Genomic DNA, 1,153,433 nt, shown 5'->3' with positions numbered 1-1,153,433 from the left:
ACATATAACAGAGGCCTCTGGGGTATGGGTTACTGGGAGACCAATAAAGAGGACATTGATAATGGAGATGGGTACTGGCAATGGCTCCCTGAGGTCTTCATGATATAACAGGCCAAGAGGAGGTGGGTGACAGGGAGACCAATAAACAGGATGTTGATAATGGTGATGGGTACTGGCAATGGCTTCCTAAGGTCTTCAACATATAACAGAGGCGTAGGGGAGATGGGTGACAGGGAGACCAATAAAGAGGATGTTGATAATGGTGATGGGTACTGGCAATGGCTCCCTAAGGTTTCAACATATAACAGAGCCCTAGGGGAGATGGGTGACAGGGAGACCAATAAAGAGAATGTTGATAATGGTGATGGGTACTCGCAATGGCTCTCTAAGGTCTTCAAAATATAACAGAGGCCTAGGGGAGATGGGTGACAGGGAGACCAATAAACAGGATGTTGATAATGGTGATGGGTACTGGCAATGGCTCCCTAAGGTCTTCAACATATAACAGAGGCCTAGGGGAGATGGGTGACAGGGAGACCAATACAGAGGATGTTGATAATGGTGATGGGTACTGACAATGGCTTCCTAAGGTCTTCAACATATAACAGAGGCCTAGGGCAGATGGGTGACAGGGAGACCAATAAACAGGATGTTGATAATGGTGATGGGTACTGGCAATGGCTCCCTAAGGTTTCAACATATAACAGAGGCCATGGGGAGATGGGTGACAGGGAGACCAATAAAGAGGATGTTGATAATGGTGATGGGTACTGGCAATATCTCCCTAAGGTCTTCAACATATAACAGAGGCCTCTGGGGTATGGGTTACTGGGAGACCAATAAAGAGGACATTGATAATGGAGATGGGTACTGGCAATGGCTCCCTGAGGTCTTCAACATATAACAGGCCAAGGGGAGGTGGGTGACAGGGAGACCAATAAAGAGGATGTTGATAATGGTGATGGGTACTGGCAATGGCTCCCTGAGGTCTTCAAGAAATAACAGAGGCCTAGGGGAGGTGGGTGACAGGGTGCCCAATAAAGAGGATGTTGATAATTGTGATGTGTACTCGCAATGGCTCCCTAAAGTCTTCAAAAAATAACAGAGGCCTAGGCGAGATGGGTGACAGGGAGACCAATACAGAGGATGTTGATAATGGTGATGGGTATTGACAATGGCTCCCTAAGGTCTTCAAGATATAAATGCGGCCTAGGGGAGATGGGTGACAGGGAGACCAATAAAGAGGATGTTGATAATGGTGATGGGTACTGGCAATATCTCCCTAAGGTCTTCAACATATAACAGAGGCCTCTGGAGTATGGGTTACTGGGAGACCAATAAAGAGGACATTGATAATGGAGATGGGTACTTGCAATGGCTCCCTAAGGTCTTCATGATATAACAGGCCAAGGGGAGGTGGGTGACAGGGAGACCAATAAAGAGGATGTTGATAATGGTGATGGGTACTGGCAATGGCTTCCTAAGGTCTTCAACATATAACAGAGGCCTAGGGGAGATGGGTGACAGGGAGACCAATACAGAGGATGTTGATAATGGTGATGGGTACTGACAATGGCTTCCTAAGGTCTTTAACATATAACAGAGGCCTAGGGGAGATGGGTGACAGGGAGAACAATAAAGAGGATGTTGATAATGGTGATGGGTACTGGCAATATCTCCCTAAGATCTTCAACATATAACAGAGGCCTCTGGGGTATGGGTTACTGGGAGACCAATAAAGAGGACATTGATAATGGAGATTGGTACTGGCAATGGCTCCCTGAGGTCTTCATGATATAACAGGCCAAGGGGAGGTGGGTAACAGGGAGACCAATAAAGAGGATGTTGATAATGGTGATGGGTACTGGCAATGGCTCCCTGAGGTCTTCAAGAAATAACAGAGGCCTAGGGGGGGATGGGTGACAGGGTGACCAATAAAGAGGATGTTGATAATTGTGATGTGTACTCGCAATGGCTCCCTAAGGTCTTCAAAATATAACAGAGGCCTAGGGGAGATGGGTGACAGGGAGACCAATACACAGGATGTTGATAATGGTGATGGGTACTGGCAATGGCTTCCTAAGGTCTTCAACATATTACAGAGGCCTAGGGGAGATGGGTGACAGGGAGACCAATAAAGAGGATGTTGATAATGGTGATGGGTACTGACAATGGCTCCCTAAGGTCTTCAAGATATAAAAGCGGCCTAGGGGAGATGGGTGACAGGGAGACCAATAAAGAGGATGTTGATAATGGTGATGGGTACTGGCAATATCTCCCTAAGGTCTTCAACCTATAACAGAGGCCTCTGGGGTATGGGTTACTGGGAGACCAATAAAGAGGACATTGATAGTGGAGATGGGTACTGGCAATGGCTCCCTGAGGTCTTCATGATATAACAGGCCAAGGGGAGGTGGGTGACAGGGAGACCAATAAAGAGGATGTTGATAATGGTGATGGGTACTGGCAATGGCTTCCTAAGGTCTTCAACATATAACAGAGGCCTAGGGGAGATGGGTGACAGGGAGACCAATACAGAGGATGTTGATAATTGTGATGTGTACTCACAATTGCTCCTTAAGGTCTTCAAAATATAACAGAGGCCTAGGGGAGATGGGTGACAGGGAGACCAATAAACAGGATGTTGATAATGGTGCTGGGTACTGGCAATGGCTCCCTGAGGTCTTCAAGAAATAACAGAGGCCTAGGGGAGATGGGTGACAGGGAGACCAATAAAGAGGATGTTGATAATGGTGATGGGTACTGGCAATGGCTCCCTAAGGTCTTCAACATATAACAGAGGCCTAGGGGAGATGGGTGACAGGGAGACCAATACAGAGGATGTTGATAATGGTGATGGGTACTGACAATGGCTTCCTAAGGTCTTCAACATATAACAGAGGCCTAGGGCAGATGGGTGACAGGGAGACCAATAAACAGGATGTTGATAATGGTGATGGGTACTGGCAATGGCTCCCTGAGGTCTTCAAGAAATAACAGAGGCCTAGGGGAGATGGGTGACAGGGTGACCAATAAAGAGGATGTTGATAATTGTGATGTGTACTTGCAATGGCTCCCTAAGGTCTTCAAAATATAACAGAGGCCTAGGGGAGATGGGTGACAGGGAGACCAATAAACAGGATGGTGATAATGGTGATGGGTACTGGCAATGGCTTCCTAAGGTCTTCAACATATAACAGAGGCCTAGGGGAGATGGGTGACAGGGAGACCAATACAGAGGATGTTGATCATGGTGATGGGTACTGACAATGGCTTCCTAAGGTCTTCAACATATAACAGAGGCCTAGGGGAGATGGGTGACAGGGAGACCAATAAACAGGATGTTGATAATGGTGATGGGTACTGGCAATTGCTCCCTAAGGTCTTCATGATATAACAGAGGCCTAGGGGAGATGGGTGACAGGGAGACCAATAAAGAGGATGTTGATAATTGTGATGGGATCTGGAAATAGCTCCGTAAGGTCTCAAAATATAACAGAGACCTAGGGGAGATGGGTGACAGGGAGACCAATAAAGAGAATGTTGATAATGGTGATGGGTACTGGCAATAGCTCCCTAAGGTCTTCATGATATAACAGAGGCCTAGGGGAGATGGGTGACAGGGAGACCAATAAAGAGGATGTTGATAATGGTGATGGATACTGGCATTGGCTCCCTAAGGTCGTCATGATATAACAGAGGCCTAGGGGCGATGGGTGACAGGGAGACCAATAAAGAGGATGTTGATAATGTTGATGGTACTGGCAATGGCTTCCTAAGGTCTTCCACATATGACAGAGGCCTAGGGGCGATGGGTAACAGGGTGACCAATATAGAGGATGTTGATAATTGTGATGGGATCTGGAAATAGCTCCCTAAGGTCTCAACATATAACAGAGACCTAGGGGAGATGGGTGACAGAGAGACCAATAAAGAGGATGTTGATAATGGTGATGGGTACTAGCAATGGCTCCCTAAGGTCTTCAACAAATAACAGAGGCCTAGGGGAGATGGGTGACAGGGAGTCCAATAAAGGGGATGCTGATAATGGTGATGGGTACTGGCAATGGCTCCCTAAGGTCTTCAACATATAACAGAGGCCTAGGGGAGATGGACGGCAGGGAGACCAATAAAGAGGATGTTGGCAATGGTGATGAGTAAAGGCAATAGCTCCCTAAGGTCTTCAACATATAACAGAGGCCTAGGGGAGATGGGTGACAGGGAGACCAATAAAGAGGATGTTGATAATGGTGATGGGTGCTGGCAATATCTCCCTAAGGTCTTCAACTTATAACAGAGGCCTCTGGGGTATGGGTTACTGGGAGACCAATAAAGAGGACATTGATAATGGAGATGGGTACTGGCAATGGCTCCCTGAGGTCTTCAACATATAACAGGCCAAGGGGAGGTGGGTGACAGGGAGACCAATAAAGAGGATGTTGATAATGGTGATGGGTACTGACAATGGCTCCCTGAGGTCTTCAAGAAATAACAGAGGCCTAGGGGAGATGGGTGACAGGGTGACCAATAAAGAGGATGTTTATAATTGTGATGTGTACTCGCAATGGCTCCCTAAGGTCTTCAAAATATAACAGAGGCCTAGGGGAGATGGGTGACAGGGAGACCAATAAACAGGATGGTGATAATGGTGATGGGTACTGGCAATGGCTTCCTAAGGTCTTCAACATATAACAGAGGCCTAGGGGAGATGGGTGACAGGGAGACCAATACAGAGGATGTTGATCATGGTGATGGGTACTGACAATGGCTTCCTAAGGTCTTCAACATATAACAGAGGCCTAGGGGAGATGGTTGACAGGGAGACCAATAAACAGGATGTTGATAATGGTGATGGGTACTGGCAATTGCTCCCTAAGGTCTTCATGATATAACAGAGGCCTAGGGGAGATGGGTGACAGGGAGACCAATAAAGAGGATGTTGATAATTGTGATGGGATCTGGAAATAGCTCCGTAAGGTCTCAAAATATAACAGAGACCTAGGGGAGATGGGTGACAGGGAGACCAATAAAGAGAATGTTGATAATGGTGATGGGTACTGGCAATAGCTCCCTAAGGTCTTCATGATATAACAGAGGCCTAGGGGAGATGGGTGACAGGGAGACCAATAAAGAGGATGTTGATAATGGTGATGGATACTGGCATTGGCTCCCTAAGGTCGTCATGATATAACAGAGGCCTAGGGGCGATGGGTGACAGGGAGACCAATAAAGAGGATGTTGATAATGTTGATGGTACTGGCAATGGCTTCCTAAGGTCTTCCACATATGACAGAGGCCTAGGGGCGATGGGTAACAGGGTGACCAATATAGAGGATGTTGATAATTGTGATGGGATCTGGAAATAGCTCCCTAAGGTCTCAACATATAACAGAGACCTAGGGGAGATGGGTGACAGAGAGACCAATAAAGAGGATGTTGATAATGGTGATGGGTACTAGCAATGGCTCCCTAAGGTCTTCAACAAATAACAGAGGCCTAGGGGAGATGGGTGACAGGGAGTCCAATAAAGGGGATGCTGATAATGGTGATGGGTACTGGCAATGGCTCCCTAAGGTCTTCAACATATAACAGAGGCCTAGGGGAGATGGGTGACAGGGAGACCAATAAACAGGATGGTGATAATGGTGATGGGTACTGGCAATGGCTCCCTAAGGTCTTCAACATATAACAGAGGCCTAGGGGAGATGGGTGACAGGGAGACCAATACAGAGGATGTTGATCATGGTGATGGGTACTGACAATGGCTTCCTAAGGTCTTCAACATATAACAGAGGCCTAGGGGAGATGGGTGACAGGGAGACCAATACAGAGGATGTTGATCATGGTGATGGGTACTGACAATGGCTTCCTAAGGTCTTCAACATATAACAGAGGCCTAGGGGAGATGGGTGACAGGGAGACCAATAAACAGGATGTTGATAATGGTGATGGGTACTGGCAATTGCTCCCTAAGGTATTCATGATATAACAGAGGCCTAGGGGAGATGGGTGACAGGGAGACCAATAAAGAGGATGTTGATAATTGTGATGGGATCTGGAAATAGCTCCGTAAGGTCTCAAAATATAACAGAGACCTAGGGGAGATGGGTGACAGGGAGACCAATAAAGAGAATGTTGATAATGGTGATGGGTACTGGCAATAGCTCCCTAAGGTCTTCATGATATAACAGAGGCCTAGGGGAGATGGGTGACAGGGAGACCAATAAAGAGGATGTTGATAATGGTGATGGATACTGGCATTGGCTCCCTAAGGTCGTCATGATATAACAGAGGCCTAGGGGCGATGGGTGACAGGGAGACCAATAAAGAGGATGTTGATAATGTTGATGGTACTGGCAATGGCTTCCTAAGGTCTTCCACATATGACAGAGGCCTAGGGGCGATGGGTAACAGGGTGACCAATATAGAGGATGTTGATAATTGTGATGGGATCTGGAAATAGCTCCCTAAGGTCTCAACATATAACAGAGACCTAGGGGAGATGGGTGACAGAGAGACCAATAAAGAGGATGTTGATAATGGTGATGGGTACTAGCAATGGCTCCCTAAGGTCTTCAACAAATAACAGAGGCCTAGGGGAGATGGGTGACAGGGAGTCCAATAAAGGGGATGCTGATAATGGTGATGGGTACTGGCAATGGCTCCCTAAGGTCTTCAACATATAACAGAGGCCTAGGGGAGATGGACGGCAGGGAGACCAATAAAGAGGATGTTGGCAATGGTGATGAGTAAAGGCAATAGCTCCCTAAGGTCTTCAACATATAACAGAGGCCTAGGGGAGATGGGTGACAGGGAGACCAATAAAGAGGATGTTGATAATGGTGATGGGTGCTGGCAATATCTCCCTAAGGTCTTCAACTTATAACAGAGGCCTCTGGGGTATGGGTTACTGGGAGACCAATAAAGAGGACATTGATAATGGAGATGGGTACTGGCAATGGCTCCCTGAGGTCTTCAACATATAACAGGCCAAGGGGAGGTGGGTGACAGGGAGACCAATAAAGAGGATGTTGATAATGGTGATGGGTACTGGCAATGGCTCCCTGAGGTCTTCAAGAAATAACAGAGGCCTAGGGGAGATGGGTGACAGGGTGACCAATAAAGAGGATGTTTATAATTGTGATGTGTACTCGCAATGGCTCCCTAAGGTCTTCAAAATATAACAGAGGCCTAGGGGAGATGGGTGACAGGGAGACCAATAAACAGGATGTTGATAATGGTGATGGGTATTGGCAATGGCTTCCTAAGGTCTTCAACATATAACAGAGGCCTAGGGGAGATGGGTGATAGGGAGACCAATACAGAGGATGTTGATAATGGTGATGGGTATTGACAATGGCTCCCTAAGGTCTTCAAGATATAAAAGCGGCCTAGGGGAGATGGGTGACAGGGAGACCAATAAAGAGGATGTTGATAATGGTGATGGGTACTGGCAATATCTCCCTAAGGTCTTCAACACATAACAGAGGCCTCTGGAGTATGGGTTACTGGGAGACCAATAAAGAGGACATTGATAATGGAGATGGTTACTTGCAATGGCTCCCTGAGGTCTTCATGATATAACAGGCCAAGGGGAGGTGGGTGACAGGGAGACCAATAAAGAGGATGTTGATAATGGTGATGGGTACTGGCAATGGCTTCCTAAGGTCTTCAACATATAACAGAGGCCTAGGGGAGATGGGTGACAGGGAGACCAATACAGAGGATGTTGATAATGGTGATGGGTACTGACAATGGCTTCCTAAGGTCTTCAACATATAACAGAGGCCTAGGGGAGATGGACGGCAGGGAGACCAATAAAGAGGATGTTGACAATGGTGATGGGTACTCGCAATGGCTCCCTAAGGTCTTCAAAATATAACAGAGGCCTAGGGGAGATGGGTGACAGGGAGACCAATACAGAGGATGTTGATAATGGTGATGGGTACTGGCAATGGCTCCCTAAGGTTTCAACATATAACAGAGCCCTAGGGGAGATGGGTGACAGGGAGACCAATAAAGAGGATGTTGATAATGGTGATGGGTACTCGCAATGGCTCCCTAAGGTGTTCAAAATATAACAGAGGCCTAGGGGAGATGGGTGACAGGGAGACCAATAAACAGGATGTTGATAATGGTGATGGGTACTGGCAATGGCTCCCTAAGGTCTTCAACATATAACAGAGGCCTAGGGGAGATGGGTGACAGGGAGACCAATACAGAGGATGTTGATAATGGTGATGGGTACTGACAATGGCTTCCTAAGGTCTTCAACATATAACAGAGGCCTAGGGCAGATCGGTGACAGGGAGACCAATAAACAGGATGTTGATAATGGTGATGGGTACTGGCAATGGCTCCCTAAGGTTTCAACATATAACAGAGGCCTAGGGGAGATGGGTGACAGGGAGACCAATAAAGATGATGTTGATAATGGTGATGGATACTGGCAATGGCTTCCAAGGTCTTCAACATATAACAGAGACCTAGGGGAGATGGGTGACAGGGAGACCAATAAAGAGGATGTTGATAATGGTGATGGGTACTGGCAATGGCTCCCTAAGGTTTCAACATATAACAGAGGCCTAGGGGAGATGGGTGACAGGGAGACCAATAAAGAGGATGTTGATAATGGTGATGGGCTCTGGCAATGGCTCCCTAAGGTCTTCAACATATAACAGAGGCCTAGGGGAGATGGGTGACAGGGAGACCAATATAGAGGATGTTGATAATGGTGATGGGTACTGACAATGGTCCTCTAACGTCTTCAACATATAACAGAGGCCCAGGGGAGATGGGTGACAGGGAGACCAATAAAGAAGATGTTGATAATGGTGATGGATACTGGCAATGGCTCCCTAAGGTCTTCATGATATAACAGAGGCCTAGGGGAGATGGGTGACAGGGAGACCAATAAAGAGGATTTTGATAATGGTGATGGGTACAGGCAATGGCTCCCTAAGGTCTTCAACATATAACAGAGGCCTAGGGGAGATGGGTGACAGGGAGACCAATAAAGAGGATTTTGATAATGGTGATGGGTACAGGCAATGGCTCCCTAAGGTCTTCGAGGGCTACTTCTCTGCAATGTCGCAGTGACCATAGAATTATATGTTCATGGAACACTACGGGATTTGGCCATCTGTCTGCTGATGAAGGTATGTTAGCCAATATCCATATATTCAGTATAGTTGCTCTCCTGGAACATGGATGCCATAGGCATGCGAAATAGATGTAGATGCACTGCACAGATATTGGCTGTAAAGGGACCTATTGGTCGACCTAAAGGAGGACTATTGGTCTTTGTCCAGCATCCATGGAGTCTTGGAGAAATAAATGATTTGACCGCTATGGTCCAAGTGGTTACAATCAGTTGTGAACTTGTGAAGCAAAGAGAAATGGTCCGGATAAATGTCTATTACTCTCCTAAAGCAGTGCAAACAAACACAACATAAAGACAGTAATAAAGTTCCTTGATGACACTGATCCCTGCATCCCAATTTGAGTTGTAGATGACTTTAACACAAAGATAGGAACACCATTTGAAGGTTTTCCTGTCATGGGTGAGTCTGTCCCAAATGATGTGTTTGCAGTTAATTGGCATGGAAAGGCTTGGGCTGAGTTACTCTACTCATACCACCTCACTATGTTAAATGGATGTTGTGTGGTGATGCCCAGACATCCTGTACACGGGTGAGTGGGAAGGGTGCCTCTACCACGGACTATTATGTGTTTGTGAATAACGTAGCACTGGATTTAGTGGAGGACATGGTCATACTCACACATGAGGAGAGTGATCATATGCCACTGTGTGTTCAATTAAAATCCCAAGAAAACTGCTGATTGTTGATCTAAATTATGACGGTTTTGTTAACAGTGGTGCCAATCGATTAGAGTTGAACACAATAAATTTAGACAAGGCAAATCTAGTGGCTGAAAGGGAAATTCCCTTATACATTGAGGAATCTTTGATTTGTCGTGGAAGTATTGGGCCTTCATGGATCACTGACATTTTGATTTTGACTTCCTATATTAAGGAAGCAATTCACAAAAAAAGAAATCATAAAAGTACTAAGGAACATTGGGACCGTTTGTGTGGACCGGGGCAATGCCACAATTGTACAATACATGCTGCAAAAAAGCAACAGTGAAATGATATTGCTGCGGCACTGCATGCTGCTATAGGGAAATTCATAGCATTAGCTCTCCAAAAATATCAAAACATTGAAATCAAGATATCGTGAGTGGTTGAGGGACCATTACAAAAAGTGTGAGATTGTGGTTCAGAAACACCCAGCCAATCATGCTCGGACTGCTAACAATACAGGCGTATGGATGGTCGTTAGAGGAGCTGCATAGACATCCTTGCCACTCCACAGACCCAAGCTACTCCTCACTGATGACGCCCAACAAGGCTGAAACATGTCTGGGGATGCTTGTGGTCTCGTGCAGAAGGGATGTGACCTAGCAGTTCGGGCTGGACTGCCCCTTTTGGGGTCGGACCAATCGTGATTTGCATATGGTTTTTCCCCTTCTGTAATGGCTTGGCAGGCTTAAAAACGATGGTCTGGAGGGTTGCCCAGAGCTTTGCCCATGGTTATGATTAATTCAAAATCTTCCAGCCATCACCTTTCTGTTTTGCTAAAGTCACCCCGAGTGGGACGGGCATGCCCAGACGTGGGTCCCGAGTCTGCCGGGCCTAGAGACCCAAGCTACTCCTCACTGATGACGCCCAACAAGGCTGAAACATGTCTGGGGATGCTTGTGGTCTCATGCAGAAGGGATGTGACCTTGCAGTTCGGGCTGGACTGCCCCTTTTGGGGTCGGACCAATCCTGATTTGCATATGGTTTTTCCCCTTCTGTAATGGCTTGGCAGGCTGAAAAACGATGGTCTGGAGGGTTGCCCAGAGCTTTGCCTGTGGTTATGATTAATTCAAAACCTTCCAGCCATCACCTTTCTGTTTTGCTAGAAATCCTTGCCTATCAATAGTGTGGCTGAGGAGGCATGGCGCACCTGCGTTAGATGACATTGGGGGCTGTTGCACCAGTGAATGTAGCGGGAACTACTGCCTTTGAAACCTGGACATGTCAATCATCAGTATTTGACATAACCAACATAATTGAGAGATTGAAACATGCTGATTATTAGGCAGTCTTTGAAAATCTGGGCCCAGGCATTGCACATCCTTTTTGTGAATATTGGGAATTATGGTCCATCTTCCTGGAGAGAGAGAAACATCCTCCCTGTACATAAAAACAGATGTTTGAAAAATCTGTCCAATTAACACATTTTAATAATGTTGGATATTCTGGCCACAATATTTGCCAGAGTCTTACTAGATGACTTGAACACATGGATAGTGGATTATATTTTACCACCAAATCAGAATGGGTTTAGGAAAAACTCTAGTACTACACACAATCTACTCATACTAGCATCTGCTATTGAACATGCATGGACGAGACGCCCACTACCAATTTATGTATTATACATTGATTTCAGTGCAGCATTTTACACGGACATGAGGAATCGGCAATGGAATACATTATTACATGAAATGTTCTTCATGGCCTGTTGAATATGATTATGCTGCTGCACCAAAACACAAGTGTAAGAGTGTGTTTGGATGGACAGGGTAGTTTGTCTGATTTGTTCCCACTCTGTAGCAGTCCCGAAGCATATGTTCAAGAGAGCCTCATGAAAGACCACAAACCCAGCATGCATCTGTTGAACTCAAACCTTGCTTGTGCATAAACTCCAGTGTCCAAAATATTATGTTCAGTAGTTTCACTTTTCATGCTCTTTCACCAACATTGAAGGACATTCTTGGAATGTTTTTACACAGTGCCTCCCATTGATGCTCCGTCATTTTGTCTTGTAGGCAATGCGACCAGAAGGTCAAGAGCTTGTCATTCCCTCCTGATTTTCTACTCTGGTGATTACACATTTTCGATGCCATATGGTCCTGGCCTCCTATGATCTTAATAGTAACCATTAAATCTGACCACTCAAGTGCTGACAAGTTCACTGCACCTCCTAGCTTCCGATATTCCCTATAAGTGCATTCATCTAGACCAGATACTCCTCTCAGCTCCCCAGCCAGAAACCAATCAGACCAAAACATTATTTTATTCTCAATTCTGACTCAGGGATTTAACCAAATTGAGGAAGAACCCATTAGGCCCAGAACCACATCTAGGGTCGTGGCCATGTCCCTCAAGGTTGATCTCAGAAACTCAGTCAATCAGACATCTCACCCCAACCTTTTTTAGTGCTTTATAGGACAGATGAAGGATTTAACAGGCCTGCCATGGTTGCTTCAGCAACAACCCAATCATCCAAATACTCAGATATGATTTGTAGGAAGTGTCTTGCCATGAAGGCCTGCTGATATCTTTCAAAATTCAGGATTTTCAATCTCTCTTTTTCTTTTCCGAGTTGACATTTCCACAACTTTAATCTAGGTTTTTTCTTTTCCCAAAGAAAAGACAGGATCATACTGTCCAGTTGTTTCAGTAGAGATTTCTTGGCAGGAAGTGGAATAATGTTCATGACATAAGATATTTTTGGAGCTGTTGTCATCTTGATCTGAAGGCCATGCACCCAAAACCAAAGTTATAAGTACTGAAGTTATAAGCCACTATGGATGTGATATGCTATAAGGAGTAAAACTATAATCCACCACGGGTTTTATATACTGCGGTGTTTGTGGTCAGGACGTAGAGTTTTGGATGCATGGCTGAAGGCCGTAGGCTATACACCCAAGACTCTAGGCCCTGGCTACAACCACTGCACCATATTGCAGCCATATATCACATGCATAGATTTGAATATGTGTGAAATGTTTGAAAATATACTTACTGTTTCATTTGTTGAGATTCGATATCTTTTTTTTTACATGACTTTAGTACTTGGAGGAAATATTCTTTTTCAATTTCTGTGATAAAAGAAAAGAGCATGTTAGTGTATGTATTTTATAAAGACTTATTACATTGCATAATAGACATTTTAGCTTTTTTTTGGACCCTCATATTTAGTTTACAAACCAGTGTACTGTGCATTTTGCTCAGTTTCTGTGTTTGTTTTTCAAACCATTGGGTGTGGGGGAAAAAAATCCTTGTCGGATAAAAAAAAAACTTTTTTTGTTATGCTACACACTATTTGTTTGTTTCCTGTGAGTGTTCACTTCAGTTTCTGTTTAATGTTCTATCTGTTGGCTTGTTGCACATTTTTGAAGCAGTTAGATACCTGTTAGCATATTCTAACTGTCTATTTATTGTTACAATTCAGTGCTATTCATTTTTCTGTGTGGTTGTTATACAATCTTGGGCCAGTTAGATACCTGTTGGCGTATTCTAACTGTTTATATTCTTTTAATTGCATTTTTGTTAATGTTGAAGTACAGATTAGTTATTAAATGTTGGCTTTAAGAAGATTAAATAAGTGTTTGTAAGATTTGCTGGTAATCTCTGCTTTAGAGTAATGCTACTATCATTACATTCAAACCATCCACATTTCTTTTTAATATATGCAGTGTAGTGACCTGCATTGGTTGTGGCTCCTGCGTGGTAAATTATACCTATTGTTGTGAAGGTTTTCTTACCACGTGACAATTGACTGTGTGTAAATCCAGTCAGCTTGCAGTTCTTTTTGGTACCATCTGCATTGTAAAGTAGAAGCATTAGTATTACGGAGTTACTGTGTGTTTGTATCAGTAAGGTGGTGCGATTATCTGAATTGCTGAAATGGAATGGATTCACAATGAGGTATGGATACATACACAAATCGCTCATTAGGGATAAGTTCCTGTGTCACATTGTTGCAGAGAGTGCATGCATGTTTCCACATGTATGAAATCTGGAAGATTTCATTTATAGGTATGTTTTTGTTTTCCAGTACTTGTAGTAAGTACATTAGAAATTATTGTGGATCTTCTTGTGAGTTTATAATGAACCTCACCATTCCAGCACAGTAGTCCAATTCTTGTCTTATTCCGTGAACACTATACATGTTGTCAGGATTGTTTGTTGCGTTTCTATGAAGGACTAACATTTGCAAACACAATTGGTCTGTACTGTGTAAGTAAATGTTGTTAACAATTGGTGGCAATTGAAATAGAATATCAATATACATTGGAGGGAATCATTGCCCTGTACAAACAAAGTTTTAGCCCAACAATACTCTATGGATTGGAAGCCCTGGCCATGGCTGATTTATCATGGTTAGACATCCTAGAAGGCAGTTTCTGGAAGCAAATGTTGAGACTCAGGCCATCTGCAACAATTCAGTATATAAAACTTGAATTTGGTTTGACTTCTTTTAAAGGAGAATTGTTGAGAAGACGTGGGCTGTTAAACATCAAAACCCATACAAATCCTCGATGTCTGCTCAGTCTCCTGGCTGCCCCGGTACATGGTAGAGAGTTTTGGTCTGGTGGTCCATGAACTGTTCGAAGACATAGGATGGCTCCCTGATTTTACCAGCAGCACACTCTATGCTACTCTGAAGCGGGTTTTTTCAAAAAAGTTAAGACAGTGTGATTGGGTGGCACATTACATGCATGTAGAGTCTCTTCAGAGTTACGCATGTATGTCAAATATTGTGCATAGTTATCTGCAGCCTAAAGCCTACCTTAGACAATGCCCAAATAGGGGTATGCGGACATTTAGGCTAGGGATAAATCAGCTACAGATACCAACAGTAATGGGTCCACAGATGGGCCTTCTTAAAAAAGACAGATACTGTTGTTTGTTTCAAAATGCACTAAGCCCAGAGACTGCCAAACATATTTTCACTGAATGTAGGACATTGGGCCCAGAATATATGAAGTGGCTGGGACCATTTGTTCACAATTTGGAATACATAAAGGGTGATCATTTCTGGACTTATTGTCTCAACACGGACAGCCAAAAAGTCCATATCGCTATTTATTATTTGTGGTTAACTATTAAAAAAGTTTAGATAGTGTAAAGTGCACTAATGTGTTGTCTGAATGAAATGGTTGGTAATTGCTGGTAAAGTGCTGGTAAATGCTCGGTTTTATTATTGTATGATAGATCGTACTTGTTTTAGTGTTTTACTGTTTTACTGTCATAATGGATTTTATCTGACTTGATTTGACTTGGATTTGATTTACAGTGTTTGTTATACTGCATTTTGATATACTGTGTTTTATATTGCATTGTGATTTTAGTGTAATTTTGTAAAGTTTCTTGCAAAAAGCAGGCGTTAAGTACCAACCCACAAAGGGAACTCGGAATAGGGTGGTAAGGGTTTAACGGCACCGGTCTCATTACCGGTGACCGTTAACCCTTACTGCCCTACTCGGAATGACCCCCATAGTGTTTTGTCTGATGATAGGTCATTCCAGAGGTCTTGAAGATCTGTTTTTTTCTGCTTTTGTTAAGGAGGCTGTAACATATCGTGCAACTGCAGTGGAATTGTCTGCAATGTACTGCACATCTATGTTTGCATTCCATAAGAGGGCAATGATTGCATTGTAATCATTGATATATTTTGATTCTTCTGTTCTTTTTATGTAATACGTGATCTTAGGTGATTTACCTTTAACACTATGTCTAACTGAAGACATGAAGTTGTTCACTTCACCTGTTTCTGTAACTGGTCTAGGGAAACCAAAGCGGCATTTGGTGTAGTATTTACCTTTGTTTTTGTATTTGCGATGACAATATTTGCCACATTTGTGTCTTTGAAATTGTACAATTTGTCCATGAAGGTCACTATGTGTCATTTGTGAAGGGATTTCACAAGTGACATATTTCTGGATGAACTGCAAAACAGTGACATCACTGTCCTGACCAAATTTAGGAGCACCTTTAAACCATAAAACCATGTGGATATGTGGTGCTCCTCTAGCTTGGTATTCTTTTCTCCAAAAAAAGTGTTGCACTTCTCCGAGGGGAGGAACAGTTTTATTGCAGATAAAGTGTAGCATAGCAATGAAACAATGGTTTAAGGGGCCGATTCATGGAACAAACGTGCGCCGAAAATCTACGCGCAAGCAGGCGCAAGCGGAAAAAAAGAGGCGCACGCGTGCGATACATGGAAGTCCCTGCGCGTGTCTTCCTCGGGATGTGCGCCAAACCCGTGCATGGCGCACACGTCACTGCAACATCCCGAAAGACGTGCGCGACGCGCACAGTGAAAGCGCACAACCTCTGCGCATACACTAGAAAGTGGGCGGAACACGGGGCGTAACGCGCGGAATGGGGAACAACTTGCGAAAACAAGGGCGTAACTGGGGATGTACTGCAGGGAAGCAGAGGGAACGCCCACACGCACCCGAACCACACGTATTCATGGAACTGAATAGGGCAAAGCCACGCACAGCGAAAGACACGCACAAGCCGATACACGTCCGCCACACGAAGGCAGGCGGTAGCGTCCCTGCGCATTACAAAAGTGGCAACATACAGCAATTGTGCGAGCGGGGCACGTGTATTTCGGGGTTGCGCGGGAAGTTACACACGCGATTGAGCGGGATACGTGTATTTCAGGGGTTCGCGTGAACTTTCTCACGCGATCGGGCCTGGGGGAGCGGGCTACGTGTATTTCAGGGGTTCGCGTGAACTTTCTCACGCGATCGGGCCTGGGGGAGCGGGCTACGTGTATTTCAGGGGTTCGCGTGAACTTTCTCACGCGATCGGGCCTGGGGGAGCGGGCTACGTGTATTTCAGGGGTTCGCGTGAACTTTCTCACGCGATCGGGCCTGGGGGAGCGGGCTACGTGTATTTCAGGGGTTTGCGTGAACTTCTTCACGCGATCGGGCCTGGGGGAGCGGGCTACGTGTATTTCAGGGGTTCGCGTGAACTTTCTCACGCGATCGGGCCTGGGGGAGCGGGCTACGTGTATTTCAGGGGTTCGCGTGAACTTTCTCACGCGATCGGGCCTGGGGAGCGGGCTACGTGTATTTCAGGGGTTCGTGTGAAGTCTCTCACGCGATCGGGCCTGGGGGAGCGGGCTACGTGTATTTCAGGGGTTCGTGTGAAGTCTCTCACGCGATCGGGCCTGGGGGAGCGGGCTACGTGTATTTCAGGGGTTCGTGTGAAGTCTCTCACGCGATCGGGCCTGGGGGAGCGGGCTACGTGTATTTCATGGGTTCCCGTGAACTTTCCCACGCGATCGGGCCTGGGGGAGCGGGCTACGTGTATTTCAGGGGTTCGCGTGAACTTACCCACGCGATCGGGCCTGGGGGAGCGGGCTACGTGTATTTCAGGGGTGCGCGTGAAGTTTCTCACGCGATCGGGCCTGGGGGAGCGGGCTACGCTTATTTCTGGGGAGCGCGGGAAGTGACACACGCGATTGAGCGGGGTACGTGTATTTCGGGGGTGCGCGGGAAGTTACACATGCAATTCCATCAGGGTACGTGTATTACAGGTGTGCGCATATCAACAGGGTACGTGTATTACAGGGGTGCGCGGGGAGCAGCACACTTGAATTGCACGTGTGGGTCCTCCCAGGTGTACCCTCTACACCCTCCACGGCCCCTGCAGGTGGCTCACACCACAGGGGCCTACCCAGCACATGCCATGCCGGCACCCCACCCACCATGCCCATGCCCACCAGCCAACCCACATGCCAGCCATCAGGGGCAGCCTCCACCAGGTCCTCACAATCCCCAACACACATGCACGTCAGCGTGTAATACGAGGAAAGGGCCATGCGTGTAAGCGCGCATACGAGGAAAGCCCATGCGCGTAAGCGCGCATGGAAACTGCACGTCCCCGTGTAATACGAGGAAAGAGCCTATGCGCGTAAGTGACGTGACGCGCGCGTGCGTTTCCCTCAGCACGGGTTAAAGGTGAGCGGGCCCAGCAGTTCGCTGTACGTGCCTTTCGTGGAGACCGACGTGTGTTGCTGCTTCCTGTTGTTTCGCGCTCCATCACAACTTCACAGCTCTCAAGGACGTATCTCTTCTTTTGGCGGGGGTATTGGCTACGCGTGTTTTTCTGCATCGCGCTAGTCAGACGGTGAGTCACACACGCTCTTTTTCCCACTGCGGGTGCCCCTGTGTATCGCACCCATTTTTGATGTCATAGTAGCCTGCGTGTCCCACGCGTACGCGTTATTCGTGTTACTGGGTGCCACCGCGTACTGCGGGAGGTCCAATCCACGCACGTAGGCTGCAGGGTTGCGTGCACGGTTTTACTGCAGTTTTGGGGTGCCTGAGCGTTGCGTGACCCGTCACCACATCACCGGGGTCACATACAGCCTTGCAGGTGCAGGGGGGCTGTTAACATCTTGCTTCCCACCCCCTTCACCCCAATTGCCCAGGTCAATTGTGGTGTACACCTCCCATTGGCACCACTCCATCTGTGCCAGCACTACTACATCTGTGCCATGGTTGGGAGGCCACCAAAGGTGAGGGGCGCCTCAGCTGGGCGTACTCCTCGTGGCGGGCGTGGTCGGGGACGTGGCCGTGGTGACCAGGGAGTAGGGGGACTCCAGGGTGTCCAGGGCAGCCACAGAGGAGGAAGAGGCAGGGGTGCGCCACTTGAGCACAATGTTGTGCCATGTGTCGGTGCAGCCATGCCACCACCTCCTGTGGTTCCGGGGGATGCAGCTCCTGCATCTGGCACTGGCACCCATATGACCCGGCAGTCCGTTCCATCGACTGCCACGGGCCCAAGGGTGGTGGTAGCTGCAAGTGCAGCTGTGGACACCGCCACCCAGGCTCAGGGTCTGCCAGCGCAGGCTGCGTTGGCACTTGAAGAGCCCTTGGTAGATCTCCAACAGGCCAGGGGGGAAACCATAGGGGCACGCTGGGCTGCTCAGACCAAGACACGTGTCCCTGGGGCAGTCATGTCATCTGCTGCCCCGAACAGCCGGGTGTTGGCAAGTGCAGGGGCAGATGCACCCAACAGCACCCCGGTTGTGAGCCTGCCAACCAGGACCGTTGCGGCCAAGCACCCTGCCACAGCTGATGTTGCTGCGCAGGGTCCATTAGTGGGCACCCAGCTGCCACTGACACAAGTCAGGCCTCTGGTCATCCCTCCATCTGCCACTCCCTTGGCTCAATCCACCGAACCCACTGGCCATGCTGGTCAGGGCGGCATTAGCCAGCCAGGGTCTGCGCCACAGTCCAAGAGGAGGAAGGTTGCACCTGCAGCACAGGCTGCGACCCCACACACAGCCACGACCTCCTGCACGTCCAGGAAGAAGCCTTTCTGTAAGCAGGAACTGGACTTCCTCGTGGACTACGTGCGGGGCCACAGCCGTGACATGCTAGTGGGTGCCAATAGTCAGACCACGGCTGCCCAACGTGACACCCACTGGAAGCATGTTGCGGAACATGTCAGTTCATTCGGCCATGAGGTGCGCACGGCGCAGGAGTGCAAAAAGCGTTGGAATGACATCAAGCGCAGCACTAAGGCCAAGCGTGCCTCAAATTACAACTTGACTCTGGTGACTGGCGGTGGGCCTGCACCAGAGGAGGAAGAACTCACTCCGCATGAGGCTCTCGTTGCGGAGTTCATACCACCTGAATTGGTCGAAGGAGTGGGAGAGAAGCTGGACTTCGATGCCCAGTCCAGTGAGTGTTGATGGGTGTTTGTTGAGGACGTGTGTGGTTCACTTGTGGGATGTGTTGTGTATGATTGCTGCTACATGTGACGTGTACATGGTTCTGATGTGTAAGTAATGCAATGCTAACGTCATGCATGTCTCCTCTGCCTGCATGCGGGACTCCATGTAGGCATGCTCCCTTGCCCCTCCTCCGCCACTCTGCACCCCAGTTCCACCTTTGCACTGGTCTGATCCAATCTTGCCAATGTGTAGTTTCTTGTCCATGTGTCCTGTGTAGATGCTAACTTCCAGCGTAGAATCTGCCAGACATATGCCATGTCGTACAGCCTTAGTACTCGATGCAGGGTATCTCACTTGTACTGTGCATGGGTCAGATGTCCCGCAGGGACATGAGTGCCCATTCATGCTCCATGTGCATTGCACGCATGCCCCTATGTGTCCTTGACTGGATGATCACTGTAATATCAGTCCTTGGTTACATACATTGCCTGCCATCTCATCAGCCTTCCCATGTCAACTGTGCCTCAGTCCTGCGTTGCACACATGTTTAGGCTCTGACAATCTGTGTGGCTCACAGGCCTCAGCCTGTTCAATGGCCAATGACTCTGTCCAACTCTTGTTGTGTCTTCTTCACACGTGGGCGGCCTCCGGAGTTTCCATCATGTGTCCTGCCCACTGTCCCAGCATCATTTGCAGTGTTGTCATTTGAATCACATGAAGCTGTTGATGCCAGTCAACACTGCCTGTCAATACACAGGTGTATGGTCAGCCTTTTGATACCATGATAGGCATCCCTGCTTTGGTACTGGGGTGGAGGGGTGCTTGGCTTCTGGACATGGTACACATTGAATGCACAATGCACGTGATGTCTGATTTTGACATTGCACTGCCTTCACATTTCCTGGCACACACCATGTAGTGCTTGTACATGTAGGTAGTGAGTGGCGTACACATTTTCTGCACTGCATAGACCCACTTCCATGGAAACTGCCACCTTTCAACAGGTCTGATCACAGAAGCTATTCAAAGTAGACCCAGCATGCATGCCAGGTCATATGTTGTGTGTCACATGTCTGCCTGATGCCTTTGCTGTCCGTGTGTGTGTGTGTCGTGTGCTTCTGACATGTGTATTGACCTTTTCCCCTCTATTTTTCAGGTGATGACGCAATGGAGGCAGAGGATGGTGTTGTCATGCCAGACACAGGGTTGGTAACGCCACATCAACCCGGCACTAGTGTGGGTCGTGGGGTGGTAGGCCACGAAAACCCCCAAGTGCTGCAGTCCATCTTGTCTCTGGCTGTCTATGAGTCCAGCCTTGATGACGACTCTGACGTCCATGTTGAGTTGGATGACCATCAAGTCCATGTGTCAGGGGTGAGTGATTCTGATGTGGACACTCCTCTGTCTGCGACACCTGCACTGAGGGATCAGACAGTCTTGGTTCCTCCGCCCGTGGTGGATCGGGATGCAGGGTCACCCTCCACACCAGTCACTGATGTGCCTGGGACATCACGTCGACGGGGGCATGTAGTCGTGCAGCCGCAGGCGGTGCCAACAAAGCGAGGACCCGCGGTCCTTGGGTCCCGCAGGGGTCAAGCCCGGCAACGCGGTCGCCGCGCGCAACCGCTGTATACTGAGTGGGAGCAAGACATGACTGCCAATTCCGAACGGCAGGGGGGCATCAATGGAGAACATCGCTGAGAGCATGGAGCGTGTGGCCCGATCTGTGCTCCCCCCTGCTAGGCAGGTGCTTCTCCAGCAGCAGGCGGCACGGTCCACGGCCCGCTCGCTCAGGCTGGGCATGGCGGCCTCAGACAGGGCACGCCAGGCTGAAATGTCGTCTCTGCGTCAAGCAATTGCTGCTCACGCAGAGGCGCACATGGATGCCTTGAGGGAGGAGTATGCTTCCCTCAGATCCACTCTGGGTGTCCTTATGATGTCCCAGAGGCAGCGGGCAGAGGAGCGGTTTGCACAGCTTGAGTGTACCATCTCGGCTGAGCTACAGGCTTGCCGGGAGGTGCAGCGGTTGTCAAGCCAGGCCTTGCAGGAGGAACTCCGTGTTACACGTGCTACCTTGCAAGAGGAAGCACGTGTATCACGGGAGGTTCTGCATGCAGACCTACGTCACATCTCCACACAGAACCAGGCTCACCCGTCCGGCAGACTTGCTGCCGACGAGGGGCAAGCTGCGGCTAGGCGTGGCCAGGCTACTGTGCCACGTCCTCCTTTCCAGGATGAGCCAGACTCGGACGACCATCTATCTCCCACATAGGTCGTGCTGTGCAGGCGTTGAGCCCATGGAGGTATTTTTTTTGGCTCAGCATCATCGCATGTGGATGTTGAGCAGCACCCTGTACCTCCCCCCTCCTGGGTGCCTCCCCTCCCCCCCGGGTCGTATGTGGCCATTTTTGATTTTTCTTCTAGTTTAGTTAGTTAAGTTTCTGTTTGATAGTTAGTTTAAATAGGTAATGTAGGTTTTCCATAGTTAGTGTAATTAGTTAATAGTTGAGTTAGTTTAAAATTGCTAGTCTATTGTGCTTTCATGTGACGGTGCAGTGCTTTGTGGCTTTTGAAGGCATCCACTGTCTGTTCCAGCTGGGCCCTTCATGGTTGTCTTGTGTATGTGTTTGCTGCTTGGGTTCCTTGACTCACATATGCCAATCCTGCCTCCCTTATCCATGGGCTCGCAAGGATGGTTCGGTGTTACAGCATTTTACACAAGGGCATTGGACTGTCATATCTGTGGCATGTCTGGTGCTGTGTGACTTGTGTTGACACCCCTAGTGGGGATGATTTAGGTGTCATTGTCCACTGTTCAGCTTTTGCTAGATGGGGTGTATCATGATTAATGTGGACATTGATTGCTATGCATTGTGTAGTATGTTTAATTTCTTTCCTGTACATGTGCGTGTTGCTATTCATGCTGTAGATAGTGTTCCACACTTTGTAGGTGAAAGACGGACTGATGGTGTGATTTGTGATGTGACTCTCTGACATGGTCAAGTAATGAGATGCCTGATGAGACACACACAGATTACTTTGAAGCATTAATCATGTGTTACATGCCCTTTCTGCAGGGGGATGAGCCTCCAGAGCACCTTTGCCAGCAGACATGTCCCATTGGACGACGGAATTCTGGACCCGTTTGTTGGTGCCCACATGCACATGTGTGCAGGAGCAGAGGCACAGTGATTGCAGACCCACATCCTAGTACTGCTGACATGTTCCAAGGAACTCCAGGCAAGGTGAGCATCACAGGGGGGCCACGACACAGCAAAGCTTGCACGAGGCGAGTTGCACATGCAGGCTTAGTCACAGCACTGAGGGTGAGCTTAGACGAATATTGGTGTTGAAGCACACAATGCAGCTCAGATGTGTTTGTGGACTGATGGCTGCTGATAGTAGGGTTGTCTGGGACACATGCAGGGGCAGTGGCACATACCCTCCGGTACACCAAGGTCCATTGAGCCACTTGTATCAACCATGTAGCCTTCCGAGACATGGAAAGGGGCAGCTCACAGGGACATGCAGCAAGGGACATACTCGGGTGCAGTGCATGTCTTTTCCACGTACTTCATGATAAATGCACTGCCAACTTTGTTTCGGTCATGGTGGTACGCAACTTGCTCTGTAGTCATGGCTTGCTATATGGGTCTGTCTGCTTACCCAGGGAACATTGCATGTTGTGTGAATTGTGACACATTGGTGTTCCATTTTCCACGCACCCAGCAGCGGCTGCCTTACTGCATTGACTGTGTATGACCCGTCACAGGGGTGATGTTATATATGGGTACGAAGCATCAACCACAGATTGTCTGTTTGTAGAGTAGTCTGTTGCTATGGGGCATGTTTGGTGTTGTGTTTTTGTGCAATTGGCACGTACAGGTTGTTGACTGTGTCTCTCTTTGCAGCATTGCAGTGCTCCTGTAACCGGACCTGAGAGTGCGCAGGCAGGAGGCCAGCACTCAAAACCAGAGCTAAGTGTCTTGTTGTTTTTCTTACAAACTGCTCTGCATAGGCTTGCTGGGGAGTGTACTGATGCATGGATGTATGTGTGGTTCTATTTGGTATGTTATTTTCTCCCTAATCACCCGTGATCCTATGCAATTTTGAAACCTGTACCCTCTACCCGGTGTTCCTGCTTCCCGTGCCTATCCAAGCAACGTTCCCTGACCCTCTTTCCCCACTGGGGTTGCGGATGCCTGTGTAAGCCCCGAACTTGCAGGCGCCAATACCCTAGAGGGGGTGGTGGGTTCGTACCACTCCTGAGCCTGGACTACAGAAGGCCATGACAATGATGTCCAAGTCTGTTTGGATTGTGTATGTGTTCATGCAGGTTGTACATTTTCGTGCATTCCCTAGTTTCATGTGTCATTCCACCTCCCCTCTCCTGCCGCTCATTCCAGTCATCCAGTGTGTCAACACCTGTCCCGACTGCATATCCCTGAACCTCCTTCCCCACCAGGGTCTCAGGGGCCTGTGTGAGTTTGACCTTGCAGGCACCCGGGACATGGTGGGGTGGTTGTTACGTGGCACTCCCGCGCCTGTGCAGGGGACCTGTGACAGTACACATCCATTCATGGTGCATCATCCGATGTCATGTACCACACATGTCTCACATCCTGTCGTGACATTGTTTTGCTGTGCTACCTTGGTTGTTGCATCATTGTGGTAGTACTTGGCCTTTGTGAGGTACTGCTACGTCAAGTCATCTACTGGAGGGTGTTTGGGTTCGTTTTTATGCCTTGGATTTTGTGTTTCGGAAATGAGTGTGTATTCAGGGGGTTCAGGCATCTTTTTACACACAAGGTGGGAGATGATGACGAAGGGTAAAGGTGATCCTGTGGCCAGGTGGAATTGAGGTTTGGGGGCTCCATGACCCAGGTGCAGTTGTTCAGTGGGTCATGGTCATTTGTGAGGGAGGGGGGGGCTGTTGTTGATTGTTGCCTTGCCCTGCAGTGTGATGGGAACTCTGACATAGTAATGGTGGTATCCCATGTACATGTTGTGTTCTGCTGATCAATGCCTGTTCATGTGTTGTGTTTTCCTTTCAGGTGCGAGGGGATAGTTGAGGTTTGACATGCTGGGGTGTACACATGGTGGATGTTCACATGTGATGTGTAGGGAACACTGATGGTCACTTGAGTGCACATGCATATGTGGAGTGCATGTCCTTGCAGAACCACACACTTGCACTCTGATGCACTACATGTACTCCCACCCTTGCATATACACATGTACACTGTTTGCCTTCTAGTGCCCACTGTGTCCCGGCAATACATGTTCTGTGACCGATCATGGATCCAGTACATGCCTGATTTGATGTTTGACGTGGTCTGTCACTTAGATTTGATGCTCAGGGTGTGCATCACACACAATGGCTGTTCACTGTGCTGTGCGCTGAGCAGTGTGATGCAGGAGTAGGACACTGCACACATGAGCTGCAGTGTTGATTTTGCAATGCATGATGTGCATGTAGACAGGCATTCATTGTGATATTACGTCTACGACTGTTGTAATGCATTTTGAAATGACTTATTTTGGGTGGGAGGTTGTTGGTCTGTCATTTCATCTGATTCCGGGTCAGCCAGCAGTGTCCGATGCCACTGTGCATTTAGGACATGGCAATGTGTACCTTATCGTTACTGCATTGGTGTATGGGTATTGCGTGCCATGACATGTTGATGTTTGGGAGGGTTTGTGTGACATGACAGTGATGGCCATGGCCTGGTTTGCAGGTGTGTGTGATGCACACCTTGCATGTCCGTGTCATCCGCTTCTCAGAGCAACTAGCTGGGGGTAGATTTCTCTCCGCAGCAGGGCCCTCCCCCTGGAACAGACTTCCGGCCTGACTTGAACTTGAGGGGAATCATCTCCAGTTCTTGAAGCACCTCATGTCCTTCCTCTTTGCTTTTGCTTACTCTCTGCCTCTCCCTTGCAGAATTCTCCACTGGAACTGCACAGGAGCTGCAACTGGGCCACTCTCACCGACCTTGGTCCCTGGCCCAGCCACTCTCCACTTGCACTGCCTCCCTGGCAACCCCTGCACTGCAGTACTGTCTCTCTATCCCTACAGCCCTCCCTTCCCAGCACTTGACTGCACTCACCTTTGTAGTTGCCACCAGGTGACCTATGTATTATTTTTTCGGCCTACTTCCCCTGTACTGGACTCCCCCCCACCCTTCCCCTTGCACTTTTCCCATTCCCCCTACCCCTGCACTTGCACGATCCCAATGACACCTGGCCTAGTAGTACCGTTCTCTGTGTTCCCTTGTTCCCCCCTCCCTGCCTCATTGCGCCTTGGAATACTTGTGTATGGCCCATATCATGTCATATGTCATATGTGTGCCTTTTGGTCACGCAGGATAGCTTGTGTTTAAGTAGCTAGGGATGCAGACGATGTGGCACTTCCATGGCAACTATCTCAGGGTGGTAAGGTTGTGACAGTTGACTGTCTCTTTGTCATCATCGATTGTCACCTGGTATGTGCCAGGCCTGTGTGCACTCCGCAGGGGTGGGAGTTTAGGTGAAAAATGTGGCCACAAGCTGGGTCCGGGCTTCCTCGCCACGTGCCCTGTCCCCTCCCATGGGCAGCGCCTGTGGTTGGGGATGTGGGGGCACCACCATGTCCACCGGGACGCCCTGCCGTGTTGCAACATTGTGCAGGACACATGCTGCCACAATGATCCTGCACACTACTGGTGGTGCATAGAGTAGTTGCCCGCCAGAGCGGTCAAGGGAGCGGAAACGTGACTTGAGCACTCCGAATGTGCGCTCCACTATGCCCCTGGTTGCAATATGGGCGGCGTTGTATCTTACCTGGGGTTGTGTGGTGGGGTTCCGGATTGGCGTCATCATGTGGTTGCTCAGAGGGTAGGCACTGTCCCCTGGGGAGATGATAATAGTTGAGATAATTAGGGTTTGGATATTTGTCTGTGTGTGACTTGCATGCATGTGCAAGGGCATTTGTACTGACCTAGGAGCCATGTGTCGCCATGCTGCCCAGCTTCCAGGGCCCGGCTCAGGGCGGACATTCTGTATATGAAACTGTCATGGGTGGAGCCAGGGTAGTTTGCATAGACAGAGGTGATGATTCCCTTTGCATCACATACCACCTGTACATTGATGGAATGCCAGTGCTTGCGGTTTCGGTAGATGTGCTCAATGGCCCTAGGTGGACGTAGGGCCACATGGGTGCAATCTATGGCACCGAGCACTTTGGGGAAGTGTGCCACCCTGAAAAAATCCAGGACAACGGCCTGCCTTTCTGCGGGTGTTCTGGGCATGTATATGTGCCTGCGGACTGAGGGGCGCGCTGTCATGATTGCCAGTACCTGGTGTAGGCAGCGTGACTGCGTGGCCTGTGAGACCCCCCCCACTATGGCAGTGGTCCGCTGAAATGACCCAGTGGCCAGAAAATGCAGGACATTGAGCACCTTCTCCAAGGGGCTCAATGCTTGGGAGCAAAGGGTGGGGGATGTGAGGTCATCTTCCCACTCCCTGACCAGGTCTAGGATGATATGGGGTGGAAACCTATACCTGCCATAGACCTGGTCGTCAGGCATCCCAAAAAGGCTTGTCCGTGTTGCGAAAATGCGTGCCCTGGCTATTCTCCTCCTCCTGCGGTGTCCCACGATCAGTGCAGCGACAAATGGGGCATTCATCGTAGCTGTATATACGCGTTTGTTGTTTGCGTGCACTTTTATGCTGTGCGCGGGGACGCTTCCGCCTGCCTTCGTGTGGCAGACGCGTTGACGCCTGTGCACGTCTTTTGCCGTGCGCGTGTTTCCCGTGTTCGGATACGGTCCGAGTGTCATCGCGTGTGATTGGAGGGGAGTGTGCGTACACGCAAGTGGCCTGGGTACGTGTGTTCCGGGGTGCCGGGAACTTTCACACGCGATTGGTGGAAATCCACGTGTGTTCTGTCATCACGTGCAATGAGGGTAACACCTGCGTGCGTCACGTCACTTACGCGCATACGCCCTTTCCTCGTATTACACGCGGACCTGCAGTTTCCACTACGCGCATGGCCCTTTCCTCGTATTACACGCTGACGTGCATGTGTGTTGGGGATTGTGAGGACCTGGTGGAGGCTGGCCATGGTGACTGGGGGGTGGGGGTGGTGGGAGACATGGGTGGGGGCCTGGTGGTGGGTGCCCCTGCACTGCTGGGGGGTGGGGGTGGTGGGGGACATGAGTTGGACATGGGTGGGGGCCTGGTGGCAGGTGCCCCACAGTGCTGGGGGGTGGGGGTGGTGGGGGACATGAGTTGGACATGGGTGGGGGCCTGCTGGCAGGTGCCCCACAGTGCTGGGGGGTGGGGGTGGTGGGGGACATGAGTTGGACATGGGTGGGGGCCTGCTGGTAGGTGCCCCACAGTGCTGGGGGGTGGGGGTGGTGGGGGACATGAGTTGGACATGGGTGGGGGCCTGCTGGCAGGTGCCCCACAGTGCTGGGGGGTGGGGGTTGTGGGGGACATGAGTTGGACATGGGTGGGGGCCTGCTGGCAGGTGCCCCACAGTGCTGGGGGGTGGGGGTGGTGGGGGACATGAGTTGGTGTTCATTAGTTCAAGGAGACATGTGCCTTTGCTGGGGGGCATGCCCATGTTGGGTGGGCTGCCTGCGGGACATGACCAGGGATGCAGGGTAGTCCCCTGTGGTGTGGGCTGCCTGCAGGGGCCGTGGAGGGTGTACAGGGAACACCTGGGAGGACCCACACTGTCAAATCACATGTAGGACTCCCCGGCACCCCTGAAATACACGTACCCTGCTGAAATCGCGTGTAAAACTTCCCGCGCACCCCTGAAATACACGCGCCCAGGCTATTCGCGTGTGGAACTTAACGCGCACCCCTGAAATACACGCGCCCAGGCTATTCGCGTGTGGAACTTCCCGCGCACCCCTGAAATACACGCGCCCAGGCTATTCGCGTGTGGAACTTCCCGCGCACCCCTGAAATACACGCGCCCAGGCTATTCGCGTGTGGAACTTCCCGCGCACCCCTGAAATACACGCGCCCAGGCTATTCGCGTGTGGAACTTCCCGCGCACCCCTGAAATACACGCGCCCAGGCTATTCGCGTGTGGAAATTCCCGCGCACCCCTGAAATACACGCGCCCAGGCTATTCGCGTGTGGAACTTCCCGCGCACCCCTGAAATACACGCGCCCAGGCTATTCGCGTGTGGAACTTCCCGCGCACCCCTGAAATACACGTACCCTGCTGAAATCGCGTGTGAAACTTCCCGCGAACCCCTGAAATACACGCGCCCAGGCTATTCGCGTGTGGAACTTCCCGCGCACCCCTGAAATACACGTACCCTGCTGAAATCGCGTGTGAAACTTCCCACGAACCCCTGAAATACACGCGCCCAGGCTATTCGCGTGTGGAACTTCCCGCGCACCCCTGAAATACACGCGCCCAGGCTATTCGCGTGTGGAACTTCCCGCGCACCCCTGAAATACACACGCCCAGGCTATTCGCGTGTGGAACTTCCCGCGCACCCCTGAAATACACGCGCCCAGGCTATTCGCGTGTGGAACTTCCCGCGCACCCCTGAAATACACGCGCCCAGGCTATTCGCGTGTGGAACTTCCCGCGCACCCCTGAAATACACGCGCCCAGGCTATTCGCGTGTGGAAATTCCCGCGCACCCCTGAAATACACGCGCCCAGGCTATTCGCGTGTGGAACTTCCCGCGCACCCCTGAAATACACGCGCCCAGGCTATTCGCGTGTGAAACTTCCAGCGCACCCCTGAAATACACGTACCCTGCTGAAATCGCGTGTGAAACTTCCCGCGAACCCCTGAAATACACGCGCCCAGGCTATTCGCGTGTGGAACTTCCCGCGCACCCCTGAAATACACGTACCCTGCTGAAATCACGTGTGAAACTTCCCGCGAACCCCTGAAATACACGCGCCCAGGCTATTCGCGTGTGGAACATCCCGCGCACCCCTGAAATACACGCGCCCAGGCTATTCGCGTGTGGAACTTCCCGCGCACCCCTGAAATACACGCGCCCAGGCTATTCGCGTGTGGAACTTCCCGCGCACCTCTGAAATACACGTACCCTGCTGAAATCACGTGTGAAACTTCCCGCGAACCCCTGAAATACACGCGCCCAGGCTATTCGCGTGTGGAACATCCCGCGCACCCCTGAAATACACGCGCCCAGGCTATTCGCGTGTGGAACTTCCCGCGCACCCCTGAAATACACGCGCCCAGGCTATTCGCGTGTGGAACTTCCCGCGCACCCCTGAAATACACGTACCCTGCTGAAATCGCGTGTGAAACTTCCCGCGAACCCCTGAAATACACGCGCCCAGGCTATTCGCGTGTGGAACTTCCCGCGCAACCCTGAAATACACGCACCCAGGCTATTCGCGTGTGGAACTTCTCACGCACCCCTGGAATACACGTAGCCCGCTCCCCAGGCCCGATCGCGTGTGAAACTTCACGTGAATCCCTGTAATACACGTAGCCCGCTTGCCGTGCTGGTACAGGGTTAGCGCAGCCCTTTGCGCTGGATTGGGGATTTTGATGGCTTTTCCCTGCGCGGAAGGCGTTCTTGGGGGCGTAACTGGCGTTGCTGCAAGGTCGCTGCGCCACTGTGCGCCACGGCTGGTTTTGGTGGCTGGAATCCATGAATACGCTGTGCGCGGAAATGTGTTTCGGCGCACGCGGCTGGCGCAGACTACCGCACGCGCACACTGTGCGCCAGCCGCGTGCGCCACTTGTGCGCCGAATTCTATGAATCGGCCCCTTAATATCTTGCAAAATTTACAGGGTCTAGAGAGCAAAGTTCGCCAGGTGTTAGTATATCTGTTGGTTTTGTTGTTGTTTGATATGCGTAGGAAATCATGTATATCTTCCCATGCATATTCTGCACAACTTAATGTAACAAACCAAGTCGGTCGTCCAAGGTTTGAGATCATACAAAGTGCATCATTGTGATATCGGAACCAGTACTCTTTCGTACCACGCATGTTTGCAAACAGATTAGTTATGCTTGATTGTAAAACATCATCTTTTTTTTTTTTAACTGTTTGTATTAATTGCGTAGCTGATATATTTTGAAAGTCGGTTCCAGATTTCAATATGTGTGCAACTCCGTAACATAGGGTTGCTAGTTCACTTTCTAAGAGTAGGTGGAATATGTATTCCACATTTTGTCTAAATCTGGGATCTTCAGAATACATTCGTAATGAGCGGTATTCTGATGCTGTTATCTGAGTGGGTCTAATATTGTATCTTCCTCCTTTGCCAGTAGGAAATAGTAGTGGAACAGCACATGCTCCTATACTTTTTTCCCATATGCTCATTGATGACCCTTTGGTTTGTCGCATTTCGTAAGTTTCTAGTGCATCATCTATGCTTTCATTGGAATGCAATGGATGAATTGTGTAATGGTCCAAAAGAGTGGATACTACAGCTGGATCCAGAAGTTCAAATTGACCAGTTTCTGAGGACTCTTGAATAATTTGAGTTGTTTCCCTTAAGCTTTCTTCAATATTTATTTCTTTGTAGTATTCATTATTGTCTTTCAGATATTGCAAGGCTTGTCTAACTTTGCGTAAGTCCATGAGCTGTTGTCAAATTCTTTTGTCTTTTGTTGGTACACCATTTACTAAGACAATTAAAAAATGCTATATTGGATGTTGCACTCCTAGAGTGTGCACATTTCCTGTCAGATCTAATGGAAAATAAACTACTTTGCCACGAATGCCTTTCACAAATTCTGTGGGAGGTAATTTTGCTTGAAGGCAAATTATTGCTTGAAATGGGTGTTCTGTTTGAATTATGATGCTCTCATACTCATACATTGAGTTGTTGCAGGGGTTTTGGTAGTGGGAATAATTCCAAGTTATTTGTGATAGCACGTGAAGGAGTTTGGTTGTTGTCAAGTTTTGTAGTGCAGTAAGTGCAACATATTAAGGGTTCACTTATTTCGTATTTTTTCTGCTAAAAGGTAAAGAGTGAATTCAAACCATTTGGAATATTCATTGTCTTCTATTTTGTATGTTACGTCTATAGTTTTTGTGTTACTTTTGTAAAAATTTCTGCGGCAACACAGGCACACATGGTTTGGTACTTCAGTGGATGTACTTTTAAATGTTCATATTTTTTTTTGCATGTGTGTAATAGAAGGTTGCCATATGCACAATTGTTGCTAGTCTGTTCTAAAGCTAGTTCATTTTGTAAGTGGCTTTCACTTCCAAAATATTTTCTCTGGATACGGTTGATTTCTTCTTGTAAGTATTTGGGTGTACCATGTAGAAGAGTGTTATTTAAATTGGCTAGTTCCAAAGCAGGACTTTTAGCATATACAGTTTATAGAATAGATTTCTTACATTTGAATGATGTGTTGATATCATTTTGATATCATGGAAGGTGCTTTTGCATACAGGTCCTGAAATGCAGGCTAATGAATGTCCTTGTAGTTGTAGTCCTGTGTGTTTGCGCACTGGACAGCTATCCATGTTTTGCAGCACTTTCATTTTTATTTTGTCTTTACCTTTCACATACTGATTGAGGAACTGGTGCAAACATTTGAAAGATTTGTTGGGAATGTTACACATTGACGTGCACAGCAATTTGTATACTGGACGTTCAGGTTCAGTCAAATGTAGAGGTAATTCTGAGTTTTCTGGGGATACTTTTGTAAGCAGTGTTTCTTGTTCGATGATGGTATTATTGATTTTTTCATAGCCTCGTCCACTGCTATGGATGGCAATTGTGTTTGTTTGGTTTTGTTTGTATGCTTCTTCATTATAATATGGTTCTGTGGTCGTGTTGTGACTACATTATCCTCCACAGATATTTAAGAAGTTATTTTTGTTGACATTCCATTTATTGAGAAGTTTCTTTTGTAGGTTAGTACTTACTTTTGCTAGTGTTTTCATCCTGTTTAAAACTAAAATAAATAACTTCCTTTTGAGAAGGATTGCACTGTCTACAAGAGCTTCTATGGTTAATTTTCTACAGTAGGTTTTAAGGGTTGTGGATGATTTCGCTCCTGTTCTTATTAGATTCTTAAGGACTCTGTGGCGGAACATTTTTGCTAAAATACTTTTTTAGTATGGTTTCTTGCTACTATATGAGGATTTATAGGAGCAGTGTTGGCAGTAGTGGTAGCCAAATTCTTGTTAATCATTTTCTGTTTCATTTCACATTTTGATCGAGGAGGCAAAGTTTCTGTAGTTGAAGCTTCTTTTGTTTCACTAAATGACTGAATTAGCTGTTTTCTTTGAACATTTTGTACAAACCCTGGTAGAGATGGATGCTTCTTTTGGACACTTTTAGTTTCATTTACCCTATATCTGTGTTACTTTCTACGGACTTGCTTTTTGGTAGGCATTCTTTGAGGTCTGTTAAAAAAAAAAGGAGGTATGGGTTCGTCTGTTTTACAATGTGTGTTTGCTGTGTGCATGCATGTATGAGTTTGATGGGTAAGTTGTTTGTGGTGGTGTGTGAATGTGCATTGGTCAGCTACAATGATTTGGGAAGGCTATTTTTCTGTTTGTATGTTTCTACACTCTGGTTCAGATGAGAGTAGAAAGTGTGCTAGTGGTGAGTAGAAGCATTAATAGTAAACGTAATGGTATGAAATGAAAACAGTTCTTTGTTTTGTAGTACTACCATTCTAAGGCTGGAATATGTTATTTGAGTTCCAAAAAAATGGGGATTTGTGTGCCATTCTGCCTGTTAATCTCTGTTTAGTAAATGGGATTTGTGGGCAGAATGTTTCAGAAATCAATGTTTTCTTTTGGTTCGCAAATTACATGAATGAACCATACAGTTTCTTTGAGGAACAGTAAGAATGTGAAGGTAGTATTCTGCTTACTATTTTTGTGGAATGAGCCGCTTTTTCAGGAGAGTGGTCCTCCCTGCAATTGTAAAAGGAAGAAGTTAGTAATTTTGTGTGTTTATAGCACTGATGTTAATGCACACGTTAACTTTTATGTTTTCGTGGTAGTATTCTCGTTTGATATCTGAACATAGTGTATGCAAATATTTTATTTGACTATGTGCAGCATTTATATGTTATTTGCAGTATGTTAGTTCAACGTGCTTCGCAAATGAGTACAATTTTAAGTTCATGAAATTCACTAGTTGTTTTGCAGCTGTGTTGTAGATAGCAGAGAGGTTTGGAAGTGTAGTTCATTGTAGTAGATGGGAAAAATGTGAATCATTTAATATTATAACTAGACATGAGAACGATTGGGAGCACCTGAGAGGGAGATTTCACCATAGCAATTGGGAACGTTTATGTTTCTCATACGATCGCATTGGGATTAGTATTAATTTAGGCGTGAGACACTAAAAATTGAGACTTTTTTTTAAGAAAAATCATGTTTTGCGTGTAAATCGGGAGGGTTGGTATCTATGTATAGGTTATGGGGGAGATAGTAAAAAGTAGTGCTGTTTTTTCAATGAAAAATCCGAAGTCTCGCGCTTAAAGCAGGAGCGTTGGTATGTATGCATTGGCTATGCATATTTAGTGGCATTACTTTGCTTATATGGATTTATAACTGTTGTGCATGTACCCTGAATAAAATATGCATACCTGCACTTTGTAATTATGCATGGAGCTGTAAGTAGAAATCTTGGAGACTTGCTCAGTTGTTTTTGTAGTAGGTGCTTTCCAATGATATGAGACTTGTATTCAGAGTGATCAACAGTATATTTGAAGTGCGGAACTCTGATGATGGAGTTAGAGGTAGAGGTCTTGGATGTGATTGGTGGATGGTTGTGCGACTGCTTAGCTGTGTCCAATGAGGGAATGGATTTGTGAGTGATGTGGAAAGGGTAGAATGGCTGGCTAAGAGTTAGGTGCAGCGGGGAAACCACACCTGTCTGCGGGTAGGGCGTGCCACATACAGGGTTTTACAGCAAATCCAGCATGAAAGGGGACTGTAGGGATCAGCCAATCAGATGTTGATGTTGTTGATTTGTGTAGAAAGAGAGTGTGTGTAGTGAAGATGGCAGAGGAGGAGACAGTCAGGGTGTTGGTGCTCGAAGATATGGTTGTCCATGGTTTACAGCACTATTCTCAATGCAGGCAAGTGGCAAACAAGTTCAATGTCAGAGGAGTGGAGGTGGTGTGGAGCGCTGCGACTGACTGCAATGTAGAGGCAATTTGTGGAGTTTGCATAGATATGCGTAGGATGAACAGTCCCTATGTGGTAGTTTTGCACTATGGTGCTTTCCATTTGGGCTGCGTGAGTTTCCCTACTCCCTACTCTGTTGGGAGATTTGGAACACTTGGTTCAAGCAGTAATCAACATCTTTCCATCTGCAAAAGTATTTTTTTCTGGATTACTTCCTAGAGCAAAATGGGAGAACAGTTCCGTTTTATGTCCTGATCAAAGCACTGCTAGGTGTCAAATTAATCGAGGCATTAATTTGACACCTTTCATGCTAACAGCTGGTATGTTTTTCTGTAGCCACGAGAACATTGTTTCGAGTAATGAGGAACATTTCAAGGCAGATGGTGTTTCTTTATCTTTTTTAGGAAATGCCATGTTTTTAGGAATGTAAGGATTACTTTGGAACAGGTTATGTGAAGATTTTAGAAGTAAACTAAAAAGAATTAACATCAAGTGTCTGTCAGGCATCTGCAAAACAACCCAAAAAACAGCTCTTTCAGAGCCCACCTTTTAAGGGGAAATGGGGAATACTATTTAAATGTACATTCGCCACGCTCAGATCTTCTATATGTCCGTGGATATGGCAGTAGTCTGCGGACAGCGTGTATTACATACAGGGATTCTGGGGTGGAGAGGCATGCAAATGAGAATGAGCGGAGCTAGAAATTGGTCAGTAAAGTTTAGTGGGTTTGTTGTGTGCGGAGAGATTTGGGGGCCGATTCATGGAACAAACGTGCGCCGAAAAATCTTTGCGCAAGCAGGCGCAAGCAGGCGCAAGCGGAAAAAAACAGGCGCACGCGCACACATGCGATTCATGGAAGGCCCTGCGCGTGTTTACCTCGGGATGTGCGCCAAGCCCGTGCATGGCGCACACGTCACTGCAACATCCCGAAAGACATGCGCGACGCGCACTGTGAAAGCGCACAACCTCGGCGCATACACTAGAAAGTGGGCGGAACACGGGGCGTAACGCGCGGAATGGGGAACAACTTGCGAAAACAAGGGCGTAACTGGGGATGTACTGCAGGGAAGCAGACGGAACGCCCACACGCACCCGAACCACACGTATTCATGGAATCAAATAGGGCAAAGCCACGCACAGCGAAAGACACGCACAAGCCGAAACACGTCCGCCACACAAAGGCAGGCGGTAGTGTCCCTGCGCATTACAAAAGTAGCAACATACAGCAATTGGGCCTGTGCAAGCGGGGCACGTGTATATCGGGGGTTCGCGTGAAATACATGTACCCTGATGGAATCGCGTGAGGTACTTCCCGCGCACCCCAGTGATACACGTAGCCCGCTTGCTGTGCTGGTAAAGGGTTAGCGCAGCCCTTTGCGCTGGATTGGGTATATTGATGGCTTTTCCCTGCGCGAGATGCGTTCTTGGGGGCGTAACTGGCGCTGCTGCAGGGTCGCTGCGCCACTGTGCGCCACGGCTGGTTTTGGTGGCTGGAATCCATGAATACGCTGTGCGCGGAAATGGATTTTAGCGCACGCGGCTGGCGCAGGGATTCGCACGCGCACACTGTGCGCCAGCCGCATGCGCCAGTTGTGCGCTGAATTCTATGAATTACCCCCCAAATGAGGACGTATTTTCCTGAGAGGAGAACAGGCAGCTATGGCTGTCTGTGCTCGAAAACAGATTATCTGCATTTTGGGAGACTCATGGATACATTGGTTGGATGTGCATGCAGAAAGTTGTGGTATATTTGCAGATCTTGGATTCCCTCATGTGGAAGTGCACTGGCATGGAGTGCGTGGAATGAAGTGGCTGGACTTGGTGCCACTCTGTTGTACTTTACAGACAGAGCGTCATCCTGACATAATTATAATTCATTGTGGAGGGAACAGTTTAGGACATGTGTCTGGAATTTCTTTGCAATTTGCAATGAAGGAAGGACTTGAGAAGGTCATGGACATGTTTCCAAATTGCCAAGTAATTTTTTTCACTTATTGCACAAAGACAAATGTGGCTGCATTCTTCTTCATTTGGTCCACAAATGGAGAAAGTGAGGCGCAATATTTTCTAAGAGATGTTGGCATGTCTTCTTTCCACAATAAAATATGTTTCGTAGCACATTCATTTTTCGCAGAGATGGTGTCCATTTTTACATATACTGACAATCAGATTTTTATTTAAAATGTTCAAAATGCATTGCAACCTTTTATGGAAGTGAAGTCTTCTTTTTTGCATTACATATTGACTAATCCAAGTTTTTGAAACACACAAAACACCACCAAAAGGCTCTTTTCAGAGCCACCACTTACTCCCAGAGAAAAGTGTATTGGTTTTGCTAGGGTTGCACCCCAAAATGTTATCTGTCCTAGGACTGTCCACGGATTTTTAAAAAAATGCATGGGGGCCTGCACCGTTTACTTGATAGTTCTATTTTTAAACTGAGAAAGGCGGCTCTGTAAAGAGGCTTTTTTTTAAACCTTTTTGTTTTTTTATATATTTTTTGTGGCTTTTTCCTCACCTGGCACACTAGGAATGGAGGGGAAAGGAGGGTAAGGAAGGGACAGCAACCACGGGGATAAGAAAGGGCAGATGGAGAGGGGTAGATGTAAGTTGGGCCTTATTTAGGTAGGTAGCAGCTCTTCTGGTGCTCCTTGACCTTAGTCTCGAAAGCACTTCGAAGACTTGCCCCCCTGCAGAGTACTGTGTCGCAGTACATACACAATATTGTGACTCTCAAAAGATAAGGGTCAACAGCATTGTGAATGGCCTGTGAAGCAGCTGGAGGGATGCCCTCTCCCACAGGAGTGTCTCTTATGGTGAGAGAATCAGAAACGGAAGATGCTGCGGAGGAATTCAACCTACTAAGTCCTTGTGTATATCGGGGGTTCGCGTGAAGTTTTTCACATGATCGGGCCTGGGGGAGCGGGCTACGTGTATTTCAGGGGTTCATGTGAAGTTTTTCACGCGATCGGGCCTGGGGGAGCGGGCTACGTGTATTTCAGGGGTTCGCGTGAAGTTTCTCACGCGATCGGGCCTGGGGGAGCGGGCTACGTGTATTTCAGGGGTTCGCGTGAAGTTTCTCACACGATTGGGCCTGGGGGAGCGGGCTACGTGTATTTCAGGGGTTCGCGTGAAGTTTCTCACGCGATCGGGCCTGGGGGAGCGGGGCACGTGTATATCGGGGGTTCGCGTGAAGTTTTTCACGCGATCGGGCCTGGGGGAGTGGGCTACGTGTATTTCAGGGGTTCGCGTGAAGGTTTTCACGCGATCGGGCCTGGGGGAGCGGGCTACGTGTATTTCAGTGGTTCGCGTCAAGTTTCTCACGCGATCGGGCCTGGGGGAGCGGGCTACGTGTATTTCAGGGGTTCGCGTGAAGTTTTTCACGCGATCGGGCCTGGGGGAGCGCGCTACGTGTATATCAGGGGTTAGCGTGAAGTTTTTCACGCGATCGGGCCTGGGGGAGCGGGCTACGTGTATTTCAGGGGTTCGCGTGTAGTTTTTCACGCGATCAGGCCTGGGGGAGCGGGCTACCTGTATATCAGGGGTTCGCGTAAACTTTTTCAGGCGATCGGGCCTGGGGGGTACCACTCACCGTCTGCCTTGCGTGTAGAAGAACGCGTAGCCAACACCCGCTGTGAAGTAATAGTGTGTGAACCCCAACGGATGGAAAACACATGCACCGCACAAAAAGCACGTACAGAACGTAAAGGCATGCAGGATCTCCAAGCCCTGCCAGGGCAACGCCCGTGCGCAAAACGTCACAGACGCGCTTACGCTGTAAGGGCCTTTGGTCCAATGAAATCGCGTACGCGTGCTGACGCGCTTACGCGCTTAGGGCCTTTCCTCGATTTTCACGCTGACGTGCAGGATTTTCACATGCCAAATCACTCCATATCAAGCTGGCCACGCGAAAACACACGGAAGACCACGCTCCTGCCCAGAAGGCCGAATTACTGCCCCCCAGTGCCCTGAGCAGCCTCCCACGTGCCATCTGCTGCTGCCTGCCGCCTGCCTGCTGCCACCGTGCCCTGCCATTTGGTGCCTGCACATCAGCCATCTGCAGGGGTCCAGTTGCTGTGTCCACCCCTGCTGGAACAGAAGACTCCCGACTCGGATAACATTGCTCCACAGCCCAGCCCCAGGACCCAGTTGCCCACCCACTCCTGCCCCTGGGGTTGCCATGTCGGGCACATCCACATCTGGCACCAGTGGCAACCCCCGGCCAGAGGGGCAGAGGGGCACCAGCTTCACTGCCACCGAAGTTGGTGTCCTGGTGGAGCAAGTCCTGGGGCAGTATGATGCCCTCTTCGGATCGTCCCGCGCCAACAAGGAAGGACGGGAGAGGTTGCCATCAACGCGGAGGGGGTGGCAACCCACACCATCCAGAAGGTCAAGAAGCGCTGGGAAGACTTGAGGTCCAGGACCCTCATACAGGCCCGGCGCCTCGTGGAGGGGGGCCGGGGCCGCATGAGTTCCATCCAGATGAGGGTCCTGGAACGCATACACCCAGCGCTCTACGCCCAGGTCCTTGAGAGGGAGACCCGTCTGGAGTTGAGCGGTAAGTGGCCAAGCATTGCTGTGTGAGACAGGGCATGTTGCAGTGTGCTGGTTGTCTGATACCTGCCTGTATGTGTGACATAGGCCATGTACGCATGTATGTGTGCAGGGATATCATGGTAATGCATGTGCGATCAATGTGTCGTATCATCTCATTACTTTCATGCATGTCATGTTGGGTGTTTTAACATTCACTTGCAGCCATAGTGTGTGACAGACATGTGTTCATTTGCATTATTTACATTGGGTGTGTAACATGTAATTGCCTTTGATATGTGGGTGGATGTGATAGTTGGTTGGGCCTTTTGGGAGGGGAGGATGGCCATTACGGACATGATTGGGGATTGTTGGGACCCAGGTGCAGGGGGGCATGGATGGGACATGGGCGAGGGCCTGGTGCAGGGTGCCCCGCAATGCTGGGGGTGGGGGTTCAAGGGGACATGAGTTGGACATGGTTGGGGGCCTGCTGGCAGGTGCCCCACAGTGCTGGGGGGTGGGGGTGGTGGGGGACATGAGTTGGACATGGGTGGGGGCCTGCTGGCATGTGCCCCACAGTGCTGGGGGTGGGGGTGCAAGGGGACATGAGTTGGACATGGGTGGGGGCCTGCTGGCAGGTGACCCACAGTGCTGGGGGGTGGGGGTGGTGGGGGACATGAGTTGGACATGGGTGGGGGCCTGCTGGCAGGTGCCCCACAGTGCTGGGGGGTGGGGGTGGTGGGGGACATGAGTTGGACATGGGTGGGGGCCTGCTGGCAGGTGCCCCACAGTGCTGGGGGGTGGGGGTGCAGGGGGACATGAGTTGGACATGGGTGGGGGCCTGCTGGCAGGTGCCCCACAGTGCTGGGGGGTGGGGGTGGTGGGGGGCATGAGTTGGACATGGGTGGGGGCCTGCTGGCAGGTGCCCCACAGTGCTGGGGGATGGGGGTGGTGGGGGACATGAGTTGGACATGGGTGGGGGCCTGCTGGCAGGTGCCCCACAGTGCTGGGGGGTGCAAGGGGACATGAGTTGGACATGGGTGGGGGCCTGCTGGCAGGTGCCCCACAGTGCTGGGGGGTGGGGGTGCAAGGGGACATGAGTTGGACATGGGTGGGGGCCTGCTGGCAGGTGCCCCACAGTGCTGGGGGGTGGGGGTGCAAGGGGACATGAGTTGGTGTTCATTAGTTCAAGGAGACATGTGCCTTTGCTGGGGGGCATGCCCATGTTGGGTGGGCTGCCTGCGGGACATGACCAGGGATGCAGGGTAGTCCCCTGTGGTGTGGGGTGCCTGCAGGGGCCGTGGAGGGTGTACAGGGAACACCTGGGAGGACCCACACTGTCAAATCACATGTAGGACTCCCCGGCACCCCTGAAATACACGTACCCTGCTGAAATTGCGTGTAAAACTTTCCGCGCCCCCCTGGTATACACGCACACGCTGCCCCAGGCCATTCGCTTGTGGAACTTCCCGCGCACCCCTGAAATACACGCGCCCAGGCCAATCGCGTGTAGAACTTCCTGCGCACCCCTGAAATACACGCGCCTAGGCCATTCGCGTGTGGAACTTCCCGTGCACCCCTGAAATACACGCGCCCAGGGCAATCGCGTGTGGAACTTCCCGCGCACCCCTGAAATACACGCGCCCGGCCAATCGCGTGTGGAACTTCCCGCGCACCCCTGAAATACACGCGCCCAGCCCATTCGCGTGTGGAACTTCCAGCGCACCCCTGAAATACACGCGCCCAGGCCAATCGCGTGTGGAACTTCCCGCGCACCCCAGAAATACACGCGCCCAGGCCATTCACGTGTGGAACTTCCCGCGCACCCCTGAAATACACGCGCCCAGGCCAATCGCGTGTGGAACTTCCCGCGCACCCCTGAAATACACGCGCCCAGGCCATTCGCGTGTGGAACTTCCCGCGCACCCCTGAAATACACGTACCCTGCTGATAGCACCCCGAAATACACGTACCCTGATGGAATCGCGTGAGGTACTTCCCGCGCACCCCAGTGATACACGTAGCCCGCTTGCTGTGCTGGTACAGGGTTAGCGCAGCCCTTTGCGCTGGATTGGGTATATTGATGGCTTTTCCCTGCGCGAGAGGCGTTCTTGGGGGCGTAACTGGCGCTGCTGCAGGGTCGCTGCGCCACTGTGCGCCACGGCTGGTTTTGGTGGCTGGAATCCATGAATACGCTGTGCGCAGAAATGGATTTTAGCGCACGCGGCTGGCGCAGGGATTCGCACGCGCACACTGTGCGCCAGCCGCATGCGCCAATTGTGTGCTGAATTCTATGAATTACCCCCCAAATGAGGACGTCTTTTTCCTGAGAGGAGAACAGGCAGCTATGGCTGTCTGTGCTCGAAAACAGATTATCTGCATTTTGGGAGACTCATGGATACATTGGTTGGATGTGCATGCAGAAAGTTGTGGTATATCTGCAGATCTTGGATTCCCTCATGTGGAAGTGCACTGGCATGGAGTGCGTGGAATGAAGTGGCTGGACTTGGTGCCACTCTGTTGTACTTTACAGACAGAGCGTCATCCTGACATAATTATAATTCATTGTGGAGGGAACAGTTTAGGACATGTGTCTGGAATTTCTTTGCAATTTGCAATGAAGGAAGGACTTGAGAAGGTCATGGACATGTTTCCAAATTGCCAAGTAATTTTTTTCACGTATTGCACAAAGACAAATGTGGCTGCATTCTTCTTCATTTGGTCCACAAATGGAGAAAGCGAGGCGCAATATGAATAAGGCTGTTTGTTCCTTTCTAAGAGATGTTGGCATGTCTTCTTTCCACAATAAAATATGTTTCGTAGCACATTCATTTTTCGCAGAGATGGTGTCCATTTTTACATATACTGACAATCAGATTTTTATTTAAAATGTTCAAAATGCATTGCAACCTTTTTTGGAAGTGAAGTCTTCTTTTTTGCATTACATATTGACTAATCCAAGTTTTTGAAACACACAAAACACCACCAAAAGGCTCTTTTCAGAGCCACCACTTACTCCCAGAGAAAAGTGTATTGGTTTTGCTAGGGTTGCACCCCAAAATGTTATCTGTCCTAGGACCTTCCACGGATTTTTTAAAAAATGCATGGGGGCCTGCACCGTTTACTTGATAGTTCTATTTTTAAACTGAGAAAGGCGGCTCTGTAAAGAGGCTTTTTTTTTAAACCTTTTTGTTTTTTTATATATTTTTTGTGGCTTTTTCCTCACCTGGCACACTAGGAATGGAGGGGAAAGGAGGGTAAGGAAGGGACAGCAACCACGGGGATAAGAAAGGGCAGATGGAGAGAGGTAGATGTAAGTTGGGCCTTATTTAGGTAGGTAGCAGCTCTTCTGGTGCTCCTTGACCGTAGTCTCGAAAGCACTTCGAAGACTTGCCCCCCTGCAGAGTACTGTGTCGCAGTACATACACAATATTGTGACTCTCAAAAGATAAGGGTAAACAGCATTGTGAATGGCCTGTGAAGCAGCTGGAGGGATGCGCTCTCCCACAGGAGTGTCTCTTATGGTGAGAGAATCAGAAACGGAAGATGCTGCGGAGGAATTCAACCTACTAAGTCCTTTACATGGTACAACTTTGCAAATGTCTGCACCGTGGAACAAAGTTAGGTGTCGCTTCATGGATGTCATACCGAAGGTGTACAAACCATTTCTCCCATGACTCAGCACCACATTTCACTTGTTACAGGTGACCTTGTTTGCACATGCTTTCGGTATGTTACCATGTATGGTAAACATCAACCACTACCACGACTCCCGCCGAGTGCTGGTAGTAGGGAGTTCCTCAACCTCATTCTCTTCATCCTCTTCATCCTCGTTCTTTACATCCTCACGTCTTTTCCCCTCTGCAGGCCCTTGGGGAGGGGGTGGTGGTGGAGGGTTTGGGGGTGGTGCTGAGTCTGATGTCGGAATAGCAGTCATGGATACCATTAGTGTTGCGGAGGTAATCTCCGCTAGAGCACTAAAGGCAGCAAAAGTACATCTCCAATAGCCAGAAGTGTAATGAAGATGAGCTCTGGGGTGTGGCCTTTTGTAGGGGTGGAGGGGTGTGCCTCGTGACCATATCGATCACTGAAAAGTGATCAAAAATGTACAAAAAACATGTGGAAAGCTAGGGCCATTGTCTGGGACATGTGAAAGGGTGACTTTTTACTGTAAAATACTTTGGATTCTCTGCATAAGTTCTTTTTAAAATGTTGGGGAAGCAGACAAAGTGCGCAAATTAGGACACACGCTCAGTGTGGGTGCGGTCACATGATGATGTTGTGAACACACCCGCGAAGGGAATGGGTGTCCACAGGACACCAAATGCACAGGAACGGTCGTGAAACCAATTAAAAGTGCAACACAAGTGAGATGGAGAGTCACGGACAGGCGTATGGATTTACGGGTATGGTACGCATGTGCGTAGATGTTCTGCAGACTGTACGGACAGGTATAGTGTCCTTAGGACACTTCAATTTTGTTTGACTACGGACATCGCGGCCACCACGTCTGTTCTACGGACATTTCTAACTTGGTTGCGAATGGTACGGACAGGTATAGTGTCCTTAGGACACCCCCATTTTGTTATTTTACGGATATCCCGGACACCTAGTGTGTTCTAAGAGCAGTTTCATCTTGGTTGTGACCACTACCGAGATGTATAGTGTCCTTAGGACACACCCATTTTGTTATTTTACGGATATCCCGGACACCTGGTGTGTTCTAAGAGCAGTTTCATCTTGGTTGCAAATGATACGGATAGGTATAGTGTCTTTAAGACATCCATACTTTGTTAATTACGGACAGTATGGACAGGCGCGATGTCTGTGGCCATTTTAACTGTTTTAAAAAAAATGGACACAAACAATTTCATTACAACTAACATAACATTTATTTTATTATATACATATATCGCATTTAAGAGAGAGAGGGGGAAGCAGAAATGAAACAAATAAAGGGGAATTAGGGTTTTCCAGAGGATGGTTGTGAGGGTGTTAAGGGATGGAAATTCCATCAAAACGTTTATGTTGTTCGTGAGGGTTTGGGGATAGTTCACTGGGATATGGAGAGGCGGGACAGGTACCGGTATTACAGTGGTATCTAATATTTCCTTTGACGTGCTCCTCCACAAATTGCCTTAAACCATTGAAATGATCTTTCAACATGTCCACTTTCTGTTCTATGTGTTGCAAGGTGTCTTGCATTGTGTCTTTTGATGGAATTTCTTCAATCTTTGAATGGTCTGTGAAAAATAAATATATATATGTTAAGTACACATAACGTCTTGACTATTAATTTGCTTATGCAGAGTCTACAATTATTATCGCTATCTTCCGACATTTCGTCATGCAGAAAATTCTCCTTGAGCCAATCCAAAGTACTGCACATTTCTGTGTGAAAAACACAAATACATTAATTGTTCGGTACCCCATACAAAAAGTATACAACTATATAAGAAAAATTAAATGTACTTACTATTTTCTGGTAATTTGTATTCGTTGTGTTGTGATTGTGTAGTGTCACTCCTAGCTCTGCAGTTTCTGTGAGGAAATTATGTTGGAGGCATATCTTTTTAGTTATGGTATAATCAATTTCATTACATATGGGGCCTCATTATGACCTTGGCGGTAGCCATGCCGCTATTGGCTGTATGACTGCCACCGAAATCGCGTCCGTGTCCGGGTCATCAGAATGAGGAATTACCGGGCCATTCCAAGTTCGGAAGGTCCGGTAATTCCTCCCTCCAAGGACCCGGACCCGCTCCTTCCCCATTCCCATTTCAGGCCCCATAGGGATGAATGGGAATGGGAGAGGGAGCAAACAACAGGCCATTACGAGTTGGCCCGTTGTTTGCTCCCTCTTCCCCTCGCGGGACCCGGTAAGCATGCCTGGTTTGACCAGGCATTGCTTCCTGGGTCCCGCGAGAGTACTTCATAATGAGGCGGAACGGGCTAAACGGCACCGGCACCTTTTACGGCGCCATTTACCCCGTACCACCAGGGTCGTAATGAGGCCCATGCTATTTAAATGGATGGTTGATGTGTTAGACGTGTAGATTGCACAGCTTATTTATTATTACTTACAATGGGCCTCATTACGAGGTTGGAGGCAACCATGGAGCTATTAGCTCCATGGCTGCCTCCAAAACCTTTCCGACTCCGCCCTGGTGAATGGAGCAATTACCGGTCCATTCCAAGGTCGTAGGGACGGTAATTCCCCATTCAACAGGGCCATTCTCCATTCCCATTTCAGCCCCCCCCATAGGGCTCAATGGGAATGAGGAAGGCAAATTGCGGTAGCGTTATTAGATCTCAAGTCCATTTGCGGGTCCCGTCCTTAAATCCTGCAAAAACCAGGTGTTAAGGAAGGACCCGCAAATTGAACTAGTAGATCTATGACTAACAGCCAGGACATTAAAGAAGACATCACAATGTCATTGATGACATCACATGTCTGGCTCCCTCTTTTTTCCTTTACTGATATATCTAGACCGGTAATAGAAACTAAAAAATCATGAACTCATTATTTCTATTCAAGACTTATACTTCAAATATGTTCTTACAGTAATTCACTTGGGTTTCGCTCACAGCATATGAAACATATACATATGGGAAAACACAGATTTGAACAACAGTTTTGTTAAAAATAACCTTTTTAACCTATCTGCCTAACTGACGGGAAATGCACATGCTCTTATTTGCAGGCTCCTCAAAGTAACCATACTTACTTAAAATGTGTATGGGTTCTGTGCTGAAGGACTCCCTCTCTGGACCGTCCCATCTGCTGGCAGAATGTTGCTATTTCAGCTTTTGGCAGCCCGGCGAAAGTCAGCGACCTCACTTCAGCCCTTCAGATATCTGCATGGAGAGAATCTGGAACTTTCTTTCTCTCAGTGCACCTTAGCTGTGCCTTCCATGCACAACACAGCTGTCAGATGCACTTCACCCCCTCTCTCTGCAAAATGAAGAACTGACCCCACCTTCTCTCTCCCTCACATTTATATATAAGCCCTGTCATTCAAAAACTAAACCTGCCTCTTTCTGATGTTTTCAGCAACTTCTAGAGTTGTGACCTCTCCGTCCAGTCACCTAACGAGAGCTTATATGTATGTTTTTGCTTCCTGCACGAACAATGCCCTCTCTGAATGGAAAAAACAGACCATTCATTTCTGCAACAAATGTATTTCCTCAGAACTAAAAAACAGAATTTTCCATCTGTGCTCACTTGCATTGCATTGCAATGTTAACAGCAGGACTAATTAGTTAATTCGGTATCATTTAATCAGGATGGTTAAAGCCTAGTTCACTGCCCCTCATGGACTCAATGTGTTATTTTAATTTTTCTGCCTTCACCTGCAGTGTATAATTAGTGATCCAAATGTATCTTTATCTCTGCTGACCCCACTGCAAGTAATTTCATGCCTACATAATGTGCTGCTCACATCTGCGCCCATTTTACTGGCTGCTTCCATTGAAATCACTGCCACAGCCTCTTACATACTCTGACACATAAATTAAGCTAACTGCCTAAAATCTTTCAGTCTTATTTCCGTGAGCCCTGTAATTGTTAATCCATCTTTTTGCCTCCTCTTGATCTTCTGCGGTCTTAACCCCATTATGCAAACAAAGCTATAAAATTGCTGGTTTAACTAGTGTTGTTTTCAAGTCTTTTTCCTTTGCAAGCTTCTTTGCCTCTGTCAATAGCTTTCTTTTTTCTACTAGCTCTTTTGGGAAACCTGGAAATATTTCAATTCGTGCATTATTATAAAAAGCACAACCCTTCCCCTATGCAGCCTTCAATACTTTTTCCTTTGTACTTGTCTTTGTGAAAACCACAGTGTAGTCCAAATCTCCTGGGCCCAGAACATCCTGACCATAAACCCCAGACTTGTTGTAAAATATCTTCCAGGTGACCTTCACAAGCTGCCTTTTCACGTAGACCCTGAGTCTGAGATTCTGCCTCCTTGATTTCAAATCCAGAACCAATTTCTTAGCTTTCGTATCTGCCTATTAATTTCCTAAATCATTATAAGCTCTATAGCTACCGGTAATCTATGTTGAAAGACTAGCTTATTCTACCTGGCTAACTCTTCCCTCCAGGTTAGATACTTTAACATTCAAGTCAGCCAAAGAGAACTTCATCTCACATCCATCGTGGGCCACCTTCAGAAGCAGAGAATAAATATCTTGGGCGCTGGGTGCTTCTTCCAAGTCAGCTTTGGTTTTTTGGGAGCAGGATTCTCCTGGACATCTATCTTTTTGTCGGTATTCATTGTATCTTTTCAATATCAGAGATCAGGGAGACAGGAGCTCCAAGTTCAAGCTGCAATCTGCTCATCCAGCATTCTGGATCTCCTTTTGAAGATCTTTCAGAAAACCTGCGATCCATTTTGGGCATTGCCTTGAATGCGCATGTTTTGTTGTAAAAGGCCTATAGATGTGGCGTGGTCAAATTTCAGATGATGGCACTGTGGCTTCACAAGCATTGAGGATTTCTTCTATGGTATCCATTAAGATGGACTCACAGCGCCTCCTGGGTCTTAAACTGAGCTTTTGTGGAAGTAGTGGTGGAGTTTGCTGGAATCAAAAGTGGTTTGGACCGCAGATATTTGATGATTTTTGATCTGAACATTAAGCTTACTAGTACCGTTTTGATAGAATTTCCATTTTTTGTAGAGGGGTAATGATTGCAGCTTTGAGGGCAGTGGGAAGAGTACCAGGTGTGAGGGATTTTGCAGTACGTAGGTTAGACTGGATGCCAGAATGCACATTATGTCCTTAGAGAGGTGTGTTGAACCCGGTGCAACTTTCTGCGGTTTCCATTTGTGTTCCAAGACAGGGTTTGAGATTGAGTTGCTTGCTATTTAACTCCTGCTTGTAGCTTGGAAATTAGTGGAAAGAGTAACAGTGAAATGATGTTGGAGGAGAATTGACTTCAACGGGTGGATGTAGAGTTACGAGGATTTAAACACCAAAGGGGCAGAGTAATGGAGGGGTGAATAAGAGGAGGAGAAAGTAGAAGGAGTAGGAGGGAAGTGGTAAGTGTTGCATGGCACATATATTGTCAGTCCAATAGGAGAGCGAGTAGAGCGCTCTCTTTGTCATCTTTGCAAAGCCTACTGACACAGTTTTGAATCCCGGCCGGGACAAACTAGCCTTTCATCCTTCCGAGGTCGATAAATGAGCACCACCAACACCGTGGGTAATAATAAGCAGCGCTCAGATAACTGAGGGTTCGTAGCACTATTAAAAATTCTAAATTATGCGACTCCCACAGAGTAAGTGCAAAAACACTCTCTCTATATCTCATAGAACACTAATCCTTGGCTAGAGTAGCAAGAGTTACGAAGTCCCTGAAGGAGTCTAGAAAGCCGGCCTCCTAGAGAACTATAGTTAGCAGAAGACAAAGCAATACACATTAAGGGTCAACATTCGATAGATCTAACCAAGGATTACAGACACCTGAGTTAGGGATGAGGGCCATCAGGCCATGAGCTGTCTCAGGACATTGGGTGTTTCTGTACCATCTGTGACAGGGTGATGATCCATTTGTGCATATTTAGCTACTGTGGTATGTCATTGGTTACTGGGCATCAAGGGTAAAACAAACATTATAAGTCTTATTACGTGGCAGACTGCTCTTCACTGGTGAAGCCAGTCTGGTTATATTTTTTACTTTACTTTGACATGGTGTATATTTTACAGACATGATAAGTCTGATTATGTGGCTAGACTGCCCTTCACTGGTGAAGCTAGTCTGGTTATCTTACTTTAACATGGTATATTTATTACTGGAGAGCTAGATAAAACAGAAATGGCAAGTGTTATTATGTAGCTGGACTGGCCGACATTGGCATAGTGAACTTGAACATGTTTCCCTGATGTTGAAAGGACATTATTTTATTGGACATCGAGGTTAGGGTATCCATGGTATTTTATTAGGTGGCTTAACTGCCCTACCTTGGTACAGCCTGGTCCTATATGCTTTCTTTCTGTGGCATTGCATGTTTTCCTGTCATCAAGGGCATCACAGATATAATGGTTATTAAGAAACTAGACTGGCTGGCATTGATGCCAGAAATATTGAAATATTTTCTTAGTCTGGCATGCTATTCTTTTTCTGTCATCAAGGATAAACACAACATGAGGAGTATCCTTACTTGGCCATTCTGGCCTATGTTAATTAAGCCAGTCTGGACATGTTTTCTTACTGTGGCATGCCATTTGTTTCTGGCAAAGCCAACAGGTGTATGTTTTGAAGTGGTGATACTGGCATACATTGGCTGATCCAGAATTTACATTGTGAACACTTTAAAAAAAATACATCTGTCCCCTGTCTGTGACTTGCACCTACTGGGTGTTTCATTTGTGACTCATATTCACAGAAATTGTTCTCTAAAATACATCATTTTGACCCATTGTTTTTAGGTTTTCTTGGGGGATAACCTTTAAAGTTGGCTTACGTTCCCTTACGACACCTGTTCACTCCCACACATTTGTGAGAAACATTTACACCCTTCATTTAAAAATGTCAACTTTATGCGACCTGTGTTTAGTTTTCGCTGCCTTATCTAAACTCTGCAAAAGTGGATATAAAACATTCAAAGATACATGTATTATACATTTAGAATTTCCTGGTAGCAGTGACATTTTCCGCCCTAAGTATAATGTGATGTTCTTTTAGTTTGAAATGTTGGTTAATATGGGCATGAAATTAAATGCTCTACTGTGACATATACAACGTTTGCTTTTTGTGTGAGGTTGTAGTATATTTCTGCCAGTGCCTGTGATTTCTTTAAGAATCTAGTAACAATTGAGGTGTATCATATAATCCTGACCTCCTGTGTTTAAGCCTGGAGGATACTCACCCAAAGGACTGTTACACAGTGTGTGTCAGTTCTTACACGATTGCACCATCATGATAACATGTAAAATGTCCTGCAAAGGTTCCAATTTCTTTGGATTCTTCTCTTGTAACCAGCCAAGTCCTCCAAGAGACGGGCTAAGGGGTGCTCCACTAACCTCCCTCTCCTTCTCTCCCCAGAGTCTCTCACCTTCAATCCCAACACAGCTCAAGCTTCACTCAACATCTCCACTGACGGGAAGACGATCACCTACCTTCAGAAGCCAAAACGTGTTCCCAACAATCCGGAGAGATTTACAAAGTACAAATGTGTCCTGGGATCAGAGGGCTTCACATCGGGAAAGCACTACTGGGAGTTCACATTGTCAATGAAAGTCAAAAGTAGCTCACTGTTTGGGATAGTTCTTTATTCTGCGGGTATAGTAAAAGAGTCTGCTATAAAGGTACCACACATTGAGTACTACGGTCCCGGCAGTGGTTGGTGGATTCTCACATTTCACAAATTCATTAAAATAAACACTTCTCCTTACCTACATAAGGGTGTCACAGGGATAATTACAAAACTTGGAGTTTTCCTTGACTATGAAGGCCAAGTATTATCATTTTATGATGTCAAACATCAGAAGCACCTGTGCACGTACAGTGACACATTCACAGAGAAAGTCTTTCCTTATGTCTGTCTTTACTTTCCCGCCACTATGAGTCTGAATTAAACCTTTGGGTGATACACAGTCAGTATAACTCAGTAGGGTGTCCAGTTAAAGTACCGAATTGAAAAGGTCAATTTGACCTAAAACAAAAGGGTCCGTTTTTTTATTGTTTTATATTTTTGGTTTTGGGTTTTCATTTTACCACAAAAAAGGTGGTTTGGGGGGGACCCCCCCAAAAAATAAATAAAAACAAATAAAAAAAAAATAAAAAAAATTCGACCCTTTGATTTCAGTCCTTTTGATTCAACCCTTTGGTCATTCGATCCTTTACATTCAAAACTTTGACCTAGAACCATTTAGTAGAATTAATACGAAGTCAAAATACATCATCTCAATGGGATCTGTAGGCGTTATAACCAGTCTGCAAAAGTGAATACGCTCCCCCAGATACTGTTACAAAGGAATCCCCCAAACATGATTGGTTGCCCTGTAGAGAGACATCTAAAACTCAGACTGTACATTGGACACAGACATTATAACACAATCCCCTAAAAACTTACAATTACAAGGTTTACATATCCAACACACCCCTTCCCAAAATCCTTTCCATATTTGGTGGCCGCCTTGCCTCTTAGTTATACAACAACAGAATTCCTATTAATGACACAAATGCACCTGCCCCAAAAATACCTAGGCACATGGAGATGAGAGAAAGACACGTAGATTCCCTTTTGACCTAGTCGTTTTTGCTAATCGCATTGCGTAAATGTGTCCGGAGTCCGATTCTTATAACTTCTGCGTTACTGACCTTTCCTATTCACATGAGTTCCACCCACTCTCTGACAATGCAATTGCTCTCCTGAAATCTGTTACTACTGATCTATGCAAGTGCCCTGGGAGAGGCCACCTGTTCCAAACAACTCTGCGAGTTTCACAAATGCCTATCCCTTACAGCTATGAGCTCTCCTGTTTCCCTTCACCCTCCAGCACGGGAGGATAGCACAGCGGCAGCATGCGCGTCTTGGAAGCAAGACGACACAAAGCAACAACAGGTTCGATCCCCGGGTCCGCGCTTAGAAACCTCCGAGTGTTTAAGCGCGTTATAAATACGTAACTAAGACAAAGAAAAAAAAAAAAAAATCTAATCTTAATCTGTGTTTCCTCTGTAACAGCGCCTCGATGCCTCATGGGCTGCAAGTGCGCTTAACAAATGCAAATAAATAAATAAACCATCTGGAAACAGACTGCAGCCACCCCATTGACCAACTTACAAACTGTTCCCTGACTACTGACGGGGCCTTTGCCACGATTGCGAAAAACCCCTTCCAATTAATCCACAATACGAAGACCCATGATACACAGAGCAACCACACCTCATGTATTCCATATCTTTTATTAAATTTGAAAAATTCTTCCCATACAATTATATCATTATGTGTGCATTTTATACATATTATGATCTCCTCTGACCGCCATTCACACAGCTAAAGTCCACACGCACATATTGATCGCCAGCTGCACCTGAGTGGGGTGGGCCCTCTGTGTGAAAATGTTTCATCATTTTGTTTCTGTGTGCATGCTAATCTACAATTGCATGGCCTCTACACAAAATAACACAAAGTAACCTAAATGTGACACTTACCACATATCCCATAAATATTGTAATATTTGTAGCAATTTGCAAAAGTGACAGCAATTATGATAATGACGTGTCCACCCCCCAGACAGGTGTATGGGGCGCAAAGTTCAAACTTTGCCAATTTACCAACAGATCGTTCACTTTAATGTGATTTCAAGATAGAAATTGATATGATGAGTAGCAATGAGATGAAGACTACAGAAGGGACCTATGCTGCACAGACATCAACTGGACGAAAGAAAGATAAGCCGCAGAAGATCACAGAATGGCCACATTTATTGAACATTAGAAGTTGCTCATGCTCTTGAGATTAACAGTTTATTACATTTGCAAACTCTGAAATGTCTCTTCTACCCACCGGCCTAAACTTATAGGCCCTACTTTAGGTATCACACTGACCACCACAGTGTGTACCATTCAAACTCACCACCTCAGCGTGCACCATTCCATCTGAATTTACCTGACTTTAGGTATCACACTCACCAGCATACCATGCACCATTGCATCTGAATTTACCCTACTTTAGGTATCACACTCACCACCACAGCATGTACCATTTCCTCTGAATATACCCTACTTTAGATATCGCACTCACCAGCACAGCGTGTACCATTCCATCTGAATGTACCCTACTTTAGTTATCACACTCACCAGCACAGAGTGTACCATTCCATCTGAATGTACCCTACTTTAGTTATCACACTCACCAGCACAGCGTGTACCATTCCATCTGAATTTACCCTACTTTAGGTCTCACACTCACCAGCACAGCGTGCACCATTGCATCTGAATTTACCCTACTTTAGGTATCACAATCACCAGCACAGCGTGCACCATTCCATCTGAATTTACCCTACTTTAGGTATCACACTCACCAGCACAGCATGAACCATTGCATCTGAATTTACCCTACTTTAGGTATCACACTCACCACCACAGCATGTACCATTGCCTCTGAATGTACCCTACTTTAGATATCACACTCACCAGCACAGCGTGTACCATTTAATCTGAATGTACCGTACTTTAGATATAACACTCACCAGCACAGCGTGTACCATTTAATCTGAATGTACCCTACTTTAGGTATCACACTCACCAGCACAGCGTGTACCATTCCATCTGAATTTACCCTACTTTAGGTATCACACTCACCAGCATAGCGTGTACCATTGCATCTGAATGTGCCCTACTTTAGGTATCACACTCATCAGCACAGCATGTACCACTGCATCTGAATTAGCCCTGCTTTAGGTATCACACTCACTATGACAGTGTGTACCATTGCCTCTGAATTCACCCTACTTTAGGTATCAAACTCACCAGCACAGCGTGCACCATTGCATCTGAATTTACCCTACTTTAGGTAACACACCCACCAGCACAGACTGTACCATTGCCTCTGAATTTACCCTACTTTAGGTATCACACTCACCAGCACAGAGTGCACCATTGCATCTTAATATGTCCTACTTTAGGTATCACACTCACCAGCACAGAGTGCACCATTGCATCTTAATATGTCCTACTTTAGGTATCACACTCACCAGCAAAATGTGTACCATTGCATCTGAATTTACCCTAATTTAGGTATCACGCTCACCAGCACCGTGTGTACTATTGCATCTGAATTTACCCTACTTTAGGAATCACACTCACCAGCACAGCGTGTACCATTGAATCTGAATTTACCCTACTTTAGGTATCACACTTACCAGCACAGCGTGTACCATTGCATCTGAATTTACCCTACTTTAGGTATCACACTCACCAGCACCGCGTGTACCATTGCCTCTGAATTAACCCTACTTTAGGTATCACACTCACCACCACAGCGTGCACCATCGCCTTTGAATTTACTTGTCTGGAACCTTCTTCTAAATAGATCATAACAAGGCTTTAGAAAGACAACCAATGTCAGGGAGCTTTTGAGATAGGTGTAGAAGCCCTTGGAGAGGGAACATTGTGGTAATAAGTAGTTACCCTGCTGATTTCATGCTTGCAACTTGTAATGTAACAGCGCTTTGATGCCCCCGAGCTTAGTACACTTTATCAATGTAAACCTAAATAAATAAATAAATGAATACCCCCACTGGTCGATTTTTGTTTTCAGAAGGAAATGAACAGCTTGAACATGCAATAGATTGAAAAGCGAAAAATGTAATCATCTGTCAAGAGAAGAATTACAAGCACCTTAAGCTTATAACAACATGGTCAAATAGGAAAAGGGCTCTTGAAAGGTGTATATTTTAAAGAATAACTCATTTTCAGATCTGAGGGTGACGTTTGCTTGGGTTTTGTGTGTTTTGTGGCTTGTAACTGGCAAGGATGAAGGTTAGAGCAGTCTGCCTTGAAGCCAATAGGGCTCAGGTGCGGGATTGTTTCTTGATGTAGTGAGGCCTGGAAGGGTCTGCAGAGCTTGACCCATTCTTTGCTGGTTTATGGGTGAAGGAGAAGGGAGGCTAATGGGGAGAAGTGCTGGTGGGTTGTCTGTGGATACAGGGGCTTTCGTTTATTTCACATTTAAAGCAACTTTCATTTTACGCAAGGAACGTGAGGTCTTAGTTTCGGAGGCGAATATGCCCCCTTCAGATTTCAGACCAGGCGCTGACTCCCAGATCTTTTTTTATAAAATTGGTAACAGGAACTTGTGGATGTTGAAAGAACTAATGAAATATCCTATTGCCAGAAGGAATCATTTTAAATGATGGATGTCTTCCCTACACTTTACCCCCGACCCCCACCTCACCTTCACAGTAAAGAACTGTGACATTAGCACATTTACTATCTTCAGAGAAAAGAAGAATCTGAAAACTGGCAGAACAATACAGACTGCTGGCAGAACAGCACACACTGGTGGCAGAAAAACATGCTGGCAGAACAGCACACAGACTGCTGGCAGAAAAACACAGACTGCTGGCAGAACAGCACACACTGCTGGCAGAACAGCACAGACTGCTGGCAGCACAGCACACACTGCTGGCAGAACAACATGCTGGCAGAACAGCACAGACTGCTGGCAGAACAACACACAACAGCACACGCTGCTGGCAGAACAACACACAGACTGCTGGCAGAACAACACACACTGCTGGCAGAACAGCACACGCTGCTGGCAGAACAGCACAGACTGCTGACAGAAAAACACACAACAGCACAGACTGCTGGCAGAACAGCCCACTGCTGGCAGAACAGCACAGACTGCTGGCAGAACAACACACAACAGCACATGCTGCTGGCAGAACAACACACAGACTGCCGGCAGAACAGCACACACTGCTGGACCAACAGCACACACCGCTGGCAGAACAGCACAGACTGCTGGCAGAACAACACACACTGCTGGCAGAACAACACACACTGCTGGACCAACAGCCAGGGGTGTTGCTAGGGGAGGGCTAAGGGGGCTATAGCCCCTGATCTTTTGGTTGTAGCCCGGGATAGAATCTCAGGAGCTACAGCCAAAAGACTAGCTAGCCCCCAGTCCCGACAGTTCCGACATCAGATTAGCCCCGGGTCTTTTCCAGACCTAGCAACTCCCCTGCCAACAGCACACACTGCTGGCAGAACAGCACAGACTGCTGGCAGAACAACACACACTGCTGACAGAACAGCACATGCTGCTGGCAGAACAACGCACATACTGCTGACAGAGCAGCACACACTGCTGGCACAACAGCACAGACTTCTGGCAGAACACCACACAACATCACACGCTGCTGGCAGAACAGCACACAGACTGCTGGCAGAACAGCACACACTGCTGGCAGAATAGCACAGACTCCTGGCAGACAGCCCACTGCTGGCAGAACAGCACACACTGCTGGCAGAACAACACACACTGCTGGACCAACAGCACACACTGCTGGCTAAACAGCACACACTTCTGGCAGAACAGTACACACTGCTGGCAGAACAACACACCAACACAAACTACGACACACACTGCTGGCAGAACAAAAAACACTGCTGGCAGAACGGCACCCACTGCTGCCAGAACAGCACACACTGCTGGCAGAACAGCACATACTGCTGGCAGAACAGCACACACTGCTGGCAGAACATCACACACTACAACACACACTGCTGGCAGAACAACACACACTGCATGAATTAAAAGGAAGACAGCCACGAATACAATACAGAAATGCTCCCATTGGTTGGAGCACTATGGATGGTGGCCTATGGGGGCTACTATAACCTACATTAAAAACAGAAACCTAAAGGCAAACAAAGGAGACAGATGATTGGCCTGGAGGGTTAGGGGCAGGAAGGCTGACCAATCGAAATAAAGGAATGAGGGGTCCCTGAAGCACCACCGACACTAAGGAGCTGAGCAATATCTGCAGGAAATCTGAAATTCCAATCATGTTTGTTTTTTTGTTTATTATTTATAATGCGCATCATACGCGGGGCAACAGGGCGCAGCAATTACAAGTATATGAGAAGCTTTGTTACACAAAAGGTATAGAATGTACATACAAGTCATTAATTACAGCAGGGTAAATACAGCTGGTACTTATTTACAAGCTTAAGATGCAAGAGGGTGTATACAAGTGATACAGGCAATTTGCAAAGGCAAAATATACAGATTATAACCAGACAGGTGGAGATAAATACAAGCGTATGAACAGAGAGTGGGGAAGCAATGTTTACCATAAAGGTAAGGTAGAAGGTCGAGAGAAGCAGGGCAGGATACACTTCAAGAAGGGATAAGGTACCGAGGCAGTGAGTCCTCTTGTTTACTGAGCAGGTTATCCTTTACTGGTCATTAGATTTCAGCCACATAATGATATTGGATCTGAAGTTTTGGTATGATTGGTCTGTTCTCAGAGTGGGAGGCAGGGAGTTCCATAATTTGGCAGCTTTCACAGGGAAGCTGTTTCTCCCGATTGTGGATCGTTTGAAACTTGGTATGGAGAGGCGATCTCTGTTAGCTGATCTCAGTGGTCTCAGGGGGGTCTGTTTATGGAATCTCTCAGCCAAGTGAATAGGGGCAGCTTTGTTAAGAGATTTGTGGGTGAGCGGCAACATTTTTAGAAGGATTTTTTCATTGGTTGGGAGCCAATTGTTCTGTTGGCAGCTCTCGGAGATTGGATTCTTTTTATAGTTGCTTTAGTCAATCCTAAATTAAGGGCATTGCAATAGTCCAGGCACGACAGGATGAGGGCTCTGGCCAGGGTGATGCAGCTGCTATCAGAGAGAAATGGCTTGCTGGTGCGAATAGGTTTGCACGTGTAAGCCGTAGAGGACGCTAAAGAGTTGACCTGTTTGGTAAATGAGAGGTTTGAGTCGAGGTAAAAGCCTAATGTTTTTACCACATGTTCTACTTTAATGCTATTGCCATCAATTATAAATGAGGACTAGTTAGATCCTAGTTTGTTTAGGTTGGATGGGGTGCCCAGGATGATGAGTTCAGTTTTATCATAATCCAGGCATATACCGTGTGTGGCCATCCACACCTGAATGATGATTTATACTCTATTCACCAAGGCCAAATCCTTTTGATAATCCGCTTAAAGCGGGAGGAGGATCTGGGTATCATCTGCATAGTTACTGTAGGTGATACGGAGATGATCCAGATCATCGAAAAGGGGATTAGTCAAAATGTTGTAGAGTGTAGGCGAGACGCACAACCCCTGAGGCACACCACAGGTGATGCGTATGGGGTCTACAGCTGCTGTCGCTGAGAAGACCCTTGTTGTTCAACCATTTAAGAAGGATCTAATCCACGTAACAGCGTTGTCAGAGAAGTGTGCTGCTGTGTCTAGGTCGTTGCAGAGAATAGTGTGGTCGACCAGGTCAAACGCACCCAAGAGATGTAGGAGGAGGAGTAATGCTGATTTGCCATTATCTCTGAGCTCATCAACTTGGGTCTTAAGGTCAATAAGGGCTGTTTCTGTCCCATGTTGGGGGCGGAAGCCTGATTTTCTGGCTCCTAGTAAGTGGTGTAATTCCAGGTGCTTTTGGATTTGTGTATAAGCTACCTTATCCAGAATTTTTAGAAGGAAGGGTACTTTGTTGATTGGCCTATAGTTAGTAGGTGTAGATGGATCAAGTGTAGTTTTTTTTAGGAGTGGGAGTACCCAGGATTATTTAAGGTTGGAGGGGATGATACCAGTAGAGAAGCACGCATTAATGAGTTTGGTTATGAAAGGTGATAGGTCTCGGGCTGCATCCTTGATGAGCTGAGCAGGGCAGAGATCACCCTGACAGTTGGAGGGTTTAAGGGACAGAATAATTCTTTCCACTTCAAGGGTAGAAACTTTGGTGAAGTTAAATCCAGTGGATTCATCAGCATTGGCAATTCCAATTGTTTTAGATGGCGGAAGGTCATTTAAGGAGGCTCTTTTGCAGGAAATATTGTTTTGTAAGGTGGCTATTTTATTAGCTAAGGTGTGTTGGATTTCTGAGCACCATTTTTTATCTTAAGTGCATGTGTCCGGTAGTGCTATAGGGGTCTCTATTTCTTTAAAAATGGTGAACAGTTCCTTTACATTGGACGTGGCTTGGGATATGCGCGTGTCCAAGGATATTCATTTAGCTAGGCATATTTCTTTTTTATAGAGGGAGGACAGTTTAGTGAATTTAAGTTTGTTGGCTTCTGATGGGAGTTTTTTTCCAGGCAGCCTCACCATTGTTTTTTGTTGCCTTAGATTTTTTAGGAGAGGTGTACACCATTTGTTAAGGTGTGTTTTCTGCTTACTTGGTCTAGGTTTGAGAGGGGTGATCTGGTCCAAAGAAGTGGTCATAATTTTGTTTTATTCCTCGACCAGGATCTCAGGATCAATATTGTCTGGGAGCAGGTTGAGGGTGGGAAGTAATGCCGGGATAAGCCTATCCACAGTAATACTCTTTTGTTTCTGGTTTGTGTGGGTGGAGCCCTAAGGTCAGGTGGAGGTGGGGGTCTATTGGTGGGAGCATAAATGACACAAGGTGGTGGTCAGTCCAAGCTAGTAGTGAGATAGAAAGGATGTTGGCCCGGCAGTTATGGTCTGCCACCCAGTCAAGTGTTCTACCTTTGTTGTGGGTGGGGGTTTTGCTTCTTGGATGAATCCAAATTCTGAGAGGATGTTAGCTGTAGTTAGAGCAAGCTGGTCTGATGGGTCATTAAAACTCACATCCAAGTCTCCAAGTAAAAGTACTAGCGTTGAGCTTTTCAGATTGCTAGTCAGAATAGTATTAATATCATCCTCAAAGGACCTGGTGGAGGTCTGGGGGGCAATATATCAGGTGGATGTTAAGGGTTTGGACATTCATAAGTGGGACTTTGATTGATAAAAGTTCACCTGAGTGAACATCGATTGGGGTGGCTAATCTCATGGAAGGCAGCATTTGTAATTAATAGCGATGCCTCCTCGTCTAGATTTTATGCTATCATGTCTCAAAATAGAATAGCTGACGGGAACTGCTAGCATGAGCATAGGGCCTGCAGCAGAGTATAGCCATGTCTCTGTAATGGTGAGGAAGTCTAGGTCATCTCTCAGGATAAGGTCGGCAATTTCCATGGCATGTGCTACTAGGGATCTGGAGTTTATCAGGGCTCCTTTGATCTGAGGGCTCATGGCGATAAATGTTGTCAATTGGGGGGCTAGTGAGGGTTTGTGTTTACTATACTTGGCTGTGCTGTTTATGGGACTAGGGCCGCGCTTGTGAGTTAGAATCATATTTGAGGTCGCTTGGCTAGTTCGTGTTCCTGTGGTGGTTGGGAGAGAGCTGACAGGAGGCTCGTATATTTTGGCTAATCTCGCTCTGAGGCCTAAGTGCCTGTCCGTGGTTGGGCAAGGCTTGCATGGTATGAGGTTTTTGGAATCTTTCATATCTATAAATAAAGAAGTAGTGTTGTTAATCGGGATAGTAGAAGGCGTCAATGTGGGTGACATCCCAAGGGTTGGTGTGTGGAATAACATGATGTAATTTGAGATGCTTGTATAAGGACTGTGATGTAGACGTTCTGGTTGGTCACTGTAGTGAGCATGCTAGTGCATGGAGGAGATAGGCTTGCTATGTGATATGTAGCTACCGTAGGTGGCGAGCTAATAAGGTATTAGTATTAGAGGCAGTGGCTCACTCTTAAAGGTGAGGTCAGTACTTAGGCCTCATGCCAAACTTTAGTATGGTGATGACAGTCAGATGGGGAGGCTCCTAATGCTAAATGCAACAATTAAGTGACTAGCCACCTAGGGCTGAATACAGCAATAGAATAGTAAACAGCATAAAGGCTAGATGCAACAGTCAAGTAGGGAGCCACCTAGCGCTAGATACAGCAAGCAATGGTAAGCAGCATAAGGGCTAGATACAAGAAAGAGCCATATTGGGGAATTCACTTCTGCTCAGTCTCAGTTTCTGTCTGAAGTGAATTCAAATGCTGTTCAGGAGTCAATGCAAACTTTACAGGCTTTCCATGAGTGGATATTCAAAGTGCATTCCGGCAAGCAGAAACAGCTTGCAATTATTCCATACATAAACAAAAGCGATCATCCAGGTGCGCGAATGATGGAGTGGAACATTAAGTCATCTGGTGCATTGTGTCAGACAGAACCAAAGTCAATGTTTATTTATTTTTGCATTTATAAAGCACCTCAGCCCTCAGGCATCAGGTTTTTAAAATGTTCTTAACTATCTCATCAGAGGGTTTGTCTCTGATGCTGAGAGGCAGGGTATTCCATAATTTCGGTGCTAAAATCATGAAGCTATTTCCCCCTGCCCTGGATATTTGGTAGCAGTGGACACAGAGGAGTGGGTTATTCTGGATCGGAGGGCTCTGATGCTTTTTTGTGGGCAATGGCATTGTTCAGATTTGTGGGAGCTGTATTGTTAAGACACCTGTCTGTGATACAGAGAGTTTTAAAGGGGATTCTGGCATTGCTGGTAAGCCAGTGAGCCTCTCTTCTAATCTTAGAGGTATGGTCGGATTATTTTATTCCTAGTGCTGCTCGCAGTGCTTTATTTTGATAGAGTTGGAGTTTGGCAATGTTGGCTTTGGAGGCACCAAGCATTAATATGTGCAGTAGTCTAACTTGGGCATTATACGTGCCCTGGCTAGAGTAATGCAGTTTTGAGGTGTCAGAAATGTGTGACTCAGTGCAATGTACAGGGAGGTGTAGGAGTTGGCTGAGGAGAGGACATTGACATGTTTGGTCAGAGTAAGATTGGTGTCAAGGTGAACCCATAGAGTTTTAGCTTGGTGGAGAATAGGGATCGGTGTGCCATCGATAGTTAGAGAGTTATAAGCTTTGAGGAGGGCTTTGATTTTTGCTGGAGTCCCCACAATGATGATCTCTGTTTTTTCATCGTTAAGACAAAGACTGTTATTGGCCATCCGAAATTTGAATGATGGCATAGATTTTATTATCAGTGATGGTATCTTGCTCATGGTTACCTGTAATTGGGATACGAATCTGCGTGTCATCAGCGAAATTTGTAAAAATCACGGCCATTGCATCTAGTGCTGCGATAAGTAACTTGGTGTAAGCATTGTAAAGGGTTGGTGATAGGCAGGAGCCTTGTGGTACTCCTATCGGGACGGGGATGGGGTTGGCTGCTTCCTTGACAATGCTGACTCTAGATGTGCGGTCAGATTGAAATGATTTGACCCAGCGAGTGGCTTCTTGGAAGAAATTGAAATCTGCATGTAGGGTGTTACAAAGTTTGTTGTGGTCCACCAGATCGAATGCGGCAGACATGTCTTATAGTAGTAGAATGCAGAGGTTTTGAGTGTCTCTTATAATATCCATTTGTATTTTTAGGTCTAGACGTGCCATTTCGGTGCTGTGGTTAGGCCGAAATTTTGATTGTCTGGCACCTAGGAGGTAGATGTCCTCTAGGTAGCTTTGGATTTGGGAGTAGGCTATTTTGTCACTTATTTTAAGCAGAAAGAGGACAGTCATTATTGGGTGATAATTAGTAGGTATCGTCGAGTCAAGGGATGTTTTTTTAAGCAGAGGGGTGACCCAGGCTTCTTTGATGCTGGCAGGGACTTCCATGGTAGCAAAGTAGGTGTTGACAAATTTTGTGATGATGGGTGCTAGGGTGGGAGCACATAATTTAACGAGTTCAGCTGGGAAGCAGTCTCCTTTGCAGGTAGAGGCTTTGAGTTTGGAGATGGTATCAATGATTTGTTTTTGGCTGACCTGGGAGAATTTTAATACTGGGGAGGGGTTTTCTGATTCTGGGTTCAGCGATAAGACGAGGGGTTGTTTGCTGCCTAGTAGTGTTTTTTTAACGGTGATTTTATTTTGGAGCGTATCATTTTTAGATGTGAGAGCATTTTGTATGGTGTTGCACCAGGCTTTGCTGGTATTTGTGGGTCAAGTGGTGGGTAGAAAGTTATCCAGTTCTTTCAATATGGCAAATAGCTCTTAGGTGTTAGATGCTGCATCATTTATGCGTGCATTGAGGGCATTGGCGTTTTGTGTTATTAAGGAGCGTTTATATGTTTGATTGGCTGTGGTGTAGGCTTTTGCCAGCTCTATAGTTCTGGTTTTTGTGTGGATGTGTTCAAGTGCTCTTTTGTTGCACCTTAGAACTACTAGCTTTTTGTCAAACCAGGGGTTGGAGCATTTGGCAGACCATGGCACTTTGTTTTAATTGGAGATAGTGTGTTGATGGTGGTCATGAGGCAGGTATGGTATAAGTATGCAAGGCTGTCAGGGTCGGTATCTGTGCAGGTTTGTGTAGGGAGTGTATCTGACAGGGCCAGAGAAATGGTTTCAACTGAAACATTTTTTATATTTCTTATTTCAATTGGGTTAAATGGTGTTGTGCCCCTGGAAATGATTCCTTGTGTGAGAATCTGGAAGCTGTTGAGGTGGTGATCAGACCAGTTGACAGCTGAAATGGAGTCGATAGACAGACTTGCATTCAGGGTAATTATCCAGTCTGGTGATCTGCTTTTAACAAGAGTGGGTGCATTCACGAGCTGTGTGAAATTCATGTCAGAGAGAGAGGAGTGGAAGGCATTTGCTTTGTGGTCTGATGCATCATTGAATCCTAGATTCAAGTCCCCAAGCAGTATGAATTTGGTATTTGGTTTGATGTAGGGTATGATGAGAAGTGACATATTGGATTCAGGGTGGTTGAGGTGGTTAGTAGCTCTGTAAGTGATGAGGTACTTGATGGTGGTGTTGGGATTAGTACTAAGTTTGATGAGTAGTAGTTTGTTGCCTTGCAAGTTATCACAGGCACAGGATCTGAATTGAAGGTGATTTTTGGTTATGAGGGTGACCCCTACTCCTACTGAGATGGTGCGGTCTGATCTAAATATGCTGAAGTCCGGTGGGGTGGCTGGACCAGACACTGGGTGCATCCAAGATTCAGTGATGACTAAGAAATCAAGATTGTGATCTAGGATTAGATCATGTATTTCGATGGCGTGGGCGTCTAGGGTGCGCATGTTGAGGAGTGCTCCATTGATCGGGGAAGAAGGTGCTGGAATGGGGGCGGGGTGAAGCGTGTGAGTCTGGCTGGTATTGGTCTTTCTCTTGTTTCTGGCTATGCGGCTGTGGGAGTGGTGGGGGATTGATGTGCTTTGGTTTCCAATTTGGTAAGCTGTGTATAGGTAGTGTGTGGTGGGTTGTGGCAAGAGCGTGCTGATAGTCTGGCGCATCTAGTGAATCGCTTGTATGGGTAGGTGGTTACTGGCAGTGTCGTTGGCAGTCTGTGGGGATCTGATGTAGGGGAGAGTGTCTGTGTTACTGGTGTGCTGGCATATACAATAGGGTGAGGAACATGCTGTAGGGTGTAAATGTAGACATAAGGATGCAGCAATATTTGTAATTTGCATCCGCGGTAGTCTCACTGAATATGGGATGTTGTTGTAGTGGACAAGGTTGACTTTCCGCTAGGCTGGGTGGAGATTATATCTCTTGTGTTAAGTACGGTGCAGTTGAGAGATGACTACTCTTATATGTCGCCGGCAGCGTGCATGGCGCCAGTTGGTCAGTGGGGAAGTGGTGATGATGGGCTATGAGTATACCTTGGCGAGTGGTAGTATAGCTCATGGGATGGAGGGTAAAGCGATCAGAGGGCAGTTACCTTGAATAGAAAGTCGTACCTGCTTCCCGTCTCTCCCAACTCCCACAGGCTAGGGACAGGAGAGAGCCTTAGTTAGTGAGCTTTCATGCAGTGGGCCGGCTTAACACCCGCCTGCCTAGGATTGGCTTACAAAAGGCAATGAGAAGGCAATCCGAGATCGGAATGCAGGTCCAGGATGTGGCTAGGCTAGAGGTGCAGATTCGGTGAGCAGGATGGCCATCTTGGCCTATGTTGCTCCTTGTGGTGCGGAATGGTGGCTTGTTGCTGCACTCCAGTACTGAATAGCATGATTTCTGAGTTGCAGAAGGTTACGGTCATTCAGGTCAATTATATTTATTTGAATGCAGTGGCATCACGTCTCCCTGCTGAGGAAGGTAACAGCTGATGGCAACTGTGTATGCAATACAGCCCTTGGGCTTACCTGGCAGCCGCATGTTTCTCTAGGTTCTCTGTCAGGTCGAGGACACCGCTCTGGCAGAGTTTGTGGAGCTCCACTCCTCATTAAAGGATGCACACTGATGCTCAGGCTCGGGATAGGAAAGAGCCTTAGTTAGTGAGCCTTCTTAACGCCTGCCTGCCTACGATTGGCTTCCAAAAGGCAATAAGCCACCAATCTGAGGTCGGAATGAAGGTCCAGGATGTGGTTATTCTCGAGGTGCTGATTCAGTGAACAGGATGGCCATCTTGGTCTGTGTTGCTCCTCGTATTGTGGAATGGGTGCTTGCTGCACTCCGGTGCTGAATAGCGTGTATTTCGTTATAGAAGGTTACGGGCAATCAGTTCAATTATATTTATTTGAATGCAGTGGCATCACGTCTTGCTGCACTGCTGAAGAAGGTAACAGCTGATGGCAACTGTGTAATCAATACAGCCCTCAGGCTTACCTGGCAGCCGCATGTTTCTCTAGGTTCTCCGTCAGGTCGGGACCTGTAAGCAAGAGTACCCCAATGAGGTCTTGAAGGGACCAGTGAGCAAGAGTACCCAATGAGTATGTTGTAGAGAGGGAGTTAGAAGTATTTTGAACTGAGTCATTACTCAGAGTTTTGCCTTCTTCTTCCACACTCCCAGTCTCTTCTTTTAATAACATCAGTCAATGGGGTTTCTTCTTCCATTTACTGCAATGCATATTATTATAAATTCTTAGAAATGTAAGCCAGTGGGTTAACACTCCTCTGCTAGTGTACTTATTAAGAAAAGAAGACCCAGTACCTTGATTAGCAGAAGGCATGGCACGAAGGGAGGAAGATCATGCAGGCGAGTCTGGGGCCTTTACCCATAAGGAGAAAGAGCAGAAGCACTCTTCATGTGCACAGCACTCAGACCGACTGCAACTAGTAAAGCAGTAATAATGGCTCATGAAGAAGCAGAGAACTGGGAGAAAGCAGAACACCAGGCAGGAGAGTGTACCAGGGAGGGGGTAACCTGCAAAGCAGTAGTAGTTGATCACAAAGAAGCATAGAATTAGGAGAAAGGAGAACACCTGGCAGGAGAGTGTACCATGCTAGCGGTAACCTGTAAAGTAGTAATAGTTGATCATAAAGAAGCAGAGAAGTGGGAAAAAGCATAACACCTGGCAGGAAAGTATACCAGGGTGGCAGTAACACACAAAGCAGTAGTAGCGGATCATGAAGAAGAAGAGAAATGGGAGAAAAGCAGAACTACTGGCAGGAGAGTGCACAGTATAATGGGGACATGCAAAGCAGCAGTAGTGGATCACAAAGTAGCCTAGAAATTAAAGAAAGCAGAACTTCTGGCAGGAGAGTGTACCAGGGTTAGCAGTAACCTGGAAAACAGTAGTAGTGGATCATGGAGTAGCAGAGAAGTGGGAGAAAGAAGAACACCTGGAAGGAGAGGGTACCAGGATGGCAGTAACCTGCAAAGCAGTAGTAGTGGATCATGAAGAAGATGAGAAGTGGGAGAAGCTTTGAAGGAAGATACATAGCCTGAACTGAGGGACACTGACAATAGCATCGAAGAAACTGTGCTGCCTATGATGATCTATGGTAGTGCTTTGCTTGAAAGTAAACCAAGCCTACCTAGAAGGAAAAGTGCCAAAGCCAAGCAAATCTGGGACTCGAACATATTTATACCCTGAGAATAGCATTGAAGAAACTGTTCTACCAATGATGCGATATGGTAGTGCATGGCATGAAAGTAAACCAAGCCCATCTACAAGGCAAAGCACCCATGCCGTGTCAGTCTGGTACTTACACCCATATATAAGAAGGAATAATTACTCCTCTTCATAGTCACAGTACCATGGAGGAACAGGGAACCCGGTTGGCTGTGTAACGAAAGAGAAACCTGGGGAAGGGAGACAGCGACCCTGGGATTTATGAAAATTGTGGCAAGCCAAGAGAAGGGACACATTTTCTCTGCACTTCAAGGGAACTGACGAGTACACCAGGGGAAGAGATTCATTCCCCTGTGACTTATGTACATTGTGAGAAGCTAAGAGAAGAGAGACATTCTATTGGCCCCTGTGGAACTTTGTTTGTTTTTACATCATTTTGGAGCTTTGCATTGTCAAATTGGAAAAGACCTATGAATAGCCTGTGGAGAACATACATCCGTACCACTTTAGAGTCGGTAGTTAGTGTGAGGGTTAGAGTTAGTTTGGACACAACCGTGGACATACTATATTTTGATATCCTGACAGACCCCTTTGAATATTAGTTGAGGCAGGGAATCCCCCTTTAGTGTTAGGGCTAGTGAGGGTTTTCCCCAGCCCTATTTTCATTTAATAAAAGTCTGTAGCCATAACAATGCCACCTCTGTGTCGGTCTCTCGCTGCCACACCCCACATGTTTTTGTGCATTTCATTCCATGGGTTGGGAAGTCATTGTATTTATTAGATTTGCTCTCTGTTTAGTTTGATTGAAGTCTTGTATTTTTGGGAGAACCTTGATTGGACATTGCCATTATTTTTATTAACACTGCATTATTGTTATTTTGGATGTGTCTGTGCTGGCTCACATCTCTCTTGAGGAATGCAGCCTGCTAAAATTCTGAAATAGGTCTACCATTCCTGTTTCATCTTCATGATTAAGATCACTGATACTTTTGTAGTATTGTTTGTAAAACTCTCAACTCACATGCATTTTGCGGCGGTCACACGCCCTATAAGCAGCTCTCTCACGCTCCAAATTCAACTATCGCACATATAAGTCAATGGGTTTTCACCCACCAAAAACAAAATTGGGTGTTTTAACCCACCCTCGGGCCACAAAACATTGAGAGCTATGGGCCTGTTCCATAGGGGATGCCATGCTGCGATTGGTTCCAATCTCGTCCGTCTGTCTTCCATCACGTGGGGTCAGCTGGCTCATCTCTCCAGGGACTGAAGGTCATGTTCCTCGTAAATTGCTATTACAGAATTACTATTGCAAGATAATGCTACTCATTCATTAGGGCATGCACCTGAGAAGGGAGGAACATGATCATGCTGACTTAACTATTCTTTGCTCAGTTCATATCACACTCTCCACACCCAAGGCTTCCACCCTCCCTTTGGACCCTAATTTATTCCGCCCTGTACCTTGTATTACAAAGTGTGTCACTATGCGATAATGTGAAAGGGTTGTCCAATCATATCTTTTATCACCGGTCATTTTGGCCGAAATCGATAGGACTACCAAAACTGAAAAGGCCTTTTCTTCCTTAAAAAATAAGTTTATCTCTGCACCCATTCTCTGCCAACCTGATGTTTCACAACCCTTCATCACAGAAAGCGATGTCTTTGAATGGGCTTTGGGAACCGTGCTCAAACAAATACAGCACGATGGACACGAACATCCACTTGTGTACCTATCATCTACCTTGTCTGAAAGTGAACACCATTACACTGTGTTAGAAAAAGAACTCCTCACAATTAAAATGTGCTTAAAGGATTGGCAGCATTTGCTCTTAGGAGCCAGACATACAGTAGAAATCTGCATGGATAGTAAAAACGTCTGAGTAATGCAACAGGTGGAATGCTGCAATAGCTGTCAAGGCCGATGGGCATATTGTTTTTCTCAATATGATTAGAACCTTTTTTTGTTATTTTGTGGAGCCTGGAAACACTTGTGTATAGGCACCATGAAATAAAAAATAAAAAAACATCAGTTACATTCCTGAAAGTACCAACATGGTGGCTGATGCATTGTCCCGTCATGTGTTTTACCCTTCCCGACCACAAGTATTTTATGAACCTTTCTTGAAAACAGAATCATTCATATTTCATATAAACTAATGTCTGCAACTTGTTCAAGAAGAAACTCAGTTGAATATTTCCAAGAGCAACCATCTATTATTCAGTCTCATGACTATAACTTCAAGGAAGAGCTCCTCTTTAAAGGTTCCAAACTGTTCATACATAGCCCGTCTCTTCAACAAGAGATACTTTTTTCATTTCATGACTGTGAAGTTGCTGGTTACAGAGGTATGAAGAAAACCACAGAACGTATTCAACAGTCTTTTTGGTGGCCTCCCCTACGACTGGATGTTGAAAAATACATTGCATCATGCTCAATCTGCTCTCAGATTAAACATAGGACTACACGAGCCATTGGTAAACTATAACACACCCAGATACCCAGTAAACCTTTGCAGTTCATAGTCACGGTTTCTGGGGGATTTTTCTCCTTCACAATGATGTACAACTATTATAGTTGTAATTGATGATTTTTCTAAAATGGCTCATGGTTTTTCATTACAGAAATTACCTTGTGCTATGGAAATGGTAAGTATTTTTCTAAAAGAGATATTTTGTTTGCATGATTTTCCTTCCACAATCATTCTGGACCAAGGAACACAATACATGTCCACATTTTGGAGCATTGTATGTTAGACAATCAGAATCCAAAGTGCTCTTTCTTCAGGTTATCATCCCTTGACTAGTGGGCTTACAGAAAGAGTAAACCAGACAGTAGAACAGTATCTTCAATGTTATGTCACCTCTCATCAATATGACTGGGTGTCTGTGTTACCCACAGCAGAATGTGCCTATAACACTGCAGAACACACCTCTATTCATATGATCCCTTTTTTGTGTACCTATGGTTTCCATCCTAGATGTCTGCCCATGAGACTAGAATATCCACAATGGATCAACAATTACATGTTCAAGAAGGACACACCAAATCCTTAGAACTACTTCTTCAAAACCTATGCCAATAAACACCATCTTGAGTCTCCTGAATATTCACTACCAGATTTATTGGTCTCTAACAAGAGGGTTGTTGTTTTAGAAATTGACAGGGACGGTGTGAGTGCCAAACAGTGCTCTGTATAGATCCAACAGTACCGCTAAAGGAAGTGATGGATGACAAATTGTTTGAGCATAATGACAAAGATGGGGAGATAATATTAGAGATATGTGTCCCCTGTGACATAATGATACAGTAACAAAGGGTGCAGTGCCCCCTGAAGATTGAAAAATGTGAAAAACACTGCCTTAGGGTTTCTATTGCACTCTTTCAATTTCCGGCCTATAAGGGTACAAGCTTGACAAGGCTAAGTTGCAATACTGCCAACAGGAGGTTCTCTATCTGGGACCGTTCATATCAGCAAATGGTAAAAGGATACTACGTGGTAGGGCACCGTTGGTACTTGCCACTTCAAGATCTACATCAGTTAAAGAAATGCAGAAGTTTGTGGGCCTGTGCAACTACTGTAGGGCATGCATTTTATATTACACAGCATACACAAGGCCACCTTTGCAGGCACTTAGGAAAGCACAAAAAACAAAGGACAGTGGACGGCAGACATTATTAAACAGTTTGAAGGTTTGAAAGAAGTCATTAGTTCGGAACCTCTACTGGCCACCCCAGACTACACACAGGAATTTTACTTATTCTCACATTCAGATGGCAAGTTTATGACAGTGGTTCTGACACAGATGCGCACAATAGGCCATAAGCCATTGGCCTTTTATAGTGGCACTCTGGATGCAATGATGCAAGGGCAGTTTGTGGGTTAACAAGCTTTAGCAGCTGCTGATTTTGCAATAGAGAAAAATTCTACAATTGTAATGGGGTGCTCAGTTACGCTGTATGTGAAAACACTCTGTTTGCCATTTGAGAAAGGTCAAAATTTTCTCTGACTACACAAAGATCTTTGGCGTATGAGATTTTCATTTCTAAACTCAATATTTATGTGGTTAGATGCAAAATGGTGAACCCTGCCACCTTTCTAACATACATGCCTGCTAAAGTGAACGTAACAGTGCATGACTGTGTCACATACGATGGCAAGGAGGACGACATCCCGAAAGCGAGGGACTGCACATTGTCAGAGGCTGAGATACTTTCATTGACAAGCCTTCCAGAATTGACCAGGTGGGTGGGCAAAGACATACAGGAGCAGCAGTGGTACGACTTGACGAAGGGTAGTACAAGACAGTGGTCATGAAAAGTTTGCCCATGCATTATTCCGCCCAGGCAGAGGAACTCATAGTGTTTATTAAAGCTTTGAGAGCGTCTCAAGTGTGCAATGTCACAATATATTGAGACTCAGTGTACATCACAACAACTGTGCATGGGAGTGTATTGCATTGAACACAGGGGTTCAGAGGGCAGATGGATCCCCAGTACAGCATGCAGCACTGCTAGAAATATTGATAGAAGCATTATCCTAGTCACCAGTTGTGGCAGATGTCAAGTGCACCACCCACACCAACATGACAGATGAAATATCAATGGCAAACGCAGCCACTGACACACAGCCAAAATACCTGTTCAATACTATGTGACTGCCCTACCAGCAAGCGAATATCCAGCACACTACATAGCATTGCCCATCTCCCAGATTATCGAGTTACCGCGGAGGGCACCTGATAGGGAGAAAGAGTTGTGATAACAGAGAGGTTGCAAGCAATCCCTGACAGATCTGTAATGGAGGCAACAGATCTCTAGAAAATCAGTAATACCTTAGGAACTCCTCACAGTAGCTTTCAAACAGTGACATTACCCATCCCACAGTTTGATGCGGCACATAGCAGCAGATATACAGGAAGTTTGGTTTATATCAAATATTCAGGAGAGTATTACAGAAATGGTTGTACATTGCACCACCTGTCAGAGTTTCAGTACAGTGATGACACTATGGACATTACGGGGCAAATTGCCCCACCCTACTGGGCTGTTCCATGAACTACACAAAGTTAACGCTGACATGGGTGAGTCTTGTAATAGCTCCAAGTACCCCGTAGTAGTGGTTTGTTCATTCTCAAGGTGGGTGGAGGCGGGGCTGGGCACACATCTGGATGCCAAATGTGCTGCTAGATTTTTAGTGGGTGTGAGGTTTAAAAGTCAGAGAACGGCACCCATTTTTTCAGTGCGTTGTTCCAGCATGTCACAGCACTACTTGGCAGATGTGTTCAATTTTCCACCCACTGGTCAACGGCACTGTGGAGAGTATCAATGGCATCCTCAAAAGTAAATTGCCCAAACTGTGTAACTGTGCACCACATTGAAGAAGATCTGGGTGCACTGTTTGCCACATGGCCCTCTTCAATTTACATACCCATTGCAGCAAATACCACCATTTGCCAAAGCACAAAGTGGTCTCTGGTCAGCAAATGTACACCCCCATATGAAGAACTTCAGATGCACATAGGGCAGCACGTGTGCTAGGTGATGAGTTCAAAGATTATTTGACTACACTAACAAGGGCAACTAAATGTGTCTCATGACAGATTGCACCTCCCAGGATTGAGAAGACAGAGACACTGGATGCAACAACCACAATGGTGACAGATCCCGAACTTCTGACCACGTAACCACTGCTACCTGGTGATTCCATATATGTTTGTGATTTCATGCACAGATGAAACAACCCTTGGTTTCACGGGCCCTACGAGGTGGTATTTTGCACCCCCCTCGCTTTTACCATTGGGTTCATCTATCCAACATCCAGATAGTACTTTGGCATACCAATTATCTTAAAAAAGAGGGGTAGCAATACCTGTACTTCACCGGCCTGTCCCAGTGTGATACGTGTGTCATGGCACACTCCATTGGTGGGCTGAAGCTCAGCTGCTAGCTACATAGCTTTCTTTCTTTCTTTCTTTCTTTCTTTCTTTCTTTCTTTCTTTCTTTCTTTCTTTCTTTCTTTCTTTCTTTCTTTCTTTCTCTCTTTCTTTGTGTCTTTCTCTGTGTAAAAATACATCATATACGTCTCATCCTTTCGTTGTCTTGTGTATCTGTTATCTGTGTTTTCATTCCTGGAGAGAAGAAGATGGACTAATGTACATAATTTGTTAAGAGGGGACCTGAGGTGTAGATTCATGAATGAGAAAGTTTGAACCTATGTTTATTATTGTGGGTTGACAATTATTACAGGTCTCTGTGTGACATTGATGATACTATTGGGACAGTATTGGGGTGGAAGTTATAGGGAAGGTCCTATGAAGGGGAATGGGATTGTTTATTGTCCAAATGGGACATTCCATATAAATGTTATTAATATCAGCGGAGCACCATATATTAGTAATAGTGTGAACACTAATAATAATGGAAATTAATATAGGAGTAGCAATAGTGCTGATACAAGTGTTAGTGATGATTATAACAGGTATAACACGACAGTGGGGGAAACAGTGAAAAGGTTGTTCTCAGTAGGAGATTGTCTACCAATTCAAAACAATATAATGTTATTTTTGATAGCACTGTTAAAGCTGCCATCTCTGAGAGCATGTATAGAATAATGAAAAGAGAAGTACGAAGAAAGTGATTGAGGATATCTGTCATCCTGAATTTACTAACTCATGGTATTCCGACACAAGTGGTGTGGGAAGAAATACTGTGAATGGGAGCAGTTATGTGTGTTCTCTCATTTCGCATGTGACAGGGGCTCCCCAGGTGTTAGTACCACAAGCAGTCCCAATTATAGAGGCACAATGCCTAGCTCATCTTGCGCAATGCAGAATAATTGGAATGTTCCAGGCACATAGTGTGCAACAGCAAATGGTGGGTCCTGACCTTGTACAGTGCAGCATCAATTCAAAGAAGATCAAGTGTGTGGAGCTACCCTATTTGATGGTGAAAGGGCGTAAATATGTCAATAACAACTCATAGGACAGCACACTACCTTGCTTGGCAAAACGATTGTTAGCATACAACAAGGAAAGGATAGCAACATTCTGGGCACAAATCCGGACAGAGTATATCACAAAACTGATGTGTATTACAACAATGGAAAAGCTGGTGTGAGTGCACAAGAAGGAGGAAGAAGACTGTATTTCCTCAGCAAAGGTACAGACTCTCCTGATCATTAAGAAGGCAACAGCGGCGATGATGGATTACTACTGCGTCTGTGGCCAACAAGCTTACTTGCACCTCCCACCATCATGGAGGGGCTGTTGTTTGATGGCCACATTGCACTCATTGCTATTAGTAATCCCAGAAGGACACCTGCAGGGGGAGCACTGCCGGATGAAGGGCCAACTAGTCTCCCCACATTCAAAAATGAAGATAAGGGCATGTTGCCCACACAAGAGTTCCACATCCTGCGAGGAAAAGGACAGTTCCAACAATTAAAGAGGACAAAAAGATTGAATTACATATCCAAAGACTCTTCTGCATTGCTTGCTGAAATTCCAGAAGAGCACAGGCTCTTCAGCTCAGCAGATTCCTTTTTTGCATATTTACTTTTGCCGGGAATGTGCAGCAAATGGCAATTATTTGCAGATCACAATACCGAGAACGGGCTAAATGAGATCAGGTTGAGTTGCATGCTAAGACTTATGATGATGCAAAACCGATATGTGTTGGATATGTTAACAGCAATGGAAGGAGGGGTTTGGAAAAATGTGGTTATTCCTGCTGTACATTTGTGCCTCTAGAGGATGAGGGAAATGCATCGTTATCCCACATCATCAAACCTTTCTATGGCCTGAGTGTTCACATGACTAAGGAGGGAAGAGTACAGGACCGTGATTGGTTTACTTTGGCATTCAGTTGGGGCTCTTCGCGGCTCAGAGTGATCATGAAGATGTTCATGCCCATCATTGTGTTCATCTTTGTTATTTTCTGCACTTGTCAACTGGGCCTTAGATGTTGTGCCAATATGGCACCTAATAGCGTACAAATGATGGTATCAATTGGGGTTTCAAAAGCACCTCACAAGACAGAAGATATTGATGTACAGACTGATATCCCACAAAGTGGCCCTAAGAATGAAATGGCCCCCATCCCATATGGAGATGAAGTTGTCCATCTATACCACACTTTCATTTCCCCACCCCGATCTAGAAAATTTCACAGAGGTTTGAGTGGACCTGGAGGGGGAGGGATGATGCATCTATATGACTTGCTCACCTGAAGAGTACGCGCATAGGAGGTAGAGTCTGTGGTCAGTGTGTAGGGCCTGGGTACAATAAAGGGAGCTCAGCCATATGAGGAAACAGAGAGGGGGAAGCAGAGGTGCAGAGGTATCCCAGAGTGTGTTACTGTAGAAGTAATGAAAGTGGGGAATGTTGGGAAGGCGGTAGACCTGTCCCATCCCACCTAAGTGCTTTAGAGTGAGGCTAGATGGATTCAGGGCACTATGAAGGGCCAGGGGAGGGGGATGGTGAAAGGGCCACCTCCAAATACAAAAGACCCTACATCAATATAATCAAGTATAATTAACCCACACAGTGTAGCTCAGTGCGCGAGAAGCATTGCTATTTTACGTAGTTATTAGCAATCATAGGTAGAAGGAAAGGCCTGTGTGGCGAATGTCACATTGCATGCACTAGGCCCAAATTACGAGACAAGGGTGATCTCCAGCCATGCCTGAGCTCCGATGGGGACAGCCCACACCCCTAACCACCACAATGCCTGTTCATTGTTCTAACAGTATTGCAAAGATGTGTTTTTACTCAAGAGGAATGTGACCTACAATGCCATGAACACAGACCAGCACCTGGTGGGCATGTTATCTCACACTGGCCTAAGCATGGCCCAGCTCATACACAGGAGACCACAAGTTATTGCCCATATAACTGAGTAAATCTTAAGATCCCTGAATTCCATGGCACCAGGTGCCCTTTGACCACCAACCGCAGAGTAACAAGTCCTGAAATGTTCAAAGAGGATGGCAGTGCAAATCGTTCAGCGACAATCGTGTGATTGTATTGCGAGGTGCTGGGAGGGATAAATGATTGTTCAAAACGAGGATAGAGCACTTGGAGCTGGATGGCGTGGAATTAATTGAGTGAAATGTGTGTGTGAAGGTTTAAGTGTCCCAGAACCTTCTTTGGGCCTGTCTTAAGGCATACCAGGTGCACAATATAGTGATAAAATAGTATTATGTCAGGAGTGCAGTTAATGTGTTCTTTGACCTTCGACATGAGAAGAAGATGATCGCCGCAGCACCCACGTGATGGAATACGGATCAACTGGGCTGGAAAAAATGACATGGCATCTCTCTTGGAACAGGTGGATTATGTATAGGCACACACCACAAGCTGCACAGGTTTCTGCTGAATATGTTGCGTCATCTATGACAATGTTTTCCTTTATAAGATTGTGCATGTACAACATTTCGCAGAACGTTCTTAGCAGCAGAGTTCTTTGCTGTTGCTCTCATCTGCATGTGAGATTAAACTTGTTATCCTGACAAGATCGACTTGGGGCTTACTTCCCCAGTTGTATTTATTCTCTCTGATGTGAGCATTTAGGGGTGTGCCTTCAAAGTATAAAGCCTAAACCGCAGGACAGATTTGGATCAGGACCGAATCAACTTGGGAATGAACCGGGAGGTTTTAGAAATGAAACTACCACCATCTTGTTTTTCCCACATTGCAAGAGATATCCATGTCTATATCCAAGGATGTAGACACAACACAGAAAAGAAAACTATTTTCAGGTCATAAACCATGCAAATGCCATCAGGCCAGAGGTGGGGGGTAGCAAGAGGGCACCAAGTAACATTTGGGAGTTGAAGGGAGTCTAGGGACTGAGTTTGCATCACAGAACATTCTGTAGCCTTGGATATAGCCTTGAATAACCAACATCTCGAAACAAACTGCCTCAAAGAAACATCATGTTCTGTGGGAGAAAGGGACAGAGCAGGGGAGGTGAGGAGGCCATCTGGTGCGTGGGGGCAGCTGGCATAGATGAGGGGGGGGCACTTGGTGAGGGCCTGGGGGTCAGAAAAGCATTTGTTCCAGCATTTTGCCGATATTTGTGGCTATAAAGGACTACGGATAGCTAAGGGTATGTGTAGTTCAATGGTTACAGTTTTTTTTTAAGATATGTTTACAGCTATAGAGACATCAGGGGTTAATACAAAACTGGCAATGGCCTTTTTACATGATAGCCATCGAGGTCTCCCATTCATGCAGTAACCAGGAGAGCCCCTGCGTAGTTTCAAAGCGAGGTAGGAGCCAGCCTCCTCAGGCCATGCTGTCTGATAAATGCACCTAATTTCCAAGACCATGTAGAGAAACAGGCCAGTCCTTTCCTTCTTTTGAAGATAAGCAGAGCCAGTCCCGCTTTGAAGCTAAGCAGGGACAGTCCCGGTTACTGCATAGATGGGCGACTGAATGGGCATCCAAATGTTTTTTTTTTTTTAAAACCATGCTCTTGTCAGTCCTTGAAAGTTTTGCACTCAGAGACCCTTTTTTGCCTTTTGCTGAATTACATTCTGGTATTTTCTAGTATCCCAGTGAATAATACAAAAAATAAATTGATATATTTGCAGCAACAGTGGGTTTCCCATCCCGGCAGTAACTGAGATGAACCCTTCTTGGCTTCAAAGCAAGGAAAGGATCAGACCCCTAAGGGCATGTTGCATAATTTATGAGCCCAAATAACAAGCCCACTTAGAGAAACATGGCCTAGGGAGGCTGCATGTTTCTTCACTTTGAAACTAAACAGAGTTAATTCCGGTTACTGCATGGATGGGAGGCAGTCCACAATCCTGAATACCATGTGTTTTCTTATTTTTAAACATCTCATATCGCAGAGCATCCACATTATAATTTTCTAAACCGTGCTACTGTCATACCTCAAAGGTTTTGCACCCAGAGACTATTGTTTTGCCTTTTGCTGAATTGCATTCTGATAGTTGTGGTATCACAGTAAAGATGGGGGAATAATGCCACAATTGTACACTTTTTGCCTAACATAGTTCTATAAGGATTTTTATATTTGAGTGACACTATGGTATAGGTATGTTTCAAGTTAGCTTTATAAAGCAAATTATTGTTGAAAACTATACATTGCGGTGAGGGGGGGCCTGATGAGTGGGCAAGAAAGTCATGAGTATTTGGCCACAATGTGGCAAGAGAGTTTACAATCCTGCACACTGGTGCAGTTATTTTCCCCTGAGTGTGTCTGCTGTTCAGGGCACAGGTAAAGGACACATGTGGGTGGACAGTCTAACTTTTTTTTCAGCGGGTAGATGCAAACCCTTGAGGTTGGTGAGCTTGCTCAAGTATTTGGCTACCAGTATTTTACTCAGGTTGTCATGTTCCCAGTGTAGACGCTTGCTCACAAGACCACAAGCACTTGTTTCGTATTGGGATTTGTTTTCCAGGGAATATTTCACAACACTTTGCTGGGTTTAAAAGGTGAGCACCTTTTATACTTTGCCAGCATAGTTTTTGGAACATTTCCTCTGTCAGGTTATTTTTCTGGTGTTCATTACTTTGTTCAAATGTCCAATGCTATTTTGTATTGCACACTTTTGTCTAAGGAATAGGTCTATTGAACTACATTTGTATATTTCACTTTAAGAAATATATTTGCTTACTTTTATTCATCGATGCCAGATTTTGATTTTTGCTATGGGGGCAAAAGTACCTATGCCTATGTTATTTTTGCAGCTGGTCATTTTATGTGCTGTTTAAATGCGGTTAGTCAGGGTTGTGCAATGTATGACAGCAGTCACCAAGAGACCGACCATAAAACAAGGGGCTTGTAGCACTTAAGCAAAGTGTGTGATCCTCAGCACATAATGTAATCACACAGGGCATTAACTAAAACATCAGTTCTCAAAGCCTGCAATTGTTTACACATATTAAAAAAATTGATATTTTTACAGCTACAGTGACATTGAGGTTGACACATCAGTGGTGACCCGGGTCTCCCATCCATGCAGTAACCATGACTGAGTCTGTTTAGCTACAAAGTGAAGAAAGGGGTAGCGCTCTCAGGCCAATGAGACAAGGTTACAAGACCAATTAGAGCAACATGGCCTGAAGGGGCCGGCCCTTTACTCACCTAGAAACTAGGCAGTACTGTGTGTATATTCATGGGTGCCAGCTTTTGATTTTCGCTATGGGTGCAGAAAGTACCTGGGCATATGTTATTCTTGCAAACAATAAAAATAAAATTAAAAAAGATTGCATGCATTCATTTTTTCCTCTTTCCGTGCTGCATAAATGTAGTTGGTTGGGGCCGTGCAATGTATCACAATAGTCACCAATAAACTGACCATAAAACAAGACTGGGACAGGAAATGATCTGTCCAGCCAGTTAGTTTCATGCTCTTATGGCGGCCGTTTCACTGCAGGTCCCATTTGGAAGCACCCAGTTAGACACAACCATTTGGGCACAGGGACCTCTCGGCGAAAGTATGTTTTGGCGCAAGAAGCACTTTGCATTTTGTAATATGGATTAAATGTGAAAAACATTTATTTACTGCAACATTATAATACAGGATGGGACATGTATAGCACAATTGTGGCAGAATTGAACACATATTAAACATGAAACACATTTATTTACTGCAACATTATAAAACAGAATCTAGCATGTATTGCACCATCTCTGGGCAACATAAAACTGAAAAAACGAAAAATAAAACAAATTTGTGCTGAACACGGCCTCCAAGAACCCTGTGTTGTTAGAGTTGAAGACACAGCACTGAAGCATTATGCTAAAACGATATCATTGTTTGGATTTTCACAAGTTGCATGTTTATTCTTTTACAATTGTACATATCAGATTGTAGGCTAAGTATGAAATGAATGCAGCTTGAAGCACTGCACCATTGTGGCATGGTGGTTGACTACTGGTCCTTGATCTCTAACAGACAAGGGTTCAAGACTTTTATTTAAAAGAGTATGTTTTGAAATATACACTCTTAACACGCATGCATTTGATCCATGAGGCCTCCTTCATGGAAACGTTCCCCCAATCACTGCATGATTTTGTGAAGGTTTTTAGAGCTGTACTACCAACGGGTTAATAATAGTTGCACATCTTCCATTGCACATGAGCCAGCACAGACAAGACTTTATTTGCAGCTCAAGGGAGGGGTTTGCCACACAGTCCAATTATTTCCATAATATATTGCGCTACTTTTAGACTTTGAACCTGGCAGGGGCAAGTAGACACCACTCCTCTCCAGCCCCTTATTCTTACTTTCCCCAGCAGAAAAAAACATATTTTATTTTTTTCTCCTTCCATGATTCTACATTGCTTACCTGCTCCTTCAACAACTTGCAGATATCCTACTTCCATTCAACCCAAACAAATAGAGGTGCAGGAGAAATCATGAATATAGCCATGTTATATGTCTTTTGTATATATTGTTATATGCTACAGGTCCCTTGTAATTTGTAAAATGATCATTCCAATTTCCTTTTTACTTGCATTTTGGGACTTGTAGTACAGGACACTTGATGGACAAAACAAAACTACAAGTCACAAAATGCAACAAAGAAACAGAACTGGATGGGCATCTTCTGAATAACACAAAGACATGCACACACACACAAACAGACTTACACTGACACTGAAACTCACACTTGATGTGTCGCAATGCTCACATACACTAGCCTTCACGGGGCAAATGCACACTTCACGCACAATCCGTCACACACACCTTCACACCTTGTACACACACACGCTCACATCAAACACACACACATTGCATGCACACACTTTCAGAGGACATGCACAAGCTCACACCACACATTCCCCCTTACACTGCAAAAATATACAAAAAGAGGACTACACCATTCCTGTGCAACATTATAAAACAAAAAAAAAACAAAATTACAAGAAATCACATTCATGCTGAACAATTGCACTGGAGAACCATGGGCTGCCGGAGTTCGAGATGCAGTGCCACAATTATGTTATTGTTTGGATTCTCACAAGTTTCATACCTAGCCTTTTATCATTGAACATATTAAATTATAGGCTAAGTATGAAATGTATGGGCCATGCAGCACCAAGCCGCTGTGGACCAGTAGATAAATGCTGGGCCTTGAATTCCAGCAGACCAAGGTTTAATATTGCGGTGTGTTTTTTGAATTTTGTATTTAATTAATTTAATTTAATTAAAAGAAAAGCAACGCAACTGGAAGGTGGCAAGGTTAGTTGCAGTGCAGTCATGTGTTCTTATTTGGCATGGGGGCATTTACAGGCTGATTCATGTAATTTATGTGCGCTGAAAAAATCGGCGCACGCGTGCGAAAATGTGCGATTCACAGTGTCACTTGAAAAATCGCAGTGCAAATGCGATTATCGCAGGGAAACCAGCGCACATCTATTCATGGAAGTGCGTGCGCGAGTAAAATGTGGGATGTGCGCTGAAAAAGTGCACGGCGCACGCAGGCACACAGGTCATATACCAGCGTGCACTAAGGCCACAGCGAAATCGCACATAGCGCGGCGCACATAACAAAAGTAGGCAGAACATGGGGCGTTACACGCAGAATGGGGAACAACTCGTGAAAATGCGGGCGTCACGGGGGAAGTACAGGAGGCAAGTGCGCGGAATGCCCACATGCTCGCATACAACACGTATTCATGGAATCGAATAGGGCAAACAAGCGCACGGGCAAAGACGCGCACAGGGCCATACATGTCCGCCACACGAAAGCAGGCGGTAGCGTCCCTGCGCAGGAAAAAAATGTGCGCCAAAATGTGCGCTAACAAAAAGCACGTATAAACAGCCGTGATGAATGTCCCATACTGTGGCCCTCTAGGACAAATGACGTGCAAAGGGGTACGCGACAAACACAGACAGCCGCTGTGTCAAAAATAGCATGTGCATGTATTCCTGGCGTGCGCGGGAAGTATTACACGCGATCGGGCCTGGGGGAGCGGGTACGTGTATTTCAGGGGTGCGCGAGAAGTTTTAGTTTTACACGCAATTGGCCTGGGTACGTGTGTTTCAGGGGTGCGTGGGTGTTTTCACACGCGATCGGGCCTGGGGGAGCAGGTACATGTATTTCAGGGGTGCGCGAGAAGTTTTACACGCGATTGGCCTGGGTATGTGTATTTCAGGGGTGCGCCGGTGTTTTCACACGCGATCGGGCCTGGGGGAGCGGGTACGTGTATTTCAGGGGTGCCCGAGAAGTTTTACACGCGAGTGGGTACGTGTATTTCAGGGGTGCACGGGTGTTTTCACACGCGATCGGGCCTGGGGAGCGGGTACGTGTATTTCAGGGGTGTGCGAAAAGTTTTACACGCGATTGGCCTGGGTACATGTATTTCAGGGGTGCGCGGGTGTTTTCACACGCGATCGGGCCTGGGGAGCGGGTACGTGTATTTCAGGGGTGCGCAAGAAGTTTTACACGCTATTGGCCTGGGTACGTGTATTTCAGGGGTGCGCAAGAGGTTTGACACGCGATTGGCCTGGGGGTGTGGGTATGTGTATTTCAGGGGCTCGCGGGTGGTTTTACACGCAATCGGGCCTGGTGGAGCGGGGGACGTGTATTTCAGGAGTGCGCAGGTGTTTTCACACGCGATCAGGCCTGGGGGAGCGGGGTACGTGTATTTCAGGGGCTCGCAGGTGGTTTTACACGCGTTCGGGCCTGGGGGAGCAGGGTACCACTCACCATCTGCCTTGCGTGTAGAAGAACGCGAAGCCAACACCCACCCGCTGTGAAGTAATAGCGTGTGAACCCCAACGCCTGCAAAACACATGCACCACACCCCACGAAAAGCACGTACAGAGCAATGGAAATCCACGTGGGATCTTCAAGCCCTGCCAGGGCAACGCCCGTGCGGGATACGTCACAGACGCACATACGCGCTAAGGACCTTTGGTCCAATGGAATCACGTATGCGTGCTGACGCGCTTACGCGCTAAGGGCCTTTCCTCGAATTACACACTGACGTGCAGAATTTCACATGCCAAATCACTCTGTATCAAGCTGGCCACGCGTAAGCACACGGAAGACCACGCTCCTGCCCAAAAGGCTGAATTACTGCCCCCCAGAGCCCCGAGCAGCCTCCCACGAGCCATCTGCTGCTGCCTGCCTGCCTGCCTGCTGCCACCGTGCCCTGCCATTTGGTGCCTGCACATCAGCCATCTGCAGGGGTCCAGTTGCTGTGTCCACCCCTGCTGGAACAGAAGACTCCCGACTGGGATACCATCGCTCCACAGCCCAGCCTCAGGACCCAGTTGCCCACCCACGCCTGCCTCGGGTGTCGCCATGTCAGGGCAAACACCATCCGAGACCACTGGTGACCCCCAGCCAGAGGGGCAGAGGGCCACCAGCTTCAGTCAGAAGGAAGTTGGTGCCCTGGTGGAGCTTTTCCTGGGGCATTATGATGCCCTCTTCGGATCATCATGCGCCGACAAGGAAGGACGGGACAGGATCTGGGATGACTTTGTGGTTGCCATCAACGCAGAGGGGTCGGCATCCCGCAACATCAAGCAAGTCAAGAAGTGCTGGGAGGACTTGAGGTCCAGGACCCTCATAAAGGCCCGGCGCCTCGTGGAGGGGGGCCGGGATAGCATGAGTACCATCCAGCTGAGGGTCCTGGAACGCGTACGCCCAGCGCTCCATGCCCAGATCCTTGAGAGGCAGGCCCGTCTGGAGTTGAGCAGTAAGTGGCCAAGCATTGCTGTGTGAGACAGGGCATGTTGCAGTGTGCTGGTTGTTTGATACTTGCCTGTATGTGTGACATAGGCCATGTACACGTGTGTGTGTGCAGGGACATCATGGTCATGCATGTGAGACCAGTAATGTGTGAAGCACACGGTTGGTGTATGTGTTTAAATGCTACATGGGGAGCCCTATGCGGAATGGACACATGAGAGCATGCCAGTCTATGTTCCTGGACATGGGTGGGGGTGAGGGATGGGTGCTGATGCCATGTACATGTATGGTATCCATGTCTGTGTGTCTGACCTGCGTGTCTGTGACTTGTGAATGCCATGGATGCATGACACATGTCTGTGACAATGTTCAGAATCACTGATGCAGCCTAGTTATCCTTGCATCCACTGTGTCTGGGGTGTACGAGTCCAGATGGATGAAAGTACATTGAAGTGTGTGCATGTCATAGGCATGACCCATGATGCATGTGAGTCCAAAAACAACATTGTATGCTTCAAGAGTCCCTTGGACATGTTTGCTTATGTCCATAGCATGCGCCATGCCTGTTACTGCATGTGTTTTGCCTGCACTGACCCATGTGTTGTGGAGGGACATGATAGAAGTGATCTTTGACAGTGCCACTCATCTGCTATTGCTTCCTGTCTAGGGGACAACTGTACAGTACCCTGATGCTTGTGTTCTATGTCTCCCTCTACACAGCGCAAAGTTTAGAAGAGGGCGGAGATGGCGCTGTGGAGCTAAGCGGCGGGGAAGCCCCAACGGCTGCAGCGGAAGGGGTGGGTGAGCCTCCACAGGGGCTTGCTACGGCAGAAGACGGTTTGGAGCCATCCAGGTTGGTGGTTTCCACAGAGGAGGAGGAGGAGGCTGCTATTGAGCCGCACATGGGGCCTGGTGGGGGCATCCCTGCTGGTGCAAGTGGTGCAGTCCAGGGGCAGGGGCAGGAGGCAGCACAGGTCGCCGTGGAGGTGCTTGTGCATGTCACTGTCCCTGACACTGTGACTGCACCACCATGCACCAGCAGGGATGCCCCACCCCAGGCCCGTCCGCAAGTAGGGGGGATGTCCATGTCATCTGACTCCCCTCCACCTGCGGACTAGGGGACCCCTGGCCGTATGGAGAAGGTCCTGATTGGTGTTGCGTTGCGCACGGATGTCATTTGTAATGAGGTGCGTGCTTCCCGGGGGGAGGACGCACGTCATCATGAAGAGCACCGTGCCAACGTGGCCCAGTTGGGAGCGGTCATGGTCGGGGGTCTCGTACATATGTCGGGCACTTTGGCGACCCTCTCCTCCTCTGTGGAGGCTATGCGCCAGTCGTACTCCATGCCGTCTTACGGCCCAGATGCCACCAGGGCCCCCTGTGGACCTGCCCCGACCAATGCAGCCACCTCGGTGGGGATCCCATCCCTGCCACAGTCGGAAGTCGGAGGCTCAGCAGGGGTGGACACACCAGCAACTGGACCCCAGCAGATGGAGGATGTGACGGCATCATCGGGCAGGGCACATGCACGACGGCGTCGGTGGATTCCATCAGCCTGGATGCCGTTGTGCTGGCACAGGCTGTTGCGTCGGAGGCAGCGGCAGGCTCGACGTGGGAGGCATCATGGCTCGGGGCCATCAACATCAGGGGTGCAGGCATCGGCCGGAGGGCAGGAGAACCCTGGAATGGGAGTGGCTTCCGTGTGGGAGCGGTTGGGCCAGCAGATAGGTGCGGAGCAGCAGTGGGCAGAGGAGGAACGGCTCACAATGGTCAGGGCGGAGAACTCCATGCGGAGGACGCTGAGGCGGGCTGAGTGACTCGAGGGTCTTCGCAGGGAGTTGGAGCTGGACACTGCATTATCCCTGCGAGACCTCGGGGCCAGGGAACATGCCCTCCTCCAAGCCATTGAACAGGAGTTCGATGATGCCCTGGCCCATGACAACAACCAGTGAGCCGTCGGACTAGCCCGCTGCCCTTGTAAATAGTTATGTAGTTAGTGTTAGGTGTCCTTTGCTTTTTTATTTATTTTGGACCTTTTGGACAATGGACCACATTTTTGTATATCTTTTTTTATTAGGTAGTATTTTTATATAGGTTTCATTTCTTCAGTTGGGATCATGGACCCTGGATTGTTTATCTGTATATAGTTGACTGTTGGATTTTAGTTTTTTTTTTTGGATTTACCCATAGAGAAATGGTTTTCGGTTTTGTTTTTACCTTGGATTTACTTTCTTGAACTGTGACTTTGGACACCTTTCCTTTGGATTGTGATTTGTGGTATTTCATTATTTTACGGACATGCTGCTTTTGGTTTTTGATTCCCATTGTCATTTGTTTATTTTTAATTCCATTTATGCTGCTTTTAATACATTTTTTTCATCAAACTTCAATGTGTAGTATCATCTCATTGGTTTCATGCATGTCATGATATGGGTTTTGACATTCACTTACACAGATTGTGTGTATGTGAGGGACATGTGTTCATTTACATACTTGCCATTGGGGTTGTATCATGTAATTGGCATTTCTAAGTGGGTGGATGCAATACTTGGATGGGTGTTTGGCATGTGGAGGCTGCCTATAAGGGCCAGGGATCTAGATTGTGATGACGTGTTGGCTGGGGGACATGTGTCAGGGCCTGCTGGCAGGTGCCCCGCAATGCTGGGGGGTGGGGGTGCAGGGGGACATGAGTGGGACATGAGTGGGGGCCTGCTGGCAGGTGCCCCGCAATGCTGGGGGCTGGGGGTACAGGGCGACATGAGTGGGACATGAGTGGGGGCCTACTGGCAGGTGCCCCACAATGCTGGGGGGTGGGGGTGCAGGGGGACAAGCTGTGTAGCTCCCCACTGTCTTGCTTCCAAAGAAGAGCATGTTGCCCCTGAGCTATCCTTCGAAAACAAAATGGGCACCTACATTCCTACTAATGTGCACTAGTAAGAAAAGGGGTAGGGGTCACTAAATATTCATAGAAATTTTGTTTCACTTGTGGTTTCAATTAAGCTTGCAAATTTATGTTACTTCAGGTGCAGAAGGGGAAAAAAAGAAGCCTCAAGGCTACCTGAGACTAAGAAAAAAAGAAATAACCATAACTGGCGCCCCATTTAGTGCACTCCTGGGGGGGTAAAGACCCCAAGTGATCCAGTAAATATTACTGTGGTACAAAAAGTGGTCCAATAGAATAAGGTAAAATATGTTATTGGTAGAAAACCGTTAGTGCCTCCAGCTAGGTAACACTATATTTCACAGTTCTATGCATGTGTGTATGTGTGTTATAACAAAAAAGCAAAACAACACCGAAAGATCTGTTTTTCATAAGAAAAGTATAATAAAGGGTAGTTCTGGAGGCATAAGACAATACAGAAGGCAAAATACGAAAAGTATAACACCTTCCTTCACAAATGGTAATTTAAACAAAGCAAGTAATTATGTTACACATCCATGTACAATTCTGTGTTTCCAAAACACAGATACATGAATAACTCAATCACATATGTCTGTTTCTCCTAATACACTCCAATGATGGTAATACAAATTAGCCAACACGTTTCGATATCAGCTAAATCCTTCTTCAGGGCTTGGGGATGCTTAGCTTCCTAGCCCTAATACAAAATATTTCGGCAATGCATCTACAAGATAATGCAAAACAATACATGTCAGTGTAGGGGTCACTAGGGTAATATTGACTTAAAAGAGAAGAGCAGACTTGAATCAAAACTGACCTCATTGCCATCTCCTAGTGACTCTCCAGATCGTGCTCTGGACTTAGGGGTACAGGAAATTACATAATAAACTAAGTGAAAAATTACTCGAGTTGTGTGTCATATTATCATAATGAAATTTGGGAGAGAAAGTGAAACGGGATAACACTTATCCGACTTGAGGTCGGAAGTGAGGGAAAAAGTCTTCCCTGATGGTTGAATAGAAACCACCGGGGGGTGACCTATATAAGGGAAGGTCTGAGTCGCTTCTGGCGCTCTCAAGTATGTTTGACAATACCATATGTCAAAATGTGGAAGGACCCGCACAGTATTAAAGTTAATGCCAGTGGGGTAGGCGACATAATGGGCGCCGCCATTGCCAAGCGGGTGCTTGCTCACCTGGTACGTATGCCCAATGCAGTGATGTAGACAGGGTCCCAATGGCTGCTCGATCAGACCTCTTCCTGTTTATGGCATCGCCTAGGGACGCCTGCACATGTGCAATGCATCGCTAGGCTGACGGCCGCCATCTTGGTGTGGGCAGCCTGGCAGTGTGTCGCTGAGGCAACATACTGCCCTGAGGTTCATTGCAAATTGAATAAACAGGTTGTGCCCTGCTTAGTGCTGAACCTTGCAGGGTCGGTGGAAAAATGCACAAGATAGTGCAATAAAGTATAATGTACATAAGGATGTGTAGAAGTAGAACGGTGGAAGGAATCCATATGAACCTGAGATATCCTTAAAATTTGCAGGGAGGGTGAGGAGCAGTGTGCCTTGCACAGTGTCCGGACAGGTGCCCTGAGAGCCCCTAGCTAACATGTTATTACTGTGATGGATCCAGGGGAACCTCCTATATTGTCAGATTTAATAGGGACGGGGAGGAGCTGCATCTGGAACAACGTCCGGTTGGGTGCCCCGAGAACCCCTAGCTATAGCATTATTGTAAGGATGGATTAACTCTAGCCAGTCCCTAGGAGGATGGCAAAGGGGACAGCAACACAATACATCATGACAGGAAAGCTGCCTTATGAACAATTATGTATGATAACAGTGAATACCAAGGATTCAATATTAACAATGACATTGGGGTCAAGCATTCAAAAGTTCACCGGTTGCCAGTACAGTTCTGTTGGTAACATTAATCCTAGGTTTAATCACTGAAACATCATATATGGAATTGATGAGAGGGTATGTACCACTGCATTTGCACGGAGAAGACCTTACAACAATCTATTACACAAAGCACATTAAGTCCATCTCTGTTTTCATACCCCTCGGGTGAATTGAATCTACTAAGTCTATCCATAGTACCGCTCTCTGTAACAGTGTTCTGTGAAGACCACCCCCTCTAGGGCCTAATTTGACCTGTTCCAGGATGACACACTTAAGCTGGGCTACCGTGTGCCTGGCTTTGATAAAATGCATTGCCACTGCAGATTTCAGATTGCATGTCTGAATGTTGACCTTATGTTCGGTCCATATAAATCACATTCTCCTACATGGCACAGCCACAGAACTCCTGGAAGAAATAGACCACATTGAAAGCAAATAGTTTGGAAGTGAAGAGGGCACACAAAATCCAGCACCTTCAGAAGAGAGTAGTGACACCCTTGCAGATGCCAACCTTCTATTACACACGTACAAAAAGAAATAGCAAAGTTCAAAAGCACATCTGCTGAAGTACCAAACCAAGTATCTGTGTGTTGTTGCAGGACTTTTTATACAAAAAAAACCAAAACTGTAAATATAGCATACAAAATAGAAAACAATGAGGAATCCCAACAGTTCCAGTTTGCTCTGTACCTTATATCAGAAAACAAATATCAAATTACTAACCCCTCAATAGTTTGCACATACTGCACTGGAAAACTTGAATATTACCAAATGCCTTCACGGGATATCACTTATTCCCACTTCCAAAACCACTTCAACCGCCTAATTTGTGTGAGAGCATTATAATCTAAACAGTGCACCCATTTCAAGTGATAATATGCCTTCAATCGAAAAACAGCCAAGTTGCCTCCTTCTGAATTACTGAAAGGCATTTGTGGCAAAGTAGTTCATTTGCCATTAGATCGTGAAGAAAATGGAGACACTCTGGGAGCACAATAGCCACAAGCTCAATCTTTGGTTATCCTAGTGAATGGTGTACCTACAAAAGACAAAAAGAATTGGCAGCAACTAGTAGACTGAAACCAAGTTAGAGAAGCCCTGCAATATATTAAAGAGAACAATGAATACAGCAAAGAAATAAACATTGGAGAAAACCTGAGAGAAACCACCAAAATAATTCAGGTTCCTCGTCAACTGGCCAATTTGAACTTCTAAATCCAACGGCAGCCTCCAATATTTTATATCAGTTTACAATTCACCCACTGCACTCCAAAGACACCATAGACGATGCACTAGAAACATATCAAATGCGGCAAGCCAAAGGATTTCCAATCAGCATACGGGAAATAAAGTGTAGAAGCACAAGCCTTGCTGCTACTCTTTCCTACTCGAAAAGGGGGAAGATATGATGAAAGGTGCACACAAATAACAGCATCAGAATGCTGCTCTTTACGAATGTATTCTGAAGAACCCAGATTCAGACAAAACATGGAATACATATTCCACCTCCTTTTTGAAAGTGAACCAACAACTCTTTTAAACATGTCTGGTACGCAGCTACTTGAAAAGGTAGAATAGAAAGATTACGTTTTACAGTCAAGTATTACAAATGTCTTTGCAAACATGTGTGGTACGAAAGAATAATGGTTCCAACAATACACAAAGGTAAGGTGTATGCTACGCAACTTTGGCCCACACAAATGGTTTGTCACTTTAAGTTGTGCAGAGTATTATGGGATGACGTGCACGATTTCCTATGCATAGCAAATGAAAACAAAGCAGGGATAGACATGAAAACACCAGGAGAACTCTGCTCTCTTGACTCTGTAAATGTGTCAAGGTACTTCCACCACCACTTTATTGCCATGTTGGACTTCATCTCTAATAAAAACAATTCTTCCCTTTGGAGACGTGCAACACTTCTTTTGGAGAAAATAATATCAATCCAGGGGAGCACCACACATCCACATGCTTTTGCAAATTAAAGTTGCTGTTAAATTTGGTCAGGACAGTGATGCCACTGTTTTGCAGTTCATTCACATATATGTCACTTGCGAAATCCCTTCAGAAAGTGCACATAGTGACCTACAAGCACAAATTCTGCGGTTTCAACGACACAAATGTAGCAAGTATAGTTTCATGTGTTAAAATCGCAGCAAAAATGGCCGTGAACACAAAATATTGCGGCAAAAAGTCAGTGATTTTGCCACCGTAATCCATGTAAAGGATGCTGGGGACACCCCCGCAACCCCTGGACTCATCATACCATTTAAGGGGAGCGGGGAACATCCCCGCAACCCCTGCTCCCCTTAAATCGTGTAATGGGGTACACCGCTAATGCAGCAAACCACAGCATATTTGCCGCAATTTCATCACTGCAAACTGCAAGTATTGTTGGCGCTGATATAAAAACAAAGGCAAATACTACAGAAAATGCTGCTTTGGTTTCCCTAGACCAGTTTCAGCAAAAGGACAAGTAAACAGATTAATGTCTTCTGTTAAACACAGTGTGAAAGGAAAATAACATAAGAAAACATACTGCATTAAAAGAACCGAAGCATCAAAGTCCATTAATGATTACAATGCAATCATTGCCGTACTATGGAATGCAAAGTACATTGCAGACAATTCCACTGCAGTTGCACGATATATCACAGCCTGCTTAACCAAAGCTGAAAAAACGTAGATGAAAGACCTCTGGCATGCCATGTCATCTGACAAAACACTGTCACAAAAATTATACAGATTTGGAATAAAAATGCTCTCCCATAGAGAATGTGGTTGCTATGAAACAGCACACCATTTAACCAGCAACGCCTTGTATGGGAGATCTGAAAAAATAATCTGGCTAAGCCTTGGTCCTGCTGCATCCAGAAAAATCGTACCAAGACATAGAAACAATAGCCAAAAATAATCACAACAGATAAAACATTTTCAAAAACTATGTATTGGAGACATACTACCCAAACAGATAAGCCTGGTTAAACACAGCCTGATTAATCATATGAAGCTATCAATAAAAACTCTTTAACATAGACTGCATTACCACATGCCCTTACTCCAACTTTTTAAACCATGTAGAAAAGAAGAGTCATTATTGGACACCCATGACTCCTATGAAGATGCTTTCAATGCGAGGGAAACCGCTATAACAGATATAAACTTCAAACAGTTCAAAAACATGTTGGCCAATGAACGCCAACAAGAAGAAGAACTTCTAGCACAACTAAGTAGACACTCCTGAGAGCAGTAAACCTTCTCTTACAGAAAGCCAAGAACGACTTGGACAGCCACTCATAGCAAATAAGGCAGAATTAGCCATTTCTAAAGTAGAAAACAGCATCTGCCCGTTTCATGGAATTCATTGAGCCTAAAAAGGGGGACTTGCACGCGTAAATGCAAACAAATGCCCGTTTGTCGATTCATGGAACATAATGCGCGTGGCTTACCGGAGACTTGCAATGAATCCTCACGGTTCCGACACTTCACTACGACACTACGAACCCCTTGTGTGAGACTCCCAGCTAAGGGGCACACACCGTCTTGCGCAGTCACCTAAAAAGAGGGCGGAACACGTGGAATAACAAGTGTAAATGTGGGCATTACATGGGAAGTACCACAGTAAAATACTTGCAACGCCCACACACGCGCTTAGAACACATATTAACTAGTTGGGGGTCACTGCCACATGTGAAAAGACATGCTAATCTGGAAACACGTCCTCCAAGTGAAAGCTAGCGTAAGCATCACCACGCACAAATACAATGCATAAATAGACACGCAAAACACAAACGCGCATATACAGCTAAGATGAAAATGCCATTTTGCGCAGCAGTGATCGTGGGACACCACAGGAAGAGGAGGATAGCAAGGGCCCACATTTCTTTGCCCAGTACCAACCTTTTTGGGATGCCTGATGACCAGGTCTATGACAGTATAGGTTCCCACCTCATATTATCCTTAACCTGGTCAGGGAGTGGGAAGTTGACAACACATCACCCACCATGTGCTCCCAAGCACTCAGCCCCTTGGAAAAGGTGCTAAATGTACTGTATTGTTTGGCCACTGTGTCATTTCAGAGGACAGCTGCCATTGTCGGGGCATTTCACAGGCCACGCAGTGCCGCTACCTACACCAGGTGTACATGCCCAGAACACCCGCAAAAAGGCATGCCATGGTCCAGGACTTTTACGGGGTTGTGCACTTCCTAAATCCAACCCCTGCAGAGTGCACACATGCCTGGCACATTCCAGGTGACAATCGATGATGACAAAGGGACAATCATCTGTCACAACTTCACCACCCGGAGAATCTGTCCTAGGAAGTGCTACATTGTGTGGATCCCTTACAACTAAAACAAAACCAAACTTGTGTGCACAAAAGGCACACATGGAAGATGCAGTATGCCACCAACCCCATGCAAAAATACACATCCAAATGACGGTATGTCACTTAAAGCCTCCCAAAACTACATGTGACCTGTTTGGCACGCCATGCCATGCCAAGCAACATCAACAGTGACACATAAATGCCCAACGCTTAATGGTACTGTCACAAAGCACCCAACAATAAACTGAACAATTACAGAAATACCTCACTCTCACACATTAAAACTATCATGCGCACAGGAACATCAATTGGCAAGTATGACATACCCGAAACACAGGACACACCAGTGAATATGTCTGACAGTCACCAATCAGAACACCACAAGTGTCTCAATGTGCCCTTAATACCACATGGCACCTTTCCATTAGTAGTGTTGGCCTGCCAACTAAAGGTGGCATGGAAACGCATACAAAAGGAAGTCCAACATCAATGGAGATGGGCAAGCAAATATATGAAGATGGAACATGAGCAAAGGATGTATCTCAATATCAAAACAAAAAGGGATGGCAACCATACACTGGACAAACAATCATGAATCCCACTAGGTGTGTATACAGTATTCATACTTAAGACTGCCCACAGTTGAAATAGAATCTCAATGCCTCTGTGTAAGTTACTGTCACACGCTGCACTCCTTGCAAGCCCATGGAAAGGGTAAGCACGATTCGCCTATGTGTCTGGACCCTAAGGCACAAATAAGAAGTGTACCAAAATGAGACAAGCCTGCATGGGCCCAGCTGGAACCTACAGTGGATGCCCTTGGATGTCACACAAAGCAACACACTGACACATAAATGCACAATAGACATAAAAAATAAAAATAAATCAAAAATGCCCATGGTGGACTGGGGGTGAGGTGGGACCACCCAGGAGGGTAGAGAGGCAGGGTGTACATGAACAACCAAATGTGTTGATGCAGAGGAAAAATAAAAACCCTCCATGGGTTTGTGGTCTGCACAGCGATCATGAATTGGGAGAGCTGTCGCTGCTTTTGCCACCCTGTGGTGTAACAATAGGTGTTAGTGGTAAGGGAGGCTCACCACGTATAGCCCTGGCCTGGTCCTCCATGGCAGCAGCAATGTGGGACTGAGATGTGTGCATCTGCAACATGATGGCACGGATTTCTGCATGCAACACATCATGGGATGCACCTAGTTCTGCTTGCAACACCTCACGGGTTGCTCGCAGTTCCTCAGAGATGGTGTACATCAACTGTTGCATGTGCTCTTCTGACTGTCTACTGCATGCTGACTCAAGTGCAGTCAGTGTAACTCGCAGTGACCTAGCCTCTTCCCTCAGTGCAGCCCTGTGGGCCCGACCCTATGCAGCCATGGCTGCACGCAGAGACCACATTTCTGCCCGTTGGCACCTGTTGCTGGCCTGCATTTGGAGCACGTGTGAGTGGCATGTGGACCGCAATGCATGCTGCCAGAGCTCCATCTGTCTTTCTGGGGGGAGCATGGAATTGGCCACCCTATCCATGCCCTGATTCAACATCTCATATGCAGCCCCCTGCTGTTGTGCAACAGAATACATGGACTGCTCCCACACATTATCGCCTGTTGGCGCACGGCCACCACATTGGCGTACCCCACGCCAGCCTTTGATGTGCCTGCGCTGCCTGTTGCTGAGGGAGTTCATCCCTCCCTGGTACAGCTGCCCCAGGAACAGGAGCCAATACTGTGGAGAGTCGGCACAGAGTCTTGTCTGTCTTGGAAGGAGACACTGTGCTTTTCGTTTCTGGTTCCAGAGTCCTACCTCTAGCTTGCTGGCAGGAGGCAGAGCTACAACATTTTAAAAACTCAGTGCACCTGCGGAGCGGCGCGGAGTCGGCACAGAGTCTTGTGTGTCTTGGAAGGAGACACTGTGCTTTTCGTTTCTGGTTCTGGAGTCCTACCTCTAGCTTGCTGCCAGGAGGCAGAGCTACAATGTTTTAAAAACTCAGGGCACCCGCGGAGCGGCGCGGAGTCGGCACAGAGTCTTGTGTGTCTTTGGTGCCTTTGGTGTCCGGGCCCTTCGCTGTGTGAATTCTGAAGGCGCGCCATCACTTTTTGCTTTCGCTTTGCTTTTCCATCTCTCTGCCTGCATACTAAGCAAGCGTGGACCTTCCACTTAGCTGGATGGGAGTGAGTAATGCCGCCTGCGACGTGGGGTAGGCACTTTCATCAAACCTGTGGTAAGGAGGAAAACCTCTACACTTTTAATCGCCTCCACTGTCTCCACTGTCTCAACGGATAGAACTATTGGCGACACACAAATTGCCTCAAAAACATATTTGTTATTTAGCAGTAATTCCGTGAGTTGCAAACAGGATTGCTTGCAGGAGTGCAGTAAAAATGATGGGCCTTGTGAGATCATTGAGCGTGATGAATGCAGCAAGCATGGTGAGCATGATGAGCATGAGCGTGACCAAAATGAGTTCGGCAAGGATGTGCCTAACAGGATAACCAATGAAAGTGACAAAGATTGCTTCATTGCTGAAACCCATTTTGAAATTAACACAACTGAAAAAAACGCATTGCTGAATATTAATAGTACTGCATCTGAAACAGGTGCCATTATTACTGACCGAAAGCAAAATTGCTTGATTCGAAGAATGCAAAAATACAAATACTACTCATGCTCAGAGTTTCCAATTGACGGTCACATAGGTGCTGACCAGCTAGTACCGCCTACCACCCTGCCAAAATTACGCGACCTTGCAGCAAAAATTGTGCAACTGATAAATGGAGAATAATTGCTTACCTTAATGCATCTTGGCGAGTTGACATGTGCGAATCAAATTGAAGCAGATCCTAGAGTAGATTACACAGTTGGGAAACCTTTGATGGAAATGAGTGACAAAAAACAGCCCCAATTTGATGGCTCTAATATAACGGATCTGCAATTACCTACACATGACAAAGGTCAACCTAACATTGAAAGAAGAGACTCAATTAGTGTAGCAGATAAACTGCTAAAAGATCTACTAAAAATGTATTTTGACTTCAATAAACGGAATGATAGTAAATCAAGGAACCCCTCTATTTTGAATAAAGGGAGCTCCTGGATACGACTGTTATCTCATGATAATGCATAGACAAAAAACTTTGAACATGGGATAGATGTCTGAGCAGATATTAGCTCTGACAAACAACAAACAAATAACATAATAAACAGCCGTGCACGTAAAAGGAAAAGAAGTGAATCCAGTATTTCTGGCAAAATCGCCTGCTCACAGATAAGAAATTCTAAGCAACAATATATACTGCATTAACCAATAAGATTCACTGCGCGCAAAAGCAAAAATCAACTGCACAGTCAAAACGCAAATGAAATTTCCACATCTACTAAGGATGAAAAAAATACTTTACTTTCAACATCGTCCTCCTCCACCTCTGACAGTGATGACTCATCTTTAATGGAAATAGAGTTTCCAAAAATAAGACGTGCGCACTGGAATAAAAAGAGATCCTATCTACAAAAAAAAGCTAAAATATCAAAACTAGACATTCCGGATTTACAAACAATACTCATGTCCACCTTGAACATAGCTCTCTCTCCCTACCTCAAATTATATGAACAAATGGATAGCAATATCAAAGATCTAACAACGCTAATAGCATTACCCAACACAATAAATTCTCAAATATGGAACTGGAGCAGCAAAGGAATCATGGTAATTTGAGACAGGAAAAAGCTCAAAATGCTAACTATTTGAAACTAATATTAGACTCCAATCAACACTCACGTGAGGATAAAAAACTAATAGTTGAAGTTGCTCGTGAAGCTCTAAAACTATTTAACAAACTTCCTTCACCTGCTACAAAAGATGTTGCCAAGATCAGCGACAACTTAGATTGTTGTCGTAGTACTTGTACTTTGAGGAAAAACATTTTGCCGATTATTGATCAAAATATTGGACATGGAACTATTGGAAAAGAACGGATTATGATAGATATTTGCCCTTGAGTAAAACCAATGAGACCTCAACTGCACTTATACAGAAAGACAAGAATACAACTTGGCAAAGATGTCTGCCACTTTCAGAGGAATCTTTCTCTGCACCTAAGGCTGAGCGCGAGATACTATTAGATGGCTTACAAAAGAAAGGTTTGAACATAACTGAAAATGATAAGATAGACTTATCTGATGAGGGTATCTGTTCTGCAAAACCGAAAACTACTGAAAACAGAGTTCCTGAAAGTGCGGAGAAGCTCCATGTTGAGGAAGTAATTGAAATAATTGAATTAAAAGATACTCAAAAAGACTGTGAAGATCAGATCAAAAATAGTGCACATGAAAATCCAAATCAAACCCCCAGTACAAAAAAAAAGTCAAATGAAGGAGCAAACAAAATGGCAAAAGACATTACAATTGAGATTATGGATATGCAGAAAAAACCTGTTGACGCACAGAAAGGTCTGTTTGATATATTCGCAAAAAATAGCTCAAAACCTGCGTCTAAAGGTGTAATAGTTCTGTTCAGTTTCTTTCGTTTCCAGTTATAATTATGTTTCCCTATAAACATGCACCCACTGACCTGATCCTGTAGCCTGGATGGGTGGAATATGAGAAGCCCCCCCGGGGGAATCCCCTCCTATCCCGTGATAGTTTACACCAGGAAGGAGTGAACTCCCCAGGGAAACCCTCTGGGGAAGAAAACCCTGTCCGCCTCGGTTGTTGGAAGTCTTCTCTGTGAGCAGGTAAGGGCAAGTCTTTAACACATTTCCAGGTGACTGGATGCAGGTTCCATAAAGAAAAATAAGAAAGGCACAGATTAGAGAAAGGTAAGTATGTGCTTAACACAGAGTAGGAGCGGATGTCAGTAGCCTAATAGTTACCAGTATAAAGAGGATAGAGATCTATATTGCCTCAAGATTGCATCCGTTCGGATTTCATCGGTGGAACGTTGAGAGTGATGACTCGTGGATAACGCGATGTAACTTCGGGAGCCTAATATATATAAAAGGAAACGTGAGGAGACTAGAAGGGAGGAAGGGCGGGCAGGTAGTTCTAAATAACGAGATGAGAAGGAGAGAAGGGTACCTGGCAGCAGATTTGAATCGAAGCAAAAGTCTTATGAACAATGCGGCTGGGAGATGAGTGAAATAGCTGACTCGAATCAAAGTGTGTACACGGTCCAACCTGGTGTGAATGGAAGCGGTTGTCGAAGAAAGGAGAGGGATCTGTTTTGATCAGCACTGGAACTCGTAAATAGAGTTTAGGAAGCGGAATCGCTGTCTTTGGAGTGCAACAAGAAGGCTTCTATACAAACAGAGACAGAAGAAGGTTTAGTAAGAAGTAAATGAGAATACAAATAGTAGTAAGCCTAGGGACGAACTTACGAAGCGCTGACTGGGAAGAGTAGCAACGCACTCGAGCGTTGTGCCTGCCGTAAGATATCCGGATCTCTGCTGAGGAGGAGGAGCCTCCACAGCCCGCAACTCTTGCAAGACTGGAACACCTCCCTCGGACGGCGCCGCCATCTTGGGAGAAAAAATGGCCGCCACCCGTGATCGGGACCAACGGCGCCACAATGACCATCTCCTTCTATGGAATATGACAGTATGCCCCCTCCAAAGGGCTGACGTACCCGGTTTGCCTGGATGAGAACGATGAAAGCGGCGAACCAGTTGTGGAGCATGAACGGCAGAAGCCGGTTCCCAGGACCGTTCAGCCGGCGAATACCCCCGCCAATCCACCAAGTACTGAAGACGGCCCCGGTGGTAACGGGAATCGCAAATGCCGGCAACTTCAAACTCCGGCCCCGAAGGAGTCGAAACAGGAGGAGGATGAGCCAACCGATGACGGGAAAAGCGATCCGCCACGTCCTGTTTAAGCTGAGAAACATGAAATACCGGGTGAATCCTGGACCAAGAAGGAGGAAGACGTAGACGATAGGCTGCCTCCCCCAGACGTTGAAGCACAGGAAACGGACCAAAATACTTAGGAGAAAGTTTAGAAGGCATCAGGTGTCGAGGAAGAAAACGAGAGGCCAACCACACCCTGTCCCCGGGTGCAAAAACCGGAGCTGGAGAGCGTCTGCGATCAGCAAAACGTTTGATTCGTTCCTGAGCGTTCTGAAGAGAAGACAGAGCCTTCTGATGACCCCGCTGGATATCCTGCAGCAGACAGACTACATCCGGGAAAGAAGACGCAGACGACACCTCCACAGGGAAGCAGGTAGGATGGAATCCATAGGAACAGTGAAAAGGACTGGATCCCAAGGATGTGTGATGCGCATTATTATAAGCAAATTCGGCCAACGACAACAACTCCGTCCAATTGTCTTGAGATGCTGAAACATAGCATCTAAGATAGCCCTCAAGGGTCTGATTCAATCGTTCCGTTTGTCCATTGGTTTGCGGATTGAAACCCGAGCTCAAGGAGCGGGTAACACCAAGCATTTTGCACAGTTGCTGCCAATATCTAGACGTGTACTGGGGACCTCTGTCCGAAACGATAGTATCCGGCAAGCCGTGAACAGAAAAGATATGTGTAATAAAGATCCTTGCCATCTGTGCTGAGGTAGGTACTCGAGGCAAGGCCACGAAGTGGGCCATTTTAGTGAAATAGTCAATAGTGACCATAATGGTCGTACATCCCGCTGAATTAGGAAGGTCCACTACAAAGTCCGTAGAAATGATCTGCCATGGACGAATCGGCACGGGCATTCTCGTGAGTAGACCTAAGGGGGAACCTCGAGGTGCCTTTGATTGTAAACAGACGGTACAGGCAGCCACATATTGTTTAACATCTTCCACAAGACTAGGCCACCAAAAGTTGCGACGGACCAGTTCCACAGTATTGTTGACTCCTCGATGACCAGCTATGAGTGCGTCATGACACATTGTAAGAACAGATTTTTGGAGTTCAGCTGAGGGTAAAAACAGTTTCTGATGTCGGTAAGCACAGTCTTGAAATACCGTGAGTCCCAGGGCCCGAAACAGGTCAGGGTTAGCCTGTTGGAAAACGGATGTAGCTCTTGCTACGGACTGAAGAAAACTGGATATCACATGCACAAAACGAGCATTGGGAAATAAAGGTTCGGGCCGGAAATGAGCCCACTCAGTAGATTCCTTCCTAGATAAGGCATCAGCCTTTAGATTACTTTTGCCAAGAATGAAAGTAAACACGATCTCATATGGAGAGAAAAAATGAGCCCAACGGGCTTGTCTGCTATTGCGAGTTTGTGCATTCTGAAGGGCTCGAAGATTGTGGTGGTCAGTCCGAACCTCAACCGGAAATTGGGCTCCTAGCAGTAAATGTCGCCATTCCTCAAAAGCCCGTTTGATGGCAAGTAACTCCTTCTCAAGGACCGTATAGTTCAGTTCTGAAGGAGAAAGGGTCTTGGACATATACGCCACGGGACACTCCACCCCCTGATCATCTTCTTGAAGAAGGATAGCTCCAAGGGCAAAGTGGGAGGCATCCGATTCTACAATAAATCGTTTTCCCTGATCCGGAGAGAGTAGAATAGGCCCGGTCATGAAACAGTCTTTCAGGGAGGTGAAAGCTTCTTCTGCTTGTTTGGACCAATGGAATGGAACCCCTTTCTTGAGGAGAGCCGTTAACGGTAAGATGATCTCAGAGAATCTGGGAATAAATCGCCGATAGAAGTTGGCAAACCCCAGGAAACGTTGGATATCCTTCACGCAATTTGGAGAAGCCCAGTCTCGGATAGCAGAAACTTTCCGGGGATCCATAGAAACCCCCTGAGCGGATAGAATGAAGCCCAAATATGCCACACTGTCTTGATGAAACTCACACTTGTCCAGCTTACAGAACAAATGATTGTCTAGAAGGCGCTGTAGAACATCCGTAACATGACTAATGTGTTCAGTGGGAGTATTAGAAAAAACCAAAATATCATCGAGATATACAATAACTGAATGCAGGAGAATGTCAGAGAATAAATGGTCCATAAAGCGCTGAAAAACTGCCGGAGCATTGGATAATCCAAAAGGCATCACGCGATACTCATAATGACCAAATGGCGTCCGAAAAGCCGTCTTCCATTCATCACCTGATTTGATGCGGATGAGATGGTAGGCTCCTCGCAGATCTAGCTTGGTAAAAATCCTGGCTCCTTTTATGGCTTCAAGGATGTCAGCTATTAGGGGCATCGGATAACGATCAGGAACCGTAATCCTGTTCAATCCGCGAAAGTCTATGCAAGGTCGGAGTTCAGCAGAGTCTTTTTTGGGAATAAAAAACAAGGAAGACCCCGCAGGGGAGGTGGATTCGGCAATGAGACCATTGTGCATGTTCTTGCGAAGATACTCTTTAAGAACCTCCTTTTCTCTTGCGGATAGCACGTACAAGCGACCAAATGGGATAGGGAGGTCCGGAAGTAGATCAATGGCACAATCATCCCTGCGATGAGGTGGCAGTTCAGCATATTCAGTATTAGAAAATACTTTATGGAAAGATTGATAAGGTTCAGGAATCCCCTGAATCTGATTTAGCACAGTGGTTCTTAATCCTTCCCCTTCGCGTGACGAGGCAGAAAGTAGTTCACCAGCACCACGAATAAAACAATGAGCTTGACAGTGAACAGAACCCAGAAAAAATGTTCCCGCTGACCAATTGATGTAGGGGTTGTGCACTCTAAGCCAAGGTAAACCCAATATCACCGGATAATGGGCAGTCCGGATAATGTCTAACGTGATGGTTTCCCTATGATTACCTATAGACATCTGTAAAGGAACTGTCTGCTCCTTAATGGGACCTGAGACCAACGGACTCCCATCAACTGATTCAACGGGAATAGCCATAGATTTGGAAGAACGGGGAATTCTAAATTGAGTCGCCCAAACGTCATCAATAAAGTTGCCTGCTGCCCCGCAGTCCACCAATGCGGGAACCTCAACCAAACCCAAAGAATCACAAGAAAAAGTAACCTTAAGAACCAACATAGAGGTGTCAGGGACGTCAGTACCATTGGATGAAATGGAGGAAGAAGGGGAACCGCTCACTGATTCCCTAACCGCGGTTCCCCTGACGGTTGGGTTCGAGCGTTTCCCTGCTTCCGGGAGAGAATTATCGGACAATTTTGTAAAGAATGCTCCTTGGAACCACAGTACATACATAGCCCTAAGGTGCGACGTCGAAGCCGCTCCTCAGTGGACAAAGGACCCCGAGCAGCTCCTATTTGCATTGGTTCATCAGATAAGTGTCCCTGAGGGGAGTTCACTGACCTTTCAGGTTGAGACCTAAAATTCTTTTGCCGTCTTTTTTCCTGACGTCTTTCCAAAATTCTATAGTCCATCTGCATAACCATGGATATTAATTCGCCCAAATTAGGGGGGCGAGGAACTCTAGAGACCTCATCCTTTAGTTCCTCATTCAAGCCCCGTCTAAAAAGCGTAATCAAGGCATCATCTGCCCAAGCTGTGCCTGCCGCTAATTGTTTGAAACGGGTAATATACACCAAGAGATCCAAAGAACCCTGACGGAAGTCCAATAGTTGTTCTTGAGCTGATACTGTGACCTCCTGCCTCCCGAACATGGTCTTAAGACTATTCACAAAGGCGGGATATGAATCTAATATTGGATTATTTGAAGTGACTAAAGGGGTAGCCCAGGCCAGAGCGGGACCGGTAAGGTGAGCAATCATGTGTCCCACCTTATCCCTATCAGTGTGAAAGAATGCCGTCTTAAACGTAAACTGCACTGTGCAAGATTCTAAAAACTCTCTCAGCTTATGCGGGTCTCCATCAAAGCGTCCCCCTGGTAAAGGTCCAGGAGGTAGCTCGGAAAAACTAGGGGACCTCCCCATGTGTTGCCGTAACACCGCATTCTCTTGTTTAAGTGCCTGGACTTCGGCCGTTAGTGACTGGACCGCCGCCAAAAATTGCTGTTGTTGAGCCGGATCCATCTCAGTGTGAGCGTAAGGGGAAGAACAATTATGCCTGGAAACCGAATGGAAGTAAAAATGAAAAAAAGAGACTAAGATAATCTCTATATATATATTTCTTAGGCGTTGGCAACTGTAATAGTTCTGTTCAGTTTCTTTCGTTTCCAGTTATAATTATGTTTCCCTATAAACATGCACCCACTGACCTGATCCTGTAGCCTGGACGGGTGGAATATGAGAAGCCCCCCCGGGGGAATCCCCTCCTATCCCGTGATAGTTTACACCAGGAAGGAGTGAACTCCCCAGGGAAACCCTCTGGGGAAGAAAACCCTGTCCGCCTCGGTTGTTGGAAGTCTTCTCTGTGAGCAGGTAAGCGCAAGTCTTTAACACATTTCCAGGTGACTGGATGCAGGTTCCATAAAGAAAAATAAGAAAGGCACAGATTAGAGAAAGGTAAGTATGTGCTTAACACAGAGTAGGAGCGGATGTCAGTAGCCTAATAGTTACCAGTATAAAGAGGATAGAGATCTATATTGCCTCAAGATTGCATCCGTTCGGATTTCATCGGTGGAACGTTGAGAGTGATGACTCGTGGATAACGCGATGTAACTTTGGGAGCCTAATATATATAAAAGGAAACGTGAGGAGACTAGAAGGGAGGAAGGGCGGGCAGGTAGTTCTAAATAACGAGATGAGAAGGAGAGAAGGGTACCTGGCAGCAGATTTGAATCGAAGCAAAAGCCTTATGAACAATGCGGCTGGGAGATGAGTGAAACAGCTGACTCGAATCAAAGTGTGTACACGGTCCAACCTGGTGTGAATGGAAGCGGTTGTCGAAGAAAGGAGAGGGATCTGTTTTGATCAGCACTGGAACTCGTAAATAGAGTTTAGGAAGCGGAATCGCTGTCTTTGGAGTGCAACAAGAAGGCTTCTATACAAACAGAGACAGAAGAAGGTTTAGTAAGAAGTAAATGAGAATACAAATAGTAGTAAGCTTAGGGACGAACTTACGAAGCGCTGACTGGGAAGAGTAGCAACGCACTCGAGCGTTGTGCCTGCCGTAAGATATCCGGATCTCTGCTGAGGAGGAGGAGCCTCCACAGCCCGCAACTCTTGCAAGACTGGAACACCTCCCTCGGACGGCGCCGCCATCTTGGGAGAAAAAATGGCCGCCACCCGTGATCGGGACCAACGGCGCCACAATTACCATCTCCTTCTATGGAATATGACAAAAGGAGTGCAGCAAAAAAAGAAACCAAAAAACCAACGGAATGGAAAAATAACAAATGGCGCACAAGCATTTCTGAGAAATCTGAAATCAGTTACTGTGAATGTATCAGCAAACAATTGCGGCACATTGCAAAATAATTCCAACGGATGTTCAAATAAAGAAAAACAAACAAAAACTCCACCAAAGGTTTCCGAAAATCAAGACAAGTCCTACTGATCAAGACTCGGTAACAGAGCCCGATGCTAGTGATATTGAGACATTAATGAACTTCTCTACTTATGAAGATCCTCAAGAACTCCACCAAACAGCAGGTGATACGAGAAAGGTGGAATCTAATTTGGCAGAGAGTAAGAATATAATCGGGCCCATTGACCTTAAAAAGAAAGACGATAAACATTCAACTCAGCGTCTTTGTGAATGGGTGACCGAACCAAATACTTCCATCTCTGCCTCACATGATTCAATGGAGAGTCCTTTCAAAAAGCAAGATGAAAAAAGGAAAAAATTAATATTAATGACACAAAACCAAGCCGAACCAAATACAATAGGGAATATGGCTTCTAATTGTACACCTGCTGATGTTGTAAATAAAACATTAGAAGATGCTAAACTGCAAGTACAAAAAAATCCACGACCAATAACATGCCTTCTGACCATAACTTCCATAAAGAGAAAAAAGAGCTCTCTAAAAAGAGAGTAACAACACAAATGGTGAGAAAAGTAATGCCAATAAAATAAAGGGAAAATATTGCCTAAGTCTTGAAAGAATTCTAGATATCCATAATGGACTCATAATGAACAGGAAGAATGTGCTAAGTTTGTTTCATCATGTTCCTGTGTTACGTACCATTGAGTCCAGTGATATTCAAGCTGTTGAATTCAAGGATGATACTGCATTAGATAGAGTGTTCCTATATGTAAATTCCAGATTAGTGTGCAAAACCTTATTACAAGGTGCCGTAGCTTTACTACCTTGTGGTTTTGACATTGTTGAAGTCGACACCGCTATTACGACCAAAAAGACAAACAATATGGCTTCTTCGATTGTCTGCCAATTAACAGAGCGTATGAACGAAACTCAATCAAACTCACAAATGATGGCTAATGAGGCCTGGAAATCAGACTATAAACAACTCAATATACTTCGACAAGAACAATCTGGCTATCAAAAAACAAAACAATCTGATCAAATTAGAATTACTGTAAAGAACACTCGCCAAATTTCACAAACAAATGGAAAAGAAGAAAGGTAGGCTCCTAATAGTGAATGGAATTAGCTGCCAGCAACCTTAGCAAATAATAACCGAAGCTAATGCCTAACTAACCTAAAAAATGACCGCTTAACTATTGGATCGTGGAATACAAGAGGTTTTTCTCATCTCTTTAATCTAAAAGAAAAATGGATTCGTGAGATAGACCTGATATGTCTGCAAGAAACTTGCCTTGACATCTGCCCGATTGCAGAGAACTATGAAATAGCGTTTAATCCTGCTATTAAAGGGATTAAAGGTCGACCAAATGCAGGTCTTCTCACCCTTGTAAAAAAAAAATCTGGTTGTAGAATAAAGGAGTTTCATAATATTTCCTCATACATTCAACTTGTTACCATTACAAGAAATTACACTGAGGATAACAATCCTTTTGCATTTTTTATCATAAACTTGTGTTGGCACCATAGTAAGGCGGGTACTCTGTCTTTTGTTGACCAAATAATGGACATCATCAATGATCTGCTGATTGAAGATAGTAGTGCCCACCTGTTTTTAAGCGGAGATTTGAACCTAGATCTTATAGAGGAAAGTAAGAACGAACCTATAATGAAACAAAATTTGAAGCAAAAATGGTCTGAAGAACTAACGTTAAGAAGAATTTTCAGGCTGAATGGAAATATCAAAGGTGATATACCTGCCAAATCGACCTGGCAAAGGAACAAACAAAAATCCATATTGGACTACATCTTTGTTTCTGAAAATTTAGCATTGCGGATTGTAAAAATGGAAGTTCAAATAGCACAAGTTAGCGACCATAATATGGTAATAGCACATTTTGAATTACCGAAGCGCTTGAATACAACAACATGGAAGTGGAATATAATACCTATTGTTAGTGGTAATAGAGTAAAACTTAACTCTCAACAAGTTAATATTCTGAAAAATGAATATGAGCAATACATCGACTTGTTGGGTGTAGATTACACCCCTTTATTAGAACAATATAAGATTACGAAAAATCAAAATGACATTATGGCGTACAAGCATGCTTATATCTATAATCCGGAAAATGCAACAAGAAAAAGAGAAATGCGTAGGGCCCTGCGCTTATTAAAATCTGATAATAAAGTGGATCACATTAAGATAAAAAAAAGTTGCTTGAAGGAAAAAAAATCTTCAGATTTTTGGTCAATCATAAACAATGAATCCGGCACACGGATGGCTTCTAACAAAAATATGGTCACTGAAAAGAAATGGATTGAACATTTTTCGACCCTGTATTCTAAAAAGGGCAACATCTCTGATCCATCGTTGCCGGCCCTTTTACAATGGGATATACAGTTCGATCAGGATGATATTTTGGCAAACATAAAGAAACTCTCGAACTCTCGCGCCCCTGGTCCAGACGGCTTAACTAATGCAATGTTAAAATCTGATCCTGAAACATGGGCTGAGTTTTGTAAAGTCGTGTTTGACAAAATTGCCACCGAAGGTGCAACTCCGCCGTTGTGGAAAAAAGCCATTGTTGTTCCTATCTTTAAAAAGGGTAATCGATCTAATCCGATGGACTATAGGCCTATTGCCCTTTTGGATGTAATAGGTAAGATTTATGCTACACAAGTACAACACAAACTGATGGAATGGTTAATTCTAACCAAACATATTGATGTTAGGCAAAGTGGGTTCGTAAAGCGTGTTGGCTGCTGTCAAAATCTCATAATACTTAATTTAATGAAAATGGATACGCTCATGAAAAAATCTAAAGTGTACCTAGCATTTCTCGACCTGTCTCATGCTTTTGATAGCATAGACGGACATTTTCTGGACAAAACTAAAGACCTGGAATTGTCCAGATAGCCTTCTACATGCTATCAAGGAGCTGCACACTGATACGACAATCTGCATTCGTTTAGATGCCAGTGGTACTTTGTCTGAACCCATCTACACTCACTGCGGGGTCAAACAAGGGTGTCCTCTTGCAGCAATAATTTTCAACGCCTTCATCTCCGACATCGGTGAGACAGTTGGGAAAGCAAGAGGCTTCGATCCTAAAATAATAGACTCTGCATTAAATGGGATTCTATATGCAGCTTATCTAGTATTAATGGATCTTACACCCGTTGGATTACAAGGAAAACTTCACATGTTGGAGCAATACGTTCAAACCTTCTGACTATATATAAATGCCAGTAAGTCTGTTGTCTTAACATTACAGAATCTCACCAAAAGTTCATCCAAGAAATTTAATTGGTATCTCGATGGTAAACCACTGCAACAAGTGAAACAGATTAAATATCTGGGTATGTGGCTGAATTCCAACAAAAATGATCATGTCTGGATGGAGAAAACGAAAACGAAATGTCGTCAACTAAGCGCTCAAGCTGCAGCGTTAGACAAAAAATATGGCAAATTTTCATTGGTTCCGACTTAAAAATTCTATAAACAAAAAGCGGTCCCGGCTTTAATTTATGGCGCAGAAACTGCCTTCGGCTGCACCGCTAGCCTGTGGGATAGCCTAGAAAACATCTTTTGGGGCAGAATTTTGAAAGTTGCGAGAGGTATACCAGCAGTAGCAATAAGGTACGAATTAGGGTTAATCTCTATAAATGCAAAGGTTACATGGAACACTCTATCAATCTTTCGCAAGATAATTCTGCCAAATGGTGCACCACAGCTGAAAATTCTCCATGATCTGACTGACAAACAAACAAACTCAGTCTTTTCAGATTGGATAGACCAATGTCACCAAATCTTAATAGATTTAAATAGTGATGTAATCACTCTTAAGGAAAACCCTGATGCTGTAAAGAAAAAGCTGTGGGAAACTGACTGGATCAGTACTTGCTCAAACAGAAGGAAATACTCGCTCTTAAAGAATGTTCCATTTGAGGGAAAAGCCTATATAATTCAACCTACAAGTATCTTGAAAAATGTCCGGACAAACATAAAAGAATCTTGCTAATGAAATTTAGGCTAAATCAATTCAAGACCAAAGAAGTCATAATGAGAAGGACCACTTTGAAGAAAACATCAAACATCTGATCCTCAATTGTAAAGCCTTCTCCACGATAAGAATGACATTGTTTGAGTCAATCGTGGTAAACACATCTCATCATACCATGGAGGAATGGTGGGAAGAATGCTTTGTAGATGCAATCAATAAACTAACATATGCTCTCACATTTCTCCTTAAGAACATCGAGGAAGAGCTAACTAAATCGCAAGATTTATGGATCTAAAATATGGACTCGCAATTAGTGACTGTCGTGCTGAATTCAATGTTTATCTGAACTTTCCTCTGATCCTCTTGAAATGTATAAACTGTTTTTAACTTGTTTGATGTTTTCTACATTGCTAAATGCGACACATTTCTCTTTTTTTCTTTTCTTCTTTCTTTTAATAATGTGGAGAGTGGCCTTGCACCCGTAACCACCACAGACCAATTTTAACACTGATGGGCCTTGTGAGGTGTCTTCCCCCACTACAGATGTTTGGGATAGGCCAGCACCCACAGTTGATTCACTCACCTGCGACAGTACCGAGGAATCCATGTCCGATTCACCACCAGAGCCATAGGCTTCCTCAGATGGAGAGTCAGAGTGAATAAAGCCCAGGATGGCCTGTACCACACCTGTACCACACCACGTCCTCCACTGGTGCCTGGTTGCGGCCCACTCTCCTATACCTCCTCTACTTCCTCCTCCACTTTTAAATAGCATAGCCCACACACATAGGTATCACCATGTAGTCATGTTATACATCAACCTGCCATGTCAGTGAGGTCACAAACTCTGGAATGTATGCAGTGTCATTGGAAGGCAAGGGTATCATGAAAGTAGACATGGATGTGTGTCAAAGGGCAGAACACCACATGTAGTGCATGGTGCATAGCACCTGCTTCACACACAAGCACCACACTGGCATAGTTGAGTCACCAGCATCACTGATGCACAAACACAGATGTCACTAGCATGGCCATGCCTGAACCGTCAAACAGCATGACATGGAAGTTGATGCCTACTGTCCCTGATCCATGAACAATGCTTGTGGAATGTTGTGACATGGAAAAACCAATTACCAAAAACACAAGTGTCACACGGTGCTACAATGCTAGGGTGGTGGACCAGAGCGAAGGCAGGCACACTGATTCCATGAGTCCAGGTCCCATTAACAGAACACAAGGGGATAGGCACGTAGAAGGTAAGACCTGGGTTTGGAACTGTCAGGGGCCATTGCAGCACATGGGAACATGCTCAACGTACAATAAAACGGCATAATTCGGAAATGCAAAGTTACGGGCTAATGGCAGTGTAAGTGCATGTATCAGGTGTCAGCGGGTTGTAGGGATCTAGCAAAGACCCCCCCAAGTGCGGGTGGTGCCTGGGAGTCAGTGCCATCATCACAGTCCTAGGGTGATGCCTTGCCCAAAAGCAAAGGACCAATAACACAGTCAGTCCTGGATTATTTGCAGAGGGAAGAGAGTAAAATCACTGACACATATGTATAGTCTGTCGCAGTAGACCAGCATATGAATGACCAGTCCCCTGGAGACAGTGAGCTGCTGGGGGAAGGAGCGGAAAGGTAGGATACCTCTGGGGAGGTATAGCTGTCAGGGTGAGCTCTCACAGGAGAGGATGCGAGTGTGCATAGGAAGATCATCACAGGCAATATGACATAACAGGTTGCAGCTGGAAGTGTGCCACGAGAGGCTGGAGAGAGAGTGACCTGCAATGAGTGAGCAGGAGTGGTGATGAGGATTGACCCAGTCTGCAGCACATTGTCCGTAACGAGTCTGTATGTTAACAAGCACATACCAGTCCACCATGACATGGTCAATCCATGTCAGTCATGAAATTGTGAAAATCAATGCAAAACAATCTTTACACTTCATACAAGCAACATACACATGTCCCAGACACACATGCATCACCACTCACCGTCTCCCATGTCTTGGATCTGCTCCAAATCAATGAGATCACTGACAATCTCCTCACGAAGAGTGGGTTCCTCATCCTCTGGTTGTGTCCGGCCTCCAGTCACCAGAGTAGAGGCGTAGGCGGCACCCAGCTTATCCTTGGCTCTGTATCGGAGGTCATTCCAATGCTTGACCACCTCCTGAGCTGTGCACCTCTCCTGGCTCATGGCGTTAATATGATCTGTGATGGCCTGCCAGTGGGCCATACGCTGAGCAAGCGTATGTGTGCTCCGTGCCCGCACAAGCATGTCACGTTTGTGCTCCAACTCGTAGTCCACGAGAATGTCGAGTTACTCATTACAGAAGCTCTACTTTCTCGACATGTGGTGCTCCTGTGCCGTGCCTTGGATTGGAGCCTGTCCTGCTACTGCACGCTTTTGCTTCTTGCAAGATCATGCAGACCCGGTGTGGCTTGGACCATGTGGGTCAGTAGGGGCTGGAGAACTGGTCGGCTGTCCCATGGCATCAGCCACTGATGGAATGACAGTAGGCTGGCTTGCAGGTATCTGTACCTGGGTGCTGGGGACAGTAGCTCGCACTGCATGTCTCTTACACTTACATACAAGGACATCTGCCCCAGAGTCACTGTGGTCCTGGCCCGGGACCACTACAGTCTGGGCTGGTTGACCCTGAGCCTGGGTGGTGGTAGCCACAGCTGCCGCTGCAGCTTGCACACGCTGGCAGCTCTGGACAGCAGATGACACTGCTGGTCTGTGACCCTGGGTGCTATTGCCAATAACAAGGACATCTGCCCCTGAGTCACTGTCGGCCTGGGTGGTGGTAGTGACATCTGCCCCTGCAGCTTCCACATCCTGTCTGCTGCGGACGGCAGATGGTACTGCTGATCCAGGACCCGGGTGTTGGGGACGTCAGCATCAGCTGCATTGCCCTGACCCTGTTGGGACCCTGTTGGGTTGGGGGCATAGCTCTCCCTGCACGGGCCTGGACACCTGTGATGCCTCAACCACCTCACTCACCTTCGCCACCTCGGCCACCTTTGCCTCCCTTCCCACTTGTTGCCCTCCCAGACATAGCACTGAGGAGCAGCTATCAATTGTCCTGGGCAATTGGAATGAGGGCACAGGGTACGTGATGTAAAATGTACCACTGTACTCCAGCTAGGCTCAATTTAACCCATGGGGAAAAAATAAGGGGTCGCATAATGCACAGGCACCCCAAAAAGAAAAATTAATTTGTATAAACCCCTTGGTAGCCCACGTGTGAAGTAAAAATGTTACGCAGTAGGCTGTGGCATCCAGCAACACAGAAAATGCGTACACGAGGAACACGTAGGGTACTATGACCTCGAAGATGACCTACGCAACACGCAGGGGCAGCCACAGTATGGAAAATAGCGTATGTGACTCATCGTCTCCCTCTTGGAACAAAAAAATGACACACGTGTGTGCGCAGAGGCAGCACCCCATCCAAAATACACCATTCAAGGTAATGCTCGCACCTCCAGTTAGAATCCCTAAACTTGATGCGCAACACCTAAACCGTATCAAGTCTCACTATACCTCACCTTCTATACCACGTGTTTGTATGCCTCACAATACTAGAAATGTACTAGTCTCTGCCACTAGACGGTTCCCAATATATTCTGCGGTGCCAAAACTTAACTTCTCCCACTTACTTCTAACCCCACTGTTAAACAAACAGGATTTATCTGTATATGTTGCCCTCTCACGAGTAATTGAACTCAACTCAAATGATGTTGCATATCTGAACTATTTTTGTCCTACTGCCAGCAAGTAGCCCATTCTACAGAGAATGTATCTAAGTCTATTGTTAGAAACTGAACCAGCCTAGCCTACTACGGTGTATGTTTGCCCTACTGCCAGCAGGTAGCCCACTCTACAGAGTGCATCTATTGACTATCCAGAATGTAGTCCTACTGCAAGAAAATAGCCTATTCTATAGAGTATCTGTACCTAAGTCTACTGTTAGCATGCTGAACTAGCCTACCGTACTAAAGTGTATTAGCCTAACTGTTAACAAACTGACCCAGCCTAGCCGACTACTGTGTATGTTTGCTCTACTGCCAGCAAGGAGCCCACTCTACAGAGAGTGCGTCTAAGTCTATTGTTCGATATCTTCCAGAATGTAGTCCTACTGCCAGAAAATAGCCTATTCTACAGAGTATATGTATCTAAGTCTACTGTTAGCATGCTGAACTAGCCTACCCTACTAAAGTGTATTAGCCTAACTGTTAACAAACTGAACTAGCATATCTTACTAGCCTGCCTTGCCTCATTGCTAGCAAGCTAGCACAGTCTGTGCACTCTGACTCATTGCTGGCTAATTGCCCCAGCAGCTCTTGTCAGACAGTATACTAATGTACTAGCATGATTAACTGAAATAGCATACTTTATCAGACTGAGCGCTCTAGGCACTCATACTAATCACATTATCCCTTTTTCAGGTGCTACACTGAGTCCCTTGTTTATGAAAGATCACACACTAACTAGCCGTAAATGCATTATGGATGCTATTGACCTACAGACAGTCTTACTGTGGGCCATACTGGCACTAGGTTTAGTGGCCAGTATTATAGGCACCCCCACTAGACCCTCGCCAGACTCTACCATTACAATTAACATAGCAGCTGCAATGGGTACTACACCTACCTTACTGCTACCCAATAATCTAGGACAATGACAACTGCCACTTCACATTCATCTTACCCTGGGACTACCCATAACTAATAGGCCTTGCCACACCTCTTCCAGAAACATCAGACTCTAGACTAACCAAACTATGTGAAGCATCTGCCAGCTCAATGACCAATATAGGCCCTAATAGAAGCTGCCCTTCCTCTTACAAACTTACCCTTATAACAAAAAAACATCCCACTACTACTATCCTTGCCTAAGACTTACCTACAAAAAACACCAGCAGAACAAACCCCACATCACGATACCAACTGATGAAGCAAATAACTGTTCCTCGCCTAATCCATTTACAGGCAACCTTGTTCCAGACCTCAAGGTGGCCTTTATAAATTCCAGGTCATTAGTAGCGCACACGACAGAGGTAGCTGATTTACTTCAGGCAGAAAACTATGATTTTCTAGCCATTATGGAGTCATGGCTACAGGCAGCAGCAGGCCCTGCCCTGATGCTCGGAGTACCTGACAACTATACAGTTCTCACGGCAGACAGAACTGGGGCTCATGGAGGAGGTTTAGGTCTTATAGTCAAATCCAATCTGGCCATGAGATTAGTCTCCTCTCCTGATGCTAAATCCTGCGAATCCCTCACTGCCAAAATACCCACCTCTGACTCCCAAACGCTCACTATTTACCTAATATACTGACCTCCAGGTCCCAACGGCTCCTTTGAGGAGGACATCTCTACCATTATTTCCAACAACTTTAAAAGACGTTGCAAATACTCCTGCTTGGGGATTTCCATTTGGGATTCAAGGACCCCAAGAAAAGCAAGCAGCAGTAATCACCAATGTTCTCTCCGAACTCGGCCTTACCCAAAGAGTGACACTTCCAACTCATTACAAAGGCAGAACACTTGATTGGGTGGCCGAATACAATTGTAAGGCCTCCATCACGGCCATAACTCCACAGTTATGGACAGACCACCATCTGGTAGCATTCACATTAGCAGCTTAAATTCTCCCTTCCAAAAATAGCCCTCTTGCTCCCCCCACCCTAACAGGGAATAAAAAGGACATCACTGCAGATAAACTCCAACCCCTAATATTCAGTGGGAGGCAATTTTGCAGTTTCTAGTTGTAGTCGTATTATTGCTTGAAATGGGTGTATTGTTTGGATTATAATGGTCTCATACAAATTAAGCTGTTGGAGTGGTTTTGGCAGTGGGAATATTTGCAAATTATTACTGATAGCCTGTGAAGTCATTTGGTTATTGTCAAGTTTTGCAGTGCAGTATGTGCACAGTATTGAGGGGTTAGTAATTTTGTATTTGCTTTCTGCTATATGGTAGAAAGCTAATTGGAACCATTGCGATCTTCATTGTCTTCTATTTTGTACATTATATCTACAGTTTTCGTGCTCTTTGTACACAAACGTTTGAGACAACACACAAATACTTGGTTTGGTAATTCAGCAGATGTGCTTTTAAACTTGACTATTTCTTTTTTGTATGTGTGTAATAGAAAGTTGACATCTGCAAGGTTGTTGCTACTGTTTTCTGAAGTTACTGGATTTCCAAAATATTTGCTTTAGATGTGGTCTATTTGTTTGAGCAGTTGTTTTGCTGCACCGTGTAGGTGTTTTGCTGTAGAAAGTCATTTAAATGCTCCAGTGCTAAAGCAGGACCTTTTGCATAGTACAGTTTGTGAACAAAGTTTCTTACAGTAAAATGGCGTGTTGCTAACATTTTGATATGGTGGAAGGTCCAGAAAAGCAGGCTAGTGAATGTCCTCGTAGTCCTGTGTATTTGTGCAATGGACTGGAGTCAATAGTTTGTAGTATTTTCATATTTCCTTGGTTATTGGTTTTCACATAGTGATTCAGAAACTGCTGCACACACTTGATAGAGTTTTGGCGTATGTTACACATTGATGTACATGGCCATATGTAAATGGGGTGTATTGGTTCGGTGGAATGGAATGGAGAGTTTGATAGGGGTATTTGTGAAAGCAGTGTTTCTTCTTCCATTATAGTATTGTCTACATGTTCATACCCTCACCCACTGCTATGAATAGCAATTTGTTTGTTTTGCTGTTGTTTGTGTATAATTCTTCATTGAAATATGGTATCTGTGGTGGTGGTGTGACTCCACCCAGCTGACCAGATGTTCCTAAAGGTATCTATGCTGATGTTGCATTGGTTGCGAAGTACTAGTGGTAGTTTACTAATTCATTTTGGTATCATTCTGTTTAAAATGAATATAAATAATTTCCTTTTGAGGGCCAGTGCACTGTCTACAAGAGCTTCCAGGATCCGATTTTTTGTGGTAAGTTTTAAGCGCTGAGCGTGATTTTTTCCCCTGGTTCTGACTCTGTGGTGGAACATTTTTTGTAAAATACATTTTTTGGAATGCTTACTTGTGGCTGTGTTTCCATGTGTATGTGCTCTGTTAGCAGTAGTGGTAGTTGCAATCTTTTTAGTACATCTTGTTTTATTTTTACATTTTGAAAGAGAAGTTAAAGCATATTTCTTATTAGGTGCTTCTGTTTTTGTTAGTGAGTTTATTAGCTGCTTTGTTTGAACTTTTTGTGCACATTCTGCTAGATGCGGATGTCTATTTTGTATGCTTTTAGGGTGAACTGCTCTATTTCTGCGTTGTTTTCTACAGAGTTCCTTTTTGGTAGGGATTTTGTAGTATCTGTTGGAGAAAAAAGGATAGTGTTGGTGTGCAGGTTGTGCAATGTATATGTGTGCACTATGCATGAGTGTTTGAATATGAGGGTAGACATACACATAGAGGTGCGTGATTGTGTAATGGGTTATTACTTCAGGCTGGGAAGGCTCTATTGGTCTCCGTGTGTTACCATAATGGCGGTCAGATGACAATAGGAAGTGGGCACCTGTTGAGGTGAAATGAGTAAGAATGAAGCACATACTGTTGGGTTGATGGAATTGTGTATCCTACAATACAATAACACTGCACTGTCTGAGTACGAGGCAGAACACTACGATAGTATTGCACATTTGTGATGTCATCTTTGATGTCATGGGTGGTTGTCTTAGCAGTGCATGGTGGTGGATTTTCTTTGGTTTTACTTGTAACCATAATATTGATAGATTGTCATGAACTGAATTTGATAGGTTTTTAGCAGCGCAACTTAAGCATAACTTCCCTTTAACAAAGTTTTTTCACTGAATATATAGATAAACACCTGCGACAGAAAGTCAAATGACTCGGCTCGACTGTAAATATGGGTGATTTAAAGTCGTGCCAATAATACGCTATTACAAATCAAAGGTGATGTCAACCCTGATTCATGGTGCAGAATTTCTTCCACTTAAATCTTTACTTTAGGACCACCTAGAGCGGGTGCTGCGATATAATGTAACAATTCTGTATTGTAAATGTATTATGCAATCTTCTTTCTTATGATATGTGTAAAAAGTTTATGTTTAAACTATAAAACCACTTAATAAATAATATATGCATAGCACCAGTAAATTGGGTCTTGCAGCTGACAATTACAGAGATTGCTAGGAAATGTTCTCTTTTTTGAATTCATGGAAATCTCAAGGAGGAGTAAAATCATTTGTCTTTGCAGGTGAAGGGGGGACTCATGGTGGATTTGTGACCTCTCTGTTCCATGCCCGCGCTCCCCCTCCTGTGGGTGCAAGTAGCTGTTCCGAGGCACACTGCCGAGCGCCTGTATATGTTACAGAAAAAATGATTTGTCTATGTGCGAAAGTGCTTCTCCAAGGTATCGTGTTCATAGGATATCAATACTCTAGTCACAAATAATGATTATACAATTACTTGGTCATATTAGATATGCAAACATGACATCATCATATGATGCAGTATTATCAATCAGATGTATTCATTCTGTACATATTAAGCATTACTATTTTAGTATCATGGGTAAAATATCATTTATCAGGTAACCTATAACATTTGGTATGCACCAAAGAATTTTTATGTTTTAGAATCAATTGTCCTTATGCCAAAACGTGTTTCAACCTAAGGCCTTTGTCAAGGCAAATACAGTAAAATACACATTTAATTTGTGCATTTTATGTTATTTATAATGATGTAAACAGATGGGTCACTGTCCCGATCAGTTGTCCAGAGTAGATAAACTAAAACAAAGGGAACATAATTGGCTCTATAAGTTCTGTTTTTGCTTCATGTAGTTCCACTTCTTGTCCCAACCCTTGTCCCTTCCTAAATCAGTGATGGAAGATTACAGGAAGGGTAATGAGTAGACATAGTCTCTGCAAATAGTCTCTGATTGTGATGGAAACCACCTGAATGTCAGGAGTAATGTGTTCTGCCACGCAAACCCACTTTTATAAATCAATCCATGCCAGTCTGTGCCGCTGCCAGCGTAAGATGAATATCACTTGGTCACAGTTTTGTACTATATAGCAACATACAAGCAGCGGTTAGTCCACATGGCCATCAGTCGTTAAGAGTTAACAAGAGAACATGTGTACATGCTGTCTGAATTGGGGTTTCCAGGTACTTTCCTTTAAATGCATCTGGTACGTTGGAAGTTGAACTTTCTCCATACGTTTATCTACTGAGAGCCAGAGCCCAGCTATTAGTTAGAGGAAGCATAATATGAATTCACATGATTGCTAGGCCCACATCTCTGACCACTCAGAATGGAGATTATTGGCTTGGGTGACCCCATTGTTTTTGTTATGTCATATCTGGTGTCATTGTCCTAGCAGCCTCAGGGGTTGGCTCCTGGGCAGATGTAAATACACAGCAGCTCATGTACACAATAGTTTGCTACCATATGCACAGAACTAATGTACATCCTCAAGCTTGCCTTCCAGTGCCTGGAGCTGAGCTAGTGTGAATATTAGTCATGCTGCCTCTGCTTCTTACAGACTTTACCCAGGATACCTTGCGTTCTCCTAGGAAGTCATTTGCACAATGTATCCATATGTGAAGTGGAGACTCATAGGGCCAGCGCTGGACGAATCGGCATGTGCGACCCACAGACCACCTGTGGGTGATTATGTAAGATTTTGCCATTGGAACCAGGGGAGCTCATTTTCCATTGAGCTGTACAATGAACACAGATTATGTATCCGCCGCTCCCTCCCTCTCGTGCATATAAATCCTCCAGCCTCTGTGCAGACATGGATTGTAATGTCTCTGCAAGTGGTACCGATCCCTATGGGGTCTGCCTGCTTTATGCTGGTATTGTTCATGCTGCCTACCATGCGAGCATGGCAGGGAGCAAGTACAATTACAATTAAACCCTGCCCGACATGCGTGCATGCTTAACACTGCTTAACATGCGCGCATGGTCAGCAGTGTTAAGTCCTGTCCAATGTGTGAGCAACTCAGGAGGGTTATTTCTTTTTGTTAGCGCTGCAAGCCAACACGAACATGTCAAGCAGTGCTCACAATGAAAAGTAGATGCTGCCTGGCGTGCCAGTATGCCAGGCAGTGTTAACTCACTTTGCACTGTGGAATGCAAATGTGAAGGGCAAAAAGCTGCTTACTTGCTTGTACGCTGACTTTTGCCCTTTACATGTGTACACCCCAAAGCAAACAATGAAAGTTTGCCAGCAGGTGCTTGCTTATGTTGCAGGGTAAATATAGCGGGTCCCTTCTGCCCAATTGCACTTTTAAGGAACATGAGCTCCAGAATGTTTTTTTTTAGGAACAGGTTATGCTTGGATATAAGACCGTGTGGTTGCTCCTGGACAATCCTTTCACAATTTGGGAAACTCCCAGCATGCTTTTCGTATGCTCTGCTCTGGTTTCTCTAGGAAAAAGGTACTCTGAATTTCTGCAAAAGGTGGTGATTCGAGAAAATAATTCGAAGACTTTTTCCACATTCGGTCCAGCCATAAGAAGATGATACACTCAAATGCAGACACCTGGAAGTCTGTATGCTAAATGCCAACTTATTAGGGAATTCATTTGATGCTATAGATATGATGTTACAAGAGGCATATATCCAGGTTATCTTTATGCCAACAGTACAGCCCCTGTAACCTCTTAGGGAGTAGTCAGAAGGGCAGGTCCATACATACCAAGAGTGATGCCAGGATATGCCAGCAACAGCAAAATGGGGTTTACGATGTACATAACTACTGCATAGTTTATTGCAGTTTGATGTACATTTCCAGGAGTTCTTTCATGTGGATCTTTAGCTCATGTGTGCATGCACGCAACCTTATAGTAGAATTAACCATTCAGCGCCAAACACTACACACATGCATTATAATGGACCTTGGCACACTGCCACTTGTCTCTGAAGGAGGAGTTTTGAATAGGAATGGAGACACATGGTTGGTAATTTGCAATCTCTGCCGATTTCCCTTGACCTTAATCGCATGACTGTAAATGGGTGGCCATGTAGACCGTAATCATTGACATGTGTCGCGGCATTTCACATGATTTCATTGCAGTGCCTTCAAAAGCATAATTATGGGAGTGTCTTGTTTGCTTAGAGCTCATGTCTTGAATTTTATTTTGTTACAAATACCTCTTGTATATAGCACCCTTACAGATTTCTTTATATCATGAGGAAAGGGTTATTGGAGATGAGATTTCTCTCTTACCTTTGCAGGTCACTCCCGCGAGCCTCCCTGTAGGGCAGATGTTGCGTTTCAGGCCTCCTTGTGCACAGTTCCAGAGATCAGCCTCATCTCCCATGCAATGTACATTATTCATCAGGACTGGTAAAGAACTATTGCCAAGTGTTGAATTATGAGTGTATCTTGCCTTTGCTGTACAAGTACCTACGGATATACTTATTCACTGGGTGGTGGGGACTGCAGCTACCCCTTGCAGCTTCCTGACCCTGTTTGGTGGGGACTGCAGCTGCCCCTGCAGCTCCCTGACCCTGGCTTGTGGTGACAGCATCTGCCCCTGCAGCTCCCTGATGCTATTGGGTTGGGGCCATAGCTGTCCCTGCATGTCACCGACCCTGGACACCTCTGCCACCTCGGCCACCTCAGGCACCTTGGACACCCTTCCCTCTTGTGGCCTTCCCACCAGGGCTGGACTGGGAACTAAAAGAGGCCCTGGAAATAATTACTGGGGACCAAAAGAGGCCCTGGAAATAAAGTTAAAAGTGACCCCATATGACACATTTTCAGCAAGCCCAATGCTTTTCCTATGAGAACATTTGAAAATACCACAGAAATGAGGCCCAGGGTGCAGAGGTCCACCGGGAAATCTCCAGAGTTCCCTATAGGCCAGTCCACCCCTGCTTCCCACTGATGGTAGAGATGTATTTGAACAATAGGAGGCGAAGCAAGCAAATGTCCTGGGAAATTTGAGTGAGGGACAGGGTACATGATGTAAAATGTGCTCGTATGGTCCAGCAAGGCTCAATTTCCCCCCGGGTAAAAACAAAACAGGACGCGTAATGCACAGGCACCCAAAATATCAAAAAGGCGTGTGTGCAACACCTCGGTAGCTCACGTAAAAAAAAAACATGAAACAGTACACTGTGGCACCCAGCAACACGAAAAATCTGTGGCCGAGGCCCAGGTAAGCTACTCTGATGTTGAGAATGGGGGTAAGCAATGCACAGTGGCATCAGACAATAGATATTGCATACGCAACTCACTGTTAGCCTCTGAAAATAGGGAAAGTACACGCGCATGTGAGCGGAGGCAGATCCGCCACCAAAATAAGAAGTTTGCACTTGAACAGTAGTGAACAAAATGCGTGGTGTCTCAAAAATCTCTGAAGTCCACACGTCCGCTACTAAAACTCGCACAAGCGGTGTGATGTTCTCTTACACACCCCTTTATCCCATAATCTGAACATCAACCCCTAATGGCCAGCGCGTGTCATGTAATTTAGGCATTTAGGCCCTTTCCTCTGATTTCACATGTACTCGCTAATTGTGCACGCACAAAGTAACCGTCACTCTGTTTAAGGCTGCCTTTGCGAGTAACATGGAAGACCCCCGTGCTCCTGCCTATGAGCCATTTTACCTGCCTCCTACGAGCCAACTGCTGTTGCTTGCTCACTGTGTGGGCCTGCTGCCCACCTGCACTGCAATTTTAGTGCCTGCTGTACAGCCATTGCCAGTGCTCCTGCCCGCGGCCCTGTGACCAACTCAGCTGATTGAGAAGCCTCCCAATGTGCCAAAGCATCACCACCACTCCACAGCCCAGCCCCAGGACCACCTTGCCCACGCACACCTGCCTTGGGGATTGCCATGTCTGAGCAAACATCTCCGGAGGCAAGTGGCAACCCCATGGCAGTGAGGCAGAGGGCTGTCAACTTCTCAGCCAGGGAAGTTGACATCGTGGTGGAGCATGTCCTGGGGCCTTATGATGCCCTCTTCAACACTGCAACGCCAGGACGGAAGCTGATCTGGGACCAGATAGTGGGTGCCATCAACACGGAGGGGGTGGCACCCTGTGACCACCACCATGTGCACAAGCACTGTGAGGACATGGAATCCAGGACCCAAAACATGACATGGCACTTCCTCCAGGCTGGTGCCAACCAAGGGGGGAACCGGGGCCAGATATATACTGCCAACATGCGGGTTCTGGAGAGGTTTTACCCGGCGCTGCACACCCAGGTCAGCAATTTGCAGCAACGTCTGGAGTTGTCAGTTGAGTGTTCATGTGTTGCTGGCCTCCACTGTGCATGTGTGTTGTGAATGTTAATGTATGGTGGGAGTGTGTACCTTGGCCTTACAGTAAGTGTGGCTCTTGTATGGATGTATGTGTGCATGTCCCAGACAGTGCTCCACATGTGTTCTATGAACCATGTGTAATTTCAACAGTCTCACTTCTGCAATGTGGGTTGTATTGGAGCATAACACAACATGCACATGGTTTCTTATAAGTGTCTGAGAGGTGCCTGTGGGAGAGGTGTGACACATGGGTGGTGCCATCAAAATCATGAACAGGCATGGTGTACATTTGTATGTGTCTGAGATGTGACTGTGTAACTGGCCATCACTCCTGGATGGATGTTACTGGTGCATTTCAATGTGTGCCCTAGTCTTGTTGCCTGATTGACGTTAAGGGGAATCTGATGTGATAGCTCACTGCACTGCTTCAGGACTGTCAGATGAAGTGTGAGCATGACATTTGTATGTCGCCATGATGCGTGTGTGTGTAGCATGGACAATTTGTAGGTGGTGATAGTGCCATGTCCAAGGATGTGATTGTCTGTTTTGAAGGACAGACATGTATGTGCACGTATGTACATTGCATGTACCTGTGTGTTGTGGAGGGTGATGATGGTTGTGACCTTTGGCAATGTACTTCATGTGCATATGTTTTGTGCCAAACACACATAGGTACACAACCCTTATGTTTGTGTTCTATGTCTCCTTATCCACAGCTGCGTTGGAAGAAGAGGGCAGAGAAAGTTCTGTGGAGCAAGGCAGCAGGGATGCCTCCACTGGGCAGAGACACAAGGCCCAGTCATGCCCCCTGGAAACAACATCATCAAGGAGCGAGGAGACTGGTGCTCGCAGGACCGCTAGCAAAAATTATGGATTTGGCCAAACAAATCAAAGTCACAGGAGTGCACATTGCTCTGCAGGCTGGACCAATCCTTCGGTGTCGGATGTTTCCACCCAAACTGACACCCCAATGCCCGTGGATCTGGCCATTCGAGACAGAGTGGAACCCCTGCTAGCTGGTATTGCGAAGCGTACAGCCGTCATTTGTGATGATGTGCAGGCTTACACTTGTGGGCTTGCACATCATCACAATGAGGTCTGGCGTCTCCCGAACTAGCTAGCAGCATTCCTGGTCTCAAATTGGTTGTGTGGGCTGGCCTCCTATGCAATCCCCTCCACGTTTTTCTGCTCTGAGCGCCAGTCGTCCTCCTGGGCGCCTTCTGACCCAGTTACCACCAGGGTCCCCTGTGTACCTGTCCCACCCATGTCTACCCATCTGGTGGAGATAACATCCCTGCCTGAGTTGGGGGTCAACATTGCATCAGCTGACGAGGTCACCACGCCGATATAGGCTCCAACAGGAGCTATGATCACTGAGGGAGAGCAGGAACCCAGGAGCAGGGCACGTGCCAGACACCCCCTGGTAATTTCATCAGCCCGGATGGTGTACATTTGAGGCAGGCACCAGGCAATATGGCAGCAGCAGGCTATGAGTAGAGGCTTCATAACTCAAGTCAACCTAACCAAATGGGGCAGGTATCCTGTTTCAGGCAGGATGCAAATTTGGACCTCCGATCGAGGATGTCTTCCTTGTTGGAGCAATATGGGCAGTGAATCGGGGCAGAGAGACAGCAGGTTCTGGAGGCAAGACTTACCATGGCCAGGGCGGAGATTGCACTGTGTCGCGCAAGGCAGCGTCGCCTCATCCTCGAGGAGGCTTCCAGGGAATGGCAGGCAAAGGAGAGGGCCATGCTGGTGGACCTAAAAGCCCTCGAGGAGGGAACAGAGGCACGCATTGTGGAAGTGGATGCAGTGCTCGATCATGCCCTGGTCTGGACATTGAGCGACATTGGTGAGGAGGAGCACTAGCCCGCTGCCTTTGTACATAGTTTTTTAGATACAAGTTTCTGTTGATTTTATTTATTATTTGGAGCTTTTGGACATTACTCAGTTTTTTTGTACATAGTTCTTCATGTGTGGTTTTCCTTTTATATATTTTATTATTTGGAGTGGACTTTGGACATTACTCCATGTTTATTTTGTACATAGTTGTATTAGTGTGTGTTTTAGTGTTCACCATGCGGTAATGGATTTTTATTTTTATTTTTGGTGGTATTGTAAATAATTTTAATGGACATGGACATTTTTACATTCTTTTGTTTTTTCATGGACAGATTTTGAACTTTTATTTACCGTCTGTATGAACACAATACAACTGTTTAATATAATGTATTTTCTTATCTCACACTCATTGTTCCTCGCAATTATGTTTGCAGTGTGCTGGTATGGTAGTCCGTTTAGTGGCCCTTGTTCTGACCATCGTTGGTCATGTGTGTGGTTACTTGCAAGCATGTGTTATGTTTGGGGTCCATTTGTGGGGTGAGTATACACATGTGGCTTACCTGTGGTGGAGTGTGAAGTGGGTGTTTGGGTGTGCACAGTTAAATGGCATTTGCTTTCACATGTGTAGCATCATTGTGTATTAGCCCTCACTGTGTTTGTGAGGGAGGTGAGTGGGGTAACTGCGGGAGTGTTACATGTTCAGGATATTGGCACATGATTTGCTTGATGCTGTGTAACACACATGTAGGGCCTGCCCCTGCTCCAGCAAGTGTTTGTAAGTTTGTAAGTGTTATCTCTGGTATTGGTCAACCTCTTGCACTGGCATACAATATTGGCACTTCTTTGTATTTATACATCTGCTGACCAGTGCAGCTGTCTGTGTGTGGCGCACTGTCTGATTGCCTTGTACTCAGACCACTCAACACTCAACATTCCTCTTCGCTTGTGCTTTCTCTCCTCTACCCTGCTGAACTCCTGCCTGAATCTGCACTGGTCACATGGCTACCCTCTGAGCTTGGTGCTAGGTCCCCTCGGCCGCCACTTGCACCCCTGCACTGCCTGCTTGGCATCCCCACACTTGGACTGATTTCTGCATTCCTACAGCCCCCTACCAATTAACCCCTGATGTCTGCATTTATCCTTGCACTTGCCACCAGCAATGTATTAATTTTATGTCCTTCCCATGTACTGCGCTGCCCCATCCCACTTCCCCCACACTTTTCCCCTCCCCACTGCCCATACACTTGCCCCATTGCAATGTCACCTGGCCTAGTAAGATTGCTGTCTCTGTGTTCCCTCTGTTCCCGCTCCCTTGCCTTATTGCACCTTGGAACACATTTGCATAGACGCGTTATAAATGCCATATAATTTCATATGATTTAATATCATATCTTTCAGAAATGGTAGGAACAGTGATGTGTTTATGAGGAAATCTGTTTTAGAAATAGCTGCTCATTGAGGCTCAGGCTGTGAGACGCCTGGCCAGTGTATGTTCATGTGGCACACATTGACGTTGATTTTTTTTCTGTCATCGTAGGACTATTTGTCCCTGGGGATTTGTGACATGACATTGTCACATGCCCAGCAGGGCCTCTCTTTAACATTAACTTGTTAGATTGGTATTTTGGGAGATGGTTGCGGACAGCAATTGTGTTTGAGCAACTGTCACGCTCATGGATGTGGGCCAGGTGTATGCATTTATTTTGTTTTGCAGGATACATTTTCAGCTGGATATTTGGGTTGGAGTTACCACACGGCAGTCAAAGTGCATGACACACCATCGATTGAGTGATGATGTCTCACTATGTCAGCATCCAGCATGCAGGTCCTGTCTAGAGGGGGCTGCCTGCAGGGTGGGGTCATGGGTGTGGGGGTCTCTCATGTGGAGGGGGATGCCTACAGGGTGGCATCACAGGCGATGGGGGTTGAGGGTGTCCCATGTGGAGGGGGCTGCTTGCAGGGTGGCATCACAGGTGATGGTGGTTGGGGGTGTCCCATGTGGAGGGGGCTGCCTGCAGTATGGCATCATGAGTGATGGGGGCTTGGTTGGGGGTGTCCTATGTGGCGGGAGCTGCCTACAGGGTGGAGTGATGGGTGATAGGGGCTGGCGGAGTCCCATGTGGAGGGGGCTGCCTGCTGGGTAGGGTGACAGGTGATGGGGCGGGGGTATCCCATGTGGTGGGGGCCACCTGTAAGGTGGCCTAGCAGGTGATGGGGCTGAGGGTGTCCCATGTGGAGGGGGCTGCCTGCAGGGTGGGGTGAGGGGTGATGTGGGTTGGGGTTTCCCATGTGGAGGGGCTGCCTGCAGAGTGGCATCACGGGTGATGGGACTGGGGTGTGGGTGTCCCATCAGGAGGGGTCTGCTTGCCACGGATTGCGAGGTGCAGAGGAACAATTTGGCTGGGGTGTGGCCAGGGACCGCCAGTTGTTTTTGTGCGATTAGGCTGGGGTGCGGCCAGGGATCGCACAGTATTTTGACACGAATTGGCTGGGTGCAGCTGGGGATCATGCCGAGTTTTCACATGATTTGGCTGGGGTGCGTCCAGGGATCACAAATTGTTTTTGCGTAATTTGGCTGGGGTGCGGCCGGGGATCAAGCTGAGTTTTCACACGATTTGGCTGGAGTGCGACTGGGGATCAGGCAGTGTTTTCATGTGATTTGGCTGGGGTTCGGCTGGGGATCAGGCAGTGTTTTCATGTGATTTGGCTGGGGTGCGGCTGGGGTTTGCACCGTGTTTTCCCGCAATTTGGCTGGGATGCGGCTGGGTATCGTGCTGAGTTTTCACGTGATTTGGCAGGGGTATGGCCAGAGAACCCACAGTGTTTTCACGTGATTTCGCTAGGGGGGCTGTATGCTGGCCCAGGGATGGCACGGAGGCTTGCACCGTGTTGGGAATGTCACTTGCTTTTTGATGCATTGGGGCGTGTTGGGGGCGTTACTGGAGCAGCTTACTGTTCCTTGCACCATGGCAACTGATGCCTCTGGAAATCCATGAATACGTGTGCAGTGCAATAATTTCTCTGTGCTCCTTCTTGTCGTGCAGCGCTTGTGCCTTTTCTACGCCAAATTATATGAATCAGGCCCCAGGTCTTGTCCAATGAAGCCAGGACATCTCCCTGGTAGCTGTGCACTCCCATGTGATCCTCCCTCTGGCAACCACCCCCATGATCAGGATTAGGTAACGGCTGCGGTCCCCTGGCCACATGGGTGGAGGTCACCACTGGTGAATCTGTGATGACTCTATTGGATTCATCACACTACGCACACACCCAACCTAGGATATAGATTCTGTCCTCTAATCACATACAGGTAAAATTACTTATAATATCATCATGCTCATCGTGCTCATCGTTCACCAAAAATCTATAATGCAACACACAAGGGTGGCTAATGATACAATTTACCACTGTGAACCAAGCACATATGCTAAACTGTCCGTTGGGAAACCTCTCCCTTGGGACCGTGTAGTGCAGGATAGCCAGAGGTATTTTCCCTCCACTCACTTCAGTCTAATGTGAGTCAATGTAGCACAGATATTGCCCTAATCTATGGTTTCACATCTACTCCAGTTTAGCCCAAAGAACACTTCCCAACATGTTCTATTCCGTCTAATAACAGTTTTCAATTGTGGGATCATCTTCAGGGGATCGACTCCACCACAAGGACGTTTGCAACTTAAAATCAACAAAACTGTATAAACTGGATGAACTCAGGGTGAAATCCAGTAGTATTCCCATTCAATCTTTGAAACCGACATCAACATTTTTGCCACAGTTACCGGCAGATAAGTTAATTGATACCTTCTACAAAGCAGTGTCTCAGGACCTGTATGAGATGGATGCACGGAGAAACAAACATCGTAATTTTATCAAGGATAAATCTGTCAATCTAATCCAAGGGGAATTAACACCACTCAAAGACCTAAAGGCCGATGGACAGATTGTAATTAAGGAAGCTGACAAAGAGGGGAACATTGTTGTCATGGACAGGGTGGATTATCTCAAGATGGCTAATAATCATTTGTCAACCCCCGACTGTTATCGAATAAGAACTGACAATGTAAAGAAAAAGGCTGTTGAACTACTCGGAGAAAACATTCTGATCTGGCACAGGAAAGGCCTCATCACTGATGAGTAGAGATCCTTCCTAACAGTGAATGAACCAGTATTTCCCGCAATGTATTTCCTACCTAAAATACATAAAGAATTCAACTCAACATACCGGAAGGCCGCCCGATTATGAGTGGGATAGGGTGGATAACTGAAAGGGTTTCGGAGTACCTGGATACCATCCTCAGACCTAGAGCAGCAGTACTGAAGTCTTATCTTCAAGATTCTACTAGTCTCATACGTAAACTGCACGACTTTGAATGGCATAGCACCTACTATCTTGCCACTTTAGATGGGCAACTGCCTCCATCGATTATACCTATAGGAATGACTCAGCATCATACTATAATCAGATTCAAATGCTCAAGGAAATGCTGCAATTGACTTTTGATTTAAACTTTTTCATGTTTAACAATGATGTATACCAACAAACGAAAGGGGTGGCTATGGGCACCAAATATGCTCCAGCACTTGCCAACCTTGTTATGGGCATGCTAGAAGATAAAATTGTGTATACAGCCCCATTCTTTATGGATAAGGTTAAAATGTGGACTCGATACATTGACCATGTATTTTGCATAATTGATGGAAGTACTGATGAGTTTCAAGATTTTGTGAATTATTTGAACCACAATTGCTTTGACATCCAGTTTGTGGGAGAATGTAATGAATGGAGCATAGACTTTCTTGATCTAACAATACTAATAGAAGAAAATCAGCTATTTACTAGAACTTTTAGAAAAAAGACGGAGGTCAATTCCACGCTTCATGCAAGTAGTTGTCATTATCACTCTACAATTCGAAACATACCGTTAGGCGAGTACATCCGCGCCAGACGGAATTGTCAACGGAACATGGATTTTGAAAAAGAATGCTTACTCTTACGACATTGTTTCAAGAATAGAGGTTACTCTGACAAATGTATTAAATTGGCTTATAAGAGAACAAAGGACATGCACCAACAAGATACTCTTCAACCTAAAATGGGTAAGGTTACCAATGAAAAATGTGGACCTAGTTTTATTACACAGTACTGTAAAGACCACCGGCAGATTCAGCGAATACTAGGGAAACACTGGTATCTGCTGAAAATAGATGACCACATTAGCAAATTGATAGATGAGAAACCACGAATGATCTTCAAGAGAGCAGGAACTCTCAAAACAATGCTCAGTCCATCTTTGTTGCCGGAGATCGAACAAATAACTCGCACAACCTGGCTGTCTAACAATTCAATTGGTTTCAGGAAATGTGGTGGGTGCACCCAATGCAAATATGCGCACAACTCCACGAACAATTTCATTGACTCTAATGGCAAGCAATGGCTCATACAACAAGGGATAAATTGTAAAACTAAATTTGTGGTGTACTGTATTATTTGTATATGTAAGAAGATTTATGTTGGTAGCACCAAAAGAGAGTTACGAGTCCGTATTTGTGAGCACCTGGCAAAGATTGGCAGCCAAGACACTTTGTTGCCACTATCGGATCACTGGCAGAACTGTCATCAGTTGCATAATAAATCTGATATTAGATTCATTGGTTTAAAACAAGTTACCTTGAGCAAACGAGGAGGAGATAGATTGAAGGCATTGCGGCAGTCGGAAGCACGCATCATTTGTTTTTTAATTCTACCAAAACAGGTTTGAACAATGACAATGAGATGGCTTCATTCCTATAGAATTCTGGTCACTCTGTGTTTTAGTGTTTTTTTGTTGCTGAATCGTTTTTACTGTTTGGAATCATGTCCAGCATTTTTGGCTATGTATTTTGTGATATGGAAGGCCAAGGGGTTTTTTGTTACATGTATTTACAAATAATGTGTCTTCAATTATCCCAGTGTTTTTTAGGGATGTTTTTTTGTCTTATACATGCTTTCCGTTCTTTAGGTATAATGTAAATAAAACTTTTTCTCTCTACATTGATATCTTAGGATGTCATTCAAACAATATATGTACTTAATAAAAGTAGTAATGCATTTCCCCAATTTTTCAAGCTGAAAGACATTGAATGAATTTGTATAAAGGCATTTCTTCGTTGTCCAAGCGCTTTAGGGTAACTTCTCCTTTAATTTGGGTCATTGCAAGGCACTGAGCCAGGTTGCCGCAGCAACGGGTGCTAACGTTGCAGTGACAACGATGATAATATTTAGATTTTTCAAAATGGCGCCGGCTGCATCTAACATGCATCTAACAGCAACTGACGCGAGAGAATACAGAGCAGAACAGTGAGTTTCTTTTACCTTAAATCAATTGCGCATGCGAGGAGTGTTTTATAATGAGCATGGTTTCTTTGTGAGGATGCAGTGTGACTAAACGGCATGCGTTCGTATTGCAATTAAATACTCGCGAAGGCGAGATTCATCTTCAATATATGTTTGTGAATTAATTAGATATAACGGCATAGTCTGATTTTACATTTTTAACTCCTGTGAAGGTGAGGTCTATTTTTTGGTAAAGGATACGAGTATACCATTGAATGTAACTTTATAATTTGGTAGTCATACACTCGCGAGGGCGAGGTCGGTTTCTGTTGTGATAGAAAGGCGCAATGCAGGTTGGAAAATTTGTGAAAGCGCAACTAGATGTTGCTATGTAAGACCTATAATGGCCTTCTCACAATCCCACTAATACAGGTCATGTTTAATTTTTTTGTGTTTACAGAATATCTACCTTGGGATTTGTCCCTATAACTGTTTCAGACAATGTTCGTACAGACTTTTCTGCTACTGGGTAAGCCCCAGGCATGTACTTTATTTGAAATACAGCATTATACTCAGTGATTCATCTTTGTAGTAACTGGAACTAATGGGCTTTTCTTTTTGTTTTTTCCATTTCCCCTTTTTCTCATATTTTGAAACAATTTCATTTTGTTTTTCTTATGATTATTAATTGAACAAGATATGATTATGGTTGATATGATGACGTTGTTTTTGAATATTCTCAACCCACTCAATCCTCCCTTTCACCAACCCCTATTTCTCTGTCGAATGACAATGTGCTATATGTTTTGCAACAAATTAATGTATATACAATGTGTGCAATTGAATCATACGTTTGCCTATTATATTATGTGTTTTATGAACAAAAAAATGTTGGTTTGAATAATGAATGTAGCCCTGATTTGACAAAGGCTTGTCGGAGCCGAAACGCGTAATCGAGTAGAGGGCTTGCACATAAGATTGTGCAAACAGATTGTGCCATTAAACAATCCAACTCTACACTGGCGCTGAGTCCTGGAGTTTTTTCATGTTTCCTGTATTCACAATACCTTCAAATTATTCACGTCTTATTAAATCATCTCTTCTAAATTATTGTAGACACAATATATTTTTATTCATTTATTTATTTACTATTTTAGTTCAAAATTGAACTTTAGACATCTTACATATCCATATTTTAAAAACCAAACAATAATTCATTAATTCATTAATATTTCATGCAATATTTCATCTAATTACAAACCAAACAATAATTCATTAATTCATTAATATTTCATGCAATATTTCATACTTCTTACAAGGAGTACAAGCCCTACGTCAGCTAAAACACGCAATTACAAAAGCAACAATGCCTCAACATATAACATACCTAACCAAACCCTGTGGCCATAAAACTTCTAAAAGTAGTATTTCTGCGCGTGTACCCATATCCAATAAAGTGCAGTGTGCGCCAATGTCGAATTCGCATTGAGACAGTAGTTCCAAAATTCTTGGGGTTTCATGGAGTCATAATTGTGTACCAAATGGCCTGACTTCATCGTATGATTAGAGGACAGCACAGGGGCAATGGGCTGGCCTTGCAGCAAGACCACAGAGAGCAACAGAGGTTTGAATCCTGGATCTGCGCTACAAAGGCTCCTGTTATTATGTCAAAGCTCTTAGCCAAAATCAGAGAACCAATGTAAGCACTTAAAGAGATCATTACTGAGCTTTATAACGTATGCGTCCCTTACGGATAACTCGTTTTTATATATTATGTCCAACAGAGCCAACACCAAGCATTTAGGAGCAAGTCTTGTTATTCCCCCGCCTTTTTAATGCCATGGCTTTTAAGGAAATCAGCCCTAATTCTAATCGTGAATATTCAATTAAAGACCTTGTTTCTGTCCATTGGGCCTGATCACGAGTTGGGCGGTATCCCGACTTGGATACCAACCAACTATATAAGCGTTAGCGCCCACCCGTCTTGCGGTATTAACGTAGGATCATGGGTTGAGTGCTAACTGTGCTGTTAGTCCCCATTCTCCATTGGGCATTTTTCCGGCGTGTTAACCCCAGTAATCACTATCATGTGAGCTGGGTGTAAACATGCCAACACGCTGGGGGTAAACATGCCAGGCCCGAGATTGGGCAGACCCTTCAATGTGGCAGTAACACTGTTACAGCCACATTTAAAGGCTTCCACCCAACTCGTAATCAGGCCCATTGTCTCATGAATCGATTTAATAGAGAATGAGATTGAATGCAGGAAAATCCAAAAAGGACTCTAATCAAGTGGGAGATCAAATAATTTGTGGGGTGATGTCACCAAGGAATATGGTAGGAGCAACCACTAAGTGAGGGGTTACCTCCATCCAGCACAGATCCAGAGGGGTGCTCGCATTATGGGAGAAAACCACCCCCGCCCAGTTATTGAGAATATAAATCGTTACATTGCCAATAACCCTCCACCACGTAGAATGACAGCGAGGAATGGTGTTAGGGTGCAAGAAAGGCAAGGGTTTGGATTAAGGTAATTTAGGCACAGATCAAACGGTGACGCCCCCATAATCACCATGTATAATGTGGTAAGACTGCGCGGTCGCACTTTTGAAAGCCAGGCCTCTCTAATCAATAAATGCATTCACTGGATTAGAGCTGTCCAGGGATGTACCTCTGTAATTAGAGGTGATAGAGTGAGACACAGGCGGGTGACAGTGCTAGGTGGCATTCACAATAGTATTCAGAAAACCTTCACAAATAAGTCCTTTGTAGATGGCGCACCAGGGAACACAGGCCATGCCATTCACTCCTAATTGCACAAGCATTGACATAGGTCCTATGGGTCCTTTGGCCGCCATTGGGACTGCTCCTGGGGTGCGGAAGGGACAGCTTGTACCAATGGTCCTCCTCCCAGTAATCACACTGACTTTGGCCATGCTGTAGCCAGAGAGGGAAAGCTTGATGAGGTGGAATGACTTGTGGAGCACACCAAGTCGCGGCTCACAATCCCTGCATGTGGAATAATCTCATGGAACACAGCAGGCTTAGCCAGACATGCGTTAGACCCTGACCAAGTCGCGGCTCACAATCCCTGCATGTGGAATAATCTCATGGAACACAGCAGGTTTAGCCATACATGTGTTAGAACCTGACTAAGGCGCGGCTCACAATCCCTGAATGTGGAATAATCTCATGGAACACAGCAGGTTTAGCCAGACATGTGTTAGACCCTGACCAAGTCGCGGCTCACAATCCCTGCATGTGGAATAATCTCATGGAACACAGCAGGCTTAGCCAGACATGTGTTAGACCCTGACCAAGTCACAGCTCACAATCCCTGCATGTGGAATAATCTCATGGAACACAGCAGGTTTAGCCAGACATGTGTTAGACCCTGACCAAGTCGCGGCTCACAATCCCTGCATGTGGAATAATCTCATGGAACACAGCAGGTTTAGCCAGACATGTGTTAGAACCTGACTAAGGCGCGGCTCACAATCCCTGAATGTGGAATAATCTCATGGAACACAGAAGGCTTAGCCAGACATGTGTTAGACCCTGACCAAGTCACGGCTCACAATCCATGAATGTGGAATAATCTCATGGAACACAGCAGGTTTAGCCAGACATGTATTAGACCCTGACCAAGTCGCGGCTCACAATCCCTGCATGTGGAATAATCTCACGGAACACAGCAGGTTTAGGCAGACATGTGTTAGACCCTGACCAAGTAGCGGCTCACAATCCCTGCATGTGGAATAATCTCATGGAACACAGCAGATTTAGCCAGACATGTGTTAGACCCTGACCAAGTCGCGGCTCACAATCCCTGCATGTGGAATAATCTCATGGAACACAGCAGGCTTAGCCAGACATGTGTTAGACCCTGACCAAGTCACGGCTCACAATCCCTGCATGTGGAATAATCTCATGGACCACAGCAGGTTTAGCCAGACATGTGTTAGACCCTGACCAAGTCGCGGCTCACAATCCCTGCATGTGGAATAATCTCATGGAACACAGCAGATTTAGCCAGACATGTGTTAGACCCTGACCAAGTCGCGGCTCACAATCCCTGCATGTGGAATAATCTCATGGAACACAGCAGGCTTAGCCAGACATGTGTTAGACCCTGACCAAGTCACGGCTCACAATCCCTGCATGTGGAATAATCTCATGGAACACAGCAGGTTTAGCCAGACATGTGTTAGACCCTGACCAAGTCACGGCTCACAATCCATGAATGTGGAATAATCTCATGGAACACAGCAGGTTTAGCCAGACATGTGTTAGACCCTGACCAAGTCGCGGCTCACAATCCCTGCATGTGGAATAATCTCATGGAACACAGCAGGCTTAGCCAGACATGTGTTAGACCCTGACCAAGTCACCGCTCACAATCCATGAATGTGGAATAATCTCATGGAACACAGCAGGTTTAGCCAGACATGTGTTAGACCCTGACCAAGCGCGGTTCACAATCCCTGCATGTGGATAATCTCATGGAACACAGCAGGTTTAGCCAGACATGTGTTAGACCCTGACCAAGTAGCGGCTCACAATCCCTGCATGTGGAATAATCTCATGGAACACAGCAGGTTTAGCCAGACATGTGTTAGACCCTGACCAAGTCACGGCTCACAATCCATGAATGTGGAATAATCTCATGGAACACAGCAGGTTTAGCCAGACATGTGTTAGACCCTGACCAAGTCACGGCTCACAATCCATGAATGTGGAATAATCTCATGGAACACAGCAGGTTTAGCCAGACATGTGTTAGACCCTGACCAAGTCGCGGCTCACAATCCCTGCATGTGGAATAATCTCATGGAACACAGCAGGGTTAGCCAGACATGTGTTAGACCCTGACCAAGCGCGGTTCACAATCCCTGCATGTGGATAATCTCATGGAACACAGCAGGTTTAGCCAGACATGTGTTAGACCCTGACCAAATCGCGGGTCACAATCCCTGCATGTGGAATAATCTCATGGAACACAGCAGGTTTAGCCAGACATGTGTTAGACCCTGACCAAGTCACGGCTCACAATCCCTGCATTTGGAATAATCTCATGGAACACAGCAGGTTTAGCCAGACATGTGTTAGACCCTGACCAAGTCACGGCTCACAATCCCTGCATGTGGAATAATCTCATGGAACACAGCAGGTTTAGCCAGACATGTGTTAGACCCTGACCAAGTCACAGCTCACAATCCCTGCATGTGGAATAATCTCATGGAACACAGCAGGTTTAGCCAGACATGTGTTAGACCCTGACCAAGTCACAGCTCACAATCCCTGCAGGTGGAATAATCTCATGGAACACAGCAGGCTTAGCCATACATGTGTTAGACCCTGACCAAGTCGCGGTTCACAATCACTGCATGTGGAATAATCTCATGGAACACAGCAGGTTTAGCCAGACATGTGTTAGACCCTGGCCAAGTCACGGCTCACAATCCCTGCATGTGGAATAATCTCATGGAACACAGCAGGTTTAGCCAGACATGTGTTAGACCCTGGCCAAGTCACGGCTCACAATCCCTGCATGTGGAATAATCTCATGGAACACAGCAGGTTTAGCCAGACATGTGTTAGACCCTGACCAAGTCACCGCTCACAATCCATGAATGTGGAATAATCTCACGGAACACAGCAGGCTTAGCCAGACATGTGTTAGACCCTGACCAAGTCACCGCTCACAATCCATGAATGTGGAATAATCTCATGGAACACAGCAGGTTTAGCCAGACATGTGTTAGACCCTGACCAAGTCGCGGCTCACAATCCCTGCATGTGGAATAATCTCATGGAACACAGCAGGCTTAGCCAGACATGTGTTAGACCCTGACCAAGTTGCGGCTCACAATCCCTGCATGTGGAATAATCTCATGGAACACAGCAGGCTTAGCCATACATGTGTTAGACCCTGACCAAGTCGCGGTTCACAATCACTGCATGTGGAATAATCTCATGGAACACAGCAGGGTTAGCCAGACATGTGTTAGACCCTGGCTAAGGGAATACCAACTCATCCTCCTTCAGGAAACATGGGCCACTAGCAGGGTAGAATCCCAGGGCTAGCGGGCATTTCAGACCCTGGCACAGAAGGCCCAAATGGCAAGGCCCAGTGGAGGCGTGTTTGCTTCTATAGATTCACATCTGAACTGGCCGGTGAAGCTCAGAGCCACACGCAAGGTTGGCTTGCAGTGCTTGGAAGTAAGTGCCCCTGATTACCAGCAGATGGTATTATTCAATATGTATAACAGGGCAACGACAATGACATCATAGATATCTCAATATGCAAATCCAGCCTATAATAGACCTGATGGCTTCTGGGAAGACCAGGACATAGCCTGGAACATACCTTCCTTAATTGCCCAGATAGTAACAAAGCCTCATAAGCTGGCCATAGAGGTAGCTCGCTCGCTTTGCACAATAGAGCTAAGAGCATGTAAAGGACAGTTTCCCAAAGATTAACCTGCGAGGAAACCCTCCTTCTGCACACCTATTGACTACATCCTGGTCCTGGCTCGAGACTGCAAGTGGGTCATAGATTTTCCAATCTTTGGAAGGTATGGCAGTGATTACAAGCCTTTGGTCATCACAGTGGCTTTTGTAGAGGGGTGGGGGGACCCCAGCCTACTGACTCAGTATCAATTCATAATCAAATTGTATCGGTAGTGGGGCATGTAGGCAGAACAGTACTTAATTTCCAAGCACGTCATGTGGGCGCACATCTTGCGGTGTCAACAAATCACGCCACAGACATAAAAGAAGCACGTCAGTGTGAGTGCTGTTATTTCCTTGCTTCTTGTGCTCTGTTGAACATCATATCATTAACATTTGGGAAAAGGAGGATTTAACATTGTTCATTGTGTAAAAGCATTTTACATTGAAGTGTTAGATCTATTTTAGAAACTCGATAAAGGCAGGTTGATTTTTTATAAAATTGCTCAGGGAACTTTCTATAATTACCGTTCAGTGGCATTTGTAATTCATTTGTCTATTGTAATGCTTTCTGACACAGCCTGGGACTTCATTTCCCAGCTGGTCGGGCGGGACACAGCTTGCAGCGTCAACAAATGGTGCCGCAGGCATATCAGGGCAGTGTTGGGAAGGATATGGTCCGACCCTGCCCCCTCACCTTTCCACAGTAAATATATTATGTGTAGGCAAAGGGGGGAGGCACACCCAACCCTTCATAAACAATACATACAACATAACATATAGAAGTGTGCAACTAACATAGTACTTGCCTCTGCAACGAGACACCATTTTGTGTTCGAATTGACGCCAACATTTTACTAGGCCCTGGAAATCATCCCTGTGCAGCTCGCAGCCCTCCCCTCCCCAGTGCATCTCACAGAAAGCCCAAGTCACCGCTGTCCCAGGCCTGCTCCCCTCAAGCCTTGTTCTCACGGAAGTCCCGCCATTCATTGTTGCAATTGCTTGGTATCACTTTCACAGAATGTGCCCCCTGCAGAGCGTGAGACCAAAGCAGGCCCCAGCACCACCATTCATCCATCGCCACAAAACTGCCTGTTCCTTCTTGACCCCTCACCCTACCAGGCCCAGTGTACACCAGCCCTGACCTCTCAGACCCTTTCATGTCGATACACATCAGAGCCCCTTGCCTTGACCATTCCAGGACAGCCACCACAACTCTAATCCTGTGCAGCAATATCTTCTCCCAAAGCACTACACATCTGCTTGTATCATGAGGCACCAGGGAAATGAAATAGTAGATCAACCCCCCAGAGTAAGACACCTGGGGGAGCGGGACTCCCGGTACCAATGAAGCCTTGAATGTAGAGGTTGGAATGCCAATATATCAATCCATTATCTCTGAGTACCCCTGTTCATGTAAGGCTCTGACGTGTGCCATTATTCTCTTATTATCAGTTCCTGTTGTTTAGTTTAGCCAGTCAGCAATGTATCATTCATTTCGCCCTGACCTTCACCGCAGAGATTAGCCCAGGTGACCCACGTGCCACAAGATCGACTGGGAATCAGCGGCCACTCACAGCATGGCTTCCCCTGTAGGGCAGGCTGTACCATATGGCCCACCCACTCTGCACTGGGATTGTTGACTATATATGATGATGCAATAGATGACAAAAGTGCTGCCATGTCATGTTTAGCAGAGCACTCTTAGGCAGCAGAGTTCTTTGTTGACAATTTTTATTATATAAACTTTGTCATACTTGCAACTCATCTCTTGGTCGTATTCCCTGATGGGGTATGTTATTTTATTATTTTCATTGCATGAGGATACGTGTAAATAAGGGTGCCCACCTTCAACCGCGTCAGCGCCAAGCCTGCTTTGGCCTGTTTGCGGCCTGTATCGTCCGTCGCCAGATACCTGCCGGTTTGGGTTTAGGTCTTTCTCCTGACTGTGTTTAGGTATTTAGTGATGGCGTCTGTTTAACTGTGTTATGCTTACTATGTCTTATCAATATAAGAGCCTAGCTCTACGAGCCATGAATAATGACAAAGGTTTTCTTTTCACTCTGTGCGCTCAACAAATCGTGCAACCTGGGAATTTTGAGTCCAGATGAAGGTGTGCCCTTGCCACCTGCTGCGAGTAGAGCTATCAAGGCTGCCCTGATCGATGCTATGTCGGCTGTTGCTCATGGCACAGAGCTCCATGAGCTTATTGGGAGCCCATTTTAGAGATTTCATTAATAACAGAAACATGGTTTACAAACAGCTCCCACGCTTAATTTTATTCAATGATTCCTGGTGCCTTTTTAATACAGATTATATGGTGAGAGTCCTGGGGGGGGTGTAGCAGTGATCTATAGGTCCCCACTGCAGATCTCTCTCTAGGATCTACTGGAGTGGTTGACCAGAGGCTCATATGGACTACCCCCTCCTCCTCCCTGAAAATCCTCTTTGGTTTTAGACCCCCTGATCCAGCCAAAGCTTTTTTAGAACAGCTGGACTTATTTCTATCCCTGCCTGGAAGCAAGCATAAAGACATACTCATCCCCTCCACCCACTTTATGAACAATCTTAACAGGGCGTGATTGCTACATTATTTTGGTATCACGTAGAGATCATAAACACGTTCCAATGGTCCATTATTCCTGCACATATAGTTTGGAAGCCTGGTAATTTTGACCAGGATATCATTTCATGTCTGAGTGTTTAGGGCTAAGACCTCCCACTCTTGTAGGAAGTTCAGCCACAGACAGCCTCTAGAATCGCTTTCTTTCAGAGTCAAGATACTTTTAGACTGTACGTCTTGGGAGGATAGCTCAGGGGAACCGTGCTTGCCTTGGAAGCAAGATGACACCCGCGTCCGCGATTAGAAACCTCTGGGTATTAAACGCTTATAAATAACCAATCATGTGATGGTATATCACTGGCAATATTGATTTGCCACATCTTGCATTAAAGTCGCCCCCTAGGATAATGTCATTTCCAGAGGAACCAAGAGCTGATGGGTTCTGTTCTTAAGGTTGTGGGTAGAGAGTTCTACATCTTGGATGCTAAAACAGGAAAGCTACTACTTCCTGCCTTCTGTAGTTTGAAGATCTTAAGGCAGTATGTATGTGCGGATCTAGTGGGGCGATCTGAGATGTTGCATGAGAACTGGTTGGTCAGATATCTGGGCGCTAGGTTTGCAAGGCACTTGTGTGTCAAAGATAAGGTTTTGAAGGCAATCCTTTTGTTGACATGTAGCCAATTAATTCTTTAGTACTGGAGTGGCATGTATGATACGGTCAATATAGGTATCTTTTTTTGTCTGGAGGATAGCCTCTTTATAGTTAAGGGATGCTATTACAAATTTGTCTTTGTTAGAATCTGAGGGAAGGCTCTTCCAGGGAGCTTCTGCATTTCTTTTAATTTTTCATAGAGATCTGAGGTGTGGAGTAAACCATGAGTTTATGTGCAAGCAGGGTTTCACTTTACTCAGTTTTAAAGGTGATATTATGTTGATAGCTTTAAGTACGGTCTGATTGCTTAGGTCAACTAGAACTGTGGGGTCCATCTGAGAAGTAGAGGCATTGATAATCAGCTGTAACAGGGGAAGTAGTTTCTCAAATGTTATGTTACGATTACTCCTACTGTGGTGCGTGATTCTAGAGGTTAGGCTGATTGTTTTCCTTCATAGTGAAGTTGATAAGATGATGCTCTGACCAGGCACAAGGTGTGTTGGAGAGAATATTTGTGTCACAGAGAATATTTGTGTCACAGTTGAGATTGGCCAACCAATCTAGTGTCCTTCTTTTGTTGTGTGTGGGTTCAGTGATGCAATGTTTAAAATCTAATTCTGAGAACAAATTGGCAATGGCTAGTGCATTACAGTCTTTTGGGTCCTGGAAGCCCAGGTTCAGATCACCCATTAGGATCATTTGAGAACCTGGCTTCGTATCAGCAGTGAGGAGGAGAGTAATGTCCTCTTTGAAGGTACATAGGGGCCTAGGAGGTCTGTAAATGAGGTGTATCGTAATCATGCAGGATGCTGAGATGGATAATTTGATGGACAGTAGTTCTGCTGAAGGGATAGAAGGACTTAGTATGTGCCTAAGGACTAGTGTGATTTTTGAGATGAAGGCGATGCCTCCCCCTTTGGCTTGACTGGATTCTCCATCGAGGCGGATGATGGAATACCCATTTGGAATAGCGAGAGAGAGAGTGGCCCTGCTGCAGCGTGAAGCCAGGTCTCTGTAATTGCTAGAAATTCTGGGTCCTGAGAAGTTATGACTTTGACAGTATCTAAGATGTGGGCAGGCGGTTTGCTGTGACAAAAGAAAACTGCTGTTTGTATGTTGAGTACACATGTGCTTGGTCCAGGCAAGATGGTATATAAATAAGAGTGAACTGCATATCATCACTATTGCAAAGAAAATGTGTCAGGCAACAGTTGATTGAGGCCTGTGTCTCACTTTGATATAGATGTTCTGGCAATCAACAATTATTGATTGCAATGGATAAGCGTTGATCTCGGCACCACTGTTGTGCATGGTTCCACTTACTACATACATAGTGTTGGAGTGGACCACTGACTTGAATTCCAAAGTAGGTCCCCCTCTAAAGAAGTGAGGTCACATTGGTCTGTAATGTACATTGTATTGTAGATACGGCCATAAGGGGTTAGATGACACGATCGAGCCAAACTAATCAGAGTCTCTCCGAACCACACAAAGAGCTCACATTATACACATTTTGCCACAATGAACACACTCCCATAGTTTTCGTTACACAGTCAACCCCCTCACACAATATTAGCCAAACCCATGCAATGTAATCATATCCTCTCCAGTTCCCACACTGCCCATTGGATACTTTAAGCACTATCCCCTTCAAACGTATAATTGCAACTTTTCACATTTGCAATACACCAGTCTCTGCATCCTTCCATATTTGGTCATGACATCATCTCTTGCTTACAAGGTGACTCAACTTCAAACAAATCTAATTAGTACAGGTTTCCTCTGGTTGGAGACCTTTACCACTTATTGTGCCACTTATTGTAATGCACATGGCCGTTCAAGGTAATTCCATTAATATGTGCACGGAGAGAAACAAAAACGCTTTCTTTGATCTAGCACATATGTTGGTGTTCACATTTCATTCTAAACTACACAACTGCCGTTCCAGCATGCATGTCCTGAAGCCATATCCTGTCGATCTGACCAAGAGCCTGTAAACCATTTGTTCTCCTTCCCCACACGCATCAGGTTTTTTGTCCGGCCTTAAACTATTGGCCTACCGTATGTTTGGAATCCCATAGTTATTGAATAACAGACTCTCCTCTACTTAGAAGATGATATCTCCTTCTCACAAAGCACCAGGCCATAAAGGTCTGGCCTGCCCATAATTCACAGTTTGATGTCATCGCAGCTGCTTTGATAAATTCAGCTGCCTTCCCCCAGATGTCAATCATAGTCCATACCATCCTCCAGGTCACACTGAGATTACAGGATATCTTCATGGCTAAACAGGAAACATATAACAACAGGATTACACAAGCCACCTCTAGCATGAAGGAGCTCTTCACTATTCTAAAAGAACTGGAAACCCCAATTGCAGTAAAGGATGACTCTATTAAAGATGAGGCTTGGTGTACTGACATCCAGTTAGCGCTAACTAACAAAGTAGCCAATCTCCAAAACAAAATAGCTCTAAAGAAAGCTTTACTCTCAGCTCAAACTCAAACTCCCCCGAACAAAACACTGAAGTTTAAACCCAAAGAACATACTCAATTTAACTTCTCTAAGGTCTCAGTTATTGAAGTAGAGAAAAAGATTCTTGCACTTAAACCATCCAATTGCAAAGGTGATAAGGTAGCATACACCCAAATTCAAAACTTCCTTGAGGTGAACCTACTCTTGGGCGCTCGCCAATCTGGTTTCCGGCTACAACATGGCACAGGGACAGCCCTTATAGATTTAAAGCCACAAATAGATGCACTAAGAGATGAGGGGAAATTAGCACTTCTCTTCCTACTAGACCTATCAGCTGCCTTTGACTTGGTGAACCATAAAGTCCTGTGTAGTCACCTGGACTCAGCAGCCCACTTCTCAAATAGGCTATGGTCTGGATACAGTCTTTCCTTAGTGACAGGACTATGAGCGTCTTCTCCCTAACGGCCGCAGCAGACCCGATACCTATTACTTGTGGAGTACCCCAGGGATCATGCGTTTCGCCAACACTCTACAATATCTTCACCAAGCCACTCTTTGATGATCTTGACAATCTGGGTATCACCTACACCAACTACACAGACGATACCCAGATTTTCCTACCACTTACTGGGAATTATGGGGAAGATCTGGCTATGGAGAACAGAGTCTATAACATCGTTCAGGCATGGATGGCCAACCATGGCCTGTGTCTGAACAATGACAAAACAGAGCTCATCATCCTGGGCACCGCAGCTTGTATCTCAAAACTCAACCTTAATTACTCGGCATTCATTATTGATGGGAATACTATCAAGGTCGCCAGAGAAGTAAAAACCTTAGGTTTTTACCTCAACTCAACATTATCCATTACCAAGCAGGTACATTCACTGGCTTCCTCTACGGCCTACACATGTAAATTAATACCAGCCGGAAAACAATTCCTGTCAGTTGACAGCTGCTTAATCCTATCTAGAGCCCTCATCCTATCAAAACTTGATTATTGTAATGCTCTCTACATAAGGGCAAACAAACAAACCATCAACAGAATTCAAGTGCTCCAAAATAATGCTATCAGGGCTGCCTTAAGCATCCCTAGAAGAGTACACATCTCTGAAATAAGTCGGAAACACAAATGGCTCTCCACCCAAGAAATAATTAATCGCAAATCGGCTTCCCTCATCCACAAATGCCTAAATAACAAAGCCCCTCGCTACCTAACAGAACGATTTATCAGAAAAAACTCCATCGGACCACCAAGAATAGCCAACCCAAACTGTCTTCAAGTGCCAAGATTTAAACTGTCCACCATTGGAGGGTCCAGTTTCCCAGTCAGGGCAGCACAATTGCGGAACTCCTTACCACACACACTCAGAGCCGAACAAACATATATCAAATTCAGAACATGTAAATATCTGCTAATTATGACATGTCGTCTACACTTTAACGCTGAGGAAATTTGTTTTTACCTTTGCTCTGTAACATCTGTAACTAAGCTGTAACTTCTCTTTTCACCTGCTCCCTGATACCTCTGGGTCCGGCGCGCACAATAAATAAATAAATAAACAAACAAACAAACAAATGTGGAAAACCCAGCCTTCAGTGATCTACACTAGGGATGTACGGAAATTCAGCTTCAATTAAGTATTGGGCCAAATTCCAGCTGAAAATCAGCTATTAGGCATTCGGCCGAATACTTACTTGGATGGTACTGGAAGCTGAAGATACACCCCTACTGTGCATGCCACCTGCCAACCCTGTCCATACAGAGTTAATGCAGGAGTGGGCACTGCATAACATGCACGAGTAGCAGCTAGAACTGGCATATTGGAGGCCAGTGAGCTTTCAAGGTTGGCTGGTGCCACTGCAAGGCTGGTGAGTGAGGGGCAGTCTCATTCCCCTGTCACTGTGACCTGAAGGTGTGCTGACTCTGCTCTAGCCCCCACACTTTCCATGAAGCCTGACATAGCACAAGAGCTTGCAGGTGTGGTTCTAAGCTGCCCCCTCCGCCAACTCCGGCACAACTTTAATGGAAAGAAGGCACTGGCAGGGATTCTGCTGTCCCTACAAGGCTCTAGATCTGTCGGCCACCCACGCAAAAGCAGTGGGGTAACATATGTTCTGTGTACTGGCTTATTTGATATTGACCAGTCACTAGATCGATGCACCTTGCCCCTATTTTCACCATATACATTTGTAGTGAAAATCATACTTTTGAGTTTTTAGGGTGATGTGGACTAAAGGTAACTTGGAATGCACAGAATGTTCAGCTTCCTAATTGCACAAAGTATGTGCACGCCTGAACCCCAAAAGACATTCCACCCGAAGCAGTGAAATGGAATGGCAGGCGAGCACAGTGGAACAAGCACCCAGAGAAAAACACAAAGGAGAGGAGAACTGAAACAGAGGCATTAGCAGTTAATGGTTTAATATGCGTGACTGCCCACACTAGGCCCTGGGACCCTGTTTGGATACCTGTTCATCTTCTCCACCTTCCGTTTCCCATTTTGGCTACCTGTACAATGGCCCCATGCACCCCCAACAATTTTACAGAGGCACAGATTGTGGGTGGGTAGGCCACAGCTGCTTTATTAGGCAGAAGGTAATTTACAGGTGTTCCGCTTTGGCAGTGCAGCTTCAGGGTTCTGCTCTGAGCTGGTGCCCTTACACTTTCTGACTTGGCAGTGCAGCCTGTGGGTTCCGTTCCGAGCTGGTGCCCTTATACTTTCTGACTTGGCGGGTGCAACATCCGGGTTTTGTTCTGAGCTGGTGCACTTACACTTTCTGACTTGGCAGTGCAGCCTCTGGGTTCTGTTCCTAGCTGGTGCCCTTATAATTTTCCGAACTGGAAGTGCAGCCTCTGGGTTCTGTTCTGTTCTGAGCTGAATGCCTTACACTTTCTGACTTGGCAGTGCAGCATTCGGGTAGTGTTCCGAGCTGGTGCCCTTACACTTTCTGACTTGGCAGTGCAGCTTCCGGGTACTGTTTGTCAAGCTGATTGGCCCGAGAGGACCGCGTACCTGTAGTCTTGGTGGTTGGTCTCGCAGAGGTCGCCAGTCTGGAGTCCAGGAACTGATGAGATAGCGGCACGAGGAATCAGCCTCTCCACCACCCAAATGAGGAACTGGGTGAAGGATGGACCAACCCCCAATGTCACAAAGGCACTCTCCCAGGTAAGCGTGACAAGAGGATGTAGGCTCAGATGGAGGGAACCATAGTCCAGGTAGAGCTTGTTGTCCAGACCATGAATCTTCCAAGAACCTCAGTGCAGCGACAGTTGATAGATAGACCAGTGTAGCAGAAAGGTATTCGTAGTAGGCAAAGGAGCTTGGCTGGTGCAGATAGTTCCAATGGTACACAGGATGAGATTCGGAGTCAGGCAAGACAGGAAAGAGTGAGGACAGTTGGAACTAGTTGTCTGGCCAATTAGAGAACTGTAGGAACGTGCCCAAGATGGAACAGGGGGAATGCAGGCTAGTGTGGGATAAGTCCCCTCTACACAATGATGACTCAGGACAGAACTCCGGAATGGGCTGAGGGAAGACTGACCCAGGGCAAAACCTAGGTAGTAGCTGGAGGCTGGCTGGCCCAGGGCCGAACCCAGGTGAGGATTGAAGGCAGGCAGGCCCAGGACAGGACCCGGATAAGAACTGGAGTCAGGCTGGCCCAGGGCAGGCCACAGGTAAGGACTGGAGGCAGGCAGGCCCAGGACAGGCCACAGGTAAGGCCGGAGGCAGGCAGGCCCAGGACAGGCCACAGGTAAGGCTGGAGGCAGGCAGGCCCAGGACAGGCCACAGGTAAGGCTGGAGGCAGGTAGGCCCAGGACAGGCCACAGGTAAGGCTGGAGGCAGGTAGGCCCAGGACAGGCCACAGGTAAGGCTGGAGGCAGGTAGGCCCAGGACAGGCCACAGGTAAGGCTGGAGGCAGGTAGGCCCAGGACAGGCCACAGGTAAGGCTGGAGGCAGGTAGGCCCAGGACAGGCCACAGGTAAGGCTGGAGGCAGGTAGGCCCAGGACAGGCCACAGGTAAGGCTGGAGGCAGGTAGGCCCAGGACAGGCCACAGGTAAGGCTGGGCAGGAACAACGAGGAAAGCGAAGCAAACCGCGTTGAGACGCGGGCAGCTTTGACTAGCGGCCTCTTTTATGGGCCGCCGGCGCCCGAGAGGCCTGGAACGCAAACCGTTCCGTTTCCGGGCGCCGGCGAACCCAGAACGAGGCTTGGAAGGCAAGCCCCCACGGCGCATGCGCGGAACCGAGAGAGAGGACCTCCGCGCATGCGCCGAAGGCCGCCGGCCCTGTAATCCGTTGCTCCCCTCCCGGCGAGTCCCCAGACGCGAACGCGCGGGTAGACTCGCCAGGAGGAAATGGGAGCGGCAGACCCCAGTCTCCCGCGTGACATGACACTGTTCCAAGCTAATGCCCTTAAACTTTTCCGACTTGGAAGTGTAGCCTCTGGGTTCTGAGCTGGCGCTCTTACACATTCTTACTTACTTACTTACTTGCTCAGTGGTTTTCCAGGTAACCCCAATTTATATTTCCACATGCTTCTAACCTGGTACCACAACCTCTTACTCATCTCCCCGATCATGGCCCCTTACCAGATTCCTAGCTGTCCAGGAAGTCATGCACTCTCAGACTTCCTACTCCGATCCTTGGGGCATTATCCTCTGGCTCTTTCCCTGGTTCCTTGACCTCCTACCCCATTCCCCATTCCCTGTTGCTTTGGTTCCTCACCCCTTTTCCCCATGCACAATCCCCGGTTTCCAAACCTCTTTCCCCTGTGGCTCCTTCCCGAGGTTCCCAGTGTGTCCTGGCCATACACCTTTCCTGTCTCCCCGTCGACTTGTCCTCTGCCCCTTGATTTGCTGCCTCCCGCTGTGGTGTTGCCTCCTACTCTAAAGAGGGGTTTGGAATAAAGCAAATATCCACACAGCTATTCTCAATCAGGTAAGTACTGTCAATAACCCGAATGCAAAGATAGGCAACCCTTTCCTGGGAGGAAGGCAGAAAACACTTGAACAGAGGAGAGAAGAGTATTTCAGGGAGCCAGGCCTGACAATCTTAATTTAGTAAAAGTCAGGTGAACTGAAGCACTTCTTGCAGGCAAGTAGAAAGTCTTGCACAATGTTTAAAAGTCTTGTAGGATAGAAGAAAATCAAAGTAGGGTCACAAGCTGATTAGACAAGCGATTACACGACAAGAGGTAAGTTCTCTTAGACTGTACAGAAAAAGTGCAGCAGATGACTTATGTTCCTGTGCAGCTCTGTAGATCTCGCTGTTCCTGTGCCTCAGTCGTGGGGACAAGAAGAAGGACATCTGGGGACTCCTGCACTGCAATCGGACAGTCACCGCTCGCAACCAGAAATCTTCAAAACAAGTTGCTGTCCGGTTTTTAAGATCGTCTCGTCTACCGCAAATAGCACCACTGCAGTTCCTGGCTTTTGAGATGTGCTTCCCTTGCTACTGGGGTCCTGCACTCTGTTGAGGGGGCTCATGCTCGGTCAATTATGCTTCCTGGGAGTCAGGGGATCTTCCTGGAGTTCTTGACCAACTTAAAAGCACAGCACACAAACTGGTGTTCCTCTCCCTGGCTATCCAGTTCCACTAGCGACTGCAGTGGATACTCGACCAGCGTTGAGAGGATGTTCAGGTGGCTTACTTTGGACTTGATTGGTCCCACCAACTCTAAGGGAGAAGTCGTCCTTGCAGGAGCTTCTCTGTCGATGTGAAATTGGAGTTTCAGCACAGCAGCAGGGCTTCACCGGGCAAATCAACAGTACAGAAGTAGCAGCAGGCATCTTCTTCAAGTTATTCTTCAGATTCCTTTGTCCAGAGGTCGATCATGCCTTCCAAGCCAATAAGCCTTGCCTTTTATGCAGCTTCCTCCCATTCATTCCGGCTTAGCGGCCAGTCCCCCAGCAGCGTGGCTGTCCTTGCCGGACAGCCATTAAGCCAATCAACTAAGAGTGCATTTATGTCTCAGAGGAACGTAAGCACAGGGAGTTCCGGGTACCTCCCTCGCTTCCTGCCCCCACCAGACACCCTGGAGCCAGAGGCGGGCTTCACTCATGAATCCCGCCAAAGGCAAAATGAACAAAGGGCCCAAACCTGCTTTGACATGCAGAGTAAATCTCAAGACGGACCTTTCCACAAAAGAATGGCAAAAATAGAAGACCAAGTCCATTTTCACAAAAATGGCACCCATTAAAATCCCATACTGGTAGTAAAGGTAAACCACTGCCACCAACCATTCAGTGAGCAAAGGGTAACATAAACTTGTTACATGAGAAGCTAGACAAATGGTATAATAAGTAACCCCTCCAGAACCCTATGGTAAGATAGTGTGAGCCGTGTCTAGAAAGTTGCAAAGGTAACTAAAGTCAGTTTCACTTTACTGCTCTGAGAAACAGTACTTTATCCCAGAGAAGGGATTAAACCTTGGGGACATCTGGAAGACTTCCCTGTAGTACTGCACTGAAGGTGCTGTGTGACACAATATAAAAGATGATGCCTATGGAGTTTGCCAGACTCCACAACCAAAAGAAACACAGAGTTAAAAATCACAGTAAATACATGAGAGAGAGGGAAAAAGGGTCTCACTCTCTCCAGGTTAAAAAAAAAAAATCAAGTCCTCAAAATCCAGAAAAGTTGCTGGGGGTCTCTAAGGTAGAGGGAATTGGCACATTTCTGAGAATTTTTCCTAACAGGTGCACCATATAGTCTTATCTTTTCCATAACTTTCATTTCTAATTCCCCCCAAAACACTTCCCGAATTAGTGCAAATCAGTAACAACAAGCCCCAGGTTGCGCCTACAAACTCCTTTTCATGTTCCTCGAGCTGCTCTTGTGATAAAAGAGTGGCCCATCCCCCACGACACTAACGCCCCTGAGTAAAAATAAAAGAGCCACATTTAGTCCCTTCTCTTGTCTACCTCCCACCCCCGCTCCCTCCCTTGACCTCTGCCTGGCAGCTACACGCAACCCGTTTGTCCCTTGGCTGCGCATCTCACTGTATTTCATATTTATTTCTTGACATGTTTATCTTTTTTTTATGGTCTGCCACACCCCTGTATTCCCTGACTCATGCTCCTTCCCCTATTTGTGCACCATGCCTTGTCTGATGAGCAACCTGAACCTGTCCGATTTCCACCTCCCGATTTTCCTTATCTCCTCCTCCCTCAGCCCTTCGTCATGTGCCATTGTTGCCACACCAATTCTGAAAGAGTGAGTGGTTTTTTCCCACTTGGCAGTTCTGTCTGTGACACTCTCCTAAACTAGTATTGGATCAAGGATTACTCATCCTTGTGTACCAGGAAGTAACCCTCCACCTTTGATCTGACTTTGATCTGACTTCTCCATAGGCCCTGGAAAGTACTTACTCGCCCCCTAATCTGTTTAACATCTACTCATTCCCTTCTCCTGCCTTGGTTTGTCTTGGATTTCCTTACCCTTAACCTAACTCACCATTCTTCGATCTGGGTACCACCTCACTGAGTTTTCATGCCGCAAAATATGCTAGAGTGAAACAGGCCTGAAATAAAATTACCCTGCATGCTGAGCTGCACACTTTCTCTACTCTGTCCCCACTGTGATGGGTAGTCTGTCGTCCTTTGCCTTTTGGGCTTCCTTCGTCCCAACCTCTCACTGCTGTTCTAACCAGAAAGCTCTTTGTAGGATTTTACAACCCCCTGTCACGATATATTATGCAGCACAAGCAAGACAGGGACAATTTTCCCTTTCAATGGGTGAGGCACAATCAAACCGCTTTTTATTTTTACAATTCCTAAATGTTTTTTTAAGGAGGCCTTCAACCTGTCTGACACCCAACCTCCACCAGTGCCCTTTGTCCTAATAGACCAAGACCCAGGATGGTGTGTTGTCAATTGAAACTTTATTAATTTACTATTTTAATCGTCAATCAGAACAAAATATAACAGCAGCTACTTTTGAGGTGGCAACACAATGTACAGGTTTCTAGAACATCGCCAGATTAAGATAGACATTAATGCCACACCAAATGTGTGTGGTGAAAAGCAATGGCAACTCATTTCTCTCAACTGATGGCAGGAAGGTTAAGCGTGCCCCCGTTATAATGGAAATCTGGGTTTTTCAATAATTCAATACTACTACCAGGGGACAGCGCACAAGGGTGTTTCGGGCTGCCTACACTAGAGAACAAATAGGGCTTCAAAACAGGCTAACTAGCACACATAGGACATTCTATTTGTACACACAACACATGAAAAATAAATTTAAAAATAAAAGGGAATACAATTTGAATCCGAGACCAAGGTATGATAGAGAAAGAAGGATTGAGTAGGCAAAATGATTTTTGAAAGGTGAAAAGAAAGATTTAGAAAAACGAAAATGCATATCACGCTAAGTTTTACTGAGGCTGGAAGTAAGAGGAAAGCTCAAAACCATAAAATAAAGGAAAAGCAATTAGGAAAATCACTGTTTAAAGGATGAAAAGAAATATTTGGAAAAACAAAAGGGTAAATTGCAGTGAAAATGACAAGCAAGATCAAAACGATAAAAATGAAGGAAACAGCAATGCTAAATCTGAGCTCAGAACATTATAGAGGAAGAAGGATTGAGTAGGAAGATCACTTTTTAAAGGAGGAAGAGAAGGTTTTGGAAAAGCGAAATTATAAATCCCATTAATTGTAGCTGGAGTTGAAAATGACATACAAGCTCAACACCATAAAAATGAAGGAAGCTGCAATGCTAAATCCAAGCCCAGATCATTATAGATGATAAGGATTGAGTAGGAAAATCAATTTTTAAAGGAGGAAGAAAATGTTTTGGAAAAAAACTAAATTGTAAATCACATTGAATTTGGCTGGGACTAAAAATGACACACACGCTTTCAACAATGAGAAAGGCACATATCAAACATGGTTTTAGTGAAAATGACAGGGGCAACTCACAGGGATGTTTTGGGCAAAGACATTCTCACAGTGGGAACAACAGTTAGGTTCTATTATGACAGATGCAAATGTGGATTTGTTTTTAGACAAATATTTTAACCATGGAAAACATTGGTTTTAGCTCAAAATAGGAATAGTTCTTCTGGGGCAACACTTTTATGACTATAACAATTAAATAACATCACTATCCTCAAATTGTTTCTTGTTTTTGGATAACTGAGCATCAAAGTCTCTGCATTTTAATTGCATGTCTTTTTGGCATACATCCAATTCTGCTCTTAACATTTCCTGATTTTTTCTTGCCCCATCTAATTCAGCCTTTAACCTGTTAATTAGCTGGGTATCATTTTCCTGCATTCGCAGGGACTTATTCAAAATAAACCATATTTTGCCGCATAGCCGTATTAAACAGTCTTTCTCTGCACTTTTATCGGCTGCATTCAATAATCTTGTAAGGCAGACCTGAACTATGCTGCCTTCTGCAAAAATATTGTCTAGTTTTTCTTTCTGCACCTCACCCTGAATGTGGTCACGCCATTCTAAGGTGCTTTTTGACGACCACGTCCCATGTGCAAACAACTTTGCCTCTAAATATCGCACTAGGTCTGAAAATGTGGTTTCCCTTTGTGACATTCTGAAATTTGTTTTTAGTGGCACACTGCTATTATAAAATGGTTTCCCTTTAATGTGCAAATGGCAGTGTGAGACACGCTTGCCATGCCCAGTAGGTACTCTATGATCACTTTCCCGGCCTGCAACGCACCATAAATATGTTGGGTATTTTGTGGATATTTGGGGCTTTGCGGTGGTTGGTTTATTTGTGGCCACAATATCCAACATCCCTTGTTTTTTATCTGGATTGTTCTTGATCACTAGAGAGACCTCAGGCCTACATTTTAGGGATACCACATTTTCAGTGTTAGTGTTGTGTGCCACCATGGGCTATTGTGGTATTTTTGTGGTAATTTCCACTACCTTATGTACGGTATGGAACTATGTCCAGAGAGTCTCTCTTCCCGTTGGCTCATGTACCTCCAACAGGCTATGCTACAAACAGTCACTCACAAATGTCCATACTGAATAGAATCATGCACACATCTGCTGTAAAATGACAATTGCACTGTTTAAAATCTACCCACGTTTAAACCTTTCCCCATGCAAAATGAAAGACAAAAATAATACACACTAGCTGTTTTCAAATATTTTTGTATTATAGAGATTTCATTTAAACACAGTTTAACTTTTTTTTACAGAAATAAATAAAATGATACAACATTATTTGTGATAAAATGAACAGAGAACTGCGAGAATATATTCAATTGGTAACATTAAATATGCTGATAAGAGACTGAGACTCCCTCTAATACACTGACTGAACAGCTTTGCACACTTTCGCACAGCTCCCATTCGCTTCTGTAATTACCTTATCTGTTCAGCATGAGTTTTCTCCGGCTATTCTCTTTCTGAATTTGGCTCCCTTGAAGATCAACCCCAGTGAGAACAAGCGTCTGCCGTTCTCAAACCGGGGTTATTTCCTTGTGCTCTCAGCTTTTGCAGCAGGAATGCAGCAGGAATGCCCCAGCCAGGAAAGAGATCCTTCTCCCAGCTCTGCAAGATGTCGGCTGTCTTCCCCCTCTTCTCAAGCTTCTCCAGCAAAGCTAATCACAGCCTCTAGCATGATACTTGCTATGACGCTGCTCCAATCAGAATCAATCATGTCATCTCCTCCCTCACTACACAATGGCTCACTTCTACAGTGGCAATTGTAACAAACTGATTTCCTGCTCCTTTGAACTCTTTGCTTACTGTAACAAACTGATTTCCTGCTCCTTTGAGCTCTTTGCTTCCTGTAGTTATGTGGACAGAGCAGCAGAGAAAAAAAATGAATGTGCATTTAAAAGTTCACTTTCAGAGTAGGCCTAATTCTGCAGTGGAGACACATTTTTAATAGTGGGTTATGGTAAATGAAGTTTTATTAGTCAGGTTAGTTGTTAATAAGGTTAGTTATTAATTTTCAAATGTGTCTCTTGCAACATAGGCATTTCAGGTGAAAAATAGTGTGCATTTTGAATGTGCAGATGTGTGCTTTTAACTGTAAAAATGGATTTGCATCTTATATGTAAAAATCGTTTTTGACTGAATAGCCTGTCTTTACTTATATGTCCATGTTACTCTGGCAACACATATAGCAATGCACCACTACCCATGCAGTGGTGCTGCATAAGAAAATGCTACCTGTGCAGTAGTGCTGTACTCTGTGCTGTAACACGCCAAATATCCTTACATACCCTCCTTTTGTTTTTAGAACTTGGCTATGATCCAAGCCAATTCCTAAAAACAACTTGTTCTTTTTCTTCTTTTCACAATGTAGCAATCCAACAAAATTAATATTCATGTGCATCAATGAAAAAGTTGAAGGTATCAACACAGTATTCATCTGAGTTCATTAGTTTACAAAATGTTCTACATTTGCCTTCCCAATGGAAGTGGCATTAGTTCAAAGTTTCGATTTTATAAGTCAATTAAAAACAATGAGATAAAACAACTAACTAAAGCAAATAATTAACATAACAGATTAAAATAAATAATTAAAATAATAAATACGTGGAACTCCATATGTCAGGACTCTTGTCTGCCTCTGATATGTCCCGACCAGCGATGTCACATCATTTGGTTCATTCGAGTACTCTTTCATCTTGGCAATCTTGGATCCATAGGAGTCATCTTTTTTGGCATTCTGGTTATCTTGTCTTCACCTCCACCTGGAGGCAGGCATCTTTTGGTCTTCATCCAGGGGACTCCAGGACTCCAGTGTCTCCCGTGACCTCCGGTATAAATAGTTAATGTTCTAAACCAAAATAGAAAAGAAACAGATTAAGTATATTGCACAATACTAACTTCACCCTTTTTCCAAAAATAAAACATGCTTGGTAAAAACATTTCGTTTTTTTTTTCCTTCTGAAATTAAACACAAGTTAAAAAGAAAACAAGCATATATAAAACAACATTCAATATTTAATACATTTTCTCTCTGCACACCAACCATGAGCTTCCATTATATATATTTTTATTTATTTATGTATTTACTTATTTTATATTATATATATTTACATATATTACAGTGTTTATGTGCCATTATAATAATCAACTTTTTAACTTCTCTGTCACTGCCTCCTGACTGTACCCAATTATTTTATATTTTTGTGTTCAATGGACTTTCTGTTGTATTGTGTGCACCAGTGGGTAGTAGCCCCAGGGCTTTCTGTTTCTACATGCTCAAGCCGTCTGATCTCGTGTCTGGGATGGCATGGCTTGATCTGATTTACATGGACAAACTGCTCTATCGCCGTTTCACCTTAATTTTTCAAAATTTTATAAACCACAGGAGAGACCTTATCTATAATTCGAAATGGACCCTGCCATGCTGCTAGAAATTTAGGGGCTAATTCATAGAATTCAGCGCACAAGTGGCGCATGCGGCTGGCGCACAGTGTGCGCGTGCGCCAAAACCCATTTCCGCGCACAGCGTATTCATGGATTCCAGCCACCAAAACCAGCTGTGGCGCACAGTGGCGCAGCGACCTTGCAGCAGCACCAGTTACGCCCCCAAGAATGCCTTCCGCGCAGGGAAAAGCCATCAAAATCCCCAATCCAGCGCAAAGGGCTGCGCTAACCCTGTACCAGCACGGCAAGCGGGCTACGTGTATTTCAGGGGTTCGCGTGAACTTTCTCACGCGATCGGGCCTGGGGGAGCGGGCTACGTGTATTTCAGGGCTTCGCGTGAACTTTCTCACGCGATCGGGCTTGGGGGAGCGGGCTACGTGTATTTCAGGGGTTCGCGTGAACTTTCTCACGCGATCGGGCCTGGGGGAGCAGGCTACGTGTATTTCAGGGGTGCGCGGGAAGTTCCACACGCGATTGGCCTGGGTGCGTGTATTTCAGGGGTGCGTGGGAAGTTCCACACGCGATTGGCCTGGGCGTGTGTATTTCAGGGGTGCGCGGGAAGTTCCACACGCGATTGGGCTGCGTGTGGGTATTAGGGGTGCGCGCAAAGTTTCACACGCGATTGGGCTGCGTGCGGGTATTACAGGGGTGCGCACAAAGTTTTACACGCAATTTCAGCAGGGTATGTGTATTTCAGGGGTGCCGGGGAGTCCTACATGTGATTTGTCAGTGTGGGTCCTCCCAGGTGTCCCCTGTACACCCTCCACGGCTCCTGCAGGCAGCCCACAACACAGGGGACTACCCTGCATCCCTGGTCATGTCCCGCAGGCAGCCCACCCAACATGGGCATGCCCCCCAGCAAAGGCACATGTCTCCTTGCACCAATGATCACCAACTCATGTCCCCTTGCACCCCCACCCCCAGCATTGCGGGGCACCTGCCAGCAGGCCCCCACCCATGTCTCCCAGCAATCCCTCCCCCTCCGGTCACAAGGGGCAGCCTCCACCAGGCCCCCACCCATGTCCCCTATCACCCCCACCCCCCAGCCACCATGGGCATCCTCCACCAGGTCCTCACAATCCCCAACACACATGCACGTCAGCGTGTAATACGAGGAAAGGGCCATGCGCGTAAGCGCGCGTGGAAACTGCACGTCCGCATGTAATACGAGGAAAGGGCCTATGCGCGTAAGTGACGTGACGCGCGCAGGTGTTTCCCTCATTGCACGTGATGACAGAACACACGTGGATTTCCACCAATCGCGTGTGAAAGTTCCCGGCACCCCGGAACACACGTACCCAGGCTAATCGCGTGTGGAACTTCCCGGGCACCCCCGAAATACACGTACCCCGCTCAATCGCGTGTGTCACTTCCCGCGCGCCCCTGAAATACACGTAGCCCGCTCCCCCAGGCCCGATCGCGTGAAAAAGTTCACGCGAACCCCTGAAATACACGTAGCCCGCTCCCCCAGGCCCGATCGCGTGAGAAAGTTCACGCGAACCCCCGAAATACACATGCCCCGCTCGCACAATTGCTGTATGTTGCCACTTTTGTAATTCGCAGGGACGCTACCGCCTGCCTTCGTGTGGCGGACGTGTATCGGCTTGTGCGTGTCTTTCGCTGTGCGTGGCTTTGCCCTATTCGGTTCCATGAATACGTGTGGTTCGGGTGCGTGTTGGCGTTCCCTCTGCTTCCCTGCAGTACATCCCCAGTTACGCCCTTGTTTTTCGCAAGTAGTTCCCCATTCCGCGCGTTACGCCCCGTGTTCCGCCCACTTTCTAGTGTATGCGCAGAGGTTGTGCGCTTTCACTGTGCGCGTCGCGCACGTCTTTCGGGATGTTGCAGTGACGTGTGCGCCATGCACGGGTTTGGCGCACATCCCGAGGAAGACACGCGCAGGGACTTCCATGAATCGCACGCTTGCGCCTGCTTGCGCCTGCTTGCGCGTAGATTTTCAGCGCACGTTTGTTCCATGAATCGGCCCCTTAGAATTTTTCTGTTTACTTTTTCCAAAATGAAATTTATACACCTGATCCCCTAAACTGTATTCCTTTACTGATGTATTTTTATCATAGTAAGACTTTGCACTGTCAGCAGCTCTTTCCAGATTTCTCTGCACAAAAGCAAATGCATGTTGCAAATGCCTCCTCAGTTCATCAATATATTCATGAACTGTGGATGCACTCACAAGTGTTTGCTCATGTGTTCTGTATAGCAGGTGTTGTGGTAACACCATTTTCCTACCTGTCAAGACCTCATGGGGGCTAATACCTGTTGCTTTGGCAGGAGTTGATCTGATTGCCATTAAAACCAGCGGTAATCGTAAATCCCAGCTGGAACCTGCTTCTGCCACAAATTTCTTTAAAATGTCCACAACAGACCTATTGCACCGTTGAACTCCACCTGAAGAAGCCGCCCGATGTGCAATATGTAGTTTTCTTTTCACACCCAGTATTTGCCATACCTTACTCATTAGAGTACTTGTGAAATGACTTCCTCTGTCTGACTCAATTCTTTGTGGCAACCCAAACCTTGAGAACACATGGTTCACCAGCAATGTGGCTGCTGTTTGCGCACTACAATCTGGTGCAGGAATGCATTCAATCCACTTTGACATCAAACATACCACACTTAAAATATAACGGTTTCCTCTTCTCGACCTTTTTAAAGGCCCTACATAGTCTATTTGCAAATCTGACCATGGAAGAGTTAAGCCTCTTTTCATTAATGGGTCTCTATGCATTGGTGAAGCAGGTTTAAATTGGGCGCATACTAGACATCCTCTAGTATATAATTCCACATCTTGGGACATATGTGGCCAGTAAGCATAATCTTTTAGTATTTCCAATGTTTTTTTTTAACCTCTATGGCCTGCAGTTATGGCATCATGTGCATGGTGTAGCATTAGCCCTCTGAATGAAAGGGGTACCACCCACTGTATTTGTCCTGTTATGGACTCTCTAATAATGAGTCCATCCTGTAATCTAATTTGTGTTTTGTTCTTTAATAGCACCCTCAGCTTTTGTGCCTCAATCAAATCTTGGTCTGGCGTGTCATGACTCCACTGTACCACTGGTTGATCTACCTCCTTTGGTGCTTTAGAACGTGTTACTGCATCAATTTGTATTTCACTCATTAAATAATCAATAGGTAGCAATTCTCCCATCACAGCCCCAATCTTAGCCAGGTGGTCTGCCTTATCATTTCCCTCCTTATCCTCTCCTGGTGTTTTTAAATGCCCACAAATTTTTCTCCAGTATATTGTTAAATCATTCTCTGACACCAATTTGTCTATGGCTTGTATCATTTTTCCATGTTTAAGTGGCTTTTTGTTGTATGTAACCATGCCTCTTGCTTTCCAACCAGGCAAATACTCCACAAAGCTATTCCGTGCATAGTCAGAATCAGTCACCAGGACAATTTCACTGAACTTTTTATCAACTGCAGCAGCAATTGCTCAATAAATGGCTGCCAATTCCGCCACCTGACTGCTCCTAGCTCCAATTCTCATCCCTATACTGGGGACACCTTCACATTTCAACCAGACATTTCCTATTCCTGCCACTAATTGTTTATTACTGTCATTTTCAATGTGAAAAGCACAACCATCCACATATACAGTTGGCAAATCCTTGCATGTTTTTTCATCAAAAGCTTTGTGTGGTGATTGTTCAAATTCCTGCAAACTAGTTTCCAATTCCATTTCATTTGGTATTTGTTCATCTGCGCAGTCATGTAAGTCAGCTAACCCTTGAGCAATTGGGTTCTTTTTATTTTGTCCATATCTCACTTCTACAGGAAAACCTTGTAATGTCAGCGTCCATGAAGTGATTCTGGACTGCGCTAGATTACCTGATTTAATTCTTTTACTCTCTAAAAATTGCAAAGGTTGATGATTTGTTTCAATAATCAACTTTTCTCCCTGAACAATGAGGCGGAAATGTTGTAGCACCCACACAGTGGTTAATAGGGCCTTTTCATATTCATTAAATTTCATTTCAACTTGGGAAAAATGCCTTACTTGCATAGGCAATGGTTTTGTGATTCAAATCGTGTTTTTGTGATAACACTGCTGACATACAATGTTCAGAAAAACCTATTTCTATAAAGAAATCCCTGTCCTTTATGGGATATGCTAAACATGGTGCCTTTACAAGACATTCCTTCAATTTAGCCACTGCATCAGACTGCTCTTTTTCCCATTTCCAGGGAGTATTCAGTTTAAGCAGTTTAGCCAATGGTTGAGTGATTTCTGCATAACTTTCAATGAACTTTCTGTTATAGCCTGTCATCCCTAATAAACTTTTTACTCCCTTCACATTCTTAGGATCCTTTAATCTTTGTATGGCCTCTATCTTCTTCTTTTGTGGATTTAGCCCATGTTCAGTCACTTCATGGCCTAGAAAGTTCACTTTTTTCTTGCACCATTGTGCTTTTTGCAAAGATACTTTGGCGCCTGCTTTCTGCAATTGGCCAAGCACATGTCTTATTTCATCAAAATGGCTTTTAAGGCTTTCATTTTTTATCAGGACATCATCCACATAAACTATGGTTCCTCTTTCCGCTGCATCTGGCATGGCCTTTTTCAAAAATATGTCAAATTCACTCCCACTAATGATGTACCCGAACGGCGTTCTAAGCCAGGCGTATTGAGTCCTGTCAAATGTAAAGGAAAATAAATTCTGTATCTCCTCTGCCAATGGCACGCACCAATATCCAGAGGTGAGATCTAATGTGGTAAATACTTTTGAACCATGTACCTGAGCTAGGCCCTGATCAATGAATGGCAGTGGCCATCTGGACACTGGTACTCTTTTATTTAACTCCCTCAAGTCTGCACATAGCCGCCATTGACCATTTGGCTTTAACACACCTAAAATAGGTGTATTGGATGTGCCACGAATGGGCCTGATGATTCCCCGCGATTCCAAATTTTTAATAATCTCTGCCAATGATTCTAAACATGCCAGCGGTAGTCTATACTGGCGTACAAACACTGGACTTCTGCTACACCCTTCTGGTAGTGTGGCCACATGTAAATCAGTTAAACCGCAATCATAAGCATCTTTTGCAAATACATAATTAAATTCTATAAATATCTTTCTCATTTCGTTCCTATCCTCATTGTTGTCACACGCATCCGCTAAGGAGATCTGCTCTTCTACCATTTTGGAAAATTCTGGAAAGTCTTCTGGTAAGGAAATCTCGGCGCTTTCCTCTAACTGTGTGGCTGTGTCTTTTTGTAAAGCTGCCACTTTTAAATATTTTGGCATATCAGCTTCCACTTCAATGGGCTGATTTTCTGTTTCATTTTCATTTAAATCAAATGTTATACAACTCTCTTGATAACAGCACACTGTCTCATTTGAATCATAAGGATACACAGAATGAATTTTAAATATTCCTTTGGGCTGAGAGTCCAGGTGTTCTGGCAACTCACCCTTGGCATCTACATACTTTTCAGCGATATTTCCAATCACCATGCTATTTAAATCTGCCGTATAATGTGATTTTTGTATGGCCATTCCTAATGGGGAGTTTTCCTCTAAATTAATATCCTGACAACCTTTATTATTTACCATAATTTTTACAGATCCTTCACCAATATCTACCAATGGAATGTATTCATAATCCAGGCCTTGCTGTTTTATGGATTCATTCAGGCATACAAATGCATCAGAGTCTTTCATCTGCTGTCCATTTTTGCATTTCAATGTTATTGCAAACTGTTTTGTAAATGCAGGAATAATAGTATCTTTCCTCATTTGTAATTCGATTGCATAAGGAACCAGTTGTGCACAATGATAAGCCCTTCTTTTGTCTTCAAATTCAGGTGCCGGGCCACCTAGGCGTGACCATATTTTTTGATTAAGTAAATCTAACACATATACATTCTGTGCATGATGTCATTGCCCATGTAAAAGTCATTTTGTGCTCCACTCACTATCCATACATTATGGTAAATTGTTTTCTGCCCAATGCTAATTTTAAGCATGCATCGGCCTGCAATTCGGTTTTCAAAGTCTGGACTGTCCAACCCAGAAACATATTGGTTTTTAATCCTAAATTTCGGGATTTCCTCCCTCTCCATTATTTTTTGCAACAATTTCTCATTAATGAAGCTCCTCTCCTGTTCAAGCGCTAAAGTGGCTTTTATTATTTTAAAACAGTCATTTATACCAACATGAACCCATGGTTGCTCATCTTCCATGTGTATTTCAGCAAGAGTGGTAATGTGTTTTTCTGAATCTGTTTTAGGAGCAATATTCTGTTTGATTGTTTTCTCTTTTAAATAAAAAACGTAATGTGTGTTCATCTATGGCAGTCTGCCAATTTTTCCTTGGGTCCAAGTAGATTTGTACAGGTAGTCCTTCATTGTCGCTCTGCATTGTGTCTTGACACATTAATATAACAGTGACACTAGGTATGCAACTATTCTGGAGATATACCTCCACAGCATCATTTGTTTTGGCAACGGTGTGACATTCATTTATGTTGCTGTTTTGTGATTTTAGTTTCTTAGGCCTCAATGGTTTTTTGGTTAAGGACCACAGCACTCCATTCACCCCATCTATGAGAGGAGACAATCTTTTCAGGCAATCTTGCCCCATCAGAAATGGAATTTCGCAACTAGATGTGATCAATACCTCTTGTTTCATTCTGTGTTTTCCTATTGTTATGTCAACCTCAGTTACACCTATGATGGGCACCTCCTCCCCATTAAAGTTATGCACTGGACCTTGATTTTCCTTCACTGTGATCTGACTCTGTGGGGGTCTCCCTTCATTGATACTCTTTACCAGCTCTTTGGACATAATTGTGGCCTGTGCACCAGTGTCAATCATAGCAAAGGTGTGGCATTTTTCTTCTACAGTGATGGGTGCATAATATCTATCCTCAACTTCCTCTAATACACATAAGAAGTGGGAATTCTTACTGATTTCAGGGCTCACCTTTCTCAGGCCTTTTTCACTTTTGGCTAAGCACATTGGTAAATGGAAAGACATGTTTCCCACCTTTTTACCCATTTCTGCGCAAGAGACTTTATTCATTTCTCCATGATCAGAGGTTTTTTGGAGTGTGGCCACTGTTCCCCCATCCATCTGGGTAACATCAGAGACCACATTACAACCTTCCAACTGAACATGTGTAACAACATCATTCAGCAATTTGTCATTTTTTAGTGTGATACCAGCCCTGTCAGCCTCTTCAAAAATATGTGGCTCAAAGAATTCTCCAGGTGATTGACTTGTACCCTCCTTTTGAGTATTTCCTTTTTCTGCCTGTGTTTGGTCATTGTTCTGCTTGCCCAGGGAAGGAGCTATAGCATCCCCACTTACTCCCTGTTCACTGGTATTCCCCATGCATGAGTCATTTTTCTTAAATCTGTCCCTTTGTTCTTTTGAAATGCCTTATGTTTCTTTTTCATTTGTGCAAATCTTTACTGTTTTATTTAGCTCTAGGTTAAACCGTACCTCTTTTTCAGAAGTATTTGCACTTTCTGTCACATGTTCATTTACTGGCACTTTCATTTTTAATTCATTAGGCATCTCAGAGTCATTATGCAAAATTATATCAGAGCAATCTGTCATTTTGGCACTGCAGTTGTCATGAGTACTTAGTCACTTTTCGGAAGCCCCCGGTCATTGCTATGGCCATTAGCCCCCTCTTTGGAAGGTTGTTTTTGCGCTGCATAGAGCTTTCCTATTTGCTCAGCTAACATTTTCACTTGGGCCTCAAGGCACTGGAACCTTTCCATCTCTCTAGAATCCTCTTTCTGTGGCCTAGGTCGATATTGGTTGTTTTCCCCCTGATTGGATCTATTCTGATACCTCTCAGGTGATTGATGTCGGTTGGGATGGTTTCTGAACTCTTGATTCATTTGTGGAGGGGAGCGGGGTGCACCCATCCTTTGATTATAGTCCCCTGGTGGGGAATCATTGTACTGACGTGGATTGTAGTTCATGTTTTGCCTCATGTCCTGTCTCTCAGATTGTGGGTACTGGCCCCTATGTTGATTTCCATTATCAGTAAATCGATCCACATATCGGGGTCTATCCTGATTACCATATATCATGGTGTTGGGATCAAATCTGCTCTGTGTCCCCAATGACTGGTAGGGACCATCATTTCATTGATCTTGATTTCGTCTCTGGTTATTGTTCATACCTGCCATAGGCCGATATCCTACCCGGGGTCTGTCCCCTAAATACCTAGGGCTGATGTAGCTCTCCCTATTACTAGGATCATGTGATTGGAACATTGGTACAGGAAATGGCGATCTTTGTTGATTACCCCTTTGTTCAGGAGTCACATTATTTTTACCTTGGCTTTGAGCAGACTCAAGGGACATTTTGGCTGACCTGATTTCCATTACTGTGGCTGAGGCTTTAGATTTAGGTCTATTATCTTTCATTTTATCACTTTCTCTACCCTGACAATAGAGTACCTCATATAGTTTTGTGCTTTGATGTACAATCCATTCACGGACCAATTGGGATATGATGTCTTTCTGTAGCTCATAGAAGTATGCAGTTTTAAACTCATTGGAATTTGGGTCAAAAGATACATCAAAGCGAGAAAATGCTCTTTTTAAGTCTTGTAAAAATTGGCGAGGGGATGTATTAGGTCCAGCAGTGATTGTGTAAGCAACTTCCTTTGCCTCCTGCAATGACTGAAAAGGAGAAAAATGACGCCTAATTTCTTTTTCAAACTCCACCCAGGTCATATTCTGCTGTTCATTTAATCCCCTTATGATGCTGGCCATCGGGGCATCTAAAGTTAAATGAAAATATTGTCTGTACTGTTCCTTAGGTTTCTGGAGTGCTTTAAAAATGTAATGCACCGCTTCTAAGTGATCCTCAATGCAGCATTCACCTCCCTTTTTAAATGGTTTGATCAGGGCTTTAATGGATTTCATTATTTTTATGGGGCTACTTGTTGCAATGCATGGAATTGCACTACTTTGTGATTCAATCCTGTTTTCAGGTGTATGAGATTGGTGGCTGCCCCCAATGGGAGTATCAAATCCCCCAAGGGCGCTGCAACCAAGTTCAGTCACCGGCCCAGTCACTGGAGCATTAGCTCTTTGGGCAGAACTAGAATTCACCTCCACTCCATTGAATGTGGTACCCTGCCGCCTCTCCTGGGACCTGGGAATGCACATTTGCTGTTCTAAGTCCTTACACTTTTTAAGGAATCTGTTTGCTTCATTTTGCAAATAGTTGTTTTCATCACTCATCTTATTAATCACCTCATGCATGTCGCACATTTGCATTTGGCATTCATTGAATTCTTTATTTCTCTTGTCTCTTTCTTGAATCATTTTACTCATTTCTTGTTCTGCCCTCTGGAGGTCACTTTCTTTTTCAAAATGTTCTTTTGTAAAATCTGCATTTCAGAAATAACTTCATCTTTATCTTGCCTAATGTGGTCCACTAAGGCTTTTAAGTGTACCAATTATTGCTCACTATCCTCAAATTGTTTCTTGTTTTTGGATAACTGAGCATCAAAGTCTCTGCATTTTAATTGCATGTCTTTTTGGCATACATCCAATTCTGCTCTTAACATTTCCTGATTTTTTCTTGCCCCATCTAATTCAGCCTTTAACCTGTTAATTAGCTGGGTATCATTTTCCTGCATTCGCAGGGACTTATTCAAAATAAACCATATTTTGCCGCATAGCCGTATTAAACAGTCTTTCTCTGCACTTTTATCGGCTGCATTCAATAATCTTGTAAGGCAGACCTGAACTATGCTGCCTTCTGCAAAAAATTTGTCTAGTTTTTCTTTCTGCACCTCACCCTGAATGTGGTCACGCCATTCTAAGGTGCTGTTCGACGACCACGTCCCATGTGCAAACAACTTTGCCTCTAAATATCGCACTAGGTCTGAAAATGTGGTTTCCCTTTGTGACATTCTGAAATTTGTTTTTAGTGGCACACTGCTATTATAAAATGGTTTCCCTTTAATGTGCAAATGGCAGTGTGAGACACGCTTGCCATGCCCAGTAGGTACTCTATGATCACTTTCCCGGCCTGCAACGCACCATAAATATGTTGGGTATTTTGTGGATATTTGGGGCTTTGCGGTGGTTGGTTTATTTGTGGCCACAATATCCAACATCCCTTGTTTTTTATCTGGATTGTTCTTGATCACTAGAGAGACCTCAGGCCTACATTTTAGGGATACCACATTTTCAGTGTTAGTGTTGTGTGCCACCATGGGCTATTGTGGTATTTTTGTGGTAATTTCCACTACCTTATGTACGGTATGGAACTATGTCCAGAGAGTCTCTCTTCCCGTTGGCTCATGTACCTCCAACAGGCTATGCTACAAACAGTCACTCACAAATGTCCATACTGAATAGAATCATGCACACATCTGCTGTAAAATGACAATTGCACTGTTTAAAATCTACCCACATTTAAACCTTTCCCCATGCAAAATGAAAGACAAAAATAATACACACTAGCTGTTTTCAAATATTTTTGTATTATAGAGATTTCATTTAAACACAGTTTAACTTTTTTTTACAGAAATAAATAAAATGATACAACATTATTTGTGATAAAATGAACAGAGAACTGCGAGAATATATTCAATTGGTAACATTAAATATGCTGATAAGAGACTGAGACTCCCTCTAATACACTGACTGAACAGCTTTGCACACTTTCGCACAGCTCCCACTCGCTTCTGTAATTACCTTATCTGTTCAGCATGAGTTTTCTCCGGCTATTCTCTTTCTGAATTTGGCTCCCTTGAAGATCAACCCCAGTGAGAACAAGCGTCTGCCGTTCTCAAACCGGGGTTATTTCCTTGTGCTCTCAGCTTTTGCAGCAGGAATGCCCCAGCCAGGAAAGAGATCCTTCTCCCAGCTCTGCAAGATGTCGGCTGTCTTCCCCCTCTTCTCAAGCTTCTCCAGCAAAACTAATCACAGCCTCTAGCATGATACTTGCTATGACGCTGCTCCAATCAGAATCAATCATGTCATCTCCTCCCTCACTACACAATGGCTCACTTCTACAGTGGCAATTGTAACAAACTGATTTCCTGCTCCTTTGAGCTCTTTGCTTCCTGTAACAAACTGATTTCCTGCTCCTTCGAGCTCTTTGCTTCCTGTAGTTATGTGGACAGAGCAGCAGAGAAAAAAAATGAATGTGCATTTAAAAGTTCACTTTCAGAGTAGGCCTAATTCTGCAGTGGAGACACATTTTTATTAGTGGGTTATGGTAAATGAAGTTTTATTAGTCAGGTTAGTTGTTAATAAGGTTAGTTATTAATTTTCAAATGTGTCTCTTGCAACATAGGCATTTCCGGTGAAAAATAGTGTGCATTTTGAATGTGCAGATGTGTGCTTTTAACTGTAAAAATGGATTTGCATCTTATATGTAAAAATCGTTTTTGACTGAATAGCCTGTCTTCACTTATATGTCCATGTTACTCTGGCAACACATATAGCAATGCACCACACCCATGTAGTGGTGCTGCATAAAAAATGCTACCTGTGCAGTAGTGCTGTACTCTGTGCTGTAACACGGCAAATATCCTTACAGTGCCTTCTCGCAATTGTTGAATTTTTCCTCCACAGAGGCTTACTCGCATAGGAGATTACCTTATTGACCTTGTCATGCTCCTGGTATAATACTACTGTTAAGCAAGCATTTGAGAACCCTGTCTCCAAGAAGATCTCCTTGTTTTTGACAGGGTAAGCTAGGCAAGGCGCTTGTGAAAGGCTTTTCTTCAGTTGTTTCACTGCCTCGGCTTGTTCTGGACCACACTCCCACTTGATCCCGCCCTTTGGTAAATGGACCAACGGTCTCGTGACCTCTGCGTAGCCTTCTGTGAACTTTCAACTGTAATTAGTCAGTCCAAGAAGGCTTCTCAGTTCACAGAGAGTCGTGGGGTCTTTCAGCTTTAATAATGCTTCCACCATTTTTGCCTGGGGACAGAGACCCTCAGGGGTGATTTCATGCCCTAGGAAGTTCACACGGGTCTTACACCACTGTGTCTTCTGGAAGGACAGTTTCACTCTGGCTTCCTTCAACTGTGTCAGAACATTGCAGATCTCTGCTGTGTGTGACTCCACGGTGGAGCTTTTAATTAGAACCTCATCCACATAGGCCAGGTTTTCCCTTTCACCCACGTCAGGCATGGTGTTATGCAGAAAAATGTTAATTGCCGGAGTTTATATATTCAAAGGGAGTTTGGATTCACGTGTACTGCTGCCCCTGAAGGTAACGGGTCAGCTTGTACTGGTCTTCCCTACTCATGGATACTGTCCAGTATACATTGGTCAGGTCAATGGTGGTATACACCTAATTTATAGCTACTGCTGACTCATTGGCTCCCATTAGGATATACAAACAGAGAAATCCACTGGTGTACGGAGGAACTTGAAGCAGGTAAACTGTGGTGCAAACAGGCTGATACAAAGTGGCGTTTTACGTATTACTCTAAAGCTAAAATAGTTTTTCGCTGCTCTCTCACTGCATATCATAAAGCAGTCATTAATGCTAACAAAGTTAATTTTATCCACACGGTAGAGTGGCCCCTTAACAAACAAAAGGCCCTATTCAACCTTGTTCAATCGTTATCTGCACCTGAGAAAAGGCATGCCCAGGTGTCGCCTTCACATGGCATGTGCGATTCCCTCTCAGCTTTCTTTTTGACTAAAATATCTGCCATTTGGGATAATTTACAGGATGGGGTGCCTCTGCCAACTGCTGATATGCATTCTGTTGAGCTCACTCCTGCAAATGGGTGGTGGTCTACGTTTCCCCTTTTCTGTACCTCTGATGTATTGTTAGCTATTCTGTGTCTGAAATCAGCATCTCCTACAGATGCCATTCCTCTGGCTCTTCTAAAGGAAGCGTCTGGGGATCTCATTGCTCATATCACTACTGCAGATAATACTTCATTCGCAAGTGGAGGGATCCCGTCATCTCTTAAGCAGGCCCTGGTGATCCATCTGCTAAAGAAGCCCTCCTTAGACCCTGAAATGTTGGCTAATTAACATCCCATTTCACTCCTACCTTTCTTGATTAAGGGTCTGGAGGCACTTATCTCCCCTCTTTTATCTATTTTTCTGGCATCCTCCTGATACTTTGACTCGTTTCAGTCTGGGGTTCAGCCTGGGAGAGGCACTGACTCTGTTTTGAACTTGCTACTGGACGACCTGGTGCGCCTGGTGGATTAGGGTGGTGTCGGAGCAGTCTTGTTGTTAGTTCTTTCAGCTGCTTTCGACGCAGTTGATCATCCCACCCTGATCTCCCGCCTTTCAGCTGCTGGCCTGTCTGGCCAAGTCCCTGACTGGTTCACAGCAGTTCTGGCCAATTGTTCCCAGTCAGTCTCTCTTCTTCCTTTTCATTCAAGCCCTGTCTCACTTTTTTGTGGTGTCCCGCAGGGATCAGAGCTGTCCGATATTCTATTTAATGTTTCTATTAGGCCTCTTTTGCTCCTCATTCAGTCTCATGGGTTCTGCTATTACTAATATGCGGACAATACCCAAATTCTGGCCCGCTTGGACCTTACTAATCCGACACAGCAGTCCGGCTTAGTATGTGTCTTGAGGATCTGGGGGCATTGATGATGACAAATCGGTTAAAGCTCAATGGCAGTAATACAGATGTTCAGGTGGTGGGTACCACATCTCCTCATTTGTTCTGGACTGCAGACTTCTAGCCTACATTTGTTAGCCCTCTCCCCACACCTGTCCTGTTGCTCAGGAATTTGGGGGTTACAATCTCCGTCTCACTTGCTATGGATGAGCAGGTTGCAGCGGTCTGTAATACCGGCCATTTTAAGCTCTCTTTTTCGTAAGGTCCTCCCTTTCATTCCCACAGAAGGTCAGGCCATGGTGGTTGCAGTGTTGGTTTTGAGTGTACTGGATTACTGCAACTCACTCTATCTGGCACAGCCCAGCTATTTGATTAATCGGCTCCAACTACTCCAGAACGTGGCTGCCAGATCTATTTTTCACCTCCCTTTTGGAGCCCATATGTCTCAGTTCTGAAGGCAACATTGACCCCTGTTACAAATCAGATTTATTTTAAGTCCATGTGCATTGTACACTGTGCCTTTTACAGCCTGGGGGCTGAGTATATGCAGACTAAATTCTCTCACTATTTATTTTATTTTTTTATTGAAAAAGTACAGTTTAAAACATAGGATTTAAACTTTTGTTTCAAACGTTCTTCCAGGTAATGAATAAGTCATTTATATCCCAACTACCGAGCAAATTAAGATTTCAATTTTCAATCTCAACAGAAATTGGTTGAAGACACTTTTCAACATGTTCATATTAAACTAATTAAATTCAAGTCATCAGCTGTGTTGTACGATTTCATCAAACTTCAGTTTTCAGTAGTATATCCATATAGTCTACTACTTCACAAGATAGTTCAGTATTGTTCCCTTATATGATCTCCGACCACCAGGCTTCCATATCTTCGTCAAGGGGTGCACATTTCCCAAGATGTAAAGTACGTTGGTTGTGAATGCCTTCACAGCCAATTATTAAATGTTTGGATGGTTCAATGGTGAACTGACAAAAATGTCAAAAACTGTCTTTTACGGCTTTGTCACGTCTTTGCCAGAGAATTTCTTTTGTTCTCGATATGTTCATTTGAAGTCTTAGAAATTGATCTTGGTGATGACGTGAAGGGTAGTGGAGCAAATATCGAGGTTGCACATTTAATTTATTTCGAACAATGCCTAAAGAAATTGCAGAGTGCACATTTGCAAGCTTTTCTTGATTAATTATCCCAGACCAGGACTCAAACATCTTCTTTGCACATTGCAGACGGTTAAGCAGATTAAGATTGTTGATATCTGCAGCAGACAGAATTGCAAGTAGCTGATGAACCCATGATTTTAATAGACTGGATTGAGCGCTGTTGATTTCACTTGCAAAAATCTGATAGGCAGGGTTCTCTCACTATCTGCCTACTCGCTCTCTGCATTCCCAGTCTGCTCTTCTTTTAGTGTTCCCTCAGATTAGACTGTCACGGTCAAGTGGGAAAGCTTTCTCAGTGACTGCCGCTAAAGCCTGGAATTACCTTCCTTTTACCCTACGAGGGACTGCTGACCATTTTACCTTCCACCACCAATTGAAAACCACATTATCTTAGAGTCAGAAATATCATTAAAATCTTGTATCTATGCAATCTGCAACATGATGCAGCGGGTCATACTTGTGCTTAATAAATTCATTTATCATGAAATAACATAACATACCCCTTGGATCTGGCCCAGTCCCTTATCAATGTAGGGAAGAGGCCATCGGGACATCTGGACCCATTTTTACAACTCCCTAAGGTCTGCGCATAGTCTCCATTGGCCTTTGGGTTTTAGTATCCCCAGAACCAGATTTTTAAAGGTACTGTGGACTGGACAAATTATCCTGCGGGACTCTAGGTTCATTATGATTTCTGTGAGTGACTCCATAGATGAAAGAGGCAACTGATATTGCTTCACAAATACAGGAGTCATCCCCGGATCCATGGGTATGGATGTAGAATGTATTTAGGTGCGACCACAGTCGTACGAGTCCACGTCAAAGATTTCTTGAAAATCCAGAAAAACCTGCTTCAGCTGCTGCTTTTGCTCCTCGGTCTCACAGACATCAGCAAGGTTGATCCTCAACCATCTGCCTGGAAAGACCTTGGGTGTAGCAATCTCTGTGGTATCCTCCAGCTGTGTGGAGAGATCTCTGGTTTTGGTGTTGGCCTGGAAAGGAGTTTTCAGGTAGGAGGGGCAGTCACTGTTGACCTGGAATACCACCTCATCCTTCCTGATGTCGCAGGTCACCTCTTTCCCCCCATCAGGGCAGGAAGAGTACACCAAGAAATTCCCCCCTTGCCAGGTGAACATCTTTGCTGGAGGTATGTCATCATCACAGTCATAGCAGTCATTGGGGATCTATCCCATGATTTTATTCCCTAATTAAATGGAGAAATGCTGGGCATCAACCGCCATTCCAAAAAAGGTGTCTGTGCCCAGAGTGATACTCTTAGGGTTGCTGTTATCTAATGGTGTTGTGTTCTAAGGCAACAAATGGGGTCGGGTTCAAATACAACCACTGCTGTTGGAGATGATGATTAAAATGTATGTAGGCATCCAGGTTTTGGAGTTTCTGTCCTTTATACATTTTTAGGGGAATAATGAACTGTCGGGACCATGTTTTGTAATTAATGAGGTCAAAATTAAGTATGAATTGATTGGGAATGTAACTGCCTAGATAGAAGGCAGAGGGGACATCTCGTACAACCAGACAATTATGCTCTATGCTTTTATCACCAATGGACATTTTGAGAATGCACCTGCTAGGCAGGAGATGTTTGGAACTGGGAGTTTCCAGGCACATTTCCCACTTATCAATCAATTTAAATGTGGGAATGGTCTGCTCTTTTGCAAGTTTCCTGAAAAATGCTTAGCTGATTAAGATGTTTTCATTATTCAGGCATACTCTGGGGAGAAAAGCCCCCACACTCATTTACCTGAATGGGGAGAACAACTGTTCACCCTTTTTCTCAATCTCAGCCAAGCTTTCAGCTGGTTTTTTATCACTTTTTATCATGGGATTTGGGTTTTCATCAACTTTTGGATCCTTATATAATTTCAGGGTATTTCCTTCCAGTATGGAATGCCACTTAATACTGGGAGGAAGGATGATTTTTCAGGAATGGAGAGGGTTCCCATCACCAGTTTGTTCTCCTATGGCAATTACAGTTATGTCAGGGACTTGATTGTTCCTAAAGTGGAACTCAATTTTATCAGACTGCTGTACGCATAGTTTATTAGGGGCAACAACCTCCACAGGAGGTCATTCCATAAGAGACAGGGTGTTCCCTCTGGAGTAACAACTATAACCGGATGTGTCACCTTGTGTCACCCAATTTTGATCTCCAGATTCAAAGCCCCCTCAACGTGAATGAAATTCCAGTCAAAGTTCTGGAGTTGTCCAGGAAGAGGTGTGTGGGGAATTTGGTGACTCTCCCCCTTCCTGAATTTAGTTGCTCAAATGCCCTTTTGGACAGAAGAGTGGCTTGGGATCCGGTGTTCACCAACGTTGACATTGCACACTGCCCATGCACCCAGATGGGAGGATAAAACCTACCTTCTTTCTCCTTCAGGGGGCAAAGGAAATGGGAATTTTGGGCCGGATGGGCTGTTACTTTCTTTATTTTGGGCTCTGACATTGTGGGATGTTGAGCAGTTTTCTGTGTCGGAGTTCAGGAATTGTAAATAAAATTTGGCATCCTGAGATTGGTGGGATTTTGGAATCCCATTTTTCCCTTGATTCTGTGCTGTCCTCCTTTTCCCGGAGATAGTCACTTGAATCGGTTTGTGGGGAGGATCCCTCATTCAATTCTGATCTCTCAGGGAGACCTTAATGTGGTTCAGGGATGGGCAGTTCTAGGTCAATGCCCTTACCGACCCAGTTTGAGTTATGGTCTTTTGGGACAAATTTTTCTTTGGGAGGAATTCCCCACCCCTGAAAGAGAAGACTTTCTTCCCAGAATCCTCCAGGTATTCTCCCCCTTTGAAATGGAGGACATTGACTTCATCCACAAAATGGGTCTTCTTGTTTACTGGGTTTCTCCTACTTACCCTCTGTTCCCTAGGTTGCAGTTTTTCAGGGGTAGGAGATTTGGGTTCAGGTTTAGAGGTTTGTAGGGGCTTTTCCCAGGTGAGGAAGGAAGCTTCCTCTAGGGCTTTGCATCCCCCTTCCTCCCGAGCCTCCTCCTCTTGAACTTGTTGGTTGTCAGGGTTTTCTCCTCATTATTGCTCCGGGGCGCCAGACCCTGGGTTTGAGCTGCTCTAAGCAGCCATGTTCATCTGAGGGTTCTGCTGAGCCCTCAACTTGCAACTCGGGTCTTGGGTCAAGCTCTGGACTTGGCGCTCTAGTTGTGAAATCCTCTCTGGCTGATACTGGGGTCTTGGGTCAAATCTTTGCTGCTCTCAGGAAGGGTAACTGTCCCTTCTCCCAGAGAAGCCTTGATATGGAATGTTCCCTGGTAGCCCTCCATTCTTGACCTTCCTTCTCCCTGATTCGGTTGCCTAGGATACTGAAAGCGGGGAGAGAAAGGAGGGTTGTTCTGAACCTTGGGGTTTTGAGGCTATCTGGGGAAGAAACTTAAACTAGAGGATGGAAGATTACTGCCCTCCTGAGGGAAGCTTGGAGCGATGTTTCCTGGGACCGTACTCATCTGATTGGAAGCCCCCCTGCACCGGGGGAGTCCATACATACCCCAAGTTGGGTCTATACCCTTTGTACCTGGGGCTGATGTAGGTGGCAGTATCAGGTGACAAATTTGTGGGATACCCTGTCTGGCTATCACCTGTTTGGGACCGGTCAGATGGTCTTCTCTGCCTCTGGTTTGATTGGTTAATGGGAGGTGTATTTTTAGCCCCCCCATTTCTAGGTCGAAAATGGGGGTAACCTTCACCTCCGCCACCTTGGCAGCAGCAAGAGTGTTGTTTTTTTTTTTTGGGGGAGTTCTTATTTTCTATTGGCTTTGGACCTCATAGATCTGGGTGGCTTGCTCTATTACCTAGTCCAGGGTTCTTTCATCATGGAAATCCCTAACTAACTGCATCATAATGTACTTAGGGAGTGCATGGAAATAGGTAGTGATGAACTCCCTCTTATGTATGTGCACCCGCCTAGTGGTTTGTGCAAATGCCCGCTTCAATTCCTGGACAAATTCTATAGGGGCCTGATCCTCTCTGCACTGCAGGTTGTAGGCCGCTTTGCGAGCATCTTGCGGATTCCCGTGTGTGGAGAAGTGCTTCAAGATGACCACCTTTTGTTTGGCAGCCTTCTTTTTCAGCTGCACCTGGGTCCTTTCACCCTCAGACTCGGAGCTGCTGCTATTTGAGGTCCCATCCCTATCCTCTAGGCACTCCATTATTCTTTGAGCCTGGGAGCCTCCCAGAATGATGGGGCCTGGTCTCTTCTCCCCTGTTGTATTGTGGGCTCTCTGGGTCCCTTCCCTTGGACTCCCTCTTTCGCACAGGGGAGTAGTTATCTGACACCTTCCTTCTTCCGGGGTTGGTGGAGAACACCCCCCACCTCCTTGATTGGGTGGAGGTTTTCAGAATACACTTTGGGGCTTAAACTCTTTTTATCTGCAAAGTGGACCAGGTTGTTCCTTTGTAGCTGATGTTTCTGCCATTCTAATTCCCTGATTTTCTCTCCATAGGAGTCTTCCTGGTCAGATACATTGGCCACAATATTTTTGAACCTGAACAGGGATGCACGTCCATCAATCTCTGATTGATGCTGGCCTGCCAGCTCAATCATCATGCTGGGCCTAGTTGAGTCTGGCTGCCTCATGGTTTCTGGTTCTTGTGAACCTGAGGACATGGATTTAGCAGTGCCTTGCACATACAGAGTGGTAAATTGGCTTGAGGCCCTTTGTACAGAGGGCATCACACTGTGATCAGGGGTTGCCCCGCCACTCTCTAAATGTTCAGGTTTGCTGTAGTCCTTATTTAACCTAGCACACTCTTTTTCTAACCTCTCAAATCTCTCGTTCTAAAAACCCTATTTCTTGATAGTATGCAAAGTCCTATGCTTTGTGCTCTGCTATCAGGGCTTGACTATAAGAAATGTAAGATATTTATAACTGTAAAATATGCCTATAACTGTAACATAAACATGTTGAAGATACTTATGCAATTGTTCTCCTTGTAACTGTGACATAAGAAATGTAAGATAATCATGTAATTGCAACACAAAAAGTTCTGAAGCGCCCAGTTGCCCAATGGCCCGGTTGTGCTCTATAAATAAATAAACAAAACCATACAATGCTATCCTCTATGACCTTCCCTTGTGCTACTACTTGGCTCTCGAGTCCCCTCTTCTCATCACCAAGGGCCTCATTTTCTTTTTGTGCTTCTTTTATTGTCTGGTAGTACATAGAACATTTTTGTTGCAGGAGATTAATCTCCTTGCTATGTGCAGTTTTGGTCTGTGTTGCCTGCTGTAGATCAAATTCTGTTTGCCTCATATGTCCCACCCATTTGTGAAGTGCATTTGCTAAGTGTGTTTGCTGTCTCGCTGGGTCCTGGTCCTGCTGACTTGCTGCTGCTCGAAGATAGCGAGTCTTTGGATCTGAAATCCTGCATCTTCTGTGATGTTCGTCACATGACTTGGAGCAGACTGTACCTGCCCCGCCTCCCTTCCCAGAATCCAACAAAGGCAAAGTGTTTTTGCTAAGTGCGTTTGCTGTCCCACTGGGTCCCGGTCCTGCTGACTTGCTGCTGTTCGAAGGTAGCGAGTCTTTGGATCTGATATCCTGCATCTTCTGTGATGTTCGTCACATGACTTTGGAAAGGACTGATACGACCAGGCTCATTCTATCCATTATTGTGAGACGAGCGTTCGACTGCTACCACAATGTTCGCTGCTAATCTCCTCCTCCTGTTTTCCCCCTCTACCACAGTGCCTGCCCCGCCTCCCTTCGCGGAATCCAACAAAGACATTGTGCACGTGCTTTTGCGAATTGCCTTTGCGAAGTGCCTTTGCTAAGTGTGTTTGCTGTCTCGCTGTCTAGCGGATGAGCGAAGGAGTCGAGGGCGGCAGATAAACTCAAGTGGTAAGAGGGTTTTGTTTTAAAAAATGTAGTGGTCATTGTAATTCTGTGTAAACTTACTTATTTAGCATGTCTGCCAAACGATTTTCTCTGAAATCAGGCATGCCCATATCCCTTGTGGACAATGCCAAAATAACAGACTTGCAGGTAAAAAAATCGTGCCTACCACCAGCATGCAATGAACGACGTAAACAAAATAATCAGCATTCGATCTCTTTGTCAACAGATTTTCATGATTTTTAAATCACTGAATTATAGCGAGTTACAGATGTTCACTTGTTACCTAAATCCCAGATGTTGAAGGATAAGTGCTGTAATGATGAATTCAATCGAGCCATTGTAGGCAAACTCGTAGAGGCGGCCGTTTTAAATCCCAAACAGACCGCAAAAGTGTTACAGGATGTTGATATCGCTACTGATCCATTGCACTGTGTCTTACTTGAGAAAGATATAGAAGTGAGTACAATAGATATCCACCAGGGTAAACAGAATGTCCATCCTGCCTATGAGGTTACAGACACTACACTTGATTCTGCCTTTAATACAGGCAAATTGTGTCTCTCTTAAATCAGTGTGGTTGCCCCCCTTGGCCACCCCGGAACAAGTAGCTCCTCACCAACGCCTCCAGCGCCTTGTACAGTGCAGGCGCATCATAAATTGCGTGAAGCATATGAAAAACTGACAATCGTGGGAGAAGTGGATGAGGAAGCTCTTGATTCATTGAATTCAAGTTATAATTCAAAAAGTGAATCCCAAGAAATTATGTATATTTGTTCCAACACAGGCAATCTAATTCAACTCCATGATGAGAGGGATGTGCGAATACAGTAATACAAAGAGATACAGTCATAACAAATGAGATTGGAACACATTCGGTGAAAACATTTGATTTATCCAAATCTCCTATAATGTTTGATAAATCACTCTCGTTCCAGTAGTAAATCATTGTTCTTCATGGCCCCTACACCACAGAGGTCCAAGTTTAATGAAATGGTTGAAGAGGGACAATACTTCATTCGTGATCAACTGCACAACCAACAGCAACAGCGCTTTTCGTTCCCTGAGGCGCCGGCTTTGAATAACACATTATCAGCAATGAACACTGCCCTTCTCACGGTAGCTAGACTATATGAATCATTAGATGAGAAGATGAATAATCAGACAGCTTTGTTGATGCAAGTGCTCACTGAGATAAAACAGCCAGTTAAACTGCACGAGTCGCTACCGGAGAATTTACATCAGCAAACATCTACAATTATGCAGGCAATGAACAAGTAAACAAATTCTTGCAACTACGCGAAATCATGAAGAAAGTCTGCCAGATTTAGGTGCAATTTTATTGATAACGCAACAAGGCCATCTCCAAGATAATACTGGCCAAACAGTGATGTTATCAAGGAGTGAATCTGGAGCTTTAGACTCCCAGATAATCCAAAACCCAATAGTGTTAGAAAAAACCATTGATGAAAAATTGAGCAAGCCTATTGTGGGAGTTTCGGCAAATATAGCAACACAAGTTCTGCCTTCCAGCAACAATTTGTTGGTGCCAGTCACCTTAACAACGAGACCTGGTGTTTCCTTCAACTTGTTTTCAAACAGTACAAACAAGTTGGGGCTCAATGATTCCAGGCCAACAACACAATTAAAAAAAATCAGTTACACAATTGAAAAAGTTGAAAAATTCTTCCAAGACAAGGACGTTTGTGAAAATAGTCTCTGCAGCAATGAAGAAAGATGTCAACAAAAAAAAAAATCATAATCCATTGTACTATCAAAGTCCAAACCCTCTGATTATAAACCTTTGTATGATTTGGCAGCGTTAGTAACGAAAGCTCCTTTGCAACTACCCTCTGCCAATAATGTGCCAAAGCCAACTGAGTAGCCCCAAATAAAAGAAAGCATCCAGTGTGGAAAATCACCCACATTGAATACTACAATAAAGGAATTAAGTGAGGAAATAAGATCATGCATAGCATTCTACATGAACCAAAATCAGGAGTTATCACAAAACTTGTTAACTGAAATGGGTGATCAGCTTCCGCTTCTAAGTCTTAATCATTGGCTACAAGGTCCTAATGCCCTGTTGCGAGGTTCAGATGGAGCTTCCAACAAGTTGAGTGACACCAAAAATCCTAACGGATTGCCAGGAAATGTACAATCAACATCTACAGAAAATCTATATAAAATTCCATCGCGTTATAGAGAAAGAAAATGGGATCAATATAAAAATCACTATTGACTTACCCTAAAATGCAGAAACCATCCTTATCCTAAATATGATTTAAATCGATCTAGCATTTTAAATTTATGCTCAGAAATCCCATCTTTAGATGACTTGACTTCTGCCGACATTGACTTGATCGAATTTACAGATCGTGAGGAACTAGGAGAGGTCAGATTATACCTAAAATCAAGAGTGGTTTTAAATACTCTCTGGCAAGCTAAGACAGCCTTTGGTAATTTAGGTTTTTATTTGGATCAAGATATACTCCCAAACAAAGAATCTGAAACCAAAATAGGTCGAGAACCTATGGATAGCCTTCAAATTCACAGTCAAAACTAGGCCAGAGATATGAGACGCAGCAACAGTGCCTCGACCAAGATCATGTACAAAAATCATAACAAACCTTGCAAGATAATTAAATTACATTACATTCCTGGAACATGCAAGGTCATACACACTTCTTAAATATAAGATCAAATTATCTGCACAGTTATGATATTATTGTGTACCAGAAAACGTGGCTGCTTGCAATTCCTGTATGGGATCTATACAATATAATAACCAAGGCTCAAGGGAGAACAATGGCTAGTATATTAATGGCCTTCAAGAAAGACAAACATTTTGAAATTCAATCCCACAAGTCTAACTCATCATATATACAAGTAGTTAAAATACAAAGGAGTTGCTTAACTCTTGCAATAGTAAACATTTATTGGGGAAAGAAGCATCTATCCTCTGATATGTTTTTTGATCAAATAAATGCAATTATGGACACACTGTTACTAGATTTTCGAGTATTTCGAGAAGTGTTCTGTATGGTGGAAGCATCGGAAGTGGCCTCTGTGCGTAGTACGGCAGTCACGTGAGGTGTGGCTTGATGCAAGGTTCTTACCTTTGATCGCTGGATCTGGACGTGGAAGCGAACGCGGACGCGAACTGCGCAGCGCTCCAGCGCGCTCGGTTACGGGCTACGGGCTGCGGGCTTTGCAGTGATCGCGGGGGGCAGTGGGGGCTGAGGGAGCGCGGTAGCGCGCTAGTTAAGCCACCATCCACCTGCGCCGGTCAGTGCCTGCAGAGAAGCTGCCAGCTGCTCCCGCCCCGACACGGATTGATTGTAAACTGGGATCCGTGTGTTGTGTGGCGTGCCCTAGAGCAGAGAGTAGCTGAGAACAGCGGCTGACATATCAGGTAAATTGGTTGCCCGGCCGACTCTCTCTGCCTAGGGCTATACGGGCTATTTTGTGGCCCGACTTGTAGAAGGGGGGGCTTGGAGTGGCCAGGAGGAGCAACGGCTGATAAAGTGCTTATAGTGGCTACCCTGCCTGCTCCAGATGTATGAGTCAGGGTAGCTGTGGCTAAGCTGTGTGAGGCAGCTTTATTGCTTCTGTGGGTGTACTGGAGTGTTGGAGGCGATACCTATGCCCTCTTGTTATGTGTACAGGGGGCGGCACTGTGGTATCTGAAGAGGACGCCAGCTTCCCTGTAAAACATTAAAACATAGTTTGACGCTGAATCCGGATGATTGGGGACAATATCTGCTCTTGAAATAAAACATCGCCTCTTTTCTTCTGAAACTTGTCTCAACTATATCTATTGACCCTACACAGCGTCTATACCCCTGAATGGTTGACACCCTCTAAAAAACCCTCCATTTCCAAATACAATCTAAGGGAAAAGAGACAAGAGGCAGCCCTGGGACATATAACGGAAGAAACTAAAAGTAAGAGGAATAAAGCTAAGAAGGGAATCCCTGTTAATCAGGGAAAGATCACGAGTTTTTTCCCTTTAAATGTGCCAGTGGACATTCATTCCACAGCCCTGGAGATAGCTATGGAACCAGTGATCAACATCTCTAATTTGGGCAGCTCGCTCAACTTTGAAGACATCGACAATAACTCTCTTCTGTATTTGTGTCTGAATATCCAGAGAGGTATGACTCCCCAGACAGTAGCCCCTCTGGAAAATGGGAACCTCTCAATGCTTGAGAGTCAAGCTAAAGAAGATGGCAAACTGCCTCCCCAAGATGGGTCATCGGTGAGATTATCAGCCTCACCTAATCTAGTTATGGACACATCATTGGCAACTGACACAGAGAAAACCAACAGTAATTTCCTGATAGTGCCAGAAATTGCAGAATTATAGGCATCTGTGGCATCTTTACAATTTGCATTAGAAATATTGCTGCAGATGTCTGGGCGAATATTGGCAAACACAGATGCATTGGTCAGTGACCAAGTGCATAGACAGAACCTGGCTGAGGAGGTGGAAAATAACTTAACTGAAGCCATCTCAATAGCAAATGGGCTGCATGAGCAACAAACGTTAGTTCCAATCATACATCCGAACATCCAAAGATATTGCCAGAGATATTACCTTCACGCAAGCAGCGTAAACAACGCAAGATGGATAAGCAAGCATCCTGCGGGGCCAGAGCCAGTAGCCATGGGGCTTCACCTTCGGTGATGGGGAAGCCCATTCATCGTTCTAAAAAAGCAAAAAAAAGAGCTGCTTGGGCAAAGAAACGGAAAGATCTAGGCAATGGCCGATTAACGAGCTGGTTGATCACTGGGGATACAGATGCACCCGATGGGGTAGACGAAATTGAAAATTCAACGAATGAGTCTTTATTTGAGGATGACATCATTCCAGTGAATATCTCGAAAACATCGAGCAAACATGGTAGTCCACATAGCTCTGTATTTTCAATATTAGATACTATAAAAGAAAATGATGCCGTCTGGGGCAACCGTACCTGTATTATAAATAATCTGTATCAATCTGATAAATGTGAATTTTTGAAGAGATTGTTTTCTGTCTCTCAATTAAGAGTTTTGCAATCTGAGGACTTTCAATTTTTAGAGCCTCTGACAGGTACATATCCCAAGGTATCAGCTTTACACTGTAAATTTATATCCACTGCTCAATTATTAAGGACTTTTAAAAAAGAACTGACAATGGTGGATATTGAGATTGACGCTGAACTGATGTATAATGAGCCAGGTGGTCCTGAAGCTGCGATAGATAGCTCGGCCGTCGCTTGTCTCAATTTGCCAATTGGAAAGAAGGTGGACATGACAGAGGTACAGTCTGTTTTGAGATGGCTGACAGAGGCTCTGCCCAAGGTCTCAGCCGGCCATTGAAAATTATTGCTGGCTTCATGGAACTGCAGGGGCTTTGCCCATCTCCTAAATGAAGATGGGCCGATTGCGCAATTATCTCATTACAATTGTATTTGCCTTCAAGAGACTTTGGCAATGAATCCTCTATACCTGGATGGTTATAATGGTCATCAGGTATCAGCTAAAAGAGGAGAAAGAGGATGGCCCTATGGAGGGCTATGGATTGGGGTAGCTCGTTGGCTTTGGTCTAGGAAGCTGGACGTGAATCGAGATGAACAAATGCTAGCAGTTGAAATTGTATATAAAGAAAAGGAGATTTCTGATAAACTGCTAGTTGTCTGTCTGTACAATCCTCCGGGGGCAGTGTTTAGAGAGTCCTTACAGGAAGCATTACATGAGCTATTGGCCAGTTGGCTAACCATTGAAGGGAATGTGGATGTCTGTGTAGTAGGAGATTTTAATACCCATATGTTAGGAGGTGAACAGAGAACGGCCAACCTAAAGATATATCGTAAATGTGTTATGGAACATCAGAAAGTAGAGAGCAAAGGATTAGATTGGGTATATTTTTTTCGCAAATGGGATCTTGAGATGTTAAATGGTCGTACTAAAAGTGATCATCCGGGCAGACATACTTGGAGGAATGGAGTAGTGGTTAGTACTTTGGATTATATTTTCGTCTCTCCAAGCATGCTACTCTTGGTCGACGATATGATATTAATTTCTAATAATTGGAGCGATCATGCAATTTTGGCATGTTCATTTGACAATATTGAAGCTCGTACCCAAGTTTGTATGGTAGTGGATTTAAAAGTTAATCCCGCAGGGACCTGTATCCGTTGGTCGGACAGGAACGTAGGTGAATCACTCAATAAAAACTGTAACCCCAACATAGAAGAATTTACAAAGATGTCAATTGATGATAAACATGCTACAACTTCTGCCAGAGGTATTATCAGCAACCAAACAAAATATCCCATTTATGACAGATATATCCGAGATGCTAAAAGAATATTGAGGGCTAATTTTAACTTTGTTTATTTTAAATCAAGGCAGAATGATAACTACAGACATTATATGCACAGATTATCTCAGCAAGTTGACCCCCAGTCTTTAGACCCCCCCTGTGTCCTCTTTCTCTATCCTCCTCCCTGGGTTATCAGTCCCACAGTCTTTGCCAGCGGGCTCCTCCCGCCTGTGCGGTCCGGCTGGAGCCTCAGCGGTCATGAGTCTTCCTCCGGGCTCTCCTGGTTCGCCACTATCCAGAGGGCTCTGGCGGGCTTATAGGTCAGGGCGGGGAAGTGCTGGTCGAGTTCCAGGACTGGGGCCCAGATGTTCCGAAAGCGATGTAGCATCCCCGCTCGTGCTGCCGTTACCTTCTCCGCTATCAGAATGTCCCATACTTTGGTCCACCATTGGGCAATGTGGGGGCCTTCCGGAGCTTTCCAGGTTCGGGCCACCACCGTTTTTCCTGCCAGTAGGCACTGAGTCAATAATTTCGCTCTGGGTCCGGAGCGCGGGTAGATCCCGGGAATTGGAGCTCCTAACAGGATCGGTTCTGGTTTCAAGGGAATCATTGTTCCGGTAATCAGCGAAATCGACTCTAGACAAGCTTTCCAGAATGGTCGAATCTTCGGGCAGTCCCACCACATATGGAAAAAAGAGCCAGGGAGGCCGCATCCTCTCCAGCAAGCGTGGTCTATCTGGGGGTTCATATGGTGGAGTCTGAGGGGCGAATAGTACCACCGCAGCATGATTTTGTATGCGCATTCCCTGTTGGTGATGCAGGTGGATGCGGTATGTGTCCGGGTCCATATGTCCACCCAGGTTTGATCCTCTATCGGGTGTCCCAGGTCCGCTTCCCATTGGGCCATACATCGGGTTCTTGTGGTTAAGAAGTCACTTAAGAAGCGTCTGTAGAGGGTGGATACGCTGCCGCGAGTCGGAAGGTCTCCTAGGGTAAGTTCTAGAGCAGTGGGAGGACGGGTCGCTGCTTGCAAGGTTTGGGGGTGTGAGCACCAGTGGCGTAGTTGGATGTAAGTAAATCTGTCACCTTCCCGAAGTTGGAACTTCTCCTTACATTGGGCGAAAGTGAGAGGTTTCTCCCCTGCATACAGCTGGTCTATAGTTTCTAGCCCGCCTTTGGTCCAATTTTGGAAATTGCGGGGATGCATGCCCGGTGCGAACATTGGGTTGAGAAAGACCGGGGAGTGTGGGCTCAGTCCTCTTGGCACTCCCTTTCGTTTCAGCGCCCAGTCCCAAGTGCTAAGGGTGTGTTTGGTCGAAAGCAGGAGCTCTCCCCCATGGGACCTGAGGGGGGGCGGGATGTGTGGCAGAAATCGCAGAGGCAGGGGGGTCCGCGACTGTTCCAGCTCCACCCATCTCGGGCGGTCTGTCGTATTTTGCCAGGCCTGGACCCGGGCCAGTTGGGCTGCCGCTCTGTAGGCCTGAAGGTCTGGAACCCCTAGACCCCCCAGTTTGGGACTCCCCAACATAGTTCTGAGAGGGATTCTCGCTTTCTTACCTCTCCAGATAAAGTTCAGCATTTTCCTCTGGATCCCTCAGAGAATCGGCGTGGGGATTGCCACTGGCAGTGAGGCGCATATGTATAAAAATCTCGGGAGAAGGTTCATCTTGCATGCCGTGATGCGTCCAAGCAGCGAAATCTCCTGGGTCCCCCATCGCTTCAAGTCGCCCTCCAGTTCCTTGAAAAGTCGGGGAAAATTGGACTTATACGTCTCTTTTGGATCCGCCGGAATGTACACCCCCAAATAGGGGATGGCATTTCTTTCCCATACTATCGGGCACATCCTAGTCAGCGGTTCTCGCTCTGCTGGGGTGAGGCCAATGCCCAAGGCGGAAGATTTATCAAAGTTTATGGTGAAGCCCGAGACTTCGCCATAGCTGGTGATTTCGCGAATCGCATGTTCAAGCGATGAAGGGGCCTCCGAGATTGTAAGTAAGATGTCATCCGCATATAGGGCAAGTTTATGATGTGAAGGGCCGCTTGTTATGCCCTTGATTTGGTCATTCCGCCTAATTTTTTGTGCGAAGGGCTCCATGGTGAGTGCAAAAAGTAAGGGTGACAACGGGCAACCCTGCCGGGTCCCGCGTGACAAGGGGATTGGGGCCGAGAAGTGGCCATTGATCCTCAGGCTTGTTGTGGGTCGATCATAGTTGGCCAGCACCATCGTCCGGAACGCCGGTCCGAAGCCGAAGGCCCCTAAAGTGTGTTCCATAAACGTCCAATCCACCCTATCAAACGCCTTAGCTGCATCGAGGGCCACCAGGATTAGTTTTTGGGCATTCCGGGAAGCGAGGTCCACCAGATTCAGGGTTCTCCGGATATTATCGCCTGCGGTCCGATGCCGGATAAACCCAGCCTGGTCTGGATGAATGATGTTCGGCAGGATGCGATTCAAGCGGGTCGCCAAAATTTTCGAGTAAATGTTCGCATCTATGTTCAAGAGTGCGATGGGTCTATACGAGGTTATGCTTCTTGGATCCTTTCCAGGTTTGGGCAAAAGGATGGTGGTCGATTCCTGCATCGATGGGGTCACCACCCCCGTTTCCCTGAAGGAGTTGAATAGGGTGGTGAGATGGGGGGTCAGTTGCGACCTGAATAGCTTGTAGAACCTGGTTGAGAAGCCATCCGGGCCAGGGGCCCGTGTTTTGAGAGATTTGATGGCATCCTCAATTTCCTCCCCCGTGATGGGCTCCTCCAATTCATCTCTCATTGCGTCGGAGAGCTGGGGCACCTCTGCCTGCCGAAGGTATTCCTTCTGTTGTGCTGGGTCTCGTGGGGTTGCCTTCATGATTTGGGCCAAGTGCTCAATCGCGAGGCGTTGCTTCTCGGGTTCTGAGAATAGTATGGCCCCGTTGGTATCTCGCAGGCCCATGATCGTGCTGCTGCGTCTCTGCCTGGCTAGCTTGGCCACCAGGAACCTATTTGCTTTGTTGCCCTTCGCATAATACGACTGTTTGACCTTTGCCATTAGTTGGGCGGTTTGTTCCGCGTAGTGGGCTTCCAGTCTTTTCCGTGCCGTGCGAATGGCCCGTTGTGTTCTGGGGGACCAGCCTTTCTCCTTGTGGAGTGCCTCGGCCTCTCTCAATTCAAGCTCCAGGGCCGTCCGGGTTCGTCGTCTATCTCGATGGTAGGCCGCACCCTGGGATATCAGGAAGCCCCTGATTACTGCCTTCATGGCGTCCCAGTTGTTTGCTAATGAGGTGTCTGAGGCCGGGTTTTCCACAAAGAAGTTCTTTATTTCCATTGCGATCTTGTCTCTGGTGGCCATGTTGTTGAGGATTGGGTCGTATAGCATCCATTTGCGCGGGGTGGTGGGGTCAGGGTTCTGAACCCGAAGTTCCAGGAGCACTGGGGCGTGGTCGGAGATCGCTCTTGTGCCGATAGCGACCTTCTTAACTGAGGGGAACGTGTGAGGTGAAATCAGGAATAGGTCAATCCTTGAGAAGGTGCGGTGGACGTACGAGTAAAAGGAGAAGTCCTTTTCATCAGGGTGAAACACCCGCCATGAGTCTATTATCTCCAGGGTCCTAAAGAGACGAAGGAGGCTAAGTGCTTGGGCGAAGTCGCCTGGGGTCGGGGGGTGTGATCGGTCTTTAGTGGGGTCAGGAACACCGTTGAAGTCCCCACCGATGATCGTTTGGCCCTCCACGAAGTTGGCGAGCGATGTGCCCAAGGCGTCATAAAAATGTGATTGTCCAGAGTTGGGGGCGTATACTGAAACGAGAGTGTACAAGTCTCCCATCAGGAGACATTTGATCGCTATAAATCGGCCTTCTGGGCATGTCTTTGTTTCCAGAATCTGTGGGTTCAAGTCTTTCCTGAAGAGAATCGCCGTGCCTCCTTTTTTGCTTGTGCCGGAGGCAAAGAATTGAAGCGGAAATAGCCGAGACCGAAGGCGGGATACATCAGCGGGCAACAGATGGGTCTCTTGAAGCATAGCGATCGCAGCTTCCTCGTCGCGGAGTTTTAGCAGAATTGCCTTTCGCTTGTTGGGAGAGTTCAAGCCATTAACATTCAGGGAGAGGATCCGAAGCGACTGAAGGTCCTCTGAAGGCTCTCTCTCCGTTCCCTGCGTTAGGGGGGGGAGGTCCTGGGGTGGAGGTTCAACTGCCATGACTGATGGAAGCACTCACAAAATCATTCTGCACTTGAGGTTTTAACGCGAAATCCCAACGGGGGATCGCAACTTTAACAGGGAGGTCGACCGACTTTGTCAGTACGGTCATACTTAAGGCCAACAGGGCCAATTGTCCCATACTGTGGGTTCCCAAGGAACAGAAGATGGAAAGTATCCTTGGGGTGGGTATGAGCCATGGGAATGCCCCGCCGCCGTCGTGTACTTAAAAGAGGTTGGCAAATAGATAGCGGGTTCTAATTCAAACGAGCATATCTGTGTCCCGGCTAGCTCGATGACGGAGCCTGGGACCTTGGAGGCATCAATTCTTATTATTTCGTCGTGTCGACGACCAAGGCGTGCGTTTAGCTTTTGGGGAGGGAGGAGGACCAGGGTTCTCAGTCCCCTCCAAGAGTGGCGTGGAAGGGTCCCGGGGAGCGGTCGGATGCAAGATTTTCTCCGCATCTTCCAGGTGGCTGATTCGGCGTAGGGTGCCCTTATATGTGAATTGAAGAGCTGTCGGGAACAGCCATCTGTACCGGATCTGTTGCTCCTGGAGGAATAATGTTAGAGGCCGAAGTGCTCTTCTTTTCTGGAGCGTAAGTGGCGAAAGGTCCTGGTAAATTTGAAGAGGGGTGCCCTGGAAAGTGATCTCTTCATCTTGGCGGCTGATCGCTGATATCGCTTCTTTCGCTGTAAAGAAGTGGACCCTGGTGATCACGTCTGGAATGGGGTCCGAATCTGTCCCGCGGCGCTGGCGAAGCCTGTGGGTGCGGTCCAATATGAGCTGAGATTTGTCCAGATCTGGAAGTAGAGCCTCAAAGAAATTTGCCACGTAGTCCGCTAGCTTGTTATCGGGGACGGAGGATGGAATGCCCCGGATGCGGAGATTATTGCGCCGGGACCTATTTTCGAGATCTTCCTGTTTGAATTCCATAATCTCGCATTTGTGCTGTAGGGAATCGATCGATTTTTGCATTTCCCCCATAGCGGTGGTTTGCTCCTGGGCATGATCTTCGATCTCTCCAAACCTCTGCTCGAGTTCCGCGACTCTCTGATCTGTTTGGTCAACTTTGGTGGCGAGTTCCGAGAGGCAAGCGCGGAACTCGGACTTGATGTCCGCCATGAAGGCTATCAGGTCTCCTTTAGTGGCAAGCTCGCCCCTGTCCTCTTGCTGCTTCTGTGGGGTCAGTTTGGGAGGTTCCTGTTTCTTGGGTTTCTCTGTAGCCGTGAACATGGCGGAGATATCCGTGCCTTTGCTCACCTTCGTTTGTCTCGACATGTTGCTCACAACTGGAGAACTCCGTCACCCTGGCCTCCGCTGCCGCTCAGGTATAGGTGGGTGGGCAGGGGCGCCCCAGGAAGGGTGAAACGGGGAGAAGGACTTCGGCAGGACTTCGGCCGAGCTGATCCAAGATGGCCGCAGTGGTCCAGTCGTTCTGCAACGAGGGGGGAGGAGTGGAGGCCTGCTCTCGGTAGCAACCCAGGAGGAATCCAGGCCGCCCAATTGAGATCAGGGGTTTCTATATTTGGTATCGCTCCCCCTCTCCGGTTCTTCTGCCTCCCAAAGTGCCGCTATCGGAGCGTGTTGCTGAGCCCCGGAATGGCGGCCATCTTAGTTTCGTCCGTCGGGTATGGGAGAGGAGTTCAGCTTCAAATTTCTAGTAGAACGCCGCCACGGTCAAAGACGATCTTTAGCCAGGTTATGCCATGTCGGTTCCGGTCGCTGGAGATGGCATTAGCGACTCGAAACCCCGCCTAGAACCACCAGATTTCGACGGCGGCGGCGGACATCCCACGGGCGGCCTCAGAGGAGCGACCACATCGATGGCGCTCCAAGCCACGCCCCCCTGAGGGCTAATTTAAGACGGGCTAAGAAAACCAGTTTAACTTGGGAGATATATACTTCAATCTCTAAGAAATTAAAGAATAAATATAGGGCAGACATTAAGGCAAAGAGAAGCCTTGATAGAAATAGGTGCTGGCAAAGGCTGGTGCAGACTATTTGCTCTCGGAAATCCAGTAGCATATGGTCACTCCTTAATGAAGCTAGGGGGAACAAGTCTCTGCAGTTGGCTAACCCCATATCTAGTGCAGAGTGGACCAGGTTTCTGGAGAAGCGTAATGTAGAATTTAAATATGATGAGATGACTGAGATGGGTAAAACTCCATCTGACCCCTCCATAGACATCTCCTATGAATCCATCTTGACTACGATAAAATCATTGAAATCCTCCAGAGCACCTGGTCCAAATGGACTGGCCAATATTGTAATAAAGAGAAATCCGGAATTTTGGTCTGTATTAATGAACATTTTGTTCACGAAAATATTGAGCACAGGAAAAATTCCAAGCTCTTGGCAATCAGCCATTTTAATTCCTATATTTAAAAAAGGAAACAGATTGGACCCCAACAACTATAGATTACTTTCTATGTTAGATATCACAAGTAAAATATTTGCCTCACTTTTATTGGGAAAACTCCAGCAATGGGTTGATCAGGCTAATATACTGTGTAAGTTCCAATGCGGCTTTAGAAAAGGGGATTCCACTACCCACAACCTTTTGGTTGTGGATTGTATGCACACAACCTTTTGGTTGTGGATTATATGCGCAGTAGGGCCCTACAAGGTGGGCAACCCCCCCTCTACGCTCTTTTGTAGATTTTAAAGCCGCATTCGATTCTATCCCACGAGAAAAACTCTGGACGAAGTTACAAAAATTAGGATGCCCAGTAGATCTTTTGTATTACCTTACCTGTTACATCAGAACACTAAGGTGAAATTAAAATTAGATCAGGACGGCCACATGTCGGAGGAAGTACCACAGAATAGAGGGGTTAAACAGGGATGCGTGACTGCTCCACTTGTATTTAATTTATATGTTCATGACATCCCTTTGAAAATAGCTACTGCAAAAAATTGCCCTCCCAGTATAGGTAAAACCCCTTGTTTGGTTCTCGCATATGCGGATGATATAGTTATATTCGATCATACTATTAGTGGATTACGACATTCGGCATTAGCCCTCTGGGAATATTCTGCACATAACGGGCTCACTATTAATGTGGAGAAGACACAAGCGATGAGATTCACAAGTAAAAGATCTTCACGTGTACTACTTCACATTGATAGTGTTGTAATCTCATATGCCCCGGTATACAAATATCTTGGGATAGAGCTAGAACCCAAAGGTGATTATTCTACATGCAAATGCCACCGAAAAACAAGAGCAGCACAAATTACTGCCCTTTTTAAAAGCTTTACAACTAAACAGGGAGGCTTTACTCCCCCATGATGGTTTATGGCCTTGAATCCTTGATTAAAATGGATTTGGATTGGCTACAACTTGTGGAGGGAAAATTTTGGAGAAGGATTTTGGGACTTCCGGCTTGTATCCCTATGTCCCTATTAAGGCTGGAGCTGGGGCTTACATCATTAAAAGCGCAGGTATTGAAAAAGAGGATGGGATTTTATCTAAAAATGGTGAACGGCATGGGTAATGCCCTATTAATGTCATTTTCTCTGAAAAGTAACAATGAGGGTCCCATTAGTAAATTTAAAAATCAAATGGAACAGTTACTCAAAGACATCTGTTGGAGACATCGTGAAGGGCTCTATACTGAAGCCATGCAATCTCTTATGGGGAGACGGTTAGAGTTGTGGGACTGGCTTCAAAATTTTGACCATCTACGCAACCTAAAAAGATATAGTTTTGTGCAAAATAGACTATACTCATTTAAGAAGCCGCAGACATATCTGTTGCTATGTCCATCCCTTAGGCTCAGGAGATTTATACTCCTACTAAGAATTGAATATTTTCCCATAAAGATGACTACGGGGGTGATAGATAAGTTACCCAAAGATCAACGCTATTGCCGTCTCTGTAAGAATCAGGAATACCTTGAGACAGCTAAGCATGTGCTTACGGAATGTTTGGCAATGATAGATGATATAACTACTCTTCTGGGAAAGCATGTACATAATAGGGAAACCATAGGGGACATGCTTTTCTGGAATCATTGTATTGACACCAATAGCATGAGCTTGTTAAATGCACTCTATACTATCTGGTTAAGGGTAGAAGTTAAGTTGGGTATATCTATACAATGATTGCTGGGAGTTGGCCAGGTTGTGCCCCTATATGGAAATTGTGATATTGCTAAGTGAATCATAATGTAGGTGATTATGTCCATGTCTATGAGGCAAGAATGATTAGTATCTTTGACTTATATTGTCGATGATGAATTATAGAGACAGTGAATGACTCATAACTTTGTATTGTTTGAATTTGGATTTTTAATGTGTATATATTGCATTGTATTGGAATTTTATTTATTGTATGGTTTTATTGTCTAGATTAACATGTGTAAAGTTTATTATTTAAACTATGTCACATTAAAGTTATTATGTTACTAGATTCTCTAATAAATCACACTCTTATAATGAGTGATTTAAATCTTCATCTGCTATCTCAAGGTAGTCAAAAGCTCACCACAGATGAACATAGATGGAATTTTCTGATGAGCGAAAAATCTTATGTAATGCTAAATAGTCATTTTCCAGGTGACATTACATCCAGCATGACATGGCAAAGAGAGACCCAACAAGCAATACTTGATTATATTTTCGTAGATTCATGTTTTCTCAATAGAACATTAACTTTTAACATAAATAGTACCATATTGAGTGACTATAATCAGCTGTGCTTATCCTGGGAATGGCCCGCCAATAGTCCCACTAACATCGCCATTCCTCATATGGCTAATCTAGTAGTTATTAATGCAGGTAATCGCATTAGGTGGACTAAAACAAAGTTAGCTCAATATGAACAAATAATAAAAGAAGTACACCTTGGTAGTGGTGAGGAGGAAGGCGATTCCTATATACAAGCCATGCAAATATTTAAGCAAGGAAGGTCAAATTATCAGCGTAACGGTGGTGGGCATCTACATGCATTTGATTATGATGTAAAGATTAAAAAGACCCAACTACGACAAGAAATTCAGAATCTAAAATTTGTCATGCCCCATCTGAGACAATCCCTGATAAAAATATTGAAAACAACTTATAAGAACTGGCTGAAGGGTCGAAGGGATCTTCGTTATCAAAACAATGGTGAATCCATGATGCAACAAATTGTTATAAAATCTTCAGATAGAATATGGAATCTACTGAATGGGGTGCTGCAGAAAAAAACTATTTGCAGCTCAAATTAATCCCATCACAGAATCTGCATGGAGAGCCCACTACCTTAGAGCTTCTATGACTCCCTTCCCAGATATGGAAATTGACTCTAGTGTCATGACATCTGACCACAGACTGCTGTTTGATGTGGATGATATAAAGTATTGTATAGCTAAATTATGCCATTCGCGTGTGGCTGGCCCTGATGGCCTTCATAACTGCATGTTAAAATGCTATGTGAATGAATGGTCTCAAATACTATATTACATATTCTTGAACATAATGAAAACAGGGAAAATACCACTGACATTGAAACAGTCAATAATTCTACCAAGCTTTAAAAAGGGCACTCATATAGATCCGGCCTCATATTGCCCCATTGCACTCCTTGATTGTCAAGGCAAGATTGTTGCCCGCTTGGTATTGGATAAATTCAACAATTTGTTAGATCTGAGCACCCTAAGGGATCAATTTCAAACAGCATTTGTACAACGTTTGGGCACAGCAATTAACGTCAGACTCTAAATGCCATTGTGAACCATGAACAAGAACATAAACAACCCATCTATGTTGCTTATATTGATTTCAGCTTTTGACCTAGTGCCTGGAGAATTTCTGTTTAAAAAACTGATGCACCAAGGTTGTCCATGGTACATTTTAAAGTGGATAACAGAATTTCATACAGCCACGTCCATTCAGATACGGTTAAGGAATGATGGCCTGGTCTCAAAGTCCATTACAGCACAACGTAGGTTAAAGCAAGGTTGTTTATTAGCCTTGGCCTTGTTTAATCATTTCATAGCAGATATAAAGGCTAGTTTTGAAGGTTTGATAACCGAAGCACCCAAATTCCAAGGTATACCCATAAGGTGGTTACTTTATGCTGATGATACGATACTCATCTCCAAGACCCCAATGGGTTTGAAAATCATGCTTAGTATACTAGACAAATATGCCAAAAAGAATTGCATCAGTATTAATACACTAAAACCCAAGTGATGCAATTTGGAAATGTAAAACAAAGAAAGATCCAACATTTATGGCAATTACAGGATTCAATTTTACAAACAGTAACATCGTATACATATCTAGGAGTCTGTATCAATGATCATCCATTGGACACCCCTTACATTGAGAGCATTAAAACTAAACAATATACAGTTCTCTCTCAAAGCTCAATAATAAGAGCAAAGTACTGTACGTTTTCTATACAACCATTGATTGTGTACTATAAACAGAAATTAGTTCTGGTAATACTCTATGGCACTGAATCTAAAAAATGGCAACCATATTTGTATTGGTCAAAGATTGAAAGTAGGTATTGGAAAAAAGCATTAAATCTACCAATGTCGGAACCATTCTCGATTATAAGACTTGAATTGGGCCTTATCTTGTTATATGTCATGTACAAATGGAAGTTATGTTCCATGTATAGAAAATGTGTCAACAATGAAGTAGATAACGGATTGTTAAAATTAATATCAGCTCACCTACTCACATCAAACGATGAGTTTGTCAAAACCTGGCGAAACAAGGCACAAAAAGTGCTGCACGGAGCTGGAATATCGGAAAAGCTACTGATATAAAATCCAAATAAAGCTAAACAGAATCTATGGGAACAAGATTGGATCAAAACCAGAACATCTTGTATGCTCTATGAAAAATGTACCGAGAATCCATTTGTGCTAAAGAAATAGGGTCTCCCAGAGACCTATTTAATACAACTCCAAATGCCGGCCATCATGCTTTTTGCGCTTTCGGTTAAAAATGTGGCCGACTAAGGTCATACTTTCTAAATGGAAAATAATTTCGCAGGATGATTTGAGATGTTGCTTTTGTAATGAAAAGGTTGAAACGTTACAACATTTTTTAGTAGATTGTGTACCACTAGCTGCAGCAAGGTATAAAGAATTCTAATGTCACTTTGTAGATCACATAAACTTAACCGCAGATCGATTATGGTTAGGACAATATCATACCAATAAGAAATCCATAACCTATGCTATTGTAAGATATTTTCACTACATTGGAATTAAGGAAAAGAAGTGCAAGTACAAGCAAGTACTGTTTGCTGGTCGGCAACTTTCTTCAGCTTCCTTCGACTTGCATGGAATCTAGAGGCTCGTCTGATATACGGCCTGAGGACGTGTTTAAAGGCAACATCACCCTGCCTGGCTTTGGAAAAAAGGAAAAAGGACAAACTGCTCCAACTCCTCCCACGTGTTGGTTACGCCCCCAGCCTGCCCCTTCATCTTCCTGCAAGCCTGCGCACCCGCGCTGCGCACCTGTGCAAGTACAAGCAAGTAGTGTTTGATGGTCGCGGTGCGCAGTGCGGGATGCAGAGGCTATTAATTTGTTCTAACGTCGTAGCGTGGTCACACAGGGTGATCATTGTTGGTAAAAGGGTTCTGGGTTACAGACTTAGCTTTTGCTAGTTCAATATGGTGTAAAACGTTGGTTAAAGCGCTGTTTCTTTGCTTCCTCGTGGTATTACAGCTCAGAGCATGACCTTGTTGGAACATGTTATAGCATAAATTCTGCTTTAATTGTCAAACCACACTGTGAATAATTTGCAAAGACTGGATCAAATTTAGTGCTACTACTTGCGCAGGTTGTTTAAAATGTACACTCTGAAAACGGATATGCCGCAGTCTATTAATACACGAAGTGAAGCCCCACATGTTGTTCAAAAACAGCCGATCTGCACAACCCAGGCTGCACCCATGCTTACCCCTCAGAATACCTAGAGAACAGGCATCATCCTAAATATTTCCTTTTTTTTAATGTTTCCCCTTTCGCAATATGGAAATAAACAAGGAGTCTTCTGCGCTACCTCCTCTTTGTGTTGAAGAGCAGAGATCCCCAGGTGCCCATGCAATCATACATAACCATATATCGGACCAAACCATTTTGAATTCTGTTAAAGCTGTCCGAGCTGTGCCTACTAATCAAACGCAAATAGCATCAACTCCTATTCCCTTTTGTCTAGGCTCATGTGATTACTCTGCTATATCAATATATGCTTCACAATGTGAATCACCAATTTCCATTATGAACGAAATAGAAGCATGTAAAAGCATGATTGAATCTGGGTCCTCCTCAATATCTCTCTCACGGTCTGTGTCTTGCTCCTTTGTTCATTCCACACCAAGAGCTTCCCATACATTTTCTTCTGCCAAAACACAACTGGCGCCATCAGCAAGCAATACTGCCATGTTAGAATTAGCGTTTGCAGCAATAAATTCGTCAGTACAGAGTCTATTTAGACTCTTTGAAACACTAGACCATAAATTTCATAGTCAAACTGCAATCTTGGAGGATCTTGCTAATGGTCTGGCTGCCAATCGCAAGCTTCTTGAAGCACTAAGTACAAAGTGCTCTCAATTGGCGATCGGTAATCGTTGCCTAACCAACCTGTCACATGATAATGGTATGGCTATTGAGGACTCAGAGAGTGATTGTGTTATTCAAAATGAAATCCTTGTGACCTCCTTACTGTTTATCAAATACATCATTTCCCGGCTCAAAGCACTGCCGCAGGGGTTACACCTCACATTACTGAAGATCTATCATATATTGATCTCTCATCAGATTTAGCTGACCCAGTGATAGATGAATCCAATTCTCAGGCTAGACCCCAAATGGGAACTAACCAGCAATCTAAAAAAACCTTCTCGTATGAAGCCTAATACCAGACAGCCCAAAACTAAAGGCTTGAGAATTTTGACAAAAAAAACAAAAAATATGCCCAACATTAGAGGGCCTAAAAAAACGTTGAATGTTTTTTTTCAGGCTATCGGAGGCACCATTCCACCGCCTCTGCCCACGGTGCCTGCTATAAATATCAACTCACTGAATAAGGATTCATGGCCGGTTTCTAAGCCAGTAGGTCTGGCTACTAACATTAAAACAGCGATTTCTGAAAGAAGCAAATCCACGGTGACAGTGCATCTTTTACACTCCCTTTGAACCAATTGGAAGACGCCTTGACATCAGGAAAAACATCTCCATTGCCATCCCTAAGTGTTCCACTATTGAATACCACCCTGTTGGCTCCTGTTAATCCTAATATAATTCCAGCCAAAGGGGAACACTCACAAAATATGGCTGAATCTATTAAACAGATGGTAGACACATATCTGTTTGAACATGGGGTTGTATCTAATGAGGCTGGCATTCATGTAGAGCATCTATATCATGAAAGAATGGGAAAGGGGGAACACTGCATGCATCCACCCGCACGAGGAAATGAGTGTGACATAATTGCTGAAAACCCTTTCAATACATGTTTATCCCCTGTGCAGTTACCACACACACACAAAACCCCATGTACTGGGGGTGAAGAGCGCCCTCCGCAATCGGACATCCAACAGAAACACTTAGGGCACTCTTTTATCTTGAAGTGTAGAGATGGTAATTTTCCTTCGTATGTCCTCAATCGCAGAAGTGTGCTGAACATCTTTAGTGATATTAGAAATCTGCGCAATGTCTCTTCTAAAGACATTGCACAAGTTGAATTCATCTCAGAATTTAACTCCACCATCAGATTAAGGTTGCACTCAGGAGTAGTTGCCAATGTAATTTGGAGATAGAAAATGTCCCTTTTCAACATGGACTTCCTATTGGCTTTGGAACCTGAACAAGCGCCTCGAAAAAGCGCCTCGATATTCACTAAAATAATGCTTCGGGAATTCAACAGTTGGACTACGGCAAACCATCTACGAGACCCATGTTAATCGGGTTTTGTTGCAGGAATGGGGACCAATATTAATTTGGTCTGCCTAAACGCAATTAAAGCCAAATGTCAAGCCATGAAACAACAGGTATTTTTTGCTTTCGTAGATTTGCATTCAGCCTTTGATTTGATTTCCAGGGTTTTATTGTTTAGAAAGCTAATCAGAGATCACTGTCCCAAGGTGCTTTATGATTTGATATATGCACTACACTCAGACACGTCTATTTGAGTCAGACTCTCGCTTGATGGAGTATTATCCCCAGCAATAAAAACAGCAAGAGGTCTCAAACAGAGATGTCTGTTAGCATCATCCATCTTCAACTCCTTCATACATGATCTTCAAGATGCATTTAGTGATATTCTCTCTGATTCCCCAAAACTAGTTATACATACTATCAAGGCATTCATGTATGCGGACGATTTGGTTTTAATTGCTAAAACACAGATTGGCCTACAAAATCTTCTAACAACTTTCAAACATTACATTCATTTGAGAGTTAACACCAAAAAAACACAAATTGTTATCTATTGCCCCAAAAAATCAGGGTGAAGGCGTTTTATATGGTCAATTGATCAAGTAGTATTACAAACAGTCCCTCACTACATCTATTTGGGTATGTGTTTTGAGGGTACTGTGAATGTTAATTCCCAGTTGGAGTGGCTTGAGAGAAAGCTTGACACAGCAATAGCACAAGCTAGTTTAATCATGGCAAAATTTGGCAAATTTTCTATCAAGTCAGCCTGGATGTATTGGATCCAGAAGGCAATCCCGGCCATATTATATGGGCTAGAATCATTACCAAGTACCACAGCCCTTGAATTTGATAAATGGGAAGCCAAATTTTGGAAACGAATCCTGCATCTACCAGGGTGTGTCTCCAATGCATGGATTAGCTATGAGATGGGCCTGGTTTCCCTTCAAGCCATCTATAACTGGAGATTATGTGCTTTATTTAGGAAATGCCTGCTTTCGACCTCAGCAGAATCCACTTTGCAATCTCTCACTTCTTATATGTTTTCAACCAGGGATAAATTTGTCACAGACTGGATGAGTAAAATCAACTATATCACATACAAGGCTGATTTTACTCTTGGATTTTTGGTTACCTTTCCGACTAAAGCTAAAACAAAACTATACCAGACAGACTAGATAGATACACATGACAAATGCTTACAATACAAGGGAGGGGACCATGATAGATTTCCACCCAAAAAATTAAAAATCTAGTCCCCATATCTTTTAAGATCGCCAACTCCGACTTATAGACATGCAATCATGCGTCTACGCTTTAATCTCTGGAAGACACAAGAGGTTTTAATGAAACGGCGTCTAATCCCTGTAGGCGATAATATTTGTCACTTTTGTGCCACAAAAGGCGTCCCTGAGACTCTACAGCATCTTATAACTCAGTGTCCTTGTCTGATGTTTCAAAGACAGACACATTATGGAAACATTGTCTATATTTTGCAAACTTAAGTGAAGATATATGTTGGACTATTATTCTTAGCTGTAATAAGTCAATAATTCAATATGCTACAGTACATTTTTTAGTGAGTCTCAGTCTAACACCAGAGCCCATTGTATAGTCGTTCTCAGGACAGTTATACATTAGGTCTTCTCGGACCTATTACAAATAAGTGTATCAATGTAGTCTATAACTGCATGCACAGAAATACTCACCAACTAGCCATGAACTATGAATGTGCAACAGGAATGAGTTATGAATTGTGTGTATACATATGTAAGGATCATGAATTGTAAATAAGTGTTTATGAAGGTCATAAATGCACGCTCAGAAACAATTAGCAACAAGTCATGAATCATGAATGTGTAACAGGAATGAATTATGAGCATATATATGTAAGGTTCTTGATTTGGACATTTTTTTATATTATTTTAATTTTCCCTTTTCTAATTGAAATTTTATTGTGAAATTGTTTATGATGTACTAATTTTTACTATTGTAAGGTTAATTTAATTCAACTAATTCAATAAAAAATAAAATAAAAAAAATATATTTTTACTACATTGGAATTAAGGAAAAGAAAGGAAATGAAAACAGGTAAAGAAAAGGTTGTTGTTGTATTATATTGTGTGTGTAATTTTATGATGAAAAGTTGAAATTTGTAATGTCTAAATTATTACCTTTTGTATTACATTGTGAAAAATGTATGTTGAAAGGTTGAAATTTATTTTTTTGACCAAAACAACTTAAATAACAAATAAATAAAAAAAGAAATGTCCCACCAATTTTTCATACTCTGCTTTTAGGTCAGTCAGTTCCTGAAAACATGACTCACTTGTCTCCAGGTCGGTTTTGAATTTGCACACTTCCTGGCATAGGGCATCCTTTTCCTGAAACAGTGTGCAATTCTGTTCACTGAAGTTATCTCTGTGTTGTTTTAAAGCGCCTAACTTCTGGTGCTCCTGGTCAAATTCTGTTTTTGAATGGACTTCTTTAATGATTCATTTATTATTCTCCTCTTCCAGTTGCTTAATCTGCTTTTGAAGAGTGCCTATGCCCAGTCAGCAAATTGTATTGTATGTTACTTGTTGGTTCAATTTTAGTTGACTCTCTTTCAGGGAATCAAATCTTTCTTGGCCCTCTTCTTTTAGTGCCGACAATTGGGACTCCTGCTCTGAATTATTTTGTTGTTGTATCCTGCTTGATGAGGTTTCCTAATTCTAACTCAGCATTTTGTCTCTCTCGCATTTTCTCCTCTACCTGTCTTAACTAACTTTCTGTTTGATTTAAAAGCTCAGACTGACTTTGCACATAGGTTACACTTCCTTGGTACTTTTCTTCCATGACTATGATGTTGAAGTACATGCACACAGTGAGTTGGACCATCTTAATCTGCTCATCTTTGATATTCTGAGTCATATTGAATTCAGTCACGGTTTGATGTAACAGGCCACTGTGCTGCCACACACCCATACTTAAACAGGTCACCTGTTGCATCATACTAGATAGCCAGGTTTTATGTTTTTGTTCTGCCCATACCCCTTTAATAATTAATTTAGACAGAAGGTGCTGCCTAGCCATGTTAATTTCCACAGTGCTCATTATGAAGAGTGTTCTTCTTTTGGTTATGCCAGGATGAAATTGCTACCCCCTGCTCTTGCCTAGTTTAGGGTTAAAATATTATGTTTTGAGACGCAGGCCTGATACCTAGGGTTCATGTTTTTGGATGGTGCCTTTACAGTGTAACACAGGTTTCTAGCCACTAAAAGTAACACCACATTCAATGAGTTAGTCTGGTGTGTTGGACTGTCATGGGTGAAAAATCTAACCTCAACCCTGGATGAGCCCCCACTTTGTCAAGGTTTTATAACATGGCACACTTCAGCGAGGGACTGCTTCCCCTGATAATGAATGTGGCACACAATAAAAACACTTTTTATGTTTAATAAACCACTGGTTCTTTTATTTGAGTAGGCCCCCAACCCATCTCACACTCAACCATCACAAACACCCCATGTCACAATGGACTAGGAACCAGGCCGGTGTGTATCAATAATGTATTTATTAATTAATGAAAAAGAAAAATCAAACAATTTTACAACAGCTACTAACATGCGGCAGCACAAATGCAATGATTTCTACAGAACAACTGGTTCAGAAACCCTAACACAGTTCACACAGATCTTTAATGATATCACAGGAAAAATGTTTTAAAGCAAGTGATAGCCCCAAGGTTAAGCACTCCCCCTGCAACACTCACCCACACACATCAGCTAACGTAATTCCTTTAGAATGGAAGGCAGTAGCAAGGAGTAAGGATAGAGGAAGGAAAGTCATATTTGGAATCAAGCCCCCCACCCCAAGATGGGAAGTCAGAAAAGAAAATGAAAACCATTTTTTGGAGCAAAACAGCAGAATCCGATTTTGCTTATTACTTGCACGACTGCACACAACTGCTAGGGGACAGCTAGAAGGACATTTGTGTTGCTACACTTGAGGAGATAGGGTAACTTAGAGACTACTAATCAGTACACAGAACAACGTGGACATGAGGTAAGGAAATCAAATGCAAAAGAAAATACAAACAGCAATACGAAATTCGTTTCACACAGGATTTACAATGACAGGTAACAAAGGAAAAAGCTTAGCTCTCAAAATTGGAAATTGGTTTTCAAGGACAAGGACAGAGGCACATAACAGTTAAGATTCTAGCAAAAGGGATTTCTCTCATTGGAACTACGGTTTGGGGTTTTCTATAGGACAGATGCAATTTAGGAGTTTGTAAGGTAAAGCACTCAATACATAGGTACATTTGATGTTGAGTCACAAACAAACATATCTGCTGTGGCAATACTTTAATGTCTGAAATTATTGAAACATTCAACAGGATTGTTGCTTTCGAATGGCAACAATTTTGAATGTGAATTTCAATGGGAAATTAATTGATTTTACTTAAAAAAAAGAATTTATAAAGACAACTGAGAGATGTATCAAAAGACTATGCTAACATACACAGGCTAATACAAATTCTTCTATGGAAAGTGAATGACTTATACTGACAATTTGGTACTTTCAATGGGATTTCAAATGGCATTTTTAATGGGGTTTGTGTTACAAAAAGGGAAAGATTTATGCAATTTAGAGTGGCATGGTTTGCGGCTTACAAAGTAAGCCTTGTATTGGGATTCTGGAAAGCCAGCTGGATCTCAGGACACTCTGGACAGTTAGGCAAGGGATCTGGTCACTGCACTCTCCTGGATGGGATTCTGCACAGCCAGCTGGATCTCAGGTAACTAATAACATCTGCGACAAGGGATCTGGTCAATGCACTCTGCCTTGGTATGATCTAGCTTTCCCTCTGCCATCTTTCTCCAGTCCCCCCAGATTATTGTGTGTGTGTGTCTGTGTGTGTGTCTTTTTGTCTGTGTGTGTACAGTCCCCCTTATATAACCCAAATGACATCATTAATTTTACAATCTTAGGTAGTACTCTAGAATTAATCCTACCCTGGATAGGACAGCCTACCATTCGTCTCTCTTCCCCCTGTCATGATTGGTTCCAGGGGAGGGAGCACAATCTGTCTATTTGGTATTTTTGACAGTTATGATATGACATGATATGGCATTTATAATGCGCCTATACACAAGTGTTTCAAGGAGTGGCGAGGCGAGGGAGGGGAAGACAGTGGGAGACAGACAACGATCCTACTAGGCCAGGTGTCATTCAGATCGCACAAGCTCGAGGGTAGGGAGAAAGGGAAGAAGTGCAAGGGGAAGCAAAAGGGGAAAGTGCAGTACATGGGAAAGAATAATAAATACGATAAATAACGGCCTGAAGGTGGCAAGTGCAAGGTAAGAGCAGACATAAGTGCTGGTAAGGGACTGGTGGGATACAGAATCAGTCCCCAAGGGCAGGGGGTTGACAGGGAGGCAGGGCAGGAGAGCAAACGGCAGGACCTGGCCCCAAGGTCAGAAAGGGTAGCCAGGTAACCAGTGCCGAATCAGCAGTGAATATCAGCACGGGAGAGAGGCAGAGAAAGCAGAAGCAAAGAGAAACGTTTTGAGGTTCTTCCGGAACCAGAGATGGTTCTTCTCAAGTTTCAGGGAGGCAGGAAGGCTGTTCGAGGGGGAGGTCCCAGCCGAGGAGAGAGATCGACCACCAACTCGTTGCTTGGAGAAGCGGCTGACCCTGAGGGAGTTGGAGGCAGATGAGCGAAGAGCCCGAGAAGGAAGGTATTTAGGAAGAGAGAGTTGAAGGTAATGCGGTACCAGGCCCCAGAAGGCCTTGCGGATAATGCAGAGGGTTTTGAACTTAATCCTTGCAGCCACTTGGAGCCAGTGCAGAGATTTCAGTCCTGGAGAGATACGATCCCTGGGCTTGAGGCCAAGGACAAGTCTCGCAGTCCTGTTTTGGATAAGTTGCAGAAGGCGGAGAGTAGAGGCAGGCAGATTAAGATAGAGGCTATTGCAATAGTCCAGCTTAGAGAGAACCAGAGCTCTGGAGACAATGAGCTTCTGGGGGAAGGAGAGGAGAGGAAGAATACCTCTCAGGAGGTGCAGCTGGTAGTGTGACTTCTTAGAGACGTCAGAGATGTGAGGAGAGATGGAGAGTGTTGAGTCGAAGATGACCCTGAGGTTTTTAGCCTTGCAGGTGGGAACAGGAAGAAGGCCAAGTGAGGCTGTCAAGAGAGCTGAAGGGAAGGAGGGAGAGGGGTGCCGATGAGTAGAATCTCAGTCTTACTGGCATTAAGGCAGAGGTCGTTGGCAGCACACCACTCCTGGATAGCAGACAGACAGTCAGAGATGAGGGAAGGAGAGGAGGAGGCCGAGGGTAGCCTGAAGATGAGCTGGTATCATCCGCATAGCACTGAAAATTGGTGCAGAGAGCGGCGATGTGGTGGGCAAGGAGTGCCAGGTATTGGTTGAACAGCCAAGGAGAGAGGTTTGAACCCTACGGGACGCCACAGGAAGAGAAAAAGAAATCAGAGAGGAAGGACTCAAGTTGGACCTGGGAGGGTCGGTCAGAGAGGAAAGAAGTCAGCCACGTCAGAGCCTGTCCAGTGATACCCAGGTTATCATGGAGACGGTTGAGCAGGATGGCGTGGTTGACAGTGTCAAAGGCAGAAGAGAGATCAAGCAAGATAAGGACACATGGGGTGTTGGAGTCAAGGTTGGAGAGACGGTGTTCACGGATGTTCAGGAGAGCAGTTTCCATGCTTCTGGCAGCCCTGAAGCCAGACTGATGAAGACAACCAACAGATTTGGTGTGGAGATTGAGATGGGAGATGGCCAGTTTCTCCAGGAGCTTGCCCAGGAAGGGAGTGATGGAGATTGGGCGATAGTTAGCCAGGCAGGAGGGGTCAACAGAGGGTTTCTTACAAAGAGGGTGCACACGGGAGTGCTTCAGAGGGGATGGGAAGACTCCAGTGGTGAAAGAGTGATTACAGAAATCAGCCAGGGCAAGAGCCAGGGAGTCGATGTGGTCCTTGATAGTTTTGAGGAACAGGGGTGAACCTGTTTTGACAAGACTTTCATAGATCGTACTTGTCAAGCCACCTCGTCTGCAGAAAAAAGGGGAAAGGAAGAGAGGGAGGGAGGGGGGTGGCGGCAGAGGGGTCAGAGGAAGAGCAGGGGATAGAGGGAGGGAGTTGACAGGAGGAGAGTGAGTTCTTTGTTTCTTAGTTCCCTTTTTGACAAAACCCAGTTATGTTCCATAACTTCATATTTCTACTATACACCTTCATAAGATATATATATTTCTGTATTTTCAGGGGGTCATAGGGAATTAGGCAAGCTAAATTCAAAATTGAATTGAAAAAATTCAAGAGAAGAGGAAGGAAACCTCTTAATTTCTACTCCCAATAGTTCACAAATAGAGAGAGATTGGAACATTTGCAATACTGTGTTTAACTCGCTCTTTCTATTCCAATTAATTTATCCAAATAGTCAATGGCAGGGCAGATTAACATAACATTTCTGCCAGCAATTAAAGAATTCCACCACTCCTCGCTGTCAGTATAATATGACACAAAAGACCCCAATGCAGTGGTTTGTTCCGTAATTAGTTGTGGACATTTGATAACTAAATGTCCAAGTGATTGTACACTTTTATCGCAAAACCGACAGATGTTATCAGCGGTATAGTGTCATGTCTGAGGAAGAGCATTTCTTTAGTCGGTAATACATTAAGTCTCATTCGCAGAAACATATCGCGGTGGTATCTAGAAGGAAAGGAAAAAATTGAAGAAATTTTGGGACCTGATTTGCTCCACGCATATTATATATTTGGGATAAACTTGATTTCAGCATCTGGCATTTGTCTACGGTATTGCTCCAATCACAATTGTTCACTCTTTTTTTATCTGCACAAGGATTTTGGCAGAAAAGATCTATTGATGTGCCAACATACTCAAGATTTGCAAGTGCAGCTTTCGACCAGATTTGCAGCAAACTATGGTCGGGATTTAATGATGACTCTTTAAGAATGTTATAAGGCGCAATAGATCCCGGTAGTATCAATTTCCTATAAAAGGAAAGGGATTTCCATAATATTGCTGCACTTCAGGATTGAAATCCAAGTTCGAATCTAATAGCAGCTATTGCAACAAAGTTGGGTGATCTTAAGACTTTGTGCCAAAATGTAGCCTCTAGTTTGTCCTACGTTTTAGGATCAACGTTAAAGCCAGCCTCACCTCCAAAAGGGATTGCAGCCATCACTTTTTGACAATAGAACAAGATGACTGGCATCATCGTAAATTTACCAAATTCTCAATGTCATTTTTCAGCTTGTAGAGCAAAGGTATTCATTCGTACCTTTAAGTGTTCAATCCAGTTCCATTCTCTGATGGATTTGTTGAACAATATTCCCAGATACCTGGTGCTGTCTGCGCCTGCTACCAATTTCTGATCAACATACCAATTAAAGGACTTAATCTTGTAGCCGGATTGAGGTCCTCATGCAATGATTTTTGACTTATATGTATTTATTTCCATGCCGATTGAAATTAGACGAGTGCTTAAGTTTGTTAAGAGTCTTTGAAGACGAATAGGGTTGAAATCCATCAGCACAATGTCATCGGCATTGGTTGTCGGTCAAATGGTCGAATCTAAATGGTCGACAGGACAAATGGTTGACTAGACAACTAGCCCAACTAATTGGATGTCCATTTATTCTCAGTGGAACAGATTTGGCTGTCTTCAGGGCAGCTGGCATATCTGCTAAATACAATTTGAATATCAAGGCTGCCAATGGGCAGCCTTGCTTGACTCCTCTTTCTGTTTTGATGTTGTCAGAGAGTTCCCCATTTGTATTTAACCGAACAGTTGGATTAACATCTGTAGCAAGTCGGGTGGATATTGAGCCTTTACCAATTTGTCCCACATGAGATCACAATCCACTTTATCGAAGGCTTGCCGTAGGTCAATAAATGAGAAATAGATTGGTTTATGGCTTCTCAATGATTCTAACTTAAGGAGATTTATTTGCAAAAAAGATGAAAACATTTTTCCAATTAGGTCTAACAGGGCAACCGGACGGTAGTTGGCTGGATTAGAACGGTCGCTTTTCTTAAAGATTGGCACAACTACCGCTGATTGCCATGAAGACAGGATCCTTTGTGAACATTAGCCCGCGTCGCATAGAGATAGGATTGTGCATGTTAGCAAGTGTGAATTGTGAATTCTAGCTTGCTACGCATCTTGACAGGATTTTGAAGGTGGGCCAGTGCCACATTTGGATATAATTGTGAATACTGGCTTGCGTCATATATAGACAGGATTGTGAATAACCCTAACATTAACATTACATCCCAGTCATTTAACTACACTATGTTCATGCTGAGTTGCAACATTGTGTCAACATTGCCATCAGGCCAGTCGCCACTATGGCGCACACAAATCAAATCTCTCTTTACCGATGGGACCTTCATCAATTCCCCCGACCATAGTTACCAGTTGTGGGCACAATGGTGAGGTAGGGCGGTGTGCTTGAGAATAGAAGGTTGAGTATTCAGGAAGTTAATCTGTAACTTAGAATTAAAAGGTTTCCCATTACCCTGTTTTGTCTCAAATTATATAGAAATTTTACGGGATGACAATCCCCAGTTTTCCTTTTAACACAGCTACGTGCCATATACAGCAGTTTTAAGGGGTGAATTATAAATGTTTAATTATAGTGGTGAATTAAATATGTTGAATAGTGGAGAGACATACAGCAGTCACTGGAATAAAGATGCTTGTCTTGTTTTTCTCCTTAGAAATTGTTAATTTGATTGGTGCGTAACACACCAGTACCACACCAGTACTGCATTAATACAGGAATGCTGGTAAGCAGTCTTCTTGTATTTACCTTCTAGAAAAGTGCAAAAATGATAATGTGGACAACAATAGTTTAGGCTCTATTTATATTGTGTTGCGGGTTATCATAAAGGCCAATTGAGCATGTTTAGAAAGGTTTGAAAGTGCTGAATTAATAAGGCGTGAATATTGTGAAGATATTGTGAATGCAGTATTTTTTGCTTTTAAGATGCTAACATCGTTGTAATGGAGAATGTCCCCTGAAGAAGTTCCTACAATGTTATTAGAGGGAATGAAACATGCTGGCAAGTGTTTTTTGGACTACGCTTCAGTAAATGTGCTACATTAAGTAGTGATCAGAACAAAATATTTCTTTTATCTTTGAATTTTTTTTAGCATTTAGTTTACTTCAAACTTTTACTATTCCATTACAAAACTTAAACGAAAGCCTTAAAAGGAAAGAGACCTTAAAACCTTAAAAAAGAGAACACCGGGTAAGGTGGAGTAGAGGTCAAAGGAACAAATACATGGAAAAAGCCAGAAGACAATTCACCGGACAGTTCTTATTTGGTTTCTGTTTCCTTAAATTTCTTCATAAAGTTCAATTCAAGAACATTTCCGAATAAGGCCCACATTGGCCCCCCATAAAGCCCCTCCCACCAAGCATATGCATGTGCCCAAAGCTCCTCCTTATCTTTTTGTAGGGGGTAACCCAGTTCTTGTACCATTGTTTTCTCTTTTTCGTTGCTAAACTCCTAGTGACCACTGGGAGAGATTTCAAAGTCCTGAGGTCACTATGTAGCAAACACTTCTGGGTTACGATTGTTTTGTCATAGGAGTGTTTTGGCTTGAAACTGGGTTTACATCCGATTCTTTCTCCTCTTGAAAGATGCCCAGAATAGGCTTGTATTCCACCCCCCCTACCTCTGACTGTTGCTGAGCTATCAGGTTTTCAGTCATTTGGGGCACCATGGCTACAATAATACACAACCTGTTTCTTCCTAGTTTATTGCTTCCTATCTGTTACTTTCTATTACACGAGAGCACCAGGGGATCATGGTCGCTCTGTTTAGACAGATAAACTGTCAAGGATATAATGCATGGGAGCACATTCTCGGCAACAATAAACGAAATAGTCCAGAGTTGCCCTTTCTGACCCCGAGTTTCAGGTCGGGGCTCCCATCAGGTCTCCTTTTACTTGACCATTCACCATATGTATATCTCTCACAGCCGTTTCTCCCATCCAATCCAGGTATCTTGCATTCTTTTAAAGGGACACCAGCTCCACTCCCCCTTCTCTGACTGTGGCAGAATAAAGACTCTCTAAGTTTAGATCGCCAAAGATAATAACCCAAGGGTCTTCTAATTGGGAATACAGAGGATCTATCCATTCCATTACTAAACCTACAAACATGTTAGAGTCTTCAGAATTTGGGTTCTAGTAAAGGTTGATGAGTGCCAGACAACCCTGTCTGTCTAAGGGATCGTCCATTAACTTTATTATTAATATCTGAATAAGGGTGTTAGGATGTATGACTGAATAACCTTCTCTATATAGCGATTTTTATCACAGTTAGAAGACCAGAGCTGTGCCTTTCCAATTCCCCCTTTGTTGCTTTATTCAGATATCCTGTGTAGCCATCCAATAAATGAATTTCCCTAAGCCTTGTTTCCTGCAAACATATAATGTCCAGTTTGTCCATTCTTATGGCAAACCTCTTAATCAGGTGGGTAAAGACTCTGGTGTTCCAGGTTCCCCAAAATCCAGCCTCCCAGTTCCTCTCCAGGTCAAACACTATCTCTAGAGGTCGGGGCAACGGCTCTGGCCAGCCAATCCCAGGACTGCCCTTTAGTGATGCTCTGCTTCAAAGGCTCGGCACTCCTTTCCCTGCCCTCTGGAACTTTTCTGTGCTGTTTATGGTGATCGTTAAAGAGTCAGAACACGTAAAACAGGCTTATCTCGCTGCAAGTTTTTTGGAGCCTCTTCTTACCCCTCAGGTATCTTCCTTTCGATTATGAGTATATAAAGGAGGTCTCGACTCGTGGGTTGTTTTTATTGGAGGCTTGCAGACTTTTAAATCAAAACCCAGAGCTCACAATTCATCGATCGCTTTACCATAAGCGCTGTCAAGGAGGCAGAGGTCATATGTAGGCACAAACGTTTTCATTTTCATTTGCAAAATCCACAGCCCTAATATCTTTAGATTCAATCAGACGTAATCGAGGGATGTGATGGAGGAGGCTCATTATATTGGGCCTCATTACGACCCAGGCGGTAAGTTACCGCCTGGGCCGTGACTTTACCACCATGGCGTAAACTACGTTTACGCCATGGTGGTTGGCGGACTTACCGCCCTATTCCGACCTTGGCGGGGCGGTAAGTCCCCAATCCCCATTTACCCTTCCCCATTCCCATTTTTGCCCCATAGGGTATAATGGGAGTGGGGAAGGCGTTAATTACGCCACCGTAAATTAAGGTGGCGTAATTAACTCCATGGTCCCTTAGCGCCATGGATTTTAACACCTGCTAAAAGCAGGTGTTAAAAGTGCCATGGCGCTAAGGGACCTCGTACTCAGGCGGTAAGGGTCGGCGCTGTTAACGCTGCCGTTAACCCCTTACCGCCTGGGTCGTAATGAGGCCCATTGTGTTGATTCAATATTAAACCATCGTTAGCCTCCAGTGCCCTTTCCAGTATAACCTTGCGGGTGGTCGTGGTTCTAGTCCTGTATATTAGACATTCTGTCGTGAGAGTTATTATATGAACGGGAGGTCCCTGCCAAATTATTAATATCCTGCTCACCCACCGCCTCACATATCTGTCTATCATTCCAGGAGTGCTCGATCATTCAAGCCAGCAAAGAGTGCAGCTTCTCTGAGATGACAGGCCTGTTTGTTGTTCTTGCCCATTTTTCTTCCAAAGTCAAAAATGAGAGATCGCGTTGGGTCGGCCTCTTGGATTGGAGTTCTGGCCCATCTTCTGCAGGGTCTGAGTAGGTCAAGTTATTTTCTGTCCGATTTTTATCCACAGAGTATTCAGATTCAAGATCTTTGAGTGTTGAAAACTGCATCAGAGGATCTGCAGAGATTTCTACGTCAATGATCTCCTCCTGTGTATAACAGGTCCTTAAAACCTTTTCATTTGTACCCTGGGTCAGATGACTTTCCTCACTACAGCCCAACCTATGACTTTCTGTTGTGGTTATGACGTTTGTGTATTCCACTGATACAGTTCTTACATTTCTAATAACGTTCTGTGCACCAACCCCCATTGAAGATTTTGTTAGGGGCACATTTTTGTCATTTTTTCAAAGGATCCAGCTTCTTACCTTATGCCGGGGCAATGTCCTGTTTTTGGGACTTTTGGTTAAAGATCGGGAAGTGATCTGCACTCTTAACGACTCTCCCTACTTGGTCCTCTGGCACAGTCACCATTGTTAATTCTGAGCTGCACCCGCTCGTACCTGAGCAGAAACTGCAGAGTTTTGGGAGAGAGGCATCTTGGGTTCAGCAGGGGGGCCCGGGGTGAGGGCTGCTCCCAAGGACGGGGAGCTCGTGAATCATCAGCAAGCTCTCAGCACATAGGTACTTGGGCAATGTTCACTGATTCTCTTGCAACTAGGATGGTTTCAGATTGTGGTAAACTCCCTGCAGTCGCTACTGGGACTTGTTTAGCATTGTGTTCCCTCACTGTAGTGCCATCATCATGCTTCAAGGGTGTAATTGTTTCCCGGTTCCCTCCCAGGAACATCCTTGTTTCATCCCTTGCTTCTTGAATTAAATTAATAAGAGTTTTGATGATCACCCCCTCTCTCTCCCTTTCCCTTGATCTCTTTTCTCTAGTAGCCTCGATAAATGATTCAATAAAGACCAACTTGGTCAGCATTAAGGCAAGTAGCGTTGCCTGGTCTTTAAGACTGTCATTTAGGTTTTCATATATTTTCAAAAAGGGTGACAGTGTAATGGGGACAATTGAACCAATGGCAGCCTGTAGATGGGCTGTCTGGCATCTGTACGGCCCACTTTTAGGGAGGCTTCCTTCTGGCCTCACAAATGTGCACTAGAGGTTGTCATGCATGTTTTTCCTAGCTCCGGAGGATCTTGGGGTGTTCCAGATGTCCTGCTGATCGGAGTCCTCACTAGAGTCTTTACTTGAACTTCTGTTATTGGGCACTTTGCCCCCCTAGGATTACAATCCATACTTAATTGCAGCATCAAGCTTGCAATATCCATTATGAATCTTGCCACCAAAGCATTTTCCTCTGTTAAGGCCTACGAGCCCATGTCCAGGTCCGACCCTGACTCTAGGGTTGAAGAATGTGTAGCTGACAGTAGGACCTTCAAGGCCTCTCAAGGCTTTTTACTGAAGTCGTGTGTGGGGGTGCAAACTTCTATTTGACTGGCACCATTCTCCAAAGCAGAGCTCTGTGCTCCCACACTGCTCGCCAGTGCCTCCTCATCCAACCCCAAAGGCTGCATCTCACATTCCCTCACATTCCCTCGCATTCCCTCACTCGGATAGGGGACTGCAGCAGGGCGATTGGATGCGGGAATACAGCGGGAATGCAACTCTGCATGGGATAGTTCGCGCCACTCCTCCCAAGCGCTACAGGTGGGGGCATCACTGACCTCTGCAAGTACTGTAGGCACTGCTGGTTGTTGCACATCGCTTTTTTTATAGCGCCATTTTATTTTTCCATATTCTGACAATGATTTACTCTGTGATTTGGATGGGGGAAACGTTCCCTTTTTTCTGCCAGGGATTGAAAAGATCATAGAACCTGGGGTTGAGTCTGGGGCTGCTTCATCCCCATTCACCACCTCCTGGGGTTTAGGTGGTTAATAGGGAGGCTCCCCTTTCCCTCCCCCTCTTCCCATGGTCTACACTTGGGTGAGTGGTAATTCCTGTTGAGTATTTGGTGCCTAGATCTTGGCCTGTAGTTTAGGCCGGTGGGTAGACGAGACATTTCAGAGTTTGCAAATGTAATAAACTGTTAATCTCAAGAGCATGATCAACTTCTAATGTTCAATAAATGTGGCCTTTCTGTGTCCTTCTGTGGCTTATATTTCTTTCATCCAGTTGATGGCTGTTCATCATAGGTCTCTGTGCCTTCTGTAGTCGTCATATCATTGCAGCTCATCATATCATTTTATATCTTATAATCACATTAAAGAGAAGGATCACATTGAAATCATGTACTTTTACTTTATATTAATTCTCCTTATATTGACAGGTTATAAAGTTACATTTTCCAAATAAACATTTGTTACACACTTGTCCTTCTAAGGCAAAGATTGTTAACGTGAGGTTAACACCCAAATGTTCAATTCAGCCTCACGGTGGCAGGAAAGTAGAGACAGGCATAAGGAAAGACTTTCTCTGTGAATGTGTCACTGTATGTGTACAGGTGCTTCTGATTTTCGGCATCGTAAAATGACAATAATTGGCCTTCATAGTCAAGGAATACTCCAAGTGTTCTTGCTAACATTTTGTCACCATTATATAGGGGAGGAGCAGTCTGCATCTTATATAATACGTAAAATGTGAGACCCCACCACCCACTACCAGCATAGAAGAAATGGATGAGTCCCCCTTTTAGAGCAGCCTGTGTTCCTACACCCAGAGAATAAAGAAGAGGTACTGTCACTTGATTAACTTGGACTTTCGGTGTCAATGTTAACTCCCAGTAATGCTTTCCCGATGTGACGCCCTCTGACCCCAGGACACACTTGAGCTTTGTAAATCTCTCCGGATTGTTGGGAACACTTTTTGGCTCCTTAAGGTAGGTGATCGTCTTCCCATCAGTGGAGATGTTGAGTGAAGCGTGAGCAGTGTCAGGATTCAGGGTGAGAGACTCTGGGGAGGGAAGGAAGGAGAGGGAGGTTAATGTAGTCCCAGATCTTTCAGTAAATGCTGTGTGTTTAGTACTTGTAAATGTATCCTTGACATGTTTTTAATTTGCTGTTTTGTACTGAAAGCAATGTATTCACTCATGACACACTCCTATTGCACTCCGACCTTTACTTTCTATTGTCACATACATGACCAGTTAAGTGCAGACAGAGCTTGCATAAACTTACTCCAGAGTCTGGAAACCACTCCCATGACCACCAGCACAATTAAAGAATGTCCTTTCAGACATCATTTGTTGAACAGTTTCATTCTGTGCCACTCATTGTCTTTCCACCGGTGCCAGATTCTAGAGACTTTGCACCGGTGCAAGTGCAATGTTCTCAGTATCATCCCCAGGGCAGAGAGTGCCCAAGTGCAAATAGTATTGCAGCCGATGTGTACATCCTTTCCACCATGACAAGTGCAATATGGTGTGGTATAGGCACTATGGCAAGCATCGATAGTGCTCTAGTGCTAATACCCTGCATTACTGCACGTGCACCACGGCACAGATTCTGTAATCAGGCCCCAGATTGCATGTTGCCACTTGTTCCCCAATGGGATCTTGATTGCTAGAGCAATTAACTGCCTCCGGATCACCTTGGTGGCTGGTGACACTTTTGAATGGAGCAGTGTAAATCTTTGCCACAAATCTGCAGGAGCAAATGAGTGAAGTGAGGGAACTTGAACCAACCTAGTGTGGTCTCCTCCAATAAAAAAATTAAAAATCATGAGTTAAAATGGTGCATTTTACAGAACGCTTTCTGTGAAAATATTTAGTAAAAAGACTGTTTGCAATTAGTTTTTCTAGAGTCACATGTGAACACATCCAGTAGATGCAAGTCACAAGCAGTGCACAGGAGCATTTTCCCGATGGAGTCACATGTGTACACATCCAGTAGATGAAAGTCACAAGCAGTGCACAGGAGCATTTCCCGATGGAGTCACATGTGAACACATCCAGTAGATGCAAGTCACAAGCAGTGCACAGGAGCATTTTCCCGATGGAGTCACATGTGAGCACATCCAGTAGATGCAAGTCACAAGCAGTGCACAGGAGCATTTTCCCGATGGAGTCACATGTGTGCACATCCAGTAGATGCAAGTCACAAGCAGTGCACAGGAGCATTTTCCCGATGGAGTCACATGTGTGCACATCCAGTAGATGCAAGTCACAAGCAGTGCACAGGAGCATTTTCCCGATGGAGTCACATGTGTGCACATCCAGTAGATGCAAGTCACAAGCAGTGCACTTGAGCATTTTCCCGATGGAGTCACATGTGAACACATCCAGTAGATGCAAGTCACAAGCAGTGCACAGGAGCATTTTCCCGATGGAGTCACATGTGAGCACATCCAGTAGATGCAAGTCACAAGCAGTGCACAGGAGCATTTTCCCGATGGAGTCACATGTGAGCACATCCAGTAGATGCAAGTCACAAGCAGTGCACAGGAGCATTTTCCCGATGGAGTCACATGTGTACACATCCAGTAGATGCAAGTCACAAGCAGTGCACAGGAGCATTTTCCTGATGGAGTCACATGTGTACACATCCAGTAGATGCAAGTCACAAGCAGTGCACAGGAGCATTTTCCTGATGGAGTCACATGTGTACACATCCAGTAGATGCAAGTCACAAGCAGTGCACAGGAGCATTTTCCTGATGGAGTCACATGTGAACACATCCAGTAGATGCAAGTCACAAGCAGTGCACAGGAGCATTTTCCTGATGGAGTCACATGTGTACACATCCAGTAGATGCAAGTCACAAGCAGTGCTCAGGAGCATTTTCCTGATGGAGTCACATGTGTGCACATCCAGTAGATGCAAGTCACAAGCAGTGCACAGGAGCATTTTCCTGATGGAGTCACATGTGTGCACATCCAGTAGATGCAAGTCACAAGCAGTGCACAGGGGCATTTTCCTGATGGAGTCACATGTGTGCACATCCAGTAGATGCAAGTCACAAACAGTGCACAGGAGCATTTTCCTGATGAAGTCACATGTGAGCACATCCAGTAGATAAAAGTCACAAACAGTGCACAGGAGCATTTTCCTGATGGAGTCACATGTGAGCACATCCAGTAGATAAAAGTCACAAGCAGTGCACAGGGGCATTTTCCTGATGAAGTCACATGTGGACAAATCCAGTAGATGCAAGTCACAAACAATGCACAGGAGCATTTTCCTGATGAAGTCACATGTGAACACATCCAGTAGATAAAAGTCACAAACAGTTCACAGGAGCATTTTCCTGATGGAGTCACATGTGAGCACATCCAGTAGATAAAAGTCACAAACAGTGCACAGGAGCATTTTCCTGATGAAGTCACATGTGAACACATCCAGTAGATAAAAGTCACAAACAGTTCACAGGAGCATTTTCCTGATGGAGTCACATGTGAGCACATCCAGTAGATAAAAGTCACAAACAGTGCACAGGAGCATTTTCCTGATGAAGTCACATGTGAACACATCCAGTAGATAAAAGTCACAAACAGTTCACAGGAGCATTTTCCACAGTAAAAAAACAAACATGTCCAGACTGGCTTCACTAGCATGGGCCAATATGGCCACATAAGACACTGATCAGGTTAGCTTTACCCTTAATGCCAGTAAACAATATCATGCCAGAGTATAAAAAATATATATCCAGACTTGCTGCACCAATGTAGGGCAGTCCAGACAACTAATACTTATCATGTTCTCTTGGTGACCAGTTAAACATGCCTGAATACAGTAAAAAAAAACATGTTCTGACCCGTAAAAAAACGTACAAATTCTGTTTTACCCTTGAGGCCTAGTTAAAAATGTCACGCAAAATACAGGCAGCACCAATGTCTAGCCACGGTCAAAAATATGCCCCATCTTGCTGCCAAACACAAATGGGTCCTTCTGGTCTCACAGACAGCACTGGCACACCTCGATTCTTGAGACAGTTCAAGGGGGTTTATTTTCCTCCGAGGGTTCTAGGTCATCTCACCCTGACATCTGCCCAGGATCCTCCTCCCTAACCAGGGTGTCTGTAGCCTCTGGTTAGTTCTACCAAATGTTGACCTCTACTCTACTCTAATTCTCTGTCTTCTGCTAATGGTGGTTTCCTAGGATGCTGACTATGTAGACCCCCTCAGGGACTTTCTAACTGTCCCTACTCTAGCCAAGGATTAGTATTATATGGGATATAGGGAGAGTGTCTTGCACTTAATCTGTGGATCCAGCTAATGTCTTCAATGATGACACCAAGGTTCGTAGCCTCACAGGAGGGTGCAGGAAGAGGGCCCAGAAAGGGCAGCCAGAGAGTGAAAGAAGAAAGGAGGGAGCAGGTGTACCAATAAGGAGGATTTCAGTCTTGCTGGCATTAAGGCAGAGATCATTGGTGGCATCATTCCTGAATTGCAGCCAGAGTGTCTGGTATGAGAGAAGGAGCAGAGGTTGCTGAGGGGAGCCTGAAAGAGAGCTGGGTGTCATTCTCTAAACACTGAAAATTGGAGCAGAAATTAGCAATGCAGTGGGCAAGAGGTGCCAGGTAGTGGTTGAAAAGCCAGGGAGAAAGGTTAGACCCCTTGGGGGATACCACAAGTAGAGAGAGAGATATAAGAGTGTAAAGACCCCAGTTAGACCTGAGAGGGTGCGTTGGTGAGAACGGAGGTCAACCAAACCAGAGCCTGATCAGTGAAACAGAGGTTATCATGAGGCAATTTAGCAGAATTGTATGGTTGATCGTATCAAAAACAGAGGATAGATCGAGGAGAATGAGGACTGAATGAGGATTGGAGTCAAGATTAGAGAGCAGGTCTTTGAGGGTGTTCTGGCGAGCGGTTTCCATGCTCTGGCAGCTCTGAAGCCAGACTGGTTGCCCTGGAAACAACCAACAGATTCAGATGCAGATTAAGCTGGGAGATGGCCTGATTTTCCAGGAGTTTGCCCAGAAAAGGAGTTATGGAGCTTGGGCGATAGCTGCCCGGAGAAGAAGGATCAGCAGAGGGCTTCTTAAGAAGGGGGTGCACACGGGGGTGCTTGAGGGTGGAGGGGAAGTTCCAGTGGCAAAGGAGTGATTGCAGAAATCGGCCAAGTCTGGAGCAAGGGTGTTGATGAGGTCCTTGATGGTTCTGGGTGAGCAGGGGAGAACCTGCTTTGATGAAACATTCATAGATCAGACTTGTCTAGAAACATTGTTAGGGGCGAACAGGGGAAAGGAGGAGAAAGGAGGAGGAGAGAAGGCCCCAGATGGGCCAGGAGTGGTATAGAAGGTGGAGGAAGAGAGCATGGACAAGATATCCTGAGTTTTAGTGGTAAATGAGAAGCCGAGCCCATGAAGAGGTCCTGGGAGGGATCAGGAGAGGTACTGAGTGCAGCAGGATTGCCCAGTTCCTTGCAGATTTTAAACTGTTCGACTGAGTTGTTAGATTCCTCAGAGATGCAGGCTTGGATGTAGGCTCTCTTCTTAAAGAGGAGAAAGAGTCTGTACTGCCTTTGGAGCAGGCAGCAGACCTGTTTGTCAGGGGGTGCTCCAAAGCCCTTTACTTCCTCTCTGCCCCGTACACTTGCATTTAAAGTCAGCAAGGTCAGAGTCGTACCAAGAGTTGCACTTGGAATTGGGCTTCAAGCGGATCCTCATGACAGAGGCAAGGACATGCAGAGTGTCAGAGAACGAGAGATGAAAGTAAGAGAGGACTGTCCTGAGGGGTAGAGAGAGAATGGTGGGAGCAAATAAGAAAGTTATCACTAAAAGAGAGAGGAGTGGTCAGAGGGTTAGGGGTTAGGGATGAGGAGGTCTGAGGAGATCAGAGTATCCAGATTGTGTCCTGCAGACTGAGTCAGGCCAGAGAAAAGAATAAAGAGAGAAGGAGAGACACAGAGGCTGTGAAAGAGTTTTGAAGAAGGGATGGTAGCATCCAGGTGGATGTTCAGGTCTCCAAGGAGGAAAAGTTGAGAGGAAGAGGAGATGTCAGCCCACTAAGAGAGGAAAAGGGCCTCCTGATCAGGCTGCCTGTAGATAGGGGCCACTGTGAGAGAGAGGTTAGGAGAGATAGAGAGCCTGCAGACCGGGCATTCAAAGAAGGAATAGTCCTGCATTGGAATTATAGAAGCAGGGATCAAGGCTACACCCCCACCGGGATGGTTGGTTATAGGTTCAGAGAGGATCTGGTATCCATCAGGAAGGAGAGTGTCAAAACTCGTGACAAAGCTGGCCATGAACCAAGTGTGGGTGAGACCGAGTATGTGCAAATCAAGCTCTTCCAGGAGACGGCAGATGTCAGAGGAATGTTTGACAGCTGAGTGAGAGTTCAGAGTAACGATGTGGAGCAGGTTGCCAATTATGAAGGATTCCAGGGAGGGATACAGGCCAGAGGTACGCCCTGCAGAAGTGTTGGAGAATGGGCAAAGGGGGAAGGAAGAGAATGCAGGGTAGTCAGAGAGGAAGAAGAAATTGCCAGAGGTGTGGCAGAGGAGGGGGGCAACAGGGTGGCCAAAGAGGCAGCAGGAGGTGCTGGTGAGGTGGCTGAGGAAGGTGGTGGCAGAGGAGCCTGAGAGTGGTAAGACGGGATAGCCAGAGAGGAATGGAAGTTGATAAGGTGCACGTGAAGTGTCTATCAAAAAGGAGGAGATCGGCCTGAGGACCCTGGACCAAGAGTGTGCTGTTAGGCAGAATCCTGTGCAGTTCCCTTGGGGAACACTGCAAAAAGATTAAGACTACAGGAGTAAGCAGTAAACTCAATTGGTAGCAGTCTGCACCAGCCAGATTTACCTGGTAGCTGTGGCTGAGCAGTCAGACTTCTCTCAAGAAGAGTTAGGCAGTATACAGTGGATACACAATAGGGCTAAAAACACAGTAGAGCAAGCAAACACTAACCAGAGCTTGTTATCAAAAGTATATAATTATTTATTTAAACACACTTTCGAAAATACACTAGCACTATAAATCAAAAGCAAGTTCCAACACAATCAGAAAAGTATTCACACCTCCCTTAGTAATTACTAGACAAGTCTAAGTCAAAACACCACTTTTCGTTAAAACAGAGGTGAGCACATAACTTAGATGGCACTCCAATGATTAGGTTAAAGGGAGAGAAAAAGGCAGGTCTAACACAATCAGAAAAGTATTCACACCTCCCTTAGTAATTACTAGACAAGTCTAAGTCAAAACACCACTTTTCGTTAAAACAGAGGTGAGCGCATAACTTAGATGGCACTCCAATGATTAGGTTAAAGGGAGAGAAAAAGGCAGGTCATAAAAATAAAACAGTTCCCAACACTTTTAAGAGACAAAAACAAGATACTGACAGCAGAGTATACTGTAGCGCCAAAATTCATAGGCCAGTCCCACTTTGAATGGAGCAAGGCGAAATGTGCCCAAGATCACATGGTTTAGAAATACATTCAAGTCTTTGTGAAATGTTCAAAAGAGGTTGGGGTGATTCCAAAGGTAAAGCTAGAAGGTCTGGGGGCCAACCCAGTTGGAAAGCCAAGGATTTAAGGGACACCTTTAGCAATCTGACGAAAGGGAGGCTAGGTGGAACACAGTACCTTTAAGAGAGAGGAAGCTCCAGTGGTGGCAGTTGTTCCTGGCTGCGGGTGCACTTCATTGTTTCGACCAGGGGAAGAGAGGACCTCGTCGATGAGGAAAACCTCAGAGTCGTTGCACTGCCCAGGGAAGAAACCAGCCGCGAAGTTCGTCGGTGAAAAGGTGCCTTCCTGGTATTCGCAGTCACAGTGGTGCAGCTTGGTTATCCATCCGCTGGGGTGCTTGGCACGGGCGATTCGACCACGGGACGTCCTGGAAGGCAAAATGGCGAACTGGCTGATCCCACCAGCTCAGAGGGAGAAGACTCTTCCAGCAGAAGATCTCCTCTTGTCGTCGGGAAAATGGTGAGGTCGTTACAGCAGGGCTCCACTGGTGGTATCGTTGTTGCAGATGGCTCAGCTTCTCCCCTCTTCAGATTTCTTAGGTCCTGTGGCGACTTCTGAAGTTCCAGTCCCAAAAGCCCTGCTTTTATGCAGAAAAAACCCCATTCAACAGCCTAGCTGTCACTCAAACATGCTAAGTGGTGAGCCGGGCGGCTCACCACTGGGCCAATCAGAACAGAGTGTGACTTGGGTTGCTAAGGCAACCCAGTCCAGGGTGCCAATTCCCCCACCCACACATCCTGTGGAACCCAGACAGAGTGGCACCAGTTGGAGGGCTTCTGTGGAGAAGCCTGACAAAAAGTGGAACAAAGGGCCTAACCTTGGTTGGAGTTACAGAGACAGACACGAATAAACATTTTAGAAAAGAGTTCTGGCGAAAAGACCCAACTGATATGATTTAATATTAAATAAATGAATCGGCGGTATCTTTAACATTACATCAAAAAGTGGTGTGTTTAAAATCAATGGGAAAATCCCATAGGAAATATTCTGGTGGAATATTTGCCGTGGTAACCTCTGCCACCAGCCAGAAACTTGACAAGGGGGGACTGGACAGTGCCCCCTTGGAAACAGACCCAGGGGCAATCGAATTAAGCCCTTCCAGTACTTCCACAATATGATGGTTTGTACTGGTACTGTTCACAATTTTGGACTAGTAAAGCCAATGGTGACTTTACATGCCCTGGGAGACAGTAGTCAGACCCAGGGTATGGAGTCTATGTTTGGGGGTCACTATGCCACCCCTGTTACTGCACTGAGGGTGCTGTGTAACACATACACAACAAACAGATGATACCCTATGGAGTAAAGGACCCCATAGCCCATAAGCACACAAATAGTCAGAGACATATCTCAAATCATGTCTAAGAGTGGGAGAGTTTCACTCTTAGCAGGAGAAAAAAAAAACAAACCCCTAAAATCCAGCAAAGCTGCTGGGGGACTCAATAGGTTTGGGAAATTAGCCTTATAAGAGAATTCTCCCTAACAGGTGCCATTTCAATAGACATTAATTATGGGCTTAGAGTTGGAAGGGGGCCAGGAGCACCTCCCACTATGGTGCCACCATTGATGGGAGAAGAGGAAAAAGGAAAGAGAACAGAAACCATGTGGGGGTCCATAGGCCTGGAGAGGGAACAACAAAGTGTATGTCGGTAATGGTCTGTCTGGAGGAAGCACTGGTTTAGGCATCAGCAATAGGGAGGCCGGGGTTGGAGACCAGGTTGTCCGTTTTGATCTTCCTCCTGCCAGAGTTAGTGAGTGGGATAGGATAGTCGATAGAAAAGCAGTTGGAGAAGCTAGGTGAGACAGAGAGCACCATAGAGTGTGCAGGGAGGAAAGAGATGGGGTGAATAGGGGAGCCCAAGCAGGAAGAAGCGAGGGGTGGTGCAGTTGTGCAGGGGGTGTAGACAGGAGGTACGCACAAGGGAGAACATGAGAGGGAGGGGAACACAGAAAAGAGCAAGACAATGGACCTACAAATCAGATGAAATACAGAACCAACAACATAGCACAGAAAGCAGCAGGGAACCTACAACTAGAGAATACAAATGCATATGGAACCAGAAACAAAGCAAAGAGCACAACATGGAATCTAGACGGAAGAAACCAAATGTAATACAGAACCTATAAAAAAGCACAGCACACAAAAGGGAACCTATAAGTAAGAAAGCTGATGCAATACAGAACCAAAAGCAGTCCAATCGTACAACCATCTGCACACCTTAACTCAGGTTTCACTTTCAACCAGGTATCCATACCTGAGTTACAAAGAATCATAGCATCACTGATACCATCTAACTAACTTTGCCCTGCTCAAATCATAAAAGACGCTGCCAGTGATTTATCTCCTTTTATCACCAAACTTATAAGCTCTTCATTCACCAGCCACTCAGTCCCAAGTAATCTGAAACAATCCTGGGTTTTCCCACTACTCAAAAAGCAAACACTAGGGCCCTCATTACAAGTCAGGCGGTGGACCAATGTGCTATTAGCACCATGGTCCATGCCGGATTCCACCATGGTGGATGGCGGAATTACCGCCCCATTCCAAGGTGAGTGGGGCGGTAATTCCCCATTCACCATTTGCCCTTCCCCATTCCCATTTTTGCCCCATAGGGCATAATGGGGATGGGGAAGGCGCTAATTACGGCACCGTAAATTACGGTGCCGTAATTAGCACCAAGGTCGCTTAGCGCCTGAGACGTTAACGCCTGCAAAAAGCAGGTGTTAAAGTGTGAATCAGGCATTAAGGGTTAACGGCACCGACGGCGCCGTTAAAACCTTAACGCATGACTTGTAATTAGGGCCAAGATCTGTCTATACCCACAAATTATAGACCAATCACTACAGTCCCCTTCTTATTGAAAATCTTAGATAGAGTTGCATACTTGCAAATTCCAGACTATCTAGAGACAAACCAACTATTAGGAATCTGTCAGTCCGGCTTTGGACCCCAACATGGAACGGAAATGGCCCTGTTGACTTTAAGCAAATCGACGACCTAAAAGACAAAGGTAAAGTTGCTATCCTACTTCTTTTAGAATTATCAGCAGCCTTTGATCTGTTGGACCATAAAATCCTTTGTGACACGCTCCATCGGCAGCTCACTTTTCCAACTGTGCTGTCATGTGGATTGAATCCCTCCTCACAAATAGAACCATGCATGTTTTCTCACCTACAGCTGCGGCCGACCCAATCCCCATCACATGCAGAGTCCCTCAAGGCTCCTGTGTCTCGCCTACTTTGTACAATATTTTTACAAAGCCCCTTTTCTACAAACTGGTGACTGCGTGTCACCTACTCCAACTATGCAGATGATACCCAGATACTCTTAACACTATCAGGCATCTACGACTCTGATGTTTTCCGGATTAACAAAGTCTGCTTCATCATTCATGCATGGATGGCCACACTTGCTCAAACTTAGTCCCAACTACAACAGCATCCTCATTGATGGCAACAACATCCCAATTGCCAATAACGTAAAAACCCTTGGCTTCTACCTCGATGCCACCATTAATCTCACCAAGCAAGTAAACATGACTGCAGACCCCTACTGTCATCTAACAGCTGTCTTATACTGGCCAGAGCACTTATACAGTCCAAACTGGACTATTGCAATGACCTCTACTTAGGTGCCAACAAATCTATAATCAATAAACTGCAGCTTCTTCAAAATAATGCACTTAGAGCGGCATTAAGGAACCTGGAAGATAAGAATGAAGGCAATGATATGATATGATATGATAGGTTATTTATAACGCGCTAAATACCCAGAGGTTTTGAAGCGCAGACCCAGGTATCGAACCTGTGTTGTTCCGTATTGTCTTGCTTCCAAGGTGAGCACGTTGCCCCTGAGCTATCCCCCCAAGACGATGTATTGCCACAAACCGTGGAGAACAACACAATATCAAAACCGTAGAGAACAACACAAGTCAATACCATCAAGAAGGCAGAGAGCACAACAGGAGCCTAGAAAAAGGAATGCAGTGAGAACAACACAATGTCCAAAACAGTACACAATAGATACAAGGGAGTGCATGTGGCTAGAGGAGCAAGGGAGTGCACGCGTACAAGTTGCGTTGGAGTGCACACACGCAGGCACAAAGCGAGGGAACCAAGGATGCTCACACGGCCAGTTGAGAGGGATTACACACACATGAGCAGGATGCAGGAATCTACGATGCGAGGGAGCGCACATGGCTAGAGAAGCAAGGGAGCGCACGCGGCCTCATATTGCGAGGGAGCGGACAGAGCCTAAGTTGCAAGGCAGCAAACGTGAGAAGGGTAGGCATGAGCATGATGGGGGTGCAAAGGTTGGTTGCAGGGGAGAACGCATATGTAAGAGTGCAAAGAGGCACAAGGTCAGGGGGTCACATGGAGTTTAGCGAAGCTATCTCTCCCTGTACCTTCTGAACTTGAGGCCGCAGACAGGAGGGTGAGGCTGTCCATGCTCATAGTCTGTGCCGCTACACCATCACTGCCAAACACCTGTGTTGCTCAAAAACACAGCCTTTTACTGAGAGGGCTTTGCCGCACAGGGTCCAAAACTCAAGTTTTTGTAGGCACTCAAGCATGGACGTAGAAAAGCATGCTATATATAGTTGGGCAGCCTCTCATGTGCACCTGCATCACGCAACACTGCAAACTTATCCTGCTAGGACTTTGCCACTGAGGGTTCGGACCTCGGTTCTCATAGGCATGGAATCATGGACGTAGCGAAGTGTGCTATGTATAATCGGGCAGCGTCTCCTGCGTACCTGCATCTCTCATCACTGCTGCCTTGTCCTGCAAGGGCTTCACTGCAGAGGGTCCAAACCTCAATTCTTATAGGCTCAGTAGTGTGTACATAGCGATGGGTGCTACGTACAGTTGGATAGAGTCTCCTGCGCACCTGTGTCGGCAACATCGCTGCCATGTCCTCCAAGGGCTTTGACAAAGAGGGTCCGATCCTTGGTTCTTTTAGGCACGGAAGTGTGGATGTAGTGAATCATGCTACGTATAGTCAGGCAGCCTCTCTTGTGTAACTGCATTGCTCAACACCTTGGCAGTGTCTTGTGAGAGTTTAGCCACAGAGGGTCTGAATCTCAGTTCTTATAGGCATGGAAGCATGGACGTAGCGAAGTGTGCTATGTATAGTCAGGCAGCGTCTCCTGCACACTTGCATCACTTAACATCGCAGCCTTGTCCTGCGAGGGCTTTGCCACAGAGGGTTCAAACCTCAGTTATTATATTAACATGGAAGGGTAGACATAGTTGGGCAGTGTCTCCTGCGCTGATGCGTCGCTCAACACTGCAGCCTTTTCCTGGCAGGTCTTTGCCACGGAGGGTCCGAACTTCGGTTCTTATAGGCACAGAAGCATGGACATAGTGAGGCGTGCTACGCATAGTCAGAGTCTCCTATGTCGCTCAAGACTGCAACCTTGTCCTCTGAGGGCTTTGCTGCAGAGGGTTCAAACCTCGGTTCTTAAAGGCACGGAAGCCCGGACATACCGAGGCAGGCTACTCATAGTAAGACAGAGTCTCCTGTGTCGCTCAACACTGCAACCTTGTCCTTTGAGGGCTTTGCCGCAGAGGGTTCGAACCTCGATTCTTATAGGCACAGAAGCGTGGACGTAGCTAAACGTGCTATGTATAGTCGGGCAACGATTGCTGCGTACCTGCCTCACTGAACACAGTATTGTCCTGCAAGGACTTTTCAATATCAATGATAATGTTAAGCCACACTATATTTTTTGGTTTTGGCGCATTTTCAATCAATCACGTGGCATGCAACAACAGAAGTGAATTTATAGTCCCTTCAAAGCGATTATCTGCATGGGTGAAATAGGGTGGTACACGGGCTTGGCATACGTGTCTGGCACTTCAAACGGGGAACAGGGTTGGTGGTTATTCACAGCATGTGTCATAAATGTGGGGTCTGCGAAGGGACATGACAAGTTTTATGGTGATAGCTTGTTTTTCTCAAACCCCAGCTTTGGCCCGGTCATCCGCAGGTCAATAATGGACTGCGGAAGGTGAAAGATACAGGGCCTCATTACGAGGTTGGTGGTAACCATGGAGCTATTAGCGCCATGGCTGCCGCCAAACCGGGCACCTTTACTGGGTTCCCAGAATGAGGAATTACCGGGCCACTCCAAGTATGGAGGGCCCAGTAATTCCTCCCTCTGGGAACCTGGGCCCAGACCTTCCCCATCTGAGCCCCCATAGGGCTCAATGGGAATGGGGGAGGGAGCAAACAATGGGCCGAGTACGAGCGGCCCATTGTTTGCTCCCTGTTCCCCTTGCGGGACCCTGTAAGGACACCTGGTTTGACCAGGTGTTGCTTACTGGGACCAGCGAGGGGAGCTTGTAATCGTGCGGAATGGTGTTAAAGGGTACGCTCCCTTTAATGGGACCCGTTAACCCCTTCCGCACAGGCTGTAATGAGGCCCACAGTGTTTGTCATGTAACCTCTTTGCGCCTAGTCTCCCATGAGAACAGGCCTGCAGCAGGGCCGCCGAGGGTAGGAGGGCAAGGGAAGTGCCTTTCTCGCTGTGCATGATCAGGAGGGAAAAGCTGCAGCCCTGCAGACCGCTTGTATTGGTGAGGCCTAAATTGTTATGTTCAAAATAGACTCTGAGCATGCCACAAAATGGAGTCTAGTACCATGCAGCCGGCTGAACCACATGTGTTGACCTGCAGCCATCCCGCATCCCTGGCCATAGGTGCATGGGTGGCTGCTGGACGAGTCATAGTCTGCACGTTGGAGAGAATGAAGGGGAGGAGGGTCTTGGAGACCCTTCCTTCTATACAACATTCACACTGCAATTCTAGTTTATAAAATAAGTGCACAATCGAAAACTGAATAGCTGTGTCTTGCAGATGCAGGATTTAGAGCATGACGAGGCAGCAGAGCGTGCTTTGGAAAAACACTTTCATTGTTCAGGCTGTAGAAAGGAAAAGAGGTGTGTTTCACATTCATCTGGGCTTGGGTGGTGTGTTGGACAAAATTGCTGTGCCGGGGTCATTGGAGAAAAAGACTAGAAAATATTGGAAAGTTACTGGGGGTGGTGACTGGCAGGTGGGTGTTGATGGGCTAGTGAGATCACAAGTAAACCAGGCCGTAGGAGGGAAAACAATAAGGAATCCATACAGAGGTATAGGTAAGAGGCAGGTGAGTGGAAGAGGCTTTAAAAGATGAGGGGAGGAGAATAAAGGGAAGTAAACAAAAACATAGAGAAGTGAGAGAGAGAAAAGGGAAAAATTACAAGGTTGGAGGTCGGATAGCTGCTGGCTGTGGATTTACAGTGCATGATCATGTGAGCCACCTTAGACGGGAGCCAGACGCTGGGCTGAGTGCTGGGCCGCTGAGACACTGGAGTTGTAGCCATTGCATGAGAGTGAGAGACAGCATTTGTGAAGGGAGGGTGATTGCAAGTACAAAGCAATCTGAGCTTCAAAAACTATGATCTTGGTGAGTATAGGTAAAAAGAATAATTAAGTATGGCACCTCCCATAGTCTCATTAATGAAGTGTCAAACTGGACACAAAAGGGCGAGAGCTCATTTGTCCTTGAGGTACCAAAGATCAACTGAGTTAGCCTGTGTGTAAATGTTGCATCGTTGTGAAACGGGGGTTTTACTTTGTTACACAGAAATGCTAAAATGTGCCAGATATATTTCCTAGTGGGAAAGAGGAACTGCGAAAGTTGTGTGAAGAGAACACAATATTCCACATGTGCTTGGCAAGGTTGTTTGATGCCACTGAGCATAAACCCAACAAGATTGTCTTGGTAGGTTGTTGGCCAAACGTTGGTTCTTCCTGCACAGATGTTACAAACCAGTGTAAGAGGATTCAATTCAACACTACAGCTAAGTCAACGTCTAGTCTATAATACTGAATGAAAACCCTTATTGATATATCTTTATGTCCAGTTCATGCGTTCTGGATGACTACCCCTATATAACACCCCTCTCTTGGAATCCTCCTGACCCCACTGAGCCAAGAAGTAGTTCTGTTTTGCAAGTGAAAAGGTTTATTTGATAATTTAAACAATAGATATATATATCAGACTTTATAATAAATTAATAATTGAATATCACACTTAATCTGATATGATAAAGATTAACAACAGAGAATCTGGCACTAGCACACTTCTTTATAATCACTAAGGAGTTGACATGAAATGGATAAGATAGCAACAATACTTTTATGGTTTCCAATGGATGCAATATGGAATGAAATGCAGTACAGAAAATAACTTGATAGGATTTCAGCAAAAGACAATGTAATCACTTTCTTGGACAATTCACCCCCCCTTTTATGCAATGCAGGGAAATGGAAGGAAGGCACACAATTCTCAGAAATGCAATTCAAATGTAATTCAGTTCACCCAGCAACTTAGACTACAGAAGTTGAAAACACAGGCCCAAATGCTTTTAAATGTGCTGGCAATGAAGAAAAAAATATGCTAAAATGCTTTTAATTCCCTCTAGAGGTTTAGGGTGAGTGGTATCTAGTTAATATTAGCTCAGGCTCACTCTAGCAGTGATGCAGGGATAGTTTTTATGAGGCAAACGATTTTTTTCAGAGGAAAGCAAAAGCAGCTATCTTTTTGCAAGTGGAGAAATTTTCAAATCGCGGCAAAATTCGCGAATGCGTCTGGTGCGATTACAGAGGAACTACAAGGGCTAGGCAATATCGTTTTGGGGTCATAGGAAAGCCTAGGATCTCAGCTTCCAGATGAAAGTTACTGCAAGTCTCTAGCACAAACGGTCACGGAGATATGAGCAATTAAATAAAGGTCATTTTTCAGATTTGAAATTTTAAAGTTCAAAAAGACAAGTGCAGCTTGCAACTAGAAAATGACAGGTGACAGCTTTGCAAATGACAGGTGACAGTTAGGAGACAGTTCTACTTAGATTAAACTAGATTGAATTATATTATTTTAACTAGGAGATTGGTTCTGCACAGTTTTCTAGGTACTCACACTATATTCTTGAGTGAAATGGGCCTCGCCATGGATCTGGTCAGGTTTTAGACGGGACTCTGGTCTCTGCACTTCACAGTGATCTGGGTCTGCTCTCTCTCTGGATTCTGAAGATTGAGGGATTTAAAGTCTGGATCTTTCTGCACAGCTTTCTCTGGAGATTGACGGAGGTAAAGTATGGATTTTCCCGGCAGAGCTTCCAGCTGCAAATGGATTTGAAAAATCCCTATCTGTCCTGTCTCTCTGCTTTTATGTGTTTTTAAAATGGGTGTGTGTGAGCAGCATCACTAGCCAGCCCCTCTCCACTTATCATTGGCCAAGCTTTCATTTCTCCCCTGATTGGGGAAGGAACTGTGAGTCAGAGCGATGTCATTTTATGGCTTGCAGAGAGGACACTCCCCTGTCAAATTGCACATAATCTATATTTGATCAAAAAAACATATTTTCAGAGGTACATATTGTTTTAAAATCATATGCACCCATCATGCATTACAGGAGGTATACCCTGTCCAAATCTGCTCTTCCTGAGGGCTTGCATTCAGAAATGGCACATATTTCACTTTTTAACTGATTTTGCAATTCCGGACATTGACCCAAATTTACACACATGTGCGCAAGGAGTATGGACATTAGTTGATGAAGTGTCAGATTTTTCACATGCACACATTTTGAGTAATATCCTCTTTTCCGCTAAAACCCCCCTGAACATGCCACCGGTTCTAAAAACCTCTTAAAATGTGGGCAGAAAAATCACAAGAATTATGGTGTCATTTATACAATTTTCACATGTCCGCTCTATGAGTTATTCATCTTTTTAGAGTTATGTTCTGGCCCCAAAGGGGTGTGGTTTTCCTCCAGCACAAGGTTGAATTTCTGGTTTTTCCAGTTCTGCCAAGCCAGCTTGCTCTCACAGGCAGTGCCCCTCCCCTGTGCTTCCAGGAGAAATCTCCATTTATGACTCCCGCCATAAAACATTTGCCTGAGTCAAGACAGGGCTTTGTTCAATTTCCTGCAGAGTGTCAACCATGTTTCCTGCAGAGCCCAGGTAATTCAATCAGGGAAGTGTCATATCCCTTTTGGTGTGAGCAGCAAAAGGGCAGCTAGGCCTGGGAACACAGCTGTGACTCAAGTTTCACTCCTGATGGGGGTAGTTGCCAGGCAAATTGGAATCTCTTTAAGCCAGTTTTTAGCTACATGTCATTTCTGTTCCCCAGTTTCTGCATTCAAATAAAACTAAACATTTTCACATATGCAGCTAGAAGGCTGATTCTAAGTTTAAAACTATGACATTTAAACAATTGCAACCTATGTGACACTGAAAAGTAGGTCACTCAGTCAATTTAAACATTTAGATTTTTTTAGTGTCTTTCAGTCCAAATTTACTTAAACTGCTGAAATCCACAGCTCAGCCAGTCTTGTTATAAACCTTCAAGTCACTTCAGAATATAACTTTACATTGTATCCCCCTCTCAGTAAGTCTTTCTTTGGCCTGTTTTGGGTTCATTTATTCAGTTTTCTACAAAAAAGTAAAATCTGGTGGTTTTAAAACGCCGGCTTTCTGATAGTGGTGAGTACTGGTACTGCACCCCTTTTCGGGATTTAAGAAAATGAATTCCCAACAGTTATGGGTTTGCTTTTGGCAATCAGCATTGCCACTCCCAATGGTTTCAGACTACTGTGTGGGTAGTCCCATGGTGGTTTTAGGCAGTTTCCTTCTGTGCCCATAACATCGGCAAAAATGAGTGGCAGCCTATTCTTCATGCATTTCTCTGTGCATTTTCTGGGAAGCTCTGGCCATCATGATGTTTTCATGTCAGTACTGCACAGTTTTGAGGTAGGGCTCAGATGCATGGGTAAATACATCCCACAAGCCCCCCTTCTTGCGGTGGCCATCTGATCCTTCACTGGTGGGACCCGCAAGATCTGGGATGTAGTTCTCATCTTCTTCCGGTAGATGGCACAGTTCAGCATCTTTTCCTCCATCCGGTACTGATCGATCGGTTCTCCTCGCCGGTCCTGATGGGAATATTGGGCGGTACCCCGGCCCATTGCGTCTCTGCTCCCGGTCTCCGGATCGTCCTCCTTGGCCCGTCTCCAGGTTTTCTTTCTCCTAGGATGACAAAGGAAGAGCGGCAATACCTATCCATAGACATTTTTCCCCCACCATTGATATAGTGGGGCAGCATATGCATTTCATCATAACGAAACATTACATTCTTATTTTGAAAAAAAAACAGTATAACTAAGAGACAGTTTCATGCAAATCACAATATTTTAGAGACTAGATGTGGTATGTTTTATGGTTGGAACTGAATTAGTCTGAGACAGTACCCGCTAGGATTCCAGAGGATTTCTCCAGTTGTTGCAGAGCGTGCCTGGGATGGCAACATTTCAACTGGTTTATGTGGACCCACTTGTCTTCCCCCGCTGCCAAAGGACCTTTGGGGATGTGTATTTTGTAGGCCAGAGGGGAGATCTTGTCGATGATCTCAAAGGGTCCCTTCCACGTAGGCAAAAATTTCCGCTGTTTTGCCTGGTTTCTTTGGAAGTTGTATAGATAGACCCGGTCCCCCACCTGATATTCCTTCCTGGAAGTTTTCAGGTCATAATGGGTCTTCATGCTATCAGCCGATCTTTCTAGATTCCGCTGAGCATAAGCAAAAGCATGTTGAAGGTGTTTCCTTAAATTCTCCACATACTCATGAGTAGTGGAGGCATTTATCAGTGTCTGCTCTTGGGTCCTGTAGAGCAAATGCTGAGGAAGCACCATCTTGCGCCCAGTCATCAACTCAAATGGTGACATTTTGGTTGCAGATGAAGGGGTAGATCTGATGGCCATTAGGACCAGAGGTAATCGGATATCCCAACTTGGCCCAGAATCTGCCACAAATTTTTTTAATATGCTCACAATGGTTCGGTTATATCTCTCTACTGCTCCAGAAGAAGCTGGCCGGTAAGCAATATGCAACTTCCTTTTGACACCCAGTATCTCCCACATCTTTGTCATTACTTCACTAGTGAAGTGGCTACCCCTGTCTGACTCAATCCTTTGAGGTAGACCAAAACGGGAAAAGATGTGGTTAATCATCAGGGCAGCTGCGGTTTCTGCCTTGCAATTTGGGGCTGGGAGACATTCCACCCACTTGGTAAACAAGCATGTCACAGTCAACATGTACTTATTCCCCCTAGCAGAGCAAATCACGGGGCCTACAAAGTCGATTTGTAAATCTGACCATGGCAGTGTCATCCCCCTCTTTTGGAGAGGCGCACGGTGCGTGAGGGATGATGGCTGAAATTGTGCACACACAAGACACCCCTTCAAGTATTGGTCGAGGTCCTGCCCCATGTGTGGCCAGTATGCAACCTCTCTTAAGATTTCCAATGTTGTGTGAAACCCCCTATGACCGGCGGTGGCCGCATCATGGGCGTGACTTAACATCAGGCTTCGGAATGAGGTAGGAACCACCCACTGATCGTGGCCAGCTTTGGATTTCCTTACCAGCAAACCGTCTTGGATTCGGAACATTTTTGGACATTTCATCAACACTCTTAGGTCCTCTTTCCCAATGTAATCGGTATCCGTCAGGGGAAAGTTCTCAGGGTCCTCAAGGTGCTGGTAAAATTTACCAATTACTGGATCCCCCTTCTGAGCTGTAATCAAATCAGCATCAGGGGTCTCCTTACTCCATTGTGCAATTGAAAGGTCGTTGTGAGCATTTGTCTGGGACCTAGTGATAGCAGTGACCTGGATTTCCCCCAACAGGGACTCAATCTCAATTAGATCCCCTTGGATGGCCCCGGTTTTGGCCAGCTGATCAGCTAAGTCATTTCCAGTTTTGTCTGGTCCCTCTACTTTGGAATGACCCTTGATCTTTTTCCAATAGATGGTCATTCCCTTCGAGGTGACCAGATCATCAATGTTTTGGATCAACTTCCCATGTTTCAAGGGTTTGTTGTTAGCACATAACATGCCTCTGGTTTTCCAATTAACCAGGTGCTCCACGAACCCTTTCCGTACATAATCCGAATCTGTGATTATGACCAGTTCGTGGAGTTGATGCTGGACAGCAGTGAGGATGGCCTGATGCACAGCCATCAATTCTGCCACCTGACTACTTCGGGGACCAATTTTGTATCCAGCGGAGGGTTCTGGGGACTCATTCACCCATGCATTCCCTACGCCGGCCACCAGTTCTTTCTCCCCGTTGTTGTCAACATGGTACGAGCATCCATCCACATAGACAGTGGGCATTCCCTCACACTTGTCCTCTTCAAAGACTTTGTGGGGGGAATTAAGGTATGCCCCCGTGTTGTCCTTTATTTTTAGACTTTCGTCCTCGAGACAGTTTTCTCTGGCACAATCATGCAAGTCAGCCAGACCTTGCGCGAGGGGACTCTTCTTGTTTTGGCCATATCTGACCTCCACAGGAAAGCCTTGCATTGACAGAATCCAAGAAGTAATTCGGGAATTACTCACATTTCCGGCCCGGATTCTGTCACTTTGGAGATATTGCAGAGGCTGGTGTGGAGTCTCCACTATGATGTGTTCCCCCTGGATAAACAGGCGGTAATTCTTCAATGCCCACACCGTTGCCAGGAGTGCCTTCTCACAATCGTTGAATTTTTCCTCCACAGAGGATAAAGTTTTGCTCGCATAGGAGATTACTTTATTGACCCTGTCATGCTTTTGGTATAATACTGCTGTCAAGCACGTATTAGAGAACCCCGTCTCCAGGAAGAACTCCTTGTTTCTGACAGGGTAAGCTAGGCAGGGCGCTTGTGAGAGGCTTCTTTTGAGTTGTCTTACTGCCTCGGCTTGTTCTGGACCCCATTCCCACTTGACCCCCCCTTCAGGAGATGAATCAGGGGTCTGGTGATCTCTGCGTAGCCCTCAATGAACTTTCTGCTGTTATTAGTCAGTCCAAGGAGGCTCCTTAGTTCCCGCAGAGTTGTGGGGTCTTTCAGTTTCTGAAGTGCTTCCACTTTCTTTTCCTGGGGACAGAGACCCTGAGGAGTAATCTCATGCCCCAAGAAATTAACACGGGTTCTACACCACTGTGCTTTCTGAAAGGAAAGTTTTGCTCCGGCGGCCCTCAACTGTGTCAGAACATAACGGATCTCCGCTATGTGTTCCTCAACAGTTGAGCTTTTGATGAGGACATCATCTACATAAGCCAGGTTACCCCTCACACCCTAGTCGGGCATGGCCTTGTGTAGAAAAATGTTGAATTCATTGCCGGAGTTGAGGTATCCGAAGGGAGTCCGGGTCCATGTATACTGCTGGCCACCAAAGGTAAAAGCCAGCTTGTATTGGTCCTCCCTACTGACCGGCACAGTCCAGTATCCATTGGTCAGGTCTATTGCAGTGAATACCTGTGACCCCTGGATCTGGGCCAGCCCTTGGTCAATGTAGGGCAGAGGCCATCGGGAAGTATGGATCCGTTTGTTGAGTTCCCTAAGGTCGGCGCAGAGTCTCCACTGGCCGTTTGGCTTCAATATTCCCAGCATCGGATTATTGAAGGTGCTGTGGACTGGACGGATTATTCCCCGGGACTCAAGGTTCTTAATTATTTCAGTAAGGGACTCCATTGATGCGAGAGGCAAGCGATATTGCTTCACAAACACAGGAGTCATGCCAGGGTCCGTGGGGATTGTTGTTGTGTGGATGTCGGTGCGACCACAGTCATATGAGTCTACCGCAAAGAGATCTTGGAAATCCAAGAAAACTTGTTTCAACTTTTGCTTTTGTTCCAGAGTCACACAGGCATCAGCTAGGTGGACTCTCTCTTCCACCATCTGCCTGAAGCCTGGAAAGACTTCTGGTTTGGCTATCTCCGCGGCCTCCTCCAGCTGGGTGGAGAAGTCCCTGGTCAGAGTGCTGATTTGGACTGGAGGCTTCAGGTGGAAAAGGCAGCCCTCATGGACTTGGAAAATCACCTCATCCCTTCTGAAGTCACAAGTCACATCTTCCTTACCATAGGGGCAGGAAGTGTACACCAGGAAGTTCCCCCCATGCCGGGTAAAAATCCTGTCTGGTGTTGTATTGTCCTCACTGTCACTGTCAACACAGTCCTTGGGGATTGGCCCTAACAGTTCCTTTACTAAGTCGATGGAAAAATGTCGGTCATCAACCGCCATTCCAATAATGGTGCCTTCGGCCAGAGTAATACTCTTTAAGTCGCTGTTATCCACCTCTATTAGAATGGTGTCATGTTCTATGTTGACTAATGGTGTTGGGTTTACCCCCAACCCTTGCTGTTGGAGAGAAGCATTTAGATGTATTTAAGCATCAGGGTTTTGCAAATATTGTCCTCTTAACTTTCACTTCCAGGGAGAATTGTCGGGTCCTTTCTGGGATGGTGACTTCTTCTTTGATCTGAATTTCAACTGCATAAGGTAGCAATTGAGCTGACCTAAATGCTTTTTCTGGATCATCAAAGCCCATGGGATTATCCGCTAATCGGGACCAAGCTTTGAAGTTTATTAGGTCCAAACTAATGGCAAAGCGATTGAGAATGTCACTGCCTAAGTAAAAGGCGGCAGTGACGTCTCGCACGACCCAACAATTATGGACTATGCTCTTGTTGCCAATGGAGATTTTGAGCATACACCTGCTTGGCAGGAGATGTTTGGAATTAGGTGCTTCCAGGTCCATTTCCCATTTGTCTATCAGTTTGAATGTGGGAATGGCTGGATCTTTTGGGAGTTGGCGGAACATGGCTTCGCTGATGAAGCTCTTACCGTTGTTCACACACACTCGAGCGAGAACAGAGTCCTTCCCATCATTTAACTGAATAGGGATGAACAACTGCTCTCCAATTTGCTGAATCTCAGCCAGGCTCTGAGCTGATTTCACATCTTTCTGGACTATAGGAGTGGGAGTTTCAGATTGTGGATTAGTAAACAATCTCAGAGTGTTTCCTTCCAGTGTGGAATACCACCTTAAACTGGAAGGAAGGTTGATTTTCAGAAATAGAGAGGACCCTCCATCACCAGTCTGTTGTCCTACTGCTATTACTGTCACGTCTGGAATTTGGCTATTCTGGAAGTGAAATTCTACTTGGTCAGGTTTTTGTTCAACCATGTGGCAGGTGCCGTTTAAACTAACATGGTTGACACTCTGTTTTAATTTTATTGGTCGGCTAGTCTGGGTCCAGAGGACCTTGTTTACGCAATCTATTAGGGGTGACAACCTCCTCAGGAGGTCATTCCCTAGTAAACAATGGGTGCCCTCTGGGGTCACTACTATGACCGGGTGTTTCAACTTGTGTCGCCCAATTTTAATGTCCAAGTCTGCCGTCCCCTCGACAGGAATTTCCTTCCCGTCAAAGTTCTGGAGTTGTCCAGGAAGAGAGGTGAGAGGAATTTGGTAATTCCCTCCCCTTCCTGCATTCAGTTCATCAAAGGCCCTTCTGAACAGAAGGGTAGCTTGAGATCCCGTGTCCACCAGCGCTGAAATCGTACCCTGTCCCTGTACTTGTACCGGGGCATAATATCTTCCCTCCTTCTCCTCAAGGGGGCACAGATAATGCACATTTTTGGACAACTGGTGGGCTAACTTTCTGGTTTTGGACATCGCTAGCGAAGAGATTTGGGCAGAATTCTGTGGAGAGCCTTGGGAATCTGAAAGAAAAATTTGGCAACTGGAGATCAGAGCCATTGTGGGTTCCCCTGGCTCCGGTTCTGGGCCGCCCCCCCTTTTTGGAGGCAGTTACCAGGATGGGTTTGAACCAGGGGATTTTCTTGCTGTTGGTTCTGGGATGAGATGGTGGGCGGCGGTAGCTCAGTCTCCACATCTCCCCAGTCTGGATTTGCATCCCTAGGGACCCATTTTTCCTTGGGAGGGGTTCCCCCCTCTCTGAAGGAGAAGATCCTTTTCCCAGGATCCTCTGAGGATCCCTCTCCCTCAAATTGGAAGATCTGTACCTCCTCCTCAAACTGAGTCTGTTTGGGTCTTTTGTTTCTCCTACCACCCCTCTGCTCCTTAGGAGGCAGACTTTCAGGGGCAAGAGATTTTGTTTCCGGTTCCTGGGTTTCCAGGGGCTGTTTACAAGTGAGGAAGGAAGCTTCCTGCAAGGCTTTACACCCCCCTTCCCCTTGTGCCTCCTCCCTGGGAACAGGTGAGTTATCGGGGTGCTGCCCCCGTCATTGTTCTGGAGCACCAGGTCCAGAGTTGGGTGCGTTCTGCGCCGGCATGCCGATCTGAGGGTTCTGCTGAGCCCTCAGTATGTGACCCAGATCCCGCGCCATGTTTTGAACCTGGCGCTCTAACTGGGAAACCCGCTCAGGCTGATACGGGGCCCTGTTTTCTCCCCTGGGCTGATCCCGGGAAGGGTAGCTATCCCTTCTTTGGTAGTACCCCGGGTTGGGAAGATTTGGGTACCCCTCCACCCTTGGCCTCCCCTCTCCCGGATTAGGTTGTCTGGGCTCAGGGAATTGGGGAAAGAAGGATGGATGATTTTGGGGTTGGAAATTGGGTGGATACCTGGGCAAAAAGTTCTGCCCAGGATTTGGAGAATTTCTGCCCTCCTGTGGGAAGTTGGGAGGGAAGTTCCCTGGGTTAGGTGCTTGGCTGGATCCCCCCCTTGGGCTGGAGGAGTCCACACATAACCCAGGATGGGTCGATTTCCCTTGTAACGGGGACTTACATAATCAGGAGAGCGAGGGTCTCCTGTTTCCTGTGGTGCTCAGAGGAGTCCTCAGATCCCTCCTTGCTGCCAGGATTTGCTGGGTACCCCCCCACTGACCTAACTGGGCAGAGGTTTTCAGGATGCCCTTAAGGGGCCTACTCTCCTGGGGTTCCCCATTAAATTGCACTGTGCTGGGGTGCCCATACCCGGATGCCCACCCCTCCATACCTGGGTGGTACTGGCCTATGAGCCCCATACTTTTGTCTGGATAGTAGTCTGCCATCCCTGTGGCCCGGTGCTCATGTGCGCCAGGGAATATGGGGGTGGCAGAGTCCAGTGACTGAGAGGTATGAGGGCCTCTGGTACTAGGGCTCCTGAGGTTATGCTCCGGAGCTTCCCTTTCCCAGCGAACCTCATCTCTATCCGCCCCTGCTCCCTGTTGCAATGCAAGAGCCTGCATTTGTGCCTTCAGTTCCTCAGTTAAGGCCTTACTAGACTCTATCAGTCTCTCCTGCATCGCTACCTGTTGCTGGAGCCTATCATTGTGCTGGCAGAGAGCCTCATTCTCTCTCTGTGTTTCCTGATTGGTCCTGGAGCACTGGGCCAGTCTTTGCTGCAGGAGGGTTACCTCCTGAGCTGTGTCCCTATTGGCCTGCTCCTTTCTTGCTAGAGCATCCTCCACCCTCCTGGTGTGCTCTAACAAGTTCTGGTGTTCTTTTTGGTGGTCACCCAGTCCCTGGTGGGCCAGGTGATTTTCTTCCATTTTTCTTTTTAAATGGCAGACTTCCTGGCCTAAGGCGTCTCTTTCTGACTTAGAGCCTGCATTTGTGCCACCAGGTCATCCCTCTGCCTTTGAAAGGCACCAGCTTTCTGGCGTTCTTCATCAAACTCTGCCTGGGTATCCAGGTCTTTCGAAATCAGCTTGTTGCTCTCTACCTTCACTCTATCTAGATGACTTTGCAGGGTGGATACCTGCTCCGTGCATGCCCTGTTAAAGTCTAATTGTTGCTCCAGCTTTTTCTGGCTCTGCAGTAAGGAGTCCAAACTGTCTTGGTGCTCCTTCTGCAGGGCCAGAAATCTAGTATCCTGGTCAGCCTTTTCCTGTTGCAGTATATCCATGTCCTCTTTTATTTTAATGATATACTGCCTACTGTCATTTTCTGACTCCTGGCTCCTGAGCAGCCTCTGCTCAGAAGAGTCCAGATCAGATTGGGCCTTCTGTAATGCCAGCAGTTGCCTACTCGCCAGATCTTGGCCTTCAGCACATTTGTCCTGCATGGCTCCCATATGTAAATATAAATATGCCGCTACCCTGGCAATCTTGTTGTGCTCATCCTTGGCCTTAGAGGACATATATAGTTCACTCAGGGCCACATGTAAGGGACCCTGGTCTCTCCATATATCTGACCCTGTTTCCGTGATCTGTTGTGTGATTGCCTGCAACCACGCCTCCTGGCCCTGTTCGGTCCATTCACCTCTCACAAATAGCTTATGTAAGAGGTGCTCTCTGGCTATTTTCATGTCTACTAAGGTCGTCATTCTAGAGATTGGTCTCTGTCCTGACTTACAGAAATTAGTATTTTATTTTTGCAAAACAGACCTTTTTCTTAGAGCGTTCCTATGAGGAGTGCTTTACAGCGTAACACAGCGTGGTGATCCGACCGGATATGTGTATCTGGTCAGCTGGCACGCTGTATTAATCTGCACAAATGGTAGATCTAACCCAAACGTCCGGCACGAGCCCCCAATTTGTAAGAGGATTCAATTCAACACTACAGCTAAGTCAACGCCTAGTCTATAATACTGAATGAAAACCCTTATTGATATATCTTTATGTCCAGTTCATGTGTTCTGGATGACTACCCCTATATAACACCCCTCTCTTGGAATCCTCCTGACCCCACTGAGCCAAGAAGTAGTTCTGTTTTGCAAGTTAAAAGGTTTATTTGATAATTTAAACAATAGATATATATATCAGACGTTATAATAAATTAATAATTGAATATCACACTTAATCTGATATGATAAAGATTAACAACGGAGAATCTGGCACTAGCACACTTCTTTATAATCACTAAGGAGTTGACATGAAATGGATAAGATAGCAACAATACTTTTATGGTTTCCAATGGATGCAATGTGGAATGAAATGCAGTACAGAAAATAACTTGATAGGATTTCAGCAAAAGACAATGTAATCACTTTCTTGGACAATTCACCCCCCCTTTTATGCAATGCAGGGAAATGGAAGGAAGGCACACAATTCTCAGAAATGCAATTCAAATGTAATTCAGTTCACCCAGCAACTTAGACTACAGAAGTTGAAAACACAGGCCCAAATGCTTTTAAATGTGCTGGCAATGAAGAAAAAAATATGCTAAAATGCTTTTAATTCCCTCTAGAGGTTTAGGGTGAGTGGTATCTAGTTAATATTAGCTCAGGCTCACTCTAGCAGTGATGCAGGGATAGTTTTTATGAGGCAAACGATTTTTTTCAGAGGAAAGCAAAAGCAGCTATCTTTTTGCAAGTGGAGAAATTTTCAAATCGCGGCAAAATTCGCGAATGCGTCTGGTGCGATTACAGAGGAACTACAAGGAGGTAAAGTATGGATTTTCCCGGCAGAGCTTCCAGCTGCAAATGGATTTGAAAAATCCCTATCTGTCCTGTCTCTCTGCTTTAATGTGTTTTTAAAATGGGTGTGTGTGAGCAGCATCACTAGCCAGCCCCTCTCCACTTATCATTGGCCAAGCTTTCATTTCTCCCCTGATTGGGGAAGGAACTGTGAGTCAGAGCGATGTCATTTTATGGCTTGCAGAGAGGACACTCCCCTGTCAAATTGCACATAATCTATATTTGATCAAAAAAAACATATTTGCAGAGGTACATATTGTTTTAAAATCATATGCACCCATCATGCATTACAGGAGGTATACCCTGTCCAAATCTGCTCTTCCTGAGGGCTTGCATTCAGAAATGGCACATATTTCACTTTTTAACTGATTTTGCAATTCCGGACATTGACCCAAATTTACACACATGTGCGCAAGGAGTATGGACATTAGTTGATGAAGTGTCAGATTTTTCACATGCACACATTTTGAGTAATATCCTCTTTTCCGCTAAAACCCCCCTGAACATGCCACCGGTTCTAAAAACCTCTTAAAATGTGGGCAGAAAAATCACAAGAATTATGGTGTCATTTATACAATTTTCACATGTCCGCTCTATGAGTTATTCATCTTTTTAGAGTTATGTTCTGGCCCCAAAGGGGTGTGGTTTTCCTCCAGCACAAGGTTGAATTTCTGGTTTTTCCAGTTCTGCCAAGCCAGCTTGCTCTCACAGGCAGTGCCCCTCCCCTGTGCTTCCAGGAGAAATCTCCATTTACGACTCCCGCCATAAAACATTTGCCTGAGTCAAGACAGGGCTTTGTTCAATTTCCTGCAGAGCCCAGGTAATTCAATCAGGGAAGTGTCATATCCCTTTTGGTGTGAGCAGCAAAAGGGCAGCTAGGCCTGGGAACACAGCTGTGACTCAAGTTTCACTCCTGATGGGGGTAGTTGCCAGGCAAATTGGAATCTCTTTAAGCCAGTTTTTAGCTACATGTCATTTCTGTTCCCCAGTTTCTGCATTCAAATAAAACTAAACATTTTCACATATGCAGCTAGAAGGCTGATTCTAAGTTTAAAACTATGACATTTAAACAATTGCAACCTATGTGACACTCAAAAGTAGGTCACTCAGTCAATTTAAACATTTAGATTTTTTTAGTGTCTTTCAGTCCAAATTTACTTAAACTGCTGAAATCCACAGCTCAGCCAGTCTTGTTATAAACCTTCAAGTCACTTCAGAATATAACTTTACATTGTATCCACCTCTCAGTAAGTCTTTCTTTGGCCTGTTTTGGGTTCATTTATTCAGTTTTCTACAAAAAAGTAAAATCTGGTGGTTTTAAAACGCCGGCTTTCTGATGGTGGTGAGTACTGGTACTGCACCCCTTTTTGGGATTTAAGAAAATGAATTCCCAACAGTTATGGGTTTGCTTTTGGCAATCAGCATTGCCACTCCCAATGGTTTCAGACTACTGTGTGGGTAGTCCCATGGTGGTTTTAGGCAGTTTCCTTCTGTGCCCATAACATCGGCAAAAATGAGTGGCAGCCTATTCTTCATGCATTTCCCTGTGCATTTTCTGGGAAGCTCTGGCCATCATGATGTTTTCATGTCAGTACTGCACAGTTTTGAGGTAGGGCTCGGATGCATGGGTAAATACATCCCACACCAGACAAAATAATGAGTAGGATATGTTGAAATTTGGAGCAGAGTTGGCTGCCATGCATAAAAAGGTACTTCACTGAGAAGAGAACCAATAGAGGGGAAATTCTTTAAAAATGGAGATTGTGCAGAAAGATGAGCATTTGGGTAAAGTGTGGGGGAGCCTGATCACCTAAAACAGTTTTAGAAGGTGTCTAAACAGATGGAGATCTTGCTTTGTCAGAGATACAGTCACTATGCAAACATAACCAATCTATTAGGTTTATACAATGCTTAGAAAGTGAGGTGTTTCAGTTAACCTTTTAAGTGCTAAATTCATATCCTCAGGAGTGCGTTTTCTGTGCTGAAGGCAAGATAGCTCATCCTTTTAAGCCCTTCAGTTTGTCTGGTCGCTGCAGTGCAGCAATCGCACAAAATGTAAATCCAAACCCTGGGCTATGTGAGTAGGAGGTTCCTCCTCATGGCCCGGGGGTTGGATTTCATTCTGTTTCACTTCAGAATGGGTAATGCGCACTGACGTGAGAGTGAATTAAATTATACACGCTGCAACCATTTTCGGCTGCGGCATGCAAGAGAAGGTTAGTTTCTCTCCCTTCGATCTCCAGCATTATTATGAGGATTTGATCGAGGGAGGTGTCCATGGAAAGGGGAGACACTCCCGTTTCCAACAACACTTCCCTTGTAGCATTGCTGAGGGAGGATCGCTCAATCCATGCCCAGGAACACCACTAGAGCACCATGGAAGATGTATTAGTATATTAGTAGCCCTCTAACTCCCCACAACCCCAAAGGGATGGGGCAAGGTATGTTGCCCTGCCTGGGGACAGATGATGGGCAGCATAACCTGTCCATCGGCCCAAAGGAAGAGGCCTCTTTTTTATTTTCCCATGTAATCATAGATTTTACCGGAGACAGCTAGAGAACCAGGGATGTGCTTTCACTGCTCCTGTGATTTCCCTGCCTTTGAGAAGCTGTGCTGTATTGTGCTCTTAAGGAATTCACAAGTCCTATGACTGGGAGGTCCAGGCACTAAGTGCCTGCACAGAGTCCTGAGGAGAGTTTGGTCACTCTTGTACAAGACTTGGACTTGGGAAGAACTCCAGTGATTTCCCCACCTCTGCAAAGCTGTGCTGGGCTGTGCCTTTAAGGAATTCACAAGTCCTATAACTGGTCAGTCCAGGCGCAGAGCACCTGCGCCAAGTCCCGATCAGAGTCCAGTCACTCGCCAGTCAGCCAACAGTAGTGACCATGGAGGAAGAAAAGGACTCCCTGAAAAAGAAAGGCACTAAGAAGCCGGGTCACCGGGACGGAAGAGAAGCCGAGAAAATGCTGGAAAGGACAAAATCCCTCAGAAGCACCATGCCGGGGGCAGCCGGTTCCTCACCTATGAGTCGGTACCTGATAAAGACACCGCCCCGGTCCATACTACAGGAACTGCATCCCATACCGAGTCAGACTGTGACACCCCAGAAGGATGTCAGTAAGTCCAAACTTGCATTACGCAGTCCCCGTCTCAATTGCCCCCAACATTGTTTATATTTCCAGAGTCCCTGCAGTTTCTGAGACTATCCCTGAAGCTATCCCTGCAGGGACGGACTGCCCACTTTGATCCAAAATGGAGTGAGTCTCCAGGACTGAAGGGGAGACAAACACCATCCCTCTACCTGACAAAAGCAGTCCTGGAGTGTCTGGGGAGAAGCAGCCCTGGAGTGTCTCCCAGTAGAGCATTGACCAAGGCCTCTAATGACCAACCTGACCTCCTACATGTAGTCACTGACAGATCTACATACACAGGCCCTGTAGGGACTGGCGCAGCAAGGAGGCGTAGGAAGAATCTGTCAGGGTCCCGCCGGATGAGCTGGCTCCCGAATCGTACTGTACAGGTCCTGTGTCTCCGTAGGCAGGCTCGGCTGGAAAGAAACCTTCCTGTCGTATTTTTCCTTTTCGAACTGCCTAACCATGGAAACCTGGGGAGTGGTGGTAGCACGGACAGTCACTGAGTCCCTCCACTGTGCAACATCCTCCTACATGATGGCCAACATGCAAACAAAACCAAGGAGCCCGGATCTTGGGGGCCTTGGCTAAGAGGTTCGAGAGGTGTTGACAACCGATGGAGGTTGCTTTTTTCTCCATGAACGCCAAGAAAACAACAGACCGGTCCAGTGGGAGAAAGTGCCCCTTTAAGTCTTCACCCTGAAGCCAGAAATTGGCACGAAGAGTTGATATAAAAGGCACCTACCTACAACAGTCTAACCCCTTAAATCCCTTTTAAATCTCTCTGGGATACATGAAGCAAAGGAGAAAAGGCGATAGAGCCAACGGATGGCAACATCCTAGAGGGGTTGGTGGAGTTTGAAGACTGGCGGCCTCCATTGAGTGACACTGGGTTATTATCCCTGGGGAAACAGTGAGAGCTTGTGCCCAGAAGAGACCGAGGATTTCCTCTTCAAAGCCACCTCTGAAAAGGCCCTACTTAGAGACCAATGAATCTGGGTGGTTTCCCTGTACCAAACACCTGCTACCTCCAACGGAGGGCCTGCCCCATATCGACCTAACAGTCCTGCCTAGACCTGCAGAAGTACTCCAGGTGCAGGAACCTCTTGCATCTCCTTCATGGGTTGATCAGCCACAAGGAGAGGAAGCTTACAAATTCCGTTTATATGCCCCAGGCTCAGTTGCAAGGCCCACTATTGAAGGGGGCCAACGGAAACCCACGAGGAATCACAGAGTGATCCTTGAGGATGTGCAGGAGAGCCTGGCCTCTGATCTTCTGCATAGCACCCCCTATTTACAGTCAACTGCCATGGGGAGTGCAATGAGCAACCGGCTGTCCACACAGTTGATCGGATTTGAACAAAACAATGAGGACAACAGACAAAGACAACAGTTATCTTCTGGCGCAGATGTCAGTGATAACCATAGCTATCTCACCATTTACAGAACTTTATTAAGCACCAAATGCGACTTTTGAAAGACCATACAGCATTGCTGGCAATGCTCCACTCCAAGTTGGTGTTCATAGATAGCTTTGTGGTAGCGGGCTCTAAACAAGGTGGTGTGTTGACCCAATACATAACCTCAGATAGTAACACGAGTGTCTGCTCAAGATCCACATCAACTTCAGATGGGGATCATAATGGAACAAATATCAGTCAGCAGAATGAGTGCGAAGCAGCGGGGGGGAGGCAGGAAATGCAGGCCCCAGCCTTTTGTCATAAGTCCCCTTGCTGCATGTGATATGCCATTTTTTGAGAAGAGATCCCACTCTCGGAGTGAAGAGGAGGTACTGCAAAATTCACAGCAGGAGCTTCTCGGTACCAAAAGCAGTCCAGCCCCCCTAAATCAGACGATTTACTGTTTCCTGGTCCAGGAGAAGACACAGATAAACAACTTCTCACTGTTTGTTAATCCGAACAATGGCCTGCCTGAACAAAGCCGGTGAAAAAAAACAAAAAACAGCTGCTCCTCACCTGGAAAGCAAAGGTAACCTGAACAAAAAGGTACCCTTATCAGATCGGCAAAGCAAAAGAATAGCAACAAAAAAGCCCTGCTGAAATAACCTGAACTAGCTCGGCAAGATATAGATGTTATACACATAGAAGATATGGCTATTGAGAGATCCCTAGAGAGGCTTGACCCTGACTCAGATGGCCAGAATACAGCACCCCAGGTCTGGGGGAGGAAGGGCATCTCTACTTAACTTACATATCCTCATTCTTCACTGATGAAAGATCTGATTGAAGCCCAAATGGCACTCCACCATAATAGTGAGGTGAGGCCCGAAGACACCATATAGGCAGACCAGCCTGCCACAACGAGGAACAGCCCTTTCCGCACTCTTGCCGAAAGAAGGGAGTGAGCAACAATGAATAATGCCTCTGATTAAAGCACAAAGCCTCTATTGGAAATCTTTAAAGACCTGCTAGGGTGGCTTTCAATACAACTTCTCGGCTTGCACTGGTGCATCAGAGACCACTATGCACCAAAGGTGCGGTTTTGCGGATGACAGAAAGCCCCTGATTAATGCCGGCAAGCTTTTTTAAATCACAATTTGCAAACCGAAAGGATAAGAGACGAGACCATAAGGCTGAAGACTTGCGCATACTTGGGTCCCAGCATCGGGAACTCCTGAGGGACTGTGCTTGCTGTATAAGTCTAGAAAGAATCCTGGACAAAGGCCAGAAGTGTACCTTTAATAGACTCAATTTTATTAAACTATGACATTGCACCCTTTACCTTTGACAAATTTTCCCGAACGATGTTCGTTTTGTGGAGTTCTCTAATGAAAAACATATGGATGAGGTATTTCTACACCTTCGCTCCTCATAAATCAAAATAGACATGTCGCTGGAAACATCGGCCTCCTTTCTATCACTTGGATTTAATGTAACTAGTCTGAGTGGGCGGGCCTCCTAAGAAAAGGCGTCCATAATAGAGTGACTCAATACAGATTAGCAAAGAGTCAGCAGAGGAAAGCCTCGGAAACCTCACAGCAAAGGTCCGAGCTAAGAAGCCCCTCTCCTACTTTGCTGACAGAAAGACCCCTAAAAGGTCTAGGTCTAGGATCACTTACATCAAGAAGGAAGAGAGAAAATCTGGTCCTGAGGATTGGAAAGACAGGGGAGAACTATGACTGCAGACGGGAGACACTTGATGCCCGCTGTTCAGTAAATCTGGTCTGAAAACCCATGGAAAATAAAATCTAGCAACGAGCCGAAGGAACGGATGGGTGTCCTACTTTATCATTCATGTCCTGGAACAAGAGAGGCTTCTCCCAACTGACATAAAAGTGACATTGAATGGAACAATGTAAAATATATATGCCACCAGGAAACGTGACTCTCAAGAAGAAGAGAACTGGGCCTACTATCATCAGGGGCAGCCGTGGACTGGAAATCTCTATGTCTATACAGGAAATATATATCACTGAGCCCGGCTACCTGCTTCCAAATGATACAAGTCAAATTAGCAAAACGAGATAACGTACTAGGCTGAATGTGGGAAAGATCTTGCAGAAAGCTCCTAAACACAACTGAGGCCTCTCCAGAAGAGTTATTGTCCAATCCAGACAAAATTAAAAAAACCTTTGGGACCACGACTGGATAACGACTGAGGAGGAAGGTAAAGGATACAAACTATTCAAACAGTTGGGGCTTGAGGAGAAACCACCTGGCCAGCCCCAGAGCTGTATAAAGAAATACCCGGATCTGGTATACAGATCCCAGCTGATGAGGACAGATTTAATCTTATACCAATGATGGAGATTATGGCAGATTGGTCAAAAGGCCACACAATATCAACGATGTGTAGATTCTGCAGATTGGAAAAATCCCGGGAAATCTGCAACATTGTGAGACTCTTTGTGAGGCCTTAATAGAACTCAGATCAAAGCACCTCGCTAAACTCATCAAAAACTCAGAATCCTTATCTGCTGCTGAATGGTGGTCATTGGCTCTAAGCGGGGAGCTTGTAGGCCCTACTGTCGCCATGAGCGACTTCTTTAGAGAATGTCTGGTCCTAACTTGGCCAGACCCACCATCTCCCTCCGATTAACTGAGGAGGTATGTGTTTGATTACAGAGCCACTTTTTGAGTGAAGAAGGAAACAAGTTAAAGAAAGGAAATCTATGAACTAGCTCTTCCCTCTCCCAGGAGTGCCCGTTCGAATGTGGGGATTATAGAATTTTAGAATGATAGGATTTAGAGGGATTTTTCTTCTGTTGTAAAAAGTTTAGTAAAAAACTAATAATCAAAGATAAAAATAAAATAACAAAATATGTATTATCTGCCAATCTGCCCCTACAAATGTGCATTTTGGGTGTGTGTGTGCGTGCGTGCGTGCGTGCGTGAGTGTGTGTGTGTGTGCGCGTGCGTGCATGTGTGTGTGTATGTGTCTGTGTGTGTGGGGGGGTTCAGCTCTTGAACTTAGCAGCATGATAATTTGGATTTGTTTTTGCTGAGCTGTCCACAGATGATCATTTTAGTTTTATTTCATTTACAGTTGGGACACCCTGATTGCATCTGAAGCTTTCACTGTGGTATGTAAGTATGTAAGGGGTGGAGTGTCAGTGGTGTGGGCAGCAGTTGTGGCTCTTGCCTACATGGAATGGAGTTCCGGCAAGACACTGTTTGCCAGAGTGCAGCTCCATCTTGTTCTGGCCCAATTCCTTCTCTGTGCATGTGGGGGTATTTCAGTGGGCCGGGCCACAATAGCACGGTTAGCCCACTAAATGCCCCCATGCTGGCAGAACATTTCTGTACCCCTGGGAGGGCAACTTAGAGGTTTGGGACACAAATTTGCTAAGCCTGGGAGGCAGCAATGGCCACTAGGCCATCTGTAAAACTATGTTCTGGGTGGTGGGGGTTTCCATATGGCTATTGCCCTCATCAGCATTTCCCATCATGCATGCAGTAATTACAGTTTGCAGCCAAGCCTTCCATGGTGACAGATAAAAGGTATGTTCCATTTATCTGGCCCAAGGAAGTCAGAGGTTTGCAGATAGCAGTATGAACGTTGGATGAGTTTTTGCTGGGCTGACCACAGATGATCAAGTTTTGTTTTTGGTTGAAGCTGAAGCTTTTGCTGTCTTATGTAAGTACTGCATATTTCCTTATTATACATTATAAAGGGGCGGATTATTAGTGGGGTGGGCAGGACTGGGGTTGGAGTGTTAGTGGTGTATCAGTGCCAGTTTAAACTCTGTGGAGGCCCATAGGCAGTGAAAGTATGGAGCCCCCCTCACCCAGTTGAGTCCCCTAGCCAATCAAAATTGTGTGGCCCATCCCTCCCCAAAGGGAAAAGCTTTAATGCGGGATGATCAGAGCTCAAGGACAGCTGGCGGTGCTGTCCCAAGCCTTGGGCAACTGTTTTCCATTTGGGTTGACTGTCCCCAAACTCAGTGGCTGTCCCCGGCATCCATGATGGGGGTTCCCATTACTCCCCTTAGGGAAACGCTGTTAGGTGGCCTGGTCAGAGGTCCAGGACAGTCAGGGTTGATCTCCCCTGCCTTGGGCACCTGACTCCCATTTGGATATACCATCCCCTAGCTCAGTGGTGGTCCCGGTGAGGCCCAGCGGGGTCGCCGTCCCTCCCCGGAGGGAAAAGCTGTAACGTGCCAGCTGTTTTACAGCTTCTCCCTCTGGGGAGAGACGGGGACCCTTCGGCGCTCCTTGGAACCGTGCCGGAGTCTGGGCAATGTTGAGCAAAATGGAAAACAGGTGCCATGGACTGGAGCAGCACCCCAGTGTCCTGGAGCTCTGGGTAGGTGCTTTACAACCTTTCCCTTTGTGTATGGACTTGGATACCACAGGGCCTCCTCGGGCTAGCCTCTCAGCTTGGTGACGGACAACCCAACTCTGTAGGAGAGAGCACATATCTAAAAGATGCATGGGTTTTTTCATTGAGGACATAATGAAGTTTGCCCACACCTTATGTTGGGGGCAATTACCAATAATTGATGAACTACATGGGTCCTTTGGCCTGATAATAAAATGGTGACAGTGAGACTCTGATGTGTTAGGGACTGGATTGTACTTTATTTGGTTGAAATCTCAATGTTTACAATACATCAGAGCCGCCTATTCATTTCTAAATGGCCACCACTTTGTGTACCCTATTTTCTCTTGTTGGCCCTTGTAGCCGTTTGGTGCTCGTTTCCTTCACCTCCAGCCTGACCCTATCTAAAGGAGCGGGGGGGGGGGGAGGGTTGTGGAAAGGGTGCCAGCAATTTTCTTTAAGGGTCCTGTCATGTACTTTCCTCATCTTCACTAAGTCCATTGCCTCCCTGTCTTTTCACCTCACACAACTTGAAATATATTGCAATGCTGTTTCTCAACTGCATTTGCCACCCACCTGCACCCATCAGGAAGTGGAAGGTTTATCTCACGGTGGGTCTCTTTGGATTGTCAGTGTGGGTTCCATCCTCTTCCCCACACTTGTATTTGTGTAATGTATAGGTAAAGATGACATCCTGCTAGATTTTCTGTTTGCTTTGTTCCAGGTGCAGGTGTGTTGTTGCAGTCTAACAACTTGTAAGTAAGCAGTGAGCTTTACTTTTGTATTTCACTTGCGTACCATCAAATTATTTCTCCTTTTTATTTGGCGTGTGGAGAGTAGCTTACATTTAAGAGGGCTGCTACATTCTGTAAGCAATTTGGGACATTTTAGTGCAAGTGTGTGCTCTTGGTCTGTGAACTTACTGATGCAGTCTGAGTCGGAGCAAGGCACAGAACAAGAAGCAGAATCTGGAACAGAATCTGCTTCTGAGGGGGAGCATGTAGTATATTCGGTAAGTGAGTTTTCGGTTGAGGCTTTTACACCTCCTCATCTGACGAGGAAGGGAACGAAGGGGTACATGCACCTTGTGTGGCACTTCAGTAATGTTGAGGGAACGTTCAGGAAGTGTGAGGAACGTGCCAGTTCATGACATGGCTGATGAGTCGGACTGGGTGCCTCCAGCAATGGCTCAGCTTGTTGTGCACCTTTCACTGGAGTATCGAGTGCACAGAAAATACAGATGGTTTTGAGCCTATTGGCCTTTTCAACCATTTTCTGGAGGATGGGTTCATTTCAGATATGGTTAAGCAAACCAATCTGAACAACCATTCCAGAGCACACCACTGGGTTGCAACAATGGGTACTGAGATGAGAGCATTTTGGGGTCTCACTTTGCTCATGGAAATGATATGATATGATATGACATTTATAACGCGTCTGTACACAAGTGTTTCTAGCGCAACAATTTAAGGAGGGGGGAAACAGGGAGGACAAAATAATGATCTTACCCTAACTCTCTGCTTGAAGAAGCATCTGACTGTCAGAGAGTTATTTACTTTATTTATTTATTTATTTTATTTATTGTTTGCTTGTTAGGTGCTTAAACAATAAGAATAAACAGTTTCAAAGCGCCCAAAGGGCAGGGAGGGAGGGTGTGAAATACAAGTTACAACACAATATTAAGAGCAGAGGGGGAGGGGGGAACATACTATGCCTTGTTAGTACTCAGAATGTGCAAGTGCAGAAAGGAAGAAGGAGGAGGGATAAGTGCTGGGGAGTTCGAGGTGGATGAGCGGAGTGCTCGAGAAGGAAGATGTTTTGGGCGAGAAAGTTGAAGGTAGAGTGGTTCCAGGCCCCAGAATGCCTTGTGGACGATGCAGAGGGTCTTGAACTTGATCCTTGCAGCCACGAGGAGCCAGTGAATAGATTTCAGAGCTGGAGAGATATGATCCCTGTGCTTGAGGCCCAGGACAAGTGGTGCAGACTTGTTCTGGAATGGTGCAGAAGCCGTCTACCTCACTACACTGGTCTACTGAAGTTGCAATGACAAGCTCTTTTTTTCCATGAATAATGAGTAGAGATTGTTTCCTAGCACTGCAACACACAAACTGACCCAAATTGTGATAGGCTATTCAAAATTCATCCACCACTGAAGCACTTTGCACAGCGATTTTCTGAGGTTTATATTCATATCCATTGATGAATCTTGGGTATTGCTCAAAGGCTGGCTACTGTTCAAGCAGTATATTCCAAGCAAGCGAGCACGATATGGAATCACGATGTACATGTTGTGTGAAAGTACCTGTTAGGCAGAATCCTGAGCAGTGCCCTTAGGGACCACCACACACAATTAAGACTACAAGTGGCAATACAAGTTCACCTTTGGTACAAGCCTGTACTACACTGTTAAAGTGGTAGCAGTAGCGGAGCAGCCAGGCTTATCTTAAGAGCAAATGAGGAATAGTAGAGATTACACAAAGGACCACAATTACTGTGACTCAAGCAAACACTGACTCAAGGTTTTTGGTTAAAAAGTAAAAGTACATTTATTTTTAACCATCTGTTCACAAAACACTTCACTTCTATTAAATAAAAGCATACTTCAAACACACTACACATAACAAATTCTCCTTGTGCAGAACAACTCAAGGTAAGTACATTAGGATTTGACAGACTGGTGTTATGAAACATAAGGCATTACCGTGAATACATATGCAATCACTTTTGACAGTGATGACAGTTCCATCTTAATAAAGATATGCATACCCGCGGGAAGAAATGTTACCGGAGTTAAAACACACTTACGACAAGAGAGTTGGGGCCAAAAATCATAGGCAATACTTTTGTTAAGGCAGACAGAATCAGATAACACATTCTGACAAGAAGATACAAGTCAATAGGCCTGCGCCAGTGTCAAGTGGAACTGGGTTCCTGTTGTTGAGGATCACACAGTCAGACAGTTCACGATTCAAGGTTGCCAGGAGCAAAAGTTATAAGAGGGAAGGAAGACAAGGGAAAGCCATGGATGAGGAGAAAAGGGTTCACCCTAGTTCCTCAAAGCTGGACACAGTACCTTTTTCTTTGAAGAAGCTGGTGCCACAGCAGTTGTTCCTGGTAGTTTCTGGCAGTCTCACGGTTCCTGGAGCTTCAGTCGTGGGGACAAGAAGAAGGACATGTGGAGTGATCTGCACTACCCAAGGATGAGGCCAGCAGCAGCGAGGGTGAATAAAAGGTGTGCTCCTTTAAAACAGGAGAGGCTCTACAGATGGCCATCCGGACCACTACAGCAATGTGCAGCGGTTGTGACCACGAAGAGGATCCTCTGGCTGTGGAAGGTGAGCTGGTTGATCCCACCAGGCTCAAGGGAAGAAGACTCCGGACTGGATCTTCTCTTGTAGTTGAAGGGTAGATAGCTCAGGACTGCAGCAGGGCTCCATCGGGACTTGGTAGTTGAAGCAGCCGTCTTCTTCTCCGCTTCCCTTCAGTCCCTTGCAGTTCCAGAGGCAACTCTGACTTCCAGCTCAAGAGTTCTGCCTTTTATGCGAAAATCTCCCCTTCACACAGCCTGGCTGTCAATCACACAGCAGAAGGGTTGTCCGGCCCGGACAACCACCCCAGCCAATCACAACAAAGTGCGACTTGGGTTTCCAAGGATACCCTGTGCAGGGGCTGACTACACCCCTCCCTCACGTACAGCCCACGTAGACAACCAGGTGCCAAGAGAAGGGCTTCTTGGAAGAAGCCCGCCAAAAGACGGTGAACAAAGAAGGCAAACCTGCTTTGCCGCGCAAAGTAAAACACAAAAAGGACTTTAACAAAATAAATGGTGAATAAACCTGACCGGAGCCAATAGAAAGAGTTTTTGGTCAAGCGGGTTTATGTTTGAGGCTAATATGCTAGCCTGGAACAGTACCACGTTTATATAGTATAATCGCGGTAGAATGGTTAGGATAGATACCACTGCCACCAGCCAAGTCTAAATGTTAAAAGAGCAAAACAAAGCTCAGAGAGGCACAGAAAAAAAGGGATAGGAATTAACCCTTTCCAGTACTCCATGTAAGATGTAGTTTTAAATGACGACATAAAGTAAATGGCACATTTACATGTTTCTGGGGACAGTAGTCAGCCCCAGAAAAATGGAGTCAGTGGGAAGTCTAAAAGACAACCCTGCGTCACTGCACTGAAGGTGCTGTGTAACAGACGCCAAAAAGTGGGGCTCATGGAGTGGTGTGCTCCAGAGCCCAAGATCACACAACCAGTATAAATACACATGGCAAAACACATGTAAGAGTGGGAAAAAGGCTCACACTCTCACCAAGTGGAAAAAATAAACTCCAGAAATCCAGCAAAGCTGCTGGGGGACTCACTAGGTGAGGGAAATTAGCCATAGAATGAGAATTCTCCCTAACAGTACCACTGGGTATGCGTACAGCGTGAGAGACTGTGCTGGAAACGACTCGAGCATAAACCCTGCGGGCTGCCCAGCCCACTGAGAGATAAGGGTACCTGTTCAATCCGTCGAATGCTATTGCATCTAACACCAATCCATCGAATTACAAGCATCGGAATGCTATTCAATCGAATTACCATTTTGTTGTCTATAATTCGATGGATCCATCGAAATGTGTTATATTGGATTAGGGTTAGGGGTTACTGTTACATTAAGGGTTAGATTTAGGGTTAGGGTTAGGGGTTAGGGTTGGTGCAAGGGTTAGATTCCCTGTTTTCCATGTTGGCTGACACCTCAGACCCAAATCTGTGCATTGCCCAGGAGGCCAAATCTCAGGGTGTTTTGTGTACCAGCAGTGTAGCCTCTTCCCTTTGTGCACAGGTCAGGGCACCCACACATGTGAGGTACCATTTTTGTAGGGACACCTCTGGTAATGTGGCTAGGTAGGGCATGTGTTGTTCGCCGTGTGTTTCCCTGGTGTCCAGGTTGCAAATGTCTAAAAAATCTGTTTTTCCCTACATTTTGGAATTTGCGGGGCATTCTGGGTAATAAATTGAACTTATTCACGGAAACAACGCCTCTTTAGATTCCCACAAGTGTCTTCCCTTCAGAAATGTATGGGGTTCACTATTTTCCTTGGTGGCTGTGATACCTCTGGGCCAAATCTGTGGACAATGGCAAATCAACATTATGGGCATCATTATAACTCAGGCGGTCCGGAAATAACGGTGGCGGTAAACCCGCCGCCACCGTTGTTTCTGGACCGCCTGATCCCGAATCCTGCAGGTGGGAGGTGATGTTCCTGCCAGGTCTGACCTGGCGGGTTTAACACCGCCCGCCTGCAGGCGGACGAGGAAACACCGGCAGCATTACGAGATGCTGCCGGTGTTTCCATGATCCCCATTCCCATCGAGTCCCATAGGACTCAATGGGAATGGGGATTAACACCATTCCGCCTCCGTGATTCCCGGAAAACCGGGGTTGTAATGCCCCGGTAATTCTGGGAATCACAGAGGCGGAATGGTAATACGAGTCCAGGGGTAACCAGACAGTTTTACCGCCACGGTTACCGCCGGACTTGTAATGAGGCCCAATGTCTTGCCAGGGCATTTGGTGTAGCAGTGGTTTAGCCTTTTCCCTTTGTGCCCAGGACAGTGCACCCACACATGTGAGGTACCGTTTTCATTGTGACACCTGTGGGAACGTGAAAAGGTAGGATGTGTGTTATTGACCACGTGTTTCGGTCATTTCCTGGTCGCAAATATATCAAAATTGTGTTTTTTATCCTTACATTTTGGAATTTGTTGGTCATTTTGGGTATTAAATTGTATTGTGATTAGCACAAGTAAGACCTCTTTGGATTGTCACATGTGTCTTTTTTCAGAAATGCATGGGTTTCCCTGTTTTTCTTGGCGGCTGTGACACCCCAAGCCCAAATCTGTGGGTTGTTCAGAATTCCCAATCCAGTCTTCTCAGGGCATTTCGTGTACCAGTGGTGCGCCCAGGTCGGTGCACCCACACATGTGAGGTACCATTTTCATTGGACACCTGTGGGATTGTGGGAAGATAGAACCTGTGTTGTTGCCTGATAGGGAAGAGTTTCATTGGAATGGCAAATCTCTCTCACTTGTGAGACCCCCAGAACTTGTTGCTGGGCTTGTGGATTATTTTTCATTGTTGATCAGTGATCAGGAACCTTATTCCCCACTCACCATTTATTTTACTCTATTTTCTAGACTCACAATAGTTTATACTTTGTAACACATTTTCAATTTTTTATATTTTTTTTTATTTTCTCTGGCTTATCTCTTGTGAACAACTGTTCCAAAGGGTAGAACAGATATTTCTATCCTCTCTACATTTCATTTTGTGAGACCGGCACACCACCTTATGTGGAGTGCTGGGGAGATGCATTGTATCCCCTTTCTCGCTGCTCCCGTAACATTTAGGAACAGTGAAAAGCTTAACCTAAATGGCTGCTGGCAGTGGATCTTTTTCTACCATTTAGGTGCAGCCTACTTACAAGTTGTTTTCACAGCTACAGAAAGGCACCCTTGTGTGACCATTTTCCCATAATGGCCCCTGTCTTCGTATTTTGCCATTTTTTATTTGCTTGCCCGATTTGGGTCCTTCCCCTATCCTTCAGGGTGAGAAAGTCCTTTGTGTAAGTTTTGTCTTTGGCGGAAGACCTTGGGCAAGCTGGCCCAGGTTTAAAAATGCGTTGGAAGACAGGAAATGGGGGAGGAATCTGAAACTCCACAACTCTGTCTTCTAGCCTGCCTGCCTAGAACCAGTTCCAACAGGAAGGATGGCTTTCCTGGAAGGACTGTCAAACCCTCAGGTTTGAATGTTGCGCACCTGTTGATTGGCTGGGTTTCTGTATAAAGCTCTGAGCATGGGAGCTGAAGAGGTATTCGACCACTGGACTGAAATCCAAAAAGGAAGATGAAGAAAGGCCGGCTGAGATGATTTCCAGCAACCAGAGAACCTACCATGTAACCAGCGCGTGCAGTTACCGTTACTTCCAAGCGATCGGTGTGTGCCAAAAATAATGAACATGTCCCAGAGTCTAGTAGGAGCCAGTAAACTCAAGGAGCCCTGCTAAACAAGCCAGCCCTCGACATGCTGTGACATTGCTGGGCTACAAAACGTGAATACAAGAGGACCTACAGCCATTGTGCAGTGCATGGGGTCCCAAATTCTGAACATTGCGGAAACTTTGGTGGAATCCAACTGGACCTCCAGAGACTTGATTCAAATCCTTGACGACCACTCACCAGAGTACAGGACCATATTAGTGATGAGAATTCAACTGGCGATATTCGTTCTTTGGTTGGCTGCTGAAAAAGGGTGGTAAATTCACAGAGCCGTAAGAAGCACCAAGGAAACCTTTGTCTGGAGTATTTCCCATTGTTCCCTGCTTCAGGTTCCCATCCAGAGTCGTGTCTTCAGTCACCACAATCAATCATCCAAGGACCGGGTCCTGTGCTGCACATCCTGAAGACATCCAGCTGCAAACTCCTCTTTGCTGCTGAGTTACTGCGTTGGTTTAGGTATTGTTTACCTTAAGACTTGTTCGATTCTTGTGAAGCGTTGGGGATGATTTGTGTGATTGGGAGTCCGTTCAACCAGTTTGCCCAGGCCTACAGCTGGAATCCCTCTAGGGTGTTGCTGGGAAAGGAAAACGATTGTCCCACAATCCAACCGCTTACAGACAGTTACAAGATTATGTTATTATACATTTTGTAAGTGTAGTATACACATGGGAATAGCAGCCATCTTATATACAAGCAGCAATATGATGGCACACACCTTAAAATTGGCACGACACTCATCACCCCTGGCCTAGGCTGCAAACATTAGCAAAATAATAGGTTGTGTCCCACCCCCTGTTGAGAAAGGTCACAGCTGCACAGTTCCATAAAACCCTTCATTGTCCTAAAATGCTGCCAGCCTTCCCACTTTGGGAAGAATGTGCCCTTCAAGGCCATGGATGGAGGACTGACTGTCTGTGTACAGCACAATCCCATGAGAAGGAGGGCCCAGGCCTCCAACATCCACCAAATCCTAAATTATAGCACCCACATGCTTTGGCCTTAAGACCCTCAAATTTGAGTGTACTAGATAACCCCAGACCACTGACCATGAACCTGCCGGATCTCTGATCGATCAGAAGATCAGAATCCAGGGTTTTCTGCCTTTATTCCTAGGTCAGGTGATTTGTGCTGCGAGGTGCAGGGAGGGATGAAATTGTAGCCAGAACGACGGTGCGAGACTTTGGAAGAATGCCGGCCTGTTGGGGGGTGAGCGAAGTGTTTGTGAGTTAGTATGGCCTCTGTCAAACCCCCACCTCCCAGCAGGCCCATGTCTGCTTTGTACCTGGTGCCCTGTTACATAGAGATAGATGTGTCTTTTGTACTTAGTAATGTAATTGTTACTTGATCATCGGCTGACGAATGATGACTGCAGAATTGCCGACTTGGAAGAAGATGGGCGGACGAGGCTGAGACCATTGGCCTGGCATCCCTTATGGAGCAGGTGACCTATGTGTACAGTTTTACCAACCAGCAGCGTGGTTTTCTACTGTATGCAATGACGTCATTCATGATGCTGTGTATGGTTATAATATACTGCACATGTTGTTGTTCTTCGTTTCTGCTTTTTTCCTTTTGTATGGAAATAAAACTTGTTATCCTTGCAAGTGGTGTATTGGGTCTTTTTCCCTGGTGGTTTGTACTTTTTCTGGTGTGAGAGTCTAGGGAGCTTTCCTACGGTGTCTTGTGCGAAGTCACTGGACCCTTTCTGGCCCCTTTCTGCAACTCTAAAGTAGTTACTTGTCTGAAGAGTTTCCCTCAGGAACTGTGCCCATCATGACCTATATGTTGGCCACTGGGGATTAAAGGCTCAGGGACGGCCTCATTCTAATATTTTATAAGGAGCTGCCTGGTGGTAGCTCAGTACTGAGCAGGTTGAATTAGCAGCTAAGACACAGCCTCACTCTAGTATTTGATAAGGAGCTGCCTGGTGGTGGCTCAGCATTTAGCAGGTGGAATTAGCAGCTTAGACACAGCCTCATTCTAGTTTTTGATAAGGAGCTGCCTGGTGGTGGCTCAGTACTGAGCAGGTTGAATTAGCAGCTAAGACACAGCCTCACTCTAGTATTTGATAAGGAGCTGCCTGGTGGTGGCTCAGGACTCAGCAGGTGGAATTAGCAACTAAGACACAGCCTCACTCTAGAAATTTGATAAGGAGCTGCCTGGTGGTAGCTCAGGACTGAGCAGATGGAATTAGCAGCTATTTGTGCTTAGGGAAGTGCTGTCAGATGTGGAGGCTACTCATTGCTCAGCTGGACTTAAAGCAAAGGACTTTCTTATTTACTATTTTGAGCACTAAGCTCTGCCCCTTTTCCCCATAACACCATAAAACTGTTGGCCGCGTGCATTTGGCACGCGCGCATTTGGTGGAAGTGCTTGGTGAAGTGCTGTTGGCTGTCAGCTGGCAGCGGGCGTTGGGTGAAGGATGTGAATATATTTTATTTATAAACTAAAGTTGTGGTGGACTGTGGTGTTCAACTCTGGAATTGGTCAGGTGCCTGCCATTAACATTGTGATTTGCAAGTACCCTGCTTAGATTACGTGGCCATGGTAGGGTGTCTGTGAGAGATCCACAAAACAATAGAGGCAACTTCGTTGCTACATCTAGAAATTATTGGATCCTTGAAGATGGGCATGTCGTTGTTAGGGAGAATTCTCATTTATGGCTAATTCCCCTCACCAGTGATTCCCCCAGCAACTTTGCTGGACTTCTGGAGTTTCTTTTTTTTCTACTTGGTAAGAGTGTGAGCTTTTCCCCCACTCTTACCTGTGTTTGCCATGTGTATTTCTATGTTTTTGTGATTGTGGACTCTGAAGTACACCACTTCAGTAGCCCCCTTCTTTGTGTGTGTCACAGAACACCTTCAGTACCGTGGCACAGGGATGTCTTTGAGGCTTCCCCCGACTCCATTACTGAGGCTGACTACAGTCCCCCAGAAAAGGGTAAGGTTACCATTAACTTCACTTAGTCAATCTACCACATATCCAGTACACCCCATCTTCCATGGAATACTGGAAAGGGTTAATTTGTATCCCTTTTTATCTGTACCTCCTAGAGCATTGTTTGGCTCTTTTAACATTTCGACTTGGCTGTTGGCAGTGGTATCTACCCTAACTTTTATACCGCGATTATATTAGATGAACATGGCATTGTTCTTGGCCATTATATTAGCCTCAAACAGAAACCTGCTTGACCAAATTGTCTTTCTTTTGGCTCTGGTTGGGTTTATTCGCCATTCTTTTTGTTAAAGTCCTTCTTGTGTTTTACTTTGCGCAACAAACTAGGTTTGCCTCCTTTGTTCACCGTCTTTTGGCAGGCTTTTGCTCAGAAGCCCTCCACCAGGCGCCTGGGCAACCCCCCTGCTGGGTGATTGACAGCCAGGCTGTGTGAATGGGGGTTTAGCACATAAAAGGCAGGTCTCTTGGGCTAGAAGTCAGAGAGTGACCACTGGAACTACAAGGAACCGAAGAGAAGCGGAGAGAACAACGGCTGCTGCAACTACCCCGTCCCGGTGAAGACCTGCTGCAGTCCTGAGCTATCTACCCTTCAACGGCTAATAGAAGATCCAGTCCTGAGCCTTCTTCCCTTGAGCCTAGTGGGGATATCCAGCTTATCTTCAGCCAGAGGTCACCTTCGTGGTCGAAATTGCTGCATGCTGCTGTAGTAGTCCGGATAGCCACCTGAAGATCCTCTCCTGTTTTTAAGCAGAGCACCTTTTATTCTTTGTCGCTGCTGCCGGCCTCATCCCTGGGTGGTGCAGACCCCCTTCAGACGTCTTCCTTCACAACGAAGCTCCAGGAATCATGGGTCTGCGGGAAACCATCAGAAACAACTGCCAGGGGACCAGCTGCACCATTGGAAGAAGGTACTGTGTTCTGCTTGAGGAAACTGGGTGAACCCCCTTTTCTTCATCTTCAAGCCTTGTCCTTGTCTTCCCTCCTTCTTATAACTTTTGCTTCTGAACATTGACAATATCGAAGTACTTTTGGCTATGTTGAATTGTGAACTGTTTAACTGGGTAATCTTTAGCACAGGTCTCCGGTGTCACTTAACCCTGGCTCCGACCCTTTGACTTTTGAACTCCTTTCTCTGAGTGTTTCTTGATTCTGCCTGCCTAACCAAAATATTGCCTGTGATTTTTGCCTCCAACTCCCTCTGGGTATCTCAGGTGCTCAGTGTGTTTTTGCCCTGGTAGCATTTCATGTCACGGATACATGTTTATTTAGTAGACCAAACTGTCAAAAAGTGATCGCATTCGTGTTTGCGGTAACATGTTTTGTTCATAACACTGATTCATTCAAAGACAGGGTACTTGCCATGAGACATACTGTACAAAGTGAATTGGTTAGTTGTAGTATATTTGACGTGTGTTTTTTGTTTAAGTTTAATAGAAGTGTTGTGTTGATAACATATGGTTTAAAAATAAATGTACTTATATTTTTCTACCTGAAACCTTGAGTCAGTGTTTGCTTGAGTCACAGTAATGGTGGTCCCTTTGTGTAATCTCTGCTACTGCTCATATACTCTTGAGATAAGCCTGGCTGCTGCGCCACTGCTTCCACTCTGACATAGTAGTACAGGCTTGTACCAAAGGTAACACTTGTATTGCCACCTGTAGTCTTAATTGTGTGTAGTGGTCCCTAAGGGCCCTGCACAGGATTCTGCCTAACAGTCGTCCCAATGTAAAATCTCCGCCCGTATGGCACAAGCAGTAAATCGGCAACAAACGCACGTGTTTGTTCCCTATTGGCTGACATCCTATTGTGCACCTGGATTCAAACCGTGGACTGACTCACATGGTCACCTGTTGCCCCGCTTAACATCTAATGTGGCAAAACAGGTAAACATTGTGTCATTGATTAGTGGGGAAATAGTAAACATATCCCTGAGAATATTTAATTATTGTCAGAAACAAAGGGAGAGGCCCTAAGACACGATGACATTGTTGTTAATATCCATGAAGCAAAGGAGAACTGAGCTGCGCACACGTTAGAAGCGGATGATCATGAACAAGCTCTAATAATCAAAACCTATCAGAATCACCAATAATGTTTTCTCCAACTGCCCATAACTCATCAGTCCTATCATGCTCATTTTCCCACCCAACCTCAAGAAGAAAACCTGTTACTCCAATGGAGATACCGCAAGGTGTCCCAGGGAACATCAAAAAAATCCAAGAATGTAAAAATTACAGCTAATTCTAAACCAACTGACGACTCCAAAATCTGCAGCGGCAGTGGCAAGAAGCGCTATAGTCAATAAATATCGAAAGGCAGTCACACAAAGAGCTGAGGTGGTTAAACAAAAGTTAGACTTATGCCCACCTTATCAACCCCTGGAGGACCTGGTCATGCTATCTAACCAACAAAATATGAGTATGTCGGGGGCAGTAAAGGTTGCTGAGACCAAGAAATCTGCAATGAATGAAGCTGTCAGGTTGCCGCCCAAACAAATTGAGAACCGGAAAGAGAGAATGAATAGAGAAATAATGTCAAATGACTCTACTTAGTCAAATAAAGAAAGGGGAATGACAATGGATGAATGGAGAGGTGAAATAGATGAATCACTTATATGTTTCTTCTCCCAAGCGAAAAAGGAAGAGCTAATAAACCAGCGAGAGATCACAGTGACTCCGCAAACCTCATCTCGGAATAGTGGGGAGCAACTGAGAGATACTCCTCAGTGCAGTGCACCATTTGTGCAGTTTAAAGAACCATTTACACCGAGACAAATGTCTGGCAATTCAAAGAGAAATCAGGAGCTAAAATGCTTAACACTGCAATGTTTTTCACATCCCTATCAACCCTTTGTTCTAAATAGACAATCTGTGTTAAACATTTTTGCGGATGTGCCAGCTTTGGGAGGTCTGTGCTCCGCAGATATAGACCAAATAACGTTTGTTCATCAACATGACCTAGCAGTAGCGGAATTATGGATCAGATCGGGTTTGGTAAAAAATACACTCTGGCAAGCAAGATTAGAATTATATGAATTGTGCTTTTTATTGCTAGACCTATCTGGTCAAGATCCTCACCCCACCACAACAGTGACAAACTAATATCTTTCTAAAACCTACACTGGTCAAAACGTTCAAATGGGCAATCAACAGCAGAATATGACAACTGTAAATACCCAAATGAACACTACACGGGACACAAGAATAAATCAATGTTAACTAGATTGCATAAAGTGTACCTTAGCCTCGTGGAATACACAAGGTTTTAAACATCTAACCAGTACAACACACAATTTGCTACAGACTTATGACATTTTAGCATTTCAAGAGATATGGCTTGCAGTTCCACTGGTATGGGACAATCACAACGTGTCTCTTGTACCTGCCATTATGCCAGTTAAGGGTAGGCCAATGGTAGGCCTTATGGTAGCAGTGAAAACTTCATCTAACCTGGAAATTGAACCATGGGCATCCCCAAATAGCTTTCTACAAATGGTTAAGATCATTACTAACTCTGACACAATTGGTCTCATTAATATATATTAGAACCATGTCGCCATAAGAGATGAATTTTCTTTTTTATGCACTGGAGAACTTGTTGGATCTGACAGTTTTGGAAACAAATTGTAATGATGTAGTTATAACAGGTGATTTGAACATAAATTGCATGAGGAAATTTGGAGTGGATCCATTGAATACTGTAAAACGGTGGAATAGATTGATGACAGAAAGAATGTTATGCATGCTTAATAGAACCAAAAAGGGGGATATACCTCATCGACCAACTTGGCATAGAGGAAACCAAGAGGCCTTGATTGATTACATCTATGTGGATGCTGAATTGTTTAACAAAGTGCTTAGTTTTGAGATCATATCACAGGTTGTGAGTGATCATGACATATTGACAACGCAATTGGAGTGGAATAAGGGTGGCATTAAACCTCAAATATTAGCAGCTTGCGGTATGACTCTGAACACAGCCTGCAATAGATTTAGATGGTCTCCTAAAGTGTTGGAAAGTTTACTTGATAGACTGACAAGAGTCTATGACAGCTCAAATGATCGGAACACTGAGCAATCAATATCATTTGTTGATGTTATGCAGATCTTCAAGGTAAAGAAAAATATAGGAAAGAAACATTCTAATAACAATCTCCACACGTATGATCATGATCTTGCAATGCGGAAAGCCCCATTTAGAGCTGATAAAAGAAAAACTAAGTATTTGAGCAATTCAGAAAGAACCCAATGTTTGACAACTATAAAGTGTAACTATAAAAATTGGATTCGGGCAAGATAAGCCCGACTTTATAAGCAAGATGCTGATATGATTCACAAAATTTTGAAATCCAAAAATTCTGTAAAAATGTGGTCTTTGTTGAAAAACACTCAAAATAAAACATTAATGATATCTCAAAATAATCCCATTCCATAAAAAGTGTGGGCAACGTATTACAAGTCATTATATGCTAATGTGAACACCAACCATCCAGTTGTAATGGATAGACAGACACAAGATGTGAACATCCAATTTGAAATAGATGACATCTTGTACTACATTTCAAAATTGTCAGCATCTCAAGCACCGGTTCCTGACGGACTTCCACATTTTGTAATTAAACAACATCCCTTAGCCGGGGGCAAATCTTTAAGGATAGTATGGACACAATGTCTGCCGCCATCGTGGAAGAAGGCTGTAACAATTCCAATATGCAAAAAGGGCTCTAACACTGATCCATCAAACTATAGACCTATTTCGCTTCTCGATATCCCAAGCACATTGTTTGCGAGACTTCTATTGAGAGATTTAAATGAATGGCTAGACAAGAGGGGATTGAGAGATCCAAATCAAACAGGCTTTATGCCAGTGATGGGCACAGCTATAAACCTGCATGTCCTGCAAGCTATTAAGAAGCAAGAACAAGCAAAGAACCAACAGGTATATCTTGACTTTATAGACATCCAGGCAGTCTTCGATTCTGTCTGTAGGAAACTTCTGATTGAAAAACTAATAAGAGCCAATTGCCCTTACCACCTAGTGTTTTGGATAAATCAACTTCATCTAAATACTACTTTACAAATTAGACTCTCAAAGGATGGTACCCTATTGGAGCCAATTGAGACACTGAGAAAATTGAAGCAGGGTTGTGTACTGGCTAGTACACTATTTAACTTCTTCATCTTTGAAATATGTCACGATCTTAAAGAAATGGTATCAGATGCTCCCCAATTAGGAGGTCAGGTGATCCCCTGGTTTTTCTATGCCGATGACCTTGTGTTTTTGGCTAGAACTCCCAGGGTTTTGCGTGCCCTTCTGTCATGTTTATGCAGGTTCGCTGATTCGAACTTACTAAAAATAAATCAAACGAAATGCAAAATCTTGATTCAAGGTATGAAAAATAAAGTAGATAAGAAAGCAAGATCATGGGTCCTTCAGGATGTAATCCTTGAAGTGGTATCTGAATTTAAATACCTCGGTCTCACTGTTAGTAACAGTCTGAGTGACAAACCATACCATCGAGACTTAGATGAAAAAATGAAAACAGGGATTTCTCATTACTGCCGGCAACCACATTCTACTTACAAAAGGTCATACCCATTGTGCTATATGGTGCAGAGACGAGAGACTACAACCCGGAGGAAGTGTGGCAAAAAAAGGAGGAGAAGTTTTGGAAAGCAATCACTGGTATACCACAAACTGTGCCGTCTTCGACATGAATGGGGCATTTTGTCTCTCTACGCCAACTATATGTGGAAATTAATGTCACTATACCTTAAATACCTGATGGTGATGTTAAAAAATTCCATAATGTCAACAGTAGGACAGTACATCTTAGAGGCAGCATGTCCGAATATAACGACCTGGCGGTCGTAAATAAAAAAGGCTATGGAAGAGGCAAATATTGATGCTATTCTCCCAGTGTCTAATCCAGAAAAAGCTGAAAAAAATAAAAAAACTGTAGTGGCACGATTGGATAAAAACAGGAGAATCATGCATGAAATTAAAATCGCTGAGGAACTCTCCACACAGAGTTAAGAAACTTCATTGGGTAGAAGACTACTTAACAAAATGTCCAGACCCAAAAAGTAGGGTGAGCTCCATGCAAATAAGGTTGAATTTATGTCACACAAATTAGATACTTTTTCAGAGGAAAGAAAGTCTAAATGAAGAATGTAGATTTTGCATCAGTCCGAAATAGACAGAGAGCCTAAAACACCTGGTAGCTGAATGTCAGGCCTTACTAGACGTACGCGTGCGGGTCTTAAAACATATGTTTGCAGAAAATCACTTATTAGACTCTGATGATCTAGAGGTTGCTAGAAATGTAAAGTATCAGAAATTAATTCTTTTTGCCAGAAATTAATTTGTGATTCTGTTGAATGTTATGTTGTAAAGCATTTTATATGAACGAATCATGTTCTATTGTTAAATATTTGAAAGGTTGTGTTTTCACAGCCATGACAAATAAAAACATTTTAAAAAAATTAGCAGCTAACACACAGCCTCATTCTAGTATTTGATAAGGATCTGCCCAGTGGTAGCTCAGGAATGAGCAGATGGAATTAGCAGCTAAAACACGGCGGGAGGAAATACAAAATTATGCATGTTTGAGGTTTGCTTTCTAGGGCAATGCAAGAATAACTATCTCTTTAGCGACAGACAGATTGCCATGGTCTGGCTATCACTTAGCACCCCATGCACGCTCTGTGGCTAAGGGACGCGAAAGGCTGAGCTGACTTGCGTGTCTGGTTCAGGATATATGAAAGAAGAGCATGAAGGGTCATCTCTGAGTGGGGTGCTGTGAACTCCCTGCTTTGCCTACCTCCTGGGTTAACAATTATATGTCCATTGCATTAATTGCTTGTTTGTTCCTAGTAGATGCAGTGAGCATCAGTGGATGGCAACCCAGCTCCTCTCTCCAGGACATGTGTACACAGATGTTGACTTAAATTCACAATTGTGCACTTTCTAGAGGAGTCTTTGCCATAATAAGTTGATTATTGAAGCTTATTTCCTGTTCTGTGTGTATGGACGCAATGGCATGCAAGCATTGGACAGTGAGCACCACACACCGTGTGTAATAATAAGCAGTGCTCAGCTACCCTAGGGCTCGTGCGCTATATAAATGCATATTATTATTATTATTATTATTATTATTATTATTACTATTATTAATAAAGATATCCTGTGTTAGGCAGAAACCTGTGCAGTTCCCTTAGGGACCACTGCAAAAAGTTTAAGACCACAGGAGTAAGCAGTAAACCCAATTGGTAGCAGTCTGTACCACCCAGATTTACCTGGTAGCTGTGGCTGAGCAGTCAGACTTCTCTCAAGAAGAGTTAGGCAGCATATAGAGTATACACAATAGGGCTAAAAATACAGTAGAACAAGCAAACACTGACGAGAGCTTTGGTATTAAAAGTATATAATTATTAATTTAAAAACACACTGATGAACATACACTGGCACTAATATCAAGCAAGTTCAAACACAGTCACTATTAGTATATACACCTCCCAAGTTAATTATTCGACAAGTCTAGGTTAAGACACCACTTTTTAGCAAAACAGAGGTGAGCGTGTAACCTTAGATGGCACTCCAATAATTCGTTGAAAAAGGGAGAGGAAAGGCACAGTACATAAATAACACAGTACCAACACTTTTAAAAAACCACCGCAAGTCAAGAAAGGCAGGGCCTACTGTAGAGCCAAAGTTCATAGGCCACACCCACTCTTGGAGAGAGCAAGGTGGAATGTGCCCAAGATCACACAGTGGAAATGCACTCAAAGTCTTTTCGGAAAATGTCAAAAAGAGGTTGGATTCGTTCAGAAAGGCAAAGTTAGCAGGTCTGAAGTCAACCGAGTTGGAAAGTCAAGGATTTACGGGACACCTTGGACAATCCGTTGCAAGGGAGACCAGGCGGGACACAGTACCTGAAATGGTTAGGAAGCTCCAGCGGTGGCAGTTGTTCCTGGCAGTGGGTGCAAGTCGTGGCTTCGACCCCAGGAAGAGATGATCTCGACGAGCAAGAAAGCTGGAGGTCGTTGCACTGCCAGGGAAGAAACCAGCCGTGGAGTTCCTGATTAAAAGGTACGACCCTTTTTTTTGCGGTCAGTAGTGAAGCGTGGCTATCTGGCCGCCGGGGTGCTTGGCACAGGTGATTCGACCACGAAAGGTCCAGGAAGATGAAAAAGGCAAACTGGTTGGTCCCACCAGCTCAAAGGGAAGAAGACTCTCCTGGAAGAAGATCTCTGTTGTCGGGGAAGTGGTGAGTTCGTACAGCAGGGCTCCACCGGTGGTGTCATCGTTGTAGATGGTTCAGCTACTCCCCTCTTCAGATTCTTTAGGTCATGTGGTTACTTCTGAAGTTCCAGTCCCCAAAGCCCTGCTTTTATGCAGAAAAACCCCCATTCAACAGCCTAGCTGTCACTCAAACATGCTAAGTGGTGAGCCGGGTGGCTCACCACTGGGCCAATCACACAAGAGTGTGACTTGAGTTGCCAAGGCAACTCAGTCCAGGGTGCCTAATCCCCCTCCCACACCCCCTGTGGTACCCAGACAGAGTGGCTCCACTTTGGAGGGCTCCTGTGCAGAAGCCTGCCAAAAAGTGAAACAAAGGGCTCGATTTGGGTTAGAGTTTCAGAGACGAACACAAACGCCATTTAAAAACCGAGTCCTGGCAAAAAAGACCCAACTGGGGAATACATATTAAACAAATAACCCAGCGGTATCTTAAACATTGCACCAAAAAGTGGTGTGTTTAAAATCAATGGGAAAATCCCATAACAAATATTCCGGAGGAATATTTCGTGTGATATCCACTGCCACCAGCCAGAAACTCAACAAGGGGGGACTGGACAGTGCCCCTTGGGAAACAGACCCAGAGGCAATCGAATTACCCCCACCAGTACTTCCACAATATGACGGTTTGTACTGGTTCTGTTCACAATTTGAGACTAGTAAAGCCAATGGTGACTTTACATGCCCTGGGAGACAGTAGTCAGTCCCAGGGTATGGAGTCTATGTTTGGGGGTCACTATGACACCCCTTTGTTACTGCACTGAGGGTGCTGTGTACCACACATACAGAAAAACAGATGATACCCTACGGAGTAAAAAGGAACCCCATAGCTCATAAGCACATAAAAAGTCAAAGACGTACCTCAAATCATGCCTAAGAGTGGGAGAAAAAGAGTCTCACTCTTAGCAGGAGAAAAAAAAATAAACCCCAAAAATCCAGCAAAGCTTCTGGGGGACTCACTAGGTTTGGAAAATTAGCCTTAACAGATAATTCTCCCTAACATCCCACAATATACAAAGAACATAAACACAGGACGATGGAGGTCTTATAAAAGATACCTGTAGCATATCATTCGCAATCTCATCAGCATGGCAGGTGCACATCTACAAATCAATAGTTATTGGAAGCACAATTTATGTTTGCATAAGTACATGAAATTCCCTCTTTTGATAAAAGAAATGTAACTTACCTTTGTAGATACGTGGATTGAATATCCGTTTTTCTGCAGAGACAAAAGAGGTCAAAGGTCAAATATGTGCAGCCAATGTTATCATGAACACGATGGCCATTACATATCTCTGAACCAAGAGATGCTTCACATCATATTCAAGTAAAGGCTTTGTGCAGGTAACACCTTAGTTGTATAAAGCCGATCATGGAAGAAATGTAAACAGTATTTGCCATGGACTGCTAAAATAACATGACTTGCACAGCTACAGTGTGAGAACCAAAAATGTGGCACAGTGAGCAGAGTGGTGGTGCTAAGGGACATAGTGACGAACATCTGGGTGGCAGCTCAGTCGGGTGGTGTTTAGGGAAGGAAGAAGGAACATATCTTGGTGAACATCTGGGGTGGCAGTTCAGAGAGGGCAACAGCTTGTCCATGGTAGTCTGGTGCTACTCAGGGAAGGAGTTACATTGCTGGGTGGACATCTGGGGTGGCAGCTCAGTCGGGTGGTATTTAGGGAAGGAAGTAGGAACATAGCTTGGTGAACATCTGAGGTGGCAGTTCAGAGAGGTCAACAGCCTGCTTATGGCAGTCTGGTGGTACTAAGGGAAGGAGTAACATTGCTGGGTGGGCATCTTGGGAGGCAGCGAAGGTGAGTAGTGTTTGGGGAAGGAAGAAGGAACAATGCTTGGTGAACACCTCGGGTGATGTCCCAGTGGTGTTAGTCTAGAAAATACCCTACCATAGAATAGACGATATATTATGTTGGCTGAAAACCAACCGCATCGTATGACCAGCATCGTCAGTAAAGAATTGTCAGCATAACAATAGAGCGTCCATTTTGTAAAAATAGAATTCACCATTTTGTAATTTTGCTTTTTCTTTGCTTCTGTTCAAATGCTTTGCTAAAAGTGAATTCTATTTCGTACTGCTCATGCACAGAGCAAGGCCACAAGTTACATGTTGAGAGACAGCCCAGACACCCCAGGCAGCGATGCACTGTTTCCCTCCCTCCCTCACAAGTCCTTGGAAGTAAGCAGAAAGGCCTTTAATCACTAAACAGATGCCAGGTAGTCTTGCTGGAGCGGCAGAAACTGTCGGCCCCTTTAGATCGAGCTGACCTCTAGCTCACAAATAGAAACCAATAGATAGTAAGGCTTTGAACGTGTCCCTGCTACGAACACAGCTTGCTTTCAGAATAAGAGCACTATGTTCTTGGTAACAAAGAATAGTGTCTGCACCTTCGCAGATCGCAACTGTTGCTGAATAAATGTCTTTAAGGGTGTTATATTTGTCATATTTGTCATAATTGTCAATCATCGAACACTTGCTAAAGAAGATACATTATGGGCGGTTTCAGATGTGTCACTACTGATAATATGATGGTCTTTTTGTATATATGGAACTGATGTAGAATGTTTGCTCTCTTGCGTCCCACGAGGTCTAGGTGACACACATTGCGGGATGTGAGACCCAGTCAGCCGACTGACACTATTTGCTTTGCAATAAACCCTAGATTTTGGGAATTGAACCTCGTGTCTGGTGTATCAGTCCGTTTGTGGTGATTGTGCCTTGTTTCCCTGCACGAGGGTCCCCTAGGGGCCACGTCAAAATGGCGCCGGAATAGGGACCCTCCCCCACTTGCTCCATCGTGTACGATGTAATTTGAAGAAGGCTGAAAAAAACAAATTGAGGACAAGACCGTCAAACCGCGATCGAGAGGTGTTCGGGGCACCCCTGTGGAAGTGATGAGAGACTCCTTTGCAGATCTGTACTCAACCGGTCCCTGATCGACGTGTCCGGCCAGAGAGCAAGAAGGCGACGGTCCCGAAGCGAGGCAGAGTGAGCCAGATACGCAGACACAGCGATCCTTGGTTGTGTCAGTATACGGACGAATTGTGTCTTGGTTGATCAGCTGAGTCGTGCCCCAATTCTAATAGCCCTGATTTTGGTTGAGTGTTGCTCTTGCAAGATCAAATGCCCAGGGTAAGGTATGAAAAAGATTAAAACATGCCTGTGAAATTGCCTTTCTGTTTAGTGGGATTTTTCCACTGCGGTAGACAATCTTTGGAAACTGGCCACGCTGTGCCACCCATAGGGTCGCCAGCAAATGAGATGTATGTGAAGTATGGAATGGGGCAATAATGTTTTGTGAAATTTGGCATAAGCAAACCAGACACGAAGAAGCTTTGCAATGGCCTAAAAATGGAAGTTATGAGATGGCGCATAAAGATTATTTGAAATCAGCATTGCTGCACAAGAAAGCTCGCCCTGGAACATTTGACGTCATTAGAGACTGGAGGAAGGAAGCTATGCTCCGTTTGAGGAGCAGAGAGAAACATGCACGTAGGCACAAATCTAGAGAAGATAAAGCACTAGATCAGGAAGAAAAAGAATGGGATGAGCAAATTAGAAAGGCGGATAGAAGTCTCCAAATGGGCATAGATAAAATATATCCCCAACAAGAATTACATGCATCGGACAAATTAATCAATAAGATTTTAAATGAAAAGAGACAAGAACCTCCCAAACGTAAGACTGACATAATTGCACTAGTGCCCATTGCTCAGCTTTTGCCCCAGCCCACCCCCGTTGTTCAGCCTCCATTACAGCCGCAGCTACCACTCCCCCTTCCAGTTGTACCATCTGCACCAGCCCCTCCTCTCCACACAATCCCACTCCCCCCTCCGCCTACCGAGCTTGAATCAACAGTGAATAGAGAAGACAGGGTGGGGGGAGCAGGGCATGCACAAAACGCGTATGCTAGAATAACCCGTAGTGCGGTCAGCAAAGAGAGGAAGAAGGAGCTGAAAGAACAGGCAGAAATATATATTGACGGAATGATGAGGCCTCATCGCTGGGATCGATGTACGATTATAGGAAGCTCAGTGAAAAACAGGTATTGTTGGAATGCATGGGGGAATATCTGATGGAGAGATGGAAGCAATCAATTGGAATGGTGCCGCCGCAGAAGTTGCAGGACTTGAATGCCTTTGCGCGTATAAGAGAAAGTGATTTAGAGTTTAACATTAAATTGATGAACTGTATTCTGAAATGTTCTCTATGTCTGGGTTTCGAAACAAAGACATAAGAAGAGGTAGGCAAGAGGCGGTACCATATGTACAACAGCAATTGTTTCTGCCGTCAAAACATGTTAGTGAAGAAACAAAAATATGCACACGGGAGGCACTTAGATGGATTACAGATGCCAGCATTCCTACAATGGAGGTGCATGAGAAATTTGATCAGTATACGTTAGGGATGCAGAGGAAGGCATCGCAAGTAATGGTTGAATATCTACAGGATAAGTATGTAGATAAAAAGCAAAGTTGTCCACCTGACTTAACGCCAGTTTATAAGAGAGGATTTACACGAGATACAGGAGTAACTGCCGCATCCCTTGATTTGGCAACAGCGCTGCATATGAGAGAGGGAGAAGGAAATGCAAGTGCAATATTTCCCATGAGGGAGGTTCCACCCACTTTTGTGCCGAAAGTAGAAATTCCTGCCGCAGGTGGACATCCAGCGCAGGTGACAGAAGCACATTATACAGCACAGTATGTACATGTCCCTTTCTCCAGACAAGAGGTGACTAATATAAAACAAACGATCCCTGATTTGAGAAAAATTCTGGTGGGATTCTATAAAGAAATCGAGTCCTATTTGAAATCGTCCATTTTTACTATGAACGATATTGACCTGATATTCCCAGTAATTTTACGAAACAAATAAGAAAAGTAGATGATCAGGAGAGTTTCGGTGATACGTGGGAGAATTTCGCAAAAGAGGATGCGGACAGGAAAGCAGGCGAAAAACCATCGTCAAATATGGCAGCATTACCAGCACTGATAATACAGAGATTGAAGATTATAGTTCCAGAGATGAGAATTGTATGGGACAAACTAACTGCATGTGTGCAGGACAAAGATGAGTTGGCTACAGACTAGTTCAACAAATTTGAGGAAGTGTTTACAGATTTTAGCAGGCAAGATTTAAGTACTGAGGCGGGAAAAAGACTATGGGCCTCATTAGGACCCAGGCGGTAAGGGGTTTACGGCGGCGTAAACAGCGCCGACCCTTACCACCTGATTCCGAGGTCCCTTAGCGCCATGGAGGATTTAACACCTGCTTTTAGCAGGTGTTAAAATCCATGGCGCTAAGGGACCTTGTTGTTAATTACGCCACCGTAATTTACGGTGGAGTAATTAACGCCTTCCCCACTCCCATTATGCCCTATGGGGCAAAAATGGGAATGGGGAAGGGTAAATGGGGATTGGGGACTTACCGCCCCACCAACCTCGGAATGGGGCGGTAAGTCCGCCAACCACCATGGCGTAAACATAGTTTACGCCATGGTGGTAAAGGTACGACCCAGGCGGTAACTTACCGCCTGGGTCGTAATGAGGCCCAATTTGTTGACAAATATGTGAGAGGATTGTTACCTCTGATGCAAACCTTGATAATGACATCAGAAAGTGCATGGCAAGCAAAATTACTGAGTGAGGTATTACACATGGCCCAGTATTATAAAAACATAGTGAATACGGAGAATGAAAAAGAAGTAAAAGACAGAGTGAATCTAAAAACAAGGGTGTTACTACAGCAGGTAGCAGGTCATAATAGAGGAAGAGGAAATGCACAAGGGAGAGGAAGTAATTTGAACATGCATGGAGGTGTGCATATTGTAGTGGAGAGGGTCGTTGGCGAGCATAATGTCCACACTTGCAAAAATAAGAATGGGTATGGCCAGAGAAGACAGAACAGAGGTCGCCTGGGAGCACAGGGGCAGGATAGAAATAATAGTATGCAGCAAAACCCGAATAAACAAGGAAATGGCAACCAGAATCAGAACCAAAATCAGAATCAGCACAATGGAGGTGGGGACGGGAATATTTTTGATACTCAACCAAATACATACTATTCTGATGACTAGACATCAGATGATGTATTGTTCCCTCGCTAGGATAGCCCAAGACAGGGGTCGGAACCAGTGTCTATTCCCGTTGATCAGAAAGGACCCTACGTAGAAATGAAAGTTGGGAATAAGGAGCATAATTTTTTTGTGGACACAGGTGCACAGAAGTGCTCAATAGACCACCACTTGGTTCCAGGAATACCACTGTCAGGGCAAAATAATGTTTCAGGAGGGTTTGCAGGCATCCCAGTAATTAATCCTGTGTCCCAATCGGTACAGATAACGCTAGGACCATTCACTGAATATTGCCCGTTCTTGTTCACAGAAAATTGTGGCGAGAACTGGTTTGAACTTATTAAAGAAATTAAGTGTGCTTATCCATTGTACTCCTGATGGAGTGTTTTTGACAATAGCACCACAAAATGTACCAGTGTCCGAGTTCCTGTCTAAACCACTGCCAACAGAGTTAAGACATGTACCAACTTGTGTATGGGCAATGAATGATAATGATGTTGAATGTCTGAAAATTGAGTCAGTGAAGATCATTTTGAAAGAGGGAGTAACATTGCCACAGATTCCCCAGTATAAAATTTCAGTTCAGGGTGAAAAAGCATTGAAATGTATTGTCTCAGATTTAATTAAAAGGAACGTTATTGAAGAGATTACTGGTAGCACTTGTAACAGCCCTATTCTTCCAGTTTATAAGAAAGGAGGTAATGAAATACCGTTCCATTTTATAATTGATCTACACACATTGAATAAAGTAGTTGATCCCCAGTTCCTGTTGGTCCCAGATGTCACTACCATTTTGACTATGATTCCTGCTTCGGCTTCATATTTTAGTGTAGTCGATCTGAAGAATGCATTTTTTAGCATTCCAGTACATAAGGATAGCAGATACCTATTTGCTTTCACCCTAGGGGGACGTTCATTCACATTTACACAAAGTCCACAAGGTTATACTGAGAGTCCAAGTATTTATAGCAGGGCATTGAAAGAACAACTAGACATGTTAGAACTACCAGCAGGGTGTGTACTATTGCAGTATATAGATGATGTGTTAATTGCTGCTGAAACAGAGGAAATTTGTAAAAAAGGAACTTATTTGTTTTTGTCGCATTTAGCAAAGCATGGGAATAAAGCATCTTTGAAAAAATTCCCGTATTGTCGAAAGAAGGTGGCCTATTTGGGCTAACTAATTTCGAAAGAGGGGAGAAGACTGACACCAGAAAGGATAGAAAGTATCTCTGGTATGCCCATTCCAAAAAACACAGAAGGGAGTCAGAGCCGTAATAGGCATGGCTTCCTATTGCCGCTAATGGATAGCACATTTTGCAATGATTGTGAAGCCAATGGTGACATTGACAAAGAAGGATGTGTTGCCTTTGCATTGGAGTGAGGAATGTCAGAAAGCATTTGATCTGCTCAAATTGGCGTTGTGCTCCGCCCCAGTTTTGGGCACACCAAATTATGAACACGTTTTTAAATTACTTGATGAAAATGAAGGCTGCACGCTAGCTGTTTTGACACAGGAACAAGGTGAAAAAATAGACCATGCAGTTATTTTTCTTCCGCGCTGGACCTTGTAGCATGCCCTTTGCCGCGTTGTTTGCGAGCTGTCACTGCAGCTGCGGCGTCAGTGAAACGAACCGAAGGAATGGTGTTGGGGCACACTCTAATTTTGATGGTGCCACACACCATAGACGTTCTCTTAAACAGAACGCAGACTCAACATCTTACATCAGCTAGTTTGACTAGATATGAAATTGTCCTATTCGCCCCATATATTCAGATTCAGAGTTGTTGCGCTTTGAACCCTGCAGAATTGATGCCCCTGCCCAGTGAAGAAATAGGTGAAAATGAATCATCTCCCCATGAGTGTTTAATGGTTACTGAAGAAGAAACAAAGGGAAGAATTGACCTAACAGACACCCCACAGAAAGAGCAAGATGGAGATCTGTTTTGTGACGGCTCCTGTTTCAAATTACCTGATGGCAAGTCAACTGCTGCCTATGATATCACGATGCTAAAAACTATTGTAGAGAGCAAAAGGATCCCACACAATTCAGCGCAGGCAGGAGAGATAATAGAATTGATGAGTGCATGTGAAATATGTGAAAAATTAAATGGAAACATATCTAATGACAGTCAGTATGCCTTTGGGGTGGTGCACAATTGTGGCCGACTTTGGGCTGAGAGGGGTTTCCTAACATCACACGGATCTAGAATCCAACATGGCCCTTTGATAGCGTGATTGCTGTCTGCACTTATGTGTCCAAAGCGACTGGCGATAATAAAATGCCAAGCACATAAAAAAGTAACATGTAAGGTGGGAGAAGGAAACACATTTGCAGACAAGATTGCAAAACCAACTGCCACTGACTTGAGAACAACAATGTTGATAGTACAGTCGGACGAAGTGCCCGTCATGATAGAGAATGGGATTGCTACAGTCAAAGAAATGCAGGCGGATTCAACTGCCAAGGAGATGGACGGGTGGGCTAAGGGCTCTGCAGAATTAGACATGGAAGGATGTTGGGTGGACAAAGAGAATAGAAAATGGATGCTGCCCAACTCCCACATAACTGCAATGGTCACCATGGCCCACAGTCCCACACACATCTGTGCGAAGAAAATGGTTCAGCATTTAACTACGGTATGGCAGGAAATGCACATAAGAAAGAATGCAGAAAGTCTAGTTCAGAACTGTATAACATGCCTGCAACACAATGTTGGAAAAGGAACAGCTACTCCAACAGGGAGTTCTGGCCCCCTCTATGTCTTTTCAGGTGATCCATTTTGATGTTAAAAGAGTATTTTTCCCGGTTCGGCCTGCCACGAGTCATATGGTCGGATAACAGCCCGCATTGTGTTGCTGCCGTGATACTACAGATTTCTGCAGGCCTTCAGATCGATAAAAGATTCCACTGCGCCAGGCATCCAATGAGTGCTGGGCTTGTTGAGCGCCAGAACAACATATTGAAGAGTAAAATAAGCAAAATATGCGCAGGGAGCAAGCTGAGATGGACAGATGCGTTACCCCTAGCTTTGGTGTGCATGCGCACATCTGTGAAATAAGGACTGGGCTCTCCCCGTATGAAATTGTGATGGGGAGACCTGCTAATGTTTGGTGCAGCCGCGGCGGTTGAGTGAAATAGAATATCCTGGCTTAGTACATATTGTAACCTTTTAATACAGAAGCTTTGTTTGATTCATCAGCAAGTGTAGGAGGATCTTCCTGTCAGATATACTGGTCCAGGGCATTGCCTGCAAAAGGGAGACTGGATCCTCATCAAAAAACTTTGAGCGGATATCATCGCTTGCACCAATATGGCGAGGGCCCTATCAGGTTCTCCTGCCAACACAAACAGCAGTCTGTGTGGATGGTCGAAAGGCATGGATACATGCCACGCATGCTTAGAAAGTTCCATTGCCAATGAAAGAACTGCCTGATCCAGACGACAAGAAAGTGCAGCTGCCTCTGACTCGAAGAACATAATTGCCAGTTCTTTGCCGCAAAATCTGACAGAGCCTGAGAGAAAGCCTGAGAGAATTGCTAAAGAGGAGAAAGAGCTGGGTGCGCCTCAACTTTGCCCAGTTGAATCTGCAGCACAACAGGTTGACACGAAGCCTGCATCAACGCTTTGGCGCCCACCATCACTTGCTGCGCCGCAGTCTAACATTGAACCTGAATCTGGAAGTACACCTGCACTATTCATCGATCACACAGTACCCAGAGCAATGCGGTACAACCTATGTTCTCAAAATCGAGAGTGATCTGACCTTCGTGTTTGATTTTGTTGCCTCTATTTCCCATCACAGATGAAGTGGGAATCGCAGGCCTAGGGGAGTGGAGCGTGGGGGTTGTACAAATTCGACAGCTCTGGAACGCGGCTTCCCGGTGCTATCTCTGTGTGAAAAATAAAAAAATAAAAAATCCATGTGTTGATCACCCCGTACAAACGAGCGGGGCTCATACGGTATGAAGGCAATTGATGTTTGCTCTGGTGTCTTATGAGCAAAGTGCAGGAGCACGATAAATCTTGCCTCATGTTTAGCAACCCAGGCTCTCGAGAACTGGCCTAAACACTTTGTTTATATTTTGCTGATGATGTAGTAGATATAGAGATTATAAATTTGCCGAGAAAGAATTGTCTGAAAAAATGTATGCTATTCACTATGATATTCATGTGTATTATGAGTGTACTAGCACCCATATCAGTAGTTCTGGTATTATGGTATTTAGAGGAAATACATCCAATAGGGGTGTTTCTACATATTTGAAATGATCCTGTCACCGAGAGCCTAGTCCATGTAAACTCTTATACCTTGTCCCCAATGGAAGAAAGACATAGCGAAGAATATGGGAATAATATGTTACTTCTGATAATGAACATGACATACTCAATCTTGGGAAAGAACAATTGTTGGGTGAGTACCTATATACCACAACATGGTGGAAAGTGAATAGGTTGGTATGTGCAGCCATTGCCCTTAAGTTCAGCATGTCATGCATCATTAAGTGCATTATATTATGGAAATGGAATAAGAGTGAAACGGGTCGATTAGATAAGACAAATATGAACGAATTTGAAGAAATGGTAATGAAACCTGTAGGTTGCTCCATATTTAAAAGAGAAAGAATGATAACACCAGTAGTAACACCACAAGATAGACTGTATGTGCCCTATAAATCATCAGTGATTGCGTTTCACATGAACCCACTAGATAATAAAGATGCAGTGCCCCCCTCACATACAATAAATTACAGTCCTCGCACTGTTCCATTTTGCTTGCAAAAGAAAGGCTCCTATTCAATAGGGGCATACAATAGGTGCATGAATATTGCAAATTTTGAGAGAGAGGAAGAACCTGTATATGTAGGTGACCCTGTCTACTTCATATGTGGGGAAAAAGCGTATCCATGGTTGCCTAGAAATTGGGGAGGTACCTTTTACTTAGGGATCCTTTTCCCCAGGGTATTTCTTGCAAAAACGTCAGACATAGCAAGATTATCTAGGTCAAGGCCACGACGAGAGGAGGAAGGAGGATTAATTGGAGAAGATATAGCAAAATCATTTATACCATTTTGGAGTCAGGCAATTAATTAGTATAATATAAGACAACTGTCCAGAATTTTAGAGAGAACAATAAATGGAACAACGGACATATTGTATACTATGGCTCTGGAGGAAAAAGCAGTTAGATTAATGACACTTCAAAATAGAATGGCTCTTGACATAATTTTGGATGACCGTGGAGGAGTTTGCAAATTCGTAGGGTCATTGTGTTGTGTATTTGTGAGTGACTCCTCCCATATGATTTTGAGGCAATAAAAAAGTTACACGTCCTGAGCTCTAACCTCCACCCCCAGCAGGTAGTTGGGAGCTGAACATAAGCTCCTGGTTTTGGGAATTATTACGCTCATGGGGATGGAAATTAGCTGCAACTTTAGCAGCAGTCCTCAGAATCTTCCTAACATGTTGTTGTTGCATACATTGTCTACCAATAATTTGCACTGACATAAGTGATGAATGCATACACATGGTGACACAAAAAAGAACTCCCAAAGTCATGACAATCACGAACCATGAAAAGCAGACTGTGAAAAAATGCATGTCAATTAATATTGATGATGATGATGATGATGACGATTATATGAGTATGCCGAGTTAAGAATCAGATACATGGTCAGAGAAAGACGCGATGTATGGTTGATGCGTTTGTCTTATGGCCAAAAGGAAGGTTTGTTAGTCTAGAAAATACCTTACCATAGCATAGACGATATATTATGTCGGCCGAAAACCAACAGCATCGTATGACTAGCATCGTCAGTACAGAATTGTCAGCATAACCATAGAGTGTCCATTTTGTAACAAGAGAATTTGCCATTTTGCAATTTTGCTTTTTCTTTGCTTGTGTACAGATGCTTTGCTAAAAGTGAATTCTATTTCATACTGCTCATGCACACAGCAAGGCCACAAGTTACATGTTGAGAGACAGCCCCGACAGCCCAGACAGTGATTTACTGTTTCCCTCCCTCCCTTGACGTGTCCCCTAGGGGACCCTTGTGTATTGAAACAAGGCACAATCACTACACATGAACTGACACGCCAGACACAAGGTTCAATTCCCAAAATCTAGGGTTTATTGCAAAGCAAATAGCCTCAGTCGGCCGACTGGGACTCACGTCCCGCAACATGTGTCACCCAGACCTCGTGGGACGCAAGAGAGCGAACATTCTACATCAGTTCCATATATACAAAATGACAATCATATAATCAGTAATGTCACATCCGAAACCGCCCATAATATATCTTCTTTAGCAAGGGTTTTGGTGATTGCCAATTATGACGAATATGACACACTCAAAGACATTTATTCAGCATCAGTTGCAATCTGTGAAGGTGCAGACACTATTCTTTGTTAGCAAGAACATAGTGCTCTTGTTCTGCAAGCAAGCTGTGTTCGTAGTAGGGGCGGCAGCAAAAGTGAGTAGTGTTTGCTGAAGGAAGAAGGAACGTAGCTTGGTGAACATCTGGGGTGGCAGTTCAGAGAGATAAACAGCTTGTCCATGGCAGTCTGGTGATACTCAGGGAAGGAGTAACATTGCTGGGTGGACATCTGGGGTGGCAGCGCAGTCGGGTGGTGTTAGGGGAAGGAAGAAGGAACAAAGCTTGGTAAACATCTGGGGTGGTGTCTCAGTGGGGTGCTGTTTAGGGAAGGAAGAAGGAACATAGCTGGGTCAACATATGGGGTTACATGTAAATTGTAATGTGTTGGCTAGATGTGTGTTTAAGTATTTTGTCTTTTTTTGTTTTTTTTGTTTATGGTCGTACGAAAACCTTTTGCAAAATAGTCTCATTAAGAATTAATAAAGTGCTTTTAATTAGTGTTCAGTTATTAATACAATCTTCACTATATTCGGGGACAATGATTGATAGTTATATATTCATTTTTATCTATCCTTTTCTGTGAAAAGCTTATTTCTTATGTATGAACCAAAATACTATACAAGAAATACACATATATTATGCTTTTCTGCAATGTATCATTATGTAGAGACCTGGAAATACAGCCCTTGTCATTAATATAAGCCTAAAGGGTTTCAATATAGTAAATGAGAGATATATGTAATATCTGAGAGCATTTAATAATCAACATGTAGATTGTTCTAATGGACTCTGGCTACGCAAATATCAAATTCACTGACTTTGTGGATGCTATTTTTTTCTCAAAGAATACTCATATCATTATCACACAAACAGACTACCGAGAGGATGCTCAAGTACCAGTCCCCCTCATTATTAATACATTGTGACATATTCTCATTATGTTTCTGCAGTGTTTGTGTTTGTACTTCCCTTACCTGAACAAATCACTCCAGCTTCTCTTCTCAGCGTTACACAGGCATTGTACCCCCAGCCTCCATGTGGACATTGGTGGAGAGAAGTCTCGTTTCCTCTGCAGTCGACATCACTCAGCCAAACCCGCCGGGTGCCTTCACCAAAGGCACCACGATGTGCTATTATTACTCGTTCAGGTGATCCGCATCCAAGCTCTCTGCAGACCACCTGTGCATCCTCGTAATCCCAGCCAATGCTACACACCGCTCCCCATTGGTTCTCGTGTTTAATCTCCACCCGTCCGCTGCAGGCATCACCGGCATTCACCAGACGGAGCTCATCAGCACCACCTGTGAACCGAGGGGAAGAAGGGAGAAGAGTTTTAATGAAGTAACGGAGTGACTATGAATGAGTGTGAGGTGGGCATTGACCCCAGGTGTACACCCAGCCTGGTTCCCATTGTTTGCATAGAAATGCTTGCTTGAAGCAAGACGGAATTAGATTCCATTATAACTCAGTGTATCATATTTCTGAGACCAGATCACATGTTTACTGCTTGCAAATTTGCAAATAAAAAGTTTTAGAATTATTTTTTAAATAATATCATCAAATTCATCAAATATCATCAAATTCTTCTTTTGTTGGAAGTAGGGCTGTACCGAATAGCATATTTAGTATTCGGCCGAATACCAAATAGTTTGTCAACTATTCTGCCAAAGCCGAATAGTTGCTTTATTTAATAAATCATGTTCCAAACTTCAAAAAGCACACTTATAAAAAAAACAAATAAAGCACAATTTTAAGTGCATTCTATACTTTTATTTGTCTTCATTGTAATTAATGTAGCATCTTTATTTAAAGTATAAAAGCCAGAAATAAAGCAGATTTAACCATAATGAAGGGACCAAATGTACAGAAGATTGTTGCATATTCGGTGGCAGTTAAAGTAGGAACCTTCACAAATACAGAAGGACTGCCTTTGGGAATCAGGTGCATTGCATTCGCTATCCAGTTGCAAAGTCGATGCGGTCGAGTTTTGAAACTTCTTTGCAGCTTACATAGAAATGTATAAAATTGTCCATGTTGGATCTGAAATGCGTGAACTCCATCTCACAACTATTTACCCAACCCAAACAAATGCTGCTCACTTTTCACTTATCTTAGCCACTCTTTCTCGCCAATACACAAACATATGCAACTTATAATTCCTGATAAAATATCAGATAATGTTAAACTCAGGACTCAAGTCCTTAAAAAAAGAAAAGGGGGGACTTAGACGTACGCAATGGGAAGTGACATGACAGGAACTGAAAGTATCTATGCACATTTCTTTCAGTTTGTATATTCCAACTGAAAAAAGTACACGTTGCATATACACATTCACCAAAAGAAAATATGTTCCTGTATTGTTGCAGACTAAGTATAAAAGATGAGCACCTTTTATGTCTAAGAATCTGTAACAAAACATGCCCTAAAGAGCAGATTACAATATAAGATATTTTTCGGCTGCGTGATAGCAATTTGTCTGCTCTAATTCTATTCAGTTTTGCAAATTGAAATCTATATTTGCCTTTTTGAGTACAATGTTGCATTGTATTCAAATGAGAATGTCAAAGTATTCGGCAAGAGCCGAATAGCAATAAAACTATTCGGCCGGGGCCGAATAGCTTTGTTTCAGCCGGAATTCGGCCGAATACTTACTCGAAGCCGAAGTTCGGTACACTCCTAGTTGGAAGTAACTGGTACATTGTCTCAGATAGTTTGGTATATTTGAAGGCCAGGTTTTACTTTTAGTGCTGCCACTCAGTTTGCCTCATATGCCTGGAACCACAAACATAATACCTCCAATGTTCTAAATTATATTAAATTTTGCAAATACAACATTTTTTAGTGAATCGAAAGCAATAGATTGTTTTTCAGGCACTGCTGTGCCTTCCATGTGTGGGTCTTGTTTGCATAGAAACATTTTAGAATTCTCTGGAGGCAGGAGGGGAACATATTTGGTGGCTGTAACACATTGCACCTTCTTTCCCTTCTTTTTTTGGCTAGACCAAATACTTGTTTGTTTCAAAGTTGCCAATGAAAAGTCTTAAAACCCCTTTAGAAAAGTGAGTGCACTCAGTGTTTGCAAGAGTAGGTGTAGTAGTTTTGCAGTAGGTCCACCTACATGCTACTTAAATGGAAAACCTTTAGTATAATTTGGAGGTAGGAAGTGAATACATTGATTCAATAGCTAAACCACATTCTGCCATTATTTGTGCCTAATAGGTGAAATTATTTGTAAATTAAAGGTTTTGGAAATGTTTTTAGCTAAAATGGTCTATGCATCTATAAAGGATTGTCCCCTCTTTTTGTGGCCATTCTCCATATGTGCTTCTTGTGCCATGAATATTAGAATGTGTTGGTGGAAGGAAGAGATTATATTCAGTGGTTGTAGCTCATTGCACCATATTTTTGGGGAAACACCAAACACATGTTGCTTTTGCTGTTAAAATAAAAATCTATTTGCAAATGAAACATCTTAGAATTATATCAGTAAATGAGCAAACTCAGAAATCAATTTAGGTAAGGCTATGCCAACAGTGTCTGCAACTTAGGGTGTTGTCTTTTTCAATTATGTCAACATACTTGTTTGTAAAGTAATATCTTACATTCTGTAAAGGTATCCATATATTACATTCAGTGGCTGTAAAACAGTGCATCAAGTTCCTGTGGTCATACGAAACATGTTGCCAGCAATCTTGAAAATACATTTTATACATCTGTTTGGAAATAAAATGTTTAGAATTCTTTCAGCAAATAACATCTTTAGAAATATTTCGAGTTAAGTCTATGCATTCAGTGTCTTCAGCCATGTGTGCATTCCCTGTTTAAGTCTGCAATCTAAAGACTGAGGGTCCAAGTCATGGAATAAATAGGGTACTTGCTTGCCAAACAGCACGCAAATCTGCGTTTGTCAATTCATGGAAACAAATGCACGTTACTTTTCCAGGACTTGCATGGGGTTTGTGCAGGATTGGCACTTCTCTGCGAGCGGTCAAGCGCCTTGTGCGAGACACCACTTAGAGCGTGGGCGAGGTTGTTGTATAGGGCGGAGTAGGGGGCGTAAAATGGAAAATGAGAAGAACATGAAAAAAGTGGGAGTTCCGAGGGCCGGCCTGCAGGCAGTTCTTCGCACGCCCACAATTGTGTGGCACAAGACATATTCATGGATTGTAACGCGCAGCCTCTCAGAATAGAAATGGCCGTGCAAATCCCTCAATCTCTGCACCACCCGAAGGCAGGCGTAAGTACAACTGCACAAAGCAATTGCATCGCAGAGGTGGGTTTGAAGGTCGGATTTTGGTGCGTGTATGAAACTGGGGTTCCAATCTAATTTAGGGGTGAGCATACGCAGTGCAACGGGTTGTCGGTATGTTTTGAGGGGGTTTGCACACAGATTTTCGGAGTATACACTGAGTTACAAATTTTCATACGCATGTTTTTGGGGTGTCGGCAACAGTTATGGGGGACTGTGTGCAGGGTCCCAAGATGCAGGCTCACTTGCGGGGGAGCCCACGTACTGTTTGAAGGGAGCATGTAATCACGCTCTCTTAATACTTATAGTGTATGAACTGAGAAGTAAACACCTTTCGACCTCTACCATACCACCGCTCTTGACCTGACCACCTCTAGCAGCATATAATATGCTGCAGATCTTAACTGCACTACCTCCTCGTCCTCGCCAGTTACGCTTGCCGCTGCCCCAGTCTTGTCCCAAGCACAGTGTTCCATCTGCTCCTACTTCCAAGACTATGACAATGATTACATACTTCTTTGACCCCAAAATACTGAAGCCCTGTTGGAGAGAATTCTCATACAATGGCTAATTTCCCTTACCTAGTGAGTCCCCCAGCAGCTTTGCTGGAGTTTATTTTTTTCACTTGGGAAGAGTGTGAGCTTTTCCCCCACTCTTACCCATGTTTTGCCATTTGTTTTTCATCTATTTTTTGTGATTGTGGACTCTGGAGTACACCACTTCAGTAGCCCCCTCCTTTTGTGTGTTACACAGCAACTTCAGTGCAGTGACACAGGGTTGTCTTTTAGACTTCCCACCGACACCATTTCTGGGGATGACTACTGTCCCCCAGTAAAGGGTAAAGTTGCCATTAACTTTTCATAGTCATTTAACCACAGATCAAGTACAACCCATCTTACATGGAGTATTGGAAAGGGTTACTTCTTAGCCCTTTTTATCTTTACCTCCTAGAGCTTTGTTTTGCTCTTTTATCAATTAGACTTGGCTGGTGGCAGTGGTATCTACCCTAACTTTTCTACCGAGTTTATACTATCTAAACGTGGTACTGTTTTAGGCTATTATATTAGCCTCGAACATAAACCCGCTTGACCAAATACTCTTTCTTTTGGCTCCGGTTGGGTTTATTCGCCATTTCTTTTTGTTAAAGTCCTTGTGTTTTACTTTACGTGGCAAACCAGGTTTGTCTTCTTTGTTCACTGTCTTTTGGCGGGCTTCTGCCAAGAAGCCATCCTCTAGGTGCCTGGTTGTCTAGGTGGGCTGAATGTGAGGTGAGGGTGTAATCACCCCCTGCACAGGGTATCCTAGGAAACCCAAGTCACACTTTGTCATGAATGGCTGAGGTGGTTGTCCGGGCTGGACAAACCCCCTGCTGCGTGATTGACAGCCATGCTGTGTGAATGGGGGATTTTCGCATAAAAAGCAGGACTCTGGAAGTCAGAGTCGCCACTGGAATTACAAGGAACTGAAGAGAAGCGGATAAGAACACGGCTGCTGCAACTACCCCGTCCCGGTGAAGCACTGCTGCAGTCCGGAGCTATCTACCCTTCAACGACCAGAGAATATCCAGTCCGGAGTCTTCTTCCCTTGAGCCCGGTGGGGTCAACCAGCTCATCTTCCACAGCCAGAGGATCCTCTTCGTGGTCAAAATTGCTGTACACTGCTGTAGTGGTCCAGATAGCCATCTGAAGAGCCTCTCCTGTTTTAAAGGAGTGCACCTTTTATTCACCGTCACTGCTGCTGGCTTCGTCCCTGCATAGTACAGACCCCTCCAGACGTCCTCCTTCTCATCACCACGACTGAAGCACCAGGAACCGTGGGACTGCAGGAAGCTACCAGGAACAACTGCCGTGGCACCAGCTTCTTCCTTGAATAAGGTACTGTGTTCTGCTTCGAGGAGCTAGGGTGAATCCCTTTTCTCCTCCTCCAAGGATTGCCCTTACCTTGCCTCCTTCTTATAACTTTTGCTTCCTCTGTTGACAATATATAAGTACTCCTGGCAAAATTGAAACTTGAACTGTCCGACTGTGTGATCCTTGACAACAGGAAACCGGTTCCACTTGACACTGGCTCCGGCCTATTGACTCTTGTATTTCTGTCAACGAGTGTTCTCTGATTCTGTCTGCCCTGACAAAAGTATTGCCTATGATTATTGCCTCTTACTCTCTCTTGCTAACTCAGGTGCTAAGTGTGTTTTTGCCCCGGTAACGTTTCTTGCCGTGGATATGCGTATCTTTAGTAAGACCGAACTCTCATTACTGTCAAAAAGTGAATGCATATGTATTCCCGGTAACGTCTTTTGTTTCACAACACCGGTCCGTTAAAACATAGGCTACTTACCTTGATTTATACTGTACCTAGTGAATTGGTTGTGTGTAGTGTATTTTACATGTGGTTTTGAATTTAGTGTTGTGTTTTCTAACAGATGGTTTAATAATAAATGTACTTATATTTTTTTACCTGAAACCTTGAGTCAGTGCTTGCTTGAGTCACAGTAATTGTGGTCCCTTTGTGTAATCTCTGCTTTTGCTCATATACTCTTCAGATAAGCTTGGCTGCTCCACCACTGCTATCACTCTGACATAGTAGTACAGGCTTGTACCAAAGGCGAACTTATATTAAGCTAAATGAGTAGTTTAAAGAGATGAACTTTGTACATTTTAGTCTATACATTAGGTCATCACAGATGTGATTTGGTTTGCTGACCTTTGTTAAAATGTTTCCTCATGTGACTGTCAAATGCAACAGCTAAGCATAATACATAAATAAAACACCTGACACAAACTTACCTTTTCGCAAAGAAAGCTTGCTCGTGGTTTAGAAGCTGCACTTTCACACAGAAGCACACAGAAGCACATGCTATTTTGATCCAGCTGCTCTAAAGAATGAATCATAAACGTGTGTACATATGTACATTCTTGACACGTAGAATATTAGTGCAGAGTTAGCATGATGAAGTGACCTGCTATCCACGTAACATCTGGAATTTAGGTACATATATGTCACCATTTTTTGTTGTCATAGAGAGAGACTGTGATGGCTTTGCTATCGTGTTCCTTCCCACTTAAGTGTAAATAAATGTGGTTTTGCTAAAATGCAAACTTTAAAATCACAGTGTTGGATTCTCAAATCTGTTTTGTTTTATTATTTCCAAACGGGGTGAACCCAAACTACATTTGTAATTGTTTACAAATTACCTACGAGACTCCTCCTTACCTGCCTTTATCATTGGCAGAGGGTCTGTAATCACACTAACATTCATTCAAAATTCTCTTGTCAGGGTTTTTTTGTACAGCTTCAAGGATGAAATGAAGTTACAAAAACTACCTTGAACGAAATTAATCTGAAACTTGTTTCCATTTGAGGGTACTCTGAAAAGCGGGTTTAACATGAAAGACAAATTTATGGTGTCCTTGCAAACTCCAGATCACATTTTGCTTAGATGTTCAATAATGGACTGGGTTACTGTCTGCCACTAAGTGAAACGTCCATGTGTTCTCACTCTTTAAAAGCCAATTTACCAGTGAAGAAAATAATTTCCCTCATGCCGAAATGAGTAACGATAGTAACCCCAGTGAAGAAAGTGTCAGAAAGTTAAATATAAAATCTAAAAACAAGAACCTCAAGCCCACAAATAATAGTCCAATCTGTGACCCAGATAGAAGTGAACAAACCCGATCATGAAAACACTGAGAAAAACGAATTAACTAATGAACACAGAACCAGCCTCAACTCAACTAACCACCTATGCCTGGAAGCAGTTATCCTTGATCACATCTGAGCTATCCTCCTCCTGCCCTAGTTGCTACTAACTGGAGTCCAGAGGGTTGTTCCCACCACACCCATGCACCCCTTAGAAGAGGGATATCATTTGGCACCCTGACGATGTCTATCATGTGTCCCAGTCTCTGCTGCAAACCTCAAATAATTCCCCAAATGCACATAAACTCTGCCTCTCTTTCCTCCATCCTATATATTAACCTTTCATACCCTGCTGACTTTAACATCGCCACCTCCCAGGTGAGCTCATATACCGAGAGTCCTTTAAGACGTGGTAGCAATACTTAGAGGCGCGGGGGGATGCAGATGTTACTCAAACATCAATAATCAAAACGACTCAGGAAGTTGGCAAAACTGCCTTCTGTTTTATTATTATTATTTTGTTTTGATGTGATATAGTTTTATAGACAAAATTTTACACATTAAGCAAAATACAATCGACTAAAATGTGTGGAATTTAGCTTTCCATATATGATATATAAACATAAAACAATAATTAAAACGAGATGATAAAGCAATAAAGTAATAAAGCAACGAAGCAATAAAGCAATAAGCGAAAGAAGGAAATAAATTAAATCAAAATAAAATAAGAGAAGAATAAATACTCACTAATCATATTTACATTTAATTTCTAATCCCTTTCACATTAACATTTCGTTGTAGTTATTCAAACTTATTATTTTGTTCATAATCCTTCACTTATTTACTTTGTTTACAGTCCTTACATCAGTTCGGCCAAGCGATCATTCCAAATTCATAGTTTTATCTGCATCATTCCACACTGTAAAAAGAGCCATTTCTAATCTAGTGTTAAGAGTGTGAATTCCATATCCAGAATAAGATCCATACTATGCACATAATCACCATAGTTTATTATATAGCTGGTAGTCATAGTAGCACAGCCCGTAAGTATGTGTCTCGCTGTTTCAGGGTCAGCATGGTTTTTACACAGCCTGCAATATCTGTCTACCTTGGGTACTAACCTCTCCGGCCCCATGGCCTCTAGGGTAGGTAGATGGTTAATGCGTAGTAGTATGAATCGCCTGAGGTACTCTGATGGACATAGGTTCAGGTATTTTTGTGCTTTTGTTAAAGTAAAAAGGACATTTGACACAAACCCATAGCTTTTTAGGCTTTCTGAATGTAAGAAATTGTTCTGGCAGTCCCACAGTTTTAATTGTTTGTGCATGTGGTATTTCATGTACTCATAATCATTTCCCCCAAAGGCGGTGACCAACTCATTACCTCAAACAACCTATGCATTTCTGCTGCCAACTTAGATTGTGTTCTATCGCCCATGTCCTCCTTAAGGGATTTTAATAATGCATTTGTAGGGCTATTCCGAATTTTGATGTATAATTCTGCCCTTTTCCCCAATACAATCGCTTTTAGCGAGGAGATTCCCAGTCCCAACCTAAGGATAGCCATGGATATATATTGTGGGAGACCCAATAGCCTCCCCCAAAATTTCCCTTCAATGATCTGTAGCCACTCAAGATTCATAGTAATCAGGGACTCCAGGCCATAAGTTATCATGGGCACTGTACACATAGGTGACGTGTTCCACCACTCTGATTTTGTGTGAACTTGTAAATCATAAATGTTAATTGTGCAGCTTTAACTTTGCGATGTTGAATACATATCTCATAGTTACCCTTGCTCTCAAATTCCACTCCCAGGTATTTATAAGAGTGTGTATACCTGAGTTCTACTTTTCTCAAGAGCTTATGTGGGCAAGCAACCTTACCAAAGGAAAATAGGATGAGTTCCATTTTACTGTGATTTATTGCTAATTCATTGGCTTCGGCATACTGCCAGAGTTGAGTAGCAGATCTAAGTAACCGGCTCAATGTGTGATCGCAAATCACAATATCATCCTCATAGGCCATGATTACACACTTAGAAGTACCAATTCTAGGTGGACTATTGTGGGTTCCCAATATATATTCAGGGACGTCTGAGACAAAGGTTGCAGAGCAGGGGAGCTGTTGTGCAGCCCTGCTTTACACCTCTATTTTGTTTAATCAATCTAGTCATTGTCCTTTTGTTGTCCAGTTTAAGTTGGATGCAGGTGTTAGTTTGGAGGGAGCTTCAGATGGTATATCAATGCATCCAGACAGTTCATTAGTCTCAGTTTATGCCATAGCTTTTCCATGTTCACTAGGGCAAAAGCTGACCTAGAATCAACAAATAATGCATACAGTGGTCGGCTGTTATGCTTCAAAGCTTTACTCCTTAGGAGGTCATTATCATTAGATGGTGGGATGTAGAGCACCCAGTCCTGAAACCACTCTGGAATCGATCTAAGACCCCTGCATTATCTACCCATGTGTCAAGTTCTTTCTGTAGTAGAGAAGCAAACATTTTGCCAGTACAGTCAAGCATGGATAGTAAGCGATAACTTCCAGGGTCTATTTTATTCCCTTTTTTATAGACTGCTACTAATATGGCAGATTGCCATGTCACCGGGATTCTACCATCTCTTAACACTTTTTCAATTAAAATCTCCATAAGGCTTGCCCAGAATTGAGGATTGCCTTTCATGACAATATTTGATAACCCATTAGGTCCCGGCGCCTGGGAAGATTTGAATTTACTGATTTTGATTAAGAGTTAATCACTGGTAACTGCAAATGGTAACTGCAACTGCTCTATCACCATCTACCTTTGGGATGGTTTCCAAACCATTCCAACCATCCAGAAACTTAGTCCACTCTTGGGCCCCTATGGGGTTAGACATGGGGGTCTTTCGACTTCCCCTGGCTTCCCACGGGAGTGCCCATATTTTACAAGTGTTTTTAGTACAAAGTTTCTGGACCGTATTTTGACATTGTTTCAATTTTTAGCTCTTTTCCATGTTTTGATCCATTGTCTATATTTATTTTTGAGAGCCCTGACGTTACTGTGGATTGAGATCAGGGATTGAGACACTGCTCTTAGTTTGCGGATTTCCCTTCTCAATCTACGCTTGGCTTCTCTAATTTCCCTACGGTACTCACCATCATTAACCTGGTTCCTTACAACTAAGGGCCCACTGTAGGTAGGATGGTTGTCCGCAAATGTGGAAATCCACACTTCGATTTCTTCCAGTGTCATAGATTTAAACATGTTTGCATTACTCTCATCCTAATTCCCTATTGCATTCATAGCCTTAGAAATATTCTTGTCAAACCATGTTACGTGATTGGCGGCATGGATTACAAGTAGGACGCCTGTATTTATGACCATAGGGGAATGATTGATTACACCTAAGCTCAAGGTCACTGTAAGGAGTATTAGATATGCTCACATCCCTAACCCTTGAAGTGACTTCACTACTAGTAAATATATAGTCAGGTGTACTGCAGGTGATTCCACAAGTCCAGGTACTCTTACCAGGCCTATTACTAAGGGTCCGGCCATTGATAATTTCAAGCTCCAGCAATTAAAGAAACTCTGCCAACAGTCTCCCTCAATGTCATCGATATTATGCCCCATGATACAGTGTGGGTAAAGTGAAGGGTTATTTTCCGTACCTCCTTCCCCTTTAATTTGACAATTAAAATCAGCCGCCAAGACAACAGAGTGGTTGTTTATGTCCTGCAGCCATTCTCCTAGGAGCTTCTTTAGTGCTTCCTGGATCAGTTCTGTATGCTTTGCCCCAGACGGGCTATAAACATTTACCAGTAACATTTTATCCCAGACGTGGTTCACCAGCGTTTTAACCTCCACAACACTTACAAAATCTTCAAGGGTGGTGATAAGCTTCCTACTGGCCAATGAGCTAACCACCCCAATTATTAACCCTCCAAATGGGCGGCCGTGTGGTCCCGTTTTTGCAGGCGAGTGGTATAAGGTATACCCATCTATTGCAATGGGTGATGTTAGCAAGTCTCCTGTAGTTGGAAGAAGGTATGTTCAACAATCAAAGGCAACAACCCTTTTGCTGGTTAGTAGGCGCTTGAAGCCCCGAGTATTCCATGTCACTAATGAACAATCTAAGGGTTTCTGTGGCACCAACGGTAAAGAGTCTGCTAACCATTCAGAGTGCCTTGAATGTCGCTCATTTGAACCTTCTTCCCTCCAGGCAATGCTGGTTTGCTCCTTTTATTAGTTTGATTTTGAGTAATGGCTTTCTTTGGCAATGAGGGGTCTTCTTCTTCTGGGTCTGCATCAACTTCTAGCTCTACTTGCATCCGGCTGCTTTTGTAGTTCCATATCAATTGTGCCGAGGCCAGAACTCTGCAATGCAATGCTGTAACATTAGGGATGCGAGATCTGAGCGGCTCTACAAATGTAAAATCTTCAGACAGTATAACTCGCAAATGTGGTATAAAATGTAGCTTTGCTAATACCTCTGATCTTGGTAACCATTTGTCCCTTTTCTTTTCAATCATATTTTTTATGATACATATTGCATTCTCCTGTGCCTTAGAATTCCTCAATGCTTCAACCCTATCTTCCTCCAAAGATGAGGCCTCTTGTGCCCGAGGTATGGATCTCCTACGGGGGGTGGAATATGTATCTCTGTCATTGCCTTCTTTAGAGGTATTGAGTGTTGAATCAGTGTTGTTACTACTCAATACTTACATTTCATTAGGCTTTTCTGATAAGATCCAACTGGTCAGAGTCCTGGGGCCATTTGTCTGATGTTTCTTGGTTTTACAAGCTCTTTTCGTTGATTTTTTGACTTAGTGTTGGGGGGGTTGAGCTGTAGCCAGCAAGGGAGGAATTGTTTCTGCTTTCCCTGTGTTACCTTCGGCTCTTTTTGCTTTGCGCCTCTGCTTTTTGGAGAAGAATATTACTGAATTTTCTACAGGATCAAGGTTAATCTCTTCCGGCACAGTATTTCCCTCTTGCTCCTTTGCAGGCAATGTTTTTGCATGGACTTCGGGTATATATGTAGTCCTTGGGTCCAGGAGTCCTAACTGAAGAACTGTATTCACATGAATTCTTCCGCATAGTTTCAGTCATATTTTCAGGGCGAACTGGAGGACTGTAGTTCAGCAATTGCTGCTATGTTGGAGCATGGCGACTCATTAGGTCTGAATTCATTCATTCAGGCATCCTGAGTCTTCAATGTCAATTAAAAGATTAGCTGATTCTGATAGGTTCCCAATTGTTGGTAATTTACGGTGGCGTAATTAACGCCTTCCCCACTCCCATTATGCCCTATGGGGCAAAAATGGGAATGAGGAAGGGTAAATGGGTTAATGGGGACTTACCGCCCCACTCACCTCGGAATGGGGCGGTAAGTCCGCCAACCACCATGGCGTAAACGTAGTTTACGCCATGGTGGTAAAGGTACGACCCAGGCGGTAACTTACCGCCTGGGTCGTAATGAGGCCCCTTGTCTCAAAGGTTCTTTGTGGCATAGGCATTCTCACTGGAACTGCACGTGTCATCATTTGCGGTTCTCAAAATATAGGCAACTTGGGGATGTAGGTTTTGATGGGGGTACTTGACTCCATCCCTACCCCCCGCCCCTTCTGGGCGATTCATTGACCACTCTGTCATCAACCTTCAAATCCAGACATCCTTGTCTGAAGAAATGCTTCTTTGGGAGCCATATCTTCACTACTCCTTTCAGACACCCAGCTGATTTTACATGCTCATCAACACTCCAGGTCATAAGCATGCATCGTCCATTTGGGCTGCAATAGATCCATCTTCCAACATACTTCTTGTGGTGTCTTGGATACAGGAATTTCATTACTTCAGATCTGTGAATGCTGGCCTTCATGTAGTTTCTGATTATTTAATTTGTCAGCTCGTTATGTTCGGATCCTGGTTCGACATCAATCACAATCTTCATTCATATTGCTTTCTTTGCAGTTTTCTTGCATTGTGTGATTATTATTCTGATGAAACATAATCCAATGATCATCATAACTATCAGGGCTCCACAGAACTTGAACATGTCTGCCATCCATTGGGGAACCCATGAAAATATCGATCCAAACAAACTGTCATCAGCAATGTCTTCCATTTTGTCTATCATCTGGACTTGGAGGTTCATTAGCATCAATATGGCCTCTGTCATGGAGCCATTCTCGTCATCATGAGAAGTTATGAATGTGCAACATGATTCTCCAATTTTGGCACACACAACTCTGTCTATCGCTGTGATCATGTCAAGGGCATATCCATTCTGGAGAGTCATTAGTTGTATGGCTCTCATCTCTTCCTTGGTAGCATTGAATACCTTTATGGTAGTGTTGTTGTCTGCAACAGTTCCCATCTGGTGATTTGTAACCATTTAGTGTTTGCATCCATCTGGATCCTGGGCATAAAGATGATCGTGAAGATTGATAAATTCTTACTAAAGAATCTGTGTTCATTTGGGATGCAATCAAAAGCTTCTATTGAGTTTTCTGAGAAATAGTTCTCCCTCTTCAATGAATTCACAAGCTCAGCAGATCTTTTCTTTCTCAGGTGAGCATCTGCTTTTGGGAATTCACCAATGTTCAGGTCACTCTTTGGAATCACCAATGCTGTAACATGGACAATCACTATAAAACATAGTCCTCCCCAATCTCTGCGTAGCTTCATGTAAGCTCTGGATCCACAAGCAAAGTATTTTTCCATTATCACTGCTGTTCCAATGTTAATTCCTGGCACATCAAAGATTTAACCAAACTGATTCTCTCCAACTTTTCTTGTACCATTGTTCATAAAACACAGCTTTGCATCATCCAGAAGCACACTCTGCAAAGGACCTCCTTTGTCTTCGACACATGTCAGCAGTTTTGCAAGTCTTGGCCATAAAGGTTGGCATCCATTTTCCACAATGTCAATAGTTGGCTTGTGGTAACCAATCACTACCCAAGCTCTGAAGATAACCTCACCTTCCTACCACCCATCTGGAGAGAGTACTGATCCCCAGATCAGCATCTGGCCTCTTTTCTCATATCTTCAAATTTCTTCTGTGGTCTTCCTGGGCTCTCAAGTCTTCTGTTCACTTCCCATCTGATTCCTCCTCCCTTCTTACCAGGCTGTTTGTATCTTATCACATGATTTCTGGTGTGTGCTCTCTCTCTTGTCTTCACATCTTGAACTTAGTCACCTTCATCTTCGGATGACCATTCTGTTGTGCATACTAAAGATGCTGTTTGACCCATGAACTGGCCTCTTGCCCGGCAGAGTGCTATGTGAGATAGGCAATGTGCTGTTTGGACATCTATTCCAATAGCTATGAAAACCTAAGGCTTCCCCATACTATAAGGCAGGAGTGCACATACATAGCATTCCTCCTCAGAAGTTTGTTTGCCTACCTCATTCATATGCTGATACCACACATTATTTCCCAAATGTGCTCTACTGTCTACATAAATATTAAATTCATAATCATCCTCCATTGTGTGTCTCTTGGGTCTCTTTCTTGCATAATAATTAGGCAACCAAAGATCATGAAAACCCTTTAAAGCAGATCTTCCTACAAATGACTAGGTGCTTTCTCGTGTACCACTGGTGTGGGGATAATCACATAGAGCCTAGGCATTCTTGCAATGCCTAGCTCACCATTAGTTACTGGAGTGGGAAGAATGAAAGGAACTCTTCCCTTATTTGGACCCATAACATATACAGCATGAATTATCAAGATCAGAAAAACAACGCTAAACATTGAGCAAGCATATGTTCACCAGTGCATTATGCTCCACCAACGTGATGGCTCTATTCGTCGTCATCTTATATCACTTTCTGGAATAGCTAAGTGGTTTATGGAGCACATGGTTTGCTTGTAATTACTTTTTAAGGAAAGAAAAACCTTTTTTTATTCAGGTAATCTCATAAAATACTCTGGCAGCTGTTGAATCTGCTCCACCAGCTCCACAAGTAACTTGCTGATTGCAGGGTGATTGATAGGATTTCAAATGAACACAAACATATTATCCTTATGCCAAACAAGTTGAGGATGTGCTTCAAGCAAATAGTGAAAGGTCAAATCCAGTAAATTGTGAATGTCATCACTCGACAGGACCATTTGTGCGCTCAAGAGATGTTCAGGTAATTGTCTGATCTGGTCTAGCATTGGTGCCAGAATATGTCTAATCACTGGGCCATTCTTAGGATCTTGGACGAAAGTACGCACATCAACATGACAGCCAACAAGACCAAGGTAAGCTTAGAGTATAAAGATGAAATCAGTAAGAAGTAGTCTGTGTACGTCGACATCAGTGAGCAACATATGGCCATCCAAAGATAGCTCAGTTTGGAAAGAGTCAGTCCAAATCTGGCAATCTTTGCATTTCTTTCGAAACTCCAAAGTCAAATGTCAATACAATTCTGTGGCATAATAACAGTAACTTTCTCACTCCTTGCTGCAGCAGATACAAAGAGTGTTTTCCAGGGAAGCCACAGTCCAACGTCACCAAATTACTGTGGTTCAAGAACAATTGCTGATTTGCCCTCCTACCAAGTTTCTATAAGAGTGCCTGCAAAGGAGCCACAGTCCAAAGTACTCTTTGTCTATATATTGGATAGTCTCTGCGTCCTTCTTCCTCGTTATTGATCTAGTCTGCACATGCTGAACTGCTTCTTCTTAACTTTCTTTCAAATGGGTTGTGAGTGCGGGGGTCTCTACAGCATAGGCTTTCACATCACCTTGATGAATCCAAGCTCATCTTCCGTGGACCTTGACTGCTGACAGTGTAACGTTCTCCACAATAAAAGGGCCGTCAAATCTAGGCTTGTGCCACTTCCTTGTGAAATTACAGATCAGTATTTGATCTCCTGTAAAAATCTAAAGTTTAGATAGTACTTTAACTCCAGCTGCTGTGTGGTCTTTATCTGTTTTCTGAGACCGACACCCTGTTTGCTATGCTTGATCTGAAATGAGATACTAGCCATCATACATGTTAAGTAATCAAGCAACTCAGTTCCTAACAATTCTGCAGTTTTCTGGGCATCACTCCTAGCCCTTGATGGAGGAGTTAGAGGCATTCCCATTCGCCTCCCTGTGGATAGTTTGTGGGGTTTGAGGTGGTGGTCTGAGCCAGGCTGAATTCTCAATGCATATAATGCAAGGGGCAGTCAGTACAGCCACTCCTTCTTCAGTGTTAACTTTGATTTGGCTATCCTTTCCTTGAGCAGACCATTGAGTTTCTCACATAGTCTATTTGCTTGCAGGTGATAAGCCGAAGAAACCTTGTGTTTTATGCTGAGCAACACACTAATTTGCTCAAACACTTCATTCACAAAGTGGGGGCCATTATCTGATCTCAGCACCTCACATGCTCCCCATCTAGGAAATACTTTCCGAACTAAAAACTTCATAGCGCAAGTGGTGTCAGGGTGTGCGCGTGTACCTGCCTTAATCCACCTAGAGAAGGGGCACACCAGCACTATCATATACCTAAAACCATTACAGACCTGTAGCGTATCAACATAGTCAATATGTAAATGCTGAAATGGACCATTTGGTCAAGGGATAACTCCTCTGACTGTTCACAGCATGTGCCCAGCAGTAAACATTTAACATACGTTGCAATTTACTACATAATATGCCACATGTTCTAACAGGTTCAGTATGAACCAGTCCTCTGCAATGGTTGCTGCAAGGCTTTCCCTAGTGACATGCACAGAGTAGTGTAGCGGTTCTAACAAGTCCTTCAGTGGGGGATAAAGACCACCCCATTCATGGCCACATATCGTTCTCTTCCTGTGGAGCTCCTTCTTGAATTTCCATCAACTGAGTCTTTGGCAAATGACTGAAACCTTCTTTCATTATCACAGCCATAACCTCTCCCTTGCTTACATAAGGCGTATCAAAACTCGAAATATCTGAAGAAGTTGCAACTCTTTTGGCTTCTTCGTCCACTTCATGGTTTCGGCATGAAAAAAGTCAATTCTCTTAGTGTGTGCTGCGCATTTAACTAATGCTATAGCTGCTGGGAGCTCTAGTACTTTTATAAGTTTATCCAGTAGTGCGGCGTGTTGCACTGGAATGCCGTCTGGTCGGAGGTAGCCCCTCCTTTTCCAACATGCCAATCCTGCATGCACGGTTAGCGCACATAGGCGGAGTGCCTGTACACCGTCACTTCCTCTCCTTCGTATTTCTTGAGCACGATAATAAGCGCTACCAATTCTGTAGCTTGTGCTGAAAAATGAGATGGCAGCCTTATGCTTGCCACTATTTAAAATTCACCTGTACCTCACTACAACTGATATTTCAACAAAAGGAAGGAATGTACAACAAACTATATAAAACAGTGAACTTATCCCCTCAGAAAGCAGAAATACATAACAGCCGCTAAATCAATATGGGCTGCATTATGTATTCTCAATACACATAGAACAGTGTTGTTTAGAAAATATAGTTTTTAATATATTAATCTCTAATTCAGCACAGATAATACAAAAATAGTTACAACAACATATACACTTAACATAGTCATATACATGTTAAAAACATTCCACCTCGCAGTATAGAAACATTTACGCCGACAATTAGATCAGCATAACACCAAGAAGGCAACTTAATTGATTTCATTTCCCATTGTGTGTTACAGTGGGGCTTGAGAATACATAATGCAGCCCATATTGATTTAGCGGCTGTTATGTATTTCTGCTTTCTGAGGGGATAAGTTCACTGTTTTATATAGTTTGTTGTACATTCCTTCCTTTTGTTGAAATATATGTTATATATCCTCACTTAGTAGGAGGGATCATCACCAGAGTGTGGGGTTACCCTTGTAGATGAGTATCTCCCCTCACTACAACTGAACCAGCCCGTTTCTCCCCATTACTTTGATCAATTTTTGAAGACCCATCAATAAAAAGTCTCTCCTCCAGATAAAGCATTTTCTTTCACACACATTACGTCTTAATATGACTTCTTAACTAGTGCAATCATGCACCTGCTCACCCTCTACCAAAGGTTTGGCTACAAATGTGGCAGGGTTCACTATTCTGCACCTGACTATTTTAATGGCAGGATTCAATATTACCACCTCATAAGCAGAGTCTCTTTCAGATGTCAGCGTACCCTTAGGGTTCTCCAGAACAGCAAATAAAGCATGCTCAACAAACATTACCATAGAACACCCATTACTATGCTTACAGATTTCTCAATAGCAAACGCAGCTGCAGCCAACAATTGTTCACAAAGGAAGTGACCCCTCATTAATGGGTCTAAAAACCCACTGTGATATTTATTTATTTATTTATTGGATTTATAGAGTGCACTACAACCCATAGGCATTGAGGCACTATGAAGGAGATGTAAGAATGTTTGATTCAGGGTGACAGGAATGCGGCCCAACAGAGAATACGTAGTACAATTTGCTTAGTTGTATTTACATAGAAAACATTCAGGGTTCAACAAAAATGCCACCAACAGGTAATATGCTAAGTGCTTGTACTCCAATGTGGTTCTCTTTGTGAGCACTGCTGTCATGACTTTTCCATTTGTGTACAAAAATAAAAAGTACTGCTCAGAATAATTGGGAATTCCTAAAACTGGAGCTGTGCAAATTGCTTTTTAAACTCATCAAACCCCTCCTCCATCTCCTCAGTTCATACAATCTTTTCCCAATTCCCCTGTTCCTTTTTCAGTGCGTGCAACAAAGGCCTTGTGTATGAACTATAATAAAATACCCATGTTCTTACATTGTACATAGTCCCAAAAACGGTTGTATTTGTTTTATTGTGCACGGTTTTCATGTTTTCATAATCGCCTCAGCTCATTCAGCTGTAACGTTCTTTCCTTCATGCGAGATTAACTGCCCTATTTACAACAACTCTTCCTGGCAATACTGTAATTTCAATTTGTCCACCTTACATCCTTTCTCCGGTAGGATAACCATTAATTGAACTGAGTCTCATCTGCACTCAGCCTCTGTTGTGCTGCAAAGTAAAATGTCATCTACGTACTGCAACACAACACTCAGCAAATCAGTATTGCTTAGGTCCATTTGCAGGACTCTATTCAAAAACGATGGTGACTCACAATGCCCCTGAGGTAATCTTGTGCTTTTCAACTTAGTCTGACAGAACGTGAATGTCGTCCGATCTTTATAAAACAGGGTTGAGAAAAACGCATTTTTCAAGTCAATCACCATGACAAATTGCACTTCTGTCGCAATACTGCACAGAATTGTCGACGGATTAGGAACTAGAAGGAACTCTGTCACTACAATCTGGTTATTTGGCCTCATGTCTTGAATTAAATGCCACAACCCCCTTTTCATTTCTTGATAGGGTACACTGCAGTATTGCACAGTGACACTGACGTCACTAAGATGCCTTGATCCATCATAGCTGATATAGTCTTAAAAATCCCCTCATCTGCCCATTGAGACATGGGATACTGCCTTGCTTGAGGTAAAATTGGTCCAGGCATCAGCTTAATCTTGACTTCTGCCACCCCCTTCAACAGACTTTCATCATAAGAGTCTGTAGTCCATAAGGAGATATGTATTTACTCCATGTCCTCATCAATATATGTGGGGCATGGCTGCACGATAACCATTTACTGGGGGACTTCAAGTCTCTCTGTCTTAATCCAGTAAGCGATGCTCATTTCAAACACTACTTTGTCATCTGATGGGTCATCTCTAAACATATCCTTGTTAGTGACATCAGCCAATCTATATCCTTCCCCAATAGCAATCACTATTCTCCATGGCCTGCCCTCATCATCGAATCCTTCTAGCATGGCCAACTCCCCTCGTACTATGGCTGCCTGTAATTCAAGGGGAAATATCTGTCCCCCCTCTTCGTCCGTGGGTATCTGTGGTCTAAACAAAAAATCATCAGGCGTTCTCATAATCTTGGCCACTAAGCCAGATAGGGATCACTTAACGCACGCATGCCGATCAGCTTAAGTGTCCAAAGCACAAAAACGGTGTCACTTCATCTTTGTGAATCACTTGCACACAGTTTGAATTCACAAAGAGTTCTACTGTGCATGCGCCACTCTTTGGCACTCACTCTGCCCCTTGATTCATCTGAGGTTTCAGGAGTCCTTTTGCGCATGCACCAAACTCCAACACTCTTTGTACCCCTTGGTCCTTGTTTTATTTACAAAATTCATCTGAGGTTTTCACACCCTTTAACCCGGTGCGTGATCTGATCTACGAGGAAGATTCAGGATTCAGATCAGAAGCGTGCCGTGTTCTTGGGAGTTTTATGCGACACCGCTCCTTCACGCATGCACGCCCAGGTGAACAGCATTGTAAGGCAACAACACTGTTCACTAATCCGTTATGATTGCGCAGCAGTGATATCTGAAGAGAGACACTGTTTCCCCTGACTAACGGGATTAGAGCGACTCATCAGTTGCACTCAAATCTGATTTACAGAGATACGCCAAACAACAAGAACGTACAATTTCAAAGAGGCAATTATGTCTTGAGTGACAGACCTCTAAGTGACGTTAATCACAGAGTCATTTAAATTGCAGCTTCTTAAAAAGTCAGTAACTTCGTAACAAACTTGAAAACTGAGCGTTCTTGCCAAAGTCTCTCATGGAGATTTCCCTAATTGCCTATCAAACTAAATACCTAAGTTAAACAGACTTGCAATTTGATTAAACTCTTTCCTTTAAATTCAAACGATGTGCTCCCACCAAACAACCATCTGAGCTTGTCCCACGTAGATCAGGACTGCTGAAACATGACAGATCACAGTTTTCGCCACCCGACTTCCTCACAGAAGGCCTTGAAATAGGAACTTAACTTGTACAGGAGCTTCCTCCTTGAAGGTGAACAATGAAAGGCAGTTTAGAACGCTGGCAGAGGTCTGAATTTCCTGAACCCTCCAATCAAAGACCAGCACCACCTCCACCATGTTGGCTTGGGGAGCCCTCACTCCAAAGAATGGTTGTTAAAATCAATAAATTAAAATGTATTTAAACACCACCTCACACAAATCTTATAATTATCTATCCATCCTTATGAACAGACTCCCCCATCCATACCTAATCCCCCATTACCCAGACCCATCAGATCTGACAGTACCTATTACTCAGACCCACCAGACCTGACAGTTTCAGCTTTTTGCAAATAGCACCACTGCGGTTCTCGGATACCTTATGTGTTTCCTCGCTTCTGGGGTCCATTACTCTGTTGAAGTGGCTCAGGCTTGGTCAGTCCTGCTTCGAGGAAGTCCGGAGGATCTTCCTGGAGCTCAGATCTGACTTAAAAACAATGCTCTCACATCTGGTGTTCCTCTGCCTTGCAATAAGTTCTTGCAGCAGCAGTGAAAGTACAGCCAGCTCCGAGAGGATATCCAGGTGGGTCTGTCTTGAGGTCGATTGGTCCCACCAACCCAATGGAAGAAATTGTCCTTTGCAGGGCTTCTCTAGTTCAGGCGAATTTGGAGATTTAGCAATGTAGAAGGGCTTCACCGGGCAAACCAACGATCCAGGAGTTCCGGCAAGCGTCTCTTCCAAGTTCTTCTTTGGATTCCTTCGTTGAGTGGTCGACTCTGCCTTCTGTCCAAATGAACTTGCCTTTTATGCATGTTTTCTCCAATTTATTCACCACATTGCTGTCAATCCTACATCTGGGTGGCTGTGGCTGTCCTCCAAGGACAGCCAGCTGGCCAATCACCTTTGGGGGCATTCCTGTAACCAAGGAGATTAAGCACACAGTGTTTCGGGCACCTCCCTGGCTTCCTGCTTTCTAGACACGCTGGAGCCAGAGGCGGGTTTCAGCACTGAAGCTCGTCAAAACAAAATGAACAAAGTACCAAACCTGGTTTGGTGCACAGAGTAAATCTCAAGAAGGACCTTTACAGCAAGAAATGGCAAAAAAAGAAGACTGTGCCATTTTGACAAAATAGGCACCCATGGGTGCTACACTGCAGCTACGAATGCAGAACTACTCGATGGTAGAAAAAAGCAAACCACTGCCACCAGCCATTAATTGTAGAATGGGTAACAAAAAATGTTACATGATATGTTCTTTATAACACACTTAGAGGGTAATTCATAGAATTTCGCAGAAAAGTGTCGCAAGCAGCTGGCGCAGAGTGTCCGCGTGCGATTGTCTGCGCCAGGCACGTGCGCTAAAACCGATTTCCGCGCACAGCGTATTCATGGATTTTAGGATCCCAAACCAGCCGTGGCGCAGAGAATCGCAGCGACCCTGCAGCAGCGCCAGTAACGCCCCCAAGAACGCCCTCGCGCAAGGAAAAGCCATCAAAATCGCTAAATCATCGCAAAGGGCTGCGCTAACCCTGGACCAGTTCACCGGGCTGGCAAACAGCAAACGCCAAGCGGGGAACGTGTATTTCAGGGGTGCGCGGGAAGTTCCACACGCGATTGGCCCCGTGCAAGCAGGGTACGTGTATTCCATGGGTGCGCGGGAAGTTCCACATGCGATTTCAGCAGGGTACGTGTATTCCAGGGGTGCGCGGGAAGTTCCACACGCAATTTCAGCAGGGTACGTGTACTCCAGGGGTGCGCGGGAAGTTCCACACGCGATTCCAGCAGGGTCTGTGTATTTCAGGGGTGCGCGGGAAGTTCCACACGCGATTTCAGCAGGGTACGTGTATTTCAGGGGTGCGCGGGAAGTTCCACACGCGATTGGCCCAGTGCGAGCAGGGTACGTGTATTCCATGGGTGCACGGGAAGTTCCACATGCGATTGGCCCCGTGCAAGCAGGGTACGTGTATTTCAGGGGTGCGCGGGAAGTTCCACACGTGATTGGCCCAGTGCGAGCAGGGTACGTGTATTCCATGGGTGCGCGGGAAGTTCCACACGCGATTTCAGCAGGGTACGTGTATTCCAGGGGTGCGCGGGAAGTTCCACACGCGATTTCAGCAGGGTACGTGTATTTCAGGGGTGCGCGGGAAGTTCCACACGCGATTTCAGCATGGTATGTGTATTTCAGGGGTTCTGGGGAGTACTACACGTGAATTGGCTGTGTGGGTCCTCCCAGGTGTACGCTCCACAACCTCCACGGCCCCTGCAGGCAGCCCACACCACGGGGGACTACCCTGCACACCTGCTCATGTCCCGCAGGCAGCCCATCCACCATGGGCATGCCCCCCAGCCAACCCACATGTCACCTTGCACTACTGATCAACAATGCATGTCTCCCACCACCCCCACCCCCCAGCAGTGCAGGGGCAGCCTCCACCAGGCCCCCACTCATGTCTCCCACCACCCCCACCCCCCAGCCACCAGGGGCACCCGCCACCAGGCCCCCACTCATGTCTCCCACCACCCCCACCCCCCAGCCACCAGGGCACCCTCCACCAGGCCACCACTCATGTCTCCCACCACCCCCACCCCCCAGCAGTGCAGGGGCAGCCTCCACCAGGCCCCCACTCATGTCCCCTATCACCCCCACCCCCCAGCAGTGCAGGGGCAGCCTCCACCAGGCCCCCACTCATGTCTCCCACCACCCCCACCCCCCAGCCACCAGGGGCACCCTCCACCAGACCCCCACTCATGTCTCCCACCACCCCCACCCCCCAGCCAACAGGGGCACCCTCCACCAGGCCACCACTAATGTCTCCCACCACCGCCACCCCCCAGCAGTGCAGGGGCAGCCTCCACCAGGCCCCCACTCATGTCCCCTATCACCCCCACCCCCAGCAGTGCAGGGGCACCCTCCACCAGGCCCCCACTCACGTCTCCCACCACCCCCACCCCCCAGCCACCAGGGACACCCTCCACCAGGCCCCCACTCATGTCTCCCACCACCCCCACCCCCCAGCCAACAGGGGCACCCTCCACCAGGCCACCACTCATGTCTCCCACCACCCCCACCCCCCAGCAGTGCAGGGGCAGCCTCCACCAGGCCCCCACTCATGTCTCCCACCACCCCCACCCCCCAGCAGTGCAGGGGCACCCTCCACCAGGCCCCCACTCATGTCTTCCACCACCCCCACCCCCCAGCCATCAGGGGCACCCTCCACCAGGCCCCCACTCATGTCTCCCACCACCCCCACCCCCCAACCACCATGGGCAGCCTCCACCAGGCCCTCACTCATGTCTACCACCACCCCCACCCCCCAGCCACCAGGGGCAGCCCCCACCAGGCCCCCACTCATGTCCCCTATCACCCCATTCCCCAGCCACCAGGGGCACCCTCCACCAGGCCCCCACTCATGTCTCCCACCACCCCCACCCCCCTGCCACCAGGGGCACCCTCCACCAGGCCCCCACTCATGTCCCCTATCACCCCCATCCCCCAGCCACCAGGGGCACCCTCCACTAGGCCCCCACTCATGTCTCCCACCACCCCCACCCCCCAGCAGTGCAGGGGCAGCCTCCACCAGGCCCCCACTCATGTCTCCCACCACCCCCACCCCCCACCAGTGCAGGGGCACCCTCCACCAGGCCCCCACTCATGTCTCCCACCACCCCCACCCCCCAGCCATCAGAGGCACCCTCCACCAGGCCCCCACTCATGTCTCCCACCACCACCACCCCCCAGCCACCAGGGACACCCTCCACCAGGCCCCCACTCATGTGTCCCACCACCCCCACCACCCAGCCACCATGGGCAGCCTCCACCAGGCCCCCACTCATGTCTACCACCACCCCCACCCCCCAGCCACCAGAGGCAGCCCCCACCAGGCCCCCACTCATGTCCCCTATCACCCCCATCTCCCAGCCACCAGGGGCACCCTCCACCAGGCCCCCACTCATTTCTCCCACCACCCCCACCCCCAGCCACCAGGGGCACCCTCCACCAGGCCACCACTCATGTCTCCCACCACCCCCACCCCCCAGCAGTGCAGGTGCAGCCTCCACCAGGCCCCCACTCATGTCTCCCACCACCCCCAGCCCCCAGCAGTGCAGGGGCACCCTCCACCAGGCCCCCACTCATGTCTTCCACCACCCCCACCCCCCAGCCACCAGGGGCACCCTCCACCAGGCCCCCACTCATGTCTTCCACCACCCCCACCCCCCCGCCACCATGGGCAGCCTCCACCAGGCCCCCACTCATGTCTACCACCACCCGCACCCCCCAGCCACCAGGGGCAGCCCCCACCAGGCCCCCACTCATGTCCCCTATCACCCGCACCCCCCAACCACCAGGGGCACCCTCCACCAGGCCTCCACTCATGTCTCCCACCACCCCCACCCCCAGCCACCAGGGGCACCCTCCACCAGGCCACCACTCATGTCTCCCACCACCCCCACCCCCCAGCAGTGCAGGGGCAGCCTCCACCAGGCCCCATTCATGTCCCCTATCACCCCCACCCCCCAGCAGTGCAGGGGCACCCTCCACCAGGCCCCCACTCATGTCTCCCACCACCCCCACCCCCCAGCAGTGCAGGGGCACCCTCCACCAGGCCCCCACTCATGTCTCCCACCACCCCCACCCCCACCCCCCAGCAGTGCAGGGGCAGCCTCCACCAGGCCCCCACTCATGTCTCCCACCCACCCCCACCCCCCAGCCACCATGGGCAGCCTCCACCAGGCCCCCACTCATGTCCCCTATCACCCCCACCCCCCAGCAGTGCAGGGGCACCCTCCACCAGGCCCCCACTCATGTCTCCCACCACCCCCACCCTCCACCCCCCATGGGCAGCCCCCACCAGGCCCCCACTCATGTCCCCTATCACCCCCACCCCCCAGCCACCAGGGGCAGCCTCCACCAGGCACCCACTCATGTCTACCACCACCCCCACCCCCCGGCCACCAGGGGCAGCCCCCACCAGGCCCCCACTCATGTCTCCCACCCACCCCCACCCCCCAGCCACCATGGGCAGCCCCCACCAGGCCCCCACTCATGTCTCCCACCCACCCCCACCCCCCAGTCACCATGGGCAGCCTCCACCATGCCCCCACTCATGTCTCCCACCACCCCCACCCCCCAGCAGTGCAGGGGCAGCCTCCACCAGGCCCCCACTCATGTCTCCCACCACCCCCACCCTCCAGCCACCAGGGGCACCCTCCACCAGGCCCCCACTCATGTCCCCTATCACCCCCACCCCCCAGCAGTGCAGGGGCAGCCTCCACCAGGCCACCACTCATGTCTCCCACCACCCCCACCCCCCAGCAGTGCAGGGGCAGCCTCCACCAGGCCCCCACTCATGTCCCCTATCACCCCCACCCCCCAGCAGTGCAGGGGCAGCCTCCACCAGGCCCCCACTCATGTCTCCCACCACCCCCACCCCCCAGCCACCAGGGGCACCCTCCACCAGACCCCCACTCATGTCTCCCACCACCCCCACCCCCCAGCCAACAGGGGCACCCTCCACCAGGCCACCACTAATGTCTCCCACCACCGCCACCCCCCAGCAGTGCAGGGGCAGCCTCCACCAGGCCCCCACTCATGTCCCCTATCACCCCCACCCCCAGCAGTGCAGGGGCACCCTCCACCAGGCCCCCACTCACGTCTCCCACCACCCCCACCCCCCAGCCACCAGGGACACCCTCCACCAGGCCCCCACTCATGTCTCCCACCACCCCCACCCCCCAGCCAACAGGGGCACCCTCCACCAGGCCACCACTCATGTCTCCCACCACCCCCACCCCCCAGCAGTGCAGGGGCAGCCTCCACCAGGCCCCCACTCATGTCTCCCACCACCCCCACCCCCCAGCAGTGCAGGGGCACCCTCCACCAGGCCCCCACTCATGTCTTCCACCACCCCCACCCCCCAGCCATCAGGGGCACCCTCCACCAGGCCCCCACTCATGTCTCCCACCACCCCCACCCCCCAACCACCATGGGCAGCCTCCACCAGGCCCTCACTCATGTCTACCACCACCCCCACCCCCCAGCCACCAGGGGCAGCCCCCACCAGGCCCCCACTCATGTCCCCTATCACCCCATTCCCCAGCCACCAGGGGCACCCTCCACCAGGCCCCCACTCATGTCTCCCACCACCCCCACCCCCCTGCCACCAGGGGCACCCTCCACCAGGCCCCCACTCATGTCCCCTATCACCCCCATCCCCCAGCCACCAGGGGCACCCTCCACTAGGCCCCCACTCATGTCTCCCACCACCCCCACCCCCCAGCAGTGCAGGGGCAGCCTCCACCAGGCCCCCACTCATGTCTCCCACCACCCCCACCCCCCACCAGTGCAGGGGCACCCTCCACCAGGCCCCCACTCATGTCTCCCACCACCCCCACCCCCCAGCCATCAGAGGCACCCTCCACCAGGCCCCCACTCATGTCTCCCACCACCACCACCCCCCAGCCACCAGGGACACCCTCCACCAGGCCCCCACTCATGTGTCCCACCACCCCCACCACCCAGCCACCATGGGCAGCCTCCACCAGGCCCCCACTCATGTCTACCACCACCCCCACCCCCCAGCCACCAGAGGCAGCCCCCACCAGGCCCCCACTCATGTCCCCTATCACCCCCATCTCCCAGCCACCAGGGGCACCCTCCACCAGGCCCCCACTCATTTCTCCCACCACCCCCACCCCCAGCCACCAGGGGCACCCTCCACCAGGCCACCACTCATGTCTCCCACCACCCCCACCCCCCAGCAGTGCAGGTGCAGCCTCCACCAGGCCCCCACTCATGTCTCCCACCACCCCCAGCCCCCAGCAGTGCAGGGGCACCCTCCACCAGGCCCCCACTCATGTCTTCCACCACCCCCACCCCCCAGCCACCAGGGGCACCCTCCACCAGGCCCCCACTCATGTCTTCCACCACCCCCACCCCCCCGCCACCATGGGCAGCCTCCACCAGGCCCCCACTCATGTCTACCACCACCCGCACCCCCCAGCCACCAGGGGCAGCCCCCACCAGGCCCCCACTCATGTCCCCTATCACCCGCACCCCCCAACCACCAGGGGCACCCTCCACCAGGCCTCCACTCATGTCTCCCACCACCCCCACCCCCAGCCACCAGGGGCACCCTCCACCAGGCCACCACTCATGTCTCCCACCACCCCCACCCCCCAGCAGTGCAGGGGCAGCCTCCACCAGGCCCCATTCATGTCCCCTATCACCCCCACCCCCCAGCAGTGCAGGGGCACCCTCCACCAGGCCCCCACTCATGTCTCCCACCACCCACACCCCCCAGCAGTGCAGGGGCACCCTCCACCAGGCCCCCACTCATGTCTCCCACCACCCCCACCCCCACCCCCCAGCAGTGCAGGGGCAGCCTCCACCAGGCCCCCACTCATGTCTCCCACCCACCCCCACCCCCCAGCCACCATGGGCAGCCTCCACCAGGCCCCCACTCATGTCCCCTATCACCCCCACCCCCCAGCAGTGCAGGGGCACCCTCCACCAGGCCCCCACTCATGTCTCCCACCACCCCCACCCTCCACCCCCCATGGGCAGCCCCCACCAGGCCCCCACTCATGTCCCCTATCACCCCCACCCCCCAGCCACCAGGGGCAGCCTCCACCAGGCACCCACTCATGTCTACCACCACCCCCACCCCCCGGCCACCAGGGGCAGCCCCCACCAGGCCCCCACTCATGTCTCCCACCCACCCCCACCCCCCAGCCACCATGGGCAGCCCCCACCAGGCCCCCACTCATGTCTCCCACCCACCCCCACCCCCCAGTCACCATGGGCAGCCTCCACCATGCCCCCACTCATGTCTCCCACCACCCCCACCCCCCAGCAGTGCAGGGGCAGCCTCCACCAGGCCCCCACTCATGTCTCCCACCACCCCCACCCTCCAGCCACCAGGGGCACCCTCCACCAGGCCCCCACTCATGTCCCCTATCACCCCCACCCCCCAGCAGTGCAGGGGCAGCCTCCACCAGGCCCCCACTCATGTCACCCACCACCCCCACCCCCCAGCAGTGCAGGGGCACCCTCCACCAGGCCCCCACTCATGTCTCCCACCACCCCCACCCCCCAGCCACCAGGGGCACCCTCCACCAGGCCCCCACTCATGTCTCCCACCACCCCCACCCCCCAGCCACCAGGGGCAGCCCCCACCAGGTCCCCACTCATATCTCCCACCCACCCCCATCCCCCAGCCACCATGGGCAGCCTCCACCAGGTCCTCACAATCCCCAGTCATGTGCGTTATGGTCTGGCTCCACAGCCAAAAAGCCCTACCAAGTAACCCATTCACCCACATGGAAATGGAAATTACATGTTACACCCCCAATGTTCATAAAGCTAATGAACCCATGTCCGTCACACACAATGGTTGCAATTGAATGGGAAAACACCCAACATGACATGCATGAAACCAATGAGATGATATCACACAGTGAAGTATGAAAACAAAATTGTATTAAAAAAAATAAGAATGCAAAAGAAATGAAACAAACTACAATGGCAATGAAAAAAAGATAAGCTGCATGTCCGTTTAAAAAAATAAAAACACCAAATCCTAATCCAAAAAAATGTTGTCCAAAGTCAAATGAAAAATAAAATCAATCCAATGAAGAACTATGTACAAAATTTCCAAGGGTCCATGAGCCCAACTGAACAAAGGAAACCTACAAAAAACCCTAACTAAAATGCAACTATATACAAAAAGTGGAGCAGTGTCCGTCGACTCCAAATCATAAGAACAAACAAAGGAAACCTAAAACTAAAGAACTATATACAAAGGCGGCGGGCAAGTCCAGCAGCTCACTCCGTGGTGTTCCGGGCCAGGGCATCATCGAACTCCTGTTCGATGTCCCGGAGGCGGTCCTGTTCCATGGCCCCGAGGGTCCGCAGGGACGACGCCGCGTCCTCCTCCAACCCCCTGCTGATTGCCTCGAGGCACTCGGCCCGCCTCAGGGCCCTCCGCATGGAGTTCTCCGCCCTGACCATTGTGAGCCGCGCCTCTTCCACCCGCCTCCGCTCTGCATCTATGGTGTGGCCCAACCGCTGCCACACGGAAGACACTCTCTGTCCTGGGTCCTCCTGCCCTCCGGCCGATGCCTGCCCCTCCGATGTAGAAGGCCCCGAGCCTTCATGGCTCCCACCATGTTGCTGCTGCGGCTCTGCCTCTGCCCGTGCACTGCCTCCTGCTGCCTGCACATCCTCCGCCGGCTGGGGTGCAGTTGTAGATGTGGCCACCCCTGCTGGACGTCTGACTCCCGACTGTGGCAGGGATGCCTCCTCCACCAGCCTGGCCGCACCGTCAGAGGCAGCTCCACAGGGCACCCAGGTGACTGATGGGTGGGAAGATGGCACAGAGGACGACTGGCGCGTAGGGGGTCCAGTTGAGGAGGGGGTCGGAGCAAGCCCCATCAGACAGAGGAATCCGGCCTGGGTGACCTGTCCCAGCAGGCTGACGTGTTCAACGAGCCATTCGAGATGACGTGCAGTCTCTCCATGAAAAGACTGCAGGTCACCTCGCATGGCCCGTTGACGCAACGCCACACCAGCCAGGACAGGTTCAACCAGGACCTGGATGGCTACGTCCGCAGGCAGAGGAAGGCCAGTTGACGTCAGCTCATCCCCTGCCTGAAAACGGGTCTGGACATAGGCATCCCTGCTGGTGCAAGATGATGCAGGGACAGGATCGGGGACAGGATTGCACACAGGCACCTCCGCGGCGGCCTGTGCTGCCTCGTGTCCCTGGTCCTGCACTGCACCACTAGCACCAGTGGGATCCCCACCTCCAGACCCCGTCTCTGGTGCTTGCACGGCCTCCTCCTCCACCAAACCCCCCACCAACCTGGATGACTCCTTGCCATCTTCCCCTGTTGGGCCCTGTGGGGTCCCAGCTGCCCCTTCTGCTGCCGAGGAGTCCAACTCCAACCTCCGCCTCTTGGACCTCCCCCCGGCAGCTGCAGCCTGGGACACGGCACCAGACTCCTCACTCCCCGACGAGATGACAACACGGGAGGGGAGCCGGGCCTTGCGTCTCCGGCTGGCGGTGGGATCCCCGCCACTGTGCTCCACAGCACCTTCTCCGCCCTCTTCATCAGTTGACGCTGCAGACAGGGAGAAACAAAACACAGGCATCAGGGCACTGTACAATGGACACATACACACATGACAGTTGCACATGAGTGGCATTGGCAAACCTCAGACATGTCATCACAATCCCCAACACACATGTCATTACAACTTGCACACATGAGCCATACCACATCCATATCGCAACTGCCACCACCATCCCTACACATACAACAACATGAGCAGCCAAAGGTGAGCCCGACATCACATGCAACACAGGAAGTGCACCACACATGTACACACACCACCACACTTGCATGCATGTGTACACCTCTGCCAAGTGTCGCAGTGTTCAGACGGGCATCCATGTCACATCTGCCAATCAAGCTTCCACATACCGCTGTCACATGCATCCATGTTGCATCACTGTTGCACCCTTGTCAAATACACACACATGCACATGTACACAGTGCTGATACATGCAGCCGAAAACAACATACATGCGTGACATCACGGACATGTCTACTTACATACACATTCATCCAAACATGTGTGCCCACACAACTGCATTTGGCATGCAAGCCTACACACACAAGCACCATCCATGTCTCACACATTACAGCCCTCGCATGTGTCAGCCCCGCGGCCCTGTACACCCCCACCCATACTCGACCCCATACAAACAGATGTGCAACCTGCACACTACCGAATAATCACCACACGCACTGCTCACAATCAGGATGCATGTACACTCACCGCTCGACTCCAGACGGGTCTGCTTCTCTAGGACCTGGACGTGGAGCGCTGGGGATATGCGTTCCAGGACCCTCATCTGTTCTTCCGACAAGTGGCCCCGGTGCCCCTTGGCATCCGCTGCCTTCAAGAGTCCCCGGGCCTTGTTCAGGGTCCTGGACCTGAAGTCCTCCCAGCGCTTCCTGACATGTTGTAAGTCGCGGACTGCCACCCCCTCCGCGTTGATGGCAGTCACGATGTCAGTCCAGATCCGAGTCCGTCCTTCCTTGTCGGCGCGGGAACTTCCGAAGAGGGCATCATACTGCCCCAGGACTTGCTCCACCAGGACACCAACTTCGGTGGCACTGAAGCTGGTGCCCCTCTGCCTCTCTGGCCGGAGGTTGTCAGTGGTCACAGATGGTGTTTGCCCCGACATGACAACCCCAGAGGCAGGAGTGGGTGGGCAACTGGGTCCTGGGGCTGGGCTGTGGAGCGATGGAATCCCATTCGGGAGTCTTCGGTTCCAGCAGGGGTGGTCACAGCAACAGCACCCCTGGCTGATGTGCAGGCAGCAAATGGCAGTGCACGTGGGCAGCAGGGAGTCAGGCAGCAGCAGATGGCAGGTGGGAGCATGCTCGGGGCTCTAGGGGGCAGTAGTTCGGCCTTCTGGGCAGGAGCGTGGTGTTCCGTGTGCATACGCGTGGCCAGCTTGATTTGGAGTGATTTGGCACGTGAAAAATCTGCACGTCAGCGTGTAATTCGAGGAAAGGCCCTTAGCACGTCAGCGCGTCTGCACGCATACGCATTTTCATTTGACAGAAGGCCCCTCAAGCACAAGTGCCCCTGTGACGTGACGCGTACAGACGTGCATGAGCATTTCAGCGCGCGTGAAAAACTTCACGTCCGCGTGTAATACAAGGAAAGGGCCATGCGCGTATGCACGGCAGCACGCATATGCGATGTCATTGGACCAAAGGCCCTTAGCGCGTAAACGTGTCGCCAGCGTATGCGCGTCTATGAAGTCACATGCACGTTGAATTGGGCACACGTTTGAAAATGTTGCGTGTTAAAAAAATGAAAGACACGTCCGAGTGTCAAAGCGTGTAATTGGTGGGAATGGGCCTAGCGCGTACACGCGGCAGTGACAAAGCGTGTAATTGGTGGAAATGGCCCTACACGCAGAAGTGACAAAGCGTGTAATTGGTGGAAATGGCCCTAGCGCGTACACGCCGTGTAAGTGACGCTGGACGTGTGGGCCTGTATAAAAGGTACGTGTAGAACACCATTTCCTTATACGTGCTTTTCGTGGAGATCGAGTGGGTGAATTCTGTACTTCTTGTCCATTCACACGCGATTTACTTCACAGCGTTTCAAGTTCCTATTCCCTGTTACCTCTGACAGCTTTTTCTCTTTGTTCTCTTTTACTGGTTTACCTGGGCCTGTTCCCTCAAACAGTGTTCCCTTCTACTGTTGTCCTGTCTCCTCAGACAGCGTACAAATCTTCTTTTGGCGGGGGTGTTGCCAACCAAACGCGCTCCTTTTTCACGCTCTTTTACCTGGCAGACGGTGAGTCACGCACGTATCTAACATCTGTGCTTGCCCCGTGTGTAGCCTACCCCTTCAGAGGTCATTCTAGGCTGCGTGTGACACGCATACGTTCATTCTTGTGTTACTGGGTGCCACAGCGTAGTGCAGGTTTTTCTTTCTGCGCATGTGGTCTAGGAGGGGTTGCGTGCACGTCATCTCCCTTTTTTGGGGCTCCTGTGCGTAGCGTGACCCGTCATCTTTCCCCAGGGGTTACATTCAGCCTTGCTAGAGCACTAGGGTACAATTACCATCTGGTACCCAACCCCTTTGACCCCCAATTGCCCAGGACAATAGTGTACAGCCACTCCCATACGCACATTAACATCAGTGCCATGGCTGGGAGGCGAGGATTCCGTAAGGGTGACAAAGGTGGAAGAGCCACAAGTGGTGGCCGTGGTGGATCCGATAGGGGACGTGGTTGTTACTTGCAGGGTGGGCCTGTCCCCCCATGTGTGGAGGACCAGTCAAGGGCACCCATAATTCCCCCCTCCCGTTGAGGCTGATGTGGCTGACACCATCCATGCTCAGCCCTTGTTGGACCAGCCCATTGTGGCACAAGACCTGGCTGACTCCATGGCTGACTTCCAGGTCAGCAGGCCTATGACACGTGCGCTGGTGCACGTTGATGTCATCATGCCACGTGCATCTGGGGCAGCAAGGTCATCTGCTGCCCCAAGTAGGCAGGGCGGAGAGGCTGCAGGGGCAGCTGTGGCTCCATCCACCCCAGCTCTCACACACCCAGCCAGGAAAGTGTCGGTTTCAGTCCATCCTGCTGACATTCCCCCTGACACCTTTACACTTGAGCCAATGCCTGCACCAACTCGCATGCTGAGTGTGCAATCCCACACTCCTGATACAGAGTCCACCAGGGCTCCTGCCCCTAGTGTCCAGAGCGGAGCAGGACACTCAGGATCACCACCACCTTCCAAGCGGAAGAGGAAGAGTGCTCGTCCGGCACAGGCTGATGCCCCAGACACGGCTACACAGTCCGGCCCATCGAGGAAGCCCAGCTTCACGGATGACGAACTGAATGCACTTGTCGAGTATGTGTCCGCACATGATAACGAGATGGTCATTGTTGCAGGATCCAAGACCACACCTGCACAACGCCAGGCACACTGGCAGACCGTTGCGGACATCGTAAGTGCCCTTGGAATCATGAGGCGCACAGCCAATGATTGCTATAAGCGCTGGAATGACCTAAAGCTCAGGGCAAAGAGTAAGCTGGCCTCAAGTCATGCCGCAACTCTAGTGACTGGAGGTGGGTCTCCAGTAGTAGACATGGAACTCACTCCACATGAGTCAGTCGCTGGGACCTACGTCACGGAGGAACAGATCCAAGGCATGGGAGATCTGCCTGATTACGAGGCATTGCCGGTGAGTACACATGCATGTGTGTGTCATCCATGTGCATGGTGTGTGTGTGAGGGCTTCTGTTTGTGTGCCAGGTGAGAGTGTGTGCGCCTGAGTCGTATGGGTCAGCCATGTGCTTCATGCAATACATCCTGCGCAGCTGCATTTGGCCATAGCAGTATCCCTTCTGCCAACAGTAGACATCTAGCCCAACTGCACGCCAGCTGCCCTTTGCCACAACATTGTTGCTTATTTTTCACTGTTCATTCAGTCAGATTGTTTGCATTCCACCACTTTTACTAGGCATTTCTCAGTCCTCTAGTCACATGTCTGACATGGCTATGGTAAAGTGGAGTGACTTTGTTACCTGGATATCATTTGTTCACACATGTCCCTGTGCAATTGGACCATTTAGGACTGGCAGCTCCAGGTGAAAAATCTGACCTGTTTGAATTAGAAAAGCTATTACATGCGGGAACTGGACTGAATGAATAGGTGCTGCCCTCCTCTCCATCTTCACTCAATAGCAATGGTACATGCCATCTGTGTGATGGCATGTGTGTTTCACCTGGCAATCACAGGCCAATGTGTGATGCCACTTCCAGGCAGCATGCAGAAAATGTGTTCATCTTCCATCTTGGTGTCATCAATGTGTGCCATTTGCCTCCCCTTCATACGCAGTGAGGGTGCATGCATGGGAGGGTTTTAGTCATGTGGGACATGTGTCAATCAAGTACTGGTTCTCTTGCTTCTCAGCCCTCATTGTGTGCCATGGTGCTAATGCCTGTTTCCATTTCTTTGTTTTTATGTCTTTGCAGGGGAAGACGCACCTGATTCTGCTGGGGTTGTGGAGATGGTGCAGACCCAGGAGGGGTCCGAGGGCCGACCAACCACCAGTGAGGAATGTGGTGTGGTGGTGGGTGAGAACCCACAAGTGCTGCAGGTCGTGCTCTCAAGGGGTGTCTCTGGCTGCACCTCCCCCGAGCTGTACTCAGGTGTTGATTCGGATGATGAGACCTACGTGCCGTCGCAGGTGAATGTTCCAGGGAGGGATTCTGTTCTGTCCCACCCACCTGCTCCAGGGTCAGAACCCTCAATGGGGATGTCAGTGTTGGCAGCTACGCCTTTGGTGGTTACGGATGCAGGGTCACACTCCGCGACATCTGATCCTGTTCCTGGGCCAGCAGATCAGAGGGGGAATGCAGTCCTGCAGCCTCAGGCAATGCCGGCACAGCAAGGCGCAGTTCGCCTTGCCCCAGACAGGTGTGGTGCCCGCCGACGTAGTGGCTGTACGCCACCTGGCAATACCGCATGGGAGCAATCCATTTACGGTATGGCAACACAACAGGCAGCATCATCCGAGATGATGGCTCAGGCCATGGATAGGGTGGCCACTTCCATTGTCCCCCCTGAAAGGCTGATGGAGCGAATACAGCAGGCAACCGACTCCATCTGCCAGTCACACAGGGAGGACATGTTGGCGTCCAATAGGGACAGGCGGGCGGCACTGGCGACTCTGCAGGAGGCCATCTCCATAGAGTCCCAGGGCCACAGAGAAGCCCTGAGGCAGGAGCTCCTTCACCTCAGGACGACTCTTGTTGAGCTTGAGGCTTCAACACACCAAAGGACAGAACAGCAGCTGGAGCGTCTCACCCGTACGCTCTCAGCTGAGATGCAGGCATTGAGGGCGGAGGTCCGGGCGTCCCGTGAGTTGTTGCATGGGGACCTCTGCACACTCATCCTCCAGAACGAGACCTACCACACCCGCATGCTTGCAGCCATGGAGGAGCAGACTAGGGCCTTGCGTGGGCTGCCTCCCATAGTGCAACCACCTCCGGATGCAGCTGCATAGGGTGATAATAGCGACAGCAGTGATACTCCCACAATACGGTAGCCGTGTGGGCCATGAGCCCATGGAGGTGTTTTTTTTTCCCAGGATCCACACAGGTGGGTTTTGGTGTGCACCCTGTCCTCGGACCTCCTGGGTGGCCTCCCCAACCCCCCCCCCGGGCCCATTAATGGCCATTTTTGATTTTTGTTTATTTTTAATTTTATTTTCTATTTTTATTTTTATTTTTATTTTTAATTATTTTTTTCCCAATTTTTTTGCGACAATTTGTTGCCGTCTGTGGTTCCTGTGGGCATACGCTGCATTGTGGCTGGGCACATGCAGGCTTCTCATGTATTTGGTTCAGATGCTTGGGTTTGAGTCACACACACCCCTCCTGCTTCCCGTTTCCATGGGCTTGCAAAGGGTGTGCCCAAGTGACATTGACGTACATGGTGACATTGGACTCCCACTACATGTATGGGTAGTCTAGTCAATACTGTGTATACATTCCTAGTGCATATTGCTGTTGTGTTGTACACTGCATGTTGCATTGATGTGTAACTCATCATCTGTGTCTACCTCCCAATTTGCAGGTCCCTTCCTCATGTCTACACAAGACCCTCTAGTTTGGAGATGGGGTCCATGTTGGCAGCAGTGCACCTACAACTCTACATGGCGCCAACACTGCAGAGTTGGTAGTGGTGGGAGTGCAGGCATTTCCAGGTGGTGAGACTACTAATTTATTACATTTGTGATGTCATGTTAATGGTAGTACCTGCTCAAGTTTGTTGTTGGTCCTGCATTACTGTGAGCATTTCAGGTGTTGCAAGTTTCAATTAGGGACACTGTACATTGTGACACTAGTGTCATGTTGTGGGGATTACTTTGTTTACCTGCAAATAGCATGACATGGCACGGTGTGTCGTGTGGCGGTGCTGGGGATGGGTTGGCTGACATGGCACTGTCCTCTTGTTGCATTTTGCAAGTGGGTATTCATTTTAGCTGCTTGAATGTTTTTCTTCACAAAACTGCATTGGTGGTGTCTGTGTGGGTAGGGATGCACACATTGTAGCACTTCCAGGTGAACAATCTCAGGCTGATATGGTTTTCTCGGTTGATTCTCCAGACATTCAGGATCAGTGTCAGGTTGAGTCATCATTGATTGTCAGATGGAATGTGCCAGGGCAGTGTGCACTCCACAGGGGTGTGATTTCTATGTGAAGTAATTAGCCACTAGCTGTGTATGCGCTGCCTCCTCCCGTGCGCAGCGGCTGTGCATGTGGTTGGGGATGTGGGGCCACCACCATGTCCACGGCCAGGCCCCGGCGTGTTGCAACGTTGTGCAGGACACATGCTGCCACTATGATCCTGCACACTACTGTGGGAGCGTACAACAGCTGCCCGCCAGAACGGTCAAGGGAGCGAAAGCGTGACTTTAGCACTCCGAATGTGCGCTCCACTATGCCCCGGGTTGTAATGTGGGCTGTGTTATATCTTACCTGGGGTGGCGTGGTGGGGTTCCGAATTGGCGTCATCATGTGGGGGCTGAGAGGGTAGGCACTGTCCCCTGTGGAGGTGGTGATTGGTATCATTGGTGGGGTTGTGACCTTGCTCAGTATCTGACATGCATGCATGTGCAGTGGCATTCATACTCACCAAGCAGCCATGTATCGCCATGCCGACCAACTTCTAGGTCCCGGCTTAGGGTGGACATTCGGTAAATGAAGCTGTCGTGGGTGGACCCGGGATAGTTGGCATATACTGAGGTGATGATTCCCTTGGCATTACATACTACCTGCACGTTGATGGAATGCCAGTGCTTGCGGTTCCTATAGATGTGCTCTGATGCCCTGGGGGGACGTAGAGCCACATGGGTGCAGTCGATGGCACCCAGCACTTTGGGGAATCGTGCCACACCGTAAAAATCCAGGGCGGCAGCATGCATTTCTGCAGGTGTTCTGGGCAGGTATATGTGCCTGCGGACTGATGGGCGTGCAGTGATGATGTTCAAGACCTGGTGTAGGCAGCGTGACTGGGTGGCCTGTGATACCCCACCCACTATGGCACTTGTCCGCTGAAATGATCCAGTGGCTAAGAAGTGCAGTACATTGAGGACCTTCTCCAGGGGGCTGAGTGCTTGGGAGCACAGGGTGGGTGATGTGAGGTCATCCTCCCACTCACTCACCAGGTCCAGTATTATGTGTGGTGGAAACCTGTACCTCCCATACACCTGGTCATCAGGCATCCCGAAAAGGCTGGTTCTGGGTGTGAATATTCTGGCCCTGACTATCCTCCTCCTCCTCCTTTGGTAGCCCACGCCCACTGCTGCTAGGAACGGTATGTTCATCCTGGGTCTGAGCTTGTTATTTTGTTAGCGCGCAAATTTATGCGTTGCGTGTGTTGTAGGCGAGCGTGTGACCCGCGCACCCCTGTAATCCAGTACCCAGTCCAATAGCGTGTGGAAATTCCCGCGCACCCCGGGATAAAGGATAGCTGGCGTATTTGCGTGTGTAAGTGCCCGCGCACCCCTGATATACACGTACATAGGCCAATCGCGTGTACGCGCACTTTTGTACAATTACACGCGATGACACTCTAACGTGCTGTCCAATTACACGCGATGACACTCTGACGTGCAGTCACAGCACGTGTGCTCTGTCATCACGTGCTGTGTGGGATACACCCGTGTGGGTCACGTCACAGACGCACTGACGCGCTGAGGGCCTTTGGTCCAATAGAATCGCGTATGCGTGCTGACCCGCTTACGCGCTAAGGGCCTTTCCTCGAATTTCACGCTGACGTGCAGGATTTTCACGTGCCAAATCACTCTGTATCAAGCTGGCCACGCGAAAACACACGGAAGACCACGCTCCTGCCCAGAAGGCCGAATTACTGCCCCCCCAGTGCCCCGAGCAGCCTCCCACGTGCCATCTGCTGCTGCCTGCCTGCCTGCCTGCCTGCCTGCCTGCCATTTGGTGCCTGCACATCAGCCATCTGCAGGGGTCCAGTTGCTGTGTCCACCCCTGCTGGAACTGAAGACTCCCGACTGGGATTACATCGCTCCACAGCCCAGCCCCAGGACCCAGTTGCCCACCCACACCTGCATCTGGGGTTGCCATGTCGGGCACTTCCACATCTGGCACCAGTGGCAACCCCAGGCCAGAGGGGCAGAGGGGCACCAGCTTCACTGCCACCGAAGTTGGTGTCCTGGTGGAGCATGTCCTGGGGCAGTATGATGCCCTCTTTGGATCGTCCCGCGCCAGCAAGGAAGGACGGGAGAGGATCTGGGCCGACTGTGTGGTTGCCATCATCGCGGAGGGGGTGGCAACCCGCGACGTCCAGAAGATCAAGAAGCGCTGGGAGGACTTGATGTCCAGGACCCTCGTGAAGGCCCGGCGCCTCGTGGAGGGGGGCCGGGGCCGCATGAGTTCCATCCAGATGAGGGTCCTGGAACGCGTAAGCCCAGCGCTCCACGCCCAGATCCTTGAGAGGGAGACCCGTCTGGAGTTGAGCGGTAAGTGTCCAAGCATTGCTGTGTGAGACAGGGCATGTTGCAGTGTGCTGGTTCTCTGATACTTGCCTGTATGTGTGACATAGGCCATGTATGCATGTATGTGTGCAGGGACATCATGGTAATGCATGTGCGACCAGTGATGTGTGAACCACATGGTTGTTGCATGTGTCTAAATGCCACATGGGGAGCCCTATGCAGATTTTAGACATGAGAGCATGCCAGTCTCTGTTCCTGGACATGGGTGGGGGTGTCTGTGACTTGTGCATGCCATGGATGCATGACACATGTGTGTGACAATGCACAGATTCACTGATGCAGCCTAGTTACCCTTGCATCCGCTGTGTTTGGGGTGTATGGGGCCAGATGGATGTGACTGAGGTGAAGTGTGTGCATGTGATAGGCATGACCCATGATGCATGTGAGTTCCATATCATTGTATGTTTCAAGAGTCCATTGGACATGTATGGAAATGTCCATGGCATGCACCATGCCTGTTACTGTGTGTGTTTTGCCTGGACTGACCCATGTGTTGTGGATGGACATGATGGAAGTGTACTTTGACAGTGGTACTCATCTGCTATTGCTTCCTGTCTAGGGGACCATTGTACAGTACCCTGATGCTTGTGTTCTTTGTCTCCCTCTACGCAGCGGCTAGTGAAAAAGAGGGCAGAGACGGCGCTGTGGAGCAAGGCGGCGGGGATGCCCCCACGGCTGCAGCGGAAGGGGTGGGTGAGCCCCAACTGGGGCCTGCTACGGTGGAAGACGGTGAGGAGCCATCCAGGTTGGTGGTTTCCACAGAGGAGGAGGCCGCCACAGGGGCACACATGGGGCCTGGTGGGGGCATCCCTGCTGGTGCAAGTGGTGCAGTCCAGGGTTAGGGGCAGGAGGCAGCACAGGTCACCGTGGAGGGGCCTGTGCATGTCGCTGTCCCTGACACTGTGAGTGCACCACCATGCACCAGCAGGGTTGCCCCGTCCCAGGCCCGTCCGCAGGTAGATGGATGTCCATGTCACCTGACTCCCCTCCACCTGCGGACGAGGGGACCCGTGTCCGTATGGAGAAGGTCCTGATTGGGGTTGCGATGCGCGCTGGTGCAATTCGTGATGACGTGCGTGCTTCCTGGGAGGAGCACGCACATCATCACGAAGAGCACCGTGCCGACGTGGCCCAATTGGGATCTTCCATGTTCGGGGGTTTCCTGCATGTGTCAGCCAATCTGGCGGCCCTCTCCTCCTCTGTGGAGGCTATACGCCAGTCGTTCTCCTTGCCGTCTTCCGGCCCAGATGCCACCAGGGCCCCCTGTGGACCTGCCCTGACCTATGCAGCCAGCTCGGTGGGGATCCCATCCCTGCCACAGTCGGGAGTCGGAGGTCAAGCAGGGGTGGACACCACAGAAACTGTACCCCAGCAGATGGAGGATGTGCCGGCATCATCAGGCAGGGCACGTGCACAACGGCGTTGGTGGATTCCATCAGCCTGGATGCCGTCGTGCTGGCAGAGGCAGTTGCGTCGGAGGCAGCAGCAGAGTCAACGTGGGAGGCATCATGGCTCGGGGCCATCAACATCGGAGGGGCAGGCATCGGCCGGAGGGCAGGAGGACCCAGGACAGGAAGTGTCTTCCGTGTGGCTGCGGTTGGCCCAGCAGATTGGTGCAGAGTGGCGGCGGGCGGAAGAGGAGCGGCTCACGATGGTCAGGGTGGAGAACTCCATGCGGAGGGCCCTGAGGCGGGCCGAGTGCCTCGAGGCAATCCGCAGGGGGTTGGAGGAGCAGATGGCGTCGTCCCTGCGGACACTCGGGGCCATGGAACAGGACCGCCTCCGGGACATAGACGAGGAGTTTGATTATTGCCCTGGCCCGGAACACTACGGAGTGAGCCGCTGGACTTGCCCGCCGCCTTTGTATATAGTTCTTTAGTTTTAGGTTTCATTTGTTTATTCTTATGATTTGGAGTCGACGGACACAGCTCCACTTTTTGTATATAGTTGCATTTTTGTTAGGGTTTTTTTTAGGTTTCCTTTGTTCAGTTGGGCTCATGGATCCTTGGATATTTTGTACATAGTTCTTCATTGGATTCTTTTATTTTTTAATTTTATTTTTTCTTCTCCATGGAGCAATGGTGTTTGGATTTTATTTTTTTTCTGTCGGATTGATTTCATTCTTAATGTGACTTTGAAGTACTTTTTTTTGGATTTGGTGTTTTTCATTTTTTGGGACGGACATGCACCTTTTCTTTTTTTCATTGGCATTGTAGTTTGTTTAATTTCATTTGCATTCATATTTTTTTAATACATTTTTGTTTTCATACTTCACTGTGTGGTATCATCTCATTGGTTTCATGCATGTCATGTTGGGTGTTTTCAAATTCATTTGCAACCATTGTGTGTGACAGACATGGGTTCATTTGCTTTATGTACGTTGGGGGTGTAACATGTAATTTTCATTTCCATGTGGGTGAATGGGTTACTTGGTAGGGCCTTTTGGCTGTGGAGGCTGACCATTACGCACATGGTTGGTGATTGTGAGGACCTGGGTGCAGGGGTACATGAGTGGGGGCCTGGTGGAGGCTGCCCATGGTGGCTGGAGGGTGGGGGTGGGTGGGAGACATGAGCGGGGGCCTGGTGGGGGCTGCCCATGGTGGCTGGGAGGTGGGGGTGGGTGGGAGACATGAGTGGGGGCCTGGTGGGGGCAGCCCCTGGGGGGTGGGGGGTGGGGGTGGTGGTAGACATGAGTGGGGGCCTGGTGGAGGCTGCCCCTGCACTGCTGGGGGTGGGGGTGGTGGGAGACATGAGTGGGGGACTGGTGGAGGGTGCCCCTGGTGGCTGGGGGGTGGGGGTGGTGGTAGACATGAGTGGGGGACTGGTGGAGGCTGCCCCTGCACTGCTGGGGGGTGGGGGTGGTGGGAGACATGAGTGGGGGCCTGGTGGAGGGTGCCCCTGCACTGCTGGGGGGTGGGGGTGGTGGGAGACATGATTGGGGGCCTGGTGGGGGCTGGCCATGGTGGCTGGGGGGTGGGGGTGGGTGGGAGACATGAGTAGGGGCCTGGTGGGGGCTGCCCCTGGTGGCTGGGGGGCGGGGGTGGTGGTAGACATGAGTGGGGGCCTGGTGGAGGGTGCCCCTGGTGGCCGGGGGGTGGGGGTGTTAGGGGACATGAGTGGGGGCCTGGTGGGGTCTGCCCATGGTGGCTGGGGGGTGGGGGTGGGTGGGAGACATGAGTGGGGGCCTGGTGGGGGCTGCCCCTGGTGGCTGGGGGGTGGGGGTGGTGGTAGACATGAGTGGGGGCCTGGTGGAGGGTGCCCCTGCACTGCTAGGGGGTGGGGGTGGTGGGAGACATGAGTGGGGGCCTGGTGGAGGGTGCCCCTGCACTGCTGGGGGGTGGGGGTGGTGGGAGACATGAGTGGGGGCCTGGTGGAGGGTGCCCCTGCACTGCTGGGGGCTGGGGGTGATAGGGGACATGAGTGGGGGCCTGGTGGAGGGTGCCCCTAGTGACTGGGGGGTGGGGGTGATGGGAGACATGAGTGGGGGCCTGGTGTAGGCTGCCCCTGCACTGCTGGGGGGTGGGGGTGGTGGGAGATATGAGTGGGGCCTGGTGGAGGGTGCCCATGGTGGCTGCGGGGTGTGGGTGGGTGGTAGACATGAGTGGGGGCCTGATGGGGGCTGCCCCTGGTGGCTGGGGGTGGGGGTGGTGGTAGACATGAGTGGGTGCCTGGTGGGGGCTGCCCCTGGTGGCTGGGGGGTGGGGGTGATAGGGGACATGAGTGGGGGCCTGGTGGGGGCTGCCCATGGTTGCTGGGGGATGGGGGTGGTGGGAGACATGGGTGGGGGCCTGGTGGAGGCAGCCCCTAGTGGCGGGGGGGTGGGGGTAATAGGGGCCATGAGTGGGGGCCTGGTGGAGGGTGCCCCTGCACTGCTGGGGGGTGGGGGTGACAGGGGACATGAGTGGGGGCCTGTTGGAGGCTGCCCCTGCACTGCTGGGGGGTGGGGGTGGTGGGAGACATGAGTGGGGGCCTGGTGGAGGCTGCCCATGGTGGCTGGGGGGTGGGGGTGGGTGGGAGACATGAGTGGGGGCCTGGTGGAGGGTGCCCCTGCACTGCTGGGGGGTGGGGGTGGTGGGAGACATGAGTGGGGGCCTGGTGGAGGGTGCCCCTGCACTGCTGGGGGGTGAGGGTGGTGGGAGACATGAGTGGGGGCCTGGTGGAGGGTGCCCCTGCACTGCTGGGGGTGGGGGTGATAGGGGACATGAGTGGGGGCCTGGTGGAGGCTGCCCCTGCACTGCTGGGGGGTGGGGGTGGTGGGAGACATGAGTCGTGGCCTGGTGGAGGGTGCCCCTGGTGGCTGGGGGGTGGGGGTGCTGGGTGACATGAGCAGGTGTGCAGGGTAGTCCCCTGTGGTGTGTGCTGCCTTCAGGGGCTGTGGAGGGTGTACAGGGAATACCTGGGAGCACACAGCCAAATCGCGTGTAGAATTTCCCGCGCACAACTGAAATCCACGTACCCTGACAAATCGCGTGTGGAACTTCCCACGCACCCCTGAAATCCACGTACCCGGCCAAATCGCGTGTGGGACTTCCCGCGCACCCCTGAAATCCACGTACACGGCCAAATCGCGTGTGGAACTTCCCGCGCACCCCTGAAATCCACGTACCCTGACAAATCGCGTGTGGAACTTCCCGCGCACCCCTGAAATCCACGTACCCGGCCTAATCGCGTGAGGTACTTCCCGCGCACCCCTGAAATCCACGTACACGGCCAAATCACGTGTGGAACTTCCCGCGCACCCCTGAAATCCACGTACCGGGCCAAATTGCGTGTGGGACTTCCCGCGCACCCCTGAAATCCACGTACACGGCCAAATCGCGTGTGGAACTTCTCGCGCACCCCTGAAATCCACGTACCCTGACAAATCGCGTGTGGAACTTCCCGCGCACCCCTGAAATCCACGTACCCGGCCAAATCGCGTGTGGTACTTCCCGCGCACCCCTGAAATCCACGTACATGGCCAAATCGCGTGTGGAACTTCCCGCGCACCACTGAAATCCACGTACCCTGACAAATCACGTGTGGAACTTTCCGCGCACCCCTGTAATCCACGTACCCGGCCAAATCGCGTGTGGAACTTCCCGCGCACCCCTGGAATCCACGTACACGGCCAAATCGCGTGTGGAACTTCCCGCGCACCCCTGTAATCCACGTACCCTGACAAATCGCGTGTGGAACTTCCCGCAAACCCCTGGAATTCACATGCCCTGCCAATTCGCGTGTGAGACTTCCCGCGCACCCCGGTATACACGCACACGTATTTTTTGTCAGCGGGTGTCCGGGTTTGTGGGTACCCCTTTGCACGTCATTTGTCCTGGAGGGCCACAGTATGGGACATTCATCATGGCAGTATATAGGTGCTATTTTTGCCCGCACCTTTTGGCGCACATTTCTTACAGGCGCAGAGACGCTACCGCCTGCTTTCTTGTGGCGGTCGTGTTTGTGCCTGTGTGCTGGTTTGAGCGTGCGCTTTTTTGCCCTATTCTATTCCATGAATACGTGTTGTAGGCGAGCATGTGGGCGTTCCGCGCAGTTGTACCCTGTACTTCCCCCGTGACGCCCACATTTTGGCAAGTTGTTCCCCATTCCGAGTGTTACACCCCGTGTTCCGCCTACTTTTGTTGCGTGCGCCCCGCTATGGGCGATTTTCGCTGTGGCCTGTGCGATTTTCGCTGTGACCTGGCGCACGCAGTTAGATGGCCTGTGCGCTAACGTGCGCCGCGCACTTTATTATCGCACATCCGATGGTTTTCTCGCGCACGGCCTTCCATGAATCGATGTGCACTGCTTTTCGTGCGATTTTCGCACTTGCACTGTGATTTTCGCTATTCCACTGCGATTCGCACGTTTTTCCATGAATCGGCCTGTTAATACCCAGAGGTTTCTAAGCACAGACCCGGGTATCGAACCAGTATTGCTCCATGTCGTCTTGCTTCCAAGGTGAGCACATTGACCCTGAGCTATCCTCCTGAGACCAGAGAAACTAGACAAAGGGGATACTAAGTAACTATTCCAGAACCTTATTTCAAGATAGTTAGTGCTGGGTCTAGAAAGTTACAATTTGTAATAAAGTCAATTTTACTTCACTACTCTTGAAACAGTAGTTTAACCAAGCGAAGGTGTTTAAACGTTTGGGAAATCCAAGAGATGTCACTGTTCCACTAATTCCACTAGAATTCACAGTCAGCATTTTGGCTCGCTATATTGTGGGCTTTATCCCGCTGTGCTAGACTGTGCTCTTTTCTTGTCATGTGTATGGAGGTTTCAGGCAGCATTCCCTCATTAAGATCCAGGCTTCTGATGGGGCCATCTTGCACTGTTTTCTTTTATTTTGGGTGTGGGTCGGGCTTGATGATGTATACACCAGTGTCCGATGCTCGCCATGACCACTGGCTTCCGCCAGCTCTTTCAACCTTCCATCTAGGTATCAAGGTATTGCCCTGGTTTTGCATGCCCTCAATAATTACACCACATAACTTCAGTAATAGTTTTATAGCAAAGTGCACAACATGTTTTATTTGTACATGTTTGACAAAGATCATTGCAGCCAACATTAATGGTAGCATTTTTTTCTTCTTTCTTCAATGCTTGATATAGATCAGGCAATATGGACAGACACTGGCTCTCCTCTTGCAGGGGTCGGGTGCTTGGGCGAGGGGGAAAATACTCTGAGATCGGGGTCAGTCATCAATGATAATTTCCTCCCCCTATCAGAAATATTGGGCATATCTTCCAAACGCATATAACCCCTGTTGCAACCTGCAGTGAATAACAGATGGCAAGTAGGGAATTATTGTCAATGTTACAAAGGTTTGCAATTTTAGCCATTGAATGTGACACCAGTCACTTCATTTGTGGGGGGGGAGGGGCATATCATGCATCATTCCCCTTTCACCTGGTTGACAATAGTGGTTTTATTTGCATTGACCACAGGTACATGATTTCCATTTGCACTCCCTACCCTCACCTCGGTGGGCTCACTTCGTTATCAGAGGCATTTCTCAATTTGCGAGACCACATTATCCCTTCTTCTTCCTCCCTTCATAATGGGTATTGTTTCACTCAGGGTAGTACTGCTCCATGTTTTAGTGTGATCTGCACTGGGGTCACTCCTTTAGTAGCCCTACATTGTGTGGGTTATTTGTCCATAATTGTGTTGGTACATGCTTTAAATTGGCCTGGTTGAAGGAAGGTGGTTCGACAAGGCCATGAGGGGGCACTGCACTCTCCTGTACTGGACCATGATGTTGCAGATCTCAAGCATTATCTCTGCGTCATCATCATTGTCTTCAAAATGTTCTGCATCTGTCATTTCATTGAGGGGTACAGTGGGATCAATGCACAATACAGTGCACCACTGGCATCCCTGGCTGTCTGTGCTGAGGATGACAATTCCTTTTGTTGGCAGCAACAACACTTGCAGATATAGGGAAAGTATGGTGCCTGCCACTAACTCTGGGGACAATACAGGGCAGAAAATGAAATCTGTTGGCACTCTTCAGCAGGCTTTGGTCATTTGCGGCACTGCACAGACAATGCCATTGTCATGGATGAGATCATCATGTTCAACTTGCTAAGCAGATACCTGCTGAGCAAGTTGGTAGGAGAGCTCTCAGAATACAGTAGGGGAGCATGTACAACCCTTCCTCCCACCATTAGGTCGAAATGTTTTGTATATGGTACCATTAAAATAGCCCCAGAGAATCCCAGCCTGTCGATGGTTAGCAGGAAGTCCCCTTCACTGATGCAGATATTCTGGTCTCGTGAATCTACCATAAAGATGAATTGTTTGTTCTCTGCCCCCACCAAGGTTTCCTCTTCTGGGTTTAGGATCATCAACAGGACTGGACACACAGGTGCTCTCTGTGGGCTGTCCTAGTCAGGTTAGGTGTCTGTTCCTAGGAATGAGAAAGGCTTTCCCCAGACCACTGTAGCGCCTTGAAACAGGGCCACTGTACCATTGGGCATGCCACCGAAGTTGTTCAGGTTGCCCGCCTGTGCATGTTGGTGTGAGGCTGGTAATGTTGTATTGCCTGTTGTGGGGGTCGTGGCGGTCCTGGGATCTGTGGGGTAACTGAATATAAGCTTGGTGTATCTGATATGGTATTGAGGTCCTTTTAGGGGTAATTCCTTGAGGTGCCTCTTGGGGTGGTGGGCCATAGTTCTGCTGGCTATAGCTATATTCCATACCTTGTCTACTGCTGCACTGACTTGAAAAGTGCCCCCAATTTGCCACAGTTCCAACAATGCCCCATTCCTCCCCTTCTGGGTCCCATTCCCCTGAACTTGCATCCCCTTGATCCTCTGAACCCACCTCATTCTCACTGCTGTCCTTCTTGACTTTGTGGCCCAGAGAATTTTGGGTTTCCCCCCTACTGTCCTTGTCCTCCTTCGGCCGACACCCCAGCTATTCTGGCATTCGTAAAGCTAGGGGTATATCCTCCCTCCTCTATCTGTGTTGGTGTCAGCCTCACTTTGGCTAATTCTTTCTGTACCAGTTTTGCTTCCTCTGCCTGCCACCTCTGAAGCATTTCTTTCTCATGCACATTTATTCTCCTACAATGATGCACTATAATGCATTGAATTTCAGGCCACCCATTCGCCTTGACCCCCACAATTTTGTTGAACGCCTTTTGCACTTGTTTGAGGGGGCCCTTTTTTACTATAATATCGATAAAGGGTATTGACTAGTCCCAGGCATTACCTGTTACCTGTTTCTGCCCTCCACATCTCTTGGACATTGAGAATGAATTGTGCAGTGTCCTCCTCGCCCATTGTGCATTGCATGATGGACTGCAAATCTGACATGTCTGGGAATGCTTGCTGCAGCACATCCTATACTTTTGCCCTGATATTTTTAAACAATGCTCCTTCATGAGCGTCATTACTCAGGGTTACTCCTGAGTACCCCGCCTTCACCCACACATTGGCAGCCTGATCCCCAATCTCAGCCACTAATATAATTGTCATGTCTCCTATTGCTAGGGGTACTCCCGCTGTGTGCTTTTCAAAAGTGTATATCCATTTCCCTGTGCCTGCCATAAGGGCCGGAAGTGCCTTTATTAGGTTATTCTTGTGCATCTGTGCCCATGGTGCATAGTGCGGCCTTGTGTATTAGGGGCATTTGCAGTTTCAGTTTGTTCTTTCTGACCTTTGTTGCACTTTTTCCTTGCTGCTGCCATCCGGCCAAACCTCTCCCTCAAACTGCCATCCCATAATTCCTACCTCAGGGTGTGTTGAGGTGCTTGCTCTGCCTCTCCATCCTCACTGTCCTCAACCTCATGAACAATGGTTGTGTAGCCCTCTTCCCCCCTCACTTGGGGAGGCACCCTACCTTCCCGTTTAGTTTCCCTTATTATTCTCTCTAAAACATTAATAAAAATAAGGTATGCCACACTCTGAATTTCAATCTCTGCATGTTCACAATGTTCACACTTCCCCTCACAACTGTCCCTTACTTGTTATCCCTTGCAAGGCTATACTCACGTGTGTGTGTTCACCTGATCTCCTCAGTTCAGGGGTTTCCAACACCAGCTTGTGCCTCTCCTTGGGGCCGCAACCCGCTCCAAAGAGCAGCATGGATTCTGCAAAGATGGCTCCTGCACTGCCACAGGGAAGTACGCATTTTTGGGGCTGGCTGCTGTAGGTGGGCGTGGCCCTTCCGGAGAGGTTGCCTAGGGGGCACTGGGATCACATCGGGGTCACCAAATGAAGGCACGTCCCTGTATGCTCACGTCAGAAAAAATACAAACTACTAGAGACAAAAGGCCAAGATATTTCTTGCAAGGATAACAAATTTTAATCATACAAAAAGTAAGGGTGCAGGCAAAGTACTCTGCTGCTCGAGAACATTCTGGGCTCAAGTGATACAAACATAAGCTTATAAGGCATCACTGCATCATCACCATACAGTAGAAATCCATGTGGCTGTTTGGTGAGACCCTACACAAGGGCCTTGCCCATAGGGGATGCCAGGCTGTGATTGGTTCCAGTCTCGCTCATCTGTCTTCTCTCACATGGGGCCGATGGGGCTCATCTGTCCAGGGACTGAAGGTCAGGTTCTTCATACGTGGCTATTGCAGAGTTATTATTGCAAGATAACGCTACTACATCATCATGGCAGCACCTGGGAAACTTGGGAACTGGTACATGGGGAGGAACACGATCATGCTGACCCACACATTCTATTCTCGGTTCATATCGCACTCTCCACACCCAAGGCTTCTACCATTGTTTTGAACTATAATTTATTCCACCCTGTACCTCATATTACAAAGGGTGTATTTATGGAATAAGGTGAAATGGTCATGTTCGTTTAGATCTTTAATGGCCATTGGTTTAATGGGTGGTGGTCTGAGGTCACCCACTATCGCGGAATGCAGGGGTTCTTGGACTGGGTCAGTGGTGGGTGACATTACTCCTGGTGGACTGGGTGGGGTTTGGAGGTCTGCTGATGGCCTGGCTGTGATGAATGTGCACCGCAAGGAGCCTGTTGCTGCCTCATGGCCTTGCACGGCACATTCCTCTCTGGGATAACAAGTCATTGCAACAGTTAAGGAACAAAGGGACCTTTCAATGGGAATTAGCAGTGCAGGTTCATCTGCCCTCAGCATTTTGGTCATGTTTAGGTTTCTCTGCCAAACCTATGTTTACAGTGCAGCCATGTAAGACTTAATAGGCCCGATTCATGGAATATGGCGCAGAAATTGTGCAAGGGTTGCGTGCCGAGAAAGATTCTGCGCGAGCCGGGGCACAGAAGAAATATTGTGCGGCATGTGTAATCATGTATTTCAAGACATATTACCATCCGTCACGCAAGTTACAACAAGCTGCGCATGGACGACTACAACACAACCCCACGCACACCAAAAAGCAAGCCAAAGGACTAACACAGAGCAAGGTTCAGCGCAACTCCTGGCCCAGCATCCAGCATCCCAGCGAAATTGCGTGCCTCATCTCGCAATCCCAGGTCACACCCAATATAAAACATGTGGCCTCCCTGAGCCGCACCACTCCCTAGGCCGCACCACAGCAAAATCACACACCTCATCTGGCAAACCCAGGCCGCACCCCAGGGAAAACACGTGCCCACGCTGGCAAGACCTGGCTACACCCCAGCAAAATCAGGTGCCTCACCTCACAATTCCAGGCTGCAAGACCTGGCTGCACCCCTGCAAAATCAGGTGCCTCACCCCACAATCCCAGACCGCACCCCATAGAAAACAAGTGCCCTCCCTCACAAGCCCAGGCTGCACCTCAGAGAAAACGCATGCCCTCCCTCGCAAGCCCAGGCTGCACTGCCCTCTCTCGCAAGCCCACAGCTGCACCCCAGAAAAATGGTGTACCTCACCTTGCAATCCCAGGTTGCACCCCAGAGAAAGTGCGTGCCCTGCTTTGCAAGCCCAGCCTGTACTGGAACTCGGGCCTTCAAGGAGTTGATCACTGCCACCACTTCTTCCTGCTTGATTGGTGCTTCCAGAGCCTTCATGTCCTCTCGGGCCAAATGGGGCAAGTCCTCTTCTACAATATATTATCGCTGAGCTTCCACTGATCTATCCATACTGGCCATGGTCTCAAGTAGGTGCACCTGCGCCAGCCACAGCTTGTCCTGTTGCTCATAATGTGAGATAAAGTTACGTTTCCTGGTTTTTGCCAATTTCTGTGCTCGAAGACGGTTGGCCTTGTTACTTTTGGCGTAGTATCCTTGCTTGACTGAGCGCAGGGTTTGCGCTGCTCCTTCATATATAGGGCTTCTAACTTGTTGCGGGCCACACCGATGGCTGTCTGGACCTTTGTAGACCAACCCTTCTTTTTGTAATTGCATTCTATTTCTAAGATTTCTTGTTCCAGGAGGGATCTGGACTGCTTCTACCATTTGTGATATGCTTCTGTGTGCGCAATCAGAATCCTGATTGCAATTGCCACATCGTCTCTTAAAGCCATATTGTTTAAGATTAGGTGAAATAGACGCCACTGTGGTGTGGGCCTAAGGCATGGGTTCCAAGATCTGATTTGGAGCAGCACCGGAGCATGGTCTGTGTGAACCTTCAGGACGATACATACTTTGTTTGTGAAGGACAAAAGCTGTGGCAAGGCCAAGATCATGCCTACACAAGAAAGGGAACGATGGACCTGTGAGAAGAAGCTGAAATATTTCTTGTGGGTGAAGCTCTCTCCAGGTATCCACAACTCCCAGTGATCTGAACAGATGAAGAATGCCCAGTGCTATTTTGTAATCCCTGGGGGACGGAGGGTGTGTCTTGTCCTTGTCTGGGTCAGAGACCCCATTGAAGTCACCCTCAAGGATCACCTGGCCCTCCAAGAAAGGGAGAAGGGTTGCTTCCAGATCCACCAGGAAACTTTCTTGGCCCTTGTTTGGGGCATAGACAGAGATCAGCGAGTGCAGTTCAGGACAGAGCATCCCCTTCACTCCCCCAAAACGACTGGCTGGGTCTGTGAGTGTGTCCAACTCCTCAAAGTGAATATCCCTTGCCATCAAGATCGCTGTTCCCCCTTTTTTGGTGCCTCCGGAGGCCATGAACTGCCTTGGGAAATCTATATTCCGGAAACAAGTATAGTCTACTGGGAGAAGGTGAGTTTCCTGGAGAAAGAGCACGGCCCCAGCCAGGTCTTTTAACCGCTTCAAGACGGATTTCCGTTTCACCAGAGAATTAAGTCCTTTCACATTCAGGGAGATAAAATTCGCCTTACAGTGAGGTGTCTCCAGGCTTTCCTCTGCTGTTGGTGTGGGGGATGAAGGGGGGTTTCAGGCGAGTAAAAGCTGCCATTCGAGACCTGATAATTCTTGTCCATGTGCTCCAACCAAACTTTTAATCAAAGAAAATCTGCACAACTCTGAACTGAGCCCGAACCATGGGCTCCAAACTTTCAGGCTGCCCAAAACCATTGGCGGCATACTCCAAGGATGTTCTGATGTCATCCGCCCTAGAGTAAGGCTCTGTTGGGATTATCCTGCCTCACTCTGGTTTCACCTCCTGAATGCTGTATGTATGTGGTGATGTCATATGTGGAATGTGTGAGGTAGCTTGGAGTGTTTGTGTATGAATGGGTTCTAATCCAGGCAGTTGAGCTATGATAGTCTGGGTGGTGGGAGCCAGTGGGTTTCCCTCATGATTTCCCCCTATCTCCTGATGGACTTGATGAGACCTGATTTGTACCTGTAACTGAAGAGCTGAAGAAAAGCATCTATGAAATGTACCTGCCACAGTATCCTTTTTATAGCTTGATAACTAACAAGCAGTCATAGCAATTGGCGACGAGGTCTGATCTTGGAGAGGACCAGTTGGATGGACCTTGGAGGCAACAGGTACCTCTGTGTGTGTGTGTGTGTGTGGTCCTGATAAAGGAGAATGGAGATACTGCTGCGGGGGTGCAGAACAGGAGGAAGTTAAAGTGAGAGATTGCTACAAAGGAGAGGGAACACACTGCCCCCATGGTCCAGGAAGCGTCCCACCACCCAGGGCTTGAGAAAATGTGGTACCCAGGGATCAGCAAGGAGAAGCACCCAGGGCGGAGTAAAGCAGCCTCTCCGTGTAGATTCTGAGGAGAGGTGTCCTGCCAGTGCCCAGGCAGGCCTAGAAGTGGCTGCCCGGGAGTCGCTGTGCTTGCACACCAAAAGGGAGCCATAGTGACTGGTTGGCAACTACGCAGGGGGAAGTAAAAGAGACTGCCCTGGGAATCACCCACGGAGAGGAGAGCCATGTCAGCACAGAACAGAAGGCGCTATCTAGTATGCACCAAGGGATTTGAAGCACCGCCTCTATGAGGTGACAGGCACCGATGACTTTTAAAGGATGCCAGAGACTGTTCAAGGTTAACCCAGCATCCCCAGTACGCTCTGAGAAGGAGCAGGCTTTACAGGAAGCCCCAGGTGCGAGCGTTTAGTGACCATTGGTACTTTATTTGTGTGCAGAGTACAGTGGATTTGAACCAAATGCTGAGTGGTTGATATCAAGACGTGTTTAAGTATGGCGGCAAAGAAAAAAAAATTGACATGCTGTGCAGTCTGTGAGATCCCCGATTAGTCTATGCAGTGAGCAACTCGGCCAGAAGGGTCACTTTGCCAAGCACTTATGGGCAGCTGCCATGATGGTTGGCAGTGCAGGGCTCCAAGCAGTTATGTTCCGTCTTTGGAAATGGTGACATCAGTGCGGCTACCTGTGGTGATGGTGACTGTTTGTGTGTGAGCAGGTCTTGATTGGAGTTGGAACCCGGAAGGAGGAAGAGAGACATCCGGTCCGTCAATTGATGGCTGACGTGTGAATAGTGAACATTGGAGCTCACAGAAGCTGCACACAGGTACTGTGTTGTAGTTGGTCAGAGTAGCGCATGTTTGGTGCAGAGACATTCATTTATTGTGGACAATTATTTGAACTATCTGCTGGCTCGTCCATCGGGATATTCAAGATGTACGAGAGTCATACCTTTGTAAGGTTTACTTTAAAAAAAAGTAAACCTTACAAAGGTATGAAAACAGTTTGATGATGATGATGTTTGCAAGGTTCTCCGAGCATTTTTGTTTTCAATTGCATGTTATCCTTTTTAGAGGGTACCGGGAGCGCTTTGACTGGCAAGCAGCGTTTGTTCTGATGAGAATGTCTAATGACATGTGCTGATGCTTGACGCTGTACATAGGTGTATGCAGGGATGATGTTTAATACTGCACTGAGGCCCCATTGTAGGAAAACTGGACGGCCATAGGGAACAGCCAGCAATATTTAATCTTCTGATCTCGCAGGAACAAGACAGGTAGGTCCAACCACACCATTCATTCCAGCCCTGGCCCCCCATGAAAGCATTATTTATCACTATTAGCATTGGGAGCTGGCATCTATTAGAATGTGAAGGAGTATGGGATCAGCGCATGGGTTGAGCATCAGTTGCACAGATGAATGAAACCAGCAGCTCACAGAACACACTTTTATCAATACACACAATACAGGGTGGTCTAGCCTGTTGATGTATTCAGTAGGCTGAGAGTATCAGAGAGTACCAGGCTAAGAGAATGAATGATGTAGGTTATATGTGGTATAGTATGGGTCATAGTTGGTTGCGATATGATATGATAGTTTATTTATATAGCGCCTATACACAATGTGTTTGAAAGCGCTTCAAGGCAAGGAAAGGAACACGGGAAAATACAATGAAATTCATACATGCCATGAACAGTAAGGATGTTAAATTACCTATCGTACTCAGCCTGACAACATTTCAGTTAGTGCTGGAAGGAGGAGGGGGTCACTAATAGGATGGGGGAGAAGACAGACGAGGTTACTATCATACAAGCCAGGGACAATTCTGAAGGAGTAAGTGTGTAGAAGAAAGTAAGGGGAGGAGGGGAAGAGATGGGAAAAGGGAGAGGGGAGGAGAGAATATAGTGTAAGCAGTCAAAAAGAGTGGAGAAGCAAGAGGGGCGAGGGAATACAACTGTGGAAGTCAGTAGCAACACATAATGCTGCAAGCCAGGATACACGATGAAGATGGGAACAGCATGATTCAGGGCCACCATGAGTACAAGATGCAAAGGAAGTCCAGCATGAGAGATAAGAAAGGGTGACGCACCGTGAATCAATGATGTCCATAAAAGTCAAATCCAGCATTGGCCACAAGAATGTGATGGTGAAACCAGAATGTAGCAGGACAGACTCCTGTGTGGGGAAGGGGTGGGGGTCACAGTGGAACAACACAGAGGGACCAGAGGGGATGACCTGTGAGGACAGAGGGCGTGTTGCTGCTCAAAAATGTAATCAACTGTTAGTAGAGATTGAGTTCATGTACTTTTTTTAACGAATGAAAGTAACTTTTTATACACCCTGTTTTCATTGATTGTCTATGTATGATATAAAATAAAGAATATTTTGTCATAACAAAACCATTTGGGGTTTCTATGTAAGGAGATTGCTACTATAAGAATAATTACGTAATGCTATAAGAGTTGGAATATACCCGCGGGTCTACACATATTGTACAGCACAGAACTAAGTTTGCCATCAAAAGCATTTGGCTGTGTGATCGTGGGCATTTTGAAAAGTGTTCAATCGTCAAAATGATGCACCTTCCCCCCAAAAATATAGAAGACACCATGAGATTTAGAAGCACTAACCTGCACTTCACTGAAACACATGGAGACATGGTTTACAGTAGCAACACTCTAATTATACATTATGGAACAACTTAAAAAGAAAGAACTTTTCTTGCTTAGCACTCCCTCGCAAACCTTTGGCACATTTAAGAGAGGATGAGATGATTACTGCTGCACTCTCTATTCGCCATTTACTTGCAGCGCATACAGAAAAGAGAGTGAAGGGAGCACTGAGGGCAAAAGTGGAATGCAGGATGAGCTGTGCTTTCATTGAAAAGGGGAATTTAAATAGATAGCTGTGCTCACACATTTCAATGTTATTAGCAAACATACACAATTGCATAGCAAATTACTGTGCAGCACTGTTTATTGTATGCGATTCCCCTGCACCCTAATCACATGACTGTAAATGGGTGGCCATGAAGACCATAACCATTGTCATGTGTCGCAGCATTGCACATGTTTTCTTGCAGTGCCTTAAAGCAGAATTTTTGGAGTTGCTTGTTTGTCTTGAAGTTTATTTTGTTATAAATACTCCTGATATATAGCACCCTTACAGATTTCTTTATATCATGAGGGAAGGATTATTGGAGATGGGATGTCTCTCTTACCTGTGCAGGTCACTCCAGCGAGCCTCCCTGTAGGGCAGATGGTGTGTTCCAGGCCTCCTTGTGCACAGTTCCATAGAACAGCCTCATCTCCCATGCAATGTAGATTATTCATCAGGACTGGTAAAGAACTGGTGCTGAATGTTGAATTGTAAGAGTATTTTTCCACAAATCCACAGCTGAGATATCTGCAGACAACTGAGGCGTCCTTCCGATCCCAGGAATCATCGCACACTGTCCCCCACACTCCGTTGATTCTGACCTCCACTCTCCCAGAGCAAAGCGAAGGTCCATTCACTAATCTGATGTCATTAGGATCTGTCAAGAGAGAAGCAATAAGGAGTAACAGTGAACCTTGCCACAAATACAACTCATTCATTGCAATATCACCTTTAGTTAGAATTCTGCAGCTGCGTCAAATTGCCCTGGAACATTTCACTAATATCCTTTTGTTTTTAAATCAGTTTCAATCTATAGCCGTCAGTTCCAGACCATAGGGCATGTTCTGCGACTCTGGCGCCTCCACCTCCAAATGGTTGACGATTACGCTGAATACAGGTCACTCAGAATGTTCTCAATTTGATTAGCAAATAGATAAATCAAAGCAATGATACATCAGGAATACATATGAATGTATTAGTTGGACAATTATTTAATTCAACAACATTATTATGATTCCAGGGGATTCAGAACATTCCAAGAGCAGTTAGTAGCCACCGCTGAACCCTGACATTGCCAGCGGTGCATTCACTGGCCCTTAGGATATGGTCTTTTATTCATCATACACAATGCAATGGGAACATTGATAGCATGTATCTGTACACGTTATGGTTACATGTAAAATCTAAAAACACCAGAAATGTACAAGTTATGATAAGGTACGCAACCATAACTCATGCTACCACTGTGCACTGCAAGGACTAATACCCTTGACATCAAAGATGACATCACAGGTTTTTCTAGTGGTGCAACTTAACCATAACGTCCCTTTAACAACATGTATTGTCAGTGAATTTTATAGGTTTTTAATAGGGCACTTTAACCATTAAGTTGCTTTAGGCTAGGTTTTTCAATAAAGGGGAAATGTTTTTGGTAGTGCAACTTAACCATAACATCCCTTTAACAATGTTTTTTGTTAGTGAATTTCATAGGTTTTTAGTAGGGCACTTTAACGATAACGGTTGTATATTATATTTATTTTGAAGAAAGGGGATATGGTTTGAGTTGTACAAGATAACCATGGTGTCCCTATAATAATGTGTCTTTGACTGAATTGCATTACAATTTTACAGGATACCCTTAGTTTGTAAAGAAGAACTGTGCAAAATAGTGAAATTGCTGGCACCACGTTAATGCGGACAGCAGTTGCAGACTGTTCGTCTGTTTGCAAAGATTGCCTGGCATTCAACCCGCTGGGGAAGGCAGGTGCTCTTTCAGATAGTGATACCAATCACCAAACGTAAATAACATATACAAACCTCACCATGTGCAAGAATTGCAAGACAAAACAGTGCAGGTATGCACATTCTGTACTTAGGAAGCAAACAGGACAAAGCCAGAGGGAGTACACCATAACGGAATGCATGAACAACAGAAGTGGCGTCTACCTCCAACAATCTTACCCCAGTGCTACTGTAAATGGGAACAAAGAACGAACGGCCAGAGTAATGACTAGAAAGTGCTAAGACCTGAACGTCTCGACAATGTAATATGGACATTAAACTGTATTCTATAATTGTACATGTGCTGCAGTATACAATAGTACATAAGCATAATGTGTCTTTGTGTAACACAGCAATGGCAAGCACCTTAAAGTGGCAGGAGGAAAATGTCCCTCACATTGGTATGCACAGTAAAGTGACCCGTAAATGATGTAATATATATTGCTGCGTGTACACCAAACACATTCTTTTTTCGGTAAGAGAACATATTGCAAAGGAAAGTTAGGCCATACAAGCGGCAACCCTTGCACAACAGAATACGGGCATAGGAAAGGAAAGAAACTCTGTGCATAGGGACATGGAGAGCGTGGAAGTGAAAGTGGAAAAAGTGGTGAACAATTGTGCCGCCGTAAAGGTTGCGTACAAGGACATATTTTGAACAAAATGAAACAGCAGTGCCACACCTGCACGTGTATTCCTTCCCAATGCGATAGCCCGCCATGCCCTCAAAAACCGTGTCATGGGAGACGTTACGGTAATACATCAAGCTCTTCCTCCCCTCACAACCAAGTTCTGAAAATCCCCATTTCCCCACAATAAGTATCCACTTGTGCTACCCCTTCCCTTTCCTAATAAGGCATATGAATGTGTACAAGTAAATGTTAATAATGAGAAAGTTGCTGAGGGTTTGTGTGATATTTCTTTTGTTCCTGAAACGGGGTTGTGACTCAGCGGCGCACAGTCCTTAACTTTAATTAAAAATAAGGTAGGTTTCCGCAACTGTCTGGCCTATACACAGTGACAATGGAGGCATCCGTACGCCACCAGCAAGCTCTGCATGTCTCTGTGTCGCCCACCACCTATCAATGCGTGTGGGAGAAGATGTTTGTTCGTAGTGCAAGTACAAGCACGTGTATGTGTTCCTGTGTGTCCTAGTAACAGTGCCACTCTGCTGCATATGCGAATGAACATTAATGTGCTAGAGGTTCCCACGCACTTCCTACAAGCAGCTATACACATGAACATTCCAGCTGCTGTATGCTATAAACATCCAACGTCACCCAAAATGGTTGGCACACGTGTGTTGCCCTATTATTCAGTAGACAAGTGGCAACAGTGTGCATAAGACACTTCTCCTCATGCGCACAACATATTCCGGCCAAAACATGTCCTGCGGACAGCCATCCCAAAGGAGAACAGTTACAACCGCACCAACGCTGCGCGTGGGCCCTTATTTCGGGAACACAATCTGGACCCTTGGACAGTGGAAAAGTGCAGTATTTTGCAATGTTAGGAGTGTTTTGATGACACCAGATGTGAAGGTTGCCTTCCTGTGCTTTAATTAACCCTTCACACATACCACAGCCTTCAGATTTTAGTGACCTTGCATCATACATTTCAGCATCTACTTATACGAATGTTATTGTCCGGCTGATGGTCCCTGTATTTAGGTAAGTCACAGTCTGTGGCGGAAGGTAGTAGGGGAGACCGTATGGCAGGCTACTGCTGCCTGGCTTGCCAGGCTGACAATGTGCTGAGCGCGAGCTGCCATGCATGATCTCACGAGCACTCTCACGTGACTTAAGCTGGTACCTGCCTAATGTCCTTCACTGTGCAACCCCACTCTCACATTCCCATAGGGAGCATGCTGCAAACGGTTGTATGTGGCACGTGCGCTTCCGCAAGTATGACAAAAGCCATACCCCAATAAAGCACAAACATTCCTTCCTCCCTTTCCTCTTCCTTCTTTGTAGCACCCCAGCAGCGGTTGCTGTTAGAAATTTCCAGACCAATCTACCAATCACTTTGAAGAGGTCTACATTTAACTGTATGAGTTCTATACACCAGTCCTCTGCTTACACACCAAACTCAGGAATGGTATTGGGCAATTCCTCAGCCTGCACAGTCCCATTTCCATGGCCATCCTCACAATCCCTGAACGGGGATTTCGTGCTGTGTGCGGCCATGAGTGAATACAGTGTAACCAAGGTGGGGGAGTTTGTTTGTGCGGACAGCTCTGAAAATAGCAATTTCTTTTTTTAAGTTGTATTGTAGATGCTTCTACTAAACACCCTTTCTTTCAGGTTTAAATTGCTTTTGTGTTTGATTGTGCTCACATTATTACAGTAAAGTCCTCAACGCCTCCCGTAGACGGGCAAACAAAACAGCATTACCAATGGTGGACAACAAAATACCTTGTGTTTGGAAAGACTGCGCATTTCCACAACTAATGGGTTCATTATTGCTGAGAAACATCCCATCAGCAGACCAAAAAATATATCTACTTCTGTTCAAGAGATACCTTCCAAGCTCTGGCTCGGAACAACGTACATAACCATTGGGCCATAATTTTGTTACTGTTATGCATGAGAAAAGCACCTTGGCAGTGCGACAAAGCATCTTCACGACATTTAGCAACATACCCAACGAAGGATACGTAAACAAGCCAGATAACCCATATTCATATCGCCATACTGCATGACGATAAGATTGCCAGTATGAAAAGTGGCCAGGTCTCTCCAAAGGACATGCATATCAGCAAAACAGCCGTCCTACACAGTGCACTACAATGTGTGCACTCCTTCCAAATCTCAATGGCAATCAAAGTGTCCTTCGAGGACATACTTGTGCATGTGTACCACAAAGGCATCACACAAAGGCAATTGAAGGCATTTCGCCATGTCAGACAGCCTCACTATGCAGAGTAATATATAACAGTATGACCAGGCCTTTGTGTGATCCACACCCACAGTACCTGATTTCATAATCCCCACAGTTCATTTTCTATTGGGCCACATGGTTAGATGCGCAGGTTGTAGCACAACGCACAGTGCACATCCGAAAGTACAGCACGGGCCACGCCCCAGTGAAGCAGGAGGAGTCCTTCTGCCTATGGCCGCCCTTTCCTGTGACTCACACCCTGAGCACCTGATTGAACAATGCCCACAGTCCCATTTCCATTGGACAGTATTGTACGAACGGACTGAAATAAAAAGGTCCAACCGTACAATACGACCGAAAAATGCTACCATCAAAGGTTCGAACACCAATTGTTTGCATGGTATAGTGAGTTAGGGTGTAGCGGGGGACAACCCTGCAGCACCCCTGTGAAAAAAAAATGGGGCTACAGGGGTGTCCCCACAACACCCCACTCACTATACTTTGCAATATAGTGAGCGGGGGTTGCGGGGAAACCCCTGCAGCCCCCGTAGTATGTAAGTGTGTTTGAATTAGAGAAATGTGCAAACGTTTCGTAGTTTGCACCTTTCTCATGAAAATGTTCCAGCTGAGGCAGAATCAGCTGCAGTTGGATCACTTATAACCCCATTGGACACCATGGTGAGAGGCGCTGAATATGGCACGCGCACTTCCCCAAGTACTGCTACTGGTGCAGCCCACTGAAGCATCAACCAATCTTCCCTTGCCACTTCTTTCCTTTCTGCATGCTGTCGTTATGTTCTCTTACAATGTTCCACACGCATCCACCAATTACATTGAAGAGCTCTTCATGTAGCAGAATAAGTTTTCAACACCAGTCCCCTGCGTACACACCACACCCAAAAACGGCATTGCACAATACCTCAGACTGCACAGTCCCATTTCCATGGCCATCCTGAAAATCCTCAGATGAGGTTTTCGTGCTGTGTGCTGTCGTGGACGGATACATTTCCAGTTAGTTTTTAAGGGAGGCTGTCCAAACACACCTTTTTTCTGTTTTTCATTGATTTGTTCTTGCAGTCACAATATTACACTATACTCTTCACTGCGTACTGTAGATTGGAAAACAAAACCACATTGCCAATGGGCCACAAGGAAAGGCCATTTACATCAACAACCCCTGCATTTCCACAACTAATGAGGTCATTGTTGCAGAAGAACATCCCACGCAAGTGCACACAATCTGACAGTCTTCCGTTGATGAGACACTTTCCAGCGTCTGGCTCGGAATTACATTGATCACCAGTCACCCATACTCTTCTTGGTAGTATAGATGAAACAAGCACCTGGGCAGTTGGAAAAAGGCGCTGCACTGCATTGAGCAACTTTCTGAGTCAATGGAACAAACCTAAACCAGCCTTGTAACCCATCTGCGTACCACCGTAGTGAAGGACGACGACATCCACAGTCCCAAACGTGGCCAAGTCGCTGCAAAGTGCATCCATATCGGTGAAACTGCACTCAAACACCGCCCCACAGGGCAGACACTCCTTCCAAACCAAAATTGCCATCAAAGTGTCTTTCCAAAGCATACTTGTATAAATCAAGCACAAACGTATCACACAAAATCAACACGATGCGTTCAGCCATCTCAACCACCTTCACTATGCACAGTGATGCAACACTGTATGACCACCCCTTTCAGTGAACTACACCCTCAGTACCTGATTGGATAATCCCCACAGTCCCATTTCTATTGGGCCACATGGTGAGAAGCACATGTGGCATGTGCGATTCCCAAATTGAGGGCAGGGTCATGCCCCAGTAAAGTAGCAGTCTTTCCACCCGTTCCACTATTTCTTTCTCCACCAGTGTTGGGCAGAATCATATGCAGTACCCTTTGGGAACACCACACACAATTAAGACTACAAGTGACAGTACCAATTAATCTTTGGTACAAGCCTGCACTACACATTAAAGTGGTAGCGATGGCTGAGCAGACAGACTTATCTCAAGAGCAAGTGAGCAGTAACAAATAGTAACACAAAGAACAGCAATTACTATGATTCAAACACTGACTCAAGGTTTATGACACACCACTCCCAATAGTTTCCAGACAAGTTAAGCTCACAAATGAAGTGGGAGCAAAATGGCACTCCAGAAATTTAAAAAGGTAGGGAAAGATAAAGTTAGGCAGAAATTGAGCAGCACCAACAGGTAGGTAAGCAGGGCAATCTAGAAAGAGGAAGATCAAATCAAATAGGCATAGGGCCAAAGTCAATAGGACAACAATCTTCTGCTCAAGATCACACAGTTGAGTGGAGTTCGCAGTTAAGTCTTTGCCAAGAGTTCCGGACGAAGTTGGTCAGCAAAAAAGTTAGGTCAAACAGTAGAGAAGGACAAGCCCTCGGATTGGAGAAAGATTTCACACACTTTCACTGCGGATGAACAAAACGAACAACTGGATTTGCACAGTACCTTTAAATGGAGAAGAAGTTGTAGCTGAGGCGGACGTTCCTGGTAGTTCCTGCAGGCTCACGGTTCCTGAAGTGACTGTCGGACTGACAAGTAGGAAGACTGGTGATTTTCTAATTACCAGAGGACATTTGAAATACAGGCTCATGCCAAGGTGGGATTAGAGAGGAAGAACAGAAGAGAGTAGACTGGAGGGAGGGTTCTTCCATCCAGGTTTCTGTGAGCGTAGCTTTCCCTCCTGACTCCTACACTACTTGCATATAAGAGCACGTTGGGTATGTTGCTAGAAAACTGAGCCCAGCAGGAGCTCCCTGGGGAAACGAGCTTCCAAAGGGCACCCCTAAACACAAGGGCCAGCCTCACACCAGAGTGGTGCTTTGCTAATTACCAGAGGAACATTGAAATACAGGCTCATGACAAGGTGGGATTAGAGAGGAAGGACAGAAGAGAGTAGACTGGGGGAAGGGCTCTTCCATCCAGGTTTCTGTGAGCGTAGATTTCTCTCCTGTCTCCTACACTACTTGCATATAAGAGCACGTTGGATATGTTGCTAGAAAACTGAACCCAGCAGGAGCTCCCTGGGGAAACAAGCTTCAAAAGGGCAAGCCCTAAACACAAGGGCCGGACTCACACAAGAGTGCTGCTTTGTTAATTACCAGAGAACCTTTGAAATACAGGCTCATGACAAGGCGGGATTAGAGAGGAAGGACAGAAGAGAGTAGACTGGAGGAAGGGCTCTTACATCCAGGTTTCTGTGAGTGTATCTTTCCCTCCTGTCTCCTATACTACTTGCATATAAAAGCATGTTGGGTATGTTGCTAGAAAACTAAAGCCAGCAGGAGCTCCCTGGGGAAACAAGCTTCAAAAGGGCACCCCCTAAACACAAGGGCCAGCCTCACAAAAGAGTGGTTCTTTGCTAATTACTAGAGGACCTTTGAAATATAGGCTCATGACAAGATGGGATTAGAGAGGAAGGACAGAAGAGAGAAGACTGGAGGGAGGGCTCTTCCATCCAGGTTTCTGTGCGCGTAGCTTTCCCTCAAACCCAGCAGGAGCTCCCTGGGGAAACATGCTTCAAAAGGGCAAGCCCTAAACACAAGGGCCAGCCTCAGACAAGAGTGCTGCTTTGTTAATTACCAGAGGACCTTTGAAATACAGGCTCATGACAAGGTGGGATTAGAGAGGAAGGACAGAAGAGAGAAGACTGGAGGGAGGGCTCTTCCATCCAGGTTTCTGTGTGCGTAGCTTTCCCTCATCTCGCCTACACTACTTGCATATAAGAGCATGTTGGGTATGTTGCTAGAAAACTAAACCCACTAGGAGTTCCCTGGGGAAACAAGCTTCAAAAGGGCACCCCCTAAACACAAGGGGCAGTCTCAAACCAGAGTGGTGCTTTGCTAATTACCAGAGGACCTTTGAAATACAGGCTCATGACAAGGTGGCATTAGAGAGGACGGACAGAAGAGAGTAGACTGGAGGGCGGGCTCTTCCATCCAGGTTTCTGTGAGCCTTTCTTTCCTTCCTGTCTCCTACACTACTTGCATATAAGAGCACGTTGGGTATGTTGCTAGAAAACTAAAGCCAGCAGGAGCTCCCTGGGGAAACAATCTTCAAAAGGGCACCCCCTAAACACAAGGGCCAGCCTCACAAAAGAGTGGTGCTTTGCTAATTACCAGAGGACCTTTGAAATACACGCTCATGACAAGGTGGGATTAGAGAGCAAGGACAGAAGAGAGTAGCCTGGGGGAAGGGCTCTTCCATCGAGGTTTCTCTGAGCGTAGCTTTCCCTGCTGTCTCCTAAACTACTTGCATATAAAAGCACGTTGTGTATGTTGCTAGAAAACTAAACCCAGCAGGAGCTCCCTGGGGAAACAAGCTTCAAAAGGGCAGCCCCTAAACACAAGGGCCAACCTCACACCAGAGTGGTGCTTTGCTAATTACCAGAGGAACTTTGAAATACAGGCTCATGACAAGGTGGGATTAGAGAGAAAGGACAGTAGAGAGAAGACTTGAGGGAGGGCTCTTCCATCCAGGTTTCTGTGAGCGTAGCTTTCCCTCCTGTCTCCTACAATACCTGCATATAAGAGCACGTTGGGTATGTTGCTAGAAAACTAAACCCAGCAGGAGCTCCCTGGGGAAACAAGCTTCAAAAGAGCACCCCCTAAACACAAGAGATAGCCAAACACCTGAGTGGTGCTTTGCTAATTACCAGAAGACCTTTGAAATACAGGCTCATGACAAGGTGGCATTAAAGAGGAAGGACAGAAGAGAGTAGACTGGATGAAGGGCTCTTCCATCCAGGTTTCTGTGAGAGTATCTTTCCTTCCTGTCTCCTACACTACTTCATATAAGAGCACGTTGGGTATGTTGCGAGAAAACTAAACCCCGCAGGAGCTCCCGGGGAAACAAGCTTCTAAAGGGCACCCGCTAAACACAAGGGCCAGCCTCACACCAGAGTGGTGCTTTGCTAATTACCAGCGGATCTTTGAAATACAGGCTCATGACAAGGTGGAATCAGAGAGGAAGGACAGAAGAGAGTAGAGTGGAGGAAGGGCTCTTCCATCCAGGTTTCTGTGAGCGTATCTTTCCTTCCTGTCTCCTACACTACTTGCATATAAGAGCACATTGGGTATGTTGCTAGAAAACTAAACCCAGCAGGAGCTCCCTGGGGAAACAAGCTTAAAAAGGGCAACCCCTAAACAAAAGGGCCAGCCTCACACCAGAGTGGTGCTTTGCTAATTACCAGAGGACCTTTGAAATACAGGCTCATGACACGGTGGGATTAGAGAGCAAGGACAGAAGAGAGTAGACTGGATGAAGGGCTCTTCCATCCAGGTTTCTGTGAGAGTATCTTTCCTTCCTGTCTCCTACACTACTTGCATATAAGAGCACGTTGGGTATGTTGCTAGAAAACTAAACCCAGAAGGAGCTCCCTGGGGAAACAAGCTTCAAAAGGGCATGCCCTAAACAAATGGGCCAGCCTCACACCAGAGTGGTGCTTTGCTAATTACCAGAGGACCTTTGAAATACAGACTCATGACAAGGTGGGATTAGAGAGGATGGACAGAAGAGAGTAGACTGGAGGGAGGGCTCTTCCATCCAGGTTTCTGTGAGCGTATCTTTCCTTCCTGTCTCCTACACTACTTGCATATAAGAGCACATTGGGTATGTTGCTAGAAAACTAAACCCAGCAGGAGCTCCCTGGGGAAACAAGCTTAAAAAGGGCAACCCCTAAACAAAAGGGCCAGCCTCACACCAGAGTGGTGCTTTGCTAATTACCAGAGGACCTTTGAAATACAGACTCATGGCAAGGTGGGATTAGAGAGTAAGGACAGAAGAGAGTAGACTGGAGAGAGGGCTCTTCCATCCAGGTTTCTGTGAGCGTAGCTTTCCCTCCTGTCTCCTACACTACTTGCATATAAGAGCACTTTGGGTATGTTGCTAGAAAACTAAACCCAGCAAGAACTCCCTGGGGAAACAAGCTTCAAAATGGCACCCCCTAAACACAAAGGCCAGCCTCACACCAGAGCGGTGCTTTGCTAATTACCAGAGGAACTTTGAAATACAGGCTCATGACAAGGTGGGATTAGAGAGGAAGGAGAGAAGAGAGTAGACTGGAGGGAGGGTTCTTCCATCCAGGTTTCTGTGAGTGTATCTTTCCCTCCTGTCTCTTACACTACTTGCCTATAACAGCACGTTGGGTATGTTGCGAGAAAACTAAACCCAGCAGGAGCTCCCTGGGGAAACAAGCTTCAAAAGGGCAACCCCTAAACACAAGGGCCAGCCTCACACCAGAGTGGTGCTTTGCTAATTACCAGAGGACCTTTGAAATACAGTCTCATGACAAGGTGGGATTAGAGAGGAAGGACAGAAGAGAGTAGACTGGAGGAAGGGCTCTTCCATCCAGGTTTCTGTGAGTGTGTCTTTCCCTCCTGTCTCCTACACTACTTGCATATAAGAGCACGTTGGTTATGTAGCTAGAAAACTAAACCCAGCATGAGCTCCCTGGGGAAACAAGCTTCAAAAGGGCACCCCTAAACACAAGTGCTAGCATCACACCAGAGTGGTGCTTTGCTAATTACCAGAGGACCTTTGAAATACAGGCTCATGGCAAGGTGGGATTAGAGAGGAAGGACAGAAGAGAGTAGACTGGGGGAAGGGCTCTTCCATCCAGGTTTCTGTGAGGGTGTCTTTCCCTCCTGTCTCCTACACAACTTGCATATAAGAGCATGTTGGGTATGTTGCTAGAAAACTAAACCCAGCAGGAGTGCCCTGGGGAAACAAGCTTCAAAAGGGCACCCCCTAAACACAAGGGCCAGCCTCACACCAGAGTGGTGCTTTGCTAATTACCAGAGGACCTTTGAAATACAGGCTCATGACAAGGTGGGATTAGAGAGCAAGGACAGAAGAGAGTAGACTGGGGGAAGGGCTCTTCCATCGAGGTTTCTCTGAGCGTAGCTTTCCCTCCTGTCTCCTACACTACTTGCATATAAGATCAAGTTGGGTATGTTGCTAGAAAACTAAACCCAGCAGGAGCTCCCTGGGGAAACAAGCTTCAAAAGGGCACCCCATAAACACAAGGGCCAGCCTCACACCAGAGCGGTGCTTTGCTAATTACCAGCGGACCTTTCAAATACAGGCTCATGACAAGGTGGGATTAGAGAGGAAGGAGAGAAGAGAGTAGACTGGAGGGAGGGTTCTTCCATCCAGGTTTCTGTGAGCGTATCTTTCCTTCCTGTCTCCTACACTACTTGCATATAAGAGCACGTTGGGTATGTTGCTAGAAAACTAAACCCAGCAGGAGCTCCCTGGGGAAACAAGCTTTAAAAGGGCACCCCCTAAACACAAGGGCCAGCCTCACACCAGAGTGGTGCTTTGCTAATTACCAGAGGACCTTTGAAATACAGGCTCATGACAAGGTGGGATTAGAGAGGAAGGACAGAAGAGAGTAGACTGGGGAAAGGGCTCTTCCATCCAGGTTTCTGTGAGCTTAGCTTTCCCTCCTGTCTCCTACACTACTTGCATATAAGAGCACGTTGGGTATGTTGCTAGAAAACTAAACCCAGCAGGAGCTCCCTGGGGAAACAAGCTTTAAAAGGGCACCCCCTAAACACAAGGGCCAGCCTCACACCAGAGTGGTGCTTTGCTAATTACCAGAGGACCTTTGAAATACAGGCTCATGACAAGGTGGGATTAGAGAGGAAGGACAAAAGAGAGTCGACTGGGGGAAGGGCTCTTCCATCCAGGTTTCTGTGAGCGTAGCTTTCCCTCCTGTCTCCTACACTACTTGCATATAAGAGCATGTTGGGTATGTTGCTAGAAAACTAAACCAAGCAGAAGCTCCCTGGGGAAAAAAGCTTCAAAAGGGCACCCCCGAAACACAAGGGCCAGCCTCACACCAGAGTGGTGCTTTGCTAATTACCAGAGGACCTTTGAAATACAGGCTCATGGCAAGGTGGGATTAGAGCGGAAGGACAGAAGAGAGTCGACGGGGGGAAGGGCTCTTCCATCCAGGTTTCTGTGAGCATGTCTTTCCCTCCTGTCCCATACCCAACTTGCATATAAGAGCATGTTGGGTATGTTGCTAGAAAACTAAACCCAGCAGGAGTGCCCTGGGGAAACAAGCTTCAAAAGGGCACCCCCTAAACACAAGGGCCAGCCTCACACCAGAGTGGTGCTTTGCTAATTACCAGAGGACCTTTGAAATACAGGCTCATGACAAGGTGGGATTAGATGCAAGGACAGAAGAGAGTAGACTGGGGGAAGGGCTCTTCCATCGAGGTTTCTCTGAGCATAGCTTTCCCTCCTGTCTCCTACACTTCTTGCATATAAAAGCACGTTATGTATGTTTCTAGAAAACTAAACACAGCAGGAGCTCCCTGGGGAAACAAGCTTCAAAAGGGCAGCCCCGAAACACAAGGGCCAACCTCACACCAGAGTGATGCTTTGCTAATTACCAGAGGAACTTTGAAATACAGGCTCATGACAAGGTGGGATTAGAGAGAAAGGACAGAAGAGAGAAGACTGGAGGGAGGGCTCTTCCATCCAGGTTTCTGTGAGCGTAGCTTTCCCTCCTGTCTCCTACAATACCTGCATATAAGAGCACGTTGGGTATGTTGCTAGAAAACTAAACCCAGCAGGAGTTCCCTGGGGAAACAAGCTTAAAAAGGGCACCCCCTAAATAGAAGGGCCAGCCTAACACCAGAGTGGTGCTTTGCTAATTACCAGAGGACCTTTGAAATACAGGCTCATGACAAGGTGGGATTAGAGAGGATGGACAGAAGAGAGTAGACTGGAGGGAAGGCTCTTCCATCCAGGTTTCTTTGAGCGTATATTTCCCTCCTGTCTCCTACACTACTTGCATATAAGAGCAGGTTGGGTATGTTGCTAGAAAACTAAACCCAGCAGGAGCTCCCTGGGGAAACAAGCTTCAAAAGGGCAGCCCCGAAACACAAGGGCCACCTTCACACCAGAGTGGTGCATTGCTAATTACCGGAGGACCTTCGAAATACAGGCTCATGACAAGGCAGGATTAGAAAGAAAGGACAGAAGAGAGTAGACTGGATGAAGGGCTCTTCCATCCAGGTTTCTGTGAGCGTATCTTTCCTTCCTGTCTCCTACACTACTTGCATATAAGAGCACGTTGGGTATGGTGCTAGAAAACTAAACCCAGCAGGAGCTCCCTGGGGAAACAAGCTTCAAAAGGGCACCCCCTAAATACAAGGGCCAGCCTAACACCAGAGTGGTGCTTTGCTAATTACCAGAGGACCTTTGAAATACAGGCTCATGACAAGGGGGGATTAGAGAGGAAGGACAGAAGAGAGTAGACTGGAGGAAGGGCTCTTCCATCCAGGTTTCTGTGGGCGTAGCTTTCCCTACTGTCTCCTACAGTACTTGCATATAACAGCACGTTGGGTATGTTGCTAGAAAACTAAACCCAGCAGGAGCTCCCTGGGGGAACAAGCTTCAAAAGGGCACCCCCTAAACACAAGGGCCAGCCTCACACCAGAGTGGTGCTTTGCTAATTACCGGAGGACCTTTGAAATACAGGCTCATGACAAGGTGGGATTAGAGAGGAAGGACAGAAGAGAGTAGACTGGAGGGAGGGCTCTTCCATCCAGGTTTCTGTGAGTGTATCTTTCCTTCCTGTCTCCTACACTACTTGCATATTAGTGCACGTTGGGTATGTTGCTAGCAAACTAAACCCAGCAGGAGCTCCCTGGGGAAACAAGCTTCAAAAGGGCACCCCCTAAACACAAGGGCCAGCCTCACACCTGAGTGGTGCTTTGCTAATTACCAGAAGACCTTCGAAATACAGGTTCATGACAAGGTGGGATTAGAGAAAAGTACAGTGGAGAGTAGACTGGAGGAAGGGCTCTTCCATCCAGGTTTCTGTGACCGTAGCTTTCCCTACTGTCTCCTACAGTACTTGCATATAAGAGCACGTTGGGTATGTTGATAGAAAACTAAACCCAGCAGGAGCTCCCTGGGGAAACAAGCTTCAAAAGGGCACCCCCTAAACACAAGGGCCAGCCTCACACCAGCGTGGTGTTTGCTAATTACCGGAGGACCTTTGAAATACAGGCTCATGACAAGGTGGGATTAAAGAGGAAGGACAGAAGAGAGTAGACTGGAGGAAGGGCTCTTCCATCCATGTTTCTGTGGGCGTAGCTTTCCCTACTGTCTCCTACACTACTTGCATATAAGAGCAAGTTGGGTATGTTGCTAGAAAACTAAACCCAGCAGGAGCTCCCTGGGGAAACAAGCTTCAAGAGGGCACCCCCTAAATACAAGGGCCAGCCTCACACCAGAGTGGTGCTTTGCTAATTACCAGAGACCTTCGAAATACAGGCTCATGACAAGGTGGCATTAAAGAGGAAGGACAGAAGAGAGTAGACTGGATGAAGGGCTCTTCCATCCAGGTTTCTGTGAGTGTATCTTTCCTTCCTGTCTCCTACACTACTTGCATATAAGAGCACGTTGGGTATGTTGCTAGAAAACTAAACCCAGCAGAAGCGCCCTGGGGAAACAAGCTTCAAAAGGGCAGCCCCTAAACACAAGGGCCAGCCTAACACCGGAGTGGTGCTTTGCTAATTACCAGAGACCTTCGAAATACAGGCTCATGACAAGGTGGCATTAAAGAGGAAGGACAGAACTGAGTAGACTGGATGAAGGGCTCTTCCTTCCAGGTTTCTGTGAGTGTATCTTTCCTTCCTGTCTCCTACACTACTTGCATATAAGAGCACGTTGGGTATGTTGCTAGAAAACTAAACCCAGCAGGATCTCCCTTGGGAAACAAGCTTCAAAAGGGCAACCCCTAAACACAAGGGCCAGCCTCACACCAGAGTGGGGCTTTGCTAATTAACAGAGGACATTTGAAATAAAGGCTCATGACAAGGTGGGATTAGAGAAAAGTACAGTGGAGAGTAGACTGGAGGGAGGGCTCTTCCATCCAGGTTTCTGTGAGTGTAGCTTTCCCTCCTGTCTCCTACACTTCTTGCATATAGGAGCATGTTGGGTATGTTGCTAGAAAACTAAACCCAGCAGGAGCTCCCTGGGGAAACAAGTTTCAAAAGGGCACCCCCTAAATACAAGGACCAGCCTAACACCAGAGTGGTGCTTTGCTAATTACCGGAGGACCTTTGAAATACAGACTCATGACAAGGCGGGATTAGAGAGGAAGGACAGAAGAGAGTAGACTGGAGGGAGGGCTCTTCCATCCAGGTTTCTGTGAGTGTAGCTTTCCCTCCTGTCTCCTACACTACTTGCATATAAGAGCATGTTGGGTATGTTGCTAGAAAACTAAACCCAGCAGGAGCTCCCTGGGGAAACAAGCTTCAAAAGGGCACCCCCTAAACACAAGGGCCAGCCTCACACCAGCGTGGTGTTTGCTAATTACCGGAGGACCTTTGAAATACAGGCTCATGACAAGGTGGGATTAAAGAGGAAGGACAGAAGAGAGTAGACTGGAGGAAGGGCTCTTCCATCCATGTTTCTGTGGGCGTAGCTTTCCCTACTGTCTCCTACACTACTTGCATATAAGAGCAAGTTGGGTATGTTGCTAGAAAACTAAACCCAGCAGGAGCTCCCTGGGGAAACAAGCTTCAAGAGGGCACCCCCTAAATACAAGGGCCAGCCTCACACCAGAGTGGTGCTTTGCTAATTACCAGAGACCTTCGAAATACAGGCTCATGACAAGGTGGCATTAAAGAGGAAGGACAGAACTGAGTAGACTGGATGAAGGGCTCTTCCTTCCAGGTTTCTGTGAGTGTATCTTTCCTTCCTGTCTCCTACACTACTTGCATATAAGAGCATGTTGGGTATGTTGCTAGAAAACTAAACCCAGCAGGATCTCCCTTGGGAAACAAGCTTCAAAAGGGCAACCCCTAAACACAAGGGCCAGCCTCACACCAGAGTGGGGCTTTGCTAATTAACAGAGGACATTTGAAATACAGGCTCATGACAAGGTGGGATTAGAGAAAAGTACAGTGGAGAGTAGACTGGAGGAAGGGCTCTTCCATCCAGGTTTCTGTGACCGTAGCTTTCCCTCCTGTCTCCTACACTACTTGCATATAAGAGCAAGTTGGGTATGTTGCTAGAAAACTAAACCCCGCAGGAGCTCCCTCGGAAACAAGCTTCAAAAGGGCACCCGCTAAACACAAGGGCCAGCCTCACACCAGAGTGGTGCTTTGCTAATTACCAACGGACCTTTGAAATACAGGCTCATGACAAGGCGGGATTAGAGAGGAAGGACAGAAGAGAGTAGACTGGAGGGAGGGCTCTTCCATCCAGGTTTCTGTGAGTGTAGCTTTCCCTCCTGTCTCCTACACTTCTTGCATATAAGAGCATGTTGGGTATGTTGCTAGAAAACTAAACCCAGCAGGAGCTCCCTGGGGAAACAAGCTTCAAAAGGGCACCCCCTAAATACAAGGACCAGCCTAACACCAGAGTGGTGCTTTGCTAATTACCGGAGGACCTTTGAAATACAGACTCATGACAAGGCGGGATTAGAGAGGAAGGACAGAAGAGAGTAGACTGGAGGGAGGGCTCTTCCATCCAGGTTTCTGTGAGTGTAGCTTTCCCTCCTGTCTCCTACACTACTTGCATATAAGAGCATGTTGGGTATGTTGCTAGAAAACTAAACCCAGCAGGAGCTCCCTGGGGAAACAAGCTTCAAAAGGGCACCCCCTAAACACAAGGGCCAGCCTCACACCAGAGTGGTGCTTTGCTAATTACCAACGGACCTTTGAAATACAGGCTCATGACAAGGCGGGATTAGAGACGAAGGACAGAAGAGAGTAGACTGGAGGGAGGGCTCTTCCATCCAGGTTTCTGTGAGTGTAGCTTTCCCTCCTGTCTCCTACACCTCTTGCATATAAGAGCATGTTGGGTATGTTGCTAGAAAACTAAACCCAGCAGGAGCTCCCTGGGGAAACAAGCTTCAAAAGGGCACCCCCTAAATACAAGGACCAGCCTAACACCAGAGTGGTGCTTTGCTAATTACCGGAGGACCTTTGAAATACAGACTCATGACAAGCCGGGATTAGAGAGGAAGGACAGAAGAGAGTAGACTGGAGGGAGGGCTCTTCCATCCAGGTTTCTGTGAGTGTAGCTTTCCCTCCTGTCTCCTACACTACTTGCATATAAGAGCATGTTGGGTATGTTGCTAGAAAACTAAACCCAGCAGGAGCTCCCTGGGGAAACAAGCTTCAAAAGGGCACCCCCTAAACACAAGGGCCAGCCTCACACCAGAGTGGTGCTTTGCTAATTACCGGAGGACCTTTGAAATAGAGGCTCATGAAAAGGTGGGATTAGAGAGGAAGGACAGAAGAGAGTAGACTGGAGGAAGGGCTCTTCCATCCATGTTTCTGTGGGCGTAGCTTTCCCTCCTGTCTCCTACAGAACTTGCATATAAGAGCACGCTGGGTATGTTGCTAGAAAACTAAACCCAGCAGGAGCTCCCTGGGGAAACAAGCTTCAAAAGGGCACCCCCTAAACACAAGAGACAGCCTCACACCTGAGTGGTGCTTTGCTAATTACCAGAAGACCTTTGAAATACAGGCTCATGACAAGGTGGGATTAGAGAGGAAGGACAGAAGAGAGTAGACTGGAGGGAGGGCTCTTCCATCCAGGTTTCTGTGAGCGTAGCTTTCCCTCCTGTCTCCTACACTACTTGCATATAACAGCACGTTGGGTATGTTGCTAGAAAACTAATGCCAGCAGGAGCTCCCTGGGGAAACAAGCTTCAAAAGGGCACCCCCTAAACACAAGGGCCAGCCTCACACCAGAGTGGTGCTTTGCTAATTACCGGAGGACCTTTGAAATAGAGGCTCATGACAAGGTGGGATTAGAGAGGAAGGACAGAAGAGAGTAGACTGGAGGAAGGGCTCTTCCATCCAGGTTTCTGTGAGTGTATCTTTCCTTCCTGTCTCCTACACTACTTGCATATAAGAGCACGTTGGGTATGTTGCTAGAAAACTAAACCCAGCAGAAGCTCCCTGGGCAAACAAGCTTCAAAAGGGCACCCCCTAAACACAAGGGCCAGCCTCAAACCAGAGTGGTGCTTCGCTAATTACCAGAGGACCTTTGAAATACAGGCACATGACAATGTGGGATTAGAGAGGAAGGACAGAAGAGAGTAGACTGGGGGAAGGGCTCTTCCATGGGGTTTCTGTGAGCGTAGCTTTCCCTCCTCTCTCCTACACTACTTTCATATAAGAGCACGTTGTGTATGTTGCTAGAAAACTAAACCCAGCAGGAGCTCCCTGGGAAACAAGCTTCAAAAGGGCACCCCCTAAACATAAGAGCCAGCCTCACACCAGAGTGGTGCTTTGCTAATTACCTGAGGACCTTTGAAATACAGGCTCATGACAAGGTGGGATTAGAGAGGAAGGACAGAAGAGAGTAGACTGGAGGGAGGGCTCTTCCATCCAGGTTTCTGTGAGCGTAGCTTTCCCTCCTGTCTCCTACACTACTTGCATATAACAGCACGTTGGGTATGTTGCTAGAAAACTAAACCGAGTAGGAGCTCCCTGGGGAAACAAGCTTCAAAAGGGCAACCCCTAAACACAAGGGCCAGCCTCACACCAGAGTGGTGCTTTGCTAATTATCAGAGGACCTTTGAAATACAGGCTCATGACAAGGTGGGATTAGAGAGGAAGGACAGAAGAGAGTAGACTGGAAGGAGGGCTCTTCCATCCAGGTTTCTGTGAGCATAGCTTTCCCTCCTGTCTCCTACACTACTTGCATATAACAGCACGTTGGGTATGTTGCGAGAAAACTAAACCCAGCAGGAGCTCCCTGGGGAAACAAGCTTCAAAAGGGCACCCCCTAAACACAAGAGACAGCCTCACACCTGAGTGGTGCTTTGCTAATTACCAGAAGACCTTAGAAATACAGGCTCATGACAAGGTGGGATTAGAGAAAAGTACAGTGGTGAGTAGACTGGAGGAAGGGCTCTTCCATCCAGGTTTCTGTGACCGTAGCTTTCCCTCCTGTCTCCTACACTACTTGCATATAAGAGCACGTTGGGTATGTTGCGAGAAAACTAAACCCCGCAGGAGCTCCCTGGGAAACAAGCTTCAAAAGGGCACCCGCTAAACACAAGGGCCAGCCTCACACCAGAGTGGTGCTTTGCTAATTACCAGCGGACCTTTGAAATACAGGCTCATGACAAGGTGGGATCAGAGAGGAAGGACAGAAGAGAGTATACTGGAGGAAGGGCGCTTCCATCCAGTTTTCTGTGAGCGTATCTTTCCTTCCTGTCTCCTACACTACTTGCATATAAGAGCACGTTCGGTATGTTGCTAGAAAACTAAACCCAGCAGAAGCTCCCTGGGGAAACAAGCTTCAAAAGGGCAGCCCCTAAACACAAGGGCCAACCTCACACCAGAGTGGTGCTTTGCTAATTACCAGAGGAACTTTGAAATACAGGCTCATGACAAGGTGGTATTAGAGAGAAAGGACAGAAGAGAGAAGACTGGAAGGAGGGCTCTTCCATCCAGGTTTCTGTGAGCATAGCTTTCCCTCCTGTCTCCTACACTACTTACATATAAGAGCACGTTGGGTATGTTGCTAGAAAACTAAACCCAGCAGGAGCTCCCTGGGGAAACAAGCTTCAAAAGGGCCCCCCCAAACACAAGGGCCAGCCTCACACCAGAGTGGTGCTTTGCTAATTACCCGAGGACCTTTGAAATACAGGCTCATGACAAGGTGGGATTAGAGAGGAAGGACAGAAGAGGGTTGACTGGATGAAGGGCTCTTCCATCCAGGTTTCTGTGAGTGTATCTTTCCTTCCTGTCTCCTACACTACTTGCATATAAGAGCACGTTGGGTATGTTGCTAGAAAACTAAACCCAGCAGGATCTCCCTGGGGAAACAAGCTTCAAAAGGGTAACCCCTAAACACAAGGGCCAGCCTCACACCAGAGTGGTGCTTTGCTAATTACCAGAGGACATTTGAAATACAGGCTCATGACAAGGTGGGATTAGAGAAAAGTACAGTGGAGAGTAGACTGGAGGAAGGGCTCTTCCATCCAGGTTTCTGTGACGGTAGCTTTCCCTCCTGTCTCCTACACTACTTGCATATAAGAGCACGTTGGGTATGTTGCGAGAAAACTAAACCCCGCAGGAGCTCCCTGGGAAACAAGCTTCAAAAGGGCACCCGCTAAACACAAGGGCCAGCCTCACACCAGAGTGGTGCTTTGCTAATTACCAGCGGACCTTTGAAATACAGGCTCATGACAAGGTGGGATCAGAGAGGAAGGACAGAAGAGAGTATACTGGAGGAAGGGCGCTTCCATCCAGTTTTCGGTGAGCGTATCTTTCCTTCCTGTCTCCTACACTACTTGCATATAAGAGCACGTTCGGTATGTTGCTAGAAAACTAAACCCAGCAGGAGCTCCCTGGGGAAACAAGCTTCAAAAGGGCAGCCCCTAAACACAAGGGCCAACCTCACACCAGAGTGGTGCTTTGCTAATTACCAGAGGAACTTTGAAATACAGGCTCATGACAAGGTGGGATTAGAGAGAAAGGACAGAAGAGAGTAGACTGGAGGGAGGGCTCTTCCATCCAGGTTTCTGTGAGCGTAGCTTTCCCTCCTGTCTCCTACACTACTTGCATATAACAGCACGTTGGGTGTGTTGCGAGAAAACTAAACCCAGCAGGAGCTCCCCGGGGAAACAAGCTTCAAAAGGGCACCCCCTAAACACAAGAGACAGCCTCACACCTGAGTGGTGCTTTGCTAATTACCAGAAGACCTTCGAAATACAGGCTCATGACAAGGTGGGATTAGAGAAAAGTACAGTGGAGAGTAGACTGGAGGAAGGGCTCTTCCATCCAGGTTTCTGTGACCGTAGCTTTCCCTCCTGTCTCCTACACTACTTGCATATAAAAGCACGTTGGGTATGTTGCGAGAAAACTAAACCCAGCAGGAGCTCCCTGGGGAAACAAGCTTCAAAAGGGCAACCCCTAAACACAAGGGCCAGCCTCACACCAGAGTGGTGCTTTGCTAATTACCAGAGGACCATTGAAATACAGGCTCATGACAAGGTGGGATTAGAGAGAAAGGACAGAAGAGAGAAGACTGGAGGGAGGGCTCTTCCATCCAGGTTTCTGTGAGCTTAGCTTTCCCTCCTGTCTCCTACAATACCTGCATATAAGAGCACGTTGGGTATGTTGCTAGAAAACTAAAGCCAGCAGGAGCTCCCTGGGGAAACAAGCTTCAAAAGGGCACCCCCTAAATACAAGGGCTAGCCTAACACCAGAGTGGTGCTTTGCTAATTACCGTAGGACCTTTGAAATACAGGCACATCACAAGGCGGGATTAGAGAGGAAGGACCGAAGAGAGTAGACTGGAGGGAGGGCTCTTCCATCCAGGTTTCTGTGAGCGTAGCTTTCCCTCCTGTCTCCTACACTACTTGCATATAACAGCACGTTGGGTATGTTGCGAGAAAACTAAACCCAGCAGGAGCTCCCTGGGGAAACAAGCTTCAAAAGGGCACCCCCTAAACACAAGAGACAGCCTCACACCTGAGTGGTGCTTTGCTAATTACCAGAAGACCTTCGAAATACAGGCTCATGACAAGGTGGGATTAGAGAAAAGTACAGTGGAGAGTAGACTGGAGGAAGGGCTCTTCCATCCAGGTTTCTGTGACCGTAGCTTTCCCTCCTGTCTCCTACACTACTTGCATATAAGAGCACGTTGGGTATGTTGCGAGAAAACTAAACCCCGCAGGAGCTCCCTGGGAAACAAGCTTCAAAAGGGCACCCGCTAAACACAAGTGCCAGCCTCACACCAGAGTGGTGCTTTGCTAATTACCAGCGGACCTTTGAAATACAGGCTCATGACAAGGTGGGATCAGAGAGGAAGGAAAGAAGAGAGTATACTGGAGGAAGGGCGCTTCCATCCAGTTTTCTGTGAGCGTATCTTTCCTTCCTGTCTCCAAGGCTACTTGCATATAAGAGCACGTTCGGTATGTTGCTAGAAAACTAAACCCAGCAGGAGCTCCCTGGGGAAACAAGCTTCAAAAGGGCAGCCCCTAAACACAAGGGCCAACCTCACACCAGAGTGGTGCTTTGCTAATTACCAGAGGAACTTTGAAATACAGGCTCATGACAAGGTGGGATTAGAGAGAAAGGACAGAAGAGAGAAGACTGGAAGGAGGGCTCTTCCATCCAGGTTTCTGTGAGCGTAGATTTCCCTCCTGTCTCCTACACTACTTGCATATAAGAGCACGTTGGGTATGTTGCTAGAAAACTAAACCCAGCAGGAGCTCCCTGGGGAAACAAGCTTCAAAAGGGCACCCCCTAAACACAAGGGCCAGCCTCACACCAGAGTGGTGCTTTGCTAATTACCCGAGGACCTTTGAAATACAGGCTCATGACAAGGTGGGATTAGAGAGGAAGGACAGAAGAGGGTTGACTGGATGAAGGGCTCTTCCATCCAGGTTTCTGTGAGTGTATCTTTCCTTCCGGTCTCCTACACTACTTGCATATAAGAGCACGTTGGGTATGTTGCTAGAAAACTAAACCCAGCAGGATCTCCCTGGGGAAAAAAGCTTCAAAAGGGTAACCCCTAAACACAAGGGCCAGCCTCACACCAGAGTGGTGCTTTGCTAATTACCAGAGGACATTTGAAATACAGGCTCATGACAAGGTGGGATTAGAGAAAAGTACAGTGGAGAGTAGACTGGAGGAAGGGCTCTTCCATCCAGGTTTCTGTGACCGTAGCTTTCCCTCCTGTCTCCTACACTACTTGCATATAAGAGCACGTTGGGTATGTTGCGAGAAAACTAAACCCAGCAGGAGCTCCCTGGGGAAACAAGCTTCAAAAGGGCAACCCCTAAACACAAGGGCCAGCCTCACACCAGAGTGGTGCTTTGCTAATTACCAGAGGACCATTGAAATACAGGCTCATGACAAAGTGGGATTAGAGAGAAAGGACAGAAGAGAGAAGACTGGAGGGAGGGCTCTTCCATCCAGGTTTCTGTGAGCTTAGCTTTCCCTCCTGTCTCCTACAATACCTGCATATAAGAGCACGTTGGGTATGTTGCTAGAAAACTAAACACAGCAGGAGCTCCCTGGGGAAACAAGCTTCAAAAGGGCACCCCCTAAATACAAGGGCCAGCCTAACACCAGAGTGGTACTTTGCTAATTACCGGAGGACCTTTGAAATACACGCTCATCACAAGGCGGGATTAGAGAGGAAGGACAGAAGAGAGTAGACTGGAGGAAGGGCTCTTCCATCCAGGTTTCTGTGGGCGTAGCTTTCCCTACTGTCTCCTACAGTACTTGCATATAAGAGCACGTTGGGTATGTTGCTAGAAAACTAAACCCAGCAGGAGCTCCCTGGGGAAACAAGCTTCAAAAGGGCACCCCCTAAACACAAGGGCCAGCCTCACATCAGAGTGGTGCTTTGCTAAATCCCAGAGGACCTTTGAAATACAGGCTCATGAAAGGTGGGATTAGAGAGGAAGAACAGAAGAGAGTAGACTGGAGGGAGGGTTCTTCCATCCAGGTTTCTGTGCGCGTAGCTTTCCCTCATCTCTCCTACACTACTTGCATATAAGAGCATGTTGGGTATGTTGCTAGAAAACTAAACTCAGCAAGATCTCCCTGGGGAAACAAGCTTCAAAAGGGCACCCCCTAAACAAAAGGGCCAGCCTCAAACCAGAGTGGTGCTTTGCTAATTACCAGAGGACCTTTGAAATACAGGCTCATGACAAGGTGGGATTAGAGAGGAAGGACAGAAGAGAGTAGACTGGAGGGAGCGCTCTTCCATCCAGGTTTCTGTGAGTGTATCTTTCCCTCCTGTCTCCTACACTACTTGCATATAAGAGCATGTTGGATATGTTGCTAGAAAATTAAACCCAGCAGGAGTTCCCTGGGGAAACAAGCTTCAAAAGGGCACCTCCTAAACACAAGGGCCAGCCTCACACCAGGGTGGTGCTTTGCTAATTACCAGAGGACCTTTGAAATACAGGCTCATGACACGGTGGGATTAGAGAGCAAGGACAGAAGAGAGTAGACTGGGGGAAGGGCTCTTCCATCGAGGTTTCTCTGAGCGTAGCTTTCCCTCCTGTCTCCTACACTACTTGCATATAAAAGCACGTTGTGTATGTTGCTAGAAAACTAAACCCAGCAGGAGCACCCTGGTGAAACAAGATTCAAAAGGGCACCCCCTGAACACAAGGGCCAGCCTCACACCAGAGTGGTGCTTTATAATTACCAGAGGACCTTTGAAATACAGGCTCATGACAAGGTGGGATTACAGAGGAAGGACAGAAGAGAGAAGACTGGGAGAAGGGCTCTTCCATTGAGTTTTCTCTGAGCGTAGCTTTCCCTCCTGTCTCCTACACTACTTGCATATAAGAGCATGTTGGGTGTGTTGCTAGAAAACTAAACCCAGCAGGAGCTCCCTGGGGAAACAAGCTTCAAAAGGGCACCCCCTAAACACAAGGGCCATCCTCACACCAGAGTGGTGCTTTGCTAATTACCAGAAGACCTTTGAAATACAGGCTCATGACAAGATGGGATTAGAGAGAAAGGACAGAAGAGAGAAGACTGGAGGGAGGGCTCTTCCATCCATGTTTCTTTGAGCTTAGCTTTCCCTCCTGTCTCCTACAATACCTGCATATAAGAGCACATTGGGTATGTTGCTAGAAAACTAAACCCAGCAGGAGCTCCCTGGGGAAACAAGCTTCAAAAGGGAACCCCCTAAACACAAGGGCCAGCCTCAAACCAGAGTGGTGCTTTGCTAATTACCAGAGGACCTTTGAAATACAGGCTCATGACAAGGTGGGATTAGAGAGGAAGGACAGAAGAGAGTAGACTGGAGGGAGCGCTCTTCCATCCAGGTGTCTGTGAGTGTATCTTTCCCTCCTGTCTCCTACACTACTTGCATATAAGAGCATGTTGGGTATGTTGCTAGAAAATTAAACCCAGCAGGAGCTCCCTGGGGAAACAAGCTTCAAAAGGGCACCCCCTAAATACAAGGGCCAGCCTAACACCAGAGTTGTGCTTTGCTAATTACCTGAGGACCTTTGAAATACAGGCTCATGACAAGGCGGGATTAGAGAAGAAGGACAGAAGAGAGTAGACTGGAGGAAGGGCTCTTCCATCCAGGTTTCTGTGGGCGTAGCTTTCCCTACTGTCTCCTACAGTACTTGCATATAAGAGCACGTTGGGTATGTTGCTAGAAAACTAAACCAAGCAGGAGCTCCCTGGGGAAACAAGCTTCAAAAGGGCAACCCCTAAACACAAGGGCCAGCCTCACACCAGAGTGGTGCTTTGCTAATTACCAGAGGACCATTGAAATACAGGCTCATGACAAAGTGGGATTAGAGAGAAAGGACAGAAGAGAGAAGACTGGAGGGAGGGCTCTTCCATCCAGGTTTCTGTGAGCTTAGCTTTCCCTCCTGTCTCCTACAATACCTGCATATAAGAGCACGTTGGGTATGTTGCTAGAAAACTAAACCCAGCAGGAGCTCCCTGGGGAAACAAGCTTCAAAAGGGCACCCCCTAAATACAAGGGCCAGCCTAACACCAGAGTGGTACTTTGCTAATTACCGGAGGACCTTTGAAATACAGGCTCATCACAAGGCGGGATTAGAGAGGAAGGACAGAAGAGAGTAGACTGGAGGAAGGGCTCTTCCATCCAGGTTTCTGTGGGCGTAGCTTTCCCTACTGTCTCCTACAGTACTTGCATATAAGAGCACGTTGGGTATGTTGCTAGAAAACTAAACCCAGCAGGAGCTCCCTGGGGAAACAAGCTTCAAAAGGGCACCCCCTAAACACAAGGGCCAGCCTCACATCAGAGTGGTGCTTTGCTAAATCCCAGAGGACCTTTGAAATACAGGCTCATGAAAGGTGGGATTAGAGAGGAAGAACAGAAGAGAGTAGACTGGAGGGAGGGTTCTTCCATCCAGGTTTCTGTGCGCGTAGCTTTCCCTCATCTCTCCTACACTACTTGCATATAAGAGCATGTTGGGTATGTTGCTAGAAAACTAAACTCAGCAAGATCTCCCTGGGGAAACAAGCTTCAAAAGGGCACCCCCTAAACAAAAGGGCCAGCCTCAAACCAGAGTGGTGCTTTGCTAATTACCAGAGGACCTTTGAAATACAGGCTCATGACAAGGTGGGATTAGAGAGGAAGGACAGAAGAGAGTAGACTGGAGGGAGCGCTCTTCCATCCAGGTTTCTGTGAGTGTATCTTTCCCTCCTGTCTCCTACACTACTTGCATATAAGAGCATGTTGGATATGTTGCTAGAAAATTAAACCCAGCAGGAGTTCCCTGGGGAAACAAGCTTCAAAAGGGCACCTCCTAAACACAAGGGCCAGCCTCACACCAGAGTGGTGCTTTGCTAATTACCAGAGGACCTTTGAAATACAGGCTCATGACACGGTGGGATTAGAGAGCAAGGACAGAAGAGAGTAGACTGGGGGAAGGGCTCTTCCATCGAGGTTTCTCTGAGCGTAGCTTTCCCTCCTGTCTCCTACACTACTTGCATATAAAAGCACGTTGTGTATGTTGCTAGAAAACTAAACCCAGCAGGAGCACCCTGGTGAAACAAGATTCAAAAGGGCACCCCCTGAACACAAGGGCCAGCCTCACACCAGAGTGGTGCTTTATAATTACCAGAGGACCTTTGAAATACAGGCTCATGACAAGGTGGGATTACAGAGGAAGGACAGAAGAGAGTAGACTGGGAGAAGGGCTCTTCCATTGAGTTTTCTCTGAGCGTAGCTTTCCCTCCTGTCTCCTACACTACTTGCATATAAGAGCATGTTGGGTGTGTTGCTAGAAAACTAAACCCAGCAGGAGCTCCCTGGGGAAACAAGCTTCAAAAGGGCACCCCCTAAACACAAGGGCCATCCTCACACCAGAGTGGTGCTTTGCTAATTACCAGAAGACCTTTGAAATACAGGCTCATGGCAAGATGGGATTAGAGAGAAAGGACAGAAGAGAGAAGACTGGAGGGAGGGCTCTTCCATCCATGTTTCTGTGAGCTTAGCTTTCCCTCCTGTCTCCTACAATACCTGCATATAAGAGCACATTGGGTATGTTGCTAGAAAACTAAACCCAGCAGGAGCTCCCTGGGGAAACAAGCTTCAAAAGGGAACCCCCTAAACACAAGGGCCAGCCTCAAACCAGAGTGGTGCTTTGCTAATTACCAGAGGACCTTTGAAATACAGGCTCATGACAAGGTGGGATTAGAGAGGAAGGACAGAAGAGAGTAGACTGGAGGGAGCGCTCTTCCATCCAGGTGTCTGTGAGTGTATCTTTCCCTCCTGTCTCCTACACTACTTGCATATAAGAGCATGTTGGGTATGTTGCTAGAAAATTAAACCCAGCAGGAGCTCCCTGGGGAAACAAGCTTCAAAAGGGCACCCCCTAAACACAAGGGCCAGCCTCACACCAGAGTGGTGCTTTGCTAATTACCGGAGGACCTTTGAAATACAGGCTCATGACAAGGTGGGATTAGAGAGGAAGGACAGAAGAGAGTAGACTGGAGGAAGGGCTCTTCCATCCATGTTTCTGTGGACGTAGCTTTCCCTACTGTCTCCTACACTACTTGCATATAAGAGCAAGTTGGGTATGTTGCTAGAAAACTAAACCCAGCAGGAGCTCCCTGGGGAAACAAGCTTCACGTGGGCACCCCTAAATACAAGGGCCAGCCTCACACCAGAGTGGTGCTTTGCTAATTACCAGAGACCTTCGAAATACAGGCTCATGACAAGGTGGCATTAAAGAGGAAGGACAGAAGAGAGTAGACTGGATGAAGGGCTCTTCCATCCAGATTTCTGTGAGTGTATCTTTCCTTCCTGTCTCCTACACTACCTGCATATAAGAGCACTTTGGGTATGTTGCTAGAAAACTAAACCCAGCACGATCTCCCTGGGGAAACAAGCTTCAAAATGGCAACCCCTAAACACAAGGGCCAGCCTCACACCAGAGTGGTGCTTTGCTAATTAACAGAGGACATTTGAAATACAGGCTCATGACAAGGTGGGATTAGATAAAAGTACAGTGGAGAGTAGACTGGAGGAAGGGCTCTTCCATCCAGGTTTCTGTGACGGTAGCTTTCCCTCCTGTCTCCTACACTACTTGCATATAAGAGCACGTTGGGTATGTTGCGAGAAAACTAAACCCCGCAGGAGCTCCCTCGGAAACAAGCTTCAAAAGGGCACCCGCTAAACACAAGGGCCAGCCTCACACCATAGTGGTGCTTTGCTAATTACCAGCGGACCTTTGAAATACAGGCTCATGACAAGGTGGGATCAGAGAGGAAGGACAGAAGAGAGTAGACTGGAGGAAGGGCTCTTCCATCCAGATTTCTGTGAGTGTATCTTTCCTTCCTGTCTCCTACACTACCTGCATATAAGAGCACTTTGGGTATGTTGCTAGAAAACTAAACCCAGCACGATCTCCCTGGGGAAACAAGCTTCAAAATGGCAACCCCTAAACACAAGGGCCAGCCTCACACCAGAGTGGTGCTTTGCTAATTAACAGAGGACATTTGAAATACAGGCTCATGACAAGGTGGGATTAGATAAAAGTACAGTGGAGAGTAGACTGGAGGAAGGGCTCTTCCATCCAGGTTTCTGTGACGGTAGCTTTCCCTCCTGTCTCCTACACTACTTGCATATAAGAGCACGTTGGGTATGTTGCGAGAAAACTAAACCCCGCAGGAGCTCCCTCGGAAACAAGCTTCAAAAGGGCACCCGCTAAACACAAGGGCCAGCCTCACACCATAGTGGTGCTTTGCTAATTACCAGCGGACCTTTGAAATACAGGCTCATGACAAGGTGGGATCAGAGAGGAAGGACAGAAGAGAGTAGACTGGAGGAAGGGCTCTTCCATCCAGTTTTCTGTGAGCGTATCTTATCTTCCTGTCTCCTACACTACTTGCATATAAGAGCACGTTGTGTATGTTGCTAGAAAACTAAACCCAGCAGGAGCTCCCTGGGGAAACAAGCTTCAAAAGGGCAGCCCCTAAACACAAGGGCCAACCTCACACCAGAGTGGTGCTTTGCTAATTACCAGAGGAACTTTGAAATACAGGCTCATGACAAGGTGGGATTAGAGAGAAAGGACAGAAGAGAGAAGACTGGATGGAGGGCTCTTCCATCCAGGTTTCTGTGAGTTTAGCTTTGCCTCCTGTCTCCTACAATACCTGCATATAAGAGCACGTTGGGTATGTTGCTAGAAAACTAAACCCAGCAGGAGCTCCCTGGGGAAACAAGCTTCAAAAGGGCACCCCCTAAATACAAGGGCCAGCCTAACACCAGAGTGGTGCTTTGCTAATTACCGGAGGACCTTTGAAATACAGGCTCATGACAAGGCGGGATTAGAGAGGAAGGACAGAAGAGAGTAGACTGGAGGAAGCGCTCTTCCATCCAGGTTTCTGTGGGCGTAGCTTTCCCTACTGTCTCCTACACTACTTGCATATAAGAGCACGTTGGGTATGTTGCTAGAAAACTAAACACAGCAGGAGCTCCCTGGGGAAACAAGCTTCAAAAGGGCACCCCCTAAACACAAGAGACAGCCTCACACCTGAGTGGTGCTTTGCTAATTACCAGAAGACCTTCGAAATACAGGCTCATGACAAGGTGGCATTAAAGAGGAAGGACAGAAGAGAGTAGACTGGATGAAGGTCTCTTCCATCCAGGTTTCTGTGAGTGTATCTTTCCTTCCTGTCTCCTACACTACTTGCATATAAGAGCATGTTGGGTATGTTGCTAGAAAACTAAACCCAGCAGGAGCTCCCTGGGGAAACAAGCTTAAAAAGGGCACCCCCTAAACACAAGGGCCAGCCTCACACCAGAGTGGTGCTTTGCTAATTACCAGAGGACCTTTGAAATACAGACTCATGACAAGGTGGGATTAGAGAGGATGGACAGAAGAGAGTAGACTGGAGGGAGGGCTCTTCCATCCAGGTTTCTGTGAGCGTATCTTTCCTTCCTGTCTCCTACACTACTTACATATAAGAGCACATTGGGTATGTTGCTAGAAAACTAAACCCAGCAGAAGCTCCTTGGGCAAACAAGCTTTAAGAGGGCACCCCCTAAACACAAGGGCCAGACTCACACCAGAGTGGTGCTTTGCTAATTACCAGAGGACCTTTGAAATACAGGCTCATGACAATGTGGGATTAGAGAGGAAGGACAGAAGAGAGCAGACTGGAGGGAGGGCTTTTCCATCCAGGTTTCTGTGAACATAGCTTTCCCTCCTGTCTCCTACAATTCTTGCATATAAGAGCATGTTTGGAATGTTGCTAGAAAACTAAACCCAGCAGGAGCGCCCTGGGGAAACAAGCTTCAAAAGGGCACCCCATAAACACAAGGGCCAGCCTCACACCAGAGTGGTTCTTTGCTAATTACCAGAGGACCTTTGAAATACAGGCTCATGACAAGGTCGGATTAGAGAGGAAGGACAGAAGAGAGTAGACTGGGGGAAGGGCTCTTCCATGGGGTTTCTGTGAGCGTAGCTTTCCCTCCTGTCTCCTACACTACTTGCATATAAGAACACGTTGTGTATGTTGCTACAAAACTAAACCCAGCAGGAGCTCCCTGTGAAATCAGCTTCAAAAGGGCACCCGCTAAACACAAGGGCCAGCCTCACACCAGAGTGGTGCTTTGCTAATTACCAGCAGACCTTTGAAATACAGGCTCATGACAAGGTGGGATCAGAGAGGAAGGACAGAAGAGAGTAGACTGGAGGAAGGGCTCTTCGATCCAGTTTTCTGTGAGCGTATCTTTCCTTCCTGTCTCCTACACTACTTGCATATAAGAGCACGTTGAGTATGTTGCTAGAAAACTAAACCCAGCAGGAGCTCCCTGGGGAAACAAGCTTCAAAAGGGCAGCCCCTAAACACAAGGGCCAACCTCACACCAGAGTGGTGCTTTGCTAATTACCAGAGGAACTTTGAAATACAGGCTCATGACAAGGTGGGATTAGAGAGAAAGGACAGAAGAGAGAAGACTGGAGGGAGGGCTCTTCCATCCAGGTTTCTGTGAGCTTAGCTTTCCCTCCTGTCTCCTACAATACCTGCATATAAGAGCACGTTGGGTATGTTGCTAGAAAACTAAACCCAGCAGGAGCTCCCTGGGGAAACAAGCTTCAAAAGGGCACCCCCTAAATACAAGGGCCAGCCTAACACCAGAGTGGTGCTTTGCTAATTACCGGAGGACCTTTGAAATACAGGCTCATGACAAGGCGGGATTAGAGAGGAAGGACAGAAGAGAGTAGACTGGAGGAAGGGCTCTTCCATTCAGGTTTCTGTGGGCATAGCTTTCCCTACTGTCTCCTACACTACTTGCATATAAGAGCACGTTGGGTATGTTGCTAGAAAACTAAACCCAGCAGGAGCTCCCTGGGGAAACAAGCTTCAAAAGGGCACCCCCTAAACACAAGAGACAGCCTCACACCTGAGTGGTGCTTTGCTCATTACCAGAAGACCTTCGAAATACAGGCTCATGACAAGGTGGCATTAAAGAGGAAGGACAGAAGAGAGTAGACTGGATGAAGTGCTCTTCCATCCAGGTTTCTGTGAGTGTATCTTTCCTTCCTGTCTCCTACACTACTTGCATATAAGAGCATGCTGGGTATGTTGCGAGAAAACTAAACCCAGCAGGAGCTCCCTGGGGAAACAAGCTTAAAAAGGGCACCCCCTAAACACAAGGGCCAGCCTCACACCAGAGTGGTGCTTTGCTAATTACCAGAGGACCTTTGAAATACAGACTCATGACAAGGTGGGATTAGAGAGGATGGACAGAAGAGAGTAGACTGGAGGGAGGGTTCTTCCATCCAGGTTTCTGTGAGCGTATCTTTCCTTCCTGTCTCCTACACTACTTGCATATAAGAGCACATTGGGTATGTTGCTAGAAAACTAAACCCAGCAGTAGCTCCCTGGGCAAACAAGCTTCAAAAGGGCACCCCCTAAACACAAGGGCCAGCCTCATACCAGAGTGGTGCTTTGCTAATTACCAGAGGACCTTTGAAATACAGGCTCATGACAATGTGGGATTAGAGAGGAAGGACAGAAGAGAGCAGACTGGGGGAAGGGCTCTTCCATGGGGTTTCTGTGAGCGTAGCTTTCCCTCCTGTCTCCTACACTACTTACATATAAGAACACGTTGTGTATGTTGCTACAAAACTAAACCCAGCAGGAGCTCCCTGGGAAACAAGCTTCAAAAGGGCACCCCCTAAACATAAGAGTCAGCCTCACACCAGAGTGGTGCTTTGCTAATTACCAGAGGACCTTTGAAATATAGGCTCATGACAAGGTGGGATTAGAGAGGAAGGACAGAAGAGAGTAGACTGGAGGGAGGGCTCTTCCATCCAGGTTTCTGTGAGCGTAGCTTTCCCTCCTGTCTCCTACACTACTTGCATATAACAGCACGTTGGGTATGTTGCAAGAAAACTAAACCCAGCAGGAGCCCCCTGGGGAAACAAGCTTCAAAAGGGCACCCCCTAAACACAAGGGCCAGCCTCACACCAGAGTGGTGCTTTGCTAATTACCAGAGGACCTTTGAAATACAGGCTCATGACAAGGTGGGATTAGAGAGGAAGGACAGAAGAGAGTAGACTGGAGGGAGCGCTCTTCCATCCAGGTTTCTGTGAGTGTATCTTTCCCTCCTGTCTCCTACACTACTTGCATATAAGAGCATGTTGGGTATGTTGCTAGAAAACTAAACCCAGCAGGAGTTCTCTGGGGAAACAAGCTTCAAAAGGGCACCCCCTAAACACAAGGGCCAGCCTCACACCAGAGTGGTGCTTTGCTAATTACCAGAGGACCTTTGAAATACAGGCTCATGACACGGTGGGATTAGAGAGCAAGGACAGAAGAGAGTAGACTGGGGGAAGGGCTCTTCCATCGATGTTTCTCTGAGCGTAGCTTTCCCTCCTGTCTCCTACACTACTTGCATATAAAAGCACGTTGTGTATGTTGCTAGAAAACTAAACCCAGCATGAGCTCCCTGGGGAAACAAGCTTCAAAAGGGCAGCCTCTAAACACAAGGGCCAACCTCACACCAGAGTGGTGCTTTGCTAATTACCTGAGGAACTTTGAAATACAGGCTCATGACAAGGTGGGATTAGAGAGAAAGGACAGAAGAGAGAAGACTGGAGGGAGGGCTCTTCCATCCAGGTTTCTGTGAGCTTAGCTTTCCCTCGTGTCTCCTGCAATACCTGCATATAAGAGCACGTTGGGTATGTTGCTAGAAAACTAAACCCAGCTGGAGCTCCCTGGGGAAACAAGCTTCAAAAGGGCACCCCCTAAACACAAGGGCCAGTCTCACACCAGAGTGGTGCTTTGCTAATTACCGGAGGACCTTTGAAATACAGGCTCATGACAAGGTGGGATTAGAGAGGAAGGACAGAAGAGAGTAGACTGGAGGAAGGGCTCTTCCATCCAGGTTTCTGTGAGCGTAGCTTTCCCTCCTGTCTCCTACACTACTTGCATATAAGAGCACGTTGGGTATGTTGCGAGAAAACTAAACCCCGCAGGAGCTCCCTGTGAAACAAGCTTCAAAAGGGCACCCGCTAAACACAAGGGCCAACCTCACACCAGAGTGGTGCTTTGCTAATTACCAGCGGACCTTTGAAATACAGGCTCATGACAAGGTGGGATCAGAGAGGAAGGACAGAAGAGAGTAGACTGGAGGAAGGGCTCTTCCATCCAGTTTTCTGTGAGCGTATCTTTCCTTGATGTCTCCTACACTACTTGCATATAAGAGCACATTGGGTATGTTGCTAGAAAACTAAACCCAGCAGGAGCTCCCTGGGGAAACAAGCTTCAAAAGGGCAGCCCCTAAACACAAGGGCCAACCTCACACCAGAGTGGTGCTTTGCTAATTACCAGAGGAACTTTGAAATACAGGCTCATGACAAGGTGGGATTAGAGAGGAAGGACAGTAGAGAATAGACTGGAGGAAGGGCTCTTCCATCCAGGTTTCTGTGAGCTTAGCTTTCCCTCCTGTCTCCTACAATACCTGCATATAAGAGCACGTTGGATATGTTGCTAGAAAACTAAACCCAGCAGGAGCTCCCTGGGGAAACAAGCTTCAAAAGGGCACCCCCTAAACACAAGGGCCAGCCTCACACCAGAGTGGTGCTTTGCTAATTACCGGAGGACCTTTGAAATACAGGCTCATGACAAGGTGGGATTAGAGAGGAAGGACAGAAGAGAGTAGACGGGAGGGCTCTTCCATCCAGGTTTCTGTGAGCGTAGCTTTCCCTCCTGTCTCCTACAATACTTGCATATAAGAGCACGTTGGGTATGTTGCTAGAAAACTAAACCCAGCAGGAGCTCCCTGGGGAAACAAGCTTCAAAAGGGCACCCCCTAACCACAAGAGACAGCCTCACACCTGAGTGGTGCTTTGCTAATTACCAGAAGACCTTCGAAATACAGACTCATGACAAGGTGGCATTAAAGAGGAAGGACAGAAGAGAGTAGACTGGATGAAGGTCTCTTCCATCCAGGTTTCTGTGAGTGTATCTTTCCTTCCTGCCTCCTACACTACTTGCATATAAGAGCATGTTGGGTATGTTGCTAGAAAACTAAACCCAGCAGAAGCTCCCTGGGCAAACAAGCTTCAAAATGGCACCCCCTAAACACAAGGGCCAGCCTCACACCAGAGTGGTGCTTCGCTAATTACCAGAGGACCTTTGAAATACAGGCACATGACAATGTGGGATTAGAGAGGAAGGACAGAAGAGAGCAGACTGGAGGGAGGGCTCTTCCATCCAGGTTTCTGTGAGCATAGCTTTCCCTCCTGTCTCCTACAATTCTTGCATATAAGAGCATGTTAGGTATGTTGCTAGAAAACTAAACCCAGCAGGAGCTCCCTGGGGAAACAAGCTTTAAAAGGGCACCCCTAAACACAAGGGCCAGCCTCACACCAGAGTGGTTCTTTGCTAATTACCAGAGGACCTTTGAAATACAGGCTCATGACAAGGTCGGATTAGAGAGGAAGGACAGAAGAGAGTAGACTGGGGGAAGGGCTCTTCCATGGGGTTTCTGTGAGCGTAGCTTTCCCTCCTGTCTCCTACACTACTTGCATATAAGAACACGTTGTGTATGTTGCTACAAAACTAAACCCAGCAGGAGCTCCCTGTGAAATCAGCTTCAAAAGGGCACCCGCTAAACACAAGGGCCAGCCTCACACCAGAGTGGTGCTTTGCTAATTACCAGCAGACCTTTGAAATACAGGCTCATGACAAGGTGGGATCAGAGAGGAAGGACAGAAGAGAGTAGACTGGAGGAAGGGCTCTTCGATCCAGTTTTCTGTGAGCGTATCTTTCCTTCCTGTCTCCTACACTACTTGCATATAAGAGCACGTTGAGTATGTTGCTAGAAAACTAAACCCAGCAGGAGCTCCCTGGGGAAACAAGCTTCAAAAGGGCAGCCCCTAAACACAAGGGCCAACCTCACACCAGAGTGGTGCTTTGCTAATTACCAGAGGAACTTTGAAATACAGGCTCATGACAAGGTGGGATTAGAGAGAAAGGACAGAAGAGAGAAGACTGGAGGGAGGGCTCTTCCATCCAGGTTTCTGTGAGCTTAGCTTTCCCTCCTGTCTCCTACAATACCTGCATATAAGAGCACGTTGGGTATGTTGCTAGAAAACTAAACCCAGCAGGAGCTCCCTGGGGAAACAAGCTTCAAAAGGGCACCCCCTAAATACAAGGGCCAGCCTAACACCAGAGTGGTGCTTTGCTAATTACCGGAGGACCTTTGAAATACAGGCTCATGACAAGGCGGGATTAGAGAGGAAGGACAGAAGAGAGTAGACTGGAGGAAGGGCTCTTCCATTCAGGTTTCTGTGGGCATAGCTTTCCCTACTGTCTCCTACACTACTTGCATATAAGAGCACGTTGGGTATGTTGCTAGAAAACTAAACCCAGCAGGAGCTCCCTGGGGAAACAAGCTTCAAAAGGGCACCCCCTAAACACAAGAGACAGCCTCACACCTGAGTGGTGCTTTGCTCATTACCAGAAGACCTTCGAAATACAGGCTCATGACAAGGTGGCATTAAAGAGGAAGGACAGAAGAGAGTAGACTGGATGAAGTGCTCTTCCATCCAGGTTTCTGTGAGTGTATCTTTCCTTCCTGTCTCCTACACTACTTGCATATAAGAGCATGCTGGGTATGTTGCGAGAAAACTAAACCCAGCAGGAGCTCCCTGGGGAAACAAGCTTAAAAAGGGCACCCCCTAAACACAAGGGCCAGCCTCACACCAGAGTGGTGCTTTGCTAATTACCAGAGGACCTTTGAAATACAGACTCATGACAAGGTGGGATTAGAGAGGATGGACAGAAGAGAGTAGACTGGAGGGAGGGTTCTTCCATCCAGGTTTCTGTGAGCGTATCTTTCCTTCCTGTCTCCTACACTACTTGCATATAAGAGCACATTGGGTATGTTGCTAGAAAACTAAACCCAGCAGTAGCTCCCTGGGCAAACAAGCTTCAAAAGGGCACCCCCTAAACACAAGGGCCAGCCTCACACCAGAGTGGTGCTTTGCTAATTACCAGAGGACCTTTGAAATACAGGCTCATGACAATGTGGGATTAGAGAGGAAGGACAGAAGAGAGCAGACTGGGGGAAGGGCTCTTCCATGGGGTTTCTGTGAGCGTAGCTTTCCCTCCTGTCTCCTACACTACTTACATATAAGAACACGTTGTGTATGTTGCTACAAAACTAAACCCAGCAGGAGCTCCCTGGGAAACAAGCTTCAAAAGGGCACCCCCTAAACATAAGAGTCAGCCTCACACCAGAGTGGTGCTTTGCTAATTACCAGAGGACCTTTGAAATATAGGCTCATGACAAGGTGGGATTAGAGAGGAAGGACAGAAGAGAGTAGACTGGAGGGAGGGCTCTTCCATCCAGGTTTCTGTGAGCGTAGCTTTCCCTCCTGTCTCCTACACTACTTGCATATAACAGCACGTTGGGTATGTTGCAAGAAAACTAAACCCAGCAGGAGCCCCCTGGGGAAACAAGCTTCAAAAGGGCACCCCCTAAACACAAGGGCCAGCCTCACACCAGAGTGGTGCTTTGCTAATTACCAGAGGACCTTTGAAATACAGGCTTATGACAAGGTGGGATTAGAGAGGAAGGACAGAAGAGAGTAGACTGGAGGGAGCGCTCTTCCATCCAGGTTTCTGTGAGTGTATCTTTCCCTCCTGTCTCCTACACTACTTGCATATAAGAGCATGTTGGGTATGTTGCTAGAAAACTAAACCCAGCAGGAGTTCTCTGGGGAAACAAGCTTCAAAAGGGCACCCCCTAAACACAAGGGCCAGCCTCACACCAGAGTGGTGCTTTGCTAATTACCAGAGGACCTTTGAAATACAGGCTCATGACACGGTGGGATTAGAGAGCAAGGACAGAAGAGAGTAGACTGGGGGAAGGGCTCTTCCATCGATGTTTCTCTGAGCGTAGCTTTCCCTCCTGTCTCCTACACTACTTGCATATAAAAGCACGTTGTGTATGTTGCTAGAAAACTAAACCCAGCATGAGCTCCCTGGGGAAACAAGCTTCAAAAGGGCAGCCTCTAAACACAAGGGCCAACCTCACACCAGAGTGGTGCTTTGCTAATTACCTGAGGAACTTTGAAATACAGGCTCATGACAAGGTGGGATTAGAGAGAAAGGACAGAAGAGAGAAGACTGGAGGGAGGGCTCTTCCATCCAGGTTTCTGTGAGCTTAGCTTTCCCTCGTGTCTCCTGCAATACCTGCATATAAGAGCACGTTGGGTATGTTGCTAGAAAACTAAACCCAGCTGGAGCTCCCTGGGGAAACAAGCTTCAAAAGGGCACCCCCTAAACACAAGGGCCAGTCTCACACCAGAGTGGTGCTTTGCTAATTACCGGAGGACCTTTGAAATACAGGCTCATGACAAGGTGGGATTAGAGAGGAAGGACAGAAGAGAGTAGACTGGAGGAAGGGCTCTTCCATCCAGGTTTCTGTGAGCGTAGCTTTCCCTCCTGTCTCCTACACTACTTGCATATAAGAGCACGTTGGGTATGTTGCGAGAAAACTAAACCCCGCAGGAGCTCCCTGGGAAACAAGCTTCAAAAGGGCACCCGCTAAACACAAGGGCCAACCTCACACCAGAGTGGTGCTTTGCTAATTACCAGCGGACCTTTGAAATACAGGCTCATGACAAGGTGGGATCAGAGAGGAAGGACAGAAGAGAGTAGACTGGAGGAAGGGCTCTTCCATCCAGTTTTCTGTGAGCGTATCTTTCCTTGATGTCTCCTACACTACTTGCATATAAGAGCACATTGGGTATGTTGCTAGAAAACTAAACCCAGCAGGAGCTCCCTGGGGAAACAAGCTTCAAAAGGGCAGCCCCTAAACACAAGGGCCAACCTCACACCAGAGTGGTGCTTTGCTAATTACCAGAGGAACTTTGAAATACAGGCTCATGACAAGGTGGGATTAGAGAGGAAGGACAGTAGAGAATAGACTGGAGGAAGGGCTCTTCCATCCAGGTTTCTGTGAGCTTAGCTTTCCCTCCTGTCTCCTACAATACCTGCATATAAGAGCACGTTGGATATGTTGCTAGAAAACTAAACCCAGCAGGAGCTCCCTGGGGAAACAAGCTTCAAAAGGGCACCCCTAAAACACAAGGGCCAGCCTCACACCAGAGTGGTGCTTTGCTAATTACCGGAGGACCTTTGAAATACAGGCTCATGACAAGGTGGGATTAGAGAGGAAGGACAGAAGAGAGTAGACGGGAGGGCTCTTCCATCCAGGTTTCTGTGAGCGTAGCTTTCCCTCCTGTCTCCTACAATACTTGCATATAAGAGCACGTTGGGTATGTTGCTAGAAAACTAAACCCAGCAGGAGCTCCCTGGGGAAACAAGCTTCAAAAGGGCACCCCCTAACCACAAGAGACAGCCTCACACCTGAGTGGTGCTTTGCTAATTACCAGAAGACCTTCGAAATACAGACTCATGACAAGGTGGCATTAAAGAGGAAGGACAGAAGAGAGTAGACTGGATGAAGGTCTCTTCCATCCAGGTTTCTGTGAGTGTATCTTTCCTTCCTGTCTCCTACACTACTTGCATATAAGAGCATGTTGGGTATGTTGCTAGAAAACTAAACCCAGCAGAAGCTCCCTGGGCAAACAAGCTTCAAAATGGCACCCCCTAAACACAAGGGCCAGCCTCACACCAGAGTGGTGCTTCGCTAATTACCAGAGGACCTTTGAAATACAGGCACATGACAATGTGGGATTAGAGAGGAAGGACAGAAGAGAGCAGACTGGAGGGAGGGCTCTTCCATCCAGGTTTCTGTGAGCATAGCTTTCCCTCCTGTCTCCTACAATTCTTGCATATAAGAGCATGTTAGGTATGTTGCTAGAAAACTAAACCCAGCAGGAGCTCCCTGGGGAAACAAGCTTTAAAAGGGCACCCCTAAACACAAGGGCCAGCCTCACACCAGAGTAGTTATTTGCTAATTACCAGAGGACCTTTGAAATACAGGCTCATGACAAGGTGGGATTAGAGAGGAAGGACAGAAGAGAGTAGACTGGGGGAAGGGCTCTTCCATGGGGTTTCTGTGAGCGTAGCTTTCCCTCCTGTCTCCTACACTACTTGCATATAACAGCACGTTGTGTATGTTGCTAGAAAACTAAACCCAGCAGGAGCTCCCTGGGAAACAAGCTTCAAAAGGGCACCCCCTAAACATAAGAGCCAGCCTCACACCAGAGTGGTGCTTTGCTAATTACCAGAGGACCTTTGAAATACAGGCTCATGACAAGGTGGGATTAGAGAGGAAGGACAGAAGAGAGTAGACTGGAGGGAGGGCTCTTCCATCCAGGTTTCTGTGAGCGTAGCTTTCCCTCCTGTCTCCTACACTACTTGCATATAACAGCACGTTGGGTATGTTGCGAGAAAACTAAACCCAGCAGGAGCTCCCTGGGGAAACAAGCTTCAAAAGGGCAACCCCTAAACACAAGGGCCAGCCTCACACCAGAGTGGTGCTTTGCTAATTACCAGAGGACCTTTGAAATACAGGCTCATGACAAGGTGGGATTAGAGAGGAAGGACAGAAGAGAGTAGACTGGAGGGAGGGCTCTTCCATCCAGGTTTCTGTGAGCGTAGCTTTCCCTCCTGTCTCCTACACTACTTGCATATAACAGCACGTTGGGTATGTTGCGAGAAAACTAAACCCAGCAGGAGCTCCCTGGGGAAACAAGCTTCAAAAGGGCACCCCCTAAACACAAGAGACAGCCTCACACCTGAGTGGTGCTTTGCTAATTACCAGAAGACCTTCGAAGTACAGGCTCATGACAAGGTGGGATTAGAGAAAAGTACAGTGGTGAGTAGACTGGAGGAAGGGCTCTTCCATCCAGTTTTCTGTGAGCGTATCTTTCCTTCCTGTCTCCTACACTACTTGCATATAAGAGCACGTTGGGTATGTTGCTAGAAAACTAAACCCAGCAGGAGCTCCCTGGGGAAACAAGCTTCAAAAGGGCAGCCCCTAAACACAAGGGCCAACCTCACAACAGAGTGGTGCTTTGCTAATTACCAGAGGAACTTTGAAATACAGGCTCATGACAAGGTGGGATTAGAGAGAAAGGACAGAAGAGAGAAGACTGGAAGGAGGGCTCTTCCATCCAGGTTTCTGTGAGCTTAGCTTTCCCTCCTGTCTCCTACAATACCTGCATATAAGAGCACGTTGGGTATGTTGCTAGAAAACTAAACCCAGCAGGAGCTCCCTGGGGATACAAGCTTCAAAAGGGCACCCCCTAAACCCAAAGGCCAGCCTCACACCAGAGTGGTGCTTTGCTAATTACCAGAGGACCTTTGAAATACAGGCTCATGACAAGGTGGGATTAGAGAGGAAGGACAGAAGAGGGGAGACTGGAGGAAGGGCTCTTCCATCCATGTTTCTGTGGGAGTCGCTTTCCCTACTGTCTCCTACAGTACTTGCATATAAGAGCACGTTGGGTATGTTGCTAGAAAACTAAACCCAGCAGGAGCTCCCTGGGAAAACAAGCTTCAAAAGGGCACCCCTAAACACAAGAGACAGCCTCACACCTGAGTGGTGCTTTGCTAATTACCAGAAGACCTTTGAAATACAGGCTCATGACAAGGTGGCATTAAAGAGGAAGGACAGAAGAGAGTAGACTGGATGAAGGGCTCTTCCATCCAGGTTTCTGTGAGTGTATCTTTCCTTCCTGTCTCCTACACTACTTGCATATAAGAGCACGTTGGGTATGTTGCTAGAAAACTAAACCCAGCTGGATCTCCCTGGGGAAACAAGCTTCAAAAGGGTAACCCCTAAACACAAGGGCCAGCCTCACACCAGAGTGGTGCTTTGCTAATTACCAGAGGACATTTGAAATACAGGCTCATGCCAAGGTGGGATTAGAGAAAAGTACAGTGGAGAGTAGACTGGAGGAAGGGCTCTTCCATCCAGGTTTCTGTGACCGTAGCTTTCCCTCCTGTCTCCTACACTACTTGCATATAAGAGCACGTTGGGTATGTTGCGAGAAAACTAAACCCCGCAGGAGCTCCCTGGGAAACAAGCTTCAAAAGGGCACCCGCTAAACACAAGGGCCAGCCTCACACCAGAGTGGTGCTTTGCTAATTACCAGCGGACCTTTGAAATACAGGCTCATGACAAGGTGGGATTAGAGAGGAAGGACAGAAGAGAGTAGACTGGAGGGAGGGCTCCTCCATCCAGGTTTCTGTGAGCGTATCTTTCCTTCCTGTCTCCTACACTACTTGCATATAAGACCAAATTGGGTATGTTGCTAGAAAACTAAACCCAGCAGAAGCTCCGTGGGCAAACAAGCTTCAAAAGGGCACACTCTAAAAACAAGGGCCAGCCTCACACCAGAGTGGTGCTTTGCTAATTACCAGAGGACCTTTGAAATACAGACTCATGACAAGGTGGGATTAGAGAGGATGGACAGAAGAGAGTAGACTGGAGGGAGGGCTCTTCCATCCAGGTTTCTGTGAGCGTATCTTTCCTTCCTGTCTCCTACACTACTTGCATATAAGAGCAAATTGGGTATGTTGCTAGAAAACTAAACCCAGCAGAAGCTCCGTGGGCAAACAAGCTTCAAAAGGGCACCCCCTAAAAACAAGGGCCAGCCTCACACCAGAGTGGTGCTTTGCTAAGTACCAGAGGACCTTTGAAATACAGGCTCATGACAATGTGGGATTAGAGAGGAAGGACAGAAGAGAGCAGACTTGAGGGAGGGCTCTTCCATCCAGGTTTCTGTGAACATAGCTTTCCCTCCTGTCTCCTACAATTCTTGCATATAAGAGCACGTTAGGTATGTTGCTAGAAAGCTAAACCCAGCAGGAGCTCCCTGGGGAAACAAGCTTCAAAAGGGCACCCCATAAACACATGGGCCAGCCTCACACCAGAGTGGTTCTTTGCTAATTACCAGAGGACCTTTGAAATACAGGCTCATGACAAGGTGGGATTAGAGAGGAAGGACAGAAGAGAGTAGACTGGGGAAAGGGCTCTTCCATGGGGTTTCTGTGAGCGTAACTTTCCCTCATGTCTCCTACACTACTTGCATATAAGAACACGTTGTGTATGTTGCTAGAAAACTAAACCCAGCAGGAGCTCCCTGGGAAACAAGCTTCAAAAGGGCACCCCCCTAAACATAAGAGCCAGCCTCACACCAGAGTGGTGCTTTGCTAATTACCAGAGGACCTTTGAAATACAGGCTCATGACAAGGTGGGATTAGAGAGGAAGGACAGAAGAGAGTAGACTGGAGGGAGGGCTCTTCCATCCAGGTTTCTGTGAGTGTAGCTGTCCCTCCTGTCTCCTACACTACTTGCATATAACAGCATGTTGGGTATATTGCGAGAAAACTAAACCCAGCATGAGCTCCCTGGGGAAACAAGCTTCAAAAGGGCACCCCTAAACACAAGTGCCAGCCTCACACCAAAGTAGTGCTTTGCTAATTACCAGAGGACCTTTGAAATACAGGCTCATGGCAAGGTGGGATTAGAGAGGAAGGACAGAAGAGAGTAGACTGGAGGGAGGGCTCTTCCATCAAGGTTTCTGTGAGCGTAGCTTTCCCTCCTGTCTCCTACACTACTTGCATATAAGAGCAAGTTGGGTATGTTGCTAGAAAACTAAACCCAGCAGGAGCTCCCTGGGGACACAAGCTTCAAAAGGGCACCCCTAAACACAAGGGCCAGCCTCACACCAGAGTGGTGCTTTGCTAATTACCAGAGGACCTTTGAAATACAGGCTCATGACAAGGTGGGATTAGAGAGGAAGGACAGAAGAGAGTAGACTGGAGGGAGCGCTCTTCCATCCAGGTTTCTGTGAGTGTATCTTTCCCTCCTGTCTCCTACACTACTTGCATATAACAGCATGTTGTGTATGTTGCTAGAAAACTAAACCCAGCAGGAGTTCCCTGGGGAAACATGCTTCAAAAGGGCACCCCCTAAACACAAGGGCCAGCCTCACACCAGAGTGGTGCTTTGCTAATTACCAGAGGACCTTTGAAATACAGGCTCATGACACGATGGGATTAGAGAGCAATGAAAGAAGAGAGTAGACTGGGGGAAGGGCTCTTCCATCGATGTTTCTCTGAGCGTAGCTTTCCCTCCTGTCTCCTACACTACTTGCAAATAAAAGCACGTTGTGTATGTTGCTAGAAACTAAACCCAGCATGAGCTCCCTGGGGAAACAAGCTTCAAAAGGGCAGCCTCTAAACACAAGGGCCAACCTCACACCAGAGTGGTGCTTTGCTAATTACCAAAAGACCTTCGAAATACAGGCTCATGACAAGGTGGCATTAAAGAGGAAGGACAGAACAGAGTAGACTGGATGAAGGGCTCTTCCATCCAGGTTTCTGTAAGTGTATCTTTCCTTCCTGTCTCCTACACTACTTGCATATAAGAGCGCGTTGGGTATGTTGCGAGAAAACTAAACCCAGCAGGAACTCCCTGGGGAAACAAGCTTCAAAAGGGCAGCCTCTAAACACAAGGGCCAACCTAACACCAGAGTGGTGCTTTGCTAATTACCAGAGGATCTTTGAAATACAGGCTCATGACAAGGTGGGATTAGAGAGAAAGGACAGAAGAGAGAAGACTGGAGGGAGGGCTCTTCCATCCAGGTTTCTGTGAGCTTAGCTTTCCCTCCTGTCTCCTACAATACCTGCATATAAGAGCACGGTGGGTATGTTGCTAGAAAACTAAACCCAGCAGGAACTCCCTGGGGAAACAAGCTTCAAAAGGGCACCCCCTAAACACAAGGGCCAGTCTCACACCAGAGTGGTGCTTTGCTAATTACCGGAGGACCTTTGAAATACAGGCTCATGACAAGGTGGGATTAGAGAGGAAGGACAGAAGAGAGTAGACTGGAGGAAGGGCTCTTCCATCCAGGTTTCTGTGAGCGTAGCTTTCCCTCCTGTCAGCTACACTACTTGCATATAAGAGCACGTTGGGTATGTTGCGAGAAAACTAAACCCCGCAGGAGCTACCTGGGAAACAAGCTTCAAAAGGGCACCCGCTAAACACAAGGGCCAACCTCACACCAGAGTGGTGCTTTGCTAATTACCAGCGGACCTTTGAAATACAGGCTCATGACAAGGTGGGATTAGAGAGGAAGGACAGAAGAGAGTAGACTGGAGGAAGGGCTCTTCCATCCATGTTTCTGTGGGCGTAGCTTTCCCTACTGTCTCCTACAGTACTTGCATATAAGAGCACGTTGGGTATGTTGCTAGAAAACTAAACCCAGCAGGAGCTCCCTGGGGAAACAAGCTTCAAAAGGGCACCCCCTAACCACAAGGGCCAGCCTCACACCAGAGTGGTGCTTTGCTAATTACCAGAGGACCTTTGAAATACAGGCTCATGACACGGTGGGATTAGAGAGCAAGGACAGAAGTGAGTAGACTGAGGGAAGGGCTCTTCCATCGATGTTTCTCTGAGCGTAGCTTTCCCTCCTGTCTCCTACACTACTTGCATATAAAAGCACGTTGTGTATGTTGCTAGAAAACTAAACCCAGCATGAGCTCCCTGGGGAAACAAGCTTCAAAAGGGCAGCCTCTAAACACAAGGACCAACCTCACACCAGAGTGGTGCTTTGCTAATTACCAGAGGATCTTTGAAATACAGGCTCATGACAAGGTGGGATTAGAGAGAAAGGACAGAAGAGAGAAGACTGGAGGGAGGGCTCTTCCATCCAGGTTTCTGTGAGCTTAGCTTTCCCTCCTGTCTCCTACAATACCTGCATATAAGAGCACGTTGGGTATGTTGCTAGAAAACTAAACCCAGCAGGAGCTCCCTGGGGAAACAAGCTTCAAAAGGGCACCCCCTAAACACAAGGGCCAGTCTCACACCAGAGTGGTGCTTTGCTAATTACCGGAGGACCTTTGAAATACAGGCTCATGACAAGGTGGGATTAGAGAGGAAGGACAGAAGAGAGTAGACTGGAGGAAGGGCTCTTCCATCCAGGTTTCTGTGAGCGTAGCTTTCCCTCCTGTCTCCTACACTACTTGCATATAAGAGCACGTTGGGTATGTTGCGAGAAAACTAAACCCCGCAGGAGCTCCCTGGGAAACAAGCTTCAAAAGGGCACCCGCTAAACACAAGGGCCAACCTCACACCAGAGTGGTGCTTTGCTAATTACCAGCGGACCTTTGAAATACAGGCTCATGACAAGGTGGAGAGGAAGGACAGAAGAGAGTAGACTGGAGGAAGGGCTCTTCCATCCAGTTTTCTGTGAGCGTATCTTTCCTTCCTGTCTCCTACACTACTTGCATATAAGAGCACGTTGGGTATGTTGCTAGAAAACTAAACCCAGCAGGAGCTCCCTGGGGAAACAAGCTTCAAAAGAGCAGCCCCTAAACACAAAGGCCAACCTCACACCAGAGTGGTGCTTTGCTAATTACCAGAGGAACTTTGAAATACAGGCTCATGACAAGGTGGGATTAGAGAGAAAGGACAGAAGAGAGAAGACTGGAAGGAGGGCTCTTCCATCCAGGTTTCTGTGGGCGTAGCTTTCCCTACTGTCTCCTACAGTACTTGCATATAAGAGCACGTTGGGTATGTTGCTAGAAAACTAAACCCAGCAGGATCTCCCTGGGGAAACAAGCTTCAAAAGGGTAACCCCTAAACACAAGGGCCAGCCTCACACCAGAGTGGTGCTTTGCTAATTACCAGAGGACATTTGAAATACAGGCTCATGACAAGGTGGGATTAGAGAAAAGTACAGTGGAGAGTAGACTGGAGGAAGGGCTCTTCCATCCAGGTTTCTGTGACCGTAGCTTTCCCTCCTGTCTCCTACACTACTTGCATATAAGAGCATGTTGGGTATGTTGCGAGAAAACTAATCCCCGCAGGAGCTCCCTGAGAAACAAGCTTCAAAAGGGCACCCGCTAAACACAAGGGCCAGCCTCACACCAGAGTGGTGCTTTGCTAATTACCAGCGGACCTTTGAAATACAGGCTCATTACAAGGTGGGATCAGAGAGGAAGGACAGAAGAGAGCAGACTGGAGGGAGGGCTCTTCCATCCAGGTTTCTGTGAGCATAGCTTTCCCTCCTGTCTCCTACAATTCTTGCATATAAGAGCATGTTAGGTATTTTGCTAGAAAACTAAACCCAGCAGGAGCTCCCCGGGGAAACAAGCTTCAAAAGGGCACCCCCTAAACACAAGGGCCAGCCTCACACCAGAGTGGTGCTTTGCTAATTACCAGAGGACCTTTGAAATACAGGCTCATGACAAGGTGGGATTAGAGAGGAAGGACAGAAGAGAGTAGACTGGGGGAAGGGCTCTTCCATGGGGTTTCTGTGAGCGTAGCTTTCCCTCCTGTCTCCTACACTACTTGCATATAAGAGCACGTTGTGTATGTTGCTAGAACACTAAACCCAGCAGGAGCTCCCTGGGAAACAAGCTTCAAAAGGGCACCCCCTAAACATAAGAGCCAGCCTCACACCAGAGTGGTGCTTTGCTAATTACCAGAGGACCTTTGAAATACAGGCTCATGACAAGGTGGGATTAGAGGGAAGGACAGAAAAGAGTAGACTGGACGGAGGGCTCTTCCATCCAGGTTTCTGTGAGCGTAGCTTTCCCTCCTGTCTCCTACACTACTTGCATATAACAGCACGTTGGGTATGTTGCTAGAAAACTAAACCCAGCAGGAGCTCCCTGGGGAAACAAGCTTCAAAAGGGCACCACCTAAACACAAGGGCCCGCCTCACACCAGAGTGGTGCTTTGCTAATTACAAGAGGACGTTTGAAATACAGGTTCATGAAAAGGTGGGATTAGAGAGGAAGGACAGAAGAGAGCAGACTGGAGGGAGGGCTCTTCCATCCAGGTTTCTGTGAGCGTAGCTTTCCCTCCTGTCTCCTACACTACTTGCATATAAGAGCACGTTGGGTATGTTGCTAGAAAACTAAACCCAGCAGGAGCTCCCTGGGGAAACAAGCTTCAAAAGGGCACCCCCTAAACACAAGGGCCAGCCTCACACCAGAGTGGTGCTTTGCTAATTAGCAGAGGACCTTTGAAATACAGGCTCATGCCAAGGTGGGATTAGTGAGGAAGGACAGAAGAGAGTAGACTGGGGGAAAGGCTCTTCCATGGGGTTTCTGTGAGCGTAGCTTTCCCTCCTGTCTCCTACACTACTTGCATATAAGAGCACGTTGTGTATGTTGCTAGAAAACTAAACCCAGCAGGAGCTCCCTGGGAAACAAGCTTCAAAAGGGCACCCCCTAAACATACGAGCCAGCCTCACACCAGAGTGGTGCTTTGCTAATTACCAGAGGACCTTTGAAATACAGGCTCATGACAAGGTGGGATTAGAGAGGAAGGACAGAAGAGAGTAGACTGGACGGAGGGCTCTTCCATCCAGGTTTCTGTGAGCGTAGCTTTCCCTCCTGTCTCCTACACTACTTGCATATAACAGCACGTTGGGTATGTTGCTAGAAAACTAAACCCAGCAGGAGCTCCCTGGTTAAACAAGCTTCAAAAGGGCACCCACTAAACACAAGGGCCCGCCTCACACCAGAGTGGTGCTTTGCTAATTACCAGAGGACCTTTGAAATACAGGCTCATGACAAGGTGGGATTAGAGAGGAAGGACAGAAGAGAGTAGACTGGACGGAGGGCTCTTCCATCCAGGTTTCTGTGAGCGTAGCTTTCCCTCCTGTCTCCTACACTACTTGCATATAACAGCACGTTGGGTATGTTGCTAGAAAACTAAACCCAGCAGGAGCTCCCTGGTTAAACAAGCTTCAAAAGGGCACCCCCTAAACACAAGGGCCCGCCTCACACCAGAGTGGTGCTTTGCTAATTACCAGAGGACCTTTGAAATACAGTCTCATGACAACGTGGGATTAGAGAGTAAGGACAGAAGAGAGTAGACTGGAGGGAGGTCTCTTCCATCCAGGTTTCTGTGAGCGTATCTTTCCCTCCTGTCTCCTACACTACTTGCATATAAGATCACGTTGGGTATGTTGCTAGAAAACTAAACCCAGCAGGAGCTCCCTGGGGAAACAAGCTTCAAAAGGGCACCCCATAAACACAAGGGCCAGCCTCACACCAGAGTGGTGCTTTGCTAATTACCAGAGGACCTTTGAAATACAGGCTCATGACAAGGTGGGATTAGAGAGGAAGGACAGAAGAGAGTCGACTGGAGGGAGGGCTCTTCCATCCAGGTTTCTGTGAGCGTAGCTTTCCCTCCTGTCTCCTACACTACTTGCATATCACAGCACGTTGGGTATGTTGCTAGAAAACTAAACCCAGCAGGACCTCCCTGGGGAAACAAGCTTCAAAAGGGCACCCCCTAAACACAAGGGCCAGCCTCACACCAGAGCGGTGCTTTGCTAATTACCAGAGGACCTTTCAAATACAGGCTCATGACAAGGTGGGATTAGAGAGGAAGGAGAGAAGAGAGTAGACTGGAGGGAGGGTTCTTCCATCCAGGTTTCTGTGAGCGTATCTTTCCCTCCTGTCTCCTACACTACTTGCATATAAGAGCATGTTGGGTATGTTGCGAGAAAACTAAACCCAGCAGGAGCTCCCTGGGGAAACAAGCTTTAAAAGGGCACCCCCTAAACACAAGGACCAGCCTCACACCAGAGTGGTGCTTTGCTAATTACCAGAGGACCCTTGAAATACAGGCTCATGACAAGGTGGGATTAGAGAGGAAGGACAGAAGAGAGTAGACTGGTGGAAGGGCTCTTCCATCCATGTTTCTGTGAGCGTAGCTTTCCCTCCTGTCTCCTACACTACTTGCATATAAGAGCATGTTGGGTATGTTGCTAGAAAACTAAACCCAGCAGAAGCTCCCTGGGGAAAAAAGCTTCAAAAAGGCACCCCCGAAACACAAGGGCCAGCCTCACACCAGAGTGGTGCTTTGCTAATTACCAGAGGACCTTTGAAATACAGGCTCATGACAAGGTGGGATTAGAGAGGAAGGACAGAAGAGAGTACACTAGAGGGAGGGCTCTTCCATCCAGGTTTCTGTGAGTGTGTCTTTCCCTCCTGTCTCCTACACTACTTGCATATAAGAGCACGTTGTGTATGTTGCTAGAAAACTAAACCCAGCAGGAGCTCCCTGGGAAACAAGCTTCAAAAGGGCACCCCCTAAACATACAAGCCAGCCTCACACCAGAGTGGTGCTTTGCTAATTACCAGAGGACCTTTGAAATACAGGCTCATGACAAGGTGGGATTAGCGAGGAAGGACAGAAGAGAGTAGACTGAAGGGAGGACTCTTCCATCCAGGTTTCTGTGAGCGTAGCTTTCGCTCCTGTCTCCTACACTACTTGCATATAACAGCACGTTGGGTATGTTGCGAGAAAACTAAACCCAGCAGGAGCTCCCTGGGAAACAAGCTTCAAAAGGGCACCCGCTAAACACAAGGGCCAACCTCACACCAGAGTGGTGCTTTGCTAATTACCAGCGGACCTTTGAAATACAGGCTCATGACAAGGTGGAGAGGAAGGACAGAAGAGAGTAGACTGGAGGAAGGGCTCTTCCATCCAGTTTTCTGTGAGCGTATCTTTCCTTCCTGTCTCCTACACTACTTGCATATAAGAGCACGTTGGGTATGTTGCTAGAAAACTAAACCCAGCAGGAGCTCCCTGGGGAAACAAGCTTCAAAAGAGCAGCCCCTAAACACAAGGGCCAACCTCACACCAGAGTGGTGCTTTGCTAATTACCAGAGGAACTTTGAAATACAGGCTCATGACAAGGTGGGATTAGAGAGAAAGGACAGAAGAGAGAAGACTGGAAGGAGGGCTCTTCCATCCAGGTTTCTGTGGGCGTAGCTTCCCCTACTGTCTCCTACAGTACTTGCATATAAGAGCACGTTGGGTATGTTGCTAGAAAACTAAACCCAGCAGGATCTCCCTGGGGAAACAAGCTTCAAAAGGGTAACCCCTAAACACAAGGGCCAGCCTCACACCAGAGTGGTGCTTTGCTAATTACCAGAGGACATTTGAAATACAGGCTCATGACAAGGTGGGATTAGAGAAAAGTACAGTGGAGAGTAGACTGGAGGAAGGGCTCTTCCATCCAGGTTTCTGTGACCGTAGCTTTCCCTCCTGTCTCCTACACTACTTGCATATAAGAGCATGTTGGGTATGTTGCGAGAAAACTAATCCCCGCAGGAGCTCCCTGAGAAAAAAGCTTCAAAAGGGCACCCGCTAAACACAAGGGCCAGCCTCACACCAGAGTGGTGCTTTGCTAATTACCAGCGGACCTTTGAAATACAGGCTCATTACAAGGTGGGATCAGAGAGGAAGGACAGAAGAGAGCAGACTGGAGGGAGGGCTCTTCCATCCAGGTTTCTGTGAGCATAGCTTTCCCTCCTGTCTCCTACAATTCTTGCATATAAGAGCATGTTAGGTATTTTGCTAGAAAACTAAACCCAGCAGGAGCTCCCTGGGGAAACAAGCTTCAAAAGGGCACCCCCTTAACACAAGGGCCAGCCTCACACCAGAGTGGTGCTTTGCTAATTACCAGAGTACCATTGAAATACAGGCTCATGACAAGGTGGGATTAGAGAGGAAGGACAGAAGAGAGTAGACTGGGGGAAGGGCTCTTCCATGGGGTTTCTGTGAGCGTAGCTTTCCCTCCTGTCTCCTACACTACTTGCATATAAGAGCACGTTGTGTATGTTGCTAGAACACTAAACCCAGCAGGAGCTCCCTGGGAAACAAGCTTCAAAAGGGCACCCCCTAAACATAAGAGCCAGCCTCACACCAGAGTGGTGCTTTGCTAATTACCAGAGGACCTTTGAAATACAGGCTCATGACAAGGTGGGATTAGAGGGAAGGACAGAAAAGAGTAGACTGGACGGAGGGCTCTTCCATCCAGGTTTCTGTGAGCGTAGCTTTCCCTCCTGTCTCCTACACTACTTGCATATAACAGCACGTTGGGTATGTTGCTAGAAAACTAAACCCAGCAGGAGCTCCCTGGGGAAACAAGCTTCAAAAGGGCACCACCTAAACACAAGGGCCCGCCTCACACCAGAGTGGTGCTTTGCTAATTACAAGAGGACGTTTGAAATACAGGCTCATGAAAAGGTGGGATTAGAGAGGAAGGACAGAAGAGAGCAGACTGGAGGGAGGGCTCTTCCATCCAGGTTTCTGTGAGCGTAGCTTTCCCTCCTGTCTCCTACACTACTTGCATATAAGAGCACGTTGGGTATGTTGCTAGAAAACTAAACCCAGCAGGAGCTCCCTGGGGAAACAAGCTTCAAAAGGGCACCCCCTAAACACAAGGGCCAGCCTCACACCAGAGTGGTGCTTTGCTAATTAGCAGAGGAGCTTTGAAATACAGGCTCATGACAAGGTGGGATTAGTGAGGAAGGACAGAAGAGAGTAGACTGGGGGAAAGGCTCTTCCATGGGGTTTCTGTGAGCGTAGCTTTCCCTCCTGTCTCCTACACTACTTGCATATAAGAGCACGTTGTGTATGTTGCTAGAAAACTAAACCCAGCAGGAGCTCCCTGGGAAATAAGCTTCAAAAGGGCACCCCCTAAACATACGAGCCAGCCTCACACCAGAGTGGTGCTTTGCTAATTACCAGAGGACCTTTGAAATACAGGCTCATGACAAGGTGGGATTAGAGAGGAAGGACAGAAGAGAGTAGACTGGACGGAGGGCTCTTCCATCCAGGTTTCTGTGAGCGTAGCTTTCCCTCCTGTCTCCTACACTACTTGCATATAACAGCACGTTGGGTATGTTGCTAGAAAACTAAACCCAGCAGGAGCTCCCTGGTTAAACAAGCTTCAAAAGGGCACCCACTAAACACAAGGGCCCGCCTCACACCAGAGTGGTGCTTTGCTAATTACCAGAGGACCTTTGAAATACAGGCTCATGACAAGGTGGGATTAGAGAGGAAGGACAGAAGAGAGTAGACTGGACGGAGGGCTCTTCCATCCAGGTTTCTGTGAGCGTAGCTTTCCCTCCTGTCTCCTACACTACTTGCATATAACAGCACGTTGGGTATGTTGCTAGAAAACTAAACCCAGCAGGAGCTCCCTGGTTAAACAAGCTTCAAAAGGGCACCCCCTAAACATAAGGGCCCGCCTCACACCAGAGTGGTGCTTTGCTAATTACCAGAGGACCTTTGAAATACAGTCTCATGACAACGTGGGATTAGAGAGTAAGGACAGAAGAGAGTAGACTGGAGGGAGGTCTCTTCCATCCAGGTTTCTGTGAGCGTATCTTTCCCTCCTGTCTCCTACACTACTTGCATATAAGATCACGTTGGGTATGTTGCTAGAAAACTAAACCCAGCAGGAGCTCCCTGGGGAAACAAGCTTCAAAAGGGCACCCCATAAACACAAGGGCCAGCCTCACACCAGAGTGGTGCTTTGCTAATTACCAGAGGACCTTTGAAATACAGGCTCATGACAAGGTGGGATTAGAGAGGAAGGACAGAAGAGAGTCAACTGGAGGGAGGGCTCTTCCATCCAGGTTTCTGTGAGCGTAGCTTTCCCTCCTGTCTCCTACACTACTTGCATATCACAGCACGTTGGGTATGTTGCTAGAAAACTAAACCCAGCAGGACCTCCCTGGGGAAACAAGCTTCAAAAGGGCACCCCCTAAACACAAGGGCCAGCCTCACACCAGAGCGGTGCTTTGCTAATTACCAGAGGACCTTTCAAATACAGGCTCATGACAAGGTGGGATTAGAGAGGAAGGAGAGAAGAGAGTAGACTGGAGGGAGGGTTCTTCCATCCAGGTTTCTGTGAGCGTATCTTTCCCTCCTGTCTCCTACACTACTTGCATATAAGAGCATGTTGGGTATGTTGCGAGAAAACTAAACCCAGCAGGAGCTCCCTGGGGAAACAAGCTTTAAAAGGGCACCCCCTAAACACAAGGACCAGCCTCACACCAGAGTGGTGCTTTGCTAATTACCAGAGGACCCTTGAAATACAGGCTCATGACAAGGTGGGATTAGAGAGGAAGGACAGAAGAGAGTAGACTGGTGGAAGGGCTCTTCCATCCATGTTTCTGTGAGCGTAGCTTTCCCTCCTGTCTCCTACACTACTTGCATATAAGAGCATGTTGGGTATGTTGCTAGAATACTAAACCCAGCAGAAGCTCCCTGGGGAAAAAAGCTTCAAAAAGGCACCCCCGAAACACAAGGGCCAGCCTCACACCAGAGTGGTGCTTTGCTAATTACCAGAGGACCTTTGAAATACAGGCTCATGACAAGGTGGGATTAGAGAGGAAGGACAGAAGAGAGTACACTGGAGGGAGGGCTCTTCCATCCAGGTTTCTGTGAGTGTGTCTTTCCCTCCTGTCTCCTACACTACTTGCATATAAGAGCACGTTGGGTATGTTGCTAGAAAACTAAACCCAGCAGGAACTCCCTGGGGAAACAAGCTTCAAAAGGGCACCCCGTAAACACAAGGGCCAGCCTCACACCAGAGTGATGCTTTGCTAATTACCAGAGGACCTTTGAAATACAGGCTCATGACAAGGTGGGATTAGCGAGGAAGGACAGAAGAGAGTAGACTGGGGGAAGGGCTCTTCCATGGGGTTTCTGTGAGCGTAGCTTTCCCTCCTGTCTCCTACACTACTTGCATATAAGAGCACGTTGTGTATGTTGCTAGAAAACTAAACCCAGCAGGAGCTCCCTGGGAAACAAGCTTCAAAAGGGCACCCCCTAAACATACAAGCCAGCCTCACACCAGAGTGGTGCTTTGCTAATTACCAGAGGACCTTTGAAATACAGGCTCATGACAAGGTGGGATTAGCGAGGAAGGACAGAAGAGAGTAGACTGAAGGGAGGACTCTTCCATCCAGGTTTCTGTGAGCGTAGCTTTCGCTCCTGTCTCCTACACTACTTGCATATAACAGCACGTTGGGTATGTTGCGAGAAAACTAAACCCAGCAGGAGCTCCCTGAGGAAACAAGCTTCAAAAGGGCACCCCCTAAACACAAGAGACAGCCTCACACCTGAGTGGTGCTTTGCTAATTACCAGAAGACCTTCGAAATACAGGCTCATGACAAGGTGGGATTAGAGAAAAGTACAGTGGAGAGTAGACTGGAGGAAGGGCTCTTCCATCCAAGTTTCTGTGACCGTAGCTTTCCCTCCTGTCTCCTACACTACTTGCATATAAGAGCACGTTGGGTATGTTGCGAGAAAACTAAACCCCGGAGGAGTTCCCTGGGAAACAAGCTTCAAAAGGGCACCCGCTAAACACAAGGGCCAGCCTCACACCAGAGTGGTGCTTTGCTAATTACCAGCGGACCTTTGAAATACAGGCTCATGACAAGGTGGTATCAGACAGGAAGGACCGAAGAGAGTAGACTGGAGGAAGGGCTCTTCCATCCAGTTTTCTGTGAGCGTATATTTCCTTCCTGTCTCCTACACTACTTGCATATAAGAGCACGTTGGGTATGTTGCTAGAAAACTAAACCCAGCAGGAGCTCCCTGGGGAAACAAGCTTCAAAAGGGCAGCCCCTAAACACAAGGGCCAACCTCACACCAGAGTGGTGCTTTGCTAATTACCAGAGGAACTTTGAAATACAGGCTCATGACAAGGTGGGATTAGAGAGGAAGGACAGAAGAGAGTAGACTGGGGGAAGGGCTCTTCCATGGGGTTTATGTGAGCGTAGCTTTCCCTCCTGTCTCCTACACTACTTGCATATAACAGCACGTTGTGTATGTTGCTAGAAAACTAAACCCAGCAGGAGCTTCCTGGGGAAACAAGCTTCAAAAGGGCACCCCCTAAACATAAGAGCCAGCCTCACACCAGAGTGGTGCTTTGCTAATTACCAGAAGACCTTTGAAATACAGGCTCATGACAAGGTGGGATTAGAGAGGAAGGACAGAAGAGAGTAGACTGGAGGGAGGGCTCTTCCATCCAGGTTTCTGTGAGCGTAGCTTTCCCTCCTGTCTCCTACACTATTTGCATATAACAGCACGTTGGGTATGTTGCGAGAAAACTAAACCCAGCAGGAGCTCCCTGGGGAAACAAGCTTCAAAAGGGCACCCCCTAAACACAAGAGACAGCCTCACACCTGAGTGGTGCTTTGCTAATTACCAGAAGACCTTCGAAATACAGGCTCATGACAAGGTGGGATTAGAGAAAAGTACAGTGGAGAGTAGACTGGAGGAAGGGCTCTTCCATCCAGGTTTCTGTGACCGTAGCTTTCCCTCCTGTCTCTTACACTACTTGCATATAAGAGCACGTTGGGTATGTTGCGAGAAAACTAAACCCCGCAGGAGCTCCCTGGGAAACAAGCTTCAAAAGGGCACCCGCTAAACACAAGGGCCAGCCTCACACCAGAGTGGTGCTTTGCTAATTACCAGCGGACCTTTGAAATACAGGCTCATGACAAGGTGGGATCAGACAGGAAGGACAGAAGAGAGTAGACTGGAGGAAGGGCTCTTCCATCCAGTTTTCTGTGAGCGTATCTTTCCTTCCTGTCTCCTACACTACTTGCATATAAGAGCACGTTGGGTATGTTGCTAGAAAACTAAACCCAGCAGGAGCTCCCTGGGGAAACAAGCTTCAAAAGAGCAGCCCCTAAACACAAGGGCCAACCTCACACCAGAGTGGTGCTTTGCTAATTAATAGAGGAACTTTGAAATACAGGCTCATGACAAGGTGGGATTAGAGAGAAAGGACAGAAGAGAGAAGACTGGAAGGAGGGCTCTTCCATCCAGGTTTCTGTGGGCGTAGCTTTCCCTACTGTCTCCTACAGTACTTGTATATAAGAGCACGTTGGGTATGTTGCTAGAAAACTAAACCCAGCAGGATCTCCCTGGGGAAACAAGCTTCAAAAGGGTAACCCCTAAACACAAGGGCCAGCCTCACACCAGAGTGGTGCTTTGCTAATTACCAGAGGACATTTGAAATACAGGCTCATGACAAGGTGGGATTAGAGAAAAGTACAGTGGAGAGTAGACTGGAGGAAGGGCTCTTCCATCCAGGTTTCTGTGACCGTAGCTTTCCCTCCTGTCTCCTACACTACTTGCATATAAGAGCACGTTGGGTATGTTGCGAGAAAACTAATCCCCGCAGGAGCTCCCTGAGAAACAAGCTTCAAAAGGGCACCCGCTAAACACAAGGGCCAGCCTCACACCAGAGTGGTGCTTTGCTAATTACCAGCGGACCTTTGAAATACAGGCTCATTACAAGGAGGGATCAGAGAGGAAGGACAGAAGAGAGCAGACTGGAGGGAGGGCTCTTCCATCCAGGTTTCTGTGAGCATAGCTTTCCCTCCTGTCTCCTACAATTCTTGCATATAAGAGCATGTTAGGTATTTTGCTAGAAAACTAAACCCAGCAGGAGCTCCCTGGGGAAACAAGCTTCAAAAGGGCACCCCCTAAACACAAGGGACAGCCTCACACCAGAGTGGTGCTTTGCTAATTACCAGAGGACCTTTGAAATACAGGCTCATGACAAGGTGGGATTAGAGAGGAAGGACAGAAGAGAGTATACTGGGGGAAGGGCTCTTCCATGGGGTTTCTGTGAGCGTAGCTTTCCCTCCTGTCTCCTACACTACTTGCATATAAGAGCACGTTGTGTATGTTGCTAGAACACTAAACCCAGCAGGAGCTCCCTGGGAAACAAGCTTCAAAAGGGCACCCCCTAAACATAAGAGCCAGCCTCACACCAGAGTGGTGCTTTGCTAATTACCAGAGGACCTTTGAAATACAGGCTCATGACAAGGTGGGATTAGAGAGGAAGGACAGAAGAGAGTAGACTGGACGGAGGGCTCTTCCATCCAGGTTTCTGTGAGCGTAGCTTTCCCTCCTGTCTCCTACACTACTTGCATATAACAGCACGTTGGGTATGTTGCGGGAAAACTAAACCCAGCAGGAGCTACCTGGGGAAACAAGCTTCAAAAGGGCACCCCCTAAACACAAGGGCTAGCCTCACACCAGAGTGGTGCTTTGCTAATTACCAGAGTACCATTGAAATACAGGCTCATGACAAGGTGGGATTAGAGAGGAAGGACAGAAGAGAGTAGCCTGGAGGAAGGGCTCTTCCATCCAGGTTTCTGTGAGTGTGTCTTTTCCTCCTGTCTCCTACACTACTTGCATATAAGAGCACGTTGGGTATGTTGCTAGAAAACTAAACCCAGCAGGAGCTCCCTGGGGAAACAAGCTTCAAAAGGGCACCCCCTAAACACAAGGGCCCGCCTCATACCAGAGTGGTGCTTTGCTAATTACCAGAGGACGTTTGAAATACAGGCTCATGAAAAGGTGGGATTAGAGAGGAAGGACAGAAGAGAGCAGACTGGAGGGAGGGCTCTTCCATCCAGGTTTCTGTGAGCGTAGCCTTCCCTCCTGTCTCCTACACTACTTGCATATAAGAGCACGTTGGGTATGTTGCTAGAAAACTAAACCCAGCAGGAGCTCCCTGCGGAAACAAGCTTCAAAAGGGCACCCCCTAAACACAAGGGCCAGCCTCACACCAGAGTGGTGCTTTGCTAATTACCAGAGGACCTTTGAAATACAGGCTCATGACAAGGTGGGATTAGCGAGTAAGGACAGAAGAGAGTAGACTAGGGGAAGGGCTCTTCCATGGGGTTTCTGTGAGCGTAGCTTTCCCTCCTGTCTCCTACACTACTTACATATAAGAGCACGTTGTGTATGTTGCTAGAAAACTAAACCCAGCAGGAGCTCCCTGGGAAACAAGCTTCAAAAGGGCACCCCCTAAACATACGAGCCAGCCTCACACCAGAGTGGTGCTTTGCTAATTACCAGAGGACCTTTGAAATACAGGCTCATGACAAGGTGGGATTAGAGAGGAAGGACAGAAGAGAGTAGACTGGACGGAGGGCTCTTCCATCCAGGTTTCTGTGAGCGTAGCTTTCCCTCCTGTCTCCTACACTACTTGCATATAACAGCACGTTGGGTATGTTGCGAGAAAACTAAACCCAGCAGGAGCTCCCTGGGGAAACAAGCTTCAAAAAGGCAACCCCTAAACACAAGGGCCAGCCTCACACCAGAGTTGTGCTTTGCTAATTACCAGAGGACCATTGAAATACAGGCTCATGACAAGGTGGGATTAGAGAGGAAGGACAGAAGAGAGTAGACTGGAGGAAGGGCTCTTCCATCCAGGTTTCTGTGAGTGTGTCTTTCCCTCCTGTCTCCTACACTACTTGCATATAAGAGCACGTTGGGTATGTTGCTAGAAAACTAAACCCAGCAGGAGCTCCCTGGTTAAACAAGCTTCAAAAGGGCACCCCCTAAACACAAGGGCCCGCCTCACACCAGAGTGGTGCTTTGCTAATTACCAGAGGACCTTTGAAATACAGGCTCATGACAACGTGGGATTAGAGAATAAGGACAGAAGAGAGTAGACTGGAGGGAGGTCTCTTCCATCCAGGTTTCTGTGAGCGTATCTTTCCCTCCTGTCTCCTACACTACTTGCATATAAGATCACGTTGGGTATGTTGCTAGAAAACTAAACCCAGCAGGAGCTCCCTGGGGAAACAAGCTTCAAAAGGGCACCCCATAAACACAAGGGCCAGCCTCACACCAGAGTGGTGCTTTGCTAATTACCGGAGGACCTTTGAAATACAGGCTCATGACAAGGTGGGATTAGAGAGGAAGGACAGAAGAGAGTCGACTGGAGGGAGGGCTCTTCCATCCAGGTTTCTGTGAGCGTAGCTTTCCCTCCTGTCTCCTACACTACTTGCATATAACAGCACGTTGGGTATGTTGCTAGAAAACTAAACCCAGCAGGAACTCCCTGGGGAAACAAGCTTCAAAAGGACACCCCCTAAACACAAGGGCCAGCCTCACACCAGAGCGGTGCTTTGCTAATAACCAGAGGACCTTTCAAATACAGGCTCATGACATGGTGGGATTAGAGAGGAAGGAGAGAAGAGAGTAGACTGGAGGGAGGGTTCTTCCATCCAGGTTTCTGTGAGCGTATCTTTCCCTCCTGTCTCCTACACTACTTGCATATAAGAGCATGTTGGGTATGTTGCGAGAAAACTAAACCCAGCAGGAGCTCCCTGGGGAAACAAGCTTTAAAAGGGCACCCCCTAAACACAAGGGCCAGCCTCACACCAGAGTGGTGCTTTGCTAATTACCAGAGGACCCTTGAAATACAGGCTCATGACAAGGTGGGATTAGAGAGGAAGGACAGAAGAGAGTAGACTGGTGGAAGGGCTCTTCCATCCAGGTTTCTGTGAGCGTAGCTTTCCCTCCTGTCTCCTACACTACTTGCATATAAGAGCATGTTGGGTATGTTGCTAGAAAACTAAACCCAGCAGAAGCTCCCTGGGGAAAAAAGCTTCAAAAGGGCACCCCCGAAACACAAGGGCCAGCCTCACACCAGAGTGGTGCTTTGCTAATTACCAGAGGACCTTTGAAATACAGACTCATGACAAGGTGGGATTAGAGAGGAAGGACAGAAGAGGGTACACTGGGGGAAGGGCTCTTCCATCCAGGTTTCTGTGAGCGTATCTTTCCTTCCTGTCTCCTACACTACTTGCATATAAGAGCACGTTGGGTATGTTGCTAGAAAACTAAACCAAGCAGGAGCTCCGTGGGGAAACAAGCTTTAAAAGGGCAACCCCTAAACACAAGGGCCAGCCTCAACCCAGACTGGTGCTTTGCTAATTACCAGAGGACCTTTGAAATATAGGATCATGACAAGGTGGGATTAGCGAGGAAGGACAGAAGAGAGTAGACTGGGGGAAGGGCTCTTCCATCCAGGTTTCTGTGAGCGTAGCTTTCCCTCCTGTCTCCTACACTACTTGCATATAAGAGCACGTTGGGTATGTTGCTGGAAAACTAAACCCAGCAGAAGCTCCCTGGGGAAAAAAGCTTCAAAAGGGCACCCCGAAACACAAGGGCCAGCCTCACACCAGAGCGGTGCTTTGCTAATTACCAGAGGACCTTTGAAATACAGCCTCATGGCAAGGTGGGATTAGAGAGGGAGGACAGAAGAGAGTAGACTGGGGGAAGGGCTCTTCCATCCAGGTTTCTGTGAGCGTATCTTTCCCTCCTGTCTCCTACACTACTTGCATATAACAGCACGTTGGGTATGTTGCGAGAAAACTAAACCCAGCAGGAGCTCCCTGGGGAAACAAGCTTCAAAAGGGCAACCCCTAAACACAAGGGCCAGCCTCACACCAGAGTGGTGGTTTGCTAATTACTGGATGACCTTTGAAATACAGGCTCATGACAAGGAGGGATTAGAGAGGAAGGACAGAAGAGAGTAGACTGGAGGAAGGGCTCTTCCATCCAGGTTTCTGTGGGCGTAGCTTTCCCTACTGTCTCCTACAGTACTTGCATATAAGAGCACGTTGGGTATGTTGCTAGAAAACTAAACCCAACAGGAGCTCCCTGGGGAAACAAGCTTCAAAAGGGCACCCCTAAACACAAGCGACAGCCTCACACCTGAGTGGTGCTTTGCTAATTACCAGAAGACCTTCGAAATACAGGCTCATGGCAAGGTGGGATTAGAGAGGAAGGACAGAAGAGAGTAGACTGGGGGAAGGGCTCTTCCATCCAGGTTTCTGTGAGCGTATCTTTCCTTCCTGTCTCCTACACTACTTGCATATAAGAGCACATTGGGTATGTTGCTAGAAAACTAAACCCAGCAGGATCTCCCTGGGGAAACAAGCTTCAAAAGGGCAACCCCTAAACACAAGGGCCAGCCTCACACCAGAGTGGTGCTTTGCTAATTACCAGAGGACATTTGAAATACAGGCTCATGACAAGGTGGGATTAGAGAAAAGTACAGTGGAGAGTAGACTGGAGGAAGGGGTCTTCCATCCAGGTTTCTGTGACCGTAGCTTTCCCTCCTGTCTCCTACACTACTTGCATATAAGAGTACGTTGGGTATGTTGCGAGAAAACTAAACCCTGCAGGAGCTCCCTGGGAAACAAGCTTCAAAAGGGCACCCGCTAAACGCAAGGGCCAGCCTCACACCAGAGTGGTGCTTTGCTAATTACCAGCAGACCTTTGAAATACAGGCTCATGACAAGGTGGGATTAGAGAGGAAGGATAGAAGAGAGTAGACTGGGGGAAGGGCTCTTCCATGGGGTTTCTGTGAGCGTAGCTTTCCCTCCTGTCTCCTACACTACTTGCATATAAGAGCACGTTGTGTATGTTGCTAGAACACTAAACCCAGCAGGAGCTCCCTGGGAAACAAGCTTCAAAAGGGCACCCCCTAAACATAAGAGCCAGCCTCACACCAGAGTCGTGCTTTGCTAATTACCAGAGGACCTTTGAAATACAGGCTCATGACAAGGTGGGATTAGAGAGGAAGGACAGAAGAGAGTAGACTGGACGGAGGGCTCTTCCATCCAGGTTTCTGTGAGCGTAGCTTTCCCTCCTGTCTCCTACACTACTTGCATATAACAGCACATTGGGTATGTTGCGGGAAAACTAAACCCAGCAGGAGCTCCCTGGGGAAACAAGCTTCAAAAGGGCACCCCCTAAACACAAGGGCCAGCCTCACACCAGAGTGGTGCTTTGCTAATTACCAGAGTACCATTGAAATACAGGCTCATGACAAGGTGGGATTAGAGAGGAAGGACAGAAGAGAGTAGCCTGGAGGAAGGGCTCTTCCATCCAGGTTTCTGTGAGTGTGTCTTTCCCTCCTGTCTCCTACACTACTTGCATATAAGAGCACGTTGGGTATGTTGCTAGAAAACTAAAACCAGCAGGAGCTCCCTGGGGAAACAAGCTTCAAAAGGGCACCCCCTAAACACAAGTGCCCGCCTCACACCAGAGTGGTGCTTTGCTAATTACCAGAGGATGTTTGAAATACAGGCTCATGAAAAGGTGGGATTAGAGAGGAAGGACAGAAGAGAGCAGACTGGAGGGAGGGCTCTTCCATCCAGGTTTCTGTGAGCGTAGCTTTCCCTCCTGTCTCCTACACTACTTGCATATAAGAGCACGTTGGGTATGTTGCTAGAAAACTAAACCCAGCAGGAGCTCCCTGGGGAAACAAGCTTCAAAAGGGCACCCCCTAAACACAAGGGCCAGCCTCACACCAGAGTGGTGCTTTGCTAATTACCAGAGGACCTTTGAAATACAGGCTCATGACAAGGTGGGATTAGCGAGGAAGGACAGAAGAGAGTAGACTGGGGGAAGGGCTCTTCCATGGGGTTTCTGCGAGCGTAGCTTTCCCTCCTGTCTCCTACACTACTTGCATATAAGAGCACGTTGTGTATGTTGCTAGAAAACTAAACCCAGCAGAAGCTCCCTGGGAAACAAGCTTCAAAAGGGCACCCCCTAAACATACGAGCCAGCCTCACACCAGAGTGGTGCTTTGCTAATTACCAGAGGACCTTTGAAATACAGGCTCATGACAAGGTGGGATTAGAGAGAAGGGACAGAAGAGAGTAGACTGGACGGAGGGCTCTTCCATCCAGGTTTCTGTGAGCGTAGCTTTCCCTCCTGTCTCCTACACTACTTGCATATAACAGCACGTTGGGTATGTTGCGAGAAAACTAAACCCAGCAGGAGCTCCCTGGGGAAACAAGCTTCAAAAAGGCAACCCTTAAACACAAGGGCCAGCCGCACACCAGAGTTGTGCTTTGCTAATTACCAGAGGACCATTGAAATGCAGGCTCATGACAAGGTGGGATTAGAGAGGACGGACAGAAGAGAGTAGACTGGAGGAAGGGCTCTTCCATCCAGGTTTCTGTGAGTGTGTCTTTCCCTCCTGTCTCCTACACTACTTGCATATAAGAGCACGTTGGGTATGTTGCTAGAAAACTAAACCCAGCAAGAGCTCCCTGGTTAAACAAGCTTCAAAAGGGCACCCCCTAAACACAAGGGCCCGCCTCACACCAGAGTGGTGCTTTGCTAATTACCAGAGGACCTTTGAAATACAGGCTCATGACAAGGTGGGATTAGAGAGGAAGGACAGAAGAGAGTCGACTGGAGGGAGGGCTCTTCCATCCAGGTTTCTGTGAGCGTAGCTTTCCCTCCTGTCTCCTACACTACTTGCATATAACAGCACGTTGGGTATGTTGCTAGAAAACTAAACCCAGTAGGAACTCCCTGGGGAAACAATCTTCAAAAGGGCACCCCCTAAACACAAGGGCCAGCCTCACACCAGAGCGGTGCTTTGCTAATTACCAGAGGACCTTTCAAATACAGGCTCATGACAAGGTGGGATTAGAGAGGAAGGAGAGAAGAGAGTAGACTGGAGGGAGGGTTCTTCCATCCAGGTTTCTGTGAGCGTATCTTTCCCTCCTGTCTCCTACACTACTTGCATATAAGAGCATGTTGGGTATGTTGCGAGAAAACTAAACCCAGCAGGAGCTCCCTGGGGAAACAAGCTTTAAAAGGGCACCCCCTAAACACAAGGGCCAGCCTCACACCAGAGTGGTGCTTTGCTAATTACCAGAGGACCTTTGAAATACAGGCTCATGACAAGGAGGGATTAGAGAGGAAGGACAGAAGAGAGTAGACTGGAGGAAGGGCTCTTCCATCCAGGTTTCTGTGGGCGTAGCTTTCCCTACTGTCTCCTACAGTACTTGCATATAAGAGCACGTTGGGTATGTTGCTAGAAAACTAAACCCAACAGGAGCTCCCTGGGGAAACAAGCTTCAAAAGGGCACCCCCTAAACACAAGCGACAGCCTCACACCTGAGTGGTGCTTTGCTAATTACCAGAAGACCTTCGAAATACAGGCTCATGGCAAGGTGGGATTAGAGAGGAAGGACAGAAGAGAGTAGACTGGGGGAAGGGCTCTTCCATCCAGGTTTCTGTGAGCGTATCTTTCCTTCCTGTCTCCTACACTACTTGCATATACGAGCACATTGGGTATGTTGCTAGAAAACTAAACCCAGCAGGATCTCCCTGGGGAAACAAGCTTCAAAAGGGCAACCCCTAAACACAAGGGCCAGCCTCACACCAGAGTGGTGCTTTGCTAATTACCAGAGGACATTTGAAATACAGGCTCATGACAAGGTGGGATTAGAGAAAAGTACAGTGGAGAGTAGACTGGAGGAAGGGGTCTTCCATCCAGGTTTCTGTGACCGTAGCTTTCCCTCCTGTCTCCTACACTACTTGCATATACGAGCACGTTGGGTATGTTGCGAGAAAACTAAACCCTGCAGGAGCTCCCTGGGAAACAAGCTACAAAAGGGCACCCGCTAAACGCAAGGGCCAGCCTCACACCAGAGTGGTGCTTTGCTAATTACCAGCAGACCTTTGAAATACAGGCTCATGACAAGGTGGGATCAGAGAGGAAGGACAGAACAGAGTAGACTGGAGGAAGTGCTCTTCCATCCAGTTTTCTGTGAGCATATCTTTCCTTCCTGTCTCCTACACTACTTGCATATAAGAGCACGTTGGGTATGTTGCTAGAAAACTAAACCCAGCAGGAGCTCCCTGGGGAAACAAGCTTCAAAAGGGCACCCCCTAAACACAAGGGCCAGCCTCACACCAGAGTGGTGCTTTGCTAATTACCAGAGGACCTTTGAAATACAGACTCATGACAAGGTGGGATTAGAGTGGATGGACAGAAGAGAGTAGACTGGAGGGAGGGCTCTTCCATCCAGGTTTCTGTGAGCTTATCTTTCCTTCCTGTCTCCTAGACTACTTGCATATAAGAGCACATTGGGTATGTTGCTAGAAAACTAAACCCAGCAGAAGCTCCCTGGACAAACAAGCTTCAAAAGGGCACCCCCTAAAACACAAGGGCCAGCCTCACACCAGAGTGGTGCTTCGCTAATTACCAGAGGACCTTTGAAATACAGGCTCATGACAATGTGGGATTAGAGAGGAAGGACAGAAGAGAGTAGACTGGGGGAAGGGCTCTTCCATGGGGTTTCTGTGAGCGTGGCTTTCCCTCCTGTCACCTACACTACTTGCATATAAGAGCACGTTGTGTATGTTGCTAGAAAACTAAACCCAGCAGGAGCTCCCTGGGGAAACAAGCTTCAAAAGGGCACCCCCAAAACACAAGGGCCAGCCTCACACCAGAGTGGTGCTTTGCTAATTACCGGAGGACCTTTGAAATACAGGCTCATGCAAGGCCGGATTAGAGAGGAAGGACAGAAGAGAGTAGACTGGAGGAAGGGCTCTTCCATCCAGGTTTCTGTGGGCGTAGCTTTCCCTACTGTCTCCTACAGTACTTGCATATAAGAGCACGTTGGGTGTGTTGCTAGAAAACTAAACCCAGCAGGAGGTCCCTGGGGAAACAAGCTTCAAAAGGGCACCCCCTAAACACAAGGGCCAGCCTCACACCAGAGTGGTGCTTTGCTAATTACCAGAGGACCTTTGAAATACAGACTCATGACAAGGTGGGATTATAGAGGATGGACAGAAGAGAGTAGACTGGAGGGAGGGCTCTACCATCCAGGTTTCTGTGAGCATAGCTTTCCCTCCTGTCTCCTACAATTCTTGCATATAAGAGCACGTTGGGTATGTTGCTAGGAAACTAAACCCAGCAGGAGCTCCCTGGGGAAACAAGCTTCAAAAGGGCACCCACTAAACACAAGGGCCAGCCTCATACCAGAATGGTGCTTTGCTAATTACCAGAGGACCTTTGAAATACAGGCTCATGACAAGGTGGGATTAGAGAGGAAGGACAGAAGAGAGTAGACTGGGGGAAGGGCTCTTCCATGGGGTTTCTGTGAGCATAGCTTTCCCTCCTGTCGCCTACACTACTTGCATATAAGAGCACGTTGTGTATGTTGCTAGAAAACTAAACCCAGCAAGAGCTCCCTGGGAAACAAGCTTCAAAAGGGCACCCCCTAAACATAAGGGCCAGCCTCACACCAGAGTGGTGCTTTGCTAATTACCAGAGGACCTTTGAAATACAGGCTCATGACAAGGTGGGATTAGAGAGGAAGGACAGAAGAGAGTAGACTGGAGGGAGGGCTCTTCCATCCAGGTTTCTGTGAGCGTAGCTTTCCCTCCTGTCTCCTACACTACTTGCATGTGAGAGCCCGTTGGGTATGTTGCTAGAAAACTAAACCCAGCAGGAGCTCCCTGGGGAAACAAGGTTCAAAAGGGCACTTCCTAAACACAAGGGCCAGCCTCACACAAGAGTGGTGATTTGCTAATTACCAGAGGATCTTTGAAATACAGGCTCATGACAAGGTGGGATTAGAGAGGAAGGACAGTAGAGAGTAGACTGGAGGAAGGGCTCTTCCATCCAGGTTTCTGTGAGCGAAGCTTTCCCTCCTGTCTCCTACACTACTTGCATATAAGAGTACGTTGGGTATGTTGCGAGAAAACTAAACCCTGCAGGAGCTCCCTGGGAAACAAGCTTCAAAAGGGCACCCGCTAAACGCAAGGGCCAGCTTCACACCAGAGTGGTGCTTTGCTAATTACCAGCAGACCTTTGAAATACAGGCTCATGACAAGGTGGGATTAGAGAGGAAGGATAGAAGAGAGTAGACTGGGGAAGGGCTCTTCCATGGGGTTTCTGTGAGCGTAGCTTTCCCTCCTGTCTCCTACACTACTTGCATATAAGAGCACGTTGTGTATGTTGCTAGAACACTAAACCCAGCAGGAGCTCCCTGGGAAACAAGCTTCAAAAGGGCACCCCCTAAACATAAGAGCCAGCCTCACACCAGAGTGGTGCTTTGCTAATTACCAGAGGACCTTTGAAATACAGGCTCATGACAAGGTGGGATTAGAGAGGAAGGACAGAAGAGAGTAGACTGGACGGAGGGCTCTTCCATCCAGGTTTCTGTGAGCGTAGCTTTCCCTCCTGTCTCCTACACTACTTGCATATAACAGCACATTGGGTATGTTGCGGGAAAACTAAACCCAGCAGGAGCTCCCTGGGGAAACAAGCTTCAAAAGAGCACCCCCTAAACACAAGGGCCAGCCTCACACCAGAGTGGTGCTTTGCTAATTACCAGAGTACCATTGAAATACAGGCTCATGACAAGGTGGGATTAGAGAGGAAGGACAGAAGAGAGTAGCCTGGAGGAAGGGCTCTTCCATCCAGGTTTCTGTGAGTGTGTCTTTCCCTCCTGTCTCCTACACTACTTGCATATAAGAGCACGTTGGGTATGTTGCTAGAAAACTAAACCCAGCAGGAGCTCCCTGGGGAAACAAGCTTCAAAAGGGCACCCCCTAAACACAAGGGCCCGCCTCACACCAGAGTGGTTCTTTGCTAATTACCAGAGGACCTTTGAAATACAGGCTCATGACAACCTGGGATTAGAGAGTAAGGACAGAAGAGAGTAGACTGGAGGGAGGTCTCTTCCATCCAGGTTTCTGTGAGCGTATCTTTCCCTCCTGTCTCCTACACTACTTGCATATAAGATCAAGTTGGGTATGTTGCTAGAAAACTAAAACCAGCAGGAGCTCCCTGGGGAAACAAGCTTCAAAAGGGCACCACATAAACACAAGGGCCAGCCTCACACCAGAGTGGTGCTTTGCTAATTACCAGAGGACCTTTGAAATACAGGCTCATGACAAGGTGGGATTAGAGAGGAAGGACAGAAGAGAGTCGACTGGAGGGAGGGCTCTTCCATCCAGGTTTCTGTGAGCGTAGCTTTCCCTCTTGTCTCCTACATTACTTGCATATAACAGCATGTTGGGTATGTTGCTAGAAAACTAAACCCAGTAGGAACTCCCTGGGGAAACAAGCTTCAAAAGGGCACCCCCTAAACACAAGGGCCAGCCTCACACCAGAGCGGTGCTTTGCTAATTACCAGAGGACCTTTCAAATACAGGCTCATGACAAGGTGGGATTAGAGAGGAAGGAGAGAAGAGAGTAGACTGGAGGGAGGGTTCTTCCATCCAGGTTTCTGTGAGCGTATCTTTCCCTCCTGTCTCCTACACTACTTGCATATAAGAGCATGTTGGGTATGTTGCGAGAAAACTAAACCCAGCAGGAGCTCCCTGGGGAAACAAGCTTTAAAAGGGCACCCCCTAAACACAAGGGCCAGCCTCACACCAGAGTGGTGCTTTGCTAATTACCAGAGGACCCTTGAAATACAGGCTCATGACAAGGTGGGATTAGAGAGGAAGGACAGAAGAGAGTAGACTGGTGGAAGGGCTCTTCCATCCAGGTTTCAGTGAGCGTAGCTTTCCCTCCTGTCTCCTACACTACTTGCATATAAGAGCATGTTGGGTATGTTACTAGAAAACTAAACCCAGCAGAAGCTCCCTGGGGAAAAAAGCTTCAAAAGGCCACCCCCGAAACACAAGGGCCAGCCTCACACCAGAGTGGTGCTTTGCTAATTACCAGAGGACCTTTGAAATACAGGCTCATGACAAGGTGGGATTAGAGAGGAAGGACAGAAGAGGGTACACTGGGGGAAGGGCTCTTCCATCCAGGTTTCTTTGAGCGTATCTTTCCTTCCTGTCTCCTACACTACTTGCATATAAGAGCACGTTGGGTATGTTGCTAGAAAACTAAACCAAGCAGGAGCTCCGTGGGGAAACAAGCTTTAAAAGGGCAACCCCTAAACACAAGGGCCAGCCTCAACCCAGACTGGTGCTTTGCTAATTACCAGAGGACCTTTGAAATACAGGATCATGACAAGGTGGGATTAGCGAGGAAGGACAGAAGAGAGTAGACTGGGGGAAGGGCTCTTCCATCCAGGTTTCTGTGAGCATAGCTTTCCCTCCTGTCTCCTACACTACTTGCATATAAGAGCACGTTGGGTATGTTGCTAGAAAACTAAACCAAGCAGGAGCTCCGTGGGGAAACAAGCTTTAAAAGGGCAACCCCTAAACACAAGGGCCAGCCTCAACCCAGACTGGTGCTTTGCTAATTACCAGAGGACCTTTGAAATACAGGATCATGACAAGGTGGGATTAGCGAGGAAGGACAGAAGAGAGGAGACTGGGGGAAGGGCTCTTCCATCCAGGTTTCTGTGAGCATAGCTTTCCCTCCTGTCTCCTACACTACTTGCACATAAGAGCACGTTGGGTATGTTGCTAGAAAACTAAACCTAGCAGAAGCTCGCTGGGGAAAAAAGCTTCAGAAGGGCACCCCGAAACACAAGGGCCAGCCTCACACCAGAGTGGTGCTTTGCTAATTACCAGAGGACCTTTGAAATACAGGCTCATGACAAGGTGGGATTAGCGAGGAAGGACAGAAGAGAGTAGACTGGGGGAAGGGCTCTTCCATGGTGTTTCTGTGAGCGTAGCTTTCCCTCCTGTCTCCTACACTACTTGCATATAAGAGCACGTTGGGTATGTTGCTAGAAAACTAAACCCAGCAGGAGCTCCCTGGGGAAACAAGCTTCAAAAGGGCACCCCCTAAACAAAAGGGCCAGCCTCACACCAGAGTGGTGCTTTGCTAATTACCAGAGGACCTTTGAAATACAGACTCATGACAAGGTGGGATTAGAGTGGATGGACAGAAGAGAGTAGACTGGAGGGAGGGCTCTTCCATCCAGGTTTCTGTGAGCTTATCTTTCCTTCCTGTCTCCTAGACTACTTGCATATAAGAGCACATTGGGTATGTTGCTAGAAAACTAAACCCAGCAGAAGCTCCCTGGACAAACAAGCTTCAAAAGGGCACCCCCTAAACACAAGGGCCAGCCTCACACCAGAGTGGTGCTTCGCTAATTACCAGAGGACCTTTGAAATACAGGCTCATGACAATGTGGGATTAGAGAGGAAGGACAGAAGAGAGTAGACTGGGGGAAGGGCTCTTCCATGGGGTTTCTGTGAGCGTGGCTTTCCCTCCTGTCACCTACACTACTTGCATATAAGAGCACGTTGTGTATGTTGCTAGAAAACTAAACCCAGCAGGAGCTCCCTGGGGAAACAAGCTTCAAAAGGGCACCCCCAAAACACAAGGGCCAGCCTCACACCAGAGTGGTGCTTTGCTAATTACCGGAGGACCTTTGAAATACAGGCTCATGCAAGGCCGGATTAGAGAGGAAGGACAGAAGAGAGTAGACTGGAGGAAGGGCTCTTCCATCCAGGTTTCTGTGGGCGTAGCTTTCCCTACTGTCTCCTACAGTACTTGCATATAAGAGCACGTTGGGTATGTTGCTAGAAAACTAAACCCAGCAGGAGGTCCCTGGGGAAACAAGCTTCAAAAGGGCACCCCCTAAACACAAGGGCCAGCCTCACACCAGAGTAGTGCTTTGCTAATTACCAGAGGACCTTTGAAATACAGACTCATGACAAGGTGGGATTATAGAGGATGGACAGAAGAGAGTAGACTGGAGGGAGGGCTCTTCCATCCAGGTTTCTGTGAGCATAGCTTTCCCTCCTGTCTCCTACAATTCTTGCATATAAGAGCACGTTGGGTATGTTGCTAGGAAACTAAACCCAGCAGGAGCTCCCTGGGGAAACAAGCTTCAAAAGGGCACCCACTAAACACAAGGGCCAGCCTCATACCAGAATGGTGCTTTGCTAATTACCAGAGGACCTTTGAAATACAGGCTCATGACAAGGTGGGATTAGAGAGGAAGGACAGAAGAGAGTAGACTGGGGGAAGGGCTCTTCCATGGGGTTTCTGTGAGCATAGCTTTCCCTCCTGTCGCCTACACTACTTGCATATAAGAGCACGTTGTGTATGTTGCTAGAAAACTAAACCCAGCAAGAACTCCCTGGGAAACAAGCTTCAAAAGGGCACCCCCTAAACATAAGGGCCAGCCTCACACCAGAGTGGTGCTTTGCTAATTACCAGAGGACCTTTGAAATACAGGCTCATGACAAGGTGGGATTAGAGAGGAAGGACAGAAGAGAGTAGACTGGAGGGAGGGCTCTTCCATCCAGGTTTCTGTGAGCGTAGCTTTCCCTCCTGTCTCCTACACTACTTGCATGTGAGAGCCCGTTGGGTATTTTGCTAGAAAACTAAACCCAGCAGGAGCTCCCTGGGGAAACAAGGTTCAAAAGGGCACTTCCTAAACACAAGGGCCAGCCTCACACAAGAGTGGTGATTTGCTAATTACCAGAGGATCTTTGAAATACAGGCTCATTTTTTTTTTATTTTGCATTTATTAAGCGCACTTGCAGCCCATGAGGCATCGAGGCGCTGTTACAGAGGAAACACAGATTAAGATTAGATTTTTTTTTTTCTTTGTCTTAGTTACGAATTTATAATGCGCTTAAACACTCGGAGGTTTCTAAGCGCGGACCCAGGGATCGAACCAGTTGTTGCTTTGTGTCGTCTTGCTTCCAAGACGCGCACGCTGCCGCTGTGCTATCCTCCCGGGACAAGGTGGGATTAGAGAGGAAGGACAGTAGAGAGTAGACTGGAGGAAGGGCTCTTCCATCCAGGTTTCTGTGAGCGAAGCTTTCCCTCCTGTCTCCTACACTACTTGCATATAAGAGTACGTTGGGTATGTTGCGAGAAAACTAAACCCTGCAGGAGCTCCCTGGGAAACAAGCTTCAAAAGGGCACCCGCTAAACGCAAGGGCCAGCCTCACACCAGAGTGGTGCTTTGCTAATTACCAGCAGACCTTTGAAATACAGGCTCATGACAAGGTGGGATTAGAGAGGAAGGATAGAAGAGAGTAGAGTGGGGGAAGGGCTCTTCCATGGGGTTTCTGTGAGCGTAGCTTTCCCTCCTGTCTCCTACACTACTTGCATATAAGAGCACGTTGTGTATGTTGCTAGAACACTAAACCCAGCAGGAGCTCCCTGGGAAACAAGCTTCAAAAGGGCACCCCCTAAACATAAGAGCCAGCCTCACACCAGAGTGGTGCTTTGCTAATTACCAGAGGACCTTTGAAATACAGGCTCATGACAAGGTGGGATTAGAGAGGAAGGACAGAAGAGAGTAGACTGGGGGAAGGGCTCTTCCATGGGGTTTCTGTGAGCATAGCTTTCCCTCCTGTCGCCTACACTACTTGCATATAAGAGCACGTTGTGTATGTTGCTAGAAAACTAAACCCAGCAAGAACTCCCTGGGAAACAAGCTTCAAAAGGGCACCCCCTAAACATAAGGGCCAGCCTCACACCAGAGTGGTGCTTTGCTAATTACCAGAGGACCTTTGAAATACAGGCTCATGACAAGGTGGGATTAGAGAGGAAGGACAGAAGAGAGTAGACTGGAGGGAGGGCTCTTCCATCCAGGTTTCTGTGAGCGTAGCTTTCCCTCCTGTCTCCTACACTACTTGCATGTGAGAGCCCGTTGGGTATTTTGCTAGAAAACTAAACCCAGCAGGAGCTCCCTGGGGAAACAAGGTTCAAAAGGGCACTTCCTAAACACAAGGGCCAGCCTCACACAAGAGTGGTGATTTGCTAATTACCAGAGGATCTTTGAAATACAGGCTCATTTTTTTTTTATTTTGCATTTATTAAGCGCACTTGCAGCCCATGAGGCATCGAGGCGCTGTTACAGAGGAAACACAGATTAAGATTAGATTTTTTTTTTTCTTTGTCTTAGTTACGAATTTATAATGCGCTTAAACACTCGGAGGTTTCTAAGCGCGGACCCGGGGATCGAACCAGTTGTTGCTTTGTGTCGTCTTGCTTCCAAGACGCGCACGCTGCCGCTGTGCTATCCTCCCGGGACAAGGTGGGATTAGAGAGGAAGGACAGTAGAGAGTAGACTGGAGGAAGGGCTCTTCCATCCAGGTTTCTGTGAGCGAAGCTTTCCCTCCTGTCTCCTACACTACTTGCATATAAGAGTACGTTGGGTATGTTGCGAGAAAACTAAACCCTGCAGGAGCTCCCTGGGAAACAAGCTTCAAAAGGGCACCCGCTAAACGCAAGGGCCAGCCTCACACCAGAGTGGTGCTTTGCTAATTACCAGCAGACCTTTGAAATACAGGCTCATGACAAGGTGGGATTAGAGAGGAAGGATAGAAGAGAGTAGAGTGGGGGAAGGGCTCTTCCATGGGGTTTCTGTGAGCGTAGCTTTCCCTCCTGTCTCCTACACTACTTGCATATAAGAGCACGTTGTGTATGTTGCTAGAACACTAAACCCAGCAGGAGCTCCCTGGGAAACAAGCTTCAAAAGGGCACCCCCTAAACATAAGAGCCAGCCTCACACCAGAGTGGTGCTTTGCTAATTACCAGAGGACCTTTGAAATACAGGCTCATGACAAGGTGGGATTAGAGAGGAAGGACAGAAGAGAGTAGACTGGACGGAGGGCTCTTCCATCCAGGTTTCTGTGAGCGTAGCTTTCCCTCCTGTCTCCTACACTACTTGCATATAACAGCACATTGGGTATGTTGCGGGAAAACTAAACCCAGCAGGAGCTCCCTGGGGAAACAAGCTTCAAAAGGGCACCCCCTAAACACAAGGGCCAGCCTCACACCAGAGTGGTGCTTTGCTAATTACCAGAGTACCATTGAAATACAGGCTCATGACAAGGTGGGATTAGAGAGGAAGGACAGAAGAGAGTAGCCTGGAGTAAGGGCTCTTCCATCCAGGTTTCTGTGAGTGTGTCTTTCCCTCCTGTCTCCTACACTACTTGCATATAAGAGCACGTTGGGTATGTTGCTAGAAAACTAAACCCAGCAGGAGCTCCCTGGGGAAACAAGCTTCAAAAGGGCACCCCCTAAACACAAGTGCCCGCCTCACACCAGAGTGGTGCTTTGCTAATTACCAGAGGATGTTTGAAATACAGGCTCATGAAAAGGTGGGATTAGAGAGGAAGGACAGAAGAGAGCAGACTGGAGGGAGGGCTCTTCCATCCAGGTTTCTGTGAGCGTAGCTTTCCCTCCTGTCTCCTACACTACTTGCATATAAGAGCACGTTGGGTATGTTGCTAGAAAACTAAACCCAGCAGGAGCTCCCTGGGGAAACAACCTTCAAAAGGGCACCCCCTAAACACAAGGGCCAGCCTCACACCAGAGTGGTGCTTTGCTAATTACCAGAGGACCTTTGAAATACAGGCTCATGACAAGGTGGGATTAGCGAGGAAGGACAGAAGAGAGTAGACTGGGGGAAGGGCTCTTCCATGGGGTTTCTGTGAGCGTAGCTTTCCCTCCTGTCTCCTACACTACTTGCATATAAGAGCACGTTGTGTATGTTGCTAGAAAACTAAACCCAGCAGGAGCTCCCTGGGGAAACAAGCTTCAAAAGGGCACCCCCTAAACATACGAGCCAGCCTCACACCAGAGTGGTGCTTTGCTAATTACCAGAGGACCTTTGAAATACAGGCTCATGACAAGGTGGGATTAGAGAGAAGGGACAGAAGAGAGTAGACTGGACGGAGGGCTCTTCCATCCAGGTTTCTGTGAGCGTAGCTTTCCCTCCTGTCTCCTACACTACTTGCATATAACAGCACGTTGGGTATGTTGCGAGAAAACTAAACCCAGCAGGAGCTCCCTGGGGAAACAAGCTTCAAAAAGGCAACCCCTAAACACAAGGGCCAGCCGCACACCAGAGTTGTGCTTTGCTAATTACCAGAGGACCATTGAAATGCAGGCTCATGACAAGGTGGGATTAGAGAGGACGGACAGAAGAGAGTAGACTGGAGGAAGGGCTCTTCCATCCAGGTTTCTGTGAGTGTGTCTTTCCCTCCTGTCTCCTACACTACTTGCATATAAGAGCACGTTGGGTATGTTGCTAGAAAACTAAACCCAGCAAGAGCTCCCTGGTTAAACAAGCTTCAAAAGGGCACCCCCTAAACACAAGGGCCCGCCTCACACCAGAGTGGTGCTTTGCTAATTACCAGAGGACCTTTGAAATACAGGCTCATGACAACGTGGGATTAGAGAGTAAGGACAGAAGAGAGTAGACTGGAGGGAGGTCTCTTCCATCCAGGTTTCTGTGAGCGTATCTTTCCCTCCTGTCTCCTACACTACTTGCATATAAGATCACGTTGGGTATGTTGCTAGAAAACTAAACCCAGCAGGAGCTCCCTGGGGAAACAAGCTTCAAAAGGGCACCCCATAAACACAAGGGCCAGCCTCACACCAGAGTGGTGCTTTGCTAATTACCAGAGGACCTTTGAAATACAGGCTCATGACAAGGTGGGATTAGAGAGGAAGGACAGAAGAGAGTCGACTGGAGGGAGGGCTCTTCCATCCAGGTTTCTGTGAGCGTAGCTTTCCCTCCTGTCTCCTACACTACTTGCATATAACAGCACGTTGGGTATGTTGCTAGAAAACTAAACCCAGTAGGAACTCCCTGGGGAAACAAGCTTCAAAAGGGCACCCCCTAAACACAAGGGCCAGCCTCACACCAGAGCGGTGCTTTGCTAATTACCAGAGGACCTTTCAAATACAGGCTCATGACAAGGTGGGATTAGAGAGGAAGGAGAGAAGAGAGTAGACTGGAGGGAGGGTTCTTCCATCTAGGTTTCTGTGAGCGTATCTTTCCCTCCTGTCTCCTACACTACTTGCATATAAGAGCATGTTGGGTATGTTGAGAGAAAACTAAACCCAGCACGAGCTCCCTGGGGAAACAAGCTTTAAAAGGGCACCCCCTAAACACAAGGGCCAGCCTCACACCAGAGTGGTGCTTTGCTAATTACCAGAGGACCCTTGAAATACAGGCTCATGACAAGGTGGGATTAGAGAGGAAGGACAGAAGAGAGTAGACTGGTGGAAGGGCTCTTCCATCCAGGTTTCAGTGAGCGTAGCTTTCCCTCCTGTCTCCTACACTACTTGCATATAAGAGCATGTTGGGTATGTTGCTAGAAAACTAAACCCAGCAGGAGCTCCCTGGGGAAAAAAGCTTCAAAAGGGCACCCCCGAAACACAAGGGCCAGCCTCACACCAGAGTGGTGCTTTGCTAATTACCAGAGGACCTTTGAAATACAGGCTCATGACAAGGTGGGATTAGAGAGGAAGGACAGAAGAGGGTACACTGGGGGAAGGGCTCTTCCATCCAGGTTTCTGTGAGCGTATCTTTCCTTCCTGTCTCCTACACTACTTGCATATAAGAGCACGTTGGGTATGTTGCTAGAAAACTAAACCAAGCAAGAGCTCCGTGGGGAAACAAGCTTTAAAAGGGCAACCCCTAAACACAAGGGCCAGCCTCAACCCAGACTGGTGCTTTGCTAATTACCAGAGGACCTTTGAAATACAGGATCATGACAAGGTGGGATTAGCGAGGAAGGACAGAAGAGAGTAGACTGGGGGAAGGGCTCTTCCATCCAGGTTTCTGTGAGCATAGCTTTCCCTCCTGTCTCCTACACTACTTGCATATAAGAGCACGTTGGGTATGTTGCTAGAAAACTAAACCAAGCAGGAGCTCCGTGGGGAAACAAGCTTTAAAAGGGCAACCCCTAAACACAAGGGCCAGCCTCAACCCAGACTGGTGCTTTGCTAATTACCAGAGGACCTTTGAAATACAGGATCATGACAAGGTGGGATTAGCGAGGAAGGACAGAAGAGAGTAGACTGGGGGAAGGGCTCTTCCATCCAGGTTTCTGTGAGCATAGCTTTCCCTCCTGTCTCCTACACTACTTGCACATAAGAGCACGTTGGGTATGTTGCTAGAAAACTAAACCTAGCAGAAGCTCGCTGGGGAAAAAAGCTTCAGAAGGGCACCCCGAAACACAAGGGCCAGCCTCACACCAGAGTGGTGCTTTGCTAATTACCAGAGGACCTTTGAAATACAGGCTCATGACAAGGTGGGATTAGCGAGGAAGGACAGAAGAGAGTAGACTGGGGGAAGGGCTCTTCCATGGGGTTTCTGTGAGCGTAGCTTTCCCTCCTGTCTCCTACACTACTTGCATATAACAGCACGTTGGGTATGTTGCGAGAAAACTAAACCCAGCAGGAGCTCCCTGGGGAAACAAGCTTCAAAAAGGCAACCCCTAAACACAAGGGCCAGCCGCACACCAGAGTTGTGCTTTGCTAATTACCAGAGGACCATTGAAATGCAGGCTCATGACAAGGTGGGATTAGAGAGGACGGACAGAAGAGAGTAGACTGGAGGAAGGGCTCTTCCATCCAGGTTTCTGTGAGTGTGTCTTTCCCTCCTGTCTCCTACACTACTTGCATATAAGAGCACGTTGGGTATGTTGCTAGAAAACTAAACCCAGCAAGAGCTCCCTGGTTAAACAAGCTTCAAAAGGGCACCCCCTAAACACAAGGGCCCGCCTCACACCAGAGTGGTGCTTTGCTAATTACCAGAGGACCTTTGAAATACAGGCTCATGACAACGTGGGATTAGAGAGTAAGGACAGAAGAGAGTAGACTGGAGGGAGGTCTCTTCCATCCAGGTTTCTGTGAGCGTATCTTTCCCTCCTGTCTCCTACACTACTTGCATATAACATCACGTTGGGTATGTTGCTAGAAAACTAAACCCAGCAGGAGCTCCCTGGGGAAACAAGCTTCAAAAGGGCACCCCATAAACACAAGGGCCAGCCTCACACCAGAGTGGTGCTTTGCTAATTACCAGAGGACCTTTGAAATACAGGCTCATGACAAGGTGGGATTAGAGAGGAAGGACAGAAGAGAGTCGACTGGAGGGAGGGCTCTTCCATCCAGGTTTCTGTGAGCGTAGCTTTCCCTCCTGTCTCCTACACTACTTGCATATAACAGCACGTTGGGTATGTTGCTAGAAAACTAAACCCAGTAGGAACTCCCTGGGGAAAAAAGCTTCAAAAGGGCACCCCCTAAACACAAGGGCCAGCCTCACACCAGAGCGGTGCTTTGCTAATTACCAGAGGACCTTTCAAATACAGGCTCATGACAAGGTGGGATTAGAGAGGAAGGAGAGAAGAGAGTAGACTGGAGGGAGGGTTCTTCCATCCAGGTTTCTGTGAGCGTATCTTTCCCTCCTGTCTCCTACACTACTTGCATATAAGAGCATGTTGGGTATGTTGCGAGAAAACTAAACCCAGCAGGAGCTCCCTGGGGAAACAAGCTTTAAAAGGGCACCCCCTAAACACAAGGGCCAGCCTCACACCAGAGTGGTGCTTTGCTAATTACCAGAGGACCCTTGAAATACAGGCTCATGACAAGGTGGGATTAGAGAGGAAGGACAGAAGAGAGTAGACTGGTGGAAGGGCTCTTCCATCCAGGTTTCAGTGAGCGTAGCTTTCCCTCCTGTCTCCTACACTACTTGCATATAAGAGCATGTTGGGTATGTTGCTAGAAAACTAAACCCAGCAGAAGCTCCCTGGGGAAAAAAGCTTCAAAAGGGCACCCCCGAAACACAAGGGCCAGCCTCACACCAGAGTGGTGCTTTGCTAATTACCAGAGGACCTTTGAAATACAGGCTCATGACAAGGTGGGATTAGAGAGGAAGGACAGAAGAGGGTACACTGGGGGAAGGGCTCTTCCATCCAGGTTTCTGTGAGCGTATCTTTCCTTCCTGTCTCCTACACTACTTGCATATAAGAGCACGTTGGGTATGTTGCTAGAAAACTAAACCTAGCAGAAGCTCGCTGGGGAAAAAAGCTTCAGAAGGGCACCCCGAAACACAAGGGCCAGCCTCACACCAGAGTGGTGCTTTGCTAATTACCAGAGGACCTTTGAAATGCAGGCTCATGGCAAGGTGGGATTAGAGAGGAAGGACAGAAGAGAGTAGACTGGGGGAAGGGCTCTTCCATCCAGGTTTCTGTGAGCATGTCTTTCCCTCCTGTCTCTTACACAACTTGCATATAAGAGCACGTTGGGTATGTTGCTAGAAAACTAAACCCAGCAGGAGCTTCCTGGGGAAACAAGCTTTAAAAGGGCACCCCCTAAACACAAGGGCCAGCCTCACACCAGAGTGGTGCTTTGCTAATTACCAGTGGACCTTTGAAACACAGGCTCATGACAAGGTCGGATTAGAGAGGAAGGACAGAAGAGAGTAGACTGGGGAAGGGCTCTTCCATCGAGGTTTCTGTGAGCGTATCTTTCCCTCCTGTCTCCTACACTACTTGCATATAACAGCACGTTGGGTATGTTGCGAGAAAACTAAACCCAGCAGGAGCTCCCTGGGGAAACAAGCTTCAAAAGGGCACCCCATAAACACAAGGGCCAGCCTCACACCAGAGTGGTGCTTTGCTAATTACCAGAGGACCTTTGAAATACAGGCTCATGACAAGGTGGGATTAGAGAGGAAGGACAGAAGAGAGTAGACTGGAGGGAGGGTTCTTCCATCCAGGTTTCTGTGAGCGTATCTTTCCCTCCTGTCTCCTACACTACTTGCATATAAGAGCATGTTGGGTATGTTGCGAGAAAACTAAACCCAGCAGGAGCTCCCTGGGGAAACAAGCTTTAAAAGGGCACCCCCTAAACACAAGGGCCAGCCTCACACCAGAGTGGTGCTTTGCTAATTACCAGAGGACCCTTGAAATACAGGCTCATGACAAGGTGGGATTAGAGAGGAAGGACAGAAGAGAGTAGACTGGTGGAAGGGCTCTTCCATCCAGGTTTCAGTGAGCGTAGCTTTCCCTCCTGTCTCCTACACTACTTGCATATAAGAGCATGTTGGGTATGTTGCTAGAAAACTAAACCCAGCAGAAGCTCCCTGGGGAAAAAAGCTTCAAAAGGGCACCCCCGAAACACAAGGGCCAGCCTCACACCAGAGTGGTGCTTTGCTAATTACCAGAGGACCTTTGAAATACAGGCTCATGACAAGGTGGGATTAGAGAGGAAGGACAGAAGAGGGTACACTGGGGGAAGGGCTCTTCCATCCAGGTTTCTGTGAGCGTATCTTTCCTTCCTGTCTCCTACACTACTTGCATATAAGAGCACGTTGGGTATGTTGCTAGAAAACTAAACCTAGCAGAAGCTCGCTGGGGAAAAAAGCTTCAGAAGGGCACCCCGAAACACAAGGGCCAGCCTCACACCAGAGTGGTGCTTTGCTAATTACCAGAGGACCTTTGAAATGCAGGCTCATGGCAAGGTGGGATTAGAGAGGAAGGACAGAAGAGAGTAGACTGGGGGAAGGGCTCTTCCATCCAGGTTTCTGTGAGCGTGTCTTTCCCTCCTGTCTCTTACACAACTTGCATATAAGAGCACGTTGGGTATGTTGCTAGAAAACTAAACCCAGCAGGAGCTTCCTGGGGAAACAAGCTTTAAAAGGGCACCCCCTAAACACAAGGGCCAGCCTCACACCAGAGTGGTGCTTTGCTAATTACCAGTGGACCTTTGAAACACAGGCTCATGACAAGGTCGGATTAGAGAGGAAGGACAGAAGAGAGTAGACTGGGGAAGGGCTCTTCCATCGAGGTTTCTGTGAGCGTATCTTTCCCTCCTGTCTCCTACACTACTTGCATATAACAGCACGTTGGGTATGTTGCGAGAAAACTAAACCCAGCAGGAGCTCCCTGGGGAAACAAGCTTCAAAAGGGCAACCCCTAAACACAAGGGCCAGCCTCACACCAGAGTGGCGGTTTGCTAATTACCGGAGGACCTTTGAAATACAGGCTCATGACAAGGAGGGATTAGAGAGGAAGGACATAAGAGAGTAGACTGGAGGAAGGGCTCTCCCATCCAGGTTTCTGTGGGCGTAGCTTTCCCTACTGTCTCCTACAGTACTTGCATATAAGAGCATGTTGGGTATGTTGCTAGAAAACTAAACCCAACAGGAGCTCCCTGGGGAAACAAGCTTCAAAAGGGCACCCCCTAAACACAAGCGACAGCCTCACACCTGAGTGGTGCTTTGCTAATTACCAGAAGTCCTTCGAAATACAGGCTCATGGCAAGGTGGGATTAGAGAGGAAGGACAGAAGAGAGTAGACTGGGGGAAGGGCTCTTCCATCCAGGTTTCTGTGAGCGTATCTTTCCTTCCTGTCTCCTACACTACTTGCATATAAGAGCACATTGGGTATGTTGCTAGAAAACTAAACCCAGCAGGATCTCCCTGGGGAAACAAGCTTCAAAAGGGCAACCCCTAAACACAAGGGCCAGCCTCACACCAGAGTGGTGCTTTGCTAATTACCAGAGGACATTTGAAATACAGGCTCATGACAAGGTGGGATTAGAGAAAAGTACAGTGGAGAGTAGACTGGAGGAAGGGGTCTTCCATCCAGGTTTCTGTGACCGTAGCTTTCCCTCCTGTCTCCTACACTACTTGCATATAAGAGCACGTTGGGTATGTTGCGAGAAAACTAAACCCTGCAGGAGCTCCCTGGGAAACAAGCTTCAAAAGGGCACCCGCTAAACGCAAGGGCCAGCCTCACACCAGAGTGGTGCTTTGCTAATTACCAGCAGACCTTTGAAATACAGGCTCATGACAAGGTGGGATCAGAGAGGAAGGACAGAAGAGAGTAGACTGGAGGAAGTGCTCTTCCATCCAGTTTTCTGTGAGCATATCTTTCCTTCCTGTCTCCTACACTACTTGCATATAAGAGCACGTTGGGTATGTTGCTAGAAAACTAAACCCAGCAGGAGCTCCCTGGGGAAACAAGCTTCAAAAGGGCACCCCCTAAACAGAAGGGCCAGCCTCACACCAGAGTGGTGCTTTGCTAATTACCAGAGGACCTTTGAAATACAGACTCATGACAAGGTGGGATTAGAGTGGATGGACAGAAGAGAGTAGACTGGAGGGAGGGCTCTTCCATCCAGGTTTCTGTGAGCTTATCTTTCCTTCCTGTCTCCTAGACTACTTGCATATAAGAGCACATTGGGTATGTTGCTAGAAAACTAAACCCAGCAGAAGCTCCCTGGACAAACAAGCTTCAAAAGGGCACCCCCTAAACACAAGGGCCAGCCTCACACCAGAGTGGTGCTTCGCTAATTACCAGAGGACCTTTGAAATACAGGCTCATGACAATGTGGGATTAGAGAGGAAGGACAGAAGAGAGTAGACTGGGGGAAGGGCTCTTCCATGGGGTTTCTGTGAGCGTGGCTTTCCCTCCTGTCACCTACACTACTTGCATATAAGAGCACGTTGTGTATGTTGCTAGAAAACTAAACCCAGCAGGAGCTCCCTGGGGAAACAAGCTTCAAAAGGGCACCCCCAAAACACAAGGGCCAGCCTCACACCAGAGTGGTGCTTTGCTAATTACCGGAGGACCTTTGAAATACAGGCTCATGCAAGGCCGGATTAGAGAGGAAGGACAGAAGAGAGTAGACTGGAGGAAGGGCTCTTCCATCCAGGTTTCTGTGGGCGTAGCTTTCCCTACTGTCTCCTACAGTACTTGCATATAAGAGCACGTTGGGTATGTTGCTAGAAAACTAAACCCAGCAGGAGGTCCCTGGGGAAACAAGCTTCAAAAGGGCACCCCTAAACACAAGGGCCAGCCTCACACCAGAGTAGTGCTTTGCTAATTACCAGAGGACCTTTGAAATACAGACTCATGACAAGGTGGGATTATAGAGGATGGACAGAAGAGAGTAGACTGGAGGGAGGGCTCTTCCATCCAGGTTTCTGTGAGCATAGCTTTCCCTCCTGTCTCCTACAATTCTTGCATATAAGAGCACGTTGGGTATGTTGCTAGGAAACTAAACCCAGCAGGAGCTCCCTGGGGAAACAAGCTTCAAAAGGGCACCCACTAAACACAAGGGCCAGCCTCATACCAGAATGGTGCTTTGCTAATTACCAGAGGACCTTTGAAATACAGGCTCATGACAAGGTGGGATTAGAGAGGAAGGACAGAAGAGAGTAGACTGGGGGAAGGGCTCTTCCATGGGGTTTCTGTGAGCATAGCTTTCCCTCCTGTCGCCTACACTACTTGCATATAAGAGCACGTTGTGTATGTTGCTAGAAAACTAAACCCAGCAAGAACTCCCTGGGAAACAAGCTTCAAAAGGGCACCCCCTAAACATAAGGACCAGCCTCACACCAGAGTGGTGCTTTGCTAATTACCAGAGGACCTTTGAAATACAGGCTCATGACAAGGTGGGATTAGAGAGGAAGGACAGAAGAGAGTAGACTGGAGGGAGGGCTCTTCCATCCAGGTTTCTGTGAGCGTAGCTTTCCCTCCTGTCTCCTACACTACTTGCATGTGAGAGCCCGTTGGGTATTTTGCTAGAAAACTAAACCCAGCAGGAGCTCCCTGGGGAAACAAGGTTCAAAAGGGCACTTCCTAAACACAAGGGCCAGCCTCACACAAGAGTGGTGATTTGCTAATTACCAGAGGATCTTTGAAATACAGGCTCATTTTTTTTTTATTTTGCATTTATTAAGCGCACTTGCAGCCCATGAGGCATCGAGGCGCTGTTACAGAGGAAACACAGATTAAGATTAGATTTTTTTTTTTCTTTGTCTTAGTTACGAATTTATAATGCGCTTAAACACTCGGAGGTTTCTAAGCGCGGACCCGGGGATCGAACCAGTTGTTGCTTTGTGTCGTCTTGCTTCCAAGACGCGCACGCTGCCGCTGTGCTATCCTCCCGGGACAAGGTGGGATTAGAGAGGAAGGACAGTAGAGAGTAGACTGGAGGAAGGGCTCTTCCATCCAGGTTTCTGTGAGCGAAGCTTTCCCTCCTGTCTCCTACACTACTTGCATATAAGAGTACGTTGGGTATGTTGCGAGAAAACTAAACCCTGCAGGAGCTCCCTGGGAAACAAGCTTCAAAAGGGCACCCGCTAAACGCAAGGGCCAGCCTCACACCAGAGTGGTGCTTTGCTAATTACCAGCAGACCTTTGAAATACAGGCTCATGACAAGGTGGGATTAGAGAGGAAGGATAGAAGAGAGTGGAGTGGGGGAAGGGCTCTTCCATGGGGTTTCTGTGAGCGTAGCTTTCCCTCCTGTCTCCTACACTACTTGCATATAAGAGCACGTTGTGTATGTTGCTAGAACACTAAACCCAGCAGGAGCTCCCTGGGAAACAAGCTTCAAAAGGGCACCCCCTAAACATAAGAGCCAGCCTCACACCAGAGTGGTGCTTTGCTAATTACCAGAGGACCTTTGAAATACAGGCTCATGACAAGGTGGGATTAGAGAGGAAGGACAGAAGAGAGTAGACTGGGGGAAGGGCTCTTCCATGGGGTTTCTGTGAGCATAGCTTTCCCTCCTGTCGCCTACACTACTTGCATATAAGAGCACGTTGTGTATGTTGCTAGAAAACTAAACCCAGCAAGAACTCCCTGGGAAACAAGCTTCAAAAGGGCACCCCCTAAACATAAGGGCCAGCCTCACACCAGAGTGGTGCTTTGCTAATTACCAGAGGACCTTTGAAATACAGGCTCATGACAAGGTGGGATTAGAGAGGAAGGACAGAAGAGAGTAGACTGGAGGGAGGGCTCTTCCATCCAGGTTTCTGTGAGCGTAGCTTTCCCTCCTGTCTCCTACACTACTTGCATGTGAGAGCCCGTTGGGTATTTTGCTAGAAAACTAAACCCAGCAGGAGCTCCCTGGGGAAACAAGGTTCAAAAGGGCACTTCCTAAACACAAGGGCCAGCCTCACACAAGAGTGGTGATTTGCTAATTACCAGAGGATCTTTGAAATACAGGCTCATTTTTTTTTTATTTTGCATTTATTAAGCGCACTTGCAGCCCATGAGGCATCGAGGCGCTGTTACAGAGGAAACACAGATTAAGATTAGATTTTTTTTTTTCTTTGTCTTAGTTACGAATTTATAATGCGCTTAAACACTCGGAGGTTTCTAAGCGCGGACCCGGGGATCGAACCAGTTGTTGCTTTGTGTCGTCTTGCTTCCAAGACGCGCACGCTGCCGCTGTGCTATCCTCCCGGGACAAGGTGGGATTAGAGAGGAAGGACAGTAGAGAGTAGACTGGAGGAAGGGCTCTTCCATCCAGGTTTCTGTGAGCGAAGCTTTCCCTCCTGTCTCCTACACTACTTGCATATAAGAGTACGTTGGGTATGTTGCGAGAAAACTAAACCCTGCAGGAGCTCCCTGGGAAACAAGCTTCAAAAGGGCACCCGCTAAACGCAAGGGCCAGCCTCACACCAGAGTGGTGCTTTGCTAATTACCAGCAGACCTTTGAAATACAGGCTCATGACAAGGTGGGATTAGAGAGGAAGGATAGAAGAGAGTAGAGTGGGGGAAGGGCTCTTCCATGGGGTTTCTGTGAGCGTAGCTTTCCCTCCTGTCTCCTACACTACTTGCATATAAGAGCACGTTGTGTATGTTGCTAGAACACTAAACCCAGCAGGAGCTCCCTGGGAAACAAGCTTCAAAAGGGCACCCCCTAAACATAAGAGCCAGCCTCACACCAGAGTGGTGCTTTGCTAATTACCAGAGGACCTTTGAAATACAGGCTCATGACAAGGTGGGATTAGAGAGGAAGGACAGAAGAGAGTAGACTGGACGGAGGGCTCTTCCATCCAGGTTTCTGTGAGCGTAGCTTTCCCTCCTGTCTCCTACACTACTTGCATATAACAGCACATTGGGTATGTTGCGGGAAAACTAAACCCAGCAGGAGCTCCCTGGGGAAACAAGCTTCAAAAGGGCACCCCCTAAACACAAGGGCCAGCCTCACACCAGAGTGGTGCTTTGCTAATTACCAGAGTACCATTGAAATACAGGCTCATGACAAGGTGGGATTAGAGAGGAAGGACAGAAGAGAGTAGCCTGGAGTAAGGGCTCTTCCATCCAGGTTTCTGTGAGTGTGTCTTTCCCTCCTGTCTCCTACACTACTTGCATATAAGAGCACGTTGGGTATGTTGCTAGAAAACTAAACCCAGCAGGAGCTCCCTGGGGAAACAAGCTTCAAAAGGGCACCCCCTAAACACAAGTGCCCGCCTCACACCAGAGTGGTGCTTTGCTAATTACCAGAGGATGTTTGAAATACAGGCTCATGAAAAGGTGGGATTAGAGAGGAAGGACAGAAGAGAGCAGACTGGAGGGAGGGCTCTTCCATCCAGGTTTCTGTGAGCGTAGCTTTCCCTCCTGTCTCCTACACTACTTGCATATAAGAGCACGTTGGGTATGTTGCTAGAAAACTAAACCCAGCAGGAGCTCCCTGGGGAAACAACCTTCAAAAGGGCACCCCCTAAACACAAGGGCCAGCCTCACACCAGAGTGGTGCTTTGCTAATTACCAGAGGACCTTTGAAATACAGGCTCATGACAAGGTGGGATTAGCGAGGAAGGACAGAAGAGAGTAGACTGGGGGAAGGGCTCTTCCATGGGGTTTCTGTGAGCGTAGCTTTCCCTCCTGTCTCCTACACTACTTGCATATAAGAGCACGTTGTGTATGTTGCTAGAAAACTAAACCCAGCAGGAGCTCCCTGGGGAAACAAGCTTCAAAAGGGCACCCCCTAAACATACGAGCCAGCCTCACACCAGAGTGGTGCTTTGCTAATTACCAGAGGACCTTTGAAATACAGGCTCATGACAAGGTGGGATTAGAGAGAAGGGACAGAAGAGAGTAGACTGGACGGAGGGCTCTTTCATCCAGGTTTCTGTGAGCGTAGCTTTCCCTCCTGTCTCCTACACTACTTGCATATAACAGCACGTTGGGTATGTTGCGAGAAAACTAAACCCAGCAGGAGCTCCCTGGGGAAACAAGCTTCAAAAAGGCAACCCCTAAACACAAGGGCCAGCCGCACACCAGAGTTGTGCTTTGCTAATTACCAGAGGACCATTGAAATGCAGGCTCATGACAAGGTGGGATTAGAGAGGACGGACAGAAGAGAGTAGACTGGAGGAAGGGCTCTTCCATCCAGGTTTCTGTGAGTGTGTCTTTCCCTCCTGTCTCCTACACTACTTGCATATAAGAGCACGTTGGGTATGTTGCTAGAAAACTAAACCCAGCAAGAGCTCCCTGGTTAAACAAGCTTCAAAAGGGCACCCCCTAAACACAAGGGCCCGCCTCACACCAGAGTGGTGCTTTGCTAATTACCAGAGGACCTTTGAAATACAGGCTCATGACAACGTGGGATTAGAGAGTAAGGACAGAAGAGAGTAGACTGGAGGGAGGTCTCTTCCATCCAGGTTTCTGTGAGCGTATCTTTCCCTCCTGTCTCCTACACTACTTGCATATAAGATCACGTTGGGTATGTTGCTAGAAAACTAAACCCAGCAGGAGCTCCCTGGGGAAACAAGCTTCAAAAGGGCACCCCATAAACACAAGGGCCAGCCTCACACCAGAGTGGTGCTTTGCTAATTACCAGAGGACCTTTGAAATACAGGCTCATGACAAGGTGGGATTAGAGAGGAAGGACAGAAGAGAGTCGACTGGAGGGAGGGCTCTTCCATCCAGGTTTCTGTGAGCGTAGCTTTCCCTCCTGTCTCCTACACTACTTGCATATAACAGCACGTTGGGTATGTTGCTAGAAAACTAAACCCAGTAGGAACTCCCTGGGGAAACAAGCTTCAAAAGGGCACCCCCTAAACACAAGGGCCAGCCTCACACCAGAGCGGTGCTTTGCTAATTACCAGAGGACCTTTCAAATACAGGCTCATGACAAGGTGGGATTAGAGAGGAAGGAGAGAAGAGAGTAGACTGGAGGGAGGGTTCTTCCATCTAGGTTTCTGTGAGCGTATCTTTCCCTCCTGTCTCCTACACTACTTGCATATAAGAGCATGTTGGGTATGTTGAGAGAAAACTAAACCCAGCACGAGCTCCCTGGGGAAACAAGCTTTAAAAGGGCACCCCCTAAACACAAGGGCCAGCCTCACACCAGAGTGGTGCTTTGCTAATTACCAGAGGACCCTTGAAATACAGGCTCATGACAAGGTGGGATTAGAGAGGAAGGACAGAAGAGAGTAGACTGGTGGAAGGGCTCTTCCATCCAGGTTTCAGTGAGCGTAGCTTTCCCTCCTGTCTCCTACACTACTTGCATATAAGAGCATGTTGGGTATGTTGCTAGAAAACTAAACCCAGCAGGAGCTCCCTGGGGAAAAAAGCTTCAAAAGGGCACCCCCGAAACACAAGGGCCAGCCTCACACCAGAGTGGTGCTTTGCTAATTACCAGAGGACCTTTGAAATACAGGCTCATGACAAGGTGGGATTAGAGAGGAAGGACAGAAGAGGGTACACTGGGGGAAGGGCTCTTCCATCCAGGTTTCTGTGAGCGTATCTTTCCTTCCTGTCTCCTACACTACTTGCATATAAGAGCACGTTGGGTATGTTGCTAGAAAACTAAACCAAGCAGGAGCTCCGTGGGGAAACAAGCTTTAAAAGGGCAACCCCTAAACACAAGGGCCAGCCTCAACCCAGACTGGTGCTTTGCTAATTACCAGAGGACCTTTGAAATACAGGATCATGACAAGGTGGGATTAGCGAGGAAGGACAGAAGAGAGTAGACTGGGGGAAGGGCTCTTCCAACCAGGTTTCTGTGAGCATAGCTTTCCCTCCTGTCTCCTACACTACTTGCATATAAGAGCACGTTGGGTATGTTGCTAGAAAACTAAACCAAGCAGGAGCTCCGTGGGGAAACAAGCTTTAAAAGGGCAACCCCTAAACACAAGGGCCAGCCTCAACCCAGACTGGTGCTTTGCTAATTACCAGAGGACCTTTGAAATACAGGATCATGACAAGGTGGGATTAGCGAGGAAGGACAGAAGAGAGTAGACTGGGGGAAGGGCTCTTCCATCCAGGTTTCTGTGAGCATAGCTTTCCCTCCTGTCTCCTACACTACTTGCACATAAGAGCACGTTGGGTATGTTGCTAGAAAACTAAACCTAGCAGAAGCTCGCTGGGGAAAAAAGCTTCAGAAGGGCACCCCGAAACACAAGGGCCAGCCTCACACCAGAGTGGTGCTTTGCTAATTACCAGAGGACCTTTGAAATACAGGCTCATGACAAGGTGGGATTAGCGAGGAAGGACAGAAGAGAGTAGACTGGGGGAAGGGCTCTTCCATGGGGTTTCTGTGAGCGTAGCTTTCCCTCCTGTCTCCTACACTACTTGCATATAACAGCACGTTGGGTATGTTGCGAGAAAACTAAACCCAGCAGGAGCTCCCTGGGGAAACAAGCTTCAAAAAGGCAACCCCTAAACACAAGGGCCAGCCGCACACCAGAGTTGTGCTTTGCTAATTACCAGAGGACCATTGAAATGCAGGCTCATGACAAGGTGGGATTAGAGAGGACGGACAGAAGAGAGTAGACTGGAGGAAGGGCTCTTCCATCCAGGTTTCTGTGAGTGTGTCTTTCCCTCCTGTCTCCTACACTACTTGCATATAAGAGCACGTTGGGTATGTTGCTAGAAAACTAAACCCAGCAAGAGCTCCCTGGTTAAACAAGCTTCAAAAGGGCACCCCCTAAACACAAGGGCCCGCCTCACACCAGAGTGGTGCTTTGCTAATTACCAGAGGACCTTTGAAATACAGGCTCATGACAACGTGGGATTAGAGAGTAAGGACAGAAGAGAGTAGACTGGAGGGAGGTCTCTTCCATCCAGGTTTCTGTGAGCGTATCTTTCCCTCCTGTCTCCTACACTACTTGCATATAACATCACGTTGGGTATGTTGCTAGAAAACTAAACCCAGCAGGAGCTCCCTGGGGAAACAAGCTTCAAAAGGGCACCCCATAAACACAAGGGCCAGCCTCACACCAGAGTGGTGCTTTGCTAATTACCAGAGGACCTTTGAAATACAGGCTCATGACAAGGTGGGATTAGAGAGGAAGGACAGAAGAGAGTCGACTGGAGGGAGGGCTCTTCCATCCAGGTTTCTGTGAGCGTAGCTTTCCCTCCTGTCTCCTACACTACTTGCATATAACAGCACGTTGGGTATGTTGCTAGAAAACTAAACCCAGTAGGAACTCCCTGGGGAAAAAAGCTTCAAAAGGGCACCCCCTAAACACAAGGGCCAGCCTCACACCAGAGCGGTGCTTTGCTAATTACCAGAGGACCTTTCAAATACAGGCTCATGACAAGGTGGGATTAGAGAGGAAGGAGAGAAGAGAGTAGACTGGAGGGAGGGTTCTTCCATCCAGGTTTCTGTGAGCGTATCTTTCCCTCCTGTCTCCTACACTACTTGCATATAAGAGCATGTTGGGTATGTTGCGAGAAAACTAAACCCAGCAGGAGCTCCCTGGGGAAACAAGCTTTAAAAGGGCACCCCCTAAACACAAGGGCCAGCCTCACACCAGAGTGGTGCTTTGCTAATTACCAGAGGACCCTTGAAATACAGGCTCATGACAAGGTGGGATTAGAGAGGAAGGACAGAAGAGAGTAGACTGGTGGAAGGGCTCTTCCATCCAGGTTTCAGTGAGCGTAGCTTTCCCTCCTGTCTCCTACACTACTTGCATATAAGAGCATGTTGGGTATGTTGCTAGAAAACTAAACCCAGCAGAAGCTCCCTGGGGAAAAAAGCTTCAAAAGGGCACCCCCGAAACACAAGGGCCAGCCTCACACCAGAGTGGTGCTTTGCTAATTACCAGAGGACCTTTGAAATACAGGCTCATGACAAGGTGGGATTAGAGAGGAAGGACAGAAGAGGGTACACTGGGGGAAGGGCTCTTCCATCCAGGTTTCTGTGAGCGTATCTTTCCTTCCTGTCTCCTACACTACTTGCATATAAGAGCACGTTGGGTATGTTGCTAGAAAACTAAACCTAGCAGAAGCTCGCTGGGGAAAAAAGCTTCAGAAGGGCACCCCGAAACACAAGGGCCAGCCTCACACCAGAGTGGTGCTTTGCTAATTACCAGAGGACCTTTGAAATGCAGGCTCATGGCAAGGTGGGATTAGAGAGGAAGGACAGAAGAGAGTAGACTGGGGGAAGGGCTCTTCCATCCAGGTTTCTGTGAGCGTGTCTTTCCCTCCTGTCTCTTACACAACTTGCATATAAGAGCACGTTGGGTATGTTGCTAGAAAACTAAACCCAGCAGGAGCTTCCTGGGGAAACAAGCTTTAAAAGGGCACCCCCTAAACACAAGGGCCAGCCTCACACCAGAGTGGTGCTTTGCTAATTACCAGTGGACCTTTGAAACACAGGCTCATGACAAGGTCGGATTAGAGAGGAAGGACAGAAGAGAGTAGACTGGGGAAGGGCTCTTCCATCGAGGTTTCTGTGAGCGTATCTTTCCCTCCTGTCTCCTACACTACTTGCATATAACAGCACGTTGGGTATGTTGCGAGAAAACTAAACCCAGCAGGAGCTCCCTGGGGAAACAAGCTTCAAAAGGGCACCCCATAAACACAAGGGCCAGCCTCACACCAGAGTGGTGCTTTGCTAATTACCAGAGGACCTTTGAAATACAGGCTCATGACAAGGTGGGATTAGAGAGGAAGGACAGAAGAGAGTAGACTGGAGGGAGGGTTCTTCCATCCAGGTTTCTGTGAGCGTATCTTTCCCTCCTGTCTCCTACACTACTTGCATATAAGAGCATGTTGGGTATGTTGCGAGAAAACTAAACCCAGCAGGAGCTCCCTGGGGAAACAAGCTTTAAAAGGGCACCCCCTAAACACAAGGGCCAGCCTCACACCAGAGTGGTGCTTTGCTAATTACCAGAGGACCCTTGAAATACAGGCTCATGACAAGGTGGGATTAGAGAGGAAGGACAGAAGAGAGTAGACTGGTGGAAGGGCTCTTCCATCCAGGTTTCAGTGAGCGTAGCTTTCCCTCCTGTCTCCTACACTACTTGCATATAAGAGCATGTTGGGTATGTTGCTAGAAAACTAAACCCAGCAGAAGCTCCCTGGGGAAAAAAGCTTCAAAAGGGCACCCCCGAAACACAAGGGCCAGCCTCACACCAGAGTGGTGCTTTGCTAATTACCAGAGGACCTTTGAAATACAGGCTCATGACAAGGTGGGATTAGAGAGGAAGGACAGAAGAGGGTACACTGGGGGAAGGGCTCTTCCATCCAGGTTTCTGTGAGCGTATCTTTCCTTCCTGTCTCCTACACTACTTGCATATAAGAGCACGTTGGGTATGTTGCTAGAAAACTAAACCTAGCAGAAGCTCGCTGGGGAAAAAAGCTTCAGAAGGGCACCCCGAAACACAAGGGCCAGCCTCACACCAGAGTGGTGCTTTGCTAATTACCAGAGGACCTTTGAAATGCAGGCTCATGGCAAGGTGGGATTAGAGAGGAAGGACAGAAGAGAGTAGACTGGGGGAAGGGCTCTTCCATCCAGGTTTCTGTGAGCGTGTCTTTCCCTCCTGTCTCTTACACAACTTGCATATAAGAGCACGTTGGGTATGTTGCTAGAAAACTAAACCCAGCAGGAGCTTCCTGGGGAAACAAGCTTTAAAAGGGCACCCCCTAAACACAAGGGCCAGCCTCACACCAGAGTGGTGCTTTGCTAATTACCAGTGGACCTTTGAAACACAGGCTCATGACAAGGTCGGATTAGAGAGGAAGGACAGAAGAGAGTAGACTGGGGAAGGGCTCTTCCATCGAGGTTTCTGTGAGCGTATCTTTCCCTCCTGTCTCCTACACTACTTGCATATAACAGCACGTTGGGTATGTTGCGAGAAAACTAAACCCAGCAGGAGCTCCCTGGGGAAACAAGCTTCAAAAGGGCAACCCCTAAACACAAGGGCCAGCCTCACACCAGAGTGGCGGTTTGCTAATTACCGGAGGACCTTTGAAATACAGGCTCATGACAAGGAGGGATTAGAGAGGAAGGACATAAGAGAGTAGACTGGAGGAAGGGCTCTCCCATCCAGGTTTCTGTGGGCGTAGCTTTCCCTACTGTCTCCTACAGTACTTGCATATAAGAGCATGTTGGGTATGTTGCTAGAAAACTAAACCCAACAGGAGCTCCCTGGGGAAACAAGCTTCAAAAGGGCACCCCTAAACACAAGCGACAGCCTCACACCTGAGTGGTGCTTTGCTAATTACCAGAAGTCCTTCGAAATACAGGCTCATGGCAAGGTGGGATTAGAGAGGAAGGACAGAAGAGAGTAGACTGGGGGAAGGGCTCTTCCATCCAGGTTTCTGTGAGCGTATCTTTCCTTCCTGTCTCCTACACTACTTGCATATAAGAGCACATTGGGTATGTTGCTAGAAAACTAAACCCAGCAGGATCTCCCTGGGGAAACAAGCTTCAAAAGGGCAACCCCTAAACACAAGGGCCAGCCTCACACCAGAGTGGTGCTTTGCTAATTACCAGAGGACATTTGAAATACAGGCTCATGACAAGGTGGGATTAGAGAAAAGTACAGTGGAGAGTAGACTGGAGGAAGGGGTCTTCCATCCAGGTTTCTGTGACCGTAGCTTTCCCTCCTGTCTCCTACACTACTTGCATATAAGAGCACGTTGGGTATGTTGCGAGAAAACTAAACCCTGCAGGAGCTCCCTGGGAAACAAGCTTCAAAAGGGCACCCGCTAAACGCAAGGGCCAGCCTCACACCAGAGTGGTGCTTTGCTAATTACCAGCAGACCTTTGAAATACAGGCTCATGACAAGGTGGGATCAGAGAGGAAGGACAGAAGAGAGTAGACTGGAGGAAGTGCTCTTCCATCCAGTTTTCTGTGAGCATATCTTTCCTTCCTGTCTCCTACACTACTTGCATATAAGAGCACGTTGGGTATGTTGCTAGAAAACTAAACCCAGCAGGAGCTCCCTGGGGAAACAAGCTTCAGAAGGGCACCCCCTAAACAGAAGGGCCAGCCTCACACCAGAGTGGTGCTTTGCTAATTACCAGAGGACCTTTGAAATACAGACTCATGACAAGGTGGGATTAGAGTGGATGGACAGAAGAGAGTAGACTGGAGGGAGGGCTCTTCCATCCAGGTTTCTGTGAGCTTATCTTTCCTTCCTGTCTCCTAGACTACTTGCATATAAGAGCACATTGGGTATGTTGCTAGAAAACTAAACCCAGCAGAAGCTCCCTGGACAAACAAGCTTCAAAAGGGCACCCCCTAAACACAAGGGCCAGCCTCACACCAGAGTGGTGCTTCGCTAATTACCAGAGGACCTTTGAAATACAGGCTCATGATAATGTGGGATTAGAGAGGAAGGACAGAAGAGAGTAGACTGGGGGAAGGGCTCTTCCATGGGGTTTCTGTGAGCGTGGCTTTCCCTCCTGTCACCTACACTACTTGCATATAAGAGCACGTTGTGTATGTTGCTAGAAAACTAAACCCAGCAGGAGCTCCCTGGGGAAACAAGCTTCAAAAGGGCACCCCCAAAACACAAGGGCCAGCCTCACACCAGAGTGGTGCTTTGCTAATTACCGGAGGACCTTTGAAATACAGGCTCATGCAAGGCCGGATTAGAGAGGAAGGACAGAAGAGAGTAGACTGGAGGAAGGGCTCTTCCATTCAGGTTTCTGTGGGCGTAGCTTTCCCTACTGTCTCCTACAGTACTTGCATATAAGAGCACGTTGGGTATGTTGCTAGAAAACTAAACCCAGCAGGAGGTCCCTGGGGAAACAAGCTTCAAAAGGGCACCCCCTAAACACAAGGGCCAGCCTCACACCAGAGTGGTGCTTTGCTAATTACCAGAGGACCTTTGAAATACAGACTCATGACAAGGTGGGATTATAGAGGATGGACAGAAGAGAGTAGACTGGAGGGAGGGCTCTTCCATCCAGGTTTCTGTGAGCATAGCTTTCCCTCCTGTCTCCTACAATTCTTGCATATAAGAGCACGTTGGGTATGTTACTAGGAAACTAAACCCAGCAGGAGCTCCCTGGGGAAACAAGCTTCAAAAGGGCACCCACTAAACACAAGGGCCAGCCTCATACCAGAATGGTGCTTTGCTAATTACCAGAGGACCTTTGAAATACAGGCTCATGACAAGGTGGGATTAGAGAGGAAGGACAGAAGAGAGTAGACTGGGGGAAGGGCTCTTCCATGGGGTTTATGTGAGCATAGCTTTCCCTCCTGTCGCCTACACTACTTGCATATAAGAGCACGTTGTGTATGTTGCTAGAAAACTAAACCCAGCAAGAGCTCCCTGGGAAACAAGCTTCAAAAGGGCACCCCCTAAACATAAGGGCCAGCCTCACACCAGAGTGGTGCTTTGCTAATTACCAGAGGACCTTTGAAATACAGGCTCATGACAAGGTGGGATTAGAGAGGAAGGACAGAAGAGGGTAGACTGGAGGGAGGGCTCTTCCATCCAGGTTTCTGTGAGCGTAGCTTTCCCTCCTGTCTCCTACACTACTTGCATGTGAGAGCCCGTTGGGTATGTTGCTAGAAAACTAAACCCAGCAGGAGCTCCCTGGGGAAACAAGGTTCAAAAGGGCACTTCCTAAACACAAGGGCCAGCCTCACACAAGAGTGGTGATTTGCTAATTACCAGAGGATCTTTGAAATACAGGCTCATGACAAGGTGGGATTAGAGAGGAAGGACAGTAGAGAGTAGACTGGAGGAAGGGCTCTTCCATCCAGGTTTCTGTGAGCGAAGCTTTCCCTCCTGTCTCCTACACTACTTGCATATAAGAGCACGTTGGGTATGTTGCTAGAAAACTAAACCCAGCAGGAGCTCCCTGGGGAAACAAGCTTAAAAAGGGCAACCCCTAAACACAAGGGCCAGCCTCACACCAGAGTGGTGCTTTGCTAATTACCAGAGGACCTTTGAAATACAGGCTCATGACAAGGTGGGATTAGAGAGGAAGGACAGAAGAGGGTACACTGGGGGAAGGGCTCTTCCATCCAGGTTTCTGTGAGCGTATCTTTCCTTCCTGTCTCCTACACTACTTGCATATAAGAGCACGTTGGGTATGTTGCTAGAAAACTAAACCAAGCAGGAGCTCCGTGGGGAAACAAGCTTTAAAAGGGCAACCCCTAAACACAAGGGCCAGCCTCAACCCAGACTGGTGCTTTGCTAATTACCAGAGGACCTTTGAAATACAGGATCATGACAAGGTGGGATTAGCGAGGAAGGACAGAAGAGAGTAGACTGGGGGAAGGGCTCTTCCATCCAGGTTTCTGTGAGCATAGCTTTCCCTCCTGTCTCCTACACTACTTGCATATAAGAGCACGTTGGGTATGTTGCTAGAAAACTAAACCAAGCAGGAGCTCCGTGGGGAAACAAGCTTTAAAAGGGCAACCCCTAAACACAAGGGCCAGCCTCAACCCAGACTGGTGCTTTGCTAATTACCAGAGGACCTTTGAAATACAGGATCATGACAAGGTGGGATTAGCGAGGAAGGACAGAAGAGAGTAGACTGGGGGAAGGGCTCTTCCATCCAGGTTTCTGTGAGCATAGCTTTCCCTCCTGTCTCCTACACTACTTGCACATAAGAGCACGTTGGGTATGTTGCTAGAAAACTAAACCTAGCAGAAGCTCGCTGGGGAAAAAAGCTTCAGAAGGGCACCCCGAAACACAAGGGCCAGCCTCACACCAGAGTGGTGCTTTGCTAATTACCAGAGGACCTTTGAAATACAGGCTCATGACAAGGTGGGATTAGCGAGGAAGGACAGAAGAGAGTAGACTGGGGGAAGGGCTCTTCCATGGGGTTTCTGTGAGCGTAGCTTTCCCTCCTGTCTCCTACACTACTTGCATATAACAGCACGTTGGGTATGTTGCGAGAAAAATAAACCCAGCAGGAGCTCCCTGGGGAAACAAGCTTCAAAAAGGCAACCCCTAAACACAAGGGCCAGCCGCACACCAGAGTTGTGCTTTGCTAATTACCAGAGGACCATTGAAATGCAGGCTCATGACAAGGTGGGATTAGAGAGGACGGACAGAAGAGAGTAGACTGGAGGAAGGGCTCTTCCATCCAGGTTTCTGTGAGTGTGTCTTTCCCTCCTGTCTCCTACACTACTTGCATATAAGAGCACGTTGGGTATGTTGCTAGAAAACTAAACCCAGCAAGAGCTCCCTGGTTAAACAAGCTTCAAAAGGGCACCCCCTAAACACAAGGGCCCGCCTCACACCAGAGTGGTGCTTTGCTAATTACCAGAGGACCTTTGAAATACAGGCTCATGACAACGTGGGATTAGAGAGTAAGGACAGAAGAGAGTAGACTGGAGGGAGGTCTCTTCCATCCAGGTTTCTGTGAGCGTATCTTTCCCTCCTGTCTCCTACACTACTTGCATATAACATCACGTTGGGTATGTTGCTAGAAAACTAAACCCAGCAGGAGCTCCCTGGGGAAACAAGCTTCAAAAGGGCACCCCATAAACACAAGGGCCAGCCTCACACCAGAGTGGTGCTTTGCTAATTACCAGAGGACCTTTGAAATACAGGCTCATGACAAGGTGGGATTAGAGAGGAAGGACAGAAGAGAGTCGACTGGAGGGAGGGCTCTTCCATCCAGGTTTCTGTGAGCGTAGCTTTCCCTCCTGTCTCCTACACTACTTGCATATAACAGCACGTTGGGTATGTTGCTAGAAAACTAAACCCAGTAGGAACTCCCTGGGGAAAAAAGCTTCAAAAGGGCACCCCCTAAACACAAGGGCCAGCCTCACACCAGAGCGGTGCTTTGCTAATTACCAGAGGACCTTTCAAATACAGGCTCATGACAAGGTGGGATTAGAGAGGAAGGAGAGAAGAGAGTAGACTGGAGGGAGGGTTCTTCCATCCAGGTTTCTGTGAGCGTATCTTTCCCTCCTGTCTCCTACACTACTTGCATATAAGAGCATGTTGGGTATGTTGCGAGAAAACTAAACCCAGCAGGAGCTCCCTGGGGAAACAAGCTTTAAAAGGGCACCCCCTAAACACAAGGGCCAGCCTCACACCAGAGTGGTGCTTTGCTAATTACCAGAGGACCCTTGAAATACAGGCTCATGACAAGGTGGGATTAGAGAGGAAGGACAGAAGAGAGTAGACTGGTGGAAGGGCTCTTCCATCCAGGTTTCAGTGAGCGTAGCTTTCCCTCCTGTCTCCTACACTACTTGCATATAAGAGCATGTTGGGTATGTTGCTAGAAAACTAAACCCAGCAGAAGCTCCCTGGGGAAAAAAGCTTCAAAAGGGCACCCCCGAAACACAAGGGCCAGCCTCACACCAGAGTGGTGCTTTGCTAATTACCAGAGGACCTTTGAAATACAGGCTCATGACAAGGTGGGATTAGAGAGGAAGGACAGAAGAGGGTACACTGGGGGAAGGGCTCTTCCATCCAGGTTTCTGTGAGCGTATCTTTCCTTCCTGTCTCCTACACTACTTGCATATAAGAGCACGTTGGGTATGTTGCTAGAAAACTAAACCTAGCAGAAGCTCGCTGGGGAAAAAAGCTTCAGAAGGGCACCCCGAAACACAAGGGCCAGCCTCACACCAGAGTGGTGCTTTGCTAATTACCAGAGGACCTTTGAAATGCAGGCTCATGGCAAGGTGGGATTAGAGAGGAAGGACAGAAGAGAGTAGACTGGGGGAAGGGCTCTTCCATCCAGGTTTCTGTGAGCGTGTCTTTCCCTCCTGTCTCTTACACAACTTGCATATAAGAGCACGTTGGGTATGTTGCTAGAAAACTAAACCCAGCAGGAGCTTCCTGGGGAAACAAGCTTTAAAAGGGCACCCCCTAAACACAAGGGCCAGCCTCACACCAGAGTGGTGCTTTGCTAATTACCAGTGGACCTTTGAAACACAGGCTCATGACAAGGTCGGATTAGAGAGGAAGGACAGAAGAGAGTAGACTGGGGAAGGGCTCTTCCATCGAGGTTTCTGTGAGCGTATCTTTCCCTCCTGTCTCCTACACTACTTGCATATAACAGCACGTTGGGTATGTTGCGAGAAAACTAAACCCAGCAGGAGCTCCCTGGGGAAACAAGCTTCAAAAGGGCACCCCATAAACACAAGGGCCAGCCTCACACCAGAGTGGTGCTTTGCTAATTACCAGAGGACCTTTGAAATACAGGCTCATGACAAGGTGGGATTAGAGAGGAAGGACAGAAGAGAGTAGACTGGAGGGAGGGTTCTTCCATCCAGGTTTCTGTGAGCGTATCTTTCCCTCCTGTCTCCTACACTACTTGCATATAAGAGCATGTTGGGTATGTTGCGAGAAAACTAAACCCAGCAGGAGCTCCCTGGGGAAACAAGCTTTAAAAGGGCACCCCCTAAACACAAGGGCCAGCCTCACACCAGAGTGGTGCTTTGCTAATTACCAGAGGACCCTTGAAATACAGGCTCATGACAAGGTGGGATTAGAGAGGAAGGACAGAAGAGAGTAGACTGGTGGAAGGGCTCTTCCATCCAGGTTTCAGTGAGCGTAGCTTTCCCTCCTGTCTCCTACACTACTTGCATATAAGAGCATGTTGGGTATGTTGCTAGAAAACTAAACCCAGCAGAAGCTCCCTGGGGAAAAAAGCTTCAAAAGGGCACCCCCGAAACACAAGGGCCAGCCTCACACCAGAGTGGTGCTTTGCTAATTACCAGAGGACCTTTGAAATACAGGCTCATGACAAGGTGGGATTAGAGAGGAAGGACAGAAGAGGGTACACTGGGGGAAGGGCTCTTCCATCCAGGTTTCTGTGAGCGTATCTTTCCTTCCTGTCTCCTACACTACTTGCATATAAGAGCACGTTGGGTATGTTGCTAGAAAACTAAACCTAGCAGAAGCTCGCTGGGGAAAAAAGCTTCAGAAGGGCACCCCGAAACACAAGGGCCAGCCTCACACCAGAGTGGTGCTTTGCTAATTACCAGAGGACCTTTGAAATGCAGGCTCATGGCAAGGTGGGATTAGAGAGGAAGGACAGAAGAGAGTAGACTGGGGGAAGGGCTCTTCCATCCAGGTTTCTGTGAGCGTGTCTTTCCCTCCTGTCTCTTACACAACTTGCATATAAGAGCACGTTGGGTATGTTGCTAGAAAACTAAACCCAGCAGGAGCTTCCTGGGGAAACAAGCTTTAAAAGGGCACCCCCTAAACACAAGGGCCAGCCTCACACCAGAGTGGTGCTTTGCTAATTACCAGTGGACCTTTGAAACACAGGCTCATGACAAGGTCGGATTAGAGAGGAAGGACAGAAGAGAGTAGACTGGGGAAGGGCTCTTCCATCGAGGTTTCTGTGAGCGTATCTTTCCCTCCTGTCTCCTACACTACTTGCATATAACAGCACGTTGGGTATGTTGCGAGAAAACTAAACCCAGCAGGAGCTCCCTGGGGAAACAAGCTTCAAAAGGGCAACCCCTAAACACAAGGGCCAGCCTCACACCAGAGTGGCGGTTTGCTAATTACCGGAGGACCTTTGAAATACAGGCTCATGACAAGGAGGGATTAGAGAGGAAGGACATAAGAGAGTAGACTGGAGGAAGGGCTCTCCCATCCAGGTTTCTGTGGGCGTAGCTTTCCCTACTGTCTCCTACAGTACTTGCATATAAGAGCATGTTGGGTATGTTGCTAGAAAACTAAACCCAACAGGAGCTCCCTGGGGAAACAAGCTTCAAAAGGGCACCCCCTAAACACAAGCGACAGCCTCACACCTGAGTGGTGCTTTGCTAATTACCAGAAGTCCTTCGAAATACAGGCTCATGGCAAGGTGGGATTAGAGAGGAAGGACAGAAGAGAGTAGACTGGGGGAAGGGCTCTTCCATCCAGGTTTCTGTGAGCGTATCTTTCCTTCCTGTCTCCTACACTACTTGCATATAAGAGCACATTGGGTATGTTGCTAGAAAACTAAACCCAGCAGGATCTCCCTGGGGAAACAAGCTTCAAAAGGGCAACCCCTAAACACAAGGGCCAGCCTCACACCAGAGTGGTGCTTTGCTAATTACCAGAGGACATTTGAAATACAGGCTCATGACAAGGTGGGATTAGAGAAAAGTACAGTGGAGAGTAGACTGGAGGAAGGGGTCTTCCATCCAGGTTTCTGTGACCGTAGCTTTCCCTCCTGTCTCCTACACTACTTGCATATAAGAGCACGTTGGGTATGTTGCGAGAAAACTAAACCCTGCAGGAGCTCCCTGGGAAACAAGCTTCAAAAGGGCACCCGCTAAACGCAAGGGCCAGCCTCACACCAGAGTGGTGCTTTGCTAATTACCAGCAGACCTTTGAAATACAGGCTCATGACAAGGTGGGATCAGAGAGGAAGGACAGAAGAGAGTAGACTGGAGGAAGTGCTCTTCCATCCAGTTTTCTGTGAGCATATCTTTCCTTCCTGTCTCCTACACTACTTGCATATAAGAGCACGTTGGGTATGTTGCTAGAAAACTAAACCCAGCAGGAGCTCCCTGGGGAAACAAGCTTCAAAAGGGCACCCCCTAAACAGAAGGGCCAGCCTCACACCAGAGTGGTGCTTTGCTAATTACCAGAGGACCTTTGAAATACAGACTCATGACAAGGTGGGATTAGAGTGGATGGACAGAAGAGAGTAGACTGGAGGGAGGGCTCTTCCATCCAGGTTTCTGTGAGCTTATCTTTCCTTCCTGTCTCCTAGACTACTTGCATATAAGAGCACATTGGGTATGTTGCTAGAAAACTAAACCCAGCAGAAGCTCCCTGGACAAACAAGCTTCAAAAGGGCACCCCCTAAACACAAGGGCCAGCCTCACACCAGAGTGGTGCTTCGCTAATTACCAGAGGACCTTTGAAATACAGGCTCATGATAATGTGGGATTAGAGAGGAAGGACAGAAGAGAGTAGACTGGGGGAAGGGCTCTTCCATGGGGTTTCTGTGAGCGTGGCTTTCCCTCCTGTCACCTACACTACTTGCATATAAGAGCACGTTGTGTATGTTGCTAGAAAACTAAACCCAGCAGGAGCTCCCTGGGGAAACAAGCTTCAAAAGGGCACCCCCAAAACACAAGGGCCAGCCTCACACCAGAGTGGTGCTTTGCTAATTACCGGAGGACCTTTGAAATACAGGCTCATGCAAGGCCGGATTAGAGAGGAAGGACAGAAGAGAGTAGACTGGAGGAAGGGCTCTTCCATTCAGGTTTCTGTGGGCGTAGCTTTCCCTACTGTCTCCTACAGTACTTGCATATAAGAGCACGTTGGGTATGTTGCTAGAAAACTAAACCCAGCAGGAGGTCCCTGGGGAAACAAGCTTCAAAAGGGCACACCCTAAACACAAGGGCCAGCCTCACACCAGAGTGGTGCTTTGCTAATTACCAGAGGACCTTTGAAATACAGACTCATGACAAGGTGGGATTATAGAGGATGGACAGAAGAGAGTAGACTGGAGGGAGGGCTCTTCCATCCAGGTTTCTGTGAGCATAGCTTTCCCTCCTGTCTCCTACAATTCTTGCATATAAGAGCACGTTGGGTATGTTACTAGGAAACTAAACCCAGCAGGAGCTCCCTGGGGAAACAAGCTTCAAAAGGGCACCCACTAAACACAAGGGCCAGCCTCATACCAGAATGGTGCTTTGCTAATTACCAGAGGACCTTTGAAATACAGGCTCATGACAAGGTGGGATTAGAGAGGAAGGACAGAAGAGAGTAGACTGGGGGAAGGGCTCTTCCATGGGGTTTATGTGAGCATAGCTTTCCCTCCTGTCGCCTACACTACTTGCATATAAGAGCACGTTGTGTATGTTGCTAGAAAACTAAACCCAGCAAGAGCTCCCTGGGAAACAAGCTTCAAAAGGGCACCCCCTAAACATAAGGGCCAGCCTCACACCAGAGTGGTGCTTTGCTAATTACCAGAGGACCTTTGAAATACAGGCTCATGACAAGGTGGGATTAGAGAGGAAGGACAGAAGAGGGTAGACTGGAGGGAGGGCTCTTCCATCCAGGTTTCTGTGAGCGTAGCTTTCCCTCCTGTCTCCTACACTACTTGCATGTGAGAGCCCGTTGGGTATGTTGCTAGAAAACTAAACCCAGCAGGAGCTCCCTGGGGAAACAAGGTTCAAAAGGGCACTTCCTAAACACAAGGGCCAGCCTCACACAAGAGTGGTGATTTGCTAATTACCAGAGGATCTTTGAAATACAGGCTCATGACAAGGTGGGATTAGAGAGGAAGGACAGTAGAGAGTAGACTGGAGGAAGGGCTCTTCCATCCAGGTTTCTGTGAGCGAAGCTTTCCCTCCTGTCTCCTACACTACTTGCATATAAGAGCACGTTGGGTACGTTGCTAGAAAACTAAACCCAGCAGGAGCTCCCTGGGGAAACAAGCTTAAAAAGGGCAACCCCTAAACACAAGGGCCAGCCTCACACCAGAGTGGTGCTTTGCTAATTACCAGAGGACCTTTGAAATACAGGCTCATGGCAAGGTGGGATTAGAGAGTAAGGACAGAAGAGAGTAGACTGGAGGGAGGGCTCTTACATCCAGGTTTCTGTGAGCGTAGCTTTCCCTCCTGTCTCCTACACTACTTGCATATAAGAGCACATTGGGTATGTTGCTAGAAAACTAAACCCAGCAAGAACTCCCTGGGGAAAAGCTTTGAAATGGCACCCCCTAAACACAAAGACCAGCCTCACACCAGAGCGGTGCTTTGCTAATTACCAGAGGACCTTTGAAATACAGGCTCATGAAAAGGTGGGATGAGAGAGGAAGGAGAGAAGAGAGTAGACTGGAGGGAGGGTTCTTCCATCCAGGTTTCTGTGAGCATATCTTTCCCTCCTGTCTCCTACACTACTTGCATATAAGATCACGTTGGTTATGTAGCTAGAAAACTAAACCCAGCATGAGCTCCCTGGGGAAACAAGCTTCAAAAGGGCACCCCTAAACACAAGGGCAAGCCTCACACCAGAGCGGTGATTTGCTAATTACCAGAGGACCTTTCAAATACAGGCTCATGACAAGGTGGGATTAGAGAGGAAGGACAGAAGAGAGTAGACTGGAGGGAGGGCTCCTCCATCCAGGTTTCTGTGAGCGTAGCTTTCCCTCCTGTCTCCTACACTACTTGCATATAAGAGCACGTTGGGTATGTTGCTAGAAAACTAAACCCAGCAGGAACTCCCTGGGGAAACAAGCTTCAAAAGGGCACCCCCTAAACACAAGGGCCAGCCTCACACCAGAGCGGTGCTTTGCTGATTACCAGAGGACCTTTGAAATACAGGCTCATAGCAAGGTGGGATTAGAGAGTAAGAACAGAATAGAGTAGACTGGAGGGAGGGCTCCTCCATCCAGGTTTCTGTGAGTGTAGCTTTCCCTCCTGTCTCCTACACTACTTGCATATAAGAGTATGTTGGGTATGTTGCTAGAAAACTAAACCCAGCAGGAGCTCCCTGGGGAAACAAGCTTAAAAAGGGCAACCCCTAACCACAAGGGCCAGCATCACACCAGAGTGGTGCTTTGCTGATTACCAGAGGACCTTTGAAATACAGGCTCATAGCAAGGTGGGATTAGAGAGTAAGGACAGAATAGAGTAGACTGGAGGGAGGGCTCCTCCATCCAGGTTTCTGTGAGCGTAGCTTTCCCTCCTGTCTCCTACACTACTTGCATATAAGAGCACGTTGGGTATGTTGCTAGAAAACTAAACCCAGCAGGAACTCCCTGGGGAAACAAGCTTCAAAAGGGCACCCCCTAAACACAAGGGCCAGCCTCACACCAGAGCGGTGCTTTGCTAATTACCAGAGGACCTTTCAAATACATCTCATGCCAAGGTGGGATTAGAGAGGAAGGACAGAAGAGAGTAGACTGGAGGGAGGGCTCTTCCATCCAGGTTTCTGTGAGCGTAGCTTTCCCTCCTGTCTCCTACACTACTTGCATATAACAGCACGTTGGGTATGTTGCGAGAAAACTAAACCCAGCAGGAGCTCCCTGAGGAAACAAGCTTCAAAAGGGCACCCCCTAAACACAAGAGACAGCCTCAAACCTGAGTGGTGCTTTGCTAATTACCAGAAGACCTTCGAAATACAGGCTCATGACAAGGTGGGATTAGAGAAAAGTACAGTGGAGAGTAGACTGGAGGAAGGGCTCTTCCATCCAGGTTTCTGTGACCGTAGCTTTCCCTCCTGTCTCTTACACTACTTGCATATAAGAGCACGTTGGGTATGTTGCGAGAAAACTAAACCCCGCAGGAGCTCCCTGGGAAACAAGCTTCAAAAGGGCACCCGCTAAACACAAGGGCCAGCCTCACACCAGAGTGGTGCTTTGCTAATTACCAGAGGACCTTTGAAAAACAGACTCATGACAAGGTGGGATTAGAGTGGATGGACAGAAGAGAGTAGACTGGAGGGAGGGCTCTTCCATCCAGGTTTCTGTGAGCTTATCTTTCCTTCCTGTCTCCTAGACTACTTGAATATAAGAGCACATTGGGTATGTTGCTAGAAAACTAAACCCAGCAGAAGCTCCCTGGGTAAACAAGCTTCAAAAGGGCACCCCCTAAACACAAGGGCCAGCCTCACACCTGAGTGGTGCTTCGCTAATTACCAGAGGACCTTTGAAATACAGGCTCATGACAATGTGGGATTAGAGAGGAAGGACAGAAGAGAGTAGACTGGGGGAAGGGCTCTTCCATCCAGGTTTCTGTGAGCGTAGCTTTCCCTCCTGTCTCCTACACTACTTGCATATAACAGCACGTTGGGTATGTTGCGAGAAAACTAAACCCAGCAGGAGCTCCCTGGGGAAACAAGCTTCAAAAGGGCACCCCCTAAACACAAGAGACAGCCTCAAACCTGAGTGGTGCTTTGCTAATTACCAGAAGACCTTCGAAATACAGGCTCATGACAAGGTGGGATTAGAGAAAAGTACAGTGGAGAGTAGACTGGAGGAAGGGCTCTTCCATCCAGGTTTCTGTGACCATAGCTTTCCCTCCTGTCTCCTACACTACTTGCATATAAGAGCACGTTGGGTATGTTGCTAGAAAACTAAACCCAGCAGGAGCTCCCTGGGGAAACAAGCTTCAAAAGGGCACCCCCTAAACACAAGGGCCAGCCTCACACTAGAGCGGTGCTTTGCTAATTACCAGAGGACCTTTGAAATACAGGCTCATGACAAGGTGGGATTAGAGAGGAAGGACAGAAGAGAGTAGACTGGAGGGAGGGCTCTTCCATCCAGGTTTCTGTGAGCGTAGCTTTCCCTCCTGTCTCCTACACTACTTGCATATAACAGCACGTTGGGTATGTTGCGAGAAAACTAAACCCAGCAGGAGCTCCCCGGGGAAACAAGCTTCAAAAGGGCAACCCCTAAACACAAGGGCCAGCCTCACACCAGAGTGGTGCTTTGCTAATTACCAGAGGACCTTTGAAATACAGGCTCATGACAAGGTGGGATTAGAGAGGAAGGACAGAAGAGAGTAGACTGGAGGGAGGGCTCTTCCATCCAGGTTTCTGTGAGCGTAGCTTTCCCTCCTGTCTCCTACACTACTAAGAGCACGTTGGGTATGTTGCTAGAAAACTAAACCCAGCAGGAGCTCCCTGGGGAAACAAGCTTCAAAAGGGCACCCCCTAAACACAAGAGACAGCCTCACACCTGAGTGGTGCTTTGCTAATTACCAGAAGACCTTCGAAATACAGGCTCATGACAAGGTGGGATTAGAGAAAAGTACAGTGGAGAGTAGACTGGAGGAAGGGCTCTTCCATCCAGGTTTCTGTGACCGTAGCTTTCCCTCCTGTCTCTTACACTACTTGCATATAAGAGCACGTTGGGTATGTTGCGAGAAAACTAATCCCCGCAGGAGCTCCCTGGGAAACAAGCTTCAAAAGGGCACCCGCTAAACACAAGGGCCAGCCTCACACCAGAGTGGTGCTTTGCTAATTACCAGCGGACCTTTGAAATACAGGCTCATGACAAGGTGGGATCAGACAGGAAGGACCGAAGAGAGTAGACTGGAGGAAGGGCTCTTCCATCCAGTTTTCTGTGAGCGTATCTTTCCTTCCTGTCTCCTACACTACTTGCATATAAGAGCACGTTGGGTATGTTGCTAGAAACTAAACCCAGCAGGAGCTCCCTGGGGAAACAAGCTTCAAAAGGGCAGCCCCTAAACACAAGGGCCAACCTCACACCAGAGTGGTGCTTTGCTAATTACCAGAGGAACTTTGAAATACAGGCTCATGACAAGGTGGGATTAGAGAGGAAGGACAGAAGAGAGTAGACTGGGGGAAGGGCTCTTCCATGGGGTTTCTGTGAGCGTAGCTTTCCCTCCTGTCTCCTACACTACTTGCATATAACAGCACGTTGTGTATGTTGCTAGAAAACTAAACCCAGCAGGAGCTCCCTGGGAAACAAGCTTCAAAAGGGCACCCCCTAAACATAAGAGCCAGCCTCACACCAGAGTGGTGCTTTGCTAATTACCAGAGGACCTTTGAAATACAGGCTCATGACAAGGTGGGATTAGAGAGGAAGGACATAAGAGAGTAGACTGGAGGGAGGGCTCTTCCATCCAGGTTTCTGTGAGCGTAGCTTTCCCTCCTGTCTCCTACACTACTTGCATATAACAGCACGTTGGGTATGTTGCGAGAAAACTAAACCCAGCAGGAGCTCCCTGGGGAAACAAGCTTCAAAAGGGCAACCCCTAAACACAAGGGCCAGCCTCACACCAGAGTGGTGCTTTGCTAATTACCAGAGGACCTTTGAAATACAGGCTCATGACAAGGTGGGATTAGAGAGGAAGGACAGAAGAGAGTAGACTGGAGGGAGGGCTCTTCCATCCAGGTTTCTGTGAGCGTAGCTTTCCTTCCTGTCTCCTACACTACTTGCATATAACAGCACGTTGGGTATGTTGCGAGAAAACTAAACCCAGCAGGAGCTCCCTGGGGAAACAAGCTTCAAAAGGGCACCCCCTAAACACAAGAGACAGCCTCACACCTGAGTGGTGCTTTGCTAATTACCAGAAGACCTTCGAAATACAGGCTCATGACAAGGTGGGATTAGAGAAAAGTACAGTGGAGAGTAGACTGGAGGAAGGGCTCTTCCATCCAGGTTTCTGTGACCGTAGCTTTCCCTCCTGTCTCTTACACTACTTGCATATAACAGCACGTTGGGTATGTTGCGAGAAAACTAAACCCAGCAGGAGCTCCCTGGGGAAACAAGCTTCAAAAGGGCAACCCCTAAACACAAGGGCCAGCCTCACACCAGAGTGGTGCTTTGCTAATTACCAGAGGACCTTTGAAATACAGGCTCATGACAAGGTGGGATTAGAGAGGAAGGACAGAAGAGAGTAGACTGGAGGGAGGGCTCTTCCATCCAGTTTTCTGTGAGCGTATCTTTCCTTCCTGTCTCCTACACTACTTGCATATAAGAGCACGTTGGGTATGTTGCGAGAAAACTAATCCCCGCAGGAGCTCCCTGGGAAACAAGCTTCAAAAGGGCACCCGCTAAACACAAGGACCAGCCTCACACCAGAGTGGTGCTTTGCTAATTACCAGAGGAACTTTGAAATACAGGCTCATGACAAGGTGGGATTAGAGAGAAAGAACAGAAGAGAGAAGACTGGAAGGAGGGCTCTTCCATCCAGGTTTCTGTGAGCTTAGCTTTCCCTCCTGTCTCCTACAATACCTGCATATAAGAGCACGTTGGGTATGTTGCTAGAAAACTAAACCCAGCAGGAGCTCCCTGGGGAAACATGCTTCAAAAGGGCACCCAATAAACACAAGGGCCAGCCTCACACCAGAGTGGTGCTTTGCTAATTACCGGAGGACCTTTGAAATACATGCTCATGACAAGGTGGGATTAGAGAGGAAGGACAGAAGAGGGTAGACTGGAGGAAGGGCTCTTCCATCCATGTTTCTGTGGGCGTAGCTTTCCCTACTGTCTCCTACAGTACTTGCACATAAGAGCACGTTGGGTATGTTGCTAGAAAACTAAACCCAGCAGGAGCTCCCTGGGGAAACAAGCTTCAAAAGGGCACCCCCTAAACACAAGAGACAGCTTCACACCTGAGTGGTGCTTTGCTAATTACCAGAAGACCTTCGAAATACAGGCTCATGACATGGTGGCATTAAAGAGGAAGGACAGAAGAGAGTAGACTGGATGAAGGGCTCCTCCATCCAGGTTTCTGTGAGTGTATCTTTCCTTCCTGTCTCCTACACTACTTGCATATAAGAGCACGTTGGGTATGTTGCTAGAAAACTAAACCCAGCAGGATCTCCCTGGGGAAACAAGCTTCAAAAGGGTAACCCCTAAACACAAGGGCCAGCCTCACACCAGAGTGGTGCTTTGCTAATTACCAGAGGACATTTGAAATACAGGCTCATGACAAGGTGGGATTAGAGAAAAGTACAGTGGAGAGTAGACTGGAGGAAGGGCTCTTCCATCCAGGTTTCTGTGACCGTAGCTTTCCCTCCTGTCTCCTACACTATTTGCATATAAGAGCACGTTGGGTATGTTGCGAGAAAACTAATCCCCGCAGGAGCTCCCTGAGAAACAAGCTTCAAAAGGGCACCCGCTAAACACAAGGGCCAGCCTCACACCAGAGTGGTGCTTTGCTAATTACCAGCGGACCTTTGAAATACAGGCTCATGACAAGGTGGGATCAGAGAGGAAGGACAGAAGAGAGCAGAATGGAGGGAGGGCTCTTCCATCCAGGTTTCTGTGAGCATAGCTTTCCCTCCTGTCTCCTACAATTCTTGCATATAAGAGCACGTTAGGTATTTTGCTAGAAAACTAAACCCAGCAGGAGCTCCCTGGGGAAACAAGCTTCAAAAGGGCACCCCCTAAACACAAGGGCCCGCCTCACACCATAGTGGTGCTTTGCTAATTACCAGAGGACGTTTGAAATACAGGCTCATGACAAGGTGGGATTAGAGAGGAAGGACAGAAGAGAGTCGACTGGAGGGAGGGCTCTTCCATCCAGGTTTCTGTGAGCGTAGCTTTCCCTCCTGTCTCCTACACTACTTGCATATAAGAGCACGTTGGGTATGTTGCTAGAAAACTAAACCCAGCAGGAGCTCCCTGGGGAAACAAGCTTAAAAAGGGCAACCCCTAACCACAAGGGCCAGCCTCACACCAGAGCGGTGCTTTGCTGATTACCAGAGGACCTTTGAAATACAGGCTCATGGCAAGGTGGGATTAGAGAGTAAGGGCAGAAGAGAGTAGACTGGAGGGAGGGCTCTTCCATCCAGGTTTCTGTGAGCGTAGCTTTCCCTCCTGTCTCCTACACTACTTGCATATAAGAGCACGTTGGGTATGTTGCTAGAAAACTAAACCCAGCAGGAACTCCCTGGGGAAACAAGCTTCAAAAGGGCACACCCTAAACACAAGGGCCAGCCTCACACCAGAGCGGTGCTTTGCTAATTACCAGAGGACCTTTCAAATACAGGCTCATGACAAGGTGGGATTAGAGAGGAAGGAGAGAAGAGAGTAGACTGGAGGGAGGGTTCTTCCATTGAGGTTTCTGTGAGCATATCTTTCCCTCCTGTCTCCTACACTACTTGCATATAAGAGCAAGTTGGGTATGTTGCTAGAAAACTAAACCCAGCAGGAACTCCCTGGGGAAACAAGCTTCAAAAGGGCACCCCCTAAACACAAGGGCTACCCTCACACCAGAGCGGTGCTTTGCTAATTACCAGAGGACCTTTCAAATACAGGCTCATGACAAGGTGGGATTAGAGAGGAAGGAGAGAAGAGAGTAGACTGGAGGAAGGGCTCTTCCATCCAGGTTTCTGTGACCGTAGCTTTCCCTCCTGTCTCTTACACTACTTGCATATAAGAGCACGTTGGGTATGTTGCGAGAAAACTAATCACCGCAGGAGCTCCCTGGGAAACAAGCTTCAAAAGGGCACCCGCTAAACACAAGGGCCAGCCTCACACCAGAGTGGTGCTTTGCTAATTACCAGCGGACCTTTGAAATACAGGCTCATGACAAGGTGGGATCAGACAGGAAGGACCGAAGAGAGTAGACTGGAGGAAGGGCTCTTCCATCCAGTTTTCTGTGAGCGTATCTTTCCTTCCTGTCTCCTACACTACTTGCATATAAGAGCACGTTGGGTATGTTGCTAGAAAACTAAACCCAGCAGGAGCTCCCTGGGGAAACAAGCTTCAAAAGAGCAGCCCCTAAACACAAGGGCCAACCTCACACCAGAGTGGTGCTTTGCTAATTACCAGAGGAACTTTGAAATACAGGCTCATGACAAGGTGGGATTAGAGAGGAAGGACAGAAGAGAGTAGACTGGGGGAAGGGCTCTTCCATGGGGTTTCTGTGAGCGTAGCTTTCCCTCCTGTCTCCTACACTACTTGCATATAACAGCACGTAGTGTATGTTGCTAGAAAACTAAACCCAGCAGGAGCTCCCTGGGAAACAAGCTTCAAAAGGGCACCCCCTAAACATAAGAGCCAGCCTCACACCAGAGTGGTGCTTTGCTAATTACCAGAGGACCTTTGAAATACAGGCTCATGACAAGGTGGGATTAGAGAGGAAGGACAGAAGAGAGTAGACTGGAGGGAGGGCTCTTCCATCCAGGTTTCTGTGAGCGTAGCTTTCCCTCCTGTCTCCTACACTACTTGCATATAACAGCACGTTGGGTATGTTGCGAGAAAACTAAACCCAGCAGGAGCTCCCAGGGGAAACAAGCTTCAAAAGGGCACCCCCTAAACACAAGGGCCCGCCTCACACCAGAGTGGTGCTTTGCTAATTACCAGAGGACCTTTGAAATACAGGCTCATGACAAGGTGGGATTAGAGAGGAAGGACAGAAGAGAGTCGACTGGAGGGAGGGCTCTTCCATCCAGGTTTCTGTGAGCGTAGCTTTCCCTCCTGTCTCCTACACTACTTGCTTATAAGAGCACGTTGGGTATGTTGCTAGAAAACTAAACCCAGCAGGAGCTCCCTGGGGAAACAAGCTTCAAAAGGGCACCCCCTAAACACAAGAGACAGCCTCACACCTGAGTGGTGCTTTGCTGATTACCAGAGGACCTTTGAAATACAGGCTCATGGCAAGGTGGGATTAGAGGGTAAGGGCAGGAGAGAGTAGACTGGAGGGAGGGCTCTTCCATCCAGGTTTCTGTGAGCGTAGCTTTCCCTCCTGTCTCCTACACTACTTGCATATAAGAGCACGTTGGGTATGTTGCTAGAAAACTAAACCCAGCAGGAACTCCCTGGGGAAACAAGCTTCAAAAGGGCACACCCTAAACACAAGGGCCAGCCTCACACCAGAGCGGTGCTTTGCTAATTACCAGAGGACCTTTCAAATACAGGCTCATGACAAGGTGGGATTAGAGAGGAAGGAGAGAAGAGAGTAGACTGGAGGGAGGGTTCTTCCATTGAGGTTTCTGTGAGCATATCTTTCCCTCCTGTCTCCTACACTACTTGCATATAAGAGCAAGTTGGGTATGTTGCTAGAAAACTAAACCCAGCAGGAACTCCCTGGGGAAACAAGCTTCAAAAGGGCACCCCCTAAACACAAGGGCCAGCCTCACACCAGAGCGGTGCTTTGCTAATTACCAGAGGACCTTTCAAATACAGGCTCATGACAAGGTGGGATTAGAGAGGAAGGAGAGAAGAGAGTAGACTGGAGGGAGGGTTCTTCCATTGAGGTTTCTGTGAGCGTATCTTTCCCTCCTGTCTCCTACACTACTTGCATATAAGAGCACGTTGGGTATGTTGCTAGAAAACTAAACCCAGCAGGAACTCCCTGGGGAAACAAGCTTCAAAAGGGCACCCCCTAAACACAAGGGCCAGCCTCACACCAGAGCGGTGCTTTGCTAATTACCAGAGGACCTTTCAAATACAGGCTCATGCCAAGGTGGGATTAGAGAGGAAGGACAGAAGAGAGTAGACTGGAGGGAGGGCTCTTCCATCCAGGTTTCTGTGAGCGTAGCTTTCCCTCCTGTCTCCTACACTACTTGCATATAACAGCACGTTGGGTATGTTGCGAGAAAACTAAACCCAGCAGGAGCTCCCTGGGGAAACAAGCTTCAAAAGGGCACCCCCTAAACACAAGAGACAGCCTCAAACCTGAGTGGTGCTTTGCTAATTACCAGAAGACCTTCGAAATACAGGCTCATGATAAGGTGGGATTAGAGAAAAGTACAGTGGAGAGTAGACTGGAGGAAGGGCTCTTCCATCCAGGTTTCTGTGACCGTAGCTTTCCCTCCTGTCTCTTACACTACTTGCATATAAGAGCACGTTGGGTATGTTGCGAGAAAACTAAACCCCGCAGGAGCTCCCTGGGAAACAAGCTTCAAAAGGGCACCCGCTAAACACAAGGGCCAGCCTCACACCAGAGTGGTGCTTTGCTAATTACCAGAGGACCTTTGAAATACAGGCTCATGACAAGGTGGGATTAGAGAGGAAGGACAGAAGAGAGTAGACTGGAGGGAGGGCTCTTCCATCCAGGTTTCTGTGAGCGTAGCTTTCCCTCCTGTCTCATACACTACTTGCATATAACAGCACGTTGGGTATGTTGCGAGAAAACTAAACCCAGCAGGATCTCCCTGGGGAAACAAGCTTCAAAAGGGCAACCCCTAAACACAAGGGCCAGCCTCACACCAGAGTGGTGCTTTGCTAATTACCAGATGACCTTTGAAATACAGGCTCATGACAAGGTGGGATTAGAGAGGAAGGACAGAAGAGAGTAGACTGGAGGGAGGGCTCTTCCATCCAGGTTTCTGTGAGCGTAGCTTTCCCTCCTGTCTTCTACACTACTTGCATATAACAGCACGTTGGGTATGTTGCGAGAAAACTAAACCCAGCAGGAGCTCCCTGGGGAAACAAGCTTCAAAAGGGCACCCCCTAAACACAAGAGACAGCCTCACACCTGAGTGGTGCTTTGCTAATTACCAGAAGACCTTCGAAATACAGGCTCATGACAAGGTGGGATTAGAGAAAAGTACAGTGGAGAGTAGACTGGAGGAAGGGCTCTTCCATCCAGGTTTCTGTGACCATAGCTTTCCCTCCTGTCTCCTACACTACTTGCATATATGAGCACGTTGGGTATTTTGCGAGAAAACTAAACCCCGGAGGAGCTCCCTGGGAAACAAGCTTCAAAAGGGCACCCGCTAAACACAAGGGCCAGCCTCACACCAGAGTGGTGCTTTGCTAATTACCAGCGGACCTTTGAAATACAGGCTCATGACAAGGTGGGATCAGACAGGAAGGACCGAAGAGAGTAGACTGGAGGAAGGGCTCTTCCATCCAGTTTTCTGTGAGCGTATCTTTCCTTCCTGTCTCCTACACTACTTACATATAAGAGCACGTTGGGTATGTTGCTAGAAAACTAAACCCAGCAGGAGCTCCCTGGGGAAACAAGCTTCAAAAGGGCAGCCCCTAAACACAAGGGCCAACCTCACACCAGAGTGGTGCTTTGCTAATTACCAGAGGAACTTTGAAATACAGGCTCATGACAAGGTGGGATTAGAGAGGAAGGACAGAAGAGAGTAGACTGGAGGGAGGGCTCTTCCATCCAGGTTTCTGTGAGCGTAGCTTTCCCTCCTGTCTCCTACACTACTTGCATATAACAGCACGTTGGGTATGTTGCGAGAAAACTAAACCCAGCAGGAGCTTCCTGGGGAAACAAGCTTCAAAAGGGCACCCCCTAAACACAAGAGACAGCCTCACACCTGAGTGGTGCTTTGCTAATTACCAGAAGACCTTCGAAATACAGGCTCATGACATGGTGGCATTAAAGAGGAAGGACAGAAGTGAGTAGACTGGATGAAGGGCTCCTCCATCCAGGTTTCTGTGAGTGTATCTTTCCTTCCTGTCTCCTACACTACTTGCATATAAGAGCACGTTGGGTATGTTGCTAGAAAACTAAACCCAGCAGGATCTCCCTGGGGAAACAAGCTTCAAAAGGGTAACCCCTAAACACAAGGGCCAGCCTCACACCAGAGTGGTGCTTTGCTAATTACCAGAGGACATTTGAAATACAGGCTCATGACAAGGTGGGATTAGAGAAAAGTACAGTGGAGAGTAGACTGGAGGAAGGGCTCTTCCATCCAGGTTTCTGTGACCGTAGCTTTCCCTCCTGTCTCCTACACTATTTGCATATAAGAGCACGTTGGGTATGTTGCGAGAAAACTAATCCCCGCAGGAGCTCCCTGAGAAACAAGCTTCAAAAGGGCACCCGCTAAACACAAGGGCCAGCCTCACACCAGAGTGGTGCTTTGCTAATTACCAGCGGACCTTTGAAATACAGGCTCATGACAAGGTGGGATCAGAGAGGAAGGACAGAAGAGAGCAGAATGGAGGGAGGGCTCTTCCATCCAGGTTTCTGTGAGCATAGCTTTCCCTCCTGTCTCCTACAATTCTTGCATATAAGAGCAAGTTAGGTATTTTGCTAGAAAACTAAACCCAGCAGGAGCTCCCTGGGGAAACAAGCTTCAAAAGGGCACCCCCTAAACACAAGGGCCCGCCTCACACCAGAGTGGTGCTTTGCTAATTACCAGAGGTCGTTTGAAATGCAGGCTCATGACAAGGTGGGATTAGAGAGGAAGGACAGAAGAGAGTCGACTGGAGGGAGGGCTCTTCCATCCAGGTTTCTGTGAGCGTAGCTTTCCCTCCTGTCTCCTACACTACTTGCATATAAGAGCACGTTGGGTATGTTGCTAGAAAACTAAACCCAGCAGGAGCTCCCTGGGAAACAAGCTTAAAAAGGGCAACCCCTAACCACAAGGGCCAGCCTCACACCAGAGCGGTGCTTTGCTGATTACCAGAGTACCTTTGAAATACAGGCTCATGGCAAGGTGGGATTAGAGAGTAAGGGCAGAAGAGAGTAGACTGGAGGGAGGGCTCTTCCATCCAGGTTTCTGTGAGCGTAGCTTTCCCTCCTGTCTCCTACACTACTTGCATATAAGAGCACGTTGGGTATGTTGCTAGAAAACTAAACCCAGCAGGAACTCCCTGGGGAAACAAGCTTCAAAAGGGCACACCCTAAACACAAGGGCCAGCCTCACACCAGAGCGGTGCTTTGCTAATTACCAGAGGACCTTTCAAATACAGGCTCATGACAAGGTGGGATTAGAGAGGAAGGAGAGAAGAGAGTAGACTGGAGGGAGGGTTCTTCCATTGAGGTTTCTGTGAGCATATCTTTCCCTCCTGTCTCCTACACTACTTGCATATAAGAGCAAGTTGGGTATGTTGCTAGAAAACTAAACCCAGCAGGAACTCCCTGGGGAAACAAGCTTCAAAAGGGCACCCCCTAAACACAAGGGCTAGCCTCACACCAGAGCGGTGCTTTGCTAATTACCAGAGGACCTTTGAAATACAGGCTCATGACAAGGTGGGATTAGAGAGGAAGGAGAGAAGAGAGTAGACTGGAGGAAGGGCTCTTCCATCCAGGTTTCTGTAACCGTAGCTTTCCCTCCTGTCTCTTACACTACTTGCATATAAGAGCACGTTGGGTATGTTGCGAGAAAACTAATCCCCGCAGGAGCTCCCTGGGAAACAAGCTTCAAAAGGGCACCAGCTAAACACAAGGGCCAGCCTCACACCAGAGTGGTGCTTTGCTAATTACCAGCGGACCTTTGAAATACAGGCTCATGACAAGGTGGGATCAGACAGGAAGGACCGAAGAGAGTAGACTGGAGGAAGGGCTCTTCCATCCAGTTTTCTGTGAGCGTATCTTTCCTTCCTGTCTCCTACACTACTTGCATATAAGAGCACGTTGGGTATGTTGCTAGAAAACTAAACCCAGCAGGAGCTCCCTGGGGAAACAAGCTTCAAAAGGGCAGCCCCTAAACACAAGGGCCAACCTCACACCAGAGTGGTGCTTTGCTAATTACCAGAGGAACTTTGAAATACAGGCTCATGACAAGGTGGGATTAGAGAGGAAGGACAGAAGAGAGTAGACTGGGGGAAGGGCTCCTCCATGGGGTTTCTGTGAGCGTAGCTTTCCCTCCTGTCTCCTACACTACTTGCATATAACAGCACGTTGTGTATGTTGCTAGAAAACTAAACCCAGCAGGAGCTCCCTGGGAAACAAGCTTCAAAAGGGCACCCCCTAAACATAAGAGCCAGCCTCACACCAGAGTGGTGCTTTGCTAATTACCAGAGGACCTTTGAAATACAGGCTCATGACAAGGTGGGATTAGAGAGGAAGGACAGAAGAGAGTAGACTGGAGGGAGGGCTCTTCCATCCAGGTTTCTGTGAGCGTAGCTTTCCCTCCTGTCTCCTACACTACTTGCATATAACAGCACGTTGGGTATGTTGCGAGAAAACTAAACCCAGCAGGAGCTCCCAGGGGAAACAAGCTTCAAAAGGGCACCCCCTAAACACAAGGGCCCGCCTCACACCAGAGTGGTGCTTTGCTAATTACCAGAGGACCTTTGAAATACAGGCTCATGACAAGGTGGGATTAGAGAGGAAGGACAGAAGAGAGTCGACTGGAGGGAGGGCTCTTCCATCCAGGTTTCTGTGAGCGTAGCTTTCCATCCTGTCTCCTACACTACTTGCATATAAGAGCACATTGGGTATGTTGCTAGAAAACTAAACCCAGCAGGAGCTCCCTGGGGAAACAAGCTTCAAAAGGGCACCCCCTAAACACAAGAGACAGCCTCACACCTGAGTGGTGCTTTGCTGATTACCAGAGGACCTTTCAAATACAGGCTCATGACAAGGTGGGATTAGAGAGGAAGGAGAGAAGAGAGTAGACTGGAGGGAGGGTTCTTCCATTGAGGTTTCTGTGAGCATATCTTTCCCTCCTGTCTCCTACACTACTTGCATATAAGAGCAAGTTGGGTATGTTGCTAGAAAACTAAACCCAGCAGGAACTCCCTGGGGAAACAAGCTTCAAAAGGGCACCCCCTAAACACAAGGGCTAGCCTCACACCAGAGCGGTGCTTTGCTAATTACCAGAGGACCTTTCAAATACAGGCTCATGACAAGGTGGGATTAGAGAGGAAGGAGAGAAGAGAGTAGACTGGAGGAAGGGCTCTTCCATCCAGGTTTCTGTGACCGTAGCTTTCCCTCCTGTCTCTTACACTACTTGCATATAAGAGCACGTTGGGTATGTTGCGAGAAAACTAATCCCCGCAGGAGCTCCCTGGGAAACAAGCTTCAAAAGGGCACCCGCTAAACACAAGGGCCAGCCTCACACCTGAGTGGTGCTTTGCTAATTACCAGAAGACCTTCGAAATACAGGCTCATGACATTGTGGCATTAAAGAGGAAGGACAGAAGAGAGTAGACTGGATGAAGGGCTCCTCCATCCAGGTTTCTGTGAGTGTATCTTTCCTTCCTGTCTCCTACACTACTTGCATATAAGAGCACGTTGGGTATGTTGCTAGAAAACTAAACCCAGCAGGATCTCCCTGGGGAAACAAGCTTCAAAAGGGTAACCCCTAAACACAAGGACCAGCCTCACACCAGAGTGGTGCTTTGCTAATTACCAGAGGACATTTGAAATACAGGCTCATGACAAGGTGGGATTAGAGAAAAGTACAGTGGAGAGTAGACTGGAGGAAGGGCTCTTCCATCCAGGTTTCTATGACCGTAGCTTTCCCTCCTGTCTCCTACACTATTTGCATATAAGAGCACGTTGGGTATGTTGCGAGAAAACTAATCCCCGCAGGAGCTCCCTGAGAAACAAGCTTCAAAAGGGCACCCGCTAAACACAAGGGCCAGCCTCACACCAGAGTGGTGCTTTGCTAATTACCAGCGGACCTTTGAAATACAGGCTCATGACAAGGTGGGATCAGAGAGGAAGGACAGAAGAGAGCAGAATGGAGGGAGGGCTCTTCCATCCAGGTTTCTGTGAGCATAGCTTTCCCTCCTGTCTCCTACAATTCTTGCATATAAGAGCACGTTAGGTATTTTGCTAGAAAACTAAACCCAGCAGGAGCTCCCTGGGGAAACAAGCTTCAAAAGGGCACCCCCTAAACACAAGGGCCCGCCTCACACCAGAGTGGTGCTTTGCTAATTACCAGAGGACGTTTGAAATACAGGCTCATGACAAGGTGGGATTAGAGAGGAAGGACAGAAGAGAGTCGACTGGAGGGAGGGCTCTTCCATCCAGGTTTCTGTGAGCGTAGCTTTCCCTCCTGTCTCCTACACTACTTGCATATAAGAGCACGTTGGGTATGTTGCTAGAAAACTAAACCCAGCAGGAGCTCCCTGGGGAAACAAGCTTAAAAAGGGCAACCCCTAACCACAAGAGCCAGCCTCACACCAGAGCGGTGCTTTGCTGATTACCAGAGGACCTTTGAAATACAGGCTCATGGCAAGGTGGGATTAGAGAGTAAGGGCAGAAGAGAGTAGACTGGAGGGAGGGCTCTTCCATCCAGGTTTCTGTGAGCGTAGCTTTCCCTCCTGTCTCCTACACTACTTGCATATAAGAGCACTTTGGGTATGTTGCTAGAAAACTAAACCCAGCAGGAACTCCCTGGGGAAACAAGCTTCAAAAGGGCACACCCTAAACACAAGGGCCAGCCTCACACCAGAGCAGTGCTTTGCTAATTACCAGAGGACCTTTCAAATACAGGCTCATGACAAGGTGGGATTAGAGAGGAAGGAGAGAAGAGAGTAGACTGGACGGAGGGTTCTTCCATTGCGGTTTCTGTGAGCATATCTTTCCCTCCTGTCTCCTACACTACTTGCATATAAGAGCAAGTTGGGTATGTTGCTAGAAAACTAAACCCAGCAGGAACTCCCTGGGGAAACAAGCTTCAAAAGGGCACCCCCTAAACACAAGGGCTAGCCTCACACCAGAGCGGTGCTTTGCTAATTACCAGAGGACCTTTCAAATACAGGCTCATGACAAGGTGGGATTAGAGAGGAAGGAGAGAAGAGAGTAGACTGGAGGAAGGGCTCTTCCATCCAGGTTTCTGTGACCGTAGCTTTCCCTCCTGTCTCTTACACTACTTGCATATAAGAGCACGTTGGGTATGTTGCGAGAAAACTAATCCCCGCAGGAGCTCCCTGGGAAACAAGCTTCAAAAGGGCACCCGCTAAACACAAGGGCCAGCCTCACACCAGAGTGGTGCTTTGCTAATTACCAGCGGACCTTTGAAATACAGGCTCATGACAAGGTGGGATCAGACAGGAAGGACCGAAGAGAGTAGACTGGAGGAAGGGCTCTTCCATCCAGTTTTCTGTGAGCTTATCTTTCCTTCCTGTCTCCTACACTACTTGCATATAAGAGCACGTTGGGTATGTTGCTAGAAAACTAAACCCAGCAGGAGCTCCCTGGGGAAACAAGCTTCAAAAGGGCAGCCCCTAAACACAAGGGCCAACCTCACACCAGAGTGGTGCTTTGCTAATTACCAGAGGAACTTTGAAATACAGGCTCATGACAAGGTGGGTTTAGAGAGGAAGGACAGAAGAGAGTAGACTGGGGGAAGGGCTCTTCCATGGGGTTTCTGTGAGCGTAGCTTTCCCTCCTGTCTCCTACACTACTTGCATATAACAGCACGTTGTGTATGTTGCTAGAAAACTAAACCCAGCAGGAGCTCCCTGGGAAACAAGCTTCAAAAGGGCACCCCCTAAACATAAGAGCCAGCCTCACACCAGAGTGGTGCTTTGCTAATTACCAGAGGACCTTTGAAATACAGGCTCATGACAAGGTGGGATTAGAGAGGAAGGACAGAAGAGAGTAGACTGGAGGGAGGGCTCTTCCATCCAGGTTTCTGTGAGCGTAGCTTTCCCTCCTGTCTCCTACACTACTTGCATATAACAGCACGTTGGGTATGTTGCGAGAAAACTAAACCCAGCAGGAGCTCCCAGGGGAAACAAGCTTCAAAAGGGCACCCCCTAAACACAAGGGCCCGCCTCACACCAGAGTGGTGCTTTGCTAATTACCAGAGGACCTTTGAAATACAGGCTCATGACAAGGTGGGATTAGAGAGGAAGGACAGAAGAGAGTCGACTGGAGGGAGGGCTCTTCCATCCAGGTTTCTGTGAGCGTAGCTTTCCCTCCTGTCTCCTACACTACTTGCATATAAGAGCACATTGGGTATGTTGCTAGAAAACTAAACCCAGCAGGAGCTCCCTGGGGAAACAAGCTTCAAAAGGGCACCCCCTAAACACAAGAGACAGCCTCACACCTGAATGGTGCTTTGCTGATTACCAGAGGACCTTTGAAATACAGGCTAATGGCAAGGTGGGATTAGAGAGTAAGGGCAGGAGAGAGTAGACTGGAGGGAGGGCTCTTCCATCCAGGTTTCTGTGAGCGTAGCTTTCCCTCCTGTCTCCTACACTACTTGCATATAAAAGCACGTTGGGTATGTTGCTAGAAAACTAAACCCAGCAAGAAACTCCGTGGGGAAACAAGCTTCAAAAGGGCACACCCTAAACACAAGGGCCAGCCTCACACCAGAGCGGTGCTTTGCTAATTACCAGAGGACCTTTCAAATACAGGCTCATGACAAGGTGGGATTAGAGAGGAAGGAGAGAAGAGAGTAGACTGGAGGGAGGGTTCTTCCATTGAGGTTTCTGTGAGCATATCTTTCCCTCCTGTCTCCTACACTACTTGCATATAAGAGCAAGTTGGGTATGTTGCTAGAAAACTAAACCCAGCAGGAACTCCCTGGGGAAACAAGCTTCAAAAGGGCACCCCCTAATCACAAGGGCCAGCCTCACACCAGAGCGGTGCTTTGCTAATTACCAGAGGACCTTTCAAATACAGGCTCATGACAAGGTGGGATTAGAGAGGAAGGAGAGAAGAGAGTAGACTGGAGGGAGGGTTCTTCCATTGAGGTTTCTGTGAGCGTATCTTTCCCTCCTGTCTCCTACACTACTTGCATATAAGAGCACGTTGGGTATGTTGCTAGAAAACTAAACCCAGCAGGAACTCCCTGGGGAAACAAGCTTCAAAAGGGCACCCCCTAAACACAAGGGCCAGCCTCACACCAGAGCGGTGCTTTGCTAATTACCAGAGGACCTTTCAAATACAGGCTCATGCCAAGGTGGGATTAGAGAGGAAGGACAGAAGAGAGTAGATTGGAGGGAGGGCTCTTCCATCCAGGTTTCTGTGAGCGTAGCTTTCCCTCCTGTCTCCTACACTACTTGCATATAACAGCACGTTGGGTATGTTGCGAGAAAACTAAACCCAGCAGGAGCTCCCTGGGGAAACAAGCTTCAAAAGGGCACCCCCTAAACACAAGAGACAGCCTCAAACCTGAGTGGTGCTTTGCTAATTACCAGAAGACCTTTGAAATACAGGCTCATGACAAGGTGGGATTAGAGAAAAGTACAGTGGAGAGTAGACTGGAGGAAGGGCTCTTCCATCCAGGTTTCTGTGACCGTAGCTTTCCCTCCTGTCTCTTACACTACTTGCATATAAGAGCACGTTGGGTATGTTGCGAGAAAACTAAACCCCGCAGGAGCTCCCTGGGAAACAAGCTTCAAAAGGGCACCCGCTAAACACAAGGGCCAGCCTCACACCAGAGTGGTGCTTTGCTAATTACCAGAGGACCTTTGAAATACAGGCTCATGACAAGGTGGGATTAGAGAGGAAGGACAGAAGAGAGTAGACTGGAGGGAGGGCTCTTCCATCCAGGTTTCTGTGAGCGTAGCTTTCCCTCCTGTCTTCTACACTACTTGCATATAACAGCACGTTGGGTATGTTGCGAGAAAACTAAACCCAGCAGGAGCTCCCCAGGGAAACAAGCTTCAAAAGGGCAACCCCTAAACACAAGGGCCAGCCTCACACCAGAGTGGTGCTTTGCTAATTACCAGATGACCTTTGAAATACAGGCTCATGACAAGGTGGGATTAGAGAGGAAGGACAGAAGAGAGTAGACTGGAGGGAGGGCTCTTCCATCCAGGTTTCTGTGAGCGTAGCTTTCCCTCCGGTCTCCTACACTACTTGCATATAACAGCACGTTGGGTATGTTGCTAGAAAACTAAACCCAGCAGGAGCTCCCTGGGAAACAAGCTTCAAAAGGGCACCCCCTAAACATAAGAGCCAGCCTCACACAAGAGTGGTGCTTTGCTAATTACCAGAGGACCTTTCAAATACAGGCTCATGACAAGGTGGGATTAGAGAGGAAGGAGAGAAGAGAGTAGACTGGAGGGAGGGTTCTTCCATTGAGGTTTCTGTGAGCATATCTTTCCCTCCTGTCTCCTACACTACTTGCATATAAGAGCAAGTTGGGTATGTTGCTAGAAAACTAAACCCAGCAGGAACTCCCTGGGGAAACAAGCTTCAAAAGGGCACCCCCTAATCACAAGGGCCAGCCTCACACCAGAGCGGTGCTTTGCTAATTACCAGAGGACCTTTCAAATACAGGCTCATGACAAGGTGGGATTAGAGAGGAAGGAGAGAAGAGAGTAGACTGGAGGGAGGGTTCTTCCATTGAGGTTTCTGTGAGCGTATCTTTCCCTCCTGTCTCCTACACTACTTGCATATAAGAGCACGTTGGGTATGTTGCTAGAAAACTAAACCCAGCAGGAACTCCGTGGGGAAACAAGCTTCAAAAGGGCACACCCTAAACACAAGGGCCAGCCTCACACCAGAGCGGTGCTTTGCTAATTACCAGAGGACCTTTCAAATACAGGCTCATGACAAGGTGGGATTAGAGAGGAAGGAGAGAAGAGAGTAGACTGGAGGGAGGGTTCTTCCATTGAGGTTTCTGTGAGCATATCTTTCCCTCCTGTCTCCTACACTACTTGCATATAAGAGCAAGTTGGGTATGTTGCTAGAAAACTAAACCCAGCAGGAACTCCCTGGGGAAACAAGCTTCAAAAGGGCACCCCCTAATCACAAGGGCCAGCCTCACACCAGAGCGGTGCTTTGCTAATTACCAGAGGACCTTTCAAATACAGGCTCATGACAAGGTGGGATTAGAGAGGAAGGAGAGAAGAGAGTAGACTGGAGGGAGGGTTCTTCCATTGAGGTTTCTGTGAGCGTATCTTTCCCTCCTGTCTCCTACACTACTTGCATATAAGAGCACGTTGGGTATGTTGCTAGAAAACTAAACCCAGCAGGAACTCCCTGGGGAAACAAGCTTCAAAAGGGCACCCCCTAAACACAAGGGCCAGCCTCACACCAGAGCGGTGCTTTGCTAATTACCAGAGGACCTTTCAAATACAGGCTCATGCCAAGGTGGGATTAGAGAGGAAGGACAGAAGAGAGTAGATTGGAGGGAGGGCTCTTCCATCCAGGTTTCTGTGAGCGTAGCTTTCCCTCCTGTCTCCTACACTACTTGCATATAACAGCACGTTGGGTATGTTGCGAGAAAACTAAACCCAGCAGGAGCTCCCTGGGGAAACAAGCTTCAAAAGGGCACCCCCTAAACACAAGAGACAGCCTCAAACCTGAGTGGTGCTTTGCTAATTACCAGAAGACCTTTGAAATACAGGCTCATGACAAGGTGGGATTAGAGAAAAGTACAGTGGAGAGTAGACTGGAGGAAGGGCTCTTCCATCCAGGTTTCTGTGACCGTAGCTTTCCCTCCTGTCTCTTACACTACTTGCATATAAGAGCACGTTGGGTATGTTGCGAGAAAACTAAACCCCGCAGGAGCTCCCTGGGAAACAAGCTTCAAAAGGGCACCCGCTAAACACAAGGGCCAGCCTCACACCAGAGTGGTGCTTTGCTAATTACCAGAGGACCTTTGAAATACAGGCTCATGACAAGGTGGGATTAGAGAGGAAGGACAGAAGAGAGTAGACTGGAGGGAGGGCTCTTCCATCCAGGTTTCTGTGAGCGTAGCTTTCCCTCCTGTCTTCTACACTACTTGCATATAACAGCACGTTGGGTATGTTGCGAGAAAACTAAACCCAGCAGGAGCTCCCCAGGGAAACAAGCTTCAAAAGGGCAACCCCTAAACACAAGGGCCAGCCTCACACCAGAGTGGTGCTTTGCTAATTACCAGATGACCTTTGAAATACAGGCTCATGACAAGGTGGGATTAGAGAGGAAGGACAGAAGAGAGTAGACTGGAGGGAGGGCTCTTCCATCCAGGTTTCTGTGAGCGTAGCTTTCCCTCCGGTCTCCTACACTACTTGCATATAACAGCACGTTGGGTATGTTGCTAGAAAACTAAACCCAGCAGGAGCTCCCTGGGAAACAAGCTTCAAAAGGGCACCCCCTAAACATAAGAGCCAGCCTCACACAAGAGTGGTGCTTTGCTAATTACCAGAGGACCTTTGAAATACAGGCTCATGACAAGGTGGGATTAGAGAGGAAGGACAGAAGAGAGTAGACTGGAGGGAGGGCTCTTCCATCCAGGTTTCTGTGAGCGTAGCTTTCCCTCCTGTCTCCTACACTACTTGCATATAACAGCACGTTGGGTATGTTGCGAGAAAACTAAACCCAGCAGGAGCTCCCTGGGGAAACAAGCTTCAAAAGGGCAACCCCTAAACACAAGGGCCAGCCGCACACCAGAGTGGTGCTTTGCTAATTACCAGAGGACCTTTGAAATACAGGCTCATGACAAGGTGGGATTAGAGAGGAAGGACAGAAGAGAGTAGACTGGAGGGAGGGCTCTTCCATCCAGGTTTCTGTGAGCGTAGCTTTCCCTCCTGTCTCCTACACTACTTGCATATAACAGCACGTTGGGTATGTTGCGAGAAAACTAAACCCAGCAGGAGCTCCCTGGGGAAACAAGCTTCAAAAGGGCACCCCCTAAACACAAGAGACAGCCTCACACCTGAGTGGTGCTTTGCTAATTACCAGAAGACCTTCGAAATACAGGCTCATGACAAGGTGGGATTAGAGAAAAGTACAGTGGAGAGTAGACTGGAGGAAGGGCTCTTCCATCCAGGTTTCTGTGACCGTAGCTTTCCCTCCTGTCTCTTACACTACTTGCATATAAGAGCACGTTGGGTATGTTGCGAGAAAACTAATCCCCGCAGGAGCTCCCTGGGAAACAAGCTTCAAAAGGGCACCCGCTAAACACAAGGGCCAGCCTCACACCAGAGTGGTGCTTTGCTAATTACCAGCGGACCTTTGAAATACAGGCTCATGACAAGGTGGGATCAGAGAGGAAGGACAGAAGAGAGTATACTGGAGGAAGGGCGCTTCCATCCAGTTTTCTGTGAGCGTATCTTTCCTTCCTGTCTCCTACACTACTTGCATATAAGAGCACGTTCGGTATGTTGCTAGAAAACTAAACCCAGCAGGAGCTCCCTGGCGAAACAAGCTTCAAAAGGGCAGCCCCTAAACACAAGGGCCAACCTCACACCAGAGTGGTGCTTTGCTAATTACCAGAGGAACTTTGAAATACAGGCTCATGACAAGGTGGGATTAGAGAGAAAGGACAGAAGAGAGAAGACTGGAAGGAGGGCTCTTCCATCCAGGTTTCTGTGAGCTTAGCTTTCCCTCCTGTCTCCTACAATACCTGCATATAAGAGCACGTTGGGTATGTTGCTAGAAAACTAAACCCAGCAGGAGCTCCCTGGGGAAACATGCTTCAAAAGGGCACCCCCTAAACACAAGGGCCAGCCTCACACCAGAGTGGTGCTTTGCTAATTACCGGAGGACCTTTGAAATACAGGCTCATGACAAGGTGGGATTATAGAGGAAGGACAGAAGAGGGTAGACTGGAGGAAGGGCTCTTCCATCCATGTTTCTGTGGGCGTAGCTTTCCCTACTGTCTCCTACAGTACTTGCATATAAGAGCACGTTGGGTATGTTGCTAGAAAACTAAACCCAGCAGGAGCTCCCTGGGGAAACAAGCTTCAAAAGGGCACCCCCTAAACACAAGAGACAGCCTCACACCTGAGTGGTGCTTTGCTAATTACCAGAAGACCTTCGAAATACAGGCTCATGACATGGTGGCATTAAAGAGGAAGGACAGAAGAGAGTAGTCTGGATGAAGGGCTCTTCCATCCAGGTTTCTGTGAGTGTATCTTTCCTTCCTGTCTCCTACACTACTTGCATATAAGAGCACGTTGGGTATGTTGCTAGAAAACTAAACCCAGCAGGATCTCCCTGGGGAAAAAAGCTTCAAAAGGGTAACCCCTAAACACAAGGGCCAGCCTCACACCAGAGTGGTGCTTTGCTAATTACCAGAGGACATTTGAAATACAGGCTCATGACAAGGTGGGATTAGAGAGAAAGGACAGAAGAGAGTGGACTGGAGGGAGGGCTCTTCCATCCAGGTTTCTGTGACCGTAGCTTTCCCTCCTGTCTCCTACACTATTTGCATATAAGAGCATGTTGGGTATGTTGTGAGAAAACTAATCCCCGCAGGAGCTCCCTGAGAAACAAGCTTCAAAAGGGCACCCGCTAAACACAAGGGCCAGCCTCACACCAGAGTGGTGCTTTGCTAATTACCAGCGGACCTTTGAAATACAGGCTCATGACAAGGTGGGATCAGAGAGGAAGGACAGAAGAGAGCAGAATGGAGGGAGGGCTCTTCCATCCAGCTTTCTGTGAGCATAGCTTTCCCTCCTGTCTCCTACAATTCTTGCATATAAGAGCACGTTAGGTATTTTGCTAGAAAACTAAACCCAGCAGGAGCTCCCTGGGGAAACAAGCTTCAAAAGGGCACCCCCTAAACACAAGGGCCCGCCTCACACCAGAGTGGTGCTTTGCTAATTACCAGAGGACGTTTGAAATACAGGCTCATGACAAGGTGGGATTAGAGAGGAAGGACAGAAGAGAGTAGACTGGGGAAGGGCTCTTCCATCGAGGTTTCTGTGAGCGTATCTTTCCCTCCTGTCTCCTACACTACTTGCATATAACAGCACGTTGGGTATGTTGCGAGAAAACTAAACCCAGCAGGAGCTCCCTGGGGAAACAAGCTTCAAAAGGGCAACCCCTAAACACAAGGGCCAGCCTCACACCAGAGTGGCGGTTTGCTAATTACCGGAGGACCTTTGAAATACAGGCTCATGACAAGGAGGGATTAGAGAGGAAGGACATAAGAGAGTAGACTGGAGGAAGGGCTCTCCCATCCAGGTTTCTGTGGGCGTAGCTTTCCCTACTGTCTCCTACAGTACTTGCATATAAGAGCATGTTGGGTATGTTGCTAGAAAACTAAACCCAACAGGAGCTCCCTGGGGAAACAAGCTTCAAAAGGGCACCCCCTAAACACAAGCGACAGCCTCACACCTGAGTGGTGCTTTGCTAATTACCAGAAGTCCTTCGAAATACAGGCTCATGGCAAGGTGGGATTAGAGAGGAAGGACAGAAGAGAGTAGACTGGGGGAAGGGCTCTTCCATCCAGGTTTCTGTGAGCGTATCTTTCCTTCCTGTCTCCTACACTACTTGCATATAAGAGCACATTGGGTATGTTGCTAGAAAACTAAACCCAGCAGGATCTCCCTGGGGAAACAAGCTTCAAAAGGGCAACCCCTAAACACAAGGGCCAGCCTCACACCAGAGTGGTGCTTTGCTAATTACCAGAGGACATTTGAAATACAGGCTCATGACAAGGTGGGATTAGAGAAAAGTACAGTGGAGAGTAGACTGGAGGAACGGGTCTTCCATCCAGGTTTCTGTGACCGTAGCTTTCCCTCCTGTCTCCTACACTACTTGCATATAAGAGCACGTTGGGTATGTTGCGAGAAAACTAAACCCTGCAGGAGCTCCCTGGGAAACAAGCTTCAAAAGGGCACCCGCTAAACGCAAGGGCCAGCCTCACACCAGAGTGGTGCTTTGCTAATTACCAGCAGACCTTTGAAATACAGGCTCATGACAAGGTGGGATCAGAGAGGAAGGACAGAAGAGAGTAGACTGGAGGAAGTGCTCTTCCATCCAGTTTTCTGTGAGCATATCTTTCCTTCCTGTCTCCTACACTACTTGCATATAAGAGCACGTTGGGTATGTTGCTAGAAAACTAAACCCAGCAGGAGCTCCCTGGGGAAACAAGCTTCAAAAGGGCACCCCCTAAACAGAAGGGCCAGCCTCACACCAGAGTGGTGCTTTGCTAATTACCAGAGGACCTTTGAAATACAGACTCATGACAAGGTGGGATTAGAGTGGATGGACAGAAGAGAGTAGACTGGAGGGAGGGCTCTTCCATCCAGGTTTCTGTGAGCTTATCTTTCCTTCCTGTCTCCTAGACTACTTGCATATAAGAGCACATTGGGTATGTTGCTAGAAAACTAAACCCAGCAGAAGCTCCCTGGACAAACAAGCTTCAAAAGGGCACCCCCTAAACACAAGGGCCAGCCTCACACCAGAGTGGTGCTTCGCTAATTACCAGAGGACCTTTGAAATACAGGCTCATGATAATGTGGGATTAGAGAGGAAGGACAGAAGAGAGTAGACTGGGGGAAGGGCTCTTCCATGGGGTTTCTGTGAGCGTGGCTTTCCCTCCTGTCACCTACACTACTTGCATATAAGAGCACGTTGTGTATGTTGCTAGAAAACTAAACCCAGCAGGAGCTCCCTGGGGAAACAAGCTTCAAAAGGGCACCCCCAAAACACAAGGGCCAGCCTCACACCAGAGTGGTGCTTTGCTAATTACCGGAGGACCTTTGAAATACAGGCTCATGCAAGGCCGGATTAGAGAGGAAGGACAGAAGAGAGTAGACTGGAGGAAGGGCTCTTCCATTCAGGTTTCTGTGGGCGTAGCTTTCCCTACTGTCTCCTACAGTACTTGCATATAAGAGCACGTTGGGTATGTTGCTAGAAAACTAAACCCAGCAGGAGGTCCCTGGGGAAACAAGCTTCAAAAGGGCACACCCTAAACACAAGGGCCAGCCTCACACCAGAGTGGTGCTTTGCTAATTACCAGAGGACCTTTGAAATACAGACTCATGACAAGGTGGGATTATAGAGGATGGACAGAAGAGAGTAGACTGGAGGGAGGGCTCTTCCATCCAGGTTTCTGTGAGCATAGCTTTCCCTCCTGTCTCCTACAATTCTTGCATATAAGAGCACGTTGGGTATGTTACTAGGAAACTAAACCCAGCAGGAGCTCCCTGGGGAAACAAGCTTCAAAAGGGCACCCACTAAACACAAGGGCCAGCCTCATACCAGAATGGTGCTTTGCTAATTACCAGAGGACCTTTGAAATACAGGCTCATGACAAGGTGGGATTAGAGAGGAAGGACAGAAGAGAGTAGACTGGGGGAAGGGCTCTTCCATGGGGTTTATGTGAGCATAGCTTTCCCTCCTGTCGCCTACACTACTTGCATATAAGAGCACGTTGTGTATGTTGCTAGAAAACTAAACCCAGCAAGAGCTCCCTGGGAAACAAGCTTCAAAAGGGCACCCCCTAAACATAAGGGCCAGCCTCACACCAGAGTGGTGCTTTGCTAATTACCAGAGGACCTTTGAAATACAGGCTCATGACAAGGTGGGATTAGAGAGGAAGGACAGAAGAGGGTAGACTGGAGGGAGGGCTCTTCCATCCAGGTTTCTGTGAGCGTAGCTTTCCCTCCTGTCTCCTACACTACTTGCATGTGAGAGCCCGTTGGGTATGTTGCTAGAAAACTAAACCCAGCAGGAGCTCCCTGGGGAAACAAGGTTCAAAAGGGCACTTCCTAAACACAAGGGCCAGCCTCACACAAGAGTGGTGATTTGCTAATTACCAGAGGATCTTTGAAATACAGGCTCATGACAAGGTGGGATTAGAGAGGAAGGACAGTAGAGAGTAGACTGGAGGAAGGGCTCTTCCATCCAGGTTTCTGTGAGCGAAGCTTTCCCTCCTGTCTCCTACACTACTTGCATATAAGAGCACGTTGGGTACGTTGCTAGAAAACTAAACCCAGCAGGAGCTCCCTGGGGAAACAAGCTTAAAAAGGGCAACCCCTAAACACAAGGGCCAGCCTCACACCAGAGTGGTGCTTTGCTAATTACCAGAGGACCTTTGAAATACAGGCTCATGGCAAGGTGGGATTAGAGAGTAAGGACAGAAGAGAGTAGACTGGAGGGAGGGCTCTTACATCCAGGTTTCTGTGAGCGTAGCTTTCCCTCCTGTCTCCTACACTACTTGCATATAAGAGCACATTGGGTATGTTGCTAGAAAACTAAACCCAGCAAGAACTCCCTGGGGAAAAGCTTTGAAATGGCACCCCCTAAACACAAAGACCAGCCTCACACCAGAGCGGTGCTTTGCTAATTACCAGAGGACCTTTGAAATACAGGCTCATGAAAAGGTGGGATGAGAGAGGAAGGAGAGAAGAGAGTAGACTGGAGGGAGGGTTCTTCCATCCAGGTTTCTGTGAGCATATCTTTCCCTCCTGTCTCCTACACTACTTGCATATAAGATCACGTTGGTTATGTAGCTAGAAAACTAAACCCAGCATGAGCTCCCTGGGGAAACAAGCTTCAAAAGGGCACCCCTAAACACAAGGGCAAGCCTCACACCAGAGCGGTGATTTGCTAATTACCAGAGGACCTTTCAAATACAGGCTCATGACAAGGTGGGATTAGAGAGGAAGGACAGAAGAGAGTAGACTGGAGGGAGGGCTCCTCCATCCAGGTTTCTGTGAGCGTAGCTTTCCCTCCTGTCTCCTACACTACTTGCATATAAGAGCACGTTGGGTATGTTGCTAGAAAACTAAACCCAGCAGGAACTCCCTGGGGAAACAAGCTTCAAAAGGGCACCCCCTAAACACAAGGGCCAGCCTCACACCAGAGCGGTGCTTTGCTGATTACCAGAGGACCTTTGAAATACAGGCTCATAGCAAGGTGGGATTAGAGAGTAAGAACAGAATAGAGTAGACTGGAGGGAGGGCTCCTCCATCCAGGTTTCTGTGAGTGTAGCTTTCCCTCCTGTCTCCTACACTACTTGCATATAAGAGTATGTTGGGTATGTTGCTAGAAAACTAAACCCAGCAGGAGCTCCCTGGGGAAACAAGCTTAAAAAGGGCAACCCCTAACCACAAGGGCCAGCATCACACCAGAGTGGTGCTTTGCTGATTACCAGAGGACCTTTGAAATACAGGCTCATAGCAAGGTGGGATTAGAGAGTAAGGACAGAATAGAGTAGACTGGAGGGAGGGCTCCTCCATCCAGGTTTCTGTGAGCGTAGCTTTCCCTCCTGTCTCCTACACTACTTGCATATAAGAGCACGTTGGGTATGTTGCTAGAAAACTAAACCCAGCAGGAACTCCCTGGGGAAACAAGCTTCAAAAGGGCACCCCCTAAACACAAGGGCCAGCCTCACACCAGAGCGGTGCTTTGCTAATTACCAGAGGACCTTTCAAATACATCTCATGCCAAGGTGGGATTAGAGAGGAAGGACAGAAGAGAGTAGACTGGAGGGAGGGCTCTTCCATCCAGGTTTCTGTGAGCGTAGCTTTCCCTCCTGTCTCCTACACTACTTGCATATAACAGCACGTTGGGTATGTTGCGAGAAAACTAAACCCAGCAGGAGCTCCCTGGGGAAACAAGCTTCAAAAGGGCACCCCCTAAACACAAGAGACAGCCTCAAACCTGAGTGGTGCTTTGCTAATTACCAGAAGACCTTCGAAATACAGGCTCATGACAAGGTGGGATTAGAGAAAAGTACAGTGGAGAGTAGACTGGAGGAAGGGCTCTTCCATCCAGGTTTCTGTGACCGTAGCTTTCCCTCCTGTCTCTTACACTACTTGCATATAAGAGCACGTTGGGTATGTTGCGAGAAAACTAAACCCCGCAGGAGCTCCCTGGGAAACAAGCTTCAAAAGGGCACCCGCTAAACACAAGGGCCAGCCTCACACCAGAGTGGTGCTTTGCTAATTACCAGAGGACCTTTGAAAAACAGACTCATGACAAGGTGGGATTAGAGTGGATGGACAGAAGAGAGTAGACTGGAGGGAGGGCTCTTCCATCCAGGTTTCTGTGAGCTTATCTTTCCTTCCTGTCTCCTAGACTACTTGAATATAAGAGCACATTGGGTATGTTGCTAGAAAACTAAACCCAGCAGAAGCTCCCTGGGTAAACAAGCTTCAAAAGGGCACCCCCTAAACACAAGGGCCAGCCTCACACCTGAGTGGTGCTTCGCTAATTACCAGAGGACCTTTGAAATACAGGCTCATGACAATGTGGGATTAGAGAGGAAGGACAGAAGAGAGTAGACTGGGGGAAGGGCTCTTCCATCCAGGTTTCTGTGAGCGTAGCTTTCCCTCCTGTCTCCTACACTACTTGCATATAACAGCACGTTGGGTATGTTGCGAGAAAACTAAACCCAGCAGGAGCTCCCTGGGGAAACAAGCTTCAAAAGGGCACCCCCTAAACACAAGAGACAGCCTCAAACCTGAGTGGTGCTTTGCTAATTACCAGAAGACCTTCGAAATACAGGCTCATGACAAGGTGGGATTAGAGAAAAGTACAGTGGAGAGTAGACTGGAGGAAGGGCTCTTCCATCCAGGTTTCTGTGACCATAGCTTTCCCTCCTGTCTCCTACACTACTTGCATATAAGAGCACGTTGGGTATGTTGCTAGAAAACTAAACCCAGCAGGAGCTCCCTGGGGAAACAAGCTTCAAAAGGGCACCCCCTAAACACAAGGGCCAGCCTCACACTAGAGCGGTGCTTTGCTAATTACCAGAGGACCTTTGAAATACAGGCTCATGACAAGGTGGGATTAGAGAGGAAGGACAGAAGAGAGTAGACTGGAGGGAGGGCTCTTCCATCCAGGTTTCTGTGAGCGTAGCTTTCCCTCCTGTCTCCTACACTACTTGCATATAACAGCACGTTGGGTATGTTGCGAGAAAACTAAACCCAGCAGGAGCTCCCCGGGGAAACAAGCTTCAAAAGGGCAACCCCTAAACACAAGGGCCAGCCTCACACCAGAGTGGTGCTTTGCTAATTACCAGAGGACCTTTGAAATACAGGCTCATGACAAGGTGGGATTAGAGAGGAAGGACAGAAGAGAGTAGACTGGAGGGAGGGCTCTTCCATCCAGGTTTCTGTGAGCGTAGCTTTCCCTCCTGTCTCCTACACTACTAAGAGCACGTTGGGTATGTTGCTAGAAAACTAAACCCAGCAGGAGCTCCCTGGGGAAACAAGCTTCAAAAGGGCACCCCCTAAACACAAGAGACAGCCTCACACCTGAGTGGTGCTTTGCTAATTACCAGAAGACCTTCGAAATACAGGCTCATGACAAGGTGGGATTAGAGAAAAGTACAGTGGAGAGTAGACTGGAGGAAGGGCTCTTCCATCCAGGTTTCTGTGACCGTAGCTTTCCCTCCTGTCTCTTACACTACTTGCATATAAGAGCACGTTGGGTATGTTGCGAGAAAACTAATCCCCGCAGGAGCTCCCTGGGAAACAAGCTTCAAAAGGGCACCCGCTAAACACAAGGGCCAGCCTCACACCAGAGTGGTGCTTTGCTAATTACCAGCGGACCTTTGAAATACAGGCTCATGACAAGGTGGGATCAGACAGGAAGGACCGAAGAGAGTAGACTGGAGGAAGGGCTCTTCCATCCAGTTTTCTGTGAGCGTATCTTTCCTTCCTGTCTCCTACACTACTTGCATATAAGAGCACGTTGGGTATGTTGCTAGAAACTAAACCCAGCAGGAGCTCCCTGGGGAAACAAGCTTCAAAAGGGCAGCCCCTAAACACAAGGGCCAACCTCACACCAGAGTGGTGCTTTGCTAATTACCAGAGGAACTTTGAAATACAGGCTCATGACAAGGTGGGATTAGAGAGGAAGGACAGAAGAGAGTAGACTGGGGGAAGGGCTCTTCCATGGGGTTTCTGTGAGCGTAGCTTTCCCTCCTGTCTCCTACACTACTTGCATATAACAGCACGTTGTGTATGTTGCTAGAAAACTAAACCCAGCAGGAGCTCCCTGGGAAACAAGCTTCAAAAGGGCACCCCCTAAACATAAGAGCCAGCCTCACACCAGAGTGGTGCTTTGCTAATTACCAGAGGACCTTTGAAATACAGGCTCATGACAAGGTGGGATTAGAGAGGAAGGACATAAGAGAGTAGACTGGAGGGAGGGCTCTTCCATCCAGGTTTCTGTGAGCGTAGCTTTCCCTCCTGTCTCCTACACTACTTGCATATAACAGCACGTTGGGTATGTTGCGAGAAAACTAAACCCAGCAGGAGCTCCCTGGGGAAACAAGCTTCAAAAGGGCAACCCCTAAACACAAGGGCCAGCCTCACACCAGAGTGGTGCTTTGCTAATTACCAGAGGACCTTTGAAATACAGGCTCATGACAAGGTGGGATTAGAGAGGAAGGACAGAAGAGAGTAGACTGGAGGGAGGGCTCTTCCATCCAGGTTTCTGTGAGCGTAGCTTTCCTTCCTGTCTCCTACACTACTTGCATATAACAGCACGTTGGGTATGTTGCGAGAAAACTAAACCCAGCAGGAGCTCCCTGGGGAAACAAGCTTCAAAAGGGCACCCCCTAAACACAAGAGACAGCCTCACACCTGAGTGGTGCTTTGCTAATTACCAGAAGACCTTCGAAATACAGGCTCATGACAAGGTGGGATTAGAGAAAAGTACAGTGGAGAGTAGACTGGAGGAAGGGCTCTTCCATCCAGGTTTCTGTGACCGTAGCTTTCCCTCCTGTCTCTTACACTACTTGCATATAACAGCACGTTGGGTATGTTGCGAGAAAACTAAACCCAGCAGGAGCTCCCTGGGGAAACAAGCTTCAAAAGGGCAACCCCTAAACACAAGGGCCAGCCTCACACCAGAGTGGTGCTTTGCTAATTACCAGAGGACCTTTGAAATACAGGCTCATGACAAGGTGGGATTAGAGAGGAAGGACAGAAGAGAGTAGACTGGAGGGAGGGCTCTTCCATCCAGTTTTCTGTGAGCGTATCTTTCCTTCCTGTCTCCTACACTACTTGCATATAAGAGCACGTTGGGTATGTTGCGAGAAAACTAATCCCCGCAGGAGCTCCCTGGGAAACAAGCTTCAAAAGGGCACCCGCTAAACACAAGGACCAGCCTCACACCAGAGTGGTGCTTTGCTAATTACCAGAGGAACTTTGAAATACAGGCTCATGACAAGGTGGGATTAGAGAGAAAGAACAGAAGAGAGAAGACTGGAAGGAGGGCTCTTCCATCCAGGTTTCTGTGAGCTTAGCTTTCCCTCCTGTCTCCTACAATACCTGCATATAAGAGCACGTTGGGTATGTTGCTAGAAAACTAAACCCAGCAGGAGCTCCCTGGGGAAACATGCTTCAAAAGGGCACCCAATAAACACAAGGGCCAGCCTCACACCAGAGTGGTGCTTTGCTAATTACCGGAGGACCTTTGAAATACATGCTCATGACAAGGTGGGATTAGAGAGGAAGGACAGAAGAGGGTAGACTGGAGGAAGGGCTCTTCCATCCATGTTTCTGTGGGCGTAGCTTTCCCTACTGTCTCCTACAGTACTTGCACATAAGAGCACGTTGGGTATGTTGCTAGAAAACTAAACCCAGCAGGAGCTCCCTGGGGAAACAAGCTTCAAAAGGGCACCCCCTAAACACAAGAGACAGCTTCACACCTGAGTGGTGCTTTGCTAATTACCAGAAGACCTTCGAAATACAGGCTCATGACATGGTGGCATTAAAGAGGAAGGACAGAAGAGAGTAGACTGGATGAAGGGCTCCTCCATCCAGGTTTCTGTGAGTGTATCTTTCCTTCCTGTCTCCTACACTACTTGCATATAAGAGCACGTTGGGTATGTTGCTAGAAAACTAAACCCAGCAGGATCTCCCTGGGGAAACAAGCTTCAAAAGGGTAACCCCTAAACACAAGGGCCAGCCTCACACCAGAGTGGTGCTTTGCTAATTACCAGAGGACATTTGAAATACAGGCTCATGACAAGGTGGGATTAGAGAAAAGTACAGTGGAGAGTAGACTGGAGGAAGGGCTCTTCCATCCAGGTTTCTGTGACCGTAGCTTTCCCTCCTGTCTCCTACACTATTTGCATATAAGAGCACGTTGGGTATGTTGCGAGAAAACTAATCCCCGCAGGAGCTCCCTGAGAAACAAGCTTCAAAAGGGCACCCGCTAAACACAAGGGCCAGCCTCACACCAGAGTGGTGCTTTGCTAATTACCAGCGGACCTTTGAAATACAGGCTCATGACAAGGTGGGATCAGAGAGGAAGGACAGAAGAGAGCAGAATGGAGGGAGGGCTCTTCCATCCAGGTTTCTGTGAGCATAGCTTTCCCTCCTGTCTCCTACAATTCTTGCATATAAGAGCACGTTAGGTATTTTGCTAGAAAACTAAACCCAGCAGGAGCTCCCTGGGGAAACAAGCTTCAAAAGGGCACCCCCTAAACACAAGGGCCCGCCTCACACCATAGTGGTGCTTTGCTAATTACCAGAGGACGTTTGAAATACAGGCTCATGACAAGGTGGGATTAGAGAGGAAGGACAGAAGAGAGTCGACTGGAGGGAGGGCTCTTCCATCCAGGTTTCTGTGAGCGTAGCTTTCCCTCCTGTCTCCTACACTACTTGCATATAAGAGCACGTTGGGTATGTTGCTAGAAAACTAAACCCAGCAGGAGCTCCCTGGGGAAACAAGCTTAAAAAGGGCAACCCCTAACCACAAGGGCCAGCCTCACACCAGAGCGGTGCTTTGCTGATTACCAGAGGACCTTTGAAATACAGGCTCATGGCAAGGTGGGATTAGAGAGTAAGGGCAGAAGAGAGTAGACTGGAGGGAGGGCTCTTCCATCCAGGTTTCTGTGAGCGTAGCTTTCCCTCCTGTCTCCTACACTACTTGCATATAAGAGCACGTTGGGTATGTTGCTAGAAAACTAAACCCAGCAGGAACTCCCTGGGGAAACAAGCTTCAAAAGGGCACACCCTAAACACAAGGGCCAGCCTCACACCAGAGCGGTGCTTTGCTAATTACCAGAGGACCTTTCAAATACAGGCTCATGACAAGGTGGGATTAGAGAGGAAGGAGAGAAGAGAGTAGACTGGAGGGAGGGTTCTTCCATTGAGGTTTCTGTGAGCATATCTTTCCCTCCTGTCTCCTACACTACTTGCATATAAGAGCAAGTTGGGTATGTTGCTAGAAAACTAAACCCAGCAGGAACTCCCTGGGGAAACAAGCTTCAAAAGGGCACCCCCTAAACACAAGGGCTACCCTCACACCAGAGCGGTGCTTTGCTAATTACCAGAGGACCTTTCAAATACAGGCTCATGACAAGGTGGGATTAGAGAGGAAGGAGAGAAGAGAGTAGACTGGAGGAAGGGCTCTTCCATCCAGGTTTCTGTGACCGTAGCTTTCCCTCCTGTCTCTTACACTACTTGCATATAAGAGCACGTTGGGTATGTTGCGAGAAAACTAATCACCGCAGGAGCTCCCTGGGAAACAAGCTTCAAAAGGGCACCCGCTAAACACAAGGGCCAGCCTCACACCAGAGTGGTGCTTTGCTAATTACCAGCGGACCTTTGAAATACAGGCTCATGACAAGGTGGGATCAGACAGGAAGGACCGAAGAGAGTAGACTGGAGGAAGGGCTCTTCCATCCAGTTTTCTGTGAGCGTATCTTTCCTTCCTGTCTCCTACACTACTTGCATATAAGAGCACGTTGGGTATGTTGCTAGAAAACTAAACCCAGCAGGAGCTCCCTGGGGAAACAAGCTTCAAAAGAGCAGCCCCTAAACACAAGGGCCAACCTCACACCAGAGTGGTGCTTTGCTAATTACCAGAGGAACTTTGAAATACAGGCTCATGACAAGGTGGGATTAGAGAGGAAGGACAGAAGAGAGTAGACTGGGGGAAGGGCTCTTCCATGGGGTTTCTGTGAGCGTAGCTTTCCCTCCTGTCTCCTACACTACTTGCATATAACAGCACGTAGTGTATGTTGCTAGAAAACTAAACCCAGCAGGAGCTCCCTGGGAAACAAGCTTCAAAAGGGCACCCCCTAAACATAAGAGCCAGCCTCACACCAGAGTGGTGCTTTGCTAATTACCAGAGGACCTTTGAAATACAGGCTCATGACAAGGTGGGATTAGAGAGGAAGGACAGAAGAGAGTAGACTGGAGGGAGGGCTCTTCCATCCAGGTTTCTGTGAGCGTAGCTTTCCCTCCTGTCTCCTACACTACTTGCATATAACAGCACGTTGGGTATGTTGCGAGAAAACTAAACCCAGCAGGAGCTCCCAGGGGAAACAAGCTTCAAAAGGGCACCCCCTAAACACAAGGGCCCGCCTCACACCAGAGTGGTGCTTTGCTAATTACCAGAGGACCTTTGAAATACAGGCTCATGACAAGGTGGGATTAGAGAGGAAGGACAGAAGAGAGTCGACTGGAGGGAGGGCTCTTCCATCCAGGTTTCTGTGAGCGTAGCTTTCCCTCCTGTCTCCTACACTACTTGCTTATAAGAGCACGTTGGGTATGTTGCTAGAAAACTAAACCCAGCAGGAGCTCCCTGGGGAAACAAGCTTCAAAAGGGCACCCCCTAAACACAAGAGACAGCCTCACACCTGAGTGGTGCTTTGCTGATTACCAGAGGACCTTTGAAATACAGGCTCATGGCAAGGTGGGATTAGAGGGTAAGGGCAGGAGAGAGTAGACTGGAGGGAGGGCTCTTCCATCCAGGTTTCTGTGAGCGTAGCTTTCCCTCCTGTCTCCTACACTACTTGCATATAAGAGCACGTTGGGTATGTTGCTAGAAAACTAAACCCAGCAGGAACTCCCTGGGGAAACAAGCTTCAAAAGGGCACACCCTAAACACAAGGGCCAGCCTCACACCAGAGCGGTGCTTTGCTAATTACCAGAGGACCTTTCAAATACAGGCTCATGACAAGGTGGGATTAGAGAGGAAGGAGAGAAGAGAGTAGACTGGAGGGAGGGTTCTTCCATTGAGGTTTCTGTGAGCATATCTTTCCCTCCTGTCTCCTACACTACTTGCATATAAGAGCAAGTTGGGTATGTTGCTAGAAAACTAAACCCAGCAGGAACTCCCTGGGGAAACAAGCTTCAAAAGGGCACCCCCTAAACACAAGGGCCAGCCTCACACCAGAGCGGTGCTTTGCTAATTACCAGAGGACCTTTCAAATACAGGCTCATGACAAGGTGGGATTAGAGAGGAAGGAGAGAAGAGAGTAGACTGGAGGGAGGGTTCTTCCATTGAGGTTTCTGTGAGCGTATCTTTCCCTCCTGTCTCCTACACTACTTGCATATAAGAGCATGTTGGGTATGTTGCGAGAAAACTAAACCCAGCAGGAGCTCCCTGGGGAAACAAGCTTTAAAAGGGCACCCCCTAAACACAAGGGCCAGCCTCACACCAGAGCGGTGCTTTGCTAATTACCAGAGGACCTTTCAAATACAGGCTCATGACAAGGTGGGATTAGAGAGGAAGGAGAGAAGAGAGTAGACTGGAGGGAGGGTTCTTCCATTGAGGTTTCTGTGAGCGTATCTTTCCCTCCTGTCTCCTACACTACTTGCATATAAGAGCACGTTGGGTATGTTGCTAGAAAACTAAACCCAGCAGGAACTCCCTGGGGAAACAAGCTTCAAAAGGGCACCCCCTAAACACAAGGGCCAGCCTCACACCAGAGCGGTGCTTTGCTAATTACCAGAGGACCTTTCAAATACAGGCTCATGCCAAGGTGGGATTAGAGAGGAAGGACAGAAGAGAGTAGACTGGAGGGAGGGCTCTTCCATCCAGGTTTCTGTGAGCGTAGCTTTCCCTCCTGTCTCCTACACTACTTGCATATAACAGCACGTTGGGTATGTTGCGAGAAAACTAAACCCAGCAGGAGCTCCCTGGGGAAACAAGCTTCAAAAGGGCACCCCCTAAACACAAGAGACAGCCTCAAACCTGAGTGGTGCTTTGCTAATTACCAGAAGACCTTCGAAATACAGGCTCATGATAAGGTGGGATTAGAGAAAAGTACAGTGGAGAGTAGACTGGAGGAAGGGCTCTTCCATCCAGGTTTCTGTGACCGTAGCTTTCCCTCCTGTCTCTTACACTACTTGCATATAAGAGCACGTTGGGTATGTTGCGAGAAAACTAAACCCCGCAGGAGCTCCCTGGGAAACAAGCTTCAAAAGGGCACCCGCTAAACACAAGGGCCAGCCTCACACCAGAGTGGTGCTTTGCTAATTACCAGAGGACCTTTGAAATACAGGCTCATGACAAGGTGGGATTAGAGAGGAAGGACAGAAGAGAGTAGACTGGAGGGAGGGCTCTTCCATCCAGGTTTCTGTGAGCGTAGCTTTCCCTCCTGTCTCCTACACTACTTGCATATAACAGCACGTTGGGTATGTTGCGAGAAAACTAAACCCAGCAGGATCTCCCTGGGGAAACAAGCTTCAAAAGGGCAACCCCTAAACACAAGGGCCAGCCTCACACCAGAGTGGTGCTTTGCTAATTACCAGATGACCTTTGAAATACAGGCTCATGACAAGGTGGGATTAGAGAGGAAGGACAGAAGAGAGTAGACTGGAGGGAGGGCTCTTCCATCCAGGTTTCTGTGAGCGTAGCTTTCCCTCCTGTCTTCTACACTACTTGCATATAACAGCACGTTGGGTATGTTGCGAGAAAACTAAACCCAGCAGGAGCTCCCTGGGGAAACAAGCTTCAAAAGGGCACCCCCTAAACACAAGAGACAGCCTCACACCTGAGTGGTGCTTTGCTAATTACCAGAAGACCTTCGAAATACAGGCTCATGACAAGGTGGGATTAGAGAAAAGTACAGTGGAGAGTAGACTGGAGGAAGGGCTCTTCCATCCAGGTTTCTGTGACCATAGCTTTCCCTCCTGTCTCCTACACTACTTGCATATATGAGCACGTTGGGTATTTTGCGAGAAAACTAAACCCCGGAGGAGCTCCCTGGGAAACAAGCTTCAAAAGGGCACCCGCTAAACACAAGGGCCAGCCTCACACCAGAGTGGTGCTTTGCTAATTACCAGCGGACCTTTGAAATACAGGCTCATGACAAGGTGGGATCAGACAGGAAGGACCGAAGAGAGTAGACTGGAGGAAGGGCTCTTCCATCCAGTTTTCTGTGAGCGTATCTTTCCTTCCTGTCTCCTACACTACTTACATATAAGAGCACGTTGGGTATGTTGCTAGAAAACTAAACCCAGCAGGAGCTCCCTGGGGAAACAAGCTTCAAAAGGGCAGCCCCTAAACACAAGGGCCAACCTCACACCAGAGTGGTGCTTTGCTAATTACCAGAGGAACTTTGAAATACAGGCTCATGACAAGGTGGGATTAGAGAGGAAGGACAGAAGAGAGTAGACTGGAGGGAGGGCTCTTCCATCCAGGTTTCTGTGAGCGTAGCTTTCCCTCCTGTCTCCTACACTACTTGCATATAACAGCACGTTGGGTATGTTGCGAGAAAACTAAACCCAGCAGGAGCTCCCTGGGGAAACAAGCTTCAAAAGGGCACCCCATAAACACAAGAGACAGCCTCACACCTGAGTGGTGCTTTGCTAATTACCAGAAGACCTTCGAAATACAGGCTCATGACATGGTGGCATTAAAGAGGAAGGACAGAAGTGAGTAGACTGGATGAAGGGCTCCTCCATCCAGGTTTCTGTGAGTGTATCTTTCCTTCCTGTCTCCTACACTACTTGCATATAAGAGCACGTTGGGTATGTTGCTAGAAAACTAAACCCAGCAGGATCTCCCTGGGGAAACAAGCTTCAAAAGGGTAACCCCTAAACACAAGGGCCAGCCTCACACCAGAGTGGTGCTTTGCTAATTACCAGAGGACATTTGAAATACAGGCTCATGACAAGGTGGGATTAGAGAAAAGTACAGTGGAGAGTAGACTGGAGGAAGGGCTCTTCCATCCAGGTTTCTGTGACCGTAGCTTTCCCTCCTGTCTCCTACACTATTTGCATATAAGAGCACGTTGGGTATGTTGCGAGAAAACTAATCCCCGCAGGAGCTCCCTGAGAAACAAGCTTCAAAAGGGCACCCGCTAAACACAAGGGCCAGCCTCACACCAGAGTGGTGCTTTGCTAATTACCAGCGGACCTTTGAAATACAGGCTCATGACAAGGTGGGATCAGAGAGGAAGGACAGAAGAGAGCAGAATGGAGGGAGGGCTCTTCCATCCAGGTTTCTGTGAACATAGCTTTCCCTCCTGTCTCCTACAATTCTTGCATATAAGAGCAAGTTAGGTATTTTGCTAGAAAACTAAACCCAGCAGGAGCTCCCTGGGGAAACAAGCTTCAAAAGGGCACCCCCTAAACACAAGGGCCCGCCTCACACCAGAGTGGTGCTTTGCTAATTACCAGAGGTCGTTTGAAATGCAGGCTCATGACAAGGTGGGATTAGAGAGGAAGGACAGAAGAGAGTCGACTGGAGGGAGGGCTCTTCCATCCAGGTTTCTGTGAGCGTAGCTTTCCCTCCTGTCTCCTACACTACTTGCATATAAGAGCACGTTGGGTATGTTGCTAGAAAACTAAACCCAGCAGGAGCTCCCTGGGAAACAAGCTTAAAAAGGGCAACCCCTAACCACAAGGGCCAGCCTCACACCAGAGCGGTGCTTTGCTGATTACCAGAGTACCTTTGAAATACAGGCTCATGGCAAGGTGGGATTAGAGAGTAAGGGCAGAAGAGAGTAGACTGGAGGGAGGGCTCTTCCATCCAGGTTTCTGTGAGCGTAGCTTTCCCTCCTGTCTCCTACACTACTTGCATATAAGAGCACGTTGGGTATGTTGCTAGAAAACTAAACCCAGCAGGAACTCCCTGGGGAAACAAGCTTCAAAAGGGCACACCCTAAACACAAGGGCCAGCCTCACACCAGAGCGGTGCTTTGCTAATTACCAGAGGACCTTTCAAATACAGGCTCATGACAAGGTGGGATTAGAGAGGAAGGAGAGAAGAGAGTAGACTGGAGGGAGGGTTCTTCCATTGAGGTTTCTGTGAGCATATCTTTCCCTCCTGTCTCCTACACTACTTGCATATAAGAGCAAGTTGGGTATGTTGCTAGAAAACTAAACCCAGCAGGAACTCCCTGGGGAAACAAGCTTCAAAAGGGCACCCCCTAAACACAAGGGCTAGCCTCACACCAGAGCGGTGCTTTGCTAATTACCAGAGGACCTTTGAAATACAGGCTCATGACAAGGTGGGATTAGAGAGGAAGGAGAGAAGAGAGTAGACTGGAGGAAGGGCTCTTCCATCCAGGTTTCTGTAACCGTAGCTTTCCCTCCTGTCTCTTACACTACTTGCATATAAGAGCACGTTGGGTATGTTGCGAGAAAACTAATCCCCGCAGGAGCTCCCTGGGAAACAAGCTTCAAAAGGGCACCAGCTAAACACAAGGGCCAGCCTCACACCAGAGTGGTGCTTTGCTAATTACCAGCGGACCTTTGAAATACAGGCTCATGACAAGGTGGGATCAGACAGGAAGGACCGAAGAGAGTAGACTGGAGGAAGGGCTCTTCCATCCAGTTTTCTGTGAGCGTATCTTTCCTTCCTGTCTCCTACACTACTTGCATATAAGAGCACGTTGGGTATGTTGCTAGAAAACTAAACCCAGCAGGAGCTCCCTGGGGAAACAAGCTTCAAAAGGGCAGCCCCTAAACACAAGGGCCAACCTCACACCAGAGTGGTGCTTTGCTAATTACCAGAGGAACTTTGAAATACAGGCTCATGACAAGGTGGGATTAGAGAGGAAGGACAGAAGAGAGTAGACTGGGGGAAGGGCTCCTCCATGGGGTTTCTGTGAGCGTAGCTTTCCCTCCTGTCTCCTACACTACTTGCATATAACAGCACGTTGTGTATGTTGCTAGAAAACTAAACCCAGCAGGAGCTCCCTGGGAAACAAGCTTCAAAAGGGCACCCCCTAAACATAAGAGCCAGCCTCACACCAGAGTGGTGCTTTGCTAATTACCAGAGGACCTTTGAAATACAGGCTCATGACAAGGTGGGATTAGAGAGGAAGGACAGAAGAGAGTAGACTGGAGGGAGGGCTCTTCCATCCAGGTTTCTGTGAGCGTAGCTTTCCCTCCTGTCTCCTACACTACTTGCATATAACAGCACGTTGGGTATGTTGCGAGAAAACTAAACCCAGCAGGAGCTCCCAGGGGAAACAAGCTTCAAAAGGGCACCCCCTAAACACAAGGGCCCGCCTCACACCAGAGTGGTGCTTTGCTAATTACCAGAGGACCTTTGAAATACAGGCTCATGACAAGGTGGGATTAGAGAGGAAGGACAGAAGAGAGTCGACTGGAGGGAGGGCTCTTCCATCCAGGTTTCTGTGAGCGTAGCTTTCCATCCTGTCTCCTACACTACTTGCATATAAGAGCACATTGGGTATGTTGCTAGAAAACTAAACCCAGCAGGAGCTCCCTGGGGAAACAAGCTTCAAAAGGGCACCCCCTAAACACAAGAGACAGCCTCACACCTGAGTGGTGCTTTGCTGATTACCAGAGGACCTTTCAAATACAGGCTCATGACAAGGTGGGATTAGAGAGGAAGGAGAGAAGAGAGTAGACTGGAGGGAGGGTTCTTCCATTGAGGTTTCTGTGAGCATATCTTTCCCTCCTGTCTCCTACACTACTTGCATATAAGAGCAAGTTGGGTATGTTGCTAGAAAACTAAACCCAGCAGGAACTCCCTGGGGAAACAAGCTTCAAAAGGGCACCCCCTAAACACAAGGGCTAGCCTCACACCAGAGCGGTGCTTTGCTAATTACCAGAGGACCTTTCAAATACAGGCTCATGACAAGGTGGGATTAGAGAGGAAGGAGAGAAGAGAGTAGACTGGAGGAAGGGCTCTTCCATCCAGGTTTCTGTGACCGTAGCTTTCCCTCCTGTCTCTTACACTACTTGCATATAAGAGCACGTTGGGTATGTTGCGAGAAAACTAATCCCCGCAGGAGCTCCCTGGGAAACAAGCTTCAAAAGGGCACCCGCTAAACACAAGGGCCAGCCTCACACCTGAGTGGTGCTTTGCTAATTACCAGAAGACCTTCGAAATACAGGCTCATGACATTGTGGCATTAAAGAGGAAGGACAGAAGAGAGTAGACTGGATGAAGGGCTCCTCCATCCAGGTTTCTGTGAGTGTATCTTTCCTTCCTGTCTCCTGCACTACTTGCATATAAGAGCACGTTGGGTATGTTGCTAGAAAACTAAACCCAGCAGGATCTCCCTGGGGAAACAAGCTTCAAAAGGGTAACCCCTAAACACAAGGACCAGCCTCACACCAGAGTGGTGCTTTGCTAATTACCAGAGGACATTTGAAATACAGGCTCATGACAAGGTGGGATTAGAGAAAAGTACAGTGGAGAGTAGACTGGAGGAAGGGCTCTTCCATCCAGGTTTCTATGACCGTAGCTTTCCCTCCTGTCTCCTACACTATTTGCATATAAGAGCACGTTGGGTATGTTGCGAGAAAACTAATCCCCGCAGGAGCTCCCTGAGAAACAAGCTTCAAAAGGGCACCCGCTAAACACAAGGGCCAGCCTCACACCAGAGTGGTGCTTTGCTAATTACCAGCGGACCTTTGAAATACAGGCTCATGACAAGGTGGGATCAGAGAGGAAGGACAGAAGAGAGCAGAATGGAGGGAGGGCTCTTCCATCCAGGTTTCTGTGAGCATAGCTTTCCCTCCTGTCTCCTACAATTCTTGCATATAAGAGCACGTTAGGTATTTTGCTAGAAAACTAAACCCAGCAGGAGCTCCCTGGGGAAACAAGCTTCAAAAGGGCACCCCCTAAACACAAGGGCCCGCCTCACACCAGAGTGGTGCTTTGCTAATTACCAGAGGACGTTTGAAATACAGGCTCATGACAAGGTGGGATTAGAGAGGAAGGACAGAAGAGAGTCGACTGGAGGGAGGGCTCTTCCATCCAGGTTTCTGTGAGCGTAGCTTTCCCTCCTGTCTCCTACACTACTTGCATATAAGAGCACGTTGGGTATGTTGCTAGAAAACTAAACCCAGCAGGAGCTCCCTGGGGAAACAAGCTTAAAAAGGGCAACCCCTAACCACAAGAGCCAGCCTCACACCAGAGCGGTGCTTTGCTGATTACCAGAGGACCTTTGAAATACAGGCTCATGGCAAGGTGGGATTAGAGAGTAAGGGCAGAAGAGAGTAGACTGGAGGGAGGGCTCTTCCATCCAGGTTTCTGTGAGCGTAGCTTTCCCTCCTGTCTCCTACACTACTTGCATATAAGAGCACTTTGGGTATGTTGCTAGAAAACTAAACCCAGCAGGAACTCCCTGGGGAAACAAGCTTCAAAAGGGCACACCCTAAACACAAGGGCCAGCCTCACACCAGAGCAGTGCTTTGCTAATTACCAGAGGACCTTTCAAATACAGGCTCATGACAAGGTGGGATTAGAGAGGAAGGAGAGAAGAGAGTAGACTGGACGGAGGGTTCTTCCATTGCGGTTTCTGTGAGCATATCTTTCCCTCCTGTCTCCTACACTACTTGCATATAAGAGCAAGTTGGGTATGTTGCTAGAAAACTAAACCCAGCAGGAACTCCCTGGGGAAACAAGCTTCAAAAGGGCACCCCCTAAACACAAGGGCTAGCCTCACACCAGAGCGGTGCTTTGCTAATTACCAGAGGACCTTTCAAATACAGGCTCATGACAAGGTGGGATTAGAGAGGAAGGAGAGAAGAGAGTAGACTGGAGGAAGGGCTCTTCCATCCAGGTTTCTGTGACCGTAGCTTTCCCTCCTGTCTCTTACACTACTTGCATATAAGAGCACGTTGGGTATGTTGCGAGAAAACTAATCCCCGCAGGAGCTCCCTGGGAAACAAGCTTCAAAAGGGCACCCGCTAAACACAAGGGCCAGCCTCACACCAGAGTGGTGCTTTGCTAATTACCAGCGGACCTTTGAAATACAGGCTCATGACAAGGTGGGATCAGACAGGAAGGACCGAAGAGAGTAGACTGGAGGAAGGGCTCTTCCATCCAGTTTTCTGTGAGCTTATCTTTCCTTCCTGTCTCCTACACTACTTGCATATAAGAGCACGTTGGGTATGTTGCTAGAAAACTAAACCCAGCAGGAGCTCCCTGGGGAAACAAGCTTCAAAAGGGCAGCCCCTAAACACAAGGGCCAACCTCACACCAGAGTGGTGCTTTGCTAATTACCAGAGGAACTTTGAAATACAGGCTCATGACAAGGTGGGTTTAGAGAGGAAGGACAGAAGAGAGTAGACTGGGGGAAGGGCTCTTCCATGGGGTTTCTGTGAGCGTAGCTTTCCCTCCTGTCTCCTACACTACTTGCATATAACAGCACGTTGTGTATGTTGCTAGAAAACTAAACCCAGCAGGAGCTCCCTGGGAAACAAGCTTCAAAAGGGCACCCCCTAAACATAAGAGCCAGCCTCACACCAGAGTGGTGCTTTGCTAATTACCAGAGGACCTTTGAAATACAGGCTCATGACAAGGTGGGATTAGAGAGGAAGGACAGAAGAGAGTAGACTGGAGGGAGGGCTCTTCCATCCAGGTTTCTGTGAGCGTAGCTTTCCCTCCTGTCTCCTACACTACTTGCATATAACAGCACGTTGGGTATGTTGCGAGAAAACTAAACCCAGCAGGAGCTCCCAGGGGAAACAAGCTTCAAAAGGGCACCCCCTAAACACAAGGGCCCGCCTCACACCAGAGTGGTGCTTTGCTAATTACCAGAGGACCTTTGAAATACAGGCTCATGACAAGGTGGGATTAGAGAGGAAGGACAGAAGAGAGTCGACTGGAGGGAGGGCTCTTCCATCCAGGTTTCTGTGAGCGTAGCTTTCCCTCCTGACTCCTACACTACTTGCATATAAGAGCACATTGGGTATGTTGCTAGAAAACTAAACCCAGCAGGAGCTCCCTGGGGAAACAAGCTTCAAAAGGGCACCCCCTAAACACAAGAGACAGCCTCACACCTGAATGGTGCTTTGCTGATTACCAGAGGACCTTTGAAATACAGGCTAATGGCAAGGTGGGATTAGAGAGTAAGGGCAGGAGAGAGTAGACTGGAGGGAGGGCTCTTCCATCCAGGTTTCTGTGAGCGTAGCTTTCCCTCCTGTCTCCTACACTACTTGCATATAAAAGCACGTTGGGTATGTTGCTAGAAAACTAAACCCAGCAAGAAACTCCGTGGGGAAACAAGCTTCAAAAGGGCACACCCTAAACACAAGGGCCAGCCTCACACCAGAGCGGTGCTTTGCTAATTACCAGAGGACCTTTCAAATACAGGCTCATGACAAGGTGGGATTAGAGAGGAAGGAGAGAAGAGAGTAGACTGGAGGGAGGGTTCTTCCATTGAGGTTTCTGTGAGCATATCTTTCCCTCCTGTCTCCTACACTACTTGCATATAAGAGCAAGTTGGGTATGTTGCTAGAAAACTAAACCCAGCAGGAACTCCCTGGGGAAACAAGCTTCAAAAGGGCACCCCCTAATCACAAGGGCCAGCCTCACACCAGAGCGGTGCTTTGCTAATTACCAGAGGACCTTTCAAATACAGGCTCATGACAAGGTGGGATTAGAGAGGAAGGAGAGAAGAGAGTAGACTGGAGGGAGGGTTCTTCCATTGAGGTTTCTGTGAGCGTATCTTTCCCTCCTGTCTCCTACACTACTTGCATATAAGAGCACGTTGGGTATGTTGCTAGAAAACTAAACCCAGCAGGAACTCCCTGGGGAAACAAGCTTCAAAAGGGCACCCCCTAAACACAAGGGCCAGCCTCACACCAGAGCGGTGCTTTGCTAATTACCAGAGGACCTTTCAAATACAGGCTCATGCCAAGGTGGGATTAGAGAGGAAGGACAGAAGAGAGTAGATTGGAGGGAGGGCTCTTCCATCCAGGTTTCTGTGAGCGTAGCTTTCCCTCCTGTCTCCTACACTACTTGCATATAACAGCACGTTGGGTATGTTGCGAGAAAACTAAACCCAGCAGGAGCTCCCTGGGGAAACAAGCTTCAAAAGGGCACCCCCTAAACACAAGAGACAGCCTCAAACCTGAGTGGTGCTTTGCTAATTACCAGAAGACCTTTGAAATACAGGCTCATGACAAGGTGGGATTAGAGAAAAGTACAGTGGAGAGTAGACTGGAGGAAGGGCTCTTCCATCCAGGTTTCTGTGACCGTAGCTTTCCCTCCTGTCTCTTACACTACTTGCATATAAGAGCACGTTGGGTATGTTGCGAGAAAACTAAACCCCGCAGGAGCTCCCTGGGAAACAAGCTTCAAAAGGGCACCCGCTAAACACAAGGGCCAGCCTCACACCAGAGTGGTGCTTTGCTAATTACCAGAGGACCTTTGAAATACAGGCTCATGACAAGGTGGGATTAGAGAGGAAGGACAGAAGAGAGTAGACTGGAGGGAGGGCTCTTCCATCCAGGTTTCTGTGAGCGTAGCTTTCCCTCCTGTCTTCTACACTACTTGCATATAACAGCACGTTGGGTATGTTGCGAGAAAACTAAACCCAGCAGGAGCTCCCCAGGGAAACAAGCTTCAAAAGGGCAACCCCTAAACACAAGGGCCAGCCTCACACCAGAGTGGTGCTTTGCTAATTACCAGATGACCTTTGAAATACAGGCTCATGACAAGGTGGGATTAGAGAGGAAGGACAGAAGAGAGTAGACTGGAGGGAGGGCTCTTCCATCCAGGTTTCTGTGAGCGTAGCTTTCCCTCCGGTCTCCTACACTACTTGCATATAACAGCACGTTGGGTATGTTGCTAGAAAACTAAACCCAGCAGGAGCTCCCTGGGAAACAAGCTTCAAAAGGGCACCCCCTAAACATAAGAGCCAGCCTCACACAAGAGTGGTGCTTTGCTAATTACCAGAGGACCTTTGAAATACAGGCTCATGACAAGGTGGGATTAGAGAGGAAGGACAGAAGAGAGTAGACTGGAGGGAGGGCTCTTCCATCCAGGTTTCTGTGAGCGTAGCTTTCCCTCCTGTCTCCTACACTACTTGCATATAACAGCACGTTGGGTATGTTGCGAGAAAACTAAACCCAGCAGGAGCTCCCTGGGGAAACAAGCTTCAAAAGGGCAACCCCTAAACACAAGGGCCAGCCGCACACCAGAGTGGTGCTTTGCTAATTACCAGAGGACCTTTGAAATACAGGCTCATGACAAGGTGGGATTAGAGAGGAAGGACAGAAGAGAGTAGACTGGAGGGAGGGCTCTTCCATCCAGGTTTCTGTGAGCGTAGCTTTCCCTCCTGTCTCCTACACTACTTGCATATAACAGCACGTTGGGTATGTTGCGAGAAAACTAAACCCAGCAGGAGCTCCCTGGGGAAACAAGCTTCAAAAGGGCACCCCCTAAACACAAGAGACAGCCTCACACCTGAGTGGTGCTTTGCTAATTACCAGAAGACCTTCGAAATACAGGCTCATGACAAGGTGGGATTAGAGAAAAGTACAGTGGAGAGTAGACTGGAGGAAGGGCTCTTCCATCCAGGTTTCTGTGACCGTAGCTTTCCCTCCTGTCTCTTACACTACTTGCATATAAGAGCACGTTGGGTATGTTGCGAGAAAACTAATCCCCGCAGGAGCTCCCTGGGAAACAAGCTTCAAAAGGGCACCCGCTAAACACAAGGGCCAGCCTCACACCAGAGTGGTGCTTTGCTAATTACCAGCGGACCTTTGAAATACAGGCTCATGACAAGGTGGGATCAGAGAGGAAGGACAGAAGAGAGTATACTGGAGGAAGGGCGCTTCCATCCAGTTTTCTGTGAGCGTATCTTTCCTTCCTGTCTCCTACACTACTTGCATATAAGAGCACGTTCGGTATGTTGCTAGAAAACTAAACCCAGCAGGAGCTCCCTGGGGAAACAAGCTTCAAAAGGGCAGCCCCTAAACACAAGGGCCAACCTCACACCAGAGTGGTGCTTTGCTAATTACCAGAGGAACTTTGAAATACAGGCTCATGACAAGGTGGGATTAGAGAGAAAGGACAGAAGAGAGAAGACTGGAAGGAGGGCTCTTCCATCCAGGTTTCTGTGAGCTTAGCTTTCCCTCCTGTCTCCTACAATACCTGCATATAAGAGCACGTTGGGTATGTTGCTAGAAAACTAAACCCAGCAGGAGCTCCCTGGGGAAACATGCTTCAAAAGGGCACCCCCTAAACACAAGGGCCAGCCTCACACCAGAGTGGTGCTTTGCTAATTACCGGAGGACCTTTGAAATACAGGCTCATGACAAGGTGGGATTAGAGAGGAAGGACAGAAGAGGGTAGACTGGAGGAAGGGCTCTTCCATCCATGTTTCTGTGGGCGTAGCTTTCCCTACTGTCTCCTACAGTACTTGCATATAAGAGCACGTTGGGTATGTTGCTAGAAAACTAAACCCAGCAGGAGCTCCCTGGGGAAACAAGCTTCAAAAGGGCACCCCCTAAACACAAGAGACAGCCTCACACCTGAGTGGTGCTTTGCTAATTACCAGAAGACCTTCGAAATACAGGCTCATGACATGGTGGCATTAAAGAGGAAGGACAGAAGAGAGTAGTCTGGATGAAGGGCTCTTCCATCCAGGTTTCTGTGAGTGTATCTTTCCTTCCTGTCTCCTACACTACTTGCATATAAGAGCACGTTGGGTATGTTGCTAGAAAACTAAATCCAGCAGGATCTCCCTGGGGAAAAAAGCTTCAAAAGGGTAACCCCTAAACACAAGGGCCAGCCTCACACCAGAGTGGTGCTTTGCTAATTACCAGAGGACATTTGAAATACAGGCTCATGACAAGGTGGGATTAGAGAGAAAGGACAGAAGAGAGTGGACTGGAGGGAGGGCTCTTCCATCCAGGTTTCTGTGACCGTAGCTTTCCCTCCTGTCTCCTACACTATTTGCATATAAGAGCATGTTGGGTATGTTGTGAGAAAACTAATCCCCGCAGGAGCTCCCTGAGAAACAAGCTTCAAAAGGGCACCCGCTAAACACAAGGGCCAGCCTCACACCAGAGTGGTGCTTTGCTAATTACCAGCGGACCTTTGAAATACAGGCTCATGACAAGGTGGGATCAGAGAGGAAGGACAGAAGAGAGCAGAATGGAGGGAGGGCTCTTCCATCCAGCTTTCTGTGAGCATAGCTTTCCCTCCTGTCTCCTACAATTCTTGCATATAAGAGCACGTTAGGTATTTTGCTAGAAAACTAAACCCAGCAGGAGCTCCCTGGGGAAACAAGCTTCAAAAGGGCACCCCCTAAACACAAGGGCCCGCCTCACACCAGAGTGGTGCTTTGCTAATTACCAGAGGACGTTTGAAATACAGGCTCATGACAAGGTGGGATTAGAGAGGAAGGACAGAAGAGAGTCGACTGGAGGGAGGGCTCTTCCATCCAGGTTTCTGTGAGCGTAGCTTTCCCTCCTGTCTCCTACACTACTTGCATATAAGAGCACGTTGGGTATGTTGCTAGAAAACTAAACCCAGCAGGAGCTCCCTGGGGAAACAAGCTTAAAAAGGGCAACCCCTAACCACAAGGACCAGCCTCACACCAGAGCGGTGCTTTGCTGATTACCAGAGGACCTTTGAAATACAGGCTCATGGCAAGGTGGAATTAGAGAGTAAGGGCAGAAGAGAGTAGACTGGAGGGAGGGTTTTTCCATCCAGGTTTCAGCGAGCGTATCTTTCCCTCCTGTCTCCTACACTACTTGCATATAAGATCACATTGGGTATGTTGCTAGAAAACTAAACCCAGCAGGAACTCCCTGGGGAAACAAGCTTCAAAAGGGCGCACCCTAAACACAAGGGCCAGCCTCACACCAGAGCGGTGCTTTGCTAATTACCAGAGGACCTTTCAAATACAGGCTCATGACAAGGTGGGATTAGAGAGGAAGGAGAGTAGAGAGTAGACTGGAGGGAGGGTTCTTCCATTGAGGTTTCTGTGAGCATATCTTTCCCTCCTGTCTCCTACACTACTTGCATATAAGAGCACGTTGGGTATGTTGCTAGAAAACTAAACCCAGCAGGAAATCCCTGGGGAAACAAGCTTCAAAAGGGCACCCCTAAACACAAGGGCCAGCCTCACACCAGAGTGGTGCTTTGCTAATTACCAGAGGACCTTTGAAATACAGGCTCATTACAAGGTGGGATTAGAGAGGAAGGACAGAAGAGAGTAGACTGGTGGAAGGGCTCTTCCATCCAGGTTTCTGTGAGCGTAGCTGTCCCTCCTGTCTCCTACACTACTTGCATATAAGAGCATGTTGGGTATGTTGCTAGAAAACTAAACCCAGCAGAAGCTCCCTGGGGAAAAAAGCTTCAAAAGGGCACCCCCGAAACACAAGGGCCAGCCTCACACCAGAGTGGTGCTTTGCTAATTACCAGAGGACCTTTGAAATACAGGCTCATGACAAGGTGGCATTAAAGAGGAAGGACAGAAGAGAGTAGACTGGATGAAGGGCTCTTCCATCCAGGTTTCTGTGAGTGTATCTTTCCTTCCTGTCTCCTACACTACTTGCATATAAGAGCACGTTGGGTATGTTGCTAGAAAACTAAACCCAGCAGGATCTCCCTGGGGAAACAAGCTTCAAAAGGGTAACCCCTAAACACAAGGGCCAGCCTCACACCAAAGTGGTGCTTTGCTAATTACCAGAGGACATTTGAAATATAGGCTCATGACAAAGTGGGATTAGAGAAAAGTACAGTGGAGAGTAGACTGGAGGAAGGGCTCTTCCATCCAGGTTTCTGTGACCGTAGCTTTCCCTCCTGTCTCCTACACTACTTGCATATACGAGCACGTTGGGTATGTTGCGAGAAAACTAAACCCCGCAGGAGCTCCCTGGGAAACAAGCTTCAAAAGGGCACCCGCTAAACACAAGGGCCAGCCTCACACCAGAGTGGTGCTTTGCTAATTACCAGCGGACCTTTGAAATACAGGCTCATGACAAGGTGGGATCAGAGAGGAAGGACAGAAGAGAGCAGACTGGAGGGAGGGCTCTTCCATCCAGGTTTCTGTGAGCATAGCTTTCCCTCCTGTCTCCTACAATTCTTGCATATAAGAGCACGTTAGGTATGTTGCTAGAAAACTAAACCCAGCAGGAGCTCCCTGGGGAAACAAGCTTCAAAAGGGCACCCCCTAAACACAAGGGCCAGCCTCACACCAGAGTGGTGCTTTGCTAATTACCAGATGACCTTTGAAATACAGGCTCATGACAAGGTGGGATTAGAGAGGAAGGACAGAAGAGAGTAGACTGGAGGGAGGGCTCTTCCATCCAGGTTTCTGTGAGCGTAGCTTTCCCTCCTGTCTCCTACACTACTTGCATATAACAGCACGTTGGGTATGTTGCGAGAAAACTAAACCCAGCAGGAGCTCCCTGGGGAAACAAGCTTCAAAAGGGCAGCCCCCTAAACAAAAGAGACAGCCTCACACCTGAGTGGTGCTTTGCTAATTACCAGAAGAGCTTCGAAATACATGCTCATGACAAGGTGGGATTAGAGAAAAGTACAGTGGAGAGTAGACTGGAGGAAGGGCTCTTCCATCCAGGTTTCTGTGACCATAGCTTTCCCTCCTGTCTCCTACACTACTTGCATATAAGAGCACGTTGGGTATGTTGCGAGAAAACTAAACCCCGGAGGAGCTCCCTGGGAAACAAGCTTCAAAAGGGCACCCGCTAAACACAAGGGTCAGCCTCACACCAGAGTGGTGCTTTGCTAATTACCAGCGGACCTTTGAAATACAGGCTCATGACAAGGTGGGATCAGACAGGAAGGACCGAAGAGGGTACACTGGAGGAAGGGCTCTTCCATCCAGTTTTCTGTGAGCGTATCTTTCCTTCCTGTCTCCTACACTACTTGCATATAAGAGCACGTTGGGTATGTTGCTAGAAAACTAAACCCAGCAGGAGCTCCCTGGGGAAACAAGCTTCAAAAGGGCAGCCCCTAAACACAAGGGCCAACCTCACACCAGAGTGGTGCTTTGCTAATTACCAGAGGAACTTTGAAATGCAGGCTCATGACAAGGTGGGATTAGAGAGGAAGGACAGAAGAGAGCAGACTGGGGGAAGGGCTCTTCCATGGGGTTTCTGTGAGCGTAGCTTTCCCTCCTGTCTCCTACACTACTTGCATATAACAGCACGTTGTGTATGTTGCTAGAAAACTAAACCCAGCAGGAGCTCCCTGGGGAAACAAGCTTCAAAAGGGCACCCCCTAAACATAAGAGCCAGCCTCACACCAGAGTGGTGCTTTGCTAATTACCAGAAGACCTTTGAAATACAGGCTCATGACAAGGTGGGATTAGAGAGGAAGGACAGAAGAGAGTAGACTGGAGGGAGGGCTCTTCCATCCAGGTTTCTGTGAGCGTAGCTTTCCCTCCTGTCTCCTACACTATTTGCATATAACAGCACGTTGGGTATGTTGCGAGAAAACTAAACCCAGCAGGAGCTCCCGGGGGAAACAAGCTTCAAAAGGGCACCCCCTAAACACAAGAGACAGCCTCACACCTGAGTGGTGCTTTGCTAATTACCAGAAGACCTTCGAAATACAGGCTCATGACAAGGTGGGATTAGAGAAAAGTACAGTGGAGAGTAGACTGGAGGAAGGGCTCTTCCATCCAGGTTTCTGTGACCGTAGCTTTCCCTCCTGTCTCTTACACTACTTGCATATAAGAGCACGTTGGGTATGTTGCGAGAAAACTAAACCCCGCAGGAGCTCCCTGGGAAACAAGCTTCAAAAGGGCACCCGCTAAACACAAGGGCCAGCCTCACACCAGAGTGGTGCTTTGCTAATTACCAGCGGACCTTTGAAATACAGGCTCATGACAAGGTGGGATCAGACAGGAAGGACAGAAGAGAGTAGACTGGAGGAAGGGCTCTTCCATCCAGTTTTCTGTGAGCGTATCTTTCCTTCCTGTCTCCTACACTACTTGCATATAAGAGCACGTTGGGTATGTTGCTAGAAAACTAAACCCAGCAGGAGCTCCCTGGGGAAACAAGCTTCAAAAGAGCAGCCCCTAAACACAAGGGCCAACCTCACACCAGAGTGGTGCTTTGCTAATTAATAGAGGAACTTTGAAATACAGGCTCATGACAAGGTGGGATTAGAGAGAAAGGACAGAAGAGAGAAGACTGGAAGGAGGGCTCTTCCATCCAGGTTTCTGTGGGCGTAGCTTTCCCTACTGTCTCCTACAGTACTTGTATATAAGAGCACGTTGGGTATGTTGCTAGAAAACTAAACCCAGCAGGATCTCCCTGGGGAAACAAGCTTCAAAAGGGTAACCCCTAAACACAAGGGCCAGCCTCACACCAGAGTGGTGCTTTGCTAATTACCAGAGGACATTTGAAATACAGGCTCATGACAAGGTGGGATTAGAGAAAAGTACAGTGGAGAGTAGACTGGAGGAAGGGCTCTTCCATCCAGGTTTCTGTGACCGTAGCTTTCGCTCCTGTCTCCTACACTACTTGCATATAAGAGCACGTTGGGTATGTTGCGAGAAAACTAATCCCCGCAGGAGCTCCCTGAGAAACAAGCTTCAAAAGGGCACCCGCTAAACACAAGGGCCAGCCTCACACCAGAGTGGTGCTTTGCTAATTACCAGCGGACCTTTGAAATACAGGCTCATTACAAGGTGGGATCAGAGAGGAAGGACAGAAGAGAGCAGACTGGAGGGAGGGCTCTTCCATCCAGGTTTCTGTGAGCATAGCTTTCCCTCCTGTCTCCTACAATTCTTGCAAATAAGAGCATGTTAGGTATTTTGCTAGAAAACTAAACCCAGCAGGAGCTCCCTGGGGAAACAAGCTTCAAAAGGGCACCCCCTAAACACAAGGGACAGCCTCACACCAGAGTGGTGCTTTGCTAATTACCAGAGGACCTTTGAAATACAGGCTCATGACAAGGTGGGATTAGAGAGGAAGGACAGAAGAGAGTATACTGGGGGAAGGGCTCTTCCATGGGGTTTCTGTGAGCGTAGCTTTCCCTCCTGTCTCCTACACTACTTGCATATAAGAGCACGTTGTGTATGTTGCTAGAACACTAAACCCAGCAGGAGCTCCCTGGGAAACAAGCTTCAAAAGGGCACCCCCTAAACATAAGAGCGAGCCTCACACCAGAGTGGTGCTTTGCTAATTACCAGAGGACCTTTGAAATACAGGCTCATGACAAGGTGGGATTAGAGAGGAAGGACAGAAGAGAGTAGACTGGACGGAGGGCTCTTCCATCCAGGTTTCTGTGAGCGTAGCTTTCCCTCCTGTCTCCTACACTACTTGCATATAACAGCATGTTGGGTATGTTGCGGGAAAACTAAACCCAGCAGGAGCTACCTGGGGAAACAAGCTTCAAAAGGGCACCCCCTAAACACAAGGGCTAGCCTCACACCAGAGTGGTGCTTTGCTAATTACCAGAGTACCATTGAAATACAGGCTCATGACAAGGTGGGATTGGAGAGGAAGGACAGAAGAGAGTAGCCTGGAGGAAGGGCTCTTCCATCCAGGTTTCTGTGAGTGTGTCTTTTCCTCCTGTCTCCTACACTACTTGCATATAAGAGCACATTGGGTATGTTGCTAGAAAACTAAACCCAGCAGGAGCTCCCTGAGGAAACAAGCTTCAAAAGGGCACCCCCTAAACACAAGGGCCCGCCTCATACCAGAGTGGTGCTTTGCTAATTACCAGAGGACGTTTGAAATACAGGCTCATGAAAAGGTGGGATTAGAGAGGAAGGACAGAAGAGAGCAGACTGGAGGGAGGGCTCTTCCATCCAGGTTTCTGTGAGCGTAGCTTACTCTCCTGTCTCCTACACTACTTGCATATAAGAGCACGTTGGGTATGTTGCTAGAAAACTAAACCCAGCAGGAGCTCCCTGGGGAAACAAGCTTCAAAAGGGCACCCCCTAAACACAAGGGCCAGCCTCACACCAGAGTGGTGCTTTGCTAATTACCAGAGGACCTTTGAAATACAGGCTCATGACAAGGTGGGATTAGCGAGGAAGGACAGAAGAGAGTAGACTGGGGGAAGGGCTCTTCCATGGGGTTTCTGTGAGCGTAGCTTTCCCTCCTGTCTCCTACACTACTTACATATAAGAGCACGTTGTGTATGTTGCTAGAAAACTAAACCCAGCAGGAGCTCCCTGGGAAACAAGCTTCAAAAGGGCACCCCCTAAACATACGAGCCAGCCTCACACCAGAGTGGTGCTTTGCTAATTACCAGAGGACCTTTGAAATACAGGCTCATGACAGGGTGGGATTAGAGAGGAAGGACAGAAGAGAGTAGACTGGACGGAGGGCTCTTCCATCCAGGTTTCTGTGAGCGTAGCTTTCCCTCCTGTCTCCTACACTACTTGCATATAACAGCACGTTGGGTATGTTGCTAGAAAACTAAACCCAGCAGGAACTCCCTGGGGAAACAAGCTTCAAAAGGGCACCCCCTAAACACAAGGGCCAGCCTCACACCAGAGCGGTGCTTTGCTAATAACCAGAGGACCTTTCAAATACAGGCTCATGACATGGTGGGATTAGAGAGGAAGGAGAGAAGAGAGTAGACTGGAGGGAGGGTTCTTCCATCCAGGTTTCTGTGAGCGTATCTTTCCCTCCTGTCTCCTACACTACTTGCATATAAGAGCATGTTGGGTATGTTGCGAGAAAACTAAACCCAGCAGGAGCTCCCTGGGGAAACAAGCTTTAAAAGGGCACCCCCTAAACACAAGGGCCAGCCTCACACCAGAGCGGTGCTTTGCTAATTACCAGAGGACCTTTCAAATACAGGCTCATGACAAGGTGGGATTAGAGAGGAAGGAGAGAAGAGAGTAGACTGGAGGGAGGGTTCTTCCATTGAGGTTTCTGTGAGCATATCTTTCCCTCCTGTCTCCTACACTACTTGCATATAAGAGCAAGTTGGGTATGTTGCTAGAAAACTAAACCCAGCAGGAACTCCCTGGGGAAACAAGCTTCAAAAGGGCACCCCCTAAACACAAGGGCTAGCCTCACACCAGAGCGGTGCTTTGCTAATTACCAGAGGACCTTTGAAATACAGGCTCATGACAAGGTGGGATTAGAGAGGAAGGAGAGAAGAGAGTAGACTGGAGGAAGGGCTCTTCCATCCAGGTTTCTGTAACCGTAGCTTTCCCTCCTGTCTCTTACACTACTTGCATATAAGAGCACGTTGGGTATGTTGCGAGAAAACTAATCCCCGCAGGAGCTCCCTCGGAAACAAGCTTCAAAAGGGCACCAGCTAAACACAAGGGCCAGCCTCACACCAGAGTGGTGCTTTGCTAATTACCAGCGGACCTTTGAAATACAGGCTCATGACAAGGTGGGATCAGACAGGAAGGACCGAAGAGAGTAGACTGGAGGAAGGGCTCTTCCATCCAGTTTTCTGTGAGCGTATCTTTCCTTCCTGTCTCCTACACTACTTGCATATAAGAGCACGTTGGGTATGTTGCTAGAAAACTAAACCCAGCAGGAGCTCCCTGGGGAAACAAGCTTCAAAAGGGCAGCCCCTAAACACAAGGGCCAACCTCACACCAGAGTGGTGCTTTGCTAATTACCAGAGGAACTTTGAAATACAGGCTCATGACAAGGTGGGATTAGAGAGGAAGGACAGAAGAGAGTAGACTGGGGGAAGGGCTCCTCCATGGGGTTTCTGTGAGCGTAGCTTTCCCTCCTGTCTCCTACACTACTTGCATATAACAGCACGTTGTGTATGTTGCTAGAAAACTAAACCCAGCAGGAGCTCCCTGGGAAACAAGCTTCAAAAGGGCACCCCCTAAACATAAGAGCCAGCCTCACACCAGAGTGGTGCTTTGCTAATTACCAGAGGACCTTTGAAATACAGGCTCATGACAAGGTGGGATTAGAGAGGAAGGACAGAAGAGAGTAGACTGGAGGGAGGGCTCTTCCATCCAGGTTTCTGTGAGCGTAGCTTTCCCTCCTGTCTCCTACACTACTTGCATATAACAGCACGTTGGGTATGTTGCGAGAAAACTAAACCCAGCAGGAGCTCCCAGGGGAAACAAGCTTCAAAAGGGCACCCCCTAAACACAAGGGCCCGCCTCACACCAGAGTGGTGCTTTGCTAATTACCAGAGGACCTTTGAAATACAGGCTCATGACAAGGTGGGATTAGAGAGGAAGGACAGAAGAGAGTCGACTGGAGGGAGGGCTCTTCCATCCAGGTTTCTGTGAGCGTAGCTTTCCATCCTGTCTCCTACACTACTTGCATATAAGAGCACATTGGGTATGTTGCTAGAAAACTAAACCCAGCAGGAGCTCCCTGGGGAAACAAGCTTCAAAAGGGCACCCCCTAAACACAAGAGACAGCCTCACACCTGAGTGGTGCTTTGCTGATTACCAGAGGACCTTTCAAATACAGGCTCATGACAAGGTGGGATTAGAGAGGAAGGAGAGAAGAGAGTAGACTGGAGGGAGGGTTCTTCCATTGAGGTTTCTGTGAGCATATCTTTCCCTCCTGTCTCCTACACTACTTGCATATAAGAGCAAGTTGGGTATGTTGCTAGAAAACTAAACCCAGCAGGAACTCCCTGGGGAAACAAGCTTCAAAAGGGCACCCCCTAAACACAAGGGCTAGCCTCACACCAGAGCGGTGCTTTGCTAATTACCAGAGGACCTTTCAAATACAGGCTCATGACAAGGTGGGATTAGAGAGGAAGGAGAGAAGAGAGTAGACTGGAGGAAGGGCTCTTCCATCCAGGTTTCTGTGACCGTAGCTTTCCCTCCTGTCTCTTACACTACTTGCATATAAGAGCACGTTGGGTATGTTGCGAGAAAACTAATCCCCGCAGGAGCTCCCTGGGAAACAAGCTTCAAAAGGGCACCCGCTAAACACAAGGGCCAGCCTCACACCTGAGTGGTGCTTTGCTAATTACCAGAAGACCTTCGAAATACAGGCTCATGACATTGTGGCATTAAAGAGGAAGGACAGAAGAGAGTAGACTGGATGAAGGGCTCCTCCATCCAGGTTTCTGTGAGTGTATCTTTCCTTCCTGTCTCCTACACTACTTGCATATAAGAGCACGTTGGGTATGTTGCTAGAAAACTAAACCCAGCAGGATCTCCCTGGGGAAACAAGCTTCAAAAGGGTAACCCCTAAACACAAGGACCAGCCTCACACCAGAGTGGTGCTTTGCTAATTACCAGAGGACATTTGAAATACAGGCTCATGACAAGGTGGGATTAGAGAAAAGTACAGTGGAGAGTAGACTGGAGGAAGGGCTCTTCCATCCAGGTTTCTATGACCGTAGCTTTCCCTCCTGTCTCCTACACTATTTGCATATAAGAGCACGTTGGGTATGTTGCGAGAAAACTAATCCCCGCAGGAGCTCCCTGAGAAACAAGCTTCAAAAGGGCACCCGCTAAACACAAGGGCCAGCCTCACACCAGAGTGGTGCTTTGCTAATTACCAGCGGACCTTTGAAATACAGGCTCATGACAAGGTGGGATCAGAGAGGAAGGACAGAAGAGAGCAGAATGGAGGGAGGGCTCTTCCATCCAGGTTTCTGTGAGCATAGCTTTCCCTCCTGTCTCCTACAATTCTTGCATATAAGAGCACGTTAGGTATTTTGCTAGAAAACTAAACCCAGCAGGAGCTCCCTGGGGAAACAAGCTTCAAAAGGGCACCCCCTAAACACAAGGGCCCGCCTCACACCAGAGTGGTGCTTTGCTAATTACCAGAGGACGTTTGAAATACAGGCTCATGACAAGGTGGGATTAGAGAGGAAGGACAGAAGAGAGTCGACTGGAGGGAGGGCTCTTCCATCCAGGTTTCTGTGAGCGTAGCTTTCCCTCCTGTCTCCTACACTACTTGCATATAAGAGCACGTTGGGTATGTTGCTAGAAAACTAAACCCAGCAGGAGCTCCCTGGGGAAACAAGCTTAAAAAGGGCAACCCCTAACCACAAGAGCCAGCCTCACACCAGAGCGGTGCTTTGCTGATTACCAGAGGACCTTTGAAATACAGGCTCATGGCAAGGTGGGATTAGAGAGTAAGGGCAGAAGAGAGTAGACTGGAGGGAGGGCTCTTCCATCCAGGTTTCTGTGAGCGTAGCTTTCCCTCCTGTCTCCTACACTACTTGCATATAAGAGCACTTTGGGTATGTTGCTAGAAAACTAAACCCAGCAGGAACTCCCTGGGGAAACAAGCTTCAAAAGGGCACACCCTAAACACAAGGGCCAGCCTCACACCAGAGCAGTGCTTTGCTAATTACCAGAGGACCTTTCAAATACAGGCTCATGACAAGGTGGGATTAGAGAGGAAGGAGAGAAGAGAGTAGACTGGACGGAGGGTTCTTCCATTGCGGTTTCTGTGAGCATATCTTTCCCTCCTGTCTCCTACACTACTTGCATATAAGAGCAAGTTGGGTATGTTGCTAGAAAACTAAACCCAGCAGGAACTCCCTGGGGAAACAAGCTTCAAAAGGGCACCCCCTAAACACAAGGGCTAGCCTCACACCAGAGCGGTGCTTTGCTAATTACCAGAGGACCTTTCAAATACAGGCTCATGACAAGGTGGGATTAGAGAGGAAGGAGAGAAGAGAGTAGACTGGAGGAAGGGCTCTTCCATCCAGGTTTCTGTGACCGTAGCTTTCCCTCCTGTCTCTTACACTACTTGCATATAAGAGCACGTTGGGTATGTTGCGAGAAAACTAATCCCCGCAGGAGCTCCCTGGGAAACAAGCTTCAAAAGGGCACCCGCTAAACACAAGGGCCAGCCTCACACCAGAGTGGTGCTTTGCTAATTACCAGCGGACCTTTGAAATACAGGCTCATGACAAGGTGGGATCAGACAGGAAGGACCGAAGAGAGTAGACTGGAGGAAGGGCTCTTCCATCCAGTTTTCTGTGAGCTTATCTTTCCTTCCTGTCTCCTACACTACTTGCATATAAGAGCACGTTGGGTATGTTGCTAGAAAACTAAACCCAGCAGGAGCTCCCTGGGGAAACAAGCTTCAAAAGGGCAGCCCCTAAACACAAGGGCCAACCTCACACCAGAGTGGTGCTTTGCTAATTACCAGAGGAACTTTGAAATACAGGCTCATGACAAGGTGGGTTTAGAGAGGAAGGACAGAAGAGAGTAGACTGGGGGAAGGGCTCTTCCATGGGGTTTCTGTGAGCGTAGCTTTCCCTCCTGTCTCCTACACTACTTGCATATAACAGCACGTTGTGTATGTTGCTAGAAAACTAAACCCAGCAGGAGCTCCCTGGGAAACAAGCTTCAAAAGGGCACCCCCTAAACATAAGAGCCAGCCTCACACCAGAGTGGTGCTTTGCTAATTACCAGAGGACCTTTGAAATACAGGCTCATGACAAGGTGGGATTAGAGAGGAAGGACAGAAGAGAGTAGACTGGAGGGAGGGCTCTTCCATCCAGGTTTCTGTGAGCGTAGCTTTCCCTCCTGTCTCCTACACTACTTGCATATAACAGCACGTTGGGTATGTTGCGAGAAAACTAAACCCAGCAGGAGCTCCCAGGGGAAACAAGCTTCAAAAGGGCACCCCCTAAACACAAGGGCCCGCCTCACACCAGAGTGGTGCTTTGCTAATTACCAGAGGACCTTTGAAATACAGGCTCATGACAAGGTGGGATTAGAGAGGAAGGACAGAAGAGAGTCGACTGGAGGGAGGGCTCTTCCATCCAGGTTTCTGTGAGCGTAGCTTTCCCTCCTGTCTCCTACACTACTTGCATATAAGAGCACATTGGGTATGTTGCTAGAAAACTAAACCCAGCAGGAGCTCCCTGGGGAAACAAGCTTCAAAAGGGCACCCCCTAAACACAAGAGACAGCCTCACACCTGAATGGTGCTTTGCTGATTACCAGAGGACCTTTGAAATACAGGCTAATGGCAAGGTGGGATTAGAGAGTAAGGGCAGGAGAGAGTAGACTGGAGGGAGGGCTCTTCCATCCAGGTTTCTGTGAGCGTAGCTTTCCCTCCTGTCTCCTACACTACTTGCATATAAAAGCACGTTGGGTATGTTGCTAGAAAACTAAACCCAGCAAGAAACTCCGTGGGGAAACAAGCTTCAAAAGGGCACACCCTAAACACAAGGGCCAGCCTCACACCAGAGCGGTGCTTTGCTAATTACCAGAGGACCTTTCAAATACAGGCTCATGACAAGGTGGGATTAGAGAGGAAGGAGAGAAGAGAGTAGACTGGAGGGAGGGTTCTTCCATTGAGGTTTCTGTGAGCATATCTTTCCCTCCTGTCTCCTACACTACTTGCATATAAGAGCAAGTTGGGTATGTTGCTAGAAAACTAAACCCAGCAGGAACTCCCTGGGGAAACAAGCTTCAAAAGGGCACCCCCTAATCACAAGGGCCAGCCTCACACCAGAGCGGTGCTTTGCTAATTACCAGAGGACCTTTCAAATACAGGCTCATGACAAGGTGGGATTAGAGAGGAAGGAGAGAAGAGAGTAGACTGGAGGGAGGGTTCTTCCATTGAGGTTTCTGTGAGCGTATCTTTCCCTCCTGTCTCCTACACTACTTGCATATAAGAGCACGTTGGGTATGTTGCTAGAAAACTAAACCCAGCAGGAACTCCCTGGGGAAACAAGCTTCAAAAGGGCACCCCCTAAACACAAGGGCCAGCCTCACACCAGAGCGGTGCTTTGCTAATTACCAGAGGACCTTTCAAATACAGGCTCATGCCAAGGTGGGATTAGAGAGGAAGGACAGAAGAGAGTAGATTGGAGGGAGGGCTCTTCCATCCAGGTTTCTGTGAGCGTAGCTTTCCCTCCTGTCTCCTACACTACTTGCATATAACAGCACGTTGGGTATGTTGCGAGAAAACTAAACCCAGCAGGAGCTCCCTGGGGAAACAAGCTTCAAAAGGGCACCCCCTAAACACAAGAGACAGCCTCAAACCTGAGTGGTGCTTTGCTAATTACCAGAAGACCTTTGAAATACAGGCTCATGACAAGGTGGGATTAGAGAAAAGTACAGTGGAGAGTAGACTGGAGGAAGGGCTCTTCCATCCAGGTTTCTGTGACCGTAGCTTTCCCTCCTGTCTCTTACACTACTTGCATATAAGAGCACGTTGGGTATGTTGCGAGAAAACTAAACCCCGCAGGAGCTCCCTGGGAAACAAGCTTCAAAAGGGCACCCGCTAAACACAAGGGCCAGCCTCACACCAGAGTGGTGCTTTGCTAATTACCAGAGGACCTTTGAAATACAGGCTCATGACAAGGTGGGATTAGAGAGGAAGGACAGAAGAGAGTAGACTGGAGGGAGGGCTCTTCCATCCAGGTTTCTGTGAGCGTAGCTTTCCCTCCTGTCTTCTACACTACTTGCATATAACAGCACGTTGGGTATGTTGCGAGAAAACTAAACCCAGCAGGAGCTCCCCAGGGAAACAAGCTTCAAAAGGGCAACCCCTAAACACAAGGGCCAGCCTCACACCAGAGTGGTGCTTTGCTAATTACCAGATGACCTTTGAAATACAGGCTCATGACAAGGTGGGATTAGAGAGGAAGGACAGAAGAGAGTAGACTGGAGGGAGGGCTCTTCCATCCAGGTTTCTGTGAGCGTAGCTTTCCCTCCGGTCTCCTACACTACTTGCATATAACAGCACGTTGGGTATGTTGCTAGAAAACTAAACCCAGCAGGAGCTCCCTGGGAAACAAGCTTCAAAAGGGCACCCCCTAAACATAAGAGCCAGCCTCACACAAGAGTGGTGCTTTGCTAATTACCAGAGGACCTTTGAAATACAGGCTCATGACAAGGTGGGATTAGAGAGGAAGGACAGAAGAGAGTAGACTGGAGGGAGGGCTCTTCCATCCAGGTTTCTGTGAGCGTAGCTTTCCCTCCTGTCTCCTACACTACTTGCATATAACAGCACGTTGGGTATGTTGCGAGAAAACTAAACCCAGCAGGAGCTCCCTGGGGAAACAAGCTTCAAAAGGGCAACCCCTAAACACAAGGGCCAGCCGCACACCAGAGTGGTGCTTTGCTAATTACCAGAGGACCTTTGAAATACAGGCTCATGACAAGGTGGGATTAGAGAGGAAGGACAGAAGAGAGTAGACTGGAGGGAGGGCTCTTCCATCCAGGTTTCTGTGAGCGTAGCTTTCCCTCCTGTCTCCTACACTACTTGCATATAACAGCACGTTGGGTATGTTGCGAGAAAACTAAACCCAGCAGGAGCTCCCTGGGGAAACAAGCTTCAAAAGGGCACCCCCTAAACACAAGAGACAGCCTCACACCTGAGTGGTGCTTTGCTAATTACCAGAAGACCTTCGAAATACAGGCTCATGACAAGGTGGGATTAGAGAAAAGTACAGTGGAGAGTAGACTGGAGGAAGGGCTCTTCCATCCAGGTTTCTGTGACCGTAGCTTTCCCTCCTGTCTCTTACACTACTTGCATATAAGAGCACGTTGGGTATGTTGCGAGAAAACTAATCCCCGCAGGAGCTCCCTGGGAAACAAGCTTCAAAAGGGCACCCGCTAAACACAAGGGCCAGCCTCACACCAGAGTGGTGCTTTGCTAATTACCAGCGGACCTTTGAAATACAGGCTCATGACAAGGTGGGATCAGAGAGGAAGGACAGAAGAGAGTATACTGGAGGAAGGGCGCTTCCATCCAGTTTTCTGTGAGCGTATCTTTCCTTCCTGTCTCCTACACTACTTGCATATAAGAGCACGTTCGGTATGTTGCTAGAAAACTAAACCCAGCAGGAGCTCCCTGGGGAAACAAGCTTCAAAAGGGCAGCCCCTAAACACAAGGGCCAACCTCACACCAGAGTGGTGCTTTGCTAATTACCAGAGGAACTTTGAAATACAGGCTCATGACAAGGTGGGATTAGAGAGAAAGGACAGAAGAGAGAAGACTGGAAGGAGGGCTCTTCCATCCAGGTTTCTGTGAGCTTAGCTTTCCCTCCTGTCTCCTACAATACCTGCATATAAGAGCACGTTGGGTATGTTGCTAGAAAACTAAACCCAGCAGGAGCTCCCTGGGGAAACATGCTTCAAAAGGGCACCCCCTAAACACAAGGGCCAGCCTCACACCAGAGTGGTGCTTTGCTAATTACCGGAGGACCTTTGAAATACAGGCTCATGACAAGGTGGGATTAGAGAGGAAGGACAGAAGAGGGTAGACTGGAGGAAGGGCTCTTCCATCCATGTTTCTGTGGGCGTAGCTTTCCCTACTGTCTCCTACAGTACTTGCATATAAGAGCACGTTGGGTATGTTGCTAGAAAACTAAACCCAGCAGGAGCTCCCTGGGGAAACAAGCTTCAAAAGGGCACCCCCTAAACACAAGAGACAGCCTCACACCTGAGTGGTGCTTTGCTAATTACCAGAAGACCTTCGAAATACAGGCTCATGACATGGTGGCATTAAAGAGGAAGGACAGAAGAGAGTAGTCTGGATGAAGGGCTCTTCCATCCAGGTTTCTGTGAGTGTATCTTTCCTTCCTGTCTCCTACACTACTTGCATATAAGAGCACGTTGGGTATGTTGCTAGAAAACTAAACCCAGCAGGATCTCCCTGGGGAAAAAAGCTTCAAAAGGGTAACCCCTAAACACAAGGGCCAGCCTCACACCAGAGTGGTGCTTTGCTAATTACCAGAGGACATTTGAAATACAGGCTCATGACAAGGTGGGATTAGAGAGAAAGGACAGAAGAGAGTGGACTGGAGGGAGGGCTCTTCCATCCAGGTTTCTGTGACCGTAGCTTTCCCTCCTGTCTCCTACACTATTTGCATATAAGAGCATGTTGGGTATGTTGTGAGAAAACTAATCCCCGCAGGAGCTCCCTGAGAAACAAGCTTCAAAAGGGCACCCGCTAAACACAAGGGCCAGCCTCACACCAGAGTGGTGCTTTGCTAATTACCAGCGGACCTTTGAAATACAGGCTCATGACAAGGTGGGATCAGAGAGGAAGGACAGAAGAGAGCAGAATGGAGGGAGGGCTCTTCCATCCAGCTTTCTGTGAGCATAGCTTTCCCTCCTGTCTCCTACAATTCTTGCATATAAGAGCACGTTAGGTATTTTGCTAGAAAACTAAACCCAGCAGGAGCTCCCTGGGGAAACAAGCTTCAAAAGGGCACCCCCTAAACACAAGGGCCCGCCTCACACCAGAGTGGTGCTTTGCTAATTACCAGAGGACGTTTGAAATACAGGCTCATGACAAGGTGGGATTAGAGAGGAAGGACAGAAGAGAGTCGACTGGAGGGAGGGCTCTTCCATCCAGGTTTCTGTGAGCGTAGCTTTCCCTCCTGTCTCCTACACTACTTGCATATAAGAGCACGTTGGGTATGTTGCTAGAAAACTAAACCCAGCAGGAGCTCCCTGGGGAAACAAGCTTAAAAAGGGCAACCCCTAACCACAAGGACCAGCCTCACACCAGAGCGGTGCTTTGCTGATTACCAGAGGACCTTTGAAATACAGGCTCATGGCAAGGTGGAATTAGAGAGTAAGGGCAGAAGAGAGTAGACTGGAGGGAGGGTTTTTCCATCCAGGTTTCAGCGAGCGTATCTTTCCCTCCTGTCTCCTACACTACTTGCATATAAGATCACATTGGGTATGTTGCTAGAAAACTAAACCCAGCAGGAACTCCCTGGGGAAACAAGCTTCAAAAGGGCGCACCCTAAACACAAGGGCCAGCCTCACACCAGAGCGGTGCTTTGCTAATTACCAGAGGACCTTTCAAATACAGGCTCATGACAAGGTGGGATTAGAGAGGAAGGAGAGTAGAGAGTAGACTGGAGGGAGGGTTCTTCCATTGAGGTTTCTGTGAGCATATCTTTCCCTCCTGTCTCCTACACTACTTGCATATAAGAGCACGTTGGGTATGTTGCTAGAAAACTAAACCCAGCAGGAAATCCCTGGGGAAACAAGCTTCAAAAGGGCACCCCTAAACACAAGGGCCAGCCTCACACCAGAGTGGTGCTTTGCTAATTACCAGAGGACCTTTGAAATACAGGCTCATTACAAGGTGGGATTAGAGAGGAAGGACAGAAGAGAGTAGACTGGTGGAAGGGCTCTTCCATCCAGGTTTCTGTGAGCGTAGCTGTCCCTCCTGTCTCCTACACTACTTGCATATAAGAGCATGTTGGGTATGTTGCTAGAAAACTAAACCCAGCAGAAGCTCCCTGGGGAAAAAAGCTTCAAAAGGGCACCCCCGAAACACAAGGGCCAGCCTCACACCAGAGTGATGCTTTGCTAATTACCAGAGGACCTTTGAAATACAGGCTCATGACAAGGTGGCATTAAAGAGGAAGGACAGAAGAGAGTAGACTGGATGAAGGGCTCTTCCATCCAGGTTTCTGTGAGTGTATCTTTCCTTCCTGTCTCCTACACTACTTGCATATAAGAGCACGTTGGGTATGTTGCTAGAAAACTAAACCCAGCAGGATCTCCCTGGGGAAACAAGCTTCAAAAGGGTAACCCCTAAACACAAGGGCCAGCCTCACACCAAAGTGGTGCTTTGCTAATTACCAGAGGACATTTGAAATATAGGCTCATGACAAGGTGGGATTAGAGAAAAGTACAGTGGAGAGTAGACTGGAGGAAGGGCTCTTCCATCCAGGTTTCTGTGACCGTAGCTTTCCCTCCTGTCTCCTACACTACTTGCATATACGAGCACGTTGGGTATGTTGCGAGAAAACTAAACCCCGCAGGAGCTCCCTGGGAAACAAGCTTCAAAAGGGCACCCGCTAAACACAAGGGCCAGCCTCACACCAGAGTGGTGCTTTGCTAATTACCAGCGGACCTTTGAAATACAGGCTCATGACAAGGTGGGATCAGAGAGGAAGGACAGAAGAGAGCAGACTGGAGGGAGGGCTCTTCCATCCAGGTTTCTGTGAGCATAGCTTTCCCTCCTGTCTCCTACAATTCTTGCATATAAGAGCACGTTAGGTATGTTGCTAGAAAACTAAACCCAGCAGGAGCTCCCTGGGGAAACAAGCTTCAAAAGGGCACCCCCTAAACACAAGGGCCAGCCTCACACCAGAGTGGTGCTTTGCTAATTACCAGATGACCTTTGAAATACAGGCTCATGACAAGGTGGGATTAGAGAGGAAGGACAGAAGAGAGTAGACTGGAGGGAGGGCTCTTCCATCCAGGTTTCTGTGAGCGTAGCTTTCCCTCCTGTCTCCTACACTACTTGCATATAACAGCACGTTGGGTATGTTGCGAGAAAACTAAACCCAGCAGGAGCTCCCTGGGGAAACAAGCTTCAAAAGGGCAGCCCCCTAAACAAAAGAGACAGCCTCACACCTGAGTGGTGCTTTGCTAATTACCAGAAGAGCTTCGAAATACATGCTCATGACAAGGTGGGATTAGAGAAAAGTACAGTGGAGAGTAGACTGGAGGAAGGGCTCTTCCATCCAGGTTTCTGTGACCATAGCTTTCCCTCCTGTCTCCTACACTACTTGCATATAAGAGCACGTTGGGTATGTTGCGAGAAAACTAAACCCCGGAGGAGCTCCCTGGGAAACAAGCTTCAAAAGGGCACCCGCTAAACACAAGGGTCAGCCTCACACCAGAGTGGTGCTTTGCTAATTACCAGCGGACCTTTGAAATACAGGCTCATGACAAGGTGGGATCAGACAGGAAGGACCGAAGAGGGTACACTGGAGGAAGGGCTCTTCCATCCAGTTTTCTGTGAGCGTATCTTTCCTTCCTGTCTCCTACACTACTTGCATATAAGAGCACGTTGGGTATGTTGCTAGAAAACTAAACCCAGCAGGAGCTCCCTGGGGAAACAAGCTTCAAAAGGGCAGCCCCTAAACACAAGGGCCAACCTCACACCAGAGTGGTGCTTTGCTAATTACCAGAGGAACTTTGAAATGCAGGCTCATGACAAGGTGGGATTAGAGAGGAAGGACAGAAGAGAGCAGACTGGGGGAAGGGCTCTTCCATGGGGTTTCTGTGAGCGTAGCTTTCCCTCCTGTCTCCTACACTACTTGCATATAACAGCACGTTGTGTATGTTGCTAGAAAACTAAACCCAGCAGGAGCTCCCTGGGGAAACAAGCTTCAAAAGGGCACCCCCTAAACATAAGAGCCAGCCTCACACCAGAGTGGTGCTTTGCTAATTACCAGAAGACCTTTGAAATACAGGCTCATGACAAGGTGGGATTAGAGAGGAAGGACAGAAGAGAGTAGACTGGAGGGAGGGCTCTTCCATCCAGGTTTCTGTGAGCGTAGCTTTCCCTCCTGTCTCCTACACTATTTGCATATAACAGCACGTTGGGTATGTTGCGAGAAAACTAAACCCAGCAGGAGCTCCCGGGGGAAACAAGCTTCAAAAGGGCACCCCCTAAACACAAGAGACAGCCTCACACCTGAGTGGTGCTTTGCTAATTACCAGAAGACCTTCGAAATACAGGCTCATGACAAGGTGGGATTAGAGAAAAGTACAGTGGAGAGTAGACTGGAGGAAGGGCTCTTCCATCCAGGTTTCTGTGACCGTAGCTTTCCCTCCTGTCTCTTACACTACTTGCATATAAGAGCACGTTGGGTATGTTGCGAGAAAACTAAACCCCGCAGGAGCTCCCTGGGAAACAAGCTTCAAAAGGGCACCCGCTAAACACAAGGGCCAGCCTCACACCAGAGTGGTGCTTTGCTAATTACCAGCGGACCTTTGAAATACAGGCTCATGACAAGGTGGGATCAGACAGGAAGGACAGAAGAGAGTAGACTGGAGGAAGGGCTCTTCCATCCAGTTTTCTGTGAGCGTATCTTTCCTTCCTGTCTCCTACACTACTTGCATATAAGAGCACGTTGGGTATGTTGCTAGAAAACTAAACCCAGCAGGAGCTCCCTGGGGAAACAAGCTTCAAAAGAGCAGCCCCTAAACACAAGGGCCAACCTCACACCAGAGTGGTGCTTTGCTAATTAATAGAGGAACTTTGAAATACAGGCTCATGACAAGGTGGGATTAGAGAGAAAGGACAGAAGAGAGAAGACTGGAAGGAGGGCTCTTCCATCCAGGTTTCTGTGGGCGTAGCTTTCCCTACTGTCTCCTACAGTACTTGTATATAAGAGCACGTTGGGTATGTTGCTAGAAAACTAAACCCAGCAGGATCTCCCTGGGGAAACAAGCTTCAAAAGGGTAACCCCTAAACACAAGGGCCAGCCTCACACCAGAGTGGTGCTTTGCTAATTACCAGAGGACATTTGAAATACAGGCTCATGACAAGGTGGGATTAGAGAAAAGTACAGTGGAGAGTAGACTGGAGGAAGGGCTCTTCCATCCAGGTTTCTGTGACCGTAGCTTTCGCTCCTGTCTCCTACACTACTTGCATATAAGAGCACGTTGGGTATGTTGCGAGAAAACTAATCCCCGCAGGAGCTCCCTGAGAAACAAGCTTCAAAAGGGCACCCGCTAAACACAAGGGCCAGCCTCACACCAGAGTGGTGCTTTGCTAATTACCAGCGGACCTTTGAAATACAGGCTCATTACAAGGTGGGATCAGAGAGGAAGGACAGAAGAGAGCAGACTGGAGGGAGGGCTCTTCCATCCAGGTTTCTGTGAGCATAGCTTTCCCTCCTGTCTCCTACAATTCTTGCAAATAAGAGCATGTTAGGTATTTTGCTAGAAAACTAAACCCAGCAGGAGCTCCCTGGGGAAACAAGCTTCAAAAGGGCACCCCCTAAACACAAGGGACAGCCTCACACCAGAGTGGTGCTTTGCTAATTACCAGAGGACCTTTGAAATACAGGCTCATGACAAGGTGGGATTAGAGAGGAAGGACAGAAGAGAGTATACTGGGGGAAGGGCTCTTCCATGGGGTTTCTGTGAGCGTAGCTTTCCCTCCTGTCTCCTACACTACTTGCATATAAGAGCACGTTGTGTATGTTGCTAGAACACTAAACCCAGCAGGAGCTCCCTGGGAAACAAGCTTCAAAAGGGCACCCCCTAAACATAAGAGCGAGCCTCACACCAGAGTGGTGCTTTGCTAATTACCAGAGGACCTTTGAAATACAGGCTCATGACAAGGTGGGATTAGAGAGGAAGGACAGAAGAGAGTAGACTGGACGGAGGGCTCTTCCATCCAGGTTTCTGTGAGCGTAGCTTTCCCTCCTGTCTCCTACACTACTTGCATATAACAGCATGTTGGGTATGTTGCGGGAAAACTAAACCCAGCAGGAGCTACCTGGGGAAACAAGCTTCAAAAGGGCACCCCCTAAACACAAGGGCTAGCCTCACACCAGAGTGGTGCTTTGCTAATTACCAGAGTACCATTGAAATACAGGCTCATGACAAGGTGGGATTAGAGAGGAAGGACAGAAGAGAGTAGCCTGGAGGAAGGGCTCTTCCATCCAGGTTTCTGTGAGTGTGTCTTTTCCTCCTGTCTCCTACACTACTTGCATATAAGAGCACATTGGGTATGTTGCTAGAAAACTAAACCCAGCAGGAGCTCCCTGAGGAAACAAGCTTCAAAAGGGCACCCCCTAAACACAAGGGCCCGCCTCATACCAGAGTGGTGCTTTGCTAATTACCAGAGGACGTTTGAAATACAGGCTCATGAAAAGGTGGGATTAGAGAGGAAGGACAGAAGAGAGCAGACTGGAGGGAGGGCTCTTCCATCCAGGTTTCTGTGAGCGTAGCTTACTCTCCTGTCTCCTACACTACTTGCATATAAGAGCACGTTGGGTATGTTGCTAGAAAACTAAACCCAGCAGGAGCTCCCTGGGGAAACAAGCTTCAAAAGGGCACCCCCTAAACACAAGGGCCAGCCTCACACCAGAGTGGTGCTTTGCTAATTACCAGAGGACCTTTGAAATACAGGCTCATGACAAGGTGGGATTAGCGAGGAAGGACAGAAGAGAGTAGACTGGGGGAAGGGCTCTTCCATGGGGTTTCTGTGAGCGTAGCTTTCCCTCCTGTCTCCTACACTACTTACATATAAGAGCACGTTGTGTATGTTGCTAGAAAACTAAACCCAGCAGGAGCTCCCTGGGAAACAAGCTTCAAAAGGGCACCCCCTAAACATACGAGCCAGCCTCACACCAGAGTGGTGCTTTGCTAATTACCAGAGGACCTTTGAAATACAGGCTCATGACAGGGTGGGATTAGAGAGGAAGGACAGAAGAGAGTAGACTGGACGGAGGGCTCTTCCATCCAGGTTTCTGTGAGCGTAGCTTTCCCTCCTGTCTCCTACACTACTTGCATATAACAGCACGTTGGGTATGTTGCTAGAAAACTAAACCCAGCAGGAACTCCCTGGGGAAACAAGCTTCAAAAGGGCACCCCCTAAACACAAGGGCCAGCCTCACACCAGAGCGGTGCTTTGCTAATAACCAGAGGACCTTTCAAATACAGGCTCATGACATGGTGGGATTAGAGAGGAAGGAGAGAAGAGAGTAGACTGGAGGGAGGGTTCTTCCATCCAGGTTTCTGTGAGCGTATCTTTCCCTCCTGTCTCCTACACTACTTGCATATAAGAGCATGTTGGGTATGTTGCGAGAAAACTAAACCCAGCAGGAGCTCCCTGGGGAAACTAGCTTTAAAAGGGCACCCCCTAAACACAAGGGCCAGCCTCACACCAGAGTGGTGCTTTGCTAATTACCAGAGGACCTTTGAAATACAGGCTCATGACAAGGTGGGATTAGAGAGGAAGGACAGAAGAGGGTACACTGGGGGAAGGGCTCTTCCATCCAGGTTTCTGTGAGCGTATCTTTCCTTCCTGTCTCCTACACTACTTGCATATAAGAGCACATTGGGTATGTTGCTAGAAAACTAAACCAAGCAGGAGCTCCGTGGGGAAACAAGCTTTAAAAGGGCAACCCCTAAACACAAGGGCCAGCCTCAACCCAGACTGGTGCTTTGCTAATTACCAGAGGACCTTTGAAATACAGGATCATGACAAGGTGGGATTAGCGAGGAAGGACAGAAGAGAGTAGACTGGGGGAAGGGCTCTTCCATCCAGGTTTCTGTGAGCATAGCTTTCCCTCCTGTCTCCTACACTACTTGCATATAAGAGCACGTTGGGTATGTTGCTAGAAAACTAAACCCAGCAGAAGCTCCCTGGGGAAAAAAGCTTCAGAAGGGCACCCCGAAACACAAGGGCCAGCCTCACACCAGAGTGGTGCTTTGCTAATTACCAGAGGACCTTTGAAATACAGGCTCATGGCAAGGTGGGATTAGAGAGGAAGGACAGAAGAGAGTAGACTGGGGGAAGGGCTCTTCCATCCAGGTTTCTGTGAGCGTAGCTTTCCCTCCTGTCTCCTACACTACTTGCATATAAGAGGACGTTGGGTATGTTGCTGGAAAACTAAACCCAGCAGAAGCTCCCTGGGGAAAAAAGCTTCAAAAGGGCACCCCGAAACACAAGGGCCAGCCTCACACCAGAGCGGTGCTTTGCTAATTACCAGAGGACCTTTGAAATACAGCCTCATGGCAAGGTGGGATTAGAGAGGGAGGACAGAAGAGAGTAGACTGGGGGAAGGGCTCTTCCATCCAGGTTTCTGTGAGCGTATCTTTCCCTCCTGTCTCCTACACTACTTGCATATAACAGCACGTTGGGTATGTTGCGAGAAAACTAAACCCAGCAGGAGCTCCCTGGGGAAACAAGCTTCAAAAGGGCAACCCCTAAACACAAGGGCCAGCCTCACACCAGAGTGGTGGTTTGCTAATTACCGGATGACCTTTGAAATACAGGCTCATGACAAGGAGGGATTAGAGAGGAAGGACAGAAGAGAGTAGACTGGAGGAAGGGCTCTTCCATCCAGGTTTCTGTGGGCGTAGCTTTCCCTACTGTCCCCTACAGTACTTGCATATAAGAGCACGTTGGGTATGTTGCTAGAAAACTAAACCCAACAGGAGCTCCCTGGGGAAACAAGCTTCAAAAGGGCACCCCTAAACACAAGCGACAGCCTCACACCTGAGTGGTGCTTTGCTAATTACCAGAAGACCTTCGAAATACAGGCTCATGGCAAGGTGGGATTAGAGAGGAAGGACAGAAGAGAGTAGACTGGGGGAAGGGCTCTTCCATCCAGGTTTCTGTGAGCGTATCTTTCCTTCCTGTCTCCTACACTACTTGCATATAAGAGCACATTGGGTATGTTGCTAGAAAACTAAACCCAGCAGGATCTCCCTGGGGAAACAAGCTTCAAAAGGGCAACCCCTAAACACAAGGGCCAGCCTCACACCAGAGTGGTGCTTTGCTAATTACCAGAGGACATTTGAAATACAGGCTCATGACAAGGTGGGATTAGAGAAAAGTGCAGTGGAGAGTAGACTGGAGGAAGGGGTCTTCCATCCAGGTTTCTGTGACCGTAGCTTTCCCTCCTGTCTCCTACACTACTTGCATATAAGAGTACGTTGGGTATGTTGCGAGAAAACTAAACCCTGCAGGAGCTCCCTGGGAAACAAGCTTCAAAAGGGCACCCGCTAAACGCAAGGGCCAGCCTCACACCAGAGTGGTGCTTTGCTAATTACCAGCAGACCTTTGAAATACAGGCTCATGACAAGGTGGGATTAGAGAGGAAGGATAGAAGAGAGTAGACTGGAGGAAGGGGTCTTCCATGGGGTTTCTGTGAGCGTAGCTTTCCCTCCTGTCTCCTACACTACTTGCATATAAGAGTACGTTGGGTATGTTGCGAGAAAACTAAACCCTGCAGGAGCTCCCTGGGAAACAAGCTTCAAAAGGGCACCCGCTAAACGCAAGGGCCAGCCTCACACCAGAGTGGTGCTTTGCTAATTACCAGCAGACCTTTGAAATACAGGCTCATGACAAGGTGGGATTAGAGAGGAAGGATAGAAGAGAGTAGCCTGGAGGAAGGGCTCTTCCATGGGGTTTCTGTGAGCGTAGCTTTCCCTCCTGTCTCCTACACTACTTGCATATAAGAGCACGTTGTGTATGTTGCTAGAACACTAAACCCAGCAGGAGCTCCCTGGGGAAACAAGCTTCAAAAGGGCACCCCCTAAACATAAGAGCCAGCCTCACACCAGAGTGGTGCTTTGCTAATTACCAGAGGACCTTTGAAATACAGGCTCATGAAAAGGTGGGATTAGAGAGGAAGGACAGAAGAGAGTAGACTGGACGGAGGGCTCTTCCATCCAGGTTTCTGTGAGCGTAGCTTTCCCTCCTGTCTCCTACACTACTTGCATATAACAGCACATTGGGTATGTTGCGGGAAAACTAAACCCAGCAGGAGCTCCCTGGGGAAACAAGCTTCAAAAGGGCACCCCCTAAACACAAGGGCAAGCCTCACACCAGAGTGGTGCTTTGCTAATTACCAGAGTACCATTGAAATACAGGCTCATGACAAGGTGGGATTAGAGAGGAAGGACAGAAGAGAGTAGCCTGGAGGAAGGGCTCTTCCATCCAGGTTTCTGTGAGTGTGTCTTTCCCTCCTGTCTCCTACACTACTTGCATATAAGAGCACGTTGGGTATGTTGCTAGAAAACTAAACCCAGCAGGAGCTCCCTGGGGAAACAAGCTTCAAAAGGGCACCCCCTAAACACAAGTGCCCGCCTCACACCAGAGTGGTGCTTTGCTAATTACCAGAGGATGTTTGAAATACAGGCTCATGAAAAGGTGGGATTAGAGAGGAAGGACAGAAGAGAGCAGACTGGAGGGAGGGCTCTTCCATCCAGGTTTCTGTGAGCGTAGCTTTCCCTCCTGTCTCCTACACTACTTGCATATAAGAGCACGTTGGGTATGTTGCTAGAAAACTAAACCCAGCAGGAGCTCCCTGGGGAAACAAGCTTCAAAAGGGCACCCCCTAAACACAAGGGCCAGCCTCACACCAGAGTGGTGCTTTGCTAATTACCAGAGGACCTTTGAAATACAGGCTCATGACAAGGTGGGATTAGCGAGGAAGGACAGAAGAGAGTAGACTGGGGGAAGGGCTCTTCCATGGGGTTTCTGTGAGCGTAGCTTTCCCTCCTGTCTCCTACACTACTTGCATATAAGAGCACGTTGTGTATGTTGCTAGAAAACTAAACCCAGCAGGAGCTCCCTGGGAAACAAGCTTCAAAAGGGCACCCCCTAAACATACGAGCCAGCCTCACACCAGAGTGGTGCTTTGCTAATTACCAGAGGACCTTTGAAATACAGGCTCATGACAAGGTGGGATTAGAGAGAAGGGACAGAAGAGAGTAGACTGGATGGAGGGCTCTTCCATCCAGGTTTCTGTGAGCGTAGCTTTCCCTCCTGTCTCCTACACTACTTGCATATAACAGCACGTTGGGTATGTTGCGAGAAAACTAAACCCAGCAGGAGCTCCCTGGGGAAACAAGCTTCAAAAAGGCAACCCCTAAACACAAGGGCCAGCCGCACACCAGAGTTGTGCTTTGCTAATTACCAGAGGACCATTGAAATGCAGGCTCATGACAAGGTGGGATTAGAGAGGACGGACAGAAGAGAGTAGACTGGACGAAGGGCTCTTCCATCCAGGTTTCTGTGAGTGTGTCTTTCCCTCCTGTCTCCTACACTACTTGCATATAAGAGCACGTTGGGTATGTTGCTAGAAAACTAAACCCAGCAAGAGCTCCCTGGTTAAACAAGCTTCAAAAGGGCACCCCCTAAACACAAGGGCCCGCCTCACACCAGAGTGGTGCTTTGCTAATTACCAGAGGACCTTTGAAATACAGGCTCATGACAACGTGGGATTAGAGAGTAAGGACAGAAGAGAGTAGACTGGAGGGAGGTCTCTTCCATCCAGGTTTCTGTGAGCGTATCTTTCCCTCCTGTCTCCTACACTACTTGCATATAAGATCACGTTGGGTATGTTGCTAGAAAACTAAACCCAGCAGGAGCTCCCTGGGGAAACAAGCTTCAAAAGGGCACCCCATAAACACAAGGGCCAGCCTCACACCAGAGTGGTGCTTTGCTAATTACCAGAGGACCTTTGAAATACAGGCTCATGACAAGGTGGGATTAGAGAGGAAGGACAGAAGAGAGTCGACTGGAGGGAGGGCTCTTCCATCCAGGTTTCTGTGAGCGTAGCTTTCCCTCCTGTCTCCTACACTACTTGCATATAACAGCACGTTGGGTATGTTGCTAGAAAACTAAACCCAGTAGGAACTCCCTGGGGAAACAAGCTTCAAAAGGGCACCCCCTAAACACAAGGGCCAGCCTCACACCAGAGCGGTGCTTTGCTAATTACCAGAGGACCTTTCAAATACAGGCTCATGACAAGGTGGGATTAGAGAGGAAGGAGAGAAGAGAGTAGACTGGAGGGAGGGTTCTTCCATCCAGGTTTCTGTGAGCGTATCTTTCCCTCCTGTCTCCTACACTACTTGCATATAAGAGCATGTTGGGTATGTTGCGAGAAAACTAAACCCAGCAGGAGCTCCCTGGGGAAACAAGCTTTAAAGGGCACCCTCTAAACACAAGGGCCAGCGTCACACCAGAGTGGTGCTTTGCTAATTACCAGAGGACCTTTGAAATACAGGCTCATGACAAGGAGGGATTAGAGAGGAAGGACAGAAGAGAGTAGACTGGAGGAAGGGCTCTTCCATCCAGGTTTCTGTGGGCGTAGCTTTCCCTACTGTCTCCTACAGTACTTGCATATAAGAGCACGTTGGGTATGTTGCTAGAAAACTAAACCCAACAGGAGCTCCCTGGGGAAACAAGCTTCAAAAGGGCACCCCTAAACACAAGCGACAGCCTCACACCTGAGTGGTGCTTTGCTAATTACCAGAAGACCTTCGAAATACAGGCTCATGGCAAGGTGGGATTAGAGAGGAAGGACAGAAGAGAGTAGACTGGGGGAAGGGCTCTTCCATCCAGGTTTCTGTGAGCGTATCTTTCCTTCCTGTCTCCTACACTACTTGCATATAAGAGCACATTGGGTATGTTGCTAGAAAACTAAACCCAGCAGGATCTCCCTGGGGAAACAAGCTTCAAAAGGGCAACCCCTAAACACAAGGGCCAGCCTCACACCAGAGTGGTGCTTTGCTAATTACCAGAGGACATTTGAAATACAGGCTCATGACAAGGTGGGATTAGAGAAAAGTACAGTGGAGAGTAGACTGGAGGAAGGGGTCTTCCATCCAGGTTTCTGTGACCGTAGCTTTCCCTCCTGTCTCCTACACTACTTGCATATAAGAGCACGTTGGGTATGTTGCGAGAAAACTAAACCCTGCAGGAGCTCCCTGGGAAACAAGCTTCAAAAGGGCACCCGCTAAACGCAAGGGCCAGCCTCACACCAGAGTGGTGCTTTGCTAATTACCAGCAGACCTTTGAAATACAGGCTCATGACAAGGTGGGATCAGAGAGGAAGGACAGAAGAGAGTAGACTGGAGGAAGTGCTCTTCCATCCAGTTTTCTGTGAGCATATCTTTCCTTCCTGTCTCCTACACTACTTGCATATAAGAGCACGTTGGGTATGTTGCTAGAAAACTAAACCCAGCAGGAGCTCCCTGGGGAAACAAGCTTCAAAAGGGCACCCCCTAAACACAAGGGCCAGCCTCACACCAGAGTGGTGCTTTGCTAATTACCAGAGGACCTTTGAAATACAGACTCATGACAAGGTGGGATTAGAGTGGATGGACAGAAGAGAGTAGACTGGAGGGAGGGCTCTTCCATCCAGGTTTCTGTGAGCTTATCTTTCCTTCCTGTCTCCTAGACTACTTGCATATAAGAGCACATTGGGTATGTTGCTAGAAAACTAAACCCAGCAGAAGCTCCCTGGACAAACAAGCTTCAAAAGGGCACCCCCTAAACACAAGGGCCAGCCTCACACCAGAGTGGTGCTTCGCTAATTACCAGAGGACCTTTGAAATACAGGCTCATGACAATGTGGGATTAGAGAGGAAGGACAGAAGAGAGTAGACTGGGGGAAGGGCTCTTCCATGGGGTTTCTGTGAGCGTGGCTTTCCCTCCTGTCACCTACACTACTTTCATATAAGAGCATGTTGTGTATGTTGCTAGAAAACTAAACCCAGCAGGAGCTCCCTGGGGAAACAAGCTTCAAAAGGGCACCCCCAAAACACAAGGGCCAGCCTCACACCAGAGTGGTGCTTTGCTAATTACCGGAAGACCTTTGAAATACAGGCTCATGCAAGGCCGGATTAGAGAGGAAGGACAGAAGAGAGTAGACTGGAGGAAGGGCTCTTCCATCCAGGTTTCTGTGGGCGTAGCTTTCCCTACTGTCTCCTACAGTACTTGCATATAAGAGCACGTTGGGTATGTTGCTAGAAAACTAAACCCAGCAGGAGGTCCCTGGGGAAACAAGCTTCAAAAGGGCACCCCCTAAACACAAGGGCCAGCCTCACACCAGAGTGGTGCTTTGCTAATTACCAGAGGACCTTTGAAATACAGACTCATGACAAGGTGGGATTATAGAGGATGGACAGAAGAGAGTAGACTGGAGGGAGGGCTCTTCCATCCAGGTTTCTGTGAGCATAGCTTTCCCTCCTGTCTCCTACAATTCTTGCATATAAGAGCACGTTGGGTATGTTGCTAGGAAACTAAACCCAGCAGGAGCTCCCTGGGGAAACAAGCTTCAAAAGGGCACCCACTAAACACAAGGGCCAGCCTCATACCAGAATGGCGCTTTGCTAATTACCAGAGGACCTTTGAAATACAGGCTCATGACAAGGTGGGATTAGAGAGGAAGGACAGAAGAGAGTAGACTGGGGGAAGGGCTCTTCCATGGGGTTTCTGTGAGCATAGCTTTCCCTCCTGTCGCCTACACTACTTGCATATAATAGCACGTTGTGTATGTTGCTAGAAAACTAAACCCAGCAAGAGCTCCCTGGGAAACAAGCTTCAAAAGGGCACCCCCTAAACATAAGGGCCAGCCTCACACCAGAGTGGTGCTTTGCTAATTACCAGAGGACCTTTGAAATACAGGCTCATGACAAGGTGGGATTAGAGAGGAAGGACAGAAGAGAGTAGACTGGAGGGAGGGCTCTTCCATCCAGGTTTCTGTGAGCGTAGCTTTCCCTCCTGTCTCCTACACTACTTGCATGTGAGAGCCCGTTGGGTATGTTGCTAGAAAACTAAACCCAGCAGGAGCTCCCTGGGGAAACAAGCTTCAAAAGGGCACCCACTAAACACAAGGGCCAGCCTCATACCAGAATGGCGCTTTGCTAATTACCAGAGGACCTTTGAAATACAGGCTCATGACAAGGTGGGATTAGAGAGGAAGGACAGTAGAGAGTAGACTGGAGGAAGGGCTCTTCCATCCAGGTTTCTGTGAGCGAAGCTTTCCCTCCTGTCTCCTACACTACTTGCATATAAGAGTACGTTGGGTATGTTGCGAGAAAACTAAACCCTGCAGGAGCTCCCTGGGAAACAAGCTTCAAAAGGGCACCCGCTAAACGCAAGGGCCAGCCTCACACCAGAGTGGTGCTTTGCTAATTACCAGCAGACCTTTGAAATACAGGCTCATGACAAGGTGGGATTAGAGAGGAAGGATAGAAGAGAGTAGACTGGGGGAAGGGCTCTTCCATGGGGTTTCTGTGAGCGTAGCTTTCCCTCCTGTCTCCTACACTACTTGCATATAAGAGCACGTTGTGTATGTTGCTAGAACACTAAACCCAGCAGGAGCTCCCTGGGAAACAAGCTTCAAAAGGGCACCCCCTAAACATAAGAGCCAGCCTCACACCAGAGTGGTGCTTTGCTAATTACCAGAGGACCTTTGAAATACAGGCTCATGACAAGGTGGGATTAGAGAGGAAGGACAGAAGAGAGTAGACTGGACGGAGGGCTCTTCCATCCAGGTTTCTGTGAGCGTAGCTTTCCCTCCTGTCTCCTACACTACTTGCATATAACAGCACATTGGGTATGTTGCGGGAAAACTAAACCCAGCAGGAGCTCCCTGGGGAAACAAGCTTCAAAAGGGCACCCCCTAAACACAAGGGCCAGCCTCACACCAGAGTGGTGCTTTGCTAATTACCAGAGTACCATTGAAATACAGGCTCATGACAAGGTGGGATTAGAGAGGAAGGACAGAAGAGAGTAGCCTGGAGGAAGGGCTCTTCCATCCAGGTTTCTGTGAGTGTGTCTTTCCCTCCTGTCTCCTACACTACTTGCATATAAGAGCACGTTGGGTATGTTGCTAGAAAACTAAACCCAGCAGGAGCTCCCTGGGGAAACAAGCTTCAAAAGGGCACCCCCTAAACACAAGTGCCCGCCTCACACCAGAGTGGTGCTTTGCTAATTACCAGAGGATGTTTGAAATACAGGCTCATGAAAAGGTGGGATTAGAGAGGAAGGACAGAAGAGAGCAGACTGGAGGGAGGGCTCTTCCATCCAGGTTTCTGTGAGCGTAGCTTTCCCTCCTGTCTCCTACACTACTTGCATATAAGAGCACGTTGGGTATGTTGCTAGAAAACTAAACCCAGCAGGAGCTCCCTGGGGATACAAGTTTCTAAAGGGCACCCCCTAAACACAAGGGCCAGCCTCACACCAGAGTGGTGCTTTGCTAATTACCAGAGGACCTTTCAAATACAGGCTCATGACAAGGTGGGATTAGCGAGTAAGGACAGAAGAGAGTAGACTGGGGGAAGGGCTCTTCCATGGGGTTTCTGTGAGCGTAGCTTTCCCTCCTGTCTCCTACACTACTTGCATATAAGAGCACGTTGTGTATGTTGCTAGAAAACTAAACCCAGCAGGAGCTCCCTGGGAAACAAGCTTCAAAAGGGCACCCCCCTAAACATACGAGCCAGCCTCACACCAGAGTGGTGCTTTGCTAATTACCAGAGGACCTTTGAAATACAGGCTCATGACAAGGTGGGATTAGAGAGAAGGGACAGAAGAGAGTAGACTGGACGGAGGGCTCTTCCATCCAGGTTTCTGTGAGCGTAGCTTTCCCTCCTGTCTCCTACACTACTTGCATATAACAGCACGTTGGGTATGTTGCGAGAAAACTAAACCCAGCAGGAGCTCCCTGGGGAAACAAGCTTCAAAAAGGCAACCCCTAAACACAAGGGCCAGCCGCACACCAGAGTTGTGCTTTGCTAATTACCAGAGGACCATTGAAATGCAGGCTCATGACAAGGTGCGATTAGAGAGGACGGACAGAAGAGAGTAGACTGGAGGAAGGGCTCTTCCATCCAGGTTTCTGTGAGTGTGTCTTTCCCTCCTGTCTCCTACACTACTTGCATATAAGAGCACGTTGGGTATGTTGCTAGAAAACTAAACCCAGCAAGAGCTCCCTGGTTAAACAAGCTTCAAAAGGGCACCCCCTAAACACAAGGGCCCGCCTCACACCAGAGTGGTGCTTTGCTAATTACCAGAGGACCTTTGAAATACAGGCTCATGACAACGTGGGATTAGAGAGTAAGGACAGAAGAGAGTAGACTGGAGGGAGGTCTCTTCCATCCAGGTTTCTGTGAGCGTATCTTTCCCTCCTGTCTCCTACACTACTTGCATATAAGATCACGTTGGGTATGTTGCTAGAAAACTAAACCCAGCAGGAGCTCCCTGGGGAAACAAGCTTCAAAAGGGCACCCCATAAACACAAGGGCCAGCCTCACACCAGAGTGGTGCTTTGCTAATTACCAGAGGACCTTTGAAATACAGGCTCATGACAAGGTGGGATTAGAGAGGAAGGACAGAAGAGAGTCGACTGGAGGGAGGGCTCTTCCATCCAGGTTTCTGTGAGCGTAGCTTTCCCTCCTGTCTCCTACACTACTTGCATATAACAGCACGTTGGGTATGTTGCTAGAAAACTAAACCCAGTAGGAACTCCCTGGGGAAACAAGCTTCAAAAGGGCACCCCCTAAACACAAGGGCCAGCCTCACACCAGAGCGGTGCTTTGCTAATTACCAGAGGACCTTTCAAATACAGGCTCATGACAAGGTGGGATTAGAGAGGAAGGAGAGAAGAGAGTAGACTGGAGGGAGGGTTCTTCCATCCAGGTTTCTGTGAGCGTATCTTTCCCTCCTGTCTCCTACACTACTTGCATGTAAGAGCATGTTGGGTATGTTGCGAGAAAACTAAACCCAGCAGGAGCTCCCTGGGGAAACAAGCTTTAAAAGGGCACCCCCTAAACACAAGGGCCAGCCTCACACCAGAGTGGTGCTTTGCTAATTACCAGAGGACCCTTGAAATACAGGCTCATGACAAGGTGGGATTAGAGAGGAAGGACAGAAGAGAGTAGACTGGTGGAAGGGCTCTTCCATCCAGGTTTCAGTGAGCATAGCTTTCCCTCCTGTCTCCTACACTACTTGCATATAAGAGCATGTTGGGTATGTTGCTAGAAAACTAAACCCAGCAGAAGCTCCCTGGGGAAAAAAGCTTCAAAAGGGCACCCCCGAAACACAAGGGCCAGCCTCACACCAGAGTGGTGATTTGCTAATTACCAGAGGACCTTTGAAATACAGGCTCATGACAAGGTGGGATTAGAGAGGAAGGACAGAAGAGGGTACACTGGGGGAAGGGCTCTTCCATCCAGGTTTCTGTGAGCGTATCTTTCCTTCCTGTCTCCTACACTACTTGCATATAAGAGCACGTTGGGTATGTTGCTAGAAAACTAAACCAAGCAGGAGCTCCGTGGGGAAACAAGCTTTAAAAGGGCAACCCCTAAACACAAGGGCCAGCCTCAACCCAGACTGGTGCTTTGCTAATTACCAGAGGACCTTTGAAATACAGGATCATGACAAGGTGGGATTAGCGAGGAAGGACAGAAGAGAGTAGACTGGGGGAAGGGCTCTTCCATCCAGGTTTCTGTGAGCATAGCTTTCCCTCCTGTCTCCTACACTACTTGCATATAAGAGCACGTTGGGTATGTTGCTAGAAAACTAAACCAAGCAGGAGCTCCGTGGGGAAACAAGCTTTAAAAGGGCAACCCCTAAACACAAGGGCCAGCCTCAACCCAGACTGGTGCTTTGCTAATTACCAGAGGACCTTTGAAATACAGGATCATGACAAGGTGGGATTAGCGAGGAAGGACAGAAGAGAGTAGACTGGGGGAAGGGCTCTTCCATCCAGGTTTCTGTGAGCATAGCTTTCCCTCCTGTCTCCTACACTACTTGCACATAAGAGCACGTTGGGTATGTTGCTAGAAAACTAAACCTGGCAGAAGCTCGCTGGGGAAAAAAGCTTCAGAAGGCCACCCCGAAACACAAGGGCCAGTCTCACACCAGAGTGGTGCTTTGCTAATTACCAGAGGACCTTTGAAATACAGGCTCATGACAAGGTGGGATTAGCGAGGAAGGACAGAAGAGAGTAGACTGGGGGAAGGGCTCTTCCATGGGGTTTCTGTGAGCGTAGCTTTCCCTCCTGTCTCCTACACTACTTGCATATAACAGCACGTTGGGTATGTTGCGAGAAAACTAAACCCAGCAGAAGCTCCCTGGGGAAAAAAGCTTCAAAAGGGCACCCCCGAAACACAAGGGCCAGCCTCACACCAGAGTGGTGATTTGCTAATTACCAGAGGACCTTTGAAATACAGGCTCATGACAAGGTGGGATTAGAGAGGAAGGACAGAAGAGGGTACACTGGGGGAAGGGCTCTTCCATCCAGGTTTCTGTGAGCGTATCTTTCCTTCCTGTCTCCTACACTACTTGCATATAAGAGCACGTTGGGTATGTTGCTAGAAAACTAAACCAAGCAGGAGCTCCGTGGGGAAACAAGCTTTAAAAGGGCAACCCCTAAACACAAGGGCCAGCCTCAACCCAGACTGGTGCTTTGCTAATTACCAGAGGACCTTTGAAATACAGGATCATGACAAGGTGGGATTAGCGAGGAAGGACAGAAGAGAGTAGACTGGGGGAAGGGCTCTTCCATCCAGGTTTCTGTGAGCATAGCTTTCCCTCCTGTCTCCTACACTACTTGCATATAAGAGCACGTTGGGTATGTTGCTAGAAAACTAAACCAAGCAGGAGCTCCGTGGGGAAACAAGCTTTAAAAGGGCAACCCCTAAACACAAGGGCCAGCCTCAACCCAGACTGGTGCTTTGCTAATTACCAGAGGACCTTTGAAATACAGGATCATGACAAGGTGGGATTAGCGAGGAAGGACAGAAGAGAGTAGACTGGGGGAAGGGCTCTTCCATCCAGGTTTCTGTGAGCATAGCTTTCCCTCCTGTCTCCTACACTACTTGCACATAAGAGCACGTTGGGTATGTTGCTAGAAAACTAAACCTAGCAGAAGCTCGCTGGGGAAAAAAGCTTCAGAAGGCCACCCCGAAACACAAGGGCCAGTCTCACACCAGAGTGGTGCTTTGCTAATTACCAGAGGACCTTTGAAATACAGGCTCATGACAAGGTGGGATTAGCGAGGAAGGACAGAAGAGAGTAGACTGGGGGAAGGGCTCTTCCATGGGGTTTCTGTGAGCGTAGCTTTCCCTCCTGTCTCCTACACTACTTGCATATAACAGCACGTTGGGTATGTTGCGAGAAAACTATACCCAGCAGGAGCTCCCTGGGGAAACAAGCTTCAAAAAGGCAACCCCTAAACACAAGGGCCAGCCGCACACCAGAGTTGTGCTTTGCTAATTTCCAGAGGACCATTGAAATGCAGGCTCATGACAAGGTGCGATTAGAGAGGACGGACAGAAGAGAGTAGACTGGAGGAAGGGCTCTTCCATCCAGGTTTCTGTGAGTGTGTCTTTCCCTCCTGTCTCCTACACTACTTGCATATAAGAGCACGTTGGGTATGTTGCTAGAAAACTAAACCCAGCAAGAGCTCCCTGGTTAAACAAGCTTCAAAAGGGCACCCCCTAAACACAAGGGCCCGCCTCACACCAGAGTGGTGCTTTGCTAATTACCAGAGGACCTTTGAAATACAGGCTCATGACAACGTGGGATTAGAGAGTAAGGACAGAAGAGAGTAGACTGGAGGGAGGTCTCTTCCATCCAGGTTTCTGTGAGCGTATCTTTCCCTCCTGTCTCCTACACTACTTGCATATAAGATCACGTTGGGTATGTTGCTAGAAAACTAAACCCAGCAGGAGCTCCCTGGGGAAACAAGCTTCAAAAGGGCACCCCATAAACACAAGGGCCAGCCTCACACCAGAGTGGTGCTTTGCTAATTACCAGAGGACCTTTGAAATACAGGCTCATGACAAGGTGGGATTAGAGAGGAAGGACAGAAGAGAGTCGACTGGAGGGAGGGCTCTTCCATCCAGGTTTCTGTGAGCGTAGCTTTCCCTCCTGTCTCCTACACTACTTGCATATAACAGCACGTTGGGTATGTTGCTAGAAAACTAAACCCAGTAGGAACTCCCTGGGGAAACAAGCTTCAAAAGGGCACCCCCTAAACACAAGGGCCAGCCTCACACCAGAGCGGTCCTTTGCTAATTACCAGAGGACCTTTCAAATACAGGCTCATGACAAGGTGGGATTAGAGAGGAAGGAGAGAAGAGAGTAGACTGGAGGGAGGGTTCTTCCATCCAGGTTTCTGTGAGCGTATCTTTCCCTCCTGTCTCCTACACTACTTGCATATAAGAGCATGTTGGGTATGTTACGAGAAAACTAAACCCAGCAGGAGCTCCCTGGGGAAACAAGCTTTAAAAGGGCACCCCCTAAACACAAGGGCCAGCCTCACACCAGAGTGGTGCTTTGCTAATTACCAGAGGACCCTTGAAATACAGGCTCATGACAAGGTGGGATTAGAGAGGAAGGACAGAAGAGAGTAGACTGGTCGAAGGGCTCTTCCATCCAGGTTTCAGTGAGCGTAGCTTTCCCTCCTGTCTCCTACACTACTTGCATATAAGAGCATGTTGGGTATGTTGCTAGAAAACTAAACCCAGCAGAAGCTCCCTGGGGAAAAAAGCTTCAAAAGGGCACCCCCGAAACACAAGGGCCAGCCTCACACCAGAGTGGTGATTTGCTAATTACCAGAGGACCTTTGAAATACAGGCTCATGACAAGGTGGGATTAGAGAGGAAGGACAGAAGAGGGTACACTGGGGGAAGGGCTCTTCCATCCAGGTTTCTGTGAGCGTATCTTTCCTTCCTGTCTCCTACACTACTTGCATATAAGAGCACGTTGGGTATGTTGCTAGAAAACTAAACCAAGCAGGAGCTCCGTGGGGAAACAAGCTTTAAAAGGGCAACCCCTAAACACAAGGGCCAGCCTCAACCCAGACTGGTGCTTTGCTAATTACCAGAGGACCTTTGAAATACAGGATCATGACAAGGTGGGATTAGCGAGGAAGGACAGAAGAGAGTAGACTGGGGGAAGGGCTCTTCCATCCAGGTTTCTGTGAGCATAGCTTTCCCTCCTGTCTCCTACACTACTTGCATATAAGATCACGTTGGGTATGTTGCTAGAAAACTAAACCCAGCAGGAGCTCCCTGGGGAAACAAGCTTCAAAAGGGCACCCCATAAACACAAGGGCCAGCCTCACACCAGAGTGGTGCTTTGCTAATTACCAGAGGACCTTTGAAATACAGGCTCATGACAAGGTGGGATTAGAGAGGAAGGACAGAAGAGAGTCGACTGGAGGGAGGGCTCTTCCATCCAGGTTTCTGTGAGCGTAGCTTTCCCTCCTGTCTCCTACACTACTTGCATATAACAGCACGTTGGGTATGTTGCTAGAAAACTAAACCCAGTAGGAACTCCCTGGGGAAACAAGCTTCAAAAGGGCACCCCCTAAACACAAGGGCCAGCCTCACACCAGAGCGGTCCTTTGCTAATTACCAGAGGACCTTTCAAATACAGGCTCATGACAAGGTGGGATTAGAGAGGAAGGAGAGAAGAGAGTAGACTGGAGGGAGGGTTCTTCCATCCAGGTTTCTGTGAGCGTATCTTTCCCTCCTGTCTCCTACACTACTTGCATATAAGAGCATGTTGGGTATGTTACGAGAAAACTAAACCCAGCAGGAGCTCCCTGGGGAAACAAGCTTTAAAAGGGCACCCCCTAAACACAAGGGCCAGCCTCACACCAGAGTGGTGCTTTGCTAATTACCAGAGGACCCTTGAAATACAGGCTCATGACAAGGTGGGATTAGAGAGGAAGGACAGAAGAGAGTAGACTGGTCGAAGGGCTCTTCCATCCAGGTTTCAGTGAGCGTAGCTTTCCCTCCTGTCTCCTACACTACTTGCATATAAGAGCATGTTGGGTATGTTGCTAGAAAACTAAACCCAGCAGAAGCTCCCTGGGGAAAAAAGCTTCAAAAGGGCACCCCCGAAACACAAGGGCCAGCCTCACACCAGAGTGGTGATTTGCTAATTACCAGAGGACCTTTGAAATACAGGCTCATGACAAGGTGGGATTAGAGAGGAAGGACAGAAGAGGGTACACTGGGGGAAGGGCTCTTCCATCCAGGTTTCTGTGAGCGTATCTTTCCTTCCTGTCTCCTACACTACTTGCATATAAGAGCACGTTGGGTATGTTGCTAGAAAACTAAACCAAGCAGGAGCTCCGTGGGGAAACAAGCTTTAAAAGGGCAACCCCTAAACACAAGGGCCAGCCTCAACCCAGACTGGTGCTTTGCTAATTACCAGAGGACCTTTGAAATACAGGATCATGACAAGGTGGGATTAGCGAGGAAGGACAGAAGAGAGTAGACTGGGGGAAGGGCTCTTCCATCCAGGTTTCTGTGAGCATAGCTTTCCCTCCTGTCTCCTACACTACTTGCATATAAGAGCACGTTGGGTATGTTGCTAGAAAACTAAACCAAGCAGGAGCTCCGTGGGGAAACAAGCTTTAAAAGGGCAACCCCTAAACACAAGGGCCAGCCTCAACCCAGACTGGTGCTTTGCTAATTACCAGAGGACCTTTGAAATACAGGCTCATGACAAGGTGGGATTAGAGAGGAAGGACAGAAGAGAGTCGACTGGAGGGAGGGCTCTTCCATCCAGGTTTCTGTGAGCGTAGCTTTCCCTCCTGTCTCCTACACTACTTGCATATAACAGCACGTTGGGTATGTTGCTAGAAAACTAAACCCAGTAGGAACTCCCTGGGGAAACAAGCTTCAAAAGGGCACCCCCTAAACACAAGGGCCAGCCTCACACCAGAGCGGTCCTTTGCTAATTACCAGAGGACCTTTCAAATACAGGCTCATGACAAGGTGGGATTAGAGAGGAAGGAGAGAAGAGAGTAGACTGGAGGGAGGGTTCTTCCATCCAGGTTTCTGTGAGCGTATCTTTCCCTCCTGTCTCCTACACTACTTGCATATAAGAGCATGTTGGGTATGTTACGAGAAAACTAAACCCAGCAGGAGCTCCCTGGGGAAACAAGCTTTAAAAGGGCACCCCCTAAACACAAGGGCCAGCCTCACACCAGAGTGGTGCTTTGCTAATTACCAGAGGACCCTTGAAATACAGGCTCATGACAAGGTGGGATTAGAGAGGAAGGACAGAAGAGAGTAGACTGGTCGAAGGGCTCTTCCATCCAGGTTTCAGTGAGCGTAGCTTTCCCTCCTGTCTCCTACACTACTTGCATATAAGAGCATGTTGGGTATGTTGCTAGAAAACTAAACCCAGCAGAAGCTCCCTGGGGAAAAAAGCTTCAAAAGGGCACCCCCGAAACACAAGGGCCAGCCTCACACCAGAGTGGTGATTTGCTAATTACCAGAGGACCTTTGAAATACAGGCTCATGACAAGGTGGGATTAGAGAGGAAGGACAGAAGAGGGTACACTGGGGGAAGGGCTCTTCCATCCAGGTTTCTGTGAGCGTATCTTTCCTTCCTGTCTCCTACACTACTTGCATATAAGAGCACGTTGGGTATGTTGCTAGAAAACTAAACCAAGCAGGAGCTCCGTGGGGAAACAAGCTTTAAAAGGGCAACCCCTAAACACAAGGGCCAGCCTCAACCCAGACTGGTGCTTTGCTAATTACCAGAGGACCTTTGAAATACAGGATCATGACAAGGTGGGATTAGCGAGGAAGGACAGAAGAGAGTAGACTGGGGGAAGGGCTCTTCCATCCAGGTTTCTGTGAGCATAGCTTTCCCTCCTGTCTCCTACACTACTTGCATATAAGAGCACGTTGGGTATGTTGCTAGAAAACTAAACCAAGCAGGAGCTCCGTGGGGAAACAAGCTTTAAAAGGGCAACCCCTAAACACAAGGGCCAGCCTCAACCCAGACTGGTGCTTTGCTAATTACCAGAGGACCTTTGAAATACAGGATCATGACAAGGTGGGATTAGCGAGGAAGGACAGAAGAGAGTAGACTGGGGGAAGGGCTCTTCCATCCAGGTTTCTGTGAGCATAGCTTTCCCTCCTGTCTCCTACACTACTTGCACATAAGAGCACGTTGGGTATGTTGCTAGAAAACTAAACCTAGCAGAAGCTCGCTGGGGAAAAAAGCTTCAGAAGGGCACCCCGAAACACAAGGGCCAGTCTCACACCAGAGTGGTGCTTTGCTAATTACCAGAGGACCTTTGAAATACAGGCTCATGACAAGGTGGGATTAGCGAGGAAGGACAGAAGAGAGTAGACTGGGGGAAGGGCTCTTCCATGGGGTTTCTGTGAGCGTAGCTTTCCCTCCTGTCTCCTACACTACTTGCATATAACAGCACGTTGGGTATGTTGCGAGAAAACTAAACCCAGCAGGAGCTCCCTGGGGAAACAAGCTTCAAAAAGGCAACCCCTAAACACAAGGGCCAGCCGCACACCAGAGTTGTGCTTTGCTAATTACCAGAGGACCATTGAAATGCAGGCTCATGACAAGGTGCGATTAGAGAGGACGGACAGAAGAGAGTAGACTGGAGGAAGGGCTCTTCCATCCAGGTTTCTGTGAGTGTGTCTTTCCCTCCTGTCTCCTACACTACTTGCATATAAGAGCACGTTGGGTATGTTGCTAGAAAACTAAACCCAGCAAGAGCTCCCTGGTTAAACAAGCTTCAAAAGGGCACCCCCTAAACACAAGGGCCCGCCTCACACCAGAGTGGTGCTTTGCTAATTACCAGAGGACCTTTGAAATACAGGCTCATGACAACGTGGGATTAGAGAGTAAGGACAGAAGAGAGTAGACTGGAGGGAGGTCTCTTCCATCCAGGTTTCTGTGAGCGTATCTTTCCCTCCTGTCTCCTACACTACTTGCATATAAGATCACGTTGGGTATGTTGCTAGAAAACTAAACCCAGCAGGAGCTCCCTGGGGAAACAAGCTTCAAAAGGGCACCCCATAAACACAAGGGCCAGCCTCACACCAGAGTGGTGCTTTGCTAATTACCAGAGGACCTTTGAAATACAGGCTCATGACAAGGTGGGATTAGAGAGGAAGGACAGAAGAGAGTCGACTGGAGGGAGGGCTCTTCCATCCAGGTTTCTGTGAGCGTAGCTTTCCCTCCTGTCTCCTACACTACTTGCATATAACAGCACGTTGGGTATGTTGCTAGAAAACTAAACCCAGTAGGAACTCCCTGGGGAAACAAGCTTCAAAAGGGCACCCCCTAAACACAAGGGCCAGCCTCACACCAGAGCGGTGCTTTGCTAATTACCAGAGGACCTTTCAAATACAGGCTCATGACAAGGTGGGATTAGAGAGGAAGGAGAGAAGAGAGTAGACTGGAGGGAGGGTTCTTCCATCCAGGTTTCTGTGAGCGTATCTTTCCCTCCTGTCTCCTACACTACTTGCATGTAAGAGCATGTTGGGTATGTTGCGAGAAAACTAAACCCAGCAGGAGCTCCCTGGGGAAACAAGCTTTAAAAGGGCACCCCCTAAACACAAGGGCCAGCCTCACACCAGAGTGGTGCTTTGCTAATTACCAGAGGACCCTTGAAATACAGGCTCATGACAAGGTGGGATTAGAGAGGAAGGACAGAAGAGAGTAGACTGGTGGAAGGGCTCTTCCATCCAGGTTTCAGTGAGCGTAGCTTTCCCTCCTGTCTCCTACACTACTTGCATATAAGAGCATGTTGGGTATGTTGCTAGAAAACTAAACCCAGCAGAAGCTCCCTGGGGAAAAAAGCTTCAAAAGGGCACCCCCGAAACACAAGGGCCAGCCTCACACCAGAGTGGTGATTTGCTAATTACCAGAGGACCTTTGAAATACAGGCTCATGACAAGGTGGGATTAGAGAGGAAGGACAGAAGAGGGTACACTGGGGGAAGGGCTCTTCCATCCAGGTTTCTGTGAGCGTATCTTTCCTTCCTGTCTCCCTCACTACTTGCATATAAGAGCACGTTGGGTATGTTGCTAGAAAACTAAACCAAGCAGGAGCTCCGTGGGGAAACAAGCTTTAAAAGGGCAACCCCTAAACACAAGGGCCAGCCTCAACCCAGACTGGTGCTTTGCTAATTACCAGAGGACCTTTGAAATACAGGATCATGACAAGGTGGGATTAGCGAGGAAGGACAGAAGAGAGTAGACTGGGGGAAGGGCTCTTCCATCCAGGTTTCTGTGAGCATAGCTTTCCCTCCTGTCTCCTACACTACTTGCATATAAGAGCACGTTGGGTATGTTGCTAGAAAACTAAACCAAGCAGGAGCTCCGTGGGGAAACAAGCTTTAAAAGGGCAACCCCTAAACACAAGGGCCAGCCTCAACCCAGACTGGTGCTTTGCTAATTACCAGAGGACCTTTGAAATACAGGATCATGACAAGGTGGGATTAGCGAGGAAGGACAGAAGAGAGTAGACTGGGGGAAGGGCTCTTCCATCCAGGTTTCTGTGAGCATAGCTTTCCCTCCTGTCTCCTACACTACTTGCACATAAGAGCACGTTGGGTATGTTGCTAGAAAACTAAACCTAGCAGAAGCTCGCTGGGGAAAAAAGCTTCAGAAGGGCACCCCGAAACACAAGGGCCAGTCTCACACCAGAGTGGTGCTTTGCTAATTACCAGAGGACCTTTGAAATACAGGCTCATGACAAGGTGGGATTAGCGAGGAAGGACAGAAGAGAGTAGACTGGGGGAAGGGCTCTTCCATGGGGTTTCTGTGAGCGTAGCTTTCCCTCCTGTCTCCTACACTACTTGCATATAACAGCACGTTGGGTATGTTGCGAGAAAACTATACCCAGCAGGAGCTCCCTGGGGAAACAAGCTTCAAAAAGCCAACCCCTAAACACAAGGGCCAGCCGCACACCAGAGTTGTGCTTTGCTAATTACCAGAGGACCATTGAAATGCAGGCTCATGACAAGGTGGGATTAGAGAGGACGGACAGAAGAGAGTAGCTGGAGGAAGGGCTCTTCCATCCAGGTTTCTGTGAGTGTGTCTTTCCCTCCTGTCTCCTACACTACTTGCATATAAGAGCACGTTGGGTATGTTGCTAGAAAACTAAACCCAGCAAGAGCTCCCTGGTTAAACAAGCTTCAAAAGGGCACCCCCTAAACACAAGGGCCCGCCTCACACCAGAGTGGTGCTTTGCTAATTACCAGAGGACCTTTGAAATACAGGCTCATGACAACGTGGGATTAGAGAGTAAGGACAGAAGAGAGTAGACTGGAGGGAGGTCTCTTCCATCCAGGTTTCTGTGAGCGTAACTTTCCCTCCTGTCTCCTACACTACTTGCATATAAGATCACGTTGGGTATGTTGCTAGAAAACTAAACCCAGCAGGAGCTCCCTGGGGAAACAAGCTTCAAAAGGGCACCCCATAAACACAAGGGCCAGCCTCACACCAGAGTGGTGCTTTGCTAATTACCAGAGGACCTTTGAAATACAGGCTCATGACAAGGTGGGATTAGAGAGGAAGGACAGAAGAGAGTCGACTGGAGGGAGGGCTCTTCCATCCAGGTTTCTGTGAGCGTAGCTTTCCCTCCTGTCTCCTACACTACTTGCATATAACAGCACGTTGGGTATGTTGCTAGAAAACTAAACCCAGTAGGAACTCCCTGGGGAAACAAGCTTCAAAAGGGCACCCCCTAAACACAAGGGCCAGCCTCACACCAGAGCGGTGCTTTGCTAATTACCAGAGGACCTTTCAAATACAGGCTCATGACAAGGTGGGATTAGAGAGGAAGGAGAGAAGAGAGTAGACTGGAGGGAGGGTTCTTCCATCCAGGTTTCTGTGAGCGTATCTTTCCCTCCTGTCTCCTACACTACTTGCATATAAGAGCATGTTGGGTATGTTGCGAGAAAACTAAACCCAGCAGGAGCTCCCTGGGGAAACAAGCTTTAAAAGGGCACCCCCTAAACACAAGGGCCAGCCTCACACCAGAGTGGTGCTTTGCTAATTACCAGAGGACCCTTGAAATACAGGCTCATGACAAGGTGGGATTAGAGAGGAAGGACAGAAGAGAGTAGACTGGTCGAAGGGCTCTTCCATCCAGGTTTCAGTGAGCGTAGCTTTCCCTCCTGTCTCCTACACTACTTGCATATAAGAGCATGTTGGGTATGTTGCTAGAAAACTAAACCCAGCAGAAGCTCCCTGGGGAAAAAAGCTTCAAAAGGGCACCCCCGAAACACAAGGGCCAGCCTCACACCAGAGTGGTGATTTGCTAATTACCAGAGGACCTTTGAAATACAGGCTCATGACAAGGTGGGATTAGAGAGGAAGGACAGAAGAGGGTACACTGGGGGAAGGGCTCTTCCATCCAGGTTTCTGTGAGCGTATCTTTCCTTCCTGTCTCCTACACTACTTGCATATAAGAGCACGTTGGGTATGTTGCTAGAAAACTAAACCAAGCAGGAGCTCCGTGGGGAAACAAGCTTTAAAAGGGCAACCCCTAAACACAAGGGCCAGCCTCAACCCAGACTGGTGCTTTGCTAATTACCAGAGGACCTTTGAAATACAGGATCATGACAAGGTGGGATTAGCGAGGAAGGACAGAAGAGAGTAGACTGGGGGAAGGGCTCTTCCATCCAGGTTTCTGTGAGCATAGCTTTCCCTCCTGTCTCCTACACTACTTGCATATAAGAGCACGTTGGGTATGTTGCTAGAAAACTAAACCAAGCAGGAGCTCCGTGGGGAAACAAGCTTTAAAAGGGCAACCCCTAAACACAAGGGCCAGCCTCAACCCAGACTGGTGCTTTGCTAATTACCAGAGGACCTTTGAAATACAGGATCATGACAAGGTGGGATTAGCGAGGAAGGACAGAAGAGAGTAGACTGGGGGAAGGGCTCTTCCATCCAGGTTTCTGTGAGCATAGCTTTCCCTCCTGTCTCCTACACTACTTGCACATAAGAGCACGTTGGGTATGTTGCTAGAAAACTAAACCTAGCAGAAGCTCGCTGGGGAAAAAAGCTTCAGAAGGGCACCCCGAAACACAAGGGCCAGTCTCACACCAGAGTGGTGCTTTGCTAATTACCAGAGGACCTTTGAAATACAGGCTCATGACAACGTGGGATTAGAGAGTAAGGACAGAAGAGAGTAGACTGGAGGGAGGTCTCTTCCATCCAGGTTTCTGTGAGCGTAACTTTCCCTCCTGTCTCCTACACTACTTGCATATAAGATCACGTTGGGTATGTTGCTAGAAAACTAAACCCAGCAGGAGCTCCCTGGTTAAACAAGCTTCAAAAGGGCACCCCCTAAACACAAGGGCCCGCCTCACACCAGAGTGGTGCTTTGCTAATTACCAGAGGACCTTTGAAATACAGGCTCATGACAACGTGGGATTAGAGAGTAAGGACAGAAGAGAGTAGACTGGAGGGAGGTCTCTTCCATCCAGGTTTCTGTGAGCGTAACTTTCCCTCCTGTCTCCTACACTACTTGCATATAAGATCACGTTGGGTATGTTGCTAGAAAACTAAACCCAGCAGGAGCTCCCTGGGGAAACAAGCTTCAAAAGGGCACCCCATAAACACAAGGGCCAGCCTCACACCAGAGTGGTGCTTTGCTAATTACCAGAGGACCTTTGAAATACAGGCTCATGACAAGGTGGGATTAGAGAGGAAGGACAGAAGAGAGTCGACTGGAGGGAGGGCTCTTCCATCCAGGTTTCTGTGAGCGTAGCTTTCCCTCCTGTCTCCTACACTACTTGCATATAACAGCACGTTGGGTATGTTGCTAGAAAACTAAACCCAGTAGGAACTCCCTGGGGAAACAAGCTTCAAAAGGGCACCCCCTAAACACAAGGGCCAGCCTCACACCAGAGCGGTGCTTTGCTAATTACCAGAGGACCTTTCAAATACAGGCTCATGACAAGGTGGGATTAGAGAGGAAGGAGAGAAGAGAGTAGACTGGAGGGAGGGTTCTTCCATCCAGGTTTCTGTGAGCGTATCTTTCCCTCCTGTCTCCTACACTACTTGCATATAAGAGCATGTTGGGTATGTTGCGAGAAAACTAAACCCAGCAGGAGCTCCCTGGGGAAACAAGCTTTAAAAGGGCACCCCCTAAACACAAGGGCCAGCCTCACACCAGAGTGGTGCTTTGCTAATTACCAGAGGACCCTTGAAATACAGGCTCATGACAAGGTGGGATTAGAGAGGAAGGACAGAAGAGAGTAGACTGGTCGAAGGGCTCTTCCATCCAGGTTTCAGTGAGCGTAGCTTTCCCTCCTGTCTCCTACACTACTTGCATATAAGAGCATGTTGGGTATGTTGCTAGAAAACTAAACCCAGCAGAAGCTCCCTGGGGAAAAAAGCTTCAAAAGGGCACCCCCGAAACACAAGGGCCAGCCTCACACCAGAGTGGTGATTTGCTAATTACCAGAGGACCTTTGAAATACAGGCTCATGACAAGGTGGGATTAGAGAGGAAGGACAGAAGAGGGTACACTGGGGGAAGGGCTCTTCCATCCAGGTTTCTGTGAGCGTATCTTTCCTTCCTGTCTCCTACACTACTTGCATATAAGAGCACGTTGGGTATGTTGCTAGAAAACTAAACCAAGCAGGAGCTCCGTGGGGAAACAAGCTTTAAAAGGGCAACCCCTAAACACAAGGGCCAGCCTCAACCCAGACTGGTGCTTTGCTAATTACCAGAGGACCTTTGAAATACAGGATCATGACAAGGTGGGATTAGCGAGGAAGGACAGAAGAGAGTAGACTGGGGGAAGGGCTCTTCCATCCAGGTTTCTGTGAGCATAGCTTTCCCTCCTGTCTCCTACACTACTTGCATATAAGAGCACGTTGGGTATGTTGCTAGAAAACTAAACCAAGCAGGAGCTCCGTGGGGAAACAAGCTTTAAAAGGGCAACCCCTAAACACAAGGGCCAGCCTCAACCCAGACTGGTGCTTTGCTAATTACCAGAGGACCTTTGAAATACAGGATCATGACAAGGTGGGATTAGCGAGGAAGGACAGAAGAGAGTAGACTGGGGGAAGGGCTCTTCCATCCAGGTTTCTGTGAGCATAGCTTTCCCTCCTGTCTCCTACACTACTTGCACATAAGAGCACGTTGGGTATGTTGCTAGAAAACTAAACCTAGCAGAAGCTCGCTGGGGAAAAAAGCTTCAGAAGGGCACCCCGAAACACAAGGGCCAGTCTCACACCAGAGTGGTGCTTTGCTAATTACCAGAGGACCTTTGAAATACAGGCTCATGACAAGGTGGGATTAGCGAGGAAGGACAGAAGAGAGTAGACTGGGGGAAGGGCTCTTCCATGGGGTTTCTGTGAGCGTAGCTTTCCCTCCTGTCTCCTACACTACTTGCATATAACAGCACGTTGGGTATGTTGCGAGAAAACTATACCCAGCAGGAGCTCCCTGGGGAAACAAGCTTCAAAAAGGCAACCCCTAAACACAAGGGCCAGCCGCACACCAGAGTTGTGCTTTGCTAATTACCAGAGGACCATTGAAATGCAGGCTCATGACAAGGTGGGATAGAGAGCACGGACAGAAGAGAGTAGACTGGAGGAAGGGCTCTTCCATCCAGGTTTCTGTGAGTGTGTCTTTCCCTCCTGTCTCCTACACTACTTGCATATAAGAGCACGTTGGGTATGTTGCTAGAAAACTAAACCCAGCAAGAGCTCCCTGGTTAAACAAGCTTCAAAAGGGCACCCCCTAAACACAAGGGCCCGCCTCACACCAGAGTGGTGCTTTGCTAATTACCAGAGGACCTTTGAAATACAGGCTCATGACAACGTGGGATTAGAGAGTAAGTACAGAAGAGAGTAGACTGGAGGGAGGTCTCTTCCATCCAGGTTTCTGTGAGCGTAACTTTCCCTCCTGTCTCCTACACTACTTGCATATAAGATCACGTTGGGTATGTTGCTAGAAAACTAAACCCAGCAGGAGCTCCCTGGGGAAACAAGCTTCAAAAGGGCACCCCATAAACACAAGGGCCAGCCTCACACCAGAGTGGTGCTTTGCTAATTACCAGAGGACCTTTGAAATACAGGCTCATGACAAGGTGGGATTAGAGAGGAAGGACAGAAGAGAGTCGACTGGAGGGAGGGCTCTTCCATCCAGGTTTCTGTGAGCGTAGCTTTCCCTCCTGTCTCCTACACTACTTGCATATAACAGCACGTTGGGTATGTTGCTAGAAAACTAAACCCAGTAGGAACTCCCTGGGGAAACAAGCTTCAAAAGGGCACCCCCTAAACACAAGGGCCAGCCTCACACCAGAGCGGTGCTTTGCTAATTACCAGAGGACCTTTCAAATACAGGCTCATGACAAGGTGGGATTAGAGAGGAAGGAGAGAAGAGAGTAGACTGGAGGGAGGGTTCTTCCATCCAGGTTTCTGTGAGCGTATCTTTCCCTCCTGTCTCCTACACTACTTGCATATACGAGCATGTTGGGTATGTTGCGAGAAAACTAAACCCAGCAGGAGCTCCCTGGGGAAACAAGCTTTAAAAGGGCACTTCCTAAACACAAGGGCCAGCCTCACACCAGAGTGGTGCTTTGCTAATTACCAGAGGACCCTTGAAATACAGGCTCATGACAAGGTGGGATTAGAGAGGAAGGACAGAAGAGAGTAGACTGGTGGAAGGGCTCTTCCATCCAGGTTTCAGTGAGCGTAGCTTTCCCTCCTGTCTCCTACACTACTTGCATATAAGAGCATGTTGGGTATGTTGCTAGAAAACTAAACCCAGCAGAAGCTCCCTGGGGAAAAAAGCTTCAAAAGGGCACCCCCGAAACACAAGGGCCAGCCTCACACCAGAGTGGTGCTTTGCTAATTACCAGAGGACCTTTGAAATACAGGCTCATGACAAGGTAGGATTAGAGATGAAGGACAGAAGAGGGTACACTGGGGGAAGGGCTCTTCCATCCAGGTTTCTGTGAGCGTATCTTTCCTTCCTGTCTCCTACACTACTTGCATATAAGAGCACGTTGGGTATGTTGCTAGAAAACTAAACCAAGCAGGAGCTCCGTGGGGAAACAAGCTTTAAAAGGGCAACCCCTAAACACAAGGGCCAGCCTCAACCCAGACTGTTGCTTTGCTAATTACCAGAGGACCTTTGAAATACAGGATCATGACAAGGTGGGATTAGCGAGGAAGGACAGAAGAGAGTAGACTGGGGGAAGGGCTCTTCCATCCAGGTTTCTGTGAGCATAGCTTTCCCTCCTGTCTCCTACACTACTTGCATATAAGAGCACGTTGGGTATGTTGCTAGAAAACTAAACCTAGCAGAAGCTCGCTGGGGAAAAAAGCTTCAGAAGGGCACCCCGAAACACAAGGGCCAGCCTCACACCAGAGTGGTGCTTTGCTAATTACCAGAGGACCTTTGAAATGCAGGCTCATGGCAAGGTGGGATTAGAGAGGAAGGACAGAAGAGAGTAGACTGGGGGAAGGGCTCTTCCATCCAGGTTTCTGTGAGCGTGTCTTTCCCTCCTGTCTCTTACACAACTTGCATATAAGAGCACGTTGGGTATGTTGCTAGAAAACTAAACCCAGCAGGAGCTTCCTGGGGAAACAAGCTTTAAAAGGGCACCCCCTAAACACAATGGCCAGCCTCACACCAGAGTGGTGCTTTGCTAATTACCAGTGGACCTTTGAAACACAGGCTCATGACAAGGTCGGATTAGAGAGGAAGGACAGAAGAGAGTAGACTGGGGAAGGGATCTTCCATCCAGGTTTCTGTGAGCGTAGCTTTCCCTCCTGTCTCCTACACTACTTGCATATAAGAGCACGTTGGGTATGTTGCTAGAAAACTAAACCCAGCAGAAGCTCCCTGGGGAAAAAAGCTTCAAAACGGCACCCCGAAACACAAGGGCCAGCCTCACACCAGAGCGGTGCTTTGCTAATTACCAGAGGACCTTTGAAATACAGCCTCATGGCAAGGTGGGATTAGAGAGGGAGGACAGAAGAGAGTAGACTGGGGGAAGGGCTCTTCCATCGAGGTTTCTGTGAGCGTATCTTTCCCTCCTGTCTCCTACACTACTTGCATATAACAGCACGTTGGGTATGTTGCGAGAAAACTAAACCCAGCAGGAGCTCCCTGGGGAAACAAGCTTCAAAAGGGCAACCCCTAAACACAAGGGCCAGCCTCACACCAGAGTGGTGGTTTGCTAATTACCGGAGGACCTTTGAAATACAGGCTCATGACAAGGAGGGATTAGAGAGGAAGGACAGAAGAGAGTAGACTGGAGGAAGGGCTCTTCCATGCAGGTTTCTGTGGGCGTAGCTTTCCCTACTGTCTCCTACAGTACTTGCATATAAGAGCATGTTGGGTATGTTGCTAGAAAACTAAACCCAACAGGAGCTCCCTGGGGAAACAAGCTTCAAAAGGGCACCCCCTAAACACAAGCGACAGCCTCACACCTGAGTGGTGCTTTGCTAATTACCAGAAGACCTTCGAAATACAGGCTCATGGCAAGGTGGGATTAGAGAGGAAGGACAGAAGAGAGTAGACTGGGGGAAGGGCTCTTCCATCCAGGTTTCTGTGAGCGTATCTTTCCTTCCTGTCTCCTACACTACTTGCATATAAGAGCACATTGGGTATGTTGCTAGAAAACTAAACCCAGCAGGATCTCCCTGGGGAAACAAGCTTCAAAAGGGCAACCCCTAAACACAAGGGCCAGCCTCACACCAGAGTGGTGCTTTGCTAATTACCAGAGGACATTTGAAATACAGGCTCATGACAAGGTGGGATTAGAGAAAAGTACAGTGGAGAGTAGACTGGAGGAAGGGGTCTTCCATCCAGGTTTCTGTGACCGTAGCTTTCCCTCCTGTCTCCTACACTACTTGCATATAAGAGCACGTTGGGTATGTTGCGAGAAAACTAAACCCTGCAGGAGCTCCCTGGGAAACAAGCTTCAAAAGGGCACCCGCTAAACACAAGGGCCAGCCTCACACCAGAGTGGTGCTTTGCTAATTACCAGCGGACCTTTGAAATACAGGCTCATGACAAGGTGGGATCAGAGAGGAAGGACAGAAGAGAGTAGACTGGAGGAAGTGCTCTTCCATCCAGTTTTCTGTGAGCATATCTTTCCTTCCTGTCTCCTACACTACTTGCATATAAGAGCACGTTGGGCATGTTGCTAGAAAACTAAACCCAGCAGGAGCTCCCTGGGGAAACAAGCTTCAAAAGGGCACCCCCTAAACACAAGGGCCAGCCTCACACCAGAGTGGTGCTTTGCTAATTACCAGAGGACCTTTGAAATACAGACTCATGACAAGGTGGGATTAGAGTGGATGGACAGAAGAGAGTAGACTGGAGGGAGGGCTCTTCCATCCAGGTTTCTGTGAGCTTATCTTTCCTTCCTGTCTCCTAGACTACTTGCATATAAGAGCACATTGGATATGTTGCTAGAAAACTAAACCCAGCAGAAGCTCCCTGGACAAACAAGCTTCAAAAGGGCACCCCCTAAACACAAGGGCCAGCCTCACACCAGAGTGGTGCTTTGCTAATTACCGGAGGACCTTTGAAATACAGGCTCATGCAAGGCCGGATTAGAGAGGAAGGACAGAAGAGAGTAGACTGGAGGAAGGGCTCTTCCATCCAGGTTTCTGTGGGCGTAGCTTTCCCTACTGTCTCCTACAGTACTTGCATATAAGAGCACGTTGGGTATGTTGCTAGAAAACTAAACCCAGCAGGAGGTCCCTGGGGAAACAAGCTTCAAAAGGGCACCCCCTAAACACAAGGGCCAGCCTCACACCAGAGTGGTGCTTTGCTAATTACCAGAGGACCTTTGAAATACAGACTCATGACAAGGTGGGATTATAGAGGATGGACAGAAGAGAGTAGACTGGAGGGAGGGCTCTTCCATCCAGGTTTCTGTGAGCATAGCTTTCCCTCCTGTCTCCTACAATTCTTGCATATAAGAGCACGTTGGGTATGTTGCTAGGAAACTAAACCCAGCAGGAGCTCCCTGGGGAAACAAGCTTCAAAAGGGCACCCACTAAACACAAGGGCCAGCCTCATACCAGAATGGTGCTTTGCTAATTACCAGAGGACCTTTGAAATACAGGCTCATGACAAGGTGGGATTAGAGAGGAAGGACAGAAGAGAGTAGACTGGGGGAAGAGCTCTTCCATGGGGTTTCTGTGAGCATAGCTTTCCCTCCTGTCGCCTACACTACTTGCATATAAGAGCACGTTGTGTATGTTGCTAGAAAACTAAACCCAGCAAGAGCTCCCTGGGAAACAAGCTTCAAAAGGGCACCCCCTAAACATAAGGGCCAGCCTCACACCAGAGTGGTGCTTTGCTAATTACCAGAGGACCTTTGAAATACAGGCTCATGACAAGGTGGGATTAGAGAGGAAGGACAGAAGAGAGTAGACTGGAGGGAGGGCTCTTCCATCCAGGTTTCTGTGAGCGTAGCTTTCCCTCCTGTCACCTACACTACTTGCATGTGAGAGCCCGTTGGGTATGTTGCTAGAAAACTAAACCCAGCAGGAGCTCCCTGGGGAAACAAGGTTCAAAAGTGCACTTCCTAAACACAAGGGCCAGCCTCACACAAGAGTGGTGATTTGCTAATTACCAGAGGATCTTTGAAATACAGGCTCATGACAAGGTGGGATTAGAGAGTAAGGACAGTAGAGAGTAGACTGGAGGAAGGGCTCTTCCATCCAGGTTTCTGTGAGCGAAGCTTTCCCTCCTGTCTCCTACACTACTTGCATATAAGAGCACGTTGGGTACGTTGCTAGAAAACTAAACCCAGCAGGAGCTCCCTGGGGAAACAAGCTTAAAAAGGGCAACCCCTAAACACAAGGGCCAGCCTCACACCAGAGTGGTGCTTTGCTAATTACCAGAGGACCTTTGAAATACAGGCTCATGGCAAGGTGGGATTAGAGAGTAAGGACAGAAGAGAGTAGACTGGAGGGAGGGCTCTTCCATCCAGGTTTCTGTGAGCGTAACTTTCCCTCCTGTCTCCTACACTACTTGCATATAAGATCACGTTGGGTATGTTGCTAGAAAACTAAACCCAGCAGGAGCTCCCTGGGGAAACAAGCTTCAAAAGGGCACCCCATAAACACAAGGGCCAGCCTCACACCAGAGTGGTGCTTTGCTAATTACCAGAGGACCTTTGAAATACAGGCTCATGACAAGGTGGGATTAGAGAGGAAGGACAGAAGAGAGTCGACTGGAGGGAGGGCTCTTCCATCCTGGTTTCTGTGAGCGTAGCTTTCCCTCCTGTCTCCTACACTACTTGCATATAACAGCACGTTGGGTATGTTGCTAGAAAACTAAACCCAGTAGGAACTCCCTGGGGAAACAAGCTTCAAAAGGGCACCCCCTAAACACAAGGGCCAGCCTCACACCAGAGCGGTGCTTTGCTAATTACCAGAGGACCTTTCAAATACAGGCTCATGACAAGGTGGGATTAGAGAGGAAGGAGAGAAGAGAGTAGACTGGAGGGAGGGTTCTTCCATCCAGGTTTCTGTGAGCGTATCTTTCCCTCCTGTCTCCTACACTACTTGCATATACGAGCATGTTGGGTATGTTGCGAGAAAACTAAACCCAGCAGGAGCTCCCTGGGGAAACAAGCTTTAAAAGGGCACCCCCTAAACACAAGGGCCAGCCTCACACCAGAGTGGTGCTTTGCTAATTACCAGAGGACCCTTGAAATACAGGCTCATGACAAGGTGGGATTAGAGAGGAAGGACAGAAGAGAGTAGACTGGTGGAAGGGCTCTTCCATCCAGGTTTCAGTGAGCGTAGCTTTCCCTCCTGTCTCCTACACTACTTGCATATAAGAGCATGTTGGGTATGTTGCTAGAAAACTAAACCCAGCAGAAGCTCCCTGGGGAAAAAAGCTTCAAAAGGGCACCCCCGAAACACAAGGGCCAGCCTCACACCAGAGTGGTGCTTTGCTAATTACCAGAGGACCTTTGAAATACAGGCTCATGACAAGGTGGGATTAGAGAGGAAGGACAGAAGAGGGTACACTGGGGGAAGGGCTCTTCCATCCAGGTTTCTGTGAGCGTATCTTTCCTTCCTGTCTCCTACACTACTTGCATATAAGAGCACGTTGGGTATGTTGCTAGAAAACTAAACCAAGCAGGAGCTCCGTGGGGAAACAAGCTTTAAAAGGGCAACCCCTAAACACAAGGGCCAGCCTCAACCCAGACTGTTGCTTTGCTAATTACCAGAGGACCTTTGAAATACAGGATCATGACAAGGTGGGATTAGCGAGGAAGGACAGAAGAGAGTAGACTGGGGGAAGGGCTCTTCCATCCAGGTTTCTGTGAGCATAGCTTTCCCTCCTGTCTCCTACACTACTTGCATATAAGAGCACGTTGGGTATGTTGCTAGAAAACTAAACCTAGCAGAAGCTCGCTGGGGATAAAAGCTTCAGAAGGGCACCCCGAAACACAAGGGCCAGCCTCACACCAGAGTGGTGCTTTGCTAATTACCAGAGGACCTTTGAAATGCAGGCTCATGGCAAGGTGGGATTAGAGAGGAAGGACAGAAGAGAGTAGACTGGGGGAAGGGCTCTTCCATCCAGGTTTCTGTGAGCGTGTCTTTCCCTCCTGTCTCTTACACAACTTGCATATAAGAGCACGTTGGGTATGTTGCTAGAAAACTAAACCCAGCAGGAGCTTCCTGGGGAAACAAGCTTTAAAAGGGCACCCCCTAAACACAATGGCCAGCCTCACACCAGAGTGGTGCTTTGCTAATTACCAGTGGACCTTTGAAACACAGGCTCATGACAAGGTCGGATTAGAGAGGAAGGACAGAAGAGAGTAGACTGGGGAAGGGATCTTCCATCCAGGTTTCTGTGTGCGTAGCTTTCCCTCCTGTCTCCTACACTACTTGCATATAAGAGCACGTTGGGTATGTTGCAAGAAAACTAAACCCAGCAGAAGCTCCCTGGGGAAAAAAGCTTCAAAACGGCACCCCGAAACACAAGGGCCAGCCTCACACCAGAGCGGTGCTTTGCTAATTACCAGAGGACCTTTGAAATACAGCCTCATGGCAAGGTGGGATTAGAGAGGGAGGACAGAAGAGAGTAGACTGGGGGAAGGGCTCTTCCATCGAGGTTTCTGTGAGCGTATCTTTCCCTCCTGTCTCCTACACTACTTGCATATAACAGCACGTTGGGTATGTTGCGAGAAAACTAAACCCAGCAGGAGCTCCCTGGGGAAACAAGCTTCAAAAGGGCAACCCCTAAACACAAGGGCCAGCCTCACACCAGAGTGGTGGTTTGCTAATTACCGGAGGACCTTTGAAATACAGGCTCATGACAAGGAGGGATTAGAGAGGAAGGACAGAAGAGAGTAGACTGGAGGAAGGGCTCTTCCATGCAGGTTTCTGTGGGCGTAGCTTTCCCTACTGTCTCCTACAGTACTTGCATATAAGAGCATGTTGGGTATGTTGCTAGAAAACTAAACCCAACAGGAGCTCCCTGGGGAAACAAGCTTCAAAAGGGCACCCCCTAAACACAAGCGACAGCCTCACACCTGAGTGGTGCTTTGCTAATTACCAGAAGACCTTCGAAATACAGGCTCATGGCAAGGTGGGATTAGAGAGGAAGGACAGAAGAGAGTAGACTGGGGGAAGGGCTCTTCCATCCAGGTTTCTGTGAGCGTATCTTTCCTTCCTGTCTCCTACACTACTTGCATATAAGAGCACATTGGGTATGTTGCTAGAAAACTAAACCCAGCAGGATCTCCCTGGGGAAACAAGCTTCAAAAGGGCAACCCCTAAACACAAGGGCCAGCCTCACACCAGAGTGGTGCTTTGCTAATTACCAGAGGACATTTGAAATACAGGCTCATGACAAGGTGGGATTAGAGAAAAGTACAGTGGAGAGTAGACTGGAGGAAGGGGTCTTCCATCCAGGTTTCTGTGACCGTAGCTTTCCCTCCTGTCTCCTACACTACTTGCATATAAGAGCACGTTGGGTATGTTGCGAGAAAACTAAACCCTGCAGGAGCTCCCTGGGAAACAAGCTTCAAAAGGGCACCCGCTAAACACAAGGGCCAGCCTCACACCAGAGTGGTGCTTTGCTAATTACCAGCGGACCTTTGAAATACAGGCTCATGACAAGGTGGGATCAGAGAGGAAGGACAGAAGAGAGTAGACTGGAGGAAGTGCTCTTCCATCCAGTTTTCTGTGAGCATATCTTTCCTTCCTGTCTCCTACACTACTTGCATATAAGAGCACGTTGGGCATGTTGCTAGAAAACTAAACCCAGCAGGAGCTCCCTGGGGAAACAAGCTTCAAAAGGGCACCCCCTAAACACAAGGGCCAGCCTCACACCAGAGTGGTGCTTTGCTAATTACCAGAGGACCTTTGAAATACAGACTCATGACAAGGTGGGATTAGAGTGGATGGACAGAAGAGAGTAGACTGGAGGGAGGGCTCTTCCATCCAGGTTTCTGTGAGCTTATCTTTCCTTCCTGTCTCCTAGACTACTTGCATATAAGAGCACATTGGGTATGTTGCTAGAAAACTAAACCCAGCAGAAGCTCCCTGGACAAACAAGCTTCAAAAGGGCACCCCCTAAACACAAGGGCCAGCCTCACACCAGAGTGGTGCTTTGCTAATTACCGGAGGACCTTTGAAATACAGGCTCATGCAAGGCCGGATTAGAGAGGAAGGACAGAAGAGAGTAGACTGGAGGAAGGGCTCTTCCATCCAGGTTTCTGTGGGCGTAGCTTTCCCTACTGTCTCCTACAGTACTTGCATATAAGAGCACGTTGGGTATGTTGCTAGAAAACTAAACCCAGCAGGAGGTCCCTGGGGAAACAAGCTTCAAAAGGGCACCCCCTAAACACAAGGGCCAGCCTCACACCAGAGTGGTGCTTTGCTAATTACCAGAGGACCTTTGAAATACAGACTCATGACAAGGTGGGATTATAGAGGATGGACAGAAGAGAGTAGACTGGAGGGAGGGCTCTTCCATCCAGGTTTCTGTGAGCATAGCTTTCCCTCCTGTCTCCTACAATTCTTGCATATAAGAGCACGTTGGGTATGTTGCTAGGAAACTAAACCCAGCAGGAGCTCCCTGGGGAAACAAGCTTCAAAAGGGCACCCACTAAACATAAGGGCCAGCCTCACACCAGAGTGGTGCTTTGCTAATTACCAGAGGACCTTTGAAATACAGGCTCATGACAAGGTGGGATTAGAGAGGAAGGACAGAAGAGAGTAGACTGGAGGGAGGGCTCTTCCATCCAGGTTTCTGTGAGCGTAGCTTTCCCTCCTGTCACCTACACTACTTGCATGTGAGAGCCCGTTGGGTATGTTGCTAGAAAACTAAACCCAGCAGGAGCTCCCTGGGGAAACAAGGTTCAAAAGGGCACTTCCTAAACACAAGGGCCAGCCTCACACAAGAGTGGTGATTTGCTAATTACCAGAGGATCTTTGAAATACAGGCTCATGACAAGGTGGGATTAGAGAGTAAGGACAGTAGAGAGTAGACTGGAGGAAGGGCTCTTCCATCCAGGTTTCTGTGAGCGAAGCTTTCCCTTCTGTCTCCTACACTACTTGCAATTAAGAGCACGTTGGGTACGTTGCTAGAAAACTAAACCCAGCAGGAGCTCCCTGGGGAAACAAGCTTAAAAAGGGCAACCCCTAAACACAAGGGCCAGCCTCACACCAGAGTGGTGCTTTGCTAATTACCAGAGGACCTTTGAAATACAGGCTCATGGCAAGGTGGGATTAGAGAGTAAGGACAGAAGAGAGTAGACTGGAGGGAGGGCTCTTACATCCAGGTTTCTGTGAGCGTAGCTTTCCCTCCTGTCTCCTACACTACTTGCATATAAGAGCACATTGGGTATGTTGCTAGAAAACTAAACCCAGCAAGAACTCCCTGGGGAAAAGCTTTGAAATGGCACCCCCTAAACACAAAGACTAGCCTCACACCAGAGCGGTGCTTTGCTAATTACCAGAGGACCTTTGAAATACAGGCTCATGAAAAGGTGGGATGAGAGAGGAAGGAGAGAAGAGAGTAGACTGGAGGGAGGGTTCTTCCATCCAGGTTTCTGTGAGCATATCTTTCCCTCCTGTCTCCTACACTACTTGCATATAAGAGCACGTTGGTTATGTAGCTAGAAAACTAAACCCAGCATGAGCTCCCTGGGGAAACAAGCTTCAAAAGGGCACCCCTAAACACAAGGGCCAGCCTCACACCAGAGCGGTGATTTGCTAATTACCAGAGGACCTTTCAAATACAGGCTCATGACAAGGTGGGATTAGAGAGGAAGGACAGAAGAGAGTATGGAGGGAGGGCTCCTCCATCCAGGTTTCTGTGAGCGTAGCTTTCCCTCCTGTCTCCTACACTACTTGCATATAAGAGCACGTTGGGTATGTTGCTAGAAAACTAAACCCAGCAGGAACTCCCTGGGGAAACAAGCTTCAAAAGGGCACCCCCTAAACACAAGGGCCAGCCTCACACCAGAGCGGTGCTTTGCTGATTACGAGAGGACCTTTGAAATACAGGCTCATAGCATGGTGGGATTAGAGAGTAAGGACAGAATAGAGTAGACTGGAGGGAGGGCTCCTCCATCCAGGTTTCTGTGAGTGTAGCTTTCCCTCCTGTCTCCTACACTACTTGCATATAAGAGCATGTTGGGTATGTTGCTAGAAAACTAAACCCAGCAGGAGCTCCCTGGGGAAACAAGCTTAAAAAGGGCAACCCCTAACCACAAGGGCCAGCATCACACCAGAGTGGTGCTTTGCTGATTACCAGAGGACCTTTGAAATACAGGCTCATAGCAAGGTGGGATTAGAGAGTAAGGACAGAATAGAGTAGACTGAAGGGAGGGCTCCTCCATCCAGGTTTCTGTGAGCGTAGCTTTCACTCCTGTCTCCTACACTTTTTGCATATAAGAGCACGTTGGGTATGTTGCTAGAAAACTAAACCCAGCAGGAACTCCCTGGGGAAACAAGCTTCAAAAGGGCACCCCCTAAACACAAGGGCCAGCCTCACACCAGAGCGGTGCTTTGCTAATTACCAGAGGACCTTTCAAATACATCTCATGCCAAGGTGGGATTAGAGAGGAAGGACAGAAGAGAGTAGACTGGAGGGAGGGCTCTTCCATCCAGGTTTCTGTGAGCGTAGCTTTCCCTCCTGTCTCCTACACTACTTGCATATAACAGCACGTTGGGTATGTTGCGAGAAAACTAAACCCAGCAGGAGCTCCCTGGGGAAACAAGCTTCAAAAGGGCACCCCCTAAACACAAGAGACAGCCTCAAACCTGAGTGGTGCTTTGCTAATTACCAGAAGACCTTCGAAATACAGGCTCATGACAAGGTGGGATTAGAGAAAAGTACAGTGGAGAGTAGACTGGAGGAAGTGCTCTTCCATCCAGGTTTCTGTGACCGTAGCTTTCCCTCCTGTCTCTTACACTACTTGCATATAAGAGCACGTTAGGTATGTTGCGAGAAAACTAAACCCCGCAGGAGCTCCCTGGGAAACCAGCTTCAAAAGGGCACCCGCTAAACACAAGGGCCAGCCTCACACCAGAGTGGTGCTTTGCTAATTACCAGAGGACCTTTGAAAAACAGACTCATGACAAGGTGGGATTAGAGTGGATGGACAGAAGAGAGTAGACTGGAGGGAGGGCTCTTCCATCCAGGTTTCTGTGAGCTTATCTTTCCTTCCTGTCTCCTAGACTACTTGAATATAAGAGCACATTGGGTATGTTGCTAGAAAACTAAACCCAGCAGAAGCTCCCTGGGCAAACAAGCTTCAAAAGGGCACCCCCTAAACACAAGGGCCAGCCTCACACCTGAGTGGTGCTTCGCTAATTACCAGAGGACCTTTGAAATACAGGCTCATGACAATGTGGGATTAGAGAGGAAGGACAGAAGAGAGTAGACTGGGGGAAGGGCTCTTCCATGGGGTTTCTGTAAGCGTAGCTTTCCCACCTGTCTCCTACACTACTTGCATATAACAGCACGTTGGGTATGTTGCGAGAAAACTAAACCCAGCAGGAGCTCCCTGGGGAAACAAGCTTCAAAAGGGCACCCCCTAAACACAAGAGAAAGCCTCACACCTGAGTGGTGCTTTGCTAATTACCAGAAGACCTTCGAAATACAGGCTCATGACAAGGTGGGATTAGAGAAAAGTACAGTGGAGAGTAGACTGGAGGAAGGGCTCTTCCATCCAGGTTTCTGTGACCATTGCTTTCCCTCCTGTCTCCTACACTACTTGCATATAAGAGCACGTTGGGTATGTTGCTAGAAAACTAAACCCAGCAGGAGCTCCCTGGGGAAACAAGCTTCAAAAGGGCACCCCCTAAACACAAGGGCCAGCCTCACACTAGAGCGGTGCTTTGCTAATTACCAGAGGACCTTTGAAATACAGGCTCATGACAAGGTGGGATTAGAGAGGAAGGACAGAAGAGAGTAGACTGGAGGGAGGGCTCTTCCATCCAGGTTTCTGTGAGCGTAGCTTTCCCTCCTGTCTCCTACACTACTTGCATATAACAGCACGTTGGGTATGTTGCGAGAAAACTAAACCCAGCAGGAGCTCCCTGGGGAAACAAGCTTCAAAAGGGCAACCCCTAAACACAAGGGCCAGCCTCACACCAGAGTGGTGCTTTGCTAATTACCAGAGGACCTTTGAAATACAGGCTCATGACAAGGTGGGATTAGAGAGGAAGGACAGAAGAGAGTAGACAGGAGGGAGGGCTCTTCCATCCAGGTTTCTGTGAGCGTAGCTTTCCCTCCTGTCTCCTACACTACTTGCATATAAGAGCACGTTGGGTATGTTGCTAGAAAACTAAACCCAGCAGGAGCTCCCTGGGGAAACAAGCTTCAAAAGGGCACCCCCTAAACACAAGAGACAGCCTCACACCTGAGTGGTGCTTTGCTAATTACCAGAAGACCTTCGAAATACAGGCTCATGACAAGGTGGGATTAGAGAAAAGTACAGTGGAGAGTAGACTGGAGGAAGGGCTCTTCCATCCAGGTTTCTGTGACCATAGCTTTCCCTCCTGTCTCTTACACTACTTGCATATAAGAGCACGTTGGGTATGTTGCGAGAAAACTAATCCCCGCAGGAGCTCCCTGGGAAACAAGCTTCAAAAGGGCACCCGCTAAACACAAGGGCCAGCCTCACACCAGAGTGGTGCTTTGCTAATTACCAGAGGAACTTTGAAATACAGGCTCATGACAAGGTGGGATTAGAGAGGAAGGACAGAAGAGAGTAGACTGGAGGAAGGGCTCTTCCATCCAGTTTTCTGTGAGCGTATCTTTCCTTCCTGTCTCCTACACTACTTGCATATAAGAGCACGTTGGGTATGTTGCTAGAAAACTAAACCCAGCAGGAGCTCCCTGGGGAAACAAGCTTCAAAAGGGCAGCCCCTAAACACAAGGGCCAACCTCACACCAGAGTGGTGCTTTGCTAATTACCAGAGGAACTTTGAAATACAGGCTCATGACAAGGTGGGATTAGAGAGGAAGGACAGAAGAGAGTAGACTGGGGGAAGGGCTCTTCCATGGGGTTTCTGTGAGCGTAGCTTTCCCTCCTGTCTCCTACACTACTTGCATATAACAGCACGTTGTGTATGTTGCTAGAAAACTAAACCCAGCAGGAGCTCCCTGGGAAACAAGCTTCAAAAGGGCACCCCCTAAACATAACAGCCAGCCTCACACCAGAGTGGTGCTTTGCTAATTACCAGAGGACCTTTGAAATACAGGCTCATGACAAGGTGGGATTAGAGAGGAAGGACAGAAGAGAGTAGACTGGAGGGAGGGCTCTTCCATCCAGGTTTCTGTGAGCGTAGCTTTCCCTCCTGTCTCCTACACTACTTGCATATAACAGCACGTTGGGTATGTTGCGAGAAAACTAAACCCAGCAGGAGCTCCCTGGGGAAACAAGCTTCAAAAGGGCAACCCCTAAACACAAGGGCCAGCCTCACACCAGAGTGGTGCTTTGCTAATTACCAGAGGACCTTTGAAATACAGGCTCATGACAAGGTGGGATTAGAGAGGAAGGACAGAAGAGAGTAGACTGGAGGGAGGGCTCTTCCATCCAGGTTTCTGTGAGCGTAGCTTTCCCTCCTGTCTCCTACACTACTTGCATATATCAGCACGTTGGGTATGTTGCGAGAAAACTAAACCCAGCAGGAGCTCCCTGGGGAAACAAGCTTCAAAAGGGCACCCCCTAAACACAAGAGACAGCCTCACACCTGAGTGGTGCTTTGCTAATTACCAGAAGACCTTCGAAATACAGGCTCATGACAAGGTGGGATTAGAGAAAAGTACAGTGGAGAGTAGACTGGAGGAAGGGCTCTTCCATCCAGGTTTCTGTGACCGTAGCTTTCCCTCCTGTCTCTTACACTACTTGCATATAAGAGCACGTTGGGTATGTTGCGAGAAAACTAATCCCCGCAGGAGCTCCCTGGGAAACAAGCTTCAAAAGGGCACCCGCTAAACACAAGGGCCAGCCTCACACCAGAGTGGTGCTTTGCTAATTACCAGAGGAACTTTGAAATACAGGCTCATGACAAGGTGGGATTAGAGAGAAAGAACGGAAGAGAGAAGACTGGAAGGAGGGCTCTTCCATCCAGGTTTCTGTGAGCTTAGCTTTCCCTCCTGTCTCCTACAATACCTGCATATAAGAACACGTTGGGTATGTTGCTAGAAAACTAAACCCAGCAGGAGCTCCCTGGGGAAACATGCTTCAAAAGGGCACCCCCTAAACACAAGGGCCAGCCTCACACCAGAGTGGTGCTTTGCTAATTACCGGAGGACCTTTGAAATACAGGCTCATGACAAGGTGGGATTAGAGAGGAAGGACAGAAGAGGGTTGACTGGAGGAAGGGCTCTTCCATCCATGTTTCTGTGGGCGTAGCTTTCCCTACTGTCTCCTACAGTACTTGCACATAAGAGCACGTTGGGTATGTTGCTAGAAAACTAAACCCAGCAGGAGCTCCCTGGGGAAACAAGTTTCAAAAGGGCACCCCCTAAACACAAGAGGCAGCCTCACACCTGAGTGGTGCTTTGCTAATTACCAGAAGACCTTCAAAATACAGGCTCATGACATGGTGGCATTAAAGAGGAAGGACAGAAGAGAGTAGACTGGATGAAGGGCTCCTCCATCCAGGTTTCTGTGAGTGTATCTTTCCTTCCTGTCTCCTACACTACTTGCATATAAGAGCATGTTGGGTATGTTGCTAGAAAACTAAACCCAGCAGGATCTCCCTGGGGAAACAAGCTTCAAAAGGGTAACCCCTAAACACAAGGGCCAGCCTCACACCAGAGTGGTGCTTTGCTAATTACCAGAGGACATTTGAAATACAGGCTCATGACAAGGTGGGATTAGAGAAAAGTACAGTGGAGAGTAGACTGGAGGAAGGGTTCTTCCATCCAGGTTTCTGTGACCGTAGCTTTCCCTCCTGTCTCCTACACTATTTGCATATAAGAGCACGTTGGGTATGTTGCGAGAAAACTAATCCCCGCAGGAGCTCCCTGAGAAACAAGCTTCAAAAGGGCACCCACTAAACACAAGGGCCAGCCTCACACCAGAGTGGTGCTTTGCTAATTACCAGCGGACCTTTGAAATACAGGCTCATGACAAGGTGGGATCAGAGAGGAAGGACAGAAGAGAGCAGAATGGAGGGAGGGCTCTTCCATCCAGGTTTCTGTGAGCATAGCTTTCCCTCCTTTCTCCTACAATTCTTGCATATAAGAGCACGTTAGGTATTTTGCTAGAAAACTAAACCCAGCAGGAGCTCCCTGGGGAAACAAGCTTCAAAAGGGCACCCCCTAAACACAAGGGCCCGCCTCACACCAGAGTGGTGCTTTGCTAATTACCAGAGGACGTTTGAAATACAGGCTCATGACAAGGTGGGATTAGAGAGGAAGGACAGAAGAGAGTCGACTGGAGGGAGGGCTCTTCCATCCAGGTTTCTGTGAGCGTAGCTTTCCCTCCTGTCTCCTACACTACTTGCATATAAGAGCACGTTGGGTATGTTGCTAGAAAACTAAACCCAGCAGGAGCTCCCTGGGGAAACAAGCTTAAAAAGGGCAACCCCTAACCACAAGGGCCAGCCTCACACCAGAGCGGTGCTTTGCTGATTACCAGAGGACCTTTGAAATACAGGCTCATGGCAAGGTGGGATTAGAGAGTAAGGGTAGAAGAGAGTAGACTGGAGGGAGGGCTCTTCCATCCAGGTTTCTGTGAGCGTAGCTTTCCCTCCTGTCTCCTACACTACTTGCATATAAGAGCACGTTGGGTATGTTGCTAGAAAACTAAACCCAGCAGGAACTCCCTGGGGAAACAAGCTTCAAAAGAGCACACCCTAAACACAAGGGCCAGCCTCACACCAGAGCGGTGCTTTGCTAATTACCAGAGGACCTTTCAAATACAGGCTCATGACAAGGTGGGATTAGAGAGGAAGGAGAGAAGAGAGTAGACTGGAGGGAGGGTTCTTCCATTGAGGTTTCTGTGAGCATATCTTTCCCTCCTGTCTCCTACACTACTTGCATATAAGAGCAAGTTGGGTATGTTGCTAGAAAACTAAACCCAGCAGGAACTCCCTGGGGAAACAAGCTTCAAAAGGGCACCCCCTAAACACAAGGGCTAGCCTCACACCAGAGCGGTGCTTTGCTAATTACCAGAGGACCTTTCAAATACAGGCTCATCACAAGGTGGGATTAGAGAGGAAGGAGAGAAGAGAGTAGACTGGAGGAAGGGCTCTTCCATCCAGGTTTCTGTGACCGTAGCTTTCCCTCCTGACTCTTACACTACTTGCATATAAGAGCACGTTGGGTATGTTGCGAGAAAACTAATCCCCGCAGGAGCTCCCTGGGAAACAAGCTTCAAAAGGGCACCCGCTAAACACAAGGGCCAGCCTCACACCAGAGTGGTGCTTTGCTAATTACCAGCGGACCTTTGAAATACAGGCTCATGACAAGGTGGGATCAGACAGGAAGGACCGAAGAGAGTAGACTGGAGGAAGGGCTCTTCCATCCAGTTTTCTGTGAGCGTATCTTTCCTTCCTGTCTCCTACACTACTTGCATATAAGAGCACGTTGGGTATGTTGCTAGAAAACTAAACCCAGCAGGAGCTCCCTGGGGAAACAAGCTTCAAAAGGGCAGCCCCTAAACACAAGGGCCAACCTCACACCAGAGTGGTGCTTTTCTAATTACCAGAGGAACTTTGAAATACAGGCTCATGACAAGGTGGGATTAGAGAGGAAGGACAGAAGAGAGTAGACTGGGGGAAGGGCTCTTCCATGGGGTTTCTGTGAGCGTAGCTTTCCCTCCTGTCTCCTACACTACTTGCATATAACAGCACGTTGTGTATGTTGCTAGAAAACTAAACCCAGCAGGAGCTCCCTGGGAAACAAGCTTCAAAAGGGCACCCCCTAAACATAAGAGCCAGCCTCACACCAGAGTGGTGCTTTGCTAATTACCAGAGGACCTTTGAAATACAGGCTCATGACAAGGTGGGATTAGAGAGGAAGGACAGAAGAGAGTAGACTGGAGGGAGGGCTCTTCCATCCAGGTTTCTGTGAGCGTAGCTTTCCCTCCTGTCTCCTACACTACTTGCATATAACAGCACGTTGGGTATGTTGCGAGAAAACTAAACCCAGCAGGAGCTCCCAGGGGAAACAAGCTTCAAAAGGGCACCCCCTAAACACAAGGGCCCGCCTCACACCAGAGTGGTGCTTTGCTAATTACCAGAGGACCTTTGAAATACAGGCTCATGACAAGGTGGGATTAGAGAGGAAGGACAGAAGAGAGTCGACTGGAGGGAGGGCTCTTCCATCCAGGTTTCTGTGAGCGTAGCTTTCCCTCCTGTCTCCTACACTACTTGCATATAAGAGCACGTTGGGTATGTTGCTAGAAAACTAAACCCAGCAGGAGCTCCCTGGGGAAACAAGCTTCAAAAGGGCACCCCTAAACACAAGAGACAGCCTCACACCTGAGTGGTGCTTTGCTGATTACCAGAGGACCTTTGAAATACAGGCTCATGGCAAGGTGGGATTAGAGAGTAAGGTCAGGAGAGAGTAGACTGGAGGGAGGGCTCTTCCATCCAGGTTTCTGTGAGCGTAGCTTTCCCTCCTGTCTCCTACACTACTTGCATATAAGAGCACGTTGGGTATGTTGCTAGAAAACTAAACCCAGCAGGAACTCCCTGGGGAAACAAGCTTCAAAAGGGCACACCCTAAACACAAGGGCCAGCCTCACACCAGAGCGGTGCTTTGCTAATTACCAGAGGACCTTTCAAATACAGGCTCATGACAAGGTGGGATTAGAGAGGAAGGAGAGAAGAGAGTAGACTGGAGGGAGGGTTCTTCCATTGAGGTTTCTGTGAGCATATCTTTCCCTCCTGTCTCCTACACTACTTGCATATAAGAGCAAGTTGGGTATGTTGCTAGAAAACTAAACCCAGCAGGAACTCCCTGGGGAAACAAGCTTCAAAAGGGCACCCCCTAAACACAAGGGCCAGCCTCACACCAGAGCGGTGCTTTGCTAATTACCAGAGGACCTTTCAAATACAGGCTCATGACAAGGTGGGATTAGAGAGGAAGGAGAGAAGAGAGTAGACTGGAGGGAGGGTTCTTCCATTGAGGTTTCTGTGAGCGTATCTTTCCCTCCTGTCTCCTACACTACTTGCATATAAGAGCATGTTGGGTATGTTGCGAGAAAACTAAACCCAGCAGGAGCTCCCTGGGGAAACAAGCTTTAAAAGGGCACCCCCTAAACACAAGGCCCAGCCTCACACCAGAGCGGTGCTTTGCTAATTACCAGAGGACCTTTCAAATACAGGCTCATGACAAGGTGGGATTAGAGAGGAAGGAGAGAAGAGAGTAGACTGGAGGGAGGGTTCTTCCATTGAGGTTTCTGTGAGCGTATCTTTCCCTCCTGTCTCCTACACTACTTGCATATAAGAGCACGTTGGGTATGTTGCTAGAAAACTAAACCCAGCAGGAACTCCCTGGGGAAACAAGCTTCAAAAGGGCACCCCCTAAACACAAGGGCCAGCCTCACACCAGAGCGGTGCTTTGCTAATTACCAGAGGACCTTTCAAATACAGGCTCATGCCAAGGTGGGATTAGAGAGGAAGGACAGAAGAGAGTAGACTGGAGGGAGGGCTCTTCCATCCAGGTTTCTGTGAGCGTAGCTTTCCCTCCTGTCTCCTACACTACTTGCATATAACAGCACGTTGGGTATGTTGCGAGAAAACTAAACCCAGCAGGAGCTCCCTGGGGAAACAAGCTTCAAAAGGGCACCCCTAAACACAAGAGACAGCCTCAAACCTGAGTGGTGCTTTGCTAATTACCAGAAGACATTCGAAATACAGGCTCATGACAAGGTGGGATTAGAGAAAAGTACAGTGGAGAGTAGACTGGAGGAAGGGCTCTTCCATCCAGGTTTCTGTGACCGTAGCTTTCCCTCCTGTCTCTTACACTACTTGCATAAAAGAGCACGTTGGGTATGTTGCGAGAAAACTAAACCCCGCAGGAGCTCCCTGGGAAACAAGCTTCAAAAGGGCACCCGCTAAACACAAGGGCCAGCCTCACACCAGAGTGGTGCTTTGCTAATTACCAGAGGACCTTTGAAATACAGGCTCATGACAAGGTGGGATTAGAGAGGAAGGACAGAAGAGAGTAGACTGGAGGGAGGGCTCTTCCATCCAGGTTTCTGTGAGCGTAGCTTTCCCTCCTGTCTCCTACACTACTTGCATATAACAGCACGTTGGGTATGTTGCGAGAAAACTAAACCCAGCAGGAGCTCCCCAGGGAAACAAGCTTCAAAAGGGCAACCCCTAAACACAAGGGCCAGCCTCACACCAGAGTGGTGCTTTGCTAATTACCAGATGACCTTTGAAATACAGGCTCATGACAAGGTGGGATTAGAGAGGAAGGACAGAAGAGAGTAGACTGGAGGGAGGGCTCTTCCATCCAGGTTTCTGTGAGCGTAGCTTTCCCTCCTGTCTCCTACACTACTTGCATATAACAGCACGTTGGGTATGTTGGGAGAAAACTAAACCCCGGAGGAGCTCCCTGGGAAACAAGCTTCAAAAGGGCACCCGCTAAACACAAGGGCCAGCCTCACACCAGAGTGGTGCTTTGCTAATTACCAGCGGACCTTTGAAATACAGGCTCATGACAAGGTGGGATCAGACAGGAAGGACCGAAGAGAGTAGACTGGAGGAAGGGCTCTTCCATCCAGTTTTCTGTGAGCGTATCTTTCCTTCCTGTCTCCTACACTACTTGCATATAAGAGCACGTTGGGTATGTTGCTAGAAAACTAAACCCAGCAGGAGCTCCCTGGGGAAACAAGCTTCAAAAGGGCAGCCCCTAAACACAAGGGCCAACCTCACACCAGAGTGGTGCTTTGCTAATTACCAGAGGAACTTTGAAATACAGGCTCATGACAAGGTGGGATTAGAGAGGAAGGACAGAAGAGAGTAGACTGGGGGAAGGGCTCTTCCATGGGGTTTCTGTGAGCGTAGCTTTCCCTCCTGTCTCCTACACGACTTGCATATAACAGCACGTTGTGTATGTTGCTAGAAAACTAAACCCAGCAGGAGCTCCCTGGGAAACAAGCTTCAAAAGGGCACCCCCTAAACATAAGAGCCAGCCTCACACAAGAGTGGTGCTTTGCTAATTACCAGAGGACCTTTGAAATACAGGCTCATGACAAGGTGGGATTAGAGAGGAAGGACAGAAGAGAGTAGACTGGAGGGAGGGCTCTTCCATCCAGGTTTCTGTGAGCGTAGCTTTCCCTCCTGTCTCCTACACTACTTGCATATAACAGCACGTTGGGTATGTTGCGAGAAAACTAAACCCAGCAGGAGCTCCCTGGGGAAACAAGCTTCAAAAGGGCAACCCCTAAACACAAGGGCCAGCCTCACACCAGAGTGGTGCTTTGCTAATTACCAGAGGACCTTTGAAATACAGGCTCATGACGAGGTGGGATTAGAGAAAAGTACAGTGGAGAGTAGACTGGAGGAAGGGCTCTTCCATCCAGGTTTCTGTGACCGTAGCTTTCCCTCCTGTCTCTTACACTACTTGCATATAAGAGCACGTTGGGTATGTTGCGAGAAAACTAATCCCCGCAGGAGCTCCCTGGGAAACAAGCTTCAAAAGGGCACCTGCTAAACACAAGGGCCAGCCTCACACCAGAGTGGTGCTTTGCTAATTACCAGCGGACCTTTGAAATACAGGCTCATGACAAGGTGGGATCAGACAGGAAGGACAGAAGAGAGTAGACTGGAGGAAGGGCTCTTCCATCAAGTTTTCAGGGCCAACCTCATACCAGAGTGGTGCTTTGCTAATTACCAGAGGAACTTTGAAATACAGGCTCATGACAAGGTGGGATTAGAGAGAAAGGACAGAAGAGAGAAGACTGGAAGGAGGGCTCTTCCATCCAGGTTTCTGTGAGCTTAGCTTTCCCTCCTGTCTCCTACAATACCTGCATATAAGAGCACGTTGGGTATGTTGCTAGAAAACTAAACCCAGCAAGAGCTCCCTGGGGAAACATGCTTCAAAAGGGCACCCCCTAAACACAAGGGCCAGCCTCACACCAGAGTGGTGCTTTGCTAATTACCGGAGGACCTTTGAAATACAGGCTCATGACAAGGTGGGATTAGAGAGGAAGGACAGAAGAGGGTAGACTGGAGGAAGGGCTCTTCCATCCATGTTTCTGTGGGCGTAGCTTTCCCTACTGTCTCCTACAGTACTTGCATATAAGAGCACGTTGGGTATGTTGCTAGAAAACTAAACCCAGCAGGAGCTCCCTGGGGAAACAAGCTTCAAAAGGGCACCCCCTAAACACAAGAGACAGCCTCACACCTGAGTGGTGCTTTGCTAATTACCAGAAGACCTTCGAAATACAGGCTCATGACATGGTGGCATTAAAGAGGAAGGACAGAAGAGAGTAGACTGGATGAAGGGCTCTTCCATCCAGGTTTCTGTGAGTGTATCTTTCCTTCCTGTCTCCTACACTACTTGCATATAAGAGCACGTTGGGTATGTTGCTAGAAAACTAAACCCAGCAGGATCTCCCTGGGGAAACAAGCTTCAAAAGGGTAACCCCTAAACACAAGGGCCAGCCTCACACCAGAGTGGTGCTTTGCTAATTACCAGAGGACATTTGAAATACAGGCTCATGACAAGGTGGGATTAGAGAAAAGTACAGTGGAGAGTAGACTGGAGGAAGGGCTCTTCCATCCAGGTTTCTGTGACCGTAGCTTTCCCTCCTGTCTCCTACACTATTTGCATATAAGAGCATGTTGGGTATGTTGTGAGAAAACTAATCCCCGCAGGAGCTCCCTGAGAAACAAGCTTCAAAAGGGCACCCGCTAAACACAAGGGCCAGCCTCACACCAGAGTGGTGCTTTGCTAATTACCAGCGGACCTTTGAAATACAGGCTCATGACAAGGTGGGATCAGAGAGGAAGGACAGAAGAGAGCAGAATGGAGGGAGGGCTCTTCCATCCAGGTTTCTGTGAGCATAGCTTTCCCTCCTATCTCCTACAATTCTTGCATATAAGAGCACGTTAGGTATTTTGCTAGAAAACTAAACCCAGCAGGAGCTCCCTGGGGAAACAAGCTTCAAAAGGGCACCCCCTAAACACAAGGGCCCGCCTCACACCAGAGTGGTGCTTTGCTAATTACCAGAGGACGTTTGAAATACAGGCTCATGACAAGGTGGGATTAGAGAGGAAGGACAGAAGAGAGTCGACTGGAGGGAGGGCTCTTCCATCCAGGTTTCTGTGAGCGAAGCTTTCCCTCCGGTCTCCTACACTACTTGCATATAAGAGCACGTTGGGTATGTTGCTAGAAAACTAAACCCAGCAGGAGCTCCCTGGGGAAACAAGCTTAAAAAGGGCAACCCCTAACCACAAGGGCCAGCCTCACACCAGAGCGGTGCTTTGCTGATTACCAGAGGACCTTTGAAATACAGGCTCATGGCAAGGTGGGATTAGAGAGTAAGGGCAGAAGAGAGTAGACTGGAGGGAGGGTTTTTCCATCCAGGTTTCAGTGAGCGTATCTTTCCCTCCTGTCTCCTACACTACTTGCATATAAGATCACATTGGGTATGTTGCTAGAAAACTAAACCCAGCAGGAACTCCCTGGGGAAACAAACTTCAAAAGGGCGCACCCTAAACACAAGGGCCAGCCTCACACCAGAGCGGTGCTTTGCTAATTACCAGAGGACCTTTCAAATACAGGCTCATGACAAGGTGGGATTAGAGAGGAAGGAGAGTAGAGAGTAGACTGGAGGGAGGGTTCTTCCATTGAGGTTTCTGTGAGCATATCTTTCCCTCCTGTCTCCTACACTACTTGCATATAAGAGCACGTTGGGTATGTTGCTAGAAAACTAAACCCAGCAGGAAATCCCTGGGGAAACAAGCTTCAAAAGGGCACCCCTAAACACAAGGGCCAGCCTCACACCAGAGCGGTGTTTTGCTAATTACCAGAGGACTTTTCAAATACAGGCTCATGACAAGGTGGGATTAGAGAGGAAGGAGAGAAGAGAGTAGACTGGAGGGAGGGTTCTTCCATTGAGGTTTCTGTGAGCATATCTTTCCCTCCTGTCTCCTACACTACTTGCATATAAGAGCACGTTGGGTATGTTGCTAGAAAACTAAACCCAGCAGGAAATTCCTGGGGAAACAAGCTTCAAAAGGGCACCCCTAAACACAAGGGCCAGCCTCACACCAGAGCGGTGTTTTGCTAATTACCAGAGGACTTTTCAAATACAGGCTCATGACAAGGTGGGATTAGAGAGGAAGGAGAGAAGAGAGTAGACTGGAGGGAGGGTTCTTCCATTGAGGTTTCTGTGAGCGTATCTTTCCCTCCTGTCTCCTACACTACTTGCATATAAGAGCATGTTGGGTATGTTGCAAGAAAACTAAACCCAGCAGAAGCTCCCTGGGGAAAAAAGCTTCAAAAGGGCACCCCCGAAACACAAGGGCCAGCCTCACACCAGAGTGGTGCTTTGCTAATTACCAGAGGACCTTTGAAATACAGGCTCATGACAAGGTGGCATTAAAGAGGAAGGACAGAAGAGAGTAGACTGGATGAAGGGCTCTTCCATCCAGGTTTCTGTGAGTGTATCTTTCCTTCCTGTCTCCTACACTACTTGCATATAAGAGCACGTTGGGTATGTTGCTAGAAAACTAAACCCAGCAGGATCTCCCTGGGGAAACAAGCTTCAAAAGGGTAACCCCTAAACACAAGGGCCAGCCTCACACCAAAGTGGTGCTTTGCTAATTACCAGAGGACATTTGAAATACAGGCTCATGACAAGGTGGGATTAGAGAAAAGTACAGTGGAGAGTAGACTGGAGGAAGGGCTCTTCCATCCAGGTTTCTGTGACCGTAGCTTTCCCTCCTGTCTCCTACACTACTTGCATATACGAGCACGTTGGGTATGTTGCGAGAAAACTAAACCCCGCAGGAGCTCCCTGGGAAACAAGCTTCAAAAGGGCACCCGCTAAACACAAGGGCCAGCCTCACACCAGAGTGGTGCTTTGCTAATTACCAGCGGACCTTTGAAATACAGGCTCATGACAAGGTGGGATCAGAGAGGAAGGACAGAAGAGAGCAGACTGGAGGGAGGGCTCTTCCATCCAGGTTTCTGTGAGCATAGCTTTCCCTCCTGTCTCCTACAATTCTTGCATATAAGAGCACGTTAGGTATGTTGCTAGAAAACTAAACCCAGCAGGAGCTCCCTGGGGAAACAAGCTTCAAAAGGGCACCCCCTAAACACAAGGGCCAGCCTCACACCAGAGTGTTGCTTTGCTAATTACCAGATGACCTTTGAAATACAGGCTCATGACAAGGTGGGATTAGAGAGGAAGGACAGAAGAGAGTAGACTGGAGGGAGGGCTCTTCCATCCAGGTTTCTGTGAGCGTAGCTTTCCCTCCTGTCTCCTACTCTACTTGCATACAACAGCACGTTGGGTATGTTGCGAGAAAACTAAACCCAGCAGGAGCTCCCTGGGGAAACAAGCTTCAAAAGGGCAGCCCCCTAAACAAAAGAGACAGCCTCACACCTGAGTGGTGCTTTGCTAATTACCAGAAGACATTCGAAATACAGGCTCATGACAAGGTGGGATTAGATAAAAGTACAGTGGAGAGTAGACTGGAGGAAGGGCTCTTCCATCCAGGTTTCTGTGACCATAGCCTTCCCTCCTGTCTCCTACACTACTTGCATATAAGAGCACGTTGGGTATGTTGCGAGAAAACTAAACCCCGGAGGAGCTCCCTGGGAAACAAGCTTCAAAAGGGCACCCGCTAAACACAAGGGCCAGCCTCACACCAGAGTGGTGCTTTGCTAATTACCAGCGGACCTTTGAAATACAGGCTCATGACAAGGTGGGATCAGACAGGAAGGACCGAAGAGAGTAGACTGTAGGAAGGGCTCTTCCATCCAGTTTTCTGTGAGCGTATCTTTCCTTCCTGTCTCCTACACTACTTGCATATAAGAGCACGTTGGGTATGTTGCTAGAAAACTAAACCCAGCAGGAGCTCCCTGGGGAAACAAGCTTCAAAAGGGCAGCCCCTAAACACAAGGGCCAACCTCACACCAGAGTGGTGCTTTGCTAATTACCAGAGGAACTTTGAAATGCAGGCTCATGACAAGGTGGGATTAGAGAGGAAGGACAGAAGAGAGTAGACTGGGGGAAGGGCTCTTCCATGGGGTTTCTGTGAGCGTAGCTTTCCCTCCTGTCTCCTACACTACTTGCATATAACAGCACGTTGTGTATGTTGCTAGAAAACTAAACCCAGCAGGAGCTCCCTGGGAAACAAGCTTCAAAAGGGCACCCCCTAAACATAAGAGCCAGCCTCACACCAGAGTGGTGCTTTGCTGATTACCAGAGGACCTTTGAAATACAGGCTCATGACAAGGTGGGATTAGAGAGGAAGGACAGAAGAGAGTAGACTGGAGGGAGGGCTCTTCCATCCAGGTTTCTGTGAGCGTAGCTTTCCCTCCTGTCTCCTACACTACTTGCATATAACAGCACGTTGGGTATGTTGCGAGAAAACTAAACCCAGCAGGAGCTCCCTGGGGAAACAAGCTTCAAAAGGGCAACCCCTAAACACAAGGGCCAGCCTCACACCAGAGTGGTGCTTTGCTAATTACCAGAGGACCTTTGAAATACAGGCTCATGACAAGGTGGGATTAGAGAGGAAGGACAGAAGAGAGTAGACTGGAGGGAGGGCTCTTCCATCCAGGTTTCTGTGAGCGTAGCTTTCCCTCCTGTCTCCTACACTACTTGCATATAACAGCACGTTGGGTATGTTGCGAGAAAACTAAACCCAGCAGGAGCTCCCTGGGGAAACAAGCTTCAAAAGGGCACCCCCTAAACACAAGAGACAGCCTCACACCTGAGTGGTGCTTTGCTAATTACCAGAAGACCTTCGAAATACAGGCTCATGACAAGGTGGGATTAGAGAAAAGTACAGTGGAGAGTAGACTGGAGGAAGCGCTCTTCCATCCAGGTTTCTGTGACCGTAGCTTTCCCTCCTGTCTCTTACACTACTTGCATATAAGAGCACGTTGGGTATGTTGCGAGAAAACTAATCCCCGCAGGAGCTCCCTGGGAAACAAGCTTCAAAAGGGCACCCGCTAAACACAAGGGCCAGCCTCACACCAGAGTGGTGCTTTGCTAATTACCAGCGGACCTTTGAAATACAGGCTCATGACAAGGTGGGATCAGACAGGAAGGACAGAAGAGAGTAGACTGGAGGAAGGGCTCTTCCATCCAGTTTTCAGGGCCAACCTCACACCAGAGTGGTGCTTTACTAATTACCAGAGGAACTTTGAAATACAGGCTCATGACAAGGTGGGATTAGAGAGAAAGGACAGAAGAGAGAAGACTGGAAGGAGGGCTCTTCCATCCAGGTTTCTGTGAGCTTAGCTTTCCCTCCTGTCTCCTACAATACCTGCATATAAGAGCACGTTGGGCATGTTGCTAGAAAACTAAACCCAGCAGGAGCTCCCTGGGGAAACATGCTTCAAAAGGGCACCCCCTAAACACAAGGGCCAGCCTCACACCAGAGTGGTGCTTTGCTAATTACCGGAGGACCTTTGAAATACAGGCTCATGACAAGGTGGGATTAGAGAGGAAGGAAAGAAGAGGGTAGACTGGAGGAAGGGCTCTTCCATCCATGTTTCTGTGGGCGTAGCTTTCCCTACTGTCTCCTACAGTACTTGCATATAAGAGCACATTGGGTATGTTGCTAGAAAACTAAACCCAGCAGGAGCTCCCTGGGGAAACAAGCTTCAAAAGGGCACCCCCTAAACACAAGAGACAGCCTCACACCTGAGTGGTGCTTTGCTAATTACCAGAAGACCTTCGAAATACAGGCTCATGACAAGGTGGGATTAGAGAAAAGTACAGTGGAGAGTAGACTGGAGGAAGCGCTCTTCCATCCAGGTTTCTGTGACCGTAGCTTTCCCTCCTGTCTCTTACACTACTTGCATATAAGAGCACGTTGGGTATGTTGCGAGAAAACTAATCCCCGCAGGAGCTCCCTGGGAAACAAGCTTCAAAAGGGCACCCGCTAAACACAAGGGCCAGCCTCACACCAGAGTGGTGCTTTGCTAATTACCAGCGGACCTTTGAAATACAGGCTCATGACAAGGTGGGATCAGACAGGAAGGACAGAAGAGAGTAGACTGGAGGAAGGGCTCTTCCATCCAGTTTTCAGGGCCAACCTCACACCAGAGTGGTGCTTTGCTAATTACCAGAGGAACTTTGAAATACAGGCTCATGACAAGGTGGGATTAGAGAGAAAGGACAGAAGAGAGAAGACTGGAAGGAGGGCTCTTCCATCCAGGTTTCTGTGAGCTTAGCTTTCCCTCCTGTCTCCTACAATACCTGCATATAAGAGCACGTTGGGCATGTTGCTAGAAAACTAAACCCAGCAGGAGCTCCCTGGGGAAACATGCTTCAAAAGGGCACCCCCTAAACACAAGGGCCAGCCTCACACCAGAGTGGTGCTTTGCTAATTACCGGAGGACCTTTGAAATACAGGCTCATGACAAGGTGGGATTAGAGAGGAAGGAAAGAAGAGGGTAGACTGGAGGAAGGGCTCTTCCATCCATGTTTCTGTGGGCGTAGCTTTCCCTACTGTCTCCTACAGTACTTGCATATAAGAGCACGTTGGGTATGTTGCTAGAAAACTAAACCCAGCAGGAGCTCCCTGGGGAAACAAGCTTCAAAAGGGCACCCCCTAAACACAAGAGACAGCCTCACACCTGAGTGGTGCTTTGCTAATTACCAGAAGACCTTCGAAATACAGGCTCATGACATGGTGGCATTATAGAGGAAGGACAGAAGAGAGTAGACTGGATGAAGGGCTCTTCCATCCAGGTTTCTGTGAGTGTATCTTTCCTTCCTGTCTCCTACACTACTTGCATATAAGAGCACGTTGGGTATGTTGCTAGAAAACTAAACCCAGCAGGATCTCCCTGGGGAAACAAGCTTCAAAAGGGTAACCCCTAAACACAAGGGCCAGCCTCACACCAGAGTGGTGCTTTGCTAATTACCAGAGGACATTTGAAATACAGGCTCATGACAAGGTGGGATTAGAGAAAAGTACAGTGGAGAGTAGACTGGAGGAAGGGCTCTTCCATCCAGGTTTCTGTGACCGTAGCTTTCCCTCCTGTCTCCTACACTACTTGCATATACGAGCACGTTGGGTATGTTGCGAGAAAACTAAACCCCGCAGGAGCTCCCTGGGAAACAAGCTTCAAAAGGGCACCCGCTAAACACAAGGGCCAGCCTCACACCAGAGTGGTGCTTTGCTAATTACCAGCGGACCTTTGAAATACAGGCTCATGACAAGGTGGGATCAGAGAGGAAGGACAGAAGAGAGCAGACTGGAGGGAGGGCTCTTCCATCCAGGTTTCTGTGAGCATAGCTTTCCCTCCTGTCTCCTACAATTCTTGCATATAAGAGCACGTTAGGTATGTTGCTAGAAAACTAAACCCAGCAGGAGCTCCCTGGGGAAACAAGCTTCAAAAGGGCACCCCCTAAACACAAGGGCCAGCCTCACACCAGAGTGGTGCTTTGCTAATTACCAGATGACCTTTGAAATACAGGCTCATGACAAGGTGGGATTAGAGAGGAAGGACAGAAGAGAGTAGACTGGAGGGAGGGCTCTTCCATCCAGGTTTCTGTGAGCGTAGCTTTCCCTCCTGTCTCCTACACTACTTGCATACAACAGCACGTTGGGTATGTTGCGAGAAAACTAAACCCAGCAGGAGCTCCCTGGGGAAACAAGCTTCAAAAGGGCAGCCCCCTAAACAAAAGAGACAGCCTCACACCTGAGTGGTGCTTTGCTAATTACCAGAAGACATTCGAAATACAGGCTCATGACAAGGTGGGATTAGAGAAAAGTACAGTGGAGAGTAGACTGGAGGAAGGGCTCTTCCATCCAGGTTTCTGTGACCATAGCTTTCCCTCCTGTCTCCTACACTACTTGCATATAAGAGCACGTTGGGTATGTTGCGAGAAAACTAAACCCCGGAGGAGCTCCCTGGGAAACAAGCTTCAAAAGGGCACCCGCTAAACACAAGGGCCAGCCTCACACCAGAGTGGTGCTTTGCTAATTACCAGCGGACCTTTGAAATACAGGCTCATGACAAGGTGGGATCAGACAGGAAGGACCGAAGAGAGTAGACTGGAGGAAGGGCTCTTCCATCCAGTTTTCTGTGAGCGTATCTTTCCTTCCTGTCTCCTACACTACTTGCATATAAGAGCACGTTGGGTATGTTGCTAGAAAACTAAACCCAGCAGGAGCTCCCTGGGGAAACAAGCTTCAAAAGGGCAGCCCCTAAACACAAGGGCCAACCTCACACCAGAGTGGTGCTTTGCTAATTACCAGAGGAACTTTGAAATGCAGGCTCATGACAAGGTGGGATTAGAGAGGAAGGACAGAAGAGAGTAGACTGGGGGAAGGGCTCTTCCATGGGGTTTCTGTGAGCGTAGCTTTCCCTCCTGTCTCCTACACTACTTGCATATAACAGCACGTTGTGTATGTTGCTAGAAAACTAAACCCAGCAGGAGCTCCCTGGGAAACAAGCTTCAAAAGGGCACCCCCTAAACATAAGAGCCAGCCTCACACCAGAGTGGTGCTTTGCTGATTACCAGAGGACCTTTGAAATACAGGCTCATGACAAGGTGGGATTAGAGAGGAAGGACAGAAGAGAGTAGACTGGAGGGAGGGCTCTTCCATCCAGGTTTCTGTGAGCGTAGCTTTCCCTCCTGTCTCCTACACTACTTGCATATAACAGCACGTTGGGTATGTTGCGAGAAAACTAAACCCAGCAGGAGCTCCCTGGGGAAACAAGCTTCAAAAGGGCAACCCCTAAACACAAGGGCCAGCCTCACACCAGAGTGGTGCTTTGCTAATTACCAGAGGACCTTTGAAATACAGGCTCATGACAAGGTGGGATTAGAGAGGAAGGACAGAAGAGAGTAGACTGGAGGGAGGGCTCTTCCATCCAGGTTTCTGTGAGCGTAGCTTTCCCTCCTGTCTCCTACACTACTTGCATATAACAGCACGTTGGGTATGTTGCGAGAAAACTAAACCCAGCAGGAGCTCCCTGGGGAAACAAGCTTCAAAAGGGCACCCCCTAAACACAAGAGACAGCCTCACACCTGAGTGGTGCTTTGCTAATTACCAGAAGACCTTCGAAATACAGGCTCATGACAAGGTGGGATTAGAGAAAAGTACAGTGGAGAGTAGACTGGAGGAAGGGCTCTTCCATCCAGGTTTCTGTGACCGTAGCTTTCCCTCCTGTCTCTTACACTACTTGCATATAAGAGCATGTTGGGTATGTTGCGAGAAAACTAATCCCCGCAGGAGCTCCCTGGGAAACAAGCTTCAAAAGGGCACCCGCTAAACACAAGGGCCAGCCTCACACCAGAGTGGTGCTTTGCTAATTACCAGCGGACCTTTGAAATACAGGCTCATGACAAGGTGGGATCAGACAGGAAGGACAGAAGAGAGTAGACTGGAGGAAGGGCTCTTCCATCCAGTTTTCAGGGCCAACCTCACACCAGAGTGGTGCTTTGCTAATTACCAGAGGAACTTTGAAATACAGGCTCATGACAAGGTGGGATTAGAGAGAAAGGACAGAAGAGAGAAGACTGGAAGGAGGGCTCTTCCATCCAGGTTTCTGTGAGCTTAGCTTTCCCTCCTGTCTCCTACAATACCTGCATATAAGAGCACGTTGGGCATGTTGCTAGAAAACTAAACCCAGCTGGAGCTCCCTGGGGAAACATGCTTCAAAAGGGCACCCCCTATACACAAGGGCCAGCCTCACACCAGAGTGGTGCTTTGCTAATTACCGGAGGACCTTTGAAATACAGGCTCATGACAAGGTGGGATTAGAGAGGAAGGAAAGAAGAGGGTAGACTGGAGGAAGGGCTCTTCCATCCATGTTTCTGTGGGCGTAGCTTTCCCTACTGTCTCCTACAGTACTTGCATATAAGAGCACGTTGGGTATGTTGCTAGAAAACTAAACCCAGCAGGAGCTCCCTGGGGAAACAAGCTTCAAAAGGGCACCCCCTAAACACAAGAGACAGCCTCACACCTGAGTGGTGCTTTGCTAATTACCAGAAGACCTTCGAAATACAGGCTCATGACATGGTGGCATTAAAGAGGAAGGACAGAAGAGAGTAGACTGGATGAAGGGCTCTTCCATCCAGGTTTCTGTGAGTGTATCTTTCCTTCCTGTCTCCTACACTACTTGCATATAAGAGCACGTTGGGTATGTTGCTAGAAAACTAAACCCAGCAGGATCTCCCTGGGGAAACAAGCTTCAAAAGGGTAACCCCTAAACACAAGGGCCAGCCTCACACCAGAGTGGTGCTTTGCTAATTACCAGAGGACATTTGAAATACAGGCTCATGACAAGGTGGGATTAGAGAAAAGTACAGTGGAGAGTAGACTGGAGGAAGGGCTCTTCCATCCAGGTTTCTGTGACCGTAGCTTTCCCTCCTGTCTCCTACACTATTTGCATATAAGAGCACGTTGGGTATGTTGTGAGAAAACTAATCCCCGCAGGAGCTCCCTGAGAAACAAGCTTCAAAAGGGCACCCGCTAAACACAAGGGCCAGCCTCACACCAGAGTGGTGCTTTGCTAATTACCAGCGGACCTTTGAAATACAGGCTCATGACAAGGTGGGATTAGAGAGGAAGGACAGAAGAGAGTAGACTGGAGGAAGGGCTCTTCCATCCAGGTTTCTGTGAGTGTGTCTTTCCCTCCTGTCTCCTACACTACTTGCATATAAGAGCACGTTGGGTATGTTGCTAGAAAACTAAAACCAGCAGGAGCTCCCTGGTTAAACAAGCTTCAAAAGGGCACCCCCTAAACACAAGGGCCCGCCTCACACCAGAGTGGTGCTTTGCTAATTACCAGAGGACCTTTGAAATACAGGCTCATGACAACGTGGGCTTAGAGAGTAAGGACAGAACAGAGTAGACTGGAGGGAGGGCTCTTCCATCCAGGTTTCTGTGAGCGTATCTTTCCCTCCTGTCTCCTACACAACTTGCATATAATATCACGTTGGGTATGTTGCTAGAAAACTAAACCCAGCAGGAGCTCCCTGGGGAAATAAGCTTCAAAAGGGCACCCCATAAACACAAGGGCCAGCCTCACACCAGAGTGGTGCTTTGCTAATTACCAGAGGACCTTTGAAATACAGGCTCATGACAAGGTGGGATTAGAGAGGAAGGACAGAAGAGAGTCGACTGGAGGGAGGGCTCTTCCATCCAGGTTTCTGTGAGCGTAGCTTTCACTCCTGTCTCCTACACTACTTGCATATAAGAGCACGTTGGGTATGTTGCTAGAAAACTAAACCCAGCAGGAGCTCCCTGGGGAAAGCAGCTTAAAAAGGGCAACCCCTAACCACATGGGCCAGCCTCACACCAGAGTGGTGCTTTGCTGATTACCAGAGGACCTTTGAAATACAGGCTCATGACAAGGTGGGATTAGAGAGTAAGGGCAGAAGAGAGTAGACTGGAGGGAGGGCTCTTCCATCCAGGTTTCTGTGAGCGTAGCTTTCCCTCCTGTCTCCAACACTACTTGCATATAAGAGCACGTTGGGTATGTTGCTAGAAAACTAAACCCAGCAGGAACTCCCTGGGGAAACAAGCTTCAAAAGGGCACCCCATAAAAACAAGGGCCAGCCTCACACCAGAGTGGTGCTTTGCTAATTACCAGAGGACCTTTCAAATACAGGCTCATGACAAGGTGGGATTAGAGAGGAAGGAGAGAAGAGAGTAGACTGGAGGGAGGGTTCTTCCATCCAGGTTTCTGTGAGCGTATCTTTCCCTCCTGCCTCCTACACTACTTGCATATAAGAGCATGTTGGGTATGTTGCGAGAAAACTAAACCCAGCAGGAGCTCCCTGGGGAAACAAGCTTTAAAAGGGCACCCCCTAAACACAAGGGCCAGCCTCACACCAGAGTGGTGCTTTGCTAATTACAAGAGGACCCTTGAAATACAGGCTCATGACAAGGTGGGATTAGAGAGGAAGGACAGAAAAGAGTAGACTGGTGGAAGGGCTCTTCCATCCAGGTTTCTGTGAGCGTAGCTTTCCCTCCTGTCTCCTACACTACTTGCATATAAGAGCATGTTGGGTATGTTGCTAGAAAACTAAACCCAGCAGAAGCTCCCTGGGGAAAAAAGCTTCAAAAGGGCACCCCCGAAACACAAGGGCCAGCCTCACACCAGAGTGGTGCTTTGCTAATTACCAGAGGACCTTTGAAATACAGGCTCATGACAAGGTGGGATTAGAGAGGAAGGACAGAAGAGTGTACACTGGGGGAAGGGCTCTTCCATCCAGGTTTCTGTGAGCGTATCTTTCCTTCCTGTCTCCTACACTACTTGCATATAAGAGCACGTTGGGTATGTTGCTAGAAAACTAAACCAAGCAGGAGCTCCGTGGGGAAACTAGCTTTAAAAGGGCAACCCCTAAACACAAGGGCCAGCCTCACACCAGACTGGTGCTTTGCTAATTACCAGAGGACCTTTGAAATACAGGCTCATGACAAGGTGGGATTAACGTGGAAGGACAGAAGAGAGTAGACTGGGGGAAGGGCTCTTCCATCCAGGTTTCTGTGAGCGTAGCTTTCCCTCCTGTCTCCTACACTACTTGCATATAAGAGCACGTTGGGTATGTTGCTAGAAAACTAAACCCAGCAGAAGCTCCCTGGGGAAAAAAGCTTCAAAAGGGCACCCCGAAACACAAGGGCCAGCCTCCACCAGAGTGGTGCTTTGCTAATTACCAGAGGTCCTTTGAAATACAGGCTCATGGCAAGGTGGGATTAGAGAGGAAGGACAGAAGAGAGTAGACTGGGGGAAGGGCTCTTCCATCCAGGTTTCTGTGAGCGTGTCTTTCCCTCCTGTCTCCTACAAAACTTGCATATAAGAGCACGTTGGGTATGTTGCTAGAAAACTAAATCCAGCAGGAGCTTCCTGGGGAAACAAGCTTTAAAAGGGCACCCCCTAAACACAAGGGCCAGCCTCACACCAGAGTGGTGCTTTGCTAATTACCAGTGGACCTTTGAAACACAGGCTCATGACAAGGTGGGATTAGAGAGGAAGGACAGAAGAGAGTAGACTGGTGGAAGGGCTCTTCCATCCAGGTTTCTGTGAGCGTAGCTTTCCCTCCTGTCTCCTACACTACTTGCATATAAGAGCATGTTGGGTATGTTGCTAGAAAACTAAACCCAGCAGAAGCTCCCTGGGGAAAAAAGCTTCAAAAGGGCACCCCCGAAACACAAGGGCCAGCCTCACACCAGAGTGGTGCTTTGCTAATTACCAGAGGACCTTTGAAATACAGGCTCATGACAAGGTGGGATTAGAGAGGAAGGACAGAAGAGTGTACACTGGGGGAAGGGCTCTTCCATCCAGGTTTCTGTGAGCGTATCTTTCCTTCCTGTCTCCTACACTACTTGCATATAAGAGCACGTTGGGTATGTTGCTAGAAAACTAAACCAAGCAGGAGCTCCGTGGGGAAACTAGCTTTAAAAGGGCAACCCCTAAACACAAGGGCCAGCCTCACACCAGACTGGTGCTTTGCTAATTACCAGAGGACCTTTGAAATACAGGCTCATGACAAGGTGGGATTAACGTGGAAGGACAGAAGAGAGTAGACTGGGGGAAGGGCTCTTCCATCCAGGTTTCTGTGAGCGTAGCTTTCCCTCCTGTCTCCTACACTACTTGCATATAAGAGCACGTTGGGTATGTTGCTAGAAAACTAAACCCAGCAGAAGCTCCCTGGGGAAAAAAGCTTCAAAAGGGCACCCCGAAACACAAGGGCCAGCCTCCACCAGAGTGGTGCTTTGCTAATTACCAGAGGACCTTTGAAATACAGGCTCATGGCAAGGTGGGATTAGAGAGGAAGGACAGAAGAGAGTAGACTGGGGGAAGGGCTCTTCCATCCAGGTTTCTGTGAGCGTGTCTTTCCCTCCTGTCTCCTACAAAACTTGCATATAAGAGCACGTTGGGTATGTTGCTAGAAAACTAAATCCAGCAGGAGCTTCCTGGGGAAACAAGCTTTAAAAGGGCACCCCCTAAACACAAGGGCCAGCCTCACACCAGAGTGGTGCTTTGCTAATTACCAGTGGACCTTTGAAACACAGGCTCATGACAAGGTGGGATTAGAGAGGAAGGACAGAAGAGAGTAGACTGGGGAAGGGCTCTTCCATCCAGGTTTCTGTGAGAGTAGCTTTCCCTCCTGTCTCATACACTACTTGCATATAAGAGCACGTTTGGTATGTTGCTAGAAAACTAAACCCAGCAGAAGCTCCCTGGGGAAAAAAGCTTCAAAAGGGCACCCCGAAACACAAGGGCCAGCCTCACACCAGAGCGGTGCTTTGCTAATTATCAGAGGACCTTTGAAATACAGCCTCATGGCAAGGTGGGATTAGAGAGGAAGGACAGAAGAGAGTAGACTGGGGGAAGGGCTCTTCCATCCAGGTTTCTGTGAGCGGATCTTTCCCTCCTGTCTCCTACACTACTTGCATATAACAGCACGTTGGGTATGTTGCGAGAAAACTAAACCCAGCAGGAGCTCCCTGGGGAAACAAGCTTCAAAAGGGCAACCCCTAAACACAAGGGCCAGCCTCACACCAGAGTGGTGGTTTGCTAATTACCGGAGGACCTTTGAAATACAGGCTCATGACAAGGCGGGATTAGAGAGGAAGGACAGAAGAGAGTAGACTGGGGGAAGGGCTCTTCCATCCAGGTTTCTGTGAGCGTGTCTTTCCCTCCTGTCTCCTACAAAACTTGCATATAAGAGCACGTTGGGTATGTTGCTAGAAAACTAAATCCAGCAGGAGCTTCCTGGGGAAACAAGCTTTAAAAGGGCACCCCCTAAACACAAGGGCCAGCCTCACACCAGAGTGGTGCTTTGCTAATTACCAGTGGACCTTTGAAACACAGGCTCATGACAAGGTGGGATTAGAGAGGAAGGACAGAAGAGAGTAGACTGGGGAAGGGCTCTTCCATCCAGGTTTCTGTGAGAGTAGCTTTCCCTCCTGTCTCATACACTACTTGCATATAAGAGCACGTTTGGTATGTTGCTAGAAAACTAAACCCAGCAGAAGCTCCCTGGGGAAAAAAGCTTCAAAAGGGCACCCCGAAACACAAGGGCCAGCCTCACACCAGAGCGGTGCTTTGCTAATTATCAGAGGACCTTTGAAATACAGCCTCATGGCAAGGTGGGATTAGAGAGGAAGGACAGAAGAGAGTAGACTGGGGGAAGGGCTCTTCCATCCAGGTTTCTGTGAGCGGATCTTTCCCTCCTGTCTCCTACACTACTTGCATATAAGAGCACATTGAGTATGTTGCTAGAAAACTAAACCCAGCAGGATCTCCCTGGGGAAACAAGCTTCAAAAGGGCAACCCCTAAACACAAGGGCCAGCCTCACACCAGAGTGGTGCTTTGCTAATTACCAGAGGACTTTTGAAATACAGGCTCATGACAAGGTGGGATTAGAGAAAAGTACAGTGGAGAGTAGACTGGAGGAAGGGGTCTTCCATCCAGGTTTCTGTGACCGTATCTTTCCTTCCTGTCTCCTACACTACTTGCAAATAAGAGCACATTGGGTATGTTGCTAGAAAACTAAACCCTGCAGGAGCTCCCTGGGAAACAAGCTTCAAAAGGGCACCCGCTAAACGCAAGGGCTAGCCTCACACCAGAGTGGTGCTTTGCTAATTACCAGCAGACCTTTGAAATACAGGCTCATGACAAGGTGGGATCAGAGAGGAAGGACAGAAGAGAGTAGACTGGAGGAAGTGCTCTTCCATCCAGTTTTCTGTGAGCATATCTTTCCTTCCTGTCTCCTACACTACTTGCATATAAGAGCACAATGGGTATGTTGCTAGAAAACTAAACCCAGCAGGAGCTCCCTGGGGAAACAAGCTTCAAAAGGGCACCCCCTAAACACAAGGGCCAGCCTCACACCAGAGTGGTGCTTTGCTAATTACCAGAGGACCTTTGAAATACAGACTCATGACAAGGTGGGATTAGAGTGGATGGACAGAAGAGAGTAGACTGGAGGGAGGGCTCTTCCATCCAGGTTTCTGTGAGCTTATCTTTCCTTCCTGTCTCCTAGACTACTTGAATATAAGAGCACATTGGGTATGTTGCTAGAAAACTAAACCCAGCAGAAGCTCCCTGGGCAAACAAGCTTCAAAAGGGCACCCCCTAAACACAAGGGCCAGCCTCACACCTGAGTGGTGCTTCGCTAATTACCAGAGGACCTTTGAAATACAGGCTCATGACAATGTGGGATTAGAGAGGAAGGACAGAAGAGAGTAGACTGGGGGAAGGGCTCTTCCATCCAGGTTTCAGTGGGCGTAGCTTTCCCTACTGTTTCCTACAGTACTTGCATATAAGAGCACGTTGGGTATGTTGCTAGAAAACTAAACCTAGCAGGAGGTCCTTGGGGAAACAAGCTTCAAAAGGGCACCCCCTAAAAACAAGAGACAGCCTCACACCTGAGTGGTGCTTTGCTAATTACCAGAAGACCTTCGAAATACAGGCGTATGACAAGGTGGCATTAAAGAGGAAGGGCAGAAGAGAGTAGACTGGATGAAGGGCTCTTCCATCGAGGTTTCTGTGAGCGTATCTTTCCTTCCTGTCTCCTACACTACTCGCATATAAGAGCACGTTGGGTATGTTGCTAGAAAACTAAACCCAGCAGGATCTCCTTGGGGAAACAAGCTTCAAAAGGGCAACCCCTAAACACAAGGGCCAGCCTCACACCATAGTGGTGCTTTGCTTATTACCAGAGGACATTTGAAATACAGGCTCATGACAAGGTGGGATTAGAGAAAAGTACAGTGGAGAGTAGACTGGAGGAAGGGCTCTTCCATCCAGGTTTCTGTGACCGTAGCTTTCACTCCTGTCTCCTACACTACTTGCATATAAGAGCACGTTGGGTATGTTGCGAGAAAACTAAACCCCGCAGGAGCTCCCTGGGAAACAAGCTTCAAAAGGGAACCCGCTAAACACAAGGGTCAGCCTCACACCAGAGTGGTGCTTTGCTAATTACCAGAGGACCTTTGAAATACAGACTCATGACAAGGTGGGATTAGAGAGGATGGACAGAAGAGAGTAGACTGGAGGGAGGGCTCTTCCATCCAGGTTTCTGTGAGCATAGCTTTCCCTCCTGTCTCCTACAATTCTTGCATATAAGAGCACGTTGGGTATGTTGCTAGGAAACTAAACCCAGCAGGAGCTCCCTGGGGAAACAAGCTTCAAAAGGGCACCCACTAAACACAAGGGCCAGCCTCATACCAGAATGGTGCTTTGCTAATTACCAGAGGACCTTTGAAATACAGGCTCATGACAAGGTGGGATTAGAGAGGAAGGACAGAAAAGAGTAGACTGGGGGAAGGGCTCTTCCATGGGGTTTCTGTGAGCGTAGCTTTCTCTCCTGTCGCCTACACTACTTGCATATAAGAGCACGTTGTGTATGTTGCTAGAAAACTAAACCCAGCAGGAGCTCCCTGGGAAACAAGCTTCAAAAGGGCACCCCCTAAACATAAGGGCCAGCCTCACACCAGAGTGGTGCTTTGCTAATTACCAGAGGACCTTTGAAATACAGGCTCATGACAAGGTGGGATTAGAGAGGAAGGACAGAAGAGAGTAGACTGGAGGGAGGGCTCTTCCATCCAGGTTTCTGTGAGCGTAGCTTTCCCTCCTGTCTCCTACACTACGTGCATGTAAGAGCCCGTTGGGTATGTTGCTAGAAAACTAAACCCAGCAGGAGCTCCCTGGGGAAACAAGGTTCAAAAGGGCACTCCCTAAAAAACAAGGGCCAGCCTCACACCAGAGTGGTGATTTGCTAATTACCAGAGGATCTTTGAAATACAGGCTCATGACAAGGTGGGATTAGAGAGGAAGGACAGTAGAGAGTAGACTGGAGGAAGGGCTCTTCCATCCAGGTTTCTGTGAGCGAAGCTTTCCCTCCTGTCTCCTACACTACTTGCATATAAGAGCACGTTGGGTATGTTGCTAGAAAACTAAACCCAGCAGGAGCTCCCTGGGGAAACAAGCTTAAAAAGGGCAACCCCTAAACACAAGGGCAAGCCTCACACCAGAGTGGTGCTTTGCTAATTACCAGAGGACCTTTGAAATACAGGCTCATGGCAAGGTGGGTTTAGAGAGTAAGGAAAGAAGAGAGTAGACTGGAGGGAGGGCTCTTACATCCAGGTTTCTGTGAGCGTAGCTTCCCTCCTGTCTCCTACACTACTTGCATATAAGAGCACGTTGGGTATGTTGCTAGAAAACTAAACCCAGCCGGAGCTCCCTGGGGAAACAAGCTTCAAAAGGGCACCCCCTAAACACAAGGGCCAGCCTCACACCAGAGCGGTGATTTGCTAATTACCAGAGGACCTTTCAAATACAGGCTCATGACAAGGTGGGATTAGAGAGGAAGGACAGAAGAGAGTAGACTGGAGGAAGGGCTCTTCCATCCAGGTTTCTGTGAGTGTAGCTTTCCCTCCTGTCTCCTACACTACTTGCATATAAGAGCATGTTGGGTATGTTGCTAGAAAACTAAACCCAGCAGGAGCTCCCTGGGGAAACAAGCTTAAAAAGGGCAACCCCTAACCACAAGGGCCAGCATCACACCAGAGTGGTGCTTTGCTGATTACCAGAGGACCTTTGAAATACAGGCTCATGGCAAGGTGGGATTAGAGAGTAAGGACAGAATAGAGTAGACTGGAGGGAGGGCTCTTCCATCCAGGTTTCTGTGAGCGTAGCTTTCCCTCCTGTCTCCTACACTACTTGCATATAAGAGCACGTTGGGTATGTTGCTAGAAAACTAAACCCAGCAGGAACTCCCTGGGGAAACATGCTTCAAAAGGGCACCCCCTAAACACAAGGGCCAGCCTCACACCAGAGCGGTGCTTTGCTAAATTACCAGAGGACCTTTCAAATACAGGCTCATGCCAAGGTGGGATTAGAGAGGAAGGAGAGAAGAGAGGAGACTGGAGGGAGGGTTCTTCCATCCAGGTTTCTGTGAGCGTATCTTTCCCTCCTGTCTCCTACACTACTACATATAAGAGCACGTTGGGTATGTTGCTAGAAAACTAAACCCAGCAGGAGCTCCCTGGGGAAACAAGCTTCAAAAGGGCACGCCCTAAACACAAGGGCCAGCCTCACACCAGAGCGGTGCTTTGCTAATTACCAGAGGACCTTTGAAATACAGGCTCATGACAAGGTGGGATTAGAGAGGAAGGACAGAAGAGAGTAGACTGGGGGAAGGGCTCTTCCATCGAGGTTTCTCTGAGCGTAGCTTCCCCTGGTGTCTCCTACACTACTTGCATATAAAAGCATGTTGCGTATGTTGCTAGAAAACTAAACCTGCAGAAGCTCCCTGGGGAAACAAGCTTCAAAAGGGCAGCCCCTAAACACAAGGGCCAACCTCACACCAGAGTGGTGCTTTGCTAATTACCAGAGGACCTTTGAAATACAGGCTCATGGCAAGGTGGGATTAGAGAGTAAGGAAAGAAGAGAGTAGACTGGAGGGAGGGCTCTTACATCCAGGTTTCTGTGAGCGTAGCTTTCCCTCCTGTCTCCTACACTACTTGCATATAAGAGCACGTTGGGTATGTTGCTAGAAAACTAAACCCAGCCGGAGCTCCCTGGTGAAACAAGCTTCAAAAGGGCACCCCCTAAACACAAGGGCCAGCCTCACACCAGAGCGGTGATTTGCTAATTACCAGAGGACCTTTCAAATACAGGCTCATGGCAAGGTGGGATTAGAGAGTAAGGACAGAATAGAGTAGACTGGAGGGAGGGCTCTTCCATCCAGGTTTCTGTGAGCGTAGCTTTCCCTCCTGTCTCCTACAGTACTTGCATATAAGAGCACGTTGGGTATGTTGCTAGAAAACTAAACCCAGCAGGAACTCCATGGGGAAACAAGCTTCAAAAGGGCACCCCCTAAAGACAAGGGCCAGACTCACACCAGAGCGGTGCTTTGCTAAATTACCAGAGGACCTTTCAAATACAGGCTCATGCCAAGGTGGGATTAGAGAGGAAGGAGAGAAGAGAGGAGACTGGAGGGAGGGTTCTTCCATCCAGGTTTCTGTGAGCGTATCTTTCCCTCATGTCTCCTACACTACTTGCATATAAGAGCATGTTGGGTATGTTGCGAGAAAACTAAACCCAGCAGGAGCTCCCTGGGGAAACAAGTTTCAAAAGGGCACCCCCTAAGCACAAGGGCCAGCCTCACACCAGAGTGGTGCTTTGCTAATTACCAGAGGACCTTTGAAATGCAGGCTCATGACAAGGTGGGATTAGAGAGGAAGGACAGAAGAGAGTAGACTGGAGGAAGGGCTCTTCCATCCAGGTTTCTGTGAGCGTGTCATTCCCTCCTGTCTCCTACACTACTACATATAAGAGCACGTTGGGTATGTTGCTAGAAAACTAAACCCAGCAGGAGCTCCCTGGGGAAACAAGCTTCAAAAGGGCACGCCCTAAACACAAGGGCCAGCCTCACACCAGAGCAGTGCTTTGCTAATTACCAGAGGACCTTTGGAATACAGGGTCATGACAAGGTGGGATTAGAGAGGAAGGACAGAAGAGAGTAGACTGGGGGAAGGGCTCTTCCATCGAGGTTTCTCTGAGCGTAGCTTCCCCTGGTGTCTCCTACACTACTTGCATATAAAAGCATGTTGCGTATGTTGCTAGAAAACTAAACCTGCAGGAGCTCCCTGGGGAAACAAGCTTCAAAAGGGCAGCCCCTAAACACAAGGGCCAACCTCACACCAGAGTGGGGCTTTGCTAATTGCCAGATGACCTTTGAAATACAGGCTCATGACAAGGTGGGATTAGAGAGAAAGGACAGAAGAGAGTGGACTGGAGGGAGGGCTCTTCCATCCAGGTTTCTGTGAGCGCATCTTTCTCTCCTGTCTCCTACACTACTTGCATATAAAAGCACATTGGGTATGTTGCTAGAAAACTAAACCCAGCAGGAGCTCCCTGGGGAAACAAGCTTCAAAAGGGCACCCCATAAACACAAGGGCCAGCCTCACACCAGAGTCGTGCTTTGCTAATTACCAGATGACCTTTGAAATACAGGCTCGTGACAAGGTGGGATTAGAGAGGAAGGACAGAAGAGAGGAGACTGGAGGAAGGGCTCTTCCATCCAGATTTCTGTGAGCGTAGCTTTCCCTCCTGTCTCCTACACTACTTGCATATAAGAGCACGTTGGGTATGTTGCTAGAAAACTAAACCCAGCAGGAGCTCCCTGGGGAAACAAGCTTCAAAAGGGCACCCCCTAAACACAAGGGCCATCCTCACACCAGAGTGGTGCTTTGCTAATTACTAGAGGACCTTTGAAATACAGGCTCATGACAAGGTGAGATTAGAGAGGAAGGACAGAAGAGAGTAGACTGGAGGGAGGGCTTTTACATCCAGGTTTCTGTGAGCATAGCTTTCCCTCCTGTCTCCTACACTACTTGCACATAAGAGCACATTGGGTATGTTGCTAGAAAACTAAACCCAGCAAGAACTCCCTGGGGAAACAAGCTTCGAAATGGCACCCCCTAAACACAAGGGCCAGCCTCACACCAGAGTCGTGCTTTGCTAATTACCAGATGACCTTTGAAATACAGGCTCATGACAAGGTGGGATTAGAGAGGAAGGACAGAAGAGAGTAGACTGGTGGAAAGGCTCTTCCATCCAGGTTTCTGTGAGCGTAGCTTTCCCTCCTGTCTCCTACACTACTTGCATATAAGAGCATGCTGGGTATGTTGCTAGAAAACTAAACCCAGCAGAAGCTCCCTGGGGAAAAAAGCTTCAAAAGGGCACCCCCGAAACACAAGGGCCAGCCTCACACCAGAGTGGTGCTTTGCTAATTACCAGAGGACCTTTGAAATACAGGCTCATGACAAGGTGGCATTAAAGAGGAAGGACAGAAGAGAGTAGACTGGTGGAAGGGTTCTTCCATCCAGGTTTCTGTGAGCGTATGTTTCCCTCCTGTCTCCTACACTACTTGCATATAAGAGCATGTTGGGTATGTTGCGAGAAAACTAAACCCAGCAGGAGCTCCCTGGGGAAACAAGCTTCAAAAGGGCACCCCCTAAACACAAGGGCCAGCCTCACACCAGAGTGGTGCTCTGCTAATTACCAGAGGACCTTTCAAATACAGGCTCATGACAAGGTGGGATTAGAGAGGAAGGACAGAAGAGAGTAGACTGGAGGAAGGGCTCTTCCATCCAGGTTTCTGTGAGTGTAGCTTTCCCTCCTGTCTCCTACACTACTTGCATATAAGAGCATGTTGGGTATGTTGCTAGAAAACTAAACCCAGCAGGAGCTCCCTGGGGAAACAAGCTTAAAAAGGGCAACCCCTAACCACAAGGGCCAGCATCACACCAGAGTGGTGCTTTGCTGATTACCAGAGGACCTTTGAAATACAGGCTCATGGCAAGGTGGGATTAGAGAGTAAGGACAGAATAGAGTAGACTGGAGGGAGGGCTCTTCCATCCAGGTTTCTGTGAGTGTAGCTTTCCCTCCTGTCTCCTACACTACTTGCATATAAGAGCATGTTGGGTATGTTGCTAGAAAACTAAACCCAGCAGGAACTCCCTGGGGAAACAAGCTTCAAAAGGGCACCCCCTAAACACAAGGGCCAGCCTCACACCAGAGCGGTGCTTTGCTAATTACCAGAGGACCTTTCAAATACAGGCTCATGCCAAGGTGGGATTAGAGAGGAAGGAGAGAAGAGAGGAGACTGGAGGGAGGGTTCTTCCATCCAGGTTTCTGTGAGCGTATCTTTCCCTCCTGTCTCCTACACTACTTGCATATAAGAGCATGTTGGGTATGTTGCGAGAAAACTAAACCCAGCAGGAGCTCCCTGGGGAAACAAGCTTCAAAAGGGCACCCCCTAAACACAAGGGCCAGCCTCACACCAGAGTGGTGCTTTGCTAATTACCAGAGGACCTTTGAAATGCAGGCTCATGACAAGGTGGGATTAGAGAGGAAGGACAGAAGAGAGTAGACTGGAGGAAGGGCTCTTCCATCCAGGTTTCTGTGAGCGTGTCATTCCCTCCTGTCTCCTACACTACTACATATAAGAGCACGTTGGGTATGTTGCTAGAAAACTAAACCCAGCAGGAGCTCCCTGGGGAAACAAGCTTCAAAAGGGCACCCCCTAAACACAAGGGCCATCCTCACACCAGAGTGGTGCTTTGCTAATTACCAGAGGACCTTTGAAATACAGGCTCATGACAAGGTGGGATTAGAGAGGAAGGACAGAAGAGAGTAGACTGGAGGGTGGGCTCTTACATCCAGGTTTCTGTGAGCATAGCTTTCCCTCCTGTCTCCTACACTACTTGCATATAAGAGCATGCTGGGTATGTTGCTAGAAAACTAAACCCAGCAGAAGTTCCCTGGGGAAAAAAGCTTCAAAAGGGCACCCCCGAAACACAAGGGCCAGCCTCACACCAGAGTGGTGCTTTGCTAATTACCAGAGGACCTTTGAAATACAGGCTCATGACAAGGTGGCATTAAAGAGGAAGGACAGAAGAGAGTAGACTGGATGAAGGGCTCTTCCATCCAGGTTTCTGTGAGTGTATCTTTCCTTCCTGTCTCCTACACTACTTGCATATAAGAGCACGTTGGGTATGTTGCTAGAAAACTAAACCCAGCAGGATCTCCCTGGGGAAACAAGCTTCAAAAGGGTAACCCCTAAACACAAGGGCCAGCCTCACACCAGAGTGGTGCTTTGCTAATTACCAGAGGACATTTGAAATACAGGCTCATGACAAGGTGGGATTAGAGAAAAGTACAGTGGAGAGTAGACTGGAGGAAGGGCTCTTCCATCCAGGTTTCTGTGACCGTAGCTTTCCCTCCTGTCTCCTACACTACTTGCATATAAGAGCACGTTGGGTATGTTGCGAGAAAACTAAACCCCGCAGGAGCTCCCTGGGAAACAAGCTTCAAAAGGGCACCCGCTAAACACAAGGGCCAGCCTCACACCAGAGTGGTGCTTTGCTAATTACCAGCGGACCTTTGAAATACAGGCTCATGACAAGGTGGGATCAGAGAGGAAGGACAGAAGAGAGCAGACTGGAGGGAGGGCTCTTCCATCCAGGTTTCTGTGAGCATAGCTTTCCCTCCTGTCTCCTACACTACTTGCATATAAGAGCACGTTGTGTATGTTGCTAGAAAACTAAACCCAGCAGGAGCTCCCTGGGAAACAAGCTTCAAAAGGGCACCCCCTAAACATACGAGCCAGCCTCACACCAGAGTGGTGCTTTGCTAATTACCAGAGGACCTTTGAAATACAGGCTCATGACAAGGTGGGATTAGAGAGGAAGGACAGAAGAGAGTAGACTGGACAGAGGGCTCTTCCATCCAGGTTTCTGTGAGCGTAGCTTTCCCTCCTGTCTCCTACACTACTTGCATATAACAGCACGTTGGGTATGTTGCGAGAAAACTAAACCCAGCAGGAGCTCCCTGGGGAAACAAGCTTCAAAAGGGCAACCCCTAAACACAAGGGCCAGCCTCACACCAGAGTTGTGCTTTGCTAATTACCAGAGGACCATTGAAATACAGGCTCATGACAAGGTGGGATTAGAGAGGAAGGACAGAAGAGAGTAGACTGGAGGAAGGGCTCTTCCATCCAGGTTTCTGTGAGTGTGTCTTTCCCTCCTGTCTCCTACACTACTTGCATATAAGAGCACGTTGGGTATGTTGCTAGAAAACTAAACCCAGCAGGAGCTCCCTGGTTAAACAAGCTTCAAAAGGGCACCCCCTAAACACAAGGGCCCGCCTCACACCAGAGTGGTGCTTTGCTAATGGCCAGAGGACCTTTGAAATACAGGCTCATGACAACGTGGGATTAGAGAGTAAGGACAGAAGAGAGTAGACTGGAGGGAGGGCTCTTCCATCCAGGTTTCTGTGAGCGTATCTTTCCCTCCTGTCTCCTACACTACTTGCATATAAGATCACGTTGGGTATGTTGCTAGAAAATTAAACCCAGCAGGAGCTCCCTGGGGAAACAAGCTTAAAAAGGGCAACCCCTAACCACAAGGGCCAGCCTCACACCAGAGTGGTGCTTTGCTGATTACCAGAGGACCTTTGAAATACAGGCTCATGGCAAGGTGGGATTAGAGAGTAAGGGCAGAAGAGAGTAGACTGGAGGGAGGGCTCTTCCATCCAGGTTTCTGTGATCATAGCTTTCCCTCCTGTCTCCAACACTACTTGCATATAAGAGCACGTTGGGTATGTTGCTAGAAAACTAAACCCAGCAGGAACTCCCTGGGGAAACAAGCTTCAAAAGGGCACCCCCTAAACACAAGGGCCAGCCTCACACCAGAGGGGTGCTTTGCTAATTACCAGAGGACCTTTCAAATACAGGCTCATGACAAGGTGGGATTAGAGAGGAAGGAGAGAAGAGAGTAGAGTGGAGGGAGGGTTCTTCCATCCAGGTTTCTGTGAGCGTATCTTTCCCTCCTGTCTCCTACACTACTTGCTTATAAGAGCATGTTGGGTATGTTGCGAGAAAACTAAACCCAGCAGGAGCTCCCTGGGGAAACAAGCTTCAAAAGGGCAACCCCTAAACACAAGGGCCAGCCTCACACCAGAGTTGTGCTTTGCTAATTACCAGAGGACCTTTGAAATACAGGCTCATGACAACGTGGGATTAGAGAGTAAGGACAGAAGAGAGTAGACTGGAGGGAGGGCTCTTCCATCCAGGTTTCTGTGAGCGTATCTTTCCCTCCTGTCTCCTACACTACTTGCATATAAGATCACGTTGGGTATGTTGCTAGAAAACTAAACCCAGCAGGAGCTCCCTGGGGAAACAAGCTTCAAAAGGGCACCCGATAAACACAAGGGCCAGCCTCACACCAGAGTGGTGCTTTGCTAATTACCAGAGGACCTTTGAAATACAGGCTCATGACAAGGTGGGATTAGAGAGGAAGGACAGAAGAGAGTCGACTGGAGGGAGGGCTCTTCCATCCAGGTTTCTGTGAGCGTAGCTTTCCCTCCTGTCTCCTACACTACTTGCATATAAGAGCACGTTGGGTATGTTGCTAGAAAACTAAACCCAGCAGGAGCTCCCTGGGGAAACAAGCTTAAAAAGGGCAACCCCTAACCACAAGGGCCAGCCTCACACCAGAGTGGTGCTTTGCTGATTACCAGAGGACCTTTGAAATACAGGCTCATGGCAAGGTGGGATTAGAGAGTAAGGGCAGAAGAGAGTAGACTGGAGGGAAGGCTCTTCCATCCAGGTTTCTGTGATCATAGCTTTCCCTCCTGTCTCCAACACTACTTGCATATAAGAGCACGTTGGGTATGTTGCTAGAAAACTAAACCCAGCAGGAACTCCCTGGGGAAACAAGCTTCAAAAGGGCACCCCCTAAACACAAGGGCCAGCCTCACACCAGAGCGGTGCTTTGCTAATTACCAGAGGACCTTTCAAATACAGGCTCATGACAAGGTGGGATTAGAGAGGAAGGAGAGAAGAGAGTAGACTGGAGGGAGGGTTCTTCCATCCAGGTTTCTGTGAGCGTATCTTTCCCTCCTGTCTCCTACACTACTTGCATATAAGAGCACGTTGGGTATGTTGCTAGAAAACTAAACCCAGCAGGAACTCCCTGGGGAAACAAGCTTCAAAAGGGTACCCCCTAAACACAAGGGCCAGCCTCACACCAGAGCGGTGCTTTGCTAATTACCAGAGGACCTTTGAAATACAGGCTCATGACAAGGTGGGATTAGAGAGGAAGGACAGAAGAGAGTAGACTGGAGGGAGGGCTCTTCCATCCAGGTTTCTGTGAGCATAGCTTTCCCTCCTGTCTCCTACACTACTTGCATATAAGAGCACGTTGTGTATGTTGCTAGAAAACTAAACCCAGCAGGAGCTCCCTGGGAAACAAGCTTCAAAAGGGCACCCCCTAAACATACGAGCCAGCCTCACACCAGAGTGGTGCTTTGCTAATTACCAGACGACCTTTGAAATACAGGCTCATGACAAGGTGGGATTAGAGAGGAAGGACAGAAGAGAGTCGACTGGACAGAGGGCTCTTCCATCCAGGTTTCTGTGAGCGTAGCTTTCCCTCCTGTCTCCTACACTACTTGCATATAACAGCACGTTGGGTATGTTGCGAGAAAACTAAACCCAGCAGGAGCTCCCTGGGGAAACAAGCTTCAAAAGGGCAACCCCTAAACACAAGGGCCAGCCTCACACCAGAGTTGTGCTTTGCTAATTACCAGAGGACCATTGAAATACAGGCTCATGACAAGGTGGGATTAGAGAGGAAGGACAGAAGAGAGTAGACTGGAGGAAGGGCTCTTCCATCCAGGTTTCTGTGAGTGTGTCTTTCCCTCCTGTCTCCTACACTACTTGCATATAAGAGCACGTTGGGTATGTTGCTAGAAAACTAAACCCAGCAGGAGCTCCCTGGTTAAACAAGCTTCAAAAGGGCACCCCCTAAACACAAGGGCCCGCCTCACACCAGAGTGGTGCTTTGCTAATTACCAGAGGACCTTTGAAATACAGGCTCATGACAACGTGGGATTAGAGAGTAAGGACAGAAGAGAGTAGACTGGAGGGAGGGCTCTTCCATCCAGGTTTCTGTGAGCGTATCTTTCCCTCCTGTCTCCTACACTACTTGCATATAAGATCACGTTGGGTATGTTGCTAGAAAACTAAACCCAGCAGGAGCTTCCTGGGGAAACAAGCTTCAAAAGGGCACCCGATAAACACAAGGGCCAGCCTCACACCAGAGTGGTGCTTTGCTAATTACCAGAGGACCTTTGAAATACAGGCTCATGACAAGGTGGGATTAGAGAGGAATGACAGAAGAGAGTCGACTGGAGGGAGGGCTCTTCCATCCAGGTTTCTGTGAGCGTAGCTTTCCCTCCTGTCTCCTACACTACTTGCATATAAGAGCACGTTGGGTATGTTGCTAGAAAACTAAACCCAGCTGGAGCTCCCTGGGGAAACAAGCTTAAAAAGGGCAACCCCTAACCACAAGGGCCAGCCTCACACCAGAGTGGTGCTTTGCTGATTACCAGAGGACCATTGAAATACAGGCTCATGGCAAGGTGGGATTAGAGAGTAAGGGCAGAAGAGAGTAGACTGGAGGGAGGGCTCTTCCATCCAGGTTTCTGTGATCATAGCTTTCCCTCCTGTCTCCAACACTACTTGCATATAAGAGCACGTTGGGTATGTTGCTAGAAAACTAAACCCAGCAGGAACTCCTGGGGAAACAAGCTTCAAAAGGGCACCCCGAAACACAAGGGCCAGCCTCACACCAGAGCGGTGCTTTGCTAATTACCAGAGGACCTTTCAAATACAGGCTCATGACAAGGTGGGATTAGAGAGGAAGGAGAGAAGAGAGTAGACTGGAGGGAGGGTTCTTCCATCCAGGTTTCTGTGAGCGTATCTTTCCCTCCTGTCTCCTACACTACTTGCTTATAAGAGCATGTTGGGTATGTTGCGAGAAAACTAAACCCAGCAGGAGCTCCCTGGGGAAACAAGCTTCAAAAGGGCAACCCCTAAACACAAGGGCCAGCCTCACACCAGAGTTGTGCTTTGCTAATTACCAGAGGACCATTGAAATACAGGCTCATGACAAGGTGGGATTAGAGAGGAAGGACAGAAGAGAGTAGACTGGAGGAAGGGCTCTTCCATCCAGGTTTCTGCGAGTGTGTCTTTCCCTCCTGTCTCCTACACTACTTGCATATAAGAGCATGTTGGGTATGTTGCTAGAAAACTAACCCCAGCAGGAGCTCCCTGGTTAAACAAGCTTCAAAAGGGCACCCCCTAAACACAAGGGCCCGCCTCACACCAGAGTGGTGCTTTGCTAATTACCAGAGGACCTTTGAAATACAGGCTCATGACAACGTGGGATTAGAGAGTAAGGACAGAAGAGAGTAGACTGGAGGGAGGGCTCTTCCATCCAGGTTTCTGTGAGCGTATCTTTCCCTCCTGTCTCCTACACTACTTGCATATAAGATCACGTTGGGTATGTTGCTAGAAAACTAAACCCAGCAGGAGCTCCCTGGGGAAACAAGCTTCAAAAGGGCACCCGATAAACACAAGGGCCAGCCTCACACCAGAGTGGTGCTTTGCTAATTACCAGAGGATCTTTGAAATACAGGCTCATGACAAGGTGGGATTAGAGAGGAAGGACAGAAGAGAGTCGACTGGAGGGAGGGCTCTTCCATCCAGGTTTCTGTGAGCGTAGCTTTCCCTCCTGTCTCCTACACTACTTGCATATAAGAGCACGTTGGGTATGTTGCTAGAAAACTAAACCCAGCAGGAGCACCCTGGGGAAACAAGCTTCAAAAGGGCACCCCCTAAACACAAGGGCCAGCCTCACACCAGAGCGGTGGTTTGCTAATTACCAGAGGACCTTTCAAATACCGGCTCATGACAAGGTGGGATTAGAGAGGAAGGAGAGAAGAGAGTAGACTGGAGGGAGGGTTCTTCCATCCAGGTTTCTGTGAGCATATCTTTCCCTCCTGTCTCCTACACTACTTGCTTATAAGAGCATGTTGGGTATGTTGTGAGAAAACTAAACCCAGCAGGAGCTCCCTGGGGAAACAAGCTTTAAAAGGGCACCCCCTAAACACAAGGGCCAGCCTCACACCAGAGTGGTGCTTTGCTAATTACCAGAGGACCCTTGAAATACAGGCTCATGACAAGGTGGGATTAGAAAGGAAGCACAGAAGAGAGTAGACTGGTGGAAGGGCTCTTCCATCCAGGTTTCTGTGAGCGTAGCTTTCCCTCCTGTCTCCTACACTACTTGCATATAAGGGCATGTTGGGTATGTTGATAGAAAACTAAACCCAGCAGAAGCTCCCTGGGGAAAAAAGCTTCAAAAGGGCACCCCCGAAACACAAGGGCCAGCCTCACACCAGAGTGGTGCTTTGCTAATTACCAGAGGACCTTTGAAATACAGGCTCATGACAAGGTGGGATTAGAGAGGAAGGACAGAAGAGGGTACACTGGGGAAAGGGCTCTTCCATCCAGGTTTCTGTGAGTGTATCTTTCCTTCCTGTCTCCTACACTACTTGCATATAAGAGCACGTTGGGTATGTTGCTAGAAAACTAAACCAAGCAGGAGCTCCGTGGGGAAACAAGCTTTAAAAGGGCAACCCCTAAACACAAGGGCCAGCCTCACACCAGAGTGGTGCTTTGCTGATTACCAGAGGACCTTTGAAATACAGGCTCATGGCAAGGTGGGATTAGAGAGTAAGGGCAGAAGAGAGTAGACTGGAGGGAGGGCTCTTCCATCCAGGTTTCTGTGATCATAGCTTTCCCTCCTGTCTCCAACACTACTTGCATATAAGAGCACGTTGGGTATGTTGCTAGAAAACTAAACCAAGCAGGAGCTCCGTGGGGAAACAAGCTTTAAAAGGGCAACCCCTAAATACAAGGGCCAGCCTCACACCAGACTGGTGCTTTGCTAATTACCAGAGGACCTTTGAAATACAGGCTCATGACAAGGTGGGATTAGCGAGGAAGGACAGAAGAGAGTAGACTGGGAGAAGGGCTCTTCCATCCAGGTTTCTGTGAGCGTAGCTTTCCCTCCTGTCTCCTACACTACTTGCATATAAGAGCACGTTGGGTATGTTGCTAGAAAACTAAACCCAGCAGAAGCTCCCTGGGGAATAAAGCTTCAAAAGGGCACCCCGAAACACAAGGGCCAGCCTCACACCAGAGTGGTGCTTTGCTAATTACAAGTGGACCTTTGAAACACAGGCTCATGACAAGGTGGGAATAGAGAGGAAGGACAGAAGAGAGTAGACTGGGGAAGGGCTCTTCCATCCAGGTTTCTGTGAGCGTATCTTTCCCTCCTGTCTCCTACACTACTTGCATATAACAGCACGTTGGGTATGTTGCGAGAAAACTAAACCCAGCAGGAGCTCCCTGGGGAAACAAGCTTCAAAAGGGCAACCCCTAAACACAAGGGCCAGCCTCACACCAGAGTGGTGGTTTGCTAATTACCGGAGGACCTTTGAAATACAGGCTCATGACAAGGCCAGATTAGAGAGGAAGGACAGAAGAGAGTAGACTGGAGGAAGGGCTCTTCCATCCAGGTTTCTGTGGGCGTAGCTTTCCCTACTGTCTCCTACAGTACTTGCATATAAGAGCACGTTGGGTATGTTGCTAGAAAACTAAACCCAACAGGAGCTCCCTGGGGAAACAAGCTTCAAAAGGGCACCCCCTAAACACAAGCGACAGCCTCACACCTGAGTGGTGCTTTGCTAATTACCAGAAGACCTTCGAAATACAGGCTCATGGCAAGGTGGGATTAGAGAGGAAAGACAGAAGAGAGTAGACTGGGGGAAGGGCTCTTCCATCCAGGTTTCTGTGAGCGTATCTTTCCTTCCTGTCTCCTACACTACTTGCATATAAGAGCACGTTGGGTATGTTGCTAGAAAACTAAACCCAGCAGGATCTCCTTGGGGAAACAAGCTTCAAAAGGGCAACCCCTAAACACAAGGGCCAGCCTCACACCATAGTGGTGCTTTGCTAATTACCAGAGGAAATTTGAAATACAGGCTCATGACAAGGTGGGATTAGAGAAAAGTATAGTGGAGAGTAGACTGGAGGAAGGGCTCTTCCATCCAGGTTTCTGTGACCGTAGCTTTCACTCTTGTCTCCTACACTACTTGCATATAAGAGCACGTTGGGTATGTTGCGAGAAAACTAAACCCCGCAGGAGCTCCCTGGGAAACAAGCTTCAAAAGGGAACCCGCTAAACACAAGGGCCAGCCTCACACCAGAGTGGTGCTTTGCTAATTACCAGAGGACCTTTGAAATACAGACTCATGACAAGGTGGGATTAGAGAGGGTGGACAGAAGAGAGTAGACTGGAGGGAGGGCTCTTCCATCCAGGTTTCTGTTAGCATAGCTTTCCCTCCTATCTCCTACAATTCTTGCATATAAGAGCACGTTGGGTATGTTGCTAGGAAACTAAACCCAGCAGGAGCTCCCTGGGGAAACAAGCTTCAAAAGGGCACCCACTAAACACAAGGGCCAGCCCCATACCAGAATGGTGCTTTGCTAATTACCAGAGGACCTTTGAAATACAGGCTCATGACAAGGTGGGATTAGAGAGGAAGGACAGAAGAGAGTAGACTGGGGGAAGGGCTCTTCCATGGGGTTTCTGTGAGCGTAGCTTTCTCTCCTGTCGCCTACACTACTTGCATATAAGAGCACGTTGTGTATGTTGCTAGAAAACTAAACCCAGCAGGAGCTCCCTGGGAAACAAGCTTCAAAAGGGCACCCCCTAAACATAAGGGCCAGCCTCACACCAGAATGGTGCTTTGCTAATTACCAGAGGATCTTTGAAATACAGGCTCATGACAAGGTGGGATTAGAGAGGAAGGACAGTAGAGAGTAGACTGGAGGAAGGGCTCTTCCATCCAGGTTTCTGTGAGTGAAGCTTTCCCTCCTGTCTCCTACACTACTTGCATATATCAGCACGTTGGGTATGTTGCTAGAAAACTAAACCCAGCAGGAGCTCCCTGGGGAAAAAGGCTTCAAAACTGCACCCCCGAAACACAAGGGCCAGCCTCACACCAGAGTGGTGCTTTGCTAATTACCAGAGGACCTTTGAAATACAGGCTCATGACAAGGTGGGATTAGAGAGGAAGGACAGAAGAGAGTAGACTGGGGGAAGGGCTCTTCCATCGAGGTTTCTGTGAGCGTAGCTTTCCCTCCTGTCTCCTACACTACTTGCATATAAGAGCATGTTGGGTATGTTGCTAGAAAACTAAAGCCAGCAGGTGCTCCCTGGGGAAACAAGCTTCAAAAGGGCACCCCCTAAACACAAGGGCCAGCCTCACACCAGAGTGGTGCTTTGCTAATTACCAACGGACCTTTGAAATACAGGCTCATGACAAGGTGGGATTAGAGAGGAAGGACAGAAGAGAGTAGACTGGGGGAAGGGCTCTTCCATCGAGGTTTCTCTGAGCGTAGCTTTCCCTCCTGTCTCCTACACTACTTGCATATAAAAGCATGTGGCGTATGTTGCTAGAAAACTAAACCCAGCAGGAGCTCCCTGGGGAAACAAGCGTCAAAAGGGCAGCCCCTAAACACAAGGGCCAACCTCACACCAGAGTGGTGCTTTGCTGATTACCAGAGGACCTTTGAAATACAGGATCATGGCAAAGTGGGATTAGAGAGTAAGGACAGAAGAGAGTAGACTGGAGGGAGGGCTCTTCCATCCAGGTTTCTGTGAGCGTAGCTTTCCCTCCTGTCTCCTACACTACTTGCATATAAGAGCACGTTGGGTATGTTGCTAGAAAACTAAACCCAGCAGGAACTCCCTGGGGAAACAAGCTTCAAAAGGGCACCCCCTAAACACAAGGGCCAGCCTCACACCAGATCGGTGCTTTGCTAATTACCAGAGGACCTTTCAAATACAGGCTCATGACAAGGTGGAATTAGAGAGGAAGGAGAGAAGAGAGTAGACTGGAGGGAGGGTTCTTCCATCCAGGTTTCTGTGAGCGTATCTTTCCCTCCTGTCTCCTACACTACTTGCATATAAGAGCACGTTGGGTATGTTGCTAGAAAACTAAACCCAGCAGGAGCTCCCTGCGGAAACAAGCTTAAAAAGGGCACCCCCTAAACACAAGGGCCATCCTCACACCAGAGTGGTGCTTTGCTAATTACCAGAGGACCTTTGAAATACAGGCTCATGACAAGGTGGGATTAGAGAGGAAGTGCAGAAGAGGGTACACTGGGGGAAGGGCTCTTCCATCCAGGTTTATGTGAGCGTATCTTTCCTTCCTTTCTCCTACACTACTTGCATATAAGAGCACGTTGGGTATGTTGCGAGAAAACTAAACCCAGCAGGAGCTCCCTGGGGAAACAAGCTTCAAAAGGGCACCCCCTAAAAACAAGGGCCAGCCTCACACCAAAGTGGTGCTTTGCTAATTACCAGAGGACCTTTGAAATACACGCTCATGACAAGGTGGGATTAGAGAGGAAGGACAGAACAGAGTAGACTGGAGAGAGGGCTCTTCCATCCAGGTTTCTGTGAGCGTAGCTTTCCCTCCTGTCTCCTACACTACTTGAATATAAGAGCACGTTGGGTATGTTGCTAGAAAACTAAACCCAGCAGGAGCTCCCTGCGGAAACAAGCTTAAAAAGGGCACCCCCTAAACACAAGGGCCATCCTCACACCAGAGTGGTGCTTTGCTAATTACCAGAGGACCTTTGAAATACAGGCTCATGACAAGGTGGGATTAGAGAGGAAGGGCAGAAGAGGGTACACTGGGGGAAGGGCTCTTCCATCCAGGTTTATGTGAGCGTATCTTTCCTTCCTGTCTCCTACACTACTTGCATATAAGAGCACGTTGGGTATGTTGCTAGAAAACTAAACCCAGCAGGAGCTCCCTGGGGAAACTAGCTTCAAAAAGGCACCCCCTAAACACAAGGGCCAGCCTCACACCAGAGTGGTGCTTTGCTAATTACCAGAGGACCGTTGAAATACAGGCTCATGACAAGGTGGGATTAGGGAGGAAGGACATAAGAGAATAGACTGGAGGGAGGGCTCGTCCATCCAGGTTTCTGTGAGCGTACCTTTCCCTCCTGTCTCCTACACTACTTGCATATAAGAGCACGTTGGGTATGTTGCTAGAAAACTAAAGCCAGCAGGAGCTCCCTGGGTAAACAAGCTTCAAAAGGGCACCCCCTAAACACAAGGGCCAGCCTCACACCAGAGTGGTGCTTTGCTAATTACCAGACGACCTTTGAAATAGAGGCTCATGACAAGGTGGGATTAGAGAGGAAGGACAGAAGAGAGTAGACTGGGGGAAGGACTTTTCCATCGAGGTTTCTCTGAGCGTAGCTTTCCCTCCTGTCTCCTACACTACTTGCATGTAAAAGCATGTTGCGTATGTTGCTAGAAAACTAAACCCAGCAGGAGCTCCCTAGGGAAACAAGCTTCAAAAGGGCAGCCCCTAAACACAAGGGCCAACCTCACACCAGAGTGGTGCTTTGCTAATTATCATAGGACCTTTGAAATACAGGCTCATGGCAAGGTGGGATTAGAGAGGAAGGACAGAAGAGAGAAGACTGGAGGGAGGGCTCTTCCATCCAGGTTTCTGTGAGCGTAGCTTTCCCTCCTGTCTCCTACACTACTTGCATGTAAGAGCACGTTGGGTATGTTGCTAGAAAACTAAACCCAGCAGGAGCTCCCTGGGGAAACAAGATTTTAAAGGGCACCCCTAAAAACAAGGGCCAGCCTCACACCAGAGTGGTGCTTTATAATTGCCAGACGACCTTTGAAATACAGGCTCATGGCAAGGTGGGATTAGAGAGGAAGGACAGAAGAGAGCAGACTGCAGGGAGGGTTCTTCCATTCAGGTTTCTGTGAGCGTAGCTTTGCCTCCTGTCTCCTACACTACTTGCATATAAGAGCACGTTGGGTAAGTTGCTAGTAAACTAAAGCCTGCAGGAGCTCCCTGGGGAAACAAGCTTCAAAAGGGCACCCCCTAAACACAAGGGCCAGCTTCAGACCAGAGTGGTGCTTTGCTAATTACCAGAGGACCTTTGAAATACAGGCTCATGACAAGGTGGGAATAGAGAGGAAGGACAGAAGACAATACACTGGAGGGAGGGCTCTTCCATCCAGGTTTCTGTGAGCGTAGCTTTCCCTCCTGTCTCCTACACTACTTGCATATAAGAGCATGTTGGCTATGTTGCTAGAAAACTAAACCCAGCAGTAGCTCCCTGGGTAAACAAGGTTCAAAAGGGCACCCCCTAAACACAAGTGCCAGCCTCACATCAGAGTGGTGCTTTCCTAATTCCCAGAAGACATTTGAAATAAAGGCTCATGACAAGGTGGGATTAGAGAGTAAGGACAGAAGAGGGTAGACTGGCGAAAGGGCTCTTCCATCCAGGTTTCTGTGAGTGTAGCTTTCCCTCCTGTCTCCTACACTACTTGCATATAAAATCATATTGGGTATGTTGCTAGAAAACTAAACCCAGCAGGAGCTCCCTGGGGAAAAAAGCTTCAAAAGGGCACCCCCTAAACACAAGGGCCAGCCTCACACCAGAGTGGTGCTTTGCTAATTACCAGAGGACCTTTGAAATACAGGCTCATGGCAAGGTGGGATTAGAGAGGAAGGACAGAAGAGAGAAGACTGGAGGGAGTGCTCTTCCATCCAGGTTTCTGTGAGCGTAGCTTTCCCTCCTGTCTCCTACACTACTTGCGTATAAGAGCACGTTGGGTATGTTGCTAGAAAACTAAACCCAGCAGGATTTCCCTGGGGAAACAAGATTCAAAAGGGCACCCCTAAAAACAAGGGCCAGCCTCACACCAGAGTGGTGCTTTATAATTGCCAGAGGACCTTTGAAATACATGCTCATGACAAGGTGGGATTAGCGAGTAAGGACAGAAGAGAGTACACTGGAGGGAGGGCTCTTCCATCCAGATATCTGTGAGCGTAGCTTTCCCTCCTGTCTCCTACACTACTTGCATATAAGAGCACGTTGGGGATGTTGCTAGAAAACTAAACCCAGCAGGAGCTCCCTGGGAAAACAAGCTTCAAAAGGGCACCCCCTAAACACAAGGGCCAGCCTCACATCAGAGTGGTGCTTTGCTAATTCCCAGAAGACATTTGAAATACAGACTCATGACAAGGTGGGATTAGAGAGGAAGGACAGAAGAGGGTAGACTGGCGAAAGGGCTCTTCCATCCAGGTTTCTGTGCGCGTAGCTTTCCCTCCTGTCTCCTACACTACTTGCATATAAGAGCAAGTTGGGTATGGTGCTAGAAAACTAAACCCAGCAGGAGCTCCCTGGGGAAACAAGCTTCAAAAGGGCACGCCCTAAACACAAGGGCCAGCCTCACACCAGAGTGGTGCTTTGCTAATTACCAGATGACCTTTGAAATACAGGCTCATGACAAGGTGGGATTAGAGAGGAAGGACAGAAGAGGGTACACTGGGGGAAGGGCTCTTCCATCCAGGTTTATGTGAGCGTATCTTTCCTTCCTGTCTCCTACACTACTTGCATATAAGAGCATGTTGGGTATGTTGCTAGAAAACTAAAGCCAGCAGGAGCTCCCTGGGTAAACAAGCTTCAAAAGGGCACCCCCTAAACACAAGGGCCAGCCTCACACCAGAGTGGTGCTTTGCTAATTACCAGAGGACCTTTGAAATAGAGGCTCATGACAAGGTGGGATTAGCGAGGAAGGACAGAAGAGAGTAGACTGGGAGAAGGGCTCTTCCATCCAGGTTTCTGTGAGCGTAGCTTTCCCTCCTGTCTCCTACACTACTTGCATATAAGAGCACGTTGGGTATGTTGCTAGAAAACTAAACCCAGCAGAAGCTCCCTGGGGAATAAAGCTTCAAAAGGGCACCCCGAAACACAAGGGCCAGCCTCACACCAGAGTGGTGCTTTGCTAATTACAAGTGGACCTTTGAAACACAGGCTCATGACAAGGTGGGAATAGAGAGGAAGGACAGAAGAGAGTAGACTGGGGAAGGGCTCTTCCATCCAGGTTTCTGTGAGCGTATCTTTCCCTCCTGTCTCCTACACTACTTGCATATAACAGCACGTTGGGTATGTTGCGAGAAAACTAAACCCAGCAGGAGCTCCCTGGGGAAACAAGCTTCAAAAGGGCAACCCCTAAACACAAGGGCCAGCCTCACACCAGAGTGGTGGTTTGCTAATTACCGGAGGACCTTTGAAATACAGGCTCATGACAAGGCCAGATTAGAGAGGAAGGACAGAAGAGAGTAGACTGGAGGAAGGGCTCTTCCATCCAGGTTTCTGTGGGCGTAGCTTTCCCTACTGTCTCCTACAGTACTTGCATATAAGAGCACGTTGGGTATGTTGCTAGAAAACTAAACCCAACAGGAGCTCCCTGGGGAAACAAGCTTCAAAAGGGCACCCCCTAAACACAAGCGACAGCCTCACACCTGAGTGGTGCTTTGCTAATTACCAGAAGACCTTCGAAATACAGGCTCATGGCAAGGTGGGATTAGAGAGGAAAGACAGAAGAGAGTAGACTGGGGGAAGGGCTCTTCCATCCAGGTTTCTGTGAGCGTATCTTTCCTTCCTGTCTCCTACACTACTTGCATATAAGAGCACGTTGGGTATGTTGCTAGAAAACTAAACCCAGCAGGATCTCCTTGGGGAAACAAGCTTCAAAAGGGCAACCCCTAAACACAAGGGCCAGCCTCACACCATAGTGGTGCTTTGCTAATTACCAGAGGAAATTTGAAATACAGGCTCATGACAAGGTGGGATTAGAGAAAAGTATAGTGGAGAGTAGACTGGAGGAAGGGCTCTTCCATCCAGGTTTCTGTGACCGTAGCTTTCACTCTTGTCTCCTACACTACTTGCATATAAGAGCACGTTGGGTATGTTGCGAGAAAACTAAACCCCGCAGGAGCTCCCTGGGAAACAAGCTTCAAAAGGGAACCCGCTAAACACAAGGGCCAGCCTCACACCAGAGTGGTGCTTTGCTAATTACCAGAGGACCTTTGAAATACAGACTCATGACAAGGTGGGATTAGAGAGGGTGGACAGAAGAGAGTAGACTGGAGGGAGGGCTCTTCCATCCAGGTTTCTGTTAGCATAGCTTTCCCTCCTATCTCCTACAATTCTTGCATATAAGAGCACGTTGGGTATGTTGCTAGGAAACTAAACCCAGCAGGAGCTCCCTGGGGAAACAAGCTTCAAAAGGGCACCCACTAAACACAAGGGCCAGCCCCATACCAGAATGGTGCTTTGCTAATTACCAGAGGACCTTTGAAATACAGGCTCATGACAAGGTGGGATTAGAGAGGAAGGACAGAAGAGAGTAGACTGGGGGAAGGGCTCTTCCATGGGGTTTCTGTGAGCGTAGCTTTCTCTCCTGTCGCCTACACTACTTGCATATAAGAGCACGTTGTGTATGTTGCTAGAAAACTAAACCCAGCAGGAGCTCCCTGGGAAACAAGCTTCAAAAGGGCACCCCCTAAACATAAGGGCCAGCCTCACACCAGAATGGTGCTTTGCTAATTACCAGAGGATCTTTGAAATACAGGCTCATGACAAGGTGGGATTAGAGAGGAAGGACAGTAGAGAGTAGACTGGAGGAAGGGCTCTTCCATCCAGGTTTCTGTGAGTGAAGCTTTCCCTCCTGTCTCCTACACTACTTGCATATATCAGCACGTTGGGTATGTTGCTAGAAAACTAAACCCAGCAGGAGCTCCCTGGGGAAAAAGGCTTCAAAACTGCACCCCCGAAACACAAGGGCCAGCCTCACACCAGAGTGGTGCTTTGCTAATTACCAGAGGACCTTTGAAATACAGGCTCATGACAAGGTGGGATTAGAGAGGAAGGACAGAAGAGAGTAGACTGGGGGAAGGGCTCTTCCATCGAGGTTTCTGTGAGCGTAGCTTTCCCTCCTGTCTCCTACACTACTTGCATATAAGAGCATGTTGGGTATGTTGCTAGAAAACTAAAGCCAGCAGGTGCTCCCTGGGGAAACAAGCTTCAAAAGGGCACCCCCTAAACACAAGGGCCAGCCTCACACCAGAGTGGTGCTTTGCTAATTACCAGAGGACCTTTGAAATACAGGCTCATGACAAGGTGGGATTAGAGAGGAAGGACAGAAGAGAGTAGACTGGGGGAAGGGCTCTTCCATCGAGGTTTCTCTGAGCGTAGCTTTCCCTCCTGTCTCCTACACTACTTGCATATAAAAGCATGTGGCGTATGTTGCTAGAAAACTAAACCCAGCAGGAGCTCCCTGGGGAAACAAGCTTCAAAAGGGCAGCCCCTAAACACAAGGGCCAACCTCACACCAGAGTGGTGCTTTGCTGATTACCAGAGGACCTTTGAAATACAGGCTCATGGCAAGGTGGGATTAGAGAGTAAGGACAGAAGAGAGTAGACTGGAGGGAGGGCTCTTCCATCCAGGTTTCTGTGAGCGTAGCTTTCCCTCCTGTCTCCTACACTACTTGCATATAAGAGCACGTTGGGTATGTTGCTAGAAAACTAAACCCAGCAGGAACTCCCTGGGGAAACAAGCTTCAAAAGGGCACCCCCTAAACACAAGGGCCAGCCTCACACCAGATCGGTGCTTTGCTAATTACCAGAGGACCTTTCAAATACAGGCTCATGACAAGGTGGAATTAGAGAGGAAGGAGAGAAGAGAGTAGACTGGAGGGAGGGTTCTTCCATCCAGGTTTCTGTGAGCGTATCTTTCCCTCCTGTCTCCTACACTACTTGCATATAAGAGCACGTTGGGTATGTTGCTAGAAAACTAAACCCAGCAGGAGCTCCCTGCGGAAACAAGCTTAAAAAGGGCACCCCCTAAACACAAGGGCCATCCTCACACCAGAGTGGTGCTTTGCTAATTACCAGAGGACCTTTGAAATACAGGCTCATGACAAGGTGGGATTAGAGAGGAAGTGCAGAAGAGGGTACACTGGGGGAAGGGCTCTTCCATCCAGGTTTATGTGAGCGTATCTTTCCTTCCTGTCTCCTACACTACTTGCATATAAGAGCACGTTGGGTATGTTGCGAGAAAACTAAACCCAGCAGGAGCTCCCTGGGGAAACAAGCTTCAAAAGGGCACCCCCTAAAAACAAGGGCCAGCCTCACACCAAAGTGGTGCTTTGCTAATTACCAGAGGACCTTTGAAATACACGCTCATGACAAGGTGGGATTAGAGAGGAAGGACAGAACAGAGTAGACTGGAGAGAGGGCTCTTCCATCCAGGTTTCTGTGAGCGTAGCTTTCCCTCCTGTCTCCTACACTACTTGAATATAAGAGCACGTTGGGTATGTTGCTAGAAAACTAAACCCAGCAGGAGCTCCCTGCGGAAACAAGCTTAAAAAGGGCACCCCCTAAACACAAGGGCCATCCTCACACCAGAGTGGTGCTTTGCTAATTACCAGAGGACCTTTGAAATACAGGCTCATGACAAGGTGGGATTAGAGAGGAAGGGCAGAAGAGGGTACACTGGGGGAAGGGCTCTTCCATCCAGGTTTATGTGAGCGTATCTTTCCTTCCTGTCTCCTACACTACTTGCATATAAGAGCACGTTGGGTATGTTGCTAGAAAACTAAACCCAGCAGGAGCTCCCTGGGGAAACTAGCTTCAAAAAGGCACCCCCTAAACACAAGGGCCAGCCTCACACCAGAGTGGTGCTTTGCTAATTACCAGAGGACCGTTGAAATACAGGCTCATGACAAGGTGGGATTAGGGAGGAAGGACATAAGAGAATAGACTGGAGGGAGGGCTCGTCCATCCAGGTTTCTGTGAGCGTACCTTTCCCTCCTGTCTCCTACACTACTTGCATATAAGAGCACGTTGGGTATGTTGCTAGAAAACTAAAGCCAGCAGGAGCTCCCTGGGTAAACAAGCTTCAAAAGGGCACCCCCTAAACACAAGGGCCAGCCTCATCACCAGAGTGGTGCTTTGCTAATTACCAGACGACCTTTGAAATAGAGGCTCATGACAAGGTGGGATTAGAGAGGAAGGACAGAAGAGAGTAGACTGGGGGAAGGACTTTTCCATCGAGGTTTCTCTGAGCGTAGATTTCCCTCCTGTCTCCTACACTACTTGCATGTAAAAGCATGTTGCGTATGTTGCTAGAAAACTAAACCCAGCAGGAGCTCCCTAGGGAAACAAGCTTCAAAAGGGCAGCCCCTAAACACAAGGGCCAACCTCACACCAGAGTGGTGCTTTGCTAATTATCATAGGACCTTTGAAATACAGGCTCCCGTGAAAGCCCCGTAGAAGTCCCGCTTTGCTTTGCCGGGAAACGCTCTTCGTTCTTCGCTACTTTGCTTTGGATTTGTGGCTGTGGACTGCATTAACCAGCAGACCTTACTTCATTTGGAGGCGGGCTATAAAAACAAGCACGCGCGCGCACCGCGCGCGCGCACCCGTGAAAGCCCCGTAGAAGTCCCGCTTTGCTTTGCCGGGAAACGCTCTTCGTTCTTCGCTACTTTGCTTTGGATTTGTGGCTGTGGACTGCATTAACCAGCAGGTGAAGAACCATTTGAACCAGACACAAGACGAACTTAAGACAATTGTCATTTTATATATATACTTTATATACCTCGTATACTCATTATTTTCTGTTTTATTTATTTAGACCTTACTTCATTTGGAGGCGGGCTATAAAAACAAGCACGCGCGCGCACCGCGCGCGCGCACTCGTGAAAGCCCCGTAGAAGTCCCGCTTTGCCGCTTCGCCGCTACTGTCGCGGCAAGCGGCGGTTTTGTTTGTTTTTTTTTTTTTCTTTCTTTATTTGTTTAATTTTACTAATCATTTACTATTGGTCACTTAATCACAGTTTGAGTTTTATAAATAGTGATTGAACGCAGGCCTCAGAATATGAAACGTGGCTTCTCATCCCTAAGAGCAGGAATGCCTGAAACTGCTCTAGATGTCTATGATAATAATGGAAAAGCCCCCGCAAAGGGAAAACTTCGACGGAGCTCGACACCTCGAGCAAGTGGTGCAAGCATACACTTGGACAATAAGAAAAAGTCTAATCTGCCTTTGGGAATGGATATTCGCTCTTTCTGCAAAAATCAAAGTGTGCCTCAAACGACAGGGAATGAACCAGGAAATATAACTCATCAAACAAGCCAGCCTAACACAATTGTTGACACTTCGCGTAAGGTAATACAAAACAGACGATCTGATGGAAGCACTGCGTTGGATGGAAAAAGCAACATCTTACCAAAATCAAAACCAGTGGATTCAGATGTTATTTTCCTTGCTGAAGAACAGGTCTCACTAACTGATAGCATTTTGTTGAACAATGTTTTAACTGGTGTTGCCATCTCTGACTCAGAACCTATAGTTAAATATACGACTTCAAGTAGCCTTTTACAATCAAACATTGCTGGCCCTAGTGACATGCCGATAATAGATTTGGACCCAAATGACACAGCTTTTTCCCCGCACACTTTATCTGATAATCTGTCCAAATCCCCCGTTTTATTTACCAACAATAGCTTTGCTGATTCTGTAGCAAATCCATCTTTTAGTGCTCCAACTCCGCGAAAAATAAAGGCTCTTGGCACGGGTGACTTTGGTCAAAGAACATCTCAAGAAGCTCAATTGGGAATAACTCTCACATCCATGAATACAGCCATTTTGGCCCTAGCCAAACTGTTTGAAGTTCTAAGTAAAAAAGCTGACTTACATTCTACCCAATTAAATCAAGTTTTGGCAGAACACCTCATCTTTACAACCAGTTTAAAAAAGCTTGATTCTTTGTGTCATCCAGTCAGCAATAAGAAAACTACGGGTTCGCAGACTTCTACCTTGGCGCCCATTAACACAAAAGAATATCAGCAGCTTCCATGCTTCTTAAATCCAATCACAGATTCCATGAATGGTGCACAAGTGTCATTCATAGATCAACCAAAACAGACATCTATACCAACTTATCCTTTATTTGATACTAAATTACATCTCAATGACATAGGTAAAAAAGCCCCAAAAAAAGCTCCAATGGCAAAAAAATCTAAAAACATCAAAACTGTCACCAAACATGACAATCAAGCCAAAGCTTTTGTGAAAAGACTATCTATTCCTGCTGCCACCACGATTGCAGCTGCGAAACAAGTTGCAAAAAAATATTCTAAGCAGTCTTTAAACCGCAAAGAAAAACCTCGGCCTGAGCCGATAGAACACAGTCCTTTAAATAATCTAATCAATATGGCAACAAGTATATCTAAAAATCCCACAACATCTCAAACGGCAGATGCCTCTCTTATTCAAATAGACAGCTCACAACATCAATGTGAGAAAGACACGCGCTTAAAGGATTTAAGACAAGCTATTGATAATTATATGTCAGCAAAATCGTCTTCCAAAAAACTAGTTTTTCCTCCTTTGCAGCCTTTCTCTCATCCTGAATCTTCCAATCCTTTGTTACAATATCCCCAGTTAGCCTCACAAACAACTGAAAAGTCCTCTGTCTCGCAGATCATACCTCAGATAGGCCCAATACACTCCCAACAAGAGGCCTGCCAAAGAGATAACCTTGCCTCACAAATTCAAAGCAGCTCTTCATCATCTACTCAGCTTGTAGTAAATATTGATGAGAGCAAGCGTGAACTTACTAAGCATATTGAAGAAATAGTTCACAGCTCCTTGAATAAAATGTATCAAAATGGCGATTTTGTAAGAAATAACTCTGCTAGTGCTACAACGCAAATCGATAAACCTGGCTTACACATTCACAAAGATGAACCCAAGATAGCACAAAATCGAGTCAAACGTCCAGCGTTACATGCTCTAATGCTCACCTGCAAGCCTTCTCCAGCCAAACAGTACATTTTAAATCGAGCATCTATTTTGGCGATTTTTAGCGAAATCCCTGAATTAGATGACATTGCCTCCACAGATATTGAGCTTGTTGAGTTCATCGATCAGAAAAATGTTTCATCTGTAAAACTATGGATAAATTCACGTATTGTGGTGAACTTAATAATGGCTGTTAAACATCAATTGTCAGACCTGGGCTTTGTATTACACTCTTTGCCTGAGTCATCGAACATGACTGAAGTATCCACTGGTCTGCAATTAGCAAACAAAATCCAGCCTGCTATTTCTCAAAAATGCACATGTAATTGTCAGAAAACTCAAAGCTAGATTTGTAAGGTCACAACTGCCTCACTATCTCTTATTAGTTGGAATACAAGAGGTTATGTACACCTGCTGAATAATAATAATGCTCAATTATTGGGCCGTGATGTCATAATGCTCCAAGAAACGTGGCTTATAAAAGTCCCCTCCTGGAATAATTATGATGTCCTATTAAATCCGGCAAAAAAGAACTGTTCAGGGCGCCCCACATCTGGACTTCTTACCGCAGTAAAGCAATCTTCAACGCTGCAACTAGAACCATGGTTTATACCAAACACATTTCTACAAATGTCAAAAGTTTCAACCTCTAATTTCTCCTGTGCCTTGATTAATGTATATTGGAATCCCTTAGGAATCTCCGAAAATGATTTCCTCTGCTCTGTTACTAAGGCTTTAGACATAGTTTCGCTTGAAGGTATGACCAATCATGTTCTATTGGCCGGTGACTTAAATTTGCATTGCTTGGGACCTCAACGCAACTCTGAAAGCTGTCGTTTGCAAAAATGGAACAGCTTGATTCAGTCTCGTAATTTATTCATGCTAAATGGTTCTTTTTCACAAGATATACCTCCTCAAGCAACTTGGCACCGTGGTCAAAGCAATGGAATAATTGATTTCATCTATGTAAATGCATGCTTTCTAACTAAGATAACAGCTTTTGAAGTAATTAACACTAAAGCCAGCGATCATAACATTTTAAGCATGTTTTGGATTTTACACACTCTTAGGAAATACCCACAATCTGCAAATCCTATAGGTGTTCTAAATGTAAATTCAGCCAGAAACAGAATGATATGGTCACAAAAAACCCTCTCAGCCTTCAAAGATCATTTGCAGGCAAATTTGGAAAAACAAAAAGGAAGACCCATGCTGGATAAATTAGCTTATCATGACTTAATGCAAGTGTTTCAACACAATTCAGTTGCTCATACTCAGAAACAAAAACCCCATCTCCACTTACCAAATCTTGAAATTAGAGCTAAAAAGGCCGCCATGCGAGCAGAAAGGAAAGCGGCAAACAAACTACCATTGGTTGAACGCACCACTATCCTGAAACAAATTAGAACCAGGTATAGAAATTGGATTAGGGGTGCAAGGGCGAAACTATATCAATTTGATGGCTACTCAATGCTAAAAGCTCTAGCTGATAAAAATGTAGCTCAATCCTGGAACATCATTAATCATGTGACAGCGGGGCAACAGGTGGCTGTGCAAGCAAATGATGTAACAGAAACCACCTGGATTAAACACTTTTCAACGCTCTTTACGGATACCTCCTCTGTCTTAAGATCAGATCATTTAAAATCTCTGCCTAATTTTCATCTGGTCTTTGACAGAGAAGATATATTATATTATATTAAACAAGCAAGTAATTCCAGAGCCCCTGGCCCGGATGGTCTTGCAAACACGCATCTCAAACAGTATCCGGAAATCTGGACAGACATTCTTTTTCTCTTATTTGAGCATATTAATGTCTCCCAGACTATTCCCTCTTCTTGGAAGCAAGCAATCACCATTCCCATTTATAAAAAGGGAAATCGAGCAAATCCCTCTAGCTATCGGCCCATTTCACTTTTGGATGTTCCAGGAAAAATTTTCTCACGTTTAATATTACGAGATTTAAAAATTTGGTCTTCAACCTGCGCTAAAATGGACCCCCTGCAATCAGGTTTTGTTCCAGGTTTGGGCACTTTGCCAAACATCATCTCGCTGAATATGTTGAAAGCACAATATGCAGCTCGTAACCAATGTTTATATTTTGCATTTATTGATTTTCGTCATGCTTTTGACTCAATTAATCGTAACTTATTATTTAACAAGTTATATGCACTTGGTTGTCCTTCAACTTTACTCTCTTTAATCATCCTCCTACATTCCGGAACCACTATGCGAGTCAGACTTTCGATTGAAGGTGCTTTGTCTGCTTCCTTTGCTACAACCTTGGGTTTGAAACAGGGCTGCATTTTGGCCTCCTATTTGTTTAATCTGTTCATTTTTGACTTGGGTAGCGTGTTTCTTCAAACATTATCTGATGCCCCGGAATTAGGCCATCAGCGTGTACCATGGTTGTTGTATGCTGATGACCTAGTTCTAATGTCACAATCTCCGATAGGCCTACAAAACATGTTATCAGCCCTTGCACACTATGCCGCAAAAAACATCTTAGCAATAAATTTAGAAAAATCACAAGTCATGATATGTACTCCGAAGGGAAAAGCTTCGAGTCGTAATCTTACTTGGAAATTGTATCACGAATCGCTGAATATAGTTTCGGAATACAAGTACTTGGGTGTGTTCATTCAGAACACCATTAGAGACTCCAAACATATGATAATATTACAGACTAAACTAATGTCTCTTTTATCACAAGCAAAAATTTTAGTCTATAGATATGGTAAATTCACTTTGAAACACATCTTTATGTTCTATGAACAGAAAGTGATACCGAGTCTATCATATGGTATTGAATCAAAGCTCTATTCGAATGATCTAGCATGGGACAAGTTAGAAGCTGTTTTCTGGAAAGGAGTTTTACATTTACCAAACTGTGTACCAATGCCAATACTACGTTATGAGCTAGGTTTCAATTCTCTGGCAAGCAGAGTGAAGTGGAAAATGTGTGCCTTTTTCCGCAAATGTATCTTAGGCCTTACAAATAATAATATTTTGAACACAGTAGCCCACTATTTAATCATGGCTAAGCAGACTTTCCCGAACTCTTGGCGCAGTTTTGTTTACACACTTCTTGCAGAGGCTAGTATTCCCCTACAGATGTTATTGGATACCCCAATGAGCGCTAAAAGGAAATTTTATCAATGGGCCTGGATTCAAAATTATGAAGCATGTACAAAATATAATGATTTTGATACTAGAATTCACTGTTTTAAGAAATTGGGTCAAGCTGCAAATTACCTAGTAAAATGTCCATCATCAAGAATTAGGCAACAATTTTTACGTATAAGATTAAACCTATGGCCCTCTAGAGACCAACTATATAGGCGAAAAAACCCTTTTTGTAAAACAAATAAATGTCGTTATTGTGAAAATTTTATGTGCAGAGAAACTTTGCAGCATGTAGTAGTAGCATGTCCTAACTTGAAAGATGCTAGATATATCTTTTTTTCAAATCTACTGAATTTGTACACAGAAAAAAATGAAATAGAAACCTGGAGTATTCTAATAAATAGTCCCAGATTTGCCGTCATCAAAGCTGTAGTACAATATTTAGAAAAAATGTTACCATCTGAAATAGTGTGTTCACCAGTCTGAAACTCTTGCGTCTTTTATCATTTTGTCTTGGTATTATCCTAATGTTGCCTCATGTTATGTTATGCTGACAAAGTTCATTACAAATTTTAATGTATTATTTTAATGTATTATCATCATTATGAATTTTTGTATTTTCCTCTTTTTAATCTTTTTTGAAAAGTTGATTGATATCAGCTAAATCAAAATAAAAAAAAAAAAAAAAAAAATACAGGCTCATGGCAAGGTGGGATTAGAGAGGAAGGACAGAAGAGAGAAGACTGGAGGGAGGGCTCTTCCATCCAGGTTTCTGTGAGCGTAGCTTTCCCTCCTGTCTCCTACACTACTTGCATGTAAGAGCACGTTGGGTATGTTGCTAGAAAACTAAACCCAGCAGGAGCTCCCTGGGGAAACAAGATTTTAAAGGGCACCCCTAAAAACAAGGGCCAGCCTCACACCAGAGTGGTGCTTTATAATTGCCAGACGACCTTTGAAATACAGGCTCATGGCAAGGTGGGATTAGAGAGGAAGGACAGAAGAGAGTAGACTGCAGGGAGGGTTCTTCCATTCAGGTTTCTGTGAGCGTAGCTTTGCCTCCTGTCTCCTACACTACTTGCATATAAGAGCACGTTGGGTAAGTTGCTAGTAAACTAAAGCCTGCAGGAGCTCCCTGGGGAAACAAGCTTCAAAAGGGCACCCCCTAAACACAAGGGCCAGCTTCAGACCAGAGTGGTGCTTTGCTAATTACCAGAGGACCTTTGAAATACAGGCTCATGACAAGGTGGGAATAGAGAGGAAGGACAGAAGACAATACACTGGAGGGAGGGCTCTTCCATCCAGGTTTCTGTGAGCGTAGCTTTCCCTCCTGTCTCCTACACTACTTGCATATAAGAGCACGTTGGCTATGTTGCTAGAAAACTAAACCCAGCAGTAGCTCCCTGGGTAAACAAGGTTCAAAAGGGCACCCCCTAAACACAAGTGCCAGCCTCACATCAGAGTGGTGCTTTCCTAATTCCCAGAAGACATTTGAAATACAGGCTCATGACAAGGTGGGATTAGAGAGTAAGGACAGAAGAGGGTAGACTGGCGAAAGGGCTCTTCCATCCAGGTTTCTGTGAGTGTAGCTTTCCCTCCTGTCTCCTACACTACTTGCATATAAAATCATATTGGGTATGTTGCTAGAAAACTAAACCCAGCAGGAGCTCCCTGGGGAAAAAAGCTTCAAAAGGGCACCCCCTAAACACAAGGGCCAGCCTCACACCAGAGTGGTGCTTTGCTAATTACCAGAGGACCTTTGAAATACAGGCTCATGGCAAGGTGGGATTAGAGAGGAAGGACAGAAGAGAGAAGACTGGAGGGAGTGCTCTTCCATCCAGGTTTCTGTGAGCGTAGCTTTCCCTCCTGTCTCCTACACTACTTGCGTATAAGAGCACGTTGGGTATGTTGCTAGAAAACTAAACCCAGCAGGATTTCCCTGGGGAAACAAGATTCAAAAGGGCACCCCTAAAAACAAGGGCCAGCCTCACACCAGAGTGGTGCTTTATAATTGCCAGAGGACCTTTGAAATACATGCTCATGACAAGGTGGGATTAGCGAGTAAGGACAGAAGAGAGTACACTGGAGGGAGGGCTCTTCCATCCAGATATCTGTGAGCGTAGCTTTCCCTCCTGTCTCCTACACTACTTGCATATAAGAGCACGTTGGGGATGTTGCTAGAAAACTAAACCCAGCAGGAGCTCCCTGGGAAAACAAGCTTCAAAAGGGCACCCCCTAAACACAAGGGCCAGCCTCACATCAGAGTGGTGCTTTGCTAATTCCCAGAAGACATTTGAAATACAGACTCATGACAAGGTGGGATTAGAGAGGAAGGACAGAAGAGGGTAGACTGGCGAAAGGGCTCTTCCATCCAGGTTTCTGTGCGCGTAGCTTTCCCTCCTGTCTCCTACACTACTTGCATATAAGAGCAAGTTGGGTATGGTGCTAGAAAACTAAACCCAGCAGGAGCTCCCTGGGGAAACAAGCTTCAAAAGGGCACGCCCTAAACACAAGGGCCAGCCTCACACCAGAGTGGTGCTTTGCTAATTACCAGATGACCTTTGAAATACAGGCTCATGACAAGGTGGGATTAGAGAGGAAGGACAGAAGAGGGTACACTGGGGGAAGGGCTCTTCCATCCAGGTTTATGTTAGCGTATCTTTCCTTCCTGTCTCCTACACTACTTGCATATAAGAGCATGTTGGGTATGTTGCTAGAAAACTAAAGCCAGCAGGAGCTCCCTGGGTAAACAAGCTTCAAAAGGGCACCCCCTAAACACAAGGGCCAGCCTCACACCAGAGTGGTGCTTTGCTAATTACCAGAGGACCTTTGAAATAGAGGCTCATGACAAGGTGGGATTAGAGAGGAAGGACAGAAGAGAGTAGACTGGGGGAAGGACTTTTCCATCGAGGTTTCTCTGAGCGTAGCTTTCCCTCCTGTCTCCTACACTACTTGCATGTAAAAGCATGTTGCGTATGTTGCTAGAAAACTAAACCCAGCAGGAGCTCCCTAGGGAAACAAGCTTCAAAAGGGCAGCCCCTAAACACAAGGGCCAACCTCACACCAGAGTGGTGCTTTGCTAATTATCATAGGACCTTTGAAATACAGGCTCATGGCAAGGTGGGATTAGAGAGGAAGGACAGAAGAGAGAAGACTGGAGGGAGGGCTCTTCCATCCAGGTTTCTGTGAGCGTAGCTTTCCCTCCTGTCTCCTACACTACTTGCATGTAAGAGCACGTTGGGTATGTTGCTAGAAAACTAAACCCAGCAGGAGCTTCCTGGGGAAACAAGATTTAAAAGGGCACCCCTAAAAACAAGGGCCAGCCTCACACCAGAGTGGTGCTTTATAATTGCCAGACGACCTTTGAAATACAGGCTCATGGCAAGGTGGGATTAGAGAGGAAGGACAGAAGAGAGTAGACTGCAGGGAGGGTTCTTCCATTCAGGTTTCTGTGAGCGTAGCTTTGCCTCCTGTCTCCTACACTACTTGCATATAAGAGCACGTTGGGTAAGTTGCTAGTAAACTAAAGCCTGCAGGAGCTCCAGGGGAAACAAGCTTCAAAAGGGCACCCCCTAAACACAAGGGCCAGCCTCAGACCAGAGTGGTGCTTTGCTAATTACCAGAGGACCTTTGAAATACAGGCTCATGACAAGGTGGGATTAGAGAGGAAGGACAGAAGACAATACACTGGAGGGAGGGCTCTTCCATCCAGGTTTCTGTGAGCATAGCTTTCCCTCCTGTCTCCTACACTACTTGCATATAAGAGCACGTTGGCTATGTTGCTAGAAAACTAAACCCAGCAGTAGCTCCCTGGGTAAACAAGCTTCAAAAGGGCACCCCCTAAACACAAGGGCCAGCCTCACATCAGAGTGGTGCTTTGCTAATTCCCAGAAGACATTTGAAATACAGGCTCATGACAAGGTGGGATTAGAGAGTAAGGACAGAAGAGGGTAGACTGGCGAAAGGGCTCTTCCATCTAGGTTTCTGTGAGTGTAGCTTTCCCTCCTGTCTCCTACACTACTTGCATATAAAATCATATTGGGTATGTTGCTAGAAAACTAAACCCAGCAGGAGCTCCCTGGGGAAAAAAGCTTCAAAAGGGCACCCCCTAAACACAAGGGCCAGCCTCACACCAGAGTGGTGCTTTGCTAATTACCAGAGGACCTTTGAAATACAGGCTCATGGCAAGGTGGGATTAGAGAGGAAGGACAGAAGAGAGAAGACTGGAGGGAGTGCTCTTCCATCCAAGTTTCTGTGAGCGTAGCTTTCCCTCCTGTCTCCTACACTACTTGCGTATAAGAGCACGTTGGGTATGTTGCTAGAAAACTAAACCCAGCAGGATTTCCCTGGGGAAACAAGATTCAAAAGGGCACCCCTAAAAACAAGGGCCAGCCTCACACCAGAGTGGTGCTTTATAATTGCCAGAGGACCTTTGAAATACATGCTCATGACAAGGTGGGATTAGCGAGTAAGGACAGAAGAGAGTACACTGGAGGGAGGGCTCTTCCATCCAGATATCTGTGAGCGTAGCTTTCCCTCCTGTCTCCTACGCTACTTGCATATAAAAGCACGTTGGGGATGTTGCTAGAAAACTAAACCCAGCAGGAGCTCCCTGGGAAAACAAGCTTCAAAAGGGCAGCCCCTACACAGAAGGACCAGCCTCACACAAGAGTGGTGCTTTGCTAATTACCAGAGGACATTTGAAATACAGGCTCATGACAAGGTGGGATTAGAGAGTAAGGACAGAAGAGGGAAGACTGGAGGAAGGGCTCTTCCATCCAGGTTTCTGTGAGCGTAGCTTTGCCTCCTGTCTCCTACACTACTTGCATATAAGAGCAAGTTGGGTATGGTGCTAGAAAACTAAACCCAGCAGGAGCTCCCTGGGGAAACAAGCTTCAGAAGGGCACGCCCTAAACACAAGGGCCAGCCTCACACCAGAGTGGTGCTTTGCTAATTACCAGATGACCTTTGAAATACAGGCTCATGACAAGGTGGGATTAGAGAGGAAGGACAGAAGAGGGTACACTGGGGGAAGGGCTCTTCCATCCAGGTTTATGTGAGCGTATCTTTCCTTCCTGTCTCCTACACTACTTGCATATAAGAGCATGTTGGGTATGTTGCTAGAAAACTAAAGCCAGCAGGAGCTCCCTGGGTAAACAAGCTTCAAAAGGGCACCCCCTAAACACAAGGGCCAGCCTCACACCAGAGTGGTGCTTTGCTAATTACCAGAGGACCTTTGAAATAGAGGCTCATGACAAGGTGGGATTAGAGAGGAAGGACAGAAGAGAGTAGACTGGGGGAAGGACTTTTCCATCGAGGTTTCTCTGAGCGTAGCTTTCCCTCCTGTCTCCTACACTACTTGCATGTAAAACCATGTTGCGTATGTTGCTAGAAAACTAAACCCAGCAGGAGCTCCCTAGGGAAACAAGCTTCAAAAGGGCAGCCCCTAAACACAAGGGCCAACCTCACACCAGAGTGGTGCTTTGCTAATTATCATAGGACCTTTGAAATACAGGCTCATGGCAAGGTGGGATTAGAGAGGAAGGACAGAAGAGAGAAGACTGGAGGGAGGGCTCTTCCATCCAGGTTTCTATGAGCGTAGCTTTCCCTCCTGTCTCCTACACTACTTGCATGTAAGAGCACGTTGGGTATGTTGCTAGAAAACTAAACCCAGCAGGAGCTCCCTGGGGAAACAAGATTTTAAAGGGCACCCCTAAAAACAAGGGCCAGCCTCACACCAGAGTGGTGCTTTATAATTGCCAGACGACCTTTGAAATACAGGCTCATGGCAAGGTGGGATTAGAGAGGAAGGACAGAAGAGAGTAGACTGCAGGGAGGGTTCTTCCATTCAGGTTTCTGTGAGCGTAGCTTTGCCTCCTGTCTCCTACACTACTTGCATATAAGAGCACGTTGGGTAAGTTGCTAGTAAACTAAAGCCTGCAGGAGCTCCAGGGGAAACAAGCTTCAAAAGGGCACCCCCTAAACACAAGGGCCAGCCTCAGACCAGAGTGGTGCTTTGCTAATTACCAGAGGACCTTTGAAATACAGGCTCATGACAAGGTGGGATTAGAGAGGAAGGACAGAAGACAATACACTGGAGGGAGGGCTCTTCCATCCAGGTTTCTGTGAGCATAGCTTTCCCTCCTGTCACCTACACTACTTGCATATAAAATCATATTGGCTATGTTGCTAGAAAACTAAACCCAGCAGTAGCTCCCTGGGTAAACAAGCTTCAAAAGGGCACCCCCTAAACACAAGGGCCAGCCTCACATCAGAGTGGTGCTTTGCTAATTCCCAGAAGACATTTGAAATACAGGCTCATGACAAGGTGGGATTAGAGAGTAAGGACAGAAGAGGGTAGACTGGCGAAAGGGCTCTTCCATCTAGGTTTCTGTGAGTGTAGCTTTCCCTCCTGTCTCCTACACTACTTGCATATAAAATCATATTGGGTATGTTGCTAGAAAACTAAACCCAGCAGGAGCTCCCTGGGGAAAAAAGCTTCAAAAGGGCACCCCCTAAACACAAGGGCCAGCCTCAAACCAGAGTGGTGCTTTGCTAATTACCAGAGGACCTTTGAAATACAGGCTCATGGCAAGGTGGGATTAGAGAGGAAGGACAGAAGAGAGAAGACTGGAGGGAGTGCTCTTCCATCCAGGTTTCTGTGAGCGTAGCTTTCCCTCCTGTCTCCTACACTACTTGCGTATAAGAGCACGTTGGGTATGTTGCTAGAAAACTAAACCAAGCAGGATTTCCCTGGGGAAACAAGATTCAAAAGGGCACCCCTAAAAACAAGGGCCAGCCTCACACCAGAGTGGTGCTTTATAATTGCCAGAGGACCTTTGAAATACATGCTCATGACAAGGTGGGATTAGCGAGTAAGGACAGAAGAGAGTACACTGGAGGGAGGGCTCTTCCATCCAGATATCTGTGAGCATAGCTTTCCCTCCTGTCTCCTACACTACTTGCATATAAAAGCACGTTGGGGATGTTGCTAGAAAACTAAACCCAGCAGGAGCTCCCTGGGAAAACAAGCTTCAAAAGGGCAGCCCCTACACAGAAGGACCAGCCTCACACAAGAGTGGTGCTTTGCTAATTACCAGAGGACATTTGAAATACAGGCTCATGACAAGGTGGGATTAGAGAGTAAGGACAGAAGAGGGAAGACTGGAGGAAGGGCTCTTCCATCCAGGTTTCTGTGAGCGTAGCTTTGCCTCCTGTCTCCTACACTACTTACATATAAGATCACGTTGGGTATTTTGATAGAAAACTAAACCCAGCAGGAGCTCCCTGGGGAAACAAGCTTCAAAAGGGCACACCCTAAACACAAGGGCCAGCCTCACACCAGAGTGGTGCTTTGCTAATTACCAGAGGACCTTTGAAATACAGGCTCATGCCAAGGTGGGATTAGAGAGCAAGGACGGAAGAGAGTAGACTGGGGGAAGGGCTCTTCCATCGAGGTTTCTGTGAGTGCATCTTTCCCTCCTGTCTCCTACTCTACCTGCATATAAAAGCACGTTGGATATGTTGCTAGAAAACTAAACCCAGCAGGAGCTCCCTGGGGAAACAAGCTTCAAAAGGGCACACCCTAAACACAAGGGCCAGCCTCACACCAGAGTGGTGCTTTGCTAATAACCAGAGGACCTTTGAAATACAGGCTCATGACAAGGTGGGATTAGAGAGGAAGGACAGAAGAGAGTAGACTGGAGGGAGGGCTCTTCCAACCAGGTTTCTGTGAGCGTAGCTTTCCCTCCGGTCTCCTACACTACTTGCATATAAGAGCATGTTGGGTATGTTGCTAGAAAACTGAACCCAGAAGGACCTCCCTGGGGAAACAAGCTTCAAAAGGGCACCCCCTAAACACAAGGGCCACCCTCACACCAGAGTGGTGCTTTGCTAATTACCAGAGGACCTTTGAAATACAGGCTCATGACAAGGTGGGATTAGAGAGGAGAGACAGAAGAGAGTAGACTGGAGGAAGGGCTCTTCCATCCAGGTTTCTGTGAGCGTAGCTTTCCCTCCTGTCTCCTACACTACTTGCATATAAGAGCACCTTGGGTATGTTGCTAGAAAACTAAACCCAGCAGGAGCTCCCTGGGGAAACAAGCTTCAAAATGGAACCCCCTAAACACAAGGGCCAGCCTCACACCAGAGTTGTGCTTTGCTAATTACCAGAGGACATTTGAAATACAGGCTCATGACAAGGCGGGATTAGAGAGGAAGGACAGAAAAGAGTAGACTAGAGGAAGGGCTCTTCCATCCAGGTTTCTGTGAGCGTATCTTTCCCTCCTGTCTCCTACACTACTTGCATATAAAAGCATGTTGGGTATGTTTCTAGAATACTAAACCCAGCAGGAGCTCCCTGGGGAAACAAGCTTCAAAAGGGCACCCCCTAAACACAAGGGCCAGACTCACAACAGAGTGGTACTGTGCTAATTACCAGAGGACCTTTGAAATACAGGCTCATGACAAGGTGAGAATAGAGAGTAAGGACAGAAGAGGGTAGACTGGAGGAAGGGCTCTTCCATCCAGGTTTCTGTGAGCGTAGCTTTCCCTCCAGTCTCCTACACTACTTGCATATAAGATCACATTGGGTATGTTGCTAGAAAACTAAACTCAGCAGGAGCTCCCTGGGGAAACAAGCTTCAAAAGGGCACCCCCTAAACACAAGGGCCAGCCTCACACCAGAGTTCTGCTTTGTTAATTACCAGAGAACCTTTGAAATACAGGCTCATGACAAGGCGGGATTAGAGAGGAAGGACAGAAAAGAGTAGACTAGAGGAAGGGCTCTTCCATCCAGGTTTCTGTGAGCGTATCTTTCCCTCCTGTCTCCTACACTACTTGCATATAAAAGCACGTTGCGTATGTTGCTAGAAAACTAAACACAACAGGAGCTCCCTGGGGAAACAAGCTTCAAAAGGGTAGCCCCTAAACACAAGGGCCAACCTCACACCAGAGTGGTGCTTTGCTAATTACCAGAGGACCTTTGAAATACAGGCTCATGACAAGGTGGGATTAGAGAGAAAGGAAAGAAGAGAGTGGACTGGAGGGAGGGCTCTAACATCCAGGTTTCTGTGAGCGTATCTTTCCTTCCTGTCTCCTACACTACTTGCATATAAGAGCACGTTGGGTATGTTGCTAGAAAACTAAACCCAGCAGGAGCTCCCTGGGGAAACAAGCTTCAAAAGGGCACACCCTAAACACAAGTACCAGCCTCACACCTGAGTGGTGCTTTGCTAATTACCAGAGGACCTTTCAAATACAGGCTCATGACAAGGTAGGATTAGAGAGGAAGGACAGAAGAGAGTAGACTGGAGGAAGAGCTCTTCCATCCAGGTTTCTGTGAGCGTAGCTTTCCCTCCTGACTCCTACACTACTTGCATATAAGAGCACGTTGGTTGGGTATGTTGCTAGAAAACTAAACCCAGCAGGAGCTCCCTGGGGAAACAAGCTTCAAAAGGGCACCCACTAAACACAAGGGCCAGCCTCACACCAGAGTGGTGCTTTGCTAATTACCAGAGGACCTTTGAAATACAGGCTCATGACAAGGTAGGATTAGAGAGGAAGGACAGAAGAGAGTCGACTGGAGGGAGGGCTCTTCCATCCAGGTTTCTGTGAGCGTAGCTTTCCCTCCTGCCTCCTACAATACTTGCATATAAGCGCATGTTGGGTATGTTGCTAGAAAACTAAACCCAGCAGTAGCTCCCTGGGGAAACAAGCTTAAAAAGGGCAACCCCTAACCACAAGGGCCAGCCTCACACCAGAGTGGTGCTTTGCTGATTACCAGAGGACCTTTGAAATACAGGCTAATGGCAAGGTGGGATTAGAGAGTAAGGACAGAAGAGAGTAGACTGGAGGGAGGGCACTTCCATCCAGGTTTCTGTGAGCGTAGCTTTCCCTCCTGTCTCCTACACTACTTGCATATAAGAGCACATTGGGTATGTTGCTAGAATACCAAACCCAGCAGGAACTCCCTGGGGAAACAAGCTTCAAAAGGGCACCCCCTAAACACAAGGGCCAGCCTCACACCAGAGCGGTGCTTTGCTAATTACCAGAGGACCTTTCAAATACAGGCTCATGACAAGGTGGGATTAGAGAGGAAGGAGAAAAGAGAGTAGACTGGAGGGAGGGTTCTTCCATCCAGGTTTATGTGAGCGTATCTTTCCCTCCTGTCTCCTACACTGCTTGCATATAAGATCATGTTGGGTATGTTGCTAGAAAACTAAACCCAGCTGGAGCTCCCTGGGGAAACAAGCTTCAAAAGGGCAGCCCCTAAACACAAGGGCCAACCTCACACCAGAGTGGTGCTTTGCTAATTACCAGAGGACCTTTCAAATACAGGCTCATGACAAGGTGGGATTAGAGAGGAAGGAGAAAAGAGAGTCGACTGGAGGGAGGGCTCTTCCATCCAGGTTTCTGTGAGCGTAGCTTTCCCTCCTGTCTCCTACACTACTTACATATAAGAGCACGTTGGGTATGTTGCTAGAAAACTAAACCCAGCAGTAGCTCCCTGGGGAAACAAGCTTAAAAAGGGCAACCCCTAACCATAAGGGCCAGCCTCACATCAGAGTGGTGCTTTGCTGATTACCAGAGGACCTTTGAAATACAGGCTCATGGCAAGGTGGGATTAGAGAGTAAGGACAGAAGAGAGTAGACTGGAGGGAGGGCTCTTCCATCCAGGTTTCTGTGAGCGTAGCTTTCCCTCCTGTCTCCTACAGTACTTGCATATAAGAGCACGTTGGGTATGTTGCTAGAAAACTAAACCCAGCAGGAACTCCCTGGGGAAACAAGCTTCAAAAGGGCACCCCCTAAACACAAGGGCCAGCCTCACACCAGAGCGGTGCTTTGCTAATTACCAGAGGACCTTTCAAATACAGGCTCATGACAAGGTGGGATTAGAGAGGAAGGACAGAAGAGGGTACACTGGGGGAAGGGCTCTTCCATCCAGGTTTATGTGAGCGTATCTTTCCTTCCTGTCTCCTACACTACTTGCATATATGAGTACGTTGGGTATGTTGCTAGAAAACTAAACCAAGCAGGAGCTCCCTGGGGAAACAAGCTTAAAAAGGGCTCCCCTAAACACAAGGGCCAGCCTCACACCAGAGTGGTGCTTTGCTAAATACCAGAGGACCTTTGAAATACAGGCTCATTACTAGGTGGGATTAGAGAGGAAGGACAGAAGAGAGTAGACTGGGGGAAGGGCTCTTCCATCGAGGTTTCTCTGAGCGTAGCTTTCCTTCCTGTCTCCTACACTACTTGCATATAAAAGCACGTTGCGTATGTTGCTATAAAACTAAACCCAACAGGAGCTCCCTGGGGAAACAAGCTTCAAAAGGGTAGCCCCTAAACACAAGGGCCAACCTCACACCAGAGTGGTGCTTTGCTAATTACCAGAGGACCTTTGAAATACAGGCTCATGACAAGGTGGGATTAGAGAGAAAGGACAGAAGAGAGTGGACTGGAGGGAGGGCTCTTATATCCAGGTTTCTGTGAGCGTATCTTTCCTTCCTGTCTCCTACACTACTTGCATATAAGAGCACGTTGGGTATGTTGCTAGAAAACTAAACCCAGCAGGAGCTCCCTGGGGAAACAAGCTTCAAAAGGGCACACCCTAAACACAAGTACCAGCCTCACACCTGAGTGGTGCTTTGCTAATTACCAGAGGACCTTTGAAATACAGGCTCATGACAAGGTGGGATTAGAGAGGAAGGACAGAAGAGAGTAGACTGGAGGAAGGGCTCTTCCATCCAGGTTTCTGTGAGCGTAGCTTTCCCTCCTGACTCCTACACTACTTGCATATAAGAGCACGTTGGTTGGGTATGTTGCTAGACAACTAAACCCAGCAGGAGCTCCCTGGGGAAACAAGCTTCAAAAGGGCACCCACTAAACACAAGGGCCAGCCTCACACCAGAGTGCTGCTTTGTTAATTACCAGACAACCTTTGAAATACAGGCTCATGACAAGGTGGGATTAGAGAGGAAGGACAGAAGACAATAGACTGGAGGGAGGGTTCTTCCATCCAGGTTTCTGTGAGCGTAGCTTTCCCTCCTGTCTCCTACACTACTTGCATATAAGAGCAAGTTGGGTATGGTGCTAGAAAACTAAACCCAGCAGGAGCTCCCTGGGGAAACAAGCTTCAAAAGGGCACGCCCTAAACACAAGGGCCAGCCTCACACCAGAGCGGTGCTTTGCTAATTACCAGAGGACCTTTCAAATACAGGCTCATGACAAGGTGGGATTAGAGAGGAAGGACAGAAGAGGGTACACTGGGGAAAGGGCTCTTCCATCCAGGTTTATGTGAGCGTATCTTTCCTTCCTGTCTCCTACACTACTTGCATATATGAGCACGTTGGGTATGTTGCTAGAAAACTAAACCAAGCAGGAGCTCCCTGGGGAAACAAGCTTCAAAAGGGCATCCCCTAAACACAAGGCCAGCCTCACACCAGAGTGGTGCTTAGCTAAATACCAGAGGACCTTTGAAATACAGGCTCATGACAAGGTGGGATTAGAGAGGAAGGACAGAAGAAAGTAGACTGGGGGAAGGGCTCTTCCATCGAGGTTTCTCTGAGCGTAGCTTTCCCTCCTGTCTCCTACACTACTTGCCTATAAAAGCACGTTGCGTATGTTGCTAGAAAACTAAACCCAGCAGGAGCTCCCTGGGGAAACAAGCTTCAAAAGGGCAGCCCCTAAACACAACGGCCAACCTCACACCAGAGTGGTGCTTTGCTAATTATCATAGGACCTTTGAAATACAGGCTCATGACAAGGTGGGATTAGAGAGGAAGGACAGAAGAGAGTCGACTGGAGGGAGGGCTCTTCCATCCAGGTTTCTGTGAGCGTAGCTTTCCCTCCTGTCTCCTACACTACTTGCATATAAGAGCACGTTGGGTATGTTGATAGAAAACTAAACCCAGCAGTAGCTCCCTGGGGAAACAAGCTTAAAAAGGGCAACCCCTAACCATAAGGGCCAGCCTCACATCAGAGTGGTGCTTTGCTGATTACCAGAGGACCTTTGAAATGCAGGCTCATGGCAAGGTGGGATTAGAGAGTTAGGACAGAAGAGAGTAGACTGGAGGGAGGGCTCTTCCATCCAGGTTTCTGTGAGCGTAGCTTTCCCTCCTGTCTCCTACACTACTTGCATATAAGAGCACGTTGGGTATGTTGCTAGAAAACTAAACCCAGCAGGAACTCCCTGGGGAAACAAGCTTCAAAAGGGCACCCCCTAAACACAAGGGCCAGCCTCACACCAGAGCGGTGATTTGCTAATTACCAGAGGACCTTTCAAATACAGGCTCATGACAAGGTGGGATTAGAGAGGAAGGAGAGAAGAGAGAAGACTGGAAAGAGGGTTCTTCCATCCAGGTTTCTGTGAGCGTATCTTTCCCTCCTATCTCCTACACTACTTGCATATAAGAGCATGTTGGGTATGTTGCTAGAAAACTAAAGCCAGCAGGAGCTCCCTGGGGAAACAAGCTTCAAAAGGGGACCCCCTAAACACAAGTGCCAGCCTCACATCAGAGTATTGCTTTGCTAATTACCAGAGGACCTTTGAAATACAGGCTCATGACAAGGTGGGATTAGAGAGGAAGGACAGAAGAGAGTAGACTGGGGGAAGGGCTCTTCCATCGAGGTTTCTCTGAGTGTAGCTTTCCCTCCTGTCTCCTACACTACTTGCATATAAAAGCATGTTGCGTATGTTGCTAGAAAACTAAACCCAGCAGGAGCTGCCTGGGGAAACAAGCTTCAAAAGGGCAGCCCCTAAAGACAAGGGCCAACCTCACACCAGAGTGGTGCTTTGCTAATTATCAGAGGACCTTTGAAATACAGGCTCATGACAAGGAGGGATTAGAGAGGAAGGACAGAAGAGAGTCGACTGGAGGGAGGGCTCTTCCATCCAGGTTTCTGTGAGCGTAGCTTTCCCTCCTGTCTCCTACAATACTTGCATATAAGCGCATGTTGGGTATGTTGCTAGAAAACTAAACCCAGCAGTAGCTCCCTGGGGAAACAAGCTTAAAAAGGGCAACCCCTAACCACAAGGGCCAGCCTCACACCAGAGTGGTGCTTTGCTGATTACCAGAGGACCTTTGAAATACAGGCTAATGGCAAGGTGGGATTAGAGAGTAAGAAAAGAAGAGAGTAGACTGGAGGGAGGGCTCTTCCATCCAGGTTTCTGTGAGCGTAGCTTTCCCTCCTGTCTCCTACACTACTTGCATATAAGAGCAAGTTGGGTATGGTGCTAGAAAACTAAACCCAGCAGGAGCTCCCTGGGGAAACAAGCTTCAAAAGGGCACGCCCTAAACACAAGGGCCAGCCTCACACCAGAGCGGTGCTTTGGTAATTACCAGAGGACCTTTCAAATACAGGCTCATGACAAGGTGGGATTAGAGAGGAAGGACAGAAGAGGGTACACTGGGGAAAGGGCTCTTCCATCCAGGTTTATGTGAGCGTATCTTTCCTTCCTGTCTCCTACACTACTTGCATATATGAGCACGTTGGGTATGTTGCTAGAAAACTAAACCAAGCAGGAGCTCCCTGGGGAAACAAGCTTCAAAAGGGCATCCCCTAAACACAAGGCCAGCCTCACACCAGAGTGGTGCTTAGCTAAATACCAGAGGACCTTTGAAATACAGGCTCATGACAAGGTTTGATTAGAGAGGAAGGACAGAAGAAAGTAGACTGGGGGAAGGGCTCTTCCATCGAGGTTTCTCTGAGCGTAGCTTTCCCTCCTGTCTCCTACACTACTTGCCTATAAAAGCACGTTGCGTATGTTGCTAGAAAACTAAACCCAGCAGGAGCTCCCTGGGGAAACAAGCTTCAAAAGGGCAGCCCCTAAACACAACGGCCAACCTCACACCAGAGTGGTGCTTTGCTAATTATCATAGGACCTTTGAAATACAGGCTCATGACAAGGTGGGATTAGAGAGGAAGGACAGAAGAGAGTCGACTGGAGGGAGGGCTCTTCCATCCAGGTTTCTGTGAGCGTAGCTTTCCCTCCTGTCTCCTACACTACTTGCATATAAGAGCACGTTGGGTATGTTGCTAGAAAACTAAACCCAGCAGTAGCTCCCTGGGGAAACAAGCTTAAAAAGGGCAACCCCTAACCATAAGGGCCAGCCTCACATCAGAGTGGTGCTTTGCTGATTACCAGAGGACCTTTGAAATGCAGGCTCATGGCAAGGTGGGATTAGAGAGTTAGGACAGAAGAGAGTAGACTGGAGGGAGGGCTCTTCCATCCAGGTTTCTGTGAGCGTAGCTTTCCCTCCTGTCTCCTACACTACTTGCATATAAGAGCACGTTGGGTATGTTGCTAGAAAACTAAACCCAGCAGGAACTCCCTGGGGAAACAAGCTTCAAAAGGGCACCCCCTAAACACAAGGGCCAGCCTCACACCAGAGCGGTGATTTGCTAATTACCAGAGGACCTTTCAAATACAGGCTCATGACAAGGTGGGATTAGAGAGGAAGGAGAGAAGAGAGAAGACTGGAGGGAGGGTTCTTCCATCCAGGTTTCTGTGAGCGTATCTTTCCCTCCTATCTCCTACACTACTTGCATATAAGAGCATGTTGGGTATGTTGCTAGAAAACTAAAGCCAGCAGGAGCTCCCTGGGGAAACAAGCTTCAAAAGGGGACCCCCTAAACACAAGTGCCAGCCTCACATCAGAGTATTGCTTTGCTAATTACCAGAGGACCTTTGAAATACAGGCTCATGACAAGGTGGGATTAGAGAGGAAGGACAGAAGAGAGTAGACTGGGGGAAGGGCTCTTCCATCGAGGTTTCTCTGAGTGTAGCTTTCCCTCCTGTCTCCTACACTACTTGCATATAAAAGCATGTTGCATATGTTGCTAGAAAACTAAACCCAGCAGGAGCTGCCTGGGGAAACAAGCTTCAAAAGGGCAGCCCCTAAAGACAAGGGCCAACCTCACACCAGAGTGGTGCTTTGCTAATTATCAGAGGACCTTTGAAATACAGGCTCATGACAAGGAGGGATTAGAGAGGAAGGACAGAAGAGAGTCGACTGGAGGGAGGGCTCTTCCATCCAGGTTTCTGTGAGCGTAGCTTTCCCTCCTGTCTCCTACAATACTTGCATATAAGCGCATGTTGGGTATGTTGCTAGAAAACTAAACCCAGCAGTAGCTCCCTGGGGAAACAAGCTTAAAAAGGGCAACCCCTAACCACAAGGGCCAGCCTCACACCAGAGTGGTGCTTTGCTGATTACCAGAGGACCTTTGAAATACAGGCTAATGGCAAGGTGGGATTAGAGAGTAAGGAAAGAAGAGAGTAGACTGGAGGGAGGGCTCTTCCATCCAGGTTTCTGTGAGCGTAGCTTTCCCTCCTGTCTCCTACACTACTAGCATATAAGAGCACGTTGGGTATGTTGCTAGAATACTAAACCCAGCAGGAACTCCCTGGGGAAACAAGCTTCAAAAGGGCACCCACTAAACACAAGGGCCAGCCTCACACCAGAGCGGTGCTTTGCTAATTACCAGAGGACCTTTCAAATACAGGCTCATGACAAGGTGGGATTAGAGAGGAAGGAGAAAAGAGAGTAGACTGGAGGGAGGGTTCTTCCATCCAGGTTTATGTGAGCGTATCTTTCCCTCCTGTCTCCTACACTGCTTGCATATAAGATCATGTTGGGTATGTTGCTAGAAAACTAAACCCAGCAGGAGCTCCCTGGGGAAACAAGCTTCAAAAGGGCACCCCCTAAACACAAGGGCCATCCTCACACCAGAGTGGTGCTTTGCTAATTACCAGAGGACCTTTGAAATACAGGCTCATGACAAGGTGGGATTAGAGAGTAAGGACAGAAGAGAGTAGACTGGAGGGAGGGCTCTTCCATCCAGGTTTCTGTGAGCGTATCTTAACCTCCTGTCTCCTACACTACTTGGATATAAGATCACGTTGGGTATGTTGCTAGAAACCTAAACCCAGCAGGAGCTCCCTGGGGAAACAAGCTTCAAAAGGGCACCCCATAAACACAAGGGCCAGCCTCACACCAGAGTGGTGCTTTGCTAATTACCAGAGGACCTTTGAAATACAGGCTCATGACAAGGTGGGATTAGAGAGGATGGACAGAAGAGAGTCGACTGGAGGGAGGGCTCTTCCATCCAGGTTTCTGTGAGCGTAGCTTTCTCTCCTGTCTCCTACACTAATTGCATATAAGAGCATGTTGTGTATGTTGCTAGAAAACTAAACCCAGCAGGAGCTCCCTGGGGAAACAAGCTTAAAAAGGGCAACCCCTAACCAAAAGGGCCAGCCTCACACCAGAGTGGTGCTTTGCTGATTACCAGAGGACCTTTGAAATACAGGCTCATGGCAAGGTGGGATTAGAGAGTAAGGGCAGAAGAGAGTAGACTGGAGGGAGGGCTCTTCCATCCAGGTTTCTGTGAGCGTAGCTTTCCCTCCTGTCTCCTACACTACTTGCATATAAGAGCATGTTGGGTATGTTGCTAGAAAACTAAACCCAGCAGGAACTCCCTGGGGAAACAAGCTTCAAAAGGGCACCCCCTAAACACAAGGGCCAGCCTCACACCAGAGTGGTGCTTTGCTAATTACCAAAGGACCTTTGAAATACAGGCTCATGACAAGGTGGGATTAGAGAGGAAGGACATAAGAGAGTAGATTGGAGGAAGGGCTCTTCCATCCAGGTTTCTGTGAGCGTGTCTTTCCCTCCTGTCTCCTACACTACTTGCATATAAGAGCATGTTGGGTATGTTGCTAGAAAACTAAACCCAGCAGGAGCTCCCTGGGGAAACAAGCTTCAAAAGGGCACAGGGTCAGCCTCACACCATAGTGGTGCTTTGTTAATTACCAGAGGACCTTTGAAATACAGGCTCATGACAAGGTGGGATTAGAGAGTAAGGACAGAAGAGAGTAGACTGGAGGGAGGGCTCTTCCATCCAGGTTTCTGTGAGCGTATCTTTCCCTCCCGTCTCCTACACTACTTGCATATAATATCACGTTGGCTATGTTGCTAGAAAACTAAACCCAGCAGGAGCTCCCTGGGGAAACAAGCTTCAAAAGGGCACCCCAAAAACACAAGGGCCAACCTCACACCAGATTGGTGCTTTGCTAATTACCAGAGGACCTTTGAAATACAGGCTCATGACAAGGTGGGATTAGAGAGGAAGGACAGAAGAAAGTAGACTGGGGGAAGGGCTCTTCCATCCAGGTTTCTGTTAGCGTGTCTTTCCCTCCTGTCTTCTACACTACTACATATAAGAGCACGTTGGGTATGTTGCTAGAAAACTAAACCCAGCAGGAACTCCCTGGGGAAACAAGCTTCAAAAGGGCACCCCCTAAACACAAGGGCCAGCCTCACACCAGAGCGGTGATTTGCTAATTACCAGAGGACCTTTCAAATACAGGCTCATGACAAGGTGGGATTAGAGAGGAAGGAGAGAAGAGAGAAGACTGGAGGGAGGGTTCTTCCATCCAGGTTTCTGTGAGCGTATCTTTCCCTCCTATCTCCTACACTACTTGCATATAAGAGCATGTTGGGTATGTTGCTAGAAAACTAAAGCCAGCAGGAGCTCCCTGGGGAAACAAGCTTCAAAAGGGGACCCCCTAAACACAAGTGCCAGCCTCACATCAGAGTATTGCTTTGCTAATTACCAGAGGACCTTTGAAATACAGGCTCATGACAAGGTGGGATTAGAGAGGAAGGACAGAAGAGAGTAGACTGGGGGAAGGGCTCTTCCATCGAGGTTTCTCTGAGTGTAGCTTTCCCTCCTGTCTCCTACACTACTTGCATATAAAAGCATGTTGCATATGTTGCTAGAAAACTAAACCCAGCAGGAGCTGCCTGGGGAAACAAGCTTCAAAAGGGCAGCCCCTAAAGACAAGGGCCAACCTCACACCAGAGTGGTGCTTTGCTAATTATCAGAGGACCTTTGAAATACAGGCTCATGACAAGGAGGGATTAGAGAGGAAGGACAGAAGAGAGTCGACTGGAGGGAGGGCTCTTCCATCCAGGTTTCTGTGAGCGTAGCTTTCCCTCCTGTCTCCTACAATACTTGCATATAAGCGCATGTTGGGTATGTTGCTAGAAAACTAAACCCAGCAGTAGCTCCCTGGGGAAACAAGCTTAAAAAGGGCAACCCCTAACCACAAGGGCCAGCCTCACACCAGAGTGGTGCTTTGCTGATTACCAGAGGACCTTTGAAATACAGGCTAATGGCAAGGTGGGATTAGAGAGTAAGGAAAGAAGAGAGTAGACTGGAGGGAGGGCTCTTCCATCCAGGTTTCTGTGAGCGTAGCTTTCCCTCCTGTCTCCTACACTACTTGCATATAAGAGCACGTTGGGTATGTTGCTAGAATACTAAACCCAGCAGGAACTCCCTGGGGAAACAAGCTTCAAAAGGGCACCCCCTAAACACAAGGGCCAGCCTCACACCAGAGCGGTGCTTTGCTAATTACCAGAGGACCTTTCAAATACAGGCTCATGACAAGGTGGGATTAGAGAGGAAGGAGAAAAGAGAGTAGACTGGAGGGAGGGTTCTTCCATCCAGGTTTATGTGAGCGTATCTTTCCCTCCTGTCTCCTACACTGCTTGCATATAAGATCATGTTGGGTATGTTGCTAGAAAACTAAACCCAGCAGGAGCTCCCTGGGGAAACAAGCTTCAAAAGGGCACCCCCTAAACACAAGGGCCATCCTCACACCAGAGTGGTGCTTTGCTAATTACCAGAGGACCTTTGAAATACAGGCTCATGACAAGGTGGGATTAGAGAGTAAGGACAGAAGAGAGTAGACTGGAGGGAGGGCTCTTCCATCCAGGTTTCTGTGAGCGTATCTTAACCTCCTGTCTCCTACACTACTTGGATATAAGATCACGTTGGGTATGTTGCTAGAAACCTAAACCCAGCAGGAGCTCCCTGGGGAAACAAGCTTCAAAAGGGCACCCCATAAACACAAGGGCCAGCCTCACACCAGAGTGGTGCTTTGCTAATTACCAGAGGACCTTTGAAATACAGGCTCATGACAAGGTGGGATTAGAGAGGATGGACAGAAGAGAGTCGACTGGAGGGAGGGCTCTTCCATCCAGGTTTCTGTGAGCGTAGCTTTCTCTCCTGTCTCCTACACTAATTGCATATAAGAGCATGTTGTGTATGTTGCTAGAAAACTAAACCCAGCAGGAGCTCCCTGGGGAAACAAGCTTAAAAAGGGCAACCCCTAACCAAAAGGGCCAGCCTCACACCAGAGTGGTGCTTTGCTGATTACCAGAGGACCTTTGAAATACAGGCTCATGGCAAGGTGGGATTAGAGAGTAAGGGCAGAAGAGAGTAGACTGGAGGGAGGGCTCTTCCATCCAGGTTTCTGTGAGCGTAGCTTTCCCTCCTGTCTCCTACACTACTTGCATATAAGAGCATGTTGGGTATGTTGCTAGAAAACTAAACCCAGCAGGAACTCCCTGGGGAAACAAGCTTCAAAAGGGCACCCCCTAAACACAAGGGCCAGCCTCACACCAGAGTGGTGCTTTGCTAATTACCAAAGGACCTTTGAAATACAGGCTCATGACAAGGTGGGATTAGAGAGGAAGGACATAAGAGAGTAGATTGGAGGAAGGGCTCTTCCATCCAGGTTTCTGTGAGCGTGTCTTTCCCTCCTGTCTCCTACACTACTTGCATATAAGAGCATGTTGGGTATGTTGCTAGAAAACTAAACCCAGCAGGAGCTCCCTGGGGAAACAAGCTTCAAAAGGGCACAGGGTCAGCCTCACACCATAGTGGTGCTTTGTTAATTACCAGAGGACCTTTGAAATACAGGCTCATGACAAGGTGGGATTAGAGAGTAAGGACAGAAGAGAGTAGACTGGAGGGAGGGCTCTTCCATCCAGGTTTCTGTGAGCGTATCTTTCCCTCCCGTCTCCTACACTACTTGCATATAATATCACGTTGGCTATGTTGCTAGAAAACTAAACCCAGCAGGAGCTCCCTGGGGAAACAAGCTTCAAAAGGGCACCCCAAAAACACAAGGGCTAACCTCACACCAGATTGGTGCTTTGCTAATTACCAGAGGACCTTTGAAATACAGGCTCATGACAAGGTGGGATTAGAGAGGAAGGACAGAAGAAAGTAGACTGGGGGAAGGGCTCTTCCATCCAGGTTTCTGTTAGCGTGTCTTTCCCTCCTGTCTTCTACACTACTACATATAAGAGCACGTTGGGTATGTTGCTAGAAAACTAAACCCAGCAGGAACTCCCTGGGGAAACAAGCTTCAAAAGGGCACCCCCTAAGCACAAGTGCCAGCCTCACACCAGAGTGGTGTTTAGCTAATTACCAGAGGACCTTTGAAATACAGGCTCATGGCAAGGTGGGATTAAAGAGGATGTACAGAAGAGAGTCGACTGGAGGGAGGGCTCTTCCATTCAGGTTTCTGTGAGCGTAACTTTCCCTCCTGTCTCCTACACTACTTGCATATAAGAGCACGTTGTGTATGTTGCTAGAAAACTAAACCCAGCAGGAGCTCCCTGGGGAAACAAGCTTCAAAAGGGCACCCCCTAAACACAAGGGCCATCCTCACACCAGAGTGGTGCTTTGCTAATTACCAGAGGACCTTTGAAATACAGGATCATGACAAGGTGGGATTAGAGAGGAAGGACAGAAGAGAGTGGATTGGAGGGAGGGCTCTTCCATCCAGGTTTCTGTGAGCGTATCTTTCCCTCCTGTCTCCTACACTACTTGCATATAAGATCACGTTGGGTATGTTGCTAGAAACCTAAACCCAGCAGGAGCTCCCTGGGGAAACAAGCTTCAAAAGGGCACCCCATAAACACAAGGGCCAGCCTCACACCAGAGTGGTGCTTTGCTAATTACCAGAGGACCTTTGAAATACAGGCTCATGACAAGGTGGGATTAGAGAGTAAGGACAGAAGAGAGTCGACTGGAGGGAGGGCTCTTCCATCCAGGTTTCTGTGAGCGTAGCTTTCCCTCCTGTCTCCTACACTAATTGCATATAAGAGCATGTTGTGTATGTTGCTAGAAAACTAAACCCAGCAGGAGCTCCCTGGGGAAACAAGCTTAAAAAGGGCAACCCCTAACCAAAAGGGCCAGTCTCACACCAGAGTGGTGCTTTGCTGATTACCAGAGGACCTTTGAAATACAGGCTCATGGCAAGGTGGGATTAGAGAGTAAGGGCAGAAGAGAGTAGACTGGAGGGAGGGCTCTTCCATCCAGGTTTCTGTGAGCGTAGCTTTCCCTCCTGTCTCCTACACTACTTGCATATAAGAGCATGTTGGGTATGTTGCTAGAAAACTAAACCTGCAGGAACTCCCTGGGGAAACAAGCTTCAAAAGGGCAGCCCCTAAACACAAGGGCCAGCCTCACACCAGAGTGGTGCTTTGCTAATTACCAGATGACCTTTGAAATACAGGCTCATGACAAGGTGGGATTAGAGAGGAAGGACATAAGAGAGTAGATTGGAGGAAGGGCTCTTCCATCCAGGTTTCTGTGAGCGTGTCTTTCCCTCCTGTCTCCTACACTACTTGCATATAAGAGCATGTTGGGTATGTTGCTAGAAAACTAAACCCAGCAGGAGCTCCCTGGGGAAACAAGCTTCAAAAGGGCACAGGGCCAGCCTCACACCATAGTGGTGCTTTGTTAATTACCAGAGGACCTTTGAAATACAGGCTCATGACAAGGTGGGATTAGAGAGTAAGGACAGAAGAGAGTAGACTGGAGGGAGGGCTCTTCCATCCAGGTTTCTGTGAGCGTATCTTTCCCTCCATTCTCCTACACTACTTGCATATAATATCACGTTGGCTATGTTGCTAGAAAACTAAACCCAGCAGGAGCTCCCTGGGGAAACAAGCTTCAAAAGGGCACCCCAAAAACACAAGGGCCAACCTCACACCAGATTGGTGCTTTGCTAATTACCAGAGGACCTTTGAAATACAGGCTCATGACAAGGTGGGATTAGGGAGGAAGGACAGAAGAAAGTAGACTGGGGGAAGGGCTCTTCCATCCAGGTTTCTGTGAGCGTGTCTTTCCCTCCTGTCTTCTACACTACTACATATAAGAGCACGTTGGGTATGTTGCTAGAAAACTAAACCCAGCAGGAACTCCCTGGGGAAACAAGCTTCAAAAGGGCACCCCCTAAGCACAAGTGCCAGCCTCACACCAGAGTGGTGTTTAGCTAATTACCAGAGGACCTTTGAAATACAGGCTCATGGCAAGGTGGGATTAAAGAGGATGGACAGAAGAGAGTCGACTGGAGGGAGGGCTCTTCCATCCAGGTTTCTGTGAGCGTAGCTTTCCCTCCTGTCTCCTACACTACTTGCATATAAGAGCACGTTGTGTATGTTGCTAGAAAACTAAACCCAGCAGGAGCTCCCTGGGGAAACAAGCTTAAAAAAGGGCAACCCCTAACCACAAGGGCCAGCCTCACAACAGAGTGGTGCTTTGCTAATTACCAGATGACCTTTGAAATACAGGCTCATGACAAGGTGGGATTAGAGAGGAAGGACAGAAGAGAGTGGATTGGAGGGAGGGCTCTTCCATCCAGGTTTCTGTGAGCGTATCTTTCCCTCATGTCTCCTACACTACTTGCATATAAGAGCATGTTGGGTATGGTGCTAGAAAACTAAACCCAGCAGGAGCTCCCTCGGGAAACAAGCTTCAAAAGGGCAGCCCATTAAACACAACGGCCAGCCTCACACTAGAGTGGTGCTTTGCTAATTACCAGAGGACCTTTGAAATACAGGCTCATGACAAGGTGGGATTAGAGAGTAAGGACAGAAGAGAGTAGACTGGAGGGAGGGTTCTTCCATCCAGGTTTCAGTGAGCGTATCTTTCCCTCCTGTCTCCTACACTACTTGCATATAAGATCACGTTGGGTATGTTGCTAGAAAACTAAACCCAGCAGGAGCTCCCTGGGGAAACAAGCTTCAAAAGGGCACGCCCTAAACACAGGAGCCAGCCTCACACCAGAGTGGTGCTTTGTTAATTACCAGAGGACCTTTGAAATACAGGCTCATGACAAGGTGGGTTTAGAGAGGAAGGACAGAAGAGAGTAGACTGGGGGAAGGGCTCTTCCATCGAGGTTTCTCTGAGAGTAGCTTTCCCTGGTGTCTCCTACACTACTTGCATATAAAAGCATGTGGCGTATGTTGCTAGAAAACTAAACCTGCAGGAACTCCCTGGGGAAACAAGCTTCAAAAGGGCAGCCCCTAAACACAAGGGCCAACCTCACACCAGAGTGGTGCTTTGCTAATTACCAGATGACCTTTGAAATACAGGCTCATGACAAGGTGGGATTAGAGAGGAAGGACAGAAGAGAGTGGATTGGAGGGAGGGCTCTTCCATCCAGGTTTCTGTGAGCGTAGCTTTCCCTCCTGTCTCCTACACTACTTGCATATAAGAGCACGTTGGGTGTGTTGCTAGAAAACTAAATCCAGCAGGAGCTCCCTGGGGAAACAAGCTTCAAAAGGGCACCCCATAAAACAAGGGCCAGCCTCACACCAGAGTCATGCTTTGCTAATTACCAGAGGAACTTTTAAATATAGGCTCATGACAAGGTTTGATTAGAGAGGAAGGACAGAAGAGAGTAGACTGGAGGAAGGGCTCTTCCATCCAGATTTCTGTGAGCGTAGCTTTCCCTCCTGTCTCTTACACTACTTGTATATAAGAGCACGTTGGGTATGTTGCTAGAAAACTAAACCCAGCAGGAGCTCCCTGGGGAATAAAGCTTCAAAAGGGCACCCCCTAAACACAAGGGCCATCCTCACACCAGAGTGGCGCTTTGCTAATTACCAGAGGACCTTTGAAATACAGGCTCATGACAAGGTGGGATTAGAGAGGAAGGAGAGAAGAGGGTACACTGGGGGAAGGGCTCTTCCATCCAGGTTTCTGTGAGCGTATCTTTCCTTCCTGTCTCCTACACTACTTGCATATAAGAGCATGTTGGGTATGTTGCTAGAAAACTAAAGCCAGCAGGAGCTCCCTGGGGAAACAAGCTTCAAAAGAGCACCCCCTAAACACAAGGGCCAGTCTCACACCAGAGTGGTGCTTTGCTAATTACCAGAGGACATTTGAAATACAGGCTCATGACAAGGTGGGATTAGAGAGGAAGGACAGAAGAGAGTAGACTGGGGGAAGGGCTCTTCCATCAAAGTTCCTCTGAGCGTAGCTTTCCCTCCTGTCTCCTACACTATTTGCATATAAAAGCATGTTGCGTATGTTGCTAGAAAACTAAACCCAGCAGGAGCTCCCTGGGGAAACAAGCTTCAAAAGGGCACCACCTAAACACAAGGGCCAGCCTCACACCAGAGTGGTGCTTTGCTAATTACCAGAGGACCTTTGAAATACAGGCTCATGGCAAGGTGGGATTAAAGAGGAAGGACAGAAGAGAGTATACTGGAGGGAGGGCTCTTCCATCAAGGTTTCTGTGAGCGTAGCTTTCCCTCCTGTCTCCTGCACTACTACATATAAGAGCACGTTGGGTATGTTGCTAGAAAACTAAACCGAGCATGAGCTCCCTGGTTAAACAAGCTTCAAAAGGGCACCCCCTAAACACAAGGGCCCGCCTCACACCAGAGTGGTGCTTTGCTAATTACCAGAGGACCTTTGAAATACAGGCTCATGACAACGTGGGATTAGAGAGTAAGGACAGAAGAGAGTAGACTGGAGGGAGGTCTCTTCCATCCAGGTTTCTGTGAGCGTATCTTTCCCTCCTGTCTCCTACACTACTTGCATATAAGATCACGTTGGGTATGTTGCTAGAAAACTAAACCCAGCAGGAGCTCCCTGGGGAAACAAGCTTCAAAAGGGCACCCCATAAACACAAGGGCCAGCCTCACACCAGAGTGGTGCTTTGCTAATTACCAGAGGACCTTTGAAATACAGGCTCATGACAAGGTGGGATTAGGGAGGAAGGACAGAAGAAAGTAGACTGGGGGAAGGGCTCTTCCATCCAGGTTTCTGTGAGCGTGTCTTTCCCTCCTGTCTTCTACACTACTACATATAAGAGCACGTTGGGTATGTTGCTAGAAAACTAAACCCAGCAGGAACTCCCTGGGGAAACAAGCTTCAAAAGGGCACCCCCTAAGCACAAGTGCCAGCCTCACACCAGAGTGGTGTTTAGCTAATTACCAGAGGACCTTTGAAATACAGGCTCATGGCAAGGTGGGATTAAAGAGGATGGACAGAAGAGAGTCGACTGGAGGGAGGGCTCTTCCATCCAGGTTTCTGTGAGCGTAGCTTTCCCTCCTGTCTCCTACACTACTTGCATATAAGAGCACGTTGTGTATGTTGCTAGAAAACTAAACCCAGCAGGAGCTCCCTGGGGAAACAAGCTTTAAAAAGGGCAACCCCTAACCACAAGGGCCAGCCTCACAACAGAGTGGTGCTTTGCTAATTACCAGATGACCTTTGAAATACAGGCTCATGACAAGGTGGGATTAGAGAGGAAGGACAGAAGAGAGTGGATTGGAGGGAGGGCTCTTCCATCCAGGTTTCTGTGAGCGTATCTTTCCCTCCTGTCTCCTACACTACTTGCATATAAGAGCATGTTGGGTATGGTGCTAGAAAACTAAACCCAGCAGGAGCTCCCTCGGGAAACAAGCTTCAAAAGGGCAGCCCATTAAACACAACGGCCAGCCTCACACTAGAGTGGTGCTTTGCTAATTACCAGAGGACCTTTGAAATACAGGCTCATGACAAGGTGGGATTAGAGAGTAAGGACAGAAGAGAGTAGACTGGAGGGAGGGTTCTTCCATCCAGGTTTCAGTGAGCGTATCTTTCCCTCCTGTCTCCTACACTACTTGCATATAAGATCACGTTGGGTATGTTGCTAGAAAACTAAACCCAGCAGGAGCTCCCTGGGGAAACAAGCTTCAAAAGGGCACGCCCTAAACACAGGAGCCAGCCTCACACCAGAGTGGTGCTTTGTTAATTACCAGAGGACCTTTGAAATACAGGCTCATGACAAGGTGGGTTTAGAGAGGAAGGACAGAAGAGAGTAGACTGGGGGAAGGGCTCTTCCATCGAGGTTTCTCTGAGAGTAGCTTTCCCTGGTGTCTCCTACACTACTTGCATATAAAAGCATGTGGCGTATGTTGCTAGAAAACTAAACCTGCAGGAACTCCCTGGGGAAACAAGCTTCAAAAGGGCAGCCCCTAAACACAAGGGCCAACCTCACACCAGAGTGGTGCTTTGCTAATTACCAGATGACCTTTGAAATACAGGCTCATGACAAGGTGGGATTAGAGAGGAAGGACAGAAGAGAGTGGATTGGAGGGAGGGCTCTTCCATCCAGGTTTCTGTGAGCGTAGCTTTCCCTCCTGTCTCCTACACTACTTGCATATAAGAGCACGTTGGGTGTGTTGCTAGAAAACTAAATCCAGCAGGAGCTCCCTGGGGAAACAAGCTTCAAAAGGGCACCCCATAAAACAAGGGCCAGCCTCACACCAGAGTCATGCTTTGCTAATTACCAGAGGAACTTTTAAATATAGGCTCATGACAAGGTTTGATTAGAGAGGAAGGACAGAAGAGAGTAGACTGGAGGAAGGGCTCTTCCATCCAGATTTCTGTGAGCGTAGCTTTCCCTCCTGTCTCTTACACTACTTGTATATAAGAGCACGTTGGGTATGTTGCTAGAAAACTAAACCCAGCAGGAGCTCCCTGGGGAATAAAGCTTCAAAAGGGCACCCCCTAAACACAAGGGCCATCCTCACACCAGAGTGGCGCTTTGCTAATTACCAGAGGACCTTTGAAATACAGGCTCATGACAAGGTGGGATTAGAGAGGAAGGAGAGAAGAGGGTACACTGGGGGAAGGGCTCTTCCATCCAGGTTTCTGTGAGCGTATCTTTCCTTCCTGTCTCCTACACTACTTGCATATAAGAGCATGTTGGGTATGTTGCTAGAAAACTAAAGCCAGCAGGAGCTCCCTGGGGAAACAAGCTTCAAAAGAGCACCCCCTAAACACAAGGGCCAGTCTCACACCAGAGTGGTGCTTTGCTAATTACCAGAGGACATTTGAAATACAGGCTCATGACAAGGTGGGATTAGAGAGGAAGGACAGAAGAGAGTAGACTGGGGGAAGGGCTCTTCCATCAAAGTTCCTCTGAGCGTAGCTTTCCCTCCTGTCTCCTACACTATTTGCATATAAAAGCATGTTGCGTATGTTGCTAGAAAACTAAACCCAGCAGGAGCTCCCTGGGGAAACAAGCTTCAAAAGGGCACCACCTAAACACAAGGGCCAGCCTCACACCAGAGTGGTGCTTTGCTAATTACCAGAGGACCTTTGAAATACAGGCTCATGGCAAGGTGGGATTAAAGAGGAAGGACAGAAGAGAGTATACTGGAGGGAGGGCTCTTCCATCAAGGTTTCTGTGAGCGTAGCTTTCCCTCCTGTCTCCTGCACTACTACATATAAGAGCACGTTGGGTATGTTGCTAGAAAACTAAACCGAGCATGAGCTCCCTGGTTAAACAAGCTTCAAAAGGGCACCCCCTAAACACAAGGGCCCGCCTCACACCAGAGTGGTGCTTTGCTAATTACCAGAGGACCTTTGAAATACAGGCTCATGACAACGTGGGATTAGAGAGTAAGGACAGAAGAGAGTAGACTGGAGGGAGGTCTCTTCCATCCAGGTTTCTGTGAGCGTATCTTTCCCTCCTGTCTCCTACACTACTTGCATATAAGATCACGTTGGGTATGTTGCTAGAAAACTAAACCCAGCAGGAGCTCCCTGGGGAAACAAGCTTCAAAAGGGCACCCCATAAACACAAGGGCCAGCCTCACACCAGAGTGGTGCTTTGCTAATTACCAGAGGACCTTTGAAATACAGGCTCATGACAAGGTGGGATTAGGGAGGAAGGACAGAAGAAAGTAGACTGGGGGAAGGGCTCTTCCATCCAGGTTTCTGTGAGCGTGTCTTTCCCTCCTGTCTTCTACACTACTACATATAAGAGCACGTTGGGTATGTTGCTAGAAAACTAAACCCAGCAGGAACTCCCTGGGGAAACAAGCTTCAAAAGGGCACCCCCTAAGCACAAGTGCCAGCCTCACACCAGAGTGGTGTTTAGCTAATTACCAGAGGACCTTTGAAATACAGGCTCATGGCAAGGTGGGATTAAAGAGGATGGACAGAAGAGAGTCGACTGGAGGGAGGGCTCTTCCATCCAGGTTTCTGTGAGCGTAGCTTTCCCTCCTGTCTCCTACACTACTTGCATATAAGAGCACGTTGTGTATGTTGCTAGAAAACTAAACCCAGCAGGAGCTCCCTGGGGAAACAAGCTTAAAAAAGGGCAACCCCTAACCACAAGGGCCAGCCTCACAACAGAGTGGTGCTTTGCTAATTACCAGATGACCTTTGAAATACAGGCTCATGACAAGGTGGGATTAGAGAGGAAGGACAGAAGAGAGTGGATTGGAGGGAGGGCTCTTCCATCCAGGTTTCTGTGAGCGTATCTTTCCCTCCTGTCTCCTACACTACTTGCATATAAGAGCATGTTGGGTATGGTGCTAGAAAACTAAACCCAGCAGGAGCTCCCTCGGGAAACAAGCTTCAAAAGGGCAGCCCATTAAACACAACGGCCAGCCTCACACTAGAGTGGTGCTTTGCTAATTACCAGAGGACCTTTGAAATACAGGCTCATGACAAGGTGGGATTAGAGAGTAAGGACAGAAGAGAGTAGACTGGAGGGAGGGTTCTTCCATCCAGGTTTCAGTGAGCGTATCTTTCCCTCCTGTCTCCTACACTACTTGCATATAAGATCACGTTGGGTATGTTGCTAGAAAACTAAACCCAGCAGGAGCTCCCTGGGGAAACAAGCTTCAAAAGGGCACGCCCTAAACACAGGAGCCAGCCTCACACCAGAGTGGTGCTTTGTTAATTACCAGAGGACCTTTGAAATACAGGCTCATGACAAGGTGGGTTTAGAGAGGAAGGACAGAAGAGAGTAGACTGGGGGAAGGGCTCTTCCATCGAGGTTTCTCTGAGAGTAGCTTTCCCTGGTGTCTCCTACACTACTTGCATATAAAAGCATGTGGCGTATGTTGCTAGAAAACTAAACCTGCAGGAACTCCCTGGGGAAACAAGCTTCAAAAGGGCAGCCCCTAAACACAAGGGCCAACCTCACACCAGAGTGGTGCTTTGCTAATTACCAGATGACCTTTGAAATACAGGCTCATGACAAGGTGGGATTAGAGAGGAAGGACAGAAGAGAGTGGATTGGAGGGAGGGCTCTTCCATCCAGGTTTCTGTGAGCGTAGCTTTCCCTCCTGTCTCCTACACTACTTGCATATAAGAGCACGTTGGGTGTGTTGCTAGAAAACTAAATCCAGCAGGAGCTCCCTGGGGAAACAAGCTTCAAAAGGGCACCCCATAAAACAAGGGCCAGCCTCACACCAGAGTCATGCTTTGCTAATTACCAGAGGAACTTTTAAATATAGGCTCATGACAAGGTTTGATTAGAGAGGAAGGACAGAAGAGAGTAGACTGGAGGAAGGGCTCTTCCATCCAGATTTCTGTGAGCGTAGCTTTCCCTCCTGTCTCTTACACTACTTGTATATAAGAGCACGTTGGGTATGTTGCTAGAAAACTAAACCCAGCAGGAGCTCCCTGGGGAATAAAGCTTCAAAAGGGCACCCCCTAAACACAAGGGCCATCCTCACACCAGAGTGGCGCTTTGCTAATTACCAGAGGACCTTTGAAATACAGGCTCATGACAAGGTGGGATTAGAGAGGAAGGAGAGAAGAGGGTACACTGGGGGAAGGGCTCTTCCATCCAGGTTTCTGTGAGCGTATCTTTCCTTCCTGTCTCCTACACTACTTGCATATAAGAGCATGTTGGGTATGTTGCTAGAAAACTAAAGCCAGCAGGAGCTCCCTGGGGAAACAAGCTTCAAAGGAGCACCCCCTAAACACAAGGGCCAGTCTCACACCAGAGTGGTGCTTTGCTAATTACCAGAGGACATTTGAAATACAGGCTCATGACAAGGTGGGATTAGAGAGGAAGGACAGAAGAGAGTAGACTGGGGGAAGGGCTCTTCCATCAAAGTTCCTCTGAGCGTAGCTTTCCCTCCTGTCTCCTACACTATTTGCATATAAAAGCATGTTGCGTATGTTGCTAGAAAACTAAACCCAGCAGGAGCTCCCTGGGGAAACAAGCTTCAAAAGGGCACCACCTAAACACAAGGGCCAGCCTCACACCAGAGTGGTGCTTTGCTAATTACCAGAGGACCTTTGAAATACAGGCTCATGGCAAGGTGGGATTAAAGAGGAAGGACAGAAGAGAGTATACTGGAGGGAGGGCTCTTCCATCAAGGTTTCTGTGAGCGTAGCTTTCCCTCCTGTCTCCTGCACTACTACATATAAGAGCACGTTGGGTATGTTGCTAGAAAACTAAACCGAGCATGAGCTCCCTGGTTAAACAAGCTTCAAAAGGGCACCCCCTAAACACAAGGGCCCGCCTCACACCAGAGTGGTGCTTTGCTAATTACCAGAGGACCTTTGAAATACAGGCTCATGACAACGTGGGATTAGAGAGTAAGGACAGAAGAGAGTAGACTGGAGGGAGGTCTCTTCCATCCAGGTTTCTGTGAGCGTATCTTTCCCTCCTGTCTCCTACACTACTTGCATATAAGATCACGTTGGGTATGTTGCTAGAAAACTAAACCCAGCAGGAGCTCCCTGGGGAAACAAGCTTCAAAAGGGCACCCCATAAACACAAGGGCCAGCCTCACACCAGAGTGGTGCTTTGCTAATTACCAGAGGACCTTTGAAATACAGGCTCATGACAAGGTGGGATTAGAGAGGAAGGACAGAAGAGAGTCGACTGGAGGGAGGGCTCTTCCATCCAGGTTTCTGTGAGCGTAGCTTTCCCTCCTGTCTCCTACACTACTTGCATATAACAGCACGTTGGGTATGTTGCTAGAAAACTAAACCCAGTAGGAGCTCCCTGGGGAATAAAGCTTCAAAAGGGCACCCCCTAAACACAAGGGCCATCCTCACACCAGAGTGGTGCTTTGCTGATTACCAGAGGACCTTTGAAATACAGGCTCATGGCAAGGTGGGATTAGAGAGGAAGGACAGAAGAGAGTATACTGGAGGGAGGGCTCTTCCATCAAGGTTTCTGTGAGCGTAGCTTTCCCTCCTGTCTCCTGCACTACTACATATAAGAGCACATTGGGTATGTTGCTAGAAAACTAAACCGAGCATGAGCTCCCTGGGGAAACAAGCTTCAAAAGGGCACCCCCTAAACACAAGTGCCAGCCTCACACCAGAGTGGTGCTTTGCTAATTACCAGAGCACCTTTGAAATACAGGCTCATGGCAAGGTGGGATTAAAGAGGAAGGACAGAAGAGAGTAGACTGGAGGGAGGGCTCTTCCATCAAGGTTTCTGTGAGCGTAGCTTTCCCTACTGTCTCCTACACTACTTGCATATAAGAGCACATTGGGTATGGTGCTAGAAAACTAAACCCAGCAGGAGCTCCCTGGGGAAACAAGCTTCAAAAGGGCAGCCCCCTAAACACAAGGGCCAGCCTCATGGTGCTTTGCTAATTACCAGAGGACCTTTGAAATACAGGCTCATGACAAGGTGGGATGAGAGAGTAAGGACAGAAGAGAGTAGACTGGAGGGAGGGCTCTTCCATCCAGGTTTCAGTGAGCGTATCTTTCCCTCCTGTCTCCTACACTACTTGCATATAAGATCACGTTGGGTATGTTGCTAGAAAACTAAACCCAGCAGGAGCTCCCTGGGGAAACAAGCTTCAAAAGGGCACGCCCTAAACACAAGGGCCAGCCTCACACCAGAGTAGTGCTTTGCAATTACCAGATCACCTTTGAAATACAGGCTCATGACAAGGTGGGATTAGAGAGGAAGGACAGAAGAGGGTACACTGGGGGAAGGGCTCTTCCATCCAGGTTTCTGTGAGCATATCTTTCCTTCCTGTCTCCTACACTACTTGCATATAAGAGCATGTTGGGTATGTTGCTAGAAAACTAAAGCCAGCGGCTGCTCCCTGGGGAAACAAGCTTCAAAAGGGCACCCCCTAAACACAAGGGCCAGCCTCACACCAGAGCGGTGCTTTGCTAATTACCAGAGGACCTTTGAAATACAGGCTCATGACAAGGTGGGATTAGAGAGGAAGGACAGAAGAGAGTAGACTGGGGGAAGGGCTCTTCCATCGAGGTTTCTCTGAGCGTAGCTTTCCCTCCTGTCTCCTACACTACTTGCATATAAAAGCATGTTGCGTATGTTGCTAGAAAACTAAACCCAGCAGGAGCTCCCTGGGGAAACAAGCTTCAAAAGGGCAGCCCCTAAACACAAGGGCCAACCTCACACCAGAGTGGTGCTTTGCTAATTATCATAGGACCTTTGAAATACAGGCTCATGACAAGGTGGGATTAGAGAGGAAGGACAGAAGAGAGTCGACTGGAGGGAGGGCTCTTCCATCCAGGTTTCTGTGAGCATAGCTTTCCCTCCTGTCTCCTAAACTACTTGCATATAAGAGCACGTTGGGTATGTTGCTAGAAAACTAAACCCAGCAGTTGCTCCATGGGGAAACAAGCTTAAAAAGGGCAACCCCTTACGATAAGGGCCAGCCTCACACCAGAGTGGTGCTTTGCTTATTACCAGAGGACCTTTGAAATACAGGCTCATGGCAAGGTGGGATTAGAGAGTAAGGACAGAAGAGTAGACTGGAGGGAGGGCTCTTCCATCCAGGTTTCTGTGAGCATAGCTTTCCCTCCTGTCTCCTACACTACTTGCATATAAGAGCACGTTGGGTATGTTGCTAGAAAACTAAACCCAGCAGGAACTCCCTGGGGAAACAAGCTTCAAAAGGGCACCCCCTAAACACAAGGGCCAGCCTCACACTAGATCGGTGCTTTGCTAATTACCAGAGGACCTTTCAAATACAGGCTCATGACAAGGTGGAATTAGAGAGGAAGGAGAGAAGAGAGTAGAATGGAGGGAGGGTTCTTCCATCCAGGTTTCTGTGAGCGTATCTTTCCCTCCTGTCTCCTACACTACTTGCATATAAGAGCATGTTGGGTATGTTGCGAGAAAACTAAACCCAGCAGGAGCTCCCTGGGGAAACAAGCTTCAAAAGGGCACCCCCTAAAAACAAGGGCCAGCCTCACACCAAAGTGGTGCTTTGCTAATTACCAGAGGACCTTTGAAATACAGGCTCATGACAAGGTGGGATTAGAGAGGAAGGACAGAACAGAATAGACTGGAGAGAGGGCTCTTCCATCCAGGTTTCTGTGAGCGTAGCTTTCCCTCCTGTCTCCTACACTACTTGAATATAAGAGCACGTTGGGTATGTTGCTAGAAAACTAAACCCAGCAGGAGCTCCCTGGGTAAACAAGCTTCAAAAGGGCACCCCCTAAACACAAGGGCCATCCTCACACCAGAGTGGTGCTTTGCTAATTACCAGAGGACCTTTGAAATACAGGCTCATGACAAGGTGGGATTAGAGAGGAAGGACAGAAGAGGGTACACTGGGGGAAGGGCTCTTCCATCCAGGTTTCTGTGAGCGTATCTTTCCTTCCTGTCTCCTACACTACTTGCATATAAGAGCACGTTGGGTATGTTGCTAGAAAACTAAACCCAGCAGGAGCTCCCTGGGGAAACAAGCTTCAAAAGGGCACCCCCTAAACACAAGGGCCATCCTCACACCAGAGTGGTGCTTTGCTAATTACCAGAGGACCTTTGAAATACAGGCTCATGACAAGGTATGATTAGAGAGGAAGGACAGAAGAGGGTACACTGGGGGAAGGGCTCTTCCATCCAGGTTTCTGTGAGCGTACCTTTCCCTCCTGTCTCCTACACTACTTGCATATAAGAGCACGTTGGGTATGTTGCTAGAAAACTAAACCCAGCAGGAGCTCCCTGGGGAAACAAGCTTCAAAAGGACACCACCTAAACACAAGGGCCAGCCTCACACCAGAGTGGTGCTTTGCTAATTACCAGAGGACCTTTGAAATACAGGCTCATGGCAAGGTGGGATTAGGGAGGATGGACAGAAGAGAGTAGACTGCAGGGAGGGTTCTTCCATCCAGGTTTCTGTGAGCGTATCTTTCCCTCCTGTCTCCTACACTACTTGCATATAAGAGCACGTTGGGTATGTTGCTAGAAAACTAAAGCCAGCAGGAGCTCCCTGGGGAAACAAGCTTCAAAAGGGCACCCCCTAAACACAAGGGCCAGCCTCAGACCAGAGTGGTGCTTTGCTAATTACCAGAGGACCTTTGAAATACAGGCTCATGACAAGGTGGGATTAGAGAGGAAGGACAGAAGACAATAGACTGGAGGGAGGGTTCTTCCATCCAGGTTTCTGTGCGCATAGCTTTCCCTCCTGTCTCCTACACTACTTGCATATAAGAGCAAGTTGGGTATGGTGCTAGAAAACTAAACCCAGCAGGAGCTCCCTGTGGAAACAAGCTTCAAAAGGGCACGCCCTAAACACAAGGGCCAGCCTCACACCAGAGTGGTGCTTTGCTAATTACCAGATGACCTTTGAAATACAGGCTCATGACAAGGTGGGATTAGAGAGGAAGGACAGAAGAGGGTACATTGGGGGAAGGGTTCTTCCATCCAGGTTTCTGTGAGCGTATCTTTCCGTCCTGTCTCCTACACTACTTGCATATAAGAGCATGTTGGGTATGTTGCTAGAAAACTAAAGCCAGCAGGAGCTCCCTGGGGAAACAAGCTTCAAAAGGGCACCCCCTAAACACAAGGGCCAGCCTCACACCAGAGTGGTGCTTTGCTAATTACCAGAGGACCTTTGAAATAGAGGCTCATGACAAGGTGGGATTAGACAGGAAGGACAGAAGAGAGTAGACTGGGGGAAGGACTTTTCCATCGAGGTTTCTCTGAGCGTAGCTTTCCCTCCTGTCTCCTACACTACTTGCATGTAAAAGCATGTTGCGTATGTTGCGAGAAAACTAAACCCAGCAGGAGCTCCCTAGGGAAACAAGCTTCAAAAGGGCAGCCCCTAAACACAAGGGCCAACCTCACACCAGAGTGGTGCTTTGCTAATTACCAGAGGACCTTTGAAATACAGGCTCATGACAAGGTGGGATTAGAGAGGAAGGACAGAAGAGAGTAGACTGGGGGAAGGGCTCTTCCATGGGGTTTCTGTGAGCATAGCTTTCCCTCCTGTCGCCTACACTACTTGCATGTAAGAGCACGTTGTGTATGTTGCTAGAAAACTAAACCCAGCAAGAGCTCCCTGGGAAACAAGCTTCAAAAGGGCACCCCCTAAACATAAGGGCCAGCCTCACACCAGAGTGGTGCTTTGCTAATTACCAGAGGACCTTTGAAATACAGGCTCATGACAAGGTGGGATTAGAGAGGAAGGACAGAAGAGAGTAGACTGGAGGGAGGGCTCTTCCATCCAGGTTTCTGGGAGCGTAGCTTTCCCTCCTGTCTCCTACACTACTTGCATGTAAGAGCACGTTGGGTATGTTGCTAGAAAACTAAACCCAGCAGGAGCTCCCTGGGGAAACAAGATTTTAAAGGGCACCCCTAAAAACAAGGGCCAGCCTCACACCAGAGTGGTGCTTTATAATTGCCAAAGGACCTTTGAAATACAGGCTCATGGCAAGGTGGGATTAGAGAGGAAGAACAGAAGAGAGTAGACTGCAGGGAGGGTTCTTCCATTCAGGTTTCTGTGAGCGTATCTTTCCCTCCTGTCTCCTACACTACTTGCATATAAGAGCATGTTGGGTAAATTGCTAGTAAACTAAAGCCTGCAGGAGCTCCCTGGGGAAACAAGCTTCAAAAGGGCACCCCCTAAACACAAGGGCCAGCCTCAGACCAGAGTGGTGCTTTGCTAATTACCAGAGGACCTTTGAAATACAGGCTCATGACAAGGTGGGATTAGAGAGGAAGGACAGAAGACAATACACTGGAGGGAGGGCTCTTCCATCCAGGTTTCTGTGAGCGTAGCTTTCCCTCCTGTCTCCTACACTACTTGCATATAAGAGCACGTTGGCTATGTTGCTAGAAAACTAAACCCAGCAGTAACTCCCTGGGTAAACAAGCTTCAAAAGGGCACCCCCTAAAAACAAGGGCCAGCCTCACACCAGAGTGGTGCTTTGCTAATTACCAGAGCACCTTTGAAATACAGGCTCATGGCAAGGTGGGATTAAAGAGGAAGGACAGAAGAGAGTAGACTGGAGGGAGGGCTCTTCCATCAAGGTTTCTGTGAGCGTAGCTTTCCCTCCTGTCTCCTACACTACTTGCATATAAGAGCACATTGGGTATGGTGCTAGAAAACTAAACCCAGCAGGAGCTCCCTGGGGAAACAAGCTTCAAAAGGGCAGCCCCCTAAACACAAGGGCCAGCCTCATGGTGCTTTGCTAATTACCAGAGGACCTTTGAAATACAGGCTCATGACAAGGTGGGATGAGAGAGTAAGGACAGAAGAGAGTAGACTGGAGGGAGGGCTCTTCCATCCAGGTTTCAGTGAGCGTATCTTTCCCTCCTGTCTCCTACACTACTTGCATATAAGATCACGTTGGGTATGTTGCTAGAAAACTAAACCCAGCAGGAGCTCCCTGGGGAAACAAGCTTCAAAAGGGCACGCCCTAAACACAAGGGCCAGCCTCACACCAGAGTAGTGCTTTGCAATTACCAGATCACCTTTGAAATACAGGCTCATGACAAGGTGGGATTAGAGAGGAAGGACAGAAGAGGGTACACTGGGGGAAGGGCTCTTCCATCCAGGTTTCTGTGAGCATATCTTTCCTTCCTGTCTCCTACACTACTTGCATATAAGAGCATGTTGGGTATGTTGCTAGAAAACTAAAGCCAGCGGCTGCTCCCTGGGGAAACAAGCTTCAAAAGGGCACCCCCTAAACACAAGGGCCAGCCTCACACCAGAGCGGTGCTTTGCTAATTACCAGAGGACCTTTGAAATACAGGCTCATGACAAGGTGGGATTAGAGAGGAAGGACAGAAGAGAGTAGACTGGGGGAAGGGCTCTTCCATCAAGGTTTCTCTGAGCGTAGCTTTCCCTCCTGTCTCCTACACTACTTGCATATAAAAGCATGTTGCGTATGTTGCTAGAAAACTAAACCCAGCAGGAGCTCCCTGGGGAAACAAGCTTCAAAAGGGCAGCCCCTAAACACAAGGGCCAACCTCACACCAGAGTGGTGCTTTGCTAATTATCATAGGACCTTTGAAATACAGGCTCATGACAAGGTGGGATTAGAGAGGAAGGACAGAAGAGAGTCGACTGGAGGGAGGGCTCTTCCATCCAGGTTTCTGTGAGCATAGCTTTCCCTCCTGTCTCCTAAACTACTTGCATATAAGAGCACGTTGGGTATGTTGCTAGAAAACTAAACCCAGCAGTTGCTCCATGGGGAAACAAGCTTAAAAAGGGCAACCCCTTACGATAAGGGCCAGCCTCACACCAGAGTGGTGCTTTGCTTATTACCAGAGGACCTTTGAAATACAGGCTCATGGCAAGGTGGGATTAGAGAGTAAGGACAGAAGAGTAGACTGGAGGGAGGGCTCTTCCATCCAGGTTTCTGTGAGCATAGCTTTCCCTCCTGTCTCCTACACTACTTGCATATAAGAGCACGTTGGGTATGTTGCTAGAAAACTAAACCCAGCAGGAACTCCCTGGGGAAACAAGCTTCAAAAGGGCACCCCCTAAACACAAGGGCCAGCCTCACACCAGAGCGGTGATTTGCTAATTACCAGAGGACCTTTCAAATACAGGCTCATGACAAGGTGGGATTAGAGAGGAAGGAGAGAAGAGAGAAGACTGGAGGGAGGGTTCTTCCATCCAGGTTTCTGTGAGCGTATCTTTCCCTCCTATCTCCTACACTACTTGCATATAAGAGCATGTTGGGTATGTTGCTAGAAAACTAAAGCCAGCAGGAGCTCCCTGGGGAAACAAGCTTCAAAAGGGGACCCCCTAAACACAAGTGCCAGCCTCACATCAGAGTATTGCTTTGCTAATTACCAGAGGACCTTTGAAATACAGGCTCATGACAAGGTGGGATTAGAGAGGAAGGACAGAAGAGAGTAGACTGGGGGAAGGGCTCTTCCATCGAGGTTTCTCTGAGTGTAGCTTTCCCTCCTGTCTCCTACACTACTTGCATATAAAAGCATGTTGCATATGTTGCTAGAAAACTAAACCCAGCAGGAGCTGCCTGGGGAAACAAGCTTCAAAAGGGCAGCCCCTAAAGACAAGGGCCAACCTCACACCAGAGTGGTGCTTTGCTAATTATCAGAGGACCTTTGAAATACAGGCTCATGACAAGGAGGGATTAGAGAGGAAGGACAGAAGAGAGTCGACTGGAGGGTGGGCTCTTCCATCCAGGTTTCTGTGAGCGTAGCTTTCCCTCCTGTCTCCTACAATACTTGCATATAAGCGCATGTTGGGTATGTTGCTAGAAAACTAAACCCAGCAGTAGCTCCCTGGGGAAACAAGCTTAAAAAGGGCAACCCCTAACCACAAGGGCCAGCCTCACACCAGAGTGGTGCTTTGCTGATTACCAGAGGACCTTTGAAATACAGGCTAATGGCAAGGTGGGATTAGAGAGTAAGGAAAGAAGAGAGTAGACTGGAGGGAGGGCTCTTCCATCCAGGTTTCTGTGAGCGTAGCTTTCCCTCCTGTCTCCTACACTACTTGCATATAAGAGCACGTTGGGTATGTTGCTAGAATACTAAACCCAGCAGGAACTCCCTGGGGAAACAAGCTTCAAAAGGGCACCCCCTAAACACAAGGGCCAGCCTCACACCAGAGCGGTGCTTTGCTAATTACCAGAGGACCTTTCAAATACAGGCTCATGACAAGGTGGGATTAGAGAGGAAGGAGAAAAGAGAGTAGACTGGAGGGAGGGTTCTTCCATCCAGGTTTATGTGAGCGTATCTTTCCCTCCTGTCTCCTACACTGCTTGCATATAAGATCATGTTGGGTATGTTGCTAGAAAACTAAACCCAGCAGGAGCTCCCTGGGGAAACAAGCTTCAAAAGGGCACCCCCTAAACACAAGGGCCATCCTCACACCAGAGTGGTGCTTTGCTAATTACCAGAGGACCTTTGAAATACAGGCTCATGACAAGGTGGGATTAGAGAGTAAGGACAGAAGAGAGTAGACTGGAGGGAGGGCTCTTCCATCCAGGTTTCTGTGAGCGTATCTTAACCTCCTGTCTCCTACACTACTTGGATATAAGATCACGTTGGGTATGTTGCTAGAAACCTAAACCCAGCAGGAGCTCCCTGGGGAAACAAGCTTCAAAAGGGCACCCCATAAACACAAGGGCCAGCCTCACACCAGAGTGGTGCTTTGCTAATTACCAGAGGACCTTTGAAATACAGGCTCATGACAAGGTGGGATTAGAGAGGATGGACAGAAGAGAGTCGACTGGAGGGAGGGCTCTTCCATCCAGGTTTCTGTGAGCGTAGCTTTCTCTCCTGTCTCCTACACTAATTGCATATAAGAGCATGTTGTGTATGTTGCTAGAAAACTAAACCCAGCAGGAGCTCCCTGGGGAAACAAGCTTAAAAAGGGCAACCCCTAACCAAAAGGGCCAGCCTCACACCAGAGTGGTGCTTTGCTGATTACCAGAGGACCTTTGAAATACAGGCTCATGGCAAGGTGGGATTAGAGAGTAAGGGCAGAAGAGAGTAGACTGGAGGGAGGGCTCTTCCATCCAGGTTTCTGTGAGCGTAGCTTTCCCTCCTGTCTCCTACACTACTTGCATATAAGAGCATGTTGGGTATGTTGCTAGAAAACTAAACCCAGCAGGAACTCCCTGGGGAAACAAGCTTCAAAAGGGCACCCCCTAAACACAAGGGCCAGCCTCACACCAGAGTGGTGCTTTGCTAATTACCAAAGGACCTTTGAAATACAGGCTCATGACAAGGTGGGATTAGAGAGGAAGGACATAAGAGAGTAGATTGGAGGAAGGGCTCTTCCATCCAGGTTTCTGTGAGCGTGTCTTTCCCTCCTGTCTCCTACACTACTTGCATATAAGAGCATGTTGGGTATGTTGCTAGAAAACTAAACCCAGCAGGAGCTCCCTGGGGAAACAAGCTTCAAAAGGGCACAGGGTCAGCCTCACACCATAGTGGTGCTTTGTTAATTACCAGAGGACCTTTGAAATACAGGCTCATGACAAGGTGGGATTAGAGAGTAAGGACAGAAGAGAGTAGACTGGAGGGAGGGCTCTTCCATCCAGGTTTCTGTGAGCGTATCTTTCCCTCCCGTCTCCTACACTACTTGCATATAATATCACGTTGGCTATGTTGCTAGAAAACTAAACCCAGCAGGAGCTCCCTGGGGAAACAAGCTTCAAAAGGGCACCCCAAAAACACAAGGGCCAACCTCACACCAGATTGGTGCTTTGCTAATTACCAGAGGACCTTTGAAATACAGGCTCATGACAAGGTGGGATTAGAGAGGAAGGACAGAAGAAAGTAGACTGGGGGAAGGGCTCTTCCATCCAGGTTTCTGTTAGCGTGTCTTTCCCTCCTGTCTTCTACACTACTACATATAAGAGCACGTTGGGTATGTTGCTAGAAAACTAAACCCAGCAGGAACTCCCTGGGGAAACAAGCTTCAAAAGGGCACCCCCTAAGCACAAGTGCCAGCCTCACACCAGAGTGGTGTTTAGCTAATTACCAGAGGACCTTTGAAATACAGGCTCATGGCAAGGTGGGATTAAAGAGGATGTACAGAAGAGAGTCGACTGGAGGGAGGGCTCTTCCATTCAGGTTTCTGTGAGCGTAACTTTCCCTCCTGTCTCCTACACTACTTGCATATAAGAGCACGTTGTGTATGTTGCTAGAAAACTAAACCCAGCAGGAGCTCCCTGGGGAAACAAGCTTCAAAAGGGCACCCCCTAAACACAAGGGCCATCCTCACACCAGAGTGGTGCTTTGCTAATTACCAGAGGACCTTTGAAATACAGGATCATGACAAGGTGGGATTAGAGAGGAAGGACAGAAGAGAGTGGATTGGAGGGAGGGCTCTTCCATCCAGGTTTCTGTGAGCGTATCTTTCCCTCCTGTCTCCTACACTACTTGCATATAAGATCACGTTGGGTATGTTGCTAGAAACCTAAACCCAGCAGGAGCTCCCTGGGGAAACAAGCTTCAAAAGGGCACCCCATAAACACAAGGGCCAGCCTCACACCAGAGTGGTGCTTTGCTAATTACCAGAGGACCTTTGAAATACAGGCTCATGACAAGGTGGGATTAGAGAGTAAGGACAGAAGAGAGTCGACTGGAGGGAGGGCTCTTCCATCCAGGTTTCTGTGAGCGTAGCTTTCCCTCCTGTCTCCTACACTAATTGCAAATAAGAGCATGTTGTGTATGTTGCTAGAAAACTAAACCCAGCAGGAGCTCCCTGGGGAAACAAGCTTAAAAAGGGCAACCCCTAACCAAAAGGGCCAGTCTCACACCAGAGTGGTGCTTTGCTGATTACCAGAGGACCTTTGAAATACAGGCTCATGGCAAGGTGGGATTAGAGAGTAAGGGCAGAAGAGAGTAGACTGGAGGGAGGGCTCTTCCATCCAGGTTTCTGTGAGCGTAGCTTTCCCTCCTGTCTCCTACACTACTTGCATATAAGAGCATGTTGGGTATGTTGCTAGAAAACTAAACCTGCAGGAACTCCCTGGGGAAACAAGCTTCAAAAGGGCAGCCCCTAAACACAAGGGCCAGCCTCACACCAGAGTGGTGCTTTGCTAATTACCAGATGACCTTTGAAATACAGGCTCATGACAAGGTGGGATTAGAGAGGAAGGACATAAGAGAGTAGATTGGAGGAAGGGCTCTTCCATCCAGGTTTCTGTGAGCGTGTCTTTCCCTCCTGTCTCCTACACTACTTGCATATAAGAGCATGTTGGGTATGTTGCTAGAAAACTAAACCCAGCAGGAGCTCCCTGGGGAAACAAGCTTCAAAAGGGCACAGGGCCAGCCTCACACCATAGTGGTGCTTTGTTAATTACCAGAGGACCTTTGAAATACAGGCTCATGACAAGGTGGGATTAGAGAGTAAGGACAGAAGAGAGTAGACTGGAGGGAGGGCTCTTCCATCCAGGTTTCTGTGAGCGTATCTTTCCCTCCATTCTCCTACACTACTTGCATATAATATCACGTTGGCTATGTTGCTAGAAAACTAAACCCAGCAGGAGCTCCCTGGGGAAACAAGCTTCAAAAGGGCACCCCAAAAACACAAGGGCCAACCTCACACCAGATTGGTGCTTTGCTAATTACCAGAGGACCTTTGAAATACAGGCTCATGACAAGGTGGGATTAGGGAGGAAGGACAGAAGAAAGTAGACTGGGGGAAGGGCTCTTCCATCCAGGTTTCTGTGAGCGTGTCTTTCCCTCCTGTCTTCTACACTACTACATATAAGAGCACGTTGGGTATGTTGCTAGAAAACTAAACCCAGCAGGAACTCCCTGGGGAAACAAGCTTCAAAAGGGCACCCCCTAAGCACAAGTGCCAGCCTCACACCAGAGTGGTGTTTAGCTAATTACCAGAGGACCTTTGAAATACAGGCTCATGGCAAGGTGGGATTAAAGAGGATGGACAGAAGAGAGTCGACTGGAGGGAGGGCTCTTCCATCCAGGTTTCTGTGAGCGTAGCTTTCCCTCCTGTCTCCTACACTACTTGCATATAAGAGCACGTTGTGTATGTTGCTAGAAAACTAAACCCAGCAGGAGCTCCCTGGGGAAACAAGCTTAAAAAAGGGCAACCCCTAACCACAAGGGCCAGCCTCACAACAGAGTGGTGCTTTGCTAATTACCAGATGACCTTTGAAATACAGGCTCATGACAAGGTGGGATTAGAGAGGAAGGACAGAAGAGAGTGGATTGGAGGGAGGGCTCTTCCATCCAGGTTTCTGTGAGCGTATCTTTCCCTCCTGTCTCCTACACTACTTGCATATAAGAGCATGTTGGGTATGGAGCTAGAAAACTAAACCCAGCAGGAGCTCCCTCGGGAAACAAGCTTCAAAAGGGCAGCCCATTAAACACAACGGCCAGCCTCACACTAGAGTGGTGCTTTGCTAATTACCAGAGGACCTTTGAAATACAGGCTCATGACAAGGTGGGATTAGAGAGTAAGGACAGAAGAGAGTAGACTGGAGGGAGGGTTCTTCCATCCAGGTTTCAGTGAGCGTATCTTTCCCTCCTGTCTCCTACACTACTTGCATATAAGATCACGTTGGGTATGTTGCTAGAAAACTAAACCCAGCAGGAGCTCCCTGGGGAAACAAGCTTCAAAAGGGCACGCCCTAAACACAGGAGCCAGCCTCACACCAGAGTGGTGCTTTGTTAATTACCAGAGGACCTTTGAAATACAGGCTCATGACAAGGTGGGTTTAGAGAGGAAGGACAGAAGAGAGTAGACTGGGGGAAGGGCTCTTCCATCGAGGTTTCTCTGAGAGTAGCTTTCCCTGGTGTCTCCTACACTACTTGCATATAAAAGCATGTGGCGTATGTTGCTAGAAAACTAAACCTGCAGGAACTCCCTGGGGAAACAAGCTTCAAAAGGGCAGCCCCTAAACACAAGGGCCAACCTCACACCAGAGTGGTGCTTTGCTAATTACCAGATGACCTTTGAAATACAGGCTCATGACAAGGTGGGATTAGAGAGGAAGGACAGAAGAGAGTGGATTGGAGGGAGGGCTCTTCCATCCAGGTTTCTGTGAGCGTAGCTTTCCCTCCTGTCTCCTACACTACTTGCATATAAGAGCACGTTGGGTATGTTGTTAGAATACTAAACCCAGCAGGAACTCCCTGGGGAAACAAGCTTCAAAAGGGCACCCCCTAAACACAAGGGCCAGCCTCACACCAGAGCGGTGCTTTGCTAATTACCAGAGGACCTTTCAAATACAGGCTCATGACAAGGTGGGATTAGAGAGGAAGGAGAAAAGAGAGTAGACTGGAGGGAGGGTTCTTCCATCCAGGTTTATGTGAGCGTATCTTTCCCTCCTGTCTCCTACACTGCTTGCATATAAGATCATGTTGGGTATGTTGCTAGAAAACTAAACCCAGCAGGAGCTCCCTGGGGAAACAAGCTTCAAAAGGGCACCCCCTAAACACAAGGGCCATCCTCACACCAGAGTGGTGCTTTGCTAATTACCAGAGGACCTTTGAAATACAGGCTCATGACAAGGTGGGATTAGAGAGTAAGGACAGAAGAGAGTAGACTGGAGGGAGGGCTCTTCCATCCAGGTTTCTGTGAGCGTATCTTAACCTCCTGTCTCCTACACTACTTGGATATAAGATCACGTTGGGTATGTTGCTAGAAACCTAAACCCAGCAGGAGCTCCCTGGGGAAACAAGCTTCAAAAGGGCACCCCATAAACACAAGGGCCAGCCTCACACCAGAGTGGTGCTTTGCTAATTACCAGAGGACCTTTGAAATACAGGCTCATGACAAGGTGGGATTAGAGAGGATGGACAGAAGAGAGTCGACTGGAGGGAGGGCTCTTCCATCCAGGTTTCTGTGAGCGTAGCTTTCTCTCCTGTCTCCTACACTAATTGCATATAAGAGCATGTTGTGTATGTTGCTAGAAAACTAAACCCAGCAGGAGCTCCCTGGGGAAACAAGCTTAAAAAGGGCAACCCCTAACCAAAAGGGCCAGCCTCACACCAGAGTGGTGCTTTGCTGATTACCAGAGGACCTTTGAAATACAGGCTCATGGCAAGGTGGGATTAGAGAGTAAGGGCAGAAGAGAGTAGACTGGAGGGAGGGCTCTTCCATCCAGGTTTCTGTGAGCGTAGCTTTCCCTCCTGTCTCCTACACTACTTGCATATAAGAGCATGTTGGGTATGTTGCTAGAAAACTAAACCCAGCAGGAACTCCCTGGGGAAACAAGCTTCAAAAGGGCACCCCCTAAACACAAGGGCCAGCCTCACACCAGAGTGGTGCTTTGCTAATTACCAAAGGACCTTTGAAATACAGGCTCATGACAAGGTGGGATTAGAGAGGAAGGACATAAGAGAGTAGATTGGAGGAAGGGCTCTTCCATCCAGGTTTCTGTGAGCGTGTCTTTCCCTCCTGTCTCCTACACTACTTGCATATAAGAGCATGTTGGGTATGTTGCTAGAAAACTAAACCCAGCAGGAGCTCCCTGGGGAAACAAGCTTCAAAAGGGCACAGGGTCAGCCTCACACCATAGTGGTGCTTTGTTAATTACCAGAGGACCTTTGAAATACAGGCTCATGACAAGGTGGGATTAGAGAGTAAGGACAGAAGAGAGTAGACTGGAGGGAGGGCTCTTCCATCCAGGTTTCTGTGAGCGTATCTTTCCCTCCCGTCTCCTACACTACTTGCATATAATATCACGTTGGCTATGTTGCTAGAAAACTAAACCCAGCAGGAGCTCCCTGGGGAAACAAGCTTCAAAAGGGCACCCCAAAAACACAAGGGCCAACCTCACACCAGATTGGTGCTTTGCTAATTACCAGAGGACCTTTGAAATACAGGCTCATGACAAGGTGGGATTAGAGAGGAAGGACAGAAGAAAGTAGACTGGGGGAAGGGCTCTTCCATCCAGGTTTCTGTTAGCGTGTCTTTCCCTCCTGTCTTCTACACTACTACATATAAGAGCACGTTGGGTATGTTGCTAGAAAACTAAACCCAGCAGGAACTCCCTGGGGAAACAAGCTTCAAAAGGGCACCCCCTAAGCACAAGTGCCAGCCTCACACCAGAGTGGTGTTTAGCTAATTACCAGAGGACCTTTGAAATACAGGCTCATGGCAAGGTGGGATTAAAGAGGATGTACAGAAGAGAGTCGACTGGAGGGAGGGCTCTTCCATTCAGGTTTCTGTGAGCGTAACTTTCCCTCCTGTCTCCTACACTACTTGCATATAAGAGCACGTTGTGTATGTTGCTAGAAAACTAAACCCAGCAGGAGCTCCCTGGGGAAACAAGCTTCAAAAGGGCACCCCCTAAACACAAGGGCCATCCTCACACCAGAGTGGTGCTTTGCTAATTACCAGAGGACCTTTGAAATACAGGATCATGACAAGGTGGGATTAGAGAGGAAGGACAGAAGAGAGTGGATTGGAGGGAGGGCTCTTCCATCCAGGTTTCTGTGAGCGTATCTTTCCCTCCTGTCTCCTACACTACTTGCATATAAGATCACGTTGGGTATGTTGCTAGAAACCTAAACCCAGCAGGAGCTCCCTGGGGAAACAAGCTTCAAAAGGGCACCCCATAAACACAAGGGCCAGCCTCACACCAGAGTGGTGCTTTGCTAATTACCAGAGGACCTTTGAAATACAGGCTCATGACAAGGTGGGATTAGAGAGTAAGGACAGAAGAGAGTCGACTGGAGGGAGGGCTCTTCCATCGAGGTTTCTCTGAGAGTAGCTTTCCCTGGTGTCTCCTACACTACTTGCATATAAAAGCATGTGGCGTATGTTGCTAGAAAACTAAACCTGCAGGAACTCCCTGGGGAAACAAGCTTCAAAAGGGCAGCCCCTAAACACAAGGGCCAACCTCACACCAGAGTGGTGCTTTGCTAATTACCAGATGACCTTTGAAATACAGGCTCATGACAAGGTGGGATTAGAGAGGAAGGACAGAAGAGAGTGGATTGGAGGGAGGGCTCTTCCATCCAGGTTTCTGTGAGCGTAGCTTTCCCTCCTGTCTCCTACACTACTTGCATATAAGAGCACGTTGGGTATGTTGCTAGAATACTAAACCCAGCAGGAACTCCCTGGGGAAACAAGCTTCAAAAGGGCACCCCCTAAACACAAGGGCCAGCCTCACACCAGAGCGGTGCTTTGCTAATTACCAGAGGACCTTTCAAATACAGGCTCATGACAAGGTGGGATTAGAGAGGAAGGAGAAAAGAGAGTAGACTGGAGGGAGGGTTCTTCCATCCAGGTTTATGTGAGCGTATCTTTCCCTCCTGTCTCCTACACTGCTTGCATATAAGATCATGTTGGGTATGTTGCTAGAAAACTAAACCCAGCAGGAGCTCCCTGGGGAAACAAGCTTCAAAAGGGCACCCCCTAAACACAAGGGCCATCCTCACACCAGAGTGGTGCTTTGCTAATTACCAGAGGACCTTTGAAATACAGGCTCATGACAAGGTGGGATTAGAGAGTAAGGACAGAAGAGAGTAGACTGGAGGGAGGGCTCTTCCATCCAGGTTTCTGTGAGCGTATCTTAACCTCCTGTCTCCTACACTACTTGGATATAAGATCACGTTGGGTATGTTGCTAGAAACCTAAACCCAGCAGGAGCTCCCTGGGGAAACAAGCTTCAAAAGGGCACCCCATAAACACAAGGGCCAGCCTCACACCAGAGTGGTGCTTTGCTAATTACCAGAGGACCTTTGAAATACAGGCTCATGACAAGGTGGGATTAGAGAGGATGGACAGAAGAGAGTCGACTGGAGGGAGGGCTCTTCCATCCAGGTTTCTGTGAGCGTAGCTTTCTCTCCTGTCTCCTACACTAATTGCATATAAGAGCATGTTGTGTATGTTGCTAGAAAACTAAACCCAGCAGGAGCTCCCTGGGGAAACAAGCTTAAAAAGGGCAACCCCTAACCAAAAGGGCCAGCCTCACACCAGAGTGGTGCTTTGCTGATTACCAGAGGACCTTTGAAATACAGGCTCATGGCAAGGTGGGATTAGAGAGTAAGGGCAGAAGAGAGTAGACTGGAGGGAGGGCTCTTCCATCCAGGTTTCTGTGAGCGTAGCTTTCCCTCCTGTCTCCTACACTACTTGCATATAAGAGCATGTTGGGTATGTTGCTAGAAAACTAAACCCAGCAGGAACTCCCTGGGGAAACAAGCTTCAAAAGGGCACCCCCTAAACACAAGGGCCAGCCTCACACCAGAGTGGTGCTTTGCTAATTACCAAAGGACCTTTGAAATACAGGCTCATGACAAGGTGGGATTAGAGAGGAAGGACATAAGAGAGTAGATTGGAGGAAGGGCTCTTCCATCCAGGTTTCTGTGAGCGTGTCTTTCCCTCCTGTCTCCTACACTACTTGCATATAAGAGCATGTTGGGTATGTTGCTAGAAAACTAAACCCAGCAGGAGCTCCCTGGGGAAACAAGCTTCAAAAGGGCACAGGGTCAGCCTCACACCATAGTGGTGCTTTGTTAATTACCAGAGGACCTTTGAAATACAGGCTCATGACAAGGTGGGATTAGAGAGTAAGGACAGAAGAGAGTAGACTGGAGGGAGGGCTCTTCCATCCAGGTTTCTGTGAGCGTATCTTTCCCTCCCGTCTCCTACACTACTTGCATATAATATCACGTTGGCTATGTTGCTAGAAAACTAAACCCAGCAGGAGCTCCCTGGGGAAACAAGCTTCAAAAGGGCACCCCAAAAACACAAGGGCCAACCTCACACCAGATTGGTGCTTTGCTAATTACCAGAGGACCTTTGAAATACAGGCTCATGACAAGGTGGGATTAGAGAGGAAGGACAGAAGAAAGTAGACTGGGGGAAGGGCTCTTCCATCCAGGTTTCTGTTAGCGTGTCTTTCCCTCCTGTCTTCTACACTACTACATATAAGAGCACGTTGGGTATGTTGCTAGAAAACTAAACCCAGCAGGAACTCCCTGGGGAAACAAGCTTCAAAAGGGCACGCCCTAAGCACAAGTGCCAGCCTCACACCAGAGTGGTGTTTAGCTAATTACCAGAGGACCTTTGAAATACAGGCTCATGGCAAGGTGGGATTAAAGAGGATGTACAGAAGAGAGTCGACTGGAGGGAGGGCTCTTCCATTCAGGTTTCTGTGAGCGTAACTTTCCCTCCTGTCTCCTACACTACTTGCATATAAGAGCACGTTGTATATGTTGCTAGAAAACTAAACCCAGCAGGAGCTCCCTGGGGAAACAAGCTTCAAAAGGGCACCCCCTAAACACAAGGGCCATCCTCACACCAGAGTGGTGCTTTGCTAATTACCAGAGGACCTTTGAAATACAGGATCATGACAAGGTGGGATTAGAGAGGAAGGACAGAAGAGAGTGGATTGGAGGGAGGGCTCTTCCATCCAGGTTTCTGTGAGCGTATCTTTCCCTCCTGTCTCCTACACTACTTGCATATAAGATCACGTTGGGTATGTTGCTAGAAACCTAAACCCAGCAGGAGCTCCCTGGGGAAACAAGCTTCAAAAGGGCACCCCATAAACACAAGGGCCAGCCTCACACCAGAGTGGTGCTTTGCTAATTACCAGAGGACCTTTGAAATACAGGCTCATGACAAGGTGGGATTAGAGAGTAAGGACAGAAGAGAGTCGACTGGAGGGAGGGCTCTTCCATCCAGGTTTCTGTGAGCGTAGCTTTCCCTCCTGTCTCCTACACTAATTGCATATAAGAGCATGTTGTGTATGTTGCTAGAAAACTAAACCCAGCAGGAGCTCCCTGGGGAAACAAGCTTAAAAAGGGCAACCCCTAACCAAAAGGGCCAGTCTCACACCAGAGTGGTGCTTTGCTGATTACCAGAGGACCTTTGAAATACAGGCTCATGGCAAGGTGGGATTAGAGAGTAAGGGCAGAAGAGAGTAGACTGGAGGGAGGGCTCTTCCATCCAGGTTTCTGTGAGCGTAGCTTTCCCTCCTGTCTCCTACACTACTTGCATATAAGAGCATGTTGGGTATGTTGCTAGAAAACTAAACCTGCAGGAACTCCCTGGGGAAACAAGCTTCAAAAGGGCAGCCCCTAAACACAAGGGCCAGCCTCACACCAGAGTGGTGCTTTGCTAATTACCAGATGACCTTTGAAATACAGGCTCATGACAAGGTGGGATTAGAGAGGAAGGACATAAGAGAGTAGATTGGAGGAAGGGCTCTTCCATCCAGGTTTCTGTGAGCGTGTCTTTCCCTCCTGTCTCCTACACTACTTGCATATAAGAGCATGTTGGGTATGTTGCTAGAAAACTAAACCCAGCAGGAGCTCCCTGGGGAAACAAGCTTCAAAAGGGCACAGGGCCAGCCTCACACCATAGTGGTGCTTTGTTAATTACCAGAGGACCTTTGAAATACAGGCTCATGACAAGGTGGGATTAGAGAGTAAGGACAGAAGAGAGTAGACTGGAGGGAGGGCTCTTCCATCCAGGTTTCTGTGAGCGTATCTTTCCCTCCATTCTCCTACACTACTTGCATATAATATCACGTTGGCTATGTTGCTAGAAAACTAAACCCAGCAGGAGCTCCCTGGGGAAACAAGCTTCAAAAGGGCACCCCAAAAACACAAGGGCCAACCTCACACCAGATTGGTGCTTTGCTAATTACCAGAGGACCTTTGAAATACAGGCTCATGACAAGGTGGGATTAGGGAGGAAGGACAGAAGAAAGTAGACTGGGGGAAGGGCTCTTCCATCCAGGTTTCTGTGAGCGTGTCTTTCCCTCCTGTCTTCTACACTACTACATATAAGAGCACGTTGGGTATGTTGCTAGAAAACTAAACCCAGCAGGAACTCCCTGGGGAAACAAGCTTCAAAAGGGCACCCCCTAAGCACAAGTGCCAGCCTCACACCAGAGTGGTGTTTAGCTAATTACCAGAGGACCTTTGAAATACAGGCTCATGGCAAGGTGGGATTAAAGAGGATGGACAGAAGAGAGTCGACTGGAGGGAGGGCTCTTCCATCCAGGTTTCTGTGAGCGTAGCTTTCCCTCCTGTCTCCTACACTACTTGCATATAAGAGCACGTTGTGTATGTTGCTAGAAAACTAAACCCAGCAGGAGCTCCCTGGGGAAACAAGCTTAAAAAAGGGCAACCCCTAACCACAAGGGCCAGCCTCACAACAGAGTGGTGCTTTGCTAATTACCAGATGACCTTTGAAATACAGGCTCATGACAAGGTGGGATTAGAGAGGAAGGACAGAAGAGAGTGGATTGGAGGGAGGGCTCTTCCATCCAGGTTTCTGTGAGCGTATCTTTCCCTCCTGTCTCCTACACTACTTGCATATAAGAGCATGTTGGGTATGGTGCTAGAAAACTAAACCCAGCAGGAGCTCCCTCGGGAAACAAGCTTCAAAAGGGCAGCCCATTAAACACAACGGCCAGCCTCACACTAGAGTGGTGCTTTGCTAATTACCAGAGGACCTTTGAAATACAGGCTCATGACAAGGTGGGATTAGAGAGTAAGGACAGAAGAGAGTAGACTGGAGGGAGGGTTCTTCCATCCAGGTTTCAGTGAGCGTATCTTTCCCTCCTGTCTCCTACACTACTTGCATATAAGATCACGTTGGGTATGTTGCTAGAAAACTAAACCCAGCAGGAGCTCCCTGGGGAAACAAGCTTCAAAAGGGCACGCCCTAAACACAGGAGCCAGCCTCACACCAGAGTGGTGCTTTGTTAATTACCAGAGGACCTTTGAAATACAGGCTCATGACAAGGTGGGTTTAGAGAGGAAGGACAGAAGAGAGTAGACTGGGGGAAGGGCTCTTCCATCGAGGTTTCTCTGAGAGTAGCTTTCCCTGGTGTCTCCTACACTACTTGCATATAAAAGCATGTGGCGTATGTTGCTAGAAAACTAAACCTGCAGGAACTCCCTGGGGAAACAAGCTTCAAAAGGGCAGCCCCTAAACACAAGGGCCAACCTCACACCAGAGTGGTGCTTTGCTAATTACCAGATGACCTTTGAAATACAGGCTCATGACAAGGTGGGATTAGAGAGGAAGGACAGAAGAGAGTGGATTGGAGGGAGGGCTCTTCCATCCAGGTTTCTGTGAGCGTAGCTTTCCCTCCTGTCTCCTACACTACTTGCATATAAGAGCACGTTGGGTGTGTTGCTAGAAAACTAAATCCAGCAGGAGCTCCCTGGGGAAACAAGCTTCAAAAGGGCACCCCATAAAACAAGGGCCAGCCTCACACCAGAGTCATGCTTTGCTAATTACCAGAGGAACTTTTAAATATAGGCTCATGACAAGGTTTGATTAGAGAGGAAGGACAGAAGAGAGTAGACTGGAGGAAGGGCTCTTCCATCCAGATTTCTGTGAGCGTAGCTTTCCCTCCTGTCTCTTACACTACTTGTATATAAGAGCACGTTGGGTATGTTGCTAGAAAACTAAACCCAGCAGGAGCTCCCTGGGGAATAAAGCTTCAAAAGGGCACCCCCTAAACACAAGGGCCATCCTCACACCAGAGTGGCGCTTTGCTAATTACCAGAGGACCTTTGAAATACAGGCTCATGACAAGGTGGGATTAGAGAGGAAGGAGAGAAGAGGGTACACTGGGGGAAGGGCTCTTCCATCCAGGTTTCTGTGAGCGTATCTTTCCTTCCTGTCTCCTACACTACTTGCATATAAGAGCATGTTGGGTATGTTGCTAGAAAACTAAAGCCAGCAGGAGCTCCCTGGGGAAACAAGCTTCAAAAGAGCACCCCCTAAACACAAGGGCCAGTCTCACACCAGAGTGGTGCTTTGCTAATTACCAGAGGACATTTGAAATACAGGCTCATGACAAGGTGGGATTAGAGAGGAAGGACAGAAGAGAGTAGACTGGGGGAAGGGCTCTTCCATCAAAGTTCCTCTGAGCGTAGCTTTCCCTCCTGTCTCCTACACTATTTGCATATAAAAGCATGTTGCGTATGTTGCTAGAAAACTAAACCCAGCAGGAGCTCCCTGGGGAAACAAGCTTCAAAAGGGCACCACCTAAACACAAGGGCCAGCCTCACACCAGAGTGGTGCTTTGCTAATTACCAGAGGACCTTTGAAATACAGGCTCATGGCAAGGTGGGATTAAAGAGGAAGGACAGAAGAGAGTATACTGGAGGGAGGGCTCTTCCATCAAGGTTTCTGTGAGCGTAGCTTTCCCTCCTGTCTCCTGCACTACTACATATAAGAGCACGTTGGGTATGTTGCTAGAAAACTAAACCGAGCATGAGCTCCCTGGTTAAACAAGCTTCAAAAGGGCACCCCCTAAACACAAGGGCCCGCCTCACACCAGAGTGGTGCTTTGCTAATTACCAGAGGACCTTTGAAATACGGGCTCATGACAACGTGGGATTAGAGAGTAAGGACAGAAGAGAGTAGACTGGAGGGAGGTCTCTTCCATCCAGGTTTCTGTGAGCGTATCTTTCCCTCCTGTCTCCTACACTACTTGCATATAAGATCACGTTGGGTATGTTGCTAGAAAACTAAACCCAGCAGGAGCTCCCTGGGGAAACAAGCTTCAAAAGGGCACCCCATAAACACAAGGGCCAGCCTCACACCAGAGTGGTGCTTTGCTAATTACCAGAGGACCTTTGAAATACAGGCTCATGACAAGGTGGGATTAGGGAGGAAGGACAGAAGAAAGTAGACTGGGGGAAGGGCTCTTCCATCCAGGTTTCTGTGAGCGTGTCTTTCCCTCCTGTCTTCTACACTACTACATATAAGAGCACGTTGGGTATGTTGCTAGAAAACTAAACCCAGCAGGAACTCCCTGGGGAAACAAGCTTCAAAAGGGCACCCCCTAAGCACAAGTGCCAGCCTCACACCAGAGTGGTGTTTAGCTAATTACCAGAGGACCTTTGAAATACAGGCTCATGGCAAGGTGGGATTAAAGAGGATGGACAGAAGAGAGTCGACTGGAGGGAGGGCTCTTCCATCCAGGTTTCTGTGAGCGTAGCTTTCCCTCCTGTCTCCTACACTACTTGCATATAAGAGCACGTTGTGTATGTTGCTAGAAAACTAAACCCAGCAGGAGCTCCCTGGGGAAACAAGCTTAAAAAAGGGCAACCCCTAACCACAAGGGCCAGCCTCACAACAGAGTGGTGCTTTGCTAATTACCAGATGACCTTTGAAATACAGGCTCATGACAAGGTGGGATTAGAGAGGAAGGACAGAAGAGAGTGGATTGGAGGGAGGGCTCTTCCATCCAGGTTTCTGTGAGCGTATCTTTCCCTCCTGTCTCCTACACTACTTGCATATAAGAGCATGTTGGGTATGGTGCTAGAAAACTAAACCCAGCAGGAGCTCCCTCGGGAAACAAGCTTCAAAAGGGCAGCCCATTAAACACAACGGCCAGCCTCACACTAGAGTGGTGCTTTGCTAATTACCAGAGGACCTTTGAAATACAGGCTCATGACAAGGTGGGATTAGAGAGTAAGGACAGAAGAGAGTAGACTGGAGGGAGGGTTCTTCCATCCAGGTTTCAGTGAGCGTATCTTTCCCTCCTGTCTCCTACACTACTTGCATATAAGATCACGTTGGGTATGTTGCTAGAAAACTAAACCCAGCAGGAGCTCCCTGGGGAAACAAGCTTCAAAAGGGCACGCCCTAAACACAGGAGCCAGCCTCACACCAGAGTGGTGCTTTGTTAATTACCAGAGGACCTTTGAAATACAGGCTCATGACAAGGTGGGTTTAGAGAGGAAGGACAGAAGAGAGTAGACTGGGGGAAGGGCTCTTCCATCGAGGTTTCTCTGAGAGTAGCTTTCCCTGGTGTCTCCTACACTACTTGCATATAAAAGCATGTGGCGTATGTTGCTAGAAAACTAAACCTGCAGGAACTCCCTGGGGAAACAAGCTTCAAAAGGGCAGCCCCTAAACACAAGGGCCAACCTCACACCAGAGTGGTGCTTTGCTAATTACCAGATGACCTTTGAAATACAGGCTCATGACAAGGTGGGATTAGAGAGGAAGGACAGAAGAGAGTGGATTGGAGGGAGGGCTCTTCCATCCAGGTTTCTGTGAGCGTAGCTTTCCCTCCTGTCTCCTACACTACTTGCATATAAGAGCACGTTGGGTGTGTTGCTAGAAAACTAAATCCAGCAGGAGCTCCCTGGGGAAACAAGCTTCAAAAGGGCACCCCATAAAACAAGGGCCAGCCTCACACCAGAGTCATGCTTTGCTAATTACCAGAGGAACTTTTAAATATAGGCTCATGACAAGGTTTGATTAGAGAGGAAGGACAGAAGAGAGTAGACTGGAGGAAGGGCTCTTCCATCCAGATTTCTGTGAGCGTAGCTTTCCCTCCTGTCTCTTACACTACTTGTATATAAGAGCACGTTGGGTATGTTGCTAGAAAACTAAACCCAGCAGGAGCTCCCTGGGGAATAAAGCTTCAAAAGGGCACCCCCTAAACACAAGGGCCATCCTCACACCAGAGTGGCGCTTTGCTAATTACCAGAGGACCTTTGAAATACAGGCTCATGACAAGGTGGGATTAGAGAGGAAGGAGAGAAGAGGGTACACTGGGGGAAGGGCTCTTCCATCCAGGTTTCTGTGAGCGTATCTTTCCTTCCTGTCTCCTACACTACTTGCATATAAGAGCATGTTGGGTATGTTGCTAGAAAACTAAAGCCAGCAGGAGCTCCCTGGGGAAACAAGCTTCAAAAGAGCACCCCCTAAACACAAGGGCCAGTCTCACACCAGAGTGGTGCTTTGCTAATTACCAGAGGACATTTGAAATACAGGCTCATGACAAGGTGGGATTAGAGAGGAAGGACAGAAGAGAGTAGACTGGGGGAAGGGCTCTTCCATCAAAGTTCCTCTGAGCGTAGCTTTCCCTCCTGTCTCCTACACTATTTGCATATAAAAGCATGTTGCGTATGTTGCTAGAAAACTAAACCCAGCAGGAGCTCCCTGGGGAAACAAGCTTCAAAAGGGCACCACCTAAACACAAGGGCCAGCCTCACACCAGAGTGGTGCTTTGCTAATTACCAGAGGACCTTTGAAATACAGGCTCATGGCAAGGTGGGATTAAAGAGGAAGGACAGAAGAGAGTATACTGGAGGGAGGGCTCTTCCATCAAGGTTTCTGTGAGCGTAGCTTTCCCTCCTGTCTCCTGCACTACTACATATAAGAGCACGTTGGGTATGTTGCTAGAAAACTAAACCGAGCATGAGCTCCCTGGTTAAACAAGCTTCAAAAGGGCACCCCCTAAACACAAGGGCCCGCCTCACACCAGAGTGGTGCTTTGCTAATTACCAGAGGACCTTTGAAATACAGGCTCATGACAACGTGGGATTAGAGAGTAAGGACAGAAGAGAGTAGACTGGAGGGAGGTCTCTTCCATCCAGGTTTCTGTGAGCGTATCTTTCCCTCCTGTCTCCTACACTACTTGCATATAAGATCACGTTGGGTATGTTGCTAGAAAACTAAACCCAGCAGGAGCTCCCTGGGGAAACAAGCTTCAAAAGGGCACCCCATAAACACAAGGGCCAGCCTCACACCAGAGTGGTGCTTTGCTAATTACCAGAGGACCTTTGAAATACAGGCTCATGACAAGGTGGGATTAGAGAGGAAGGACAGAAGAGAGTCGACTGGAGGGAGGGCTCTTCCATCCAGGTTTCTGTGAGCGTAGCTTTCCCTCCTGTCTCCTACACTACTTGCATATAACAGCACGTTGGGTATGTTGCTAGAAAACTAAACCCAGTAGGAGCTCCCTGGGGAATAAAGCTTCAAAAGGGCACCCCCTAAACACAAGGGCCATCCTCACACCAGAGTGGTGCTTTGCTGATTACCAGAGGACCTTTGAAATACAGGCTCATGGCAAGGTGGGATTAGAGAGGAAGGACAGAAGAGAGTATACTGGAGGGAGGGCTCTTCCATCAAGGTTTCTGTGAGCGTAGCTTTCCCTCCTGTCTCCTGCACTACTACATATAAGAGCACATTGGGTATGTTGCTAGAAAACTAAACCGAGCATGAGCTCCCTGGGGAAACAAGCTTCAAAAGGGCACCCCCTAAACACAAGTGCCAGCCTCACACCAGAGTGGTGCTTTGCTAATTACCAGAGCACCTTTGAAATACAGGCTCATGGCAAGGTGGGATTAAAGAGGAAGGACAGAAGAGAGTAGACTGGAGGGAGGGCTCTTCCATCAAGGTTTCTGTGAGCGTAGCTTTCCCTACTGTCTCCTACACTACTTGCATATAAGAGCACATTGGGTATGGTGCTAGAAAACTAAACCCAGCAGGAGCTCCCTGGGGAAACAAGCTTCAAAAGGGCAGCCCCCTAAACACAAGGGCCAGCCTCATGGTGCTTTGCTAATTACCAGAGGACCTTTGAAATACAGGCTCATGACAAGGTGGGATGAGAGAGTAAGGACAGAAGAGAGTAGACTGGAGGGAGGGCTCTTCCATCCAGGTTTCAGTGAGCGTATCTTTCCCTCCTGTCTCCTACACTACTTGCATATAAGATCACGTTGGGTATGTTGCTAGAAAACTAAACCCAGCAGGAGCTCCCTGGGGAAACAAGCTTCAAAAGGGCACGCCCTAAACACAAGGGCCAGCCTCACACCAGAGTAGTGCTTTGCAATTACCAGATCACCTTTGAAATACAGGCTCATGACAAGGTGGGATTAGAGAGGAAGGACAGAAGAGGGTACACTGGGGGAAGGGCTCTTCCATCCAGGTTTCTGTGAGCATATCTTTCCTTCCTGTCTCCTACACTACTTGCATATAAGAGCATGTTGGGTATGTTGCTAGAAAACTAAAGCCAGCGGCTGCTCCCTGGGGAAACAAGCTTCAAAAGGGCACCCCCTAAACACAAGGGCCAGCCTCACACCAGAGCGGTGCTTTGCTAATTACCAGAGGACCTTTGAAATACAGGCTCATGACAAGGTGGGATAAGAGAGGAAGGACAGAAGAGAGTAGACTGGGGGAAGGGCTCTTCCATCGAGGTTTCTCTGAGCGTAGCTTTCCCTCCTGTCTCCTACACTACTTGCATATAAAAGCATGTTGCGTATGTTGCTAGAAAACTAAACCCAGCAGGAGCTCCCTGGGGAAACAAGCTTCAAAAGGGCAGCCCCTAAACACAAGGGCCAACCTCACACCAGAGTGGTGCTTTGCTAATTATCATAGGACCTTTGAAATACAGGCTCATGACAAGGTGGGATTAGAGAGGAAGGACAGAAGAGAGTCGACTGGAGGGAGGGCTCTTCCATCCAGGTTTCTGTGAGCATAGCTTTCCCTCCTGTCTCCTAAACTACTTGCATATAAGAGCACGTTGGGTATGTTGCTAGAAAACTAAACCCAGCAGTTGCTCCATGGGGAAACAAGCTTAAAAAGGGCAACCCCTTACGATAAGGGCCAGCCTCACACCAGAGTGGTGCTTTGCTTATTACCAGAGGACCTTTGAAATACAGGCTCATGGCAAGGTGGGATTAGAGAGTAAGGACAGAAGAGTAGACTGGAGGGAGGGCTCTTCCATCCAGGTTTCTGTGAGCATAGCTTTCCCTCCTGTCTCCTACACTACTTGCATATAAGAGCACGTTGGGTATGTTGCTAGAAAACTAAACCCAGCAGGAACTCCCTGGGGAAACAAGCTTCAAAAGGGCACCCCCTAAACACAAGGGCCAGCCTCACACTAGATCGGTGCTTTGCTAATTACCAGAGGACCTTTCAAATACAGGCTCATGACAAGGTGGAATTAGAGAGGAAGGAGAGAAGAGAGTAGACTGGAGGGAGGGTTCTTCCATCCAGGTTTCTGTGAGCGTATCTTTCCCTCCTGTCTCCTACACTACTTGCATATAAGAGCATGTTGGGTATGTTGCGAGAAAACTAAACCCAGCAGGAGCTCCCTGGGGAAACAAGCTTCAAAAGGGCACCCCCTAAAAACAAGGGCCAGCCTCACACCAAAGTGGTGCTTTGCTAATTACCAGAGGACCTTTGAAATACAGGCTCATGACAAGGTGGGATTAGAGAGGAAGGACAGAACAGAATAGACTGGAGAGAGGGCTCTTCCATCCAGGTTTCTGTGAGCGTAGCTTTCCCTCCTGTCTCCTACACTACTTGAATATAAGAGCACGTTGGGTATGTTGCTAGAAAACTAAACCCAGCAGGAGCTCCCTGGGTAAACAAGCTTCAAAAGGGCACCCCCTAAACACAAGGGCCATCCTCACACCAGAGTGGTGCTTTGCTAATTACCAGAGGACCTTTGAAATACAGGCTCATGACAAGGTGGGATTAGAGAGGAAGGACAGAAGAGGGTACACTGGGGGAAGGGCTCTTCCATCCAGGTTTCTGTGAGCGTATCTTTCCTTCCTGTCTCCTACACTACTTGCATATAAGAGCACGTTGGGTATGTTGCTAGAAAACTAAACCCAGCAGGAGCTCCCTGGGGAAACAAGCTTCAAAAGGGCACCCCCTAAACACAAGGGCCATCCTCACACCAGAGTGGTGCTTTGCTAATTACCAGAGGACCTTTGAAATACAGGCTCATGACAAGGTATGATTAGAGAGGAAGGACAGAAGAGGGTACACTGGGGGAAGGGCTCTTCCATCCAGGTTTCTGTGAGCGTACCTTTCCCTCCTGTCTCCTACACTACTTGCATATAAGAGCACGTTGGGTATGTTGCTAGAAAACTAAACCCAGCAGGAGCTCCCTGGGGAAACAAGCTTCAAAAGGACACCACCTAAACACAAGGGCCAGCCTCACACCAGAGTGGTGCTTTGCTAATTACCAGAGGACCTTTGAAATACAGGCTCATGGCAAGGTGGGATTAGGGAGGATGGACAGAAGAGAGTAGACTGCAGGGAGGGTTCTTCCATCCAGGTTTCTGTGAGCGTATCTTTCCCTCCTGTCTCCTACACTACTTGCATATAAGAGCACGTTGGGTATGTTGCTAGAAAACTAAAGCCAGCAGGAGCTCCCTGGGGAAACAAGCTTCAAAAGGGCACCCCCTAAACACAAGGGCCAGCCTCAGACCAGAGTGGTGCTTTGCTAATTACCAGAGGACCTTTGAAATACAGGCTCATGACAAGGTGGGATTAGAGAGGAAGGACAGAAGACAATAGACTGGAGGGAGGGTTCTTCCATCCAGGTTTCTGTGCGCATAGCTTTCCCTCCTGTCTCCTACACTACTTGCATATAAGAGCAAGTTGGGTATGGTGCTAGAAAACTAAACCCAGCAGGAGCTCCCTGTGGAAACAAGCTTCAAAAGGGCACGCCCTAAACACAAGGGCCAGCCTCACACCAGAGTGGTGCTTTGCTAATTACCAGATGACCTTTGAAATACAGGCTCATGACAAGGTGGGATTAGAGAGGAAGGACAGAAGAGGGTACATTGGGGGAAGGGTTCTTCCATCCAGGTTTCTGTGAGCGTATCTTTCCGTCCTGTCTCCTACACTACTTGCATATAAGAGCATGTTGGGTATGTTGCTAGAAAACTAAAGCCAGCAGGAGCTCCCTGGGGAAACAAGCTTCAAAAGGGCACCCCCTAAACACAAGGGCCAGCCTCACACCAGAGTGGTGCTTTGCTAATTACCAGAGGACCTTTGAAATAGAGGCTCATGACAAGGTGGGATTAGACAGGAAGGACAGAAGAGAGTAGACTGGGGGAAGGACTTTTCCATCGAGGTTTCTCTGAGCGTAGCTTTCCCTCCTGTCTCCTACACTACTTGCATGTAAAAGCATGTTGCGTATGTTGCGAGAAAACTAAACCCAGCAGGAGCTCCCTAGGGAAACAAGCTTCAAAAGGGCAGCCCCTAAAAACAAGGGCCAACCTCACACCAGAGTGGTGCTTTGCTAATTACCAGAGGACCTTTGAAATACAGGCTCATGACAAGGTGGGATTAGAGAGGAAGGACAGAAGAGAGTAGACTGGGGGAAGGGCTCTTCCATGGGGTTTCTGTGAGCATAGCTTTCCCTCCTGTCGCCTACACTACTTGCATGTAAGAGCACGTTGTGTATGTTGCTAGAAAACTAAACCCAGCAAGAGCTCCCTGGGAAACAAGCTTCAAAAGGGCACCCCCTAAACATAAGGGCCAGCCTCACACCAGAGTGGTGCTTTGCTAATTACCAGAGGACCTTTGAAATACAGGCTCATGACAAGGTGGGATTAGAGAGGAAGGACAGAAGAGAGTAGACTGGAGGGAGGGCTCTTCCATCCAGGTTTCTGGGAGCGTAGCTTTCCCTCCTGTCTCCTACACTACTTGCATGTAAGAGCACGTTGGGTATGTTGCTAGAAAACTAAACCCAGCAGGAGCTCCCTGGGGAAACAAGATTTTAAAGGGCACCCCTAAAAACAAGGGCCAGCCTCACACCAGAGTGGTGCTTTATAATTGCCAAAGGACCTTTGAAATACAGGCTCATGGCAAGGTGGGATTAGAGAGGAAGAACAGAAGAGAGTAGACTGCAGGGAGGGTTCTTCCATTCAGGTTTCTGTGAGCGTATCTTTCCCTCCTGTCTCCTACACTACTTGCATATAAGAGCATGTTGGGTAAATTGCTAGTAAACTAAAGCCTGCAGGAGCTCCCTGGGGAAACAAGCTTCAAAAGGGCACCCCCTAAACACAAGGGCCAGCCTCAGACCAGAGTGGTGCTTTGCTAATTACCAGAGGACCTTTGAAATACAGGCTCATGACAAGGTGGGATTAGAGAGGAAGGACAGAAGACAATACACTGGAGGGAGGGCTCTTCCATCCAGGTTTCTGTGAGCGTAGCTTTCCCTCCTGTCTCCTACACTACTTGCATATAAGAGCACGTTGGCTATGTTGCTAGAAAACTAAACCCAGCAGTAACTCCCTGGGTAAACAAGCTTCAAAAGGGCACCCCCTAAAAACAAGGGCCAGCCTCACACCAGAGTGGTGCTTTGCTAATTACCAGAGCACCTTTGAAATACAGGCTCATGGCAAGGTGGGATTAAAGAGGAAGGACAGAAGAGAGTAGACTGGAGGGAGGGCTCTTCCATCAAGGTTTCTGTGAGCGTAGCTTTCCCTACTGTCTCCTACACTACTTGCATATAAGAGCACATTGGGTATGGTGCTAGAAAACTAAACCCAGCAGGAGCTCCCTGGGGAAACAAGCTTCAAAAGGGCAGCCCCCTAAACACAAGGGCCAGCCTCATGGTGCTTTGCTAATTACCAGAGGACCTTTGAAATACAGGCTCATGACAAGGTGGGATGAGAGAGTAAGGACAGAAGAGAGTAGACTGGAGGGAGGGCTCTTCCATCCAGGTTTCAGTGAGCGTATCTTTCCCTCCTGTCTCCTACACTACTTGCATATAAGATCACGTTGGGTATGTTGCTAGAAAACTAAACCCAGCAGGAGCTCCCTGGGGAAACAAGCTTCAAAAGGGCACGCCCTAAACACAAGGGCCAGCCTCACACCAGAGTAGTGCTTTGCAATTACCAGATCACCTTTGAAATACAGGCTCATGACAAGGTGGGATTAGAGAGGAAGGACAGAAGAGGGTACACTGGGGGAAGGGCTCTTCCATCCAGGTTTCTGTGAGCATATCTTTCCTTCCTGTCTCCTACACTACTTGCATATAAGAGCATGTTGGGTATGTTGCTAGAAAACTAAAGCCAGCGGCTGCTCCCTGGGGAAACAAGCTTCAAAAGGGCACCCCCTAAACACAAGGGCCAGCCTCACACCAGAGCGGTGCTTTGCTAATTACCAGAGGACCTTTGAAATACAGGCTCATGACAAGGTGGGATTAGAGAGGAAGGACAGAAGAGAGTAGACTGGGGGAAGGGCTCTTCCATCGAGGTTTCTCTGAGCGTAGCTTTCCCTCCTGTCTCCTACACTACTTGCATATAAAAGCATGTTGCGTATGTTGCTAGAAAACTAAACCCAGCAGGAGCTCCCTGGGGAAACAAGCTTCAAAAGGGCAGCCCCTAAACACAAGGGCCAACCTCACACCAGAGTGGTGCTTTGCTAATTATCATAGGACCTTTGAAATACAGGCTCATGACAAGGTGGGATTAGAGAGGAAGGACAGAAGAGAGTCGACTGGAGGGAGGGCTCTTCCATCCAGGTTTCTGTGAGCATAGCTTTCCCTCCTGTCTCCTAAACTACTTGCATATAAGAGCACGTTGGGTATGTTGCTAGAAAACTAAACCCAGCAGTTGCTCCATGAGGAAACAAGCTTAAAAAGGGCAACCCCTTACGATAAGGGCCAGCCTCACACCAGAGTGGTGCTTTGCTTATTACCAGAGGACCTTTGAAATACAGGCTCATGGCAAGGTGGGATTAGAGAGTAAGGACAGAAGAGTAGACAGGAGGGAGGGCTCTTCCATCCAGGTTTCTGTGAGCATAGCTTTCCCTCCTGTCTCCTACACTACTTGCATATAAGAGCACGTTGGGTATGTTGCTAGAAAACTAAACCCAGCAGGAACTCCCTGGGGAAACAAGCTTCAAAAGGGCACCCCCTAAACACAAGGGCCAGCCTCACACTAGATCGGTGCTTTGCTAATTACCAGAGGACCTTTCAAATACAGGCTCATGACAAGGTGGAATTAGAGAGGAAGGAGAGAAGAGAGTAGACTGGAGGGAGGGTTCTTCCATCCAGGTTTCTGTGAGCGTATCTTTCCCTCCTGTCTCCTACACTACTTGCATATAAGAGCATGTTGGGTATGTTGCGAGAAAACTAAACCCAGCAGGAGCTCCCTGGGGAAACAAGCTTCAAAAGGGCACCCCCTAAAAACAAGGGCCAGCCTCACACCAAAGTGGTGCTTTGCTAATTACCAGAGGACCTTTGAAATACAGGCTCATGACAAGGTGGGATTAGAGAGGAAGGACAGAACAGAATAGACTGGAGAGAGGGCTCTTCCATCCAGGTTTCTGTGAGCGTAGCTTTCCCTCCTGTCTCCTACACTACTTGAATATAAGAGCACGTTGGGTATGTTGCTAGAAAACTAAACCCAGCAGGAGCTCCCTGGGTAAACAAGCTTCAAAAGGGCACCCCCTAAACACAAGGGCCATCCTCACACCAGAGTGGTGCTTTGCTAATTACCAGAGGACCTTTGAAATACAGGCTCATGACAAGGTGGGATTAGAGAGGAAGGACAGAAGAGGGTACACTGGGGGAAGGGCTCTTCCATCCAGGTTTCTGTGAGCGTATCTTTCCTTCCTGTCTCCTACACTACTTGCATATAAGAGCACGTTGGGTATGTTGCTAGAAAACTAAACCCAGCAGGAGCTCCCTGGGGAAACAAGCTTCAAAAGGGCACCCCCTAAACACAAGGGCCATCCTCACACCAGAGTGGTGCTTTGCTAATTACCAGAGGACCTTTGAAATACAGGCTCATGACAAGGTATGATTAGAGAGGAAGGACAGAAGAGGGTACACTGGGGGAAGGGCTCTTCCATCCAGGTTTCTGTGAGCGTACCTTTCCCTCCTGTCTCCTACACTACTTGCATATAAGAGCACGTTGGGTATGTTGCTAGAAAACTAAACCCAGCAGGAGCTCCCTGGGGAAACAAGCTTCAAAAGGACACCACCTAAACACAAGGGCCAGCCTCACACCAGAGTGGTGCTTTGCTAATTACCAGAGGACCTTTGAAATACAGGCTCATGGCAAGGTGGGATTAGGGAGGATGGACAGAAGAGAGTAGACTGCAGGGAGGGTTCTTCCATCCAGGTTTCTGTGAGCGTATCTTTCCCTCCTGTCTCCTACACTACTTGCATATAAGAGCACGTTGGGTATGTTGCTAGAAAACTAAAGCCAGCAGGAGCTCCCTGGGGAAACAAGCTTCAAAAGGGCACCCCCTAAACACAAGGGCCAGCCTCAGACCAGAGTGGTGCTTTGCTAATTACCAGAGGACCTTTGAAATACAGGCTCATGACAAGGTGGGATTAGAGAGGAAGGACAGAAGACAATAGACTGGAGGGAGGGTTCTTCCATCCAGGTTTCTGTGCGCATAGCTTTCCCTCCTGTCTCCTACACTACTTGCATATAAGAGCAAGTTGGGTATGGTGCTAGAAAACTAAACCCAGCAGGAGCTCCCTGTGGAAACAAGCTTCAAAAGGGCACGCCCTAAACACAAGGGCCAGCCTCACACCAGAGTGGTGCTTTGCTAATTACCAGATGACCTTTGAAATACAGGCTCATGACAAGGTGGGATTAGAGAGGAAGGACAGAAGAGGGTACATTGGGGGAAGGGGGTCTTCCATCCAGGTTTCTGTGAGCGTATCTTTCCGTCCTGTCTCCTACACTACTTGCATATAAGAGCATGTTGGGTATGTTGCTAGAAAACTAAAGCCAGCAGGAGCTCCCTGGGGAAACAAGCTTCAAAAGGGCACCCCCTAAACACAAGGGCCAGCCTCACACCAGAGTGGTGCTTTGCTAATTACCAGAGGACCTTTGAAATAGAGGCTCATGACAAGGTGGGATTAGACAGGAAGGACAGAAGAGAGTAGACTGGGGGAAGGACTTTTCCATCGAGGTTTCTCTGAGCGTAGCTTTCCCTCCTGTCTCCTACACTACTTGCATGTAAAAGAATGTTGCGTATGTTGCGAGAAAACTAAACCCAGCAGGAGCTCCCTAGGGAAACAAGCTTCAAAAGGGCAGCCCCTAAACACAAGGGCCAACCTCACACCAGAGTGGTGCTTTGCTAATTACCAGAGGACCTTTGAAATACAGGCTCATGACAAGGTGGGATTAGAGAGGAAGGACAGAAGAGAGTAGACTGGGGGAAGGGCTCTTCCATGGGGTTTCTGTGAGCATAGCTTTCCCTCCTGTCGCCTACACTACTTGCATGTAAGAGCACGTTGTGTATGTTGCTAGAAAACTAAACCCAGCAAGAGCTCCCTGGGAAACAAGCTTCAAAAGGGCACCCCCTAAACATAAGGGCCAGCCTCACACCAGAGTGGTGCTTTGCTAATTACCAGAGGACCTTTGAAATACAGGCTCATGACAAGGTGGGATTAGAGAGGAAGGACAGAAGAGAGTAGACTGGAGGGAGGGCTCTTCCATCCAGGTTTCTGGGAGCGTAGATTTCCCTCCTGTCTCCTACACTACTTGCATGTAAGAGCACGTTGGGTATGTTGCTAGAAAACTAAACCCAGCAGGAGCTCCCTGGGGAAACAAGATTTTAAAGGGCACCCCTAAAAACAAGGGCCAGCCTCACACCAGAGTGGTGCTTTATAATTGCCAAAGGACCTTTGAAATACAGGCTCATGGCAAGGTGGGATTAGAGAGGAAGAACAGAAGAGAGTAGACTGCAGGGAGGGTTCTTCCATTCAGGTTTCTGTGAGCGTATCTTTCCCTCCTGTCTCCTACACTACTTGCATATAAGAGCATGTTGGGTAAATTGCTAGTAAACTAAAGCCTGCAGGAGCTCCCTGGGGAAACAAGCTTCAAAAGGGCACCCCCTAAACACAAGGGCCAGCCTCAGACCAGAGTGGTGCTTTGCTAATTACCAGAGGACCTTTGAAATACAGGCTCATGACAAGGTGGGATTAGAGAGGAAGGACAGAAGACAATACACTGGAGGGAGGGCTCTTCCATCCAGGTTTCTGTGAGCGTAGCTTTCCCTCCTGTCTCCTACACTACTTGCATATAAGAGCACGTTGGCTATGTTGCTAGAAAACTAAACCCAGCAGTAACTCCCTGGGTAAACAAGCTTCAAAAGGGCACCCCCTAAAAACAAGGGCCAGCCTCACACCAGAGTGGTGCTTTGCTAATTACCAGAGGACCTTTGAAATACATGCTCATGGCAAGGTGGGATTAGGGAGGATGGACAGAAGAGAGTAGACTGCAGGGAGGGTTCTTCCATCCAGGTTTCTGTGACCGTATCTTTCCCTCCTGTCTCCTACACTACTTGCATATAAGAGCACGTTGGGTATGTTGCTAGAAAACTAAAGCCAGCAGGAGCTCCCAGGGAAACAAGCTTCAAAAGGGCACCCCCTAAACACAAGGGCCAGCCTCAGACCAGAGTGGTGCTTTGCTAATTACAAGAGGACCTTTGAAATACAGGCTCATGACAAGGTGGGATTAGAGAGGAAGGACAGAAGACAATAGACTGGAGGGAGGGTTCTTCCATCCAGGTTTCTGTGCGCATAGCTTTCCCTCCTGTCTCCTACACTACTTGCATATAAGAGCAAGTTGGGTATGGTGCTAGAAAACTAAACCCAGCAGGAGCTCCCTGGGGAAACAAGCTTCAGAAGGGCACGCCCTAAACACAAGGGCCAGCCTCACACCAGAGTGGTGCTTTGCTAATTACCAGATGACCTTTGAAATACAGGCTCATGACAAGGTGGGATTAGAGAGGAAGGACAGAAGAGGGTACATTGGGGGAAGGGCTCTTCCATCCAGGTTTCTGTGAGCGTATCTTTCCTTCCTGTCTCCTACACTACTTGCATATAAGAGCATGTTGGGTATGTTGCTAGAAAACTAAAGCCAGCAGGAGCTCCCTGGGGAAACAAGCTTCAAAAGGGCACCCCCTAAACACAAGGGCCAGCCTCACACCAGAGTGGTTCTTTGCTAATTACCAGAGGACCTTTGAAATAGAGGCTCATGACAATGTGGGATTATAGAGGAAGGACAGAAGAGAGTAGACTGGGGGAAGGACTTTTCCATCGAGGTTTCTCTGAGCGTAGCTTTCCCTCCTGTCTCCTACACTACTTGCATGTAAAAGCATGTTGCGTATGTTGCGAGAAAACTAAACCCAGCAGGAGCTCCCTAGGGAAACAAGCTTCAAAAGGGCAGCCCCTAAACACAAGGGCCAACCTCACACCAGAGTGGTGCTTTGCTAATTATCATAGGACCTTTGAAATACAGGCTCATGGCAAGGTGGGATTAGAGAGGAAGGACAGAAGAGAGAAGACTGGAGGGAGGGCTCTTCCATCCAGGTTTCTGTGAGTGTAGCTTTCCCTCCTGTCTCCTACACTACTTGCATGTAAGAGCACGTTGGGTATGTTGCTAGAAAACTAAACCCAGCAGGAGCTCCCTGGGGAAACAAGATTTTAAAGGGCACCCCTAAAAACAAGGGCCAGCCTCAAACCAGAGTGGTGCTTTATAATTGCCAGAGGACCTTTGAAATACAGGCTCATGGCAAGGTGGGATTAGAGAGGAAGAACAGAAGAGAGTAGACTGCAGGGAGGGTTCTTCCATTCAGGTTTCTGTGAGCGTATCTTTCTCTCCTGTCTCCTACACTACTTGCATATAAGAGCACGTTGGGTAAATTGCTAGTAAACTAAAGCCTGCAGGAGCTCCATGGGGAAACAAGCTTCAAAAGGGCACCCCCTAAACACAAGGGCCAGCCTCAGAACAGAGTGGTGCTTTGCTAATTACCAGAGGACCTTTGAAATACAGGCTCATGACAAGGTGGGATTAGAGATGAAGGACACAAGACAATACACTGGAGGGAGGGCTCTTCCATCCAGGTTTCTGTGAGCGTAGCTTTCCCTCCTGTCTCCTACACTACTTGCATATAAGAGCACGTTGGCTATGTTGCTAGAAAACTAAACCCAGCAGTAACTTCCTGGGTAAACAAGCTTCAAAAGGGCACCCCCTAAACACAAGGGCCAGCCTCACATCAGAGTGGTGCTTTGCTAATTCCCAGAAGACATTTGAAATACAGGCTCATGACAAGGTGGGATTAGAGAGTAAGGACAGAAGAGGGTAGACTGGAGGAAGGGCTCTTCCATCCAGGTTTCTGTGAGCGTAGCTTTGCCTCCTGTCTCCTACACTACTTGCATATAAGATCACGTTAGGTGTTTTGATAGAAAACTAAACCCAGCAGGAGCTCCCTGGGGAAACAAGCTTCAAAAGGGCACCCACTAAACAGAAGGGCCAGCCTCACACCAGAGTGGTGCTTTGCTAATTACTAGAGGACCTTTGAAATACAGGCTCATGCCAAGGTGGGATTAGAGAGCAAGGACGGAAGAGAGTAGACTGGGGGAAGGGCTCTTCCATCGAGGTTTCTGTGAGTGCATCTTTCCCTCCTGTCTCCTACTCTACTTGCATATAAAAGCACGTTGGATATGTTGCTAGAAAACTAAACCCAGCAGGAGCTCCCTGGGGAAACAAGCTTCAAAAGGGCACACCCTAAACACAAGGGCCAGCCTCACACCAGAGTGGTGCTTTGCTAATAACCAGAGGACCTTTGAAATACAGGCTCATGACAAGGTGGGATTAGAGAGGAAGGACAGAAGAGAGTAGACTGCAGGGAGGGCTCTTCCATCCAGGTTTCTGTGAGCGTAGCTTTCCCTCCGGTCTCCTACACTACTTGCATATAAGAGCACGTTGGGTATGTTGCTAGAAAACTGAACCCAGAAGGAGCTCCCTGGGGAAACAAGCTTCAAAAGGGCACCCCCTAAACACAAGGGCCACCGTCACACCAGAGTGGTGCTTTGCTAATTACCAGAGGACCTTTGAAATACAGGCTCATGACAAGTTGGGATTAGAGAGGAAGGACAGAAGAGAGTAGACTGGAGGAAGGGCTCTTCCATCCAGGTTTCTGTGAGCGTAGCTTTCCCTCCTGTCTCCTACACTACTTGCATATAAGAGCACCTTGGGTATGTTGCTAGAAAGCTAAACCCAGCAGGAGCTCCCTGGGGAAACAAGCTTCAAAATGGAACCCCCAAAAGACAAGGGCCAGCCTCACACCAGAGTTGTGATTTGCTAATTACCAGAGGACATTTGAAATACAGGCTCATGACAAGGTGGGAATAGAGAGTAAGGACAGAAGAGGGTAAACTGGAGGAAGGGCTCTTCCATCCAGGTTTCTGTGAGCGTAGCTTTCCCTCCTGTCTCCTACACTACTTGCATATAAGATCACATTGGGTATGTTGCTAGAAAACTAAACCCAGCAGGAGCTCCCTGGGGAAACAAGCTTCAAAAGGGCACCCCCTAAACACAAGGGCCAGCCTCACACCAGAGTTCTGCTTTGTTAATTACCAGAGAACCTTTGAAATACAGGCTCATGACGAGGCGGGATTAGAGAGGAAGGACAGAAAAGAGTAGATTAGAGGAAGGGCTCTTCCATCCAGGTTGCTGTGAGCGTATCTTTCCCTCCTGTCTCCTACACTACTTGCATATAAAAGCATGTTGGGTATGTTTCTAGAATACTAAACCCAGCAGGAGCTCCCTGTGGAAACAAGCTTCAAAAGGGCACCCCCTAAACACAAGGGCCAGACTCACAACAGAGTGGTACTGTGCTAATTACCAGAGGGCCTTTGAAATACAGGCTCCTGACAAGGTGGTATAAGAGAGTAAGGACAGAAGAGCGTAGTCTGGAGGAAGGGCTCTTCCATCCAGGTTTCTGTGAGCGTAGCTTTCCTTCCTGTCTCCTACACTACTTGCATATATGAGCACGTTGGGTATGTTGCTAGAAAACTAAACCCAGCAGGAGCTCCCGGGGGAAACAAGCTTCAAAAGGGCTCCCCTAAACACAAGGGCCAGCCTCACACCAGAGTGGTGCTTTGCTAAATACCAGAGGACCTTTGAAATACAGGCTCATTACTAGGTGGGATTAGAGAGGAAGGACAGAAGAGAGTAGACTGGGGGAAGGGCTCTTCCATCGAGGTTTCTCTGAGCGTAGCTTTCCTTCCTGTCTCCTACACTACTTGCATATAAAAGCACGTTGCGTATGTTGCTAGAAAACTAAACCCAACAGGAGCTCCCTGGGGAAACAAGCTTCAAAAGGGTAGCCCCTAAACACAAGGGCCAACCTCACACCAGAGTGGTGCTTTGCTAATTACCAGAGGACCTTTGAAATACAGGCTCATGACAAGGTGGGATTAGAGAGAAAGGACAGAAGAGAGTGGACTGGAGGGAGGGCTCTTACATCCAGGTTTCTGTGAGCACATCTTTCCTTCCTGTCTCCTACACTACTTGCATATAAGAGCACGTTGGGTATGCTGCTAGAAAACTAAACCCAGCAGGAGCTCCCTGGGGAAACAAGCTTCAAAAGGGCACACCCTAAACACAAGTACCAGCCTCACACGAGAGTGGTGCTTTGCTAATTACCAGAGGACCTTTGAAATACAGGCTCGTGACAAGGTGGGATTAGAGAGGAAGGACAGAAGAGAGTAGACTGGAGGAAGGGCTCTTCCATCCAGGTTTCTGTGAGCGTAGCTTTCCCTCCTGCCTCCTACACTACTTGCATATAAGAGCACGTTGGTTGGGTATGTTGCTAGAAAACTAAACCCAGCAGGAGCTCCCTGGGGAAACAAGCTTCAAAAGGGCACCCACTAAACACAAGGGCCAGCCTCACACCAGAGTGCTGCTTTGTTAATTACCAGAGGACCTTTGAAATACAGGCTCATGACAAGTTGGGATTAGAGAGGAAGGACAGAAGACAATAGACTGGAGGGAGGGTTCTTCCAACCAGGTTTCTGTGAGCGTAGCTTTCCCTCCTGTCTCCTACACTACTTGCATATAAGAGCAAGTTGGGTATGGTGCTAGAAAACTAAACCCAGCAGGAGCTCCCTGGGGAAACAAGCTTCAAAAGGGCACGCCCTAAACACAAGGGCCAGCCTCACACCAGAGTGGTGCTTTGCTAATTACCAGATGACCTTTGAAATACAGGCTCATGACAAGGTGGGATTAGAGAGGAAGGACAGAAGAGGGTACACTGGGGGAAGGGCTCTTCCATCCAGGTTTCTGTGAGCGTATCTTTCCTTCCTGTCTCCTACACTACTTGCATATAAGAGCATGTTGGGTATGTTGCTAGAAAACTAAAGCCAGCAGGAGCTCCCTGGGGAAACAAGCTTCAAAAGGGCACCCCCTAAACACAAGGGCCAGCCTCATACCAGAGTGGTGCTTTGCTAATTACCAGAGGACCTTTGAAATACAGGCTCATGACAAGGTGGGATTAGAGAGGAAGGACAGAAGAGAGTAGACTGTGGGAAGGGCTTTTCCATCGAGGTTTCTCTGAGTGTAGCTTTCCCTCCTGTCTCCTACACTACTTGCATGTAAAAACATGTTGCGTATGTTGCTAGAAAACTAAACCCAGCAGGAGCTCCCTGGGGAAACAAGCTTCAAAAGGGCAGCCCCTAAACACAAGGGCCAACCTCACACCAGAGTGGTGCTTTGCTAATTATCATAGGACCTTTGAAATACAGGCTCATGACAAGGTGGGATTAGAGAGGAAGGACAGAAGAGAGTCGACTGGAGGGAGGGCTCTTCCATCCAGGTTTCTGTGAGCATAGCTTTCCCTCCTGTCTCCTACACTACTTGCATATAAGAGCACATTGGGTATGTTGCTAGAAAACTACACCCAGCAGTAGCTCCCTGGGGAAACAAGCTTAAAAAGGGCAACCCCTAACCATAAGGGCCAGCCTCACACCAGAGTGGTGCTTTGCTGATTACCAGAGGACCTTTGAAATACAGGCTCATGGCAAGGTGGGATTAGAGTGTAAGGACAGAAGAGAGTAGACTGGAGGGAGGGCTCTTCCATCCAGGTTTCTGTGAGCATAGCTTTCCCTCCTGTCTCCTACACTACGTGCATATAAGAGCACGTTGGGTATGTTGCTAGAAAACTAAACCCAGCAGGAATTCCCTGGGGAAACAAGCTTCAAAAGGGCACCCCCTAAACACAAGGGCCAGCCTCACACCAGAGTGGTTCTTTGCTAATTACCAGAGGACCTTTCAAATACAGGCTCATGACAAGGTGGGATTAGAGAGGAAGTAGAGAAGAGAGTAGACTGGAGGGAGGGTTCTTCCATCCAGGTTTCTGTGAGCGTATCTTTCAGTCCTATCTCCTACACTACTTGCATATAAGAGCATGTTGGGTATGTTGCGAGAAAACTAAACCCAGCAGGAGCTCCCTGGGGAAACAAGCTTCAAAAGGGCACCCCCTAAAAACAAGGGCCAGCCTCACACCAGAGTGGTGCTTTGCTAATTACCAGAGGACCTTTGAAATACAGGCTCATGACATGGTGGGATTAGAGAGGAAGGACAGAAGAGAGTAGACTGGAGGAAGGGCTCTTCCATCCAGGTTTCTGTGAGCGTAGCTTTCCCTCCTGTCTTCTACTCTACTTGAATATAAGAGCACGTTGGGTATGTTGCTAGAAAACTAAACCCAGCAGGAGCTCCCTGGGGAAACAAGCTTCAAAAGGGCACCCCCTTAACACAAGGGCCATCCTCACACCAGAGTGGTGCTTTGCTAATTACCAGAGGACCTTTGAAATACAGGCTCATGACAAGGTGGGATTAGAGAGGAAGGACAGAAGAGGGTACACTGGGGGAAGGGCTCTTCCATCCAGGTTTCTGTGAGCGTATCTTTCCTTCCTGTCTATTACACTACTTGCATATAAGAGCACGTTGGGTATGTTGCTAGAAAACTAAACCCAGCAGGCGCTCCCTGGGGAAACAAGCTTCAAAAGGGCACCCCCTAAACACAAGGGCCAGCCTCACACCAGAGTGGTGCTTTGCTAATTACAAGAGGACCGTTGAAATACAGGCTCATGACAAGGTGGGATAAGGGAGGAAGGACAGAAGAGAATAGACTGGAGGGAGGGCTCTTCCATCCAGGTTTCTGTGAGCGTACCTTTCCCTCCTGTCTCCTACACTACTTGCATATAAGAGCACGTTGGGTATGTTGCTAGAAAACTAAACCCAGCAGGAGCTCCCTGGGGAAACAAGCTTCAAAAGGACACCCCCTAAACACAAAGGCTAGCCTCACACCAGAGTGATGCTTTGCTAATTACCAGAGGACCTTTGAAATACAGGCTCATGGCAAGGTGGGATTAGGGAGGATGGACAGAAGAGAGTAGACTCCAGGGAGGGTTCTTACATCCAGGTTTCTGTGAGCGTATCTTTCCCTCCTCTCTCCTACACTACTTGCATATAAGAGCACGTTGGGTATGTTGCTAGAAAACTAAAGCCAGCAGGATCTCCCTGGGGAAACAAGCTTCAAAAGGGCACCCCCTAAACTCAAGGGCCAGCCTCAGACCAGAGTGGTGCTTTGCTAATTACCAGAGGACCTTTGAAATACAGGCTCATGACAAGGTGGGATTAGAGAGGAAGGACAGAAGACAATAGACTGGAGGGAGGGTTCTTCCATCCAGGTTTCTGTGAGCGTAGCTTTCACTCCTGTCTCCTACACTACTTGCATATAAGAGCACGTTGGCTATGTTGCTAGAAAACTAAACCCAGCAGTAGCTCCCTGGGGAAACAAGCTTCAAAAGGGCACCCCCTAAACACAAGGGCCATCCTCACATCAGAGTGGTGCTTTGCTAATTCCCAGAGGACCTTTGAAATACAGGCTCATGACAAGGTTGAATTAGAGAGGAAGAACAGAAGAGAGTAGACTGGAGGGAGGGTTCTTCCATCCAGGTTTCTGTGAGCGTAGCTTTCCCTCCTGTCTCCTACACTACTTGCATGTAAGAGCACGTTGGGTATGTTGCTAGATAACTAAACCCAGCAGGAGCTCCCTGGGAAAAAAAGCTTCAAAAGGGCATCCCCTTAACAGAATGGCCAGCCTCACACCAGAGTGGTGCTTTGCTAATTACCAGAGGACATTTGAAATACAGGCTCATGACAAGGTGGGATTAGAGAGTAAGGACAGAAGAGGGTAGACTGGAGGAAGGGCTCTTCCATTCAGGTTTCTGTGAGCGTATCTTTCCCTCCTGTCTCCTACACTACTTGCATATAAGAGCACGTTGGGTAAGTTGCTAGTAAACTAAAGCCTGCAGGAGCTCCCTGGGGAAACAAGCTTCAAAAGGGCACCCCCTAAACACAAGGGCCAGCCTCAGACCAGAGTGGTGCTTTGCTAATTACCAGAGGACCTTTGAAATACAGGCTCATGACAAGGTGGGATTAGAGAGGAAGGACAGAAGACAATACACTGGAGGGAGGGCTCTTACATCCAGGTTTCTGTGAGCGTAGCTTTCCCTACTGTCTCCTACACTAATTGCATATAAGAGCACGTTGACTATGTTGCTAGAAAACTAAACCCAGCAGTAGCTCCCTGGGTAAACAAGCTTCAAAAGGGCACCCCCTAAACACAAGGGCCAGCCTCACATCAGAGTGGTGCTTTGCTAATTCCCAGAATACAGGCTCATGACAAGGTGGGATTAGAGAGTAAGGACAGAAGAGGGTAGACTGGACGAAGGGCTCGTCCATCCAGGTTTCTGTGAGTGTAGCTTTCCCTCCTGTCTCCTACACTACTTGCATATAAAATCATGTTGGGTATGTTGCTAGAAAACTAAACCCAGCAGGAGCTCCCTGGGGAAACAAGCTTCAAAAGGGCACCCCCTAAACACAAGGGCCAGCCTCACACCAGAGTGGTGCTTTGTTAATTACCAGAGGACCTTTGAAATAAAGGCTCATGGCAAGGTGGGATTAGAGAGGAAGGACAGAAGAGAGAAAACTGGAGTTAGGGCTCTTCCATCCAGGTTTCTGTGAGCCCAGCTTTCCCTCCTGTCTCCTACACTACTTGCATATAAGAGCACGTTGGGTATGTTGCTAGAAAACTAAACCCAGCAGGAACTCCCTGGGGAAACAAGCTTCAAAAGGGCACCCCCTAAACACAAGGGCCAGCCTCACACTAGATCGGTGCTTTGCTAATTACCAGAGGACCTTTCAAATACAGGCTCATGACAAGGTGGAATTAGAGAGGAAGGAGAGAAGAGAGTAGACTGGAGGGAGGGTTCTTCCATCCAGGTTTCTGTGAGCGTATCTTTCCCTCCTGTCTCCTACACTACTTGCATATAAGAGCATGTTGGGTATGTTGCGAGAAAACTAAACCCAGCAGGAGCTCCCTGGGGAAACAAGCTTCAAAAGGGCACCCCCTAAAAACAAGGGCCAGCCTCACACCAAAGTGGTGCTTTGCTAATTACCAGAGGACCTTTGAAATACAGGCTCATGACAAGGTGGGATTAGAGAGGAAGGACAGAACAGAATAGACTGGAGAGAGGGCTCTTCCATCCAGGTTTCTGTGAGCGTAGCTTTCCCTCCTGTCTCCTACACTACTTGAATATAAGAGCACGTTGGGTATGTTGCTAGAAAACTAAACCCAGCAGGAGCTCCCTGGGTAAACAAGCTTCAAAAGGGCACCCCCTAAACACAAGGGCCATCCTCACACCAGAGTGGTGCTTTGCTAATTACCAGAGGACCTTTGAAATACAGGCTCATGACAAGGTGGGATTAGAGAGGAAGGACAGAAGAGGGTACACTGGGGGAAGGGCTCTTCCATCCAGGTTTCTGTGAGCGTATCTTTCCTTCCTGTCTCCTACACTACTTGCATATAAGAGCACGTTGGGTATGTTGCTAGAAAACTAAACCCAGCAGGAGCTCCCTGGGGAAACAAGCTTCAAAAGGGCACCCCCTAAACACAAGGGCCATCCTCACACCAGAGTGGTGCTTTGCTAATTACCAGAGGACCTTTGAAATACAGGCTCATGACAAGGTATGATTAGAGAGGAAGGACAGAAGAGGGTACACTGGGGGAAGGGCTCTTCCATCCAGGTTTCTGTGAGCGTACCTTTCCCTCCTGTCTCCTACACTACTTGCATATAAGAGCACGTTGGGTATGTTGCTAGAAAACTAAACCCAGCAGGAGCTCCCTGGGGAAACAAGCTTCAAAAGGACACCACCTAAACACAAGGGCCAGCCTCACACCAGAGTGGTGCTTTGCTAATTACCAGAGGACCTTTGAAATACAGGCTCATGGCAAGGTGGGATTAGGGAGGATGGACAGAAGAGAGTAGACTGCAGGGAGGGTTCTTCCATCCAGGTTTCTGTGAGCGTATCTTTCCCTCCTGTCTCCTACACTACTTGCATATAAGAGCACGTTGGGTATGTTGCTAGAAAACTAAAGCCAGCAGGAGCTCCCTGGGGAAACAAGCTTCAAAAGGGCACCCCCTAAACACAAGGGCCAGCCTCAGACCAGAGTGGTGCTTTGCTAATTACCAGAGGACCTTTGAAATACAGGCTCATGACAAGGTGGGATTAGAGAGGAAGGACAGAAGACAATAGACTGGAGGGAGGGTTCTTCCATCCAGGTTTCTGTGCGCATAGCTTTCCCTCCTGTCTCCTACACTACTTGCATATAAGAGCAAGTTGGGTATGGTGCTAGAAAACTAAACCCAGCAGGAGCTCCCTGTGGAAACAAGCTTCAAAAGGGCACGCCCTAAACACAAGGGCCAGCCTCACACCAGAGTGGTGCTTTGCTAATTACCAGATGACCTTTGAAATACAGGCTCATGACAAGGTGGGATTAGAGAGGAAGGACAGAAGAGGGTACATTGGGGGAAGGGTTCTTCCATCCAGGTTTCTGTGAGCGTATCTTTCCGTCCTGTCTCCTACACTACTTGCATATAAGAGCATGTTGGGTATGTTGCTAGAAAACTAAAGCCAGCAGGAGCTCCCTGGGGAAACAAGCTTCAAAAGGGCACCCCCTAAACACAAGGGCCAGCCTCACACCAGAGTGGTGCTTTGCTAATTACCAGAGGACCTTTGAAATAGAGGCTCATGACAAGGTGGGATTAGACAGGAAGGACAGAAGAGAGTAGACTGGGGGAAGGACTTTTCCATCGAGGTTTCTCTGAGCGTAGCTTTCCCTCCTGTCTCCTACACTACTTGCATGTAAAAGCATGTTGCGTATGTTGCGAGAAAACTAAACCCAGCAGGAGCTCCCTAGGGAAACAAGCTTCAAAAGGGCAGCCCCTAAACACAAGGGCCAACCTCACACCAGAGTGGTGCTTTGCTAATTACCAGAGGACCTTTGAAATACAGGCTCATGACAAGGTGGGATTAGAGAGGAAGGACAGAAGAGAGTAGACTGGGGGAAGGGCTCTTCCATGGGGTTTCTGTGAGCATAGCTTTCCCTCCTGTCGCCTACACTACTTGCATGTAAGAGCACGTTGTGTATGTTGCTAGAAAACTAAACCCAGCAAGAGCTCCCTGGGAAACAAGCTTCAAAAGGGCACCCCCTAAACATAAGGGCCAGCCTCACACCAGAGTGGTGCTTTGCTAATTACCAGAGGACCTTTGAAATACAGGCTCATGACAAGGTGGGATTAGAGAGGAAGGACAGAAGAGAGTAGACTGGAGGGAGGGCTCTTCCATCCAGGTTTCTGGGAGCGTAGCTTTCCCTCCTGTCTCCTACACTACTTGCATGTAAGAGCACGTTGGGTATGTTGCTAGAAAACTAAACCCAGCAGGAGCTCCCTGGGGAAACAAGATTTTAAAGGGCACCCCTAAAAACAAGGGCCAGCCTCACACCAGAGTGGTGCTTTATAATTGCCAAAGGACCTTTGAAATACAGGCTCATGGCAAGGTGGGATTAGAGAGGAAGAACAGAAGAGAGTAGACTGCAGGGAGGGTTCTTCCATTCAGGTTTCTGTGAGCGTATCTTTCCCTCCTGTCTCCTACACTACTTGCATATAAGAGCATGTTGGGTAAATTGCTAGTAAACTAAAGCCTGCAGGAGCTCCCTGGGGAAACAAGCTTCAAAAGGGCACCCCCTAAACACAAGGGCCAGCCTCAGACCAGAGTGGTGCTTTGCTAATTACCAGAGGACCTTTGAAATACAGGCTCATGACAAGGTGGGATTAGAGAGGAAGGACAGAAGACAATACACTGGAGGGAGGGCTCTTCCATCCAGGTTTCTGTGAGCGTAGCTTTCCCTCCTGTCTCCTACACTACTTGCATATAAGAGCACGTTGGCTATGTTGCTAGAAAACTAAACCCAGCAGTAACTCCCTGGGTAAACAAGCTTCAAAAGGGCACCCCCTAAAAACAAGGGCCAGCCTCACACCAGAGTGGTGCTTTGCTAATTACCAGAGCACCTTTGAAATACAGGCTCATGGCAAGGTGGGATTAAAGAGGAAGGACAGAAGAGAGTAGACTGGAGGGAGGGCTCTTCCATCAAGGTTTCTGTGAGCGTAGCTTTCCCTACTGTCTCCTACACTACTTGCATATAAGAGCACATTGGGTATGGTGCTAGAAAACTAAACCCAGCAGGAGCTCCCTGGGGAAACAAGCTTCAAAAGGGCAGCCCCCTAAACACAAGGGCCAGCCTCATGGTGCTTTGCTAATTACCAGAGGACCTTTGAAATACAGGCTCATGACAAGGTGGGATGAGAGAGTAAGGACAGAAGAGAGTAGACTGGAGGGAGGGCTCTTCCATCCAGGTTTCAGTGAGCGTATCTTTCCCTCCTGTCTCCTACACTACTTGCATATAAGATCACGTTGGGTATGTTGCTAGAAAACTAAACCCAGCAGGAGCTCCCTGGGGAAACAAGCTTCAAAAGGGCACGCCCTAAACACAAGGGCCAGCCTCACACCAGAGTAGTGCTTTGCAATTACCAGATCACCTTTGAAATACAGGCTCATGACAAGGTGGGATTAGAGAGGAAGGACAGAAGAGGGTACACTGGGGGAAGGGCTCTTCCATCCAGGTTTCTGTGAGCATATCTTTCCTTCCTGTCTCCTACACTACTTGCATATAAGAGCATGTTGGGTATGTTGCTAGAAAACTAAAGCCAGCGGCTGCTCCCTGGGGAAACAAGCTTCAAAAGGGCACCCCCTAAACACAAGGGCCAGCCTCACACCAGAGCGGTGCTTTGCTAATTACCAGAGGACCTTTGAAATACAGGCTCATGACAAGGTGGGATTAGAGAGGAAGGACAGAAGAGAGTAGACTGGGGGAAGGGCTCTTCCATCGAGGTTTCTCTGAGCGTAGCTTTCCGTCCTGTCTCCTACACTACTTGCATATAAAAGCATGTTGCGTATGTTGCTAGAAAACTAAACCCAGCAGGAGCTCCCTGGGGAAACAAGCTTCAAAAGGGCAGCCCCTAAACACAAGGGCCAACCTCACACCAGAGTGGTGCTTTGCTAATTATCATAGGACCTTTGAAATACAGGCTCATGACAAGGTGGGATTAGAGAGGAAGGACAGAAGAGAGTCGACTGGAGGGAGGGCTCTTCCATCCAGGTTTCTGTGAGCATAGCTTTCCCTCCTGTCTCCTAAACTACTTGCATATAAGAGCACGTTGGGTATGTTGCTAGAAAACTAAACCCAGCAGTTGCTCCATGAGGAAACAAGCTTAAAAAGGGCAACCCCTTACGATAAGGGCCAGCCTCAAACCAGAGTGGTGCTTTGCTTATTACCAGAGGACCTTTGAAATACAGGCTCATGGCAAGGTGGGATTAGAGAGTAAGGACAGAAGAGTAGACTGGAGGGAGGGCTCTTCCATCCAGGTTTCTGTGAGCATAGCTTTCCCTCCTGTCTCCTACACTACTTGCATATAAGAGCACGTTAGGTATGTTGCTAGAAAACTAAACCCAGCAGGAACTCCCTGGGGAAACAAGCTTCAAAAGGGCACCCCCTAAACACAAGGGCCAGCCTCACACTAGATCGGTGCTTTGCTAATTACCAGAGGACCTTTCAAATACAGGCTCATGACAAGGTGGAATTAGAGAGGAAGGAGAGAAGAGAGTAGACTGGAGGGAGGGTTCTTCCATCCAGGTTTCTGTGAGCGTATCTTTCCCTCCTGTCTCCTACACTACTTGCATATAAGAGCATGTTGGGTATGTTGCGAGAAAACTAAACCCAGCAGGAGCTCCCTGGGGAAACAAGCTTCAAAAGGGCACCCCCTAAAAACAAGGGCCAGCCTCACACCAAAGTGGTGCTTTGCTAATTACCAGAGGACCTTTGAAATACAGGCTCATGACAAGGTGGGATTAGAGAGGAAGGACAGAACAGAATAGACTGGAGAGAGGGCTCTTCCATCCAGGTTTCTGTGAGCGTAGCTTTCCCTCCTGTCTCCTACACTACTTGAATATAAGAGCACGTTGGGTATGTTGCTAGAAAACTAAACCCAGCAGGAGCTCCCTGGGTAAACAAGCTTCAAAAGGGCACCCCCTAAACACAAGGGCCATCCTCACACCAGAGTGGTGCTTTGCTAATTACCAGAGGACCTTTGAAATACAGGCTCATGACAAGGTGGGATTAGAGAGGAAGGACAGAAGAGGGTACACTGGGGGAAGGGCTCTTCCATCCAGGTTTCTGTGAGCGTATCTTTCCTTCCTGTCTCCTACACTACTTGCATATAAGAGCACGTTGGGTATGTTGCTAGAAAACTAAACCCAGCAGGAGCTCCCTGGGGAAACAAGCTTCAAAAGGGCACCCCCTAAACACAAGGGCCATCCTCACACCAGAGTGGTGCTTTGCTAATTACCAGAGGACCTTTGAAATACAGGCTCATGACAAGGTATGATTAGAGAGGAAGGACAGAAGAGGGTACACTGGGGGAAGGGCTCTTCCATCCAGGTTTCTGTGAGCGTACCTTTCCCTCCTGTCTCCTACACTACTTGCATATAAGAGCACGTTGGGTATGTTGCTAGAAAACTAAACCCAGCAGGAGCTCCCTGGGGAAACAAGCTTCAAAAGGACACCACCTAAACACAAGGGCCAGCCTCACACCAGAGTGGTGCTTTGCTAATTACCAGAGGACCTTTGAAATACAGGCTCATGGCAAGGTGGGATTAGGGAGGATGGACAGAAGAGAGTAGACTGCAGGGAGGGTTCTTCCATCCAGGTTTCTGTGAGCGTATCTTTCCCTCCTTTCTCCTACACTACTTGCATATAAGAGCACGTTGGGTATGTTGCTAGAAAACTAAAGCCAGCAGGAGCTCCCTGGGGAAACAAGCTTCAAAAGGGCACCCCCTAAACACAAGGGCCAGCCTCAGACCAGAGTGGTGCTTTGCTAATTACCAGAGGACCTTTGAAATACAGGCTCATGACAAGGTGGGATTAGAGAGGAAGGACAGAAGACAATAGACTGGAGGGAGGGTTCTTCCATCCAGGTTTCTGTGCGCATAGCTTTCCCTCCTGTCTCCTACACTACTTGCATATAAGAGCAAGTTGGGTATGGTGCTAGAAAACTAAACCCAGCAGGAGCTCCCTGTGGAAACAAGCTTCAAAAGGGCACGCCCTAAACACAAGGGCCAGCCTCACACCAGAGTGGTGCTTTGCTAATTACCAGATGACCTTTGAAATACAGGCTCATGACAAGGTGGGATTAGAGAGGAAGGACAGAAGAGGGTACATTGGGGGAAGGGGGTCTTCCATCCAGGTTTCTGTGAGCGTATCTTTCCGTCCTGTCTCCTACACTACTTGCATATAAGAGCATGTTGGGTATGTTGCTAGAAAACTAAAGCCAGCAGGAGCTCCCTGGGGAAACAAGCTTCAAAAGGGCACCCCCTAAACACAAGGGCCAGCCTCACACCAGAGTGGTGCTTTGCTAATTACCAGAGGACCTTTGAAATAGAGGCTCATGACAAGGTGGGATTAGACAGGAAGGACAGAAGAGAGTAGACTGGGGGAAGGACTTTTCCATCGAGGTTTCTCTGAGCGTAGCTTTCCCTCCTGTCTCCTACACTACTTGCATGTAAAAGAATGTTGCGTATGTTGCGAGAAAACTAAACCCAGCAGGAGCTCCCTAGGGAAACAAGCTTCAAAAGGGCAGCCCCTAAACACAAGGGCCAACCTCACACCAGAGTGGTGCTTTGCTAATTACCAGAGGACCTTTGAAATACAGGCTCATGACAAGGTGGGATTAGAGAGGAAGGACAGAAGAGAGTAGACTGGGGGAAGGGCTCTTCCATGGGGTTTCTGTGAGCATAGCTTTCCCTCCTGTCGCCTACACTACTTGCATGTAAGAGCACGTTGTGTATGTTGCTAGAAAACTAAACCCAGCAAGAGCTCCCTGGGAAACAAGCTTCAAAAGGGCACCCCCTAAACATAAGGGCCAGCCTCACACCAGAGTGGTGCTTTGCTAATTACCAGAGGACCTTTGAAATACAGGCTCATGACAAGGTGGGATTAGAGAGGAAGGACAGAAGAGAGTAGACTGGAGGGAGGGCTCTTCCATCCAGGTTTCTGGGAGCGTAGATTTCCCTCCTGTCTCCTACACTACTTGCATGTAAGAGCACGTTGGGTATGTTGCTAGAAAACTAAACCCAGCAGGAGCTCCCTGGGGAAACAAGATTTTAAAGGGCACCCCTAAAAACAAGGGCCAGCCTCACACCAGAGTGGTGCTTTATAATTGCCAAAGGACCTTTGAAATACAGGCTCATGGCAAGGTGGGATTAGAGAGGAAGAACAGAAGAGAGTAGACTGCAGGGAGGGTTCTTCCATTCAGGTTTCTGTGAGCGTATCTTTCCCTCCTGTCTCCTACACTACTTGCATATAAGAGCATGTTGGGTAAATTGCTAGTAAACTAAAGCCTGCAGGAGCTCCCTGGGGAAACAAGCTTCAAAAGGGCACCCCCTAAACACAAGGGCCAGCCTCAGACCAGAGTGGTGCTTTGCTAATTACCAGAGGACCTTTGAAATACAGGCTCATGACAAGGTGGGATTAGAGAGGAAGGACAGAAGACAATACACTGGAGGGAGGGCTCTTCCATCCAGGTTTCTGTGAGCGTAGCTTTCCCTCCTGTCTCCTACACTACTTGCATATAAGAGCACGTTGGCTATGTTGCTAGAAAACTAAACCCAGCAGTAACTCCCTGGGTAAACAAGCTTCAAAAGGGCACCCCCTAAAAACAAGGGCCAGCCTCACACCAGAGTGGTGCTTTGCTAATTACCAGAGGACCTTTGAAATACATGCTCATGGCAAGGTGGGATTAGGGAGGATGGACAGAAGAGAGTAGACTGCAGGGAGGGTTCTTCCATCCAGGTTTCTGTGACCGTATCTTTCCCTCCTGTCTCCTACACTACTTGCATATAAGAGCACGTTGGGTATGTTGCTAGAAAACTAAAGCCAGCAGGAGCTCCCAGGGAAACAAGCTTCAAAAGGGCACCCCCTAAACACAAGGGCCAGCCTCAGACCAGAGTGGTGCTTTGCTAATTACAAGAGGACCTTTGAAATACAGGCTCATGACAAGGTGGGATTAGAGAGGAAGGACAGAAGACAATAGACTGGAGGGAGGGTTCTTCCATCCAGGTTTCTGTGCGCATAGCTTTCCCTCCTGTCTCCTACACTACTTGCATATAAGAGCAAGTTGGGTATGGTGCTAGAAAACTAAACCCAGCAGGAGCTCCCTGGGGAAACAAGCTTCAGAAGGGCACGCCCTAAACACAAGGGCCAGCCTCACACCAGAGTGGTGCTTTGCTAATTACCAGATGACCTTTGAAATACAGGCTCATGACAAGGTGGGATTAGAGAGGAAGGACAGAAGAGGGTACATTGGGGGAAGGGCTCTTCCATCCAGGTTTCTGTGAGCGTATCTTTCCTTCCTGTCTCCTACACTACTTGCATATAAGAGCATGTTGGGTATGTTGCTAGAAAACTAAAGCCAGCAGGAGCTCCCTGGGGAAACAAGCTTCAAAAGGGCACCCCCTAAACACAAGGGCCAGCCTCACACCAGAGTGGTTCTTTGCTAATTACCAGAGGACCTTTGAAATAGAGGCTCATGACAATGTGGGATTATAGAGGAAGGACAGAAGAGAGTAGACTGGGGGAAGGACTTTTCCATCGAGGTTTCTCTGAGCGTAGCTTTCCCTCCTGTCTCCTACACTACTTGCATGTAAAAGCATGTTGCGTATGTTGCGAGAAAACTAAACCCAGCAGGAGCTCCCTAGGGAAACAAGCTTCAAAAGGGCAGCCCCTAAACACAAGGGCCAACCTCACACCAGAGTGGTGCTTTGCTAATTATCATAGGACCTTTGAAATACAGGCTCATGGCAAGGTGGGATTAGAGAGGAAGGACAGAAGAGAGAAGACTGGAGGGAGGGCTCTTCCATCCAGGTTTCTGTGAGTGTAGCTTTCCCTCCTGTCTCCTACACTACTTGCATGTAAGAGCACGTTGGGTATGTTGCTAGAAAACTAAACCCAGCAGGAGCTCCCTGGGGAAACAAGATTTTAAAGGGCACCCCTAAAAACAAGGGCCAGCCTCAAACCAGAGTGGTGCTTTATAATTGCCAGAGGACCTTTGAAATACAGGCTCATGGCAAGGTGGGATTAGAGAGGAAGAACAGAAGAGAGTAGACTGCAGGGAGGGTTCTTCCATTCAGGTTTCTGTGAGCGTATCTTTCTCTCCTGTCTCCTACACTACTTGCATATAAGAGCACGTTGGGTAAATTGCTAGTAAACTAAAGCCTGCAGGAGCTCCATGGGGAAACAAGCTTCAAAAGGGCACCCCCTAAACACAAGGGCCAGCCTCAGACCAGAGTGGTGCTTTGCTAATTACCAGAGGACCTTTGAAATACAGGCTCATGACAAGGTGGGATTAGAGATGAAGGACACAAGACAATACACTGGAGGGAGGGCTCTTCCATCCAGGTTTCTGTGAGCGTAGCTTTCCCTCCTGTCTCCTACACTACTTGCATATAAGAGCACGTTGGCTATGTTGCTAGAAAACTAAACCCAGCAGTAACTTCCTGGGTAAACAAGCTTCAAAAGGGCACCCCCTAAACACAAGGGCCAGCCTCACATCAGAGTGGTGCTTTGCTAATTCCCAGAAGACATTTGAAATACAGGCTCATGACAAGGTGGGATTAGAGAGTAAGGACAGAAGAGGGTAGACTGGAGGAAGGGCTCTTCCATCCAGGTTTCTGTGAGCGTAGCTTTGCCTCCTGTCTCCTACACTACTTGCATATAAGATCACGTTAGGTGTTTTGATAGAAAACTAAACCCAGCAGGAGCTCCCTGGGGAAACAAGCTTCAAAAGGGCACCCACTAAACAGAAGGGCCAGCCTCACACCAGAGTGGTGCTTTGCTAATTACTAGAGGACCTTTGAAATACAGGCTCATGCCAAGGTGGGATTAGAGAGCAAGGACGGAAGAGAGTAGACTGGGGGAAGGGCTCTTCCATCGAGGTTTCTGTGAGTGCATCTTTCCCTCCTGTCTCCTACTCTACTTGCATATAAAAGCACGTTGGATATGTTGCTAGAAAACTAAACCCAGCAGGAGCTCCCTGGGGAAACAAGCTTCAAAAGGGCACACCCTAAACACAAGGGCCAGCCTCACACCAGAGTGGTGCTTTGCTAATAACCAGAGGACCTTTGAAATACAGGCTCATGACAAGGTGGGATTAGAGAGGAAGGACAGAAGAGAGTAGACTGCAGGGAGGGCTCTTCCATCCAGGTTTCTGTGAGCGTAGCTTTCCCTCCGGTCTCCTACACTACTTGCATATAAGAGCACGTTGGGTATGTTGCTAGAAAACTGAACCCAGAAGGAGCTCCCTGGGGAAACAAGCTTCAAAAGGGCACCCCCTAAACACAAGGGCCACCGTCACACCAGAGTGGTGCTTTGCTAATTACCAGAGGACCTTTGAAATACAGGCTCATGACAAGTTGGGATTAGAGAGGAAGGACAGAAGAGAGTAGACTGGAGGAAGGGCTCTTCCATCCAGGTTTCTGTGAGCGTAGCTTTCCCTCCTGTCTCCTACACTACTTGCATATAAGAGCACCTTGGGTATGTTGCTAGAAAGCTAAACCCAGCAGGAGCTCCCTGGGGAAACAAGCTTCAAAATGGAACCCCCAAAAGACAAGGGCCAGCCTCACACCAGAGTTGCGATTTGCTAATTACCAGAGGACATTTGAAATACAGGCTCATGACAAGGTGGGAATAGAGAGTAAGGACAGAAGAGGGTAAACTGGAGGAAGGGCTCTTCCATCCAGGTTTCTGTGAGCGTAGCTTTCCCTCCTGTCTCCTACACTACTTGCATATAAGATCACATTGGGTATGTTGCTAGAAAACTAAACCCAGCAGGAGCTCCCTGGGGAAACAAGCTTCAAAAGGGCACCCCCTAAACACAAGGGCCAGCCTCACACCAGAGTTCTGCTTTGTTAATTACCAGAGAACCTTTGAAATACAGGCTCATGACGAGGCGGGATTAGAGAGGAAGGACAGAAAAGAGTAGATTAGAGGAAGGGCTCTTCCATCCAGGTTGCTGTGAGCGTATCTTTCCCTCCTGTCTCCTACACTACTTGCATATAAAAGCATGTTGGGTATGTTTCTAGAATACTAAACCCAGCAGGAGCTCCCTGTGGAAACAAGCTTCAAAAGGGCACCCCCTAAACACAAGGGCCAGACTCACAACAGAGTGGTACTGTGCTAATTACCAGAGGGCCTTTGAAATACAGGCTCCTGACAAGGTGGTATAAGAGAGTAAGGACAGAAGAGCGTAGTCTGGAGGAAGGGCTCTTCCATCCAGGTTTCTGTGAGCGTAGCTTTCCTTCCTGTCTCCTACACTACTTGCATATATGAGCACGTTGGGTATTTTGCTAGAAAACTAAATCCAGCAGGAGCTCCCGGGGGAAACAAGCTTCAAAAGGGCTCCCCTAAACACAAGGGCCAGCCTCACACCAGAGTGGTGCTTTGCTAAATACCAGAGGACCTTTGAAATACAGGCTCATTACTAGGTGGGATTAGAGAGGAAGGACAGAAGAGAGTAGACTGGGGGAAGGGCTCTTCCATCGAGGTTTCTCTGAGCGTAGCTTTCCTTCCTGTCTCCTACACTACTTGCATATAAAAGCACGTTGCGTATGTTGCTAGAAAACTAAACCCAACAGGAGCTCCCTGGGGAAACAAGCTTCAAAAGGGTAGCCCCTAAACACAAGGGCCAACCTCACACCAGAGTGGTGCTTTGCTAATTACCAGAGGACCTTTGAAATACAGGCTCATGACAAGGTGGGATTAGAGAGAAAGGACAGAAGAGAGTGGACTGGAGGGAGGGCTCTTACATCCAGGTTTCTGTGAGCACATCTTTCCTTCCTGTCTCCTACACTACTTGCATATAAGAGCACGTTGGGTATGCTGCTAGAAAACTAAACCCAGCAGGAGCTCCCTGGGGAAACAAGCTTCAAAAGGGCACACCCTAAACACAAGTACCAGCCTCACACGAGAGTGGTGCTTTGCTAATTACCAGAGGACCTTTGAAATACAGGCTCGTGACAAGGTGGGATTAGAGAGGAAGGACAGAAGAGAGTAGACTGGAGGAAGGGCTCTTCCATCCAGGTTTCTGTGAGCGTAGCTTTCCCTCCTGCCTCCTACACTACTTGCATATAAGAGCACGTTGGTTGGGTATGTTGCTAGAAAACTAAACCCAGCAGGAGCTCCCTGGGGAAACAAGCTTCAAAAGGGCACCCACTAAACACAAGGGCCAGCCTCACACCAGAGTGCTGCTTTGTTAATTACCAGAGGACCTTTGAAATACAGGCTCATGACAAGTTGGGATTAGAGAGGAAGGACAGAAGACAATAGACTGGAGGGAGGGTTCTTCCAACCAGGTTTCTGTGAGCGTAGCTTTCCCTCCTGTCTCCTACACTACTTGCATATAAGAGCAAGTTGGGTATGGTGCTAGAAAACTAAACCCAGCAGGAGCTCCCTGGGGAAACAAGCTTCAAAAGGGCACGCCCTAAACACAAGGGCCAGCCTCACACCAGAGTGGTGCTTTGCTAATTACCAGATGACCTTTGAAATACAGGCTCATGACAAGGTGGGATTAGAGAGGAAGGACAGAAGAGGGTACACTGGGGGAAGGGCTCTTCCATCCAGGTTTCTGTGAGCGTATCTTTCCTTCCTGTCTCCTACACTACTTGCATATAAGAGCATGTTGGGTATGTTGCTAGAAAACTAAAGCCAGCAGGAGCTCCCTGGGGAAACAAGCTTCAAAAGGGCACCCCCTAAACACAAGGGCCAGCCTCATACCAGAGTGGTGCTTTGCTAATTACCAGAGGACCTTTGAAATACAGGCTCATGACAAGGTGGGATTAGAGAGGAAGGACAGAAGAGAGTAGACTGTGGGAAGGGCTTTTCCATCGAGGTTTCTCTGAGTGTAGCTTTCCCTCTTGTCTCCTACACTACTTGCATATAAGAGCACATTGGGTATGTTGCTAGAAAACTACACCCAGCAGTAGCTCCCTGGGGAAACAAGCTTAAAAAGGGCAACCCCTAACCATAAGGGCCAGCCTCACACCAGAGTGGTGCTTTGCTGATTACCAGAGGACCTTTGAAATACAGGCTCATGGCAAGGTGGGATTAGAGTGTAAGGACAGAAGAGAGTAGACTGGAGGGAGGGCTCTTCCATCCAGGTTTCTGTGAGCGTAGCTTTCCCTCCTGTCTCCTACACTACGTGCATATAAGAGCACGTTGGGTATGTTGCTAGAAAACTAAACCCAGCAGGAATTCCCTGGGGAAACAAGCTTCAAAAGGGCACCCCCTAAACACAAGGGCCAGCCTCACACCAGAGTGGTTCTTTGCTAATTACCAGAGGACCTTTCAAATACAGGCTCATGACAAGGTGGGATTAGAGAGGAAGTAGAGAAGAGAGTAGACTGGAGGGAGGGTTCTTCCATCCAGGTTTCTGTGAGCGTATCTTTCAGTCCTATCTCCTACACTACTTGCATATAAGAGCATGTTGGGTATGTTGCGAGAAAACTAAACCCAGCAGGAGCTCCCTGGGGAAACAAGCTTCAAAAGGGCACCCCCTAAAAACAAGGGCCAGCCTCACACCAGAGTGGTGCTTTGCTAATTACCAGAGGACCTTTGAAATACAGGCTCATGACATGGTGGGATTAGAGAGGAAGGACAGAAGAGAGTAGACTGGAGGAAGGGCTCTTCCATCCAGGTTTCTGTGAGCGTAGCTTTCCCTCCTGTCTTCTACTCTACTTGAATATAAGAGCACGTTGGGTATGTTGCTAGAAAACTAAACCCAGCAGGAGCTCCCTGGGGAAACAAGCTTCAAAAGGGCACCCCCTTAACACAAGGGCCATCCTCACACCAGAGTGGTGCTTTGCTAATTACCAGAGGACCTTTGAAATACAGGCTCATGACAAGGTGGGATTAGAGAGGAAGGACAGAAGAGGGTACACTGGGGGAAGGGCTCTTCCATCCAGGTTTCTGTGAGCGTATCTTTCCTTCCTGTCTATTACACTACTTGCATATAAGAGCACGTTGGGTATGTTGCTAGAAAACTAAACCCAGCAGGCGCTCCCTGGGGAAACAAGCTTCAAAAGGGCACCCCCTAAACACAAGGGCCAGCCTCACACCAGAGTGGTGCTTTGCTAATTACAAGAGGACCGTTGAAATACAGGCTCATGACAAGGTGGGATAAGGGAGGAAGGACAGAAGAGAATAGACTGGAGGGAGGGCTCTTCCATCCAGGTTTCTGTGAGCGTACCTTTCCCTCCTGTCTCCTACACTACTTGCATATAAGAGCACGTTGGGTATGTTGCTAGAAAACTAAACCCAGCAGGAGCTCCCTGGGGAAACAAGCTTCAAAAGGACACCCCCTAAACACAAGGGCTAGCCTCACACCAGAGTGATGCTTTGCTAATTACCAGAGGACCTTTGAAATACAGGCTCATGGCAAGGTGGGATTAGGGAGGATGGACAGAAGAGAGTAGACTCCAGGGAGGGTTCTTACATCCAGGTTTCTGTGAGCGTATCTTTCCCTCCTCTCTCCTACACTACTTGCATATAAGAGCACGTTGGGTATGTTGCTAGAAAACTAAAGCTAGCAGGATCTCCCTGGGGAAACAAGCTTCAAAAGGGCACCCCCTAAACTCAAGGGCCAGCCTCAGACCAGAGTGGTGCTTTGCTAATTACCAGAGGACCTTTGAAATACAGGCTCATGACAAGGTGGGATTAGAGAGGAAGGACAGAAGACAATAGACTGGAGGGAGGGTTCTTCCATCCAGGTTTCTGTGAGCGTAGCTTTCACTCCTGTCTCCTACACTACTTGCATATAAGAGCACGTTGGCTATGTTGCTAGAAAACTAAACCCAGCAGTAGCTCCCTGGGGAAACAAGCTTCAAAAGGGCACCCCCTAAACACAAGGGCCATCCTCACATCAGAGTGGTGCTTTGCTAATTCCCAGAGGACCTTTGAAATACAGGCTCATGACAAGGTTGAATTAGAGAGGAAGAACAGAAGAGAGTAGACTGGAGGGAGGGTTCTTCCATCCAGGTTTCTGTGAGCGTAGCTTTCCCTCCTGTCTCCTACACTACTTGCATGTAAGAGCACGTTGGGTATGTTGCTAGATAACTAAACCCAGCAGGAGCTCCCTGGGAAAAAAAGCTTCAAAAGGGCATCCCCTTAACAGAATGGCCAGCCTCACACCAGAGTGGTGCTTTGCTAATTACCAGAGGACATTTGAAATACAGGCTCATGACAAGGTGGGATTAGAGAGTAAGGACAGAAAAGGGTAGACTGGAGGAAGGGCTCTTCCATTCAGGTTTCTGTGAGCGTATCTTTCCCTCCTGTCTCCTACACTACTTGCATATAAGAGCACGTTGGGTAAGTTGCTAGTAAACTAAAGCCTGCAGGAGCTCCCTGGGGAAACAAGCTTCAAAAGGGCACCCCCTAAACACAAGGGCCAGCCTCAGACCAGAGTGGTGCTTTGCTAATTACCAGAGGACCTTTGAAATACAGGCTCATGACAAGGTGGGATTAGAGAGGAAGGACAGAAGACAATACACTGGAGGGAGGGCTCTTACATCCAGGTTTCTGTGAGCGTAGCTTTCCCTACTGTCTCCTACACTAATTGCATATAAGAGCACGTTGACTATGTTGCTAGAAAACTAAACCCAGCAGTAGCTCCCTGGGTAAACAAGCTTCAAAAGGGCACCCCCTAAACACAAGGGCCAGCCTCACATCAGAGTGGTGCTTTGCTAATTCCCAGAATACAGGCTCATGACAAGGTGGGATTAGAGAGTAAGGACAGAAGAGGGTAGACTGGACGAAGGGCTCGTCCATCCAGGTTTCTGTGAGTGTAGCTTTCCCTCCTGTCTCCTACACTACTTGCATATAAAATCATGTTGGGTATGTTGCTAGAAAACTAAACCCAGCAGGAGCTCCCTGGGGAAACAAGCTTCAAAAGGGCACCCCCTAAACACAAGGGCCAGCCTCACACCAGAGTGGTGCTTTGTTAATTACCAGAGGACCTTTGAAATAAAGGCTCATGGCAAGGTGGGATTAGAGAGGAAGGACAGAAGAGAGAAAACTGGAGTTAGGGCTCTTCCATCCAGGTTTCTGTGAGCCCAGCTTTCCCTCCTGTCTCCTACACTACTTGCATATAAGAGCACGTTGGGTATGTTGCTAGAAAACTAAACCCAGCAGGATTTCCCTGGGGAAACAAGATTCAAAAGGGCACCCCTAAAAACAAGGGCCAGCCTCACACCAGAGTGGTGCTTTATAATTGATAGGGGACCTTTGAAATACAGGCTCATGAGAAGGTGGGATTAGCGAGTAAGGAAAGAAGAGAGTACACTGGAGGGAGGGCTCTTCCATCCAGATTTCTGTGAGCGTAGCTTTCCCTCCTGTCTCCTACACTACTTGCATATAAGAGCATGTTGGGTATGTTGCTAGAAAACTAAACCCAGCAGGAGCTCCCTGGGAAAACAAGTTTCAAAAGGGCAGCCCCTACACAGAAGGGCCAGCCTCACACCAGAGTGGTGCTTTGCTAATTATCAGAGGACATTTGAAATACAGGCTCATGACATAGGTGGGATTAGAGAGTAAGGACAGAAGAGGGTAGACTGGAGGAAGGGCTCTTCCATCCAGGTTTCTGTGAGCGTAGCTTTGCCTCCTGTCTCCTACACTACTTGCATATAAGATCTGTTGGGTATGTTGCTTGAAAACTAAACCCAGCAGGAGCTCCCTGTGGAAACAAGCTTCAAAAGGGCACCCACTAAACAGAAGGGCCAGCCTCACACCAGAGTGGTGCTTTGCTAATTACCAGAGGACCTTTGAAATACAGGCTCATGACAAGGTGGGATTAGAGAGCAAGGACGGAAGAGAGTAGACTGGGGGAAGGGCTCTTCCATCGAGGTTTCTGTGAGCGCATCTTTCCCTCCTGTCTCCTACTCTACTTGCATATAAAAGCACGTTGGGTATGTTGCTAGAAAACTAAACCCAGCAGGATTTCCCTGGGGAAACAAGATTCAAAAGGGCACCCCTAAAAACAAGGGCCAGCCTCACACCAGAGTGGTGCTTTATAATTGCCAGAGGACCTTTGAAATACAGGCTCATGACAAGGTGGGATTAGAGAGGAAGGACAGAAGAGAGTAGACTGGAGGGAGAGCTCTTCCATCCAGGTTTCTGTGAGAGTAGCTTTCCCTCCGGTCTCCTACACTACTTGCATATAAGAGCACGTTGGGTATGTTGCTAGAAAACTGAACCCAGAAGGAGCTCCCTGGGGAAACAAGCTTCAAAAGGGCACCCCCTAAACACAAGGGCCACCCTCACACCAGAGTGGTGCTTTGCTAATTACCAGAGGACCTTTGAAATACAGGCTCATGACAAGGCGGGATTAGAGAGGAAGGACAGAAGAGAGTAGACTGGAGGAAGGGCTCTTCCATCCAGGTTTCTGTGAGCGTAGCTTTCCCTCCTGTCACCTACACTACTTGCATATAAGAGCACCTTGGGTATGTTGCTAGAAAACTAAACCCAGCAGGAGCTCCCTGGGGAAACAAGCTTCAAAAGGGAACCCCCTAAACACAAGGGCCAGCCTCACACCAGAGTTGTGCTTTGCTAATTACCAGAGGACATTTGAAATACAGGCTCATGCCAAGGTGGGAATAGAGAGTAAGGACAGAAGAGGGTAGACTGGAGGAAGGGCTCTTCCATCCAGGTTTCTGTGAGCGTAACTTTCCCTCCTGTCTCCTACACTACTTGCATATAAGATCACATTGGGTATGTTGCTAGAAAACTAAACCCAGCAGGAGCTCCCTGGGGAAACAAGCTTCAAAAGGGCACCCCCTAAACACAAGGGCCATCCTCACACCAGAGTTCTGCTTTGTTAATTACCAGAGAACCTTAGAAATACAGGCTCATGACAAGGCGGGATTAGAGAGGAAGGAGAGAAAAGAGTCGACTAGAGGAAGGGCTCTTCCATGCAGGTTTCTGTGAGAGTATCTTTCCCTCCTGTCTCCTACACTACTTGCATATAAAAGCATGTTGGGTATGTTTCTAGAATACTAAACCCAGCAGGAGCTCCCTGGGGAAACAAGCTTCAAAAGGGCACCCCCTAAACACAAGGGCCAGACTCACAACAGAGTGGTACTTTGCTAATTACCAGAGGAACTTTGAAATACAGGCTCCTGACAAGGTGGGATAAGAGAGTAAGGACAGAAGAGAGTAGTCTGGAGGAAGGGCTCTTCCATCCAGGTTTCTGTGAGCGTAGCTTTCCTTCCTGTCTCCTACACTACTTGCATATATGAGCACGTTGGGTATGTTGCTAGAAAACTAAACCCAGCAGGAGCTCCCGGGGGAAACAAGCTTCAAAAGGGCTCCCCTAAACACAAGGGCCAGCCTCACACCAGAGTGGTGCTTTGCTAAATACCAGAGGACCTTTGAAATACAGGCTCATTACTAGGTGGGATTAGAGAGGAAGGACAGAAGAGAGTAGACTGGGGGAAGGGCTCTTCCATCGAGGTTTCTCTGAGCGTAGCTTTCCTTCCTGTCTCCTACACTACTTGCATATAAAAGCACGTTGCGTATGTTGCTAGAAAACTAAACCCAACAGGAGCTCCCTGGGGAAACAAGCTTCAAAAGGGTAGCCCCTAAACACAAGGGCCAACCTCACACCAGAGTGGTGCTTTGCTAATTACCAGAGGACCTTTGAAATACAGGCTCATGACAAGGTGGGATTAGAGAGAAAGGACAGAAGAGAGTGGACTGGAGGGAGGGCTCTTACATCCAGGTTTCTGTGAGCACATCTTTCCTTCCTGTCTCCTACACTACTTGCATATAAGAGCACGTTGGGTATGCTGCTAGAAAACTAAACCCAGCAGGAGCTCCCTGGGGAAACAAGCTTCAAAAGGGCACACCCTAAACACAAGTACCAGCCTCACACGAGAGTGGTGCTTTGCTAATTACCAGAGGACCTTTGAAATACAGGCTCGTGACAAGGTGGGATTAGAGAGGAAGGACAGAAGAGAGTAGACTGGAGGAAGGGCTCTTCCATCCAGGTTTCTGTGAGCGTAGCTTTCCCTCCTGCCTCCTACACTACTTGCATATAAGAGCACGTTGGTTGGGTATGTTGCTAGAAAACTAAACCCAGCAGGAGCTCCCTGGGGAAACAAGCTTCAAAAGGGCACCCACTAAACACAAGGGCCAGCCTCACACCAGAGTGCTGCTTTGTTAATTACCAGAGGACCTTTGAAATACAGGCTCATGACAAGTTGGGATTAGAGAGGAAGGACAGAAGACAATAGACTGGAGGGAGGGTTCTTCCAACCAGGTTTCTGTGAGCGTAGCTTTCCCTCCTGTCTCCTACACTACTTGCATATAAGAGCAAGTTGGGTATGGTGCTAGAAAACTAAACCCAGCAGGAGCTCCCTGGGGAAACAAGCTTCAAAAGGGCACGCCCTAAACACAAGGGCCAGCCTCACACCAGAGTGGTGCTTTGCTAATTACCAGATGACCTTTGAAATACAGGCTCATGACAAGGTGGGATTAGAGAGGAAGGACAGAAGAGGGTACACTGGGGGAAGGGCTCTTCCATCCAGGTTTCTGTGAGCGTATCTTTCCTTCCTGTCTCCTACACTACTTGCATATAAGAGCATGTTGGGTATGTTGCTAGAAAACTAAAGCCAGCAGGAGCTCCCTGGGGAAACAAGCTTCAAAAGGGCACCCCCTAAACACAAGGGCCAGCCTCATACCAGAGTGGTGCTTTGCTAATTACCAGAGGACCTTTGAAATACAGGCTCATGACAAGGTGGGATTAGAGAGGAAGGACAGAAGAGAGTAGACTGTGGGAAGGGCTTTTCCATCGAGGTTTCTCTGAGTGTAGCTTTCCCTCCTGTCTCCTACACTACTTGCATATAAGAGCACATTGGGTATGTTGCTAGAAAACTACACCCAGCAGTAGCTCCCTGGGGAAACAAGCTTAAAAAGGGCAACCCCTAACCATAAGGGCCAGCCTCACACCAGAGTGGTGCTTTGCTGATTACCAGAGGACCTTTGAAATACAGGCTCATGGCAAGGTGGGATTAGAGTGTAAGGACAGAAGAGAGTAGACTGGAGGGAGGGCTCTTCCATCCAGGTTTCTGTGAGCGTAGCTTTCCCTCCTGTCTCCTACACTACGTGCATATAAGAGCACGTTGGGTATGTTGCTAGAAAACTAAACCCAGCAGGAATTCCCTGGGGAAACAAGCTTCAAAAGGGCACCCCCTAAACACAAGGGCCAGCCTCACACCAGAGTGGTTCTTTGCTAATTACCAGAGGACCTTTCAAATACAGGCTCATGACAAGGTGGGATTAGAGAGGAAGTAGAGAAGAGAGTAGACTGGAGGGAGGGTTCTTCCATCCAGGTTTCTGTGAGCGTATCTTTCAGTCCTATCTCCTACACTACTTGCATATAAGAGCATGTTGGGTATGTTGCGAGAAAACTAAACCCAGCAGGAGCTCCCTGGGGAAACAAGCTTCAAAAGGGCACCCCCTAAAAACAAGGGCCAGCCTCACACCAGAGTGGTGCTTTGCTAATTACCAGAGGACCTTTGAAATACAGGCTCATGACATGGTGGGATTAGAGAGGAAGGACAGAAGAGAGTAGACTGGAGGAAGGGCTCTTCCATCCAGGTTTCTGTGAGCGTAGCTTTCCCTCCTGTCTTCTACTCTACTTGAATATAAGAGCACGTTGGGTATGTTGCTAGAAAACTAAACCCAGCAGGAGCTCCCTGGGGAAACAAGCTTCAAAAGGGCACCCCCTTAACACAAGGGCCATCCTCACACCAGAGTGGTGCTTTGCTAATTACCAGAGGACCTTTGAAATACAGGCTCATGACAAGGTGGGATTAGAGAGGAAGGACAGAAGAGGGTACACTGGGGGAAGGGCTCTTCCATCCAGGTTTCTGTGAGCGTATCTTTCCTTCCTGTCTATTACACTACTTGCATATAAGAGCACGTTGGGTATGTTGCTAGAAAACTAAACCCAGCAGGCGCTCCCTGGGGAAACAAGCTTCAAAAGGGCACCCCCTAAACACAAGGGCCAGCCTCACACCAGAGTGGTGCTTTGCTAATTACAAGAGGACCGTTGAAATACAGGCTCATGACAAGGTGGGATAAGGGAGGAAGGACAGAAGAGAATAGACTGGAGGGAGGGCTCTTCCATCCAGGTTTCTGTGAGCGTACCTTTCCCTCCTGTCTCCTACACTACTTGCATATAAGAGCACGTTGGGTATGTTGCTAGAAAACTAAACCCAGCAGGAGCTCCCTGGGGAAACAAGCTTCAAAAGGACACCCCCTAAACACAAGGGCTAGCCTCACACCAGAGTGATGCTTTGCTAATTACCAGAGGACCTTTGAAATACAGGCTCATGGCAAGGTGGGATTAGGGAGGATGGACAGAAGAGAGTAGACTCCAGGGAGGGTTCTTACATCCAGGTTTCTGTGAGCGTATCTTTCCCTCCTCTCTCCTACACTACTTGCATATAAGAGCACGTTGGGTATGTTGCTAGAAAACTAAAGCTAGCAGGATCTCCCTGGGGAAACAAGCTTCAAAAGGGCACCCCCTAAACTCAAGGGACAGCCTCAGACCAGAGTGGTGCTTTGCTAATTACCAGAGGACCTTTGAAATACAGGCTCATGACAAGGTGGGATTAGAGAGGAAGGACAGAAGACAATAGACTGGAGGGAGGGTTCTTCCATCCAGGTTTCTGTGAGCGTAGCTTTCACTCCTGTCTCCTACACTACTTGCATATAAGAGCACGTTGGCTATGTTGCTAGAAAACTAAACCCAGCAGTAGCTCCCTGGGGAAACAAGCTTCAAAAGGGCACCCCCTAAACACAAGGGCCATCCTCACATCAGAGTGGTGCTTTGCTAATTCCCAGAGGACCTTTGAAATACAGGCTCATGACAAGGTTGAATTAGAGAGGAAGAACAGAAGAGAGTAGACTGGAGGGAGGGTTCTTCCATCCAGGTTTCTGTGAGCGTAGCTTTCCCTCCTGTCTCCTACACTACTTGCATGTAAGAGCACGTTGGGTATGTTGCTAGATAACTAAACCCAGCAGGAGCTCCCTGGGAAAAAAAGCTTCAAAAGGGCATCCCCTTAACAGAATGGCCAGCCTCACACCAGAGTGGTGCTTTGCTAATTACCAGAGGACATTTGAAATACAGGCTCATGACAAGGTGGGATTAGAGAGTAAGGACAGAAAAGGGTAGACTGGAGGAAGGGCTCTTCCATTCAGGTTTCTGTGAGCGTATCTTTCCCTCCTGTCTCCTACACTACTTGCATATAAGAGCACGTTGGGTAAGTTGCTAGTAAACTAAAGCCTGCAGGAGCTCCCTGGGGAAACAAGCTTCAAAAGGGCACCCCCTAAACACAAGGGCCAGCCTCAGACCAGAGTGGTGCTTTGCTAATTACCAGAGGACCTTTGAAATACAGGCTCATGACAAGGTGGGATTAGAGAGGAAGGACAGAAGACAATACACTGGAGGGAGGGCTCTTACATCCAGGTTTCTGTGAGCGTAGCTTTCCCTACTGTCTCCTACACTAATTGCATATAAGAGCACGTTGACTATGTTGCTAGAAAACTAAACCCAGCAGTAGCTCCCTGGGTAAACAAGCTTCAAAAGGGCACCCCCTAAACACAAGGGCCAGCCTCACATCAGAGTGGTGCTTTGCTAATTCCCAGAATACAGGCTCATGACAAGGTGGGATTAGAGAGTAAGGACAGAAGAGGGTAGACTGGACGAAGGGCTCGTCCATCCAGGTTTCTGTGAGTGTAGCTTTCCCTCCTGTCTCCTACACTACTTGCATATAAAATCATGTTGGGTATGTTGCTAGAAAACTAAACCCAGCAGGAGCTCCCTGGGGAAACAAGCTTCAAAAGGGCACCCCCTAAACACAAGGGCCAGCCTCACACCAGAGTGGTGCTTTGTTAATTACCAGAGGACCTTTGAAATAAAGGCTCATGGCAAGGTGGGATTAGAGAGGAAGGACAGAAGAGAGAAAACTGGAGTTAGGGCTCTTCCATCCAGGTTTCTGTGAGCCCAGCTTTCCCTCCTGTCTCCTACACTACTTGCATATAAGAGCACGTTGGGTATGTTGCTAGAAAACTAAACCCAGCAGGATTTCCCTGGGGAAACAAGATTCAAAAGGGCACCCCTAAAAACAAGGGCCAGCCTCACACCAGAGTGGTGCTTTATAATTGATAGAGGACCTTTGAAATACAGGCTCATGACAAGGCGGGATTAGAGAGGAAGGAGAGAAAAGAGTCGACTAGAGGAAGGGCTCTTCCATGCAGGTTTCTGTGAGAGTATCTTTCCCTCCTGTCTCCTACACTACTTGCATATAAAAGCATGTTGGGTATGTTTCTAGAATACTAAACCCAGCAGGAGCTCCCTGGGGAAACAAGCTTCAAAAGGGCACCCCCTAAACACAAGGGCCAGACTCACAACAGAGTGGTACTTTGCTAATTACCAGAGGAACTTTGAAATACAGGCTCCTGACAAGGTGGGATAAGAGAGTAAGGACAGAAGAGAGTAGTCTGGAGGAAGGGCTCTTCCATCCAGGTTTCTGTGAGCGTAGCTTTCCTTCCTGTCTCCTACACTACTTGCATATATGAGCACGTTGGGTATGTTGCTAGAAAACTAAACCCAGCAGGAGCTCCCTGGGGAAACAAGCTTCAAAAGGGCTCCCCTAAACACAAGGGCCAGCCTCACACCAGAGTGGTGCTTTGCTAATTACCAGAGGACCTTTCTTTTTTTTTTTTTTTTTTTTTTTTTTTTTTTTTTTTTTTACCAGAGGACCTTTCAAATACAGGCTCATGACAAGGCGGGATTAGAGAGGAAGGACAGAAGAGAGTAGACTGGAGGAAGGGCTCTTCCATCCAGGTTTCTGTGAGCGTAGCTTTCCCTCCTGTCTCCTACACTACTTGCATATAAGAGCACCTTGGGTATGTTGCTAGAAACTAAACCCAGCAGGAGCTCCCTGGGGAAACAAGCTTCAAAAGGGAACCCCCTAAACACAAGGGCCAGCCTCACACCAGAGTTGTGCTTTGCTAATTACCAGAGGACATTTGAAATACAGGCTCATGACAAGGCGGGATTAGAGAGGAAGGACAGAAGAGAGTAGACTGGAGGAAGGGCTCTTCCATCCAGGTTTTTGTGAGCGTATCTTTCCTTCCTGTCTCCTACACTACTTGCATATAAGAGCATGTTGGGTATGTTGCTAGAAAACTAAAGCCAGCAGGAGCTCCCTGGGGAAACAAGCTTCAAAAGGGCACCCCCTAAACACAAGGGCCAGCCTCATACCAGAGTGGTGCTTTGCTAATTACCAGAGGACCTTTGAAATACAGGCTCATGACAAGGTGGGATTAGAGAGGAAGGACAGAAGAGAGTAGACTGTGGGAAGGGCTTTTCCATCGAGGTTTCTCTGAGTGTAGCTTTCCCTCCTGTCTCCTACACTACTTGCATGTAAAAACATGTTGCGTATGTTGCTAGAAAACTAAACCCAGCAGGAGCTCCCTGGGGAAACAAGCTTCAAAAGGGCAGCCCCTAAACACAAGGGCCAACCTCACACCAGAGTGGTGCTTTGCTAATTATCATAGGACCTTTGAAATACAGGCTCATGACAAGGTGGGATTAGAGAGGAAGGACAGAAGAGAGTCGACTGGAGGGAGGGCTCTTCCATCCAGGTTTCTGTGAGCATAGCTTTTCCTCCTGTCTCCTACACTACTTGCATATAAGAGCACATTGGGTATGTTGCTAGAAAACTACACCCAGCAGTAGCTCCCTGGGGAAACAAGCTTAAAAAGGGCAACCCCTAACCATAAGGGCCAGCCTCACACTAGAGTGGTGCTTTGCTGATTACCAGAGGACCTTTGAAATACAGGATCATGGCAAGGTGGGATTAGAGAGTAAGGACCGAAGAGAGTAGACTGGAGGGAGGGCTCTTCCATCCAGGTTTCTGTGAGCGTAGCTTTCCCTCCTGTCTCCTACACTACGTGCATATAAGAGCACGTTGGGTATGTTGCTAGAAAACTAAACCCAGCAGGAATTCCCTGGGGAAACAAGCTTCAAAAGGGCACCCCCTAAACACAAGGGCCAGCCTCACACCAGAGTGGTGCTTTGCTAATTACCAGAGGACCTTTCAAATACAGGCTCATGACAAGGTGGGATTAGAGAGGAAGTAGAGAAGAGAGTAGACTGGAGGGAGGGTTCTTCCATCCAGGTTTCTGTGAGCGTATCTTTCAGTCCTATCTCCTACACTACTTGCATATAAGAGCATGTTGGGTATGTTGCGAGAAAACTAAACCCAGCAGGAGCTCCCTGGGGAAACAAGCTTCAAAAGGGCACCCCCTAAAAACAAGGGCCAGCCTCACACCAGAGTGGTGCTTTGCTAATTACCAGAGGACCTTTGAAATACAGGCTCATGACATGGTGGGAATAGAGAGGAAGGACAGAAGAGAGTAGACTGGAGGAAGGGCTCTTCCATCCAGGTTTCTGTGAGCGTAGCTTTCCTTCCTGTCTTCTACTCTACTTGAATATAAGAGCACATTGGGTATGTTGCTAGAAAACTAAACCCAGCAGGAGCTCCCTGGGGAAACAAGCTTCAAAAGGGCACCCCCTAAACACAAGGGCCATCCTCACACCAGAGTGGTGCTTTGCTAATTACCAGAGGACCTTTGAAATACAGGCTCATGACAAGGTGGGATTAGAGAGGAAGGACAGAAGAGGGTACACTGGGGGAAGGGCTCTTCCATCCAGGTTTCTGTGAGCGTATCTTTCCTTCCTGTCTATTACACTACTTGCATATAAGAGCACGTTGGGTATGTTGCTAGAAAACTAAACCCAGCAGGAGCTCCCTGGGGAAACAAGCTTCAAAAGGGCACCCCCTAAACACAAGGGCCAGCCTCACACCAGAGTGGTGCTTTGCTAATTACAAGAGGACCGTTGAAATACAGGCTCATGACAAGGTGGGATAAGGGAGGAAGGACAGAAGAGAATAGACTGGAGGGAGGGCTCTTCCATCCAGGTTTCTGTGAGCGTACCTTTCCCTCCTGTCTCCTACACTACTTGCATATAAGAGCACGTTGGGTATGTTGCTAGAAAACTAAACCCAGCAGGAGCTCCCTGGGGAAACAAGCTTCAAAAGGACACCCCCTAAACACAAGGGCTAGCCTCACACCAGAGTGATGCTTTGCTAATTACCAGAGGACCTTTGAAATACAGGCTCATGGCAAGGTGGGATTAGGGAGGATGGACAGAAGAGAGTAGACTGCAGGGAGGGTTCTTACATCCAGGTTTCTGTGAGCGTATCTTTCCCTCCTCTCTCCTACACTACTTGCATATAAGAGCACGTTGGGTATGTTGCTAGAAAACTAAAGCCAGCAGGATCTCCCTGGGGAAACAAGCTTCAAAAGGGCACCCCCTAAACTCAAGGGCCAGCCTCAGACCAGAGTGGTGCTTTGCTAATTACCAGAGGACCTTTGAAATACAGGCTCATGACAAGGTGGGATTAGAGAGGAAGGACAGAAGACAATAGACTGGAGGGAGGGTTCTTCCATCCAGGTTTCTGTGAGCGTAGCTTTCACTCCTGTCTCCTACACTACTTGCATATAAGAGCACGTTGGCTATGTTGCTAGAAAACTAAACCCAGCAGTAGCTCCCTGGGGAAACAAGCTTCAAAAGGGCACCCCCTAAACACAAGGGCCATCCTCACATCAGAGTGGTGCTTTGCTAATTCCCAGAGGACCTTTGAAATACAGGCTCATGACAAGGTTGAATTAGAGAGGAAGAACAGAAGAGAGTAGACTGGAGGGAGGGTTCTTCCATCCAGGTTTCTATGAGCGTAGCTTTCCCTCCTGTCTCCTACACTACTTGCATGTAAGAGCACGTTGGGTATGTTGCTAGATAACTAAACCCAGCAGGAGCTCCCTGGGAAAAAAAGCTTCAAAAGGGCATCCCCTTAACAGAATGGCCAGCCTCACACCAGAGTGGTGCTTTGCTAATTACCAGAGGACATTTGAAATACAGGCTCATGACAAGGTGGGATTAGAGAGTAAGGACAGAAGAGGGTAGACTGGAGGAAGGGCTCTTCCATTCAGGTTTCTGTGAGCGTATCTTTCCCTCCTGTCTCCTACACTACTTGCATATAAGAGCACGTTGGGTAAGTTGCTAGTAAACTAAAGCCTGCAGGAGCTCCCTGGGGAAACAAGCTTCAAAAGGGCACCCCCTAAACACAAGGGCCAGCCTCAGACCAGAGTGGTGCTTTGCTAATTACCAGAGGACCTTTGAAATACAGGCTCATGACAAGGTGGGATTAGAGAGGAAGGACAGAAGACAATACACTGGAGGGAGGGCTCTTACATCCAGGTTTCTGTGAGCGTAGCTTTCCCTACTGTCTCCTACACTAATTGCATATAAGAGCACGTTGACTATGTTGCTAGAAAACTAAACCCAGCAGTAGCTCCCTGGGTAAACAAGCTTCAAAAGGGCACCCCCTAAACACAAGGGCCAGCCTCACATCAGAGTGGTGCTTTGCTAATTCCCAGAATACAGGCTCATGACAAGGTGGGATTAGAGAGTAAGGACAGAAGAGGGTAGACTGGACGAAGGGCTCGTCCATCCAGGTTTCTGTGAGTGTAGCTTTCCCTCCTGTCTCCTACACTACTTGCATATAAAATCATGTTGGGTATGTTGCTAGAAAACTAAACCCAGCAGGAGCTCCCTGGGGAAACAAGCTTCAAAAGGGCACCCCCTAAACACAAGGGCCAGCCTCACACCAGAGTGGTGCTTTGCTAATTACCAGAGGACCTTTGAAATACAGGCTCATGGCAAGGTGGGATTAGAGAGGAAGGACAGAAGAGAGAAAACTGGAGTTAGGGCTCTTCCATCCAGGTTTCTGTGAGCCCAGCTTTCCCTCCTGTCTCCTACACTACTTGCATATAAGAGCACGTTGGGTATGTTGCTAGAAAACTAAACCCAGCAGGATTTCCCTGAGGAAACAAGATTCAAAAGGGCACCCCTAAAAACAAGGGCCAGCCTCACACCAGAGTGGTGCTTTATAATTGCCAGAAGACCTTTGAAATACAGGCTCATGACAAGGTGGGATTAGCGAGTAAGGAAAGAAGAGAGTACACTGGAGGGAGGGCTCTTCCATCCAGATTTCTGTGAGCGTAGCTTTCCCTCCTGTCTCCTACACTACTTGCATATAAGAGCATGTTGGGTATGTTGCTAGAAAACTAAACCCAGCAGGAATTCCCTGGGGAAACAAGCTTCAAAAGGGCACCCCCTAAACACAAGGGCCAGCCTCACACCAGAGTGGTGCTTTGCTAATTACCAGAGGACCTTTCAAATACAGGCTCATGACAAGGTGGGATTAGAGAGGAAGTAGAGAAGAGAGTAGACTGGAGGGAGGGTTCTTCCATCCAGGTTTCTGTGAGCGTATCTTTCAGTCCTATCTCCTACACTACTTGCATATAAGAGCATGTTGGGTATGTTGCGAGAAAACTAAACCCAGCAGGAGCTCCCTGGGGAAACAAGCTTCAAAAGGGCACCCCCTAAAAACAAGGGCCAGCCTCACACCAGAGTGGTGCTTTGCTAATTACCAGAGGACCTTTGAAATACAGGCTCATGACATGGTGGGAATAGAGAGGAAGGACAGAAGAGAGTAGACTGGAGGAAGGGCTCTTCCATCCAGGTTTCTGTGAGCGTAGCTTTCCTTCCTGTCTTCTACTCTACTTGAATATAAGAGCACGTTGGGTATGTTGCTAGAAAACTAAACCCAGCAGGAGCTCCCTGGGGAAACAAGCTTCAAAAGGGCACCCCCTAAACACAAGGGCCATCCTCACACCAGAGTGGTGCTTTGCTAATTACCAGAGGACCTTTGAAATACAGGCTCATGACAAGGTGGGATTAGAGAGGAAGGACAGAAGAGGGTACACTGGGGGAAGGGCTCTTCCATCCAGGTTTCTGTGAGCGTATCTTTCCTTCCTGTCTATTACACTACTTGCATATAAGAGCACGTTGGGTATGTTGCTAGAAAACTAAACCCAGCAGGAGCTCCCTGGGGAAACAAGCTTCAAAAGGGCACCCCCTAAACACAAGGGCCAGCCTCACACCAGAGTGGTGCTTTGCTAATTACAAGAGGACCGTTGAAATACAGGCTCATGACAAGGTGGGATAAGGGAGGAAGGACAGAAGAGAATAGACTGGAGGGAGGGCTCTTCCATCCAGGTTTCTGTGAGCGTACCTTTCCCTCCTGTCTCCTACACTACTTGCATATAAGAGCACGTTGGGTATGTTGCTAGAAAACTAAACCCAGCAGGAGCTCCCTGGGGAAACAAGCTTCAAAAGGACACCCCCTAAACACAAGGGCTAGCCTCACACCAGAGTGATGCTTTGCTAATTACCAGAGGACCTTTGAAATACAGGCTCATGGCAAGGTGGGATTAGGGAGGATGGACAGAAGAGAGTAGACTGCAGGGTGGGTTCTTACATCCAGGTTTCTGTGAGCGTATCTTTCCCTCCTCTCTCCTACACTACTTGCATATAAGAGCACGTTGGGTATGTTGCTAGAAATCTAAAGCCAGCAGGATCTCCCTGGAGAAACAAGCTTCAAAAGGGCACCCCCTAAACTCAAGGGCCAGCCTCAGACCAGAGTGGTGCTTTGCTAATTACCAGAGGACCTTTGAAATACAGGCTCATGACAAGGTGGGATTAGAGAGGAAGGACAGAAGACAATAGACTGGAGGGAGGGTTCTTCCATCCAGGTTTCTGTGAGCGTAGCTTTCACTCCTGTCTCCTACACTACTTGCATATAAGAGCACGTTGGCTATGTTGCTAGAAAACTAAACCCAGCAGTAGCTCCCTGGGGAAACAAGCTTCAAAAGGGCACCCCCTAAACACAAGGGCCATCCTCACATCAGAGTGGTGCTTTGCTAATTCCCAGAGGACCTTTGAAATACAGGCTCATGACAAGGTTTATTTAGAGAGGAAGAACAGAAGAGAGTAGACTGGAGGGAGGGTTCTTCCATCCAGGTTTCTATGAGCGTAGCTTTCCCTCCTGTCTCCTACACTACTTGCATGTAAGAGCACGTTGGGTATGTTGCTAGATAACTAAACCCAGCAGGAGCTCCCTGGGAAAAAAAGCTTCAAAAGGGCATCCCCTTAACAGAATGGCCAGCCTCACACCAGAGTGGTGCTTTGCTAATTACCAGAGGACATTTGAAATACAGGCTCATGACAAGGTGGGATTAGAGAGTAAGGACAGAAGAGGGAAGACTGGAGGAAGGGCTCTTCCATTCAGGTTTCTGTGAGCGTATCTTTCCCTCCTGTCTCCTACACTACTTGCATATAAGAGCACGTTGGGTAAGTTGCTAGTAAACTAAAGCCTGCAGGAGCTCCCTGGGGAAACAAGCTTCAAAAGGGCACCCCCTAAACACAAGGGCCAGCCTCAGACCAGAGTGGTGCTTTGATAATTACCAGAGGACCTTTGAAATACAGGCTCATGACAAGGTGGGATTAGAGAGGAAGGACAGAAGACAATACACTGGAGGGAGGGCTCTTACATCCAGGTTTCTGTGAGCGTAGCTTTCCCTACTGTCTCCTACACTAATTGCATATAAGAGCACGTTGACTATGTTGCTAGAAAACTAAACCCAGCAGTAGCTCCCTGGGTAAACAAGCTTCAAAAGGGCACCCCCTAAACACAAGGGCCAGCCTCACATCAGAGTGGTGCTTTGCTAATTCCCAGAATACAGGCTCATGACAAGGTGGGATTAGAGAGTAAGGACAGAAGAGGGTAGACTGGACGAAGGGCTCGTCCATCCAGGTTTCTGTGAGTATAGCTTTCCCTCCTGTCTCCTACACTACTTGCATATAAAATCATGTTGGGTATGTTGCTAGAAAACTAAACCCAGCAGGAGCTCCCTGGGGAAACAAGCTTCAAAAGGGCACCCCCTAAACACAAGGGCCAGCCTCACACCAGAGTGGTGCTTTGCTAATTACCAGAGGACCTTTGAAATACAGGCTCATGGCAAGGTGGGATTAGAGAGGAAGGACAGAAGAGAGAAAACTGGAGTTAGGGCTCTTCCATCCATGTTTCTGTGAGCCCAGCTTTCCCTCCTGTCTCCTACACTACTTGCATATAAGAGCACGTTGGGTATGTTGCTAGAAAACTAAACCCAGCAGGATTTCCCTGAGGAAACAAGATTCAAAAGGGCACCCCTAAAAACAAGGGCCAGCCTCACACCAGAGTGGTGCTTTATAATTGCCAGAGGACCTTTGAAATACAGGCTCATGACAAGGTGGGATTAGCGAGTAAGGAAAGAAGAGAGTACACTGGAGGGAGGGCTCTTCCATCCAGATTTCTGTGAGCGTAGCTTTCCCTCCTGTCTCCTACACTACTTGCATATAAGAGCATGTTGGGTATGTTGCTAGAAAACTAAACCCAGCAGGAGCTCCCTGGGAAAACAAGCTTCAAAAGGGCAGCCCCTACACAGAAGGGCCAGCCTCACACCAGAGTGGTGCTTTGCTAATTATCAGAGGACATTTGAAATACAGGCTCATGACAAGGTGGGATTAGAGAGTAAGGACAGAAGAGGGTAGACTGGAGGAAGGGCTCTTCCATCCAGGTTTCTGTGAGCGTAGCTTTGCCTCCTGTCTCCTACACTACTTGCATATAAGATCTGTTGGGTATGTTGCTTGAAAACTAAACCCAGCAGGAGCTCCCTGTGGAAACAAGCTTCAAAAGGGCACCCACTAAACAGAAGGGCCATCCTCACACCAGAGTGGTGCTTTGCTAATTACCAGAGGACCTTTGAAATACAGGCTCATGACAAGGTGGGATTAGAGAGGAAGGACAGAAGAGGGTACACTGGGGGAAGGGCTCTTCCATCCAGGTTTCTGTGAGCGTATCTTTCCTTCCTGTCTATTACACTACTTGCATATAAGAGCACGTTGGGTATGTTGCTAGAAAACTAAACCCAGCAGGAGCTCCCTGGGGAAACAAGCTTCAAAAGGGCACCCCCTAAACACAAGGGCCAGCCTCACACCAGAGTGGTGCTTTGCTAATTACAAGAGGACCGTTGAAATACAGGCTCATGACAAGGTGGGATAAGGGAGGAAGGACAGAAGAGAATAGACTGGAGGGAGGGCTCTTCCATCCAGGTTTCTGTGAGCGTACCTTTCCCTCCTGTCTCCTACACTACTTGCATATAAGAGCACGTTGGGTATGTTGCTAGAAAACTAAACCCAGCAGGAGCTCCCTGGGGAAACAAGCTTCAAAAGGACACCCCCTAAACACAAGGGCTAGCCTCACACCAGAGTGATGCTTTGCTAATTACCAGAGGACCTTTGAAATACAGGCTCATGGCAAGGTGGGATTAGGGAGGATGGACAGAAGAGAGTAGACTGCAGGGAGGGTTCTTACATCCAGGTTTCTGTGAGCGTATCTTTCCCTCCTCTCTCCTACACTACTTGCATATAAGAGCACGTTGGGTATGTTGCTAGAAAACTAAAGCCAGCAGGATCTCCCTGGGGAAACAAGCTTCAAAAGGGCACCCCCTAAACTCAAGGGCCAGCCTCAGACCAGAGTGGTGCTTTGCTAATTACCAGAGGACCTTTGAAATACAGGCTCATGACAAGGTGGGATTAGAGAGGAAGGACAGAAGACAATAGACTGGAGAGAGGGTTCTTCCATCCAGTTTTCTGTGAGCGTAGCTTTCACTCCTGTCTCCTACACTACTTGCATATAAGAGCACGTTGGCTATGTTGCTAGAAAACTAAACCCAGCAGTAGCTCCCTGGGGAAACAAGCTTCAAAAGGGCACCCCCTAAACACAAGGGCCATCCTCACATCAGAGTGGTGCTTTGCTAATTCCCATAGGACCTTTGAAATACAGGCTCATGACAAGGTTGAATTAGAGAGGAAGAACAGAAGAGAGTAGACTGGAGGGAGGGTTCTTCCATTCAGGTTTCTATGAGCGTAGCTTTCCCTCCTGTCTCCTACACTACTTGCATGTAAGAGCACGTTGGGTATGTTGCTAGATAACTAAACCCAGCAGGAGCTCCCTGGGAAAAAAAGCTTCAAAAGGGCATCCCCTTAACAGAATGGCCAGCCTCACACCAGAGTGGTGCTTTGCTAATTACCAGAGGACATTTGAAATACAGGCTCATGACAAGGTGGGATTAGAGAGTAAGGACAGAAGAGGGTAGACTGGAGGAAGGGCTCTTCCATTCAGGTTTCTGTGAGCGTATCTTTCCCTCCTGTCTCCTACACTACTTGCATATAAGAGCACGTTGGGTAAGTTGCTAGTAAACTAAAGCCTGCAGGAGCTCCCTGGGGAAACAAGCTTCAAAAGGGCACCCCCTAAACACAAGGGCCAGCCTCAGACCAGAGTGGTGCTTTGCTAATTACCAGAGGACCTTTGAAATACAGGCTCATGACAAGGTGGGATTAGAGAGGAAGGACAGAAGACAATACACTGGAGGGAGGGCTCTTACATCCAGGTTTCTGTGAGCGTAGCTTTCCCTACTGTCTCCTACACTAATTGCATATAAGAGCACATTGACTATGTTGCTAGAAAACTAAACCCAGCAGTAGCTCCCTGGGTAAACAAGCTTCAAAAGGGCACCCCCTAAACACAAGGGCCAGCCTCACATCAGAGTGGTGCTTTGCTAATTCCCAGAATACAGGCTCATGACAAGGTGGGATTAGAGAGTAAGGACAGAAGAGGGTAGACTGGACGAAGGGCTCGTCCATCCAGGTTTCTGTGAGTGTAGCTTTCCCTCCTGTCTCCTACACTACTTGCATATAAAATCATGTTGGGTATGTTGCTAGAAAACTAAACCCAGCAGGAGCTCCCTGGGGAAACAAGCTTCAAAAGGGCACCCCCTAAACACAAGGGCCAGCCTCACACCAGAGTGGTGCTTTGCTAATTACCAGAGGACCTTTGAAATACAGGCTCATGGCAAGGTGGGATTAGAGAGGAAGGACAGAAGAGAGAAAACTGGAGTTAGGGCTCTTCCATCCAGGTTTCTGTGAGCCCAGCTTTCCCTCCTGTCTCCTACACTACTTGCATATAAGAGCATGTTGGGTATGTTGCTAGAAAACTAAACCCAGCAGGATTTCCCTGAGGAAACAAGATTCAAAAGGGCACCCCTAAAAATAAGGGCCAGCCTCACACCAGAGTGGTGCTTTATAATTGCCAGAGGACCTTTGAAATACAGGCTCATGACAAGGTGGGATTAGCGAGTAAGGAAAGAAGAGAGTACACTGGAGGGAGGGCTCTTCCATCCAGATTTCTGTGAGCGTAGCTTTCCCTCCTGTCTCCTACACTACTTGCATATAAGAGCATGTTGGGTATGTTGCTAGAAAACTAAACCCAGCAGGAGCTCCCTGGGAAAACAAGCTTCAAAAGGGCAGCCCCTACACAGAAGGGCCAGCCTCACACCAGAGTGGTGCTTTGCTAATTATCAGAGGACATTTGAAATACAGGCTCATGACAAGGTGGGATTAGAGAGTAAGGACAGAAGAGGGTAGACTGGAGGAAGGGCTCTTCCATCCAGGTTTCTGTGAGCGTAGCTTTGCCTCCTGTCTCCTACACTACTTGCATATAAGATCTGTTGGGTATGTTGCTTGAAAACTAAACCCAGCAGGAGCTCCCTGTGGAAACAAGCTTCAAAAGGGCACCCACTAAACAGAAGGGCCAGCCTCACACCAGAGTGGTGCTTTGCTAATTACCAGAGGACCTTTGAAATACAGGCTCATGACAAGGTGGGATTAGAGAGCAAGGACGGAAGAGAGTAGACTGGGGGAAGGGCTCTTCCATCGAGGTTTCTGTGAGCGCATCTTTCCCTCCTGTCTCCTACTCTACTTGCATATAAAAGCACGTTGGGTATGTTGCTAGAAAACTAAACCCAGCAGGATTTCCCTGGGGAAACAAGATTCAAAAGGGCACCCCTAAAAACAAGGGCCAGCCTCACACCAGAGTGGTGCTTTATAATTGCCAGAGGACCTTTGAAATACAGGCTCATGACAAGGTGGGATTAGAGAGGAAGGACAGAAGAGAGTAGACTGGAGGGAGGGCTCTTCCATCCAGGTTTCTGTGAGAGTAGCTTTCCCTCCGGTCTCCTACACTACTTGCATATAAGAGCACGTTGGGTATGTTGCTAGAAAACTGAACCCAGAAGGAGCTCCCTGGGGAAACAAGCTTCAAAAGGGCACCCCCTAAACACAAGGGCCACCCTCACACCAGAGTGGTGCTTTGCTAATTACCAGAGGACCTTTGAAATACAGGCTCATGACAAGGCGGGATTAGAGAGGAAGGACAGAAGAGAGTAGACTGGAGGAAGGGCTCTTCCATCCAGGTTTCTGTGAGCGTAGCTTTCCCTCCTGTCACCTACACTACTTGCATATAAGAGCACCTTGGGTATGTTGCTAGAAAACTAAACCCAGCAGGAGCTCCCTGGGGAAACAAGCTTCAAAAGGGAACCCCCTAAACACAAGGGCCAGCCTCACACCAGAGTTGTGCTTTGCTAATTACCAGAGGACATTTGAAATACAGGCTCATGCCAAGGTGGGAATAGAGAGTAAGGACAGAAGAGGGTAGACTGGAGGAAGGGCTCTTCCATCCAGGTTTCTGTGAGCGTAACTTTCCCTCCTGTCTCCTACACTACTTGCATATAAGATCACATTGGGTATGTTGCTAGAAAACTAAACCCAGCAGGAGCTCCCTGGGGAAACAAGCTTCAAAAGGGCACCCCCTAAACACAAGGGCCATCCTCACACCAGAGTTCTGCTTTGTTAATTACCAGAGAACCTTAGAAATACAGGCTCATGACAAGGCGGGATTAGAGAAGAAGGAGAGAAAAGAGTCGACTAGAGGAAGGGCTCTTCCATCCAGGTTTCTGTGAGAGTATCTTTCCCTCCTGTCTCCTACACTACTTGCATATAAAAGCATGTTGGGTATGTTTCTAGAATACTAAACCCAGCAGGAGCTCCCTGGGGAAACAGGCTTCAAAAGGGCACCCCCTAAACAGAAGGGCCAGACTCACAACAGAGTGGTACTTTGCTAATTACCAGAGGACCTTTGAAATACAGGCTCCTGACAAGGTGGGATAAGAGAGTAATGACAGAAGAGAGTAGTCTGGAGGAAGGGCTCTTCCATCCAGGTTTCTGTGAGCGTAGCTTTCCTTCCTGTCTCCTACACTACTTGCATATATGAGCACCTTGGGTATGTTGCTAGAAAACTAAACCCAGCAGGAGCTCCCTGGGGAAACAAGCTTCAAAAGGGCACCCCCTAAACTCAAGGGCCAGCCTCAGACCAGAGTGGTGCTTTGCTAATTACCAGAGGACCTTTGAAATACAGGCTCATGACAAGGTGGGATTAGAGAGGAAGGACAGAAGACAATAGACTGGAGGGAGGGTTCTTCCATCCAGGTTTCTGTGAGCGTAGCTTTCACTCCTGTCTCCTACACTACTTGCATATAAGAGCACGTTGGCTATGTTGCTAGAAAACTAAACCCAGCAGTAGCTCCCTGGGGAAACAAGCTTCAAAAGGGCACCCCCTAAACACAAGGGCCATCCTCACATCAGAGTGGTGCTTTGCTAATTCCCAGAGGACCTTTGAAATACAGGCTCATGACAAGGTTGAATTAGAGAGGAAGAACAGAAGAGAGTAGACTGGAGGGAGGGTTCTTCCATCCAGGTTTCTATGAGCGTAGCTTTCCCTCCTGTCTCCTACACTACTTGCATGTAAGAGCACGTTGGGTATGTTGCTAGATAACTAAACCCAGCAGGAGCTCCCTGGGAAAAAAAGCTTCAAAAGGGCATCCCCTTAACAGAATGGCCAGCCTCACACCAGAGTGGTGCTTTGCTAATTACCAGAGGACATTTGAAATACAGGCTCATGACAAGGTGGGATTAGAGAGTAAGGACAGAAGAGGGTAGACTGGAGGAAGGGCTCTTCCATTCAGGTTTCTGTGAGCGTATCTTTCCCTCCTGTCTCCTACACTACTTGCATATAAGAGCACGTTGGGTAAGTTGCTAGTAAACTAAAGCCTGCAGGAGCTCCCTGGGGAAACAAGCTTCAAAAGGGCACCCCCTAAACACAAGGGCCAGCCTCAGACCAGAGTGGTGCTTTGCTAATTACCAGAGGACCTTTGAAATACAGGCTCATGACAAGGTGGGATTAGAGAGGAAGGACAGAAGACAATACACTGGAGGGAGGGCTCTTACATCCAGGTTTCTGTGAGCGTAGCTTTCCCTACTGTCTCCTACACTAATTGCATATAAGAGCACGTTGACTATGTTGCTAGAAAACTAAACCCAGCAGTAGCTCCCTGGGTAAACAAGCTTCAAAAGGGCACCCCCTAAACACAAGGGCCAGCCTCACATCAGAGTGGTGCTTTGCTAATTCCCAGAATACAGGCTCATGACAAGGTGGGATTAGAGAGTAAGGACAGAAGAGGGTAGACTGGACGAAGGGCTCGTCCATCCAGGTTTCTGTGAGTGTAGCTTTCCCTCCTGTCTCCTACACTACTTGCATATAAAATCATGTTGGGTATGTTGCTAGAAAACTAATCCCAGCAGGAGCTCCCTGGGGAAACAAGCTTCAAAAGGGCACCCCCTAAACACAAGGGCCAGCCTCACACCAGAGTGGTGCTTTGCTAATTACCAGAGGACCTTTGAAATACAGGCTCATGGCAAGGTGGGATTAGAGAGGAAGGACAGAAGAGAGAAAACTGGAGTTAGGGCTCTTCCATCCAGGTTTCTGTGAGCCCAGCTTTCCCTCCTGTCTCCTACACTACTTGCATATAAGAGCACGTTGGGTATGTTGCTAGAAAACTAAACCCAGCAGGATTTCCCTGGGGAAACAAGATTCAAAAGGGCACCCCTAAAATCAAGGGCCAGCCTCACACCAGAGTGGTGCTTTATAATTGCCAGAGGACCTTTGAAATACAGGCTCATGACAAGGTGGGATTAGCGAGTAAGGAAAGAAGAGAGTACACTGGAGGGAGGGCTCTTCCATCCAGATTTCTGTGAGCGTAGCTTTCCCTCCTGTCTCCTACACTACTTGCATATAAGAGCATGTTGGGTATGTTGCTAGAAAACTAAACCCAGCAGGAGCTCCCTGGGAAAACAAGCTTCAAAAGGGCAGCCCCTACACAGAAGGGCCAGCCTCACACCAGAGTGGTGCTTTGCTAATTATCAGAGGACATTTGAAATACAGGCTCATGACAAGGTGGGATTAGAGAGTAAGGACAGAAGAGGGTAGACTGGAGGAAGGGCTCTTCCATCCAGGTTTCTGTGAGCGTAGCTTTGCCTCCTGTCTCCTACACTACTTGCATATAAGATCTGTTGGGTATGTTGCTTGAAAACTAAACCCAGCAGGAGCTCCCTGGGGAAACAAGCTTCAAAAGGGCACCCACTAAACAGAAGGGCCAGCCTCACACCAGAGTGGTGCTTTGCTAATTACCAGAGAACCTTTGAAATACAGGCTCATGACAAGGTGGGATTAGAGAGCAAGGACGGAAGAGAGTAGACTGGGGGAAGGGCTCTTCCATCGAGGTTTCTGTGAGCGCATCTTTCCCTCCTGTCTCCTACTCTACTTGCATATAAAAGCACGTTGGGTATGTTGCTAGAAAACTAAACCCAGCAGGATTTCCCTGGGGAAACAAGATTCAAAAGGGCACCCCTAAAAACAAGGGCCAGCCTCACACCAGAGTGGTGCTTTATAATTGCCAGAGGACCTTTGAAATACAGGCTCATGACAAGGTGGGATTAGAGAGGAAGGACAGAAGAGAGTAGACTGGAGGGAGGGCTCTTCCATCCAGGTTTCTGTGAGAGTAGCTTTCCCTCCGGTCTCCTACACTACTTGCATATAAGAGCACGTTGGGTATGTTTCTAGAAAACTGAACCCAGAAGGAGCTCCCTGGCGAAACAAGCTTCAAAAGGGCACCCCCTAAACACAAGGGCCACCCTCACACCAGAGTGGTGCTTTGCTAATTACCAGAGGACCTTTGAAATACAGGCTCATGACAAGGCGGGATTAGAGAGGAAGGACAGAAGAGAGTAGACTGGAGGAAGGGCTCTTCCATCCAGGTTTCTGTGAGCGTAGCTTTCCCTCCGGTCACCTACACTACTTGCATATAAGAGCACCTTGGGTATGGTGCTAGAAAACTAAACCCAGCAGGAGCTCCCTGGGGAAACAAGCTTCAAAAGGGAACCCCCTAAACACAAGGGCCAGCCTCACACCAGAGTTGTGCTTTGCTAATTACCAGAGGACATTTGAAATACAGGCTCATGCCAAGGTGGGAATAGAGAGTAAGGACAGAAGAGGGTAGACTGGAGGAAGGGCTCTTCCATCCAGGTTTCTGTGAGCGTAACTTTCCCTCCTGTCTCCTACACTACTTGCATATAAGATCACATTGGGTATGTTGCTAGAAAACTAAACCCAGCAGGAGCTCCCTGGGGAAACAAGCTTCAAAAGGGCACCCCCTAAACACAAGGGCCATCCTCACACCAGAGTTCTGCTTTGTTAATTACCAGAGAACCTTAGAAATACAGGCTCATGACAAGGCGGGATTAGAGAGGAAGGACAGAAAATAGTCGACTAGAGGAAGGGCTCTTCCATCCAGGTTTCTGTGAGAGTATCTTTCCCTCCTGTCTCCTACACTACCTGCATATAAAAGCATGTTGGGTATGTTTCTAGAATACTAAACCCAGCAGGAGCTCCCTGGGGAAACAAGCTTCAAAAGGGCACCCCCTAAACACAAGGGCCAGACTCACAACAGAGTGGTACTTTGCTAATTACCAGAGGACCTTTGAAATACAGGCTCCTGACAAGGTGGGATAAGAGAGTAAGGACAGAAGAGAGTAGTCTGGAGGAAGGGCTCTTCCATCCAGGTTTCTGTGAGCGTAGCTTTCCTTCCTGTCTCCTACACTACTTGCATATATGAGCACGTTGTGTATTTTGCTAGAAAACTAAACCCAGCAGGAGCTCCCTGGGGAAACAAGCTTCAAAAGGGCTCCCCTAAACACAAGGGCCAGCCTCAGACCAGAGTGGTGCTTTGCTAATTACCAGAGGACCTTTGAAATACAGGCTCATGACAAGGTGGGATTAGAGAGGAAGGACAGAAGACAATAGACTGGAGGGAGGGTTCTTCCATCCAGGTTTCTGTGAGCGTAGCTTTCACTCCTGTCTCCTACACTACTTGCATATAAGAGCACGTTGGCTATGTTGCTAGAAAACTAAACCCAGCAGTAGCTCCCTGGGGAAACAAGCTTCAAAAGGGCACCCCCTAAACACAAGGGCCATCCTCACATCAGAGTGGTGCTTTGCTAATTCCCAGAGGACCTTTGAAATACAGGCTCATGACAAGGTTGAATTAGAGAGGAAGAACAGAAGAGAGTAGACTGGAGGGAGGGTTCTTCCATCCAGGTTTCTATGAGCGTAGCTTTCCCTCCTGTCTCCTACACTACTTGCATGTAAGAGCACGTTGGGTATGTTGCTAGATAACTAAACCCAGCAGGAGCTCCCTGGGAAAAAAAGCTTCAAAAGGGCATCCCCTTAACAGAATGGCCAGCCTCACACCAGAGTGGTGCTTTGCTAATTACCAGAGGACATTTGAAATACAGGCTCATGACAAGGTGGGATTAGAGAGTAAGGACAGAAGAGGGTAGACTGGAGGAAGGGCTCTTCCATTCAGGTTTCTGTGAGCGTATCTTTCCCTCCTGTCTCCTACACTACTTGCATATAAGAGCACGTTGGGTAAGTTGCTAGTAAACTAAAGCCTGCAGGAGCTCCCTGGGGAAACAAGCTTCAAAAGGGCACCCCCTAAACACAAGGGCCAGCCTCAGACCAGAGTGGTGCTTTGCTAATTACCAGAGGACCTTTGAAATACAGGCTCATGACAAGGTGGGATTAGAGAGGAAGGACAGAAGACAATACACTGGAGGGAGGGCTCTTACATCCAGGTTTCTGTGAGCGTAGCTTTCCCTACTGTCTCCTACACTAATTGCATATAAGAGCACGTTGACTATGTTGCTAGAAAACTAAACCCAGCAGTAGCTCCCTGGGTAAACAAGCTTCAAAAGGGCACCCCCTAAACACAAGGGCCAGCCTCACATCAGAGTGGTGCTTTGCTAATTCCCAGAATACAGGCTCATGACAAGGTGGGATTAGAGAGTAAGGACAGAAGAGGGTAGACTGGACGAAGGGCTCGTCCATCCAGGTTTCTGTGAGTGTAGCTTTCCCTCCTGTCTCCTACACTACTTGCATATAAAATCATGTTGGGTATGTTGCTAGAAAACTAAACCCAGCAGGAGCTCCCTGGGGAAACAAGCTTCAAAAGGGCACCCCCTAAACACAAGGGCCAGCCTCACACCAGAGTGGTGCTTTGCTAATTACCAGAGGACCTTTGAAATACAGGCTCATGGCAAGGTGGGATTAGAGAGGAAGGACAGAAGAGAGAAAACTGGAGTTAGGGCTCTTCCATCCAGGTTTCTGTGAGCCCAGCTTTCCCTCCTGTCTCCTACACTACTTGCATATAAGAGCACGTTGGGTATGTTGCTAGAAAACTAAACCCAGCAGGATTTCCCTGGGGAAACAAGATTCAAAAGGGCACCCCTAAAAACAAGGGCCAGCCTCACACCAGAGTGGTGCTTTATAATTGCCAGAGGACCTTTGAAATACAGGCTCATGACAAGGTGGGATTAGCGAGTAAGGAAAGAAGAGAGTACACTGGAGGGAGGGCTCTTCCATCCAGATTTCTGTGAGCGTAGCTTTCCCTCCTGTCTCCTACACTACTTGCATATAAGAGCATGTTGGGTATGTTGCTAGAAAACTAAACCCAGCAGGAGCTCCCTGGGAAAACAAGCTTCAAAAGGGCAGCCCCTACACAGAAGGGCCAGCCTCACACCAGAGTGGTGCTTTGCTAATTATCAGAGGACATTTGAAATACAGGCTCATGACAAGGTGGGATTAGAGAGTAAGGACAGAAGAGGGTAGACTGGAGGAAGGGCTCTTCCATCCAGGTTTCTGTGAGCGTAGCTTTGCCTCCTGTCTCCTACACTACTTGCATATAAGATCTGTTGGGTATGTTGCTTGAAAACTAAACCCAGCAGGAGCTCCCTGGGGAAACAAGCTTCAAAAGGGCACCCACTAAACAGAAGGGCCAGCCTCACACCAGAGTGGTGCTTTGCTAATTACCAGAGAACCTTTGAAATACAGGCTCATGACAAGGTGGGATTAGAGAGCAAGGACGGAAGAGAGTAGACTGGGGGAAGGGCTCTTCCATCGAGGTTTCTGTGAGCGCATCTTTCCCTCCTGTCTCCTACTCTACTTGCATATAAAAGCACGTTGGGTATGTTGCTAGAAAACTAAACCCAGCAGGATTTCCCTGGGGAAACAAGATTCAAAAGGGCACCCCTAAAAACAAGGGCCAGCCTCACACCAGAGTGGTGCTTTATAATTGCCAGAGGACCTTTGAAATACAGGCTCATGACAAGGTGGGATTAGAGAGGAAGGACAGAAGAGAGTAGACTGGAGGGAGGGCTCTTCCATCCAGGTTTCTGTGAGAGTAGCTTTCCCTCCGGTCTCCTACACTACTTGCATATAAGAGCACGTTGGGTATGTTTCTAGAAAACTGAACCCAGAAGGAGCTCCCTGGGGAAACAAGCTTCAAAAGGGCACCCCCTAAACACAAGGGCCACCCTCACACCAGAGTGGTGCTTTGCTAATTACCAGAGGACCTTTGAAATACAGGCTCATGACAAGGCGGGATTAGAGAGGAAGGACAGAAGAGAGTAGACTGGAGGAAGGGCTCTTCCATCCAGGTTTCTGTGAGCGTAGCTTTCCCTCCTGTCACCTACACTACTTGCATATAAGAGCACCTTGGGTATGTTGCTAGAAAACTAAACCCAGCAGGAGCTCCCTGGGGAAACAAGCTTCAAAAGGGCACCCCCTAAACACAAGGGCCATCCTCACACCAGAGTTCTGCTTTGTTAATTACCAGAGAACCTTAGAAATACAGGCTCATGACAAGGCGGGATTAGAGAGGAAGGACAGAAAAGAGTCGACTAGAGGAAGGGCTCTTCCATCCAGGTTTCTGTGAGAGTATCTTTCCCTCCTGTCTCCTACACTACCTGCATATAAAAGCATGTTGGGTATGTTTCTAGAATACTAAACCCAGCAGGAGCTCCCTGGGGAAACAAGCTTCAAAAGGGCACCCCCTAAACACAAGGGCCAGACTCACAACAGAGTGGTACTTTGCTAATTACCAGAGGACCTTTGAAATACAGGCTCCTGACAAGGTGGGATAAGAGAGTAAGGACAGAAGAGAGTAGTCTGGAGGAAGGGCTCTTCCATCCAGGTTTCTGTGAGCGTAGCTTTCCTTCCTGTCTCCTACACTACTTGCATATATGAGCACGTTGTGTATTTTGCTAGAAAACTAAACCCAGCAGGAGCTCCCTGGGGAAACAAGCTTCAAAAGGGCTCCCCTAAACACAAGGGCCAGCCTCACACCAGAGTGGTGCTTTGATAATTACCAGAGGACCTTTGAAATACAGGCTCATGACAAGGCGGGATTAGAGAGGAAGGACAGAAGAGAGTAGACTGGAGGAAGGGCTCTTCCATCCAGGTTTCTGTGAGCGTAGCTTTCCCTCCTGTCTCCTACACAACTTGCATATAAGAGCACCTTGGGTATGTTGCTAGAAAACTAAACCCAGCAGGAGCTCCCTGGGGAAACAAGCTTCAAAAGGGAACCCCCTAAACACAAGGGCCAGCCTCACACCAGAGTTGTGCTTTGCTAATTACCAGAGGACATTTGAAATACAGGCTCATGCCAAGGTGGGAATAGAGAGTAAGGACAGAAGAGGGTAGACTGGAGGAAGGGCTCTTCCATCCAGGTTTCTGTGAGCGTAACTTTCCCTCCTGTCTCCTACACTACTTGCATATAAGATCACATTGGGTATGTTGCTAGAAAACTAAACCCAGCAGGAGCTCCCTGGGGAAACAAGCTTCAAAAGGGCACCCCCTAAACACAAGGGCCATCCTCACACCAGAGTTCTGCTTTGTTAATTACCAGAGAACCTTAGAAATACAGGCTCATGACAAGGCGGGATTAGAGAGGAAGGACAGAAAAGAGTCGACTAGAGGAAGGGCTCTTCCATCCAGGTTTCTGTGAGAGTATCTTTCCCTCCTGTCTCCTACACTACTTGCATATAAAAGCATGTTGGGTATGTTTCTAGAATACTAAACCCAGCAGGAGCTCCCTGGGGAAACAAGCTTCAAAAGGGCACCCCCTAAACACAAGGGCCAGACTCACAACAGAGTGGTACTTTGCTAATTACCAGAGGACCTTTGAAATACAGGCTCCTGACAAGGTGGGATAAGAGAGTAAGGACAGAAGAGAGTAGTCTGGAGGAAGGGCTCTTCCATCCAGGTTTCTGTGAGCGTAGCTTTCCTTCCTGTCTCCTACACTACTTGCATATATGAGCACGTTGGGTATGTTGCTAGAAAACTAAACCCAGCAGGAGCTCCCTGGGGAAACAAGCTTCAAAACGGCTCCCCTAAACACAAGGGCCAGCCTCACACCAGAGTGGTGCTTTGCTAAATACCAGAGGACCTTTGAAATACAGGCTCATTACAAGGTGGGATTAGAGAGGAAGGACAGAAGAGAGTAGACTGGGGGAAGGGCTCTTCCATCGAGGTTTCTCTGAGCGTAGCTTTCCTTCCTGTCTCCTACACTACTTGCATATAAAAGCACATTGCGTATGTTGCTAGAAAACTAAACCCAACAGGAGCTCCCTGGGGAAACAAGCTTCAAAAGGGCAGCCCCTAAACACAAGGGCCAACCTCACACCAGAGTGGTGCTTTGCTAATTACCAGAGGACCTTTGAAATACAGGCTCATGACAAGATGGGATTAGAGAGAAAGGACAGAAGAGAGTGGACTGGAGGGAGGGCTCTTACATCCAGGTTTCTGTGAGCGTATCTTTCCTTCCTGTCTCCTACGATACTTGCATATAAGAGCATGTTGGGTATGTTGCTAGAAAACTAAACCCAGCAGGAGCTCCCTGGGGAAACAAGCTTCAAAAGGGCACACCCTAAACACAAGTACCAGCCTCACACCAGAGTGGTGCTTTGCTAATTACCAGAGGACCTTTGAAATGCAGGCTCATGACAAGGTGGGATTAGAGAGGAAGGACAGAAGAGAGTAGACTGGAGGAAGGGCTCTTCCATCCAGGTTTCTGTGAGCGTAGCTTTCCCTCCTGTCTCCTACGCTACTTGCATATAAGAGCACGTTGGGTATGTTGCTAGAAAACTAAACCCAGCAGGAGCTCCCTGGGGAAACAAGCTTCAAAAGGGCACACCCTAAACACAAGGGCCAGCCTCACACCAGACTGCTGCTTTGTTAATTACCAGAGGACCTTTGAAATACAGGCTCATGACAAGGCGGGATTAGAGAGGGAGGACAGAAGAGAGTAGACTGGAGGAAGGACTCTTCCATGCAGGTGTCTGTGAGCGTATCATTCCCTCCTGTCTCCTACACTACTTGCATATAAAAGCATGTTGGGTATGTTGCTAGAAAACTAAACCCAGCAGGAGCTCCCTGGGGAAACAAGCTTCAAAAGGGCACACCCTAAACACAAGGGCCAGCCTCACACCAGAGTGTTGCTTTGCTAATTACCAGAGGACCTTTGAAATACAGGCTCCTGACAAGGTGGGATTAGAGAGTAAGGACAGAAGAGAGTAGTCTGGAGGAAGGGCTCTTCCATCCAGGTTTCTGTGACCGTAGCTTTCCTTCCTGTATCCTACACTACTTGCATATATGAGCACATTGGGTATGTTGCTAGAAAACTAAACCCAGCAGGAGCTCCCTGGGGAAACAAGCTTCAAAAGGGCACCCCCTAAACACAAGGGCCAGCCTCACACCAGAGTGGTGCTTTGCTAATTTCCAGAGGACCTTTGAAATACAGGCTCATGACAAGGTGGGATTAGAGAGGAAGGACAGTAGAGAGTAGACTGGAGGGAGGGCTCTTCCATCCAGTTTTCTGTGAGCGTAGCTTTCCCTCCTGTCTCCCACGCTACTTGTATATAAGAGCACGTTGGGTATGTTGCTAGAAAACTAAACCCAGCAGGAGCTCCCTGGGGAAACAAGCTTCAAAAGGGCACCCCCTAAACACAAGGGCCAGCCTCACACCATAGTGTTGCTTTGCTAATTACCAGAGGACCTTTGAAATACAGGCTCATGACAAGGTGGGATTAGAGAGGAAAACAGTAGAGAGTAGACTGGAGGGAGGGCTCTTCCATCCAGGTTTCTGTGAGCGTAGCTTTCCCTCCTGTCTCCTACACTACTTGTGTATAAAAGCACGTTGGGTATGTTGCTAGAAAACTAAACCCAGCAGGAGCTCCCTGGGGAAACAAGCTTCAAAAGGGCACCCCCTAAACACAAGGGCCAGCCTCACACCAGAGTGGTGCTTTGCTAATTTCCAGAGGACCTTTGAAATACAGGCTCATGACAAGGTGGGATTAGAGAGGAAGGACAGTAGAGAGTAGACTGGAGGGAGGGCTCTTCCAACCAGGTTTCTGTGAGCGTAGCTTTCCCTCCTGTCTCCTACGCTACTTGCATATAAGAGCACGTTGGGTATGTTGCTAGAAAACTAAACCCAGCAGGAGCTCCCTGGGGAAACAAGCTTCAAAAGGGCACCCCCTAAACACAAGGGCCAGCCTCACACCATAGTGTTGCTTTGCTAATTACCAGAGGACCTTTGAAATACAGGCTCATGACAAGGTGGGATTAGAGAGGAAAACAGTAGAGAGTAGACTGGAGGGAGGGCTCTTCCATCCAGGTTTCTGTGAGCGTAGCTTTCCCTCCTGTCTCCTACACTACTTGTGTATAAGAGCATGTTGGGTATGTTGCTAGAAAACTAAACCCAGCAGGAGCTCCATGGGGAAACAAGCTTCAAAAGGGCACCCCCTAAACACAAGGGCCAGCCTCACACCAGAGTGGTGCTTTGCTAATTTACAGAGGACCTTTGAAATACAGGCTCATGACAAGGTGGGATTAGAGAGGAAGGACAGAAGAGAGTAGACTGGAGGGAGGGCTCTTCCATCCAGGTTTCTGTGAGCGTAGCTTTCCCTCCTGTCTCCTACACTACTTGCATATAAAAGCACGTTGGGTATGTTGCTAGAAAACTAAACCCAGCAGGATCTCCCTGGGGAAACAAGCTTCAAAAGGGCACCCCCTAAACACAAGGGCCAGCCTCAAACCAGAGTGGTGCTTTGCTAATTACCAGAGGACCTTTGAAATACAGGCTCATGACAAGGTGGGATTAGAGAGGAAGGACAGAAGAGAGTAGACTGGAGGGAGCGCTCTTCCATCCAGGTTTCTGTGAGCGTATCTTTCCCTCCTGTCTCCTACACTACTTGTATATAAGAGCATGTTGGGTATGTTGCTAGAAAACTAAACCATGCAGGATCTCCCTGGGGAAACAAGCTTCAAAAGGGCACCCCCTAAACACAAGGGCCAGCCTCAAACCAGAGTGGTGCTTTGCTAATTACCAGAGGACCTTTGAAATACAGGCTCATGACAAGGTGGGATTAGAGAGGAAGGACAGAAGAGAGTAGACTGGAGGGAGCGCTCTTCAATCCAGGTTTCTGTGAGCGTAGCTTTCCCTCCTGTCTCCTACGCTACTTGCATATAAGAGCACGTTGGGTATGTTGCTAGAAAACTAAACCCAGCAGGAGCTCCCTGGGGAAACAAGCTTCAAAAGGGCACCCCCGAAACACAAGGGCCAGCCTCACACCATAGTGTTGCTTTGCTAATTAGCAGAGGACCTTTGAAATACAGGCTCATGACAAGGTGGGATTAGAGAGGAAAACAGTAGAGAGTAGACTGGAGGGAGGGCTCTTCCATCCAGGTTTCTGTGAGCGTAGCTTTCCCTCCTGTCTCCTACACTACTTGTGTATAAGAGCATGTTGGGTATGTTGCTAGAAAACTAAACCCAGCAGGAGCTCCATGGGGAAACAAGCTTCAAAAGGGCACCCCCTAAACACAAGGGCCAGCCTCACACCAGAGTGGTGCTTTGCTAATTTACAGAGGACCTTTGAAATACAGGCTCATGACAAGGTGGGATTAGAGAGGAAGGACAGAAGAGAGTAGACTGGAGGGAGGGCTCTTCCATCCAGGTTTCTGTGAGCATAGCTTTCCCTCCTGTCTCCTACACTACTTGCATATAAAAGCACGTTGGGTATGTTGCTAGAAAACTAAACCCAGCAGGATCTCCCTGGGGAAACAAGCTTCAAAAGGGCACCCCCTAAACACAAGGGCCAGCCTCAAACCAGAGTGGTGCTTTGCTAATTACCAGAGGACCTTTGAAATACAGGCTCATGACAAGGTGGGATTAGAGAGGAAGGACAGAAGAGAGTAGACTGGAGGAAGCGCTCTTCCATCCAGGTTTCTGTGAGCGTATCTTTCCCTCCTGTCTCCTACACTACTTGTATATAAGAGCATGTTGGGTATGTTGCTAGAAAACTCAACCCAGCAGGAGCTCCCTGGGGAAACAAGCTTCAAAAGGAAACCCCCTAAACACAAGGGCCAGCCTCACACCAGAGTGGTGCTTTCCTAATTACCAGAGGACATTTGAAATACAGGCTCATGACAAGGTGGGAATAGAGAGTAAGGACAGAAGAGGGTAGACTGGAGGAAGGGATCTTCCATCCAGGTTTCTGTGAGCGTAGCTTTCCCTCCTGTCTCCTACCCTACTTGCATATAAGATCACGTTGGGTATGTTGCTAGAAAACTAAACCCAGCAGGTGCTCCCTGGGGAAACAAGCTTCAAAAGGGCACCCCCTAAACACAAGGGCCAGCCTCACACCAGTGTTCTGCTTTGTTAATTACCAGAGAACCTTTGAAATACAGGCTCATGACAAGGCGGGATTAGAGAGGGAGGTCAGAAAAGAGTAGACTAGAGGAAGGGCTCTTCCATCCAGGTTTCTGTGACCGTATTATTCCCTCCTGTCTCCTACACTACTTGCATATAAAAGCATGTTGGTTATGTTGCTAGAATACTAAACCCAGCAGGAGCTCCCTGGGGAAACAAGCTTCAAAAGGGCACCCCCTAAACACAAGGGCCAGACTCACAACAGAGTGGTGCTTTGCTAATTACCAGAGGACCTTTGAAATACAGGCTCCTGACAAGGTGGGATAAGAGAGTAAGGACAGAAGAGAGTAGACTGGGGGAAGGGCTCTTCCATCGAGGTTTCTCTGAGCGTAGCTTTCCTTCCTGCCTCCTACACTACTTGCATATAAAAGCACGTTGCGTATGTTGCTAGAAAACTAAACCCAACAGGAGCTCCCTGGGGAAACAAGCTTCAAAAGGGCAGCCCCTAAACACAAGGGCCAACCTCACACCAGAGTGGTGCTTTGCTAATTACCAGAGGACCTTTGAAATACAGGCTCATGACAAGGTGGGATTAGAGAGAAAGGACAGAAGAGAGTGGACTGGAGGGAGGGCTCTTACATCCAGGTTTCTGTGAGCGTATCTTTCCTTCCTGTCTCCTACACTACTTGCATATAAGAGCATGTTAGGTATGTTGCTAGAAAACTAAACCCAGCAGGAGCTCCCTGGGGAAACAAGCTTCAAAAGGGCACACCCTAAACACAAGTACCAGCCTCACACCAGAGTGGTGCTTTGCTAATTACCAGAGGACCTTTGAAATACAGGCTCATGACAAGGTGGGATTAGAGAGGAAGGACAGAAGAGAGTAGACTGGAGGGAGGGCTCTTCCATCCAGGTTTCTGTGAGCGTAGCTTTCCCTCCTGTCTCCTACACTACTTGCATATAAGAGCATGTTGGGTATGTTGCTAGAAAACTAAACCCAGCAGGAGCTCCCTGGGGAAACAAGCTTCAAAAGGGCACACCCTAAACACAAGTACCAGCCTCACACCAGAGTGGTGCTTTGCTAATTACCAGAGGACCTTTGAAATACAGGCTCATGACAAGGTGGGATTAGAGAGGAAGGACAGAAGAGAGTAGACTGGAGGGAGGGCTCTTCCATCCAGGTTTCTGTGAGCGTAGCTTTCCCTCCTGACTCCTACACTACTTGTATATAAGAGCACGTTGGGTATGTTGCTAGAAAACTAAACCCAGCAGGAGCTCCCTGGGGAAACAAGCTTCAAAAGGGCACCCACTAAACACAAGGGCCAGCCTAACACCAGAGTGCTGCTTTGTTAATTACCAGAGGACCTTTGAAATACAGGCTCATGACAAGGTGGGATTAGAGAGGAAGGACAGAAGAGAGTAGACTGGAGGGAGGGCTCTTCCATCCAGGTTTCTGTGAGCGTAGCTTTCCCTCCTGTCTCCTACACTACTTGCATATAAGAGCACGTTGGGTATGTTGCTAGAAAACTAAATGCAGCAGGAGCTCCCTGGGGAAACAAGCTTCAAAAGGGCACCCCCTAAACACAAGGGCCAGCCTCACACCAGAGTGCTGCTTTGTTAATTACCAGAGGACCTTTGAAATACAGGCTCATGACAAGGGGGATTAGAGAGGAAGGACAGAAGAGAGTAGACTGGAGGAAGGGCTCTTCCATCCAGGTTTCTGTGAGCGTATCTTCCCCTCCTGTCTCCTACACTACTTGCATATAAAAGCATGTTGGGTATGTTGCTTGAAAACTAAACCCAGCAGGAGCTCCCTGGGGAAACAAGCTTCAAAAGGGCACCCCCTAAAAACAATGGCCAGCCTCACAACAGAGTGGTGCTTTGCTAATTACCAGAGGACCTTTGAAATACAGGCTCCTGACAAGGTGGGATTAGAGAGTAAGGACAGAAGAGAGTAGTCTGGAGGAAGGGCTCTTCCATCCAGGTTTCTGTGAGCAAAGCTTTCCTTCCTGTCTCCTACACTACTTGCATATATGAGCACGTTGGGTATGTTGCTAGAAAACTAAACCCAGCAGGAGCTCCCTGGGGAAACAAGCTTCAAAAGGGCATCCCCTAAACACAAGGCCAGCCTCACACCAGAGTGGTGCTTAGCTAAATACCAGAGGACCTTTGAAATACAGGCTCATGACAAGGTGGGATTAGAGAGGAAGGACAGAAGAAAGTAGACTGGGGGAAGGGCTCTTCCATCGAGGTTTCTCTGAGCGTAGCTTTCCCTCCTGTCTCCTACACTACTTGCCTATAAAAGCACGTTGCGTATGTTGCTAGAAAACTAAACCCAGCAGGAGCTCCCTGGGGAAACAAGCTTCAAAAGGGCAGCCCCTAAACACAACGGCCAACCTCACACCAGAGTGGTGCTTTGCTAATTACCAGAGGACCTTTGAAATACAGGCTCATGACAAGGTGGGATTAGAGAGAAAGGACAGAAGAGAATGGACTGGAGGGAGGGCACTTCCATCCAGGTTTCTGTGAGCGCATCTTTCCCTCCATTCTCCTACACTACTTGCATGTAAAAGCACGTTGGGTATGTTGCTAGAAAACTAAACCCAGCAGGAGCACCCTAGGGAAACAAGCTTCAAAAGGGCACACCCAAAACACATCGGCCAGAATCACACCAGAGTGGTGCTTTGCTAATAACCAGAGGACCTTTGAAATACAGGCTGATGGCAAGGTGGGATTAGAGAGGAAGAACAGAAGAGAGTCGACTGGAGGGAGGGCTCTCCCATCCAGGTTTCTGTGAGCGTAGCTTTCCCTCCTGTCTTCTACACTACTTGCATATAAGAGCACGTTGGGTATGTTGCTAGAAAACTAAACCCAGCAGGAGCTCCCTGGGGAAACAAGCTTCAATAGGGCACCCCCTAAACACAAGGGCCAGCCTCAAACCAGAGTGGTGCTTTGCTAATTACCAGAGGACCTTTGAAGTAGAGGCTCATGACAAGGTGGGATTAGAGAGAAAGGACAGAAGAGAGTAGACTGGAGGGAGCGCTCTTCCATCCAGGTTTCTGTGAGCGTAGCTTTCCCTCCTGTCTCCTACACTACTTGCATATAAAAGCATGTTGGGTATGTTGCTAGAAACCTAAACCCAGCAGGAGCTCCCTAGGGAAACAAGCTTCAAAAGGGCACACCCTAAACACAACGGCCTGCCTCACACCAAAGTGGTTGTTTGCTAATAACCAGAGGACCTTTGAAATACAGGCTCATGACAAGGTGGGATTAGAGAGGAAGAACAGAAGAGAGTAGACTGGGGGAAGGGCTCTTCCATCGAGGTTGCTCTGAGCGCAGCTTTCCCTCCTGTCTCCTACACTACTTGCATATAAAAGCACGTTGCGTATGTTGCTAGAAAACTAAACCCAGCAGGAGCTCCCTGAGGAAACAAGCTTCAAAAGGGCAGCCCCTAAACACACGGGCCAACCTCACACCAGAGTGGTGCTTTGCTAATTACCAGAGGACCTTTGAAATACAGGCTCATGACAAAGTGGGATTACAGAGAAAGGAAAGAAGAGAGTGGACTGGAGGGAGGGCTCTTCCATCCAGGTTTCTGTGAGCGCATCTTTCCCTCCTGTCTCCTACACTACTTGCATATAAAAGCACGTTGGGTATGTTGCTAGAAAACTAAACCCAGCAGGAGCTCCCTGGGGAAACAAGCTTCAAAAGGGCACACCCTAAACACAAGGGCCAGCCTCACACCAGAGTGGTGCTTTGCTAATAACCAGAGGACCTTTGAAATACAGGCTCATGACAAGGTGGGATTAGAGAGGAAGGACAGAAGAGAGTAGACTGGAGGAAGGGCTCTTCCATCCAGGTTTCTGTTAGCATAGCTTTCCCTCCTGTCTCCTACACTACTTGCATATAAGAGCACATTGGGTATGTTGCTAGAAAACTAAACCCAGCAGGAGCTCCCTGGGGAAGCAAGCTTCAAAAGGGCACACCCTAAACACAAGGGCCAGCCTCACACCAGAGTGTTGCTTTGCTAATTACCAGAGGACCTTTGAAATACAGGCTCCTGACAAGGTGGGATTAGAGAGTAAGGACAGAAGAGAATAGTCTGGAGGAAGGGCTCTTCCATCCAGGTTTCTGTGACCGTAGCTTTCCTTCCTGTATCCTACACTACTTGCATATATGAGCACATTGGGTATGTTGCTAGAAAACTAAACCCAGCAGGAGCTCCCTGGGGAAACAAGCTTCAAAAGGGCACCCCCTAAACACAAGGGCCAGCCTCACACCAGAGTGGTGCTTTGCTAATTACCAGAGGACCTTTGAAATACAGGCTCATGACAAGGTGGGATTAGAGAGGAAGGACAGTAGAGAGTAGACTGGAGGGAGGGCTCTTCCATCCAGGTTTCTGTGAGCGTAGCTTTCCCTCCTGTCTCCTACACTACTTGCATATAAGAGCACGTTGGGTATGTTGCTAGAAAACTAAACCCAGCAGGAGCTCCCTGGGGAAACAAGCTTCAAAAGGGCACCCCCTAAACACAAGGGCCAGCCTCACACCATAGTGTTGCTTTGCTAATTACCAGAGGACCTTTGAAATACAGGCTCATGACAAGGTGGGATTAGAGAGGAAGGACAGTAGAGAGTAGACTGGAGGGAGGGCTCTTCCATCCAGGTTTCTGTGAGCGTAGCTTTCCCTCCTGTCTCCTACACTACTTGTGTATAAGAGCATGTTGGGTATGTTGCTAGAAAACTAAACCCAGCAGGAGCTCCATGGGGAAACAAGCTTCAAAAGGGCACCCCCTAAACACAAGGGCCAGCCTCACACCAGAGTGGTGCTTTGCTAATTTACAGAGGACCTTTGAAATACAGGCTCATGACAAGGTGGGATTAGAGAGGAAGGACAGAAGAGAGTAGACTGGAGGGAGGGCTCTTCCATCCAGGTTTCTGTGAGCGTAGCTTTCCCTCCTGTCTCCTACACTACTTGCATATAAAAGCACGTTGGGTATGTTGCTAGAAAACTATACCCAGCAGGATCTCCCTGGGGAAACAAGCTTCAAAAGGGAACCCCCTAAACACAAGGGCCAGCCTCACACCAGAGTGGTGCTTTCCTAATTACCAGAGGACATTTGAAATACAGGCTCATGACAAGGCGGGATTAGAGAGGAAGGACAGACGAGAGTAGACTGGAGGGAGGGCTCTTCCATCCAGGTTTCTGTGAGCGTAGCTTTCCCTCCTGCTCCTACACTACTTGTATATAAGAGCATGTTGGGTATGTTGCTAGAAAACTAAACCCAGCAGGATCTCCCTGGGGAAACAAGCTTCAAAAGGGCACCCCCTAAACACAAGGGCCAGCCTCAAACCAGAGTGGTGCTTTGCTAATTACCAGAGGACCTTTGAAATACAGGCTCATGACAAGGTGGGATTAGAGAGGAAGGACAGAAGAGAGTAGACTGGAGGGAGCGCTCTTCAATCCAGGTTTCTGTGAGCGTAGCTTTCCCTCCTGTCTCCTACGCTACTTGCATATAAGAGCACGTTGGGTATGTTGCTAGAAAACTAAACCCAGCAGGAGCTCCCTGGGGAAACAAGCTTCAAAAGGGCACCCCCTAAACACAAGGGCCAGCCTCACACCATAGTATTGCTTTGCTAATTAGCAGAGGACCTTTGAAATACAGGCTCATGACAAGGTGGGATTAGAGAGGAAAACAGTAGAGAGTAGACTGGAGGGAGGGCTCTTCCATCCAGGTTTCTGTGAGCGTAGCTTTCCCTCCTGTCTCCTACACTACTTGTGTATAAGAGCATGTTGGGTATGTTGCTAGAAAACTAAACCCAGCAGGAGCTCCATGGGGAAACAAGCTTCAAAAGGGCACCCCCTAAACACAAGGGCCAGCCTCACACCAGAGTGGTGCTTTGCTAATTTACAGAGGACCTTTGAAATACAGGCTCATGACAAGGTGGGATTAGAGAGGAAGGACAGAAGAGAGTAGACTGGAGGGAGGGCTCTTCCATCCAGGTTTCTGTGAGCGTAGCTTTCCCTCCTGTCTCCTACACTACTTGCATATAAAAGCACGTTGGGTATGTTGCTAGAAAACTAAACCCAGCAGGATCTCCCTGGGGAAACAAGCTTCAAAAGGGCACCCCCTAAACACAAGGGCCAGCCTCAAACCAGAGTGGTGCTTTGCTAATTACCAGAGGACCTTTGAAATACAGGCTCATGACAAGGTGGGATTAGAGAGGAAGGACAGAAGAGAGTAGACTGGAGGGAGCGCTCTTCCATCCAGGTTTCTGTGAGCGTATCTTTCCCTCCTGTCTCCTACACTACTTGTATATAAGAGCATGTTGGGTATGTTGCTAGAAAACTCAACCCAGCAGGAGCTCCCTGGGGAAACAAGCTTCAAAAGGGAACCCCCTAAACACAAGGGCCAGCCTCACACCAGAGTGGTGCTTTCCTAATTACCAGAGGACATTTGAAATACAGGCTCATGACAAGGTGGGAATAGAGAGTAAGGACAGAAGAGGGTAGACTGGAGGAAGGGATCTTCCATCCAGGTTTCTGTGAGCGTAGCTTTCCCTCCTGTCTCCTACCCTACTTGCATATAAGATCACGTTGGGTATGTTGCTAGAAAACTAAACCCAGCAGGTGCTCCCTGGGGAAACAAGCTTCAAAAGGGCACCCCCTAAACACAAGGGCCAGCCTCACACCAGTGTTCTGCTTTGTTAATTACCAGAGAACCTTTGAAATACAGGCTCATGACAAGGCGGGATTAGAGAGGGAGGTCAGAAAAGAGTAGACTAGAGGAAGGGCTCTTCCATCCAGGTTTCTGTGACCGTATTATTCCCTCCTGTCTCCTACACTACTTGCATATAAAAGCATGTTGGTTATGTTGCTAGAATACTAAACCCAGCAGGAGCTCCCTGGGGAAACAAGCTTCAAAAGGGCACACCCTAAACACAAGGGCCAGACTCACAACAGAGTGGTGCTTTGCTAATTACCAGAGGACCTTTGAAATACAGGCTCCTGACAAGGTGGGATAAGAGAGTAAGGACAGAAGAGAGTAGACTGGGGGAAGGGCTCTTCCATCGAGGTTTCTCTGAGCGTAGCTTTCCTTCCTGCCTCCTACACTACTTGCATATAAAAGCACGTTGCGTATGTTGCTAGAAAACTAAACCCAACAGGAGCTCCCTGGGGAAACAAGCTTCAAAAGGGCAGCCCCTAAACACAAGGGCCAACCTCACACCAGAGTGGTGCTTTGCTAATTACCAGAGGACCTTTGAAATACAGGCTCATGACAAGGTGGGATTAGAGAGAAAGGACAGAAGAGAGTGGACTGGAGGGAGGGCTCTTACATCCAGGTTTCTGTGAGCGTATCTTTCCTTCCTGTCTCCTACACTACTTGCATATAAGAGCATGTTAGGTATGTTGCTAGAAAACTAAACCCAGCAGGAGCTCCCTGGGGAAACAAGCTTCAAAAGGGCACACCGTAAACACAAGTACCAGCCTCACACCAGAGTGGTGCTTTGCTAATTACCAGAGGACCTTTGAAATACAGGCTCATGACAAGGTGGGATTAGAGAGGAAGGACAGAAGAGAGTAGACTGGAGGGAGGGCTCTTCCATCCAGGTTTCTGTGAGCGTAGCTTTCCCTCCTGTCTCCTACACTACTTGCATATAAGAGCATTTTGGGTATGTTGCTAGAAAACTAAACCCAGCAGGAGCTCCCTGGGGAAACAAGCTTCAAAAGGGCACACCCTAAACACAAGTACCAGCCTCACACCAGAGTGGTGCTTTGCTAATTACCAGAGGACCTTTGAAATACAGGCTCATGACAAGGTGGGATTAGAGAGGAAGGACAGAAGAGAGTAGACTGGAGGGAGGGCTCTTCCATCCAGGTTTCTGTGAGCGTATCTTCCCCTCCTGTCTCCTACACTACTTGCATATAAAAGCACGTTGCGTATGTTGCTAGAAAACTAAACCCAGCAGGAGCTCCCTGAGGAAACAAGCTTCAAAAGGGCAGCCCCTAAACACACGGGCCAACCTCACACCAGAGTGGTGCTTTGCTAATTACCAGAGGACCTTTGAAATACAGGCTCATGACAAGGTGGGATTAGAGAGGAAGGACAGAAGAGAGTAGACTGGAGGGAGGGCTCTTCCATCCAGGTTTCTGTGAGCGTATCTTCCCCTCCTGTCTCCTACACTACTTGCATATAAAAGCATGTTGGGTATGTTGCTTGAAAACTAAACCCAGCAGGAGCTCCCTGGGGAAACAAGCTTCAAAAGGGCACCCCCTAAAAACAATGGCCAGCCTCACAACAGAGTGGTGCTTTGCTAATTACCAGAGGACCTTTGAAATACAGGCTCCTGACAAGGTGGGATTAGAGAGTAAGGACAGAAGAGAGTAGTCTGGAGGAAGGGCTCTTCCATCCAGGTTTCTGTGAGCAAAGCTTTCCTTCCTGTCTCCTACACTACTTGCATATATGAGCACGTTGGGTATGTTGCTAGAAAACTAAACCCAGCAGGAGCTCCCTGGGGAAACAAGCTTCAAAAGGGCATCCCCTAAACACAAGGCCAGCCTCACACCAGAGTGGTGCTTAGCTAAATACCAGAGGACCTTTGAAATACAGGCTCATGACAAGGTGGGATTAGAGAGGAAGGACAGAAGAAAGTAGACTGGGGGAAGGGCTCTTCCATCGAGGTTTCTCTGAGCGTAGCTTTCCCTCCTGTCTCCTACACTACTTGCCTATAAAAGCACGTTGCGTATGTTGCTAGAAAACTAAACCCAGCAGGAGCTCCCTGGGGAAACAAGCTTCAAAAGGGCAGCCCCTAAACACAACGGCCAACCTCACACCAGAGTGGTGCTTTGCTAATTACCAGAGGACCTTTGAAATACAGGCTCATGACAAGGTGGGATTAGAGAGAAAGGACAGAAGAGAATGGACTGGAGGGAGGGCACTTCCATCCAGGTTTCTGTGAGCGCATCTTTCCCTCCATTCTCCTACACTACTTGCATGTAAAAGCACGTTGGGTATGTTGCTAGAAAACTAAACCCAGCAGGAGCACCCTAGGGAAACAAGCTTCAAAAGGGCACACCCAAAACACATCGGCCAGAATCACACCAGAGTGGTGCTTTGCTAATAACCAGAGGACCTTTGAAATACAGGCTGATGGCAAGGTGGGATTAGAGAGGAAGAACAGAAGAGAGTCGACTGGAGGGAGGGCTCTCCCATCCAGGTTTCTGTGAGCGTAGCTTTCCCTCCTGTCTTCTACACTACTTGCATATAAGAGCACGTTGGGTATGTTGCTAGAAAACTAAACCCAGCAGGAGCTCCCTGGGGAAACAAGCTTCAATAGGGCACCCCCTAAACACAAGGGCCAGCCTCAAACCAGAGTGGTGCTTTGCTAATTACCAGAGGACCTTTGAAATAGAGGCTAATGACAAGGTGGGATTAGAGAGAAAGGACAGAAGAGAGTAGACTGGAGGGAGCGCTCTTCCATCCAGGTTTCTGTGAGCGTAGCTTTCCCTCCTGTCTCCTACACTACTTGCATATAAAAGCATGTTGGGTATGTTGCTAGAAACCTAAACCCAGCAGGAGCTCCCTAGGGAAACAAGCTTCAAAAGGGCACACCCTAAACACAACGGCCTGCCTCACACCAAAGTGGTTGTTTGCTAATAACCAGAGGACCTTTGAAATACAGGCTCATGACAAGGTGGGATTAGAGAGGAAGAACAGAAGAGAGTAGACTGGGGGAAGGGCTCTTCCATCGAGGTTGCTCTGAGCGCAGCTTTCCCTCCTGTCTCCTACACTACTTGCATATAAAAGCACGTTTCGTATGTTGCTAGAAAACTAAACCCAGCAGGAGCTCCCTAAGGAAACAAGCTTCAAAAGGGCAGCCCCTAAACACACGGGCCAACCTCACACCAGAGTGGTGCTTTGCTAATTACCAGAGGACCTTTGAAATACAGGCTCATGACAAAGTGGGATTACAGAGAAAGGAAAGAAGAGAGTGGACTGGAGGGAGGGCTCTTCCATCCAGGTTTCTGTGAGCGCATCTTTCCCTCCTGTCTCCTACACTACTTGCATATAAAAGCACGTTGGGTATGTTGCTAGAAAACTAAACCCAGCAGGAGCTCCCTGGGGAAACAAGCTTCAAAAGGGCACACCCTAAACACAAGGGCCAGCCTCACACCAGAGTGGTGCTTTGCTAATAACCAGAGGACCTTTGAAATACAGGCTCATGACAAGGTGGGATTAGAGAGGAAGGACAGAAGAGAGTAGACTGGAGGAAGGGCTCTTCCATCCAGGTTTCTGTTAGCATAGCTTTCCCTCCTGTCTCCTACACTACTTGCATATAAGAGCACATTGGGTATGTTGCTAGAAAACTAAACCCAGCAGGAGCTCCCTGGGGAAGCAAGCTTCAAAAGGGCACACCCTAAACACAAGGGCCAGCCTCACACCAGAGTGTTGCTTTGCTAATTACCAGAGGACCTTTGAAATACAGGCTCCTGACAAGGTGGGATTAGAGAGTAAGGACAGAAGAGAATAGTCTGGAGGAAGGGCTCTTCCATCCAGGTTTCTGTGACCGTAGCTTTCCTTCCTGTATCCTACACTACTTGCATATATGAGCACATTGGGTATGTTGCTAGAAAACTAAACCCAGCAGGAGCTCCCTGGGGAAACAAGCTTCAAAAGGGCACCCCCTAAACACAAGGGCCAGCCTCACACCAGAGTGGTGCTTTGCTAATTACCAGAGGACCTTTGGAATACAGGCTCATGACAAGGTGGGATTAGAGAGGAAGGACAGTAGAGAGTAGACTGGAGGGAGGGCTCTTCCATCCAGGTTTCTGTGAGCGTAGCTTTCCCTCCTGTCTCCTACACTACTTGCATATAAGAGCACGTTGGGTATGTTGCTAGAAAACTAAACCCAGCAGGAGCTCCCTGGGGAAACAAGCTTCAAAAGGGCACCCCCTAAACACAAGGGCCAGCCTCACACCATAGTGTTGCTTTGCTAATTACCAGAGGACCTTTGAAATACAGGCTCATGACAAGGTGGGATTAGAGAGGAAGGACAGTAGAGAGTAGACTGGAGGGAGGGCTCTTCCATCCAGGTTTCTGTGAGCGTAGCTTTCCCTCCTGTCTCCTACACTACTTGTGTATAAGAGCATGTTGGGTATGTTGCTAGAAAACTAAACCCAGCAGGAGCTCCATGGGGAAACAAGCTTCAAAAGGGCACCCCCTAAACACAAGGGCCAGCCTCACACCAGAGTGGTGCTTTGCTAATTTACAGAGGACCTTTGAAATACAGGCTCATGACAAGGTGGGATTAGAGAGGAAGGACAGAAGAGAGTAGACTGGAGGGAGGGCTCTTCCATCCAGGTTTCTGTGAGCGTAGCTTTCCCTCCTGTCTCCTACACTACTTGCATATAAAAGCACGTTGGGTATGTTGCTAGAAAACTATACCCAGCAGGATCTCCCTGGGGAAACAAGCTTCAAAAGGGAACCCCCTAAACACAAGGGCCAGCCTCACACCAGAGTGGTGCTTTCCTAATTACCAGAGGACATTTGAAATACAGGCTCATGACAAGGCGGGATTAGAGAGGAAGGACAGACGAGAGTAGACTGGAGGGAGGGCTCTTCCATCCAGGTTTCTGTGAGCGTAGCTTTCACTCCTGTCTCCTACACTACTTGCATATAAGAGCACGTTGGGTATGTTGCTAGAAAACTAAATGCAGCAGGAGCTCCCTGGGGAAACAAGCTTCAAAAGGGCACCCCCTAAACACAAGGGCCAGCCTCACACCAGAGTGCTGCTTTGTTAATTACCAGAGGACCTTTGAAATACAGGCTCATGACAAGGGGGATTAGAGAGGAAGGACAGAAGAGAGTAGACTGGAGGAAGGGCTCTTCCATCCAGGTTTCTGTGAGCGTATCTTCCCCTCCTGTCTCCTACACTACTTGCATATAAAAGCATGTTGGGTATGTTGCTTGAAAACTAAACCCAGCAGGAGCTCCCTGGGGAAACAAGCTTCAAAAGGGCACCCCCTAAAAACAATGGCCAGCCTCACAACAGAGTGGTGCTTTGCTAATTACCAGAGGACCTTTGAAATACAGGCTCCTGACAAGGTGGGATTAGAGAGTAAGGACAGAAGAGAGTAGTCTTGAGGAAGGGCTCTTCCATCCAGGTTTCTGTGAGCAAAGCTTTCCTTCCTGTCTCCTACACTACTTGCATATATGAGCACGTTGGGTATGTTGCTAGAAAACTAAACCCAGCAGGAGCTCCCTGGGGAAACAAGCTTCAAAAGGGCATCCCCTAAACACAAGGCCAGCCTCACACCAGAGTGGTGCTTAGCTAAATACCAGAGGACCTTTGAAATACAGGCTCATGACAAGGTGGGATTAGAGAGGAAGGACAGAAGAAAGTAGACTGGGGGAAGGGCTCTTCCATCGAGGTTTCTCTGAGCGTAGCTTTCCCTCCTGTCTCCTACACTACTTGCCTATAAAAGCATGTTGCGTATGTTGCTAGAAAACTAAACCCAGCAGGAGCTCCCTGGGGAAACAAGCTTCAAAAGGACAGCCCCTAAACACAACAGCCAACCTCACACCAGAGTGGTGCTTTGCTAATTACCAGAGGACCTTTGAAATACAGGCTCATGACAAGGTGGGATTAGAGAGAAAGGACAGAAGAGAATGGACTGGAGGGAGGGCACTTCCATCCAGGTTTCTGTGAGCGCATCTTTCCCTCCATTCTCCTACACTACTTGCATGTAAAAGCACGTTGGGTATGTTGCTAGAAAACTAAACCCAGCAGGAGCTCCCTAGGGAAACAAGCTTCAAAAGGGCACACCCAAAACACATCGGCCAGAATCACACCAGAGTGGTGCTTTGCTAATAACCAGAGGACCTTTGAAATACAGGCTCATGGCAAGGTGGGATTAGAGAGGAAGAACAGAAGAGAGTCGACTGGAGGGAGGGCTCTTCCATCCAGGTTTCTGTGAGCGTAGCTTTCCCTCCTGTCTTCTACACTACTTGCATATAAGAGCACGTTGGGTATGTTGCTAGAAAACTAAACCCAGCAGGAGCTCCCTGGGGAAACAAGCTTCAATAGGGCACCCCCTAAACACAAGGGCCAGCCTCAAACCAGAGTGGTGCTTTGCTAATTACCAGAGGACCTTTGAAATAGAGTCTCATGACAAGGTGGGATTAGAGAGAAAGGACAGAAGAGAGTAGACTGGAGGGAGCGCTCTTCCATCCAGGTTTCTGTGAGCGTAGCTTTCCCTCCTGTCTCCTACACTACTTGCATATAAAAGCACGTTGGGTATGTTGCTAGAAAACTAAACCCAGCAGGAGCTCCCTAGGGAAACAAGCTTCAAAAGGGCACACCCTAAACACAACGGCCTGCCTCACACCAAAGTGGTGCTTTGCTAATAACCAGAGGACCTTTGAAATACAGGCTCATGACAAGGTGGGATTAGAGAGGAAGAACAGAAGAGAGTAGACTGGGGGAAGGGCTCTTCCATCGAGGTTGCTCTGAGCGCAGCTTTCCCTCCTGTCTCCTACACTACTTGCATATAAAAGCACGTTGCGTATGTTGCTAGAAAACTAAACCCAGCAGGAGCTCCCTGAGGAAACAAGCTTCAAAAGGGCAGCCCCTAAACACACGGGCCAACCTCACACCAGAGTGGTGCTTTGCTAATTACCAGAGGACCTTTGAAATACAGGCTCATGACAAAGTGGGATTACAGAGAAAGGAAAGAAGAGAGTGGACTGGAGGGAGGGCTCTTCAATCCAGGTTTCTGTGAGCGCATCTTTCCCTCCTGTCTCCTACACTACTTGCATATAAAAGCACGTTGGGTATGTTGCTAGAAAACTAAACCCAGCAGGAGCTCCCTGGGGAAACAAGCTTCAAAAGGGCAGCCCCTAAACACACGGGCCAGCCTCACACCAGAGTGGTGCTTTGCTAATAACCAGAGGACCTTTGAAATACAGGCTCATGACAAGGTGGGATTAGAGAGGAAGGACAGAAGAGAGTAGACTGGAGGAAGGGCTCTTCCATCCAGGTTTCTGTTAGCGTAGCTTTCCCTCCTGTCTCCTACACTACTTGCATATAAGAGCACATTGGGTATGTTGCTAGAAAACTAAACCCAGCAGGAGCTCCATGGGGAAACAAGCTTCAAAAGGGCACACCCTAAACACAAGGGCCAGCCTCACACCAGAGTGTTGCTTTGCTCATTACCAGAGGACCTTTGAAATACAGGCTCCTGACAAGGTGGGATTAGAGAGTAAGGACAGAAGAGAGTAGTCTGGAGGAAGGGCTCTTCCATCCAGGTTTCTGTGACAGTAGCTTTCCTTCCTGTATCCTACACTACTTGCATATATGAGCACATTGGGCATGTTGCTAGAAAACTAAACCCAGCAGGAGCTCCCTGGGGAAACAAGCTTCAAAAGGGCACCCCCTAAACACAAGGGCCAGCCTCACACCATAGTGTTGCTTTGCTAATTACCAGAGGACCTTTGAAATACAGGCTCATGACAAGGTGGGATTAGAGTGGAAGGACAGTAGAGAGTAGACTGGAGGGAGGGCTCTTCCATCCAGGTTTCTGTGAGCGTAGCTTTCCCTCCTGTCTCCTACACTACTTGTGTATAAGAGCATGTTGGGTATGTTGCTAGAAAACTAAACCCAGCAGGAGCTCCATGGGGAAACAAGCTTCAAAAGGGCACCCCCTAAACACAAGGGCCAGCCTCACACCAGAGTGGTGCTTTGCTAATTTACAGAGGACCTTTGAAATACAGGCTCATGACAAGGTGGGATTGGAGAGGAAGGACAGAAGAGAGTAGACTGGAGGGAGGGCTCTTCCATCCAGGTTTCTGTGAGCGTAGCTTTCCCTCCTGTCTCCTACACTACTTGCATATAAAAGCACGTTGAGTATGTTGCTAGAAAACTAAACCCAGCAGGATTTCCCTGGGGAAACAAGCTTCAAAAGGGCACCCCCTAAACACAAGGGCCAGCCTCAAACTAGAGTGGTGCTTTGCTACTTACCAGAGGACCTTTGAAATACAGGCTCATGACAAGGTGGGATTAGAGTGGAAGGACAGTAGAGAGTAGACTGGAGGGAGGGCTCTTCCATCCAGGTTTCTGTGAGCGTAGCTTTCCCTCCTGTCTCCTACACTACTTGTGTATAAGAGCATGTTGGGTATGTTGCTAGAAAACTAAACCCAGCAGGAGCTCCATGGGGAAACAAGCTTCAAAAGGGCACCCCCTAAACACAAGGGCCAGCCTCACACCAGAGTGTTGCTTTGCTAATTACCAGAGGACCTTTGAAATACAGGCTCCTGACAAGGTGGGATTAGAGAGTAAGGACAGAAGAGAGTAGTCTGGAGGAAGGGCTCTTCCATCCAGGTTTCTGTGACAGTAGCTTTCCTTCCTGTATCCTACACTACTTGCATATATGAGCACATTGGGTATGTTGCTAGAAAACTAAACCCAGCAGGAGCTCCCTGGGGAAACAAGCTTCAAACGGGCACCCCCTAAACACAAGGGCCAGCCTCACACCATAGTGTTGCTTTGCTAATTACCAGAGGACCTTTGAAATACAGGCTCATGACAAGGTGGGATTAGAGTGGAAGGACATTAGAGAGTAGACTGGAGGGAGGGCTCTTCCATCCAGGTTTCTGTGAGCGTAGCTTTCCCTCCTGTCTCCTACACTACTTGTGTATAAGAGCATGTTGGGTATGTTGCTAGAAAACTAAACCCAGCAGGAGCTCCATGGGGAAACAAGCTTCAAAAGGGCACCCCCTAAACACAAGGGCCAGCCTCACACCAGAGTGGTGCTTTGCTAATTTACAGAGGACCTTTGAAATACAGGCTCATGACAAGGTGGGATTAGAGAGGAAGGACAGAAGAGAGTAGACTGGAGGGAGGGCTCTTCCATCCAGGTTTCTGTGAGCGTAGCTTTCCCTCCTGTCTCCTACACTACTTGCATATAAAAGCACGTTGGGTATGTTGCTAGAAAACTAAACCCAGCAGGATTTCCCTGGGGAAACAAGCTTCAAAAGGGCACCCCCTAAACACAAGGGCCAGCCTCAAACTAGAGTGGTGCTTTGCTACTTACCAGAGGACCTTTGAAATACAGGCTCATGACAAGGTGGGATTAGAGAGGAAGGACAGAAGAGAGTAGACTGGAGGGAGCGCTCTTCCATCCAGGTTTCTGTGAGCGTATCTTTCCCTCCTGTCTCCTACACTACTTGTATATAAGAGCATGTTGGGTATGTTGCTAGAAAACTCAACCCAGCAGGAGCTCCCTGGGGAAACAAGCTTCAAAAGGGAACCCCCTAAACACAAGGGCCAGCCTCACACCAGAGTGGTGCTTTCCTAATTACCAGAGGACATTTGAAATACAGGCTCATGACAAGGTGGGAATAGAGAGTAAATACAGAAGAGGGTAGACTGGAGGAAGGGCTCTTCCATCCAGGTTTCTGTGAGCGTAGATTTCCTTCCTGTCTCCTACACTACTTGCATATAAGAGCACGTTGGGTATGTTGCTAGAAAACTAAATGCAGCAGGAGCTCCCTGGGGAAACAAGCTTCAAAAGGGCACCCCCTAAACACAAGGGCCAGCCTCACACCAGAGTGCTGCTTTGTTAATTACCAGAGGACCTTTGAAATACAGGCTCATGACAAGGTGGATTAGAGAGGAAGGACAGAAGAGAGTTGACTGGAGGAAGGGCTCTTCCATCCAGGTTTCTGTGAGCGTATCTTTCCCTCCTGTCTCCTACACTACTTGCATATAAAAGCACGTTGGGTATGTTGCTAGAAAACTAAACCCAGCAGGATCTCCCTGGGGAAACAAGCTTCAAAAGGGCACCCCCTAAACACAAGGGCCAGCCTCAAACCAGAGTGGTGCTTTGCTAATTACCAGAGGACCTTTGAAATACAGGCTCATGACAAGGTGGGATTAGAGAGGAAGGACAGAAGAGAGTAGACTGGAGGGAGCGCTCTTCCATCCAGGTTTCTCTGAGAGTATCTTTCCCTCCAGTCTCCTACACTACTTGCATATAAGAGCATTTTGGGTATGTTGCTAGAAAACTCAACCCAGCAGGAGCTCCCTGGGGAAACAAGCTTCAAAAGGGAACCCCCTAAACACAAGGGCCAGCTTCACACCAGAGTGGTGCTTTGCTAATTACCAGAGGACATTTGAAATACAGGCTCATGACAAGGGGGGAATAGAGAGTAAGGACAGAAGAGGGTAGACTGGAGGAAGGGCTCTTCCATCCTGGTTTCTGTGAGCGTAGCTTTCCCTACTGTCTCCTACCCTACTTGCATATAAGATCACGCTGGGTATGTTGCTAGAAAACTAAACCCAGCAGGTGCTCCCTGGGGAAACAAGCTTCAAAAGGGCACCCCCTAAACACAAGGGCCAGCCTCACACCAGTGTTCTGCTTTGTTAATTACCAGAGAACCTTTGAAATACAGGCTCATGACAAGGCGGGATTAGAGAGGAAGGTCAGAAAAGAGTAGACTAGAGGAAGGGCTCTTCCATCCAGGTTTCTGTGACCGTATTATTCCCTCCTGTCTCCTACACTACTTGCATATAAAAGCATGTTGGGTATGTTGCTAGAATACTAAACCCAGCAGGAGCTCCCTGGGGAAACAAGCTTCAAAAGGGCACCCACTAAACACAAAGGCCAGACTCACAACAGAGTGGTGCTTTGCTAATTACCAGAGGACCTTTGAAATACAGGCTCCTGACAAGGTGGGATAAGAGAGTAAGGACAGAAGAGAGTAGACTGGGGGAAGGGCTCTTCCATCGAGGTTTCTCTGAGCGTAGCTTTCCTTCCTGTCTCCTACACTACTTGCATATAAAAGCACGTTGCGTATGTTGCTAGAATACTAAACCCAGCAGGAGCTCCCTGGGGAAACAAGCTTCAAAAGGGCACCCCCTAAACACAAGGGCCAGACTCACAACAGAGTGGTGCTTTGCTAATTACCAGAGGACCTTTGAAATACAGGCGCCTGACAAGGTGGGATAAGAGAGTAAGGACAGAAGAGAGTAGACTGGGGGAAGGGCTCTTCCATCGAGGTTTCTCTGAGCGTAGCTTTCCTTCCTGTCTCCTACACTACTTGCATATAAAAGCATGTTGCGTATGTTGCTAGAAAACTAAACCCAACAGGAGCTCCCTGGGGAAACAAGCTTCAAAAGGGCAGCCCTAAACACAAGGGCCAACCTCACACCAGAGTGGTGCTTTGCTAATTACCAGAGGACCTTTGAAATACAGGCTCATGACAAGGTGGGATTTGAGATAAAGGAAAGAAGAGAGTGGACTGGAGGGAGGGCTCTTACATCCAGGTTTCTGTGAGCGTATCTTTCCTTCCTGTCTCCTACACTACTTGCATATAAGAGCATGTTGGGTATGTTGCTAGAAAGCTAAACCCAGCAGGAGCTCCCTGGGGAAACAAGCTTCAAAAGGGCACACCCTAAACACAAGTACCAGCCTCACACCAGAGTGGTGCTTTGCTAATTACCAGAGGACCTTTGAAATACAGGCTCATGACAAGGTGGGATTAGAGAGGAAGGACAGAAGAGAGTAGACTGGAGGGAGGGCTCTTCCATCCAGGTTTCTGTGAGCGTAGCTTTCCCTCCTGACTCCTACACTACTTGCATATAAGAGCACGTTGGGTATGTTGCTAGAAAACTAAACCCAGCAGGAGCTCCCTGGGGAAACAAGCTTCAAAAGGGCACCCACTAAACACAAGGGCCAGCCTAACACCAGAGTGCTGCTTTGTTAATTACCAGAGGACCTTTGAAATACAGGCTCATGACAAGGCGGGATTAGAGAGGAAGGACAGAAGAGAGTAGACTGGAGGGAGGGCTCTTCCATCCAGATTTCTGTGAGCGTAGCTTTCCCTCCTGTCTCCTACACTACTTGCATATAAGAGCACGTTGGGTATGTTGCTAGAAAACTAAATGCAGCAGGAGCTCCCTGGGGAAACAAGCTTCAAAAGGGCACCCCCTAAACACAAGGTCCAGCCTCACACCAGAGTGCTGCTTTGTTAATTACCAGAGGACCTTTGAAATACAGGCTCATGACAAGGGGGATTAGAGAGGAAGGACAGAAGAGAGTAGACTGGAGGAAGGGCTCTTCCATCCAGGTTTCTGTGAGCGTATCTTCCCCTCCTGTCTCCTACACTACTTGCATATAAAAGCATGTTGGGTATGTTGCTTGAAAACTAAACCCAGCAGGAGCTCCCTGGGGAAACAAGCTTCAAAAGGGCACCCCCTAAAAACAATGGCCAGCCTCACAACAGAGTGGTGCTTTGCTAATTACCAGAGGACCTTTGAAATACAGGCTCCTGACAAGGTGGGATTAGAGAGTAAGGACAGAAGAGAGTAGTCTGGAGGAAGGGCTCTTCCATCCAGGTTTCTGTGTGCAAAGCTTTCCTTCCTGTCTCCTACACTACTTGCATATATGAGCACGTTGGGTATGTTGCTAGAAAACTAAACCCAGCAGGAGCTCCCTGGGGAAACAAGCTTCAAAAGGGCATCCCCTAAACACAAGGCCAGCCTCACACCAGAGTGGTGCTTAGCTAAATACCAGAGGACCTTTGAAATACAGGCTCATGACAAGGTGGGATTAGAGAGGAAGGACAGAAGAAAGTAGACTGGGGGAAGGGCTCTTCCATCGAGGTTTCTCTGAGCATAGCTTTCCCTCCTGTCTCCTACACTACTTGCCTATAAAAGCACGTTGCGTATGTTGCTAGAAAACTAAACCCAGCAGGAGCTCCCTGGGGAAACAAGCTTCAAAAGGGCAGCCCCTAAACACAACGGCCAACCTCACACCAGAGTGGTGCTTTGCTAATTACCAGAGGACCTTTGAAATACACACTCATGACAAGGTGGGATTAGAGAGAAAGGACAGAAGAGAATGGACTGGAGGGAGGGCACTTCCATCCAGGTTTCTGTGAGCGCATCTTTCCCTCCATTCTCCTACACTACTTGCATGTAAAAGCACGTTGGGTATGTTGCTAGAAAACTAAACCCAGCAGGAGCTCCCTAGGGAAACAAGCTTCAAAAGGGCACACCCTAAACACAACGGCCAGCCTCACACCAGAGTGGTGCTTTGCTAATAACCAGAGGACCTTTGAAATACAGGCTCATGGCAAGGTGGGATTAGAGAGGAAGAACAGAAGAGAGTTGACTGGAGGGAGGGCTCTTCCATCCAGGTTTCTGTGAGCGTAGCTTTCCCTCCTGTCTTCTACACTACTTGCATATAAGAGCACGTTGGGTATGTTGCTAGAAAACTAAACCCAGCATGAGCTCCCTGGGGAAACAAGCTTCAATAGGGCACCCCCTAAACACAAGGGCCAGCCTCAAACCAGAGTGGTGCTTTGCTAATTACCAGAGGACCTTTGAAATAGAGGCTCATGACAAGGTGGGATTAGAGAGAAAGGACAGAAGAGAGTAGACTGGAGGGAGCGCTCTTCCATCCAGGTTTCTGTGAGCGTAGCTTTCCCTCCTGTCTCCTACACTACTTGCATATAAAAGCATGTTGGGTATGTTGCTAGAAAACTAAACCCAGCAGGAGCTCCCTAGGGAAACAAGCTTCAAAAGGGCACACCCTAAACACAACGGCCTGCCTCACACCAAAGTGGTGCTTTGCTAATAACCAGAGGACCTTTGAAATACAGGCTCATGACAAGGTGGGATTAGAGAGGAAGAACAGAAGAGAGTAGACTGGGGGAAGGGCTCTTCCATCGAGGTTGCTCTGAGCACAGCTTTCCCTCCTGTCTCCTACACTACTTGCATATAAAAGCACGTTGCGTATGTTGCTAGAAAACTAAACCCAGCAGGAGCTCCCTGAGGAAACAAGCTTCAAAAGGGCAGCCCCTAAACACACGGGCCAACCTCACACCAGAGTGGTGCTTTGCTAATTACCAGAGGACCTTTGAAATACAGGCTCATGACAAAGTGGGATTACAGAGAAATGAAAGAAGAGAGTGGACTGGAGGGAGGGCTCTTCCATCCAGGTTTCTGTGAGCGCATCTTTCCCTCCTGTCTCCTACACTACTTGCATATAAAAGCACGTTGGGTATGTTGCTAGAAAACTAAACCCAGCAGGAGCTCCCTGGGGAAACAAGCTTCAAAAGGGCACACCCTAAACACAAGGGCCAGCCTCACACCAGAGTGGTGCTTTGCTAATAACCAGAGGACCTTTGAAATACAGGCTCATGACAAAGTGGGATTAGAGAGGAAGGACAGAAGAGAGTAGACTGGAGGAAGGGCTCTTCCATCCAGGTTTCTGTTAGCGTAGCTTTCCCTCCTGTCTCCTACACTACTTGCATATAAGAGCACATTGGGTATGTTGCTAGAAAACTAAACCCAGCTGGAGCTCCCTGGGGAAGCAAGCTTCAAAAGGGCACCCCCTAAACACAAGGGCCAGCCTCACACCAGAGTGGTGCTTTGCTAATTACCAGAGGACCTTTGAAATACAGGCTCATGACAAGGTGGGATTAGAGAGGAAGGACAGAAGAGAGTAGACTGGAGGGAGGGCTCTTCCATCCAGGTTTCTGTGAGCGTAGCTTTCCCTCCTGTCTCCTACACTACTTGCATATAAGAGCACGTTGGGTATGTTGCTAGAATACTAAACCCAGCAGGAGCTCCCTGGGGAAACAAGCTTCAAAAGGGCACACCCTAAACACAAGGGCCAGCCTCACACCAGAGTGGTGCTTTGCTAATTACCAGAGGATCTTTGAAATACAGGCTCATGACAAGGTGGGATTAGAGAGGAAGGACAGAAGAGAGTAGACTGGAGGGAGGGCTCTTCCATCCAGGTTTCTGTGAGCGTAGCTTTTCCTCCTGTCTCCTACACTACTTGCATATAAGACCACGTTGGGTATGTTGCTAGAAAACTAAACCCAGCAGGAGCTCCCTGGGGAAACAAGCTTCAAAAGGGCACCCCCTAAACACAAGGGCCAGCCTCACAACAGAGTGGTGCTTTGCTAGTTACCAGAGGACCTTTGAAATACAGGCTCATGACAAGGTGGGATTAGAGAGGAAGGACAGAAGAGAGTAGACTGGGGGAAGGGCTCTTCCATCCAGGTTTCTGTGAGCCTAGCTTTCCCTCCTGTCTCCTACACTACTTGCATATAAGAGCACGTTGGGTATGTTGCTAGAAAACTAAACCTAGCAGGAGCTCCCTGGGGAAACAAGCGTCAAAAGGGCAGCCCCTAAACACAAGGGCCAACCTCACACCAGAGTGGTGCTTTGCTTATTACCAGAGGACCTTTGAAATACAGGCTCATGACAAGGTGGGATTAGAGAGGAAGGACAGAAGAGAGTAGTCTGGAGGGAGGGTTCTTCCATCCAGGTTTCTGTGGTGTAGCTTTCCCTCATCTCTCCTACACTACTTGCATATAAGAGTACGTTGGGTATGTTGCTAGAAAACTAAACCCAGCAGGATCTCCCTGGGGAAACAAGCTTCAAAAGGGCACCCCCTAAACACAAGGGCCAGCCGCAAACCAGAATGGTGCTTTGCTATTTACCAGAGGACCTTTGAAATACAGGCTCATGACAAGGTGGGATTAGAGAGGAAGGACAGAAGAGAGTAGACTGGAGGGAGCGCTATTCCATCCAGATTTCTGTGAGCGTATCTTTTCCTCCTGTCTCCTACACTACTTGCATATAAGAGCATGTTGGGTATGTTGCTAGAAAACTCAACCCAGCAGGATCTCCCTGGGGAAACAAGCTTCAAAAGGTTACCCCCTTACGATAGGGGCCAGCCTCACACCAGAGTGGTGCTTTGCTGATTACAAGAGGACCTTTGAAATACAGGCTCATGGCAAGGTGGGATTAGAGAGTAAGGACAGAAGAGAGTAGACTGGATGGAGGGCTCTTCCATCCAGGTTTCTGTGAGCGTAGCTTTCCCTCCTGTCTCCTACACTACTTGTTGCTAGAAAACTAAATGCAGCAGGAGCTCCCTGGGGAAACAAGCTTCAAAAGGGCACCCCCTAAACACAAGGGCCAGCCTCACACCAGAGTGCTGCTTTGTTAATTAAAAAAGGACCTTTGAAATACAGGCTCATGAAAAAGGCGGGATTAGAGAGGAAGGACAGAAGAGAGTAGACTGGAGGGAGGGCTCTTCCATCCAGGTTTCTGTGAGCGTAGCTTTCCTTCCTGTCTCCTACACTACTTGCATATAAGAGCACGTTTGGTATGTTGCTAGAAAACTAAATGCAGCAGGAGCTCCCTGGGGAAACAAGCTTCAAAAGGGCACCCCCTAAACACAAGGGCCAGCCTCACACCAGAGTGCTGCTTTGTTAATTACCAGAGGACCTTTGAAATACAGGCTCATGACAAGGCGGGATTAGAGAGGAAGGTCAGAAAAGAGTAGACTAGAGGAAGGGCTCTTCCATCCAGGTTTCTGTGACCGTATTATTCCCTCATGTCTGCTACACTACTTGCATATAAAAGCATGTTGGGTATGTTGCTAGAATACTAAACCCAGCAGGAGCTCCCTGGGGAAACAAGCTTCAAAAGGGTACCCCCTAAACACAAGGGCCAGACTCACAACAGAGTGGTGCTTTGCTAATTACCAGAGGACCTTTGAAATACAGGCTCCTGACAACGTGGGATAAGAGAGTAAGGACAGAAGAGAGTAGAATGGGGGAAGGGCTCTTCCATCGAGGTTTCTCTGAGCGTAGCTTTCCTTCCTGTCTCCTACACTACTTGCATATAAAAGCACATTGCGTATGTTGCTAGAAAACTAAACCCAACAGGAGCTCCCTGGGGAAACAAGCTTCAAAAGGGCAGCCCCTAAACACAAGGGCCAACCTCACACCAGAGTGGTGCTTTGCTAATTACCAGAGGACCTTTGAAATACAGGCTCATGACAAGGTGGGATTAGAGAGAAAGGAAAGAAGAGAGTGGACTGGAGGGAGGGCTCTTACATCCAGGTTTCTGTGAGCGTATCTTTCCTTCCTGTCTCCTACACTACTTGCATATAAGAGCATGTTGGGTATGTTGCTAGAAAACTAAACCCAGCAGGAGCTCCCTGGGGAAACAAGCTTCAAAAGGGCACACCCTAAACACAAGTACCAGCCTCACACCAGAGTGGTGCTTTGCTAATTACCAGAGGACCTTTGAAATACAGGCTCATGACAAGGTGGGATTAGAGAGGAAGGACAGAAGAGAGTAGACTGGAGGGAGGGCTCTTCCATCCAGGTTTCTGTGAGCGTAGCTTTCCCTCCTGTCTCCTACACTACTTGCATATAAGAGCACGTTGGGTATGTTGCTTGAAAACTAAACCCAGCAGGAGCTCCCTGGGGAAACAAGCTTCAAAAGGGCACCCCCTAAAAACAATGGCCAGCATCACAACAGAGTGGTGCTTTGCTAATTACCAGAGGACCTTTGAAATACAGGCTCCTGACAAGGGGGGATTAGAGAGTAAGGACAGAAGAGAGTAGTCTGGAGGAAGGGCTCTTCCATCCAGGTTTCTGTGAGCAAAGCTTTCCTTCCTGTCTCCTACACTACTTGCATATATGAGCACGTTGGGTATGTTGCTAGAAAACTAAACCCAGCAGGAGCTCCCTGGGGAAACAAGCTTCAAAAGGGCATCCCCTAAACACAAGGCCAGCCTCACACCAGAGTGGTGCTTAGCTAAATACCAGAGGACCTTTGAAATACAGGCTCATGACAAGGTGGGATTAGAGAGGAAGGACAGAAGAGAGTAGACTGGAGGGAGGGCTCTTCCATCCAGGTTTCTGTGAGCGTAGCTTTCCCTCCTGTCTCCTACACTACTTGCATATAAGAGCACGTTGGGTATGTTGCTTGAAAACTAAACCCAGCAGGAGCTCCCTGGGGAAACAAGCTTCAAAAGGGCACCCCCTAAAAACAATGGCCAGCCTCGCAACAGAGTGGTGCTTTGCTAATTACCAGAGGACCTTTGAAATACAGGCTCCTGACAAGGGGGGATTAGAGAGTAAGGACAGAAGAGAGTAGTCTGGAGGAAGGGCTCTTCCATCCAGGTTTCTGTGAGCAAAGCTTTCCTTCCTGTCTCCTACACTACTTGCATATATGAGCACGTTGGGTATGTTGCTAGAAAACTAAACCCAGCAGGAGCTCCCTGGGGAAACAAGCTTCAAAAGGGCATCCCCTAAACACAAGGCCAGCCTCACACCAGAGTGGTGCTTAGCTAAATACCAGAGGACCTTTGAAATACAGGCTCATGACAAGGTGGGATTAGAGAGGAAGGACAGAAGAGAGTAGACTGGAGGGAGGGCTCTTCCATCCAGGTTTCTGTGAGCGTAGCTTTCCCTCCTGTCTTCTACACTACTTGCATATAAGAGCACGTTGGGTATGTTGCTTGAAAACTAAACCCAGCAGGAGCTCCCTGGGGAAACAAGCTTCAAAAGGGCACCCCCTAAAAACAATGGCCAGCCTCACAACAGAGTGGTGCTTTGCTAATTACCAGAGGACCTTTGAAATACAGGCTCCTGACAAGGTGGGATTAGAGAGTAAGGACAGAAGAGAGTAGTCTGGAGGAAGGGCTCTTCCATCCAGGTTTCTGTGAGCAAAGCTTTCCTTCCTGTCTCCTACACTACTTGCATATATGAGCACGTTGGGTATGTTGCTAGAAAACTAAACCCAGCAGGAGCTCCCTGGGGAAACAAGCTTCAAAAGGGCATCCCCTAAACACAAGGCCAGCCTCACACCAGAGTGGTGCTTAGCTAAATACCAGAGGACCTTTGAAATACAGGCTCATGACAAGGTGGGATTAGAGAGGAAGGACAGAAGAAAGTAGACTGGGGGAAGGGCTCTTTCATCGAGGTTTCTCTGAGCGTAGCTTTCCCTCCTGTCTCCTACACTACTTGCCTATAAAAGCACGTTGCGTATGTTGCTAGAAAACTAAACCCAGCAGGAGCTCCCTGGGGAAACAAGCTTCAAAAGGGCAGCCCCTAAACACAACGGCCAACCTCACACCAGATTGGTGCTTTGCTAATTACCAGAGGACCTTTGAAATACAGGCTCATGACAAGGTGGGATTAGAGAGAAAGGACAGAAGAGAATGGACTGGAGGGAGGGCACTTCCATCCAGGTTTCTGTGAGCGCATCTTTCCCTCCATTCTCCTACACTACTTGCATGTAAAAGCACGTTGGGTATGTTGCTAGAAAACTAAACCCAGCAGGAGCTCCCTAGGGAAACAAGCTTCAAAAGGGCACACCCTAAACACAACGGCCAGCCTCACACCAGAGTGGTGCTTTGCTAATAACCAGAGGACCTTTGAAATACAGGCTCATGGCAAGGTGGGATTAGAGAGGAAGAACAGAAGAGAGTAGACTGGGGGAAGGGCTCTTCCATCGAGGTTGCTCTGAGCGCAGCTTTCCCTCCTGTCTCCTACACTACTTGCATATAAAAGCACGTTGCGTATGTTGCTAGAAAACTAAACCCAGCAGGAGCTCCCTGAGGAAACAAGCTTCAAAAGGGCAGCCCCTAAACACACGGGCCAACCTCACACCAGAGTGGTGCTTTGCTAATTACCAGAGGACCTTTGAAATACAGGCTCATGACAAAGTGGGATTACAGAGAAATGAAAGAAGAGAGTGGACTGGAGGGAGGGCTCTTCCATCCAGGTTTCTGTGAGCGCATCTTTCCCTCCTGTCTCCTACACTACTTGCATATAAAAGCACGTTGGGTATGTTGCTAGAAAACTAAACCCAGCAGGAGCTCCCTGGGGAAACAAGCTTCAAAAGGGCACCCCCTAAACACAAGGGCCAGCCTCACACCAGAGTGGTGCTTTGCTAATTACCAGAGGACCTTTGAAATACAGGCACATGACAAGGTGGGATTAGAGAGGAAGGACAGAAGAGAGTAGACTGGAGGGAGGGCTCTTCCATCCAGGTTTCTGTGAGCGTAGCTTTCCCTCCTGTCTCCTACACTACTTGCATATAAGAGCACGTTGGGTATGTTGCTAGAATACTAAACCCAGCAGGAGCTCCCTGGGGAAACAAGCTTCAAAAGGGCACACCCTAAACACAAGGGCCAGCCTCACACCAGAGTGGTGCTTTGCTAATTACCAGAGGACCTTTTAAATACTGGCTCATGACAATGTGGGATTAGAGAGGAAGGACAGAAGAGAGTAGACTGGAGGGAGGGCTCTTGGATCCAGGTTTCTGTGAGCGTAGCTTTCCCTCCTGTCTCCTACACTACTTGCATATAAGACCACGTTGGGTATGTTGCTAGAAAACTAAACCCAGCAGGAGCTCCCTGGGGAAACAAGCTTCAAAAGGGCACCCCAAAACACAAGGGCCAGCCTCACAACAGAGTGGTGCTTTGCTAGTTACCAGAGGACCTTTGAAATACAGGCTCATGACAAGGTGGGATTAGAGAGGAAGGACAGAAGAGAGTAGACTGGGGGAAGGGCTCTTCCATCCAGGTTTCTGTGAGCCTAGCTTTCCCTCCTGCCTCCTACACTACTTGCATATAAGAGCACGTTGGGTATGTTGCTAGAAAACTAAACCTAGCAGGAGCTCCCTGGGGAAACAAGCGTCAAAAGGGCAGCCCCTAAACACAAGGGCCAACCTCACACCAGAGTGGTGCTTTGCTAATTACCAGAGGACCTTTGAAATACAGGCTCATGACAAGGTGGGATTAGAGAGGAAGGACAGAAGAGAGTAGTCTGGAGGGAGGGTTCTTCCATCCAGGTTTCTGTGGCGTAGCTTTCCCTCATCTCTCCTACACTACTATCATATAAGAGTACGTTGGGTATGTTGCTAGAAAACTAAACCCAGCAGGATCTCCCTGGGGAAACAAGCTTCAAAAGGGCACCCCCTAAACACAAGGGCCACCCGCAAACCAGAATGGTGCTTTGCTAATTACCAGAGGACCTTTGAAATACAGGCTCATGACAAGGTGGATTAGAGAGGAAGGACAGAAGAGAGTAGACTGGAGGGAGCGCTCTTCCATCCAGGTTTCTGTGAGCGTATCTTTCCCTCCTGTCTCCTACACTACTTGCATATAAGAGCATGTTGGGTATGTTGCTAGAAAACTCAACCCAGCAGGATCTCCCTGGGGAAACAAGCTTCAAAAGGGCACCCCCTTACGATAGGGGCCAGCCTCACACCAGAGTGGTGCTTTGTTGATTACCAGAGGACCTTTGAAATACAGGCTCATGGCAAGGTGGGATTAGAGAGTAAGGACAGAAGAGAGTAGACTGGAGGGAGGGCTCTTCCATCCAGGTTTCTGTGAGCGTAGCTTTCCCTCCTGTCTCCTACACTACTTGCATATAAGAGCACGTTGGGTATGTTGCTAGAAAACTAAATGCAGCAGGAGCTCCCTGGGGAAACAAGCTTCAAAAGGGCACCCACTAAACACAAGGGCCAGCCTCATTCCAGAGTGCTGCTTTGTTAATTACCAAAGGACCTTTGAAATACAGGCTCATGAAATAGGCGGGATTAGAGAGGAAGGACAGAAGAGAGTAGACTGGAGGGAGGGCTCTTCCATCCAGGTTTCTGTGAGCGTAGCTTTCCCTCCTGTCTCCTACACTACTTGCATATAAGAGCACGTTGGGTATGTTGCTAGAAAACTAAATGCAGCAGGAGCTCCCTGGGGAAACAAGCTTCAAAAGGGCACCCCTAAACACAAGGGCCAGCCTCACACAAGAGTGCTGCTTTGTTAATTACCAGAGGACCTTTGAAATACAGGCTCATGACAAGGGGGATTAGAGAGGAAGGACAGAAGAGAGTAGACTGGAGGAAGGGCTCTTCCATCCAGATTTCTATGAGCGTATCTTCCCCTCCTGTCTCCTACACTACTTGCATATAAAAGCATGTTGGGTATGTTGCTTGAAAACTAAACCCAGCAGGAGCTCCCTGGGGAAACAAGCTTCAAAAGGGCACCCCCTAAACACAATGGCCAGCCTCACAACAGAGTGGTGCTTTGCTAATTACCAGGGGACCTTTGAAATACGGGCTCCTGACAAGGGGGGATTAGCGAGTAAGGACAGAAGAGAGTAGACTGGAGGAAGGGCTCTTCCATCTAGGTTTCTGTGAGCGTAGCTTTCCCTCCTGTCTCCTACACTACTTGCATATATGAGCACGTTGGGTATGTTGCTAGAAAACTAAACCCAGCAGGAGCTCCCTGGGGAAACAAGCTTCAAAAGGGCACCCCCTAAACACAAGGCCAGCCTCACACCAGAGTGGTGCTTAGCTAAATACCAGAGGACCTTTGAAATACAGGCTCATGACAAGGTGGGATTAGAGAGGAAGGACAGAAGAAAGTAGACTGGGGGAAGGGCTCTTCCATCGAGGTTTCTCTGAGCGTAGCTTTCCCTCCTGTCTCCTACACTACTTGCCTATAAAAGCACGTTGCATATGTTGCTAGAAAACTAAACCCAGCAGGAGCTCCCTGGGGAAACAAGCTTCAAAAGGGCAGCCCCTAAACACAAGGGCCAACCTCACACCAGAGTGGTGCTTTGCTAATTACCAGAGGACCTTTGAAATACAGGCTCATGACAAGGTGGGATTAGAGAGAAAGGACAGAAGAGAATGGACTGGAGGGAGGGCACTTCCATCCAGGTTTCTATGAGCGCATCTTTCCCTCCATTCTCCTACACTACTTGCATGTAAAAGCACGTTGGGTATGTTGCTAGAAAACTAAACCCAGCAGGAGCTCCCTAGGGAAACAAGCTTCAAAAGGGCACACCCTAAACACAACGGCCAGCCTCAAACCAGAGTGGTGCTTTGCTAATAACCAGAGGACCTTTGAAATACAGGCTCATGACAAGGTGGGATTAGAGAGGAAGAACAGAAGAGAGTCGACTGGAGGGAGGGCTCTTCCATCCAGGTTTCTGTGAGCGTAGCTTTCCCTCCTGTCTTCTATACTACTTGCATATAAGAGCACGTTGGGTATGTTGCTAGAAAACTGAACCCAGCAGGAGCTCCCTGGGGAAACAAGCTTCAATAGGGCACCCCCTAAACACAAGGGCCAGCCTCAAACCAGAGTGGTGCTTTGCTAATTACCAGAGGACCTTTGAAATAGAGGCTCATGACAAGGTGGGATTAGAGAGAAAGGACAGAAGAGAGTAGACTGGAGGGAGGGCTCTTCCATCCAGGTTTCTGTGAGCGTAGCTTTCCCTCCTGTCTCCTACACTACTTGCATATAAGAGCACGTTGGGTATGTTGCTAGAAAACTAAATGCAGCAGGAGCTCCCTGGGGAAACAAGCTTCAAAAGGGCACCCACTAAACACAAGGGCCAGCCTCATTCCAGAGTGCTGCTTTGTTAATTACCAAAGGACCTTTGAAATACAGGCTCATGAAAAAGGCGGGATTAGAGAGGAAGGACAGAAGAGAGTAGACTGGAGGGAGGGCTCTTCCATCCAGGTTTCTGTGAGCGTAGCTTTCCCTCCTGTCTCCTACACTACTTGCATATAAGAGCACGTTGGGTATGTTGCTAGAAAACTAAATGCAGCAGGAGCTCCCTGGGGAAACAAGCTTCAAAAGGGCACCCCTAAACACAAGGGCCAGCCTCACACCAGAGTGCTGCTTTGTTAATTACCAGAGGACCTTTGAAATACAGGCTCATGACAAGGGGGATTAGAGAGGAAGGACAGAAGAGAGTAGACTGGAGGAAGGGCTCTTCCATCCAGATTTCTATGAGCGTATCTTCCCCTCCTGTCTCCTACACTACTTGCATATAAAAGCATGTTGGGTATGTTGCTTGAAAACTAAACCCAGCAGGAGCTCCCTGGGGAAACAAGCTTCAAAAGGGCACCCCCTAAACACAATGGCCAGACTCACAACAGAGTGGTGCTTTGATAATTACCAGAGGACCTTTGAAATACGGGCTCCTGACAAGGGGGGATTAGCGAGTAAGGACAGAAGAGAGTAGACTGGAGGAAGGGCTCTTCCATCTAGGTTTCTGTGAGCGTAGCTTTCCCTCCTGTCTCCTACACTACTTGCATATATGAGCACGTTGGGTATGTTGCTAGAAAACTAAACCCAGCAGGAGCTCCCTGGGGAAACAAGCTTCAAAAGGGCACCCCCTAAACACAAGGCCAGCCTCACACCAGAGTGGTGCTTAGCTAAATACCAGAGGACCTTTGAAATACAGGCTCATGACAAGGTGGGATTAGAGAGGAAGGACAGAAGAAAGTAGACTGGGGGAAGGGCTCTTCCATCGAGGTTTCTCTGAGCGTAGCTTTCCCTCCTGTCTCCTACACTACTTGCCTATAAAAGCACGTTGCATATGTTGCTAGAAAACTAAACCCAGCAGGAGCTCCCTGGGGAAACAAGCTTCAAAAGGGCAGCCCCTAAACACAAGGGCCAACCTCACACCAGAGTGGTGCTTTGCTAATTACCAGAGGACCTTTGAAATACAGGCTCATGACAAGGTGGGATTAGAGAGAAAGGACAGAAGAGGATGGACTGGAGGGAGGGCACTTCCATCCAGGTTTCTATGAGCGCATCTTTCCCTCCATTCTCCTACACTACTTGCATGTAAAAGCACGTTGGGTATGTTGCTAGAAAACTAAACCCAGCAGGAGCTCCCTAGGGAAACAAGCTTCAAAAGGGCACACCCTAAACACAACGGCCAGCCTCAAACCAGAGTGGTGCTTTGCTAATAACCAGAGGACCTTTGAAATACAGGCTCATGACAAGGTGGGATTAGAGAGGAAGAACAGAAGAGAGTCGACTGGAGGGAGGGCTCTTCCATCCAGGTTTCTGTGAGTGTAGCTTTCCCTCCTGTCTTCTATACTACTTGCATATAAGAGCACGTTGGGTATGTTGCTAGAAAACTGAACCCAGCAGGAGCTCCCTGGGGAAACAAGCTTCAATAGGGCACCCCCTAAACACAAGGGCCAGCCTCAAACCAGAGTGGTGCTTTGCTAATTACCAGAGGACCTTTGAAATAGAGGCTCATGACAAGGTGGGATTAGAGAGAAAGGACAGAAGAGAGTAGACTGGAGGGAACGCTCTTCCATACAGGTTTCTGTGAGCGTAGCTTTCCCTCCTGTCTCCTACACTACTTGCATATAAAAGCACGTTGGGTATGTTGCTAGAAAACTAAACCCAGCAGGAGCTCCCTAGGGAAACAAGCTTCAAAAGGGCACACCCTAAACACAACGGCCAGCCTCACACCAAAGTGGTGCTTTGCTAATAACCAGAGGACCTTTGAAATACAGGCTCATGACAAGGTGGGATTAGAGAGGAAGAACAGAAGAGAGTAGACTGGGGGAAGGGCTCTTCCATCGAGGTTGCTCTGAGCGCAGCTTACCATCCTGTCTCCTACACTACTTGCATATAAAAGCACGTTGCGTATGTTGCTAGAAAACTAAACCCAGCAGGAGCTCCCTAGGGAATCAAGCTTCAAAAGGGCACACCCTAAACACAACGGCCAGCCTCACACCAAAGTGGTGCTTTGCTAATAACCAGAGGACCTTTGAAATACAGGCTCCTGACAAGGGGGGATTAGCGAGTAAGGACAGAAGAGAGTAGACTGGAGGAAGGGCTCTTCCATCTAGGTTTCTGTGAGCGTAGCTTTCCCTCCTGTCTCCTACACTACTTGCCTATAAAAGCACGTTGCATATGTTGCTAGAAAACTAAACCCAGCAGGAGCTCCCTGGGGAAACAAGCTTCAAAAGGGCAGCCCCTAAACACAAGGGCCAACCTCACACCAGAGTGGTGCTTTGCTAATTACCAGAGGACCTTTGAAATACAGGCTCATGACAGGTGGGATTAGAGAGAAAGGACAGAAGAGAATGGACTGGAGGGAGGGCACTTCCATCCAGGTTTCTATGAGCGCATCTTTCCCTCCATTCTCCTACACTACTTGCATGTAAAAACACATTGGGTATGTTGCTAGAAAACTAAACCCAGCAGGAGCTCCCTAGGGAAACAAGCTTCAAAAGGGCACACCCTAAACACAACGGCCAGCCTCAAACCAGAGTGGTGCTTAGCTAATAACCAGAGGACCTTTGAAATACAGGCTCATGACAAGGTGGGATTAGAGAGGAAGAACAGAAGAGAGTCGACTGGAGGGAGGGCTCTTCCATCCAGGTTTCTGTGAGCGTAGCTTTCCCTCCTGTCTTCTATACTACTTGCATATAAGAGCACGTTGGGTATGTTGCTAGAAAACTGAACCCAGCAGGAGCTCCCTGGGGAAACAAGCTTCAATAGGGCACCCCCTAAACACAAGGGCCAGCCTCAAACCAGAGTGGTGCTTTGCTAATTACCAGAGGACCTTTGAAATAGAGGCTCATGACAAGGTGGGATTAGAGAGAAAGGACAGAAGAGAGTAGACTGGAGGGAGCGCTCTTCCATACAGGTTTCTGTGAGCGTAGCTTTCCCTCCTGTCTCCTACACTACTTGCATATAAAAGCACGTTGGGTATGTTGCTAGAAAACTAAACCCAGCAGGAGCTCCCTAGGGAAACAAGCTTCAAAAGGGCACACCCTAAACACAACGGCCAGCCTCACACCAAAGTGGTGCTTTGCTAATAACCAGAGGACCTTTGAAATACAGGCTCATGACAAGGTGGGATTAGAGAGAAAGGACAGAAGAGAGTAGACTGGAGGGAGGGCTCTTCCATCCAGGTTTCTGTGAGCGTAGCTTTCCCTCCTGTCTCCTACACTACCTGCATATAAGAGCACGTTGGGTATGTTGCTAGAAAACTAAATGCAGCAGGAGCTCCCTGGGGAAACAAGCTTCAAAAGGGCACCCACTAAACACAAGGGCCAGCCTCATTCCAGAGTGCTGCTTTGTTAATTACCAAAGGACCTTTGAAATACAGGCTCATGAAAAAGGCGGGATTAGAGAGGAAGGACAGAAGAGAGTAGACTGGAGGGAGGGCTCTTCCATCCAGGTTTCTGTGAGCGTAGCTTTCCCTCCTGTCTCCTACACTACTTGCATATAAGAGCACGTTGGGTATGTTGCTAGAAAACTAAATGCAGCAGGAGCTCCCTGGGGAAACAAGCTTCAAAAGGGCACCCCTAAACACAAGGGCCAGCCTCACACCAGAGTGCTGCTTTGTTAATTACCAGAGGACCTTTGAAATACAGGCTCATGACAAGGGGGATTAGAGAGGAAGGACAGAAGAGAGTAGACTGGAGGAAGGGCTCTTCCATCCAGATTTCTATGAGCATATCTTCCCCTCCTGTCTCCTACACTACTTGCATATAAAAGCATGTTGGGTATGTTGCGTGAAAACTAAACCCAGCAGGAGCTCCCTGGGGAAACAAGCTTCAAAAGGGCACCCTTTAAACACAATGGCCAGCCTCACAACAGAGTGGTGCTTTGCTAATTACCAGAGGACCTTCGAAATACGGGCTCCTGACAAGGGGGGATTAGCGAGTAAGGACAGAAGAGAGTAGACTGGAGGAAGGGCTCTTCCATCTAGGTTTCTGTGAGCGTAGCTTTCCCTCCTGTCTCCTACACTACTTGCCTATAAAAGCACGTTGCATATGTTGCTAGAAAACTAAACCCAGCAGGAGCTCCCTGGGGAAACAAGCTTCAAAAGGGCAGCCCCTAAACACAAGGGCCAACCTCACACCAGAGTGGTGCTTTGCTAATTACCAGAGGACCTTTGAAATACAGGCTCATGACAGGTGGGATTAGAGAGAAAGGACAGAAGAGAATGGACTGGAGGGAGGGCACTTCCATCCAGGTTTCTATGAGCGCATCTTTCCCTCCATTCTCCTACACTACTTGCATGTAAAAACACATTGGGTATGTTGCTAGAAAACTAAACCCAGCAGGAGCTCCCTAGGGAAACAAGCTTCAAAAGGGCACACCCTAAACACAACGGCCAGCCTCAAACCAGAGTGGTGCTTAGCTAATAACCAGAGGACCTTTGAAATACAGGCTCATGACAAGGTGGGATTAGAGAGGAAGAACAGAAGAGAGTCGACTGGAGGGAGGGCTCTTCCATCCAGGTTTCTGTGAGCGTAGCTTTCCCTCCTGTCTTCTATACTACTTGCATATAAGAGCACGTTGGGTATGTTGCTAGAAAACTGAACCCAGCAGGAGCTCCCTGGGGAAACAAGCTTCAATAGGGCACCCCCTAAACACAAGGGCCAGCCTCAAACCAGAGTGGTGCTTTGCTAATTACCAGAGGACCTTTGAAATAGAGGCTCATGACAAGGTGGGATTAGAGAGAAAGGACAGAAGAGAGTAGACTGGAGGGAGCGCTCTTCCATACAGGTTTCTGTGAGCGTAGCTTTCCCTCCTGTCTCCTACACTACTTGCATATAAAAGCACGTTGGGTATGTTGCTAGAAAACTAAACCCAGCAGGAGCTCCCTAGGGAAACAAGCTTCAAAAGGGCACACCCTAAACACAACGGCCAGCCTCACACCAAAGTGGTGCTTTGCTAATAACCAGAGGACCTTTGAAATACAGGCTCATGACAAGGTGGGATTAGAGAGAAAGGACAGAAGAGAGTAGACTGGAGGGAGGGCTCTTCCATCCAGGTTTCTGTGAGCGTAGCTTTCCCTCCTGTCTCCTACACTACCTGCATATAAGAGCACGTTGGGTATGTTGCTAGAAAACTAAATGCAGCAGGAGCTCCCTGGGGAAACAAGCTTCAAAAGGGCACCCACTAAACACAAGGGCCAGCCTCATTCCAGAGTGCTGCTTTGTTAATTACCAAAGGACCTTTGAAATACAGGCTCATGAAAAAGGCGGGATTAGAGAGGAAGGACAGAAGAGAGTAGACTGGAGGGAGGGCTCTTCCATCCAGGTTTCTGTGAGCGTAGCTTTCCCTCCTGTCTCCTACACTACTTGCATATAAGAGCACGTTGGGTATGTTGCTAGAAAACTAAATGCAGCAGGAGCTCCCTGGGGAAACAAGCTTCAAAAGGGCACCCCTAAACACAAGGGCCAGCCTCACACCAGAGTGCTGCTTTGTTAATTACCAGAGGACCTTTGAAATACAGGCTCATGACAAGGGGGATTAGAGAGGAAGGACAGAAGAGAGTAGACTGGAGGAAGGGCTCTTCCATCCAGATTTCTATGAGCATATCTTCCCCTCCTGTCTCCTACACTACTTGCATATAAAAGCATGTTGGGTATGTTGCGTGAAAACTAAACCCAGCAGGAGCTCCCTGGGGAAACAAGCTTCAAAAGGGCACCCTTTAAACACAATGGCCAGCCTCACAACAGAGTGGTGCTTTGCTAATTACCAGAGGACCTTCGAAATACGGGCTCCTGACAAGGGGGGATTAGCGAGTAAGGACAGAAGAGAGTAGACTGGAGGAAGGGCTCTTCCATCTAGGTTTCTGTGAGCGTAGCTTTCCCTCCTGTCTCCTACACTACTTGCATATATGAGCACGTTGGGTATGTTGCTAGAAAACTAAACCCAGCAGGAGCTCCCTGGGGAAACAAGCTTCAAAAGGGCACCCCCTAAACACAAGGCCAGCCTCACACCAGAGTGGTGCTTAGCTAAATACCAGAGGACCTTTGAAATACAGGCTCATGACAAGGTGGGATTAGAGAGGAAGGACAGAAGAAAGTAGACTGGGGGAAGGGCTCTTCCATCGAGGTTTCTCTGAGCGTAGCTTTCCCTCCTGTCTCCTACACTACTTGCCTATAAAAGCACGTTGCATATGTTGCTAGAAAACTAAACCCAGCAGGAGCTCCCTGGGGAAACAAGCTTCAAAAGGGCAGCCCCTAAACACAAGGGCCAACCTCACACCAGAGTGGTGCTTTGCTAATTACCAGAGGACCTTTGAAATACAGGCTCATGACAAGGTGGGATTAGAGAGAAAGGACAGAAGAGAATGGACTGGAGGGAGGGCACTTCCATCCAGGTTTCTATGAGCGCATCTTTCCCTCCATTCTCCTACACTACTTGCATGTAAAAGCACGTTGGGTATGTTGCTAGAAAACTAAACCCAGCAGGAGCTCCCTAGGGAAACAAGCTTCAAAAGGGCACACCCTAAACACAACGGCCAGCCTCAAACCAGAGTGGTGCTTTGCTAATAACCAGAGGACCTTTGAAATACAGGCTCATGACAAGGTGGGATTAGAGAGGAAGAACAGAAGAGAGTCGACTGGAGGGAGGGCTCTTCCATTCAGGTTTCTGTGAGCGTAGCTTTCCCTCCTGTCTTCTATACTACTTGCATATAAGAGCACGTTGGGTATGTTGCTAGAAAACTGAACCCAGCAGGAGCTCCCTTGGGAAACAAGCTTCAATAGGGCACCCCCTAAACACAAGGGCCAGCCTCAAACCAGAGTGGTGCTTTGCTAATTACCAGAGGACCTTTGAAATAGAGGCTCATGACAAGGTGGGATTAGAGAGAAAGGACAGAAGAGAGTACACTGGAGGGAGCGCTCTTCCATACAGGTTTCTGTGAGCGTAGCTTTCCCTCCTGTCTCCTACACTACTTGCATATAAAAGCACGTTGGGTATGTTGCTAGAAAACTAAACCCAGCAGGAGCTCCCTAGGGAAACAAGCTTCAAAAGGGCACACCCTAAACACAACGGCCAGCCTCACACCAAAGTGGTGCTTTGCTAATAACCAGAGGACCTTTGAAATACAGGCTCATGACAAGGTGGGATTAGAGAGGAAGAACAGAAGAGAGTAGACTGGGGGAAGGGCTCTTCCATCGAGGTTGCTCTGAGCGCAGCTTACCATCCTGTCTCCTACACTACTTGCATATAAAAGCACGTTGCGTATGTTGCTAGAAAACTAAACCCAGCAGGAGCTCCCTAGGGAATCAAGCTTCAAAAGGGCACACCCTAAACACAACGGCCAGCCTCACACCAAAGTGGTGCTTTGCTAATAACCAGAGGACCTTTGAAATACAGGCTCCTGACAAGGGGGGATTAGCGAGTAAGGACAGAAGAGAGTAGACTGGAGGAAGGGCTCTTCCATCTAGGTTTCTGTGAGCGTAGCTTTCCCTCCGGTCTCCTACACTACTTGCCTATAAAAGCACGTTGCATATGTTGCTAGAAAACTAAACCCAGCAGGAGCTCCCTGGGGAAACAAGCTTCAAAAGGGCAGCCCCTAAACACAAGGGCCAACCTCACACCAGAGTGGTGCTTTGCTAATTACCAGAGGACCTTTGAAATACAGGCTCATGACAAGGTGGGATTAGAGAGAAAGGACAGAAGAGAATGGACTGGAGGGAGGGCACTTCCATCCAGGTTTCTATGAGCGCATCTTTCCCTCCATTCTCCTACACTACTTGCATGTAAAAACACATTGGGTATGTTGCTAGAAAACTAAACCCAGCAGGAGCTCCCTAGGGAAACAAGCTTCAAAAGGGCACACCCTAAACACAACGGCCAGCCTCAAACCAGAGTGGTGCTTTGCTAATAACCAGAGGACCTTTGAAATACAGGCTCATGACAAGGTGGGATTAGAGAGGAAGAACAGAAGAGAGTCGACTGGAGGGAGGGCTCTTCCATCCAGGTTTCTGTGAGCGTAGCTTTCCCTCCTGTCTTCTATACTACTTGCATATAAGAGCACGTTGGGTATGTTGCTAGAAAACTGAACCCAGCAGGAGCTCCCTGGGGAAACAAGCTTCAATAGGGCACCCCCTAAACACAAGGGCCAGCCTCAAACCAGAGTGGTGCTTTGCTAATTACCAGAGGACCTTTGAAATAGAGGCTCATGACAAGGTGGGATTAGAGAGAAAGGACAGAAGAGAGTAGACTGGAGGGAGCGCTCTTCCATGCAGGTTTCTGTGAGCGTAGCTTTCCCTCCTGTCTCCTACACTACTTGCATATAAAAGCACGTTGGGTATGTTGCTAGAAAACTAAACCCAGCAGGAGCTCCCTAGGGAAACAAGCTTCAAAAGGGCACACCCTAAACACAACGGCCAGCCTCACACCAAAGTGGTGCTTTGCTAATAACCAGAGGACCTTTGAAATACAGGCTCATGACAAGGTGGGATTAGATAGGAAGAACAGAAGAGAGTAGACTGGGGGAAGGGCTCTTCCATCGAGGTTGCTCTGAGCGCAGCTTACCCTCCTGTCTCCTACACTACTTGCATATAAAAGCATGTTGCGTATGTTGCTAGAAAACTAAACCCAGCAGGAGCTCCCTAGGGAAACAAGCTTCAAAAGGGCACACCCTAAACACAACGGCCAGCCTCACACCAAAGTGGTGCTTTGCTAATAACCAGAGGACCTTTGAAATACAGGCTCCTGACAAGGGGGGATTAGCGAGTAAGGACAGAAGAGAGTAGACTGGAGGAAGGGCTCTTCCATCTAGGTTTCTGTGAGCGTAGCTTTCCCTCCTGTCTCCTACACTACTTGCATATATGAGCACCTTGGGTATGTTGCTAGAAAACTAAACCCAGCAGGAGCTCCCTGGGGAAACAAGCTTCAAAAGGGCACCCCCTAAACACAAGGCCAGCCTCACACCAGAGTGGTGCTTAGCTAAATACCAGAGGACCTTTGAAATACAGGCTCATGACAAGGTGGGATTAGAGAGGAAGGACAGAAGAAAGTAGACTGGGGGAAGGGCTCTTCCATCGAGGTTTCTCTGAGCGTAGCTTTCCCTCCTGTCTCCTACACTACTTGCGTATAAAAGCACGTTGCGTATGTTGCTAGAAAACTAAACACAGCAGGAGCTCCCTGGGGAAACAAGCTTCAAAAGGGCAGCCCCTAAACACAAGGGCCAACCTCACACCAGAGTGATGCTTTGCTAATTACCAGAGGACCTTTGAAATACAGGCTCATGACAAGGTGGGATTAGAGAGAAAGGACAGAAGAGAATGGACTGGAGGGAGGGCACTTCCATCCAGGTTTCTGTGAGCGCATCTTTCCCCCCATTCTCCTACACTACTTGCATGTAAAAGCACGTTGGGTATGTTGCTAGAAAACTAAACCCAGCAGGAGCTCCCTAGGGAAACAAGCTTCAAAAGGGCACACCCTAAACACAACGGCCAGCCTCAAACCAGAGTGGTGCTTTGCTAATAACCAGAGGACCTTTGAAATACAGGCTCATGACAAGGTGGGATTAGAGAGGAAGAACAGAAGAGAGTCGACTGGAGGGAGGGCTCTTCCATCCAGGTTTCTGTGAGCGTAGCTTTCCCTCCTGTCTCCTACACTACTTGCATATAAGAGCACGTTGTGTATGTTGCTAGAAAACTAAACCCAGCAGGAGCTCCCTGGGGAAACAAGCTTCAATAGGGCACCCCCTAAACACAAGGGCCAGCCTCAAACCAGAGTGGTGCTTTGCTAATTACCAGAGGACCTTTGAAATAGAGGCTCATGACAAGGTGGGATTAGAGAGAAAGGACAGAAGAGAGTAGACTGGAGGGCGTGCTCTTCCATCCAGGTTTCTGTGAGCGTAGCTTTCCCTCCTGTCTCCTACACTACTTGCATATAAAAGCACGTTGGGTATGTTGCTAGAAAACTAAACCCAGCAGGAGCTCCCTAGGGAAACAAGCTTCAAAAGGGCACACCCTAAACACAACGGCCAGCCTCACACCAAAGTGGTGCTTTGCTAATAACCAGAGGACCTTAGAAATACAGGCTCATGACAAGGTGGGATTAGAGAGGAAGAACAGAAGAGAGTAGACTGGGGGAAGGGCTCTTCCATCGAGGTTGCTCTGAGCGCAGCTTTCCCTCCTGTCTCCTACACTACTTGCATATAAAAGCATGTTGTGTATGTTGCTAGAAAACTAAACCCAGCAGGAGCTCCCTGAGGAAACAAGCTTCAAAAGGGCAGCCCCTAAACACACGGGCCAACCTCACACCAGAGTGGTGCTTTGCTAATTACCAGAGGACCTTTGAAATACAGGCTCATGACAAAGTGGGATTACAGAGAAAGGAAAGAAGAGAGTGGACTGGAGGGAGGGCTCTTCCATCCAAGTTTCTGTGAGCGTAGCTTTCCCTCCTGTCTCCTACACTACTTGCATATAAGAGCACGTTGGATATGTTGCTAGAAAACTACACCCAGCAGGAGCTCCCTGGGGAAACAAGCTTCAAAAGGGCACCCCCTAAACACAAGGGCCAGCCTCACAACAGAGTGGTGCTTTGCCAATTACCAGAGGACCTTTGAAATACAGGCTCATGACAAGGTGGGATTAGAGAGGAAGGGCAGAAGAGAGTAGACTGGGGGAAGGGCTCTTCCATCCACGTTTCTGTGCGCCTAGCTTTCCCTCCTGTCTCCTACACTACTTGCATATAAGAGCACGTTGGGTATGTTGCTAGAAAACTAAACCTAGCAGGAGCTCCCTGGGGAAAGAAGCGTCAAAAGGGCACCCCCTAAACACAAGGCCAGCCTCACACCAGAGTGGTGCTTTGCTAATTACCAGAGGACCTTTGAAATACAGGCTCATGACAAGGTGGGATTAGAGAGGAAGGACAGAAGAGAGTAGTCTGGAGGGAGGGTTCTTCCATCCAGGTTTCTGTGGCGTAGCTTTCCCTCATCTCTCCTACACTACTTGCATATTAGAGTATGTTGGGTTTGTTGCTAGAAAACTAAAGTCAGCAGGATCTCCCTGGGGAAACAAGCTTCAAAAGGGCACCCCCTAAACACAAGGGCCAGCCGCAAACCAGAATGGTGCTTTGCTAATTACCAGAGGACCTTTGAAATACAGGCTCATGACAAGGTGGGATTAGAGAGGAAGGACAGAAGAGAGTAGACTGGAGGGAGCGCTCTTCCATCCAGGTTTCTGTGAGCGTATCTTTCCCTCCTGTCTCCTACACTACTTGCATATAAGAGCACGTTGGGTATGTTGCTAGAAAACTCAACCCGGCAGGATCTCCCTGGGGAAACAAGCTTCAAAAGGGCACCCCCTAAACACAAGGGCCAACAGCAAACCAGAATGGTGCTTTGCTAATTACCAGAGCACCTTTGAAATACAGGCTCATGACAAGGTGGGATTAGAGAGGAAGGACAGAAGAGAGTAGACTGGAGGGAGGGCTCTTCCATCCAGGTTTCTGTGAGCGCAGCTTTCCCTCCTGTCTCCTACACTACTTGCATATAAGAGCACGTTGGGTATGTTGTTAGAAAACTAAACGCAGCAGGAGCTCCCTGGGGAAACAAGCTTCAAAAGGGCACCCCCTAAACACAAGGGCCAGCCTCACACCAGAGTGCTGCTTTGTTAATTACCAGAGGACATTTGAAATAAAGGCTCATGACAAGGGGGATTAGAGAGGACGGACAGAAGAGAGTAGACTGGAGGAAGGGCTCTTCCATCCAGGTTTCTGTGAGCGTATCTTTCCCTCCGGTCTCCTACACTACTTGCATATAAAAGCATGTTGTGTATGTTGCTAGAAAACTAAACCCAGCAGGAGCTCCCTGGGGAAACAAGCTTCAAAAGGGCACCCCCTAAACACAAGGGCCAGCCTCACAACAGAGTGGTGCTTTGCTAATTACCAGAGGACCTTTGAAATACAGGCTCCTGACAAGGCGGGATTAGAGAGTAAGGACACAAGAGAGTAGTCTGGAGGAAGGGCTCTTCCATCCAGGTTTCTGTGAGCGAAGCTTTCCTTCCTGTCTCCTACACTACTTGCATATATGAGCATGTTGGGTATGTTGCTAGAAAACTAAACCCAGCAGGAGCTCCTTGGGGAAACAAGCTTCAAAAGGGCACCCCCTAAACACAAGGCCAGCCTCACACCAGAGTGGTGCTTAGCTAAATACCAGAGGACCTTTGAAATACAGGCTCATGACAAGGTGGGATTAGAGAGGAAGGACAGAAGAGAGTAGACTAGGGGAAGGGCTCTTCCATTGAGGTTTCTCTGAGCGTAGCTTTCCCTCCTGTCTCCTACACTACTTACATATAAAAGCACGTTGCGTATGTTGCTAGAAAACTAAACCCAGCAGGAGCTCCCTGGGGAAACAAGCTTCAAAAGTGCAGCCCCTAAACACAAGGGCGAACCTCACACCAGAGTGGTGCTTGGCTAATTATCAGAGGACCTTTGAAATACAGGCTCATGACAAGGTGGGATTAGAGAGGAAGGACAGAAGAGAGTGGACTGGAGGGAGGGCTCTTCCATCCAGGTTTCTGTGAGCGCATCTTTCCCTCCTGTCTCCTACACTACTTGCATATAAAAGCATGTTGGGTATGTTGCTAGAAAACTAAACCCAGCAGGAGCTCCCTAGGGAAACAAGCTTCAAAAGGGCACACCCTAAACACAAGGGCCAGCCTCACACCAGAGTGGTGCTTTGATAATAACCAGAGGACCTTTGAAATACCGGCTCATGACAAGGTGGGATTAGAGAGCAAGGACAGAAGAGAGTAGATTGGAGGAAGGGCTCTTCCATCCATGTTTCTGTGAGTGTAGCTTTCCCTCCTGTCTCCTACACTACTTGCATTTTAGAGCACATTGGGTATGTTGCTAGAAAACTAAACCCAGCAGGAGCTCCCTGGGGAAACAAGCTTCAAAAGGGCACCCCCTAAACACAAGGGCCAGCCTCACACCAGAGTGGTGCTTTGCTAATTACCAGAGGACCTTTGAAATACAGGCTCATGACAAGGTAGGATTAGAGAGGAAGGACAGAAGAGGGTACACTGGGGGAAGGGCTCTTCCATCCAGGTTTCTGTGAGCGTAGCTTTCCCTCCTGTCTCCTACACTACTTGCATATAAGAGCACGTTGGGTATGTTGCTAGAAAACTAAATGCAGCAGGAGCTCCCTGGGGAAACAAGCTTCAAAAGGGCTCCCCCTAAACACAAGGGCCAGCCTCACACCAGAGTGCTGCTTTGTTAATTACCAGAGGACCTTTGAAATACAGGCTCATGACAAGGGGGATTAGAGAGGAAGGACAGAAGAGAGTAGACTGGAGGAAGGGCTCTTCCATCCAGGTTTCTGTGAGCGTATCTTCCCCTCCTGTCTCCTACACTACTTCCATATAAGATCACGTTGGGTATGTTGCTAGAAAACTAAACCCAGCAGAAGCTGCCTGGGGAAACAAGCTTCAAAAGGGTACGCCCTAAACACAAGGGCCAGCCTCACACCAGAGTGGTGCTTTGCTAATTACCAGGTGACCTTTGAAATACAGGCTCATGACAAGGTGGGATTAGAGAGAAAGGACAGAAGAGAGTGGACTGGAGGGAGGGCTCTTCCATCCAGGTTTCTGTGAGCGCATCTTTCTCTCCTGTCTCCTACACTACTTGCATATAAGAGCACGTTGGGTATGGTGCTAGAAAATTAAACCCAGCAGGAGCTCCCTGGGGAAACAAGCTTCAAAAGGGCACCCCTAAACACAAGGGCCAGCCTCAAACCAGAGTGGTGCTTTGCTAATTACCAGAGGACCTTTGAAATACAGGCTCATGACAAGGTGGGATTAGAGAGGAAGAACAGAAGAGAGTAGACTGGAGGGAGCGCTCTTCCATCCAGGTTTCTGTGAGCGTATCTTTCCCTCCTGTCTCCTACACTACTTGCATATAAGAGCATGTTGGGTATGTTGCTAGAAAACTCAACCCAACAGGATCTCCCTGGGGAAACAAGCTTCAAAAGGGCACCCCCTAAACACAAGGGCCAGCCTCACACCAGAGTGGTGCTTTGCTAAATACCAGAGGACCTTTGAATTACAGGCTCATGGCAAGGTGGGATTAGAGAGGAAGGACAGAAGAGAGTAGACTGGGGGAAGGGCTCTTCCATCGAGGTTTCTCTGAGCGCATCTTTCCCTCCTGTCTCCTACACTACTTGCATATAAAAGCAAGTTGCATATGTTGCTAGAAAACTAAACCCAGCAGGAGCTCCCTGAGGAAACTAGCTTCAAAAGGGCAGCCCCTAAACACAAGGGCCAACCTCACACCAGAGTGGTGCTTTGCTAATTACCAGAGGACCTTTGAAATACAGGCTCATGACAAGGTGGGATTAGAGATGAAGGACAGAAGAGAGTGGACTGGAGGGAGGGCTCTTCCATCCAGGTTTCTGTGAGTGTATCATTCCCTCCTGTCTCCTACACTACTTGCATATAAAAGCACGTTGGGTATGTTGCTAGAAAACTAAACCCAGCAGGAGCTCCCTGGGGAAACAAGCTTCAAAAGGGCACACCCTAAACACAAGGGCCAACCTCACACCAGAGTGGTGCTTTGCTAATAACCAGAGGACCTTTGAAATACAGGCTCATGACAAGGTGGGATTAGAGAGGAAGGACAGAAGAGAGTAGACTGGAGGAAGGGCTCTTCCATCCAGGTTTCTGTGAGCGTAGCTTTCCCTCCTGTCTCCTACACCATACATGCCAACATTCTGTGACCAAAAATCTGTAGGAATCTTAAAGTTTCAAAAATAGTCAGTCGCGGAGGTAATGATAGGAATAGGGCGCGTCAGCAGCCCATTGTCATTGAATGAGCCCGCCGCCGCGGGTGCATTCAATGACAATGAGGCGCCTGCCACGCCTTCTGCCATCACGCCAGCTCGGGGGAGCCCTTGAAAGACTCACCAGAGTTGACGTGGTGGGGGGGCTAATGGCGCCTTTTGTGAAAGGCACTCGCGGCGGAGGGGCGCCTTTAGCCCACCGCCGTGGACGCCTTTTACATCAAAGGCCTGCATGCTGCGCCTTCTCCCGCTACGCCAGCTCGGGGAAGTCCTTGAAAGACTCCCCCGAGCTGGCGTGGTGGGGGGCTAATGGCGCCTTTGACCAAAAGGCACCCGCGGTGGAGGGGCGCTTTTTCACCGCCGTGGGTGCCTTTGACATTAAAAGCCTGCATGCTGCGCCTTCTCCCGCTACGCCAGCTCGGGGAAGTCCTTGAAAGACTCCCCCGAGCTGGCGTGGTGGGGGGCTAATGGCGCCTTTGACCAAAAGGCACCCGCGGTGGAGGGGCGCTTTTAGCCCACCGCCGTGGGTGCCTTTGACATTAAAAGCCTGCATGCTGCGCCTTCTCCCGCTACGCCAGCTCGGGGAAGTCCTTGAAAAACTCCCCGAGTTGGCGTGGTGGGGGGCTAATGGCGCCTTTTGCCAAAGGCACCCGCGGCGGAAGGGTGCTTTTAGCCCACCGCCGTGGGTGCCTTTGACGTTAACAGCCTGCATGCCGCGCCTTCTCCCGCTACACCAGCTCGGGGAAGTCCTTGAAAGACTCCCCGAGTTGGCGTGGTGGGGGGCTAATGGCGCCTTTTGCCAAAGGCACCCGCGGCGGAAGGGCGCTTTTAGCCCACCGCCGTGGGTGCCTTTGACATTAAAAGCCTGCATGCTGCGCCTTCTCCCGCTACGCCAGCTCGGGGAAGTCCTTGAAAGACTCCCCGAGTTGGCGTGGTGGGGGGCTAATGGCGCCTTTTGTCAAAGGCACCCGCGGCGGAAGGGCGCTTTTAGCCCACCGCCGTGGGTGCCTTTGACATTAAAAGCCTGCATGCCGGGCATTCTCCCGGTGCGCCAGCTCGGGGGAGCCCTTGAAAGACTCCCCGAGCTGGCGTGGTCAAAAAAAAAAAAAAGTAAAAAAAATTTTTTTTTTTTTTTTTTTTTTACAAAAAAAAATCGGTATTTCATGTCAAAAAATCGGTAGGCGGTAGGACTGCTTAAAAAGCGGTATCCTACCGCCTAAATCGGTAGGGTTGGCAAGTATGCTACACTACTTGCATATAAGAGCACATTGGGTATGTTGCTAGAAAACTAAACCCAGCAGGAGCTCCCTGGGGAAACAAGCTTCAAAAGGGCACCCCCTAAACACAAGGGCCATCCTCACACCAGAGTGGTGCTTTGCTAATTACCAGAGGACCTTCGAAATACCGGCTCATGACAAGGTGGGATTAGAGAGGAAGGACAGAAGAGAGTAGACTGGAGGAAGGGCTCTTCCATCCAGGTTTCTGTGAGCGTATCTTTCCCTCCTGTCTCCTACACTACTTGCATATAAAAGCATGTTGGGTTTGTTGCTAGAAAACTAAACCCAGCAGGAGCTCCCTGGGGAAACAAGCTTCAAAAGGGCACCCCCTAAACACAAGGCCAGCCTCACACCAGAGTGGTGCTTAGCTAAATACCAGAGGACCTTTGAAATACAGGCTCATGACAAGGTGGGATTAGAGAGGAAGGACAGAAGAGAGTAGACTGGGGGAAGGGCTCTTCCAATGAGGTTTCTCTGAGCGTAGCTTTCCCTCCTGTCTCCTACACTACTTGCATATAAAAGCATGTTGCGTATGTTGCTAGAAAACTAAACCTAGCAGGATCTCCCTGGGGAAACAAGCTTCAAAAGGGCAGCCCCTAAACACAAGGGCCAACCTCACACAGAGTGGTGCTTTGCTAATTACCAGAGGACCTTTGACATACAGGCTCATGACAAGGTGGGATTAGAGAGGAAGGACAGAAGAGAGTAGACTGGACGGAGAGCTCTTCCATCCAGGTTTCTGTGAGCGTATTTTTCCCTCCTGTCTCCTACACTACTTGCATATAAGAGCATGTTGGGTATGTTGCTAGAAAACTCAACCCAGCAGGAGCTCCCTGGGGAAACAAGCTTCAAAAGGGCACCAACTAAACACAAGGGCCAGCCTCACACCAAAGTGGTGCTTTGCTAATTACCAGAGGACATTTGAAATGCAGGCTCATGCCAAGGTGGGATTAGAGAGTAAGGATAGAAGAGGGTAGACTGGAGGAAGGGCTCTTCCATCCAGGTTTCTGTGAGCATAGCTTTCCCTCCTGTCTCCTACATTTCTTGCATATAAGATCACGTTGGGTATATTGCTAGAAAACTAAACCCAGCAGGAGCTCCCTGGGGAAACAAGCTTCAAAAGGGCACCCCCTAAACACAAGGGCCAGCCTCACACCAGAGTGGTGCTTTGCTAAATGCCAGAGGACCTTTGAAATACAGGCTCATGACAAGGTGGGATTAGAGAGGAAGGACAGAAGAGAGTAGACTGGGGGAAGGGCTCTTCCATCGAGGTTTCTTTGAGCGCAGCTTTCCCTCCTGTCTTCTACACTACTTGCATATAAAAGCATGTTGCTTATGTTGCTAGAAAACTAAACCCAGCAGGAGCTCCCTGAGGAAACAAGCTTCAAAAGGGCAGCCCCTAAACACAAGGGCCAACCTCACACCAGAGTGGTGGTTTGCTAATTACCAGACGACCTTTGAAATACAGGCTCATGACAAAGTGGGATTAGAGAGAAAGGACAGAAGAGAATAGACTGGAGGAAGGGCTCTTCCATCCAGCTTTCTGTGAGCGTAGCTTTCCCTCCTGTCTCCTACCCTACTTGCATATAAGAGCACATTGGGTATGTTGCTAGAAAACTAAACCCAGCAGGAGCTCCCTGGGGAAACAAGCTTCAAAAGGGCACCCCCTAAACACAAGGGCAAGCCTCACACCAGAGTGGTGCTTTGCTAATTACACAGGACCTTTGAAATACAGGCTCATGACAAGGTGGGATTAGAGAGGAAGGACAGAAGAGGGTACACTGGGGGAAGGATTCTTCCATCCAGGTTTCTGTGAGCGTATCTTTCCTTCCTGTCTCCTACACTACTTGCATATAAGAGCACGTTGGATATGTTGCTAGAAAACTAAACCCAGCAGGAGCTCCCTGGGGAAACAAGCTTCAAAAGGGCAGCCCCTAAACACAAGGGCCAACCTCACACCAGAGTGGTGCTTTGCTAATTACCAGAGAACCTTTGAAATACAGGCTCATGACAAGGTGGGATTAGAGAGAAAGGACAGAAGAGAGTGGACTGGAGGGAGGGCTCTTCCATCCAGGTTTCTGTGAGCGCATCTTTCCCTCCTGTCTCCTACACTACTTGCATATAAAAGCACGTTGGGTATGTTGCTAGAAAACTCAACCCAGCAGGATCTCCCTGGGGAAACAAGCTTCAAAAGGGCACCCCCTAAACACAAGGGCCAGCCTCACACCAGAGTGGTGCTTTGCTAATTACCAGAGGACCTTTGAAATACAGGCTCATGACAAGGTGGGATTAGAGTGGAAGGGCAGAAGAGAGTAGACTGGAGGGAGGGCTCTTCCATCCAGGTTTCTGTGAGCGTATCTTTCCCTACTGTCTCCTACACTACTTGCATATAAGAGCACGTGGGTATGTTGCTAGAAAACTAAACCCAGCAGGAGCTCCCTGGGGAAACAAGCTTCAAAAGGGCACGCCCTAAACACAAGGGCCAGCCTCACACCAGTGTGGTGCTTTGCTAATTACTAGAGGACATTGAAATACAGGCTCATGACAAGGTGGGATTAGAGAGTAAGGACAGAAGAGGGTAGACTGGAGGAAGGGCTCTTCCATCCAGGTTTCTGTGAGCGTAGCTTTCCCTCCTGTCTCCTACAATATTTGCATATAAGAGCACGTTTGGTATGTTGCTAGAAAACTAAACCCAGCAGGAGCTCCCTGGGGAAACAAGCTTCAAAAGGGCACCCCCTAAACACAAGGGCCAGCCTCACACCAGAGTGGTGCTGTGCTAAATACCAGAGGACATTTGAAATACAGGCTCATGACAAGGTGGGATTAGAGAGTAAGGACAGAAGAGGGTAGACTGGAGGAGGGGCTCTTCCATCCAGGTTTCTGTGAGCGTAGCTTTCCCTCCTGTCTCCTACAATATTTGCATATAAGAGCACGTTTGGTATGTTGCTAGAAAACTAAACCCAGCAGGAGCTCCCTGGGGAAACAAGCTTCAAAAGGGCACCCCCTAAACACAAGGGCCAGCCTCACACCAGAGTGGTGCTGTGCTAAATACCAGAGGACATTTGAAATACAAGCTCATGACAAGGTGGGATTAGAGAGGAAGGACAGAAGAGAGTAGACTGGAGGGAGGGTTCTTCCATCCAGGTTTCTGTGAGTGTAGCTTTCCCTCCTGTCTCCTACACTACTTGCATATAAGAGCATGTTGGGTATGTTGCTCGAAAACAAAAGCCACTCATTCCCTTGACAGGGATCAACCCTCCCAAAGCAGGCTTGCTTTTGTCCAATCCTACCTGGACATTTTCCTTTAAAAGGAAGGAGTCTCCCACTCCTTCCTTCATTCACTTTGAAACTTCAAGGACTTGCGGAAGAATTTGTTTGGACCTTGTTGTTGGAAAAGTCCTTTCCAAAGCCTTCTGCCAGAAGTGAACACGGGTGCCCAGGGCAGAGGGGAGCCCTGCTCCATACCCATCCCCAGGGCACATTGGAGGTGAATCCTGTTGGAGCATGACCCGCCTCTCTCTGCCAGCTGTATTGGTATCCAGGCCCTTCACTGGGTCTGAAGGACTCCTACAGGAGCTAGCTAACCTCCCCTGAGTTGGGAATGAAGGGACCAAGTAGTAATATTATCCCTGAGCCACTGGATGAGGACTTATGGCACCAGATGAAGCAAAGCAGATGGTATATTACATTTCGACATTGTCAAACCACCATCATAATTCAACTGTGTTCAATGGCCTTTGAACCGTTAGATCCATGGGTGCTACGTTTGCTTCTTTTTCTTACCTCTTTGAAGCATGTTGCTGCACACCTCAAACCACTCTGGCACCACCAGGTGCCAGTCAAACCCGCTAGCTCTTTGCCACCACCCCCAGGTAGCCTGCGGACTACTTTGAATCATTGTAAAACCAGACATGAGACGATCACAATCACAGCTACGAACCATTGTTTGGCCTGGACTTAAGCTTGCATCATGCGTCAAACCGAACCAGCAGTTACCAATGTCTCAAACCAGATCGACATGAGAACTGAACTTTCGGAGCCCTCCGAACTGCATTGCTCGAATGACACCTTTGAATTACACTAAGCTATGACTTCTAATGGCCACATTGGCACCTGGTTGGACCCACAAAGACAGCCTCGAGAAGCATGGTTCCACACCATCAACCCTCTAAATATTGGGAAACATACTGTTAAGATGTCCCAGACTTTTGGTCCAATTTTGGGACCCTAGAGACTGCTAAGCGAGCCATTTGAACCTTTTTCTACAAAGGCACATCCTTTTGGTAACACTGTTGCAATGTATCACCTTTTCCCTTGCTACATTACTCAGTTCTTGCACCTTCGATACTCTGCACAGTCTGTGTTTTTTGTATGCAGGGGTGGGTTTTTGCAGTGTGGTTTCTAGTATTGTTAAAGAACTTTGACCTGTACATTCTTTATTTTGGACCAGTGTACTGTTGTTTTTTGGATTGCTACTATTATCGCATGTGCGTATCTTCTTAGGGCCACATGCCTCTCTTCTCGGGGTACAGCCTTCCATCGGGCCACATGCTTCTCTTCCCAGGGTATAGCCTTCCATTGGGCCACATGCCTCTCTTCTCAGGGTACAGCCTTCCATCGGGCCACATGCTTCTCTTCCCAGGGTATAGCCTTCCATCGGGCCACATGCCTCTCTTCTCATGGTATAGCATTCCATCGGGCCACATGCCTCTCTTCTCAGGGTATAGCCTTCCGTTGTGTCACATTAACACAAAAGGTGAGGGAGGAATGTCTCATGACTGTGCTTGTTTCACCTTTATCACTGGCATCAAGGGTGGTTTACAGAAGTGTGATGGCTGAGTAGGCGGTTTACTCACTAATCACTCTTGTACTCCTGCAGGACTGTCACTTCATCATGAACACGCCATCCGGCAGCTTCCCAGCTGCGATAGACTTTCCCCATAATCCCCCAGAACCAAGGCTTTTTCTGAAATGAGTAGGGGGAGAGATGTGCTGCTAAGATTATAGGCAGGCTAGCATTGAGCAGGGTCTGTCTATCATGAGACTTGTGACATTTCTGGCCACGCTCAGAGGTTTCCATAAGACTGTCCTGACTCAAATGGGGATCACAGAAAAGTGCCCCTTGGATGCAGGGGGTAGACCTTTGTTCCCTCCTTATAACAACTGATAGAGCTGGAGTATGGTCAATGGTAATTGGACAGCCAGATGGCCTGCTACTGTGTGATATACATAAAGCCCCCCTCTCTATAATTAGAAGCATTCCACCCCAGGCTGCATCAAGCAGGCAGAATGTTGCCTAGGTTTGTATGGATGGAGTAAATGCTCATTCTAAGGGTGGGGGTACACTTCTGCTCATCTCTTCCTCCCTCTCTGTATTTAGAAGCGTTCCACCCCAGGCTGCAAGGAGCAGGCAGAATGTTGCTTAGGTTTGTATGGATGGAGTAATTGATCATTGGAAAGTTGGCAGAGTATATTGATCCAGAATGATTTGGCATTAAGGTCAATAGTATTGATGACTTCAATTCTATTGTATCATCTAATTTCTCTGTACATTAAATATCTGGAATTCTAAAGTGGGCCTGAATCTGAGGTTCCTAACACATCAGGACAATGGCCTAGTGCAGTGTGTATTTAATACTTTCTACCCAAAGGCATTTTCTTCAAAGTACAATATTTGAACTACAGCTGCATGTTGCTCCCTGAGACCCCCAGAAGCCCCAGGTCATAATATGCACTTTTGGGGGGGCTCACATGTCATGCAGGTATGATGGCTTGTCTCTTACCTGTGCAGTTGACGCCTGCATACCTCCGATCATAACAATAGTTTGGGACATTGGTGCTGTAGGGACACTCTGCCAGGCACCGCTCGTCTCCTCTGCACTGGACATCAGTCATGTGCACTTTTTCAGGTAACTGTTGTAAGGGGATGGGTGCGAAGTTAGCTGAGTACGGCACGCCGCACCCCAGCTCTCTGCAGGCCACAGCGGCATCCTTCATATCCCACTGGCTGTCGCACACTCTTTGCCAATGGCCACGGAAGAGGACCAACAAAATGCCATCACAGGGGCCTGCTCCATGTGTCAATCGAGTACTTCTTTTGAAAACTGTGTGAACAGAAATGTGTATTATACATAAGAAGATTGTTAGTCCCACTGCACTGCCACTTTACTCCAACAGAAATCCAAAGACATTAAAAAAACAGGAAATGACATTGCAATCATTGTATGAATTCTGTCCATCACAAACAGGAGACAATAGACACAAACGGTCCCTTTAATGCAGCATTTCATTGCCCCCTTACTCTTTGCTTTCAGTCCGCTGTGTGCAGAGTGGTGGGGACACACTGGACTCAGTACATATTGCAATCCCTGCAGATGGAGGGGCTGGGATACTGAGGTCTGTTCCCTCCTTTCCCTTTTTGTGTGATATTGTTTCCATGTTGGTGGGATGGAAATGAGTATATCCCACCCCCTAAGTGCTTTTAGGCGATGAAAATCCCTGATGAGACAGTATAGTGTACAAGGGGGGAGAGAACCACACCATGAAACTTGATGTGAAAGCAATATAGCGCAAACAGTAGATGCATGGCATTAGGAAAAACATATAAAGAAACGCCATTTTGTAGTGATGATAAAAGCGCAGGCTTGCATGACCGCTCTGCACCAGTTGAGCTCCATGGAAAGATTTCACTAGGACCAACATCATTAAGGCAGAATTAATCAGCACCGCCAGTTCTCACGGAGGTCCACTTCTCCCATGTCCCTCTAATGTTGCAAATATTTAGTATCTTTCAGAGGAATGCACCTTGCAAGAGCGTGAGACAACATGAGTCTCCGCGCAGTGCCCATTCATCTCCACTAAGCTGGCATTCGGCTTCTAACTCCCACCCAGCTAGCTGAAAGCCAGCACCACACCAATGACCTGACCGCCATACCCTTGCATTCCATGATAAACGAGTGGCCCCTGTCCTAGCACAAATCAGGTGCCCATAAAAGATCTAAAACATGTGCAACAGTTTCACCTCCCAGCCTAAAATACATCCTTTATAATACGAGGTACAGGGAGGGATAAATTATAGATCAAAACCAGGGTGGAGACCTTGGGTGCAAGAGGAGTGGTATCACTGAAGCCCAGAATGTGTGGGTCAGTTTCACTGCATTTCATCCACCCTTCCCCGTGGCACCTATCCCTGAGCCGCCCTGGTACACACCGCAGTGATAAAGTAGTAGGCTTAGTGTGCTAGTTCAGATGTAACAATGTATTTTATGAGCGACCTGACCTTCACCAGACAACAAGATGAGCCCTGCTGATTCACGTGGAACCTGACCAACAGTGAAGGAACTAACCAATTGTAGTCTGGCATCCCCTATGGAGTAGGCATATCTATATAGACTTGCCAATCAGTGGTGTTACATTGTACTATATGTTTTGATGCCACTCTGCCTTTCTTATGATTAACCGGAATGTTCTCGAGCATCTGAGTACTTTGCTGATATTTTGTATTCTGTACATTGAAACCTTGTAATCTTTGCAAGCTATCTCCTGGATTATTTACCTAGAGGAATGTATTCATCCTGGAGCCTGCGTTAAAAGGGACTTGTCTTCGTTTGGCGACCCTGGTGACGTGATCCCATCGCCCCGTCCCTGTGGAGGTATTGAGGCAACCTCTTTGCAAGAGGCGTGGCCACCTACATTGACCAGCCCCAAAATGCATAAGCTGAGTGGCCTAGTGGGAGCCGCCTTTGGAGAATACCATGCCTGAATAGCCGCAGTGTGGGCTGAAGGAGGGCAAGGGCAGTGGGGTGGAATCCCACATATCCCTGGGCCACGGTGGCACAGAGGGCAGCAGCGAGGAAGAGGTAGTTTCAGAGGATCAAGGGGGGACGGTTCAGAGGAATGGGACCATGAGGAGGATGTTTGTTGGAATTGTGGGAAGTGCAGGAGCAGACAAGGAATGGGTTATGTTTATGGCCAACAAAACTATGGTGCACGGCCCCAAGGGGCTGCTCAAGGGCCAACTCCCAGAATGACCTATGATGAACTCATGAGATACACCAAGCGTACACACAGTTTCCCCCACAGATACCAGGGTTTCCCTCACATTGACACCCCCAGCAGGCGATGCAACAATACCTGTCCCACAACAACTTCCAGCAGGCAGGAAACATGAAGCCCTTTAATGGGGCACCCAGTGGCGCAGTGGCCCCGTTGTAAGGGGCTACAGTTGTGGGGGAAACCCCTTTTAATTCCTGGGAACAAATACCTATCCTGACTAACACAGCCCACAGATGGCACTTGTGTGTCCAGTCTTGTCAGTGACCCTCAGCCCAGAAGAGGACACAGCACAGAAGAGTGCAGAGCCACTTAATGCCCATTGTTGCACTGCCTCCCTTTATCCAGGCCGCTGTACAGTCTGTACCGGTTCAGTTATGGACTTCCAACCCACATGACAAAGGGCTACTTAAGGAAGTGTCCCCAGTACAGATCACGCTAAAACCTGGAGCGGTATTACCCCGGGTAAAACAGTACCCATTATCAAGGGAAGCAGGAGAGGAGATAAAAGACACAACCGGCTCTACTCCACCAATATATCATAGTACACTCTACCTCACCTTGTAATACTGCCACATACCATTTCAACAAGGCAATGGGGGTAATTGGAGAATGATAGAGGATATATGCCCACTTAATGACGTATTACAGAAAGAATGTCCTTTAGTTACAAACCCAGCAACATTTTGTGCAGCAATCCTAAAGAAGTAACACATTTCACAGTGATTGACTTAAATAACACCTTATCTTCAATACCCTTACACTGTGACAGTCAGTACCTCACAGCATTCACACATAGCAGAAAATGCTACAAACACACTTGTTTGTCCCAAGGTTATTGCGAGAGCCCAAGCATATTCAACAGATATTACACACAGACATAGGCAACATCCACGTGCCCAGCACCGCCATCCAGTACGTGGATGAGTTATTAGTTTGCAGTGACATTGAGCTGAATTATCATAAAGATGCCATTACCCTTCTACAACTATTTGCCCGCAAGGGATACAAGGTGAACAAAGCCAAACTCCAATATTGTCAGCTTGAGGTACTTTACTTAGGACAGTTCATCTCAGCAGACAGCAAGAGGATAATATCAAATAGTTCAGCCACTGTGCACGCCATTCCCAAACCAGTCACAGTAAAAGACATGAAGAAATTCTTGAGGTTATGTAATTATTGCAGGGCATGGATTTTGGTCTATGCAGCATATAGACAACCGCTCTTGCAGGTTCTCAAAGAGGGACAAAAAGGTGACTATAATTTAGAATGGGCAGCAGACATGGTAAAAGAATTTTAATGATTTAAAAGAAGTGATTTCCAGAGCCCCAGTTCTTGCCACCGCAGACTACACACATGAATGCTATATCTTTTCAGATGGTACATTCATGACCGCTGTGCTAACACAGAAAAGTACAATGGGCTACAGTGGTACACTGGATTCAATTATGCAAGGGCAGTTTGCATGCGAACAAGCTCTTGCTGCTGATGCCTTCGCTATTGAGAAAAGCTCCACAATCCTGATGGGATACTCAGTAACATTTGTAGAGGTGAAGTCAGACATCCTCACTCAAAGCTCTGCGCCAATGTTGCCTATATGTTGGGAACCACAGATGACAACATGTAAAATTCCGGTAAGAATCCCAATGCCGCAGAGAACCTTTGAGACAAGGTATCCATTGAGGAAACCCTGCAAAAATGAACAAAGACATAGGGCCTCATTGCGAGGTGGGCAGTAAGGGGTTAACAGAGCCGGTAAGGGTGCTGGAGCTGGTAACCCCATACCGCCCTATTACGAGGGCCGCTCGCGGGACCAGCTCTGGACGTCTGGTTTTACCAGACGTCCTTAGCTGGTCTCGCGAATGGCCCAGCATTCTAACAACGGGTGCGTCATTAACGGGCCCATTGTTATCATGCTCCCCATTACCATTGAGCCCTATAGTGGCTCAAAAGGGGATGGTCCGGATCCAGGTTCTCTGAATGGGGAAATACTGTGCCCTCCAAGGTTGGAATGGCCTGGTATTTCCCCATTCAGGGACCACGGACCCAGACCCGAGTTTGGAGGCAGCAATAAGGGTATGCCTACCTCCAAACTCATAATGATGCCCATAGTGTTCTTTTGGAAGAGGTACCAGAAGAAATGTTCATTTGAACAGAAGAGTAACTTGATGAAATCATACGAAGTGAGGGCTGACGCATCCAGAAGACGAATGAGGAAAACAAAAACATAAGCATTCTCTAAGAAATGAAGAGAAGATGGTAAAGATGAGTATCATTTCGGGCTCGAGATGAAGATGCTCATGCTATAGAAATGCTGAAGATTATAGTAAGTCATTTTACACGTGTACATTTGCAGAAACACAAGTAGGGAAAAGAATCCTTAAGGCTGGCTACATAGTGAATTAGATTGTGGCGATGTGCCAATGTATATACACAGGATTCTTTAGAACCTGGATGTTCCACAACAAACTTTAGCAGGTTTGTGAACTCTGTGAATAAGAAAAAGGACTTTCAAAATGTGTGGCGTAGTTGGAAATTACTGATGGCAAGGCGAGTTTCGAGAAAGGTTGGGCTGGCCCAGGACCAAGTAAACAAGGCCACAGTGAAATGGATGCCTGTCAAAAGGCTACAACGAATGTGAGAGAAGGACACCCTCTTGTTTGAAGCAGTATGAAAAACACTGAAGGTGTCAAAAGTTCATCATTTAATAGGATTAAATGCTGCAAATAACTCAAAAGAGTGGTCTCCAAGTCACATGGGTGAGATCGAAATAGCTTGGGTCAAGCTGTAACAAAACTCGGAGGACAGAGAGGAGCTGCACTCCCTTCATTTCTCAGATGAAGGAAACATCTACAAGGCCAAGTTCAAAGCTTAATTGTTTGACGGACTGTAGGAGTGTTAATGGATGGTGGGCTAATTGGTGGGGAGGCCTGATCATGCCGAGACTCCATGTACCTGGAATGGTAGCGTGCGTGCTGCTAGCATGAGAAATATTCCAAAAGGGGACAAGAGTGCCACATCAATCATAGAGGGTTGTGTAATGAAGAGCCCTATAGTTTGAAGGACCAATTGATCGTTGTGTATTTAGTGACGATCATGATGACCAGTTATTTGGGATGGGCTTAGATGCCCATTGACTTAGATACCCAGTAATAACCTACGGCTATATAGAACGTATACCTAGATCTTCCATGAAAGCCAATCACTGTTATTCAAAAGTTTTGTAGTTTTCCACATAGTATGATGGCAGCAATGACACATTTTTGTTATAAAAGAGCAGTTTTTTATGAAATGTTTCGAGATCGAGCTGTGTGAATTCGGATGATGCCTGTTAAACTCTCTGTTTTAGATAACTGATAATAAAACAGAAACTTTGCCAACTCCCTGAGTCATTTTGATTATTGATGTGTGAGTAATTTCTGCATCCCCATGCACCTCTGGGTATTGCTACCTCATCTTAAAGGCCTCCTGGGTATAAGAGTTCACTTGGTAGCAGAGGTGATGGTTAAAGACCCATCGATCTAGTAAGCTTTGGGTTCCCGGTAATTCGGACGTCCTGCGCCATTTAGCTGGAAGAACGTGAAGCTCCCTGTAGATACCAGCCGCTAGTTTAAGGATAAAAACTTGCAAGAACAGGAGGGACGTGTGCCTCATTTTCAAGCGGAAATCTCCTCCCGAATTCTATGGGAAGCTGAGCAGAATGAAGGCTGAAGCGGCTGGTTGAGGAGGTGATGATCCCGAGAGTCAGAAGTTGAAAAACGAATGGTAAGTAGATTGAGGAATGTGATCCTGCATGCATGGGGAAACTAACAATGGGAAAGAATAACGGAGGGTTGGTTGGGTAGTAGGATAGTAATAAGGAGTATTGAAAAGAGATATATGGGCGAAAAGCGATCCATAGGTTAGCTCAGAGACCTCCGTTCAAGAACGATAGAATAAAATATTTTATCCTATATAGTAGATATATAGGAGACAAACAGACAGGTCTCTTAAGGAATATATTTAACACTCCTTATCAGGAGTAAATTAGGGGCAATAAGAAGCCACGAGGAGCGTCGGCAAGGAGATGTATGTGGGTCAGCCAGTCTTGTCTATATGTTGTGTATGTATGTTATGTATGTTATGTATATTTGACTAAAGAAAAAGTGAAGTATCGAGTGACAAGAGAATAGAATTGTGTTCAAGAGACAAGAAAGAATTATTTATTTTGGTTATTGAGAGTATTGACAGACAGGGTAATTCATAGAATTTCGGAGAAAAGTGTCGCAAGCGGCTGGCGCAGAGTGTCCGCGTGCGATTGTCTGCGCCAGGCACGTGCGCTAAAACCGATTTCAGCGCACAGCGTATTCATGGATTTTAGGCTCCCAAACCAGCCGTGGCGCAGAGTATCGCAGCGACCCTGCAGCAGCGCCAGTAACGCCCCCAAGAACGCCCTCGCGCAAGGAAAAGCCATCAAAATCGCTAAATCATCGCAAAGGGCTGCGCTAACCCTGGACCAGTCTACAGGGCTGCCAAACAAGGAACGCAAAGCGGGTAACGTGCATATCAGGGGTACGCGTGAAGTTATACACGCGATTAGCCAGGGTACGTGTATTACAGGGGTACGCGGGAAGTTCTACACGCGATTGGCCAGGGTACGTGTATTACAGGGGTACGCTTGAAGTTTTACACGTGATTAGCCAGGGCACGTGTATCACAGGGGTACGCGGGAATTATCACACGCGATTTGGCTGGGTACGTGTATTACAGGGGTACACGGGAAGTTCTACACGCGATTCGGCTGGGTACGTGTATTACAGGAGTGCGCGGGAATTCTCACATGCGATTTGGCCAGGTACGTGTATTACAGGGGTGCGCGGGAATTATCACATGCGATTTGGCTTGGTACGTGTATTACAGGGGTGCGTGGGAAGTTCTACACGCGATTGGCCAGGGTACGTGTATTACAGGTGTACGTGTGAAGTTTTACACGCGATTAGCCAGGGCACGTGTATCACAGGGGTACGCGGGAATTATCACACGCGATTTGGCTGGGTACGTGTATTACAGGGGTACACAGGAAGTTCTACACACGATTCGGCTGGGTACGTGTATTACAGGGGTGCGTGGGAAGTTACACACGCGATTAGGCTGGGTGGGTCCTCACAGGTGTTCCCTGTACACCCTCCACGGCCCCTGCAGGCAGCCTACAAAACAGGGGACTACCCTGCACACCTGCTCATGTTCCCATGCACCCTCACCCCCCAGCAGTGCAGGGGCAGCCTCCACCAGGCCCCCACCCATGTCTCCCACCACCCCCACCCCCCAGCAGTGCAGGGGCAGCCTCCACCAGGCCCCCACTCATGTCTCCCACCACCCCCACCCCCCAGCATCGAGGGGTACCCGCCACCAGGCCCCCATCCATGTCTCCCACCACCCCCACCCCCCAGCCACCAGGGGCACCCTCCACCAGGCCCCCACCCATGTCTCCCACCACCCCCACCCCCCAGCAGTGCAGGGGCAGCCTCCACCAGGCCCCCACTCATGTCCCCTATCAGCCCCACCCCCCGCCACCAGAGGCATCCACCACCAGGCCCCCATCCATGTCTCCCACCACCCCCACCCCCCCACCACCAGGGGCACCATCCACCAGGCCCCCATCCATGTCTCCCACCACCCACACCCCCCAGCAGTGCAGGGGCAGCCTCCACCAGGCCCCACTCATGTCCCCTACCACCCCACCCCCCTGCCACCAGGGGCACCCTCCACCAGGCCCCCATCCATGTCTCCCATACCCCCACCCCCCAGCAGTGCAGGGGCATCCTCCACCAGGCCCCCACTCATGTCTACCACCACCCCCACCCCCCAGCCACCAGGGGCACCCTCCACCAGGCCCCCATCCATGTCTCCCACCACCCCCACCCCCCAGCAGTGCAGGGGCACCCTCCACCAGGCCCCCATCCATGTCCTCTATCACCCCCACCCCCCAGCCACCAGGGGCACCCTCCACCAGGCCCCCATCCATGTCTCCCACCACCCCCACCCCCCAGCAGTGCAGGGGCACCCTCCACCAGGCCCCCATCCATGTCTCCCACCACCCCCACCCCCCAGCAGTGCAGGGGCAGCCTCCACCAGGCCCCCACTCATGTCCCCTATCACCCCCACCCCCCGCCACCAGGGGCACCCTCCACCAGGCCCCATCCATGTCTCCCACCACCCCCACCCCCCAGCCACCAGGGGCACCCTCCACCAGGCCCCCACCCATGTCTCCCACCACCCCCACCCCCCAGCAGTGCAGGGGCAGCCTCCACCAGGCCCCCACTCATGTCCCCTATCACCCCCACCCCCCAGCCACCAGGGGAACCCTCCACCAGGCCCCCATCCATGTCTCCCACCACCCCCACCCCCCAGCAGTGCAGGGGCACCCTCCACCAGGCCCCATCCATGTCTCCCACCACCCCCACCCCCCAGCAGTGCAGGGGCACCCTCCACCAGGCCCCCATCCATGTGCCCTATCACCCCCATCCCCCAGCCACCAGGGGCACCCTCCACCAGGCCCCCATCCATGTCTCCCACCACCCACACCCCCCAGCAGTGCAGGGGCAGCCTCCACCAGGCCCCCACTCATGTCCCCTATCACCCCCACCCCCCGCCACCAGGGGCACCCTCCACCAGGCCCCCATCCATGTCTCCCACCACCCCCACCCCCCAGCCACCAGGGGCACCCTGCACCAGGCCCCCACCCATGTCTCCCACCACCCCCACCCCCCAGCAGTGCAGGGGCAGCCTCCACCAGGCCCCCACTCATGTCCCCTATCACCCCCACCCCCCCGCCACCAGGGGCACCCTCCACCAGGCCCCCATCCATGTCTCCCACCACCCCCACCCCCCAGCAGTGCAGGGGCAGCCTCCACCAGGCCCCCACCCATGTCTCCCACCACCCCCACCCCCCAGCAGTTCAGGGGCAGCCTCCACCAGGCCCCCACTCATGTCCCTTATCACCCCCACCCCCCCGCCACCAGAGGCACCCTCCACCAGCCCCCCACTCATGTCCCCTATCACCCCCAGCATCCAGGGGCAGCCTCCACCAGGCCCCCGCCCATGTCCCCTATCACCCCCACCCCCCAGCAGTGCAGGGGCACCTTCCACCAGGCCCCCATCCATGTCTCCCACCACCCCCACCCCCCAGCAGTGCAGGGGCACCCTCCACCAAGCCCCCACTCATGTCCCCTATCGCCCCCCAGCCACCAGGGGCAGCCTCCACCAGGCCCCCACTCATGTCTCCCACCACCCCCACCCCCCAGCAGTGCAGGGGCAGCCTCCACCAGGCCCCCATCCATGTTTCCCACCACCCCCACGACCCAGCAGTGCAGGGGCACCCTCCACCAGGACCCCACTCATGTCTACCACCACCCCCACCCCCCAGCCACCAGGGGCACCCTCCACCAGGCCCCCATCCATGTCTGCCACCACCCCCAACCCCCAGCAGTACAGGGGCACCCTCCACCAGGCCCCCATCCATGTCCCCTATCACCCCCACCCCCCAGCCACCAGGGGCACCCTCCACCAGGCCCCCACTCATGTCCCCTATCACCCCCACCCCCCAGCATCCAGGGGCAGCCTCCACCAGGCCCCCACTCATGTCACCTATAACCCCACACCCCCAGTCACCAGGGGCAGCCTCCACCAGGCCCCCACCCATGTCCCCTATCACCCCCACCCCCCAGCAGTGCAGGGGCACCCTCCACCAGGCCCCCATCCATGTCTCCCACCACCCCCACCCCCCAGCAGTGCAGGGGCACCCTCCACCAGGCCCCCACTCATGTCCCCTATCACCCCCACCCCCCAGCCACCAGGGGCACCCTCCACCAGGCCCCCACCCATGTCTCCCACCACCCCCACCCCCCAGCAGTGCAGGGGCACCCTCCACCAGGCCCCCACCCATGTCTCCCACCACCCCCACCCCCCAGCAGTGCAGGGGCAGCCTCCACCAGGCCCACGCCCATGTCCCCTATCACCCCCACCCCCCAGCCACCAGGGGCACCCTCCACCAGGCCCCCATCCATGTTTCCCACCACTCCCAACCCCCAGCAGTGCAGGGGCACCCTCCACCAGGACCCCACTCATGTCTACCACCACCCCCTCCCCCAACCACCAGGGGCACCATCCACCAGGCCCCCATCCATGTCTCCCAGCACCCCCACCCCCCAGCAGTGCAGGGGCACCCTCCACCAGGCCCCCATCCATGTCCCCTATCACCCCCACCCTCCAGCCACCAGGGGAAGCCTCCACCAGGCCCCCACTCATGTCTCCCACCACCCCCACCCCCCATCAGTGCAGGGGCAGCCTGCACCGGGCCCCCATCCATGTTTCCCACCAGCCCACCACCCAGCAGTGCAGGGGCACCCTCCACCAGGGCCCCACTCATGTCTACCACCACCCCCACCCCCCAGCCACCAGGGGCACCCTCCACCAGGCCCCCATCCATGTCTCCCACCACCCCCACCCCCCAGCAGTGCAGGGCCACCCTCCACCAGGCCCCCATCCATGTCCCCTATCACCCCCAGCCACCAGGGGCACCCTCCACCAGGCCCCCATCCATGTCTCCCACCACCCCCACCCCCCAGCAGTGCAGGGGCACCCTCCACCAGGCCCCCATCCATGTCTCCCACCACCCCCACCCCCAGCAGTGCAGGGGCACCCTCCACCAGGCCCCCATCCATGTCCCCTATCACCCCCACCCCCCAGCCACCAGGGGCACCCTCCACCAGGCCCCCATCCATGTCTCCCACCACCCCCACCCCCCAGCAGTGCAGGGTCACCCTCCACCAGGCCCCCATCCATGTCCCCTATCACCCCCACCCCCCAGCCACCAGGGGCACCCTCCACCAGGCCCCCATCCATGTCTCCCACCACCCCCACCCCCAGCAGTGCAGGGGCACCCTCCACCAGGCCCCCATCCATGTCTCCCACCACCCCCACCCCCCAGCAGTGCAGGGGCACCCTCCACCAGGCCCCCATCCATGTCCCCTATCACCCCCACCCCCCAGCCACCAGGGGCACCCTCCACCAGGCCCCCATCCATGTCTCCCACCACCCCCACCCCCCAGCAGTGCAGGGGCAGCCTCCACCAGGCCCCCACTCATGTCCCCTATCACCCCCACCCCCCGCCACCAGGGGCACCCTCCACCAGGCCCCCATCCATGTCTCCCACCACCCCCACCCCCCAGCCACCAGGGGCACCCTCCACCAGGCCCCCACCCATGTCTCCCACCACCCCCACCCCCCAGCAGTGCAGGGGCAGCCTCCACCAGTCCCCCACTCATGTCCCCTATCACCCCCACACCCCCGCCACCAGGGGCACCCTCCACCAGGCCCCCATCCATGTCTCCCACCACCCCCACCCCCCAGCAGTGCAGTGGCACCCTCCACCAGGCCCCCACTCATGTCCCCTATCACCCCCACCCCCCAGCCACCAGGGACACCCTCCATCAGGCCCCCATCCATGTCTCCCACCACCCCCACCCCCCAGCAGTGCAGGGGCACCCTCCACCTGTCCCCCATCCATGTCTCCCACCACCCCCACCCCCAGCCACCAGGGGCACCCTCCACCAGGCCCCACTCATGTCTACCACCACCCCCACCCCCCAGCCACCAGGGGCACCCTCCACCAGGCCCCCACTCATGTCCCCCTGCCCACAGGCCCTGACAATCCTCAAGCATGTGCCTCATGGCCAGCACCACAGCCCAAAGACACAACCAAGTATTACATGTGCCCATGATACTACTCCAATGGAAACAATGTAAATCAACACATGTGTCTCACACACACACAATGGTTGCAAGGGAACCTGAAAACCCATATCATGACATGCATGAAAACAATGAGATGAAACCACACATTGAAGAATGAAAAAATAAAAAATAATGTATTAAAAACAACAGCAATGGCTATCAAAATCAACCAAAATACACAAGTAAAAGAATTTAAAAATTAAGCAGGCTGTCTCTATTCAAAATGAAATCAATAAATGACAATATGAAAAAATATCTTCCAAAGTTCAAGTCCATGAAAAGTAAATGAAGCTAAAAAAGAAATAGAAAACCATTGCTCCATGGGAAAAAATATTAACAGTCAAAAAAATATCCAAATCCAAAGTCCAACTATGTACAAAGTATTCATCCCAAGAGAAGAAATGAAACCTACCAAAAAACCTATCTAAAATGGAACTATATACAAAAGGTGGAGCAGTGTCCGTCGACTCCAAAGAAAAATAAACTGGAAAGGAAACCTATCACTAAATAACTATATACAATGGCGGCGGGCCAGTCCAGCGGCTCACTTAGTGGTGTTCCGGGCCAGGGCATCATCGAACTCCTCGTCTATGTCCCGGAGGCGGTCCTGTTCCATGGCCCCGAGGGTCCACAGGGACACCGACATGTTCACCTCCAACTCCCTGCGGATTGCCTCGAGGCACTCGGCCCGCCTCAGGGCCCTCCGCATGGAGTTTTCCGCCCTGACCATCGTGAGCCGCGCCTCTTCTGCCTGCCGCCGCTCCGCATCTATGGCGTGGCCCAACCGCTGCCACACGGAAGACACTTCCCGTCCAGGGACCTCCTGCCCTCTGGCCGATGCCTGCCCCTCTGATGTTGAAGGCCCGGAGCTATCGTGGCTCCCACCTACAGCCTCCTGATGCTGCAGCTGCTGCTGTCCATGTGCCCTGTCCGATGGTGCTTGCACATCCTCCTCCAGCTGGGGTGCAGTCGTTGACGTGGCCACCCCTGCTGGACGTCCGACTCCCGACTGTGGCAGGGATCTGTTGTCCACCAGCCTGGCCGCACGGTCGGAGGCAGCTCCACAGGGCACCCAGGTGACACATGGGTGGGAAGATGGCATGGAGGATGACTGGGGCATAGGGTGTTCTGTGGAGAAGGGGGTCGGAACAAGGTCCAGGAAACGGAGGAATCCTGCCCTGGTGAGCTGTCCCAGTGGGTCAACGCAGTCAACGAGCCATGCGAGAAGACGTGCAGACTCATCATGAAAAGACTGCAGGTCAGCTCGCATGGCCCGTTGACGCAACGCCACCCCACCCTGGACAGGCACAACCTGGTGCAGGATAGCCACATCCGCAGGGAGTGGAAGGCCAGGTGTCGTAAGCCAATCCTCTCCCTGAGAACGGGTCTGGAGGTAGGCATCCCCGCTGGTGCAAGATGATGCAGTGACAGGAGCAGGGACAGGATTGCACACAGGCACCTCCGCGGCGGCCTGTGCTGCCTCCTGTCCCTGATCCTGCACTGCACCACTAGCACCAGTGGAATCCCCACCTCCAGACCCCGCCACTGTCGCTTGCACGGCCTCCTCCTCCACCAAACCCCCCACCAACTGGATGACTCCGTGCCATCTTCCCCCGTTGGGCCCTGTGGGGTCCCAGCTGCCCCTTCTGCTGCCGAGGAGTCCAACTCCAACCTCCGCCTCTTGGACCTCTCCTCGACAGCTGCGGCCTGGGACGCGGCACCGGACTCCTCACTCCCCGACAAGATCACAACCTGGGAGGGGATCCGGGCCTTGTGTCTCCGGCTGGTGGTGCGACCCCTGCCGCTGTGCTCCACAGCACCTTCTCCGCCCTCTTCATCAGTTGACGCTGCAGACAGGGAGAAAGAAAACACAGGCATCAGGGCACTGTAAAATGGACTCATACACACATGACAGTTATACATGAGTGGCATTGGTAAACCTCAGACATGGCATCACAATCCCCAACACACATGTCATTTCAACTTGCACACATGAGCCATACCACAGCCATAATGCAACAGCCAGCACCATCCATTCACATACAACAGCATGAGCAGCCAAAGGTCATCCACACATCACATGCAACATAGGGAGTACACTACACATGCACACACAACACCAAACTTGCATGCATGTGTACACCTCCGCCAACTGTCGCATTGTTTTGATCGACATCCATGTCACACCTGACAATCATTCCTCCACATCCTGTGCCATGCAAGCCCACACACACAAGCACCATCCATGTGTCACACATGAGACCCCTCGCATGTGTCACCCTCACGGCCCTGTACACCCCTCCTACTTGGCCACATAAAAATACATGTTCAACCTGCACACTCCTGGCACACCACACGCACAGCTTACAATCAGTATGCATGTACACTTACCGCTCGACTCCAGACGGGTCTGCCTCTCAAGGACCTGGACGTGGAGCGCTGGGGATATGCGTTCCAGGACCCTCATCTGATCTTCCGACAAGTGGCCCCGGCGCCCCTTAGCATCCGCTGCCTTCAGGAGGCGCCGGGACTTGTTGAGGGTCCTGGACCTGAAGTCCTCCCAGCGCTTCCTGACACGCTCGTAGTCGCGGACTGCCACCTCCTCCGCGTTGATGGCAGTCACGATGTCCATCCAGATCCGAGTCTGTCCTTCCTTGTCGGCGCGCAACCTTCCGAAGAGGACATCATACTGCCCCAGGACATGCTCCACCAGGACACCAGCTTCGGTGGCAGTGAAGCTGGTGCCCCTCTGCCTCCATGGCCGGGGGTTGCCACTGGTGCCAGATATTGCAGTGCCCGACATGGCAACCCCAGAGGCAGGAGTGGGTGGGCAACTGGGTCCTGGGGCTGGGCTGTGGGGCGATGGAAAATCAGTCGGGAGTCTTCGGTTCCAGCAGGGGTGGTCACAGCAACAGCACCCCTGGCTGATGTGCAGGCAGCAAATGGCAGGGCACGTGGACAGCAGGCAGTCAGGCAGCAGCAGATGGCAGGTGGGAGCGTGCTCAGGGCTCTGGGGGGCAGTAATGTGTCCTTCTGGGCAGGAGCGTGGTCTTCCGTGTGTAAACGCGTGGCCAGCTTGATACGGAGTGATTTGGCACGTGAAAATCCAACACGTCTGCGTGTAATTCGAGTAAAGGCCATTAGCGCGTAAATGCGTCGCCAGCGTATGTGCGTCTATGAAGTCACGTGCACATTGAATTGGGCACACGTTGGAAAATGTTGCGTGTGAAAAAAATGAAAGACACGTCCGAGTGTCAAAGCGTGTAATTGGTGGGAATGGGCCTAGCGCATACATGGGGCAGTGACAAAGCGTGTAATTGGTGAAAATGGACCTACACGCAGAAGTGACAAAGCGTGTAATTGGTGGAAATGGCCCTACACGCAGAAGTGACAAAGCGTTTAATTGGTGGAAATGGCCCTAGCGCGTGCACGCCGCGTAAGTGACGCTGGACGTGTAGGCCTGCATAAAAGGTACGTGTTGAACACCATTTCCTTGTACGTGCTTTTCGTGGAGAGCGAGTGGGTGAATTCTGTACTTCTTGTCGTTTCACACGCAATTTACTTCACAGCGTTTCAAGTTCGTATTCCCTGTTACCTCTGAAAGCTTTTTCTCTTTTTTCTCTTTTACTGGTTTACTGGGGCCTGTTCCCTCAAACAGTGTTCCCTTCTACTGTTGTCCTGTCTCCTCAGACAGCGTACAAATCTTCTTTTGGCGGGGGTGTTGCCAAACAAACGCGCTCCTTTTTCACGCTCTTTTACCTAGCAGACGGTGAGTCACGCACGTATCTAACATCTGTGCTAGCCCCGTGTGTAGCCTACCCCTTCAGAGGTCATTCTAGGCTGCTTGTAACACGCATACGTTCATTCTTGTGTTACTGGGTGCCACAGCGTAGTGCAGGTTTTTCTTTCTGCACACGTGGTCTAGGAGGGGTTGCGTGCACGTCATCTCCCTTTTTTGGGGCTCCTGTGCGTAGCGTGACCCGTCATCTTTCCCCAGGGGTTACATTCAGCCTTGCTAGAGCACTAGGGTACAGTTACCATCTGGTACCCAACCCCTTTGACCCCCAATTGCCCAGGACAATAGTTTACAGCCACTCCCATATGCACATTAACATCAGTGCCATGGCTGGGAGGCGAGGATTCCGTAAGGGTGGCAAAGGTGGAAGAGCCACAAGTGGTGGCCGTGGTGGATCCGGTAAGGGACGTGGTCGTTACTTGCAGGGTGAGCCTGTTCCCACCATGTGTGGAGGACCAGTCAAGGGCACCCATAACCCCCCCACCCTCCCGTTGAGGCTGATGTGGCTGACACCATCCATGCTCAGCCCTTGTTGGACCAGCGCATTGTGGCACCAGACCTGGCTGACTCCATGGCTGACTTCCAGGTCAGCAGACCTATGACATGTGCGCTGGTGAACGTTGATGTCATCATGCCACGTGCATCTGGGGCAGCAAGGTCATCTGCTGCCCCAAGTAGGCAGGGCGGAGAGGCTGCAGGGGCAGCTGCGGCTCCATCCACCCCAGCTCTCACACACCCAGCCAGGACAGTGTCGGTCCTAGTCCATCCTGCTGACATTCCCCCTGACACCATTACACTTGAGCCAATGCCTGCACCTACTCCCATGCTGAGTGTGCAATCCCACACTCCTGATACAGAGTCCACCAGGGCTCCTGCCCCTAGTGTCCAGAGCGGCGCAGGACACTCAGGATCACCACCACCTTCCAAGCGGAAGAGGAAGAGTGCTTGTCCGGCACAGGCTGATGCCCCAGACACGGCTACACAGTCCGGCCCGTCGAGGAAGCCCAGCTTCAAGGATGACGAACTGAATGCACTTGTCGAGTATGTGTCCGCACATGATAACGAGATGGTCATTGTTGCAGGATCCAAGACCACACCTGCACAACGCCAGGCACACTGGTAGACCGTTGCGGACATCGTAAGTGCCCTTGGAATCGTGAGGCACACAGCCAATGATTGATATAAGCGCTGGAATGACCTAAAGTGCAGGGCAAAGAGTAAGCTGGCCTCAAGTCATGCCGCAACTCTAGTGACTGGAGGTGGGTCTCCAGTAGTAGACATGGAACTCACTCCACATGAGTCAGTCGCTGGGACCTACGTCACGGAGGAACAGATCCAAGGCGTGGGAGATCTGCCTGATTACGAGGCATTGTCCGGTGAGTGCACATGCATGTGTGTGTCATCCATGTGCATGTTGTGTGTGTGAGGGCTTCTGTTTGTATGCCAGGAGAGAGTGTGTGCACCTGAGTCATATGGGTCAGCCATGTGCTTCATGCAATACATCCTGCGCAGCTGCATTTGGCCATAGCAGTATCCCTTCTGCCAACAGTAGACATCTAGCCCAACAGCACGCCAGTTGCCCTTGAAGTGTCACCTTGCCACAACATTGTTGCTTATTTTTCTCTGTTCATTCTGGCAGATTGTTTGCATTCCACCACTTTTACTAGGCATTTCTCAGTCCTCTAGTCACATGTCTGACATGGCTATGGTAAAGTGGAGTGACTTTGTTACCTGGATATCATTTGTTCACACATGTCCCTGTGCAATTGGACCATTTTGGACTGGCAGCTCGAGGTGAAAAATCTGACCTGTTTGAATTTGAAAAGCTATTACATGCGAGAACTGGACTGAATGAATAGGTGCTGCCCTCCTCTCCATCTTCACTCAATAGCAATGGTACATGCCATCTGTGTGATGGCATGTGTGTTTCACCTGGCAATCACAGGCCAATGTGTGATGCCACTGCCAGGCAGCATGCAGAAAATGTGTTCATCTTCCATCTTGGTGTCATCAGTGTGTGCCATTTGCCTGCCCTTCATATGCAGTGAGGGTGCATGCATGGTAGGGTTTTAGTCATGTGGGACATGTGTCAATCAAGTACTGGTTTTCTTGCTTCTCAGCCCTCATTGTGTGCCATGGTGCTAATGCCTGTTTCCATTTCTTTGTTTTTATGTCTTTGCAGGGGAAGACGCACCTGATACTGCTGGGGTTGTGGAGATGGTGCAGAGCCAGGAGGGGTCCGAGGGCCGACCAACCACCAGTGAGGGACGTGGTGTGCTGGTGGGTGAGAACCCACAAGTGCTGCAGGTCGTGCTCTCAAGGGGTGTCTCTGGCTGCACCTCCCCCGAGCTGTACTCAGGTGTTGATTCGGATGATGAGACCTACGTGTCGTCGCAGGTGAGTGTTCCAGGGAGGGATTCTGTTCTGTCCCACCCACCTGCACCAGGGTCAGAACCCTCAATGGGGATGTCAGTGTTGGCAGCTACGCCTTTGGTGGTTACGGATGCAGGGTCACACTCCGCGACATCTGATCCTGTTCCTGGGCCAGCAGATCAGAGGGGGAATGCAGTCCTGCAGCCTCAGGCAGTGCCGGCACAGCAAGGCGCAGTTCACCTTGCCCCAGACAGGTGTGGTGCCCGCCGACGTGGTGGCCGTACGCCACCTGGCAATACCGCATGGGAGCAATCCATTTACAGTATGGCAACCCAACAGGCAGCATCATCCGAGATGATGACTCAGGCCATGGATAGGGTGGCCACTTCCATTGTCCCCCCTGAAAGGCTGATGGAGCGACTACAGCAGGCAACCGACTCCATCTGCCAGTCACACAGGGAGGACATGTTGGCGTCCAACAGGGACAGGCGGGCGGCACTGGCGACTCTGCAGGAGGCCATCTCCATAGAGTCCCAGGGCCACAGGGAAGCCCTGAGGCAGGAGCTCCTTCACCTCAGGACGACTCTAGTTGAGCTTGAGGCTTCAACACACCAAAGGACAGAACAGCAGCTGGAGCGTCTCACCCATACGCTCTCAGCTGAGATGCAGGCAACGAGGGCGGAGGTCCGGGCCTCCCGTGAGTTGTTGCATGGGGACTTCCGCACACTCCTCCTCCAGAACGAGACCTACCACACCCGCATGCTTGCAGCCATGGAGGAGCAGACTAGGGCCTTGCGTGGGCTGCCTCCCATAGTGCAACCACCTCCGGATGCAGCTGCACAGGGTGATAATAGCGACAGCAGTGATACTCCCACGATAGGGTAGCCGTGTGGGCCATGAGCCCATGGAGGTGTTTTTTTTTTTCCCAGGAACCACACAGGTGGGTTTTGGTGTGCACCCTGTCCTCGGACCTCCTGGGTGGCCTCCCCAACGCCCCCGGGCCCATCAATGGCCATTTTTGATTTTTTTTTATTTTTATTTTTATTTTTATTTTTATTTTTCCCAATTTTTTTGGGACAATTTGTTGCCTTCCGTGGTTCCTGTGGGCATACGCTGCATTGTGGCTGGGCACATGCAGGCTTGTCATGTATTTGGTTCAGATGCTTGGGTTTGAGTCACACACACCCCTCCTGCTTCCCGTTTCCATGGGCTTGCAAAGGGTGTGCCCAAGTGACATGGATGTACATGGTGACATTGGACTCCCACTACATGTGTGGGTAGTCTAGTCAATACTGTGTATACATTCCTAGTGCATATTGCTGTTGTGTTGTACACTGCATGTTGCATTGATGTGTAACTCATCATCTGTGTCTACCTCCCAATTTGCAGGTCCCTTCCTCATGTCTACACAAGGCCCTCTAGTTTGGAGATGGGGTCCATGTTGGCAGCAGTGCACCTACAACTCTACATGGTGCCAACACTGCACAGTTGGAAGTGGTGGGAGTGCAGGCATTTCCAGGTGGTGAGACTACTAATTTATTACATTTGTGATGTCATGTTAATGGTAGTACCTGCTCAAGTTTGTTGTTGGTCCTGCATTACTGTGAGCATGTCAGGTGTTGCAAGTTTCAATTAGGTACACTGTACATTGTGACACTTGTGTCAGGTTGTGGGGATTATTTTGTTTACCTGCAAATAGCATGACATGGCACGGTGTGTCGTGTGGCGGTGCTGGGTATGGGTTGGCTGACATGGCACTGTCCTTTTGTTGCATTTTGCAAGTGGGTATTCATTTTAGCTGCTTGAATGTGTTTCTTCAGAAAACTGCATTGGTGGTGTCTGTGTGGGTAGGGATGCACACATTGTAACACTTCCAGGTGAACAATCTCAGGCTGATATGGTTTTCACGGTTGATTCTCCAGACATTCAGGATCAGTGTCAGGTTGAGTCATCATTGATTGTCAGATGGAATGTGCCAGGGCAGTGTGCACTCCACAGGGGTGTGATTTCTATGTGAAGTAATTAGCCACTAGCTGTGTACGGGCTGCCTCCCCCCATGCCCTTTCCCCTCCCATGCGCAGCGGCTGTGCATGTGGTTGGGGATGTGGGGCCACCACCATGTCCACGGCCAGGCCCCGGCGTGTTGCAACGTTGTGCAGGACACATGCTGCCACTATGATCCTGCACACTACTGGGGGAGCGTACAACAGCTGCCCGCCAGAACGGTCAAGGGAGCGAAAGCGTGACTTTAGCACTCCGAATGTGCGCTCCACTATGCCCCGGTTTGTAATGTGGGCTGTGTTATATCTAACCTGGGGTGGTGTGGTGGGGTTCCGAATTGGCGTCATCATGTGGGGGCTGAGAGGGTAGGCACTGTCCCCTGTGGAGGTGGTGATTGGTATCATTGGTGGGGTTGTGACCTTGCTCAGTATCTGACATGCATGCAAGTGCAGTGGCATTCATACTCACCAAGCAGCCATGTATCGCCATGCCGCCCAGCTTCTAGGTCCCGGCTTAGGGTGGACATTCGGTAAATAAAGCTGTCGTGGGTGGACCCAGGATAGTTGGCATATACTGAGGTGATTATTCCATTGGCATTACATACTACCTGCACGTTGATGGAATGCCAGTGCTTGCGGTTCCTATAGATGTGCTCTGATGCCCTGGGGGGACGTAGAGCCACATGGGTGCAGTCGATGGCACCTAGCACTTTGGGGAATCGTGCCACACCGTAAAAATCCAGGGCGGCAGCATGCCTTTCTGCAGGTGTTCTGGGCAGGTATATGTGCCTGCGGACTGATGGGCGTGCAGTGATGATGTTCAAGACCTGGTGTAGGCAGCGTGACTGGGTGGCCTGTGATACCCCACCCACTATGGCACTTGTCCGCTGAAATGATCCAGTGGCTAAGAAGTGCAGTACATTGAGGACCTTCTCCAGGGGGCTGAGTGCTTGGGAGCACAGGGTGGGTGATGTGAGGTCATCCTCCCACTCACTCACCAGGTCCAGTATTATGTGTGGTGGAAACCTGTACCTCCCATACACCTGGTCATCAGGCATCCCGAAAAGGCTGGTTCTGGGTGTGAATATTCTGGCCCTGACTATCCTCCTCCTCCTCCTTTGGTAGCCCACGCCCACTGCTGCTAGGAACGGTATGTTCATCCTGGGTCTGAGCTTGTTATTTAGTTAGCGCGCAAATTTATGCGTTGCACGTGTTGTAGGCGAGCGTGTGACCCGCGCACCCTTGAAATCCAGTACCCAGTCCAATAGCGTGTGGAAATTCCCGCGCACCCCGGGATACAGGTGCGCTGACGTACTTGCGTGTGTAAGTGCCTGCGCACCCCTGAAATACACGTACATAGGCCAATCGCGTGTACGCGCACTTTTGTCCAATTACACGCGATGACACTCTGACGTGCAGTCTTTCCACGTGTGCTCCGTCATCACGTGCTGTGTGGGAAACACCCGTGCGGGTCACGTCACAGACGCGCTCACGCGCTGAGGGCCTTTGGTCCAATAGAATCGCGTATGCATGCTGACTCGCTTACGCGCTAAGGGCCTTTCCTCGAATTTCACGCTGACGTGCAGGATTTTCACGTACCAAATCACTCCGTATCAAGCTGGCCACGCGAAAACACACGGAAGACCACGCTCCTGCCCAGAAGGCCGAATTACTGCCCCCCAGTGCCCCGAGCAGCCTCCCACGTGCCATCTGCTGCTGCCTGCCTGCCTGCCTGCTGCCACCGTGCCCTGTATTTGGTGCCTGCACATCAGCCATCTGCAGGGGTCCAGTTGCTGTGTCCACCCCTGCTGGAACTGAAGACTCCCGACTGGGATTACATCGCTCCACAGCCCAGCCCCAGGACCCAGTTGCCCACCCACACCTGCCTCTGGGGTTGCCATGTCGGGCACTTCCACATCTGGCACCAGTGGCAACCCCAGGCTAAAGGGGCAGAGGGGCACCAGCTTCACTGCCACCAAAGTTGGTGTCCTGGTGGAGCATGTCCTGGGGCAGTATGATGCCCTCTTTCGATCGTCCCGCGCCAGCAAGGAAGGACGGGAGAGGATCTGGGCCGACTGTGTGGTTGCCATCAACGCGGAGGGGGTGGCAACCCGCGACGTCCAGAAGATCAAGAAGCGCTGGGAGGACTTGAGGTCCAGGACCCTCGTGAAGGCCCGGTGCCTCGTGGAGGGGGGCCGGGGCCGCATGAGTTCCATCCAGATGAGGGTCCTGGAATGCGTACGCCCAGCGCTCCACGCCCAGATCCTTGAGAGGGAGACCCGTCTGGAGTTGAGCGGTAAGTGTCCAAGCATTGCTGTGTGAGACAGAGCATGTTGCGGTGTGCTGGTTCTCTGATACTTGCCTGTATGTGTGACATAGGCCATGTATGCATGTATGTGTGCAGGGACATCATGGTAATGCATGTGCGACCAGTGATGTGTGAACCACATGGTTGTTGCATGTGTTTAAATGCCACATGGGGAGCTCTATGCAGATTTTAAACATGAGAGCATGCCAGTCTCTGTTCCTGGACATGGGTGGGGGTGAGGGATGGGTGCTGATGCCAGGTACATATATGGTAGCCATGTCTGTGTGCCTGACCTGCGTGTCTGTGACTTGTGCATGCCATGGATGCATGACACATGTGTGTGACAATGCACAGATTCACTGATGCAGCCTAGTTACCCTTGTATCCGCTGTGTTTGGGGTGTATGGGGCCAGATGGATGTGACTGAGGTGAAGTGTGTGCATGTGATAGGCATGACCCATGATGCATGTGAGTTCCATATCATTGTATGTTTCAAGAGTCCATTGGACCATGCCTGTTACTGTGTGTGTTTTGCCTGGACTGACCCATGTGTTGTGGAGCGACATGATGGAAGTGTACTTTGACAGTGGTACTCATCTGCTGTTGCTTCCTGTCTAGGGGACCATTGTACAGTACCCTGATGCTTGTGTTCTTTGTCTCCCTCTACGCAGCGGCTAGTGAAGAAGAGGGCGGAGATGGCGCTGTGGAGCAAGGCGGCGGGGATGCCCCCATGGCTGCAGCGGAAGGGGTGGGTGAACCCCCACAGGGGCCTGCTACGGTTGAAGACGGTGAGGAGCCATCCAGGTTGGTGGTTTCCACAGAGGAGGAGGAGGCCGCAACAGGGGAACACATGGGGCCTGGTGGGGGCATCCCTGCTGGTGCAAGTGGTGCAGTCCAGGGCCAGGGGCAGGAGGCAGCACAGGTCACCGTGGAGGGGCCTATGCATTTCGCTGTCCCTGACCCTGTGAGTGCACCACCATGCACCAGCAGGGTTGCCCCGTCCCAGGCCCGTCTGCAGGTAGAGGGGATGTCCATGTCACCTGACTCCCCTTCACCTGCGGACGAGGGGACCCGTGTCCGTATGGAGAAGGTCCTGATTGGGGTTGCGATGCGCGCGGGTGCAATTCGTGATGACGTGCATGCTTCCCGGGAGGAGCACGCACATCATCACGAAGAGCACCATGCCGACGTGGCCCAATTGGGATCTTCCATGTTCGGGGGTTTCCTGCATGTGTCGGCCAATCTGGCGGCCCTCTCCTCCTCTGTGGAGGCTATACGCCGGTCGTTCTCCTTGCCGTCTACCGGCCCAGATGCCACCAGGGCCCCCTGTGGACCTGCCCTGACCTATGCAGCCAGCTCGGTGGGGATCCCATCCCTGCCACAGTCGGGAGTCGGAGGTCAAGCAGGGGTGGACACCACAGCAACTGTACCCCAGCAGATGGAGGATGTGCCGGCATCATCAGGCAGGGCACGTGCACAACGGCGTCGGTGGATTCCATCAGCCTGGATGCCGTCGTGCTGGCAGAGGCAGTTGCGTCGGAGGCAGCAGCAGAGTCAACGTGGGAGGCCTCATGGCTCGGGGCCATCAACATCGGAGGGGCAGGCATCGGCCGGAGGGCAGGAGGACCCAGGACAGGAAGTGTCTTCCGTGTGGCTGCGGTTGGCCCAGCAGATTGGTGCGGAGTGGCGGCGGGCGGAAGAGGAGCGGCTCACAATGGTCAGGGTGGAGAACTCCATGCGGAGGGCCCTGTGGCGGGCCGAGTGCCTCGAGGCAATCCGCAGGGGGTTGGAGGAGCAGATGGCGTCGTCCCTGCAGACCCTCAGGGCCATGGAACAGGACCGCCTCCGGGACATAGACGAGGAGTTTGATGATGCCCTGGCCCGGAACAATACGGAGTGAGCCGCTGGACTTGCCCGCCGCCTTTGTATATAGTTCTTTAGTTTTAGGTTTCATTTGTTTATTCTTATGATTTGGAGTCGACGGACACAGCTCCACTTTTTGTATATAGTTGCATTTTTGTTAGGGTTTTTTGTAGGTTTCTTTTGTTCAGTTGGGCTCATGGACCCTTGGATATTTTGTACATAGTTCTTCATTGGATTCTTTTATTTTTTATTTTTTTATTTCTTCTCCATGGAGCAATGGTGTTTGGATTTATTTTTTTCTGTCGGATTGATTTCATTTTTAATGTGACTTTGAAGTACATTTTTTTTGGATTTGGTGTTTTTAATTTTTTGGGACGGACATGCACCTTTTCTTTTTTTCATTGGCATTGTAGTTTGTTTCATTTCATTTGCATTCTTATTTTTTTAATACAATTTTGTTTTCATACTTCACTGTGTGGTATCATCTCATTGGTTTCATGCATGTCATGTTGGGTGTTTTCCAATTCATTTGCAACCATTGTGTGTGACAGACATGGGTTCATTTGCTTTATGTACGTTGGGGGTGTAACATGTAATTTCCATTTCCATGTGGGTGAATGGGTTACTTGGTAGGGCCTTTTGGCTGTGGAGGCTGACCATTACGCACATGGTTGGTGATTGTGAGGACCTGGGTGCAGGGAAACATGAGTGGGGGCCTGGTGGAGGCTGCCCCTGGTGGCTGGGGGGTGGGGGTGGTGGTAGACATGAGTGGGGGCCTGGTGGAGGGTGCCCCTGGATGCTGGGGGGTGGGGGTGATAGGGGACATGAGTGGGGGCCTGGTGGAGGGTGCCCCTGGATGCTGGGGGGTGGGGGTGCAGGGAGACATGAGTTGGACATGGGTGGGGGCCTGGTGGAGGGTGCCCCTGGATGCTGGGGGGTGGGGGTGGTGGGAGACATGAGTGGGGGCCTGGTGGAGGCTGCCCCTGCACTGCTGGGGGGTGGGGGTGGTGGGAGACATGAGTGGGGGCCTGGTGGAGGCTGTCCCTGGATGCTGGGGGGTGGGGGTGATAGGGGACATGGGTGGGGGCATGGTGGAGGATGCCCCTGGATGCTGGGGGGTGGGGGTGATAGGGGACATGAGTGGGGGCCTGGTGGAGGGTGCCCCTGGATGCTGGGGGGTGGGGGTGATAGGGGACATGGGTGGGGGCCTAGTGGAGGCTGCCCCTGCACTGCTGGGGGGTGGGGTGGTGGGAGGCATGAGTGGGGGCCTGGTGGAGGCTGCCCCTGCACTGCTGTGGGGTGGGGGTGGTGGGAGATATGAGTGGGGGCCTGGTGGAGGCTGCCCCTGGATGCTGGGGGGTGGGGGTGGTGGTAGACATGAGTGGAGGCCTGGTGGAGGGTGCCCCTGGATGCTGGGGGATGGGGGTGAGAGGGGACATGAGTGGGGGCCTGGTGGAGGGTGCCCCTGGATGCTGGGGGGTGGGGGTGATAAGGGACATGGGTGGGGGCCTAGTGGAGGCTGCCCCTGCACTGCTGGGGGGTGGGGGTGGTGGGAGACATGAGTGGGGGCCTGGTGGAGGCTGCCCCTGCACTGCTGGGGGTGGGGGTGGTGGGAGACATGAGTGGGGGCCTGGTGGAGGCTGCCCCTGGATGCTGGGGGGTAGGGGTGGTGGTAGACATGAGTGGGGGCCTGGTGGAGGCTGCCCCTGCACTGCTGGGGGGTGGGGGTGGTGGTAGACATGGTTGGGGGCCTGGTGGAGGCTGCCCCTGCACTGCTGGGGGGTGGGGTGGTGGGAGACATGAGTGGGGGCCTGGCGGAGGCTGCCCCTGGATGCTGGGGGGTGGGGGTGGTGGTAGACATGGGTGGGGGCCTGGTGGAGGCTGCCCCTGGTGGCTGGGGGGTGGGGGTGATAGGGGACATGGGTGGGGGCCTGGTGGAGACTGCCCCTGCACTGCTGGGGGTGGGGGTGGTGGGAGACATGGGTGGGGGCTTGGTAGAGGCTGCCCCTGGATGCTGGGGGGTGGGGGTGGTGGTAGACATGAGTGGGGGCCTGGTGGAGGGTGCCCCTGGTGGCGGGGGGGGTGGGGGTGGTGGGAGACATGAGTGGGGGCCTGGTGGAGGCTGCCCCTGGATGCTGGGGGGTGGGGGTGGTGGTAGACATGAGTGGGGGCCTGGTGGAGGGTGCCCCTGGATGCTGGGGGGTGGGGGTGATAGGGGACATGAGTGGGGGCCTGGTGGAGGGTGCCCCTGGATGCTGGGGGGTGGCGGTGCAGGGAGACATGAGTTGGACATGGGTGGGGGCCTGGTGGAGGGTGCCCCTGGATGCTAGGGGGTGGGGGTGGTGGGAGACATGAGTGGGGGCCTGGTGGAGGCTGCCCCTGCACTGCTGGGGGGTGGGGGTGGTGGGAGACATGAGTGGGGGCCTGGTGGAGGCTGTCCCTGGATGCTGGGGGGTGGGGGTGATAGGGGACATGGGTGGGGGCATGGTGGAGGATGCCCCTGGATGCTGGGGGGTGGGGGTGATAGGGGACATGAGTGGGGGCCTGGTGGAGGGTGCCCCTGGATGCTGGGGGTGGGGGTGATAGGGGACATGGGTGGGGGCCTAGTGGAGGCTGCCCCTGCACTGCTGGGGGGTGGGGTGGTGGGAGGCATGAGTGGGGGCCTGTTGGAGGCTGCCCCTGCACTGCTGGGGGGTGGGGGTGGTGGGAGACATGAGTGGGGGCCTGGTGGAGGCTGCCCCTGGATGCTGGGGGGTGGGGGTGGTGGTAGACATGATTGAGGGCCTGGTGGAGGGTGCCCCTGGATGCTGGGGGGTGAGGGTGATAGGGGACTTGAGTGGGGGCCTGGTGGAGGGTGCCCCTGGATGCTGGGGGGTGGGGGTGATAGGGGACATGGGTGGGGGCCTAGTGGAGGCTGCCCCTGCACTGCTGGGGGGTGGGGGTGGTGGGAGACATGAGTGGGGGCCTGGTGGAGGCTGCCCCTGCACTGCTGGTGGTGGGGGTGGTGGGAGACATGAGTGGGGGCCTGGTGGAGGCTGCCCCTGGATGCTGGGGGGTGGGGGTGGTGGTAGACATGAGTGGGGGCCTGGTGTAGGCTTCCCCTGCACTGCTGGGGGGTGGGGGTGGTGGGAGACATGAGTGGGGGCCTGGTGGAGGCTGCCCCTGGATGCTGGGGGGTGGGGGTGGTGGTAGACATGGGTGGGGGCCTGGTGGAGGCTGCCCCTGCACTGCTGGGGGATGGGGGTGGTGGGAGACATGGGTGGGGGCCTGGTAGAGGCGGCCCCTGGATGCTGGGGGTGGTGGTAGACATGAGCGGGGGCCTGGTGGAGGGTGCCCCTGGTGGCGCGGGGTTGGGGGTGGTGGGAGACATGAGTGGGGGCCTGGTGGAGGTGGCCCCTGGATGCTGGGGGGTGGGGGTGGTGCTAGACATGAGTGGGGGCCTGGTGGAGGCTGCCCCTGCACTGCTGGGGGGTGGGGGTGGTGGGAGACATGAGTGGGGGCCTGGTGGAGGCTGCCCCTGAATGCTGGGGGGTGGGGTGGTGGGAGACATGGGTGGGGGCCTGGTGGAGGGTGCCCCTGGATGCTGGGGGGTGGGTGTGATAGGGGACATGGGTGGGGGCCTGGTGGAGGCTGTCCCTGCACTGCTGGGGGGTGGGGGTGGTGGGAGACATGAGTGGGGGCCTGGTGGAGGCTGCCCCTGGTGGCTGGGGGGTGGGGGTGATAGGGGACATGGGTGGGGGCCTGGTGGAGGCTGCCCCTGCACTGCTGGGGGGTGGGGGTGGTGGGAGACATGGGTGGGGGCCTGGTGGAGGGTGCCCCTGCACTGCTGGGGGGTGGGGGTGGTGGGAGACATGGGTGGGGGCCTGGTGGAGGGTGCCCCTGCACTGCTGGGGGGTGGGGGTGTTGGGAGACATGGGTGGGGGCCTGGTGGAGGCTGCCCCTGGATGCTGGGGGGTGGGGGTGGTGGTAGACATGAGTGGGGCCTGGTGGAGGCTGCCCCTGCACTGCTGGGGGGTGGGGGTGGTGGGAGACATGAGTGGGGGCCTGGAGGAGGCTGCCCCTGGATGCTGGGGGGTGGGGGTGGTGGGAGACATGGGTGGGGGCCTGGTGGCGGGTGCCCCTGGTGGCGGGGGGTGGGGGTGGTGGGAGACATGAGTGGGGGCCTGGTGGAGGCTGCCCCTGGATGCTGGGGGGTGGGGGTGGTGGTAGACATGAGTGGGGCCTGGTGGAGGCTGCCCCTGCACTGCTGGGGGGTGGGGGTGGTGGGAGACATGAGTGGGGGCCTGGAGGAGGCTGCCCCTGGATGCTGGGGGGTGGGGGTGGTGGGAGACATGGGTGGGGGCCTGGTGGCGGGTGCCCCTGGATGCTGGGGGGTGGGGGTGGTGGGAGACATGGGTGGGGGCCTGGTGGAGGGTGCCCCTGCACTGCTGGGGGGTGGGGGTGGTGGGAGACATGGGTGGGGGCCTGGTGGAGGCTGCCCCTGGTGGCTGGGGTGTGGGGGTGCTGGGTGACATGAGCAGGTGTGCAGGGTAGTCCCCTGTGGTGTGTGCTGCCTGCAGGGGCCGTGGAGGGTGTACAGGGAATACCTGGGAGCACACAGCCAAATCGCATGTAGAATTTCCCGCGTACCCCTGTCATACACGTGCCCAGCCAAATCACGTGTGGAACTTCCCGCGCACCCCTGAAATCCACGTACCTGGCCAAATCGCGTGTGGAACTTCCCGCGCACCCCTGAAATCCACGTACCCTGACAAATCGCGTGTGGAACTTCCCGCACACCCCTGAAATCCACGTACCCTGACAAATCACGTGTGGAACTTCCCACGCACCCCTGAAATCCACGTACCCGGCCAAATCGCATGTGGAACTTCCCGCGCACCCCTGAAATCCACATACACGGCCAAATCGCGTGTGGAACTTCCCACGCACTCCTGAAATCCACGTACCCTGACAAATCGTGTGTGGAACTTCCCACGCACCCCTGCAATCCATGTACCCAGCTAAATCGCGTGTGGAACTACCCGGCCAAATCGCGTGTGGAACTTCCAGCGCACCCCTGAAATCCACGTACCCGGCCAAATCGCGTGTGAGACTTCCCGCGCACCCCGGTATACATGCACACGTATTTTTTTTCAGCGGGTGTCTGTGTTTGTGGGTACCCCTTTGCACGTCATTTGTCCTGGAGGGCCACAGTATGGGCCATTCATCATGGCTGTATATAGGTGCTATTTGTTGGCGCACCTTTTGGCGCACATTTCTTACAGGCGCAGAGACGCTACCGCCTGCTTTCTTGTGGCGGTCGTGTTTGTGCCTGTGCGCTGGTTTGAGCGTGCGCTTTTTTGCCCTATTCTATTCCATGAATACGTGTTGTAGGCGAGCGTGTGGGCATTCCGCGCACTTGTACCCTGTATTTCCCCCGTGACGCCCACATTTTGGCAAGTTGTTCCCCATTCCGAGTGTTACGCCCCGTGTTCCGCCTACTTTTGTTGCGTGTGCCGCGCTATGTGCGATTTTCGCTGTGGCCTGTGTGATTTTCGCTGTGACCTGGCGCACGCAGTTAGATGGCCTGTGCGCCAACGTGCGCTGCACACTTTTTTATCGCACATCCAATGGTTTTCTCGCGCACGGCCTTCCATGAATCGATGTGCGCTGCTTTTCGTGCGATTTTCGCACTTGCACTGCGATTTTCGCTATTCCACTGCGATTTGCACATTTTTGGCCACTTGCACCGCGCTAATTATTCCATGAATCGGCCTGTAAGTAGGAAGATTGAAGTAAAACACAATATAAAGATTTGGAGCTGCGACGAATGGTGCATGCTCATATCATATTGATTGTCTAGAGTGTTTTTTGTGTAAAACACAGTAAGTATTGACAGGCGAGTGAGCCTTGTCGCAATGGAGAAAGAATAGGTTAAAGGGACTGCGAATAAGATGTTCATGCTGTGGCCACAAGGGGGATCACTGTCAAAAGTGGTTTTGCAACACATGACCACATACTTGCACGCAGCATACACAGGAAAAAAGCTGGAGAAAGGCTAGATGGTTTAGAGCTTTGGAATATGTACCAGGAGGAATGAGAAGACACGCCTCCTGAAGACTTGATGCTTAACCAGTGCAAAGAGGGGTAATGAGCCTTCTAATCCCCCTACTGCACCTGAAGTAGATGATGAAAGTGTAAAAGATGAAGGAGTGTATCCAGTCCGAGAGCTTAAAGCAATGGCAGGATATAGTAACGCAACATATGAGTCACCTGCTTATAGCAGTGATGAAGGTTCAGAGAAAGATCCGGAAAAAGATGTGTTCTCTACAGTCCCACGGGACAAAGAGAGAGATGAATGACCAGGTATGACCCTGGACATAGAAAGAGAAATTAAGACATGAAAAGGAGAGAAAGACAAAACTGACAAGATAGCGCTCATAAAAAATGAGTGGGTGGGAGGTCAGATATTGCTCAAACTCGATGGAGCAAGCATTGGGGAGGTACGGCAAAAAGAAGATCAGGACTAGCAATATAAAAAAGACAGGGAATGAGAGAAACGATTGAAAGAGGAAGAGCTTAAATGAAAGAGTGGACAGAGACGAGAACAGCTGTATCAGTAAAAACAGCTGAGAAAGGAAGAAAGGGCAGAAGAGCAAAGGAAGTATGATAACAGGCAGCTTGTGATCGAAAAACATGTAAGCTAGAAAATAAGAGAAATGAAGAAGAGGAAGAAAAGTTAAGAGAGAAGAGAATGCAAAGCCGAAAAGATGATGAAATAGGTAGGGCAAACGAGAGAAGAGAGATGAAGAGACAGGAGGAAGGAAGAGTTAGATTAGAGCAAAGAATCGAAAAGCATTTGACGAGGAGATGGAACGAAAAAGGAGACAGAGAGCATGCAACATTAATCGCATTGAGAAAGAGCTAAGGAACTCAAATCCAGTAGAATCATGGGAGGACATAGAGGAGTTCTTCCCAACACAAGAGCCAATGCCATGGCCCTCTAGAGTAAATCTAGAAGAGGATTTCGAAGAAGAAACTATACGAGATAAAATTGTGAAAGCATATCATGAAATGAAGACAAAAAGTGAATTGAAAAATAAAGGGAAAGATGATCAATTTGAGATTTCCCAATCGCAAGGAAAGGAGGGATGTCTGTTTAGTTCTGAGCACCGAGCTCTGTCTTTGGAGAGAATGATCTGAATAGGGACGAGTGTTAAGAAGGATTTCTGAACTCTGTCCAGAAGGGGCAGAGGTTCAGAAGGCCAACCTAGTTTCTTGGAACAGGGTAACCTCTGGACAAGCCAGACCAATCAGGGTAGCTATGGCAGGCGGTCAAGATTAAGGGCCTCATCACGACTTCGGCGGTAACCCTTAAATCCGGCAGTAGCGCTATTACCGCTGGATTTAAGGGTCCCCCGAATCAGGGCTTCGGCAGATTTCGCCCCAGCTCTGAGCTGGGGGGAAATCTGCCGAAAATTTGCGCTATTACAGCCGGCGGGAAATCCGCCGGCGGTATTAGCTCTAAGATTCCCCATTGAGCCCAATGGGGAATGGGGCATTCCCGAATGGGCTCAGTGGGGAATGGGGACTTACATTACCGCCAAACTCGTGATCCGGCGCTATTAGCGCCGGGGAGTTCGGCGGTAGGGCTAATACCGCCCGCGCTAATAGCGTTACCGTTACCGCCCAAGTCGTGATGAGGCCCTAAGTCTCAGGAGGGGGAGAGTGACTGAAGGACCTCAATGAGCACACAGAGCAAGGACACTTACGAATTACTCCAAACAGGTGTTATATTAAAAATATAGACACATTTATTACAAGGCCTTTGTAACACAGTCTATAGCAAAGAATCACAGTAACACCAAGTAAACCAATACATCACACTTAATACAATATATATACAAGACCAGGTGGGTCTAAAGAGAGGACTGCAAAAAATATGTTAACAACCTAGAGGGGAAGGAAACAGGCAGTGCAGTTACTCTTTAGTCCCAATTCAGCATCAGTTATTCACGTAACTAAGAGGCAGTCCAAGCCCCAAGAAGAGTGGAGCCTTGTGCTCAATAGTACATGTGTGCCAATGCACGCGGGTGTTCCAATGGACAAAGCAGGGTCTCTTTAGGGGTCTCTAACAGCTCGGGAAGGTGGATAAGGCAATGAAGAATAAGTTCCCACTAGTCAAGAAGGACCTCCACTTGAAGGCAGAGGCAGTTCAAGAGTTTGTGATAGAGTCGCTTTTTCGCAATAGCAGTGGACAGGAGAGGGACCCCCAGGGGCCACTCATGCATAAAGATGGGCTCTGTGATGGTAGGTGCCACCGGTTGGGGTAATGATTACTCACCAGTCCCTGAGGCTAGGAGACCCAAACTTCGGCAGGTTAGTCCAGTTCGGTTGCAGGTTCAAAGGTGGCAAAAAGGACGACTCTGCACCTTTTAGTTCCTGAGTTCCAGCGAGGATTACCATATGGGGCAGTGGTGATTTCTCACCTCTGGGTGGATGAATCACCCCAGTTTCACTGCAGCAGGGTTCAGGGACAAGAGGGTCACAGATTCAGTGGACTTGCAAAGGAGGTTGCCACAGCAGGGCAACACGGTAACTGCGGATACTCCGGTCCGGGCGCACTCGTCCCACTTCAGACATGGGAATGCCAAGTGTATGAAATTTGGAGTGAGGGTGCCGTGGACACATAGCTAGCAGTAAGCCAAGTTTTGAGGGCCTTCTCAAAACAATGGCGGAGAGAGAGCAAAGGTCCTGTGTAAGCTGGTCAGCCCACTGGTTGGCCCAGGGACACTTTCAAGAAAGCTTGCTTACAGGTTTTGGTGAAGGTGCCGAGAATAGTTGGTCCCACTATTCCAATGGGTCAAAGCATCTTCACAGACCTTCTAGGACAATCAGATGCAGAGTGGTCCCACGGGACGACAGTGGGCTCAGGGTGCCAAGCCTTCCAGTGGGTCACCAGTGTTTCCTCGACTCGGCTTTGTAGTTGCAGGATATTTGGATCGTATCCTTTGTTCAGTGAGAACTCAGTAGATCGACATGGTAGTGGTGTTTTCAGCCTCCTCTTATCCAAAGATGCAATCGCACCAAGACAGAGAGGACACAATGGGAGATCTGCTCACAAACACTCACTCCATACGTGGACCAATCACGGACCACAGTGGTCTCAGGCATTCAGGACACTCCAGACTCTCTGGCACCCAGGATGTGTATTGGGACCAGACATCCCAGCCCACATTCTGGAGGCACACACACAGGGCATGCAGAAGCCCGCAAAAGCATAGGAATTCAACGGAAAATGCATGACCAAATAAGGACTGGCCCAGGTCAACTCGACCTGGGGAAGGTGAAGGGACTAGATGGCCAAAGGACAGGACAAAGAACCTTGAGGCATGGCCATTTTGGAGCCAGGCCACCTAGTTGTGCCAAACGTGGTTAACACGGTTAACATGGCAGGAAAGGGTTAAAACTAATGCAAAACGATAGCTGCCACCAGTCCTGTCTATGACACATCCTCACAGTTCATAAAAAGTCCAGCGAGAGTATCTAGGGCCTTCGGAAATGGCTAGAGAGCCAAGTGTGCTGCATGGTAAGATACACAATTGTTACATGTTGCACAAAAGTTGCACCATGAGGAAAAGGACTAAGGGAAACAAAGTCTCCCAGTACTGACTGTCTTAAGGGCATGTCAGTTTCCCCATAATAAGTGAGCGAAAGCCCAGAGGAGTGCAGCTGAAGGCTGTGCTTCTCTGGCAAAGTCAGTCAGGTTCAATTTCCAGAATGTGTCTCTACTTGTCACCCTCGACCTGGTGTTGCACTGGCAGCAATTTCCTCGGAGGCTCCCCAGTTACCTCCTGAATACCTAGAATTCCAAGATGTTTTCCGGAAGGATCAGGCTAACTCTCTACCTCCTCATAGGTCTTATGACTGCCAGATAGACCTGATACCTGGATCTACTCCTCCTTGTAGTAGAATTTATGCCCTCACCGAGCCTGAGAACCTTCACCTCCGACAATACCTGGATCAATACCTAGCGAATGGGTTTATTCGTCCTTCCAAGGCCTCTGCTTCTTCAGCTTTGTTCTTCGTTCCAAAAAAAGAAGGGGACCTTAGAACTTGTATAGATTATCGTGCCCTGAACCAGATCACCGTTAAGAATAGATATCCGTTACCTTTGATCCCTGAACTCCTGGACCAAGTCAGAAAAGCATGCATATATACAAAGCTGGATCTTAGAGGAGCCTACCACTTGGTACGAGTAAAAGAGGGCGATGAATGGAAGACAGCCTTCCGCACCAAGTATGGTCTATTTGAATATCAGGTTATGCCCTTCTGACTTTGCAATGCCCCGGCCGCCTTTCAATATTTTATGAACGATGTCCTCAGAGAGCTCATAGATGTGTGTGTTGTTGTTTACATTGACGACATCCTCGTTTATTCCTCGGAATCTGAACATCGGAAACACATGAAAATGGTCCTTGAGAGATTGCGTCAACACAAACTTTTCGCCATGTTGGAAAAATGTGTTTTCAACGTGATTGAAGTTGAGTTCTTGGGATTCATATTATCACCTAGCAGAGTGCGTATGGATTCAAAGAAGGTCGATGCAATTCTCAAATGGCCATCACCATCCTCCGTAAAAGGTGTTCAAAGCATGTTAGGCTTCGCTAACTTTTACCGCAGGTTTATCCCCGAATTCTCTCGAATAGTCCAGCCCATCACCGCCTTGTTAAAGAAAAACAAACGTTTTGAATGGTCTACCGAGGCGGAGCAAGCTTTCCAGAATTTGAAGACTAAATTTATCTCTGCACCAATTTTAAAACATCCTCGCCCCTAACTCCCCTACATCGTTGAAACTGATGCTTCGAGCCTTGCCATGGGGGCACTTCTATCACAAAAGGACCCAGTAACCAATCAGTTGCATCCCGTGGCATTTTGGTCCCGCAAATTCTCACCTCCTGAAATCAATTACACTATTACTGATAAGGAACTTCTGGCTATCAAGTCTGCCTTTAAGGCTTGGCGGCATTATCTTCTGGGGGCCCGACACACCGTTACTGTGATTACGGATCACCGAAACCTGCAATATTTGAAAACCGCAAAAGCCCAATCCTCTAGACAACTCCGCTGGGCGCTATTCTTTCCTAGTTTGACTTCATAATTACCTATCGACCTGGTACAAGAAACGGTAAAGCTGATGCCCTTTCTCGGATGGGAGTGGAAGAACACTTGATCAACCCTAAACCTGTACCTATCATTCCCGAACAAAGAATTCTGGGTGTAATCGCCACACAATCCATAGAGGAAGTTAAGGATAAAGCCAGAAAACTTGTAACTCCAGCAGACATACAGAATTGGCATCTGCAGGGAAAGGACTTTGCAGTGAAGGACGACTTATTGTATTTCCAAGAACGATTATACCTGCCCAGCACAGATTTACAGAAAAAGGTAATCTCTTGTTATCACGATTGCTTAATGGAAGGACATCCCGGTATGGCCAAAACCTCAGAAAAGATCAAGCGCTACTTCTGGTGGCCGTCTTGGAAAAAAGATATCAGAGACTTTGTAATGTCCTGTGGAGTATGCGCCCAAAACAAGAGTCAAAAGGAAAAACCAGCCGGCCTCTTACGCCCTATTGACATCCCACCTCGCCCTTGGCATACACTTTCTATGGACTTCATCACCGATCTACCTCCATGCTCCGGATACAATACGATCCTAGTAATCGTGGACTTATTCTCCAAGATGGCGCATTTCATTCAACTCAAAGGCTTGCCAACAGCAACAACTCTGGCCCGAGAATTTCTCGAAAACATCACCCGACTGCACGGTTTTCCTTCAGTTCTAATTTCGGATCGAGGTAGTCAATTTATTTCTCATTTTTGGCGAAGTTGCTGTCGGTCGGCTCAAATTGATGTGAGGCTATCGACCAGTCACCACCCTCAAACCGATGGACAAACCGAGAGGACCAATCAAACTCTGGAACAGTATTTACGCTGCATGCTGCAACAAACTGAAAAAACTTGGAAAGATATCCTTTGGATAGCCGAATATGCCTACAATAACTCTGTCCACTCGGGAACGGGGAAAACCCCGTTTTTTCTTCTATACGGCAGTCACCCTCGAACCTCGGAGTTGGATCCACTCCAAGATCTTGGAACACCAGCAGTAGACTACCTGCATTCTACAATCACCCAAGCCTTTAAGGAAGCCGTTTCTCATCTTCAAAGGGCTAAGGAACAATACAAGAAAGGAGCAGATCAACATCAGAAGGAAGCCCCCCAATATCAAGTAGGGGATCAAGTCTGGTTATCCACCAAATATCTACCTCTAAAAGGACCACGTTCATTCAACCCAAGATACCTTGGTCCCTATTCCATCACTACCACAGTAAACCCAGTAGCGGTCAAGTTGGACTTGCCCCCTCACATGAAGATACATCCGGTCTTCCACGTCTCTCTATTAAAACCAGTGCAACCTCAAATCCGACTAACTAAATCTCCAAAACCTATCCTAGTTGATGGAGAACTCGAGTTTGAAGTCAAAAGCATCCTGGACTCCAAGATCTCCAAATCTAAACTATTTTACCTAATTGACTGGAAAGGTTACGGCCCTCAAGAAAGATCCTGGGAACCTGCAGAATATGTCCACGCTCCTCGTCTAATCAAAAGATTCCATCGAACATTTCCTGACAAGCCAAAACCCCCGGAGAAGCCTGGGTTGGGAGGGGCCTTGAGGGGGGGTGCTGTCATGATCTCTGCTTCCAAAAGGTCAGGACTTACCCAACTCCCTTGGAAGCAGACCCATAAATTCTGAGTGCCAACCAGTCCCAATTGGGACCTTTTGGACCCTGTCCTGGCGCCAGTGGCACCAGGCTCATAAATATGCCCAGTCCCAGCGCTGGAAGCGCCGGGCTCATAATGCTTGGGTGGACTTACCTGCAGCAGACCATGCTGCTTACTTACCTGCCAGTTGAGCCTCTAATCCTCTTGTGTTTGGGACTACTTTTCCTGTTGGGTGGGGCAGGAGCCACTCCCTAGGTTCAGAACACTGGAACTCTTCTGGAAAGCAGGAACTCTTGTCTTACCTAGGCGAGGCTGTGGAAGGAGACACCTAAGCACTACAGGAGGCTATTTAAACCACACCCGATGGATGAATCTTGCTTTGCGTTATTCTGCATCCTCTGCAGCAGAACGCTCATCGTGTCTTCTGCATCTGATCCTGGGCCTAAGGGAAAAAGGCTTACCATCCTGAATCCAGTCTTCAGCAACACCTATAAAGACAAGAAAGAACAGGTTAGCATTACGGTCTTCAGTGACAGCGCTTCTCTTACCTGGTCCATCGGCTGTCACCAACGCCTCGCGCTGCATTCCGGCATCTGAAAGACAAAGGCTTACCTACTCTTTGCGTGCTCCGGAGGTCTTCGCACTGCATTCCGGCATCTGAAAGACAAAAGCTTACCAACGCTTCGCACGCTCCGGAGGCCTTCGGCCCTGCATCCCGCATCTGAAAGACAAAGAAGGTGCGTTTAAAGACATTGGGTAACTTCTTTACTCACGTGCCATTACTCCTTCCCACGCCGAACCCAGTGGGTATTCCGGCACCCTTCAGCAGCTCCGAACTTGTACCTGCAAGATAAAAGGACAGTTAGTGCGCATCGTGAAGCAGGCAACAAGCGCTTACTTACGTGCTTCCAGGCGCTTCTATTCCTCACACGGGTTCCATCCTCAACTCACTTCAGCCCGTCATCCGCCATCGCCGGAACCCTGCAAAACAAGAGACATCATTACAAAAGACTTTTAAAGACATTTGAAATACTCGGAACTTACCGTTCGTGCAGTAAACGATGGACAGCAGTCCTCTGAGGTCAAGAGGCCTGCACCCTTATCCAGTGAAGAAACTGGTTACGGCACCCTGCCCCGAGGCAGATGGAGAGCTCGGCGTTCACTTACCTAAGGTGAGAGCGTTAACCTTTGGGGTTCTACAGGAGAAGAGAAGGGGAAGAAGAGAGAGACACCCAATAACCCCAGTTCATTAATCCCATATTTTCTATCTGCAGACATCTTACTCTTCGAGTCAGACATACAGTGCACAGAGGTCCAGCCCAAAGAGCCAACCGTGTGTTACACATCACCTTTGAAGAAACGGTATTCGCCCAGTCAAGACCGGCGCCTTTGCGGGAATCAGGTGAGCGTTACATGTGCACGGTGTGAGCATTGATGCCTCCACCTGCAAGCTTCCTATGATGGATGCTGTTTGATCACTGCATTCTGTATTTCATGATGAGCATGGTGTGAGAGTTGATAAATATTCTGCAAGTGTCCTGTGCTAGATACACTGTGTGATCACTTTATGCTGTATTCCAGAGAGTGCACGGTGCATACTATATTCCATGGTGTGAATGGTGTGAGCATTGATCCCTGCTCCTGCACAAGTCATGTGGTTTATGCGGTATAGGCCGATGCCACTGACAAAAAATGGTCGCAATGACCAAAAGGTCTAAATATGCTACCACCAAAGGTTTGAACACCAAAAGTTTGAACCTTTGGTGATAGCATTGAAAAAAAAATGGGGCTGCGGGGGTGTCTTCTGCATCGCCCCACCCACTACACTTCATGGTATAGTGAGTGAGGGCTGGGGGACACCCTCGCAGCCTTCCGTTAAACAGAAAAGCACCCTGTGGTGCCGGTTCCTGATCACGGAAGTGAAAGGGAACTGGCGCTGCAGGAACCCAGCATGAAGATGAAGGTAAGTGGGGCTTGTTTATGTTGGGGGTGTGGGTAGGGGTGTGATGGGTGTGTTGTGTGTGTGGGTGTGAGTATGTATTTGTGTTCGCATGAGAAATGTGTGAACTTTTGGTAGTTTGCACCTTTCTCATGCAAAGGTTTCTTCTGCGGTAGTTTCTGCCGCGGCCAAATCACTTAGATTCCTTTATGCTGCGTGATGACTATGAGCTGTATTCCATGGAGTGCACAGTGTGAGCATTGATTCCTGCTCCTGCAAGCTTCCTGTATTCCATGGTATGCATGGAGCGTGCAATGATCTCTGACCCTGCAAGCTTCCTGTGATGAACGATGTGTGATCACTGTATGATGTATTCCACGGAGTGCACAGTGTGAGCATTGATTCCTGCTCCTGCAAGATTCCTGTATTCCATGGTGTGCATGGAGTGTAAAATGATCCCTGACCCTGCAAGCTTCCTGTGATGAATGATGTGTGATCACTGTATGACGTATTCCATGGAGTGCACAGTGTGAACATTGATTCCTGCTCCTGCAAGCTTCCTGTATTCCATGGTGTGCATGGAGTGTGAAATGATCCCTGACCCTGCAAGCTTGCTGTGATGAATGTTGTGTGATCACTGTATGATGTATTCCATGCAGTGCACAGTGTGAGCATTGATTCCTGCTCCTGCAAGCTTCCTGTATTCCATGGTGTGCATGGAGTGTGCAATGATATCTGACCCTGCAAGCTTCCTGTGATGAATGATGTGTGATCACTGTATGACGTATTCCATGAAGTGCACAGTGTGAGCATTGGTTACTGCCCCTGCGCGCTTCCAGTGATGGATGCTGTGCAAGCACTGTCTGCTGATTTCATGAGGTGCACGATATGGGTATTGAAACCTGCCCCTGCTAGCTTCCTGTGATTGATGCTGTGTGATAACTGTATACTGTATTCCATAGTGTATATGCAGGGTGCAAAGATCTCTGACCCTGCAAGCTTCATGTGATGAATGATGTGTGATCACTGTATGACATATTCCATGGAGTGCACAGTGTGAGCATTGATGCCTGCTCCTGCAAGCTTCCTGTATTCCATGGTGTGCATGGAGCGTGAAATGATCCCTGACCCTGCAAGCTTGCTGTGATGAATGTTGTGTGATCACTGTATGATGTATTCCATGCAGTGCACAGTGTGAGCATTGATTCCTTCTCCTGCAAGCTTCCTGTATTCCATGGTGTGCATGGAGTGTGCAATGATATCTGACCCTGCAAGCTTCCTGTGATGAATGATGTGTGATCACTGTATGACGTATTCCATGAAGTGCACAGTGTGAGCATTGGTTACTGCCCCTGCGCGCTTCCAGTGATGGATGCTGTGCAAGCACTGTCTGCTGATTTCATAAGGTGCACGATATGGGTATTGAAACCTGCCCCTGCTAGCTTCCTGTGATTGATGCTGTGTGATAACTGTATACTGTATTCCATAGTGTATATGCAGGGTGCAAAGATCTCTGACCCTGCAAGCTTCCTGTGATGAATGATGTGTGATCACTGTATGACGTATTCCATGAAGTGCACAGTGTGAGCATTGGTTACTGCCCCTGCGCGCTTCCAGTGATGGATGCTGTGCAAGCACTGTCTGCTGATTTCATGAGGTGCACGATATGGGTATTGAAACCTGCCCCTGCTAGCTTCCTGTGATTGATGCTGTGTGATAACTGTATACTGTATTCCATAGTGTATATGCAGGGTGCAAAGATCTCTGACCCTGCAAGCTTCCTGCGATGAATGATGTGTGATCACTGTATGATGTATTCCATGAAGTGCACAGTGTGAGCATTGGTTATTGCTCCTGCCAGCTTCGTGTGATGGATGTTGTGCAAGCACTGTCTGCTGATTTCATGAGGTGCACGGTATGGGTATTGAAGCCTGCCCCTGTTAGCTTCCTGTGATTGATGCTGTGTGATAACTGTATACTGTATTCCATAGTGTGCACCCTGTGAGCATTGATTCCTGCACCTGAAATGTTCCTGTGGTAGATGATGTGTGATCACTGCATGCAGTAGTCTGTGGTGTGCATGGTTTGAGCTTTGATGCGTGCCCATGACAGCCTCTTTTCATGGATGCAGTGTGATCACTGTGTGCTGTTCTCCATGGTGTACTCAGTGTAAGCATTGATGGTTTATAGTTATTGTTTCGAAACAAATGTTTTGAATCACTACAGCCTCAAAACAAATGTTTCAAAAACAAAAGATTTGACAAGCTATTTTTAACATGCAAAAGTGTATTTCTATTGAAACCAATCCGTCGAAAATACACATGGACTGGTTTCAATAGAAATGCACATGTTAAAAGTAGCATTTCAATGCTTTTTATTTAACTTTAAAACATTACATGGAGCTGTCCAGTGCTGTACTTTCAGCACTGGTCAGCCACTTGTTAAGTTTTAAAGTTTTTGTGTATATTGGGGGGTTCCCCCCCAACCTCCACGCCACCTCTCCCACCCCCAACCCTAAACCAAGCCCTGACCCTTACCCTAAACCCTATCCCTGGCCCCAACCCTAACCCCAATATAACTCTTACACTAACCCAAACCCCAAACCTGACCCTATTTTAACACTTAAACCAACCCTAACCCCAACCCTAACCCCAAGTCCTAACCCTAGCCCCAATCCTAACCCTAACCCAAATGTAACCACTAAACTAACTCAAGCCCCAACCCCAACCCTATTTTAACACTTAAACTAACTCTAGCCCCAACCCTAACTCCAACCCTACCCCCAAACCCTAACCCTACCCCAACCCTAAACTTAACCCTAATTTAACCCCTCAATTTAACCCTTAAACTAACCCAAACCCCAACCTTAACCCTGGCCCCAGCCCTGCACTAATACTTACCTTCATTTAGATACCATGTTCAAATTTATTTCGGAAGAATATCTTTTCGAAAGAATGGCTTTTCAAAAAGATGTATTCTCAGGATTTACATTCAAAACTTTGGGCTTTGAAAACATGACTGGATACCAGCATTGATACCTGCTCCTGAAAGCTTCATGGTTGCTGTGTGATCACTGCATGTTTTATTCTATGGTGTGCATGGTGTGAGCATTGAAGCCTGCTCCTGCAAGCTTCCTGTGATGGATGCTGTGTAACCTCTGAATGCATCATTCATGGAGTGCACAATGTAGGCATTGAGGCCTGCTCCTGCAAGCTTCCTATGACGGATGCTGTGTGATCACTGTATACTATATTTGTTAAGTGCACGGGCTGTGCATTGATACCTGCTCGTGGAACTTCCTGTGATCGATGCTGTGCAATTTATGTTTTCTGCATTCCATGGAATGGACAGTGTGAACTTTGATGCTTGTTCCTGCAAGCTTACATTGATGGATAATCTACAATTAGTGTATGCTGTATTCAAGGGTGTGCAAGGTGTAAACACTGATCCTTGCACCTGCAAACTTCCTTTGATGGATATTCCGAGAACATAGTATTCTGTATTCCATGGAGCGCACAGTATGATTTTTGATCCCTGTCGCAGCAAGCTTCCATTGATGAATGCTGTGTGGTCACTATCTGCTGTATTCCATGGAGTGCACAGTGTGAGCAATTATCCCTGCATCTCAAGCTTCCTGAGATGGATGCTGTGTGACCACCATATGCCTGTCTTCTATAGTGTTCACGCTGTGAGCATTGATGCCTGCTTGTGAAAGCTTCCTGGATGCTGTGTGATCACTTTATGCTGTATTCCAGAGAGTGCACGGTGTGAGCATTGATGACAGCTCCTGCAAGCATGCTGCAATGGATACTGTATTGCATGGAATACATGGTGTGAGAATTGATGCCTGCCCCTGCAATCTTACTGTGATACTGTGAGCTTCTGCAACAGTCATGTAATTTATTCAATTGAGTGCATGGCGTATGCATTGATTCCTGCTCCTGCAAACTTACTGTAATGGATGCTTTTTGATCTCTGTGGCTGTATTCCATGGCGTGCACAGTGTGAGCATTGATTCCTGGCTCAGCCAGCTTCCCATGATGGATGTTGTGTGATCACTGTATGCAGTATTCTATGGATTACATGGTGTATTGTATGCTATAATCCATGGTATGCATGGTGTATGCATTGATTCTTGCTACTGCAAGCTTCCCGTGATGGTTGCTGTCTGATAACTGTATGCTGTATTCCATGATGTGTGCATTGTGACCATTGGTTTCTGCCCCTGCATGTTAGCCTCCTGTGATAGAGCCTGTGTGATAACTATATGCTGTATTCCATGGAGGATAGCTCAGCAGCAGTATGCTTGCCTTAGAAGCAAAACAACACAGAGCAACACAGGTTTGATCCCTGGATCCACGCTTAGAAACCTCTGAGTATCAAGCGTGTTATAAATAACATATCACATCATATTCCTGTGATAGATGTGGTGCAATCACTGTCTGCTGTATTCCATGGTATGCACCCTGTGAGCATTGATCCCTGCACCTGCAAAATCCCTGTGATGGAAGCTGTGTGATCACTGTGTGCTGTAGTTCATGGTGTTCACGGTGTGAGCATTGATGCCTGCTCCTGAAAGCTTCCTGGATGCTGTTGATCACTGCATACTGTATTCTATGATGAGCATGGTGTGAGAGTTGATAAATATTCTGCAAGCATCCTGTGCTGGATACACTGTGTGATCATTTTATGCTGTATTCCAGTGAGTGCACGGTGTGAGCATTGATTTCTGGCATTGATTGATACTGTATGCAGTATTCTCTGGTGTACATGGTGTACTGTATGCTATATTCGATGGTATGCATGGTGTATGCATTGATTCTTGCCACTGCAAGCTTCCTGTGACGGCTGCTGTCTGATAACTGTATGCTGTATTCCATGGTGTGTGCATTGTGACAGGAGGTAGAGGTTGACGATGAAAGTGCGGGTCTGACTGAATCAGAATTAGAGGAGGATGCCAGCGCTTCCACAGATGTCTCAAACTCTAGCAGTGAAGATACCCCTATCAGGTTAAATTTTTTGAAGAAATGAAACTGTTACATCAAGTGGGAAAAACAACACAAGGGCAAAATACAAACAAAAACAAGCAACTCCAAAAAACAATGTCAACAAAAGGAGGTCAACAAGGGGGCGTCGGGGACAGGGGAAGAAAAAGAGAGCAGTCGACAGGCCGTCTGACACGCTCTGGAAAAAACAAGAAGAACACCCAGTAAAATATACAATGCAAGTAATTCATTTATCAGACATAACTTTGACTCAACGTGAACAAGAAATATTAGGAAAGGGTCTGTCTTTTTGCCCTACTGCTAAATTTGACTATTCCCAAGTAAGAATTGATTTATATTGTTTTATTCGCAAACTGAGATTGACCAAATATCATGCCAATCTGGATAATGTATCAATGCCCGGTTTGAATACAATTCCCTCACATTTGAACATCAGAGATATACCAGCATTAAGAGATCTTGTAAATATAGGAGAAAAGGAAACCACTCAGACTCCTCCCTGCGCAGTACAAGATGAGTGGCAAATAGAACTACCAATAGAAATAGACACTTGTATGGCGGTCCCTAGTGGTATGAAGAACAAGTCCAAATTCAATCCCTCTAATATACTTTGTCCTAAAATAGATTTATTTGAGGACTTTGTTACAGATGATCTAATAAAACTGGTGATCAGACTGGGACTAGCTCAGAATTTGACGAAATTACAATATGCAGCGATGGAAAGTTTACAGGCAGATACTTCGATTGTAATAAGATCTTCAGACAAAGGTGAGAATGTGATAGTTCTTAACATTAAGGACTATCAAAGGGAAGCAGAAAGGCAATTGAACGATACTAGCAATTATTTTAAACTACCCTCTGACCCATACCCGGAATATAAAGTTCAGTACGATATCATGTTGGATAAATGGTACAATTTAGGACTCATAACCATCAAAGAGAAACAATATCTAACCAAAAATGATCCCAAAACTCCAATCATACACTTTATACCGAAAATTCATAAATCAATGACCAGCCCACCAGGAAGATCAATTGTGGTATCAATAGACGCCTTATTTGAAAATACTTCAAAATTTGTTGACAATTTTTTGTTCCCTTTTGTGGAAACCTTACCTTCGTTTACAAAAGATAAAACAGCATTTTTGAATCAAGTAGCATACATTCCTTCGCAACCTAACTTTCTTTTTGTCACGTTATATGTTGCTTCTCTTTATACTTGCATTACCCATTCAAAGGGTTTACAAGCAGTTAAAAGATTTTTGTCAACAAGATCTTTGAGTTATCGAGAACATTCACTTATGCTTCTGGACATGCTTTCTATTATTTTGACTAGCAATACCTTAATGTTTGATTCCAAATATGAGCAAATTTGTGGAACAGCAATGGGCACAGCAGTGGCTCCAACCTTTGCAAATTTGTACATGGGTGCATGGGAAGACAACTACAACGACAACTACAAGGAACATACAGATAAAGTAATGATGTGGAAAAGATACGTTGATGACCTATTTATCATTTTGAATGGGATGATTACTGAATGGACAAATTTCTTCCATATTCTGAATCAAAATCAGCAGAACCAGCAATTTACGGAACTTCACAGCAAAACGTAAATAGTCTATTTAGACATAAAGGTGAAAGTTATTGGAAACGACATAAGTACAGAGTTGCACAGAAAACAGACGAGTACCAACACACTATTACATGCTACCAGTGCACATCCTCAATGTCTTAAAGACAGTATTCCGTATGGTGAGTTCCTTCGGGTGAAAAGAAACTGTAGTGAGAATGGAGTATGGGAAATTAATGCTAAAGAGACCGCGGCTAGATTCTTAATGCAAGGTTATAAGAAAACAATTATAAACAAAGCTTATAACCGCACCTGCACTAAAACGCCAGAGATGATTTTGGATAAAAAAGTACACCTAATGACCAAATAAAGGATCAACCAAATGAAGATTGCGCACTTAGATTTATTACCACATTCAATTCTGGAGCCAAAGAAAAAAAACAGATTTTGAAAAGACATTGGCACCTTTTGAAACGAGATCCTGATATCAGTCCACACTTGCCAACACATACCACTGTAACATATAGAAAACCACCGTCTATAGAAAATAAACTATCACTGAGTATGTTCCAGTCACCTAAACAAAGTATCAATACTTGGTTAACTACAAAAATATCAGGCTTCCACACCTGTGCTAAATGCAAAGCATGCCGTCATTGGATGAACATCAAAGCTTTCTCACATTCTCAGACTAAGAAAGAAGTTAAGATCAAACAAGATCTGAGATGCTCTACACAATTTGTTATTTATGTGATCCCTTGCGCTTGCAACTTATGGTATGTTGGTAGCACCAAGCTGGAAGCTAGGCTATGAATATTGCAACATTTACGTGCAATAAAGAATCACAACATGTCCTACCCACTTGCAAACCTTTTTGAGGAGGTTCATCACGATGACAACAGATCATTTAAATATTTCATCATTGACTCAGTGGGAATCCATCCAAGAGGAGGGGACAGATTGCAAACTTTCAGACAAATGGAATCTAGTTATATAGTAGATTTTAACACCAAGTTTCCAGGAGGTCACAATCATGACGAAGAATTATATGCATTCCTGGGATCTTGAAGTTTTAAGATTATCATTATTACATTGTGTTGCACTTATATAATTACACAGTTCTTTCTGTGATTGTAATAATTCTCTGATTATCTTCTATTTCTTTATATCCGGTACGCAAACATAACAGCTTAAGGTTTCTAGTATATTATGTTTGATCTGGACGCTTATGCATCTGTTTGCAGTTTTTTTGCATTCATTTTTATTGTTTTTCCTTAATTAGTAACATTTTTAAATCACCATTCTTACACATATTTTTGGAAAATAGGATAGGTTGTTTTATATGTATAGAAATCGTATGTTGCTTTCATTAATATGCACAATGTATTACTATTAAGTTCTGATTTTAACATATAGCACTATGCACTTTAATACATTAGACATGTCATTATAACAATATGAAAAGGTAACATATATTTTTGTTATTACAATTGTTACCTCTACTAGACTATCTAAGAAATGGGTTAGTTAAGTCACAGTACAAGGGCACCCGCAAGGGTAACACACTGCCTCAACTGTTAAATTAGATCAACACCAGGGTCCAGACTCATATGTTTTTCTATGAATATTTATAACCTATGTTTTTGATTTCCATGTTCTTTCTGTGTACTTAAGTTAAAACACGTATGATACAACATACCATGGAGGCACCCGCAAGGGTCACACACAGCCTCACAGGTTTATGTATGAATCACTCGTGGCTTTAGAATATGCATTTCTTTGAAAGCATGTAGCACTTTGTTATTTAACAGTCCCTTGATGTTTACATAGCACACAACACTTTAATACATATGAATTATCTGTACTTTTAACAGTACTTTTTGTAATATGTATTATGTAATGAATCTCGTTTGCCCGCTTGGGCTGAGAATATTTACTTAGTTGGTGCAAAAGGCAATGTTGAACATTCATTCTGTATATAATTTCTGTAACGGTGGGAATTAGAATGGAACATATATGCAATCAATAATTGTGACAAGCACTTGGGGAATTATAATATTACATTTTTTATAATATGTTTTAAATGAGGGCACTAAAAGAGTGTTGACATAGTTTCAACATGGCCATGTTTTTGTCTGTCAATAGCTATTTCACTTAAGTGCTAAACATTAAAGTAGGACTTGCACACTTTTGTCTATAACACAACAGTCCTCTCTCTCTGTCACATACCAGACGAAGCCCGAGTAGGGTGAAACGCGTTGTTCCTTCTTGCACCAAAACTGTTGCTGCCTTCTTTCTCCATGCATCTTTAACTAATAAAGGACACTTTGGCTGCACGGTAAACATTGACTGCCTGTGGATTTGTTTGTGATATCCAGTTTTTCATCAAGAGCACAGCCGGAGTGCCGTTGCGCCCCTGATTGGTTTCCAGTCTTCCTTGTTTTTGTATATATATATTAAAAGGCCACTGTAGTGGCCATGTAGTTATGGTTAAGTTGCTGTTTCCATAGGAAGAGCACTTTTTGGGCGGCTTATAACTTCGCTCCCCCTGGACGAATCCTCACCAATCTTTGCAAAAAAAGTATATGGCCCACTCTGAATGGACACACTTCCCTGTTCGTTTCACGGACAGTGTCCTGATTGGCCGATCGGCATACGTCATGTCCGCGGACATGCGACGTGTTCGCTGATTGGACAGCGTAGAGCGTGAAGCGCGTCAGATTGTCAGTAGCGCCCGCCATCTTGCATACGAAGACGTCCACGGACAGCGCGGTGAAGAGAGTATGAGATAGGTTAAATGTGTTCAATTTGTTGTCTGCGGACAACACGGCTGTTCTGAAATGTTCTGAATAAACTGAATGGGGAGTGTTCTGAGGATGCAATATGTGTCGGTTTTGTTCGCAAGCAAGCTGAAACTGTTCTAAGAACACTTGCGGTGTCCTGAAATGTTTGTAAATAAACAAAATGGGGGTGTTCTGAGGATGCTGTCCGTATTGTTCTCTAGTAAGTTGAATATGTTCTAAGAACACACATGGTGTTCTGAAATGTTTGTAAATAAACAAAATGTGGGTGTCCTGAGGACGCTGTCCGTATTGTTCGGTGTCAAGTTTAAAGTGTTCTAAGAACACTTGCAGTGTTCTGAAATGTTCGTACGGTGTGTCCTGTAGATGCTGTCTGTATTGTTCTCTGGCAAGTTGAATTTGTTCTAAGAACACTTGTGGTGTCCTGAAATGTTCATAAATAAAAAAATGGGGGTGTTCTGAGGGTGCTGTCCGTATTGTTCTCTGACAAGTTGAATGTGTTCTAAGAATACTCGCAGTGTCCTGAAATGTTCGTAAATAAACATGTGTTCTGAGGATGCTGTCCGTATTGTTCGTTGTCTAGTTGAAAGTGTTCTAAGAACAGTCGCAGTGTCCTGAAATGTTCATATGGGGTGTTCTGGAGACGCTGTCCATATTGTTCTGTGACAAGTTGAATTTATTCTAAGAACACTCGAGGTGTCCTGAAATGTTTGTAAATAAAAATAAATGGGGGTGTTCTGAGGACGCTGTCCGTATTGTTCTCTGGTAAATTGAATGTGTTATAAGAACACTTGCGGTGTCCTGAAATGTTCGTAAATAAACAAAATGTGGGTGTTCTGAGGACGCTGTTCGTATTGTTCGGTGTGAAGTTGAAAGTGTTCTAAGAACACTCGCGGTGTCCTGAAATGTTCATAGAGGGGGGTTCTGAAGACGCTGTCTGTATTGTTCTCTGGCAAGTTGAATGTGTTCTAAGAACACTCATGGTGTCCTGAAATGTTTGTAAATAAACAAAATGGGGGTGTTCTGAGGACGCTGTCCGTATTGTTCATTGTCAAGTTGAAAGTGTTCTAAGAACTCTCGCGGTGTCCTGAAATGTTCATAGGGGTGTCCTGAAGATGCTGTCAGTATTGTTCGCTGGGAAGTTGAAAGTGCTCTAAGAACACTCATAATGTCCGCGGACATTAAAAGATTCCTCAGGCCATAGTTGAAATGTTTGACTCTATGGGTGTGATATGCTGCAGTGATTGTGGCCAGGGCATAGAGTCTTGGGTGCCTGCCATTTGGCCATGCACCCAAGACTCTATGCCCTGGCCACAACCACTGCAGCATATCATACTCATAGTCGCTTATAACTTTGGGTCAAAAACAAATGTATAAGGAACAGTTACAAGACACTATGGGTGTGTTATGCTGTGTTATGCTGTGATGGTTGTACTTGTTATAATATACTTACTATTTGGTTCAGTAACTGGAATACATGTATTTCTTGTTCATTTCTGTGATAAAAGAAAATAGCATGTTAGTATTAGTATAATGACTTATTACATCGTATAATCAACATTTCTTTTTTTTTGGACCCTCATATTTAGCAGATTACAAACCAGAGTACTGTGCAATTTGCTAAGTTTCTGTGTCATTGGGTCTGTGGGAGCTTTTTCTGTTATGCTACAGTTTTTTTGTTTGTTTTCAGTTTTCACTTGTTGTTTCGGGCTAATGATTTATACATTGGCTTGTTGCAGTTTTTGGAGCAGTAACGTATCATTTATTTTTTGGGATATTGTAAGATTTTGGAGCAGTTAGATACCAGTCCAGTAGGCGTATTCTAACTGTCTATTTTTTTTTAAATATATTTTAGTGGTATTGATTTATCTGTTTGGATATTGTTAAATTTTGGGACAGTTAGATACCAGTAGGCATATTCTAACTATCTATATTTTGATATATTTTAGTGGTATTGATTTATATGTTTGGATATTGTTACATTTTGGGACAGTTAGATACCATTTGGTGTATTCTAACTGTCTATGTTTTTCTCTAATTTAGTGGTATTCATTTATCTGATTAGTTGTTGTAGAATCTTTGGGCAGTTAGATAGCTTTTGGAATATTTTAACAGTTTATATTTTTTACCACATGTTTACTTAAGGTTTAAGAACAGTTTAGTTATCAAATTTTGGTTTTAAGAACATTAAATAAGCATTTGGAAGATTTGCTGGTAATCTCTGCTTTAGAGTAATGGTACTATCATTACATTCAAACCATCCACATTTCTTTTATATATAGGCAGTGTAGTGCCCTGAATTGGTTGTGGCTCCTGCATGGTAGATTAGACCTATTGTTGTGAAGGTTTTCTTACCAAGTGGTATTTGACCATGTGTGAATCCAGTCAGCTTGCAGTTGTTTTGCTACCATCTGCATTGTAATGTGGAAGCATTAGTATTACGTATTTACTATGTGTTTGTATTACTAGCGTGGAGCGATTAACCAAATTGCAGGTAGTACATAATCTACCATGGTTTGCATTTTGTACAAGTTGCTGAAATGGAATGGATTCACAATTAGGTATTGATATATATATGAAACGTTCATGTGTTCTTGTGTCACATTGTTGCAGAGAGTGCATGTATGTTTCCACATGTATGAAATCTGGAAGATTTCATTTATAGGTATGTTTTTATTTTCCAGTACTTGTAGTAAGTACATTAGAAATTCTTGTGGATCTTCCTGTGAGTTTATAGTGAATTTAACCATTCCAGCACAGTAGTCCAATTGCTGACTTATTCCATAAACACTGTATGTGTTATCAGGAATATTTGTTGCATTTCTGTGAAGTACTAACATTTGCAAACACAATTGGTCTGTACTGTGTAAGTAAATGTTGTCAACAACTGGTGGCAATTGAAATAGAATATACATTGCTACGTTTGCGTAGCAACTTACTCCAACTATATTTGAGAGTTTAAATGGACCAGGTAATTCTGTATCTGATTGATTCTTTTTTAGTTTGTCTTCCTTCTTTGATGAAGTACCCGGTTTAATTTCCCTAATGGGTTCTTTTATGTTTGTGGTACTTGATGAAGTTTTAGTTTCTTTTACTTTCTTTGGAGGATTTGCAGTGACATCCTGTTGCATTGCTATTTGATTTAGTTTTCTTTTAGAACACTTTCCTTTTTGTGGTACAGAGTACGTTTTTAGATGGGGGTGTATAGTGAGCGAAGTCTATTGTATTCTAAAATGCAAGGAATATCAGCGTTTACTTTACTTGCATCAAAGTTGATTAGAAATAGACCTTAAAGTGTACATAAGTGTGATAGTGCTACGTAGCTCATGCCTTCTTTAAAGACTGTGTTACCAATGTCTTTTATTGCTTTGTCTAGGGTAAGACCTTGTGATTTATGAATGGTGACTGCGTATGCAAGAGTTAGAGAAAATTGTTCTCTGCGTGCATACATGTCTTTGAAGAGAAGGAATCTAGCTGTTGAGCTTCCTATCCTTTTTACATCTGAAAGTTTGTCAAAGAGAATATTGACAAACAGAATGTTGTTGTCACATGGGTATGTTTGAAAGCCAACAACTGTACCCAGTGCTCCATTAACTAGTCCTTGGTCCAGGTCAAGGTTACGTTTAAGCATTACTCTGTAATTTAAGGATAATTTTAATATATTTTCCAAGCCTACTGTGTTTGAGATTGATTTTTCTAAACTATTTAGTCTTGATGTGGCTTGGTCACACATGGGTAGTGTCATACCATGTACATCTAGTTTTTCTGTGGCGCTAATTTCCATTATTTGTTGCATTTCTTTACATAACATTATTTCATTGAATTTTAAACAGCTTGCAAGAGTTGGCATTAAGGCCATACAGTTGACATTTTTGTGGGCTAATTGTTCCATAACATCTGTAGCACATGAATTATCACCATAAAGTGCATGAATGTGCTGGGTTTCCAATATTGCTTCTGCTTCTTTAGAAAGTATACCAAATCTGATACTTTTTAAGATGTTGGCATAAGTGAGATCTGCAGATTGCTGCATGTTTTCTGTTAATTCTCTGTATTGGAAATGCTGCCAAAGGTTGACATTTCCAATGCTGCCAACAGTTTTACGGCAGAGTTTGTGTCCTAAGGTTGGTGCTCCTCTCTCTTGGTATTCTTTTCTCCAAAAGAAGTGTTGCACTTCTCCGAGGGGAGGAACAGTTTTATTACAAATAAAGTGTAGCATAGCAATAAAACGATGGTGGAAATATATTCAAACATTAACAGGATCTAGAGAAAAAAATTCTGCAGGTGTTAGTATATCTATGTTGAATTTGTTATTGTTTGATATGCGTAGGAAATCATGTAAATCTTCCCATGCATATTCTGCACAACTTAAAGTAACAAACCAAGTGGGTGGTCCAGGGTTTCTGATCATACAACGTACATCTCCGTGCCGTCGGAACCAGTATTCTTTCGTACCACGCATGTTTGCAAACGGATTTGTTATGCTTGATTGTAAAACCTCATCTTTTTCTTGCACTTTTTGTATTATTTGTGTAGCTGACATATTTTGAAAGTGGGTTCCAGAATTCAATATGTGTGCATCACTGTAACATAGGGTTGCTAGTTCACTTTCAAAGAGTAGGTGGAATATGTATTCCACATTTTGTCTAAATCTGAGATCTTCAGAATACATTTGTGATGAGCGGTATTCTGATGCCGTAATCTGAGTGGGTCTATCATTGTATCTTCCTCCTTTGCCAGTAGGAAATAGCTGTGGAAAAACACATGTTTCTATACTTTTTTTCCATATGCTCATTGGTGACCCTTTAGTTTGCTGCATTTGGTAAGTTTCTATGCATCATCTATGCTCTCATTAGAGTGCAATGGATGAATTGTGTAATGGTCCAAAAGAGTGGATACTGCAGCAGGATCCAGAAGTTCAAATTGACCAGTTTCTGATGACTCTTGAATTATTTCAGTTGTTTCCCTTAAGCTTTCTTCAATATTTATTTATTTGTAGTATTCATTATTGTCTTTCAGATATTGCAAGACTTTTTTAACTTTATGTGAGTTCACGAGTTGTTGCCATATTATTTTGTCATTTGTTGGTACACCATTTACTAAGACAATTAAAGAATACTCTATTGGATGTTGAATTCCTAGAGTGCGCACATTTTCTGTGAGATCTAATTGCAAATAAACTACTTTGCCACAAATGCCTTTCACCAATTCAGAGGGAGGAGGTAATTTTGCTGTTTTTGGTTGAAGGCGTATTATTACTTGAAATGGGTGTACTGTTTGAATTATGATGCTCTCATACAAATTGAGTTGTTGCAGGGGATTTGGTAGTGGGAATAATTCCAAATTATTTGTAATAGCATGTGAAGGAGTTTGGTTGTTGTCAAGTTTTGTAGTGCAGTAACTGCAACATATTAGGGGTTCACTTATTTCGTATGTGTTTTCTGCAAAAAGGTAGAGAGCTAATTCAAACCATATTGAATCTTCATTGTCTTCTATTTTTTATGTTACGTCTATAGTTTTTGTGTTACTTTTGTAAAAAATCACACACATGGTTTGTTATTTCAGCGGATGTGGGTTTAAATTTAGTATTTCTTTTTTGTATGTGTGTAATAGAAGGTTGCCCTATGCAGAATTGTTGCTAGTCTGTTCTAAAACTATTGCATTTTGTAAGTGGCTTTCACTTCTAAAATATGTTCTCTGGATACGGTCGATTTCTTCCTGTAGGTATTTAGGTGTACCATGCAGAAGAGTGGTATTTAAATTATCTAGTTTGAAAGCTGGACTTTTAGCATAGTACAGTTCGTACACTAGATTTCTTTCATTTGAATGATGTGTTGATATCTTTTTGATATCATGGAAGGTGCTTTTGCAAATAGGTCCTGTAAAGCGGGCTAATGAATGTCCTGTGTATTTGTGCACTGGACAGGTATCCATATTTTGCAGCGCTTTCATTTTCATTTCGTCTTTGCCTTTCACATACTGATTGAGGAACTGGCGTAAAGATTTGAAAGATTTGTTAGGAATGTTACACATTGACGTGCACAGACATTTGTATACTGGACGGTCTGGTTCAGTCGAATGGAGAAATAATTCTAGGTTTTCTGGGGGTTCTTTTGTAAGTAGTGTTTCTTGTTCCATGATGGCATTATTGATTTTTTCATATCCTCGTCCACTGCTATGGATGGCAATTGTATTTGTTTGATTTTGTTTGTATGCTTATTTATTAGAATATGGTTCTGTGGTCGTTGTGTGACTCCATTCACCTCAACAAATATTTAAGAAGTATTTTTTGTTGGCATTCCGTTTATTGAGAAGTTTCTTTTGTAGTTTAGTACTTAGTTTTGTTAGTGGTTACATCCTGTTTTTTTTAAACTCTTTTTTATTGACTTGACAGCACAACAAAAACCAGAGGGAGCCACATGGCACCATGGCTAAATGCAAACAATACGAGTAATAAACAATACATATTGCTTAAATGTAGCATATTGATAAAAAGCAATATACAAAGTATTAATACATACACCAAACAGGACACTATTTAAGGGGAACCACCTGGGAGGTAGAAGGGGAAGTAGACGGTGAGGTCAAGGCACAAATATAGTCTTGGAATCTCGGCCAGATGTCCCTCGGCCTGGAGTGGGAATGCTGCATAGCGCTCCAGGACTGCTCAGTATCGTGAGCCCATGTGACCGATCTGAGCCATTGAGTATAGCTAGGCGCTCTAGGGGGAACCAACAGAGTAATATACAGCAAACTGCCAGTAGCATGCAGAGGCCTGCCAGTTTCTTAGCATCACGGGGTAACTTTTGGAGATCATGGAATAAGCAGTGCAGTGGGGTGGGGGTGATTGGGTGTTCCAGAATGTCAGACAATGTAGAACAAATGTCTAGCCAAAATGTGGACAGACGGGGACATAGCCACAACATGTGTCTATAGGAGGCTTCATCTGCGCCGCACCTAGGACAAGTGGGGGGGTTGGCTTGAAACATGCGGTGGAGTCTCATGGGTGTATGATGATACCTGTGTAGAATTTTAAACTGAATTAGTTTAAATTTAGTGTGTAGGAGACCTTGTGGGTACGGGCACACATCCGAGCCCACCTCTCGTCGGTGATCTCAGTACCAAGGTCCTCCTCCCATCTCCGTCTCAGCTCGGTGAAGTGGGGGGCCACTCTAGTCTACAATAAGGAATAGAGCCTCAACACCTTACCTCTGAAGGAGAAAGGAGCAGAGCTCCTCAACTATAGGTTCATCAGTGGGCAAGGCGGGGAAGTCTAAATATCTGGACTTGAGATGTGCAAGGAGTGAAGAGTACTGTAGCCACACCGAGGGTCGGCGCCTGAATGAACAACCTGAATGTGCAACCCTCTGTGTGAGTGTGACTGCCGAATCATGTCAGCAAAGGGCTCCATGGCTATAGCAAAAATGAGTGGGGAGAAGGGGCATCCCTGTCGTGTACCTCTAAATATCTGAAAGGGGGAAGAGCACCTGTCTTCCATACGGACCTTGGCCGACGGAGCGGTGTAAAGGAGCTTTATCCAGGCACGGAAGTTGGGGCCGAATTTGCATTTCTCGAAACACACCACAGGTATTTCCAAGAAACTGAATCAAATGCCTTTTGCATGTCTAATGTGGCTGCCACTGCTTGTGTGGCCAGGTCTATTCTGCTGACTACATTGAAGAGTCTCCGTAAATTTAGGGAGGCGGACCTGCCAGGGACGAAGCCAGCCTGGTCTGGATGCACAATGTGGGACATGTACGGGCCTAAGCGGTTGGCAAGTAGTTTGGCAAATATTTTAATATCACTATTAATCAGCGAGAGGGGTCGGTAAGAGCTACACTGCGTGGGGACTTTACCAGGCTTGAGGAGCACCGTAATCAATGCCTCCCGGAGAGACGGTGGAAGTATGCCCATGTCGCACGATTCTTCCCATAGGGTCAGTAGGTGCGGCGCTAGTTGGGCCTTGTATAGATTGTAGAAATCCATCGGGAGCCCATCAGGGCCGGGTGCCTTCCCCGATGCCAGTGACTTGATGGCCTCAATGATTTCCTCTAGGGTAAAGGGCCTCTCGAGGGAGGCACTAGTGTTGGCTGATAGGACTGATAAAGGGAGGGTCTCTAAGTAGGAATTGATTTCAGAGATCTAGAAGTGTCAACCTCCGAGTACAGGGAAGTGTAAAACACGAGAAACTCAGAATTGATGTCTTCGGGGGAGGTGGCGAGTGTGCCATCTGGTCTAGTAATGGCCGGTATGTTGGGGGCACCGAATTCGTGACATAGCAGCCTAGCTAACATTCTGCCGGGGTGCTCACCCTCGCAGTATTTCCTTGCCGATCGAGGGGAATCCAGGAACTTAACCTCGCGCTCGGCAAGGCCACGGAACCTGTCCAGCTCAGAACCCAGCATCGCTAAAGTAGCCGGGGAGTTATCTTTTGTGTATTGGGATTCATAAACAGATAGGGCTGATTTGCTGGTGGCGATGTCAGCACGGATGCCCTTAAGGATGCCACTGCTCTGAGAGATGACGACTCCTCTTGTGTGTGCCTTAAAGGCTTCCCAGAGCACAGCGTGTGTGGAGACAGAGTTTATGTTAATCTCGAAATATTCCTCGATGAAGGATTCAAATTCAGAGGCAAAAACCTGGTCAAGAAGCGTGTGAGGACTCATCCTCCACTGTCTTGTTTTGTTGGCATCCAATCCCCAGTTTAAGGAGATTAGTACCGGTGAGTGGTCCGACAGTGTCCTGGGGAGAATGGCCAAGTGAGTTACGCATCTAACCAGTAAGTCTGTAACAAGCCATCTATCTATTCTAGAGTGGGAGTAAAAGGAGTATGTACGGTCATCAGGATGCATCAGGCACCAAACGTCCACCAGTGCCAAGCGGGGGAGCAAAGTCAAGATAGAGTAGGCTGCCCTAGACAGTTGGCGAGGGCGAGACCGGACCTATCCAAGGTGACATCATATTTAAGTCCCCGCCCCATAAAATAGGAATAAGGGGGTAGCTCTCAAGTAGAGTGGCTAGGTAAAAGTAGAAGTCAGGGTTGTTGACGTTAGGACCATATATGTTCAGAATAACTATCCCCTGATGTTGTAATGTACCAGTGATGAGTACAAATCTTCCAAGTGGATCTATGTGGGATTGCTGACAGGTGAACTTCAAACTTCTATGTATTAGGGTGAGGGTGCCTCGACTCTGAGTGGAATAATTAGTGTAATATCTCTGGGGGCCCCATTGCTTGGCGAATCATTCACATTGCTCCGAGCGAGCGTGGGTTTCCTATAAACATAGGATCTTTACTCTGTGACATTCAGCATGGAGCTGAATCTGCTGCATCTTCTTATAATTGCCAAATCCCCTGACATTCCAGGTCATAAAGGTTAGAGAAGTATCAGCCATTTTCGTAGGAGTGGCGGTGGAATAAGCAACGGTGGATTCCAGGGACATGAAATGTGTGTACCTTAGGTGTATGCGGTCGGCTGACTGCATATATTAATTGATTGGGTGCGGTGCCGGTGGGGCCTCTGGAGGCTGTCAAGACATTTTTAAACCCCCCACCCACATCCCTCCCCCAATCAGAGGGATGAAACCCGAATAAAACCAGAACAACTATAAACCTTTAGGCATCAACGCCTGGGGGTCTGTTAGCAGCTGGGCGACGGCGGCTGGACTGGGAAGAGCGTAAGGAGATTTATGCTACGTAGTAGGTTAAAGCGGAGCATTTAGAGTGGGTGCAGGTTACATCAGGACCAGATCCATAAGCAAGGGCCCACGGGAGAATGGGGTGGGGCCATGCGCTCCGACATGGCACCAAAAGAATTGGGTGTGATCTCGGTTAGGGGGGGTCAGGATCCCGGGACATGATACAGAAGTGGGTGGGTTGAAAAAACAGGGTAGCTCCAGGCTGTGAACCCAACAAGAAACAGACAGTACAGTCTACGATGCAACAGCATGGTAATGAAACATCACCTACACGGAAAGGTAATGGGGCAACAGAAGCAACCTGTGCAGGAGTAGACCACGATGAACAGTGGCCATAGTGAGGGAGGTAGCGCTGTGGTGGTCCGGTCCCGTGGCCCAAGTATGTTAACAGATATTGAGAAAAAATAAAACAAAAACATGCGAGTCATATTAACACTGCTTAGATCAGCCAGGAATGTGTTTGTCTATAAACTTCGAAGCCTCTTCTGGGATAGTGAAGAAGTATGTTTGATTGGAGTGTTCAATCCTCAGCTTGGCGGGAAAGAGCATGGAGTACTTGACTCCTAAGTCTCGAAGTCTCTTTTTCACCGCAAGGAAGTTTTTACGCTCTTGTTGCACAGCCACAGAGTAATCCGGATACTAGTGTATTCTCGCCGCCCCAAGATGCAGCTCCCCCTTGGCCCTGGCCGCCCGGAGCAGGGCATCACGGTCACGGAAATTGAGGATTCTGGCTATGATGGGACGGGGTGGGGCACCCGGCCTGGGCTTGGCAGTCAAGGATCGGTGGGCTCTCTCAACTGCAAATTTTGTCGAGAGCTTGGGGTTATCCAGAAGCACTAGGAGGGTGCATTCCACATAATCCTCCATGGGCTCACGAATGTTGTCCTCCGGTATAACAACAATGCAGAGGTTATTTCTCCTGGAGCAGGATTCGAGGTTGTCATTCTTCTTTTCAACCATAGAGACCCGGCTGGTCAAGGTGGTTACAGCGGTGCGTAAGGAGACCAGGTCGTCCTCCGCGGTGCCAACCCTTGTCTCGATCTCGGCGACCCTGCTGTCTGTCCGCTCGATATGGGCCTTTATAGATGAGATGGTCCCATTCATATCATCTAACTTAGTGTGGAGTGTAGTGAAGCCCTCTCACATGTACTCCAGCATTTTCTGCGAGTCGTCAGAGGTTGAGGGTGCCATGGTGGTCGGTGATTCCTCCGGAGGGTCAGTCAGTGGGTTGGAGGGGGTTTTAGCAAACATGTTTAGTGAACTTTGCTTCTTACTAGAACCAGCTCCCTTAGTCATGGTGGTAGGCCGTGTCCGGCGATCAGGGCCCGGTCGCCAGAGTGCACAGGACCAGGAGGCGAGGCAACAGGGGCCGGAGGGGTGGACCAGATGTGATATTGCCACTGGATCATTGGATCGGCAATGTAACGCAGGAGGACGTGGCGCAGTTGCTGGCTCAAGGGTAGGCCGTGCAGAGGTATGGCGGAGTCCAGGTCGGGGTACTCCAGCCTCTAGGAGGAGGTTGAGGTAGGCAAACTAGGTGCCAATGCGGGTGCCCCCCCCAGGTCGTGAGGCGTGGAGCCTATATGTAGTTAATATAAGAGTGGGGTGGCGAGTGGGCACACGGTTATAGACCAGTATAGTTGAGGTGGCAAGAGGCCCCTGAGGGCAGAGCCGTAAATCCAGGTGTGCTTTAATTAAGAGCAATGTGGGCACAGCCGTGAGGGGCTTAGAGTAGCTGGTTCACTGTGAGGAGGAAGAAGGCGAGCAGACAACGTTCCGGTAGTTTAGATTAGCTGTTTCGCTGCGAGAAGGGAGAAGGCAAGCAGACAATGTTTCTGTGGCAGGTGGAGAGGGCATTCAGTAGTATTACAGGCAGGCAACCATTGCAGGTCCGAGTGCACCGGGAGGCACACAGAGGCTACAATATCACCGTGGTCGAGATGGCCCCCCACACAGCCCAGGTGCGCCGCTGTGTATACAGTAGAGGTAGATAACGCCAATCGTTGCAGCATGGAAGCAGGGCCGGGGACAGGGTGTCCTGCGGCGGGACGCCCAGCCGAGTCCAGGGTGTAGACGTTTTACAAGTGGGGAACCCGCAGCCAGGGATCCGAGACAAATGGTGGCCCGCAGGAGGGGTCAATATCTGGAAAGACGCGCCAAGGGGCTCCAAGTATGGGTGGAGCACCAGTGGTAGGAGCCTCACGAAGCCAGCTAGCAAGTCGCAAGGTATGCTCCCCTTAGTTGCCATGGGCCGACACAGGCAGGGCAATACTGGGGGCAGGGGATAGTCCAACCTTGACCTGGGCGTGTGGAACTATGAAGTATCGGTGTGCAACCAGCGGGTTGGCCCGTCAGGAACAGGGAGATGTTATGAGGGGGTCAAGAACCACAAGGTTCCTCAGTTTTTCTGAGCCATAGTAAGCAGTTCAGTAGGCAGTGAGATCCTGTAATTAAGTGCAGCCACAGCACTGAGGTGCTGCGTGGTGTAAGTGACAGAACGTTCACTCTGCAGCAGGGTTTGCCTTTATAAGCGTGTCTCTCGGGCCCCAATGAGATCCAAGGCTAGGCATGGATGATAAGATTGCCCGCAGTAAGAGGAAATGGCAGAGCGTATTGTGGGTGAGGTTGAGGCCAGGGGATCAAAAATCACAGACGGGTGGTAGCAAGTGTTGTGGGCCCACACTCCAATGGCGAATCACCGGTAGTTGAGCAGAAGATGGGGAGGCAAGGCGTGAGGCGCACACACGCCGGCAGATGGAGAGGGCCGCGGCCCACAAGAGACACACACTCAACCCCCTGCACCCCCCACCTCACAGCAGGCCCGATCCAGAGCGTCTGCAGGGGGTTGAAGGGGGGGAGGGAGGCGCTGTGCCAGGAGGTGCCGAGCTGCGACAGGCAGGAGCCCACACTGCAGTGCAGATTCTGTGGTCCGTGCTGGACCAAGATGGGCGAGGGGCCATAGCTGAGCAGAGGAGGGGAGAGGTAAGCAGTGAGGCGCCCATGCGCCAGTAGATGAGGAGGGCCACGGCCCGCAGGAGACACACACTGAACATCCCCGACGCCCCCAACCTGACAGCAGGCCCGATCCGATGCACCCGCAGAGGGCGGCAGGGAGGGAGGAAGGCGCCGTGCTGTTGGGCATGGCGCCGCGGCAGGCAGTAGCCCACGCTCCAGTGCAGATTCTGTTGTCCATGCAGGATCGAGACAGCTCAGAGGCCGTAGTTGTGCAGAGGAGGGGAGAGGTGAATCCGTGAGGCGCCCACGTGCCAACAGATGTGGAGGGCCTCGGCCCACAGGAGGCACATTCTCAACCCCCCCGTGCCCCCACCTGATGGCAGGTCCGATCCGGCAAGTCTGCAAAGGGCGGCAGGGGGGAGGAAGATGTAGTGCTGATGGGCACGGGGCCGCAGCTGGTATGGCAGTCGCACTGGTGACCGCTCTTGTCTGGGCGTCGCTGACACTAGAGGAGGTTGCAGCCGGATTAGTTGCTGCGGGACAACAGGTCGAGGCGGCTCGCTGTAACAGCCGGAGGGGCAGGGGTCGGCTCAGTCGGCCTCAGCAGCACGGCAGGCTCGAGGGACCTGGTGCCCCTCCCCCACAGCAGGCCGCATCACCACGCCCCCAAGTGGTCGGGCAAGCCGCAGTCCCTGGAGCGGGAGGTGGGGAGAACTGGTAACAGGAGTCCCAGCGGGGGTCAGGGTGCACAGCTCTGCGTTGGAGGCGCGGTTCTCCCCAAAAGTTTCCAGGGGTGCAGCGGATATGGTCCTGAAGAATCGCCCTTGATTTCAGACAGATGCAATGAGGTTGCGGCCCGAACACGACGTTTCTTTGCCTCCCCAGTCCGGAGCAAAACACCTAGGCGGCCATCTTACTTCTGCGCAACAGCGCCCCCCGGTTTCATCCTATTTAATACTAAAATAAATAACTTCCTTTTGAGAAGGATTGCACTGTCTATGAGAGCTTGTAGGATTCATTTTCTATAGTAGTTTTTAAGGGTTGAGGATGATTTTGGTCCTCTACTTATTAGTTTCTGAAGGACTCTGTGGCGGAACATTTTTGCTAAAATACTTTTTTATTATGGTTTCTTGCTAATATATTAGGATTTATAGGAGCATTGTTAGCGGTATTGGTAGCCAAATTCTTGTGAAGCATTTTCTGTTTCGTGCCAAATTTTGATAGAGGAGGCAAAGTTTCTGTTTTTGAAGCTTCCTTTGTTTCGCTAAATGACTGTATTAGCTGTTTTGTTTCAACATTTTGTACAAACTCTGTTAAAGATGGATGCTTACTCTGTACACTTTTATTTTCATTTGCTCTATTTCTGCGTTCCTTTCGACAGACTTGCTTTTTGGTTGGCATTCTTTGGGATCTGTTGTAAAAAAGAAAAGGTATGGGTTGGTATGTTTTACAATGTATGTCTGCTGTGTGCATGCGTGTATGAGTTTGATGTGGACGATGTTTGTGGTGGTGTGTGAATGTGCATTGGGCAGTTACAATGAGTTGGGAAGGCTATTTTTCTGTTTGTATATTACTACACTGTGGTTCAGATGAGAGTAGAAATTGAGGTAGTGGTGAGGAGAAGCATTACTAGTAAACGTAATGGTATACAATCAAAACAGCTATTTGTTTTGTAGTACTAACATTCTAAGACGTATGTATGTTATTTGTGTTCCAAAAACACAGGGATTTGTGTATCAGTCTGCCTGTTAATCTTTGTTTAATAAATGGGGATTTGTCGGCAGAATGGTTCGGAAATCGCTGTTTTTTTTGGTGCGCAAATTACATACATAACCCACACAGTCTCTTTGAGGAACAGTTATATCAACAGAGGTAGTCTCCCTCAATTTTTGTTATCAGGGGGCCAGTCTCTCAGAGCAGGAGACACATTAACGGGAAATTACAGAATGAGAACTGGCTACCCCTCTCTCAGTGCTACCAGGTTAGGCAGAGTGATCTACAGGATCATGCTGAGCAACACATCTCACTTACCAATTAGTGAGCTTTGTGCATACACAAAATAAAATAAAGAGCAAGAGAGAAAAGAACCATCTTATTCAAAGGTTAAAATACAGTCACAAAATGACATCTTTTCCATTAATTTATTCAGTATCAAAACCAATCACAAGTCGTTAAAAAAGGGAAAACAAAACGAGAGATACAACAACGATGAACGTTAAATATAGTGCATCCCTGACTTCTTCTTGCTTACTTATTAAGAAACACGGTATAATTCATATGGGGTTTGTCATCTTAGTCATGACCACTTTATCTATTTAGGCGGTTTGCAGATACGAGACTATGTACTTTAGCTAGTCTCTTGTCATGTGTCGACATGTTTCGGCCATATAAACATATGAAACACTATCCCTAGTGTCTTTACAGATGATATATTGTTAGGCCTTCTTCAGGACAGACAAATTTGCAGATGGTAAGCCTCTTTTCCAATCCCCCGTTGCAGGCTAAGTACAATATCCTGGTAGAACTTGAGCTTTTTGCTAGGAAAAACCTAGTCAAGGTATGATTAAATCACTATTTCCAGGCGTTCACGGATCACTTCCAGGCCCATTTGGGAATTTTCAGGCTTTATTTTATTTTGTGTATGCACAAAGCTCACTAATTGGTAAGTGAGATGTGTTGCTCAGCATGATCCTGTAGATCACTCGGCCTAACCTGGTAGCACTGAGAGAGGGGTAGCCAGTTCTCAATTCTGTAATCTTTGAGGAACAGTAAGAATATAAAGGTAGTATGTACTTACTTTTCTTTGTGGAATGATCAGGTTTCTTCGGATATGTTGTTAGCAGTGTATATGCTGTGGATTTTCAGGAGAGTGGTCTTCACTGCAACTGTAAAAGGAAGAAGTTAGTAATTGTGTGTGTTTACAGCAGTGATGTTAATGTACACGTTCATTTTTCATCTTTCGTGGGAGTATTCTTGTTTGATATCTCAACACAGTGTATGCGTGCATTTCATTTCACTATGAAATTCCCTTGTTTTTTTTCAGCTGCGTTGTACATATCAGAGAGGTTTGGAAGTGATAGGTCATTATAGCAGATGGGAAAAATTTGAATACTTTCATATTATAGGTAGGAATGCGAAAATCGGGAGCACCTGAGAGGGAAATGTCACCACAGCAATCGGGAACATTTATTTTTTGCATACAATCGCATTGGAAGTACCATTAATTTAGGCGGAAGACAGTAATAAATTGTGACATTTTTTAATGGAAAATCGAGTTTTGCATGTAAATCAGGACGGTTGCTACATATGTATAGGTTATGCGGGAGATAGAAGTAGTGAGATTTTTAAATGAAAAATCGGAAATCTCGCGCTTGAAGCGAGAGCATTGGTATGTATGTATTGGCTATGCAGATTTAGTGGCATTAATTTGTTTAAATGAAATCATAAGAGTTGCACATGTACTCTGAATAAAATATGCATGCCTGTACTTTGTAATCATGCATGTGGGTATTCATGGAGCTGTAAGTAGAAATCCACGACACTTGCACATTAGTTTTTGTAGTAGGTGCTTTGCAATGATATGAGAATTGTATTCAGAGTGATCAACAGTACATTTGAAGTGCAGAACTCTGATGACGGAGTTAGATGTAGAGGTCTTGGATGTGATTGGTGGATGGTTGTGTGACTGCTTAGCTGTGTTCAATGAGGGAATTGATTTGTGAGTGATGTGGAAAGGGTTGAAGGACTGGCTAACGATTACGTGTCGCGCAGACACCGCGCTTGTCGCGCTTGTCCGCGGGTAGGGCGTGCCACATACAGGGTTTTACAGCAAATTCAGCATGGAAAGGGGACTTAGACATCAGCCAATCAGATGTTCACATTGTTGATTTGTGTAGAAAGAGAGTGTGTGTAGTGAAGATGGCAGAGGTGGAGACAGTCAGGGAGTTGGTGCTCAGAGATATTTTTGTCCATGGTTTACAGCACTATTCAGAATGTAGGCATGTGGCAAACAATTTCGATGTCAGAGGAGTGGAGGTGGTGTGGAGCGCTGCGACTGATTGCAATGTAGCGGTAATTCTCCAAGTTTACAGAGATATGCGTAGGATGACCAGTCCCCATGTGGTAGTTTTGCACTATGGTGCTTCCCACTTGGGCTACGTGAGTTCACCTACTTTGCTGGGAGATTTGGAACAGTTGGTTCAAGCAGTCATTAACATCTTTCCAAATGCGAAAGTAATTTTTTCTGGGTTACTCCCTAGAGGAAAATGGGACAACAGTTCTGTTTTTTGTCCTGATCAAAGTATTGGGAGGTGTAACATCAATCACGGCATGCATGTGGTGGCGGTCGTCAAGTGCGCTGCACACACTGGTGGCACTGACAAAATAGCATTAGGAAACGCTGTGGCCAAAATGGTGGCCTACCTTATTGTACCAATAATTTCAGAATATGTCGCAACTACACTACCACGTGCCACACAACCATCTGCATACACAACATTGTCAATCTCACAACTATTTGAACTGCAGGAAAAAACACCAAATGAGGAGAAAGAGCTATGGTCAAAAAGAGGTTGCGAACAGTCGCCCACAGACCTACTCTGGAGACAGGAATGCACTGGCAATGTAGTAATGCTGATAGAGCTCTTGGAATGAGCATTTGACTGGTTACTTCACCCATCTCACAGCCCCAAACAGCACATTGATACGGACATGCAAGATGATTGGTTCATACCAAGCCTTCATGAGCATCTCATGAATTTCATTATATACTGCACCACCTGCCAAACCTTCAGCACTGGCATGACGCTCCAGACAATATGAGGCACAATGCCTCTGCCTATCGGGCCATTCAATGAGTTACACATTGATTACACAGACATGGATGAAAGATGCAATGGCTCACGATGCCTAATGGTTATAGATGGTTCTTTTTCATGATGGGTTGAGGCTGGTCCTTGTGCCCATCTGGGTGCAAAATGCGCTGTAAAATTTTTCTATGCAAGGTTTTCACTCGATGGGGCCTTTGCGATAGATTGAAATCTGATAATGACAAACATTTTTTCAATTAGCTCTTTAAAGAAATCACAGCTCTACTTGGCGTTAAACACTGGATGTGCTCCTTTTACCACCCCCAAGAAAATGGCATTGTGGAACAAATAAACAGCCTTCTCAAAGGCAAGCTCTGCAAACTATGCACCACCTTAAAAAAGACCTGGGTTTATTGTTTGCCCCTGGCCTTGTCCAGATTGCACACTCAACCAAGTAAAGACAATCACCTTTCACCTCACAAAATAGTAACTGGCAAGCACATTCAAACACCCATCCCCCAATCAGGAGGGCATCAGATCCCCATAGAGCTGCAGAAATCCTGGTGGAGGAATTTAAAGAATACTTAACAACCTTGGCACGTACTATCAAACAATTTCCCTGACAAATCGCACTGCCTCACTCGGCAAGTCAACCGGGCCTTGCAGAGAAACCTACCACAGATATCACGCCTGCTCAACCCCTGCTGCCAGGTGACATGATAAATGTAAAGAGCTTTGTGCACAAATGGAACAACCTTAGGTTCCATGGCTCCTATGAAGTGTTGTTTTTTTACCCGTCTCTCAGTAAAAGTGAAGGGGCTTGGATGTTGGATACACCTCTCAGATGTTTGTAACACATTCCCAAACAACTCATCAATACTGTAGAAAAAATTACCAGTCGATCTCACAACAACTACCTCAGAATTAATAATGTAACTGCATATCCCAGTAAAATAAAATGCTTTGCTGCTATAACATATAACATCTCTCTCTCTCTCTCTCTCTCTCTCTCTCTCTCTCTCTCTCTCTTTTTTCTCTCCCTCTCTCTACATTATTTCTCTGAACAACATGGAGCTCCCAACGTCAAATTAAATTGTTAATTGCATGTTCAGAATGATACATATACTGTTAGTTCTAGCAGGTTATATTCTTATAATTGTGGCCTACACGTCACTGCCATCCTATATTGTGTGTGCATAAGCAGAATGTTAGGAATATTATTTCCCTCATCTTTTTGTAGCACAAATAGTAGTAATAGCAATAGTATTAGCAGTAGTATAGTGACAAGAATATACGTATCGCGCCATATCAGAATAAAAAGACATGTGTGTAGGCACAAATATGATGCATACCATGACCAAGGCCTGGATGCTATTGAGAATGTTAGAGATCCAGAGCACTCGAATAGCTGGATGCTGATATGAGTGCGGTAGGAAGACAAACAACAAATACTAGCTGTTATGAATGCTCATTGATAGTGCATGCATTTGGGGCACCCAAGGGTTTAGTACTACAGGATGTTCCAATTACAGAGGCACAATGCCCGGTTAATTTTGTGCTAAGTTTACTAAAAGGCACCTTCCAGGCACACAGTGTGCAAAAAGAGCCATATTTAATGGTTGACAGAGCCAAATACATAAACAAGTGGCAGGAAACTACATTCAGTTGCCGAGCTGTAATACAAAGAGAACACTGTGGGATTTGTGGTAAGAACATGTGCATGAATATTGACAGAGCACGTCCTAAAACTGACATGGATTGCAGCAATGGAGTGAAAGGGCACTGAGAGGAGAACTATGAGCTGTGCTTCCACAGCGAAGGGATTGTCTTTGTTGGCTCCGAGTGGTGCAACAGGACATTGTAGATTCCAGACCTGAAGAGGGGTGCAGCGGTTGTGATGGACTACAAAAGTGTCCTTGCACCTCTCACCATCATGGAGGGCTACTGTTCGCTGGCCATGCTACACTCAGCACTACTGGTAGTCCCAGAATAATATTTGAAAGGGGGGCCAATACCTGACACAACCCCAGCAGTTTCAACAGCAGTGAAGAATGGAACCCAATACCACTTCCAGAATGTCATGTCCTATCCAGGAGCCAACATGATAACCTGCAGTGGAAGAAGAGAGCATCAAACCATCTATTGAAAGATTTGACAGCAGTGCTTGAGGGGATACCCGAAGAATATGGGTTGTTCACGACTGCTGACATTTATTTTGGCATCCCTCTTGCTATCCGATGTACAGTCAAGAACTAATGCTAAATGGCTGCAGATCGTATCATGGGAACTTGTCTGGTTGGCGAATCATACCCGTCAGGGTGAATCATCCAGAGTGGCTATTTTCCCTTATGTACTGAGTCCCACAGCAGCTTTGCTGGATTTCTAGGATTCATTTTTTGACCTGGTAAGAGTGTGAGCCTTTTTTGCCCACTCTCACATGTATTTTGCTGTTTGTGCTTAACATGTTCTTGTGTTCATAGACTGTGGAGCCTCACCTACTCCACAGGCATCATCTGTTTACTGTGTTTTACACAGCACATTCAGTGCAGTGACAAAGGGTTGTCTTTTAGACTTCCCAACTCAGACTCCATTTTCTAGGACTGACTACTGTCTCCCAGAACATGTAAAGTTGCCATTGACTTTATTAGTCTCTTTAAATCCACAGACACAGTACAAACTATCCTACATAGAGTACTGGAAAGGGTTAATACTTATCCCTTTTTGTCTGTTTCTCTTGGAGTACTGTGTCGATCCATCTTCATCAAGACTTGGCTGGTGGCAGTGGTAACTACCCTATTTTTCCTATCGTGGTTATCTTAAATAAAGTTGGTATTGTTTTAGGCTATCTTGGTCGCCTCAAACTTAAACCGGCTAGACATTATATATTTTTATACGGTTCCGGCTGGGTTTATTCACCATTTCTTTTTGAAAATGTCTTTCTTGTGTTTTACTCTGTGTGCCAAACCAGGTTTGGTCCCTTTGTTTGCCGTCCTTTCACAGGCTCCTGCGCATGAGCAAAAGACTTTTGTCCTATTGACTTTTGCCCTAAGCATTTATTTTATTTTAATCCATCACTGTAGTTCCTCTTTCTAGACTGCCCTGCTTACTTAACTGTTTGTGCTGTTCAATGTTAGTCTAACCTTGTCTTTCCCTCCCTTTTGAATTATTGGAGTGCCATTTTGCTCACACTTAATTTTGAGCTTAACTTGTCCAGAATCTATCGGGAGTGGTGTGGTGTATTAAGAGTGTGATTTTTCAACTGTTTTACTTTAGTGAAATGTTTTACAGCTGATGTGTAAATAAATGTACATTCTTTTACTCAGAAGCCTTGAGCCAGTGTTTGTTTGAATCATAGTAATTGCTGTCCTTTGTGTAACTATTGATACTGCTCACTTACTCTTGAGATAAGTCTGGCTGCTCAGCCATCGCTACCACTTTACTGTGTAGTATAGGCTTGTGCCAATGGTGAATTTGCACTGTCACTTGTAGTCTTAATTGTGTGTGGTTTTCCCAAAGGGTCCTGTGTACACTTAGAGTGCTGCTATTACCTTGGATCAACTAACCACAAGGCTAACATCACTAAAAAGCAATATTAATCATGTCTGATATGGAAATCTACAGTCAGGAGACCCTCCTTAGTTACACTGTGAATTATCTGAAAAATCTGTGTAGAGAAAGGAATCTATCTGCAAGAGGCAAAAAGTCTGAATTGATTGAAAAGTTGTTAGAGAAACAAAGTCTCGAGTGTAGGTCTGAAATACCTAATACCTGACCCCTCAGAAAATGTGGAAAATAATGAGGATGATAATATGTCTAGTATTGATAATTAGAGGAAGTAGACGTGTCTCATAATATAGGCCTCACTGCTCCCTTATCTGCTCAACAACCTCAACCTTTGTGCACTGGGACCCCACCAGGTCTTACATTCAGTCCTTAATTCATTACTCTAGAAAAGATGAGGCTTGAATTGGAATTCAAACATTTAAATGCTCAAACTGAGCAAAAGCACCAAGAACGTAAGCTCAGAGAAATTGAGTTGAATCATGAACTAGAAATGAAAAGGTTATCTCTTGAAAATTCTTATCTCCCAGAGTCTTCTAGGTCTTCCGGTCCAAAGAGACCCTGTATGCCTAAAGAAATTGTGGGTACGTATGAGGTTAAGCTTGACAATTTGGATTAGTTGGCAATGTTTGAATATAACCATGGGATTCAAGGTCTTCAGGGAATCAGTTGCTTCCCTGGCTCTTCTCTAGGCTACCCCCTGTTGCATCTGATGTTGTGATGGAGTTGGGGGAGGTGGATAGGATGTATTATGAGTGTGTGAAGCTATCTTTAATTGTTAGATTTGGGATGACCCCTTCCCAGTACCTTAAGAGGTTAAGGACCCTCAAAAAGCATGATGGTAACCCTTGGGCTACCCGGGTATTAGACTGTTCGAAAAACTTACAGGCCGATTCATGGAATAATTAGCGCGGCGCAAGTGGGCATAAACGTGCGAATCGCAGTGGAATAGCGAAAATCGCAGTGAACGTGCGAAAATCGCACGAAAAGCAGCGCACGTCGATTCATGGAAGGCCGTGCGCGAGAAAACCAGCGGATGTGCGATAAAAAGTGCGCGGCGCACGTTAGCGCACAGGCCATCTAACAGCGTGCGCCAGGTCACAGCGAAAATCGCACAGGCCACAGCGAAAATCGCACATAGCGCGGCGCACGCAATAAAAGTAGGCGGAACACAGGCGTAACACTCGGAATGGGGAACAACTTGCCAAAACGTGGGCGTCACGGGGGAAGTACAGGGCACAAGTGCGCGGAACGCCCACACGCTCGCCTACAACACGTATTTATGGAATAGAATAGGGGAAAAAAGCGCACGCTCAAACCAGCGCACAGGCACAAACACGACCGCCACAAGAAAGGAGGCGGTAGCGTCTCTGCGGCTGTAAGAAATGTGCGCCAAAAGGTGCGCCAACAAATAGCACCTATATACTGCCATGATGAATGTCCCATACTGTGGCCCTCCAGGAAAAATGACGTGCAAAGGGGTACCCACAAACACGGACACCCGCTGACAAAAAATACGTGTGCATGTATACCGGGGTGCGCGGGAAGTGTCACACGCGATTTGCAGGGTACGTGCATCACAGGGGTTCGCGTGAAGTTATTCACGCGATCGGGCCTGGGGGAGCGGGCTACGTGTATTACAGGGGTTCGCGTGAAGTTCCACACGCGATCGGGCCTGGGGGAGCGGGCTTCGTGTATTACAGGGGTTCGCGTGAAGTTCCTCACGCGATCGGGCCTGGGGGAGCGGGCTACGTGTATAACAGGGGTTCGCGTGAAGTTCCTCACGCGATCGGGCCTGGGGGAGCGGGCTACGTGTATTACAGGGGTTCGCGTGAAGTTCCTCACGCGATCGGGCCTGGGGGAGCGGGCTTCGTGTATTACAGGGGTTCGCGTGAAGTTCCACACGCGATCGGGCCTGGGGGAGCGTGCTACGTATATTTCAGGGGTTCGCGTGAAGTTTCACACGCGAATAGCCTGGGCGCGTGTATTTCAGGGGTTCGCGGGAAGTTCCACACGCGAATAGCCTGGGCGCGTGTATATCAGGGGTTCGCGGGAAGTTCCACATGTGATTTGACAGTGTGGCTCCTCCCAGGTGTACCCTGTACACCCTCCACGGCCCCGGCAGGCAGCCCACACCACAGGGGACTACCCTGCATCCCTGGTCATGTCCCGCAGGCAGCCCACCCAACATGGGCATGCCCCCCAGCAAAGGCACATGTCTCCTTGAACTAATGAACACCAACACATGTCCCCTTGCACCCCCACCCCCCAGCACTGTGGGGCACCTGCCAGCAGGCCCCCACCCATGTCCAACTCATGTCTCCCACCACCCCCAAACCCCAGCCACCAGGGTCACCCTCCACCAGGGCCCCACTCATGTTCCTCACCCCCCCACCCCCCAGCACTGTGGGGCACCTGCCAGCAGGCCCCCACCCATGTCCAACTCATGTTCCCCACCCCCCACACCCCCCAGCACTGTGGGGCACCTGCCAGCAGGCCCCCACCCATGTCTCCCACCCCCCGACCCCCCAGTACTCTGGGGCACCTGCCAGCAGGCCCCCACCCATGTTTCCCACCCCCCCCCACCCCCCAGCAGTGCAGGGGCACCCTCCCCCAGGCCCCCATCCATGTCTCCCACCCCCCAACCCCCCAGCAGTGCAGGGGCACCCTCCACCAGGCTCCCACCCATGTCTCCCACCCCCCCTCACCCCTCAGCACTGTGGGGCACCTGCCAGCAGGCCCCCACCCATGTCCAACTCATGTTCCCCACCCCCCCACCCCCCAGCAGTGCAGGGGCACCCTCCACCAGGCCCCCACCCATGTCTCCCACCCCACAGCAGTGCAGGGGCACCCTCCACCAGGCCCCCACCCATGTCTGCCACCCTCCCACCCCCCAGCAGTGCAGGGGCACCCTCCACCAGGCCCCACCCATGTCTCCCACCACCCCCACCCCCCAGCAGTGCAGGGGCACCTGCCAGCAGGCCCCCACCCATGTTCCCCACCCCCCCACCCCCCAGCACTGTGGGGCACCTGCTAGCAGGCCCCCACCCATGTCTCCCACCCCCCCACCCCCCAGCACTGTGGGGCACCTGCCAGCAGGCCCCCACCCATGTCCAACTCATGTTCCCCACCCCCCCACCCCCCCCACCCCCCAGCAGTGCAGGGGCACCCTCCACCAGGCCCCACCCATGTCTCCCACCCCACAGCAGTGCAGGGGCACCCTCCACCAGGCCCCCACCCATGTCTGCCACCCTCCCACCCCCCAGCAGTGCAGGGGCACCCTCCACCAGGCCCCACCCATGTCTCCCACCACCCCCACCCCCCAGCAGTGCAGGGGCACCTGCCAGCAGGCCCCCACCCATGTTCCCCACCCCCCCACCCCCCAGCACTGTGGGGCACCTGCTAGCAGGCCCCCACCCATGTCTCCCACCCCCCCACCCCCCAGCACTGTGGGGCACCTGCCAGCAGGCCCCCACCCATGTCCAACTCATGTCTCTCACCACCCCCACCCCCCAGCACTGTGGGGCACCTGCCAGCAGGCCCCCACCCATGTCCAATCCATGCCCCCCTGCACCTGGGTCCCAACATTCCCCAATCATGTCCGTAATGCCCATCCTCCCCTGCCAAAAGGCCCAACCAACTATCACACCCACCCACATATCAAAGCCAATTACATGTTACACCCCCAATGCAATTTAACACATGTCTGTCACACACAATGGCTGCAAGTGAATGACAAAACACCCAACATGACATGCCTGAAAGCAATGAGATGATACGACACATTGAAGATTAAAAAAATAATATGTATTGAACAGCAAATAAGAAAAAACACAAAGCAAATCAAACAAAACAAGATGAATGTCCAAGAAAAAATTATGAAAAATTAAAATAAGCCAATCAAGAAGATAATCCTGGGTCCATGAGCCCTACCAAATTAAACCTAACTGACTACTAACTAAAAAGGGAACTATATACAAAAAAGTGGTGCATTGTCCAATCGCAACCCAAAAAAAATTCAAAAAAACAAAGGAAACCTAACCCTAACTATACAACTATATACAAAGGCAGCGGGCTATTCGGACGGCTCACTGGTTGTCGTCATGGGCCAGGGCATCCTCGAACTCCTGGTCAATGGCTTGGAGGCGGGCATGTTCCCTGGCCCCGAGGTCCCGCAGGGATAACGCAGTGTCAAGCTCAAACTCCCTGCGAAGACCCTCGAGGCACTCAGCCCGCCTCAGCGCCCTCCGCATGGAGTCCTCCGCCCTGACCATCGTGAGCCGTTCCTCCTCTGCCCGCTGCCGCTCCGCACCTATCCGCTGGCACAACCTCTCCCACACGGAAGCCACTCCCATTCCAGGGTTCTCCTGCCCTCCGGCCGATGCCTGCACCCCTGATGTTGATGGCCCCGAGCCATGATGCCTCCCACGTTGAGCCTGCTGCTGCCTCCGACGCAACTGCCTGTGCCAGCACGACGGCATCCAGGCTGATGGAAACCACCGACGCCGTCGTGCACGTGCCCTGCCCGATGATGCCGTCACATCCTCCATCTGCTGGGGTCCAGTTGCTCTGGTGTCCACCCCTGCTGGATCTCTGACTCCCGACTGTGGCAGGGATGGGATCCCCACCGAGCTGGCTGCATTGGTCGGGGCAGGTCCACAGGGGGCCCTGGTGGCATCTGGGCTGGAAGACGGCAAGGAGAACGACTGGTGGATAGCCTGCACAGAGGAGGAGAGGGCCGCCACATTGGCCAACACATGCAGGAAACCCCCGAACATGGCCGATCCCAATTGGGCCACGTCGGCACGGTGCACTTCGTGATGACGTGCGTGCTCCTCCCGGGAAGCACGCACGGCATCACGAATCGCAGCCGTGCGCAACGCGACCCCAATCAGGACCTTCTCCGCACGGCCAGGGGTTCCCACGTCCGCAGGTGGAGGGGAGTCAGGTGACATGGACATCCCCTCTACCTGCGGACAGGCCTGGGACGGGGCATCCCTGCTGGTGCATGGTGGTGCACTCACAGGGTCAGGGACAGCGACATGCACAGGCCCCTCCACGGTGACCTGTGCTGCCTCCTGCCCCTGGCCCTGGACTGCACCACTTGCACCAGCAGGGATGCCCCCACCAGGCCCCATGTGTGCCCCAGTGGCGGCCTCCTCCTCCTCTGTGCAAACCACCAACCTGGATGGCTCCTCACCGTCTCCCACCGTAGCAGGCCCCTGTGGGGGCTCACCCACCCCTTCCGCTGCAGCCGTGGGGGCATCCCCGCCGCCTTGCTCCACAGCGCCGTCTCCGCCCTCTTCTTCACTAGCCGCTGCGTAGAGGTAGACAAAGAACACAAGCATCAGGGCACTGTACAATGGTCCCCTAGACAAGAAGCAATAGCAGATGAGCACCACTGTCAAAGTACACTTCCATCATGTCCCTCCACAACACATGGGCCAGTCCAGGCAAAACACACACAGTAACAGGCATGGTGCATGCCATGAACATTTCCATGCATGTCCAATGGACTCTTGAAACATTCAATGATATGTAACTCACATGCATCATGCCTCATGCCCATCACATGCACACACATCACCTCAGTCACATCCATCTGGCCCCAAACACACCAAACACAGCGGATACAAGGGTAATTTTGCTGCTTTACTGAATCTCTGCATTGTCACACACATGTGTCATGCATCCATGGCATGCACAAGTCACAGACACGCAGGTCAGGCACACAGACATGGCTACCATATATGTACCTGGCATCAGCACCCATCCCTCACCCCCACCCATGTTCAGGTACAGAGACTGGCATGCTCTCATGTTCATAATCTGATTAGGGCTCCCCATGCGGCATATCAACACATGCAACAACCATGTGCATCACACATCACTGGTCGCACATGCATTACCATGATGTCCCTGCACACATACATGCATACATGGGCTATGGCACACATACAGGCAAGTATCATAGAACCAGCACACCGCAACATGCCCTGTCTCACACAGTAATGCATGGACACTTACCGCTCAACTCCAGACGGGCCTCCCTCTCAAGGATCTGGGCGTGGAGCGCTGGGCGTACGCGTTCCAGGACCCTCATCTGGATGGTACTCATGCGGCCCCGGCCCCCCTCCACGAGGCGCCGGGCCTTCACAAGGGTCCTGGACCTCAAGTCCTCCCAGCGCTTCTTGATCTTCAGGACGTCGCGGGTTGCCACCCCCTCCGCGTTGATGGCAACCACACAGTCGGCCCAGATCCTCTGCCGTCCTTCCTTGCTGGCGCGGGACGATCCAAAGAGGGCATCATACTGCCCCAGGACATGCTCCACCAGGACACCAACTTCGGTGACAGTGAAGCTGGTGCCCCTCTGCCCCTCTGGCCTGGGGTTGCCACTGGTGCCAGATGTGGAAGTGCCCGACATGGCAACCCCAGAGGCAGGTGTGGGTGGGCAACTGGGTCCTGGGGCTGGGCTGTGGAGCGATGTAATACCAGTCGGGAGTCTTCAGTTCCAGCAGGGGTGGACACAGCAACTGGACCCCTGCAGATGGCTGATGTGCAGGCACCAAATGGCAGGGCACGGTGGCAGCAGGCAGGCAGGCAGCAGCAGATGGCACGTGGGAGGCTGCTCGGGGCACTGGGGGGCAGTAACTCGGCCTTCTGGGCAGGAGCGTGGGCTTCCGTGTGTTTTCGCGTGGCCAGCTTGATACGGAGTGATTTGGCACGTGAAAATCCTGCACGTCAGCGTGAAATCCGAGGAAAGGCCCTTAGCGCGTAAGCGCGTCAGCACGCATACGCGATTCTATTGGACCAGAGTCCCTCAGCGCGTAAGCGCGTCTGTGACGTGACCCGCACGGGTGTTCCCCACTCAGGACGTGATGACGGGGCACACGTGGAGATACTGCACGTCAGAGTGTCATCGCGTGTAATTGGACAAAAGTGCGCGTACACGCGATTGGCCTATGTACGTGTATTTAATGGGTGCGCGGCCACTTACACACGCAAGTACGTCAGCGAACCTGTATCCCGTGGTGCGTGTGAATTTCCACACGCTATTGGACTGGGAACAGGATTCCAGGGCTGCGCGGGTCACACGCTGTATCCCGTGGTGCGTGTGAATTTCCACACGCTATTGGACTGGGAACAGGATTCCAGGGCTGCGCGGGTCACACGCTCGCCTAGAACATGCGCTAAGCATAAATTGCGGACTTTAACAATAACAAGCTCAGACGCCAGGATGAACATACCGTTCCTAGCAGCAGTGGCAGTGGGCTACCAAAGGAGGAGGAGGAGGATAGTCAGGGCCAGAATATTCACACCCAGAACCAGCCTTTTCGGGATGCCTGATGACCAGGTGTATGGGAGGTACAGGTTTCCACCACACATCATACTGGACCTGGTGACTGAGTGGGAGGATGACCTCACATCACCCACCCTGTGCTCCCAAGCACTCAGCCCCCTGGAGAAGGTCCTCAATGTACTGCACTTCTTAGCCACTGGATCATTTCAGCGGACAAGTGCCATAGTGGGTGGGGTGTCACAGGCCACCCAGTCACGCTGCCTACACCAGGTCTTGAACATCATGACTGCACGCCCATCAGTCCGCAGGCACATATACCTGCCCAGAACACCTGCAGAAAGGCATGCTGCCGCCCTGGATTTTTACGCAGTGGCACGATTCCCCAAAGTGCTAGGTGCCATCGACTGCACCCATGTGGCTCTACGTCCCCCCAGGGCATCTGAGCACATCTATAGGAACCGCAAGCACTGGCATTCCATCAACGTGCAGGTAGCATGTAATGCCAAGGGAATCATCACCTCAGTATATGCCAACTATCCCAGCTCCACCCACGACAGCTTCATTTACCGAATGTCCACCCTAAGCCGGGACCTAGAAGCTGGGCGGCATGGCGATACATGGCTGCTTGGTGAGTATGTATGCCACTGCACATGCATGCATGTTGGATACTGAGCAAGGTCACAACCTCACCAATGATACCAATCCCCACCTCCACAGGGGACAGTGCCTACCCTCTCAGCCCCCACATGATGACGCCAATTCGGAACCCCACCACGCCACCCCAGGTAAGATTTAACACAGCCCACATTACAACCAGGGGCATAGTGGAGCGCACATTCGGAGTGCTGAAGTCACGCTTTCGCTCCCTTGACCGTTCTGGCGGGCAGCTGTTATACGCTCCCCCAGTAGTGTGCAGGATCATAGTGGCAGCATGTGTCCTGCACAACGTTGCAACACGCCGGGGCCTGGCCGTGGACATGGTGGTGGCCCCACATCCCCAACCACATGCACAGCCGCTGCGCATGGGAGGGGAAAGGGCACGGGGGGAGGCAGCCCGTACACAGCTAGTGGCTAATTACTTCACATAGAAATCACACCCCTGTGGAGTGCACACTGCCCTGGCACATTCCATCTGACAATCAATGATGACTCAACCTGACACTGATCCTGAATGTGTGGAGAATGAACCGGGAATTCCATGTCAGCCTGAGATTGTTCACCTGGAAGTGTCACAATGTGTGCATCCCTACCCACACAGACACCACCAATGCAGTTTTGTGAAGTTACACATTGAAGCAGCTAAAATGAATACCCACTTGCAAAATGCAACAAGAGGACAGTGCCATGTCAGCCAACCCAACCCCAGCACTGCCACACGACACACCGTGCCATGTCATGCTAATTGCAGGTAAACAAAGTAATCCCCACAACATGACATCACTCTCACTATGTACAGTGGCACTATTAGAAACCTGCAACACCTGAAATGCTCACAGCAATGCCGGACCAACAACATACTTGAGCACGTAGTACCATTAACATGACATCAAAAATGTAACATATTAGTAGTCTCACCACCTGGAAATGCCTGCACTCCCACCACTACCAACTGTGCAGTGTTGGCGCCATGTAGAGTTGTAGGTGCACTGCTGCCAACATGGTCCCCATCGCCAGACTAGAGGTCCTTGTGTGGACTTGAGGAAGGGACCTGCAAATTGGGAGGTAGACACAGAAGAAGAGTTACACATCAATGCAACATGCAGTGTACAACACAACAGCAATATGCACTAGGAATGTATACACAGTATTGACTACAGACTGGCCACACAGCTCATGGGAGTCCAACGTCACTGTGTAATTCACTGTCACTTGGGCACACCCTTTGCAAGCCCATGGAAACGGGAAGCAGGAGGGGTGTGTGTGACTCAAACCCAAGCATCTGAACCAAATACATTACAAGCCTGCATGTGCCCAGCCACAATGCAGCGTATGCCCACAGGAACCACGGAAGCCAACAGATCGGAGCCAACAGATCGGAGCCAACAGATCGGAGCCAACAGATCGGAGCCAACAGATCGGAGCCAACAGATCGGAGCCAACAGATCGGAGCCAACAGATCCTCCCAAAAAAATTGGGAATAAAAGAAATCAAAATCAAAATAAAAATAAGAAACAATCAAAAATGGCCATTGATGGGCCCGGGGGGGTTGGGGAGGCCACCCAGGAGGTCCGAGGACAGGATGCACACCAGAACCCACCTGCGTGGATCCTGGGATAATAAAACACCTCCATGGGCTCATGGCCCACACGGCTACCCTATTGTGGGAGTGTCATTGCTGTCGCTATTATCACCCTGTGCAGCTGCATCCGGAGGTGGTTGCACTATGGGAGGCAGCCCACGCAAGGCCCTAGTCTGCTCCTCCATGGCTGCAAGCATGCGGGTGTGGTAGGTCTGGTTCTGGAGGATGAGTGTGCGGAGGTCCCCATGCAACAACTCACGGGATGCCCGGACCTCCGCCCTCGTTGCCTGCATCTCAGCTGAGAGCGTATGGGTGAGACGCTCCAGCTGCTGTTCTGTCCTTTGGTGTGTTGAAGCCTCAAGCTCAACAAGAGTCGTCCTGAGGTGTAGGAGCTCCTGCCTCAGGGCTTCCCTGTGGCCCGGGGACTCAATGGAGATGGCCTCCTGCAGAGTCGCCAGTGCCGCCCGCCTGTCCCTGTTGGACCCCAACATGTCCTCCCTGTGTGACTGGCAGATGGAGTCAGTTGCCTGCTCTAGTCGCTCCATCAGCCTTTCTGGGGGGACAATGGAAGTGGCCACCCTATCCATGGCCTGAGCCATCATCTCGGATGATGCAGCCTGTTGGGTAGCCATACCGTAAATGGATTGCTCCCATGCGGTATTGCCAGGTGGCGTACGGCCACCACGTCGGCGGGCACCACACCTGTCTGGGGCAAGGCGAACTGCGCCTTGCTGTGCCGGCACTGCCTGAGGCTGCAGGACTGCATTCCCCCTCTGATCTGCTGGCCCAGGAACAGGATCAGATGTCGCGGAGTGTGACCCTGCATCCGTAACCACCGAAGGCGTAGCTGCCAACACTGACATCCCCATGGAGGGTACTGACCCTGGTGCAGGTGGGTGAGACAGAACAGAATCCCTCCCTGGAACACTCACATGCGACGGCACGTAGGTCTCATCCGAATCAACACCTGAGTACAGCTCGGGGGAGGTGCAGCCAGAGACACTCCTTGAGAGCACGACCTGCAGCACTTGTGGGTTCTCCCCCACCACCACACCACGTCCCTCACTGGTGGTTGGTCGGCCCTGGGACACCTCCTGGGTCTGCACCATCTCCACAACCCCAGCAGTATCAGGTGCGTCTTCCCCTGCAAAGACATGAAAACAAAGTAATGGAAACAGGCATTAGCACCATGGCACACATTGAGGGCTGAGAAGCAAGAGAACCAGTACTTGATTGACATGTCCCACATGACTAAAACCCTCCCATGCATGCACCCACACTGCGTATGAAGTGCAGGCAAACGGCACACACTGATGACACCAAGATGGAAGATGAACAAATTTTCTGCATGCTGCCTGGCAGTGGCATCACACATTGGCCTGTGATTGGCAGGTGAAACACACATGCCATCACACAGATGGCATGTACCATTGCTATTGAGTGAAGATGGAGAGGAGGGCAGCACCTATTCATTCAGTCCAGTTCCCGCATGTAATAGCTTTTCTGATTCTAACAGGTCAGATTTTTCACCTGGAGCTGCCAGTCTGTAATGGTCAAATTGCACAGGGACATGTGTGTACAAATGATATCCAGGTAACAAAGTCACTCCCCTTTACCATACCCATGTCAGACATGTGACTAGTGGACAGCGACATGCCTAGTGAAAGTGGTGGAATGCAAACAAACTGACTGAATGAACAGTGAAAAATAAGCAAATCTGTTGTGTCAAGGTGACACTTCAAGGGCAACTGGCGTGCAGTTGTGCTAGATGTCTACTGTTGGCAGAAGGGATACTGCTATGGCCAAATGCAGCTGCGCAGGAAGTATTGCATGAAGCACATGGCTGACCCATACGACTGAGGCGCACACACTCTCTCCTGCCACCCAAACAGAAGCCCTCACACACACACCATGCACATGTATGACACACACATGCATGTGCACTCACCGGACAATGCCTCGTAATCAGCCAGATCTCCCACGCCTTGGATCTGTTCCTCCGTGACGTAGGTCCCAGCGACTGACTCATGTGGAGTGAGTTCCATGTCTACTACTGGAGACCCACCTCCAGTCACTAGAGTTGCGGCATGACTTGAGGCCAGCTTACTCTTTGCCCTGCGCTTTAGGTCATTCCAGCGCTTATAGCAATCATTGGCTGTGCGCCTCACGATTCCAAGGGCACTTACGATGTCCGCAACGGTCTGCCAGTGTGCCTGGCGTTGTGCAGGTGTGGTCTTGGATCCTGCAACAATGACCATCTCGTTGTCATGTCCGGACACATACTCGACAAGTGCATTCAGTTCGTCATCCGTGAAGCTGGGCTTCCTGGACGGGCCGGACTGTGTAGCCGTGTCTGGGGCATCAGCCTGTGCCGGACGAGCACTCTTCCTCTTCCGCTTGGAAGGTGGTGGTGATCCTGAGTGTCCTGCGCCGCTCTGGACACTAGGGGCAGGAGCCCTGGTGGACTCTGTATCAGGAGTGTGGGATTGCACACTCAGCATGGGAGTTGGTGCAGGCATTGGCTCTAGTGTGATGGTGTCAGGGGGAATGTCAGCAGCATGGACTAGGACCGACACTGTCCTGGCTGGGTGTGTGAGGGCTGGGGTGGATGGAGCCGCAGCTGCCCCTGCAGCCACTCCGCCCTGCCTCCTTGGTGCAGCAGATGACCTTGCTGCCCCAGATCCACGTGGCATGATGGCATCAACGTGCACCAGCGCACGTGTCGTAGCCCTGCTGACCTGGAAGTCAGCCATGGAGTCAGCCAGGTCTGGTGCCACAATGGGCTGGTCCAACAAGGGCTGAGCATGGATGGTGTCAGCCACTTCAGCCTCAACGGGAGGGGGGGGGGGGGATGATGGGTGCCCTTGACTGGTCCTCCACACATGGGGGGACAGGCTCACCCTGCAAGTTACGACCACGTCCCCTACCGGATCCACCACGGCCACCACTTGTGGCTCTTCCACCTTTGCCACCCTTACGGAATCCTCGCCTCCCAGCCATGGCACTGATATTAATGTGCGTATGGGAGTGGCTGTAGACAATTGTCCTGGGCAATTGGGGGTCAAAGGGGTTGGGTACCAGATGGTAATTGTACCCTAGTGCTCTAGCACGGCTGATTGTAACCCCTGGGGAAAGATGACGGGTCACGCAACGCACAGGAGGCCCAAAAAAGGGAGATGACGTGCACGCAACCCCTCCTAGACCACGTGTGCAGAAAGAAAAACCTGCACTACGCTGTGGCACCCAGTAACACAAGAATGAACGTATGCGTGTCACACGCAGCCTAGAATGACCTCTGAAGGGGTAGGCAACACACGGGGCAAGCACAGAAGTTGGATACGTGCGTGACTCACCGTCTGCCAGGTAAAAGAGCGTGAAGAATGAGCGCGTTTGGCTGGCTAAACCCCCGCCAAAAGAAGATGTGTACGCTGTCTGAGAAGACAGGACAACAGTAGAAGGGGACACTGTTTGAGGGAACAGGCCCAGGTAAACCAGTAATAGAGAAAAAAGAGAAAAAGCTGTCAGAGGTAACAGGGAATACGAACTGGAAACGCCGTGAAGTAAATCGCGTGTGAAACGACAAGAAGTACAGATTTCACCCACTCGCTCTCCACGAAAAGCACGTACAAGGAAATGGTGTTCTACATGTACCTTATATACAGGCCCACACGTACAGCGTCACTTACGCGGCGTGTACGTTCACCAATCACACGCTTTGTCACTCCTGCGTGTAGATCCATTTTCACCAATCACACGCTTTGTCACTTCTACGTGTACATCCATTTTCACCAATCACACGCTTTGACACTGGGACGTGTCACGCAACAATTTCCTGCACGTGCAGGTGACTATAGGCGCGCATATGCTGTTGACGGGTTTACGCGCTAAGGGCCTTTGCTGACGTGTGGGATTTCACTACCTATCAGGCTGTCCACGCGTTCACACACGAGAGACCACGCTCCTGGCCAGGAGGCGAAATTACTGCCCCCCCAGAGCCCTGAGCACGCTCCCACCTGCCATCTGCTGCTGCCTGACTGCCTGCTGGCCACGTGCCCCACAGTGCTGGTGGGTGGGGGTGTTGGGAGACATGGGTGGGGGCCTGGTGGAGGGTGCCCCTGCACTGGTGGGGGTGGTGGGAGACATGGGTGGGGGCTTGGTGGAGAGTGCCCCTGGTGGCGGGGGGTGGTGGGAGACATGGGTGGGGGCCTGGTGGAGGCTGCCCCTGGTGGCGGGAGGGTGGGGGTGGTGGGAGACATGAGTGGGGGCCTGGTGGAGGCTGCCCCTGCACTGCTGGGGGGGTGGGGGTGCAGGGGGACATGAGCAGGTGTGCAGGGTAGTCCCCTGTTTTGTAGGCTGCCTGCAGGGGCCGTGGAGGGTGTACAGGGAACACCTGTGAGGACCCACCCAGCCTAATCGCGTGTTAAACTTCCCGCGTACCCCTGTAATACACGTACCCTGGCTAATCGCGTGTATAACTTCCCGCGTACCCCTGTAATACACGTACCCTGGCCAATCGCGTGTTAAACTTCCCGCGTACCCCTGTAATACACGTACCCTGGCTAATCGCGTGTATAACTTCCCGCGTACCCCTGTAATACACGTACCCTGGCCAATTGCGTGTTAAACTTCCCGCGTACCCCTGTAATACACGTACCCTGGCCAATCGCGTGTTAAACTTCCCGCGTACCCCTGTAATACACGTACCCTGGCTAATTGCGTGTTGAACTTCCCGCGTACCCCTGTAATACACTTACCCTGGCTAATCGCGTGTTAAACTTCCCGCGTACCCCTGTAATACACGTACCCTGGCTAATTGCGTGTTGAACTTCCCGCGTACCCCTGTAATACACTTACCCTGGCCAATCGCGTGTTAAACTTCCCGCGTACCCCTGTAATACACGTACCCTGGCTAATTGCGTGTTGAACTTCCCGCGTACCCCTGTAATACACTTACCCTGGCTAATCGCGTGTTAAACTTCCCGCGTACCCCTGTAATACACGTACCCTGGCTAATTGCGTGTTGAACTTCCCGCGTACCCCTGTAATACACTTACCCTGGCTAATCGCGTGTTAAACTTCCCGCGTACCCCTGTAATACACGTACCCTGGCCAATCGCGTGTTAAACTTCCAGCGTACCCATGTAATACACGTACCCTGGCTAATCGCGTGTATGACTTCACGTGTACCCCTGTAATACACTTACCCTGGCTAATCGCGTGTTAAACTTCCCGCGTACCCCTGTAATACACGTACCCTGGCTAATCGCGTGTATAACTTCCCGCGTACCCCTGTAATACACGTACCCTGGCCAATCGCGTGTTAAACTTCCCGCGTACCCCTGTAATACACGTACCCTGGCCAATCGCGTGTTAAACTTCCCGCGTACCCCTGTAATACACGTACCCTGGCTAATTGCATGTTGAACTTCCCGCGTACCCCTGTAATACACTTACCCTGGCTAATCGCGTGTTAAACTTCCCGCGTACCCCTGTAATACACGTACCCTGGCCAATCGCGTGTTAAACTTCCCGCGTACCCATGTAATACACGTACCCTGGCTAATCGCGTGTATGACTTCACGTGTACCCCTGTAATACACGTACCCTGGCTAATCGCGTGTATAACTTCCCGCGTACCCCTGTAATACACGTACCCTGGCCAATCGCGTGTTAAACTTCCCGCGTACCCCTGTAATACACGTACCCTGGCTAATCGCGTGTATAACTTCCCGCGTACCCCTGTAATACACGTACCCTGGCCAATCGCGTGTTAAACTTCCCGCGTACCCCTGTAATACACGTACCCTGGCCAATCGCGTGTTAAACTTCCCGTGTACCCCTGTAATACACGTACCCTGGCTAATTGCGTGTTGAACTTCCCGCGTACCCCTGTAATACACTTACCCTGGCTAATCGCGTGTTAAACTTCCCGCGTACCCCTGTAATACACGTACCCTGGCTAATTGCGTGTTGAACTTCCCGCGTACCCCTGTAATACACTTACCCTGGCCAATCGCGTGTTAAACTTCCCGCGTACCCCTGTAATACACGTACCCTGGCTAATTGCGTGTTGAACTTCCCGCGTACCCCTGTAATACACTTACCCTGGCTAATCGCGTGTTAAACTTCCCGCGTACCCCTGTAATACACGTACCCTGGCTAATTGCGTGTTGAACTTCCCACGTACCCCTGTAATACACTTACCCTGGCTAATCGCGTGTTAAACTTCCCGCGTACCCCTGTAATACACGTACCCTGGCCAATCGCGTGTTAAACTTCCAGCGTACCCATGTAATACACGTACCCTGGCTAATCGCGTGTATGACTTCACGTGTACCCCTGTAATACACTTACCCTGGCTAATCGCGTGTTAAACTTCCCGCGTACCCCTGTAATACACGTACCCTGGCTAATCACGTGTATAACTTCCCGCGTACCCCTGTAATACACGTACCCTGGCCAATCGCGTGTTAAACTTCCCGCGTACCCCTGTAATACACGTACCCTGGCCAATCGCGTGTTAAACTTCCCGCGTACCCCTGTAATACACGTACCCTGGCTAATTGCATGTTGAACTTCCCGCGTACCCCTGTAATACACTTACCCTGGCTAATCGCGTGTTAAACTTCCCGCGTACCCCTGTAATACACGTACCCTGGCCAATCGCGTGTTAAACTTCCCGCGTACCCATGTAATACACGTACCCTGGCTAATCGCGTGTATGACTTCACGTGTACCCCTGTAATACACTTACCCTGGCTAATCGCGTGTTAAACTTCCCGCGTACCCCTGTAATGCACGTACCCTGGCCAATCGCGTGTTAAACTTCCCGCGTACCCCTGTAATACACGTACCCTGGCTAATCGCGTGTATGACTTCACGTGTACCCCTGATATGCACGTTACCCGCTTTGCGTTCCTTGTTTGGCTGCCCTGTAAACTGGTCCAGAGTTAGCGCAGCCCTTTGCGATGATTTAGCGATTTTGCTGGCTTTTCCTTGTGCGAGGGCGTTCTTGGGGGCGTTACTGGCGCTGCTGCAGGGTCGCTGCGATACTCTGCGCCACGGCTGGTTTGGGAGCATGAAATCCATGAATACGCTGTGCGCGGAAATCGGTTTTATCGCACGTGCCTGGCGCAGTCAATCGCACGCGGACACTCTGCGCCAGCCGCTTGCGACACTTTTCTGCGAAATTCTATGAATTACCCTGTTAGATGGTTGGGTTAAGGGTTACAGAGTAAACACTTATGAAGGTATGAGGAATATTGTTATGTTGGAGTCAATTTATGATGCCTGCTCTCCTGAGCTCAGACATCACTTGGTTGATTCTAAGGAGATAGATCCAAATAAATTAGCTAATGCTGCTCATTTGTGGGTGTCCAACAGGGCTACTCACAGGGATTCTGGGACAACTCGGAAGAAGGATGAGGGAAAGCAGCCTAAGAAAGATAACACGGAGAATTCTAATACCTCCAATCCAAAAGAAGGCCACAAACAGTAACATAAGGGTAAACCACCAGGGAAACCAAATCAGGCTAGTGCACCATCTGGATGCAAACCAGATGGAGGTCACAGCAAACACCCATTCATCAAAACATTTGTGAAATGTTATGATTGTGGGTCAATGGACCATGTGAAAGGAGATCCCAGATGGAAGGGTAAACCTTCAGGGGTCCACAATGTCTACTTAGCCTTCTCCCCAGAGGAAGAAGTACTTGAGGCAAGTGGAAGCTTTCACCTACTGGCTGATGAACCATGAGAGTCTCAGCTAGTCTTTTTTTAGTGTCCCTGGGCATTTGGGAACAACAGAATTTTGATGTCTATAATTCCATCCCAGATAATACTAAAGAGTATTATAAAGATAGTGTTCTTGTGAATGTCCAGGAGACTCCTGCCATCAGAGACACTGGAGCCATCATAACTGTGGTGGATGAATCATTTTTTCAAAGTGAAGGATGTTGCTATGGCACCCAGACTGCTCATCAAATTAGCTGGAGACATTGTGCAAATGTTTCCCCAGCTACCAGCTCTCATCCAGTGTAATGGTATGACAGTCAAAATACCTGTTAGTGTACAGAGTGAAGTGCCTGGGAGAGTATTTTTGAGTAATGACCTGATAACTCTTGGAGTTGTGTCAAGCACCGTCAGGCCTCCCACTAAAGGGAAACAGGTGCTCACCAGGCCTGCAAGGGAAAGGAGATTAAAAGGCTCTCCAGAGGAGTTAATAGAGGAAACTATCACACACACTCCACAGGAGATTTGCTCACTGCTATTCTTGAAAAGAAAGAGGCAAAGGGGAAACCCAAGACCTCAAGGAAAAAGTCAGACAGTAATCCTGTGCTACCAACAAGGACATCCCCAAGATTGTCCAAAGTCACACACCCCTCCACCTGCTGAGGCAGAGTGTGAGGTGCAACCATGTGTGGTTGAGCCAGTTTCTGAAGAACCAGATCTGCTGGAAGACCTTGTTTTGGTTGGAGATCTTGACCCTGATGACCATCCTGAGTTGCAGTCTTTATTGGCAGGCAGAAGGTGGACCCAACAGGGCAGACTTCAGCAAAGGACAAAAAGAGTGTCCTACTCTCGAAGGTCTTCGACAACAGGCTGCTAACCAACTTAATGGGCAACAAGTTGGAAAGCATAGGTTAAGCTGGGAAGATGGCCTCTTCTACACTGAACCGACTGAGTCTATCCCTTGGGACTGCAAAAGAATTGTAGTGTGCCTTGCTAACAGACTCCAGTTCCTACAGTTGGCCCATGAGAAACATTTGGCTGGTCATTTGAGTTTCAAAAAGACCAAGGCAAGGCTCTCCTTATACTTCTACTGGCCTAAGATGGGTTCAAAAGTTGACCAATTCTGTAGGAGCTGTCACACTTGCCAAACCTCTGGCAAGAGTGGAGCCAAGAATGTGGCACCCCTGGTGCCTCTCCCGGTGGTGGGAGTTCCTTTTGAGAGGGTGGGCATCGACATTGTTGGTCCCCTTGACCCTCCCACATCTTCAGGGAACAGGTTTATCCTGGTTGTAGTAGACCATGCTATAAGATACCCAGAAGCCATACCTATGAGAACTGTTATGACTCAGGCTGTGGCTAAGGCTCTATGTAGGATTTCCTAAGGAAGTGATATCCGACAGGGGATCCAATTGTATGTTCCACTACATGGAAACCATGTGGAAAAACTGTGGTTTCACTTACAAGTTCTCTACAGCCTACCATCCACAGACAAATGGACTGGTAGAGAGGTTTAATCGTACTATGAAGAGCATGATAGGTGCTTTAGAGGAACCCCTTAAAAGAAAGTGGATCCTCCTACTTCCATGCCTTCTCTTTGCTTATAGAGAAGAGTTAGGCAGAAACCTGTGCAGTTCCCTTAGGGACCACTGCAAAAGATTTAAGACTACAGGTGTTTGGCAGTAAACCCACTTGGTAGCAGTCTGTACCACACAGATTCACTTGGTAGCTGTGGCTGAGCAGTCAGACTTCCCTCAAGAAGAGTTAAACAGTATGTAGAGTATACACAATAGGTACAGAGACACAGTAGTACAAACAAACATTGACCGGAGCTTTGGTGTAAAAGTATATAATTATTTATTTAAAAACACACTTGTGATTTACACTAGCAAAAACGAGGTAAATAAATTCAGCACACAGTTACTATCATATATATACCACCCTATTCAATTATTAGACAAGTCTTAGTGAGAAATACCACTTATTTTCAAACAGAGGGCAGCGCTTAACATAAGATGACACTCTAATAAGTTGTAAAGAAAGGGAGGGAAAAGGCAGAGTTAAGGAAGCACACAAGTTTCAATACTTTTACAAAGAACCACAGTAGGCAGGATAGGCAGAGTTCTACTGTAGAGCAAGGAAGTCAATTGCAAGGCCCACGCTTGGAGATAGCATGCAGAAGGGGTCCAGGTTCACACAGTGGGGTTATGCCCAAAGAGTCTTGTAGATAGTTTACCCAAAAAGGATGAAATTAAAGTCAGGAAATGTTAGCTAGGTTGTCCTAGGCTAGCCCAGGTTAGAAAGTCGAGGCTTTACTGTCACCCTGAACGATCTGTCGCAAGGGAAGCCAGGCGGGACACAGTACCTTAAGTGGGAAGGAAGATCCAGCGGGGGCAGTTGTTCCTGGCAGCAGGTGCAAGTCAGTGTTTCGTCCAGAGGAAGAAGAGGTCTCGCCGTGGAGGAAAGATGAAGGTCGTTGCACTGCCAGTAAAGAATCCAGTTGTGGAGTTCTCCGGTTAAAAGGCACTACCCTTGTCTTTGCGGTAGTGGTCAACTGTGGTATTCCGGTTGCCGTGGTGCTTGGCACGGGCAAGGCAGCCACGAGATGCTCCAGGAAGGTGAAAAGAAGGCAAAACCGGTTATCCCCACCAGACAAAGGAAAAAGACTCTCCGGACTGGAGATCTCCTCTGTCGTTGGGAAAAGTGGTGAGATGGTTTAGCAGGGCTCCACCGGTGGTGTCGTCGTTGCAGGTCGGCTCAGCTTCTCCCTCCTCAGATTCTTAGGTCCTGTGGCGACTTCTAAAGTTCCAGTCCCAAAAGCCCTGCTTTTATGCAGCACACCCCATTCACTGAGCCTAGCTGTCAATCAAACATGCTAAGTGGTGAGCCGGCCGGCTCACCACTTGGGCCAATCACACAAGAGTGCGATTTGAGTTACCAAGCTAACTCAGTCCAGGGTGCATAAAACCCTCCCACACCCCCTGTGGTACCCAGACAGAGTGGCACCACTTTTGGAGGCTTCTGTGGAGAAGCCCGCCAAATAGTGGAACAAAGGGCTCGACTTGGGTTGGAGTCAAAGAAGAGAACACAAACACCATTTTAGAATCGAGTTCTGGCAAAAAATACCAACCGGCGAATTAAAATTAAATAAATAAACCGGCGGTATGTTCGAGGCTATGAGAATTAAATCATTAAAGTTGGTAGCCTCGAACAATGGGAAAATCCCATAGAGATATATTCGCGGTTGAATATAAAAAGTAGTATCCACTGCCACCAGCCAAAACTTGATCAGAGGGGACGGAGACGTGCCCCATCGAATAACAGACCCCGGGGCAATCGAATGGCCCCAACCAGTACATCTACAATAAGATGGTGTCTGTTCATAATTTGGGACTAGCAAAGCCAATGGTGACTTTACATGCCCTGGGAGACAATAGTCAGTCCCAGGGTATGGAGTCTATGGTGGGGGGTCACTATGACACTCCTGTGTCACTGCACTGAGGGTGCTGTGTAACACACATAGTAAAAACACATGAGACCCTATGGAGTAAAAGACCCCATAGACCATAAAACACATTTACAGTCAAAGGAACCCCTCAGATCATGTCCAAGTGTGTGAGGAAAAGAGACTCACTCTTGGCAGGAGAAAAAAAACAAACTCCAGAAATCCAGCAATGCTGCCGGGGGACTCACTAGGTTAGGAAATTCAGCCTAAACAGAGAATTCTCCCTGACACTGTACTCGCGAACCCAGATTATGAGAGGGAATTTTTCTTGTTTTCACACTGCAATGGGACACTGATGACAGCAGTACTGACACAGAAAACATCACTAGGTCACAAACCATTGGCTTACTACAGTGGGACACTAGATCCAATAATGCAAGGGCATTTCGCGTGCAAACAGGCTCTCATAGCTGCGGCCTTCACGATTGAAAAGAGCGCCACCATTGAGGTGCAAAACGGTGAATCCAGCAACATTTATTACAGAGCCATGCATGACAGAGGACATACAGGAACACGATTGTGCCACATATGAGGGCGAAGGTGATGACATCCCGAAAGCAACAAAAAATGCCCTACAGGAGGGAGAAATATTTTTCATAGATGGTTCAGCATCAGTAAACCCAGAAACAGGGGAAAAACACGTTGGAATGGCGGTAGTGCGCATGGAAGAAGATGAATATGAGACGATTGTGCAAAAGCACCTCCCATCCCATTATTCAGCACAGGCAGCAGAATTAACTGCCCTTATTGAAGCACTGCGCACAGCCAGAGGCTGTGACAATATACTCAGACTCAGCCTATGCAACTACCACGGTGCACTCAGGGTTGTCACAGTGGCGTAGACGAGGGTTCAGGAGGGCAGACGGTTCTCCAGTACAGCATGCAACATAGTTGAATGAGCTAATAGATGCATTAGCAGTACCATCGGTAGTGGCAGTGGTGAAATGCCAAGCCCATACCAACAACACAGATGCAATCTCATTGGGAAACGCGGCAGCTGATGCGGCTGCAAAGGAGGCCTCGTATGTCAATGTGACACCAACACTCGAATGCATTGCAAAAGCAACCACCACAGATCCACAGAGGAAGCATACAATAATACCCCAATAGCGCAGATAGTATAGTTACAGAGAAGAGCGCCCACAGAGGAGCAAGAACTGTGGAGCAAACAGGGATGTAAACAATCAGCCACCGATCTCATTTGGAGGCAAGAGACAACAGGGAAGGTTGTAATGACCATAGAGTTGCTAGAAATAGCATTCCAACAGTTGCATTTCCCCGGCCATGTACAAAACAACACATCGCCGCAGACATCCAGAAACACTGGTTTGTCCCAGATTTGCAAGAGCACTTGTCAAAATTCATTGTAGAATGTATAACATGCCAAACCTATAATTCAGGACTGACATTAAAAACACTGCGCGGTACCCTGCCCCGACCAACAGGACCATTTAGAGAGCTCCATAGACTATGCTGATATGGGAGAGCGGTGTAATGGAGCAAGATATTTGATCATGGTGGTATGCCCCTTTTCAAGGTGGGTGGAAGCGGGCCCATGTCCCCACCCGGACACAAAATGTGCGGCCAAGTTCCTTGTGCGGGAGGTGTTTTCACGGTGGGGAATATGCAATGTCATTAGATCAGACAATGGTACACACTTTGTGAATGACCTCTTCAAGGAAGTGACATCACTCTTGGGGGTAAAACATAAACTGTGCTCAATTTATCATCCAATGGTGAATGGGATGGTAGAAATAATCAACAGATTATTAAAGAGTAAGTTATCTAAGCTATGCAACACATTAAAGAAAAACTGGGTGTATTGCTTGCCCCTAACACTGTTCCAACTCAGGGCGCAACCCTGTAAAGACCACCATCTAAGCCCCCACAAACTTGTGACTGTGAGGCAAATACACACGCCAGTATTCCCAATTAGAAGAGCCTCGGATGTGCACAGGGCTTCCACAGTGCTGGGGGAAGAGTTCAAGGAATACTTAACCCAGTTAACACGCGCAGTACGCAGCATAGCGCGACAAATAGCACCGCCTTTTACTGAAAACGTGGCGACTGACACTACCACACCGGCCACAGACAGTTCAAGTTGGCCACTGATGCCAGGACTGCATGTGTATGTGCGCAGCTTTGTGAGAAGGTGGAATTGACCCAGATTTCATCGCCCTTATGAGGTCATTTATAGTACACCCACCGCAGTGAAGGTGAAGGGATTGAAGTATTGGGAGTACTTAGCCGATGTGAGAAGGGCACACGATGGTACAATCCCCCAGGAAGAGCAAGATAGTACCACTGGAACCACAAATGAGGTTGAAATCAAATAACAAAACTGTCAGTAAAAAGAATATGCAAAGATAAAAGTAATGATATGTATTTTGTTCTGCACGGATGATCTCCTCCTTCCTTCTTTTCTGTGTTTTCCTCCTCTCCTCTTTAATTAGCTGGCATATTATGTATACACCTCAATTATCTCTCCCTCTCTACCTCCCACCTTCGTTCCAACTATTATCTCTATTGCAAAAGTACATGTGCAATAGAGTGAAAGAACAAATGTGATGAAAAATGATGATTAAACACGAAATGAACAAAGAATGTAAATACATGTATATATTGTGGTGACTTAGCAAATTTATCTCGCCCTCCAGGTACCCAATGGCCCAACGACCTACAATCGCAGAGAACCAATTAATGTTAGATAGTGATAGGGTCGCCATTAGGGCTAAAAGGTTCAGTAACGTTGAATGTGTTTTGAAATGTGCTGCAATTTTGATGTCAGTAATGTTGTTTTTCGCAGCTTGGTATTACACCCTTTTATCTTTTGTTAATGACATGCAAAGGGGGGGGAAGCGGGGCTAACATGATATGAGAAGGATCACAAATGATATGGACTGGGGTAAAGACTATATGGAAAGAGTCACATGAAATGAATGTCAACAAAACAGATGTGTTGCAACCCTCAGAATACATCACTGTAGGATCAACAAGTGTGTCAGTGTTACCTTTAATGTAAATACAAGCAATGCTTATGGATATAACGAATATGATGGAGATTATTATTGGACAAATTATTTTATTAACACTAGTATTAATGCACAGACAACCATACACCCTACCTCATACAACATTGCTGCAACTGATGACGATACACATGCCATATTGAATAGTAATGATACAACCTGGGCCAGAATGTTTCCAATACATTACAAAAGGGTGAAAAACAACAACCAGGAAGACAGGAGGAGGACAAAAAGGGGGGCGGGAGAGAAAAGACACGACATCTAACACGACCTGGGGTTAGACAAAATAGAAGATCCCCGCCACCCTGATCAATCAAGTAAATGGTATTCTGACATGAGTGCCACGGCGAAGCAGGCAATGAATGAAAGCTGCTACGTCTGTTCACTCATTCCGCATGCATCAGGACACTGAAAATATTAGTGCCACAGTAGGTGCCCTCGTCGGAGGCCCAATGTTTAATTCATCTGGTTTTATGCAGAATAAAGAGCACGTTCCAGGCGCACACGTCACATTGAAAAAGATTGAGATTGCGAAAACATGCACAAGCAGACACCAAGGAGTAATTTGCATCAAGGAACCATTTCTTGTCATCGAGGGGACGCGATGTGGATAAAATAAATGGCACGAAGAAACAATCGAATGCAAGGCAGAAGCACTTCGAGGCCTACCAAATGACACTTTCCAATGGATAAAAGAGGTATGTGACCCTATCTGGTTGCAACACGTCGCAAAGCTAACGTGGGTCACAGCATTAGAGAAACCTATCAAAATACCAAAAGAAGTGCCACATGAACTGTGTTTCCGTGGGAAAGGAAAAGTGAACATGGGGGAGACAAGGAGATGTAACAAAACGGTAATCATACCTGACATGAAGAAAGGAACAGCTGCACTAATGGACATGTATTTGGTTTGCGGCAAACAAGCTTACCTGCACCTCCCTGCATCGTGGAAAGGAGCTTGTGCTCTAGCCACCCTCCACAGAGCCCTGAAGGTAATACCAGAAAGCCATATCCAGGGGGCAGCAGAGCAATCGGCTGAACCATCGACAGCACCAAAACTAATAAAAGCAGAATCTCCAGCATATGAACTATTGTCAGAATATGAATTAAAGAAAAGATTAATACGAAGTAAAAGGTCCTCCAATCACAACTCATCCGAATTATCGAAACTCCTTGCTGAAATCCCGCAGAAATACAAACTCTTTTCATCAGCAGAAACATTCTTTGCTTCACTTCTTGCCCTGGGACTACAAGCACGAGCGAATGCCAAATGGTTGCAGATCGTGCACTGGGAGCTTATTCAACTGGCCAATGACACTGAAGAAGGGTTCAACATGATAAAAATAGAGCTCCGTGCGCTGCGCCTAATGACATGCAAAACAGATATGTCCTAGATCTCACAGCGATGGACGGCGGTGTTTGCCAAAAAATTGGGGGGGCGTGTTGCACATTCGCCCAACTGAAGATGCTGATAATGGGACACTCTCCCATGTGATAAACGCAGTGCACAACTTAGGGGAGAGAATGAGAGCGGAAGGAGGAGCAGAAGAAAGCACAAGGTTCGACAATTTCTTCAGCTGGATACCATCCTGGGTAAATGTGGCAATGATAATACTGATCCCCATCATCGTCTTTGTGCTCCTGTTCTTTTATATGTCCCAACTGGGACTACGGTGCTGTGAGAAAAGCATGCCGACCTCAGCTATGATGATGGTGACAATGGGCCGACCGACAACGGTAGCTACCATGATAGAGGCAAAAATGCAAACAGGGGAGTACACTACACCACAATACAGGAATTTACAGGCAATATGGGGATATTGTTGATAATTTGCATCATACAACAATAAACGAACCAAGGGAGTTGCAATGGTATCAAGCCCCATAGCCCATAAAACACATTGAAAGATAAAGGAGCACCTCAAATCATGTCTAAGAGTGGGAGTAAAAGAGTCTCACTATTACTTGGAAAGAAAAGAATAATCCCAAAAATCCAGCAAAGCTGCTGGGGGACTCACTAGGTTTGGGAAATTAGCCTTACAGAGCATTCTCCCTAACAAGAAGTCCCTCAGGAGGCAGTTGGATACAGTCTCTTTGAACTTCTCTATGGCCATCTACACAGAGGTCCATTGGCCCTGATTAAGGAGGGTTTGGAGAGTGTTCCTTCCCCCAAGCCAGTCAGAGTGAGTGACTCTGTGATAGGTCTCTGGAGGAGAATGTCACACATGATGGCAGAAGCTAGTGATAACTTAAAAGCAGGTCAGGCTCTGGGGAAACATTGGCATGACCAGAAGGCCAGCATGGGTGAGTTTACTCAAGACCAGCTTGTATTAGTTTTGGTGCTAACAGGGCAGAGGGCCTTGCAGGACAAATGGATAGGACCCTTCAATGTTGTGGGCAAACCTGGAGGGATGAACTATTTGGTGGACTTAGGCAGACCTAAGGAGGGTCCCAGAGTCTTTCACACCAACCGTTTGAAGGCATATGTCTCGAGACCAGAAGTGGGAGCTTTGCTTCTAGCTTCAGCTCAAGAGGAGGAGGAGAGTGAACCACTACCTGACCTCCTCAGAGGCCAACTTTTAGATGAGAAAATAGAAGGAGTCAATCTCTCTTCTCAACTGACATCTGAACAACAGGAGGAGTGCATAGTTCTGTTAAATCAGTTTGCCTCCCTGTTTTCACTATCACCAGGTTTGACCTCTTGGGGCCAGCATGATATTCTCACTGGTGACTGTTTACCTGTGAAAAGCAGAGGTTACAGAATGTCAGAACATGTGAGGTCCACATCAAAGGAGAGGTCAAAAAGATGCTTGATCTTGGGGTTAAAGCGCCCTCTACAAGTGCATGGTCTAGTCCAGTTGTTCAAGTACCAAAGACATGATCCAAGGAGTTGAGATTCTGTGTGGACAATAGTGCTCTAAATGCAGTCACTAAGACTGATGCCCATCCTTTGTCAATGTCAGATGAACTGGTGGACAGACTTAGTTCAGCCAAGTACCTCAGTACATTTGACCTGACATCAGGCTATTGGCAAATTGCCCTGACAGACCATTTCAAGGAGAAAACTGCATTCTCAGCCCCAGCAGGCCTCTACCAGTTTAAGGTTATGCCTTTTGGATTAAAGAATGCACCTGCTACATTCCAGAGGATAGTCAATCAAGATCTGAATGGGATGGAGGACTTCTGCATGGCATACTTGGATGACATTGCAGTGCTCAGCCCTACATGGAAAGAACATGTTGATCACTTATGATATGTTTTGCAGGCTCTTGAGCAGGCCGACCTGACCATGAAGGCAAGCAAATGTCAAATTGTTCAGAGCAAAGTGGTCTGCCTTGGTCATGAGGTAGGAGGAGGTGAAATAAGCTAATTGCCTAGCAAAGTACAAGCTGTACAAAACTGGGCCACCCCTACTACTCAAACCCAAGTGAGAGCTTTCCTAGGTCTCACTGGGTACTACAGGAATTTCATAGAGAACTATGGGACCATAGCTTCTCCTTTGAATGTGATTTCCTCTCCAAAATTCCCTAAAAAGTTTAGATGGAATAAGGAGTGCACTCAAGCCTTTGAAAACCTGAAGAAAACCCTTTGTCAAGCTCTAGTCCTAAGAGCTCCTGATTATCACCAACCCATCATTGTGCAGACAGATGCCTCCATTACAGGTATAGGTGCAGTCCTTAGTCAACTGGATGTACCCCATTTGCTTCATCAGTAGGAAACTGAAGGAACCAGAAACAAGGTAAACAACCATAGAGTGTGAATGTTTTGGCATTGTGTGTTCTCTGAAGAAGTTTAGACCATACTTGTATGGATCTACTTTTGTGATTCAGACAGACCACCAACTGTTGAGATGGTTATTGCAAATGAAAGAGGAAAACCCAAAACTTCTGAGGTGGTCAATCTGCCTGCAAGGTTTTGATTTCACCATTGAGCACAGAGCAGGATGTCATCACCAAAATGCTGGTAGTCTCTCTAGGATGTTTTCTAACCAACTAGAGGTAGAGATTCATCCAGGAGTGGATTAAATCCTCCTGTCCCTTAGTCTGGGAGGGGTGAGTGTTAGGGAGAATTCTCCAGAGTGTCTAGTTCCCCTTACCTACTGAGTACCTCAGCAGCTTTGCTGGATTTCTAAGATTTTTTTTTTCACCTGGTAAGAGTGTGAGTCTTATTACCCACTCTTACATGTGTTTGCTGTTTTTGTTTAACATATTCTTGTGTTCATAGACTGTGGAGCCTCACTTACTCAACAGGCATCATATTTGTACTGTGTGTTACACAGCACCTTCAGTGCAGTGACACATGGATGTCTTTAAGACTTCACAACTCAGACTCCATTTTCTTGGACTGACTACTGTCTTCCAGAACATGTAAATTGCCATTGACTTTATTAGTCTCTTTAAATCCACAGACCCAGTACAAACTATCTTACATAGAGTACTGGAAATGGTTAATACTTATCCCGTTTTGTCTGTTTCATTTGGCGCACTGTTTCGCTCCCTTTTCATCAAGACTTGGCTGGTGGCAGTGGTAACTACCCTATTTTTCCTACCGTGGTTATCTTAAATAACCTTTGTATTGTTTTAGGCTACCTTGGTAGCCTCGAACATAAACCTGCTAGAGCATATACATTTTTATATGGTTCCAGCTGAGTTTATTCACCATTTCTTTTTGAAAATGTCTTTCTCGTGTTTTAAACTGTGTGACAAACCAGGTTTGAGCCCTTTGTTCACTGTCCTTTTGCGGTTTTCTAGGAAGAAGCCCTCCTTAGGCGCCTGAAGCTCTGTTAGGCAGGATGTGAGGGAGGGCTTTTAGGACCCCTGCAATGGGTTCCCTTAGTAACCAAAGTCACACTCCTGTTTGATTGGCAGGTGACTGTCCCACCGGGACAGCCACCCTGCTTTGTGATTGACACCCACGGTGTGTGAATGGGGGAAAACTGCATAAAAAGCAGGTCTCTGGGTCTGGAAAGGCAAAGTAACCACTGGAACGGAAGGACCGACGAGGAGCTGACAGAAGAGGAACCCTTGAATGACTGAACCGCCTGGTGAAGCCCTGCTGCAGGTCCGAATCTTGAGAATCCAATGACAGAGGAGATCTACCAGGAATCTTCTTCCCCTGAGCTGGTGGGACCAATCAGTTCACCCAAACTGCAAGACAGAACTCCCTCCTCTGGTCGAATTTGCTGTACAGAGCTACAGTGAACCGGATAGCCAGGAAGGTTGGACCCTGCTTGGGTTTTAAGGAACGTACCTTTTATTTGTTGCTTTGCTCTGCTGCTGGTTTCTTCCCTGGGCAGTGCAGGACCCTGCAGTATTCTTACTTCATGTCAGTTTGTTAGGCAGAAACCTGTGCAGTTCCCTTAGGGACCACTACAAAAGGCTTAAGACTACCGGTGTTGGCAGTAAACCCAATTGGTAGCAGTCTGTACCACCCAGATTTACCTGGTAGCTGTGGCTGAGCAGCCAGACTTCTCAGTATATAGAGTATACAAGATAGGTACAAAAATACAGTAGCACAAACAAACACTGACCAGAGCTTGGGTATAAAAGTATATAATTATGTATTTAAAAACACACTTTGAAAAATACACAAACACTAATATGGCAAGCAAGTTCAAACACAGTCACTATTAATATATATACATCCCTGATCACAAGTCTTAGTTAAAACACCACTTATTTTCAGACAGAGGTGAGTGCTTAACCTAAGATGGCACTCCAATAAGAACATACACAAAACCAACACTTTAGGAGAACCAGAGCAAGTCAGAAAAGGCAGAGTCTACTGAGGAGCAAGAAAGTCATAGGCCAGGCCCACTCTTGGTGAGAGCAAGGCGAAATGTGTCCAAGATCACACTTGAATAGTACTTTTAAAGAGTCTTTGCAAAGAGTTCAAAAAGGGTTGGATCAAATCAGGACAAATTAGTTAGTAGGTCCCAAGTCACCCCAGGATAGAAAGTCAAGGATTTACGGGACACCTTGAACAGTCTGTTGCAAGGGAGACCAGGCAGACTCAGTACCTGAAATGGTGATAAAGCTCCAGCGGGGGCAGTTGTTCCTGGCAGCGGGTGCAAGTTGGTGCTTCATCCAGGGGAAGAGGAGATCTCGACGTGGAGGAAAGCTGGAGGATGTTGCACTGCCAGGGAGGAAACCAGCTGCAGAGTTTCCCGGTTAAAAGGTTCTACCCTTTTATTTGCGGTAGTGGTGAAGCATGGCTATCCGGCCACTGGGGTGCTTTGCACAGGCGATTCGACCATGAGACGATCCAGGAAGGTGAAAATAGGGCGATCTGGTTATCCCCACCAGCTCAGAGGAAGGAGACTCTCCGGGATGGAGATCTTCTCGGTCGTTGGGAAGTGGTGAGACGGTTCAGCAGGTCTCCACCGGTGGTGTCGTCATTGCAGGTCGGCTCAGCATCTCCCTCTTCGGATTCTTTGGTCCTGTGGCGACTTCTGAAGTTCCAGTCCCCAAAGCCCTCCTTTTATGCAGAAAACCCCCATTCATAAGTCCTAGCTGTCACTCAAACATGCTAAGTGGTGAGCCGGGCGGCTCACCACTGGGCCAATCACTCAAGAGTGCGACTTGAGTTGCCAAGGCAACTCAGTCCAGGGTGCCTAAAACCCCCTCCCACACATCCTGTAGACCCAGACAGAGTGGCACCACTTTTGTGGAGAAGCCCGCCAAAAAGTGGAACAAAGGGCTCGAGTCCTGGCAAAAAGACCCAACCGGGGAATAAATATTAAATAAATAACCCAGCGGTATCTTTAACATTGCACCAAAAAGTGGTGCATTTAAAATTAATGGGAAAATCCCATAGGAAATATTCCGGTGGAATATTTCACGTGGTAACCACTGCCACCAGCCAGAAACTCGCCGAGGGGGGACTGCACAGTGCCCTTCAAAAAACAGACCCAGGTGCAATCCAATTACCCCTACCAGTACTTCCACAATATGATGGTTTGTACTGGTTATGTTCACAATTTAAGACTAGTAAAGTCAATGGTGACTTACATGCCCTGGGAGACAGTAGTCAGTCCTAGGGTATGAAGTCTATGTTTGAGGATCACTATGAAACCCCTGTGTTACTGCACTGAGGGTGCTGTGTAACACACTTACCAAAAATACATGAAACCCTATGGAGTAAAAGACCCCATAGCCAATTAAACAAATTACAACGTCAAAGGATATCTCAAATCATGTCTAAGAGTGGGAGAAAGAAGAGTCTCACTCTTAGCAGGAGAAGAAAATAGACCACAAAAATCCAGCAAAGCTGCTGGGGGACTCACTAGGTTTGGGAAATTAGCCTTAACAGAGAATTCTCCCTAACACTCGCCCCCAGACTAAGGGACAGGTGGATGAATCTCATACCTGTAGTCGATGACATACATCCTAGAGAGACCATCAGCATTTTGGTGGTGACACCCTGACCTCTGTTCTATGGTCACATCAAAGGTTTTCCTTTGTAAGCTATATGACCTACAATCCCTTTGAGGAACATCAGTCTTTTTAAAACTATAGGGGATCTGGTTGACCAGTCCCTCAGAAGTTGGTACAACTTCTGAGCCTGTGATAGGCTTTTTCAAGGGGTCCTTATAAAGGATTCCCTCAGATCTAGAGGGATCTCCAGAGTTCCTCAACACTTCTCTGTTGGGAGAAGGTTGGGTTTTGGGCCTCTTCGTTGGAGGGGATGGAGATAGCTAAGGTACATGCTTCTCCTTCCTCTTAGATCTACCCTTACCTACTTCAGGAGTTTCACTCCCAAGATTAGGATTTGAGTTGGAATCGTCAGTAGAAGGTCCAACAGTCTGAAGGTTTTTGGCCTTAGACTTTTCTTTCCTGGTTTTCCACCAGCACTGAGAATTACCAGTTCTCTTAGGCCGAGTTAGGGGTCCAGTTGGTCTATCCACCTCTTCCTCAGAAGCAGGGGGAGTCACAGACCCTAAAAGTGGGGGAATAATGATGGAGCTTGGTTCAGGCTCCCATTTCCCTAAGATTGGGTCAGAGGTCAGAGGGTCAGAGATCAACTTACCAACACTTTAGAGTGAGACATGTCCCATAGATAGACATGCAATGTACCAGGGGGGAGGGCCACGCTAAGGAACCCTGAGAGAACACAATATTGCATGAGATTCAGATGTATAGATGTAGTGTGTACATAGAGAGATGACATTCTTTTAATTATGGTAGTTACATTCAGTCCTGCATGGTCACACGGTAAACACAGGCACAATGAAGTTTCCTGAACAGGCCCAAGCACTGATGGTAGGAAATGTGCTGTTAATTCCAATAGCAACTTCCCCTCTCTCCTTAAACTGAACTGTTGTGAATAATTATAATCCCAAAAAAGAATGCATCCAGCAAGGCCACGAGACAGCATCAGGTGCCTCACTGTGCACATTCATCACAGCAAGGCCAAAAGCAGACCTCAAAACCCCACCCAGCCCACCAGGAGTTATGACAGCCACATCTGACCCAGCCCAGGACCCCTGAATTCTGCAATAGCAGATGGCCTCAGACCACCAACCATAAACCCTGTGGCCATGAAAGATCTGGATGAACACAGCCTTTTTTCCTTATTTCATAAGGGCACTCTTTGTAATACGAGGTAGAGGGTGTAATAAATTATAGTCCAAAATGAGGGTGGAAACCTTGGGTGCGGAGAGTGTGACATGGAATGGGAAACAAATGTGTGGGTCAGCATGATCATGATCCTCCCCCTGTGCCAGTCCCCAAGGTCCCCAGGTGCACGCCATAATGATAGGATAGCATTGTCTTACAGTAGTAACTTATGAGGAGGATGACCTTCATTCCCTGGAGAGATGAGCCCAGCTGACCGCACATGATGAAAGATGGACGGACCGGCTGGGGCCAGCCACAGCCTGGCATCCCCTATGGAGCAAGACCATGCATAGGGTCTCACCAAACAGCCACACAGGTTTATACTGTATGCATGACATTGCCATGATAATGTGTTGCCTAATAACCTCCTGCTTGTACCAGGAGCAGATGAATTATTTATTTGCACGCTTATTTTTGTGTTATTAAACCTTGTTATACTTGCAAGAAATTTCTTAGCCTTTTTCCCTAGTGGGATGTATTTTTTCTGGTGTGAGCGTTCAGGGGCATGACTTCAAATTGCCAGTACCTCACTGCCTTTACCCATGGCAAAAAACAGTATGAACACACTTGTTTGCTGCAGTGGGACTGTGAGTGTCCGAGCATCTTTAACAGAATACTACATGCCGACCTAAGGAACATCCAATCACCTGGATGATATGTATGTATATAGCAACAATGAGCAGCACCTCAGAAGGTCCTCTATCATGCTGTTAAAACTGTTAGCCCGAAAGGGGTACAAAGTCAACAAGGCTACATTACGATATTGCCAACAAGAACTACTTGGCAAGAAACACTGAATGTGTTCAATTTATCATCCCCAAGCCAACAGCATTATGGAGAGGATCAACCAACTTCTCAAGAGCATACTGTCTAAGCTTTGCACCACATTGAAAAATAATTGAGTGGATTGCTTAGCCTTGGCCCTCTTCAGTTTACGCACATTGCCAAGCAAAGACCACCAATTATCACCCCACGAGGTGGTTGCTGGCCATCACATGAACACACCTATATACCCTGTCAGAAAGGCATCAGATGCCCATAAAACAGCAGCAGTTTTAGGAGAATTCAAAGAATATTTGACAACATTAACACATGCCATCAGATACTTCTCTGGACAGATTGCCCTGCGCCAAGCAGAAGGTGCATCAGTCACCACAAACACAACTGTAACCACCTCCCCATCCACACACTTTCTGCTGCCTGCAGATTTCATTCACACCAGAAGTTGTGTCCATAAATAGAACAATCCGAGATTCCATGGCCCCTATGAAGTGGTATTTTCCAGGGCCCTTGCTATAAAAGTGAAAGAGCTTTGTTATTGGATACACCTCTCAGATGACGCAAAGCACCACCAAATGCAACACAAGCACATTAAGAATAAATAGATATTGTCCACCTACCTTAGTTAAAATGATTTCTTCAGACATGTTTTATAAAAATCTTTGTCTTCCTCTCTCTCTCTTTCTCCCACTCTCTCTTTCTCCCTCTCTACTCCTCCACCCTCTCTTTTGTGTGCATTTTTTCCCTCAGATATCAATAAGATGGAACCAGTGACTTCAAATTCTTCAATAGAAATTATAAAAGAACTCAATTATAATATTAGTCATAGATGTTTATATTCTTATAAATGTGGAGTGCATTTTAGTGCAATATTATTTCCAATTGTAATGTTTAGTTTAGGAATTTTTTGGGGAGATTTTTTTATATTAAAAGCTCAGAAAAATGAGGGGGAGGACGGGATGTAGGAGGGGATGTATTCACAAATATAACCAAAAGTACTAGAAATATGCACATTATTAGAAACAAACGTATTAACAATGTAACCAAAGAAATATCCCTGTATGTACGGGTATGATTGTGGACATCCATGATAACACCAGCACCATAAGCGTTGGAAGCAAACCTATTGGCAAACCCACTAAATTAAACAAAAGGGTAAAATGGCAGACACGAAGGGAGCGATTTGACAATTATAGCAGGCTTGGCCTTGATGCCATTTTGGATGTACAACATCCTGAAATGAAGAACAGCTGGTACACTGATATGAGTTTGACAGGGAGACAGGCAGCCAGTGCAAGCTGTTATGTCTGTTCTCTTATCCCGCACGGGTCATGGGCACCAAAGGTACAAGTACCCCAAGAAGTCCCAATTATAGAGGCACAGCGCCTGGTTCATCTTGTGACATCAAGGATTAAAGGTGCCTTTCAAGCACATAGTGTACAACTCGAACTGGTCAACCCAGATCCTAAGCAGTGTAATAACAATCAGAGAGACATTCAGTGGTTATAAAAAACAGTTATCCAGGGATTGAAGTATATCAACAGCAAATGGCAAGACACGAGACTCTGCAGCCTGCCAGAGGGCCTCCTGCGCTATGAAGAACTCATTGCTCCAGTAGAAGTAACATGCACACAAATATGGACAGAGCACATCACACAGTTGACATGGACTGCAGCAATGGAAAAAAACAGTGACAGTGCACCAATAAGAGACTTATGAACTCTGTTTCCATGGTGAAGGAACTATCTTTATCGGGACCAAGGAGAAATGCAAGAGAACACTCCTGATTACAGACCTGAAGAAGGGCACAGCAGCTGTGACCAACAAGCGTACTTGCACTTCTCACCATCATGTAGGGGCTACTATTCACTGTCCATGTTACACTCAGCACTGCTAGTAATCCCACAAGAGCATTTGCAAGGGTGGATAATACCCGACCCAGCTGCAACCATTTCCCCCATATTCAACTAACAGAACCCGCCTCTGCGACCAGAATCTCACATTCTGCCAAGAAGAGGGCAATATGAGATGTTGCAAAGGAAGAAAAGAGCACTGCTTGCAGAAATACAAACTTTTTAGCTCGGCGGAGACCTTCTTCACCTCAGTTTTACTAGCCGGCGTACAAGCTGAAGCAAACACAAAATGGCTGCAAATAGTGCATTGGGTACTGGTACAGCTGGCAAATCTACACAGAGCATGGGTTCAATATCTTAAGGTCAAGCTGCGTGCCCTGTGGCTGATGACAATGCAGAACCGATATGTCCGTGATATGTTGAGTGCAACGGAAGGTGACATATGCCAAAAAATCCGGCATTCATGCTGCATATTTGTGTCTCTTGAAGGCGTGGAGAACAGATCATTATCAAACATAATTGCAGCCATACATGGTCTGGGAGTTTGTGTGAAAAAAGCAATATTCCATGGGGATAGTTGGTTTGACCTTGCATTTGATTGGGCTCCATCCTGGCTAGGAGCCATCGTGAAGATGCTGGAACCTGTCATTGTGTTCATCCTGGTCATCCTTTGCACCTGCCAAATGGGGCTCTGATGTTGTGCCAAAGCAGTACCAAGTAGTGGATTGATGAGGGTATGAATTGGGGGTCCAAAGGTACCTCACAGTACAATAGATAGTACTTTCTAAACTATCCACCCCATCCCTCACAAGGTCCCCATTCATCATGGAGATGAAGCAGATTGCTCATTCCATCCCACCATTGTCTCTCCCCTCGATCCGGACAACCATGATGAAGTATGGGTAGACCTAGCAGGCGATGGAGGATGTATCTATATGACATGCACACCTGCAGGATATGTATAATCAGCAGAAAGTGTGTGGTACATTAGTAGAGCCTAGATACCAAAAAAGGGAACTCCACCATCTGAGGAAGCAGTGAGAAGGGAGATGAGTGCATGCATGCCAGGGAATACGTTACTGTAGAAGTAACAAAAGGGGTAATGTTGGGTAGGGAATGAACCTACCCCAACCACCTAGGTGCTTTAGGGTGAGGCGAGCCCCCATCAGAGATCTCTAACAGCCAACAGGGTTTTATCAAAGGCCCCCACAAGATCATAATATTATGTGAGATTTAGACATAGTGCACGCTTATGAGTATTCACCATGTTTACTAAACCATAGTCAAGCCATTGGGCCTGCATGGCCAAGTGGGGTTCAGTTTGCTAAATACCGGCCTCAAGCTGGAAGGGCAAATCTGAATAAGACCAAGCGCCAATGAGAGAGGCACTTGCTGCTGTTGACTTTCATAGAGATCCCCCTTTGTTATAAAATTGTTGCCATTATGTTCGTTCTAAGGAAGAATGTGTCCTGCAAGGCCACACAACAGTTCTGGGTGCCTTGGTGTATGTGTTATCATAGACAGGCCAAAGCAGGGCTTTGAACCCCACCCAGCCAACCATGAGCCATGAGTCATAGCCCATGCCCATGCCCCAGTCCTACGACCCCACAATTCCAAGATACTAGTCGTATGGTCATCCCAACTTCATTCCTCAAAGCATGATTTGTAATGGGAGGTGCAGGGAAGGATAAATTATAGTCCAAAAGCAAGGGATGAAGCCTTTTAAGCCAAGAGATGCAATCGGGATGAGTGAAATGTCTGTGTGTGGGTTAGTGTGACCTCAAGCCTCCCCTTGCGCCAGTTCTCTGAGCATGCCAGGTGCACTGATTAATGATAGAGTAGCAATATTTGCAAATATAGTTATTTGCTTCTGTGGCCTTTGGTTCCCCTGAAAGGATGAGCCCAGCAGACCCAACGTGATGGAAGATGGACAGACTGGGCTGGGACCAATAGCTGAATGGTATCCCCTATGGAGCAGTCCTCCCACGTATAGGGTCGCGCCACCAGCTACGCAGGTTTTACTGTAATACGCATGATGCTGTGTCCCCTTATAAGCTGCTGTTTTCACCCCTTCTTACCAGAACGTTCTCAGCAGCATTTTTCTTTGATGGCACACCTACTTGTTGTAGAAATAAAATGTGTTAATCTTGCAAGAGTTTCTTTGGCCTTTTTCCCTAGTGGTTTTAATTTTTTCTGGCGTGAACATTTAGGGGCGTGTTTCTGTTGTCAAAACTGGCATTCCTGATGCCAGGTAGATCTTGTAGCACTTTTCTAATTTCATGTTGAAATGTTTCTGCCGTGTATAAAATGCCCAAGTTGAGCTGCCAATACCTCGGCAGGCCCAGGTGTGAAGAGTATGTTGTTATGTAGATTGATTCTCTCGCAAGCTTAATCTGGTGGCATCAGCACTGCAGGTCTAGCTTTCCAAAGACTGTCGCCCCTGTCAGGTGCACACTAAGGTCATCATTGGTGGGTGGAATGTGTCATTCTCTCCCGATGGCCACATTGGATAGCCGCATATTGATGCATGTACTGACAGTGTATGGCTGTTTGTGCTTGGCAGCTACTACCATGGGGCCTGTTTTCTCTGTTATTATTTAGTTCCTCTGGCTTCTTTAATTCCATCTCCACTGCTGCTCTCATGTGGAATGGGAGTCTTCTGTGCCTGACTGCCTGAGGCTCCACTGTCGGGTCAGTGTGTAGCTTTGACTCTGACATTTTATATTTGGTGAGGGAAAAAAAACACAATGTTCACTTTATCTGGGGTTGTGGGTAATACATTCTGGGCCGCTTCACCCAAGTTGGACGGGTGTCCTCCTTTGGGAAATGCATGGGGTTCCCTGTTTTTCTTGCTGGCTTCGACACCCTAGTCCCAAATCTGTAGGTTGCCCATATGAACAAAATGTGATGTGGCAAAAGGCTTGGGGTTACCAGCAGGTTACCCTTTTCCTTTTGCGCCCCCGGTAGGTGCACCCACACATGTGAGGTACCGTTTTCATTGGGACACGTGTGGGAACGCGAGAAGGTATGACATCTGTGGTTGGAAACGTGTTTCAGTGAGTGGACATAGGGAAATGTCTCTGAAATTGGCTGGAAATGAAGACAATTCTCATACATTTCGCTATGGCCACCCACCGAAACACACAGCCAACAACACCTAGCCTACCTTCCCCCGTCCGAACATGTGTCCCGATGAAAACGGTACCTAACATGTGTGGGTGTACAAAAGGAAAAGGGTAACCCACTGGTAACCCAAAGCCTTTCGCCACTGCCCATTTTGAACATATGGGCAACCTACAGATTTGGGCCTAGGGTGTCGAAGCCAGCAAGGAAACCAGGGAACCCCATGCATTTCTGAAAAGAGAATTCCCGTGGGAATCCACAGAGGTCTGACTTGTGCAAATCAGCCCAGAATCTACTACCCAGAACTCCTGGCAAATTCCAAATTTGGGGGCAAAAAACAGAATTTCCAGACATTTCACTATGCTCAACCACCGAAACTCGCTGCCAACAACAGATGTAATACCTTTCCGCGTTCCCACAGGTGTCCCAAAGAAAACAGTACCTCACATGTGTGGGTTCATCAATCTTGCTGTAAAGAGAAAAGGCTAACCCACTGCTAACCAAAAAAGGGGTTGGAGAGATAACCTATAGCTTTGGGGATAGGGTGTCAAAGCCCCCAAGGAAAACTGGGAACCCCATGCATTTCTGAAAAGTGGGCACCAGTAGGAATCCACAGAGGTCCAACTTGCACGAAGCGGACCAGAATGTTTTACCTAGAACCCCCGACAAAGTAAAAATGTTTTTTTTTTTTGGCACATTTCAGACTTTGCCGGGGTGTCTGGGTAATACATTCTGCGCCGATTTGTGGAAATCATACATCTGCAGATTCCCACAGGTGTCCTCTTTTCAGAAATGCATGGGGTTCCCTGTTTTCCTTGGCGGCTTGGACACCCGAGTCCCAAATCTGTATGTTGTGCCCTTCTGCAGAGAGTGTAAAATTCAGGTGTGAAAGCAGACTTGGGGTTACTTGTATTTTAGGCTTTCCCCTTGGTGCCCAGGTAGTTGCACCCACACATGTGAGATAACGTTTTCATCGGGACACCTGTGGGAATGCAGGACGGTGGGCCATGTGTTGTTGGAGGCGTGTTTCGATGGGTGAGCTGAGTGAAATGTGCGGAAAATTCATTTTTTTTCCCACATTTCGTATTTTGCGGGGGTGTCTGGGTAATAAATACTAGGCCGATTTGCGCAAATCATATCTCTGCAGATTCCCACCGGAGTCTTCTTTTTGGAAATGTATTGGGTTCCCTATTTTCCTTAGTGGCCTGGACACCCGAGGCCCATATATGTATGATGTGCCCGCCTGCAGAGAGTGTGAAATTTAGGAAAACAGAATTAGGGTTACTTGTGTTTTAGACTTTCCCCTTGGTGCCCAGGTAGGTGCACCCACACATGTGAGTTACCGTTTTCATCGGGACACGTGTGAAAAAACGGGACGGTCGGCCATGTGTTTTTGACGGCATGTTTCGATGGGTGATTCGAGTGAAAAGTGCGGAAAATGCATTTTTTTCCCACATTTCGGACTTTGCAGGGGTGTCTGGGTAATAAATTCTGGGCCGATTTGCGCAAATCATACGTCTGCGGATTCCCACGGGTGTCCTCTTTTCGGAAATGCATGGGCTTCCCTGTTTTCCTTGCTGGCTTGGACACCCGAGGCCCATATCTGTATGATGTGCCCGTCTGCAGAGAGTGTGAAATTCAGGTGTGAAAACAGACTTGGGGTTACCTGTGTTTTAGGCTTTCCCCTTGGCGCCCAAGTAGGTGCAACCACACATGTGAGATACTGTTTTCATCGGGACACTGGTGGGAACGCGGGACAGTAGGCCATGTGTTGTTGGCGGCGTGTTTCGATGGGTAAGCAGAGAGATATGTGCAGAAAATGTGTTTTTTTCCCACATTTTAGAATTTGCAGGGGTGTCTGGGTAAAAAATTCTGGGCCGATTTGCACATAATCATACCTCTGTGGATTCCCACGGGTGTCCTCTTTTGGGAAATGCATGGGGTTTCCTGTTTTCCTTGGTGGCTTTGACACCCGAGGCCGATATCTGTATGATGTGAGAGTGTGACATTTCAGGTGTGAAAACAGACTTGGGTTACTTGTGCTTTAGGCTTTCCCCTTGGTGCCAAGATACATGCACCCACACATTTGAGGTACCGTTGTCATCGGAACACCAGTGGGAACGTGGGACGGTAGGACATGTGTTGTTGGCGGCATGTTTCGATGGGTGAACAGAGTGAAATGAGCGGAAAATGCATTTTTTCCCCACATCTCAGACTTTGCAGGGGTGTGTTTATAATAAATTCTGGGCTCATTTACACAAATCATAAAGTTGCGGGTTGCCACGGGTGTCCTCTTTTTGGAAATGCATGGGGTTCCATGTTTTCCTTGGTGGCTTGGACACCCGAGGCCCATATCTGTATGGTGTGCCGGTCGGCACAGAGTCTGAAATTCAGGTGTCAAAACAGACTTGGGGTTACTTGTGTTTTAGGCTTTTCTCTTCGCGCCCAGGTAGGGGGACCCACACATGTGACGTACCGTTTTCATCGGGACACCTGTGGGAACGCAGGAGGGTAGGCCATGTGTTGTTAGCAGCATGTTTCAATGGGTGAGCAGAGTGAAATGTGCAGATTTTTTTTTCCCCCCACATTTCAGACTTTCCGGGGAAGGCATGATCTTTTCAGAAGCCCAGTGTGGGTTTAACGGACATTGGGAACCATGCTTACTTGAATCTTCCAGGAGATTTGTGAGGGCCTGTTGGACTAATATTTGAATGTACTCACTTGGAATGAGAGTTGAGTTGGCCAGTATTCTGCCCCCCAATCACTCTTGTCGATGCGTTGTTGGTTTTTCCCCCCAAAGATATATTAGTGGGTCAATTTGTGTGTATAGTGGAGGTAATTTGCATTTTTGGAGAATCATGCCTTATCTCTTCTGACAAGGTGATAATTGACGTTTCCTTAGGTTTTTTTATTACGGTTCCAGCTGGGTTTATTCACCAAAACATTTTGTAAAAGTATTTTTCGTGTTTTACTCTGCGCGCCAAGCCAGGGTTGCTTCTTTTGTTCACCATCTATTCGCGGGCTTCTACACAGAAGCCCTCCTTAGGTACCTGTATGACTGGAGGGGACAGGATGTGAGGGAGGGGTTTAGGACTCCATGCACAGGGTCTCCTTGGATACTCTTGTTGTACTCTGAACTGATTGGCTGTAGTGACTGTCCCGGCAGGACAGCCACCCTGCTGTGTGATTGACAGCCAGGCTGTGGGAATGGGGGAAAACTGCATAAAAAGCAGGTCTATGGGTCTGGAATGGCAGAGTCGCCACTGGAACGAAAGAACTGACAAGGGGCTGATGGAAGAGGACCTCTTCCATGACTGAACTGTGAAGCCCTGCTGCAGGTCCGAATCCTCAAACTCCAACGACAAAGAAGATCCTCTAGGAAATCCTCTTCCTCTGAGCTGGTGGGACCAAACTGCAAGCTAGGACTCCCTCCTCTGGTCAAATTCGCTGTACAGAGCTACAATGGCACCTTTTATTCATTGCTTTTGCTCTGCTGCTGGTTTCTTCCCTGGGCTGTGCAGGACCCACTAGTCTTCCTTCTTTGTGTCAGTCCGACAGTCGCTTCAGGAACCGTGAGACTGCAGGAACTACCAGGAACGTCTGCCTCAGCCACAGCTTCTCCATTTAAAGGTACTGTGCAAATTCGGTTGTTCGTTTCCTTCAGGCGCAGTGAAAGTGCGTGAAATCTTTCTCCAATCCGAGGGCTTGTCCTTCTCTACTTTTTAAACTAACTTTACTGCTGACCAACGTCGTCCGGAACTCTTGGCAAAGACTTAACCGCGAACTACCCTGAGCGGTGTGATCTTGAGCAAAAGACATTAGTCCTATTGACTTTGGCCCTAAGCCTTTTTGATTTGATTGCATCACTGTAGTTCCTCTTTCTAGATTGCCCTGCTTACTTACCTGTTGGTGCTGTTTAATATCTGCCTAACTTTGTCTTTCCCTCCCTTTTAAATTTCTGGAGTACCATTTTGCTCCCACTTCATTTGTGAGCTTAACTTGTCTGGAACCTATTGGGAGTGTTATGGGGAATTAAGAGTGTGATTTTTAAACTGCTTTACTTTAGTGAAATGTTATAGAACTGATGTGTAAATAAATGTATATTCTTTTACCCATAAATCTTGAGTCAGTGTTTGCTTGAATCATAGTAATTGCTGTCCTTTGTGTAACTATTGATACTGCTCACTTGCTCTTGAGATAAGCCTGGCTGCTCGGCCATCGCTACCACTTTACTGTGTAGTACAGGCTTGTACCAAAGGTGAATTTGTACTGTCACTTTTAGTCTTAATTGTGTATGGTGTTCACAAAGGGTACTGCATATAATTCTGCCCAACACCTGGCAACTCTTGCCCACTCCAAAGCCATTTTCTGCTCCAATTTCCAATGACATGCTGATGACATTCAACTCATTTTCAGGCTGCCCTCGCCCACCTCCTCTCCTTCTCTCATCTCTGATTGCCTAACTGCCATTCAAGATTGGTGTGCCAACAACAATCTTTGTCTGAATTCCAGCATGACAGAGATCCTCATCATTGGCACACCTTCAACCTCCTTTCCCCTCGCTCTCTGGCCGGCCTCCCTTGGCCCTCCTCCTATCCCCACCTGCAAGTCTAAGAACCTCTGGGTCATGTCCTTCTCTGCCCATTTGTCGGATGTCTCTAAAAAGTGAAACGTCTTACTGCACCTCCTCAGAGATACTCTGCCTTTCCTCTCCTTCCCCCAGAAGCTCACTGTCTCTCGAGCTCTGGTTCTCTCTAGGTTGCACTAACAGCCTCTTTATAAATGTACCTGCCTCTACTCTCCGCCTTCTGCAATCAATGCAGAACAGGACTGCAAGACTTGTCCTTGGCCTCAAGCTTTGGGATCGTATCTTTCCAGCTCTGAAATCTCTCCATTGGCTCCCAGTGGATGCAAGGATTCAATTCAAAACCCTCTGCATTGTCCACAAGGCTTTTTGGGGCCTGGGTTCAAAATACCTTCAGCTGGCCCTCCGCCAATACCTCCCCTCTCGAGCTGTTCACTCCTCTACCTCTAACTCCCTCAGGGTCAGTTGTTTTTCAAAGAAACAAGCTGAGAGTAGATCTCTGTCTTCTGCTGGAGCATCCCTCTGGAATAGCCTCCCTGACACTTTGAAACCTGAGGAGAACCATCTTCGGTTCTGTAAGCACCTCAAGATCTTCCTTCTTGCTTCTGCCTTTGCCCCCTCCCCCCCAACCCTCCTGATCTGTTCTCTCGCGGCACTGTGCACCTGGCCTACCCTCTGTCTTCCAAACCCAGGTACCTGCTCACCCTGCCACCCTCCTGCACTGCCTCCGGCCTACCCCTTTCACTGGGGTCTGTATCTGTACCCATACAGTCCTACCCTTCCTGCTGCCTTAAACCCAGCACTTGCCAATTGCTGGCTGCAATACCACGGTTTGTTGTCTTTTTGTTTATTTATTTATTCATTTATTTATTTATTATTTATCTGTGTTCTCCTTTGCGCTGCACTTTCCACTTCTCCCCCGTCCCATACACTTTTCCCCCCTCCCATACACTTTTCCCCTCTCCCATGCACTTACGTGTTCTCAATGTCACTGGGCCTAGTAAGATCCTTCATCTCGCACCCAGTCTCAGGCAGTTCAGTCTCTTTACATGCAGTGACTGTCTGTGGGGCCTTTCTTTGTGCACATAGAGCTGGTATGCATTATTTGTCATACATATATGACGTCTTGCAGCTCCAGTCGTGATCACCTCTGACATGTCATGAATGAAGTACCATCTGTTAGGAACCCTCAGTCTAACGTGCACCAGAACACGCATGTCCAATTGGTCACCTGCACGACATGTCACACTGCAGACCTTTATTAAAGCATATATCCCATTCACTGGGCATCAGGATGAGGGTGACTTCATCTATTCAGGGCAAGGTGCACCAGCTTTTCTGCAACGGTTTGAAAGCCAACTCTATATGGACTTAGAGACGAGCATCTATGCCTCACTCTCTGTCTCTCCCGGTCTCCATCATCCTCCAACATCCATGACTCACTCTCTCTGTCTTTCACCCTCAAGTATCCATACCTCACTCTTTGTCTCTTTCTCTTTCACCCTCGATCATCCATGCCCCTCTGTCTCTGTCCCTTTCACCCTCGAGCATACCTGTCTCAGTCTCTCTCTCTCACCCTCGATAATCCATGCCTCATATTCTATGTCTCTTTTACCCTCAAACATCTATGTTGCACTCTCTGTCTCTTTTCCCCTCCAGAATCCATGCCTCAGACCCTCTCTCTCTCTCTCTCTCTCTCTCTCTCTCTCTCAACCACGAGCATCCATGTCCCACTTTCTGTCTCTTTAACCCCTCCCACTTGTAAAGATTATAATCAGGATCGCAGAAACTGTGGATCAAAGAAGATTCACTAGGCATATATTAACATAACATAACATAACATAACATAACATAACATAACTGAAGTAAGGAACTGAACGGCAGGCGACACTCACCAGGACACACAGCAGAGACACTCAGGATATTGCAGAGGAGCACAAGGTGACCCAACATCCTTGCGCTGCTGTAAATAAAATGACAATTACTTTTACAACAAAAAAACTGTGCAGTAAATTATGTTGATGAAACAGAAACCCTTCCTCCGGTAAGTGTCCCGCAGGTACTGGAGGAAGAAGACTAGAGGACTACAGGGTTACCCAGGACCCCTCCCCACCTTCCTCAGTCTAAGCCCCCTACAGGCACAAGTCTTACCAAGTAAGAGGGTCTGGTGGGTGGCACCCCTGGGACCTCAGCAGAGATGCTTGAGTCTGGGGTCTGCAGAGGCTTCTCAAGGATGAACAGACAGGAGGTGGGACTGATTCCTCGGGTGAATATGAAGTTGGGATGAGGTCAGGAAGGTTCTAACGGGAGAGGACACAGGTAGGGCTGCAGATACAGGACACTGGAGGTGAAGAGAGAGCTCTGAGACAGATGAAGCAGTGCCTTTGCATAAAGGTAGACAGGAGGCAGGGGGCTGAGCTTCAGAGTGCAGGAAAGCACCTCGAGGGCAGGTGCATGAGTCATCAGCCTTGTGAGAGGCAGTCTGTTGGCACAGCGGCTACTGGGATTTGTCATGAGTTTGGCTCGTGGTGCTGAAGCACAGCAACCACTACAGCAGCAGCCCTGCAGGAGTAGAACCATGCATTTAAATGCTTGTGTATTGCAATGACTGTTGCCACTCACCTCTTCCCACCAGCACACAAAGAGACCCAGCAATGAACCAGAGCCCCAAAGCACACAACTTCCATAACGTTCTGATAGGCAGAAACCTGTGCAGTTCCCTCTGGGACCACTGCAAAAGATTTAAGACTACAGGTGTTTGGCAGTAAACCCACTTGGTAGCAGTCTGTACCACACAGATTCACTTGGTAGCTGTGGCTGAGCAGTCAGACTTCCCGCAAGAAGAGTTAGGCAGTATACAGAGCATACATAATAGGTACAGAGGCACAGTAGCACAAGCAAACACTGACCAGAGCTTGTGTAAAAGTATATAATTATTTATTTAAAAGACACACTTGTAAAATTAAACTACCACAGAAAAAGGTAAGTACATTCAAAACACAGTCCTAATTACTATATGTACATCCCTAGTTATTTGTTGGACAAGTCTTAGTTAACACCACTTATTTCCAGACAGAGGTGAGCGCTTAACGTTAGATGGGCTCCAACAAGTTGATTAAAAAGGGAGGGAAAGGCAGAATTAAGAAAGCAATACAGCAAAACACTTTTCAGAGAACCACAGTAAGTATTACAGAAGGCAGTCTATTGAGGAGCAAGGAAGTTCAGTGCCAGGCCCACTTTAGGGAGAGCCAGGACTAATATGCCCAAGATCACACAATGTCACACAGTCTCCAAAGTCTTTACAGGTGAGTAGAAAAGGTCTGTTAAGCTTAGAAAAGTTTAGTTAGGGTGTCCCAGGCTAACCCAGGTTCGAGAGCCGAGGGCTAAATCTGCCCCGTACAATTGGTGGCAAGGGAAGCCGGGCGGAACACAGTACCTTCAAAGTGGAAAGGATCCTCCAGCGGTGGCAGTTGTTCCTGGTAGTGGGTGCAAGTCGCGGCGTCGTCCAGAGGAAGAGAAGATCTCGACGTGGAGGAAGGCTGAAGGTCGTTGCACTACCAGGGAAGAAACCAGCTGTGGAGTTTTCCGGTTAAAAGGATGTTACCCCTCTTTCACGGTAGAGGTAAAAAGTGGTATTCCGGTTGCCGGGGTGCTTGGCACAGGCAAAGCGACCACGAAATGCTCCACGGAGGCGAAAAGAAGGCAAAAACTGGTTGTCCCCACCAGTCAAGGGAAGAAGACTCTCCGGACTGGAGATCTCCTCTGTCGTTGGGAAGTGGTGAGACGGTTCCGCAGGGCTCCACCGGTGGTGTCGTCGTGGCAGGTCGGCTCAGCTTCTCCCTCTTCGGCTTCTTAGGTCCTGTGGCGACTTCTGAAGTTCCAGTCCCCAAAGCCCTGCTTTTATGCAGCAAACCCCCATTCACCAGTCCTAGCTGTCACTCAAACACGCTAATTGGTGAGCCGGGGGGGCTCACCACTGGGCCAATCACACAAGAGTGCGACTTGAGTTGCCAAGGCAACTCAGTCCAGGGTGCCTAAATCCCCCTCCCACACATCATGTAGACCCAGACACAGTGGCACCACTTTGGAGGGCTTTTGTGCAGAAGCACGCCAAAAGTGGAACAAAGGCCCGACTCGGGTTCAGGGTTCCTGAAGTGAACCCAGACGCCATTTTGGCGGCGAGTTCTGGCAAAAAATCCCAACCTGTGAATTAATATTAAATAAATAAACCGGCAGTATCTTTAACATTGCACCAAAAAGTGGTGCATTAAAATCAATGGGAAATCCCATTGGGAAATATTCCGGTGGAATATTTCCATGGTATCCACTGCCACCAGCCAGAAACTCGGCGAGGGGGGAGAGGACAGTACCCCCTCGACAAACAGACCCAGGGGCAATCTAATTGCCCCTACCAGTACTTCCACAGTATGATGGTTTGTACTGGTTCTGTTCACAATTTAAGACTGGTGAAGTCAATGGTGACTTTACATGTCCAGGGAGACAGTAGTCAGTCCCAGGGTATGGAGTCTATGTTTGGGGGTCACTATGACACCCCTGTGTTACTGCACTGAGGGTGCTGTGTAACACACATACAAAAACCAATGATAGCCTATGGGGAAAAATACCCCAAAGCCCTTAAGCACATTACAAGTCACAGGAGTACACTCAAATCATGTCCAAGAGTGAGGGTAAACGAGTCTCACTCTTGGCAGGAGAACAAAATAAACCCCAACAATCCAGCAAAGCTGCTGGGGGACTCACTAGGTTGGGAAATTCAGCCTAAACAGAGAATTCTCCCTAACACTCGCCCCCCCAGACTAAGGGACAGGAGGATTTAATCCACTCCAGGATGAACCTCATACCTCTAGTCGATGACATACATCCTAGAGAGTCCATCAGCATTTTGATGGTGACATCCTGACCTGTGCTCATTGGTGAAATCAAACCCTTGGAGGGAGATTGACCATCTCAATAGTTTTGGATTTTCCCCTTTCATTTGCATTAACCATCTCAAGGGTTGGGGGTCAGTCTGAATGACAAAAGTAGAACCATACAAGTATGGCCTAAACTTCTTCAGTGCCCACACAATAGCAAAGCATTGTCTTCCGATTGTTGCCCACCTTGTCTCAGGATCCTTCAGTTTTCTACTGATGAAGAAAATGGGGTGCTCCCTACCCTTCTCATCCAGTTGGCTAAGAACTGCACCTATACCTACATTGGAAGCATCAGTTTGTACAATGAAAGTTTGGTGGTAGTCAGGAGCTCTGAGTACTGGAGCTTGGCAAAGAGCTTTCTTCAGGTTTTCAAAGGCCTGATTGCATTCCTCATTCCATTTGACCTTCTTAGGGAATTTTGAAGAGGAGATTACATTCAGTGGAGAAGCTATGGTCCCATAGTTCTCAATGAAATTCCTGTAATACCCAGTGAGGCCTAGGAAGGCTCTCACCTGTGTTTGAGTAGTAGGTGTTGTCCAATTTTGCACAGCTTCAATCTTGCTGAGCAAAGGCCTTATTTCTCCACCTCCTACCTCATGCCCAAGGTAGACCACTTTACTCTGTCCAATGTGGCATTTACTTGCCTTTATGGTCAGAATGGCCTGCTCAAGAGCCTGCAAAACATGTCCTAAGTGGTTCACATGTTCCTCCCAGGATTGGCTGAAGACTGCAATGTCATCCAAGTATGCCATGCAGAAGTCCTCCATCCCAGCTAGAACTTGGTTCACCATCCTTTGGAATGTAGCAGGTGCATTTTTGAGTCCAAAAGGCATAACCTTGAATTGGTATAAGCCAACTGGGGTAGAAAATGCAGTTTTCTCCTTGGCATGGTCTGTCAGGGCTATTTGCCAATAGCCTGACGTAAGGTCCAGGGTGCTGAGGTACTTGGTTGCACCAAGTTTATCCACCAACTCATCTGTACCTGGCAAAGGGTGGGCATCAGTCTTGGTGACTGCATTAAGAGCTCTATAGTCCACGCAGAATCTCAATTCTTTGGATCCTGCCTTTAGTACTAACACAACTGGGCTAGACCATGAACTAGTAGAGGGCTCTATTTCCCCGAGATCAAGCATCTTCTTGACCTCCCCTTTGATGTGGGTTCTGACATTCTCTGACATTCTGTATCCTCTGCTTTTGACTGGCAGACAGTCACCAGTGAGTATGTCATGCTGTCCCCAAGGGGTCAAGCCTGGTGAAAGTGAGAACAGAGGGGCAAACTGATTCAACATAGATTTGCACTCCTCCTGTTGCTCAGGTGTCAGATCTGAAGAGAGATTAACTCCTTCAACCTTTTCATCCAAAGGTAAGCCTCTCAGGAGGTCAGGTAGAGCTTCACTCTCCTCCTCCTCTTCTGATGAAGCTAGAAGCAAGGCTCCTACTTCTGGTCTAGAGACATAGGCTTTGAGGTGGTTGGTGTGGAAGACTCTAGGAGCTTCCCTGGGTTTGCCCAGATCAACCAGATAGTTGACCTCTCCAAGTTTTCCCACAACCTTGAAGGGTCCCATCCATTTGTCTTGCAAGGCCCTCTGCCTTGTTGGAAGCATTACAAGAACTAGCTGGTCTTGAGTGAACTCAACCATGTTAGCCTTCTGATCATGCCAATGCTTGACCAGAGCTTATCCAGCTTTCAAGTTGTCACTTGCTTCTGCCATCATGTGTGACATTCTCCTCCGGAGACCTATCACATAGTCAGTCACCCTGACTGGCTTGGGGAAGGAGCACTCTCCAACCCCTCCTTAATCAGGGCCAAGGGGCCTCTGACTGGATGGCCATAGAGAAGTTCAAAGGGAGAATAGCCTACTCCCTCCTGAGGGACTTCTCTATAAGCAAAGAGAAGGCATGGCAGTAGAAGGTCCCACTTCTTTTTAAGGGGTTCTTCTAAAGCACCTATCATGCTCTTCATGGTTCTGTTAAACCTTTCTACCAATCCATTGGTCTGGGGGTGGTATGCGGTTGAAAACTTGTAAGTAACTCTGCAGGTTTTCCACATGGCCTTCATGTAGTGGGACATAAAATTTGATCCCCTGTCAGAGATTACTTCCTTAGGAAACCCAACCCTGGTAAAAATACCAAGGAGGGCCTTAGCTACAGCTGGAGCTGTAACAGTCCTCATAGGAATTGCCTCAGGGTACCTAGTAGCCTGGTCTACTACAACAAGGATAAACATGTTGCCTGAGGAGGTTGGAGGTTCAAGGGGACCAACTATGTCGATCCCTGCCCTCTCAAATGGGACTCCCACAACTTGGAGAGGCACTAAAGGTGCCACATTCTTGGAACCAACCTTACCAGAAGTCTGGCAGGTATGGCAGCTCCTGCAATACTTGTATACTTCAGCCCCCATCTTTGGCCAATAAAAGTAGAGAGAGAGCCTTTCCTTGATCCTCTGGAACTCAAGTGACCAGCCAAAGGAATCTCGTGGGCTAGTTGCAAGAACTGTTGTCTGTTCTCTTGGGGCACTACCAGGCGTTGGTAGTCTCCAGGTTCAGATGCAGTTGGTTCACTGTAGAAGAGGCCATCTTCCCAGTGTAACCTATACTTCCCGGGCTCTTGCCCATCAGCCTGAGAAGCTGCCTGTTGGCGAAGGCCCTCCAGAGTTGGACATTCTCTTTGTCCCTTACGAAAAGCTGACCTGCTGGGTCCACCTTCTGCCAGTAAAGACTGCAGCTCAGGATGGTCAGCCGGGTCCAGGTCTCCAATAAGTTCTGGGCCTCCTACTAGCTCTTCTTCAGAGTCTAGTTCAACCATACAGGGTGGTACCTCCCTCTCAGCCTCAGCTGCAGGTGGAGTTACAGGTGTAACCTTGCACAACCTGGGGGAAGTCCTTGTTGGAAGCACTGGAGTGCTTGCTGTAGGCTTTTTCCTAGGAGTCTTGGGTTGCCCCTTTGCTCCTGATCTGGTAGTCACTGCAGTAAGTTGCTCCAGTGGGAGAGGAGTGATTTCTGTCACCATCTCCTGAGATAAACCTTGCAGGGGTTTCTCTCTTGCAGGTTTGGTGACCTCCTGTAACCTTTTACTAGGAGATCTGGGGGTATGTGACACAACTCCAAAAGCTTTCAGGTCATTACCCAACAGAACCCTTCCTGGTACTTCACATTGTATGCTGACAGGTATCTTCACAGCCATATCATTACACTGGATGAGAACTGGTAACTGGGAACACATCTGGACAAGCCCTCCAGCTAACTTGGTGAGGCATTTGGGTGCCTTAGCAACATCCTCTGCCTTGAAAAATTATTCATCCACCACAGTTATGCTGGCCCCAGTGTCCCGGATGGCAGGAGTCTCCTGACCATTCACTTGGACACTGTCCTTATAATACTCTTTAGTATTATCTGGGATAGAATTATAGACATCTAAATTCTGTTGTTCCCACAACACCAGAGAGACTAAAGAAACACTGGCTGAGACGCCAGTGGGCTCATCAGCCAGTAGTAGAAAGTTTCCACTTGCCATAGGGACTTCCTCCTCTGGAGTGAAGGCTAAGGAGACAAGTTGGATCCCTGAAGGTTTACCCTTACATCTGGGATCTCCTTTCACATGGTCAGTAGCCTTACAAACATAACAGGATCCAAAGGTCCTTTGGAATGGAGGCGTGTTCTGACCTCCTTCTGGTTTGGCACCAGAAGGTATACTACTCTGATTTGGGTTCCCTTGTGGCTTACCCTTATGGTTTTGTTTGGGGCCCTCGTTGGATTTGGAATTCTTAGAATTCTCTTTAGAGTCCTTTTTAGGCTGCTTCCCCTCATCCTTCTTCTGAGTTACCCCAGAATCTTTGTGAGTGGCCCTGTTGGCAACCCACAAGTCAGCAGCCTTAGCTAGTCTTCTAGGATCCAATTCCTGTGAATCAGCCAAGTGCTGTCTGAGCTCAGGAGAGCAGGCATCATAAATTGACTCCATCATTACAAGATTCTTCATTCCTTCATAAGTGTTCACTTTGTACCCCTAATCGATCCCTCTAAGTGTTTCAACCCTTCACACACCCAGGTAGCCCAAGGGGTACCATCATGCTTTTTGAGGCTTCTAAACCTCCTAAGATACTGGGAAGGGGTCTTCCCAAACCTAGCTATTAAAGCTAGTTTCACACATTCATACTCTTTCCTATCCCCCTCCCCCAACTCCATTACCGCATCAGTTGCAACAGGGGGAAGCCTAGAGAACAACCAGGTGAGGAACTCATTACCTGTGATGTTCTGGAGCCCATGATTATACTCAAACATAGACAACCAATCCAACACTTCCAACCTAGGCTCATACATACCAATCAATTCTTTAGGCATCCGAGGTCTTTAAGGACTGGAACTTCTAGAGGAGTCAGAGAGAGAAGCATTTTCAAAAGATAATTTCTTCTTTTCTAGCTCATACTTGAGCTCCATTTCTCTTAGCCTTAGTTCTTTGTCAGTTTGAGCATTAACTTTCTTGTACTCTAATTCCAGTTTCATTTTCTCCAGTTCATAGTATTGAGGACTAAATGTGGGACCTGGCAAAGGCCCAGTAGGTACAGCTGGTAGAGTAGACAGAGGCCTAGAGGGAACATCTACAACAGTTTCATCTTCCTCTTCTGGTTCTGACCCAAGATCATCAATACTTTGTTCGATATCAATATTATTGCTGTTCTCTACATTTGCTGGAGTGATAGGTTCCTCTGAACCATCATCCAGACTTTGATTTTCTAACAACCTTTCCATTAGCTCCATTTTCTTGCCTAGTCATGAGATTCTTATGCTTACAGAGAACTCTTAAACAATCAGCAGTTTTTGTAGCAAGGGACTCTTGACTATAAACTTCCATAGTAGACATGTTAGAAAATAACTTTTTCTTTAGTGCTAAGCTTTGTGGTTAGTTGCACTAAGGTATCTCAAAAGTACACTAAAGTGTATACTCAATACAAATCCCACCGCTGTACACCAGTGTTAGGAAGAAACCTGTGCAGTTCCCTCTGGGACCACTGCAAAAGATTTAAGACTACAGGTGTTTGGCAGTAAACCCACTTGGTAGCAGTCTGTACCACACAGATTCACTTGGTAGCTGTGGCTGAGCAGTCAGACTTCCCTCAAGAAGAGTTAGGCAGTATACAGAGCATACATAATAGGTACAGAGGCACAGTAGCACAAACAAACACTGACCAGAGCTTGTGTAAAAGTATATAATTATTTATTTAAAAGACACACTTGTAAAATTAAACTACCACAGAAAAAGGTAAGTAAATTCAAAACACAGTCCTAATTACTATATGTACATCCCTAGTTATTTGTTGGACAAGTCTTAGTTAATACCACTTATTTCCAGACAGAGGTGAGCGCTTAACGTTAGATGGCACTCCAACAAGTTGATTAAAAAGGGAGGGAAAGGCAGAATTAAGAAAGCAATACAGCAAAACACTTTTCAGAGGACCACAGTAAGTATTAGAGAAGGCAGTCTATTGAGGAGCAAGGAAGTTCAGTGCCAGGCCCACTTTAGGGAGAGCCAGGACGAATATGCCCAAGATCACACAATGTCACACAGTCTCCAAAGTCTTTACAGGTGAGTAGAAAAGGTCTGTTAAGCTTAGAAAAGTTTAGTTAGGGTGTCCCAGGCTAACCCAGGTTCGAGAGCCGAGGGCTAAATCTACCCCGTACAATTGGTGGCAAGGGAAGCCGGGCGGAACACAGTACCTTCAAAGTGGAAAGGATCCTCCAGCGGTGGCAGTTGTTCCTGGTAGTGGGTGCAAGTTGCGGCGTCGTCCAGAGGAAGAGAAGATCTCGACGTGGAGGAAGGCTGAAGGTCGTTACACTACCAGGGAAGAAACCAGCCGTGGAGTTTTCCGGTTAAAAGGATGCTACCCCTCTTTCACGGTAGAGGTAAAAAGTGGTATTCCGGTTGCCGGGGTGCTTGGCACAGGCAAAGCAGCCACGAAATGCTCCACGGAGGCGAAAAGAAGGCAAAAACTGGTTGTCCCCACCAGTCAAGGGAAGAAGACTCTCCGGACTGGAGATCTCCTCTGTCGTTGGGAAGTGGTGAGACGGTTCCGCAGGGCTCCACCGGTGGTGTCGTCGTGGCAGGTCGGCTCAGCTTCTCCCTCTTCGGCTTCTTAGGTCCTGTGGCGACTTCTGAAGTTCCAGTCCCCAAAGCCCTGCTTTTATGCAGCAAACCCCCATTCACCAGTCCTAGCTGTCACTCAAACACGCTAATTGGTGAGCCGGGGGGGGCTCACCACTGGGCCAATCACACAAGAGTGCGACTTGAGTTGCCAAGGCAACTCAGTCCAGGGTGCCTAAATCCCCCTCCCACACATCATGTAGACCCAGACACAGTGGCACCACTTTGGAGGGCTTTTGTGCAGAAGCACGCCAAAAGTGGAACAAAGGCCCGACTCGGGTTCAGGATTCCTGAAGTGAACCCAGACGCCATTTTGGCGGCGAGTTCTGGCAAAAAATCCCAACCGGTGAATTAATATTAAATAAATAAACCGGCAGTATCTTTAACATTGCACCAAAAAGTGGTGCATTAAAATCAATGGGAAATCCCATTGGGAAATATTCCGGTGGAATATTTCCATGGTATCCACTGCCACCAGCCAGAAACTCGGCGAGGGGGGAGAGGACAGTACCCCCTCGACAAACAGACCCTGGGGCAATCTAATTGCCCCTACGAGTACTTCCACAGTATGATGGTTTGTACTGGTTCTGTTCACAATTTAAGACTGGTGAAGTCAATGGTGCTTTTACAAGCCCAGGGAGACAGTAGTCAGTCCCAGGGTATGGAGTCTATGTTTGGGGGTCACTATGACATCCCTGTGTTACTGCACTGAGGGTGCTGTGTAACACACATACAAAAACCAATGATAGCCTATGGGGAAAAATACCCCAAAGCCCTTAAGCACATTACAAGTCACAGGAGTACACTCAAATCATGTCCAAGAGTGAGGGTAAACGAGTCTCACTCTTGGCAGGAGAACAAAATAAACCCCAACAATCCAGCAAAGCTGCTGGGGGACTCACTAGGTTGGGAAATTCAGCCTAAACAGAGAATTCTCCCTAACACGTTCCCCTTCTGTGCAAGTGCACATAATACTTTCATGCAGAGGCAACAGCATCCCCTCACACTCCTGAAGTGGTAACACACCTGCACAAAATGCAAAGTAAGTCAGTACCTACTGAGCAGGGCGGCCCGTCACAAGTAACCACGCTGACGCTAATCACAAGTCCAAGGGTCTTTATTTAAAACTGTCAAAAATGGTTGCTTTCTTTTCGTTCTTCAGGTCGAATAAGTTGGGAATACTTGGCTCTAAGGCCATCCTTTTCCTCTCTGAACTTCACCGGGCCTGGGTTCCACCTCCCAGTCCCAGAAGTCCCTAACATGCAGTTTGTAAACTACAGATCAGTAACCCCTATCTGTCCTCCCTCTATTCTTCCAGTGTTTGCCCTAAATCGATGGCTATCTGACTCCCTAAGGAACTTCTAGCTTCCCCTCTCCTGTCGTTAGTCTCCAGGAATAGGGAATGGTGCCTTCTTTTACCCTGTGCAACAAACACTTCTTTCACAACCTCTCACTCATGACCCGTCACTATTCTGATCTCGTAAGCTATTCTCCTCCCACCACATCACTGTCCCTTCCAATCTCTCACTCCTGACTCATCACTATTCTGATCTCATAAACTATTCTCCTCCCACCACATCACTGTCCCTTCCAACCTCTCACTCCTGACCCATCACTAGACTGATCTTGTGAGCTATTCTCCTCCCACCACATCACTGTCCCTTCCAATCTCTCACTCTTGACCCATCACTATTCTGATCTCGTGAGCTATTCTCCTCCCACCACATCACTGTCCCTTCCAATCTCTCACTCCTGACCCATCACTATTCTGATCTCATAAACTATTCTCCTCCCACCACATCACTGTCCCTTCCAACCTCTCACTCCTGACCCATCACTATTCTGATCTCGTAAGCTATTCTCCTCCCACCACATCACTGTCCCTTCCAATCTCCCTCTTCTGACCCATCACTAGACTGATCTTGTGAGCTATTCTCCTCCCACCACATCACTGTCCCTTCCAATCTCTCACTCTTGACCCATCACTATTCTGATCTCGTGAGCTATTCTCCTCCCACCACATCACTGTCCCTTCCAATCTCTCACTCCTGACCCATCACTATTCTGATCTCATAAACTATTCTCCTCCCACCACATCACTGTCCCTTCCAACCTCTCACTCCTGACCCATCACTATTCTGATCTCGTAAGCTATTCTCCTCCCACCAGATCACTGTCCCTTCCAATCTCCCTCTTCTGACCCATCACTAGACTGATCTTGTGAGCTATTCTCCTCCCACCACATCACTGTCCCTTCCAATCTCCCACTCTTGACCCATCACTATTCTGATCTCGTGAGCTATTCTCCTCCCACCACATCCCTGTCCCTTCCAACCTATCACTCCTGACCCATCACTATTCTGATCTCGTAAGCTTTTCTCCTCCCACCACATCACTGTCCCTTCCAATCTCCCACTCCTGACCCATCACTATTCTAATCTCATAAGCTATTCTCCTCCCACCACATCACTGTTCCTTCCAATATCTCACTCCTGACCCATCACTGTATTATCCACTTCGCTCATTAAGGTGGAGCCCATCCATCAAGGACTTAACCTAATGTTTACAACTTTGTTACAATGATACATCTGCCTCAGCACGTGTCTCACAGGAAGCGTCGGCCTCAGCACGTGTCTGACGGGAGGGGTTTGCCTCAGCACGTGTCTCACGGGAGGGGTCTGCCTCAGCACGTGTCTCACAGGAGGGATCTGCCCCAGCACGTGTCTCACAGGAGGGCTCGACCTCAGCATGTGTCTCACAAGAGGGGTCTGCCTCAGCACGTGTCTCACAGTCATCGTCTGCCTCAGCACGTGTCTCAAGGGAGGGTCTGCCTCAGCACGTGTCTCACAGGAGGGGTTTGCCTCAGCACATGTCTCACAGGGGGTATGCCGCAGCACGTGTCTCACGGGAGGGGTTCGCCTCAGCATGTGTCTCACGGGAGGGGTCTGCCTCAGCACGTGTCTCACGGGAGGGGTTTGCCACAGCACGTGTCTCACAGGAGGTGTCTGCCTCAACACGTGTCTCATGGGAGGGGTCTGCATCAGCACGTGTCTCACGGGAAGGGTCTGCCTCAGCACGTGCCTCACAGGAGGGGTAATTGTCAAAATCATTCCCCACTCACAAGGGTGTGAGCCAGGGATGTCTGCTGGCCCTGATATTGTTTATTCTTTATATGTCTGATTTTAATTTAACTCGTTTGGGAAAAGGGGTGACTGTCCCAACTTTGAAGGATTCTAGCTTTGGGTTTTTAATGTTTGCGGGTGATATTGCCCTCTTGGATTTAACCCTGAGAGGACTGCAGCGGAGCCTCACGCATGCTGAGGCATATTTCACCACCCACGGATTGAATCTGAACAGAGTAAAGACAAAAATCTTGGTCTTTGGCAAAGGAAGATTGGAATTTAAATGGTCTCTTGGGGGTAAAGCGAATGAGGTACTGGCACCATGGCATATTGTTCACAAAGGGTATAATCAAATAAAACAATATCGTCTGCATATAATAAATAATGGATAAAAAGAGAACCACGTTTCGGGGGACTCACTCTCGGATTATATAAAACACACTTTAGGTCCTAAATATATATACTAAAAAGGAAGGAGGCCAAAACACACCCCTGCCATATGCTGGTATGTAGGTGCATCAACATATTTAAAAGAGATCCTGGGCATCCCATTGTATGCATTGTGTCCCATAAAATGTCCCTTGCTATATACTCACAAGCTTTCGTGATGTATAGAAATGCTAGGGTTCTCTCTTTGCCACTCTTGCTGTTTGGCCAGTAGAGGGATTATCAACAATTTAGGAAAGTACTAGCTCATGCACCTACTGAAAACCACCATATCATATCACCACGCTTACTCTCTTCTATATACCACCACTCAACTAGAACACAGCAATACTATGACATATTCGGTATAGCTGTTCTCATACCAACACCTGCCACATACTCCCCATCATCTTAACTAAATGTAACTGGCTGCACACTTGCCAGCCTAGGCATTCACCTCAGGCCTAACACAACCATAATCTGTCTGGTATTCACCTTGCCTGAACGAACACATACACCTGATCTCCCAATCACCACACCTACCGCTAAGAAGCAGCTATCATACATGTGCCACACCGCGCTGCACACATATCCAGTGCACACATGCACCTTATGACTCTCTCTCTCTCTCTACTGACTTCAACTATGGTTACCGAGGGCGTTCAACCTACCAGCGCCTTGAGATCATACCAATGGTACATAAGGCGCTATATAAATGCAAAGTAACATAAAATAACATAACATAACATAACTCCCTGCACCGGGTTTCCTTGGAGACCTATGTCACACTCTGAACTGATTGGCTGTGGTGATTGTCCAGGCGGGACAGCCACCCTGCTGTGTGATTGACAGCCAGGCTGTGTGAAAGGGGAAAAACTGCATAGAAAACAGGTCTCTGGGAGTGGAAAGGCAGAGTCGCCACTGGAATGAAAGAACCAATGAGGAACTGATGGAAGAGGACCCGTAACACAACTGAACCGCCCAGTGAAGTCCTGCTGCATGTCCGAATCCTCGAACTCCAATGACAGCTAAGATCCTCCAGGAATCTTCTTCCCCTGAACTGGTGGGACCATCCAGTTCACCCAAACTGCAAGCCAGGACTCCCGCCTCTGGTCGAATTTGCTGTACAAAGCTACAGTGGGCCGGATAGCCAGGAAGGTTGGACCTTGCTTGGGTTTTAAGGAGCATACCTTTTATTTGTTGCTTTGCTTTGCTGCTGGTTTCTTCCTTGGGCAGTGCAGGACCCTCCAGTCTTCCTGGTTCATGTCAGTCTGACAGTCGCTTCAGAAACCATGAGCCTGCAGGAACTGCCAGGAATGTCCGCCTCAGCTACAGCTTCTTCTTCATTTAAAAATACCGTGCAAATATGGTTGTTCGTTTCGTTCAGCCATGGTGAAAGTGTGTGAAATCTTTCTCCAATACGAGGGCTTGTCCTTCTCTACTCTTTAAACTAACTTTTCTGCTGACCAACTTCAACCGGAACTCTTGGCAAAGACTTAACCGTGTACTACCCTGAGCAGTGTGATTTTGAGCAAACAACTTTTGTCCTATTAACTTTGGCCCTTGACTTTTTTACAAAGCAAACACAGCAAAATTTGACTTTCTACAAATCAAAAACAGCATGATTTCACATTTTAGCACAAAGCAAAAACAGCAAGATTTGACTTTTCAATCTTGGATTCAGATATTAGCAAAGGGTTTTAGGAAGCACTGCACATCAGGATGTCAACATGGGAGTAACAAGCAGAAAGAACAGTGATAGTCAAAGGTGGTAGAAGTGGGTCCATAAGGAGGGAACTAACCCATAGTTCTGGAGGAGACAAAGTCAAGGCAGGCCAGATTTCTTAGAATAGTGAGGTGGCATCTTCATTGTGGTAAAGGTGCAGGAAGGACACCAATTAGCGTTCCGGAAGCAGACAGGGAGCAGACAGGGGCCTCAGAGGTGGGTCTTTGCTGAGAGGGCCGGCTAAAGCCTGTTGTTCCCTGATTGGATGCAAGAAAACACTCAGCAATCAATGGGAGTTCTGCACAGGGAGAGGTGGTTCAGCACAGCCTGCCTACACAACAAAGAAAACCATGGCGGCCATCTTGGAAGGGCCAAAAAACTGTCAAATAAACAGGCAAATAGCGGGAAAACGTGTGCTTTCCAAATAGCAAGGCAGCTCCAGGTATTGACAAGCTCAAAAAATGGCAGCACAATGAAAATGCCAAATAAATCCTCTCCAACAATTTTATGCAAATGTTGTTTATTTTTTATTTTCTTTATTTTTCCTTCTCTTTTCTTTCAAATTTTGATTTTTCTGGTTCAATAATTCCCCTGGAGGTGCAGTAATGCACACAAAGTACACCTACTGAATGGTAACCAAATTCTACATTCCATGCCTCATGAAATTTCCAACTCCACAAGCCCCACAAGAAACATACAAAATACAACGTTAAACAGGGATGCAATCTCGCAGCAGTGCTTTTTAATTTATACCTCCATGATATTGAAGGTATTTGGGATTCTTCTAAATCTTACTCTGTGAAGTTGAGGAAGATTCATCTCTCGTGGTTGGCTTATGCCGATGATATATTACTATTTGATAGTACGCAATCTGGGCTGCAAAATAAATTAGAGACATTTTTGTTGTATTGTAGAAAAAATAACCTTACTATAAATCCCTCAAAATCAAATATCCTGATACTTTCTTCGAAAAAAAGATTCAGAAGTTTCGGTGGCACTTAGAGTCCTCTATCATTCAAATTGCAGTCCAGATAACCTATTTGGGATATAATCTGGCAAACAATTCATCTGCACTTTTTTGGCAACGTGCGATTGCAGAAAAAGTGATACCTTTACAGAATCAAATGAGAATTATTTGTCGTAAACTTTGTAAATTTTCTCTAAGTCCACTATTTGAATTTTATTCAAAAAAAGTTGAATCTATCATTCTTTATGGTTTGGACATGAATTTAAACGATCTAGCAAGCTTTTTGAATAAACTGCAAGCCAAGCTATGGAAAACAACATTATGTCTACCTTCTTCTCTTCCGAATGCAATACTTCGTCATGAGCTAGGCTTAAACTCACTGGCAGCACGATATAATTGGCGTCTTCTGAAAACTTATTTGAAAATGAGTTTCCCAGAGGAAAATTCGCTGTATGAGGACTTTTGTCTTATGCTAAGAGCATCGCAGCTGAGATCTATAGCTGATTTTAAGCAGCGTATATTGTCTGTCCTTGAAAGTATTAATATCTCTGCTGAAGATCTTCAAAGCAGATTCCATATTGCACATAAGCGTGTTTTTTTGAATGACTGGGCAGAGACTTGTACTCAAATATCGAGCTACTCTTCTTTTTCTGAATATGCACGTTTTAGGCACGCTCAGGTACCTCGGCAGCAATATCTCATTCTTATTCTGAGTGCTGAAATTCGTTCAGATTACATGCGCTTTCGACTGGACTTACTGCACACGAAAGCAAGAACGAAACATTGGGGCACCAGAGATAGAGAAGAGGTTGATATTAGTTGCAGATTTTGTAAAAAACTTGAATGCACAGAGACTTTGAAACACCTTTTTTTCGTTCTGTACAGTTTTTGAAATGGCGAGAGTAAAAACATTTCATTATTCAGTACTACTAATACCCACATGGGAAGAGAATTAATCTGGACCCGTTGTATGTGGGGCTCTAGTAATTCCATAATTTTGGCAACGGTGCGATTAGTGAAAATAATTGAGTCCGCACTTTCTTTTCTGTGTTGATGGCAAATGTGTGGTTGGGACAATTTGAGGCCGTTGTTGAGTCCCTGTGTTTTTGCACTTTATGTTTTTATGTTTGATGTGTTTATATGATGTGAGGGGGTTTGTGGCCTTTGTTTAAGTAAAGAATATGTTTGTGGCCAAGGAACAGTAAGGGAATATAAATGTTTGTTTTATGTAAATGTTAGTTTTTAAATAACATGTATTAATGTGAAATGTAATTGGTTGTAATTGTTGTAAATTAATTTTGTAAAGATGCGTTTGCATCAAAAACAAAATAAATTAAAAAAAAAAAACATACAAAATACAACACATACATAACTGACTGTGATGTGAATGGCATCCACAACTGTCCTGTTAAATCTCTCAGTGCAAATATTGCTGGTGGGAGGGTACAACAGATGGTCAAATGAGTTATCACGCTGTCCCAATGAAACTGTTCTATCTCCCTTGACTTAAATGGGGTTCTGTTCAGATTGAAGGTTTAGAAGACACCAAGTGAATAAGTGGAACTTTTGTTAATCAGAATGTCATTAACAGTGACCTCCCAGCTCACCATCACCAGCCACTGACAAGCCTGGAACTTGGAATCACTCAGAGATGGATAGGAGTCATCATCATTGTCCAAAGGCTGCTGTAACTATAGAACATGCTGTGAATATACAATTTCACTCTTGATATATTATGCTTACTCATATAATGCACATATATAAATACTCATTCCTAACACCTCCCTTCCTTCTACCAAACACATCCATCATTGCCCTTCCAAATAACAGCCATCCTTTCTTTGCCTTATACACCCCCACCCTTGACCATAGCTGACAGACCTAAATCCTTGACACCCTCCATTTTCTTGAAACATCTTGATTCCCCAATCTTTCCTTTGACTGTCAATTTCAACTTGATGATATCACCTGCATTCACACTCACATTTCTACCAATCTTTTTATTTTATCAAATCTGACTTTTGATCTCTCCCCACTTGCATGCATTCTCTCTCACACATTGCCCACATCAACACTCTCATACCATGATCTGCCCATCCAGCCACGACACACATGCATGATGGGCTTCCAGCCCTTCAACAACTCAAATTGTGGCACCCCTGCCAGCGTAATAAAGAACCTACTAGATATCGGACAGACAATGTTCAGTTCATCACTAAATATTCACAAGATCACTTCATGCTCTATCGATTGCTCAACAAGCATTGGCATCTTTTGAGACTTGATCCTGACCTACAGCCTTACGTTTTGAAGACACCAAACTTATTTTTACCCGCAACCAAACTTTGCGTAACAAACGTCACCCTTCGTTCTTACAACCAAAGTCTGCTCATACACAACCTTTGACTTGGTTGCCACCCAAACCTGCAGGCTTTTTCAAATGTGGTTCATGCAATTTTTGCAAATTTGCTTTGAATCAAAATGTATTCAGTTGTCATCAAGGTTTAACAATGCATATCACTAATTTTAGCAATTGTAAATCTAAATATGTGGTATATGCCATACTATGCGTATGCCAAAAAGCATATGTGGGCTCCACTACTAGAGAGCTGAAAGTACGCATTCGTGAACATTTTGCGCATTTGAAGAGTCAAGATCCTAAACTGCCACTTGCGTTGCACTGGCAACAATATCATCAAATGGACACAGTTACTGATCTCAAGTTTATCGGGCTTTTACAAGCACATCCTCACCCAAGAGGCGGCGACCGCCAGCTGCTTCTACGTCAGCTTGAGGCATGGACCATCGCCAAACTCTGCTGTACCAGTTTTGGTCTCAATACAGACACAGAACTAAATGTATTTCTTTAATAGATTTTGTTAATGTTGGTATATATACACCCTAAAGGTTTCAGTATCATTTTCTTTATTATATTTTGTATTGTTACATATATGAGGTTGTTAATGGCTCATTTGCCTTTCAATCTTTGTTCCCTTGTGCATGTTTTCACTCAGTTCAATGCATTATTTATACAATTGTTGTTAAGAGCCTTTGCCAGTCTCAAACTGTTCATCCATTTTCATTTGCAATTTAAATATCTTAGGGATTCCCAATGCATCTCTTTCATTCATGCATGTGTTCTTTTCATTGTTATGATAACTCACACAATACTTGATTCATATTAATCATATTCACACATTACTGCTATTTTAATTTGGCACAAGCCATCTATATTAATTTAATTTATCTCATGTATCTGCAACGAGGCATCAATAAGTATTTAGCGCAGCCGCAACTGCATGGAGGGTCATAACACTCATACACAACACTTGATTCATATTAACCATATTCACATATCATTTGCAACAGACTTGGCACAAGCCTTTCATCTTTCCATGCATTTGCAACGAGCTATTCACAATTACTCAGCGAAGCCGTAATTTCATGGAGGGTAATTAATCACCACAATGCATTGGACCGATCTCGGGCACGTGACCCTGTCACGTGACGTGCTTTCAGGTCCTTTTCTCTAATACAAAGAAATAACGTAACGCATATTCAAGACTTTTTTGCAACATTGACAACACGTCCGAAGCGGGGATCCATCCCTAGTACTTTACAGGTATGAACACCAAGCTTTTTTTATGTTAGTATTCTACCATTTACCCTCATAACATATGGGGCATCAGATTTAGCCGTGTGTCAGAGTCTTACACATGCCTTTATTTTTAAGTCATAGCTTTCGACTGAAGTATTTTTGTTCGGGAATGCTCCGTATTATCTACAAGCACTTATGATGGCCAAGGTAAAATCTACATTTCAGACAATACATAAACTCAAGATACTAGACACTAAGGCAACATGCACTCTATGTGCCTAATTTAACATACCTTTTGTTCTTTTGCTTACACATTTTGCAGCTATAGAGCGAACATACTATCAGAGCTGAACAGTTTGTTATAGAATTTGTCCCTACTTATGCCTGCATGGGGGGCACAGTGTATTCATATTTATATCAACCAGCATACGGTAATATATTAATTTATCGAGGTACTCTTATCACGCGTGGGTGATATTAGGCATTTGCACGTTAATAATTTTGTGATCACTGCACGATTACATTTCTTTACTCACCGTATGTTTATCTTCTGAAGTGTCTAAGGGATGAACATTTTGCTTTCGGGCACAATACTCTTCCTGCATGCATTATGCATTTATATTTGGTTCAAGCAAGTATCATAATGTACTGTGTAATGTAATGTACTTATTAATTCAGGGTTCAAGCTCATTATACCTTGTCATAATCATTTGGACATCCCACCTGGGACTCTCGCTCCACCACTCATGGTAACAAATCCAATTTTCATATTTTAACCTCTTGCAATCTGCATTACTTTGCTGCCTTACATGATCTGTTGTTTTCTGACATGATGCAATGTGTATTTGTTTTTCGCTTGGCTTTTCTCCACTGAATCTTGGCCCCCATCCCTTCCGTCTTTGGTCAATTTTGTTTCATACCAAACAATTACTATTTTTTCTCTTTCCATTTTTCCATTGAGATATGATTTCGGGGTATTGTGGATATTGTGTTAAATCAATACATACATATATGTCTTTGTTATCCCAACAGTTTTGCCTTGAAAAAGACCTGTTGCTTCGGGTCGAAACATGTGTCGGCAGTTCTGTTTTTGCATCAATTTATAAAATTTGTTTCAATAACATTTTTGGCTGACACATTTTATGTTTACAACTATGTGTTAAATTGCACATGTTTATTTGTTATACAACACAATTTGAATGTGTCCCAATTACTTGTATTAGGGCTGCGCAACGACTTAGAGGTGACATTCTCAAGTCAGTGTTTTCACTGCTGATCTACCCTCGATTCTAGTATATTTCATAGGGGCATCTCCTGGGGTCAACCATTTAGTTCCAGTAAACTATCGATATTAATAACATTTTCCCATTTCTTACCTTGCCTATTAGTCACTGGATTAGTTCCTATTATGACTGTCCATCCATCCATTCTACGGTTTGGCTAAGGTCTCCAATTTTTGCGTTAAGATCACCCATAAGCCGTATTGGATAGTGCTGATTGTACAATTTTAACACAGTGTCTACAGTCTTTACATTTTCAAGTGTGTTGGCCAAATTGGGGGGAACGTAAATGTTAATAATAAAGATCACTTCCATAAGCCATGTTAATTTAGTGACCAATACATACTGAGTAGACAATGGTAATTTCAAGATCTTCCATGGCGGTTGACAATCCCATACCAACAATCCCCCTTTCGGACAACCAAGAGGCCTCTTGGTTGCTACCTGATGTACAGTACTTCTATCATCCAACTGTATTTCAGCAGTTAACCAAGTTTCTGATTTTAAATAATGCCATATATTCGATGAGACCCTCCTCCTTAAACATATGCAAGTGCTCTCTAGTATTCCAAGACTACAGCAACTGCAAGGAATATGGTCATTGATGAGATTCAGCAAAGTGTGACTTAAAGCTCAATGGCAACCATTGCCAGAAGCCTTCAGAAATGTCGCCTGTAGCACCTTTCACTATATTCAAGCCTCGAGTATGCAGATTTTTTTAAGAAGTCTGACTTACCAAATTACTTGAGGCAGTAAGATATGGATCAGTAATTATAGGCTTCAGATGTTCAGAGCTTTTGCAGGGTTTCACAACTGGTATTGATACTTTATGTATAGTTTAACCCATGCACAGTAAGTCGACTTTGTATCCCATAATATAATTCAGGGGACCCTCAGCTTCAAAATGCACATTTGAGATATATTGGTTGGCAAGCTCAAGCTGGTCGACCTAATGAATACCTCTAGGAGGTAATAACCCTCAGTGGAACAATAGATTTAAATATATTCAGAGCTGCAGCACGATTCAAAGGGGATGGGCACTTATCCCCATGTACCTGGCTAATTTGCAAAGAAGGCAGCATGCCAATACTGGCGTCCACATTCTCTTTACTGCTCAAATTCACATTAACTGTATTCTTTAATACCCAAGCTTCTTGTAATGTCATTTGCATCAATGCAACCGGCGCACCAATTGATCCTACAGCACTTGGTTGCTCTGTTACTGGCACAATCGCTTTTACAGGGAGCATTGGAGAGTCAGATTCAACACTGTATTACCATTCCTTATGGATGGCACCTTAACAAGGGAGTTGTTATTCTCTTGACCATGGGCGTTAGCAACCTCAGTTGCCATAGTTGCTTCAACCCCGAGATCATGATTGGCATTCAGTAGCACTGCATTAGATCCAACAGCTGTTCGCTTTTTCCTTTTCACAATTCTCTTACTATACATCAATGCCTGGTTGACACATTGGGGTTTCCTTTTAACTAAAATTGATTTCTTCTCTGTATACACACCTAGACACTTCATACTTTTTTTTTCTTTCTAATTTCAACAGACGTTTTAGTGGGTGTCATACTTCGCTTGCTTGCACACACTTCACAACAACGCTCTTTCAGTGTGGAATGGATTTGCAAGGATTGTACATCAATTTTTGTTTCCAGGTTTGTGAAGCAACATAGAGAGCACATTTTCTAATGCATTAAACATTTCATCAGAGTTCATACTGGCATCCGCCTCATTTTCACATGACCCATGCCCATGGTCAGTAATTGCATTACGGGGGGAGCATGGAGTCTTTCTAGGTTTGGTGTTGGTATTATAACTGAATTCAGGTGGTTTACTAATGTCATACCCTGCCACATTCCTTTGTGCAGGCTCAGGATTTGTGGCATGTTTGGCGTCCGGTACAAATGACAACGCCATCTTGGTAGGAGGAGTAAAGTACAAGGGGGTCGCGACAACCTCTGCCAAAGAAGTTTCAGGGTCAATTCCCATGTACTCGATATATTGATAGTGCTCTTAACATTACTGTCAAACTCCCTATGGATTACACCATCAGTACATCCATTTGCCTGCAGCCCACCATTACATATTGCCCTGCACCTTTCAGCATTATATTGAGGCACTGACACTGCACCAGGCAAAAAGTCCTCAACGTTTGGATCAAGAAGACAGGCGATAGTGCTAGAAACAGCATCGTTGCTATGAGAGACATCAGACAAGCCTTCTCGATTACTGTTAGGCGGACCGCATATTACATGACACAAAGGTTTAGAACTTACACAGCCGCGGTCACAGGTCACCTCTGATACTAAATCAGCAGATGCCACATTACGGAAGTCACTATCCATGATCTCGCACTGTGCTTACACAATGGGTGTTTTCCCAAAATAATCAATAATTGAATTTCTCTGTTCAGCACCCTTTTTCAGACGTGAAATGATCTTAGGAACACAAATTCGCCTATTGCGCAAGTTTTTTATTCATCTCTATTTCCTTTTCATAGTCATCCATGGCAACGCACTAGTTCTACAGTAGCTAAAGATCTAATTGAGATAGGGTTGGTAATTAATATAAATATAAGAAGAACACAATTCACATCAAGATATACTAAATGCTAAATGCTATGGTGCAATAATGTTGTGATAATGGATAATAGGCAAAGTAAGCCACAGAAAACCTAAAGTATCCTTGTGCGTTTGACTAGTATACCAGTTTATATCCCATATGCAAACTACAAACGGGAACAGGCAGGGACACAGGCAGGGACACTCAAAAGGCAACTTGGAACAATGCCCATATGCGACCAACTACTACAGATTGCACATTGATTAAAGATGGTGTAAACAGATCAGACCGGATACAGATTCTCTGATAAATAAAGCACTACTTCAAAACGGCAAAGCTGCTTACTTACAAAAATGGATGGCAATCTGGAACAAACATAACACAAGCAATAGACATGGAAATTAAATCAATTTTATTTCACCATGTACGGAATCCTGCAAGTCCTCTGAATAGCTTGTAACGCTTGATAATGAAAGAGGTGAATGGGCACCCCGCTGTGCACCTACTTAGCGTCACACTACACTAGCAATAATAGCAAGGGAAATAAGATAACAGTAGTAGGTCGCTTGCTCGCTTGCCGAGCAGCTGAACAGCCTAACAGCCACTTCCGAGCCACTTCTCGGAGCGCGCGGGTGACGGCTTTTGATGATTCAGTAAAAGGGGGCATGGCCTCTATACCTAAAATGAAGCAGATAATGTATTTTAGGACTAGAATTCAATGCTAAGTTAATAAGTTAATAAAAAATATTAGAAAGTCCACAGTAGTCCTCAAAAGTCCATTGTATGAGCTGGATTAAGGATAATATGCATACCAGCACGAGCTCAGCAAATAATCACAGGCAGATATTCAAACGGACATAGTCTCCAGCACTAACAGCCACTTCCGAGCCACGTCTGCTATTGAACGGACACATCCAGTCCAATGCTATCTCATCTCAACGAACCTTCATAGATTTAAGCAACTACATATATACCTACAGTCCTTTGTCTCCTTCCACACATTCTGTGCACTCCTTCACCATATTCTGTATCTCACTGTCCATTCCGGGCCTTCAAAAGTCAGCCAGTATCAAAATATTTGGTCCTCGCCAATCCCGAATGTCCTCCATGACTGCATTCCTCATTTTCTCTGGAACCACCACACTATGGCCCTACACAAATTCCCACCATGCACACACATCTCATCCTTTACTCATCTGAAATTACTGACTTTCTCATCACCACAAGCATCTGAATTCATCCGCACCAGCTCTAACATAGCTTGATAAATGTGATCTTGAACTTCCTATGTCCTGACAGTTTAATGTATTCCCTGTACCTGGGAAATTGCTGTAATATCCTCCTCACTCTCCTCAATATCTCCTCAATGCTGGTGATCTCATAAACCAATTCCCTTATGTATTCTGTGATAGACCAGGACGAGTTAGGAATACCACTCACCATATTCGTACCCCAGAAGGCAAGGTTGTGAATTTAAAATCAGTCCGCCTGCCAGAAGCCTGCAAGGAAATTGTTAATAAGGAAGTGGCGGTAATGCTCAAAGCCGAAATCATTAAGCTCTCCTCTAGTCCATGCTCTTCTCCCATTGTATTGGTGGCAAAGCTTGATCAAAGCTGGAGGTTCTGCATAGACTTCAGAAAGTCAACTCCCTTTCGGCTTTTGATTTCTAACCTATGCCTTGCATAGATGAGCAGATAGACAAACTAGGGAGTACTGTATACCTGCCAACTTTGGATCGTATTAAAGGCTATTGGCAGGTCCCATTATACAGACCTGACGAAGAGAAAACCATCCTTTCCACACCCTACGCATTGTTCCACTTTAAGGTTTTACCATTCAGTCTGCATGGGGCTCAGGTGACGTTCTTAAAAGGTAAAGGACCAAGGGTTAAGATCCTACTTAGATTTCTGCGGAGCATACATAGATGATACAGTCCTCTATAGTCAGGCCTGGAAGGATCATCTATATCATTTGTATACAGTTATGAGAGCCTTGAGGCAAGCTGGGCTAACAGCAAATCCCCACAATCTGCTGTGAAATATTTAGGAGTCATTGTAGGGAACGGTTATGTACAACCCCAGTAGGAAAAAATACGAGCAGTCCTTGAAACACCTACCCCAAAAATGAAAAATGTTCCAAAGGCCTTTTTAGGACTGATAGGATACTATTGAAAGTTTACTCCCAACTTCTCTGAAACAACAGCTAAACTAACAGATGCATTAAGAAACGATGAGCCACAAAATATCAAGTGGGAGAGGATGATGACACCTGTTATAGCCTCTTAAACCAAACACTAGGCCAGAACCCAATCCTAAAGGAAGCCACTTTAATAAATGATGTCATTAATAAACTGAGGATTCAGATATGCAATGTTGGTGTTTTATTTGCAGATTTCACAATGTGTTGCAGGAATGCTCGACAAAGGGGGCTCCCTGATGTATCCGTCAAACTCCCGTGGGCTGTCTCTACCCCGGCCCAGGCTCCCCTATTCCCCAACAGGTTATAGTGAAAGACTATTGATAGGCAACCCGCTACTGCCTGGCTCTATCCTGGTCTCTCGATGAGGGCCAAAGGTCACATGTCATTATCTTCCTTCTCCCACCAGGACTGTTCTAGATGGTGCCTTCACCCTCTCACATTCTATCACCTCTCTCACTCCTCTCCCTGATCTTGCACCTCTTTCTCTCCCACCAGTTTACCTCCTACTCTCACTATCTATCTCTGCACCACCCTCTCTCTCTCCTTCTTCCCTCCGCTCGTCTTCCTAGGTCCTCTCTTTCTCGCTTCATATTTCTCCACTCTACCCCACTACTCTCTCCTGTTTCTCATGATGCAATCTTGTCCCCAGGACATATCTCAAAAGGTGTTTCTCCATGATTTTGCAAGAGTCATTTTATGTCTCCCCTAAAGTCCGGATCTTTCATTTTTGCAAGTATATCCAGATGAAATTTCCAGGCTAAACCAGATTTTGGTGCGAGCCTAACGTAATATCTGGGGGGTTTAGAACTGAGTCAGTGGGAATTTGTCCTTGTTTTCCTGGAGGGATGGTTATTAAGGTTCTGAAATTTTAGGGTTCCCCAACTTGTTTCAATTGAGGCGTATCCCGCCCTGACACCATTTCAGAAACAAGCAAGACACCATGGTGATTATTGTTTGCCAAAGGAAGGGAAATACATTCTACGTCCACAGAATGTACAAATCTTAAAGGGGGAATCAAAGTGAATATGTCCAACACCTTTGATCTGTTCAGCCGTATTGAGAAATACTTCTGTGTTTTAATATCCCAACCTAAGATATTAGATGAACAGGTTGCAGCAAGATCGATCAGTTTTACCTGATTAATAGTCATGTTCATCTGTACAGTCCGTAAAGAAGATGCCGGCAAACTGTGCCAAGACCGCAGGACAGATGGAAGAAAGGTGAGGTGGAAGTCATAGCAATGGGTAATTTGACCGTGGAAGGCAAAATGTCTGCCTGGTCAATCTGAATGTCAGAATCCAGAGTTGGGATGCCCCTTTGCAAGGTTTTAACATAGAAGAAGACTACAAAGTCTTTGAGGCCCAGAAGGAAGGAAGTTTGGACTGTTGACCTCTAATAAGTAGTTCAATCGGTTTGGAAGGAAGAGAAGAAGATGGACCCGTAGAAATGTTAAAATTGGACGATGGCAAAGGGATCCTTTCAGAAGAATCATAATGGAGGGGGTCTGTATCTATTTCATTTGACTAGACAATGGGACTGGTAGGTCGCTCAACTACTGTTTGAACCTGTAGGACCGAGCCAGCCCTCACCAGTTCTCTTTGTTTTGAGGGGCCTCACTCCTGAATTTTAGATGAATGAAGATTATCAGAAGCAGGGACCAATATATCATTTGGTTGAGAGTTTAAATCAATGATAATGTCAGTAACCGACAATTGACTCACATGTTTTTATAGAGGCATTGCCAGGTTTAGATTTAGGGGCTGGCTGATTTTTGAATTTTTCCTCTTTTCCTGTTCAGGTAGTTTGTCGTATGAGGTACAGACTTAATGGGTACTAGGAGTGTAATCACGCTTATAATATATTCCTACAAAGGGAATGATATATTAGGGGGCATAGTGCATCAGTAAAGAAGCACCCACACTACCAGACACTTGAACAGGGGACCTCATAATGATCCCAATCAGCATATTGTCCGGCACCCCCACCTGTTTGAGTACTGGGGGATTGGGGTCAAGGATGACTATCTGCCTACAGGATAGCCCCATCAAAAAACCCTCAAATAAATAAATGTTTTCAATGAGTGCATTCAAAAGAGTGGTGTTGGACCTCACCGCACACACGACCAATTCTTGTTGCTCTTAAAGGGCAGTTAGTTCTCTATTGCTATCCAGCGAACATATTCCCCAAAATGAACCTCCGAAGCCCTATAAGGCTCTCCCTGTTGCGGCACGTTCCAGAAACCCACCACAGGATATGTTACACCTGGAGAATGAGGGCCATTTTGCACCAGTGGTTGATTCAATGGTGGCAAGGTCGTTTTATGAACTGCCCCATGTTTGCTTGTAATTGAAATGAGAAATAATGGCAAAAATGTGTACTATTTGCCAGAACAAATGGTAAAATGTGTAGAATTTCTACTATTTACAAGGACAATGGGTAAATAGTGCAGAATGTCTACTATTCGAAAGGACAATGAGATGAAGGGGAAATAGTGAAGACATTCTACTATTTGCCAGGACGAAGGGTAAATAGTGCAAAATGTGTACTATTTGGCATGGCAACAAAAATTTGCCATTTTTGTTAAGGGTATATTACATTGTACCCCTTATCACCATTGGCCCAATAGTGAGTTGCTTGTCAGCTACAACATTAAGGGCTGGAACTGACAAACCGATCACAATATTTAGTTTTCATAACAGCTCCAAAAGTCAAGTCACCTCTTACTTCTAAGGTATCTTCGTAGTTCTTTCGGTTCTTTCGGTTCTTTCGGTTTCTTTTCTTTCTTGGAGTGCAGGTAGGGCCTGGCTCCGCTGGAGGTCACCTTGACAGGATCTAAAGCCCTAGCCAAAGGGAACCCCAGGGAGACAGCCTGACTAGCAGGGAAAAAGCTTGAAAGTACCAACAAACCCTGCTGATGACAAGCTCCAGGAGTTCAGAGAAGCCTTCAGAATATCCACTGCTCTGAGAGAGGCTCGATTTAAATACTTCCAAACAAGTAAAGTGACTATAGAGTCCAGATCCAAAAGGAAATAGGGAGTGTTTCTGAACCCTGCACGGAATCTCAGACAGATGAGGAAACAGAGCCAACATTAGAGTAAGTACAGAATGGAGGCGCGCACCAGCAAAGTACTGTTAAGTACTGTTTGCTTAGGACCAGGACCTGCTGTGGGACTTGCCTAGCATAATGGTGAACCCACTGTGTCACGCTACAGCACTGCTGCCGGAGCGATCTTGGTGCCTTTCGATTGACTTATTCTCCTGAGGACGTCTGAGTCAACTGCACGCCGTTTGCCTGGCTTCAACTGCCGGACATAGGAGGTGACTGTTTGCCCCCACTGCCTCCCCCCATTGAAGTGAAGTGCCCCCACTGCTACCCAATGCTATCCCTACTACTATTGTAGGTGCTCCCATTGAAGTTAAGTGCCTCTATTGTTATGCCCTATTACTGTAATTGCAGGTGGTGTGCTTGACTCCTCTGTATTTTTCACTTTTACTTCTTTTTTCTTCAAAAAGGTTTCCTGCCTGAGGGAGGCGCCGCCCCTCCCTGCTCTGTGATGCCCCACCAGCCTCTATTTGACGTAACTTCCTGGTGCACCCACGCCGCGCACCAGCATGCAGAACAGCATGCATACTAATCTTTATTATAGATTAGCTCCGTTGAATCCAAGGTGATCCTAAGTTTCATATAAAGCACCATTATCGTGCTGCCCTTAACCTTTCAACAGTGTGACTTGGTTTTGCCATCTTTGGTGTTCTGCTTCCAATTTGTTGTGAGTATATGGCACTATTAATATAGTAGACCCTGTCTCTATTGTTAACTTATTCTGCAGAAAAACTATAGCACTTCTTTCTGTGCTAGCTGCCCAATAGGTATACTTTGAAAACGGATATGCCTCAGCTTACTAACATAATAAGTGAACCCTCATCAATCCCCCAAAAACAGCCGTCTGGCTCAACTCAGGCGGTTACCATGCTTACCCCGCATAATATCCAGCAAGCAGGCATACGCTTGAACAACCCTTTTTTCAACTGCTTCCCCTCTCGTAACACGGAAATGAGTAAGGGGTTAGCCATGACACCTACCTCGCACTCGTGTTGGAGAACGGGGCTCCTCAGATGAGCGAGTCCCCACGCACGATCATGTATCGGACCAAACAATCTTGAATTCTGTTAAAGCTGATCGAACTGCTATCACCAATCCCACTCCAATAGCCTCAACTCCCATTCCTTTCCGTTTAGGGTCATGTGAAGACTCTGCCATATCAATGTGAATCACCATTATCTATTATGAATGAAATTGAAGCCTGTAAAAGTATGATTGAATCTGTCTCCTCTTCAATCTCACTCTCACGCTCTGCATAGCGCTCCTTTGTCCATCCTACACTGCAAGCGTGTCACAAATCCCCTTTTGCAAAAGAACAATCCACCTCACCGGTAATCAACACTGCTGTGTGGGAACTGGTGTTTGCAGCAATAAATTCATCGGTACAGAGCCTTTTTAGACTCTTTGACACATTAGATCACAAACTCAATAAACAAACTACGTACCTGGAGGATCTTGTTAATGGACTGGTTATCAATCGGAAACCTCTTGAAGCATTAAGTGCAAAATGCTCTCAACTAGAGCATGGTAACCGTCCCTTACATAATACATTAAATGTAAACGATATGGCCATTGAGGGGACAGAGACCGACTGTGGCATTCGTAATGAAGCTCTTGTGACAGCACTAGCATTGATTAAAGAAATCATTCACCCAGTACAAAGCCCCTCAGTGGAAGTACCACTACACGTCATTGAAGATATATCTTATTTCGATCTATCATCGGATGCGGCTGCATCAGAGATAGATGGGCCTGATCCTCAGACAAAACCACATACATGATCGGACCAGCAACGAAAAAGCCCTCTCGCATGAAGTCAGGCCTTATTAAGCCTAAAACCAAAGGACTGAGAGTATCACTAAAGAAAACGAAAAATATGCCCAATATTAGAGGGCCAAAGACAACATTGAATGCCTTTTTTCAGGCAATTGGTGGCACAAGCCCGCAACCACAGCTCACAGTGCCTGTAACAACTGCCAAGCTACGTATTACAGATCCAAGGCCGGCAACCGAGATAGTATATCTGGCAACCAATATTAATGCACCCAACTCCGAAAGAAGTCACCCCAGGGTGATGGTGCCTCCTCCCCATTTCCCCTTGCACCAATTAGTTGATGTGTTGTTATCAGCAAAAGTACCACCGTTGCCAACTCCAAGTGTTCCGCCAGCGAATATCATTCCGTTGGTTCCGATTGACTCTCATATATGTCCATCTAAAGAAGAACACACACAGAACATGGCAGCATCCATCAAACACATGGTTGAGACATATTTGATTGAACGTAGGATCTTAACCAATGTGCATGACCTGCATACAGAACCGCAGACTCATGAGAGATTGGAGATGGGAGAACATCGTATGCGTCCTCCTGCACGCACAAATGTGAATGACATGCTTCTTAGAAATCCACACAATGTAGACATACTGCCCACACGATTACAATACACAGCCGAAACTCCATCTAATGGGGCTGAAGAGAGTCAGCCCCGGTCAGATGCGCAACAGAGAGACACAATGCACTCTTTTATCTTGAAGTGTAGGGATGGTAACTTAGAAGTGTGTTGAATATATTCAGCGATATTAGAAATCTGCGCAATGTCTCCTCTAAAGACATTGCACAAGTTGAGTTCATTTCAGAATTCACTAACTCTGTCATTAGATTATGGGTACACTCAGGAGTGGTAGCTAATGTAATTTGGAAAGAGAAAATTAACCTTTTTGATATGGGCTTCCTATTAGCCACAGAACCTGAAAAAGTGCTTCCAAAAGGTTACAATGTTTCTATGAAACCGAATATCTATGTTAGCACGTGTAATTCTACCACCGCGGTTGATGGTTACATAGGGAAAGAGCCATATTAGCCACAAATACCCACTGTTATTCCTATTTCAAATCTTGCGAGTTGGAACACCAGAGGACACGCTCACTTACAATCATCCTTTCAAGAGTTTGGTATCGAATTTCATATCATTGCACTATAGGAGACATGGCTGCTGTCCATGCCAATCTGGGATGGATATGATGTGGCTCTCTTACCAGCACTATCAACAGGTTTATTGATGGCTGCCAATATAAAGTTGGGTGTTGAAATTAATGATTGGTTTGCAGAAAATGCCTACTTGCAATTGGTAAGAATTAGAATGGGGTCATGGTGTTTGGCTTTGGTCAATGTGTATCGTAACCCAATGGGCCTCTCTGATGAAGCTTTCTATGCTACCTTAAGTAAGATGCTACACCTAATAAACACTACTAATTATATAACACACACAGTGGTCTTAGGTGATTTAAATCTAGATTGCTGGGCTCCTAATCGCCATCTGAGAGAAGTGCATATATGGACAGCCTACATGGAGGAAAGACATTTTGTGATGACAAATGGGGCTACTCCTGGTGACATACCAGCAAATACAACCTGGTTTAGGAAAAACAGTCGCAGTACACTTGATTAAATTTATGTTGATTCAGCACTTTTTCGTTCTGTGACAAGTCTATCCATGCGTGTTTCCTCGAATGGCGACCATAACTTATTGTGGCTGGGTATTGGAGGTGAATTTGCTACACACAAAAGATTCTGTAGACCGCAATCAGTCTTGATTAATACTGCGAAAACACGTGTCATCTGGCCTTCCAGAACAGTATCAGCCTATGGTATCTCTGTATTGGAAAATGCTAGACTAGCAACGCCCCTTCAATACACTGAGCTATTACTTCCTTTCACAAACACCTTTAACAGACAACCTAATCCACGTGGCAAACATTGGCATGTCTTTGATCACGACATACAGGCTGCGCGTCCTGCATATAGCAAACAAAGAAGAGCTATCATTGCAATGGGACTAGCATTTTGCCAGAATGATCTAAGGCATGCCAAATGTATTTATAAAAACTGGATTAAATCGAGGAAATATCTCACATACCAGCGTGACAGTGAACAAATGACCATTGCCATGAATAACAAAAACTCAGCCCAAATGTGGACACTTTTGAATAATCACACTGGTTATACGCAAGCAGATGTCCAATTGTCTGCTGTCAAATATCTGGGTTGAATATTTCTCTACACTCTATGCTGACTCTGATTATGTTGAATGTGATTATACCACCTTGGACTCTACAGCCTGGCATCTAGACTTCTCTCCATCTTCCATCGAATCTATGATCCGCCAAGCAAGCTCCTCTCATGCTGCTGGCCCAGATGGTATTTCCAACATGATACTAAAAACCAACATCCCTGAGTGGTCTGTGATATTAAACCAAATCTTTAAACTAGTACTGCAATCGGGCAAAGTCCCAGAATCGTGGAAAACTTCTATCATCATCCTGATTTAGACCTATTGCACTACTAGATGCACTAGGGAAAATATTCACAAAAATAATGCTGCAAGAATTCAATAGCTGGACTGCAAGAAACCGTCTAAGGGACCCTTGTCAATCAGGCTTTGTTGCAGGGATGGGAACCAATATTCAATCTGGTCTGTCTAAATGCTATTAAAGCCAAATGGCAAGCCATGAAGCAACCAGTTTTTTTGCTTTCGTAGACTTACATTCAGAATTTGATTCGATCTCCAGGGTCTTATTGTTTAAAAAGTTAATCAGAGACCACTGTCCTAAGGTGGTTTTTGATCTGATTTATGCTTTACATTCAGACACATCAATTCGAGTCAGACTCTCGCTTGATGGTGTGCTATCCACAGCAATAAAAACAGCAAGAGGACTTAAACAGGGGCGCCTGTTAGCATCCTCCATTTTCAACTATTTATACATGACCTCCAAGATGTATTCAGTGACACCTTATCTGATTCCCCAAAATTGGGCTTACATACCATCAAGGCATTAATGTATGCAGACAACTTGATTTTGATCGCTAAAACACAGATTAGCCTACAAAATCTACTAACAGCCTTCCAACAATACATACATTTGAACCATCTGAGGGTCAATACCAAAAAAACACAAATTGTCTTATACTGTCCGAAGAAAATAAGGTCTAGGTGCTTTATATGGACAATTGACCAAGTAGAACTACAAATAGTTTCATATTATACCTATTTGGGCATGCGTTTTGAAGGTACTATGAACATCAATTCACAGGTGGAGTGGCTTGAGAGAAAGCTTGACACGTCGAAAGCCCAAGCCAGTCTAATCATGGCGAAATTTGGCAAATTTTCTATTAAGCCAGCCTGGATTTACTGGATCCAGAAGGCAATTCCAGCCATATTATTTTGCCTAGAAACAGTAACATGCTCTACAGTCTTTGAATTTGACAAATGGGAAGCCAAATTTTGGAAACGAATATTACATCTACCAGCTTGCACTCCAATTGCCTGGATTAGGTATGAGCTGGGTCTAGTCTCTCTCCAAGCCATCTACAACTGGAGATTATGTGCATTATTTAGGAAATGTCTTCTCTCGACCCCAGTAGAATCCACCTTGCAAACTCTCACCATGTATATGCTTTCAACCAAGCATGGTTTTGCTACAAATTGGATAAGCAAAATTAAGTGTATCCTATACAATGCAGACTTTACACTTAATTTTCTATTAAATATGCCGAACAAAGCCAAAATGAAGTTATATCAGGCTGACTGGATAAACACACTCGACAAATGCTTACAATTTAAGGGAGGCGATCATCATAGATTTCCACCTAAGAAATTAAAAACGTTGCCCCCATATCTATTGAGATCCCCGTCTCCGAGATATAGACATGCAATCATGCGTCTACGTTTTAACCTATGGAAGACTCAAGAGATTCTAATGAAATGGCACCTAATCTCTTTAGGTGATAACATTTTCCGGTTCTGTGCCATAAAAGATACCTCTGAGACCTTACAGCACCTTATAACTCAGTGCCCTTACCTGCTATCTCAGAGACAGACCCATTTTGGGAATCATTGTCAATATTTCTCAAATCTCTGTGAAAACATATGTTGGTCTATCATCCTCAGTTGTAATAAGCCCTGGATACAATATGCCACAGTACATTTCTTATGGAGTCTTAATTTAACACCAGAGCCCATGGTATAGTGCATTTCCCAAATGTTTCATCATCATGAACTGTTCGATCTGTTGTAATTAAATTTATCATCTTTGGTTGTAAATAATGCATCGACACAAACGCTAATAATTAGTGAACTATGAATGCACCAGGAATGAACTGTGAATCATGAGTTTATACATGTAGAGATTATGAGTTACAAACATGTTGACATTAGTTACTTGTTACGATTGCTTTTTACCCCCTTTTTCCTTCACCTCCCTAAGTGGTTGTATTTTATGTTCCTAATGTTGATTGTTTTTTATGTCACTAGATTTTACCATGACATTTACTTATGTTGTATATATTTTGTTATTGTAAGGTTGATTAAATTCAACTAATTCAATAAAAAAAAAATAAAAAAAGAAAGGAGGTATAAGTACAGAGGGAACAGCAGTATGGTGAAAGGATGTACAGAGGTACAGAACAGTGGCCACAATATGTAGCTCAGAGCAGAAATGAAGAGAAGAAAAGGGAACAGCGAACCAGCTATCAGAGAATGGCAACGGGAGGCTGACTAGGCTCGCGGCGGAAAGGCGAAGGCAACCAAGAGAGAAACGTTAGAGTAAGCGAGCGAAAAGGGAGAGCGATGAGCTGGACGCGAGGGAGGTGAGATGATGGCTACGCTGCTCAGGGCAACAGCGGCATACCCAGAAGAGGAACGGATACAACACACTACATAGAACATGTAGTGTGTTGATGTATGAACCTCAGACAGCCATCTTGGTAGTAGTCTCGAGCTTCATTCCGACTTCTATGGCCCCTTCCCAGACTCTACTTCACGCCCGGCTCTGAAGCTTCCAACGTTGCCACATACACCACTGCGGGCGCATGAGAGTAATCCCCCTTCCACCAGACACCCCTCTCGGTTTTGCTGGATATAGATGATGATATTGCTTTAGTAATTTGGGAGCATGTATATGTGACTTAGGTTCCCATGTTCGCTCAGAGATGGGATATCCTTTCCAATGGATTAGATATTGCAATACATCCCTACAAAACCTAAAGTCCACAATCCGGGATACTTTGTATTCTTCGGGCTCTTCCGAAACCCTGGTCACAAATCTCTTCTTCTTTCTCTGATAAGGATCCACCTGATATTCCTTAAGAAGAGAGGTGTGGAAAACTGGATGAACCCTACGTAGACACTTTGGTAGCCGAACTTTATATACCACTGGATTGATCCGAGCTGTGATGGGGTACGGACCAAGGTATCTAGACGAAAACTTTCCAGTATGTACCCATCGGGGTAAGTATTTAGTGGACACTCATACTAATGTTCCTGGACCCCAATCTGGGTTGGCTCGTCTTCGTAGATCTGCGGAATCCTTGTATCTCTTCTTACTTTCTTCTAGCGAGATTCTGGACACTCTATGGGCTTTCTGGATCTCATGGAGCAGTTGGTCCACTGAAGGTGTATTAGTAGCAGTTAAGTTCTCCCAAGGGAGATGTTGGGGGTGATTACATAATGCAGTCCAGAACTTTGAGGTCAATTGGGACCCTCTGTCTGAGAGTAACACTTTGGGAAGGCCATGTAGACGGACAATGTCTCTAAGAAAAACGGATGCCATTTCTTGAGCTGAAGGTAGACTCGGTAGAGCAGAAAAATGGGCTAATTTGCTGTAGGAGTCAACAGTAACCATTATAGCTCGCTATCGCCCAAGGACGATTGGGCAAAGGAGGTTGTTATAGTTGACCAAGGGGACGCCCTATTGCCACCTTACTAGGGGCGCAGATAGGGCATGAAGAGACATATTCTGTGACATTTTTAGTCACCGTAGGCCACCAGAAACTCCTTCTTACCAACTCTAATGTACCCTTCTGTCCCTTATGTCCTGCTAAGGGAGTCTCCTGACACCAGGAAAGAACTGTCCTTTGCAATGGTTTGGTAGGAAGATATAATGCAGAATCATGAAATAACAAACCCTCCTTAGGAATCAACCCAAGGGCAGAAATGTCTGTGTTATGCGTGTTATTTCTGACCTCCTGAAGAAATGAGGACACAGGAGAGATGAATATTTTATCCAGTAAGAGTTGTTCTCTGGTCTGAGACCTTTCAATGGGTAATCTCGGGCTTCTAGAAAGAGCATCTTCCACCCTGTTTTGTGATCCAGGAATGTAGGTGAGTTGAAAATCAAATTGAGAAAAATAATAGGCCCACCTGGCATTTCTTGCATTGGTATCCTCCATTTGTTGAAGCACTCTTAAATTACGGTGATTGGCTCTGATCAGAAAAGGCTGAACAGTACCCTGCAATAGATGTCTCCACTCTTGGCAGGCTTGCTTCATCGCCAGTAGTTCTTTCTCGAGTACTGAATAATTTCTCTCACTGGTTGATAGTGTACGTGAGTAGTATGCAATAGGGTGTTCTTGATCATCTTCCGCCTTCTGGAGTAACGCTGCCCCTAACGCCCCTTCTGAAACATCTGTCTCCAGGATGAACTGGTGGGATTGATTTGGTTGGACTAGAATAGGTGCAGTAGCAAACAAAGTGTTAAGAGTCTGAAAGGCTTTCACAGCATCCGTGTCCATATGAAACTGCACTCCCTTTCTAAGTAAAGCGGTAATGGATAGAACAATTTCTGAAAAACGCGGAATAAAACGTCTATAGAAGTTTGCAAGGCCTAAAAACCTTTGTACTTCCTTCACATTTTTGGGTATGGGCCATTTGGTTATAGCTTCTACCTTACTAGGATCCGTCTATATGCCGTTATTTGACAGAATGCACCCCAGGCAGGAAACTGAGGAAACATGAAACTGGCACTTCTCTGGCTTGGCATAATGATTGTTGTCGTGAAGATGTTGCAAGACCTCAGTAACATGACCATAGTGTTCCTTTTCTGAAGATGAAAAGATTAATACATCATCCAGATATATAACAACAGATCGAAACAAGAGATGCGAAAAGATCTTATCAAGCAATCTCTGAAAGATCGCAGGAGCATTCACAAGTCCAAAGGGCATTACCCTATATTCAAAGAGACCCAATGGGGTACGAAAGGCTGTTTTCCATTCATCTCACTTCTTGATCCTTAAGAGATGGTAAGCTCCCCGTAGATCTAATTTGGTAAAGATCACAGACCCTTGTACTGCCTCTATTATGTCCCGTATGAGTGGCATTGGGTAACAATCCTTCTTGGTGATGCTGTTGAGACCCCGGTAGTCTATGCAAGGTCTTAATTCTGTAGTACCTTTCTTTGAAATAAAAAAAGAGTGATGCTCCCCCTGAGGATCTAGACTCAGTGATTAACCCATTTTTTAAGGTATTGTCTAGATATTCTTGCAGCACCTTCTTTTCCGCAAGAGAGAGGAGGTACATACGACTGAAAGGAACAGTTGAACCTTCCAGCAAGTCTATTGCACAATCTTCGGCCCTATGGGGCAGTAGAATTCCAAGCTTCTTATCTTCAAAAACTGTTGAATACTTTGAGTAACAGGGAGGAATGGTTGATAATACAGGATTTCTCAGAAGGACTTCTTGACCCAGGTGCGTATCTTCATGTTCTGTAGTCTGAAGGCAGTTCTGAAAACAGTGGGTGGAGTCAAAGCTTAGAATATTCAGTTCCCAGTCAATCCTGGGATTGTGCTTGCGAAGCCAGGGGATTCCCAAGATCAATGGAAAGTGCGCTGCTCGGATGATATCGAATCTTCTTGATGTTTTCCCATCCTTAACTGAAGATTCTGGGTCTCCATGATGATGGGCCCTGCGGAAAGTTGGTTACCGTCGACCCCTTCCACTGATATTGGTCTTTGCTTAGTGGTTAGAGGGATCTCATGTTCCTTCACCCAGTAAACATCTATAAAGTTCCCCGGTGCTCCACAGTCTAGCATCGCTAATACTTCAATGGTTCTCTTGGGACTGATCTGTAGATTCACAGCAAAAACCATCAATCTTGCATCCTCTTCAGGTCTGATAGTTTGGGTTTGATGGCAGGGATTGTTTGTGGCTTCCCCCGAAACCTCCCCTGAATAGGATCGGGGGCTGTAGGTTACCTTTCTTCTAGGTGGTACTTCTGGGCAATTGCATAACAAATGTTTCACGGAACCACAATACATGCACAGCCCTGCATCTCTTCTTTGCTGACGTTCTTCCGGAGTCAAGAGTCCTCTAGTGACTTCCTTTGTTGGAGGGAGAAGACTGGTCATTGGGGTAAAGGAACAACCTCTCCTTCTTTCTTGCCGGTGTTCCGTTAAACGGTATTTGATCTGTAAGGTTAGTGTGACTAGGTCTTGAAAGGTAGTAGTTCTAGCCACTCAGGCTAGTTCATCCTTTAAGTCTTCATGAAGTCATCTTCGGAATAGTGTCTGTTGAGCCGAATCCGGCCAACCCGCCACTTCTGCGAGTTTCCGGAAACGTGATACATATGTTTGAACATCAGCTGAACCTTGACAAATCTCCAAGATAGCTTCATACGAAGAAAAATGAACTTCTGGTCTTTCAAATTGAGCACAAAATTGTTGTAAGAATAGATTATAATCCTGAAGGGCTGGATCATTATTTGTTACCAGGGGAATTGCCCAAGCCAGGGCATTTCCTGTCAAGTTTGAGACTATAAAACCTAGTCGGGACCTGGCGGTCTCATAGGTCTTAGGCCTGAAAGTAGAATAAACTTGACAAGAATCAATTAATTCCTTAAGAGCTCAAGGAATACCATCATATTTACCAAATGGTAAAGGAATATGCGGTAAGTCACCTTTGGCTTCATCCCGATTGGCAACCAATTGTTTCAATGTAGCATTTTCAGCTCATACACTCTGTACCTCTGCAGTCAAACCTTGGATGGCGGCCACCGTCTCCTGGTACTGTTCCAGAGAGGCCATCTCTGTTATTGGGCGTTGTATTCTGTCCTGCGCGATAATCTCAGGTGTACCCTCCCGTGACCCCTTCTCACCTCTAGCTTCTAAGGTATCGTCTGGAGTCTCTGATGTTGTCCACATCTGGGTCTTCGTAGTTCTTTCGGTTCTTTTGGTTTCTTTTCTTTCTTGGAGTGCAGGTAGGGCCTGGCTCCGCTGGAGGGCAACCTTGACAGGATCTAAAGCCCTAGCCAAAGGGAACCCCAGGGAGACAGCCCAAATATCAGGGAAAAAGCTTGAAAGTGAAATACTTCCAAACAAGTAAAGTGAATGTAGAGTCCAGATCCAAAAGGAAATAGGGAGTGTTTCTGAATCCTGCACGGAATCTCAGACAGATGAGGAAACAGAGCCAACGTTAGAGTAAGTACAGAAAGGAGGTATAAGAACAGAGGGAACATCAGAATGGTGAAAGGATGTACAGAGGTACAGAACAGCGGCCACCATATGTAGCTCAGAGCAGAAATGAAGAGAAGAGAAGGGAACAGCGAGCCAGCTACCAGAGAATGGCAACGGGAGGCTGACTAGGCTCGCGGCGGAAAGGCAAAAACAACAGAGAGAGAAACGCTAGAGTAAGCTAGCGAAGAGGGAGAGCGATGAGCTGGATGTGAGGGAGGCGAGAGGATGGATACGCTGCTCAGGGCAACAGCGGCATACCCAGAAGAGGAACAGATACAACGCACTATGTAGAATGCATAGTGTGTTGATATACGAACCTCGGGCAGCCATCTTGGTAGTAGTCTAGACCTTCTATGGCCACTTCCCAGACTCAATTTAGCGCCCGGCTCTGAAGCTTCCAACGTTGCCACATATGCCACTGCGGGCGCATGACACTATGACTATATTTCCAGGATGTCAGGGAAACCTTTTTATTGCAGAAACATGGTTGTAACTTTAACAAAAAAAGACTTATCCTGGACAAATTGCCAGCATGAAGATGTATTATAACAAGAGCAAGATTTAATTTTATTTCTTTAAGATGTCAGGTCCTGTCTCTTCTTTCTATGATGATATTGACACATTCCTTTGCTCCCTCCTACCGTCAGCTCTGCTCTTTATTTGGGAGACTTTAAACTTCACCTCTCTTCATTCCATTCTGCAGTGCTTCTGCTATTGTATTATTGACTCGTTTTGTCTATTACAAATTTCTACTCACTCTGCCATATTTCCGGTTTCTCACTGGACTTAATCTTTCCCACATTTCCCATTTCCTCCTCCATTCTCGGCTCTATCTCTTTATTCCTCTGACCATTCTCTTCTTTCCTTCTTCCTCCTTCCCCTCTCACTTACTCCTTCTACCACCTTTTTTTACCATGATCTTTGGCCATTCTAAGTCTCAAACGTTTCTTCTGCACTTACACCTATTACTCCCTCTACTGATCTGTTAGCCTCTCTTTCTCCAGATGCTGCCTCAGTTCTCCATTCTTCAAGCCATGTGCATATGCTTCATCTTCTTCATGCTATCTTTCCTTTTGCTCCCTCTCACAAAACTTCCCAAACTGGGATGTCCCCTTTCCTTTACTCCACCTGCTGTACCTTGTGCCGAGCTAAGCGGTGCTGGTGTAAATCAAGGATGATTTCTGATCTGGATCATGTATCGACTATTCATTTTTCCTATGATTTTCTGTTCCATTCTGCCACACAGTGTTGCTTTAATACCCTCCTTGCCTCTCTTCCCCTATTGAAACTGTCTATTGCAGAACCTACATCATATCCTCTCCCCTTCTCCTCCTGATCCGCTTCTGTCTTCTCTCTCTCTTCTTATGACTTTGCTAACTATATGTCTTCTAAAACCTCTTTTGTCCACTCATCCTCTTTTCCTTGTCTAGTACCTTCATTCACCCATTTTTGCCATTGTCTTCCTTCCATCCTCTTTTTGAGTCTGATATCTCTCTCTTTCTTTCTAATAACCATCCCACTGCCACTCCTGACAATCCTCTCCACTCTTTTTTATTCCCTTCAGTTTACTTTACTCTCCTTCCCTATCTTGTCACTGTTTAACTCCTCTCTTTGTACCTCACCTTTTCCTTCTTCTTTTAAATATGCTTTTATTCTTTCTACTCTACCCTCTTCCCTCTATTGTTTGCTCTATGTCACTTCTTACTTGTATTTATACACTACTGGAACATATTGTATACTCTCAGGTCTTTACCTTTGTGACTCAGGATTCGCATATTCCTCCTTTCCAATCTAGAAGTGCCCTTCTTGATGTCTCTAACTATTCTATCTTCTCGTTATTCTAAGCAATCCCCCCATTTAGTTTGTATTGACTTGTTGGCTGCTTTTGACATGGTCTATGAAGGCGAGCATCCCCCAGATAGCACGATCCTCCCCACAAGGAGAGACAATAATGGACTCTCCCAAGATGGGAATAAGTCTAGGACGAAGTGCGGGTGAGCTTAATGGGAGTTTGTCAATCAGAATAGGGCATGCAAAGGACTCTGCAAACTCCGAGAGCACTCTGTCTGACAATAGCAAAGACAGGCGTATATATTTACAAAAAGCGTCATAAGAACCTACATGCTATAGGGGGCACAGGCTCGTTGGGATTGGGTGGCGACGACTAACTATAGGTGCTGCTGCGATGTGGTTTGCCATGGTCGATGGACGTCACTCGTTACCCTCGTGGGCTGGGCTGGGCCGGGCAGGTCAGCTGGGCTCATCCGGACGGTGCTGTTGTGCCAGCCGTGACCAGTGTCTTTCCTGATTTTCTGCCCTAAGGCCACGCACACGGCAGTCATTCAACATTGCAATATTATCTTCCCCGATAAATCTTCCAATAGGTTATGCTACAGGTTAATGCAACACAGGAGGAATGCACCTAGAGTGGGGTCTTTTGGTGATACATCAATACATGGTTACCATCGTCCTGTTGACCGGGTATCATAGGTCGCGAGGTTGGGTCTCAGGGCATGGGACGAGCTGTCCGAGTTATCAAGTCTCGTTAGAAGTCATTATGAATGTGTTCCTGTAGTGTTTCTATAATATTGGGTGTCCTAATTTTACAGGGGCTATTAACCTAAGGTGAGCCGGTGGGTCGTGGAGCCTAAGAAAGGGTGCCTTTGGATTTGTGTTTTAAGGCCGTGGTTTACTGATGGGTTGTAAATAATTCAGGTGGCAGGCCGTGGCCTTGGGTGCTGCGGGGGAATGTGAATGTTTGAAGCGGCTCCAGCCGAATTGGGGGATGTGGAGCAGAGCAGCACAGGCCTCTGCTTTTTCGTCTGGCAGGCTTCAATGGGAGGAAGGGGGGAATGGCCTTGCATGTGCTCACAAAGGTACTTTCCTCGTGTGTTGCAGATTTAAGTGGAAGAGACATAAACATTCACATAATATACAATACTCATTGAGTCTTTTCAAGGCTTATGTTTTGACATTGTTAGTGCCTTTCACATAGTTATTTTAAACACGTTACCTATACGCTAAGTATTTAACAACCACAACATTTTGTTACATTTCTATACATGTGCGGTAAGCAAGGTAGTAGTAAGGTTGGTGGAGCACGCAGGAACAACCCGCTAATAAGACTGACGGCAGTGACACATAGTGAGCTTGGGCGTACATGTGGTGTATTTCCGTGCACCACTTACATGAGCTCCCAATAGGGTTGTATTTGTCTTCCTTTGCACTCTAGCAGCATTAGTTCAGTTATGACATGGGACCTTGGGGTGCAGTCTTCTCGGTGAAACGCATAACATGAAAACCACGGGGCACTTTTACCAATTGTGCATAGCTACGGGGATGTGGGTACTTCATCCCGAATGTCATGTAAGCACACATTCTGCCATCTTCATGGAGGTTACAGGTTTTTTAGTCTGAAAGGTCATGGAGAGAAAAGTTTCATCACAGGTGGTTTGCTCATTAGTATTTGGGGACTCTGCTTTTGTCAGGGGACCATTTTACAGTGGTTTTCCACCCCGGCCCTGCTGGCCGGGTCATACTGGGAACAGCGATACACTGCGGAAGGTGAAATGTTACAGTGTTGGTATCTAACACTAGCTCATGTCCGTCTGTTTGTGGGAACAGGCCCTCAGAGGATCCGCCAGAGAGCTGCGGCCAAAGGGATAAGTGAAACTCTCCAAGGGTGGGGACCGTGCTGTGGTGCACAGGGCTCAAACCATCTTTATTTCACAAAATGGTTTCCAGGGCCTAGTTAAATACAGCATGTTTGGTCAATGTCTTCAGCCAGTGGCCCACCCACCACCTGGGCCCTGGTGGCGGGGGGAACCCCTGACGAGCCATGGACTTCACAGAGGGGAGAGGATGTAGGGGAGGAGGTCTCTTGGACCAATCCTCCCATACATCTACCATTAAATTCTTCTTTCCTGGTTACCAATGTGGATTGCTTGATTCTATTCTTGACTGGTTCTACTTCTAGCTTTCTAATCATACATTTTCCATCTCCTTGGCTGGTCGCTCCTCTCCTCCTTTCTTAGGTCCTCATTTCTTTCTCTTGACACTAACCCTCTTGCTCCTATTAATTCTTCTGTTGGCTTCTCATATCATTTCGATGCTGACTCCCCCAACCTATTCTGTCCATATCTTCTTTCTCTGACTCCTCAGTCTGATCTATTGGCCTGTCTGCTCTCTATCCAATCCTGGATGTCCTCTCGCTAAGTTCACCTCAATCCTTCTCATACTGAGGTTCTCTTCTTTCCTGCTTCTACTACACCGCCTTCTCTAACCCCTTCTTCATCTGATCTATCATTCCTCAATTTGTGTTCTGTGTATTCTCTTCCTGTGCGATTTTATCACCTCAGATTTATATTAATTGACGTGGCTGTCCTTTGAAGCCGGTCTGCTTTATAATGTTCTCTGTATAGTCCTCAAATATCCTCATGGTTTAGCACGGCGTATCTTGTTCTATCCGCCGACTCAGACTTTTAGGTTTCAGTCCCTCTTCCATTTAGCTCTGCATCAAACTCAATGTACTTCTCATCTACTTACACCTAAGCACTGGAATGCTCTCTCCCATTCCCTGTGGTGTCTATCCTCATTTCCTCTCTTCAAATCCTGTCTTAAGGACCATTTTCTTTCTCCTTGATCTGTTTTTTTGACATTTACATGTTTGTTGGACCATTTTGATTTCTTTGTGAGGCGCTGTGGTATTAAGCGCTATATAAATACCCTAAAATATAAATCTCTTCCTGCTGTATTGTCAGACTGAAATGCATTGCTCATTCTGCTGTGCACCTTGCAAGGACTTATTGCATTTTATTTAATTTTGCCCACCCTACTCACACATCAGATCTGTATTAACAGATGTAGGTTTTTCCTCAATGCTGCCCAGCACGTTATCTCATAAGGGAAGGCTCTCCATAGATTGATTGGTCCCTTCTGTAGTGCCTTAGACAAATAGTATTAATCCAGAAGCTCTTTCTTGCACTTTAAAACTATTTACGTCATTCAGAATTTTAACTCCTCTGATATTATGCATTGCATAATGACGTATTGTTTTCATGGATGTTATTATTCTGAAATCTAAACTTAATTGATTTACTATTGACTATTTCACCATCAAAGCTTCTCACAGTTGGTTTTAGAGAGCTATTGGTCAGCAATGGCAATTGTTCTGGTAAATAATGTAGGTTTGCTGCAACTTACCAGGGCAAAGGTTAAATTCTATATTCTCTATTATTTACCAGGATATCAGGGCACAGAGCAGAGATGGTCTTAGTAAAGAGTTTATCGGCATTATACAGTATCCTCTTAAATAGTGTACCTTATTTTTGCAAGTTACCAGGATGAAGTTTAAATCATGCAAATTCTCTATTTAGTAGAGCACTATATAGGCTGTCAATAGAGCTTAAAGCAGGATTACAGTTTGATGGTGATGGGACATTTAATAGGTTACATGAAATGTATGTCAAAAACACATCATGTTGCCTATGATTAGTCCTGATACGTCATCCTGTTTATTTTACTTTGCACGACAGCACCATTGCTTTTCACTAAGTGTGTTGAAATGCTCATAGAACATTGCATCAGGGATGAAGGTTATGAAACAGTCTCATCTGAATGTGCTAGTACTTCTGTGGCTGCATCCGATCATTGCATTAGTTCATCTCTTATGTGCTAGTGCTTCTGGGGCTGCATCCAATTATTGCATTAGTTTATCTCTTATACGCTAGTGCTTCTGGGGCCGCATCCGATCATTGCATTAGTTCATCTCTTATGTGCTAGTGCTTCTGGGGCTGCATCCAATTATTGCATTAGTTTATCTCTTATACGCTAGTGCTTCTGGGGCCGCATCCGATCATTGCATTAGTTCATCGTTTATGTGCTAGTGCTTCTGGGGCTGCATCCAATTATTGCATTAGTTCATCTCTTATGTGCTAGTACTTCTGTGGCCGTATCTGATTATTGCATTAGTTTATCTCTTATGTGCTTGTGCTTCTGGGGCCGCATCAGATCATTGCACCAATTCCTACTCCCTGTGCCGAGTCTCCTCAACCTGGTTAAGTGTACCTCACTCTCTGCCGCTTGCTCTGGCACTCTCTATCTTGTCTATCTTCTCAAACGGCTTCTCTATATCGTATCCATCATCTCTTACTGAATCTGGCAGGAAGAATCTCAAGAAGGACATACTGGGCTCCAACCCAGACCTTCCTATTGCTGGCATCTACGTCACTGCTTTTGCCAGAGAGACACTCACAGACATCCTCTTTGTCGTCCCCTCTGCTAATCTATGGAATCCTCCATATGATCACACTTCTCTCTTCTTTCTCTTACTTTACTTACATTAATGGTGGTTCCCGCTGGAAGGTCCTTCTTGCCTTTCTCTCTACCTCCTGGGTCATCATCAATGTTTATCGGATTGGGACCGTCATGCTACAGGGTGCACAACCCAACCCCTTCTCTTTTATAAGCTGCCCCCTCACCCTAACAACCTTCCTTCTTCGTCTGCACCGGCTCCTCTGCTTCCTGCTCCTTTAGCATCCCTGGCTCCCTTTCCAACCGTCCCAACCTTGGCTTCCTTGCCACCACCCAACGACCTCCCTACTCTCTCCTCAGCTTCCTTGCTGACACACCCATCAATGACAATGTTGTCTTCCTCCTCTTCTGTGGCGCACCTGCCACCTCAAGGACTATATCGACAAAACTCATGCCATAGGGTTCATACGGCCGTCTAGATCAGCATTTACTTCTCCCCTCTTCTTTGTTTTGAAGAAGGAGGGTGACCTCAGGCCCTGCATAGACTACTGGGCTTTGAACGCCATAACCATTAAGAATCAGTACCCATTGCCTCCTATATCGGTCCTCCTGGATCAACTGGGCTCCTCTGTCATCTTTACAAAACTGGACCTTATAGGCACCTGCAATTTGGTTCCCATGAGAGAGGGGGATGAATAGAAAACCGCCAGTAGCGACATACTGATATTTTCTCCCTCTCGCAAGCAGCAGGTCAACCATGTTCACACAGTACTCCAGTGCTTATGGGATCATGGTCTGTTTGTTAAAGCAGAAAAATGTATCTTTTCCTCCACGCAGGTGGAATTTCAGGGGTATAATCTAACTGAACATGCCATCAGAATAAGCCACTCCAAAGTTAATGCCGTGTTGGATTGGCCTGTGTCCACTAACGTCAAGGCCCTCCAGTCGTTTCAAGCAATTGCCAATTTTTACCAGCACTTCATACAGTCCTTCTCTCGCATTGCTGCTCCCCTGACAGGTCTGACCAGCGCCAAGAAGCCGTTCTCTTGAAATCAAGAGGCACAGTACGCCTTTGAGACACTAAAAGCCACTTTCTCTACAGCGCCAGTCCTGCAACACCCCTATCCTGAACTGCCTTTCTTGATGGAGGTGGTTGCATTCAGCTTTGCGGTTGGGGCTATCCTTTCACGGCACTGACCCGATTCCGGTGAGACAAATCCTATTGCCTTCAACTCCAGGAAACTCGCCCCTTATGAACAAAACTATAATGTCACTGAAAGAGAACTGCTAGCCAACACAGATGCCTTCACAGAGTGGAGGCATCATCTGTTAGGGGCTTGTCATCAGGTCACTGTTTATTCTGACCATCGAAGCCTTTTGGCTTTTCAATCCATGAAATGTCTCATGGCCCGACAAGCTTGCTGGTTACTCTTCTTTTCCCAGTTAAATTTACTGATTACCTCCCGTCCGGCCCGTTTGAATGCTTGTGCAGATGCCCTCTCCCGGCTTCACCGTGGTTCCTTTTCTGTCGATAGAGATGTCTCTGGGCTTCTGACTTTCAGAATTGCTATGTTGTTGGTTCTGGTGCCTTACCATGACCCGTGTTAAGAAGGATTTCTGAACTCTGACCGGGAGGGGCAGAGGTTCAGAAGGCCAATCTAGTTTCTTGGAACAGGGTAACCTCTGGACAAGCCAGACCAATCAGGGTAGCTATGGCAGGCGGTCAAGACTTAGTCTCAGGAGGGGTGTTGGTGACTGAAGGACCTCAATGAACATCCAAAGCAAGGACACTTACAAATTACTCCAGACAGGTTTTATATTAAAAATATAGACACATTTATTGCAAGGCCTTTGTAGCATAGACCATAGCAAAGAATCACAGTAACACTAAGTAAACCAATACATCACACTCAATAAAATATATATATATATATATATACAAGACCAATGAGGTCTAAGGGGTTAAACGCACAAAATATGTGGACAACCTAGAGGGGAAGAAAACAGGCAGTGCAGGTAATCTTTAGGCCCAGTACCACATCAATAATTCACCTAACTACGACGCAGTCTAAGCCCTACGAAGAGAGGAGCCTTGTGCTCAATAGTACATGCATGTGCTCATGCCAATGGCCTGGATAGGTTCTCTTCAAGGGTCTCTAGCAGCTCAGGAAGGTGGATGAGGTGATGAAGAACAAGTTCCCACTATTCAAGCAGGACCTCCACTTGAGGGCAGAGGCAGTTTGAGAGTGCGGGATGGAGTCACTATTTGGCAATAGCTGTGGAAAGGAAAGGGGCCCTCGGGGGCTTCTCCTGCAAATGGGCTCCTGTGCTAGGGACCACCGGCTGGGGTAAGGATTACTCACCGGTCCATGATGCAGGCAGACCGAAACTTTGCCAGTACAGTTCACTTCGCTGGCAGGTTTGAATGTGGCAAAAAGGACGTATCGGCACCTTGTAGTTTCCACGATACAGCGATGATTCCAAAATGCGACAGTAGTGATTTCTCCGTTCCGGGTGGAGGAATATTCCCTGTTTCACTGCAGCAGGCTTCAGGGGCAAGAGGGTTACAAATGCAGCAAACCTGCACAGGTTGTTGCCCTGGCAGGGCAACATGGTAACCACTTTTACTCTGGTCTGGGTGTACTCATCTCACTTCAGACCTGAGAATGCCAAGCATACAAATTTCGGTGTGAGGGTGCCATGGAAACAGAGCTAGCAGTGTACCAAGTTTCGAGGGCCTCCTCGAAACGGCGGCAGTGACAGAGCAAAGGTCACATGTAAGCTGGTCAGCCCACTGGTTGGCCCAGGGACACCTCCGAAGAGGCTTGCTTGCAGGGTTTGGTGAAGGTTCCGAGTATAGTTGGTCCCACTATTCCAATGAGTCAAAACATCTTTGCAGACCTTCTAGGACGACCAGATGCAGAGGGGTCCCACAGGACGACAGTGGGCTCAGTGTGCCAAACCTTCCAGCGGGTCATCAGCGGTTCCTCGACTCCGCTTCTTGTTGCAGGATACTTGGCTCCTATCCTTTGTTCGGTGTGAACTCAGGAGATTGACATGGTAGTGGTGTTTTCAGCCTTCTCTTATCCAAAGTTCCCTTCGCGCCAAAACAGAGAGGATCCAATGGGAGATCTACTCACAAACACACACTCCATACATGGACCAATCATGGACCACGGTGGTCCCAGGCATTCAGGACACTCCAGACTCTCTGGCACCCAGGATGTGTATTGGGATCAGACATCCTAGCCCACATCCTGGAGGCACACACACAAGGCATGCAGAAGCCCGCAAAAGCATTGGGATTCAAAGGGAAGTGCATGACCAAATAAGGACTGACCCGGGTCGACTCGACCTGGGGAAGTTGAATGGACAAGATGGCAAAGGACATGACAAAGAACCTTGTGGCATGGCCATATTGGGGCCAGGCCACCTATTTATGCCAAATGCGGTTAACACGGTTAACATGGCAAGAAAAGGGTTAAAAATAATGCGAAATGATAGCTGCCACCAGTCCTGTCCATTACACATCTGCACAGTTCATAAAAAGTCCAGCGAGAGTTTCTAGGGCCTTTGGAAATGACTAGAGACCCATATGTGCTGTTTGATAAGATACATTGCACACTTGTTACCTGTTGCACAAAAGCTGCAACTTGAGGAAAGGACTAAGGGAAACAAAGTCTCCCAGTACTTACCGTCTTAAGGGCATGTCAGTTTCCCCATAAAAAGTGAGCGAAAGCCCAGAGGAGTGCAGCTGAAGGCTGGGTTCCTCTGGCAAAGTCAGCCAATGGTGTTTAAACAGCATCAAAATGTTTGGGGGTTGACACATGGAGGGAAAGTTACATACAATTATGAAATCTTTCCTAACAACCCGCAATGTCATCAACCATCTCTTCTCATGTTCAGTATGTGCTCAATGTAAGGCCGCTAGACCCAAACCTGTGGGTCTCCTGCAACCACTCCCCGTGCTGCATAAGCCCTGGTGCATGATCTCAATGGATTTCAGTGTGGAATTAACAGTAGTAGGGGGTTTTGATACAATCTGCTTGGATTACTACTCCAAAATGGCCTTGTTCGTTCCTTGTGCTGGGCTTCCCTCGGCACCCGTTTTGGCCATGCTTTTCCTCAAGAATGTGTTCCAGTATTTTGCGTTAAGAAGAGAGATTTAGATGCCCTCCTCTTTATGAGAAAAAAGTTTGAATTGGAAAAATTCAAAGTAATCATTTACAATTTTTAAATTCCCAGCCTACAAATAATTCACGATCGACCCAGAGATTATCAAAGTTTCTAACTTTACAAAAACACTTGGCATCTACCTAGACTCGACACTATCCCTTACCAGACAAACAAATTCTGTTGTCTCAGCCTCACCCGATGCTTGAAAACTTATCACTGCCTGCAGACCCTTCTTGACGACTGACAACTGCATTATACTCGCAAGAACTCTCATTATGTCAAAAATTGATCACTGCAATGCCCTCTCTACTTAGGGACTCGCCAAAGAAACATTGATAAGTTACAGGTCACCCAAAATAATGCAATCATGTTGGCCCTCAACTTCCCAAGGCGATTACACATCTCGGGCACAAGACCCAATCTACACTGGCTCTCTGTTATCCATCATATATCGCTAAAAAGACTTGCTTTAACTCATAAAGCCCAGAACAATCTGGCTCCCGTCTGCTTGAACAATCGCTTCACGAGGCACACAGCAGTCAGACCTTTGAGGTCAGCTCAGGTACACACATTGGACTTCATTACGGGTCGGGCGGTCTGGAAATAACAGTGGTGGTAAACCCGCCGCCACTGTTAATTGGGGACCGCCAAATCTCGAGTCCTACAGGTGGGAGGTGGCATTCCCGCCAGGTCTGACCTGGCCGGTTTAACACTGCCCGCCTGCAGGCGGACATGGAAACACCAGCACCATCACAAGATGGTGCCAGTGTTTCCACCTCCCCATTCCCATTGAGTCCTATGGGACTCAATGGGAATGGGGATTTACTGAATTCTGCCTCCGGAATTTCCAGGACACCAGGGTCGTAATGCCCTGGTAATTCCGGAGTCACGGAGGTGGAATGGTAATACGAGTCGGGCGGTAACCGAGCCGGAAAAACCGTCTGGTTGCCGCTGTACTCGTAATGAGGCCCAATGTCTATACCTAGTTACAAGCTTCAAACAGCCGGGGGATCAAGTTTCCCAGTGCTCACGGCCAAACTCTGGAACACCATACCCACTACACTCAGAACAGAACCTTCCATCCACTACTTTATGAACAAAACCAAACTATGGCTCCATGAGTGTGATGCAGCTACTTCCTCCAAGCCACAATTTTACTGTATTTATACCTACTGTTTATCAGTTGCTAGCAATCTGTATAGTCACCACTGATTCGCTGTACTAGTTTATTTTCTTGTATGTCCTTTAAGAATTGCACCATCATTGTTATTTTGCCCTTTCCTTGAGGAAAGCCATTTTTGATGTATGTTATCACGTATACATAAATAATGCGCCCAGATGCCTCAGGGCAAGGTGCGCAATACAAATAAATAAATGAATTCAAATAAATAAAAATACATTTTCAAAAAGAAATGGTGAATAAACCCAGCCGGAACCATATAAAAATGTCTGTGGTCCAGCGGATTTAAGTTCGAGGGTACCAAGATAGCCTAAAACAATACCAAGGTTATTTAAGATAACCGCAGTAGGAAAAATAGGGTAGTTACCACTGCCACCAGCCAAGTTTTGATGAAAAGCGAGCAAAACAATGCTCCAAGAGAAACAGACAAAAAGGGATAAGTATTAACCCTTTCCAGTACTCTATGTAAGATAGTTTGCACTGGGTCTGTGGATTTTAAAGAGACTAATAAAGTCAATGGCAACTTTACATATTCTGGGAGACAGTAGTCAGTCCCAGAAAATGGAGTCTGAATTGGGAAGTCTAAAAGACAACCCTGTGTCACTGCCCTGAAGGTGCAGTGTAACACACAGTAAAAAGATGATGCCTATGGAGTAGGTGAGGCTCCACAGTCTATGAACACAAGAATGTTAAAACACACACAGCAAAACACATGTAAGAGTGGGAAAAAAGGCTCACACTCTTACCAGGTGAAAGAAAATGTATCCTAGACATCCGGCAAAGCTGCTGAGGGACTCAGTAGGTAAGGGAAATTAGCCATTCTGGGGAATTCTCCATAACAAAGGTGCCAAGCATCCTTTGGACCACAGGCCCTTATGACGTAGGTTTGCTGAAAGGAATAGAGGAAGTCAAAATAAAGCTGAGGCTTAGAGAGATTTTACCTTGAGCAATTGAGACGTCTACAAGTATTGTAATGGGCTGCTCTATGACTCTTTTTGGAGAGCATGCTCTATTTGTCATCTTAAAGAAACCCAAATGTACATTGACATCCTAAAGAGCTTCAGCACAGGAAGCGATGATTTCAAACCCAACCATTAAAATTGTCAGATGTAAAAGAGTGAATCCTCCCACATTCGATGCTGAGCCAATAACAGGGTGATCAAGTGCATGATTGTGCAAATTATGTTGAATTTTTGATAAAATACCCTGTGTGAAAGAAAATACTGATCATACTATTGGGGAGAGACATCCAGGTGAAGCAGTGATTAGTCACAGATTAAATGGAGAATTTGAAGTTGTAGCAAGTGCAAGACTACAGTCTCAGGTTTTAACACAAACAGCAGAATTAGTAGCACTCATTGAAGCACTCAGGAAACAGTGATTCCGCCTATAACGTCAACCATACACTCAGGGTTAGCGTGTTGCAAAAGGAGGGGTTACCTCTATGCAGATGGCACTCCAGTGCAGTATGCATCCATATTGGACAGACTTATTAAGGCACTACAACTCCCAGTGTCGATAGAGAACTCATTTTGTTTCTTAGGGGAACAAAGCTGCAGATGTAGAAGCCAAAAGGGTTGCATATTCTCCAGATAATTTGAGTTTTGATACGCCAAATGTTAAGGAAAAGGTAGTCACGAGAATGGTAATAAAAGAAGGCTTTAATAAATTGTCAATTAATCAATTAATGGAAATTCAAGGCAGGGCGCCGCAGGAAAAGCAGTTTTTTATGGAAGCAAAGGGGGTGTTCTTTATTCCCCATAGAAGCATTATGGTGACAAGACAGCACTGGAAAGCTGGTGATGCCAGTAGCATTATTAAATGTCACACTTAAGCAGCGACACTACCCTGCGCATGTAAATAGGGAGAGTCTTGCTGCAACACTTTTGAAGATTGGTTCATTATGAATTTGTTAGAATATGTTGCATTCCTTATGGTGATTTGTAATGTATGTCAAAAGATTTCTGCTGGGCATACACAGGTGGATTGAGGCAGGTCCATTCACACACCCTGATGCCACTTGTGCAGCAAAGTTTTTAGTGTGAGAAGTCCTTCCAAGATGGGGTGTGTGATGTGCTGAGATCCGACAATGGGTCACAATCTGTTAATGAAGTGTTTGAACAGAAAGCGCTTTAATTAAACATAAAACACAAGTTTTCTTCTGTTTATCACCTGCAAGCAAATGGAACATGTGAGAGACTCAACTGCCTCCTTAAAAAAAAGGATTGCCAAGATCAAATTGACCTTGAAGAAGTGGTGACTATATTGTATACCCTTAGCTTTATAGGCCCTTTAGAAACAGCCTGGTTCAGACCATCACCTTACCCCCTATGAACAGTGACAGGACAGTGAATGATATCTCCCCTTACACCTCCATCTCGGAGTAGATGTAATGCCAAGAGTATAGCTAAGACTTTAGGTGATGAGCTGCATGATTATTTGACATGTATGATATCTAGCATCTGTCTCATTTCAGATGAAGTCAAGCATCAGGGGGGTCAGTCTCAGAACACAGATGAAGACAATTCAACCACCGGATAAAGGGAACGTCCATTGGCATCAAAGCCGTGTGTTGGTGAAACTACATTGATCAATGTTTTCATGGCCCCTTTTGTGTTGTGAACATCACCCCTTCAGCAGTAAAAGTCCAAGGGAGACGAGCTAAGCTTCACTAGGGCGATGTAAACATCTGTAAAGGCGAGACCTAACCTCCCAATGTTGCCAATCCAGAAGCAAGACAATAAGAAGAATTTCAGCATGTGCAGACTAGATCAATGACCAAAAAGAAGGACAATAAGGTTAATAAATGCAGATTTTGCATTTTGACTATGGTTTAATTGGACACTCTTCATAGATATCGTAGCAGGAGTGCAATAAACATTTGTTGAAAATGATACAAATCGTAAATAAAATAACTTTAGAGATACATTAAAGTATTGAAGTTGTGCTTAAACTTCAGTTCCTGATCAGAAATTGGAAACAAGCTCAGTATCCAGATTCATTTATTGGTGCATATATGTTCTAAGCAGAAAATCCTATGGTTTTCACCGATAGTGATGTGCATAGGCTTGTGCTTGCTGTTTTTGTGTTCATACTTCAAACTTATGATGCTCTTCTCAGAAGAGACATTGATGTTCGTACTTTTTTTACAGGATCCAAAGGGCTCGAAGCACAATAGAGATTATTGGCATATTATTGTTACACATGTATATGTTCTCAAATCAGCAGTGTCTCCCGTCCCACCGGCAAACGTACACTCATGTGGGTGGCGATTGACACGTGGGGTCTGCCGGTTCTCCGGCAGTAGTTACACACTTTGCATGATTCTTTCCTCAGCCACGGCCCTCCCTTAGGTGAGGCTGCTCACGCATCACCTCAGCAGAGGTCTTTTCGCTCACCTCAGATCTGCCAGTAGGGGGAGCACACCCTTGCTCGGTCCTTTCCTCATCCTCCAACGCTCAATGACATATTTACTTCTATTCAAAGGAATCCAACGTTCATTGAGCACCGGAGCACAGCAGGGACAGGAAATCTCTTTGTTTCTCTTCATTAATGTACATTACAAAAAAAAAAGACTGGCGAAGGCACATTTTTCTCATACACTGCCCCTACCGGAAGGCAACTACACTACCTTAAACACAAAAAAGAGGAAGAAAAGGGAAAAAATAATAAGGCCGTTAGCTTATACATGGCAGAAGAATACACCCCCCAAACTGATCAGGAATGGTCAAATAAGGAGGAGGAAGAGGAATATCAGAAACAAGATGTGGCTTTGGCAGATCATTTTAAGAGAGTGCTTGGCTCTTCAGTGGAAACGACCATAATAAAGCAATGGCAGATACGCTACTTCCCATTCAGCTACGTCTGGATGATATGGAGGTGCACCTTATTGGAGCACCCAATCAGGTGAAAGAGAGTGCTCAGAAAAGGAAGAGCACTCCTAAAGGGGGAAGTACACCAGCTCGAAAGAGGAAATAAGACTCTTTGACCCCCCCTAGCCAGACAGAATCAGCATCAACCTCAGCCACAACCGCCATTACAGATGCCTTCTCAAGGCTCAATAAAGCCTTTCTGGACAGGAAGGAGAGCCCTTTCATTCCAAGACCGTCTCACCCGGAGGAAGATAAAACAGTTTGTCGACCCTCGAGCCCGGAGGAGTGCCAACAGGGTACAGATGATGATGAACACAACGATGATGATCACAGCGATGGTCAAACTCCTCAATCTAATGAGGACGAGGAGGATCATGATGCAGGGTCAAGGCCCAGTACATCTGGGACTGTGGCCGGCCCCATTGCTAAACAGCACCTTAGTGAGCAACCTTCTCTTGAAGAAATGATTGTCCCTGAGTACTTAATTCATCCCAGATCATCAGACTGGGTTCTGTCCTCTAGAGCCATGGATTACATCAAAGACAGGCTCCACCGGCCCTTACATAAGGAGGTCCGGTCCAGGCTAAGAGCAGAATGTCCCCGTCCCAACATTCCCAGAAAGGTAGCCCTAACTCCTGAGCAGGATGCTAAAATGATCACCTTCCTCAGCAAAAACAGCAAGGACCCTAAGAAAGGGATTGACAGAGACAGGAGGTCCTGCCAAGACAAGGTCCTTGACATTACCGGTCCTTTGGCTAAGAATTTGGACCTCTCAGAAAAAGCATTCGACACAGGGAAACCAATTGATCCAGTCACTCTGTCAGGGTGGTCCCAATGAGGCCTCTGATTTCTCAGTAATGCAAACTGCACTATTTCAACCGAGCGCAGGTAAGCACCCTAATGGAAATAGACCCTAAGCTATGGGAGTTCGCCAATACTAAATCCGACAGCATTGTTATTTGACTACCCCTTCATCAAGGAGATGTCAAATGTGTTGGCACATTTACTACTCCCGAAAAGGCACAGGCCTCAATGAAAAGGGTTTTCTCAGCAAAGGTTTATTCACGGGCCGGACGAGGCAGAGTCCGCTACTCCGGCTGTTACTCCATAGAAAGAAGGTCCCATCAAGCAAGAGATCAACACTCCTACTGGCAAGACAGAACAAATACCTTCTCCCAGAGGAAGAGGAAGCGGCCGCGGCTGGCAAAGGGTTGGCAAGGTACCCAGCACATCCAGGTCAGTGTAAACAGTACAGCGCCAGCACTGCAAGTACCCATAGGAGGCAGGATAGCACTATTCACGCAAGCATGGGACTCCCTATCAGGAGATTCCTGGGTCAGACACACTGCAAGGGGGTTTTACTTGAAATGATTTGCCCAGCATGTTCAAGCACATTGCACAGTGCAGATTGTAATGTCACACTCAGACATGCTAGCGCTCGACATCAAAGTTCTGAGCCTACACCTCAAGGACGCCATACATCCATGCACAGACCATGGCAGATTCTTCAGCCCAATATTCCTGGTGCGCAAGAAGCAAAATGTTTGCCCTATAATAAATCTCAGAGCCTTGAACGATGTTATCGTCTACAGCCGTTTCAAAATGAGACTGGATTCCAGAGAGGTACTTTCAGTGTCTGATCAACATCTATACAAACTGGACTCTGGAACCAATGTGACTTTCATCCTGCTACGTACTGTGCTTCGCCTGTCATATTGTTTGGTGGAAGTGTCTGCCTTAGTGGAATTCGGGATATCTGGCATATATATGGATACTATGCGGGCAGAAACAAATCTCATACCCACAAGCCCCATGGAATAACTGATCATGATAGAAGCTGCAGATGGCACCCAAATTGCTTCTGGTCCAGTAACAAGTCAGTCTGCACCCTTGTATCTACAAATCACTCAGCACCATGCAATTCAAGTATTCCATTTGATCTCTTCTCCAAAATATCCCATAATATTGGGAATACCTTGGCTAGCCCAAAACATACCCTACATTAATTGGAAGGCCATAACTTTATTTTTGGGATCCAAATATTGTATCCAGCACTGGTCCAGATGCCACCAGACCATCTTTGCCACATCCAACCTCCAAGAAAAAAGTACTTGCTTATATCACATGAGTATTGTGACAAATTTAGTCCCTTGAGGATAGCTCAGCAGCAACGTGTTTGCCTTGGAAACAAGGCAACATGAAACAGCACAGGTTTGATCCCCGGGTCTGAGCTTAGAAACGTGTGGGTATTAAGCGTGTTATAAATACACAACTAAGACATAGTCGTGTGACAGCGCCTTGAAGCCCAAAGGCTGTGTGAGCACTTTAATAATGCAAATTAAAAAAAGAAAAATAGTGGTTTCATCCCTATTTCCCTTATGGAAAGCCACCCCCTTTGAGGCTAGGGAGGTGAGCCCCCTCAGCAAAACCCTCCATAGGGAGTGACTCCCCTCAAGAGGATAAGGACTCCCATTCCAGTGGGGAACTTCCTATACCTTAGAAATTATCTGCATACATGGGATTCCGAGAAGCTGATGTTGCAGTCATATGTGTGGTTCAAAAATATACTGACATTGCGTCTGTGTATTTGGGTCAAGAAAATTCTGGATTCTCCATGTGCTTAACAGATGACGAAAAAAAATATGCCCCTTTAAGATCGCGGAGCGAGAATAAAGGGTCAATAACCCTTGTATGGAGGAAAAGAAACCATGCACAGAGGCAAGCCACCGACATGAGAATGTCAAAGAGGGACAAAGCCGCGCTGCACAGCGGAGCCTGCTGTAGTGCAGAGACAAGCACATTTGGAAGAACGTTGGAGAGGCAAAGGCAGTGCAAAGCAACCCTTAACTGGATGCACAACCATGAAGAGGATGCGGTGGGTCCGGTGCCGTAAAACAACTCTGAAACCAGGAAACAATGAAGAAGTGAATCCTCCACTCTGAACATGAGAGACAAGGATCAGGAAAACGCCAAAAGGAGTGGAAAACAAAACAAACTTGTGTCCATGCTGGAATACCAGCAATCCATGGAGAATGCCAACACTGCAGAGGAGACGCCGCCTCACTGGAGCAAAAACTACTACATAAAAGGAAGGGAGAGGAGTGAGCAAAAGTGAAAGAAGGAACGATTGTGATGAATCCATGCAAGGGTCATAGAGGCCTATACAGAGAGAAAGAACATGATGATAAAATAGATCAAGGAGACCAGTAAACCAGAGTATTGTAATCCTGAGACGGCTCAGTGAAACTCCCAAGAGATAAGAGAGCCACATGGAAAGCTGGGTTATCAATACCCCAGAGAGATATGTGAGCCATTCGGACATTCAGATCCAAGGGGGGTCAGAGGGTTCCAATGAGCCAAGTGAAGAGCAGATTTGAGGGGAGCACAGAGGCACCCAAGACATGAACCACGTGGCGGGGAGGGCTCAGGGAAATACCCCTCCACCTAAGGAACTATGGGCATGTTGCTTTTTCAGGAACTTGAGACTTTCTTTGGTGAACTTGAGAAACCTTTGGAACTTTGATAGACTGCCAAGAACTAGCACAGTAGGGAGTGAAAAATGAGTGCGATGTTTTACAGTACTGGATGGTATTAGATACCAGTCATTTTGAGGTATAATATACATCATTGCATATTTTTCACTAATTGCTGGCCTCGCTCTCTATATTGTTTTCTGTGTATGTATGCATGTCTGAGGTGGTGTTTTGATGATGTAAATGGTCCATTGGAGAGAAACAATTTAGCACATTATTTGCACACGTTGGATCTAATTTCAATCATTAGGATATATCTTTTGATTGCTGAGGGCTGTGGATGAGCATAGTTCATTACATGGGGTATTTGGTGTGTATAGTCATTGGGGTATGCCACTGTAAACTGGACTATGAGTACTGCATGCAAAACAAACTTAGCCCACCTAAAGTTACTTAGAGCGTTGGCATCCCCAGTAGCCATATACTTTAGTTTCTCTTGAGTGCCATGATGCCTTTATTGGTGTGGGTTCACACTTTACAAATCGGTATAACATAACATAACTTCTCTAGTACCTGATTCACAAAGCATGGTTTCCTTGCACTCCTGTTTTTGATCTTATTCCACCATTGATACTAGGGTCCCACTTAGGACAACCTTATATGAGTCCCAATTGTTCTGAGGGGTAGAATCAGAGAGCAAATGAATGCAGAAAGTCTATAAAACGTGTGTTCAATTAGCTTTACAATGTCAGGGTTTTTGAGAAGTGCAGCATTGAGTCACCGCCCAGGAGGAAACCTATGGGGTTTTTATGTCCTGTGTCAAAATGTGGGCGGATGGTCTGACATGAGCAGAATCCATATGCCAAACTGCATGTATATTTGGGTAGATTTCTTTGTTAAGCTGTAATCAAGTGATGCATGTGTACCATGTGAGTCTGAGAAAAAAATGTATTGAGGTTGCAGGGGTGTAGTAACACCCACACGTCGCCAAGACACAGCAAGGATATTGCTGTTAGCCCTGATTGATGAGATTTAGATGCTGAACATAGGGACCTGTAGTGCCGGATGAGGTGTGGGCCAGAGGGAGTATGACCTCTCCTGCGATGATCAAAGGGGCCTCCATTATGAGCCAGTCAATGTGTTTGCATCTACTCCAATGCAACTGGTGACTCCATCTGATCACACCTCTCATCCCTGCCACTAATAATGAATCTTCTACATAACATGTCTTGCCTGGTAGTTAGCCTTCACTTTACAATGCGTACGTGGGCTAGAAGAAAGCCTTGCCTGGTGCCAGAGAGGCTGTTGACCTCTATGGACAATAAATAGCACTTCTCATAGATATGTCCAGAAATATCATTAGCCAATAATCAGCCCAAGCTTCCTTCCCTAGTGTAGTGGCATTTATTTTGTTTTCTGAAAGGGTTTTTAATGAAACTGTAATGGAATATCCTCTCCTTCCTCCCTAATGGATATAAAAGCTGTGAAGCCTCACTCACTGGAATTAATTCTAATGACTGTCTTTGCCCCAGACACAGAGCGATGGAGAGTAAGGACAAACTCTACATTACCTTAAGAGATTCCACTAAAACCCTTTGCACTGACCCTATCCATATAAATGTCATTTTCAGCTCATCCCTACTCACCACAGACCTTGGAAAATTACTATAAACTTAAATAATATGATTCACTCAGTGCCAGGAAAGATCTTAATTGCACTTTATCCCGAGGTGCACACAACTTGAGCTGGTGTAGGTTAAAGATTCGAAAACAAACCTCTGTTTTTTTACCAAAAACCACTAATTTTACATATAACAAAACCACCCCAAAAAAAAGGCATTCACTCTTTTTTATCGGTCCTTTTGACTCAAATGTATTGCATTAAATCCTTTTGTTTTCAAATTAATGACTGGACACCCCTTGAGCCTGGTGTCCACCAGGGTCTATATTTACAATCAAGTTACACTTTTCCTTCTTTGTGATAGTCACCGCACACACCAGAATGTCACTGGGGAAGCACCGGATACAGCTCTCCCCTGGTAACAGACTTTCCATGACGCTTTGGACCACAGCACCCACTCAGGCCAAGCCAACCAGCATTAGTCTTTATTGGTACACCAGCAAAGACATCACAAAAGAACGCAGTGGCCTTGATTCCTCGCCGGCAGCACCTGTACATTAGAGGACGGAAGATCCAACGTTGAGAAACATTTGCTCCACCAATGGTGATCAGAATTTCATTTGTGTCAGCCCACCCAGATAGCCTTGTTGAGATCATACAAATCTAGGGATACACCAGAGTCCTGGTGTGCAGCCTCTCGGTACCAACTATGAGGGCTTCCATTGGCTCTATAATCCTCATACCACAGCACTTCCCATTATAACAGCTATTTTTGGAACTCATCACCACTGTCTGCTGTCATTCAAATGGATGCAGTGTGGAATGAGGAAGAGTCATATGCAGAGTAGCCTGGTGGCCTACACTTGTGAAGTGGCGTGGTTTCAAGTACATACCTTGCAGCAATGTCTGACATGTGATTATCACTCCTTGATGTGGGGCAAGTTCCTCTGGGCTAAGATCATGAACTCATGTGTGGCACTGGGAATTCTGGCCCATGTGTGGTGTGAAAAACAGTTTTGCATCAGAGGCCATCTCCAAGTTCAAGGTACACCTGTTGATGAAGACCTGTTTTTTAGCACTTGGTGGTATGCGGGCCATGTGTGTCCAGTCCAGGGCACCAACCACATTTGTGAAGCCACAATTGCATAGAGATGGACTTTGATCAGGTTTAAAGCTGCAGGGCATTTGGTGAAGGTAATGTGGCGACACCGCCTCTACACCATGGCAGACAACAACTGTGAGAGGATATGAAAGAGGTTTGGTTGTGGGATGCCGTGCACCAGTGCAACAGTGTGCTGATAGCTGCCTGTGACACACAAGTGAAACACTCTGAAGCACTTCACTGGGGCGAATGTGGTAACTGTCTTCTTGTGCTCACTTTCTGCCAGGAGGCTGAAGATGGTAGCCAGACCAGGCAGTAAGTGGCAAGTATCTGCCCATGTGCGAGACCTTGGTGGGGCATCCTCCGCCTGTACATCTTGGTGTTTAGATCCTTCCAGCTCTATTACTTCTCCTCCTGTCCTTGCACTGCTGCTGGGGTGCTGAGCAGGTGCAATTGATAGGCTCCCTGGGTTGGAGGCTGCAGTGCAGGCTGGGACGCTGAGTGCGGGCTAACGGTCAGTCTGAGGGGGGCTCCTGAGCTAGGGGTGCCTGAACCAGGATGTCTCTTAGCACCTTCAGTAGCTGCCTCTTCCATGGTGCTGGAGATAAAGTAGGCAGCTTCATTCACTGGTTTATGTGGTGTCCTCACTCCATAATTCCTAGTCTGTAGTATGAGTAACATGTCGTAGGTGCTTGCATGTCGTATTTGGCTGATTAGGCACGTTCTGTGCGAAAGCTCTCTTTACAATTTGAACCTGTGCTGAGCAGGTACAAATATAAATGTTTTGTCCATGTTAGTGCAAAAAGAATAGTAATGTTCCAGGTGTCATTCTTTAGTTGTAAATCAGAATTTTAAATATCTAGCGGAAATTCATCACAAAACATTTGTGAATGTAATGTGTGCAGTTGTCCCACCTTATGTGAATAGTGTTTTCTTCTGTGTTTAGTAGCATAGAGTTAGGGGGCAGTGGCGTAAGGAGGAATGAATATGCAGAGGTGTCTGAAGGCAAGGGGTAAACACCTGCAGTCTTGCTTTCCCATCTCCACTGTAAGTTCCCGGATTTAGAAGACGACAACCGAAAAAGGAAGAGTAGAAAGGATTGTGGAAAGGTCTCTTTGCCAGGGGCGCTGAACGTTCATGTGATTAAGGAGAGCCATCGACTTGGCAATACAGATAATTGGTTGGATCCAGAGGGCGAAACGTAAATGAAATGTGTGCATTACCCTTAGGCCATCATATGACAGATTAAGATACATAGCAGTGGTTTCCAAAACAGGATTCACTAGACAAATATTGAAACTTTCTTTCCCGTTGCACACAGATGAGTGAGCACCGCCAACAAACAGCCATTTTCTGCAACTGTCTCTTTCATCACAGTGAGGACATTATTTTTCACTCTCTGATAAAGCTGGGTTATATGAAACGGGGAGAAAGTGTAGGTTTCACAATTACATAAAGATACAGAGCAAACAGCTAAGTTCTGAGGATAATTATTGAGTGGTATTGGTAAATTAAAAATGTGAGGACAGGGAATGGAAACTAGAACAGACTTAATGCTGTTTACTTCAAAAAGAGAACAAAGGAGACATTGGGCCTCATCACAAGCTTAGCCGTGCAGGGAAAACATGGCAGTAATTCCATTCCAAGCTACAGGATTAAAGGTGGGATGGCCTGATTTCCTGCAGTGAAAGCCAAGCTATTGTTCTTTTCTCTCTTTCTGCCTTGTTGATAGGACTCGGTAATCCACCAATTTGCATTGGTTCAGTCTGTTCATGTGATTTGGTTTGATTGTCACAGGGTCACACATAGACCGACCTCCCTTCAGCTCTTGTTCTGTCAATTTTTCGATTCTGCAATCTGTGATTGAGCTGCAAAGTCAAGTTAATGTATTCCGCACATCATTCAGAGGGATTTACCACTTGAGCTAGAACATCCTTAAGTTCCCCACACAGCCCTCGATAAAAGAGCGCAGTTCTCTTTTCTTCTGGACAGTTTGTCTGTGATATGAGACAATTGAAGGTTGCGATGTAGGTCAATAGACCTTGGTTTCCCGGTCTGAGTGACAACAATTCATTGTCCAGAGCTTGGCCTTGAATATGACTTGCAAACAATTTCTCCATCTCACGCTGAAATTCCCCAAAGTCTCGAAGCAGAGGATCAACATGGTTTACTAACAGTATTGACCAGTCTGATGCACTGCCTCCTAAATATGAGAGTAACAATGCAACCCTGGCTTGATCATTAGGAAAAGCCCCAGATCAGCACAAAATGAAGGTGACATTGGCTCATGAATATAGCGTACTTATTAGGGTCACCAGTAAAGCGTTTGGGTGGAGCCAGTGGCACTGCACCTGGAAGAACCACCTGAACTGGTGTTGATGGCTGCTGCATTGGAGGATGGGTTAATCCAGGTAGTGGAACCTGACCCGTGTGTGTCTGAAGCATTTGTCTTGCCAAGTCATCAGTCATTCTCGAATTACTATAAGCTCCCTCCTTAAAGCATTTGTTTCCTGCCTGGAGGCATGGACTTCAGCCCGTAATCCCCCAATAGTTGCTCCAACTACTCTGTTCATGAAGTATCCATAACGTCCAGGCAGAGATTTGTTACGCTCACCTGGTCTCTGCTGGGACGTTGGGGCACGGTTGCAGCTCTCCATGGAAGTGGATAACACAGGTCAGTCTTCTTCCCCTTCACATATGCGGTTGGCTGCGACAATTTGTGACACTGCTCATGTTGATTAATGATGATGAGCTCTCCGTCCTGCTTCTCACTGCAGGGGCGCTTCTTGATGGACCAAGATCCTTCAATGGGCCATTGTACGTGGAAGCCCAGACCAGCTGTGGCTTAGCCATTCCTGATGGTGTCGTATGGCTTTAAAATATTTTGACGTTAGTTCCTGATTATTGTCCATGTCTTTTAATGATGTCTCTGCTTTCTTACAACAGATGAAATTGCGGCCCTGTGGTAGTTGCGGTGCGTGAAGCGAGGCCAAAATGGAAGAGAAAGGAGCCCACGATGCTCCGACAGCAGGTGAGTGTTGGTTTAAGGTCACAGCACGAAGATTTGTCAAAAGCGCAACCTTAAAAGTAATGTCTTTGTATTTTCTAACCATGTCTTTAATTCGTCTCTTGCAGGTGCCTTTTCCGGATGCACTGCTTGCCGTGCCATGATGTCGGGGTTGTGGTGCTGCTTTCCAGAGGTCTGGAGATGGATGATGAATACCAGAGTCAATGGTGATGCGTGTGAACGAGAACAGATCCCAAGATAAGGTCTGAGACTGGAAGCTGGAATCAAAGGTAAGATGCGCTCAGGCGGCAGTGAGCCTTACGCTGCCATCAGTGCAGAATAACACAAAGCGCTTGCATGAAGGCTGGGCAGACTTATATAGTCTAGCTCTGGCGATGCCCATTTGCCTTAGCTTACCGGCCCCACTCTGCCACTCTTAAGGGATGCTGCATGTGCAAACCAGTTCTCCCCAGCAGCCACACCCGAATAAATGCATGTGGAGGTTCCTGCAAGTACTTTTGCACCAAATAAAGTGTGTCAGCTTACATTTGTTGATGAGCCTGAAAGGCACCAGGACTGAATCCAGCTGTACCTTCTATGCTTTATTGTCCAAAAGGGACAATTAAAAGTTGTGTTGCTCTTTCTCTCATCCCCTGATGGTACGGGGTCTGTGTTTTTGAGCCAGTGGCCATGACAGGGCATGAAAAACGCATAGAATTTGATGGGCAATTTTAAATTATTTTCTGTAACATAACGCTAGCTGCTGCGTCTGGCACATCCTGTTCCCAAGGCGGATTTTGAACTTTGTTGAGGGGACGCCAGGCTTTTTTCCCTGCTGCATGCCACTCTCAAAGATGGCCACTCCAGCAGTCGGGCTGGAAACATTGCCTTGTCGGGCCCCAGGCCCTCTGTGATTGGCCACTCTTTTCCTACATCTGCCAATCTGGGCACCGGGAGGCGGGAGCTGGCACCAGCAACTAACTCTGTCTGTTCTAGTCTGTTCTAGTCTGGTCCTGAGAGGGCATGGAGGCATCCCCCTGCAGGATCTCATCACCATTATTCATCAGGAGGACAGCACAACATCCATGTGCCCAGGGCCTATGTGACCCCCTTGACAATCATGTGTGTGCGGGCCGCTGCTTGCCTGAATGCAAGACTTCCATGACTCACATGTTTAACTAATACAACTCTGAGGACACCACCCAGTGTCCAGGCCCAATCTCAACCTAACTATACCTTCCTAGCACGCAACTTAACTGCCTACACCTCTAAATGGCCCTGCTATAATACCTGTTACAAAAAGCGCTATCTGGTGTGTGCACATACTGCATTGTTCTAACATTTTAAAATCATTTTTGTGTGTGCACATCCAGCATTTTATTACCATTTTAAAATAGTTTTGGTGTGTACACATCTGCATTGTTGCTACCATTTTAAAAGTGTTTTGGTGTGTGCACATCCTGCATTGTTGAAAGGCATTGACTGTTTTTATCTGCTCTCTCGCCCTACCCAGTTCCCAGTGTTTTTTTTTCTAGCATCGTACTCTGTCTCCACTCATTCCTACTCCCCGTGCTGAGTCCCCTCAACCTGGTTAAGTGTACCTCACTATCTCTGGCTTGCTATGGCACTCTCTATCTTGCCTATCTTCTCAAACTTCTTCTCTATCTCGAAAAAACTCATGTCATGGTGTTCATACGCCCGTCTAGATCACCATCGGCTTCTCCCCTCTTCTTTGTTTCAAAGAAGGAGGGTGACCTCAGGCCCTGCATAGACTACTGGGCTTTGAACACCATTACCATTAAGAATCAGTACCCATTGCCTCCTATATTCGTTCTACTGGATCAGCTAGTCTCCTTGCTCATCGTTACAAAACTGGAGGTTAGAGGTGTCTACAATTTGATTCGCATGAGAGAAGGGGATGAATGGAAAACCACCTTCAAGACCCGTTATGGGTTATGTGAATATCTGTTGATGCCCTTTGGCCTATGTTACACCCCAGCTACATTTCAAGCATTCTTGAACAACATTTTCCATGATGAATTTGACCAGTAGCGACATACTAATATTTTCTCCCTCTCGCAAGGAACATGCCAACCATCTTCACCGAGTACTTTAGTGCTTACGGGATCATGGTCTGTTTGTTAAAGCAGAAAAATGTAGCATTTCCTCCACAGAGGTGGAATTTCAGGGTTAAGATCCAACTGAACATGGCATCAGAATGAGCCACTCCAAAGTTAAGGCTGTGTTGGATTGGCCCATGCCCACTAACATCAAGGCTCTCCAGTCATTTCAGGGAAGTGCCGATTTTTACCATCGCTTCATATACTCCTTCTCTCGCATTTCTGCTCGCCTGACATGCCTGCCTAGTGCCAAGAAGACGCTCTCTTGGACTCAAGAGGCACAGAACGCCTTTGAGACACTAAAAAACAATTTCTCCACAGCACCAGTCCTGCAACATCCCTATACTGAACTGCCTTTCTTGGTGGAGGTAGATGCATCCAGCTTGGCAGTTGGGGCTATCCTTTCGCAACACTGTCCCAATTCTAGTTAGACAAATCATATTGCCTTCTACTCCAGGAAACTCTCTCCTTATGAACAAAACTATACCATCACTGAAAGAGAACTGCTAGCCATCACGGATGTATTCACTGAGTGGAGGCATCATCTGTTAGGGGCTTGTCACCAGGTCACTGTTTAATCGACCCATCACAGTATTTTGGCTTTTCAATCCATTAAATGTCTCAGGAATACAAGTTCACTGGCATCTCTTCTTTTCCCAGTTCAATTTACTGATTACCTCCCGCCCAGCCCATTTGAATGCTTGTGCAGACGCCCTCTCACGGCTTCACCCTGGTTCCCGTTCTGTCGATAGAGATGTCTCTTTGCTTCTAGCTAGCCACGTTGCCTGTGGCTGTAGTCCCCAACCTGCGATATGGTTGTTCATTCGGGAATAGGCGTCCACCCATCTGGAGGAGGTCTTAAATCCTAACTTGGACATCGTTTGGGATCTCCCATACATCAGGCTCACGTCCTCACTTGGTCTCATGATTCTCTCATTGCTGCACATCCTGGTCAGCAGAAGACTTTAGAATTGCTATATTGTTGGTCCTGGTGCTCTACCATGACCTGCGATGTCATCGACCATCTGTTCTCATCTGTAGTCTGTGCTCAATGTAAGACCACTAGAACCACCCGTGGGTCTCCTGCAACCACTCCCTGTGCTGCGTAAGCCCTGGGACATGGTCTTAATGGATTTCAGTGTGGAATTACCAGTAGTACAGGGTTTTGACACAATCTGGGTGGATTACTACTCCAAAATAGCCTTGTTCGTTCCTTATGCTGGGCTTCCCTCTGTACCTGTTTTGGCCATGCATTTCCTCAAGAATGTGTTCTGGTATTTTGGGTTAAGAAGAGAATTGTAGGTGCATGCCTCTTTATGAAAAAACAGTTTCAATGGGACAACATTCAAAGTAATCATTTACAATTTTCAAGGTGCGTACGAGGAAAAATGGTCCTGTCAAAGACTCACTATTACGCGAAAAGACAGAGAAATGAGGACCAAAAATTGTAACCTTCCCATCCCCTGCACACTATTATATCCTGTTATCAGACGGTTAAGGATTCAGTTCAAACCAAATATTTATATATCAAGTGTCCCTTCACAACAGTTTATATGATACAAAACAAAAGATGTTTAATTAACATATAATTTCTTCAACATGGATATACAAAAGGTCCAATATATCTGGCTGACACGTTTTGAGATGTTTTCTCTTCTTCCTGAGCCTAATTGCACTGTGGACAGATAACATATAAAGAAATACTACAAGAAAGATGACCAACTTCAATATTAATATTTCATCTATAAAATCACAAAATAATTACATGTTGCATTGGAATGACGTTCAGCATTTATACATAAACGTCCCTTGTGAGATGTGAATCTGTCCCTTCGTAACGTCTGGTAACACAGGTATCTTGAATTGATCCCTGGCTCACTTAAAGTGATACTCCATACTGTAGTTAAAGCTACGGATCACCCATTATCATAACTCTACAACGTCCTGATACTCACGTATGTCATTAGACTTATTCAAACGCTACTGTAAGAAGTATTTCTTTAAGGGGTTCCACCTAGGGTATCACATATAGTCTAAGGATGTACCTCTCTTGTTTCCTGTGGTGCTCCTTATAACAAGGATGATACTTAAAAATGGAAATGGTAGATGGTCGTGAGGCCAATTCACCTGGAGAAGAGTAAGGAGGAAGACAGTTTGTGACATGATATCTGACTCATGTAAGTGGAGAAAAACCATGTATAAATGCAACTAAAGAGTGATTAGGTACTCACGTGATTAGACTATACTCACCAACTCCGTGGTGCTCTTAATCACACATGCGTGCCTTATGGATGAATCTTCAGCCCTCCTGTGCAAGGTCTTCAAACATTAATTTGCTGAAGGCACGAAAATGGGAGCGATTGTTCACTATGGGTGACTGCCAGAGGATACTGAAATGTAACCACATTATGTCAATATTGATTCCTAGTTGTGGCAAGGTTCACTCGCCAACGACAAAATCTGCCTTTTTGGGTGCCAACGTTCCCCGTCCTCTCTTTTTTAGTAAAACCGACGTTCATGTGAAATATACGTGTTCGTAGCTGTGTGTTAAGATCAGTGCTGAAGTGCGTGTTCAGGATGTAACAAATATGGCAAAACATTGCCTTTAATTGGTAATCTATGTGAATTCATCTAATGCTGAAAAAGTGTTTGCTCAATTGAGCTGTCTTACCTGTGATCGCATGGACCGTAGAAGCATGCTGGCATCGGAATGCCTTGGAGGGGCTTCTACTGTATATGGTACAAGTCTGGACTAAAATGATCAATTAAAGATGACTGTGTCCTAAATGGGGCTCATTATATGTTTGGTGGCAAACTGCTAGTAATTCTGGTGGAATATCGTCACACGAAATACCGTTACCAGCACATGGCCTGCCGGATTTTCCAGCACATTACAGGTGCCAGCAAGGGTAAAAAAATCCCCATTCTATGGAGTCCCAGGGGGAATCATTGGTATGTTGGTGCCGGTAACAATGTTGTTTGCTGGCAGAGTGCCTGACTTATGTCCAGCGTACGTCCGTTTAGCATGCAGGAGTCATAACCAGGAAATCAAAGTAAGCACTGGGAACAGAGATAAAAAGGCAGTCTGTTTAGCGTGCAGGAGTCGGCAAGGAGGGAACGAAGGACAACAGAATACCGGAACGCTGGTAAAAAGGGGAAGTAGCTGTAGTCAGAAACAGTGAACTCCCACACTGCTATGCTTTCAAGTCAGCATTAGAGGTGGGATCTGTAGCAGCTGGTAGAGGACCCTGATCACATGACCGGGTAGATCCAGTACTCATGTCAACGGATTCCCAGAATGCCAGTGTTGCTGCAGTTCTTTTCCAGGGTAGCCTTTAATGATAAAGGAACAGAGCAGCTGAAAGCCGGTTTCTGCCTGTAACCGATCTTGGATTGTGCAACCGTGTATGCGGGGTCAGGGTGCGAGGCTGTGGAACCATAACAGTATCCATCCCCAAAGGCAGTGGCACCCCCTGGAGGTATGGAACTTGCGCAGGAGGATGTGGAATGGATGTTTTCAAGATACTCACAGGTCCTGTCCTCAGGACCATAGCCCTCTCAATCCACAAAGAAGTACAGTTGTCCGATACGCGAACGGTAGTCCAAAATAAACGCTACTTCATACTCCTCCTCTTCACCAACAGTGATAGTAGCAGGACGGCTGGGTAGGCATGTATCAGGGTGGCAGGGTTTTAGTAGTGCCGCATGGAAAGTGGGATATACGCACCACTTGATAGGAAGGGACAAGAATACTGCCACTTGATTGATGAGCATGGTGATCTCGTACTGCCCAATATAACAAGGGAGAAGTGCCTTTTTGCCCGGAATAGTCAGATGCCACGTGGAGAGCCAAACACGCATCCCCACCTTGTAGTCGGGAGCCGGCATACAGTGGGGATATGCAAAATGTTTGGCCTTCTCCTGTGCCTGCACAATATGGGCATGGATATCCACATCTATTTTATCCAAGTCACAAAGACAAGCGTGAGGAGAAGACTGTTTTGACATGATGTCTGACTCATGTAGGTGGAGAAAAACCACGCATAAATGCAACTAAAGAGCGATTAGGTACTCACATGATTAGACTATATTCACCACCTCGGCGGTGCTCTTAATCACGCAAAGAGTCGTATTTCCTTCTAAAATAGTTCTACAACCCCAATGTACCTGGAATAGCAGAGCTCATCATCGGGTCATCGACGGATCCTTCTTGAGCGTCTCCCTTTAAGGCAGGAGCCATGGATCATCGAGATCCCACAAGGAAAAAGGGGTGAATGGTGACAGAAAGGAGGCAGCTTCATTCCTAGCGGTGCTTTGCGACGACGGAGCATTGGCTTCCTGCAAGGAAGAGGTGTGCGGGGCACCTTGATGACAATAGTTCAGGACTGCAAAGAGATTGTGAAGAACTGTGGCCCAGCAAGGGTGTTGAGTCGTCCGGCGTCTCTACGGTCTCATGTGGCGGGAAACCCACCGGCGGATGCTCCTTGGCGCGTCGGTGGCCTCGACTTTCTCCAGCGGGACAAAGCAGTCGACGGTGCAGGTTAGAGCGTCCTTGGATCAAATGTTACTTAGGCAAAGGGAGCATGGCGGCTCCGATCGGCGACGGCGGTCATCGACGATGATGGACAACAGTGTCCGGGCGCTTCTCCTTGTGATTCCGCTGCGGTCTCTGTCTCCGGTCAGCAGCCTGTCGTAGGTCTGTCTACCAGGGAGCTTTGGCAAAGATCAGCTGGTGCACGACGGTCCCTTGTAGCACGGGAAGAGGGAGCCTTGTCAGGTCCTCTCTGAGTCAGTCCTTGGAGACACAGCAGCTTTCAGATTGATGAAGTAGAGCAGCATCACGACTTCCCTTCCAGCAGGGCTTCAAGGTTAAGCTTCAGTTTCAACTCCAGTTTCTCTTCAGCTTCTGAACATGAATTCTAGCAGTGAGAGGCCCCCATATATACTATTTGATCTCCCATTAATTCTGCTGTGTCACACTCAGGCAACCAATCGGTCAGAAGGGCATTCATGCAGGCAGGCATCCAATCAGGTGCATAGTGCATTCAGGCCATTCACTCCTCTCCAGACACTCACAACAAGTTATGTGTATTGGGACAAGTACCCAGCCATTCAACACTCCAGACTGCATTCATACGAGTTTCAGGCAGGGCTGTCTCAGTCATTGCATCAAACACCAGATACTAGACATCCACAACACAGAATGTGTATTCGTCACACACTCCATTCACCCAGGTCCCACCCACAGGGTGTATTCACAACATACAGTCACTGGGCAGGCTCCGGGCAGTCTGGCCTGGACTTCACAACAACACCATATATAGAACTTCCACCCAACAGCCAGTCAGGTGGAAGGGACAGAGTCAGGGCTTCCCAGGACTTTGGGAAAACAAGGTAACAGGCAATAGAAAGCAAGAGGCCACAGGGGCCATCTTGTTTCCTATCAGGAATCAACTGATTTCAATGGCAGGGCCTGGGTATCCTAAAATGGAGGATACTCAGAGCACCTGTCAAATTCAGCATGGAGCTGCAAACAGCCCATACCCTGCTCTGTGGGCCACACAGAGGTGCCCAAAACATAAAGTAGGGGCACAGGGTTGTACTCCCAACCATGGGTGCCATAAGGGTAGCCCATGGGTCTGTACACCAAACCAAATGAGAGAGCTGCACCGTCAGGAGCTCCACATGGACTCCTGCACAGAAAACAGAACAGAACACATGATAAAGGGCAGTAAAGGACAAGGATATGGAGGCCCTGTCCCTCTGATGCATTTCCAGCATCACACACACATTTCTTTAAGTTTCTCCCTCTGGCTCCAAACAATTATCTGTAGTGCCAAGTCTATGGCTCTCCCTAATCACATGAACATTCAGTGCCCCGGCCAAGAGACCTTTCCACAATCCTTTCTATTCTTCCTTTCCGGATGTCGTCTTCTAAGTCCCGGAACTTACAGTGGAGATGGGAAAGCAAGACTGCAGGTGTTTACCACTTGACTTCATACACCTCTGCATATTCATTCCTCCTTACGCCACTGCCCCCTGACTCTATGCTACTGAACACAGAAGAAAACACTGTTCACATAAGGTGGGAAAACTACACACATTATATTGACAAATGTTTTGCAATTATTTTCCGCCAGACATTTAAAATTCTGATTCACAACTAAAGAAATACACCTGGAACATTACTATTGCTGTTGCACTAACATGTACAAAACACTTATATTTGCACCTGCTCAGCACAGGTTCAAATTTTAAAGAGAGTTTTCACACAGGAACGCACCTAATCAGCCAAATACGAAATGCAAGCACCTACAACACGTTACACATACTACAAACAAAGAATTATGGAGCGATGACACCACATAAACCACAGAATTAAGCAGCCTCTTTATTTCCAGCACCATGGAAGAAGCCGCTACTGAAGGAGCTAAGACACATCCTGGCTCAGTAGCCCCCCTCAGACTGACCATTAGCCTGCATTACCCAGCATTTCAGCCTGCACTGCAGCCCCGAATCCAGGGAGCCCATCACCTGCTCCGCCCAGCACTCCAGCAGCAGTGCAAGGACAGGAGGAGAAGTAATAGAGCTGGAAGGATCTAAACGCCAAGGTGTACAGGCCCAGGATGCCCCATCAAGTCCTCGCACATCTGCAGATACTTGCCATGTACTGCCTGGTCTGGCTACCATCTTCAGCCACCTGGCAGAAAGTGAACACAAGAAGACTGTTACCACCCTCACCCCATTGAAGTGCTTCAGAGTGTTTCACTTGTGTGTCACAGGCAGCTATCAGCACACTGTTGCACTGGTGCATGGCATCCCACAACCAAACTTCTTTTATGTCCTATCAAAGGTGTTTTCTGCCCTGGTGAAGAGGAGGTGTCACCACATTACCTTCACTAATTACCCTGCAGCATTAAACCCAATCAAGCCTTATCTCTTTGCAATTGTGGCATCCCAAATTTGGTTGGTGCCCTGGACTGGACACACATGACCTGTATACCACCAAGTACTAAATAAGAGGTCTTCAGCAACAGGTGTACCGTCAACTTGGAGATGGCCTCGGATGCAAAACTGTTTTTTCACACCACACATGGGCCAGAATTTCCCAGTGCCACATGACTTCATGATCTTGGTCCAGAGCAACTTGCTATGGTAGAAAAACTTTGTTTAGATGGTCCCTGGCCTTTTCATGTGAACACCAGCTGGCACGTTTGACTAGGTTCAGCTAGTTTTCTCAACTTTACACATTTTCAATTCTCGTTCCCAAATGCAGGGAATGAAAGCCACAGAATCTCACCAGTCCATATGAAAAATATAAATTTATTTGTTCTATATAAAATGACGAAAATTCATTACAAAGAAATACATTTTTTTCTAAATCACATTTATCTGTCATGTGTATTGTTGCTGCTAGAAATCATTCAGAAAATTACAATCAGTCTGTATAGTCTGTACAATACTAATTGGTATTTACTTCTTGAAATAAATTCAACATATCTGGTTTACTGTTCATCCTCGAGCTCAGGTAGACAGAGTACAGTCCTTAGCTTACAATGATTTCAGTGATAGTACTCAATCATCCACAATTTCCAACACCTCCCATACCCAACATGTTTCATTCCTCAATCATTCTTCTAAGCATTCTATCTAGGAAATTCATCAGGGCTGTACAGAACCCATTCTGATTGTACAGTTTTTTTTCTGTTTACAAGTTTTCTTTTGTTTTTTTCTTATTTTCTGAGCAATTGGGGTAGGTAGTTCTTTTCCTTACTCTTATTTTGTTTTCCACGCCATGGTTGATGTATTTCTGAAAAAGCAAGTGTGGGAAAAATAGTTTAATATTAACCAATTTTGTCATAATTTAATTACAACTGTTGAGTGCTTTAATCACAGAAAGGGGAAACTCCTTTCATATCCTTCATCAAAAGGTAAACCTTCAACTTGGAGATGGTCTCTGAAGCAAAACAGTTGTTCACACCACACATGGGCAAGAATTTCCCAGTGCCACACATGACTACATGATCCTGGTCCAGAGCACCTTGTCACACATCAAGGAGTGATAACCACTATGTCCAGAATAAGAAGGTAGTCAAGCTCCACAAAATGAAAAGTTTCACAAAAAGTTGGATTTTTATAAAGTATATTTAACAGAGAGTTGCCCTATAGAGACATGTATTTCTGTGAATCGCTAGCCTTTTTCAATCAGGGCTAAATTAGTTGCACACAAATATGATTAATTCCAAGAGATAACAATCACAGTACAGTGAACAAGGTCATATATAAATACCAGATGGTACAAAAAGAAAAAGTACAAATGGTAGTACACAGAGGTCCAGGGAAGGGAAAAGGGGGTGGATTATTAGGGACAATAGAGAAAACATCGATGGACCCTACTGAGCTTGTTTCCAATTTCTGATCAGGAACTGAAGTTTAAGCACAACTTCAATACTTTAATGTATCTCTAATTTTTTATGATTTGTATTACTTTCAGCAAATGTTTGCACTCCTGCTATGATATCTATGAAGAGTCATTGATCTGGTCTGCAGACGCTGAAATTATTCTTCCTGTCTTGCTTCTGGATTGGCAACAGTGGGAGGTTAGGTTTCGCCTTTACCGATTTTTACATTGCCCAAGTGAGGCCTAGCTCGTCTCCCTTGGACCTTTTCATGCTGAAGGGGTAATGTTCGCAACACGAAAGGGGCCATGAAATATTGAACAATGTAGCTTCACCAAAACACGGCTGTGATGCCAATGTTAGTTCCCTTTATCCGGTGGTTGAATTGTCTTCATCTGTGTTCTGAGACTGACCCCCTGATGCTTGACTTCATCTGAAATGAGAGATGCTAGATGTCATACATGTCAAATAATCATGCAGCTCATCACCTAAAGTCTTAGCTATACTCTGGGCATCACTTCTGCTCCTAGTTGGAGGTGTAAGGGACATTCTCATTCACCGTCCTGTCACTAGTTCATGAGGGGTGAGGGGTGAGGCCCAAACCAGGCTGATACGAAGGGCATATAAAGCTAAGAGTAAGCAATATAGCCATCCCTTCTTCAAAGTCAATTTGATCTTGGCAATCCTTATTTTTTAAGGAGGAAGTTGAGTCTCTCACATGTTCCATTTGCTTGCAGGTGATAAGCAGAAGAAAACTTGTGTTTTATGTTTAATTAAAGCGCTATCTTTTCAAACACCTCATAAACAAAATGTGGCCCATTGTCGGATCTCAGCACATCACACACCCCCCATCTTGGAAAGACGTTTCACACTAAAAAGTTTGCTGCGCAAGTGGCATCAGGGTGTGTACATGGACCTGCCTCAATCCACCTGGAGAAGGGACACACCACCACTATAAATACCTGTATCCATAAAAACCTTGCAGCATATTAACATAATTGATATGTAAATGCTGAAACAGACCAGTCGGTGGAGGTAGTATCCCTCTAATTGCTCTCTTTGTATGCCTAGCAGAAATCTTTTGACATACGTTGCAAATCCCCATAGGCAATGCAACATATTCTAACAAATTTGGAATGAACCAGTCTTCGCAAGTGTTGCAGCAACTCTCCCTGGTTAAATGCACAGAGTAATGTCGCTGCTCAAGTGCAACCTTTAATAATGCCACTGGCCTCACCAGCTTTCCAGTGCTGTCTTGTCGCTATAATGCTTCTCTGGGGAATAAACAACACCCCCTTTGCTTCCATAATTCCAGCTTTTCCTCTGGCGCACTGCCTTGAATCTCCATTAATTGATTCATTGACAATTTATTAAACCCTTCTTTTATTACCATGGTCTACCTTTTCCTGAACATTTGGAGTATCAAAACCCAAACTATCTGGAGAATATGCAACCCTTTTGCTTTCTTCAGCTGCAGCTTTGTTCCCGTAAGAGAAAAAAATCTGTTTGCTATGGACACTGGGAGTTGTAGTGCTTTAATAAATCTGTCCAATAGGATGCTTGATGCACTGGAGTGCCATCTGCACAGAGGTAGGCCCTCCTTTTCCAACGTGCTAACCCTGCGTGTACAGTTGATGCCATAGGCGGGGTCACTGTTTCTCGAGTGCTTCAATGAGTGCTACTAATTCTGCAATTTTGTGCTGAACACTGAGACTGTAGTCTTGCACTTGCGAAACCTTCAAATTCTGAAGCCTGAATGTCTCTCCCCACTAGTCTGATACATTTTGGAAGAACCATCAATTAAAGGAATTTCCCCTCCTGCTAAAGCATTTTCTTTCACACAGGGTATTTCATCATAAATTCAACATCATTTGCACAATCATGCACTTGATCACCCTCTGTTATTGGCTCAACTATAAATGTGGCAGGATTCATTCTTTTACATCTGACTATTTTAATGGTTGGGTTTGAAACCATCACTTCATATGCTGAAGCTCTTTAGGATATTAATGTACATTTGGGTTGCTCTAAGATGACAAATAGAGCATGCTCTACAAAAAGAGTCATAGAGAAGCCTATTCAAATACTTGTAGACTTCTCAATTGCTCGAGTTAAAATCGCGCTGAGCCTCAGCTTTATTTTGACTTCCTATATTCCTTTCAGCAAACCTACGTCATAAGGGCCTGTGGTACAAAGGACGCTTGGCACCTTCTCCAGGTCTTCGTGAAAATACGTTGGACGGTGCCGCATTATCGCCATTCGCTGTGGGATTTCCCTATTTTTTTCCACTGTATCTTAGCCCATCGTTATGCTTCCATTCCCACCTGTTTCTTCATTTGTCTCTGTACTGGCTCAGGCAACCCCTGACATAAAATGTGGTAAAACATTGCTACTGTTTTTCCCACTGCTCTCGAGTTTCAAGATGCCATTTCTCTTGAATGCCCTGAATGTAAGACATAAGATCTTTATCTGCTTTCATTTTACATGTCATAATTGCACCCATATCTGATGTGTCTGGATACTGTACCCCAAGAGCCCTCCAAACATCTGCTCTGCAATTATTAAATGGCTCTCCATCATGCACTGTGTTTTGTGCTGTCACACTTGAATACCCTGCTCTCCTCCATATGTCATCAGCTCTCTCCTCAAGAATGCCTGCAAGGGGACATTTTATGTCCCCCGTGGACAACATGTTTCCTCCTGTCATTTTTTCTAACTCATAGATCTGTTTCCCAGAACCTGATGTTAAACTCAAGAGTTTGCATCTTAAATTATCCTTATCCATCTGCGGCCATGGGATATACTGTTGTCAAGCTCACCATTTTTCCAATAAGGGAAACTGCATAAACCCCAACCCACAGTCGGCTTCCATTGTTAGCTTATCCATGGCAGGGACGATCGTCCCTGACCATCTCCCCAATGGCAGTGATCTTACCCTGCTCACATATGCCGGTGGTACTCCCTTATCACTATACGATCATCGGGGATGCTCTGGATAAGGCATGGGATCTGGGGTCCTATCCTTAGGGTGTTCCAAATCTGACCATCTCTCCTTTTTGTCTATTTGAAGGCTTCGTTCAGGAGCACCCGTGCTCCAAACTCTTATCTCGATGACTGACACCCTTTCCTCATCTGACTTTTCTTGCCCCCAACTAGTAAGGCTATCATCGCCTACGGCCCTTTCCAGGTTCAGTCTTCTTACAGACAATGCTATATGTTGAAAACAGAACCAACTTTTTTCTTCATTTCGTGAATGGTATTCTAAGGATTGATCCCTCTTCTCTCGACTTTTATAATTGCTACCTTCCTTTATTTCTTGATAAACGTTATCATTTTCTTCTTCCAGTATCCAATATCACTCTATTAGCCCCTGACTTTACTTCCTTTATCAGAAGAAACTCTTTTGTATTATCATATCGTATTGGTGGGCTCAGCCTTACTGGTTCTTTAAGAATAATACCAGCATCAAGACCCTGCTGTCTTCTTCCTCTTTCTATTTCTTCATCCAATTCTCTTTGTTTTCTTGCCACCCATATAATTCTGTCTTCTTCGTGCCTGTGTTCTACCCTACTTACTTCTTCCCTTCTTTCTTATTCTTCCCTTCATCATTGTATTCTTTTTCCCTTAATTTCTGTGCTTCCTCCTCTTCTCTTTACCTTTCTCTTTTATCCCTATCTTCCATTGCTCTCGGTCTATTATCATACTTTCTTTGATCTTCTGCCCGGTCTTCTTTTTTCTGTTGCTCCTCTGGATACTTTTGTTCTTGTCTCTCCCTGTTCTTTTTTTCTGCTCGCCCTCTTTTGATCTCTTCTCTCATTCTGTGCCCCTTCTATCTTGCTCGTCCTTTGCTTCCTGTTGGCTAACTTCCTTGATGCTCTTCCCATCGATTTTAAGTAATATCTATCCACCCATCCATATGTTCTGCACAAACGCTATCTCATCAGCTTTATCCTTCTCTCCTTCCATCTTTTAATTTCCCTTTCTATTTCTTTCAATATAATGGACCGCTCGCTTCTTTCCTCTTTTTCTTTGTCTTATTATGGTTTTATAGATCTCTTATTTTCTCTTATTTTTCTCTTGGCTGACCTCACAGCGGGCGGGACCTATATTGGTCCCGTATTTGATTACTACATCCCGTTGCCGCTTTCAGCTCCTTTAAAGTATACAACCCTATCTCTTCCTTACTGACATCCTACACTTCAAGCGAGGTAAGGGGAGCTGAGTGCTCAACACCTTCCTCTTTCAGATGACTAAGCATCCACAACCCCGTATCAAAGATCCTCTCTCTCTTCCTGGTACATAATCCAGAACTCTAGAATAGCTAACCATTTCTCCAACTTATTCCCCCTGTATGCAACATGCAAGTATGTGGTCATGTGTTGCATTTCTGATTTTGACAGCTGTCGCCCTTGTGGGCATGGCATGGACATTTTCACTGCCATGCCTTTCACCCATTCTGCACTATACTGTTTGAGCTTGGGCGTGTGTTTTTGCAGTGTCTTGCACAAGTGCATAAGAGGAGTATCACCCTATCTTAACTTCAGAACCAACACCATCCTATTGTTGAAAGCTAACGATTACTAATTTACCCGTCACCAAGTGAATTGTAACCAATGCCTACCACTAGCTGCAACCCTTTCCGGGAGCTATTGTAAATACATCTGTAAATTTTGAGACTGTAAAAATGTGTATTGCAGTTTCGTAACCCAACATATGCCACCCTACAGGGACTATTTTTACATTCTTGTATGTAATGTATACAATATCTGTAAATAGCAATTTTCTTTTATCTGTCTGTAATTTATGCATCATATTTTGATTTCCTGTAACCAAGCTTCGCATTATCTTGTAACTGTTGCGCCCAGTAACCCCTGGGTCTGGCACGCATTATAAATAATAAACAAATAAACAAACAAAATGATGACAAGTCTCAACTGACTGTCAATACCAGATTGTTAAACCAGTGTTATGCGCAGCTTAAATCACCACTTTTTCAATCACCGCTGAAGCCTCTAACTTCTTAATTAGCTATCTCTACCTTCTGGATTTGGATTGGTGTTAACCACTTTGTAGGAAGTCCTATCCCCTTGACAATTTTTCAATGACTTCACAATTTTTTATCACTCTTTGATTTCTCTACTCAGCAAAACAAACAGACAAACTGTTCCACTTTACACACTTATGAAACACTGTGATCACACTTTTTCCCGTCCCCTTTCTTAAAACCCTGTACAGGGTGTGAGACGTCACCTTACACAAACCTGCTTGTGCGTTATGTTTTTCTGCTCTACCCACGTTGGGATGTGAGATGTCTCCTTATATAGCTCTTTCGAGTTTAGGACTCTTAGGCACTTTCTCTTCCCCTTAGTTTGTCATTCCCCTTAGTCTACTCACCATTCATTCATTAATTGATATGAGGCCTCCGGTATCGACTCCTCCTCCAACAGACCTCTCGCCTTTTTTCCATAGAGCGCCCGTGGAAACAGGGCAGGGATTTTTCCAAAGGGGGACCTGCCCACCGCTTTGGTTCTTCTTGCAAGATTATTTCTATTCAGCTGCTCCCCACAGGAAACCCTGCGATCTTCTGGCTTAGTGGCGGAGGAAACTCGATCGTCTGAAAGACTGGGGCAGAACTAGTTTGGATTTTTTTTAAACCATCTGCAGTGCTATCACGTAAGCTTAGGGCCCTTTGGATATTATGCATGCAGTGGATGCGATGCAGAATAACTCTGACACCAAACAATCGAACCAACTGGGGAAGATGTCAACATTTTCTATTTTAGTATCAATTTTCTATACAGTGCGTTACACTGGACATCAATTGACGTTCGCTCGAGTCTCTCAGCACAATTTACAATAAATCACATCTTTATACTAAACATGTGTCATAAGTGATGTCATACTACGCGGCAAAAAGGAAAACACTATGATGGGTTGTGACACATTCCACGGGACTATCTAAGTATACTTTCTATAAGGGGTGGGGTTGTGATTGGATTACTACTGTCAGGTGGAAAAATTGTGCCTACTTCTACTGCAAGTCATCTTCAACACTTATTAAGTACACAGTGGTCCTCATTACTAGGAGGGCAGTAAGGGGTTAACAGTGTCGGTAAATGTGCCAGAGCCATTAACCTCTTACTGCCCCATTACGAGGTCGGCTCGTGGGACCCACTAAGGACGCCTGGTTTTATCACTTCACAAAATAACCTTGGTTCTTATATCAAAACATCAAAACTAACAGACTATCCGAGTTCCCCATCTTTCCTACACATCTTTCCTACACAAATACTGAGCCGAGGAAGAGGAGGTCTGAGAGGAAAAGGATTAACACTCTTGCATTACACTTGACATGTTCCATTAATGCACTCAGGCAGAGTCAGGCAATTGACCACAATTGCATACACCCAATACCCATTAACTCTCCCCTCACAAATAAAACTTGGAGCACTGGGATGGGACACAACTCTGAGCAATGTGAGAGACAGATAGGAGCAGTACTTCTAGGGCTGAGGCAAACCAGGTGAAGCAGGACGGCAGAGCGAAGGACGTAAAACGGCAACCACAAAGAAAACCGATTAAAGTGGTCATACCATAAGAAGCAATAAACTCGAAAGCCTTCGTGAAATCGTGCTGACATCAAATACATTGTAAAACTGTTAAACGTTAAAATGAAGGTGGCAGCAGCTTGTGCCCGACTCAGGGAAGCTGATTGAGTGAGAAAGTGAACAAGGCGTGCTCCCGACTGAGGGGAGCCTGAGAGTGAAAGATTGATTAATGTGTTATTAATAGGGTACCAGGACGAGGAAGAGGGAGGTGGGGTAATGTAATTGATTACTAGTGGGGTACCTGGACAAGGATGGGGGAGGTGGGGTAATGCAATATATTACTAATGGGGTGCCAGGAAGAGGAAGGGGGAGGTGGGGCAATGTAATGGATTACTAATGGGGTACTTGGATGTGGACGAGGGAGGTGGGGTAAGGTAATGAATTACTAACGGGGTAGCAGGACTAGAAAGAGGGCAGTGGGGTAATGCAATGGATTATTAATGGGTTCCAGGACAAGGAAGAAGGAGGTGGGTGATGTAATGGATTACTAATGGGGCACTTGGATGAGGAAGAGGGATGAGGGGTAAAGTAATGGTTTATTAATGGGGTACCTGGATTAAGAAGGGGGCGGTGGGGTAATGTAATGGATTATTAATGGGGTACCAGGACGAGGACGAGGGAGGTGAGGTAATGTAATGGATTACTAATGGGTTACCGTGTCATGGAAGAGAGAGGTGGGGTAATGTAATGGATTACTAATGGGGTACCTGGACGAGGATGTGGGAGGTGGGGTAATGTAATGGATTATAATGGGGTACCTGGACGAGGACAAGGGAGGTGGGGTAATGTAATGGATTACTAATGGGGTTCCTGGAAAAGGAAGAGGGAGGTGCTGTAATGGAATGATTTACTAATGGGGTACCTGGACGAGGAAGAGGGAATTGTGGTAATGGAATGGATTACTAATGGGGTACCTGGACGAGGACAAGGGAGGTGGGGTAATGTACTGGATTATAATGGGGTACCTGGACGAGGATGTGGGAGGTGGGGTAATGTAATGGATTATAATGGGGTTCCTGGACAAGGAAGAGGGAGGTGCTGTAATGGAATGATTTACTAATGGGGTACCTGGACGAGGAAGAGGGAGTTGTGGTAATGGAATGGATTACTAATGGGGTACCTGGACGAGGACAAGGGAGGTGGGGTAATGTAATGGATTACTAATGGGGTACCTGGACGAGGATGTGGGAGGTGGGGTAATGTAATGGATTATAATGGGGTACCTGGACAAGGACAAAGGAGGTGGGGTAATGTAATGGATTACTAATGGGGTTCCTGGACGAGGACGAGGGAGGTGTTGTAATTGAATGAATTACTAAAGGGGTACCTGGACGAGGAAAAGGGAGGTGGGGTAATGTAATGTAATGGATTACTAATGGTGTACCTGGACGAGGACAAGGGAGGTGGGGTAATGTAGGGGTAATGTAATGCATTACTAATGGGGTACCTGGACGAGGACAAGGGAGGTGGGGTAATGCAATGGATTACTAACGGAGTACCTGGACGAGGACAAGGGAGGTGGGGTAATGTAATGGATTACTAATGGGGTAACTAGACGAGGATGTGGGAGGTGGGGTAATGTAATGGATTACTCATGGAGTTCCTGGACGAGGAAGAGGGAGGTGTTGTAATCGAATGAATTACTAAAGGGGTACCTGGACGAGGAAGAGGGAGGTGGGGTAATGTAATGAATTACTAATGGAGTTCATGGACGAGGAAGAGGGAGGTGGGGTAATGTAATGGATTATAATGGGGTACCTGGACGAGGACAAAGGAGGTGGGGCAATGTAATGGATTACTAATGGGGTTCCTGGACGAGGAAGAGGGAGGTGTTATAATCAAATGAATTACTAATGGGGTGCCTGGACGAGGACAAGGGAGGTGGGGTAATGTAATGAATTACTAATGGAGTTCATGGACGAGGAAGAGGGAGGTGGGGTAATGTAATGGATTACTAATGGGATACCTGGACAAGGATGGGGGAGGTGGGGTAATGTGCTATATTACTAATGGGGTACCAGGACGAGGAAGAGGGAGATGGGGTAATGTAATGGATTACTAATGGGGTACCTGGACGAGAATGTGGAAGGTGGGGTAATGTAATGGATTATAATGGGGTACCTGGACTAGGACAAGGAAGGTGGGGCAATGTAATGGATTACTAATGGGGTACCTAGACGAGGATGTGGGAGGTGGGGTAATGTAATGGATTATAATGTGGTACCTGGACGAGGACAAGGGAGGTGGGGCAATGTAATGGATCACTAATGGTGTACCAGGACGAGGAAGAGGGAGGTGCGGTAATGTAATAGATTACTAATGGGGTACCTGGATGAGGACGTGGGAGGTGGGGTACTGTAATGGATTTCTAATGGGGTTCCTGGACGAGGACAAGGAGGTGAGGTAATATAAAGGATTACTAATGGGGTACCTGGATGAGGATGTGGGAGGTGGGGTAATGTAATAGATTACTAATGGGGTTCCTGAACGAGAAAGATTTGGGTGTTGTAATCGAATGAATTACTAAACCAGTACCAGGACGAGGAAGAGGGAGGTGGGGTAATGTAATGGAATACTAATTGGGTACCTGGACAAGGATGGGGGAGGTGGGGTAATGTACAATATTACTAATGGGGTGCCAGGAAGAGGAAGGGGAGGTGGGGTAATGTAATGGATTACTAATGGGGTAAGGGGATGAGGAAAGTAGAGGTAATGTAATGGATTACTAAAGGGGTACCAGGGCAAGGTAGAGGGAGGTGGGGTAATGTAATGGATTACTAATGCGGTACCGTGACATGGAAGAGGGAGGTGGTAAATGTAATAGATTACTAATGGGGTACCTGGATGAGGACAACGAAGGAGAGGTAATGTAGTGGATTGCTAGGGTGTCTGGGGTGGAGAGGATGTGAGGGAGGTGCCCAAAACTCCCTGTGCTTGGTCTCCTAGGAGACCGGCATGCACTCTTGCGTGATTGGCCGGCTGGCTGTCTGGCAAGGACAGCCACCCTGCTGTGTGAGTGACAGCCAGGCTGGAATGAATGGGGGAAACTGTTTAAAAGCAGGTCTCTGGGACTTGGAAAACAGAGTCGCCCACTGGAACGAAAGAACCAAAGAGGCGAGGAAGGAAGAGGACTGCTGCAACTCCTGGATGACCGGTGAAGCCCTGCTGCAGGTCCGAATTGCCTGAAACTCTGACGACATAGAAGTCCTTTAAGGTTAAATTCTTCCCTTGAGTTTGGTGGGAACAATCAACTCGCAAGCCACCTGGCCACCGTCCCCATCTGGTCGAATTTTCCTCAGAGTGGGATTGAAAACCGGATAGCCAGAGGGAAGGAAACCAGCTTGTGGACTTTAAGGCACTCACACCTTAAACCGACATCTTGCTACAGCTTTTGACCTCTTCCCTGGGCAGTGCAGGAACCTCCCAACGTTCTCCTTCTTGTCCCCGTGACTGAAGCTCAGGAACAGCGAGATCTGCTCGAACTACGAGGAACAACTGCCTCAGCCACAGCTTTCTTCATTGACAAGTTGCTGTGCAAACGCAGTCCTGAAATCTTTTCAGCCTTTGAGAAAGTGTGTGAAACTTTCCTCAACTACGAAGGCTTATCCTTCTCTAAACATTCATCAAACTTTTTGCATAGCCAAATCCTTAAAAAATCTGTGGCAAAGACTTAACCTTTATATACCAGAACTGTGCTATCCTATACAAAAGACTCTGAACCATTCACTTTGGCCCTAGCATATTGAGAAGAATTGCTGGTTAATATTAACTGAAACCCTTTGACCTGCCGATGAATGTATTTGGGCTGTCTATTCTTATAACCTTGTCTTTTCCCTCCTTTATTAAGTATCTGAAGTGCCATTTTGCTCCCACTTCATTTTGGAGCTAAACTTGTTCATTTACTTACCGGTTGGATTTTTGTGGTTTATTGTGTGTGATAATGAGCTGCTGATGCTCGTGTAATGTTTTCTAACTGACTGAGTAAATAAATGTGTATTCCTTTACCAAGAAACCTTTAGTACGTGTCTATTTGAATCACTGTATTAGTTGGTCCTTTGTGTTACTTGTTCTACTACTCACTCAACTTTTGAGATTAGTCTGGCTGCTCAGCCACTGCTACCACATAACTGTGTAGTACAGGCTTGTACCAAAGGTGAAATTGTACTGACACTTGTAGTCTTAATTGCCTGTAGTGTTCCCCAAGGGTACTGCAGGTGATTCTGCCCAACGCTGGTGTACAGTGGTGAGGATAAAGTATACTTGTAACATTTAGAGTGTCACTTTTACTTTTGTTCAAATAATCCTCCCAAGGCAAAGCAACACTAGTAAAGCATTGTTTTATCATGGCTGATATGGAAAGCTACAGACAGGAGACCCTAGTGACTTTAACTGTTGATCAATTGAGAGATATGTGTAAAGCTAGGAATCTCACTGTAAAAGGCAACAAGGTTGAACTGATAGAAAAGTTGTTAGAATACCAAAGTCTGAGGAGTGGGACTGAAACCCCCACACCTGCAGCAAATGTGGAAAATATTGATGAGGATGATAATGTGTCTGAGCCCAGCTCTAATATTGTGGATGAGTTAGATGGGGCAGAAGAATCTCAGAATGTAGGCCCTGTCTTACCTCAACCTGCTCATAGGCCTCAACCTTTGACCACAGGGACCCGATCAGGTCCAAATCTATGTCCTGAATTTGTCTCACTTGAAAAGATGAGACAGGAGTTAGAATTTAAAAGAACCCAAGCGCAAACTGAAACAAAGCATCAAGAGCTTAGACTCAGAGAAATGGAATTGAATCATGCACTTGAAATGAAAAACTTGTCTCTTGAAACTGGTTCACTCCCAGAGTCCTCTAGGTCTTCCAGTCCTAAGAGGCCTTGCATGCCCAAAGATGCAGTGAGCATGTATGAGGTTAAACTTGATGTTTTGGATTGGTTGGCTGCATTTGAATATAACCATGGGAATCAAGACATTACAGGGAATCAGCTCATTCCTTGGCTTTTTTTCTAGGCTACCCCCTGTTGCAACTGATGTGGTAATGGAGTTGGGGGATATAGACAGAAAGGAGTATGACACTGTGAAGCTAGCTTTGATAGCTAGATTTGGGAAGACCCCTTCTCAGTATCTTAAGAGGTTTAGAACCCTCAAAAAGCATTATGGTACCGCTTGGGCTACCTGGGTGACAGAATGTTTGAAAAACTTATATGGATGGGCTAAGGTTTACAGAGTGTACACTTATGAAGGTATGAGAAATCTGTTTATGTTGGAATCTATGTATGATGCCTGCTCTCCTGAGCTGAGACAGCACTTGGCTGACTCGAAGGAAATGGATCCAAAGAAGTTAGCAAGGGCTGCTGAGTTGTGGGTTGCAAACAGGGCTACCCACAAGGATTCTGGGGCAACTCAGAAGAAGGATGAGAACAGCACAAGAAAGATACCAAATAGATATCTAATACTTCCACTCCAAAAGAGGGCCACAAATATAACAAGGGTAAGCCACAAGGGAAACCAAATCAGGCTAGTGTACCTTCTGGGGATGAACCAGAAGGAGGTCAGAACAAAAACCCATTCATAAAGACATTTGGTAAATGTTATGCTTGTGGGGCAAATGACCATGTGAAAGGGGATCCCAGATATAAGGGTAAACCTTCAGGGGTCCACAATGTCTCCTTAGCCTTCTCCCCATGAGATGAAGTACCAATTGTAAGCGGAAACTTTCACTTACTGGCTGAGGAATCCATGAACGTCTCAGCCAGTGTTTCTTTAGTATCCCAAGGGTCTGTGGGAACAGCAGAACTAAGATTTGTATAACTCTATTCCAGACAATACTAAAGAGTATTACAAAGACATTGTTCCTGTGAATGGTCAGGAGACCCCTGATATCAGAGACACTTGGGCCAGCATAACTGTGGTTGAGGTTGATTTATAATTTTTCAAGGAAGAGGATGTTGCTAAGGCACCCAGATTCCTAACTAAGCTTGCTGGAGGCCATGTCCAAATGCTTCCATGGTTACAAGCTCTCATCCAGTGTAAGGATATGGCTGCCAACATACCTGTAAGTGTGCAGAGTGAAGTACCTGGGAGATTCCTTTTGGGAAATGACTTAAAATCTCTTGGAGTTGTATCAAGCACCCCCAGGCCTCCTAGCAAAAGGAAACAGGAGCAGACTGGGAAGGCCAGAGAGAGTACCTTAAGGGGCTCTCCAGAGGAGATTATAGAGGAAACTATAACTCCCAGTCCACAGGACTTACTGACTGCAATTTCCAAGAAAAAGGAGAAAAAGTGGCAACCTAAAGCCTCCAGGAAGAAACCAGCCAGCACTCCTGTTCTACCAACAAGGACATCCCCGAAAGGACTGTTCATGATCACACCTGTTATCCCTCCACCATCTGATGCTGAGTGTGTGGAAAAACCTCGTGTGGTTGAATCAGCTGCTGAGGAATCAGAGCTGGAAGAGGACCTTGCTGCTGTTGGAGATCTGGATCCTGCAGACCATCCTGAGCTGCAATCTTTACTGGCAGAAGGTGGACCCTGTATGGCAGACGTCAGGAGAGGTCAAAGAGAGTGTCCTACTCTTGAAGGTCTTCACCAACAGGCAGCTTCCCAGCTGGAAGGACAAGAACCAGATAGGCATAGGTTGTACTGGGAAGAGGGCCTCTTCTACAGTGAACCGCCTGAGTCTATACCAGGGGACTACAGAAGACTTGTAGTGCCTCTTGAAAGCAGACTCCAGTTCCTACAGTTAGCCCATGAGATACCTTTGGCTGGTCACTTGAGTTTCAAGAAGACCAAGGAAAGGCTGTCTTTGTATTTCTACTGGCCTAAATTAGGGGCTGGTGTAGATAAGTACTGTAGGAGCTGTCACACTTGCCAAACCTCTGGCAAGAGTGGAGCCAATAATGTGGCACCCTTGGTGCCCCTTCCAGTGGTGGGAGTTCCTTTTGAGAGGGTAGGAATCAACATTGTTGGTCCCTTAGACCTTCCAACATCTTCAGGAAACAGGTTTATCCTGGTTGTAGTAGACCATGCTACTAGGTATCCTGAAGCTATGCCTAGGAGGACTGTTACTGCCTAGGCTGTTGCTAAGGACCTACTTGGTATTTTTAACAGAATATGTTTTCCTAAGGCGGTTATCTCTGACAGGGGATCCTGACAGGGGATCCAATTTTATGTCCCACTAAGTGCAGGCCATGTGGAAAAACTGGGGAGTACCTTTCAAGATCTCAACTGCCTACCATGCTCAGACCAAACAAACAAACAAATTTGCATGGCATCACACCTTTCTGGGCAATCATCAATCTGGCTTTCGACCAGTAATATGCATGGCACCACACCATGCTGGGGTCTCACCAGTCTGGCTTCAACTAGTAATATGCATGGCATCACACATTGCTGGGCCTCACCATTCTGTCTTTCGGCCAATAATATGCATCACTTCTTGCTGGAGTCTCACACACCAGTCTTTTGACCAGTTATATGCATGGCATCACACCGTGCTAGGGTATCACCAAACTAGCTTTTGACTAGTAATTTTCATGGCATCACATCCTGGTGAGGTCTCACCAATCTGGTTTGCGGCCAATAATTTGCATGGCATCACACCTTGCTGCGTATCACCAGTCTGGCTTTCAACCACTAATATGCATTACATCACACCTTGCTGGGGTATTAACAATATTGCTTTCGACCAGTAATATGCATGACATCACACCTTGCTGGAGTAGCAGCAATCTGGCTTTCGACCACTAATATGCATGACATTGCATCCTGTTGGGGTATCAGCAATCATGCATTCTGTAAAAGCATGGAAATATCGAGGCTGAGTACCACAAAAAGAAATACACCAGCCCGTCAGAGTGTTGAGAGAGAGTGCTGGACATCTAGACATTCTCATATTTATACATTTCAGTAATAATGTCCAGCCCCTCTACAGTTTAATAATCCGTGGTATAGAGTTTGTGCCGAGTTCACTTATGGCTCATACAATAATATGCACATGGATTAGTTTGGTTTGCATTTCTAACAAGTTACAATGGCAAAGTATATTCCTGGATTTAGCAGTAAGCCTTAGCACATATCCCTTCACAACGCAGTTCTGCCAGTGTCAATGCTCAACATTTGCAATACATCGTCCTTCATGTATGTTCGCAGATGAGGCTTGAGTGCAGACAATCCGTAGACCACAAGTCATGCTTGGGACAAGGTCTCATTGCCTAGTCTAAACATTTGGCCCTCGGACAATCTAACCATTAACCAGGCACAAAGGTCGGGAAGGCTTGGTTACAAGTTGGAAACACAGTCCACCATTTTAGAACACAGAATCACATATGAACAGAAATCAAAATGGCGGATGATCCTAAAATGGCGGCTAAGTCGATCTAAAATCGGAACTTTGCAACGCAGTTTTCTTCGTAGAGCAACTAGACTTAGGCCAATATATATCAGAAGGAGGCACAATATGATTTCCCATTTCACATTTCGAGCAGCAATTTGCATGGCATCACATCTTGCTGGGGTATCAGCAATCTGGCTTTTGGCCACTAATATGCATGGTATAACTCCTTGCTAGCTTATTAGCAATCTACCTTTCGAGCAGTAATATGTATGGCATCACACCTTGCTGGGGTCTCACCAATCTGGCTTTCGGCAATTAATATGCATGGCATCACATGTTGCTGGGGTATCATCTATCTGGCCTTCAACCAATCATATGCATGTCATCACACCTTGCTAGTGTATCAGCAATCTGGCTTTCAACCAATAATATGCATGGCATCACATCTTGCTGGAGAATCAACAATCTGTCTTAAGACCAGTAATATGTATGGCAATACACCATACTGGGGTATCATCAACTGGCTTTTAAACTGTAATATGCATGGTATCACACCTTGCTTGGGTACCAGCAAGCTGGCTTTCGGCCATTAATAGCCATGGCATTACACCATGCTGTAATCCCACCAATCTGGCTTTAGGCAAGTAATATGCATGGCATCACACCTTGATGGGGTCTCACAAATCTTGCTTTTAACCAGAAATATGCATGGCATCACACCTTGATGGGTATCACAATTCTGGCTGTTGTCCATTAATATTTATGGCATCGCACCTTACTGGGGATCACAATTCTGGCTTTTGGCCATTCATATTTATGGCATCACACCCTGCTGGGATGTCAGCAATCTGGCTTTCGACCATTAATATTCATGGCATCGCACCCTGCTCGGATATCAGTAATTTGGCTGATAAATATGGTCCCAACGCACTTTTGGTTGAAATCCTTCGGGCAGTGCAGGGTCCAGAAACTTGGGAAAGGTTTGGGAGGAGCTATTATCAGTCTGTGCATTTCAGCCAATTATAGTTAAGAGAGGGTGGCCAGGACCCTGGTAGTCACCCATGCCTAAATGGAGTGTGTGTGGGTGCAGACGGGGCCATTATGGGAGTTAATTTAGATAGTCCCACTGTGGACTAGCCTGCTCACCCTAGACTGCATTCACTGTGACCTGTTAATCGAGGGCACCAAAGGTGCTTGGAAATTAGACATCTAAAGCAAAACATTATAGTGAAACCTCAAGATATTATAACATGACCTATCCAGCTAGTATAATGGAAACCAACATCATATTCCCCTCCCCCACTTCAGAGTGCTTGAATGAGTATGTACGGTAGCACTCAGGAACATTCCTGCTAACTTGCATTAAGCGCTGGGAAAAGAACAATTTGAACATAGCATAGCAAGACTGTTAGGCAGAATTATATGCAGTACCCTTTGGAACACCACACACAATTAAGACTAGAAGTGACAGTACAAATTCACCTTTTGTACAAGCCTGTACTACATAGTAAAGTGGTAGAGATGGCTGAGCAGCCAGACTCAAGAGCAAGTGAGCAGTATCAATAGTTACACAAAGGACAGTAATTACTATGATTCAAACAACACTGACTCAAGGTTTCTGAGTAAAAGAATATACATGTATTTACACATCAGTTACTAAACATTTCACTAAAGTAAATCAGTTGAAAAATCACGTTACTAATATACTACACCGCACCCAATAGATTCTGGACAAGTTAGGCTCAAAATGAAGTGTGAGCAAAATGGCACTCCAGCAATTAAAAAAGGGAGGGAAAGACTAAGGTTAGGCTAACATTGAGCAGCAGCACCAACAGGTAAGTGAGCAGGGCAATCTAAAAAGAGGAACTACAGTGATGGAATCAAATCAAAAAGGCTTAGGGACAAAGTCAATAGGACAAAAGTCTTTTGCTCAAGATCACAGTTCAGGGTAGTTTGTGGTTAAGTCTTTGCCAAGAGTTCCCGACAAAGTTGCTTGGTAGAAAAGTTAGTTTAAAGAGTAGAGAAGGAGGAACCCTCGGATTGGTGAAAGGTTCCACACACCTTCATCGCGACTGGACGAAACAAACAACCGGATTTGCACAGTCCATTTAAATGGAGAAGAAGCTGTAGCTGAGGCGGACGTTCCTGGCAAGTCCTGCAGGCTCACGTTTCCTGAAGCTACTGCTGGAATGACTTGTACTGGCCAGGTAAGAAACCAGCAGCAGAGCAAAGCAATAAATAAAAAGCGTTCTCCTTAAAACCCAAACTGGGTCCAACCTTCCTGGCTATCCGGTTCACTGTAGCTCTGCACAGTAAATTCGACCAGAGGAAGGAGTACTGGCTTGCAGTTTGGGTGAACTGGTTGGTCCCACCAGCTCAGGGGAAGAAGATTCCTGGTAGATCTCCTCTGTCATTGGAGTCAGATTATTTGGACCTGCAGCAGGGCTTCAATGGGGACTTCAGTCATTGTAGGGGTCCTCTTCTGTCAGCTCCTCGTCAGTTCTTTTGTTCCAATGGTGACTCTGCCTTTCCAGCGCCAGAGACCTGCTTTTTATGCAGTTTTCCCCCATTCACACAGCCTGGCTGTCAATCACACAGCAGGGTGGCTGTCCTGGTGGGACAGTCACCTAGCCAATCAAACAGGAGTGTGACTTGGGTTACCAAGGGAACCCATGGCAGGGGTCCTAAAACCCCTCCCTCACATCCTGCTTACCCAGACTTTCAGGCGCCTAAGGAGGGCTTCTGTGTAGAAGCCCACAAAAGGACGGCGAACAAAGGAACCAAACCTGGTTTGGCGCGCAGAGAAAAGCACGAGAAAGACATTTGCAAAAAGAAATGGCGAATAAACCCAGCTGGAACCGTGCAACAAAGTATATGGGGTCTCATTATGACCCAGGCGGTAAGGGGTTAACGGCGCAGTAAAAGGTGGCGGCGCTGTTAACCCCTTACGGCCTAATTATGAGGTCCCTTTGCGGGTCTCGACCTTAATGACTGGTTTTTACCAGCCGTTAAGGATTGGACCCGCTAAGGGACCTTGGAGGTATTTACGGTACCGCAATTTGCAGTACCGTAACTACCGCCTTCCCCATTTCCATTGAGCCCTATGGGGGCAAAAATGGGAATGGGGAAGGGCCAATGGTGAATGGGGAATTACCGCCCCGTCAACCTTGGAATGGGGCGGTAATTCCGCGATTCACCATGGCACAATCAGTAAAATACCGGCGCCATGGTTACCCCATGGTCTAGCGGGTTTAGCCTAAAACAATACCAAGGTTATTTAAGATAACCGCGGTAGGAAAAAGGGTAGTTACCACTGCCACCAGCCAAGTCTTGATGAAAAGGTAGCGAAACAATGCTCCAAGAGAAACAGACAAAAAGAGATAAGTAATTTAACCCTTCCCAGTACTCTATGCAAGATAGTTTGTACTGTGTCTGTGGACTAAAGAGACTAATGAAGCCAATGGCAACTTTACATGTTCTGGAAAACAGTAGTCAGTCCCAGAAAATGGATTTTGAGTTTGGGAAAGACAACCCTGTGTCACTGCACTGAAGGTGCTGTGTAACACACAGTAAAAAGATGATACCTACGGAGTAGGCAAGGCTCCACAGTCTATGAACACAAGAAATGTTATACACACACAGCAAAACACATGTAAGAGTGGGAAAAAAAGGCTCAAACTCTTACCAGGTGAAAAAAAGTAATCCTAGAAATCCAGCAGAGCTGCTGAGGGACTCAGAAAGTAAGGTAAATTAGCCATTCTGGAGAATTCTCTCTAACAAAGACTTTACACAACATGCTTCTACAGCTAAAAACATGACATGGTATAGCATATCATAACACAACATAGCATCCCAAATCTAACTGAGTGCAGCACTTCCAAACTATGCATGGTGAAGATAATGTAGCTCAGTGCAGGCAAATAACAAAGCATGGCATTGCTAGGCATCCCACACACATAATGATGAAACCCAGCAGAAATAACACCACAAAAGGTAGCGTGCCAAATGCACACACCACACACACACACACACACACACACACACACACACACACACGCACACACGCACGCACACACGCACACACACACACACACACACTCACACAAAAACATGTGGTATAGATAATGTAGCTCAGTGCAGGCATATAGCAAAGCATACTCCAAGTCTTGGGAGAGCCCAAATGATCACTCTGGCAGAGCGATCTTGTTCTTTGGATTTGGGAAAATTAATTAATGAAAAGGTAGAAAGCTAAATTATCAACAGTTATCCCCTCATGAAAAACCCACTATAAATCACATTAAAAATATTCTATTGAGATACATTGGATGAAAAAATGTCATCACATGAGACCACAATACATAATAATTCATAAAAACTCTAACAACATATACAAATATAAGTGACAAAACAAATGCATCTGAGATAGAAGACTAGATGTTAAAGCGCACTAGTTGGGATTAGTCCTTCTGCTTGTTGTTCAGACCTATTTAAGATCTCCAAATCAATTATCAGACTTGGCTATCACTCAAAATCATAAACTCAACATGTTTCAGTCCTCTCTGTTATTGAGGGACTTTCATCAGGAGTAGTCACGTCAAAATAGAGTAACAAAAAACAAAAATCTCTTTGTTAACTGAAGCGATGTTGACAAATTAAGAGGCTGTAACTGTTGATAAAATATGAAAAGAAACCAGAATCAGCAAAAAAATGCTTATATTTCATAGGACACAATAAAGTTTTCCAGGTTACCCTAGGTTTCAAATTACCTGGGCACACCAGTGCGGTTGGTCCCCCGGGAGTTCATTGTCCGAATTTGGAGTAGTTTCTCTGTTTCTGTAAGAAGTTTACCTTTCTTCAGAAGGATCCTGTAACATAATTACAAATGGGGACCATTTGATAGGCCATCTATAAATTGCCAGAAGGGTTCACCCCCCTTACAACATCCTGCCTCTTCCTTTGGGAAAACACTAGATATTTTGTTGATTTACTGTCCGTCATATTTCATTTTTATATTTTTATAAAAAATGCCTTTTCTGGTGCTTTTCTGTACATAGATTGTGTCCACTAGGGTAGCGAACCCTACTCGCCATTACCAAGGGAACATCAACACATGATGTTTCGAGACAAGAACCGTAAAATCTTACCCGTTTGGAAAATGTGGGTTCATTAATAACCATCCAGTAGTTTCAGGGATGAATTGGAGCAACAGAGCATTCACTCTCTCGTGGGTAAACGCCCGTCAGGTGGAAAAAGACCAGCGTGATTCTTTAAATGGTCTGTTAAAAAAACTGCCTGTAATAATTAAGAAAAGGTCTTATTTAGTCCATGGGTTTCAGGACCCCTTCTTTAAGTGAGTTCAATATTAATGGTCTAGTCTCAATATCGTTTTGTTTTCAACTAAAGGAATTTCTTTAAAACACCTTATTAAGCAAAGCCAACATTGTCACCTCTTTGAATTGCTGCATGGTCTTTGGCAGGTTTTCCCTGGCTCCTTGTCTCAATCTTTTCGGAAAAAGATGAGGGGTGGGTCGGGGTCCTCCACTCTCCTCTCGTCCTGGGCCACTCCGGAAGTCGTGGCGGCTTGGACAGGCCAGTGGCTAGTTTCTCTGTTTCTGTAAGAAGTTTACCTTTCTTCAGAAGGATCCTGTAACATAATTACAAATGGGGACCATTTGATAGGCCATCTATAAATTGCCAGAATGGCTAATTTCCCTTACCTGTTGAGTCCCTCAGCAGCTTTGCTGGATTTCTTGGGTTTAATGTTTTTTACCTGGTGAGAGTGTGAGCCTTTTTTTCCCACTCTTACATGTGTTTTGCTGTGTGTTGTACTTGTTATGCTCATGGGCTATGGAGTCTCACCCACCCCACAGGCATCATCTTGTTACTGTGTGTCACACAGCACCTTCAGTGCAGTGACACAGGGTTGTCTTTGCAGACTTCCCACTTTAAACTCCATTTTCTGGGACTGACTACTGTCTCCCAGAACATGTTAAGTTGCCATTGACTTTGCTAGTCTTTTTAAATTTACAGAACCAGTACAACCCATCTTCCAATAGAGTACTGGAGGGGTTAATAGTTATCCCCATTTGTCGGATCCTCATGGAACATTAGTATGTTCCCTTTTCTCTAAGTTTGGCTGATGGCAGTGGTATCTACCATTTTTATTCAACTGCGAGCTATGGAAAAAGCCTCACTACCGTTAGAGGCTATGGTGGTAGCCTCAACCTCTAACCTGCTGGAACCCTTTTATTTTTATTTGGTTCCGGTCCGGTTTATTCACCATTTCTTTTTGTAAAGGTCTTTCTTGTGTTTTACTTTGCGTGCCAAACCAGGTTTGGTTCATTTGTTTGCCGTCCTTTGGCAGGCTTCAGCACAGAAGCCCTCCTTAGATGCCTGAGTGTTTGGGTGGAAAGGATGTGAGGGAGGGGTTTGAGACACCATGCACAGGGTCTCCTTGGAGACCCAAGTCGCACTCTAGTTTGATAAGCTAGGTGGCTGTTCTGCCAGGACATATGCATGCATAAAAAGCCAGTCTCTGGGGCTGGAAAGCAGAGTCGCCACTGGATCGAGAGAACCGAAGAGAAGCTGAAGGAAGACAACTGCTGCAACTACTTGACATCCCGATGAAGCCCTGCTGCAGGTCCAAATCACCCGAAACTTTGATGACAGAGAAGATCTGCAAGGAATCTTCTTCCCTTGAGCTTGGTGGGACCTACCAGCTCGCCAAACACCAAACGCCAGCCTCCCTCTCCTGGTCGAATTTGCTGTGCATCGCTGCAGTCAACCGGATAGCCAGAAGGACAGGAACCTGTTTGGGTTTTAAGGAGCGCATCTTGTATTCAAGGTTTTGCCCCGCTGCTGGCTTCTTCCCTGGGCAGTGTAGGACCCTCCAGACGTCCTCCTTCTCGTCACCATGTCTGAAGTTTCAGGAACCGTGAGCTTGCAGGAACTACCAAGAACAACTGTCTCAGCTACAGCATTCTTCTCCATTTAAGGTGCTGTGAAAATCCGTTTGTTTGTTCCGTCCGACCACGGTGAAATTGCTTAAAATCTTTCACCTCTCCGAATGCTTGTCGTTCTCTTCTCCTTTGAATAACTTTTCTTCTGCCCAACTTCATTTTGAACTCTTGGCAAAGGCGTAACCTCAAACTACTCTGAACTGTGTGATCCTCTGCAAAGACTCTGAACCATTAACATTGGCCCAGGCGTATTGACTTGAATCCTAGTTGTAGTAGCCTTTTCTAGATTGCTCTGCCTATAACTTGTTGGCATTGTTGATTTTGAATAACCTTGTCTTTTGTCCCTTTTAAATTGCTGGAGTGCCATTTTGCTCACACTTCATTTTGAGCCTAACTTGTCCAGAATTTATTGGGTGTTGTAGAATATTAATATTGTGATTTTCTGCTGCTTTATGATAGTGAACTGTTTTATAACTGATGGTGTAAATAAATGTATATTATTTTACTCAGAAACCTTGAATCAGAGTTTGTTTGAACCACAGTAATTGTTGTCCTTTGGGTAGCCTCTTGTACTGCTTAGTTTACTCTTGAGATAAGTCTGGCTGCTCAGCCATTGCTACCACTTTACTGTGTAGTACAGGCTTGTACCAAAGGTGAAATTATACTTACACTTGTAGTCTTAATTGTGTGTTGTGTTCCCAAAGGGTACTGCATATGATTCTGCCTAACAGGGTCCTCAATACCTCCTACTCTCTCTTCGTAAATATCTTCCTACTTGAGCTCTAAGCTCCTCCACCTTCAACTCCCTCAGAGTCAGTCGCTTTTCCAAGCAACACGTTGGTGGTAGATCTATTTCTGCGGCTGGGGCCTCCCTCTGGACCAGACTCCCTTTCTCTCTGAGACTTGAGGAGAACCATCTCTGGTTCTGGAAGCACCTCAAGACCTTCCTCCTTCCTCTGCCTTCTCTCTTCTTCCTCTCCCCTGCTGATTTTCTGTCTGATACTGGACTGGTCACCTGGCTACCCTCTGATTTTGGGCCCAGGTCCCTGCCCACTCACATGCACACCCGCACTGCCTCCCGGCAACCCTTGCACTTGGGCTGTATCTGTAACCCTACACTCCCCCTACCTACACCTTTGGACACCTGATATCTGCACTTACCCTTGCACCTGCCACCTGCTGGCCACACTTCTTGTTATTATTTTGATCCCATGTACAGCACTGCCCCCTCTCCTTTCCCCTGGCGCTTTCCCCTCCTCCGCCTCTGCGATTGTGCAATCTCAATGTCACTTGGACTAGTTAGATCGTTGTCTCTGTCCTTCCTCTGTTACCCCTTCCTTGTCTCAACGCACCTTGAAACACTTGTGTATAGGCGCGTTACAAATGCCATATCATATCATATCCTGGATTAAAAGAGAAAAATAGGAGATCCAGCTAGGTCAGGATCATAGTACCTCTTGGCGCATGAATGTGGTTCCCACCTTGGAAGTGAATGTAACGATCAGTGATGCCTGAATGGGTTAGAGCAAATGTTAAATAGCTTGTGCTAGAGCTTGGGATGCCCACCATGGCTATTTAAAGTAGAAAGATGCCAAGATTAACAAATAGGAACATGAAAAATAAAACAGATTGATGAAACTAGAATGGCACATCACAACACTACCCTTTAGAAAGGCATGGTGTAATTTCTAGGGAGATATTTCTGATTTCATCCACAGAAATGAATTTAGCAATGGAATAGGGCCTGAAGGTTCTTGCTCTGCTCCCAGAACACCCTCAGGAAAAAAGATCTGGTGTGATTTTGGAGTCATGCTGTAGAGGTCACAGTTGGTAGTGATAATGTCAATTCTGATAGTTAGTGGTAATTTTCTATGAACCAGTTAATGATGTTAAGTCTAAAGTTGGAGTAGGTTTATAAAGTTGGAGTAGGTTTATAAAGTTGGAGTAGGTTTGGTCTGCCCTCAGAGAGGGGGCTAAGGAGTTCCACAATTGGGCTGTTTTGATAGGGAAGCTATTACCTCCAACTTTTGTCAGTTTAAAACTTGGGACTGTCAGACAGTTGGAGTAGGCCTCCCTGGTGGGTCTGTAGGAAGGTTTTCTGTTGATTCTGTCCACAAGATAACGGGGTGCTGCATTGTTAAGGCACTTGTGAGTTAGTGAAGCAGTTTTTAGCAGGATTTTGACATTGGTGGAGAGCCAATTATTCTGCCTCATTGAGATTTTTTGTGGGATTTTTCTGGATCAATGGTCCTGCCTGGATAGGGTCAGCTATGCTCTGGCCTGGCAGTGGAATCTGGAATCTTTCAGGATAAATATGGAATGTCTGGATATGCAGGAGCTGGAAAATTCAGAAGAGAGTGAGTTATTTTTCTCTGTGAGCCTCTACCTTTTATAAAGAGGTTGACATCACAGGATTTACTATGGGGCAGACCTAAGCTAGACGTACCTCTAAGAATTAGATGGTCAGCCTATGTATGTCGCCTCCTCCCTAGAAGCAGATTGTACTGAAGGAGGGTTTTATGGGGTGTGTTTTTATGAGGCACAGAGCCATCCCACACTTTTGCCAAAATCAGTTATGACACAAAAATGCACCTTTTTACAGTTGTGACACTTTTGAAAATGACAAAGGCAGATGAGACATTTCAAGCAGAGCATAACATTCCAACTCCCAAGTTTGTATAACAATGTTTCATCCTTCTAATAATCTTTCATAATTTTTAGTGGAAACCGTTTCACTTAAAATACTACAATTGTATACATGTGTACATATAATCATAGAGCACGTTTGCATTAAATTTCACAGTTGCACCATGTATACTTTTCCCATGATTTACATTTTTCTGCTGTTTGCGTTCCCCACATGCAAGGGAAAGCTACTATGTCTTGTTTTAACGCCACCACAATTATATTTAAAGTGTTAAACTGTCGTATTACTGCGTTTTCCGGTTGCAGAAATAAAAGTCTTAAAGCTTATTAATTCAGAAAAGTTTTTTGTCCCAAATCGGCCTGCATTGACTTCCAAATAAGGGCATACTTCCCAACCCCCAGTCAAATGTCAGGCTTTAGCCATCCTGAGTCTAATGCTGCAATGAAGTTGCCTTTGAAGCTCCCCAGTTTGAATTGAGGGGAGGTGCTGCTAAAAAGTCACACCTATGTGTCCCAAAATTCCATTGTGCCAGTCTGAAGCACTGCCACAGAGTCTGACGAGGGTGCGAGATTCACCACCCTTGCCTATTCATATGCCCGGGGGCTGGTCCACTTGAAGGGAGGCAGATCCTGTTCCCAGGAAGCCAACGTCTGTATCCTGACTCTCCTCCTCCTTCTCCTCACCTGAGAGACTGGATCCGGAGCTGCATGGTATCTGGGGTCTGCGAGCTCTGTAGTCCTCCTTCTTATTTTTTATTTTTTTTATGAAGTACTTGTCACACCCGAGAAAAAGCCACAGTGAGGTCTGACAGAGCAGGAACCCCCCGCACCCCCCTTCCCGGGAAAGACCGAGTGGGGAAAAAGCCTGATGTAGGCACAAAAAACACCAAAAAAGGTAATGTAGCTGCAGAATGACTCCTTCTCGAGGACCCATGGAAGATGGGCCCCGGTGGTTATGAAGGAGAGTATGTTCAATATAATAAATGGCAGGTGAGAAAGTAAACAGGGCTGAACTGAGACCAACTATGAAAGAGCAGCAGCAGCAGAGCAAAGTACCCAAAAGAGCGGGTTGCAAGGAGCGGAGGGAAGAAGGATGGAGATAGGACAGACCAGCAGTTCTGCAGAGTCAAATCGTGAACAAGATGAAATGAACGGAGCAAGATGCCAGAGCTGAAAGAACCGTAGCACGAGGCCAAAGAGAGAGAGAAGGAAAACCATGGAGGGGTGGGAAAGAGAGAGAGGGAGAGAGGCCGGGCACGGCACAAAAACAATGGAAAACTAGCATTAAGCACCAAAAGCAACGGCAAGCGAACTGACGGTGGAGATTGCAACGCATCAGAGTCAGGAGGGGGCGTGGCTTATGAGCCGTAGCGTTGGAAGCGGCAGAAGACTGCTGCCTCCGGCAAAATGCTGTGTGGTGGAGTGTTCAATGGCTGCCCAGCCTGAACCTATGTCACAGGCACCACAGAGTGAGGCGCGTGACACCAAGTCCTTTGAAGCCAGGCCAGCAAAAAACCTGTTCTGTGGCTTTAGCACACTCATTTTTTTTTCTGACTCAGAAAGCAAAACTGTTGGAATTAATATCCTACATATGTTTGAAAACAAACCACCCTCACCTTTCTATGCAAAGACATGGCCTTAATTCAACAATTTACTTTTAAACAGACATTTTCTTGTTTGTAAAACGCACAATTTTACACATGGTTAATATTGCTTGAATGTCACTTTATAAAATGCGGTTTTCTCACGCATCTGTGTTTTGAGCATTTCCATGGCCCTATTCATTTTCTCATACACAGAAATCCGTTCAAGGCAAAGGTCCATTGAAACTGGCATAAGCACAGAGAGATAGGACTTCTTGTGAAGAGTTTAGCTGTGATATTTTGTTGCAAAAATTCAAGCCTTTTTCCGTACAGCTTGAAGTGAAGTTCTTTGTTATTTCATAGATCTTGCCTGACACAGCCTGTCATTCAGTGAGAAATGCCCCCTTTTTTTGGAGCAAAACCTTAATATAGATGGACATAGCTGGGTCTCACTGGAACGGAACAGAACTATGTACTGTTGAAAGAGTAGAAAAGCATCATGGCGCAGTGATTCAAAATGCAAAATATTTCCTTTTACAGTGGGAAATTTTGAACTAGCAGCATAGCAGCGCTGCTTTTCAATTCTTTTCTTTGGTGCACATAAGGAAAACACTGGCAGCCTTTCTCAGGGTGTATCATGTTCCATCTTGCACCATATGTGCTTGGAAAGACAGCACAACCATTATTTCGATGACTGCAAAACGCAGTTTTGGTGCAATCCAATGGTGCTCAACAGAGCCAGCGCAGGCATTCTGCTGGTACTGCTGAGAAATGCCGTTTGGTGATGTAGGGGAGTTCTGCTGGGCGGATAAATGTACTGCACAAGGCCTTAAAAAAGGTAAGGCTAATTAAAATAAACCCGGGTGTGGCATCACATTTAAGGCCATGATTTTAAATTTATATTTATGGAATGTGTGGATGTTGGTTTATTTGGAATAGGCCACAATTTCTATATTTTCTCTGATTAGAATTTATTTTATAGTTGTATGTGAGGAGAGAGTGACCGTCCATGGGAGATTGATTTCCAAATAAGCCACTTGAACAGAGGGTTTACTGACAGAATGATATCAAGCTGACAGGTTCCTCTGCTGGATCTTACAAAATCAGAGTTACATCTGAAATGGTATTTTTCTTTTTTTTCAACTACCAAAGTTCACACTGTTTAATTCCATGAGGGAAGAATCTGGGAAGATACAAGGACTGGGTATATAGGGGATGGCATTTGTAAACAGGGAAACAGGAGCTGCTTTCTTTGTGTTCCCCCTTCTATATTGAATGCAAAACGAGAAGTTGTCATTTAAAGGTAAATTCAGTTTGAACTGAAAAACAAAATCCACATATAAAGGCATTTTTGGTGCCATTTTGAATTCGGATTGCCTATGTTAAGTTAAGTATTATTTGCAAATAGTAGTTTAAGCCAGTGTGGAGTCCTTTAGATCACAATTAAGTCATTAATCACTATTGTCTAAGAGATATCTTGGATTAATGCTGCCGGTGTAGGCCATAGTTAGAGACTGGATGTTTGCTGAAAGAATGCATCTACTCCTTAAGAACAATGTAAAGAGAACAGCCTCTGCATTCCCTTGTCTTGAAATGCATAGGCAGAGTCATGTGTAATGTGGGAGGGAAGGGGATCTTCAACGAAGTATATGCTATGGGAGCATAGCACATTTCCAGCCCAGAAATATAAATACACTGAAAGCATTATGTACAGACCCCTTTCAAACTGTGCATGCATCTGGATAGAAAGGAAGACATTCATATGCATGGACAGCTACACACACATCCTGATAAATGAAAAGAGCAAAGCCAGGTTTAATGAAAGCCAGATGCACATGCCTATAGAGAGCTGCAGCCATACATGCATAGAACGCAGTATACATATGTGCTCAGAACAGAACATATAGATTCCTGGAACATTACCTGGGAATTCAACCTTGCATGGGCCAATGCAAACAAGTATCATTTTGCATGTGCATGGCTTAACACATCGTCCCATGCTAGCTGGTCATTTCTCCTATGTCAAGTGACCTCTACAAAATAAATACAGTCACTATCTCACACCTGCAGAGGGGATGTGGGGGAGTATAAAGCATTGTGTTATTTTTCCATTGCATTTGTCTGGTATCATACTTGTCCTGATGTTGCAGAACATTTCATGTTTTAATCGTATGTGCATTATGTGAAATGGTTCTAATGAGAACTTAGTGATGTTCATAAAGACACCAATGCCAGGCAGACATGTTAGAATGCCTGCTGTTTTTTAGATTACCATAACATTTAGAGGACGGCTGAGTGATTGAAAGAGGGTGCCTTTGTGGACATATAATAGTAAGAGTCATATAGGCAGGTACACATATCTTTGTTTTGAAACTTGTTTTGGATACATAAACACTGTACTGATATCCAGGGTAAAGCTGACCTTATTGCCTGGTATTTGCTAGAATTGTGGGAATGCGATGGTATTAGTGGGTGTGTTGAATTGGCGTGCAATGTCTGTCAACAGTGTATTGCTGTCATAGCGTGAGGGTGTGGTCTTGGCATTATTGCTGATATCAGGAACATTACACATAGCAAGCAGGATGCTTACTTACTCTGATCTGGCAGCAGATGGTTGAAAGCAGAGACATCCAGATCAACTAAAAATAATCTCTGGTAAAGCAAATAGCGCTGGGCTTGATACAGGCAAGGGTCCAATGAAACCGACATAAGCACAGAGCGAGAGGGCATCATGTGAAGGCCTTGTCAGCGATATTTTGTTGCAAAAAGTAAAGTGTTTTGTGTATGGCTTGTAGTGCAGTTCTTTCACAGGTCTTGCCTGACACAGCCTGTCATTCAATCAGGAATGCCCCCTTTTGCTGGAGCACAACCTAAATGTGGATGAACATAGCTGGGTCATACTGTAACCAAATTGTGTACAGTTGAAACGATGGACAGGGCATCAGTGCACAGTCAATTTTTAAATGCAGAACACTTTCTTTCTCCCTGGGAAATTCTGATCTGGCAGCATAGCAGTGCTGCCTTTGACTTCTTTTCTCTAGTGCCAATGAATATATTACTGGCAGCAATTCTCAAAATGTTTTGTGTTTCCTCTTGCCCCATATGTGTCTGGTGAAACAGCGCAACCATCATTTTTGTAGCTGCAAAATGCAGTTCTGATGCCAGGGAAGAGTGCTCAACAGAGCCAGCGCATCCATTCTGCTGTTAACTGCTGAGATGTTGTTCGGGGAGGTAGGAGATTCTGCCGGGCTGGTAGATGTATCCCACAGTGTTTGCATCTCCTCCAATGCAACTGGTGACTCCATCTGATCACACCTCTCATCCATGACACTACCTGCAGGCAGGGGCAATAATGAATCTGCTACATAGCATGTCTTACCTGGTAGTTAGCCATCACTTTACAATGCTTAGGTGGGCTAGAAGAAAGCATTGCCTGGTGCCACAGAGGTTGATGACCTCTATGGACAATAACTCAGATGTCACATCCAAACACCCGCCAGGGCTGGGAAATGTCCAAAGTGGTGCTAGCAAGGAATGGCTGGTTGTTGAAATGAGTGGTGACAAGGATAACTTAGCATGCAGCCTTAATGTGGCATATAAAAATCACTGTGGGAAAACTGTCCCAATTCCACATTCTCAGCACATGGACCCCTCCCACCATCAGTGTGTTGTATGCAGCCAAAGGGTGCATGGTACCAGCTACAGCAGGAAATGCAACAACATAGATATTGAATACATAACAAACATATCAAGCAACATGATGAAATGCACAGTCAGCTTAATACTCACCAAAGTGAAGTGCGGTCATGCATTGGAGAACCCATCTGGAATACCCACTAGGGGTGTACACACACGTATAACTGCAGGCCGGCCACAGATATGATGGAAGACCAATGCCCATGTTTGATATGCCGTTACACCGAGACGTCCTTGCGAGCCCATGGAAAATGGAAGCAGGAGTAGCACATGTGTTAGGACCCCAAGCAAAACACATACACAAGACATACAGTGGATTCCTTCTGATGCCACAAAGCACCACACTGTCACATGTATGCACAATAGACAAAATCAATCAAATAATCAATTCAAATAAATAAAATGAAAAGAGTAATGAATGAAACAAAAGCAAAATCAAGAAAATAGAAGAAAACATGAAAAAAACATAACAAATCAAAAGCGAAGTGAAATCATTGAAAAAGAACAGCAAAATAACAGAAAAAATAAATGAAATGAAAAATTAAAATGAACAGATAACATACTTAACAAAAGTATACCATTTCGATGAAAAATCAGAAACATTATCAGAATAAAAACTGCTGGGAAAAAAAAAATGTTTGCAGGAAAAAAAATCAAAAATGGCCATATATGATCCGGGGGCTAGGGTGGACAGACAGGAGGGGGGAGGTACAGGGTGCACCTCTACACCCTCATGTGTGGATGTCGAGGTAAGGGAGTTCTGCTTGCATGGCCTCACATGACAAACAGAGTGACTCCCGGCTTGCACAGAGTTCAGCCGAGATGGTTCTTTCAAGCTGTTCATACCTGTCTTCTGTCCGCCTACTCTGATACATCATGAGGTCAGCTAGAGTAGATCGGAGGGCTTGCTGTTGCACCCTCAGGGCCTCACGGTGTGCCTCTGCTTGAGCATTAAGTGTTTCATGCAGCGCCATCATTTCAGCCCGGCGCACCTTGTCATACGCCGTCATGCCAAGTCTGAGTGAGCGGCATGTGAACTGCATAGCCTGCTGAAGGAGCACCATTTGCCTAACAAAGGGGAGGATGGAATGGGCCACACTTTCTATACCTTGAGCAATCATCTTGACTGCTCCCCCTTGTTGCTGTGCTATGGCAATCATGGAACGCTCCCTCTCATTTGACCCCGGTGGCACATGGCCCAAGGTCCTTGCTGGGTTGGAGCCACCTGCGGCTGCAGGTCTGCATCCCTCCGTCGACCTGATGCCCCAGGAACATGGGGCATCAGGTCGACGGTGTTGAGTGTGACCGCGTACCCATAATCACCACAGGTGGACATTGCAACCCTGCCTGGCCCCGTACTGCAGGTGTTGCACACAGAAGACCATCCGACACAGGATCACCTACCGGCGATGACACATCATGATGCAGATCCGGCTCAACATAGTGGTGAGAGGATACATCAGAGCCTCACTCATAGTCAGCTCTGGACACGATGGCCTGGAGCACATGTGGGTTCTCGTGGGCTGCCACCCCACGACCACCACTGGTGCCTGGTTGGTCATGTAAACTGACGACCGTGTCTGGTATGACATCTTCATCCTCTGCCACCAGTGCATCATCACCTGCAACATAAAAAAGAAAAACAAGAACACGCACGTCAGTAGCACATACCACACACACATATTTCACAACATTGACAGACAAATAATGAAACAGCCATGTCACAGGCAAATCAAACCCCAACATGCATCCAGTAGCATTGCAATGCAGGGCCATCCCAAAAATGAGAGATGGTAACAAATAGTCGACACCTAGCATAATCATGTGTTACCACACAGATAGACACAGCTAGAAATGTAACCGAACACACCATGATACATTTAACATGCATGTTCATGTGCAGCACTCAACTACAATTAACTATGCACAGTACATGTGTCATAGGAGGCATCTACACTAGTGCATTTCCAAACTGTGATGGGAGGGACATGGGTACATAGATGTCAGTTCAACATCACACAGCACCATCATGATTGCACGTTGAAGGGCTTAACTTGGCAAAGGAGTGGGTGTGTGTCTTGCAGTGCATGTGTAACGGCAATTGCAGCCATCATGTGCAAATGGCATGCACCAGGTAGCATGCTTTCCATGAAACACTCGCCCTATGGCCAACAGCAGTGAGGTACTGCATGGCAATGACATGTGCCATGCAAAACTGTGCATTGCCAGACAGTGTAGATGTGTGTTTATTGCATTTCATCAGTCAAATGTCTCTACAGTCAATGAGAAGTGGACATGATGGAGGAGAGTTGAGGAACCATCCACGATACATACATGCATGTAGAAGACAACACCAGTTGAAAAGTGGTCATGGGCCTGTAACTGGGGGGGCCATGGCCATGATACAGATGTGCACAGCTGAAAGACGTGCATGATGACACACAGACCTACAGTGAGCATGACATGGCTGTCCTAATGAGATAACACTTGGATCATCCTGGAAATATACTACAATGAGCAGATGGTGAAGGACACCCAGGGGCACACATGGAATGCACATGTAACATGATCCTGCACATATGTGCATGGGGAGCCACTGCCATGAGCGCACTTAGATGAGCCACACTGCACCAAGGACAAAGGATGCGTATGACGTGATGTGACATCTCATCAAGATTGCACTCGTACACAAGTGGCTCAGAGTGCAAACAAGCAAAGGGAGGGCAACAAGGGAGAAAAGGAATTCAAAACAACTATCATACGGGGCACACTGACATACAGAATACGCTAGTGAATGGAGACGGGATAAAGGGTTGAAGACCCAGGAAGGGGAACGTGCCAAACAGAACAGACCAAAGAAGGAAAATGAAGTGCAATGATAGAATAGCCATTCAAAAAGTGCTAGTGCAAGATGATTTGGACAGGACAAATCTGATGAGTGCAGACAAAGAGTGCTGGACTGTATGGGGACAGGCACTGGACCCATTGATATGGGAGGTCTGTAGGCAGTGCAGCAGGGAGGCAGGGTGAGTAGTTACCTGATCCGATGGACAGAGTGTTCAGCTGGGTAGAAGAGGGGCTAATGCAGGAGCAAGAAGGAAGGTTGTTGAGGTGCTACCAGAAGCAGATATATCTCCCCTCAAGATTCAACGTGGCCAGTTGGCTGTTCAAAAGTGAGATCCCAGCTGTACACACAGATCTGCTGCTACCTTGGGGGAGTGTGGGGCAGAGGAGCAAAGGACTCAGGGGGAAGGAATTGGTAGAGGGATTGTCGAAGGTATTTTCTAACTAGTCCCAAAGAAACCTTGTGCACAATGCAGAGGGTCTAAAGTAACATCCTTGCATCCACTGGTAGCCAGTGAAGGGGTCACATAGCTGGAAAGGTGGAATCCCAGGGTTTGTGGCCAAGGACAAGTCTTGCAGTCCTGTACCAGATTAGTGGTGGAGGATGGAGGCCGGTCGAATATTGAATGAGACTGTCACAGTACCCCAACCTTGAATGAACCAGAGCTTGACAAACTGTGCACATGGAGGAGAATGTTAGGGGGAGCACAGTACCCTTGAGGTGGCGGAGCAAGAAGTTAACCCATTCCAAGATATATCACAAATATGTGTGTTAAAGGGATGTGTTGAGTCAAAGGTGACCCAGAGGATCATGGCCTTGCAGGTGGAGGCAGGAGGAGGGCCAAGTGGGGCTGACCTGAGATTGATTGCAAAGGGTGGAAAAGGTGTATCAATGAGGAGGATGTCAGTCTTCCTGGCATTCAGACAGAGAACGTTGGTAGTACACCAAAAGCAAATGGCAATGAGGCTATCGGAAATAAGAGAGGGACAAGAGGTGGCCAAGGGCAGCCAGGAAATGAGTTGGTTGTCATCAGCATAACACCAGAACTCATACAAAAAAATGATAATGCAGTAGTTAAGAGCTGCCAGGTGCTCTTTGTGAATTGAGGCAGAAAGTTCAGACCCCTGGAGAACAACACAGGTGGAGAGGGAGATTAAAGATAGGTAAGAGCCAACTTGTAGCTGAGTGGTCACACATGCCAAACACACAAGTCATTGAGTTAAACGCATCAATACTCACCAGATGATGCATCATAATCCATCCTCTCTCCCACTCCAGGGATTTGTTCCTCCAGGATGAACTCTGAAGCGATCTCCTCATGCTGATTGAGTTCATCCTCCTCTGGTGGTGGCCCACCACCAGTCACCAGAGACATGGGGCCTCATTACGAGTCCGGCGGCAACCAGCTAGTTTTTCCGGCTCGGTTACCGCCAGACTCGTATTACCATTCACCTCTGTGACTCCCGGAATTACCAGGGCATTACGACCCTGGTGTCCCGGGAATTCCAGAGGCAGAATTCGGTAAATCCCCATTCCCATTAAGTTCCATAGGACTCAATGGGAATGGGGAAGTGGAAACACGGGCACCATCTTGTGATGGTGCTGGTGTTTCAACCTCCGCCTGCAGGTGGGCGGTGTTAAACCCGCCAGGGCAGGCCTGGCGGGAACGCCACCTCCCGCCTGCAGGACTCGAGATTGGGCTGTCCCCAATTAACAGTGGTGGCGGGTTTACCGCCACTGTTATTTCCGGACCGCTCGACCCGTAATGAGGCCCATGGAATAATTGGAGGCACGCTTTTGCTTAGCACTGCGTCTGAGGTCATTCCAGCGCTTGTAGCAGTCCTGAGCTGTGCGCACCTGGAATCCCATGGATGTAACACCATCCGCAACATGCTGCCAGTGGACCCAATGCTGGTGATGTGTTGTATGGCACTGTGGGCCCACAAGCATATCGCGTTGTTGTTCCAACACGTAGCCTAAAAGGAAGTCCTGTTCCTGATTGCAGAAGGGGAAATGAGGTTGGAAGGACCAAGGGGGTAGAGACCATGGAGGGCGCTGGTGGTGGTTGTGCGTTTTCAGCGTGATCATAGAAAATACTGCACATTCTTGAACCAATGTAAGCTTCACTTCCTATGTAGACCTCATGCTTTTCCCGACTCAATTACCAAGGCCGCTTTTCTTCTTTCCCATCTATCCGGCATGGCAGCCATTTAGGCAAATCCACTACTGGAAAATGACCACCATGCGTTGTATGATTTCGACCTGTTAGTAACGGCGATGGCAAAGGTATTCGACACCAGGTATAAAGCACAATCTAGGGACATGGAACTACTAGATCTCACGCAAGGCAAACAATCACTTATTGAATGCATAACCCGTTTCAACCAGCTGGCCGCAGAGACCTCTTGGCCTGAAAAAAAAGGCTATCGTGCTCTATCGAGGTCTTTGTGATGCCATGAAAGATGCCCTTTACATGGTCCCTTCTCTTCCCTCTGTTTTTTCCGAGCTAGTGGATTTAGCCCTGCAGGTGCACACTCGCAGATCCGAGCGTAAGGCAGAAATGGGTTTTTCCACTCAATCAACCCCAGTTTTGTCATCCACCAACCCGGAACCCATGCAAGTTGGCGGGATCCGAAGTCCCATCTCTCAGGCAGAACGGGAACGCAGGAGAGCAGATAATGCTTGTTTCCACTGTGGTACAAATGGTCATTATGTAAAAGAATGTCCACGTCGCCCAAGGAATAAGACTCCAGGTTTTCATAAGGCTCGCCCTTAAGATCGGGCGCACGGGCAGGCCCTTCCCTGACCCCAACTGAACCTGTATTCGGTCCTATTAGGCCTATTATGGTCCAGGCAGTGTTGAAACCCACCCGAGATATCACACATCCTGTACACATCGTGATCGATTCCGGGGCCACTGGCTGTTTCATCGACATCGCAATGGCACAAGGTCTAAATATACCCCTGGTTAAGAAAGAACACCCAGAACCAGTGCAAGCAGTGGACGGTACCTCCCTTACTTCTGGTCCAATCAAGCACCAAACTGCCCCTCTGGAAGTTGTAATTCAGGACACCCATAAGGAAACCATGTTGTTTGATCTCATCACCACTCTGCAATTTGACATCATTCTGGGCATCCCTTGGTTAAGGCAACACAATCTGTTAATCAATTGGGGAACCGGACAGGTTGTTTTTGAATCCGATGTTTGTCAACATTTCTGTTTAACTGAACCTGATGCACTCTCCTCCCCTGCCACCATACTGGGGGCTATGGCGTCATCCTGTATAGATGAAACTGTTCCATCCGTTACCCTATCACATACAGTGGGGGCTGTTATAGCGAGGATCCCTACAGTATATCATGATTTCCTTTCAGTCTTCGACAAGGCCACGGCGGAAGGTTTACCCCCGCATAGATCCTTTGATTGCCCGATCGATCTAGTCCCCGACGCAGTGATACCAAAGGGCAGGATATATTGTCTCAAGCAGAGGAACAGGCCCTGAAGGAGTACATCAATCAAGCCCTACGGTTAGGTCACATACAACCCTTCTGTTCTCCCGCTGCTAGCCCAATCTTTTTTGTGCCCAAGAAGGAGGGGGACTTACGTCCATGTGTCGATTACAGACGACTGAATGCTATCACCATAAAAGACCGGTATCCCATTCCCTTCATCTCCACGCTACTGGACAGGTTGACCCGTGCTTCCATATTCACCAAGTTGGACCTTCGGTGGGCATACAATCTGGTCCGTATGCGTTGTCAAGATGAGTGGAAAACAGCATTCTGTACCCGACAAGCCTATTCGAATATACAGTGATGCCTTTTGGTCCCTGCAACATGCCTGCCACCTTCAGGCGCTTTATCAATGATGTGTTCAATGATATCCTTGACGTATTCGTCGTGGTCTACTTGGATGACATCTTGATTTTCTCACCCACCTTGGAGGAACACATACTCCATGTTAAAGAAGTCCTGTCTCGACTTAAGAAAAACGCCTTATTTGCTAAACCAGAGAAATGCTTGTTTCATACGAGGGAGGTGGATTTCTTGGGTTTTCATATAACGCCTAGAGGGTTGTCCATGAACCAGACAAAAGTTAGTGCTATCACAGAGTGGCCTGCCCCGACCAATCTCAAACAGTTACAGTTGTTTCTCGGCTTTGCGAATTTCTATCAGCGATTTATCGCCGGTTTCTCTTCCATTGTTTCTCCGTTGATGGCTCTAACCAGTCCTCTGGTGCAGTTCCGTTGGACCCCTGAACATCAAAACGCCTTTGAAAAGCTGAAACCCAGGTTCATTACTGCCCCAGTGCTTCAACACCCCGACCCGGAACTACCATTCGTTCTGCAAGCAGATGCTTCCTCCTATGCATTAGGCGCGGTGCTTTCACAACTCTGTCAAACTACGGTCCATTTGCACCCTGTAGCCTACCATTCTAGGAAATTTAGGTCTGCGTAGTCCCAATCCACTGTTACAGAAAAGGAGCTATGAGCAATTAAGGATGCTCTACAGACATGGCGCCATCATCTTATCTTAGAGAAGCATCAGACCGTGGTGTACACGGATCATAAAAATCTACAAGACTTAGCCTCCCTTAAGTGCGTAAACAGCAGACAAGTGCGCTGGCATTTGTTTTTCGCAGCATACAATTTTGTGGTTAAGTACAGGCCCGGAGTTTCTCACGGTAAGACCGATGCTCTTTCCCGTTCACCTGGAGGAGACTCCTTGCCCTTATATCCCGACACCCTGCTAGGTACAGGTCATGCCATCTGTATGTGTATGTGTACCCCATTGTCATGATCACTGCTTCCAAGGAGCCAGGTCCAGCCCAACGTCCTTGGAAGCAGGCCCCTAATCCTAAGCCTAGGCACCAGCCGGTCCCTACTGGGACCTTTTGGACCTCGTCCTGGCGCCGGTGGCACCAGGCTCATCAAAGCCATCGGTCCCGGCACTGGAAGCGCCGGGCTCATAATATGTGTGAAGATGCTTGGGTGGACTTACCTGCAGCAGACCATGCTGCTTACTTACCAGCTACATAGGAATCCTCTGTAAGCCGGAACTATTTTCTTACCTGGGTGGGGCAAGCTCCACGCCCTGGATACAACACTGGAACTCTTCTGGAACAGGAACTCTTTTCTTACCTAGGCGGGGCCGTTGAGGAAGATGCCTCATCACTTCTAGGCTATTTAAACCACACCCGATTGATGAAGCGTGCTTCGTGTTATTCTGCATCTGCAGCAGAACGCTCACCGAGTCTGTTCCAGCTTTTCTTCTTCCGATCCTGTACCTGCAAGAACAATACTTACCATCCCAGTGTCCAGTCTTCAGCAGTGCCTGTAAAAGCAAGAAACAACAGGTTAGCACGACGACTTCACATGCAACGCATTCCTTACCTGGTCCATCGGCAGCGACCATTTCTTCACGCTGCACCTCCGCCTGTGAAGACAAAAGCATAGTTATTACTTACCGGCAATCCGCAAATTCCGGATGTTTTCAACACTGCAACCCAGCATCTGAAAGACAAAAGAAGAGACATTAGACAGGTATTTACTTACGCCCATCGCGCACTCCACAATAGAGCGCCTGCAACTACTGTGGCGTTTTCCATCACCTTTTCAGCACAAACTCACAGCTGTGAAGGAAAGAGACAGTTAAAGCGCTTGCATTTACTCACGCATTTCCAAGCGCTTCTTTCCAAGGCTCTGGCTCCAGCTTTGGCTCTCTTCATTCCATCTTCTAACGCTAGAGCCCTGCAAAACAAATAGAACAAAGCATTATTCCGAGCCCTGTTCAATACTTACGTGTCCAAGCACCTAAAGACTATATGGACTAAAAGGTATCCGGAAACTCACCGCTCGTGCTGTTAACGGCGGTTGCGATCCTCTGATGTTAAGAGGCCTACGTTTCACCCAGTGAAGGAACTGGCAACGGCACCCTGCACCAGACGCAGATGGAGAGCCCAGCATTCACCTATCTAAGGTGAGCACGTTGACCTGGGGGCTCTACGGAGAAGCTTAGACGAGAGAGAGAGAGAGAGAGAGAGAGAGAGAAGGACACTCAATTGCCCAGATCTTTAACCCCATATATTCTTTCATCTGCAGAAATCTCACCCTTCGAGTTCGACACACAGTGCGAAGAGGCTCAGCCCCAGAAGCCAATCGAGTCCTGCACATCACTTTTCGAGTCACAGACTCCTTCCTGCCTAGACCAGCGCCTCCGTGGGAATCAGGTGAGCGTTACAGAACGCGAAGCCCACCACAAAACTCCTACCCAAGCGCAATGGAAAGCTCGGACACAGACCAACTGGCACGATTGCTTGGGGAACTAAGAGCAGAGGTACATGCAGCTCGTCAGGAAACAAACTCTTTGAGAAGAGAGCTGATAATATCCAAGGAGCGAACGGAGGACCTCGCTAGGCAATTACTACAAACGCAGACAGGACAGACTCCTTTGCCCGCTCCAGGAGTAAGTTACCCTTCAGCATCCTCAAATCCAGTGCAAATCAATCTACCCGGTAATGTGCCTTTGGCTTCACCCGAACGCTTTTCTGGTGAACCAAAGAAATTTGCAGTGTTTATCAACCCGTGCCCCCTACACTTCTTATGTCGCCCAGCTGCCTTTCCAACAGACCAGACGAAGGTGGCTTTCGTGCTTTCTTATCTCAGTGGCAGTGCCGCAGATTGGTCGATCCCTTTGGTCACTCAGGATGATCCGGTCCTTCACGATTTTCAGGCCTTCCAGTCCAGCATGGAGAAACTGTTCGCACGACATGCCCAGGGGCAGGCCTTGGACAATGAACTCCTTTCGTTACGACAGGGTAATCAAGACCTCTTGACTTATATTGCCTCATTCAATAGACTTATAGTGGAAACTCAATGGCCGGAGAATAAAAGAATAACGCTTTTCTACAGAGGCCTGCGTGGAGATCTCAAGGATGTGTTAGCTCAAATTGTGAATCCTCCACAAGAATGCTCAGACTATATTGACTTAGTTGTCCAATTAGACCACTGATTACAGAACAGGAAGGCTGATCGTTCCAAATTTGATACCCGAGTATTTTCTAAACCACAGACCTCTACTAGGGGAGCCGACACCGTGGAACCCATGCAACTAGGGGGCATGAAAGGACCTTTAACTCAAAAGGAGCGGGAAAGAAGAAGACAGCTGCAATTATGCCTCTATTGCGGAAACTCGGGGCACTTTCTTCGAGACTGCCCAGTGAAACCAGCTAAGAAGGCTGTAGGAGCCGCAGATACCTGTACCCAAAATTCTGAGCAGGGAAACGACCTAGCCCGACAAGTGTAGAGGTCCTCTTGCCGAGCGTTAAAATCTGTCCCGTGACCTCGCATTTTGTGGTGCCTATGGTCCTCATTAGCCCAGAACGTCCGGATCGTTTGCATGCAATTGAAGCTTACATCGACAGCGGAGCAATCAGTAATTATGTGGACCGTGAAATGGTATCAAGGATGAATCTACCTCTTGTCCCTAAGGCAGTAAAAGACGTAATTACTACAGTGGATGGCACGGAGATAGCCTCCGGACCAGTAACACATGCCACCCAAGAAGTGACGTTAGTGAGCCAAGATGGACACCTGGAGAAAATCATGTTCGATGTGATCAAGGCCCCTCAGTTCCAGATCATTCTGGGAATTCCTTGGTTAGAGAAGCACAATCCTCAGATCGATTGGCGAGCAAAGACGGTTCAGTTTCCAGAATGTTTTAGCACTTGTTATCCTCGGCCTGATGTTTCACTGGCAGCGATCTCTTCCGAGGTTCCCAAATTACCTCCCGAATACCAGGAATTCCAAGACGTCTTTCGGAAGGACCAAGCTAACACCCTGCCTCCTCATAGGTCCTACGACTGTCAAATAGACCTGATACCCGGAACAACTCCTCCTTGTAGTAGGATTTATGCCCTCACCGAGCCAGAGAATCTTCACCTCAGACAATATCTGGACCAATACCTAGGTAATGGGTTTATCCGTCCTTCAAAATCTCCAGCTTCCTCGGCTTTGTTCTTCGTTCCGAAAAAGGAAGGAGACCTTAGGACTTGCATAGATTACCGCACCCTGAATCAAATCACTGTTAAAAACAGATACCCGTTACCTTTGATCCCTGAACTCCTGGACCAAGTCAAAGACGCATGTGTTTATACAAAGTTGGATCTCAGAGGAGCCTACCACTTGGTACGAATAAAAGAGGGCGATGAATGGAAGACGGCATTCCGCACCAAGTATGGGCTGTTCGAATATCAAGTGATGCCCTTTGGACTTTGTAACGCTCCTGCCGCTTTTCAGTATTTTATGAACGATGTCCTTAGAAAACTCATAGATGTGTGTGTTGTTGTCTACATTGATGACATCCTCGTCTATTCATCATCTGAAGAGGAACACCAGAGACACGTCAAAGAGGTTCTCGAGAGATTGCGTCAACATAACCTTTTTGCTAAGCTTGAAAAATGCGTTTTCGACGTAACTGAAGTTGAGTTCCTGGGATTCATATTGTCACCTAACGGAGTCCATATGGATTCAAAGAAAGTCGACACAATCATTAAGTGGCCATCACCAACCTCTGTAAAAGGAGTTCAAAGCATGTTAGGCTTCGCTAACTTTTACCGCAGATTCATTCCTGAATTCTCTCGGATAGTCCAGCCCATCACCGCTCTGTTAAAGAAGAACACACGTTTTGAGTGGTCCACTGAAGCAGAACAAGCTTTTCAGGACTTAAAAGCTAAATTCATTTCTGCACCCGTTCTAAAACATCCTCGCCCAGAACTCCCCTACATCGTGGAAACGGATGCTTCTAGTCTTGCCATGGGGGCAGTTTTATCACAAAGAGATCCGGTCACACACCAATTACATCGTGTAGGCTTTTGGACCCGCAAATTCTCGGCTCCCGAGATCAACTATTCAATTACAGACAAGGAACTTTTAGCCATCAGATCGGCCTTTAAAGCCTGGCGGCATTATCTTTTGGGAGCCAGACACACAGTCACCGTAATGACTGATCACCGCAATTTACAATATCTGAAGACAGCCAAAGCTCAGTCTTCCAGACAGCTTCGCTGGGCTCTGTTTCTGGCTGAGTTTGACTTTATAATTACTTATCGACCAGGCAGTAAAAACGGAAAAGCAGATGCTCTCTCCCGGATGGGAGTAGATGAACATTTGACCAATCCAGAACCAATACCCATAATCCCGGAACAAAGGATTTTGGGTTTGGTGAGCACTCAATCCTTTGAAGACATCAAGACTACAGTCAAATCACTCCTAAATCCGGCCGATTTGCAGGACTGGCAATTAAAGGGAAAATAATTCTCAGTGGATCAAGACCTACCATATTTCCGAGGACGATTGTACTTGCCCTGTGAGAAGATACAAAAACAAGTAATCTCCTGTTATCACGACTCTCTAATGGAGGGTCACCCTGGCATTACCAAAACCATGGAAAAGATCAAAAGACATTTCTGGTGACCATCATGGAAGAAGGATATTAGAGACTTTGTAATCTCCTGCGGTGTGTGTGCCCAGAATAAAAGTCAGAAGGAGAAACCAGCCGGCCTATTACACCCATTAGACATCCCTCCCTGTCCATGGCATACCCTGCCCATGGATTTCATCACAGACTTACCTCCATGCTCAGGGTATAATACCATTTTAGTAGTCGTGGATCTATTCTCCAAGATGGCTCACTTCATTCCCCTGAAGGGCCTACCTTCAGCTTCAGTATTGGCCCGAGAATTCTTAGAAAACATCGTTCGGTTACACGGTTTTCCCTCGGTTTTGGTCTCCGATAGGGGAAGTCAATTCAACTCCCACTTTTGGCGAAGTTGCTGTCGTCTAGCCCAAATTGATGTAAGACTTTCAACCAGTCACCATCCCCAAACTGACGGACAAACCGAGAGGACAAATCAGACTTTAGAGCAATATCTACGTTGCATGCTCCAACAAACTGAAAACCCTTGGAAGGATATTCTTTGGATCGCTGAATACGCTTACAACAATTCGACTCATTCTGGAACCGGGAAGACTCCCTTCTTCCTATTATACGGACACCATCCTAGAACTTCTAACCTGGATCCTCCCCAAGAATTCGAAACACCTGCTGTGGATTACTTGCACTCGGAGATCACTCGTGCTTTTAAGGAAGCCACTGCCCATCTGCAAAGAGCTAAAGCTCAATTCAAAAAAGGAGCAGATCGACACCGTAAAGAGGCCCCTCACTACGCAGTAGGAGACCAGGTCTGGTTATCCACTAAGCACCTGCCTCTAAAAGGACCCCGCACCTTCATCCCAAGATACCTTGGACCCTATTTCATCTCCGCCATAGTCAATCCGGTGGCTGTCAAATTGGAATTACCGGCGCATATGAAAATACATCCAGTCTTTCATGTCTCCTTATTAAAACCAGTACAACCAGAAACCCGATTGACTAAACTCCCAGAACCTGTTTTGGTAGAAGGAGAATTCGAAGTAAAGAACATCCTAGACTCCAAAATCGCCAAATCTAAATTATATTACCTGGTTGATTGGAAAGGATACGGCCCCCAGGAAAGATCTTGGGAACCCTCAGAATATGTCCACGCACCTCGTCTGGTCAAGAAATTCCATCTGAATCACCCCGACAAGCCAAAACCCCCGGAGAAGACACGCTTAGGAGGGGCCTTGAGGGGGGGTGCTGTCATGATCACTGCTTCCAAGGAGCCAGGACCAGCCCAACGTCCTTGGAAGCAGGCCCCTAATCCTAAGCCTAGGCACCAGACGGCCCCTACTGGGACCTTTTGGACCTCGTCCTGGCGCCGGTGGCACCAGGCTCATCAAAGCCATCGGTCCCGGCACTGGAAGCGCCAGGCTCATAATATGTGTGAAGATGCTTGGGTGGACTTACCTGCAGCAGACCATGCTGCTTACTTACCAGCTACATAGGAATCCTCTGTAAGCCGGAACTATTTTCTTACCTCGGTGGGGCAAGCTCCACGCCCTGGATACAACACTGGAACTCTTCTGGAACAGGAACTCTTTTCTTACCTAGGCGGGGCCGTGGAGGAAGACGCCTCATCACTCCTAGGCTATTTAAACCACACCCGATTGATGAAGCATGCTTCGCATTATTCTGCATCTGCAGCAGAACGCTCACTGAGTCTGTTCCAGCTTTTCTTCTTCCGATCCTGTACCTGCAAGAACAATACTTGCCATTCCAGTGTCCAGTCTTCAGCAGCGCCTGTAAAAGACAAGAAACAACAGGTTAGCACGACGACTTCACATGCAACGCATTCCTTACCTGGTCCATCGGCAGCGACCATTTCTTCACGCTGCACCTCCGCCTGTGGAGACAAAAGCATAGTTATTACTTACCGGCAATCCGCGAATTCCGGATGTTTTCAACACTGCAACCCAGCATCTGAAAGACAAAAGAAGAGACATTAGACAGGTATTTACTTACGCCCATCGCGCTCTCCAAAATAGAGCGCCTGCAACTACTCTGGCGTTTTCCATCACCTTTTCAGCACGAACTCACAGCTGTGAAGGAAAGAGACAGTTAAAGCGCTTGCATTTACTCACGCATTTCCAAGCGCTTCTTTCCAAGGCTCTGGCTCCAGCTTTGGCTCTCTTCATTCCATCTTCTAACGCTAGAGCCCTGCAAAACAAATAGAACAAAGCATTATTCCGAGCCCTGTTCAATAATTACGTGTCCAAGCAGCTAAAGACTATATGGACTAAAAGGTGTCCGGAAACTCACCGCTCGTGCTGTTAACGGCGGTTGCGATCCTCTGATGTTAAGAGGCCTACGTTTCACCCAGTGAAGGAACTGGCAACGGCACCCTGCACCAGATGCAGATGGAGAGCCCAGCATTCACCTATCTAAGGTGAGCACGTTGACCTGGGGGCTCTACGGAGAAGCTTAGACGAGAGACAGAGAGAGAGAGAGAGAGAGAGAGAGAGAGAGAGAGAGAGAGAGAGAGAGAGAGAGAAGGACACTCAATTGCCTAGATCTTTAACCCCATATATTCTTTCATCTGCAGAAATCTCACCCTTCGAGTTCGACACACAGTGCGATGAGGCTCAGCCCCAGAAGCCAATCGAGTCCTGCACATCACTTTTCGAGTCACGGACTCCTTCCTGCCTAGACCAGCGCCTCCGTGGGAATCAGGTGAGCGTTACACCCATCACCTCCCATGTTATCTCTCACTCGACAGTGGGTTATACAACATCCACACTCATTAGCAGAATGGGATTTGGTGCTTCAGGATGGGTTACCCTTTATTCAAGATAAACTGTTTCTCCCCACGAGCAATGTGCGTAACCAAGCACTTGCTTGGTCCCACGACGCCGCCATCAACGGACACGCTGGACAACGTTGCACCTTGGAATTGCTGAAACAATTGTTTTGGTGGGCTTTGATGGGTCGCGACATGGAACACTATGTCAACACATGCTCCATATGTGCACAGGGCAAATCACGTAGGGGTTGTCCACTGGACCTTCTCCAACCTTTGCCTATTCCCCCTAGACCTTGGCATACAGTTTCCATGGATCTTGTCACAGATCTACCCCGCAGACAGGGTTACGACACCATTTGGGTAGTGGTTGATTCATACACTAAGATGGCCCGTCTCATACCCTGCACAGGTGTACCTTCTGCTCCCACACTTGCTTGCTTGTTTTTCAAGTCCGTATTCTGTCTTTTTGTTCTCCCTCAAGTCATTGTATCAGACTGCGGCTCGCAGTTTACGTCCCGTTTTTGGCAAGCTCTCACTAAGCTTCTTGGTATCGATGCCCGATTCTCTTCAGCGTACCACCCTGAGAGCGATGGGCAGACGGAGAGAGTGAACCAGGCCCTGGAACAATACTTGCGTTGTTTGACCCTCCAGTTTCAGGATACCTGGCTGAACTTAGTTCATCTCGCCGAGTTCGCTTACAACAACTCTTGGCATTCATCTACTGTTTTTTCTCCTTTCTACGCACTATACGGACAACATCCCCAGGCTCTCCCTCTCCCGGACCTTGTTTCCACCGCTACTCCTGCTGCAGACGCCTGCGCCCGCGATCTGATCTCAGTCCACGCCCAGACTCTTGTCCATTTGCAGGAAGCCCAAACTAGCATGAAGGCAAAAGCAGACAAGAAACGGGTGGTGGCCCCTGCCTATCGAGTGGTTAACCGTGTTTGGTTGTCGACCCATCATTTGCATATCCCTGGTTGCCGCAAGTTGCTTCCTCGGTTTGTGGGTCCCTACAAGATAGTCAAGGTCCTGAACCCGGTAGCCTTCCGACTCTCGATTCCCTGCTCATGGCACATTCACCCGGTTTTTCATCCTTCCCTTCTCAAGCCCTGTTCTGTGCCTACTCGTCTCACCCAGTGCCCTGCCAGTCAATGTGTTTGCATCTCCCCCAATGCAACTGGTGACTTCATCTGATCACACCTCTCATCCCTGACACTAATAATGAATAGTCTACATAGCATGTCTTGCCTGGTAGTTTTGACGTCATTTTACAATGAGTGTCTGGGCTAGAAGAAAGCCTTTCCTGGTGCCACAGAGGCAGATGACCTCTATGGATAATAAATAGCACATCTCATAGATATGTCCAGAAATATCACTAGCCTAAAATCAGCCCAAGCTTCCTTCCCTAGTGTAGTGGCATTTATTTTGTTTTCTGAAAGGGCTTTTCATGAAAAAGTGATTGGAATATCCTTTCCCTCCCCGCGAATGGATAAAACACCTGTGAAGCCTCACTCACTAGAATTAATTGCAATGACTGTTTTGGCCCCAACCACAGAGAGATGGGGAGTGGGGGAAAACTCTTAAGAGATTCCACTTAATCCCTTTTCACGGCCCCTAACTAAATACATGTCGTTTTCAGCTCATCCCCACAGACCTCTTGGAAAAATAACTATAAACTTAAATAATACGATTCAATCAGTGCCAGGAAAGATCTTACTTGCACTTTATCCCGAGGCGCACTCACCTTGAGCCTGGTGTCCACCTGGGACTATTTGCTTTACACCGTCTGCATCTACGGGTGCCCAGGGTCCTGATTTACAATCAAGTAACAATTTTCCTTCTTTGTGATAGTCACCGCACACACCAGAATGTCTTTTGGGAAGCAGCAGATACAGCACTGCCCTGGTAATAGATTTTCCATGACGCTTTGGACTACAGCACTCACTCAAGCCAAGCCAACCAGCATTAGTCTATACTGATACACCACCAAAGGCATCACAAAATAACTCACTGGCCTTGATTCCTCACCGGCAACACATGTACATTGGAGGACAAAAGGTCCAACGTCAAGAAACATTTGCTCCACCAATGGTTGTCAGCATTTCATCTGTGTCAGCACGCCCAGATAGCCTTGTTGAGATCTTACACATCTAGAGATACACAAGAGTCCTGGTGTGCAGCCTCTCACTACCAACTATAAGGGATAACGATTCAATTGATTCAGTCGGCTCTATAATGCTCACATTGCAGCACTTCCCATTATAACAGCTATGTGGTACCCAGCGCTGCTGTCTGCTGTCTTTCAAATGCATGCAGTGTGGGTTGACGAATGACCATATGCAGAGTAGTGTGGTGGCCCACATTTGGGAAGTGGTGTGGTTTCATGTACATACTCTGCAGCCACACCGAAGTTGTGGTTATCACTCCTTGATGTGTGGCAAGTTGCTCTGGACCAGGATCATGAAGTCATGTGTGGCACTGGGAATTTCTGTCCCATGTGTGCTGTGAAAAACAGTTTTGCATTAGAAACCATCTCCAAGTTGAAGGTTTACCTGTAGATAAAGACCTGTTTTTTTTAGCATGCAGTGGTATACGGGCCATGTGAGTCCAGTCCAGGGCACCAACCAAATTTGGGAAGCCACAATTGCATAGAGATGGGCTTTGATCAGGTTTAAAGCCGCAGGGTAATTAGAGAAGGAAATGTGGTGACACCTCCATCTCACCATGGCAGAGGATATGAAAGACGTTTGGTTGTGGGATTACGTGCACCAGTGCAACAGTGTGCTGATAGCAGCCTGTGACACACAAGAGTAGCACTCTGATGCACTTCAATGGGGGAAGTGTGGTAACTGTGTTCTTGTGCTCACATTCTGCCTGGTTGCTGAAGATGGTAGCCAGACCAGGCAGTAAGTGGCAAGTATTTGCAGATGTGCGAGGCCTTGATGGGGCATCCTGGGCCTGTACACCTTTGTGTCTAGATCCTTCCAGCTCTCTTACTACTCCTCCTGTTTTGCACTGCTGCTGGGGTGCTGGGCAGGTGCAATTGATGGGCTCCTTGGTTGGGGGCTGCAGTGCAGGCTGCAACGCTGGGTGCAGGCTAATGGTCAGTCTGAGGGAGGCTGCCAAGTCAGGATGCCTCTTAGCTCCTTCAGTAGCTGCTTCATCCATGGTGCTGGAGTTAAAGAGGCTGCTTAATTCTCTAGTTTATGTGTTGTCCTCTCTCCATAATTCCTAGTATGTAGTATGCGTAACGTGACGTAGGTGGTTGCATGTTGTATTTGGATGATTAGTTGCGTTACTGTGTGAATGTTTTGTACATGTTAGTGCAAAAGCAATAGTAATGTTGCAGGTGTATTACTTTAGTTGTAAATCGGAATTTTAAATGTCTAGCGGAAATCCATCGCAAATATTTGTGAATATAATCTATGCAGTTTTCCCGCCCTATGTGAACAGTGTTTTCTCCAATGTTTAGTAGGATTTGCAATGATCCTACCATGGCTGAATTTACTGCGGCCGGAACGTTCACCTGAGAAAGGTGTGAACTACCAAAAGTTTGCACCTTTCTCATGCAAACACACATACATACTCACACCCACACAAACACAACACACCCATAACACCTCCCCACCCACACCCTCACCACGCCACCACCCACACCCCCAATATAAACAAACCCCATTTACCTTCATCTTCACGCTGGGTTCCTTAAGCTGCAGTTCCCTTTCTTTTCTTTTTTTTTTAATGGAAGGCTGTTGGGGTGTCATTTCTGTATGAAGTTCCCCCACCTGGGCAACCTGTAAATAAAGTGTATCAACAAGCCGAGTCCATACATCGCCTAATATAGACCTGGTTCCTTTCTATAAAGGTTCTACTACCCCAATGTACCTGGTTTAGCAGAATTCTTTGTTGGGTCATCAACAGATCCTTCTTGAGTGAACTCCCTTTAAAGAGTAGCCACGGATCATTGAGATTCCTGAGGAAAAGGTAAACTCTGTCATCGAGGCCGCAGCCTTGACCTTCATGGGGCTTGTCGAGGGTTGGTCGTGGACATCCTCTGAAGATCGGGCATGCGGTGCACCTCAATGACAAGAGTGTGTTGTTGCAAAGAGTGTCTAATGAAGAACGTAGTGCAGCAAGGGCGGTGGGTCATCAGCGTTGACTTCAGTGATTGGGACTCAACCACAGCTGGCTTTTGGATCTTTGTTGGTGTCTTTGTGGACTTCGGGTGGAGGGAAACCCACCAGCAGATTCTCCTCATTTTGTCAGTGACCTTGACCTTCGCTGGCGGGACAAATCGGTCGATGTTGTTGAGCAAGGGAGTCCTTGATTTCAAAGTTTCTTAGGCGATGGAGCATTGCGTCTCCGGTTGGCGAGGTTACTGCGGTCCTCCAAACCTCGGTTGATGGTGATGGTCACCAATGACCTCGACGTACTGGCACTCGCTTCAGATTCCTTGGTGATCCCCATTGACCGTCGGCAGCCTTTCGATGACTGACTTCCTGGGAGCCTTGGTGAAGGTTAGCTGGTGCACAATGTTCCCTCGTAGCTCGGGAAGAGGTCTCCTAGCCAGGTCCTCTCTTGGATCAGTCCTCAAAGGCACGACAGCTTTCAGATTGCATCAAAGGAAAGCAGAAGCAATTCTTCTTCTTCTGGCTCGGTTTTGAGAGTAAGCATCAAGTTTCGACTTCTGCTTCTGAACAATTCCAATAGTTGAGAAGTCCCTAGATACACAGTTCTGTCTCTAATTCACACTGCTGGGCAAAGCTCAGCAGCCAATCATTCAGAAGGGTATTCTTCTCCATCCAGACGCTCACAACAAGGAATGTAATTGGGACAAGCATCTGGCTATTCAGCACTCAACACTACATTCCTACCAGTTTAGGGCAGGGCTGTCTCATTCATTGTGTCTCACACTGGAAACCAGACACCCATAACATCAAATGTATATTGGTCACACACTCCATTCACCCAAGTCCCAACCCACGGGCGTACCCACAACATATAGTCACTGGGAAGGCTCCAGCCAGTCTTCCTGGGACTTTCCCATAATACCATATATGGAACGTCCACCCAACTGCCAGTCTGGGGAAGGGACAGAGTTTTGGGAAAACAAGGGATCAGGCCATAGGAAGCATCTTGCCTCCTATCCGGAATCAACTGATTCCAATGGCAGGGTCTGGGTATCCCAAAATGAATGATACTCAGAACACTTGTCAAATTCTGCATGAAGCTGCCACCAGCCCATATCCTGCTCTGTGGGCCACACACAGGTGCCCAAAAGCATACACTAGGGGTACAGGGTTATAGCCCCACTCATGGGTGCCATAAGGTTATCCCAAGGGTCTGTTCACCACAAACAAAAAGAGGACGATCTGCACCGCGAGGAGTCCCACATGGACTCCTATGCAGAAAATAACACAGAACACACATAATAAAGGATTACAGGACAAGGACATGGAGTCCCTGTCCCTCCAATGCATTTCCCACATCACAAGGGGACCACTTACTATGTAAGCAGGCTTCTCCCCATCCCCCAAAGCATGGGGCTGCACATTTTTGCCACCCTTGGGGCAGATGGGAACTGTAGTATACCCATCTGCACCTAGGAAAGGGGCACACAAAGAAAATGGGTGGGGTGACACTAAACCACCAGTGAATATATGGAATGAAAAGGGGGGTGGCCCTTCACCCCACCCCAGGGAACACCTCATGTAGCCCTCCCTGTCTGCCCCTAGGAAGGAGTACATGCGATGCCCCCATCCATTTGGGGTGGGGGGAGAGGGCCACCATAAATCTTGGCACAGCCCCCCTCAACCATAGGGCAGTAAATGTTGCACCCCCTGGGGGAAGATGGGCACAGTAATGTGCCCTTATGCCTCTAGGTAAGGACGAAAACAAGGAGAAAAAAATCAAAAACAAAAACATTGTTGGTGGGACGTGGTGGGCACATAAACCACCAGAGATATAGGCAATGAGAAGGGGGGTGGCCATTCTCCCCCACCCCAAGTGGATGGGAGAACCCTTGAGCATTTATGGCAATTCCCGACATTGGATATGTTTTCTCTCCTATACAAGAATGAGTAGCCCCAGTGTCTACCAGAAAAGAAAAGTATTGGACTCCTATTGTCACAACGACCCTTGGTTCCACTTGGGGGTCTGGTGTCACAGATAGTTCTGAACACATCAAATCTCCCTGTGAGCTGTCCTATTGTGGGTGTAGGCATAACCTCATTCTTGTGAAGGGATTCCCTCCCACCACAGTGGGACATCATATTCTGGGCCCTTGCAGTGGATACATTTGCACTCACCCTGACTGTTGTGCCTGTTGCACTCTCGAAGCTTGTGTCTGATATACTGTGTGCTCTTGGGCATACCCTGCCCTAGTTTATGTGCTTTATGCTAGAGGATGAGCTGTCCCCCTCTTGAAAATGTGCCATTCTGTACATTCCCTGTCATCCCATAAGTTCAACATACTGGAGTGCTCGTATGACAGGTCCCCCTTGCTTGAATCCCCCCTGGGTGTTCTGATTCTCATTCTGTGCATTCTGAAACCCACCTTGAATATTTTGAAATCCTCCTCCTCTTCCTCAATAGTGCATACCTCTGCCTCGTGGCACAAATCCATACACACCTTGGTCCATGGGAATCTGATTATTCGCCTGCAACACACTCATATCCTCCTGCATTCCCAATCCTTCTCCACTTGTCAATACTGCCCCTTCTATGGCATATTTTGACAATTTCTTCTGAACTAGCTTGGTTTCCTTGATTTTCCTAGCCTCATTTTTCTTCCAATTGTTCTTTTGCAACAGCCAACAGTGATGCACTATTTTCAGCTGTATCTCAGCCCATCATTTTGCTTCCATTCCCACCTGTTTCTTCGTTTTTCTCTCTGTACTGGCTCAGGAAACCCCTGAGATAAAATGTGTTAAAACATTGCTGACGTTTTTCCCATGGCTCTTGAGTTTCAAGCTGCCATTTCTCTTGAATGTCCTGAATGTAAGCAATAGGATCTTCATCTTCTTTCATTTTACTTGTCATAACTGAACCCATATGTGATGTATCTGGATACTGTACCCTCCAAACATCTTCTTTGCAATTATTAAATGGTGCTCCGTCATGTGCTGTGTTTTGTGCTGTCACACTTGGATACCCTGCTCTCCTCCATTTGCCATCAGCTCTCTCCCCAAGAATAGCAGCCAGGAGACCTTTTATGTCCCCTATAACCAACATGTTTCCTCCTGTCATTTTTTCGAACTCATAGATCCATTTCCCAGTGCCCGAAGTTAAACTTGAGATTTTGCATCTTAAATTTTACTTATCCATCTGCGGCCATGTAATATACTGTGGTCTTGCTCCAACTTTTTGCAATAAGGGAAACTGCGTAAACTCCAACCCACAGTTGGCTCCCATCGTTAACCTATCCATGGCAGTGATACTCCCTTCTATACGATCATCCTCAGGGACACTCTTGATATGGTATGGTATCTGGCATTCTATCCTTAGGGTGTTCCAAATCTGACCATCTCACTTCTTTGTCCATTTGTAAGCTTCCTTCAGGAGCGCACATGCTCCCCCTGTTATCTCGAGGACTGACTCTCTTCCCCCGTCTGACATTTCTTGTCCCCAACTAGTACGGCTACCATCCCCTTCGCCCCTTCTAGGTTCAGTCTCCTTAAGGACAATGCTCTATGTTCAAGACGTAACAGATTTTTTAATCCACTTCGTGATTGGAATTCTAAGGATTGATACCTCCTCTCTCGATTTTCATAGTAGCTACCTTTGTTTAATTCTTGATAAACCTTATCGATCCTTTCTCCAATGCTGCCTGCATCAAAGTTTTTCTTCTTCCAATATCACTCTAGAAGACCCTGACGTTACTTCCTTTATTACTGTTGTTCCATAATATTGGTGGGCTCAGCCTTACTGGTTCTTTAAGAAGAATTTTAGCATCAAGACCCCACTGTCTTCTTTTTCTGTCTATTTCATCATCCAGTTCTCTTCCTTTTCTCACCTCCAATCTAATTCTGTCTTTGTAACGCTCACCTGGTATCCACAGGGACGTCACTCAGCCGGTCCTGACCTCTTACGACCTCGAACCCTTCCCTGGAGGCTATTTGACTGGTGACTGCGCCTTGTTTTCTTGGATGGTGTGCTCTCCGTCCTGCTTTCAGCGCAGGGGCGGGTTGATTGATGCAAGCTCATTGGTGCCTAGTTACTGCACTGGCGAGAGTCCGACTGGTAAGTATAATGAGTCTTTGAACAGTTCTCTAACTTCGTTCCTTTCCTTCTTAGATGATGGCCGGCGTCCGGGAATGGCGGCGTGCTGCTGAGATGAGTGGCGCTGAAGGTGAGTGAGAGCGCGATTCGCAATGCACCCTTTTCGTATTTGTATTGAACTGAGTTCTTTTTCTGTGTCTTTTAGGTGCCGCAACGTTGTCAGCGTGGATGCCGGTTATAAAGAACAAATGCGGTGAGTAAGCGCAGTATGCAGTGCCTCTAGATGTTTCCAAGCTAACCTTGGGTGTCTTTTCCCCCTCACAGATGGATGAGAAGTTCCGGAGACACAGTTCCCCCAGAGCAGCTGGGATACAGGTAATCGTTTGAAGCTCGTACTGTATTTGAAAAAAAATAAGCGAAGAGCTGTAGAATTATTACTAGTGCCTTTTCTCTGTTCTTTTCCTCTTCTTTAGGAAGCGGCGTGCCGGGATGGGAATGACACTGCCGAAGATGCCCGCAGAACAGAAGGAGCGTTGAATGATGGGCATAAGGGCTGCAAGATAAGGCTGTTCCTAACGGTGTTCTTGTTCTTGCAGGAGCTGAGCACAGAAGAAAGATGCAGGCCCACTGGAGACCGATCCGAACACGGTGAGTGTCATGCTGCAGGTGCAGAAAATGCAAAGCATTCTTCTCAGCCTGGGTGTGGCTTAAATAGTCTCTGGGTATCCCAGGTGCCTCTGGGCTGAACCACACCCAAAAGACTAGACCGCACATGCAGTTCCTGGAACTGAAATATGTGGGGGCATCCATCTTGTCCCCATCAATGCATTACAAGTCCAATCCCCAATGTTATCCTATGGGAGTGAGTCTGGTGACACAAGCGCCAGGTCTGACTCCAAGTGAGTCTTTGGAGGGATGGAGAGGCCCTTGAGGGCCATGTAGGTGATCGTGGCCTGGCTCCAGCCTGACATCTTGGAGGGCTGGGGACAAGAGGGGCAGGAATCATGACAGTCTTCTTCATGCCTTCGTTCTTCCTCCCTTACTTCTTCTCTTGTTTCCTCTTCTTCCCTTCATCTATGTGTTCTTCTGTCCCTTCATTTCTGCACTTCCTCCTCTTCTCTTTTCCTTTCTCTATCCCTGTCTTCCACTGCTTTCTGTCTATTATCGTACTTTCTTTGATCTTCTGCCCGTTCTTCTTTATTCTGTTGCTCCTCTTGATGCATCGGTTCTCGTCTCTCCCTGTTCTTTTTTTCTGCTCATCCTCTTTCAATCTCTTCTCTCGTTCTCGGTCCCTTCTATCTTGCTCATCCTTATCTTCCCTTTGCCTAACTTCCTTGATGCTTTTCCCATCAATTTTAAGTAATATGTGTCCACCCATCCATTCGTTCTGCACAAGCGCTATCTCGTCAGCTTTATCCTTCTCTCCTTTCCATCTTGTAATTTCCCTTTCTATTTCTGTCGATATATGCGACCGCTCACTCCTTTCCTCTTTGTCTTTCATGGTCTTATAGATCTCTTCTTTTCTTCTATTTTCCTCTGGGCATCCTTCACTGTTATAAGTGGGCGAGTCGTATATTGGATTACTATACCCCGTCGCCGCTTTCAACTCCTTTAAAGGATACAACCCTAACTCTTTTTTACTGACATCCTTCACTTCAAACGAGGTAAGGGGAGCTGAGGGCTCAACACCTTCCTCTTTACACTGTCTAAACATCCACTCCTCAGGTGGCAAAACCTCTCTCTCTTCCTGGTACATTTTCCAGAGCTCTAGAATAGCTAACCTTTTCTTTAATCTCTTCCCCATGTGCGCAGCATGCAATAAGTGGTCATGTGTTGCAATACTGAATTTGACAGCGATCCCTGTTGTGGCCATGGCATGAAAATGTTATCTACCATGCCTTTCACCCATTCCACACTATACTGTTTGAGCTTGGGCGTGTGTTTTAGCAGTGCCTTGCACAAGTGCTTAAGAGGAGTATCTCCCATGATGACAAGTCTCAATTGACTGTCAAGACTTACCAGAGTGTTAATCCAGCATCATACATTGCTTAAATCACCACATGCCTTTCAAGACAACACATATGAGCGCACACCAACAATTGCCGCTCATGCCTCTTACCTCTTAATTAGCTCTCTCTACCTTCTGGATTGGTACCAACCACTTCACTAGGTAGTCCTCATAGCCCCTTGCCAATTTTTCAATGACTTTACAATTTTCTATCACTCTTCAATATTTCTACTCAACAAGACAAACAGACAAACTAGTTGACTTTACGAAAAACACAGGTTTGTTAGAAAAAGTCACAAAACCACAGCGCTTGTATGAATAAATATTAAGAGTGCACATAGGCTTCAGGTGCCTGAGAGGTGTAGGAGTATTGCTAAGTACAACCCACTGCTGTGGAAACAATTAGAGCACGGGCAATTCTCAGTCGCACTGCACCCAAAAGTGCAATATAGGCATGTGTTGTAAGTAATTGAAGAGAGATGTGGTTATAAATCCGAAGGATTTATTTGCAAAGTAGCCTGACACGTGTTTCGAGTCTAAACCGACCCTTCATCCGGGGCTGTCAATGGGAGATGGGACCTAAGATAAATTGAATGAAGGACAGAGCCAGAAAACTCTCTCACGGCTTTGCAATTGCGGTAATTTCAGCACAGCAGGAAAAGCCAAAGTGATGTGAAAGGAAGCAGCCTGGGACTGTTTACTTTACACACTTATAAAACACTGTGATCACACTTTTTCCCTCACCTTTCTTAATACCTTGTACAGGGTGTGAGAGGTCACCTTACACAAACCTGTTTGTGTGTTATCATTTTCTGCTCTCCCCCTGTTGGGATGTGAGACATCTTCTAAAATTCTCTTGAGTTTAGGACTCTTAGGCACTATCGCTTCTTCACACAATATTTCCTCTTACTCAAAAGTATCACAATTCCATCACCTTAGTTTGCCATTCCCATTAGTCTACTCACCATTCGTTCATTTATCGACACAAGGCCGTTGGTATCGACTCCTCTTCCAACCGCCCACTTTGCTTCCATCCTTAGAGCACCTGTGGAAACAGAGCACGGATTTCACCAAAGGGGGACCTGCCCATCGTCTCGGTTCTTCTTGCAAGATTATTTCTATTCAGCCTCTCTCGACAGGAAACCCTGAGATCTTCCGACTTAATGGCAGAGGATACTCGATTGTCCAAAAGACTGGGGCAGAACTAGTTTGGATTTTTTTGAACCCCCTCAGTGCTACCACGTGAGCTTAGGGCCCTTTGGATATCACGCATGCAATGGATGGATGCAGAATAACTCAGACATTAAACAATCGAAACAACTGAGGAAGATGGCAAAGTTTTCTGTTTTAATAGCAATTGTCTAAAACAGGGAGTTACAACAGACTTCAATGGATGTTTGCTCGAGTCTCTCGGCACACATCTACAAAAAATCACATCTTTGTTCAAAGTACAAAAAAATGTGTCATGAGTGACCTCATACTACGTAGAAAATAAGAAAAACCTATGTTGGTTTGTGATACGTTCAAGGGGAATATCTAAGTATACTTTCTATAAGGGGTGAGGTTGTGATTGGATATCTACTGTAAGGTGGATAGATTGTCCCTACCTCTACTGCAAGTCATCTTAAACACTTTTTAAGTACATACTACATTATTGGCTCTTAAACTATAAGGCTTTTCATTATATGGCCCTCTACAATTGGTTGGCAGGCTCGTGCCATGTCTGGAACATTGAGTTCATGTAGCAGAATGTGAGAATAAGACCCAGGTGCCAGGTGGTGGACTTGACTTCGCCTCCCCACCCAATTAGCCTTACTTCTTTCATCACCCATGCCTTCTGCCATCAAGATTGTATTTGAACTTGGACTTGCAGTGTATTCTTGCCTTTGGACTATAAAGGAGTATGGGCATGCACTATCATAGTTCTAGAACTCATTGCCCATTTCTATTCTCATCCTTGGCTCACATGGCAGGAGACCCCGATTCAGATTAGTTTGCAGCATTTAAATGTATTCATTGAATAAAACATGGCATGCTTGGTTTTCTTTTTTTGCGCCTTAACAAGGAGTGATTCAGCTGCTCATGTTTTACTGCCTTTGAGAATAGATAACCGGCCTTGGCTTACTTCAACTTCAACCATCTCCTCTTTTGCTCTTTCTCATATTCATTCAGGGAGTTCCTCCCTTAGATTGTCAGGAATTCTCTTCATAGGGCTTTCTGGTCCCAAACGCTGGTGTCAAGCATGGCACTATCTCAGGCTCCCAACATACAGGAAGTAGGGGGGAGGTACTTCCTGCAGAGTCATTCAGCTGTTCCTCTACACTATCTTATAGAACTTTCTTCATTGTATAAATGACTATAGATACTTTGTGAGGTAACAAAGCACACACATTAAATATATTTATCCAGTTTTGGACCATACCCCTATTGAAGAGCGCTTGTACTGCAACCCACACAATTAGCCAAAACTTAGCCTAGCATAGAGTGCTCTTTTAAACATATCTGTGAGGCTAAGAACCTCAGAGTCATCTTTGACTCCACACTTTCCTTCTCCATTCTCCACCCATATCTCTGAGGTCTCTAAAAAGTCAAACTTCCTTCTGCACCTCCTCAGAGGTACTCTTCCTTTCCCCTCCTTCCCCCGGAAGCTCAATGGCTCCCAAGATCTGGTTCTCTCTAGGTTGGACTATTGTAACAGCCTCTTTCTAAAGCGACCTGCCCCTACTCTCTGCCCTCTGCAACTAATCCATATCAGGACTGCAAGACTTTTCCTTGGCCTCAAGCCCTGGGATTGTATCTCTCCAGCTCTGAAATCTCTCCATTGGCTCCCAGTGGATGCAAGGATTATATTTAAAACCCTATGCATTGTTCCCAAGGCTTTCTGGGGCCTGGGTCCAAAATACCTTCAGCTATCCCTCTGCAAATTCTTCCCCTCTTGAGCTCTTTGATGCTCTACCTCTAACTCCCTCAGGGTCAGTCGTTTTTCAAAGAAATGGGCTGGGGTGGTTTTCTGTCTTCGGCAGGGACCACCCTCTGGAACAGCCTCCCTGCCAATCTAAAATTTGAGAAGAACCATCTCTGGTTCCGGGAGCTACTCAAGGCCTTCCTCTTTGCATCTGCATTTGCTTCCCCTCTCTCTGGCTGTTCTGCTCTATCTTGGCCCTGTGCACCTTGCCACCCTTTTCTGCACTTCCTCCCAGCCACTCCTTGCATTGGGGACTGTATCAGTACCCATACAGTCCCCCACGCAACCATTTTCTTCTTTCATGCTCTTATCAGACTTACCCAGTTCTGCTGCCGTAATCACAGCACTTGCCACTTGTTGGCTGCACTACCCATGTCTATTGCTCCATTATTTTATTTGTTTTTATTATCATTTATCTGCTCCCCTCTGCTCTGCACTTTCCACTCTCCCCCTTCCATGCACTTTTCCCCTTTCCCTTTCTCACACACTTGCAGGTTCTCAATGTCACTGGGCCTAGTAAGATTGTTGTTTTGTTTCTCCCCTGTTCCCCTCCCTTGCCTTGACGCGCTCTGAAACACTTGTGTACAAGCGCAATACAAATAAAATATCATATCATATACTATTTTGCTACTAATTATTGTAGAGAGGCACAGATGTATGTATCCAACAACCCATTTACACAATTTGTGAGGCAATTCACTTTTGAGTTGGGGCTGGCTTCCTGTAGTATATATTTTTCATGAAAGGACTCAGTATCTCTTGTCCCAGGAAGACATGTGGGTGTCCTTTGATTTGGTGGTCTCTGCCAGCGGTAGTCCAAACCTAGAGTGCTCCTCCTCCCCCAACCATGTGGGTAGCAGCAGGTGCCACCCCCTTCTGAGCAGTGATACAGTGGCTCCTTCGTGTAGCTGGCCGATAAGACACAGCATGCCGACAATGGAACACGCCCAAAGGAACATGGAGGGACGGACCCAGCAATGAGGCACCTCTGTGTGACATTGGCACCCAGAATAAAGCAAGTCCTCGAGTTCTCGAGATTCCTCGCTCGATTATCTGAGCCATGAGATTTAGGTCCTGATGTTCCTTTCCCTATCACTTGCTCTCCTCCCACCACATTCTTCCCTACAACTACTCCCCTCCTTCTCTTCAGGTACTTCTTCCATCTGTTCCTCATGTGTGTCATACTCTCCTGCAAACTTCTGCCTCCACTGTGCAATGTTATTCCCTACATCATCCTCTCTTGACACTACTAAATCCTCTTGCATGCCACTACTCTCTTCATCACACTACTACTTCCTCCTTCAAATTACACACCACCCGCACCTTCTCCCACAGTCACCCCCCTTTAACTCACCCAAACACTTACCACTCACTCTCTACACTCCTTCTAACATTCTCACTCACAGGCATTACAGGCACATTGCATAAACAAGCATTTGTCAATATCTAGAATCGATGAAAGAACGAGGAATCTCTTTCTGGAGGCACCAACATTTGCCTATCAAAGATCCAGTAATTTAAGGGACTTACTTGTAAACACCAGAGACCTCAGAAACAAAAGAAGCAAACCAAAGAAAACAGGAACTTTTCCATGCTTGAATTGCAGTAACTGCAATAATATTATTAAAGGAGGACTTGTCCCGCATTCCATATACGGGAGAAAAGATTGCAATAAAATGCTAAGGAACCTGTAACACGGAAAATTGTATTTGCTGTATACGTTGTCAGTGTGGACTCTACTACGTCGGTGAAACAGGACGGAAATTGAGAATTCGGATTAATGGACATAAGTCGTGCATACGCAACAGAAATGCCAACTCAGCAGTGGCAAGACACTTTAATGAAGAGCGACACAACATCTCTCAAGTTAAGTTCCAAGTTTTGGAAACTCTTGATGCATCAGGCACACATACAGATTTGAAAAAAGAAGACAACAAAGAGAAGCTTATTGGATAGATTGCTCAGAATCTTTGACACCATGAGGAATCAATGAAGAGGTCGATCTCAATTGCTTTTTGTAATAACAATGCCCAAACATTATAGCCCTATTATGTCAGTATTAACATCGTTGCTGCATCATTGTGTGTTCATTGAAGAAATTTTGTCAATATCACAACACCACAGCTTGTTGTCAAGCTTAAATTAGCACGGACCATTCCCGTGAGAAGAGTGTAGTTACAGCTAGTTTTTATCACTGTCAATTTTATTATTGTTTTCACTGTCAACTTTATGATCTAGGTATGATGAATGACAAGGTCACAGTAATCTACAAAATAGATAACTGTTAGAACACCAAATAAGGTCACCCATAACATGCAGCTTTTATATGAACAAGCCAATGAATTAAAAAAATTCCAGTCACACAAGATGCTTTACTCTTCATCCCTACAGAGAGCGACATATTAGGATCCTCTCATTTTATATACACATGCACACGAACAATATAGTAGATATGACGTGATTATATTGTTATACATATATATATTTAGTTACACATACTCACATGCTAATACACATATGCACCTAGATAAGCAATTTCTAATAAATAAGCATATACTATAGAAGCCTACACTTACATAGCAATCGCATTATACATGCCATTGCCACAACCAAGATGGCCAATACGCAAGTCTACGCGCAGCCACATTGTTTTCATAATGTTGCCAATGGCAACGTTATGAATCTAAGCGAACCGCGAGGACCAGACACCGTTCGCATGAACAGCCGTAAGACGCTACAAGCTGTTCTTCAGGTAAACCACACTAGTAGGATATTTAGACATATGCGATCTACAAACGCACACAATTAAGAGAGTTTTTACGTAAGCAGGAGATTACATTATACATTTTTTCATTTGTCGCGCAGCATCTCTTGTAAAAAACAGCACGCGATCCGCTCGCGGGTAGACACTCTTTAGAAATCAGGTCAGTGTTCTAAGGTTCAACACACCCACTAAGGCATGTTACATAATTACCTACAGTAGCACCCTCGCACATTAAGCAATATTGTTTAAGTTACAGCACAACATAGAACACATTGGTGTTACATAGCAACAACTGAAAGAGTCACCATGGAAGTTGGTTAATATGGTATTTTACAAAACACAATGGTGCCACACAGTATTTTACTTAAAGAACACAAGAATTAGCAACGATATTGACATAATCACCAATATTCCAACAAGGGCACTTTAACGCTATAGTGTATAAACGAATAACGAGGGGATTTCTTCTTTTTTGATACATTTGTTTACTTTGTTGTACAATGATGTCTGTTTTTCTCTCTCTCTCTTGAATGTATAATCTGTGCTAAATGTCGCTTTGTCTTTGTGGGCGCCCTGTACAATGGTCATAATTGATTTACTTAATATACATGATGGACTTTATAATTTTGAACTAATTACTTGGGGATGTTTTGATGGTACATCATTTTTATAATACATAATAATTACAATTATACCCCGGCTCTGAAGAAGGATAGATTCCGAAATGCATTAGCCATATGGGTTTCCTATTTTGCCTCATCACTGAGTTATAGCTTTATTGGTGAAGTTCAACCAATTAAACACATAATCTTTCTTTTGAACAAAATCAATTCGATTTTTTGAAGAATTAAAAAGATCAAACTGTCAAAAATCAATTCAAAAGCAGTTTGGAATTTATTAAGAGACTCAATTCAAGAATTGAATAACCCATAGTGGGAATTTGAGGTGTGCGGCCCACACCGAAGGCATACATGCCTAGGTCTTTTTTCTCCATTACAGGCACATTCACCACACTGTACCACTTGCTGACAACCCATACCTCAGCAAAACAAAATATGTGATGGCTGGAAGTTTTAGAATGAATCGTAACCTCCGGCATTGCTCTGGGCAACTGTCAAGACCATTGTTTATCACCTGCAAAGCCAAAGACCATATGCAAATCAGGCTTGGTGCCAATACCTCACCTTTTCTTCCAAACACATCCACACTGCAGTCCACCGTTCTTATTTCTGCCAGTCATTTGGCCTGTCACTGTCTTGTCCTATGAACTTTCCAGAACAACCCACAACTTCCTGCTTATTTTTTTTGTTCTTGTCATGCCCTCCACCTCCATTGGACTTCTGACCTCAACCAATGTAACCCTATCTTCTCCACCCAGCAGGGGTTACATCTATCATTGATTATAAATAGGGGCTTAGCCCCACTGCTTTCATGAATGGGGCTGCCATGCTTTATCATTGCCAGCCTGCATTGCAGGGTGTCCCAGTTTGTGTTAGGGAACCATATTGCAGTGAAGTTCAAATCAGGTAAGTAATAGTCCTCATTTGAATATGAAAGCCCCTCTGGGGCAAGTGGCTGTTCCTTTTCTGTATCATTGTGGGCATGGGAGCAGGGCACCACTTCAATGGTTTATTGAAGTGGTGAGAGGCCTTGCTGGCAACTCTGCATGCTCTTTAGCATCTCATTGATGTTCTCTCTCTCTTTCTTTCTCTCTCTCTTTCTCTGTCTCTTTCTTTCTCTCTCTCTCTCTTTCTCTTTGATCTTGTCCACTGGGTGACTGAACTTGACTGACATGAGGTGCTGGTGAGTCGCTCTCTTGCAGGTAGTCTGCCCAGACTTCCTTTGCCTCTTGAATAGGTCTACAAGAAATGCTTGCATGCTTATCAAGAGTAATGGAATGACCCATATAGGGACTACCAGGAAACATCCAGGCACTTGGGGAGGCGATAGGAACTGGGGCCCTTTCAACTACCACATCCCCCTGTGGGTTAGGAATGGGTCTGGCTTCCACCCATGGAGGACTCCCACCCCATGCCGAAAGAGATCAGATTACTGACTTTGTCATATCAGTTAGTAATAGAAACATATCTCCTAACCAGAAAGATTCCATTGCAGTTGGGCCTCATTATGAGTCTGGCGGTAGCCATGCTGGTAAAACTTACTGGGGCATTACATCCCTCATGGTCTGGTAGTTCCGGAGCCATTCATTCCATTACTCCCCATTCCTGTGGGGAATGGGAGCAGTAGAAACACTGGCACCATGCGGTAATGGTGCCGGTGTTTCCACGTCAGTCTGCAGACTGGTGGAGTTAGGCCTGCCAGGTCAGACCTGGCGGGAGTAACACCACATGGCCACAGAAGTCGTAGTAAGCCGGTCCATAAAACAGTGCCAGTACGGTTTTACCAGCACCGTTAAATCCGGACTGGCTAACTTGTAATGAGGACCATGTCTCGTTGTTATAATGGTACATAGTGCATCAAAGCAATTTCCCCTAAATTGCAAATGGAAACTATCTGAAAAGTACTAACATTGGCCTTCAGGATAGGTCAAACGGTCATGTGTATGGAAACAGTTACTTATTAAAATGTCCACAACACACTCTTTCAAAGCTTGGTGATGAAATAAAAAGATGATGTTCGTACTCTAACAATGGGCCTCATAACGAGTTTTGAGGTAGCTATGCCGTTTTTAGCGTCATGGATAACCCCAAACTCGGGTACGAGTCCCAAAAAATGGGATTTACCGGGCCATTCTGACATTTGCATGCCCGGTAAATATCATTTTTGTGACCCGGACCCGGTACGTTCCCACTCCCATTTGAGCCCCTATAGGGCTCAATGGGAATGGGGAGGATGCTAACAACGGACCCATTAATCATGGGTCTATTGTTAGCATCCTGGTCTGCTCGCGGGTGCTAGTATGCACGTCAGGCAAGACCAGACGTGCATACCGCCACCCGCAAGCAAACTTGCAATGTGGCGGCTCGGTATGAACGGTGCCGGTACCTGACTGGCACCTTTAATACCGCTGCTACCAGGGTCGTAATGAGGCCCAATGACTTTGCAGTATTCCAGGGAAGGATACTAATGTAGAAATTATAGAACAGGTCACCAAATAACCTTGTTTCTTATATCAAAACATACAGACTATTCTACAAAGAAAATATAACCCTGTAACATGTAGATAGGTAATGCTTCAGTAAAATGGCACGTACAGGTCAATTTCAAGAAGTTTGTAGGTGTTTAGGACACATGAAGATGATGGTGCTGTATATTTAAACATTCTGATCGTTCTACTTCTTCTATAGGAAATGGTACTGTTCCTAAACTTTGAGATACGTTTGGAAAGGCTTCACTACTGAAAGTTTGCATTTCTCTTTTGGTAGTTTGAGAAACCAGGGGTTGTCTCACCGCCTAGTCCCTGAGGATCTCTTGCTCAGGTGGCCAGGGCACGGCCATCACATTTGGATCCAGACCCTGGGGGCGGACTAGTGTGAAAGGATCTCCTAGGTTGGGGGCCCTCTGGGAGAGGAGATCTGAGAGGTAAGGATTAAAATGTATGCATTACATTTGACATGTTCCGTAAATGCGGTCAGCCAGAGTCAGGCAATTGACCACAGTTGTATACACCTGATGCTCATTAACTCTGCCCACACAAAGAAAAGGTGGAGCACTGGAACACACTCTGAGCAATGTGAGAGACAGAGAGGAGCAGTACTTCTAGGGCTGAGGCAAACCAGGAGGAGCAGGACGGCAGACCGAGCAACAGAAGCGAGGGGTGGAGAAACCCTGACCCTCTATGCGAGAGGTAGTGGCCTCCGAAGACTCCTGAAATTTGCGCTAAAGGGGCCAAATGACGAACAAGATAAAGCTTTTGGTTTTTCAGCCACCCTCACTGATGAATAACAGAGTTTGGGAGGCGAAGCAGCAGCTGTGGCATCAACCATGACTCCAGAATCCATGCCGTGAGCGTAAGTAAGGAGTTCACACAACCAGTGAGTGAGAAAATACCATGAAAGGACAGTTTCTGTTAAACGCAGATTTTAGTGGCAACAACATAATAAGTGAAGGTTGCGTGTAAGACAGCAAGAGTGAAGAAAAGCTATTTAAAGCTCTTTTTCGTTCTTAATTGCACAGTGTGATAAAAAATAACAAAGTCGTCATACCGTAGGAAGCCATGAAATCGAAAGCCTTTGTGAAATCGTGCTGACATCAAAGGCATTGTAAAACTTTTAAACTTTAAAACGAATGTGGCAGCAGCTTGCAACCGACTAAGGGAACCTGATAGAGTGAGAAAGTGAACAAGGTGTTCACCTGACTGAGAGGAGTCTAAGAGTGAAAGATTGAGGAAACGACTTGTGGATCAGAGCCCGAGGGAGGAAGGCCCAGTGAGCAGATAAGGCTACTGGTTTGATCCCGACGGAAGGCAAAACAAGAAAAGGAATGTGTTGACATTTGAGAACTGCAAGTACCAGAAGGCATTGCAAGAAAGTGTCATCTGGTAAAGTTTTTGTTGAACTTTCTTTTTGTGTTTTGCAAATCTAAAAGAACCAAAGAACATTGGCGTGGTCAGGGAAAATGGAGAACCAGAGATTAAGGTGGAAGTGGTCATGCAGAGATCTTAGAAAAAGCCTTGCACATTCGAAAGTCTTTGACAGTGAGAAAGAGTAAAACAGGAGGCTTGAGCCCGACAGATGGGAGCCTAGTGAAGGTAACACAAACCTTAGGGAAGGGAACCACATGAACTGTGATACAAAGGACCAAACCCGACTGAGGGAGACCTGGGTGAATCTATGAATCTGAAGAGGAAGTTAACCTGTGATTGAGAACTGTGTTTTTCTTTGTTGAACTGCCTAAAAAGGTCCTTTAACTTGATCGTTGAAGGCCAAGCATGCCCCAGTCCATGATCCTTGAACTGCATCTGTGTGTCTGGAACCAGAGTGTCTCACCCAAGCCAAATGTGCCACCTTACCACATGCTGTAAAACGCGAGGAAGAGACAGTGGTTCAGACACACTGACATTTGTTTTATACACTGATTTTCTTTTGTACAAATCCATATTCCCTCACCCATCTGTTGTCGTAGAGGAAGGGCAGGCATTAGTTTTTTTTTTTTTTCTATTCTAGGCCATTTGAATTTGAGAAACAACTGACTAGGACTGCATCGTCTTTCTTTTGATGGTTGAGATCCCTCCCATCTTAGACATAGGGCAAGATAGGAGTTATCCAACCCCATCCCAGTTTATAATAAAGGTTTTGAAAATGTGTAGCTTTTGGGTCAGTGTCTCCTGGTGGAACCATACCTCCCTTACTGTAGCAACATTAAATGTCTAGCGGTACAATGTTTCTCAAATGTCTTGAAATAAAGGACATTCATGTTCTTTATAGTAATGTCATAAGTGATGTAATTTATGATGACATTAGTGTGCTCTGTATTTAATTCATGCCATTGATGATGACCTAGGTGATGTCAAAAGTGATGCCATATAGCCATATATGATGTCATCAGTGATATCATCAGTGTGCTCATGGGCTGCGCAATGGGGAGGCTCAGAGTTGAGGAGGCACAGCTTCCAACAGTTGCTGAATTTCCGGGATCTCACTTTAATAGAGTATCATCAGTCTGGCTTTCAACCAATAATATGCATGGCATGAGACCTTGCTAGAGTATCATCAGTCTGGCTTTCAACCAATAATATGCATGGCATGAGACCTTGCTAGAGTATCATCAGTCTGGCTTTCAACCAATAATATGCATGGCATGAGATCTTGCTAGAGTATCAGCAATCTGGCTTTCAATCAATAACATGCATGGCATCAGACCTTGCCAGATTATCAGCAGTCTGGCTTTCAAAAAAATAATATGCATGGCATGAGACCTTGCTAGGGTATCAGAAATCTGGCTCTCAATCAATAATATGCATGGCATCAGACCTTGTTTCAGTATCAGCAATCTGGCTTTCAATCAATAACATGCATGGCATGAGACCTTGCTAGAGTATCAGCAATCTGGATTTCAATCAATAACATGCATGGCATGAGACTTTGCTAGAGTATCAGCAATCTGGCTTTCAAAACAATAATATGCATGGCATGAGACCTTGCTAGAGTATCAGCAATCTGGCTCTCAATCAATAATATGCATGGCATCAGACCTCGCTAGAGTAGCAGCAATCTGGCTTTCGACCAGTAATATGCATGGCATCACATCTTGCTGGAGAATCATAAGTCAGGATTTCGATCAGTAATATGCCTAGCATCACACCTTGTTGGGGTAACAGAAATCTGGCTATCGACCATTAATATGCATGCTATCACACCTTGCTGGGGTCTCACAAATCTGGCTTTGAACCAGTAATTAAGATGACATCACACCTTGTTGGTGGCTCACCAATCTGGCATTTGGCAAATAATATGCATGGCATCACATCTTGCTAGGGTCTCACAAATCTGCATTTGACCAGTAATATGCATGGCATCCCACCTTGCTGGAGCATTGGCAATATGGCTTTCTATCAGGAATATGCAGGGCATCACACCATGATGGGGTCTCACAATTCTGGATTTCAACCATTAATATTCATGGCATTACAGCATGCTGCAATCTCACCAATTTGGCTTTCAGCAAGTAATATGAATGGCATCACTCCTTGATGTGGTCCCACCCACCTGTCTTTCGACCAATAATTTTCATGGTCTCACACCCTGCTGAGGTCTCACCAATCTGGGTTTTGTGTAGTCATTTGCATGGCATCGTACCTTGTGGGGTATCACCAAACTTGCTTTCAACCAGTAATTTACTTGACATCACACCTTGTTGGTATCAGCAATCTGGCTTTCGATCAGAAATATGCATGGCATCACACCTTTCTGGAGGATCACTTATCTGGCTTTTCACCAGTAACAGTCATAGCATCCCACCTTGCTGGGAAATCACCAAACAGGCTTTCCACCAGTGATATGCATAGCATCACCCCAGAATAGCTTTTTGCCCAGTAATATGCATGCCATCACACCTTACTGGGGTCTCACAAATCTTGCTTTCAACCAGTGATGTGCATGGCATCACACCTTGCTGGGGTATCAGCAATCTGGCGTTTGACGAGTTATATGCATGGAAACACACCTTACTGGGGTATCACCAATCTGGCATTTTATCAGTTATATGCATGGAAACATACCTTACTGGGGTATCAGCAATCTGGAGTATGACCAGTTATATGCATCGAAACACACCTTACTGGGGTATCAGCAATCTGGCTTTCAACCAGTTATATGCATGGAAACACACCTTACAGGGGTATCAGCAATCTGGTGTTTGACCAGTTATATGCATGGAAACACAACTTACTGGGGTATCAGCAATCTGTCTTTCGACCAGTAATTATTATTATTATTTTTTTCTTTTTTGTATTTGGTTCACAAAAAGAAAGAAGTGACATTTCATTAGAACCTTTACAATTTTTAGTCAACCAATACCATTTAACATTTCCCAGAAATGGGGAAAATAGACTGAGTTGAAATAAAAAAAAAAAAAGTGAAACTTAATAACCATTTACACACATTAACTTGGATAACATAAGTCCATTCTCCCCAGTTCTATGAGACCCAGCGTGGGATAATTATTCCCGTCTCCCGTTATTCACGAATGGCTTTCCAATCAAAAAGAATACATTTGACCTTCCCCTTTACACAGCATCCATCAATGATGTTCACATGAACTGGTTTTACTTAGTATGAGTCAACCTGACTCTAAACCCCTCGACCCTTAACCAGGTAATTTCCCAGCATAATTACATGCAGGTTCATATTTCCCAATATTTCTACCACTATTGCCGTTTGCTGAATTTCTTGGCCTACAATCATTCTTTCCCAAAGATGCTCCGAGACAAGACCAACCTCCTTATGTGTGAATCTTCTTAATTTCGCTAGCCTCAAGGGCCAAGTCCCTTCACACTCCATTAGGATGTGTCGAAGTGATTGGAGTCTTGGATCAGAGCATACTTTACATCGTTTTTTATTGCCAAAACCTCCCCAGTCGGGACCAAGTTCAGTCTCACCCTTAAAAAGTTGGATCTTATTCAGGGGGTTAGGGTATTTTACTAGGTAGCGTGGCAGGTAGCCTACATTTTTTTCTGGTGTCAGAAATGCATTACGTGGCTTAGAGCTTCTCACCAAAGATATGGTTTAATCCAATCTAACCGCTCTAAATCCCGTTTTACCTAAGAGGTTTGGTTATCAGAGTTTCAAGATCTACATTTACTCTGTCCAGTATGGTCTTTGCTTTTGAATCCAACCCTTTCAAGATTCTAGACTGTGAGCCTTTCAAGTGGCCTCCAACCTTTTCATACAGGGAATCTGGTTTAGGAGGAGACATTATCTCTCTATATAATGCGATCAGCTTCCATTCTGCTCGGCACTCCAAAGAGAAAGGCCCAGTTCAAACTGCAAGTTCCAACCTGGTGTACTCACAGGGAGATTAAGAGAAGCCTTCCAAATGCTGCCTTCTATTCTGGCTCAATTTGCACTCCAGAGCGAAGGTTTCGCTTCTAAGCAAAATAACCGGCTTTCATTTTTTTCATTTGGGGGATCAGTTCATAAGCTTTGGTAAAGATATCATGTTCCTGGTTTCTCGGGCTGGCATAGATCTTATAGCCAAGATAGGTTAGCTCGTCCACTCGTGGTATGATCTGCCCGTTCAATGACTCATTTTCGGAACTGATTTTCTTTTTGGGTTTTTAAACACAGGAATCTTGGATTTTAGCAGGTTTATTACTAGCCCGTGCATCTCTGCATAGCTACCCAGTTTGGACAGAAGTCTTTGGAGACCTATAGCTGTTCTGCCCAATATGACTATATCATCCGCATAAGCCATCCAAAAGGTCTTACTGCCATTAAGGATTGGACTGGCCAAAGCGATTGATTCAAGGTCTTGCCCCATATCGGACAGAAAAATATTGAAAAATAGAAAGGCTCCCAGACACCCCTGCCTTACTCCTCTCTATTTTTGGATTTTGCATATATAAACATACACATTTGCACCAACCGGGTGTAACCATAACTGCTCATGTTCCCCCCACCCCTGACGCCCGACTCAATAGCCAAGTTATTATTTGCTTGTCCTCACTAATACGGTTTGCCTCCTGCACTTTTGCTGGGTCACACTGTTCCTCTCGCTGTGTTTATGTATGTTGGGTTTCTGAATCTAAGATCTCAGTGCTATTTAGCAGATATGCTATGCATGGCCCCCAGATGTCGGGAGGGTGTGCATGTAGTGGTAGCATCCTTATGAATTCAGTATCCATGTCTCAGCAATACAGAATGTCTTTTTTCCAGACCTTAATCGTGCATAGTGGGCCGCGGCCCCGTGCATAGCGATCCGCTTACATGCAAGCACCATGAGAAGGGCTGCTACTTTTCGTGTTACGGGCTGTAGGTACTTGGTCATCCTGAGGAGAGCCCCCAGCGGGATCGGGGTCACCTCTTCTCCTACTATGTCGGCTGTTGTTTGTAAGACATTGGTCCAGAATCGGTGTATCTCGGGGCAGTTCCAGGAAAGGTGGAGAAAATCAGCATTCGCAGTGTTACATCTTTCACTATGCGTGGACATCTCTGGGTTGTGTCTGTGTTTCCTAACTGGAGTGTAGTAGGTTTGATGCAAAAAGTTGAAGTGAATTTGTTTAAAGCAGGTGTTTATTGCCACTTTCTGGGTTTGGCCGAGAATGTAGGTCCAGTCCTCTTCGAGTATTGTTTCCTGAATGGCCGTTTCCCATTTTAGCTTCACCCGGGGATCAATCTTTACTGTATCAGTTAGTAGGGACTTATATAACAGTCTCCCTTCGCCTTTAGCCTGGATTACTTTGTGTAGTAAGTCCCATGTTGGTGGTTGTTTGGGAAATGAAGGGAACAGGGCTTGTACAGTGTGGCACAGTCTAAAGTATAGGAGTATGTACCTCGAGGAAGGTATTGCCTCCTCTGTCTTTGGCCATCTGTGGAGTTAGAAAGGTGCCCTCCGGGAAGAGGTCTCCAAAGGAGTGGATGTTGACTTTGTCTAGCCATATGTGAAATACTTTTTCATTTGTGAGGGGGATGCCGGGAATACATTTAATTGGCAGTAGGGGAGAAAATCTTATTTCTACCTCGTATTTTTCCAGATTGCATAGGTAGATAGGACCGTGTTTAAGGTGTTGTGTAGTACCGGGATGTGGCTGATGATGATAGCTCTTAGCATGTTGGGGGATGCGAGAGCACAATCAACTTGTACATTTGGGCGAATAAAATGCATCGTATACCAGTGGCTTAAGAATTGTGCTTAGGCTGCCCAATAGTATTTTTCTATATCTGGGAGTGCAAGGCCGCCGCCTGAAGTTGGTAATGTTAATGTTCTATATGCCACCTGTGCTCGCTTTCCCACCCATAGTAGTTCCAGGATGAGACTTTTGACTTTTTGGAAAAAGGACTTCGGGAGGAGCAGTGGTATATTTGTAAATAAATAGAGGAGTTTGGGGAAAATAACCATTTTAGTCAGTGAGGTTCTACCCCATACTGTTATAGGAAGTGACTTCCATCTGTGAACCCGTTCCTGCAAGGAGCTTATTGTTGTCTCGTAGTTGTCTTTATACATATCATTGTGATTGAGGGACATATATATACCTAGGTAGCGGACCTTTGTGTAATCCCATTTGAAGCCGTGATCGTCCGTGAACTTAACGGTGTTCGGAGTCAAAGGGAATACTACTGATTTCGCATGATTAATTTTTAGGCCAGACATCTAACCAAACTTAATCACTTCTCGCATTATTGGGTTGAGGTGCGCTTGGGGGTCATTGACGAATAACATGACATCGTCAGCGTAGAGGGAGACTATTAGTTTATGGGGTCCTAGCCTAAGGCCTCTGTGTAGTTGGTGGGATCTTAGTCTCGAGGCTAGGGGTTCCATCACTAAGACAAAAATGAGAGCTGAGAGGGGCAGACTTGCCTGATTCCACGTTCTAATTTGATACTTGAGGATCTAGTGTTCACTAGTGTGATATAGGACCGTGGGTCACTGTATAGCAGCGATACTAATTTGATGTGGAAATTCCCCAGCCCCATTTGTCTGAGCGTTGTGAAAATGTAGGGCCATTCCACTGAATCGAACACCTTTTCGGCGTCAAGTAATACGGCTATTGCCTGTTGTGTTGGATTGAGGGCTTCTATAATGCTGAATAACCTTCTGATGCCGAAGGTCATACTGCGTCCTGGGATAAATCCGGCTTGATCGCCGAGTACTAAAGCTGGCATTAGGGGGAGTAACCGTGACACTAGAATTTTGGCCAGAATCTTGTTGTCCAGGTTGATCAAGGAGATCTGTCTGTATGATGCACAGTCTTCTGGGGGGTTCCCGTATATGTGTAGTACTATCACGTTGGCTTCGCGCAGTGTGGGTGGGAGACTCCCTTGATCTATCGATTCTTCATAGACTTGAAGCAGCAGGGGGGCTATGGTCACCGCATAGGCTTTGTAAAACTCCCCTGTGAGCCCATCGGGGCCCAGCACTTTAATGTTCGGGAGATGCTTGATTGCTTCTAGAATTTCTTCTAGTGTTATCAGTGTTTTTAGAGGTTCACATAGCTCAGTGGCTACCCAGTACAGTTTGGTGTTGGTAAGGAAGTCTTGCAGTGACTCAGGGTTTATACAGCCTTTGGAACAATACAATTCTTGGTAAAAGTTGCGGAACACATTGACTATTTCTTCTTCTGTGTAGACCAAGTTTCCATGTGTGTCTTTGATGAGTTCTATGCGGGTGGGTGTTTTGTCGATTGTTAATTGGCGGGCCAGCAGTGCACCTGGTTTTTGACCTTCTCCTTATTGGCGGATCTGATGTCTGTGTCCTAGGAATTTCAGTTATTGCTTGGCCGTTTCTTTAAACTTTAGTAGTTCTTCCTTTAACTCAGTTGGGTTCGTGAATCTGTAGTGGTGGTGCCCTTGAGCTCCAGTTCCTTTAGGTGCTGTTCACTACTGGCCAGCTATCTACGGATCAGTTTTAACATACTGTTCTCCTTTGCCATGCATACTCCACGAATGCAGCATTTTAATGTTTCCCGTATGGTGCCAGCGAGCCCACAGAGCCCCGATTCACTTCTAAAAATGTTGAAATTTCTTGTCGTAGCTCTGCTGCGAACATGGAGTCAGCCAGTGAACCAGGCTTGAATCTCCAATTGAGACCCAGCGTTGTGGCGCCAGATAGAGTGAGCTCAAGAGTCACCATTGAGTGGTCTGAGAAGGATCGTGGGAGGATTTGGCTCTCTCCCCATTTGAATGGACTATGAGCAGATGCCAGAATGTAATCTATGCGGGAGCTGGTATTGTGGAAGGCTGAGTGGAAGGTGTACTTTCTTGCATCCCGGTTGTGGTGTCTCCACGTGTCAGTTAGATCAAATGCCTGGCCATGCATACACCACTGAACTGACATAATGACATAAACAAATATGTCAACCATTTACACGACACTGTAACAATTCAACTCCAAGTAAAATACACAAAGGTTTAATCAATCCACCAGGTCGACCCATAGTTTCGGGGTAAACTCTATTCTTGAGCCTTTATCGAAATATGTAGATTATTATCTGAGACCCTTTGTCTTGAAAATGTCAAGCTATCTCAGAGACACCGGAGATGCCATTAGCAAAATTGAGAATCTTGAATTTACCCCAGGACGCAATTTACTAATTGGCCTCGACATACAATCCCTTTATACAGTAATACCATAAAGAGCTACTCTAGAAGTAGTAGAAGAAATCCTGCTCAACAGAGAAGACAGACATCCAGTCAGTAGTGCTTTCATCATGTGGTGTACCGAATTTGCACTAACTAAGAACTTTTTCCAATTCCAATGGAGGTTTTATCAGCACGTGGAAGGTACAGCTATGGGGCAGCCATGGCCCCTAATTTAGCCAACCTCTACATGGAAATTTCTGAAAAAAACGTGATCTATTCTGAAAACAATCCATATAGAACCCATCTATATAAGTGGTTGAGATATATAGATGATGTGTTCATTATTTGGGATGGTTCTAAAGAGGAAGCCTCCACCTTTGTAGATTGGCTTAATACCTAAAAGAGATATCTTAAATTCACTAAAGATATGAGCAAGGAAGAAATACATTTTCTTGATATCAGCATATTTTATAATTTTGGTTTGGTGTGGATCAATTTAAGTCCATAGTCCAACAACAGACGTTAACCAGAAGTGTGGTCATTAAATAATGAACCACTGAGGTAATTTTTTGTTGTGTTCCTATCAGCTACAAGGATATCTGTTTAGTCTATTTACCACGTGACATAGCAGAGTTGATGGATGGCTTTGTTTTTCTTGCAGATATCTGTTGGGGTTTTTATGCTATTACTTGAAGGACTTCATGTTTCAAGCATTAGGCAACAAATAATTAGAAGACAGTTGCAGGAGACTCCATAATCAGTTAAAGGTATATAGTCTCTTGAGTTTTTACCATTCGGTGTATACTGTAACCGTTTTGGTAGCTTGCCTATTTGAAGTTGTTAAGTGATAGGCATGCTTTCCTATTTGGTAGTAATTGTCTTATGGCCACTAATATAGGTTTTTCTATCTGTTTTGTAGGTTTTTTACAACCCCCCCCACTTTGGGGTTTTTGTCCCGTTCCTTGAACTATTGGTGTTGAAGGAATTCACTTCTCTAAAAAAACCTCCCCCAATGAATGGTCCGTCATTGAAGACATTGTGAACAGAAACATGTTGGGATCTTATTTTCTGAGACACATGTTGAAAAATGTATTCTATATGTATGGTCTTGGTTATATGTTGTAATGTCTTTTATGTTATGTATTTATGATTTACACAGGTGATTTCTTTCAATGTAAGTGTGTTCATGGGATAAAAACGGGTGATTGTTTTTATAAAATGTGTAAATTCCTTTTACTATGAGAAAAACATATTTTTTTAAGAAAAGAAAATTAAAACATTTTTGAATAAATTGAATGGAATTTTAATAGTGTATTGAGGCTGTTCAGGACATTCATTTTTTCAGTTTGTTCTGTATTAGATGAACTCACCTCTATTATTGGGCCAATGAGATGATGTTGTTCTAACTATTCTGTACCTTCCTCCTTTGTGTATTGAATATGATTAGGTCTACCCCCGACCGTAGAGTAGGGACTTTCTAAAAAGAGGGGACCAGTTTGTTTGTCACAGCGGTTTAATCAATCCACCAGGTCGACCGATCATCTCAGGGGTAAACTCTATTCTTGAGCCTTTCTCGAAATATGTAGATTATTATCTGAGACCCTTTGTCTTGAAAATCTCTAGATATCTCAGAGACACCGGAGATGCCATTAACAAAATTCTGAATCTTGAATTTACCCCAGGATGCAATTTACTAATTGGCCTCGACATACAATCCCTTTACACAGTAATACCACAAAGTGCTTCTCTAGAAGTAGTAGAATAAATCCTGCTCAACAGAGAAGACAGACATCCAGTCAGTAGTGCTTTTATCATGTGGTGTACCGAATTTGCACTAACTAAGAACTTTTTCCAATTCCAAGAGAGGTTTTATCAGCAAGTGGAAGGTACGGCTATGGGGGCAGCCATGGCCCCTAATTTAGCCAACGTCTATTTGTCATTTTTTGAAAAACCATGATCTAGTCTGAAAATAATCCCTATAGAACCCATCTACATAAGTGGTTGAGATATATAGATGACTGGAGGACAGCTTAACGACAACGTGCGCGCTTTGGAAGCAAGACGACATGAAGCAAAACAGGTTCGATCCCCGGGTCCGCGCTTAGAAACCTCTGAGTGTTTAAGCGCTTTATAAATACAACTAAGTCAAAAAAAAAAAAACAATTACGCAACTGAAAAAAAAAACCAAACAATTCCTGCAACAGTGCCTCGATGCCCGCGGGCTGTGTGAGCGCTTTAAAAAGGCTAAATAAAAATAAATAAAATAAATTATTTGGGATGGTTCGAAAGAGGAAGCCTCCACCTTTGTAGATTGGCTTAATACCCAAAATAGATATCTTAAATTCACTAAAGATATGAGCGGGGAAGAAATCAATTTTCTTGATATCACCATATTTCATAATTTGGGGGTGCTGAAAGTTAGTCAATTCAGCAAAAGTACCAACAATAATGCCCTGCTAGACTATTCTAGACACCATGCCAAGCATATAAAATCTAACCTACCATTTGGACAGTTTCTTAGGCTAAAAATAAACAGTAGCCTAAAACAAGATTATTGTAAAAGTGTGGAGATATTGACCAACCAACTCACCGAGAAAGGATATCCTAACCAGTTAATTAGAACATCAGCCAAAAGAGCTTAAAACAATAACCGTAAGGCCTTACTGGAAAAAAAAGAATAAAGAATGATAAAAAAAGAGGAATAGTTTTTGTAAATACCTTTACAAACCTATCTTATAAGATCAAAAACATTGTTAATAAGACCTGGAAAAAAGTCTATAATAACAAGATTTCCCCCCACTTGTGGCTTTCAGAAGAAGCCAAAATCTGAAAAACATGCTGGTAAGAAATGACATCTGTGAAATACAGAAACCTATGCCCCGCCAAACTACTCTTTGGGGTCTCCCTACTGTGAAAGGCCATTTTCCATGTGGCCAGTGTACCATGTGCAAATTTACTAAGGAAACTACTCATGTCAATATCGGCCTGGAAACAGATTGAGTATTACATGAGATGACAAATTGCAACACAGAAAATGTCATTTATATGATTACGTGCCCCTGTGGTCTGAAGCACATTGGGAAAACTAACAGAAAGTAATCACATCAGGATAATAGAGCATCTGAGTTGTATTCAAAATAAAGTGTTAACTGCACCAATGGTGAAACATTTTGTAGAAAATGAGCATAGTCATGAGAGTTTTTAATGGACTATTCTAAAAAAGGTCACGGGTTTGAATAAATGCGATATGGACCATAGATTGGCTAATTTTGAACAGAAAATGATCTTCAAAATTCAAAGCCATATTGATGGGTTGAATGAAGGAATTGATTGGCATCATGTAAAATTATAATTGTTATACTGGCTTCATCGTTGTTGTCTCCCTCTAGGTTAAGAACTATTTACAATAAGAGAAACAAGCTCCACATGTATTCATGTTTGATGCATGATGAGATCATTCTGGTGTATGACAACATGTAATAATCCAAAGTTGGTCAGCTCTATACCATTATGTTCAGCACTCATGGATTTCCGTACATGCCTTTTACCATCCAGTATGCAAAACGTGGGTTGTTTCAACATCCAATACATTCAAGGCATTTTTTTCTTTTATTAGCCTTACCCCACATCTTCTGACCTTGTTTTCCTCATTTCCAAATTTGTTTTTTTCTTCTTTTTTAAAACTTGTGCTATGGACATTAGCATATTCCCATGTTTATGCATTAATACGGGGCCAATGTCTGGTATTAGGCCGTGTATCGCTATGACATTCATATCAAATGGATATTTTGTGTAGCGATATAGTGTGATCTTCACATGTTGTGTTTCTAAAAGAAAGGGATCTATTAGTGGACGGTATGGATATAGGTTTTGTGTATTGTACTTGTGGGCTTACATCGTGTCCCAGTTCCTTATTGCATTCCAATATGGCGGCCGTTACGCCTTGAATGTTTACCGTACATGAGTGTCCGTCATTTGTTTCCATTTTACTTATACTGTTGAATCCACATGTTGCGAGCTTTGTGGCAGAGCATATCATGGCCCGTTGAAGACTAATGCTTCAGGTAAATGTGCGGTATGGCAGTGGTTGCTGTTTTCCTACCACCGTGGCAGTCAGCCTTTGAGGAAGAGAGGTGGTTATTACTGTGTAATACTTACACGGCTGAACATTGATTAACTAATCTGTCTACCCGTGTGAGCGGGATATAGTGGGCGAATGTGAAAGCTTTGTGAGCTAGTTTTTGGGTAGCACTCAGCCAGAGGGGACTCCCACGCCGATATGATCTTACTTGGAGTTGAATTGTTACAGTGTTGCGTAAATGGTTGACATATTTGTTTATGTCATTATGTCGTTTCAGTGGTGTATGCACAAAATGGTTTGGTGTGGATCAATTTAAGTCTGTAGTCCAACAATGGACATTAACCAGAAGTGTGGTCATTAAATAATGAACCACTGAGGTAATTTTTTGTTGTGTTCCTATCAGCTACAAAGATATCAGTTTAATCTATTTACCATGTGACATAACAGAGTTGATAGATGGCTTTGTTTTTCTTGCAGATATCTGTTGGGGTTTTTATGCTATTTATAAGCATAATGTGTACTTGAAGGACTTGATGTTTCAAGAATTAGGCAACACATATATAGAAGACAGTTGCAGGAGACTCCATAATCAGTTAAAGGTATATAGTCTCTTGAGTTTTTACCATTCGGTGTATACTGTAACCGTTTTGGTAGCAGCCTATTTGAAGTTGTTAAGTGATAGGCATGTTTTCCTATTTGGTAGTAATTGTCTTATGGCCACTAATATAGGTTTTTCTATCTGTTTTGTAGGTTTTTTACAAACCCCCCACTTTGGGGTTTTTGTCCCGTTCCTTGAACTATTGGTGTTGAAGGAATCCACTTCTCTAACAATAACTCCCCCGATGAATGTTCTGTCATCAAAGACATTGTGAACAGAAACATGTTGGGATCTTATTTTCTGAGACACATGTTGAAAAATGTATTCTATATGTATGGTCTTGGTTATTTGTTGTAATGTCTTTTATGTTATGTATTTATGATTTACACAGGTGATTTCTTTCAATGTAAGGGTGTTCAAGGGATAAAAATGGGTGACTGTTTTTATAAAATGTGTAAATTCCTTTTACTAACTATGAGAAAAAAACACATTTTTTAAGAAAAGAAAATTAAAACAATTTTGAATAAATTGAATGGAATTTTAATAGTGTATTGAGGCTGTTCAGGACATTCATTTTATTGGGCCAATTCTATACCTTCCTCCTTTGTGTATTGAATAAAACAAGGTATACCTAACTCCAGATCCAGTAGCCATCATTCGATAAAACAAACACCTGGGTCTTACGACAACATTGACACAGGATGAACTCCAAAACAAGATCCAACTCTTAATGGATCCTACTTTCTCACAAGAGTGGTGTACTCAAGGAGAACATTACACCATTAAAGACCAGTTACCATATTTTAGGACCTGTCTATACTTGCCAAGTAAAGATTTACAAGAGCAGGTTATTTCAAGTTATCACGACTCCCTGATTGAAGGCCATCCTGGAATTGCCAAAACTCTAGCTAAAGTAAAATGAAGCTATTTGTGGCCCACATGGCGTAAAGACATCATACAATTTATCCAATCTTGCGGTGTGTGTGCACAAAAACAAGTCCCAAAAACCAACGATTGGAAATTCCTTCCGCACCATGGTACACAGTGTCCCCTTGGTTTCATTACAGATCAACCTCCCAGTCAAGGATTCAACACCATCTTAGTAGTTGTAGACTTGTTCTCTAAAATGGCACACTTTATTCCTTTTAAGGGTCTTCCAAATGCATCCAATTTGGCAAAAGTATTCCTGGAGGAAATCGTACGGCTTCATGGCTTTCCATTGGTCTTGATCTCAGATCGAGGTAGTCAGTTTGTATCCAACTTCTGGAGGAAATGCTGTTCAGTAGCCCAAATTGACATTCGACTATCCACAAGTCACCATCCTCAAACAGATGGCCAAACAGAAAGAACAAACCAAACCCTCGAGCAATACTTACATTGCATGTTACATCAAGTGGAAAGAAATTGGAAGGGCTTGTTATGGATAGCTGAATATGCCTATAATAATTTACTACCCACCAGCACTGGACAAACCCTTTTCTACACTATATATGGTAGACATCCACGTACTTCAGAATTGGATCTCCCAACCCCTTTGGAAATGCCAGCAGGTAAAACCCTATCTACGACTATTTCCCAGGCCTTCAAAGAAGCAGCAGAACATTTACTACAAGCCAAGAATAGACAAAAGAAATTTGCTGACCAACATCGTAGTAAAGCCCCCGACTATCAAATAGGAGACCAGGTCTGGTTAGCATCAAAATATGTGCCTATAAAAGGGACTCTGACCTTTCGTCCCTGATATGTGGGACCTTATTCTATTGAATCCATAATGAATCCAGTAGCAGTTAAGTTAGCCCTACCACCCACTATTCAGATTCATCGCGTGTTTCATGTATTACTCCTGAAACCGGTATAACTCGGTCCTCGGGTTACAACACCACCAAAACCAGTATTAGTTGACGGAGAACCAGAGTTTGAAGTAAAGGATATCCTAGATTCAAAATACACCAGATCCAAACTATACTACTTACCTAGTGAATACATCCATGCACCTCGCTTAATTAAAAAGTTCTATCAGAATTACCCAGCCAAACCAGGACCAGGCAGAAGTGCCACCATGAGAGGGGCCTCGGGGCATGTCAGCCTTCCAGTTAGGGCCAGGTCAAAGGCCTTAAAACCTCATCCAAGACTTTCTTGGAGTTAATCCTGCCGCCTTTGGCGCCAGGCTCATAACCATCATGAAGACCAACATTAGAATGGGACTATTTACTTGGGACTACTTAACTTGGGGGGTTCAGCCATCATGGAGGCACACACATTGCTCAGTTACAAGAGCTATGCGGTCAAGTCGTTTGGGTGTGGCAGGCCTGGGACTACTTTACCTGGACTACTTTGGGTGTGGCAGGCCTGGGACTATTTTACCAGGACTACTTTACCTGAGACTATTTAAACCTCACCCAAACAGCAGAACATGCTTTGCGTTATTCTGCTGTGGGCAGCGTAACGCTCACTGTGTCCAGTTCTTTGATGCCAGCTTACCTGAAACCAAGGACCTGCAGAGAGAGAAAGAACACTACGAAACTTACCTGGAACAGTATCCTGTCTTCAATCCACCGCTGACTTCAGTTCCACTCACCTGAACGTACGAACTGCATCATCTCGCACCGCATGCATCCTCAATACCATAGCATGGAAAGAGGAGAAAGAAAGGCAGCATTAGTAAGCGTTTACTCAAGTTTCCTCCCGAATGAAGAAAGCCACAATATTCTTACCTGGGTAGTCATCTCCTGGTCAGTATCATTGCTGGAACATTATGGCGCTCGGCGAGGAACATGGCAACCTGCAAGGAGAGCAAAGACACAAATTATCAATATAATAGGTGAAACATCACTGCACATCGCGCATTACTTACCCAACAGCATCGCGCACACCGCGCTTTCGACTAACAACCCATGCTCATCTTCAAACTGCATGACAACACCAAAATACCCTTCAATACCTAAAGGAAAGAAGCAAGACATTATTATTCGAACTAAGAGGAACATAAGAACTGCATATAAAGACTGTAAAGCAGCAAACCTATGGAGTTGCAGCAGGCCTGGATTCCCACAGGGGGCTTGCACCAGTGAAGTAACTTGGTCGCTGCTCGCCCCCCACATCTATGCGCCCCTGCCATGAGGAGCAGGACAGAGAATCCACCTCTTACAATATTTAGAACCACCTTTAACCAGAGGTCTTACCAAGGGAACGGGAGATGGTTTGAGAGTGCAAATCATCCAACCAGAGCTGGGTAGCGTCCCCATGGATACCAGGTGAGCATAACACCATTGGAGTAATGTATGAGCCATTCCAGTCTGCACCATTTGCAGAATCAAGGGCAGATGGGCTCCTCAGCTTCATTCTATTAATATACAACAGATTGGTTTAGGAGGGGTAGGAGAGTGACGATCTGGCCTTCATAGGGAACACTTAACACCATTTTTTGCCACAATCCAGTCACAGTGGTCAGTTTATGCTCAGCAATCTCCCAAGTTTTTTTTTTTGCACAGGTAGAATGGAATCAAAGGGAAAACCCCTGCAGTCTCCCGCTCTCCAGCTGGATGCGCCCACTTAATTGAGAGAACCCAAGATCTTGATTACATTTCATGTGGGTCTCACCTGTTGATTTTGGCACCGCACAGCTCCAACTCTACCTGGCTCCCTGCGTGAAGCAATCCTCAGCCCAAAGCCCGCAACTTCCCACAGCTGCAAGCGCGGTCCACCATGGCAACCAAAGTTCCACTTTTCCCTCCGCCTCACGCTCTCCTCCACGACGGGACAGCGGATGGAACCAAGGGCTGATGAACTTCACCTTAGGAGCCACCGTTGCTGTGCTTAGCCGCTGTTCCACACAGAGCCACAACAGGTAAACAGCTAGACAATAACTACACACTGTCCTTTTCTCTGCAGTGGGCTTCACGCCGCAAGGGCTGGGTGCGTTGACTTTAACCTCCTGCCGGCTCCTGGGGGTAGGGCTTCACTTGCCAACTTCCTTAAATGAGTAGACAGCAGTAAAATAAATAGAAGAAAAACGTAAGTAGCTTCTTTCCGATTTCGCAGAGTAAAATAAAATTGATCTCAGTCCAGAGCCACACAGAGCCACAGCAGGTAAACAGCTAGACAGTAACTACGCACCACCCTTTTCTCCGCACCGGGCTTCCGACCAGTAATAGGCCTGACATAACACCTTGCTTGGGAATCACCAATCTGGCTTTTGGACACTAATTTGCATCACATCAAATCTTGCTGGGGTATCATCAATCTGGCTTTAGAGCAGCAATTTGCATGGAATCACACCTTGCTGGGGTCGACACCATTCTGCCATTTGGCCAATAACATGCCTGTGTCGGGGGGAAATTCTGCCGGGGTCGGCCGGGCCGTCCGCAGACCTCCGGGCAGGGAGGCCCCAACTCCTCCCGTATATCCCAAAAGAGATAGAGTATGAGACACACGCAAGAAGCAAGGTGACTCTGCTGTTTATTAGACAAACGGCAGGGATGGGTCAAGGAGCGTACGCGTCCGTCCTGACACACACACAATCGTGGGGCTCGCAGGCCCTTTTTACCTTAGTATGACGCGCTACTTGCGTCATCTTACAAAGTTTAGTAAAAAAACTATTTCCACTCTGGATTGGTTACTCGAGTGGTAGGGTTAGTATAGCGCACATATAGAGAACGGTGTTAGTGGCTGAGGGTTAGTCAGGTGGTATACCTGGGCTGTTCCTTCAATTTGATACATGAAAATTGTTACATGAAGACCTCGGAGGATTGGTCAATGTTAATGGCGTCAGTGATAAGAGCCCCATGTTCTGATTGGTCCGCTCGCGAGCCTCCCAGTCTGGGACTATCGCTGTTCCCAGCTCGCGGTGCACCTGTAATTTGCAACAATGTTTTAATATGGGTAGGTGTAAACAATGTGAGGATTTATTCATATGTTGGGAGGTCGACTACTCCCACTGCTGCAGATGTTCAATGAGTCTTGAAACGTGGGATTCAGGCGTCTCCTTCCTCCTGGGCTTGGCATCTTGTCAGGTTTGGCTTTGTCACGTGAGGTGGGGCCGTGTTTGAGGCAAAATTCAACATAATTAATATTGTTTTTCCTACTGTGTGCCTGGTTTATCTTGCAGGTGCGACCTTGGCGTTGGCTTGCAGCGTGCGAGATTGCAACATCGTGCCCTTGGCGGTGTGCTTTGGCCGGGCTCATTTAGCAGGGTCAGCAACCCAGTTCTTGCTCATTCAATGTTCATGGAAGATTTTGCTTGCGGCCTACTTGGGTCTGGTGCATAGGTGGAACCGTTTGATGCAGAGCGCTTTAGGTTACGGTATCATATTGCTTTATCCTCAGTATTGTGTCCCCGTTATATTCTTCATTATGGTACATGGCTCTTAGAAGAAGCGTGAGCAAGCCTTTTTTATACAAGTTCATGATGCGTCTTGTGTTTCTGCATTTTGAGAGCCTATGTGGAAAATAATAAAGATGCACGTCCGTGAGTATGTCTGTCGCCTACGTCATAGCACTGAGTATATTCTTCGTGTGGATTGGTCTGGGAGTGTCCGGTGTGTATATTTGCACAGGTGTGCTGACCGTTGGCTAGGTCGTCATGGCATCTCTAATGACGTGTAGGTTTAGTCGAGTTGATCCGTGCCGCAGGTGTCGGCATGGACAGGGCGGGCTGCTGGGCCGGTAGATGGGCACATCCGTATGTTCCTGTACCAGGGTATTTGGTCGTCTGGTAGATAGGCAAACTCCTCTCGTGGCGGGTGTCTAGGCCGTGATCCTCTAGGCCAAGCGCGAGAGGGGAAGGGCGGGAGCCTGTTCTTCCATTCTCCCACTTCAGTCCCCCCTCTGGTCGACTTGTCGACCACAAACATATCCTTTTCTTTATCTCCTCTTACTCTCCATATTTTAGTTATTCCTCCCAAATGTCCATAGTGGTTAACATGGTCTTCAAATGACCAATACATATATTCACAGGTTCCTCCAGGAGTGCAGTATACCCATTTCCCTATGTAGCTCCTTGGGTTTCTTGGGTTTTCGAGCTTCACAGATGGTGGGTCCAGGTTGTTGGTGATGATCTGGTTGCGCAACTTCTCTCTCTCTTTTATGATTGTGCCTGTGTGTTGGCCGTCATCTGTTGGCATGAAGAGGTGTATACCAACCATTTCGATCATCTCGTCTGTGGTGCGTGCCTTCCGGGCTTTCCAAAATCTTATTATGATCAGTGTAGCTCCAGCCAAAATAGTACATCCAACTATAATCTTCAGTCCATCTGACAGCCAAGATGGCATCCATGACCATAATATTGAAAACCAGCTCTCATCCTTTTTCACACCTTTACTTTCATCCATCATTTTTGAGTGCATCTGGGCCAATTGTGATACAGCTTCTGTGAGTGTACCATTGTCAGCATCGTTAGCAGGAATGAATGTGCAGCATGATTGTCCTATCTTTGTGCAAAATCCTCCTTCCATTGCTGTGAGGAGGTCCAGTACATATCTGTTCTGTAGTGCAACCATTCTTACTGCTCGCAATTCCTCTTTTATTGCGTTGAATCCATTTACTGTACAGTTAATTGTCATCATTAGTTCCCACCTAGTTATCTGGAGCCATTTCGCGTTTGCGTAGGCCTGCAGTCCAGGATGTATTATTGAGGAGAAGAACATAGCTGCTCTGCTGAATAATCTGTGTTCCGGCGGAATTGAGGTCAGTGCTGTTTCCGACCTTCCCCACAGGTAATTTCCTGTCAGGGGTTCTCCTTGTCTTTTCCTTCTGTTGAGGACAGTGTTGTTGCCGTTGCGTCAGTTCTCTGGCCCTTTCCGAGGCTGTGCAGATCTCCTCTTCCTTTTGTTCCCTTCATCCATCTTGGGGAAATTCGCCATATTCACATGCTTCTGGGGTACCACTAGTGATGGTACATTAACGTGTACTATAGTGCATACACCATTCCACAAAGGGGGCAGTGTGTGATACGCCTTGTCTCCACAGGCCCAGTAATGGTCCATTACTACTGCTGTTCCTGCTCCCCCCTCAGGTAACTCCATCACGCTTTCACAGTTGGTATTGTATCCTACATCCACCTCTCCTTTATGTTGGTAGCATACCTTAGGCGCAGTTAGCGGCAGTATTGTTATTGGGTCTTCATCCTTCTCCATCCACGTGAGCATGGGTACGTACTTGATCCAAGTCATCCAACATCTATGGTTATGTCCATCAATAGTTGAAATATTTTCTTTTGTTACCATGTTGCTGCCAACCACTCCTATGTCCCATTTGTTGTCCATGTACACCTTCCCTGTTATTATCATCAGTGGTCTTTCCCAACATCCGTTTTTACCAGGGACTTCAGTGGCGTACCAATCACATGGTAGGTACTGCAGTGTTACCTTCTTTGTTTCTCCTTTTTCAGGACCACTTGTTATGTATTTGAATCCCTCAGCATGTAAACTGCTCTTGTGGTAACTCAAATAAGTCTTGAGGAAGTTGTTTTCATATGGATATGTATCTCGTGTTTTCCACACCAGATGCACCACTGTCCCTTGAAATCTTCCTTTCGTCTGGAACAGTGCCAGGTATATTATACATCGTGCTATTTTTCCATCTATCTCCGTGGCAACAAATGTTCGAGAAGCGCTCATGGTGTATGGGATCAATGAGCAAACGTAGCAGCTGTCTTCTGTTGTCTGCTTACATATGTGGGTCATGTGTTGATACCATATGTTGTTTGAGATGGGTGCTGAATCTTGTACGTAGTTGTCAATGCCTTTATTATCTGAGTATGTGCTGCGTTTAACTCTATTTTCCTTGTGTGGGAGTTTACTAGTACCACCTGACATAACACCTGTTGCAGCTGGGGGTGGGGGTGTATTAGGTTTGGGTACAGCAATAATATTGATAGCATAGCTGTATTGCCATACAGAGGCAGCCAAGAACCCGGTGATCATTAAAATCCCTATCAATTTTATTAGAAATGCTAATTTCACCGGCATTTTGCTCTTACCTTGCTGCAGTCCGGCAGCTTATTCTTGCGACGTTACAGTTGCCCGCCTGAAAATGTTTAATATGCTCGTTATTAAGGTTAGTTATTGTTATTAAGCTCTCCCTATCAAGTAGTCATTCAGTGTCCAGGCGAAGAGCTGTTCCCACGCCAATCTAAGCGATCTATCTCTTAGGGCAGGCAAGTATGGTTGGAGGTGGGGCATTGAATGTTCTATGGCCAAGAGGAATGCTGTGTAGTAGACACGTACCCTCCTTCTCTTCAGGTACGTTGGCCTTTTTACTTCATATACAAATTGGTGTGACAATTCTTCCAGGTAATTATCGTCTGAGGGTACCATCTACTCCTGGGCAGTGAATTGGTTAGTTATCTACTTTCTTAACAGTACAATAATACGCTGTACCTGCATGTGCGAGAGAAAAGAAAGAGAACATTCAGGTGTTTACATGTGTATATGTGCAAAACAATGTCCTTCAGTTCCGTTATTACTACAGTGGGAAGGGGGTCAATGGGCAGAGGGTTTGGGGCTCAAGTGGCGGAAGTCTCTTTACCCTTTGATCATGTAACCATGGGGTGGGCGGTATGGGGATCACCCCTTTCTTTTCTAATAGTTGTCTCTGGGGAATCTGGGGGGTGGCAGGGTATGGGGACACTTAGGCTGTTAGTTGTGGTAGAAGTCTCTTCCTCCGTTGGTGACGCTGTTGTTGTTCTTCCAGTGGCCCTGTCGGTGGCGCTGGGGCGGGTCTGGAGTTTGTAGATCTTTACGTCGTGTAGGTGGTTCCAAGCACGTTTGTCCTGTAGCTTTACTGCTCTCGTTGATACCTCCTCTACCAAATGGGGGCCAGTGAATCGTGGACTGTTCCACTTTCTGTTGAAATTGCGAAGTAGTACATGGTCACCTTTAGCAACTTTGCACAGTCTTTCCTTTTCCAATTCTTTATCCACGTCTTCTTGTTGATCGCTGTTAGACCCGCCCCGCGTGCGCTCGAGCTGTTGAGACACAAACACTACACTAGTAATCAAAGAAGACACATATTGGTACATTTCATCACCAAGGACACTCGCAGTACTCTCGTGGTCAGTAAATGCTCTTGATGTTGGAGTTAGGGGAAGGCGCATTTGACGTCCGGTAACCACCTCGTGAGGGGTGAGGTGGTGGTCGGAACTTGGTCTATTCCTTAGCTCAAATAGGGCTAATGGAAGGCAATACAACCAACTCTTCTTTGTTGTTTGCTGTATTTTTGCAATTGCCTCCTTTAATAGGCCATTCAGGCGTTCACATAAACCGTTGGCCTGTGGGTGGTATGCACATGCAAATTTATGCTTGATGTTCAGCAAGGATGTGATGTGCTGGAACATTTCGTTTGCGAAATGTGGGCCATTGTCTGACCTCAGTACCTCGCACACTCCCCACTTGGGGAAGACCTCCCTCACTAGGAATTTAGCTGCTCTAAATGCATCTGGGTGTGAACAGGGCCCTGCTTCAATCCACCTCGAGAATGGGCATACTACTACAATCATATACCTATTTCCTTGACATACGTTGATCATATCAACATATAATATGGAGATGCCGGAAAGGTCCCTCTGGCCGGGGTATAGTACCTCTTATCACCTTCAGAGTGTGACCGGCCGTAAACTGTTGACATGTGAGACAATTGCTGATAAAATTTGACACATGAGAATTTAACTCGGGGCAGAACCAGTCTTCCCTAATTCGTGCTGCAATTACTTCCTTGCCTGTGTGGGCTGGGTAATGTAGTTGGCTCAGGGCGGTGTTCAATAGTGCAAGTGGTATTACAATCTTTCCAGTGTCACCCTGGCGCCATAGTGCGTCGGTTGGTGACATTGTGCATCCTCTTTTTAGCCATATTTCTTTTTCGGCCATTGGTGCAGCCGCTTGTAGCTCCATAATCTGTGTGGCTGGGAGATGGGTGTACCCTTCTCTTATCAACATCTCCTTAGCCATTCCCCTCCCTCTCCCTCTCTGTGACTCTGGGGGGTTCCATATCTCACCAAAGTATGCAGCATACTTCGCAGTTGCGTCTGCTGCTGCATTCCCTTTTGAGATGTGGTCTTCATCACTGGTGTGTGCGGTGCACTTGACCAAAGCTAATTCTTGGGGGTCATTTATTGCTTCAATTAGTTCAGCCAATAGGAGGGCATGTTGCACTGGAGTGCCATCAGCTCTCCTAAACCCGCTTCTTCTCCATTTCGACAGCCCTGAGTGGACAGTGGATGTAACATATGCACTGTCAGAATATATGGTCACTCGTTTGTCAAAGCTTTCCTTCAACGCCAAGATCAGTGCAACTAATTCCGCTGCTTGAGCGGAATAATGCTGTGGTAGTTGTACACATCTCATTGCCACACACACCGGTACCTCCATCATTTTTACCACTGCTGCCCCAGTCCTCCTTATACCATCCCTTTGGTCGATAGTTGATGACCCATCAATGAACAAGAGCTCACCTCCCTCTAGTGCGTTTTCTTCAACCTTTCTAGTACATGAGTACATTTCAGTTATTTGCGTACAGTCGTGGGCATAATCTCCCTCCTCAATTACTTTGACCGTGCTACATCTAACAATTGATAGTTCAGCTCTGGATAAAATGATCTCATAACCTGATGCCCTTTGCGTGGTTAGGGTTGACTTAGGTTTATTCAATATCGCAAATAGTGCATGTTCCACAAACAATGTAGTTGGGCACCCCATGGTTATTGCTGATGCTTTTTCTACCGCAAAAGCAGCTGCCGCGAGACTTTGTTCGCAAGGGAAATGACCTAACATCATAGGGTCTAAATGGCCACTGTAAAATGCTACTGGTTTGTAGCCCATGCTTGTTTTTTGAGCCAACACCGCTTTCATTACTGCTGAGTCACAATGTGAAAATATAAAAAATTGTCGCTCATAGTCTGGGGATGCCAGTACTGGAGCAGTTGATATTGCATCTCTCAACTCATCAAAAGCCTCTTTCATTTCCATTGTCCACCCCAACTTTTTCTCCCCTTTATTAGCTTCCTTTAACGCCTCAAGCAGGGGTCCTATGTATGAACTGTAATCAAATACCCATGCTCTACAGTAGTTGCACAGACCCAGGAACTGCTGCAGTTCCCTCACTGTTTGTGGCACTGGTGTGTTTGAAATGGCCTGTGCTCTTTGTGGTGCAATCTTTCTTCCATGTTGGGATATGAGCTGACCAATGTAAAGTACCTGTTCTTGACAGTACTGTAACTTTTCCATATCTACCTTGTAACCTTTCTCAGCCAATATTGTCAACATCTTTAATGAGTCCTCTCTGCATGTTCTTTCGTTTGTACTGCAAATTATTATGTCATCGACATACTGCAACACTGTGCTTTCCACTTCAATGTTACCCAAATCCATCTGTATTACTCTGTTGAAAATTGAGGGTGATTCGCAATACACTTGTGGCAATCTAGTGTGTTTCCACTTTGTGTTTCTGTAAGTGAAGCTTGTCAGATCTTGTGAGTCTGGGTGCAATGGTATTGAGAAGAATGCATTTTTAAGGTCGATCACTGTAAATCGTGATGCTTCTGCTGGAATGCCACACAATATTGTGGCCGGGTTTCCGGCTATGGGGTATTCTGCTTCTACTATGTTGTTCAAAGGCCTGAGATCCTGTATGAAGCGCCAAGACCCCCCTCTAGCCTTGCGCACTGGGTATACAGCCGTGTTACATGGTGATTCTGAGGGGACCAATATGCCATTATCTATAAGGGCCGTTATGGTTTCATATATGCCCTCATCTGCCTCTTTTGATAGTGGGTACTGTTTCACTCTGGGGAGTATTGCACCTTTTTTCAATTTTATCCTTACTCCCCCTATACTTTTTATGCACCCCACGTCATAGGGGCTAGTAGTCCACAATGATGTGGGTACCTTTGTCATATCCTCCTTAAAGAAGGGGACTGGGTGCATGTGGGTGCCTCAAGTGCCATTGCAATTTTCTGTGCTACTTGTTTGTACGCCACTCTTAGCCATATTTCCACACTCATCATAAACACCATTTCACCTTCCTCCTTTGCTTCTGAGAACAGCTCCTCATCTGACACCTGGGTGAGTCTACATCCTTCTGCTAGTCCTATCACTGCCCTCCATGCTCTTCCTTCTCTGTCTTGGGCATGTACAGCAATGTAATCAGCTATAATGCTCTCAATGTCCACTGGAACCACCTTTCCTTCTGGTTCATTGACTGGTGTTTCTGGTCTGAACAAATAGGCTGCTGGCCTCCTCCAGATCTTTCCCTCTATCCCTGGCATCCATGCAAATGCCATGTCTGTCCCGTACTGGAAGAGTTTGCCATCTACTGGTTCCGCCCTAATAGCTGTCTGTCCGCAGTATGCTTGCATAATCTGTCGTGCTGTGAGCATGTTAATCCCTGGAGTAGATCAAATTATGCCGTCCTCAGTAAAGGAGATCGTCATATTCAACCTGTTCATTATGTCTCTCCCCAGTATATTTACTGGTGAGGCACTATAATATAAAAGTGGAACTGACATGTCATAATCTCCTATAGATAAGGGAATGTTATCAGTAAAAGGAACCAACCCTCTAGCCCCAGAGAATCCTTGGGTGTTCATGGCTTCACCTGACATCTTAAATTTACCTTCCCTTATGCAAGACCGGGTCGCCCCAGTGTCAACAAGGAATGATAATTTTTTGTCGACTATCGTTACCTCTATGCGTGGTTCCTCCGCACTATTAGGTGTTACTGACAGGATGGGACACACCAAGGCCGTCTGTGGGCTGTCCTATTGAGGGTACAACGATTGACCATTTCCTGTGTAAGGGTTGTGTACCAGGACCGTCACCCTACCCAGTTGTGTTTGTTGTGCTTGGGGTTGTTGTGTTATCGCTACCTGTTGTTGTGGCAGTGAATATGTCTGTGGCTGTTGTTGTGTTATTAGTTGTTGCTGTTTATTTCCCTGTTGCAACGTCTGCTGTTGCTGTGTGCCCTGCTGTTCCTGTGTGGGCCTTGGTTGTCCCTGTTCGCTCCATGATGGTGTTCCTGGTCTTACTTTACACGTGCGTGACATGTGCCCTACTAATCCACAACTCCAACACACCGGTGGTTCCCTACTCTGCCATGGAAAGCTCCCTGTGTTGTCCTGGTATACTGGTTGCCCTGTGGGGTAGGAATTTCTAAGTCCTCCCACCTGCTGTTGGGTGTTATATCCGTATCCTCTCCCTCTCATAATTCCTCCTCTTCCCCTGTTGTAATTATAATACCCAGCTCCTGGCATTGAGTATCCTCCTCCCATGTTGGTCGTGTATGGTTGGAGTGGCGGCACCTGTTGTGTTATAGTCTGTGAGGGTGGTATTTGGGAGGGATCTTGTGCGGCCACTACTTGTGTGGGGCTTTGGGTCATTGTTGTAGGCGTAGTTATTAGTGCCCCTTCCATTGTGTATTTAGTAAGTTTTTTCTGTACTAGTTTAGCCTCTTCCGTTTTCCTGTCCTCTTCCTTTTGTTTCATTTTTCCTTGCCATGTCCTGCAATGATGCACTATAGTCAGTTGTATTTCTGGCCATGCTTTTGCTTCCATTCCCACTACTTTCTTCAGTTGTTTCTGAACTCCTTCTGGGAGCCCTTGTACTAGTATATGATAAAATATTGCTGGTGTTTTGTCCCATTGTTCTCTAGTTTCCATGCGCCACTTCTCTTGGATTTCCTGGATATAATCAACAGGATTTTTCGTTCTCACGCATCTTGCGTGAGGTAATTGCTCCTATGTCTGATGTGTCTGGGTACTGAACCCTCAGTGCCTGCCACAGTGCATGTCTGCAGTTTGCGAATGGTGCCCCATCGTGCAATGTGTTTACTATTGTTACCCCAGGGAATCCCGCTCTCTTCCAAATGTCATCCGCTGCATCCGCTGCATCCCCTAATATCGATATTAGAAGGCCCTTTACATCTCCCACTGCCAGTTTCTGTCCTGCGGTGTGTTTTTCCATTTCATATATCCATTTACCCTCACCTCCACTTAATGATGGGAGCCTGCACTTTATATTTTCTTTGTCTGTATGCTTCCAAGGGACATACTGTGGTCTCTCCCGAAGTGGCATTAAGTTATGTCTCGTTTTACCCTTTGTGTTCCATAAAATCGAGTCCTCACACCCTTCCTCTTCTTCCCTCTCTTCTACATCATCAATTTCGTCCGTATTTCCCCTGCTCGTAACTCTTTCTTCTCCATCTTTTCCCCTTCTTCCATCGTTTCCTGTATTTAATGTGGGCATGTGTATTCGTCCTTCCTGCCTGCGTCTAGGGAGGTCTCTAAGCCGACATGCATAGGGTGTCAGTTCGTCTGTGAAGGGCGCAAGTTTTATTGTACGTAACGAGCGTGAGGTGGTTGAGCATGTAGGGTGGGATGGGAGAGGGCGTGATGGGGACGGTGTGGCCTCATGTGTCTGTCTTTCCGCTATTCCTTGCTCTTCCTCCTCACTTCTCTCCAGTTCATCCTTTCTCCTACGGATCCATGGTGAGTCTGTGTTGGTCCGGGTGATGTATAGTTTATCTAGGCTTTCCCTTTCACTGTTTCTTCCTTCCTTCTCCAGTCCTTCCTCTTCTTCACTACAAAAGTCAGTCATAAACGGCACCCCCCACTCGGTCTTTTTCCCCTTGATTGTTACTGTTTTTAAGTCTATTAGGTCCAGTTCTCCTTTTTCTCCTTTATCAACCGCTCCCCTTTGCGCTGATGTTGTTGCTACTTCTGTGTCTCTATATACATCCCCCCACACTTCACTCTCCCTTCTCCTATCTTCTCTTTCTCCTCCATTTCTCTCCTTCATCTCCCTACCATTTTCCTCCCGTTTCCTTTTTAATTCCTCCATTACTTCACTACTCACCTTTTCCAATATTCTTTCATCCTCTTTCATCCTTTCCCATCTCATCCTCTCCCTTTCTAATATACTCTCTATTCACCCTCCCTTCTTTGTATTTCTTAGTCGTTTCTGATAGTAATCTCCTCTTCCACATTGCCATTTCTCTTTCTTTCTCTTCTTCTTTCCTTTTCTTTTCTCGCAGCACTGCTCTTGACACCCTTTCTGCTGCTGCTTTTACCCGTTCAGCTTCTCTCCTTTGCTCCTCAGTTTGTTCCCTTATTTTTTCCAATTCGTTCTTACCTTCTTTCCTTTCCCTCGCTCTCCCTCTTTCCTCCCTCTCGAGCTGTTTGATCAGTTCATTCTGCTCATCCCTTAACTCTGCTAGTCGTTCCTCCAAAATCTCTTCCTTTTGTCGTAACAACTCTGCCCCTCTCATACCACTCTCCCTCTCCACTCTCCCTGTTATTATCCTCGTCTGTTTTCCTTACTACCTCCTTCTCTTCTCCTGTTAATGAACCTCGTAATTTTAATAATATCTGTGCAGCTACCAACTCATCATTTCCTATTTCCACAGTTTGTTCTTCTCCAGTCCTCCCCTCCCCTGCTGGCATCTTCCTATGAGCCAAATATGGTGGAGGGCTGTATGCCGGGTTCGAGTACCCCTCAGCCGCCCTTAACTGTCCTCTTTCTATTTCTCCTAATTCTCTTAAAGGGTACAATCCCCCTCCCTCTGTTTTCACTACCTTTGCTAGGGGTATATCGTTGCTCGGTTCCTTTTTTATTTCATTTGATTTATTATTCTTTTTCTCCTCCCTCTTGTCCGTTCCCCGTGTTCTTTGGGTCTTCACACTTTTTCCCATCCTCTCCTTCCTCCTTAATCTCTTTTTCTTCCGGTATTTCCCCCACAGTGAACATTCCATTTGGTCCTGGTCGGGACCCTTGGAACATCCTCCATAAGTTAAACACCTCCATGTGGTTTGCCAACTTCTTCCCTTTGTATGTATTATGCAGATGGTTTAATAGTGAATGTTGGGCATATGGATCGAAGCTACCATTAGGCGGCCATGATGTTATCATTTTGTTGTCCGTCCCCTGTGACCATTCTATGCTATACTTAATCAGTTCTCCCTATGGGGTGACAGTGTGGTACATATGTGTTGTAGTGGGGTAGTGAGGGTGTTCCCCCACCCTCCCGATCCTGTCCCGTGTGACATAGTAGCGCTCCACTTGTTACCCTTCCCCTATTTGGTAGCGGTTATCTCACTAGCACAATATACAGCCTTATATCGTTACCTGACCCCGTAAGTTTGGGGACTTGCAATAGTACGCTAAGGAAAATTATTAAAATATAGTATTTACATTTGTATATTTTCTTCTGTCTTTCTTCCTTTACACGACACCCTTACGGCCCCCTGTGGCCGCGTCCCCCTTGTGACGTTCTTATACAGTTGTCCTATTTTCATTTGCTCCTCCTCCTCCTTCTACACTTGCCGTGGCCGGCGTTCTCCGTGCGCAGCCACGTCCCCCGTTTCGCCTTTCCTTGATCAATTCATTACCGTTTATCTCCGTTTCCACTCCCTTACCACAGTTCTCTTCCCCACCACTCTCAGAAGGAAAGATGCCTTGTGCTCGGGATATCCTATGAAAGCCCTACTGGTGACATCACCGATCTCTTCGAGCTACTGGTAAGTTTTTCATATATTCTTTAAGTTCAAAATACACTTGCAGTCTACCCCCGTTAACCTCACAGCTGTCTTCCTGTCACTCCTGGAACAAGGTTATCAATAACATAATCGGACTGCGCACGCTGCGTCGCCTCGCGTGTGATACGCCCCTCGACAGGAGGGCTTAACCAGCCAATTATCTTCCGTATTGGGCAACTAACTAGCTACCGCCTACAGGGAAACGTCATCTACCTATCGAGTTTATCGTGGCATGCTCACCAAGTTCTCTTGATACGGGGCCGCTCGACTGCGTGCACCCCTCCAAGCGGCTCGCCACCTCCCCTCGTCTGGACCACGACTGGACTCTCTCCAACCGCGGGCGGGATACTTCTCAACCGGCTCCCGAAGGCCAATATCCAGATTGCGCTGTCCGGTCTTCTCGCAGTTCCGCGATGGTCCTGTAGTCCTCAGAAGGGGGCAACGGCAGAGGGGGCCGCACCGCCGGGCCTCCTCGCAACGGGAGTACCTGGAAAAAAATTAAAAATAAAAAAGCAGATCTTAAACAGATCTCAGCAGTGCCTCCAACTTGTCGGGGGGAAATTCTGCCGGGGTCGGCCGGGCCGTCCGCAGACCTCCGTGCAGGGAGGCCCCAACTCCTCCCGTATATCCCAAAAGAGATAGAGTATGAGACACACGCAAGAAGCAAGGTGACTCTGCTGTTTATTAGACAAACGGCAGGGATGGGTCAAGGAGCGTACGCGTCCGTCCTGACACACACACTATCGTGGGGCACGCAGGCCCTTTTTACCTTAGTATGACGCGCTACTTGCGTCATCTTACAAAGTTTAGTAAAAAACCTATTTCCACTCTGGATTGGTTACTCGAGTGGTAGGGTTAGTTTAGCGCACATATAGAGAACAGTGTTAGTGGCTGAGGGTTAGTCAGGTGGTATACCTGGGCTGTCCCTTCAATTTGATACATGAAAATTGTTACATGAAGACCTCTGAGGATTGGTCAATGTTAATGGCGTCAGTGATAAGAGCCCCATGTTCTGATTGGTCCACCTGTGAGTCTCCCAGTCTGGGACTATCGCTGTTCCCAGCTCGCGGTGCACCTGTCATTTGCAACAATGTTTTACTATGGGTAGGTGTAAACAATGTGAGGATTTATTCATATGATGGGAGGTCGACTACTCCCACTGCTGCAGATGTCCAATGAGTCTTTTAATTGTATCTGCCTGTGTCTTGAAACGTGGGATTCAGGCGTCTCCTTCCTCCTGGGCTTGGCATCTTGTCAGGTTTGGCTTTGTCACGTGAGGTGGGACCATGTTTGAGGCAAAATTCAACATAATTAATATTGTTTTTCCTACTGTGTGCCTGGTTTATCTTGCAGGTGCGACCTTGGCGTTGGCTTGCAGCGTGCGAGATTGCAACATCGTGCCCTTGGCGGTGTGCTTTCGCCGGGCTCATTTTGCAGGGTCAGCAACCCAGTTCTTGCTCATTCAATGTTCATGGAAGCTTTTGCTTGCGGCCTACTTGGGCCTGGTGCATAGGTGGAACCGTTTGATGCAGAGCGCTTTAGGTTACGGTATCATATTGCTCTATCCTCAGTATCGTGTCCCCGTTATATTCTTCATTATGGTACATGGTTCTTAGAAGAAGCGTGAGCAAGCCTTTTTAGATAAGTTCATGATGCGTCTTGCGTTTCTGCATTTTGAGAGCCTATGTGGAAAATAATAAAGATGCACATCCGTGAGTATGTCTGTCGCCTACGTCATAGCACTGAGTATATTCTTCGTGTGGATTGGTGTGGGAGTGTCCGGTGTGTATATTTGCACAGGTGTGCTGACCGTTGGCTAGGTCGTCATGGCATCTCTAACGACGTGTAGGTTTAGTCGAGTTGATCCGTGCCGCAGGTGTCGGCATGGACAGGGCGGGCTGCTGGGCAGGTAGATGGGCACATCCGTATGTTCCTGTACCAGGGTATTTGGTCGTCTGGTAGATAGGCAAACTCCTCTCGTGGCGGGTGTCTAGGCCGTGATCCTCTAGGCCAAGCGCGAGAGGGGAAGGGCGGGAGCCTGTTCTTCCATTCTCCCACTTCACCTGGCATCACTCCTTGCTGGGATATCACTGATCTAGCTTTCAACCAGTAATTTGCATGTCATCAAACCTTGATGAGGTCTCACCAATCTGGCTTTCGGACAGTAATTTGCATGGCATCACACCTTGCTGTGAATCACCAGTCTGTCTTTCGAACACATGCATGGCATCACAGGTTGCTGGTGTAGCAGCAATCTGGCTTTCGACCAGTAATGTGCATGCCATCACACCTTGCTGGGGTATCAGCAATCTGGCTTTCATCCATTAATATGCATGGCATCACACCTTGCTGAGTTCTCACCAATATGGTTTCGACCAGTGATATGCATGGTATCACACCTTGCTGGGGTACTACCAATCTGACTTTCGTCCAAAAATTTGCATGCCATCACACCTTGCTCAGGTATCAGCAATATGGCTTTTGACCACTTATATGCATGGCATCACATCCTGCTGAGGTATCAACAATCTGCCTTTCAAGCAGTAATATGCATGTCATCCGGGCTTGCTGGGGTCGCACCAATCAGGCTTTCGGCAAGTAATATGCATGAAATCACATATTGCTGGGGTATCAGCAATCTGGCTTTCAACAAATAATATACCTGGCATCACACCTTGCTAGAGAATAATCAATTTGGCTTTCGACCAGTAATGTGCATTGCATCAAACCTTGATAGGGTATCACCAATCTGGCTTTCAACCAGTAATATGCATGCCATCACACATTACTGGGTTAGAAAAAATCTGGCTTTCAATCAGTAATTTGCATGGCATCACACCTTACAGGGGTGTCACCAACTGGCTTTTAAATTGTAATATGCATGGCATCAGACCTTGTTAGGGTATCAGCAATCTGGCTTTCAATCATTAATATTCATGACATTACACCATGTTGCAATCTCACCAATTTGACTTTCGGCAAGTAATATGCATGGCATCACACTTTGCTTGGGTCTCACCATTCTTTCTTTTGGCCAGTAATATGCATGGCATCACTCCTTGCTGCGGTCTCACCCACCTGTCTTTCGACCAGTAATATGCATGTCATCACATCTTTCTAGGGTATCACCATTCTAGCTTTCGACCAGCAATTTGCATGGCATCACACCCTGCTGAGGTCTCACCAATCTGGCTTTCAGACAGTAATATGCATGCCATCACACCTTTCTGGCTTATTACCAATCTGGCTTTCGACCATTAATATTCATGGCATCACACTCTGCTGGTGTATCAGCAATCTGGCTTTCGACCAGTAATATGCATGGCATCACACCTTGCTGAGTTATCACCAATATGGTTTTCAACCAGTAATATGCATGGCATTACACCTTGTTCGGCTATCAGCAATCTGGCTTTTGACCACTAATATGCAGGGCATCGCATCCTGCTAGGGTATCAACAATCTGCCTTTCAAGCAGTAATATGCATGGCATCAGAGCTTACTGGGGTCTCACCAATCTGGCTTTCAGCAAGTAATATGCATGCAATCACATTTTGCTGGGGTATCAGCAACCTGGCTTTCAACCAATAATATACATGGCATCACACCTTGCTATAGTATCAACAATCTGGCTTTCTACCAATAATATGCATGGCATCACACTCTCCTGAGGTATCAGCAATCTGGTTGTCAACCAATAATAAACATAGCATCACACCTTGCTAGAGTATCAGCAATCTGTCTTTCGACCAATACTATGCATGGGATCATATCTTGCTGGAGAATCATCAATCTGACTTATAACCAGTAATGTGCATGTCATCACATCTTCCTGGGTTATTACCAATCAGGCTTTCAACCAATAATTTGCATGCCATCACACCTTACAGGGGTGTCACCAACTGGCTTTCGAATTGTACTATTCATGGCATCAGTCGTTGCTAGGGTATCAGCAATCTGGCTTTCGACCATTAATATTCATGGCATTATGCCATGCTGCAATCACACCAATCTGGCTTTCAGCAAGTAAAGTGCATGGCATCACACCTTGATGGGATCTCACCATTCTGGCTTTCGATCATTAATATTCATGGATATGTACCCTGCTAGGGTATCAACAATATGGCTTTCAACCAATAATATGCATGGCATCACACTCTCCTGAGGTATCAGCAATCTGGTTGTCAACCAATAATAAACATAGCATCACACCTTGCTAGAGTATCAGCAATCTGTCTTTCGACCAATACTATGCATGGGATCATATCTTGCTGGAGAATCATCAATCTGACTTATAACCAGTAATGTGCATGTCATCACATCTTCCTGGGTTATTACCAATCAGGCTTTCAACCAATAATTTGCATGCCATCACACCTTACAGGGGTGTCACCAACTGGCTTTCGAATTGTACTATTCATGGCATCAGTCCTTGCTAGGGTATCAGCAATCTGGCTTTCGACCATTAAATTCATGGATATGCACCCTGCTAGGGTATCAACAATATGGCTTTCAACCAATAACATACATGGCATGACACCTTGCTAGGGTATCAGCAATCTGGCTTTCGACCATTAATATCCATGGCATTATGCCATGCTGCAATCACACCAATCTGGCTTTGGGCAAGTAAAGTGCATGGCATCACACCTTGATGGGATCTCACCATTCTGGCTTTCGATCATTAATATTCATGGATGTGCACCCTGCTAGGGTATCAACAATATGGCTTTCAACCAATAACATACATGGCATGACACCTTGCTAGAGTATCAGCAATCTGGCTTTCGACCAATAATATGCATGGCATCAGACCTTCGAGGGCATCATCAATGTGGCTTTCGACCAATAATATGCATGGCCTCAGACCTTGCTAGAGTATCAGCAATCTGGCTTTTTACAAGTAATGTGCATGGCATCACACCTTACAAGATTATCACCAATCTGGCTTTCGACCAGTAATTTACATACCATCACAACTTGCTGCAGTCTCACAAATATGTCTTTCGACCAGCAATATGCATGCCATCACACCATTCTGGGTTATTACCAATGTGGCTTTCGACCAGTACTTTTAATGGCATCATACCGTACAGGGGTGTCACCAACTGGATCTTCAAATTGTAATATTCATGGCATTAGACCTTACTAGGGTATCAGCAATCTGGCTTTAGACCATTAATATTCATGGCATTACACCATTCTGCAATCCCACCAATCTGGCTTTCAGAAAGTAATATGCATGGCATCACAGCTTGATGTGGTCTCACCATCTGGCTTTCTACCATTAATATTCATGGCATCGCATTCTGCTGGGATATCAGCAATCTGGCTTTCGCTCCATTAATATTCATGGCATTGTACTATGCTGGGGTATCAGCAATCTGGCTTTCAACCATGAATATTCATGGCATTACACCATGCTGCAATCTCACAATTGTGGCGTTTGGTAACTAATACGCATGTCATCACACCATGCCGGGGTCTCACCATTCTGTATTTTGGCCAGTAATATGCATGGCATCACTCCTTGCTGCGGTCTCACCCACCTGTCTTTCGACCAGTAATATGCATGGCATCACACCTTGCTAGGGTATCACCAATCTAGCTTTCAACCAGTAATTTGCATGGCATCCCACCCTGCTGAGGTCTCACCAATCTGGCTTTCAGACAGTAATTTGCATGGCATCACACCTTGCTGTGTATCACCAGTTGGTTTTCGACCATATGCATGGTATCACACTTTGCTGGTGTGTCAGCAATCTGTCTTTCGACCAGTAATGCATTGCATCACACCTTGCTGGGGTATCAGAAATCTGGCTTTCGAAGAGTAACATGCATGGCATCACACCTTGCTGAGTTATTACCAATATGTTTTTTGACCATTAATATGCATAGTATCACACTTTACTGTGGTATTAACAATCTGACTTTCGTCCAGTAATTTGCATGGCATCACACTTTGCTTGGGTATCAGCAATCTGGCTTTTGCCACTAATATGAATGGCATTGCATCCTGCTGGGGCATCAACGATCTGCCTTTCAAGCAGTAATATGCATGGCATCAGAGCTTGCTGGGGTCTCACCAATCTGGTTTTCGGCAAGTAATATGCCTGCAATCTCATGTTGCTAGGGTATCAGCAACCTGGCTTTCAACCAATAATATACATGGCATCACTCCTTGCTAGAGTATCAGCAATCCGGCTTTTGACCAATATTATGCATGGTTTCAAACCTTGCTAGGGTATCAGCAATCTGGCTTTCGACCATTAATATTCATGGCATTACACCATTCTGCAATCCCACCAATCTGGCTTTCGGCAAGTAATATGCATGGCATCACACCTTGATGGGGTCTTACAATTCTGGCATTGGACCGTCAATATTCATGGCATCACACTCTGCTGGGGTATCAGCAATCTAGCTTTCGACCAATAATATGCATGGCATCACACCTTGCAAAGGTATCACCAATCTAGCATTTGACAAGTAATTTGCATGCCATGACACCTTGCTGTGGTCTCACAAATCTGTCTTTTGACCAGTAATATACATGCCATCACACCTTTCTTGGTTATTACCAATCTGGCTTCCGACCATTAATATTCATGGTATCACATTCTGCTGGGGTATCAGCAATCTGGCTTTCGACCATTAATATTCATGGCATTACAACATGTGGCAATCTCACCAATTTGGCTTTTGGCAAGTGATATGCATGGCATCTCACCTTGCTGGGGTAGGTATCACCAATCTAGCTTTCGACCAGTAATTTGCATGGCATCACACCCTGCTGGGGTCTCACCAATCTGGCTTTAGGACAGTAATTTGCATGGCATCACGCCTTGCTGCATATCACCAGTCTGGCTTCCGACCAAATGCATGGCAGCACACCTTGCTGGTGTATAAGCAATCTTTCTTTCGACCAGTAATATGCATGGCATCACACCTTACTGGGGTGTCACCCACTGGCTTTTCGAATTGTAATGTGCATGGCATCACACCTTGCTAGGGTATCAACAATCTGGCTTTCAACCATTAATATTCATGCATTACACCATGCTGCAAACCCACCAATCTGGCTTTCGGCAAGTAATAGGTAAGGCATCACACTTTGATGGGGTCTCACCATTCTGGCTTTCAACCATTAATATTCATGGCATCGGATTTTGCTGGGGTATCAGCAATCTGGCTTTCAACCAATAATATTCATGGCATCACACTCTGCTGGGGTATCAGCAATCTGGCTTTCGACCATTAATATTCATGGCATTACACTGTGCTGCAATCTCAACAATTTGGCTTTCGGCAAGTAATATGCATGGCATCACTCCTTGCTGTGGTCTCACCACCTGTCTTTCGACCATTAATATGCATGGTATCACACCTTGCTAGGGTATCACAAATCTAGCATTCGGCCAGTAATTTGCATGGCATCACACCCTGCTTAGGTCTCACCAATCTGGCTTTCTGACAGTAATTTGCATGGCATCACACCTTTTTGCCTATCACCAGTCTGGCTTTTGACTGTATGCATGGCTTCACACTTTGCTGGTGTATGAGCAAACTGACTTTCAACCAGTAATGCATTGCAACACACCTTGCTTGGGTATCAGCAATCTGGCATTTTGCCACTAATATTCCTTCATACATAAAAAAAAGAGGTAGGGATAGTCCCTTAAAGCATGATGTGAATTGGGACATACCAAAATTAATATATTGTTATACCAATAGTATACACTATGCTGTTATGGAGAAAAACTAATATGATTTAGATCGGTTTTAATTATTGTGTATCCTAACAGCGGATATCACATTTATTTTGCGCCACTCTAGATACTGAAAACAGTCCTTCTTTTTGAATGGAATCATTTGTATTTAAAACAAGGGAAAAAGGCATATGTACAGTTGAAAAACATAAGCCAACATCAATGGTGCATAATTGAAGAAACAAATTCCAAAAAATGTTTTCTTTCTAAGAATTCTTTAACTCAAAATCACATGAAAGAAGATATGACAAATTTTAAACACAAAAACAGAAAATGCTGAAGCAAAGGATTTGGCAAAATTCAAAGACCTCAAAAAGTCCTCACAACACATATATTCAAAATGGATTTGAAAACAAGAAAAAACATTTTTTAGATAGACCACCAAATCTTTTGGAGCAAAGAAAGAAGGAGAGAGAGGGATCATGCAGCCTAAATTAGTATTACAGGTCCTGCAGTTCCATAAATGCAGGTCTGCCGACGTCTGCATGTTTGGAAGATATCCTAAAAACTATATGCGTTGAGCTCAAACAAAATTTAGCTAAAAAAATAGTTAAAAGAAATAGGGTCTTCCTCTCCATAGTGGAAACAAACATCCATGTCACGTTTCGGATTAGCCCCCCTGCTAGGCAGGTTGATTACATTGAAGCCTTCCTCAGGGCGGGAACAGGGAGAGACAGAAACTACTTGACCCTGTGTGAAGGCAGGCAGATAAAAAGTTTAAGGAGTGTTTTCAGATATTTGGGTGCTTGCATGAGTCACATATTTTGGATTGCAAGAAGCTAAAGAGACCTTGTGGGAACATAATCCTTACCCTGGTCGTAGGCAGGGACTGAAACAAGCCCACGTGGTTGGGGTCCTCCACTGATGAGGAGAGCACAGCACAGACCCCCGAGCAGCCAGGAATCAGACTCTCAGTATTATGACTGGTGCTAAAAGAATAAAGTGTAGCCGTCAGGTCTAGGGCTGTATCAAGAAAGTTGTGCACATTTTGCACATGCGCAGGGCAGTCCCTAATATGAAAATACTCATACCTTATTAGAAGAGAGCTTATTGATAACCAAATTTGGAGGACCCTCGAGTTGATGAAAGTCAAGGTGTCATATGTCCGCTGGCTTCACTGGCTGCGGTGCAGGTGTAGTACTCGTTCTGGTAGAGGCACTCATAGGAAGTATGCCTCACTGGAAAGTTCCAGTTGTGGCTCAACTGTTTGGCCTAAAAAACGGGTGAGACGAAGAAAGATGGGGGGGGCGAGAGGTGGGGGAAAAACGGGGAGGGGGGAAACAAGGGGTGAGAAAGAGAAGGGAAAATGAAGTAAGGGTAAAAGGGAGGGGAGGGAAGAGGGGGGAATTAGGGAGGAAAAAGAGAGGGCGAGCTGTTGGAAAAGAAAAAAGGGGGAATAAGAGCGATGGGGAGGAGGGGGGATGGAGACAAATAATTAGAGATAAGACGAAGGTTAAATTGTCTCGGAATGCCAGCTGAAGTGAACATTGCTGAATGTGCACCATCATTTAATGGATGGCTGTGTACCTGGCTCCGCGTTGAGGAAACATACAGGGAAACTGGTGCAAGGCAGCCTCACTGGGCATCTAGTCTTGCTGTCTTTTCGTAAGGTGCAGCAACTCCAGAGCACCGAAGAGCTGAGTCACCGTTTCAGACTGAGGCACCGCCATAGCTCCCGCGGGTGTGTCTCATGACGTGCGAGTATGATTGGATGGGCAGAATTTCCTGATGAGTCTGTGTGCTCGCGCACGGGTTGGTCCAGAGCTTTGTCAGTTCCCGTAACTGGGAGGTGTGTCTCATCATTACAGGATCTGAAAGGGCAGCCAGAGTCAGATAGTGTGCAAGAATGCTAACGCAGGAAGGTGAGTCTGTGTTTGTAGACCCAAAACGAAAGGGGGGTGCGGGGGTGTGGTGTTGGTGGGGGGTGGGTGGTGGTAAGGAAGTAGGGGGGGAAATCGTTTTGAAGGGAGGATTTGAAATTGCCTCACCAGCAATGAAGCCGCAATGTGTGCAGGGCACATGCATTAGGCATGAATTAAACAGTTTTGGATAAATGAATGGTCATGAGGTTGTGCTCCGCATTATTGAGCGGAATATGTTGAAAAAGAAAGAAGGAACAAGTGCATTCACTTGTCGGACCATTAGTGGAGCTCATGCAAGCGGAACATGTGAACATTAAACAAAAGTGATGTCATGCATTGGCACTCTAAATGCTAAGGATATTGTAGATGTCATTGTGTAAAATGACAAACATGACATCATCTCATAGGGCATCGGGCAGTTTAATCTCCGACTTCATGTTAGGGACAGACCTCTGTGCATCAGATTAGAGGCAAGAATTCTTCATTCAGACCATGAATATGGCTGGAGCGTCTGTGGATCCTTCTTGCTTCTTTGAGCTGGAGACTGTGCAGTATGTTTGCAGATTCCTTGACTACATCTAGGATCCACCATTTGATGTCATTGGGCGTATGGTGCTTTTCCAAAACGGTGCTGATGTATTTTTGCACCTGATGCGAGATCGTGCTCAGAAATTCTGATGTTTACCGATCGGCTTGTCTGGCCTACATACGGACATTCAATGCAATAAATTGCTTGTTTTGCAGTTTGTCATTGAGTTCAGGTTCAATGTCCTTGTCCCAATGTTGACATTTTTCATTTTTCATTTTACAGGTAAACTGACATACTGAGCAGGACCCACATGGGAAATGTCCCACAATCGTCCTGAGGTCCCAGAGACCTGTTCTGGGAGCTGATTTTTTGAATTTGGAATGCACCAAAGTGTTGCGTATGTTTTTGGCTCTTTTAATAGCAAAACGCGATGTCTGCGAGTCAGGCAGACTTAATTTGACAATGGGCCAATATTTACAAATCAGTTTCTTGATTCGAAAGGTGTGTGGGCCATGTGTGATCACACAGGTCATTTTGTTGGGTTCCGACTCTTGTAATAGGTTTATTTGTTTGTTTGTTTCAATTATTTGTATAGCGCTCAAATCCCAGGGGTAGAAGGGCGCTTAAGAGGACAGTTACATAAAAGATAAATATCTTTGTGTCACATACTTAATACATACATAGTACTTATACTATATACATATATTGTGTAAAGGAATACAATTTACAGTTATATGTTTAAACAATTTACAGCTAGCAAATTACAGTCATTTACAATCCATGCAGCAGTTCACCCAGCGGGCAATGTGAGGTCAGGAGTCAGTAGTGCTACTCTTTGGTCAGGTGCCAGCTGATAACCTGTTTCCTGAAGATCTGAAAGGACTCAATAGTTTTGATGTTGAGGGGTAGGGTGTTCCAGAGTTGGGAGGCAAGTAATGTGAATCTGGTTCCTCCGGCTCTTTGTAAAGTGGAATCTGGGCACTGTCAAGCATAGCATGTTGGAGGATCTGGTGGTTCTAGTGGCAAGTTTCATGGCGAATTTGTTAGCTAGATATGGTGGTGCTGGGTGATTAAGGGACTTGCACGTGAGGCAGATGGTTTTCAAGTCAATTGTCTGGTGTATGGAGAGCCATTTGCAGGCTTTCCTAGCAGTGGAGATATGCTATCTTCTGGGAATGTTCAGGGCTGCGCGCAGAGCGCCATTTTGTAGTACCTATAGTTGGTTAATTACAAATTGGTTAGCACCTAGGTACAGGTTGTTGCAGTAGTACATCAAGGCTTGTATGAGGGCTCTGGCGAGAGTGAGGCAGCTATTGGATGATAAGAAAGGTCTGCTGGCCCGGATGAGCTTGCCAGTATAGGCAGAGGCTGAGGCGATCATATTGGTTTGTTTGGAGAGGTTAGTGTTGGCATCCAGGTAGAAGCCGAGGGTTTTCACACCTTTGGCAATAGGGATGGTGTGACGATCAATTGTGATGTTATTGTAGCTAGGACTAAGTTCAGTTAGGTTGTTGGGGGAGCCGATGATGAGGAGCTCTGTCTTCTCATCATTCAGGCAGAGGCCATGCGAGGCCATCCATGCCTGAATGATGGAGAATATTTAGTTAATCCGGGCGACGTCTGCTTGGTAATTACCTGTGATGGTGAGAAGTATCTGGGTGTCATCTGCGTAATTCATGTAGGTGACACCCAGACGGTCCAGTTGGTCAAATAGAGGCTTTGTAAATATGTTGTACAAAGTTGGGGATAAACAGGAGCCCTGTAGGACCCCGCATGAGATGGGGATGGGGTCTGCTGCAGCTGTTGTTGAAAAGATGTATTTGAGAAAGTGGCATATCGGTTGTTTCTTCAATAATTATAATCACCTATGGGTTGGTCAGTGAAGAACCCTTTTCTTTAGTAGGGGATCAGTCCTCTCTTCATTGTAATTTGCAATATCTTTTTTTAATTTATTAATTTTTCTTTCTAGATTCATCTCTTTGAACTTTTTGATTTCTTCTTCTAATCCCTCAAGTTGTTTTTTTGCATCTGTGACTGTAGTACTTTTGGTAAAAGCCTTTTCTAAAGCTTCCAGCTCTTCCCCCTGTTTCTTAGTCTCTTCTTGTGCTGTCTACACAATCAAAATGATTCAATCCCGAGAACACTTGTTGACAACCCCACTGAAGTTTTTCTGGAACTTGGGGTTGTCAACAAATATTCTCGGCTTATTTTTTACCTGTAGGCCCTCCGGGATAATCCCGGATTTCAAATACTGCAACATAAATTGCCTATGTAAATATGTTTGTGTTATTTTTTTCATTTTTTGTAAAATCTTTTCAACTTCATTCATTGTGACCAATTTGTCAGCAATCGGACCCTCTCCAAAAGGGACAGTGGGTACTTCTAGCAGTTTCTTGTAGTGGTCTTCTGAGAACGAGAAAATATTCGAGATTAATTCTTCACACCTATTTGTGTGTGCCCCTGCAGCCGCGGGCTGTGCTGAGCAAATTATAAATAAAGGGTAAACCTGCAATCTAGTCCCTTATCCTTCAGGAAAAGTACATAACAATAAAGCGGAAATTGGACCAGTAGAACGGGATGACACATACATTCTTCAATACATTTCAAATTTCAATCAATAAACAAATAGCAAAATCACTATATGTATACTCACAAAATATATAAAAAAAAACATAGAAAAAGCAGTTAATTCATTCCACATACAAAATCATTCATACATTCATGTATAAAACCAATTATAACTTCTAGACCAGTGTGTACTAATAATGTTGACACACACATTCTTTCAGTTATCACATTTCTTAATGACCCAGTCCATAGTATCCGGTGTTGTCTTGCATCTGGTATTATGTTTGTTCAGATGGCTCACAAAATCGACAACAAGTGTTTTGGTCAAAATAGTTGCTTTGTTGTAGTTACTTCAAGTTACATTTAGCTGTATCTAAGGAGTCCACTGGCACCCATCACCCAGGTAAGCTTTCTTCAACTGCCTAAGTGTAGAACCTTTACTGATTACTCATAACACTGCCTCACCCATACCACACTATTCCCACAGCATTCTATCTTACATTGTAAGTTCCATCCATCATCCAAGCACATCACAACATGCTCACAGCATTCTCTCTTACATCACAAGTTCCATGCATCCACCCAAGCACACCACAACATTCTCACAGCATTCTCTCTTACAACGTAAGTTCCATGCATCCACCCAAGCCCATTGCAACATTCTCACAGCATTCTCTCTTACATCATAAGTTCCATGCATCCACCCAAGCACATCACACCATTCTCACAGCATTCTCTCTTACATCGTAGGTTCCATACATCCACCCAAGAACACCACAACATTCTCACAGCATTCTCTCTTTGTAAGTTCCATGCATCCACCCAAGCACACCACATCATTTTCACACCATTCTCCCTTACATCATAAGTTCCATACATCCACAGAAGCACACCACAACATTCTCTCTTACATCATATGTTCCATGCATCCACCTAAACACATTACAACATGTTATTATGCCATTGTTTGTTTTCTGCGCCACTGTCCATTTTAGAAAGACCACTATCCATGGTTTCCAGCCTGTATTGTTGAAATCACTGGCCAAGAACTTTGTCATTGCCCAATGTATATTTTAGAACACTACCAGGCCACTACATATGGCTTTTGAAACTTAGCAGTGGGTATGGTCTCTGGCAGTGCCCACTGTCCTATTTTTTAAAAACTACAGTGGCCACTCCATATTTTAAAAGATTTGCAATCCATCGCTGAAAGATGTTCCAAAATCTCAGACTGATTTTGACCTGATTTGACAGTGGTATTGATGTATATGTAGGAAGATGGCAAGCATTGAGTACTGTCCCTTTATAAACACTAGCAGGCCACTAGCCATGGCCTTTGGCCATGCCATCTGCATATTTTAGAATATTACCAGACCACTAGACATGGCCTTTGGCCTTTGGCCATGCCCATTCTATATTTTCAAACACTTGCACCCCATTGCTCAAAGGTGTTCATCAATCACAGACTAGTTGTGCCAAAGAAGAAAGAGGGCAAGACAAAATAGCACTGGACCAGAAAAATAACCTGAATGAGGATATTCCAAGGAATATGCTGGCAAAGAATAACAGGTGCTCACCTTTTAACCCCAGCAATATGCAGTGAAATATTCCATGGAAGATATATCCCAATACTAGACACCGCTCTATAATATATACACCAATATACTTTATTTCAGCAAAGCCATGCATGTTTTACACGCATGGGATGAAACAACAAAAGTAAGGCATTTACAAAATGCATTAATCAATGCAATCTTTCATTAGCCGCTTGCTGAAATCATTATTAAATAAAGGAATAAAACACTAAAACATATGCTAACTATACGGTCCACATCCCTCTTTAAGAACTTCAAAGCTTGATTTGAATATTCCAAACCAATGGACCAAGCACTCCCGAGATAACTAAATATTGCATTTTGACTACTTTCATCTGAGAGAGTTTTGATTAACCACATTGCTTCCATAATGGTCCTCACCTTATAGTGTTCAAACAGGGGTTTTAAAAACTGCCTTCTTAGGAGAGGTTAACAATGGACAGATACAGAGAAAGTGATAAGTGTCTTCTTCTCAAATGTCACAACATGCACAGTTGCCTAGGTGGCCTCCATTCCAATGAGCTTTAAAGTTCTGCAGCAGCAAGACTCCCAATCCCATCTTGGCCATTAGTGATGTCATAGGTTTAAAGCATGGTATATCTATATATTTCTCAAGAGCAGTGTTACACTTTACATCAAGGTAGTGTGATCCCACCTTCTTGAGTTGCAAATATCCTTAATACACCACTGTTCGAATGCCGGGCTCAGCTCAGTTCTGTAATGCAGGCTAAGCTCCATCGGATCACTCAAGAGCACTGGTGGGCTGCATTCCTTCGACATCAGTTTAATAAAAGTAAAGTATGGGAATCTCATTACCCCCTGCTGTTTTAAGACATCCCTCTGGCCCTTGTGATAAACATAGAGTCCTGGGACAGCCCACAATTTCAGCCACTAGTGCAGAGGTTTCAATTTCACTATATACTCAACGCCACACCATCCCAACTCATATACCATTGGGACATTTGGTGCATGCATAAGCTGTTCCAGGATCCTATTTACTTCCTGCTCTGGGGGCTAATATTAAGATGTCCCCTCATTTCCCCACTAAAAGTGGCCACTGCAAAGGCCAGCATTGTTTCATCTCCATTGCGTGTCACATTGCCCGGTCTCCATAATAATTAGAGAAATGTGTGACTGCCCCTCCCAATCTACCTAATATGGTCACAAATTTTTCAATGTGGTCATCCCTTTTATTTGTTTTGTGAATGTGTAAACCCAAATAATCCTAGCCCACCGCATCCTATATATCAATCTCCCCCGTAGTGAATGTGTGCTTTTTACATTTGGGGGCTCATTCCAGTTTTGCCAGTGCAGGAAAAATGCCACTAAAAGTGCCGGTAATTCTGGCACTGCCACTTTTCTGTACCGGCAAAACACAAGTTTGCCGGCAGTGACATGGATTTACCTCCACCCCGAGCTGCCAATTAATCACAGCCCTGCCAGAAAAAAAAAACCTGTGCAATTACCTCCATGGAGTCCTATGGAGTAATATGGAATGGGGATTTCTTGCCATTGCCGGAACCTGAAATATCCCATAAAAACTGGAATATCAAGTGCTGCTAAATGTCTGGCACGTTCCCGGTATGTCGCCAGGATTACCGGTGGGATACCAGGAAAGCTCTAATGGGGTCCTTGGTCATTTATTGGGGTAAAGATCATATCTTTAGTTTTTGATGTATTGATCTTTAACTCTTTTTTATAACATCGAGAGGCCAAGTCATTCAGTTGTGGTTGGAGTCCCTTTGGAGTTATAAACACCAATACCACATCATCAGCAAAGATCAGAATCCCTGCCCCCACCATCTATGCCCTCCCAGTGAAGGGGCATTAGCTGCCAAGCTGTTTATGGTAACAGCTATCTCATTGATTTGTATGGCAAATAGCAGGGGAGCCATCACGTCTCCTTGCCTGACCCCTGGCGTAATGTTAAATAGACAGGTACAGACTCCATCAGGGCCCCACCGAACCACTCCATAGTTGCCAGAATATAAATGTGAAATTGCTTGTGTTACCCACACGGATACAGGCAGAGTATCTAGCAATGCCCCAAGCTTGTGCCATGGGTCCAAGTCAAAGGCTGTCTCGGGGTCTACACTAGCAGCATAGAGGGGGAGCCTCCTTAAATTGACATAGTGTGTCACACATAGAAATGTGAATATTAGCCATGCCTCACACTTAGATATTATTGTAAAGTTTAACCATGCGCCACACTTAGACAGAATGGTGGAGTTTAGTATGTTTCACACTTGGAGTGAAATGTGAAGGATAACCATGCAACACAATTAGTCAGAATGGTGGAGTTTAGTATGCATCACACTTGGAGGGAAATGTGAAGATTAACTGTGCATCAGGCTTAGATAGAACTATGGAGAATAGTCATTTGGCAAACAGACAGGGCAGTGTGGATTAGCCACATAAAAACATTTAGCAAATAGCCAGAACACTAACACCCTGCTTCTACTTCCTCAAACACACCACCCAAAAAACATATATGCCCACTGGGCTAGCCAACCTATCACAGAACATACACCCAACACAAGCAAAACACACTTACAACAAACAAACCGGGAAAACAGACCTTACACATACGGACATAACAAGCCAGTGCACACAACCTTTAACACCTCCCACTCTACACATAAAACACATACACACTCCAATAAAACAAACAATTACATCGAAACATCCCAGGCATTGGACCTTACCTGTACACATACAAACAAGCCAGTGCATGTAACCTACAATCTGAAAGCCAACCCACACCGATACCAGTTTATTCTGGTTCCAAACCTATTCTGTCACTCTTCCCTCACTAACCATCCCTGTCTTCTTTCTTGCAGAGCCACGTGAGTGCCCGGAGCATCCCTGGGGTGGCATGAATGCATGGTATAACATAACATAACATAACATAACATAACATAACATAACATAACATAACATAAGTGTACATCTGCAATGCCAGTCTAAATCACTGCTCTGTTGTTGATATAGACTACCTGACTCCGCCTGTGCGTGAGGTCACGTGCTATTCTCTTCACACCACTTTTCTAGTCTTGATGTTAAAATGTTTGCATAAATCTTAGGAAAGGAGTGCAAGAGAGATACTGGCCTATAATTGGTGGGATAGTTACTGCCTCCCTTTTTTATAGATGTGGATGGTAATTGATCTCTGACAACTTCATGGAATTACTTTATATGGATTTAGTTCAATAAAGAACTTTGTCAGAAAGGGGATCCAAACCTAAATGAATCTATTGGTAAAAAATATAAATTCATTTATATTAAATATCATAACTCCTAGTGTGTGCTGTCGCCTGGAGCTTATTAATCAGCTTTAAATAGAAGCTGAAATAGAATTAAATGTTCCAGTGTTAAGTATTGGTGTACAGAGTGTATAGTGATTGAAGTGTTAGGCAGAATCCAGTGTAGTTTCCTTAGGGAGCACTACACCAGATTAGGACTACAGGTGAGAGCAATAAATCCCCTTTTGGTATCAGTCTGTACCACAAAGATTTAGTTGGTAGCTGTGGCTGAGCAGTCAGACTTTTCTCAAGAGGGAGATGAGCAGTATTCAGGGTTTACACAATAGGTAATTTAGCACTATGGAGCAAGGAAACAGTGACCAAAGTTTTGTATCAAAAAGGGAATATATATTTATTTTTTACACTTCTAAGTCAACACATAATCACAATTGCTAAAGTAAGTTAAAATTCAGTCAAGGAAAAGTAAATACAACTCCCTATTCAATTGTAAACAAGTTTGCGGTGGAGTGAAAACTGAGCAAAATGGCACAGTGAAAACCAACTACAAATGGCACTCTAGCAATTCAACAAAAGGGAGGGAAAGCACAAGTTAAACCAAAATATCTTCAGACACCCCCTAGCAACATTCCCCTGAAGTTTTGTGAACAAATAATGCACAGTAACACTTTAGCCAAAAGATAAGTGAATGAAACTGAGCAAAATGGCACTCCACAAGTTAAAGCAGTAGGAAGGAAGAGGGGTTTAGAAGATGCAGGTGCATCAACACATTTCTCATTGAGAATCAATCTAGTGAGAGCAGATCTAACAAATCAGCCAGAGTCAATAGGCCTGAGCCAGAGCCAGTGGTACAGGACCAAGAGATAAGGAGCAAAGATGTTCTTGTAGCTGCAGTTAAGTCTTTAGTAGAAAAATATTGAAGAGGTAGATGCGAGGCGAAAGACAATGTTAAGAGAGAGAGTGGCCGACCCCACAAGTATTCAAAGGATTTAAAACACCTTTAGGGCTACCACGGAGAAAAGGCGGCCTGGCCGAACAATGTACCTTAAACGTGAAGAAGTGGCTCCTGCGGTGGCGACTGTTCATGGTAGTTCCTGCAGGTCGAGGGGTCCAACAGAGGAAGAGAGGCTCTCGACGTGGAGGAAGGTTCGAGTCGCTGCACTACCAAGGGATGAAACCAGCCGCGGTACTGCCAAACGAAGTTTAAAAGGTACGCTCCATTTAATCACGGTCCGGGTCAATAGCTGCCTGGCTATCCGGTGTCCAAGTGCTGTGCACTGTCGATTCGACCAAGGCAGGTCCAAGGAAGTGATAGGTGAACTGTTTGACCCCACCAGCTCAAGGGAAGGAGGCTCTTTCGCTGAAGATCTCCTCTCGTTGTGTGGAAGAAAAGTGGTGAGACGATCCGGCAGGGCTTCACCGGTGGTGTAGATGCTGAATATGTCTGTGGCTTCTCTCCCCTTCGGTTCCGTAGTTCCAGTGGCAAAGTCTTTCTCTTACAGTCCTCAGGACCCTGCTTTTATACAGAAAGAGACCCATTTACAGCCTAGCTGTCACTCACACAGGGGAGTAGTCTTCTTGGCGGGAGACCCTCCAGCCTATCAGTTTAGAGTGCAACCTGTGTTGCTGTGACAACTCTGTCCAGGGGTTCTATTCCCCCTCCAAACAACAGACCCACCCCAGACTCAGAGGCGCCTAAATGAGGGCTTCTTGGCAGAAGCCCGCCAAAAGAACGAACAAAGGATCCCCGATCTGGCTTAGGAAAATGGAGTAAGACTCGAGAAAGAAGTTATATTAAAGTTCTGGCAAATAAAACCTACCAGAGTAAAGTTAATAATAAAATGAACCAGCGGTATGTTAGAGGCTGTCAGTAAAAGTGTTAGCCTCGAACAATGGGAAAATCCCATAGGAAAATATTTGTGGTCAAATATAAAAGGTAGTAACCACTGCTACCAGCCAGAAACTTTGTAGAGGGGGACTTTAAGGTACCCTCTCGAAAAAGAACATAGGGGAAAAACTATTAACCCCTTCCAGTATCTCCATATTAAGATGGGTTGTACTGGTTTAGTTCTTAGAGATTGACTAGTAACGTCAATGGGGACTTTACATGCCCTGGGAGACAGTGGTCAGTCCCAGGGTATGGAGTCTATGATTGGGGGTCGCTACGACACTCCTGTGTCACTGCACGGAGGGTGCTATGTAACACATGTGCATAAAGATGGTTCCTATGGGTGAGAGAAAAGGTCCCATAGGCATTAAACACAAAAATAGCCTAGAACACACATATCAAAGATGCCTAAGAGTGGGAAGAAGAGTCTCACTCTTAGCAGGCAAAAAGAAATAAACCCTTCGAATCCAGCAAAGCTGCTGGGGGACTCTATAGGTAAGGGAAATTAGCCCTTAGTGAGAATTCTCCCTAACATGAAGTGAGTGACATGCATGAGTGACGTGTGCAAATGATGTCATGCTCACACAGTCATAAAACACCCTCAGATGCATCTGTCACACCTATACAATGTCACACTCATGACCGGGCCCTATGCAGTCAGTACCAGGGCATGTTGTGGTGACAACTGACAGATGCTGGCAGCACATTGACATGTTATGGCACCACCCTGACATGTGAATTGAAGGCTGTGGATATTTTGGTAGAATCCAAACAGATGCTATTAGAGCATAAAAATAAGGTGTTGCCCAAACTGCGTACATGCGATTGTGTCAGGGACACGTTTTTATTGTTATTGTGAGTAATGGGAGGTGGTGACGGGAGTTGGTGAATGGTGTTCAGCTGGGAGGGGCTTCAGAGACATTGAGATTACAGTCATTAAACCTCATTGTTATGTTCATGCTGGTGGAAAACCATTGGATTCCCACAGAATCCACCTGCTTTCAGCATTGGGCTGCACAGGACTGCTAAAACAGGCAAAGTTAATTGGAGCCTATTGTAAATGCCTCTTGCAGGCAAACATTGCAGGAGCCTTTTAAACATCGGGGCACAACGAATTTCAAAAACATGTACTACTCTGCTTCCCCCCTGTTTAACAGGCTTTTTTCCACCCTCTGGTGCAAACGAGGAAAATTACTTGGATGGGATCAGACTGCAAGTTAGTGTACATTTTGCTAATCCCCTCGGTGCAATTTACATATTGTGAAATGTGACCCCCTAAATAGAGGGTCTCAGAGAGTGAAATATAACACACTTCTTGTTCTATCTGAAACTCTGAGTTCACTCTGTGCAATGCTGAGCCTAGTGCACACAAGATCCTCTAAGGGAGAAGACAAAGACGAAACAATTCGGTACAAGTCTGGAATAAAATGATTAATTAAGGATGACTGTGTCCTAAATGGGGTTCATTATATGTTTGGTGACATCCTGCCAGTAAATCTGGCAGATTACCACCACATGGTAATACCGTTACTGGTAACTGGTCATTACAGGTGCCAGCAAGGGTAGGAAAATCCCCATTTCCCCCATAGGACTCTATGGGGGATTGTTGGTATTTTGTTGCCGATAATACTCGCTGTTATTTGCTGACGGGGTGCCCAACATTAGGTAAATCAGGCCACCCCACAGGCAAACTTGTAGTTTGGAGGTGCGAGAAAAGTGTCGGTAACAGTCATGTTTTTCCTGCACCAACAAACGTGCAATGAATCCCAATGGCCCTCATAAGGAGATTGCCGGTAGACAACTGGTAGTACCCAACCTCCGCTTACCATTTCTGCCGCACAATATCCTGGTAATAGTGGATATTATGGGCATGGAAAAACAGAAACACCATCACCATTAGTAACGCTGTTGCTTTAGTGAATTTTCTGCCAGTAGGGGCTTGAACTATGGGCAGGTTAGACCTGTAGTAGTTGGGTATAGAAAACACCTCTGTGGTGTCAGTGCTCGCTCGTCGTTCGTGTACTTCGGGAAATAATGTTTGTCTAATGAAATCTGTTTTTGAAACCACTGCTATGTATCTTAATTAATCTGCAAGAGGATGGCCTAAGGGATATGCACTCATTTTATTTAAGCTAACAGTTCTGGCTCCAACCAATTATCTATCTTTCCAATCTATGGCTCTCTTTCCTCACAAGAATGTTCAGCACCCCAGGCAAAGAGACCTTTCCACAATCCTTTCTACTCTTCCTTTCCGGATGTCGTTTTTTAAGTCCCGGAACTTAGAGTGGAGATGGGAAAGCAAGACTGCAGGTGTTTACCCCTTGCTTTCACACACCTCTGCATATACATTCCTCCTTTTGCCACTGTCCTTTGATTCAATGCTACTAAACATAGAAGAAACACTGTTCACATGAGGTGGGAAAACTACACAGATTATATTCAGAAATGATTTACAATGAATTTCCACTAGACATTTAAAATTCTGATTTACAACTAAAGAAATGCACCTGGAACAATACTATTTCTTTTGCACTAACAAGTGCAAAACATATATATTTTGCACCTGCTCAGCGCAGGTTTAAATTGTAGAGAGTGTTCACACAGGAACGTGCCCAATCAGCCACATACCACATGCAACCACCTATGACATGTTACACATGCTACAGACTAGGAATAATAGGGAGAGGACAACACATAAACCATAGAATTAAGCAGCCTCTTTATTTCCAGCACCATGGAAGAAGCAGCTACTGAAGGAGCTAAGAGGCATCGTGGTTCAGACACCGGTAGCTCAGCAGCCCCCTCAGACTTACCATTAGCCCGCACCCAGTGTATCAGCCTGCACTGCAGCCCCCAACCGAGGGAGCCCATCTCTCGCACCCAACCAGCAACCCAGCAGCAGTGCAAGGTCAGGAGGAGTAACAAGAGAGATGAAAGGCTCTAAACTCCATAATATACCGGCCCAGGATGCCCCATAAAGGCCTTGCACATCAGCAGATACTTGTCACTTACTGTCTGGTCTGACAGAAAGGGAACTCAAGAAGACAGTTACCACACTCCCCCCATTGAAGTGCTTCAGAGTGTTTCACTTGTGTGTTACAGGAAGCTATAAGCATTCTGTTGCCCTGTTACATGGCATTACACAACCAAACCTCTTTCATATCCTCTCACAGTTGTTGCCTGCCATGATGCGAGGGAGGTGTCACCACATTACCTTCACTAATTATCATGCAGCTTTAAATCCAATCAAGGCCCATCTCTATACAATTGTTGATTCACAAATTTGGTTGGTGCCCTGGACTGGACACACATGGCCCGTATACCACCCAGTGCTAGACAACAGGTATACCTTCAACTTGGATTTGGTCTCTGATTCACACAACACATGGGCTGAAATTTCTCAGTGCCACACATGATTTCATGATCCTAGTTCTGAACAACTTGCCACACATCAAGGAATGATATCCACAATGTCCTGAATGGCTGCAAAGTATGTACATGACACCACACCACTTCCCAAATGTGGGCCACCACACTACTCTGCATATGGCCATTCCCCATCCCACACTGTATGCATTTGAAAGACAGCAGTTGGCAGCACTGGGTACCAGATAGCTGTTATAATGGGAAGTGCTGTGATATGAGGATTATAGAGCCGCTGGAATCATTGAATACATATCCCCTATAGATGGACCCCAGAGGCTGCACACCAGGACTCTGGTGTATCTCTAGATGTGTATTATCTCGACAAGGCTATCTGGGCGTGCTGACACAGATGAAATGCTGACGACCATTGGTGGAGCAAATGTTTCTTGACGTTGGACCTTTTGTCCTCCAATGTACAGGTGCTGCTGGTGAGGAATCAAGGCCACTGAGTTATTTTGTGATGCCTTTGGTGGTGTATCAGTAAAGACTAATGCTGGTTGGCTTGGCTTGAGTGAGTGCTGTGGTCCAAAGCGTCATGGAAAATCGATTACTAGCGGAGTGCTGTATCTGGTGCTTCCCCAGTGACATTTTGGTGTGTGCAGTGACTATCACAAAGAAGGAAAAGTTTAACTTGACTGTAAATCAGGCCCCTGGGCACCCGTAGATCCAGACGGTATAAAGCAAATAGACCCAGGTGGACACCAGGCTCAAGGTGAGTGCGCCTCGGGATAAAGTGCAAGTAAGATCTTTCCTGACACCGATTGAATCGTATTATTTAAAGTTAAAGTGGGTAAGGATGAGCTGAAAATGACATTTATATGGATAGGGGCTGTGCAAAGGGCTTTTGTAGAATCTCTTAATGTAACGTGTTTGGGGCAAAGACAATCCTTGCAATTAATTCCAGTGAGTGAGGTTTCCGAGGTGTTTTATACATTCAGGAGGAAGGAGAGGGTATTACAATCACATTTTCATGGAAAATAAATGCCACAACACTAGGGAAGTAAGTTTGCTGATTTTAGGCTAGTGATATTTCTGGACATATCTATGAGAAGTGCTATTTATTATCCATAGAGGTCAACAGCCTCTGTGGCACCAGGCAAGGCTTTCTTCCAGCCCAGATACGCATTGTAAAGTGAAGGCTAACTACCAGGCAAGACATGCTATGTAGAAGATTCATGCTTGCTCCCGCCTGCAGGTGGTGGCAGGGATGAGAGGTGTGATCAGATGGAGTCACCAGTTGCATTGGAGGGGATGCAAACACATTGACTGGCCCATAATGGAGGCCCCTTTGATCATCGCAGGAGAGGTCATACTCCCTCTGGCCCACACCTCATCTGGCACTCCAGGTCCCTATGTTCAGCATCTAAATCTCATAAATCAGGGCTAACAGCAATATCCTTGTTGTGTTTGGTGACTTGTGGGTGTTACTGCACCCCTGCAACCTCAATATACTTTTTTTCAGACTCACAAGGTACACATGCATGACTTGATTACATTTAACAAAGAAATAATCTAACCAATGCGGGTGTAGTTGGGCATATGAATTCTGCTCATACCAGACCATGCCTCCCACCTGTCAAGACAGGATATGAACACCCCCATAGGAACCCTCCTAGATGGTGACACAATGCTGCCCTTCTCAAAACCCTCACGTTGTAAAGCTAATTGAACACACACTTTTAAACTCCTTCTTCATTCATTTGCACCCCGATTCTTCACCTCAGAACAACTGGGATGCTTTTAAGGTTGTCTTACGAGGGGCACTAATATCAAGAGTGGCATAAGATCAAAACCAGGAGCGCAAGGAAACCATGCTTCCTGACTCAGAAACAAGAGAATGAACTGTGCTTGTATATACCTTCTAGTGATGCCACAACTTGAGGTGGGAAAAGTTTGATTTGCATACAGTACAAAGAAAACAGAAAAACCTTTGTAGGGCTGGTTGATAAAGGTTCCAATGGGAAAGAAGGGTTTGCGTTGTGTGCGCCATATTGGTGACTGGGGTAACAGCGATTGTGACAGAATGTTGTGATTTAGCCTGTGTCTAGTATAGTTAATGAGAATGAGATAGGTGTTACTATTAGTGTTACTTTGTGTTTTGTGGATACATTTTAGATTAGCACATGTGCAGCAACATAATGTCAAATCTGCCAGTACAATTAAAAAACAATGTAGATGTAGATGTGTGGCATGCCACATAGAGCCTACATATCGGGCAGCGAGGAGCTTCAAATGTGCACGCGAGATAGGAGAGTGGGGACATGGTAGTCTTTAACATGCATGAACAGGCATACATAAATGGGGGTCTTTAGGAAACTGCGTCTGGGGCAGTTGGGGTACATGGCGAATACACAGATCTGTATGGCACAAGTCTTCTCATAGCTATGGGTTGTGCAGGCCCATAAACCTGGAGTGGCAAGATACACTCTGTGTGACCAGGAAAGCTGGCTGAGGCTGAGGGAAGGCAGTGGGTATTTTAGCTGGTTTATAGGTTTCATTCAGGTTTTCAGGAATGACCAGTATGTGACCAGGGACCATGCATGTTGAACCAGTAGTCATATAGATTAGTGTGAAATAAGGATGCCAGTAATTATGGGTGGAAAAAGATATTCATTGCCAGTTAAAAGGGAACTTGTTTGTTGCTCATATATCTTTGAAAAGAACATGTGCATTGCGTTCAATGTTAGAGGTCCATGACCAGATGGAGTATGTAATTAATTATGTCTATTGTGCCTGTATGTAACCATGTACAAACGTCTCAACCAACTAAGGAAAGATTTTGCGCATCCGCTAAGTGTCGCTAAGTGTCGCTAAGTGTGCTGTTTGTCGTTTGCACCTCACTCTGTACACCGACTTTCTGCTTCTTCAGCTCTGCATAGCCGTGGACTCTGTATGCACAAGAGGAAGCACCTATTTTTATTATCAGGTGAAACGCTGCTATTACGAACTGTGGACTGCCTCTTCCAGAAGCTACTTGTGTCTTACACACGTCCCCTACTGCTTCCAGCCCCAACAAGCACCTTAAAGCAGACACGCACGCGCATCCTGCGTGCACATCCAAGTGTCGCTAAGTGTGCTGTTTGGCTGTTCGGCCGTGTGGCATGCAGGCGGCTGGTGGTATTACAATCTTTTTTCCATGTCTTCTTTGTATAATACCTTATTTAGACTTTACAGTAATAATATTACTCAACTTGACATACTCTGACTTAGTACAATCTTATATTGGAAGAATGAACTTGTCATTATGGCCAACGTTCTGCGCAGTGGCCGCTTCAACGATCCAATGTTGTCCACTATTACCGCCAACACCATTGACTCGCTGATATGTGCCGGGAATTCATCCTACTCAGGCATCGGCATGAGTGTTGTGGACAATGTAACAATCTCTCTGGACGGTGTGCCCTTGCACACGGAAATTGTAGAACCAAGTACAGCTAACGTTTCAGATAAATCTCACTGCTCATTACATCATGGCGCCCTAATACACGATTCCAACACTTCTGACTATGACAGGGACGTTCAAACTACTCCTGAATGGGTGTAAGATTCTCCTAAGTGTGATCAGCTGTTAGGAGAACAATGAAATAGTTGGATTGCAACAAAGTCACCACAATCTAGTGCCTGCAATAATCATTTTTTATTAGTAGGTCCTGAGGCAATTGCAGCTCTTGATAAACAGGTACGCCTCTCTATTGGTTTGCTTACGCCTCTAGTTGCACGTGAGGAACGACCGATCCCGTCTGCACTGAAAAGCAGGAGAGGGGCAGATGGACTAAAAAAGCTCACAATGAAACCTGATCCCTCCCTTATCAGCCAACAACTTTATAGTTGTAACAAGGGTAATGGAGATAACTTTTGCTTCTCGCCAGAACAGGTCATCGATTTAGAAAAATCTGTTTCCTATTCCCCACGCCCGACCTGTAACCTATCACATAACTCTAGTGAGGACATAACCACCACTCTCCCAGTGATAATGCACATTCTGGATTTGTTGGATAAGGGACATGACCTCACTCACCTTGAACTACGATACATTAAATCTACACTGAAACGTATCGCATCACAAAGGGACACACTAGAAGGCTATTCCTTCTTGGGACATTTATAAGGCGGCTTGTTTACCTTTTAGTAATGCCTATGACACCAAGCCATCGTGTGAAAAATCCACACAATATTCCCCCATAGATGCCATTATGTTGCCTCCTTTTAAACATGGGAGTACTGAGAAAATGCTTCCAGTTGAACAGAATGTAGCTCCTAAGGTTTAGCTACTGAATACTAATGAATTGTTGAATGAGCTGAGCAAAGCTGCTGTTGAACATAATACAGTGCTTTTGGGGCAGCTATTGAACACCAACAAACTTTTAAAGGAGCTCAGTATAGCTGTGAAGGCAGTTAAAAACTGCTCATCTCCTGTGGACAATGAAGTTAGGCTTCAAGCTCCTCTAATGAAGACCGAGCTGCCTGACAGTCCAATTCCGCTGGTAGATGTCATGCAGTCAATCACAAGTGACCAACCTAATCATTCTTTTGTTCCAAATAAAGACACTTTTATCTCAAGACGCACCAATACAAATTTCCAACGTGCGTTAAAAAGAGCTGGGACAAAAAAACAAGAAAGGGAGTTCCCCGGAATTCAAAGGAGCCACTCCATTAGGCATGGCAAAACAACCCAAGGAAACACTGCCTCTTTCTAATTGTAATGGAGCTGTTGTTGACAGCCACAACAAAAACCCTCACAATGATGAAGCTCTGATTGATGTAGGGCAGCTACCTGAGGAAAGGCAAGCAGCTCTCCTTCCCAATCCTAATCCTGTCGACTACCTTGAAAAATGTGTAAAACTAGACAGTCTAATAGTTTCTGAACAATAAAATGCTAAATTTACTAAACGGTCCCAACCAATACATGCTGGTTGCACCGACACTAACATTTCCCATGTTGGCTCACAAACCAACTTAAAAACCTATTTTTTCAATGAATGGAGGAAACGTTCAACCACAAAACGGAACATGCCACCTGAACAATCTGTAAGCAGCGATGCGGAATTGCAACCCATTGTGCCTCCCATGATTATAACTGCAAACGGCAGATATTATGCTGCTGTCACTGTACCAGGGTATTGCCCTGTGCATATCGATTTAGCTCCTAAGAAATAAAATGTTATCATTATAAATGGAGCTAGTAAGCAACGCTGTCTCCCAGTTGTCAAAGATGATGGGGCTAGTCTAGTTGGATCATTGACAGAAAAAAACGTAATAGCTCCACTCATCAGGAGTAAGCACTCTCATGAGTTAGAATTCCCTAACAATGCATCAGTGATATCGCATAACCCTCCTACTAATATCTAACTACCTACTGAAACTGATGGTCTTAGTAACATTAAAAAAAGGTAATAGATTGTCTTCAGCACAACCACATTCTTGGTACATTGCACAATGCTCTTGATACTGGATTGATTACTCACAATGTTATACTTAAAGAAGCCTCCTTGATAAATTGTTTATCAACTGTGACAGCCCAATCTCCCATAGCCATCGATAGAATACAGAAAGTACCTATCCTGAAAGACGACACTGGTCAATCAGCCTTAACAGATGTATCGAGGAATTGCAATCCCTCCCCACCAACGGATAACCAATACCTTAATCCAAAACACCTCCAACAAAAAATCACAAACCCAAATAATACCGGAGTGAACTTCTATGTGGTTGGTTTTAATATCATTGGGTTGGAGGGCAATGCAAAGAAATTGGGCACCAAGAGGATACATCGAGTCTTCTTCATGAACCTATTGTCGAATATTCCACAACCACGCATTTTGACCAATAGTGACTTGGATAGGTTTTCTTTAGCCAGGGTTAATAACTATAGGATGATCTGTTAGCTTTTCTCTTATCTGGGCTTATAGACGTGAGTTCCAGGCTCTGGCTTTTGAGTTATACACCTTTGGAGATGAAAGAAAGGCACAGGAATGTGTCCAATACTCGTTACCTGTCATTACTACTTTGTCTAACCAACCTAAAGATTCTAATCCATCCTCTAATGATCAGCAAGTATGCATTTCTAATCTAATGGCACTAATTGGAAAAAATAAAGAAACGTTATGGGAGGAGCCACTTTTAAGAACTATTATTCATAACACCAAATCTCCTGAATCGCATTAGCAATCCTTTCAATCTGTATTGAAAATCATCACTTGGAACTCATGTAGCTTCAATAATCTCCAAGGGTGGCTATCTCTAACTCTCCCTGCTGACCTTCCTCACATATTGGTTATTGAAGAGATCATACAGCTCAATGAACTCTTACTTGAAGGTTATTTTACGCATTCTGTTTTGGCTACCAGAGGAAATGCTGGTCGTCCCTCGGGAGGGTTGGCCATTGCCATTAATGCCAAAATATCCCAGGAATCCATAATGATATGGAAATTATCTAACATTCTTCTTATATCACTCATCATGCACAAATCAAAATATAAACCTTTAATACTGGTAAACCTATACTGGAATCCGTCAAAACTAACACTTGACCAAATGTTTGATCAATGTTTTGAATTCATTCACACCGGGATCAATGACTTTGTATTGATTGGAAGGGGTGATTTTAACCCAGTATGTTCTAAATCATTGATCAATCCCACTAACGTTCTATCACGCCCTGACTCCTATGTCATAAAACATTGGAAGCGATGGACCGAATACTTTGACGACTGTGCTCTGATATTTCTTGAATGTAATCCATTAGGCCAGCAGCACTCATGGAAAAGAGGAGATCAGGAATCGTTGATTGACTATTTATTTCTCTCATAGGGGCTAATGCCGTTGGTACATAGTGTAGACTTTCAAGTCAAGCACTTAAGCAACCATACACCCCTGATGCTCAGTATTGACATTTGCAACTGTCCATTAAATAATGTTTCCATCACAAAACAACCTGAAATTCACAGAGCCAAACTTCTTTGTGTTGGAACCCAGGTTTATGTAAGGTACTTGTGTCTTGTGTCTCGATGGCATTGAATCAAAACGCAAGGATTTTTGATATCACTCCTGCTTCCTTTAGCCAACATGAAGCATATGCATGGCAGCTTGTCAAGGATGTGATTGTCGATATTGGTGCGAAGTATAGAGTATCTAATACGAACTTCATTCATCCTTTTGATCCGGAATGTAAATGCCTGAAACGTGAAAAAAATCATAACTTAAGGTATTTAAAATATGCATCTCACTACGGAATCCTACCTAATACAACGTAAATTGTTACTCCAAAGGTACAAAAATAGAACTAGGATGGCACAGGCTACCAGATTAAATAACCTGAATTGCTTTCTGATAAAATCTATCTGCACCTACGACTCAAAAGCAATTTGGAAAATAATAAAACAGACTAAGAGGCCTGAACCTACCGCCTGCAATATCATTGACAACACAACATGGATTCGATATATCGCTGCCAAATATACAATCCCAGACAACTTTAAGAATTGTCGATTTCAATTACCTCCTAGAACAATGAGTGCCCTTAAGTGGTCCAAAGAAGATATTGAATGGGCGATTAAAATACTAACATTCTCTCGTTCAGCAGGACCTGACGCTATCCCGCCATGTATCTTCAAAACAGATCTGACCTTATGGGCTATCATGTTAAAAGCCAAATTCAACCTTATAATAATATTGGCTAATATCCCTCACTCCTGGACAACCTCAATTATTTTCCCTATTTTCAAAAAGGGAGACACGAGAAATCCTGCAACCTACCGTCCGTTCTCTTTAATTGATATGGAGGCAAAGTATTTTGCTATTCTCATCCTGTGTGACTTAGAAAAGCACACTGCAGAGCACTCACTATATTAAAAATTTCAAACTGCCTTTCGCAGGCAAATAAGTACTGCTTTGAAAACCACTGTGATGTCACATATGATTGCTGAATCTAAACACAAGGACTCATGTCCCATGTATATGGTTTTCATAGACATCTCATTGGCTTTCGACAATGTGATCAGGAATCTGCTTTGGCAAAAGCTGTATCAAATGAGCATACCTGGACCATTAATCTATTGGATCATACACCTGCGCACGGACACTTCCCACAGGATCAGAGTTAACAGTGAGGGAGACACCACAGAAATGGGCCTTAAACAAGGTTGTAGTTTTGCTGCTTGTCTCTTTAACCTTTATATGGGAGATTTGAATAGGGCATGGCACTACACTAATCTTTTTGCCATAAAGATGGGTCCTCTGCGCATACAATGGTTGGCATTTGCAGACAATGGGGGTCATTACGAGGTTGGAGGTAAGTAACTGTCCTTACTGGCATGGAGCAAATACTGTGTCCGTGTAGCAAAGAGCCCGCTATTAGAGGGCTATTATGAGATTGCAGCACAAGCTTTGGGCCATGTCGGTAACAACCTTACCGCCATGCTGCTAAAGACCCAAAAATCGCCCTTAGTGGTATCGAGGGATGCCCAGATAGTACCACCGCCATCAATGGTACTGGCATTAGCGGTCACTACTAATAGCTGTGACCGTAATTAGGCGGAACCGGAAATAGCGTCATCGCACAGGAACGGGAAAGAGCACGGCGGTCATCTTTAAAAACACAATACATTGCCATCCTCTGCACCCAGGATCCACATCACCACCACACCTGTCAACCAACACCATATTAGAATGCCCAAGGCACTGAAAAAAGGAGCTGCACGCCTGCGCAAGGAGCGCTTCTCTGAAGAAGAGCTCAACATGCTTGCAGACACCTTGGGCGAAAATGGGGAGGTTGTTTTTGCCAATGATATGCGTGGACCTGCACTGTGGTGCAAGAAAGAGATCTGGGCGAAGGTGGCGCGTAAAGTGAGTGCGGTTGGCACCACCCCATGCATGGTAAAAGATGTCCGGAAGCACTGGGATGACCTGCGCCTACGCGTCCGGAACATCATTGCAGCAAACCGTAGCCAGGGAATGGCGGAGGTGCCTCATCCATTAAGATGATTCACTGGGAGGAGCCTTGTGCGAGCACAATTGGAATGGAGGCAATTGAGAGAGTGGAGGATATGGAGCGCGGAGCCCCGTCATCGGCTGATGCAGGTAAATGTCCCAAATAAACCACTGTAATGCAAACCATGAAGATGTCCCCCCGAACTGACAGTGAAATGTTGCAATTGCAGGGGCCACCAGACACATGTACGCAACCCTGCCTACAGGCAGTGCACAGCACCATCTCGTCCACATGCATGGTGCACCCCATATATGTGTCAGCCCAGACGCATCCCTGCATGGCCCACCCATAAGGCAAGCAACCCGTACGTCACTACTCCAACGGCAAATACTTGCCATTCCATAGAACTGCAGCTACCCCTATGCATGCCTGATGCACGTAGACCCATCACTAATGCTGTCCCTCTCTTGGTCCCCCACAGGCACACAATCTGACCGTGATGATCAGGACCCCACGGAGCAGCCTGCAACACCAGCAAAGAAGTCTAGGGGCATGGAGGGAGCAAACAGGCCCTCAACATCAAGGGCAAGAGTCAAACCAGGACTACCTCACAAGTCCAACACAATCCACAAAGTTACAGCACCAATGTGCAAAAGGGCCACCACCACAGCACCTACGTCAGCCACCACCACACAGGAGCCAGTGGCTGAACGCTCTATTTTCACTGTCAGCAGAGAGGCAGCTGCCACGGCAGCCGTGTCGGATGATGATGCACATAGTCCGACACCCGGAACACCTACCACAACAGGCCCCCTGCAGTCACCCCACCTCTCCCCACCCAGCATACACAATGCCAGCAGCCATGAGCTGTCTGCTGTGGAGTCATGGCCCGGGAGCTTCAGCCCCACGGGACGCATACATGATGCAGCAACCATGTTACATGTAGCTTCGACATCCACCGGTGTCCGGGACAGGCAAGAGGGAATCACGATAATCCAACAGTGCCAGGAGGACCTGACAGGGCTGGTGACCCAGCACATCTTTGAATGTGGCCAGGCAAGGGAGGAATTCAGGAAATGTGAAGCGTCCCTCAAAGCTGCCATTGAGTCAACTTCCACAAACATATGCAACAAATTGGCAGCTGTGAGGCAGGTCCCCACCCGCATAGTGGAAGCCTTGGAGGCCCTGCTTCCTGCACAGGTGATCGAACAACCAGGCACCTCCTCGAATGCCGGCTCGACACAGACCAGCCCTCTGTGTAGGTCTGTGTGGAACTTGTGCAGGTCGGACAGGGGTCCACCCAATGCTGGCAGTGGACAAGGGTTGTAGGTGCAGCCTGCCATTCCAAAATATTGCAGACTAATGGTGCATGCAAGTGCACACCATGTGTGGGGAAGTTGAGGGGGGAGAGGGAGGGGGAAGAGGGTGGGTGGGGAAGTTGAGGGGGAGGGTAGAGAGGGTGTGTGGGGAAGTTGAGGGGGAGGGGGAAGGGGGAAGAGGGTGTATGGGGAAGTTGAGGGGGACAGAGAGGGGGAGAGGGTGTGTGAGGAAGTTGAGGGGAGAGGGGGAGAGGGGAGAGGGTGTGTGGGGAAGTTGAGAAGGGAGAAAGAGGGGGGAGCGGGTGTGTGGGGAAGATGAGGGGGAGGGGAGAGAGGGTGTGTGGGGATGTTGAGGGGGAGGGGGAAGAGGGAGAGGGTGTGTGGGGAAGTTGAGGGGGGAGGGGAGAGGGAGAGGGTGTGTGGGGAAGTTGAGGGGCGAGGGGGAGGGTGAAAGGGTGTGTTGGGAGGTTGAGGGGGAAGAGAGAGGGGGGAGAGGGTGTGTGGGGAAGTTGAGGGGGGAGGGGGAGTGGGAGAGGGTGTGTAAGTTGAGGGGGGAGGGGGATGGTGGAGAGGGTGTCTGGGAAAGTTGAGTGGGAGAGAGAGGGGGGAGAGGGTGTGTGGGGAAGTTGAGGGAGGAGAAGGAGGGGGAGAGGGTGCGTGGGGAAGTTGAGGGGGGAGGGGGATGGGGGAGAGGGTATGTGGGGTAGAGGGCTTGTGTACAATCAATGTTCTGTTTGTTCAATACACCTGTTGTGATATGAGAATTCACATGATCAGACATTGCTTATTGTGTACGTGTGCTTTATTGGTGAAAAGTGTACAGTGTACATGTTCCCGACACTACCAGTGCCCTGTGTCCCACCTCCATGGCACATTCCGCATCCATGTGTGTTAGAAACATTGGTTAATCAAAGTCTGGCGCACGGCACATCCCTCCTGTGCATTGCTACCTCCCTGATGTGCAGCCCCATCTCCTCCATCCTCATCCCCTCATCAGGTGGTTGCAGTTCAACGTCAGGGGGCAAAGGCATATTCCCTCTGATGCACATATTGTGTAGCATGACACATGTCATTATGATCTTGCCAACCTTCTCATGCCCGTACAGGAGTGACCCATCAGACCTGCTGAGGCAGCAAAACCGTGCCTTCAAAATCCCAAATGTCTGCTCGATCACCACACGTGTATGTGCACGATTGTAGTCCTCTTTGTGCCTGTTCTGGGGGTTCCGGACAGGGGTAAGGAGCCTCCTCTTCAAGGGATAGCCAGAATCACCTGCATGTGTGTAGCAATGGTTATGTGTAAGTGATTACACCAAATGTGACCTGTATCAATGACACAATAGCATGCATTTATTTTCTATTTGCATCCACATATCCATGCACGAATAGAGCTACTCAAAGTAACTGCAAATTCATATGATTTGACAGGTGTGCGTGTCATCGTCTAGTGGGCGCAGGGGTGTCCTATTCCTTATGAGTGCTCATGCACTGTGGTTGCCCAGGCTGGTTGTTCCCATGATCTAGGTGATGTGTAGTTGATTTTATGCTTTTATCCTGTCACCGTTGAAGCCAGAATCTTGATGATCTGACTTTCCACGCCTGATGTAGCCATGCTGGTATGCTGGACCTCTGTGGTGGTGTAGGGGTGAGATTCTGTATTTTGGCCTCATGTGACTCCTTTGTACGCACTAATGGACACATGTCCATTGTGGTGATGTTATTCGGTCCTTTGCATTGGCCATACTAACTGCATGTCGCTGCATTGTGTTGCAGCGGCTACGGTCTGATTATGTGCAGTGTACATGTTGATGGCTATGGAATGGTTGCAGCACTGCCTCATTTTCATAGTAGTGCAGCTTACGTCTTGCATTTAGGTGGCAGGTGTCAGGTCCAGTCTGGCCTTCTTTGGGGTATGAGCATGGTCCATCCTCTCAGCTAATCTCAGCCAGGTGAAGTATGCATCTCTCCCCCCCATCTCAGCCAGGTGAAGTATGCATCCCCCATCTCAGCCAGTTGAATTATGCATCTCTCCCCCCCATCTCAGCCAGATGAAGTATGCATCTCTCCCCCCACCCCATGTCAGCCAGGTGAAGTATGCATCTCTCCCCCCATCTCAGCCAGGTGAAGTATGCATCTCTCCCCCCAATCATCTCCCCACATCACACTGGCATGAGCTTGACATGTAACTCACCGAGTAGCCAGGATAGTTGCCCTGTGTGTCTCTCCATGTAGCGTGGTATTGTGGAGTTCTGTATGACCATTGAATCATGGGTTGATCCGGGAAATCAGGCACAACAATGTGTGATGATCTTGTTTGAGTCACATACCATTTGCATGTTGATGGAGTGGTATAACTTACGTTGCGGTACACTACCTCCATGGCATGTGGGACCACCAATTCGACATGGGTGCAGTCGATGGCACTGATGCAACCTGGAAAGCATGCCAGTGAATGAAAGCCAACTTTGGTGTTGGAGATCTCCTGGGCAGTCCCTGGTAGGAATATGTGGTCGCCTGTGTGCTTCAGGAGGGCATCGAGCATTTGGTTCAGCATCCGTGAGAATAATGGTTGTGATATGCCATGCATCTGCCCTACTGTGTGCTGGTAGGCGCCTGTGGCCAGGAGGTGGAGCACAGACACCACCTTCAGTAGAGGGGGGACGGCGGTACGGATGTCTATGAGGCTGACAATTTTGTTATGTATCATGTCCACAATGGTGGAGATGGTGTCCCGGTCCAGACGGTAAAGGGTGTGGATCTGCTCAGGGGTTAGGCTGAATGGACTGGCTCTGATGCAAGGGATTGGGGGCTGCCTGTGTGGTACAACTGCCTGCACTGGTGGGGCATGCTGGGCCTGCCTCACCCTCCTTCTCCTCCTACGTCTCCTCTGTGCTGCCTGTTGTTGTTGTTGTTGCTGTTGTTCCACTGCAATCATGTCCTCCAGCCCCAGTATTGCTACTAGTATTGGAATCATTTTGGTGTGTGACTGGGTGTGAGTAGGGGTGGGGTGTGCTCCTTTTGTGCTGGCCCAGTCTACATTGCCTCCACCTGTGATGATTGTGTGCACCTGTGGCAGTTGGGAACACTGCACACGGCCGTTTATGGGTGGTTCGCGATGTCGGTATTTCCTCCATGCCGGTAAGGTACTTTTCGGCCTTCAACTGTGTTCAGTTCCTGTTTACGCCATGCCTCTATTGCCGGCATGTAGGGTCGCATCCCTGTGCCAATGCCGCTATTAGAGGTCCATAAATAACGATGCTGCTGATAGCGGGTTGGCCGTTCGTAATGGCATCGTTTTTCCCTTACCTCCAACCTCATAATGACCCCCAATGTGAGTTTGTTCAACCCCACACCTACAGGCCTTCAACATAAACTCCATCTCTTTGAACAATTTGCTAAAAAACAAACTTTGACTCCAAATGCCACTAAAACTTGCATAATGATTTTTAACACAAACGGAAATGTAAATCTTATAAATGGACTATTGCTGACACCTCTATTCCACTTGTGACTGAAACAATCTCCCTTGGGTATCATATTACTAACAACTCTTCTATAGAAGGCAGCTTTATACCTGAGTGAAATATTCAAAGTACTGTGTCAACTGCTATCTTTATTTCTTTGAGTAATTAGATCTTGGCAAAAAAAGCTATAAAGACTTTAAGAAGCAATGTCTTGATATGTATTAATGGCAACCGTGTCTTCTGTGTTACTATGCCGACAAGTGATTACAAGACTTTGTGAGAGTGTAAAGCCTCCGGCTGCAAGTGTCGACAGCAGGTTACTATGTTATAATCTATTCCATGAGAGCATTCAGTATTAACTGTCACATGTCTAGAAATGAACAAGTCTGGGCAGTGGTCTTCAGGGCATGAGCAAGGAAATGAAACTCCATGGACAACATGATGGCAACACATTGCTATGAGGTGCAAAGCAAGTCCACAGGGGATTTATGGAGAACAAGAGAGGGGTGACTGTTTCTTTGCATTTTATCACTTGAGAGAGGTGCCATGTGCTACCAGTCTGTTTTTCAAGCAGACATGCAGTGAGGTTTTGCATTGAGTCCTGGGGTCAGGTGGAGAAATTACATTAAATTCATTACCCAATAATGTTGTAGGGTTCACAAAACTGGCAGATATTTCTGACAAGGTGGCATCTTTCTATTATGTTACGGTATTACTGTAATATTTGGCCCATAATGTCACTAAACTGGGCAATAGGGCAGTTGAAATATGATTGTCATAACACGTTATTTGTCATGGTAGCAAAACAGGCAGATGGCTTAAGTTCATGGAAGATTTCTTCCTACAAAGCAAAGGTACGGCCATGGGATGTACCTTTGCACCAAACTTGGCTATAATTTTTATGGCTTTACTTGAGGAAGAGAAAATCTTGCATATCTCCAACCCATACAGAGCACAGATCAAGATATACCGTCGATATATGGACGATATATTCATGATCTGGGATGGACCCTTGGAAACACTGTTGTTATTTGTGGAATGGCTGAATAAAGTAGATGTGGATATTCACTTCACTTTTGAGTATTCCACCTCTAGAATTGCTTTCCTCGATTTATCGATTTTCCCTGAGAATTACACAGAAAGGCAACGGAAAGAAATACCACATCCAGACAGCCTCCTGTGCCCTTTACCATACCGCATGTTTCTGCGGCTTTGCCGCAATTGTACAGATATCAATAACTTTACAAAACATGCCCTTATTTTGGAAAAAAGACTCTTGGAACGTGGATATCCAAGAAGGCTTATAAAGCAATCCAGAAAAAGAGCTTGTTTTGCAAATAGAGAGGCGCTATTGTTACCCAAAGCCCAGATAGAGAACAAAGAAGAATGAGTTTGCGTGTCAACCTTCTGTCAACACAGTGAAGCCATTAAGGGAATTATACTAAAGAACTGGCACATTCTAAATGTATCAGGAACTATGCTACCCCAATCTCTCTTTGCATTTAAGAAGAGCGAGAACTTAAAGCAACAAATCACGCGTGCTAGTAGAAGTTATTCTATAACAAAACCATGTTATAGGGCATTACCCATGTACCACTTGTGTGGCTTGTAAATTCTCTAAAAAACAACCTCGTTCATCATGCAAAATAAAAACTGGGACCTTCGCACTTTCACGACCTGCAAAAGTAAAAATGTAATTTATGCAATTTTGTGCCCCTGCAAAAAGATGTACATAGGAAAAACCACTCGGGAAGTTAGTACCCGCATTAATGAGCATCGCGCAAAAATAAGAAAATCGCGATTTAAATGCCCCCATGGTGATTCATTATGTAGAGATGGGTCATAAAGCAGAACAAATGGAATGGTTTTGTGTAGAAAAGGTTTCTGGCCATAACCCTACACAGCTTCTCAAAAATCTAGCCTATAAAGAAGAATTATGGATCTGTAATTTAAAGACATTGGGCCTCATTACGACCCAGGTGGTAAGGGGTTTACGGCGCCGTAAACAGCGCCGACCCTTACCGCCTGAGTACGAGGTCCCTTAGCGCCATGGCGGACTTAACACCTGCTTTTAGCAGGTGTTATAATCCATGGCGCTAAGGGACCATGGAGTTAATTACGCCACCGTAATTTACGGTGGCGTAATTAACGCCTTCCCCACTCCCATTATGCCCTATGGGGCAAAAATGGGAATGGGGAAGGGTAAATGGGGATTGGGGACTTACCGCCCCGCCAAGGTCGGAATGGGGCGGTAAGTCCGCCAACCACCATGGCGTAAACGTAGTTTACGCCATGGTGGTAAAGTCACGGCCCAGGCGGTAACTTACCGCCTGGGTCGTAATGAGGCCCATTGACTCAGGGGTTGAATAATCTTGAGCCCTGGCATTCAGGTACATAACATCTTCAATTGACCAACCCATCATACACCCTTGCTGTACATCATTATACATCAATTGGGCCGTCATTTGCCTATGTACATATATTTTTTAGCTGGGACAGATTGAATTTGCATATTGGGCCATGTATTTGCCCTTTAACATATAAGGTCATACTGAGTATGCTATAAATGGGTGATAAACAACTTGAATATACCCTATATTCTTTAGAGGTGCAGGTTGGGCAAAGGTGGACCTCATGATAATTCGCACCACTCATAACGCTACTCATGAAGGCACGTTTTATCCATACCGAATATATGCAATCTATGAGCTTACGCGATTCCATGAATATATTGTATGCACTAGTCTACCCTATTAATAATTTGGTTATAGGGTCAATAATTTGGTTACATAACATCAAGTGCTTTGTACACACTTGTACACTTATCCTTGTGCCTATGATAGTTCATCATGCTGACGTTTCAGAAACATTTCCGAAACGCCATGCAGCATGCCGACGTGACTGAAGTGAACGTGAAAGTCAGGCGCATGAACAATCACGGTGCCCAAGAGTTATACAACTAGTCCTTTGAACACATTTGTATACTCATGCGGAGAACGTGCTAAACGTCCTAACAATCACGTTGCCCAATAGGTTGCAGAAGTCTCATGAACGCTGGCTAACGTGATCACATGAGTGGTTATAATGTATTTATACGCACTAACAACTTTGTTGTTCGAATGCGCGGTTACGGTCCCCAGAGCTAGTCCGAGGACGTCTCAGTGCCTTGTTTCACCCGCGGATTTTTGTGACAATTTTTTCAGCGGGCATCAGCTCCAGGTATGTAGCTTGCCACATAGTGATTAGGCGTACAAGCCCTTAAATGCTGTGGTAGCTTTATCCATCTAAATCAGGTGAATACAGGGTTTTTTCTTAAAATTCTTAGTCTCCATTGGTCCCACTTTAGATAATAACATTACTAATAACATTTTTGGGTCAGATTGTTTTCGACGCAAGTTGACGCCTTCCCTTAATTAATACCACCAGTGGAAGTTTCCCGAGTTGTAGTTATGGCTAGATGATATGCAATTTACAGAATGGTCTTCTTTTCAATACTGTCTCTGGGACAGAGTACAATTATTTATTAGTTTCTTTTTTCTCTTCTCTTTTTTCTTTGCCTCTCAGACTTGAAATATTCAGGCTCCATATTTCCTATATCATGGACATTGAAAAAAAGACATCTTTTGAGGTGTGCGACTATTTCAACTGGCACCTCTTCATCACCCGGATAGCCTGGGTAAGATAATATTTGGCCCCTGACTTAACAACTGTTGATTCTTTCTCTTCTCAAATGACTGACCATGCAGCCCTTTGGCATGGCAGCTGCTGACATTTTTGCTAAAAATCTTTTATTGCTTAAAATCTTCCATAGATTCGAGCACTAAGCCTAGCCATCTGCTACACAGGATCCCCTATCTGAACACTTCCAATCCTTATGATGGTGTTTCCAATTCCACACATACTACGGATTGATTCCAGTTGGTTGTGCTAAGGTTAGTTTGTAGGTTTCCAAGAGTTGCTGAAATATCACAATTTTTTATTACTCCTAGTATGGTTTGTGGTTAACTCTCTTCATAATTGATTTACTTGCAGCCATGATTCACTTCCGCCTTGCCCAGGGACACTGATTTTCTATGGCAGCACTCCCTGCATGATACCCATGGTCTACCTCAGAGATGTATATATTAGGGGGCACGAGCAGGACTATAGTAGATCATTCTATTTTAAATCTGAGCACTGCTAAGTAATACACCTGCACTCCATCACCCTTCCTTTCCTTTTCTATTGTCCCGTTATTCATATAGGGCATTTATGGTTTTATGTTTGTTTTGTTTTTAGAAAATCAATTGTTATCTTCTGATGAAGACGTAACACAAATAACATTAATACGTCGAAACCGGTAGAGAAATTCAGGATAAGGTCATTTGTGAAGATCTTCTAGTTTTAGCCTATCCCTACTGTTGACCACCTATAAAATCTATTGTGGCTATGCACTTTGTTTTGCACAAAAAAACCTTTTGTACAATAATTGGATTGTTGATGAACTGTGATATTTGTTATATGTTTTTATCTTGTATCTATTGGTGTTTTGTATAAGTGGATTGATGTATGTTGTACGGATGTGGGTGAATACATTTAATAGTATGAATTTTATGGAATTATGATGTTTTTTAAATTTATTCCTGCTACGTTAAATAAATAATTGTTTGAGTGCAGATTAAATTGTGATTAAACTCACACAGTAATAAATGTATTAGGTATAATAAAACCCTTAATACGGCATTTTCAAATTGTATCCTCTGGATTTTCTTTCTGAGATGAATTAAATAGTGAAGCGAACAAAGACTTTCATTAAACAATGAGACCAGATAGAATAATAAAAAATAGCAAAACATACAGGGGAGCTGTGCAGCCAGAAGAGTAGGAATGTAAAATGCTTCCTCCACTGTGAGGTGAAGGGGCAGGCAATGTTATCAGAGTGCAACATATATGCCAGTGTATTGGTCACAGTCTCCACTCTCATGCCCACGCCATAGCACAGCACAGCATCGTCATCATTGAACATTGGTCCCTAATGCCAACACTCCTATTTTGCGATATTAATGGATGTCTTGTAGCTATCGTTCCAGTTCCATGTCTGGCTCCCATATCACACTAAAATGCCTGGATTTGCAGCAGCAAACAAGTGTAAAGCTCTTGATGTGATAACTTTCAATAGGCTTCTCTCCACCAGCGGAGCGGAACACCATCAGATTTTACACTGTGCCAAACTCTAAATGAGGCCGGTTATCTAATGTACGGGTAGCCAACTCCAGATGCTTTGACCTACAGGTCCCATCAGCCACTACCAGCATCATCCTGGGTAAGGACATTGCTAGGCCCACACATCTGGAAGCTGATAGGCTGATTGGACTGGTCTAATGTCTTCAACTGAAAACGTCACGGCTGCATTTCCTTGAAGCTTTCATGGAACTCCCTAAGCTGTCATTCCCCTGATATGATAAACCACAGGTGTTTTATGCTTTTCATCAGAAGGCAAGGAGTCGGAGTAGGAATTCCAGTTGACTATCGCTCATGTATTGGTTTCTCTACATTTCCTTGAATCGCAACCAGGAATTATTAAAAAGGTTATTTCTACTAAAATGTGATCTAGTATAAACACATTCCTTACATAGCAACTGGAAATTGCACTAGAATGTGCTCATCACATTGACATCGAAGTATCTGTCATAAGCTGCCTCTGAGGTCAGGATGTACTTGAGGAATGTACACTTGGCAATTTCTCATGGGGCCAGTTACAGAAATATGAATGTTTGCACATCTCCTGAACTTTCTCATCTCTCTCTGTGCCTACAAGTCTACAGACAAGGGGCTGTGAGCTTCACTCGTTCCCTCCTTCCTCGCACCTCTTTTTATACACTCTTCATGCCTCTTTCAGTCACTCGTCATCAGCCCTCCCCATCGATGCTGCTCTTTTCCTTGTTTCCTTACACTCCTCTTTCAAGTGCGCCTTGCATATGTGCTATTCCTTGCATTCTTGTGCTGCGCTTAAGAAATAGTTATCACATAGCATAACCATTTATCCATTGCCTGTATCAAGCCCAATGCTATTTGCTTTACCAGTGATTATTTTTAGTTGAATCTGGATGTCTCTGCTTTCGACCACCTGCTGCCAGATCAGAGTAAGTAAGCATCCTGCTTGCTATGTGTAATGCTCCTGATATCAGCAATAATGCCAAGACCACAACCTCACGCTATGGCACCAATACATTGTTGAGATATGTGTATGTTTGGATATTTGTTCACGCATACGTAGCACACCAATTTAACACTCCCACTAATACAATCCCATTCCCATAATTCAGAGCAAATAACTGGCAATAAGGTAGTCAAAAAACACAAATGTATTTTCAAAAAATAATGCACTAACTCAGTCTCCAGCTTTACCCTGGAAATCAGTACAGTGCTTATGTGCCTTAATATATGACTCTTACTATTATATGTCCACAAAGGCACCCCCTTTCAATCACTCAGTCTCCCTCTAAATGTTATGGAAATCTAAAAGACAACAGGCATTTTAACATATCTGCCTGGCATTGGTGCCTTTATGAACATCACTACGTTCTCAATAGAACCATTTCACATAATGCACATATGATTAAAACATTAGATTTTCTCCAACAACAGGACAAGTATGATACCAGAGAAATGCAATGGAAAAATAACAAAATACCTTTACACCCTACAAAATCCCCTATGCAGGTGTGAGTTAGCGACTATTAATTTTGTAGTAGTCACTTGACATAGGAAAATGATCAGCTGGCATCGAACTATGTGTTAAGCCATGCACATGCAAAAGTATACTTGTTTGCATTTGCCCATGAAAGTTTGAATTCACAGTTAATGTTCTCAGAAATCAATATATTCTGTTCTGAGCCCACATGCATACTATGTTCTATGCATGTATGGCTGCAGCTCTCTATAGGCATGTGCATCTGGCTTTCATTGAACCTGGTTTTGCTCTTTTCATTTATCAGGCTGTGTGTGTAGCTGTCCATCAATATGAATGTGTCCCTTTCTATCCAGATGCATGCACAGTTTGAAAGGGGTCTGTACATAATGCTTCAGTGTATTTATATTTCTGAGCTTGAGATGTGCTATGCTCCCATAGCATATACGTAGTTGAAGACCCCCTTCCCTCCCACATTACACATGACTCTGCCTATGCATTTCAAGACAAGAGAATGCAGAAGATTTTCTCTTCACATTGCTCTTAATGAGTAGAAAGAATCGTTTCAGCAAACATCCAGCCTCTAACTATGGCCTACACCGGCAGTATTAATGCAGGATGTCTCTTGCACAATTGTGATTAATGACTTAATTGTGATCTAAGGGCCTCAACACCGGTGTTAGGGAGATTTCGCAGTGCTTAATTCCCTCTACCTTAGAGCCCTCCAGATCTTTTGCTATATTTTGGGGCTTTGTACTTTTCATTTTCAATGTGTTTTACTTTTGTGTTCATGGATATGGCATCTTACCAACTCCGTAGGTATCATCGTTTTACTGTGTGTCACACAGCACCTTTTAGTGCAGTGACACAATGTTGTCTTTTGTTCAGACTTCCCACTTTAAACTACATTTCTGGAACTGACTAGTATCTCCCAGCACATGTAAAGTTGCCATTAACTTTATTAGTCTTTTTAAATTCATAGACCCAGCACACTCTATCTTACAATAGAGTGCTGGAGGGGTTAATACTTAACCCCTTTTGTCTCTTTCTCATGTAACATTTTTATGTTACCCTTTCTCTAATTTTTGGCTGGTGGCAGTGGTATCTACCATTTTTATTCTACGGCAGACTATGAAAATAGTCTTTGGTACCATTAGAGGCTATGGTGGTAGCCTCGAACTAAAACCGGTAATCAACTTTCATTTTAACTTGGTTCCGTTTGGGTTTTCTCTGCGCGCCAAACCAGGTTTGGTTTATTTGTTTGCCGTCCTTTGGCTGGCTTTGGCGGGTGTAGCTCTCAATACTGCTCACTTTACTCTTTAGATAAGTCTGGCTGTTCAGCCATCACTACAACTTTACTGTGTAGTACAGGCTTATACCAAAGGTGAAATTGTGCTTACACTTGTAGTCTTTATTGTGTGTAGTGGTCCCAAAGGGTACTGCACAGGATTCTTCCTACCAACTTGCTTAAACCACTATTTGCTAATAATACTTAACTTTACACAGGCAATCCCACTTTAACGGCACCAGAAATGCCTTTAGATTTGGATGTTGTTTTTCAGTGCAAACTGAATTTACCTTTAAATGTCAACTTCTCATTTTGCATTCAAAATAGATGCAGGAATACAGAGAAAGCAGCTCCTGTTTCACTGTTTACAAATGGCATCCCCTATATACACAGTCCTTGTATCTTCCCAGATTCTTCCCTCATGGAATTAAACAGTATGAAGTATGGTAGTTTAAAAAAAAAAGAAAAATACCATTTCAGATGTAACTCTGATTTTGTAAGATCCAGTAGAGGAACCTGTCAGCTAGACATCATTCTGTCAGTAAACCCTCTGTTCAAGTGGCTTATTGGGAAATCAATCTCCCATGGACTGGTCACTCTCTCCTCACTGCACTGGTTTCCTTCTCATAATAGACAGGTTTCCCTTCTGCTTAGAATTCATTTTAAAGTGTATATCAATTCCTCCATTAACAATACGTACATTAAATCAACACATTTATACAACTATAAAATAATTCCAATCAGATAAAATATAGAAATTGTGGCCTATTCCAAATAAGCCAACATCAACACATTCCATAAATGCAAGTTTAAAATCATGGCCTTAAATTTCATCCCACAGACGTTGTTTATTTTAATTAGCCTTACCTTTAATGCCTTGTGGGGTACATTTATCCACCCAACAGAACTCCCCTACATCACCAAATGGCATTGTTCAGCAGTACCAGCAGAATGCCTGCACTGGCTCTGCTGAGCACCATTGCATTGCACCAAAACTGTGTTTTGCAGTGACCAAAATAATGGCTGCGCTGTCTTTGCCAAGCACATATGAGGCAAGATGGAACAAGGAAAACCCGGAGAAAGGTTGCCATTGATTTCCTTATGTGCACCAAAGAAAAGAATTGAAAAGCAGCACTGCTATGCTGCTAATTAAAAATTTCCATTGAAAAAAGAAATATTTTTATTTTAAAATGACTGCACCCTGATACTCTTTTCCACCATTTCAACAGTGCACAGTTCTATTCCAGTGAGACCCAGCTATGTCCATCCACATTTAGGTTGTGCTGCAAAACAAGGGTAATCACTCACTGAATGACAGGCTGTGTCAGGCTGGATCTGCGAAATAAAATAGAACTACACTTCAAGTCATATCGAAAAACACTTCACTTTTTGCAACAAAATATTTCAGCTAAACTCTTCACAAGAAGCACTATCTCTCTGTTCTTATGTCAGTTTCAGTGGGCCTTTGCCTTGAACGGATCTCTGTCTAGAGAACATGACTCGGGCCATGGAAATGCTCAAAACATAGATTTGAGAGAAAACCACATTTTGTAAAGTGTGTTGTCCAAAATACCCCATTCCAGCACTTGTTGTGAGTATTTCCATATCCCAACAACCACAAACTGCATCCTTTTCTCTGTTAGATTGTATTAGGTCCAATCCCATAGAAATCCCGTAACTGCCTTTGCAGAAATCCTTAAAACTGTCAGAATCCTCTGTACAGCCTGTCCGTGATATCTAATTGTTAGTGGAGTCCGGTGCAGAGTCCAGTCTGCCTCCATTCTCTGTTTTGTTACCTGGTGTGAGAGGAGCTGCACGACCTGTTCCGTCTCATTTCTATTTCCACCAATTTGTACTGTAAAAACCCATTGAACGCGTGGAGCACAGCGCAGAGCCTGGTGCAGAGTACAGTCTGCCTCCAGTCTGCCTCAGCCGAAGAGGCGCTGAGATTCAAGAGTGCAACTGGTAAGAAAAATGGTGATTGACACTAGGCCACAAACTCGCCTCAAGACATTGCATGCTCGCGGCCGTGGGGAATTGTCTAACACCATTGAGCCTGCTATGTCAGTGGTGTCAGCTGTGTCTGCCCCATCTGTTCTATTCGATTCTTCGGGTGTAAGCAAAGTTAGCACACTCTTTCCCTCTCCCTCCCCCCTTCCCTTCCACCTTTCCTGTCTACACTGCCGATGCCAGCCAGCCTCCTAATATAATCGACGGCTGTTGCTGACGCTGTCGTAGGAATGGATATTTCAATACTAACGGCCGTAGCATTGACTGCTGGTAAGAATGCTCCCGACATTGAAAACACAGCACTGGGTAATGACGTGTGTGCTAAGCCCGAGTGCGTGGCTTTAACTGCAAACTTTCTTACAAAGTTTGTAAATGACATTACTGTTGAAGCGGAACCCAAATTGTTGCTGCTTTCAAACGACACGTTCACTGCCTACACTGTAAATAAAGCAGCCCAAATACCAGATTTAAGTGCCGTGGTGGAAATTGACACTGCTTCTTTTCAATCACCTTTTGATGTTACAGACACTGAACTTTTGGCACTAAAACTACACAGTGGAATGGGAGAGTATACAAACTTCACATGTGTTCCTCCTTTAACTGCTTGTAGAAATAATCCCATTCTGGCTGATGACTGCAACAATCTGCACCATATTGGCGAATCGATAAACTCAACAGCACGGCCAGGTGGGTGTCCTTCTGCAAGAGCCTGGTATGCTGCAAGACACACATGTGCAAAACTCAATTTGTAGTGTCAACATGGGATTTTCAAACAATGTTGCAACTAAATCTGACCAGGCAGCTATGAGTGTCCCACAAGCCATGGCAGTTCAAACCTCATTCATTTTAATATCTGATGAAGAATCAAACAGTGTGCCACATACTAGCGATCAGCCATTTCTTATGTCGACTTCTTGAAATGCTGCTGTCGACAACATGGCCCCTAGAGACAAGTTGGACCCCTCTGATGCTGTTGTAGCATGTCCTGCTATGTGCTTATATCACAGCCTCCTCAGTCGACAAATATTTTCAAAACAAGCCTCAGATTAGACCTGGCTGGTCGAGAAGCGTGGCTAACAGAACGACTTACCGCTGATTATCAGCTTGTTAAAGACAAACTGATCAATAGCTTCACCAGTGTCTCACCAGGTTTAAGCATCGCAAAAATTAAAGTACCTTTTAACCTTGAGAAAGGAGAACATTACAGCGATTAAGTATTGACCCGCGTACATCTCAAACAGGTACTCCACATCAAAAAGGAGCTCAATGCCAGTCTAAGACGGTCAATACATCGACTGAAAATCCAATCCACAAAGCTACAAATGAGTTAAACTTTAATTCTCGTGACAAATCAAACTTAAAAGCAGTTGAACAGTCAACCACAAATGAAAGTCGCCAGAGTCAGCGGGAAGAAACTTCTACACAGGAGGCTGAGATAGAAACAGCCAATAAAGTAAATTTATCAGTGGCAGTCGGGATTCAGATCCACAACAATGTACTGGCAGCAACATCATTAGCCCTGATACCGTTCATCAAATTATATGAAACTTTAAATGAAACATTGAAAGACCAAAGTGCACTGCTGCATAATCTATCAAGCAAAATATCATCATTTGAAGACACCAATGCTCATCTATTAGTAAGAGTTGAACATGAAGCTGAAATCTCATTCCAATGGCAAAATCGGCTAGGCGACCTTGCTATGAAAGACTGCACCGATAAAACAGACTTAATGGAAGCCATCCTTGAAAAACTGAAATGGATTTGGCATTCCGAGCAAGCCAGATCGGTGTCCGTCGACCATGAGCAAGAAGCGAGACAACTTCCGTACTCAGCGAGTAGAAGCTCAAGCATCTGGAAAAAATATAGCAGAAACTTGTATAAAATCAAGAGAAACACCATCCTTGACAAGAATGAGCTTACCAAATCATTGAGCAAGTTTGTGTGCGAACTGCCATATCTGACCAAAAGGCCGCAGTAAACTCAAAAGAGCTCTCTGAGGAAACACAATCATCAGTAATTCAATCTCTGACCATCAGTCCAGCAATAAACACCAATTTACCTGATGCAACTTCTCTGAAAGAACAATTGAATAGTCTTGATGCACCTCCTTTGAAAGAAAAATTGAACACATTTGGAATTTCTATGTGGTCAGCAAAGACTCTTGAACCTACACAACAGGTAAAAAATAGGTGAAAAAGTGACAAAAGCACCAACCAACAAAAAGATTCTGCCCAAGAACAGACTCAATGTGAGTAAAAGCGGACTGAAAACTAAACAGTTTGTTAGGAATCTCTCCACTCCTCAAAAGCTTAGCCTCTTCTCTCAATGTCCACAGAATTCTCAGCAAGGTGGCCCTGGTAAAATGTTACCAGTTCAGCCACCACCAAATGCCATTGCCAATACAATTGTGGTGGAAAAAATCAATCCAAAAAACAGAAGAAGACTATATTCAGTCTCTGGTTCCAACAGTCGTGACTTAAGTGTCACTGATTTATGTGATTACATATTTAGTTGAGTCAGATGAAGTGGTTTCTCTTTCCTTGGACCATGATACATCACAGCCTTTAGTTACGAGTACCCGACCAATTGTTAAGAAAACCCAGCTTGCAACTAAAGTAAAAGACTGTTTAAACAATAATGTAGCAAATTGTCTGGTTCCAAGTGTTTCCTTTGAGAAAACAATAAGCCAAAAACAGAAAACAGATAGGGCTGTTGATCAAAAAACAAGAGAGTTCTCAACAAAGCTAAACCCGAAGATGACGGCTGCACAATGGCGCAAACGAAATCTAATTAAATCAAAAGAGCTGCCAATCCCGACACAGAAAAGAGATCCAAAGCACTGGAAGATCCGGCTTGAGAACATTTTTCCTGTTGAGAACGAGGTGTATTTGAATCGTAGAAACGTGATGTTTCTCCTACACAATTTTCCCTCGTTAAGAACGATAACCTCTAACAATATAGCAATCGTCGAATATATCAATGAAGACTCACTCGACAAGGTCTACCTACACATCAATTCACAAGCTGTCGAGAATACATTAATTACGCCCAAAGACGAATTGCTGTTGTATGGCTTCGATTTGACATTAGAAGCCAAAATAACAAAATAAATTGTTGAGGAGGGAGTGTCGGACGACACTGAGTCTACACATGAGCAAAAAAGTGAAGCTCTGAGGAAACAATTTAACATAAAAGAAGGAATGGAAAGCGGAAGACATCCACAACTTTCCGTCCAAAATGCCCCTCAAAATTCGATTTACAATACAATTCTCAAAGAGCCTAACTATCTCAAATCAGTAAAGAGTCTGTAATTTTGTCATATCATGGAATACCATAGGCTTTCGACATCTGTTATAGAACTCTGAATCATCTAAGACAAACAACTTTGCAGTGTGTCTTCAGGAGACGTGGTTGCGGGAAGCGCCATTTAGAGATGGATACTCCATGATACTGAATCCAGCCGGAAAAAAACTATTTGGTGGACCCTATTCTGGTTTGTTGACTATGATAAACAATGCAAATGGCTAGGAGATCATGCAGTCTTTTTATCAAAATCTCTTTGTTCAAGGAACAGCGCTACAGAGCGAAAATGGCCCTGGGGTAAAAATTAAACACTTGCTATTACTTAATACGTATTGGAACACAGCAATGATCTCACATTTTTGATTCATACAATCTATAACAAAACTGATTGATGACAGTATGGAAATGTATACAGTTCTAAATGTGATCATGTGCAGTGATCTAAATTTCTGTTGGTTGATGATTTTAAGAATGTTATAAAGCCTAAGCATCAAAATACTGTCACATGCAGAGGCCACCAATTTCAATCAGCAATGACAGCTAGTAATTGTCGGATGCTTAATGGTCAAACCAAGGGATATACTCCCCCAAATTATACTTGGCGCTGCAACGGTTGCAAGAAAATAATAGACTATATCTGGGCCTCAAATTCACTGTGTAAAGAGATTGAATGTTTGAGGATCTTGGATTCAACCCTCATTGACTACAATCCACTAGAATTTAAACCTGGACTTCGCCATCAAAAACATCTGATGTCAAATTCAGCCAGCCTTTGGATATTAATCAAAGAGGCAACAGACTCAAAATGAATATCTGACAAATCATTACCCTGATGGGAAATATGTCTTCAGATGCAGTCTCTGTAAATTAATTTATACATCACTGCTGTCGCAATTTCGAATGAAGTTCAACCATCCGAACAGCTGCACCTATATTAAGAAATACGAATTCAGTACACTGGTATCTTAAAAAAAGAAACTATTGCAAAAAGATCTCCAAAAACTGAAAAAAGTATCAGAGCCTAATAAGCCTCTTCTTATGAAACATCGCAAGATGAGATACAGAAATTGGCTGAAGAGTTTTGCAATTATGAGAGACCAAGAGCGTGGAGAGCGAATTCTAAAGACGATCACATGCCATCAGACAAAATAACTTTGGAATATAATAAACAACACGTCTGTATTTCAAAATGCAAAGATTCACAACGGCATATCAAAAGCGTGTTGGCAACAACATTTTGATAAGGTCTTTAACACTGACAAAAAAAAACAGAGTGATGAAATTCCCTTATTGGCAAACTCGTGGGATGTAATTGAATCTAGAGACAATATCATAACAGCAATTAAACATCTTAAAAACTCACAAGCTACTGGACCTGACGGCCTCACAAATGTGATGTTGAAAAGAAATAATGACTATTGGGCATTTTTCATTGAGCACCTGTTTCAACTGATAGCCACCACTCAGCTGCTCCCACAATCATGGAACTCTGCCATCATTGTTCCTATATTCAAGAAGGGCAATCGGGACGATCCAGCAAACTACCGTCCCATTGCCCTTCTCGATATTGTGGGCAAGACTTTTGCTACTTTTTTTACAGCAGAAACTTTCGAAATGGGCAACGCTTTCAGGTGGTTTCGATATACGCCAGACCAGATTCACCAAAGGTGTTGGAACAGAACTGAACTTGATAATACTCAATTTGTTGAAACTGGAAGACCTTAAGCAAGGAAAAAATGTGTTAATTGCGTTCATTGATATGAAGCAAGCATTTGATTCACTCAACCGCCATAAACTATGGGCGAAATTGAAGAAATGGTCATGTCCTCTGGATCTGCTGCAGCCAATAATGGCTCTACATAATAAAACCTCCATCAGAGTGCGTATAAATTAAGCTGGTGATCTTACTGAGGACATAACGACAAATAAAGGAGTCAAACAGGGATGCCCCTTGGCTGCTCTTCTCTTCAAACTCTTCATATCTGACTTCTCAGAAGCATTTCAACAAGTCCCCTGCTTCCCTCCAAAAATAAATGGTCAGTCCATCAGTTGGACCATTTATGTCGATGATATTGTTCTAAAGGATTCAACTGCAATTGGTCTTCAAAGACTCTTATTGGCTCTAGAAAGATATCTAAATGACAACGCTTTGGAAATTAACGCAGACAAAACCAAAATTATGGTAATTGGGAAAACTTCTAAGAAAATAACAAAAAAATTCAGATGGAAACTTACCGATTCACAAATCATGCTTGTTTAAGTGATACGATATTTAGGCATCCAGTTCAATATCTCAATTAGAGAATATAAATGGATGATAGACCTGAAACAACGAATGGTAACATTTTCGCTTCAAGGGGCAAAGTTACATGCAGAATACGGCAAATTTACACTAAAACCTGTTGTATCTTTTTCCACTCAAAAAGTGATTCCTTCAATCACCTTTGGTGCCGAGGCTGGCTGGAACTTAAGTCATAAATTGTGGTCTTCTTGTCATGATGCCTGCCCCCGGAAGACCAGACCAGGCCTAGCAGCCCCAGAAGCAGGCATCATGCCACTTGGAGCATGCCCGAAAGCCCCAGTTAGGGGCTGTTTGGGTACAGTCCTGGCACCTATGGCGCCAGGCTCATAAAGATTAAGTCAGTCCTAGCGCCATGGGCGCCAGGCTCATTATTGATAACTTACCTGAAGCAGACCATGCTGCATACTCACCTGAGGCAGACCATGCTGCATGAAGACTCAAGCCAAATGAGGCTTAGGAGGGAGTATTTTACTGAAGGGACTATTTTGTTACTTGGGTGGGGCTGTGGAAGAACACTTACCTGGATCTTCTTCCAAGGCTATTTAAACCACGCCCGGACAGCCACACGTGCTTCGCGTTATTCTGCTTGCTGCAGCGTAACGCTCACCGTGTTTTCAACAGCTCCAGTCTTCAGCCACGCCCGCTTCAGTCCTGGGACTCCTGAAACAAGAAGACAAAAGGATAAAGGTTAGAACAGGAGTTTTAACTTTAATCCTTACCCGAATCCTGATCCATTTCGCAACGGAATTGAAAGACAGAAGTCTTTGAAGCATCGCTTCGCTTTCTACGGCGCCGCGCTGAACTCACCTGCTTGGTGGTACTTCAGCATTCCATCACGCTCTCTCCATCTCGCGGCCGCCCTCCGACACCTAAGGAGACAAAGACAGCAAGGTGAGCGAGGGGACTCTACAAGGCCATAAAAGCTACCCCCAAGGACTTACCTGATTACCACGGGAGGTACTCACCTCATTTCGGGTCGGCGCAGTCAACTCTGCTTCATCGCCGTACCCCGGCCCCTAAGGGGAAAAACACAATAGACTTACCTGAATCTTACCGAGTGCCATTTGGAAATCTTTGAGTGGATTAATCGGCAACCTACAAGGCATCAGACAGAGTGAAGAGCAGACATTTGAACACTTATGAACAATTGGACTTTAGAGTCAGTACTGGAACTCACCAATTCCTCTACGCCAGTGAAGTAACTGGTCATCAACGCGCCCCTGCGGTCGACACAGGATGGAGAGCTCATCCTTCCAAACCATCAGGTGAGACTAAGGAGGGAACATCAAGAGAGATCAGTGGGAAGACAACGGGAGTGGGGAAGGTGGGTTGACACTCAATTCCACAGGTGGTTAAGTCCTCTTCTCCTTTGCAGAAGAATATCCTTGCGAGCCAGACAAACTAGGCTGAGCGGGCCAGTCCAGTCAGTCATCTCGGCGCTACACGTCACGCTGGTGGAAATAACAGCGGCCCCGTTCCGGTCGACGTTCCCGTGGGAACCAGGTGAGCGTAACACTTCTCTCGAAGGGCTCTTTTGGAGACGCATTCTGAAGCTGCCCTCAAGTCTTCCAATGATCTCCATAAGACATGAGCTTGGGATTGAATCCTTGCATAACATAGTTGTATGTAAATCCTTGGCTCAAACCCCACTTACCTTCTTCTTCATGCTGGTTCCTGCTGCGCCAGTTCCCTTTCACTTCTGTGATAGGGATATGGTGACACAGGATCCTTTTATTTTTTTTTTTAACATGGATGGCTGCGGGGGTGTCCTCCACAGCCCCCGCTCACTATACCATTTTTTTTTGGTCAATTCAACCGGGACCCAGGCTCCGGCATACCAAATCTTAACATCTGTCACATCAGACCAATATCATGGTATCTTGTTGGACTGGACCAACAGATTAAAATTGATACTTGACATTGCGGACATAAATTGGGAAACACTCCTATTAATGCCACAAATTGCCAAAAAAAAACTGACACAATGGAACTGGATTCAAAATTCAGAAAAAATGAATCTGTTGAAATCCGCAATTGAATTGGGACTTGCAGCAAATAGTTTAGATCAGCTACCTAAATATCTTCAAAAATTTCCATCAAGAAAACATTGTAAACAATTCCTAAGACTTCGATTGAATGTATACAGAACAAAAGAGATCTTATGGTTTAGACGTGATACAAATATTACCGACAATCGTTGAGGGTTTTGTGGAAAGTCAAATGAATCATTGAAACACCTGATTACTGAATGTCAAAAATTAACGCCTTCTAGATCTCGTTATCTTGGGAAATTTGCTCATGCAGATGACGATACCACTAAATGGTGGTTTTGGGTACTGTCTGGCATTAATGTGCCACTTACATGTGCAGTGTGTGATTTTTTAGAGAATAACTTGAATGACAATATCTCCGCTCCACTCAATGAGATCGGTTGACTGGTAATCTAATTAATTTATTATATTATTTCAATCTGCTTGCCTTTGTGTTATTTTTTTAGTTTTTTTTGTGATTATCTATACAGAGTCGACAATTCAGAATGTTGATTGTAATTGAAGTTTGAATACAAACTAATCGTAACAAATACAATTAAAAAATAAATTAAAAAAATGTTAGCGCCATTCTTCCACTCATTTATGTCCTTGTGTAAGTCATTAGTACTATTTTGATTAAATAAATTAATTCTCCCTAAAATAGGCACATAGCGTGAAGGGGTTAAAACTGCAGCTTAACCTTTCTATTCATGGGTGGCGTTTCTCTTTTCTAGCCACTAAAATCTAGTTTAAGTGAAACTTGTCCTTTCCAAACCGATTTTTTCTGTCATCTGCTGTTATTTTTAAAACCGAATTTCCTTTCCCATTGAGAATCTCATCCTGTCAGTCATTTCGAGTCACTCTTTCACTTTCATATTATCCCTGTGATGTGCATCTGTCACTCAGCATAAAAACCGCATTCTGATTTTGTATATTTCACCCATTTTTCAAAACGTTTTGACATTTTATCCCGTGTAAAGTAGCAAATGCAATTTCTATGCATGTGATGTGGCTGCACTGTGTTTTTCACTTTCAAGTTGATTTTCTGTATTGTATGCCCGTGATTAGGACATTGCTTGTAGTCTGCTGGTGTTCTTACATCTGTGATAGAGCTATACCCATATTTAACCCATGTATTCAACCACACATATAAGAGAAATATTTACTAATTCTGAGTGCTATTTTGTACAATTTCAAATGTTTTAAATCCAACTTTGCCTCCCAATTTGCTTAATGGGGGTTTGAGGGAGTATTGCAGGGGGAAAATCTTAACTGGGGTGCAATCTACCTGAAAAGTAATATTGCTTCTATTCATTTGTGCTTTGTGTATGTGATATTAGGAGGTCAAACTAAGTGTATTCCATCATTCTACAGTGTAATTTTCACGCCAATGGTGATTGCTGTCCAATATAAAATGTCTGTGATTTCATTTGGAATTTCAATATAAATATTGTATTACCACACACCGGCCTGGTTCATGGTCCATTGTGGAACGGGGTATTTGTATCAGCGGGTGTGAGATGGGATGGGTGCCAGCTCAATCTGAATTCTTTGGAAATAAAGTAAAAATATTTTAATTGTGCGATGCATCTTAGGCTTGTGGCAAGAGTCCTGGTCTGGTGCGTGACGCCCGATTAGAATCCTTAACAGCCTGGTCTAAATAGGAAAGTCTGGGTTGGAGCCCAGTATGTCCTTCTTGAGTTTCTTCCTGCCAGACTTAGTAAGAGATGATAGATACGAGATAGAGAAGCAGTTTGAGAAGATAGGCACGATAGAGAGTGCCATAGCAAGCGGCAGAGAGTGAGGTACACTTAACCAGTTTGAGGGGACTAGGCACGGGCAGTATGAATGGGTGGAGACAGAGTACGATGCTAGGAAACAAAAACACTGGGAACTGGGTAGGGCGAGGGAGCAGATACAAACAGTCAATGCCTTTCAACAGTGCAGGATGTGCACACACCAAAACACTTTTAAAATGCTAGCAACAATGCATGATGTGCACACACCAAAACACTTTTGAAATGCTAGCAACAATGCATTATGTGCACACACCAGAGAGTGCTTTTTGTGGGTAACACATATTAGTAGGGCCATTCAGAGGTTTAGGAAGTTAAGTTGTATGTTAGGAAGTTAGAGGTAGGATGAGATTGGGCCTGGACACTGGGAGGTGCCCTCAGAGTTGTATTACTTAAACATGTGAGTCATGGGAATCTTGCATTCAGGAAAGCAGCGGCCCGCACACACGTGATTGGCAAGGGGGTCATGTAGGCCAGGGGCACATGGATGTTGTGCTGTCCTCCTGATGAATAATGGTGATGAGATCCTGCAGGGCAATGCCCCCGGACCCTGTCAGGAGCAGACTAGAACAGGCAGGGCCTTAAATGGTGGGCCTTTGGTTTCTGGTTCCAGCTCCAGCCTCCTGGTGACTTGGATTGGCAGATGTAGGAAAAGAATGGCCAATCACAGTGGGCCTGGTACCAGACAAGGCAATGATCCCAGCCTGACTGCTGTAGTGGCCATCATGGAGAGTAGCATGCAACAGGGAGAAAAGCACAGCGTCTTTACCAACAAAGTTCAACATCTGCCTTGGGAGACAGGATGTGCAAGACACACCAGCTAGCATTATGCTACAGAAAACAATTTAAAAGTGCCTATCAAATTCTGTGCATGTTGCACGCACAGATCAATAATTGTTCATCTGACTCTAATTACAGCACAATTATGGCACTTCTGTACTGCATTTGAGCTTTATCTGGCATCAGAAAGTTAATTGCTTTGCCAGCGTCGGATGGCCTTACCTTCAGTGTTGCATTTGTTGTATGAGCCTTCATGGAGGTTGCTGCACAGCACACTGCTCAGTTTGCCTCATAGTGAAAGTGAATTTGCAGTGAATATAAAAGTTTAAACTGCTTTAAGTGACCAGACACGTAATAAAGCCCTGGTCCTGATTTCCTGCCAATAGATTCATTTAGGAACGAGCCAGATGTGTGGCTCCCCTTTCTGACAAAGTTCTTTAATTAACTAAATCCAGTTACAGTAATTGCACAAAGTTGTCAGAGATCAATTATCATTCCCATCTATAAAAAGGGAGACAGTAACTATCCCACCAATTACAGGCCAATATCTCTCCTGCACTCCCTTTCCAAGATGTATGCAATCATTTTGATATCAAGACTAGAAAAATGGTGTGAGGAGAATAGCACGTGACCTCACGCACAGGCGGAGTCAGGAAGTCTATACCAACAATAGAGCAGTGATGTAGACTGGTATTGCAGATATAAAACAATATCGGTTTGAGGAGGCTCCCCCTCCATGCTGCTTATGTAGATCTGCAGACACCCTTTGACTTGGACCCAAGGCATTAGCTTTGGGAATTGTTAGATACCCTGTCTGTACTGGTGTGGGTACACAAGCATTTCAACGTTCATATTCTGACAACTATTGAGTGGTTTGTTGGGGCCCTGATGGAGTCTGTACTAGTCTATTTGCTGTTGTGTTTGGTTTTTAGACTTTTGTGTCCCTCTGTCTAGGCAGCTCATATGTGAGTGTTTTGCATTTGCTTTTGTGTTTGATTTTTATGATTTATCCCCTCTTTCTGGGAAGGTTGACTCTGGGTGTTTTGCATGTGCAGTTGTGTTGGATTTCTAGGGTTGTTCCCTCTCATGGGAATTTCAAATCTGTGTGTCTCTGTTTACTTCTGCTGTTGGCTGAAACCTCAGCTTTTTTCCCTTATCTTGGATTTTTTTAGTCTTTAGCTACTCTCTATCTCCTCAGAATACCCTGTGTGACACACCTGTAAGACAGGAATGCATGATTTAATGAATAATGAACAGCACCATTGTAGGCTTCTGTCATGTAACACCATCACTGATGGCCTGAATCTCTTCTACCCCCCAGGCACCGATGAGGAAGATGCCAGCCAAGACACCACCCCGAGGGCATCAATGTTGCACCCAAAGAAAAGGGCCACCACCACCTCCGTGGCAGCCAAGCAAGCCACACCCACAGCCAGTGTGCCTGACCGAGCTGAGACACAGCCAACACCTGCTGCCAGTGTGCCTGACACACTTGAGACCTAGCAGCCTACACCCACACCAGTTGAAGGGTAGTCCCTTCAAGCACTGGCCACCACTGAGGATGACTTGGAGGACAATGTGGACCAGGAGGGAGTCACAGAAGTGACATGTTCACCCAGCCCAAACCCTGTGTACACACCCCAGCCCATATCCACCCATTACCCACCTACAGCAGTTCTGATCCCTGCCTCCATGATTCTGATATGAGCCCCTTCCAGCAGGACAGCACCAGAAATGCAGGCCCCAGGAGTGCACCACCCACCACTCCAGCTCCCACCAACACCCTCGAGTCACGTCTGTCGAGGGTGGAGGCTTGACAGGAGTCCATGTTGGAGCTCCTGTGGCAGTACATTGCGGATGGAGAGGACACCAGGCGGGCAAAAGCCAATGCCATTGCGGGGACCACAGCGGCCATTTCAGCAAACACAGCTGCTGTGAATGTGTCGGCTGTGCTGATGAGGGACTGTCTGGGTGCAATAACACAAGTACTTACGTCAATCCTGCTCCACATGCAGTGGCCACGCCTTCCAGCAGGCATGGTACCTGCCACCGCCTCCTCAACAGCCACCACACCTGCTTCCTCAGTCTCCACCAGCCCTTTGCGCCAGACCAGAAGGAGTGCAAGGCACACCGAAATGCTGCCCCCGGACAGCAAAAAGTCCCGCAAGTAATGTGGGCGGACAATGGGAGTGGGACACATGGTTAGGGGTGAAGGGGAGCATTTTGTGGAGTTTGTTGGGGGGTTTTGGAGTTTGTTGGGGGATTGGGGGGGAGTTGTCACATTTTTGCTGTTTGAACTAATACACCCGTTGTGAGAAAAAAACATTCAATGGCTGGACATTGTTCATTTCGTGTGAATCCATTTAATGTGTGACGGTGTCCAACTCCCAACATTCCCTGTGTGCATGTCCATATGGACCCAGTGTGTCACTGACACATGTCTATCATAGACCCTGTGGTTCACAAGTATTTGTGAATCAGTGATTGGCGTACTGCATGGCCATCCTGTGCATCACATACTGGCAGAGGTGCTACTTCACCTCTGTCTCCATCCTCATCGTCCTCAACCGGTGCATGCATGTCAATGTCAGGTGGCAGTGGTACATTTCTCCAGATGCACATGTTGTGCAGCATGACACAGGCCATGGTGATCTTTGCCACCTTCTCAGGCCTATAAAGGAGTGCCCCACCAGACCTGCTTAGGCAGCGGAACAGCACCTTCAACAGGCCAAAGGTCTGCTCAATCACAACACGGGTACGGGTGTGAACACAATTGTACTCCTCTTCATGGTTGTTCTACAGGTTCCGCACAGGGGTAAGTAGCCACAGCCTCAAGGGATATCCTCCATCTCCTGCAAGCAAATCCAAATAGGTGTGTGTCACTCTGAACTGCCACCTTCAGGAAGCACAGTCATGGCCACAGCTATTCAGTGTGGACATGCACATGTCCCTGTACGTATGCAAGAATGTTACCTAGATGCATACTATACTTATAGGAGGAGTGGTAGTCTGGATGGCATTCAATAAATGATGCAAGATGAAATAATGCATGCTGAGGCTGATGTACTGTGGTTGTATGACAATGTTTAGTCTCCCATTAATGCTGTGTATTCTTCACTGTGCATGTTCACACTAGCCACATTGTCACAGTTGCAATCCTGTTCAGTCATGCATTGCTTGACATACCCATGTTGGCCTGGCTGAGCCTCTTACTTGTTGTCATCGATATGCATAATTGGTAAAATGTTTGCCAGTGATGTGTCATGCTGGGTTTGGGAGGTTCAGGTCAGGAGTGTCTTGCTCTGCATGCATTCTCGAATCACCGTCAATTGCCACCCAGGTGGAGTATGCATCCCCCCTTCTCCCACCTAGGTGGAGTATGCATCCCCCCCTTTTCCCACCCAGGTGGAGAGGTGGAGTATGCATCCCCCTCTTTTCCCACCCAGATGGAGAATGCATCCCCCCCTTTTCCCACGCAGGTGGAGTATGCATCCCTAAACATCAGTACCTCAAAGCACTGCCATGAGCCAATTGGGAAACTCATCAAGCAGCCATGCACGTAGTCCATGTGACGGGGTAGCGTGGAGTTGTGCAGCACCATGGCATCATGTGTTGATCCAGGAAATCGGGTGCAGCAATGTGTGATGATCTTGCTGGAGTCATATACCATTTCCACATTGATGGAGTGGTATTGCTTGTGATTGCGGTACACCGCCTCTATGGTATGGAGGACTACCAATTCCACATGGGTGCAGTCCAGGGCACCAACACAATTGGGCATGCCTGCAAGTGCATGGAAACCTACTTCAGTGTATCTCCGGGGCAGTCCGTGGTAGGGATATGTGGGTGTTTGCGTGCTTCAGGAGGGCATCCAGCACTTGGTTCAGCATTCGTGAAAAGAGTGGTTGTGAAATACCATGCAGCTGCCCCACTGTGTGTTGATAGGTGCCTGTGGCCAGGAAGTGCAGCCGAGACACCACCATTAGTAGCGGGGAGATGGCAGTGCGTATTTCTATGAGGTTGGCAATGTCGTTGTGTATCATGTCCACTATGGTGGTGATGGTGTCCAGGTCCAAACGGTACAGGGTGTGGATCTAGTCAGGGGTTAGGTTGAATGGACTGGTTCTGGTGCGAGGGATTGGTGGCTGCCTACGAGGCACTGCTGGCTGCGCTGGTGGTAATTGCTGGGCCTGCTTCACCGTCCTTCTCCTCCTGCGTCTCCTCTGTGCTGCCTGTTGTTGCTGCTGTAGTTGTTGTTGGAGTTGCTGTTGTTGCTGTAGTTGTAGCAGTATTGGCATGTCCTCCAGCGCCATGATTGCAACAGCTAGTGGTAGCATTTTGGCGTAGGAAGGGGTGTGGTGTGGGTGTACTCATTTTATACTGGCCCAGTCTCCATTGACTCCACCTGTGGTGATTGTGTGCACCTGTGTATGGCTGGCATCGTGCAGCCCCTGATTACTGCCTTCGGGATGCCGGTATTTGCATGTCTGCGTGGGTTTTGATGTCCTCCTATTACCGGCATGCCGGTATTTGCTCCCCGAAGGGGTGCATATACACGCCATGCCGGTATGAGGGGACACGGTACGGACGGTGCCGGTATTGGCTGGTTGTCGGGTCGGACCCGTTAACAATGCCGGTATTACCGTTCCGCCTTCCTTTTCTCATTACCTCCATTCTCGTAATGAATGAGGCCCTATGTCTTAGTTGCATATTTTTAACATGCTTAATATCCAGAGGTTTCTAGGCAAGGCCCGAGGGACCGAACTTGTGTTGCTTTGTGTCGTCTTATTTCCAAGGTGAGCAAGTTGCCACTGAGCTATTCTCCTGGGACGACTATCATTCCCACTCAATCTTACTCCTCCTTCGAATGCATCGTCTGCAGGCTTGGTGTCTCTCCTATCCTCTTGCTGACTCTGGCCACCATGTACAGGCCCCCAGTCCAGTCCCCTCTTCCTCTCAGAGTTATCTGTCCTTACCTCTTCTCTCCTGACCTCCACCTCCAAGTTCCTCCTCCTCTGAGACTTCACCACTACTAATCTAAGAGTAAAACCTATCCTAGGATCAGCCCGCCTTCACAGATTATCCTCCAGAACACACACTAACATCCAGAAAACTAGGCCTGTACAAGGATCAGCAAGAAAATCAAGGCTCTCATCACGCACCACTAGGAACCCCAACCCTGTACATTAGGACAATATAATGGCCAATCTCAAAGGACACATTACCCTCACTAACAATGACAGAAGGTCCCAAACTTCTCTCAAAACTACACACAGTCACAGGAGAAGGCAAAGTTCTACCCCTCCACCCCCAACGGCACAGTTAACCCAACACTGCAATACCGCACCGACCTGGAACAAACTAAAAGGAGCATTACTCAACGTTAGATTGTTTGGCGCACATACCACTGATATACAGGACATGATATTGGAACACGACCTGGACCTACTAGTAATAACTGAAACATGGCTACACCCAGACTCAGGACCTCTGCTCACATTACCCATAACTCCAAACTATAAAATACTGAGAGCAGATCGCCTCGAGACCACCAGAGCTGGAGATGCCATCATCTCCAAAACCTCACTGTAGCTCAGGGAATGTAAAATGGAATCTCTACCAGGCTAAGAGCTCCTAGCACTCAAGTTAGCCATAGACCCAAAAATGACCATCAACTTCTTAGTAATCTATAGAGCTCCAAGCTCCTCCAATAACCCCGTGATAGTTTTGCTTCTACTCAATCCTAACACCAAATTCATCCTTCTAGGGGATAGCAACCTAGGGTTTTAAGATACTGCTGACCAAAAGGCCACAGCATTGCACAATGTGTTCTTAGAAATGCAATGCAAACTCTGAACATAACAACCACCCTTGAAGAGATCATAGTATTACCCTGGACCGATCACTTCCTGATACGTTTTAATATCATCACCAAGAAAGACCCCCCTAGTGGCCAGTCTTGCACCCATGACCATGATGAGAAACACTAGGATCCTCATTGCTGAAAACTTCACCCCATTGCTTCATAAATTAATTAACAAACCACCTCCAGAAAACACTAACCCTGAGGTAATCTCCTCACATTATCACTCCTGCCTAAACATAAACGTAGTAACACTTGGTTCAATGATAACCGCATTGAACTCAGAAAGGAAAAAAGATCATTAGAACACCTCTTCAGAAAAAAACAAGCAAGAAATATACTTACAAAAAGCAAACTCGCTGACTGAGCGCATCGCCAATGCCACCTCCAATAGCAAAGAGCTCTTTGTCATTATTAAGGAATTGGAAATGCCCATTACCCCATCTAGCACAGCCATAATGAATAAAGCATGGTGCACTACTATCAAGATGCTCTTGCCTCCAAAATAAAGGCTGTACAAAATAAAATTGGGGCACAAAGAAACACACTGGGAATCACCCCTGAGTTAGAACAGACCTTGTTACATCTCATGCTGCAGACTATAAACACACCGGAATTCCACTTCGCCCCAGTGACAACTGACCAAGTCCAAAAACCAATAGCCTCGCTCAAACCTTCTAATTGCAAAGGAGATAAGTTCCCAGCAAGGCTAGCGAGGGACTGCGCTCCCACACTAGCTCCAACCATTACAAAATGTGTGAACACATTGTTTGCTACTAATTCGATCCCATCCACGATCAAAGAAGCCTGGGACACCCCTCTTCCCAAGATACCTTCACTAGATCCCGCTATCACCACCAACTATCGACCCATCACTACAGTTGCCTTCGTTCTCAAAATCAGAGATACAATTGCTTACACCCAAGTACAATCACACCTTGAAAATAACCATCTATTAGGTGAAAGACAATCAGGTTCCTGCCTGGGACATAGCACCAAGACAGTACTGCTAGATCTAAAATACCAAATGGATACAGTTAGAGATTCAGGAAAACTATGTATACTGTTACTACTCGACCTCTCTGCGGCATTCCATTTAGTTGATCACAGCAAATTGTGCCAAACACTAGTAAACAACTTCCAATTCTCCAAAGAAGCAACCGCATGGATCAAATCATTCCGCTCAGATCGCACCTCTAGGGTAGCTATAGGAGATGTTTCAACTGACCCCATCCCAGTACCACTGGGAGTTCCACAAGGCTCATGCATATCACCAACACTGTATAATTTGTATACAAAACTTCCTGTCGCAGCACTAGATGCAATGGGAGTATTATACACCAAATAATTATCCCGATCTCAGGTAACATCAAACAGGACAACATTATTGTGAACAATATTTACTCCATCATCCAAAATTGGATGGCAGCAAACATCCTCTGCTTAAATGGGGAAAACATGGAAATTCTGGTAGTAGGCACTCCAACTAAAATAGCCAAACTTCACCTCCAGTATGCAGCCATAGTCATTGATGGCACCAACATCCCCATATCCAGCCAAGTAAAAACTCTAGGCATTTATCTGGACTCAAGCCTTACCATGACTAAACACATTACTGCCTTGTCATCATCCATGGCATATACTGCCAAACTCATTGCACTGAGTAGACCTTTCCTCTGGCAACAGAACTGAATCACTCTCACTAGAGCCCTCATACTTGCCAAGATCGATTGCTGCAATATACTATTACTAGACACCTCAAAAAAAGTTTATAAAGTGCAACTATTGCAGAATAAAGCACTAAGAGCAGCTTTAGGCATAAACAAGAGTGACCACATATCGCAACACAGAAGAGAGGCACACTGGCTTCCTATCCAAGAGAGGATCTACCACAAAACTCTTACACTTACACATTAATGTCTTACAGGCAATGCACCCATTTACCTTAACAAAAGTATCAGCCGCAAAATCACCACTAGAAGGCGAGATCGAATAACACACATTCAGAGATTCAAGAATTCAAGATCAGGCAATGCCAGCTTCCCAATCGGGGCACCCAGAATATGGAACTCCCTTCCTAACCACATCAGTAGTGAGCCCTCATTAATCAAATTCAAGAAACTCCTCAAAACATGGCTATTTACAAATACTAATTGTTACAGACATCAGGGACACTTCAGCATGTCACTGCCTAACTCTTCCACAACCTTACAGTCAATCCCAGTGTTGACTACACCAATTGCATGCTATGACCCCTTCACGAAACTAAGAACCATACCTAAGGACTTAAGCGCACATCCAGTTCCCGCAATTTTGTAACTTGTTACCTTACTGTATGTTTGTAGTGTTCTATGTAGGACTTTATACTCAGTGTAGCGGGTATGTAACTACAACCAGGAACAACTTGTTACGCTCACCTGGACCCCACAGGGGTGTCGATCGGTTCTGAAGTCGGTGGTCTAGCTGGACCACTAAGTCTATAAATTGTGTGCAATCCTTTGGTGGGTTCACCACTTGAGCCAAGACATCTTTGAGTTCTCCCCGAAGTCCACGATGAAACAATGTAATTCGTTTTTCCTCCGGCCACCCGGTTTCCACCACCAACCTATGGAAGGTTGCAATATAGGTTAGCAGATCCTGGTTACCTTGTCGTAAGGATAAAAGTTTGTTGTCTAGGGCTTGACCCTGTGAGTGTCTTGCGAATAGTTTTTCCATGCTCCTTTGAAAACCCTGAAAATCCTGGAGAAGTTGATCATCCTGGTTGACTAATGGAATGGACCAATCCGCTGCGCTGCGACTAAGATATGACAATACAAAGGCTACTTTGGCTTGGTCATTTGGAAAGGCTCCCGGTCTGCATAAAAAGTGCAAGCGGCATTGGTTCATAAACACGGTGAACCTTTTGGGGTCCCCAGCAAATCTTTCGGGTGGAGCTAACGGTATATTTCCTGGTAAAAACACTTGCACAGGATTGCTTGATGAAACGGGGGTTGGGTTTCCCCCATATCCAGGTAGGGGCGTTTGCCCAGCTTGGTTTTGCAGTAGTGGCCTAGCCAGATAATCCGTGTGCTCCTTTGAGACAATCAGTTCTCTCCTGAGGGCATTAGTCTCTTGGCGAGCGGCATGTACTTCCGCCCTAAGTTCCCCCAATAATTGGGCCACTTGGTCGGTTTCTGAGGTTTCCATAACACCTGGGTGGGTATTTGTAGAGAGGCTTCACATTCTGTTAGGCTCACCTGGACCCCACAGGGGTGTCGATCGGACCCGGACAGCTGCGGTCTCTTTCAACGTGATGCGTAGTGCAGAGATGACAGTCTGTACTGGCCCGCCCAGTCTTGTCTGCTGGACCCGAAGAAGTATTTTCCTGCAAGTGGAGACAGGGATTAACCACTTGTAGGTTTTAGTGATGGCCTCCCAACTGTTCTCGCTCTCCCCCACTAATCACCTACGATATCCCCTTAGTAACCTCACCTTATGTTCGTAAAAGATGAGCTCTCCATTCTGCGTGTCTTGGAGGGGCGCGTAGATACCAGTTACTTCACTGGTTTGAAGGCGTTGGGAGAGTTCCGGTAAGTATTGACTGTGAAGTCTCTGGCGGGATTGGTAAGTATCAAGTTCAAAGAGTTCAATGTGCCCAATGTTCACTCTTGTCCCCTTCCTTCCTTAAGTTGCAACTGAGTTTGTGAGAAGAAGGTCTCGTAGCTGCTGTTGGCGTTCAGGTAAGAGTCTGTGTTACCCAACGCTGTCCGGTAACTATTGCATGCGTTAACGTGTTGTTCTCCCTCTTTACAGATGCGGCATATGAAAATGTGGAGAGTTATGGAATAATACCGCTGGTGGTAAATCAGGCAAGTCTATGGTGGTAAGAGGTTGTATTTGTTGATTCCCTTGGCTCACCTTGTTTTTTCTTGAGTCCCCTAGGTGCCGGATTACGGCGAAGAAATGATGGAGACAGTGCCGGATCGAAAGATGCAGTGAGAACTGGTGAGTATGGTGCCGTGCTGGACCTGGCGAAGCGACGCATGCAGGACTGATGTATTTTCCAGGTCCGGAGATGAAATGGTTCCGGAATTAGGTGAGGAATTTGAAATAAGTTTGTTTTCTAACCTTGCCCTTTTCCTCTTCTTTATTCTAGGAGCTCCGGATTCGAGGCGGGCGTGGCAGAAGACTGGATGCTGGCTGCAGGCACGCGAGCGTGGCAGAAGACTGGATGCTGGCTGCAGGCACGGTGAGCGTCACGCTGCTGGATGCAGAATAATGCAAAGCATGTGCTGCTGTTCGGGTGTGGTTTAAATAGCCTCCAAAGTAGATCCAGGTAAGAAGTTCCCTAGAGCCACGCCCGAGTAAAAAATAGTCACTGTAACAAAATAGTCCCATCCAGGCCTCATGTAGGCTTGGACTCTTTTGCAGCATGGTCTGCATCAGGTAAGTAAAGTCTATGAGCCTGGCGCCTATTTCGCCAGGACTGATTTCTATGATGAGCCTGGTGCCTAAGGCGCCAGGACTGAACCCAGACAGCCCCTTGCCGGGGCTGCTGAGGTTTAAACAAATGTCTGGATGCCTGCTCCCGGATCTGAGGGGCTTGGTCCTGATGCCCGGGGGTAGGCATCATGACACAACTATATTGTAATAACAACTTCCAAGATGTATATGGAGTACTCATGTATAATTACGCCATGATACCCAAGGGTTTGGTGTACAACAAATGCAATAAATAAATAAATAAATAAATAAATTATTCACCTTGATTTCCCTGATGCAGCCTGTGGACTCTTCCACAACCTCTTTCCCTCTCCATTCTTCACTCTAGTCCGACGCACTAAGACGGAAAAGCCTTGGGTGCTCTCATCTCAGCAGAGATCCCCATCTCTAACCCTCTCACTACTCCTCTCTCCTGGTATAGTCATGCTCTCCTGTCTTCTCACCTGGACCTCATGGGTCCCTCGGCTAAGCCCTCAGCCACACTGCCAGTCTCCTTCTCCAACATTTGATCAATGAAGAGAGTGTCAGTTGCGGCTTTTGCTGACTCCTTCATTTCCCTCCCAATCCATCAATGACTCTCTCTCTGACACAGCCCTTACTAACCTTCAACACTCCATCTTCAACAATCTGGACAGCACAAAACATTACTGTACACCTCACTATATCAGTTTAGTACAACTCTTGATACACACTGAGATACACCAGGAGCTCATTGCAAAATAACCTCTTACCAAACCTCTTACACTGTATTTATTTCTATAGTATTACCATTATTTATATCAACATCACATGTTTTTCATTTTATCAGAAATGGCAAACACACTTCAGTGGCTAGAAGAAAAGTTTCCCAAAGAAGAAATGAGTGATGATGAAATCTCTAATGGTAAACAATAAATGTTTCAATATAAACAAATAATGTAATTTATACAGAGCTCATTGAAATAATATTTTCTCATTTTCTTATAGTACATACTTTACATGAAGAAACAACAACACAGATTAGTTATGGAGAATCCCAACAATCAGAAAGAGAATCCAATCCCCAACTGTACCCAACCCCCAACTGAACAGAATCAACTCATGACTCTGTCTTCAAAATTGGATGAATTTAGCAATGACTTTAAAAAACATCTAAATTATGTTAAAATTCACGTTATTAGAAATAGTGATTATCAATGCTCTACTTGTAGCCGTCCCCCTGGTCCCCAGCAAACCCCCAAATCAAATTCACAAAACATAAATCAAAGACAATTTGATGAAACTTCTCTCCCTCCCTCCCCAGATGGTGACTTTTGAGAAATTCCAAACAATCCCATGTATGTTTACCATTCCGATACCCCATCCCTTTCATAAATATATACATTTTATATTATATAAATAACTTTTATATTATTCTGTCATACATGATTTTTTTTCAAAACACCAATTAAAAGTCCACTGACTATAAGAAATGTGGTCCATTTATGCAAGGGATAAGGTTTGTGGACATTGTGCCGTGTCTGGACATGTCTGGTCTTGCATGGCACACTTTTAATACCCAGAGGTTTCTAAGCGCTGACCCAGGGACCAACCTGGGTTGCTCTGTGTCGTCTTGCTTCAAAGGCGAGCACGCTGCCCCAGAGCTATCCTCCTGAGTCATTATGTGACAGTGCCCATGCGGCATGATGGCGAGTCCGTAATCATTGCATTACAGACATTTTGAAACAGCATTTTTGGCCAAAATAGAGCATTTCAAGTGAAATCTTTGCCATTCCCCCACCGCCTAGCTACATTTTCTAAACATTTTTTATTTATTGTGCAATTAGTTTAATTCATTAAAACTTTAAGCACATTTCATATCAAGCATACACATCATTTTAACATTTCCTTCACATTTAAAAGTTTCACTACTTTACATCATAAGACTCAAAGTAGGTGCTCAATCTCCCAGATGAACATTGTATGTATTCAGTCCCTATTTTCTGAATTTCCTTCGATATATCATATACTGTTGTACGTGCTACCACAGATGTTGCTCCATAAATAAATGACCAAAATTGGTCAACTTTACTGTCCTCTGTTTTCTCAAAAGTGTTCCATAGCCCTCTTTGAAGAGAGCGAGGAGGGCACCACTTGGTAATTTGGAAAGTATCGAGAAGGGTTGTGTCGTTCAAAAAAGTGGGTATTTTGAAATATTTTTGCCTGGAGCTGCCAGTCCATAAAAGACCCCTTAGCACTGGGATCTATTCAAACCAATAATCTCCAAAAAGCAAAGTAGCTACACTTTGTTAGGAAAGGCGCTTCTCAGTTAGCCCCAATCTAGGTTGCTGTATCTAAGTTCAAATGCTCATGTTATCAAAAATACTAATTCAATGGGTTTAGACAGAAAATGTTTAATGCACATTTCTGTAATGTTAAATAATAAAAATCTTCTTAATAGGTAACACATAGAGCATCCATCCAAAATTGCCCATAATACTCAGGTGTCAGTGCCAATGCATTTCGGTAAAAAAACTTCATCAGGGCAGTATTACAGCACAACCTGAAATTTCATGTCTTAATTGAGTCACCAAAATCACAACGTACATTCAAATACATGTATAATATATGAAAACACATACCCATTTGTGAGACACAGCCGTTTGGGAAATTGTAGAAGAGAAAAAAGCAATTCAATTAGTGTTCTGTAGTATTAACTATTACGTGAGTAATTTTACGAGCTAGCAAGCTATGCATACCTTAATTCAGTCAAAGAACGCCTGGATAGCCTCGTCATGTACGAGCAAAGTGTGAAAATCTGTAATAGATCGTAGTTATAGATTAAAAGGGAATCTCCTACATCGAGTATAACTAACATTCCAATTTGAAGTTATTTGGGAGTATCTGAACTTACCCGGCGACTTGTAGAACGTTATAACCGCGAGTGCAGCATTCAGCGCGCTCGCGGTGGGACTCATTGTGTATTTAAAGGTAACCATGGAGACGGTACGAGGCGTCGTGGTCACGGGGGAGCACGTACGCCTCGCGCCCCACCCCCCGGCGTTAGCCATGGGGGCGGGGATGTCTCCATGGTAACATGCCTTGGAACTGTTACTACGAAAACCAATACTGCACTAGTTTAACATTAGGTGTTCTTGCTCTAGAATAAATGTCGACGTTTAGAGATACAAATTCCATTACATAGTGATGCATACATGGCTTGCATGGTAGTGTCCCTTTTTACAAATCTGGCGGATAGGTAACTGAAGTCATGGTTGGAATTAGAACACCTAGCACACATTGTTTTCAAAAACCCCGATTCTCATTTCTAGTCATCAGGAAAATACTGGTAATAAAAGTACTGGTAACAAAAAGGCAATACAATTTATCCATACACACAGTGTTTAGAGTGCAAAGCCCCTGGCACAAGAGGAATATGTTTGATCAATTAGTCCCAATTATTTACAAGAAGCACATATAATTAATTTCTTCATTGAGCCCCCTCGGAGTGAGGGAGCTCAGCCGGTCGATCCAAAAGGTCTCTCTCTGATCCATTTTTCTTTGGAAATTCTCATGGATGTCTCTTTTGTAGACCACTTCCAGAATAACAAAACGGATCTGGGCTAAGTTATGTTTTTTGCACTCTAAACACTGTGTGTATGGATAAATTGTATTGCCTTTTTGTTACCAGTACTTTTATTACCAGTATTTTCCTGATGACTAGAAATGAGAATCGGGGTTTTTGAAAACAATGTGTGCTAGGTGTTCTAATTCCAACCACGACTTCAGTTACCTATCCGCCAGATTTGTAAAAAGGGACACTACCATGCAAGCCATGTATGCATCACTATGTAATGGAATTTGTATCTCTAAACGTCGACATTTATTCTAGAGCAAGAACACCTAATGTTAAACTAGTGCAGTATTGGTTTTCGTAGTAACAGTTCCAAGGCATGTTACCATGGAGACATCCCCGCCCCCACGGCTAACGCCGGGGGGTGGGGCGCGAGGCGTACGTGCTCCCCCGTGACCACGACGCCTCGTACCGTCTCCATGGTTACCTTTAAATACACAACGAGTCCCACCGCGAGCGCGCTGAACGCTGCACTCGCGGTTATAACGTTCTACAAGTCGCCGGGTAAGTTCAGATACTCCCAAATAACTTCAAATTGGAATGTTAGTTATACTCGGTGTAGGAGATTCCCTTTTAATCTATAACTACGATCTATTACAGATTTTCACACTTTGCTCGTACATGACGAGGCTATCCAGGCGTTCTTTGACTGAATTAAGGTATGCATAGCTCGTAAAATTACTCACGTAATAGTTAATACTACAGAACACTAATTGAATTGCTTTTTTCTCTTCTACAATTTCCCAAACGGCTGTGTCTCACAAATGGGTATGTGTTTTCATATATTATACATGTATTTGAATGTACGTTGTGATTTTGGTGACTCAATTAAGACATGAAATTTCAGGTTGTGCTGTAATACTGCCCTGATGAAGGTTTTTTACCGAAATGCATTGGCACTGACACCTGAGTATTATGGGCAATTTTGGATGGATGCTCTATGTGTTACCTATTAAGAAGATTAAGAGAATTTCCAAAGAAAAATGGATCAGAGAGAGACCTTTTGGATCGACCGGCTGAGCTCCCTCACTCCGAGGGGGCTCAATGAAGAAATTAATTATATGTGCTTCTTGTAAATAATTGGGACTAATTGATCAAACATATTCCTCTTGTGCCAGGGGCTTTGCACTCTAAACACTGTGTGTATGGATAAATTGTATTGCCTTTTTGTTACCAGTACTTTTATTACCAGTATTTTCCTGATGACTAGAAATGAGAATCAGGGTTTTTGAAAACAATGTGTGCTAGGTGTTCTAATTCCAACCATGACTTCAGTTACCTATCCGCCAGATTTGTAAAAAGGGACACTACCATGCAAGCCATGTATGCATCACTATGTAATGGAATTTGTATCTCTAAACGTCGACATTTATTCTAGAGCAAGAACATCTAATGTTAAACTAGTGCAGTATTGGTTTTCGTAGTAACAGTTCCAAGGCATGTTACCATGGAGACATCCCCGCCCCCATGGCTAACGCCGGGGGGTGGTGCGCGAGGCGTACGTGCTCCCCCGTGACCACGACGCCTCGTACCGTCTCCATGGTTACCTTTAAATACACAACGAGTCCCACCGCGAGCGCGCTGAACGCTGCACTCGCGGTTATAACGTTCTACAAGTCGCCGGGTAAGTTCAGATACTCCCAAATAACTTCAAATTGGAATGTTAGTTATACTCGGTGTAGGAGATTCCCTTTTAATCTATAACTACGATCTATTACAGATTTTCACACTTTGCTCGTAGATGACGAGGCTATCCAGGCGTTCTTTGACTGAATTAAGGTATGCAGAGCTTGCTAGCTCGTAAAATTACTCACGTAATAGTTAATACTACAGAACACTAATTGAATTGCTTTTTTCTCTTCTACAATTTCCCAAACGGCTGTGTCTCACAAATGGGTATGTGTTTTCATATATTATACATGTATTTGAATGTACGTTGTGATTTTGGTGACTCAATTAAGACATGAAATTTCAGGTTGTGCTGTAATACTGCCCTGATGAAGGTTTTTTACCGAAATGCATTGGCACTGACACCTGAGTATTATGGGCAATTTTGGATGGATGCTCTATGTGTTACCTATTAAGAAGATTTTTATTATTTAACATTACAGAAATGTGCATTAAACATTTTCTGTCTAAACCCATTGAATTAGTATTTTTGATACCATGAGCATTTGAACTTAGATACAGCAACCTAGATTGGGGCTAACTGAGACGCGCCTTTCCTAACAAAGTGTAGCTACTTTGCTTTTTGGAGACCATAGCCCTCTGTGTACATTTTGGTCAGGGCTTTACATTGGGATAGAATATGTCACTAGTTTCAACTTCTTTGTTGCAGCATCTGCATAATTGTTCTGCATAGGGAATGCTCAACCATACTCCTGTAAATTCCCTTGTATGCAACATGTTCATGCAAAGGTGCAGTATGAAGCGCTTACGATCGGTACTGGTTTTCTTTGTCAGATATAGTGATGGTATATGCCTTTGCCATCCCTGTCGGACCAGTTGTTGATATCGCTTCTTCGTGTGTAGAATATCCATGTTGTTGGCCGTGTCCCAGTCGTTTACTTTCGTTTTTATTGTACTCTCTGCGTTTTTTCCTAAACAAATATTTTTCCAATGATTATCTAGGGCTTTACCCAATAGCCTAGACAGGAAATTTGACTCATCAGTGCTACATTTATGTTTTACATATAACAATGTTCTTTGCACTCGCCAAGTAGTTTGTAATGACGTCACCCCATACTCAAGAGGTAATGCTTCCACTGGCACTGATCTAGTGACATTTATATTGGATCGCAGGATTTTACCTTCTAATTTCTCCAGCCAATTCATCTGGTCAGTGTCCAGTACTGACAGTCCATACATTATGGTGGGAATTAATGCTAACTCTCTTTATTTCAGATATACCTTCCATGCTATTGCCTCCACAATGTCTCATATAATGTTATATCACCAGCCACTTCTTCCTCACTTTATCACTCACTTTTTCATAATAAAGTGTTCCTGACGTGTTGCTGTTATGCATCGTTGATTTCCCAGGTACGTTTTTTCTCAATACCAATATTCTTTTTACTTAGACGCAATGTTTTAGTTTTTTCTATGTTAATCACCATTGTGTTCTCTTTGGCATATTGAGCCAGAGCATTTAATGACCTCTGTAAGCCCATCTGGGTGCAATTGAATATTAAAATATCATCGTCGAAAGCCAAGATTGGAATATCTACGCCCTTTACTCTAGGTGGAAAGAAATGTGCCTCTAAAAATGTGTTTTCCATGTCTGCAGTCAATAGGTTATATGATTTTGGCCCAAACACACAACTCTGTTTCAATCCTGAATTTCTTTCCTGGTATTTTGTACACTGACCTACTGCGTTTAACCTGATTGTGATACTTGTGTTTTTATATAGAAGTTGACTATAATATAACAAGTTTCTTTCTATTCCCCAGTCCAATAGTTTTTTTCCAAAGGCTACTACATGGCATCAAATTGAATGCCTTTGAGATGTCGACACAACAGACATACAAACAAGAAGTGTGTGTGTTCTTTGCCTCGGCCTTCTTTTATTGTACCATTTTTATGTTTGTTAGAGTATAATGATTCTTCCTGAATCCTGTTTGGAAACTGCTAAGGATGTAATTTTCTTCTGCTCATTTTGTCAGTTTACTCATGAGGGTACTAGCAAAAAATTTTTGACTAGTGTCCATAAGTGCAATAAACCTATAGTTTTGAGGGTTTTCCCTTTTTTTCTTTTTTAAAGATCTGCACCAGTATAGCTTTGTGCCAACTTTTGGCAAAGTCCAGGAGTTCTCAATACTTTACACATTAATGCTAGTATATGTGCCCATAATTCCGGTTGCGTCTTCATCACTATGTTTGGTATCCCATCGGGACCCGGTCCCCTGAAACTCTTTAAATTCATTATGGTTTTGTGTATGCATTCTACATCAATATCTGAATGTGTCAGAGAGAATAAAGTTTTATCCACCTTTTTAAAGTTATTTTTATCCTCTGGATACTATAAAGTAAAGCTATGTACGCCAACCATTTTTCCTCAGAGATTGGATTTAATTCAATCGTTGATGTCTCTTTCTTGTAAGTATTAAATTGGGACCAGAAGACCTTACTGTCATGCGTCTGCAGCCACCTAAACAATAATAACCAATTCGAATTGTGTGTATTGGACCTGTGTTTTTTGTTCCAGTTCCTATAGCTGTAACTAGGTTTCTTATCGGAAGACATTTTGTATCAGAATTGATTGAGCCATTTATTTTAATTGAGTTCTTAGTGATTCTATAGGTTTTCTTTTATCAGCTATAGTAGCATCAAATGGTTTCCCATGTTTCTTGTCTTAGTATCTTTCTTGACGTGTACTTACACTGTGGGTTTTCGCGTATGATTCTAACAGAAGTCAAATATCCCCCTGTGCACCTTCTAAGTTCTGTTCAAGGACATTTTTTTTTGTTTGCAATATTTCATTTATTTGTTTAATAAGTTCGACTGACAAGTTAAATCTCAAACCTCTGTTATCACTACACACACCCACAACCCTTCTCTCCACGTTTTGTATCCCTTTTGCGAGATACATTGTTTTCTGAATCAGACTTGCATGGTTGGTCAGTGTGTTCGGGGACATCTCAACTTCCTCACATTTCTTTTCTGTGTGTTTATCCATGATCATAAAATCAATGTGTGACCGTGCTTTACCGTTTGACCAGGTACACATGTCTTTATGATCCTTCATGCTCTTAAATTTTAGTATTACCAACTAATGCCTTTCCAAGCATTTCTCCCAGTTCTTATTTTGTCTGGGACATCGACTATGTTGATTATAGAGATCTTTCAAGTTTAGGTCCCCGGCTATTATTGCTGAAAATGTTTTATTTTCTACATTCATTACTTCCTCAACATTAGCAATCATTTTCTTTGTACAGCTTCCACCCTGGTGGTCGTATACGCTTATGAGCAAAATAGGATTTTTGTGGCCCCCAGCTAACCTTAGTATCGTTGACAAAACATAAGCTGTAGGTAGGTCCATTTTAACCAGTTCAAAGGCATGTTCAACTCTAGTTGCCACTGCAAGCCCACCCTTAGGTCTCTCCAAACCTGTCTTGATTGCAAAATTATGTTCTATGAGATAATCATCCAAATAAAAAGGCTTTGTACATCATTTTGCTTGTAACAAGAAAAGTACTCCCGATCTTATCATCTGCTGTCCCCCGACTGAGCCAGAAATGAATTGTAATGATGGGAGGTCCTTGACAACCATACTATTTCTTATGAACCTGTTACATATCATTTTGCCCCCATTGCACGCTCGTTCAGGCTGCCAACGGAGGACTTTGTAGGTGTTTTCAATTACCCTTTCCCTTTCTTTATTTAATTCCAACAATGCTTCCCTCTGTGTATTACATTTCAGACATAGGTGTGCCCTTATTTTAATGTGTTTTCCTCTGATCCCTGTTTGCACTAGATTCTTCTTTTTATGATACAGGATCAGTGATAAACCTACCCTCATAAATAGGTGTGCATGGGTCTTAAGCAATGCAATCGTAACAGCCGATGTTAATCCAATCAAAGCCCAATTTGTTTAACTCCCCCTAACTTCGCAATTAAATCTGTTTCATGTCCCTTGAGCCGATTAAACTAAATTCGGCAATTTTAGCAAAAATAGCTACCATTTGTGTACGATTTAAGTTAAGAACAGGCTTTCTGAAGTTGGTTATAGCTCTTCAAACAGAGCCCACGGACCTAAATCATTTTCGATGAGAGGGCTTTTCCGCTTTGAAACAACCTTAATCGGTCCCCCTTCTCATTGTACATGATTTCTTTACCAACTTTGTCCTCTTGTTTTTTGTTGGTCATCCACGTTCAATATTTGGCTATCAAGGTCCCTAGTTGTAGATTTGGGCTTTTTTATTACCATAGGCCCTTTTAGGGTAGTGGATCCATTGTACCATCTGTCAGATAATTTGTTATCTTTGTTAAACCAGTGTTCATTTTCACTGTTTTTACATTCCTCTGCCCCACTGTTGTATCCGAGGACTTTGTTTTCGTGTGCCTCTTTTCACCAGAACTGTCACTTACTTTTTTTTTTTTTTTTTTTTTTTTTGGTTGGCTGATTATATCAACCTTTCAAAAGGATAACTCTTGAATTACATAACAGTTCTTGACATATAACAGATATGTGATAATAATTAAATATATAACATTTACAATTGTTAACTTGCAAATATTTACATCAGAAAGAGAGAAAGAATAAAAATTTCATTCAATGTTTACGTGATCAGTTAACACACATAGATTGACAAAAGGTCGTCATAATCATAATAATAAAAAATAAAAACAAGCAAAACAAAAACCAATCCACATTTAGCATCTGACAACAGACTGTCTAGTTGTTTGGCAATATTGTTTTTATAAACTGTGTGAGTGCAATGTGGATTGCAGTTCGATTACTCGTGACTAAAATAGTCCAAATTTCAGATTCAAGATGATTACAAGTCAATTGCAATACATTACTAAAGTAGCATTCACGCAATCTGTTTAAAGCCGGACAACTTACCACTAAATGCATCAAGGTTTCTATTTGTTTTTGGTTTAGGCAAAATCGACAATATCGATGTTCTTTAGCGATTATGCCTCGTCTAGCAAGGATTTGATTTGTTAGATGCAAATTTAGACGTGTTCGTAGCATTTCAACGCGAACGATGTTTGATGGACACTTCAAAAGATAACACGCCATTTGCTTATACTTTTTTGGTGGAAAAAGGCTCGCATCATAGTCCATATATTTAGAGCATAATTGGTGAGTTGTGATCCAGTCATGCCAGTAGATTTTTTTCTTTGCCTTGTCAGGGTTATTTAGCAACAGCTCAATTGAAATGTCAGCTTCTACCAACCAACCCAGGATGCTCTTTACCCACTCCTTCGGAAAAGCATCATGCGATAAGCGCATATACAGTGCTAGCGTACACAAGATATTTGTGTTGTCAAAACCAAGAAGACATTTGCGATAAAAGTTACACATTTTCCACGCCACCACTGCAGACAATGAAATTAAGCCCAGCTCGTACCTTAAAAGGCACATCGGAGTGCACTTGGGTAAGGAGAATATAGCTTTCCAGAATTTGCCCTCAAGTAAATCCCAAACATTCTACTGAGTGAGGAACTTCTTGAGTGGGGATCTCATTAGGTGTACTCTCGCGACCCGTATGTTAGTGCTATTAAAGTTGGCAATGGTTTTCTTATTTTATTATTTTATTCTTGTGTCGCAAGGATGTGGGTCAACACGGAGACATAGAGTCCCTCAGCTCCGTTTGTAAAGTAAGCAGTAGTTTGTTTGTGCCTACACCTCTTTGCGCCAAATTTCTGATGTAAATGAATAAAAGTACGTAGTCAAGTTTCTTCAAGTATATTTTCTTAATTTATTTGATATATGTTCTGCCCATATGGATGACACGTGTTTCGGCGTTCCATTGGCGCCTTTTTCAAATCCGGGCCTTATTGAATGTAATGCGAATCTCCCTTTCCTTATTTCCGGGAATTAGTTTTTAGTTGAAGACTTTATGAACAAGGATTTGCCAGAACCATAACAGGACCCCCGATGCTTGAGGCATGAGCAAGAGAATTTTGTAGGTGGGATTTAACCCTGGAACTACCGTGATACACTTCAACTAAAAACTAATTCCCGGAAATAAGGAAAGGGAGATTCGCATTACATTCAATAAGGCCCGGATTTGAAAAAGGCGCCAATGGAACGCCGAAACACGTGTCATCCATATGGGCAGAACATATATCAAATAAATTAAGAAAATATACTTGAAGAAACTTGACTACGTACTTTTATTCATTTACATCAGAAATTTGGCGCAAAGAGGTGTAGGCACAAACAAACTACTGCTAAATCCCAAACATCCCTACGCCGTGGCTGGAAAGTTTCAGCTCCATAAGTAACAATCGGAACAACTTTCTGATTATAAAATGTAACTATGTGAGTTGTGGTAAATTTGCCGTATCTGTGCAAAATTATTCTTGCCTGTGATGTTAGCGTCAGAATTTTTGTTCTTAATGTGTCAAGATAAATTTGATTTTTCACGGTGCCGGAGAAGGGTAATCCCAGATATTTGTAACTGTGGACAAGTTTTAAGGGCGAATTCTTCAAAAGCCATTTGTACTTGCCCATTTTTTTATCTTTACTTTTTTGGCAAATCACTATTTGTGTTTTGCTGACATTAATTGTGAGATTGTTCTTGTCAACATACGTCTCCAGTTTAATTAGCAAATTTTGAAGCCCTTGCGGTGTTTGCGATATTAAAACCAGATCGTCCGCATATAGCAGCCATGTGATTTTTTGTGTGCCTAGTTTAGGAGCGTCAGAGCCTGTTTCTTCAAAAGCACCACCGATATCTAGCAAGAAAAGATTAAATAAAGTGGATGCTAAAATGCACCCTTGCTTAAGGCCCCTTAAGGTGTCGATGTTTGCAGACAGGATACCTTCAATTGACAGCCTCACTTGCATGGATGTATTTGAATGTAACATCTTGATTACTGTTAACACTGATGACGGACAGCCATAGTTTTGCAGCTTTTGGAATAATAGTGCTCTGTCTACCGAGTCAAAAGCAGACCGGAAGTCCACGAAGGCCATATATAATGGTTGATTTAAGTGGGCATATTTAGATTTGATCATATTCAGCATTATCAAATTTACCGAGGTCCCTAGGCCTGCCACAAATCCAGTTTGAAAGGGATCTCTTTTGAAGGAAATCGCTGACCACCTGTTTAATTCTTGCAGAATGATGCGGCTGTATAATTTACCAGGCGCATCTAACAATGCAATTGGTCTATAATTCTCAGGTAGAGAGCGGTCACCTTTCTTGTGGATTGGTACAATGAGAGAGTGCTTCCATGACAGAGGGATTTTCTGAGTAACATTAATGTTCACAAATATCTGATATAAAATCGATGTCCACAAAACTGGATGTTGTTTGAATGTTTTGTTTGACAACCCATCAGGTCCTGGAGCTCTAGATTGTCTAATTTTGTTGATAAAGTAGAGTATATCAGTTTTGGAAATGTTAATGTGAAAGGATTGATGAGGCAGTGTGTCTAATTGCACGGAGTTAGGCGGTAATGCATACATTTTGGAAAAATAGCCAAGCCAAGTTACTTCCGGTACACACTGAGTTTGTGAAAATGTTTGGATCGGAAATAAGGAGTTGGCTATTACTTTCCAAATTTCCGTCACATTGCTGTTGCGAGTCAGCATTAGCATTTGCTCGCCATCACGCTGATATAGTTTACTACGATGCTGTCGCCGCCAATTTCTGTATGTTATCTTTACTTTGTTAAGTGCTTCAAACCTCCTGTGCAAGGGTAATTTTAGTGCCTCTCTTATTTGACGGCGATATTCAGTTTTTTTGTTTCTGATTTCCATATCAAACATATGTATGTGCTTAGATACTCTTGGCTTGCAAACTTTAGAGTTGGTGTAATGTTGCATAAGGTCATAATAAGGGACACAATTAACTTGGGAGCTATTACGCGAGTGACACAGGGATGTACGCAAGGCGTCATCAAATTTCCCAAGACTGGTTTCATTCCAATTTAGGCGGTTTAAGGAATTGGATACCGTTAAGTGCCCCAGATCGATTTTAGAAAGAGTTCTTAAAGGGGTGCCATCAACTGCCCATTCAATAGAGAGAATGCAGTGATCGCTATCCAAGTTCTGCTGAATTTTGAAAACCTCAATTTTGGAAAACAACCTATCGTCAACATAGATATAATCAATAGTGGCTTTTTTCCAGCCCTGTTGCCACGTATAGGTTATTTCACCAGTGTCAAATTTGCTTCCGTTTAGCATACAGAACCCTCTAGAACGCATTAAGTTCTCCCACAGTCTTTGCCTGCTATTTTCTTGCAAATTATCATCATGTAAACAATGCAAATTTAGATCTCCAGCAATAATAGTGTGCTTGATGTTAGGTACCAGTATGATGAAGTCTAACATGGTGGATAAATCAAGTAAGAAGTTTTGCATCTCAATACCTTTGGGGTTCCAGTACAAGTTAATAATCGCATACAAGGTCTTTGCAACGGATATGATAGTCAGTTGTAAAAAGGAATTTGGAGCAAATGAAAAAATAATTCCAATTTGTGAAGATATTTTGGCGGCAGTCACAAGGCCAGACATCGGCCGGCCCTTCACACCTTTAATTGCCGGTAAGAAATGTAAACCATGGTTATCCCATAAAGGGGCAGATAAAAACCAGGTTTCTTGCAAAAGAATTACATCAAACTTTGAAAGAGGGTCTTGTGTATTATTAATCAGATGACGATGGCCGCGAGTATTCCAAGACCCTAAGGTTATAGTTCGTGCTTTATTGACCTTGCAAGGAAGTTAACTTCTGGAATCGCAATTACAACGGCATTGATTTGAGGTGACAGCAGCAGTATTAGTCTCAGTAAAACTTTGTGCCTTGTTAATTTCATTTGACGCCGTCTTTACCCAGGATTCCGCACACAAGGAGCCATTAGTGGGCGTCACAGGACCTAGTAGTAATATGAATCCAAGTTCGAGTAATTGGGCTTTGGCGTCCCATATCAGATTCCTGATAACACGGGACGTCAGCCAGATGCAGGCTGTGCTCACTACATTGTCATTGAAGAACTCCACCTGTGCAATGTCGGCCGATCCAATATCCTGTAATATGGGAATATCCGAAAAGACCTGTAAGATGCTATGTCTATTTAGTACATATTGAGGAAAAGGAGCTGGCCGACAGCCCAACACTAAAGCAATATTAGATTCTTTATCTCTTTTTGTTTTCAGTATAGATTTTATCTGAGGTTTGTTAGGGGCAGAAATTAAGTTGGTGGGACCAGACTGTTTTGTTTTAGACCGTAGAGAATTTATTAGCGAAGCAATTTCCGCTTCCTGACTTGGAAATGATGGCTCAGCTGGGAGAGTTGTTTCATCATCAACACATTGAAATGTGACCATACGTTCAGATACCTGAGGGATGGAGGTGGTTGATTTTGCAGATTTAAGTAAGGGGGCTTTAAAAGTTGTTGACGTTGAAAAAGCACTCATATAGGCATCCACTTCGTTTCTAATTTCTAAACGTCTTCTTGCTAGCATCTGTTGCTCGCAGCCAGCCAAGGAGGACAGTGAGAGTGTAGAAGACTGAGTCGAGGAGCAGCTATTAATAATTTCTCTGGACGTACCTTGAGGTATCGCCGCTTTAGAATTAGTTATATTAGAGGAAGACTCGTATATGGACCCAGCTGACTGCTTGGATTGTGATGGTTGGGCTTGAGGGTGAGCTTGCTGTTTTCCTGCTAGTTCGTAATTTTCAACAGCTTGCACTAAATGATCTAGTGGCGCATAAGGTTCAGCTGCAATCAGATTTTTGTTGGCACAATCAAGCTTGAGTTTACGCAGCTGATTCAGATGCGCATATTTTTTTGTAATGACACAAGAGGTTTTCTGAACCTGTTTTTTTGGTAATGTAAGCGTATTAAAAAAAGATTTAGAGCTTGCTGAGTTGGGTATTTCTGTGTTTTTGATGTTCTTAGCTTTTTTAGATAGTGCAGATTTCGTTTTTTTAGAAGGTTCCTTGTTTGACAAACAAGTCTTTGAACTCGAGATAGAAGATTTTTTGGTAAATATTTTAAATTGAGCTTGAGGAGCTTCAATTGACGTCATGTCTTCAACGTCATCAGTAGCCTCTGTAGTAGCCTCTCTAATAATCTGACCAATATAAGGGAGCGAGCACAAGATTCCAGAGTTGTCCACGGTGATAGGGGACAAAAGATCAGCTCCTTGTTGGTCCATGCTCACATTTGCCACTGAATTTTGTGACAAGATTGGCGGTACAGAGTAAGGAGCAGAGGTTAAATCAACTATAAGGTTGGGGGCCGAAGTTAAGTCTACCAACGGCGGATTAGCCGCAATCATAGGAGCTGAAGTTAGGTCCACCACCGGTGGGAGCATAATGGGCGATGAACACTGGTCGACTGTCGTCCTAGGATTCCCAGGGTTTGTCTTTGGATTCACACCTTGATTAGCCCAGATTATTTCTTGTTTGGCTTGCCACGCCAGCACTGAGAGTAATTGCGTGCTTTGCACGTCCAGTTTGGAGTTCAATGTGTTAAATAGAGTTGTCAAAGTTTGCATTGTCAAATTCATAGCACCCAAAGTTAGTTCCAGCACTTTAGACATATTTGAACAAGGAGGAACTTGATTCACTGGAGAAAATTTCCTTGGAGTGGGATGAATAAAAGAAGAGGTTAAGTTTGATCTGGTGCAACCCCCATCAGAGAATAGTTTTGGTGAAAAGGACAAACCTCCCAATGATTGATTTAACAAAAAGTCAGAGTCAGGGGGAGACAGATCGATAAGCACCATTTCCTCTGAACATTTCGTAACCTCAAGATTATGTTTCGAGGGTGGATAGTGAGCTACAGATTCACTTCTTAACACTGTGCTGTCAGAGAGTGAGACATGCACAGTAGAACCACACACTTCTTGTATTTGATTGGAAGTATTGGGGCCCACTTGCTTAGCACTTAGAGAGGGATGTAAAAGAGATTTAGGATTAACACAGTCCGCATAAAAGGATCTAATATCTTTTGAACTTGTAACATTTTTTTGTCTTGATGACGATGTGTCACGAGTAATTACTCGTTTTTTACTTTTGGCTGCTAGGTTGGCCACGGGCCCGGCCCCTGTAACTCGTGGAGTCGAGACACAGGGGGCGGCCTGGACGTGTAATTTGTTCACAAGCAATGGTCCAGATGCCATTTGAGGCAAGGCTTTTTTTAAACTCGATTCATTCACACACATGGTAATAGTACCAGTAGTGGGATTGGAAGGCGGGTTCACACCGCTTTTTTTGACAAACAATTTCGGCAAAGGCAATGGCGGCATTCCAGTACGTAAGGTATAAATATTACGGCTCATGATGTTACTTCAAAGCTTCACTGCCGAAATGCTAACGAACCACTAGAGATAAATATTTGTGGTTCTGTGAAATGTATGTTGCCCGGCAAAGAAAAAAAAAAAAATTCACAATAAACTCACTCACTCCTCTGAGAGGCCCCCCGCTTTGCTCGCGCCGCAGCGGCGAAGCGGCAAAGCGGGACTTCACGGGACTTCGCCGGTTTTATAGACACGCCCACAATGGTACTCAGACGAAGTGCCTATAAGTAAATAAAGACCACAATAAGCACACGTATAATGTTAAATATATATATATAAATATATATAAAGCCCCAAGTCCATATATAGCAGGTCAAAGCAAAAGCAGTCTTCACCTTGTGGTCAAGGTAGTTCAAGGTAGTCCAAAATCAAGTGGAGAGCAGAGCAGAGCAGCGGGCAAAGCGGGACTTCACGGGACTTCGCCGGTGCGCGCGCGCGGTGCGCGCGCGAGTCCTATTTTATAGACACGCCCACAATGGTACTCAGACGAAGTGCCTATAAGTAAATAAAGACCACAATAAGCACACGTATAATGTTAAATATATATATATATAAATATATATAAAGCCCCAAGTCCATATATAGCAGGTCAAAGCAAAAGCAGTCTTCACCTTGTGGTCAAGGTAGTTCAAGGTAGTCCAAAATCAAGTGGAGAGCAGAGCAGAGCAGCGGGCAAAGCGGGACTTCACGGGACTTCGCCGGTGCGCGCGCGCGGTGCGCGCGCGAGTCCTATTTTATAGACACGCCCACAATGGTACTCAGACGAAGTGCCTTGTGGTCAAGGTAGTTCAAGGTAGTCCAAAATCAAGTGGAGAGCAGAGCAGAGCAGCGGGCAAAGCGGGACTTCACGGGACTTCCCCATAACTCTTTGTGCATTACAAACACCTTTCTTTTCTAGTACTTTTGGTGGCAGATAAAAATGTCCACAAAGTCCCACTGTACATCTTTCATTGTCTCTGTTTTACTATGTAAAAAGTGACAGGGTGCTAAATCAGGGGAGGCTTTATCTCGCCCTGTATCAACGTTGATGATGTTCGTAGTGGCTTCATTTGTGTTTTTTCCACACCTCGTTTTAGGGTACCTGAGATAATTTCCAATTTGTTTACCCACTTATGCCAAATCTTTTTTCAAATCAGCCTGTGCCTTAAGTAATAGCGACGTGAAGCAGGACAGAGCGTCCAGCTTAGTCAGAATATCCCCCAAGGAAGTAAGAATGATCTGTTCACTAGTTTTGCTTTTCTGAATTTCGTCGTTTATGCTCTGTGGGGAATAATACTCGCTACTCGAGCTCTGCAATTAGTCGTCTTCTTCTGCCGAGAGTAATACCTCCAAATCTGGGGAATTTGAAAGATTTATATCTATTACATCATCTTCACCTTCTAGATACTCTGGGGTGTGTTCACCATGATTCGTACCTAGTGACGCTCTTCTCAAACCTTTGACCATTTTGAGGAGCACATTGTTATTATCTATGGATCCGTACTGCTCCGATTCCACTGTCTTGTTTGTTGAGGATTTCTGATCTTTGCAGCTTTTTGTGCTTTTATTCTTTTCTGTCACAAAGAACTCTGAGACTGTGGCTTGGTGGCTTTTATTGTGTGTACTTTTATTTTGACTTTCTGTGTAACTTTTCCTCCTTTTATTCACTGTTTTATTTAAATTTTCTCTCATCCCTCTTTTAGCGCTTACAACCCCGCTGCGTAGAGTTGCTCTTCGGTTCTGCTGTAATTTTATTTTATTAGCAGCGTGGCTCCTTGTGCCCATTTATTTTTTTGCACCTCTCTCTGTGTATGCTTGATCTCCTTATTAAATCACTCTCTACACTCCTATCTTGCCATGAGTATAGTGCTCTTTAGAGTCTCTATGAGCACTAGGAAGCGTAGGAAAATACACCTGAAAATCATCACATGACTGTAATGTCTCCCCTTTTTACCCTGACTGGCTCAAAGAACCACATTCCATAGTCACCTGGTCGGGTACCAAAATCCAGGAGAACTATAATTCTGAGGAGAGAATTCCAACTTCTTTTAGTCCTGGAACTTGTTCGCCACTTGTTATTTTCGGACTCCTCTGTACAAATGGTGATACAATAAATCAAGGTTGGATTCACCAAACTAAGTTAAAAGTACAGAAATGTGTCTGCTTCAATTTTGCATGATAAACTGGGCCCATATTATAATATTCACCTTAGAAGCAATATCACTTCATGGGTCCACTGTTAATCTGCTGTATGGAACAGCGGTGCAAACAAACTCTCCATCGCCACGGGCTGCTTACACTATACGGCGCGATATATGCATTGTGGAAAGTTGTAGAAATGCTTACCCTCAGTGGCCCGCTCTGTCTCACCGGGCGGGTCTCCACTCCAAATGCTGTTGTGGCAACAGGATCAGTGCCGACCAAGTCAGCTGTAGCACCGCAGCCACCACCATCCTTCACAGCTCCTCTCAAGGCCAAGAAGAAACAGTGTCAGTATCAGTTCGGATCAGAGGAAAGAACCCTCTGCAATGCAGTGCGAGTGTCAAGCCCACCTCCAAAAATCCTAACAGTGACAAACATCGTAACAGAGGCTGCTTCAGACACTCTCTGATGTTGTTTCAGTCCTGTCAGCTACATTTTTAACACGTCTATCAACTTTATACAACTTCTTGTGCCGGTTTTTGTTTTTTGATATTCGCAAATGTCAGAGAGCATCACGGACGTCCCTGGACCACCCCTGTGAAGCATAATGATGTGTGTGTGAACAGTGTCTGTGCTTCATGGGCATTTTGAAACAACATTTTCGGCCGGTTTAGGAAGTTTGCATTTGAAAGTTTACCCCTCCAGTGCTCCTAGAGCTATTCTTAGTTGATCTGTAAACTTTTTACAACTTTCTAAGGTCTATTTTTGGAACTTTTGTCGGCAGACATTTGCGAGGTCCACGGACGGTTCCTCTGAAGAGAACCAACCATTACTTTTAGTCATTCTTAATCTGGCAATCAAGGAGAGAGCACCTGCAGAAAGACCTGCTATTTTCCTTCCAATGGCATCACTCATGGCCATCCCTCCTCCCCATAGATCACCACCACCACCAGCTGGAGGGTCTGGACAGGGGAACAGATGCGATGATGCAGAGGAGGATCAAGATGACCAGGAAGAAGAGGTCGAAGAAGTGCCTACCTCCAGCACTCAGAGGGAATCATGGGTGGGGTGATTATTTAAGACTATAGGAGGGGTAACAAAGGCTTGGGCTCCCTTTGTTGAATGCATTGAGTGTCGGGTTGGTGCCACTTCCCTTCCTTCCCTCCCCCACCTTACCTCCTTTCCTGTTCTCGCAAAAAAAAATGAAAAAATAAATTAAAAAATGGAGTTAACAAATAGAATCCATCTACTTTACACTTTCCAGTAAATAAGTTAGATTCAATACTATTCTACAACATTTCCATTAGCATTTTGTACTATGCTACTGGAAATAATGGGCAATTGTATACTAGAGATAACTAAAAAAGGAAAATGTTCTGTCCTAAATACTCTTCTCTAGCATAGAATAAGGACCGTAACACCTTTTGTAGCCAACATAGTCTGCGGACAGTATAATAATCCGCAGACCCCTGCAAATTTACAGGGAGGGGGGAGGAGAGCTAAAATCAATAAAATTGTTTTTGATTAAAAAATGGTGGCTCTTAAAAGAACCTTTTTTTTTATTTTTTTGGGCTTTTTATGTACTGAACTAAAACATTTTCTCAGTACTCAATTGTTTTTTGTAACTGTCACAAAAAATGCTTCTTGCTTCTTCACCGTTTTTGCTTTTTATTTATACAGCAACTAACAAATAATTTACTACATATTTTACATTTTCATAACAACTGCTTTAATGCATTTTGAACATTAAAAAGAAAAATGTGATTGCCAACATTAGGCAAATGTACTCCATCTCTTCGAAAAGTATTCACACCATAAAACTTGATGGTTTCATTGCGGAAAGATGTCATTTCAACATCCTTTAAAAAAGCACATACTACTTTATTTAGATTCTGTCTGGCTTTTCGATTTGTAGACAAAACAAATTTTAATGTTGCCACATTTGGCTTTGAACTATATGAGACAAAAAAATCTTCAACTGTGGAAACAGTTCCATTAACTTTCTAAATGTATCCTTCATGGAAAACTGTACGGAAATTTAAGTCAGATAGGCCAAACCTTTTCCTCCACAGTGAAATATAATGATGTCTGGATGCTTCAGAGTGCAATACTCTCGCAAAACGGTAGCAATTTCACCAACTTCATTTCTCGAACTCCATACAAGAAACTTAAAATTCTTCTAATCCAAGATTCAAAGACAATCCACACTGCTCAGAATACGTCTTTAACCGTTGGATCCAAGAATCTCTCATGATCAATACACCCTGCTTCTTCATAGCCATATCCATAGCCATCTTTACTCTACACAACAAAGAAACCTCTTGCTACCCTATCTTCCTGTACATCACAACCATGAAACCTGATTGGCTTATCCCCCAATGTCGCAGATGTTCACGACTTTTGCTGCCTCTGCAGTCCTATTTCCTTTCCAGGCATCCATAAAAGACCCAGATGGCACGTGCGGGTCTGCGGACGCCCTATCACAGGGCAGCCATTCTACCCTTTTTGCTTTTATATTAGGAACACTCCCTCATTCGCTGCTTTCAAACATTCCCACATCCGTCCACCAATCACATCCAAAAACTGTACATATAACCCTGTCATTTCAGTTCAACACTTCAGATGTATGCTTGAACTCTGAGAGTACATGTCTCCTGTTAATTACAGCCACCTGCATCAAAAACTCTACAAGATTTATATTTGTTGACTCAACAATATCTACATTTAACAAGACATAGTACAGGTATGCATATATTTTGTTAAGACATATTTTGAAACACCTCTATAAATATAATGATATAGGGTTGCTGCATCTTACCCTGTAATAAGCTTCTCAGTATTCATATTTTAACCATTCTATCAAATGTCATGTATTGCAATATTCTGCAACTGGTCTCATCAAGTGGCACTTACTTACATGTACTACCAACATATTAAGCTCCACACATCAACTACCACTTACAATGTTCTACAAATCATTTGCATCTACTGCCTTCACAAACTGAAGGCAGTATATCATTCACTGTGGACGTGAGGAATGTCCTCCTGTTTATCCACAAGATGAAGGCAGTATATCATTCACTGTGGATGCTGAGGAACATCCTCCTGTTTATCAACAAGGTGAAGGCAGAATATCATTCACTGTGGACGATGAGGAATGTCCTCCTGTTTATCCACAAGGTGAAGGCAGTATATCATTCACTGTGGACTTGAGGAATGTCCTCCTGTTTAT

General features: G+C 47.1%; 2 protein-coding genes across 2 annotated transcripts; both read right to left on the bottom strand.

Moving 5' to 3' along the window:
- Nucleotides 1–206,910: 206,910 nt before the first annotated feature.
- LOC138498728 (CD5 antigen-like) lies at nt 206,911–895,404 on the bottom strand. Its single transcript, XM_069622366.1, has 7 exons — nt 895,215–895,404; nt 894,959–895,026; nt 780,815–781,135; nt 334,020–334,334; nt 277,482–277,808; nt 265,219–265,251; nt 206,911–210,136 (listed from the first exon to the last, which is right to left on the bottom strand). The coding sequence occupies exons 2-7, from the start codon at nt 895,014–895,016 to the stop codon at nt 209,604–209,606; spliced, it is 1,587 nt and encodes a 528-aa protein (XP_069478467.1). The 5' UTR covers nt 895,017–895,026; nt 895,215–895,404; the 3' UTR covers nt 206,911–209,603.
- Nucleotides 895,405–1,023,769: 128,365 nt separating this feature from the next.
- LOC138498430 (uncharacterized) lies at nt 1,023,770–1,024,108 on the bottom strand. The gene has a single exon (XM_069622186.1). It carries the CDS (start codon nt 1,024,106–1,024,108, stop codon nt 1,023,770–1,023,772), a length of 339 nt encoding a protein of 112 aa, XP_069478287.1.
- Nucleotides 1,024,109–1,153,433: the final 129,325 nt, after the last annotated feature.

Source organism: Ambystoma mexicanum, chromosome 5q (assembly GCF_040938575.1).
Source record: "Ambystoma mexicanum isolate Mex_15411 chromosome 5q, UKY_AmexF1_1, whole genome shotgun sequence".
Classification (NCBI taxonomy): Eukaryota; Metazoa; Chordata; class Amphibia; order Caudata; family Ambystomatidae; genus Ambystoma; species Ambystoma mexicanum.
The sequence above is the reverse complement of the archived record's forward strand: the minus strand, read 5'-3'. Positions and strand labels throughout refer to the sequence as shown.

Coding starts and splice junctions, on each gene's coding strand:
- LOC138498728 (XM_069622366.1), bottom strand. CDS start 895,016: ATGTTGGGTCACCTTGTGCTCCTCTGCAATATCCTGAGTGTCTCTGCT. Junction 781,136..894,958: donor TGTCTCTGCTGTGTGTCCTG/GTGAGTGTCGCC, acceptor CTGTTCACACAG/TTTTCAAAAGAAGTACTCGA. Junction 334,335..780,814: donor TGCAGGCGTCAACTGCACAG/GTAAGAGACAAG, acceptor CTCTCTTGACAG/ATCCTAATGACATCAGATTA.
- LOC138498430 (XM_069622186.1), bottom strand. CDS start 1,024,108: ATGGGTGGACACATATTACTTAAAATTGATGGGAAAAGCATCAAGGAA.